Source organism: Lepisosteus oculatus, chromosome 12 (genome assembly GCF_040954835.1).
Source record: "Lepisosteus oculatus isolate fLepOcu1 chromosome 12, fLepOcu1.hap2, whole genome shotgun sequence".
NCBI lineage: Eukaryota > Metazoa > Chordata > Actinopteri > Semionotiformes > Lepisosteidae > Lepisosteus > Lepisosteus oculatus.
Genome location: NC_090707.1, coordinates 24,466,742 through 25,566,302, shown reverse-complemented (window position 1 = coordinate 25,566,302; position 1,099,561 = coordinate 24,466,742). Strand labels below are relative to the sequence as shown.

Below are 1,099,561 nucleotides of genomic sequence, written 5' to 3'. Positions count from 1 at the left end.
TCTGACTTTTTCTCAAGTTATGTTATCTAGTGATATGGTAAAAAGCTTATGAATGGGCTGGTTAATAAGGTTTGAAATGGGTGCTTTAATCCCAAGATCTTTAATTACTACTGAACAGCTTTAATAACTTTTTTTTTTGTTATTTTTAAATGTTGAGGGGGGACACAGTGGTTAGCATTGATTCTGTGGCCTAGGGTTCATTTCTGGAGTTTCATGTGTGGAGTTTGTATGTTCTCTCTTAGTGTGGATTTTCTCCATGCACTGCGGTTTCATCCCAAAGTAAAAAATAAAACATACTGGTAGGTTTATTGGCTTATGAGAAAAAGTAGCCCTGGTTCCGAGTGTCTGCGTCTGCCCTGCGGTGGATAGGCAACCCGTCCAGGGCATATCCAGCCTTGCGCCTGTTGTTTTCAAGGATAGGCTTCAGCAACCCTGTATTGGTTAGAATGGTTAGAAGATGGATAGATGCCGAGTTTTTTTAAATATAGAATATTTGAAATCCTAAGGCTTAATTGTTGAGACTCGATTTTGTTTACTGAAAAAGAAAGGAAAATCTTTATAGTAGTATGAACATTTTCACAGGTGCTTGTGCTTTCTTAATCACACTGTTCGGGAAAATCTGTTTTGCATTTCTTTACATCGTTTGATTTCAACAGCTGAGCAATTGTGTTCAGTTTAACTGACTAACTATTTTTTAGTTTTAGTAGTTTTTCTAATATACCAAACTATCTGTAGAGTGCACTGCACAGTGCATGCAACTTGTTGCAGATGTCATTTCCTCTATCCTGTAATGAACAGGATAGTACCAAAAGCACTTATTCCTTGAGTTAGAACCCTTGGTTCTTGCAGTGAAAGCTAAATTGTGCTGTACTTAAATTGATTTTTTCTGTTAATTGTTCCTTATAATCCAAATTATTAATTTTCTGCCCTTTTCTAGTTATGGTGGACTCAAAGATAATAAACAGGACTTAATAATCTATACCTTTTGTCTAAATATGGTAGTTTTGGAATAGGTCACTTGGTCAAAGCACACACTCTTTAGTTACTGTTGGTCTGCACCTTTCCTGCTTTTTTCCAGGTTGTGAAATAAATGAATATCAATATGCAGTGTTTTAGATGTTATTCTGTTTATTGGGTGTTTTGGGTTTTACCCTATAATACAGTGTAACATCTAGAATTTGAGTTAATTACATAAAACATTAAATGTTTGCATTTGACATAAGGGAAGATTACCATTAATGTTTCATGAAGACATTAAATCTTGTTGGGAGCAGTTCTTTATGCTGCCAACATGTACTAAGTGTTTTTAATAATGACGCTAAAGTAGTCGACTAATTTGATAGGAGGTTTAAAAAGCATCACAGGTTATATTTGGTAGATGGCATTAGTATGAGGTTATCAAGGTAGTAAACCGAGCGGAAACCAGTACAGTGAAATATTGAAAACATGACATGGTGTGCCAAATAAGAACATAGGATTTGGAAATAATTGGTAAGCTTTGGTCTATTGAACTGTCAAGGAAGTAGTAAATTGACAACTTGAGCTGTGCACATGGAAAATACCCATAGAACCAAAACTGAGCTCATGTTTTCCTAAACTGAAACCAGGGGGGCAATTTCATGAAGTTCAGATTTGCTCTAGTTGTTTGGTTACAGCAATTCAGGTTCAATCAATATGACTGCGTGTTCTTGCCAATCATCAGAAGGCAGGAGGGTTGAGCATCAAGTCCTTCGTTTAGACACGAAAAACCACAGTGAAAGAACATGCATCTTATTCAATTAAATTCCAGTGACCATGAGTTATGGCTCTTCTCCTGAGGAGATCAAATCTGTTCTAATGGCAAGGTGTAATACGGTAGCTACTGGAAAAGCCACAGAAGATGCCTGGCAAGAATCACAGATAAAGGGAATGCATGTTAATTATGTAATGAAGTATCTCAAGATATGACAAAACATGGCATTGAAGTGGAGGTCCTGTTTAAACTGTTGGCTAGTTTTACAATATTGTTTTTATGCAGCAGTAATTTATGCAAGCAGCTGAACCAAAATGGACGGACCTGGCAGCAGATCAAGATCATCCAAAGTGGTGTGTGGTTCTTCATATACAATATACAGCGGAGCACAACCCTTTGAAAATGTTTCCTAAATTTAGCCAACAAAATGAAGCATAGGTAAAAAGACTGGAGGGAGGGGGAATCATGATCAACATAAGTTATTCCTTTATTGGGTTGTTTTTTTTTCTAAATTTGTTGTACATCAACTTTTTTTGACCCATGTTCCAAAAATTTCAATCCAGGTGTAAACGTGACCTAAATATAATTGGATGATAACTTTACTCTAAATACGGTTACAGGCTGGAAGTACATAACACCAGAGATCTCTAGAGAATCTAGACAGTGGTAATACTTGACTAGTAGTTCAGGTGGGTAGCTGTGGCACCATGCATAGGCTGCAAAGGAACAAGTAACAGGTTTATTCCATGCTGAAAAGAGAAGAAAGAAAACAACAGTTCGGCGATACCTGAAGAAGGCTCCATGACCAAAACATTGTGTTTTCTTTCTTCTTTTTTTCAACATGGAATAAACCTTATACTTAACTAGTGTCAATATTTCCACTTGCTAGAACTTCAACCAAACAATGTTTAGTTGTGCTGGGTGTGGAAACTTGGTCCACAGAGTCTTCTGGGTTACTTCTGGGTTACCTTGGATAATTAAATTCTGGGTAAATGATTTAGTGTCAATCAATAGCTAGGAAAGACACAATATAAGATTGGATAAGAAGAAGAGAAAGGCAAAGGGAGACCACAAGAGGGAGAGGCATCAGGAGGAACTGGAACTTGAAGTTTACACCAGGTGAAAAGCCCTACTTATGATCATGCCGACAAAACCCGATTGGAACTAAGTGAACCTTGCTTGGGAGAGCAGCTATTCTTTTTTTTTAGGGAACTTTGATTTCCTTAGTCAATGATACTTATGTTAAAGACGGCCTTAACTACTTGGGGGGTGCATTTTTAGAATAGGTAGAAAGGCTCCCATTTATTTAGTAGCAACCAGGTTTGCAGAGAGATTTAACTGAATTCTGTTTTATTCAGAAGGCAGTTTATTGCTTCTTTGGCCTCTATGGGGATTGCGTAAGAGTCTAATACTTGCTAACAGTCCGGAGTTTTCTGGGTGACAAGAACATTAGGCCTCTTGGATGCCTTGTGTGCTGTATGTTTTTGTTCTGTGTAGTGTAATGTTATTGTCATTGTTAATAAACACTTGTTTAACCAAGTATGTCTGCATTATAACTTTTCATCAAAGCTGTGCCAGAGAAATTCACGTGCCTCTATACCACCTGCTCAGGATTATTCTGGAGAAATCACTTACAAATTGGGGGTTATGAATAATTATTTTACTTATTGACTTAACTGCTCAATCAGTCCCTGATATTCAATTTTCGTTGCCCCCTTTGTATTATTATAATTTGTAACAATACAATTAGAAAAAAGTATATCCTAAAAAATTATCACCATTTGAATGATGTTCTGGTACGATGTCTCTTGTAACTGCCATTCTGTTGTCAGGATGACTTGGTTGGAAGGTGAGTTGCATAAGGTGTGTGGGCGGGTGGGCACAGGATTATTTCCTTGAGGGCGGCTATGTTATGCGGCAGAGCACATGCAACACTGACTTCGCATGACCTGCCTGCGGCTACCCTCAGACCGTTAAGACACTGAAATTTTGACTTCAAGATTACAGATGTTATCCTAGTGTGGACTCTTGGCTGTTTGATCTTGTGAGGGTAGGGGATCATTAATTACGTGTTGCATGTTTAGGTTCTGTCCCAAATAAAAAGCCCAGAAAAATTGACCTGAAACTAAATTAACGAAGATTAACAAAGTTCCTTAACAACACATTGTAATAAAGATAAATGTTTTTTTTTGTTCAGTCCAAACATATACCATAGAATAACGTGGACTCTAAAAATCCGAGTCATATACACATTGCTGATGTGACATCATGCATCACAGATCATCTTATAACAAATGATACACTGAAGATGAAAACTACATTATGACCTGCTACGATTAGGTAACACTCATTGTATACACACACATTTAAAAACTTATTTTCATGGAAATGGTTGATAGTTACTATAGTGTCTTTTCTGTAATCCATGTTCATATTTTTATGCTAGATTTTTTTTTCACCTTTACATTGATACTGTGAATTAATTTCCTGTTTGGTCCTGTAAAGGTTTTAATGACTGAAGTCTAGAGCACCTATTACATTAGGAAATCCTAAAAGAAAATGTTTTAAACCCGGTACATACCTATAGGGAACAGTTAATACTGTATAAGAGCATATTACCTATTTCATGAAAGCCCTGTTTGATATTCACTATTGCATGACCCAGAAATGTAGTGAATGCATACAAAAACCGTATGAGTACTAATCTCAACTTTCTTGAGTGCACGACACAATGTCGCTTTCCTGAAGCATCCCGATTCGTCAACACAGTAAAAAACGGTACAAGTGGCAGGGAATCTCATCCCAGTGTAACTTAGTTTCTGTTAACGCGGAGTTACGAGTAGTATTAACAATGTTTGAGCTTAAGAGATAATGAATGTTAAGTATACCCTGTCTACTGAAACAGTATCTTTCAAATACATTTTATCAGCTAACGGTAAAGGATTATGGTGATATCTAAACTTTAATTTTCTCCGCAAAAGCTTATAAAATTAAGTGGATCTATTAACAAACGTGACGCTATTTTTGTAGGGTACACAGGAGTCTGAGGTTTTAACTACAAAGGCAGGCTGAACTGCACGGAGCAGTTTAGGAATAGGTATGTTGCTATAGTTATTTAAACGTATACAATTCGATCTTGCTTTGTGAAACAGTAATACAAATTTATTATTAACCAAAATAAAGGCATCAGTAATGACGTTCGCGTGGTCAATTCATTAAATTGTTTTGGTATTTTGGTACCAATAAGTTATTCCTAAAACAGTCTTTGGTAAAGAGGGTATATAGGGTATCCGACTACTTTTTCAGAAGGTCCTCTCATTATTAATTCTCTGTTCATCTAGGGATCTATTTATTTGCAGAATACAGATTAAATTATGTTAAAGGTGAAATTTACAGCCCCAAAACAGATGCACGATTGTATTATTGTACAAGGTGGGCTGAACTATTTGCACAGCCTATGAATTATTGTTTTTTAATTAGTTGGGGGTAATTTCTGTAATTGCTTTAGTCACAAGTTTCCCTTCTTTGGCTTAATACGACTTGAAAAGTCTACAACCAATCATACCTTTTTTGACTAAACTGACGGAAAAGAGTGTGTGCCAATTATACTGAAGTTCCACCAGTGCACAGTGTAATCCACAGGGGAAAGTAAGGTTGAAACATTTTCTCAATTTCAAAATCCTTTTAAATGTTTTAAGTGGTAGTACCGATCTCCTAAAAACAAAGACTCAAATTTAAAAGGAAAATAGTCACGTGATTGAATGAACTTGATACAGACATGGCTGCCTCCAGTGTGTTCAAGTTCGGACTCTTCAATCATAAAGTGGCTATTGTAACTGGCGGCGGGACGGGCATTGGAAAGGCGATCACTTCGGAGCTAGTCCATTTGGGTATGTGTCACAGCGCAAAAGAAATGTAAAACTTCTATAATTAATCGCGGATATGCAGAATCATCTTTTAAACACATCAGGCAGAAGCAGTTGAACTTTCACCGAGAAACGTTTTGCACAGATCTGCTACATATTCTTTAACAGAAGTTCCCTGACTTGAAATGGTGTACTTTCTCTTTTAATTTACCAGTTTTAACAAATGTCTGAATGAATTAATTGTGAGCTTCGTGCGCTGTTCTATTTCATTTCATTCGAAATTTAATTTCATTTCTCCCGAATGTTTTAAGCTTTATTACATAAAAATGAAATTGAAAGTAAATAGTTTCTAGAACTAGAAGATAAAAAAGCTGCATTGATATTACTCCATAATTGACAAACTACGCTTTTATGCTCTTTGGCATATTGATGAAAAATTAAGTACACCTCCTTAATATTGTAGCGCTCTCGGGTTCACGTGGGTATGCGCCCTCGCCTCGGGTAGGCCCCCCCACTGCTGGGGACTCAAACCCGGCCCTCCGGCGTCACTGAACAGGGACCCAGCCAGTTGAGCTAAAGGGAAATCTCCCTGTTATTCACAGGGAAGCGCGGTGACTTTACCGCGCTGGTAAGCCGGCTCGAACAACCTGCAATTGTGGCCGTATGTGTTACAATATTTATGTTTTGGCATATTTACAGAACACATACAGTATTTGACCTTTACCTTGTCCCCACCAAGTCCAAAAAGTAGATACAATAAACTTAATTTGACAAATAACACAATAAATTTTTATCATTTTTTAATTATATAAGCATTACATTTATTTGTTATTTTAAAAGCATTTTTGTGTAACTTAAATTAAAGTAGTAACTAAATAACATTATTAAAGAAATATCTGATAAAAACATAGCTTAAAAATGTAGATAGAACCCTCTTTATACAGAAGAGCCCTCCCTCACACTAGCAATAGCCAAACTGAATCTATTCAGTCATTATGTATACGGGTGTGGCTAGTCCTGGCTCCAGAAAGTCTTAGTCTAGCAGGTTGACAGTTCACCCTTAAATCAGCATTTTCTGTTGTTTTTAGTTTTGTTCAATGATGAAGGTGGGATGCTCAATTAAGCAGTCTAAAAATCAATTGACATAGAATTACCAACAATGTGTAGTTCACAAAGACCACAGCTGGTCATCCCTAACTTAATTGAAAAAAATTACTGATCAAAATGAATCAAAGCTCACACGCATTCCGAATCTGTACAAATTGATGATTCAAGGATGACCTACAAGATCTTTGATTTTCCAAGATCAGGGATGGCCATCCCTACATTACATCATCAACATTTAATGAGATTATTGAAATTGGGGTGCACAGCATCTATCTCGGAGGATAATTGAGTCTAAATAAATAAGATTATCTAGTTTTTTTGGTCTTAAAGCACCAGCCCCTGAAGAGCTGGGGGAAGCTGTTAAAATGGTCTGATTAAGCCAATAATGAGCTGCTTCAAGTCCTATGAGTGCAGTTGGACCACAAACGTGTGGACACCCTAGGATTGGGGACCCTGATTTTAAAAAAGAAGGTATAAAACCTACTGGACTGTGGCCCCCCAGGACTGGAAGTGGGAATCCATGGGTAAAAATGTGTTTGGTGGATAGAATTCCTAAACATGCCTTCTCAGTTAGTTCTTCATGACTTTCAATTTACACAACCCAAGACTTTATAGTTACAAGAAGAGTAATAAACACTCAAGCTAGTTTGATGTTGGATTAAGCAGGAACAAATGTTTAAAACTACCAAGGTTTGTATGCTATTTGGAAACTAAAATTAAGAAGATAATGTAAAATACTAACAAATAAGACATTCACAGTACAATATTTGCTGTAGTACCACACAAACTAGATGCATAGTTACACATGCATGTTTTGATGCACTATAACAGCAGTATGATTATTAATTAAACTTTTATATTACAGATTAGACAGATGTTCTTGACTTTACTCCAGTCAATAAAGACCTGTCACAAGATGCGGTTCAGAATGATGCTTTTAAGGGGGAGCTTGTGTAAGAAAGTGTAAATATTAATCAATTTCTTATGGTGTACCCGTTTGGTTTATCTGCATTACAGAGATGTTAATATATGTTGTGAAATGTTTATTTCCTTTTCACACTTACTCATGGTTATGCTAGTCCTGCAGGATGAAGGGAGTGAATTTTGATGCATTCCCTTTCTGAGTTGTGGGCCTCATGCACTGTAACGACCACGTCTGAGCAAATCTGTGGTGCCAGAGAGTCTTTTAATGGTATCTGTGGAGACGCTGATAGCTGTGAAGGCCTTAAAAATGATTGGGTGGCAATGCATTTCAGTTATACTTCCACCTCACATGGTTTTGTGCCCTAGGCTGTTTTCACTCTGGGCCTGCTCTAGTTATGGCCCTATCCTTTGCTCTTCCTTTCAGGATGCAGTGTGGTCATTTCATCCAGGAAATTAGAGCACTTAGAAGCCGCAGCGAAAGAACTAACAGAGAGAATTCCTGTCTCCAGTCCTGCTAGTGTGACGCCCATTCAGTGCAACATCCGCAGTGAGGCAGAGGTAAGAAGGGATGACTATACAGTGTACAAAGCTGGAGACGGAGAAAAGTTATACATCCTATACCTGACATGAGAGATTTCCAAACGCACAGCAGTAACAGTACGTGGCCAGTGTGCACATGCTTTTATCAATGCTAAATGTAGGAAAAAAGGTCACTTTAAAAACAGAAAGCCATGTTACCTATGTTCAGATAGAAGCTTTATTAATCCTGTGAGGGAAATTGCAGAATTCAGTGGGTGTAGAAGGTATTGATGCTCATTGTATTCCGCCATGATACAACCTAAAACCACAATAGACTTGCATATTGTTTTCCCTTTTTGTCCATACAACATCCTCTACAATATCAAAGTGTTTAAAAGTTTGAAGCTAGAAATATTTAAAAAGAAAAACTGTAAAAATCTTCAGAATTTGCACCTTATGTTGATTGGAATCCACCTGTGTCAATTAAAGTAGTTAACCATTCAGATTGAACACAACTGTCTTTGTGTTAAATACAGTTGTCAGTGTGAGTTCCCACTGTTGGATATTGTATACAAAACAATATGAAGACAAAGGAGCTTTTGAAACAACTAAGGAACAGTCGTGGACGATACAAACCAGGCAAGAGACATAAATGAGTATGAGTATCTCACAGGGCACTGTTAAATCTTCAATGACCAGGTCATTTTTCGAAACTCAATAGCTGGGCAAGAAGGATATTGGTCAGAGAAGCAAGGAAGAAGCTGAAAACAGCCTCAAAACCTACAATGTCCCATAATTGAGGTGGGAGAAACTGAGTGAGTCAACAATAGGTCAGGTACTCTAGAAATCTAGGCTCTATGATGGGCAAGAGGAAGCCATATTTGAAAAAAGCTCACAGGAAGTTTAATCTTGAATATGCAAAACGACATGTAGGAGCCTTTGGAATTATGTGAAAAAATGTATTGGTCTGATGAGACAAAAAATGAATTGTTTGGCCTTCATTCCAAGTGTTATATCTGGTGAAAAAAGAGCTCATCACTCATGAAACACCATCCCCATATTGAAACTTGGCGGTGGCAGCATTAAGTTGTGGGGTGGCTTTCATTGACAGGGACTGGTAGGCTCTTCAAAAGAAAGGGTAGAATGGAGAATGGATGTAGCAAAATATAGGCTGAATATGGTGCAAAACCTGGAACAGTCTGCAAAAGGTCTGAAACTGGGACCGAGGTTCATATTTTAACAGGACAATGAAGCCAAACACAAAGACAAAGCATCCTCCAAGTGACTTAAAAAGTAGGTAGAAGTCCTCAAGTGGCTCAGTCAAAGTCTAGATTTAATTCTCATAAAAAATAATCTGCAACGGCGGGAGCCGTGAAAATTAAACCCACAAGATGTGAGAAGCTGGTTACAAAATACAGCAAAAGATTTGAGGCTGTAATTGCTTGCAAAAGGGGGAGCACCTAATAATGCTTAAGGCCTCAGGGGAATGAATACTTGTCCAAGCAGGATTTTTCAGTTTTGTATTTTTCATAAAAAATTTCTTTTAGAAACAATGATAATGCCCCATGTGTTGTTCATCGTACAAAAACAGTCCTGTTCAATTGTATTGCAATTATACAACAATGAAATGTGGTGGAGGTCCAAGGGGGGTCAATACTTTCTACACCCACAGCATATTTGAAACTTGTTTATTTTAGCAGATGTAGGTGTTCTACTAAATCAGTTTGAAGAAATAAACATAAATAGCAAGTATGATAAAGTGTATCTAGAATTTACTTTAGCTATTTAGATATAGATCACCCAGTTAGCTTTTTTTGATAAATTGTTGTGCTTTTATTTTGGAAAATAGATTCCAAAAATAAAAAAATAAAATTCATCAAATAATGAAAAAAAAAAAACCCTAAGAAACATTGCTGCAACCGTGGCTGTTGTCTGATATGCAGGTAAAGAATTTAGTGGCCTCGACACTGAGTCTGCATGGCCGGATAGACTTCCTGGTCAACAATGGGGGAGGGCAGTTCTCAAGTCCAGTGGAACTCATTAACGCCAAAGGCTGGAATGCAGTCATTGACACTAACCTCACTGGGACATTCTACTGCTGTCGGGAAGGTATGGATTGAGCTGCAGTGTTTCCAGCTGCTGTTTCTTTTAGTACTACATGGAACATTAAAGTCACACTCCAACACAAGTGAATCTGAAATGTATTTGTTTTATTACAAAGAGAAGGCAAATTGAAAATTTTGGCAGATGATTATAATAAGAAGGATAAGGTACATTTTGGACAGGATAGTCCATTTTGTGATCTTGAAATTATACTGTAGAATGATAGTGCCTTTTGTCTTTTGTCAGCCGATAGACCATTAGCCGATAGCTTTTAAAGTTTTCTACACTGCGAGAGGGATGATGTGGAAGGGACATTTTCAGATGTTTTGTTCCCTTTACTGCCAGTATGCCCTTTATACTATGCGGTGAATTGTCTTATTCTTTAGGCCCTGGTCTCTGTTTTGTTTATGTATCTCACAAGGAAGGCAGCTGCTGTGTGTCTCTTCATAATCATGGCTATCTTTTGATTCTGTGTTTGTGACTTACTGTCTCCTGATATATATATATATGTGGTAATGTTACAGCTATAGGGAACTAGGAAGTGTCTCTACGAGTTTAAAGTTAGTAACATCTACCTGTAGCAATGTAACCATTACCAGCTTCACAGTAGTGGGAATGTTTGTTGAGAGTAAAGGGTACCCTGATAAAAAAAAATTGAAAAGTTTGGAAAGTATGATTGACAATGAGCAGTCCAGAAACCACCATATAAGATCACATTTAGACAACAGAAAGCAGAGAAGAGGAGAAGAAAAGAGGTCAGATCACAAGAAAGATCACAGGACGAGTTGGAACTTGAAACTTGTGCCAGGCAAGAGCCCCTACTTCATGATCATCCAAACAAAACCTGATTGGAGCTAAATATTTGAGCTTTGCTTGGGAGAGCTGTTATTCTGTGTTTTTAGGGAATAAAACACAGGGACTTTTAGGGCAGAAGGCAGTTTATCTCTTATTGTGACCTCTGTGGGCATTATTTAAGAGTTCAATACTTAGTAGCAGTCTGAGGTTTTCTGGGTGTTTAGGACATAAGGCCTCTGAAACACCTTGTTTGTAGATTCTGTTAATATAGTAGGTTGTGTGTATGTAGCGTAGTACTGGCAGATTGTCCAGAGTGTGTGGCTGCCCAAATGACCCTTAATTGGATAATGAAGTTAGAAAATGATTAATTTAATTTACTGCATATACAATTCAATTCAATTTATTTTTATAAAGTCCCTTTCACAACAAGGTTGCCCTCAGACACTTTACAAAGCAAGTGACCATAGATGTTTTGAATACAGAACAGAAAAGACCAAAAGACAACGGAGGAAAGAAACTCCTTAGTATGGAGAAAAAAAACCTCTAGGGGTCTAAGGTCAACTGGCTGCCCAACCCCTTTGGGCATGCTAACATGATACAATTTTAAAAAAAATGGAAAAAATAAATAAAGGTATTAATCCAACCATCATATCTTCTGCATGTCAGTACTCCATGCAGATCTCTGTAGACCAGTAAATTCCTCCTAAACGATAGCTATATCCACAATGTCCCATGGTAGTGATGCAGCATCCAACTCAGATGGTGCCCAGCCCGGGCACCATCCAGACATGTTGGGAAGAGAATAGGATAGTTTGGTCAGAACAGATGTATCTACCTGGTGGGCAAACACAGAGACACACTATGGCATGTACAGCAGCACCAGCAGCCATGGTTGCAGTAGGCTATGATGTAAGGTGTGAGTAGGCTAGGCCGAAGTAATAGGTTTTCAGTGTGGATTTGAATACTGAGATTGACTCAGTATCCCAAACATTGGGTGGGAGACTGTTCCATAAGCTAGGGGCCCTGTAAATAAAGACTTTACCACCAACTGTTATTTTATTAATGCGTGGAATATGAAGAAGACATTCTGTGATCTAAGTGGGCGACTTGGATTTGGACATTAAAAAATTCCATTAGATAGACAGGTGCCTGATATCTGAGAGCCTTATACTGTAAGTAAATAGAAGGATTTTGAAGTCCGCCCTGTACCTGACAGGAAGCCAAAGAGGAGAGCTAAGTATAGGTGTTATATGGTGTTATATGGTCCTACTTTCTGCTCCTACTAACAATTCTAGCTGCTGCATTCTGTAAGGTGTTGAAAGAGTGATGGGTTCTCCCTGATAGTAGGGCATAGCAGTAGTCTAACCTGCTGTATACAAGAGCATCTATTAATTTCTCTGTCTTGAGTGGAGAGAAACTGCCTTAGTTTTGCAATATTTCTTAACTGTAGGAAGCATGTTTTAGATACTATTTTAACATGAGAGTTAAACGAGAGCCTTGTGTCTAATATGACGCCTAGGTTACATGCTGATTCTTTGAGGGAAATTTTTAAATCCTGTGAGTTAATGCTGAAGTTATAGTACTCTTATCAGTATTGTTGCCTCCAAACAACAGAACCAGAGTTGAGTAACAAAAAGTTTTCACACATCCAAGTCTTTACTTCATTAATGCAATTAACTAAAGTGATAATAGACGAGTTGTTGTTTATTGGGTTTATTGTGTAAACAAAATGTATATTTCAGTGTCATCAGCATATGAATGAAAGTTAATATTATGTTTTCATATTATCCTACCTAGCGGCAGCATGTACAGCAAGAACAATATTGGTCCCAGCACTGATCCCTGTGGTACCCCAAATTGAACTGGTGACATTGAAGAAGCAGTACAATTATTAGATTTTTGAACATAATGAAAACGATAACTTAAATATGAAGTAAACTACTTTAATCTATAAAACAGAAAGATTGCATGAAATTATTAATTGTTGAAGTCCTGCATCTGGCCTCTAAGGTATGTGCTCTCTGGAATCAATTCTTTTTTGGTTTCAGTTTTGATAGTTGTCTTTCATCATTCACCTGTTGGTTATACTCCAGACACAAGCTGCAAGCTCATTGGATGGAAATATAATTTTTGCTTAAAGGAAAAAAACATGGAAAAAGTCTAAAACAGGATCTCACTTGATCATAAAGTAAGAGATAATGATAATTCTGCCACTTGCCTCCACAAACAGACAGCTGTCGAACCTGAAGGAGCTCCTTCATGCATTGTCATTTGTATATTTGTGTAGTGTACAATGCCTGGATGAAGGAGCATGGAGGCGCCATTGTTAACATCATCGCTGACATGTGGAAGGGCTTTCCTGGAATGGCGTAAGTTCAGGAGTGTTTAGCTTTAGCTAAATAATGAATGGGTATTAGACAAATAAATCAGAGCACCTCTGCCTTTACTCAGTAAGGTTATTTTTTCATACCTGGATTGTTTGAGTATTTGGCTTAAACTACATTTGTCCAGCTCTGATTTTGAACACTGCCTGGCAAACTGTCAAACAAAGCCAAAAACAGTCCTGATTTATGAGTTTTTCTACACTTTCACAGATTTTAAAGCTTTTGCTTGTGTTTTTATTGTTTCATTTTTTCATTTTACTTCTCATTATCATGGGAATTTGAGACATTTTAAAATAAGCTCACTAATTTGCAAGTGCATTCATTATTTTTTTCCATGTTGCCTTGTCAACAGCTTTCCTCAATTCATGCTGTTGTGGGTGTGTTATTTTTAGGCGTAATCTTGTTAATACAAATTAAATGTTTTAAAGCATTTTAGCAAAACTACTTTAATATTTTCTTGGAACAAATCCAGGATTTTGGGCTTTGTGTTGAAGCGTGACATTTTCAAATAATCTTTCCAGAGAAGTATCATTCTTTGTGGCAAAGAATGTTACACAGTATTTTTTCTTACATGTTGGTACAATAAGAGGGGAAAAGTACTCTCAGCAAGAGAATTTACTCTAACATTTCTTTGGCAGACTGTCAATGAGCACCCCACATCCTCTTCACTGTACTTGATAATGGACTCCGTAGCACTTTAAGCTGTGCTGTTTTTATGTCTCTACCTCTATAGTCATACTGGAGCAGCCAGGGCTGCAGTAGACAACCTAACCAAGAGCTTGGCTATTGAATCGGCATCCTCTGGAGTGCGAATCAATTCTGTGGCACCGGTTAGTGAGTTAGCAAGAATGGCTGACTCTGTGGTTACCATGGAGAAAATGTACTGCATTTACATGATTGATTTAGTTCTGTATATTTAGTTAATGTACATATTTGCTTATTTTCAGTAAAATAAAGATGCAGTTTTCAAAATAGTAATAAATGTTTTTAACAATGGTATTGAACAGAGTTGCATGATCTGTAAGTAATTTGTGACATTTATCAATCTGCAATACTGAATAGATGTATTTGAATTCTCATCTTTTCTCAATAATTAAAAGTGCATTTAAAGTCTATTCTTTTCCGCTTTTCATTTGCTTGCATCAGTGTGAGAAAAAAAAAACTATAGTGCAAACCATTTAGGTTAAAGTATTTTGTAAAAATGTTACTGTCATAGAGTGAAAGAATTCAAAGATGTTGGCTGATTAATATTTTGGATTTTCTACTTGCAGGGGACCATCATTTCTAAAACAGCCATGGCGAACTACAAAGAGATAGGGCCACAGCTTTTTAAGATGTCTGTTGACTTCTGTCCTGCGAAAAGGTTGGGAGTCCCAGAAGAGGTGTGTAACGTGATCCTTGTATAAAAATACAGCACAACTCATAAAAATGAATCAATCTTACACTACTTTAAAAAGGTCTTTCTTTTGATATCGTTTCCCCTACCTCTTAGGCTTTATGAATGAAGATTGATCTTGCATATTCAATCATGAGCCAATGTTTTTCTCTGTCTTGTATTTAGGCCCATGCAGAATTTGGAAATGAAGCAGAATATTATGCTTTTGATTCCAAAATACGACGAGCCTCTAGAATAATTCAGTAATCAACACATCAGCTATTGTCTTTTTATAACGTAATTAATGGCATTGGTTTGAAAAAGCTTAAATGCAATATTTGGTCGTAATTAATTTGGAAAATTGCATCTGTTATAGCAGTAACATGAGACTGATTCACACAAGTGGCTGCACTGTTGGTGTTTCCCCCAATGAAGCTAATCTGCTTTAAATTTACATTTCCAAAGAAAGTGACTACAGATGTTATTGAGATATTCATAGTTAATGTGAGAATGCAGCAAGATCTGAATATCAGTCAGCAATTAGGGTACAGCAGGAAAAGTTGCTGCTTCTCAGTTGCATGTTTTATTTTCTGTGTATAGATCTCCCCTGCAGTCTGCTTCCTGCTGTCCCCAGCAGCCTCTTTCATTTCTGGAGAGACCATCAAAGTAGATGCTGGTCAAAGTTTGTACAGCTCAATGTGGAAAGTCCCAGGTACTTCTCTTAATGAGCGATTTATTTTCCCCTTTTCTGTCTGCAGTTTGTGATTTGCTTTCTAGAGAGAAAGAATTACTTTTGTTTGTGTGCATGTGCATCACCTGTTTGCAAAGTGAATGCTTTTACAGTTTTGTTTACAGTTCTATATGAACAACAACAGTAAATAAAAAATGCAGAAAGTGTTACACTCAACAGAGAGTAAGATATAGTGCTTTGCAAAAATTAGCCATATCTTTGAGTGATGTCCTAGTTTTTTAATTACAAATGAGGTATACACATTTTTAAGGTGAATATTTTTAAATAAGATGTGGAATTGAAATTGGAACTGAAACTGAACACTTATGAGTGATAGGAGTTAAATGTCATCAGTAACTGAATTTTTTATTGCATATTAAGTATTTTCTCACTTTGCTGTACAGTTCATTGTCTAATGTGATTGTAATACTTATCTTACTAAATTTGCAAATTTAACCAGGATTTCTTAAGAGCAAGAGAAGGCTTATTATTATCTATGTATCATAACCCTCAAAGAGTCAGGTAATATAGTGCAGATTTTTCTCAAAACCCTTTTTTTATTTTCTCACATTGTATAATCCGAGGAGAATAATCAATCACAAGGATGCTGATTTATGCATTATGGATTAATAGCAAACCAAAAAACATACGACTTCCTTTAGCCAGATGACAAAATTAATATGGTCTCACCAACAATATAACTTTAGGCTAAAAACTGTAAAACCTGTGAATTCCACAAAATCACAAGTGTGATAGTGAATCACATAAGCACAAGTAATCACTGTAGCAAATCAATGGCTTGTTTTGCTTTGACTGTCCTGGTAAAATGGACACGTTACCAGGACAGTCAGTTTCTGACTCATGCCAGAATTAAATTTGTGCAGGAACTGGGAATGTGGCTGCACTGGCAAAATGGTAAAAACTGTGGCCCAGGAAAATTAAAAAAGTTATGTACTCCCCCCATAACAAAAACATTTGAGACTTTACAATTCTGGTTTCTTCTAGAAATGTAAAGGGTACAACTCTGAAAGTAGTAAAATGTCTTACATTATTACATCTAACAGAGATGTTAGATTTTAACATTACATATTAAAAGTTTAATTTGCACACCAAGATTCTGTAGGAATGGACTGAAGATTTGTACATTTTGCAGTTCCAACACAAAAAAAGTTGTTCTAAAGGGCTTTTGGGTTATGATGGCAAGCAAAATTGTGGCGGAGAAATCAGCACCTCATATTCTTAACTTTCTGAGGCTACATCAGGCAGCGGCTTCATTAGCAACAGTTGTTTAGCAAAGGCAGGTAAGTATCTTGCTTCCATAAGAAGATGATCTTGTGACTTTCAGCTGCTTTGCTGAAGTATTGCATGATGTACAGTATACTTCGGTTATATACTGATAACATTAAAAATCTTTATACTATGAGTGAGAGCCAGAGTGTGATTGGGGTCCTGTAAGTGCCTGATTTTCTCCTGTGTTTACAATGAGCAGATCACAGCGCCTGGCCCCCAGCTCCAGAGGGAGAGAACACGGACACACTGAGAGAGATAATGAAAAGCAAGTCCAAGTTGTAACAGTCTACTTAAAACATCTCTGCCCAGTGTTTCCTCCTGAAAGCCAATTCAAGAAGATTATAATGAAAGTTCAGGAGGGATGACAACAGCCAAGTTCAATCAGCCTCAGCTGTCCGTAATTTGTAATAATTTCTGACATCATTTCCTCACCTAAACATTATAGGGCTATGTAGGTTTGGATTTTTTTCCCTTAATAATAAAAACCTTCATTTAAAAACTGCATTTTGTGTTTACTTGTGTTATCTTTGTCTAATATTTCAATTTGTTTAATGATCTGAAACATTTTATTGTGACAAACATGCAAAAAAAAAAGAAATCAGGAAGAGGACAAACACTTTTTCACACCACTGTACATTCTCTCCCTTTCTTTCCCTCACATATGTCTTTTGCATCCCTATACCCCATCTCCACCTCTGTAGTTCTCGCTTGGTCAGTCCTCACTCTGCATGGAGGTCCTAGCCTCCTTGTCGTATAGCCAGGAGGTAAGCTCTCAGACAAGCGAGTTAAGCCGAATATATAATGACTATAACACTCAATAAATCTTTCAATGTGCTTAATTCTTGAGTGTTATTACTAATGAATATATCTTACACATTCTTATTGTTTTCCCTCAGTAATCTCAAATACTTAAAAAATATATGAAATCAATAAAATGAAATAGCATTACATTGCATGAAGTTGTCGTCTTATTAAACTGAAATAATCAGGCTTTGCAAATCAAATAGCTAGGCCTTGACTCACATACAGTATGCTAAGCACAGTAACATACTGAGAAAATGTTACTAACAGGAGCACATGATACAAACAGGAAAGGAGGAACAAAAGGGAACCAGAAGGTAGACCACAGGATGCACTTGACTGGGTTCTCCAGGATAAGATAACAAACAGTAAAAACAACTGTTAGAATGAATAGCCTTTTGTAAAATGAGTAAACATTGTGACTTAAAAAAGGTGTACCTGAGCAGCTGCGTCTGGTTTTGAATTTTGAGGCGTAAGTTTAATGGGACCTTGTCTCTCTCTAGAGAGTGAATAAAGCTGGTTCTCAAGTTTCTGATTCTTGGTGTGGATTCTAAAGCCATTAGAAAATAGTAGTATCTAATGAAATACAAAAGTATAAAGATATTGTACAAAAAATGGTTTATGTCAAGGGTATGATATACCCATGTCCTAGAAGAGGAATATACTTTGCAGGCAGTTAAAGACATAACACATTACACATTACCACAATAATATACATTTACCTCTGTATGGTGCCTCAGTCAAGTTTTTGATATTAACCAAACATTCAACCTTGAAGACTAAGGAGCTTTAAAGGCAACTCAGGGATAAAGTTGTATTAAGACACAGATCAGGAGAAGGGCATAAAACATTTGAAAGAATCTTAATATCTCTTTGATTATGGTGAATGCAATCAGAATTGTCACGATCGCTAACCCCTCCTCTTAAGGGTTCTCCAGCCCTTCCTTGTTCCCTCCCATTGTCTGCACCTGTTCCCTTTTCCCGCTCCCCCTTAAAAGCCAGACGTGGATCTCACTCCTGGTTCCTCATTGATTTCCGCATCGTGAGAGCCCGGGGTCCTGCTGCGTCTGGCTCCATTATGGTTTTAACTTTCTGTTCCTGATCCCCTGCCCCGCCGGTCCCGACCCGGCTGATGGTTTTAACCCCTGGATGGATCTCCTGGCTTTGAACTCTACTCTCCCGTTTGGATTCCTTGTTTGGACTTTTGCTGGACTCACTTCCCCAGGACACCAGCTCACCTTGGACACGCCCCCCTGTATCCTGATCCTTTCCTGCATGTCTTTCTCCCTCGTGTATCTTTACTATTCCGGATCGCTTCGTCAGCATAGGGCCCGGAAGGAACTGCTACGTGACAAGAATGAAGCATTCCTTTCAAACGAAGCAGCCTGACAGGGAGGAAAGTGGTTAAGGGTGCCTCTGTGAGGCCCATGATGACTTTGAAAGAGTTACAGAGTTCAGTGACTGAGATAGGAGAATAACAATGGGACAACAATCACAGTCACTCCATGAAGTTGGCCTGTGTGGAACTGAACAGTAAAACTTCTCAAATCCCACAAGGAGACTGTAATACTGAAAAAACGTGGCAGAAAGTTTTGTGATCAGACAGCTGACTAAAAAGTGTAAATACATGGTCTAAATGCAAAAAATTAAATCTAACACAAACACAAGATAGTGCATCACTTAGTCAAGACCATCTTTTTTGTCAAGCACAGTGATGACAGTGATGATTATGCTACAATTCTGCTCCTCATTGGCAGAGACTGGGAAGCATCTCAAGACGTAGATGGAGCAAAGTACAGGCAAATCGTAGAGGAAAACCAGCTTCAGACCTAAACCTCTGTCAAAAAACACCTTTCAGCAGGTTAATGTTCCAAAGCATAAGGGCAATGCTACACTGGAGTGGCTTAAGAATAACAAAACAAAAATAACATGAGTGACCCAGTCAGAGTTCTGCCTTGAATCCTATTGGTCCATAAGTGATACCCAAATCATTTTAGAAAGTTTGTGCAAATCTGCAAAGACAAATGGGTAGAAATTGTCCAAGCTGGTGTGCAAAGTTGGTAGAGACTAACCCAAAAAGACAGAGGTACTTTCACCAAATATGGAATCAACATTTTTCAGTGTTTTCTCTTTAGTTTCTTCTGACGTTTACTGTAACTTAGAAATATTTATCTTACTCTTTATTTAGTTTGAGCATTTTGGTTTTTAATAAAATATTGGGCCATAAAAATGAGTATGCATTATTTTGTAATTTCAGAAAAATAGAACACCATAGGATTGGTACTTTTGCAAGGTACTGTATCATATAATTTTATCATATAAACTGACTAAGAATCCTTTATTACTGAGGTAAAAAAATAGATGTTAGAGAATTCCTGTTTAATGTATTAGAAGTAATCCTTATGTTAGGGATTTGAATTTATTATGTTGTGTAAAGAGAGCAAGGGCAGTGTGTAGCTTTAAAATGTACATTTGAAATGGAACTTCATCATTTCTTATAAAATCAAAAATATTATTTGTGTTTTAAATCAGTACAATAATTCTGAAAGCATAATTGGAAACACTGAAAGAAAAGTTTCTTGATCATGGTTAGTACCTCTGTTACCTGTGTAAGGGTTTTGTGCATTTACTGGGACAATTATTAATTGTAGCAGTAAGTCACAAAATGATTCTTTGATGGCTATTTGAAAACCGATCTTTTAACTCTGCAACACACACACACGGATACTAATACACGACAATACATTTATTAATACATAAAATGTGCATATAAACATACCAGACCTTAAGAGTGAGGGTTAGCAGAATACAAAAGGTATATATTCAATAACGAAGAGTTACAAACCAAGAGAGACATACATTCAGTATACTATTCATTTATACCGTTTCGTAAATGAACTTTGATTACAACTTCTACACTAGATACTCAAAGGCAAGTACATCACTCATAAGAATTAAGTTGATATCAACTGGGTTGAGGTAACAATTGAATTCTCGAGCTGTAATGCAGAATGTTGAATACTCATCCATCCTGTGTGGATTCAGATCTCCAGCGGAAGATCTTTACAGGTAATGGGGACTCTCCTCCAATACCACCAATGTGCAGCATCCACCTGGATGATGTGACGGCAGCCATAGTGCACCATAATGCTCACTACACATCAGCTAGAACAGAGGAGAACAGAGTGATGAAGCCAATTCATAGATGGGGATTATTAGGAGGCCATGATTGGTAAGGGCCAATGGAAAATTTGACCGGGACACCAGGGTTACACCCCTACTCGTTTTGAGAAACACCCTGGGATTTTTAATATCCACAGTCAGGACCTCAGTTTTACATCTCATCCAAATTGCAGCTCACACGTGCTTAGCATCAGTGGGTTACCAATTGTGAGTTGCAGAGTGATATGACTGCTGGCATAAATTAAGTCTAACTGTGAAATGGATACATATTTAACCACGTGAGCCTCAATACGATATTTCTTTATTCATTTAATAAAATACATTTATAATGAATACTAAAAAATACTTTAGTTATAATACTATTGCATAGGTGCAACGGACGGACTCGTTATCTTAAACGTTGCAATATACTGTATACCTTGATTTGATCAAATACCTGAGGAGAGCACAATATAATAAGAATAATTGTATTTGTCATTTGAAACGTTCTTCTGGTGCATTATCTAGATAAAAACAACGATTTTGGATACCAAATTTAGGTTTGAATGCCACCTGCTTCTTGCACCGAAATTCCAATTATGGGGGACTGCGTTTATAAATAACAGCTTTCAAACGACTCGATTTTTTTCTCATCTCCAGGCAGACACATCCCCGAGCCTCGTTATGGAGTACATAATTTTTTTGCACAAGATCTGCGTAACTACCCGATTGGGCAGGACCAGGGGTCGGAGAGTATGAGGGGCGGGCTGAGCACGACCCTGATATCCGACTCTCGGGCTCCTTTGTGCGGCTACTTACAGAAGCTTGGTTCGGAGGCGGAGAGTATTCTGGGTGTTGCTGCATTTCGTGAACTGTTTGCGGTCATAATTAAATGAGAGTGACAATACAGCTGTCAGACCTGATTTAATAGAGTACCTCGCATTCTTTTTAAGGTAAGATGCTACGCTTTAAGTAGAAATGAAAAAAAAAAAGTACTGTTTTTCATTTACCCGAAACAAAAGAGTGGATGTTGGGGTGTGTGAGAATGCTTGTGAGGGGGGATCAGATGTTGAGAGTGCTTTAATGTTGTCTCAGATAATCTGTTAATTTCCTATTTATCCCCGTATAAATAATTAATTCAGCCTTCACTAATTAAAGGAGAAATACGTAATGAATTGCTTATGTATTTTAATTCTCACCATATATGAAAATCTTGCGTTTGTCAGATCGTTGGGACTGTATGTCGGGGTTTTCTAACATAACCTAAAAAAAGAAATTTCTATGTATTGGTCAGATTTCCACTACTGTACCCTCCATAACATTGATAATGAATTAGTTGAAAGAGGCTTGGGCCCGTCTACTAGTTTATGGTTTAGAGTATATTGCTGTATAATGAATGATAATTAATATGTTGGTTTTTGCATTAGGCATAATATTACGCTATTTTAAACAGCAAGATAATCTCACATACTCCCATAATACCTTGTAGGGATGCGTCGAGATGCTGTCCGTCACGTTAACAGTCAACAGAAACCTAAAACGAAATGTGTATTTTGGAGAAGCTTCGGATTACATGAATTGCGATATTAAATATTAAAGATTGGATATATCTGGTGATTTCAGTCACTTCACAGGAGACGGGACAACAAGAAAGGATGCGGAAAGCGGTCCAGTGTGCAGTGGACCCAGGGGGGGAAGATAGGTTATGTAGAATGACTAGTTGTTAGGTAGAAGAGGAAGAGTTCCCAGTTCTATTTAATTTTTCTGCACTCTTGTTTCTGTAACTACGAAAGGATGAAAAACCTGAAGGGTTTTGAAAGTGGATCGTCTTAAAACTGCTGAACACTGACATACTTTAAAGTGTTTTTTGGAAAAATTGCACTTTCACAAAGATTATAATATAGTTGTTATAAGCTGCTCTAAACTATTTTGTTAAAATAATACCTTCTTAGCTTTTGACAGAAAATTGGTAATGTTTTTGTTTTCCAGAACATGGAAATGCTTCTCGTAGAATTGCAATACTGTTTGGAATTCCTCTGCATCTCTTTTGGGCATTCAAATTGATGAATCAAATTATGAGGATGGAAAGACGCAGAAGGGAAAGAAACACCCCCTATTTGTTTGTTGCTTAGGATTTTTGGTGCTAGTGAGTTTTTACTTGTCTTGCAGAACATTGTAAATCACTAAATATGTGAAATAGAAAATTAATTGATTACTTTAAATAACCTTGCATCTGTAGATATGAGAATATGAAGTAATATTTAAGTGGTCTTCTCCTTAAGATTCAAATTGTGTGCAAGACTGTGGATTGTAAAAGCTGAAATTAATTTAATAAGTTTTATTGCCTTTCAGTGTTGTGTGGAAAGGGCTCCTTATGAATGTCTCTTATTGTACATTGTGATACAGCATGTCTGTGAATGGGCCAGTAATCCAGTTGTGCAGCTGTGCACTTTGTGGTCTAGCAGGATGGAGCCTGCTGCTGTCCACTACACTGCTTGAGAAGTTGGAAAGGCCATGAGGGCAGACACGTCCCAGGGGGAGCTCAGCATGGAGCAAATGAGTCGTCGGGGTGCTGAGAGTCCCAGACTGGCCTCCCTGCGGAGATCGGAGGCCTCAGGGTCCCTTCCAGAGGAAGAGGATACTGGCACAGGGAGGAGGAAGAGGAGAAAGAAGGAGCCCCGGCCAGAATCCATCATTGTGTACCGTTCAGAGGTGGAGAAGGACGCAATGGAGGGCCAAGGAGGAGAGGAGAGGGCGGAGAAGAACTCAGAGGAGGGGGCAAAATTTCTTAGCACTCCTAGTGGAGAAGGTAAGAACAGTATTTTCCTGGAGCCTGTGGCTTGAGAACTACATGGAGGTGAGGAATATTCCCATTTAAGATGGCATACTTCAGCAACTCTTTGTAGCACTTATAATGCTTTTGGAAGAGTAATAAGGGAGGGCAGGTGGGAGCACCAGACTATGTTAATGCAGTAATGTCTTAGTAAAATATCTTTTATCTTTGGGAATGTTGGAGAGTATATGTAGATGTCATCATTTTGTTCATCCTAAACAGAGTAAATATAACTTTTGCTCACCCTCATATTTATTTGTCTTGTGTTTTTTGTATTTGTAAATTGCATTGCAATTGTTGAGAAGTTTATTCAAAATGGGCACCAACTATTGCAAACATTCCAATACTATTTCATTTTTTCCCTTTATTTCCTATCTGCAGACAACTCTTATAAAACGGTTCTTCCTGCCAAAAGTTTGAGTCATTACTGTACTTCACTACTGTTTGCCACTAATTGGTTCTCTTTCTATCTCACTTGCAAGCAGAACATTATGCCTGGCAGCTACACGATTTACCACAGATCTCACAGAACTATTAGAATTCTTAATTAATTTCAGTCATATTCTCCTTTTTACCAAACATCGTCAATGGAACACCAATTTTAATGTTTTACATTATAGCCTTTTGCATTTCTAGATAGTTGGAGTTTGGATTTATTGATGAATTCCTGTTGTGATTTTGCTTATAGGCTGAATTGTAAATGGATACTTTTCTGTGTCTTGTATACATGCTTGTATTATTTGGAAGAACTAGCATGAACAAGTTCACAATATGTGCAGATGGGTGGAGAGAAAATAGTACTTGGCTTCTTTTCTGTTGGTTGACTTGGTAATTGTTACATACTGAAGAGGCAATAAAAGGCACATAGGTCATTACTATTTCTAACAGTAATTCTAATGACCTACCAGTTGAGAAATGGTCACTGGGTGGACATTAAAAGAATGCAACATCTTCACACCCAATGGTATTTCATTAAATCCATGCTGTTTATCAGAATTTAGAAACAACTGACCATTTTTTTCACATACCAAAATATCTGATATTCTTATATTCAGACAGAAAGTGAAGATTTATTGCATAATTTCCAGGTGAGCCATTAGTTTAACTTTCCATATAGATGAGGCTGAAGAAACTAGAACAAAACTTTGACAAAAGACTCCAGAAAATTCCCTCATCTAAAATATTTTGTTTTCTATGCACCCTCCGTGGGTATTTTTTCTGACACAATTTGTTAATAAAAATTAAAAGATATTTTTCTCATTTAGTACTTAGAAAACAGTAACACATTTATTTTTCTCTCTTCAATGTCATCTTTCTTATTTTTCTCCGAATTAAATGGAAAATATGTAACTACATGTAACCATATTGCTTGGTTGTGAAGACTTAGAAAAGCCGTGGTCTTTCTCAGTGTTACTACATATGAGAATGGCTTGAGAAGTTCCCAATCTACACAGAAGAGACTTACTGGAGTCTAAATGGCGATAAATGGTCTGCTCTGTCTCAACAGGAGGCTGGAGCGTGCCACCTGATAGCCGCTATGTCACTTTGACGGGCACCATCACCCGTGGGAAGAAGAAAGGTCAGATGGTGGACATCCATGTCACGCTGACTGAGAAGGAGCTTCAGGAGCTGGCCCGCTCCAAGGAGACTGCGAGGGGCGAAGGAGAGAATGAGGGTGGTCAGGGCTCCAAGCGCTCCTGTAGGGTGGGAGTTGGGCAAGGCCCTCACGTAGTACTGTGGAGCCTGTCCTGCGCCCCTGTGGTCTTTCTGCTATCCTTTGTCACTTCCTTTTACTATGGCACCATAACCTGGTACAACGTGTTCCTGGTCTACAATGAGGAGCGGACGTTCTGGCACAAGATCATTGTCTGCCCTTTTCTCATTATCTTCTACCCCATCCTCATCATGGTGGTTTCCCTGTCCTTGGGGCTTTACACAGCCATCACACAAGTGTCCTGGGCCTTTGGTGAGTGGTGGGTGGCTGTACGGGATCTAGAGAAGGGCTTCTGTGGATGGGCTTGTGGAAAGCTTGGCTTGGAGGACTGCTCCCCTTACAGCATTGTAGAATTGCTGGATTCAGACAATGTTTCAGGCAGCCTGCAGGGGAAGGTTCCTGCACAGGGTCTTCAGACCTCTTCTGTATGATAGAGCTGAGCTTTGGAGCACAGCCTGAACATCTTCTGTTTTGTGTTCACAATGAACTGAGACCCAAGCCAAATAGCTGGCTTTCACTTTGAATGTCATCCCAGTTCTACTAGCACTCCACCAGGCTCTCAGGCTACCTGTATCACAGTTGAACTGAAAAGGGTGGTCTACCATCTTTATATGAATCAGACATTGTAACTGAAAGCAATTTCCAACTAACATTTTTCATCCACAAGCAGAATCCAAATGCATTTTAAGTTCACATCTCTGCTTGGAGTTGATTTGTGTGGTTATTGAAACATACATGGGAGAATTATGTCGATGAGAGAGAGTTGAAAGCCACAAGGTGGTGTCATGGAAGTGTTTCAGGGTACTAATGACTACATAGGTTGTTATATTTCAACCGGACATAGAAGCTGCATAGTCTTTTCCTAGTGATTTAACCTTGATTTTTAGCCTCTTAATTAAAAAGAATTACGGATGAAGTAGGCCTTTGATTCAGTTAACAATTTATGCCACACATCTCATTCTGTCTCACATTGACTGGCAATAAGGAGACATGGGCAAATGAGGAAGAAATCACAGTTACCAAATTTATATAGATTACTTTTTTGGTGCTGTGAAACTGAGTACTTGCATATTTCAGAATACAGATAAATTCCAATTAGAAAACAAAACTAATGTGAAAGTAGATGTTAATATACAGTATTTATATCTAGACTTTCAGCTAGGAAACTGAAGTGCTAGGAAAGATTTATTGGTTCTCTATCATAAGTAAAACATATCACTTTTAGTTTTTTTGTTGAAGATACCCTTTCACAATAACAATATTACCTTTGCTTTGAGTGTCTTGGAATGATACAATAATACCTGTTACAAGCTAACAATATTTAAAGAGTTGTAAAAATACAACAAATTGGTCATATTCAGAAACTTCTGTTTTAACATGAACTAAAATTATGTGTCATTACTCATTGTCACCTTAGCAAGGAGTGGTTGAACAGTTCTAGAGAAATTAGTAAAAAGCTTTATAAAGTAGTAAAAATACAGACACTTTGTTTTCATGATGAAAACACTAACGAGATCTCTTTTCAAACGGTTTTTCTCATATATATTGATGCCATTGAACTCTATCCTTCAGGAGCCTGGATAACATTTCAAATTTCATTAGGACTACTCTACATATTTAACACACTTGCAGATTGTAAATAACATGTTTTTGTATATATTGAAGGGGAAAATGCTTTTGAGAGCACATTCCTTGGGAGTTTTTTTCATGGAAGTTTTTTTACATTTTATGGACGTTATTTATTAATGTACGTTATAATGAAACTTTGAGTATTTTTTGGTTGCTTTCTCCATTGTGAAAGTCAATTAGTCGATTCCTGATGAGCTTCATAAGGAGTGAGTTCAAAGAGAGGCGTTTCATAATTTGTCCTGTGCTGTAGCACAACACAAGTAAAGAACAGGATTACAGCACAACTTATGTGAATGGAGGATATCCCTCTAATTTATGTGAATAAATGCAAATGCAACTGTACATTCACTTTACATAAGGGTCGCTTGAGGGTTGCACATTCTGACACAGTGGTCACTTGCACTTTGGTTTTTATAACCACAAATAATGGCACCTCTCACCCTAAAACCCCACCTACCATGTTATTTAAACCCAAAGCTTTTTTTCATAGTGTGTTGTGGTTTTAATTTTCCCTTTCTTTTTTTGATTCTGTTTGGTAAAATTCTTGTGTGGATATTATTTAATAAAATTGTTCCATTATAAGTCATTTTGATTGTCTGCTAAGGGCAGTGATTGATAAAGATGTTACCTTTTGTGAGATTTTTGTGTTCTATGTTTTTTATAAAAAGTGGACTTGTTTTCTTTTGAAGCCTGGATATTCCTTCCAATTTCACAAGATACACAGACTGAGCTGAGAGGCTGATCTTGGACCAGACCTTGATTACTATGTTGCACCAGATTTTAAGACTTGCTCGTGTGAGTTTCACTCCCCTCAGCCTGCTGTTAACGTACAGTGGGCCAATTTAATGTTTCACCTAGGAAGAGAGATAAGTTCTTTATCTTTAATGTAGTCACTGCACAAATGAGTGCCAGTATGGGACACCTGTGATTTATATGCTTGTCAGCAGTTGGTGTCTTGAAAGGTATGAAGTGAATTTGTTTTCCTAACCCCAGAAAACACCATTCCTTGCATTTTGTTCTTGATCAAAAGCTTTGGTGGATTGTTCCTCACAGTGCTTCAAGAATAAATGTTTGCTCACTTGACATTTTACAGACTCTCTTTGAAGTTGTATTTTCAGATAAATGTGCTTTCAAAGGAAAGAAAGGAAGTGGCCAAAAATAATAAATATATTAAATATTAAATCATATACTAAATAATTATATATATATATTAAATTATAGATTTAATATAAAATCTTTCAAATCTGTTTCCAAAATTTTGCTTTTACAACATTAAGAATTGAAGAATTTTAACTTAAAATCAGTTTTTAAGAATGAACTTGATTTTAGATTGGTTATTGTTTTAATACTTCAACTTTTAAATAGCTATTGAGATCAATCAGTATATGAATACAGTTGTTATAGTGAAATAAGACAAAGAAGTTCTGACATTTAAGTCATTCCTGGCTTTCGTTTGCTGGGTTAAGTCATATTAACTCAAAATCCTATATTTGGAGAGGTTATTCAAAAGGAAATAGGCGGCCTTGCAATGAAAGTGTGTTCAGGAGCTCTAGTAATTGTAGCTATTACAGTATATAGTAAAATTCCCCTGAGAGGAAACAGTTTACCAGGCATCATCTTCCAAAGCAATCTGATATCAGATATTTAAAATTAAGAGATAAATGGGGCCTTTCTTTTTTAATGCTAATAGGAGCTCTGATTATTGATCTTCAGTCCTCTGGAGAACTATGTTATCTTTCTAGGTACTTAAACTTAAAAATTCTGGAGAAGTTGGTATGAACAAACAATGATAAGTGTTGCTAGAAGTTCATGTTCATGCGTGAAGAGAGATATTCTTTTTCTCAGCACAAATTATTTCCAAATTACATCACCATTTGAATTCCAGACTGACTGACGATATTTGTTTTTACAGTATTTATCGTTTTCTCATTACTTCAATTTTATGTTACATCTCTTTTTTCCCCATTTAAATTTCAGGATCATAAATGAGGTGTTTGAAGTAAACAGAGTGAAAGGTTCCTTAATCAAAATGCGTTTGGAAAACCAGAGGCACTATAGGCCTGATATAAGGGGTTTGCCATCAAGCTATGACTGTATTGTGAAAGACATTATACAAACATTTTAAGCCTGAATTCACTTCCCATTATCAATTGGACTCATTTGAAAGATACCAAATAAGGCAGACTGGATTTGGTTTTTGGCTTCAAATAGTCACAAAAAATGATACCTATAATAAGCAAATTTGAAACTACAGTAGGTTTTCTATCGGTTTGGATAGTAGTATGTCAGAACCCCTCAGAAAGGTGTACCTCTGAAAGGAGGCTGTTTCCTCTTTTTTGAGGGGATACAGAAAACAGATTTATCCAATGAATATGCAATCAAGGAGTGGCAAAAGTGACTACTGCTCAAAATGAGCTGTATTGCATGTAAGATGGGAATCTCATGATAGGATTTCTGCATTATTAGTGAATAGTCTAACAAAGTACTGTTGTCACCCTGACAGGGATATATTTTAGATGAACAATTGTGCTCAGTGAGAAATTTAGAATGCAGGGAAACTGCAGTAATTCTTTACCTACCCCTTTTAAAAAGCATTTTGATCAGTTAATATTTGTACCATATACCATAATGAAACTGAAGAAATTTACAAAACCTGTCTCTTTCATTGTGTGTGTATACTCTTGATGCATTTTATTGCTCATATGACAATGCTGAATCTCAAGCTATCTTGCTTGGATAGTTGCGCCTTGACAACAACAGTGCAAATCTAGTGCAGTAAGATATTGTAGCGTCTATGCGATGCTTGGTATAGCAAATGTACTGTATTGTTTTCACTATGCACGGCTATGGTAAACTGCACACTGATTCAGTCTGCTTTTTAAACAGTGGAGGGCAGCCCATGCCCTGCCCAGTCTGTTCATTTGAACTTCTGTACTACAACGTGAGTGTAATTTTATTGATAAAAATGGGAAATAAAGCTATGTTTAAGCCCACAGTGATATTGTTTTTCTTCACCCTATTTGTAAATAGCACAAATATTTAATTCATGCAATAATCTTTCACTGAGAAGAGTATGAAGTGTCCACGATTTAGCCTATTCACAGTTTCTGCTTGTTCTCACACAGTTTCTGATGGAGCTGCACATCCCATTTTCATCCATAAATGATTCTTACTCAATCAATATGTTCATGCTTTTTTCAATTAAAACTTTATAACAACTTTCATAGCTAAATCCCTCAAAAAGCTTTACAGTGTTAAAAATATTAAAAGAAGGGAAGCATGGTGGTGTGGAGGGTAGCATTGCTGCCACACAGGTCTGGGGCCCTGGGTTGAATTCCAGGGGCGTTATCTGCATGGAACTTCTACAGTATGTTGCCCCCGTCTTCACAGAGGTTGTCAGGTGATCAGGTTTCCTACCACTGATCAAAGACATACTGGAAGGTAAATTGGCTGCTGGGAAATCTGGCCCTGGTGTGAGTGCTTGTGTGTCTGTGTTTGTAACTATGTACCTGTGGGTATATCCTACCTTGTGCCCATTGGTTTCCAGGCACCAGCTCCCCTGCCTCCACAAATTGGATTAGGTGGTTAGAAAATGAATGGACCAAAAATGAAAAGTGAAAATTAAACTAGTACTTAAAACTAATTAAGACTTAAGTAATTGAGAATATGTGAACAAATAACTAGTAAGCTTGGTTGAGGAATTCCAGAGTTTGAGTGCTTAACATAAAATTCCTGCCACTTTCTGTAGAAATGGGACACCTAACAAACTGGTTCAATTGTGAAATTACAGGGGTGAAGGAGAGCCGTAAAAAAAAAAAGAAAAAGATTGAACCTAACGACATGAGCAATAGAATTTACAGTCTGTTCTGAATCTCCCTGATATCCAGTGGAATTGGACTATTGTTTAGGTTGCAGGATTTAGCTTGTGTTTTAATAAAAGACAGACAAGGGTATTCTTGACAATACTGATGGAAGTACCAGACAGTACCGATGACAATGTTCTGACAATACCAATGGAAGGAACAGACAACCAAGCAAATCTAATTAACTAATCTGAGTGCTTGAAATGATCTCCCATCTGCACTGACAAAACAAACTCACCATATTGACATTTCCAAACTCAATAAATTATTTCTAATACTTGTTGAAATCTTTGAATAATAATTGGTACTGTGTATATTAGACAAGAATGGTTTATTTTGGGCCTTGGAAGGCTGGTGTGTGTATGTATGTTTTCTACTCAAAACTTAATGACCTGAACTAAATTATTCCTAAATTAAAATTAAATGGTCCAATTTACCATTACCTCGCTCTTCGAGTGCTGCTGCATGAAATAGACCCAAGAAAACCTGCTGACGCCTCCTCTCTTGAAACAGGATTGTTGACTATTCAGCTGAAGTCTGCATCAATTTTAATTCACAGTTAATAAAGAGCAGACAGGTTCCGGAATAATTTGTCATCCAATTTTTATTTTTAAATTGTTTTTAAAATAAAAACAATGAATTGAGCAGCGAGGTCAAACAGTGACCGTAGATGCTTGCCTTATATATAATGATGTCAGATTCTACCTAGTCATGATATACTGTACATTACTATATATCCAATCATCTCGCTAGCCAATATATATCCACAGACAAGTTAATATTTTTTGGCTTTGAAAAATAATTCCACAATCGGTATTGTAAACGTCATTGCAGTCCAGGCGGTCCTATTATCATGACGGACACTGTTGTACCCCGGATTCAAAACAGAAAGCACTCCAAAAAGTAAACATGGCGCGATCCAATAAGGTATGAAGTGAATGTCGACATTAGTTTAATTGGTTATATATATAGTTTCTTTTTGACAAAGACAAATAGCAACATTACTTTGCATTAGAATAGGTTTGAATTTGTTTAAAAATGAACGGGAATCATCAGTCTTTAACGTGCTAAGAAACTGGAAGCAGCGTGGGCTTAAAATGCACGAATTGGTTAATTTATAATGGAACGATTTATATGAAGAATTTACTTAAGATACCGTGTAGTTCAATGCTGATTTAGAGGTTTAGGACGATTATAGTAGTATACCGTCTTTTTTATCAGCTTTTAGCTCATCAGTGCTGAGTTTCGCTTTCATTGAAACAGCCTCCTTTGATGATCACTTTCGCTGTTTTTACTGAATCAAAGTTCAAAAGCTTCATGTAAACAAAAATATTACAAGTTTCGTACCCTTTTGACTTTGCAGATTACTGTATTTTAGGTTTATATGAATAGTATTTTCTGATTCGAAAATGTAGAACGACACGGTGGTGCAGTGGTTAGTGTTTAGTTGCTGTCTCGTTGCGTTGAGACTCTGGATTCAGTTCCAGACCTGGGGTCCTATCGGCGTGGAGTATGTAGGTTCTTATTTGCATGGGTTTCCTCTGGGTTCACCATTATATTTTTGGACTGTGGCACATTAATTGCCGTTTTGGAAAATTGTTCCTAGGTGTGAGTATGTGCGTGTTTGTGTCTGTGTATCTGCCCTGTGATGGTCTGGCATCCCATACAGAGTGTACCCTGCCTTGCAGCTATTGCTTGCCGGGATAGGGTTTGGCTCACCGGCGGCCATGAATTGAAAGAGGTGGTTAGAAAATTGATGGATAGATGTTACCAAACTTAGGCTATATTTTCCCCTCAAAAGTAACGAATTTCACATCTTACAGCCTTCCTTGCTGTAGCTGACGAGTCCCAACATGTAGGAATGTTTGCACCTGTTGACCTCGCCACCTCGTGGAACAAAACGGTATATCAAACGCTTCAGTTGTGGAGTTTAGTCTTCATGATCATGGTACTGTTGTAAAAACCTATCTATGGGTTTGGCACCTCCTTTGAACACACTTAGATGAAGGTGATTTGGAATGTTTTTAAAATTGGACCTAACTTCTATGATTTCTTATTCCACTACAGGTTCAAACAACATCCATCCAAGTTCTATCTGCTTTTTTAATCAAGGGTCGTGGGGGAGCTGGAGCTATGTTTGCAAGCAACGGGTACAAGGCAGGGTACACCATGGACAGGACAACCAGTGCTTCTAACAACACATGTTGTATTTTCATATAACACTCTGTCCTCTAATATCTGTAGACAAAATAGATCACTTGAGAGTAGGTTATGTAATCTTCATCCAGTTTTTGATATTCATAACACAAGTTGGGACATGTGAGACAAAACGTACTGAAACAGTAGAAAGCTTAATAAGGTATAAACATTGTTGTATTTTTGGGAAAAACAATTAAAAAAGGAGATAAGGTAAGATTGTGTACAGCAGCTCTCATGTCATGGCAGCTAGTGCTTACTGAATTGTGTCTCTTCCTAATGTCTGTTGTTTTGTGAATATCTTTGTAGTCTGCTTTAGTGCTGTGTATGGATGTGGGGCTATCTATGAGTAATTCTGCCCCAGGACAAGAATCTCCTTTTGACCAAGCCAAGAAAGTCATTCAGAAGTTTGTACAGCGCCAGGTAAGCACTCTATATGTGTTACTCTAGGATTTGTTAGAGAGGAAGGACGCTTATGCATGAAGATGCTATGCAAAACTCTTAATTTTATTTCGTTTTGGTCGAATGGTTCACAGCATAATATTATTGGCTGCATGACATCAGGGATTAAGCCCTTAATTTGGTATTTTTACTGATTCATTAAAACAGAATTTTTAATATATAAGAACAGAATGTTTGAAAACCTAGTCAACAGGGATTTAGATTAATTTGATTTCATACAGTACCTTTTAAGATACAAGACAGATTGAAATGAAAATCAGAACTCATCATTTTAAAAAGAACTTTCAACCTTCTCTGTATAGTAGACCGTAGCTGACTAATGAAATATGTATTTGTCTATGGATTTTCATTGCGAGGGCTATTTTATGTGACATAGTATGTTTGTGCCTGTATCCTTTGCAGGTGTTTGCAGAGAATAAGGATGAACTGGCTCTGGTGCTGTTAGGAACAAACCAAACCAAAAATTCTCTGGCCTCTGATGGTCAGTATCAGAACATTTTTGTTCATCGACACCTCATGATTCCTGACTTCAACCTGCTAGAGGAGATTCAGAATGGAATTCATCCGGGGGACCAGCAGGCTGATTGTATCCTTAACACTGCCACTCTATTGTTCAACTAGTAGAACAGGCTGTAGGGGTGCAAATTCTCAATAACATGGTGATCCTAGGTCTCCAGTATTAAGAAAAGTTAATGTAATCTTGTGTATAGCCTACTTCCCAATGTCAGTGTCTGTATTTGGAGCAGGTACAGTAAAACATCAAAATCTCTGAGACATTTTGGAGTTCCATTTAGTAAGTGTTTTTTACAATCTCATGCAAGCACTGTGATTTATTCTTGTGTCTCTGCTGCAGTTCATTGATAATTAATCTTTTTGAAGAACAACATAATGCCCCTTGTGCAAGATCCTCTACTAGTGCCTTTCATTTTTCTCTAGAAATTTCTTTCATACAGTTTAGAAGACGTGCCTCTTGAGGGAAGGAAGGGAAAACAGCTAAAATAAGGCGGCAAAAATAAAATGACCTTATTCACTTAAATGCCTTGACATGCTTTTTTCCAGTTCTTGATGGCTTGATAGTTTGTATGGATCTCCTGCAGAAGGAAACACTGTAAGAGTGCTGGTTACATTCCAAATCTGTAATTAAAAATGACCCTTCCTTTATTTTATACTTTCTATATAAAGTTGTTTTCTTTCACACTGAAAGCACAAATTGAACAACACTGGTCTAACCAATAGGTTGTTCAATAAACGTAATAATCAGCAAATTACTTTTCTAGATTTACTGAAAAAGGCAGTTGTAAGTGAATATAACCTTTGACATCTTTCTGCTTTTCAATACACAGTGGGAAGAAGTATGAGAGGCTGAACATTGTAATGCTTACAGACCTTTATAGCCCAGCTAGCTTGGACCAGCTGGACACCATCATAGAAAACTTAAAGAGAACTGGAATCACTTTGCAGTTCATGTATGTATATAATGCCCTTCTATCATTGCCCTACATGTGCTCTCTAATAGGCCAAAACTATTCTTTGTGTATTTTGTTATAATCTAAATTTCTCCTTCAATCAAGTGTTGCAGTTCTTCTGGTACATTTTCTCTGGTTTTGTACCAAATGTAGTGAAGAGATATTAACATTCTTTTCTATTATGTCAAGTACATTTTTACCAAAGGAAAACCATCCTTTTGTCTAAAACATCTTGCTGCTTCTTAGTAAATGTTTAAGACCCTCAAAAACTATAAAAGCTACTGGTGACTAAAAAAGTGATAACATGAAAAGTTGTTGTGTTACCAGTAAATTAGTATCTGGTAAACAGAAACATTATTTTAGAAAAAAGAAAAACTGCTAATTTGGTATGTTATGCAGACTGTCCTGTTTTGAGTGAAGTGTGATCACCCTGTTTGTAGTCTCTGTGTTGATTTTACTTTTAATGGCTTGAACATAGGTGGGCCGCTTGTATCTAAGACCCCTAGATTCTCCAGTGCTTTGATTTAGTTCCTTTGGCCTCACATATAAAGGTGCTTTTCCCTTTTGACTTTAAATGTAAGTTTACAGTCATTGGAGTTTTATGGTAAGGGAGTCGGTCGATTACAAAAAGAAAACTAAGATCCCCACTTCTTCCCTCAGTTTGCCATTCCCTCTTGACTTGGAGGATGCGAGTAGAAGCAGTGGGGATGCAGGGGATCCCAGGTCTCCTCATTACCCTGGGAAAGGGTTGACACAGGAGCAGAGAGAAGGCGTGAAGATAGTGAGACAAATCATGACCTCTCTGGATGAGGAAGATGGTCTGGACGAGGTTCATACCTTCAGGTATGAAAAACACACCAGCCGTCTGGCAGTCACTGACATGTAATCTTGTAAATAAATGTTTTCGATTTCTCAAATTTATCATGTGCTCTGCAAAAATATGTATATACTAATTAATTCCAATGCTCATTGGTTGGGTTATTAATGCCTGTCAGTGTATGTTACTAAGAGTAACAGGTTTTCTAATGCATGAGGAGAAGGCAAGCAAGTAAATGGATTCTTAAGATCATATTGAAATTACATTCTTAAATGATTATAGCACTCAACATCGTTACCATTTTCTGATTTTGCAGAGGATCGTATCTGCTGTGAAAAGGAATAGTAGCGTGACTACTGAGATCAAGGAGATGTATAAAAAGCTGTCTTACATCTTCCAATTCTTGTTTTAAGCATTTTCTGTGTTGACTGCATTTGTAATAAACTGTCTGGCCCCCAGAGTCGAAGGACTGCTAAATGGACAGTCAACTAAGCCTACACTTAAGACTTCCCTTTGACTTGGAAGGTGACCCATTGGTGACAAATCTGTTTCTGTTCCCTTACAGTGAGGCCATAGAGCATCTGTCTATCTTTAAAAAGATAGAAAGGAGGCCGATGGCTTGGCCCTGTCAACTCACTATTGGAAGCTCGATCTCCATCCGCATTGTGGGCTATAAGGCGGTGAGTTGCATGAGCCACAGTTTGTCACAGTCAAGAATTAAAGACTCACTGGACAAAAGGCTGGCATTATAGAGAAAGTGTTTCTTTGTCAGGGTTTATTATGAACGTTATACTCCCATCAGCTTTGATCCAGGGAACTTCATGTTTTAAAAAAGTTTAAAGTCTGTCTGCTTTCACACAAGAGCAAGCCACTGAAACTGCACACAAAAACCAATGTTTGCCTTTTTGCAGTTTTATTGGCATATCATGTCATTTATAAGTCAAAAACAGGAAAAATAATAAATGGAATTTTAATTCCATTTGGGGCAATTAATTTGCTGTCTACATAAGCTATAGATATGTTCTACCTTCTGCCTACCCTGTTAGGCACTGTGTAGACATTAAACGTAGAACTGTTTAAGTACTTTTTTTCACATCTGAAATGCAGTAATTGTGCTAACATAATGAAATCTTTGTGGATGTCAACTTGGACTTAAAAATCAATGTTTACATAACTGGCTTAGTCGTTTTATGAAGATTTCGGGTCACTGTTATTTATAAGTGCAGAAGTGTTGCCCTAGTTAAATGCTCTGCTTTATAAATGAGGTCATCATTGTAAATGTGAGATCTAGTTGACTTGCCTGGTTAACTAAAGGTTTATCTATTCTTAATATTAATGAGGAGTACGGAAGCTGAGTTGAAGACTGTGTATGATGGCAGGTGACCGAGGAGAAGATTAAGAAGAACTGGATGATGGTGGAGGCTCAGACACAAAAGAAAGATGACGTGAAGAGGGAGACTGTGTACTGCCTCAATGATGACCAAGAGACAGAAGTTGCCAAGGATGACACTATACAAGGTGGGACCCAGTGAGCTTCAGATTAACTGTAAAACCATATTGTTCTAAAGCAGTAATTAGTTCCTTCTTTCTGCCTTACACTAGCAGAGACAAAAACAGTAGGATCATTTTGAATTCTTTCTTCCTCAGTGTTTAAGTTTTGTAATATGTGTCCTGCATCATTTTTTTGCAGTGTTTAGGTATGCTGACCTCTAATTGGTCTGTTCCCTGTTCATTAATATGAACATGTTTCACTCATTTATCGAAGAGAGCAGCTGTTTGTCATGCTTTGTGGGTGGGTTATCTATAAATCCATCATGACTAAAGATCTGAAAACAATAGGGGTTTAGACTAGTTAACTCAATGATTAGTTGATGATGTTAAGTGATCCACTGGAATGTGAAGTAAAAGAACCAGTGGCTAGAAGTGGTTTGCCCTAGGACTGGTTATTGCTGTTTTTGAGAGATTAGAAAAAATAATAATGTTTGTTGCAAGAGAGTGGCTTGGAGGTTTGTGCCTCACAAACAGTGTCCAGGGTTTGAATCCAGGCTGCACTGCATGAAGCTTACATTTGTTCATGTGGATTTCTCTGGGTAATCCAGTTTCCTCCCTTCTTCCAGGCTCAAGCAAATTAGGCTGCTCTAAATTGTCTCTTTCCAGTATGTTTGTTCCCAGTGTGATCAAGGGGTTTTATTCCCAACATAATCAGACTTTATTTGATTAGAATAGATGCAGGTCAGCATGAGGAGCCAAATGGCCCTCTCTAATTTGTAGCCTTTTTGATTTTTTTTTTAGGTTGATATATTTTTCAGCTAATGATGAATTTCTCAGTTTATTGAGCTCTCCTTAATGGCATCATTGTGTCATTGTTATTTTTTAACTTTGGAATCTGCTGTTGCAACTCTTTGTTTTTTCTTTTTCTCTCCAAATGAGTGCATATGCTCATTAAAAGTTTGAGGAGCTCCTCTTTCAGGCATGTTGAAGATTTTTCCATTTATAGTGCTTTCATTTGTAAGGTCCCTAAAGTAACCTTCAAGATACTAGCCCTTAAGGTCCTTAGTGTGCCAGTGGTGATATTTCATGTATTACTTGTGACTCTTCAAAATAAAGCAGAAACTGTGTGGTGCCTTCCTCAAACTTCATGTGAAAGTTTCTCATACCCTTAATAATGGGATTTGTACAAGAGATCAAATCTTGTGTTATATATACCCTCTGACTCTCTCTGCAGGTTTTCGTTATGGGAGTGATATTGTTCCCTTTTCTAAGGTGGACCAAGAGCAAATGAAATACAAGTCTGATGGAAAGTGCTTTGCTGTGTTGGGGTTCACAAAGCAGAATCAGGTATCTGTTATCCCTAAGGATTTTTGAAAGAACTGTGGTACAGCTCGATTTGGGTTGGTGTGTAAGAGATAAGGTTGAATGGTTTGTTTTGTTTATTCAGTGAGATACTGTAAAAAACATCTCAACAGAGTTCCTGGATCAGTAAGTTGCTGGCTTTCATCCTGAAAATAGTTTGGTGTTTGTTTTGAAGGGTATAAAAACAAGGATATGCCATACCCCTTCCAGGTAGTTGTATTGTTTAATAATGTAGCATTGTAGTAAAGGATATCTAAAGCTATTTTTTCTGAACCCGATTTTAAAGACATAATATTCTTGTACCTAAATCAAGATGATTTTTGGATTGCTTTATTCTTTAACAAGCCAGCCAAGAAATAACTTAAAATCTGTTTTTTCCTGTGCATGGTCATCAAGTCTATAGCAGTCGGCATTGCCAGTCATATGTTTATGATTAATGCATATACATTTCCTGCCAGCTTTCAATTTTTTTCCTGTTAGTCCCAATAAACCACACTAAAACTCTTTATTTTCTTTCGTTATTTTCTCATGCAGTTCCAGCGTCACCTTTTCATGGGCAGTCAAGTCGTAAAGGTGTTTGCACCCAAGGGTGACGAGGTAAGAAAAGGGAGGTGGTTACTCTATGTGGTTATGAAACCTAATCCAGTAAATTGCGCAACTTAACTGAACTTTTTTCCTTGAATCATTTTTATATTGAAAAATTATCATTCAGAATTGTATGACCAAAATACCAGCAAAGAGTTGTTGAAAACTCAGGATTATTTTAAAGAAAGTAACCTGGTTGTCTGTTACTTTTTACAGTATGTGTGATTGGGCTGTGTCTCCTAGTCCCTGCATCTGTTTTCATGTTGGGATTTGTGCTGTCATGCTTGTGTGTCCTCAGCATGCTGCAGTAGCTCTCTCGGCCCTGATCCATGCTCTGGATGAGCTACAGATGGTGGCAGTGGTTCGTTATGCCTATGACAAGAGGGCAAACCCACAGGTTGGCGCAGCGTTCCCCTGCATTAAGGACAAGTATGAGGTGAGCAATCACTTCTGGTTCTTTCTTTACTTACTGCTGCCTGTAAGCTCCACTCGAACTGGGAAATGCAGTGTCTTCATGAACAAAGGAGGTTCCTCAGAAATCTTGGAAATTGCTAAATTGGCTAATCAAGCTGGTACTTTTTTACGTTTTTTAGTCTTCTGCTGTGAGTGGGGTATGTACATTTCTTTGTAGGAAATATGAAAATGGGAATTAATATTTGGTTAATACTGCTTTGGGGGTTATATGCAGAATGTAACTTACTCTTACACTTACAGATGCAGCCATTCAAATTGCGTGGTAAAAACTCATACCATGCGAAATTATCTGCAGAATAGCGCGGAATACTGCAGTATATCATTGGCTGTCCAAAATAACCAACAGATGGTACTTGTGGTGCATTGGTTGTTAGTGAAACGATTGCTTCATTTAATCTCTTTACTGTGCTACTTTTAATCTCTTTAAATCTGCTTAATATTGAATATTAATATGGAATTTTACAACTAAAGGGAAATATTGGTAGATGGGCATAAAAATAAGAGCATTAAGTCTTTGAAAGTCATAAGCGATATTAATTTAGGAATATAAATATATTAGCAAACTGTATATGGCTGGTAGTAATAGTTTAAATAAAAAATTCACAACAACATTTCACTTTCTTCATAAACATAAACATTTTAAGCATCAAAGTCTTTCACTTGGTCACTGTGTTTATTTTGGAAAAGTTTTGGCACGCTCGTTCAATTTTAAGTTTATGTACTTTATAAAAAGGATATAGTAATAGGTTTATTCCATGCTGAAAAAAAGAAGAAAGAAAATGCAACGTTTCGGCCGTGGAGCCATGGCCGAAACATTGTGTTTTCTTTCTTCTTTTTTTCCAGCATGGAATAAACCTATTACTTGTTCCTTTGCAGCCTACGCATGCTGACACAGCTACCCACCTGAACTACTTTATTAAAAGCTATGAATACTTGCGCTTGTTATCCCGGAAAAAAACAGCATACTTTTTAGAATCTGCTTAATAGGGAATATAATATGGAATCACGTATCTAAAGAAATTAATAATATTAATTTAAGGATCTAAATATATTTATATAGCTCAAAGTATTACCGTAGTCCACTTTCTTTGTAAACATCTGCATCAATATGACTGATTCATTTGTGATTACTTGGAAAACTTGCTTGCCCTTTTCAGCTATAGCCTAAGTTGCTGAGCAGTTTGTCAGCCTAATGGCTTCAGTGCGTGACTCGCATTCTGTGAGCTGGGGTTCGAATCCTGCTCACGGCATGAGTTCTCCTTTAAGAATTACGCATTTCTTTTAAAAATACTAAAATAGTAAATATTATGGACAAAATATTGAATTTTTTGGTATTTCTCAATATCGTAACGTGTTCAAAGTTAAATTAGATCAACAACATGAATAGGCAATCGTGTTAACTGTCAACATTGGGAGTAAGAAGCAGTTCAACCGGTTTCATTCAAGTCAATTCCAAATACCTTATTCATTGGTGGTGAGCGTTCTGGCGCACTATGGCTGCCGTCGCATCATCCAGGTGGATGCTGCACATTGGTAGTGTGGAGGGGAATCCCCATTACCTGTAAAGCGCTTTGAGTAGCATTTTCAGTAGCATGCCCTCTGTTGTGTTTGTCGCTCTTTAACATAATGCAGTCAGCAATCAAATTTCCTGTTGTTTCTAAACACTTGTTTTTCTGTACTGTAGTTTTAAAACTTGAACAAAGACATGCCACATGCAAACAGCACGATCCTGTATAGTTTTAAGGCCACTACAGTACAGCTTGTGGGAAATAAAATTATTTGTACTGTATCAAAGTCTAACTTGTTCACAGCACCAATTACAAACTCTGGGCGTTTCATTGCCTATTGCAACCGTATCGACTGCAGTGTAGTTAAAAGGAACATGTCAAAATGTTTCCAAAATAACCAAGTGAAAAAGTTTAGTTGAGGGATTCAATAATAATAGACAAATTATATAAAAAATCCCAAGGTGTTTCATAAAATTATTGTTGCTGCTGCACTGCTGGGCTTCAAGCTTTGAGTCGCCTACATCTTCGACTAGCTTGCAGAGAAAGTCGTATTTTTTATTTTATTTATTAGCACACTGAAAAACAGAACCCGTTGATTTGCTATTAGTTCTTGCTTTGTGCTCACTGTCTTCCCCTGAAGCTGGGACAGGAGATCACACACTGCTTTTTAATAGAATCGCATTAACTTGCTAATGCGTCTGTCACATTTCCTGGTGTATTGTCAATTGTCAGTGTTTTGGTATGTTTGATTCAGAGAAACTTTTCCCAGATATTTGCTCATCAGTACAGTACACTGAATAATGGGGACTCTCCATTATAAGCGTAAATATAAAGACCCAAAATAAACACACAGTAATAAATAACACTGACCTTTTTATTAAGTGATAGACAAAAAACAGGGCAATGACTTTTTCTGCAAGCTAGTCGAAGAAGTAGGCGACTCAAAGCTCGAAGCCCAGTGGGTGCAGCAGCAGCAACAGCAATTAATAGGGTGTATTCTTATAATTATAGTCGAGAATAAAAAAACGGTATTAAGAAGACAGCTGAAACTTAAAAAGATGCGTTATTATAGTTCAGAGTCAATTGTTTTCTCTGGTTTTCATAACCTTCGCTTATTAAAATGCCTATGAGACCACGATTTTTCAGATGTCAATAACGTCACGAAAAATGACACAGAGCCTTCAAACCACAGGCATTTAAAAGATATCGATTTGTGAGAATTGTCACAGCTTTTATTTAAATGATATCCAGTACCTGGTTGCATATTTAGAAACCTTAGTTTTTAAATAAGGCGGATTATGCTACATATTTGTGCAGCCTTCTGAAGTCTCTCAAAAAACATAAAAATGTAACGTAATTGTAAATGTAACCTCTATGACTAAAGTGCCAAAGAGGAGTGGCTTAAGAATTCCTTAAGCCAGAGCCGAAAAATATAGAGACGAAAAAGTTTGGTGCCGTTTTCTCTGCTTTAAAGGTACTGTAACGCATATGGCCGACAGACACTGTGTAAGAGCCGGCTTACCAGAGTGGTGACGTCACCGCCCTTCCCTGTAATAGCAGGACCACAGCCGCTAGGCTGGGTAGAGATCTCTCTTTAGCTCACCAGGGTGGGTCCCTGTTGAGTGATGCGGGAGTCCTGGGTTCGAGCCCCTAACGGAACGGGGCCGACCTGATGCAGCAAGGGCGCCCACCTGAACCCCGTTGCGTTACATTGGTGTCAGGGTGGGATGGGATAGCCCTTCGCCGAGGACGGCGAGTTAAGCGGGGGAGAGTGTAACACATACAGCCGACATGCACTGTGTAAGAGCTGGCTTACCAGAGCGGTGACGTCACCGCCCTTCCCTGTAATAGCAGGACCTCAGCCGCTAGGCTGGGTAGAGATCTCTCTTTAGCTCACCGGGCTGGGTCCCTGTTGAGTGATGCGGGAATCCTGTGTTCGAGCCCCCAACGGTGCGGGGCTGACCTGATGCAGCAAGGGCGCCCGCCTGAACCCTGTTGCATTACTGTACCCTCCTCGTGGAAGAATTTTCACTTCAAACGTTTTTGCCCACCAACTAACACGCAGACACAAACTGAATAACACTACAGCATGTATTTGCAAGAATAGCGATTACAAACATTTTAAAAAACGTTAGATCACAGTAATACACTTGTATTAAAACTAACACTCTATGGGCACAACACTGCGACTTCATGGGGGAAATGTCACATAGCTAAATCACAGCTGGATACAATTTTATGTTGCTTCTTGAAACTGAATATCCAGACATATCAACGTATTTACTAAAATTATCTATCTCCGTAATCTTACTGTGCGACCCGGTGCTCACTCAGTTCTCACACTCGCATTATAATAAAAAACAAGAGCAAGGTGACTTTCTGCTTAAAGCTACAGAACAGACAGATGTTTAATTTTTCAAACAAAATTAGCTGTTTGTCAAAATCAGCTACCTTGCAAGTAGTACACAACTTCTCAAAAGGTACATTTTGTCTCTTGTGCAAACTCGACAGAGGTTTATTTTTATAACGACACCCCATCCCCCGGGAGTCTCGCCTCCCGCTGTTCCACACACACCAATCACAGGAAGTCAGATACACAGATATACTGACACAGTAGCGCATGCGCCAATGAACGGCAGTGTGATGTATATTGTAGAAATATACTGTATATACAGTACGAGACCGTATGGTTTCAAAGCCACTACAACAATACAGTATTTGTGAAATATTTTCTTTATTCAAATTTAAAGTTAAATTACTCGTTGATGAAATTTATATTAAGACAAAATATAGATGTTCTTAATGTGAATGTAAACCAGTAAAAGAGGCACATCGCGGTCACAACAACCTTTAATAATAGTGTGCTATTTTTGATAGATTCAGCTATGTAGGAAACAAACTAAAAATAATGTGCTGATCGGGTTTTGAACCGCCTGGGTGCAGCGCGCTACTTTACAGTCCATGAGCGTTCTATTGTAAATTACCACTATAAGGACAATAAAAGTTTTTGTTAAAAAAACAAATGTAAAAATGTTTCCAAAACAACCACTTGTGATATTTTAGCTGCTTAGTTACATGATTCCATACAAATTTTATTATCAAGTGGTATTAAATCAGTACAACCTTTTTTTTTTACAATAACAGCAAGTGGTATTCTTACTAGGTATTTTTAGAAAAGGATAAAACATACAGTAACTTTTTATGAAGTGCAGTATATAAACTGTAAAATGCCTGAACAAGCACATTGGAACCATAATTCACCGTACGTCATCATGTTAAAGACTTTGATGCATAAAATATTTATGAAGAGGGTGGAATCCTGTTGTGTACATTTTCATATTTAGCCATCACTACCATCTACTGTGTGTACATTAGGTATGTATTACATTACAGTATTGTTATTTGCCCTTGGATTTTCTCTATGTGGATGTAAGCATGAAAGAGGCACATCACATTCACAAGCTCCAGTATAATACCAGTTTAAAATTAATAAGAGTCTAAACAGTGTACAATTTAAATTCTATCATTGGAAAAAGATTGTTCCTCAACAATGAGCGGGATTCGAAACCAGGCGTTTTCTGATGACAGCCCAAATGCTCCACACACCACGATCAGTTTTCACAGCTCCACCTGGGCGTTTTAGAAAGTAGCGCACTCACTTGACTGAAAATTTCTAAAATGCTGCGGTCTACCGCAATCTGCTGCAGTCTTGTGCAGTCTCACGCAGTGGCTGGACTGCAAACTACTGCAGTATCCCTCGCGCATTCTGAATTGCTGGTTATAGCTCTTTTCTGGACCCCACACAAAGCACTTTAGAGGTAGTGGAGACTTCCCTCCTCCACCACCAATCTGCAGCCCCACCTGGATGATATGACGGTAGCCATAGTGCACCAGTTTGCTCACCACACAACAACTGTCAGTGGGGAGGAGAACAGAGTGATGAAGCCAATTCATAGATGGGGATTATTCGGAGGCCATGATTAGTAAAGGCCATTGGGAAATTTAGCCAGGACACCAGGGTAACACTGCTACTATTTTGAGAAATGCCCTGGGAGTGAGGACCACAATTTTATGTCTCATCCGAACATCTGGACCAGAAGTGCTGTTACTGTACCATTAGCTACAATAAATGTGATGTGCTTTGATATCGTTTGTCATGGCTGTTGCTTAACATGGTGCTGCTTGTTGCATCTCTCTGTTTTCTCAGTGCCTGATGTATGTCCAACTGCCATATATGGAGGATCTCCGGCAGTTTATTTTCCCATCTCTAGAGAACAGCAAGAAGTTTGCTCTATCAGGTATTAACCTTAGACCAGTGGTTTTCAAGCAGAAGTACACAGGACAACTGTTATGACCCCAGGTGTCTAGGGGTAAAGGGGTGTAAAATTTAGGATGGGTTTGGATGCAGGTGGGTTTCTGGTGAGGGATTTAGGAAGCGTAACAACAAAAGTTTGTGCAAAAGTGATTTATTTTAAAAAAGTGAATAAGCGAAAGTACGTAAACAGGACACAATAACACACAGGGAAAATGAATTTGAGCAGTGCCAAACGAAAGAACATAACAAAACTAAACGGTTGTTATAACTAATACAATGAGGTCTAACCTAACTAACCAAAACTAACTAACCCAAACAAACAAAAAGAAAAGGGTCTTCGGCGTCTTCACGCACCCTAACTTCCCTACACTGAACTACCCAGAACCAAAATACACAAGTGGCACACGCCTCTAACCTAGTGTGTCTAGACAGAAAACAATCCTATGAGTGAAATATATATCCGATGATCTTACCTGTTACCTTTTCCCCAAGTGTACAACAAGTTCACAGTTAAACACAAACACGAGTGAGCAAATTGCACAATGGAGGAAAACAGGTAATGCACAAATACACAATACACAATCCAGGAATGCAGTATAATGAGAACAAATAAGGAGTAATAAGCAAGGTAATATAAACACAAACTAAATAAGCAAAAACAAAGCCAAACATAGCAAAACAAGCAAAAGCACGAGCAATAAAGATTTGTAAGTTGAGCAGGAGCTCTCGAGGTTGGAACTTCTTCGGTATTGAAACTAGATCTTGCGTTCTGATTGGCCTGGAGTAGAGATGATAATGACTTCACAACTGCAGCAGTGGTGTAGTGATGGACCAATGGGGGGGGATTACCTGAATACAGGAAGCGAAAAAAAACAAAACAAAAACACGGACACGCACGGGGACGTAACAACAACTAAGTACTGCCAAAATGAAAACATATTCAAAATAATAAATATCTAATAGAATGTATAGAAACCACTAGCATATCTCGTGAAACAAAATGAAATGAAAGAGTCAAACAGTGAGTAATTAAGGTAAAGGGGATGTGAAAAAGTAAGTGAAACCTTAATTTCATTATCTCAGTTAAGGGAATATTGGAATGAGATGTTTAAGGTAGGCCTTCGGGGCTGTGTTTGGAAGGCCCCACCCTATGTAAAAATCAAAACCATTGTGAGTTTCATCTTCATCATACGGATGTGTGGAAACAAGTAATACCATGACCTAACTAAATCTCTGAGAAAAAGAGTTATTGATGCTCATCATTCCAGAAGTGGTTTCTAAAATCATATCTAAGGATCTGGGGCTCCACCAATCCATTCTCAGTGTACAAATGTAGACGGTTTAAGACCATTTATCAATCTCTTGAGAGTGGTTGTCCTTCCAAAATCTCTACTAGAACAAACTGGAAAATCATCAAGGAAGAACTCCAGAGCAACATCCAAGGAACTGCAGGAACTACTCTCACCTTTGGCTAATGTGACTATTCATGACTCAACTTTTATCAGAAATCAACTGGAAAAATGGTGTTAATGGAAGCATAGTAAGGAGAAAACCACTGCTGTCCAAAAATAGCAATGCTGCCCATCTAAATAGCAATGCTGCCCATCTGAAGTACATCAAGGAATGCAGAGATGATCCATAAGGCTTCTGTATCTGTGTTCTCTGGACAGACCATCATCCCACCCATCAAGCACAGCGGGGAGAATGTGAAGGTTTGGGGTTGCTTTGCTGTCTCAGGACTCGGATGGCTGAGCATCACTGACACAACTATGAATTCTGCATTGTATCAGGTGATTCTAGAAGAAAATGTCTGGCCTTCTCTCTGTGACTTGAAGCTGAATGGAAAGTGAGTCTTGCAGGAAGATGGTGAACCTAAACATACAAGTACACCTACAAAAGAAATTCCAGGTTTTACATGGCCTAGTTAGAGTCCAGAACTAAACCCTATCAAAATATTGTGGCAGGACTTGAAGTGAGCTGTCTAGGCCTCAAGTGTCATGGAGTTGAAGGAGTTCATTAAGGAGGGATTGTTTAAAATTCCTCTAAGCCAAGGGATTGTGAGAGACTGATAACTGGTCAAGGTGGGGCCACCAGTTACTGAATCTAAACATTCACATACTTTGTCACATATATTGAATGTTTTATCATTTAAAGATAAATTACATTGCTTTTGTCATTTGTTTCATCGGGTTATCTGTTCCTAGGACTTAGAATATGATCTAATAACATTTTAAATTTTAAATATGTAAAATATGTGGAAGTCATCTTGGCACTATACCTCAATACAATGAAAGTATTTTACATGAACAAAAATGATTTTAAGAAAGAATTATGCTATTTTGTCTTTAATTTTGATGAGGTGATGAGGATCTATTGAAGAAAAAAATATAATAGGATTGTGTCTACTTGATCTGAAATTCTGGGACAAAATGGGAACAGCTTTAATAAACAATTGAAAACCCTTGCCTTTGAATGCTTTGGATTGCTTTAAGTACACTGGACATTATCAAAGAAAAATGTCTGGTCCAGTAAACATCTATCTAAATCTTTATGGAAATAAGTTTTTCAGTAACTTTCCATACCATTTCGTACCAGTGCAGTGTCCTAGCATTTTATTTATGCTGCACTTTTTAAGCTGTTTTTTGCTACTGGTATATACACCTTTTGCATCTTGACCAGATGTGATTGTAAGTCAGTGTGTATAGAAGTGACTAACAAATTAATGTGAGTGAATGATGTAAAAAATATGGTATTTTTCATTCCTGGCTTGGTTCATCTTCATGTTTCTTTCATTTTATGTTTTCAGAGGAGCAGCTGTCTGCTGTGGATTCGTTGATTGACTCCATGATGTTGGTTGAGGAAGAAGATGGGGAGACAGCAGACCTTTTTAAAGTGAACAAAATGGCAAATCCACAATTCCAGAGACTCTTCCAGGTACACCTTTAAATTCCTAATTTTGTGGAGGCTGCTGGGGGGAATTAAATGTGACCAGCTGTTGAGAGGGATGTTACAACCTTGAACCTACGATACAATTGAGTTATTTTCAGATGAATGGTATTATTTAGTAGTACATATGATTTTAGGGATAATTAACACAATCATGCCCAGGTTTGTACATTGGTACAGTAGCATATTAATATGGAATTCATAAATTATTCCACATTTTGACACAGCTGAATTTTAATCACATTACAAAATACAAGACATCTTTATTTTGATTGTATAACCCTGATAGGGGTGATTTCATTGAGGCTGAGCATAAGTTGTATCACAGTAGAAAAATGTATTCCTTTAATAGTTTCTATACATATATAGAAACATCATATTAAATATTGATTAAATATTAATATTTCATACTTGTCAGGCTTCCCAATATTTTAACATGATTCAAGTGTTTTCCAAAATTGCATTCTGGAGGGAAATGTGAAATTAATCTAAACATAAGCCTGTCATTACAGCGGTTTAAGACTCTTGCTATTCCTGACAGGACCAAACTGCTTCATGGACTGTGACATTGATGTATTGACCACATACAGTATAATATTGTTGATTCCTATATATGGATAGATTGGTGGTGTCTGTACTAGAGGTCACAAGTTCATATTCCATGAGGCAGTTAGGTCCTTTAAAGGGAAACCACAGTGCTATTTTTATATTTTGGGGCATTGAGTGCATTTCAAGTTTGAAAAAGTAAAACTTCCGGTGATGTGAAGTGGTCTTATTACATTGTAAATTAGGAGGCTTTGTGACTACATCTCTTTTTAAATCCAATAAAAATATTGCACTCAACTTTGAGATGTTTTTGCCGACAAATGCAACTTAATTGTTAACTCTGCATGCAGATCACTTTGTAACATTTCTGCAGTGAAACGTCTGCTGCACAGCTTGTATGTATTTGCTAGTACATCGCATTGCGTTAGTCTTTACAGTGACTAGTGAGGAGGAAGGGCTGCTTCATGCTGTAATTCGTTTAAACTCTTGCTCTCACCTGTGGGGAGTCCGGAGCTTTTTGACAACATCGCGACTATCCAGTACTTACACAAAGTTCTTTATTTTGAGTTTAATTCGGAATTTGCAACAAGTTTCTAGCCGACTGTGATTGGGATTCCCCAGCTGTGTGTTGAGGCCAGAGGTCTTTCAGCTCTCAGTGACACAGCAAATACCGTGTGTGGTTGCAGCATTCAGCCCATTGAGGCAAGACCTGAAAACACACAGGTGGTTATTTCAAATTGGGTGGGTTTATAAACAAAATAATTGGAAATCAGAAGTCATCAAAATGACACGTTCATGTTTAAAATTATAACTTTAATTAATAATAATAATGCATTTATCATTAATAAAAAAGAATAGTAGTTATTTCAATTTATTATAATAGTTCCTAATAATTATTTAAATGTAAAATGTGCCTCCAGAGTGTAGATATTTGGATGATGGTTGAACCTTAAATCATTAGAGGATGCAAACAAGTAAGAAAATGCATTTAGTTTTTATTTTATTTAATATTACATTGATAATTTATGTTGTTAATATTGATACATTGAAATTTAGTGTTTCGCTCGACACTCTGTTATGAGGCTGCTAGCTGTAATTAGTGCTAGTAAAATAAAAATCTACATGCAAGATCTGTGTTACAAATGATAATTATTCCAAACATAAAGCAGGGTGGTGCTCTGCTGTCTTGCAGTGCTGTGGCCCTGGGTTTAATTTCAGACCTGGGGTGCTATCTACGTGAAGTTTCTATGTTCTCCCCATGTTTGCTCCAGGTGCTTCAGTTTCCTCCCACAGTCAAAAGACACTGGTAGGTTAATTGGATTCTGGGAAAATTGGTGTGAGTGTGTGTGTTTATATCATTTTGGGCCCTGAGATAGACTGATGTCACTGAGGTACATCATGCCTTGCTCCCCCTGATGCTTGCGGGATGGGCTCCAGCTCCACTACGACCCTATATTGGATGAAGTGGTTAGGAAATGAATGGAATGGTGAATCCACAGCAGTTGTTTAAAAACATGTTCTAGTGAAATAAGTGCAATTGCCTGACCTGAAGATTGAAAACGTACATCTTTTCCGCATAGAATTAATATCTAAATGTTCAGAAATGTCAGTTGTCGGTATTCAAATTTTCCACACCTCCTCCTTTCTTTCTCCATCTCGGCCTCTGTTTTTTCTCCACTGCTTTCTTTTTTCTCTTCTACTTCCTTTCCTTTGTTTCTTCCCTTTTTTCTTGCTGCTTCTCTGCTTCCTCTGTCTCTCTCTCTTCACCTTTACCTCTGTCACCCCTCTACCTTGGCCCTTTCCACCCTTTCCCCAGTGTCTGCACCACCGGGCCCTCAACCCTTCTGCTCCGCTGCCCCCTGTGGAGCCCTGGCTGAAGGAGGTGCTGGAGAGACCCCAGGCTGTGACCGCTCGCTGCCAGGCCTCTCTGAAGGAGCTGCAAGGCCGCTTCCCGCTCAAGGAGGCCATCCGCAAGAAGGAGACCAAGACCAGTGCAGATATATTCGGGTACAAGTCAGCAGCCTGTTAGATGGCATATCATACAGATAGTCCTGTCCCATTTCTGAGTTGTTCATGCTGTGTGTTTGTGGTATTTTACATTTTCTGATGACAACACAATATTCAATCCTATAGTAATGAAGAGGAGCCTGACTCCAAGAAGCCAAAACTAGAGAAGGATGAAGAATTCAAACTAACTGAGATATCAGATGGGACTATTACTGCTGTAAGTAGGAAGAACACTGGTTCTTACACTACAGTGGTTTCTAAACAAACAATAATGAATTTTATCCTATGTTGCCATTGCCTGTAGGTACCGAAACACCCTGTGAACTTTCTAATAGCACTGCGTAACTCAGCTATGAGACCAGTGGAAATGAGCAGTGGTTTAAATCTACAGCTACACACCTGTACCTAGGGCTCAGTAAGGTGGTTAAGAGGAGATGGTGATGGAGAGATTTAAATAATAATAATTGCTTATGCTTATATAACACTTTTCTGGACACTCCACCCAAAGATCTTTACAAATAATGGGATCTCCCCTCCACTACCACCAATGTGTAGCATCCACCACCATAAACTCACATGCTTTATTCTCCTCTAATGCAAAACAGTTGGCAAATAGCATTGCAAGTATAATTAATAGCAAGACATTGAGAATGTGATGCAGATCCTGTCTCTTACTGATTCCTATTCTCTTGCTTTGCTCAGGTTGGCAGCGTAGATCCGTCCCGGGACTTTCGTTTCCTTGTCTGCCAGAAGAGCCTTCCCTTTGGCCAGGGTGAGAAAGTTTAATGGACTTTGTTTTAATGATCTTAATAATGGAAAAAATGTGCTAAGGGGGAATCAAAAAATACCAAAATAACAAAACTGTTGTCTCCTAAAGCAGTAGCCTGAAAACGGGCTGGATTTATTCTAAAAAATACTAATTGCATTTACAAAAAACAAAGACAGTAAAGTAATGTGAACTAAGTTGAGAAAAATATGTAAGTAATTTCAGTAAAGTGCAAAAAGTATAAAACATCTTTGGTAAAACATACCCTTAAATAGATGTTAAATGTATTATTATCTGGGGTACCTTAAAGGAGTAGGTGAATTGCTTATGATGGGTGTTTTTGTTTGGTACGCTTTAGCAAATTTGAAAAAATACACTAAAATGCTAACAATGTAAAAAATGCACCAAAAATAAAATGAGGTAAAAATAAAGACTACAAAGGATAAAAATTCAGGAATATCAATCGTGCCCCATTGGGGTAAATTAGTAGCTTATGATGCTTGTGAGGTTGTTTATTTATGATTAAAAGGCAAATGAACAATTTCCATTGAATGTGTTGATTGCAATTGCAAAAATCAAAAGTCAAAAGATCCAAAAAGTATATATATTCTTTTGAGGTTGAAAAACATAATTTGTGATTAAACAGACATTCAGCATTACAGTTACCCTTTCCACTGTATTAGTCCATTTAAACAAGGATTAATTGTACTGGAGTGCTTGGACATGATGTCGCAGACAGGAACATATATGGAGGCCATTTGGTCCATGTTGTCTGTTTTGCATTTGGTAGCTAGTTGATCTGAAGATCACTTCCAGCCTTTTTCTTGATAGAAACCAGGGTTTATGATCCAACAACATGGCTGAGTAGACTGTTGCATTCTGCAAAGGAGTTCTTCCTGTTCTGAGTTAAATGCCCTTCCACATGCCACCTGTTCTGGTGAAGAATTTTACAGGCTGTAAAGAATCTACAGCACTAAATGCCAACAGTATAGTGCTTAGGCTGAAAAATTTACAGAAAGCATAAGACAATAAAGATATTAATTATAGAGTCACAATAATCTGTATTTGGATTACAGATCTCTTTTGGGTATAGTTGAGAGAAAAATGACAGAGACGGACTACTGTGGAGAGTCCAATTTTATTGTCAGAATAGTCAATGCAATAGGGGGCTGCACATAAGAAAAACAAAATATTACCAATATTGCAAGAAAAAGTTTGTGATCCCTTTGGAATTACCTGGACTTCTGCATTAATTACTCATAAAAATGTGGTCTGATCTTCAAGTTTGACTCTCAACTGGCCTATCAGATGAAAATAAAGGAATAAAAAAATATTCCCTGTTTAAAGATAGGATGACTGATCTGTGAAAAGAGTGATTATCTTTTTCTTTTGGCTTGATATTTTCTGCAGTGTGTGAGCAATTGACGCACAGGATTGAGCAGCTGCTGTGCAATAAGAGCACCCAGTTTTACTTGAAGAGTTTTTCCTGTATCCAGGCCTTCAGAGAGCAGTCTATCCAGGTAATCATGGTACAGAATTGTAATTGACCATCAGCGGAATACAGGAGCTCATTGTAATAGGACCATCATTTCATCATCCTAAATTGTTGTGTTGTCACATTTTGATGGTGCTAGTATACAGTATGTTTTTGTTAAATACCAGACCTTAAAATCTTATTCCTTTTACAATTATGGGATTTGCAGGTGTTTATTGCTTGATTGTCTTACCAGGTCATTTAATGTTTACAAGACGTTTCTAATAAAGGATCTGCAGTATAATGGACTGGATGATCCAGTCTTAATCAGCCTGTGGAAGAGAAATTGATAGGCGAGAATCAATAAGTTCTATATCTGTACTCAGTTGAAGTTGATGCTAGCTTCTTGATCCTTGTTTTGAGAATCCTGTATCCTATATGAATTTCCTATATTGAACAAACCACTTTTTTACAAAGTGAGAACAAAGATGTCAGTTTAGAAGATGTTTGCTGAGGAGTTTCAAAATGTGGCAGAAGACACTGAGAAAAAGAAACAATAGCAGAGAATGGACATCACATACTTATGACATAAAAAAATGAGAAGGAAATAGTAGATGGTGTAAAAAATGGGTGTGTGTGTCCTCTGATTGACAGCAAAGTGTAATCTTTGCTGTCGCAGGTGGACACTCCCCTTCTGTCCTGGATTATAGACTATCTGACCTGCAGGCCACAGTATGTACGGCTACAGAGCTGTGTGTCCGAACAGATTGTTAGCAATACTGGGGCTCCACAGGGGACTGTCCTTGCTCCATTCCTGTTCACCTTTTACACCTCTGACTTCAGGTACAACTCTGAGACATGTCATCTGCAGAAGTTTTCAGATGACTCTGCAATTGTGGGGTGTATTACAGAGGGGAGGGAGGAGGAATATAGGAGCTTGATTACCAATTTTGTGGAGTGGTGTCACCTTAACCACCTTCAGCTTAACACCAGCAAGACCAAAGAAATGATTTTCGACTTTCGAAGGAATAAGTCTCCGCTGAACCCTGTTTCCATCCAGGGTGAGAACATAGAGGGCGTACATCCCTACAAGTACTTAGGGGTACACCTGGATGATAAGCTGGAGTGGTCTGGTAACACTGACGCCCTGTACAAGAAAGTTCAGAGCCTACTCTATTTTCTTAGGAGACTCAGGTCCTTTTGTGTGTGCTGCTACACATTTTTTATGAATCAGTGGTGGCCGCGGCCATCTTCTACGCTGTTGTGTGCTGGGGCAGCAGCATCATGACAAAAGATGCAAATAGCCTCAATAAACTTATCAAGAAGGCTGGCACTGTGTTGGGGATGAGCCTTGACCCCATGGAGGTGGTGGCTGAGAGGAGAATGCTGACCAAGCTCACAGCCATCATGAACAACACCTCTCATCCGCTTCATGGGACTGTTTTATTGTTTTTACAGTGACTATGATCAGCACATTTTGCACACACCTATGTATATATTTTTATTTATTTTGTTGTCTTTTGTTTTATAACTTTTCTAATTTCTGTTTTGCTTGTCTTGGGCTGGACTGCTGTAACACATCAATTTCCCTACGGGATTAATGAAGTATTATCTATCTGACAGGTTGGGGAGCCCACTATCTATAATGACTATCTGCAGTCCCTGAAGAGAAGCATCCAAGACAGAGGCCTTCAAGGCTTTTGGGAGCTGCTGGTTAAAGGTAGGGAACTTGTGGCATATTTGGGATAATCTGCAGTAACTGAGTGAATAGCACCATCATTATGAAAAGAGCTGTGTTCAGCAATTTTTGCATGGGAGCAAAGCAATCATGCAAGCAAAGCAATATTCTGCAAGCCCGTGCAACTAGATCATGCAAGCCCGTCTACATTCTTTGGGTGACAGGGCCTTCTCCTGTTATGCCTCCAAGCTCTGGAACTCTGTCCCCAAGGATATCAGAGTCACCTTCTCTAAACTCCTTCAAATCCAGACTCAAAATCTTCTTCTTTAGAAGAGACTTTACTTAACTGGTTCCATTCTTTACCCCTCTGCTCCTACTATACTGTACTTAGTACCACCATCCACAGTCTCCTCTGTGTATTGTAATTGTGTTTTATCTTGTGTATTCTTATTTATTGTTGTTGTCATTCTGTAAAGTGCTTTGAGAAGCCACCTTTAAAGGTGCTATATAAAATAGTTTTTTATTATAATATTAATTGATAAAAAACATTACATTTTATATTAATATATTAACATTTAGTTATCAAATGGAACAGTCTGTCCTATTTCATGTCTTGTACCCATTTTTTGTTTTACTTTCCCAGTAGAGAAAACATTGATATCACTCTTTAGAACTCCAATATGCTTATTTGCAGATAATATCTCCCTGATCAGCAAAGATGAGGTCGAATGCAGTGCAGTATCAAAAGCAGAAGCTGATCAGGTACCGAAACCATTTTCATACTGCTGTAAATGTATTATCTTCTCATCCTGAACAATGTCACTTCTTTAAGTACAGTAGTTTGTTAAATAGTACTTGTTTCAAGGAGGTGCCAAGTACATAAAGGCTACAAACAAAAAGAGACTATTTAGCCCACCTAGGTTATTTGCTTAGCAGTAGCTAACTGATCTCTGAATCACATCTAGATATATCGGATGACAGTATATTGATTTTAACAACATGGCTAGGAAGTTCGTTATAAACTCCTACTACCCTTTGTGCAAACAACTGCCTCCTTTCTCCATGCTGGAGAAATCCATTACAATTACTAGTTAGGTGTGTAAGACATTTTTTAAATAAGCAAATTGGAGAAAGTGCTTTATACTTTATAGAGTATCACATAGTAATTGACTATATGGTGCAGAAACAGTAGACCATGTGGACACTTGGAAGACAAATAAACATCTGGAGGTACCTAATTAATTTTAAAATTAGGTTAAGTTTTTTCAGCATCGAGGGTGACAATAGTTAATTACAATTGTTATAGCAAATGCAAATATTAGTTTATTTTCTGTCCTGTGTTGAAATATTGTCTGGTTGTGTGAATCAAGCAACTTGATACACTAGCACAACACATTGTATTTACATATTGAGGCTGAACCTGTAACACATATATATATGGAAATCGTTCTTTCTTAAAAGTGTAATCTGTGTTTTGTTTTAATTGTCATACATTTCTGATGTCAGAAGGGCAGGTTATTTATGGCTGAATGGGGCCTGATAGACAAATACGGCTAAATGTCATAAGCACAAGTGAAAATTTACATGTTTCAGGATATGTCCCCTTGAGAGAACATATAGAATAAAGACAACATTGTGCAGAGCCTTTTGGAACTCCACATGTAACTTGATAAAAAAGAGTGTCTATCATTTATCTGAATGCATGGGGATATGTTTATTAGGACACGGCTAGAGAGGCTGCTAGCATTTCTAAATGGTTATTTGATGGACAGTGGTGTAAAAGGCTGTACTTAGATTCTTAGTATAAGAATATGAACATAACTGAGGGGTAGCTTAGAAACTATGTAGGCAGACAAAGTACTATAGTCCTGTAGACAGCAATGAGTTGGACTGAAAGTTGGCATTTAAGCTGAAGCTTGTGCGTGTATTGGTACAAATGGGGGGGTTATGAAAATGACAGAATAGAAAATGACAGAGCAGATAAATAAATAAGTAAAATAAATTATCATAACGCCTAAATACCAAGGATTTTGCCAAGAATATACCTGAACAGTTGGTTAGTTAGAATCATGCAAGTTCTTTGTTGTTTGGCACAACTTTGGTGAAAAGAGTAATAATTCAGGCACACTTGGTTAAACAAATATTTATTAAAAGTGACAATACACATTTAACTACATACAACTAGACAAACACAACACACATTACTCTTTACAAGTTTGCAGAAAAGGCGGTCTAGAGACCTACATGTAAAACCACCCAGAAAAAACCCGGACTGCTCCAAGTATACAAACTCAATGCCAGGTCCCATTTTTCACAAGAAAAGAGAACAGCCTTTGAGGTTGTGACTTTTGAGTTATTTTTAATAATGATAATCATCATCATAATAATTCATTCCTTACAATTATATAGCATTTTTCTGGACACCCCACTCAAAGTGGTTCGCAGATAATGGGGATTCCCCTCCACCACACATCAGCTATCAGTGGGGAGGAGAACAGAATTATGAAGCCAATTCATAGATGGGGATTATTAATATGCCATGATTGGTAAAGGCCAATGGGAAATTTGGCCAGGATGCTGGGGTAACACCCTTATTCTTTTCGAGAAACGCCCTGGGATTTTGAATGACTACGGAGAGTCAGGACCTCACTTTTAAATCTCATTTGAAGGAGTGTGCCTTTTTACAGTATAGTAAAAAGTCACTATACAGGGGCTTTAGGACCCACACAGACTATAGGGTGTGTGCTCCATACTGGCCCCACTTCCAGCAGCAACCTTAGTTTGTCCCCAGATGTTTTTCCCCACACCTGCGTAGCTTCAGTGGGGTGTCAGTTGCGATATGCATGGCTATTTGGCTGCTGGCCATATTGAAGATAGATTGAGTGTATGTTAAAAGGTTCTTTGTTGCTGCTTGGTAACCAACAGTTATACTAAAAAAAGCTTTAGAGAAGACAGACAGAAGACTGAATGTAAATATATATAGTGTTACAGCACATCCTGTTTTTATAATACTGTTCTTTCACTACCATTCTTACTGTTTTTCTCACACTACCAGCTGTGACCAGCAGTACACTGGAAACTTCAGTGTAAAAAAGCAAAACAGAAATGCAGTCCTGATAGCTCATCTTGCTTTGTTTTTAACCTCACAGTTCTTGGCAGCAGAGGAGAAGCCAGCTCTGGAAACAGGACCTATTGCTGATGAAGAAGGAGATGTGGATGATCTGGTGAGTAGAAAGTTCTGTGAAGTATTCTTGTGTGCCTCTTCTCTGCCTTAATGACTATGTTTTGTTTAATAATTGCTGTCATTCTTTAGTGCTGTACTCGATCTGTGCTGGAGTTAAGCTACATGTCAGGAGTTCCTCTGCGGTTTGTGAAGAAAGTAATTGAGCAACTAACAAATCATACTTTTATATTCTTTGAAAGGGCATTTGATTAGTATTTTCATACATTTAAAGTTTGCAAAAACAAATTCAGTCCTTTGTTGTACTGTGCTGTCCAGATGAGCAGTAAATTATTTCTATTTTGGAGGGGTATCGTGTTCTGATGTGCTCCTCTGTCTCCACAGCTGGACATGATGTGAGCCAGAGAGCGATCTGAAGAGATGGGCCCCCAGACCTGCTGTCATTAAATGGCTTTCTAATGTCTGCTTTTCCTGTACTTTCCTACAGCTTTCTCATTTGAAGGTTTCATATCTATAGTTCTGCTGAAATTTAGAGAATTTACAAACACTTTAAACACTATATATAGTATTCAGTGATGGTACATTAAATAATAAAGAGTGTATCTCCATGAACAAGAGGGATTAAAATAATTTCTAGAATGAGTTTCAACTGGCATATTTCTCTGGAGATAGCAGGACTATAAGAAACTTTTGGAAGCCGAAGGCTTTCTTACTTCACTCTTTATTTTCCTTAAATGTTTAGTTGGGTGAATTTGTCTGTAAATCTTGTAATTTTAGTTATTGACGGTGAAAGTTTTCAATAACTTTCAATAGCATTGCTGGTTTAAACAATCAAATGAGATGTATTTTATACGAGTTAATAAATAATTTTTTTTCACAAAAAGCATTCTCTGTCCCTTATTTGGTGGAACCTATTCTACAGATAGTGAACAGAAAATGAAAACTTCAATGTGATGTCACCAATGTAAAGTTTTGGCCACCACATGTTACCAGTACAGCTTTTATGCAGAATGGCAAGAAGTCTCCTGGTGTCTGAATTTCTGCAGGAGCATCATTGACTTTATCCTGGTAGAATCAAATTACACTTGGTTGATTCCTCATCAGCAACATTCAATGTCATTAGGTGCCATGCCAAAATATCCCATAAATGCTTGTTAAGGTTCAGCTCTGACTAACAAAGCCTGTAACATGGATAACATTGCTCATCAAACCTATGGTCAAACACACACATTCTGAGGAGGAGGTGATTATCATTTTGGAAGAAATGCTGCAACATAGCATGTAGATATTTATTCAGTACCACGAGGTAGCCATTAGCACTGACCACGTCTTCCAAAGGAATGAATACACCCAAACTATACCCATACCCTTCACTGGTAGAACCAAGCACCCAGTGTTGTTGAATTCCTTAAGCTGGCACCTCATCTGTTTATCACAAGGTGAAGAATGGTTCATCTGCCCATATAACATTTCTCCACTGCTTGGTAGTCCATAGTCTGTACTCTTTACACCACTGTGCTTGAAAACATGCATTACTAGTTGTGATGAGTGATTTATGGACTGCTAAATGCACTCCAGATTTAAAATTGTAATTCTTGATCTGCACCTTTTTGCTTGTTTTGCTTTCACTTCAAATTAATGTACAGATACCATGTTGATCATGAAACATCATTAAGTTCAGTTGCTTTGATCACTGTACCCACACTATGCCCCAACAATCACCCTCTCACAAGGTCTCCGCTTGCTGCCATCCAACCATAATAACAGGCAACCAGGCCTGTCCACTATTTTTATACATGACCCTAAGCATGCTGGATTCAATTAGCCACACCTACAAATATTGCATTCAGGCACATGGCAAAGACAATACAAGCCTTACTTGATCTGAGAAGTTGCTTCAATTGAATATTTGCATTTTGTTTCTAGTCATAAGTGTGGGATTTGACTTCCCTTAAAAAATACAATGGTTAAAGCTCCAACATTTTTAAGAGCTCAAATTAATCTTAAATCAATGAAGGATTTGATTGTGAAGGCTCATTTGGAATAAAAACCAACAGGTATGTGGGTGACCAGGACCAGCATTGCAAACCCCTAGTTTAGAGTGTGACACATAGGAGATAACATAGCAGACATACAACACATGCTGGCGTGTCAGCTACAGTTACAAAAGAAAGTAAGGAAGTTAGACATTTTTCAACAGTAATAATAGTAAGTCTATAATATTTATTTACAGATCCAAGTGCTCATTTTTCAGTCCTCTTTGGGTTTGCATAGTCATCTGGGTATATAATATAATTTTGACTTCAGGACATTAGTAAAGTGGCTTTAGTACTTCTATGCTGGACAAGTCACACATCAAACGGCATGATCATCACCTATAGTATTAAGCATAGAAACTTTAAACAATGTACAATATTTAAAAATGTCAAAACAAAGAACTGAAAGTATTAAAGAATATTTGAAAAGGTTAAATATATTTAATTATGTTTCTCTAATTTTAAAAAAATAAAAAAGGTAATGTCAGCAAATAATGTAAAAATTAGTACTGTACTAGCATTACTAAATTATAATGGCAGAGGCCAACATTTACAGGACAGTGAACCACAGGGGAAGGGTTCTGTCTGTATGATTTAATGAGAAAGTGAGCCATTATTTTTTTAAGATTCAGAATGCTTATGTCTTCAAAAACATTTCTTTTAGCATTAGCTGTACAAAAAAGACGAGAGCATGTTTGAATACTTGCTTTCTTGTGGAATGTCTGTTTAAAATTAAAAGCTATAGTCATCAACAGTCTATATAAAAGTATTAATGTGGTAAAGGGATAAAGTAATTTCCATTTCTATTTTACCAGGCCATTATTGGTCAGATATTCTTGTGAAGTGTTAAAATGTAGAAAAATATTCTTTCACTATTCATTAACTGCTGTTTCTTCACCAAAAAGCAATTCTGATTATTATTTTGTTTACATCATGAAATATTAAAAACATTTTTATGGTGTTATAGACCAGCAGTGTTTAGAGTTCACGACTTAGTTTAAGCAGTACATTTCACTCAATGGAAGTGGAAGGCTGTGGGTTCGAATCCATGCTGAGTCACTACTGTTCTACTCTTGATCAAGGTACTTCACCTCAACTGAGTGAAATGTACTGCTGTGTAAATCCGTACAAATGTAAGTTGCTTTGAATTAAAGAATCAGACAACAAATTAGTCAACATAATGCTTTTTAAGAGTAATGCAAGTTTTGTAGTCACAATTTCTGTTAGTTCTTAATTACTTTATATTTTAATTAAACTGTAGTGGCGGCAGGGACAGTGGGATGAAGACAACAGAAAAACAGGCAACCAAGTTGCCTAAATATAACATGAACTCATCATCATGATGACATCATGGGTCAAAAGGTTGACAGTTTTGTCATTTACGTTTACAAAAAAAGATTACTCTTCTATGTTTATCAGCGTTAAGTGGGTCACATGCTTTTCACACTCTCACATTCATTTACCATCCCCGAACTGGTTTCCATGTGTCCACAATCTTATTCTCTGACTGGACAAAATAGACAGGGTGCATTGCGGCTGTGGCACATGCCTGTAAAGACACACAGAAGTGGAATTATAGTACTAAACGTCACATTAGATTAAAGGTAAGAGAATTCCTAGGCTGAAACTTTCAATATTGGTCAAACATGGAATATAAATTTACATGAGTTAACAGAAATATTTAAGCCAAAACAGAGCTTCCTTATTTATCATATTCTCCCTGCTAGTTTTATTCTATTAGCATAGCACATTAATGTTTTACCAATGAGAAAACATTATAATTCAGCCATCCTTAACTAGTTTCCTTCAAGTTGAAAACACTGATTCCATATCACATATCTTAGTACAGGAGCCTGACATGCTTCAGTAGTTTCAAAAATTGTATTAGAAATCTGAAAGCTGTAAATATTTACAGTTTTTTAATTGTTTTGGCTTTTATCTTAACTGTAATTCCAAATAAACTCAGTGTAATACATTAAAATCAAGAAAGAATAAGATTTGGTATTTTAAGTCCCAAGCAAGTATGGCCAACTAATATAGACAGGTGTGCTTTTCTTACAGACTTGAAAATCCAAGCGCAGTATCCCTGTAAGGGTCTGGAAAAAGTCAGAGGCAGACATAGATAGCTGAAGTAAAATGAAGAAAGACAGAGATTATGGAAGCAGAATGGAAAGTGGGTTCAGACAAGACTGGAATGCGAGCACCATTTTTTCAAGGGCAGGTGTAGACATGGGGCTGTGCTGATATACAGAAAAACTGGCAGGAAATGATGACACTTGTCTGGTGCTGAGAAAGTAACTGGCTGCTGAGAGACAGAACAGGTTCAGGATAAACTGCGAGCCTTTTGGATGGATTCAAGCAGAGTATCCTTTGGTGACGTGGGTTCGTTTTGCTGTTTGGCTCAGGCATAACGGTGTCAACAATAATAATGTTTTCATGTAGCTTTATGTAAAGATATACTTTGTATTGCGCAATACTATGTGAAATTAATTGTTTCTGTTCACTAGAATGCTAAAAGACTCATTTCCTGATACTTTTAAAATTTCATTATATTAAAGTCATAATAACAAGGTGATAAACCATGTACCATAATATATTACCATAATGTAACAGAAAAAAACTATTTGCTTTTGACTAAAGTCATAGTTAAAATTAAAATATAGACTTTACCAGGAGCAATCCCAATTAAAAATGCAGTGTTCATTACGAACTTCAATTATTAATAGTAAACACAAAGCTTAGCTCAGGTCAATGTAAAGCACAAACAAATATTAAAACAAGGGAACAAATATCCTTCTAAAAACACACTTACGTGGTAGGGGATAATATAGAGAAGGCTGCCCAAAGGAAATTTGTCAAAATCCAGTTTCCCAGAGATTGGTTCTATCCTCCCATGCTCCTGGGTCATTGAAAGCAATCTACATAAAATAAAAATGAGATGAAATTACCTTCAACTACTGTACATAAAAAGCCATTTGGCAACATTGTCAAAGAACAAAGCAGTGTAAGGCGATCTGTAAATTGATCCATACACAGAAAATGTAACAAAATGCAAGAGTCTAGGTTTCAAATCAGTAGCTAATTGGGCACAATGTTATTTAGGAACAAGCAAAAGGTTTATTCCATGTTGAAAAAAGAAAGGAGAAACAATGTTTCAGCTGTGGAGCTTTCTTTGGTTGTGTTTCCTTTCTCTTTTCAGCATGGAATAAACCTTTTGCTTAGGAACAAGTAATAGGTTTATTCCATGCTGAAAAAAAGAAGAAAGAGAACACAACGTTTCGGCCGTGGAGCCTTCTTTAGGTGACACCTGAAGAAGGCTCCACGGCCGAAACGTTGTGTTCTCTTTCTTCTTTTTTTCAGCATGGAATAAACCTATTACTTGTTCCTTTGCAGCCTACGCATGCTGACGCAGCTATCCACCTAAACCTTTTGCTTGTTCTTTTGCAGCCTGACACAGCTACCTACTTGAACAACAATGTTATTTACATGAGCACACAACTTTGTTAACAGTAAGGATAGTACTGTGCCTGGTGATAACTACTGAGTCTAGCTGTTTCAAAAAACATTAGGTGCTTAGTGCTATGTTTAGAAAAAATAGTGTAGTCAATACATAGCTTTATTTTTCACAATGTCTCACTTGAGTAATGAAAAGTGCTAGTTTGCTAACTTTGTTCCTCCTCTATCCTCCCCCATTTTCAAACTGAATTGTCGCACAGTAAAATGAGCTTCACAGGCAAGATCAAAAATGTTTTGAACATTTCGAAGGAGCGATTTCCTAGACTGCCTGAGTACTGTGTCCATAAGAACAAACTGGCCAGTGATGTTATTAAATCGGATCCTACTGTCGTAGTACCCAAACATGGCTGCATAACCTAAAATCATTTCTAACCATTATGTTCTTAGGCAGCTCACAAAATTTGAAAATGATGACAACTTTGTTTGAATTTTCAACATATTTTTTCAATTTATTTGAATATGAATGGAATTCACAGGTTAGCAATTCTACTTTGAGATCTGCCAAAATTAGAACTTATAACAGATTTGAACACTGACTTGTCAAGATTTTGTTAAAATAAAAAAAGGATTATTCCTCACACACTATAATATGCAAAACCCTCATTAAAATAGAACAAAATAAAATGCAGACATTGCTGTCACAAATTACAGCAATTGATGATTTTCTACAGATCTAGGTTACTTGTATAGCTCTGAGTATTACAATGGGTGCGTGTATAATCAACTCAGTTTATAAAAGCTCTTTCCATGTTTTTAACATGGGCAGCTGTGTTTGAGAAAGAATCAATAATGTGTTCATATAATTGTAAAATTATCTCAGGGTATAGTTACATTAGCAATGTAACTGTGCATTTAGTGCACCGTTGAATCAAGTATTCTTGAACTTTAGATACCCATGAATCAATTTAGGAGGTCCAACATCTATGTAAATGTAAACTGTGGTAAACTTATATGTGACCTCTTATTGTGTCTAACATTTGCTCTAATCTTCCCATTCACGGGTTTAACACATCTCTCACTTCAGTAACTGTACACATGTGGTTCTTACTTCAGTTCGGGATGTCCTTCAATCACAGCATAGCCTGTAGGCAGGCAACCCCGGCTATCAAGACTTAGAGCTGCCCAGCCACAGTCCACCAGCAGCTGATTTCTGTGAGTGTAGTGACCTATGACCCTGGTCAGCACTCTTACTGCTATATCTTCCATCTTACAGGATCCTATTACAGACTGTTGCACATCTAGGGTTAAAAAAAGAGCAAAAAACATGGAAATAAATAAGTCACACTTCACAGTTTCAGAAATGATTTCAACCAATTTTACAATTATTTTAATTACTAATTGCTTTATTACAACTTATTATCCATCCAGCCATTTTCACTCCACCTTTCCTGGTGAGGGTCGCGGTACACCTTATTATTATATTTCTTAGAAATGGTAGACTTATGGTACATACAGTAAGTGTACAGTATTTCCCCTGAGTGGATTATCAAATTTCCTGCAAAATCAGACAGTTTCAGAAGAAAATCCTTAAAGAAATGCAAAAACAAATTCACTGAATTAAAACTTAAACCCTTGGATCTATTAGGGTTTGGTGATTCAGTGGCTCACATGGTAATGCTTTCTAGATAATAAAACTCAAAATAATCCATTTAGACCGCACAAACAAAGACTACTGCAAGGAACTGTGCAACCAACTTGCACATGAAACTTTCATGTTTCTGAATGATCTTTGTAAAATACAAATACAAATCAAAAAGAAACCTAGAAAATAGCTTGTTGCCCAAAAGTTTTGTTTCATTCCACGATTAATTTTCTTTACTTAAAAGCAAGGATGTTATGGCAGAATGGATGGATGAAAAATCATTTTTTACCCACCAAATGTAATCTAATAATACTGCTACATTTATGTTTTTTAACTGAAAAAATATTTTTTAAATCATTGTGCAAATGTAGTCATCCTTAAAACAATGGGCATTACTTTCATATTATTTACCAAAAACCCATCCGTACATGTCTTTTGTAACTGGACTCCTCAAGGCCTTCATATTGCCATAAAAATATAATATTTTAATCTTATTCTTAGTCTAAAATCTAGTCCTTTAAGACTTGATTCAAACAGTACACATTTTAACTTGTTCTGAATCCTGGAGCAAATGAAGAATAAACTGGATTTGACAAAAAATGAAAGATGGCATTTAACCCACCATAGTAGATATAATTCCCAGGATGCACCTCACTTAGTAAAGCCATGTCTGAGACAGGGTGACTGCAGGAAGGAGTAGACCCAATGCTGGATTTAGGACAGGGAATTCCTGCAGTCTTGAGTCTGAAACATGGAAATATCACAGAGGACACTGAGATAACACATATTTCTATGTTTTTAAAAGAAGCTCCCTCATACATATGAAAATATTCTGAGACCAATAGATCAAAAAGTTAACTCTACAGTTATCTTCATTACATGAGTCTAAGGAATCCTTTTTTTGTATCACTTGCATCAAACCTTTCCTCAGTCTACATTCAAAAACTTTCCTTTGTTCCCAATGGTTCTGGTTAATACTGCCATAATGTTTCCTGATATCTAGATTGATCTTTCCTAAATGACCTATCACGTAATGCAAATTAATGGAATGTCTCGTCCAAGCACGAGAAGATCAAGTGGCCCATGTCACCAAAGGTGACGATTGTAAATTGTAAATTGTGTTATGCTAAATGTTAGGTACTCCCTGTGTTCTCGTGGATTGTCTTTGTGTGCTGTGATTTTACCAAATGAAAACCAGTAAGTTTGGAGGTTAACTGGTGTCTCTAGACTTTTCCTGTGTACAAGTATATCTGGATCCTTCCCAGACATTTGATGTCTGCAAGTGTGTCTGATTTGTGGAGATCTTCATTAACTGTCATTCCAGAAATAAGGATGTTCTAAAATTCAAAATCTTTAAGAAAGCAGTCCCACTCCACCAAAAACAATATGCAAAACAACTGACAAATCCAATTAACTTTTGAAGACTCAACAGGGAAACATGAACTAGAGGTCACCAGTGAAGTGGAATTGTATTTAAATCTCAGGAGGCATTTCTTTACATAAAGGTATGTTGGAATATGGTTCAAATTATGCAGCCATGTAGCTGAAGCCAAAATCCTAGCTTCTTTCATGAAAAGGCTGAATGAGATCCTTGGAATAATTAGCTACTAAATACGAAATGGGCTAGAAAGGCCATATGCCATTCTATTGTTTGTAACCTTTTTTAATGTCACAATAACTGCATACCGCACTTATTGAGATGACTAGACCCACCCAGGGCTCAGAGATCAGTGAAAAAGCACTTTTTCAAGGTCTATAAGGGGAAAGGGACACAATCCACCAGATAGCATGTGCAGCTTGGTGTAAAACATACGTTAGATGCACAGCTTGTACTGCTTTGGTGGCCATACATCCTACTAGCATGACTGTGGCTTTCACAGTCTCACTTTCACATACTGATTGGCATCACTGATGATACTGCTGTTGCATGTCTTTGTTGTATGACTTCCTATGAGGTCCTTCATATTCACTATTTACTTGCTGGTTTATCGTCACCATCATCTGGGTTTACCATCATATATGCATTTAGCATCTTCATTTTTTGTTAGAAAACTAAATAACAATATTGTGAATAAGCTGTAATCTTTTGATAATGTAAAGGACACAGTGTTTGTGTTTTCTCTCTTCTCTTTTCAGTATGGAATAAACTTATTACTTGTTCCTTTGCAGCCTATGCATGCTGACACAGCTACCCACCAGAACTATTTTGATAATGTATTTGTGCATCACCTGTCACAAGGTAACACTAATTACTTAAAATGACTTGTGTAAGATTACAGATGCCTCACCTCTGGTTAAATAGAGGTTTACTGTCCATCAAGAGGAGCTGGGAGTGGAGCTTAAGGTATTTAAACTGGCACACATGGTGTAGCAGTCGGTTTCTGTCAAGTTAGTGTAACCTGCTCTGAATGCTAGGCCTGTGAATCTTAAAACTGTTTTTATAAGCAGTCCTTGCAGAACCTATAATTTTGGTATTTGTTGATTGTCTTTTCTCTGTATTTAACTTATGGAACACACAGAACTTCATACATGGTGGTAGGATCACAACCTGCATAATGAATTAACTTACGTCATGTCTCCTTGGTGAGATTTCAGTGGTACAAACCTAGATTTTGCCATTTTCCTGATAACTTCGTTAATCTGTTGCAGTTATAAGTGCTAAGTACTGTATCTTTTGTTACTTAGTTTATATAGTAATGTACAGAATAAATTGAAAACAACTTCTGGTACTTTTTTTTTTACTGAAACTTAGAACTTTAGTGCTATGGATAAATGACAGAATTTTTTTTTTTTTACTGTAGTTTCACAAAAAAATAATTTTCTAGAGCCTAAATTCATTATATTAATGAGCCAAATATTCATTAATGGGAACCTTCCTCATTCATACAGTAATCCTGAACTGTTTAGGTTATGCAGCAGGTAAAGAACTGCAGGCCTTACTTCTCCATGAACTCCAGTGTAGCGGTCGTGGTTGCCTGGGCAACTGCCTTGATTTCATGTTCTCCAGTGCAATGGTATGTGTTCCCACAGTGAGCATAAACCCCAGTCAGCTCTATGCCCTGGCTCCCGGAAATGGCTTTGGCAAGATGAAGAGCAGCAGGATCACTGTAAGGAACTCCAGCTGTAGAAAAACAGTAGCAAGAAAATAAGACATTTAAAAAGGCTGGGGTAATATTTATCTCTGGGACTACACACTGATGTCTTCCACATATTCTTAATAGTATTAAAATATGAATCTCCTCAGGTATTTTGATTCCAGTTGACTTTATCTAAATGACTCCTTAGTACAACAACAATCATCATCATAATAATAGAAAAAAAACTACCATTCATTTACAGTGATACAATCATGCTATATGGTAGTGTTAACTTCAATAGCCATTAAAAAAGTTTTACATATACAAGTCTACAGTTTAATAAAGTACCATACTTAAAGAAGTCTTTGTTTTACAGATGTTCTTGATCTAGTTGATGTACAAAATACTGTTTACTTTTATTCTCAGTGGATTCATAAAGAATTAAAAATGCTTTCTATGGTGTAGGTAGTTGTAATAGTAGTTAAGTATCATGTTAATTGTTACTAAAATTAACATTTATTTACAGCTTTTGTGGACAAGTATTTTACTGTCAGTTTTTGCAAAAAAAAAGATAATATTTTTTAAATAGTTTAAAAAATAGTTTTGCAAAAGATAGGTTTGATTTAATTTAGTAGTTGATTTCTTTCTTTTTTCATTGTGTGTGTGTGTTACAAACAATCACTTGCACTGGTGTGAAACCAGTGATCTGGTTTACAGTTGATAAAATTCTCTGAACCTCACCTCTCCCGTTCTCGCAGTCCAGCTTCAGCCAAACATGCCACACTTTCCCTGTGCTCAGAGGGCAGCTCCTCAGCTGCTCCAGAGCTGCCAGACTGTCCACCAACACATGGAACAAGCTGAGGTGCTCAGATAGCTCTGCACACTTCTTCACCTTGTCGAAGGGTAACGGGTAGGCGTACAGGATGTCGTCGTAACCGTGCTTGGCGTAAAAGGATGCTTCCGCCAAAGTGGACACAACGATGCACCGGCGCGTGCCATTGGTCATGATGTCCCCACCTTCACTGAGACAGGATTGGTGGAGGCTGATGGGTGCTAGTTCACCAATGTGTCAGGTTTTACATTTAGAAAACTCAAGTTTTGGTAGTTGTATCATTGTAGTTTCGAGTTTTACAAACTTTACTTCAGTTTTTCTTAAGGCTGTATCCACCAGATATTCATTTCAGTTTGACACTTAGAACTTCGCTTTAAAAAAATCACAAATATCCTTCTAAACCAGTTCAGATTTGTGATACACATGCAGTGTTTCTTGGTTTTGGCATAAAGCTATAAAATACTGCCCTTTAAATCGCCATTACAACGTTTTAATCTCTGCAGCCTAAATAATAGTTATGTATTTATTGCAAATCATTAAAAATTTAAAACATCACAATTGTGATTGGAAAGGAGCCAACACAGCTATTTTAAGATGGACTAATGTGCCATTGTTTGTCGTGTCTGGCTGGATGCATAAGAGAACAAAAAAACTTGAGGCAAACTGGGCGAGTGGAGAAACAAAATACAAGTTAAACTGGTCTATGGATCATCAACTAATCAAATGTTTTGCCATTCCCATACATTTGTCACAGAGGATTTTGTAGTTTCATATAGCAATTACCAATAGCTGACTATTGGGCACAGAGAATGGGGAAAAAAAGAAAACTTCTTGGCATCTCAGACTTACTAAACAATGCTTCCTTATTCCCAGATTTTTGTTGTTTTAATTGCGACAAAATGTAAAGGAGTCAATCAACTGCAAAATGCAGAAACCAGAAAAGCCTCTATTACACTTTATAGATGTTAGGATTATTTTTTTGCAGACTTGCAATGCAAATTACAAAAAAACATTCCAAGTTGAAACCAAAAAAGTCAATTAAGACAGCTACAGCAAACTACATAGTGCAAAAATATTTCCAGATATCTTACATAGTTTTGTGAGTTTTCATGTGGGGTCGAAGTTGGACTCCTAGTTTCTTAAATCTGTCCATCATCACCTGGGCATTTTTCTTCACTTTAGGGAGGTCCACTACAAAGGCTGGAGTTAGGAGGTCCTGGGTCGCTTTTGGCACTGCCATTGTGAAGCACTGTCAACAAAGAAACTGTAAAACAATTATCTACTTTATTTAGTGTTATTTAGCACTTTTACTGACCGGTAAGTTGCTAGTTATTTTTTCACATTTCTTAGCAAGACATTTTTTAAGAACTGGTAAAACTGATCTGGCATCTGATCAAATACCCTTAATCCCATTTTCAGTTCTTTCTTTGCTTGCTAGAGCTGTGTTCATTCTCATTACTCTGAGTTAATCCAAATGAGAATCACATTTATTCATGAAGTAGATTAAATGGACAACGAACTTACTCTGAGGTACCTGGTGCTGCAAAAAATATATGCCTTACACAAAAAAGACTAATAAGATAATTAAGATCACAGAACAAGAAATTCTGGTTAAGCAAGGACAACCCTAGGAAAGAAGTTGTTCAAATACCAGATGGTTCTGTTTTTAAGGTAGTCTTTCTGAGTGAAGTTTATTAACAAACTGAATGAAAAAAACCCTGTTCCTACTCCCAGCCTACAGAAGACTTCTCAAACGCACCAAGGCTTCAGTTATAACTGTAAAGACATGGACCAAAGAGGCAGAATCAATGCTTCAGGACTGTTTCAAGTGCACAGACTGGAGTGTGTTCAAAGATGCAGCCTCCCACGGATCCCACTCTGATATTGACATGTATGCATCATCAGTCACCAGCATTTGCTGATGTGATGAGCGTTAAAAAGATACGCAAACTCCCAAATCAAAAACCTTGGATGAACACTGAGATCCGCTCCCTGCTCAAAGCCCGTGATGCAGCCTTTAAATCTGGTAATGAGGAAGAATTGAGAGTAGCAAGGAAAAAATTAAGAGCTGGCATAAAATCTGCCAAGAAACAGTACAAATCCCAGATAGAACACCGCTGCAACACCAACGCTAACCCACAACGCATGTGGCAAGACATAAATACAATCACAAGCTACAAGAACAAAACAAGCGCTGTAAGCGCTCTCTTCCAAACAAGCTTAACACCTTCTATGCAAGCTTCGAAGCTCATAACCCTGAACCAACCACCTGGACCACTGACTCCCCTGCCACCCCAACCCCACACTAGCCAAGCTACATGTGTGGAAATCACTAAGTAGAGTGAACACACAAAAAGCTGCTGGACCTGATGGTATCCCTGGCCTGGTACTCAGAACATGTGCCTGGCAGATAGCTGATGTCTGTACTGACATCTTCAACCTGTCCTTGGCCCAGGCCACTGTACCTAGCTGCTTCAAGATGAACACGATTGTGCCAATACCAAAAAAATCAGCACCCACATGCCTGAACGACTACCACTCTATTGCACTCACCCCCATCATAATGAAGTGCTTCGAAAAACTACTTATTCCACACATTAAAGCCAGCATTCCAAAAACACTTGATCCTCTCCAGTTTGCCTATTGCACAAACCACTCCACGGAGGATACAATCTCTATAGCTTTACACACCACACTAACCCACCTGGATAAAAGGAACATCTATACAAGAATGCTATTCATTGACTTTAGCTCAGCATTTAACACCATCATACCCATAAAACTTTCTACCAAACTCAGGGCTCTAGGTTTAGATACCACCCTCTGTAGCTGGATCCTAGACTTCCTCACCAGCAGACCCCAGACTGTCAGGATTGGCAACCTCACCTCCAACATGCTCACCCTTGACACCAGTGCCCCTCAAGGCTTTGTGCTCAGCCCACTGCTTTACTCCCTGTTTACCCACGACTGTACAACCAAGTCCAGCACAAACACCATCATCAAGTAGGCTGACAATACCACAGTTGTGGGCCTGATCACTGACAACAATGAGACTGCCTATAGGGAGGAGATAAAACAACTTGCAGACTGGTGCTGAACCAACAACCTATGTCTCAACATCAGCAAAACCAAAGAGCTATTCATTGACTTCAGGAGACAAGGAAAAATCTATTCCACATCTACATCGAAGGGTCTGCGGTGGAGATGGTGAATAACTTCAAATTCCTAGGTGTTCACATCTCTAAGGACCTCACATGGGCACTCAACACCTCCAGTCTCATCAAGAAGGCACAACAGTGGCTGTACTTCTTGAGAAGGCTGAAGAAAATACGTCTGCATCCACAGATCCTCACCAACTTCTGCAGATGTATGGTGGAGAGCATACTGACCAGCTGCATCACAGTCTGGTACAGCAACTGCACCGCATCTGACCATACTTAAAACTGTATTAGTTGTAATATCTATTAATCACTGTACTATTTCTGCACTGTTCCCTGAATTACTTTTGTACTGTTTATGTCCTGTTGTATTCTTGCTCTGTTTGTGTATTTGCAGTTTTGATTACACTGTTATGTTATTGTGTTACTGTCTATTGTCTTAACTTCTGTTCTATTTATATACTGCACCTGAGTGACTAATGAGAAACACTTTTCACTATACTATGCACCTGTGTAAGTATAATGACAAATAAAGTTGAATTGAACTGAAATAGGTGGTAACCTAGGTGGGAGGGGTCATTTGCACTCTTTCCTGTACCCTCTCTGCAGAGGAAGCAATACACTGCAGTTTGTCTTTGAAGTGGGCAGATGTGTTGCCAAACCAAGCAGTTATAGAGGCAATCAGAATACTCTCAATAATACTGCTGTATTGAATTTGTTGGGAGAAACCAAAGTTTTTAAGTTGGTGCTAAATGTACACTGTGTGCTGTGGTTTCTTTGTGATACTGGTGATAATTACAGTATGTCCCATTTAAGGGTATTAGAGATCATAATTCCTCAAATCTTAAAGGGAAACAGCAGTCCCAATTTCTTAGACTGGTTATTAAGTCTCTGAAACAAAAAAAAAATAATCGATGGCATCACAACATCCGACAAATTCCGCATTAAGCACAAATTGTGAACTTCGTAAAAGTACTGTATAGTCACTATGTTGTGATGATTAATTTTAGAAATAGAAAGAATTAATATAAATGAGTGCATTTCAAACCACAATAAAAGAAAAATGTATCCAATAATGTAGAAAAAAAACTACATCACAAAATAGACTATATTTCCAGACATACGCAGGGCCATATTCTGCAATTCAGAATAAGGCAACCAAACCTGTGGTGAGGTGAAATGGTCCTCTTACATTGTTAACAGGCAGGCTGTGAATACATCTTTTTCAATACCATATAGAAATATAGCTCCCAACTGGTTTGCCGACAGATACTTTTAACATGTTAATACTGCATGCAGATCACATTGGAACATTTCTGTAGTGAAATGTCTGCTGCACAACCTGTGATGACATTATGTCATCACAGTAACTAGTGAGCAGGAAGGACCACTCGTGCAAGCTCTTGCACTTGCCTGTGGCGAGACCAAGGATTTGCGATCATATGGAAACTATACAGTATTTTCACGATTTTTTCTTAATTCGGAATTTGCAAAATTTTGTAAAACCATCAATTCTTAATTTAATGAGAATTTAATAAGCAGTCTGAGAAAATGGGACTGTAGTTCCCATTTAATATATCAGTGAACACTGGGCTAACAGCTCTGCACAATACTTCAATGAAGCAGGGGAGACCAGGTCAGGTCCAACAGTTCTCTGCCTTGCAAAAGGCTTTTGTACTTACCGTTTTTGATAATTAGAGGTGGCTGTCTTCAGGACAGGAGCAAACTGAGAACTCAATGTGTGCTACTTGCGGCTGAAGGAAAGAGAGAAACAATGAGGTAGTAAAATTTGAAGAGGTCATCTGAATACATGAACTATGATCATCATTATGGAGCCGATGTTTTTCGACCTGCAAAGAGAACTGTTCAGTCTATCTTGCGGTTACAAATCAGCTATAACACTGGGAGCTTTTTAAAATAATTTGTGATAATCTGATGGCTCCTCCAAAGAGTTGTAGAACAATTATTTGCCAGCTGCCATTCTAAATTTTTCCTATAATGGACTTTTGCATGTCTAATAGCTTTGTTTACTTGACATTTAACTCTTCTGTAAATGTTTCAGTAAGATTTGCATCTCCAAAGGTTCCAAAAATTAAAAATGTTATTTGACAGCATTCACAATTGCGTAAAAATATGGGCAGATGACATTTTAAATTGGCACATGTGGAGTGCGCACAATGTATTAATATATTTGTATTCAGAACGATAAAAATATATTGCTGCTCTAGAATCAGTGCAAAATAGGAGTGACAAGGTACATTCTCAAGCTTAAAGGAAAATCCATCTGTCAGGCTAAAATAAACATTTTTGACAAAGTAAACCAATGATCTTCTTCAGAATCAAAAGTGAAGTATGAACTAGAAAATACAAGTATGAAATTTTAAAACTGAGAACAGAGTCATCCCCATATATTTTGCAGTACATTTCTTGAAACAATGAGGCTGCTTTGGATGAGGTGACAAGAATTTGTGAGGCCCTGCTTTGAGTCTCACTAGTGTGAGTAAGATACCGAATACTGTCTGATGAATGACCAAAACTGTGAAAGGGCATTTTTTTCCAAAAAGAGAGTCTTAGCAAAGTTATCGTAGCTAATACTATAACTTATTCAGAAAACAGCTACATTATGATTCACAGGTCAGCTAGCAACTGAAAATCAAACTGACTAAGGATGTCTGCCATTTCAGTTTCAGTGCCTAATGTCCCGGTTTGATTTTCCCACTCCATGTGAGCAAAACAAAAACCTCCCATGACATCCAGTTCTTTCTTTTACTTTAGAACGCTTCTTTTTTTCCTGCAACCGATCTATATACAGATCGATATGTAGATTCTGTGAGCCTTGATTTAACAAAGGATACAGTTCTACAACTAAACCTCTCCCACTCTCTATATGCCATGCTTCTGTGATTCCAGTTATGTCGCAATCCCATTCTGCTATCTTCTGGGTCTTGTTACTAATACAAGTAGGAAGCTGCATCAGCATCCCTTGGCTGCAAGGGAACAAGTAAACAAGTAAGGGTTTATTCCATGCTGAAAAGAAAAGAAAAGAAACATTTCGGCTGAGGAGCCTTCTTCGGGTGTCCCACACGCCCAAAGTTCACAAGGAATAACAACATCCCAAAATCAAAGTGTGGCGAACTATTGTGGAGTGAATATTTGGCTTAACCCGCTTGGCTGTGGGCCAACCTCCTGGCCATAGGACAAGGAGGCCAGGACCCCCCCGCGAGGTAACCAAGGTGCAGCTGCAGAGGTGGAGTTGGGGTGGAGGTGGGATGAAAAAGTCTCACGCGAGGGAGAGAGATATCATATCTGGTATTTATAGTGTTCGGTGGAGGACGGACGAAGGGAGTGATTGCTAATTGCTGATGGCTGGAGAGGATTGAGAGTGGTTGCTGTCATCCCTCCAGAACTTTAGTTAAATAAACTCCATTTGTGTTTCTTTTCTTCTCTTTTTAGCATGGAATAAACCTTTACTTACTAACATTTTACTAACACTCCATTTATTTACTATAAGCACACTTACTTGGTACTTTTTACCTCTTGCCCATACGTTTTTTTTCTGAGTTCTTTTACTTTTCTTGTTTAAATACACCTGGTTTAAACTCTGCACAGACAAGATGAGGGGCCTTTAGATTTTGCACTTCATGTTACAAAAACTAACACTGTACCTTTCTCCTAAATATATTTTTGTTTGCTCAGTGTGAGCATAAACTATCTCAACCCAAAAATAAAAAAAAACACTTTCAACTGCCATATTTCAAATTACGTGGCATGAAACCATATCCACCTACCAAGCCAGGACTATGAAATATAAAAAAAAAAGTTAAGCGCATGGTTTCTTTATAGAATTACTACAACTGGTTTGCTGTGTTCTTTCAAGAAAATTAACGTCAAGAAGGAGTACATTTCTGTCTGGCAGCAGTCTTATGAAACATGAAATAACAAAATAAAAAATATGACTATTTAACAGTTCCTTATATTAAAAGATATCATTTAAATAATAAAATGTGGATTTTAAAGGCAATTAAGTTTATTATACCCCATGCCCAGCTTTTATGTTGTTTCCTGGCATTGTTATGAAATAAAATAACAAGTGATCATACTAGCGATAACACTGGGTTATCTGTATAATGTAAGTGGAAAGGAGAACAACTGAAACGACTGGTACAGATTTCTAATCCATAAAAAGCAAATGAATGCCTCGTCTGGCGGCTTTTATATTTTTGGCATTATGACAATACAGACATGTATACTTTATACAATGTTGTAGTGTATGTGCATTAACTTCACTCCTGATGCAGACGTCCCAGGAGTACGCGCACTGATATAAGATTGAGTATTGTAAATTGGGCAGTTGTATGTTTTAAATTTTCCAGTTGGGCTGCAGATCGGACTCTGTGTACTAATTAATGTGGTTGTATTTAAGAGTATAAAACACAACAAATATCATAATTCGGTTATCTCCTTAACACTAGCGAGGAAAACGCTGTTTCATGTTTACGCTCAATCCTGCATAGTCAAGCATAACAACTACAATATTCCAAATAATATAAATATATATTTAAAAATGCATTCATTTGCCCAGGTCGTTCCTCCGATATCCATGATACCAGGATTCTTCATAAAAGAATTACGGACCCCTCTGTCATTATTCCTGCTCCGCAGCGGTGAAGCCTGATGTGTTTAGGTGTAACATTCTTTTTAAAAATAACTACGATTGTAGGACACTTAGACCATTAGGTAGCTACCACAATAAATTGTTTAGCTGTCAGCTGTTTTTTTTTTGGTGGGGGGGGTCTAATAATATGTTTTTAAATAAATGTTAAAAATGTGTTACAAACGTGATTAATTTTACGGTTGTTTGTCGTGGTAAACAAAACATTTAAAAAAAACTTTTTTCTTACCGGAGGTAAAACCTGGTATTTCAAGTTGAAACAAATGAACTGAGCATCTGACCTTTGCATTAATAAAAAAAAACCAGACCCACTGAAGTTCCGGCTACGGCAAGTCCAAATAGACAAACCAAACTATCACTCCACATTTAGAGAAGACAAATTATTGTACATCTATTGTGCTCAGGTTAAACTAATTACAAGAATTGTGAGTCTTTGTGTCCTTTTTGTTGACAGTAGTATTTTATTTTTTATATTTTCATTTACATCAGCAATTTATTTTTTAAAATTTAAGCACTAAACACAGTATCAGTTTTTGCAAAGAACCCAAGAACAAAGAGAAAATACATTTTAATTGCTTCTAAGCTGTCTTGTGCACCAATGTAACACAGAGACCAGCTGCCAAAACAAATCCTTCAGGATTTTTGAGAGGTAGCCCAAAATGGTTTTGGACCCTGTAGGTGGTTGCCTTGACATTTGAGGTTTTGGCATTGAAAGAAGTTTGTCTTTTTTTTCTTCATACTCTTTAACAATTGTAAAAATCTGCCTATTTGTTTCCTTGTCATAACGCAGAATGTTTTGGTTGATCCATGCTCAGATTTTTATCTTTGTCTGGCTAGTCAGGACATGTGGCAGAACAAAAGATAAAAGCATACAAAAAGGCATGAGCCCCACAATCATAGCTGTTTCTTTGAAGTGGAAGGTCTGTATTATTAATAAGCATTGCCGCTACACTGTAAAAAGGCACTGTCCTTGGGATGAGATGCACAACTGAGGTCCTGACTATCTGTGGTCATTAAAAATCCCATGGAGTTTCTTGAAAAGAGTAGGGGTTTAACCTTGGCGTCCAGGCCAAATTTCCCATTGGCCTTTACCAGTCATGCTCCCCTAATGATCCCCATCTGTGAATTGGCTTCATCGCTGTCTTCTCCTCCCTACTGATAGCTGATATGTGTATTGTGCGCACTCTGGCTGCCGTCACACCATCCAGGTGGGGCTGCACAATGTGGTGGTGGAGGGGAGTCCCTATTACTTGTAAAGCACTTTGAGTGGAGTGTCCAGAAAACGTGCTAAATAAGTGTAAGGAATTCATATTATTAATAGCTTTTTCATTTGCCAAACCTTGATAGATGGCTACAGGTGTTTTGTTTCTGATCTGAAATCTTTTCCAGGGCTGCTGGATGTGCTTCTGATGTTCTGATGTTCTGTTTCTTTCAGTGTTTGTTTTCCATGTTCCAGTTTCAATGTGGTTTCGGAAGGAATGCACAATGTTTACCACTGTACTGAATAGCAACGTACCGTAACAGGCAGATTTGACATACAGCTCAGAAGCATGTTTATAAAACTGCTTGTGTTCCCCTTTTACCCCAGAGTTCATCTTCTTTACTTTTGGTGCTGAATGGGGTAAGTATGTTCCTTGATTTAACCAAGTGATGGAGTCTGCAAACCAGTCAGTCCACTTCCTTTCTTTGCCTGCAAATGAATACTCAGAAATGTCATTATGTTGTAAATGGGAGGTGCTTTTGCAATTCTGGTTGTGTCCGCATGAGTGTATATGGTATATGTGTTACTAAATAACTTAATAAGTGTTCTTGCAACACGTATACCGAGCTGTAATCTCTTTTCAAAACGTGTTGATCACTTAGTTCAGGCGGAGACTTTTCACTTTAGCTTTAATCTTCCAAGTCATCTACAGTATAACTCAGAAAAAGTCAGTCTTTAGTTCTAAATTCTACTAATGATTGTTGTATCTTCAAATACAAATTATTTGATAACTGTATGTGATTATGTCTTATTAAACAAGAAAATAAGTTAAAATAATTCTTAAGGTAATAAAATGATCAAAAATGTTCCATAAATTTGTTGACTTCTCTGTATATAAAAATAGTTATACTATAATAGTTATATATTATGAAGAAATTTGTGGTAGAGAGCTATTATTTGCAAGGCAGCAGGGTTTTACATTTACCCTACCCTTTATTGATTTGCTTTTTATTTAATTTGAAAATAATAACTCTAAAATACAATTTTATACACTGGGAATTTTGTACACCTCATCTGAATCCTAATAGGAAAACTGAAGTGTTTACAGTATGAAGAAAAAAAAGCAGACCACACACATTGCTGATAGAAAATGTGAAAAACATTTGAGATGTGGCCAGTTTCACTGGAGTGGAAATGTTTAACAATAAGATTTTGAAGTATATAAGCTCCTTGTGAACATCTACATGTACACCGGATAAAGAGAGACAATTGTGTGACTCTGTTCCTTTTGTTCTCCAAAGAAGCTTTTTTGTAAGAGATTAAACCTCTTTCTAAACTTTCACTGAACTGTCTTCTCCATTAATTTTCCAGGCCCTCATGCAGCAAGGCATTGCCATAGCATGAATGATGCAGCCACCGCTTGTTTTCTGCCATTCTCCAATGAAACCCTGATATGTGAAGCACCTGGTCGATCATTGTTATATGCACAGTTCTTTCCATGGAAAACTGTATCTCCTTTAGATTTGTCTGGTGGCCTCCGTGACTAATACTCAGATACTGTATCACCCAGATACTGTTTTTTGGAGGATACCCTGTTCTACGCAGATTCACAGTTGTGACATATTTTCTCATTTCAGCTTTTGTTGTGTTTTGTGCGATATCCAACACTTATATTCAACACAGGAAATTTTCTTATACCCTATACCTTCTCCTAGTTGGTGTTTTTCAACAACCCTATCTTGGATTTGTTCTGAATGCTCCTTTGTCTTTATGATGTAGTTTTTGTTGGAAGCTGTACTAATCAATTCTGGGACCTCCCAGAAATAGGTATATTTAACCTGAACTGATGTTAAACACCTTAATTGCGCAAGGTGGATTCCTAAATTGTTTGCACTATAGCTTAATTAAGTATGTCATAGCAAAGGCTATGTTTGTCATACTGTATGTAACAATTTATTTATTGCTTTATATTTATAATTAAGGAGGATCTGTAGAATTTTGTTTTTTGTTGATCAATGGCAAAAGATCCCAATTAAATGCAAATTGATTCCATATTGTAACTGTTATGCTGCAGCCCAATCGCAGTTCTCAGTGCACTAAAGATGTTTCTATAGAAGCGGCGAAGTAAATTCTACTGAAGTAGTACTACTGAAAACTCTACTGAAGTAAATTCACTTTCTATTCTTCTAATCTAGATAACCACAGTGTCATTAAATGAATAACATGCGGAGGTGAACTTCTCATATAAAACACACAAAGACATTTTTTCTCCAAATATATCAAACTGCTCCCAGAGCAGTACAATTTATATGGCAATGAACCTAAAGGAACAACTGCACTACATTCACAGATTCACAGGACTTTTATGTGAAATATGTACTTTATGTTTTTAAATGTAACAGACTTCCAAAAATTGAGTGTTGGTAGGAATTGAATATATTGTTGGACAATTTGGATATAAATACATATTATGATGATTTACATAAACCAGTACTAAATCTCTTTTTTATAGTTTGTCCATCCATCCATTTTCTGACCACTTTATCCAATACATGGTCTCAGGGGAGCCAGTGCCTATCCCAGCAAGCAACCTGGCAACACTGAACACCATACCAGTTCTTTGCAGGGCACACATAGACACAATCACGCACACACTCACACCAGGACAGATTTTCTCAGAAGTCAGTTAAACAAGTATGTCTTTGGACTGTGGGAGGAAATCTGTAGCTTGTTTCTTTCCATATATATTATTGAGAAGCAATATCGGTAATACAGGAAATGTCTAGGTGACGTCATTGCTGCCAAAGGAAACACCACTAGTCACTGAATTTAAGGGTTCATGTTTATTCACACAAATATATTTATTGTTGTGTCGTTTGTTTAAATAAAAGAAATCAAAACATATTTTATGTCCTTGTGTTATATGTTTAATTAATCGATCTTCATTTTTATTACGACTTTAATGAAGATCTATTTATGTTTTTTGTCTGAAATATATGAGAATGCAGAAATAGGGGGTTCACATACAGTATGTTTTCTGTTATTTTCTACAGATGGGAAAACACACATATAAAGCAGCAAACCTGGACCAATGAATTGCATATCTTGATAGAACTCCAAACTATCAAGCATAGTTAATGATATGGCAGTGATCTGGAAATATGGTCTAGAATAAAAGAACTGAATAGAATGATATACTGTATAGTGTTAAATATGATTAACTATAACATGAGAAGAAGTCAGACAATAATATACAGCTTGTCCTAAATGATCTTAATCTTCCAAAATGATTATAATCAATTTAACCAAATGTAAATAAAAATTAAATGATCACTTTGGAATAGCCATCTCAGACACTTTTTTCTTATTAGGTCACTGTGGAGCTACCAGCTATAGTCAAATATCATACATGCAACCTGATCCAACTTTAGAATGTTTGCAAACAAGATTGCACTAATGTATCAGCTTACAGATGTAGTGAACTAAGAACACCTAACACAAATGTACTACAGCTATAGTTTAGGGCAAAGGCAGTCATGCAAAAGCTGAGCTTTGTAAAATTTATTGCAGTTAGATACCTGTTCACTATGGCACCTATTGAACCATCTTTATAAAACTTGCTGCTTGTGTAATATTAAATTGACTGACCCACTTAATAAAAATAAATCAACTTCCTGATGAGCACAAAACTCTTAGTTTAAATTAAGAAGTAGTTGCAGCAAGTCGTGGTTTCTCAGTGCACTAAAGATGTTTCTATAGAAGCGGCGAATGACCAGACCAATAATTAACAGGGAGATCTGATGCAGGCAGGAGAAGGAAAGACAGTCTGTTTAGATCTAATGTTTCTTTATTAGCCCTATACAATTTCTTGCATTAGGAATTCATCTTTTTGCATACCCCAGCTTTTCTCCATGGAGACACAGACAGGGCTTGGAGAAGTTTGGGGTCAGAGTGCAGGGTCTGCCATTGTATGGTGCCCCTGGAGCAGTTAGGGTTAAGGGCCTTGCTCAGGGGCCCAACAGAGTAGGATTCCTCTGCAATGGGATTTGAACTGGCAACCTTCCAGTCACAGGCACAGATCCTGTGACTGGAAGAGCCACCACTCCACCCCTAAAGCTGTGTCTTTGAAAAAAGAAAAGGCTCCCAGCCAAAATAAAAAGCAGGAATAGGCTGACAAGCTGGGGCTGTAATAATTTCAAAAAAATAAAAAACAAAAAGGCAAAGAAAAAATATCAAAAGTAAAAAGAAATACTTGAAGGGGTATCTGCTGGATCGTTGCACAGGAAAAAAGTGAATAGAATGTAGCTGATTTACTAGCAAAAGAGAAACGAACACTCGCACAAATGGTGAGGCTCTAATGACGGAGCAACAATACAGCGGTTTGGTTTGATTGAAAGGTGTCCCGATCTAGTTTGAGTGGCAAGTTGAAAGCTTATGGCAATGCCCTTAGCAACAGCAGGATGCAAATGGGTCCCAGCCCGGGTATGTCAGCCCCCCCTGCCTTTTCTCTTCCAATGGACAAAATACTGCAAACTTGATTTGACTCTTTGTGAGTCCAGAAACGGTTTAAGGACAAGCAAAATTTTCCACAGGAGGAGTGGTGATTGGTTTATGCGTAGTGGTCAGTGTGTGTTTTAACAAGGATATGTGAAACCCTCCAAACTCCCTCTAGGTCCCCAGCTGCTCGGTTTGCAGCTGGTATGTTCGTGGATTGTTCTGAAGAGAGGAGGATGGTACCTGCACTAACAATTCAAATGGAAATTTCCCTGTGGAGATGTTCACCAAAATATTACAAAAAAAGCTCAGCCCAATGGAGAAGGTGCCCAATCATCCTGAAATGCGGATACGAGGCAGCCCAGATACGTTCCAAGGTCCTGATTCACCCGTGCACTGTTGGTCTCTGGGTGGTATCCTGATGAAAGGTCAACTCTTATTCACAATTTTCAACAAAAGGCCTTCCAAAATCGGAAGATGAATTGAGGCTCCTCCTGTCAGATAGATTCGTAGATGGGAATCCATCTTTTTGGTGAACATTTCAGCCATTTGAACTGCAGATGTTAGTCTATGCAGAGGTATGAAGTGGGAAGTTTTGACAATGGTGAGAATTATGGAATACCCCCAGGAATGGGGAGTAATGAAATCCGAAGAAATGTGCTGCCACGGTTGATCAGGAATGGGCAAAGAGAGTAGTAGTCCCACTGGTGGTCATCTGGAATCCTTTGCCTAATTACACACTGGGCAGGCATTCTCATAGGGAGTCATGTTGGTTCTCATGGACAGCCACCAGAAATACCTGCGGAGGAGTTCCAGTGTATGGGTACAATCAGGAAGTCCTGCCGGTCTAGAAGAATGACCTTACTGAAGGACATCCTGTCTGGCTTGTGTCAAGACATATTGTTTATCAGGCAGAATGTTTGAGGGGGCCGGTTCAGTGGCCTGGGCTTCAGTGAGTTTTTGTTCAACTTCTAATAGTGTCACTAGAACAATTCGATTAGGAGAAATGATAGTGGTCGGTGCGGGAGGAGCATCTTCAGAGGCATGCATGCGAGAAGGGGTTATCAGCTTTAATGTTTTTGGTGCCTGGTTGATATAGAATCAAACAGGGATAAGAAAAGGAACACTGCAATATATTCAAGACTCTTGTGGTCAGTATATACTGTACCACGAATGGATGTTGTGCTCATTCCAGCAGGTGTCTTCATTCCTCTAGGACCATTTTTATTGCAAGAAGTTGTCAGTTACCATCATCATAGTTTTGCTCCACCAGGGACAATTTTCAGGAGAAGGTGGCACATGGATAGTGTTTCGGTTCAGATCCTAGGTGCTAGGACATACCTATGTCTGAGGTATCTACTTCCACTTTGAGGCTGGGAAGGGTATGGATCTTGGAACACAGGGGCTAAAATAAACCACTTTTTCAGCTCTTTGAAGGCCTGTTGCACCTCAAAATTTCATTTCCCTTGATTTTCGAGGGAATTTCGAGAGAAGATAACAATATCAGTTAGACATGTCACCACAAATTTTCCAGGTTTCACCCAGTCTTGTGTTGTATAATTAAGAGTGTCAATTATAACCCATGTTTTATTTCAAATATATTAAGTTTTAACAGACACGGAAAAAATCTTGAATTTACCATATCTTATTGTTTAAAAAAACGTGTTTATTCTGTGAGTGCAAACATGGTCAATGTTTGCAAAAAATTTAAATGTGAGGAGTACAGGCTTCAGATTGTATCAGTTACATATAAAAAAACAAATTCTTGATGTGTAAGTTTTGTAAGTGCTTTTCTTGCTGCAAAAGAATAAGTCTAAAAAAAGACCCAGAACCAAGAAAAAAATAAAATCCTATACAAAGATGCCCATATCCAAATGACTTAGGTAAATGTTAGCTATTTAAAATGCTTTCAACAGTGAATGCATTGATAATTATATTATTAAAAATTAAAGGTAGGAGGACTGTATGAATGCATATCTGTAATTTTCCAATGCTGGAGAGTAATAACCACTGAGACATGCTGTACTCAATGTGACATGAAACCAAGGTCAAAGTGAATGAGTGGTTAACTGCTTTTAAGATTAATCTGGTAAATATCATCATTATGAATTATTAATGTAAATCAGTTTGTATTTCATTCTTTGTTGAAACTCTGGACTGGCGGCTTTCCATGGCAATGTTTTCACAACAATGCATTTTATACAGTTTTATGTCTTTCTGTTAACACAGGCCAAATAAACCTTGTTAAACTGTGATATGCGACTTGCATAATTTCATGCATATGTTGCTGGTTTCAGTCAAGCAGTGTATATTGCAATTGTGCCTATAGCATTTAAATAAGCACTCATATAACCATATAATCATGTAGTACAGTATAACACAAAGATACTACAGGCATAATAACCAAAAATCTAATTACCACAGGCCACTTTCTTCAGCTTTCCAATTAATTCTGTGATTTAAAACTTATTTCAAGTGCCAAGCGCTCAAGAAACAGGAATGTATGTTAACATTATTCATGTCCAAGGTGTATTCATGCTTTTCTAAAATTTACAAGATCCTTGTATTACTAAAACATTATTATCTGAAGATTTATCTTAAGCACACTCATAAAGCAGCTCCTGTCCATAATTTTAGCTCATTATCAGTGCATGAATAAATTCATAATTCAATCATGTTTTATATATGAATATCTGAAAATGAATCTTAATATGTTTCTGTTATCTTTAAAAATCATAGCAGAACTAATGACATTTTCTCTCCAGAGAGCAGGAATCTCTTCTAAAATGCTGTCTAGGTAAAAAGCTGTAAGCAAAACCTATCCATTCAAGAGAGTGAATGACTTTTTAAAAAAAAAACAATTATGGAAAAAAACTATACATCGATGTATTAGTGGTAAATTATGTATATGTTTATGGAGAAAAACAAAGTTTACATTTACATCTCCAGTCTTCCTCTACCATAGCACCTCAATGAAAGTATTAAAGAATAATTTTAAGGCACTGAACAACCCTAAAAGCTTGTAATATTTTCCTTTGACTAAAAAATCCCTACAAAATATATTTTAGAAAAGGGTATAACATGGGGAGTGTTATTCTGTGCATATTTCTTTCTTGCTTAAAAAAATGCAGGTTGGTGATTTTCACACTAACAGATCCACCTGATGAAACGGTCAAAGAAGTTGGCGTTTGAAAGCTGAGAATACTCCTTCTCGTGGAAAATGGCCGACCTGTCTCCCAGTCCAATTTGCAAGAGCACATCATTATCCACATCGCTACCAACAGCAATCACTGTGGGCACAGCATCTGCTCGCCTCATGGATATCTGGGCCTCGTCTAGGCTTTTGTTGCCTGTGAAGCCGTCAGTGATGAAGATGAAGGAGAGCTCAGCGTTGCGTCTTGACAGCCGGCTTCCCTGGCTGTTCACGATATTGTTCATGGCGTAAATAATGGCAGTGCCCACATTAGAGGAGGACTCCAGGTACTTCATCTGACCAAGGCTTTTCAAGATGGTTGTAAGGTTGTAGGTCAGAGGGAATATGGTCTGTGTCTCATTCTCTCCGCCGTACTGCATCAGGGCCACTCGTGCGTGCTGCTCATCATTGTCACGACTGGCCAACACTAGACTGCGTGCCACTCTCTCCACAAAGCCACGAGCGTGCTGGAAGTTCTTCTCTCCAATCCTTTCAGAGCCATCCAATAGGAAGACCACATCCACAGGGCGCTGGGTGCAGGCCGATACCGCCATTTCTGAAGGACATAAACAGGGTTAATTTTTGTGCACGTATGACTGATAACTATTAAGAAGCTGGAACTTTCATTTAATCCTTTTAAACCACTTAAAGAAAAGTAATATTTGAACAAACAATACTACCACAATGCCTACCACTTTGCAGATTTCAGAGGAATGAAAAATGCACATTAATATAAAGAAAAACACATTTTTGATTTAGGCCTTTATTCATACGGTATGCAGTCATACAATATATTAAAAACTATATAGGTCTAAATGACCATTCTACACAGTTTTTCAATAAATGTTTTTCAATGAATAAACATTTGTTGCAGTCAAGGACATTTTAAATCATTCAATATACATAACATTCTAGACAGGTTGCAACATGCTATCAATATATTAACATAATCTATTTGATTTTTTTTTTAAAGTACTGAAGTAAATTCACTTTCTATTCTTCTAATCTAGGTAACCACAGTGTCATTAAATGAATAAATAACCTGCGGAGGTGAACTTCTCATATAAAACACACAAAGACATTTTTTCTCCAAATATATCAAACTGCTCACAGAGCAGTACAATTTATATGGCAATGAACCTAAAGGAACAACTGCACTACATTCACAGATTCACAGGACTTTTATGTGAAATATGTACTTTATGTTTTTAAATGTAACAGACTTCCAAAAATTGAGAGTTGGTAGGAATCGAATATATTGTTGGATAATTTGGATATAAATACATATTATGATGATTTACATAAACCAGTACTAAATCTCTTTTTTATAGTTTGTCCATCCATCCATTTTCTGACCACTTTATCCAATACAGGGTCTCAGGGGAGCCAGTGCCTATCCCAGCAAGCAACCTGGCAACACTGAACACCATACCAGTTCTTTGCAGGGCACACATAGACACAATCACGCACACACTCACACCAGGACAGATTTTCTCAGAAGTCAGTTAAACAAGTATGTCTTTTGACTGTGGGAGGAAATCTGTAGCTTGTTTCTTTCCATATATATTATTGAGAAGCAATATCGGTAATACAGGAAATGTCTAGGTGACGTCATTGCTGCCCAAGGAAACACCACTAGTCACTGAATTTAAGGGTTCATGTTTATTCACACAAATATATTTATTGTTGTGTCGTTTGTTTAAATAAAAGAAATCAAAACATATTTTATGTCCTTGTGTTATATGTTTAATTAATCGATCTTCATTTTTATTACGACTTTAATGAAGATCTATTTATGTTTTTTGTCTGAAATATATGAGAATGCAGAAATAGGGGGTTCACATACAGTATGTTTTCTGTTATTTTCTACAGATGGGAAAACACACATATATAGCAGCAAACCTGGACCAATGAATTGCATATCTTGATAGAACTCCAAACTATCAAGCATAGTTAATGATACGGCAGTGATCTGGAAATATGGTCTAGAATAAAAGAACTGCATAGAATGATATATAGTGTTAAATATGATTAACTATAACATGAGAAGAAGTCAGACAATAATGTACAGCTTGTCCTAAATGATCTTAATCTTCCAAAATGATTATAATCAATTTAACCAAATGTAAATAAAAATTAAATGATCACTTTGGAATAGCCATCTCAGACACTTTTTTCTTATTAGGTCACTGTGGAGCTACCAGCTATAGTCAAATATCATACATGCAACCTGATCCAACTTTACAATGTTTGCAAACAAGATTGCACTAATGTATCAGCTTACAGATGTAGTGAACTAAGAACACCTAACACAAATGTACTACAGCTATAGTTTAGAGCAAAGGCAGTCATGCAAAAGCTGAGCTTTGTAAAATTTATTGCAGTTAGATACCTGTTCACTATGGCACCTATTGAACCATCTTTATAAAACTTGCTGCTTGTGTAATATTAAATTGACTGACCCACTTAATAAAAATAAATCAACTTCCTGATGAGCACAAAACTCTTAGTTTAAATTAAGAAGTAGTGGCAGCAAGTCGTGGTTTCTAAATATCAAGGCATTGGTCATCGGTTATTATATGAATATTAAAATCATTATAGAATGTTCAAAACGCAGCAGCAGGAATAATTGGTTAGGGTTCTGGACCTGGAAGGATGTGGACTCACACCCAGGTGAGACACTGGTGTTATTCCCTTTAGCAAAATACTTCACCCAATATACTTCAGCTGTTTAAAAGAGTGCAAATATAATTAACTTTGGATATATAAACCAATAACTAAATTTAAAAAATCATCTGAATAGATTATAAATTAAAGTCAGGTCTTGAATTGGTTCCTTAATCACAAAAATGTTTTATACTGTATATTCCTCTAGGGTAATTCAAATGTCTGAATTCCCTGATTTGGATCATGCCACAAAATAAGCTATAAGCCTTGACTAGGAAACTACATGGTGGTACCAGGTACTACACTCTGCCATAGATTCATAACTGGTGAATCTTAACACACCCATCTTTGTGATTTTCACCCATCTTTGTGATTTTCACTTAATCTGAATGGTCTGCATACTTAACAAATGCTTCACTGTCTTATAGAATAGTAGGTTACAGATCTTTAACTGGAACTCCCTCTTGTCTTCAAAATTTACTACAGCTCATTGTGCCTTTTTACATTTTGAAAAGTAATACTTTTACCACATTTAATAAAATAATATTATAAAATAATAGTGTAATAATCTACAGAGTGAACTAAAAATTATCCACAGTTGTACTAGATTATATTTTCAGTTGATTAAATCTGTTCTGCCTGATACTTGCACTTACAGATCATGTTATGTTATTAGTATTTGTATAAAATAATATTGTTATAATACTTTGTTAATCCTTCACTGTTTTCTGTACATCATTGCCATACACCTCTTGGCCAGGTTATTAGTCTAAATTAGAAATTATTCTCAAGTGCTATATCTTTCCCAATAAAAGATTCAACTAAAAAAGAGATCAAGGCTGGCCAATGATGTGCTACTCCTTGGGGAATCAGTTTTAGCTAACAACAGAGGCTTAGACGTGAAGTGGCAAAGTCTGGAGAACAGAGCTCAAAGTATCTGACACAACTTCTTCAAGGCTCTACTGCTCCTGCCTACAAGTCATCATTTTTAACATCACTCCAGGAGATAACTTTTTATTTTTAGTGTGGACTTAATCGCTGCTTGTTCCGTTGCAGCTTGTATACTCATGCAGCTGAACACTCTAACCTCTTTAGTTTTATTTATATTTATAATTATTACAGTATTACTTAGGGTCATCATTTTTTTCATTTGAAGAATGTAATAGTAGTTATTTCTTGTTTAATTGTACTTAGTCCAAGAATGGCATGAAAGCTCATAAAAAAGCACATTCTGAATTGTGATCTCTTTGAAATTTGTAACATGTTTAGTACTTTCTTGAGGCTACTGTCGTTTAATTAATAGTTATCAGGTGAAGGAAATAATACATTCATGAGCAATTATACTGAGATGTTAGGTTTTTCCTAAAAATGTTGTATTTTTACTTTGTGTAATGGCATCAAGTGAAGTGTGGAATGTTAGTGGGACTTTTGCTTCAGTAAAAAAAAGATTGGGATATTTCTGCAAAAAAATAACAAAATTATGTTTAGTCAGTTTTACATTTTCATGATAAGATGCTAAGTTTGATATTAACAAATTGTTTTAATTGGAGAATCCAATCAACAACACATCTGAATAAATATATTACCCCCAAAACATACATTTAGCCCAGGGATGCCCAACCTTTTATAATGTAAGATCTACTTTTTCATTTGCCAGTGGAGCATGATCTACCAGTGTGAACTTGAAGCTCTGATATAGGAAAAGCAGACTGTGGGCACATCAGTACAATAACAATACCCATCACTAAAGAGACAGCAAATAAAAGCAAGTGATTCATGCTACAGTGAACAAGTAATGTTTTTTAGAAAAAATAATATCCTACCTTAATATGAGCATTGGCACTAAGAAGCTTACTTGAGAACACTTGTAATTTTTTTTTAATGTGTTGACACTGTTGATCATGTCAATTTTTATTTTGTCCCTGGAGCTCGATATTCAGCAGTTCAGTCAAGTCTGTGAGGACTGCTAAGCCCAGAAGCCACTGGTCATCCTCTAATTGGGCATATTCACCATGTTTAGATGACTTGAGAAGATTTCAGGCAACAGCTGTCCGAACCTGCCAAAAATGTTTGTTTTTGAAATCTCCAAACAGCAAGTCAGCAGCCTCAGCAAACGCATTTTTTATTACTTCTCAATCCCTGAATTACTTTTTGCATTTATCCAGGACATGGCTCACACGGAAAGATGCGATGATTGCTGCTTTCCCTCTTGTATTAGGCCTTGTGAAAACCGACTGCTGCAAGTTAAGATTTTAATCCTTCCACTTTCTTTTCCCTAACTCAATTTTAGCGTTAATTTTTTTAAATGTTGTTCTATATTTCCCTTTTTCGCTTAGACGCTAGAATTGCAGATTTTAATGCAAAAGTACAAACAAATAATCATGCTCCCATTCCTTATGGGTTTCTTTGCTTCATCGTTTTTGTTCAAACACTACAACTATCAAAAACTTATCAAACTGGCGAATTTGTCACGGCCTGTTTCGCTCCACTATGCACTGTAGTGAATGTGGGGTTGGTGAGGCAATAGCCAACAGAAAGATCTAGGGTAGCGAACACAACACTCTTCACTTACGGAGCTCCTGTAGCCCTTTTTTCCAGTGTCAGCCAGCCCTCAGGGACGACACTTTTACAACCCATTTGACGAAGGTTAAACCCATACAAGTGCAGTAAAATGTAAGGCCTTACACGCACAGTTCTGAATGAATTTTAAGGCTATCAAAAAAATAGGTCAAATAGCTCATTTATTTTTTTGCCAAACATTCTTGCGATCAGTCGACTGTAATCTTTCTCTCTTCCTGTCTATATACTTCCACATATGGACACAACATACTGCTGATTACCAAGTTGCAAACAAATTGCATATAGGGCAATTTTTCTTTTTTCCTAACTCTGATCTCTATAATATCCATGTTCATACCGTACATCCTGAAATACCTTAACAAGCTGCAAAACTATTCTTTTAATTACTTCAAAGACTAAGATGTATAGTACAGTAGTACTGTAGCTTCTCCACAGGGAAAATATGTTCCATCTGAGAAATCAGTTTAGCTTATTTTCCAAACAAATGCTAATTTCTCTGAACATTTAAACGATTGTACTGTATGAATGCTTTTTTGAAAATGATCTGTAAAATCTAGTTTTCTGGTATATGAAAGCATCTTATTTAAAATATAAATGCAGAATTATATTTTAAAATTCATTGTTTGCTTTACTTTGCTGCCCAAAGTAACTATATTTATACAGGAATGGCACCAACAAGCTCTTCTGGAAATACTTTTCTATTTGGCAAGGAACAGGACAATGTTCTAATGGCATTTAGTGGACAATAATAGAGATGTGTTCAATTTTCTACAAGATCCTAAAGGAAAATATTGTAAATACAGTAATTTGAAACAGGAAGCATATGTTCAGAGAAAAAATTTTTACAGGCCAGCTTTCAAATTTTTGCTACTGTACAATGTGTGCTTTGTAGTATCACCAAGTAAAAGCTAGGATAAACTGTGAACTGTTTCTAGAGAAAAAAAATGCTTAAGTTCTATTTATTTTGCTCTTCAAAATATTTAGAGCGGTTTTCTAAAAACTGAGACCGAATTTGGCTATGGGGCAAAAGGTTTTTTTTTGATTTGGTTAAGCAGTACACTAAGAATTTGGTGGCATCATCGATGGAAAATATCAGATTTATATCAGAGGCTATAAATTTAGAGAGAAAGATTACAGGGAGGATGTTCACCAATCTAGCCTTTCTCCATCTAACATAAACCTAGAGCCACATCTGGGTCCCCCATGATGTCCCCATATGCAACTCTGAAAGTGTCAATGAACAGATCTGTCCATTTCTGCCTCTCTTCTCCATTGGCGAACTTGGCTCGCTGGGCTGTATATGCCAGGGTGGCCACCAAAATGGGGTAGTTGTCTGGGTCCTGGCTGGTCTTCAGGGAACTTAGCAACTGCAAGACCGCCGGTATGGAACTGGGGACAGAGGTGTTGATCCCCTCCTCCGGATTGAGTTGAAACAAGGGGTACCCATTCCATGGGGTCTCCACATCTGAAAGTGAGTGTTAAAACAATAGTTTTAAGTTTCCTAACACAGCCCTCCCCCACCACTGTGGAAGCTACTGACCTGTTGCGTGGTGTTGACAGAGGCATTTATGTTATTTTCTGTTATGAATCAGCCACAGGGGTTAACTAATAATGTCTGACTTTGTATAGATTTCAAATTTGTTTTGGGTTTTGCCATGAATACAAAATGATGGACTATCAGGTGCAAGTCGAACTATCAGTAAGAAAAAGCAGCTCTTCATGCAATGATTTATGCTAAAACAGTAAAAGGTTGTAATACCAGTAATACAGATACTGTATGCATCTGAACAAACAAGCAAAAACTGCACATCTCCATTTAGTTGCAAAAAAAGTGACAATAAGTAGAGTCATGCTACCTGCAGCTGTAAAGCAGGTTGAAGAAAGCAGCAGAGCTTTGTTGCTTTGAGCAAAGAAAAACTGCTGTGTTCTGCTCAACTAGTTTATAGGTGTTATAACAGGTATGGGTTTTACAGCAGCATGCAAAGTCCAAAGACTTAAGAACACATCATAGAGTATGTGCATAAACGTTAGCCCTCAAGGATAACACTCTGTGATCCTGGAGTATTCATGATTTCTCTAAATCCTTAGCAGAGGAAGACATTGAAAACTGTTTAACTGATTCAGTTTAATTAGTAATTATCTCACAGAGGCTAGTAAGAACTGAAGTAGAAGGAAAACTTGCAGACACCAAAGACCTTTCAGAGTTTTGTATCACTGCCTTTGGTTATAGTTTGACATATTAATGAAAATGGTTATGTTAATCACTAATTATGATATACAGTAACACTAGTACTGGCATTTCATTTTTTGTTCATCATTCAATAAGGTATTGCTTTTACCAGAGGATGAAAAGGACAAGGCCATTCCACCCATCCAGTTGGTTAATTTATTAGTAGTAATTAGTAGTTAATTGATCCAAGGATCTCCAGCTTTGATGACAAGGCTGCGTAGGTTGGTTTCATACTCCAAAAGCCATTGGAATAAAGAAGTACCTCCTGTTCTCAATTTTAAAAGCACTTTCGTGCAATTTCCTCTTGTGTCTTTTGGTTTGTGTTTCACTGTTCATTCTGAACGTATATTCTGAGCAGACTTTGTCAATGCCCTTGAGGATGTTGAATACTGGTATCAGCTACCTTGTAGTCTTCTCTGTTCAAGGCTAAAGAGGTTCAGTTCCTTCAGTCAGTTGGTGTAAGACATTCCCTTAAGTCCTTGAAAGTCTCTGGTTGCTGATTTCTGGTTAGCTTTTACATCAACAGCATCTTTTCTATAATGTTGCGACCATAAATGTACACAATATTCTAGATTAGACTTTATTAATGTGTTATACAGTTTTAATACAACAGCGCTTCATTTAAATTCTAGGCTTTTAACTGTATGACCTACCTTTTATGCCTTTATAATTGATTCCCGACATTGTATAGAAGATATAAATGATATGTTCACAAGAACACCTAAGTATTTTTTTAATAAATAGCCTCTTCTAGCTCTGCATTTTGTATTTATGAATTATGTTTTTACTAACTGCATATGAAACCATACACTACATTAAATGTCATCTGACAGATTTAAGTTTTATCTAAGTATAAGTTTTATCTATATATTTATTTATTTTCACCAGCTTCTACAGTGTATTCCTAATTTGATACTGGCTGTAAATCTGACTAGTTCACTAATTGCCAGTACATTAGAATCTAAATTACTGAAATGTAGTTCTAGTGCAGAGCCTGTCTTTTTATTTTTTTCTTAATCTAAGTATTGGAGACAGGATATCACATATTCAAATCAAGTGTAAAGTTTGGTGTACATGCACATTCATATCTGTACTGCCAGTAATAATTATGACAAAGAATGTATAGAAAAGTAATATAATATAGAGGATTATATTTCAGACATATTCAACAATTTTTGCTGCCAGAAATCTAGTGATTGAACCAATTCACTTGCAACTTATTTGTTAATAAACATTCAACATTATACGAGACTGAATAAACAAACATCAGCTATTCTGAAATGGGGTATTCTGGAGACTCAATGTAATAAACTGAATGAACCAATTTGAAACAACCTTTTGGTGAGGTTTACCTACTTTTTGTATTTCTGCCATCTGTCGGCTTTCTTGAAGTAGTAAAACTTAGCTTTGATATTTCCTGTGAAGTTTCAAAATACACTTCAAAGCATATCATATTATGTGTTTTCACCTCTGCTATTTTTACTCTACCATGATTTGTCTGAAGATAGTTTGTTCAACACAGGTGTAAATGCTAGGTGCTCTAATAAATTCAATATACCAGCCATTAGCCATAACCACCATTTCAGTTTCAGCTGATGTGAGGGGAATTAAAGTCTCCCAAGATGATAACTTCTTCTTTTAAAGGAGTGTTTTTAATTTATATCTGAATTTAACAGATTCTAAATCTACTCTCAACACCAGGCATTTTAATTGTTTTGGGAAATCTAACCTTGAGAACCTTAATTCATCTAGGTTACATTACTGTAAATGAATGCACCTCTTTTATTTTGTAATTGGGTTCTCAGTTTTACTCTACAACCTGTTTTTCTCCTTGTAGGTTGTTTTTTACTCTCCTCACTTTCCATTCTAGTTTAAATGTTTTTGAATTTCTCTGTGGATTACTGATGTCCAATTGAGGCCCCGGAGAGCTGGTGTATTTATATGTTTTTAGATCTCTTTAAAACAACAGAACAAGAAGATCTTGGGTACGTTGTATATCATGCTTTTCATCTTGTTTCCAAGCTCTTTGAATATATTCCGTATAGAAAGTGTACTGTTTATGGGATCATCGTTTGTTTCACCATGAACAAAAACTGGTCTTTTGGCACTCTTATAACCACCTCAGTTTAGTGAGAGAGAGCATCATTTGCTTAGTAAGGTCCTGGCTGCATATTTCACTTACAATGAGAACAGTGTCTTAAACAGCCACCAACTTTTGTTTTTCTCACAGTTTTGGTGGCACAGGCACTGTTTGAAATTGTTGTGGCAGATCTCTGAACTTCAGCATCTCTAATAGCCTTGGGCTTCCAGGTCTTGAGCTTCTGAGTTCTGGAGTACACTTGTTTGTAAATATGATCTTAAGTAGTAGGCACTTATTCAAACTAACGTAAATCCCTATCCAAAGTCTAACTGGTATTACATATTCAATAGGACGCATCAATAAACCTGATTCCTCAATTAATAATGCCACTTAATGATCAGAATATCTTCCTCTAGGAATGCAAAACTCTAAACTACAGCTCTACCAACAGTAAGATTTGGTGAACCCACAAATGGTTTATAAACCATCTAAAACAACAACAGAACCTGTTAGACCTGGACAAATTTAAACACAATTGGTATTCATCTACATCATACCCATACTAGTCATGTGCAAATTACTGCATTGATGATTATGATTTAAATTAGCTGATTTGTAAAGCAGGTAAGGACATCTCACCTACTAATACACTGTTGGTCTTGATTTGGTGTTAATGTACAGGTTCTTAGATTGGTTGTGTTATAATTACTGTGCCTATTCTGATCTGTAATACTTATCCCTCATTTAAAAAAACGATGAAAATATAACTAAACCACATTAACAGAATGAAAAATGTCAGTCATACAAAGAGTCAACTTACATGTAACACAAATTAACTAAATTTCTCATTGGTTAATATGTTCATGCATAACATATTTATCTCCAATTATGCATCAATCATCTTTAACCTGCACTATAATAATGGAATATGTATGCATGTTTATTTCTTTCAATTCATCTCAGTTTTATAGCACCATATACATTCTTTCCTGTACGACCAAGCACTGTCCATCTGTCATTAATCAAACTGGCTTTCTACTGAGAACAAACATTAACTTAAATGGCATGAAGGCATGGGTCTAGACTTCATTTTATGAAGAATTATTAACAATACTTTTTCAAAAACAAATTAAAGGTAGGACATTCACAAAGGCAATTCTGTCTAACCTACAGTGCCTTGCGAAAGTATTCGGCCCCCTTGAACTTTTCAACCTTTTGCCACATTTCAGGCTTCAAACATAAAGATATAAATTTTTTATTTTATGTGAAGAATCACCAACAAGTGGGACACAATTGTGAAGTGGAACGAAATCTATTGGATTTTTGAAACTTTTTTAACTAATAAAAAAATGAAAAGTGGGGCGTGCAAAATTATTCGGCCCCTATACTTTCAGTGCAGCAAACTCACTCCAGAAGTTCAGCGAGGATCTCTGAATGATCCAATGTTGTCCTAAATGACTGATGGTGATAAATAGAATCCACCTGTGTGTAATCAAGTCTCTGTATAAATGCACCTGCTCTGTGATAGTCTCAAGGTTCTGTTGAAAGCACAGAGAGCATCATGAAGACCAAGGAACACACCAGGCAGCTCCGTAATACTGTTGTGGAGAAGTTTAAAGCCGGATTTGGATACAAAAAAGATTTCCCAAGCTTCAAACATCCCAAGGAGCACTGTGCAAGCGATCATCTTGAAATGGAAGGAGTATCAGACCACTGCAAATCTACCAAGACCTGGCCGTCCCTCTAAACTTTCAGCTCAGACAAGGAGAAGACTGATCAGAGATGCAGCCAAGAGGCCCATGATCACTCTGGATGAACTGCAGAGAACTACAGCTGAGGTGGGAGAGTCTGTCCATAGGACAACAATCAGTCTTACACTGCACAAATCTGGCCTTTATGGAAGAGTGGCAAGAAGAAAGCCATTTCTCAAAGATATCCATAAAAAGTCTCGTCTAAAGTTTGCCACAAGCCACCTGGGAGACACCCCAAACATGTGGAAGAAGGTGCTCTGGTCAGATGAAACCAAAATCGAACTTTTTGGCCACAATGCAAAACGATATGTTTGGCGTAAAAGCAACACAGCTCATCACCCTCAACACACCATCCCCACTGTCAAACATGGTGGTGGCAGCATCATGGTTTGGGCCTGCTTTTCTTCAGCAGGGACAGGGAAGATGGTTAAAATTGAGGGGAAGATGGATGCAGCCAAATACAGGACCATTCTGGATGAAAACCTGTTGGAGTCTGCAAAAGACCTGAAACTGGGACGGAGATTTATCTTCCAACAAGACAATGATCCCAAACATACAGCAAAATCTACAAAGGAATGGTTCACAAATAAACGTATCCAGGTGTTTGAATGGCCAAGTCAAAGTCCAGACCTGAATCCAATCGAGAATCTGTGGAAAGAGCTTAAAACTGCTGTTCACAAACGCTCTCCATCCAACCTCACTGAGCTCCAGCTGTTTTGCAAGGAAGAATGGGCAAGAATTTCAGTCTCTCGATGTGCAAAACTGATAGAGACATACCCCAAGCGACTTGCAGCTGTAATCGCAGCAAAAGGTGGCTCTACAAAGTATTAACGCAAGGGGGCCGAATAATTTTGCACGCCCCACTTTTCATTTTTTTATTAGTTAAAAAAGTTTCAAAAATCCAATAGATTTCGTTCCACTTCACAATTGTGTCCCACTTGTTGGTGATTCTTCACATAAAATAAAAAATTTATATCTTTATGTTTGAAGCCTGAAATGTGGCAAAAGGTTGAAAAGTTCAAGGGGGCCGAATACTTTCGCAAGGCACTGTATGTTTTTACATTCTAGCTTTATTGCTTCTGGAAAACTCACACAATACCAAGGCATATACAATTAGCTTTTAGAAATTAAAAATATTTTTTTGAATTTAAATAACAGTACAATTTCACTCAATAATGCAAGGATTGAAGTTTGAATACATAATGTAACCTTTTTTCCCTATTTTTCAGTAGAAAAATGTATCAGAATATTTAATATAGCATGAGCAAGTTTAAAATAAGAGCAGCAACATTCACAATTCTCATCAACAAAACAGAAGCCAAAAGTTTTCAACATTACAACAGCAGCAACAGCCTTGCATGGCAACTAATAATTAATATATTCTCTACTGAGAGTACAATACATTATGTCTGTAAACCAGACAGTTTTCTGAAAGCACTGGTAATGCTCAGAGTGTGTTTTATCCAGAGTGTGCATGTGGATAAAAGTAGATAATTGCACTGTAATATGGACAAACCTGAAAGCAACACACAACAAGCACATACAGTCACGTACACAAGTAGTGAAATTGAACTGCTCCACATAATTCTAAACCATGGTCATGCTGGCTGTCTGTCTACACAGAACTTCTAGAAACTGCTATTTGTTTTCAAAAAGACAGGTGGTGATGTAGTGGTTAGGGCTATCAACTCATGTGTAGGGGCTTGTGAATTCAAATTGGTCATGGAGACATGCTGCATCTTTACTTCATTAACCCCCCCATAGGTCTTTGGACTGTGAAAGGAAACCCATGCAAACATGGGGAGAATATACAAACTCCAGGCAGACAGAAGCACAGGAATTGAACCCAGACCCCCAGCACTGTGAGGCAGCAATGCTATCCACTGTACCACCATGCCCCACGTTTTGCAAGCCTTCAAAAAGATATTCTTACCTTGATTAAAAGTAAATAAAACATTTGCCACAGCTTTCATTTTAAGCCACTGTTCATTCTTGTAGGTTGGTGATGTGTGCTGTTGTTTTTTCTTTGGGGCTATTGGTAGTGTGTGAATCCATAATTTATACATGAACATCCTATATATGTAACAGAGACTGTTTTACTTTCTGTCCAGCCATTTTACCATTCCAGATGAACTTCAGAGTACCTAATGAGCTTGAAGAGCCAAATGGGTTCAGCTCATCTGTGTTCTTTCTGATGTTTTAAGTTACGTGATTTCTTTCCAGAGACCATACTGTCAACAATGCAATGATTTGGATTTTTGAAATGCACTTTTTGTTTTGTAATGAGTTAATGTATCTTCAGGTGACGCTGCAAGGTTTTGGACCTATTTAAGAGCCTCAGCACCCTTTGTCTATATGTCTGAAATCTCTCTTTTTATTGTGTTATTGTGTGGTCAGTAACATTTGATCATTTCAGATAAATAGATACAACAAATATGCCCATTAGGCATAAGGCAGGTAAAACGCATAGTGCCTTACAGTGAAATAACATGAAACCAACAGAAAGCATTAGTTAGACTTTACCCACTGCTTCCTGCTATGATTTGTCTACTGAAGCAGTTGCACTACTCTTTAAGCAAAAGTGGTGTTTATATCAGATACAACTACAGTAGTTATTTTGATTCCAAGAGTATTTATCAAATTATTCATCCAAGAGGGATTTACCTTAGGAGGATTTGTAGATTTCTTTTCACTTTGACATTATATAGTGTTATGATGTGTTGGAAAACAATTCCACTTAAATACATTATGATTCCATATTGTAATTCAACAAAATGTGAAAAAGTCCAAGGGTGCTGAATACTTTTGATAGTCACTTTATAACAGATTGAAGACAGTCCAAAAGTATTTTTTTTCACTTGTCTTTAGCAAAGTAAAGTTGTATGAGTACCATTGGTCATGAAAAGTATTTAATCTTACCTGTTTTGCAGGGAAGGTCTGGACAAACAACATAAGGATCTAAAAAACAAATGTTCACATGCGATTTTTAATAAGCCTCTGGTCTAAAATAAATTGCATGAAATTAATTCTAAAACTACTCTTGTACAATTTCCACATATTGACATGCATAGCATATAGGCCAGGAGCTCAAAAAAATTTCCAAATAATGAATTAAATTTGAGTAAAGTGAATTTAGTATATGAACTGTTAAATCCTTTAATTTATTTAATAAATAAATACATCCGATTTATTATTAATTCTGCATGTTTAACTACTACTCAGGTAAAGAAAACAACAAGCAATGATATGATAAAAAAATGACTTAATGTACACAGCACAAAGTAAAGGATATGAACCGTCTCTTATCATTTAAAAAAAAACAGTCCCCTACCTGGGCACAACACATCCCCCATCTGGTCAACAAAATCTTCTGCTACCAAGTCTGCAAACAGGTTCATCCCAGTGACGCGGCTCTTGTCCTCACAGGCGATGGACACCAGACTCTCGCTCTCCTGCCTGCGGTGGAACATGTCTCCGATGCCAATGGCATGGACAGAGATGTTAGCACCGCACAGAGAGCGCAGGAGGGTATCGTTATCCCGCGGGTCGAAGCGCCCGTCGGTAATGACGACTGCGGACACTTTCGCTTTGGCTCGCCTGCTGCCCTTAATCAGGTTGTCATAGGCGAACTTCAGGGCAGAGGGGGTCCAGGTGCCCCCCGCGATCCACTCCAGTCTCTTCACTGCATCCTTGAAAGAGGCAAGGGAATCGATCTTGGAGTCGTTGAGGTGGATGGCCTGGAAAGTGCCCTCGTGGCTGTACTGGACAATGCCAACCCGGGTTCCTGATGACACATGGAATTGTGAAGAAAAGCAACTTCAGAAGTCATGGATCTGTTTTATCTCAGCCTTTCTCTAATACACAGTGGGAGAATAACAGGCAATGGGTCATTAAAAATTGTTTGTAATAGGAATTACATTTGTGTTTCTGATAAATGTGTAATCATAAGAAGATGAATGCCAAATGTATTATAAAAGAAAACAGAAATAACATCCACTCATAACCACTAAATGCTTATCCTTATGAAAGCTGCCGTAAGCCAGTATCTATCCCAGATGCGCAGAGTGAATGGCAGGAATGAGAGCACATGGTTACTCACATTTCTGGATGCCAGGATATTGCTGGGTTACTGAGAGAGGGACAACATAGACTATGCAATCAATTCAAGCCAGCATGTCTTTTTGAAGGAGAAGAAAACCAGAGTACTGTACCTGGCAAACACTCCTAACAATAGGGGAAACATGCAAACTCCACAGAGACAGATACTTGAGACAGGAATTGAACACAGGACCCTGGGCCCATGACGCAACATCACTTATTGCAGCACACAGCAAAAACATTATGTGTTTTATTCTAAATTTGCAATTGGTTTTACTTTCTTCAACAACCCTTTGATTTTCAATTTGCTGTTAACCTTCGAAAGTAGTCTAAATAAGTCCAAGAGGTGACTCAGTTCTGACCTGCTTCAGAATTGGGATCTTTGGCAATGGACCCTAGTCTGCTGATGACGTTGATGACAAAGTTCTTCTCCAAGGTGAAGTTGGTAAGTCCCACACTCTCCGAGCTGTCTATCACAAACACAATGTCCAAAGGCCCACAGCGCTTCTCACAGTCTGTTAAGAAATTGAGATTTTTATTTTAAGAAGTAAAATAATAAGACTGCGACCATGGCAGAAGTGCTCTACAGAGGTCCTATAGTCTAAAGTCTTTGAAATTTATATAGTAATGTGAAATAACTGAAAGAAGTAGTAAAAATCAACAATTGGTAAAACCAGTAAAGTGTGCATTTTTCCCTGTTGCAAAAACAGTAACTAGACCTTCTGTAAACAGGCCAATGACCTACTTTACTCATTTAGTATAGATAGAACCAAAGCACACATGGACAATGTTTCCAAAATACCTCACACTACTGTAAAATACATTTATTGGTCTATTTTCTATAAAATAGCTTAATGATAAATGAACGAATTACATGCTGCTTTAGTTTTTTCTGTAGAAGCAGCACGAGGCCTAAGGATTTAAAGTACAACTTGAAGCATTCGAACAACAGTTTTCCAACAACACAGTTCAAGTCTTGGGCCAAACAAACTCACCACAGCATCCACATGTCTCTCTGACGTAGGTCATGACATCACATTCCTGAAATAAAGTACAGGAGAGCTCTTTAGTACCATTTGTTCTGTTTTTTTAATTTGTTACGGACTTCCAAATTGAAGCATAATACTGCTGACTCACCGTGAGACCAGGGTCACCTTCAGGACCAGGTTCTCCCTGGAAAAAGAGAAGAGACCATTATGGTTCTAAACTTGTACTGCGCTAATCTGTAACACTTGAAATTAAGATATGTCCTTATTCAGCCTTTCCTAATTTAATTTAAAGTAACTTGGTAGCTCAAATCAATGGGAGCAAATACTATCAAATGTAAGCCTCATTACATGTGGCCTGAAGGATATAAATAGAAATTCAACTTGTTCTGATTTTCTGGTGCATGTACTGTGCACATACAATACAATTTGGCAAAACCTTAATTGTTTATGACAATGAGCTTAAGAGCCCAGTGTCCTGCTGTTAAGTACTGTATACCACTGAACTTACATCTGGTCCTGGATCTCCTCCGATGCCTCGTTCACCAGGCTCCCCTGCAGGGCCTGGGTCACCCTAGGTAGTAAACACTTAATGACTTAATGGCCACAAATCGCCAGTATTCAGTCAGCATTACTGGCTCTTAGAATGTTAAAAAAATAAAGGTCAAACCTGTATGTCTTTATGACTGGACTGTTATCTTAAAGGATATTGGCAGTATATGTCTTTTTACTCACCAAACAAAAAAATAAATAAAAACAACAAGAAGAAATTGACAAGTTTACATTTGTTCCCTAAATTAATTTTTAATATATATTATTTTAATTCTTCAACCTCCACTCGAGTCTCTCTTTCTTTAACACAACTTTCTAAAGCCAGCATATCTATGTGCTGATGAACAGTGAATAGCTGGGGTGTGACTTATTTTGTTTGCCATAGGAAGGGATTTGAATTATAATGCAAGTAACATTTTTTTCCTTCTCTTGTAAAATGTAAATTTTTGCTTTGAAGGTGTGGAGTAAGTTGTATAAATAACAAATATTAATTGCTACTTCAATGTGTCATGACTGCAAGCTTTAAACAACAGAAGGTGAAAAACGTGCAAGGGTCAGAATACTTTTTACAGCAGTATGTATGTCTATAGCTGCTGTCTGGTAAACTATTTGTTTGCCAACCTAACACAGTACCTAGACCTAGCAGTGCCATATGCATAGAGCTTATCTGGCCTACAGAATGGGAGAGGTTTTAATTTTCACTTAATGCAGTATCTTACAATGTCTCCTGGAGTTCCTGATTCCCCAGGCAGTCCTTTCGGCCCATACTCCCCTCTTCCGCCCTAAAGAAATAATGTTACATCAGGCCACTGGCATGGGTAATTCCATAGTAAGTGAAGTTAAACATATTCAACAGACATTTGAGACAAAACAACTTTGGGCTCTTGAACACAAAAAAAATAAACCTCATACTATACATTTCATTTTTTTAAATCTGTTAGTCTTATGTTTCATTTCAGGCAAAGCCATCTAGGTTCTTTTTGTTTTTATTACTTTGCTTGGCCATATTTCCTACCAACTGTACCTTCACCTTTAATAATACCAAATTATATATAGATTCAAATGCAACAATTGCAACACAAACAACACAACAAAAGCAACAAACATTAGGTGTATTTGTATTAACATTGATCATCAAAATCTATTTCCAACAAATTTTAATTACATATGATCATATTTAAAGTGTAAGTACATTAAATTCTCTTCTGCTTTCTGTCAGGTCCACCAGTGCATGTCAGCACACAAATTTTAAAGTATTTGAGTTAGACATAGGGAACTACAGGGTCCCATGGAACTGGATATTAACAAAAACAATTGGATTACATTTTTGTAAGTACTCATAACGCCTGTTGAACCAACAGCACTTACTGCTGTTTTAGGCATTATACCCTACAATGTTTCCTGTCTGAATCTTTTGCTGCACTTTGTGGTGCCTGGCTTAGATTAATTGGAATCAAGCTGCCCTGCACATCTATGGTGATGGGCTTAGAAATATGAAGCAAACCACAAAGACAGTGAATTTAAAGCATATACTGTAATTTGCATGGACATTGTGGATGAATTCTACAACTGTGTCCCCTCAATACTTTTTGAACTCATAAAACGAATAAAAGGAATGCCACAAAGCAAAACACGCAAAAAGTTTCTTAGTTACTAAATTCATTGCAGAATTTGATCAATTATTTTCATATTTTATGTATTTAATATTTTGTATTAATTTTAATAGCATTTAATAATTAAGAAAAATAATGAATTTGCTGTTATTCTGGACTGATGTGACCAAGGGAATGCTCAGAAAGCAGTAATCAAAATATAATTAATTTTGTTACTTGTAGGCTCATAGCAGTATTTTACATTTACAGATCATAATAAAGACTGTAAATGAGAGACTGGGACCATCTAGCTCATTTGGTAGTTAAGAGTTAATTGATCCATGGACCTCATCCAGCTGTTTTTTAAAAAAGTGGCTTCAAAAAATACACTTCCATACAGTTTTCACTTGTGTTTCACTACTTACTCTGAAGTATTTCCAATGAGCAGACATTGACAATACTTTTGACTATTGAATACTTGGATCAGGTCTCCCTGTGGTCTTCATGTTTAAAGACTAAAGAGTTCCTCTTCTTCAGTGGTTGTCAGTGTAGTACATTCCCCTTAACTCTGGAATGTATCTGGTTGATCTTCCCTGGACTGATTCCAGAGCAGCAGTATCTTATCACATGGATTGCTCCATCTTTCAATTCATCTAGATGCTTAAGGAGAACATTTTGTATGTGTCACTCACCTGTGGTCCTGGACTGCCTGGTTCACCCCGATCTCCCTGCAGATGAAGACATGTAGATGTTACTTCGTTGTTAGGATCAGAAGACATGGTAAGCTGCATATTATTCAAACAGAGTATCTCATGTGTCTAACATCCAACCCAAGAGACATTACATGTAAGAAATTTAATAGAAACCTCAACTTAAAATTACTGGAATTTTTTAAATGATAATAAAGATCCATGTACTGTATCTGGGTCTCTTAAAATGATGTGACTCATTTTTTATGTTTCTTTTTTTACAGTATATCCTAACAATTGACAGCAAAATATGGGTAATCATTGACATTTTCAACTGTAAAATACATAGCCTAGCCCTTTAGCTATTTGCACGTGTCATAGTTGGGGAATTGTTACTAAGACAGTAGGGCCGTGACATCTGCAACATTTGCAAATTTGCTTATTCACAATTCAGTCTGGCTGACAGGGTCTTGGATGGAGGAAAAGCAGAGTGGGATGAAACTGAGCTGAAGATTGTTAAGAACGAAATCCAAATTAGCAGTGCAACAGACTAGGATCATGAGATAAATCTAGCTAGTGCCTCTACCTAGCAGCCTCGCCCTGTCCCCTGTCCACTGCCCCACATCTGCATCTCGTCGTCTTCTTGCTTTTGTAATGTAGAGATCGCTTCCAGTTCTATGTTGGCTGCATGGCGTAAAACTGGCTGGAGAGGACTATACATGCTAACTGACAGTTTTACTGGCCATTTAATTACATGGGATGTGCTAATCACAGAGCACGGTATTAACTGTAAAGGCAGAGGGAATGTGAAGAATATATGAGGAATATAAATATGCTGGATGCAGAGAAAGGATTCATGTAGTTAATTGTAGCTGCTTAGCAAGTTTGAGATTACTGTTGTTTGTTTTAGTTGATCAATGTTCTTTTAATCAACTTAAAGCCAATTCATTAGTACTTTTATTATATATATATTATATAAGGAGTGTTACTTACGCCTTTTAGTTATACATACTATATCCTATAGTACATTATGCGACTTGGTTATATATGCAAATGTGTCTGCTTCTGCACCAAAGTATAATATACACTGTTCTCCAATTTTCTCCATAGATAGATACTTTATTAATCCCATGATGGGAAATTGCCTGGTTGCCACACACCAGAATCTTCTGCTAAATGAGACTAAATTCTTTTTGGTTAGAATTCTTTCAACAAGTTTTAGCAATTTTTTTCATCCTGTTTAAACTTTCATTAAACATGTACTGGTGAATTTCTCTTCTGAAACACTATTCCTTGGTTTATTCTAGAGATCTAGTTTATTATGAAAGGACTGAGTCTTTTCCAGACATTTAAGAATAATTCCTTGCATGAAGTCCTTTTCCATAGAAACCCAAAGCACTTTATATACAGGAGGGGCCCCACTTTATCTAACACTGAAGTGCAACAACCAGCTATGTGAGGGCCAGCAGCAATTATGTGCAGCAGCATTATGTGAAGCAACACTACAACACCAGAAATCATGTAGAAAAGACAGAAATGGTTTCACCTGTTGAATTAAGATGCAGCTTTAGGAAGGTTAACCGTATATACTCAGAATTGTGTTAAACAGACACTAGAGGAACTTTCAAATTACCATGAGATCTTAAATGAGCAGGTAGTCAGGACCTTAGCTTAACATCTCATTGGAAAGCCAGCACGTCCTACATCACACTGCCCCTGGCTACCATACTATGGAATTGCAGTTCCTGGTCCGGAGGGAAGAGTGTAACCTACAGGTCCACAAACACCACTTACAACAGCAATCTGATTGTCCTTAGAGGAGAACTCTTAAAGGAACTCTACTCCACCTTTACTGACTGGACCCAAGCTTGCTTAGCTGCTGTGGTCTAATGAGATCAGGCTTCATAGGTGGCAGTGCTCCTAGTGCCTTCTGTGTCACTGATTTTCTGTCCTTGTATTAGATGTACTATATGTGCATTTTCATCAGTTAACGGTTATTATTCTTCAATTTAAGCACAGTAAATTAAATAATAAGGGAGACTAAAATGACTGTACCGGAGGTCCTCGGGATCCTGGATAGCCAAACCCAGCTCTTCCTTTGTCTCCCTAAACAGAAGAGAGACAACCTCTTTACCGATTAAACAAGCTAATTCACAATCTCTCATTCCTCAATCTCAAACCAAATCTCAAAAGCCTATAGAGTACAAGTATAAGAAATATGTATCATAACATCAGTAGATGTTTTCTTAACAAAATTATTATGATCAATAATTGTAATAATTAGCCTATTAAATTAATTAATGCAGGCTGAAAAGAGTCTCTTCCATAGAGCTAAATTTGATCTCATTCTAACCACATTTGAGATGAAACTGCAAACACATTGGAGAATAAAAGTAAGGAAAACTTCTGCTCTGGTCTGCACTGTAAATCAGTAGATGAACCTTTGGTCCAGATGCTCCAGTCTCTCCCCTTTGTCCTGCATCACCCGGATCTCCACGGGAGCCCTAAAGAACAGGCAGAGCCACACTGCTGAGTTAAAATCCATGAGTTCTTCATTACAGTAGTCAAATTAAAATCACATTATTCTGAACAGTAAATCAGTAATAGTAATCTTTGTGCTTTATTACCCATGTTTATGAAAACAATAACCAGCTGCAACACAAGAACATTTTAAATGACTTGCATTCCCTTTTAAGTGCTACAGTAAGTAACTTTTTTTGTCTACATGGGTCTCACTGATACTGTACATTAAGGATATGGACTGAAGGCTAATCATTCAAATTACATGTGGTTGAGCTTGCTTTAATGTAATGTTTTTGCTATAATACAATTTTCACTTTGGCACAAATAATCTGAGACTATTTGAACTGTAAAGTGTCATTTAACTTTGTGATAGTTCAACCGCAATGTTTGGTGTGCTTGTAAGTGAAAGAGCAGCAGTGGGTTCTGTGTAGTCCATACTACAATGAATGAGTTCCTAAATTCATTGTTTCATTATTTTTATTCCATGTCTTCTATTTAATTTATATTATCTTCCTTTTCCAACATGGATTTGAATAGTAATCTCAGAAACAAACCAACAGAACCGAAGCTGTGTTTTTCTGATAAAGTTTAAGGAGAGGCATGTTGTCCATAGATAGTGACAACTGACAATTTTGAATGTTTTGACTCACATTCTTCCCACGCTCCCCGAAACCACCTGGGGGCCCTCTGGGTCCTGGAAGTCCTATTTCTCCCTTTTAGCAAAAAAGTAAGGAATAGAGAGGAACAGATATATTACTTCTTTTGATTAGGTAAAGTCTCAGAGATTCAGGTGGGTAGCTGCGTCAGCATGCGTAGGCTGCAAAGGAACAAGTAATAGGTTTATTCCATGCTGAAAAAAAGAAGAAAGAGAACACAACGTTTCGGCCGTGGAGCCTTCTTCAGGTGTGACACCTGAAGAAGGCTCCACGGCCGAAACGTTGTGTTCTCTTTCTTCTTTTTTTCAGCATGGAATAAACCTATTACTTGTTCCTTTGAAGTCTCAGAGATGCCTAATTACCAACAACCAAGTACCAATGTATCAGTATACACAGAAGATTTCTTCAGCTTTACTCAATCACAGACATTTGAAATTCAGCTACAAGGCCTTTGCACAGTAGTTTTCCCCTGCAAAGAACAACATCATCACCTCTTGGCAAGTAGATTTTGTTGGCCTTTCATAAAAAATGTATTTATTTGGTGACATTCCTTTAGTATAAAATAAATGATCCCACTACACTTTAACTGGCAAACAAGTCTTCCGTTCTTCGGTAATTTACAATGCGGTTTTTATGCCAAGTCAGGCACAAGAACACAATCTTTTCATCCCCTGAAAGATCAGACAAAGCCTGCCGAGTCCCCACAATCCTGGTGATATTTTACCTTACTTCCTTTGTTTCCCATTTCACCTGGAAGCCCCCTCTGTCCTTCAGGCCCCTGGTCCCCCTGTAAAAAGACAATTAAATATTTAAAGCTCATTTAGAGAGATCCAGGGCACAATGAAAACATGTGTCAGTATATGGCAACAACTTGGAGAGCATGAAGGGCACTATTGCCATCGATGACTAAGGGGCTTATACAGTATATGCAAAACCTCTGAGGATCATGTCTAATATTTAAGTTATTTCTATACATATATAATATATGTAACATAAAGCCATTCATGTGTGTTACCCAGGGGTACTCATTTTTTGTGTTTGTAACATTTACTTGTAAGTAGCACATTTGGAGCAAGGTAATTCACCTGACATATCCCAACTAAAATTTAAAAACGTTTACTCAGTTTGTACATACTGTAGGTGTTTGTGACTTCAGTCTCCTCTGCTCATAAACCAGATAGTTTTATTAAAGTTAGAAGTTCTTTTCTAAGGTTAGTGAGTTACTGTATGAGTCAGGAAGCCACTGAAAGAGTAAGGATGGGGTGGTGAGAAGGGTGTGAGAAAAGATATGCAAACAGATGTTCAGGTGGTGAGATACTTGCAGGAGATACAGTATATGTGATGGACGTGGTTATAATTTGACCTCCTCCTAAAAGTCTGTTTAAAACAGCATTTAGCTGCACATATTTAAAAAGATCTTTAGCAGCAACTTAAAAAAAATGTAGCACAATTTTTAGTGCAACAAAATTCTTTATGAACTCTGAGCCTTGTAAAATGATCCTCTCCTCTACCAGTGACAAACTAAATAGCTAGAATTAGAATTTTCTTGAAAACATGAAATGCTTCAATATAATTAATTCCAAAAGGTTATTAATGGTACTGTTATCAGTTTTGAAATCATTACCAAGGTGAATGTTTTTTGTGATCAACATTTTTATAGAATTTTCAAACAGATTTATGATAAAAAAACAAATAAGAACCAAATCTAAGTTCATAGTTACTCACATTGAAATGTGAGTATCAAGTATTATTTGGTAAATTTTCTGGGTTTTTACAGATTTATAGAATAGTTTTTTTCACCACTGTTTCACCCCCAGCCCAAATTAAAGTAGTTAACCAAATAATCATGTTCTAAGAAGCGCAGGCAAGGATCTGATTGAAATGTACACCAATCAGCTTGCCAACATAGTACAGACTTGAGTCCAAAGGTTGTTGATAACTGGACAATCCCATAACATGTGACACCCAGTGCCTACAGAGGTGGTCTACCCTGCCGTGTAATTAGTCCCGTGTAATTGGCCGTGTAATTAGTCCCATTCTGAATTATTTGAATGGTGGCATGTCCTATGAATTAATATAAAGTGAAATCTGAGATTTTGTAGTTTGTAGAGTTTAAAATCATATTTGACTATATTGTTTCCCAGTCCAAGTGCAGTCCACACCTTTCCATCTCCTTCTCCCATGTTGTTTCTATTGGCTGTTTTTTTCATATATTCTCCGTGAGAGATTTCCATATGCTTATTACTGATCCTTTTGAATTGCCAGGAGAATCAATCCAACTTCCATTTGATGTTGTTTTTTGGTAGGGCATGTTCCATGGTACCTCATTATCATCGCATTATAATCTCAAATAAAGGAAATTAAAAAAGCCTGAAAGATTGTATGCATTTTGTGCTTATTGAAATGTACTGTATGTAAACTGGTGTCATCATAAACACATTTCAACTTGCATATGCCCTTTGAAAGCCTTGATGTGAATGTGAAAGGCTTTTGAATCTGTAAGTTGACATAATGGTTTGATGTAGTACAGTAGTTCAGGTGGGTAGTAAATACTCCAATTTCAGGGCACCGAATGCTACATTTTTACCATGGAGATCACATCTCTTAACACCATCATTGCCCATAATGACGGCCTTACAGCCCTCAAGCACATGCTGGACAAACGCACAGTGCTTGATCCACCCACCCACACCCTGGTACGCCTTGCAGAATTGGTCCTCACACTGAACGCATTCTCTTTCAATAATCTTTTTTACCAACAGGTGAGTGGAGTTGCCATGGGCACCAGAATGGGACCTAGCTATGCCAATATTTTTGTCGGCAGGGTAGAAGAATGCTTCTTCGCTTCCTACACTGGCTATGTCCCTGACCTCTACAAGCGATATATTGATGACTGCGTCGGTGCCGCCAAATGCTCCAACAATCAGCTTGAGTGCTTCCTGCACCATTTCACCAACTTCCACCCGTCCCTCAAACATATCTTCCACTGCTCTTCTGTTTCTAGACATCAACTTCTCCATCAACTACCCCCGACTCTCCACTTCAGTTTATTACAAACCCACTGATTCACACAGCTATCTCTTGTATAGCTCATTTCACCCCAAACACACTAAAAATTCTCTCCCTTTTTCACAGTTCCTTCGGCTACAACGATTATGCAGCGACGACATCAACTTCAAGAACCAAGCCCTCAAAATGTACTTTTTCATCAACAGAGGATACCCCAGCAGTGTTATTGACAGGGCCCTTGCCCAAGCCAAAAATACCCCTTGGACCATCAACCCAATCAGGAACTCCCGCCGTAACAACCGCATTCCTTTGGTGCTTCCCTACCACCCTAACACACTTCCTATTCCCAGGACTATTAACGACAACTTTTCCATCCTACAGGATGATCCCTCCATTGGGGACCTCTTTTCTGACAGCCCATCATCTCATATCGCCGAGCACCTAATCTGCCCAACCTTCTTGTTCACAGCTCCCTTGACCGCCCTCAGCAACCATCCACACCAGCCAGTACACATCTAACACCGCACTCATTCAAGGCCCTTCAGGACAATTCTGGATCACCCAGAGGGCATCTTGTACCTCCAGCAACCTTATTTACTGTATCTCTTGCAGTAAATGCTCAGCCATCTACATTGGAGAAACAGGAAGGAGACTCAGAGACCGCTTCAGAGAACATGTCAGGGGTGTGAAGATTAAAGATCTCTCCAAGCCCACAGTTTCTCATTTCACCTCTGACGGCCACGACCACTCTAATCTCTCCGTCTGTATTCTCAAAGACGGTTTTCCAAACTCATACATCAGAAAGACTACTGAAACCAAACTTATCCTGGAGCTAGGATCACACATTCCCCCTTCTCTTAACGACAGACTACTCTTCTTTAAAATTTTCTCCATTCATTGGAAGTTTCATTTCACACCTCTCTACACCTATTCTGACTTCACACCTCTTGATTGGCCTCTCTTTCTGTCCCCGGCTCCCGCCTCTCACTCCTCCTCCCTCCCAGTCTTTGTTCTCCCGCTACATTACCTTTGCTTACTGCCTTGTCTCTCTCACACCTGAAGAAGGCTCCACGGCCGAAACGTTGTGTTTTCTCTCTTCTTTTTTTTCAGCATGGAATAAACCTATTACTTGTTCCTTTATAATGGTTTGATTTATCCTAATCTATTTGTGTTAAATATGGTTTTACTGCCAACACCTGTACAATGGAGGTACAGTATGTGCCATTACATTATATCCCTCTTCCCTCATTTATAGATTATTTTCACTTTTTATATGTTTATTGTTACCTTTTCTCCTCTTGGGCCGACTGTTCCAGGGCTTCCCTTGGGCCCGAAATCCCCTCTTCGTCCCTAAAACCACATTAAAGACAAAGCAAACATTGAGTTTTTCATCTTTCTGTTCAATTACATGACTGAGAATAATTAATTAATTAGAAGGAATGCCCTTGATACAGTTCAAATTAAAAAAGCCAACTAAGGTGCAGAGATTCTGTAGTACATGATACATAATGAATGTTAGTGTGTGTTGATGTTTCGGTACAAGTCACAAGATTAGCGAAAAAGGAAGCTACAGGAAACACACATTGCAAGTTAAACTAATGGACACTATATTCAAAAATCTTCCAAAACGTTTTTCACTCTAACACAAAGCAATTAGAGTGAGATAATTACTTGTTAAATTTCTATTAAAGGACTGATGACTGATTGCCATTAGTCTGATTACCATCAACAAGATAACAACGGTTAAAGTAAAAAATACTTGTTATGACATTGCTTATAAAATGAGATGCTCTGCTTTAACGATCATCAGACTTGTTTGCAGACACCAAGAAACAAGTGTGTTAAGAGATTGATCCTATCCAGAAAGGCACAGGGTGGCCACCATATGTGACTACAATGTTCATTAGATGCCCCTCTAAAACCATATCTTGACTGCTGTCACACTTTCATTTTGTATCAGTACTGAAATAGGAAAAATAAAGTTCTTGCTATGTTATTACTAGAGCTTAAAAAATAAATAAATCTTCCCTTCCTCAACATTCATGTGACAAATAAAAATAAAAATGCTTCAACATAATCTGAGGAAAAAAAACCTAACATTTAAAGTAAATACTGTTATTTGTGAAATGGTTCAGGTTGCACATACAACAAGTATGTTTATGGTACTACTACCAAAAGGGTAAAAACACAAATCGGTAAAAGTTATAATTTGTCGATTTAGAATGTCACCATACAGGTTCTCCCCTTGGTCCAGGAGTTCCTACTGTTCCCTGGAAAACAGATAATTTAATTAACAAACAGATTAAAACAACATGTATAATTTATGCCAAGTCTAAGTCTATATTCAATTCAATTCAAACTTTATTGTCCCTTTAAATTTAACTTTAAATAAACATCATCAAAAGGGAAAAGAATACAGTAAAGTTACAGGAGAAAAGAAACAAGAGACAAGAAAGTTACTTTGTATTGTTTAAGAGTGTGATTGCAGTGGGAATGAAAGATTTCCTGAGACTGTTGGTTTTACACCTGGGGGCACAGAGGTGTCTCCCAGATGGGAGAAGTGTGGTATTCGCAATGGAGGGGGAGAGACACACATTCCATAATGCTTTTTGGCTTTCTTAGTCACCCTCTATTTGTAAAGGATGCTTAAGCTGATTTGATTATTCCCGATTATTTTGCCACTTATATTCACTAATTTACCCAGCCTACTACAGTTACTGGTACTTATGTTGCCAAACCAACAAGTGAAGCAATATGTTAAGACACTTTCAATGAATGTGTATATAGCTTGCAATACCACCTTGTGGCTACGCTGTCTTTGGTAGCAGATATCTTTAAGCATATTTAACGATGCATGAACTGAACTGTGTTTGTCCTGCTCCATCACATTAGTGAATCCATTAAACATTTAATTTCTGCAAAGCTCTTATTTCATTTACAGCTTTTAGTTCAAACTCTTCTGATTACTTTGAGTAAATGGACTATATAATATAAGGCAGCATTAAGGTTGTATTCAGATGTTTTTTTAAAAGCATTGAAGGCAGGCCCTACATTATGCCTGGTCCTTGTGGATACCAGTCTTGAAGGATTTGTAAGCCCTTCAGGAGAGCTATTTAGAGTTTAAGTTTAACCCTACTGTATTGTTCTGAAATGATTTAAGGAGATCCATGAACCTGATTGACAGTGGCTTTTGAGTACTGTACCTGGGTAGTCATTATTTATATCAAGTGGAGTTAAAAGCTCACTATCAATAAATTGGCTTAATTGAATATTATTAAATTAAACTGAAAACATCAGACTTGTACTACAGTACAACACCTAATTATCTGATTTGTATCTGCCTGTGCTTTGGTTTCAAGAGTCAGATATCACATCAACCTATATAGGTTATAATATTTATAATAATAATTATATAATAATATTTAACCAGGGATTTCATGCACTTAATGAAATATTTTTATTTAATGAAATCTCTGGTTAAGAATTTTGAGGATTTGGTTAAATCAAGGTGGGTGAGGTAACTGTACAAAACCAAGTTCTACTGTTGAAGACTGGCATAGTCATAGATATGTGTTCCGTTCCATGGAAAACAATTCCAATATTATCAGTGTTGTCTACTGATACACGCCTACAATCTTTACAATTCAGTCTGTCAGTTCAGGTTCATCCATCTCCTCCATTGTGGCAGCAGACACCGGTCAATTTGGCCATATTTTATTGCATTCACCCCTCCATCCTTTTTAAAACCCTCACACTAACATCATTCATGTACATTTTTCGACTGCATACAACTCGTAGCATATTGCACAGTAGCTCTCACAGTGAATGTCATATGGGTTGACACCTTCAATGACTCCTTTTCTCATTCTTAGTCATTAAAAATGTCTTTCACTAGTCACCTCACCATCTGATGTAGAACAAATTGATTTCACACTAATAGTGACTTAACCTCTTACTCTCATATGTGGGTAATTAGATCAGGGAAAACAACTTCCATGAAAAACAATTAGAAATTATAATCTATATTGTTAAAATATTTTGATAGAAAATGTCCATACTTATTTATGTCCATGCTAACTGAATGAAGATCTTACCTTTGTGCCTTTTTGTCCAGGTAAGCCAGACATCCCAGGACTCCCTCTTTCACCCTGAGTAAAAAACAATATTCTGTTAATGCTAGAAAGTAGAAACACAGAAAAATATGTAGTACATTTTAAGTTTAGAATAAAGAATTATTTTAGTCTTACTCATTGTATTTGCAATTGCCATTTGTATTTTCTTTTTGTCTTGGTTTGCAGTTACAAACTACACAACTGCACAGAGGGGGGAGTGAGGAAGTGTTGGAAGACTCCTCCGACATGTGGACATTTGGACCATTGTATCTGTGATGTCAACATGTCATTGACTACACACCCTTGTGCAGGAGGTTGAGTGCTTAGTAATAGGACTGCAGGCTTGCGTACGCCTGGGATGCTGTGGGGGTTGTTGTGGTGCTGAGAGCCAAATGAGCCCTACCTGACCACCCTGCTTTTAATGGAACTGAGCTGAGACGGGAAGGACATTGCACAATCACCACATGACTCTTTCAACATTGTAATGTCATGTTTATTTCACAGGAGACCTGTTTATCACACTAAACAGATTCCACCAATGAATATCTCTTTTGCTCTTTTAAAAGAACAACAATTAGTCTGATAAGTCAAACACTAACACAAACACCACACAAGTTTGGGAGTATGCTGTTTAGTTTTCAGAACATTTTGTTAATGCCACTTCTTTTTAAAAATATATTGCCCATATACTTTACTTACTGCAAAAACAACCAGGTTTCTCAGTATAAAATTAAAGAATTTTAGAATTAATCTCAGCTGTGAAGATCAATATTGTTAACAAATCTGAACAATTCTAGTTCACACAAATTTCCTACACTTTGGCCTGGTTCTCCAGGTTGGCCAGGGGGTCCTGATTTCCCAGGTCGGCCAGGATCTCCCTGAAATTCACAAATCACAACACCTGTTAATATCAACCTTGTTGACGGACACAGTGAAACAGATAACCACTCAACACAACAGGGACATGTCTTTATTCCATAATTCACGTGTAAAAGTACTCATGACGTAAAAAATATTCAACTAGATAACCTTTCAGATTGACCTAGCTAAACATCAGCTTTTACAGAAGGCATAACACATTATATCTAAGAATGAGAAGGTAATCACTGCTTAAAGAATTCACAATACATGATTCTTTAATTGTTTTACCATATATTTAAATCTGGATTCTTAATTGTTGAAAATGTCTTCTTTCCATTTCCCTTGTGGTCAAAATGCCTGTTAAATAAATTGTAACAATTAAGAACTGAAATCTCTTGTGCTTGAGCTGAGAGATTTCATTGACTGACCTTGAGACCACTGTCTCCTGGAGGTCCTCTGTCACCTGCATTACCAGCATGGCCAGGAGCTCCCTAGAAAAGCCAGAAAAATATAAGCCAACTTGTTACATTTATATTGTGCAACATTTAAAATATCCAAAACTTTTCCTGCTTTATCCAATACAGGATCGCTGTGGAGCTGGAGACTATCACATCAAGCAAGGGTTACAAACCAGGACCCAACCTGGACAGGACACCAGTCCACTGCTGGGCACACAGACACGAACTCACACACACAATTTCCCCATAGGCCAATTTACCTACCAGTATGTCTTTGGACTGTGGGAGGAAACCGCTTGAACGCTTGAAGAACATACAAACTCCATGCAGATAGAACCCCAGATACCAAGCGAGGCTCCAAAAAATACCTCAGAATGAGGCAGATTCTAAATCTTGATAATTATTACCATTAGCAGCATTACATACTAATTTTATCATCCATAACTTTGCAGTCAACATATTGGAGTTAATTAATTTTAGAAAATTAAACACATCTTTTTTCCCAGTAAAGGGACCTACTGCCTTTGCCTTAAAATCAATTTTCAGACAAAAATGTTTATTTCACATACTTTGTCTCCGGGATCTCCTTTACAGCCTGGAGGTCCAATGCGCCCAATTTTCCCCTGAAAGACAACAGGGAGAGAAGGTTACATTCCAAGACAATGGAGTAAAATGCAGGTACATAAAGGATACCAAAATGTCCTGGCTTCCTAACCTCACCTCCCTTGAAATCTACAAACATCAGGGAAAGTGCCTTTTGAGTCTTACCTGAATGACACTGTCTATCTTAAGATTCCCACTCTTGTTATGGACAGGAACATTCCATAAACGACTTAAGCCAAGCATTTTCACTGGGAGTCATGATAAAATTCTCAGCTTTTTTTATCCTGAGACGTTTCCCCTAATCATTGGAAGTCATTTTGATGAATTTAAGTGTGAACAACAACAAACACCTTATAGGTGAACCTAACTGAGCTTACCTACAGTTACAGTCAGGCATGAGGCTATTGAAGTGTTCAGTACAAATAAGTATACACATTAAAAACAAACTCACCCAGAACTATGGCCAAATTACATGTTTAAGTGCCACACAGAAAACTGTTTTTCTAGTTTGGAATGATACAGATATGAATGCACAGACAACAATTAGACGGGCACTGCAAGATAGTCAGGTCTTTGTCTCGTTTGAATGAGACAGAGTGTCCACTTCAATGCAGTACATTATCTGCTGCTAGTGCTTGGAAACTAGATGTTTATTATCACAGCCACTTGAAAATCTCACCTTCTGTCCATCTGTTCCATTACGCCCCGACAGGCCAGCAACACCCTAATTAGATAACAATGAAATAAAAATTAATTAAATGCAAATTAGCAGATGTATAGTATGCAAACGATTAAGAAAAAGAAAAACTGTAATATTTGAAATTCAATCTATAACAAAAGTCTCACCTTTTTGCCTTCTGATCCCAATTCACCCTAAAATGACACAAAGATAAGAACAGATTACCAACCAGCAATTGAATAAAAGAAAACAATTTTAAATATGAATAGAAGCATAAAGCTATCGACACTACATATATTTGGTCTATGTTGTTAAAATTAAGATTAAAAACATATAGATATGTTTCTTAGTTAATATTTCTATCAACATTTAAAATAGTATTTATGTTAATGTTCAACTGTAAAAAATAGTGAGTATATCCTACAGTACTATAGACAAGCAGTACTACTGGTAATGACGGTGCTTTGACTGTAACATAGATTGGCAAAAAATTCAAAACATCAGAATTTGGGATTTTGGGGTCTACTTCTGACATTGCTCATTTTCTAGTCCTACACATCTTGTTTTCAGCCTGCCTTGTTTCCACTGTGGTGGTGGGGGGGTTAAATCTCCAAAGCATGGAAAGGAGACGAGATTGGGAGCAGGATGATCCACCTTACCAGCAGCCAGTTTTGTGTTTCAGTATTATTTATTGTGCTTAATGTTTTTACACTGTAACATGACATTTTGTTTACCAGAAGTACATTCTTTTAGGATCACAATCTACTATTGTTTTAGAGCATGTCATGTCATATACCGAACAGCTTTATACCATATGGTGTCGCGGGAAGCTGGACCCTACCTGGCAAGCAACAAGCGCAAGGCAGGGTACACCCTGGACAGGGCGCCAGTCCATCGCTGGGCAAGTGCAAGCCAATCATATATGGGGACAATTTGGAGGCCACAATTAAGGCTGAGGGGGCAAATTTGGCCCGGACAACAGGATAACTCCCTACTCTTTTTGAGGAATGCCCAGGGATCTTTAGTGACCACTGAGCATCAGGACCTCGGTTTAACGTTTCATCCAAAAGACGGTTGTTTTAGTTCTCATAATTATAATTTTTACACTTTTACATTTCTAGACTTTTTTTTTACAATATGAAGGACATCTTACCTTTTCGCCTTTCAAACCAGGGATACCCTAAAACAACACAAAGAAATAATATGAAATCAATGTACTGTACATCTAATAGTTCCTCAAAAATGTATCTTGAAATTCAGAGAGTTCCAGGCTTAATTGTATAAATATTAAATCATATTGTTGTGTTTTAAAAGTAAAAAAAAAGTTCTAAAACTGCACTGTTTAAGATGTGTCTATACATCTTCCATGTAATTATATGGTTTTGGTTAGTAGATACCCTTATTTAGGGCAACTTTCTGCATTTACAATGTTTCATATTAAGAGTATTATCTTCAAAAATATCAAAATAATTCACTGCATAACTCATTAAATGTTCAACATATTATTTATGCCATTATAGTTATTCACCTAAGATTACACACTCACCTTTGGACCTGGGTAACCAATAGGGCCCTCAATACCTTGGTCACCCTGGAAAATAAATGCTCAGGTGTTAGAGGCCAATAATATTAATTAAATACAGTACTTTCCATAAAATCAAGTAAAATGTTTTTCTTCCTCAGAGAGGTTTCTATAATTTTTTCCTGTACCTTCTTAGCTTGATTGGAACAACACAAGTGAGCTCAATATGTTACACAGAAAAAGTTCAATTTTTAACTATTTTATTGCTTTTTTGAAAACAAACAAATAATGAAAAGGACAGGTTTGGGAGGAGATTATATTGTAATCTCACCATTCTGCTCTCTTACATATAAAAACACTCATAATTGTGCCTGCTGGAGCACCTGTTGTGCACATCTTTTCCAGCACCCCTCCTTCCATCCTTCACTCACACTAGTTCATTCCCCATAAGTGGGTTTTGTCTGCCTCAACTTTACAATCTGGGCTGGCACTTCCATCAGCCAGGAGAGCTAATGCCAAACATCAAAATATTATGTATGCTATCCCTTTACATTCCTCATTTTGTTGTGTTCATTAACATTTGACCAAGCTACTGAAGTATAATTATTTAAAAATCGACAGCATTCTGTGTCCGGTGCAGTTTCTCGACAGCGGACTCTGAGGAAAGAACTTACCTGTCGACCCTTTTCACCTTTTGGTCCAAGTCCACCAATATCTCCTTTTGCTCCCTAGAGGGATTGAAATAATAAAGACTGATATGAGATTGTATCTCAATCCTAATGACATACTGTAACAATACAACAGATTACGATAAGATTTCAATAGTTACATACAGGTTACTGCCAAAATAAAGGAAAAGACCAACATACAATGTAATAGGGTGTTGATCCACCATGAGCCACCAGAACAGCTTCAGTGCACCTTGGCATAGATTCTACAAGTGTCTGGAACTCTATTTGAAAGATGCAACACCAATCTTCCACAAGAAATTCCATCATTTGGTGTTTTGTTGATGGTGATGGAATATGCTCTTTTAGGCGCCACTCTAGAATCTCCCACAGGTGTAGAAATAAGTTGAGATCTGGCCACTGGAATGGCCATGGCATATATTTTGTCAGTTTTCGTGCTCATCAAGCCATTGAGTGACCACTCGTGTCCTGGATTCAGGATAGAAATGCTTCACCACAGGATGACGTGATCACTTAGAATGACTTTGTATTTATGGCATTTACCTTGCACCAGGGGTTGAGTGGACCAAAACATATGTTAGGAAAATGCATCTCACACCATAACAGAGCCACAGAACACTTCACTGTGGGAAACAAGCAATTGAGCCTGTATTCTTTTGTGCTGCACCCCGAATTTTTCTCCTGCAGTACATTATTATCTGCTGAAATGTCATATGTTTGCCATATCAAAGAAAAAGCATATTTATACCTTTGTGGGTCAGCACATTGGTTCAGTGTTTAGCATCACTGTCTCTCAGTGCTGGGGTCCTGGGTTTAACTCCTGCCTTGGGGTGCTATCTGCCTGGAGTATCTATGTTCTCCCCATGTTCACATGGGTTTCCTTCAGGTGCTTCAGTTTCCTCTCACAGTTCAAGGACATACTGCTAGTTTAATTGGCTTCTGGGAAAATGGGCCCTGGTGTGAATGTGTGTGTCTGTGTTTGTGTCTGTGTGCCCTGTGAAAGACTGGCTCCCCTCTAGAGTGTATGCAGCCTTGCAGCCATTGCTTGCCGAGAGGGTCTTGCTCTCCTGCGATCCAGTATTTGAAAAAGCAGTTCCAAAATGGATGGATACATACAATGTGTATAAATTTTACATACAGATAATTTAGTAATTTATATTTCCAACACAGTTAACTAACCCTTTAATGTGTGGCAGCTAATAATAATTAATAATTGCTTACACTTATATTGCGCTTTTCCGGACACTTCAGTCAAAGCTCTTTACAGGTAGTGGGGATTCCCTTCCACCACCACCAATGTGCAGCATCCACCTGGATGATGCAATGGCAGCCATAGTGCGCCAGTATGCTCACCACACATCAGCTATTAGTGAGGAGAACACAGTGATGAACCCAGTTCATAGATGGGGATTATAAGGCCATGACTGGTAAAGGCAAATGGGAAATTTGGCCAGGATGCCTGGGTAATACACCTCTTTTCGAGAAACATCCTGGGATTTTTAATGACCATATTTATTTTGGCAGTTACTGTACCTGTTCACAATTCAGGAAGTTTAGCAAACTTTTCAGATGACTTTTCAGTCAAACCTACACACCTGTACAGAAAACAACTGAACTGATGCTGTGCTTGTGTGAGAAATGGACAAAAACAACATAAAAAAGCATTGAAGGGGGAAATCCTTGTGAAAGTTTACCTCTGTAAATGTGTTTCAGAATTTTTACATTTTTTGCTGTCTTATTTTAGTGCTACTATAGTTGTATCATTGTTTCACTGTGCCTTCTTGTTATGTTTATACTACACTGTAAACATAACAAGAAGTAAATATTCCTCAGAAACATTTAACAGGATATTCCTATCTCCCAATGTAGTAAAGAACTACATTGAAAAATACTGTATTAACTTGATGAAGAGGAGCAATGCCAAAGTCCTCTCCAACCCTTCTGCTATGACCCACAGAGTACATTTGTTCGAAAATGCCTTTTTCTAATCAAACTGTTGTGGGTTATTCATTTTCTACTGGATTTGGAATGAAGAGTTCAACTTTTAGAACCCTCTGTGAAGGAGATTTCCCTTTAGTGAGCATTATTAGTTGAAGGCATTTAGGTTTGTGGATTTTATGCAGTACCCAGAATTCCTACACACCATGTTATTCAATTGAGCAGTAAAGGTAAGCAATCTTAATCCATTATACTTTGTTGGAATGCAGTGAAAAAATCAGGCACTGGACTTACCTTCTGACCTCTGTAACCCTTTGGACCAGATGGACCGGGTTTTTCCAAGCACTGTAGTCTGTAACACTGTAAATATGTTTAGGGAAGACAAAATCAGTTAAACTCAGTTAAAATTTATTACGCTTCCTGTGTTTGTGTACAATTAGACTAAATTTATTAGAATACTTATGGATACTTATTCTCAAAAATCTAAAGAAAAAATAATTCATAAATTATTTGGTACAGTATTTAATTGTGCACTAAACTAGAAAGCCTTTATCTTAATTTATCTCCTCTGTATGAAACAGTGAAGATTACACTTCACTGTAATCTTAATTTGAAATTAAGGGGTATTAGACCCAAACAAAATTCTCCTTAAGCCTTCTTAAGACTGCTGTGAACATTTAAATTAATCAGATATTTAAACATTTTACTTAACTTTTTTCATTTTTAATTAAAAAATAATAATTAACTTTTTTAACCTTAGGGTTGCTTAGGGAGTTCAGGTATCAACTTTTGAGCATTTTTTGTTAACTTTATCAATCTTTTTTTTTAAGCATTAGCTGTGACGCTTTGTTATAAATGCAGTGTCTGCTATTTATACTCAAAAAGACATAGATGTGTAGGTTAGACCCAGATTAGCAAGTGAAAACTACTGACATAAAATTTTGACCTAATGTGAATGAAAGTTAACTGCTGCAAATGTAGACCGATTTTTCTCTTCAGGTATTCTGCATGCTTTTAAACCTCTTACATTTGTTTTCATAGTCGATCTTTATAGAGCAGAAGCAGTCTGCCTTGCCATAATAGGAGTTTGTGTTAAATTAATTAATTGATAATTAATTGTGTAATTAACACAGCTGCTGAAGTAATGCAACAGAGAAAGCTATCGATCAGAAACTAAAAGACTACTGTATATTACATTGACATACCAATTGTAAAATTACAAAGATACATTGTGTCTTGACCTTATGACCTTAGAAAATATATTCCTTATTATCCTGGAAGTATAGGGCATAAAGTGGCACAATTTCCTAGACAGGTTACCAGTACATGGCAGGGCGTAAACATTCACACAAAAGCCCACAGGAATAAATTTAGAACTTGGCTACTGAACTTGCACATTCTCCTATGTAAAACATCAAACTCCCATCAAACCAGTGGACAAAGGAGGAGCTGTAGTGGTTTGGCAAAAAGACCTGTACATTAAGGAAGCCTCCAGACAATTAACTGATACTTCTGCCTACCATCCTCTCCAACAGGATCCTTCCACTGACTACCAGAAGGAAGTGGTATCCAATATCTCTCTTCTTATCAGCAACCAGGAGCTCCCCCAGGAGGTGAACTGCCTCATCATCGAACATCCCCAGGTATCCCAATTCTATCTCCTTCCCAAAATCAACAAACCCGACACCCATGGACACTCCATTGTCTCAGCATGCGATAGTCCGACCATACTCATCTCTGCTTTTCTCAACAGCCTTATGAGACCGCTGGTTGAAATGCTTCCCTCATATATCAAGGATACTAACCATGCCCTCTAACTTTTCAATGATTTTCAATTTCAGGGTCCAGAATGCTACATTTTTACCATGGATATCATTACTCTCTACACCAGGGGTGCCCAACCAGTCTATTGAGATCGACCAGTCGATCCCGGAGTGCTTGCCAGTCGATCGATCGCAAGAATGTTTGGAAAAAAATAGATGGGCTATTTGACTGTTTCTTTTTTTCAATAGGCTAGAAATTCATTCAAATCTGTGTATGTAATGTCATACATTTTACTGTCCTTATGTGTGTTTAACCCTTGTTGAATGGGCTGTGAAAGTCTCTTCCCCGAGTACTGGCTAACACTGAAAAAAAGGCAACAGGAGCTCCGTGTATTGTGTGCTACTCAAGAACGTTGTGTTGGTTATTGCCACACCAACCCCCCATTTGCTACAGTGCATAGTGGAGTGAAACAGACTGGCTGTGACAAATTTGCCAGAAGTTTGTTAAGTTTAATTGCCTCTTGATCGTTGTAGTGTTTGAGCGAAAATTATGAAGCAAAGAGGCCGAAAACAAACCATTACCACAAGGAATGGGAGCATTATTATTTTTTTGCACTATCACATTCAAATCTGAAATGCTGGAGTCTATGTGAAAAAGGGAAATATAGAACAACATTTAAAAACTGCACACAAAATGTATGATGTGGACTTTCCTAATAGTGAGTTACGGAAAAGAAAAGTAGAAAAATTAAAATCTCAATTAGCAGCAGTTTTCATGAGGCCTAATACAAGAGGGAAAGCAACAATCATCATCGTTCCATGTGATGCACATCCTGGCTAAACACAAAAAATCATTCAGAGATAGAGAAGTAATAAAAAGCATTTGCTGAGGCTGCTGACTTGCTGTTTGGAGATTTAAAAAACAAACACGTTTGGGGAGGTTCAGACAGCTGTTGCCTGAAATCAAAGAGTTTCTCAAGTCGTCTAAACATGGCGAATATGCCCAATTGGAGGATGACTAGTGGCTTCTGGACTTAGCATTCCTCATAGACTTGACTGAACTGCTCAATGAGCTGAATGTTGAGCTGCAGGGACAAAATAATAATGTAATCGATATGATCAGGAGTGTCAACACATTCCAAAAAAATTATACATGTTCTCAAGTAAGCTTATCAGTGCCAATGCTCACATTAAAGTAGGATATTCTTTTTTCTAAAATGGCGAACATTACTTGTTCTCTGTAGCATGCGTCACTTGCTTTTATTTGCTGTCATTTTAGTGATGGGTATTGTATTGTACTGATGTGTCCACAGTCTGTTTTTCCTATATCAGAGCTTCAAATTTACACTGGTAGATCACGCTGGACTGACAAATGAAAAAGTAGATCTTACATTAAAAAAGGTTGGGCACCCCTGCTCTACACTGTCACTCCCCATCACGATGGTCTCACAGCCCTCAAGCACATGGTAGACAAACGCATAGTGCTGAATACACCCACCCACACTCTAGTGCGTCTTATGGAATTGGTTCTCACACTTAATGCATTCTCATTTAGTGGAGTCGCCATGGGCACCAGGATGGGACCTAGCTATGCCAATATTTTTGTCGGCAGGGAAGAAGAATGCTTCTTTGCTTCCTTCACTGGCTTTGTCCTTGACCTCTATACGCATCGATGACTGCATGGTGCTGCTACATGCTCTAATGACCAGCTAGAGCACTTTCTGCATAAAGTCACTAACTCTCACCCGTCCCTCAAATATACAGTTAACCACTCTTCCATTTCTAGATGTATACTTATCTATTAACCATCCACTACTCTCTACCTTGGTCTATTACAAATCACAGATTCACATGGCTATCTCCTGTACAGCTCTTTTCACCCCACTTACACCAAAAGCTCTCTCCCTTTTTCACAGTTACTCAGGCTATGCTGACTGCAGTGACGACATGGATTTCCAGAACCAAGCACTCAAAATGCATTCGTTTTTCATCAACAGAGGATACCCCACCCATGTTATTGACAGGGCCCTCACCAGGGCCAAATACAACCCTCGGATCATCAACTCGACCAGTAACTCCCAGTCTCACAACTGCATTCCTTTGGTGCTTCCCTACCACTCTAAAACAGTTTCTACCCTGGGAGCATTATTAAGAACTACTCCATTTTACAGGACGATCCCTCCATCGGTTCCCTTTTTTCTGACTGCCCAATCATCTCTTACCACCGACCACCCAATCTAAGTAAACTTCTTGTTCACAGCTCCCTTGACTGCACTCGGAAATCATCGCCTCCAGGCACCTTCCCCTGCAACAGTACTCGCTGCATCACCTGCAAATACATATCTAACAACACGCTCATTCAGGGCCCCTCAGGTCAATTCCGGTTCACCCAGATGACATCCTATACCTCCAGCAACCTCATTTACTGTATCCCTTGCAACAAATGCCCAGCTATCTACGCTGGAGAAACCGGAAGGAGACTAGGAGACCGCTTCAGAGAACATGTTCTGGCTGTGAAGATGAAAGATTTCTCCAAGCCCATAGTTTCTCATTTCACCTCAGATGGCCATGATCACACTGATCTCTCTGTCTCTGTTCTCAAAGAAGGGTTTCTCAACTCCCATGGCAGAAAGACTACAGAAACTAAACTCACCCTGAAACTAGGTTCACACTAAGTTTACAACTTTACACCTTTCTTCACCCCTCTCCACTTTGCGCTTCCTGAGTGGCCTCTCTGCTTCTCCCCCCCCCAGCTTTTGTTCTTCTGTGCTATTTAATCTTTGCTGTCTGCCCTGTCTTTCTCACACATGAAGAAGGCTTCACAGCTGAAACATTGTGTTTCTTCTCTTTTCAGCATGGAATAAACCTATTACTTGTTCCTTTGCAGACTATGCATGCTGACACAGTGACCCACCTGAACTATCCTCCTATGTACACCATTTTATTGTGTTACTGCGACCAACCTCTTAATTATTTAAATGATAATTAGCAGAACACAGAATATTAAAGAGCAGGTTGTATTAATGTACACCAATGAAATACATGGGACCGCAAGTCATGTTTTCCCAAATTACACATAACAATTATTTAAACCAGCATGTTTTTGGAAGACTGGAGGAAACTGGAGTACAGCAAAATACATAATGAAATGCCACAGAAACTGTACCACCACACACAAAATCACTTCCTGCCTTCACAGGCACACACACTCTAAAAAATTATCATCTCCTACCTCAGAATAGGCTTCATGTTGCTGTAAAAGAAAAAAGATATATAGTGTTACATAAGTGTATACCATTCACATTTTTAACGTAGTTGCCAATTTTTCCAAATTTTAAACCAAGGAAAAAAATCAAATGAGCTAGCTAAGCCTGGAAATAGTATTAATTCACTTCAAAATAGTCAAAATCTAGTGTGTATTACATCAATTTTTCTCCCCACTGCAAAGTTATCTAGAGTTTTAGAAACAATATTAACAGGTAAACTACATTCCTGGAATGGCAGATAATTTATAACTTTTTAATGTAAATTATAAATCATGCATCAAAAATGTGAAATAGAGTAATTTTAAAGCTTATTTTATATATATTTGTATGTTACAGTTATAATTGAGTCGCCAGAGAGTGAACACACTGGAAAATCATTGAATCTACTTAAGCGCCTTGTCGTGAAATATATATAAAATAGAAATATATATAAAAAGAAATTGAATTTAATTAAATTGACTTAAGCTATAAATCCAAAGCTATAAAAATGCAATTCTACCAAGGGTCTTTGTTAACAAATAAAGTATAAAAGTTCTTAATCTCAAACTGTAACTCATTTTAGTCAAAAGCTATTTCATTAAAGAATTGCTATTATTGAGAAAGAGCATTAGTTCAGGACATTTTTCAACTGTCCTCACAGGGTGTTTAAGTCATATCCAGGAAAAAATGTGAACTTTTCACCTTAAAAGAAGTGTGTAAAACCAATACTGAAGGCTGGTTTGATTTAGTTATGCATCCAATTTCAAAGCCTAGAATGAATCCATATTTCATGCAGTTCAAATAATACTTTTCCTTGTTAACAAGTGAAAAATTATTATAAATAGTATGCCTGCAAATTACTTATGTATATTACATATAATAGAGATTTAAAGTTGCTAATTAATCTTTGAAAAAAGTAGGCTTAATCATATACACTAACACTCTATAAAAATACATTTCTTTTGACTCATAATTTCTCCCTGTTCATTTGCCAAAAAGATTTGTTTATCCATCATTCCTCTCTTTTATACTCTCAAAGTATCTCTATTCTCACACACTCCTCCTGTCTTGTTCAAACAGCATCTACAGGATCCACCCATTCTTGACGACTTCCTGGTATAAGCCCTTGTTCTGTCTAGACTGAACAAACTGAGATCTCTCTAAAATGGCTTTCCTGCTTACATACTCATTCTCTCCCGCTATTCGAGAACAATCTAGAATCTTCATCTGCTGCCTAATTCTTCTCACAACCAATGTAAGAACATCTGTCCTTAGCCTTCACTCTCCTCGTCCCTGTGCTCCCTTCTGTCTCACTTGACTTTTTATACTGCTTCTGAGGACACTACTTAGCTGTTTCTTGTCTTCACCTTCCTACCTCTCAAGCCAGTTTGTTCTCCTCCCATGCACAACTGCACAACTAAAAATTGAACCTATCATGAACTGCACCTATAGTTAAACCTGTTAAATATTCTCTAAAGGTTCTCTTGATTGCTTTTAAAGCTAAGGAAATATCACAAAATCTACATGTTAAATTGTGTGTAAAAAGACCCACCAGGTAAAAAGTTGCTACAATATATGAAACACAAAGGATACTAAATGTAGTTAAGATACAACACTCTTATTATTTTCCACTTATTTAAATAAAGTGTTATCTACAAACAATACTACAGTGAAAGTACTGCAAAAACAGAAAAGAATCAAATCCTATCCCATAAACTAAAAACATATTTTAAGCATTTACATTAAAACCACTGCAAATTGTCTATTTCAGGTAAACATGGACTTCTCAAGGTTTCTGAGAATTTTTGATTCTTTCAAGCTTCTAATCTACAACAAGATTAAGTTCTAGACTCTAATCAGATTCTAATAGCATCTTAGTACAGATGAAACTGCACAACATCAGGTATGATAACTTTACGTAGCATTCTGCACTTACCATGACTTTAATGATCCGATCCATGGTAGCTTCATTAACTGCCAGTGTTGGACCATCAATGGCCCGATAAGAATTGCGGTAAAGTTCAATTGGAGTATTGGCAATCTCTTTAAGCCCAGCTTCATCATATCTCTCATTTCCTGCCACTGAAAATAGTCTGATACCCTGGTCTCTAGCCTCTTCAGCCTTGATTTTCATTCCACGGCAGGGGGTTCCTGTCACATGACCATCAGTAATCACCACAGCAAAGCGAATGCGGTTATCCTTGGATGCATGCTTAACCACCTGGTCTGTCATGTTGGACAGAGCACAATCAGTGAAGGTCCCCCGGCCCAGGTATGAAATACTCTTGAGACGCTGGATGAAGGCATTGGTGTCACTGGTGATCTGGCTGAAGATCTCAACTCGATCGGAGTAATGCAGCCCTCCTAGTTCCCATTTAAACTCGACAGGCCCTCTAGACTGCAAAGGTTCCAGTTTTCGAACAAACTTTTCTGTGAACCTTGTAATGGAGGTTACCAAACTGCCAGGTGGTGGAAGTTGCAAAGCAACGGTCTCAGAGGTGTCGATGACAAAATACACGTTAATGGCACACTCAGTCTTTTCTAGAGGAAGATAAAATAATGGCAAACACTTAGTTCCTTTACCAAAGTAATCTTCTTATTTTTATATTGTTATAGACAAACAAAAGCTTGACAAGCATAACACTGAGCCTTTAACACACACAGATGCAATTATTTTAATCTTAGTTATTGCATAATGAAAATAATACATAAGAATGAAGCAAAAAAACAAAATAGACGACATCAGTTGTGGCAGAAAATTAGAACAAAGTAACAGATGAGGTTTTTGTTGAAATACATACTGTATGAATTTAAACAATAAACAAAATGTATAAGGAAAAGATAATTAAACAAGGAATCTTTGAGTGAGACAGATGAGAAGGAATTGCCCTAAATGAGGAATAAAGCACTGCATGTGCTCACAGCAAAGCTGAAAACAGTAAATAGCTATTTATTTTAATTGACAACTTCATAATTGCCTAGGAATGCTGAGTTTTGTGCAGTCTACTTCAGAGTTTCCCAGACATGGTCCCTGAATCTTTTTTCAAACCACCCGAGCTCTAAATTTAAATAGGCTTTGTTGTATTCTTATATATGTACTGTACCTTGACCGTTTACTCAATGGAACCCTGTAGTCCTAAGAATGCTTAGTGTAGAAGTGCGTTACACCGCGCCATTCCCACTTACACAGCGCCCGTGCACACCATTAACTAATAACCAGTTAAGAGCTCTTTAGAAAACTATGGGTGAGCAGTAATTCTGAGACCATTTAAACTAAATATTGTTTCTAGCACTTCTTAACAACATCAGAAAAAGTAGAATATTTTGATAGTAAGTACTGAGTACAGAAAATGCTTAAAAATAATACAATTATTTTGATTAAAGTTCCTATAAAGTTGATTAAGAGCTCAGATGGAATGGAAATTGAAAGACACAGCATCAGCAGGACCAGTCCTGAGAAATCATATTTTATAGTATTTCGTAAATATGGATTGCCTTTCCTTTTATTCAGATCATCTTTATTCTACTTACCATCTTTTTCTGTCATCTTTTCATCTTCTATTTTAACAATTTAATCTTACTCAATATTTGCCAGATCAATATTCATTTTGCTACTTATCATTTTATTCTCACAACATTTACTTCCAAATCCAAGCACATGAAATCACAATATCACACACTTAACCCACTTTTCTGTTTACCGACAGAATCACAAAGACCAAAGTACTTACTGCTACAACCTTGATTGGATGCCTGGCCATGTGTCACAGCTCCAAACAGGAGACATGTTAAGATGAATTTTAATAGCATTGTTCGCCGTTTTCCTCCTTTTCTGATGGATTTAAAAAAGAAATAAAAAACATAAGTCAAAGGTAACGATACAAATTGGAACATATGAATATTGTAGCTTGTAGTCCACTGTTCCTGTGTTGTGTGCTTCCTGATTCAAGTCTTCGTTTTACATAATTTCTGTCTTCTTTGTGGCACTTGAGCATTGCTTTATCTTCTAAACCTTTTTTCCTTAGTTTCCTTAATTTCTATTTTTCTTCACACTATTTCAAGAGGCCTGTACTGAACCTATATTATTCTCCAGCTCTCCACTGGCAGTCTTTACCATCTTCATCTGCACTGTACCAACGGTCCTCAAAACTGCTGCCAATACCCCCGTGCCAAAAAAGCCTAACATGGCTCTCGACAACCTTAACAATTTTCGCCCCATCTCCAACTTACCCTTTCTTGCAAAAATTCTAGAACGGGCTGTCACACTTCAGTTACATAACCACCTCATGACAAACAACCTTTTCAAACCCCTCTAATCTGGCTTCCATCAACTTCACAGCACAGAAACTGCCCTGATCAAAGTCACTAATGATCTTCTAATAGCTTCTGATTCTGGTTCTCTTTCTATACTCATCCTTCTTGATCTCAGTGCTGCTTTTGAAACTGTTGACCATAACATCTTACTTTCTCGTCTTGAGACTGTGTTTGGAGTTTCTGACATTGTCTCAAATGGTTCAAATCTTACCTCACTGATCGCTGTCACTTTGTCTCTCTTAATGGGTATAGGTCTGAAATTTGACTTGTTAAGTCAAGTCTGGTGTTCCTCAGGGATCAATACTGGTCCCCTTCCTCTTCAGCATTTACATGTTTCCACTTGGTCAGCTTTTAAGATCACATGGCCTCAGCTATCATTTCTACACTGATGATACTCAAATATACATCCATACCAAACCTGACACTGGTGTGGCTGTCTCTATTCTATCTAATTGCATCTCTGACTTAAAAATTTGGATGACTCAAAATTTCCTTCATCTTAACTGCAACAAGACTGAAGTCATGCTTATTGGCACCCCCCATCAACTTTGTAAAGCCAAACCTGTAACCCTATCTGTAGATGGTTCTGTACTTGAGCTTCAGTCTAAATTGAAAAAACTTGGGGTTATATTTGATTCTGGCTTAACATTCGACCCACATGTGCAGCATATTGTCAAAACATATTTTTTTCACCTCAGAAATATTGCTAGACTACGCCCTATGCTATCACTAACTGTGGCCGAAAAGCTGATCAACACATTTGTGTTCTCTCGAATTGACTACTGTAATGCTCTACTCGCTGGGGTATCTAAATCTACTCTGAACAAGCTGCAGTATGTCCAAAATTCAGCAGCCAGAATCCTGACAAGGTCTAGTGCAAATGATCACATTACTCCTATCCTGGAGTCCTTGCATTGGTTTCCTGTCAAATTCAGTGTGGACTTTAAAATCTTCATGCTCACCTACAAGGCTCTGCATGGCTTGGCACCTCAGTACCTGTCTGAACTATTATCGCCCTACTCCCCACCTCGCAACCTTCGCTCTTCTAATTCTGGTCTCCTTACTGTCCCCCAAGCCCGTCTACATTGCATGGGTGACAGGGCCTTCTCCTGTTATGCCCCCAAGCTCTGGAACTCTCTGCCCAAGGATATCAGAGAGTCACCTTCTCTAAACTCCTTCAAATCCAGACTTGAAACTTTCCTCTTTAGAAAAGCCTTTACTTAACTGGTTCCATTCTTCACCCCTCTGCTTTTCTTAGTACCACCATCCATGGTCTCCTCTGTATATTGTAATTGTGTTTTATCTTGTGTATTCTTTTTATTTATTGTTGTTGTCATTCTGTAAAGTGCTTTGAGAAGCCACCTTTAAACGCACTATATAAAATAATGTTTATTATTATTATTCTCTCCTCTTAATCTCACTCTCTGTTTTCTCAAAACGCCTTCCACCTCTCTCTACTTGTGCCCACTCTTTTTGCTCTCTGTTCTAACCCTAGAGGCCTCTGTAATTACCACTTAGGCATAAACATAGAGTTTGATTTCTGCTTGTTAGCTTGCATTACAGTAAGTCACAATGGATAATGGTGTCTACTGATAATAACAACTGCATATAGTGTTAAAAAAAAATTTAAGCACTGTATTTTAAGAGGAAACAAGGAATGAGGGAGTTAAGCGATATTTATTTTAACTACCATAGCTCATAAAAATATTATTTTCCTCAGGTACTTTTTTTTATATGACTGACAGATCTTTTAACAGCATAGACTACCAATGGTCAATGTTTTGGGGTATATTTTGTACGTACTAAAGACTGCACTGTACAAGGTCAGGAAAGAGCACATTTGCAAGAATCACTCCACTTGACCTAAATGACACAGCCTAAGCAACCAGATACCAGTATCTGTTATTTTTTCTGCTTTGTTCTGACCTTTGTAGCCAGAATATAATATAGTAGGAATGTAATATTGGTGAATGCAAGGACAATTGAGAGGTACAAATCTTTATGTATGAATTGCTTCCTATTTCAGTTCTAAATGAACTTCCCCTTGCCTTCTTTTTTCATAACAGGTTCATTGTTGGTTCCAAGAGTCCCCATAAATTGACTTTGTCGACATCTTTCAGGATTCTGAAGACTTTTAACAAGTGCCCTCCTAATCTCCTCTGGCTATCTGAGTATGAATTTTTGGTTGAGAGTAATTACCCTAGTAATGATCTTTTCCCAGGGCAGATGTGTACTTTTTGTAATTTAATAAACAAACCTGTAACATATTCTAAATTACATTCTACTTAATCATGGTAAATGTTTGGTCATTTATCCTATACTTAGTACATTTTATTCTAGGATTCTGTTGGCCTGTTGCTGAAGCACAGCAAGAGGAGTCAACAGGAGTCAACAGTGATGACACTGCATAAACTTCTAATTGCTATTCATGGTTTCCATTTTTAGCCTAAATATGCAGTACATCTGCTTTACTTGCATGAAATACCCTAAATTCTACCTAAAAATGCATTTGCAAATTTCATATGTATTTCATATAGCATTTAGAAAGGTTTACCTCCTCTGAAAAAAAGCAGCCTGATGAGATTTTATGAGATGGTGACCTGCTGGCCAACACACACACTTCAGAGTTGGATGACTAATAAATGCCTACAAGTTAACTGTAGGTTTGAGCACAAGGACAAGCATAATAATAAACAACAGTAAAAACAATATTTGTTGCCCCTTGCACTCCTTCAGATCTACGATAACCATAGTGACACAGCATTATATCTCTCCATTTGGGGGCTTGAGGCAATGAGTCCTAGCTTTGAAGATTCCCAGGGCTGAAAACCCAGTAGATGCATCACTGTAAAGAATGAAGTACCACATCTACCAGTGCAACATTAGGTACCCCAGCATCAGAAGTTGGTTGCTGACACTAAAATGCCTTGATGGTAAGCTTCTGTCCTCCATATCCAAACCTTCTTGAAGACAAAGTGGATGGATGTGCTGTAAGTATATGCTTTAGTCTGTTTCTATGCTTGGTGCCAAATTCACAAAAGTAGATCCTTTCTACATTGTCCTAGTTTGTGAAATTAAATACAGTAAATGTCAGCAAAACTAAAGAGAAAAAAACTTAAATATCTTCACTGTAAAGTTTAACTATTCAGACTCATTAACTAAATATTTGATAGAAACACCTCTAGCAGCAATTATAGTTGTAAGTCTTTTTTGGTTAGTATCGACCACATTTGCACAAAGGCTTGGTACAAGTTTTGCACTTTACTCTTGGTAGATTTGCTCAAGCTCTCTCAAGTTGCCTTGGGATTTCTTATGGACAGCAGTTTTTAAGTTGTTCCACAGATTATTAATAGGTTTCAAGTCCTATTACCCCTACCTCAGGACTTTCACTTGGCCTCTGAAGAATACTTACGTTCTTATTCTTAAGTCACTCCATTGTAGCTCTGACCGTCTACTTTAGATAAATATCTTGCTAAAAAGCAAATTTTTGTCCCACTCAAGTTTTCTAAGATTTGCCAGTTCTTTTTTACTGTACATCTATATTTTTTATCAATCTTGACATACCCCCCAGTCATCCCTGCTGATAATATACATGCTACTACCACCATGTCTGACAGTAGGGATTGCCACATGATGACCACAAAACCTTTTGCCATAGTCACATGACTTAGGAGATTTGTTGCAAATCCCATGAGCAGTATGATATTTATTCCAGCTCCCTATAAGCCCCAAATGTGGAGTAACAAGGATATTGACCCATGGACATTTTCTCCCATGTCTTTCAAAGTCACCATTGGCTTTACAGTTGCATCCACAATGGACTTCTTCCCTGCCTGCAATTAATATCAAATATTGTTACTTCAATGTGTCATGACTGCAGCTTTGAACCCACAAAATATAAAAACTGTTGAGAGTCTGAATACTTTTGCAAGGCACTGTAAAAAGTGTAGATTTCTGTGCCTTTTCATGTGATCAGTTCCAAATGTAGGTGTTTGAAAATAAATATTACATGGATCCCTTCTCTTTGCAGTTTTATTTGTCTGCTGTGTTCACAGATACTCATAATTTGTCACTAGCTGGTTTTGCTGTGACAGATGAAGCCTTGGAGCTGACAGATATATTTGGCTCTGATCCTTCTTAATTCTGGACAGAGGAAAATTCAAACTACCACATCACTCTGTCAATGGGAAATATTACAAATTAAAATATTAAAAATGTTGAATCAGTCTTACATTTCTGATTATAGAAAGAAGGTTTGAACTAAATGGACACAGTATTCTAAAAGAATGTCATCTATGGAACAAATTATGGGAAAAGGATATAATATGCAGCAGTGCATAGATTTTAAATGTACTGTAGAGTCCATAATATAAAATATGATTCAACAAGAGGTATTCCACAAAGCAGACAAAACTCTGAGACTACCACGCAATTAAAGATTGATTAAATATCGCCAGGCCCAACAAGTACTAAACAAATACCAAACTAGACATTAGTGAAATAATATGGAATATTTAACTGCTGAAGATTTTTCAAGAGCTTATCATCCATGTCCAGCATCTCACTTTCTTAAGGAACAAAGAAAATCTTAGCAGAAACACCTCCATGTCAGATAAACCAAAATGTTACCTTCTTTAATATCAAGTTTTTGTATTAATTTCAACAACAAAAACGCCAAAAATAAAACATGTCTTGAACACTTCTGAATTTGTTTATCTAAGTTGGTTTTGGAAAACTAAGAACGCCTTTTTTTTTAAAAAAAATACCACCTATATATTATCTAGGTCATAGAAAAATCCAGGTTAATTGAAGGAATACTGAAATCGGCTTTCCGATTTTTCTATTGGTAATACCCATTTTCACAAGAAAAAAAGATTCAAATAAGTCAAAATGTATCGTTTTAAAACTATACAGTAAAAAAAAAAATCCAGCATTTTTAAACAGCATCAGCAATAGTCATAACTTTGATGGCTTACTGAAAATTAATTTTCTTACTTTTGATATTCATTTAGATTGTGTATATCTGTCTGTTAAAGTCTCTAAGAAAGAACAATTACCTAAATTATTTTAATGGGCCCCAATAATACTCAACGTAAAAATTCTGGTTTCTCTGCGACAGCGTTAATAGACAAGAATAAGGCTTTAGCCGCGAACGCATTAAAAACTACATTGTAAATATACGAATTTAAATGCACAGAAACATGTAATTACAAAGAAGTAGTATTTTAAATGCATTTCTTAAAAGTAGAGGAAAGGTTATCAAACACATACAGTAATAACATTTTGAACAACATTTTGAACAAAGCCAGCAGCAAAACAGTGCATTCTAGAAAAAAAAATCAGTTTTCTACAACGATTAAGAATAGTTTGTTTTTTAAAAGATAAGATGGCTTAAAAGTTCAACAGGTTTTTAAAAGGGATGCTTAAAACTAAAGTCAAATAAAAGCCAAAAAAATCTATACATATATACACATACCTGCAAAAAAGGGAAAAAAAATCTTCCCCCAAAAAGGAGACCGAAAATTCTTGTTAAATGTGAATTAATTTTAACTCCTCATTCTGCGAAAGTGTTGTAGAAGTTAGGGGGAAAAAATAAAAAAGAGAGAAGCAAGTCTGGGAGTGGTTGAGGCTTCTCTACCGAAGAGCGCCTCTGTCTTTACTCCGTTAGAAACTACTTTTCTCGCAACGGTCCCTCCTCTTGCTGAGCGCTCCCAAATTTTTTCAATATGTACTTTTTGATATGCTCATCATCCACGAGGGGGAGCTGTGGATCTACTGTTTTGAATGCGATAGAACCACATTGCTAAGAATCGCATATCCTGTATCAGTATTTATGCCGCACCAATCAAAGAAAACGTCGAGATTAGCAACAGGGTCTTGATTCTCTTGAGACCAGAATCACAGAGAAAATTTAGAAATAGAAAGGCTGTCCTTTTAGGGAGAGCTGATCTGGCCTCTTTAGGAACTTCACTTGAAACAAAAAATAAAATAGAAGAGTTCAAGAAATTAAAGGACCTCCTTCACAAAAGTTCTTATGTGATATCTTATTGCACGGGAAACTTTTGTGAATGTGTGCCATTAAGTGGTCTTTTGTGTATGTTTTACTTCAAAGTTTTACTTCAGATATTTTGGGAGTGTTCACTCTCAAATAATTTAGAAACAGTATGAGAACAACTTAATTTTTCTTGCTCACTTCTGTGTCTAGTCAAATGTGACATGTTGGGAAACTGTAACTAAGAAATGCTGAAAAGCTTTTAATTTAAGTAATCATTTGGTATTTCATATGCCTTGTGGGTGTGGGGAAAAAGGTGACTTCATTAAAGTGGGATTAACAGTGAGATATGGGTAGACTATATTCTGGATATACTGCATATCCTCTTAGCAGCATGTGGTTTCTGTCATCACAAATTTCTGCTGTTTTAAACAGAAGCCTCTTTTCTGTCCAGTACTTCACATTTATAGCCCCTAGGTGGATCAGAATGAAGCAACAAGATCTTAATATTTGTTGTACTGTAGTATTTTCCTGTGATCCCCTTAGAAACCCACACTATGGCACAAAGGGAAGTTTAATTTGACTAGACCTTTGAATGAATAAACACTCATTTCATCTCTGGTTTTCCATGTTGTAGTCTTTTTTTTCTTACATTCTTTCAGAAGGAGACTGCATTTCTTCTGATTTATTTTTTTGTCTTCAGGAATGCACACCCTTTACTCATGCCAGACCTGGTACACATGCAGGCTAACTAACTACATGTAAACACAAAGCTCTCACTGATATAGAAGGTGCCATTCTGCCTCTTTACAAATCTTTGCTGTGCAATCATTAGAACCTGTTAATTCTGTTACATTCTGTTCTGTTCTGTTAATGTCCTGCTATAGTAAAGAGTTAAGTACAGGAACTGCATACATCCCAGTTGTCACGTAGGTCATTGTTCACACTGTTGACATTTTAAGGATTTTATGTAATAATTATGAACACTTGCATAGTGGCTGGAAAATAGGAGTCCTCAAGCTTTATTCTGAAGGTCTAAAGTGACTAAGATATTACAGCTGAGCTCTTCATAACCTCAATTAGCTCTTTATTGTCCTACTTTGACTTGTTAAACAGCTTCTCCCATCTCTTTACATGTAGGTGCACATGCTTTAAAGATTCCTGGAAAACCTACAGACACACATTGTCTCTCCAGGACCACAATTAGGGACCTCAACTTGAAAGGCCTCTACAATACATGAGTCATGACCATTAAAAAAAGAACACTGACTCCAGACTAAATTAAGCTAGTTTTAAACGGATTTGAATATTCATGCCATTAAGGACATTTCTGTCCTAAAGACAGAAAGCGTGGCAAAGTCAAAACGTACACTTGGAAAGCACACTTAGTTTGCGAAACTGAGCAAACTGATTTATTGCATGTCTTGAAGAAATCCGCTGCCATTACATCAGCGAGACAGGAAGAACACATCAGAGCAGGGGGGATCAAAGATCTCTCTGTTACTGATCATTCCCCATTCCACCTCTCCATATTAAACTTGTCTTTTTGTCTATGTCGGTCTTTTGTCTTTTTACAAAGTTCCAAGACATCAGAAGCAAAGATGACCCTCAAACCTGGAACACACCTTTCCACTTCTCTCAGTTTTAGACTAATTTCTTTTTTGAACCATCCATTTACAGATCTCATCTTTTCACAATTCTTCTCTAGATTTCCAGTCCTATTCATGTGTTTAATATCTCTGTTGAGAAGGCTCAACAGCTGAAACATTGAATTTTATTCTACTTTTTAGTGTGGAATTAACCTCTACTTGTTCCTTACCAAAAATGCCGTTACTGCAACAGTCATTGGTTTTGCCAGTAAGAACCTGCTAAAGCACAATACATGTCCAGCATTAACCTGATTAAAGCATGAATTCCAGAGACCTGTGGTATAGAATTGAAAAGAGAAGGCAGGCTTGGTGTTCTTGTAACTGGCATAGCAAGAGAGAAAGGGTGGCCAACTAAACTCCTGATCTAAATGGAAAAAAAAATGCTCAGCCACTCTTTCCTTTGAAATTCTTGTTTGTGACTTTTAATTTTCTACAAGAAAATGTATTTCAAATGGGTTAACAAGTTGAATCAAGTTGTTTTATATAACTCTATGCTAAGCATGTTCCAAATGAGTTACCTTTTAATAATATATGATTTACTCATTTTAAAAGAAAAAAAATGATTTTGTTTTCAAGCTGTTTATTTCTTACTATGGTTGAGAACACATGCTATTAATTAAGACCTTAAGAAGAGACATCCAAGCTCTGTTTTTGAGGCATCTGGTTTTCATCTCTGTTCATTACACAAACTAGTACTAGCTAGATTATAAAACATTAGAATAAAATATTAGCTTTTCAAACTGACAAAGAAATTGACTGGTAAAATTCACAGCAAGAGGAATAATTAACTTGAATCCCTCTGCTTTCTCACCTTAGTTTATAATTGCTAGGATGCTAAAAGCCTTTTTTTGTTGTGATACGTTAATCTACTGTTTTAATCAAAAGTTGATGAAAACGTTCTAAAACATTGATCATTATATATAATACTGACAACCTAAGGCGCATTTCCCACTTTAAATGAACAAGTTATTATATACATATGCTAGTTTAAAATACTTCTTTGCTTCTGAGATTCCGAGATCTGTCCCATTTGTTTCTAACAAAGTTTTCGGAAGGGCCAGAGCCTATCCCTGCAAAGCAGAATACACCTGGGATGAAACACCAGTCCATCACGTACAGACACAGACAGTAACTCCAGGTCTAATCTTCACAGAAGCCAATTAACCTACCAATACTGTAAATCTTTATACTGTGGGAAACCTGAACACCTAAAGAACATACAATCTCCTCACAGATTAACACCCTAGGAACTGAACCCAGGACCCCAGCAGTGAAAGTCAGCAATGCTACCCACTGCACCATCATGCCACTTCGACTTCTGCTCATGAATGTTTTAATTGAGATCTGCTGAAATCTCTAAATACATGGCAAAAGATCTTGACATTTATTTTTAAACTAGTGCCATTTATGAGATTTAAGCCTAGTTTAGAAGTGGTAGGCAAATGATGTTACCAATGATCAGAAAGTTGTTTCTAAAGGATTTGGGCATGTCGAACACAAAACACGAAATTCTTTGTTGTTTTTCAAGTTCTGATTAAATATTCAAAATAGCTGCCACACTGAAATACTAACACAGATTATACTGAAAGCTAACGTCTTCTTAATGCAAGAACCAATCATATTCTCATGTTCCTTACTGAAAATTGTTCTTTGAATTAACTGTTAACTGTACAGAGACCTCATGTTGTAGGATAGAGCCCACCTACTCAAGGCTGACTTGGTTTTTGTGATGCCAATGATGCCACCTCCTGTCACGATCATAATCCCTCCTCTTAAGGGCGCTCCGGCTCTTTCACATTTTACTGATTACATGCACCTGCCACCAGTTCTGCCCCTTCTTATTTAAGCCTAGCTTTCTTGTTATTCTGGGCTCAGAAGTGGGAGATGGATGCCCAGAAGCCCACCTACCAGCAGGTCCAGGAGAGATTAAAATGCTTGGAACGCCTGGCCTCGTCATCCTGTTTTTATTCCCCGTCCCTGTACCAGATCCCGTTCTTGTTTTTAACCTTGTCTTGTTTTTGTCTCGGATGAATTACCCAGTTCTGGACCTTGGACTTTGCACCGGATTTCCCCCCTGTACTCCTTGGACTTGTCTGCCTTGGCCCCTCCCCCTGAGCACCAGTTCACTGTTGTCATGCCCCACAGTTCGTCAGCCTGCCCTGATCCTCGTTGCTTCCTCCCCATTGTCCAACTCCACTTACTTCTGGATTACACCATCTGCATAGGGTCCTGAACTATGCTTCATGGGAACCTCATGGGAAAGCTCCTGTTACATCTCCCTTCTTTCCAGTGCTGTTTAGCCACTTGGATTTGGTCAGGGTCCACTTGATTGAATGTCTGCTTTGACCTCTTCACCACAAAGTTCCCATTGTTGAACTCTGCCTGATGTCATCTGTAAGTTGGTGCATCTCGCTGATGAACACTGTGCCCCATCGAGCGTAGTTCATGTGATTACACCTCATGAACCATGGATGCATCAGCTTGAAGGCTTGCAAATGCAGTTCCCAGAGGCCATCTCTCAGTGTTTTGGTGAAGAGAAGAAGAATTTGTATCACCTGCATGTACCCTCACCAATACTGGAAGTTTGGGCTGTCACAGCTTGCTACAAATGCAGGCTGTGTGTCTTTGAATTCTTTGTTTGCAAGCAGAGGGACCAAGCCATCAATGTCATCTTTCTGTGTCTTCATCTACAGTATATTTACTTGTACACGTCTTGGTTCTTGTCTCTGATGAACTCAACAAGTTTGGGGACCAGGATCCTCCACATGGCTTGCAAGGAGATCTTGTGTGTTCTCATGTCTCTGTTGTAAGATTTGCCTCAAAGCATCTGTTCTGCAGTTTGCAGTCCCAGTATGCCACTCTCTATCCAAGCTTCTTGCAGTCCTGAAGACTGAACATGTTTTCTTATGACCTCTAGGAAGCCCAGTGCAGTGTGCAAACCACCTAACAATAAGAAAGTTCTGATATTCAACTTGAGCCCACGTGAGCTCCATCAGTTTGCAGAACAGTGCTTCGTCAACAGTCAACACAGTGTTGACCAAGCTGTCTGGCGACAAACTTGCACTGCAGAATGACTGTGTTGAGGGTGTCAATTTCATGTGCAGGTGCCTGTACTATTGGCATGAAGCCAACAATTGTCATTTCGGGATCAATGTCACGGTTGAGTTGATTGAAATGTGTCCATCCTTTTTCCCTGCAGTCATTGCCATTCTGTCATTTCAAGAAGAATGCCATATCCTTTGCAACAGCCACGACTGTCTGCTTACAGTCATCTTCTGACTCTTGAAACCATGCTTTGTTTGTGTTTGCCACTGTTGCTGGTTGTGCTTTCCTCTCTGTAACATCTGAAGGGATGTGAAAATTTTCTCCATTACTGCAAGGGCTTCAAGGCTTGTTTTCTGTGAAGGCTCCAGAATTTCCATTCCCATAGGTACCTCTGGAACTGTTGTCAGCCAGCTACTTGAGTTGCATTGAAGCTGTTTTTACCATCAAAGCTTGTATCATTGATGTCTATATTATCACAGGTGAAATACACAAACCTGTTGGGTACAAAGTTTGGTGGTATTACTGCACTTGTGACAGTGTTAAGAGTGCTTTCAGCCAGGGCTGTATCCACTTGCAAAATGCTTCTGTAGCTGATGATATGCCCTGCATTGAGGAACAGTTTCACAAGTTCTTTTGGTGTAGAGTGCTTGCAAGACCAAGATGCTTTGGGGTCCAGTGTTTGCCATCACTCACATTGTAGGCAAGTTCCTGGGCTATACTGAGCATTCTTGTCTGAAACCTTGCTTCCTTCAGACTGGAGTCGCCACACTCTGAGTCATCTTCTTCTTCAAGATCATCCTCCAGGATGCTCTGACTGCAAAACATGAACACACTCTCAGGTACAGAAGACATAATTTTGTCTTCACTGACAACAAATCCTCTACAGATTGGATGAGAAAGGATATCAGATCTCAGTTTTAAAGCCAAATGCACCATCTCAAGAAAGCTTTCTTCTGGGTTGTATGCTGGAATGTGCAAAGTCTCTTGTTCTTCAGACATTAATGCTGAAAATGGCACATTTGCAAACTGTACTGGAATAAACAGAGTCCGGGTCTGGCTGGGTTATGCAGTGGTAGATATCAATGATATGTAACTGAAGCTTGTTCTTGAGTGTAGTTCTTCTGCTTTTGAATGAGTGGGGTATCTCTTCATCTGCTATTTCAGCCAAGTGACAGTACTGATTCCACACTTCCGACCATTCAAGTACGTATGCTTTTTTAGCATTTTCCTTCAGTTTTCCTATCAATCATTCCATGGCCAAACCAGTTCTCTCACAAGATGTTCATTCAACTTGTGAAGCTTTTCTCTGAAACATTATGTGACATGAGAGGTGGTATTTACCTTCACTTGCTATAAGATCATTTATGCCAGAAAAAGGCACGTGAGTTGCACTTAGAAGCTTCCAAAATGTAGTTGCTCATGTTGAAGCCATGAGATCCTAAATTGCATGCTGTCTGTACTCCCACCTCTAGTTCACCTCCTGTACGGACACAGGTTCACTATCACACGGCATCCCATCAATCACATTACTTTTCAGAACCAGATATAAGTGTGACAGTGTGAATAGACAGAGTATTGCAACAATCACTAGACATAGATTAAAATTCAGACATTCCTTTAGGGGATCCTGTGTTGACAATTTCATCTGCATTCCACTGGTAAACCTAAATAAATTAAAACATGAAACAACCACAAAATGCTCACTATTAAATGTTCGCTCACTAGGCAACAAATCAATTCTGGTTAATGATATGGTGCTTGACACCAACTCTGACCTGTGCCTACTAACAGAAACCTGGCTTAGGCCAATTACACTATTCCTTTAGTTGAAGCCTCACCTAATGGCTATACTTTTTTAGAGAAAGCTTGTTGCTCAGGGCGTGGAGGTGGCCTAGCAGACTTCTTCGGTGAGTCTCTGAGAATTGAATTAAAAACTATTAATGACTTTAACACATTTGAAGCAATGCTCCTTAAAATAGCATCTAAATTATCTACATACATTCTTTTAGTGTACAGACCCCCAGGACCCCATTGTTTCTTGCTGAATTTGGTGAACTGCTCTCTGATTTAGTTATTAACTTAGACAAAGTTGTAATATTGAGTGAGTTTAACATACATATGGACATACAGACAGACACCTTCAGTGAAAATGTCTTGTCTCTCCTTTACTTTGTAGCTTGTAGTCAGCATATAACAGAACCAACACACATATATAATCATACACTAGACTAAATTATCACACACAGAGCTGATATTCATCATGTACAAGTTCATCCCATCAATAACTCTTTTTCTGACCACTCTTTAATTACTTTTAAGATTCGACTGCCCTTGATAGCTGCCAAGGAGGAGACTATTACAACTCGACATATTAACGGGGGTACTTCATTAAATTTCATGAACACGATGAACAATGCCAGCTGCATCTCCAGTAAAAATGTTCCCGAAATCACACATAATTATAATACAGTGGTCAGACAGGCCCTTGATGAAATTGCCCCATTAAAGACTAAGGTAGTCAAAACCACTAGACACTCTCCATGGTATAATGATCATATACTCCCTTAAACAGGAGTGCCACAAACTAGAGCACAAATGGAGGTCTACTGGTTTGCAAGTATTCAAGTCAGCACAAACTGAGAGCCTGCAACAATATGAGAAAGCCCTATATAGAGCTCGTTCAGCTTACTGCTCTGAACTTATAGATAGCAATAAAAATAACCCTCGTTACCTATTTAAGACAATAGCTAATCTAAAAACTAAGACAGATTCTATAGCATCATCTAACTTTAGTAGTGACGATTTCATGAACTTCTTTTAACGATAAAATTAACACCATCAGACTTCAAACACAATCAAATAAGCCGCGAAGAAATCTGGTACAGACACAATATGAGCACCTATTTAGTGTTTTTCAATTAGTTAAAGAACAAGAACTCAAGAGATTTATTTTTAAGACAAAGTCAACCACCTGTCCGCTAGATCCCATCCCCACTCAGCTAGTCAAAGATTCCCTCGAAGTACTGGCAGGACCTATAATTAGTATAATGAACATGTCCCTTGCATCAGGTGTTGTACCTGACTAATTTAAGGTAGCGGTTGTTAGACAGCTCCTTAAGAAGTCAAATTTGGATCTGCAGGTTCTTAACAACTACAGGCCTGTTTCAAACATCCCATTTCTTTCTACAATTCTTGAGAGAATAGTTGTGGCCCAGCTGCAATCGTATCTGGATTCACATAATATACTTGAGAAATTTCAGTCTGGTTTCCGCACAGGCCACAGCATTGAAACTGCATTAACAAGAGTTGTAAACGATATTCTGTTAGGTAATATCTAATATTCTGTTAGGTAATAACATGGGGAATGCAACAGTGCTTGTGCTTCTAGATGTTAGTGCTGCCTTTGACACAGTTGACCACTCTGTTTTGTTACACAGGCTTGAGTTTAAGGTTGGCTTATCTGGAAGCGTCCTTAAATTGAGTTTTTAATGAAAGTTCTGGAGGAATGAAGGCTGCCGCGCTCATTCGACACAGCTGCTGCAATTCTCACTAATCCTGACGTAAGCAACCGGTCTCCATAAATATCAAACGTCACCCTCTCCTCTTCCTCGTTCGTTTTCTGCATCCTTCCTCCACCCCCTCTCCACCTTTGCAGCTACCCAATTGGTTGCATGGGGGTCCTATCCTCCCCGTCCAACGGCCGGGAGGTTGGCCCTCAGCCAAGCGGGTTACGCCAAATCTCCACATCACAATAAACAATTCTAATTTCTCCCGAGCTTTCGGCTGCTGTCATTCCTCGTGAAGTGGTTTACTTCATATTTAAGTAATCGTTTTCATTATGTTCAAATATCTAATAGTTGTACTGCTTTATCAATGTCACCAGTTCAATTTGGGGTACCATAGGGATCAGTGCTGGGACCAATATTGTTCTCTCTTTAAATGCTGCCGCTAGGTAGGATAATATGAAAACATAACATTAACTTTCATTCATATGCTGATGACACGCAAATATACATTTCGTTTACACCAAACAACAACTCTTCTATTATCACTTTAGTTAATTGCATTAATGAAGTAAAGACTTGGATGTGTGAAAACATTTTGTTACTTAACTCAGTGAAACAATACTGATAGGACTACTATAACTTCAGCACTTAACTCAGAGGATTTAAAATTTGCCTCAAAGACTCAGCACATAACCTAGGTGTCATATTAGACATAAGGCTCTCAATTAACTCTCATGTTAAAACAGTATAGAAAACATGCTTCCTACAGTTAAGAAATATTGCAAAACTACGGCAGTTTCCCTCCACTCAAAACGCAGAGAAATTAATACATGCTCTTGTATACAGCAGGTTAGACAAATGTAATGTCCTGTTATCAGGGAGCACCCACCACTCTTTCAACACCTTACAGCGAATTCAGAACGCAGCAGCTAGAATTGTTACAAGGAGCAGAAAGTACGACCATAGAATCCCTATACTTAGCTCACTTCTTTGGTTTCCTATCAGGTACAGGGCGGACTTCAAAATCCTTCTATTTACTTGCAGTATAAGGCTCTCAGAGATCAGGCACCTGTCTATCTAATGGAATTTTTTAATGTATACAATCACCCGCTTAGATCACAGAATGTAGGTCTTCTTCATATTCCACAAATTAATAAAAAAACAGTTGGCGGTGAAGCCTTTAGTTACAGGGCCCCTAGCTTATGGAACAGTCTCCCACCCCATATTCGGGATGTCGAGTCAATCTCAGTATTCAAATCCAGACTGAAAACCTATTACTTCAGCCTAGCCTACTCACACCTTACATCATAGCCTACTGCACCATGGCTGCTGGTGCTGCTCTACATGCAATTGTGTTTCTATGTTGGCCCACCTGGTAGATACATCTGTTCTGACCAAACTATTCTATTCTCCTCCCCACATGTCCAGATAGTGCCCGGGCTGGGTACCATCTGAGTTGGATGCTTCATCACTGCCATGGATCCAAGAGAGACATCGTAGATATAGCTGTCGTTTAGGAGGAATATACTGGTCTACAGAGATCTGTACACAGAAGACATGATGGCTGGATGGATTAATACCCTCATCGTTTCCTTTTATAAATGATGTAATGTTAGCATGCCCAAAGGGGCTGGGCAACCAGTTGACCTTGGACCCCTAGAGGTTTTTTCTGTCCTTACTAAGGAGTTTTTGGTTCCTCTCCTCCGTTGTCGTCTGGTGTTCTGTTCTGTATTGACAAAATGTATCGTCAATTGTATTATTAAGCACCTTGGGGCAACCTTGTAGTGAAAGGCGCTATATAAAAATACATTGAATTGAATGTTGCAAAAGATTTCACCCTTTCTTTGACAGTGCTCTTGAAAAGATAGGCATAACTGTCAGTTAATAGCATCAACAGAGCTTCTCAGAACTCTGGAAGTGGATGACTGGCTCTTTTCTTCAGAATGGCTTGTACTGCACTGATTTGACCCCTCCAGTGTGGCCAAATGAGTCTTACCTGAAAATGTGGAATAACATGATTTGTGATACAATACATCTGAGTCACAAGAACAGGCTGCATGAATGCGATCAGTCCCGCTTCTGTTTTCATAGTGTCTCAACTTTGTTCTAGTCCTTGCCGCCAATTATAATACATTTCTCCCTGCTTCAGTACATTTCGAAAGTTCTTTCTGGTGCTTTCCTGACATATGAAGCAGAGTTCACTGGCTACTGCTTTTATCCTTTTTAGGGTGCAAACAGGTTCCTGTCACACCCTGTATACCTAGAGGCTGCTTCTCTTCTGTCCTGTTCCTAGTTCCCTGTGATTATTCATGTCTTTCCGGTGTGTCTTGTTGTGATGTCTATTTACTTCCTGTGTCAGGTCTGCTCCTGGCTCAGCATTGAGGGGACGGATGTCATGAGACCCGTCTAGAACCAGGTCACCCCATGTCCCTGGCCTGAGGGCATAGGTTTCTATACCAACATCATCTGACCCCCTGAGCCTGTTGCCCCTTTTGCTGCTACGTATAGGGTCTCTACTGCTCTCCCTGTCATTCCACTGCTTGCCCTACGGAAATCCGTGACAGTTACATTTTAATGTTTGAAATATTGCTTCAGTGATCTGCAAAAAGCATCGTCATGATCGGGTTGTTAGAAATATATTCATAAGCACAAAGTTTTTGCTTTTCTTTACCTTTTGGTCTGAGTTACACAGTATAACAAAATATATACTAAAACCATATTTATATTAATGTTTGGTAGCTATAATAATGATTTTAGCTTTTTTGTGTGCTCAAGTGTAGAATCTCTGGTTTCCTAACTCAGCCTCAGCCATGTTGGATTTCTGGTTGCCCTGGAAAACCTACACATTTTTCATGTCATACAGCAGAAATGGATTCAGTACAAATTAATCCTTTAGACAAGCATGCATGACAGCTGGTAACACAAAATGCCCGACAGTTCAAGTTTTTCAAAAAACAGCGCTAGTCTATATATGCTTATTTTACCTTTATTCAAGTAAAACATCACAAACCTTGTTTTCCCTCTCTAAGATTAAATAATGTTTGTGAAATTCCTGTTGACACAAACCAAGGAAGAGTTTTGCACTGACAATGTGTTACTATGCCTGGGGAAACTCAAAACGTTTACAATGGTACTATACAATTGGTTTTTTTTTCAGAGCAGGCAGGATTTTCCAAGTTACTTCTTCAGAAAGACAGAAAGACTTGTGATTTTGTTACCTCAAAAAGGCTGCTTCCTAATTCATCTCTTTGGACATCAGAAACTGCCTGCATCTATCTCTGAGTGGTCTAATCTGAGGGTGTGCACAGTTTGGCATTTACTGTGTTGTTTTTTCCAGGGACAAGAAGAACTCTGGGCACTTGAGTATGCAGTAGTTAAAGTTCTGCTAGGAGCTAAATAAATGACTGATTCACAAAACTACTTGGAAAATCTTGCTACCACTTGATTTGCTTGTCAAAGACAAGGGTTTGTCTGTTATATGGTTGCTGAATGTATAGATTGTATTCTGCCAATTGAAACCATTGACAGAATTGTGCATTTTTCCTTTCTGACGTCTTTTTCTAAGCTCAGAATTTCATTTTCCCCCCCAAAATAGCTTCTTCATTAAACTGTAACTATATTGTTTCTTATAGCAACAAATTAAAAACCAAAGATTTGTACAACTAAATATTCATTTTATAAACCTTTACCAAATATAATGACATACATTTCTAAATATGTGATGTGGAAATGTACTCATACACATTTATTCAAACATATTCAAACAGTATTTTGCAAACCCCTCCTTTGATTTGATGAAGACCTATCACTTGATTTTTGTAGGTTCTTAAACTACTAGTAATTTAACATCTCAGAGTAGGCTGAAACAGGTACTTTGAGTTAAACCTGTCCAAAATCATTATGAAATAACTCTGAATAATGTTACAGCTTTTTAAAACAATATGTATACTGGAATCGCAGTAATACATACACATACATATAAATTTCACAAAATGTAAGATACAGCTACTCCATTCCTTCAATGCTTAAATTGAAATTTTAAATTTGGAGACTAAGTGAGAAAAATCAATGCTTTCTCATTAAACTATTTGCAAGTTAAAAAAAACAAACAGAAAATAGGGAATTTTTAAGACATGGTAGCAATAATATTATAGTATTGATGATTTACAATCTAGTTCCTCTAAGCTTTATGTGCTTCTGATCTTTTTTAGCTTATACCATAAATGTTTGCTAGAGACTGTGTTAATCAATCGGGTACAGTGATTTTCATGCTCTCTTAAACTTTTGTTTGTTAAATTTGATGTATGCTATGTACTGCATTGTCCACTTGGGATCAAATTAGAGCTTCATGAAGGAACCACGTTTTGGGTGCAATATACTAATAAATATTATGATTTATTTATTCAGTCCTTAACTAGGACACCTGGCCCAGAGCATGCAAACCAGTTTTGAAGGGGAACAGACCCAGTTATGTTCTTCAAAGAAGGAACTGCATTCCCTTTAAAACATTCATGTAACAAAAGCATTCTTTCAGGACCCTATGCAGACAACACAATCCGGGGTAGTGAGGAAAACATGAATGAAAACAAGGGGCATGTCCATGGTGCGCTGGTGTTTGGGGGAGGTGTGGCCGAGGCAAACAGTCCAGAAGTGAGTCCAAGGGGGAATCCGAGATGAGGCAAAAGTCCAAAACCGGGCGGTCCATCCAAGACAAACGGGATTAAAAACAGGAACTGGGTCGGGACCGGCACGGGAACAGGAACTAAAAACTTGACGGGAAACAGAGTGAGCATTTAGCTTTTAAGGTAAACTGAAAAGGGGGCTGGAACAGGGAGCAGGTGTGGGAGATGAGTAAAAAACAAGGAAGGGCTGGAGCATCCTTAAGAGGAGGGGATTACGAATGTGACAATTCAACTTTGAATTTTCTGGCTTAATCATGTTCCTACTGAGTATTCACAGACTCAGTTTGCGTTTCATCCCATCATATCATGTTGTCCATTTTACTTAGGCATCAATTAATTGCTGGTTTGCAAATTTACATTTTTTTTTACATTTTACACAAAAAAGGGTACACAGTGACAGTGCCTCCACCACTGAAATTTTCCGATTCAGAATATTTGGGTTTTGGTTTGAAAAACACTGTAATATACAGTAGGCCTGACTGGTCAAAGAAAAGGTCCACTTAATGTGTGTTGTTGTTTCTTCTTCATTATACTGTACAATATGTGTAATTGGCTACTTTAAAAAATATAACAGTAAATAAGATAATTCTATTTTTTCAGAGTACTACATTTTTCTATTTTTTTTTCTCTTGTAGTTAACATAGATAAAACACAATGAAGTGAGCATGAAGAAATATGTTTGTCCAGAAAATGTATAGCCTAGTCCACACATTTTCTGTCTAGCCCACCTCAACACCACCTCCTGCCACTGAAATCTGTCATATTAATCAACTCAATCACTTTAATTTAGCTGTATTTCTGTGATGCCAGTAACATAATAATTTAGCCTTAATGTGGTAACTTCTATCTCTAACATTTAGGTATAACTACTTAATTACCTTGTCCACTGTTTTGTTTTTCCTCTTGAGTTCTCCTTTTGACTTTCTTCCCCATGTGTGTTTCTTTTGGATTTTCTTTGGTTTCTGCATTCTTTCATTCTTGTTTAATGTTTCTGGATCATTGTGCCCAGACAAAAAGTGTCTTGACAGCTTTGAAATCTATTGCACAGCTCTGGCATGTTTATCATTCTGCTGTATCTCTTTGATCGTATTTATCAGGTTTCCTAGTCAGGCTAACTCTCTTCTCTACAACTGGTCTCTACAGGCATTCCACAAGGGATAGGGAGGAGATAGGGACAGAAATAAGATGGGTGGAAAGGACAAAAAATCTAAAATGGGTTTAAAAGGGTGCTAAAAAGAAATTCCAAATGAAGTGAAAAAGGTGTCAATCTATTTGTAATAACACATTAGTGTTAGATAGATAAATAAGACTGTATTGATCCCGAAGGAAATTGATGTGTTTACAGCAGTCCAGTCCAGGACAAAATAAATATAAAATAAATTAAAAAAATACATAGGTCTGTGCAAAATATGATGATTATAGTCACTGTAAAAACAATAAAATATGTGCAAAATATGCATAGGTTTATACAGATTGATTGTCCAAAAAGTACAATGGAGCAACATGCTGTCCATAGACTAGCAAATGAAGGACTAACAGTCCTAGCCTAGGGCAGCGTTATACACCCTGACAGCCGCCGGGAGGAAAGACCTGCGGAAATGTTCCCTTGAACATCATAGCTGGAGCAGTCTATTGCTAAAAGTGCTCCACTTAACCAAGTTTAAAGATAATTTTGGCTTCTGATGCCTTTCTAATATAGGAAGCTTTTAAACATTGAATCACTGTAATTATGACTACAATAGCCTGTTTCAAATTGTTGACTGAAAAGATGTTCACTGCTCTGACATGTTCTCTGTAACATGTACAGTATGCCTGTCTTCTTTCAGTTTGACCAATATGACAGCATTTCTGCACAAAATGCAATAAATGAGAAAGGCTGGACAAGCATTATCTCCTTGAATCTTGAAATGGCTAGTGGGACTATTCTGCACAGATTATACTGCAAAGGAAGTGGAAGACTTGGATAGTAGCTGTGGCCTGTAAAGGCCACTGTAGCCAAGAAGAATGTGTAGAATTCACACAAAGCTGATGTTTCAGGGTCTGTTTCTGCCCAGGTCTTAGCAGTGTTGTGCATTTCTTGGAGAGAATGTCCTGTCATTTGCATTGATGAAACATGAAGAAAGCAGGGAACATGTCAGAGCAGTTAAAATTAAATATCCCCCTTGGCAAATATCCCCCATTTTACACTCCTGATCATAATTATACTGAACATTTTGTCTTCTTGCTTTCAGAACTCCTATATCAGAAAAACATCAGAAGCCAAAATTATAAACATATTTGTCATATTCATCCAGCACTCAACAATTGACTAATCACTTTCTAATCCCTCAGTTAATTTACAGATTGCTGTGTCAGAAATTAGTCGCAATTTCTAGAATTAGTTATGCAGATCTAGAGATCAGTTTCTTTCTTTCCTCTTCCCTCCCCCACCTCTTTATCTGATTGTTCAGCTCTCCTGCTCTCCTCTACAAATCCGGAGAAGCTGGCTTCACAGCTACAACATGTGTTTTTGTATTTTTCTTAGAGGAATTAATCTCTAATTTTCCAAGTGAGAATAAGGCTTGAAATTTTCTTTCATACACTGTTTTCATAATGGCTGTGATCTGAATTTTATGGGTTTAAGTTCTACAACACTATATTTTTCCACTATGTGCATGAGGAATGCAACAATCACATTTTCAGAGACTTTAAAGTAGCTCACTACATGATTTAATTAATTATCGCACTTCTGCCTTTTTCAAATACTTTTCCATCCCAAATGTGATAAACTACAGACAGTTTTAAAAATTTGTGCTTAGTCCTGCAAAGCTTTCCAAGGTGTGTTTCAGTGTGTTTATCCAAAAGTGATAGCAGACTAATCAAAGTTTATTTTTATGGATGAAACATCATGCAAGATTTAAACCTGGAGGTGATAATACATGAAAATGTATAAGAAGCTTTCCACACACATCAGTAAAACAGTGCAAGCAAACTGTGTAAGAACTAGGATTTTGGTATTTCACCTAAGCAAGGGTTCTGCCTACTATTTTTTTTTAGTTTTCATGGACTTTGAAAAATTTTCCAGTATAATCTTTCTATATTGTAGTGGCCACAAACTTAACATCTTCCAGTTATTACCACAAAATGTGGCTTTGTGTTTTATTGCTGCAGCCTCCAATGAAAAATGGAAACAAATTGCATCATGTTGAAAAAAAAATAAAATTAAGCACTGAAATGTACTGTATTGAGAACTGTTAAGGTAGATAACTCGCGCACAGGGTCCAGATGATAAACCTCTGTAAGTGGCATACATTTGTCTCTTTTAATTTAGAAAAGTGATTATGAAAGTGGCACAACATCCAGACCACAGCTGTTAACTGAAAAGAAAGGACTGCTGTTAAAATTCAGTGTAAGTCAGCCAGATTGTGCTCAAGCAGCATATGATTTATTCTTGTTTTCATATTTGGCAAAAGGGTATGGATTAAAAAAAAACACTTCTTCGGCACAAGCCCTTCTATGATAAAGGGGCCATTTGCCATAAAAGGCAGTTTGTTAGGAACACACAAGGATGACTCAAGTATTAGGAATGACTAGAGCTCTGTTATAGACTACACTATGCCAAGATACATAAAGGTATACAGTATGAAGGAAAACATTGCAATTTTGTATCTACAGAGGGGATGAATATAATAAAAAGAAAAAGAACATCATAAATGTTAAAAAATAAAAGGAGACTTATTTGGGTGCTAGTACCTATTTGACCTCACCCTGTCCCTTCTTGAAAAAAGCCAGGGTTCAACCACATAACTTGAGAGCTTGTTCTAGATTCTCACATCCCTTTGTGTAAGAAGGTGATTGTGAAACCTATGACATCATGACAATATTAATAATAATGACATGTTTTTATACAGTGCCCTTAAAAGCAATCTCCTGAAAGGAATATATAATTAAAACAAAAATCTTAGAGCATGGAAAAAATCAAAAACTGATATGTGGAAAAATAAATAAATAATTTTATATTTATGAGATGCTTATTTATATACAAATAAGAACAACTTATTTTTAAAAATATTTTGACACAAAGGTACTTTAATTGAGGTATGTTTGATATTTGTGAAGAGCTTCAGTTTATTATATATTCAGTATTTCATTGAAAATTAGTAATCTGTTCATTCTAAGGTACTTTCTCTGGAAAACATTTAATTTGTATTTAATTTATACTTTTAAGATATCTAAAAGTCCTGTTCAAAGCCAAGTATGAAACAAAATAAATGAAATAATAAATTCTAATGATCTTGTAGGAAATAATTCATTGTTGTCTTGTTCAATCTAACATGCTGTACATGTACAGTATGTTGAATTTTCTATGTATTATGTTAAAAAGCTTTAGATTAAAATGTTCCACTGAATTAAAAATATTTGTAAAATTGGATTATATGACTTGATAGAGCCCTGGATAATTTTTTTCATAGGAAAACACTTCAAGCATAGAGTTGATAATATTTCTAAATTCATTTATAGTATTTTTAAACATAAATCACGCTTATTCATCAGATGCATGAGCTATTTGCCGGATCATAAGTGAATGAATTACATGTAGATTCCTCCATCATTTCAGCCTGCAGCTGAAAACTGTTACAGTCATAAGGACAGACCCACCCCCAACTCTTTTCTTCCATGAATATACTAACTTTGTTAGAAATAAACAGTGAGATATTTTGAGGAACAGGCTACATGACTGAATCAGAGGAAAAAAGTGCCTCACTAATGACAAAAATCTGTGAGCAACTGCTTGTGTTTATTCAGTGGAAGTGACGAAAGAGTTCCCTTGATACAGTAAACAACATTAAGTGTATATATTTGTATCCAAGGGCACGCCTTTTCCACAGGAATGGACATATGAAGAGATTACCTGTAGACCTCTTGTGTATCAAATGTATCAAAGATGAATGAGCTAGTTTTAGAGGTTAGTGTTAATAAATTCACTAAGCACTTAAACTGAGACCCCACAGGCTACATGTCCAAAGAAATATACAACAAATATATTATTTCCTCAGTGTGACTTTCTTCAGGAAAATAACCCCAATGCCTGTTGGAATCATATGCTGAGGTACTTGGCATCTTAGCAGCGAGTTGCATTTTTTACAATCAAGTGGACCAATTAACAGGGTATGAGCTGTGGGTACCCTAAGATTTGGACATGGAACTATTTATGATAGAATTATTATTACATTTACAGTACAGTTCTCCTTTTGTTCTTGTTGGATTTGTTTTTTATTCTAAAACATTTAATTTTAAATGTAAATGTTCTTTTAATTGACAGAAATAAGAAGAGGAACAGAAGGAGTTACAGGTACTGTATGTACTAATTACTGTATTTCAGCGTTCTGATGTTTGAAGTTAATGCCTATTTCACAATTGATTGTTCATCTCTCCTATTACATTGCTTCTTTCTGCTCAAATTGAACATTGATGTATATGAAAGGAATTCGTGAAGAAGGCTCCACGGCTGAAACGTTTTGTTTTCTTTCTTCTGTTTTCAGCATGGAATAAACCTATAACTTGTTCCTTTGAAAGGAATTCTTGCCATTCTTAACATTAATGTGATTCAAAGCAGAGATAAGGGGCAGAGTGCTTTCTCATTCTACACATGGGCTTCTGTTGTAATTCCAGTGACACCTCATTTGCCATATCTGCTTTTAATGTCAAACTCTGGCTTCTGCATTCTTACCAGTTCTTCGTTTTATTTGGAAGTTTTTGATAGAGTAGTTTTTGCAGATTAAGGGAACTAAAAATAGCCTTTGAGTTCTATAATGTAAAAAATGATTAATGAGATGTTAATTAAGTATTATATTTTAAAGCTCAAGTAGCAGTATTCTGAAGAATACAGTTATATGTACATTATCTTAACTGTCCGAGTAACATGCCTGACATTTTTCTTTCTGTTGTTTACAGTGAGAGTTGAGGTCTAGGGCTGGCTTCCAAATTGGCTGGAGGACAAGTCACACAGTATTTTGTTAGATTGGTTTTCAGTTTTATTTATTACAGAGCCATTCTTCATGAGCCATATTCCCCACTATTTACACAGTTTAGAAATATGTTTCTTTGTGCTATATGGTGGTAGCGTGGTTTAAGCATCTTTAAAACTAGTCAGTTTAAGGGAGTGTCTGTCAATTTAGGGGAGTCCTTAAAAGATCTCTGTTAAATATACTTATTGGAAATTAATGTTATCAGCTTATTAACTTTCATTTTGCTGATGAGTTTGAATATCATTGAAATATATGCATATGTCAGAAGTTTATTTACTGTAGGTGGGCATAGGGATAAAGACACTTGACAAATAGACTTCAGATCATTCTGTATTGCCAGTATGCTACCAAACATCCTTTCCCCACTATCAGCTTGCCTGTCGAAATCAGTATTTAACATCAGAAAGAACAACATTGATGAATCATACAGCCCAGACAAAATAGAAAGCAAAAAAAGAAGAAAATGAAATAACAGAGAAATGTAAGTCACAGAACATACTCTTTCAAATCCTCAACGTGTTTAATCGAAACATAATTTTCACTGCTGAACTGTTGGAAGACATTCTCCAAGTGTCTTTGGTAATTTCGCTGCCTTAACCATAATTAACCATGTCTCTTTCTTGAAAGAAAATGTAATCAATGTAATCATAAGAGCTTCTTCTGTAAATATTTAATAGGATGTAATCAGTTCTGTAAATATTTAGAGCGATGCAGCCTCTCAGCCTATTCTGACCACCTACTGATGCTTTGTTCTCAACGCTCTTGAGTAAGGTATAAGAGTAAGTATAAGAGCGTAAGTACAGTGCGGAACAGCAGCAAGTTCTACCCTACTTTTTTAACCAACTTTACCTCTGTTGGCTTTTCTCAATTCATCTAAAAAAGGTCTGAGTGAATCAGGACCTTTTTTAAAACAATAAGTTGAAACAAGAATGACCAGATTCCTATATTTGTGGTTTTCATCCAGCTGAAATCATTCTTTTTCAATGCAGATGCCACTGCTTAAGACTAGACGTATAGACTAAAAAGGACTTCTTACGAGACTGCTCCCATTTCAAGCCCTTAATTTGCTATTGGCTTACTTTGCATTACTCTGAGAAAGTTACTGAACCTCCTTGTGCTTCATCTTTATTGCAGACATAGACCTAGAAAGTCACAGTAGTCACTGTTTGCTGGGAAAACCCCAAATAATCCCAATCTTGTCCCTTTTTTTTGCCACTACTGTAGGTGTGAGTCACCATGATCCTGGTTCAAACTTTAGAGACCTGCGCTTTAGAACTTAGTCTATTCATTTCCTTTAAAATGCTTTTCTGAGCTGGTATAACACAATCTTTGAGGTGTGTTACTTTCCCTGAGGTCTTACAATGTTTAAAAACTTTTTCTCTATCCAAGGTGGCTGACAGGACATGCAGCTCACAAGAGGTTGGATGCTGGCAAGCTTTGGAGCAGGAATCATCTGTGCACCCTGCTCCAGCCCACATACAGTACATGGAACACTGAACCAAGAAGAGAGAGATATACAGTAAGTGGGAGAAGTCAGAGCATGAGTGACACAAGACTGCAAGGCCTCAAATCAACCTCAACCCCTGCACCTGCTGATACACCGCTAAATCAGACTCAAAGCTGAAGATGTCAGCTACACCAACTACGATACCAGTGCCCAGACTGAAGACTGGCTGCTTGCTACTACGCCAGCCATGCTAATACAGTGCAGGCTGCTTATGCACCAATATAGCCACAGGGATGAGGAGTCCAGCCACTCGGCTGCCTTACAGGCCTAAGGGCTGAAGACCAGCTGTGCTGCTCCCACACCAGCCACGCTAACAAAGTGCTGGCTATTGCTTCACAATTCTAGCCACTAAGCCACCTGGCTGCTTTACAAGCCTTCTGGCTAAAGACTGGCTATGCTCCTACCATGCCAGCCATACTAAGACAGTTTAGGCTGCTGACAGTCCAGTACAGCCACAAGCTAAATAAATACACTGATCTGTTTGATAAATATTTGGAACTGAGTGTTAGAAACAACTGTTAATGAAACTGGACAGTAAAACTGGAAAAACTGAAGACTGGTGTTAACTTACAAACTAGTGGTTCATAATAAACCATTGTATATCTTGAAAATATTGAGCTGACTGCTCACTACAAAATTCTGTGTATGTACACTTTTCAATAACCCTGTAAGGTGTGGCTTGTAGTATGAGCTGTTCACAGCTTAGCAGTCGAAATGGTTTGGCAGAATGGAAATGTGTCATATGCTTAGAAAAAAGAGGCTTTGAAAAAGAAAAGGCGTTGTAGAGAATGAGGTGCATATGAATAAGAAACTAATATGCACTCTAAAATAAACAAATAAATAAGACAATTGTGATAGGCCTACAGCTAACCAAATGGTTCATGTGGCCTGAACACATGGAAATCACAATGGACAGCAAAGAGTTTGTGCTAAAAGATTTCTATTTCTAAAAAACTTCTCTATCAACAAAGACACGTTCTAAACCAACGCGACTAACACCGTGAGTCCTTTTGTAAAACAAACTAGTCCCAATTAATCCCATGTGATAATGTGGCTCTCAGCCCTTTACCAATTAATTAATCGATCATTGCACCACAGGTGACCTACCTGCATAAGACAATAGAGGTCTTAACAAATGGTAGTGGCAGGTTAGTTGAAACTACAATCCTAATTAATGGTGGTTGTTTTCCTCCCACATGTAAAGTAACATGTATCTGTGCAGATAGCGGGTTGAACAGGAACAGTTCCTGTGCTTTCCCCCAGGTTTGAATTTCCCCCCACATAAATCTTCCCTTTTCTTTTAACCCACCTCCACCCCCCCAACTTTGGAGGACTTCTTAATTTTTATTCTTATTTTTTTCACTCTCTCATTTTTGTTCTTATTAGACAATAACAAAAAAATTCACAAACAAAATGAATTTAAAAAACCTACTAATATTCCTTCAGTGCCATTCAAGTATGTCTCTAATGGGCCCCAAACATTCCTATACTCATTGAGTTTTCCCAGTAAGTTGTGTGAAATCTTTTCAGATTTAACTTGTGATACAGCCTCTTTAACCCATTCTTTGTACGACGGTCCTGTACTGTCCACCCGTTTTTGCAATCTTATTTTTTTAGCAATAATACAGAGAGTCAAAAAAGTATTTTCATATGCATTTTATATAACATAGATCTTCCTGATGAAGGCTACAAATCCACTGTTGGCCTCTGGGGGATGTGTATGGTTCACCCTTGCACTGCTGACTGGTGTCCAGTATGGTGAATGCAGGGAGATCACCCTTGCCATTTGTGCAAGCCTTTCCCTTTTGGCAGAGAGTGCAGGAAGAGTGCCAACATTGTTGTCCCAAAAACACTATCTACCTTACTAGTAGATTAGTGTCATTAAAGCCCATCTGGAGAAAGAAAGACATTCTTGCTAAGGGATAATGTTTTAATATTCTGATGTGCTTAATATTTCATTTATAAAGAAATATAAAGAAAAAAATGATGTGGTAATATACAAAAACTGAAAATAAATAGTGAAAAAACTAATTAGAAAGACTTTTCCATTTGTTTCTTTGATGCTCATATTAAACATTCTGGGCTACTGTGCAGTATATCTCCATTCTCTACCTAGTGTGCATTTGACTTCTTTTTCAATAAAACAAAACAATGCTTCACCGCCCAACACAGTAGAGCCACACTCAGGGGATTTTCTAAATTAGGGAAAGAGTTTGGTTGTTCCAGAGGAAAAATGTGGACAATAGTTTATGTACAATGAAGTGGACTTTTTGCCTGCAGGCTACATAAGGAGCAAAATATCGATTAAACATAGAAATTGCTGACCTTAAGGAATGCTTATTTCAGCTGAAGTTGCAAAGGGAACCGTGTTTGGCTAGAAATGTGTCCATGATTTGAATAATAGTCCTAACTGGAACATCTTTATAAGTCTACAGTACACAGTCTAGTGGGCGTTGCTCTTTAGCGACTGGCAGCACACCCCTTTCCTCTCTTGTTTTCATTTACTAAACTTCTGAGGGATAAATGTTTTGATAATCTGATATTCTCTCTCATCATCCAATATACTTTTATATTTAATTTGTAGAAAAGCAATGATGTGGTAATAATATACAAAAATTAAAATGAAATAGTGCACTACTGCTCAAAGCTTCTCTGTTTTTTAATTATAATTCCTTAGTGCACACAATCCATGCTCCCACTCACTGCAGATATGTTCCAGGTGTCAGCATTCCAAGAGCTGAGGCTGCAGCTGGGAATCGTTAACGAAGTGCTGGTTGCCAAACTTTTTTTCTCTGCCAAGGCAGTTAACAGAGGCAGAGTTTCCATCTGCAAGCCTTCCATGGGGAGAACAAACTTATTGTAGACTTCCAAGTGAATCTGAGAAATCCAACATGTGACTGTTAATGGGAAACAACACTTCTCAGTAAGATCTAAGCTATATCGCACATGCAAACTGCAAGAAGCTTGTTTTTGATAATGTCTTTATATGTTCACGTCAGATAAATATTGCAATCATTTTGATAATAACAATAATATATAGCTTTGTGCATTTGGAAAAATAAATGAGTTGCAACACAAACTTGTCTGCAGTCAAATCTAGTACAAAAAAAGACCCTCTCACACACTTAACAACTGCCGAAGATCACTTACCTCTCAGTAAAGTAAGGCATGCACAGTGCTTAAACACAAATTAATAGAATGCAGAGAATAGGTTATATTGCTTATTTAGATTTTTTAATGACCTGATGACATATTTTATCTGAGGTTTATACAGATTTTATACAGTTTTGTTACTGCACAATTCAGTATATAAGATAAGATCACTTCATTAGCCACATACATATTTCTTGCATTAGGAGTTTGTCTTTTCACATACCCCAGCTCACTCTCCATGAGACTCACAGACAGGGAAAGAAGCTTGTGGTCAGAGCACAGGGTTACCCATTGTACAGCACCCCTGGAGCAGTTGGGGTTCAGGGCCTCACTCAGGAGCCCAACAGAGTAGGATTCCTCTGCCAGCCAGGTAAGGATGCAGATCCTTAACCACAGAGCCACTGCTCCACCCTATAGAAAATGTATATAAATGTTAACCAACTTTAATTTCAATTGAAATCAGTGTGGTATAACTCTGAAAAAAAATACTTTTGTGAGAAATAAGAGGCTTCCTGAAAGGTCAGAACTGTTTTTTTTTAACAGAAAAGTACTTTTCTGTCTTTTGCCATACAGCTGCACTAGAATTTGAGTCATGCTTCCAAGGAACTAGAGACTTTAATCACAACTGGAATTCAGCACTCAGAATCTGTGCACCATATAGGCTCTTCAAACATTTTCATTTATAAAATGAAATTTAGCATTCCTCCTAGAATAATGAATTTCCAGAGAAAATGAAAGTAATGAACCCTAAGCTGTCACAATAAACAATTTATCCAAAAAGCCTCAGCTAGCTTCCTTATAAATATACTGTTTCTTAAATGATTTTTTCTTTAAAGAATTTTGGCCCATCTGAGTAATAACTGAGTATCTGCCTTTGAAGTACTTTCATTCTTAATCAATAAGACTCCATCAAATCTTCATAGTTTAGAATATCTTTATTAAATATGGGAGATTAATGAAGTGATGTTTTTGTAACGAAAACTTGCCTTGTCAATGTTTAGTGAAAATAACTGCCTACTGCAACCTGATTTTAAATTGCATAATGGACTATACAAGCTGAGCTGGCAGTACACGTTGTAATGTTATTCTCTCTCCTTGTGAAACCCAGGTTTATAAAATACAAAGTCTTTGTGAATGTTGTCAGAAAGTGCAAATTAAAACACAAAGGAACCCTTAACCTACTGTATGGAATACAAATCTTACTACGTAATTACCATTTTCTTCAACCCTTCCTATTGATATAAAGTCCAGATTTATTTCTTTTTGAAAGTACGCAAGAGGCCCTCTTTTTTATCAATTGCCTTCATTCAGCTGTGTGCCAGGTGTTTGGTTAAGACCTAAACATTTATTAAAATACAAAGAACTGGCTGTTAATCTGCATTTTGACAAGTATCTTTTTTTAAGTTTCAGACACCTTTGAATTTTTTCCAAATACATTTTTGGAATAATAGAAAGCTTCACTGCATTTTCATTTGATCTTAACTCCCACTTTTTGGTCTTACAGTAATACAATCAAATCCCTGCTGTTGCTTCTACTGAAATCTGCTTGCCATTTTACCTAGTTATCCTGACTTCTCTAACAATGCCAGGTTTCCAGGGAAAGAAATGTAGAGATACTCCATACGGACAGTTTTGCTTGGAGATTGAGAATTTTTTAAAATAATGATCTATTGCTCCATATCATTTTCTCTTGTTCTCTGTTGATGAACATATTCAGATGTTTGGTTTCACTGGAACACATAAAAGGGCAAAGCAAAACAAACAACCAATTATCCATTTTGTTACTGCTTCATTCAATTCAGGGTTGAGGGTGAGCTGGGGTTATACTTGCAAGCAAAAGGTGCCAAGCAGAATATGCCTTAAACAGGATGACAGTCCATCGCAGGGCACACACAGAGACACGCAAACATTCACAGCAGGGCCAATTTTCCCAGAAGTCCTTTAACCTGTCAGGATGTCTTTGGACTGTTGAAGAAAACTGGAGCACCCAGCAAATACCCACATGAACTTGACTAGAACATACAAACTCCATGCAGGTAAATCTCCAGGTCCAGAAGTGAACCTAGGGCCCCAGAGTTCAAAGTCTGCAATGCTAACCATTGGACCACTTGCAAAACCAATATATAATGAAAAATATAAAATTACATGAGAGTGTAATTTTGTGTAAACAAATCCTGATCCTCACTAACATTGATCTACCAGTCGTCATTGCAATTACAGCTACATCTTATCTATCTTTAATGTTTTATACAATGTTATAAACTACTTAATCTGTTTTTATATATGGATGTCTGTGGAAGTGAAATTAGATTAGATTTCTGTTACACTTTTCTTCCCTGTTGAACCCGTGCAGAGTTTAAACATCAATTATGAAACAAAATGATCATAATGTCCAGCACCTGGATATATCTATAATTACGATTCATATCAGAGGACATTAATTAGTGTATTGATCTTATTAATCAGATTTGTTTTCATGTAAGACAGTGTTACCAAACTCTAATTTATAGCTGAAGAATGATGTTGTGCATCAAAGACAGCAAAGGTTTACTCATTTACTTTGTGGACACCTGAATTGTTAGCACTTTAAAGATGAGTAAATCTTAGTTTTTGTACAGGATCTCTTTAATAGTGATATTTTGTAGGATTCTTTATAGATATTCATTTGTTTTCTCAACTCCAGCTGCAAATAATTTAAGAAACCAGTTATATTGGGAGAATGCCAATTTGAATTAAAAAGAGGAATGTTTAAAGTGTTTAATGTAAAATTACCATTTCAAAGATGCCCTGAATTACAGAGAAATGGTTTTAGCATGAGCAAATACAATTTATATATAATGCATTGTAATATATAATAAATATATAATAACATATAATAACATTTCTTATAAAATAATTTACCAACAACACATCATACCAGTAAAACATAGCTACAAATAAGCTGGGGACATGTTTAGGCAAGTAGGAAATAAAGAATATAGAAGGCAAAATAAAAAAAGGTAATTAAACCGCAATATATCAAAGATAGTTATAATTTGAGACGTGAGCTCTAGCACAAAAGATCTTTATTATCTGGCAAACCTCTCACAACAGTATAATAAATCGGACAAACAGGACAAACAAATATTTATTAACAAAAAGAAATATACAAGCGCCCAATGTTACAAACAGACAAAATACAATTTCCACTAGTTACAAAACAAGATATCTCAGAAACCTAGAAAACCCAGACTACTTACCTTGTAATCTGAACTCATACATAATACCTAGAGGCCAAAAAGAGAAATACCCTGCATGGTAAATTAACAGAACATGACCCAGTGCTAAATATCCATTCTTAAAACCTGGATGCCCAAATTTGAATGGGAATCTACTGTATCTCCCTATTCCAAAAATGCATCAGAGACTAGGAGAGAACATCTTTAGCCAGATGATTTCACAATTAAGGAAAGCATAATATAACAGGATGACAAGCTCTCTTAAATAAATTACTTACCTATAAATTTGTCTCCAAAACTGATCAGGGCAAGATCCTCTTACCTGGAATGTTTCTTCTCTCTTCCGCTCCTCTTTCTCTCTTTTCTTCTTTCTGTTCCCTGTCTCTTTTATGCTGTGTTCCTGTGTGTTGAAGCTCTAATGATTTACCAAGGAGATAATTATATTGAGTAATTCACCAGAAGCATCTCTTTGATTCTGGCTTCTACTCCTTGTCTGGTTATAGTTATTATTGTCTGGAAAAAAATATATTGTAAAATGTATACAGGTACTCCCGAAGTTGTGTAAAAGGTTACATTCTTTACAAACTTACATAAATGGAAATTTCTGTAAGCTGGAACACATTCTTATAGTGTACACTCACACACTCACACCACTTTTATCATTATCATTACATGTAGTATTCCACCCCCCCTTCTGGGTTTTTAACCTTCCTTGTCCCTACAACCTGGTCACTGATGCCATTATCAATATTAATCCTAAACGGAGCTCTTGGACTCCCCCTTCCAGACGTTTCCCACCAGTTGATTATTTTATTAACCAATGCAACATTCAAGTTCCCAAGACCCTTTCCACACCCAGGAAACACAGGTCTAACCTCACCCAAGGAGAAACTCAGGCGCTCCAATCTCTCCGCAACAGGGATGATATTGTCATCAAACCAGCAGACAAAGGAGGAACTGTTGTGGTGTGGCAAAAAGACCTGTAGATTAAGGAACCCTCCAGACAATTAACTGATACTTCTGCATACTGTCCTCTCCAACAGGATCCTACCAATGACTACCAGAAGGAAGTGGTATCCACTATCTCTCTTCTTATCAGCAACCAGGACCTACTCCAGGAGGCAAACCGTCTCATCATTGAAGATCCCCAGGTATCCCAATCTCCTTCCCAAAATCCACAAACCCGACACCCCTGGACACCCCATTGTCTCAGCATGCAACTGTCTGACCCCACTCATCTCTGTTTTTCTCGACAGCCTTATGTGACCTCTGGTTTAAATTCTTCCCTCATATATCAAGGATACTAACCATGCCCTCCAACTTTTCAATGATTTCCAATTTCAGGGTCCAGAATGCTACATTTTTACCATGGATATCATGTTTCTCTACACCAGTATTCCCCACAGTGACAGTCTTATAGCCCTCAAGCACATGCTAGACAAATACACAGTGCTCGATCCACCCACACACACTTTAGTCTTGTGCGTCTTGTGGAACTGGTTCTCACACTCAATGCCTTCTCATTTAATAACCTTTTTTATCAGCAAATTAGTGGAGTTGCCACTGGGGACCAGGATGGGACCTAGCTATGGCAATTTTTTTTGTGCTGGGTAAAGAATGCTTCTTTGCTTCCTATACTGTCTTTGTCCTTGATCTCTACAAGCGATACATCGATGATTGCATCGGTGCTGCTACATGCTCTAATGACCAGCTAGAGCACTTCCTGCATCAATTCACTAACTCTCACGCATCCCTCAAATATACAATTAACATATCTTTCACCTTTCTTCTGTTTCTAGACATAAATTTATCTAACAATAAATATCTAACTCACATCCTCAGTCTATTATAAACCCACAGATTCACACAGCCATCTCTTGTACAGCTCTTTTCACCCCACTCACACCAAAAACTATCTCCCTTTTTCACAGTTCCTCAGGCTATGTCAACTCTGCAGTGACATGGATTTCCAGAACTAAGCACTCAAAATGCATTTGTTTTTCATCAACAGAGGATACCCCACCGACAGGGCCCTCACCAGGGCCAAAAACAGCCCTCGGATCATCAACTCAACCAGTAACTCCCAGTCTCAGAACTGCATTCCTTTGGTGCTTCCCTACCACTCTAACACACTTTCTATCCCCGGGACCATTAATGACAACTACTCCATTTTACTGTGCAAACTCTCCATCGGTTCCCTTTTTTCTAACCACCCAATCATCTCATACTGCCGACCATCCAATCTATGTAAACTTTTTGTTTGTCGACCACACTTGGCAATCATCCCCACCAGACAACAGAACTTGCTGAATCACCTGCAGATACATAACTAACAACACGCTCATTCTGGATCACCCAGATGACATCCTGTACCTCCAGCAACCTAATTTACTGTATCTCCTGCAAAAAAGTTCCAGCTATCTACGTTGGGGAAGCTGTAAGGAGACTAAGAGACCACTTCAGAGAACATGTTAGAGCTGTGAAGATGAAAGATTTCTCCATGCACATAGTGTCTCATTTCACCTCAGACGGCCGTGATCACACTGATCTCTCTGTCTCTGTTCTCAAAGAAGGGTTTCTCAACTCCCATAGCAGAAAAACAACAGAAATGAAACTTGTCCTGAAACTAGGTTCACACCATCCCCCTTCTCTCAATGGCCGACTTATTTTCATGTAATCTTCTCTATTCTCATGCAGGTTTTGCCTTCACACATTTCTTCACCCTTTTCCACTCCCTGAGTGGCCTCTCTGCCCCTCCTGCCTCCTCCCCTCTCCTTTTGTGCTATTAAATCTTTGCTGTCTGCCCTGTCTTTCTCACACCTGAAGAAGGATTCACAGCCAAAACATTGTAGTTTCTCTCTATTGTTTTCAGCATGGAATAAACCTATTACTTGTTCCTTCACATATTTGTAAGTACATATTTGACAAGTAAATAAATCTAAGTATATAAATACAATAAATGCTGAAATCTGGAGTTAATACGTTACTGTTCATTACAGTTCAGACCCTGAATTGGATAAAGGGGTTAGAAAATGGATGGATGAATGGATAGATGGATAAATACTTGCACTTACATATCTTCAATATCATCTTTTTGAAATATAATATTATCCATTTTCTGTTTGATAAGGATTAAATTTGCTGTATTAGAATAGAAGAATTGAAGACCTTCATCTTTCATTCATATTCATTTCATATGGGATGTGTTCACTATTTAATAAGGAAGCATAAATAAAAGATGCCCATCTATTCTTCTTCTTGAGAAGAAATTAGCTTCATTCAGGTCCAAGAGGATAGTGGAAAATTAAATATATTCAACAATTTGAGAATATGAATTTCTGTATTCAGTACAATTAGGATTGTGTCACACTATCATATGAACATTTGGATTGAGCACAGGAAAATACAGACCTTATTTATTTATAGCATAAATCTTTGGCACAAACCTCTCCAGTCTTTGCAGATGTAGGATATTAAAAAAACTGTTTTATGTGATCTGTGATGCATTTCCTTTTTCCACTGAATTTCATATGTCTTAAAAGTGTAATCTTTTCTTAAGCATTTTTTTGTGCTGTAGTATGCGTTCTAGTGAATTCACATATGTTTTCCAATGTGATTTATAATTCTAAATCATTCTTTCAAAAATAAGAAAAAATAATTTTACATACTGTTGCTCTGAGGCCTGTAGTATTGTTTTTAAACCTTAAATACTTTACCTCTCAGAAAGAATTTAATGTACTTTGCAAAGAAAAATAACAGAAGATTATTATGTTTCTTAAAAATACTACTGGTACAGTAATGTAACAAAGGTGGCTATAGCAAAACAGAATTTAAAAGACTCAGTTACAGCAGTTTCAGCAATCAATTATACTACATATTTATTTACATATGGTGATTGTAAATAAATCATTATACTATTTCCTTTAAATATAAAACATCTCCAGTTTATATAACATAACCTACAAACAATAAAATCTAATGCACGCTCTTCAGAAGCACATTTACTTCTAGAAACAAACAGTGCAATAGCAAATCAATATTGACTATACATACTTCTTATTTTGTGTTTTACAGTATATACCCCTAATAGAATAAATTCTGCTTTCGTAAAAGATATCAAAGTAAGCTTTTATTGTAATCTTTCTTAAGAATAACCTTGCAGTGTGCCTTTATTATCAGAGAGCAATTTCTTATTGCAGATGCTTCTTACCTTGAATCTCCTAGAAGTTTTAAACAGCAACATCACAGTGAACTTCCTTCACAAAAAGAATCGATTAAGATTTTGAGAATCCATATCATACACATTTTAATCTAAGTGGCCTCTTCACAAAAAGCGGGTTTCTGTTGACTTATGAACTGTCTCATGCTTCAGTGCAAATTGATTGCTTGCTATTTATGCAATTATTCCCCTTAATGTAATAAATACTGCTAAAAAATACAGATGTTAACTGCTCTGTTATGCCAATTACTGGTGTTGAAGCTGATCATGAAATAAAGTCTGTTTTAACTTAGTTACTAAGGGCAGTTTTCAGTTTGAAGAAGGAAATAAAGGGTTAAAGATGATGGGTAATTTCAAACATTTGTTTTTCTATTTACCTGTATTTACTTGAAATATTTTTTAAATAGATAGATAATTTATTAATCCTGTGAGGGAAAATGCAGTGCAACAGCAGCCAGGCACAGTCAACACAGCACAGTGTAACGAAATGATACAATAATATACAATACAATACAGTAAGTACAGTCAGTGAGAAGTGCAGTAAAAAAGTTTTTTAAAAAAGTATACAGAATTGCTCACATTACAGAATATACAAAAGAAACCAGAATGTACAGTACACAAGAGATGTATTACACATTATAAATATATTGCACAAATCCCTAGCATATATTGCACAAAAATCAGTTGTAAACAGGAAAACCCTCTGTAAACAGAGAAATTCATGTTTAGTCCAAAAACAGGTCAATGTTGCCCCTCTATCACATTGGATGAGTTGTTGGGTCTTATGGCAGAAGGCAAGAATGACCTTCTGTAGTGCTCCCTGTTGCACCATGGTTGGATCACCATATCGCTGAACGTGCTCTACATTCTCACAAGCATGTCATAGAGGGGATGGGAGATGTTGTCCATGATGGCCATTAATTTGGACACCATTCTCCTCTCAGCCACTAGTTCCACGGGGTCCAGATCAGACCCAATTACAGAACTTGCTCTTCTGATGAGCTTGTTCAGCCTGTTAGCATCCCCTGCTCTAATCCCAGAGCCCGACCACACCACGCGTAGAAAATGGCACTCACTACAACTGTGTATGAATATGAATATGAATATGAATATATGAAGCACCTTACTACACACAATGAAGGACTTGAGCCTCCTAGAGAAATAAAGTCAGCTCTGGCCCTTCGTGTACATGGCCTCAGTTTTCCTAGTCCATTCCAGTCTTTCATCGATGTGAACGCCCAGGTACTTGTAGAGTCAACTATCTCCACGCTACTCCCATGGATGCAGACAGGAGTATGTTGGACACTCTTCCTCCTGAAGTCTATCACCAACGCTTTCGTCTTTGCCACATTCAATTGCAGGTGGTTCTCCCCACACCACTCCACAAAGCTGTTAATCAGTCCTTTTTACTCTGCCTCCTGCCCACCCTCAATACATCCCTCAATTGCAGAGTCATCTGAGAACTTCTGCAGGTGGCACGACTTTGAGTTGTATTTAAAGTCCAAAGCATAGATGGTGTAGAGGAACGGAGAAAGAACTGTCCCCTGAGGAGCCCCTGTGTTACTCACTACCTGTTCAGACACACAGTTCTGCAGTCTCACAAACTGTGGTCTGCGCGTCAGATAATCGGTGATCATTGAGATCATGGAGGCACCCACTTGCATCTCCTCCAGCTTCCTTCCTAGTAATAAGGGCTGGATTGTGTTGAAGGCACTGAAGAAATAAAAAAACTTAATTCTCACAGTGTTGCCAACCTTGTCCAGGTGGGAGTAGGCTCTTTGCAGCATGTAAATATTTGCGTCATCCACACCAACATTGCAGCATGTAAATATTTGCGTCATCCACACCAACATTGGGCCGGTAGGCAAACTGCAGGGTTTCCAGTGATGAACTAACCAGGGGTCTCAGGTGGGTCAAGACCAGCCTCTCCACTGTCTTCATGATGTGAGAAGTTAGTGCTACCATTCTTTAGTCATTGAGGATGGTGGAGCGCCCTTTCTTTGGTACCAGGACCAGGCATGATGTTTTCCAGAGCACAGGGACTGATCAGCACAAGCCCTCACAACTGTGGGACAGACGTCATCTGGTCCTGTGGCCTTGCCCTGGTGAAGCCTCTTCAACTCCCTCTTCACCTGGTCAGCCATGATGGTCAGACTGGCCTGGGGGATGGTGCTGATAGCAGTGTCAGCGCTGCCAGTGCTAAGGGGGGAAGTGTTGGAGAGTGGCACCTGTGGGGGATGGGGGAGTGAGTAGCTGTTGGGGGTTGTAACTTTAGGTGACTGTGGTTTTGGGGGGAGCATGTGGCTATGGGGGAATGAACGCTGAGCCACAGAGGGCCCTGAATCAAATCTATTAGAACCCTCACACCTGAAGAAGGCTTCACAGCCGAAACGTTGTGTTTTCTCTCTTCACTTTTCAGCATGGACTAAACCTATTACTTGTTCCTTTGCAGACTACGCATGCTGACGCAGCTACCCACCTGAACTAATAAAAAACTGGTTCAGCTCATTGGCCATCTCCAGGTTCCTGTCTGTCTGAAGCTAGTAATCTCTCTCACACTGCTCCATAAGTCCCTGACCTTATTCCTTTGCAGCTTGTCCTCTACCTTCCTCCTGAATGAGTCCTGGCTCTCTTTAAATGTATAGCTCAATCTAATAGAACACAAAATATATTTGCTTGGGATTTCCACATGATTATTTGAAGCTCTAATATCAGAGTTCAGATCAGTACACAACATTGTAAAATTGTGCGCTTTCATGCATCATTTAGTGTAATTTTTGTTAAATTGTAAATGTCTATTCTGTCTCGAACAGCATGTGGTAGCAATACAGTACTTACAATGCTTCACAGCTACTTTACCATTTCTCTAAATAATGTTAAATGTAGCAGTAATAATGCCAGAACACAATGCAGCAGAGATTATACAATATTATACTGCAAAAGGAAATTATTGTTGAAATTGAGGTTATAATTAAAGCTCACTTCCATTTACCTAAGTATAAACTTTCACAATGTTTGTTGCCTAGCACTTCATTGTACTGTGCAATGCATCCCATTGCCAGCCACTGGTTCATTTTCAATTAAGACACTTTTTTGCTTCAAGATCCCTTCTATTTTTTTTCCTATTATTGCACACCCAGAACCTTCCTTAAAGTTGGATTCCCTCATTTATTGTTGTCTCCTGACCTCAATCATAAGCATGGGCTTGGGAAATGCAGGTTTTCAAGAAATCTATTCCCCTTTCAAACTTCAGCTCCCTATGTCACGAGGCCTACAGCTCAACCCACAGATTTCCTGAGACCTACTTTACTGTAGATCTGCTTTCTGTTCACAGTTACCCCTCCACCCTATTGTCATGATCAATGTTACAATAGTAACATTAAGTTCTCATGTATGTTCATTTTACTATACAGTAGATTCAAATAATATAATTTATGACCATTTATTTCAACCATATTACAATCAAAACTACTGACTGAAACAAACAAAAAAAGAACAAATACATGTAAGATATACAGGTGAGTTTAGTAATGTTGTTGTGACCTACCAGAGTCTTAGTAATTTTTCATAAGAAAACAGTTGTACTTATTGGTACCTCTACCTTGGTACCTCTACCTTGTCTATAATAATAATAATAATAATAATAATAATAGAAATAAATAATTACTTACACTTATATAGCGCTTTTCTGGACACTCCACTCAAAGCGCTTTATAGGTAATGGGGACTCCCTTACACCACCACCAATGTGCAGCATCCACCTGGATGATGCAACGGCAGCCATTGTGTGCCAGAACACTCACCACACATCAGCTATTAGTGGGGAGGAGAGCAGAGTAATGAAGCCAATTCTTAGACGGGGATTATTAGGAGGCCATGATTGGTAAGGGCCAATGGGAAATTTCGCCAGGACGCCGGGGTTACACCCTTACTCTTTTCGAGAAACGCCCTGGGATTTTTAATGACCATACAGAGTCAGGACCTCGGTTTTACGTCTCATCCGAAGACTATACTATAAGTTACTATACGATAAGTTACTGTAAGTAGGTTCCACCTTCAGAGAAATTCTTCATGTGCAATCTAAACAACAAGGTAATCTTTTCCATCACATATTTTTTTTTAGTACTGACAACCACTGCCCACATGTTGAAGCATTTTTTTTAAACCAATGTTGTGTAATCACCTTTTTTTAAAGCTAATAGTAGCATTTGTCTGCTTTGTTGTGTGAATAACATCTGGTTTCACCCCTAGTATGGCAGTTATAGGGTCTGTTAGAAATTCTGTTGGAAATGTCACTTATTTCTCACACCTGAAGAAGGCTCCACGGCCGAAACGTTGTTTCCTTTCTTCTCTTTTTAGCATGGAATAAACCTATTACCCGTTCCTTTGTAGCCTACGCATGCTGACGTAGCTACACACCTAAGCAGTGATATGTTGTTTTTCACCATCAGTCCTAAATTCTTTTTGTTCTTATTGTGCTTAAATTGTGCTACTAAGACAGTAAAAACTCACATTCAAGAATATTTGCTAACAACACAAAATAAATATGATTTCTGAAAACCTTATACTAGCCATATTTCTGTATGCCAGAAAAACCTGGCATGAAAATGAAACAAGGTCCTCTCAGCACTAATTCCCCAAGCTGGCAGTGCCTTATATTAAAATATGATCATATTAGTATTCATTGTGCCACCCTACTTTCATTTAGCATCTTTTAGCAAAGTCTTATGCTTGATTATTAATATTTTATTTCAATTTTAAGTATGTTAAATTTGAATTGCAACCAACTTTAACACAACCCCATTGTCTTTGTAAGTAATGGTCCGTTTGTGATTGCTAAAATTAATAATTTTGAAAAGGTTGTGTCTATTTTATTTACTTTTTGAATGTCTAACCCCCTTTAAACATTTAATTCTGAGTGAGGGTTTAGATTTAGATTTTAGGTTTAAAATAGGTTTTTAAAATAGTAAATAGACTTGGATAAAGCTGTGTACCTGACAACACAAAGCAACATGTTGAACGTTTCATATTTATGCATCAGACAGACTTCAGTTGTATTCCATCAAGCTGTTATAACATTACAGTATGTCCACAGTGAAAAATAAACAGACATCCACCCACATTTAAATTAGTCTAATCATAAAGTCATTTCTTTTGGTTATGGCATTTAAAGACCCTGACTCAGATCTTCCTGAAACTCACCACAGAAAACAGGAAGATTTCCTACATTCATGATTTATTTGAATTGCTCTTTCCTTTGAAGATAAGATGCATGGCTCTCATAGTTATTTACATAAAGTATATCTGAAATGGTGGTTAAGTGGTATCTCTGGTACTATATGTGAAATACTGTAGAGGCAAAACAAGATATAAAAGAAGAAATTCAGAAAACATTCAGTATTTTTAGGGATTGAGATGGTGTTACTGTTTTTAAAGTCTGCCATTTCAACAAGAATGGAAACAGGTAATGATGTAATGATAAAAAATCAGCAAATGACACTGCAGCCATTGCCGACCAATGATCTGAAATCTTCATTTGAATACTTCAAATTACGAATATTATATCTGGTCAGATACTTCAAGATTTTCTTGACTAGCTGTCTCATGCTTCTTTTCCTGTTTTGTTTCTTTTCCATGAGGTTTTTGCATTTATTTTTATTGCTAGTATTTTTTCTTAGTTAAAAATGTAATTACAAAAAACCTTATATCTACAAGCAGTCTTTTAATAATCTTTTTATATTTTAAGTCCAAACCTTAAATCTCACATTGCCCATAGTTTCCAAACATTGAAGAAAAGAGCATTGTTCTAGAATAGATGGCCATATTTCAGAAATATATTGGTTTTTTTTTCATCCTGAAAAAAATGCAAAACAAATTATAGTAATATATAATGATGGCCTTAAATGAACCAGTTAATAAAATTGACAAGACATTTATGGCAGTAAAGGATGTTACTATTCGCTTACGTTAAGCAATTAGCAGAATGTAACCAAACACCTTTTTCTTACTTAGTGCTAAAGAGAACATGGAAAGTGTCCAGAGGATGAAAGTAAAATTGCAAGTTCACCAAATTATGTTTTACACAGAAACAAAGTGGTGCCACAGATCAAAGAAGGACAGCTCAGTTTTTAATTATCTTGATTTAAAAGAGGCTGAAGTAATAAAGGAACAGAAATGTCCAGGAGCTGGGAGGCGCCTTCTAATTGGTCTTGGGGAAACAGGGAATCATATTCATGGACTATTAACTGGGATAGTTCTACCAAAGACTTAAGAAAGAAATTGCGCCCACTGAATCCAGAATTGAAAATGTAGTACTTCTCTGTATAGAGGGGGAAAAATAGAATCAGCTAACCACAGACCAATAAGTCTTCCCTTACAATACGGTACATGCAAAGTCATAGAGACAGTATTTAAACTTAAACCACAACATTTTTGTGTCATGTGGTGACTGGATGATAGATGTTATTCAGCATGTACCAAACAGTATACAGTATAAAGTAGAAAAAGGTGACTCATTTAGTAGCGTTATTGTTTAATGGCAGCAAAGGATGCAAGCTGACATTTTTATACAAGTTTCCAAATTATGTTTGGCAAGATTCCACACTAAAGGTTCATTCATAAGTTATTAACTGTTGGAATCAAAGGAAATATATGCAACTGGGCTGGAATCTGGTTGGTGTGTGCAGAATACAGAATATACTAATAAGGGAGGGAAAGCTCTAATTTGAATTAGAACTATGCAATGGTGAATGCAATAGTATGATTGAAAAAACACCTTGTAAACTGCAGTTAATTTACCCAAGAGAAAAATAATACAGCCACATAAATATTTACTAGCTAACTAATACAGTGTCAATTGTAGTCTCCCTCCAGCTCATGATACAAAACCTTGACTTCATCATTATGGGTAATTATAGTTGCATCCTGAAAAGAAAAGAAAGAAAATACAACTTTTCGGCTGTGGAGCCTTCTCCGGGTGAAGAAAGCTCCAAAACCGAAACGTTGTGTTTCCTTTCTTTTCTTTTCAGCATGGAATAAACCCATTACCGGTTCTTTTGCTGCCTATGCATGTTGATGTAGCTACTGTACCTACCTGAACTATTATAGTTGCATGCTGCTCATACCCTTTCTCTGAGCCATTGTGATTCACTTACCATACACCCCTCCTCTTCTTTTTTTCAGGCTCTCTTTTAAAATGATTGCCTGTTCTATCAGCTGATGTTCATAATATTTTTCTTTCTTGTCGCACTTAGGTGAAAGCTATGTTCAGCCTTCTGACTGAGACAGACATGCACACTCTGTTATAAGAGGAATAGCTTCAGGTTCAAAAGTAAGGAAAATACACATAGCACCATTACCAGTACCATTGCACTATATTTACAGATTTGTTATTTTTTATCAATTTGAAACTTTCCTAGCAGGACTTGAGTAAAGTTTTCAGAGGGTCCATATTTTTGTTGTACCTGGCCAAAATGAAAGAAGCACTGGCTGCTATACAAAGGGGTTGATAATCAGATTACTTAATTGTTGGGGGTTAACATGTGACATCACCCTTTACAGAAAAGGAGATCCAAAGCTTCTTGCATCTCTGTTGTACAATTTGCTCCCTTTTAAAATGTATTTGGGCACTCTTGGATGGTGTAAGCATACAGAATGGATATAGCTTTAGGGGTGATGGTATTATAAGTCATTTGGACTGAAACGCAGACCATACAACACCATACTGAGCCCCTGAGTCACTCACTCTTGAAATTTCCAAGTGGTTTTAATTGGCTTATTGTGGGAAGCAAGGTTTCCTTTCATTCGTCTCATCAAAGCCTGGGGCTCTAAAGAAGAGTAAAAAATGCAGACTATTGTGAATCTACAGTTTTTTTTATGGCCAAGCAGGGAAACAAATTAAACAGGCAGTGTCCAAACATTTCAATCTTGTCACAAAACTTTGACTAAATTAGTAGTGATGATTTAAAATAAAATACATTGCCTCTTGACATCATCAATGCAATTAGTATAAAAGCTGTTTGATTCTCTAGGAACCTTTAAGAAATTAATGTCATTTGAAATGTGTATTAGCAGTCAAAGTTAAGAAGAGACTGAGACAATTGTACTGAAGTACAAATAATAAAGGACATTCTTAATTTGCATTCTTACTCTGTTGCTTTTGCTACTAAATGGTTCCACATGATTGGTATTAGTAATCTGGAAACAGAGTGAGCCGCCCACATACACTCACTAGCTAAGGGATGTCATGGACATTTACAATTGAATTTTAAAAAAGAACACAACAATTCACATTATGTGGCTCCACTGACAAACGTTTTGTGATGTGGCAGCCCTTTGTATAATTTTTCAAGGTTCCCTGTCAGACTATTCTGTTTTCTCTTTTTCTTAGCTGTATACAGTAACCCTATTTCCTGAGCATTCAGGTTTTGATTATAAGAATTTACTTCAGAAATATTTTCAATTTAGCTTCATTTGTGTATTTTGTTTATTTGCGAAGGCTTCAAATACACGTTACATTTCTGATGGTGTTGCATGAGGTCGGTAGAAGAAGCCTAACACTGCAAAATGTTTTGAGTGTAATTTATGAACAATTAAAGCTTTGTCTCACAGTGATGGCTGTGATGAATTCTTTTAGAATTTCACGTTTATTTGCTTAATGGTGAAATGTATGTATATGAACGTTTAATGGTTTTATTATGTTGTTTTTTTTTTATTTTTTGGTTTACAATCCAGTTAGTCTAGCAAATATAATTTTTCTGGGGCCTCCTGAGTGGCTTGGTAAAACTGCTTACTTGATTGCAGGTTAAGCTCTGTGATCATTGGTTTAAGCCTGGCCTATTAATAAAGTATTATCTATCTTTTATTATTATTATTATTATTATTATTATTATTATTATTATTATTATTATTATTATTATTATTATTATTATTATTATTATTATTATTATTATTACACCTCACCTGAAGAAGGCTCCACAGCTGAAACGTTGTGCTTTCTTTCTTCTTTTTTTCAGCATGGAATAAACCTATTACTTGTTCCTTTGCAGCCTACTCTTGCTGACACAGCTACCCACCTGAACTACATAATAATAATAATAATAATAATAATAATAATAATAATAATAATCATCATCATCATCATCATCATCATCATCATCATCATCATAATAATTGCTTATACTTATATAGCGCTTTTCTGGACACTCCACTCAAAGCGCTTTACAGGTAATGGGGACTCCCCTCCACCACCACCAATGTGCAGCATCCACCTGGATGAATACATCGGGTAGTTAGCCATGGCTATCTTAGCTCTCAGCAACACATTAATTCTTGCACCTTCCTAGGTGCTAGTCAGTGCCATACGTTTCTTCAAGTGTGTGGGTCTGGGGAGTCTGCCTACACTTCCACATTCCCCCCTTTGTGCAGTGTTTGGGTGGACAGCTATATAGAATAGTATAGTTATAGTATAGTAACTGAGACAGGAAAAACACACAAATGACTATTTCACAGGGGTGGTATAAAACAATAATGAATATATCTAAGATAAAGGTAATTGTTTTTTTTCCCTATCAAAAAGGACAAAAATCAAAAGGCTTTTGAAGCCACAAAAATTATACTGACATGACATACTGTACTGTACTGGCAGGTTAATTGGTTTATAGGAAAACTGGCCCAGGTGGGAGTGTGTGAGAGTTTGTGTCTATGTTTGTCTGCCCTGAGATGGGCTGCCAGGTGCATCCTGCCTGTTACTTGTTGGGATTGGCCCCGGCTCCCGTGTGACCCTAAATTGGATAAAGTGGTTAGAAAATGGATGGGTGGATGAACATATTCAGTCTTTATTAATTTTGTTTGTGCTTGTAGAATGTAGACACTAATGTTAATACCTTCAGTCTTTCAAAGAGTGTGAAAATGTGGGTACTCTGATGTCCTCTGATGTCTGTAACAGATTCAATTTAAATTGGCCCATCAGTTGAACAGAAAATGAAAATTGAAAAACACAATAACTATGGCAAACCATGAAACTAATCAGCTTCATTAATTTATGGTAAATATGTCACAGAATGTGGGCCGTTGAAGCAGTAACAGGCCCACAACAGATTAATCGGGTTGTGTTGATGGTCAGGATTATGTCAATGTGACAGCGGAGCAGGGAACAATTACAGTAGTAACAATGGTCACACCCAGGTCGTCCAGGAATAAATTAGGTACTGATGCACGGAGGTGTGAGGGGTTGCTGACCCAGTTTGTCAGACCTTGGGCAGAGGGGGGCCAGTAAAGGAAACAGAGAAGTGAGAAGTGCATATGACACCTAGGACTCCCAGTTCTCAAATGTTCCAAGTTTTCTCCTGGGCACACCCGCCAATGACTGAGACAATGGGCAAACCCCTGAGGGGGGAATTTCTAATGGAAGGGATAAAAAAATCTGAGCCTGAACAGAGGCAGCTCTTGATGAGCCCCTCAACACAAGATAGGCAGTGTAAGGAAAGCCGTAGCCTGCAAGACCACAGAAAAGATTGTCCCAGGAACTGCAGACCAGGGGAGATACTGTATGAGCAGAGGAACGGAGGTACCGTGCAGAGATGTTTAATACTTGGAGGCAAGGGGCAAAGAAACTGGCCTGGTGAGTTGATACTGAACCAATGTGAACGCAGTGGAGCCTAAAGGAGGACTCCTGATAATCCCAAACAGCCCAGAGATTGGGGAAATTGGACTGTGTGGCATCCCTCTTCTATGCATTGCTGTCCTGCTCTGTAACACCAACTTTCTAATGCCCTCTCCTCATCACCTAAAAACATTATGACCCTTAGAAATACCTTTTGTTGCTGCAAATGCAGTTTTTGTTGTGTCTTGTGGTGATAGTAAATGTTAATGTACTTAAAAATCACTTATATGATGCTAATGCTTGTTGCTGTGCGCCCATTGGTGATTCTGGGAGATTAACAGACCCTGTGGTAAAGCCAGCAGCCATATCACCCTGCAACTCACAACTGGGAACCCACTGAAGCTAAGCAGGTGTGAACCTGGATGGGAGATCTCCTGGGAAAAACTAAGGTTGCTTCTTGAAGAGGTGTTAGTGAGGCCAGCAGGGGACGCTCACCCTGCGGTCCATGTGGGTCATAATACCCCAGTATAGTGACGGGGACACTATACCGTAAACAGGTGCTGTCCTTTGGATGAGACATAAAACCAAGGTCCTGATTCTCTGTGGTCATTAAAAATCCCTGGGTGTTTTCTCGAAAGGAGTAGGGGTGTAACCCTGGTGTCCTGGCCAAATTTCCCATTGGCCCTTACCAATATGGCCTCCTTATAATCCGCATCTATGAATTGGCTTCATTACTCTGTTCTCCTCCCCACTGATAGCTGTTGTGTGGTGAGCGTTCTGGCACACTTTGGCTGCCGTTGCATCATCCAGGTGGATGTTGCACATTGGTGGTGGTGGAGGGGAGTCCCCATTACCTGTAAAGCGCTTTGAGTGGAGTGTCCAGAAAAGCACTATATAAGTGTAAGCAATTATTATTATTTTAAAGTAGAGGGGCCCTAGCACCCCATTTGTATTGCAAAGTGGCATAGTCATATACGAGGCAGGAAATCATTCTTGTTTGAGGGGTCACATCACTGTGAAAAATACCTGCAGCATGATTTGCTCTGTGAAGTCCCAGAAGTCTGCAATAGGTTACTGTACATAAAATGTACAATACATGAATATTTTTCATAAGGTTGATTGGGTAAAGGCATACACATTTCTTTGTTTAATACACCAAGATTTATGAAAATCAGCATTAGGCTTCCCATGGAGCTATATTTTGTTTTTTTACACAAAATCAAACTTGTTTAAAAAATCAAACTTGATTATTTATGCTCATAATTTCTTTTTAAATATATCTATTTTCAGACCTTTTAGTTTCGAGCTTACAAAATTTATGTTGATCAAACCAAGTGAGATGGATGCCATTGATCAATCAAAATAATTTTTAAAAAGGTGATATGTGAATAAGAAAGTTACTAAATATATATTTTTGGATTCCCTAAGCATAATATGCTGTTAAGTTTCCTAAAGGTAAGAAATGACTTTTATGTAATATAAGGATAGCAGTGCAAGATATTTCATATTTGAAAGTGGAGAAGCTTGAAATTTCACAAGTAATTTACAGCTGGTACAGGGAACCTAGCAATCACAGGATATTCAACACGATATGATGTTTATCATACATTGACTAACCATAGGTATCACACAAAACTTACAGTACCATCTCAGGGTACTGAGTCTTACAATTAACAAATACCTGTTTCTATATAGAAGAGAGAAGTCAAGAGCCTGATCATGAAACTTATTTTGCTGTTATAGCCTTCAATGTGGACTTTTTGGGGGCAGTAATTTTGGCAGTGCTTTTGTTATTGGAACTAAATATTGCATTATTATGTTAAATTCATCAACAATAAACAAAGAGAAAAGAAATTACAATATACACCAGCAACATTCCATCTTAAATGAAATGTCTCATGGAGGTTTTCTTTTTTAATTGTTTACTTGAAGTTTTCTTGTGTGATACTGATGCATGTTAAGATTACAGCTACATTATTGAGCCAGGAGACTGATGATAAAGGCACATTGAGGGGGATTCTTAAAATTTGCAATTTTCTGGCAGAATGAAGAAGAAATGTTCACCACCTTCAGCAGACACAATGACTCGACAATTGAGACTTCTAGATTTTTATCTTGCAAGGTGTCTGGGAAAATGTCATGGTGTAGTTTCAATTTGTTCTTCTCTAAGTCATGTGCATAAAAGTCTATTACCTTTTTTACTTCAACCTTGTTAATGTCAATTGCACAATTCATCATGTACTTCAGACTAAAATCTTAACTCCAGAACACTTGGTATTTTGGAATTTTGTTGAATACATCCAATGCATACAGGTGTAGTGAAAACATGGAAATTATTTCCTTCACCAATTCCTTAATGCTTTTATCATACTGGATGTATCAAACACTTTGGTCCAGGCTGAAACATGTTTCCACAGATCCTCAAGTCCATAGTTTCTCAATTCCCAAATTGTCTCATTCCAAGATAAAATAAGTCTGCGAGCTGCATGAAATTTGTTAAGCTGGGTAACAAATCTATGTGCTGTTGTTACAGTGTCTTAAGACATAGATAGATAAAACTTTATTGATCCCGAAGGGAAATTGAGGTGTTACAGCAGCCCAGCCCAAGACAAGCACAGGCATCAGAATAGACTAAAAATTAAAATAAGTACAGCAATACAAAATAAAATAAATAGAGTTAGGTGTATGCAAAATATGCTAATAGTCACCATAAAACAATAAAATATATGCAAAATGCACATAGGTATATACAGATTGAAAGTATAAACAGTATAAACAGTATGACATGCCTCAGAGTTGAAGTCAGAGGTGTAAAAAGTGAACAGGAATGGAGCAAGGACAGTCCCCTGTGGAGCTACAGTACTGCTAACAACCTTTTCGGATACAGCTCTGTAGCCATACATACTGGGGCCTGCAGGTCAGATAGTCTATAATCCAGAACACCAAGGGAGTGTAAACCTGTGCCATCCTTTGCTTATCTCTAAGTAATGGAGGATGGATGGTGTTAAAGGCCTTGAAGAAATCAAAGAAATTAACTCTCACAATGCTCCCCATCTTCTCCAGGTGAGAGTTAGCTCTTTGTAGCAGACAGATTACTGTGTCCTCCACCACCAAGTGTGACCTATAGGCGAACTGCAGGCGGTCCAGTGCTGTACTCACCATCGTTCTGAGGTGGTCCAGTACAAGCCTTTCCAGAGTTTTCATCAGGTGTGATGTCACTGGTTTATAGTCATTCAAGACTTTAAGGTGCCCCTTTTTGGGTACTGGCACCAGGCAAGATGTCTTCCAGAGCACTGGATCCCTTTCTAGTCTCAGGCTCAGGTTGAAGATGTACTGCAGCACTCCACCCAGTTGGTCCATGCAGATCTTTACCATCCTATAGCTGACACCATCAGGACCTGCTGCTTCCCTGCATGGAGTCTCCTCAACTCCCTTCTGACCATGTCAGCTGTGATGGATAGGCCGAAGAGGGGAGGGGAAGATGGAGTAGGAGGGATTTCATGATGGATGATGGGGTGACTGAGGACATGAAGAGGGTGTCTAGGTGAAGGCCTGTGAGGTGAATGGACAGTGGACAGCTTGTATCCGGAGATCTTCCTCATGCTATTCCACACTTCGCTCACATTGTTCTCTGTCAGCCTGTCCTCCATTTTCCTCCCGTAAGCCGTCTTGCTCTTCCTAACTCTCACCTACAGCTCTTTCTGCACTCGCCTCAGCTCCTCCTTGTCACCTGCCCGAAAAGCCCTCTTTTTTAAAGCCCTCTCTTATTTAACAAACTGACTAAAAGTAGGCAGAGTAGAGGAGAGAGAAACATGAGTAAAATCACCAGTTATGAGGAGCAGGGCTTGTGGGTGATGAGTCTGTTGTCCAGCTGTAACAGTGTGTATGACGTCATACGCTGATGCTATGTCGGCAGAGGGCGGGACATACACCAACACAACAATAACATGCGAGAACTCTCTAGGTAGGTAATATGGCCACAGGCTTACTGCTAGCAGCTAAATGTCTGGGGTGCATAGCTGTTCTTTTAGCAATATGTACAGTAATATGACTAAAGGTACACCATCTGTTATTTACAAACACTGCCGTCATCCTCTCTGTTTACTGCTCTCCTTGATTTTCTGATCTGCTAGCACCACCTGAAAACCCTCTATTGTAGCATTAGCATCTGGAACCAGTTCGTTCAACCAAGTTTCTTCAAAGCACATAATACAGGACATGATATTCCCACTGGCTCCTCGTCAGCATTGATAGCTCCTCCACCTTGTTGGCAAGAGATCATACATTCCCTATTATGATGGAGGGTAAAGGAGGTTTATACCTTCTTTTTTTAGGATCTACAGCCTCTACTTCATTGTATTAGATGTCTGGGGATCTCACCCGAGGACACTGCTGACTTCTGTAACATGAAGAACTGGTTTCTGTCAGAAAGAGTTATTTCCGGACCCTATGCAGATGACACGATCCAGGGATTAGTGAAGAAAACACAGGGAAAAAGTCATGCAGGATACGGGAATGAAACAGGGGGGGTGTGTCCATGGAGTGGTGGTAGTCAGGGGAGGTGAGGCCGAGGCAAACAATCTGGGGATGAGTCAAGAGGGAAATCAGAAAACAGGGCAAAAGTCCAAGACCAGGCAATCCTTCCGGGACAGACGATTTAAAACCAGAACCGGCAGGGGAAACGGAAATGGGAACAGGAACAGGAACAGGAACTAAAAGCATAACAGAGCCAGGGGCATCCAGGTCCCGGGCTCGCATGATGCGGGAACCAATGCAGAGCCTGGATTAACGTCAGCTTCTGGCTTTTAAGGGGGAACTGAAAAGGGGCTGGAACAAGTAACAGATACAGGAGATGAGGCAAACAAGGAAGGGCTGGAGTGCCCTTAAGAGGAGGGGTTTGCGATTGTGACACTCTGGTGTAAACAAAAGAGCCCAGTTTGCCCATAGTACACGCCGGTTTAAAAATGTTGCTCAGAGACTGTCATAACTCTGAAAAAAAAATTAGAGTAAACGATATTCAAAACTAAACTATATAAACTAATATAAGCTACAGGTAGTAAACAAACAAAAAGACACACAAATCACAAAGTAACAAAGTAACCGGAGCTGCTGCAACAGCCTGCCGCACTCATGGCGCCATTACATGTTGAAACCTCAGTGTTGTGTATTTCATCCAAAAATATTATCAGCATACTGTCATTAAAATATACCAATCTCTGGGACATCAGCCACAGGCACAATCTTTTACAGCTGGAAAGTTGAGTAGCAGACACTGTTTTTTTTATGGATTCAAAACTGGACAATTTTTTTTAAAGAGCTCCTGGAGAAACTGATCAGCTATCATATTAGGGATATGTTGCTACTGCAATATTTGTTGCAATACATCTTGCAAAGCATAGCTTAAGAAGTACATACACAGCCCTTGATTTTTCACACTTGAGCATAACTTTTACACTGTTATGTTACCTTAAAAATACCTAGCTTAAATCCTGAACAGCAGCACACCATCCTTCACTATGCAAAACATTATATCATTATGAGTGAGAGTTGTCTCCTAGATTAAAAAAAATAATGCATACTTAGTGCTTAACAAAATCGTCAACTATTTCTCCACTTACGGGTGCAAAAGATACACTTTCTCAAAGAAATGTACAAAACTGTACATCACTTTACATCAAAGAGAATATTCTGTTAATGAATACATTAAATTTCCATTTTCACAGGTTCTCTGCAGACATATTTTATATTTGAGTACATCAAGATGGCAACAAATATGATGAAAATCTTTCAAGTGTGTTTTGACTGCTAATGACTCATTCTCTCTATGTGTAGAAGGAACAGTGTTTGCCACAGCTGCTGTTTTACAGCACACATAACAGGAAACATGATCTTTGGGACTACTGTATTCTATGCTTGTATACTGCACGCCTCATCTCTCTTCAAAATATCTCCTATTACTTTGGTTTTCTTCAAGGTTTGCATTGTTCATTGGCACAAGGACATGGTAGTTTCCATTGTTTATTCATCTCTGTTCACAGCAAGTTTTCTGTGTTTGCAGTTTTAATTCTGTGCACAAATCCAAAAGGAACAGCAACACACAAGACTCCTATGCTTTGTGAATGAGTATTTTAGGTAGGATAAGGAACTCCCCAAGGAAGTCGTGGTCATTGAACATCCTTATATATCTCAACTTTATTTCTTTCCAAAAATCCAACTCGACACCCCTGGACACCCCATCATCTTAGCATGCAACTGTCCCACAACTCACATCTCAGCTTTTCTTGACAGTCTTGTGACCACTGGTTGAAGGGCTTCCTTTATATATTAAGGACAGTAACCATGCTCCGCAATTTAATGATTTCCAGTTTCAGGGCCCCGATTGTTTTATTTTTACCATGGACATCACATCCTTATACATTCTGGGGAATGATGGTCTTGCAGCCCTCAATCACACACTGGACAAACACACAGTGCTTGATCCACCTACTCACACTCTTGTATGTCTGACTGAATTGGTCCTCACACTGAATTCTTTCTCATTCAATTACCTTTTTTATCAGCAGGTCAGTGAAGTTGCCATGGGTACCAGTATGGGACCCAGCTATGCATATATTTTGGTTGGCTGGTTAGAAGCTTGCTTCTTCACTTCCTTTTCTAGCTTTGTCCCTGACCTCTACAGGCAATAAAATGGATGACTCTCATTGCTGCCACTACTCTTCCATTTCTGGACATGAACCTATCCATTTATGACTGTCTACTTCTGTATATTACAAACCCACAAATTCACACAGCTATCTCCTGTACATCTGTTGTCACTCCACACATACTAAAAATTCTCTCCCTTTTTCACAGTTCCTCAGACTCTGACGATTTTGCAGTGACAACATGGAGTTCCATAACCAAGCCCTCAAAATGCACTCTTTTTTCATTAACAGAAGATACTGTACTCCACCCATGTTATTGAAAGGGCCCTCACCAGAGGACTCACCAAAAAGAGTCCTTGGATCATCAACTCAATCAGGAACTACCAGCCTCACATCTGCATTCCACTCGTGCGTCCTTACCACCATAACAGCCTTTCTCTCCCTAGGACCATTGACTACAACTTCTCAATTTTACAGGATAATCCCCGCACCGGTACTCTTTTTTTCTGACCATTCCATCAGCTCATATCACCAACTACCTAATCTGCATCACCTTCTTGTTCACAGCTCCCTTGACCGCCCTTAGCAATCATCTGCACCAGGCACTTTCCCCTGCAACAGAACTCGCTGCATCATCTTCAAATATATATCCAATACTACGCTCATTCAAAGCCCCTCTGGACAATTCTGGATCACTCAGATGACAACCTTATTTACTGGAAAAAAATGCCCAGTACTTTACATGGGTGAGACAGAAAGGAGACTGAGTGACCATTTCATGGAACATGTTGGGGCTGTGGGAATCAAAGGTTTCTTCAAACCCCTAGTTTCCCATTTCACCTCTAATGGCCATGATCATTTTGATCTCTCCATCTGTGTTCTTACAGAGTGGTTTTAGAACTCTTCTTTCAGAAAGACATCCAAAACCAAAATTATACTGAGACTATGATCACACCTTCCCCCTTCTCTCAACGAAAGACTTGTTTCCTTTTAATCCTCTCTATTCATTTGCAAGTTTTGACTTCACACCTCCCATCACCTCTCTTGACTTCACATCACCTGAGTGTTGATACTGATTCTCTCCTACTCCCACCTCCTCCCCAAATTAAAACAGAACTTTAGTTAGTATCCATGGTACCCATGCAATAATACAGGCTACTACAGTTTTAGATTCACTTTGTAATGCAAATTAAAGACACATCACAAAATGGTTTTTAGCGAAAAACATATCAGAATAATTAAACAGGATGTAATAGTATTCAGCAAGTTTCACAATATCAAATTGAGTTGGAACATTTTTAGATAAGATTAAAACAGAGTGTGTACAGTTTGTGAAAGGTAATGAAGGTTTCAACTTCCTTTGTATTCACTGGAATGGGGACTGATGCAGCTGGAACAATTTCCCCATTTTCAGTTGTATAGTCCCCACTGGAGTCAACCTGAAAGCAACTGACCCCTATTACTTGCCAGACAATCTGAGCTAACTGGGGAAAAACACATTTCCAGTACAGTCCAAACAACAGTTTTGGGTGTTCCTTTCTCAGAAAACACAGACTACTAGCGAGGTTATTGCAGTGAAATGTAAGTGAGTAAATTACAATTAAATTAAAGAATTGGTACTTATAAGAATTCTTGCAATAGTTTGTGTATATAAATATAATTTTTCTAGCTGGTACAGACAGTATCATTATTTTAATCAAATAAAAGACAAATGCTTGTTTGCAGTATACAATATATGATTTAAAATCTTAGGAAAGGTTACAAAAAGAGGACAGCATTTGGCCCATCTGACCTGTTTGGTCTGTCCCATTTGGTCTTTTTTATGTAATGAGAAGTCCACTGCTCATCTTAAACTCTTGCAAGTTTGTTTCATTTTCTATAATGTGTTTCAGGAGCTTTGTTATTTACCTACGGTCATTTCGTTTCCTTTATTCTCTTTTCTCAGTCTTGGATCCACATTGATCCACATTCAGTGTGCTCACTCCTCTGTCTTTTGATTTCTTGTCCTAGTTAAATGATAGTATTGACTAACCTCATTTGCTCACCCAGATATGTTAAAAGAATAGGATGTTTTGGGCCATTGTGGGACAGTAATTTAAGCAAATGAAATGATGGACATGGTAATTGACTTCTCTTCGTGAGTTTGTCTACAAGATTATATTTTATTCAACCAGATTTTCTGCAGATTAAAAGATAACAAACCCAATACCCCATCCCAGAGTTATGCAAGGCTCAACTGACTTTACCTAACCCCCTGCCTTGGGTCCCATTATTACATTTTAAAGGTTAAAAGAAGGTACATTACAAGCATTAAAAATGTGTAGTGTGGTAAATTCCTTCCATGGATGAGAACCATTAAGGGACGATAAACCCTGTGAGATTACTGGAAGTCTGATCTCTAGTCCCTCCTTCCACATTTAATATAATGAATGGTAATTCTCTATGTGTATTAACACAATGGCTAAGAAAGGGTCACTTCCCACTTACATGGGAACCACTCCCGTATGTGACCTGGGGAGAGGGAGCAATGAAATGCTGTGATTAAAGGACACTAATTTGCAACTTTGAATAAATCAGGGACAATAAAAAAATAATTCATAACAAAAATAACTTTATCACAACATTTTACAGGTTATTTAAACTAAAAATTAACTAATCCTTAGAAGTATTTTAAAATAGGAGTATGAATTGAATGCCTGCAGACCTGAAATGGCATTTCACAAGTAATACCATCAGTATTTCATTTTTATATTCCATGTTCTGGTACACAGCTATACTCCTGTTAAAATGAGGGAGCTGACAATCATTGTCACAAATATTGTTTGTTGCTTCACTTTTTTTGCATCATCTGTGAAATTCAGTAATTTTTTTCAGTAATTTATCATTACAAATACAGAACACTAATTAGGAAGAGCAGTGGTCATAATACAGACCACTGTTGTATTCTACTAATGGCATCACCTTAATTGGAGCATTTATCTGTACTGCATCTGTTTTTTAACTTGATGAACCAAAAATTAATCCAAACACACACATTTTCTTGAATGCTTACTGCCAGCAATTGATACATATTTTTAAACTAAAATCTCCGAAAACACAAAAATAATTCTAATGTTAGTTGAGCAAGATTTACCATTTCTAAAACAATATGATGCTTATACCCTAGAATTCAATTTCCATATACTTATTTCTCTAGTTTAATCATCATTTCCATAATCCTAAAGTAATACTACTAAGATGTATGGGTCTGTGATTGTTACCCTATTTATGAATGGGTATGTCAATGGTAGCTTCCTAATCAATGGGTATTATTGGCTGTCTTGAGTATGTGTTGCTTATGCTACTTTTTGCTAATAACAACATCACTTATTTCCTTAAGTATATTTGGTAAAATACCATGAGGCCATGTAGATTAGTTTTAATTTCCTGTAGCACTTCAATGCTACAGTAATATAATTTAATATGCATCTAAGTTTGTCCTTCCAGGATGTTGTTGGTTTCATCCTTGGTAAATACAGTACCTGAATGAAAATCTTATTAGAAGAAAGCTTCTATCCCACAGCCAAAGAACTCCTAAACTCCATCGCTTAAAATCTCCTACCCCTACTTACATCCATCAGTTTTGCACTGAATTTTCTTTGTCAATGTTATGTCATCTGTTATGTCATTTATCATGTGAGAAAACACAAGTAAGCATTTCATTTTACTCAGGTACATACTGTATAAGAATAAACTTGAACTTGAATTTGGTTTTAATTTAATTAAAAGTTATGTACTAAATGCACATGGTAATTTGGTCAGTGTGGTAAAATGTGATGGTTGTTACCCTTCTGTCAAAATTTCACAAGTCAGGCATTAAAATTAAATTGTGTTTTTAAACAGAAGTACAAGAGTAGGGCAAATTCTAACCACCCACTTCTGCTCTCCTATGGATACATATTTCACTTGCTGAGCACCTCCTTTGTGCTTCTTTCTTGATGTATTATGATTTTGCATTTGCCACTTGCTCTCAAATGAGACAGATCTTACCATGCTTTTCTCCATGGCTTTTCTTTTTCTTCAGCTTCCATCCTAAGGAAGCCAAACTCTTGTTTTCTACAGTCTATGTAAGCCATTGAGCTCCCACTGATTTGAAACTAAACTGTAACAAACACATTCTTGCCTGTTTCCCAGCGGCTGGCCAACAGTAACCTGTTCTTATGGGGCTGCAGCAGTCCACTCTGAACATTTCCAGTAGCTGAATCAGACCTGTATCTTTTTTTTCAAATGCATCCTTTTTACCAAAGAGGCCTATTTAGTCAAACATGCCTGTCCTTCTCTCCTGATGTCCTTTTAAAGTCATTCCTCATGGAAGCGCCAGTGCATCTGTGCTGTTAGGTTGCAGCCCTTCCCCTCACGATGCTTGCTGATGCCTGCTTCCCTGTGTCATAGATATTGACCCCTAAATGCAGGAACTGCATTTAAAAGTTAGGTTTATAACTGACTACAATTTTACCTAGCAAATTAGGGTGCCAGGAGCCATTTTTCTCCTTTTGATCTGTCAGAACCACAAGTGCATTCACAGACCTTAAAAGACAGTAATCTTAAATAAAAATCATTTTTTACAGTCTTCCCATTACCCAAGACCATTGAAACAAATTATCCACAAGGGACACACACACAGACTATACAGTATGAAGACCCTTATGGATCTCAGTTACTAAGACCCAAAAGTCCTAAAAGAGCAGTCCAGCTTCTCCATTCTCCAAGAACATGACCTGACACAACTCCTTCCACTGCAGCAAGAAATTCTGTGTAGTGCAGATCATTCTCTTCAGTCTGAGCAACCAAAACAATGTGGTTCTTCATGCTCACCCCACTACCTTATTTTTCCAAGTCTAGCTTTACATAGTGGGCTGAAGGAAGACTGTGTTAAGGCCTTCTTTTGCTTCTCTGTAGAGTTCTTAGTGTCTTAGTCCTCTTCTGTGTCCACTTTTGCAATGTATGTTCCTCTCAGTTCTTTCCTTTCAAATTGAGACCTCCTGACAGGGGCTTATAAATACCTCCTAGCCAGGGCACAGGACTTCTTGGTGGAGTAGGAGTGCCCCTTTGATGTCCTAGGTGTGGGCCAGCTAAAGGCTCTATATCAATTTAATTTAACGATGCATTGTCTAACCTTTCCCCGTTCTGGAGCCTGTTACAGTACCAGCATCCAGCCACCAGAGGGCACCTACACGGTTATGGCCTACTTAATCCACTCTCCCCTTCAGCCAACTTAAACCCTGCTCTCTGTTTCTACCTTGCTCAGTATTGGTTTTACCAATACTATAGTTAAGCTATACATCAGATCCTCCTTGCAACTTTCTTTCTCCTTGCTAAACGGACGAGCTTTGGAGTGGGCAACCACTCTGTTGGAGAGAGATGCCCCTGGAAGTATCTGACTTCAATCTTTTTCAGGAACAACTAAAAGCGATTTTTCATGATGCGGCTCCCAGACAGCATGTCGCTTACCATCTTCCTACCCTTAAGATTTCGGGCATCACCACCTCTTCATCCTAGTTTTTTCCAGGGAGTACTTTGCGTCATCTTCTGACCAACCCATGGAACTCAGTCATGCATGATTATCCCCCGAGGAAAGGGAAAGGCGTGGAAGAGAAGGTTGCTGTTTATACTGTGGCTGCCATGGACACTTTTGGGCCCAACACTCCCCAACCAAGAAGGAACTGCTGGTGAGTGAAACCCCTCTATGCACTAAACCGCCTGAAGGACTCTTTATCCCCACCACTCTCTGCTTTTATTGATTCAGGGCAGCCGGGAACTTTTTAGATTCAACTTGAGCCTGGAACATTCCTTTGGAGCCTCTGGATACTCCTTTTCGTGTTCAAGCCTTGGATGGTTCTCCCGTGACCCCAGGATTAATTAACTGGCAAACAACCTTACTCACCCTGCAGGTTGGGGCCACCCACTTCGAGAGTATTCGCTTTCTACTTCTGGACTATCGGACCCATCCCCTCTTACTTGGCTTTCCATGGTTGAGCTCACATGAGCCGCACATTTCTTGGGCTCAAGGCGAGCTACTGTCAACTTAATTACTGTTGCCTTCCACTTAAACTGGCTCACACGTCACTTAGAGAGAACACTCCGAGATACCTCCACAATACACCAATTTAGAAGAAGCTTTTAGCGAGCAAAAGTTCACGTCCCTATCTCCCCATCGACCCTATGACTGCACAATTGATCTTCTACAGTGAACACTGCCACTAAATGGGAAAGTCTACCCACTTTCACGTACTGAATCAGAAGAGAGAGTCCTCTCAGTCTGTGGCCTCGTTAGAAATCTTACAATCCCATATCCCATGTCGCCTCTGAAATGTGTGGTAAATAACAAGTATCTATGAAAGGAGCAAATTCAATCTATGGAAAGACAAATGCACCAACCCTTAATGTAGACACTGGTCATTCAATATAAATTTAAATTCACCATAATCCCTGACACCTTTTCCTCCCACAACCTTTTCTTCACGCCCTTGTCCATTCCATTCTTTGTTCACATTGGAATTAGCATTCTAAGTATAGTCACATGTATCTCTCTACAACTATTGCTAATAACTTTAAATGTATGACCATCATCCCTAAGTCTTGGCACCACAGGGGTCCGCTGGCAATTTACGGTTGCCACCCCAACATTTTCAGAAGGTATCAGCTGGATATTCCCTCATTTAAAACTTCCTTTTCGTCTTCATTTTTTGTGGCATTTCTTTTATTGAGGTTTTGCCCTCTAGAGTTCTTTCAAAACTTATTATTTTCAGAGTTTCCTTCACAGAAAGAAAACATTCTTTCTCCCCTTTTTTGGGGTTTGTAGAGATCATGTTCAACTCTAAAGTTTTATTCCTCCGTGCCACAAACCTGACTTAAAATAAATCTCACCTTTCCTTTCTGCTTTTATTTAATGTTTTTAAACATTTTCATTCACTTAACTAGGGGGTTTTCTAATCTAATTTTCTTCTGCTCTCCTACGCCTGTCTCTTCCGGTGAGTATCCGCATTGTGCTTCTTTCTTGCACATCTCTTTCCACCCCCATTTTCACCCATACAGCACCTTCCTGGTTTATTCCTCTTGAGGAAAAGGGAGAGGAGTCCCATCAGCCTCAACATCATGGGCACGCTGCCTTTCCCTCAACCAGGCAAGTTACACAAAATAACCTTTTAATATTTTTCGTCTGTATATCATGTTACAATTTCTCTGAAATACAAAATGTTGATTTAAACAGCATGTTGGGAAGAGGTCAAATTCTAATTACATTTGGAGGTACACACAAGCTTTCTCCCATATAGTAGTAGTAGTAATAATAATAATAATAATAATAATAATAATAATAATAATAGTAATAATAATAATACTTTTGGAATCACTGATCTCTACAAAACCTCTAATTCTTTTCCAATGAATGGAAGACAAACTTCTGTAGAAAATACAGCTTCCAAGTAAAAGCATGTGCCATCTTTTGAATTTGTGACTTCAGATTTGTGACTTTGTGTTTTGTGTTTTCTCTAGTTAAAATAAAAGATGAAAGAAAACATATACTTTTAAGATTCAGACTCTAGAAGTAATTTTTATGAGATTTCAAATATTAAATATTTAAAAGCTAGAAAATGCTTGGGGATGTACATAGCACAGTGTACAAAAACCTTTCCCTTAGAACCTTAGAACACATTACTTAGAACTTTAGAATCAACATCTGTGACTGAGAACATTACAATACACTGCACAATATATATTTGGTGAAGGAACTTTAATTGTTTATTTAGTTGCAGGAACAAAGGATTTACATAGAAAGATCTTTTCAGTGACAAATGAGCTGTAAAGTTTTCACTGTTTCTGATGTCTTAAAAATGTTTAAAATGTGTTTAAACTTCAAAACTTAATCTTTGTTAATATAGCATTTCTTTTAAAGCACCATTCAAATCCATTTTTATTATAAAAATTAAAAAAAACAGGGAAGCCTGAAGTAGCACCAAATATTCTAGTAACAAAATGCAAAATGTTTTTGTCTCTAAAATGTAAATACAGGCATATAGTGTGCAGAAATGGAAAAAATGAGTGGGAGCGAAAAGCTACCAGGCACAATTAATCCTATTGATTCTATATAATTGTAAATGATTTCATAAGTTCTGGTCACAGCACTGTTTACTCACCATCAGCACAGAATGTATCAGAAGAAATTTACTGTATAGTATGTACTGTATGTAGAAACACAAAATAGTAATGTAGTGTTATTTCAACAAATAGCTATTGAATACAATTATACTACAAATCAGGTAACTTTTGGAGTAGAAGAAAAATATCCTTGTAATAAAAAAAACCACAAATAAATGTTGAAACAATTAAATACAGCATAAAAAGTCTCATTATTTTCCATTTGTTTTTTCAACCTACATTTGAATTTCTGCCTTCATTAACATACTGCACATGGAGCTCTGCATTGAACAGAAAATAATTTCTTTTTGATCAGCAATGCAAGTTTAAAACAATTAAAAATCATCAGACTCCTTATGACGTCTCTTTTAGTCAAATACTATATAAACTGGTTTCAGACGTGTTAAGTCTCCCTTTCAAGGAGAAGTTTCCTACTTTCATATTGCCAAAATACTCACATAAATCTTTAAATTCTGTCACTCCCTTTTCTCAGCTCCTTCAGATAAAATGTATATGAGTTTATGTGTACCATTAGCAAGCTACCCTTGAAGGATGCTTTGATCTGCTTAAAAATAACTGGTTACTTAGAATGATTTCCATATTTTGTTTTTCTTACAGACATAAAAAACCCATGAATTATACCTTTTTAATGTTTGCACAAACTGTGATCTGTATTAAAATAAAAGAAAAATACAAAAAGTCCCCTAAAGGATCTAATTATAATTTGCACAGAAAAGCTCGTGGTCAACTTCCCCCCCAGCCTACCCAGCCTTCAACCCTCTCAATTCAATGACATTTTTCTTGACACAGTTTGATAAAACACCCCTCTCAACAGAGAAGGATAGTCAGGAGCCCTGAAGAGGTGACGCTGGGCATAGGCAACATCGTAGGGTCTCCCCCGGCTGACTAAGTGGCGCAGGTTTGCCTCATTCACTTGGTTGCCAACTGCTAAAACATACAATGTGATCCCTATTGCATCAGCTTCTCGCACTCGCTTCTCTATAATGCTTTCTGTGATTCCTTGGGATCGCCCGTCCGAGAAAATAAGGATCTTCTTTTTGACCCCAAACCTGCTCCCTGAATACTTTGATATCAAGAAGCTGAGGGCCTCCGAGACATCTGTGGCTTCGTTGAGGAACTGGATTTTATCAACCCTGGCTGCTATTTCAGTGAAGTTCTCCGAAAAGGGGACTTCAATTTTTTGCTGATCCCTGCCACTGTACTGGCCTATAGAAACCCGCACCTCAGCATTTGACTGCTTCTTAGCATTGAGAAAACGCTCTGCCAGACGCTTCACAAACTTCTTTTTGGTCTGAAAATTGCGGCTTCCAACGCTGGTAGAACTGTCCATCATGATAGTGATGTCTGCATCACTGTCAAAAGCAACTGCAATGAAAGGGAAGGGGGACAATTTGACTGTGGCATCACAATATCTTTGATGAATAAGGAAGGTAACAATGCTTTATGAATGAAAGTGTCTATAAAACAAGCCAATAAACTGGTTCAAATTAATTGGTGCACTTTTGTTAACAATGTATGCAAACAAAACTAGTGATTTATTCTCAAACAACCATTAGTGGATACCCTAAAAAATATACAAAAAAAATCACAGTTGTATTTGTTAATCAGATTGCACTAATTTCTATAAAATGTTGCCATATTTTATTTTTTGTCACTAAGGAACTCGAATTCCAATATTGTCTCTCTCAAATATGAATTGATTATCTCATTTCTGGAGATTTCAAAACTTTATTTTTGTGTTTTCCTGAAACTGAAAATTTTAAGATATATTCATGAGATTGAAGAAGGTTCTGTATTAAAGGAAATATTCTTACTTGGACAGGTGTAATCTGGGCATTTCTTTTCTGTAAAAAAAAGAACAATGAAGAACAGAAATCATTACAACCAGGGTGGGCCATTCATGGTTTTGCTAGTGATAATTTAAGTAATGTATCAGTACATCACAATTAATTTATTTGCAAAGGTTTAAACTGTCCTTAAATTATTCATGTGTTTTTTAGGTTCATTTACTCAGATTTATCAATCCCAATAACCACAACAACCTTTCAGGCTCAGTTGAAGATATGTGGGAACTCTAGAGCATTTACAGTGCACCCAAAGCTCCCAAATTGAAAACATATACAGTCTTGTCAGAATGCACTTTGCAAAATGATATCCACACAGCATAGAGGAAAAGTCCAAAGCCACTTACCTTATCGAAATATTTTTTTTGAAAATCATCCATTCTGGTTACTGAAAACTAAAGCCATCAAATAATGTTTGATATTTGTTTTCCCAGCTAGAAGTGTTATGATTCCTCATTTTCATTTAAATTATTTTCTTAAATGAAATAAATAAGTCTTTGGATATGCTAAGGTAAGATTAAAATATGAGAGAACGGCATTAACAAAGTCAAACCAGCGTTTGTTCTGAATAAACAGTGAAACACGAACCAGTGGGAACAAGTGGAATTGCATATTTCATATGTTAAAGTGAAAGGGAAGACAAATCTTGAACACACTTGCGCATTATTCTAGTTCATCTGGCAATATCTTCTGCAGCTGGGGTAAGAAAGTCCTGATACTAAAATATTTTGAAGTGAAAATGCACAGATGATTTACCTTGACAGATGTGTGAAGTTAGGTTCAGTAGGAAGGACTCATCCAGAAGCTCCGCGTAGTTGTCTCTTTGCAGAGTGATACCAGGTTTTGGTGCACTAGCACATGTCATTTGGCCAAGTTGTTCTATGTTGGGTGTTTTCCGGAAAACATCCCCTACACCGACACCAACCACCTTTAAATGAATAATTCAAAAACATTTAGGTAAAATTTAACACTTGGCAATTAAATAAGGCAAAAAGGAATTTAATATAGATCCTGTATAGGTGCAGATTTTTGCATGCTGGTAGTAAAAACAATCACTAAATATTAAGAGGTAAACACTGAGCTGAAAAAGCTATGAAAAGAGCTATAACTAGAAGAGCACCGAGCTATGAAAAAGCCCTCAATGTTTATATGTACACATTGTTTTCATTTTGTATACATTTTCCTATGGGGAAGCAGTAAAAAGTAAAATGTTACAATGTACAGATGAAAGGACTAAAATCAAATGATTTATAATAAAATTGGTAATGTACTAGACCTCATTTAGAATACTGTGTAATTTTTTTTCACCACATTAGAGAAAAGGTGTTGTTGTGTTAGAATCTATCCCAAGGGTTAACTTGATACATTCCTGGGTTTAGGTAATATCCTATACCAATAGGCTGAACTGAACATTTCTAACAGAAGAGACTCTGAAGGGATCTGCTGCAAGTATTCCAAATCCTCAAATTCACTGACAATGTCAACCCAGGCGCTACAGTGAAACATGAACCAGAAGACACAAATGGAAACTACATGGAAGTACATTTTAAACTAAAAGAAAGGAGACACTTCTTTACTTATAGGTATTGAACCATAAACCCTACCATGTTGTTGAAGCCAATACTTCCTTCAACTAAGAAGATGAAATCTTTGAAACCAATAGCTACTAGCTACTATATGAAACAGGATAAAGGGACATATGTTGCATATTAGCAACAGTTTAACCATAATTTCCCTTCACACTTTATTGTGTAAAACAAATGCTATCAGCTGTAGATATGATGCTCTGTACCCTGTAGCATTCCTTTTGCTGTGTGGAGATCTAACAAAATGTCGCAGGACATTTTCACAACACTTTCCATGTTAGAGGTCTCTATGGCTTATACATGTAAAATCTTACCAACAGTTTTAACCACCTTTCTAAATTAAGGAGTGATATAGTAGTTTAAAGATAAGATATAAATACAACATTTGATGTACATTAAAGCACTAACCCTGGTATAATTTAGCACTTTTTCATTTTTTAAGTGAAACGGTAAAATGAAGATTTAATGTATCGCCTGATTACTGTCAGATTATAGGTGGAGTCCCAATAGGTAGGAAAAAGGTTTCTATTTGATTTTCTAACATTAAGACTTGTTTCCTTTTGTTACTGTATATTGTGATGAACTAACTGTGGTTGAGCACATGTTTAGGAATAAACCTCCTACTAAGTAATAAGGTGCTTGGATTACAGTCTTTTTTTGTACCTGGACATTATGGTCACACAACACTGAGAGCTTTGTGGGGTCTCGGCTAGTGTCAGAGCGTCCATCGGTCAACACCAGGACCACCCGGTTATCCTTCTGTAACTGAACAATGAGGTTGTCCAGTGAGAACTGAAGTGCTGATCCAGTGTAAGTGCCGCCAGCTATCCACTTCATATTCTTCACAGCTCTGAAAACACAGCCATGTTTTTTAGTGTTAAATATTTAGTGCCAGGGTTTGTCACCATTTCAGCTGATGAGAACCCAGTTGTGATACAAAGTGTTTTGGTAACGCTAGAACACTACCTGCTGTACTTCTTGATTGCATTACTTAAACAAATGCCACCTTGATGGCAACATTGACTAAAAATGGTCTTGGCTGTAATTATTACAAAGAATCATTTGGAACAAACTATGAAAGAACACCACATTGCAGCTGAGCCTTCTTCAGGAGAGAACACAAAATCACTACCTTATTTTTCTTTTTGTGTTTTATCTTGTGGAATTAACCACTGCTTTTTCCTTTGTATACTGAGACTTTATCCATCAAATGTCTCAACTAGTAGGAAACAATCACATTTCACAACTACTGTGGAATGAGACAGTGAGAACACTAAATCAAGCCTACAGTATAAAGCACAACAGTTTGCATACTTGGCCACAGAAACAAGAAATTGACTTTTACATGTGTACAAATCCCTTGTAAACATAACTTATTATTATATTATTATATTTTATTAAATATTATGCTATCTACAATATGTGCATATACAGTACATCTCATACCCACTCAACAAAATTATAACAATTAGTATACTGTACATTCAAAGTTGAATTAAACAGTGCCTCATGATTAAGTCGATTTTAAGAGTGCATCAATCATAAGTTAATCAGAAGTTTTTTTAATTTAAAAAAGGAGACAGACTTTGTCTAATGTGTACACAGTAGTTTATCCTCCTATAAAACCTTTTATTGTGTATGCTTTAGCATGCTACTCTGCTTTTCCTTTGTCTCCTACAGTGTGCATTTTACAATGGATAAAAATGCTTGGTCATTACGTGAATATTGTATACACTTAGCTACCTTTATGCATGTTAATGCAACTAATGACATCTACACAGATAGTAGTTATTTGTATTACACCACACAAAACATTTTATTGAAGAGGAACACAATCGTATTAAATACGTAATGACAGTACTGAACCCTCCCTCACCAACACAAATAATGAGACAGTTGTTTCAAAATTTCATTCAAAATTTGCACTCTGTGAAGGGGGAATTAGGAGTGTTTCATGTTTTTTTTTTAAAAGCCATTAATATTGCATCATTTCACTTGTACTGTAAATCAGACTGGATATCCAATTTCTCACACAATACAAAAGACAACAATACATTTACTTACGCTTTTAGTTCTCTGATGGATGTAATGTTAGCATCTCCCAATGTTATAAGTTCCTGCGTATATTCATGGCTGTATTGAACAACGCCAACACGGGACTCCTGCCCATCAAACTGGAAGATTATTATAAATCAAGTTAGGAAAGAGGTTTATGTGCTGGGGCATTATATTGTCCCAGTAGTGTTTGTTCCTTGTTTCCAAAAGTCACTCTTACGTATTGTATAGACAAGATAGCCTATCTGGCCGAGATTCTAGCTCAAAACATCTGCATGTACTTCCACATACAATTAACCTAGTCAGAGGTTACCATAAATCCAAGCTTAAGTGGATTCTAACCAGGTGAGAAAATTCCTCCTTAACATGAATAAACATATGCATCTGGACTAAACGGTGCTTTATATTTTAAAATAGTTTTTACTGAAGGTTATTCAACAAATTAAAATAAGACTGTATATACTCACCCATGTATTAAACACTTAAATTAAGACAAGCAACACAGATTGATAAAAATTAAACATTTCACCTTGACTCGCTCATCCTTGCTTAGTCTGTCAATGACCTTGACAATGAACTCTTTAGAAAGCTCAAAGTTTTGATGGCCAATGCTCTCTGAGCTGTCTACTACAAAGACAAGGTCAATGGGTCCACATTTGCATTCTAGGAAGGAGAAATAAAAAGAGTTTCTGAGGCATGTGGTAATTTGTGGTTAACATCTGAATTTGTTTTTATACTGTATATGTTGACCATTGTTCTCCATCTCAGTTTTCTTTGACAGTGCATAGGTTTCATATTACACTTTCACATATTAACATAAATCAGAAATGGTTTCTTTTTTTCCCTCAATTTGTTTATGACTTCAGTACATTTAACCAATCATTATATCTGAAACAATAAATGTAATTGATTTCTTTTAAAAGATGTAAAATGACTGGCAATTTTTTAAAGATTTCCAATACAAAGCACGACTTAAGAATGTATATAAATACAAACACTGAAAATTGTCACACTAACCCAGTTTGGAAACTAAAGTTTTGATCACTATTTGTTGATTTATCTTGATTGCAAAGTGAAATAAATACTGTATGGTAGGCACAGACAAAATGTAATTTCTTTTCTGAACCAGATTCCCCACTGCTTTCTGGGGAATATGGTTCCCCATCTTAACCAATCTTACCAAACTCTTTCAATACCTATGTAACCTGGATATTACTGTCACCTCTTTCATATACTACAGAACTCATGAATACATATTACTCTTGTAACATGTAATTTTATTAAGAAATTCAGAGTGTGCTAATTTTAAGACTTAAATGAAAAAATGTTACTCACCACAACAAGCTGTGAAAAAGGAAACAAGATACAGTGAAAATGTTTTACATTTTTGTAACACAAATGTCAAAAATTTATTTGAGGTATCACAGAGAATTTAATACCTTTAATTACAGTATATAATATCATATTTATGCTGTATTTTATCTGAAAATGATGAATTAGAAAATGAAAGGTTAATATAATTAACGTATTTATGTAAATGCTTATATAATGATGTACATGATGTGCTGTGCAATAGAATAAAATTGATAATTCTAATTTTGTTAATTTGGTGACTGATTTTAGCAATCACATCTCATGTACTGTTGTGTTAGATATATATATTTTTGATGGTCTGTAATTTTAACACATTTTTCACAATCTCTGATTGATACCTGCTGTGATGTCTATCACTCACCTTAGGAAAACGTAGATTAATAACACATTTCACAGTTTTTGCATTAAGGAATGCTAATCAAATGCAAGATGAAGTAAAACAGGACCATGTTTTTTTCAGATTTTGTACCAGATTAAACTGTTAATAACTAAACTAAAGGATAATGATATCATGGTGTTTTATGTTTCCGGGTGTCCTGCCTTGTGCCCTTTGCTTTCTGGGATTGACTCTAGGCTCTCCCACGACCCTGATGTGGGTGGAGTGGTTACAAAATAAATGGATGGACATTTTTGAGTGCTTTCTCATTAGCATGTGATTCTTAAAAATAGTGACATAATTTTTATTGTGCGCCTTTACTAGTTCAGTCCAACTTTTAATGTCTTCAGTCATTGCAAGAGAATTTAGAGGAATACTCATACGTTCTATATTAAAAGAAAACATAATGGCTTTCTCACATATAGTGTAAGGCTAGTAGTTTTTTTGCAAGAAAACAGTGCAAAAAATTAGAGCCCAAAATAAGGAGGTAAACAAAATAAGACTCACAGCACATCTTCATGATGATATCCAAAACTTCACATTCCTATAAAAGAAAATTATTAAGTAAGAAAAACAAAAAATGCCAATTATTTATTAAGAACATTTGTTATTCTGTAATTATTTTAACTCTTAAAAACATTTATTGGCATTACCACATATTTAGACTAGATGTATATGTCATCCAAAAGGATATGATGGAAGAATATCGAAGTTGATCTTGTTTTTGTGAATTCATAACCTGGATTCCGTAGGTATAGTATATATTCCCATGAAGACCTCAGGAGGTAAGTTAAGACTTGCTGAAACATTAAGCAGCAGTTGGAAGATTCTGCAGCAGGAATTCTGAATTAATGCTTCAGTATGGTATTCGGAGACACTTCAATGTAGGTGGTCCTATACTGTACTTTATCCTTTTCACTTTTGGCAATATTCATAAAAGTAAATATATGAATATATATATACATGAATCTGGTCATATTTTACTCAGATATGTTTAGGAAAAAAAAAGTCATCTTATGCATTTTGCCGAATCAAAATTATTGCCTTTCTTTCTCATTGTGTGTTGTATCTCAGGATTCCACATGTTCTGTAACTTAAAAATCCCAGGACTCACTTCATCCACCATTTTGAGATCCTACCTGCCTGCTGCATAGCAGGCAGTTTGCACCAGCACCTCACTATACAAGTACATAAGATGGAGCTGTGTTGAATGACTTCACTAGTTAGACTGGGAGGAGTATACTATATTCTAATTAATTTTACAGTAATGCATACAGTGAATGCCATTAATGAAGCCTGATTTTGTAAAACGGTCAAAAATCTCCCTATTACGCAGTGCATGTTATTGTTTCTTGTTTCCACTCTTTTTGTTCTAATTTCAGTAATGTTGTGCAGATCTATCAATCTTTTATTTTGTAAAAGCGTAGGATTTGCACATGAAGTGAAAATTATTAGTTATACTTACATCAGCACCCGGAGGGCCAGGAGGGCCAGGTGGTCCCTAAAAAACATTTAAATTACTTTAGCATGGAACAAGACAGAACTGAGCAAACCATTAGGGAACTGGTGTATACTGAACTCCTCTCAGATAAAAGATATTTTGTATTCCTTAATTCTGTGATTCAGTTGTTAAAAACAATCTTAATTACAGAAATTCTCATACATTTTTCACTACAGCTCTTCTAGGGAGCTGAGATACTTTTTCTTGTTTCTTCTGCTACTCGGACCTCTGTTTCTATCAGGTTGCAATGCTGATAGCTACAGAGGCATTGTTCTACACACGGGACCAGCTGATCGCACTAGTGCGTCTGGCTCTACTCACTGGAGAGAAGCCATTAGTTCCGGAGGAGCTGAGGAGGAAAAGCCGAGGCTGTAGGGCTGGTGCGACGCGAAAGGTGAAGAGAAGGAGATTTAAACCCTATTTTCCTTCGATCATTATGGGAAATGTGAGGTCCTTAGCGAACAAGATGGATGAGCTGGAAGCATTGGTGAGGAGTCAGAGGGAGTACAGAGTAATGCAGTATCATGTGTTTCTCCGAGACGTGGCTGCAGGAACTCTTTCCGGACTCGAATGTTACCATCGGCGGCTTTCAGACGGTGCGGGCAGACAGAAACACAGAGAGCTGTAAGAGGAAAGGAGGGGGGCTAGCGGTGCTTGTCAACAACAGATGGTGTAATCCTGGACATATTCATGTTAAGGAGTGCTTCTGTAACCCGGACACTGAACTGGTTGCCATTGGACTGCGTTCATACTATCTGCCGCGGGAGTTTACATGCGCAATCTTTGTTGTTGTTTACATTCCGCCCACGGCAAACGCAGAGGCAGCATGTGACGTAATACACAGTCACAGCCAGGCAACAAACAAAGCACCCTAGAGCTTTTATGGCTATTTCAGGGGACTTTAATCACATCTCTATTTCCACCACTTTGCCTACTTTCCACCAGTTTGTTAAGTGCCCAACCAGAGAAAACAAAACACTGGACTTATTATATGCCAATGCTAAGGATACATATAATTCCACAGCCCATCCCCCACTTTGGCAGATCAGATCACAACCTTGTCCTGCTTACACCACTATACAAGCCTATTGACCAGCACCAACCTGCGACAATGAGGACTGTGAGGAGATGGTCTCAGGAGGCTATGGAGGATCTACGTGGTGCTTTGGAGGCTACTGACTGGGATGTGCTGTGCGAACCACATGGTGATGACAAAGACAGCATGGTGGACTGTGTCACTGACTACATTAACTTCTACGTTGACAACACCATCTCCACCAAAGACGTACACTGCTTTCCCAATAACAAACCCTGGATCACCAGCGACCTGAAGGCTCTTCTGAATGACAAGAAGAGAGACTTTAGGAGGGGGGACAAGGAAGGGGTCAAGCGTGACAGAGGGAACTAAAGCAGAAGTTAAGAGAGAGCAAGGACGCCTATAGGAGGAAGGCAGAGGACAAGCTGCAAAGGAATAGGGTGAGGGGTTTTTGGAGCGGCATGAGAGAGATCACTGGCTTCAAACAGGCTGGGGGTGCAACAGAGGGGAACCTGGAGATGGCCAACGAGTTGAAGCAGTTTTTTAACAGGTTTGATTCAGGGCCCTCTGTGGCTCAGCACCCATCCCCCCATAGCCACACGCTCCCTAAGCTTTCACAGCTGCGACTGCCCAACACTTCCTCCATCCCCCCACAATCATGGCTGCCTACAGCTACAACCCCCAACAGCTAACCCTCCCATCCCCCACAGCTGCCACTCTCCAACACCTCCGCCATTAACACCTGCAGCACTGACAGCGCTATGAGCACCATCTCCCAGGCCAGGCTGACCGTCACCAGGGTAAGGCCACAGGACCAGATAATGTCTGTCCCAGAGTTCTGTGGGCTTGTGCTGATCAGCTGAGCGGAGTGCTCCAGCGACTGTTAAACCTGAGTTGTGCTTGGAGAGAGTCCCTGTGCTCTGGAAGACATCATGCCTGGTCCTGGTACCAAAGAAAGGGCGCCCCTCTGTCCTCAATGACTACAGACCAGTTGCGTTGGCTTCTCACGTCATGAAGACACTGGAGAGGCTGGTCTTGTCCCACCTGAGACCCCTGGTCAGTTAATCACTGGACACCCTACCAGCCAAGTGTTGGTGTGGAGGATGCAATCATCTACATGCTGCAAAGGGCCTACTCACACCTGGACAAGGCTGGCAACACTGTAAGGATTATGTTTTTCGACTTCTCCAGTGCCTTCAATACTATCCAGCCTTTATTTCTAAGGAAGAAACTGGAGGAGATGCAAGTCGGTGCTTTCACAATCTCATGGATCACTGACTATCTGACAGGCAGACCACAGTCTGTGAAACTTCAGAACTGTGTGTCTGAACAGGTAGTAACACAGGGCTCATCAGGGAACAGTTCTTTCTCCGTTCCTCTTCACCCTCTAAACTTTTTACTTTAAATACAACTCAAAGTCGTGCCACCTGCAGATGTTCTCAGATGACTCTGCAATTGTGTATCAAGGGTGGGCGGGAGGAAGAGTACAGAGGACTGGTCAGCAGCTTTGTGGAGTGGTGTGGGGAGAACCACCTGCAATTGAATGTAGCAAAGACGAAGGAACTGGTGATAGATTTCAGGAGGAAAAGGGTCAAACCTACTCCTGTCTACATCCATGGGAGTGGCGTGGAGATAGTAGACTCATACAAGTACCTGGGAGTGCACTTTGACGATAGACTGGAATGGTCTAAGAACATCGAGGCCATCTACAAGAAGGGTCAGAGCCGACTTTACTTCTTGAGAAGTCTCAGGTCCTTCAATGTATGTAGTAAGATGCTACATATGTTCTATCAGTCTGTTGTGGCGAGCGCCATTTTCTACGCAGTGGTATGCTGGGGATCTGGGATTAGAGCAGTGGATTCTAACAGCCTGAACAAGCTCATCAGAAGAGCAAGCTCTGTCATTGGGTCTGGCCTGGACCCCCTGGAGGTAGTGGCTGAGAGGAGAATGGTGTCCAAACTAGAGGCCATCATGGACAATGTCTCCCATCCCCCTTATGACATGCTTGTAGAAATGAAGAGCACGTTCAGCAATAGGCTGATCCATCCACGGTGCGACAGGGAGCGCTACAGGAGGTCATTCTTGCCTTCTGCAATAAGAGTGTACAACACATCCACTTTGCGTCTGGGCAGAGGCAACATTGACAGTGACCTGTTTCTGGACTGAACAGTAAACTGCTACATCTGTTCTTTTGCTTTTTCCCATTTACAACTGTTTTTGTGCAATATATGCCAGGGACTTGTGCAATACATTTATATTTATATTGTGCAATACAACTTTTGTGTACTGTTCTGTTCTTGTTTGTTCTTTGTGTGTTCTGGACTGTGAGTAACTCTTCTTAGTGCACTCCTCACTGTAGTGATTGTATTGTATGTATTGTCTTATTATTATTGTATCATGCGTTACACTGTTGCTAGGTTGTATGTGTTAAGCTGCTGTTGAACTGCAATTTCCCTTAAAAGATCAATAAAAGTATCTATCTAATTATTGTGCAACATTTTGTAGGGAGCTTGGGATCCAGTCAGAGGCTTTTACGGGTAAAGTAATGGTAGTTTCATTTTCAATTTAGGAATTTTCAGATCACAAAGAGGTTTTTTAGATATGAATCACGGGTATAAAACGAGGGATGTCTGCATATAATTTTTATTTTAAAAATAGAACTTGGCAATACATGACCATAGGTTTTACACAATTTCATCTTTTAAAATTCAATCAATTCTTATTCTAATACCCAGAGTGGTCAAAATGCTTAACACATCAAGTTTATTCTTAAAGAGCAAGAAGAAGGGTTTATTAAAATGCTGTCTTATACATCACTTTTTCTAAAAATGTAAATTATAATTTTTCTTTTCATTGTTCAGCATAATAGTTTAAGACCTATATATTTACCACACTCACTTTCAGGATGTTACTATGGACTATGCCCTTGAGGACATGAGGAGGACATGAGGATTGTATCATGATACTTGAAGCTACAAGAGTAACATCGTTCTCCAGACATTACATTAATAGGAACTCTTTTAGTGGGTATTTATTGAGCCAATGTAAAGGACATCAGAAAGACTGAAACCTCTAGGAAAGTGCCACGAGCTATTTAAACTCAAGTCTCTAGATGTGTAAAAAATGTGAGGCAATTGTGCATTTATTTCCAGAATCCCTGCTTCCATTTCTTGGTTTCTTTTTAAGTTATGTGTGCTGCTAATAGCAGTTCATGTGAAAAGGACAACTGAAACTCTGAATATCAGATATACTCAGATTACTTACAGGATTCCCCTCGGGTCCTCTGTGGCCCTTTGGTCCATTTGCACCTGGAGGTCCAGGGATATTATTCTGAAATATAAAATGAAAAAGATTATATCAGCTTTTAGACCACTGTACTTTTAGATCGAGTTCCCAATATTAAATACCAAATAATGGTAGGATACAGTTTAAATGTTTTTGCATAATTCAGTCAGCACAACAATCAGTCAGGTGACTGATATAATCTGTAATATATCACTTTATGTGTGGGCCTTCCAAAATAAATGAAGAACTATTAATGTTAGATTCCCAATTATAAGATAGTGTTTAATTGGCTTGCTTAACTCTACAGAGGAAAAAAAAGACAGATGAACACATCTAGAATGTGTATGAAATCTCATGTTAAGCAAACTGTGACAAACCACTGTTTTGCCCAATGTGCTACAATCAGCCTTTCACTGATCAAAACAGATCAATGGGTGGCAATAGTGTTGCATTAGCTGTTACTGAAATAGCAACTTTGTTTAGTCTAATAATCATAAGTCTGGAAAACATATTTTATATGTCATATAAACATAAAAAAGACTAGCTACTGTTTTAAAATGAAGAGTATAGTACATTATTTTTGTGTACTGTACAATACTGTACAGTATTTGTTTTTTTCTAAAAAGGCATTACATGCCATGAACAGAGACTGCATTGGTGATCAATTTCTTAATTTGCCTGGTTTTATAGAAATTCTCAGAAAAAAAAATTCATGGAGTAACTATACTAAACATCTGAAATTGCTAATATTGCAAATTGCCGTTATCCTATGAGGTAAGCACCACTGAAACAGTTAATTTTATTTTAATAATGGCTTGCAAAACAATGGTGTAAAACATTGCATGTATATGAAAGCACTGTACATAAACAGTGGTAATACTCTAGTTAATGTACACTATGGCTATCTTTCATTTTCACAGAATTTTTCAACCTGTGTGGGCCTTCGTGAAATGTAGCTTTTGGTATGCAATTATTTGACTCATTTGGTGCCACATTAAGAATTCAAGTACAGTACATGCTTTTCTTGGTACTTTTCCATTTTTAATAAACCCTTAAAAAACATATAATTTAATTATTTTAGAAATGTAATTAATACATGTAAATGTCATTCACAAAATCCAAAGGTATTGTAAATATTTGTCTTTTGTTTTTGCCCTCCCATCTCAGAGCTAGTACTCAAAATAAGGGTTGGATCTGCAGGACTCAATGGAAGCCTATTAGCACCAGAGAAAAAAAAAGATTAGATTTAAAGTAAATGCAATAATTATTGAGTAAATAATATTGTCCTAATATTCTATATATAGGATATACTAATATATGTTGAAATATATAGTATGCAATAATATCGCTGTAAAGTAAATGTAAAGTTGCATTTTCAAAAAATATGTTCATACTCCCCTTTGTGCAAATTAATCAGTATAAAGGAGCATGTCTAGTGTCTTTAGTATATAATACATAAAGTATAACACTCTGGGGATATTTCAGAAACCAAGATTACTCAGTTAGCCAACTGTATAAAAAATTACTTTATATTATAGTCTGTTGTGAATGTGATCGTTTTTTTTTAGGTTTACAGACATATTAATATAATTTAGATTTTGTCTTAATGCTAATTATACAATCTAAATGATAGAAGGAAACCAAAATAGAGATGAAAAGAGTTTGTACTTAGTTTTCGTCAAGTAATTTATATCTAAAGGGAAAATTTGATACTGGGAATGCAGTTGCCTGAAACCCCATTACTCTACTTAGCATTACAAACCTGAGCACAGATATGAGAAAAACACTGGATCTTGAGTGTGGGCAGGTTTTTCATAATGAGCTGTATTTCATGGTCACTGGATTAAGATGCATTTTCCTTTGCTGTGGTTTTGCTGGTGTGGATGAAGGATTCAAAGCTTGTGTACTAAGTACAGTGCAAATGCACAGTTATTCACATTGTTTTAGCAGGAATAGCTTTAACTGGATAATTTAAAACAGGGTTTGCCTTTGTGAAAGTGGAGTTATCCTAAAGTAAATTTATCAGGTTAATTTAATCTGGGGAAAACCTTGAACTAGTTAAAACTGCTTCATGAATTAGCTCACATGTGACTGTCTCTGCAGAGTTTATATTTTCTGCCTGTTCTCCCTTCAACGTATTTGCTCCTTGGTATGAGTGCATGTGCTGTGTCCTTAACCAGGACATTCTGCTGGCTGTTTAAACCAAGTTCATCCTATGTAATGCATTGTAGATATCTAATGAATTTGAATTAAAAAATGTTCTTATGATTTTTATTACACTCAGATTTTTCTGAGTGTAATATCAGATAAGGTGCAGCTCCAATACAAATGGTGAAGTACAATAGTTTCACACAACAGTGCGAAATGCTTCAATGAGATGGGCAGTCACTAATCGATTGCAGTACATTTCATTTGATTTTTCATAGCAGTTAGTGACAAGGACATATTTTTTCAGGAGAACTTTGCAAAGTGCAAAAAAAGTTTAGAGATCACCAAAACCCTTTACAGTTTGGTGAGACTTTTTATTTGAATAAGTTTCAGCACACAGTGTTTACTTGAATTCACTTTACATTCACTATCTCTTAACCTCAAGGCTGCTACCAAAAACCAAATGCATGCACCACAGATGCTCCACAATTGACTAACAGCTGCCCAGTATACAGTAATTTCAAAATACTGCATCTCCATTTGTACTGGGGACATATCAGAATTTTTCTTTCAAACCACTGATGTTTCAATGACCACTATTTGTGATTTTTTTAAATACTAAATTGTATATTTAAATTAAATAACAAATTTTATTTAAATAATATCTATTACATTCATGAATTTACGTAACCTTAGCTGTTTGTTTCTGCACAATTACATATATGCTAGAATATTGTGTAACAGCAATGTACATCAGTTCATAGTGCAATAATGGCTGTTTAACAGGTATTTATGCAAACAACCTTATAAATCAGAATATCACAAACTCAAAATACTGTAGATTACAGTTACTTCTTGCATCTTGTGTAAAGATCTAACCAGCTTGGTTCTCCTCCCTCCCCTTGTTTGCCCGTTTCTGGGTCGAAAGTAGAACCCACCTCACCTATACCCCTAGCTTACATATGTTTTATATGGAGGCTTAATTGTTGACCCCCATGCTGTCCTCATCTGTGCCTAGGCAGCTGCAGTGAAGGGCTGCCATCACAGTTTATCTTTCCTTTCAACTGGCATCCAATTGGTCATGTATAGAGCTCTTCATGACGCTGTATTTTGCAAGCAAAAGCTCTTGTCAGCATTATAGCTTTGAATTATAGTACCAGCCTGCTCTTCTGTTTTCCCAGAGCCTTTTGCTGCCCACCACAGAATTCCAATCCAAGCTAGAGTAGCTGGTCCTGCAACTACTGCTAGCTGACCTAACATTTTCGTTAGGTACACGCAAGTTCTGCATGGTTCCAGCAAAACAGCAGCCAAACCGTCTGGTCTAGTTCTAACATTAAGTTAAATGTTAGCAGTCTGTGTCTGTGTTTTGGGGATTCTTTTGGGGGGATTTCTGCGCATAGATAAGCAGTTTCATCAGTGTCAGAGTTTGACCAAACAATTGAATTGGGGTTAAGGGAAATGCATTCATTTTGTAATAAAATGATTCTATTCAAGGGTAAAAAAGTATTATGTTTATAAAATAAGTTTTTTTTATGGTTTTGAAGATATTTAGTAAGACGAAAGGCAGCCAAAACTTTTACCCTTCATTGCAGCAGCCTCTGATTTTTTTTCTCCTACAAAAATGAATAAGACACCGACTAAGCTGTGATTAAAAAGAACACCTTGTTGACTTTGTCTTGATGTACCATCTACAAAATAGAGAGAAGATGAAGGCTTTAACATTTTGACATCTATTTATTTTGATTGCTAGGTTTTAGATTTTGAAATTTATTGTACCATTCCTTCCCAAAGGCAAGACATTAGTACTTTTGAAACTGTTTCTCTGAAAAGGCTCCACTGTTCCATAACTTTGCTTAAACCCTGGCAAGCACTAATGAACAACCATTTGAATTTATTTTCAGGTTACTGGCCACCCTTGGCATACAGTACATGTGAGTGGAAAAGTAATATACCACTGCTGAGAGTGTGTGTGACCCCTCATTTCAAAAACTGGCAGTAAATATCCATGTTTCTAATGAAGTGTAATCAAAATTGAATGGAGTTTTACAGATCATATACTGACAGAAATAAGCAGTTTAGCAGCCATCTTGATATAAGCAGGTATCTGTTTCTTCTTATCCTGATCTATGCTTTTCAATAACTTTATCCTTGACTTACTTTGAAAGCATGGACTGTCACAGATACAAGTATTTTTATTCTGAAATCATGAAAACTACTATAATTGCACATAGATAACAATTGTGAGTTTTCAATTTTCTTTCACATTAATTATCTATTGACATCTTTTTGTTACTTGTTTTGCATGGTTGTTTATAGAACAAATATGAATTGCTACTTCAGAGTGTCATGACTGCAAGCTTTATAGGAATAAATTGTGAAAACCTTTATAAACCAGGGGTCTCAAATTTTTTGTGAAAGGCACTGTATATGCAAACTTTAAAGGCACAAAAAATGAATAGCACACAATTTCCATATTTCTCATTTCTTGTTAAAATTCAGCAAGTTCTATCTCATACTAAGCAGCTGCTGATTTTCTCTCAACTTGGTGCATTTTTCAAGTTCTCTGTTTCTATTGAGGTCTTAAATCAGAGAAGCAAATTATACTTTAGCTTTATATTATAGTTATGATATTTACAAGCCAATGTGTGAAACTGTGTTATGCCTTTTTTATCTAAAGTATCTCTTTAAGCTCCAATCTTGCCTCTTTCTGAGACTCCATGGTTGACTTCAGACTGAAAATCTGGGGGTGTACAATCTTTCATAACATCTGTTAAATGACTGCGGCCATTGCCAAACAAAGATCAAAGCAGTGTCTGGATATAAACCATATGAAGCATTTCTTCAGTATGTTAGCTAACATCTAGAAACTGCCCCAAAGGAATAGGACAAAAGAAAGTGTTCATGTTTTTTTATAATTAGACTACTTAAGCTAGATGTTTCTCACACAGATCCATACTGTGATTCAAATAATAGGAAAGTTTGCAAAGCTAATCAAATCCTATTTTATTTCTTTATCCAAAAAGTCTTTAGTTTTCTAAAATTGTAAACTTGTTTTCTGGTTTGCTAAATGGTCCACCAATCAGAACTAAATTCCTGAACATAGGTAAAATTCTGACTGAGCCAGATCTTCCAGGACCAAATTTTCATACACAAGTACAATTGACATGATGTGTGATTGATGATACTAGTTGTCTTTGAAACTTTATAACTATACACACTGTTTATATATATAATGGAACATGCAGTACATATTGGACAAAATATATTGAGAGGCAACGAAAATACAGTAACATTATTTAATGAAATCATGTACCATTACACATCTTTTGTCACACATCAGAATTAAAACTAAGGGGATGTTTTGCATGTTAAAAAATGTTCTGTCTGTATTTCATGGTCACTGGACCATGAAATACACTGGTAAAAAACTGGTAACAGCTGTGCAGCACACACCAAATGACAGGTACATAACAATCATATTTAAATAATGAATATCGCCATTTATCAGTAAGATTCAACAACAATGATTGCAGAGGGAAGTCTAGCAGGAAGTTGGTTGTACTGTAAAGTATATAATTTAACTGTCAGCAATTATTTCATGTCTGTTAGACTGTTAGAGTGTTGGTAGTATAAATTAGAATTATAAATGATCAAAAATCATGTAAGTGATCACACCTGAAGAAGGCTCCACAGCTGAAAGGTAGTGTTTCTTTTCTTGCCCTTTCAGTATGAACTTTGCCACCTATGCATGCTGAAGCTGCTGCCTCGAATGTAATAAAAAATCATCCTTGTCCTGATATCCTACACGTCATCACAATTCTGAAACTACCGGGGTGTCACATTGTTTTTTTATGTTTTAAGTGGCCTATCTTGACTTCTACAATATTCCCCTCTCTGGGAAGACAGCACAATACTTCTCCTTCTACACTGTTCTTTACTTGGTTCTACTCACATAAGTCACTACATCGTTTCATCAACTCTTCACTCTCAACTTTTATTAATCATCAGGCACATCAGTATTCAACTCGATTATGTCTGCACTGCTCAATTTCTAAACTTCACTAAAATCTTCACTGCCACTTCCTCTTCACTTCCACTCTTTAAAAACAATCCATACATTTTCTAATTACATTTAGGTTGCCCTTTACTTTCTGTCTCATATCATACTGGGGGTGCTCATCTGTACACTGATGCTAGGCCACAGGGAATAAGTAGTTGATGCCATCTAGACCTCTCCTCAGCCAAGGCATTAAACTGAGGAGGAATCTAAATGAGAAATAACATCATGTTGACAAAAGATTCTAATTTTGTATCTATCATTCCTTCAGTTTGAAAATGTAATATTAAAAATTACTTTTTTATTTAAACTATTTAATCAGACTAACAAAGAAAAAAATTCTGATTTATAATGATGGTCTTGACTGTACCCATTTATTCATCAGGTTATTTTACAGGAACATTTTGAGTGAAATCTTCCTCAAGGGTACAATAGCAGTGCTCTACCCATGATTCAGGCCCATAAACTTACCAGCCACAAGCTCTAATCAGTAAACTCTTGGATAGCATTAATTATCAAAGGTTTTGGTGGTAAAAAAGGGATAAGTTGAACTTTCAAAATCTAAACCTACAATGTGATTGATTTGTTTATATTTACTAATATAGCTATATTACTATACAGACCTCCTTCACTCACTAATAAATTTGTAATGCTTTCCAAAGCCATATGAGATATCAAGGCTGCAGGGAATGACATGGAATCGAATGAATAAGGCACAAATCGCAGTCTACTGCTTCACTGAAGATATTTTTAAATTGCCCTTGATTAGAATGTTGCATGCATCTTATTTTCATCTTGTGGCTGCTTATATTTAAGACTATGACTCCATATTGTGTGTTTCACTAACATGTATATAAAATAGGGAAAGACAGGAAAACTCTAAAAACAAATGTAAAACCTGGGATTTTCTTTCACATATGGTACTGTATTTGTTTCACAGAATATTCTTCATTTAAAACCCTGCAGCATTGTCTAAATCAGAAACTGATGGGTATTAAACGTATGGTAACAATTAAAGGCTTCAGGGCCTATTGGCGCAAAACAAGCCTTTTGGAATTATAAAAAAATAGCAAGAGTGAACTTTTCATCTGTCTGCTGAATGCTGAATGCATTTCACAGCAAATCAACTGACTGAAATAAATTATAATCTTGGTTTAAACATTATTAATTGAAAACTGAACGAGCTGAAGTAAAGCTGATCACACTTCAATGGAGTAAATCAATGTTTATTGAGAATAAGTTATAAGGTTTTAAATCCAGTACACAACCTATTTAAAAAGAATACCTCATGGTGCCCTAGTTTCAATTGCTTATATAAAGTTTCATTTTGCTGAAATTAGTTGTATGTACTGTAACATTATTCAGTAAAACTGTTTTAAAACAATACAATAAAGACAATGAGAGTGTCCTTGGCTAAAAACTACAATCATATGTGTAAAATAAACTTACATTTTCTATCATGAAATCAATCAAAAAAGTAGTTCACACCTTATATCTTCATTATACTAATAACTGTTAACTTGAACACAAAGCATTACGAACAGTAAATACTAAGCTGTGTTGCAATCCAAGTCTAGCATTAATTTTTAGTATTTAAAAAAAACTAAATTTCGGCCTTCTTTTTCAGATTCAGATCAAAGTGCCTCAGAAAAGCTTTTTCCTATTGAGGTCTTTTTTCGGTTTGTTTTTATAGTGTATAAGTCAATATTTTTAACTAAGGATAAAAAAAACCTCTTTCACCAGAAATGTTCAAGATCATTACTCTAAATTAAGATATTATTGCATAAGATATAGCACAAACAGTGAGAAACAATATTAGCTGAAAATGGTAGCATAGAAAGATGTCTGAACTACCCTATCTAATTAAACTTTTGAGCAGGCTATGTAAAAAGGAGGAAAAAGGACATTCTCAAAATTCCTTGTGTAAGAGAGAAGGCCCTCCTCTTCCTTTCAGTGATCCAGTTTCTCTTATTCCCATGGAAACACAACATACACAACTCCATGAGCTAAGAGTATGGCATTTCTAATGGACACTTACCTTATACAGTGCATAAAACAGTGAACAAAAATAGATTTTGCTTACTTCTAATATTTAAACTTTGTGGGAAAATTTCATTTTATGAATAAGTGTATTTAGAACCCAACGATGAGTCATTTAAAGCAAAATAAACTAAAGAACAATTTAATTCATGACTCACATCTTCACCGGGGACTCCTGGCTCTCCTTCATCTCCTTTTGGTCCAGGGTAGCCCTTTGGACCCTGAGAAAAAATAAACAAATAACGATGTCTGATCTGATACTTCGAACTTTGTTGTGGTTTAACAATTTCCGGATGACCTACTGAGTTCTAGAAATAGCTGAACAATCCTCTTGGCTTTGGAACGCTTAAATATCCTCATAATAAACAGGCAATGAAGGTTTTATCAAGCAGTCTAACATGAATAATTGTTCATATACTAAAAACTGGAACTAGATGTACATGTAATTAAATTTCTTTCAAACCACGAGAGTTTTAGAGAGGCACGCAGGTTGACTTATTCAAGAATGGAATAGATCAGGTAAGATGGCTATCTTCTATTCAGCAAGATATTTTTTTAAACTTAAATTTGAGTAGAAAATGTAGTTGGCCTTCTTGGTGTAGTTTGGACTGCAGTACAAAATTCCTATCCAAGTTGTCTGTAGTGTCTGTAGTTGTATTTCTACCTAATCTCTCTTACAGTGTGCTTGGCTTAAAACAAGAAAAATAGGTGTGAAATAAACTTACATTTTCTATCTAATTGACTTAATTATTGGTTTAACTTTCAATGCACCACCTTTTCCTACTTATTTAGGTGTTGAAGCTATAAAAGACCTGCTGGACTATTGCCCCCAGGACTTGAGTTCTGCACATTTGGATAATGTCCCAGAAGTTTCCTGTGAAGCCTGGAGTTAATTCTGTAGTGAAGTCTGTAGTTTAAGAGGAGCAGTTTGAAAACCGAGAAGAAAAAGTAGCTCAAGATTCATACAAGATCTTTAATCTTTTCTCATATTTGTAATTCTGTTGTCCCTGGTCCCTACTTGTTTTTTCAAGTGAAAAAAAGTAGGTCAGATGGTAGTCTTGATCATGTTTGCCAGTTTGATTGCCTAAACTGTTTTACAATAGCAGTGGTTAGATATTTAAAAATAGGTCAGTAGATTCTTCTGGTTTAAGGAAAAGTCTGATGATATCTGCGATGTGTAGATAAGACTGAAACTATTTTTCAAAACATTCAATCAAGAAATGGGTCAGGGATCCATTAAAAGAGAAATGACATATCTTTAATTTTTAATGTAAGTGCCCAAGCGATGATTCCTAGCCACATCTGCAATTGACTTTTATCTCTCAGAGCTTGCCCCATTAATGAAACCTGTACAATTTGTAATTCCATCAAGTATTTCTAAATAAATACGTTGTGATTTTCTAAGAAAAAGTACTGTAATTCAGACAGCCATTTTGTTTTACTCTCTCAGGGAAGATGACTGCTACGTTTGGAAAGGATTATCTTAACAAGTTTTCAACAAAAGCTGTTGGGGCACTTTTCTGCCTTCCTACCCAGTGGCTGATTTAATTGGATAAACAGTAACCTCTAGAGGATAGGTATTCTCTCTACATTATTCTTTTTTCATATCTAAGGTCAGTACTCTCCCAGTCATGCTTAAATGAGAGTAAAAACTAAAAAAAGTTATACTGTAGTCTAGACTGATGTGTGGTCTGAGAAAATACAAAAATGGGTATAAAAGTATTACCCTTTATTTAGTTTTCCATTAAATATAAAAAGAGGCTTTACTTTCACATTGCTGATTTTTTCCTTATAACAATTCAGCAGATGAGCTAATTAGCTAATTCATTGTAAGTTTTCTACACAGAATGTATATAATGTCTCACTGATGGCTTTTGGAATAAAATAGCTCCTTTTCTTCTCTTTCCTACAGACAAACTGGAGGTAACAAAGAGGATATTGAGAAATAGATGACTTATTAATTAGGGGTGCTAGAGAGACAAAGAGATAGATATACAGCAAGGGCCACATGGAAATGAATAAACAGGATAAAGATTTACATCATGGTGTTTATGTGTATATAATATGTATGTGGTTTCAGTGTGTATGCTTATGGTATGGAAGTCATTAGTTCACCAGCAGATTTAGAGAATCAAATTTTCCAGTTTGATTTTTATGTAGGGTGTGTTTCTTTCCATGCACATATATCACATACAGTATGTTCTATTAATATATTTAACCATTAGAAAATGGATAGTTGGTCTCTGTTTTTCCAGTACAGAAAAATTGTTTTCTTAGCGACGATTAGGGCAGAGTATAGGTGCAGCATTTTTGTCTGGGTAGTAGAATGCCGAAAGATCGCCCAGCAAAGATAGAGAAGGGAATAGAGGGATGCTTAATTCAAAAGATAACTGCTGAACGTCTGGGCAAAGCCAGATGGCATGGATGTAATAACATTACTCATAGTAATTACCGTACATTGTGTGAATCAGTATTGGTAATTATATTAAATGTATTTTTGCAGATTTCTTGCAGAGAGGAATGTTTTCAAAAAGACAGTTGAATTAATGTTAGTTTAGAGTTTATACAGTTTAAATTCATTACAATTTTTTTCGATAAGTGGAGGAGATTGGAGTGTGTTGCTCCATTTTTGCTTTGATCTTAATTTTAAGTTGAAAATATTATAGATATTGTTTTCCCTCAGTACCGTATCCCTGGACCAACTTTTGAAAAATAAAGAATGTGATTTTCTGAACAATGCTGCAAATGCATAATGCCCTTTTGTTTCAATGGACTGAAGACATATCGGTGAATTTTCATAAGGGGATTAAGGGGATATGATGAAATCTTTGACCTTTTTATATTAATTCTCTAGCTGGCTGTCAGTTGTACCAATTTTTAACAGTTGTGGTGGTTAACAATTTTTACTTAAAATGGTAAATCTCTGATAGATACTTCCCTGCATTCAGCTTGCTCTATTTTTTGTCCATATTTTATTGTCCTGGTAGGAATTCAACTATTTGGTTGGATATGGGTTGACAGACAGCAATGAAGGCAATCAAGGGCCTTAAGGTGTCCATAAGCTTAGTTTGTGTGTGGTTGATAGCTTTATTCTTTTCCAATAAAACTTTGTTATGATAGAGCTGAGTGTGTTAAACCAATTGGCTGTGAGTTGAATTGTAATCCCTATGAACAGGTCATTAATTTTGGGTAGTATTGCCATCCTGACTGTGGCAATAATTCCAGTGATTGAAAGAGGTAAATTCATCCAGCAGTTTAAATAATCTTTGATTGTTTTCAAGAGTGAGATAAAATTGAATTTAAACAATATAGCTAGGTTGGTGGAGATATTTTTGTGATGTTGCTTTAATTGAAAGCATTGGATTTTGAGCTGTAGCATTTCAGTCATTCCCACACAGGAGTAACATTACACGTTTATTCCAATTGATAGAATAATTACATATACTTGAGTAACGACTGATAGGTTTAGTGATACCTGGCACTGCTTTAGTTGGGTTTTGAAAGTACAGTAATACATCATGTACATTAAGGCTGATTTTAAGTTTTGTATCATTTATTTTAATACTGGTAATATTGTGCCAGCAGCAATTATATCTGCCAGCAACCATATCACCCTGCAACTAACCAGCAACCCACTGAAGCTAAGCAGGTGTGAGCCTGGTCAGTACCTGGATGGGAGATCTCCTGGTAAAAACTAAGGTTGCTGCTGGAAGAGGTGTTAATGGTGCCAGTAGGGGGTGCTCCCCCTGCAGTCTGGGTGGGTCCCACCCAGACTGGGTGACCCACCTTAATTTAAGATAACAGTAAAATCTTGACTGATTGATTTGTAGAATGTGTTAAATGTGATGGAATAGCTCAAATAATGAAAGTTCATGTTATATTGGCTGTTCATGCACTGTTTACTTAGGATAGTTATGTTTCAGTTTAATTAAGGCTAATGGAGACATTTTAGTAAATTTCATATACTCCTTAAAAACAGAAGTGTTTCATGGCACAAAAGTAGCAAAGAAGCATTCTAGCACCTAATAGTCAGAAGATGTCTAAGACTTTTGCACAGCATTGTAAATATGGATAGGGCTTTACAAATTAATTTTTCTACTAGAATCATGGTATTTGAAAAACATAATTGAGGACTTACTTCTAATCCTTGTTCTCCTCTACGTCCTGGATAACCCTGAGGAGAAAAAAATGCTCATTTAAATTATTATTCTCTAAGGATTTTTATAGGAAATACTCAGGCTTTCATAAAATTTCAAACTTGTCAAATGATAAATCTAACACTCAGAGGTGAACGTCATCTACTAAGATGACGCAAGAAGCTAGGAGACTCAAGCAAACAAGAATCTATCATCAAGCAACACGTTTAAAATTTGATATAAGGGCGCTGCAGTTTAACCCAAGGCAAACAAAATTTTACCTGGAAGCCAGGGAATCCTTCTGTCCCAGTGCCTGGGGAACCATCTTCTCCCTAACATTAATGAAAATGTATAAAGATTTTCAAGAATCAAGATAATGCTCACATATTCTTTACTCCCACAACAGCTGTTATAGTCCAAATTCATTTTGCTAATACAGGTATCTAATGATCAAAATTGCAGTTGGACACATTTTTATGAACACAATTCCATAAAAAATAAACAAAAATAAATTAAAACCCAAGAGGCAGGATGAAGAACCACCCTAATATTCCACAGCTCTTGCCTCTTAAGATGAGAAAACTCAGATAAATTTAGTTTTATCTAAACTTATTTCAGTTAAGAAAGTATCATGTTTCTCTTCCCATTGAACTAATAAATAAAATAATATTCACTAAGTGGACTACCCTGTTAAGATAAACCAGTGATAAGCAGTGTTTGATTTCAGTCACATTCAAAAACAACTAGACTATTTTATTTCATAGAGCGTGTTAATTGTGTGAAAAAAATACTTCTAGAGTGAATGTTGTTGTTCATGAATGAAAAAAACATGTTTTCTCAATAGGGTGGCATGGTGGCAAAGTCGTTATGACTGCTGCTTTGCACCTATAGGGCCCTGGGTTCAGTTTCGGACCTGTGTATGCCCTGCAATGGTCCAGTGTTCTGTCCAGAGTGGATCACGCCTTGTGGCTGTTGCCTAACTGGATAGGCTCCTGCCACCTTGAATTGGATGAAACGGTTAGAAAATGAGTGGATGGATGTTTTCTCAATAAACAACACCGAGTGCCTTGTATTCATAAAAAGTATTCAGACTCTTACATGGTTTTCACATCTTATTACTTTAGAACTCACAGTCATGACACTCCAGAAGTAGCTATTAATATTTGTTAAGGAACAAGCAAACGTTTATTCCATGCTGAAAAGAGGAGAAAAGAAACACAACATTTTGGCTGTGGAACCTTCTTTATCTGAAAAAGGCTCCACAAGCCTTGAAACAAAATGGAATAAACCATCACTTTGCATCCTATACATGCTGATGCAGCAACCTACTTAATATTTGTTATATACAGTACCTACTTCAAACATTCTAAGCAAAATAGAAAGATAAAATGCAAAAGTCATGCAAGGCTGTATAAGTATTAGAAATCTTTGCTGTGGAGATCCTAAATTAAACTATTTTAATGTATTTATTTATTTAAATAAAATTACCTTAACAAACCACACAATTACTGTAGTTAAGTGGCCTTTCTCTGTAACTCTCAGTAATAATGGTTCACAGACCTGCTTTTGAATGACACCTCAATTGGGTAGAAAATATTAAGTAGAGATTTAATCATGAAAACCAAGGATCTTTCAAAAAACATTCAGGATTGAAGCTGTAGAAAGGCACAGACTAAAAGAAGGGTATAAAAAATTTAAAGACTCTTTGTGTGTCTTTGAGGTGGTGATTTTGATCATTAAGAAGTGGAGAACACCTAGACTGCCTAGTGAGCAATCTAGGAGGAAACTGTTTATGGATGCCATGGTGAGAGGCCAAGGGTGAATTTGAAAAAGTTACAGAGTTCAGCAGCTGACATACAGTAGGAGAAAAAGTCAATGGGTGAACTCTATTACAGTCACTTCACAAAAGAGGTATGTATGCAAAGCGTTGCATCTGAAGAAAAAACAGCATACTGTATCCTTCAGTCAACACCAGAACTACTGTCAAATATGGAGGCAGCAGCATTAAGTTATAGTTTTGCTTCTCATGACTGAGACTGTGGAAAGATTTGTGGAAAACCTTGAAAACTTTTGTCCAAGCAACTTGAAAAAAACAGCCAAGAAGAATGGGCAAAAATGCAGTATACAAGGCAGGGTACAGTCAGGACGGGACACTAGTCCATTGCAGGGTACACACAGACAAAGACACAAACACACACACAAACACCAGGGTCAATTTTCCCAGAAACCCATTAACCTACCAGTATGTTTTTGGACTGTGAAAGGAAACTGGAGCACCCAGAGGAAAACACAGCAAACAAAGGAAGACCATACAAACTCCACGTGGATAGCACACTAGGTCTGGAACAAGGCAGCAGTGCTATCCATTACATCACCATACCGCACTATAGTGCCTTTAATTTTTCATTCAAACACACCTTTTTAAAAATGGACCTGTGTACTTCAAAGAGGTAAAACATAGTTTCTGCAAACTACATATTTGTCTGTGTTGGACTTACTCAACCTTATAATTTTGTAAATAATTACTAATCAAGTCTGTAAAACATGCAGACTAAATAATTTGCATGAGTGAATTTTTCAAGCTGTCATTCTTTTGATTTTGATTTTACAATTTTAAAATTTAATTTTTAAATTTTAAATTCAGTTTTTGATTTTCTTTTTCTTTTCCGTTCATCTCTGGCAAGCTTTTGGTGTGAGGCCTATTCTGATACTTACTCTTTGTCCCATCAGTCCAGGATCTCCAGGGGTGCCTTTGGGACCTCTTGTTCCTTTCAAGCCCTGAAATAAAAATGGTTAAGATACGTCTTAAGCTAAAAAAAGTGATTTGGAAGTCTGTTTCACTTCTAGAAAAATCACAATTTGGAAAATCTTGGAACTGAAAAGCAAGACATTTTTTAGACACCTTTAACAAGTAGACTTAGCCCTGCTGTTATTGGAAATATCTTGACATCAATATGAGAATTTGTATTATTTGAATGTGATTTGATTTATTTTTAAATATTAAATTTTAATATTAATTTTAAATATTCTAATATTTGGACAAATGCAGACAATATTTCTATTAATTATTATTATTAATAACAACAGTGTATTATAAATTCAAAATATGGAATGACATTATAATGGCAACATTTTCATCAAAGAAGTCAACCCAGTGGATAGGGCTGAATAAAATAAGGACTTATTTGTCCAAATTCAAGCAGAACAGTGGTGTCTGAAAGACACTCTAAGGCCTTGTTGTAGAAATGAAGGCCTTTGAAGAAAAGTATCTGGTTCCTGTTTCCATGACATACTGTATGATGTGTTTTCATTCCAATCAGTTCACACGATTTAAAGAGGATGTAGGAGGCTGTGTAATGTTTTTTTTAATAACTTACCTCAGGTCCTGCAGGTCCCTCATCTCCCTTGTACCCTTTTGGTCCTAGGCGACCAGGTTCACCCTATAGCAGAAAGGAAATATTCCTTTATAAAACAGGTATTTTACTAACAGTACTATGAGCAGATTTTTATCCTTTATTATCTGTTTGTTTTTAAATGCAAAACATTTATTTTGCCTCAGCTGCATAACATTAATTGTTGCTATGGATCCTAAGATGATAATGGAGCAGACAGTTGAAGCTGTTGGTTGAATGCTACTGTATACTGTATACAGTAGCTCACCTGAATTAATGATCTCTGAATGGTCAATTAATGCTTATAGTTGTCAAGGCCTACAGTCTCCAATAAAAAGTACCACAGAGACCCCACATGTATCTAAACCCCATGCATAACGAGCCCTGTGTGTAATTTTTAGCAGTTTTTATAATGCCAAACTTAATCAATAAAAACAAACTTTCTTTCAATCCATACTCAATTCAAACTGTTTTTCTAGTTTTCACTGTCGACCTTTGTCTGTTCCTTCTGTGGACTATTTAGCACTGGTTTATATTTTATATATCCAGTAGTAAAGGAGATTAATTAACATTTAAAACACACATCAGTGTCTTACATTGCACCGTCTGTTTTGGGGGTAGTTGACTGGTCTCACAGGAAATAATGGCGTTCTAACAATGTATGGATACATTATATACACACACTAGTGCTAAGATTATTTTTAAACTCACCTTGTCTAAATAAACAGCTAACTTAAGATGTTTACTTTAAGTAATGAATTTTATCACCTGTATAGGTCCACTGTTAATTTAATTAAAATTAAAAAATGAGTTTTTGTTTTTTAGAGGGAGTGTGTAAGAATGGAGTAATACAGTTCTCAACTTACATAGACAAAATAAACCCAGAAAATACCATAGTGGGAGAGCTGCATGTTTTTAAGAATAACACCTGATGATAAAATTCTGTTTAAAGGTCATAACGCTCGAGGGTTATCGCTATGGTTCCTTTCTCTCTTTTCTTCCTGTCCGGATATCAATGTTGAAATTTATACCTACAGTAAAAGCTTTACTAAACATTTGGTACTTTTGTATTGAGACTTTTGTATTAGTGTTTTCACATATAAAGGTGAACCTAGTTGTCTACTAGGCCAAGTGTACCCAATTACAGTGATTACTATTCCTTACAGACCTTACAACTTATTGTTTGAGAAACTGTTGTGATAATGTGAATTTTAATTAATGACTGTTAACATTTATTTAATCACACAATTGCTAGCAAGATTTAAATGCTATAGCACAAAGTCCCTATATCTCCTTATATCTCTATATCACGGTTAACAGGAGAGTTTACAGAATCATATGAATAACAACCATATGTTGCTCTCACTCTTGTATCTGACACTATAGCTTTTGTCTAAATTTTAAAATTATCATAAAAGTTTTTTATCACATGATCTGTTTCCTGTTTTCCTGTTATTTTCCTCAGACGACAGAATATTATATTTCTCTCCATTGGTGTAGTGAAAAATAATACATTTTCATTTCAAATTTATTTTCTTTTAAATAGCCTTTTCGCTCTATTGATAGCTTTCACTTCAGCTTTTGAATCATGTTAAACTATTTTATTAAAATGTATAAACTATCACACATACTGTACATAATAAATGAGACATCAGCTACAGTGTAATGCAAAAGAAAGAGTCAGCTATGATCAAAGTGATACACATTTCTCTGTAGTAAAAAGACTATGATTGATATGATTTAGAAGTATTCTCCAGTTTAAGGTAACTTTCTAAAAAACACAAAACTAAAAACAGAGGTCTGTTATTGGCAAGCTAACGAACAGAAAATAGAGAGATCCAAAAGATCTATTTGTTTCCTATTAACATCATTTGTTTTATTTTTATAGTGATTTTTTAAAATGTATTTATATTTGTAACACAAATTATTCTCCATACCACAAGATAAATCTCACCTCCGCATTATATGCTGTTATTAACAGCCTGTGCCTTAAAAGCATTACATTTCCTCCATTTTTATTATCTGATATGCTTGAATATCTTTCAGTAACCACTCAGTGGTAACTAAAAAGAGTGCCAAAAACTCTGAGCATAAACATCTGTAAATGTGTGATAAAGTTGTGATGTTATGTTATAAACTAATACATCTGTAAATGACAGCAGCATTTTAACTGTTTTCAGTTGAACGCATGAAAGGAATGCAAACATATTTTATTAAAATCTACTTTGTTGGTAATTGCTCACTTCAAAACATAAATGATTACTCAAAAGACATGCTGGTATTCCTGACAATTCTGGTAAAGTTAGTCATTTAAAAGCAATAAATGAAGCAAGTATTGTTAAATAAATCTCCCATTTCAAAAACCACCACACAACAAAATCCAACATAATTAATTAATAATACCCTAGCTGTGAACTGTTGAACAGGTTTGGTAGAACTTCCTCACAGACACACAGAAGCCTGTTTCACTCACTTATTCAATGAATAATAGGACTATACTCTAACAGGCTAAAGCGCAGTGTTTAAAGAAGAAGGGCTGTACTTACAATAGTCAATTAGTTTTGTAATAGCAGTCTCTTACCGGGTCTCCATTTATTCCCACTGGTCCCTCACGCCCTGGTTCTCCTGGGTTTCCTTTTTCACCCTAGGTAATACAAGGAAGTAAAATAAGTTCATTGTAGACATTTCAATGACTAGCATTTTGGAACAATAACCCTCTCCTAAAACATCTATTTCTTTGATTGCTCAAACACACTCACCTAATGCAGACAATATAGGTCTCCACCCAAAATATAATAATAGTTTTTCATTACTGATGGGCATGTATGACATATTATATATTGAATGAAATTGGAAATGTGGAGATTTGGGGAGTCTGGGCAGTGCTTTCCATTTTAAAGGTTGTTGCTCTATCTACATTATATACTGCACACTCACTTTCATAAAGACCAAATATTTTGGGGGGTGTTCTCAGATTGTATATGATAAAGGTGCCACCAACTTATAACAATATGGTAATTGTTAGGGTATCCCCCTCCAAAAAAGGTGGGCACTCATGAAATTAGACTGGTGGTCTACCCTAGGTTTGTGAGTGATGGCATTACACAAGCTTTCCACACAAGTGAAGTTCCTCTGGGGCCAGTATTTGTGAAAGAAGACAGGAAAAGATTGGCATTTTGTGCCTTTTCACATAAAATATGCACATACATTCATAGCGAATTATTCTATATATAAAAAAAACTAAAAAAATTAAAAATCTAAGTAAGTGCAAAGTACTTAATCACACATTGCTAGTGCATTCCATTTGACAACTGTGTTGCAGAGCTGAAATAGGGTAATGAGTTCAATTAGGCCATTTGCCATTTTCTGCAATAACATTATGAGAGCACAGTATAATTTCATTTTTGAGGAGGGCTTCATTTTTCCTTGAAATAATGGAAAAGGAAAAAGACAAACTCACAGGCTCTCCTCTGGGTCCCCTGACTCCTGGACGCCCCTGTGGTCCATTCTCCCCACGGCCACCCTGAGAATTAATCATGACTCAGATTACAAGACAAAAAAACAGCCTTATCTTTCCTATCAATCTTACTCCCTAGTAAGTTATTCATGTTATGACAGCTGGTTTTTGATATGTTGCCATTGTGTTGTTTCTCTCTCAGTAAAGCCAAATTTTAGCATACAACCCAAAAGCTGTGTGCTGACAAAATGAGATTTCACAATGAGTTTTAGTATCACACCATCACATTAATTAAATCCCTTTGAATATGGAAACAATGATTCTAGCAAGTGAGGTCTCTGCACATTTCACATGTAAGAGCATAAGGTTAAATTAGGGGAAAATAACATCACTTACACTGAGAGCATCCATTCTGCTGTTTTTGGATTCACAGGAAAAGGCTGTTTTGTAGTTTTAAATATGCTTTGTAACTTTAAATATCTAAAACACTTCATTTGTTTCTCAAATGGTAATGAATTAATAATATACTTTTACATTCTGATAGGAAGAGAATGAACCAAATGTAGGAGAGACTTTACAGACTTAAGGAGGGATACTATTTACTATCTATTTTTTAAATTGAACTCTACCTTTTCTCCAACCTCTCCATCTGGACCAGGTTCACCCTAAATACATGAAACACATGTTAGATTAATTGGAACTCTTCAGATATGAGATAAGATGTATATGTTTTCATTATACATTTAATCTTTCTCTCTTTGTTAACATCTGGCTATCAGGGGACATATTACAAGTATTCAAAATCCTCAGATTTTATATCCAATGAGTTATGGGAATGTGAAAGAAGCTACTCAGCCATGTTGTTGATGCTTATACCCTGGCTTATTTCAAAAAGCTACTTTTAACTACTACAGTAAGTAACAAGTAACAAGATGAGACTGAATGACCTCTCTTTTGTATTTGTTTTTATGTTCTTATCAAATAATCTAAAATCATACAAAGCATATACACAAGCAGAGTTGCTCGGTAACAATGCAAAATATCATAATCTGACAACTCATTAAAAAATGCTATCATTCACAATAATTATGGTATGTAGTAGTTCAGGTAGGTAGCTGTGTCAGCATGTGTAGGCTGCAAGGGAACAAGTAATAGATTTCTCCATGCTGAAAAGAGAAGAAAGAAATGTTTCGGCCGTGGAGCCTTCTTCAGGTGTGAGCACCTAATTATGGTATGGATCACATCCACAAAGACCACTTACGTCATCCCCTCTTTCTCCTTTCTCGCCATTACTTCCTTTTGGTCCTGGCAAACCCTAAATAAAACAAAATACCGGGGATCAGGTTTAAACAAGGATGCAAGGATGGAAGAAATGTAATATATTAAGTGTGCTTTCTAAAGCATCCAAATTTAAACTTGACATTTCTCTTTCCAATATATGATAGAAACCAATAGGTGGTGTTCTAGGGGAGAAGCGGGGGGTGCTCCACCCCTTCCTCTATCATTCAATTATCTCTTTCCTATTTAAACTCTAACTCTGCTAACACACACATCTAGAGTTTAATTCAACTTACTTGAATTCGGAATGCTAGACCTATAATGGCTCGAAGGCCTAATTCTCCATTATCTCCAAACTGCCTTTCTGTCCTCCACCACCTTGAAGATTCTCCACACCGTTTGTTTTCCGCTGTTTCGCCATCTCGACCTTCTAATTTTCAACCCAATCCTCCTCTCCCCCGTCGCCGGTGCTTCTGCTTCTCCCATCCAGCCTCTCGCATTACGTAGTTCAAAACACCACCGCACCACCTCGGATATGCCAACGCGTCTCTTTTACAAGGACTGTTTTTTTCCAAGGTTCCTCAGATCACTGTTTGACGGATGTATTCCTATTCCTCCTCACTCGCACCGTTTAGCCCCTTTTTTCTACTTTTATGCGATTTCTTTCCAGCTCACCCAGTCCTCCATCCTTCTCTTTCTACAGCAGTACCTGCAGCTCCACCTTCTCTCAACTCTCCAGTTCCGCCTCCTCCTCCACAGCTACCCAGCTCTTTCTCTTTCTCTGCAGATTCCCAGCAGCTTTCTCAAACTCTCAAACCACTTTCTCGCTCTGTAGCCGATATTAACTCCCGTCTGTCCAGGCTTAAAAATTCCCTTCATTCAGCTCTGCCTCTTTCAGCCCCACCCATCTCCAGTCTCTTTTTTTATCCCCCACCCTCAGTACAGACAAAGCCTCAGACTCTAAGCTGCTCTCAGGCCACCCTCACTTTCGCCGCCAAATCCTTGAAGGTGAAGATGTCAATTACGTTTCTCTCATCTTTGATCGCAATTACTTAGCAGTGGAATCTGGAGATCTCCAGTTGTTCTAAATCATGGAATCATAGAAACTTAAGAAGAAGAAACACGTCTTCTTAAGTTTCACTCTTGGCAATTTAATTTTGAATTTCTCCAATTTTCAGGGATGCCATCTGTTCTTCCCACCCACTCTGATGCCACTAGTGGACTTCTACTGCTTATCTTTGTTTGTTAAAGTGGCCCTTTATTTTGCCTAATTAAATTTTCAGTTTGAACCGATTTCAATCAATTTATTTTTTATATAGCGCCTTTCACAACAAGGTTGCCCCCAAGGCGCTTAACAATGCAAGTAACCATACATTTTGTGAATACAGAACAGAAGACCAGAAGACAACAGAAGAGAAGAACCAAAAACTCCTTAGTAAGGAGAAAAATAACCTATAGGAGTCCAACTGGCTACCCAACACCTTTGGGCATGCTACCAGTATATAATTAAAAAAAAGGAAATAAATGAATGAGGGATTAATTCGCATTAATTTGTAATTTATCCACTCTTCCTATCCTAAGGCACGCCCCCTTTTATATATTCATAACCTAACGGTCTCGCCCTCTCTAGAGTGATTCGTCCTGTTGTTCCAAAATGATTCTCTTCTTTCTTCTAAGTACATACACCCATTTGTATTCCCATCCTGAAACGCACCCTTCAGGATCTTCGTTCCCTTCTTGTTAACTACCTTCTAGATATTCTTCAACATGTTTCAACTGGCCCATTTTCAATTCCATCTTATTCTTGTCCCAATATTCCTTCCTCTACTCCTGAGCTTGAGATGATTGGCACCTTTATTCAAGCTGATCTCCATAAGGTTTTCTTGGTGGCTCCTTCCTAGAGTCTCCTCTTTGTCATTCTGGACCACCCCTTTTGGTATTGGTTTTATGTAAGCTTTCCAGCAGAAAAGCCCTATCATTTAGATATGGTTAAATTCGCAGCTCACCTTCCACCCTCTTTTTTCATAGAATTCTGAAATTATCACTAATATGATTTGCTATCCTATTCGGCACATTAAAATTATGATATCTGCATTATACCTCAAGCCAAATCTTTCTCCCATCTTCTCGCTTTCTACAACTGTTGTCTCTTAATACCCACGTTACTACATCGGCTGACACTCGGATGGATATGAGACTGTGAACCTCTACTCCGTCTTCAGAACTGCTAATTTCTTCTACAAGAATTGGTATTCTACTCTGCATGACCTCCCCCTTCTAATGCTTTTGTTAGTCTTTCAGTAATATTCAATGTTCAGTGGTTTTCGCTCTCTCCCTGTATAATCGCCAGCCCTTCTAGAGCTCTACCCTATTGTTGCTGCCATCCATGTCTGTGATACCTCAGGACCAGTGATCAATCTTATTTCTGATATCAAATCCACTACTTCCATTACCGATAAAGGAAGATCCTCTTCCCCTAATTTCAAGTTTCCTTCGCTGTCTCACCTGGATTTCCTTCAGCTCTAGCGAAGCTCACCTTCCTGGCCTTTCCAATGCTACAACCAATGCTATTTACAGTTACCCAAATCCTTCATCCTCATACCCATCTCAGCTTTTTTCTGCTTCAGGTTCCGAGTTCCACATTCTTTTGTCGTCTAGAATCAAATCTCCACCCAGCTTCAATGGACATGTTACTACATGCTTTAGCCCCATCTGCCCACACAGCCTACTCTTCTGCCAGGACTGCACACTCTACCTATCCCCCACTCCACCGGCTGCCTTTTATTTCCATATTAACCTAGCTCTTCTCGCTGTTTTCCAAATGCAACAGAATCTTACCTCTGGGATTAAGCTCTCCCTCACATTTCAGTCTCTTTAATGTCCTCACTGCTTTCTATTCCAGCACTCCATCTTGCACTTCTTGGAATCCAGAGACAGCACCTCTAAGTGTTCCTTCCAGGAAGCCTGTCTCCTCCAACATTCTCCGCTTATTACCCGAGACAAGGCCATTTTACCCCTTCAAGGATGCTTTTATGGATGCAATGTGTTTGACTGCCGCAGATTCTAAGAGCCACAATTTACCAGTTTGTCTGTATTCCGTTTTCCAAAATTGAGTGACTTGACAGCCTCTCGCTTTTTCTTTGCTCTTCAAACTGATCCACTTTGTTGTGGATACTTCAGCACCCAGATACATGTTTTCTCCTCAGTTGTGAGTTTCAATCTCCAACACTGGTCTCAACTCTCAGTTTACACTCCTCGTTTCCTCAGAATTGGAGCTGCCATCTCCACTGCCCAAGCTATCCCGGATATTCAACTTATTTAAACAACGGGCCAGTCGTCCTACTCTGCAGTCCACCTTTACATCAACACCACTCTCTTAGGCATTTCAGCTACTCATTATCAATTGCTAGTATGCCCGGAGTGGGGCTGTCTGTTCCGCCGGGGCCACCAGAGGTTTTCCCCTAAATTGGCACAAAGGGTTTTTTTCCTCTCCACTGTGCGTTCAGGCTCACACATAGCCTCTTCACCTTTCTTTCTTGTTCTTTTCTCTTGTTTGTTGGCACACACTTTGTCTGTCCTCACGGGTGTTAGAAGGGAAAGTGTTGGTCCGGGGTCCATCTTTGTGGGGTAAGTGAAGCTCACTTCCCCAACCTCAGGATGACAGTGCCACCTTCACCTTTTCTGGGGTTCTCAAGTGTCAGCCAGAGGGGACCCCTAGCCACATTATTCTCAGGAACTAACTAACTAATTATTGTTCCCTCGGTCCCCCAAGGGCTCATCCTAGTAGCGAGGCAGCGCCTTAAAGCGACTCTCCGGAAGTCAGGGACTTCTTTCACTTTCTTCTTGAGCAGCTTTTTCTTCATTCTCAACCCCTCGAGCAGCGCCTCTTAAAGTGATTCCTCCAGTCAGGGGTTCTTTTTCTTCCCCCTTAAGGGATTCGTTCCTAGTTCTGTGGCAGCGCCTCTCATGCGACTGTCAGCGAGTCAAGGGGCTATCTCTTCCTTCCTATCCCCTGAGGGCAGCGCCTGGTCGTGAGGCAGCGCCTCTCAAAGCGACTCAGCGAGTCAAGGGAGTCTTCCTCTTCCTTCCCTACCCCGAGGGTCTAGCTCCCAATAGTGAGGCAGCGCCTCTCTACCGACTCTCCGCAAGTCAGGCGTGTTCATGTTTTCATGCCCCGGAGGCTGCCGAGTCAGCCAACCCAGTCGGCCACCAGGGTTCCCCCGTGCAGTCTGGGTGCTCTTTTCTCTACTTTACTAACCCCTGCTTCTCCTCTTGAATTGTTTTTGAAGAATTCAGTGTTGTATGGTAAGCTGTGTTGTGTGGTAGGGCACACAGTACAGTACATTTTCAACCCATTTTAACCTGCCAACCCATTAAATGTTCTTTAACTGTCAAGCTAACATTTTTTACCTATTACAGTACAGTACAGAATCAATGTCTTCTATGAGTAGAAGTTTATTCTAGAAAATCTACGTATTGTAAATATCTGTAATGTACAGTTTCGTGGTTGTTTGCCTGTACAAGGCTTTTGTAGTGTTACTGGGTCTTAACATAATACTACACTTCTATACACTATGTTTTATAATAATGAACACAGTTGTATTTCACATTTAAACTATTGTTGAACTGGAAAACAATATCCTACATTTCTTCTTCATTCCATTTTATTCTTCATACTTTAATAAATGTTTGGTGTAACAAACTCCAAAACTAGTAGCCGTCTTTCCTTTTACCTTGACTCCAGGTGCACCGTTGTTTCCAGGTCTTCCCCTAGTTCCGTTTCTCCCAGGCTCACCCTATATAGGAGGATACATTTGGTTTGGTGAGTACAGTATTTATATCCTGTTTGACATCCCGGTCAGTTCCTAGTGATCTGCCATGCAATCTAAACTCTAAAACGTAGCTCATCTTCTTTTATTTTATTTTATATGTCAAACTGCATGTGAATCAAACTGAACTCTGTGAACATGACTGTGCAGTGTCCTCAGTTTGTCAGGTATTTTGGAGTTTATAGCCCACACAAGCAGCAGGCAGACTCCCCATTACAACAGTATGGCCACTCACTGCAGTGGACTGCAGTGGAATGCAGGAAGTGAAATCACTAGTACAAAGTCACATCTAATAGCATGATATTACTCACAGCTACTGCTTCTACAAACACCTAATTCAACCAAATTCTGCCCATAGATCCAAATGAACAGGGGAAAGGTTTAGAAAATACATCTTAGATCCATGCAGCATTTATTTTGGGCAAAATGTCCCCATTTGTGACTATAACATTCTTATCGAAACCCAAGAAAATGAAAACTATAGCCCATGGAAAAATGTTAGTAAATCATACTTTTTCCTATCTTGAATATTAACTGTGTAGTGGGTAGCACATTAAGGTACATGTCCTTTTTGCATATTTTGCAAAACTATTTGCAGTAATAACTCTACCATTGTTGGCTTTTAAGCAATCTATACCATTTTTATATACAGTATAGATGCAGCAGGACATTTCAAAGGCTTCAGGCAAATAATAGGATACAGCCATGTGCATGCAAGTAGTGTGCTTTTTTCTTTTCTAAACAACCAGGAAAAATTGATAGATATTGCCACAACATTACCAATACAATAACACGTTCCATGAAGAGACACTTCCAAATGATTAAATGTAATAATTTTCCTGTCTTTAGTATAAATCAAGAAGCAGTATGTGCATTTTCAGAATAAAATTGTACTGTACATTGACAGCACAACCATTACGGAAGTTATGTTCCTCATTGGATTTTGATTATATCACGATTAAGATAAATCATGTTGCTTCCCAAGGAAAAATATTTGTTTTTAAATGTCTTTTCCTGAGCATCATCATATACCCTAGCTTGATAACTTAAAAGCAAAAAATCCTTTTGAAATTGAAAAACAATACTGATATCTTTTTTAGTGGGATTATCATGCACATAACATATTACTAAAAAGGAGAATACATGAAGTTGAGATCATAATCAGAATCATCCTTACCCTTTCTCCTTTTCTGCCATAGGGCCCAGGATCTCCCTTCGGTCCTGGATCTCCCACCTCACCCTGCAGTTGGGGAAAGAAAAATGTTTTAAAATGACTCCATTTCATCTGTGTATTAGTCCCTTGAAGGGACTTATGCTAACATATGCTAGCAATATTAACTGTATGTTTGTCCACCCAAAACAACCTCAAATGGTTTCTCTTTATAATAGCATAACATTAGTACTGGACTGAAAAAGTAAATTAAATAAAAAAATGTGATGGTTTTTTTGTATAGAAGAAGCTTTCACTGCCTCCAAAACTATTTATAAACATATTTTGTTATTCTTCCTTTTATCCATCGATTTTCTAACTGCTTTATCTAGCTCAGATTGCAATAGAGCTGGAGCCTATCCCAATATCCTTATTTTATTGGACTTGTTTCTTTATATCTTGACTTAAAGCAGCCACTCTTGAACAGAGAATTAATTATTTTTTTTCCAAAGTGGAAAGATAGTTTATCTTTTTAGCTTTTTATTGTTTATATTAATTTTGAGTAATTAAGTTACGTTTAGTACAAATATATAAATATCTCATATGCTTAAATACAGGTATGGGTAACTTTATTTACAAAAACTGTTTGAATGATTGATTGTCTCTGGCTGTCTATATGCCGGACACTGCCTTCAACAGTGCCCTTCTGTAGTCCGTGTTCCCTGCAGCATCACAGTATATATAAGCAGTAAGTCAACTTTGTTACTCTCTGCCTTGTGTTCATTTGCACTCCACTTATTTTTCAAACTCATGTCTTCTTGTTTGTAAAAGTACAACAATTCCAACAACTGTGTGTTGCAAAAAAATTATTTACTATTTAGGATGCAGATCCTCACACGAAAATAGACTTTTCCTGACTGAGAATAAAACAAGCAAAAAGATCAGCAGGGCCAGACATGATACGCTATGCTTTTAGTAGGAGATATTTTCTAATCTGAGAGCTAGAATCTACTTATATGGAAAAAGAGCAGTTAATGATTACAACATTGTTCAAAAGCATTTCTCAGTGAGCTGGATTCAAACCTCAGTGTATCACACAAATGCATCTTGAAATTATTGTGCACAGTGGAAACAGAACTGAAACCAGAACAAACACCTTTTTGCCACCAAGGAAACAGACAAAGAACAAAGTTCAGTTCTAAGTAAAAATAGACCAATAAGCCAGATTTCTATTACTCATAATATTGGGAACACAATATTTAGAACTAAAGGGGATGATCATCTAAAATAATTCTAGGACCACTGTTCTTGCTCATTTATATTAATGATCTTGGCATAGATAGTAAAGTAGTTAAGTTCAAGAACAGTACCTACATTTGTTGAAATGTTGCAGAAGGTAGGTCTTTTTAGGCCATAAAGGCCAAGGGGGGGAGTGGGGGGCAAGGGCCACCATTTTTCTCGACCATCCGACACTGGAGGTGGAGGTGAAGGTGATGTGGTTAGCATCATGCTCCAGCTGGCCTATTACCCCCAGAAGGATTTATCCCCAGTACTTATTTGGAAAGCAGGCTGAGTGACCTGGGAGCCGTCTGGAAGGAATCAGAGCAAGCTACATTGCATGCCCCATCCTGGGATTAAACCTGGGACCTTCTAATCAGGAGCTAGACGCCCTTGCCATCTGAGCTACCACGGCTGCAATGTTGCAGAAGCAGCAGATAAAATTCCAAAAGGTATCTAATTTAAAAAAAGATCAAATTCAAGACTGAACTTGAAGAGGCTACTTATTATTTGCATGTTCTATACAATTCGGAGAACCAATACTGTGTACAAATACAAAGTTAGGATATATTGTATATTTAAAAGCATAGAATTTCAGTTCATCAATTTGTTTGTATTGTAAACTATGTTACAGAAAAATATTGTTGCTTTGGAATCAGTCCAAGATGCATTCCAAGACTGAAAGGAATGTCTCAAACAGAGAAGAGTATGAGGTTAACCATATGGATTTCTTTAGAATCAGGAGTGAAACATGAACTAGGGGACAAAATGGGAAACCGAAGTGCATTTAAAACTGAGAAAAGGTGGTACTGTGTGACACAAGAGAATGTAGAACAAGTTACTGAGCAATGCTGTCAATACCCTGGCTTCTTTGAAGAAACGGTTGGATGAGATCTTCAGATTAATTAGGTACTAACTACCAATATGGGCAACGTGGCTCTCCTGTCACCATTCTTATGTTTGTATGTATTTAAACACACTGACGTACATCAGGTCCCGGAGATCCTTTGCATCCAGAAAGTCCGGGGTATCCAGCCTCACCCTGAAAAGAAAAATATTTATTCACCATGGATATGTTTATTAAAATATTAATTCTATGGATAAAACTCACATGCTGAATATAAATCAATATCAGTTATTTGTCTTTCTTTATATGAGTGAAACCAACTGGAATCCAACAAAATATGCCATATATTTTCTTCACATAAACATTTTTAGTGAACCTTTCTTACAGAAGGACTACTGTATGCTGCTGAAGTAGATTCCTAGGATCCTACAAATAGATGGATGATACTGTATGCTTTTCCATTAGCTATTTGCATCCTATGGTCTTCTCTCTTTTGCGACCATTCATCAGTTCTTTAGGAATATAAACCAGCCTTCCCTTGATTCCTGGACACCTAGTTTATGATTTTTTGCTATAACACAGCTTGGATTTTTAAACCTGTTTTTTCACACGTGTTCTACAAATGGAATTGCCATAGAATGCTCACACATTTTATCTGGTCGTATATCTTGTTAAATACAGTACAATGATGACTAGGGTTTTTATCATAAACAAACAATAGTGTTCTTACTTTGATTTTCAATGCTCTGTCATGGTATGAAAAATCCGAAGGTTTTACACGTAAATTGAGGTTTTTGTTTACAAATTTTCATCTTATGGCTCTTTTTTGAGAAGCAAAGTATATTTGGAAATTGAGGTATGGGATATATTGTCCTCTAACATAAAGGCAACATTTTCTTGTATATGATTATGAAAACAAAAAGCCAATAAATAACAATGAAACCAGTGACAATAGTTCAGTGAGTCCCAATTATATGTTAGGGTATATGTTACTAGAAAAGTAGTGACTTTAAGTGAAACAATGTACAATGGGGAATTCTCCCCCATAAGAATACATGTAAATACCAGAGGTTAGGGACATTAAGGTGATTATTTCTCCAGTAAGAACAGGTACCCATATTTACCATGTCCTTAAATCATTTTCCTTTATATAATATAAGCTATTTTATATATTTATGAGCAATGACACACACAGGAAAGCACTGTATTATAACACTATTATTAATATAACTATTAAAAAGTATTTGTTGTAAAAAACAGAGACACTTTTAATGCTCAATAACTTGCTATGGTTTCAGAAAACGTCAACTGACATCAAGACTCTTTGGAGCTTTACAACATTAACACAATTTCTTACTTAAGCTGTTTTCATTGAAGTGTCTTATTTTCCCAACTACTTTTTGTAAGTCATTGTACAAGCTTTTGGCTTTTTCCCAAAAGAGGGCTAAGCTGATCAGAGTTTTGATTTTGGAGACTTTCAATTCATAATGATGGCAGTTGTTCATTTTTTCCATTTTCTGACTCCTGTGCTGAGATATTTTTACTTCTGCATGATTTAAAGTATGCTTAGCCTGTCACGCCCTCTGCAGCCAGAGGGTGTTCCTTCTCTGTCCTGTCCCTTGTTTCCTGTCTGCTGTCCTTCCGGTCCCTCTCTTTCTCTTGGGCTATATATTTCCGGGTCTTTCACTCTGTCCTGGCTCAGCATTGTCGTTCGGATGTCCTGAGATCCGCCTAGCACCAGGGTGCCCCACGTCCGCTCCCTGAGGGCATAGGTTTCTATATGGCATTCCTGAACTCTTTGCACTAATGAGCCTGGGCCTTTTTCATATGCTACGCATATGGGTCTTTTTTCACTCTCCTGCTCCCCACGGTTAGTCCCTTTGGACGTCCGTGACATAGCCTTACTCTCTATTTCAGCATTTTAACTGTTGTTAACTGTATTATAACTACTAAATAGTTCTAAGTATTGCAAATGGAAAATCCAAAGTGGAAATATCCTGGGACAACTGGTGACTTAAACGTGGGAAAGATTTGTGTGAAACTCTGTACAAGAGGGAGACTTCTAACAGGGATCATCTGTAATGTTCTGAGATTTTAATATAAAAATTCTTCTTAAAAAATATTGGGTGAAAACCTGTACTAAGGCATTTGTGTTTGCTTTCTCATTTCATTGCAAAAAGCTGTTTTTCATCTCATGCCGTATATGTAGTACAAATTGAGCAGCAAGAAATTAAAAGAGATATTATTTACTATTGATAGTAGAGTTCTGTGCTAAGAAGCCATTCCAGTACAGTATATTCATTTTTGCCATGTCAGCTGATGCCAGGGCAAACAAACTCATAAGATTACTGACCTTTCCGCCATCGACTCCATCAATTCCATGTCTCCCCTTGTCACCCTAAATAATCAAAACAAGAGAGGGTGTTGATTGACATTTAATAGGTAAATGAAAAAAAAGACAACAGCATGTGTAAGCAGGACTTAAGATGCACATTACTTACTTTGTAGCCCTTGGGACCCCTTTCTCCCTGGAGAAGAAAAGCAAAAACAGTGAAGACAGTTCAGTACCACTGTGCCACAAGGACCTTTTTCTAATGTCAAGTTCTCATTTGCTATTTGTATCAAACTGGAAAGATGTAAAAGATGTGCTTTGAGACTTCTGAAATGGCAGAAGAATTAACTATCATTTTTTGCACCATATAGTATTATTATTCTATGCCTAACCAAGTAATCCAAATGTTTTACTTAAACTGTGAAACACAGACATTTACATATTTGCACAGTACTTACCTTGTCACCACGGGAACCTCTGTCTCCCTGTAAAAGAAATAATCAGAAGTTCTTAATATATCCAAATTAACATATTGTTGTTACAGAATGACTTTGTGTCTCTCTGTTTACAATATATTCTCGATTATATTTTAAAATATTTTTCAAAGTATTTATTATTTTACACAATACCACCTTACAGTACAGTATGTCCAGTTGTGTCTCTTTTTGGATGCTAAGCTCTGTTCTTTTTCTTATTGTTTCTCTTTGTTGTGCATTGGAAACAGTTTTACTTTTACTATATATCATAGAACAATGAATTAAAACATACCTTCATGCCTTGATAACCAATTGGTCCAGGATCACCAGGTCTTCCCTGTTAAGATTCAATTAACAAAATTTAATTAATGTATTACTGCTCTTATAAAAAGCGACATTATTTTTACTCAGGTCCACATACATTACTGAACCACTCTTGGTTTGCTCACAAACAGGAAAATAGTTCAACAGTGATAGTTTAATGAACAGCTATGGATTACTGCAAATAAAGGCTAAGGTTGTCCTAGTTTGTTCCTGTAAATAAACAGAGAGACAAAGTGATAGCAAAAATGTAACTGATCACAATTAATTTCTTATATTCAAGAAAGAAAAGAATCATAGCCCTGATCTAGGAATAAATCCAAAAATCCACTTCACGATCTAATATACATTAAAAACTATCATTGCAGGACAATCTCCTGTCAAGCAGAAAATCGTTAATTTGCAATTGGCTGGTTAATTGATGTAATCGTGAATTCAGGCCCTAGCCTGTTTAATTAGAAAGCCCACTTCCTTCCTATGATTAGCTCATTCAGCAATGACAAGGAAGGTTATATCTTCTTTTAGCTTACACAGTCATTAAAAAGGTTCAAAATGTTGCTTTACTAAAAATGCCTGATCTACAAAATCCAAATGTGCAGCAAACCTGTTAGTGGTATGCCTAAAGACCTGTGGTCTAATTTGAAGAGTTTCAATACTCTTGAGAAAGAAGCGTAAGTTATGACAGTATATGTGCAATACGCTCATTATACACAATAAGATCTGTTACACTCTTCTGCAGCTTATACTTCCTCTGTGACCAACAGATGGACCTGATGTCACACATGAGGTTAATTAATTAAATAAAAATGATAATGTCCATGAAAGTCATGGATGAAGGTCAGTCCTTTATTCTTTCAAGCTTCTAAAATAAAATGCTTATTGTTTTGTTTAATAAGGCTTTACTACCTGCTAATTGGTTGAGTGGTTTGCACAATTGTAGGTCATGTCTGTGGTATTAGTTAAAAAAGTGAAGATAACTCAAAATTGGAAAACCTCTTGCATTTTGGATTGTCAAAATGTGGATTCAAAATAAGCATTTTAACATAACCCTACCAATAACATTAATATATACAAGAGGACTTCATTATGGCATTTGGTACATAGTGCACATAAATATTTAAGATAAGCATGTATATTTATTTGATTGTATTTATTCTATTTATTTCTTCATTACATTTTTAGAGTATAAAATGTACACAATTTTAATTTGATTGCATAATTCAGGTGTTAATTTAATATTTAATATATTATTATACAGTACATGCATACTTTTATTTAGCTAACATTTAAAACAGTTATATAGTGCAGCAGTGTTCCATACACTCTTTCCAACAATATGTTAGAACTAGAAGTGGACAGAGGAATTGTCCCACCCCAACAGAAGGGCACACTTTTGGGGTATAATGCACTACTGGCACTACTGTATTTCCTCAGGAACACTTGCTTTTCTCCAGAGGGACTACTGCCATCCCAGGCACTCAGTGCCTTACAGCAGGAAAGACAGAAAGGGTAGGAGTGTTACTTACCGCTTCGCCTACGTCTCCCTTCTCTCCAGGTAGTCCAGACCTCCCTGACTCACCCTGGTGAAGAAGGACACATCAGTACATATGCTGTTTATCTCAACTCACATAAAATGCATAATTTCTACTGCATTTCTACAATTTAAATCTTCCCTATGACCTGTAAACTTGTTTTTATCAGCTTTGGCTGAGCACTTATTTTCTTTACTACATAACTGTATAACTGTATGATGTGCTTCATCATGTTGCATTCCAGGCTTGGTCCCCTCTGACATTAAGCATTAGGTTTCTGATGTTCTGATTATAAGCACTATGGATTTCTTCAATCAATTTATAATTAAATCATGTTTAATTAGATATATTATAATATTATCTTTTATTATGAGATTCCTTGGATAGAACTATCAGTCATAAATGCTATTATTGCAAATTGTATTGTTATGCATAATTGATATTCCATAAAATCAGCCAAATCTGTTTAATCAAGGAGATCAGTCTACATAGCACAAACGTTCCAGGCCATTAACATAGGACAATAAAGAAGTAATTCAGCAACAGCTAATATGACTTTCCAAATTTAACAAGGAATCAAAGAGAATTCAGCAAGATGGACATTGTTGGTTGCCATAAAACACAACATTTTTGTTATATTTTAATAGGTTTGGGCATTCAGGGAACATGGAAAGATTTTTAAGGTATTGCAGAACACTCATTCTGCTAAAAATATTCTTGTACTTTAAGCACTCACCTGAAATCCTTCCTCTCCTTTATTTCCAGGAGTGCCTCTTTGTGGCTAAAAACAAATTACAATAAAGTGTTAGTACCTGCTAACGCACCTAGACTATTCAACACATGACAGGTGTGCTGTATCTGAGCCTTTGCTAAGCCTTTGCTGGGAATTGATCTCACTCTCTGACAAGCTCAGTACATATCTGGATACATCTAGCCAGGGTATACTGTATAGAGCCACTCCCTAGACAGTGAGCTCCAGTACATAAAATGACCAGGTCCTCAGGAGAGTCCAACACTGTCTTGAAGATGTCACTTTTATAACATGCTCGTAAAGTAAATACATACAGATTTAAGATAAGCAAGACTATTCAATAAGAAGATTCATTACATTGATAAAGTACAAAACATGTTAATTTTATTGTAAAATTCAATTAATATTTAATGCATTATATATACATACTTTGATTTTGCTGACATTTAAGATCACTTAGTGGAGCAGTTTTCCATACTCGTCATCCCAAGATATGTCCATCTACTCTAGAAGTGGATGGAGAACACAGTGCACTGAGCACTGTTATACACAGGGTGTGATTTAGTCACTGCCAGCAGAATGACAGACCAGACAGGGCTACAGTGGGTCAAGGTCTTTTTCTGGCACAAGGACAAAATCAAAATACACTATGACACTGCAGCAGTAATTCAATGCTATCCTGAGTCCGACACCCATATGGTAAATTATTTAAAGATTGACTTCTATTTGTTCAGTGATATTTGGGCAGGGAAACAAAGTTCATATAGTTTCTAGCTTAAGAGAAAAGACCAGTCATTTTTCCAAGTAAGAGAACGTACCTGACACTCAAAGGAACAGCACTGCAAAGAGAAAAGAGAACACAACACATTAGAAAAACAATGAATAAAGCAAATATTGTAAGGGACACTGTTAAAAAGAAAAGACATACCACTTGTTCTGACTCCTTGACCTAAAATAACAAGAGAAAGAAAAAATTAGCATGACAAAGTTATAATTAGCAATTTAATGCTTACACATGCCTTGTATATTACTCTTGGATCCTTGCATTCATCTGTTTCTCTTTTAAACCAGGGAGTACTTTGACACTTTCATTCAGTGTATCAAAAAGAATCCTTTAAATGAGAAAGTAGGGTTTAAACTAAAAAACGTCTGATTCATACAGTAGTTGGGAAATGTGGCAAATTAAATGATATACTTGTTATATAGTGCTCTTCTTAAAACCATATGCTAAGCACATATAATGAGAATATTCTACCATTTTTTCATAATGACGCATGAATGAACATAAAACCAGGTAACATTTAAGCACAAAGAGCTGTATGTTCAGTAAGCAAAAACAAAGGATATTATTAAATACCCAGTGAAAAACAAGTGTTCAGACACTGCCAGAAACAACTATTTGAGGTAAATCCTTAAAACCTCTGGCTTTCTGCTTTGTGGTACAGAGCCTACACCTGAGAATCGTGTTTTTTTAAAACAAAAAACTATACTGTTGTTTGGGATAAGGACAAAACAATACTTGCCATGGTGTCAATAATGGTTCTAATTGTATCTTTTTGATCCTGTAGAGGGGAACCTATGGGACCTGCTGCAGTGAAGTTCCGTCTGTAGTGGTAGTCAGTTGCAATAATGTTGAGCCTTGTTTCCTGCACAAAAATAAAGAGCGTTGAATGTAAAGCTATATAACCTATGGGTAGAATTAAGCTATCTGTATAGTAGTAAACAGGTCACTTTATCATCCTATTTAAGCTCCTGATCAATTAAAATATTTTTTATTGTATTTTTAAGTTTTTTTTTCAGTAACATTATGAAGATTAAAGATTCAAGATTTCTTTATTTGACATATACAACAAGTGTATTGGAATGCTTACTCGTTCAGCTGTACCCAGTAACATTACAGAAATTAAAAAACGTATTTAATAATAATACCTGTATAGTTAAGAAAAACATTTTAATCTGAAATCGAGGAGCTTCCATATTGACACTGCAGCTATGACTCTAAACAATATATGAATAATTTAAGCATACATTGAACCTAGAAAAAAATAAGACTTTAACTTTAACAGACAAAAAATCAATATCTACAGCAAAGACAAGTTAAAAAATAGAATTTTTAGAACATTCTCTACAAATTATTAATGTTTTATCTGTTGTAGAAGTCTGAAACAATAATAGATGGTAAGAAGTCTGTATATTTTCGTATAAGTCTGTATAAGTCTGTGTATTTTTCCACACCACTTCACCCAAATATACAATATGAAATCCATACCAGGTGATCAGGTGAGATGGCCACAGCAAACACTTTTATTCCGAGGTGTTTTGCTTCATTGGCAGCCTCTTCCAAGCCACCACAGGGCTCTTTGTAGCCTTCAAGGGGATGTCCATCAGTCACCACAATCATGTACTTGTTCTCTCGATGATGAGACCCCCTGCCCCATGGCACACAAATACACTTCTTTTAGGCTCTGATTTAATGTGGTAGAAACCCAGAGATGCAAAGAATAAGCACAGTATTCCCTTCTTATACGAGCTTAATTTGTTCCTCAACAACTGCTCATAAGGTGAAAACTTGGATAACAGACATTAAATTCCCATATTTCTGTGTTATAATCTTCAACTGGATCCAGAACTCACAAATATTCCTTCAAACAGTCAAACTTCACTTTAATACAGAACGATATCTAAGTATGAAAACAATATCATTCCTGGTTAATTATTTGAGTAACATGCTTAAAGTCATTAGTACAGCATAAACTAACACTCTTTCTCATTTATGATCCAATACAGTATTTACATCATTATAGTTATTAGCAAATGTATAAACATGAGGTTCTATACTGTAATATATGCACTTGACACACACAAGTCTTTGTCAGAACAAAGTTAAATTACAATAAAAATTAAAATGTAAATTCCTCATTCGAGAAAATGTGAGAAAAGAAGAATCTTGGAAATGCTTTAAGAGAGCCCAGCTCGTAAGACTCAAAATCCACTTGTTTAATCACAGGAATTACCACATCTCGCTTAAATGAACCCTTACATATAGTAAGTATAGTAGTTATGTATAGTAGTTTCTCATACAGGATCATACAATAAGGATTACTGTATTGACAACTGTCAATCTTCCCGTGAGTTGGTGTGCAACACATGTCTGTTACCTGTACTGTTCTAACTATTTAACAATGTTCAGCTGCATCAAATGTCTACTGCCAAATTTAAAATAAACTCGCTCAAATATTATTATTTCCATAGGAGTGAGCTTAGAAAGTTGTTTTACAGAATACTGGTTGAAAAATTCTTATTTATTTAAGGTTCCGCCAAAAATCCAGTTTAAATGAATGGAATTAAAGCTGAAATGATAAGTACTATAGGATAGTGAAAATGCAGCTAATCCAAAATGGTGGACTGCACATGATGGAAGTAATAGAACAGCTTACAAATATATTATTTCTCATGACAATGTGTTTAAATAATTTACACCAGCTTAATATACAGTATGAGATCCTTCTTTAAAGCTTTTAATATGGAACTTGCCCTTCAGGTTAATGACAGTACTTTCCATAAAGTGCTGACTGACACAATACTAGCCATGGTTTAAAAAATCATAAAAACACCTTCAAAAGAAGTGTTTTTGTATAGGGGGACTGATGTTGTCAATATTCAATTTATACACCATTTAAACACAGTGATAAAATCAACCTTAAAAAACTTGATGAAGTTCACGAACAATCTAGCCTCTGCATCTGTGTCTGTTTCAGGTCCTGTATGATGTTGCTTGCCCTCACATATCAGACAAGGCTTGTATGTACATCTGTCTGTCTCATACATTCTGTGCTTGTTGTTGTGCTGCATAGTGGATACATGTTGACTCTACTGCATGTTTTTAAAATATGGGAAGTCCATCATGAAGTACAATCACACATCAGTTTTAATCTCTTTGGGTTTTCTTTTCATTCTGAGCTACAAGATATACTATATCTAATATAATAAGTACTTTCCTTCCTTTTGTTTTTTCAAATGATGACATTGAAAGTTCACAAGACCATAATAACCAATTGCATTATTTAGAAATAATATCCTTCAAAATTCATAGTCAGTCTAATTATTTGTCCTATATGATGTGCAGTTGGCTTCCTAGTCAGTTTGGTCATAATACAGGCTAAAGATGGAGTCAGGACTTACACAGTTCATTACGCATCTTTGGGATCACAGAAAGTTTCTCTCTACTGGTGACACCAATGTCAAAAAAGTCTAGCACTTTTCATTATTTATTCCAGGGAATGGAATTATTTGTCTCAGACAAATTCCCTTGATTTCCCTTTTTGAAGTGCTCTGTACTTGTAAACACTTGGGAGAACCCTTAAAAATATGATGGATCTGCACGTACCCTGGCAAATTCAATATAGGCAGCATGGCCAACAACTGGGTTTAAACTTTTATATATCCACCCAAGTTTTCATTCTTTTATTATTTACTTTTTATAGTTTTTTCCCTTTATTTCCCTTTTTCTCTGTCTTCTTTGTTTGTATTTTTTTCTTCCCCTACATACATAACCATCTACGGGCAGGGGTGCCCAATCAGTCGATCGCGATCTACCAGTCGATCGCAGAGTGCTTGCCAGTCGATCGATCGCAAGAATGTTTGGCAAAAAAATAAATGGGCTATTTGACTATTCACTTTTTTCGATAGCCTAAAAATTCATTCTGTGCATGTAATGCCATACATTTTACTGCACTTGTGTGTGTTTAACCCTTGTCGAATGGGTTGTAAAAGTCTCTTCCCTGAGTGCTGGCTGACACTGGAAAAAGGGCTACAGGAGCTCCGTAAATGAAGAGTGTTGTGTTCGCTACCCAAGAACTTTCTGTTGGCTATTGCCGCACCAACCCCACATTTGCTACAGTGCATAGTGGAGCGAAACAGACCGTGACAAATTCGCCAAACAGTTTGATAAGTTTGATTGCCTAATTGAAAGTTGAAGTGCTTGAACAGAAATGAAGCAAAGAGACCAAAAACTTACTGTTACCACAAATGGGAGCATGATTATTTTTTGCATTCAAATCTGCAATGCTAGCGAAAAAGGGAAATATAGAACAACATTTCAAAATTGCACACAAAACGTGTGATGTGGACATCCACTAAAAGTGAGTAACAGAAAAGAAAAGTGGAAAAATTAAAATCTCAACTTGAAGCAGTCGGTTTTCACAAGGCCTAATACAAGAGGGAAAGCGGCAATCATCGCATCGTTCCGTGTGAGCCATGTCCTGGCTAAACGCAAAAAGTCATTCAGGGATCGAGAAGTAATTAAAAAAGTGTTTGCTGAGGCTGCTGACTTGATGTTTGGAGATTTCAAAAACAAACAGTTTTGGCAAGGTTCAGACAGCAAGTTTCAGACAGCCTGAAATCAAAGAGTTTCTCAAGTTGTCTAAACATGGTGAATATGCCCAATTAGAGGATGACCAGTGGGTTCTTAGCATTCCTTACAGACGTGACTGAACTGCTGAATGAGCTGAATGTCGAGCCGCAGTGACAAAATAGAAATGTCCTCGACATGATCAGAAGTGTCAACATGTTCAAAACAATTACAAGTGTTCTCAAGTAAGCTTCTCAGTGCCAATGCTCACATTAAGGTAGGATATTCTTTTTTCTAAAATGGGGAACATTTTAGTGATGGGTATTGTTTTTGTTCTGACGTGCCCACAATCTGTTTTTCCTATATCAGAGCTTCAGATTCACACTGTTAGGTCGCGCTGGACTGGCAAATGAAAAAGTAGATCATACATTAAAAAAGGTTGGGCACCCCTGATCTATGGTAACCCCTTCATGGTGCAATTGCTCTACGAACGGACTTCCACAGTGACTGATTCTACTGCCGACTACTCACCGCTGGAATTGTTCAACTGAGGACTTTTTAACCACCTGCTACTGCCCTGATTCAGCATTTCCTTCCAAGTTTTTGTAGCATCGTCATTATGTGACAAAAAAAAAACACCACCAAAATGTTTCTAAGGCACTCCTCACAGCAGCTAAGATAACTGAAACTTAATTATTTCCTTGAAAGAACCAGATATGATTACTGCCATAATATTGGGATCCTGCGACCAACACATTACATTCACTGCAGCACGGGATGCTGTTTCATTCCTTCGTCCACCTGTGGAGTGACTATCCCTGCCTCTCGGTGCAAGGCTGCAAGATCATCCCGCATTGGCACTGACCTAAAAAATTTACTCTCTCTACCATGCGTGGAACCCACTCCGCTGCCCTCTGGCCCACATTACGAATAATAAGGCTCTTAAAGTGAGGTTATTACAGAAAAAAAAAAACATGACTTTCTGTGCTTACCCGAAACCTGGCACAGACAAAATAATGGTCTCCTGTTCAACCAACTAGTCCCCCAGGGTACGGCTTGTTTGACCTCCATGGTTTCATGGGTAGAGGTGGGGGCATTATTGTTATTTACAACCTCCTGTACAGCTTAAGTCCTGTAACTGTACCTCTGTACCTCTGCTCTCTTCTCTTGAAATCTCTGTCTCCGTTCCCCACTCTACTATCATCGCCATGCTCTTTGGACCCCCGAAACCTAATGAAGCCTTTTTAGGTGAGTTTGCCAATATACTTAGGTTTAAGAGGATCCCTATTCCTGGTGACTTTAATATTCATACAGTATTGACTTACGGTCTTTCAATTTAGTTAAGGATTTCTTAGCTCTGTTGGAATGCTTTCATCTAACCCAGTTTGTTCTTAGCCCAACACACAACAAAGGTGTTAATAATTAATAACTGATTTAATTATTGAGAATGACTCAATTGTTTCTCATTTTTCTTCCCACAAACAAGGCCTCTGATCACTTAACTATTCTCTTCAATCTAGAATTACCTGTTTATAACATCTCCAAACTGCCCTGCCACATTACTTGCCTCATCGCAACTTTGCAACACGTTTTTAGATTTCTTTAGCTCTGAGATTGACAACATCTGGCATTACATTCTCTCCACAATGCATGTCACATCCTCCCTGCTTGCCTAACTTTACTGGTTTCCTTCTCTCCAACTTCTCTCTTCTTGACTCTGTCTCCATTAGTAAATTGGTTTTGCATATGAAATTCACCACCTGCCTATTAGATCCCATCCCCACCACTTTATTTCAATCCAGTTTTACTACTCTCTGCCCCCTTGTACTCAATATAATAAATGAATCCTTGAACACTTGTGATGTACCAATGGTCCTCAAAACTGCTACCATGAGCCCTGTGTGAAAAAGCCAAACATAGCTCTAGAAAATCTTAACAATTTTTGCCTCATCAACCTAACCCTTTCTTGCAAAAATTCTAGAACGCGTTCCTGCAAATCAGTTCTAAAAACACCTCATCGCAAATAACCTTTTCAAACCCCACCAATCTGGTTTCTGACAACTTCAAGCACAGAAACTGCCCTGGTCAAAGTCACTAACAATTTTCTAATAGCTTAAATTCTGGTTCCTCATTCTTCTGGATATCAGTGCTGTTTTCAACACTGTTAACCATGATATATCACTTACTCATCTTGAGATGGTGTTTGGAATCACTGACATTGCTCTTAAATGGTTCAAGTCTTACCTCACTGATCACTGTCACTTTGTCTTTCTTGGCGGATTCAGCTCTGAAATTGGACTTGTTAAGACTGGTGTTCCTCAGGGTTCAGTACCGGGCGCCCTACTTTTCAGCATTTATATGTATCCCCTTGGTCAACTTTTAAGACCGCATGGTCTAAATGATCATTTCTCTTCTGATGATACTCAAATCTATATCCATACTAAACCTGACACTGATGTGGCTGCTCTATTCTCTCTAATTGAATCTCTGACATAAAACATGGATGACTCAAACTTTCCTTAATCTAAACTGCGATAAGACTGAAGTCATGCTTATTAGAACCCCCCATCAACTTTGTAAAGCCAATGCTGTAACCTTATCTGTGGATGCTACTATACTTGAGCTTCAGTGAAAATTGAAAAACCTGGGGGTGATATTTGATTCAGGCTTGACGCATGAATCATATGTGCAACATATTGTCAAAACATCTTTCTTTCACCTCAGAAATATCATCAGACTATGTCCTATGTTACCGCTAACTGCTGCTGAAAAGCTGATCAACACATTTGTCTTCTCCTGAATTGACTAATGTAACACTCTAATTGCTGGGGTTTCAGAAGCCACATTGAACAAACTCCAGTATTAATCAAAATCCTCATGCTCACCAAAAGGCTCTGCCTAGCTTGGCATATCAGTATGTGTCTGAGCTACTATCGTCCTACTCCCTACTTCGCAACCTTTGCTCTCTAACTCCTATCTATTCTCAAAGCCAATCTACTCCCTGTGGGTGAAGGAGTCTTCTCCCGTAACACCTCAAAGCTCTGGAACTGTATCCCTAAGGATATCAGAGAATCACCTTTCCTAAGCTCTTTCAAATCCAGTCTTAAAACCTTCTTCTTCGCTGAGAGATAGAAACACACAAAGACTTGTTGGAACTGGAATTGGTTATAGAATAACAATCATTTGCCAGCCACTTACCCAATAAGCAGCTCTTCAATACCACTCTTGATGGCGCAGTCAGTGTGGGTGCCCTTCCCGATGTATTTGATGTTCTTCACATTTTGCTTCAGCTGCGATTTTTCACTCGGCATTGAGCTGAGTCCTTGAATGACTTCTATTACATCGCTGTAGTGTAAGGCTCCAGCATTCCACACCAGATTCCGATCACAGCGGTAGAAACTGGCAGCAACACATCAGCATTAACAGACATACAGTAGAACATTTTTTCAAAAGTCCCTACAGCTGGGCAGTTCTCATACAATCTAGAATGCCACAGCCCTTAGAGTAGCTATAATTCTAAAGGCACAGATGTCTATTGCATTAAAATCAGAGGTAATATGATATAACCATTAAGGAAATGGCTGGAAAACTTTGCCACCCTGCATGATAAGCATGTGACTGAATGTAGATTAAAAAGATTATTCACAAACATCCTGACATTCTATTTCATCTGATAAACCCCTTATTTAGCAAGATGAATACCTGCAACTTATACATTTAAAATGTGTTTAAAAGAGCTTTACAACCTTGGCAGATAAACATGATACCAACAAACCCAAAATTCCTGAAGTGACAGTATTTAGTGTGCCTCTTTCATAACATAGAGTATATATCTTCCCCAGAAGAGCTCTATACATTTTTTATGAGAATTCATAAATCTGATGATGAGAAAGTTTTTGGAAGAAGGTATATAAACACAAATCAGTTCAAGGAAGCCCTACAAAATCCCAATAATTATTAAAAATACATATATTTGATTTGATCTTACTGATAATTTAAATGAAATGCAATATACCCAATTTAAAATATGCACAACTAAAAATGAGTACTTGCAAAGACCCAAACAATCTCCATTCCCCTATTGATACCTTAATGAGCCTTAATAATAATTGATCATCTAGCTTCACTCAGAGCCGGAGCTTATGTGGGGCAGTGTGCCACAGAACAGGCAGCCTGGGAAAATGAACAACAGCCTATCCAAGTACACGAGCTGTTATGGATGAAGGTATAACATGCCCTCTTTTTATAATCATCGAAATTGGTCTTAGCAATCACACAATTGCTTCAGTTTCATTTTTAGCAGCATTCTGTTTTGTTTTATATGTTGTTTTACATACATAAATACTCCGAGATAAAAAACACTATTCAATAGATACCTTTGTTGTAGCTGGTCGATGAAAGACACAGTGAAACCTGTAATCTGGCTGATATAGTATTCTGGAGGTTTGATCCTCAAGGCCACACTTTCAGATGTATCCAGTACAAAGAAAAGATCCACAGGACAGTCTGAGTGAGAAAACAAAATTGTTGGATTTCTAGAATGCAAAATAAAGCACTTCAATGTGGTTTACTCTGCAGACATGCACTAATGTACATATACGGTATGAAATGTGTCCTGATAAATTAATTAACTCTCGGCATGATCTATTTTTTATCGCATATTCATACACTGTTCCCAGCAGAAAAACTAAACATCAGAAAAACTAATTGTGCAACATGATTATGAAGATATTGGCCTCAAGATGAACTAAAAAAATAAATTAATTAGACATCTACCACATTTTCACACCCATTCTAAACTTCCAGCAGGATTAAATAATGCTGAGGAATGCACAAGATATGAAAAGTGACCTTTATCATAATAATAATGAATTATGAAAAGGTAATATTGTTGAGTTGTACAACACACACTTTGATTGATTGAATGACAAATGCACTACCTTCCATGAAATTTGGTCACTCCACCAATCTTAACAGGTATACTGTATATCATACATGTATTAATAACATTTAAATGTCTACAGCACTTATAACAGGGATATAACAGGTGTAACGTGTGATATTGCAGTAAAAATGTTTTATTTTGTTAATGTTTTCTAAATGTAAATTTTCATTATTTTGTGTTGTAAAAGCCTACATAGTCTGTTATGTTTTCCATATGACAGAGGTAGAGAAATATGCTATGATTTCTGGAAAAGAGTAGTTATTTTTAATATTATCTTTAATTAGTTTTTTTTTATTCTTTGATGTTATTCAGCATTTTATAACAACCTCATTATGAAAGCTAGAAACGAAGTCAGTTATTATCTATTATTCTCTTTCCTAATCATACCACAATGAAACAAGCAGTTTCAATGGGTTCTCATTCAGTCAAGACTGAGTCTTCAAGACTGGTCTTGAAGCCAACGTTTTAGCCAGCCAAGCTTAGCAATACCTGCAAGCATAAGGTTTGTCTTATCTTACAGTATGTGAATAACCGCATTATAGTTCAGTACCCTCCCTGTTTGTTGTATTAGAATTGTAATGTTCTACCTATTTCATCTTGTCTTATGACTACTGCCATGTTTTGTAAGTCTTGTCACCTAACTCCTTCCCAGTATTCTCATCTGCATTTGGATCCACCTTTGCATCCTTTGCATTCTGTGTGGAGTGATTAATTTATTTAGTAAAGAATCAATAGCACCTTTATATAGACATAGGATAATACAAAATGTTTCACAACTTGCAAGTCTAAATTTCTCTGCTGTCATAAAACACATTAGATTAGGTTTGCAACAGAAAAATTGTTGTTAAAATATCCCTTCAGCTCTTTAGTTTAGTTTTTAACAAGGAGCATGTGAGGGATGGCTTTATACTGTAAATGAGCCAGATGTGAAAACTCCTGCCATGAAAGTCAATGCCTTTATTTCTTGAAAGAAGCACCCCTTCACCCCTTTTGTCATCTTGTGCGGGACCACAAGCCATAGAGCAGGATCCACTCCAGAGACTCAGTGCCCAAAATGTCCAGGCTTGTAGACACGGCAGCTACAATATCATCGCTTCTGTTTTATCCTCGACCCACTCCAAGCTCTGAGAAATGAGGATAATGGCTTTACAACAGCAGCAATGTGGTATAAAAATACCACTACTATGTCTCTGAAGACAGATAAGTAAACACTGATGCTCTAAAGGTGAAATGAAATCTTTTCTTTTAGAACCAAGGTCCAAGTGGTGTATCAGAAATGACAAAGGACCAGTCAACATTATTATTACAGAGGCAGTTTGAATTGTGTATAGTAGGGGCAGAAGTGTCAGAAGGACATAGAAGGGCAGAAGGACATACAAGGTGACTGTTAACAAACAGAAGTCTTTCCCACATGTGAAGGGCATTTGGTGGTAATACATTTAAAAGCAGATTAAATACATTTAATTTTTTTTATTTTATTCTGATATTAAACTCCAGTGTATTTCAATGTATTTTAATTGAATTCCTATATTACAGTTCTCTAGATTTCTCTGATGGGCAGGGTTAGCTGCTTCTGACAAAGCATCATAATATTGTTCCACTGTATCTGAGCTTGTCTGTAGGTCATTAGGCCCAGTCTCTTTAAAGACGATGGAAATCCACTTCAGGTGGGCATCAAGGAGTTATAATTCATGTTGTAGTCATCAGATTTTAATATCAATCTTTGACTGGATGCTATATTGGAGGTTTAGAAATGGCACAATGAACATTCAGTGTCAGAAACCTCAGCTATTTTTTATTAACTCCCTTTTTAAAAATCTTATATACCTTGTATAAAACAATTTGCTTATGGTTCCAAAAAAGATCAATTCACTGCTCAGGCTTTATTTGTCTTTAAAAATTAGAAGTTATGTATAGACATTATAGAGACTAATGTTTGCAAAATACCTCCTGATTTCCTTTGTGGGACATGGACAATCTAGTGTTTAGGCTGTTTATATACACACCAAAATAGCTTAAAGGTTAGGCTGGCATAGAAACCAATAACTCAAAAATTTAAAGATAGCATCTGTGCAGAATTAGCCTAATTTCTGCAAAGTACAGAATTCAAGAGAATGGCAGAATGAGGAAACAGTGAGTCATTTCAAGAAACCCAAAGTGAACAAGCACATTCACTTCGGTGAACTGTACAGTTTTAGAGACCACTAAATGCAATGAACTGATATGATCTTTGACATCATCAAGAGTAATGGTGCTTCTTATGACCATGCAGAAGATTTCTTGATGATTTCTGTTGAAATGCCTTAAAGCATTTGCATACTTACCTGATGCTCTGTTTCAATGAAACAATCAGTAACTGAATACACTGACATGGGATCATTACAATGTAAAACAACATCTCCATTGCTTTCTAGCCACAGAATCAAAGGAAAGAATAAGACTGGCACACTGCACAAACAACTCTGAATATAGAGCACTGGAGCCTTTTTGCCTTCTCTGATGAGTCATAAAATGATCTGCAAAATGAGCCCTTGTCTCTTGAAGATACAGTTGTGGCAGTGATAGATTAACGGTATTAAAAAGGATCTTCATGACTTGACAGAAGCCAAGCAAACTTTTTTCTACATTTTGCAATCTGCAGTCACTGCTGGTTGGAGCTTTGTTTAAATGGTGGTCCTAACAGATCCAACAACATTTCTGAAGATGCAGAAATACATGACAGACAGACTGGCCAGCAATACCAATCCCAATGAACATGAACTGTTACACTCATGGCAGTGAATACATGGAAGTATTCTGACAAGCTCAAGTTCATGTTTATGTGTCTTTCTAGCCATGTGCAAGTATACAGTGGAAAGAAATATCGTTCCTCCTGGTCCGTGGTAAATACAGACAGGACACTGACATAGACATTGTAGACAGGATACACATAGTGCAAAGTGCAGATAGTGCAAATTACTAAGGCAAATACATAATACAATATACACAACACACTGGGGGGATTTAAACCCTGTTTCTGGAATTGGGGTGGGTGTTAGTAGATTCCAGGGTTGAGGAGCCTGACTGCCTGTGGGAAGAAGCTGTTACAGAGTCTGGTGGAGCTGGTCTGTACACTGTGAAATCTTTTCCCAGATGGTAGGAGGGCAAAGAGCTTACGGGAGGGGTGTGAGGGGTCATCTACTATACTGGGGGCCCTGTGTAATCAGCGTTTGTGATAGGTTACAGAAATCAGATAGTCGCTGCCAATCAGTGGTGGCAGTGGCTATCTTCTATGCTGTTGTGTGCTGGGGCAGCAGCATCATGGCAAGAGATTTAAATAGACTCAATAAACTCATCCATAAGGCTGGCTCTGTTTTGGGGCTGAGCCTTGACCCCCTCGAAGTGGTGGCAGAGAGAAGATTGCGGACCAAGCTCACAGCCACCATGAACAACACCTCTCATCCACTACTTGGGACTGTTATAGGACAGAAGAGCACTTTTAGTAACAGACTGCTCTAGCTACGGTGTGCAAGCGAACGTTTCCACAGGTCCTTCCTCCCGGCGGCTGTCAGGGTGTATAACGTTGTCCTTGGCTAGGACTGTTAGCCCTTCATCTGCTCATGTATGGACAGCGTATTGAACTAATGTACTTTTTGGACACTGCATTAATATACTATTTATAGTGTGGTACTTTCAATCTGTATATACCTACTGTATACCTACTGTATAAAGATTTTGCACATATTTTATTGTTTTACAGTGACTATTAGCATATTTTGCACACACCTAACTCTATTTATTTTATTTTGTATTGCTGTACTTATTCGAATTTTTAGTCTATTCTGATGTCTGTTTTTGCTCGTCTTGGGCTGGGCTGCTGTAACACTTCGATTTCCCATCGGGATCAATAAAGTCTTATCTATCTAAATCGAAGGGAGGGAGGCTCCAATGATCTTTTCAGCAGTTTCCACAATTCGTTGCAGGGTCTTGCGGTGTGAAGCGTTACAATTCCCAAACCAAACAGTGATACAGCTGGTCAAGGGGCTCTCGATGGTGCTTCTGTAGAAAGTGGTAACAATGGGCGGGGGCAGGTTTGCACTCCTCAGTCACCACAGGAAATAGAGACGCTGCTGTGCTTTCTTGGCCAGAGAGGTGGTATTGAGGGACCAAGTGAGGTCATCTGTAATGTGTACACCAAGAAACGTGGTGCATCTAGGGAAAGTAAATTCTCTAGAAGTAACTCCCCTGAGAGAAGACTTTAAACAAATTTCCAGAAGATCCTGATTGGGAATCTTGTCATTATCAGGCTTGTCCTGAAACTTAGGTTTACTTATGTCTTGTCTCATTACAAATATGGGCAAATATTGATTTCAAATATGGCTTTGGACAATCTAAAAAGAAAATCAGCCTTTATGAAACCTACCTTATCTTTCATAAATTTTAGAATGTGTCGTAGCAATTCATCCATCTCATTGCAAACAACCTCTTAAAAGCCCTCCAATCTGGGTACAGATGATTTCAAAGCACTGAAACTACCCTTGTTGAAGTTATGAACAACCATTTTATGGCAAGTGATTCCGGTTCTCTTTCTGTCCTTACTCTTCTTGACATCAGTGCTGCTTTTGACACTGTTAACCATGACATCCTGCTTTCTCATCTCGTCTTGTTTGGTGTCTCTGACATGTTCTTAAATAGTTCGAGTCTTACCTCACTGATTGCTGCCACTTTGTTTCTTTTGGGATTTTCAGTTGTGATGCTGAGTTTCCTACAGTAAGTCTATTGTCAGAGCTCGATACTGGGCCCCTAACTATTCAACATTTACTAGTTCCCAACTAGTTACTAGTTTTAGCAATTAAAACCACATGGTCTTGAATTATCACTTCTACATCGATGATACAGTACTCAAATCTAGGTCCATAATCAACATTACACTGACGTATTTGTTTATTACTCTCTAATTGCATCTCTTACATAAAATCCTGGATGACTCGAAATTTCCTTTATACTGGGTCAAGACTGACAGTCTTCTGATGCTTCTCGGCACCTCTGCACTAAGCCTATCACTGAATGGCACTGTACATGAGTTTCAATCTCAACTAATGAATTCAGTGGTGATATTTGATCCTTGCTTGACCTCTCACCCACATGTGCAAAATATTGTAAAAACAATATTCTTCCATTTCAGAAATATTGCCAGACCATGTCTTATATAGTCTCTGACTGTAGGAGAAAAGCTGGTCAACAAAATTTGTGTTTTTCAGAATATATTACTGCAATGCTCTACTTGTTGGGGTATTTAAATCTACACTGAACAAACATCAGAATGTACAGAATTTGGCAGCCAGAATCCTGACCAGGTAGAGTGCAAGTGATCACATTACTCCTATCCTGGTGTCACTGCACTGGCTTCCTATCAGGTTTCATGTTGACTCATGCTCACCTATAAGACTTTATATGGCAACTCAATACCTACAGTATCTGACTTCTTATCTTCCAACTCCTCTTCTTGCAATCTTCATTCATTAGACTCTGGTCTGTGGTTTGTCCCCCAACATTGTTAACATTCTATGGATGACTTCTTATTATACCCCAGATCTCTGGAATTCACAGAGTCACTTACCCAGAGCACAGTTAAATCCAGACTCAAAACCTTCTTTGGAAAGGCTTTTATGTAACTGATGTGTCTTGCATCTTCTGCTACATTTCTAATCCCTTGTGTTTCAATATGCCAATTTTGTTATTTCCTATGTATGTTACTGTTGTTGTTTGTGTTGACTGTGTTTTTTTTTACTTTTCATGTAAAGTGCTCTAAGTATATATTTTTAAAGGTGCCGTATAAATGAGGCTATTATTATTATTATTATTATTATTATTATTATTATTAGGTGGGCCTCAACATAATACATTTCCTTAATTCTTTCGTCAGGTATAGTTTGGTATTTAGTACTCCTTTTTCCACTCCTCATATCTTTGAGGTTTTTTTAGGAATTAATAATCTGCAGTTTCTATATACAAATCTACGCATAGTGAGCACTCGGCGTTTCCTTATACTCGACTACCACTTTAAATTGTTAATTATCTGCACTCAGATCCACCATTTCCTTTTCTTTCCTATGATTCTTTTATTTTGAGTAGAGTTACAAAAACACCTTATCGATTACCCGATTGTTTAGTTGTGTATGGTTTGCAAACCGATCACTTCCATAAGGAAAAACAAGATACTAATTTAAATCCTTTAAAACATATTTGTCACACTGCAAATTAAACTTGTTTATATTTTTATAAATGTTTTCGTTCTTAGTTTTTAATCTTTTTAATTTGATTTAATTTTTTATTTTAATCAAGTATTTCCCTGTTCCCTATACTGAGATATTATTTGCAGATTTGCAAATACGTAATTACTTCATCGTTAAAAATTAAAGTTTTTTTTAATTATCATGTCTATAGAACGTTGATTTTTTAACGAGTCCACAGACTTTGTTTTAACCTTTTTTACCTTTTTGTGAAAATGCAGTTATTGCTAAAAATTGTGGCAAGCAACAATCCAGGGTTAAATAAAATACAGACTTCACAAAAGACTACAACAAATATTCATAGAAAAACAACTTGAACGAATCCATATCTTTATCAATTTAGTTTGGTTTCAAATTGAATTCAAATCAATGTGGCGTCAGAACAAAGTCAGTGACAATGTAAGAATGATTTTCTTACCTCCATAAAACGTTTTGGAAAGGACCTCTTGAGTTAGCGACCCTGCCCAAAAGCCCAAAAAAGTTAGAAAAAATGTCGAATAAGTCATCTTTTTTCAGTGGTCCTCATGCAAGTAAGTGGTGAATTAACCTACAAGACGGTTAAATATTCTTTTGAAAAAAAAAACTTAAAACTAAAAAAGGATAAGCATCGGTTTCAGCCTCTCCGTTTGCAGTAGGGAGAGGGAGACAGAAGACGCTACTTGGGAGAGGAGGTCTGATCGTGAACTTCTCAAACTACAGAGGGCGGAGGAACAAGTCAACTTCTCCAAGTGTTGTATTCAGGATGAGCTTTCTCATACATAAAAGCGTATCCTTTTTTTTTTACAAAATAGTGTATTTTACAGATAGTTAAAATGAACTAAACAGAACAAATTGGTACTCAAAATAACTCACAAATTCACCAGATGCCTGACATTGTTTTAATATAACAATAGTATTGATTACACTCTCGATTTAACATTCTTTTTATGTTTTATGATATAATGCCACTAAAATTTAAGATGGGATGCTTATTGGGCATTCGTATTACTTGTACACAATGCTAAAATGAATTAAAAATTATTTATGTAATTATTCCTTTACAATTAACCACACACAGTTCAACATGTTGCAGCACCAGTATTTATTACAATTACAAAAAAAAAGACAAGCAATAACAGTCTGAAACTAATGTGAGTGACTGAACACACTACACAAATCAGACCAGTTTTGCAACTCATATGCTTTAACTATGGGAACTGTCAACACAAATTCAGAAGGTATGATTTAATCTACAATCTGAAATCACACAGATTCTAGTTCTGAAGCACAGAAGGAAGAAAAAAGAATGATGTTTAATAACTTGTGACAGACTATTTCATTTAACATCAACATTCACATCACCAAAAATATGTATTTCTGATGTTCTTAGTTTGCAATTACTGTTCATTAATGATTTCCTCTAGTAATCATGATTTTGTATGGTAATGTTAACAACACAAAAGTAAAAAAAAATCCTGTTTCCAATATTGTTATGCATAAAGAGATCAGAATATTAATAACCTTAAAGTTAAAAGGGAATCAATTGTATTGTTGTCATCACTGGTCAATAAACACAGTCTAAGATCATCCCTGCTATATTGAAAGTGGAGATCTGGTAATCTTCTGAGGAATTAATTGGTCAGTCTGGTTCAGTGAGGGTAAGTGCTGTTGTCCATTTGGATAGGACAGAACACAAAAACATTGCAAGTAGGAATGTTTGTTCTTGCATTATTGCCCAGTTACCCACCTCTTATATTATATTGATTTTAGGAAACTAATTTTGTCTTCTTTGATGTAATAACAATGAAGAGTACAAACATATGACATGTCAAAGCCTGACACTTTCTACCCATTTTTTCCTGCAGTAAAGATGTGGACAAATTACCCATATTGTTTATTTGACCATATTTTGCCACAATGTGAATGTATAAACTTAATAAGGTTGATATAACAAGTTTTAAATGTTCTGAAAACCAAAGTTAAAACTTCAATATACCGAAGCAAAAGAAATTTGCTGAATATCTATGTTTCTGCCGGTCTTTAGGCTGAATGGTTTTCCATGTGTTCCAAGAAACATTATACTATTTTTTGTAAAACAATTTAATGAGAGCGAGATTTAGTGTGCATATATTCCATGGATGATTTTACCTATTGTATACCTGATCAGGAAATGTGTTGTCCTCATATGCCCTTTTCTTTTCTATCTCAGTAAAAAAAAAGTAAAACATGGAAACATACATTTTTATTGCAGTAGTTTATGGTTGACCCTAACCTCATCTCCGTGAAATATAGTGGGAAAAATCAATTTTGTAGTAGGTTTTCCCAGCCATATCTACATATCAACATATCAACCTAAAATCAACATATTGACCTATTCTTGATTATATACGGTATATATGTCAGAATTACTTGCAAGAAAAGGGAGTACAAAGATATCATTTAAAAGATTATAAATATTTCCTTGATTAAGAATTGTGTTTTGCCTTTTGGAATACACCATGTTGCCTCTTGTATGAGCTACTGGTCAGAGAATGTTACCATCATGGTACCATTTCCAACAGCAAAGGTCAATCTGGGTGAATGACCACTGCAGCTCTATACCATTATTCAGACATTTGTCCAGTTGGCGATTACTGAGACAGCCTTCATTATCTCTTAACAAGGGAATTATTTTAATTTGTGCCACTGCAAAACAATCCATTGCTGTATATCTCTCATGAAGCTGCTAATATCATCCGAGGGTCCACCTCCATTATAGTAAAATGAAAAAGGTCTGAATGCACATCTCTTGTTTTCTGAATTTGGAGTTACACTTACTACATATTACCTTTTGTAATACTCATCCACACTTCTCAAATTAGTTTGGCAAGCAGTAACAAATGACAGGCTGTTCATAGAATAGTGTGAACATAATGAGTGATAGTAAGTAGGACATGAGACTATAGACCAAGTGTTTTCAGTCCCTGTAATGCAATTATGTGAGAATAATGTTTCCAAGAGGGAATCATACTCCCAATATCCCCGTATAATTTGACCATGTGTCACATTAGGAAACATTTTGTGTCTCTTTCACTGTATTAGCCATATTACCACCCATATTAGCTACTGAAATTCTGCAAAACTGTATCAAAACCCTTTACAAAATAGGTATAAAACACTTTTTTGCTTGAATGCTAATAATCTATTGCATTTACAAGCCATACATATAATTACATACAAGAAATGTTACTGCTTGCTATTTATTAAATCAATTAAGTATTTTTAGTGAAATTCTAAATTTTTCTTCTGTGCATGAGTAGAATATGTTGTTTTGTCATGCTTGATCTTGCATGCTGTACCTCTGAGTGTCTAATAGAAACAGCTCAATAAGCAATGAAGCCACCTTCTCAGCTTGCCAGAGGCGTTTCATTGTAATAAGCTCATTGTACATAAAAATCTCTGATATTAACAACATGTTGATGTGTCACAAGTGAACAACTGAATGTCATGAGCATCAGGAAAGCCAACACTCTTCTGCCTGTGCAGTTCTAAGAATGTGTGTGAAATGTGTGTATAAGTAATATAGATCCTTACTCATTACACTGCTCTGAATAGTCCCCAACAAATTAAGAATTATTTGTTTTAAGAATTAAAACTGTTTTGTCAGGTGTATTATCAATACCATTTATGATAGAGTTGAGGTTCATTTCAGAGGTAGTGTTAAAAGGTTTGCAATTAGTTATTTAAAACCTTAATATATTTAAATTAATTTGGTGCTGATAACAGCCTCTTTTCTATCAGCCGTGATCTTGGGTTGTTAGGAGTAGATTTGTTTGTTGCTTATCCAAGTTCAGCTTATCTCTTTAAACCATGAAGCAAATTTTTGAATTTAGAAATCTGAATTAGTGGCACAGCATCCCTTTGGGCTTTCAGTTAAATACTTCCGGTCATATGGTAAAAGTAGCTTTTTACCAGTTTCAATCGCAATAGGACGTGGAAGGGAACAAGTAAGAGGTTTATTCCATGCTGAAAAGAGAAGAAAGAAAACACAACGTTTAGCCTGCCGAGCCTTCTTCGGGTGTAAGCAGCGAAACGTTGTGTTTTCTTTCTTCTCTTTTCACCATGGAACAAGCCTATTACTTGTTCCTTTGTAGCCTAAACATGCTGAACCCACCTGAACGACAATAGGACTTGAATTCCTCTTTTAACTCTTTTGGTAATTTATTTTTTCAAAAGAAAAATAACTATTTGAGCATGCCTCTTAAAAAATCAAAATGTCACTATAGTGCAAATTCACAAACACCCATGGCTATACAGGGTAAATGATACACAGCTTTCACTTTTTACACAAATCCACAAAGTAAAATATGGGACTTTTCAGAGATGTTGTGAAATCCCAGGGTACACCGTGACTCACTGTCATTTTATTTTTGGAAATGGAAAAGAACTGGAAAAATATTCTAAATTTAATCAACAGTCTTGCAAACTAACAGTGAGTATATAACTCTGGGTTTCTTCTTAACATCTAAGTTGCATAAACAGGTTAAATAAAAAATGAAATTGTGCTGCCATCAGTTACACACAGGATCCAGTTCCAGAACAATAATTTAAAAGCCACAGCCCAAAACATTTGTTGCACTAAAAGACTATAGCAGACTCTTTTGATAAAGAAAATTCATTTCAAGAGAGAGCTGTGTAAATGTTGTCACAATGCAGTCTTTTCAAAGAAAAAATACAGTCTTTATTTTTATTAGCTTTTTTTTTTACAAAAATACAACATTACTGCTCAGTTCAACATCTTCAAAGTAAGAGGAAATCAAAGGAATGTCTGAAGCACAGAAGATGCAGCAACAAAGAGAAAGGATTAGAAGGTCTTATAAAATGGCTGATGATAACCTCCTGTTTTTCCATATGTGTCTGCCGTCTATGGGGGAGGCTTGTGAACATCTGCAAAATTTCAGCAATAAATGCCAGAGTAACAGCGTGACCCCCAGCTTTGCCAGAAAAAGAGTGCTTGCATCTCATGCTCCGTTTTCTGAAAGAGAAACAGTGCCATCTAGACAATCCACTGACTCACTGACAGTGCAGAGCTGAGTTGAAGATTGCAATGTCAACAGCTGGGAAGTTGCACATGTTCATTTCTTTTTAATTTTTATCTATGTGAAATACGTCTCCATAATCCCTTGATATTGGAATGAAACTAAATATAACTGAATTAACTGGTCCAAAATCAAATTTGTTTGGAAAAATGAAGATTTTTAAGAACAAAATCAAGATCAAAAGTCAGCAAAAGGTTTTTTTAACAGAAGGCTGTCTATATTGAGAAAATAACAATAGTTACAAACAGCATGAGACCACAAGACATTTCTTTTCAGACAAGGTTGCAAGGTATCAACTGTGTAGAATAGAGTCTTGCTAACCAGCTCAACAAAAAAATAATCAGCAAAAATTACTAGTTTTCTAGTGTTTTAACCAACCTTGGAGATAAGTTGTGTTTTGTTTTAAAGTTTGAAATGTACATTTATTTTTTTAAAAAAATATTTTGAAATAATACTTCACTTGGAATAGCAAGATGTGTTTTGTATGCATATCAGCTCACACAGTTTCAAACCCCACTACCACACACAGGAGAATGAAGAGGTGTAGGCAGACTCTTCCACACTGCCCACATTTAAGCCATTTGTCTGCTAGCACATTACATGTCCATGTGGTAATTGGAGGTGAGGCACATTCCTTACTAACAGCACCACCTGACTGCAATTGCACAGGAGACAGGTTTTAATGTGCTGTTAAAGCCAGCATCACACTACACGACTTTTCCTAGGATTTTCAGTCATAGCCTTCATTTACATAATTGTAAGAAAATCACAGCACCCGTTTCTGTCGGTTGTGTAGTGTGACACCCACAGCAACACAGTCATAGTGCTCTTAACAGCCCTAAGACTCCTTGCAACTCACTACGATAAAATTAAACTGGTTTGATTTTCTCATAGCGAGTAGCAAGTCGTAAGGGTGGGCTCTTGTGTCTGCAACACTCAACAGCCAATGAGCGCTCAACTGGAAGTACAATGCATACAATGTGGCTGCAAGGAAAGAAGGAAAGGGAGTCTTTTGGACTTTGCAAATTGAGTGACTTTGGAGTGACCACAGATGTGTGTTCGATGTATCGTGTTTGGCGTTTTGTGTTTGATGTTTGATTACTTTTGTGTGGTGCTCCTCTTGTGTTCCACATTGATTGGCTGCCAAAATGAGGTGACCTCACAGTATTTTCGCGGCGCAATACGAGATTTGGAACCACAATGAAAAGTCCAGAGGGAATTGTGTAATTAGTCACCTCCTGCGATTTCTAGTCATATAATTTGACACCCTCTAGGACAGAAAAGGCAACGAGATTCAACAATTTTAGTTATTAAATTTGACATGCTCTCCAACTAGAAGTCGTGTCGAGTAGTGCAGTGTGACAAAGGCTTAAGAGTGGCTAATCCCCAGCCTACAGTACCTAAACAGCTCTCAACAAATTGTCCACCGCTGCTTAGAGAGTCCAGGCCACAGACAGTTGGTGACCCAAGTTTAAACTCTTGATCATAGAGCTCAGCTATGGAGAGCACCTTTAATGTGGATGAGCCACTAAGGTGTGGTTTTCAGCTACAAATATAAATTGCAGAATATTTTGATCAACAGTGCTTGATAGCACAGCATTATTTTTTTACAAGAGTAACAAAGGTGTTTTTAGATCTCTTGCTCCTTTGATATTTGTGCTGCTTTTTTCTTTATTAACAGAAATATTATATTAATCCAGGTATCATGCAGTTTAATGGCTATAAAACGTCACACTGAAATAATAAGAAGATCTTGAATTAGAGCACATTTGTAAAGAAAGTTTTAAAACAGTTTTAAAATAGTAATAATAATAGCAGGTGTCTTTTAATTTGTCTTTCTAAACTCTATAAGCAGGACAGGGTCAAAAGTAGTGGTGAACTTTCCAAATTATGAAAGTGGTAAACAGAATAAGAACTCTGTGCAAATGATGAAAGTAGACAAATGTGTCAAAGATTAAATTCCATCTTAAATTATTATTTGTAATATTCACAATATATTACTAACATTTCGTAGCCAAAAGAGAGGAGCCGATGTGGGCTACACTGGAAATTTAAGGGAAATCGGCAGATTTTTCCAAGAAAGCCAGCACAGATTAATTTCTATCAAAGTTCTACTGAATGAAGAGCAGCTTTGGTTAAGCTTGCTGCATTTTTCCAGTGATCTCACTTAGACGTTTTTTTTTTATTTTATTTTAGATTTAACAAAAGAACATCTGGAAATAATACATCTTTAACAACCTCATCTCACTGTAAATCTAGGAAATGAATTGGCTGTGTTTCAGTGGATGGTGGAATTAAATTCAGCTGGGGAACTAAGCGGCTGTGTTTATGGAAATGAATGACGTTAGAGTCTCTTGAACTGTGAGCTGTGCCCAGTAAAGAAAGGGATTCTGGGAAAGAGCTCTGTTACAAAGTAAGGCTGTCTCCAAATCTTTGAGTATAGAAAACCATAAACTCTAATCCTTCAGTAGCACAAAAAGTTCAGTTACTCTGAGTCCAAAGCCACATGTACTTATAAAACAGAATGTGAGCGATTTGCAAATAACACCGTAAATGGCATGTAGTGAACAATAGATCTGTAAATAATACACTTTTACAGTACTTTTTTGGACACCACACTCAAAGCACTTTATAGGTCATGGGGACTCCCCTCCACTATATAATGAGTGGTATCACAAGCACTAGACAGTTGGGCTGTATGGTACAGTGGGTTTTGCTATTTTACACAGCTAAGGCACAGGGTTTTCCGGATGATCCAGATTTGATGAGAGGGGCCAGTGTGTGTGATGCAAGTGAACAACAATCTGGCTGCTGGTGTGGCAGGAACCCAAGCATTGATTAATAAAGACAGAGCCGTCAATGGCTAAGTGACATAGTTAGTAATGATTGGGTGACACGGAGTGAGTCATGTGAATGCTCCAGTGTCTAATTAGTGAATGAGGATTAGGGAAGATATACAGACGTGTTAAAGAAAGATCTGGGTGGGTGAAATCCTGAGAGAAGAAGAGCAACAAACATAAAACTATGCAGTCTTCCCTGAGACCAGCTAAAGAGCTAGGAGCCTGGAGGCCCGTATGAGAGCAAATATAACATACTGTACTATTATTTCATAGACATGGAAAATTAAGATAACACAAGCATGGCTGTGATTATAGTGCAGAATGTGCTGATGTTACAGCCCCTCAAAAAGACACAAGGATATTTAGAAGCTTCACTAGAAGAATTTTCAGAAATAATACTGGCCTTTGCTTTTGGTGATAAATTAGTTGAATAATCTTACCAAAAGCAGTAAGTAGTTGGTAAGTAGTCTTCCATGTATTTTATGTGTAAAGCTTAATAAATAGCACACAGTACCTTGAGTTATTTTAATCTATTGTATATACAGTACAGCATCCCCAAAACATGAATAGAACATGTTCACAGATATTTTAAGTGCCTTGTCTTGTTGATCTTCCATGTGAATTTTAAAACATTCTTGTATTATTTGAAGACATGTCGATCTACTATAATACCAGAGATTTGCAGAGTATAGTCTATTTAAGGTGGTTATGAAATACAAGCATCTGACTCTAGATGGACACACTGCCAACAACACTGCTGATGAAGCCAACGTTCTCAGATTCAGCAAAAACAAATACTACACATTAGAATGGGTAAACTGAATTTACCAGTACAGATTCGTACCTATGTAGAACTTGGTCAATGCAGACTTTTACACAGTAACAGTAAATGTACACAGTAAAAACTTTTAAAATTTTTCAGAAAAAATAGTGTTTGTCATGTATTGAGAAATATGCCTCTCGTGAGATATTGCAATTGTCAGCTGTACTGACAATTCATTGGAATCCATTATTGTACAAGACCAAAAATAGATTCCAATGAACATCTGGAAAAACAGTGGAATATCGTTATTGTATTTCTAAAGAAATACATTCAAATATTTGGAAGAACATCACTAGTTTTTCTCTATTTAATTTCAATTCTGTTAATATTAGATGAAATGGTTGTGATTTCAGCATTCTTCAATAAACATATTTTAATAACACTGCAGTCCAAGATTTTGTATTTTGTAAAATTTCATTAACAATTTTTTAATCTATTGATCTGTACCTCAAAGATTGTAATACATTTAGAAGCAAAACTGAATAGAGTTTATAATGATGGAATTTACAGGGAACATGTAGCAGTGTGAGCAATGTTTGAGTGTCTAATGTAATATTTTCATGTATTTCAAAATGCATAAATACGGGAGGGACAAATAAGTGTGTCCAATTTGCTGCTATCAAATACAATCAGCTATTTCAATTAGATAAGTGTACATATGCAGGGTCAGTTTAAGGTTTGCAGTGACTCAGAAGGAAATTGAATGTTTTTGCAAACATGATTGCATTTCCTGGTGAGCTATTGCCTTTCTAATCCCGATGGATATTTTGTAATGTCTCCACTGTTAAATAACTTTCCTGACAACAGTGTTCTTGTTTGCTAATTTTTTTTCATAATCATGAGCAGTTAAGATATAACTATGGTAAAAGTCTCTTGTTAAAAAAATCTATTCTCTGATTTTAGAAACAAAACAAGAAAAAAATGAAAACCCTATAATTTCAATAGAGAGGCGCAACACAGTTAGTTGTCTCCCCATTAATAAAAAAGGCTAAGCTTTGAAACAGGTTTTGACATGTTCACATGACCAATGCTGCAAGTCAACAGTTTCTCCAGACCAAAGTCATTTTTCAGGTAAAATGTATGTCCAATTACACACAATGACTGACATGCTAGTGAATCATATCTTGAATAACTGTTTTGATAGATCAGTGGGCCTGCATAAGTATATAATAATATGGAGTAGGCTGTCTTGATGTCTAATTAATAAATGTCTTGTTCAATTTCTCATACATACAGTACCACTTACATCACTCTCACAATGTCTGGGTCTTAATAAAAACCTGAGATGTTCTAATCAATGGGACATCTAATCCTCAAATCACGATCTAGCAAATTTCTTCTTCTGCGCTGCAAAATGTCTTCATCTTTATTACTCAAACCAAATCCATGTGAAAGGGAAAAAAAATCTCTTTTATCACAAAACTATTCATAGGGAAGAGATGCATTACTTTTCACCTAATAGCCTTTTAAAACCTTCTAACGAAAATTCATTTGACACCCTGCAATGTCTTTAGTCTTTAATGGAATTGAATAAGAAATACCTGGGATTGGATCTTAATTAAAAGAACAGTAATTCAATATTTTTTCACCGTTCTTTTACAGCTCTGCAAAACTACAAAATCATTTTACTATTCTGCTTGCAAAAAAAGCCTTTACAGTGTAAACCTCGACAACAAAGAGTGAATTATTTAGCCGCTTAAGAACTTCCTGGGCTGTTTCAGAGGGCCCTTTTCACTCATTGTCTGTTTACTCGTACAGCCAGTCCACTGCTGTTAGCTCTCCAATTCTGCGGTTTGGACCTCTGGCTGGCTTGGAAAACCCTCAGCGCACATGTGTTTTTGTTGGGTATGCAAACACAGCATACCAGGAAGCACAGTGGGTTGTCAGAGCCAGCATGAAAATATCTGTCCTCTCACCTACCTACAGTACACCTACTGGAGAGACCCAACACATTTAATAAGGAGGTGGCCAGCTCTCAGGTGTGAGGGAGCATAACTACCGACAGCTAGCTCCTCTCAGGGAGTGACTCATGTTGACTTCCTGTTATGGTACTGGATAATACATTAGTGCAGTCACAGCTGTATTTTAATAAACATGCTAGATGGTATCATGTACATTACCAAGTCTTGTTACAGTACAATTAACCAGGGACAGATTGCATAGCCAAAAAGAGCTTAAAGCAAAGCTAGGCATTCTGTTGTCAGTAAAAGTTAATAGATAAAAGAAGAAACCTTGTTTCCGCCTTTGAGTCTTCATCAGAAATGTTGCCTTTTCTTTTCAGTGTGGCGTTAACCTTTACTTAGTGCTTTGCACACTCTGCACCTCCACACTCTGCAATCAGTCTTTGTAACTTTGATGCAGATGTACTGTGCTTCGGGGGTAATTCAAGTTACTATACTGTACAAAGCCCTTTCTATAGTCATTCTGGCCTTTTTGAACAGATGTTATAAATTAGTTAAACTAATTACTGTTATGCCCCAATGAGCTCCAGCACTGCTGCATTAGCTCCATCCGCACATGCTGGAGACTCAATGGGGCCTTCCTCAACGAGATCAGGCCTGGCCTATCAGGCCAATTAGGGAACCTCGCACAGTATTTAAGCCCTGAGGAATGATGGAATCATTCCTCAGGGCTCAGACATTGAGCGTCTCCGTCTCCGTCTCCCAGAATGTATGAGCCACCCAAGTCTAGAGCCAGGAGGCGGCAAAAGAAATCAGGACGCATCGCCACTGATGCAGCACAATCCCTCAGAACCCTGCTCCAAGAAATTCTTCCAGAGACCCCACAGTTAACTCCTTCTGCCTCTTCCATGGATACGATACCCTCTGTCTCAAGTCCTGGGCCTCCCCAGTTGTCAAGCCAGCCCACAAGTCAGTGCTCACCTCAGGTGGTCTCAGCCTTTCCTCAGCAGCAGGTTCCAGGTTTCCAGATGCCAGGGACTCACTCACACCTTGGATCTCAGTTTTTTGCCACAGGGGGATTTGCTTCCCAGCCTCAGCCCCAGATTCCAGCTCAGATGCTGCCTCAGTCTCAGGATACAGGTCAGTGGCCATCTTTCCCACCATTTCCTGCAAGAGGGCATGAGCCAAGATTGCCACCTCCAAGCCCTTTCTCTGGGGCTCCAGACCACTGTTGAGGCTTCATCACGCAGTGTGAGATGGCCATGTCTCTGCAGCCCTGAGCATTTCCAAGTGATGCCTCCCAATTAGCCTTTAGGGAAGAGCTCTGGCATGGGCTACAGCATTGTGGTACCAAGGAGACCCAGTTTGCCCAAATTATTCTGCCTTTATGCAAATGCTGCTTCAAGTTTTTCAACTCCCAGGGTACAGTATGCAAAAAGAATGGAGCATCAACTCCTTCAGCTGTCTCAGGGCAACTTCTCTGTTAATGATTATGCTATTAAATTTCAGACCCTAGCCTTGGAAACTAGGTGGAATGAAGCGGCCCAGTGTTCATATTTTTATCATGGCCTCCTTGAAAAGATCAAGGGATGAACTCCCGGACTCCCTGGAGGAGCTCATATCACTTGCAACTCAGCTTGATAATCGATTCTGGGAAAAAGACTCAGAAAAAACTCTGAAACGGGTGAGACCAAACCTCCAATTACCACTTCTAACTCCCTTGCCTCAGACTCCACTCTTGCAGGCTTCAGACTCGGAAGGGCCCATGCAAATTGGGAAAACAAGACTCTCGGTGGAGGAAAGTGAAAGAAGATATCGAGGTAAACTTTGCATGTACTGTGGAAAGGAGGGCTATTGGAAAAGGAGTTGCCCTAAGTTATTGGGAAATGGGGTCCGCTCAGTAAAAAGGGGAGGAGCCTTGCTGAGCAGAGCCCTTCAGTCTCCTCTAGTCACAGATAAACTTCTGTTACTAGCCTCTCTCCACTGGGCAGACGGTCAATTGCATCTGTCTGCATTTATAGACTCTGGGGCAGCTGGTAACTTTATTAATGAAGACACCTTAAAAAGATTACAGATTCCTCTAGTTCGCTGTAATTCTCCCCTAAAGGTCCAAGCTCTAGATGGCTCCCCTATTGGGTCAGGCCGAATCTTTCGACAGACTATCCCACTAAGTCTTCAGATCGGCTCTTTCCATCAGGAATCTATTTCCCTATTCTGCATCAGGGCTCCACAGGCGCCGCTATTTCTCGGCTTTCCCTAGTTACAGAAACATAACCTGCACATAGACTGGAAAAAGAGAGAATTGCTCTCTTGGAGTCGCAATTGTAACTCCCAGTGCTTGTCTGGAGCCAAATAACTGGCCTCTACGGACGTTGATCTTGATAAGCTTCCTATTGAATATTGGGATTTTCAAGATGTTTTCAGTAAACGAAAGGCTCTTTCAGAACTGCCACCCCACAGACCATATGACTGCGCTATTGACCTAGTCCCAGGAAAATTACCCCCCCGAAGCCGGTTATATTTCTTGTCTCCCATAGAGACCAAAGCTATGGAGGAGTATATCTCAAATCTCGCCTCAGGATTTATTCGACACTCTACCTCTCCAGCTGGGGCTGGTTTTTTCTTTGTTAAAAAAAGATGGCAGTTTACGTCCGTGCATCGATTACAGAGAGCTCAACAAAATTACCTGAAGGAACCTGTACCCTCTACCTGAAATGTGGGCACTCTTCTAGGGTGGCTGGACAACCTGGGGTCAAACGGACGTTGGAACTCATCCAGCGGAAGTTCTGGTGGCCTTCAATGCGCACGGACATGGAGACCCTCATCTCCAACTGCACTCCCTGCCTGATGCCGAAGGACTCCAGGCAAGCCCCAGCTGGACTCCTCCAATCCCTCCCACCCCCGGAGCGTCCATGGGAATCCCTGTCCGTGGATTTCATCACAGGCCTCCCTAGACCCCGAAGACAGTCAGTCGTCCTCACAGTATTGGATTGATTCTCCAAGGCAGCTCATTTTATCCTACTGCCCCATCTGCCGACTGCTTCTCAAATGGCGGACATTTTTATTAAGGTGATCTTCCGACTACACAGATTCCCTAAAAACATCTCGGACAAAGGTCCTCAGTTTGTCTCCAGATTCTGGTGAGCCTTCTGCTGAACACTGGGAATCAGGACTGACCTGTCCTCCAGGATACCACCCGCAGACAAATGGAACGGGCGAACCACGACTTGGAAACTTACCTCAGGTGCCACGTATCGGCATTTCAGGATGATTGGGTGCAACATCTGCCCTTTTTAAACCACCACTCCTTCAGATCTCTGCCCACAGCTCTGGAGTACCTGCCGCAGACCTAAGGACCAGAGATCTGGAAGGAGTCTGAATACTTGTGCAGGCAAATCTTCGGAGGGCCAGCCGATGTCAGGAAGCCACTGCTAATCGCTGCCAAAGACAACACCCTCCACTCCGGGTCGGGCAGCTGATCTGGCTCTCCACTAAACAGCTCCAACTGCGGGTACCCTCCAAGAAATTGCCACCTCGGTACATCGGCCCTTTTAGAATCTTGGCGCAGGTGAATGCTGTCACTTACCGCCTTGCGCTCCCCAGGACACTCAGCTCAAAGACCTCAACAGCATTCCATGTTTCTCTACTGAAACCTGCACCCGCACTAGCAATACCTGGTGAGTTGCCCACTCTCCATCTGGAGGATTTGGAAGAACCCTGGCCACAGGAATTCTTGACTCCAGATGGGTCCAAGTAAGTTTACAATACCTTGTTCATTGGCGGGGGCATGGAGCTGAAGATCGGTCCTGGGTCCCAGCGAGACAGTTGACAGCTCTACGACTAATCCGGGCATATCATGCGAGGTTCCCCAGAAGGCCTGGTCCAGTGCTCGGAGGTCCCTCCTTCGAGAGGGGGCACTGTTATGCCCCAACGAGCTCCAGCACTGCTGCATTAGTGCCATCAATTGCCATCGCTCATTCCGCACATGCTGGAGACTCAATGGGGCCTTCCTCAATGAGATCAGGCCAATTAGGGAAACTCGCACAGTATTTAAGCCCTGAGGAATCATTCCTCAGGGCTCAGACATTGACTTGCTAACTCTGCTTCAGTCTCTAAGTCTTCGCAGCTATTGCTCAAGCTGTTTTCTTAGTTTCAGCTCTGTTGATCCTCTTCAGTGCTGCCACCAAATAAATTACCTTGATCGCCGCATATCTTGGCTCATCGACTAATTTTCACAGAGCCCGTCTCAACTCCTTGTCGGGTTCGGCATAACAATTACATACTGTAAGCAGAAAACTTTTCTTAACCAGTTTTGAAGAAAACACAATAAATAACTTACACTATAAACAAGAACAAGGAGCACACATTTTGCAAAGATATCATGTATTTTAAATGGAAAGTAATATTGTGAAAGGTGAGTCTGTTAACTTCTAATAAAATACCTTACGTAGTTTACGTGTCTAGCTAGAAAATGTGGCTTGTCTACCATTCACTTATTACATGGATCTGACAGGCTCAAAATCAAATGAAATACAAATGCATTATTACAGTGACTTGATTTTGTATACCTCTGTTTTGAGACTGCTTATCCTGCTCTTTTTTTCTGTGCTTCCTTTTCTCAGCTCCTGATATACGGTAAGTCCTTTTGAAGGACAATGTGCATTTACCATTTGCAACGACATGATTTTGTTTTACAACATAATTTGCACACAAGTAAAAGGTCACTTGCATTGTTTCATTATATATGCATTAGATATAATTTAAAAAAAAGATCATTATATAATTTTCCAGGTGGGTAGCTGCATCAGCATGCATAGGCTGCAAAGGAACAAGTAATAGGTTTATTCCATGTTGAAAAGAGAACAGGTGTGACCCACCTCACACCTGCAGAAGACTCCACAGCTGAAATGTTGTTTTCTTTCTTCTCTTTTCAGAATGAAATAAACCTATTATTTGTTCCATTATATAATTTTCTACTTTCTGAAATTTAATGAACAACATCGGTGTAGTAGCTCCTGAAACCACACTGATATTGTAATCTTACAGTGATGATGAGAGTCATTTACTACTATATATTAACAGTGAAATAAACCAAGACATTCACAGCTAATAGTATCATAATTTATAACTAACAAACGTTAACAGCCTAGATTAGTACAACAGCAACTGAAAGAGCTACTGGAAGGAATTTCTGATTCATATTTGAATGTGTCAATTAAAAACATATGTTCTGTTGCACATTGAGGGGGGCCCCTGGTGGCGTCGGGGCCCTAGGCAGTTGCTGAGCCTTCCTAAGCCAAGGGCCTACCCTTCCTGTGATAGACTTGTCTCCTCCAGGGTGTGCCCTGTCTTGTGCCTTTTGCTTGCTGGGCTAGGCTCCAGCTCTCCTGCATCCCTGTTTTGGATAAAGCAGATGAATGGACACAAGTTAAATGAAACGATAAACAGGTACAGGTATAATCAAGAAACATTTTAATAACATGAATGAAAGAAGAAAAGCTATCTCTAGACTTTTTATTTCATTATGTTTAAACTCTAGGCAGGCTGCCATTTTCACAGTAAATTATATTAATTAGATGGGCACTTGGACCATTGTTTTCCACCATGGAAAATCTAGTCCTGAAAATAGTCAACTTATTTATTTACAATTTTTTAAAAGGCATTCTTGAAGTTGTTTTAGAGTGTTTGTAACATTTTAAAGCTTCTTTGTGATGTTTAAAAGAAGTTGTGAATGTTTTATGAATATGAGTAACTGACTGTACAATGTCCCTTTTATTTTAGATCTCCACATCAACAGCTCAGTCCTTAGTTGTGTATGATGCTTGTTGGAATTATTTTGATTGGAATTGAGCCACGAATGGTAGTACAAGTCTGTCCAGCCACATGTGTTACATTTGTTCCAGAAATCAGGAAGGAGATTGTTCTTATTTGCTGTTGAAATAATGATAATGCTTAAAGCACGTGAAGTTGAGGTTCGGTCTAGACTTAAGAAGAGCAGTTGGTTGACTGTATTTTCTACTCTTTGGAACACAGAAATCCATGCATGCGTTACATCTTAGTCCTCAGGACAGCCTGCTCGCATGTTAAAAAGATTTTGGGATACATGTGTAGTTGTGTGTACAGTGGAGTATAGAAATTCTCTCACAGGGTAGAAGAAATATATCACTCATGACTCATGAAATCCTTATTAAACAGTTCTATATCTTTAAGTAATAATACAGTGCAGTTATTGAGGTCTAAAGTCCATAAATTCAACATGTTAGATCCAAGTGAATGGAACTACAGAATCCTACAGAATGTAGCTCTGATTCAAGATCTTCGACATGTATCTCTTGCCCTTTATCATGTTTATGTCAATTTTAGGCCAGAGCTCTTTATGGTATCTTAGCACAATTTATTCCCCCTAACCCAAGACTGAGTGCACCATAAGAAGCCTTATTTACTGTATTTAGGTGAGGTAATTAATGAACTAATAATGCACACTTAATGCTATCTATCATGTGTGCCCCTTTGACTGGGATACTGTACATCTTTTCATATCATGAATCATGGGAAACCATGGGAACAGGGTCACAGCCTGGGAAGGCACTTTGGTGCACCCAATCAAACCTACCCCCACTGTCTTTGTGAGGTGGGAAGTCTTGCAAAATTCACCACAAAAATGCTCCAGGCCTAGACCCGGAAGACTTGTATATAAGTTATACATTTAAGGTAATAGTCACCAAGCTACCATGCCACTGTCAAGTGGAAAAAAAGGAAAAAAAATACACAAACTATCAATGCAACTGTTACGGTACGTCTTTCAGGACCCTATGCAGACAGCACAATCCGGAAGGGAGTGAACAGACATGGGGAGCAGATGAGGAACTGGGCAGATAGACAAAACAGGGGGGGCGTGACGAATGTGCTCAGGGGGGCATGGTCCAGGCAAACAGTCCAAAAGGGAGTCCAAAGGGAAACAGTGCAGGCAAAAGTCCAGAGCCAAGTGATCCATCCAAGACGAACAAGACAAAGGTGCACAAAATCAACTAAAATGTGAACGAGCCGGAGGGCCCTTAAGTGGGAGAGATTACAATCGTGACAGCAGCACACTATTCTTGTTTTTTGATCCACCTTGGTTTCATTGTAGAATTGCTGTAGACAGAGAACCGGAATTTTGTTAAAAAAATTATTGGGTATGATTTTTATGGTGTGTTGCTAAAAGGGGATGAAATGTGCTTTAATTAAATAAGCAGCAGTGCGTTCCTGAAATGTATGGAGATCTTTCCCTGCCCAAGATGGCAACCATAGCTACTGGTAAGTAATAGAGTCTGGAGCAGCTGTGCACCCGACTCCAGTCTAGATAAATAGTTTACTGCACAAGCAAGTGGCGATGGCAAAAGTACAAGGGTGAAGCAGGAGCTCAGGACTGTCAGGGAGGTCGGCAAGACAGGGGCTCTTCACTATCAGCTTTAGAGATGAGGAATTAAACCACTTAGATATAAAATAAGCAGCAGTTCTACTGCCAATGCTGCTGTATTACAGCATAAACTGCTATATTCCAAGCTTAAGGTTGAAATCACAAGCTGTAAGTTACAAGGATAAATGTTGAGACATAATTGATAAAAAAGCCAACAGAAACATTCTTGTTTCTTAAGAAACTCAACTATTTGAGAGTAGATAGAGCTATTTTAACACTTTTCTATTGTTTATTGAAAGTGTCTTAACTCTCTCACGTACTACAAAAAAGGTTGTCTAGATGGACAAGAACATTATGGAGTGTGTGTCTCACTCCCTCTATTGTGAATTTACACTACTCCCATCTGGGAGACAACTCTGTGTCCCAAAGTGTAAAATTAACAGACTCAGTGTAACGATGCTCTGTAGAGGTGAAAAGGATCCGATGCAGATGCAGGAGTCGCAGGGAGGTAAGTAAACGTACCGAGCAAATCCAGGAGCTGAGCCGTAGTCCGAAGGCGAAGGTAAGTCGAAATCCGGTAAAGGCACTGGTGGCGAACAATCCAAAACGTGAGACAGAATCGTAGTCGAAAGGAGAGCTTCAGGGTCAAATCCAAAACAGGCAATGATAGCAAACAATCCAAAGGGCGAGACGAGATCCGAAGTCCGAAGGCAAAAGGTGCAGGCAGAATTCCAGGAAGGCAAAAGAGGGGTGAGAACGCTAGGCTGAGCAACAAGAAGAGAACCCAATACCGAGCAACGGGAATCAGGTGCGAATGGTATAAATAACCCGGCGTGCCGCACGGTAGAGCAATTGCAGGTGTGTTAACTCATGCGGCGGCGCTTGTTAGTAGTAATCCGCTGCTGGTGCTGATTGGCTCGCTTACGTGTTGATCTCCGCTGGCTGGTGGTCGTGACACTCAGGAAATCTTTCATCCCAATATCTGCAATATCTCTCTCAGACAATGTAAAGTAACTCTCTTATCTCCTGTCGCACTATTGTATACTATTGTCTTCTCTTTTGGTAGTATTTGTCTTCCTTGTTTTTATTGTCATATGGACTGTGCTGTAAAACAGATTTGTCCCCAAGCTTAAACTGAATTAAAATGACAAACTCCGCAGAGATAAAACAAGACTTGTGGAAAAAAAACTAAGTCTGCAAATGTTTTCATGAAATTCATCCTGAAACTAGCCTTCCCTAGGCTTCCTCCTATGAATTTTTGGCCAGCATTTTCTAAAAGTGAAAAACTAGGTAAAAACCTCTCAGGAGCCAATTAGTTCTCCATGGTGTGATCAATCTGGCAGGTGGAAAAGCATGGACAGAAAGACATCTGCCAGGACACAATAGGATATCTGGTCAAAGCAGAAAAACAGACAATTAATAATAAGATACTTTTTATGTAGTGTTGAATTGTTTGCTTGTTGGCCTCTGGCCTAGGGTTCTGTTCACTCTTTGCACACTGGGATTTATTTGTGCACAAAAAACAGCTGATAAATTACTTTTGTGATTATTTTAACAGCTTGCAAAGATATTGTGAATACTTTATTAAAATTACAGATTTGGATGCTATGATACAGTACATTGTACTGTAATTTATGTCACACATTTGGTTATAAACATAGCCAGTGATTGGCTGCCAGTACAACAATCCTGCTCCTTAACATATCATTTATAATATAGTTTAGAATTACTAAACAGTCATTGGCTGTTTGTGCAGATGATTTTAATTTACTTATCATTGATTTTGAAGAAAGATGTGAAGATGGGGGTTTGAATTTAATCCTTTCTGTATGGGGTTTAGACTTCTAAGTCACAAGCTGGGGTTTATGGCAGGAAAGGTGTAACGAACAGTTCTTTCCGGACCCTATGCAGACGACACAATCCGACGAAGTGGGGAAACACTGGGGAAACGTCATGCAGGAATACGGGGCTGAAGACAGGGGGGCGTGTCCAAGGTGCGCTGGTGCACGGGGGAGGTGTGGCCGAGGCGAACAATCCCAAAGAGTAATCCTTAGAGTATCCAAAAACACACGAGAAAGTCCAAAACCAGGAGATCCATCAAAACACGAAGTTAAAACCACGAAGGCCGGGTCGGAACCGGCAGACAGGGAACAGGAACGGGAACAGAGGTTAAAACCTTAACGGGACCAGGCGCTTCCAGGTCCCGGACTCGCACGATACGGAAATCAGATGCAGAGCCCGGATGAGCGTCAGCGCCTGGCTTTTAAGGTGGGCTGGGAATAGGAAACAGGTGCACAGAATAAAGTCTCACGTGAAAGGGCTGGAGCACCCTTAAGGAGGGGGGACTATAATCGTGACAAAAGGGGGTTAACTGATAAGGATTGCAGATGCAAGCTAGGAACCCCCCTGGGTGTAATCTTAAACTGACCATTTGTCCAGAACATCGTAAACTGGCCAAATACCATGAACCCCTCTCTTTACCATCAGACCGAGTGACGTCAGAAACGGAGAAGAAGACACTATATAACCCAAAAGTTTGTAACAGTACGGGGAACAATACTTCGGTTTTGTTGTTTCTTGCGGGAAACAAGACTTTGGCTTTATTGTTCCTTGCATGCAATAAACTCATCTGTTTTACTTCATCTCGGGATCAAGAACCTTATTCGTTCTGTTACAACAAATTTGGCGTAGTCGGCGGATGCTCCAGAAGGCGCGGAACTTCCCATTGGCAGGAGAGACGGTCAGCGAGCACATTACTAATAGGTAAGGACTCCTCTTTTATTTAAAAGTCCCGACTCTCTCTGACCGATTGGGAAGTCTCTGCTCCCTGCGAGAATCGCCCGAGATGACAGAGTAAACGTGAGTTCCAGAATTCCTCTGGCCAGGGGAAGACACCGGTGTATGTAAGGGGTTGTTTGCTGTAAGCCCAGAATTTAGTCTGGCAGGCGGTCTGCGGTATTGTGTACAGGCGTTCGAAGCTGGTGTATGCCTTAATTGTGCGTGGAGTTTTTGAATGGGTTTTGGACCCTTACCGCGAAGTTCAGGACTGGTGTGGGCCTTAATTGCGCCCGGAGTTCTGAAGGTCAGAACTGGTTTGGGCCTTAGTTGCGCCCGGAGTTCTGAGGCTCAGGATCAGTGTGGACCTTAATTGCGCCCGGGGTTCTAGAGCAAGTGGTGCATTAAATGCACGTAATTCAGAACTGGTGTGGGCCTTAATTGCGCCCGGAGTTCTGAGGCTCTGGATCGGTGTGGGCCTTAATTGCGCCCGGGGTTCTGGAGCTGAGTGGTACATTAAATGCACGTATAATCCAGGATTGGTGTGGGCCTTAATTGCGCCCGGGATCCTGAGATTAGCTACACCTTGATCGTGCACGGATTGGCATGGCGTGGTTTTTTGTTTTAAAGGGAACAGGAGTAGAAGAGATACATATGTATGTATGTATGATTTTGGTGTTTTCCTTGTTTGTGAATACATATACACACACACGACACTGACATAAACACACCTCATAATAAAAGAGCAAAGCATTAAGTAGCAAGATTTAAAGGATGTTGAGACCCGAGAATCGCCCTGATTGAGCTCAGTGCGTAAGTCCACCCCGGGGCAAAAGCAGCGATGCTGGCGTTTTGGGAATGGTGAATTACTGATCAAGAAAGGGGGTTTTCGAGGTCTCGTTCCTTACCTGTGAACAGTGTGGTGTAAGTCCTCTCTAAAGTCTCTGAGAGGCATTTAGATCTGGAGGTAACAGACGCCCTTAGCTGAATGAGTGCCGTAATGCACAGGTTTTTCCAAGTGAAAACATCCCCCTATTGAATGAGCTGTTACCTCACACACGACAAAAGTAAATCTTAAAGAAACCAAACATGTGTGCTAATTGAGTGTTTGAGAAAGTGGTGGAAGTATCTGATTACATATCAGAAAAGTGTAAGTTAACTGAAAGGGAAGAAAAATATAGGAAGAAGCTGAGTCTGTCAGAAGGAGTTTGGGGCGACGATGCCTGTAAAAAAGCGTATGAACATTGGAACAAAAACAAAGATTTAGCTGCAGCCCTGGTGATCGGCCGACACCTGAGGTGGCAGATTAGCATGAAGGAGAAATCAGAATGGGATTAAAAAGAGAAGGAGTTCACAGAAAAAATAAAAGCGTTAAATAAGAGGAAAGATAATTTATTTGTGGCAAAAGAGGAACTAGAAAAAAAGCTAAAAGAGGCAGTACAGGAGAATGAGAAACTAAAGAAGGAATTAGCTCCTGGTCACGCTGCACTGGTTAATGTGCTACAGCCGGCGACTAAGTTATATCCTGCTCTCCCACAGGGGAACAAACAGGCAGGAAACGAAAATAATTGGGATCAATTCCCACAGTGGGCATATGGAGAAGGGGGGTCTGATTGGGATAACACTTGGTATGAGTGTGATAAAGACGGATCAGGGTCTCCCCTGTTAGAGGGAGGGCGCCCTCAGATCTGTACTCTCACTCGAAGTGGGAAAGGACTTGATGTAGCAGGGGCTGGCGCCGTTGATGACAGCGCCACTCTAACTCCGTCTTGCACCCCGCCGAGGGGGTCCGTTCTCGCACCTACCTTCCCTGAACCCCCAGTACGATCAAATCCAAAACCGGAGGATATTGACCGGTGGGCTAGAGAAGTACCGCACCCAAAATTAGGGATGCAGCGAACCTGGAGTGCGCTTCAGGAATTAAAAGATACTTATGGTATCTCCCCCCTGACTACCGCTATGATCCTCAGAAGGACAGGGGAAAAACGTGTCGGAGAACTTAAACAATTGTGTGAGGATAACGGCAGGGGAGGGCGATGGGAATGGGTTTGGCGATGGCTTAAACAAAATTATCCACCAAAGACAGATTGGAAAAAGATATCTGCGTGTCAGCAAAAAGAAAGCGAGGATGTGGCTGACTTCACTGACCGCTTCGTCACACTCTGGCTGGAATGCTCAGGACTAAGTGACTAAGATGATGTGAATAGCGACGCCTCTGCTGTGATTAAACAAATTTATTTGGGCGGTCTTAAGCCTGATATAGCCAAAGCCCTTCAGTTAAAAGGGCCCGAAATAGGGCAGGATACGAACAAACAGTTTGAGGAAATAGTTAAAATGGCACGGCAAATCGAGAGAAATATGTATGCTAAGGTGCGGGTAATACAAACAGGGTGGACACCCCCCATACTGAAGGGTGGAGCTGGCCCTGACACCCGACTAAGTCCAAAAGGCGAAATTACAACTCGGTGCCATTATTGTAAAAATTCGGACATTGGCAAAAGAATTGCAAAAAGCGATTAGCCAGTGAAGGCAGGATTGGAAGATACCGCGATCCCCCTTTCAATCCCTCAAATCGAGAGGGGCAAAAAAGCCTGTTGTCACAATTACAGGATTTGAGCGAAGCAGACAAACGCGCTATCAGGGATCTTTTAAACTAGGACTCCCCCTAGTGGCCTCCCTACGCCTATCTCAGGAGCTGAGTGAAAAAGAGCTCAAATTACAATGCACGATTAATGGGATTCAAATGTCACTTGTATCTTGTTTATCTGAACAGTCAGCCAAACGGTGTGGTGTCATGTTCACAGGGAGGGAGCTGGAGGCCACTGGTGTAGGGGGCAATCGAATAACACTCAGAGAAACTCAAAAACTCAAGATTAGACTAGGAGAAGGGGAGGTAACATTTAACGCTGTCATGTGGGTAGGACCTACCCCAGATCTGTTGGGATGGGATGCTCTGAAATACTGTACCTACAAGGGGTTACATTAACCGTACATGAGGAGAGGGTGGAAGTAAACATCTGGTCCCTCCAAAAAGACGAACTAAAAGGGCATTCAATTTGGACTATGGATAAGGACGAATGCGTGCTTCTGGATATGGAACCCGCCACATTTACTGGGAAATCCCCGCCATACACAAAGCCATATAAAATCAACAAAGAGGCGGAGGAAGGGGTTCGACCAGTAATACAAAAACTATTGACTCAAGGCATTGTACAAAAAACACATAGTACAAGCAACAGTCCAATATGGCCCGTAAAGAAAGCCAGCAGAGCATGGCGATTCACAGTTGATTACTCAAAAGCTAATCAACACATCAACCGTCTCACCCCCTTGGTAGCAGACCCCTCTGCTATTTTTCAACTACTGACCCCTGAACACCTGGTGTTTTCAGTAATTGACATGGCTAATGGGTCTGTTCCTCTACACCCAGAGGTACAAGATTGGTTCGCTTTTGTTGTAGATGGAGAACAATATACTTGGACCAGGTTACCACAGGGGTTTCATAATAGCCCCACCGTGTATCACATGGCACTTCGGAGGCATCTCCGGGAGCTGCCTCAAGTGTCCTCCGCCGTTATCCAATATGTGGATGATATTTTAATCGCGTCTCCTGACGAGGAAACCCACAAGAAGGACCTCCAAATTATTCTCGACCATTTGGTTAAAAAAGGACACAAGGCTAGTTATAGCAAAGCACAGTTATGCCTAGACACCGTAATTTACTTGGGACAGAAGATTAGTCAGGGAAAAAGGGAATTGACAGAAGATCGGGCCCAGGCAATCCGAACACACCCTAGTCCCAATACGGTGAGAGAGCTCCGATCAGTTCTGGGTCTGTGCAATTTCAATAGAAATTGGGTTGATGCTTTTTCTGAAAGAGCCAAACCACTTACAGACCTATTAAAGGGGGGAGGGAGGTCCCTTGATCCTATTGCTTGGAGTCCTGAATCTGAACACGCTTTTAATGATTTAAAACAAGCTCTGTTACAGGCTCCTGCATTGGGGTTTCCTCAGACAGATCAACCATTCTACCTCTATGTAAGTGAAAAGAATGGATTTTGGACAGCTGTACTAACACAGGAACATGGGGGTAGGTACCGCCCGGTAGAGTATTACTCTGGATCCTTGGACGAGGTAGCCAGGGGCTGGGGACCATGTCTACGAGCCGTTCAGGCCGTCTGTCTAGCAGTACAGGCAGTCAATAACATAGTGCTAGATCAACAACTGATTGTTCGATGCCCACATGCGGTACACACCCTCATGTTCCTGAATCAGGTCAGTCAGGTTAATGCGATATGATGGAGCAAGTGGCAGGTCTTGTTAGAGGCTCCAAATATTACCATTGAACGTGAAGGAGCTCTAAATCCAGCCACATTGTTACCTGACCCATCAGAAGCCTATATGTTAGAACACAGCTGTGATGTTTGGGCAATGGGAGAAGATGAGGGCATCAAAATAGCCGAGCAACCACTAAGGAATGAAGACCTCATCCTCTTCACTGATGGAACTTCATTCATAAATTCTAGTGGGGAGAGGAAAGCGGGTTGGGCTGTGACTACAGAACATGATATCCAATGTGGGGGAAGATTTGAGGTACCCACGTCAGCAAAGCGAGCTGAACTGGAAGCTTTGGTGGAAGCCTGTAAATTAGCAAAAGGCAAGACCACCACAATATACACAGACTCACGATACGCATTTGGAGTATGCCATGACTTTGGAAGGTTATGGAGTAATAGGGATTTTTTAACCTCTGCTGGCACTCCGGTAAAGAATGCGGATCTGGTGTCTGAGCTGCTTGCGGCTCTCCAACTCCCAAAGCAGGTAGCTGTAGTCACATCTTAAGTAAGGGCCACAGCAGAGAGGACACTCCTGAGGCCAGGGGCAATAAGCAAGCAGACTGGACAGCACGTCAAGCTGCCCTGGGGCAATGGGAGGAGTGGTCTATAGAAAAACCTCTTCAGATTATTTCAGTTTGCACAGTGAACATACAGGCACTCCGGACAGAACAGCTCAGCGAGTTCCAGGCCCAGGCCCCAAAGATTGAGAAATGGACCTGGATGGAACGCAATGTGGGGCTGCAGAAGGATGGGACCTGGAGGTGCCAGCGTACAGGCAGACCCGCCTGTCCCAAGCTACTAATGCCCTACCTGGCACTGCAAATACACTCCACAGGGCACCCAGGTGTTAGCCAAATGACTCGACGCTTTGCTCAGAGCTGGGTGGGCACAGGCTTCACACCCTTCGCAGCTGATGTGGTACAACGCTGTGGAGAGTGCCAAAAAGCCTCTGGAGCACCGCCGGTTCGGGCTCCTAATCTTCGACGTCCTGCACCCGAGGGGCCCTTTAGACACTGGCAAATAGACTATTGTTCACTGCCACCCTGTAAAGGGAAAACAGGCCTCCTAGTGATGGTGGACCAGTTTTCTAGATGGGTGGAGGCTGTCCCTGTCAAGCGAGAGACTGCGCAGATAACTGCCAAATATCTTGTGACTGAAGTAATTCCCCAATGGGGACACCCGTGTCGCATTGACTCAGACCAGGGCACACATTTTACTGGAAAAGTGTGTCAGGTGGTGGCAGACCTACTAGGGATCAAATGGGACCTGCATTGCCCTCATCACCCGCAGTCCTCCGGCATGGTGGAACGGGTGAACCGGACTTTGAAAGCTAAATTGACAAAGTACCACCTGGGAGGGATCCCCTGGGTGGATGCATTGCCCGCCGTACTGTGCAGCATCCGGGCTGGGACAAATCGAATAGTGGGGCTGAGCCCGTTTGAGGTGATCACGGGGCGTCCCATGAGACTGAGTGACTCTCCAGGACATGACAGAGTAGGCTTGAGTATACTAACTGATTCTCTGTTACAGTATTGCAAGTTGGCCACCCAAGGAGCCCGCGAGCAGGTCCTGGAGGCGTGCACGACCTCATCCCAGGAGAGTGGGTGTGGATCAGGAAATTTCCCTCACAGGTTCTCCAGCCCAGGTGGGACGGACCCTACCAGATCCTGTTGACAACCGAGTCTGCGGTTCGAGTGGAAGGAAAAGATCGCTGGATCCACGCGTCACACTGCCGACGAGCCTCATCCCCAGTTACAGACTCTGAATGAAATCATTTCTGTTAATAACGATAATTGTTGCTGTAGGACTATGTTCCACAGGGATTAATGATCATCTCTCCCACAAAGGAGAACATGGAATTAATTCCTTTTTAGGCCTCTCCTATCTGACAGCTAAGAAAACCAACCAAAGTGCCTGCTGGGTGTGTGCCACATTACCCAAATATGTACAGGGTGGACTTCCTATGGGGGCCATTCCTTGGCGTCTCGAGGAAGTCATAGGCATGATCATTTGGAGGGATAATTTAGGAGATTTTAATATGACAAACTAAGGTGGTTGCCATAACACGACTTTAAACTGCACAACATTACAATATCTACAGGAGCGAGGATTAGAGCCCACGAGTTTCACAGGCTCTTACCCTCCTAAATGTAACAGAAGCCATACACCACCATACCTGACTCTAAATAAGAAACGTGAGGGAAACATATGTTTTCAGCACACTAATGGTCTGCACTTGGTTGGATGGAGTCGTTGCAACCTTACCATCGCTGCAAATATATCCACCTCTACCTTCCAAATTCCAGGATGGGATCGGCACACCCCACAATTCGGTATAAGCTTCTTATTTTCAGAGGCATGGGGAGCGCCAAACGTAACATACTTCATTTGTGGAAAACGAGCCTACCCATGGTTGCCAGCCCAGTGGTCTGGGTCATGTTATTTAGGATATGTGGTTCCTCATATCCGTGTTCAAACCCACAGCCCCTTCGGACCTAACCACAGACCACAAAGAAAATTGGCTGATTGGGAATATTATTTAGGTATAATATTTCCACAAGCCGGCATGAACTTTCTGAGTCGAGAGTTAATTCAAATGGCCTCGACTTTAGAAGAATTAGCAAATTCTACCTCATCTAGTCTGAAGGCTGTTAATGATGAGATGGTAGCCCTCAGAACAGTGGCCATGCAGAACCGACTAGCTTTAGATTATGTACTGGCGACCCAAGGAGGAACTTGTGCAGTAATTGGCACTGAATGCTGCACATATATTCCTGATAATTCTGAGCACATCTCAGATCTGGCCCAGCACATTTACAATGAGGGACAGAAATATCAGGACTATTATACTGAAAATTGGGGAATTGGGTCTTGGGTAAAGTCTGTGTTTGGGGCCTGGGGTGGAACCTTTTTACAGTGTTTATTTGTAGGAATAGTATTGTTTATATGTATAATTGTAATCATCACATGCACAAAAACATGTATCTGCCCTGACATTGTATGTATAAAAATAGGCTACACTGACGTATGCCATATTTTATAAGGGGGGAATGAAGAAAGATGTGAAGACGAGGGTTTGAATTTAATCCTTTCTGCATGGGGTTTAGACTTCTAAGTCACAAGCTGGGGTTTATGGCAGGAAAGGGGGTTAACTGATAAGGATTGCAGATGCAAGCTAGGAACCCCCCTGGGTGTAATCTTAAACAGACCATTTGTCCAGAACATCGTAAACTGGCCAAATACCATGAACCCCCCTCTTTACCATCAGACCGAGTGACGTCAGAAACGGAGAAGAAGACAATATATAACCCAAAAGTTTGTAACAGTACCGGGAACAATACTTCGGTTTTGTTGTTTCTTGCGGGAAACAAGACTTCGGCTTTATTGTTCCCTGCATGGAATAAACTCATCTGTTTTACTTCATCTCGGGATCAAGAACCTTATTCGTTCTGTTACAACAAATTGATGAGTTACACTTTTCCTACTGCTTGTTTTCTGTTTGTGAGAATATTGAGTAGATTTTGGCAGTGAAGAAGATGATGCAAATCCCTATTTGTCCTTCAATGGATGTGTATCACCACTATACTTTATAAAAGATATTTAAGTATTAAGTATTTTCCTGTAGTGAAACACGATTTTATTCACCTTGGAAGGTATACATTATATAGAGAATGTACAGTATTAACATTATACTGTATATAAAACATTGTATGTACTGTATATATAATGTTATATAGGAGTGTGAATGTTTTACAAAGGAATATATCCAAAAGCCATTTAGTAATTGGTCTAATTTTATATTTTGCTTGGCTACACTTTACCACAAAAGGAAAAATCCAAATGAACAATTACTTATCTAAATTGTTATTGTATTACTACTCAAGGAGAAGTTTTAAGTTGTGAATTTATAAAAGTATCAGTACAAACTGTCATGATCGTAATCCCTCCTCTTAAGGACGCTCCAACACTTCCTTGATTTATTCTTTATCTCCTGCACCTTCCTATGGTTCCTGCCCCTGTCCTATAAAACACAGACTTTCCTGCCAATCTGGGCTCAGCTTTGGAAGATGGAAGCCCGGAAGCCCGCCTACCCGCAAGTCCAGGAGTGACTCGACAGGATAGGCTTCACAACAGCGTACTGACCATCTGGGTCCGGGACTTGGAGCACCTGGTCCCGTAACCCCCTTTTATTTCCTCCGAATCTTCACTGGATCCCACTCCGGCTTTTGACTTTGTTTGTCTGTGTCAGGATGAATCACCCGGCTTTGGAGATTGGCTTTCCCAGGATACTCTAAAAGACTCCCTTGGACTTGTTTGCCTGAACCCGCCCCCCCCCCCCCCCCCGAACACCAGCGCACCTTGGACGCACCCCATGTTATTCTTCCAGACCCTATCCTACTCTTTTTCTCCCCCTGTTTTCTCACTCCTTTCCGGATTGTGCTTTATGCATAGGGTCCTGAAAGACGCTTTGTGACACAAACAAAAAACGGCCAAGCTGTAAAGTTTAATTCATTGTTATTCTTCAATTTGGACGATACCTCTATCCAAAGTAACTTATGTTCGTTATATAGTATTTATACCCGAATATTTTACTGAAGAAATCTGAGTGACATTGCTCAAGGGAATAACAGCAGGGCCCCCTCACAGCGGGGAATTTGATGCCATAACTTTCCAGTTGCATATCCACAATTCCACATCTTTGCTATAAATGGCTCTACATTTTTATATTTATATTCCACGTATGCTTAGTCATTTCTAAAATTAACACTATTTTAATATGCCATTATCATCACCACCCCCTTTGAAAATGTGTACCTTTTGCTGTTTGACACTCTGAAAATAAAAACACATTAAATTAGGCTTGTTCCATTTTTATTTATACACAGTAACCCACAATAGCCAAGTGAAAATAAAATTCTAAAACATTCTGAAAATTAATTAATATCACAACAGTAAAATACCTTATTTGGATAAGTGACAATTGTAAAATTGTAAAATTGCTCAGGTACTGTATAACCAATCACCTTACAGATCACATAACAAACTAACGGGCTCCCACCTGTGACCAATTGTGGTGATTTTGATTAGTTCAAAATAAAAGCATCTGTTTCTAGAGGATTCCACTGCTTGGAAGTGCATTTCAAAGCAAAGGATCCACTACGGGTGGAAAGATGCTTTCAAAAGAACTTCGAGTTGTGGAAAGGCACAAGTCAGGAGATGGTTATAAAAACATTTCAAAGGCTTTAAATATCCCATGGAGCACAGTCAAGACCATCATTAAGAAGTGGAAGGCGTATGGCACCACCCAGACCTTTCCTAGATCAGGTTGTCTCTCCAAACTGGATGACCGAGCAAGAAGGAGACTGATCAGAAGGCTACCAAGAGACCGATGGCAACTGAACAATCTACAGGCCTTTATGGTAAAGACTGGTCATCACAAATGCTCCACAAATCTGGTCTGTATGGGAGGGTGGCAAGAAAAAAGGCACTCCTTAAAAAAAAACCCATGAACTCTCATTTATGTTTTGTTAAAAAGCACCTTAAAGATTGTGTGGCCAAGTACTGTAGTCAGATAAGACCAAAATCAAACTCTTTGGCTGGAATGCAAACCGATACGTCTGGGGAAAACCTAATACATCTTGCCATTCTGAGAACACCATTCCTACAGTAAAGCACGGTGGTGGCAGTATTCTGTTGTGGGAATGTTATTTTTTAGCTGGGACTGGGGCACTTGTAAGGATAGAAGGTAAGATGGATGGTGCAAAATACTGTCAATTCTTGAAGAAAACCTGCAGCCCTCAGCCAGGAAGTTGAAAATGGGAAGCTTGTTCACCTTTCAACATAACAATCACCCAAAGCATACTGCTAAAGCAACCGTACAGTGGCTGAAGGACAGGAAGGTGAATGTCCTTGAGTGGCCTCGTCAGAGCCCCAACCTAAATCCCCTCGAACATCTTTGGAATGACTTGAAGAGGGCAGTCCATCAATGGTCACCACGTAGTTTGACTGAGCTTGAACAATTCTGTAATGAGGAAAAATACCTCTGCCTCGGTGTGCAAAGTTGGAAGAGTTGTATCCAAACAGTCTCAAGGCTGTAATTTAAGCAAAAGGTGCTTCCACCACGTATTCACTAAGAGGGATGTTCTCTTATCCAAAATAGTTATTCTACTTTTTTATTTTTATTTTTTTTCCAGAAATTTTGGTTTCTTTTTTCACTTTGATGTGCAAGTTTGTACATTTAATTTGTAAAATTAAATGTAAATGTAATTTATTTAATTTGTAAATAAAACTGTAAAAAAATTGATTTTATTTCTTTTTGTAATTTAGCGCAACAAAAGGTGTACATTTTGAAATGGGATGGTGACTCTCTATACCCACTGTATTCTTAAAACTTTTTTTCTGTATTGAACAGTATACAATGTCCAGATACTGTATAAACAGATGACCTTTTTTAAAATAAATCTCCATATTGACATCCTTATTAAAATCCTAAATAAGATTCTATATTAATCTAATTTAGTGATACTTAATAACATTACTGATGTTATTTTAGTCTATGAAAATAGGATCTCAGTCTTATATTTCACCCCCATTTGACGTAGGCACAAGGAGGTTAAGTACTGTAATTACACTTGTAGAGACAGGGATTAAAGAAGCCCTTTACTTCAGACACTGAGCCGCCTAGTTTAATGGAAACCAAAAAAATTTTTCGACAATGAAAGGTTGCCATTTTGCCCTACAGTATATCATGCTACCAATGATGTATGGAAAAGTAGAAAATGTAACATTCAATACAAATAACCTCCTTGGGATAGATTATTGTATAGTACAATTGAGAAACCCTAGATTTGGAGTAAAAAATATAAGTAGAATTGATGTTAATGTACCATTATGTGATATTCATACTTTTTTATTATAAGTTTATTGTCATTATTTTCATACACAGGTATATGGTATAAGAAAATGCTATTTAGCTAGCTCTCACATAGTAACTAGTACAAACAATAATACAATTGTGCAAAAAAAGAAGACAGAGACAACAGGCAATGTGCAAAACAACAACAGGTAACAGGTTATCTGCAAAACAACAACAGTTGTGCAAAATCATACATCAACGGAAAGAAAAAAAGGATACAAAATTATGGAGAGTAAAAGTCTTGACATGTGAGGTAAAGGTAGAGAGAGGCTGGGAGTTTAATAGTTTGATAGTTTTTACCCCTGCACTGTCTCCAAGTCTGGTAGTCTTGGCCTGAATGCTCGGCACCATTTTCCATATGGTAGACGGTCAAACATCTGTAGCTGGGGTGTGTGGGGTCTTTGATGATGCTTAGATCTTTCCTCAAGCACCGTCTGTCATAAATGTCCTATATGGAAGGAGGGCAGCCCCAGTGATGGAATGGGCAGTTTCCATCACCCGCTGTAGGGCTTTGCAGTCAGAAATACTGCAGTTGCCTTACCACACTGTGATGTAACCTGTCAGTGTGCTTTCTGTAGTGCATCTTTAAAAGTTAGTGAGGATCCGAGGAGATATCTTAGCCTTCTTCAACTATCTTAGGACATACAGGCACTGTTGTGCTTTCTTAATTAGACAAGCAGTGTTGAAAGACCGTGTGAGGTCCTCAGTGATATGGACGCCAAAGAATTTAAAGTTACTGACCCTTTCCACTTCAGTCCCATTGATGTGGATAGGAGCATGACCGTTTTGCAGTTTTCTGAAATCAAAAATCAGTTCCTTGGTTTTGCTGATGTTGAGGGTGAGGTTGTTGTCCTAACACTACATTGTAAGGAGATTGACCTCCTCCCTTTAGGTCCTCTTATCATTGTCTGTGATCAGACCTACAATTGTGGTGTCATCTGAAAAACTTATGATGCGGTTGGTGTAATGTTTGGCCTTACAGTTGTGGGTGTAGAGGGAGTAGAGCACTGGACTAAGCACACAAATCTGTCGGACCCCAGTGTTCAGAGTTTGTGTGCCGGAGATGTGGTTTCCAAGCCTGACAGTCTGGGGTCTGCCTGTGAGGAAGTCCAGAATCCAGTTGCAGAGGGTAATGTCAAGACCCAGTGCACTGAGTTTTTGACTAGTTTCGCTGGAATGATGGTAAAAGCTGAGCTGAAGTCAATGAATGGTAGTCATATATGGTAGTCGTATGTGTTCTTTTTATCCAGATGGGATAGGGCATTGTGTGTGGCAATGGTGATTGTGTCATCTGTGGATCTGTTGGGCTGGTAGGTGTATTGGTATGGCTCCAGTGTTTTCTGGAATGGTGTCCTTAATGTGCCCCATGACCAGCCTCTCGAAGCACTTCATGATGACAGGTGTTAGTGCCACCGGTCGGTAGTCATTAAGGCATGTCACCTTAATGACTACCGGTTTTCTTGGTTTTCTTTTGTTTTCTTTGGTATTGGGATGATGGCGGTTGTCATGAAGCAGGTGGGGATTACAGCTTGGGCCAGGGACATGTTGAAAATGTCTGTGAATACACCTGCCAGTTGATTGGTGCAGGCTCTGAGGACGCAACTGGGTATGATGTCTGATGTCTAAAAGTGTTTGTTGATTGTAAGTTATGTACATTGGGGAGAGAGAGACTGAGAACTAAGAACAGTAACAATAAAAAAAACAATAAAAAGATCCATTTGAGAGGGCTTGCTGGGCTGCTGCCTGTGTGGGCTCCGCCTCCAACTTTTTTGGAGGTCTCCATTTTTTTATTTCTTGTTTATATTGTTTTGAAAATAATCCTTTATGGATGATAAATATCTCTCAGAGCAGCATTATATTTCTAGAGGAATATATTTTGCTTTAGTACTGCTCGCTTGGTTCCTTTATGTGTAAATCCACTATAAGGGTGAACAGACATCCCCAATTTAAAATAAATCTTTCCACTGGTGCATGGTAGTTAATTGGAATTGATTTAGTTAAAGGAATGTAACAAATATTGTGAAATTACAAAGGGTAAAGGATAAATGGTTGCATTTGCAAAATGTTTATTCTGCATTAAATGTATTCTGATTTTGAAAAGGGAGAAACAGACTTGTAATATTATATAACTAAAAAAGAAAATATTAAACTGTTGTACAACCTCTTGAATGATCTTTCTGTAAACTGTGCTATTTTTTAACTGAGCTGTTTCTTTCTAGTATAAAAAGAGGCAGCAACAACAAAGTTTATAAATACAGCTCCTATTCTTAACAATTAAACTTTAAGTTTGCTTCAAGCTAACCAAACTCACTGTGTCAAGGCACAGGCATTAAGACACGCCAGAGCTATATAGCCTTTAATTTTAACAACCATAGGTACCATAGAAACTGCATGACAGTGGCCACTTTGGGAACATTAAACACCCCTCTGCTAGGACAAGATGAGAGCTTTCCCAGTAAAGGAGGCTGGAAACAGCATGGTCAAGTTCATGTTATCACCAACTAGATTCTTTCCTTTTCTTTGCCGCTTTTACTTCAGATTAAATATATAGTAAGCCAGCTCATAAGTAAACCATAAGCACCTAGAGGGACCCAAGTATCACATAGAGTCGGCTGACCATGACTTCCAGGAGTTAAACTGGCTCCAGTTAGGAAGTGGATCAAAGAAAGGGTAATATCGGTAGCTAAATTTCCCTCCATGACTCACCACTTAGAAAATTAGAGACCAATTAATTAATTATTTCTATTGGTTGACCAGGACTTGATATATTTTCTGTTCTTGATTTCATTTTTGAGTTTTAAATACCTAATTTTGTGACTGTGGAGCAGTAGTTATGTGGATGTTATAACCTCAAGCAGGGTGACATTTATTACAGAATTGTATATTTCTCCAAAATTCCAACCAAACCTTTTGATTATTTTGGATAAACAGTGATAAGGACAGGTGTTCTTTTTAAAGAAGATTTACCTTTTATTGTTGTAAGAGTTCTGTGAATTTACTGGGATAATTTACAAATTGTAACAGTAATTCACATGGTGGTTCTTTGGCTATTAGGATTCAATCTTCACAAAAATCAGCAATACCCACATGGGTTCAAATACACAAAATACATGTATTAATACATAAAATTGTGCATATAAAAACATATGACAGTCTGCCTGGATACAGACAGCAGAACGTATTGTGAAGGTTACCAAGATGCAAAATACATCACAGTAACAAAGAGATACAAGACAAGGAATTTGCATTTAGTAAAGGAACAAGTAATAGGTTTATTCCTTGCTGAAAAGAGAAGAAAGTAAACACAACGTTACGGCCATGGAGCCTTCTTCAGGTGTGAGGATTTGCATTTAGTATACCATTCGGCTATACTATCTCGTTAATCGGTCTCATTAATACAGATTCTACATTAGATACTCATAGGTAAATACATTACTCATACTAATTAAATTGATATCAATCTGTGTTGAGATAACAATTGAATTCTCAAGGTCATTAATGTCGAATATTGATTTATACTCATCCAGTATATGGATGCGTAATCTCCTGGCACGGACAGCAAAAGAACAGCTGACAGGCTCTGTCAAAGCAATATCTAATCCGTAATCTTCTGGGTTGATGCCCGCCAGTCCTGGAGTGGCTCGAAGTTGTGGGGAGAAGGAAAGAGAGTGTTCTACTGTCAGCTTTGCACTGGACCTTTGTTACTCTCCAGGGATCTGCAAGTTAACATTGAGCTAAACTATTGGATGTCTGTGCACAGAGATGACTGCATGGACTGCATGCAGAGCAAGTCATTCTTTGTGGGGAGAAACTTGGTTTGCTCCCGGCGTAGTGGCCAACCATATTGCTCCTTTGATCAGGCGGATACAATGGTAGTTGCTAGCAGTTCACGGTCCTGCTGCAGGCTTGACCTCGGGTAGAATTTACGTATGGGCTCTCTCTGGCTCACCACTTGGGAAAAAGTCCCAACACTCAGACAACATCATTGGCAGTCACGTGATTGTCAGACAGCCAAGCTGCTCAAGCAAGTCTGAAGGAGCGCGAGAGTGAACGGAGGAGAAATCTCAGAGATCTGTGCAATGCCTTTTAACTGGAGGACATATGGTTGGTGATTGGTCAAGAGGTTGCCGGACAGTTGGGGTCCCCATACCTTGCAGGTTCCTGATTGGTTGGTCAACTTTAGGAATGATTGACCATGACCTCTGACTCTAGGACCACAATCCAAATGTGGTTGGGGTTTCACTAGACAACCAGGCGCCAAGAGAGGGCATCTATCATGATAACTGGTTGCATCCCAATCCTGGGAACTGTTCCTTATCTGGAAGACAAACATCCCTAAATCAGTGCACAAACATGAAAAGCTCCTCTGTGGCTTGGACCACAGAGATGAGTGAGATGGGCCTCACTGGGAAAAGCACAGCAACACTTAATTCGGTCTTATTAATAAGCATTGCTGCTACATTGTGTACTTGCTACTGTAATTCACTATATATAATGAAGTTTGTTTCTCCATTAACTGAAGAATTTGTTATAATTGGGAGATTAAAAAATGGAGAATAAGCAGGAATTGATCTAGGGGATTAGTCAATAAGTAAAATAAATAATCATAACCCCCAACTTGTAAGGATTTCTCCAAGAATATACCCGAGCAGTTGGTATGGTTAGTGATGTGAATTCTGTGGTCTCTGGGTCTGCTGTGATGAAAAGAGTAATAATTCAGGCATACTCAGTAAAACAAATATTTTAATAACAGTGACAGTGACACACACCACACTACACACAAGATAAACATACAACACACGCATTTCTCTATTTAAACAGTATGTATAGACTAGATGTTTCAGAGACCTACGTCTAGACCACCCAAAAAACAAAAGACTGCTACTCTTAAATAATACCTACAGAGGCCAATACAGCCTGCAGTTAAATCTCTCTCTGAAAACCTGGAACCAAATAAATGGGAAGCCTATCTCCTATTCTAAAAATGCACCTACTGGGCAGGAAAGGACGTTTTAAACCAAGGTATTCTCCACTCAGGAAATCCAAGTTACCTAAAAACACAAAATAGCAAGCTCTCTTTAGCAAGGTTCAAATACTAAAGACAAGGAACTCTCCCATAGTGCACGTTTCAAGATCCCCTCCTGTCTCCTCTCTCTTTCGTGGTCTTTCTTTACTCGTCTTTCTCGTCTTTTCTTTACTGTGGTCTCCTTCCGTTTCTCCTCCCTGTTCCCTGTCTTGATCTGATCTTATATGATGTCTTTGTGGTTTGTTGAAACCATTTAATTTAACCAGACTATACTTAACTAAGGTAAAGCAGAAGATTATTTTGATAACTGTGTCTCTGATGAAGCTTATATGAAGCTGTAGGAAGAGGAAATGTTGACACAGTTAGGTATTACCCCTTGTGTACAGATCTCCCTAGTCATCTACCTCAGCCTATAACAATATTAATCATGAAATTTTGAATGTTTTTTATTCATGACCTAAAAGGCTCTTTGACTTTTCTTTTCCAGTAAAATGTTACTTGGCCTAAAACAAATGTTTAAATCCCACCTTATAAGAACGTAGGTGGTTAGTAAAATACACATGAACCCTGGATGTGACAGCTGTGATTTTAATCTTTGGGATTTCAAAAAGTTAAGAATGGCCACAAAGTTTCTCTAAAATCAAGACTAAAGAAAATAGGGAAGTCAGCCAATGTCAGATTGTTTAATACTTTATGATCTCAGCTGAGAATCTAAATTTCTCTTCTGCACCTAAGAGATATCATAGGAGATGGAGGATGGGTTCTTTGTTGAGAATAACTTTCCGTTAACTTGCCCTAAATACACAAAAATACACAAAGTGAAACCTACCCCCAAAATCATGAATCTCAAAATACAGTCATGTCTCTTACTCCTTGTTGGGTGATGTTGAGAAAACTATGAAAGTGCATTGCTCCCACCAAGGAAAAAAAAAATCTTGTAATCACAAGATAGCAAATTAGCTCTAAATTACAAGATGGCAAGGATAATTTCACCTACAAGCTGTGGGCTTAGTGTTCCTGACAAAGTGCAGTGCTGCAAAATGTGCACAATACTTTCCGCTCATACCGTACATCATCTCAATTAAGAACAAGTGTGCCCTGGAACAGATTCTACTGCTTAAAACTGAAAGTCAGATAATCATAATGTAGATATTGTATTATAATTGTGCTAACATGAGATCATGTGTGTAACTTGAGATTGTATATGTGTAACATGTACTGTACACCTTACCATATACAATAATTGGTATACTTCATTGTGCTTTGATATCCAGTCATTATAACCACAAAATGTAAAAATAACGTTGCAGTTCCCTTTTAAGTGTCACACATTTGCTTTAAGAAATTTGTCCATATTTTGCAATGGTTGCTCCTCAACTCTTCTTCTCTTCTGAAGAGATAAAAATAACGCAAGGTTGAAAAACAAAATGATGACACACTTTATGAAATGATATGTGCAAATACATCTATAAGATTGACTGTAAACACTTAATAGTATAAAGAATATTCATATACAGTTGTAATTCCCAAAAAAGTACAGCAGAATTCCGTGACCAGTGCAAAAGCCACAAGCTGTTTGCCATCAGACGATAACAAAAAAAAAAGAGTCTGACATCTAACATTGTATTGTATGTTTAAGATTTTTTACTGAATGACTGACTTTTGGGTCAGCTTCAGTTAACTAAGGCTAAGAATGATCTGGTATTTTACTCTAGGATGGTGAATTCATGGTTACATTAGCAACGGCAAGCCATCTAGGTACTAAGGCTGCAGACAGCTTCAATTCATATTACCATCACGACCATGCTTGATGGTCAGGATGTGGTTCTTACGTACAAAGGAAATTTTTAACTTTCATCTCTAAACGTTTTATCATTCTGAACAAAAAGTTCAAGTTTTGAGTTGTCTTTCCAGTCTTGTGTCCAGGTGTTCTTTGGCAATCTTGAGACAGGCAACAATGTTCTTTATAGAGAGCAATGATTTCTTCCTGGCTGTCCTCTCATGAAAGCCAGACATTAACTGATATACAGTGAGCTGCAGAAGACAGAGACCTTGAGATCCTTAGACATTATTCTGGGCTTCTTTGTGATTTCCTAATTTATTTTCCATGTTGCTTCTGGAGAAATCTTGACTGGTCCTGGTTGCATTACCTTGGTCTTGAATATTTTCCACCTATCTGCTAGTGGATGAATGGAGCACCATATGTTTAGAAGAGGGTTTGAAGCCCTCTGAGCATGAGCTAATCCTTTTTTTGATATACTCTGAAATTACTTTTTGATATGACACATTTCCACTGTGTGGAACACCACTTTCTGGGGTTTACTGAACACCAAATTCACCAAAGTTTTTGACATTTATTTACTCTAGTACCAGGCTACCCAAACTCGTCCATCTTTTCTTGTTACAGGATGATTTAACCTCCTGATTTAATTAACCCATTAATTAAACTAGCTGTTTTGTTTGGGGTTTTTTTTTTGAGCTGTGGTAGCTCAGATGGCAAGGGCATTGAGCTCCTGAGCAGAAGATCCCGGGTTCAGTCCCTGGTAGGAGCAAGTGATGTAGTTTGCTCTAATTCCTTGCAGGCAGCTCCCAGGTCCACTTAGCCTGCTTTCCAAATGAGTACCAAGGGTTGATCCTTCTGGTGGTAATAAGCCAACCAGAGCTGACCACTTCACCTCCATGTCCAGTGTCAGATGGTCAAGCAAAATGGTGGCCCTTGGGGTTCCCCCCCATGGGCCTTTATGGCCTGGAAAGGAACTGACTTACCTAAAGTTGGTGTTTTTATGCATTAATTCACAAAAACTTAATTATTCACTTTTTCCCACTTAAAAAACAATGTGTCTCTGAAATGTTGAATTTATTAAATATAAACCAATTTTATTATTTAAGAAAAGATCAGTTTGAATTAAATGAAAAGATTCACAAACACTTGCTCTGCACTGTAGCCAAATGTAATATAATGTAGGAGTGATGCTTTATTTCAACAAGAGGTACAGCACTGTATTTCACTATGTTGAACTGTGATATGCTCCGTTGAATTACTTAGCATTATACTGTACTGTATGTACTGTAAATAACCTAGAGAAATTAATGGGATCACTACAGATCTAAAGATAATAATTTATAGAGTATATCACTCAAGCCAGGTGAATACTTTTATCTACTGGAGTAAGAAACAATTTGCTAAATAGCAGCCAATAATTTGATATGTTTGCAAATAAAAAAATTGGAATTAGAACAGCATTAAATACAACTGAAGTGCGTTAATGCTGTTGGGAAAGTATGTTTGCACATACCAGAAAGACTGACATCCTTAAGAACTAATTTGTAGGTCAAAGTGTAGCAGAAGTAGCACAGTTTTTTACTGTTTAAAAAAAAATATTTTCAAGTATACAAATACACATACATTACTTTTAATACTTTAATACTTCAAAAAAGAAAGTGGTCCTACAACCAGTGATCTTTTTAATAGACTGTATACGATGTGGAGAATCCTGGAGGTACTCTAACAGCCAGACTACATCTGTAGTAACTGCAAAAAATCCAGATCCTACTTGAAAAAGTTAATCCACTGGAGAAGTAACTAAAGGAATTCAAAATGTTCCAAAGAATTGGAGAGTTGGCAAAGCCAACATTTAGGGAGGTGTGCATTGTGGTCGGCACAGAAAGAACACAAAAAAAACAGACTGAGAGAAAGTCCCAGGTGGTAAAAGAAAATAATTTTCAAAACGTCATCCAAACAATAGCACCTACAGTACCATTACATCACAAAATAAATTTACTGCACTCCCTTGATTGAGCTAATGGTTAGAACACCTCCATCACTGACCTAAAATCTCAAATATTTGTAAAATGATTTTAAAAAACCAACAGGATCAGGTTACAGAAAAGAAGAACAATGGATTGCAAGAACAGATAAAAATAGACATTATAGTTCAGGTGGGTAGCTGCGTCAGGATGCATAGGCTGCAAAGGAACAAGTAATAGGTTTATTCCATGCTGAGGCTCCACGGACACGCTCTTTCTTCTCTTTTTAAAATAGACATTAGGCCATTTAAGAGGCCCATCAAGAGGAGTAAGGGGTGGATCTTATAATATGTAACTAACCATTCATTGTGTAACAATTAGTCTTACTCTTTGATATTGAATGTAACTTTGCCTTAACTTTTGTGATGTTATATCTTGGGTGATAATAGACCAATATTCTTAAAACTGCTAACAAGAAATTCCCAGTAGAAAATGCAGTTTGTTCTTTTGTAAAGATTTTTTCTTATACCATATCACTTCAGTTAATGTTCTTAGGGCTATATCACTAAAGTACAAATAAGTGTTATAACAACAGCTGATGATTCACTGCCTGACCAACTACAGGCTTCTATGTGAGGTTTGACGCTCATAATACGGACCCTTCACACAAAATGTCCAGTGAGACTATGGAATTTGTGCTGCAGCTGTCTGAACAGGAAGTACAGAGAGCTTTCCGAAAGATGAAGCCACGCAAGGCTGCCGGCCCTGATGGCATCCCCTCCTGTATTTAAAAGGCATATGGAACACAGCTGGCTCCTGTCTTCACTGTAATATTTAACATGTCACTATCCCTGTCTACTGTCCCACTGTGCTTCAGAAGGAATATTATTGTGCCACTGCCTAAAGCAACCAAGGTGTCATGTCTGAATGACTACCGCCCGTTGGCACTCACCTCAGTAGTCATCAAGTACATGGAGAAACGGCAATGGGACACATCAACAGTATTGTCCCGGACTCCCTGGACCCCCTGCAGTTTGCTTATAGGAATAATAGGTCAGTGGACGATGCTGTCTAATGGGCCATTCACATCACTCTTGAGCACCTGGACAAGAGGAACACCTATGCCAGGATGTTATTTATTGACTTCAGCTTTGTGCCAGGCAGGCTGGTGGTCAAACTCAGGGGTCCCAGATTCCCAGTACTCCCTGGTGTCACAAACAGTTCTTTCTGGATTAGTGAGGAAACACTGGGGGAAAAGTCATGCAGGATACGGGAATGGAGACAAGGGGCGTGTCCTTGGTGCACTGGTATACGGGGAAGGTGTGGCTGAGGCAAACAATCCAGGAAGAGTCCAAAGAGATTTCCAAAAACAAGAACAAGCATGGGTCCATGGCCAGGCGATCCATCTGAGTCAGGAGGTAATAAACAGGAACCGGGTCGGAACCGGCAGGGGGAATGGGAACAGGAACAAGAACGGAAAGTTAAAAGCATAACGGAGCCAGACACATCAGGACCCAGGCTCACATGAAACAGGAGTCAATGTAGAGCCTCGATTATCATCTGCGTCTGGCTTTTAAGGGGGAACTGAAAAGGGGCTGGAATAAGGAACATGTGTGGGGAATGAGGCAGAACTAGGAAGGGCTGGAGCACCCTTAAGAGGAGGGGTTTGCAATCGTGACACCTGGTTGATGTCTCATTGGGCTAGGGCAAGATTAATGGATATAGAGCCAATTACCTGAATTCTTGGAGGAGCACTGCTCTTCTATAGTACACAGTTACATTTTGTCTTGCCCTTTTAAAGGGCCCAAGGTTATTATCTCCATGGAAAGAGGTAGAAAGAGTGGCAGAAAGAGTCTTCTTGAAGAAATCTTTGAGTGGCTACAGCTCAGGCAGCTTGAGCCCTGAATGGTATAATCCTCTTTCCAGGCCACCCACCTTCAGGAACCTTTCACTTGCTCCATCTCCCATTGACCATGCTGGGAAATAACTATGCTATCCCTTTGGTAGCCCTCCTTGCAACTTTACTGGATAAAGTCAGGAGACACTGGATGATAGTCCTTCTTGTCAATCTAAATGGGCCAGTTTTGCAGGTCTGCCTTCGTAGATCCTGCTTCAAGTGTACATGTTGTCACTGGCATTAGGAAGATAAAGACCAAAAAATCCCACCATGTGGATTTGACACATGAAAATAAATCATTTTTGGCTCTTGATCTACTGTGAGCTCCATTCTTACAAGAATCTTATTCTTATTTATGGTGTGTAAAAAGTACATTTAACTGTAAAAAAAGTACATTGTTAGCTACCATTGTCATATTATTAGTTCAAGTAATAGGTTTATTCTTTTCTTTTCTTCTTTTCTTTTCTCTTTTCGTGTTTTCTCTTTTCTTTTTTTCAGCATGGAATAAACCTATTACTTGTTCCTTTGCAGCCTACGCATGCTGACACAGCTACCCACCTGAACTACTACATATTATTAGTACACCTTGTCATCAGGGAGACACAACAATTTCTCTCCTGAGGAGATTTATGATCCTGCTAAAAGTGGGGATCTTGTGGATTGCCTGTTTTATGAGGGTATAGCATGCCATGCCATATTCTGCTCTTCATCCACAACAATACTATAAAGCTATTCTATTCTTGCAGAGCCCCTCCAGTGGGTTGAACAAATATAACAATAAACATTCTGTTGTTTTGTTCCAGTTCTTTAAATAATATTTCTGTATGTTTTTGTCCATTATAGTGACATGTTTGTAAGCATAGACCTAATAAAGTGCAATGGTGTCACTTTCAAGATGTTAGACTTTCTTCAGTGACTACATGTTCAGCAGGCTGCTGTTTGCCTGATGTAATTTGCAGCCAGAGAAGTTACAATTAACAAGAGCTTCTATCACATCAAGGTGTATAGAAATGCGATTGTCAAGTGACAGGAAGTGATGTAAGAGTACACAAGTATCCTGTCCATGACAGAAGCCATTATTTCAGTGTAATTACACTTTATATATTACAAAACTTGCCAGGATTAATTAGATTAATTAGGATTAATAAGGATAATTATACTTAAACATATTGCCTAAACAATTGAGAATTATGTAGTTAGATACTGTATTTTTGGAACTCTACCACATGCTCTGTTTGTAGGATATACTTTACTTTGTAAAAAATACATTTGGAGGCATTCTTCCTATTTTTATTAACTAAATGTATTGTAAGCCAGATTATGTGTGTGGTACAGAAAAACAGTATGTCTAAAACTCCAGATGAAATTCTGTTTTTAAAAGGAGAACAGGACGGTATTTAGGAGAATAATCCATTAATTTCAACAAGAGTTACATTTTTCTTATGGTGTAATGGAAAGCAGTTTCAGGCACATTGTTAAGCCTTGGCTCATTTATCAGCTACCATTTTTCTTCAAATGTGTTACCGATAGTAAAATCCAAACTCTGCAAACAAAGAGTTTAAGACCTAATCAAGCTTTCGCATTTTGAGACAAAATTTATAATTAAATCCAGATTAGTATTTTTTAAACCACTGCCTGCACCATGACAGTTTCATCAATCTTGTTGCCAAGGCCCCAGATGGAGCACATTAACATAATAATGTTCAGTTTAAGGCCATTATTGTTTTTACTATTTTGATACCCATATTCTGTTTACAGAATTTCCACACATGTGCATTGACATGCATAGTTCTTTGCTTTTATTTGTTTAATGCACAAAGTAAAGCTCCATTTCATGTTAAACGAAGGCTTTGCGTTTGGTATTTACTTGTTTGTTTTCAAAGCTTCATTCAGGAAATGTGGTGGATGGTCAAAATAGCCAAGGCATTCCAGAACTATAAGACTAAAGCATTGATTACATAGTGTTTTAAAAAATCCAGTCTTGATGGCCTTAACTGGTTATTAAATTAGATAGCATGCCAAGAATTATGCACTGTATCCAAACAACATTAATTAAAACAATGTGTGAGTCATTCTAAGTAAAAATGTGGTTTTAATTGTGTATGACTGTGATTGCTACTGAACTAAAGCCTCAAATTCTGCTTTCCCATAAACTTTTTGTTTTTGTGTTGTGTGAAAAACAAAAAAGTTTAAGTTACTTGCTGGAGAAAAGATAATTCACTTTGTACTGCTGTTTCCAAGGGGTTCTAGGACTCCCTTCTTATCCTGTCTTGGTGTAGAAGGCATTCGTGAATGTTACATTTAAGATGTTTATGTCTAGTACTGGAAAGTTTTTTTCTTTCTTCCTCTTTATCTCCTTTTTCAACAGCTTTAAATCTATTCCAGGAAATGGCAGAGTTCCAAATCAACTCTTATATCATATATAAACATGCCTGGGTTGAACTGGATTTGGTAATTGGCGTAAACAGTTGTGATTAATTTCCTCTAAACTTCGGCACAACCCTGTAAAGCAAACCCCCTGTATATTCCACTGGCCATTTGGGAAGCAAACCTACAAGCAAGGGAAAGGATGACCTCTAGTGGTACATATGTTAAAAATCAGAGAAAATATTAATGGCGATTTCACTCTAGAGCAAGTGTCTGAAGCCCTGGTCCTGGAGATCCACGGTATTGAAGGCCTTAGAGGCAGCCTTCAATGATCAATGAACAGAGACCTCGAATGCATGTTAACTCCCAATAATTAAGACACTAATTGATCCAGTTATTTAGAGCAGAGAGAATGTCAAACAAGAAAGTATTGTGGCTTTCCAGGATGGAGTTGCAGATCCCTGTTCTAGAGCATATTTTGCTATTGATTTGATGAAAGGTTTTATATAAATGTCAAGGTACAGTATACAGTAGGTAAAGAAACATATAGCAAAGGGATTAATCAGAGATTAAAAACGTGAACAAAATTAATTCTGTATCAGCCTATTATTGGCAGGGAACTTTAAGTTACAATAAAGTTATCCATTTCCTATGGGAATGTTTGAAAGTATTTTGCAGTGTTATGTAATGTAGTGTTCATTACAATTTTAGTAAAACACTATTGACACAGAAAGGAAATGTACTCAATGTCAGTAGAGTAATATTGTACATTCTCAATATACTTTGGATGTCTTGAGATTAAGTTCTGATGTTGCCAATATCTGCTTTGCAGCTGGAACAACTATTTGCTGTGTGCACACCATTAATTTTTTGTCTCAGCTATGTGTCACTTTAGACTACACATGCACATTTGTTGATTTAAACCAAACCTTCATCTTTTCATTTGTAGTCATGAGGAAGGCTTTGTAGTGCTGATCTTCTAAAAAACACCCTAACATTCCTCCCAATCAATGTGGTTGCACTGTATTTAGAAATAGTTAAGTTAAAATATCACCTAGACAAAGTATTGAACATTTTAGTTTAAACTAACTTCTTAATATGAGGAAACAATATAATAAAGTCTTTGTTTTGTTAATTGTCAGATTTTGAACAGTAATTAGCTAATTCTTTAAATTGATATTCATAAAAATCTCAAATATTATTTTCTGCAGTAGGTATAGATCTGGTTTTAGGCCACTTTCTTTGTGTTTGTATGTATAGATTTGTCTGCTGCATATACAGTATATGAGAGAAAAATTGCTTTTTTTTCAAAATAGAGTTTGTATCTTCCAATGTAGGACATTCGTGTGTGCCTGTGTAGGACTTGTCCCTGTGTGCGTGTGTCTGGAGATGGACTGAGGTCTTGACTATGGTGAAGACCAACTTTGCGCTCTATGATTCTGATATAAGTTATATTTGCCATAATTCTCAACAGGAATGAGCAGCTTTCTGATAACTGATAGATAATCCCCCCCATCCTTTGTTCACAAAATTATATGGTTTTAGATCATGAAAAAAAAAACCTGTGATGGTCAAACAGAAAGCACATCCAATAGAGATTATATTTAAATATTTCCTCACAGAACAATACCAAACAGAGCAATGAGAGGGTTTGGATTAATAGGTTAACCACATCATTTTGGAACAGGTTAAAATATTGATTGTTGTATATAGTATTTGGTTTGGCCAAAAAAAAAAGATAACATACAGTATCAACTTTAAGCTGAAGTTAGATGAACTGTAAACTGAAGTGCAGAAACCTAGCCTTGATATTTGTGGCTGTTGTTGTATTTGTTATCAAGGAGTATAACTGTATCATTCTTTTGTGTTTTGTCTGTGAAGGTAAAAACAACATGGCAGGACATATTGGCAGAGGAGATCAGGCAGGTTGCCACTCGTGTAATTAGTAAACCATTCAAAGATAAGACCAATGGAAAGAGAATCTGTGTGGCAGCATTTGTCTTCAAGGTCATAGCAGGAATGAAATCGAATACTGAAAACTTGTCATCAAGACTAGAATATTCTTCCATTTTAATAAGACCTTATAAGTTTGTATCATGTGTCTAACTGTGCCAACTCATGACCCTACTGATTTATTTATCCTTCACAGTTTGATGCCTACAGTACAATGTGCCACAAACTCACAAATGGGATTGAGCAGTTTCTTGTAAATTAGAGTCCCCATTGTGCATCTCCTACAGTGGTGAGAAAAGTCTGTGAACTACTTAGGTTGGTTCATATTCTTATATATATTAGATATGAAATTATTCATGCAAGTCTCAAAAGGGCAACCTTAAACATAAAACAAAAACATATTTGGATTATTCAATACAATAATCCAACAGTGAAAAAGGTCTGTGAGCACTTACATTCAGTTATAATTGGTGGTACTTACTTGAGCAACAATAAATTCAACTAGATATTTCCTAATGTTGTCTATCACCAAGACAATGATTTACAAGAAGAATAAGAAGAAATTTTGCATTCTGGATTGGCCCAGTCGAAGTCTGCACCTTAAGTACAGTTACAGGAATTGTGTGAAGGCATTGCTTCTGAATTAGGTGCAACCAGTAACTGAATGTTATAATTTACATATTTATTCACATGAGGATATACAATATACAATATACATGGATCCTTCTGTAAAGAGTACAGCTAGGATTAAAAAAGCTAGAACAAATAAATGGCAGTCGGTAAAATAAATATTTTGAGATTAAAAGTTGGCAATGTTTAAGGAGAGATTATGTTTAGTTCATGTTACAGCCTCTCTGCAGAATAGTTATCATTCTGTTGAAGTGTTCTAAATCCTCTCAGTCAGTTTTAAGAAGAGCTTGCTGGAGACTTGTTTACAGAAAACAGCAAGTGAATCATTAAAAACTCAACGGGGGGGGGGGGGGGACTCATGAAATGCTTGCTGCACGTTTTTGAAAAAAATAAGAGTAAGAAAAGATAGAAGATAGAAAGGAACAGAGCAAATAATACAAAAATAAATGTTCAAATTGGGCTTTTAAATTAATAGAGTGATTTGGCATAATGCTGATTCACTGTGATTTTTTTTGTAGGAATACAACTGTGAGCTTAATGAAGGTGCAAATATTTGTATGTTGTGGCCTAGGACCTGAAACAGGAAAGGAATGAATTGAAAAAAAAATGCTAGTATGGAAGACCCAGTGTTGGATACGTGCCGTCTGGACCTGGGCAAGGTAGGGAGGCCTGCAGTAACCTGCTCTCACTGAACTGAAATGATTAGTACACTACCAGAAGATTGTTCACTGCCCTGTGCACTAAGAAGAAAATAGCATCCTGGAGGAGCTGGTTCCAAGCAGGAAATATATATTAAGATGTTCAATATGTATCCACCCTGTTCACTAAAAAGCTCAAAGACCATTAAGCATGAATGTACATATGTATGATTTGTCTAATTTGCAATCCTATGTTTCTACTGTGTACCTGATTGCAATCAAATATGTCTTAAGAGGCAAATCTATTGTATCAGTTTAAGGGTTTTTAGAGCCCCTGCTGTTTAATATATAAATGTGAAAATACTTGTAGGTTTTGTAAAATTTTTCTGTGTATTTTGGCTGCTATGGCAACCATGCAACCATTGGGTATTGATCTGAGAACTGAAAAAATGACCAATTAATGAATTATTTCTTGTTGAAACATTATAATTTTACAGTCATCATAAACTCATTTCATATTGTAAGGCGATGGGTTCGGTGAGGATGGAGACAAGAACTAGGCGCTTTATTAGTTGGACGTGAGTCCGTCACAGCAACAGCCACAAAAGAAGTAAGACAAGGCAAAGCAGGGTACAACACATTAGGGTCATTTCGGGTACAGGTGGGTATAGGGTGGTAAGTGGGTACAGGTATAAAAGGGGTGCAAAACTGGGGATAACTATTTAACACAGTGTACACCCGTTCCGGATGGTCAGCGGCACTGGCCAGTGGCTCCCCTAGTCCCCGTCCTGGCTCCTATTCTGTCCTGCTCTTCGGCCGCAACGCCAGGCGAGGGCGCCACAATATACAGCATTTTTAAATGTTTTTCTGTATTGTATGTTCATTTCATCAAACCTTCTCTGTGAAATAATTAGGACATTATAAATCACTCAAATACAAAATAGACATATTAATACCCATTTCCTGGAAAATGGCTGATTTTCAGATTTATAGATTTGAGCAGGTTCCAGCAAGAGGAAATTTGTTAAGAAAAAAAGAGACCTATCTACAGTATATACAGTATAAAACAATACTATTATTAATTATATTAATGAAAGATACTACAGGTTATCAGATCATCAGTGACTTTTTGCAACAAATTCCCTAAGTTACCGTAGATTCAAGGTATTTCCAGAATTAAATGCATTCTTAAAGTTAATTTAACATTTACAGAACTCAGTAATCTTAAAAAATCAAGAAAGATCTTGACAGAAACCTTTCTTGTTTCAATCCTTAAGATATAATTACCATTATAAGCTTTTTACAGTGTTGTCCCACTTAGGAAAAGCACAGTAATGTGAGCCTCATGAAAACATTTGTCTAATAATGCTTACATTAGATTTTCAAAGTCAGTATAAAATACATTGAGACATGTTTGCAGAATAATTTCTTCTGTCATTTGAAAGATCTACAATCTGGATGGAAAACTACTGTCAAAGTGCTTGAAGATGTCAAAATGTCAATCTTATTCCACTCATTTCATGCCATTGTCTCTGTGCCATTCCAGCAGTTTTATGTGGGCATTAATTCACTGACAATTCAGGGAAAAACAGAAACAGTCACATGAAGTTTAGTGATGTTTCTGAGTAGCAGGACATGTGCAATTGTAATTTATTAAAAAATCCAATCTGTAAATTGTAATTCTGGACACTGAAATATTTGCATATTTTTAAGTCTTTCTTGTTGGCATGTTTGACATGTACACTGCAATTGTATTTGAGCGTATTCCATAGGGCAGGCATACTGTATGACCCTTATTTTTTGTATCTTCATTTACCATATGCAAAAGATTTAAAGGAAGAGGATTCCCAAAATAATTACACATGCCTTCCATTTATTGCTTTTACTGAAGGCTATGCACTGGTCAATAACAATAAAAAAAGTGTCAGGTTTTTTAATTGTCACTGTGAATGATTGGAGAATTCACGAAGAGTCTTGTTGAATTCCTTGTACCATTAATGTACTAATGAGCTGATGAATCAGATTAGCCAATCTGCTAACTTTCATCTCCGTTTATGATTTCATTATATTTTAGTTGCCTCCTTTCATGCAAAAACTGTACTTTCTTTACAAAGTACCAATCACTAGGAATAACAACACCAGTGAATTAAGTGTACTGAAAGGATTATGGAGTGCTTTAGTCAACATTTGGCTTAACCTGATTGTCATATTGATATACATTGCCTGGAGGTTTTTGAAGTTTGCACAGACCCATAACGGCTCAAATGAATGCAGACAATTGTGTGTTCAAAAAGATCAAAGTGCCTTTTTATAATATTAAATTTCCCTTTAGCCTATTAGGAAGATTGATTATAACGTACAATACACATAAGGTACATTGCATATGCAATACAATCTGTCAGCATATCAAAAATTGGCCTGAAAAACATAGGGCACTTTTATCAGGTAACTTACAGCCCCCCCAATCTATTTTTAGTAATAATAAACTCATAACATATAAAATTCAGCATATACACTTTTAGGACTATTTTGAGATTTCAGTTCCACTTTCCGATTTTAAAAAATACAATAGATTTAAAAAATAAGTAGATTCTTATTATGAAGTGGAGATGTCATCTCTTCTTCATTGTCTTAAATTAAGATCAAACATCACTGTAAAGATTTGTAAGCTAAGTTAATGTTAGTAGAAAAATATAATTAGGAATTTTTCATTCACTTTATTTCAGTCAAAAGCTGTTTCCTGACCTGACATAGTGCTAGCTGAAAAACACCAAGCTTATCAGCAGGTGAGAAAGTAGGTAAGAGAGAATAAGACATGTTTTTCTGCATGGTTCAGACTGCAGCTATTTGTGTGTACTGTTCTTTTATTTGAAATAACTGACTGTCGTTTTGCTGTCTCACAAAACTAAGCTACTCAAGGTTAGTTAAGTAGCTGAAAGTAGGTTTGATTTTTTCATACCTGTTATTCTTCAGCAGCATCACAGGTACCTCAGTGGTCTGTAGTAAGATATTGACCAGAAATGATCACATATCGTGTATTCTTGAGATTGCAAATCTCTCATTACTTTTCTTAATGGCTCTGAACAGTAAATTAAATATTAAACAACAACAAAACTCTTGAGTGGCCTTGGGAGGTAAGGTAAAAATAGTTAACATTTCTGATAGTTTCCATTATAGTTTGATGTTTATGCCTTCAAATTCACACTTTATTCTTAACATGTAATAAGAAGGAAACTGAGAATGCATTCTTGAGCAGTGCCTGACAGCAGAATTTCCAGAAATCATTTTGAATGCAAAACCTAAAAAAGTAGGTCAGTTACTGAATAAAGTCCTTAGAAGACAAATCTGTATTGATGATATTCAACATTTGCTGGCAATTCATTTTGTCCACTGTCTGTATTCGTTATACTGTATATTTTCTAAAAGCATTTATAATGTATTAAAGCATTGTGCTTTGCAAACAGTCTATGCAAAATCTTTATGAAGAATTTTCTGTTTGTTCATGGGTTTGTATGTGAATTAGGAAAACCAAACAGTTTGTTGTAATAATATACTGTAGTGAGATTTTGTTTCAACATGACAGGGAAACATCAAGCCCAGAAAGAAAGGCACAATCTATAGCAAAATCTGTCCTGGAAAAAGAAAAAGCACCACATTATGATAAATCACAAGTTGTTTCAATATACATACATCCTACTGTATATAATGTAGAAGGTAATTTTGTTTTAATGTTAAAAATGTTCCTCTTACTGTCAAGTTGGATATTAAATGGCTTGGCACTTCTGTGAATGGAGTGTATTACTAACCTAGCCAGGCCAACAACTCAGAAACCAGTTTTCTTTAAATAGCACAGCAGAATCACCTCAAGAAAAATAAAGGGCCCCACAAATATTTTGAGAAACAGTAACAGCATTTATTTCCTGTTCATCTGTAACAGCAATTTCTTGAAAATAAACTGTGTTCAACCTATAATGAAGTGTAGTAGTTAAAGTATATTTCAGAACAAGAAAGAAAAAAAAATACATACCAACAAACTGATTGTGATTTTTGTATTAAATTAATATCTTACTATTAACAAGAACACCACTCAGACTGGGTGAAGTATTGATGTGTTAACTCAAAACACAAATTAACCTATCATGAAAAGTCACAATAAAAAAAAAAATAGGAAAAAAAAGATGAATCAAGCTGTTCTAATTATTTCTTCAGGAGCTTTTAACCTGTATGAAGTGTGCAATGTGGTTCATGTGCACTACAGTATATGATTAAAACAGAAAGGAGCTGTGCAATTCTATGCACAAAAAGATTAGGTCATTAAACATTGGGTCTGAAAACTACTGCCAACCCATATCGCATGCAGTGAAAATAGTGTTGATGATGACGATGATGATATTATTATTATTTTCTATTTCATACAGCTCCTTTAAAGTGGATTCTCGGAGGAGATAGCAGATCGGGGTTTGGAATACAGCAGGAAAGCAAAGGAGCAGACCAAGGTCCAGTTAAATAAATGCACTTTTAAAGAGAAAGTTTTGAGTTGTAGGAAAACCGGCTCAGGGACGCCAAATATGTAATCATAGTGGCTCTCTGAAGGCACCAGTTCTGTAGGGTTTGGGCATTTACTGAGACAATTCTTAATTGTAGCAGTAAATCACAAAGTTGATTCTTTTGATGGCTTTAGAATCCAACCATGCGACATAACTCAAACAACGCTCACACACAGGTACTAATACACGAGGATACATTTATTAATACATAGAATATGCATATAAACCTAACAGATCTTATCGAGAGGGTTATCAGAATACAAAAGGTATATTCGGTCAGTTACAAAGTGTTACACATATCAAGAGGACATACGTTCAGTATATCATTCATTAAGACCGTTTCATAAATGAACTTGGTTATAACTTCTACATTAGATACTCAAACAAGTACATAACTCTTAGGAATTAAATTGATATCAACTGGTTTGGATAACAATTGAATTCTCGAGCTGTAATGCATTGAAGTTGAATACTCATCCAATCTTTGGGGATTCAGATCTCCTGCGGGCACAAAGAAACAGTTGCAGGCTGTTGCTGTCCAATCCACGCTCTCTGGCTCCGTGCCAGGCTGTGCTGTGCAGCTTGCGACGGTGCGCTGCTGATACTCACTGTTGGCTTTAACTAGCAAAGTTTGTGCACAGGAGAAAAGATGACTGTGGGTCCCAGCAAGTCAGGAAGAGGACCGGTTCGTTCCTGATGAAGAGCTAGTTCTGAATAGTAATTCAGCTGTCCACAGTTCCGACCTGTTCACGAGGCCTGCTGCTGGTGCTAGCCTCGGGTGGATCCTCTGGTTATTCTATGGCAACCTCCGCTCTAGACTCTTAGAACAAAGGAAAGTTCTGGCACTCGGACACACTGGCCGTTCCGTGGTTGTCCGGGGTGAGTCTCAGGATGGTCAGGAGGCGCGCTGCGAGAATGTCCTGCCCTTGGGAGCCTTCTGCTCCTGGGCCATCCTGCCCTGGAATTCTCCTTTGAATTCCCTTTAGAATTGTCCACAGAATCTCACAGGCTCTCTGTGTTGCCTGTTTTTACCTGGAGGAACTTCAGCTCGTTGATTGGCTGAAAGTTCCATGGGCATCAGAGTCCCACGTGGGTTACTCGGCCCTACCAGTCCCTGATTGCTTGATCAAGGTGAGATATGAGTCACTTACTCCTGACACTTAGTAATGCAGTCCAGATGTCCAACTGGCACTCCCTAGACAGATAGGCGCCAATGGATGACCATTGATCATGATAGCCAGGCTTAGCTAAGTGCATCCCCCTTTGGGAGCTGTCCTAGGACCTTAAATCACCCTGCACTAATGGTCTCTCTGTGGCTGCACCACAGAGATGAACAGAGAAATGGGGCCTCATTTGGGAAGCTCAGAAACACTTAATTCTGCCTTATTATTAAGCCTCGCCGCTACAGAGTCTAAGTTGAAAGAGCTCAGGAAAGAGATCTGATATCCTCTGATATCCTTAGGGATGGAATTCTAGAGCATTAGGACATAGCAGGAGACGTACTTGTCACCCATAGAGTTGAGACTAGCTTGCGGGACAAAAGGAGACCAGAATTAGACTAACTAAGGTTGCGAGATGGTAAATAAGATGATAGTTACTCAGATGGGTACTGAGATGCCAAGCCATGTAAAGCCTTATAGGAGTGCATGAGAATTTTGAAATTGGAAGTCAGTGCAAGGACCTCAGGATAGGGCTGATGTGATCACTTGTAGTAGATCTACCTGGTCAGGATTCTGACTGCCAAATTCAGGGCATATTGTAGCTCAAAAGCTGGTTAACACTTTTGTTTGCTCTTGTATTGATTACGGTAATGACCTACTCTCTAGGGTATCTAAATCTACATTGAACAAACTACTGCACATGTGGGTCAAATGGACCTCCATGCAATGGACCTTTGTGGTGTTTCAAAGTCTGTTTTTCATTCCTCCACCTAAAAAGGACATAATAACCTGGTAATTCCATTTCTATAATAATAATTTAATTGTTTAATTGAATCTATATGCATGTATTAAATGTATATGTACATTGCACATCCCATGTTATCATATAAGGAAGCATTCACTTCATCCACCAATGAAGTGCAGCACCTATCCCATTGATGCCCAGTGACCATTACGTGCCAGCGGTCATACTACACTGTAGGTCAGGTAGAGAAGTGACAAATACCTTCACCACCCGAATTTAGGACAAACTTTACATTAGCCAGATTGTCAAAACCCAGGGTGGAACATAGCCAGGACACTAGGTTTAACATCCCTACTGCTATGAGCAGTGCCATGGGATTTTTATTGACAAAGCAGTTAGCACCCCAGTTTAACATCTGATCTGAAGGATAGTCTGATATGCTAAGCAAGTCTAGAGAGTAACTCAATGGGAGACCCTCATAGAAAATCAGGTTGCTATAAGTAATGTTGCTGGAACAATAGGTGGCGCTCTTCACTCTGGACCAGAATTTCCGAGATCACAGTGCTCCAGTATAGAGATCAGGGACACTGATGTAGGAGATTCTGTCCTCTGTTTGATGTTAAACCAAGGTCCTGACTACCTGGTCATTAAGGAGCCTATGGCCTTTATCAGAGGGTGAGTAACCCCAGTGTGCTAGCTAAATTCCACTCTGGGCAATATACTGTAAGTGAATTGTTTTGGGATCCTTTAGGATGAAAAGCACTATATAAAATGCAATGAATTATTATAATTATTATTAAACACATACAGTACTGTATCTGTGTCACTGGGCACTGCAGATAGAATGTGTGTCACGTTTGTGGTTTTCCAATTGAAGATCCATTTGACATAAAGTTTATTATAATTTGCTTGGAGAATTAAGTAAAGTAGATTGTGTTGAAATACATTCTCATAATTGAATTTCTGAAAATAATTGCTAAAGGTTTGAGATTTAATATTTAAATCACTTTATCTTGAACAGCATTGTAATTGTAACTGTTATATTTGATGTTGGTAAAGACCATAACCATTTGTACTTCAAAAAATATTCAAAATACATTGGTGAATATAAGGAAAAGTGCAGACAATATAGTTTATCACTCATTTTCACTTTATGTAACAACTTCTATTTTACACATTTACAAATGTAAACACAATAAATCCACCTTTGTTGTGGTCTCACCCATCTCTTGCACAGTCTGCACTAGTAACATTTTTGGCTTGATACTAAAGAATGAAATGTATTGTAATAACCACTGAGAGATTTTCATTGGTTTGGTTTTTGGTGATGGAAGTACCAGTGACCTTTCAGAAGCTATCGTGTGTGAAAACAGAGGAGACAGTTTCAAGCAGCCTCAGATTTTTGAGATTTTGCCTGGTCTTGAAACACAATCACTGTGCATTGAAGATAATCCAGAGCCAGATTAAAGTATGATACTGTGGTCTCACTTCTCACTGATGTCTCTGTACTAACATTGCATCTCTTGACAATGCAAAAATATCTAGAAAAAAACAAATGTAAATTCTGTCACAGTACCTTGTTCAGTATAACATGCAGAAACAAAGATGTTCCAGACCTTTTTTTTTTGTTTGTTCTTCTGGAAGCTCTTGGACAATATGGGAAGCAATGTTGGTTTGGAGACAGCATTTGTGAATTTGCTTGAGTGTTCCATGAGAAATGCCATTTTGTAAAGGTATTGAACCTGCAGACTAAATGCAATGGCAATGGTATAGAATTTAGAATAATTTGTGGCACCATGAAGAAGCTACTCTGACACTTGCATTTTATTCATAATGCAATAAAACTGCAGTTTACTCAGATAAATGTAGTCACCAGAGTTGTCATTTATTATACCATCTTATGATCTCTGTATCTTATTCTAAAAACTCAAATATTTGTTACTGTGCTTTCTCTCCAACATCACTTTTAAATTTAATTTGTCTTTCATTCATGGTCGTGCAATTTCAGAACAACTGTTGATGGAAATGGCAAGGCCAAAAAGCAATTAGACAATTTCTGTCAATAGTATGACATTTATGAAAAGCAAGTGAAATCTAATGTATGAAGAAGAGAGAGAAATTTGGCCCACATGACAGTGTTTGTAACAGAGAAAGCTCTTTTAAAGCAGCAATTAAAATTGCTCCTCTGGAAATGATTTCAGAAGAATTTGTTTTATGTTCTTATCTCAAAGTGGTAGAAGACGTTTTAAAGCATGTATAGAGTCACACATAGAATATGGAGTTTCTAACAGTAATTCAGGAGATTAGGTCAGATCCTAATCTCTCCAGCTTCCACTCTCTTACCTTTATGTATACATGAGATACTTTATTATCTCATGAATGTTCCCCTTGAGCCATTCTCACCCTCATCCAGAAGATCCCCATCTCATTCTTCACAAAAAAGCATCCATATGGTTAGCCTGCTGTTCACTCAATCAGCTAAGTTATACAGTACCAAACGAACTGACTGTACCATACCAAACTGAAAGAACTACTGAATTAGGGTTTGATTTTAAAATTCAGCACTGGTTTACGCTCTTAGACTTAACACCTTAATTAAATTCTTAAATCTTTATAAAATATTTCATAATTTTGAAATGCTTGGAGTGTGCAGAACAGGTTTCAATTGCTAAGGTATACTTTGAAAATAGTAATACTATTATTCAAAATAGGTTCTCGATGTTTCAAACAGAGTGAAATGAACACAATTCATGTCCATTTGTTAAATCATTCTACCATTCTCAGTCACCCTAAATGCCATGACTTATATCTGTTTTCATGCAATACAAAAAGTGCTCTTGTTGTCTCAAGGTGCACGGTGATAATGACAGTTTGCCAAATTTGCCTTGCAAGGAACACAGTTCAATCCTCTTCCCCATCTATCAAATGCCTTATTATGAACCTCATTCACATTACTTTATGCTTATAGAACTATCCATTTAGGTTTACAAAGGCACTAGTTCTGTGTTTACATGACTTTGTGAAAATACAAAGTGACAGTGCTGGCTCAGCATTCTGCGTTACCATTTACAGCATTCTGGACTGAACCCCCTGGATAAAGATAGGTTGCAAATTAGAGGAGCCCACTCAGTCATTGTTTGGTTTCTAGTAGCTAATATACACTTGAATACACCAGAATTCACTCATATGGTATGTGGCTTGTTTACTAGACCTTTGATGAAACTCTTATTCCACATTGTTCCACATTTTCAGTTCTAGCTTCAGTTTCAGGTCTAGCTCCTCCTTAAGCACGACTCTTTAGTGCCTTGAAAAGACACACTGTGAACACCCTAATTTTAGTAAAAGTCCACTAGAAGATGAGAAAAGAGAGTAATCTACACTAATTCATCCAAAGCAAAATTTTTATATTTCTCACAAATATTTGGAAAATTGGATATATTTAATCGGTCTTTCCAATGATGTACTCCCCATCAAAATTGGAAAATAATAGTTTAAATTATTCAAAGACAGAACTGAAGGTAACCTGACTTTAATTTCCAGATATTACACACATGCTGCAAAACCCTGCTGCGGTATTCGACAGGCTTTAAAAGATTCTACAGAAGTACTCTCATTTTTGAAATTTTGAAAATAAAAACAAACTGCAGTGTTCACATTCTGGGTGGGTGCCATTCAGTACACACTTGATTTTGCTATACAGATGTTTTCAGGGATTCAAATAATATGTACATCTTTTAGATTTTTTTTCTAAATAATGTTTATACATTTTTGTACCAAGAGAACATTTTAACAGAAATTTACAATATTGTATCAATATGTGGCATAAAGCATATATTTGCACATTATTGGAGGGAAGGTATTGATTTAATGACGTGGACATCTAAACAGCAAAGAAAGTCAAGAGAATTAAGCTTACCATGTACTAAACACTATACCTCACCAATTCTCAGGTCCTTGGTTTCTTTGCCTTGACCCAGATGAAGGGTCACAGGTGACTCAAAATACACCATGACAAAACATCAGCAAGTCTCACCTTCCAAGGACAGTTTCTCAGAAAACTGTGACAAGAAGTCAAGACAAATAGTTAAAGAGGGCACTCACTTGTTGTTATCTGTATTTGTTTGTCTTATTGCTTCAATATTGTCAGCCAATTTTTTATTGGAAGATCCCAGTTCTGGCAATGTTCCTTTGTGATTTTGATCCAATTGATCCAACAACTCTTTCTGTGCAGCATTGCCTTCAATATCAGCTTGACAATAGTTTCACTCAATTTCGCTAACGGAGTGGAGTTCTGTCCAGTCCCTAATTTAAATATTTTCAATAAATATATAATATTTTATTTTAAATAAAAAACAGAGGGTTATTTTTAATAATATTTCAAAAGGATTAAATTTCAACTTTGGTGTGAAGTTAAATCAACCAGTTCAGAAAGTTCAGTGGCTTTTCTATTACACAGGTCTCTGCAAGTAAGCCTAGGTAGTGAATTGTGCATTGCTGGATATTGAGCAGTGTTAGGTCCATATGATGTATCTTCCAGCTATTAGGATGAAAACTATTAATTTAAAAAATGAAAGGAAAATTACTGTACTGTATTATGAATACAGCATATGTATACTGATTACTGATCAACTCATCCAAATATCTAAAGACCTTGACTGTTGAATGGGGAGAGGCATGTGGAATTTATTACATTAATACTGTAGGTGTTCATAGTGAATAGACTTAGAAGAAATACCAAAACATTTAAAGATGTTTCCTGAGATACCACTAGACTACTGCATTGAGTGGTAAACCCTGAAAATAAGCAAGGATTCTCAGAGAACTTTTTGGTAGGTCCAGAATTAAAAGTAACAGTAAAAGCACACCAGGCTGAATTATATGGCAGTGGTTTTGCTCTGGATGGAAAGCACCATTAGAGTAAACTTGAAGTAAGACTTCGTAAAATGAGATTGGGAGTTCCATTAGTACTCCCAAGACACACAAGCAGCAGCACTGAAGTAGCTTTCACAGTAAGCGGTAACATATGTAAAAAATGCATTAAGCTGAACAACTGGCTCCAGGGATACAGGCCTTGGTAACAGTGAAAATGACCTAGTTCCAGTGTTGAGGGATATGAACTAAACATTACAGGAAAGAACAGGTTTCAGGAGGAGCTGACTGATGTGTTCAAAATCTTCCAAAACAATAACAAGTCAGCAACAATTAGTCATAAATCCATAAAAAAATCATAAAGGAATATGAGCACCTAATATAACGATATTATGACAGTAGGCACTTTTACACAAAGGGTAAAAGCAGTTGTTGAGATCAATATTCAAGATCCACTGGAACTGTATAACAATTTGTTCCTAACATTCATCAATAGGTGGAATGCTCTCCTTTATTCAGGACAGATTTATTAGAACAGTCTCCCAAAAAAAATTCCAAACAGAATTTGTTAAAAAAATAATAATTGTGCTGTGTGTCATTCAAGATGCTGTTTTTTACCTTCAGAATCTATTTCTTCTTCAAGTCCAATCTTTCTCAAAACACAGGTGTGGCAAATGTGTGTGTTAATCTTTCTGGACCATTCTGGACCAGATCCACCATTGTTCCCCAATTCATTTAGAAAACATCCAGTACTTTTTTGTACTGTATAAGGCAGTGTTAATTCCTTAGCAAAATGGCCATTTTATGTTTTTATCACTATATACCATGTCCTATAGTCCCAAACAGATCTTATTTACACATTTGAGTTGCACTGTTGTGTAAAAGGCAGACATTGGACTCTTACTGTATTCCTTACTGTATTGTTCTTTCACACTTTTCCCCTTGAACCTGAATTGGGTCTTCATTTTGTTATACAGTAAGTCCTAGTTAAAAAAAATATTAGAGGGAGTAACAGTACATATCCAGTTTTAAATTAGTCCTGTTGTTTTGGAATGCAGTTACAGAGGCCATATACTGTAGCTATTGAGCAGATAAAATAAAACCCTGAATTTGTCCCTGTTTTCCACCAAAGAGCTCTGACAAATTTATATTCTTAAAGAAATTTGAAAACTGAAACTTGTGCACTGTGTAAATTATGCACTGATTCAAGATTATATACAGTATAAGAACCTTTAATCAATTTATACCTAAATAATGAAAACAGAGAACTGAGCATTTAAAAAAACAGTTTGAAAATCAAGTCTTCTCACCCCAGGGCTAAGTCATATTAGAAATTATAGGTTATGATAGGTTATTTTCACAGGAGAAAAAGCATTAGGTGTCTTCAATCAGGTGTTTCAATGCAGAATCACTACACATACACGTACAAGTATTTAGTGTTAAGAAAGGTAGACTGTATTCACAAGAATCCTTGCTGATTTAGAATTAATTATTGTAAAACTAAGCAAAAACAACTGGGATATATACATGTCATGAATATATTGGCTGCAGTCCTATCTCCCACGGGAGAAATGTGATTGATAGCATTACAGAACTCTTCCCTTTTAAAAGAGCTATAAAAGTACTGGATTTCACTTAGAGTGTGTGCATCAATGACTATAAGTAAGTCAGGAAATTGTGAGATTAAAAACATTCTGGTCTACTGCTGCTGTTGGAAAAAAAGTGATGAGATATTTCTAGATGATTTGTGCATTTTGTGCTTTATGAGCACGAGAAAATTTTGACGGGAGAATTAAATTACATATGATTCTTCAGAAATTTCATTAATGTTAAAAAGTTAAGTATTGGTTACCATCTTCTCATTCGGTAGAGATCTTTAATATATGATCTATAATATGTGAACTATTATTGTTACCTGTGTTCATCTGACATTTGCTCATAAATGTATTTAATTGCTCATTAGCTAATTTAACTAATGCGGTTGCATTCAGCATAAGTATTCATAGAGCTGCGATACATATCTAGTTTTATGTGTGTTTCCAATTTGGCAAGGAAGTTGTTTTGGGCATAACTAGGCAAATGTCAACTTTCATGGTCACAAACTCCATAACAACTGCTAGTCCTAGAAAGGAAAAAAAGTTATTTGTGAAGGCTGCAATATTAATGGAGACTAAAATTTTGTCATGAATTTTGGGGGTCTAATTGAAACTATTTTAAAATGTTCAAAGAAAAAACAATTCCACAAGTACAGAAATGTGAACTTGTTCCCCATTGTTCTAGCTACTGTATGTCAAATGGTAATGAAGTGCAGGCTTCAGGCACAGTGAAACTGCAGTCTGTCTAGAACTACCATTTATGTATCTGAGGATTTACTGCAGTATTAAAGGTGGATGTATCTGAAATATAACTGAACAGTTAACACTGATGATGGCCCATCAGGACATTGTATACTGAGTTTTGAGTACAGATCCCAAATATGCTTTTCTTTTTCTTGTTAAAGTAGGTTAAATCAATATGCTCTTAGGAACAGAATTTTCTTGATGCACGTTTATTACAAAGTATTTGCTACATGTATTTTCAGAGACTTTGAATTTTTTTGTAAATTGCAAAAGAAAGGCCAACATCTTTAAGACAGTTTTTGTGCTTTGAGACTAGAACAAAATCTGTGTCTTGGAACTTCATACAGTATGAAATAATGGGTAGCCTTGGAACACAAAAGGACAGCAGTCTTTTTGAACACACAGCACGATAGGAGAACCATAGAAAGACACTACATTTTAGAACAGCTATACAAACTGCCACTAAAGCTACAGTTCCACCTGAATTATTTGAATCCCTGAACCATTTTAATGTGACCTTATTCAATGGACAATTACCATCGGAGGTCATTCAGCTTTTCATACAACCTTGGCACAAAAATGTGTAAAGCTATAGCCAAGCCACTCAGACACAACAATTCAGTACTCCTCAGATCTTCATTTTTATTTCACTGAAGCCAAAAATTCTTCATCTCCCATTTTGCCATGTTGTTGTGTTCCCTCCTCTTATTTAGCCTTCCTCTTTTTATTTCACAAAGCAGGGAAAAGAGAACTTTATCCTGGGCGCCCTTCTCTCCCCCATGTATTATAAGGCCTCAATGGAAAAACAGAATCCTCAGACTGTAGTTACTCGCATCACCAGCTCCCGATTGCTGTTGCTGGGCTGGCCCCTGGGCTCCTGCTGCCTGAGGTGGCTGAGGAGGTGCAGGATAGAGTATGCACAGTGGTGGTCAGACAGGGATGGCCCATTGCCTTGAGAAGAACCATGGGTTAGCCCCATTGTCATAGTGGCAGTTGCCGTAGGGGTTGCAGAGGTGATGGGGGCAGCAGTGGCACCAGTATTTACAGAGGAAGTAGATGTGGAAGCAGCCACAGCTTGGCTACTCCCTTGTGTGGGCAGTGACAGGGTCCTTGTGCTGGTCCCAGTCTTTTGGTCCTCACTGTCCTTCATCTTGTCATAGTTCAGCACCTTCCACTGCTGGTTGACAGCCTGCCAGCGATTGAATATGCGGTACACCGAGGGACCTTCATGGATGATAAGAGCTGAGGAAAAAACAGCAAGGAAACATGACACAGATTGGTATATTCATTAACTGAATTATAATGGTATCAGTACCATGATTTCTGTAATATGCAAGAACAATAGTAAGTTTACTGATTGTGATGATACAAATTATTTTTATACATGCAGAGCTGCATATAATTTGGTTAGTATTGTCAAGAACGGACTGGACAGAGGAACCCCCTGTGCTCCCTTGGGTTTCCAAACATACAGTACACTCCCTTATCTTTTCCCTCTGCTTTCATTATCTTATGTAGCTGTGATTGAAGACTGTCCTAATGAATTGAGCATAGCTACCCCCTTGAATAACAGCTGCTCCTCACTGTTGTGTTGCGAGCTGCCCTCATGGCCTTATTACCGAAGATAACTGAAAACTACAGCCCTTCTTGAAATATATTGAGCTTATTGCTCATTACTACCAACTTGAATGCCAATAAGAACATTGCAGTCCAGAAATAACTTAATATAGGTATTTCATGTCAAAGATCAAGCATTGTGATATTAGTAAATTCAAAGTTCTTAAAGAGTATAAGCTCATTTAAAATATATGACATCAACATTTTGTAGTGCAGCTCGCTTTAAAAATATATAGTGGCACCTGTGTGTTTTTTTGGAGAATGAGACACAGGTGGCTGTTTCTTTCCTTTGTCGCTATCCAATCAATTAATGGAACAGCAAGTAAGGTATATTGGAATGATAAAGCTTCCCATTCAGCAAACTAAAAAATTAATATGATGGAAGCTGGCTTTACATTTTAAACATGTGTATTCAGTTCCTGACTGGTCTAGGCAAGTATTAATAGCAGGGACCTTGACAAATGGCTGACAGTTGAATCATGTATTTTTTGTGATACCACACAACAATTTATTACTTGCTCTAAATTGATCTTTCTTCACTTCTGTTTTTTTTCCAGGTTTTGATGCAAAACTTTTATGTTAAAGTGATAAAACATAGACCAAATAAATACAAATTTCTGTAATATGCAAGAACTATAGTAAGTTTACTTACAACGACACACTACAACACAATACAACAAAGCTTATGAAATATCAAAACAAAAAATAAAATCATTAGTGTGTGCTGGTCTGATGTGATCAGGCCACTAAAATCAAAAGTTTAAATATTCACAACGAGATTTTCCTTGGTAACCTCCTTACCATCTAAAAATTGCATATTGATTTCTACCACTGAAAATCAGAAAGCTGGAAAATTGAAAATGAAAAAGAAAACATGCCCATGATGTTACTCATTATTTTTGTCAAGCGTCCTCCAAGTCAGCATGTTTGCAGATATGCCTTTGTAACTAGCCACCATCTGCAATTATGTTAAGATCAGAACCTTTTCAACATTTACCTCACAAAATCTTTCAGATGTCTCCTGGATTCATTCAATTTCAAGTCCTATCAACAACTCTTTTATTATGTAATTATTTGTACAGGGGAGTTAAATTCAATTCAATTTATTTTTATATAGCACCTTTCACAACCAGGTTGCCCCAAGGCAAATAAAATTAACAGATGGAGTAACAGCTAGGAACATGGTGTATGGAAAGGACTTACTTACCGTACTTCAAGTTGGGATTTTTTATGTTCAAATACATTGCAATAATATCTTAATCATGACACCCCTTTAATTTGAAATAATTTATTACATGGAAATATTGTTGTTTTTGATTTTGCTTATAGACTCATGTGGTAATTGTAATATCAGGAGATAGGGAAAACAACATTTTCATGAACAGGCTTTCTGTGTAGTTACAAGACTAGCTTATGAGATCAGAATTTTCTTTTTGTTGCATTTCTTACCCCTACCATTACCCATATCAAACTCTGGAAACCATCGTGTTTAACTAGATAGTCAGAATTCTAAGAAATAAACAATTTCAAGTTGCCTCATGAAGAAATACTTAAGAGGGGGGAGATGATGAATCAATGCTCGGATCCATGGCTGGAGACAGTAGTTATTGTAGAAAAAAAACTTTGTTTTATCCTAAGAGTAAGAGAAAGTATAAAGTTTACCAGACTACTAGGATATACATTTATTTAGACTAGGCTCAGATATAAAAACCTCTTTAACAGTCTCCAAATATTCCTAGATCTTGCACTGAGCAGTTGTATATTAAAGCTGCTGTAAAGGATTATGTTGGAAACATAAATAAGAAAGCATAAGCATAAGCATAAGGAGTCATTCAGTGTATAGAGATTTGTGGACATTCTTGGAGTACCAGAAGACTTTGACAAGTGTAAGGTGTGCAAATTGGGAATATGTAGCTTTGTAAAGCGTTGGAGAGATGAGTAGTCTTTATAGGGACTTTATGGAGAAGATTCGCTATATTTACAATGAGCTAGAATGATGAATTTATTCCAGAATACTTCAAAGAAATCAAGTCAATGTGTGAAAGCATAACAACTAAAGGTTGACAGAGATTTTATAATGTGAATTCACATTTAAAAACAGAATACATATACCCATAAAATTCTAAACAGATAGTAAATATTTTGTAACATGAAACTTATGACAATCAAATACTGTTAAAATACCTTACAGATTTAAGGGTTATGCAGAATACTGTATACCTGTACAGTAAGTAAAATAAAAACTGAATATCAAGTGACTACTGAAAGTTTCTAATGATATGTCATTGCCTGCTGAATTACATTCTACTCATGCTTTAACCTAAGTAAATAATATCGGTATTATCTTTATGAAATTATGGAATCATATTGGAATGTGCATTTATCTTCCCACACACTACTCCAAATGGGCTGTTTCATAAATGGCATGTCTTTACTGTTTACATGTCTCCTAGGATGTACTGCATCAATACTAAGAACTGTGTCTTCTCTTTTCTGAGCGATGATATAGTGAACTAGCCAATCATTTTCCTAATCACTATGTGGTGACAATTTAATCTCTGTAAAGTGTAGATTTAATGACAGTGCAGTCTGTTGCCGTCGCAGACAACACTCAATAAATCTCTTTTGTTTCGACAGATGCTTAATCAGACTTGCACTTTCTCCTATGTTTAAGAAGAACCACATTACTGCTATTACTTGAACTCTAAACACACACACAAACATCCATTCATTTTATAACCACTTCATCCAATTCAGGGTTCCAGGAGAGCCAGAATCTACAGTAGCTTAGCAAGCAAAGGGCACAGAGCATGGTACAGCCTGGATGGCACACCAGTCCATCATGGGGCACACACAGACACAAACACGCACACACTCATACCAGGACCAGTTTTCCCAGAAACCAATTAACCTACCAGTATGTCCTTGGACTGAAAGACTTGGAAGAAACCCACGCAAACATGGGGCGAACATACAAGTCCATACACAGATAGCACCTCAGATCCATAATTGAACCCAGGGCCCAAGTGCAATGAGGCAGCAATGCTAACCAAATGCCAACCATATCACATCATGCAAAGCATACACAAGTTAAAACATTGAAGCCACAGACAACCTCCTGATCACCCTACAAACAACAATACCCTACATTCAAGTCCCTGGCACTCACAATGATAAACTAAACTACACATATTGCTGCACCCTTATAAATATCCCCCACGCATAATGACATCAGCAAAGGAAAAAGGAAAACCAGGTTGTTACTGTAAGGAGTGTGTGTGAAACAGCAGGGGGAACCTGGAACAGATTTTTCAAACCATTTCCCTAGTATGTCAACAATGGTTTGAAGGAGGCACTGTCCTTCGGACAAAATGTTAATCTTACTACCTTTTCATTAGGTAATGTTCATAAGAGTAGGGGTTTTAACTTTGGTGTCCCAAGTAAATTCCAACCTGGACATGGACAGTCTGTTCTACATCAATTCCCCCTAAATGTAATTTGTAGAAGAAATCCTCATTTCGCTACCTGATCTGCATTTTCTGGGAATGCTGGCACAGAATGCCTTTTCTAACTGTTTCCTCAGCCAAACTAGTGAATACCAGGCAATGTAAGAACTCACCATAATTCATCCAATTGCAAATTGATAAGGGGTTTGTCTGATCTACAGAACTCACTGTTAAACGAAAAGGAAAAATTGAGCCCAATATATTTCGATTTAGTTAAGTACCACATAGTATAATGAGAAGAAAAATCTATATAGCTTATTCTTTCTTCATATTTATCATGATATTTGGCATAGTTTATATACTACCATATGTAGCAATCCTTACTTATGAATTTGTGTAATTCTGGATATTTTTGGCAACATTGTTGTAAGTTTGGTATTCATGCTTGGGGAAATGAAAGTTATTGAAAAGGGTAGTAAATCACATTTTTTTAAATTAAAAAATCCCAATCAACAGGCATGTGCAGATGTCCACAGATGGACAACACACACCCATCTTTCCACTACAAGTCGCTCTGATAACAGTAACTCAACTCTTGTCTGTGTTATTTAAAAGATGGTTATGCAGTTTAGCTGAAAATGAAATCATTAATTTGCTCAACAGTGGAAACGAGTGATTCTCCATGTTGCTGTTGCAAAAACATCCCATTTGATAAAATGAAGAGATCAATAAGAAGCTTCCTGATTGAGCAAACAAGTATTGAGTCTAAGTCACATTTTGCACATCCGTGCTCTGAATGTAAATGTTTTATGGTGGTTTTATCTCTTGTTTTGTGAAAAAGTTTTCTGTCTCATGTTAGTGTTTGTCATCCAAAGAGTAGAATCATTGACAGCACCTCAGTCTGATTGGTTAATTAATGCATTACACCTGAGTGCATAAACAGCCCTTTAGCTTGTTTGATTACAACAGGAAGGAGCTGAAGAGATGACTAAGGGCTCTGTCTTGACTTCTGTGCTGACCTCTGTCTTTGTATATTTGGAGCTGCTGTTCATGTTTAATTGACAGGGTAAAGAAATCCCAGACTGGAGGAACCTACTTTCCAGAACCAGTGGTTCATTTTGCATTCATTTTTTCATCCCTTAAAGAGATTAGTAGCCACTAAGTTACTCTGAACAAACAATGTTCTATTTAGAAATGGTAGATTTTTTAAATACCAGATCTTCTGTGGCAACTAATGGATATAGATTTGCAAATTTACTATTAATTCTTGTTGCATAATTTTGCTACATTAGTTAAAAGCTGACACCACTAAAGATAAAGACTGAACTCTGAGAAAAAAATCAGCAAGATGACAAAAAGAATGGCTTAGAATTAGTTTCTGACAAGTAAGATTTGTTCTTCTTCTATTCCACAATTAGAAGCTGTTTGAGTTAAATATATTAAGAGTTTCTGCCTTTCAGAATGACATCACATCTGTACACATATTTTACAGAGGGGGTCTCATTGTTGAATGACACTTAACATCAATAGGGGTACAGTTAAAATCAGGTGATTAGTGTGAAGCCACCATTGGAAGTAATTCAAGCTGTAAGTCTCTGATGCATACTTTGCACTAGGTTATAATGTAAGAGGACCAGAGGAAGGATCATCCAGGACAGGTATTTTAGGAACGATCTGCTCACTATACAGTACTTGACTTAGACCTGACCAAGATGGCCGCTAAGAGAAACCAGCTGACCTGCAGATGGAAAGGGCTCAGTCTGAAAGACAACGAGACGCAGGTGGGTCTCATCAGGAAACAAAATATATATGCCCTGGAAACAGTGAACCGTCGTGGAAGCCAGTAGGTGAATGCGTTTTGGAGGAGATAGTGGAGTTTGGTTGGTGTGGATAAAGATTTAAGGACAACGGATTTACGGAATAAATAAAGGATAACAGTATAGATTTGTGGGATTTTACGGACTTTTGGAACACGGACTGAATAAGGATAGAGAAAACGGATTGCAGACTGGTTTGGAAGATGGACGAACGAAAGAAAAGGCGAAAACTTCATGAAAATAAAAGAAGAGTGTGTGGTGTGAGTACTTTCGTACTTATTACATTTACCTATTCCCCCGGAGACACCACAATTGGTGGAGGATGCGGGCAACCCGCTGATCGGGACTAAGACTTGTGGAAATAAAAAGTTGACTTTTTTTTTCTCTTCTCTCTCAGTTTTTGGGAATTTAGATGGGAATTTAAGACATGCATGGGGACATGTGAGAAAAATTGAGGGGGAGTTGTGTAATAATAATAGTCCCCTGAATTACTCTTATTTTATGGTAAAAGACAATCTCCTCTATCAGGTGCAGAAAAGGGGACAAGAAGAAGTGGAGCAACTCCTCATTCCCCGAGCCTACCAGTTGAAACTCCTCAGCTTGGCCCATAGCCACCTCTTGGGAGGACATTTAGGCGTGAAGAAAATGGCTGAACAACTACTTTCTCGATTTTTCTGGCCCGGAATATACAAGGCCATCGAGAGATATTGTCGGGAATGCCCAGCAGTCAGAAAACTGCCCCACATACTTATTATAAAAACCTTCTGATTCCCCTCCAAATAATAGATACTCCTTTTGAGTGGATTGGGATGGACTTAGTGGGACTCCTTTTGAGTGGATTGGGATGGACTTAGTGGGACCCCTGATTAAAACTACAAAGGGACATCAGTATATACTGGTTATAGTGGACTATGCCACAAGATACCCCGAAGCCATTCCTCTGAGGGCAGCTACGACCAAAAACATAGCTAGAGAGCTAGTGCACATTTTCTCTAGAGTGGGAATCCCTACGGAGATCTTAACCAATCAAGGGACTCCTTTTATGTCAAAGGTCGTGCAAGACCTATGCTTTTGGGTATTCATCAAATCAGAACTTCAGTTTATCTCCCGCGAACAGACGGACTAGTGGAGCGCTTTAATAAAACCCTGAAAAGCATGCTGAGGAAGGTCATGCAAAAGGACGGCAAAAATTGGGATCAATTGCTCCCTTATCTAACGTTTGCTATCCGAGAAGTACCACAGGCCTCGACTGGGTTCTCTCGTTTTGAGTTATTATACACTCGGAGACCACGGGGATTATTAGACCTGGTCAAAGAGTCCTGGGAGCATCAACCTTCACCATTACAGACTGTCATTGAATATGTGGAACAAATGAGGGAAAGAATAAACATTGTTGTTCCCATTGTGAAGGAAAACCTGGAGAAGGTCCAGGCGCAACAACAGCAGATTTATGATAGGGGAGCTATAGTGCGAGAATTTCAGCCAGGGGACAAAGTATTGCTATTGGTCCCGACACCAGGAATGTAAATTCCTGGCCTCCTGGCAGGAGCCTTATGAGGTGGTGAAAAAAATGGGTCCGGTCACTTACAAAGTTAAGCAACCTGACAAACGACGACAGCATCAAATCTACCATGTGAATTTACTAAAGAGATGGCATGGTGCAGAAGTTCTGCTCACCCACTTCTCCCCTGACCCTTTGGAAGAAGAAACGGGTGCCGTCGCCGTGTGGGGACCTGGCTCCAGCGCAGAAGCAAGAACTACAAGAGTTCCTGTCGCAAAACAAAGATGTTTTTTCCCAAAGTCCTGGTCGAACCCACCTCATTCAATATAAGATTATCACGGAACCAGGAAAAATGGTAAGGCTGGCCCCCTATCAAGTACCTGAAGCAAAAAGAAAACTAATTAAGGAAGAGGTAGAAAAAATGTTAAGAATGGGGATAATAGAAGAATCCCATAGCGAGTGGGCTAGTCCCATAGTACTGATACCCAAGACAGACGGAACTACTAGGTTCTGTAATAACTTCAAAAGATTAAATGAGATTTCGCTGTTTGACGCATACCCTATGCCTCGTATAGATGAGCTAATCGAGCGATTAGGTAACGCCCGATATATCAGTATGCTAGACCTTACGAAGGGATATTGGCAAGTACCCCTAGCCGAAGAAGCTAAAGCCAAGACCACGTTTGCCACCCCGGAGGGGCTATACCAGTATCGGGTCCTTCTGTTTGGTTTACATGGCACTCCTGCTATGTTTCAGCGATTAATGGGCCCAATACTCAGACCTCATCGAGATTTTGCGGCTGCCTACCTAGATGACGTCATAATTCATAGCATGACTTAGGAACAACACCTACTACACTTGGGAGCAGTAACCGGAGCTTTGCGAGAAGCAGGATTAACCGCTAATCCAAGCAAATGTTGTCTAGGGACCCAGGAAGCCAATTATCTTGGTTATACGATTGGAAGGGGAATGATCATGCCACAAGAACAGAAGGTGCAGTAAATTAGAAACTGGCCTAAACCTTCTACAAAGAAGCAAATAAGAATGTTTTTGGGATTAGCAAGTTACTATCGTTGGTTCATTTCAGGATTTGCCTCCATTGCCGCCCCATTGCACGATTTAACAAAGACGAGTTGCCCTGAAAAAATAAAATGGACAGAAAGGGAAGAGAGGGCCTTTCAAGAACTAAAAAGGACTTTATCATCTCAACCGGTCTTACAGGTACCTAATTTTAAGAAAACATTCATGGTACAAACTGATGCATCTGACACTGGGATTGGAGCCATACTGTTGCAAGAAATTGAAGGATTGGAGCACCCCATTTTGTATATTAGCCATAAATTAATCCCTGCAGAGAAACATTATTCCACAATCGAAAAAGAATGTCTTGTGATAAAATGGGCCCTGGATTATTTAAGATATTATTTATTGGGAAGACGATTTATTTTGAATACTGACCATGCGCCACTAAACTGGTTGTTAAGGAACATGGACAAAAATGATTGGATTACACGATGGGGCCTTAGTCTCCAGAGGTTTCAGTTCCAAACGGTTTATAAACCGGGAAGAAAACAAGGTAATGTCGTTGCCCTCTCGCGAATGCATTGTTTCTTTTCCAGACAGCCCGAGGACGGGGCTGATCTCAGAGGGAGGGTATGTAAGAGGACCAGAGGAAGGGTCATCCAGGACAGGTATTTTAGGAACGATCTGCTCACTATACAGTACTTGACTTAGACCTGACCAAGATGGCAGCTAAGAGAAACCAGCTGACCCGCAGATGGAAAGGGCTCAGTCTGAAAGACAACGAGACGCAGGTGGGTCTCATCAGGAAACAAAATATATATGTGTCACGCCCTCTGCAGCCAGACGGCGCTCCTTCTCTGTCCTGTCCCTAGTTTCTGGTCTCCTGTCCTTCCTGTCCCTCTCTTTCCCTTGGGCTATATATTTCCGGGTATTGCACTCTGTCCTCGCTCAGCATTGAGGTTCGGATGTCCTGAGACCCGCCTAGCACCAGGGCGCCCCACGTCCGCTCCCTGAGGGCATAGGTTTCTATACGGCATTCCTGAACTCTTTGCACTATGAGCCCGGGCCTTTTTCCCGTCTCGCCGCTACGCATATGGGTCTTTTTCTGCTCTCCTGCTCCCCACGGTTAGTCCCTTTGGACGTCCGTGACAATATGCCCCGGAAACAGTGAACCGTCGAGTTTGGTTGGTGTGGATAAAGATTTAAGGACAATGGATTTATGGAATAAGGATAACGATATATGGCTTGTGATTTGGACTCAGCGTGAATTTGAGGGATTTTACGGACTTTTGGAACACGGACTGAATAAGGATAGAGAAAACGGATTGCGGACTGGTTTGGAAGACAGACGAACGAAAGAAAAGGTGAAAACTTCACGAAAATAAAAGAAGAGTGTGTACTTTCGTACTTATTACATTTACCTATTCCCCGGAGACACCACAGTGGTAAGATGTTTCAATCTGTTCTGGAAGAGCATCTACCCTGAGGTTATTCGGTCTCTTAACTCAACAGCATTATAAAAATATTTATTATAGTATTTATTGACTAAAACTATAATAAATAGTAAATATATTATATAAATATAATAAGTAGTATTATTGATTTTTTTATTCTATGTGTCGCAATGTAGCATAATATTGTATTTTGTTTATGATACACATTATATTATTTAAGGGTTTTTCTTTCTCTTCTTGTAACTGTCTTTTTCAAAGGGTTGGTTTAGCAATAAATTGACTTTGACTTTAAATATGAAAAGAACTGTTGTTTAAACACTCATTCTTCAGAAAATTTGTCTGGCAAACTTGTGCACTGTAGGAAGTGTTATGCATCCCACTTAAAGTGACTTATCAGTTTCTTGGTGACTTTCCATGGCAAAAACCTCTGGCATTTAGATAGATGTATGAAATTTGCAGCTGGTAGGTGGGTGGCCTGGCTTTTTTATTCTATTCATTTCTGGGTTGGGGAAACACAAAGAACATTCTGCACCATGGCCCATTAAGTCAATATCTGGACCCACCTTCTTGTTGGAATTTTTAAACCTAATACTGAATGGTTGCTTTTGTTAATCAAGGAGGGTTCTTGAATATACTCTACATAAAGCCACTGTCACATACTGTTTCGATGGCCAATGAGAAACAAGATAATCCCTCAAATTATGGTAAAACGTGCTGCATAGGTTGAATTAAAATTGAATTGCATTCCAATATATGGAAACCGGAAAGAAAGGTATTTAAAGAAACCTGGCAATCTGTCCATGTTCCATATATTTATCCAAATCACAGTCCAGTGATTCTCGAGGAGCCAGGCATCTAGTACTTTCTCCTGGACCTTTCATTGCTTAATGTCTTTCTTTCTAGTGGGCAGTAGGAGTTCATAAGACCTGACAAGATCTTGCCAACTTGGTTAAAGTAGAAAAATAAAGAAAAAAAGAGCCAGTCAGAGCCAGAGCCAGGTCAGATCTTTATTTCAGTTTTCTTACTTTTATTTTTTAGTGCCACACTTTTGTCTTTTGGCTTGGTGGATGGAGTCATCGGATTTCTGTAGTGCAGCAGCTACTGGGAGCTGCAATATTAAGGACTTATCTTTGATGCATATTAATGTATTTTTCACCTACTGTGATGCCTTATTTGTTTAAATATTTTTTTTTTCTTTCAGATGTTTGATTAGGAAGGATAAGAGTAAAAATGCTGGGGAGAACTGTTTGGAAATGTGCTGTCTGTACTCTAAGAGGGAGCATTGGTGTTATGACTCCAAGTCATGATGGAGCATTAGACAGAAACAAAATGCAATGCCAAAGGTGTATTAATGTATATTTATAATTAATAACTAAAAATATAAAATTATAAAGTTGTCCTTAATCTTGCTGTTTAACATACCGCCAACCTGCTACACAAAAAGACATGAAAAAAAGAATAGGAACCTCGACTGGGAGCACCTATCACATCCCTTCTCCATGCCCAATCTGACTAACATGTCTAATTATTTTGTGTTGTCCTGTAACTTATGCAGTCTAAAGTAATTTACACAAATATTTTCAGATTTTGTTTTTTGTTTTCAGTTATGCTACTACAGATTTTAAAGTTTTTTTTATAATCTCCTAACTATGTCACTGCTGGAATTCACTGATTTTGATATTGTATTAATGCTAATATGAATCATATACTGAAGGATTGAACACTCTGGTATTGACTTTAATGTGTTATTGTGTTATTTTGTGTTACTTTGTGTGTTACAGAAGGTGAGTTACTTTGTCTGAGTGCTTCACCTCTCAAACAAATAATTTTTAGATATAGACATAAACAAATCTCCTGAACTGAGTATTGTTTTCCCCAGGCATTTTTCTGTTACGCACTGCAGATACGTTACCTACTGTATGATCATACATATCATTCTCAATGCCAGTTTCTGCAGGCTTGTTTTTCTTGATGCATTTGTGACTAGTGCAGCTCTGCTCTATCCCTGCCCAAGGTTTCCTACAGGCTTAGAGCCTACAGAGTGCCTTTGAGCAGTAAATATTCTACAGTACTGTACCTAGGTTTCGAGAGAATGATGTTACTTCTGTAACATACTAAGTAAACTGAGTCTTGCTAAGAGTTATGAACTCTAAAATTCAAAAAGACTGGGTTATCAGCCACAGGAGAATTCTACTTTGCCTAAGTTTCACGTGGGTAATGTTGCTTCTGTAACATGCTCACACTCAGAGCCCTGTAACACACCCTAGTGCCCTACAGCACTTTTAATAGAACTCTACTGCAAAATGAGACTTTCTGGATGCAGTATCAAGCGAATTGAAGGAATTTCTTAATTTTAACCACAGTTTAGTCAACCACATAGAAACGTTATGTGATGTAGTCATTTTTTAAAAGATACATTATACTATACTTGCCTCACAACTGTATAAATTACATCGTCAGAAATTACTTAATTGAGAAGTTGTTTTTTCTATACAAACTGATTCTTTTAAGGTCATGACATTGAAAAGCAACATTATAGGAAAAATAATTAAATCCACTAATTAGACTTTGCTGTGCATTTCTTATACATGAATCTAAGCAGTCTTATTTAATGGGCAGTTCACCATAGCAATTACAAGCTCCAGGACTCCACACCAATTAATGTTTTCCTGTTATTTCTATGATTAGATCAACATTACTGAAAAGGGATAAAGATGCTGACTTTTTGCAAACTCATCACATTTCACTGATTTGCTAGGAAGCCAAGCTGAAGGCTTTTGATTGTCTTAAGTTTGGTTTTAGATTATATGGGTATGGGACCAGGTTTAATCAATATGGTAAAACAAACGTTAAGGATCCTGTGATCATCATATTAAATGCTTACAATTAAAATAGATCAGACTTTGAAGGAATAAAACAGTTTAAGATAAGTAGAAGGTCACAAAATACAGTATATGCAATGGATAGCAACAACTTAAATTCCTCTTCAAGCACAGAACAAATGTATCATGAGAGTAAGTAAATGAAAACATAGAAAGTGGCGGTCTAAATGGTTCTATAGTTCAATTAGGAAAACTATGTTAATAAAATATCAATAAAAATAGTTTAAAATGATCCAGTAAAAAATAAAGGAATACTGTATATTGAATTGCATAGTCAAGAGAGGGAAATATTGCAATGGAGTATAAAATTAATAAAAGATTATTTCTGCATTACAACAGAAAAACAGTGAATGCACACTGATCATTGAAGCAAAATATATCTGATATAATGTGAAACTTCTAGACCTTGAAAGCAAAATGGATGATGTATTAAATTAATACTTCACTCAAGTGTTTACTAAGGAATAAATCTACAATAAGTCTCTTATAGCAGTTGTTCAAGAGAGGGGTTGTACCCTATGACTGGAAAATTGCTACTAATGCTCATCCATCCCAACCATTAGTAAACTGACCCACGTAATTATAGTTTTACTTCTGTTCCATGGAGAGTTATGGAAACAATTATTAGAACTAAACTAAAGGGTCATTTAGAAATAAGATCCTAAGCAACGATAAACATAGAAAAGGTAAAGTAGGTCTTTCTTAATCAATGAAGTCAAAGTCACCTATTCCATTGTCGCATTTATTTTTTATTTGGGTGTTTCCTTTTGTCATGGGTGAGACCATTGTCTATTTTCCTTTTTACAGTTATTTAAAACGTTCACAAAAAATAAATGACTGAAATAGATTTTATTGGCAGCCATGAAGAATTGAAAAAATATATTTAATGAATTTAATGAAGAGCATATGACAGATTACTAAAATGCATACCATAATTGAGGTAATTTCAATGTCTATTTGGTATCTTAACTTGCATTACATATTCACATTGTGGCAATGCATTTTCTTAATTATCCCAAAAGGTCAAAACACCACTTTATTACAATCTTTTTTCCAGGGTTGGTCTAGGAAATGCTTTTTTACAGAAGTGAGAGTCTACACTGGCCAAGGCTCCTTGAGCCTGTAAAGATAATGGGCCTCTGGAGACAAAACAGTATTGAAAGCAGTGGGCTGAAGGAGACAGGAAATGTAGGCCTCACTTCAAGGTTGCTACAAATACTAATAACTGAAGAGTCAATACTCCAGCACTTGACTCACCTCCTGGGATTTAACTATAACGAAAAAATTAAACAAGAAACAAGAAATTTTAAGTCCCATATAACATGAGGAGTATGCCTGAAGCTCTTTTGAAAGACAATACATTGAACCAGTGAATTGTGTGGCTTAACATGCAAGAAAATCAATGTTTTGGACAAGGAGGATGACTCATTAGACTTGGTCTTCTTATGCACTCAATAAGTGACCATCATTTAGGAAACATTTCTTTTCACCATATCAGTGATGAGCAGGGTCAACTTGGCCAACTCTGGGAACTCAAGGCAAACATTAAATTTGTTTCTAGAATGGGTTTAAAAAATACATTTATCTCAGTAAAATCACTAGTACTGTGCATTTCACAAATATACAGTACAACTCGGGCTGAATTTTGTGTAATGGCCCTTCCAGTTTCACGCCCTCATTGCTTGTGTTTTATTTAATTGTGAATGTCACTTATTGTCTTTGAGAAACAAATGCTGTTTCAGGAAGAGTACCGCTTTGAAGTTGTATTGCCGAGACCTACAGTAGCAAGTCCTGGAAGAGGAAATCCTTTCTGCCATTATTCATTTCTTTCTTTTTTAAAAACAAGGTATGATCAGCAATCATTTATCTGTTTTATAGTCTCCCAATTTGGGAATGACTAGCTATTTATATAATATACTAGACTGACCATTGCCACCTCAACTCTGAGGAGAATGCATTTCTTCAATGTTCCAGTTTTCATCAAACAACACATAACCTTATAGAAGATCTACAGTAGCACCAATCTGAAGAGTGATACATGCCACATTGGATTTCTACTAGCTCACAGGTGCCTTGTAAGACTCAGAGGGTAGCTACGTCTACACAAGGAAAAGGATGTCTTGCGTCCATCCTACTTTACCAACACTTCGGCAATTGTAAGCCACTGCTTCAGATTTCCCAGTCCCCGCTGACATAGCCCAAGCCTAAACTAGTGACATTTAAACTTAGTGGCTGAATAAACGAGTAGTGTTCTGAATAAATGCCTTTAATCGGCAGTCCCAACTGAATCTAATGAAGGCTCACAGACTGTGATTCATAGCACCGAGGTTGGTGACTCCAGTTCCTTGTCCTGACTTTTGGTGTATCTGAGCTCTGTGATTTAAGTCTTGATTCAAAAACGGAGATGACTGGATTTTATTTTCTTCTCTTAAAACAGTAATGGATTTCAGGTTATGATGATAAAGAGTTGTTTCAAGTATTCAACTGCAATAAACTGTCTAGTGATAAAACTGTTACAAGAAAGCTTAATCACAGATATCTAATAAAGGATGCTATATCTTTAATCAGGTATGCACTCAGCTGGAACAAGAAACAGGATATGGGGAATTAAAAATATTGTCTTAGAGCCAACATTTTCTGGGTGTTTCCTAGGTTATTTTTTCTACTCTGAGCATTTGCATTCAGAGAGTCCCACAGCAGATAGAAAAATAGCTCACCGATGCAGACAATGTCCATGAAGCCATACATGCCATAGCAGATCTGGAACAGAAGGTCCTGACGCTGCCACCTGGCAGAGGGGCTGAGGGATGACCAGATGAGCCAAGAGATGCTGGCGATGAGGAACAGAGAACCCAGAATGGCAGCCGCAATTTGGACCTTCTCAATCACTGTCAGAGAGATAGCCTGCCACTGAAAAGGCACAGGTCCACTATCAGTGTCAAGGTCAAGCAATAAAAATGGATTGCCTTAGTGAACCTTGAGTGGTTCTCAATCGTGGTTTTTAACCACCGAGACCCTAAATCAGCCGTGCTTCTTTCTATCACTAATATACTGTGGATTTGCTTGCTTGTTTAGGTTTTTTATTAACTCAGGCCTTGGTTTAAATAATACCCTTGTATAGTGATGCTCCTTTGTCCTCTGGGTTTTGTATAACTGAATTTATAATCACAGGTGAATTTATTTCAACTCTGTTTGAGGCTTTTTTAATTTGTTCACAGCTCATAAAAAGTTAAATGATATTTCTAATTGGTATGACCCCTGTGTGGATCAGTGAGCTTCAGGACTGCCTTCATTCAGGTGTGTCTACTGAAATATAAACCATGAATTCAAACAGAAGGAAAAACATTGATTTACTAAGGAAGGTGTCTGATGCAGTGTCAAACTGCCCATGTCTGCTTACCATCAGCTGAGTACCTTTTAAGTTGAACAGTTTAGCAAATCAAGTCTAATTGAAAATTGGAAGAGATAATATGAAGTTATGTTTGCTGAAGCTGTAGGAAATAATGCATTTGGGGGTATTTTTGAAATCAAGGACTGTATGCATTAATAAATGGTTAAACAAGCAAGCAGTTCCAGGCAGCAATTAGCACTGGTAATTGAGGCACTGGCTGGAACATAAACATAAACCAGCAGACACAGGGCTACTCCAGGACCAGGACTAAGAACCACTGCCCTAGACAAAGGAAGGGAAACTCTTGGCCCAGGATCCTCTGGTATTTATTTCCTGGGGACTATGATACCAGTCTGGTGAAATGATCTGGATAAGATGTAAAATTGTTCTTCCAGTTCTGAAGCACATACAGTACTCATTGAAGATATTTCTTATGTTTTTATATTCTAAGATGAATTACTTAACATGAATAATTAACCTGGAACCTACAGTAGGTTTAGGAAAACAATTGACAAGAGCTATCATTTTTGTAGATGATAAGAAGTTTGTATGCACTGTATGTAAAAATTCTTCAGTACCTGTATCGGTATCAGTACTTGTTAATTTTGATTCTACTGAAAGCTGAACTGGATGTTGTGAGGAACAAAATGTGAAAAATAAAACAAATTGTTGCTTGCGCTTATTAACAATGTTGCATGTGTTTCATTTAAATGTAAATTCCTTGCAGGACCTGACTTGTGTTCATTCTAATTTTACTCTTTGCAGAAAAATGACTGTTATACAGTATGTGACATTTCGGGATTAACTGAAAGGCAGAGATAACTTCAGAAACAGATGTTGTGTTATGTGTCGAAATTTTGTTTAAATCATAATGCACATCCAATGATCACTTCATAGTAACATTAGAAAGTGATCAGAGATATACTCCAGAGCAGCGTTATAAAAACTACAAAACCTTTCTGAAAACTGCTTGAATTCAGGGGACCACAGGAGGATGCACTCTATTTTTGTTTTGGGTGCTCTCTGAAAAATAGTCTTTTTTTCATAACAAATTCAATCTCATTTAAATCCCCCTGAACTGTGCTGTGACTTCTTGCATCCTCTACATCCTAAGCTCTGAAAAGCAAAGTGGTCATGTTATGTCTGTGTGCATATGTATTTGGAGTCATTAGCGATCATCATCATTTCTCATGAGAACGTTTTCAGAGAAGTGCCTGAGATGTTAAGGATAGCACATTAAATATTTGTAGCCAATAAACGTTGTCCCAGGAAAAAATTAAATGATCATATGCTTTCAAAGGTTTCTGAAATATTACTTATTACTTAAATATTCTTATTTTTTCATTTCAGATCTGTTTTTTATATTAAATATTACTGGTAACTTTGCCAATGGTTATTAAAATAAAACTGTGCCTATTAAATGTTGAGTCAATGCAATGTATTTGTAAACCTAAGTTTTTGGATAGCCTCCTCTCATTTTTCTAAGTGTGTAACAATTCAACACAGATATAGAAGCCTAAACATTGAACTAAGCAATGGCATAATTTTGTCAGAGAAGTCTTTTGAATCTAAGTGCAAACCATCTTTCTGCTGACAACAGTGACCAGTTTTCCACACTAAGTCTTTAATCTTTCATGTTTTCTTGTGTCACTGACCTGTAGTGGGTTCTTAGTGCTGATAGCGATGACCTGATACTTGTAGTAACAAAGCTCGCAGCTCCAGGATCCCCTCTCGCTGATCCACTTGATGAGGCAGGGCTGGTGTGTACAGCGTACCGACCCACTGCAGCGGCATGGGCTCAGTAGCTCCCCCTACAGACAGAGACACAAAGTGTGCAAACTGTGTGTAGAAGACCTAACCCTGTTACTAAATGATCAGGTTTTCTATTCTAATCAGCACTGAATCATTTATTGTAGAATTTTTACTCTTCTGCTTTAAACATTAATAAATTCTGGACCTTTTATTCAGAACCTAACTTAAGAGTACTTAAATTAGGTATTGTGCCCTGCAGTCTGTGTAACATTGAAATTATTTTTAGGAAAAGTATTAAAAATGCAGGGTTTGCTTCTGATAAGAGCAAAGAAAATGTAAGCTTTCAGGCAATGATATTCATATTCCTATTTGCACTTTCTTGTTGTTAAGTCTTTTTTAGTTTGTGCTGGTTCTCATCTATGCCCATGCCTGGTAAATTCAAATTGACTTTTGATTCTGTTACGGATGTTGGAAGGGCAAGCCGTGGAATGGCCAGGAGAGCAATAGAGACCCTATGCATAGCGGTAAAAGGGGGCAACACGGAGGTTAGCCCAGGCTCAGGGGGTCAGAAGATGTCAGTATAGAAACCTACTAACCTAACCTACACTGACTTGGGGCGACCTGGTACTAGGCGGGTCTCATGACATCCGTCTCCTCAATACTGAACCAGGAGCAGACCAGAACAGGAAGTAAATAGCCTTCACCACAAGACACACCGGAAAGACATGAATAATCACAGGGAACTAGGAACAGGACAGAAGAGCAGTGCCCTCTAGGTATACTGGGTGTGACAGATTCATATTAAAGGAGCTCAAGAAAGGGTTTTTCATTCACAGGCATTTAAGAATAACACGCTGCCTTTTCCCCATAACTTAAACTAATATGGATTAGTTGTTTGCGAGTAGTAAGTCATGATTATACACATATTGGTTTTCTGTTACTAAATGCTTTTGTAATACCTCTCTTCTTAATAGTTCAAGTGGGTAGCTGCGTAGGCTCCAAAGGAACAAGTAATAGGCTTATTCCATGCTGAAAAAAGAAGAAAGAAAACCCCAGTTTTCTGGAAAGAAAGAAAGAAAACATTTTTTTCTTTCTTCTTTTTTCAGCATGGAATAAACCTATTACTTGTTCCTCTCTTCTTAATTATTGTGTATGCAGAAGCACACTTACATCAAATATATTTGTTCTGATGAAATCTTTAAAGTGTATTGTTTTTTGTCCTATCAAAATACAATACTCCATCCAAGAGTACTCCAAGAGTCTATCACTCTTAAAGTGAAATGTGGTATATCTAAACACTATTTATATTAAAGTGAGCCACCACTCACTTTCAAGATATCAGCTTGTTTTTGATATGGCTTTGAGTCCTCAAGGCTAGTGTCTGTCAAATATCAATCATGAAAAGGCCTAATAAACATCCTGGCACACACAGGCGCTTATGTCTCGTCAAGGTTTCAAGGAAGACAATTTCCTAGTAGCCGATATTTGGATATCATACAGAGACCTGTCTTGAAGACACCACCCAATTTTCTGATACTGTATCTGAAAAAATTAACATAGTTGACTTAAAACAAACATCCAAAGACACTTCACATGTAGGAGACTACAATGCCAAAGTATAATTATGTTTTGCCTATTAAAGGTAATTACAGTTCTGAGATAAAGATAAGAGTGAGGAACTGACACATCATTAAATCTTTAGATTTGAAGATTTAGTCATTTTAATGTGCGTTGATACCTTGTGTAAACCTTCTGTAAAGGAACTGAACAAGCATCAGAAACATACTATACACTGACTTATAAACACAATACAAGTCTTGTTTGTCTCAGAGCTGAACTGAATGAAAGACAACAGTTCAATAAACATAAAACATGCTACATATTCACACAGATGTTCTGTGAAAACATTTTTATCTCTTGTACCTTTCCAAGCATTATTTTTTCAAGTCATGAACACTGTAAGTATTGCTCCAGAAAGATGTCTGTAAAATTACAGTATAAAAGTCCTGGGAGATCTCTCCAGTCATTGATCTAGATAGTGTAGTAAATGTGAGCCTTCCTCTATGGCTTTTCAGTATGTACTTTTATGTACTTTTCAGTATGAAAAAAATTAAACATATATACTGTATACAACATAATTCAGGTGCAGAGCTGCGTCAGCATCCGTAGGCCGCAAAGGAACAAGTAATAGGTTTTTTTCATGCTGAAAAGAGAAGAAAGAAAACACAAAGAAACACAACGTTCACTGCTTACACCGGAAGAAGACTCCACAGCCAAAATGTTGTGTTTTCTCTCTTGTCTTTTCAGCATGGAATAAACCTATTACTTTTTCCTATATACAACATAGACTTGGATTTGTTCTCCACTGCCTCTCAAAGTTATCTTCTGTAAATTAAAAAAAAGAAAACATGTTTTCAAACATCCTTTATGTTTCCCCACTGTTTGTTGAATAAACAAACAGTTAAAGCTAAACCTTGCTATCATTAAAATTTTAAAAATGTGTTGTAAATAATATTTTGTACATTCTTCTAGAATTCCAGCATTCCATTTTATTAAGAAAAAACGTTTTACTCCATTCAGCATAAACATGTGTTCATTTGTCAACATGCAGGAGTACCAAAAAAAAAACTCTAAATATTAGATATCAATTCTTCAATTTTTTTTAAATTACAGTAGAGCTGGATCCACCAGAGCCTAAAAGTTTTACCACAATATAAACAAAATGTCGACAAAAAACTTTCACCAATTTGTTTCGGAAATAGGTACAAACAAAATAATATATTGTAGCACTCTCGGGTTTACGTGGGTATATGCCCTCTACCCTGCCGCCTCAGGTCAGCCTCCCAGCCGCTGGGAACTCAAACCCAGGCCTCTGGCATCACTCAACAGGGACCTAGCCTGTTGAGCTAAAGGGAAATCTCCCGTCAGCCTGGCAGCTGCGGTCCTTCCTATTCACAGGGAAGGGCGGTGACGTCACGGCGCTGGTAAGCCGGCTCGCACAACCTCTAATGTCAGCCGTATGTGTTACAATATTAATTGATACAGCGCAGCATTTATTGATGTCCAAACACTATGAGAATAACATATCCAGGATTAAATTCAATCTTTCACCAGTAATTCTGTCTGATATAGAATTTAATTTGGCTTTCCTGATAATATCCAGTTTTTCAGTAGCACTTTTACTGAACATAATCCTAGAAACCCTAATATTGATTGGAAAAGGAACAGGGCCATACTGTACTACATGGATCTGAAGTTAAAGCACTAAATTTTCTGATACTGTATCTGAAAAAATTAACATAGTTGACTTAAAACAAACATCCAAAGACAAGCCCAGATCAGAATAACATAAAACACTAATAAAAAAGGAAATACACTGTCACTTAAGTGTTTTTCTGCATATCAGTACACTTAAGAAAGCTTTTAATATTGCAGTTTGTGGTCTTAAAGATAATACATCGGTGATGCACAAAACCTCCCTCAAGCTAGTCCCCTACTGGCTCCTTTTTCATTTAGTCATGATAATTCAGACCATTAATTAATATTTTGATTTCATGGACAAAAACATGGAAACATTAATTAGAGCACAATGTAAAATACATTTTACTGCATCACAGATGAAACTGCGAACAATGTATGTTTACATATGCTTTGCTATTGGGTATGGGACATGAAAATCTTTATTCCAGATGATATGGTAACCTTGTATGAGAAACTCTGTGTTGAAACCACTGCATTGAAGAGTGATCATCCAGCCACAAAACTTTCATATTAAACAATGTAAATAAGTCCAGCTTGAGTACTACTCTTGAAAGAGCAGAGAGAGAGACCACAGGGAGTGTATCAGAATACATATAACCTCAACAACTGCTGCGACAGAGCTGGTAAGTATTTTAATGAGATGTGATTACTGCTGTGAAATTAAATTTCTTGCTGCCAGAGTTGGTTGCTAATAGACTGCAAGCTCAATCCTCTTCATAAAACCAAAGGCTGTCAATTTTGAGTTTCATGATTCCAGTTCATGGAAAGGAAAGCCATATCTTTGTACTGTACTTTGGCAGTCTGTGGCTGTCAGAAGCAAGAGCATTTAGGTAGCAATTATCACCAAGAAGTTGCAGGGACCAAACCAGCAAGCACTTGTCAGTAAAACCAGCCATGTTGTCTTCCATGAGATTGTCCTGCCTCAATTCCTGCCTGCCCCAATTCAGGGGAAATTCTGAATTGGACAAAGACAGCAGGACCTCGAGCCTATCTTGGCAAGCAATGGGCAGAAGATGAGGTACACCCTGGACAGGATGCCATCACATGTCCATTGCAGGGCACACACAGACGTAAACACAGATTCAGTATGTACATTCAGACCAAGGCCAATTTTGCCAGAAGGCAATTAACCTACCAGTATGTTTTTGGACTGTGGGAGGAAACCAGGGCACATGGATGAAATTCACATAAACACAGCAAGAACATACAAACTCCATGGAGATAACACCTGAGATGGCACAGATTGAAATGAGGCCCCCAATATTGTGAGATAGGAGTGGCGACCATCTTACTACCCTCCCAAAGCATTGTTTGATTTTTTTTCGTCAATTCTGACACTGATGAAGTGAGTGGGGAGGCATAAAGAATATTTGTTTTACAAATCATACAAGGTGACATTTCTAGTACAGTACATGTGCCACACCTCACATCATGCAATAGTAAGTTTTGTTGCCAGAATATTGTTTATTTGAACGTATATTCATTACTGACATTAGAAAAAATAAAACTATGATTTCTGATATCTACAGTCTAACTGGTTCATTGTAATTTTAAAAAATACGTATTTTTCACATGAAACTTTTAGTAAGAGTAGTAATATTTGTCAATAGCAACATAGAGATCTTGCTTCATATCGACTGATACAATTGTATTTTTATAATTTTATAAATCTGAACTTAAAAATATACTATTTATAAGCCAAGTTCAGATGACCATGCTGAAGCATGATGAAAAGCATCTGTAGCACCCAACTCATAAAGATGATATGGTTAAAACTACAAAAGCTGATCTACTGTACATTCCACATCAACTCCACAGTGCACACTTCACATGTAGGAGACTACAATGCCAAAGTATAATTATGTTTTGCCTATTAAAGGTAATTACAGTTCTGAGATAAAGATAAGAGTGAGGAACTGACACATCATAAAATCTTTAGATTTGAAGATTTAGTCATTTTAATGTGCGTTGATACCTTGTGTAAACCTTCTGTAAAGGAACTGAACAAGCATCAGAAACATACTATACACTGACTTATAAACACAATACAAGTCTTGTTTGTCTCAGAGCTGAACTGAATGAAAGACAACAGTTCAATAAACATAAAACATGCTACATATTCACACAGATGTTCTGTGAAAACATTTTTATCTCTTGTACCTTTCCAAGCATTATTTTTTTCAAGTCATGAACACTGTAAGTATTGCTCCAGAAAGATGTCTGTAAAATTACAGTATAAAAGTCCTGGGAGATCTCTACAGTCATTGATCTAGATATTGTAGTAAATGAGAGCCTTCCTGTATGTACTTTTCAGTGTGAAAAAATTAAACATATATACTGTATACAACATAATTCAGGTGCATAGCTGCGTCAGCATCCATAGGCCGCAAAGGAACAAGTAATAGGTTTTTTTCATGCTGAAAAGAGAAGAAAGAAAACACAAAGAAACGCAACATTTCACTGCTTACACCGGAAGAAGACTCCACAGCCAAAATGTTGTGTTTTCTCTCTTGTCTTTTCAGCATGGAATAAACCTATTACTTTTTCCTATATACAACATAGACTTGGATTTGTTCTCCACTGCCTCTCAAAGCTATCTTCTGTAAATTAAAAAGAAGAAAACATTTTTTCAAACATCCTTCATGTTTCCCCACTGTTTGTTGAATAAACAGTTAAAGCTAAACCTTGCTATCATTAAAATTTTAAATATGTGTTGTAAATAATATTTTGTACATTCTTCTAGAATTCCAGCATTCCATTTTATTAAGAAAAACGTTTTACTCCATTCAGCATACTGTAAACATGTGTTCATTTGTCAACATGCAGGAGAACCCCAAAAAAAATCTAAATATTAGATATCAATTCTTCAATTTTTTTTTAAATTACAGTAGAGCTGGATCCACCAGAGCCTAAAAGTTTTACCACAATATAAACAAAATGTCGACGAAAAACTTTCACCAATTTGTTTCGGAAATAGGTACAAACAAAACAATATATTGTAGCACTCTTGGGTTTACGTGGGTATATGCCCTCACCCCTGCCGCCTCAGGTCAGCCTCCCAGCTGCTGGGAATTCAAACCCAGGCCTCTGCCATCACTCAACAGGGACCTAGCCCGTCGAGCTAAAGGGAAATCTCCCGTCAGCCTGGCAGCTGCGGTCCTTCCTATTCACAGGGAAGGGCGGTGACGTCACGGCGCTGGTAAGCCGGCTCGCACAACCTCTAATGTCAGCCATATGCGTTACAATATTAATTGATACAGCGCAGCATTTATTGATGTCCAAACACTATGAGAGTAACATATCCAGGATTAAATCCAATCTTTCACCAGTAATTCTGTCTGATATAGAATTTAATTTGGCTTTCCTGATAATATCCAGTTTTTCAGTAACACTTTTACTGAACATAATCTTTGAAACCCTAATATTGATTGGAAAAGGAACAGGGTCATACTGTACTACATGGATCTGAAGTTAAAGCACTAAATTAATGAAGTGCTGTTTCATTCTTTCAGTTTCAAGAGAATTATACAGTAAATGAGACAATAAATCCCTTGCACTCCCAGGTATGTTGTTTCTGCAAGAATGCCAACAATGGTTTAGTGTTTGAAGATATTATTTCTGATGGCATTTGGTTTTTATGAAAACTTTTCTATGATAGCAGCAACAGAAAGAAAGGCACCATTAATGTGCTTGCTAAAATTACATCTGCTCTGTGTGAGATGTCCAGGCATGATGGTCTGAGCATCCATTGTTATTTGTTTTGACTGCTAGTTTGAATCACACTAATTTCAGATTTTGACACTTACAATAGGTGCAAACACTCATTTTTGCACAGCTTCTTTTAGCTCAGGAAACCTGGATGTGACCAGCCTCTCCAATAACCCCTCACATCAGTCATTCACATACAAGTTAAATTGGTGGGTCAAAGATGTCACTAACTTTGAACCAGCAAGTAAGAAGCAGATATTTACATTCATACACAGAAGCTGGTGTCGGTATATGATATACTGTGTTCATACAGCTGTTAACTTTGTAGAAATCAATTAAATGCTATATAAGATCTTCAAAGGTTCTTTAGTAGCCATTTTGTGTTAGCATACCAAAGAGTACAAAGGAGAAAATCCTTTCTTCTTTAGTGATTATTTCTACACATTTTCAATTCTAATGTTGACCCAGATCTTAAACATGAAATGCAATTATCAGGATATTATCATAATATTTATATTACTGTACATACAGTACAGTACCAATTTGTTTCTATATGATATGCATTCAGTAAATTCTTATATACTGTACATATTTACCTTGGTGGATAACTCTTCCCAAATTATTTATAGATAAATAATTATTTAAAATGTTTTTCATATCTTTTCAATTCTTCATCATTTCATCTTAAATCTGTCTCATAATTCAAGGGAAAATGATATTTAGTTTTTATTATGTTCCAACATTTATCTAGAACTGTTTAATACATATTCTTATTTTTTATTTTATTATATTTTTGTTTTTTGACACATTGTACAATTGTGTTCAAACTACGAACTAGTGCAGACCTCATCCCAAGGAGTATGACATCCCAAAGAACAAAAGAATTTTACAAGTTTACAATTTGGAAACCTAAGTAGGATATTCTATTCACAATCCACTCAGTAACCACAAAAAAAACATAAAAACATAAAGAAAGAATAAGTTTTGCATTTGGCACTTGCTCTCATCTATTGCTATCTGGTGATAAGTGTAAATCTGAGTGTGAACTACAGCTAAGCACCTTTGCAGCCTATCAGCATGGCAACAGGGATGGAGAGTAATTTATGCCTGACTAGGGGGTGACTCATGTCGGGAAAAAAAAATACATTAAATTTTCATTCCAGAGAACCGCCTTGGCATGAAGATTGCCAGTGTCTTAGCTGTTCTTAAAGAACATTAAGAGATGAACAGTGACAGACTTGCTAATTGTTCCCCTGCAAAAACCCAAAGGATATCCACTAGGTGCTGTCCCTTTCACTCATTTACTATAGAGGGCAGTTTATCTTCAGGGCAGTGCAAAATAAAAACCTAGCTCTTCAAGCGCCCCCAAAATGTATGCTTGTGTAGTAAGCCTGTTTAATCTTTTAGAAAATATATTTACTACTTTTTTCATGTTTTGTTCTATTGTTTCATACTACAATCATACAGAATGTTTGTTCAAATTCTGATGTCTGATGCCATTTGTGTTCAAATCATGTTTGCACTATTTTACTGCTATTTAATCTTATAAACAGATGAAAACCACATGAATACAAAAGCATTTTCTTTTTGTTGATGAGTGGTGGCATCTGGAGGGGCTGTAATGTGGAATTGATGTAAATTTGACACACCAGCTCTTTGAAAACCATAGGAGAACTATATTGACAGCAATGGTAAAATGAAACCTTTCAGGTATTTTCTTTTTGTCAAATGCAAGCTACAGTTTTAGGGTTGCACAGTGATACATTACAAGTGACAGAAAATAGTGACTTTTACTGTTCAGTGTAGTTTTGCTATGCTTCATTAACAACCATCATTGTTGCTCTTGTTATTATTAGTAGCAATCCCTATTGCAATCAGCATCTCTGATCCCTTACATAAGGGGTTTTAAACCCTGTTCCCAAAGCAGTCCTAAATCTTTATTTTTATGTTTGCATCTAAGCACTCAATTTATATCTCATTGGGGGTAATGCTCTGCTTTAACCAAACCTTTTTAATGATTCAATATAAAAAATATGTAGTTCAATAAGGTTCAATACAGCTTCATTCATAAGGCTGAATAAAAAAACAAGAACTCCTGGATTTTACCAACACACAATTACAGGACTGCAAACCTTTTCTCCAGTGCAGCTCTGTTTGCAGTTAGTCATTTAATGTCATTCAATGAAAACCTCAGCTTAGCCAAGCAGAACAGTTTGATGGAGAATGCAAATCTTCCTCTCAAGGTACTTTAGGAAAGAAAGAATGCCAGACACTCTTTATAAATGTATATAATTAAAGAGAAAAAAACATTGTTTTGCAATCCTTACTCTGTTCTGAAATCTAGGGTGAATGTGCTTTTGACTGGGGAACTGCTGTTTTTTTACATGAGTCTAGAATGCTAAATAAAACTAAATGCTGATCTGAAAATTGAATAGTTGGATGCAAAATAGATGAAATCTAAAAAAGTGAGTTTTAACCTCATGTCTACCTTGGATTTATTCACATAGGGATTTTCTTTGTAATTACAGTATCCTGTGTGTTAAAGTAGTTATCTATAATTTGAGCTCATGACAATGAACTCCAAATTCCAACAAAGATAACCTGCAAAAAGCATTGTTCTATAAAAATGATCAATTGTGAGCAAAAATGTCATTTACTGAAATGTTTGATTTTGTACATTTCCTCTTTACTGTTCCCTAATCGAAGCAATAAACAAAGAGAAAAAACAAAACACACTTCAGGAACATACTATACTGTATACCTAAAAGCTAATGTAAATAAAAAAGCTGAGGGAAACACTACACGTGTGTCAAGTACTCGTCCATTTCAAGAAATACATGCAGTTCTATTTCGGGCAGAGAAACATATCATGTGAATTCACCCATTTAATATTAATACAGTACAGTATATGGGAGGTTATACTTAAACGTCCTATAACAGTGTATTATATAGTGTACCTACTGTATAGGGCTCAATATCGTAGATGGGGTGTTTATCAGAGCTATTAAGACTTATGCCCTATGTGTCAAAGCTCATACGTTTAGACCTACACTCATGTTCACAGTGTTAAAATGATCCCAATCACATCTCAATAGTTTTTGGTTTAATAGAATTACTATCCAAAACACACTATGATGTATAACTTGCTGGAACCCACCACTCTTAACACAATCTTAGTGCTTTTCTTCTTTGCAGCTCTATGTAGTTATGGTAAGGGCATGAAACATTTACAGTTTTTGTGAAAATATACACCTACTGTACAAAGGTATAAATTTGACTACACTTATATTCATGTTGAATCAAATCAAAATCCAGGGTGAGTATGAATTTAGGGAAATAGCTAGATACACTATAGTCAGTGTCTGCTGTGTTAACACCAGTGTTTATACTGTATAGTTAAATATAGTGAAAATGTCTTAGAATTAATAATAATAATAATAAAGCATCTCATTGTCACGAAGCATCTTTCAGGACCCTATGCAGACAGCACAATCCGGAAGGGAGTGAGAAAACACAGGGAAAAAGACTAGGATAGGGGCTGGAAGATGAACAATAGGCATGTCCAAGGTGCGCTGGTGTTCGGGAGGGTGTGTCCAGGGCAAACAAGTCCAAGGGAGTCCGTAAAATAATCCAGGGAAAGCCAATGTCCAAATCCGGGTGATCCATCCTGACACAGACAAATGGAGTTAAAAGCTGGAGCGGGATCCGGCGAAGGGTCGGGGGAAAAAAAGGGGGTAACAGGGCCAGACAATTCCAGTCCCGGACCCAGATGGTCAGGACGCTGTTGTAAAGCCTATCCCGTCGAGTCACTCCTGGACTCGCGGGTAGGTGGGCTTCTTGGCGTCCATCTTCCAAAACTGAGCCCAGATTGGCAGGAACATCTGGCTTTTATAGCACGGGGGCAGGTGCAGGAGATAAAGAATAAATCAAGGAAGGGCTGGAACGTCCTTAAGAGGAGGGGTTTACGATCGTGACACTCATACTCTGACATTAAAAATAACAATTTACGCCTACTGTATACCAAGATAAATACTGCAAAGGAATAATAAAATCATATTGAAAATTAAATAGCTTTTAATTGTTTTCTTCCAATTTGTAACTTAGTTTTCAGAATATACAGCACTTAGAGTTCAGATAATAAGAATAACAAACCTACCTTGTGTTTGTTTGAGTTTGTTAGTCTTCGTTTTTTTGTGTTTTGTGTTTTTTGTGTTATTATCTGATACATTATTTATTATGCTGATAATTATTTCACAATTAAATTGCTATATAAAAACAAGGTGCTGCACTGAAGATTTCATGATAAACGGTAGGTTATCACTTGCTGCTATTATAAAATAAGAATGATGCTATATGAGTAATTTCAACAATAATAAAATTAAAATATTAATATAGTCTAGATGTCTGGCTTACTTCTCTTTCATTTTTTTTAAAGGATTCTCCTACTAAAAAAAATATACCTTTCTGATTATGCTGCTGCACTGTGTCCAAGCCAAAATAATACATTCTAAAGCTCAACTTAAAATAATTATAGGCAAATAAAACTCCTTGTCACAGCCAGCACTACTCTACTAAAACCATGACATACCAGAAATAATAATAATAATATACTTTTTATTTCTCTCGAATGTATATAATATCCTAACTACACACTACACACCACACAAAACAAATAAATAGGCCCTGTATCATCCATGCATGAATATGAAGTTTTATGATGTACAAAACAATGTAATGCATTATCCAAAAACAGACACTTTTTAAACACAGTTGAAACTCTACAAACAGTAATGAAAAATTTACAATACACTAAATATCATCAACTTGTATATTTACAGTACTGACTAAATTTTGTTGCATGTGCATCATTAAACTGATCTTCAGACATAGATATTTGATGTATAACATTAGCAGCATAATAGATTATGGTTGTTTGTACTGTTGTTGCTGATTTAGTATGTTGATTTGAGAAGCACAACATAGACAAGATATCAAAGCATTAATAAGATAACTTCAATAGCTTCTTGAGCATTTGAGCTTTTGCCTTTTATTAATCATCATTCACCACTGGGAAAGTCACAGACAAAAAGCATTTTCTCCACTTGTATTCCATGCAACCAGCACACAGAATTAGGGCATCCATCAACAATAAAGTATCTGATTTGTAATCTTTTTCTTTTTTCAGACTTCAGAAAGCTTTCTGAATCAGTCATATAACCTCTCCTCTCACTGGGGTTCCCCAGAGTGTCATGGAGTCCAACGGCTTCATTAGCTTATTTAAAGCAACACAGCATTTTCCAAACAGGAATACACATGCCAGTAATAGGTTACCAATCCCATGAAGGCGCTCTTCATACTAATGGTGATCTTATCTAGCTAAGGTCTCGGCTCTTAACTAAGGTCTCAGACCTGTCCAAAATAACAGACCTGTTCTGCTATTATCCTCTTTCATGACTTGTCCTGGATTTAGTTTTGACTGTTACCCTTTTCTGCTTCTGACACCTGGTACTATAAAACGTGGACTACTACCTCCATAAGGATATCATAATGTATGACATTTGTAATTCCCTCATTATATTTCCCAAACATCATTTAACTACATAATTGATTAATCATAATAACCTTGGGCAGGTGCTAAAACAATGATGCCTGCAATCTCTTTTGATGAGAGTCAGCAAGCTAGGTGAGGACACAACAGTCTTTACCTCCTTAAAAAAACCTTTTACACTATCTTTGTTTCTAGCTTCCCTCATTAATTGGTCATTCTTGATATTGATCTTCAAATACTATTACCATTTTCTTCCATTCTTACTAACGTGAATTAAAATTCAATTGTTTTGGTATCACACAGTTTGTTCTCTATCCAACAGATAACATCACATTAAGGGTCACACCTTGGACTTTGAAATTGAGTTATTGCAAAGGACTCTTTGATTCCATACATTTTTATGTTGAACGTGGTCTTTCTGATCACGTGGCTGTTCTTCTTGATCTAGAATTTCCTATCTCACATTCTTCAACTTTACATTCTGTTTGTTTTCACAACTGGCGATCGGTTGACCAGAATAGGTTTGCTTAATCTGCCCTTTCTCCATTGTCTTGCTTTCCTATCTCTGACACTCTGGATGACAAATCTTTAATAGTTCTCATTTAACTACTCTTGATACCTTAGCTCCCCTTAAAACTCAATCCATCTTCTAAACTCCTATACCCCAAGGTATACTGACCAGCTGCATTCAATAAAGGCAGTCTCCTGCAAATTGGAACATAGTTGGCATCTTTCTGGCTTGAATGTATATCAACAGTCTTGGAAGGAGTACTTGATTGAATACAAAGATGCAATTGAGACTGCTAGATTCAGCTATTTCACCTATATCATTGAGCATAATCAAAGCAATACCAGATTCATGTTCTCCATCATCAAACTACATTACAGTACCTGTCTCATCTCAATGTCTGTCTATTTTTGCTGGTTCTCCTCTTTCTTGATTTTTCAACCCTACACTGCATGTCTTAGTATTATTTTGCGTATAAAACCCACCACCTGTCTAATAGATCATATTCCTTCTGTTTCATTTACTGTATATCATGTTTTCCAGCCCTCTTCTCTAATGCCCTTGATATAATAAAGCACTGGAGTGGTACCAACAGCCTTTAAAACAGCTTCAGTCATGCCTGTGCCTAAAAAACAAACAATGGCTCTCCCAGACCATGCCCTGTGCAAATAATCTCTATCAGGTAACAGGACTTTCTATTCCCATGGATATCGGAGAATCACCTACCCTTACTGCATTCAAATCTAGTCTCAAAACCTTTCTTTGTGTCTCTGTCTGATCCATTTTTCTATCTTCTGTTGATCTTCAAACCATTTGGCCCTTTTTATTTTGTAAATTGCTATCTTGATTTCTTTTAACTGTTACTTGTAAACTATCCATACCATAGAATACCATATCATAGAATTATTACACAATATAATTATTAAAGTAGATTTAATTGAATCAGAAAAGCAAAAACCCAGGTAATGTCTGTATAAATGTTGCCAAAATGGTCATATGCTTCAGACTCATCTCCACAATCTATGCAGGACAGTTTACTTATTCCACAAAAACATAAGAAAGTGAAAGGTTACAAGAGAGAGAGAAGGCCAATCTAGCCCAAAGACTGATGAACTACTTCAAAAAGGCCATTCATAGCTTCAAACACACTGCTATCTGTAAGAAACCTATACAGATTTTCAGGTAATCATAAATGTTGACAGTGTATAGGTATTAGAATTGAAATGAAGTGATGCTATGACTTTTACAAAAATTCCTAGTTAAACCTAAAATGAAGAGCGGTTCTTATATTAATCCAAAAACTGTTATAAATCTCGGTCTCAGAGGCCTATGTGTAATATGAGAGAAACACGATACCCTTTCAGAGGCAGCTGTCAGCTCTGACACCAGTTATTCTGTTATCTGTCATAGCCTATCATAGTGCTGCAATCCTAAGACATATCCCTCACTAAAACTGGGCTAGAAACACTGATAGACTAGGACTGACCATACAGTAGCATTTTATCGTTCTCAAGAGGAATACAACTTTTACTCATGTTACCCCGATAGAAAGACTCCTGAATTTCAAAATGAGACAGGGTATCAGTGAAAGTGTTTTTTAACAATTCTACTAATTTAGTAGCGAGTAAGGCCAAAAATGTTTTAAATTGTTATTTGGGCCCAAGGGCATATGACAATAAAGGGGGTCACTCACTAAGACTTTTACTTTTGTCTTTGTGATTCAAAATGACCTAAAGGAATGGCTTATATGATTTGTTATTAGTCCTCCAATTCTGCTGCCACAGGTCCCACTCGTAGGCAGAAGTGCATTCTTCACTTAATTCCTTTTGATCTATTTTCCTGTGATTACTGGTGTTCATGGTGCCTTGCTTTTCCACTTGAAAGTACACAGAACTCACTAAGGGACTTCTTCTTTCAAGCGCAGTCTGAGGCTAATATTGTCACACCCTCTGCAGCCAGAGGGTGCTCCTTTTCTGTCCTGTCCCTAGTTTCCTGCTTGCTGTCCTTCCGGTCCCTCTCTTTCCCTTGGGCTATATATTTCCGGGTCTTTCACTCTGCCCTTGCTCAGCATTGATGTTCGAGACCCGTCTAGCACCAGGTCGCCCCACGTCCGCTACCTGAGGGCATAGGTTTCTATACGGCATTCCTGAACTCTTTGCACTAACTAACTTTGTACATACACCAGTCTTCCAGGTCTAGGATTGGGAATCCCTGATACAGGCAATACTCTTAGCAATGCTCTCAGTATGCAAATACTTTCTATAGTTAGAGCTGATTTATGATTTTTATAGAATCTAATTTTAATTTCATTTAATGGCTTTTAAGCCACAAAGAAAGTAACATAACCTCCCTCAATAAACTAGGTGTGGGGGTGGGTCTACTGTATAGTATGTGGATTTTGAAAGAGCTAAAGCTTGATTTGCTCCGCAGTGTTTTATATTAACAGTCCAAGTTTGACTAAATACCCTTTTAATATGAAGCTCACCGAGTGACAGTTACATTAAAAACATATATTTTGCTGTCTGACCTGTAAAGCTAGAATGAACTGGCTTTGGAATTGGAATTGCAGCAAAAAAATATAGGACAAGGCACACCACAAAACCCACTAGATTGAGTTGAAAATTTCCACTCATTTGTCATACAATTACTGTACCTGGCTAATATAGTGTTTGAAAACTCAGAAGATGCACATCCATGCTGGATGTACATTCTCTTCTTAATTGTATATGTCAATGAGTTAATTGTTCCTGAAGAGCATTTTACATTCAATATTATCAGTTGGCTCTGAAGATAGTCTTTTTTTTCTGTAGAACTCATTACAGTCATACTCTTGTTTCATGTATGTTTTAAACAGTATATAACTTGAGCCACTCCATCCAAAAATAATTGATTGTTTCCATAAATAAAGCTGTAAAAGACAATTATTTGGATTTTGTTTTTCTTGGGGGAAATTAATAAACTTGACTTAGATAATAAATCTTGCAAACTGAAGAATACCTGCAATACTTATAATTGGTAACTCAGAGATTTTGTTGGAAGAAATGGTAGGAAGTGATTCTCTTAACAGCCTAGGGAAATATTTTTTTAAAACATTGCCATGATTTCAGATATTATTTCCTGCTATTGTTAAAATACAAAATTGGTTTTGAAGCCACAAAGTAATATAACTTGAGTGCATTAATTGAAACAAACTTACATTAAATACACATGAACATCAGGACAAAACAACTTCCAAGTAGATCAGTTTTAATAACTTCTTGAAAAACAAAAAAAAAATCAAACAATCATACTACACAAGTTCTCAAAAAAAAAGACAGTACAGGTATATCTGGATAACACGGTGAGATCCAGGCACATACTGTATTTTCTTTGTTAATTGGTTTCTGAAATCAAATTGCACTTTGAATGTTAAACTATTCTTGTATATAAGCAAACCAATATCAAGGTTAAGAATGATATTTTCATAAAGAGGGTTTAGTGAAACTTTGAAAAGCCTTTTTTAGGGGCTTATGTGAACAGAGCTTTACCAATCAACAAATTCACTTCCTATCAGACTCAGCAGGAGCTTTAAGAATCTGCTTCTTGTGCCATAATTGGTTAAAATTTAATGATTCAGTTTAGCTGTAGACTCTATATTGAACTTCTTCTCTTGAAGTGGTAGATAGAAAAAGGTACTGTATGTGAATAATGCCAAAATATAGTAACCAAGTAGCAAGCAAAGAGGTTAATGAACATTTAAGAGATGAACTGAGTATATCAGAGGACTGACATATTTCTCTCTATCTCAAAAATTTCCAAAGCAACAGTGCCACAAATTAACTTCAACAATTCAGGGTTATTCTTTGAGGACTGAAACCTTACATAGATTTTTGAGCACTGAAGAAATGAGAAGTAAATTTAGAAAGAAAAGGAACTTTATTTTTTAAAAATATTTGAGTAGATATTTATTTCAGTACCTGCACTTGGGCCGGCAGTTCTTGAATCTCTGGGATGTTTTATTTGGTTTAGAGAAATGTATCAGAACCTCCCTCAGTTATTTATGCAATAAGGTTAATCCATCTTTGAGGGGACAAGGGAGGGTAGCTTTCAACTGAAAAATACCAGGAATCTGGTACCCCTGTTGTAGATAACACTACTTGATGCACTTGATATTTAACATGCAATTATTCTAAATAAACCTTTGCATTTCAAACATATGTCTTATTTGTTATTATATCATTAATCTGTTCCAGAAGCCATGTGGCTATAAAGTCCTTGGAATCTTTTCTGACTGCAGGTGTGTATTAACTGTAATTACCTGTTATATTTATTAAAAATGGTGTCAGGATACTACATTTTAAAGCCTGCTAGTTATAACATTTCACATTGGAGCTCATCCTAATATCAAACACACCAACCTAATATGTACAATACCACTCGATGTTATATATTTCTCTAACTCATTGTCCCAAACATTCCAGTATCATTGTAAAGTCTCCTATACATGCAGTATTGTAAGTTAATGTTATAAAATTACTGTCTTATACAGTACATTATTCGATTATATCAAACCAATAGTTTTTCAGAGGTATATAGCCGTCCTCATATGAATGGCACTCAGGTAGTGGCATACAGGTCTCACCCTTGTGGTACATATTAATAACACAGGTGAAAGAGCTTGATAACTACTTATTTAGTGTGATTTTTTGTGCTTCTTGTTAAAGTCCTCGGTCACTGAGAGGCTGCTGTTATGAGGAAAGCTTGAGGTCACATTTATTGAGAACTTCATTTTTATGGTATTTGGGAATATCAATCTTTTGAACATCAAAGCAAAAAAAAGTTGAAATGTCTACCACTGAAACACCTACAGATGATGAAATGCTGTTTCTCAGTCCATGTAAATGTTTTATCAAGTGCTGCAAAAGTTGCTGACATGTTAAGAGAACGAATTAAATGATCCTGATGAGTGAAGCTCTGAATTTTCATTTGTTTGTGTGGATCTGAAATCAAAGCTCAGCCAACCCTACAGTCAGAATTACATTAAGTCAAAGTAGTTTATATTCAAACCAAGTAATTGGAGCTATAAAAGTGGAAGTAAAAATGAAATAATATTCAATAGTAACAGAATTTTCTCAGTGACAAACCATACATATACATTTGAATTAAAACAAATAATATTTCTCATGTTATTACAAAAATGTATAATGTTCCACTCTTCAGTTTAAAACATATAATCCTTGAGGGAATACAAAACACTCTGTAATAGTGAGTTGATGATATACTGCACACATGCCAAGTGATACTTTTCGGAAATAATTCTGAGTGAAGTATTTGACCATTCAACTGAAGTGCTTTAGTTTACTTAAGACAGGATCAATCCATATGTTCCAAAGAAGGTTATTTGGGCAGTTTAATTTTAAATTCTCGTTTATCTAAAAACAAGCTAGGAATATTTACTGTACTTTTATCTTATAACACAGAATAACACATTATATACAGTAGTCTCCCATTTTACACTTTATGAAATTTTCCTTTGTAGAAAGATTAAGCTAGTGTACTTCAATTACAGTACATCCTGTGAAATCCTAAGTATGCTTCCAAAGGCCAGAAGCCTCTACTTTTGCAAGTGTTTCAGATTTATGCTTTGCTTTATCAAGCTCACATAGACACCATTATTTTCTTAAGAGATTTAAACTGAAAGGTAAATAAGCCAAATAAGATTCACACCACACGAAAAACAATCAGTCAAAATAGTAATTTTACTTTATGACAGTGTGACTTATTACTTCCACTTTTTAGTATTGTAAACATATAACCACTATGATTGATCTTGATGGACTTCTCTCAGATATAGGAATCTCAGTCAGAGGCTTATCAAAGGACAATGCCTTGCTCAGAACCTGGGATATGAAGTTTCAAGGCCATTCAGAGAAAATGTTAAGGCAGTTTTATCCTTAGAGTGTACAGTAAGTCTACTTCAATTTATCAAAGAAAGTGTTAAACACCACAAGGACCTGGTTATAACAATATTTTGAACAGATATCCAATTGTTTCTCACGCATTTGTTTCTGTTTTGGCCACAGTAAAAGCCGGTACAAGTAATAGAGTAATCAATGTTTTCAGTGGCAGAATGACATATGACAAAATGCTCAAGAAAACATTTTCCGATAGAAATTGATTGCTTTTTGTTGTGTGCTACATGCAACATAATTTGGTATTATATTCAGACTGCCCATGACATTTTTAACAGTAACCACATGTAGATATACTGTTGCTTTGCGCCCACTTTCCCCGGCATACCTGCTCCGGTCCCTGAAAGCATATCCTGCATACGGGTGTTCTGATGCCGCTGTCGGTGCAGCTTTCTAGAGAGAGTCGCTCATCTGATTTCACCTTGGAGAAATCATCGGAGGAGGTGCTGCTCACAAGGGAGACCGACTGCTCTGGCGCTGTGCCAGCCCAAGCTTCCGTTCTCTCGTCCTCTTCTTCTTCCCCCTCCGGTGCAGTGGCTCCCCCTGCTGACTGTGCCGTCCAGCCCTCTGCCCTTGGGACACTTGTCAGCGTGTTGTTGTTGTCCGCGACGCTGCTGGCGCCAAGGAATCCATTCACATGGCTTTCCGTGTCCCGGCTGTTCATGGGGAGGAAGGAAGGTGGCGGGGCCGAAGGTGCGGGTGGCCTGAGCAGGAAAACCTTCAGGTCACTTAACAAGACGCAGCAGCGGCCCTTGAGCAAGCCCTGGTGGCGCAGCATTTGTCTGTGACTCAACAATCCACAGCACCATAAAATGATACCGACCGCCAACAACATGTGCACTTCTTGTTTAAAATTATGGATACAAGTTTAGTTAGATAAGTTTTGATGAACACGTGCCATGCACGTTAAATAGCTCAAATCCAAATCTCGAGTGAGAAATCTTTTCGAATCCGATACTTTTTTTCCCTGTCAGTTATAGGTTGGTTTTGTTTAAATTGTTTTCGAACGGCATACTATTTGGATTTAAACAACGTTCTTAATTCGAAATGAAACTAAAAGTTTAGTCTTTTACACCAATAACTGTTACTTTTCCGACTAAGTTACCACGGTTGTGTAGTGTAAAAATATTCTGAGGTTTCATTCAGACAACAGAATCAGTGATGGAAACAGATATGTATTTTAAGTTTTTCGTGGAAGGTGTGGGGGAGGAGCCACGTAGGCTACATTCACTTTTAAAAATCATATCCAACTGGTAGACTAGTGGTGTGTTGTGAGATAAAATACGTAGAATCCACACTTACAATCGGTGGTTAATCTAAGCATAATAATAAAAACCTAGACGTGAAACCATATACCTAAATAATCAAAACAGCAGCGCAATTGATGCCAAATGAGAATGCCACTCCAAAAAGCTCTTTTCCCCAAGGTACTCTGTCTTTTTCAGCACATAACCATTTAAACATGTCTGGATGTCAGAAACACGCATCGTCCCATTTTTGTATTCCAATGCAGGTTTCGTTGCGTATTTACAACGGAATTACTCCACAATCTGTTTTAAACAATTATTTTTAATTTGTATTCCAGAAGTGCTAAGGAGCTCTTGCCATTTGATCACCGCTCATTTTCTTGCAGACGTCTTTAAAAGATGCCAACCTACTGTAGCAGGATTGAATAAGATCGCAACAAACACAACTGTTCGTTTTCATAAGCATCCGTTACTATGACGGGAAGATCATTCTTCCATAATTTTTTATCATTTTTATATAGTTAACCTTCCGATTTGCCTGGGATCGCTTACCGTCACCAGTGTCCAGAAGAGCCCCAGTCCCATTCTGTTCTGAAATGCCAATTGTTTGCGCCTCTCTTTCAGTCGTTACCTTCCTTGAACCCAGTGGTCGATATTATTATTCTTGCTGTTTCCTAGATCATAATTATGTTTTACCTTGCTTTCACCAATATATGTCCACGCTTTTGATTCCTGTAGTGTTACAAAATATAAACCAGGTCCGTTGCAGTTGACCCGGAGTTGTTGTCGGATCCCAGTGTGGTCGATCATTTTAAACATAACATCCTCTGTGAATTCGTTAAAATGCTAGACAAAACAAAAAACTGCATGTGTATCCAGTTGACTGAATACCGTTAATTTTCAGGCAAGACTGAAAAACCAAGACCAGTCTGTTATGTGTGTGGTGTTTGTTATTGGCGGTAGCTGGCGGGTGCTGCAGTTTCAGCACCATGATTCCTGGGACAGCTCCCAAGTACGGCCGCGTCACACAGCAGAGAGGTGATGCAATGGGGGGGCTTGAATGGGGGAAATTTCGGCTTGAAGAAGCAAATAAAAAGCACTTAAAAGGACACTTAACATCAAGGAGAGAACATAATCAAGTAAATAGTCTAGATGTAAGTCCTCTGGAACAGGTATTCTTTTATATATGTTGTATTAGTGAACCACACGACAAAACTGAGAATTGACTATGGAGGAGGTATTTGCTTTGGGGATGGAAGCCAGAGACAAAACAAAAGATATGGATTATTTATGATAAGAAGTGTGTTTCTCAGGTAACTCGTGTTTTGGACCGGACAGACATGTATTTTAATATGCTGGGGACAGAAAAGGTTAGAAAATGTAACATACATAAAACCAAATTGAGCTTTCAAAATCTGCGCAAAGTGTATTTGTTGGTGGAACTGTTATGCTGATAAAGAGCTACGTTAAAAACTTCCATCATTGTTGTTATAAAACATGAATGAACTGCACCGGGATGTCGTGACAGACTAAAAATACATTTCAAAACCTGATCGATATCCTCCATGCAGCCCGCGCTGTATTAGTTTGAATGCATATATTAAGCAGCATTACACCCATACTAAAATGTGACATACCTAACAAACACCCTATATCATTATGTGGACAGCAAAACGGCAGTTGCAATTTCTAAACATATTAAGTATCTAACTAAAGCAAATAAGTTGTTATGTTGTATGCAAAGTTAAGATAATTAATAGCTCATAAATATCAGAGCACCAATACAGGCAACTATATATGTAACTACGTAAAAAAAATAGGATGATTATGATCAACTCTGAACATTTTATTTAGAAAATTGTCAATAAAGTAATACTGCAACTCATTAGTATCCCTCAGATTGTTTTCTAAGCATCATAATCTGTACCTTAATTCTGTGATGCCAATATAAGCAGGGTCGATTTTAAATAAAACTGTGTCCAACGGTAATTATAATAATGTAGAAAGCAGTTTCTGTCTTCACGTAGCCATTTACATTTTGCCCTATAGTTGTATGAATCAATGTTGCAAAAATACAGAAATTATGGGGACAGTATAAAAAGAAATCACCACTGTTATTATTATTAGGTTGAATTATACCTCATTATATTAGGAAATAGCTGTCTCCTTTTGTGCCTGCAAGATATTGTTAGGATCGCTATTTAGCGACTAATGTGATCTGTCAGCTGACAAAGTGAATTCCCAAGAATTCAGCTTGACATCCCAGAATATCCAATGAAGTCATATCAATACAGTGGCGGCTATCTGCATAACGTTTCACATTGAGCTATCATGCATTATATCCTCCTGATAGCCAAGAGTCAGGATTACAGTATAACTTCACGTTAACTTCAGCACTCTGGCGAATTGTACACAGGATAAGACTGAGGTTCAAATGGGCCTGCGATCTCAAATAATACAAACTTAGTGGCAGCCCCTGCCTGTATTATACCCTCCCCCAGCGCCACCCCACTCCATACACATACATTTATCTAATACATATAATATTATTATAATAATATTTAATAATACATTTTATTAATATTGGTAAGGGGTTTGAGAATCTCCATACACTTCAAGCACCAAGAGAGAACGGTTTTAGCATGTTAGCTTCGTAACAACTTGTCCTAAGCCTTTTAAGCACGCCAGTATGATAAAATCACAAAGTTTTAAATGGTAGAGGGATCTTTAATACGTCAGTTAAATGTGTATGTATCCTGTATGTCGTATACTGTATATTAATTAAACAGATGACGCACTAAATAAAACTATAAAAATATGTATGGATTTAAGCGCAGTTGGATTCAAAATATGGTCTATTGTACTAGTTTTTCATGCAAGAATTCAAACGCGAAAGACCATCTGAACTGTGAAAACATCTCAGCGGCTCCTTCTAGGCATTCTACATTGATTTCATAATTAGAAATGAACGCCCATTTTGATAGAATTATATTCAAAACTTTCATCGAGGTCGTGGAGAATAATATTTGACGGTTAATACTACAATCTGATTCACTGTGATGAGGCTTTTAAAATTGTAATAAAATGTTCTGCCTTAATGAACAATAGTCGCGTTTTTCAAGTTTAACGTACACATCGAATAAAGGGAGAGGGTAAAGCTATTGCTTTATGGGCTGTCATAAACAGTACGACCGAATTCTTACCATTTTGGAATTATAAATATAAGGTCTGCTTTAGACACTATGTTAGCATTGTGCTGTAAGTGTAAAAGCCAATGATCAAACCGTTTTGCTTTCCGTACATTTTAAAGCACGCTGTAGGTTAACATTTTGTCGAACAGTATACGTAGTTGTCATTATAAATAAAGTTCATTTAAACCCTTTCTTTCTATTGGCTGCAATATGTGCCAATTATGCGATGCAGCTGTTTTCTGGATACGCCTCATCCTGTTTTCTCGTACTGGAGTGGTATGGCGAAATTTGGTGTTTAGCTTTTACGGTGTAGCATTGACTTAAATTTAGTCACAATGGCTTCGCCCAAATATTGAGGTATAGACATTAATTTAAACTCCAGAATTACAAGGGATTGTATTTTGCATGATTGTATAGTTCACAGAATGTCTGCCGATCAAGGCGCCAAGTTTAAAAATGATTGGATTCCGGGTTTTTGTAAACACGTTTTTTTTATTGAATACATTTTGAAAACAAGTTTTCTAGCGTTCTGTTGTGGACTCCCATCAATAAGCTTTAGTACATTTTTTATTTTGTTTGTGTGTAACGATCTTTATAATATAGTCAATTTTTAGTCAATTAACGTTCGTATGCCTTTTGGCAGGTATAAATTGTGACTGTTTACATTTGTCTTCTGTAGCCTACAGTGAGAGCTGCTGTACATGGAAGATATTTTAGAACAAATATGTTTCTAATACTTATTGTAAATAAGTTCCAGCGCAGATTTTGTACAAAGTTAAGCAATAACGTTATCTATCAGGTTTTTTGATAAATGCAAAAAAAAACAAACGGAACTTCTGAGTATATTTATTTTAATATAACGCCAAGTCACTGTGATCACATTTATTTTAATAAAACTCCTTGGGGTATGTTGATCCCTCAGATGCATTTGACGTAATTAGAAATTATTAATCTCTAGTGTTTTTCCCATTGAAAGGTAATTGTGAGCTTTCAGCTAGAGTGACATCGTGGTGGGCTGATTCATCTTTCAATTTAATTCTTATCAATTAGTAAATTAACGGATTAAGAGATCATCGGTACGTTCTTAGAATCTGGTTTTTATATAGCTAGTAAGACTGTCACAGTATACTGTATAAAATGACACAGAGCAGATGTTTGCATTTACTGTAGGATACAAACGAATCTGATTGTTATTTACTGTACGTTCTTTAGGAATGAAATGGTACAGTAGATTAAAGTAACACAACTAGAGTTAATCGTTTAATGGTGAAATTAAGTTACAGTTTAAGGAGCTTCTTTAGATTGTAACTGGTGCCATGCTGTTCATATAAGATTCTCAGAATTAAAAGTCACTGATGTACAATCTTTATGTTTGGTTTTAAATAGAGTAGTTTTGGATCCATATGACACCTGCAATGTCAGACTGTCTGACAGACGAGCAGCAGAGGAGGATAGAGGAGAATCGACAGCGAGCTCTGGCAAGGAGAGCTGAGAGACTAGCCCAGTCACAACAGAAGCACTATGGCCCTCCAACTGGACAGAGTGACCCTTGTGTCCCTGCACAATCCAAAGGTCCAGCTATAGGGTCAGGTGCTAACCCACCAAAGCTACTGAAACAGACTGCCAGTCTCCCACAGACTAATGTGGGAGGCCACAGTGCACTGCAAGGAACAGAGGAAAAGGCAAGCAGAGAGACACTACAAGCACCTTGGGTAAATGTATAACAAAGATATCCTCCTTTTTTTTTGTCTTAGGATCTTGTCATTTTAATTCTCGCAGCCCCACTCTCCTGTATTTCTAGATCAAAATGATTTTGTCATTGTCTATAAGAACTGACAATTTAATGGACTGAAGTAATCAGTAATGTGTCAAAGGTATGGCTTAGAATATATGACCAGCACACTAATATTTCTGTGTATAAATTTGATTCAATTCATCTTGTGGTTTTTTTTTTTAAGAAAACAGTTCGTAATTAAGCATACTGTTGATTGTAATAATGATAAAGCTTTAATTATCTTTAATTAATGTCCTGTGAAGCATGCTGTTATTGACATCAAGCAGACTGGGCAAAAGTAGGAATGATCTGGGGACCGCAATGAACAATTTTGACTCATTGAAAGAAGTAAAGAAATCGCCAGCAATGTCCTGAAGTAAAAAAATCAGTATTGAGGCTTCTCTGGAGACAAAGATTACAATTAAGATGGATTAGTGAGCCACTTTAGTTATCTATCAGTTTTCTCAATAGGTACAGGTATTGAAAGATGGTAAGTGAAAGATAGTGTTTTTTTCTTATGTCTAACTGTTTTACTTCTTTCAGGCTTCCCAAATAAAAGGTAATGGCATCTCAAAGTTAAATGCTCTCAACAAAATGGACTCCAAGGAGGAGTCCTCTACAGCCCTTAATTCCATTGAAACGAAGACTGAGATGGCAGCACAGGAAGCAGCTGGCTCAGGCACACAAGCGACCAAGTTTTATGGGACAGGGGTGAAACTGAAAGAAATTGTCCTCAGCTCTGAGCAAATTTCTACTACCACTAAAGACAATGCAAGCACTATGGCTACAAAGAAACCTGCCTGTCTGGTGAAAGGAAAGTGTGTTGCACACACATCTGAGCGATTTCGAGTAGAAGTGAGCTATAATGCAGACCTCATCATGGTGTTCAAGAGCATGTCCTCCAGGAATTATGGTAAGCAGGGGTATTCTGGTGTAGAATAGACCCGTATTATAGATTGTTTTCGGTTTTGCATTGTGTACTTATTATCATCATTTTAATGTTCATACATTTTCTCCATGAATGCACTCCTAGAGAATGTACTGTAGAGTCTATTACAGTAGTGTTTTTGCTTGATTTGGTTTCTGTGGTTAAAAAAAGACGCGTTTAATGGCAATGTCGTAATTTTAGTATGCTTTGGTGTGCTTTATATTTGTTTCACAGAAAATAAAAAATAGTTTTTTTAAATTTAGAGCCCACAAAATGGTGAACGATTTGAATACAGTTTATTGCCATTGCTGCAGTGTGTTTTTGCTGCATAAATCTATTGTTTTGCATAAGGATGTGAGACACATACTCCCTAACATACATAAGGGTTATCTAGACTACAGCAGGAGGACAAAAAGCTCCAGTAATGCTCTCAGAAACACATTTTAAAAATTTAAATTCAAAATCTCATATTCGTTATTTTGCTCCTGGTAGATCCAGCAACAAAGATGTGGAATTTTAACCTGGAAGACTACACTAATTTGAGTGAGTATTAATCCTTGCTATTGATATCAAGGGTTTTTAACCCAGGGTTTTGTTGTCTTACTTCTTGGTGAATGTGCTAATGCTGAACTGAGCTGTCCTCTGTGCAGTGGAGGAGGTGAACAAGCTTCCCTTTGTGGCGCTAACACCCCTCGAAGGAATGGAAAATGTGGATGTCAAGGCAGCAGTGGGCAAGTCAAGAGATGCTGCTGCCCTGGGCGCCCTCCTGAAGTTATGCAGCAACTGGCAGAAGCCTGGTGCCACAACTCGGGGCCATTGTGTGCTGGTGTCGCGCACTCGCTTTGAGGTGGAGGTAGGCTACCAGGTGGATGTCATTGCTGCCTTCAAGCAGATTCGTTCCAAAAGCTACGGTAAGAATGGCAGGGGCTCCTGCTGCTGCACTTTTAAAAAAATCATGAAATAAAGCTGCCTTGTCCTTGTGTCACTCAGCTCTTTTAACTTGAGCTTTTTCTGTTAAGGACATGTTTCTAAAAAACATTTCTTTCTTATGAATAACAAGCTAAGAAGCACATATTGTGTTTCTGATGATCACTAAAGAGTACTTAAGAGGTGTGAAGGGAAATTAAATTGTAATTTCAAATCAACAATTATAATGTCTTATAAAAGTGTGTCTAGAATTTAGAATTTAGAAGTATTTAGAAGTATGCCCTCTCAGTGCATTGGACCTAAATAGTTATACTGTAACATGATAATAGAAGTTCTGGAAGAAAGAAATTGCTATTTGAAGACTTTCATAAGTATATTCTTCATAAAAATATTGTATTTCCAAATTAATATTTGACAGCAGTTGGTTATATTATATTTATATATAGTTTTTATATTGTACTGTAAATGTTTAACAATGTTTACCTGCAGTCTTCTTCATTAGAGACTTATTGTAGGAGATATTTATTGTGGTATCGCTAAAACATATTTCTGATTGGAAAGGATATGTCTTCACTTGATTGCTTATGAATGGAGTCAATCAAGTCAGATTTAAAATTCCTCTTTGTCTTGTAAATGACATGAGGTTCCCTTGAATGGTGTCAGTTTTGGAATCTGTTGCATAATTTCTCCCTTGCTAAGGTAACAATACATGTTATTTACCCACTGTTGCCAATCCCTTGTGTTAAAAGGACATTTTTTTGTTGTTTGTGCTGCTTACTGTGTCATATAAATGATATTCTTAATCGTACAGTATCTGGACTCCATTTTGCCTTTGACATATAAGTATTGATATGTGACTTGTCAAAGATAATGCTAATGATAACGTCAACTGATTGAATGCAGTAGCTTTAAAACTCTTTTCCATATCAGGAATCTTAATTTTCTTTGTTTTGTTTAAAAAGGGATAGATCCAAAAGCATTCCGTTGCATAATTAAAGCAGTTCCTATTGTTGAACGTACAGACAGAAGTAGTTTTGTATTCACTTCAAAAAGTATTTGCAAAATTATTCTCAATTATATATATATGATACATACATCAAAATACATGTCAAAGTGGAATCTGTATTTTAAGTTGAAATGGGCTATGTTTAAATTATGAAGCAATGATGTATAATCATACATATGATACATTTCACATATATCAGTGTGCACTATTTCTTATATATTGAATTTTTTAGACATGAAGACCAGAAAGTGGAATTTTCTCTTGGAGGATTACAAGGAGCTAAGTGAGTATATCTGAATGCTCTTCCTACTTTTTGAATTAAAGGAAACAAAGTTTAGCTGTTGAGGGAGGAGGGAGTCTGCACATAAGGACTAATCTGCTTTCCCTTGCCTAGGGAAAGTGGATTAACACTTTACATCTACAAGAAATGGATCAGCAAATGTGATTAATAGTTTAAAAAAAGATGTCATTCAAAATTCAATATATGTTAAATAGTATTAAGCTTGATGTTAGATTACTTTTTCATTATTGATATATTTTCAGTTTGATGGTAATCCATAAATGCCGAGGTGTAAATCAGGTGTACAGAGTAGCGGAAAATCAGCAAAATCATCCACACGATTGTTCCTCTAATCGTTTGTGGCATCCAAGCTTTTTTCTGTTTTTTAGTTAAAAAAATATCACTCACTTTACCCAGGGCAACTTGTACATATGAAATGAAAAACTTGCATTCATGATGATTGCAAGAATTTAATTTTCTGATTTTTACTTAGTAGATAGCAGATTTGGATTTAACCTGAAACCTGGAAGAATGTTTACAAACCTGTTTCATTGTTGTATGCCCTCATTTATTTACCGCAGAGCTGTGGTTGTTCCAAGACGTGTTTTAACGTTTTATTGATTTATTTGACGTTAAATTTGATTTATTGTACAGGTGTGAAATTAACACGGTCTTCATAAAGCATAACTGTGCACATCTCTTCATAGATATAGGGGTGAACTGTTGCAGTCCAGTTCCGTTCTGGTGTCCTTGCAGTGGGAAGTGCCTGTGTGCAGTGCAATGGCTCAGTGGGTAGTGACTGTCTCTTTGCTGTGTCTAGTGGAAACCCTGTCCAGAATTCCAGCTGTGGAAGTGGAGCCACTGCCTCGCGCTGTGCTGCAGACCTTCAGCCCCCAGTTTGAGCGGAGTGTTTCCAGCTTACCAGAGATTCCTGAGGCGGACTTGTCTTCTGTCGACTCTAGCCTGACACGTAGCCTCATGCCCTTCCAGAGAGAGGGGGTCAAGTAGGTTCAGAGTTGCAGCTTTTTAACCATCTTTTAAAGCAAGAGCCAAGGGGAAAAAATACTTCTTCTCCTGTTGTCTTAACTCCCTTTGATTAAGGGAGAATGATGGGGTATTTATTTCAGACTTTGTGTCGACTCAATGGAAGTTCTAATTCAGAAATATGTTTTGCAGGATTTTTCTTCTGGCTCCAAAATTCTGAAGTTTCTTTACTGTATAATTTTACTGTATAAAGTCACAGTGTCTGCTTGTCATATACAAATGTAATACGTATTTACATTAGTATAATTTACAAAGTAATTGATTGGACGAATCTGCAGAGTAAGCTAAAAGTATCCATCTTGGTATCTGAAGTCATTTTCAGTTTTATTCTTTTCGGCCCGCTGTTTGAACTTAACACTGCCATGTTCTGCTCTGTTATGTCCTGTTATGTTAGTTACATTGTGTTGATTGTTCTTTTTCTTTCTTTCATTGGTTTGCTTTTTGTTTATCAATGCTGTAATGGTCACTGCTTATGAAATCAGTGAAATGGTGCCCGTATATGACCTCAGCCATTCTGATTTTAACCATTTTCTTTTGTAATTATTTGTCCATGGGAGAAAATATGAATAACCAACTATTAAGGAGACAAAATCAGCCCATTTTGTATGCCCATTGCTACTATTAGACATTCATACTCTCATCACTGATAAATGTAGAAGGGTGATATTGTGTTAAAATGCCAAGACAGAGTTGTTAAAATATTGTAGTTATGTTAAAAGAATAGTTATGAAAGTGGTAGTTTTGGACCTTTCACCTCACTTATCTCAAAATGCTTCAACTCATATTTTTTTCATTTTTGCATGTTTAGATTCTAGTTTACATCTCCTGAGGTTTTTGTGTTATGCCTGGGTCTAACAATCTATAATACAACATTATAAATAAAAAATGGTCTTTGCTGACTTATCCAGTTAAATAGATGTCAAAATCTAATCAAAATGATTTTTCAGCTGTGAGAAGAGTGTGGAAAACTAGGGGAATGTCTCAATTTTTACTTTATCTTTTCAAACCAGTCCTTGTATGGACTCCCCATGGTTTCTATGAAGCTGACATATTAGAGAAACCAGGGTTTGTGTCATGGATTGGTTCTTTGTTGAGTTACCTGGCTGAGATGTGCATTTTCTAGAATAACTATGACAGCATTAGTTTTGATCAGGAATATCATTGAATCCAGACATGTACAGTATGTTTTGAAGTGTAAGAACAGGTGTATGACAGCAGCTGTTTGTCTCCTGCAGCTTTGCAATATCAAGGGAAGGCCGCCTGCTCCTGGCTGACGACATGGGCTTGGGGAAGACTGTACAGGCTATTTGTATAGCAGCATACTACAAGAAGGAGTGGCCCCTGCTGATAGTGGCCCCCTCGTCTGTGCGTTTCACCTGGGCAGAGGTATACTACACAAAACCACATATCCTTTTGAAATGGATAAGCTATAGATTTTGATGAGCCATACTTAATATAAATTACAGCCTTGATCAGGTGCTCCTCATTATACCTCCATTTGGGATATATCGTGGGAATTCTCAAGTCCCCCAAGGCAAGTATGTTCTATTTCAGTATAGATGGCAAAGTCTAAAGACCTCTACAGGTGGGTACAATATGTTGGCTCTAGTTTTGTTATTGGACTCTTGTAATCAACACTTGCAGTGTCCCGCAACAGCAGTTTACAGCTTTAAACAGCACCATTTTAGTGGAGATAACGAATATACTGAGATTTATTAACCCACTCAATCTCTGATAACTCTGGTATCCTGCAAAATATAGAGCAGGTGCTGAATTGAAGAGGCAAGTTGCAAGGATGAGGATACCACCAGGTTGTTACATAAAAGGGCTGAATGTTGCAAATCAAAGATGGCTTATTCAATGAGTGTGGAGTTCCAGGAGGAACGGATGTGCATGGATGAAAGAATAAAAAATATGGGTTAAGGAACTGGGCTGGGTGGAAGCTCTAGTTATGCAGCACCCGCGGGAAGAAGAAATCGCAGATTCTGTAAACAGTGGGGAATCAAATGACGAACATGAAGTCACAGATTGAGTATCATGGCGATGATTCCTGTAAAGTAGCAGTAGCCAAACTGAACTAAGTTCTTGAAAATGTTAACCAAGTGATGACCTTTTTTAGGCCATCAGATAGACAGTGAAAAGCTTCATTAATTGTATTTGACTGGTATCAAGAAAAATGTACTGAAAAAATGCTGTCAGGAGTTTTGGCAAACTAAATAGTCTATTTGAAAAAGATTCAGAAACTTTAAGTTCATTACAGTAACCTTATTAAAAGACTCAATAAAATAAAAGGGGAATATGCACTTTTAATAGTTCATATGCTTTAGTCGTTGTTTACTCATATAGAAAAAGAAAGGGGTTCTGAAACTACTGTAGGTACAGTAAATTCCACTTACTTAGTTCCATTAATAATGCAAGTAGCTTATAACAGAAGTGTATACTGTAGGTTTGTCTTGTCACACCTGCATTATATTAAAGTTGCACTATATAAGCGGAATTTAGCTTTTTTGACAGATCTCATAAACATGTGCAACTGATCACATTAACCAAATAGGTCAGTTACTCATTTTTCAAAAGATCAACAATAAGCTCTCTGATTATGCAACATTTAAAAAGTTTTCTTTCTGAGAACTGCCTGCAAACAGTTTAAAAGTTACAGTTATGAGCATTTCAGTTTTGTATAATATGATTTAGAAGTTCATTTATATTAATAAGAGGTGCTTTCATCTATGAAAGTCATCAGTTGTCTTGAGTGTAAATCGGAGAGGCAGGGAAGGGAATCGGGAATGAGTAATAAGATATAATTATTTGAAGGAAATGGAAAGAAATGCTCTGAAGCGTGGAGCAACGAGTTTCCCTGTTTGGCCTTTTGTCACAACAGTGTAAGTACACACAGAGAACCAATCAGTCACAAATAATAATGGCTACTTTATTGAACTAATTTTTATGCCGTTTCATATATCTTAATGTTTAATTCAGAATTTTTCATAGAAAGCCAAATATCATCTGAAATCTTTGTAAAAAAATCTCACATTAACTTGTGCATGCACATGTAGACTGCATCAAACTATTTTCTACTAATTTTCCTTTTCTGAACAGCGTCATGATATTATTTTGTAGCTTAGATCAATTCTGGAAAAGACAGAAAGCTTACCTTTAATTTTGCTTGTTGGTGAAAGGGGAAGATTACTCACTCCATGGTATATAAATTAGTTAAGCAACTAGCACAAGGCAGAGATCAGTGCCTTCTTGTTTTATACATATTTGAGAAGATTAAGCTAGACACCAAAGGTTAGTATTTTGGGCTAAAGAAACATTAGTAAAATAGGTTGCAGCCAACTGTTTAAAATTGAAATTGCAATACTAATCTGCTTATTTTAAAAGTAAAGGGAGATCTCTTGTCAAGAACCTTGCCAAATAAATTAGTTAAAATAACCTTAACAGCAAGAAAATTAACTTTGTTCAGCTCCCACTATCGTATATAAGTGGTGGCTCTGTGGCTAAGGATCTGCGCCTGTGGCTAGAAGGTTGCCGGTTCAAATGCCGTGGCCGGCAGAGGAATTCTACTCTGTTGGGCCCCCGAGGAAGGCCCTTAATACTAGCTGCTCCAGGGGCGGCGTATAAATGGGTGATCCTGTGTTCTGACCCCAAGCTTCTCTCCCTGTCTGTGTGCCTTTGTGTCTCATGGAGAGCAAGTTGGAGTATGGCAAAAAGACAAATTCCTAATGCAAGAAATTGTATTTGGCTAATAAAGTGATAGTTTCTTATCTAAGCCTCTATAGAAAATGACCTTTGAGTTTCTTGCACACGTTTTTGTTTAAAAATTGAACATCCACTCCAAATGTCATTTACCTCCCAAATTATTTGGTTCAGTATGACCATGACTGACTTATTGTGTGTAGTGCCTTTTGCACCAACTGAGCTTTTCTAGTGGACATTTCAAAGCTGCTGAATGTAGGAAGGTAGCTGTTTTCTTAATCTTGGTAAGTCTGATGCAAACTATTAATTACTTCAGTTTTGAACGTCATCTGCCCTTTCTGTATTCTTTCAGGCGTTTCGGAGATGGCTGCCCTCTGTGAACGCAGACCGCATCAACGTCATAGTGAAAGGCAAAGACAGCCTGAGCTCCGGACTCATTAACATCATCAGCTATGACCTTCTCAGCAAAATGGATAAGCAGCTGCCAGCGACCTCCTTCCGCATCCTCATAATAGTGAGCTTCCATCTTTCCATCCTTCAGTGTGCATTGCAGCAATTAAAAATACTGTATATAAACCAACTATTACTGTACAGAGGTCAAATCAATCAAATCATCATATTTTTTTAATCAATATGTAAACTTCTGTTCAGTATTTGGTATAAAATACTTTTTTGTCTTTCTATTCTCAAATTTTGCTCATCAGCTTCAATGTTTTAGACTTTGTGATATCAGTATTGCAGAACTGCAATTTGTCTGAATTGAACATTTTTGTTTGGCCAGTTTTTAAAAAAACTGCATGCACTGTTTTTGTTGAATGTGAATGCTTTAAAGAAACAAATGCTGCCTTCCTGAGAAAGAAGCATTGTGAGAATCGGTGCTTAACAGAGGCAACTATACCATTGGTTCAGTGGGTTGTACACAGGAGTGCAATTTCATATACAAGAGTGAGAAATGGGGCTTGCATTGGGGTATTGACATTACTAGTACTTTTTAATAATTAAAAATACATTTTATGCATTTGTGCATAAAATGTATTTTATGTGAATACTGTACATCTTATGTATTTAATGGCCATATCACTATGCAGCTCACAACTGAGTACAACATTAAACCTAAGCAGGTGTGAGTCTTGTCAGTACATGGATGCGCGACCTCGTGGAGAAAAACGAAAGTTGCTGCTGGAAGGGGTGTTAGTGGTGCCAGTGGGGGGCGCTCACCTTGCAGTCTGTGTGGGTCCTAATATGCCAGTATACTGATGTTAACACTACACTGTACAAAGGCGCTGTCCTTTGGATCAGACATAAAACCAAGGTCCTGACTCTCTGTGGTCATTAAAAATCCCAGGTCGTTTCTAGAAAATATTTATGAATCGGCTATATCACTTTGTTCTCCTCCCCACTGATAGCTGGGGTGTGGTGACCCCACACCCCAGCTATGGATCCCGTCACATCTTCCAGGTGGTGGTGGAGGAGGGGAGTCCCCATTACCTCTAAAGCGGTTTGAGTGGAGTGAAAAGTGCTATATAGGTGAAAGGAATTATTATTATTATTATTATTATTATTATTATTATTATTATTATTATACAGGAGTTTATTTTAAAATTATAGTTACAGAATACATAACATAGCCTTAGTGTGAAGCTAAGGCACAATATACAGTGCCTAAGAGCTACTGTGTAATCAGCCGTTGTAAATCAAATTTTGAAAGTCTGTATGGACACTTGTTGCCCAAGTTTAAGCATATTAAATTTTTACCACATTAATGAAACTCTGATCTCAAGTTCATAAAATCTAGACCAAACCATAGATTCTCTCACTCAAACTGATCAGAAGCCTTTTTGGCATTTATTGAAAGAATGGTGCAAGGGGAAAAGTAAATTCTTTGGTTTAGTGATCATAAATACATTGCAATCACCACACTGAGCTCAGACATACAATTTTTCAGGGCCGTAGATGTATGTGACTGGCTATTCATCTCCATCAGCTTCGATTTGTCAAGTATATGATTTATGATCACATTCGTGTCTGAGCCCAAAATATATAAGTCAGCTAATTCTAACAGGAATTCAGACAGGAGATGATAAAATTGGGTTTTAAGCATGAGAGGTGCATAAACTGAAATGAAAACAGTGTTTTGCCTGAAAAATTTGATTTTTAAATGTCAGTCTACATAGTTAAAAACCCCCTGACCCCAATATAGAAATTTCAGAATTGCCTTACTATATTTTTAAATCCCATTTTGTATTGCTTTCTACTGAAGGTGTTGCTGCCACATTGTATTAGCAAATCTACAAGCATCCAAAGCTTCCAATGACTTGTTTGTATCATGACATTATGTATATTTCTCCTATGCAATACATCTAAACAACTAGCACTTTTGGTGGGAGAGTTTAGCCCTTCATATATTCCATGACTACATTGAAGTCTTACAAATAAGTATCGGAAATGAATTCAATAGTTGAACAGTTAATAAGTTTACAGCAGAATGTAAGCTACAGTGAAGAATGATGAAATGAAGAATAAGGAGAAAAGGCAAAATGATTAGTTTTGCTTTCTAATAGAGTAGCAATGCCCCCTTCCTTCCCCCAGTGCAAACCAATTGTAAGAAGAACGTGTCCCTGGCACTGATGTGGATGATGCTGTGGGTTCACAAGGCAGGATTGGATCCCTCACTGATTTCCTCACGCTTGCAGATCTGCTTCTCTGCTGGGCTGGAATGTAATCCAGCTAGAAGTGTAGCATGGAGCTGTTTGCTGAACAAAGAGGGCTTTAGGTTCTTTCAAAAAGGAGCTCTGTCTGTCAGTAAACTGGAGAAAACTGAAGAAAAAGTACTCTATCTGCTATCATACTACAATATGAATGGCAGGTATTCAAGATAATGCACGTTTTTGGATAAATAATTACAAGTAGTTAATGGGCAAGAAACAATTCATAGATAAGAAATGAGGGCTCTACAATAGAGGGATGTTGTCTATAATTTTGGGCCCCAATACTTCACACTTTACATAGGTTACTTGAGTCAGGTATTTACAATTTTCTAAAGTAGACAAAAAACATATCACAGGGCACATTTGTTATTGGGATTGATCCCCTGGCTTTTTTCAAGAAGCAAGTGTATGAAATTCTCAGAATCTTTCTCATATTCTTGAATAAGTCCTGTTGTGCCAGTATTGGAAACCACTTAAGGATTTCTTTGTTCAGGAATACAACCAGGTCATCCTATCCCTGGCTCAGATCCATCCAGTCAGCTCACAGTTTGAGTGTTCAGTCTTTGATTTCTCCTCATGATTTTTGCTTTCTATTTCAGGCATCTTGTATCTTTTTTGTTGTGAATGACATTCTTTCAGTGTTTTCGTTGTTTCAGAAGAAGTAGGGGAGAGAAAACAAAGTGTGAAAATACAATACAGTGGTCGTTAAACTAACTGAACTCTGCACAGCAATATCCAAGAATTTCTGAAAAGAAGTTTATTTTAATATTTGATGCTAAGGTTAATAGCTCTCAGCCAAGTTAAGTTATTGTTTTGTCTTTTCATAATATTGTTTTTTCTGGCTGCAGGATGAATCCCATTTTCTCAAAAACATGAAGACTGCTCGCTGCAAAGCTGCTCTGCCTCTCCTTAAGGTACTGCTGATTTATTTCCCTTTCTTTGAAGACTCTCCCTCTGTTTATTACCATGTAGAGTAATGGAGCCATGCTCTGGATAACTTATTTTATTGCAATACTGTCTAATAATGGTTTGATAACTTTCTGTTTTGTTTCAGAAGAAACATTTATTATGCACAAAATAACATCAGGATTGATGTTGATGTCTTTGATGAGGATTGATGTTTTCAACATTATATGTTTATAAAATCCTGTAGTTGTCTAAAAGATTTTATTAAACTTACCTTATGGTGGCAAAAATATAGCTCACTCGAAACCCTCTTTTATGAGTAATCTTGTTTCTTTATGTAAACTAAAGCATATGTATTGACAATAAGCTTTTTAAAGCCAATGCATTTTAAAAAATGCATTGATGTTTGATGTTTTTATTGAAGAGCAAGACACTGAAGTATGGCCACAAAATACAACAGTTTAATGCTTCAAATAGCGTATCATAGTTCTGTAATGTTGCCATAGCCAAAATGTAAATGTAGTGGCTCTCTGAAGGCACCAGTTCTGTAGGGTTTGGGCATTTACTGGAACAATTATTAATTGTATCAGTAAATCACAAAGTTGATTCTTTTGATGGCTTTAGAATCCAACCATGCGACATAACTCAAACAACGCACACACACAGGTACTAATACACGAGGATACATTTATTAATACATAAAATATGCATATAAACCTAACAGATCTTATCGAGAGGGTTATCAGAATACAAAAGGTATATATTCAGTCAGTTACGAAGTGTTACACATCAAGAGGACATACGTTCAGTATATCATTTATTTAGACCGTTTCATAAATGAACTTGGTTATAACTTCTACATTAGATACTCAAAACAAGTACATAACTCTTAGGAATTAAATTGATATCAACTGGTTGGGATAACAATTGAATTCTCAAGCTGTAATGCATTGAAGTTGAATACTGGATGAATACTCATCCAATCTCTGGGGATTCAGATCTCCTGCGACTCAAAGAAACAGTTGCAGGCTGTTGCTGTCCAATCCGCGCTCTCTGGTTCGGAGCCAGGCTGTGCTGTGCGGCTTGCGACGGTGTGCTGCTGATGCTCACTGGCCGGCTAGTTAGTGTTGGCTTTAACTAGCAAAGTTTGTGCACAGGAGAAAAGATGACTGTGGGTCCCAGCAAGTCAGGAAGAGGACCGGTTCGTTCCTGATGAAGAGCTAGTTCTGAATAGTGATTCAGCTGTCCACAGTTCCGACATGTTCACGAGGCCTGCTGCTGGTGCTAACCTCGGGTGGATCCTCTGGTTACTCCCTGGCAACCTCCGCTCTAGACTCTTAGAACAAAGGAAAGTTCTGGCACTCTGACACACTGGCCGTTCCGCGGTTGTCCGGGCTGAGTCTCGGGATGGTCAGGAGGCGCGCTGCAAGAATGTCCTGCCCGTGGGAGCCTTCTGCTCCTGGGCCGTCCTGCCCTGGAATTCTCCTTTGAATTCCCTTTAGAAAAGTCTCAAAATTCCCTCTGAATCTTACTGAAACTCCCAGGCTCTCTGTGTTGCCTGTTTTTACCTGGAGAAACTTCAGCTCGTTGATTGACTGAAAGTTCCATGGGCATCAGAGTCCCACGTGGGTTACTCGGCCCTACCAGTCCCTGATTGGTTTGTCAAGGTGAGATATGAGTCACTTACTCCTGACACTTAGGAATGCAGTCCAGATGTCCAACTGGCACTCCCTAGACAGATAGGCACCAATGGATGACCATTGATCATGATAGCCAGGCTTAGCTAAGTGCATCCCCCTTTGGGAGCTATCAAAGGAAACCTTAAATCAGCCTGCATGAATAGTTTCTCTGTGGCTGCACCACAGAGATGAACAGAGAAATGGGGCCTCATTTGGGAAGCTCAGAAACACTTAATTCTGCCTTATTAATAAGCCTCGCCACTACAGTTCCATATTAACTGATTACTAATATTGTATTAGTTTTATACTGTCCGTTTTGTTATAGTTACCTGATTTTCTTTGTTTTGTATTACCAAAAAATCAGAAATAAAGGAAGCACTAGGTACTTTAGTTTGTCTTTTCATTCTGCGGAAAATATATCTATGCTTTCTCTCCAATCTGAACTTGTCATGATCATTGGTTAAAATTTCTTAAATCCATATCCACATGTTAATCTTTAGATTTGGTTCTATTATCTTTAATGGCTTGACTTGCATAATAGCTTGTTTACAGTGTGGTGCCTCCGGGGAAAAGGTTTATGTAATAGGTACAAAAGTACTCACACCACACACTCTCTTATTTTCGGGAAGTTTTCTCCCTTCTTCCCATTTGTCCGTCTTCCAAGCCAGTCCGCAATCCACTCTCTCTATCCTTAATCAGTCCAAGTTCCAAAAGTCCGTAAAGTCCCACAAATCCGCACCGTATCCAAATCACAAACCATAATCCTTTATTTATTCCAAAAATCTGTTATCCTTAAATCTGTATCCACACCAACCGAACTCCACTATCTCCTCCAAAACACATTCACCTACTGGCTTCCGCACCACTTCACTGTTTCCAGGGCATACTGTATATATTTTGTGTCCTGATGAGACCCACCTGCGTCTCGTTGTCTTTCAGACTGAGCCCTTTCCATCTGCGGGTCAGCTGGTTTCTCTTAGCGGTCATCTTGGTCAAGTATAGTGAGCAGATCGTTCCTAAAATACTTGTCCTGGATTACCCTTCCTCTGGTCCTCTTACAACAGATCTTTTTTTAAAATATTCTGTAATGACATTAAATAAGCCCTGAGCCTTGTAAATAAGATGTCTCATCTGATACAGATTTTCCTTACAGTGTCAGACATAAAAATAAAAAGGCTGCACGCAGGCCAATGCTGAACCTAGGGAGTAACAGTTCAGCAGTTTTTCTAGGCCACTCTTTAAAATAGGCCATTTTTAAAGGCTTTGAAGAAATTTAACTTATCATCTATTTAATAAGAAAACTGTTCCCAGTCAGAAGTGGACAGCTGTGGATGTGAAAGCCTGTAAAATACCCATAATTGCATTCCAAGTGATAAAATTAGCTTGCTAAATCACTTGCCAAAGTTGCCAGTATTTTTGTCTCTGTAGTGATAGATTATTTAAAGATGACTTACTAATCTTCTCTCTCCAAGACCAAAACAAGTAAGCAATCTCACTCAGGATGTTCATGCTCTTGGAGTGACTGTTCCTATCAGGTTGCCAAAAGGGTGATCCTTCTCTCAGGCACTCCAGCCATGTCCAGACCAGCAGAACTCTACACGCAGATCCTGGCTGTGCGACCCTCCTTCTTTCCACGGTTCCATGAGTTTGGGGCACGCTATTGTGATGCCAAACAGGCATGTTTTTCATTTATTCTCCTCTTGACAGTAATAATATGACAGTGTTTATAGCAATTGCAAGTTTTATGCCGGAAGGTAGCATGAAAGTTCTGTAGATACAGGTTATACATTCCAGACTAACAGAACTGCTGTTTTATCCACTAAAGTTATATATACGTACAGTTTCATGTTTTTACTTCTTGGAGAGTTAAAAATTTCATTCTAATTGGAGAGTTTGGGGCATGTTTGGGTTGCCTTTGTGAGGGGTTTAATCCACCAGACAAGACTACTATAATTCAGTTTTGTATGGAGCTGAAACTGTTACTTCTCTTGAGAAAATCTTGTCATTTAATTCATATTAATCTCTCACAAATTGACAGCAGCAGTAGCGAAACTGCATATGTGCAGCCTATGTGAAGTGTTGTAATAGCTAATCTATGACATTTACCACTCAAGTGTAATTGATTGTCAGGTGTTCCTCCTCATTAACATATTTTCCTTTCCAGAAATCTGTAGAGCTACAGTAAATATTTTTTGTACTACAATAAATGAACAATTTTAAAAGAAAAAGCTCAGTCGCAATGGAAGATCACCATAGAATTGTTTCTGTGTAAAGGAAAGACAATCAGTGAAAAGAGAAGAAACATGCTTAATTTAAAGACCTTTGCACAGCTGTTTATATTATAAAGCTGGCACATCACATTCTCCTAAATTCTTATTCAAATTAAAGTCTAAAAGTTACACAGCCTAAAGAAAAGGGCATTGGTGTACACGAACATTTCTTAGTCTTTGCTTTATAGCAGCAATTGAATCACAGCCCCTGGGGTGGTTTTCCAATAGCCAATTAGCAGCAGTAGCAATAAAAGACTCTGTCATAATAAGGCTGTGGAGTCTTTCTTTAATTACCTAGATTTATAAGCCTTTATTTTCAACACTGTTGCACAACAAAAATGAATGATACTCAGATAAAGCTTTACTGATTGATGGAATAGTTTTGATTGTGTAATGAAATAATTTTTCTTTAGAGAATTCTCTTAAGCTGAAAATATTTTTAAAATATAGCCTTTGATTTTTCCCAAGTTTCTTTGGATGCATATATTAATAAGTAAGCAACAGCATAATTTAGTAATGGGGGGAAAAAGTACATTTAAAAGAAAAACAGTTTAATTTGATTGCTTCATTGTTGGAATGCTCAAAATATTTGCCAGCTATGAAGTTTCTTGTTCGATCCTCAGAAGTAAAACATGAATGTAGATTCATGTGATTCAATATTCAGTGAAGATTTAATCAGTTAAACAGAACCATTCACTGGTGAATGTACTGTAATTAATCCAAGTGATCTAGTGACAAATTGATCAGTAAAAGCTCACCATCCACTACTGAAAGGAATTGTTTCGTGCAGGTTGGGTGAAAGATCAGGACATCTTGCTGACTAACATGCATCTCTGCTCTTCACTTGCCACAGCTTCCCTGGGGCTGGGATTACTCGGGCTCCTCTAACCTGGGCGAGCTGAGGCTCCTGCTGGAAGAGTCAGTGATGCTGCGCCGCCTCAAATCCGACGTGCTCTCTCAGCTCCCCGCCAAGCAGCGCAAGGTGGTAACTGTGACCACCGACGGGATCGCTGCCCGGGCCAAGGCTGCGCTGGCGGCTGCCGCCAAGGAGATGGCCAAAGGGCACAGAAATGTACGTTGGGCATGCCTCAGTGTGATTTTGGGTCGCAGCTATAAAGAGTAACCATGGGTCATCAAGTATGCACATCTAAATAAAAGTTCTTCTTTTTAGTTTTGGATTAATACACAATAGGAGTGTATCCCACACTGTACTTTCCCTCACGAGATCAATAAAGTATCTGTCTATCTAATTGTGCATGTATAAAATATTTGACACTAATCTTTTGTGTCCAACATAAATTTCATGTTTCACAATCAATCAGAAGGCATGGCAGGTTGGATTCTGTCCTTGCCGTTGTTATACTATGTTGGGGAATGCTTTCAGCCCCTTCCAGACTTCAGCCATGGCCTTGGCCTTCTCACCAAGCAGGCCCTCCCTTTGCGCTTCAGTGATATTGATGTCTTGACTCTGGACAGGGTACTCCATCACTTGAAGGACAGCTGTATGCGTATCTAATGAAATACAGTGAGAAACTGTGCTCAAAAGCAGGTTGACATACCAGTTTGGGTACAAAAAACTAATTCTGCATTCTGTATTTCTACTTATTTTAACATCCATTAGACTTAATTTTTATGATTAAAAGTTGTGTTCTCACAAACTTACACCCAGCATATCTTCTGAGCTATTCTGAGCTGAGCTATTTCATCAGAAAAGAAAGAAACTGGCCTCTGGTAGAGATTTATGGCTAGTAAATATAACCAAGCCTGCATGAGAGTGATCCCTCTAAATGAAACCACTGTGAGCAAAACATACTAGAGTTGCTAAGTATTGAAACAGCAAAACAAATACTGTATGTTCATGAAAATTGCCTTAACTTAACTGGATTAACTTTCCCGTATATTCATAGTTATATGAATAAAAGAGTAGTTTTTTAAACCAAGATTTTTAAGGTTTGTGAAAAGGGTTTCATCTTTGGCTGTTTACGTCATGCTAGTAAGTCTGTATTGCCTGTATCATGGATTGTTTTGTTTCCTTTCAGATTTTGGCATATTAACATAAAAATTATTTTAAATCTGCAGAAGCAGCAAGAGAAGGAAGCTCTATTGATCTTCTACAATCGTACTGCAGAGGCAAAAATCCGGGCCATTGTGTGAGTGTAGACCCAGTGACGAATTAATGTGAAGCTATAAAATAAAATGCATCACAAAATAGATACTGTATGCATTATAGAACTCAACTTGGTATTTCTAGTACCCTGTATTTTTACCACAAGATGCTAATATAGCCTCTTTGTAAAGCAACCAATTGAGCCATCATTAACAATCATCCCATTGCTTTATTTTAATCATCTCAATTAATCATACAGTGACTGCAAATTGTGTGTAAATGTAAAACATTTGGTGCATATGATTACTGACATTTGTCCAATCATGCATCTCTGTTAATTAATACATTTGGTTCAGTAGAATTTCAGAATATGTCAGTTATTGAAATTAATTTATTTACCACTTCTACACACATAATTTAATAAATAATTAATATTTTAAATAGATTTCTTATTTTCAGCTTTGATTGCTAATTTATATATAAATAGTGAACTGAATATGTAAATGCTGTAAAATGTTTAAATTGCACAGTTTATACCTAAAATGTAAACAATTAATTATTGATGGTTATGGCCATGTGGAAAAATTACTGTATAAATGAGTTAATAACTGAAAAATACCTTTTAGCATTTCATTTTAATCAGGGAAATTTCTCTGTTTTATTCCCACATTCAATTAAGGATTATCCTTTTTCTGTTTTTGTTTTTTTTTTTACTGTACAAGTGATAGACATTTGACAATTTCTGATTTACAATCAGTATCAAACCTTGGAAAGTTTAATCTTTTAACTGGAGGACTTTTAGTTCCAAACTACACACTTGTTTTAATAACCTGCTGCCTTTATTGAGTCATAAACTTTGAATACAAGCTTTTTTTGGACTTTAATGATTAGTCAGTTTTTCAGAAATGTCATGTACGGTTTTAATCTAGTTTCCTTTAATTTTAAATTAAGACATAGGAAGTACCAGCATTCAGGATGCTCCCTGTGTATCTTCATTTTATATCTGTTTCATTTGTACTTCCAGGGAGTATGTTATAGATCTACTGGAAAGCGGCCGAGAGAAGTTCCTGGTTTTTGCACACCATAAGCTTGTTCTTGACAGCTTAACGAAAGAACTGGGAGATAAGGTGAGAGCAGAGTATTAGTGTGAATGGAAACAAGTCTGACAGCAGCTAAGAAAGACTTTGAGGAATTTGTTTTAACACTGACATGCTTACCATAGATTCAGATACTGCAGCTTCTTAAATATAAACATAGGATCTTCAGAAAAAGAGGCACATTTCTGCAAAATGCAGACTTTTGCTTAGGACAGTGGTCTTCTGTCCGCATTGAGGCTGCAGAAAGTTCTGATCCTTTGTATTTTGTTTTTTCTTTGCTGAGTCTAATTTGTCTTCAAGGTTTAGTTTCTAATGTCTGGCATTTACATATTTCTTGCTACCCTTCTCAAGGATTGATATCTCTCTTAGCCATGTAATTTATCCCTCTAACTCAATCTCTCTCACCCACTTCCCTTTTTGTCTATATCCAAACCCTCCAGCAGAGAGTATTCTCATTATTAGTTAACTTTATCTCTTTGTCCCTTCCAGGGGATCAGCTATATCAGAATTGATGGCTCTACATCCTCAGCAGATAGACAGAGCCTCTGTCAACACTTCCAGTACTCTACAAAGAGCTGTGTGGCAGTGCTCTCCATTACTGCTGCCAACATGGGACTGACACTTTCATCTGCTGATCTGGTGGTCTTTGCTGAGCTTTTTTGGAACCCAGGGGTAAGACTGACTCCCACTGTATTGTAGTGAGAATCTTAGCAAAGATATACTTAAATATATAGCAGGATATACTGTGGGATATTCTTAAAATTAATCTTTCAAACTCATACCATGTTATGTTACTGGCAGTGAAATCTGCATTTTGGCACCTCTAATCTGTCACCTCATTTTTTAAGGGTTACACATGCTTACTCAGTTTTTCATACTGTATATATAACTTTTTATATAATGTTTTATATAAGACATTTTTGTTTTCACATGTGTACCAAACACATTCTTTAGGATAATACCCTGCTCACGCAATTTATTTAATGTGAAGTGGCCCTTGGTATGATAATGATGATGATTTACACTACATGAAGAGCCCCAAGCAGATGTGAGTGCAGTTGAAGAACAGCTGGTGTTTGTTTCCTTTCATGCTGGCTTCTAGGCACACTCTGTTTCCAGCAAAGTTAGCTATTTATACAAAGAGGTTTGAGAATGAACATACCAAACCACATAGAGGTTTTTCAAATGAAGTAAAAGTGGTTGTTTTATTAGAAATGGACCTCTAGTTAATCTTGAAGACTTTCAATTGCAATTAGTTATTTATCCGTCCCATTAATTTCAATTCACAGTGTGTTTCTGAAGAGCAGACAGATTTCTGCTTCTTCCTTGAGTTCTATATTTTCTCCTTTTTGGTGGTATAAAGTATTGTCCTAACACAAAACCTTTCAAATGTTTTTTTTACATCTCTGATCCATACAGAATCTGAGACTCTTGATTTCCCTAGTGTTCCTGAGACTTTCTTTGAATGGTGTTTCATCTCCATCTCTTCAGTCTTTTCTGCCCCTCCAGAACTCCCTCCAGTGTGTCTCCATTAATGTTGTGTTCATCTCCATTGCAAGGATGGATTATTAGTTTATTCCTCAGATTGAGGGAATGTAACTTGGCACTACAGTTGCTAGTTACTTTGAATTCACAGAAACCACCCTGGTTTTGTGATCTTTCAAACAAAACCTTTGCACCAGAAATGATTGTGTTGCCATGACAAAGGTGTTGCATACTTATGCAATTGAGAACCTTATAATTTTCTTTACATGCCATCAGCATATTCTGCCTTTATAAATTTAGATTCAAAATATAAATTCGTATTTAGTAGTGTCATGATTGCATGCTCTAGTGGTAACTTAATGTGAACATTCTAGAGGGAATGAATACTTTGTAAGTTAGTATAGACACAAATCTGGCCCTGGATCTAATGTAGAAATATACAGTAGTCACTTAGAAAAAGTTTCTTGTTCACATCTGAATTGTGTTAGTTAGTTAGTTAGTTCACTATTATTGTTGCCCCCCATACTATTGTATACTGTATGCCCACATTAAAAAACAAATGGGCAATTCAGCAAAACTTACAAGATAAAATTTTGTGAGAATAGTATTACTATCTCCCTTGCTGCGTATTCCCATATTGGCTGTATTTGTAAGCTGTAACTATGACTGTACACACAATAGTTTCTGAAACAACTGCAACTGCAAAAGATACAGTTTACCCAGTCAAAAAAATAAAATGATTAAGAGTGATTTTTAGAAACGGTATGATTCAGAATTGAAGTAATTGAGGAGGTTAGTAAAAAAAATAAAAGGGGTTCCAGTTCTTAATTTAAAAAAAATATAATTATGTTAACTTAAGCCTAGCTTGATATAGATCCTTAATATAGCAGCATACAAGCAATCTTCACCTGACACTCACATACTGTACAGTACCTTTTTTGCATAACCGGTTACTGTTCAATCTTGTGGGTCTCAGTTTGGTATTTTGTGTAATAACTATTGTAAGCCTCTTGTTTTGTTTCAGAACGGTGTTGGGTTTAGAAAACATGTCTTCATATTATAAACAAGTTTATATAATTGCATTCATAAGTTTTCTGCTGTTACATTTTAAGATATCTGAAGTGATGTTGGTGGGTTTGCAGAGACTGTAGCTGGCTAAGTTTTACTTCCATGGTTCTTAAAATAATTTGCTTCTGAAATAAAGAATGTGAATGGTTTGATATTGTGATATATCCTCATCTTATCTTACAGATATTCAGTCTTTAACTATTGACCCTGTAGTTCACAATAATAAAAACAACATTCTTCAGTTTGCAGTATGTTTGTGCTTTAAAAAGAATCAAATATCATGGCTAGTTTTCACCAAGTTTCACTCAAATCCATTATCTTGAGAATTTATTTTAGATTCTTAACTGGAGAACATAGTATGCCTGTCCCTTATACCGCTGGACTCTTTAGGTTATCTGTTTCTTCATATACCGCTACATTGCATTGAAGATGGTCCACTTTCACCTTGTATAGCAAACAAGAAGTTCTTTGCCCATGCTCAATAGAAGTTCATTGCAATTTAGAAAATGTGTTAATTTTAACACATTGTTATTACAGCTTTGACATAAGTATTGTTGTTAGCCTAATTAAGCAGATGCTGTACCTAAAGCTTATGTCTTATCCTTCAGGTCCTGATCCAGGCAGAAGATCGAGTCCACCGTATCGGACAGACCAGCAGCGTTAACATTCACTACTTGGTGGCCAAAGGGACTGCGGATGACTACCTCTGGTAATTACAAACTAGTGCATACATTCAGGTTTCTGTTGAGCTAGCTTCAGGATATTTTTCTTTGTAGGATCAGCAGGAGTCAGCAGCTGGAATAATGCTTTCTTTTATCCCTTTCTGTCTCCCTCCTCATCCCAGGCCCATGATCCAAGGGAAGATGAATGTCTTGGAGCAGGCTGGTCTATCAGAAGCCAACCTTTCTGAGAATGCTGAGTCTGCCAGTTTCTGCTGCAAGGTATAATTTCAGATTTAGTCTTCTAAAGAAGGCCTTTGAGGTGACCCTGACCATTTTTACATATTCTAATTTTTTTAACAGAAAAACAGTTTCTCATAAGCAAAACGTGTTAACTGAATTATCTGGTTCTTAGGAACCTAATGATATGGAAAGATGTGCTTCTAAGAAATTTAAGTTTGTTGTGCGCTATGGAGTCTTTCATTCACCGATGTTGTTATGGAAGTCTATTTTACCTGTGTAAATGGGGAAACAGGGAAATCTGAAAATATTCACACAAGCACAATTTCCCATGTTTTTGGTATTAGAGTTTATGTTCCAAAAATTATTTTACTTAAATTAAGATCACTCTGTTGCAACAACATTAACATTTGAAGCTTAAATTGTCAGACCTTTGTTGATAAAAAGAACTGTAACTGTGTGTAACATTTTTGGCTTTCAGAGAACTTAAAGATCAATTTAATAACAAGTTCTTGTACTTACACTCTGACATACACATTTTGCTCTTCATACAAAGCTGAGTTTGATTAATCAAAGAGAGCTTTTCATGTGCTGTAATGCAATATATTTATAGGTTTTACTAATACTAGTGTTACTCAAATCTGAATACTTCACCCATGCTGTTAAAGGTTACATTGGGTTGCAATTACACATAAACATACTGTACATCAGGGGTGCCCAACCTTTTTTAATGTAAGATCTACTTTTTCATTTGCCAGTCCAGTGTAATCTACCAGTGTGAATTTGAAGCTCTGATATACTGTAGGAAAAACAGACTGTGGACACATCAGTACAATAATGATACCCATCACTAAAATGACAGCAAATAAAAGCAAGTGACTCATGCTACAGTGAACAAGTTCCCCATTTTAGAAAAAAGAATACCCTACCTTAAAGTGAGCACGCACTGAGAAGCTTACTTGAGAACATTTGTAATTTGAATGTGTTGACACTGCTGATCATGTTGTTTACATTTTTATTTTGTCCCTGCAGCATGACATTCAGCAGTTCAGTCAAGTCTGTGAGGAATGCTAAATCCAGAAGCCACTGGTCATCCTCCAATTAGGCATTTTCACCATGTTTAGATGACTTGAGAAACTCTTTGATTTCCAGCTGTTTGTTTTTGAAATTTCCAAATAGCCAAGTCAGCAGCCTTAAGCAAACACTTTTTTAATACTTCTCGATCCCTGAATGATTTTTTGTGTTTAGCCAGGACGTGGTTCACACAGAACGATGCGATGATTGCGCTTTCCTTCTTGTATTAGGCCTCATGAAAACTCGTGAAAACCAACTGCTGCTAGTTGAGATTTTAATTTTTCCACTTTTCTTTTCCATAACTCACTATTAGCGAGAAAGACCACATCACACGTTTTGTGTGCAGTTTTGAAATGTTGTTCTATATTTCCGTTTTTCACTTAGACACTAGCATCACATATTTGAATGCGATAGTACAAAAAAAAATCATGCTCCCATTCCTTGTGGTAAAGGTAAGTTTTTGGTCTCTTTGCTTCATTTTCGCTCAAATACTACAATCAAATAGGCAATCAAACTTATCAAACTGTTGGCGAATTTATCACGGCCAGTTTGTTTCACTCCACGATGCACTGTAGCGAATGTGGGGTTCGTGTGGCAAATACCAAGAGACCGTTCTTGGGTAGCACACATGACACTCTTTATTTATGGAGCTCCTGTAGCCATTTTTCCAGTGTCAGCCAGCACTCCGGGGAAGAGTTTTACAACCCATTCAACAAGAGTTAAACACATACAAGGGCAGTAAAATGTATCACATTACATGCACAGATCTGAATTAATTTTTAGGCTGTCAAAAAAAGAAACAGTCAAATAGCCCATTTATTTTTGGCCAAACATTCTTGCAATCCATCGACTGGGAAGCACTCTGGGATCGACTGGTTGGGCACCCCTGCTTTACAACATATGTAGATCTTCAGATCAAGCACCATCATGCTACTGAGTAGAGAAAACTATAAACTAATTTATATATCATCCCCTTTTTTTCCTGAATATATGGGCCATGTTCTAGAACAAAGCTGTCAGAATGTCTGTATCGCCATTAAAAAGAATGAATCGTTCACAAAGTGTACAGCTTTGCAGACATTTAAGATTATTCATCAAGGTCTTTACCTTGAATATAATATATTCATATGAGTGAGATAAATACTTCATACGGCTCTTTGTTTCCCATAACAGAACTGTATTCATATGTATTCTAAGTGATTACTAAAAATGGCCTAATGGAATTTTATCTCAAAGCCTTGCCTTGTGTCACTTGCACAAAGGTTTGCACAAATACATGTTTCTACACAGACATTTGGACTGCTGTGAACATGATTTTGAGCCAGTACATGCCTTAGACATAGCTTGCAGTGTGGAATTGAACAGTGTTTTATTATATCAATATTATTTTGACAGGATTTTGCATGTACTCAAAGCATAAGCTGAACATATCACATACGATCACTGTAAAGTGTTTTTCTTATTTTGAAGCAGATGAATTTAAATCAAATGGCTAATGAAATTATCCAAGTTCACATCAGCAATGGATCATATCACCTATACTTGTTGCTCCCTACTGATTTTACTTCATTCTCTCAAAACACCTTTTCAGTAGAATAATAATCTCCAGGAATGAGAAATAAGAGTAAATACAATAATATATTTTGTACTTTATATCTTAATATACTGTCATGTTTTAGGTCATCATACAAAAAAGGCTCACTAGGATCTTTAAATAAATTTTAATTGATCATTTATGGAAGACCCATGCAAGTTGAATACCAATCTCTCATTGTTAAACAGTATTAATAAAAACTGTTGGTTAAAGTCATGTATGTTTGCTGGAGGGTTGGTGATTTTATGAATTATGTAAACCTCTCTCCTGTCTCTGTATTTTCCTAGGACCCTCTGCAGAGAAGTATTGCAGAGATGTTCCAGCGGTCCTTTTCAGAGGAGGGGGATGACATGGATGAGGCTTTGCTGCTGGAAGCTGCTGGTCCATGGGAAAGTGATCCCTCTGGAAGTCCGTCACATGCCTCCTCATCCATTGAGAATCACCCAGGAAGCACTTACTCTGAAAGTCCAAGCAAAAAAAGACGCATTGAGGACTACTTTGGCAAATGACATTTTTAAAGAAGGAGAACCCTCAAGAACAATTAAATGTACATTTATTGTATTATTTTTTCTTATACAAAATATAATAAAAATGTTTTTTACTACTATTCAGTTTGTAAACTCCTGAGTGATAATACATTTCTATGTTCTTAGAAAGAAAAGGCATTGTTTTCTGACTGAAGCAAAATACTAACGGTTTTCATCTCTCTGGATTTTTTTGTGCCACTTGGAAATATATTTCAGTATCTTGATTTTTGTAAGGCTTTAGAACAAACAGCCTATTCTATAGCATGACGAAAAACCAATGGCTGTTCTATTGTTCTAGTGTTCTTGTTCTTCATAAAAACAAAAGGAACTAAATATTGGTGTAATGGTGTAATTAACAATAATTGAATTTGTTTATTGCTTTCCTTCCCAAATGATCCCAAAGTTCTTTACAGTATAAGCACTTTTCAGCACCTACCTGAGTGACGCACAGCAGCCCCACTACACGACAGATCAGAAAGGCAAGTGAGAAACTTCAAAGAGGAAGTTTATGTAGTTCAAAATGAACACTAGAGTTAATGAATTAACTCCCCTAATATTTAAGGCTTTCAAGAATTACCTAGTTGTCAGGACTGCAGTGTAACATCTCATCTGAATGTATGTCACCATACTGGGCCATTGATTTAGAAATTGTGCTCCAGAGGGAAGAGTGGCACTTGCCATTCATGCTTGTTAAACCTTTGCAATTTCCACTTTATAATCATCTGTTGGGGCTGCAAGGTGTTGAGGAACCTATTGAATTTTGGGGGGAAAACTTCTTCACCATAGCAGCACCATACAGTCTACAGACTAGTTTGTAGAAGAAACATTTTTTTTACTGGAATTGGGATTTGCTATTGTAAGCTTGAATTGACCCGATCCATCCAAGATGTTCTGTGGGTGTTTTTTGCATGCAGGAAAACTACCAGCATATGGAAGAATTTTATCAAAATATTACCTAGTTTTGCCAATACTGTATATCCTAATGTTCAGTTGACAATGTCCGCTGATTAAAATGTTACTTTCAGTTGCTCTGATTCCAAATGCCACTGGATTTAGTTTTTCCTGGTGAAATCCACTCACAAGTTTAACAGAATCTGGTTGTCAACCATGTTTTACATGTAGCTAGCTAGGATTTCACTGTAGCTTTATAATACACATTCCAAGCCCACTACTGTAGAATATGGAGTGATTCAATCATCAGTGATAAAATGCCTTTCAGTTGTTTTTTGATAGCATTAAAGAAGTAACTAGAATGTTGATTTATCACTCTTAACTCCTGGTATGTGTTTTGTTTATTAGTATGTTTTGGCGGTAATTTTACAGACCATAATGTATAGCAACATCATGAATTGAGTAGATCTCTAACCACGAGTCTAGATGAATAAAATTTAAAGCAGTTGAAGTAGGAATTTGTGAAAAGGGTAGGCTTTCTACAAAGTATGTAACTGCTCTGTTGAATTCACTATTCACTAGATATCTTCCCTTCACATGTCAGAAAATGTGGTAAAATTTAATTTATAAATTTTCAGTTTTGTATTTTTTTTAAATTGTATATATGGAAAGGCATTAAAATGCAAGGATGACTTTTGCAGCTAATAATAATTGTTGTTTTGAATACCTTTTAGTGTAATTTACATTGACATTATGAAAACCATTTTAATTAGTATTAATACGTTTTAATTTGTATTTTATTAAATTTAAATTAAACCATGTTTCATGTACACTTCAAAGCATGATAAGGTTTTATTGGTCAAAAAGGCTAGTGTCCAGGCTATTGTAGTGTCTAATCTAGTGTTAAACTGTATTCTGCTCGGGTTAGTGGTAAAGTCGGAGGCAAAATCAAGGGCTCCGAACCAGCACAAAAGCGATCTACATCTGCTGCGTTTTCTAATCATATTAGACTGTCTTATATTATGCAAAGGAACAAGTAATAGGTTTATTCCATGCTGAAAAGAGAAGAAGGAAAACACAACATTTTGGCCATGGAGCCTTCTTCAGGTGTCATCCACGGCGTGTGTTTTCTTTCTTCTCTTTTCAGCATGGAATAAATTTTACTTTGTCCTTTGCAGCCTAGGTGTGCTGATGCAGCTACCCACCTGTCTTATATTACACAGTCTTTAATTTATTAAGGAATTATTAAAAATTAAGTGATGACTGCAACTAAAATGAAGCAATTGTGACAATTTGCATTAAAAGTGACATTTCAGGAGCAGAGGCTGGAGTGCCAACCTGTGATATAAATGGAGTTTTGTGGAGTTTGGATTCACACTGATGAAGGGTAGGGAGCACCTGTGATGTTAGTGAAAGCAACACTTTCAGGTGAGCTGAGAACGAAATCTGTACAGTGCCTTGCAAAAGTATTCAGACTCTTGCACAGTTTTCACATTTTGTTACTTTAATGTGTTCAAAGGAATTCTTGACTTTCTATTTTTGGGTTGGGTATGATAAATTAAGAAGACTAGTACAGTATACTTGAAACCCTATTTTAGGGAAACAATTCATTATTTTCATTATTTTGTTTCACTCTTTTCACTCTTATGATGCCTTAACTAGATGTTTTTAACATCATATCCAATTTCCCATCAAAACTTTGACTTTCATATTATGAGGAGCACTTTTAAAAATCTTAAAAATCATGTGCATGATGTATCGAAGTTGGTGAAGAAAACTACCAATGGCATCTACAACACTGAGAACTGAGAAATCTCACCTTTTCTGAGGCTTTGGCATTGGAAATCAACCTTGAAAGAAAATAATTACAGTATATTCACTACTTAGTCATTTTGACTAACATTTATACTATATATGTTACATCTAGATGGAATTGTTTTAACGGCAGTCTAACTAGCTATATACTAGCAGTGAGACTCTGCAGCTATGGATGTTTTACTGTTATTAGATCACCACAGGACTCCTGAGTATATAAATTCCACATTTTGCATAGTGTTTCATTTGTTGAGGCAACTATACTGATGGCAAGTATATTCCCGTCTGACTTGAAGAAGGTAGTGCTGTACATGCCAAAGAGTAAATCATCTGGCTTTAATGCCATTCTTCATGAATTTTATCTTAATATGTTGCCTCAAGTTTACTTATCACAATTAATTTTGAGTTTTTGCTTTTTGGAAAGATATAAATACCAAATTTGGCTTCTGATTTGCTTGGAAGATAAAATTTGTGCTGAACTACAGGTTTAAATGACCAACATAGTTCATCAGACACATTTAGAAGAGGTGTTAGTGGGGCCAGCAGGGGGCGCTCACCCTGTGGTCCATGTGGGTCCTAATGCCCCAGTATAGTGACGGAGACACTATACTGTAAACAGGCGCCGTCCTTCGGATGAGACGTAAAACCGAGGTCCTGACTCTCTGTGGTCATTAAAAATCCCAGGGCGCTTCTCGAAAAGAGTAGGGGTGTAACCCCGGTGTCCTGGCCAAATTTCCCCCCTGGCCTTTACCAATCATGGCCTCCTAATAATCCCCCTCTATGAATTGGCTACATTACTCTGCTCTCCTCCCCACTGATAGCTGATGTGTGGTGAGCGTTCTGGCGCACTATGGCTGCCGTCGCATCATCCAGGTGGATGCTGCACATTGGTGGTGGTGGAGGGGAGTCCCCATTACCTGTAAAGCGCTTTGAGTGGAGTGTCCAGAAAAGCGCTATATAAGTGTAAGCAATTATTATTAATTATTATTATTATTATTATTTAATCAAAAGGCAGCTGCCATCTTCTTCACATTATGAAAGCAACAACACTGTCTCCCCCAGTGAGGTTGTTTTTGGTGTACGTGTGACATGAAATGTATTTAGTTTTGAGGGCTAAATTTACTTAGAGTACACCTACAGTATAATATCTAGTGTTAATGGATGCTTTTTCCCTTTAATCCAAGCCTAACTGGTGCAAACAGTAAAGTAGGTGCCGATTAACAAAGGTTGAACTGCACTGCCCAGAATTATGTGTTTGACTAGATACCCATTAATAACAACAAAGTCAGTAAGGTTGCAGAACAGGCTTTAAGATAACCGGGTGGTGGATACAGGGAGGAAGCACTAGAACAAAGGAAGGAGAGACAATGCATCACTACACCTGGTCAACAGCATGCGGTCAGTTCATTAATTAGCCCCCAATCGTTAGTCCCGCCTAGACCCCCTGTAAGCTCCAGAACACTACTGCCCCTTATTTGAGTCCTGAGCTCTGTCCATGAACGGACTATATAAGCTATATAAGGAGGATTTGGGTGCAAACACAGATTGCACCACTGGACACAGGGGCTGACTAACAGATGAAAGGGAAGGCTCAGGCATCTTCTTCCTCCCCCTACCCTGTATTGGTTGTGGAGAGACAGGGTAGGGGGAACATAATGAACCACATTGTTTGGGATTGTCAGTTCAGAAGATGATGCTAATGACTATCATGGGACTAAATGGAGTTTCTTTCCATTGTTCACTGTCACGAAAGGAGGCACGCCAAGTTCATTCATTTCAGAAGAATATGTTACTGAATTTCTCTTTGGTTGTGGATTACTGGGATCCAGTCTGTATGTGACTTCAGAGCCACAGGGGAGCCAGAAAACCAGAGCCAGAGGGTTCCCCCTGGATGAGACACCAGACCATTGCAGCACACACAGACACAGACACACACACTCTCACACCAAGGCCAATTTTCCCAGAAGCCAGTTAATCTACCAGTATGTTTTTGGAATGTGGGAGCATCTATAGGAAACCCAAGTGAACACAGGAAGGACATATAAACTCTATGCAGGTCCAGAACTGAATCCAGAGCTGCACAGCAGCAATGCTAACCACTGTGCCAGTGTGCTACCCTTTGCTACACTCAGAAAATCTTCATCAAAGGGCATCATGCGTCAGATAACATTTGCCATGTTCTCCACATTATACATTCTGCTACAGACATTGTCTCCCCCTGTACTTTTCGTCCATTAAATGCAGGGAAGGCTTTTGTTCAACTTGAGTGGGAATATCCTCAGAAATAGACTTGTCAGGCAATAGGTGTTCTGCCTTTTTTGCAATATCTAGGAAAACATGTCACGAATACCAAGTATTACTAACAATTACTCTTACCAATTCTCAGTTTTATATTACTCTGTATGCAGATAATTGTTACAGGCATACCCTGGTATACTTTGGGAATTTGTTCTTAAAAAGTGCACCATATAATGAATCAATGTACGACAAATACATTCCCTTATGGTTTAATATAAAAGAATGGGGTTAGCTTCAGAAATATCAGGGACAGAGAGGGGAAACCCAGGCCCGAGTTGGACACCGGGAAAAGAGCACTGAACACAGGGTCCAATATCGAGTTTGAAAAGCAAGACCAACATGAAACAAAAAGAATATTTCTTTTGCTTTAGCTTTCCAGCTTGTCTGGAGCATAGTCCACGTATAGAATTAATGCAATAAAAAGTGATGTGAATGTGTCAGAAGAAGCGTGTTCTCATTTGTTCTGTCTAGTACTGCCTTTCCTGCTTGCTGCGCGAACATACTGAATGCAAAAAAAAAATGTGAGGCAAATACAAAACCAGAAGTGTATTGTTCTTTTTTTTGTTCCATCCTGTTTTTTCTTTCCCACTTGTTCTTTGAATCACAGTCCATGTAATAAGTACAAAAAATGCACAAAAGTTATATATATATCAAAAGAATGGTTGCAATGATGATGAATGATGAATCACAGTAATGACTGCAGTATAAAACAGCTGGGCAAGATTGGCTTGTTGTTATCCCTCCGAAACCTCAGTTAAAAGCATCCATTTGTGGTAAGGTAATAATTTTATATGATAATAAACATACACAGGGCATTAAAATGAGGGTGAAATGAGGTATACCTGGTTATGTAGATAGCTCAACTTCGGAGTTGTTTGCTTACTATTTTTAATGATTTTGGTGATCTGATGGGGTATAAAATCAATGCTGACAAAGTCATCTTTATATCAATTAATTTGTGCAGTGCACAGAACCTCCCTGAAACTATGCCACTGAAACCTTGAGGTCCAGTTGTATTCTTCTTCACATGCTGCCACAACTTGTAACAGTTTTAACACTGACACTGAACGTCTCAATTCAATTTGCCAGTTCTCTTCAGGCTAGCATCTCTAATAAATATGAATGTGCTTTCTTGTTTGAATCTTTTTAATTTCAAGATTTTGCTCCCTTTAAGCTACTGGGATAGATTAAACCCAAAAATGTCTGTGGAAATGAAAGCAACCTTTATTAAGATCACTACCGAAAACAGCATGAAAGGTCTGTGGGAGACTGGCTTTGAAAAACGTTTTTTTTTATTTCTCTGCTTTGTTTTGTGAATGCTGTCTCGTTTAACCCTGTCGCTCCTTTATCTTATTGTCTGCTTGAAAAATGCCTGCTCTTTCACAGACTTCAAGATTTGATTTATATGGGAATACCTCATAGACATTCTAGATTATCCACACACTGTAACTATACTATAAAGGTTTGGCATTCAACAGAAAGCTTCACACAATGATAGAAGACATGGCATGGCTTTCTCCTATTTTTGTATTCTATTCATAGTCATTAATTACTTACTGGCAATACCCTTTTTATTTTTGATATTGCAGTAACAAAATAATTCACACAAAACATGTATTTTCAGTGAATCAGTCTATACTCTGTCCAAGACTTACAGGGAGCAATATAACTGGTAGTGGCTGTCCCCTGTATACAGTATAATCAGTTTGATTGACCCCCTTGGGGTCAAGAATAAACTTTCCAATTTTTGATTATATAAAACTATACTGCGATTGCCTTACAGGGCCTAGCAGATAATAAAAATCACAAGCTTATCAACACCTCTGAAACCATACCCTGGTATACTTTCAGCCTGCACAGGACAGCAGTGCAACAGAGGCCACACACAGACACAGACACAGACACAAACACAGACACACACATGTACACCAGGGTCTGGTTTTCCACAAGCCCTATCAATGGAATGTGGGAAGAAACTGAAACACCCAATGAAAACCCATGTGAACACAGAGAGAACATACAAACTCCACGCGCATAGCATCCAAGGTCCAGAATTGATCCCAGGGCTCCCGATGGATGGAAGGAAGTACAAGAAGACATTTTGAAACCATAGATTAAAAGCTTAGGAAATTCTGCAAATATTCCTTACTTTTGAATAGAGAGGATCTTTTTTCAAAAGTAAATCAAATTCATTGTTCTTTTTATTAAGAAAGGCTGCTTCAATAAAAATGCAATAAAAATGTTTATTTCTGTATATTATATTGATGAGTTTATGTTTTTTTATCTTTGTATGTAATTCATACAAATTCTGATCTTATGTATACGTAATATACAGTATGGAAATAAAATTTAATTGTAAAATAGAAAACACCAAACTGACGTTTCAAAATTATTATATTTAATATTTCGCTCAAGACTCATGAAAATTAATGACTGTTGCATGTCAAGGTTGGAGACACAAGTTTTAGACGAGCCTGTCCACCATTAGAAAAATAAAGAAATCTTGAATTCAACTCGTCACACCGCGTGACCAGTCTTTTCCAGCGGGCGCTCGAATTACAGTATGCGCCTGTTGTCACGGATACCACAGAGGACTCGCGGTGGCACGTGAGGGTTCGAAAAATGACATTCAAACAGTGACCGGTTTTGTCGGGGGTCTAACTAAGACGCTGCGAGGTACATTTTGGATAAGTGTTTTGCCTGCATATCAAATTGTGCGAAATTAGTTATCTAACTTAAAGTTGTGTTTGGCTGGAATACGCTCATTCTCTGTTTTATTACGAATATTTTCTAATTCACGTACTGTACGTAGTCATTGCTTCACCCGTATTTAACAACCGAAATTATTTCTATATTATGTTCTTAAGATTAAACAATATCAACTTTTAAAACTATTTACCATTTTAAATTCATTTTTTAAAAGACAGTTTTATTGATAATAACATTGTCTGAACAGCTGTATACAATTCAACTATATAAATTCTAATTAGAAAATAGCTTTGCTTGAAAAAGTACGTATTGCGAACATTCAAATTTGAGCTGTTGTGCCTACCCTTACTAAAAAAATAATATTTTGTCAGATTTAGGTATCTACGCTGACATGTCTGATAAAATTCAGCAGGCTCGCCCTTGACAAATTGAGAAATTAACCATTACTGCAAAATTACTGCAAAAATCAAGTAAGTGTAACCATGCAATAGCAATCATGTAAAAAGGAATATAATAAGATTGTATTACTCGTTAACCCGTTAATAAATATCTTAAGTATGCCCGACATTTTTTTTGTGTCACCTTTGCACATAAAATGTCAGTCACATTTAAGACCAACATCAGACTACCGAAACTGCAAATTTGATCTCCAGCACCCTTTGAAAGGCAGCTGGGATATTTAATATATATTTATGTGCCTGCTCTTCTTGTAATAATAATAATAATAATAATAATAATAATAATAATAATAATAATAATAATAATAATAATATTTTGGATTACTTTTACAATTTATATACAGTAAGAGATTAAAGAATAAATGACAAAATACCTAAGTAATTATGTTTAATGGTTTTGAAAGCGTAGCCATCTAACCACAATATCTTACCATTTCCAGTAAACTATTAAAATACTGGCACAAGGAGCTGCTTCTGAACTCACATGAAGTACCTTGGAAGATCTCAGGGAAATGGCAAAAATTTGGTTCACGAAATGCAATTAGCTCTAAGTTTTACACTTGTATTTTCCTACTTGTTAATTTTGTTCAGTAAAACCTAGATCTGCTGTTATTTCTGTATCTTGTATTGTTTCACTTTATTATATTTTGTTGAAATATGAATTTGTGTATTATACCACTTTAAATTTTGTGTTCTGTGTTAATTTTTACATTTCAGTAGTTGTTTCAAATGTAAGTAAGCTTAGAGAAAGGCATCAAGTACAATACATTATTAATTATCAAATGCCTATTACACTTCAAATGCACTTTAATATAAAACACATGGAAAATTTAATTGTAAAATAGAAAACACCAAACTGACGTTTCAAAATTATTATGATTTTGGTGATCATGGTGAAAATGTATGGACCCTAAGCCAATTAAACCAGATTTTCCTACTTTAAAACCTATATAACCAGGATTTGTAAATTCTTCCAAATGACATAGATTTTTTTATGTTTGATGCTTTTTCTGTAGTACCTTCAGATAAGCCATCACTAATTGTGCTACTTCAATGAAAAACTATTGTTGTTTCATTAGACATATGAAGAAAAGACATCAACTCAGCAATGCTACCAACAGAAATCAAATACCTGTACAACCGTCTCTTCGCAAAACTATCAGATGAAGGATTCCAAGATGTATGGAGTATTGGCGGATTTATTGTTGTCTTTATATTCTGTACCCTGGTTATCACAGTGACATTGGGAATAATCATCAGCTGGTGCTTCTGTGAGGGCTACAGGATTCTGTCTAAGAGTAACAGAGTTCAGGTGCAGAGCCGTTTGCCTTTTGAAAAGCAAGAGGCCATCATTGAGGAACGCAGATATGTGGCGCAGGGACTCAAAAAGAGTGCATACAAGAAGACTAAAAGCACTAAGCTGGGAAAGGAGGCAGTTAAAAGCACTAAAGGGAAGACCCCACCTACCTACCCTATCAAATCAAAGAAGGCAAAACATTAGATGGTAACCTGAGTTACTGAGAACCTGGTTGTACAAATGAAAAAAATAAAGTATTTAGATAGTTACCATATTAAAACTGTTTTAATATTATTTTGTGAGTGTTGGATTGCCCATTACTGTATTTACCATATTTCTTTAGTAGTTTTTTGGGAGTAGAATCTAATTACCAAGTTCTAAAACATACTAAACTTTTTTGCATTTTTTATTCTCATTTATGTAATTGTATATTTATGATTTTCAAGAGTTGAAAGATTTTCAGCATTCTCATTGAATTCAAGTGAAAGGAAATAATTCAGTAAGTGGCACTTGCCAATCCATAAACAGTGTAACACAGCCTTTTTGATTCCATTACAGAGGGTGGCAAGATTTCAATTATAGGACAATAGGATTTTTGGTTCCACCATATACTGCGGTAAAGCTAAAAATGTTTCAGCCTTTACTAGATTGTTTCACTTAGTTCAATTACTTTGTTAAATTTTTGTTCCAATTCCATGCTTTGATATATAAAGAATGTGACTGCATAATAAAATTAAACCTTGTTTATAGAATCAGCTCTACTGTATGTAAGTGAATTCTGATATACTTATAAAATTTTGTTTTACATTGAGACCAAAATAATGTCAGTTCCTATTATATCCAAAATAATGTACAGTGAAGCAATATTTGAGGAATATAATATAATTATAGTACTGAAGTTGTCTTGTCATACTGTACTTATGATCAGCAATATATCTGCATTTCCTTGTTAAAATACTGTGCATAAAACTAAATTTTTAAGTTCAGTACTGATTTTACCTTTAATAAAAAGAACCCTCAAATATTTTCCATTAAGTGTTTAATATTGACAACTTTAAATGACAAAAGGAACTATTAAAATGTTTCCCAGAGCTGGAGGTTATTAAAAATGTAAGAGAATATTTGGCTGATTTGCTCCCTTTTCTTTCAAAGACAGGCTCAAGCTGTCAATCTCAAGAGTGGCATTCACATTTCAAAATACATTTGTAATTAAAGTACATTCATCAGCTGGTCATCATAAGATTATTCTGCTTATTCATTCTGATTATAGCTCTTTTAATGTACTTTGAATACAGATATAGTCATTTCAGGGGCAAAATCATCAAAGACTGGCATATAATGATTTAAACTTAATACTTAAAATTCCCATTGGTAGTAAAAAAAAATCTGAAATGTCTCTGTGTGGGTTGGGACCTTGGATTTCCTAAAACTAACTTATCAAAAGCAGAATAATGCATTCAAAAAAGTGTCTGGATGATTAAAATATCGCTTTAACAGCACAGTTTCAGTATGAAGGTTGTGGTGTTTTAGGATCTTATTGTTAAGATTGTTTTGTACCTATAATATAAAAAGAGATTTGGTGTGAGCTTGATTTGAAATGTCAGCATTCATGCAATGGCAGAAGGGTTACTTGCATAGTTTTTTTAAAGGGCTACTGGGCAATATATCATGAAACATTAAAGCATTAACCACGTATATATATATAATTTATTAGCAGTATAAAAATAGCCATTAACACTTTCTAACCTGATCTTGTCAGCTCCCAAAAGCTAAGCATTACTGGTCTGGAATGATGGACCTATACAAAAACTAAGCTACTGTTGTAATTGGTGTTGGTGGACCAGTAGATGACATTCTTACCTTTGTACCAGAGCTTCCAAACTATAAACCCATATGGTGACCAGATATACCATGCAATAAGAGGTGCAATGCTTTGAACAAGATGTTAAGCATCTCACAATGACAGCAGTCCTGAGTGCCTGGTCATTAAAGATCCCTGAGGCACTGTTGGTAAAGCTAGGGATATTAACTCTGGTGTTAATTTCTAACATTTCCTGTTTGTTTTTAGAATAGAAAGAGAATAGAGAGGTTTATTGGGGGGGGGAGGGGGAGTGTCCTTTTCTGATAAGTTTTAATAAATTTTGAATTTATTAGACAATCAAAACTCCAATCTTCAGGCAATGTTATATTTATAATAATTCAGTAGTGAGCTCCAATAAAACAGCAGAAACAGCACAGGATCTTAATACTATCAATGATATTGAGTGGTTGATGTTAATATTTGAACTTTTATTATATAATGCTTGATTGTGTTCCATTCAATAAAATCTACCCAGCTAAACACTGTATATTTTCATGGTCTAGAGATAGCTGTTGTTAGTTGGAACTAAGTTGCGAAAATTTACTGTAGAAATAGTGAGATAAAATGTTGCCCTAACATTTTGTAGATACTGTAAATACCATATTTACATGTGCTAATTACGCTGAAGGGCTAACATCAAGAAAATTACCCTCGATCACAACCACTGATACTGCTGTAATGTAAAAAAAATCATATTCTAATAAAATTTCTTACCATTCTCAGTGTCAGTGACAGGAGGAACCAGTGCCTCCTCATCTTTTGCATCCTTCTCGGTAGGAATATGTGTTTGCTCTGTAGTCTCTGCTCCTATCAGTCAAGCAGGGTAATGATATCAAAATGACCAGTCATTATCGATTATGTTTTAATTTTATGGTTATAATTATAATATTGATTACCACCCTGTATGAAAAGCAGTATGAGACAGAATGGAAAACAGCAAGGACTTGAATAAAAATTTAATTAAAGGTTGATTATATTGATTAAAATACAACATATGTCAATTCTTTCAAAGATTGACAATGCATACATTTGGCTGAAAAAAGATTATTTAGAGAACCACTGTTCTGACCTTCTTCACTGTGGCTCATGGTGTCCTGAGGCTGCTCTTTATCCTCTGTGGGCATTGGTTCATCTCTGTCCTCTGCACCTTCAAATAACAAAACAGAAATGTAACCTAAAACAGTTAATCTTGACAAAGCTTAAATGTGTTATGATTCCATCTTCTATCCGTCAGAGAGACCTCAAGAACTGGCTACTGGCAAGGCTGTGCAGCGCAGCAGAGGTGCAGACCATGCAGACGCCTGTAACCAATCATGAGCTGACCAGTGTACCTCAGGCTCCATGCCTCCCTCCCTCAGCTCTATATAAACTATGTTCTCATTCCCTTCAGTGCTGTGGTTAGAGCTTGGGATCTCACTTACCTGGTTTTTCGAGAACCTTGTGTCCTGTCTTATCTTACTCCTGTTCTATTTTAGTCCTTGTTTATTTTCTTGTTATTTTTTTCTCATTATTTTCTACGAGTTACTCCTAGTTTCCTTTTCCTTCTTGTGTTTTGTTTCTCTTTGGAATGCCTTCTTGGTTCCTGAATTTGGCCTGTTTCTGGACTTTGAGTAAAGATTTAGTATTTTGGTGTGTGTTTAGAAATCTGTCTGTTGGTACCTGCACAGGGTCCATTCCCCTGTTCACTATAGCTGTCTAGGCAGATCCTTAGAAAATGGTTTCAGCTTCACCAATTTCAAGTATATAAGCCTACTTTACCTAAACATTCTTGCTTAAAATTCTTTTACTTCTGAACTGCAATGAACATTCACTCAAAAGTTGGTTCCAAAGATGATTCAAGAATGTGCAGATGAAGTCTTGCATTAATTTTGACTAGTTCATGTAGACATAATTGTATTTAATGTGTGCTCAGTTGTCCTTCATCTTTTGTTATTCCAAAGTAGGATATAAAAAATATTACACTATCCTTAGGTTTAGATTACCATTCCATAGGGCTTTTTCCAAATGATCCACTCTCTCAAGTTCAGGTTCTTTGCCTGGAAAGAAATAACGACAAAAGGAGAAAACAGAATCTGCCAGTGCCACCTAACCTAAAAAATGGTTGAATATAATTGGTAATAGCATTTTCTCTTAATGTGGACTGAATAAGAAAAGTAAAGTCAGGTGGACATGTCAATACATAGTAGGTGAGGATTTACAGTGAGGAAATGCTAAACTACAGATCAGACAAGATTAATATACAGGAGGCTTCTAACCTGCTCAACAAGTAAAGGCATTCACTCAAGCGCATGTTCAGCTCTATGATCACAGGTTACAAACCTGGATAATGTCATTAGCAGACTGTGCCCAGGTTTCTTAAAGCAATGGTGCACAATTGGCTGCTTACTGGCGAAGGCAGGGTGAGATAAGTGAGCCCTGCAGCTTCCTTGGTAATTGTATGTTACAGAGCTTTATAACCTGTGATGTATTAGAAAGTTTGACTCTTATGTGTGAGTTGAGAACACTACTGGCTATTCTAAATTAGGTGGCTATTACAAAAAATAATTGGCATTTCTAAACAGACTTTAGAACTTGTTAGCATATTTCTCCATTTTTAGCACATTCTTGTTTCTAATAAAATCCAGAAATGTTAGGAATAAGTCTTAAATTTGCAGAAAAAATGCCTGTATACTGCCTGTAGTGCTACATTTTAAAATGCAGTTTAATTGCTATGTACATTAAATATTAGGATTGTATTTACGAGACTGAAAGGAAACATGGATAGTATCCATTGGAACTACCTTGGAGGGGTCTGTCCAGCTCCTCTGTGATGTCGCCAAAGAAGAAGTTTATCTTTTCATTTGCATGTTTCTGGTTGGAGGAGCCATGGACAGAGTTCTGCAGTATGTCTTTGGCAAAGCGAGCCCTCAGTGAGTTCGGTGCTGTCTGCTGGGCTTCCCTCGGGTCTGTGGGACCCATCATGGCCCTCCATTCCTCCACTGCATTCTCTTTGCTCAGAATCATCACCAAGCATGGACCTCTGGGGTGCACACACAACAGAAGACTTTTTGGAAAAACCAAACCTAGTTTTATGCTCTTAAGTGAGTGCCTTATTGCAACATGCTTCTGTTCTCACTATGTTCACTTTGTACTGCACATTATTATTTTTTGTACAGGTGAATTGACATGATAAAAGTTATAGAATATTTAGCTATAAAATAAACAGCTATAGAATATTTGGGTTGTAATAAATTGAATACATTTTGTGCCAAGTGGCCTTTCAATTTAAATTTAAAGATATATGTAGTATAGTTTATCACTTTCAAATGACTGAATGACCAAAGAATTGTAACAAGCCCACATGATAACATCATTCATCAAAGAAAAGAAGCAGAAAATATTATGCATAAGATGTAATATTTTAATAGCACAGTGGTATAAATTTCATTGCCCTGTTTTTAACAAGCTTGAGACAAGATTCGACAGATGAAAAAATGTTTTCCAAAACTCTTGTGTGTTACACATTGTTGTCCTGCAGCAGACTGGATTTTATATGGTGCGCTATATCTTTAAAGGTGCTGGTATTAATTACAATAGCTATCTCTTCAAGCAGAAATTCATTTAATCTTGGTTGGCAGTTCCAATTAAAGAAAGCCATTAGAAGACAGAACTTTAAATGAAAATGCCAAACTTCCACAGTATATTGTGCCAAACTTATATAACAATCTTCACTGTGAATGGAAATTTTATGCACAAGACAAATATAGATCCTATACTGAAGCTTATTAGTACCACGGAGACTAAAAGCCTTGTTTATTCAAATTGCGTTCATATGAGAAAAGTATCTTTTTTATAGGAGAAAATTATTGCATTTAAACCCAACAGTTAATTTGTGAACAATGAATAATATTGCCCCATGCATAGTAAGAGTGACTTTAAGAGCAGTAAGAACAATAGAATATCGTCACACTCCTCTTTTTGGGAAATAAATAATCTAAAGGAGAACGGGTTCTGTCTTTTGTTTTCATGTCAGTTTTGTATACTGTGTCAGTAAGCAATCACAAGTTAAGAGGGTATTGTTTATGCCGTTTCTGTGACAAGTAGAAATACCAGGGCATTCCAAACGTGTTTTTCTTGATGTGAAGCTGCAGAAACATGTACTGTAGATGGGTTTTTGCAGACTCTTTAAACATTGAACGGAATACATTTCCGATGACTTGACAATCAGCTTCACAAAAAAACATACTGTACGTTTGGAAAGCCGTGTCATTTCTACTTGTCACAGAAACAGCAACAAATACACTTGTTTAACCTGGGAATGCTTACTGACACTGTGCTTCATGTATACAAAAGAATACATGCTCCTTTGGATTATGTTTTTTCCAAAAAGAGGAATGTGACGGTAATCTACTGTTATCAATGCTACTTTGCACAGGACAATATTACTGGGGCGGAGCGGTTGCTCTGTGGCGGCTCTGTGGCTAAGGATCTGCACCTGTGGCTAGAAGGTTGCCAGTTCAAATCCCGCAGCCAGCAGAGGAATCCTACTCCATTGGGCTCCTGAGCAAGGCCCTTAACCCCAACTGCTCTAGGGGCGCTGGCTGTACAATGGCAGACCCTGCGCTCTGACCCCAGGCTCTCTCCCTGTCTGTGTGTCTCATGGAGAGCAAGCTGGGGTATGCTAAAAAAGATAATTCCTAATGCAAGAAATTGTAAAGGGTTAATAAAGTAATGTTGTTATTAATATTATTGCATTTACATTTACAATGCAATATACAGTATTGATATAGTAGGCAACATTGTTTACAAATTAACTACTGGATTTAAATTTTACAATTTTCTTGTATAAACACAATAATTTTCTCGTGTAAATGAGATACTTTTCTCATATAAACGCAATCATTTTCTCATATAAATGAGATAAGTTTTTGTATAAATGGAATACAATCTTATAGAAACGAGAATTTTTTTTCTCCATGACACTAATAAGCTTCCGTAATCCCACAAATGTATAAATTGATTTATTTCTTTTAGCTCAGGATGACCTTGCCAAGAACTTGGATTTCTTAACAAATTTGTAAATAATTAAGATTTTGCATAAAAAACAACTCTAGAAAGACTTTTTATGTTTTTTTAACATTTTCACCCTTACTGTAAACATGCTGTAAAAGTGCATGAGTTACCATCTGTTTAATGGGCTCATCAAGTACTGTTTGTGTATCACTAGACAACTGTACTAGGGATTGCCAATTCAGGAGTACCCACAACAGGCTGAATGCCACTATAATGTTAGGATTATTGTAGGGTAGGATTATTCAGTTAGAGCTCTCTCAGTTCTCTGCTACACGATGACCCATGCAAGTTGCATGTGTTGCAGCGAATTGCAGGCTTGAGGTGCTGTAGATGAGGGATGCACCTTTGCTCCAGTTGATACTGAACCTCCAGTGCAGAGCTGTTTATGGAGGACCCTGTATACACCTTCCTTCCTGCCCTTCATTCAGCTCTGGTGTGTTGTGGTTGTAGGGTTCTTACAATCTGGTTTCTGATAAGCAGGTGGTATAATATAAAAAAATAATAACTGCCAAGTGTATAATTAAAAAAAATGGCAACTGTTGCAGCAGCCTGGACTTGGACAATAAGCTAGTCAAGAGAAAGCTCTGTCACCCATAGTCTTCAGCAGAGTAAGAGATGTGAATCTTCTTAAATTAAGTTACAGTATATTCATGTAATAAGCACTTGTGAAAACCTAAAGCTATGTTATTTAGTTTCTTACACTCGAGTAGGAGAACCTTAAATTAACTTTAATAGTATTATGCTTCACTGGGGGCTAGGGCAATTTAAATAAGACTTACCAGAGCACAGATCCTAACCAAGCACTATTACACAGGTAGAAAAAAAAATCTTTTCTGACATTTCTTGAGCATAATTGTGACACAACTGAAATTATTCTTGTAAAATCCAAACAGCAGTATCACAAAGTTGGAGACAATTTCATCCATATTTTAAGATCAGAAAAGGACCTGTCAAGTGCAGAAACCACAGCAGTTGATATTCAAGTAAATCTGTTTTAGTGGAAAGGCTATGACATACTTTTTGATCCAGAGTCAGAAGCCATCAGAAAATAATGAACTAAAGTATCCTATCTGTTTCAGTACCATGTCTAAATCTCAATTGGAAAGTTTCAAAGAGCTCATTAGATGCAAATTGAGCTGCTGTTGGCTGTTGTGAGATGTTTGCCAGAGAAGGCAAAATTGGAAATAATAAACTAATTGTTGAGAGTTTAGGGTCAAAACCTCATTCTGGTCTTTCTAAAAACAGAAGTCTTTAAGTCTAGAAGCACAAGACCCAAAAATTAAAACTCAATTGCTAATTATACTGTATAGGCACTCTCAAATACAGCGCATACCATAGACACATATTGCATTGAGTCTTCAAAGACCTTACACGTTCAGCAACCCCAACATGATCATTAGCTACAACACTCACCGACACATGAAGTCAACCAGCTGCTCAAAGAAAGGCTTGCCTCTGTGTTCTTTGTAGAACTCCTCAGCCATCTCTTTGGATAACATGGTCTCTTTCATCTGGGAGATTGTGAAGCATTCCTCCTGAATTTTTCCTAAGATTTCATCTGGAAAATGAATTACGCCAAGGAGATATCGGGGGTTACATAGTTATATTGTAATTTTAAACTAATGATTTCATCAATCACACAAATAAATTAGGTGATCTTTAAATAAAATGTACTTCAAAGAACTGTCAAATTTAATCCAGCTCAATTTAAAATGATCATGAAATTTAGAAGTGAATCTTCACGATTTAGAATGATTTTAAAAAATGATTCACATAAATTCTGAATCCATGATTGATTGTTATTTATTAATTTACATGCCTAAGGACAGAATAACTGAGGTTATTACATTACTGCACATCTCTAGCCTAGGCAAAATTCAAACATACAGTATATGAATTACAATGATGGACACTGATCAAGTCAGTTGATTCTTCCAGTTCTGAAAAAAAAGAATGGAAACTGAAGACCACATTTGACTTCCAGAGAACAGGCATATGATTGAAATGGTTGATCTTACAGGTGCCTGCTCTGTCTCCTGGTATCTTAATGCAGTTCTCACATTATATGTGAGCAGTATGGGAATCATCACAGCAGACAAAGGCTATGCCAGATTAACAGCTTTACCAGACACATCCCAGAGGAAAAGTACTGTATTTCAAATAGTAGCCTAGTCTTACAGAGGGGAGGTCATTAGATTCACTATCCAACAAAACTTTAAGACAGTTCCTAATAAACCAATTACCATGCACATGAAATTCAGCAGCACTGAGATCTGGATTGATGGCAGACAGGAGAGGCAGAGCTCTGATTGATGACAGCAGTGCAGCAATCTACAAAGTCAGGATTTATTGCTAGTACTTGCAACAATAATGTTAACTTAATCATTTTTGTGCCCTTTTTGTGTCTTTTGAGCTACATTTGGATAAACTAGTTTTCTAAATTTTTAAAAGTGATAAATATAGGACCTACAATACAGCCAACATTTTACCTTTATTATTATTTTTACAGATATAGTTTTATAAGGTGTAAATAATGGTAGAACAGACTTTTTCCAAAAAAAGAGAGACATAACCTTGAAGATTCTGGCTTTTAGAAAATCAGACAAAGAAATGGAAACACTGATGTCCAGTCACTTAATAGGCTGTTTGGCCACTACGTGCAGACAATACGGTCTGTATGAACCATGGCATAGAGTCTACGAGTAGCAGGAATTGTGCAAGACAGATGTGACACCATTCTTACATGAGAAAGTTACTCAACACACGCCAAGTTAATGTAAATAGAAAATGCTGTCTCAAGCATTGTTCCAGAATATCCCATAAATGATCTATTGGTTTAGATGTGGTGACTAAGAAGGCCATGACATATGGATAACAGCAGTATCATGCTCATCAAACCATTGCATGACCATATATGCACTGTGGATGGGGGCATTGTTATCCTGACAGGAAAAAAAGCTGCAACACAGAGTAGTGGTTAGCACTGACCTTGCCTTTTAACGGAACGACTGCACCCAAACCATGCTAGAAAAATGCATCCTACAACACTATAGAAGCACCAGAAACCTTCAGTTTTGGAACCAAGCACTCAGGAGATGTCTTTAGATTGACACTGCATCTGTTCTCATCTGTCAAGAACATTGTGAAGGATTCAACTGACCATATCATACTGTATTTTGCCACTGCTTGTTAGTCCATATCCCGTGTTCTTTGCATCACTGCACTTGCAAGTGCACAGCCATGTTTGATAAGCAGTTTGTGCACTGCTTATCAAATTACAATTAGTATACAACAGGAGTATATGCTTCTGACCAATGTTGCTTTCTGCTAATGTCTTCCCCTTTGATTGCCATGCTAACATCATCTTAGACACTGTTGCTCGTGAAATATCAGTAAGTTGAACTGGTTTGGTCACTGACCAAATTGACCTCCTTCTGTAACTGTCAAGCAGCAGCAGGCTGGAGCTAGTAGGACCCTGTGTATTGCAGTTTCCGGTGAAGTCCGATCAGGAGGTAAATAGGATTCCAAATAAAAAACTAATCCAAAATGAGAGGCAAGGCTGAGGTCAAGTACAGGAGCTAGGAGTCAAAAGCCAGTAGGGACAGACGAGAGAAACGTAATCTTCAGGAGAAAGCAGTTGAAGAGCAGCTTGGCGAGGAAAGCCTAATAGTGAGCGAGGTCTAAAAGGAGAGTGTGGAGGCGCTTGTGTGTCTACGTGCGGTTTGTGACTGCAACTGGATTCTGGACTTTCTGACTGAGAGACCTCAGACAGTCCGGATTGAAAACAACATCCCTAGTACCACCATACTGAACTCCAGAACCCCCCAGGGCTGTGTACTCAGCCTGCTCCTGTTCACGCTGATGACTCATGACTGCACTACTAAACACAGTGCAAATTACATCATCAAGTTTGCTGATGACACGACAGTGGTGGGCCTCATTAGTAACAACAATGAGGAACCATACAGAGAGGCGGTGGAGCAACAAGCGGACTGGTGTTTCAACAACAATCTGTCTCTGAATGTCAATAAGACAAAAGAGATGATAATTGACTTCAGGAGGGGCCACGCTGATCACTCTCCACTGCACATCAACAGCTCCCCTGTGGAGACAGCTAGAAGTACTAAGTTTCTTGGTGTGCATATCACAGATGACCTCACTTGGACCATCAACACCACCTCCCTAGCTAAAAAAGCACAACAACATCTCCACTTCCTGCGGCAACTGAGAAGGGCAAACCTTCCCCTCCCCACACTATCCCTATTCTATAGAGGTACCATTGAGAGCATCTTGACAAACTGTATCATTGTTTCGTTTGGGAATTGTAAGGTCTCAGACTGCAAGTCCCTGCAACGAATTGGCAATATGGCAGGAAAAGGCTACAAGGTATTGCAATATACTGGCCAGCTCCACCAGGCTCCGTAACAGTATTTTTCCACAGGCTGTCATGCTCCTCAACAAGCTCCTGGTACCTACTGTACTTACTCCAAATCTGGACACTTTTGCCTAATGTCAGGCATACTGTCTGATGTATCCTTTGCACAATCCTCTAAAGTAAATTGCACTATGCACATTACACTTTATGTACCCTGTACCCTGTCAGAAATGTCTATATTTACATTGTCTATAGCATTGTCTTGTCAGTGCCTGGTCTGTATTCGCACTGTAGACCTGGAGAATGATATCTCGCTCCTCTGTATACTGTCACGATCGCTACTCCCCCTCTTAAGGGCACTCCAGCCCTTCCTTGTTCTGCCCCATTACCTGCACCTGTTTTAGTTCTCGCCCCACCTTAAAAGCCAGACGCAGGCCTCACCCCGACACTTCTCATTGAATCCCGTTTCGTGAAAGCCCCAAGGTCCTGCTGCGGCTGGCTCCGTTATGCTTTTAACCTCCTGTTCCTGATTCCCCCCCGCCGGTCCCGACCCGGCTCTTGGATTTTAATTCCTTCGGATGGATCGTCTGGCATCGGAGTACTCTTCTGTTTGGATTCCCCATTTTAGATTCGTCTTTGTTTGTTCGCCCCGGACTCACTTCCCCTGGACACCTGCTCACCTTGGACACACCCCGTTGTCTCCAGACCCTTCTCCTGCATGATATTTTCCCTATTGTTTCCTCACCTACCGGATCGTGTCGTCTGCATAGGGCCCGGAAAGAACTGTACGTGACATATGCTGTATATGGCTAGAATGACAAATAAACTTGAACTTGAAGCTCCTGTCAAACGCAATCCATGAATCGCCACTATTTCAAAGTTATTCGGGTCTATTGCACCTATGCTAATTGTAATTATAGGCAACAGTCCTGTCAGGACTTTTTCTACATGACTCTAGGCATGTTGGGATGTTATTTGCTTAATCCACACCTGTGTCTGCATTTTATAGACTGGGTGTCCCTCATTTCCTTAAGTATTTATGTATATATGTAGTGTCTATATGCAAGTGCAATTTGGTGAAAAAGTAAGTACACCCCTTTAAGAGTTTATTGTTTAACATATCTAGACATACGTGACTGTAAACTAATCCTGATCTAGTCTTAAGTGTAGATAAAGCTAGCCTTATTTGATACATTCAATATATTTTTTTGAAAAGTAACTGCATCCTTAGTTCTACCATGTCAATTGAGAGGGTATGTAGAAATAGGTTCAGCAAAACATTTGCAAAGGATTAGTTGATCCTCAGTGATTTCCACCTGTATATAAAATCAGAAACTTTGTGTGTTTGGTACAAACAAGCACTCAGGTTTGTGGTAACACATAATGCCCAGATCAAAATAAATCTGTGACAGATCTGAGAAAGAATTGTTGTGGCTAATCAATCTTAAATAATTAAAAATACATTTCCAAACAATATGAAGTGTTTCATGCCATGATAAGAAAGATAATGTACAAATGGAGGAAATTCAAGATCAATACCAATCTGACCAGGAGTGGCTGTCCTACTCTCCAAATTCTCTCCAAGATCCATGGGGTTCCCAAATAACTCCAGGGCTACATGCATGGATCTATGGGCCTCTCTCACTATGGTAAATGTCAGAGTTATATGTCCAGACAATATGTTCTGGACAGATTACTTAAAATTGGAATTATCAGGACTATAATCCAAAATTTAGTGAACACCAAACATGGCCCTTTAACCAGACGTACCTCATACCAACAATTAAGCACCATATTGTGAAGATGATGGTTTAGGCCTGCTTTGCTACCTCAGGAACTGGATGCCAAGCTATCAGAGTTGAAGCAGTTCTTGAATGAAGGGTGGGCCAGAAGTCAACCCAGGCGAGGTGAGAGACTGACTCTTACAGGAAAAGTTTAATGCATGTTATTGGTGCTAAAGGAGATACTTCAAGTTAATGAATCAAGGGATGTACTTACTTTTTCATACAAAGATATTGAATCCTGGCAGAGTTTTTTAAAATAATGACAAAGTAGAATTTTTGTGAGTTATCTGTTAAATGAGGATTTATCTACTATCAGGATTTAGTGAGGACTACTATGTCTAATACATTAAACCATAAGCTCTTAATGGGGTGTACTTACTTTATATAAAGTACATGCATTTTTACAACCATGTTTTTTAACATTATTTTTTATAAACTAAGAAGACCTAGCCATAGGTACACACAATTAATAGAAAGGCTCTGTACAAGCAGTTGCTGTGAGCTCTGTTGCTTGCTGTCCTGGAGATAGCCATTACCTTTGTGTTCGTTTAATGCATCTGGCTTAATGACAGCCAGGGTCTGTTCCTTGGGGAAGAAGAAGCTGAGCTCCCTGGCTGCCTCTTCACTGGTGGCACTGCCATGGAACTGGTTTATCGGTACACTATCAACCACGAATTGTGCTCTTAGGCTGTGGAGTGACAAGCAGAGAGGCAACAAAACATCATTTTTTTTCTAATATACTTTTTGAACATTTTTATGATATTATGATTTCTTAGTAGTTCTTTAAAGTACTGTATATAGAAGTTTTAAATCTTAAGTTTTTTTATTATCAGTGTGAGAAGAGTTACAAAGCCATTTCCAAACAATATGAAGGCCATCATATTGTATGTAAGAAAGATAAGGTAACTGTTTAAACTTCTGTAATATGTGTAAAGTACATAAATGTTAATTTGGAATGATTTTTTCAAAAAAATATTTTTCATTGATCAGCTTATTTTCACCGATTCGGTCTGTCAGATTATTAGCAAGAACAATGAATATCTGTTCAGTGTTCAATTTAATATGCATGATCATTATGCACCACTCTTCATCTCAGCAAATTAGTACTGTATGTTCAATTTAACAGTTAGTCATTCCATTTAATGGGCAATTCAAAATACAATTCTGTCTCAAAGTGCCTCACTGTAAATGGAATAGCATAGTCATTCCAAATAAAAAGTATTAAAGTATTATTATCAAAGTATTACTCTCCATAGACTACACATTTAAGTAATAGAACTAAGAAACACAGTTTTTAAAATAAATAAAAAGCAAAAAGTCATGATGCAACTTCATTACTTTCACTTTTCTCTGTCTCCTCCAAAACATTAGAAATTATTTCACTGACTTTTAATTGATAAGAAATGTGCAATAGTGTTTTGATAACAGATTACTTTGCACATGTTTGGAACACTAGTTTTTGATACAGAGTTTAAAATCCAGCATAAAATGTGTTTATTAGAAATCTTTGGGAACAATTTTAAGTGGAATAGCAAGGTCAGTTTGCTGTAAGTACTGTCTCCCTGGAGTTTTTGATTGACTGATTATCTGGCATGAGAATGTTGCCAAATGCCTCTTTCAACGTGCACAAATAATCAGTAAATCAGTTTCCTGCGGCAGACACCTTGAGCTATATACAGCTGAATACATTCACTAAAACATTTTAGCTCAGCTTTGGAGTCAGCTCAAAGTCAAAGTAATGGGCCGTTTGGATGGCTTGATGCCTTTTTTTCAGCTGTTGTGCTACATTTTATTTTGAATTATGTTTATTTTCTTTAACATAGTTTTACCTTTTTCTATGCTATTCCTTAATGATAAACTTACAATGACAAGGTTATGCCTTTTTTCGTTTTCAGCCTTTACTATGTGACGAACTACAGTATGTGACAATGTTTTTGGGTCCTTTATTTTTATTCATTTAAACAGGGTGTTATGCCCGAGCAGGCACCGGTGATCAGTCCCACATGCACATGTGGCAGACATTCACAGCAGGCATCTAATAAGTTTATTATCTCATTATAAGTTCAATTTCCTCTAAATACGTCTTCACTCAGGGCTCTCTCATTAGATGAGCTGCTGTGCATTTGCTACCTTGTAGTTTCTTTTCAACAGTTACCGTCTACTGTTTGTGCTTGCTGTGTTGTTTCAGCGCTTGCCCTGTTCTTACTGTGACGGTTCTTGGTGTTTCCGCCCTTGACGCTCCTGACCTGCCAGTTCTTCCCTCAGAGCCTGGGCGCGAACCCGGGTCTCGGGCGTCAAACAACTAGGAACTTGCCAGCTGAGCTAAAGGAGAACTCCCTCAGCCCGGGCGGCTGAGATCCCTGTTATACGCAGGGGTATATTCGTTACACTAGCTACCACCGCTTTGCAACCCTGAGTGTTGGGTTTATATATTGCGCATCTTTCCCTTCTTTTTTGGCCACCTTTTCTGTTGTGGTGTTCTCCTATATTGATCTGCCGAACAAATCTATAAAATCTGGACTGTTGCAGGTATCACAAGTGATGCCATACAGTAGATGCCTTTTTAAGCAGACCTGTCAGGTGCCTCTTCTTTGGCCTTTTCAATGTCTTTAGGTCCCAAGATGTTTCTCCAGGTTTCCACAGCTCCCTTCTTTGCAAGAGCAAGTGCCAGAACTGGACCACTGTAGCAAAAGAGACAACATGGGTGAGGTCAGACAAAGCCTGTGACACAAATGGGCAGGGATGCCTTTCAATACATGCTGCAACTGTGTTTCACAATACAATGTGTATTAGGTGAACAAACAGTGTGAAGTTCAGTTCATTTTGAGATAACAATTAAACTTTGGACAAAGGTTTTTGTATTAGTCTTTCTTATTTAGCACAAGACAAAGCAGAACCCTCCTTTATTGCAGGAGCAGCAGAAGAATATTGGACAGCTGTGACTGCATCCAGGTATTCATCTCTTTGTATGGACTTTTAAAAACCTCATCTGGATGTACAGTAAGACTGACTGGTGTCTAATTCAGATTTGTATATATTAAATATTCACATCGTAATCCTACATAATTGATCCATTATTGCACACAAGTATAAGTATGAGAAATATAAATTTAGTACAGTAATTAAATATTAATTCATTAAGATTAAGATAAAATCTTTCACGCATTTAATAACATTGATGTGCATGAAACGGATCTATAATCTTGACAGTTAACTAAGCATTATAGTCAGCATATTTTAACCCTATTAATATCTAAACAATGAATAATTGTTCAGGCATATATTACATATGTAGTCATTATTGTATTGGTTTTTTTAGCATATTTTATTATTAAGAAAAAATGTGCATTCTATTCATTGAGTACTGTATGCGTGTGTCACTATTTACGACTCATTTCTATCAGCCATAAAGTACACTTGGAATTTACTGTTTCAATTTCTAATTGTTTCAGTGATTCAAACCATCCAAACACTACATGTGTAAAGTGTGAATTATAATACTCCTTGGAATCAATTCCAATATCCCTAAATTATAAGGGTACAGTATGTGGGGTAAGCATGTGCTTATCTTCAGAGCTCCTAGAATGTAATGCATACTGAACTGATGTGGGACAAATTTGAACACTGCAGAGCAATCTCTTTTACAAACCTAATGACCATATTGAAGATCCAAGTCTTAGGGGACTCTTGTGCTATATAAACACTGTCACATGATGCTACATATTGATCATTATAAATAAATTATAAACTACTGTGTTTGCCTTGATGACTTTAGGAGAGAAATAAGAAGTTTCTGTGGTAAAGAATATACAACCACCTATGGAAGACAAAGCATGCTGTAGGTAAAAGAGGCTGTAATGGATGTTTGATCATGTTGGCTGGAATTAACATCACCATGGGCTTTCATCTAGGAAAGGCAGTGCAAAACTGCCAAACGTGAGTTCAGAGGTTCAGAAATAAACTGTTACTAGCGTCCTGGAAATGTATATTGCAAATGTGGCATTGCAATCAAGTGGGGAATAAGGACAGCCCTGCATCGTCATGGGTAATTACTACCTTGATAAGAGATGATGTCATCACAATACCACTTCCTAAATGCCATCATCAAATGCCATCAAATGCCATCATCAAACCTTTTTTACAGAAGCACATAAAGAGCAGACTGTCACAAGATACCTATGAAATGCTAGGTATACTTTAGCTAGACTAGCCAAAGCCTTATCCAGAGATCAAATGTATCTCTCCTAGGTTTAGGTTAATAAACCTAAACCTAAATAATAATAAAACATAATAAACATAAATGTGACCCGGGTGAGCTATATCTTTATATGATAGAAAGATTTTCTTTACTAAAGGGAAACTATAAGAATTATCCAAGAATTAAATACTCAATAGGCTTTGATCTGTCTTTTACTTTAAACACAAATTAATTGATGCATACCTTTATCCTGGAACAATTTTATTGGAATTAAATAAAAACATTCATTTGTAAAATACAGCTGGGATATTAAATTATCAATAGTTTTATGCAGATCTATTTTGAGACAGCTGCATTACCTCCCTTCTAACCAGATCTCTGCTATGCATGGCTGGATTTGGTCAATACTAGAATGGTAGACCACCAAGGAAAACTGTGTTGATTGTGTTGGACCAGAAGGAGACAATCGTCCCTCTGGAGCAGAGTTTTTAAACCAATATCCAGGTATGGTGACAGGGTTCACATTGCTTTAGGAGGTACTGCCCTTCAAATGGGCAATTAAAGATTCAAAGACATTGTTTGTAAGATTAAGGGTATTATCTCTAGTGTACTGCCAGACACTAGTGTAATGCTGTGTCATCCCAGAGATTGCTGCAGTTCAGGGGTGGACTAAGTGGGTCCCCTTATAAAGTTTAATATCATCTGTGATGGAAAAAAATGTAGAAATCCAAGAAATTAAAATTGCATATCCTTAACATTATTAATACTTACAAGCATAAATTAAAGCTATAGAAAATTCTGAATCATATTCAGTGGCTGGCCCCAGCTAATGATGTTAAGAAGTCCAGTCTATCAAGCTGCTGGCTGCTTTCCTGTCAATGTCACCATCAGTCACTTAAGCACTGCACTCCAGGGAATCATTAGCATTTGCTCTTGCTTAATGTTTAACATTTACACATTTTTTATGCTTTTATTACATTCAACATTGGGCATAAATGTGTAGTGTACCATCTACTTATCCAGACGGTACCTGTAAGACAGCAGCATCATTATTACCAACTTCTACAGTATGTGTACAACAAATGAGACTAGACTAGACTTTGGAACATGTGGACTGATCTGCCATAAAAAAGGTTATAAAATAAAAGGGAATCATCTTGTCATTTCTTTATAAGCATCTCTTAATTTTTGAATTTTGAATTTCAATCTCCCATGTACAATAATAGGTTGAAATTATTAGCCAATATCATCACATTAATCAAACAAAAGTCACTGAACTAAATTAATGTTTTGAATAAGGATGATTATCACAAGCAAATGTTTAATACTTTACCAGTTCTCAATAAAAAAAAAATCAATTTGGTTAAAATAATTAAACAAAGTATTGTTTCAGTCTTAATTACTGCCACAAAACTGAATTAAGAAACACTGACAAAGTTCTGTACTACTCCATCTTCAATGTGATTTCAATTAAAGGTAACTGTATAATGTGGTAAAACCATGCTGCTACATTAGACTGCTATAATCCCCAGACAGTTCTCTGTATGAAACATGTCAGCTCAGAGAAACCAGCCCATTGAATAACTCCTCTTGTTCCTTTTGCAGTCCTGTAAGCTGGTCAGTTAGAAAAGGAACTATTAAATGTAAATTACATACAATTAAAATAATAAAAAGTACCTAGAGTAGTTATGTTCTTGTGCTGCACAACATATTCATTATAATTGAGTACAGTACAGTAACTGAATCTTTAAAACAGGTGGGTCTCAAGCAACAGACACCAGCCTTAAGATAAAAACAACACTCTTTATTCAGTGTGGTTAAACTTCCACAAAAACATCTTACTGCTTCTCAAATGCTGTTTTTTGAGGAACAGGTAAAGGCTGAAAGGTAAAGAAAAGAAACACAATATTTTGGCTATAGAGCCTTCTTCAGGTGTGTTGAAGAAGGTTCCACAGCCAAAACATGTTTCTTTACCTTTCAGCATAGAATTAACTTTTACCTGTTCCTTTGCAACCTAAGCATGCTGATGTAGCTACCTACTAGAATGTTTAAAATGTCTTAATATCCTATCTTAAGCCAGGCAGCTAAGCTGCTTACTGGTACAAAAAACAATTTTTCTTCACTCCAATAAACTCCTAGTAAAGGGGAAGAAGTGGCATTTGAGAATTAATTTATTAGACAGTTAGGCACATGTTAGGCACACGTGAAAGGGAGTTTCGCATAGTGGGTTTCCTGTCTGGTTTGAGGCCTCCTTGAATGAGGGCACTGCACAGATTCCTTGCCAGAACTTTAGGCTGATGACTCTGCAAGATAAATCTAGGGTTTTAGCTTATAAACATAAAAGCACAATTCATAAGGATTGTAATTATCCTTCTAGGAACTGAATTAGTACTTCTGTACCATGTATGTCAATATAATTTAATACAGAACTTTTGTCAGTCTGAGGGATATTGATTCTTTTTGGTGAACACCTAAGTGAAATATTAAATATCCCGGCCATATCCCTTTCGGACTTTTACAAGCTTTATATTTGTATCAGTGAGAGCACTGTTTCCTATACTTTATATTTGCTTACTCTTAGGATGAATCTGTTCTGTATTTTGAGAATTTTGTAAATTTCCATTTCCATATGAACTCATTTAAGTACTCCATAGTCTGCTTTCCTGATTTGGTATCTACTTACAATATATATTGTTTTATAATATACTGTACATACAGTATATTGAAGCATAAAACAACCAGTTCCTTAGTACCAACATCATTGTACTTTTTGGAAATCAGTCTGATTCTCTGATAAACCTATGCACATTTTGCACATATTTTATTGTTTTTACAGCGACTATGATCATCACATTTTGCACACACCTATGTATTTTTTTTAATTTATTTTGTTGTCTTTTGTTTTATAACTATTCTGATGTCTGTTTTTGCTTGTGTTGGGCTGGACTGCTGTAACACATCAATTTCCCTATGGGATTAATAAAGTCTTATCTATCTATCTAGTGCTGCTCTTAGCTGTTCATCTGCTTCTTTCTTGATTGTTTGAAGTCTATTTTTTCATTTCTTGAACAATCACAGAAAATGAGCTTTTATCTGATATTAGAAACCTACCAATATGGAAAATGCATTTGTTAGCTTGTGCTGTAGGTGTTACCTGGTCATATTGCTGAGTAGTGCTGGGAAGTAGTCCTTGCCCACATGGTCACTGTAGAATTGGTGCACCTGCTCCTCTGTCAGCATCACTTCCTTCTGCATGGCAATGGTGAAACCTGACTCCTGGATCCGCTGCAGGATCTCTCCTGAAAATACATTAGTCACTCTTATACAAGTTTTATCACCATTGCAGATTTAGGGTATACAGTATGTATGCAGCTCCAATACAAAATTAAATAATATATCACAAGACAAGCAGGATAATCATTATAATTGATATATAATTGATATCACACCATCATAACTCTGTGTTTGTGTTTGTAAATCTGCAATGTGTATCTGATTTGTATTTCATTTGTTCTACCTTTTTTCTCTTTTACGATTTCTGGTCGGATGAGGGCCAGCGTCCTTTCCACTGAAGCCTCCTCTTTGTCATTTATGTTTGTTTCGGCAGCTATTTTGAAGTGGGGAAAGAAGAAAGCGAGCTCTTTGCTGGCCTGTTCACTGTCAGTACTGCCGTGGATGGCGTTAAAGAGAGTCTCTGTGCCATACTGGGCCCGCAAGCTGTGTGGGGAATAAAAGAAAAGGTTATACCTAGGGACAAAAATGTATACTAACCTTTTAAAAATACTGGAGAGAAAGAACTATAGAGAGCTAAAAATGTTTTTTCTAAATGTATTTCAGAGAACTGCTTTGATTTTACGGCTGAGTTAATTTCTTTTGGGCTAAAATTATTCCTCCATTCAATGACATGGAAGCATCATCTTTTATTATGCAAATGAGAAATGTTAAATTAGTTTTACTGGACTGAATTCAGAGCAAGACCTTCTAGTGACATTACTCAAGTATTAAATATAAAAAATATTTACTGTAACTATTTGAATTTGGACTGAAAACCCAATCAGCCATCCCCTTTGTAATTTTTTTCAGTTAAGACGTAATGTTGTCTAAAGGAATGTTCAATCTGCTTCAGCAGTGTCAACCAAAATCATCTAAAATAGTTTATAATATTTATCTATGAGAACCAATCATATAAGCTCACACTACTGGAGGATTGAGGGCAAGTTAAGTATTACCATACACTCAGGCTTACCTGTCAGGCTTCTCCCTTCTGGCTTCCTCAACATCAGTGGGGCCAATTAACTCTCTCCATGCTGGGATGACATCTTCAGAGCCCTCTGGCTTGGATACCACTAAGACATGCGAGGGACCACTAGACATGAACTGTACCAGTTCTTCAAAGGATGGCTGAAAAAACAAAAAAATGTTTAATTACTCTGTTTTTTCTCTTGGAATTGTTTTTAACATCGTACATGCAGATTGTTTTTGGTGAACCTGCTTCAAGAAGCTACCATCTCAGAAAAGAAAAACTTTTATTTTATATAAATTTATTGACATGTCATGTATTCATAAACTGCATGATAAGCAAACTTTATATATAGTCAGCAATTATTTCACAGTTCATGTTCAGTATCAGTATGTTTTAAATACATTAAGTGTACAGAGATGTTTTCGGTTCCCAACAGCAAAATTGCCAATGTCAGAGTATTAGCACTTTTGTTGACATTTAATACCAGTGTTAATGAGTGCACTTTTTCCTTATTTGAAAGCCATAAATATAAAACCTTTCTTCAAGTGAAGTAAAAACTCATATTACCCTGTTTCAGACAAAATATGTGTTGTATTTTATTTCACCCCCACTTAAAGCTCAATCAATACTTTGGTTCCTTTGTGAAAATAAAATCATTGGTCCACCCTTTGTAGCAAAAAGAGTAGTATAACAAACCAACACAGTGATATATTTTTAAATATACATTTACAGGCATAATATTGGAATCCACCCCAACTGTTATTCACTGATTTACTACGAATAACAAATCTTGCTAAACTATGCTAATTTGGTAATGATATTTATTATTTTTCCGGTGTAACTCTGGTAAATTGTTTACAATAATACATATTTTACACTACTCACATAATTAAGCATCATACTGTATACTTAGTTTCTCTTTTGCTGGGGAAACAAATTTAGAATAAAAATATTACAGTCCATGTGGCAGTTATATGACTAATTGATAAGTCTAAAAATTAAAATTAAAACATTAATAATGTTTATATCAGTGTGTTATAGAAGGTATAGTATTTGAAAATGTCCTTGTTCCTGCTTTTTTATGCTACTTCTAACTTGTACAGGTTTCCTGGTTACCTCTGAACTCTTGTGTTGGTAGAAATCCCGCACCTCAGTCTCAGTCAGAGTTCTTTCCTCACGGGCTAATATCTCAAATCCAGCTTCCTGAACCTAGTGGTACAAAAACAATCTTTCTTACACCCTTCTTCTCCTCCTCCCTGGGCCACTTGCCCCCTCTTACTAAACCAGCTTTCCGCCTCTTCACAGCGATCTGTTTTTTTACTTCACACCTTTTTGTCAAGGGGGGCTACTCCCCCTCTTAAGGGCGCTCCAGCCCTTCCTCGTTTCCCCCATTGTTTACACCTGTTCCTTATTCCAGCCCCTCTTTAGTTCCACCTTTAAAGTCAGATGCAGGCGTTTGCCCAAGGCTTCTCATTGAATCCTGCTTTGTGAGAGCCCAGGGTCCTGCCAGTCTGGCTCCATCATGGTTTTAGTTTTCTGTTCCTGATTCCCTGCCCCGCTGGTCCGGACCCCGTTCTTGTTTTAACTTCGGATGGATCCCCTGGTCTTGGACTCAACCTCCCGTTTTGGATTCCCCCTTTGGATATACCCTTGGATTGTTTGCCCTGGATTCACTCCCCCTGGACACCTGCACTCCTCGGACATGCCCCCCGTCTCCAGACCCTTCTCCTGCATGACTATTTTCCCTATTGTATCCTCACAATTCCGAATCGTGTCATCCGCATAGGGCCCGGAAAGAACCGGATCGTGACACTTTCTCCACCCCTCTCCATTTTGCACTTCCTGAGTGGCCTCTCGCCTTCTCCCTACTCCTCCTCCACTTTTCCAGCTTATGTTCTCCTGTGCTATTTAATCTTTGCCGTCTTCCCTGTCTTTCTCACACCTGAAGAAGGCTGTTCCTTTACTAAAAAAATACTTGTGTCTTATATGAAATGTTACGATCAGTCTGCACTAGATCTTACCTTCATAATAATTTCATGTGCTTTTCCTTGTGCAACCGCATCTGGTTTAATAATGGCCACAGTGTATGATTCGCTGATAGGAACTGCAGCAAAACAAATGCATAGCTTGTTTATGGTGAATTAGAGGTTGGGAATCCTATCCTATACTCTACTGCAATGATCAGGTAAACTATACCCAGAGAAATATCCATTTTTGTTATTGACATTTTTACATAATGCAATAGGAATTATATCCTATATCCTACAGTATGCAAAAAATACTTTCTTTTACATTAGCACTCATACTTGGCGACTTGTGTTTCACTGTAAGTCTTATCTAAAATCATAGTAAACTTTGCAGGATTATTGATACAAAACACCTGAGTTGGACAGTAGAATCTACCAAAGTTAAGACATCCTACCAAGAACATCATCCTCAGTTTCCTCATTTTTAATCACCTCCTCTTCTTTATCTTCAACCAGACCTTCATCTCTTATCTAATTCAAATAGTAGAACACAGAGAAAAATGAATTTTCATATAGTAGTTTACAATACTCCCCAGAAAAAAATATATTAAGCACACATCATCTACAGTATGCGGGATGAGGTTTTACCTATTACCATTATATCAAAAATCGATAGGGAAAGTAGACTCTATTACACACTATCAAATGACCCAGCTGAAGAAGAGGCTGAAATGTGTGTAGCAGTAGTTTTTCATTAGCCCTCATTAGCCATAAAATGCTTTCATTTTATATAAGTGATCTCGCTGTCTTTTTTCCACGCTCTCATGTCGGCAGCGTCTTACCACTTTGCGCTCAATGCCCTGCTCCAACACTCTCTTCTCTGCTGCCAGCTGGTCCACAACTGTCTTCTGAAGGAGGGGAGCATTGGCCCCACGCACAACTGACACCAACTGACCTCCCTGAAAAGCACACGCACACACACCACTCCGCTTAAAACCTACAGGATACGGCATGTACTGTATATACACAAACAGCCGAGATACTGAGAAGAGGTAGAAAACTATCCAATCCTGGTGTGCCACAAGGTCTTTCCATTTTTTGTTACACTTGGGAACTGAGCTAATTAAACTATTTATTTGCATAACATACTCTTCCAGATGATGAGATTGGTGATGTCAAAGCACATTCTTAAGACAAAAGAGCAGACAAAGGGATAATTTTTTCCAGGGGTTCCTAATGTCAGTGATTCTTAAACCTCGAGGACCACATTCTTGATGTTTTTTTTTTAATTCTAGCAGAGCTTAATTACATAATTGAACTAACAATCAAGTTGCTTGATTGGAATGTTTGTAAGTTTTTGTCTACTCAATTATTTCTTATGAACCAAAATGAACAGGGGGGCAACCTACTGTACATATTTACAGTTAGAGCTGTAAACAGTCAAATATTCAAACTGATAGTATTAATAAATTAGTTAAGGTGCAATTGGGATACTGAGAGCTTGATAACGAGAAAAAACAGCAGGTGTATCATCCTTCAGGACCTGGATTGGGATCCTCAGATTAAGTCAATTCTCATCAAATAATTCAAAACAGCAATTTAACAGTCAAAATAAAATGGAAGAAAAAACACTTGATACTACATACTATATAAGAATAAGACCAGTTTCTATATAAGTTTCCATGTCTATGTATTCTTGTAATTTGTTTTTTACCATCAAATGTATTTGTATTTTGTAGATCTTCTTGGTCTTATACAGTATCTTTAGGAGACAGATAATTAACTGTCTTTCTGGTCTTTATGAAATGTCTGTGCCATGTCATATTCATGGATACTCAACTGTATTTTAGGGGTGACCTTGTTACATTGCACTTACTCCATAAAAGAGAAATGTAGGTTCACATTTTCCACGGTACCGTTCAAGGGCATCAATGCTGTCTGCCTCTGCCTGAAAACAAAAAAAGAAATCCAGATGAGCAATAACTAGACATGGTCCTCTTACTGTAAAGACACCTTTATGCCTCCTTGATTCAAAAATGAGTTGCACTCTACTAGGGTGAATTTATAATTATAAATAATTATAATTATAATAATTGCTTACACTTATATAGCGCTGTTCTGGACACTCCACTCAAAGCGCTTTATAGGTAATGGGGACTCCCCCCCATCACCACCAATTTGCAGCATCCACCTGGATGATGCGACGGCAGCCATAGTGCGCCAGAACACTCACCACACATCAGTTATCAGTGGGGAGGAGAGCAGAGTAATGTAGCTAATTCATAGATGGGGATTATTAGGAGGCCATCATTGGTAAGGGCCAATGGGAAATTTTGAGCTATTGCACAGATATAGCATTTTATTTGTAAATTATGTACAATAGTTACATTTTGCTTTTAAAAACATCCTCACTTTGAAAGATATAGCTGGTTAAATTATCATTAGATATCCTAATTTAAATAAATATATATTTAAATATACATATCTCAAGATAATGGATACTTCAGAGTATATAATGAAAATAAGAAATGTGGAATGCTTTGGGGATATCCTGAAATGATTTCTGGATATACTAAAATACACATTTACATCCGAAACATTTTGGAAAATGAAAATTCTGGTGTGTCTTGTCTGCAACTGCCAATTAAATATTTTTAGTTGATTAAAAATACTTACTCTCATTTAAATGTTATAAAGAGGACTTCATTTCAGTTAAGGATGGTTATTCTTCTAACTTTTGATTATTTAATGCTATTATTATATATAATACAGTATATTTATTAATTATATATAATATATCATATTAATATATTTATACATTATATATATATATTGCTATTATTATACAGTAACATTAAGATATTATCAGGAAAAGGTACCTTACGTCAAACAAACAAAAAAGAAAAAAAGAAAAACTGTGTTCTTTACTTGGACTTACCGTGGCAAAATGCAAGAGTTCATCTCCCAGTTCATTTTTGATTTTCCGGAAGAGGCTGACAACAGCTCGGCAGGGCCCGCACCAAAGCTGATAAACGTCCACCGCTGTGGGAAAAGGAGTGAGAGTGTGGAGGAAGCACTGAACTCTGCAGACAAGCACTCTGGATACACTGCAGCTTCAGCATTGGCAGTGTCCCTTTATAATGCACATCCTGCCTGTCTGCAGTCGCTAAATAAGCTTCCTTCATAATTAACTTCATGCCACCATTAATTAAAAATACAAAAAATAATCATTTTTCTTTTCAGTTTCTTTGTTTTTGTGACTTGCCCCCCAGACTGTGTGGTTGGATTTGCAGACTCAGACTCTGCTGTCGACTGAAAGTATTTTATACTTTAGCTGTATTTTTAACCTCAGCAAAACTTCAAGTAAAACTATGCACTGTGTTTTGTAATTAAAAGCAGATTTGTTTTCTTATCATTCTTTAACTAGGTTCCATTGGCCTGTTTTCCCTTGTGGGCTAAACAGTGAAAAACAATTGCACATCTAAGTAATTTAACACAGAATGGGCTGTTTGTCCACTGGCAAAACATGGATTAGTGTCATTAATTTTCTGTCCTAGTCTCTTTTAATACAGAGGAACAACTTGTTTTCCTTTTTAAATATTAACAGATATTATTTGCTAGATGCCAAAAACTATTTTTAACATATCCATATCTACAATACATTAAGTAATAGGCAAATTAATAACATTATTGGGATATTAAACCTGCCAGCAGCTCCAGTCACTTATCTGCCATCCTTTACATCAAAAACAATAGTGCTTTATTGAATTTAATTTAAGTCATGCCAGCTAGAATAAAACTACAACTTTTGTATTTACCAATCAACCCTTTCATTGCAAGCATTTCGTCCCATTGTTCCTGGTTGGTAATGGCCATCTAAAAAACAATCAACAAAAAACAATTGATACCAGTCTTATGGCTCATTTTACTTTGATGATACACAACGTCCCTGTATTACAGATTCTCTAAAAATCATAATGATTCTTGTGTTCAACACAGGAATGTTTTCAAGACTGGAATCTCCTGTATAAAGATTTAGCCCCTCGATATTGTTGTTCGATTTTCCTAGACAAGAATTAAGAGAAAACAGTTGCACTTGAGAAGTTCTAAAAATTGTAAACATATTTATGAAAAAAATGAAAAAAGTAGAAGCTGTCTGTGTTTATTTTCGGCCTTTAAAAACAATTCTACGGCACTGATACTAGAATAGAATACTATGGGTTCTTTATTACTGTATAAAAATAATACATACCTGCAGCGCCAACTCTTTCTTTTTTCCAGCCATAGCTAAATGTTCTATTTAATCCAACAAAATCAAACAAACCAAAAGTTACTAGGTAGTACCCAAAATATACAGTATAAACATATATATAAAAGTCAAAGCGTAAAATCATTTGAAAGTGTTATTAGAATGTTCATACTTGCAATGCAATATGACTTTTCTTCGGTATGCAGAATTATAAAAACATTCTAAATTAATGTAGGAAACGTTATTTTTTCTTTCTACGAGATTGAATTAAACCCCTTTAAATGCTGTCAAACAGATCTTTGCATTGCTTAGAAACATACAGTATTTAGCGTTTCCCGTTGCTAAGCAGTTCACATCATGTGACCAGAAGTCGCTGTAGTGTAACCTGTTTCGCGAAGTAAATAAAGTGGTTGGTGCATGCATTCAGGGAAGAGAAATAATTGGACGAGTCTGTAAAAATTCCTACACACTATATGGTAAAAGGGAAAACAATGTTATTTCAATGCCTGGACAAAAATAAAACCTTAAAAGGTTAAGTTAAAATAAATATTCAATTTTTTATGTGGGAGTGTGTTGAAGACATTTGAAAGATTTGTATATTTAATAAATAAACCCAAAACGCCATATCATTTTCTTCTGCGCAGTGTTTACCAGTGAAACCATGACGTATCCCACAAAACGGATGTCGTCACATCCGATTGTAGTATCAGGATGTCTTAGTGGCTGTAGCAGCGCAATACTAAGACTTCTGGCATATTTATTTTATTCTGCTGTGTGTATATATTTCTCCTTGGGTAAAGATGTCGGAATCACCTGAAACACAGAGCCTGGTTTCTGCGTCCTCACAGCTGAATTTGATGGACATTGATGCGGTTAGTATTTTGTGTTAAGACGATGTTATGAGTATGCGGCGTTTATACTACAAATTGCTGGTAATGATAACTGATCAGATGCATTTTGTGTTTATAGTGCAGGTCTATGGCATGTGACATATTCTGCAAGCAGTGGACAGACCCATAAGAGTGAATTCGAGGCTTTGTTCCAAAATTTATTGAAGCTGTGTTCCTGCAGAACTTAAAATTATGAGATACTACTGTGATTTATGCATTTTAATTTAATTGTTGTTGTTCAGAACCTGTTCAGGCTATCGTGGATATACACTAAACTGGCACTTATCGTATTCTGTAACTGTCTTTGATTCGTTGTAACTGTCTTTGATTCGTTGTACCTGTCCATGTCAGTCTGTTGTACTGCTCCTACATATAACTCAATGTTACAGGAGTTAAAATTCAACACAACAAATACTGTATTTCTTTCCATTGTTGTAATCACTATGTATCGTGGAAGAATACTGATTTTTGTGATCATGCTTGAAACTGTTACATTATGTCTGCAGCTTTTTTGATAATGGTCTGCTTTTCATGTTTTACTTATTCTTAAACATTTGCTGGATAGGCTTGAAATTTTATAAGTTACAGCTAAAAGTATGGCACTACATGATTTGTACAATTTGCCTCCTCCACCAAAAACAGCAACTTACAAAACAAATTATCTTCCCATATAAAAAAGGATTTTTCAGTTGGTGTCACTACAACTTTATAGTCTTGTTGACCTGACTTTTCCTCACAACACACCTAGGAGCAATTTTAAGGTGTCAAAGTGTTACAAGTTGTGAATTGTTCTCTTTCAATATGGACTGCAATCCACGACTGACTCGACTCGCAATTTAGATTTTAAAGAGACTATAGTGATGTTTTTATATCATTGCCTTTCAGATTGATGACAAAGAATATGACATCCCTCAAGTTGATACCCCTCCCACTCTGGAAAGTATCTTAAATGAGGTATGATTTGCTTATCTTGTAGGTGCCACATTATGCTTTAAGCCACATACCTGTAGGTTTTGGTGCTAGTGTCTAAAAAGCAATGGACTTCTTGTTTGAGCCATTTGCTCTGTCAATTATTTTTCAGCCTGAAGATGAGGATGAACCTTTCATCCTGGAAGACACCTCCTTGCTGAATACTGAGAACATAGATGCTCATTCCTGCGAAACGTCCTCTCTTGCCAGCTCAGATAGTGGGGACCGCACACATCTAAAAAGGTACAGCGCTGTGATGTACTGTATTTATACTGTGTGCTCAGACAGATATGGCAGAATATAAAAACATAACAATAAGGCAGTCAACAAATAAGGTTTCATTCTTATTACATATCATACAGAAGGATCTGTAAAATCGTTCTTAGTTTTTAATTTTGTTAATCTTTTGTAGCTTTATTTGTTTTAAAAAGTATGTCATTGCAAGAAAGCTGTGGGGTAAAATGTATGTAGTTGGGTCCTTTCATTTATTGTCAAAGTGTGGTTCTTCTTCACTTTAAAAAAAAAACACTTATTGCTTGCTTTCTGGAGTTTATATTGAGAACAATCAGTTGCTTTTATGAAATAATATTGGATGTTGTCTCACACAAGTTTTCTCACAACAGCAGCTTTATTCTCCGCAGATTCGTTTGAACAATAATATATTGTGAGCTGGTTACTTTTAACAAGATGAACATAGGGGAGAATGTGAAGATCATAGAATATATCACTTTATAGTATTAGATAATGCAGAAATCTGTGTCTGCTGTGCATAATAATTCTCCTCTCTGATGTTTTTCAGAAAGAAGAAGTTAGCTGAAAGCAACATTGCGGTCCATGGCTCAGTTCTGCGACGTGGCACGTTGAAGGGAATCTCTGCACAAATGGTGTCTGCTGCTGTGAGTTTCTGGGCTTGTCAACTTGCCCAGCAGGGGATTTCCTATCCCATTTCCTCATACATTCATAGTGTGTGATTTTTGTTTCAATACGGGTAGATATAGCCAATTCAAAATCCTGAGGAAAGCTAGTGTAAATGTATGCTTTAGGGCAGGCATACTGTATACAACCCGGCTCCTGCAGAGCCTGGATTCATCAGCTTCTGTAGGTAACCATCAATTTATAAAGACCTGCAACATTTAATTGTGATCAGTTGTAAATGGTTTGTTAAATTAATTAATTTTCAGATTCATTTATAACATAAATTGTTAGCCCTTGTGGACCAGAGTTCTGTTATTTGAGGACATTACATTATGCTTAATTGATCAATAACATACCAGTGTTTCTGGTTTGTACAAACAGGTCATTAAGGATAACTCATACCTTGCCTTTAGCCTGTACAATTAAGCAATGTTCTTTCTTTCCAAAAATGTATTACAGGAGATCAATTTGCAGATGAACTGTTACTGTGACACATTGTAGCAATCCATCTGTTTGTGGAGAAGGAATTTGGATACTGATGTGCATCCACTAGTTAATCTGCAACCTAATTATGTAGTATAACAAGTTCAGAATCCTAGGATAACTGAACTAAAGTAAAAAAAAATCCTCCTGGCCTAGCTGGATCAAGTTTTCAAAGTCATGAGCAACACCAATAATTGCTTTTCCATCCTTTTTGACTTTCAAGTGTAAAATCTTATTTTGAATGTTTGTATGTAGTCAAGTCTGCCCAGGTTTCTTTACCTAGTTTACCAAGTGTGGGACTGACCCCAGGGAGCCAGTGCTGTGAGGCAGCAATGTTAACCACTGCACCACTATGCCATGCGGTTTTTGTTTTTGTCCAATACCTGAATAGAATAAAATTAGAGATAAAACCAATAAATAAAAGATAATCTTGTTCTTAGAATATATATTGATGTTTCAAACAAGCACAATTCCCATGTACTGTAGGAGCATCAGTACAACATTAAAGCAGCCATTGATACACAGTTCCAGAAAACTTACATTTCTTTATTAACATCTTGATACTGACTTTTAACCTTTTGCTACTGCCTATGTTTCTAGTCTGTTTGCTGCTTATTCCTATTTTATGCACCATATTTTAACTTCTTTCTTTTATAGTTCTTTGAAAGTATTTGCTTCATTGCAGATTTCCAGAATTTTTCCTTATCTTCTCCACTGAATGTTTTGAGAAACATGTTTGTCCTAGTTTTAAATAACAGGAGTCTTAGCAAACTAATAACAGCAAAATTTGGTGCTTGTTTAATTTATTTTATACACAAAGCTATCCAGCTATGCCCTCTAGTTCAGTTATTCTAATTCAGTTAAGTTAATTTGTCATATGAACAAGTGCAATGAAGTGCTTATTAAAGGGTATAACTAGGGCCAGCTGTGTAAATACTTTATTAAACAGTCAGGGCTGTTTCCATGTTCAATATAAAACTCACACATTTAGTTCTTATCATCACATTGAAGTGGTTACCACATGGAATCTAGTGGTATATTATGTCCTGCTCAAAATATATTTTTGAAGACCTCAGAAAAAAAGTCATTGGTGCTTATCAATCAGGAAAGTTACAAAACCACTTCTAAAGCTCTCGCTGCAAAAATGCAGCACGAAATTGTCCGGGAAGCTACAAAGAAAACCCAGATCTTCAGACTGAGAGGCCTGCAGGGTTCTGGAGTTCATGGGTTCATGGTTCATGACTCCACCATCAGAAAAGCACTGGGTAAAAATGGGATTCATGGGGGAGGAGCAAGGCAAAAACCATTGCTTGCCAAGTAGAACATTGATGCTTATCTCAGGTTTACTAAAATGTACCTGAATGACCCTAAACACTTTTGGAAGAATGCTCTGTGCACAGACAGGTCAAAAGCGGACCTTTTCAGACTGCTTGGGTGCTGTTCTGTCTGGCAAAAACCAAACACTGCTGGTTCACAATAAGAACCTCATTCCAACTGTCAAACATGGTGGTGGTGGTGTCATGGTTTGGGGATGCTTAGCTGCATCAAAGATCTGGACAACTTGCTGTTATAGAAGGATGCATGAGTTCTGCTTTATCAGAGAATTCTAAAGGAGAATATCAGGCCATCAGTCCATCAGCTGAAGCTGAAGTGCGATTGAGTCATGCAGTAAGACAGTGATCCTAAACTCCCAAAGCAAGTCAACATGACTAAAGTTGCTCTGAAATGAGCAGTTCATGCTAAAAAACCCTAAAATGTTACTGAAGTGAAGCAGAGTTTTCCCTGGAGGAAAGGACCAACATTTCTACAAAGTGATGTGAGAAACTGATCACCAATTACAGGAAGCATTTGGTAACAATTATTGCAGCTAAAGGTGGTGCAACCAGTTACAAGGGGAAGTTAATTTTTCACATGGGACATTGGGTGTTTGATGACTTTGTTTATGACATAAATGAACAGACACCCACCTTTGGTGTTATTTGTTCACTCAGAATCCATTTGTATATTGCTAAGACCCACATGAAGCTATGATAACATTCAGGACCGAAAATATGGAAAAATTCAGAAAATCTGGAAAGGGGTGAATACATTTTCTGAACTGTACTTAATGGTGTACATTTTTCCTGTTATGTATTTTGTTTAAAGTTTCTAAATGACACGTTAGCTAAATACAATAAAATACAATAATTTGTGTTTTTGTGGTGTTCTACTATATTTATTCCCACTTATCAAGAGTCACAGTCATTTCATTAGTTGTTAAATTTCTAAGATCAGGAATCCTGACATATTTTATTTGAAGTGGTGCTGCAGGCTATTCAAAACAATATATTTATAAACAAAAATATGCTTTATGTATTTGTATTCCCAGCTTTGAAATATAGGCCTCATGTTTCATCAATATTAAACCTTCTGATATTGTGTGAAAAAAGGTGTAATCAACACTGGTCCTCATCAACACATTGTACTGTTATGACATCATGTTATGTCAGAATGGGCATTAAAAGATGGTTACAAAATCAGGTTTCTCCCATGTGGATACATTTAATGTTATATTGTTATAATTTTTGGATATCAGGATGCAAAAGCTTTTGATATGTAGGGGAAGCATTGTTAGAGAGAGCATATTGAAATTCTACCCCAAAACTGCTGGTTGTAAATTGTTAGCATCTAAGTCGGTACAGAGTCTAATGCTGGTTATAAAATGTTTGTTTTCACAGGATAAAGTGGATGCTGGTTTGCCAACAGCAATAGTAAGTAATGGGCTTCTTTCTCAAGTGATGATTTTGTATGGAACAGGTGACCTTGTACTTCCAGTCTGCAAGCAACCAAGTAAATCGTAATTGATTTTAGGAGGACAGGGTACAGGCAAAAAAGAGTGATGAATTCATCACACAGTGACTGAGAACTAAGGCAACAAACAAATTTGATATTGGTTCTTGTGCAATTTGATTTTTCATTATGTTCAGCATTTATGTTATTAATTTCCAGACAGTATCTAATGTAATAGCTGTGGGGACATCACATGGACTCGCCCTTGTGTTCGGTAAGTACAAACCGGAATGTGTACCTAGTTTGATTTATTATGGGTGAGAGAAAAACTAAGCTTGTCTTGCTTATAAATCAAAACAGTTTATATCACCGCAGTTCAATGAGGCTGCTGCTGTTTATTATGAATAATACAGCAAGCATTCTAGACACCTGAAGTTTCTTCATGAGAGAACAGCATGTAGTACAGTGCATAAATATGAATTAGACAGCAAACCAAGGAACATCACAACAGCCTGGTTCTATCCACTTGAGATTTTGGTTTTGCCAGTTTGATTAGATCCACACCATTTGTTTGTGAGTACAATGTAATCTTCATATTACTGTCAACCTTTAAACCCATTTTAATGTATTTGCTTTCACATAACATGTTCAGTGTGAGTTATATTGTTATAAGTAAATTTCATGCTTATATGTTTGTCTTTGCTTACTTACTGCTTTCCCCTGGCTTTTATGGAATAAACAGGAAAAGGTATAGTAGATTGCTGGATATTTTTCTTTTGTCACCTGCCATTTTTTTCAATTTACGTAGTTGGTGATAATGAAAACAAAAAGGAAGCATCATCAGCTAAAAGCACCAAGCATTACTTCAATACTATATATACATTAGCATATCAGTGTCAATTGCCTTACAGTTTGACTCAGTTTGATTGTTTCCTTTTCATGTTTGTTTAAGAAATAAGGATACACTCCTTTTTTCAGCTTTCACAATAACAATAGGTTCACCTTTAAATGTTGGCATTTTAAAATCTTCCTTTATGGTGTGATATTTCGAGTATGGTCAAGGTGAGCAAGTGGATAATTCCTTTATGGTAGATGGATGCTCTGGTGGTTAAATTATTTATTTATTGGGACAGTTAAAAAATGATCCTCAATGAATTTCCAATGTAGAAAGTGAATACAAGACACTTCAACCTTCATCAGATTTAATATATTTGGATCAATAACTGACCTATGATGTCTGCAGATTAAACTGGGACTTGATATTGTATTTTTTATTTGCTTTACTGTTTTTATTATCTTTGGGGTTTGGATGAAAAGAATGAACCTATTTTTTCCTGGTATTTGAAAATAGCTGTGAGCAGAATTGGGTCCATCTCTAGCTTCCCACTAAAAGTGTTTGGAGGATATTTAGAACTCAGTGCCTGTTGGATGGACTTTTTTCTGTTTTTTTAATTAGTAAAATTGTATCACACAAATAGCTGTGCATGCTGGTTCAGGACCCCACTTGTCCTCCATGCCATTTTCTGAGATGGTTTATCTATGTCTTTCCTAGACCCCAATCAAGCTCTACGTCTGTGTCTGGGCAGCACAGCAGTTGGGTCACAGTATGGCGCTGTCTCGGCTCTCAGCATCAATCACGACTGCACCAGGCTGCTCTGTGGCTTTGCCAAAGGACAGGTAAGCAGCAAAGGCCATCTGCATTTACTGGCATACCACCACCACCCACCAAACCCACAGATCTCAGAATGACAGAAATCTGAAAACAGTTAATAGTGAGACAGCAGTTGCACTGAGCATGAACTCATTCTTAGCACATGGGAAAAAACAGTAAGCAATACAGTAGCAAATGGGTACAGTGAGTACCACTGTAGTGCAGATCTTCCAGTCCTGACCAAATGAATGATTAGCCATATTTTATAATGGAAAAAGATGGAAAAGGTCCTGGAAAACAGGATTTTTAGGACTTCATTATTGTTTTACTTTTGGGTCATTCCATGTAACAATCAATGAGCATGGTTTAACCATTTCGGATATTCATGAAATGCGGCCTATTTTTGGTTGATGAATAATTGCAGAAATAATATCTAAAATAATTTTTTAGATGTTCTCATTTGAAGTGCTTATATTTAAGCATTGTTGTACTAACACAGGTTTTCTTGAAGTTATTGATAAACCCATGCGGCAGACATAATAATCTTGGTGTCATTTTAAATTGCATTTTTTCCATGCCCCAATATAAAATTTTTTGAAGTTTGATAAGTGTCTTTCATATTTAAAAATATGAATATTATTCTTTCAAAAAGACCATCTTGGTATGCTTTTATTTATCAGTGTGATATGCTACAGACATTAAAGTTTGAGCACGGAAAATTAGAACCCCTGATAGTTTAAGTGATAGGAACTATGCTACAGATGAGATATAAAAGGGTAGAATTTGCAATTAAAAAAGTTTCTCTATACTAATTAGGAATGAAGTATGCTGGATGGCATTTTTTAGTCATATTGTCTTTGTTTTTCTGAGACTGCAGAGTCATATTCTCATTGTTTGTGAGGCTTGACCCATTTCACCCTCTGGCAGGACTCTGGCTTTAAGTATTGTTAGAATGTCCAAGAAAAACATCAATTTTAGGATATAAATGTGAATGAGCAGGTCAGATATGTTGTGTAAAACCTCCAGCTTAGCCAGGTCATCATTTCCCACTCTACTCTATTGTGACAAAGCACTTGATGTCTTTAGAGCATTGGCCAAGCAGTGAAAGACAGATTTTTATTACAAGTTATTTGAAAATTTATGTAATAATCATAATAATAAACTTTATTTTATATAGCGACTTGAAAGGTGCCTTTCTTAAAGTACAGATAAAATACAATTACAATATACAGAGGAGACCGTGGATGGTGGTACTAAGAAGAGCAGAGGGGTGAAGAATGGAACCAGTTAAGTAAAGGCTCTTCTAAAGAAGGTTTTGAGTCTGGATTGGAAGGAGTTTAGAGAAGGTGACTCTCTGATATCCTTGTGCAGAGTTCCAGAGCTTGGGGGCATAACAGGAGAAGGCCCCGTCACCCATCCAATGTAGACGGGCTTGGGGGAGCGAAGGTTGCGAGGTGGGGAGTAGGGCGATAATAGTTCACACAGGTACTGAGGTGCCAAGCCATGCAGAGCCTTGTAGGTGAGCATGTAGATCTTAAAGTCTACATAGAATGTGACAGGAAGCTAGTGCAAAGACGCCAGGATAGGAGTAATGTGATCGCTTGCACTAGACCTGGTCAGGATTCTGGCTGCTGAATGTTGGACATACTGCAGTTGTTCAAAGTAGATTTAGACACCCCAGCGAGTAGACCATTACAGTAGTCAATTCGAGAGAACACAAATGTGTTGATCAGCTTTTCGGCCACAGTTAGTGATAGCATTGGGCATAGTCTAGCGATATTTCTGAGGTGAAAAAAAGATGTTTTGACAATATGCTGCACATGTGGGTCCAATGTTAAGCCAGAATCGAATATCACCCCAAGGTTTTTCAATTTAGACTAAAGCTCAAGTACAGAACCATCTAAAGATAGGGTTACAGGACTGGCTTTATGAAGTTGATGGGGGGTGCCAATAAGCATGACTTCAGTCTTGTCACAGTTAAGGTGAAGGAAATTTGGAATCATCCAAGTTTCTTTTCCATAACTCAAAGTTGTGTATGCACTGTAACTTATGGGTACTTAGTAATGTTCTAACCTTACCGAATGTTTTAGCTTTAACCTTAATAACCTTTAGGTTATTAACGCTTTAACCTTTAGGTTATTAACATTCACGTTACAACTCTTCATGAATGTTGTGTCAGGTATTTTCTGAAGTAAAGAGTTGTGTTGGACTAGTCATTTGGCCAATCAGCATCTTTGGTTTTGGAAAAGTTGCTTCATAAATAACGTATTATTGTTATTATTGTGCACTGATTTCTTGCTTTTGCCGCAGCTCTCATTATATTTTTCTTAAAGATGTGGCACAAATTGGCAACATGTTTACAGTTTTTAGAATGTGATACAGCCCTAAGAACTTGTACTGGGTTGATGTTGTCTCACTTTACACACATGACAATGGAAACAGTATCAAAGAGGTGCACTACTGCACACTTATGTTTCATGCAGTCTGAAATCTTTACATATAGGAGGATGAACATGATCCTTCGCTGAAATGCAAACTGTGTGAGAAGTCACAGCAGATCAGGTAGAAAAGTAAGAGACTGCTTCACCATTATAATTAAGGGGAATCTATAGGTGAGCCCAGAGTAGAATTTAGCCTGGACAATGAAGTAAACACCCCAAATCATTCAAAGGATGACACCCCCTACAGCATGTGTATGGTCACCGTACTGGAGTATTAGTATAGAAATTCTGAGAGTCCAAAGGTAAGAGTCCCACCTACTGGTCCACCAGCACCACATGCAGGAACCTGGTTTTCCTCAGAGCTCTCCAATCCTGATCTCTTGATTCTCCTGAACCTTGCTAGGCTTCTGAGCTTCTGACCAGATCCGTTGTCAGTGTCTTGGACCAGATCAGCAAAATGCATGTCAAAAATACTTTTACGTCCATCTTTCAGATTGAGCACTTTGTCACAGTTATCATTGGCTTGACATTGTGGTGTGTGGGGCAGACGCACACTGTGTAGATCCCACTTTCTCCATCAAGGAGAAAGTTTTTTCAGTTTTCCTCAGCATTTGCCTGATTTTTAAATGTCTCTTCTATGTTGGAGATTCTTGAATAAGAGACAAGACTTTGAGATTTCTTAGTCATGTCTTCTGCATCTCATACTTTAACAGTAGGCACATGTGCAGTTTTAGGATACAATTGGAATGGGGGGGGGGTTAGAGCCACAAATTAGCCAGATCTCTAAAACCTTTCTTGGTTTGTACTTTGTAGGCAACACAGTTACAGTGTTACAGCTTAAGCCTGTAGAATTTTTTTTCCACTGGCCTCTTCTACTAAGAGGCTTTTAATACTCTAGAACAGTAATTCCCAACCTTGGTTTGGAAGGAACACTCTATTGCAGAGCTCATTTTTCATTCCGACTTGAAGTCTGTATCTCCAGTGCTAAATGATGACGGAATTGATCTGTTTTCATGTTCAGACCTTTATTTTTCTTGTATCCTTGTGTAATCTTTAGTGTCAAAATCTCTGGTTTTAATGGAACAGTTTCCAACAACTTCCAACAAAAATTTACACAACCCTTTCTCAACCTGCCTGCCATAATTACTGACTGAACAGCTTTTACTAGTTTATCAATTGCTGATGAAGAGGTCTGTCGAGAATGACTCTTTATCAGACACTCCCACAGTGAGCATTTTTTAACTTCTGAACAGATCTACTTTGTTACTATATAAACAAAACACCTGAACAAGGGCAGACCTAAAACTAAAAAAAAAAATGAGTTTCTTTAAAAGAACACCTTTTAAGATCTATATACCACATGTATAAAACTAAGAGTTTGACTGAAGCAAAAACCAGAATAGACATTGTTTGTCCAGTACCAGAATTGGGAACCATACTTTAGAACTACTGTAGTTTCATGTCAGTATCAAAAATATTACAGCAGCAGTTGAAGTATCTCTGCCAGGGCTGTCTAAATTTTCACTAGATTTGGAATAATTGTCATGCATATCAGGGCTTTAAATTTGTCATGGCCAGTAAGGGGAACCAAAGTGTTTTGAATTTCTTGTGCCTGATAAATGAGCCTCATTATATAATTGGTCAAAGCCCTTAAACTATCTCAATCTGTACTCTGTGTGTACTGTTATACATTGGAGTCTGTAGAACATCCTACTGAAAGAAAGAGAATAAGATGGCATTTATGAACAATTCTTATTCACGTTTTTGAAATATTAAATATTAATAATTTCCTAACAAACCTTGAAGACAATGTATGTAAAGATGTTATGATATCTTCAAAGAAACCTGTGTAGGTACTATAAAAATATTTACTTTAAATGTAAAAAATGTGAGGTATCTTGTAAAAATCTGATTGACTTCAGTTCATGTGAGAAAAGTCCTGAGATTTTATTGAGTATGGTTTCTTGAGCTAGTGAGCTTTCTTTATCAAGGAGCAGCATGTTAAAGAACTGTGTAATACTACCATATACAGTACAGTGTTTTTGTAGTTTGCAGCTGTTTCAGCTTGTTCAGGTAATTTTAGGTTGTTGTTTCTGCATCATTGCACAAAAGTTCTTACCTGTTCTTACCTGTATTCTACCAGCAAATGTGAAAAAACCTCTTATACTACTTATTAGTGTTGTAGAAGATCATCTGCTTGTAGTAGTGTAGCTTTGCAGATTTTCACAAATAAACTGACAGATACAAATTAAGTTCCAGGGTAGTTTCTGGCTTTATTATATTATTATATTATTATTGTTTTTTTAATGTTAAAAGAACTATACATGAAAACATTATTTGCTCTATGCTCATATGCATATGCCTTATTCATTATTGACAGTGCTTTGTCTGCTTGCTGGAACTGCTATCCTGTATCCCCAAAACATAAATTATTAATACTCTCACAAGACTTAATGAAGACTTAGACTAACAGAGCCATATTTATGACCTGCTTTCTTCTTAGTTTACTGGAACATACAGTACCATCATAAACAGCTATACTTAATACAAAACCCAATGTGAAATTTAAGCAATACCAATTTAGTCTTTCATTGCTGCTTTGATGCCCCCTAGTGGCTGCACCTTGGTCATTACACCTCTTCTCTGCAGCTTCTGAGGGCTATCCAAAATGGCAGTGTTGCTCATTTCTGGTCCTGGATGAGTACACATCTGTGGGGTTTTATTCCACTGCTGCTCTTAATGGGTGGATCAGTTTAAGTTTTTGCAAAGGTCTGTTTATGTTTTAAAGAGACCTTAAAACCTACAGGATTCTGACTCTCAAGGTCTAGAGTTGTGCACCTGTGAGATAAGTTCAAGAAACACACTTAACATTTAACACACTATACTCTTACGGCCCAGGAAAACATATGAATACAGTGCCTTGCCAAGGTTTTTGGAGCCCTCCTGTGGTGTCCCATTTTGGGAAATTACAAAATGATGTGTACACATTTTTTAAGCTTAATTTTTTTCAAGACAAGTAGATATCAGCAAAAACTAAAGAGAAAAATATTAAATATGTTAAATTTTTAATTTTATTCTAAATCCACTCCATTGTAGCATCGTACTTGGATCACTGTCTTGCTAAGTGGTGTATTTTTCTCTAGGTTTTAGGTCTGAAGCTGGTTTTCCTCCAATAGTTTAAAGTATTTTGCTTCAGCTATGTGTCCATCAGTCTTGACAAACATTCCAGTCCCTGCTGATGAGAATTAAAATATAACATAATGCTGCCATTACTGTGCTTGACAATAGGGATAGTGTTGACTGACTTCAAGTTTTGTATTATCTGACCACAAAACCTTTTGCCGCATGTTTCCATTATCACTTAGGTGCTTTGTTGTATGTGGGATTTGAGATGTTTTTTTTTCAGTTCTATACTTTTGGATAGTTGGGATTTTGTTTACCCACGGACATTTCATCCCAACTCATTCACGGAGCACTGTAACTCTTTCAAAGTCGTTGTTGTTCTCACAGTGACATTCCTAATCATTTTCCTCCTTGCCAAGCTGCTTCGTTTGATCTAGTCTGACTGGGTGCCTTTCACTTCTTAATTAATTGACTTAACTATGCTGAAAGAGATATAAAGGGTCTATAGACATATTTCTATACCTTGCTCCCTATAGCCCCTTATAGTGCTACTGTATATCCCAGAGTATTAAAGTAGTTTTATGTCTGAATCTGTGTATGGAATTCACTGCCTGACTGAGGGAGTTTACATAGATGCATTCCTTCTATTTCATTATTAGAACCACTACTGTTGCACACAGTTTACAGTTCACAATTAATTGTGTGACCGTTTTAGGACACATTTTTTACCTTAATTCATCTACGTGTGTCACAGCAAAATATTTGAATGCTTATTCAATCATGAATTTTCCATTTCATAAACAAACAAATTGTCTGTTTATCTCTTTTTTTTTTAGTCGTTTGCTTTGGATGTTTGTAGTAGGTTATATTTATAACAAATGTATATACAGTATTGCTATTTCAAAGTGTTATGACCAGATGCTTTTACTCTGAATAGTTTTGCAAGGCACCATACTGTATATGTCAAATGCATCACATTTACAGCTGGAGCCAGATTGGATATGTTGCTTACTATTCTTTAAACCTACAATCCAGTACACAATAAGGTACATGTATTTTTATTTTTAAGTGGTCAAATATTTCAAAAATGTTGCATGAATCACAGATTTCAGTTTTTGATTTTTTTGTGAAATCAGATGACAATGTGGGATCTGGCAAATGGGAAACTGCTAAGGACCATAACAGATGCTCACCCTCCAGGAACTGCTGTCCTTCATGTCAAGGTAACTCAAAATTGCTTAACTTCCAGGCCCTGCTTCCTTTAATGAAGTTGTATTTATTGGGACTATAAGTGGGAAACAAGCTAACAATGCAGACAGGCTTATAAAATGTCATTGACTACAAAGGATACAGGCTGCTGTAATGGTTATTGCATTCTGGCCGCAGTCCACAAACTTCTCAGCTATGTAAAGACAATGCCACAAAGCCCGGCACTTATTATTTTCACTATATATGAGAGATCACAGATCTGAATTTTTCTCCTGCAGTACATTATTAACTGCTGAAATGTGTTTGCCATATCAAAGAAAAAAGCATATTTATACCTTTGTGGGGCAGCACAGTGGTGCAGTGTTTAGCATCACTGTCTCTCAGTGCTGGGGTCCTGGGTTTAACTCCTGCCTTGGGGTGCTATCTGCCTGGAGTTTCTATGTTCTCCGCATGTTCACATGGGTTTCCTTCAGGTGCTTCGGTTTCCTCTCACAGTTCAAGGACAACCTGCTAGTTTAATTGGCTTCTGGGAAAACGGGCCTGGTGTGAATGTGTGTGTGTCTGTGTTTGTGTCTGTGTGCCCTGTGAAGGACTGGCTCCCCTCTAGAATGCAGCCTTGCATCCATTGCTTGCCGAGAGGCTCTGGCTCTCCTGCGATCCAGTATTTGAAAAAGCAGTTCCAAAATGGATGGATGGATACATACAATATGTGTAAATTGTACATACAGATAATTTTGTAATTTATATTTCCAACATATTTAACTAATCCTTTTATGTGTGGCAGTTAATAATACTTAATTAATAATAGCTTACACTTATATACTGTAGCACTTTTCTGGACACTCCACTCAAAGTGCTTTACAAATAATGGGGACTGTCCTCCACCACCACCAATATGCAGCAGCCATAGTGTGCCACTATGCTCACCACACATCAGCTATCAATGAAGAGAACAGAGTGATGAACCCAGTTTATAGATGGGGATTACTAGGAGGCCATGATTGGTAAAGGCCAATAGGAAATTTGGCCAGGACACCGGGGTTACACCCCTACTCTTCTAGAGAATCGCCCTGGGATTTTTAATATCACCAGAGAGTCAAGACCTTGGTTTTACATCTTATCCAAAGGATGGTGCCTTTTTAGAGTATAATGTCCCTATCACTATACTGGGGCATTAGGACCCACACAGACTGCAGGGTGAGCACCCCCTACTGGCCCCACTAACACCTCTTTCAGCAGCAACCTTAGTTTTTCCCAGGAGGTCTCTTATCCAGGTACTGACCAGGCTCACACCTGTTACTAAATGCTCCACAGTTATTAAATCCTCCAGTCTCTCTGGCCTCCCGAAAGTCATAAGAGAGCTTACAGTGCACATGAATCATATACAGGGAGATGTTGTTCGGGTGTTTTGTGAGTCTGTGCAGTTCTTAGCTAGGTATTCCTTTGAGACCTCAATTTGAACTGTTCTGACACGGTCATAGAGAATAGGGCATCCATTCATTCATTATGGCCTGAGCAACTACTTGTGAAAAATCTTAAGTTTTTCTTGGTCTAGTAAATTAATGAAAGGAAGGATATCTTGATTGGAAGACTTACAAACTTTGTACTCTGTTTTAGTTTACAGATGACCCGACGCTGGCTATTTGCAATGACAGTGGTGGATCTGTGTTTGAGCTGGCATTCAAGTAAGACCTTCAAACTCCTTAAATAAAGTATATCTATCTGTTTATGCTTATGCAAACATCTAAAGAAACTTGTAATTTTTAACCACAGCTAATTCAAAAAGTTTTGAATTGCAAAATTGCAAAATCTTTCTGTAGCAGGTGCACTGACATTTTATTGAACAGACATAAAATAAATAAATTTATTATTGTGAATAACCTTTGCCATCAATAAGACTGATCAGCAGGGGCTAATGTGAAGGTCACAGCCTAGTAGCATGTGTAGCCATCATTGGGAGCCATAAAAGGTGTATATCAGTAATGCATTCTTTGCACCAGGTTGCTGTCTTGAGGAATTCTGAAAGGACATTGAATTAATATAACAAATGTGTAAAAGTAAAAAGTATAAAGTGATATATTTAATACAAAGTGATCTGTTTCTTTTAATATTCAGTGTATTATATGTATATAATCTGCTTCACTAGAACCAGGCTCTTTGAGGTTACTTATCTAGTTTTAAAATATGCTGACAAGATCAAAGAGAAACCTTTAAAGGAGCCAATTAAGCTTTATTCATTTGAGATATGGCCTTCTAAAGTACATATAATTTCAAGAACAAATTTACCACAATCAAATGTAGAGTGCCATGGAAACATATTCCAATCATGGGGAAAGCAGAGGGGCAAACAAAGGAACAGTTAAATAAAAGCCCTTCTAAGAAAGAAAGTTTTGAAAGAGAGGATGACTCTCTGATATCCTTAGGGATGGAATTACATATCTTTGAGGCATAACAGGAGAAGACCATCACCAATACAGTGTGGATGGGCTTGGGGGACAGACAGGGCCCAAAATTAGATGAATGAAGGTTGCAAGGTGGGAAGTAGGATGATAGTAACTCAGATGGTACTGAGATGCTAATCCATGCAGAGCTTTATAGGTGAGCATGAGAATATATGATATTCAACTTTAAAATGATAATTTGACCATGTGATCTTAATAGCTGACCAAGTGGGAACATGTAGATGCTGAAGATTAGGGGATCCAGTATTGAGCCCTGAGGAACACCAGCAGACCAGACCAGTCCAATTTCAAAACTAAAACCTGTGTAATTGTTAGAATCCAGTTTGGAGGGGTTCAAAGAGCTTATTTGCAATGAGATGGTTTTTGTAACCATCTCGGCATGTTCAGGATGTTCCAAAGCAGAAAGAGGTGAAACAGGGTAGACATGAAGTAGTAATGGGATCTAGTTGGTAGGCGGTGGAATTCATATGTGAAACAAGTTTACTTAGGCATGCAGAGTCAAGTAGAGAGAAGCTAGAGAGAAGGGAGCCATTAAAACTAGGCAAGCAGGGAGAAGGTGTGGAGATAACATGCATTGTAGAGAGAATGTGATGCCATATGTTGTGGATCTTAGAGCTAAAGAACTCTAAAAGTGTGTTGCAAAGTTAGCATGATGTGGTGGGGCAGTTTGGCTTAAGCAATCTGTTGGTGGAGTATAGGTTTCTAGGGTTGTTGTGGTTGATCTCAATAATGTGGGAGAAGTAGTTGGATCTAGCAGACTCTATTGTATCATTGTATTCAGACAAGTGCTGCTTCCAATACAATGAATGCTTAATCCAGAAAAACACCACCTGGATTCAAATATGTTGATGTCAATTCATGGTAGAAGTACCTTATTAGACCAATAAGTTCCAATTTTGGCTTGCCTTGTTTACAATTTCACTTAAGTGATCTGTTACAAACCCCATGAGGAATTTGAGTAACCAGGATTTTGTTGGACATCTTTTCCAATCTTAACCACTGAACTCCTTGATAAGACTCCTCATTTTCTAGTCGCTCAGTTTGGAGGGACAGCTTGAAAAGGGCAGTGTCTGGATGGTACAGTACACGTTCCTCTTAATGATCAATTTCACTTGAAATTTAACAATGTTCAAAAGGTTATTCTCTGACTGAATTGTTTTTATACCTCCCTCTCTTCTAAGCTGTGCCATTATGCTTTGTCCTAGAGTTGTTTTCAAAGAGCTTTGTTCTTTAAGGCTGAATTTCTTATTTGACTTTACTATCTTACTGAGGGACCTTACAGAGGGTGTCTGAAATTATGTGATCCCCTATGAACATTTTCATGTTTGATCTTTCTTTGCAGTTTTTGCTGACATTTAATTTATTTTTCCCATAAAACTATGCAGTTTTATTTTTCAAGTTTATTAAGAATAATACTTTGTAATATTTGTATACATTATTTTGTAATTCATTGTAACAGGACATTAACAGGTGTAACAGGTGAATACTTTTGCAAGGCACTGTAGGTTTTAAACAATGGTCAGTATGCAGTCTGTTGCAGAGATGCTTGCAGTATGGGTTAAGGGCAGCAGGTGGTAGTGTTGTACTGCCTTTATTTTTTTGTGAGCGCTCTAACCTTTGCTCACTCTCACATGCTCAGTGCTGTTTTCACAGCTCCCTGAATGATGCAGACCCCTCCAAATTTACCCATCAAACCTCTGATGTTATAGGATTATTTTATCATAATTTTGTATGTTTAGTATTTTAAAATTAAATTGTAAGATTTTAGATTTAATCATCATGTGATCATAATATTGCACAGAGCAGAGTCCTGCTTGTTATAAATGATTGAATTCTAGAAAACTGTATGGTCAGATTTATTAATATGTATAAATATTTTTTTTAATCAAATTTAAAAAAAAATCAACAGTAACTTTCCAGTTTCCAGAGCTACGTAGAGGCATCTGAGGTTTTCCTGTTTCCCTGGAGTATAAAAATATGTAACACAAGGAAGAAATTCAGTAGTAACATGGATCATCATGGTTAAGGTCAGAAAGCTCTTCATAGACTCAAATTGATCACCGCAGGCTGTAGGATATTAATGCAAGAATCTGCAAAAAGCTGAAATTACCACTTTCAATTGTAATATCCATTATTAACACATTTTAGGCAATCTACATGAGGAGGAGACTTGTGTATCTTGACACCACAAGCTCTGAAATAAGTAGCCTAAGAGTCAACCATAAAGATGCAGCCATTCAAAATGCACGGTACAAACCCGCGGTACGGTAATCTACCCACAAGCCACCGCGGGTCATCGTAGGGCACTACGACAGGGGCACTCGTGGTGCATTGGTTGGTAGTGAAAAATTTAATCATTTAATGTCTTAATGTACTGTGCACATTTTAATCCGCTTAGTTTAAATATTTATATGGAATTTTACCACTAAAGGGAAATTTTAGTAGCTGAGCATAAAAAGAAGAGGAGCATAACGCATCTGAAGGTCACAAACGATATTAATTTAGGAATATAAACATTACTGTATGTATGTAAACTGTACTGTGTATGGCTGGTCTTGGTAGTTTAAAGAAAAAATACACACCAGTCTTCCATTTCTCCTTAAACATTTTAAGCATGGAAGTTTTATGAAACGGTACCCAAATATGCGATTGCTGTATAGAATGAATTTTAATTTAAAAAAATATTTTACACGAAAAATAAGCTGTTTACATCTTCCGCCTGAGAACAGTCACCCGTTGCTACCCAACTCAGAAACATAGCCACTAACTAGCAAAGAGAGGACATTAGCTAGCCAGTATAATAAAGAAATAAATGATTACTTTGTTTATTTCTTTTGCACATTTATTTGAACATTTCCATCGATTGTACAAGCACTTGGAAACTGTCCAATCCCTAGTTCATCAGGCATTTTCTTTAATGCTGCGGGCATTCTCCCGGTCTGGCGCCGAGCTGTGTCTTCTAGGATATAATGCCAGCGAACTCTTGTTTTTATGTCCACTATAACAGACAATCTCCTTTGCTTTTAACTGAGCGTCTAACCCCTCTGATTGGAGAAAAAATACGTGCTGGTTTGCTATACATACTGTACCAGGAAGATTATTTCTTTCTATTCGAAACGTGTATTTTAAAAGTTTAAGAAGTAAAAACCTTACAGCGTACACAGATTTCTAAACTGATCAGGATCGTTATCTTTGTCTTATCCATAATAATGTTCACCGCTCTGTCCAGCAAATTAATAATAAACTTTATTTTATATAGCGTTTTAAACCAATAAGTAATTAGATTGCTCATAAACCTAATCACTTTTTCTACATAAACACAGCGTAATTGCTCTCTGAAAATGCTTTTTCTTTTTATTTAGGCTCAGATTTCAACTATAGATCGTATTATTATAAACTTTCTTGGAAAAATGTCTTTAATGTAAACCATGTTTGCTATTAATTCATTTAGGGCTAGAGTATGTTCATTGTCTTCCAATCGAGTCGAGTTGACATTAGAAGCTTGCCACACCTGGACTGTTACACCAACGCATTAGCATGTTAAAGCGATTTCATTGAGGAGCCTAGCTTTCTTAACTAGTAAGTACTGTACTTCCTTGGTTTTGGAGGGGGGAGGTGTCTTTTGCTGGAAGTCTTGCCCCCTTATACTTTGAAGATACCTGTGAAACCGGTTTAATTCGTCACAGCCAGCACTCCCGCAGAGAGGGGGGTTGTACTCGTTAATGTCTTAGCTTGAACACATCATTATATTCATTTTGTATTTCTATAAAAAAATCGTTTGCCCAGCTTAACACTATTGTTGTTATTGTTTTTATCCTGTATAGCGCTTTGAGGAGCACAGCTTTCTCACCACTTAGATTACTTTTTGATACCATCCTTACACAAAGCAGAAACGACTTGTATTTTCCGATGACATACAAGTGGAAAGATTACAGATTTTAATCGTCTTTTTTCTGAACCAGGGAAAATCTGATCATGTTTCTCTATAACAGTAATAAAAAACGTTACATATCACCTTTAAAAGTGGCATCTCAAAGCAATACAGTAGATGTAAACATCAGATTACAAAGTAAATACCCAGACAAACGCAAATGCGTTTTTAATAAAATTCTTTTATTCATTCAGCAGAGAGAGAGCGTAAAACCTGGGCGTAACAGATGTTCCTTTTTCTGACCACTCGCTCTCTGGATAAACGTCTCACCTGTCCTGTTCTTTGTTTTCCTAATTTGCTGATTATGCGTTCTGCGATCCACTCCTGCCCTCACATCTAAAGAAGACTATTTTAAATTTCTTTGCGTGGTCCATTGTGCAATTAACCCTTGTATGTGCTGTCCTTAAGGTGATATCACATAAAGGTGATATGTAAAATAATGTTTTTTATTACTGTTATAGAGAAAAATGATCAGATTTTCCCTGGTTCAGAAAAAAAGATCTAAAGTATACTAGTTTGTCACTATTTTATACTTTTAATTCAGTCTTTGCTGTGCTTTAGAGGATCCCGTGTCGCAGTTTAAATAAATTTCGTAGTTGGAAATTATGAAACGCTCTGTTAAAAGCAAGGGAGTTTTTATGTCCGTTGCAGTTTTTTTGAATCCCTGGCGGAACACATTCCATAAGAATCAGCGCTTTTATATATCGCCTTTAAAGGTGGCTTCTCAAAACGCTTTACAGGATAAAAACAACAATAACAGCAACAACAACAGTATTGTATTTCATTGCACTTTGACAGATCGTCCTTAAATCAATTGTTGACTTTTCTCTCTTTACTACTGAACTTGTTTGGATTGACTGAGCTCCGTTCTGTACCACACAATGATCCCCCCAGAGTCTTTGCCCCGGGTGATTTGGGTTTTTTTGACAGAGGGTAAAAAATTCTCTCTCTCGCTTGCCCTCCCCCCCCGTGTATTGTCTGTTTTTTTGTGCTGTCCTTTGACAAAACAAGGCTCGCCAGATAATGTGAATAGAAACCTGTTTTTCTAGCTTTTAAAGTAGTGCAATGTGTAAGCGGGAACACATCATTATATCTTACATATGAAAAACACATAATATAGCTCCCAAACAATAATCCGACAATTTCAGGAAGACTAAGGGAGGTCTGGCTTTTTTTCTGGAAAACCATAACTCTGGTCTTGTCCAGATTGACTGTCAGCGCCCAGGTCTGACAGTGCTGCTCCAGCAGTGCCAGGTTCTGCCACAGCCTCTGTTCTGTGGGTGACAGCAGGACCAGGTCGTCTGCAAAGAGCAGGAACTCGATTTCTGTAATTAATGCAGATCAGTAAATCAAGGGACAAAACAATTATTGCGCCCGGCTCCTCAATGGGCTTTGATGTGCTAATGCGTGGCGTTAGTCCGGGTGTGGCAATGTTTTTTATTATTGTTATAGAAAAACATGATCAGATTTTCCCCGGTTCAGAAAAAAAGATCTAAAGTATACTAGTTTGTCACTCTTCTCATCCCCTCTTTGCTAAATGGCTTTTGAATAGAGTCACATGAAGAGAGAGGTGAAACAGCCCTACACAGCCCTGTCGCAGTACACGAATATAATTATATCTTATTAATTTCTTTAGATACGCGATTCTTTTAATACAGTCTTTGCTGTGCTCTTGAGGATTCTTGTGATGTTTTAAAGCTCTGGTTGAATGATAAGTGTCGCACTTTAAACAATTTTCGTAGTTAGAAATTACGAAACGCTCTGTTAAAAGCAAGGTACATTTTATGTCCATTGCAGTCAAAGAAAATGCCTGACAAAGTAGGGCTTGGACAGATTCCAAGTGCTTGTACAAATGTGCTAAAGAAATTATACTTTGAGTTTACAGCTTGTCCAAAGTCATTCATTATTAATACTATTAGTAATATCTTCGGTAAAGGCTTTGATGCATAAATATTTCTGATAAAGGTAGGTTGTTTACTTTTTCCAACTGAGCAATCTTGCTTTCATAAAATATACCAACTTTTTAATGACTGATGATTAACATGCTGTAATACACAGTTCAAATTTAAAAGCTCAAATGCTGAGAGGTTAAGCTTTATTGGCTCCTCCTGGCGGTTTTACAAGGTGATGCCGGATACTTTCCGGCATGACGTCAAATGACGCAATTAACCCCGTGATACTGCGTGATACCGCGACACGCCCACCGGGGTTACCGCAAAATACCCCACCCATTTTGAATGGCTGGATCTGTAGATGGTTCAGAGTTATTTTCCATCTACAGCTTCTGGAGTCCTTGTCAAAACAGAGAAAATCAATGACCTCCAATGCATACCAGGACTCTTCTTTCTGAAGACTTTCAAGCTTATTGACATTAAACAAAGTAATCGTTCTTGACTGGTCAATGTCAATATTTAATATACGTCTGTGATTCTAATTTAACATGTCACTCCACTGAAGGAAACAAAGGGTGTAAAGGATTTAGTGCATTCTAAATGAAGGAATGTTCTTGTATTTTCCCTCTGAAGTGCCACAATCTCATAGCACACTGTAGGAGGCTAGTCAATGGAATCCCTCCTAGGGGAGCATTTATAAACTACAGGGATGTGAATAAATCTGACCTTTGTGTTTTCTGGACTTGAATTATTTATGAAAAATCTGACTTTGCTCTGCTGTTAAGATTGCTGTGTGACATTTTAAGATTTTTTAAGCAAGAAATATTGTGTAGTCTGTAAATCTTTGTTATTTTTATCAGGGGTATGAATACATTTGAAGGACACTCTAGATTTCTTGGTTTCATACTTTCAGGCACTACCACATGTTTGCTAAAGAAGATTTTTATGTAACAGAAGAAACCACTGATAATACCAAGAATGTTTAGTTTAAGTAAGATGTTCAGGTTTTTCATTGTTTTTTTTTTTGTCAGGGACACTTTTAAAAACTCTGTTTAGATGTATTTAACTGAAGACTGAGCTCACCTAGAGACACATGAACCTCACTTTTGAGGGGTAAAGTGACTTAAATTTGTGTATTATACATCAGCTTACCTTTTTACATTGTGCCTGAAATAATTCACAGGAAGAGATAATAAATAAGCCATTGGAATTTAAAATGGACCATTAAAAGAATGGCAGCTCACCTTTCTTTTCCCTACATTAATTCACTGCTCTTAGCTCATTTTTGTACTTTTTTAAAGGTGCATCAGAGTAATCATATATGGTAGACTGGCCTGATTTTGAGCTATAAAAGTTAACTCATCGATATTTCATTTGAAGTTTTATCTGTTGAAGATAGTCTTTTCTCACTCTCAGCATGAAAAATATATAAGTTCTATATTATTTTGTATAATACCGATCCTAGGACTGAGTTAATTGTGAGCATCAGTTCAAAATCATTGCACTTGCTGTCTTCAGTAAAAAGTGACTAAAACTAAGACTAAAACTAATCTTAATTTTTATTTTGTTTTCCACCTGGATATCCATCGATAAGGAAGTGACAGTTGGATAATAACAGGCTAGAGACATGACAGTCATTCTGAATTTTGGACAGACATTTTAAAAATGAATGCTAAAAAAGTACTTTTTTACATTTATGCAACACTAGGATTTTTCCACTACAGCTTTCAAAGCCATTACCAGAGATTTAGGTAGCCTTGATGGTGTAGTAAGTTCATATTTCATTTGGCAGTAAATGTCACTGCATTTTTGATGCGTGGCCCTATCAGTAAATAGCCATGTCTTCAGTTGTGACTTAATTACTGTAGGTATGACTTTGACATTGTCATTTGTATTTTTGAAGACACCTCTCTGATTGGTTAACTCTGAACACAGTTACAGCCCCCATTATAAAAGGGTGTGCACACTTCTGTAACCAGGGTGTTTTAGGTTTTTTAATTTAAATAATTTTTCCTAATAATTATCTATTTGTTTTTCTCTATAATTATGTTGGTTGCAAGGTCACATTAAAGATAGAAAAATGTCTGACATGATTTATCTTGATTTCTGGCTTTACATCACAAAAACCTGCAATTTCAATAAGGATGTGTAGACTTTTTATATGCACTGTACACCTCTTGAAAGGGTTAGAACTCTTACAAGGAAAGGCCTTGTAACAAACAAGATTCTGCTGTTTGAATCCTGTTGTGATTCTCTCATTTTGTTCTTGTATATTACTACATTAACACTACTACTGGAAGTCATAACTAAAATTAACAAAAGATGTCATTTTGACAGCTCTGTCAAAAACACTGTTAATATTCTCACGACAGTACAATTGTAATCAAGCTAATATTCTGAGGAAACATAACATAAAGCACTTCACCATGAAAACATTGTCATGTTTTGTAATGTAAAGAAATATGAAAAGAAATTGGGTTTATTTATAGAGTACCGCTATAAAAAGAGTAGTTGTAAAAAAGGTTTAAGTAATTTAAATAGATATATTACATTACATTTTCAAAATAATAGTTAAATATAAATTGTATCTATAAAAGACACAAGGGTTTTTTGTGTAAGAGAAATACAAAGATAAAAATATGCAGTAGTTTTTTGTTAATGCTGTAAAAATCCACATCAGTGCTGCATCATGTGGCATAAGTCTACCGTCTTTTCTAAAATGTTCTTTTACTAAAATTACTAAAATTACTGCAACAGATCTCCACCTAGTATGTTTTCCATTTCCATTCCATAAGAAGTGTATAGGGTTGGGTGCTAAATCCAACACACAATGTATGTTATGATGCGCCTATAAGATGAAAAAAGCCGCATCCCTTGGCCAGGCTGATGAATCCAAAGGACAGTGACGAGGACTGTCAGGGAATTGCTGAGGCAGGACAGAAAGTGGTTGCAGAAGCGACTGATCTGTGAAGATGGTAAACACAGCTTGAAGGCTGATTAAGGCGGAGTGGCTGCGTCGACCTTGCGGGATAAGGGACTAGAATGGTAGATTTGTATCACTGGCCTAGTTTATCAATGAAATCAACAACAGATGGGAAATCTTTCCGGCAGGTTTCAGGCTGAATATCTGTCTGAGAAGCAGGTTAGTTAGTGCTGAGAGCACTACCTGGTACGGAAGGTAGCTCAGTGGCAGAGTACTGGATCGGTGCAGAACAGGATATAAATATCCTGGACTTGATGGAATTAGCACTTGTTAATTGGAGGATGTTAGTTAGGGCAGTTGTCCCAGCGAGTCCAATCAGCTCCAGTAGGTATTTAACTCCACATGAAAATGCTCCCGTTTTCCATGAGACTGAGGGCTGTGAACTCTGGCATCCATGGACATAACAGTGTTATTCGGGCATAATACATGATTGGAACAAGTAATAAAAGAGACTAAAAACGCAACTTTTCGGCTGTGGAGCCTTCTTCGGGTGTAAGAAAGATAGGGCAGTCAGTAAAGATAATATAGCATGGGAAAACAAAAGCTAGGAGAGAGGAGGAGGCAGGAGCAGGGGAGAGGCAGAGTGGCCAATCAAGTGGTGTGAGGTCGAGAGAGGTGAGGAGAGGTGTGAAACGAAACCTACAAATGAATAGAGAATTAGAAGAAAACAAGTCTGTCCTTGAGAGAAGGGGGAAGGTGTGAAGCAAGTTTTAGGATAATTTTAGTTTTAATGTCTTTCTGCTATTGGAGTTAAGAACCCCTACTTTGAGAATGCAGACTGAGATATCAGTGTGATCTTGTGATAATCAGAGGTGAAATGAGAAACTATGGGCTTGGAGAAATCTTTAATCTTCACGGCCCTTTCATGTTCTCTGACGCGGTCTCTGAGCCTTCTTCCTGTTTCCCCACTGTAGATGACTGGGCATTTAAGATAAAATAAGATCACTTTATTGGCCATATACAATTTACTTGTATTAGGAATTTGTCTTTTCGCATACCCCAACTTTGTCTCCATGGGATACACAGACAGGGAGAGAAGCTAAGGGTCAGAGAGCAGGTTTTGCAGAGTCGTCATAGCCGAAGTAACTGTGAAAAGGGAAAGAGTTTTTAGTGTTGGGGGTAAAATGAGCTGTACAGAAGATAGCTGTGTAAATCTGTGGGTTTATAATAGACCAAAGTAGAGAGTTGGGGATGGCTAATGGACAGGTTTTTGTCTTAAAACGGAAGAGTAGCGGAGGATATGTTAAATGTATATTTGAGGGACGAGTGGACATTGGTGAAGTGATACAGAAAATGCTCTAGCTGGTCATTAGAGCATGTTGCGGCACCTACACAGTCATCAGTGTATTGACGTAAAGGTCTGGAACAAAGCCAGCGTAGGAAGCGAAGAAGTGTTCTTCTACCCAGCCAACAAAAATATTGGTATAGCTGGGTCCCATTCTGGTGCTCATGGCGACTCCACTAACTTGCTGGTAAAAAAGCAATAATTCATTAACAAGTCAACTCTTGCAGTTCAGATGTAATGTTTTTTCAGATCCAAGTCTCATGATGTCTCACTCCATGTAGTATGTAAATTTGGTAAGCTAAGTACAGTAACTGCATCCCTGTATTTTCCAGATAGTTAAAAACTTCATATGCTCAGAAGTGTCACTACAGTCCAGGGGTTCTAGTGTTAAGCAGCTAAAAAAACAACTTCTGAAAAGAGTCCTTGTGGCAAATTTGAGGGAAGGAGAATCATAGTATATCGGCACTCACCAGGCCTCAGTGTGAACAATATTGTAGAGCACTGTGCAGTTCCAATTTACTACTCCCTTTCTGATAGACATGGTCTGTGAACCATGAAGCATGGCAAAAGCCTGACTGCGTAGGATCAACAGAAAGATTTCTGAAAAAATAGAAAAACATCATCTTTTCAAGAGATAAAACTATAGTTTGATATACTGTTTATGTATATGTTCTCTGATACAGCATGTATGAGCATATATGAGCATATGTTAGTATGCTCAGTTAGTATGCCGAATGAAATTAAAATAAAACTCAACAATTCATGAATACCAAACCAGATCATCAGACTTTTTCAAATTCTGACTTGAGCAGTCCCTGACTTCTCAAAGTAAATATCAAGGGCCTTATTTGACCTAGTGTAAGTGTGACATCCCCAACAACATCAACATGGACTGTACTTCAAGATAATGCACTCAATCAGCGATAAGAACCTGCACATTCCTGGATTCACCCTAGTTGGTGCAATTAACCACCTGCACTATGGCATTCTCACCTTTGCCATAACTTGTGATTTTATGTAGTGGCGACTTTGCCCAACACGTATTAATGTCTCTGGATTTCTCTACTTATCGAGGCCTGTACAGTTAATGTGCACAGTCTGTTGGTTACCTTACATCCCTAACTGTGGCACATTCAGTGGTCTACTCTGGAGCCTTTGTTTTTTTTCTGTTGGAATGGAGCTATGAAATACATTCTTCTGGTGGTGGAGCCCTGGCAAATTGGGCATCCTAAGCAGAATTCAGACTGCAAACAATGTGGTATTCTTCATTCGGCTAGGTGGCAAACACCTGTCAGCCCCACCCAGGAGTTTATCAGCACATACTCCCCTTCTGCATCTCCCTTTACTAGAATTGCGAAGAATAATTTCCTATACTACCAGAATCGTCCACCTGTGAGCTCGCATCCAGAGCTTGTCTAAAGAAAACTTAAAACAGACACAGCTAAACTCAATAAGCCAATTCTGAGCCTATACACCTCTTGCACTAGTGCAGAAAAATACAATGTACACATAACCTACAAAACAGGCACTTACTGTATGTCCTTCCACTTAGTTTTACAGTGCAAGCCCATGGTACAAGTGGGAGATTTAGTGCGTTATAGGGAGAGATCAGATTCAGCTTTTGCTGACAATGTTGTATGTTGTGAAAACACCCTGACCTGGTCAAACACATCCATCAATGTCAGAGCACAACTAATTTGCAGACTCTTCAAGCACCATACAGATGTAGGTTCAGATCATCAATGTGTGGGCTACTGAGCCTACCTGCTCTCTGAATGGATGCATTTACTGGCTCAGTCTGTTGTTTGAAAAGACCTCAGGAGCTTCCTGACTATGGCATCCTGTCTGCTTCCCATTTGAGTCTATTGTGTCACTTTTATGTTAGAACTGATTAACAATGATTGGTAAAAAGAGGTACTTTTTAAATATTTCACTCATCTTTATTCTCAGTATGAAATAAACAAATGTACACAAGCTCTTTGTACTGGACACACTTCACTGCTGCAGTCACTGCTGGTTACTGTCTTAAGATATGAATCCAATATGAAAAGACATGTTTCTACTCATGGTCTATTGAGTTTTCCTATTTGTTTTGTATTTGGAAGCATTGCAGCAGATCTATGAATAGGAATTTAAAGTCTTGTTTAATATGAGATATAGGATGTAAATGTGTTCTGTTATGTGACTTTGTTAGAGTAGTCATGAGAATTGCAGTTTTATTATTGATTTTAACGTCTTTGTCCATTCTTTAATATTCTATGACAGTGACTCTAGCCAAGTGAGAATAAAGCCTGGAGTAATAGAGCAGTGACTCTATTTATGTGATAAACTTTTGATAAGACGTTTAAGCGTCTGCCTTCTTATCTTTCTCGATAGAAGCTTTGACTTGTTTGAGTTTGAGCTGTCAGATTTTAATTTATTAGTGACTGCAACACAAAGTTAACTCTAATTGTGTATTGATTAAGATGTTACATCACATCTTTAAAAGACGTGTCTATGTTTAATACAAAAGGTCCTTTCAACCAATTTTGAATGTTTAACTTGACTTATTTGTGTTTTAAATTTGACTTTTATTTAGATGTGGGAAATATTGTGCATAGATATTTCTAACCACAACATTTATTTTTTTGTTTTATCTTCTGAAAAGGTTAAAGTGACCTGTTGCTCATAGCTGTAAAATTAATTTTGAATGTTCGGGGCTGTTATGATAATTTTTTGGCTTTGAATTTCAGTATCTCAGCAACCATTACAAAAAAGAGTAAATTACCAAAATGCAGTAATACAACTTTATAACTCTACTTTCCCCAGCAGAAATGTAAAATTCCTCTGCAGAAATGTACTCCTAATTTTCCTTACTGAGGAGACTGTAGATTTAGGGACATGTTCCTCTACAATCCAGTACTGAAAGTTTTGATTAATGTGGCTCCTGTAGCCTTTGACCTTAATGTATTCGAGCTCAATTCTGTTATGCTCACTTTGCTAAACCTCCTACATTGCAGTAAGTTAGAACTGAGTGGTCCGAGTTCTCCTCTGCTGTTGTAACACTGTGCAGACCCATTTCACTCTGCTTTTTTTCTGCTTCTATTTGTTTGTTGTCCAGGAGGGTGATGGGTATGAGGACTTGTGATTCACGCTGCCTGTTCAGTGGCTCCAAAGGGGAGGTGTGCTGTGTGGAGCCACTACAGACCAGAGGGGAGCTCAGAGACCACCCAATTGCACAGTCCTCTCTGTTGGCCATGGCCTCACTCACCAAGGTAATGTAGTCCACAATGTAGGCCAAGGGCTCCCCTGATACTTACATGAGGTCTGGAATTGTTCTCAGACCAGGAGTGCCACAAGTGTTGAATTGGTACCTGGCAGTGACATTGACATTGTCATTGTTGGTATGATGGTACTACTATTTATTTGCTTAGCATGCATCCTTATCCTGGTGTTTTACCTGTTAGTAATGTTCGGAATGAGAGAGAAATTCTCATTGAAGTGACTAATCTGTAGGTTTGAGGGATCTCATGTAAATCAGCATGTATTTTGCTTGAAATTTTCATGTTTATTAAGTTTTTATGAAGCATATAATAATCCTGACACTTATAGGGCTTTTCTGGACACTCCTCTCAAAGCACTTTACAGATAATGGGGACTCCCCTCCACCACCACCAATGTGTAGCACCCTCTGGGGATGATGCGATGGCAACCAAAGTGTGCCAGTATGCTCATTACACATCAGCTGTGAGTGGGGAGGAGAACAGAGTGATGAAGCCAATTCATAGATTGGGGTTAATAGGGGCCATGGTTGGTCAGGATACCGGGGTAACACCCCTGTTCTTTTGCGAAACATCCAGGGATTTTTAACGATCATGGAGAGTCAGGACATTGGTTTTACTTCTCTTTTGAAGGACACTGCCTTTTTTACAGTATAGTGTCAGCGTCATTATAGGGGGGCATTAGACCCAACACAGACTGCTTTGCTGTGAGAGCCCGTACTGGTCCTACCTCTACCAGCAGCAATCTTGGCTTTCCCAGAGATACTAGATAATAGTTTGAGATAGCAGATAATGGGTAATTCAAACTATTTCTGGTTTCTGAGACTCAGTACTGAATTTTTAATCTAGCTGCATTTACAATTTGCTTGTGAAATATATTATTACTGCTATAGTTTTTGTACATTTTTGGCATATCTAATACTATATATAAGGAATACCAAAAATTCTTAATGCCATTTATTTAAACATGGTTTGGGAATTTTAACCAGAATGTGCTAGAAAATGTACTGGTAGCTTTAACAATCTTTTTGAACCTGTAGACTCCCTGAGAGTGCCATTACTGTATATTGTAATTCTCTTTTCAAATGATTTAAAGTTGAAGCACAAAGAAAAACTGTCACAGTGTACTTTTTTTCAGATTTTAGTCATTGGGCTTAAACCATCTCTGAAAGTATGGATGACATTTCCATATGGAAAGGTATGTACAAACTCTTTCTCAACAAACATTTGTGAAAACTTGATATAATGATATAAACCAAATGTTTTGGCTTATCAGTCCTTCAAGTCGTGGCATAATCCCAGTATCTGTTTAATTCTCATTTCAGTCCTTAAGTTTACTGCTAAATGTTATTTGTGTGTATGCTTTTGCTGTCCAAAAGAGTATTATTTTCAACAGATAAGGGATGTATTTAGTGTATAATACTCACAATTATTATACACCCATTCCCTTCATAAAGTGAACATTTGTCAACCAAAAATGAAATTCCCTTTACATATAAGACCTTAAGATCTGTTCTCAAGCTCTAGAAAATAATCCAATATTACTTATTATACCCTAACAGAGCACTGAATCATCAAAGTAAGAACACTATTGCATGATTGCATGACTATCGCAGTAAAGTAGTTAAAAAGATAAAATGATAAGATAAAATGTATAAAACACAGTGCAGATGCACTAATAAACAGTGTTGTGGAATGATATATTGGGAGGTAATGCTATGAGGATAAATGATATGATCAGATATGAGGAATTCATTTTAATTGTAGAAACAAATTATTTGAAACCATGAAAAACAGTTACGAAACAGTTATGAAAATACATGCTTCATTATAAATCAATTTCTTAATGAGGGTTTTCTGAAATCAAGGGATGGGTGTATTTAAAAAAAAACACAGTTAATAATGATAAAGATCACCATGTACTCAGAGAGCAATAAACTAATCTGGCTTCAATGGAATATAGTTAAGACACAATTAGTCCTTCTTGAATTTTAAAGGAAAACATATTTTTAAACGCCAAAAATAATTACATGGTGAAGTTTAGTGAAATCTCCAATACTGACAAAGGCCAATACTGCTGTAACTGAATGTGTTAACTTTTTATTATAATAAAATAATATAATTTTGGTCTTTTATTTTTTAATGTGAAATTATCCTGAAAATCTTACCCGATGCAATGTAGAATTTACATTTGTACACTTTTTGGTGGTAACCAGGAATTTGTTTAAAAAAAATAAACCAATAAGACAAAAATATTTTAGTGGTAAATCTTTTAAGTGAAATTTTAATGACATGTATCTTTTTTATTTTTTAATTAGAAAAAACAGTTTTTACATTCCATTTATGAAGCACCTTATACTTTTGTACCATTTTTCAGGCAATCCTGGTGAGGGGGAGGATTCACTTATGGATCTCAAATTAAGTGACAGAGCAATAGAAATAGCTGCACTCAGTTTGAAAGCTTTATGAGTCTAGCATTTAGAGTTCCATTAAGTAGAATGTCACTTCTATTATTTTTCTAGAAAGGCATCATTTAATAAGTATTAGTTTTGTCAGAGAGGGTTTTGCTATAATAATATAATGTCATTTGTTCTCTGCAGCATAAAAGCTAGGCACTCTTTTTCTCATCAGTGTAGTTAAGCTTTTGAATTCACATTAACTTTTTTTTATTTGGTTACGGTATGCTTTAAAACAAAGACAAGTGAAGGAGGCTCACTCTAAAACTAAAACTGGTAAACTATGGGTAAACAAGGACACAGGAAAAGTTGAAATTTAAATTTTAGCCATGCCAAGTTTGATGTAACTAGACTGAAGAAAAAGTCTTAAATTAGAAATGGTTAAGCTCTTCTCTCAGTTGCAGTTTCTCTTTATGTATTCTTTCATGTAGACGGACCCAGCCAGTGTTCCCCAATTGGCCTGGCAATTTGTTGCCATACAGAAGACCGTAAACCCCATGCTGGCCTTTTGCAGAGGAGATGTTGTCCATTTCCTTTTAGTAAGTTTTTCCCTTTTAACTATTCTTACTGGGTTCTGTGGAATCCATGGATGTGGCTAAAAGGTATGCTATTGGTGATGGATTGATACATTTATTTTGTAGTATTGTCTGTGAAACTAATTGTCATTTTGCTAAGGAATCTTGTTTATGGAATTACAATTGCAGATTGCCGTCTGTATACAGTGGCTAGAACCCTAATATAATTATGGAATATACCAATTCTTACCACATTACCCTAGTTTAATCAAACCATTGGGTTTTTTAGATGCATTGATGTATAAAGTTGAAGAATATAAATAGGAATCATATCATCACTTTGAATAACTGCTTATCCAATTCAGGGTCGTGGTGGTCCATAATCTATCCTGAAAGTTTTAGGCGCAATCCGGGGATACACCTTGGACGGGACACCACATTAAGGTCAATCACATGTCATACACAGGAACACTAAACTAAATGCCAACTCTACAAGCATAGCACCCCAGGAATTCAACCTATGGTCCCAGTGCTGCAGAGGCAGCAATACTAAGCACTGTGCCAACATGATGCCCTAAATAGGAATCAGTATATGAGAAATTATAAGAGCACATCCGGCTTATGCAGCTCAGTTAAAAATCAGGTGGTTAATTCAGTAAATAAACAAGGACAAGAAACTCAGTGAATCTGGTCTTCATACAGGTTACTGGAAATAGATTATGCCATGGTTAAAAGAGACAATAGATAACCTCAGGAAAAGAGTATGTGATGCTTATCTGTTTAGAGAGGGTAACAAAACCATAAACATGTGGGGTCCCACTAGACCACTGTGAGTAACATAGTCTTCACAGTCTACAAATGGAAAATATTCAGGACTACAGTGAGTCTAACTATGACTGTCAAGATTTCCTCAAGAGCAATCCAGAATATCATTCAGGAAGTCATAAAGAATTCCAGGCTAACAAAAGACCTGCAGGCATCAGTTTCTGTGTTGAATTGGAGTGTTCACATCTCAGTCATCGGGGAAGACTGGACGAGAACAGTTTCATGGGAGAACAGCCAAAAAAACCTGTTCTTTCCAAAAAGCTCACAACAAAACTTAAATAATTAAGTGTTCATTAAATAATCCATATATATTTATTATGTTTTATGTTATACTTTTAATCAGGTTATCTTTTATTAAGACTTTCATTATTTTTTTAGGTCTTAAATATTACAAAATACCAACATGTTTTTAAAAACAAATAGTGCTGTGCTGAATGAAACAGTCTTTAATTGTGAAACATGACACGTATAAGTCAAGTACAAGTATTAGTGAAGCAGCCACAGACTGTTGTTTTTATCCTTTTTAGAGCTCATCTGTGTGGTATTGGTATAGTGGTCTTAAAGTCGTTATGAGAGTTAGAGTGTCTACAAAAAAGAACTGACTTCTTTCTTAAACACTCTATACCTAGAATAGGTATGATCAGACAATTGTATTAAACTAAATACCTTTATTTAGTTGAATATAATACTGTCAACCTTTAATCTTTCTGCTCTACTGAGAAAAGCCCATTTTACTATAGCATATAGTAAACATTCAGGTAACTGCCAAAATAAAGGAAACAACAGTCACCACGAGCGTCAGAACAGCTTCAGTGTCCTTTGGCATAGATCCTCCAAGTGTCTGGAGCACTATTGAAGAGATATAACACCACTCTTCCACCAGAAATTCCAACATCTGGTGTTTTGTTGATGGAGGTGGAAAACACTGTCTCAGGTGCTACTCCAGAATCTCCCATTAGTATTCAACTGGTTTGAGATCTGGTGACTGGGACAGCATATAGTTGACATTGTTTTCATGTTCATCAAACCATTCAGTGACCACTCATGCCCTGTAGATGGGGCATTGACATCCTGGAAATTTCCACTCCCATCAAGATAGAAATGTTTTACCAATAGGATTATCGTGTTCATTCAGAGTGCATTTGTATCTATTGTCATTTACCTTGCCCCTCTGAGGGGTTGAGTGGACCTCAACCATGTTAGGAATGTGTCTACTTTCTGACAGTGTTTTTGTAGTTGTACTTAAAGGGTTAAAAACATGTAACTCTGAATTCTAAGTGGCAATTAAAGCAGAGGCTTTCATCCCTGGATCTGCGGTCCTCCTTTATGTGTTGGTTTCATTCAGACTAAGCTCTCAGTTACTTCAGTGAGGCTTGAAATAAACTAATTGTTTGTTTGATTAGACAATTTTCAGGTTGATGATTATGTACATATTTTACTATTACTGTGCAATTTCCAGCAGTTTAAGAATAGAAAAACTATTAATTAAGTAAATTGTAAATTTATTGAAGGTTTTTTTGTTCAATTCTGATTATTAAATATCACAGCAGAGACAATATTTAAACTTTCACATTTTTTTAAGGAGAATAACAATGAGTGTAAGAAAAAGAAATGAAGAATAGAGTTAAGGATGATCCTGGAAAAATTAAATTGATATAATTTGGAATGAAACCTGACAGAGATTTTTCCAGGATCATGGATAGGAAAAAGCCCTCTTTTGCAAACAATTTTATCCCTATAATTTCTACACAGTAATGGTTATGTGACTTGGTCTTTTGATCACAGAATTGTAAGATAATGCATCTCGTAGATTAAATAAACAGTTTTAGTGTTTCCTTTTTCTTTAAGGACATGTGTGATTTTTTTTCATGTTTTCCTCAGGTGAAAAAGGATGACTCTGGTGCTGTCCATGTCATAAAGCAGAAGCAGCTTCACCTCAACTATGACCTGATCAGTTTAAAGGTATGTTAAGATTGCTCCTGTCTAGATCTAGATGGTTTCACTTGTTTTTTGGAATGGGGCTTTTAATTTGTCTTCATCTGTTCTGAAGATTGAATTGAGGGTGCACTTTCATCTTGGCAGAGGGTCACTCCTTTTGTAGGTTCTGACAGCATAGGTCATATGTCATCATGATTTAGCCTAAGAAGAATTGAAAAACCAACTCTTGTTTCAATTAACTGCATTCGTATTGTGTCATGTCCAATAATAAGATGCAGTTGGAATGGAAAGAGATCTGGTTATTTGTTTTTTAATCAACTAGATGGTGAGTATCAGCTTCACTGGCTGTGGATAATGCGTAACACAGGGTTGTAAGCTGAGTCAACATTCACCTGATAATTCTAATTAATCCACGTTGCTGGAAAATCAAAACAGGTAAAATGCAGAAGGAGTGATATGTCAAAAACTAAAAAAGTAATGCATTTTGACCTGTGTGAGATGAGTGCTCAGTGAATCAGATGGCATTTCTGTCTTTCTGTCTTAAAAAAACACATTTCAATAAATAGAAAAATTACCATTGAGAATTTTAGAACAGCATAACCACTTTTTGTCTAAGTTATGGATGGAGTTATAGACATGCTTAGGCCGAATGGAAGTCAGACCTGCATCGAATCTTGTATTTAATGAATGGGTGGTCACTCAGGCTTAAAAGGTACACAGATTGTGCTACATATTTTATAATGCTTTTGCATTTCTTAGAAATGGGCTAATGATTTTAGAACGTCTTTATCTTCCTCCCTACCACAATTGGGAATGCTGTCATGCAGAGGGAGTCATAGGTTAGACAGACAGTTTATTACACCACTAACTATGAGAAATTAAATTTTTAGAATTGACTGAAATTTATCGAGTTTCTTTTCAACTAATTGACCTAACTGGTATTGCTGAGGTTGTTGAGATTCTCTTCTGACTGCCCTCAATCAAGAATCGTGCACTGTTAGATTGTAGCACCATGGTAATCATTGCTTGCTAGGGTTTTTATTGATTGTGTTTACTCAGACTATCATTTTACAAAATGTACATAATGTCTAAGATATTCAGTTTGCTATTATTATACAGAAAGGTAATAGTTTTCTGTAAAGAAAAAAGAAAAGGAACTTAATGTATTATCATTTATGTATTTGTATCACAATAAATTACAGCCAATATTAAAAAGGGCAGACATCTTTCTTCATCTATAAAACACACAAGAACTCCTGTATGTCAGTGCTACAAAGATTGTACAGGAATTGAATTTACAGTATGTACTTAGATCCATGTATTTGTAAATGCATGGTTATGTTAGGGTTAAGACTGGAATGCTGAATATACTAGTTTTTCTTTTCAATACATAGCAGTGGGGATAACAGTGCCCTCCTGGATCTTTATCTGTGTTTTCCTTGATAGTGGATTAACTCTCGGACGCTGGTGCTGATGGACAGCTCAGAGAAGCTACATGTGATTGACAGGGCCAGTCAGGAGGAACTGGAAACTCTGGACCTTGCAGAGGTGCAGCTTGTCTACAACAGTAGCCACTTCAAGTCACTGGCCACTGGGGGCAACGTCAGCCAGGCACTGGTAAGGGAAGACATTCCTGAGGTCTTAGACCCAGTCCTTTGGATTTATGTTCAATAAACACCCTTTTTTAGAGTCTTTTACAGTTTTCATTGGAAGTACAGCACCTGGAAAATGCTTTTAGGCCTTGAGGGGAAAAAATGTACAATTAAAAAGCCACAAAAGTCTGAAAACACATTTGAAACACTAAAAATACACATAAACTGCTTAGATTTGCCACACGTTATGGTAAATAATAAAAGTATAAGTGAGTTCTAAAATACATTTATTGTGAAATATTGTTAAATTATACAGTGAAAATATACACTGAACAGTAATTGTGATTACATCACAGTTTGACATTGTTTGACATTGTTTAAATAAGAAAGTGTTTGTAACATGATGCAATTCTTTATGTATTTACGACAAAAAAAGCACAGTACAATGAAATGAGAAATATGGAAGAAACTTCAGTAAAAAAATACATGTAAAAGGCATGAATATAAATGTAGGCAGAAACGTAGACATGTGGTTTAAAATGGGTGTTTTATATGCTTTAACACATTTTATATGTGGTAGTTAGGACACACAAGCTTGTACTGTAGATTTATGATAAAGAAGACACAGGAACAATATTCATAGACTGTGTTAATTGCAATTATAAAATAGTCAAAAGTTCCAGAAAGCATAAATATGGTATATATATATATTCTCATATAATAGTTTTTCTTTGCTATGAAAAAGCATAATTCATAATTTAACAAGCATTTGGCAATAATGGACACTCCTTCCTCCCTATTAGTTCTTTGAACTGAGGTTTAGCTGTATTCTTCTTATAATCATTCTATTGTGGTAGCTGATTTTGTACCTTGTTTATTGGTTTAGAACTCTTTATGCAAAGTTAAAAGCATTATTACAAAAGCTCAATTTAAATGTCATCTTTTAAGTGGTGGTTAAAAGATTAATCTTTCATCAACTTTCTGCTGCAATATTTTAAAATTCTTTAGAAGAAGGCAGCAGAATTTCTAATCGCAAGTTCATAAAGAAAGGAACCTTCAGGACTTTCTTTATCAATGGCAACTTTTGCTTGCTAAGGGTTTACCAACCTGGTAAAAAAACATGTTTATATTTTCCCCCACATTGTAGTTCTAAAGATATACTAGGAATTGTGTGTTTTTGGTAAATGGAAGACTGAAGTTTCAAGTTCTGTTTGGGGTACTTTTGTGAACAAGAATCTTGTCTCAGTAAAATACCCAACTCTTTAAAAGTGTACAAGTGTAAGTTGCTTAGGATAAGTAATAATAAAACAGGTAAAAATGAAAAATCAAACCCATTTCCTTTTTAGAGCCTTTGGACCACTTTAAAATTTCATGCCAACCTACTTAATGATTCCCTGCTGTCATCTGTGTTCAGACTTCCATCATTTAGCCCTCTGTGAGCTCTAACTCATCAGGAGGAAAAGTCTTGTTAATGATTTCAGCTTAATTTTATTCCTCATAGAAGGATTTAGCAGTTGGGAAGCAATTTCCAGTCCTTTGAATACCCCCAAAGCTCCTTGTTGAGTTACTTCATCAGTGAAAATGATTTCAGTTTATCTCCATGCCAAAGCTCTGACAGTAGACCAAAAATGATATAAACATAATCTGATCAAACATCAATACTGTCACTTAAAACACAGAAAAATGATACGGCTTCTTTTTGCTATGACCTATTCTAATGTGCTTTGAGAAAATGGTAATGAACAAATTAAGGAAAATACTGGTTTTACTAGAAATCTTTGCTTCTTACTAGTATGGGATTTGAGAAAAATAGTAGGCAGATCTACACTGATGAGAAATCAGGTTATCCCTTATCTAAAGGATGTTTTGTTTCTCTTCTAAATTATTTATGTTATAGCTGTTGATGACACAAAGTGAGAAGTTACTTAAGTTAACTTAATGCGAAACATCCAGTCATGGATTATTTGCCATTTATGTGTTGGAATTTCATCAGGTCACTTCTGTACTTAAGATCATGGTTTCTGGAACACTTTACATGATTCGGGGCACTTTCTCTTGAGAGAAAGTGAAGAGGGTTCATAATGAAGCTGATAATGAGACTGTGTGATGACTGTAGATAGTATTATTGTCATTCAGTACACTACAGAAGGTCAATATAAAGGACAGGAGTGTCACAGCACCCTCAGTAGACAGGTTGTGTAGATGGAAAGTTATGAGTGAAAAGCTGACCTCTCAGATACCCAATTTAAAGAGACATTGAGCTTGATTGACTATTACTTAGTGTCTTCACGTTGGTATCTGCTCCTGAAATTGGATGAGAATGAAACTCTGTCTTTCTCTCTCTGTCTTGCTGTGGCCATTTTTCCAGCTTGAAACGCATTATTGCAAACCCGTCTCAGTCAGTGACTAAAATGTGTCTAGAAATTGCAAAGTTACCGAAGCTGAGCAGTGTTGTTTCAACTGTAAACCTTAGACAGCCTCATAATTGAGCTTTTGAGCCCTTAAGAGAGACGTTATACATTTTAGGCAGATTTCATGCGATTTTAGAGGTGAATAAAAGGCAAACCATAGCGTAACATTTTGGTGTGTTTCTAAGCAGGGCTATTATGAGCAGTGGACTCTTAAGGATATATTTATTGATCATAAAAGCCAGTATTGTTTGTCTTTTTATTATTTCATTTTTTAGTTTCTTATCATTGTAGACATTTATTTACACGTGCATGCGTATTCATGAAAATGTCCCTGGAATTTGGTGTCAGGCTCCTAGTATTGATGTACATGTAAAAGTCTGTTTGTTGTTAAACTTGATATGTTCATATAGCTTGTTTTAATTGTGTATTTACATTCCTGGATTTAGAATTTGTTTAATTATTATTAATGGATGTAAACACTTCACATTTCAAGCCACTTTAAATAACAGTTACATCTAAGATCTAATGTTAAATCTGAGATACTCATTTATACACAGGTCCATTTCTGATTATATGTTTGAGCCAACTGAACTGATAGTTGCTACTGGGATTAATTTTTCCCGTGCACATTTAATTTGTCTGAATATGAATTTTAGGTCCTAATAAAAGTATTCTCTGTTCTCTTTCACAGGCATTAGTTGGAGAGAAAGCATGCTACCAGTCTGTCTGTAGCTACGGAGGTCAAATAGTGTATCTGGGAACAAAGGTAAATAAATTTAGCACTTTTACCACTTACATTTCTCCAAAGATGAACAGTGTTTGCCAAGACCCTGGTAAATCTGTCTTTGATTTTAGATTAATAGCCCTTCACTGAAGATGAAATGGGTCCAAAACTGGTGTAATGACAGAAGGGAATTATAGATGCACAATACTGCCCTGTTCATACATTTTCACCTTGGCGTTTGTTTCTGTGACACATTCCTGCCTCTTATTCTTTCCCCTTTATTATGGAGAATTCTAATTGGTCACATGATGGGTGGCATAATATGTATTTACACTCTATTCTATTAGCATTCTCCTAAGACTTTGATACCAAAATGGTATGCTTGAATTTGTATGAAACGGCAGATGGTGTTTTCACCTTAAGAAGAGCTGGAGTAATATCTGTGGCTTTGTGAGGAAGCCACTTTCTTGGCTTGAATCCCTAACCCAAGAGTGAGGCCTTGAGGCCTCGAGCCAAGATGACTGTCTGGTAAATCAAAATTGCTGCAGAATGAGAGACGGCTGTGCAGATTGTGTCAAGAACAGAGTTTCCCAATCCTGGTCATGGAGGCCCACATACCTGCTGGATTTCTTTCCTGCTGAGGTTAACTGCTTAATTGAAACTTTAGTCAAATTATTAAATTGCATTTACTTTTTATTCTGCTTAAACCTTTCGGATTTTAATTTACTTATGTAATACAGTAGTTAAATTGCAGCTGCCAACATACATCTGATTTATCTGGAGGCTTAAAAGACCGTTTGGGGAGAAAGGGATTCTGTCTGTGTCTAGGCTCTGGGAAGGTGAGAGAGTGAGGGCCTTACAGCTACGAGTTCTTGCTAGAAACAGATTGGGCTGGTTAACAGGCCTGTGGAACACAACAGGCTGGAGTGGTTTTAAGAAGATACAGTGAATACTGTTCTGAGGTGCATCACAGGCCATGAACAGGCAGGTTGCAAGGTTAAGGTATTTTCTGACACAATGGTATAGTGCACTGCTGAGGAACAGGAATAGTTGCTGGACCAGTGCTGACTGTTAGCATCTGGCAAAGTGGGGCATTGCCTGGCAAGGCAATGATATCTTCTCATCACAGAAATGAGAGGAGGAGTATAGACATTACCGAGTGAATCACAAGTACCCTCTGTCCTAAGAGCTGCAGACAGAATAATTGGTGGTCTCAAAAGGGGAAAAATAGAGTGAGCTGCAGAGTAAATTGGGTGAGTCAGAATTAATATTCCATGAGAAGAAGGCTCGAAATAATGTGATGAATAAAAGGAAAGTTGTGTGTGTGAGAGTTGATACCATGTAAGATATGAAGGTGGAAGGATCCCCTAAGGGGTACAAAACTGAGTGGCTCAAAAATAGTAGACCAAATTGTGACGTGATACATTAGTGGAAAGTAGTTTGAGCGAGGCTTGTAAGGGGGTAAGAGCTGTCACATTTGCAGAGCATTTGCAGAGAATGTGCTCCCATTACATTCTTCACACTAAGACACTGTTATTTATGTATGGCAACAACACCAGTTGTCATAAACAAGTATAGTAAACATCTTCACAAATCAGTTCAAGTGTGAAGAATATTTGTATAAAAGTAATAAGTGTAGTTTATTTTTGTGCTAGGAAAAGTTAAAATATTTTAGTGATCTGTGATTTCGTTTTGAATTTGTATACTTGTTGGCATAGTGTGCACCCTGATTATTTTCACCGCTGACACTGGCGTATATGATGAATGCAGTATCATTACCAAGTAATCTGGGTTATCTGGAACATGTTCTTTACTTTGCAAAATATTTTTGGTTGCAACATACACATTACAATTCTACAGGAATGTGACCTTTTTTATTGCTTGGAATAAATCAGTATCGGTTCACAAGAGACGCTTAATTGAAGCTAACAAATATGAACAACTGTTCACTCAGCACTAAGCTAGGGGGAATCATACTTAAGATGGCTGAGGTAACAGAACATGAAAGGTATACATTTTAATCAGGTGGTTTCTTTGTAAAAAAATGAAATCTGTGCAAGTTGATTAGAAATGTTTCTAGTTTTTGATATGGCACATTTATGGTTCTAGCTTGTATCAGTCATAGAATAGCTCATAAAGGCATATATTACATGGTGTCAAACAGCGTGCTACAAATCCCAGAGGAAGTGATTTTCCCATTTCAAGAGGCTTTCTCCATATTTATAATTTTATTGCTTGTATAGAGTTTGGCCACAGCTTTCTACTTCACTGGATCCATCTCTGAAAGCTATAACAATAATGAAAAAAATGCCTCAATTTAAACTGTTTTGAAATGTGTTTTCTGAAATTAAACTACATTCCTGTGTAGTTTCTTGGCAATTGACAATAAGGTGGTGCCTTAAGGAGGTCAGAATTTTAAGAGCATCCTTTTTATGGTTACTGATAAATGCAAAGAGAAAATCCAACTAAAAGTCTACTAAAATGATGTACTACAGTGTGTTAGTTTCTATTTTGAAAACAAAAAACACTAAACACAGAGATGCTTCATGCCAATATTCAATCAATTCAGTCAATCCACATTTCAGTTCCAAAGGGAAGAAGGAGCTGCCCTATTAAACGCAGTAGGGGTGTATTGAGTGACTTTTATAATTAATGCTTATCAGTGCTTTAATGAGCAACAACTGTCAGTCTTAAAGCTATTTTCAAACAGTTTCATTACGTGCTCTGTAGAGTTCTGCACACGCTTTGACATTTTTGCTTGTCATGCGAAACAGCAAATCATGGATTAAAAAATGTGCAATTAATTTTGAACTCAAAAGGAAGTGACTCTTAAACTAATACAGAGTTAATTGATTGCTTCATCTTGCCGTAAAAATATCTCCCTTTTTTTTCCAAAAAAAAGAAAGGTTCATTTTTTATTAAGGCAACATAGTTGAATTTCAGGCTATCACATTCCATACCACTTGGGGAGATGTCTTAATTGTAAAGAACAAAACATATTTTGGTGCAACTTTTCTGTTTTGAAAGCAATAATGTTGTAATGGTAAGCTAATATTCTTTTTTTTCTCCACAGTCAGTTCATATTTTGTCTCTGAGAAGCTGGAGAGAGGTAAGATAACCTTACGTGACAGGATTACAGTCTTTGTTGCAGTAAAGTATGCTGTACTTTATCGGGCTGTTGTTATTTGCTACCTTTAACACAGTTGATTTCTCCTTCAAAATTTGCAGTGCTTTAACTTTTTCATAACTTTGTATAAACTATATATACTGTACGTATAGAAGTTTATACAGTAGAAATATATTTTTGGAGGCTTTGCCTACTTTTTTTTTTGTTAGAGGACTTCTTGCCTGCAGGGAATGGAAATATAATTGAATAGGAGTTTTTAGTGTTTTTTTTCAATATGCATATGATGTAATAGTCATGTACTTCCCAGGAATTATATACATATATCACGTAGTAAAGCTATGTATCTAACATTTGTTTTAATTACAAAGTGTTCCCTTCTAAAATAATTTCTTTATACACTCACTTTGTGCTTTTGTGGAGCAGTTATTGGCAGAGAAAGATACCATATAAAGTAATAGAAAATACTATATAAGTAATAGACAAAAATGGAAACACCAAGGTAAAGTCACTTAATCAGGTGTTGGTCCATTATGTGCATCCAGTGTGGCCTGTACGTGCTGTGGCATACAGTCTACCAGTGTCTGCAATTCTGCAGAAACGATATGGAGCCATTCTTCCTTGAGAAAGTCAATTGACTTGTGCCTGGTTGATAGAAGTGGAAAACGCTATCTCAGGCATCATTCCAGAATATCCTGTAAATGCTCAGTTTGGTTCAGATCAGGTGACTGAGAAGTCTATGGCATATGGATAACATCAGTAACATGCTCATCAAGCCTTTCGGTGTCCACATGTGATCTTTAGTGGGGGCTTTAGTGTCATCCTGCAAGACACCTTTCCAGGAAAGTGATCACTGTGTTATTAAGTAACAATTAGCATAGGCCTTGATTTCTAAATGAATGCTTGCACCATCAATGTAACAGAGCCATCATAACCCTTCAGTGTTAGAAGTAACACTGGTGAAGCATGATTCATCTGACCACATCACATTTTCCCACTGCTCTGTAGTCCACTGCCCATGTTCTTTGGATGGAAAAACATGTATTGCCAAGTGAGCAGTTTGTATACTACTTTTTAGAGTTTTCAGTAGATGATATGTCTTTGATCTGGAATTTATCTGCATTTGCATGCCTGGTTTGCCTTCCACTTTAAATAAATGTGTGATTAACACAGTCCCGAAGTTTGTGCTTCTGTCATGAAGCTGACTTCACTTTAGACACTGTTGCTCTTGTAAGTTAATGCCGAATTCCTAATTCAATTTATCATGCATATAAAGATAATATATAAGCCTTTGAACAGTCACCCCTTTTCAAAGTCACCGAGGGCTCCTAGCCATGGAAACCATCATTATAGGCAACCAGGACAGTCCAGCACATTTATATGTGATCCTAAGCATGCATGTTTCCATTTTCTGTCTCCTACCTGTAAATTATCAATATATAATACATTACAGATAATGTTCTTAGAAAGAAATTACTTTCTTTTTTTTAGTCATAACATTAATTATTATCCACCTGGTTACCTTTATGTTTGAAATTAATGTGAGTCAAATTAAAAACTTATAAAAACTTGCCAAGTTTTTACAGCTGCGTGTATAAAGGTCCTCCTATATATGTCCATGCCTAGGTGATACATGATACAGGCTTATATATTGTCTTTATATGCATGATAAATTAAAAAACATCGTCATATGTTCTTAACTGAAAAAAGTGCAGATTTAGATCTTGGTGCACAATGTTACCTTGTGTTGAAGATTTCAATTTATTCTAGATGGGTGGATAGGTTACCTGGTTTGAGCTACATGATGGATTTGTCACAAAACATTCGAATAACATTTTCTGTAAATGCACTTACCATGCTGGAATGACAATTGGTATTGCTTTATTGCAGCGAGTGGATTACTTGCTGAAGCAAGAGAAGTTTGTGGAGGTGTTGGCGCTGGCGTGGTCATTCCACGAAGGCACTGCTAAGGCCGTGGTGGGTAAGTACCCTGCAGTGAGCTTTCTTAGTCCTATTAGTAAGTTCTCTGGTAATAAATAACTTTTAAATTCCTTGCTTAACAAGTAAATTAGCCTTATTAATATTACAAATGAGAGGGAATGTCTGCAAATGAGAGGGAACTGTTAATTCCATTTGGCTTATTTAGTAGTTTAATAGCCAAGTGAATATACATTTTTTACCAGCTGTTTCATAAATGTGCCTCGCGTTTGAGCCTTCCCAACCAGGTTACTTATGAAAGTAAATTAAGGAGGTGTTTTTTCTGTCCTAAAGGAAACCTTAAGTTTTATATTGTGACCAAGTACCCATGTTTCACTTATGCCTGTGAAATTGTTCCCCTGGGTTGAACCTGTCTACTCCTTAGGATTTTGTATGCAAGGATCAGAATCTCCTTTGTTAGAGACCAAAGACATTTACAGTATCTCCTTCAACTTGTCTGTATAAGACGGTCTCCTGAGACCAGAAATCATTTTTGTTGCCCTTCTTTGAACTCTTTCTAAGGCTATTACAGTACAGATGCAGCCATTCAAAGTGCGCGGTACAGACACGTTGAAGTAAAACAAAAGGCATTTTCAGAGAGCAATCACGCTGTGTTTATGTAGAAAAAGCGATTAGGTTTATGAGCAATCTAATTACCTATTCGCTTAAAACGCTATATAAAATAAAGTTTATTTAGAGATGAATGATCAGTGTCGCAGTTAGTCTAAACTTTATCAGCTTACTTAAAATAAATTTTTTGAATCCCCGGCGGAACACACTCCATAGGAATCAGCGCTTTTATACAGTATATCGCCTTTAAACACATATATTTAAACACGCGTTTACGATTTAAATAAAAATGCGATTCAAATCAATATAAATGTTTATTTTGTAACGCATAAGTGACTATAAATTGTTATTAAAATTACTTAAATTCGATCATGTTGTGATATTTAGAAATATAAATTTGTTTGGTGCGAGTGAGGTTTTATTTAATCTCTGACCAAGGGAAACGTTTCATTTTTTTCAAAGAAATGTTTGTTAAAAAATAAAGTCATAGTTCCATGGGATTCAATCACAGACCATGTGACATGGGAGTCAGGTAACTAACACACAGCGCCACCGGATTTAATAACGCAATAAAAACGCTATAAAATAATGTGAATAGGCACAGAAAAAGTTTACAGCACAGTACAATAATAAATGCTGACCATGACTTTAGAAGCATAAATTACCTTACACTCAATTTAAACACAAGCTGTCTTTCTGTATGAACCTCTAAGCTGGTTCATATAGAAAATGTAGAAATGCATTAGCCTGATTATGATTAAAAAACACATAATTAAACACGCGTTTGCGATTTAAATCAGAACACGATTTAAATCAATATAAATGTTTATATTGTAACGCATACTGTCCAGCCTCCATTTCTAAAATAAAAATTTACTCTGTTGCACACACATACACAATGGAAGCAGGAACCGCTGTCAGAAGGGAAGAAGGTGACTATTCATTGTTATCAAAAATGACTTAGAATCGATCATGTTGCGATATTTTAAAATATAAAAGTCAATTGATTGTCCATAATATCGCTATTCTATTTTTTCGAAGAAATGTTTGTTAAAAGAAAAGTCCAGCACCAGCTGGATTCGAACACACAACCTGTGCGTTGTTAGTCACGCACGTAGACCAGTAGGCTACAAGACAACTCGCATGAACAGGGAGGCGAAGTGTCTTTTAATACACTCTTTGCTGTGCTCTTGAGGATCCTTGTGATATTTTGAGCTCTAGTTGAATGATAAGTGTCACATTTTAAATCATTTTCGTAGTTAGAAATTATGAAACGCCCTGTTAAAAGCAAGGAAGTTTTTATGCCCGTTGAAGTAAAACAAAATGCCTGACAAAGTATGGCTTGGACAGATTCCAAGTGCTTGTACAAATGTGCTAAAGAAATTTATACTTTGAGTATACAGCTTGTCCAAAGCCATCCATTATTAATACTATTAGTAATATCTTCAGTAAAGGCTTTGATGCATAAATATTTCTGATAAAGGTAGGTTGTGTACCTTTGTCCAACTGAGCAATCTTGCTTTCATAAAATATACCAACATTTTAATGACTGATGATTAACATGCTGTAATACACAGTTCAAAATTAAAGGCTCAAATGCTGTACATGAGAGGTTAAGCTCCCCCTGGCAGTTTTACAAGGTGACGCCGGATAGTTTCCGGCAGAGCGTCAAATGACGCGTGATACCACGACACGCCCACCGGGGTATGCCGCGAAATACCTCACCCATTTTGAATGGCTGCATCTGTATATCTTGGTGGCTGCGGTAAGGTAACAAGAACTGAGCACAGCTTTCTAGATGAGGTCTTATTAGTGCACTGTAGGGATGAAGCATATCTTTTCTGGATTCAATTCCTTACTTTCTACTATATACCCAAGCATTCAGTTTACTTTTTTTGCTTCGACGGCAGCCATAGTGTGCCAGTGCGCTGACCACACATCAGTGGGGAGAAGAACAGAGTGATGAAGCTAATTTATAGACGGGGGTTATTAGTGTCAAATCATGGCCATGTACTTGTAAAGTATAACATTCTGTGTTAGTGTTGGATTCTTCCTTTCTTTGATTAAAGAATACCCTAAAAAAACCTAATAATTCTGTATTTAAAATTACTGTGTGTAATATTGAAACACGATGATTCAATTCTTTTGATTACATTTAGATATTAGGGACAGATTACATTTTATTGACACAAATGCACAGAAAAAAAATAAATATCCAAAATATCCATCCCAATCCACGATATTTACTTATTTAACATAATTTGATATATAAAATACAAACAAAAATACAAATTCTTATATAGTATTTATATTATGTACTATATTTTATGTGTATATTTGCTTTTAGATACTATTTTTTAAAAGCAAAAATGTATATTTTTCATACTTTTCATTTCAAAAAGTTATATTTGTTTTTTGTTGCCCTTTTTTATTATTTTCTTTATGTTGCCACTTTGTGGTGTAATGGAAAATGTAACGACCAATAAAGTGACCCCTAGGCCAGCTAAAGAGATGAATATTAATAAAAAATACATTCTTCTCAGTTTAATATCTGACATTTCCCCAACACGATGGTGATGCAACAGTTTGAAAAGCTTCTGTAAGCTGGTCAGCAACTAAGTGATTGCACTGCATCTAGTTTGGTTTTCTGTAGTAGCTAGTGTCAGCTCTGTGAAGTTGCCCTCCTTCAAACAGCACAAATGATGAAAACCACTGCATTCATGAGTGCTCTCATGAATGGTTACAGATTAATATATAAATTATGTTAAAAAGAGCTTGTGAAATCTTAACAATAGTAAGTGATTAAACCTCCAAGGGAGAGGTCTCATGTGTGCTAACTGATCTGCCACATTGGTTCCCAGACCGGGTGTCTGTCTTTGCTGTGTAGGAAATTTCACACTTTGTCAATAGAAGGATTGTGAGGCTCTCTGAGATTTTTGCTGAAGCTTCCTTATCACCAAACCTGTCCTGTCTTTTCCTCCTACTTTGTGATCTTTAGTTAACTTCCTCGTAGATATATGAAAACAGGTTCCTAATATGCCTTGCTTAGAACATTTTTTCACACCTGTGACAAGTACGGTGAGCCTCTGAAGAGCTCTGTCTGAGTGATTGAGTCATTAATTGATTCAGGAAACTGGAGATGTGATGAGCTAAGGAAGTCACATGTGACAAGCTGTCAGTGCCTTCTGTAATTATCACACCAAGGTGATTCTCACAAAAAAATGCTTACAGAGTGCTGGATAAGATGGACTGGTGGGGCAATTTATGTTTACTAAAGGTGATCAAATAAAAAGGAATAATATGAAACTGGATATTTACCAAAGGCAAAACCAGAGCAGGTACTATCACAATGTGACATCCCCCTATTATTGAAGTTATTAAAGAAAGCAGAAGAAGAGGTCATTCTTGTGCATTGTCCTGTCTAGTGAAAGGTAATCATTTTTTACCTTTTGTTCAAAGTTGGAAAGCTGGTTGGCAACAGTTATTATGAAAATGTATTCATATATATCACATATACATATACAATATATCATGTATCACAAAAAAGAATTTTATCATCATATTTCAATCATTCTTTCTCACAGGAATGTATTAATGATGACTTGCTAACAAACTGTTCAAGCTGTCCAGCCCAAAGCAACATTACCATTTTGTTCTGTTCTTTAACCTTAAATTTAAATAATCTCTAAATTTTTAACTGAATAGATCAGTATTTTTGCTTAAAAATACTGCCTTTTTGCAAATCAGAAATAAAATCTGAAATGTGATCTCCTGAGTGGTTCAATCTGTAATGGTGATTGCTTTAAGTGGAGGCTTAGATCCTTTGTCCAAATGTGTCGTGTCACTAGCTGTTTGTGACCAGGATTCCTCAAGTAGAACTGTATAATTTGGAGAGTGCTTCTAAGTAATGTTGCTTTTAGGCAGCCAGGGCTCTCCTGATGCAACAGCAATTATTGTGACTTGCTCATCACTTTCAGGCTTGCATAGTTGTTGCTTATTCAAATGTCTCTGGCATTAGCCAGTGCTATAAGTGTAGTGTGTATTGCTGTAAATCAATTTGGAGGTTCTATCATGTGAAAAGATTTGTGACTCAACTCGCCAGTGGAGTGTGTCTTCTTGTTCTCATTCTCCCACCTCCCCATAGTCATTGATTTTAACCAAGATGTTAGGAAGCAATTGATTATTAGTGGGTGGGGAAAAATGTTTGTTGTCTTCTGATTTTTAAACCACATTATAGTATATTCGGTTGTCATTGAATAATTAATTATTTTTACCTAAAAAATATTTTCTTTAGCAAACAGTGGCTCATGGTTTCTGTAACATTAAGAGAAGTAGAGAGCACATGACTACCCCCTTTGAATGGGGTGGCAGGCAGTTGCACAGATCACAGGGAGCAAAGCTGCTCCCTATTTATACTGATCCAGCCATTCAGAATACACAGAGGATAATGCAGTACGTTGTGGTGCGCACGCTGTGTGTTACTGCATGTTTTTAAAAATATTCAGTTGAACTTGAACTTTATGTAGCCGGTACATGTACTGGTACAATGGAATTCTTACTTACAGAAAGTCTCTCGATTGTTAAAAAAAAAGTGTAAAAACACAAAGTGCAGACAGTCCAACAAGACAATACACAAATAGTAGACAATGTACAAGTAAACAGTTTGAATGTAAACAATGACTGCAATAAATACAATTACAATGAGGTGGATGGTGTGGGTGTGGTCCGAGGGGCATGGCCAAATGTGTTTGCCAATCGCACTGCTTGTGGGTCAAAGCTATTGAAGAATCTGGTGGTAAGTATCCATTTGCTCTTGTATCTCTTGCCTGAGGGCAGTTTGGTGAAGAGCTCATGCCCGGGGTGGTGTCTGTCTTCTGTGATGGCCAGAATTCTACCATGGTAGAGGTCCTCATAGAGCTGTTTAGTCTCTGTGAGACCACAGCTGATGATCTTCTGGGCCACATTCACCATTCTCTGCAGTGCCTTTCTCTCTTGAGATCCCGTGATCCCGTTGGTGAGAATGCTCCTGATCGTGCAGGGATAGAAATTCACAAACACAGATAGTGGCATCCCCCACCAACCTAAAGCTTGTGACTCTTTCCACTTCTATTCCATCAATACTGAGTGGGCTGTGGGTGTGCGGCCTGTGTCTCCAAAGGTCTACTGTTCTTTTGTTTAACGCACGTTCAAGTCCAGGTTATTGCTATGACACCACCTCAGCAGCTGTACGACTTCATCTTTGTGAGCGGGAGAGAACGTGGAGTAGTAAAGGTGGCTGTTCAGTAATAAACTGCAAAATATCCCATCTGTACCAGCAGAGTGTTTCCACAATCTGTAAAAAAAATTCACACTTACTGTAGTGGCTTTAAAACCATATGGTTGTATATACGGTATATTTTTATAGTATACAGTCACACTGCGGTTCATTGACATGTATGCTACTGTGTCAGTATATCTGTGGATCTGACTTCATTGGATTTGCGTGTGTGGAGCTTTTGATTTAATTGAGCCGAAAGTCACCTTGCTCTTACAAGCGGCTCTGTTAGCAGAGTTTGTATTAACACACTGCTCCCCTTTGAATCAATTTTTATGATCTTTGTCTTTCCGGGGGGGTGGGGGTTGGGAAGAGTGATGGAGAGTGAAATAAAAGCCCACACCCAGTTTCTCTTCCCCCTACTACAGTGTGATAATGTGCTAGCTGTGCCAGCACAGAACATTGTTGAGGAGTCGTACCACAGCTCACACAAATCCAGAGAGGTCTGTTAGTATTGAAGTCACCATTCAACAGGAGGGTTTTGCTTGGCTTAAAAAGTAGGCATTCACTAGATTAATTAATGTATACATAAGCATTACACTCATAAGAGCTGGAAAACTTAATTTGTTCACTTTCTCGCTTTATTTTCAGGATTATATGGGGATCCAAGCAAGAAGAAAGGGGTGGTAGCCGACAAGGTTAGTTTAATTGAAAAAAAAACGTGTTGTGTCAAATGCATTTCAATTAGGACTATTAGAGGAAGACTGACAGTTTTAATTTTAATGTCTTAATTTCCTCTAGATGGTCGAGATCCTTCTTCTGTATGCAGATCGTTCCCTGAAGAAGTGCCCAGAGCAGGGGAAGATTCAAGTAATGGAGCAGCATTTTCAGGTATCCACATTTATCTTTGTCATGCAGGTGAACAAAATTCTTCAGGTCAAACTGTCAATAATCTGATATACTAATGTACTCCTTTAGTTAGTGATGCAGATTTCTCTAATTTATATTTTTTTTGTACCAGGAAATATTTAATCAAATGCCATAAGTTATTTTGAGGTTACAGAGATGGAGACAGTGGCTTGGTGAATACCATATAATTGAATCAGTGACAAGCCAGTGGATTTTAGCTTATGACTTGAATTTTTAGATATTTAAGTCTTTAGCAGATTAAATGGAGAGTGACTTGCGCATATGTCATAACATTATCTGCTCAAGCAAATTCTAGTCTTTTCTCTATATAGTTTTGTTCACAGCATAAACAGGAGAAACTGTGTTTAACGTTAGCACTACTTTTAATCAGTCTAGTTCAAACAGTAATTAAACCATTAAAAAATGATAGACTAGAGAGTATGCTATTTTTTAATTAAATCAAAAAGAACAAAATATCAGCCTGTTTTCTGAGGTTCTTTAATAAATAGAACTCGGTGTGCATTTTATAAAAATTCAAATCCTTCAAAAGATTGTGTAACAATCTTTACACAATAAGAAACCTATTCTGATAAAAAATACATTTTTAACCTTGTAACCTGTCCAAGTAATTTAGGTGTAAAAAATGTTGACACATAACAGAAAACCCAGGCCCACAATGATATAAAGGCTCAAGTACCAACTCTCCTGTCTGAACTTGGCAGGCAGAGTTTTCAGCTGTCCATCGGGGTTAAGCTATGGGGAGGTGCTTCAAAAGCAAGAGCACATACCCTTGCGCAGAGGTAGATTGCTGTCAGACAGATTCTCTTTCAGAGAAGATGTAGAAGTGGACTTGTCACTGAATCAGAGAGGCTGGCAAAATGGTTAATTGTCATGCTTGTCACTTTCGAGTTCCCATGTCTTAAAAGCCATGTCGGTGTTAATGTCCCCACATGAGTTGCTTGAATAATCCACCAGTGGAAATCTCCCAGATGTTTGGATATCATTTCACAAAAGAAAAATAAAACTATCGCCCTACTCCTCACCTCTCAACCTTCACTCTTCTAATTCTGGTCGCCTGTCTGTCCCCCAAGCCCATTTCCAATCTGTGGGTGACAGGGCCTTCTCCTGTTATGTCCCAAAGCTCTGGAACTCTATCCCAAGGATATCAAAGAGTCACCTTCTCTAAACTCCTTCAAATCCAGACTCAAAACCTTCTTTAGAGAGTCTTTACTTAACTGGCTCTGTTCTTCACCCCTGAGCTCCTACTGTATTTAGTACCACCATCAACTGTCTCCTCTAACTGTGTTTTCTCATCGTGCATAACTTGTGAATTTTTTTAATTGTTGTTGTGTCATTCTGTAAAGCACTTTGAAAAGCAACCTTTAAAGGTGCTATATAAAATAAAGATGTTATTATTATTATTTTTATTACTCCTACTTGTATTCCTACATTTAAGGAGCTAAGGCAATAAGCTTCAAGATTGTGAAGTGAGAACTGGGGATTCCAAATCTTTTGGATATTAAGTAGAATATAGCTATAATTTATAAATTAACGAAATATATATCACTTTCAGAAAAAGCCAGTAAATTACTGTGTACTAGATAAATGCAGAGTGGTAAAAACATAAATAGACAGTACTGTGGATGACCAGAGTTGTTTGACTTAAGAAAATAAATTAATTAGTAACATAATAATGTAATAATGTAATAATAGTAACATCAAGCTTTGCGGGAATCACATCATTGTTAAGCTTGTAGAAGTGGTTCTATTTTTGTAAAGCTTTCAAAAAACCCTTAAAAAGAAATGCTCATACTTTACTTGAGTAAGTTTCATTACAAGATTCAAAGTTTTCTGAATAATGTCCTTCCTGGGTGTAGCCTTACACTGTTAATGTTGCTGTTTGTTCTGTAGGACATGGTACCTGTCATGGTGGATTACTGCCTCCTTCTCCAGAGGACGTAAGTGAAAAACAACAACATAACATTTCCTGTATTTTCCTCTCCACCTCCCCTTACTTTTCTTAATTAGTCTTTCAACTGAGGTACTCATTGGAATAAGAAGCACTTCTATCATACTGATTTCCATAGTTTATGGTTGTGGTAGATCCTTTACATTCATTTATTCATGATGAATATTTTGATGATCAAAAAAACATAGATATGAAAACAGACTTTGGTCAGTATTTGTTTTTTCTAATTTTCAGTTGTGGATCTGACTGCTAACTTCAAAACATTTGAAATTGAACTTCAAACCTTCCACTGGGATTTGTTGTGCAGTTGAGCTATATTGTTAAAAATAGTGCTCATTAGTTTGTGTCCTCATTTATCTTGTGTGTATCAAATATCATTGGCTCAAAATCATTTTCTAAGTATAGCCTAGAGTTTTTTTACATACAACGGACCTCTGTGTAGACCTTTGTTTTTGCTCGTAACTGATAGATTAATTTTAAAATACTGCTCATTTTAATTTGGTAAAATGTAAGTATATACATTTTTATGTTCAGTTTCAATCTGTCAGAAAAGACTTTTCACGGCTTATTTCAAGATGGTATGCCTGGGAGGCAAATCAGTGTTGCTCAATGCTGTGATGCTCATTAGTAAAAGTCCAAGTGCATCTGTTTGCAGCAGATGTCTTTTTCTGGAACAGAGAGAATGACAAATAACAGTCCATGTTAAAACGGCAATGTAGAAAAGAACAAAAGAATATTGGTACTAATGGGGGGGTTACGAAAATGGAGAAAATCAGGATTTGACTAAGCAGTTTTGTCAATAAGTAAAATAATTATTCATAACCCCCAACTTGTAAGAGATTTCTCCAGAATATACCCGAGCAGTTGGTATAATTCTTTATTCTCTTGCACAGCTTTGGTGAGAAAAGTAATATTCCAGGCACACTTTATTTATTACACTGACAAGACACAAACTACACTACACACAACTCATAAAACACACAAGTTACTCTATGTACAGATGCAGCCATTCAAAATGCGCGGTAAAAACCCGCAGTACAGTAATCTACTCACAAGCCACCGCGGGGCACCGGAGGGCACCGCAGGGCAAGTGATTGGCTGGCCAAAATGACCGACAGGGGCACTCGTGGTGCATTAGTTGGTAGTGCAAAGATTTAATCATTTAATGTCTTTACTGTGCACATTTTAATCCGCTTAGTTTTGAATATTTATATGGATTTTACCACTAAAGGGAAATTTTAGTAGCTGAGCATAAAAAGAAGAGGAGCATAACGCATCTGAAGGTCATAAACGATATTAATTTAGGAACATAAACATTACTGTATGTATGTAAACTGTACTGTGTATGGCTGGTCTTGGTAGTTTTAAGAAAAAATACACACCAGTCTTCCATTTCTCCCTAAACATTTTAAGCATGGAAGTTTTATGAAACGGTACCCAAATATGCGATTGCTGTATAGAATGAATTTTAATTAAAGAAAATTATTTAACACGAACATTAAGCTGTTTACATCTTCTGCCTGAGAACAGTCACCCGTTGCTACCCAACGCAGAAACACAGCCACTAACTAGCAAAGAGAGGACATTAGCTACCCAATATGATAAAGAAATAAATGATTATTTTGTTTATTTCTTTTGCACATTTATTTGAACATTTCCATCAATTGTACAAGCACTTGGAAACTGTCCAATCCCTAGTTCATCAGGCATTTTCTTTTACGCTGCGGGCATTCTCCCGGTCTGTGTCTTCTAGGATATAATGCCAGCGCTTTTTTGTTAAATTTGTGTTTCCAATAACGCCACAGCAAACTCTTGTTTTTATGTCCACTATAACAGATCTCCTTTGCTTTTAACCGAGCATTTAATAATTTCCTAAAATGAAAATGATTTACTTTATTTCCCTCACGGGATCAATAAAAGTATCTATCATCTGTCTAAACTATGGGACAGAATTCTGGGGTCTCCCCATACCAGAGATTATGGTAGGGCTTCAGAATGGTGATTGGCTGACACCATCTGACACCCCTCTGATTGGAGAAAAAAGACGTGCTGGTTTGCTATACATACTGTACCAGGAAGAGGATTTCTTTCTATTCAAAACGTGTATTTTAAAAGTTTAAGAAGTAAAAACCTTACAGCGTACACAGATTTCTAAACTGATCAGGATCGTTATCTTTGTCTTATGCATAATAATGTTCACCGCTCTGTCCAGCAAATGAATAATAAACTTTATTTTATATAGCGTTTTAAACGAATAAGTAATTAGATTGCTCATAAACCTAATCACTTGCTTTTTCTTTTTATTTAGGCTCAGATTTCAACTATAGATCGTATTATTAATAACCATAATAACAACAAACCAACAAAAACAACCATATAAACATAATACCAACCAAAACCATAGATAACAACCACAATACAAAATCAAATAATCAAACCATTTTACTCTCGCAAAGTCCTCCAATTATCATAATCCCGCCCCTTATGCAAAACCAAACCTTCCTCCCATCCCGACCACCACTGCATCACACAGCTGCCAGGGCACCTCACCGTGTCAGGCCACCACTGCGTCACACATATTTCAGCGCCATATATTTCATGGATATTATGGAATATAATGGATGGATATCTTAGTTATCTTTCTAGTTCACAGGTTTGCATGCATAATTTAATTTTGAAAGCCACTGAGACATCAGGTACTACTGTTGTATTTATGAAAAAGAAACAAAACAATAAACATACTAACAACTGTGCCATCCTACTCCTTAGTTAATACATTTTATTATTCATAAACAGTTAACATTGTTAGCAAAATATTTTGAATTATATTTAACCCTATTTTTTCTTTAGTTTTGTATTTAACTTATTATATGATAGTCAGACTTAATGTATATTTGAACACTGAAAATATCTTTTTACAAGATTTTACATTAAGCACTTAAAATTTATATGGTTAATAATAGTAAACTGTAACATGCTGTAACAAGATCGGTTAAACTGCGAAGAAAATGCTTTCAGAGAAAATGTTTCAGGTGTGAAGAACATAGATCTCCAATGCAATTTCAACCAAACCTGTTCCCACACACCCTGCCCCCACTACCATTAGAATATACACAAACATTTTAGCGTTTCATTCTGAGCAGAATACCCTCACACCTGAAGAGTGCTGGCTGTGACGAATTAAACCGGTTTTACAGGTTTCAATCACAGACCATGTGTCATGGGACTCAGGAAATTAACACACAGCGCCACCGGATTTGATAAGGCTATAAAAACGCTATAAAATAATGTGACTTGGCACAGAACAAGTTTACAGCACTGTACAAAAATAAATGCTGACCATGACTTTAGAAGCATAAATTGCCTTACACTCAATTTAAACACAAGCTGTCTTTAGCCCTCTAAGCTGGTTCATACAGAAATGTAGAGATCCAGGCTCAGAACACACAGCTTCATTAGCGAATACATATGCAGGACAACTAGAGAAGCCGTTTTAAAGAGGATGGATTTTTAGAAACATCCCATCAGTGACATCACTGAAGTCAACTCCTAGGTACTGTAACTGTCGTGTGGATAGTTTCACAAGAATCAGACAAAGGTTTAAGCATCGCTTGTTCTAGATAAAACTGCAAAAAAAAAAACCCAACAACCAATAATGTACTTCTTTGCGGCTCTGTTTGCCCAAATCATATATTCACAACGTGAAATCTAGAAAATAATATTACGTAACCAAAATCCGCAATATGGAAACAGAACCTGTGTAATTGTTGATAGATGATGTACTCGTAACATTTTTTCAAGACGAACTACAACATTTAAAAAATGACTTGTATGTACTTGATATCTCTAATCAATCCACGGGTTCCAGCACAAAACGAAACTAAAACGCATACCGTTTCGCGCTTCTTATTAGTTGCTCAAAAGTAATTTGACCGTATGAAATGCATAATATAAACCTAGAAACATATACATGAGCAGTACTTAAGCACTGTAGTATCGGTGTTAAGACATACCTCTCAAATACTGTTAATCAAGTTCAAAATATCTCAAGACCGATTCTGGCGGTAATGAAACCATGTTTCGTGTATGTTTTCTTTTTCATCTTGAAATAACTCATTTCTAAATACCTTTTTCACTGTTAACATCTTGCAGCAACTTTGCGACAAAATTTACACTCTGACAGTTCATCCTGCTACCAACATTAAATAAAACAAATCTTAAGATTTCTATATTTATGTCTTTATTTAGTGGTTTCATTAGTGACAAAGGCTAAACTTTCTTGGAAAAATGTATTTTATGTGTTGCGGAAAAAACTGACTTGCTTTAACAAAATATGTTTACAAATCCTTTCACCTGGCATTTTCGTAGTTAGAAATTATGGAACGCTCTGTTAAAAGCAAGGGAGTTTTTATGTCCGTTGCAGTTCTTTTGCAACATGAATATAATTATATCGTTATTAATTTCTTGAGATACGCGATTCCATATTATATTCCCTTTTAATCAAATTCTAAAAGTATGCTTGTTGACTCCGGTATCACGTTAGTTAAAGACTTCGAAGCTTACAATGTTTAGGGAGAAATGGAATACTGGTGTGTATTTTTTCTTTAAAGTACCGAGACCACCCATATACTGTATGTTTATGTTAAGATTTCCCTTCAGTGGTAAAATTAGATATGAATATTCAATACTTAAACGGGCACAGTTAAGACATTAAATATACATATACATATTGTATACAGTACAGTTTGCATACGGTAATATGTTTATGTTACGCGATTAAAAAATAAATAAATAAAACTGAAAGGTCCAGCACCAGCTGGATTCGAACACACAACCTGCCAGTTGGTAGTCACGCACCTAGACCAGTAGGCTACAAGACAGCTCGCATGAACAGGCAGGCGAAACAGCCCTACACAGCCCTGCTGCAGTACACGGATATAATCATACCGTTATTAAATTCTTGAGATACACGATTCCATATTATATTCCCTTTTAATCAAATTCTAAAAGTATGCTTGTTGACTCCGGTATCACGTTAGTTAAAGACTTCGAAGCTTACAATGTTTAGGGAGAAATGGAATACCGGTGTGTATTTTTTTCTTTTCATGATAGGTGTCGCATTTTAAATCATTTTCGTAGTTAGAAATTATGAAACGCCCTGTTAAAAGCAAGGAAGTTTTTATGCCCGTTGAAGTAAAACAAAATGCCTGACAAAGTATGGCTTGGACAGATTCCAAGTGCTTGTACAAATGTGCTAAAGAAATTATACTTTGAGTATACAGCTTGTCCAAAGTCATCCATTATTAATACTATTAGTAATATCTTCAGTAAAGGCTTTGATGCATAAATATTTCTGAGAAAGGTAGGTTGTGTACTTTTGTCCAACTGAGCAATCTTGCTTTCATAAAATATACCAACATTTTAATGACTGATGATTAACATGCTGTAATACACAGTTCAAAATTAAAGGCTCAAATGCTGTACATGAGAGGTTAAGCTCCCCCTGGTGGTTTTACAAGGCGACGCCGGATAGTTAGTCACGTGACACACGTGAACCGCGTGATACCCCGGTGGGCGTGTCGCGGTATGCCGCGAAATACCTCACCCATTTTGAATGGCTGCATCTGTACAGTATTTGCAAACAATAATAAATAATAATAATTCCTTATACTTATATAGTGCTTTTCTGGACACTCGACTAAAAAGCACTTTACAGGTAATGTGCAGCATCCTTCTGGGTGATGCGATGGCACCCACAGCACGCCAGAATGCTCACCACACACCAGCTATCAGTGGGGAGGAGAACAGAGTGATGAAACCAATTTATAGAATTGGATTATTAGGAAGCCGTGATTGGTAAATCTGGGTTACATCCCTACTGTTTTCAAGAAACGCCCTGCGTTTGGACAGTGCCTTTTTATAGTATAGTGTCCCCGTCACCATACTGGGGCATTAGGACCCACATAGACTGCAGGGTGAGCGCCCCCTGCTGGCCCTACTAACACCTCTTCCAGCAGCAACCTGTTTTTCCCAGGAGGTCTCTCATCCAGTTACTGACCAGGATCACACGTGCTTAGCTTCAGTGGGTTGCAAGTTGTGAGTTGCTGGGTGACATGGCTGCTGGTGAAACAACAAGGCGTTTCAGTGGCCTAAAATTCTAATCATCCAGAAAACGTCTATAAGTATGAAACTATGAAACTCATAATGTCTACAGAGGCCAAATACGAGATAAGCTGCCTTTTAAATAAATGTGATACAACCTGCATTTAAATCTCACTCCAGATGCCACAAAATAAATGGGAGCCTATATCTCTGTCCATAAAAACGCACCCTAAGCAGAAAACACGTTTCTAACTGGGGTTTTACCCAGGAAGCCCAAGTTTCCTAAAAACACAGAATAGAATGCTCTATCTAGCAAGGTTCAAATGCTTAGCTCCAATTGGGTTTTGTTTGGACAATTATGAAGTAGGGGCTCTTACCTAAGCTTCAAGTCCCAACTCTTCTGCTCTTTCTTGTGCTCCTAATGTGATCTTATATTGTGTGTTTCTGTACTGCTCATTGACAATCATTACCCACAGCACACCTAGGTATGCCAAGGTAATACCAATTGTATTACAATTGTTTTTGCTGAATGGACTCCTCAGACCTGAGCAAACATCCTCTCTGCTTTTAAGCTAGAAGTGTTTACTCTTCCAAAAGTTATCTAAAATTTAAGAGACACTTCTCAGTCACCTAAAACTCTAACAGTATCTTACAGATGAAGAAATCAGTGAGAATGTAGCTAATATTCTGTAGTTAATAATATAATCTTTAAACAAGTAACCAGTTTTAGTTAATATGGAACCTGTCAGACACAGAATGACATGTTTGTGACAAAATACCAAGCAAACAAAATGCAGTAGCATATCGTCTCTTATAGCACAGAAGCATTTTTAGAAAAACAGACAATACATTATGTTGGAGGTTAATCATTTTAATATGGGAGGGTACAGGGTATCTCTGAATACACCTTAAATGCAGTTCGGAAAGCTGTTTCGTGATTGAATCATTAACAATAATTTCTGTTTTAGTTATCATGGATTTCCTGTTCCTCAGGCACCTGCTCTGTCTCATTCAGTTTGCCCATGGCTTTCTGTTGATGAAAAATAAAACAAATGCTTTTACTTCTTATACATATTTCTGGGATCAAAGCATTTTGGTCCTGTATGATATAACTGGCTTGATATCTTTTTATCTGGAGTAACCCCCCCCCCCCCATGCTGGATGTGAATACTGATAAAAACTGGGATTTTGTTTGTGGATTTTGAGTGGCCAGACCCATGTATAACCAGTTAAAGGGAGATGGGGGGGCTTTCCTTTTAATGCAATGACAGAATCATGCCAATTCACTCTACATTCACTAGTCACTCTGTTCTTCACTGCTCTTTACCATGTATGATGGTTGAAGTACAGACCATACATACCAACTCCTGCAGTTGAAGGTACATAACAAAATATTGCAGAAAGCATTAAAAAAAATAACTTAAAAAATGTTCTCTTCAACTCCCCATATAACCTTAAACACTTAATGCCGCTGCTCAGTTCCGAAAGTCATTTCTCATTAAGTAGCTTCTTCCTCCTGTATTTCTTTTCTCATTATTTTAAGTAGGTGATACTTTTCTTGCACTCTTGTAAAGCACACACAACCAACTGAATGTAGACCTCATTCTAATTTTATTCTCCTAATTCATGTGTGGGCAGCATGATGGTGCAGTGGTTAGCATTGCTGATTCGCAGCACTTTGGCCCAGAGGTCAAATCTGGACCTGGGGTGCTGCCTGCGTAGAGATTATGTGCCCGTGCCCTTTTGATCTGGTTCTCCTGCGACTCATAATTGGATAAAGTAGTTAGAAGTTGGATGGATGGTTCATGTGACCTTATGTTTACTTTTCACTTTTACTGTTCTGTCAAATCCTTGATTTCAAGCATGTCTAGTCAGATTTAACTGGAGGATAGCACTAGATTACATGTAGATCTGCACTGACACTCCGGACATTATAGAACATGCCAGTGTTTCTTCCTAATACGGCAAAAGTTGTGTGGTGTGTTGTGGTATGCAATTCACTGGCCAAAGATGATCAATAGGTGGCACTTGTGGTGCATTAGATGTTAGTGTAACGATTGCTTCATTTAATCTGTTCTCTACTGTTATGTTTACATCCACTTAAATCTACTTTATAACTAAAGAGAAATTTTGGTAGCTGAAAATAAAAACAGAAATATAACATAATATATACCTAATATAATGCAACTTTCAGAAACAAGTATTAAGGAAACAATTTGATTATGACAAATGTATTTCACATATACTGTACTGTAGTGGCTTAAAAGCCATACGGTCTCATATGTAATATATACGTAATGTACAAGGTAGACTACATGGTAGATAGTAGTGGTATATAAAAACAAAGTACACACTGTATTCAACTGTCTTCATAAACATTTAATGCATCAAAGTCTTTAACTCGGTAACTTACGGTGGTTATTTGGGTTATATGTGTTTGTTTTACCTATATAAAGTTTATATACTTCATAAAAAGCTAGAATGTTTGATCCTTTTCTAAGATTACATAACAAGAACACTTGCTGTTATTGATATAAAAAAGGTGAAATACTGATTTAATACCACGTTAGGGAAAATTAATTTGGAATCACGTAAAAATGTTAGCAGTTAAAAAAATCAATTTGGATAATTTGAAAACATTTTAATGTTCTATTTAGTTGGTCTTTATGTGTTGCAGTTTTAGATTGTATATCCTAATTAACAGTAAATATGTAAATTGTAGTTTTAGTGTTGCCAAAGAATGCTGTCATCCATTAATATATCACACACAGTGGACCAATAGATGGCACTCTTCCCTCTGGATAAAAAAAATCCAAATCAGTGTGGAATGATGTTAGCATGACTACTATATAAGGTGCCATCTTTTTAGTGGGACAAACTGAAACTCAAAAAAGGTTCTGATTAGATTTAAAATCCAGTGGCACTGTAAGGGCATTGGGGTTGTAAATGGCACTGGGGTTTTGAACCTAGCTAAATTCTATAGACTTGCACAGTCAGCATTCTTTTACCTTAGTTTACTTAGTAAAGCAGTTTCTCTCTTCTCTTCCTGATCTTCTGTTTAATGGCTCTGCTGGTGCATAATGGCTGTTGCATGTCACTAAGTTGGGGGATGCATTATTAGTGTTCTTTATAGTGGATCACTTCAGATATTAATGGTGATTAAAGATCTTTTGGGATGGAAAATACTATATAAATGCAAGGGATTTTTATAGTTGAAATCCTATAAAAGATTATTATATTTGTTCCAATTTATTATTGATTCTTACTGGCTTGATTTACTGAATGCGAAGTTTTGATTTAGAACCAATGTTTTAATATTGTAACAACATTAATACACTGTTCATTCTGACACAATTGATTAAATTATGCAGGCCATTCCATTATTTGAAGGTCGTGAGGAAAATGTTCAACAAATAACTTTGCATTCTTTCATTACCCTGTGTTGAACTTATGTACTTTAAAACCATTAACGTTTGGAGACCAAAAGGGCTCCCTTTGCCTTAGCTTACAAATGTGAAAAATTCACTCTGAGAAAATGTCTGAGTTGCATTGTATATTCACTCTAGCTTTTCAAGTTGCAGTACAGGTTTTTCCTAATTGATCTTTTGCTTCCACCTGTTTTTGTTCTCTTGTCATTTAAACATTTTTCATTTAAAGTGCAACTCTCAAATTGTTACAGTGTTTTACTTTTTTCCTACATTTTTAGATTTAAAAAAAATCTAATGGAAACTTATTTGTGACCGTTACCTATCCCTTTGGCAAATAGACATTTTAGACAGTTGTGAGAAAATTTTTTATGGTGATTTTTAACATATGTTCAGTATTTCAAGATGTGGAGAATGTATTTGAGCTTTGTGCTTTTCCTTGCATTTTTAATTTCTAAATTGACTTTCTAAGGGATAGTGTCTCAACTTTTTTTAAAAACAGAAAATGGAATAGGTCTTTGTGACACAGAAATGTTCAGAAGGCCCTTATTTCTCTCCTGAGGCAATTATCTATGTGCGTGAAAGGTCCTGGATTTGCTGGTCTGGAGCACATCAGTGTAACTGTGTGCTGGTTGATAGCTGTGTAGCATCCAGAGAAAGGTGATTGGATCTGGCAGTGTGAAATTAACTGTCTAGAGGAGCTGATATCAGCTTTATTTAAAACACAGGCTGATAAAAGTGTCTAATAGAAAGACTTGTCAGAGTAACAACATTTTTTCTACTGAAATGTAGGGGGTGAGGGGAGCATTTAGGTTATTTTAAACAAATATCCTGCATATTGGGATTAGAATCCTACAACATTAATGCTCTGGCGCAATAGCAGAAAAATGCAATGCTGTAGAAATGCATTTACTTAAGTGAAAGCAAAATGCCTGCTGTAAATTTATTATTTTTTACTTGGGGAGGCAGAACAATCAGTTCTGCCTGTCCTTGCCCTTATTTTCCAAACCACATTGACATTTCATGCATTTTGTCTTAATGTGAAAAGGACATCAGTTTATGTCATTAGGAAACAATATTTTCACATTCTGATTAATTGACCTTTAAGGTAAAACATGGTGTCCATTGAACACTGTGTCCAATTTCTATGAAAACTGGCATGGATATGAATTTACAGACATGTAATTTTTATATTTTTTTGCCAGAAGTATATTTTTCCCCCAGGACTCTTGGGAATTATGTAAATTCAGTAAAAAGTGGTTTCAGTTTTGAAGTGTTGGACTGACAGTTTTGAATATTATTACTCACAAACTTGGGATTCAGAACAAATTGGAGGGTCTATAGCCCAAATAGAAGGACATCGTATGTTTTTTTCCCTTTATCAACAGTGTTAGATCCAAACGATCCAAACATGTCATCATGTGTTGTCTGCATTTAAGAATCTGTCTGATCTCCTATATTTTTTACCTTTTAACAGTTTGGCAGCATCAGATATCAAGTATTGGTGACTAATATTAACAGAATGACATCACTCTGTCTGAATTCCTTTCAGGTATCCCCATTTCACATTTTGATGAGGTTACATTTTTAAGCCTTTGAAACTGTTACTCTAAACAAAACCTACTTCTCGCCTGTTAGTGCTCATTCCTACTCTCTTATCTCACTGTACTTTTTTTTTTACTTTTTTCAACAAGACATTTCATGCAGTGGTTTCAACTGGAATTTTCTTTGCTCTTATCTTTACAATTACTTGCTTTTCTGTCATAGACAGCTCTCTAGTCTTCATCTTTGTTCATGCCTTCTAACTCAAGAGGCAGATGCCTTTATATGACATTGTCGGACTTGAAGTTAGACAACACAGTTTTTCATTGAATTAATTTGCCGAAATCTGAATTTTGTTTTATTTATTATTGCATGTTTACTTCATAGATGTAAAATTGAATTGTCTGGTATTTTGTGGGTTTGATGACCATCTGTGTGTGTAAAATAAAAAACAGTGAATTGTACTGCAGTATATTGCCCCCATGTCCTGCCTCTGGAATTTTATCTAGTCAAGTATCTGCTTTTATCAGCACTTACAATTGATAACTTTACAGCAGCCAGCTTAATATTACAACTTAGTACCATTGTCTATAATGTCAGCTGCTTGTGTTTTGTGTTTCAACTTCTGTTATGTCAGGCTTAAGTCACTTATTTTGCTTTTATTTTTAGTGTTGCACTAGTAGCTCTAAACGGGTGAATCAAACATGAAAACAAAGTCATTTTATGGTCAGTATTGACTCCAAAGGCTAATTCGCTTCCCAGAGCAGGCAGCTTTCATCATCCTTTCATCTGTGGTCTCCACTCTTCAGATCAATAAGACAGGTTGCTCTGCACAGAGTTTAATGGACTCTGTTAAAGTGTGTGTGTCAGAAGAATCAAAATAAAAGGACTTTTTGTTCATTTTTATTCAGCTTTATTGAAGACAGTCAAGTATAATGTCTCTTAAATTTATCTTAATGTTCAAAGATAAATCGATGCCTGAGTTTTAGAGCTTTGGTCTGTATTAATTTCTTCTTCTCTGATAGCTTAAAGTTTAATTGAAAATTGTAAATTCTTACTACAATAAAAATGATCTGGAACAAGAACAATCTTTAAAATATTTATCACTGCCCATCTCAGAAGAAGCTTTGTAGATTGCAATGATACAGAATATATTCATTTTAAATAATGGAAATAATTATTATTTTGTAAAAGAAAAGGACCATTGGAAACTCTTTATATTTATCTGTGTGTCCAGTTGTGTTCTTCCTAGATTTCTTCACCAAGAATGAAGTTTGATGCTTTTAACCCAATTGTATTTGTATTTGAAAAGAACTGAACCAGAAAAGGACCTTACTGACAAAGCAGATTATTATCCTTGGCCCAGATTAGACATTAGGCCATATCACTTAGCTGACAGGTACTGGGAATCTCCAAACTGACAGTGCAGTTTTGCCAGAACAAAACCAAGGTAAATTATATCCTAGTTACAACCATTCAAAAATTCTTAAGAAAAGCAGAATGGTATACTAAACTGAAATATCCAACATATCATGGGGCAGATGCAGTGTCTGAGGGTGACATTTATAAAAGGAAATCAGAAGGGGGAGGGGGGGAGGTGGATACTTCAGCTTTGTTCTCAGTAATTGTTGCTAATTTTAATATTTTTTAGCGTATTGCAAGCATAGTACCATAAGACAAAAAAATGCTGTTTGAAATAGTGCATTTTAACTAGTTTTAGCTAATGTTATGTTCTTTCATTTGACACTTTGCTCACAACATTTCAGTTAATATACAGTAGATTCCAGTGGCTCCTCTGGTCATGGAAGAATACTGTATCTTTTGTTCCAGCCATTTTCTGTGAATCAGGAGCAAATTAATTTCAGTTTCTATTTAGGGACACATCTGTCAATTTTGCTTTTACCTGTTAAAAGGTCAAATGTGATTTGTAATTAATACCAATTTCTGCGTTTCTGAGAACTGCCAATTGGACCAGTGCAGAAGAAAAAAAATCATCACAGGAGTCTTGTACATTGTCATTTCCACCTATTTCAGTTAATCAACAATTGATCAACTAGTAAGAGCTGTTCAGTCAGAAATAATATCATTTGAGTTGATGAGAGGTTGTGTAATGTTCTGTATGCTAAAGTTGATCAAAATAGTACCGTTGAAGTAGGGTATTTTTATTAGTCAAGACTAACTGAAGAAATTATGAGAATAAAAATCTAAACAAGCAAGGAGATCAATAAAGTTATCATTTAGCACTAAATTTTGAGCTGTGCTGGAATGAAGTCCAACAATGTTCCTCCAAGACCAAGGTTAGGAGCCACTGATATTTTCAACTGATTATTAAAGAACAACGTAGGTGAAATGTAAAATGTAAAACAATGAGATAGGTGTGTTTGCTTTGGTAATAAACCATTGTTAAATTACTGAAAACTGAACAGGACTTTATTTGGTGTCTAGATGACTTCTCTTTGATCTGAGCTGTCTCACACATGCTTGATACTATATATAGTTGCGTACAAAAGTTGAGGCATCCCTGGTTAAATTGTTTAATCAAATCTCTAACTGAGTGACACAACCTCTACATGGTACAAAGTTACACCTAACATTTTTCTGCAAATTATAATGTAAAATTACAATTAATTACCATTTCTAAAGTTTGGGAATCCTTTCATTTGATTCATTACAGCTTTTTAAAAATTTTCAAAGGCCCCAAAACTTGATTGACTCATTAGGCCTTAAATTAAGTCAGGTGAAGGCAATTCCAGGGTTAAGCAAGTACTCTGACCAGACCTGATCAGGTTATGATTGTTGTTCTGCCTACTTTCCAGCAGCCATATCACCCTGCAACTCACAACTGGCAACCCACTGAAGCTAAGCAGGTGTGAGCCCAGTCAGTACCTGGATAGGAGACTTCCTGGGAAAAACTAAGGTTGCTGCTGGAAGAGGTGTTAGTGGGGCCAGCAGGGGGTGCTCACCCTGCGGTCCATGTGGGTCCTAATGCCCCAGTATAGTGATGGGGAGACTATACTGTAAAAAAGGTGCTGTCCTTCGAATGAGACGTAAAACCGAGGTCCTGACTCTCTATGGTCATTACAAATCCCAGGGCATTTCACAAAAAAAGACTAGGGGTGAAACCTGGTCCTGGCCAAACTTCCCATTGGCCCTTACCAAGCCTCCTAATAATCTCCATCTATGAATTGGCTTCAGAACTCTCAGAACTCTGTTCTCCTCCCCACTGATAGCTGGTGTGTGTTGAGCGTTCTGGCGCACTATGACTGCTGTTGCATCATCCAGGTGGATGCTGCACATTGGTGGTGGTGGAGGGGAGTCCCCATTACCTGTAAAGTGCTTTGAGTGGAGTGTCCAGAAAAGCGCTATATAAGTGTAAGCAATTATTAATTATTATTATTACTTTCAACAACAATGAGCTCCTCTAAGCAGCTTTCTGATTCAGTCTTACAAAGCGGTTTGAATTTCCAGTTTGAAATTTCAATTTTTTGAAACATCATTAAAAAATGGAAGTTACAGGGAACTGTTAAAATCAAGGCAAGATCTGAAAGACTCAGAACAATCTCATAGAACTTTTGAAAACTCGTCAGATCTGCATAGCGGAACCCCCAGATCACTGCAGAGAACCTGAAGAAAAGTTTAGTTGACACTGGAGAAGTTATCCACAGGTCCACAGTATAGTGTTGTTTGCAAAAAAGGTTATCTGCATGGGAGAGTTGTCAGAAGAAAACCTTTCAATGACTATCACAAAACACCTGAAAACTTAAAGCCTGCACAACAAAACGTTGATCAACAAAGTGCTGTGGAATTATGAAAATAAAGTTTTACTTTTTTGCCACAACTGTAGAAGATACATTTAGAGAAAAATGGGTGAAGCGTTTGAAGAAAAGCCATTAAGCATGGGGGGAGATCTGTTATGTTTTGGGTTTGTGTGGCAGACAGTAATACAGGAGAATGGATTCGACTAAATATCAACAAATCCTAGAAGCTAATGTTCCAGAGTCAGAGAAGAAGTTGAATCTGTAAAGAGGTTGTACATTTCAGCATGACATTGATCCCTAAAATACCATCAAAATCAAAATACCTGATCAAAATCAACCATGAAGTACAAAAGGTAAGGTTTTGGAACTGCCTTTACAGTCTTTTTAAAAATCTGAAACATACATTTATATAACAGTTCCGTATGTTAAGTATGGAAAGGTTTGTGTGGTGTATTGAATGACTTCCATTAGTGTAGTGTTACTGTATGTGCTGCTTCTTCTGTGACACCTTAGATATTTGCTTAACTGGATTAACTGCATTGTTTCCTGCATAGGGACCTACTCTTTAACCAAATCTACCCCAAGCTGGTAGAGAACTCGGTGGCCCGGGGAGTGTTCCTGGAGTGTCTAGAACCATACATCCTCAGCGACCGGCTGAATGGCCTCACTGTCCATGTCATGAAGGACCTCCTCTCTCACTTCCAGGACAATGGAATGATGGACAGTGTGGAAAACTGCCTGGTCCACATGGACATCACCAGCCTAGATATCCTGCAGGTCAGTGTTCTCTGCTTAGCCCCCTGCTACACCACATTTCTGCTCTCACCTTTACTCAGTGTTTTGGATCAATGTGTTGTTGTGGACCTGTACCTCATATAGCACTCATATATATATATTTAGAACTCATTTGGCGCTTTTCTGGACATTCCGCTCAAAGCGCTTTACAGGCAATAGGGACTCCCCTCAACCACCACCTATGTGCAGCATCTACCTGGATGATGCGACGGCAGCATAGTGCACCACACACCAGCTATCAGTGGAGAGGAGAGCAGAGTGACAGAGCCAATTCATAGTTGGGGATTATTAGGAAGCTATGCTTGTTAAAGGCCAATGGAAAATTTAGCCAGGAACACCGGAGTAACACCCCTACTCTTTTCGAGAAACACCCTGGGATTTTTAATAACCATAACCATAACCAAAGTCAGGACCGTGGTTTTTGCGTCTCATTCAAAGGACGGCGCATTTTTACAGTATAGTGTCCCCGTCACCCACTGGCCTCTCTAACACCTCTTCCAGCAGCTACCATAGTTTTCCCAGGAGGTTACCATCCAGGTACTAACTACCTGCTTAGCATTAGTGGTTTGCCAGTTGTGAGTTGCAGGGTGATATGGCTGCTTGATTATCATTGCTTTCTATTAATGCTACTGTTGTTGGTAAATTATTTAGTAATTTTCTTACAGTTAAAACCTTTCACCTATGTGAATCATCATTATTAAATACAGTACAACCTTTGTACTGGAACTTCATAAGTGTAAAGAATATTTTGGGATTTACAATCATTGCATTGTTACATCATTGTCTTGTATTGTTTTATAAATATGGAAATTATTTTTTAACTTTTTATTTAACGATGAAAGGATTTACAAATACAACATATGCAAAGTTAAATAATTTACTGCTTTCATCTTTCATTTTATGATTATATAATTAACTATTTACATTATGCTGTCATAGGAGGTTACATCTAGCAATATAATCAGCAAAATCACAACAAACAACCAACAATTTAGACAAAAGACTGCTTCATTCTCTTTCACAGAAGAAAATCAAGTCTCAATGGAGCCACAAACCCAATCCAGGCTTGCCAGTATTTTCTAAACCTTTCCACTTGTAACCTAAGAGAAAATATGATCTTTTCCATTATATAAATCTCTTTCACAACATTGACCCATTGTTCTGGTGTTGGGTTTTTTTTAGTGAGTCATTTTCTTGTGATAGTTTTCTTACTGGCAGCTGAGTAAGAATTTATCTGGCCTTTGCATCCATGTAGTCAAAAATAAAATTACTCAAATACATGAATAAGCAGCCACCTGAAAATCATTTCATAATGTCATAAACAGTACAAGTGTGTGTGGATTTAGTACAATGCAAAGTATGCGTGCTTATAAAGCTTCATTTTCAATATACCGAATCGTCAGTGTTGGGTGAGTGATTTATGTTCAGTGGCATAAATGAACGGAAGAATTAAGAGCAGTTTGGGTCTTTTTAATTTAACATCCATAAAGAAATCCTGCTTATTCAGCACTAACTCACACAACTGCAAGTGTTACTGAGCTGGGGAAATCAAACACTGGGGAAAGTGTTTCAAAACAGTCTTTGCCAAGGTTAGTCACCTATTACACCTATCTGAACTCAATCATTAGATGAAACGAGCTTTGAATGCTAGTCAGCTTTTTTTATTTATTATTTACACTTACCTGTCCTGTTGAACCTGAATCCCTCTATTACAGTACATATGCCAGTTCATAGGGTCACAAGACTCTTGATTAGCTCCATGTTCCGTTTTAACTATTGGGTTTCCAGGCTAAACTTAGTTCCTACAGTTTGGTGTACGTTGTTCTTGAAAGCCCTATATTTATGTCATTATTAAACCCCTGTCCATACATCTCAATCATCGTTCTTTATTATTTCCACTTACATTGCTGCTTTATTTTAAAAAAGGTAACACTTTGCTTCTGCGGTTCATCCTTACCAACACACATGCTTTTGTGCCTCTATGTTTTCAGAAGTGAGTTTCTCTGCTTTTGAGCTGTTGCTCTGTTTGTGTTATGACTGGATCTTTAGGCTCAGCTGGTTATTCGCTTGGACCTTTACACACAAGTCCATTAGGATTGTGCAGGCTGACGGGTGCAAGTGCCTGTGATTGATTCTGTAATCAGAGCTCAGCGCAGCGCTGGCTGGGCTATTCTATAACAAAGATGGAAAGGGGGACAGAGCACCCAGCTGCCTCTCTGCCCAGTTACCCAGCGCACTCATGACATGAGAAATGATATAGATTAGCCTCAGATAAGATCTGCAAATTGCACAGCTGGGAAAGCTTTTATGTATTATTATGGATATTGAGAGATCTGTTTAACTCTTCTTGACCTGAGATGTGGCTATAGCCACAGAAAGAAGTATAAAATACTGTGGCAGGAAATGTCCACTAAAACATGAGATCATGGGATGTGTAATATTATTGAAGGACTGCGAATTGCTTATATTATCACTAATATAATTACAGGTAAATATACAAATGAGGTACAAACTTCCATTGTGGCTGGACACACTGATGTTAAATACTGTCTTTCTAGTTTTTGTTCTAGCTTCTAAATCATTATATAGACTTTTCCTTAGTGTGTTTACTTAATATTGGAATCAAACAGTTGATCATCAGTTGATCAAGACATATTGAATTAGATACACATTCATGTACAAATGTAGGAGATTAAAATAAAAATACTGGTCCTATTATTAATACATGATCCACTGTAATAGTGGCTTAATCAGAAACAGAAATCAGATCCCATACTTCTAATGTTTCTGAACTCACACCTTTCCATCTAGATAAGGTATTTTATTTAGATGTAGATCTGAAGCAAACAGTATAAGACAGTAAAAAAACATAAAGTTCACCTGCTTTTCAAAAAGTCAATCAGAAATATTTGGGATCAAGATTGTATACTTCCAAAGTATGCCCATAAAGCACAGTCAGACCTTGTATTTATTAAATTTATGAAATTTGCATAAATGTGATCTTGAAATTTCAGCAAAACACAATGGGCTTTAAGTCTGCTTCAGAAAAGGGAAAGAAATTGCTAAAAGATCATCAACAGCTGCAAAAGATCAAAGACCGTGCCAGCAAATTTGCATTCAGCAGAGGTTCAGTAAAAAAGATATATAGATAACTGCAATCCCTACAGAATGAGCCTTTCATACGATTTCTGGAAACAGAGTAGGTGAAGTAACAGAAGAATATGGGGGATTTTGTCCACAGCTCCAAACTTATCCTGTAATGCTACAAGAACTTAGTTTCTTTAGGAGATTGAGATTGGCATGACCTTTGTAGTTTAACAAGATATTTAAGGAAAGGTCTCAATCCCTCCACCACCAGCCTCTCCTGGTGCTTCTCCTTTGAGCTGTTTCATTCCTCTAATTTAGAAAAAATGAGCAGTTTTTTTGTAATGCCAGTACAGTTGAAACGGACCTCTTGCTATCAAACAGTATAGCAAATTGTTGCAAAGTTAAACCCTAAGCTTAGCCATCTTTAACATACTGATATGTGGTGTATGTGCTGCCAGATCATACAGCAACAAGGTCATAGAAATTATATGAAATGCAAAAAGTCTTTTCTATCCCCAAGAAATGATTGCTAGTGTTACATTTGTTCCCGGGTGTAGTAATAACAATGAGATTAACTCTCTGGCCTTTACAAAGAGGGAAAATGAGATATGAAGAACTCAAAGTGTTTCAAATATGATGTCACAAGGGACCTTCTTTAACACAATGGCCTCTGTCAGTAGGAAGACATGTTAACCTATGGATTAATAATAAATAAAGATATACTAAAACAAGCAATGGTAAGAGTGACAATGAACAGTTTTAGTAGTTTACCAAGTATTGTGAATTGCCTTAAAGGCCTTCCATGTGTCTTTGGCAGATCACAAATCTTAAAAACATCACAGGAATGCTTAGTGTCCATCAGGTAACAATGTGATTTATTAAAAGATTGAGTATTGACTAATCATGTTTGCTTTCAGGTGGTAAAATTATGTTGGGAAAACCAGCTTTATGATGCCATGATTTATGTCTATAACAGTGGAATGAATGACTACATCACTCCGATGGAGGTAAGTACTTCTTTAATAAATTTATTAAAAGTTATTTTAACAGAGAATGATTGGATGTTTAGTGCTTTCTGAAATATGAATACCTTTAAAATACCAGTCATGCAGTGTGTGGCAAATCTAAATTGGGTTGAAAAGATTTTTTTTCAAATATTGAGACTGTTTGTACAAACTTGTTTGCAGAAGCATATTCATGACTCTACTTTTTTTACAACTGGTTTTAGCATTTTCATTTGCTCGCACCTTCACCTCAGTATGTAATGGCCATTCTAAAATTCCACTTGGAACAGAGTGTGAGAATACCTTGGAAGGTGAACCCAGCCAGATGGATGAAGTTATTAGTAGTACCAAAAAAATGGAAACTTGCATCCCAATTTCTCTCCAGATTTTGCAGCTGCCATTTCCCAAAGTTATAGGTATGCTGAAAGCTTGAGTGTTATCTTTTGACCCATTAAGTTGAGTCTGAATACCTTTTCATTCTCAGACTAGGTCATGTTTTCATTTCACGTGCCTTTGATGTTAAATGCTCCCTTATTTAACAGCTTCAAGACCATTTATTATCCCGTTGTCTTTTTCAATGCAATCACTGAAGCCTTCAGTGTCTTTCCTTTGAGCCAGTGATTGCCAATAACCTTTAATCTTTAAAATTTCTCTCTAGCTTTTGAAGAATTTTTACAGCGAGTCTTAGAGGTTCGCAAATACAAGCCTCCACTATTGAAAGTAAATGGATGTTCTGTAGAGCAGCCAGTGATAAAAGCTTGGAGAAAATGCAGTTATAGGACTGGTGGGGGGGAGAATTTGCAGTGGATTGAGTTAAGCCTTACAAAAAGAAAGTGTGTAACTAGTTCTTAGTTCAGGAAACACAAGCATTCATTTTAAAAGAGACAGGGAACAGGGTTTATACAAAGATGACTGAGGGCTTTTGAAGATATAGGGTTAAAGCAGAACGAATGAGAATCCCCAGCTTCTCTGCAAGTTTATTTAGAATAAGTTACTATGCATTTATGTGGGCGTCTTTCCAATGGAAAGATCCACTGCCTTAATGATCTTTTTCACAGCTGACTTTTCACATTACAGGCGTAGAAAGCAAATTCATAAAATCAGACAGGCAAGTAACATTTTTGAAAAACTGATGCTTCTCCTTTGATTAATCAATATCATCAGCTATTATGCATGAACAATTTGGACATTGGGAGAAAAAGATTAAATTGTCCAATCAAAGATTGACATTTACAAGTTTAAGATCATGCTTGCTTTGTTAATGGCCTGAGCTTTAAAAAGTTCCTCAGTAGAAAAGCAAATGAAAGGCCATATTGTTACTTAATGTTGATAAGAAATTCTTATTTAAAAAAGGAGACAGAAAGCACTGTGTGTGTGAGGTTTCACAGGTGGTTTATCACATTATGTCTGCTCATTGGTTTCAAATTGTCAAAGGTCAGAGAAAAAATAAGATATGATGGATGAACACTGTAGCATAAATTTATTATTTTTTTTTAAATTATCTAGCTTTACTGTAATGTTAACTCAGCTAATCACACATTAAAATGTATCTGGAAAAATAATAAAATTGTGTTGAGGTGTCACTGAAATCTGTGATGTTAAGGTAGGTCTTGTTATTGGAACTGAAAGATTGAGTTGAGGGACAGTGATCTGTTTACAGGGAGCTAGTCAGAAGCAGTTATTTCAGATGGCTAATGCACTTTAAAATTGCATAGAAAGTTGGGCCTTTTTTGCTAAACATTTTTTTATTTTTCTGAAAACGTCAAGGGAATAAAATAAGATCCTGACAATAAAACATCTCAGACAATTTTTTATTTTTTGAGTTTGCTTTCTATTTTTTGCAGACATTTAACATTTAGCCCAAAAAAGAGCATAGTTTGAGCATTTAAGTTTTTAAAATAATTAACTTATGCATCATTGCATCATTTCTAATTTAGCAAAATGGAAAGGGGTTGAATAATTTTGCGTGCACATTTTGTACAAATCAGTAGCGTTTTTATTCTGCTGTATCTGCAGTTGCTGCAGTATCTGAATGGCTGTGAATGGTGAACAAGTTCAGTTCTTGTCTAGAAATCATTCTCCAGAAAGCAGTAGGGAATAATAATGTACCCTCCCTTGTCACCTGACCAATTTGAGAACTAGGACATTATGGTGTGAGATCAGAGAAGTCTGATTCTGATGAGAGTAAACAGAGATGCTGCCCAGCATTTTGTAGAGAGCATTTTCATCTGCTTTTTTTTGTAACTGAATGGGATAAAGAAATCTTTTTTTTCCATCTCGATAAACAGGTTTTCCACTCCCCTGCACTTATGCATATAACTGATCAAGACAGATAACCAGAACTGTACTATATTTCTTACACCAGACATATTTTTTATCCATTGTCTATCTGTTTTTTTTTGTGTGTTCCAGTGTGTGTCATATAGACCAGTTTGTCTACTGTAGCTCTGCTGGAACTCAGAATGTCATCTGTCTGCAATTATTTTTTTCCAAATCTGATACATATATTTGTTTTCATTTGCCTTCAGTTACTCAAATGTTAATATTCTTACATTTGTGACTGAATGCTTTATATGCTCAGATACTTGTAAAAATGCTATGCAGTGTGACTTCAGAAAAACTGCACTCACCTCATGTAAAATGTTAAGGAAAAATAAAGTAAAACCCAACTGGAGCAGCCACAGGGCATGCGGTGAAGTATTAATAAACATTCTTCTTCAGTGAATTTGACAAAATTGACTGTGATCTGACCTTCTTTAAGTGAAGGGGGGTTAAACAGTGTTGCAGAGTTGATCATTTTCTGCATCCAAAAGAAAAAATAAATTATAGTTACAGGAAATCCATCATATTTTCATGAAGAAAATGGCATGCAATCATTTTTAAATGATGTGCACTGACATGTTATTGGACAGACATGAAAGATTATTGATTCATTATTGTGATCAAGATTTGTCATCAGTACTGCCAACTGTAAAATGCACAGGAGAGGTGCCACACCAGAAGCTTAACCAGCAAAGGTGCTTGCTGATGCACAGCTGGTTGTGCGATGCTGAGTTTTGGGTGGGATTAGTCAGTGAAGGCTCTCTTGGCACTCGAGTTGCAGACATGGTGTCTGTGTGGGCCGAATCCACTGAGCCTCAGGTCAGGAGAATGTGAAGCTTGTGATATGTTAAAAGACGAGTAATTTGAAAGCAGACAGATCAGTTGAGTTTCCTTACACTTTCTTGTTCTCCCATGTGCGAGGCTGCAGGACTCATTGCTGCCAGCTGAGATGTAAACAACATGCAATTGGCTATTACAAGTTGGGGTTGGTATAACAAAAAATAATTGGTTATGAATTTTTTTAACTATTCACAGGTTAGTAGCATCTATTAGAAGTAACACAAGCTGTACACTCTATGTATAATGCAGCTTTGCATCCGGTTGCAGACGGTGTCTTGTGAGAGTCTGTCCCATTCCTCTCGTAGAAGCTAGACAGGCATGTGTCTGTTCCCTGGTCTCTAAACAGGTAATCTCAGTTTAACACGGAAATTTTCAATGGGGTTCAAGTCTAGTGAATGTGTAAATGCCACATTCTCATCTCACTACACAAACTTGAAGACATACAGGACTTTGTCCTGCTGGCATGTTGTCACACCAGAAATGGGGGCAAGTTACAGTCTTACAGTCAGATTTCCATCGAAAACTTGATGCAGCCTGTCATTTGTCGTGCAGTGGAACTGGCGAGACAGAAATAAAGAATGATAATAGGTGAATCTTGGCAAAGTGTCGGTTTCCCAGATCATGACTTATCACTGATTGGCTGGAATGTCATGCCAAATTAGAAATTGTTGTGAAAATACCACACAAATTAGTACCAACATACTGATGGCCCAAAGACATTGTGTTTTATAAATAAGATTTATAAGGTCATTTTGGTTTTTGTTTTTTATTTTCACCAAGGTTAACATGCAACATGATAAATCCTCTCATCTTCTTTGCCCAGTTAACTTCTATTCTATTCAGTTAACTAACTATTCAGGTGATATAATATTATGAAATTGTAGTCCCTTGACTTTTATAATTAATTAATTAATTAATTAATTAATTAATTAATTGAACAAAAGCAGTTAATCAGCATCCAAAAAATTGTATACTTAATTTGTTTTAGGAACATACATGCCTAGATAAAGATTTTAGTTTCTTTTGGTACTTGTTATAACATTATGAATGTTTCAAGGACGAGGGAAAGATTATAGGATCTGTAGAATTGAATTTTGAGAAGGCCCCATAATGTGGTCAGAGCTGAGAGATTCAGAGCTGCTGTCCCAGCTGAAATTTAAAATTACCTCTTTATTATTCTGAAGGACATATTTGAAAACTCTACCCTGCATACATTCCACCACTTACAAGGTCAATATTTTCTTCCGGATTTTTTTATACCTCAGGCCTTGTTAATTTCTTTGTGATTCTGGTCTTTCTTGGGATTCACCTCTACTCCCTCACCACTGTAGGATCTATTTAATAATATCTGTTTAATTAGGGTTGCTTCCACATAAGTACACAGTTACACATATTCTTCTTTCCCACAGTATTAAGCCCCTCTCAGTGTTATCGGTTTAGAATTTAGAGTTGAAAAGGGGGAACCTTACTTTAGACTGGGAGGTGATCTTGAAAAATATATCTGCATTATTTAAAAAATTAGTTTACCATCTTGTATAATTTGGGTCATATGCAGCTTGATTTATGATTTATGAGATCAGATTATGTTACAAATAAACCATTATTAACAACTCTGTACATCCAGGGTAATTGTCACTTATTTACTTGTTTTGGGACAAAACTTTCTCTGAAGTATCTCAGTTAACACATTCAAAGATTGACAAGGAATATTTCTTAGCAGGAATGGCTGCAGCAAATAAATCTTTTCTGAAGAGATGGATAGAGCTTGCTATTTCTTTTTTGTGTATTTGGTTAGGATATTTACATGATATTTTGCTTCTAGAAAGGTCCATACCATGGCAGCACTCAGCCACTATCATTACGTTGACAGCTTGCATCACTGCTATTAAGATATAATTCAGATTCTTTGTATAGTATGTTTATCTCCCTTTTTTCTTCCTATATTTTTACTAAAACATTGTAAAGTACATTGTGTTTTGCTAACAAAGTCTATATGGTCAGATTTATTCTCTGATTGCTTTCATGTTTCCTCCCCTTTGGGGAGGTTGGAGCTTAAATAAAAATATAATGTTAAAATAACACATTACTTTCCATTTTATTAAATAATGAAATAATTAGATAAATTAATGTTAACAGGGGCATTAAACTTTTGTTTAACAAAAACTGTGCTCCAGTTTTTGTTGCATATACTGTACCTTGTCCATTTATATTTTTAGTGCTGGAAAATAAAATGTTTTTATATACATTTAAAAAATCTTTTATTTTTGGATTAAGATAAAAACTGTCTACAAGGACACTGCATGCATTTAGTCTTCAGGTGCAAGCATTTGGGACTAAAAGAGATAATCCAACAAATTCTGCTGATTTGTGTTATTCTTGATAACAGTTACTATCTTTATGTCCACTCAAACATGCTGAGCTTACTGGGTCTACAGTCCCCTGTAGGGAAAAGAATTGGGTATGAGATCATAACTATCTCCGTAGGAGGTAGGTATGACTCAAATGGAACCTTAAATCAAATGGTACACATTTTTCATTTTACACATTTTTATTTTGTTAATGTAGGACTCTGTTTTAGTTTTAGCTACATATTGTTCACCACAAGCCAAATTTACCATATAAAATTCCACTGTAAAAATATTTGAGCAGTATTTCCTTTTGGAAAATGCAGCAAAATGTGCCTTTTATTATTCCATAGCCTTTTATCTCTGGTTCTGTTGTGTTTTTTAAGAAAAACAATGAGCACTATTTTCTGTATTAATACCACAAGAAGGAATTGTCTGTTGCAAGTCAGCTCTGCCTGTCAGAGCAACCCCAGGCTCAACTGTGATGTCTGTGATATGTGTCACATCACTAGTTTAGCCATTTGGGAGATTGTTCTATTACTTTCTAAAAAAGCTGTTAAAGGTTTACTAACTTTTGTTTTTCAAACCATGAAGCTGTTGTAACTCTTCAAGCAGACATTGATGCCTATTTTTTACAAGTGAACTATGAAAATATGTATTATATATTTTGCTCTTAATCTGTAATTATGTTATTTTTCAGAAACTGTTCCAGGTAATTGCTCCCCCACTACAAGCAGGCAAATCTCTCTCAGGTAAATCTGCAGTTTTCTTACCAATAACCAACTCCTTGTCCTGTGAATATTCATTTCCTGGAAACGATTTGAAATGTTTTTGCAAATTTTCATATAATCAAGAGATGATTTGACCGCATTAATATATTGTTGAATAAGCCCAGAATTTTTATTATAATTTGAAGAAACTAAAACCCATGAAATGGCAATCCTTTATGGCAACAGGATTTTAAGAGAATGATCGACATGGATTTCTAAAAGGCAGATGTTTTTTGTTTTCATTTGAACAAGCAACAGTAGCAGTGGCTACAAATAAAGCTTATGACATGGTATATTTACATCTTCAGAAGAATTTTGATCATTTACTCATATAAAAAAAAAATTCTGTTTCAGGCAGTAGACATTCATGGTACTGTGTATTTGGACCTGGTTAGTGAATAGGAAACAAAGAGTATAAATACATGGGGTTAATGCTTTGACTGAGGCAATGTAATTGGTGGAGTAGCACAAGGATCTGTATTAGGACCACTTCTTTTCTTTATATAAATGATCTAGATTCCCCTATTATCACTAAATCAGTGAAGTTTGCAGATTGTAGGATGATTAGGAAACACTGCACAAACTGCAAAAATACAAAATAATTATAGATAGAATTTAAGACTGGGTAAACAACAGGTGAGTGACAGAGGGGTGTTATGCAGGTAGCAAAACATAAACTGTAGTTACAAAATAGGAAACACAGAGCTTGAAGAGGCTATACATGAGAATGTTTATGTAAGTGCAGTATTTTCAAATCACAGGCATTTTGGGGGTAAGCAATGCAAAAGCTACAAGAATGTTTAATATATAGTTAAATTAAGGGATTTTAACTACAGTGCTCTAGTAGAAGCACATGTAGATTACTGTATACGGTTTTGGTCACAAAGATAGGAGAAAGTAAATGCTCCTCTGAAATCAGATACATTATAATTCTGAAAGCAGATATGTTCCTGCACTAAAATGATTGTCATACACTGATGGGCTAAAAAAAACTTTTTGTCATTTACTGACTAGACTTCTCTACCATTGGAGCTGATTCAAGCTCTTAAATTCCCCTAAGGTATTGAGTAACTAATTCCTCTGAGAACCAACAGTGCACATTAACTAGATGACACAAGTGCAAATTATGGGGGAAGGGCATTTAAAATTGAGAACAAATAGCATTTATTTGCATAAAGGATTGCAGGAATATGGAACAGACCACTCAGCCATGTTGTTGAAGCTGATATCCTTCAAAACACACCTGAAGGACATCCTTGCTCCCTTTAATGAAAAAAAAAAAGCTAGAAGGAGTGAATGGATGACCACTTCTTTTTGTAACCATTCTTATCTCCTTAAAATAAACTAAGAATCTAGTGAATTTCTTCAAATCCTGGGGTTTTCCTTGTCCTTGAGATGAGATGGAGAGGTGATAAAATTATGTCAATAACTGATTGCAACTCACCATATTTATTTTGTTCTTTTTAAAATATTGGAAAAGAAATGTTTTCATCCTGGTCAAATGAATATGTGATATGTGTCAAGTGTGGATAGTGGTTTTGTGATAGTGGGGTAGATATTAAAATAAAGAACTGCTGATACTTAGCATTTTATTCTAACACACAGAAGGTTTTAAACCATTGTATCTGAGCAGTGTCTGACTTCTTTTGGCAAACAGTTCAAGTTAGCCAGCTTCTGCATCTTTGTTGCTGGCAAAGTTATTTTTTCTCTGAAGATAATTCTGTGGAATCCAGGAAATAAATGTAAAAGCACCGCAGTCCTAAAAAACTGTGAAAACTGATAAGGAAACAAAACTGATATTTACCAGTATAGTTAGCAATATGTGATGTCTGTGATGGTATATTCAGCTTACCAGAACTCACAGATACAAGCTGGTGACCCATATGTTGTTTTATTTCATTTCATATTGTGTTTCTATTTAAATGTTTTACATTGTGTTTTGATTTTACACTGTATGCTAACTGTTTTTGTGAAATTTGTTTCTAAATGCGCATCTTACAGCTTATGTGAGAAGAAAAAAACACATAAATCAAAGTAATTATTGGATTTCTGGTGGTTTTTTTTGTTAAAAAATGTACAGAACATTTATGTGCTAGAACAGTTAGTCTACATATTATCAAATAATTCAATGATTGGAATATTAGTGTGTGTGCACAAAATTGTTTTCCAGTGAAAATACTGTATTTCAATAAGCATAATTTTGTCTCTCTTACAGATGACCAAATCATAATGGGCAATAAGCTACTGGTATACATAAGGTAAAACAAATTATTTACTGTTTATGTGACTCCTTTAGAATTGTTTAGCATTTTCAATCTGTAGGCATAAACAGTGCTACTTATCCTCAGATCTCTACCAGGTACCACTAATAACTAATAAATACCTTTTTAACTTTGCTAGTTAAGAACAGTATTACTCAAAGCTAGTTAATAGTAATACAGAGCTTCATTTGAAGGACAGGAGTTTGGATCCACAGACTGAAATATAAATAATGGTTTTGTTTTTGTGAAATATAGCCCATCACAAAGCTTGCTGATGTCCACTCTCCAGACCTCTTGTAATCTCTTTCTGACTGTGTCTCTCTCTGGTCAAGATCACATACTCATAGAATGGACACTGAATGCCATGATGCACATCATCAATGGAATGCTATCCTTCACCCCAGAACTCCCCTGGTTCTCTGTCGTAGCAAACATCACTCTACACTCTTTGATTCGCGTAAAATCCACACAGTTCTCAATAAGGTCCAAAATGCTTCTCACCTGCCAATGCATGAGAACATATTTTTATTATTATTATTATTATTATTATTATTATTATTATTTTATTTTAGAGAACAGATAAAACCATGTTATATACAGATAACATTGCACAGCACTCCTATAATACACATTTACCAATACACATGAAAATATAGTCTGTTCTTATCTGTTCCCTTAATATTTTCCCCAGTATGGTGTGCCATCTGCCTCGGAGTAATAAATAACCTAACTGTTTTTCCCAGCAAAACTCTCTCCGTATGGGAGTTCAACTCCATTGGAATTTTGAAAATTGTAAACCACTGTTCATTTGAAATCCTAACTTTACTTTCTTTTTAACATACACTGTAGAATGTGATTTCTTTTCCATAAAACCTTTATATAATCTAGATATAATACCCATACTTGATTTTTACTTGTAAGATTCCATAACTACTTATACCACCGCATCATCAACAATATCTAATTCCTGCTTTTTAATATCACTATTAAAATAGTGGCGGACTAGGAGGTGATTCTGTTTTAAAAACTGAAAGCTTTGTAACTGTTTTTATTACATTATAGTATAAAATGCTGTTATTCCTTTTGCTATCCAAACTTTAAATTATCATCTAAGTTTTTTGGTTTAAACTCTGTATCACAGGCACACCATCTGAGTGCCTTTACTGCATCATTTAAGTGATACTCTTTTATAACTGAATTCCATATCTTTAGCTATGGATTATGTATTTTTTAATGAGTTTATCTAAGTTCTTGCCTAATAATGCCTGAATTGGGGGGTTACTCACAAAGGATGATTCAACGTCTTTCCTCCTGATAACTGGATTGCAAGAATTAATCAAGGGTTTAATTTGAGATGCATAATAGTAGTCTTTCAAGTTCAGAAAAGCCATTCCTCCTTTATCTTTGGAAAGTTGAAATGTTTTGAATCTTACTCTTGTTTTAACCCCTGCCATATAGATCTAGAAATGATCTTATCCCATTCCCAGAAATTTTTTGAGAAAATTCTACAGGGAGAGTTTGAAATAAGAACAGTAATTGTGGTAACACATTTTTAATTTTCTTGCCAACAGCTTCAGTGACCTTGACCCTGACTCATAATATTTCTGTCTAGTAAATCCAATATTTTTAATTGCCTTACCTTCTTTTTATGAATGCTCAGAGCAATAATTCTCCTCCTTATAACTGGCTTTAATGTGTCTCATATCATCTCTAGTCCCATTTCTCCACTATCATTCTCTTCCAGAAATGTCTTTATTTCTTTTTTTATTTTATTTGCTCTTTAATTTGTGGATCATTCAGAAGACTCAAATTCAACCTCCATGTTGTATTTCTATGATTGTTACTTAATTGTGGACAGTGACATAGGAGCATGATCTGAAAAAAAAATTCTACCAATATCACAATATCCTATGTCTATCTCTTTTATATACAAAGAAATGACCAAACTAAGAGTATACTGAAAGAGGAAAGGAATAGTGGTATGACTGTGCCCACTTGGATAGAAATCTATCCAAAGATATATGAGTTGAATCAAGCCTAGGATTCAAATGTACATTCCAATCACCTCCACATATCATTATACCTTGTCCATTTGCCATCAAGGAATCCTACTCTCTTGGGCTCCTGTGCAAGGCCCTTAACCCCAGCTGCTCCAGGGGCGCTGTACAATGGCTGACCCTGCACTCTGACACCAAGCTTATCTCCCTGTCTGTGTGTCTCATGGAAAGCAAGCTGGGTTATGCAAAAAAGACAAATTCCTAATGCAAGAAATTGTATATGGCTAATAAACTGATCTTACCTTCCTTAATCCTATGTGAAACTCTGCAGTCTCTCAGCCTTCTGGCAAGTAAATAGTCACTCGATCTCTTATTCCAATGTAGGAGGATACGGTATAACTTTAACTTTGAATCCGCTCTCTGCCATATCCTTCGTGGCTTCTGCTGCTGAATGGAACAGACAAGTGGCATCTTCATAGAAAATCTGTAGTCTCGCTGGAAATGTAATCTGAAATTGTATTTTTGTTTGACTTCAGCATATTGTTTACTTACTGTAGGAGTATTCAGTCCGTGTTTTGAGTAGTGCTGGTGTCTGGGCTTATGGGTTTTGGTACTAGCACCCTTTTAATTCTGAATTCCATGTCCTTTGGCAAGTCGAGTTCCCCCCACAGAAGATTTTCAATGAAAGTAGCCGTGCAGTGTTCCTCTGATTCTTCAGGAATACCATGATTGCGAATCAAGGTCTATTAGTTTCATTTCCAGAGAATTTTGTCATCTCAAAAACTTCTTTATCACCATTTATATTGTTAGCACCCTTGTTTCAACTTCTTCTATTCACCCCTCTATCTCATTCAATTTTTTTATTAACTTTACTTAACTCCTGTTTAATATCCATGAGCTGCTGTTTTTAATCTCATCTGAATTCTCATAAATTCCTCCAGTATTTTCTGGAGACTAATGTCTTGTTCATCTTGTTCGGAACTCGCTGAGCTATTTCGACTATGTTCAGGAGGCGCTATTTCAAAATTCTCAACAGCTGGTAGCTTTCTCCTGTTTCTCCTCAGAGCCCCTTCATCCATAATTATTATTTCGCAAACTTAATGTAAAGAAAAAACAGTATTTTAAGGGCTTTATTGCAAAATTGTCGGGAGACAATCTGTATTACACCGCCATTCTAGTCTGCTTCCTAACCAGACGTCTATGAGGACATATTTAATACAACTAAGTCACGAGTCAATCTGGAACAAAACCCTTCATTTAGTACAGATTCCACCTGGGCTCAAGAATGAGGATCACCGGACTTAATAAGCAAGCACCACCTCATCACATGCCCTATCCAACAACCTCCTGGCTATCACCTTCCAAAAAAAAAGTGACACACTCTAAATCTCTTTAGGACTGGTCATAATCCATGTTTTGACAACCTCTATAGATGGAGAATCGGTGTTCTCTTTGTTCCTGTTGATGGGGCAAATACAGCACATGCTGCAGGACTGCCAAATCCACAGATTCAGTGAAGAACTAAATGCACTCAACCAGGTGGACCAAAAGCTATCGCTTGGCTCAGGGACTTGGCATTTAATAATTAATAATAATAATTAATTACACTTATATACTGCTTTTCTAGACACTCCACTCAAAGTGCTTTACAGGTAATGGAAACTCCCCTCCACCACCACCAATATGCAGCATCCACCTGGATGATGCGACGGCAGCCATAGTGCAACAGAACGCTCACCACACATCAGCTATCAGCAGGGAGGAGAACAGAGTTCTGAAGCCAATTCATAGATGGGGATTACTAGGAGGCCATGATTGGTAAAGGCCAATGGGAAATTTGGCCAGGACACAGGGTAACACCCCTACTTCTTTTGAGAAACGCCCTGGGATTTTTTTTACCACAGGACCTCGTTTTTAGGTCTCATCCGAAGGACGGCGCCTTTTAACAGTATTGTGTCCTCGTAACTATACTGGGGCATTAGGACCCACACAGACCGCAGGGCGAGCACCCCCTGCTGTCTCCACTAACACCTCTTCCAGCAGCAACCTTAGTTTTTCCCAGGAAGTCTCCCATCCAGGTACTGACTGGGCTCACACCTGCTTAGCTTCAGTGGTGCTAAGCCAGTTGTGAGTTGCAGGGTGATATGCTCTGGGAAGGTTGGGGATATTGAGTCCACTCCTCCTCATTCCTCACTGGGAAAGCCTATGCCAGAGTGCTGGATAGGAGACTCTGCCCAAACCTCAAACCTCAGATACAGGATTAATAAAGCAGAATCCATTCTGGCCATGGAACAGTAGACCAATTTTTTGTACTTGTATGGATATTTGAGGAGGCATAGGAGTTTGCCATCCTGCTTACATGTTTTCTGTACTTGGAGAAGGCTTACAGCCATGTACCCCAGGGAAGAGACCCCATGGCAGACATAGGACACATTGGAGGCATTATAGACTTTTTCCTTACATCTTCTAGACAAGAAGATCGTCTTCGACAATGTGAGAAGCAATTCAAAAGGAACAAAAGTGCTAGGGTATATAGTCATTAGTGTAGAATTTCAATCAACACACATTATGCTAAATTTTATCTTTTGTGTCTGGTTCTTTCTTATTTCTTGGTGTTTGCTAATGCATGCAGTTAGGCAGTTTTCAGGGATATTACTTCAAGATGGTCGTATGTCTGTAGCTCAGGCCACAGCATATTTTGGTTAAGCAGCATCTGTGTACCAGAGGACACAAGTGGAAACTATGTGGAAGTGTAGAGGGGATATCAAAAGTCTACATACCCTTTTTGAAGCTTTTGTTGATGTAAAGACAAGTCATGTCAGACCTTCTTTCACCTTTAATGAGATATTGTAATCAACAATATTTAAGTAAAAAACAAATGGATAATTTTTAGGAAATAATTAAAAATAAAAGAAAACATTTAAATCCTTGGTTGCATAAGTATACACACCCTTTAACCAAAATTTTGGGGAAGCACCTTTTGCTTTGATTACAGCAGTAAGTCTGTTTGGATGGGTCTCTTATCAATGTACCACACCTGTATTTTGCAATTTTTATGTATTTAAAATCTAGTACACTATCTAGAATCACTTATTTATCAGAAGGGTTGTGTGAGTATAGGACAAGCTACCCAGCCATTTTGTTAAAGTCAATACACTGGATTGTTTTAAGAAGCAGACAGATGACATCTTTGGATCAATTAACTACTAAATACCTCAAGAGCTAGATTGTTTGAATGGCCTCTTCTTGTTTGTAACCTTTCTTTTGTTCTTACATTTCCAATAAATGTTTTCATGTGTTTCATTTGTTTGGCTTCTTGCTTCAATTATTTTTACAGAAACTATGCACAAATAGACATAAAATTTAAAAAAGGAATTTTAATGAGTTCTAGTATTACTAAATCTGTATAGCTGTAGAATTAAAAATGACCAGTTTTATCATTTGATAAATATTGCAGCATATAGCAACTGTGAGAGGCTGAAATAAATAATGGGCTGAAGGAGATTTAGCCTTACCAGAGGCACAAGAATTCAATACCACTTAAATACTTAAAGAATCCTTGAGCAGACATAAGAACACATGTGAGGAGCAGCAGTCATTTGACCCTTTATGAAATTCCTGATTAAATCTGTAATCAGAAATTTGTGCATCTGCGATAGTTAAATAGGTATAGTGAAAGGTTCTGTTTTACTTTTTACAACATTTCCTTTTTTCTCTCTTAGCTGCTGCCTGGCAGGACGTGCTTACCCTCTTGGGGACATTCCTGAAGATCTTGTTCCTCTAGTAAAAAACCAGGTATGTAATTTGGGGACCTCCTATTGAAACTCAGTAGTGTAAAACTCCATAAGGGATTGCTTAGGTAAAAGCAAACATTGGCACGTCTCTTACACATGCAAGAATATTCGAATGGGTAACATGTCAGTCAGTATCCTGGATAGCATATGTCACAGTGTTTTTATTTTTTTGAATAGTCTGATACAAAACTGCATGACTTATTAATAATAATATATCTGTAAAACTACCAGGAGGGGTGGTGAATCTTTAAAGTACTGCAGCTGTATAAGTACTGTAAAACACTAATATGTATAACATACTGGCCTGTTAACTGTATTGCTTACGGTATACAGAACTATTAGTAATTGTGAATAAGTAGTAATTAAAATATAGATCATTTTACTTTTATATTTTATATTTTAAAAATATATTATACATAGTGGCTTTAAAACATCGTATTTAGAAGCAAATAAATGCATACAAACAAAAAGGTTAAAATAAGTTATGAGTAGTGATTTCAATTACTTTTTTGGTCATATGCCATAATTTACATTACTTTTTGTGTTTGTGTAAATAGTCAAATAAAATGTCTCAAATATCTTAATGTAACCACAAGAGTTGTTGTATTAGCCTTATAAAGGGAAAATTAGGAAACTTTTTTTCTTAAATTAACTAGCGTGTCATAATACTTCATAGCTGTGTCAATATTTTTTACAAAAGTGAAAAAGTAGTCTAAGGAGTTTCTCATTGTATCCTTATTTAATAGATACACAATTTCAAAAGACATAGGGGCAATTTGTTAAAGAAAGTACAGTCTGTGCATTGGTCTGGAATCAAACCCATTACTTCATTACTTCATTACTTACCAGTCCTCCTCTGTGGTAAGCAAGAATTCTACTACTGAACAGCCATTTGTCCCTCTGATTGGATGTGTAGGACACATTAAGGCACAATATAGATTATCTCAATGTGCATGTAAACCTGAAAGAAGCACATCAGTTCACAAGAAGCCACAGTAGAATAATAAACTATTTTTCATATATCAAACTAAGTAATGTTGCTTTTGTACTGTTACTCTCTTTTTTAATTAATTCAATATTTGAAATACTGGAGTGTACAGTTTAAAATGAATAAATGTCTAAGCAGTATACAACTTAAATTCTATAATTGGGATTCCAAACCAGGGGTTTTCTGGCGACAGACCAAATGCTTCTACATGCCACGTTAAGCTTTCACTGCTCAACCTGATGGTTTCACAAAGTAGTGCACTATATACAACTTAGTATTTTTAAAAAGGCGTGGTAAGCCGCAGCACCTGAAAGGCAAAGTACTTATCCCCTGTGCATTCTGAATGGCTGAATCTATATCTTCTCTCTAAATTGCGGGTTTTTAGGCAAGCATGAAAATGTTTGTCTTCCTGCCAAAGGTGAGCAATTCTAAGTCAACCTATTATCACAAGGATACTTGTGATCACAAGCAGACTGCCTGTTGTTGTTTTGCACACTGCCTGTTGTCTCTGTCTTTCTTTTATTATACAATTGTATTGTTGTTTTTTGTACTACTTATCATCTGAGATAGCATTTCGTTATTACCATATACCTGTATATGAGTATAATGAAAATAAACTTGAACTTGAATACTTACCCAGTAGCTCTCACAACATGCTTGATTTTGCAGAAGATAAGACTTGATTCATGTACAAAACATTTTGCCATAGTTCATAGGAGTACTTACTAAGGCAGCGTTATCCATGAAAATGCTCTAATAAATGGTGTAATTGAGTTATGAAGTTCAAACAAATACTGTTTAACAAAACAAGTAGTCAGAACAGTGTAGATACAGAGGAAATCACTTTCAGCTTTATAGTTAAGACAGTTACTGAGGCAAAGCTCCTCTTTCCAATCTCTTCTACACAAAGTTAAATCTTATTAAGTGTGATTGTACATGAACTGTTGCCTTAACGAGAATGTGCTTGAAAACTCTAAAACCTCAGCTATATTTTGAATAGACTCTGCAGCTTTTTTTGTAAGGGTTGTAATGAGTAGCAGCTGTCTCATTAGTGCTTTTTAATCTCTATAGTGCTCCTCATGCACTCCTAGGTGGCATAGTGGGTTTTAACATGGGAGAATCCTTTATTTTTCCCATTGTGCAGTGTATCATGAAGTTAAATACGGTGCCTAGAAATCCGTAATGTAGAATAAACCAGAAAAAATAGATGACATCTAGTGTATAAATTACAGACCACATGGTATATTTGCTTTGTGTTTATTTCCCCCAATTTGTCTTTGTCTTATGCACAGAGAAATTAAGAACATTATGTGACAGAGCATTTCTGATCTTCTTTCATTGAAGTCATCTACATAATTAACATATAAGAGATTTTCTATAGGGGTTGATATATCCTATATTTATTTTGCAAAAAAACTTTGAGTTGTGGAAAGGCACAAGTCAGGAGATGGGAATTGTTGTAACAGAAAGAATAAGGTTCTGGATCCCGAGATGAAGTTAAACAGATGAGTTAATTGCATGCAAGGAACAATAAAGCTGAAGTCTCGTTTCCCGCAAGAAACAACAAAACCGAAATATTGTTCAAGGTGCCGGTACAAATTTTAGGTTTATATACAGTAGTCCTTCCTTGCTGCTTCTGACGTCATTCGTTATTATGGTAAAGGGGGGAGGTCACGTGTTTGGCCAAATGGTCAGGGATTAAGTCCCAAGGGGGTTCCCTAGCTCTCCTAGCTCACATCTGGAATCCTTATCAGTTAACCCCCTTTCCTGCCATAAACTCCTGTTGCTTAGAAGTCTAATCTTCATGCAGAAAGGACTTAAAGTTAACATTTTGTATCTTTCTCCAGTATTAAAACATTTCAAAGGCTTTAAGTATCCCATGGAGCACAGTCATGACCATCATTAAGAAGTGGAAGGCGTATAGTACCACCCAGACCTTGCCTAGATCAGGCCATCCCTCCAAACTGGATGACCGAGCAAGAAGGAGACTGATCAGAAGGCTACCAAGAGACCGATGGCAAGTTTGAACGAGCTACAGGCCTTTATGGCAAAGACTGGTCATCACAAATGCTCCACAAATCTGGTCTGTATGGGTGGGTGGCAAGAAAAAAAGCACTCCTTAAAAAAAGCCACATGAACTCTCATTTATGTTTTGTTAAAAAGCACCTTAAAGATTGTGTGGCCAAGTGCTGTGGTCAGAAGACCAAAATCAAACTCTTTGGCTGGAATGCAAAACGGTACGTGTGGCAAAAACCTAATACATTTTACCATCCAAAGAACACCATTCCTACAGTAAAGCACGATGGTGGCAGCATCCTGTTGTGGATGTTTTTTTTTAGCTGGGACTGGGGCACTTGTCAGGATAGAAGGGAAGATGGTAGATGGTAGGCAAATTCTAGAAGAAAACCTGCTGCCCTCAGCCAGAAATTTGACAATGGGAAGATGGTTCACAGAAAATGGGAAGATGCACAATTACCAAAGCACACCGCCAAAGCAACTGTACAGTGGCTGGACAGGAAGGTGAATGTCCTTGAGTGGCCTAGTCAGAGCCCCGACCTAAATCCCATTGAAAATCTTTGGAATGACTTGAAGAGGGCAGTCCATCAACGGTCACCACACAGTTTGACTGAGCTTGAACAATTCTCTAAGGAGGAGTGGGCAAATATTCCTACCTCTAGGTGTGAAAAGTTGGTAGAGATGAATCAAAACAGACTCAAGGCTGTAATTCAAGCAAAAGGTGCTTCCACCAAGCATTAACTCAGGGGGCTGTTCTCTTATCCAACCCAGTTATTGTACTTTTTTTTCAGAAATTTTGCTTTCTTTTTTCGCTTGGGTGTTACAAAGTACAATTTGTTAATAAAACTGGAAAAAGTCTGATTTTATTTGTCTTCTTTTTAGGCTTTAGGGCAACAAAAGGTGAATATTTTGAAAGTGGGTGGTGACTTTCTGTACCCACTGTATGTTTTTGTGTTATATGTATTTGTATTCAGTTGTTCAGAGACCTACTGAAGAGATTTCTGAAAGAGATGTGACTGGCAGAATAAACAGTAAATAAAATAATGCTGAAATGTGAAGGCAATGTTGCTGCATTTTACATCTTCAAACTTAAAACCAGAACAGCTTTTGAAAGTTCCAACTGAAGTGACTGTTTAATTGGGATTAGTCACTGTGGAGTCCTTCATTTGTCCTCAACTTGAGCAAAACCAACATTTTCTCCAAAGCTTCCAGAGATTCTTTACACAAACTACGATAGCATTAGCTGTTCTGTTCCTATCTAGTCTCCTTTTTTACTTCTGATTGTCTTTTTGTCCCTCACCAGCTGACACTTAGTTTGTTTGAAAATCACTGTTAAGTTTGAAACGTCACTTTGTAATTTAAACCCATGCCTTTTTGTATTTGAACTGCAATGCCGCTTCCTCTTTGAATGACATGATTTGTCAGGAGTTATGCAATCAGTAAAAATAGAACAGTAACTAGAGAATTGGAAAAAGCAGTTAACAGATACAATTTTTTTAGTTTAAATGTATAGGAAGGAGCTTTCTCAGAAAAAAAAACACTCCTGAAAAGACAGGGAGAATAAAGAAAACTTTTCTGCAAAAACCCTTTACCAAAGTTGCCATGTCTGAATGTATCAATTTAAGGTATATTTTAATGTATAACTATTCATGTTTTTCTGTCCAATTTCTTTAGAAGTGGCTTTAAGTCTACCAGGTGCAAATGATGAGTTCAGTGGAGGAGGCTCAGAGATTTTTTAATCTAATCCGTATCCTGAGATCCTGTTGGGCCTTTACATATGTTATCTCAGATAAGGATCCTATACTCAAGGGATTAAATTATTTGAGGAGATCCAGACATACCTGGATTACTATTGAGGTTTAATTGTACCATTTATTCAGAGTGATATAAGACATTCCTTATAGAGGTGTGAACTGTTGAATATTTCCAAATGCTAACAAATGTAAACTAGAAGGATTACTTTCTGGTTTTGGTTCCTCCATTCCTTGGTATAAGTAAAGGTAGCACTCAGGAGGGCGATAAGCTATTCATGTTCTGTAGCTTAACCGTAGAGACCTACTGAAGTGAGGATTTGTAATGAATTTTTAAGGATTTGCCTTGTTTTCTTTTTGATGAACTGACAGAATAGTTTAATTGGTCTAAACGGGGAAAAAATGGCCTCAAGATGGAAGTGGCTATTGCTGTTTTGGCAAACACAAATGATTCCATCATTTGGAAAATGTTTTTCTTGCATTTGGACAAGGAATGTGCAAGGAAATTGTCTTTCTAGAACACCTGTGGGCAAACTTCCTCCCAGCCAGTTTTAACTGGCCCTTGAGGTAAAAAATAAATTAGTCAATGTTCGCCATATTCCACTTTGTTTGGTGCCGTTTTTTCTTACATCTCATTATTCGTGCTGTTAGATGGCACACAAACATTTTACCACAGTGATTCCAAACTGCACCTAGGGGAGGCGCCATTGTTGATCAGGGGCATCTCAGGTATAGCCAGTCAAAAATGTTATTACAAGCAAAACCCGCTGTTCGTGCACACAGAATGTCCGAGCCGCGCGCTACCTAGCTAGATTGTGTCATGTGATACTGGCCACAAGAGTCATGTCTGTAAGCAATGTACCAGTTGACCGCAGTTCTGGTGTTTCATGTTTCTATGAGTGATAATTTTGTGAGTTTTTTGTTACACGATTGCAATTAGAGGTTTTTAAATTTGAGTAAAAAACGTGAAGGACATGGAACATAGTTCTAAAGAGAAACGGAAATGCAAATACAGAAAGTATAATGACAGTTTCTTGAATTTCAGTTCAACGTGCACAATTGTGGACACTGAGGACATTCTTCATTCTTATAGTTTTGGCTGCTGAGAGCATGCTCCCCAATAAATTGAAACATCATTTGGAAACTGTTCACAGTAGTTTGATAAGTAAGCCTCGTGAGTAATTTTTACACAAGTTTAATGAATGAACAGAAAGCTGCTTTTTCTAACTAAACTACAGTGTTAAAAAACATTGATGTTAGATTTATACATTTTTATTTAGTCATTTTATTAACATTGTACAAAGATGTTGACTATTTTTAATTTTTTTCAAATCGTTTGCACATTCACATAATTTTAATAAAATGTGTTCTCAGGTATTTTTACTATTTTGATCAAGCCTATTGGTTTTGAAAATTATTTTAAAAACATTGGATCAACTTTGTTTTTATTTTAACCCATCATTTCCTTTTCAAATTTATAATCTTTTGTCAAATATTGTTCTGCCATAGAACTTATTTTTGAGACAGGGGAGGCATGTGGAAAATTTGACAGGTCAAGGGAAGCACGGACCCAAAAGGTTTGGGAACCCCTGCTTTACCAATTTAATTCACCAGTTAGAGTGGGTCCATCGTACTGTGAGGGAACCTGTGCTTAAATGAGTGGACTGAAGAAGCCAGAAAGTTGACTGAATGCAGAGTGTGCATATAAAATTGCTAAACAAAGCAAGCCCTCTCTGAAGGGGAGCTTTTGAAGGAGTGTATGATTGAAACCGTAGATATTCTTTGTCCACAGAGCAAGAACAAATTTGAGAAAATAAGTTTATCACGCAGAACAGTTACCCGTCAGGTCGAGGTAATCGTTGAAGACTTGGCTTGTGAGTTCAATGTCAAGTTTTATTCAATTTATATTTTATTTTATTTTTTCTTTTTCTTTTCTTTTTAGTTTATAAAATATTTCTCTCAGGTTATCGTTAACCTTGAACTAATTAGATTGATTAATTTATCTAATTAGATAAATGTTGGATTCTAAACTTATATAGGGCATAGGCTATCTGTAACAGCAGCCTGAAGTGGCTTGCTATACAGTTTCAAAATTTTATGTGGCCCTTGGGACAAAAAGGTTTGCCCACCCCTGTTCTAGAATGTTTGTTAAAAAGCTGTGTAATTGCAAATGACAATATATGATTTTCATTGCATGTCATCACCATATGACATAATCGTAGTCTGGTGTAGTAAACTGTTCTTTGCTAAAAGGGAATTGGCATAAATGACCCAGATCAAGGGAAAAAAGATGATTAAATAAAAGAGTGCAAAGACACAAAAAGTTTCTTTTGATAGATTTGTGCTATTTGCTCAATGTATGTTTGGTCAGTTCTCTAAGCAAAAAACAGTGGTTGGATTTTCATTTTCAGGCAGCCTTTCTTGCACTGTAGTTGTTTCTTCGTCATTGGAGCAACTAAGATTTCTCCTTTATTCTGTTCACATGGTCAAGTTTTATTGTATGCAGATATTTTGGACCATTTTTTCAGCTTCAAGAACACACATCCCTAAGTTGAAATGATGGCTAATGATTTCACTTTCAAGAATGTAACCTTTGAATGACACTGAAATGGCATGTTTAGGCATAGGGATGTGATGCAGAGACAGAAGCTTCTGTTGGATTATTCAGCCTCATAGCTCAGAATTTTCAATTCCGTGGCAAGTCACGTTTTCCTGAGCTTTAATGATTATATAAAGGCTTGATTGATAAGCAGAACTGACTTCCCTGTTTATTCCAACTGATCAGTATTCTGAGCAGAAGGCAGAAGTTTTGAAAACACAGTAAACTACACTTTTGGAAGCATGTCTAAGTGCAGCTGGTGACAACTTGATAAAATGTTGCTATTGTGATTGAGCAGCTAGTGTGTTTAAGAATTAAGGCATATAAAAACAGTAAACAGTTCTGCCTTATAGCTAGGAAATAATTTAAGATGATATATTCACAGCACTCTAAATACTGCAGTTTAGAACAAATATTGGGGAGAGACTATAGCTCCGTCCTGTTGCATGTACAAATACGGGCATGTATCCTTTTTTCCTCTTGGACATTTGACATATTGTTGCCATTCCCACTTTGCTTTCATCTCTGATACTCTTGCCATCACAGCTACTGTTTTGTCTCCTCCCCTTACTTCTCTGAAGAATTCTATTGTTCCTACTAATGTGTAGTCCAATAGACCCCTACCACCCACCATCTTTCCATCTCTGTTTCTTCTTTTTTTCCTCTTTTGCTGTCCTTGCTAATGTCCACACCACTGTGAGAAAACAACCTACAACTCTGAATTTAAATTCAGTTTTTTTAACCCTTGGGTTACAGGCCTTAGTGTCTTCCTTTGAGTCAGTGTTAATGTAATCTCCAGCTTTAAATTTAGTCATTGTCAAGTCGACTTAAGTATCTGTTAGTCATAGCCACTTTCTATTCACCCACTTTTAATTAAAATTTTACTTTTAATCACATTTTTGTCAAGAAGTTTAATTTATGTGTATAATAAAATTTATAAACTTATAATAAAATGTGTTTCTAAAAAAATCTTTAACACTCTTTGTTGCACAGTCTAAAGGGTATCGATATATCAAATACAAGAAATATTTGTGCAATAAAGGGTTAATAATAAATCTTATATAGGCCCATAGTAATCTTTATTAAGATAATTTTTTTATTATCTTAGTTTAGAGTATTTGGTTGGAGAATGACAACACTGAATTTGCAGTAACTTTAGGGGATTTATCGTTTGTTAAAATATTACCATCAGACAGGACAATTAATATACACATTCTTTAAATCGCTGGTATATTATTAATAACTATCCATTTTGATGCCATAATATTTTAGCGTGCTACATCATATTACTATCATGCTAACACAGTGACAGGCCTGTGCTTTATCCCAGTGCTTTCACTTTACACCAGTGACGAAAACGTTCATCAATGTTTTTTTCATTTTAGTTAACAGACGAAACGCTAGTGAAAATAAATCTACAATGACGATGGCAAAGACTAAATTGCTTTGCATTTTTGTTTGAGTGAATTAAGATTAGACACAGTGACCTGTATGACTAAACCTCATGGTGAAATAAAATTTGTCACGTGAAGTTCACTGTTTGTGCCTTTACATTCCATAAAAGGTACTATTACAGGGCTGTGCCTGTAGGTGGTCTGTGTGGTGCCTCGGGGCTATTGCCGTGCAAAAATATCAAGTATCGGGGGGGTGTCGTTTTCTCTGTTCTTCTCTTTTGTTTTCTGACTGTGGCTTATTTACAAAAATCACATTTCACCATTGTGAAGCAGAAATGCAGCATGCATAGTGTGTTAGACCAACTCTCACTTTTTAAAAGACTAACTTACTTCCTAATCTCTATCCAAGACAAAAAAAATCAATTTCCTAATACGCAAACTGTAAAAAGAATTATTGCTTTATTTTCTAGTTAATTTGTTGACTAGCTACAATGTCCTAATGCAAGAGTGTCTGGATGCTCCGACTCATATGGCGGTTCAAATTTTTAGTTGTTTTCAACTCATAATATAGCCACTTTCTGTTTATCTTCAGGAATGTTTTCAATAGCTTTTCCTGGTTTCCTCATCCTACGTGAAGTATTGACTTCAGATCTTTTTCTTCGGCTGAAAGTATTGAGTACCACAAGCATTTCTTGCATCTCTTTGGATTTCTTTTCTAAGTGAAGCGCTCTAGTTTTAATATTTAATCCAATTAGTACAGTGTATACATTGTTTGTCTGGGTACCAAACAATAAGTATTCATGAAATGAGGTTTGGAAAGGATCAAATGAAAATTAGGGACAGTTGGAAAACAAAAAAGGAGAGGAGAGAGAACGGCACACCCTGATACTTGCGATTCTCTCACAGCAGTAACCCATGGCATCACACAGTCCACATGCAGCAGCTCTGGGATTATACCCATTACTCTCTGTCTGACAAACGGCAGGCTGGCTGTAAAACTCTGAGGCCCCCCTACAAACACCACAAATGATGAAAGCCACCCCATTCGTTTGCTGATGAGCAAAGGTGAACCTCATGTGATGAAATTCATTTCAGTATGAGTTTTAGCCGGACAGATCATTTCATCTTGTCTTAATGCACTCAAACAATAATGGAAGACAATTTAGTCTTTCATAATCATCGTGGATTATTATTGTGAGCATTTAGTCATCGTTAAATTAAAAACAGACAATTGTGAAACATTTTCATCATGATTTTCATTGACTAAATTAACACTGTTTGAGGGCTTACACATTTCAGGCTTCTGTCTCTCAGGCTTGGTCATCAGGAAAGGCTACAAACACAGGGGACAGGTTGCTGGTGCCCATCCTGTGCATCCACTGCCCCTGTCTATGGTAAATTACTACTTCATTTTCTATCATGACGCTGCAACCTCCATTCCTCTAGCTTTAGAAACTCAAATGGTCCTTGCCGTTACAAATGCCCTGTCTCGGCCACTGCTCCGGAAGATGTCAAAACATTACAAGGCAGCAACAGGCCTCCAGGTTATCCTTCCTACTCTCTTTCCTATTATATTTCATACACACTTACGGTTAGCACCAGAAAACCAATTTTTCTTTTTATCAGTAACTTTTTCATCTTCCTGTCAATTTCCCTTTCTTTACTGACTAAGCAATTTTCCCTAGTGTTTCTCTGCATCTTCTGTGCAAGAAAAGTGATATTTTATTCACCTCCTGTTCATCTTTCTCATTGGCAACCGATTTTGCAAGGTAATAACATTAATTTAGCCTCCCTTTTAACTTATTCAATTGATTCCATAAATATACATACAATAGATTGCAGCTCTTTCACTGTTGTTCTGAAATCTTTTGAACAATGCACCTTTAAAGCTTGTAACCATTTTAAATTCTGCTTAGCTTTTATCAGTTATACATAATGTAAGATATGCTCCATTTACTCCAAACGCAGACATGAATAAGTTATTAAATGTCAGTAATCGTAGGTCTATTTCCTTGCTTCTGCATGTTTTATTTTTATGAGTAGGCTTCCACAGCTTTTTTTCTGCTAAAGTTGCAGCTTGTCCACAGATGTGGAATCACGAGAATGTACTGCTAGGGCCCTTTGATTTTGAGCTACACTGTTTCAGTCATGCTAAAAGATATATACAGTATAGCCAGACCTTGTCTCCCTCCGTTCTTCCATTTCTAAATGTGTCCAGCTCCTTTTTGCCAGCAGATTTTCTTTGTCCATGCTAGAGATGGAGATGCTCACAGTTGTCCAGTTGTTGTATTTGGGAGGGAAGGTGGTTAATAGCAATTGTAATACAGCTGCCTGAAATTTGTCATCTTGCTGGCCTTTGCATAATTTTAGTTATTGCAGAAAGGGCCTCACTTTCTGCAAATGACCTTGGCATCCATCCCCTGCTGTTTGATTAACAGTTAGATTACTAGCTCTACATTCTACATCATACTTCAACTGATCTCTCAGTTTCACTTATTCAATTAAGAGGAAAAATGCAAATACAGCTAAGTTGATATCTCAAGAAGGAGTTAGTTTCCATGGTTAAGTCTACTTTCTCTTCTGTTAGCCTTTGGTTCTAGGTGTAGTCTCCAAATTTTAGAATCTGTGTCTATAGCCATCTGCTGAATATTCTGATACTGTTTTTCCCTTCAATGAGAAAACATTTTGGTCCTTTACTGTTCTTACATTCTGGATACTAGAATTGATTCCAAATGTTTTGTTGATTATCTACTCTGTGAGAAAATAAACTGACTCCCTAATTACCTCCATTCCTGATATTTCTGTTTTTGTTATTTTACCTCTGCATTTCATATGCACATTCCATAGGGCCACACCTTATGATTGCCATCTTGACCTTGATTCTGTTGATTCCTCACACCATCACGTTTCTCTAGATTCTAAAGCAGAGCAGGGCCTCTAGCAGCTGTTTCTGCTGCATGGAAACAGAATTTTATGCTTTTGCTATAATCTGATGCTTTGCAATTGGTGGAATTGATGGTATTCCTACTTTTTATTCAGATATTATTAAATAATATTAATACATCTTACTTATTAACATAGGTTTATTTATAATAATGGTTACTCATTTCTTCATAAGAGCCTCCCACATTCCAGGTCACCTGCAAAGCATTGCTTTCTGATAGCATTCTCTTCATTTTAATGGATTTACCTACAGAGGCAGACTTCAAGTTTAATTTCCTGCACCTTCAGAGTTAACACTCATTGCACTCCTTTGTTTCAAATTCTACCATGTTAGAAAGGCTAGTTACTCACAAACTGAGTGCCAGTTGAGCAGCCTGGAGAAGTTCTTCAATTCACATTTCAGCATCTCTTCCCTCTGACTAGTTTTTCAATCTTGTAAACAGTGTTAAGAAGCTAAAAAATCTTTTTAAAATGTACAGCTTTTCTGAAACACGGGTAGTGTGGGAATGCAGGACAGTGAGTTTTTGCATTGTGCTAAATGCACCATGCTTAGCAAAAAGAGAGTAAGTGTACTGCACAGAGTTAGTCAAAATAATGTTACAAGCTGAAAAGCAACTTTGTGAGTGTTTATGCAACAAATACACTGTAAAAGATCTTTTGTGATTATTGTGTGAAGTGCTGAGTTTAAGCAAGCAAGTAGTTATGGTAGTGCTCAATGTTTACCAGAAGAGAGTTTACTACTGTTTCAGAAACACTGAAGAGTGCAGGACATGTACCAAGGGTAGTACACAATCCAGTGTTCTGCATTAGGTTCTAACCTGATTGTCATAATTAAAAAGCTCTGTTCTTTTTAGTAAACCTCTTCAGGTTGTGATCTCCATGTTTCATCTTATCAAAGTTGAGAATCCCCACTACTTCCTGAGAAGGTACCCTTTGCACAAAAATATTCTCACACAGAAAACTCTGCAAAATAATAGTCTGAAAAAATATACATACAGGTAACTGCCAAAATAAAGGAAACACTTGAGTAAGTGAGGGATACAAAGTATATTGAAAGCAGTATGAATATTGAAAGGCATGGTTCCTGAGGTAATTAAGCAGTTAATATCCCAACATGCTTAGGGTCATTAATAAAAATGCTGGGCAGGCCCAGTTGCCCATTATTGTGGTAGCAATGGCTAGAAGAAAAAAATCTCAGTGACTTTGAGAGATGATTGATTATTGGGGCAGATTTGGCAGAACCGTCAGTGAAGACGACTAGCTAAGGTGATGTTCATATGGAAGTCAGAGGGAAAGACATCATCAGCTTGGGGCAACTTTGGATGAAAGTGCGTGCTCCTCAACCGTGGTGTCCATGCATTGGTTTAGGATGCAAGGCAAAACAAACTAATACTTTGAATCAGTTGACTGCAAAAGTCAATTTAAGATGTGAGCAGGCATTTTCATCAAGTACAGTACACCAAGAACGTCACAGAGTGGGATACTATAGATTGCAGTGCATAAACCCCTTATTATATGTAAGAATGCACTTTTGTGAGTTAAGTAGTGCACAGAACAAAGGCAATAGTCAACTGAGCAGTGGAAAAAAGTTAGATGAGTCATCCTTCACTCTGTTTGCAACAAGTGGAGTTTATGGGTGCTGCACGCCAAGAAGAAGCCTGAAGCCCCGAATGCTTGTTTCCCCACAGTGAAGGGTCCTGGTGGCTCTGATATGATGAGGAGTGCATTTTCCTGGCATGGTTTAGATCCACTGAACCCCTTAGAGGGGCAAGCTAATTACAAACCGATTCTGTCTCGCTTTGTATCTATTTCTATCTCGATGTGAGTGGAATCTTCCAGGGTGACAAAGCCCCCATCCAGAGGGCAATTTATCACTGAATGGTTAGATGAACAAGAAGACGATGTAAACAATATGCTGTCCCAGTCACCAGATTTCAACCCTATTGAACACTTATTGGAGATTCATGAGCAGCGCCTGAGACAGCATATTCCATCACCATCAACAAAACACCAAATTATTAAATTTTTCATGGAAGAATAGTGTTGCATCCCTCAAATACAGTTCCAGACTCTTGTAGAATCTATGCCAAAGCACACTGAAGCTATTCTGGCAACTCTTGGTGGCCCAACACCATGTTGATAATACTAAACTTTATTTTATATAGCGCCTTTAAATGTGGCTTTACAAGTTCTTCACAGAATGACAGTAACAATTAAGTAAATTCACAAGACATGCACAATGGGAATACACAGTGAGAGGAGACAGTAGATGGGGGTACTGAATACAGTAATAACAGAGGGGGAAAGAACAGAACCAGTAAAGTAAAGGCCCTTCTAAAGAAGAAGGTTTTGAGACTAGTTTAGAGATGGTGACTCCTTGATATCCTAAGGATAGAGTTAAGGATAGAGGCATTAGAGGAGAAGGCCCTGTCACCTATAGAATGTAGACAGGCTTGGGAGACAGATAGGAGACCAGAATTAGAAGAGTAAAGGTTGTGAGGTGGGGAATAGGTTGATAGTAGCTTAGACAGGTACTGAGGTACCAAGCCATGCAGAGCATGAGGATTTTGTCGACACAAAATCTGACAAGAATCCAGTGCAGGGACTCCAGGATAGGAGTAATGTGATCACTTGCATTAGACCTGGTCAGGATCCTAGCTGCCAAAGTTTGGACATACTGGAGTTTATTCAATGTGGATTTATAAACACCAGCTAGTAGAGTGCTACAGTACAATAGCCAATTTGAGAGAAGACAAATGTGTTGACCAGCTTTTCAGCAGCAGTTAATGATAACATAGGAAGTAGTCAAGCGATATTTCTGAGGTGAAAGAAAGATGTTTTGGCAATATGTTGTAGTTAGAGCATTGGCTTTACAGAGTTGACGGGGGGTGCCAATAAGTATGACTTCAGTCTTGTCACAGTTTAGATGAAGGAATTTTTGAGTCATCCATGTTTTTATGTCGGAGATGCAATAAGAAAGAATAGAGACAGCCACATCAGTGTCAGGTTTGGTATGGATGTAAATTTGAGTATCGTCAGCATAGAAATGATAGTTGATGCCATGTGGCAGTACATATCCATTTGATCAGCCTTTAAGCAGTACAAATTATCTCTAGTTTAATTAATTTCTTTAGATACATGATTCCATATTATGTTCCCTATTAATCAAATTCTAAAAGTATGCTTTTGTTTACTCCGATAACGAGTGTATTCGCAGAAAAGGTTAAAACGATCAATTTTCACAAAGTATATAAACCTATAGTAATATGGTCAGAAGGAGCATGTAACGTTTCCGAAATAACCACATGTAAGACTTTGATGCTAAAAATGTTTAGGGAGAAAGGGAAAACTGGTGTGTATTTGTTCTTTAAACTACCAATAACAGCAATATACAGTTTACATAATATGTTTATGTTCCTAAATTAATATCATTTATGACCATCAGATGTGTTATGCTCCTCTTCTTTTTATGCTTCCCTTTACAAATAAAATTCCCTTTAGTTGTAAAATTCCATATAAATATTCAATACAAAGCGGATTAAAATGTGCACAGTAAAGAGATTAAATGAATAAATATTTTCACTACTGACCAATGCACCACGAGTGCCCCTGTTGGTCATTTTGGCCAGCCACTCACGTACCGTGGTACGCCGCGGTGGCTTGTGGGTAGTTGCGTGTGGTACGGGTTTGTACTCCAAAGTTTGAATGGCTGAATCTGTAGGTTTTTCCCTGTAATGGATACAGATAATGAGGTTGCAGGCTGAATGGATCCCAGGTGTGAGTAAGACAGTAAAATTGCAAGTCTATTTCTCCTTCCTGGAAGAATCCAGAAAAAGCAATACTTTCAGCCAGCAGTAGTTGAAAGGAGTTTTTGTGTTTTTTAATGTGAGGTCTATTCAGAATAAATGTTCAAAGGGTGAGTAAGTAGGTTATGTTTTCTTTGATTTCCGTAGCTCTCTATCGTGAGGTCTGTTTAGAAACAATTTTCATTGACTGGCTGTTAAAGAAACATGGTGAGGGGGGATTATTTCTCTTTGAACCTTTCTTCCGGCCATTTGAGTATGGATTTAATTTAAATAGCTGTTTTGCTTTGTGAAAGTACACAGTGCTGTTATCAGGGGTAATTAATGGTTGGTTCAACACCGAAAATAAGTGAAGCCTTACATTGTTTATGAAAATATCAATATTTTAATGTTACAGTTAATTTATATTAATATATATTGTCAACTTTAATAAGGATTGCTGTGTTATTCTCCTTTGGATTTGTGTTTCCTGTAATGTTTTATTATGGTTAGGAGAACCTTACACAGAGTACCGAAGGTGTTGCCACCACAACACCTTACATATTCTGGCTTTCACCAGATGTAATTGTGACCACATTGAAAGGCATTTACTGTATGTGAACGTAAGGGGAGCACAGAGAGAAAAAGTGAATTGTTGGGCATATTCTAGAAAATGTCTTAGTCTTTAATAATAAATATGCAATTATAAGGTTAATATAGTAGAGTTATCTTTAATGCAACCTTTGACTACATTCTTTACAAAAGCACATTATTGACATATTTATGAAGTCCTGTGAATACAATGCAATTAGAATGCCAGTGGAATGTGCAGTTTGTATAAATCTGCAGAAATTAACATGAGGATCTGATAATGAAATGGTTAATGTTTTTACACATTTGCAGATTCAAATACAGCATAGATGGCAATGATAAAATCAGTTTTAGGGTACATTTTAATTTCAGCAGTGCATTGAATATTAACCCTGGGTCCCCATTACATGATCTCTCTTAAGGTGCGGCATGAACTTTACACACATTCAGAATAGTGCCTTGCAAAAGTATTCAGACTCTTCCTATGGTGTTCCATTATGTGACATTAAAAACATATTCATGCTTTTTTAACTTTAATCAAATAAATACTCAAACTGAAGACATCTAAGGGAATAATAAGTTACAGTCAATGTCAGCAAAAACTAAAGAGAAAAACCTACAGTATGTTGATTGCATAAGAATTAATATCCATGAACATAATATTTAGTAGAATCACGTTTGATAGCACTTAAAGTCACAGTCTATTTGGAAGTTCTACCAACTTTGCATACTATCTTGTACAGGTGGGAACTCGCAGCTATTGGTTGCCCTGGGAACATGCAGCATTCCCATGAGCGATCTTAATTTTCCTGGCACTACTAGAACACGCTCAGGCCATTTATTGGTGCCCCTGTCATCCAAAATGGATGATTTTCCAATCCAGTTCTCCCTATTCATAGCCTGTTACACCACTGGAATGGTGCCTAACATTGAGCTACTTCCAGTAGTGCTAATCACAGTACCGACCAGTGGCATCTGCTCCTTCTTCCATCCACCCATCTACAGCACAGTCTCCACACCTCACCCTGCTTTGAAAACTGAGTTCATCTTCCACACAGTATAATTCCTGTGTTCCATTAACCAGCACGTGTCCAACCCTCTGTGGATGTTTCCGGAGAGTGCCGAGCTCCTCCAAATTTGGTTTTCTCCACCAGCCACCGAAGATTGCCCACCCATGCCTGTCAGCTTCTGCTTGCCACAGTGTAGATAGATTTTTAATGGGATTCAAGGCAGGACTTTGAGCCGATCAAAGACATCTTCTTTCATATTTGTGTGCCACTCCAGTATCATTGTCATCTTGTGTTTTGTATCATTATCTGGTAAAAGGTGAATTTTTGTCATTGTTTTAATGCTGAAACAGATTTTCCTCTAAGATGTGCCAGTACTTTGCTCCATCTCTATCAATCGTGAGAAGCTTCCTGTCCCTGCTGATGAGAGGCAAAAACTATATTATGTTGATACTGTGCTTGGAAGAGAAATTGTATGAACTGGGTGATGCACTGTGCCGTTTTAAATTATGTGACCCTTGCATTTAAGTCAGAAGCTTCTATTTTGTTTTTGTCTGACCACAAAACCTTTAAACACATGTGTGCAGTATCAGTTAGGTGCTTCATCATAAACCCCATGGATTTGAGATGTTTTTTTTCAGTTCCATATAACCCTCCATTTTGGAGTGTCAAGGATATTATTGACCCACTAAACTCTGTAACGTTTTAAACTCGCTGCCTTGTAGCACCTGTAACTAGTTTCCTGCTTACACAGCTGCTCAATGTAGAGGGACAGCTTGATCTTGGAATGGTCTAAGTGCCTTAAATTTGTAATGATCAAAAGAGATATTAAGATTCTTTGAAATATTTTCATATACTTTTCCATATCTGTACCTTTATACAACTTCATCCCTGAGTTGTTTTGAAAGCTCCATGGTGTCCATCCTTGAAATTCACTACCTGACTAAGGGACTTTACAGAGACAGGTGTATTCTTAAATCATGTGAACCCCTATTTTTGTACATAGGCCACGCAAGCCCATTAAGGTGAGTTTGTGCACATACATTAGTTTGGTTTCCCACAGCAAAAACAACAAAGGTTTATGTGAGGTTTCTATATTTCTTTCAATTATCTATTGGCTTTTTTCTTTTTTGTTTTTTTTTTCTTTGAATGTGTGGAGTAGTTTGTTTATATAATAAATATTACTTCTTTAAAGTGTCATAACTGCAAGCTTTAAAGTAACAAAATGTGAAAACTGCTGGTTTCTGAATACTTTTGCAAGGCACTGTATAAACACACGTACATACCTATACTCACTTGTGATCATATTGAAAAGTTCTGAATATGCACTTTATTGATCTTGTTTTGTGTTGGTATTGTTTGTTCCTGTATGTTCTTGTCTGCTGTCTTGTGCCATCACACCATCTTGTCCTCTCTCTTACTTGTTGGTCATTGACCATTTTGTGCCGGGTTACAGACTCCTACTCCACCACACAGAAATGGAGACTTGCTCTATTTTGTCTGAGGGCTGTGGTGGGATTATGGTTTATATCCTGGCACTCATGCTCATGTTGGAGAGTCTGTTTTCAGTTTGGGTCTGAGCTATTACTAATGCCATACCTTCTTTAAGCTGCATTTTTCTGCATAATGGAATTCTGTTTTTATACTTGGCAGAGTTAGCCTTTGGCAAATCCACTATTGTTATAGTTTATTAGGATTTTCATGATCTCTGTGATACTCTCTGGAGCTGTCACAGGTGAGTTTATAAATTCCCTTTCCAAGGGGTTGAACACCTGCCTTCTACTATACTAAAATCAGACAGACATTTTCAGAGTGGTGTAGATGATAAAAGCCAGGTGTTCTTCGGCTTTGGACTGTCAACTGTATAATTCAGGACAGCATTTATATATACAGGTTATAGAAAAATAATGGAACACCAAATATATAAAATTATTTATGAACTAATAAAAAGTTGGGCTGCCATATGCATTCAGCAGCCTCACCCTTCTTCAAAGTGCAATGAATGCAACTTTTTTAGCTGTTTCTAGTGGGCTATTGGGACATCCTTCTAGAAGGAACATGTTCAGTTCTTTGAGAGATGGAAGTAGAAATCCACTCTGTGTTATAGAACATCTCACAAAGATGTGCAGATCTTGTGATTGGGGAGGTCATGGAAGGTGTTTGACTTCATTTTGGTGTTCATGAAATCACTCTTGTATTTGTTCAGGTGGGTAGCTACGTCAGCATGCGTGGGCTGCAAAGGAACAAGTAATAGGTTTATTCCATGCTGAAAAGAGAAGAGGCACTCTTGAATTTGTTTAGCAATGTGTTTGGGGAAGCTATCATCTTGGACCGTTTTGAGGAAACAATTTTTGGCCATAGTGTGCTACAACTTTACAGTGCCTAAAATGGCTTTGTATTTCTTGGCTGTAATTTCACCATGGAGAGTAATAATCAGACCCGAAGACACGATGCTATCCATAGCATAATGGAACCACCAATGTGTGCATATATAAACAGGCAGTGTGGATTGAAGGCTTTGCATGGCTTTCTCCAAATATAAACACATCCAGATGTAACAGAAAGAGTAAGAGACAGACCATATTACTTTTGTCCACTGCTCAGAAGTCCAGTTTTTGAGTTTATTACACCATGTTATGCATCGCTGCGCATTGGCTTTGGTTACAACCAGTTTCTTATTGGCAGCCCTACCATAAATAGGAGATTTGTGAAGCTTATGATGTACCCCCTTTTTTTAGACAGGTTTAAAGATGTGTAGATATATGGTAATTTGTGAGTCCTATTAACTGTCCATCTGTCTCTTTCAGTGAGCTTTGGCTTGCTGTTTTTCCTTGTTTGATATGTACTGTCAGGATTTTTGACACTTTTTCCTTTGATACATTAAATAATTTTGCTGGTTCTGTGACTGATGCACCTGCAGTTGGGACACCAACTATTTGACCTCTTTCAAAATCTCTTAGATCTCCCATGCTGCTTTAGAAACTCACATATTAAAGTGTTGATTCTAAGATGTCTTTAACAGTAGAAACTAAAATCACAGACTAAGATTTGACTTTTGGTGACTGTGGCTTATATTTCACTACTCCATTGTTATGGAATGACCTTCCTCACACTCTAGGAGAGACAAACATTCTTTGACTCTTCAAATCCAAACATAAAAACTTTCATTTTTACCAAGATCTACAGTATGTCTGATTGCCCTGCATTCCATCTGTACAAACCTGTATGGCATTGTTTGTTTTTTTTCTTCTTTTTACTTTTCATTGTATTTTTTCTTTATCACTAAAGAAATCATTGGGTTTGAAAAGGTGCTTCATAAATAAATGCTATTATTATTATTAAATTTGTAATTAGCATTTAAATGAATATGAATTGTTTTAATTGTGGTTTAGTCGCTTCAAAATGTCATTTTTCATTAGGTATTTCCACCTGCTTAAATAATAATAATAATCAAAATCATAATAATAACAATGATAATAATTCCTTATACTTGCACTCCATTCAAAGTACTTTATAGGTAATGGGGACTCCACTCCACTTCCATTTAGCCAAGACACCCCAACTCTTTTTGAGAGTTATCTGACCTTTCCCTTTATCTTTGAGCATGACATTTAACAGCAAAAAGGACAGAACCGCAGCCTTCTTCAGTACTTACCCTCCCTAAAAGGCACTTGTCATTTGGAAAGTTGTTGAGGTATAATTTGAAACAAAGATCCTCATCCAAGTGAACGGGTCTGGTTGGCCTTTTTTCTTATAGAAGACATACAATTTCAGTTAATGATAAAATCTTAACAATTGCTAGTTTTAAGATCAAACGCTGAACAGTTGATTTCTAAGGAGCAGTTCTATGAGCTGATACCATTCATCTCCATTTTGACTAGCAATGCATGCGAGGAGAGCATCTTACCTAGTTCAAAGGAATCATATTCCTTTTATTTATTCTTATTTAGGCAAAGGATGCAAAGTGTCCGATTTCTTTGACACAGTTGAAATCTTAGGTAACATATTGTTGTAACCTACAAAGACAGATAGGGAGATGATTGAATATTCAAACATTGAATATGATGGAAGGTGGATGGAGATCTAAGTACTAACTATTGTTCCTGCTCATGAGTCAGGCCTTGTGCTTCTGTCTGTGTGGAGTTTGCGGATTCTCCCTGTGTTCATGTGGGGTTCTTTGTACTCACAGATTGACAGTTTGAAAAAAAGTCAGTTTAATTATTTGTGTTTTTTCAACAAACAGAAGTTTAAACTGTTGTTTAAAGGAAATTATAGAAATTGGTAAATCATTTGGATTTGTGTTTTAGATAGAACAGCATCTTGGTTTTTTATCTTGCTTCCATTCTGTTCTTGCATGTAGTATCTTTTTATATATTGGGAGGACACGGAACTTAATTTTTAAAACACGCATGCCCTGAATGTGGAACAGTGGAATACAGTTTAACATAGTAAAGGAGAAACATTATATTAAAATACAACATAACTGTATACATAGTACATAGCATGTACAACTGTATATATCGTGTTCAATAATCTTGTCCCAGAGATTATAATCAAGAAATCAACATTAGTTATAACCAGAATTCATACTGTGTTTCTCTTGACTGTGACATCTTGCATATATGGTAATGAATAGTTTAGTCCTGTTATTGCACTATGTGAACAATTTGATTATCCAAACTGAAAAAAATTGATTAAATTTTATTTTATTATATCAAAACTTTAAATCAAACCCTGAATTCAGTGAAAAGTACAGAAAGTAGCCTACTGCCTTCACCTGACTAATTATCTACCTATATCAGAACAAGTCTGTCACTTCCTAAAATGAAAGTGAAGTTTGCAAAACATGCAGATTAAATATGTTTGAAAACTGTGGGGTTTTAATGATCATCTTCCATTATTTTTATGTTTGTCAAGGGGCAATAAAAATGTCTTTGTCCCATTTTGACTGTAAAGTGATTGTAGGCAGCTATTGGAATGAAACCTTTTAATACAGTAACTGCTAATTAATTGCAAATTACTGTGTGTCACCCTTCTGCCAGACCAAGAATGCATGTGTGAAAGTAGGATTAACTAATCACCAGAAAAGAGCCTTTTGGTCTTATTCTCATCACGACTCTTATCATTTTCATTCTTTGTGTGGCAGGTGTTTGAGTTCCTGATCCGTCTTCACTCCACAGAGGCGCCCCCTGATGAAGAGATCTGCCCTTACATTCGCACACTGCTGCACTTCGACACCAGGGAGTTCCTCAATGTTCTGGCACTGGTAAGAAAAAAAGTCCCAGTCTTCACTCAAAAGGGGCACTCAACATAGAGTGTGTAGGGTTAGTGAAAAGTCCAGATACAAAGAAGAAACTAAAGAGAAATCTATCATTTAAGTTTAAACTGTTAACCTTGACAAAACAGGTTTCACTGTGAGGACAATCTCTAAACTGACCTCACATTTCACTGATCACCTCACATTTTTTAACATTATGGACTAAAATAAGATTCTCCATACAACTTAAATGTAAATCCAGTTCAGATTCTACATATTTTATGGCAAACCACATCTGGATATTTTACAAATTATGCCTAAGTGAATCAGAAAACTATAGGTTAAGAGTAATTGTATATGCATACCAAGTATATCTGCCTTTTTCTCTGTGGTAATAATATCTGCTTTAATAAGAAAAAAATAGAAGGAAGCAGGATTTTTTTAAATTTTACTGTTTTACTGTATATTCATCAGCATCCTTGGGTCATAGCACTGTACTGTATTTTTTATATCTTGGGTTGTATTGTGCTGTATTTTGGTGTCATTTGACAGACTTTCGAAGACTTCAAGAATGACAAGCAGGCACTTGAATACCAGCAGCGAATTGTGGACATCCTGCTGAAGGTACTATTTAACTGTTGCTTTGTGTGTTATTAAATGGTGAAGTGACTAAGTTAGCAAGAAACTAATCACAAGAAACACATTTCAAGGGCCTATTCTGACTCTGTCTCTTTCTCTTTTTTGTTTTTATATCTATCCTCTCCATGAGCCAAAATCATCATTTTGCATGGATTTTCCCCATGCAGAGAGTAATTTTGTAAAAATGAAAAATAACTCACTTTTAATTTAATAATACACAGTGTTGCTGTGCTGTCACATTTGTAATGGATGAAACATGTACTAAATAAATAAAGCTCTAAACTTAAGAACAGAGTGATACTTTTTGTGAGTAGTACAAAATCAAAAAGAAGTACTAAATCACACTTTTGTGATTAAGAACTAATTGTAGCTATTTAATAATAGCCATAGCCAGGTTATTCAGTTATTTTACAAGAGACAAATTCTAAAACATAGAAAGAATAGAAATCAGTCATTCACAGAGTTATTGTTCTGAAGTTTGGTAGGCATTGATTTAAGTCAGCAATTGATGGTAAGTATTAAATTTGTCTGTCTTCTGCTCTGAAGAACTCACTGTTGTGACACCATAGCTTTAGTTAGTTTCAGAAGCTGTCAAAATGTTCAGTGACATTTTGACTGACATGTGCTACTCTTCCCATTACCCATGCATATTTGTACTTTAAAAAATGTGAGGTGGAAATGAAGCTGTTAAAAAAAAATGTTAAAATGTTGGTAGATACTTGCTGACACTTGCCCCTGTGCTTTTCACCACAATGAAGTTAGTGGAAGAGAATGAAAATGAGCACAGCTACTTAAAATTGCTCAGAATCCTGTTGATAGAGTCATTCTCACAGTAAAAAAGAGCCAGGATGTTAACTATAGTGTTTTACTGCTAAGTTCAGATCCTGGGTCAGCAATCACCGGGCATAAACTCTTAGCCAGTTGTTCATTTCTAAATGGTGGTCTTCCATCACCTTAGAGAGATATAGTATGTTTTGACAACTGTTGCAGTGGGGAGTAGTTTATGAAATGATTTGTTACAGTGATTTTTGCTTTGTACGTTTCATACTATTTAACTGATTTTTGTCCTATCACATCACATCACTGACTGTTTCCAGGTCTACCATCTGGGGAATCCTGTTCACACTTAGCTTGAAACATGACCAAGACAGATTTGTGATAGAACTCATAGTCTGTTGTCTTTGTGTGTTTATTTGCCACAAGATGTAGCATGGCTGTTTATCTGAGGGACATCAGCTACAGGGTTGCTAAGAAGCACTGAAGAAGCAGCTAGTTATCTGCTGTGTGAGTTGTGTGACTGAGGTCGTTGGAAGAGAATTTGTTTGTGTGCAGTTGTAGAGGTGGTGTTGTAGCCTGTGAATATTGTCAGGGGTCTGAGAAAGACAGACTTAAGCAGCAGATGTCAATGCTTAAGATCTGATAAGCCAGCAGTGTGGCAGTGCTAGACAGCAGACTAGATGTAGTCTGCAGGTGTCTGTGGGTGATTGAATGTACTGTATGCTGGGGAAATGGTGGAGAAGAAGCTTGACCTGGATGGCTGGGGCTGTTGGTCACAGACACTTGGAGGCATTACCAGTCTGTTTGTGTGTGAGAGTTAACATTGTGTGGAATGGAGGTCTTCCCTAGAACAACTTGTGAGATCTAGGAACTCCAGGAGGTTCCAACAGCCAGAATATTTTGACAGTGAAGCTCTGACAGAAAAGGGATTTTGGACTGCAACATGATTTCTCTCCTGTTTTGTCATGCCTAAGTACTTGTGAGCAGATGTAAGTTGAAAGATTGTGAAAATACAGTATGTGTGACTCAATGGTGTGGGGTGGGCTTGAAGGGCCACCCACTGATAAGTTGTGAACGTGTAGCTGTGAGACTGGTGAGCTCCCTAGACACAGAAAGGATGCGTTGCAGGTTATTCTCTCTTGGCTCTGCCAGCGAACTGCTTGTTGTGCATTTGTAGTTGCTGAGACCAGAGAGCAGGACACTCAGCTGGAGTCCCTCAGCCCTGATATAGAAAGAGAGAGATGTGAATTATACTCCTGGCTCTGCCGGAGAACGTGGGTGAAAACGAGAGAGCAAGGAGAGTGGGGTGAAAGACTCCAGCTCTGTGATGCAAAAGGTGACTGTGAGGCAGAGGTGGCCTATCCCAGGCAGAGGCGCCTGCCTTTCTGGCATGAGTTGCTTGTTTTTGTGCTGTTTTGTGCATTCTTGTGGGGAAAAAAATGTTACAAATGGGGGTTACAGAAATGGAGAATAAGCAGGAATTGACAGAGCGGATTAGTCAATAATAAAATAATCGCCATAGAAGCCAAAGAATAGATAAGATGCCTTCTAAGTAAAGCAGAATGCAATACAGCATACAGTTAAATCTCTGTCTCTAAAGGCCGTCTTTAACCGAGGTATCTTTTACTCAGGATACCTAAGTTCCCTAAAAACACAGAATAGCAGACGTTTTCTAGAAAGGTTCCAATACTTAGCTCTGATTGGGTTTTGTGTGGATGATCATGAAGTAGGGGCTCTCACCTGGCGTAAACTTCCTAGTCCCAACTCCTCCTGGCTCCTCTCTCTCTTGTGGTCTGACCTTCCCTTTTCCCTCTCTTTTTTCTTACCTCCTGATCTGATCTTATACAGCATGTTTCTGGACAGTTGACTGGTACTTAATCATTTACCCAGAACTTAATTAACAAAGGTAAACCAAAGTAAACTATGATGTTCTTTGATCACAGACTCTAGACCCCCTTTATCTCTGCTTTGAGTCTGGAAATCTTTACACTTCTAGGTGTTACACATCTCATCTGAACTCTGAGAGACACTCCCTAGTCACCTACAGCTGTAAAAATAGTTTGTTAACTGTGTTTAGGGGCTTTGAGTTATATGTAATGTACATAAAATAAAATGAGAATTAGAAGATCATGTAGAAGTCAGTTTGCAACAGACTCTCATGGGGTAGGCCTGTCTGAAACAATCTCCTATTAAAATCCCATTACATTTTTATAAACCATTTTTGGTAGAGAAAGTGGATATTGTTAAAGCCTGGCTGTATGTAATTGGAGTGTTTCACTTTATAAAAAATAAAATAAAATTGGTTTAAGAGATATGAACAGAGATATGATTTTAAGTCGTTCACATACCATTATTGAGACATCACTATAATATATTAAACATTTGTTTAAAGCAATAAGGCATGAATTTAATATGAAATTGTTATATACTAGTTTGATAATAATTAGTACTGCACAATGTAAAACACTCTGAAAATATTCAGCTGTTATAAAAAATAATGATTTTGTTTAAAAAAAATGTTTAAAAAAAGTTTTGGTTTCAAAAGTCACTTGTACTGTAGGTGTTTTTACTTTAGTTGTGTAATAACTGGCTTAAGCTCCCTGGTTTTTTCTTTAACTTTGTTAGATGTTATGATTTTCTTTGATATAGCTTACTTTTTTATTGTGATTACATAAATGCGAGGGAAAATGTACATAGAATCATCTGGCATATATTTATACTCTCGATTGTCTTCTTCAATCTTTTTAAAGAACTTCATTAGTTACTTTGTTGACAAGTCAGACTTCCTGTTTTCTGTAGCGAACATCAAAGGACAGAAACGATTTTTTAAAATTAAAGAACATTAGATAAAGGGAAGAGGGACAAATTAATCTCACCTGCCCGAAATAACTGGGGAACTTTCTTCTGTACAGGACTCATGATAATTACTCTAATTAACTTCTTCTCAGCTACTGAAAGAGCAGAGAGCAGACTGGGTTGTTTGGAACGTGCCCTTGAATCTGAATTAATGCTTCCTCTTCAGAAATCATTCTCTCACAAATAAGAGTACCTCAGTTTTCTGCATGAACTATCCTTGTCGATCTCACTGCTACTGGACCGATATTTGATCAGACTAAGCTGTTGAAGCGCTATTACTAAAGGTCATCATTAACCATGCAGCAATCCAATCTAATCAGCTCTCAGAAATGATTTTCCCCCTTCTTTTCTGTATTCAGTATTTTTATCTTCAAATACTGGGCTGTCGGACTTAAGGGTCACAAGATCTTCTAGTTTATGTCATATGTATGAGCTGTCAGCACTTTTTAATTGCTTTATTGAAGAAATATTAACTCTTTTTTGTGGGTCTTAAGACTGCTTAATCGTCCACATTAGAATTTTAATTAGCAACTGTACAGTACATCAGATGAATTCTGTATTTCTGGATTGAAAACATAATTTGTCTTATAATAGCTAAACTTAACATTTTTCCAAGATAACGTTATGTGAAATATCGTTACATCACTGCTTGTGCAGTAGAGATGTCCACAGGTGTACAATCTTTTGAATTTTTGTGGATTAGATGAAGAAGCAGTCACACAATACAAAAGCTTTACTCCTCTCACTTCTCTACTGCATGGCCTGTCAAGTCTGAGACCAGAACAGACCAGTGCAGACTGGTCCACAGACTACTGTAAATAACAGTTGACCATACAGTTTATTATAAATGTACCACTAAATCAATGGCAAAAATGTTTCCTTAAAATGATTTTATATTAGGGTTCTATTCAGTTATAGTAAAGCCCCAAAAGGCCCTTCATATCCCCATTTCTTAGTTCTATCATATGGTCATGTAGATAGATGTTGGATATCTGAGACTAAAGTGACAGTTAAGACAGTTATGGCAGTTGTAGCAGAAGCTGAAACAGTAACATAGTTAAGCATGATTTCTAAACATAGCATTTCCTTTTCATCATTCTTTTTATGAATACAGTGATTATATTGTTGATTTCAATTATTTTCTTAAAAGAGAAGCAGATAATATTGCAGAATCAACACCTGTAAAAAAGAACATTTTTAAAGAAATATAATAAAAAGGTGTGTTCCATTGCTACTAAAAGTCACTTAAACCCGTATTTCTAGGAATCATATCATAATGCTGATGGAACTAATTGAGGCTTGTGAAATACAGTACAAACCTCCAGTGGATATAGAAAGTCTACCCTTATAAATCATGTCAGACATTTTTCCCTCTTTAATGTGACCTTGCAACCAACAGAATTCAAGAGAAAAAAATGAATAGATAAATATTAGGAAAACTAATTGAAATTAAAAAACCTACAACACCCTGGTTGCATAAGTGTGCACCCCTCCCTCCAACTAATACCACTCCCCCCATTATTGATATCTGAAACACCCTGTCTCAAAAATAGGCGTTTAAATAATATTCACATTTGCTCATTCATATTTTCTATTTACTGAACACGTTGTGATATATAAAAATAACATTTTGACGGCTAATTTTGCTTGAAGAATTTAAAATGTCTGTACAGAAGTTTTATTTAAATGAGCAGAAAGTCACCTTGCTCTTACAAGCGGCTCTGTTAAGGAGAGTTTGTGTTAACACAACCCCCATTTTGGGTGGTTGGGCAGAGTGATGGAGACTGAAGACAGTAAATGACACCCGCACTACCACCTTTTTTCCCTCCCCCTGGTGTGGGATAATAATGTGCCAGCTGGCACGAAACATTCCCTCCTATTTTGGACATTTCAGCGTCCGAATCAAAGTGGGTGAGAGAGAGTAGGAAGAGACACAGAAAAAAGTGTATCCTGTCTTAATTTCAAATTATATTTTACTTTTAAAATGTTTAATTAAAAAGTAAAAAGAACTTACAGTTTATACAAAGACTCTAAGCTGATCACGCATAAGAAAAATCACCTGTTTTTCGACAATAAAAAGTGTTTTTAACACCCATTTTTTTGTTATGATTTCTCAATTTTTATCGAGTCCCTCAACTCACTAGTGATTATTTTGGAAACATTTTGACATGTTCCTTTTAACTACATTACTGTCGATGCTGTTGTAATAGACAATGAAACCCTCGGAGTTTGTAACGTAGGGCCCTCTGAAGGAGTTAAACTTTGATGCAGGACAAATAAATGTATTTCCCACAAGCTATACTGTAGTGGCTTTAAAACTATAGAACATCACGCTGTATGCAGGTGGCACGTCTTTGTTCAAGTTTTAAAACTACAGTATGGAAAAACGAGTTTTAAGAAAAAATAGGACATTTGATTGCTGGTTGCCTTTTTTTAAAGAGCAACAATGACAACACAGCATGCTACTGAAAATGCATCCCCAACCAAGCCGAACTGTCTATTCTACATAAACACAGCGGGGTGTAACACTCCTAGCCTCTGTGAGAAGTACGGAGTTGCTTGCTATACATATGCTCAGCTACCAAAATTTCCCTTTAGTTCTAAAATTCCATATTAATATTCAAGATTAAGTGGATTTAAACATGCACACTAGAGAGATTAAATGAAGTAATTGTTTCTCTAATAACCAATGCACCACAAATGCCACCTGTCGGTCATTTTGGCCAGCCAATCACGTACTGCAGTATTCCGCGCTATTCTGCAGAAAATTTCGCAGTTTTACCATGCATTTTGAATGGCTGCATCTGGATAGCAGAAGAACTGAAACCAAATGGATCTGAAGTTTGTTTCATTTCAAATTGTTTCAAAATGAAGCGATATGAATAAAATCACTGAAAGAAAATTTGTATTAATCTTACAGAGAAACACATAAAAAACAGCATATTATAAATTAAATACATTTTGTTGTAATTATTGTAGAGTTGTTGTGTGTGGTTTCCTTAAAGAAAAACTCAGACTTGTACAGGTATCAGCTTCAATGCAACTTGCAATGTATTTGCTTTAAAATATAATTTATTTTTTAAAGCCACTATGTATATTTTTCACAAGTATAAAATAAAATTGTTTTCTAATTCGTTTTTACACAATTACTAGTAATTCTGTAAACTGTATATGATGTAAAAAAATAAAAAAATCTATTAATATTTCTGTACTGTATATTGTAATTGTTGCAGGAATTTACTAATGGGTTTAAAAATATATTTTTATTATTATTAAAATAAGATTTGTGTGACAGTCACATTAACAATTCGCTGTGCCACCAGGTAGGTTTAACAGATTAAGTGCAGTTCTGCATTAGATTATTTGAAAAAATAAAAGAAGCATTACGCATTGATGGTTTCCTTACTGCAGCACTTTTGTGGTATGACACATTTTAAATGCCAAGTTTAAATTTTAAATCACACCCCTCGAGTGATTCAGCATCATGTCAGATCACCTTGACTTTTAAACTGTAGCCGAGGTATTGCTCAAGTTTTAAACATGCATCTCCCCTACTGCCTTGTAGGTTTCCGGAAAGCTTCTTTTATCTTTTAACTGTGATGTGGAGGGAAAGGTAATGCACTGAGCTGTTCTTCCTTGCAGTGAACTTAGTCAAATAAAGTAACTGTTGCACTGTTTCATGTTTGATTCTCTTGATTTTGATCCATTTCTTCTGGGTGTTGCCACAGACCTGAGTATGATCATTTGTGTCTAGGAAACCAAGTGTTAAGCTTAATGTCATCCTTAAGTAATTTAAAAAAAAACTCAGTTTTTCTGAAGACATGGTCAGTGTTACAGTTGAGAACTTAATCTGCTTTAAGATTAACAAAGGTCTTGAGGGAAAAGTAGCTGGAAAGGCTTGATCATCTTCTCCATGTTTCTTAAGGCTGATTTCCTGAATGTTTTAATCACTTCACTTATGATAGGATTAGGGTTATGATTTAAAATTAACTGATATTAATAGTTTCGAATAGCACAAGCTAAGGTTTTGAAGTGTGTGAATAGGAGAGGTTTTGGAAAAAGTTGGATGCTTTTTTCAAATTTGAGAAAAAATGTAATAGCAGTTCCATGTCTGCCATATGAAATCATGGCTTAACAAAAGATTGTCTAATATTTTAGTTAGTTATATTGTTACTGAAAGTTGGAAAAAATAGTTGTTGAATATACTTGTGAGACATACATTTTAGACTATGATGTGATAAGATGAAATGTATCACTAGGCCATGTTTTAGATTGTATGTCCAAAGTCCAGATAACCAAAGTCCAGAACTTACTGGTAGGTTAAGTAGCTTCTGGAAATATTTGCGCTGACATGAGTGTGTACATCTTTGTGTCTGTGTGTCCTCCGGTGGACTGGCTGGTTCAGGATATATTCTGTACTGCATTGCACCCCTGGCATGCTGGCATAGGCTCTAGATACCCCATGACCCTGTACTGGATAAAGCATTCAGAAAATGGATGGATGGGTTGTTATCAAATTGTGACTTTTCCATTCATTTTCATTTCAAAGTGTTCCAACCCTTTACAAGGCAAACCTAAACTAATTTTAGGTGCATTCAATTTCTATAATGATCCACAAAATTAGTTTCTTACTGTGTGCAGTAATAATGGTTTTCTTAATTTCAGAATAAAAACACCTTTTTCTGTGAGGTCAGGTAGTGAATTTCATCCTCTGACGGCAATTTGTTTTGTGGCATAGTCCAATACATCGATACAAACAAAGAAGACAAACATTACCAACAGAGAAAAATGTACAATAATGTTACAGGGAAAGAACATGGTACAGTAGTGTTAAAGCAACAATGCTCCAAAGATATCCCAAAAGGTGTTGTGGTGAGATGAGATGAAATTGGAACTTTTATTAAGTGTTATGTTTGGTGTGGGTCCCACATAGTGCATTTCCTATTCAACAGATCATGTCAAGCATGGTAGTGGTAGCATTGTGCTTTGGGGATGCTTTTTCCCAGCAGGGACTAGAAAGTTAGTTTTGATTGAATAAAAAATGGATGGAGAAAAGTGTAGGAAAATACTGAACTAAAACGAGGGTGAAAATTCACCTTTCAGCAGGAGAACAAAGCTGCACTTGAGTGGCTGAAGACTAAGAAGGAATGACCTTGATTCACCCAGTCCTGACTCAAATCATATTGAAAATCTATGGAAAGACTTTAAAAAGTGCTTTCAGTAAGTGTTCCCCAAAGAACGTGAGAGAGCTGGAGAAAATCTGCTAAAACTATAGCAAACCTTGCACCAAACCCATGTCCAAAGACTAACCCAAAAAGACTTGTAGCTGCAGTTACTGCCAAAGGTTCTTCCACCTAATATTGTGTTCAGGGTTCTGATTTTTTTATATAATCAACATATTTAATTTTTTCTCTTTTGTTTTTGCTGATTTACTCAAGTTAATGTAACTTAAGTCTCCAGTTTGAGGATGAAGGTTTTAAATAACAGATTTTAAGTTTGAAATATATATATAGGTTAAAAAAATGTATGGATTGTTTAATTTCACAGAAATGGGACAACATGGGAAGGGTCTGAATCATTTTGGGTTAGTGTAGATTGTAGACACTCAGGTTAGAGTCCTAAAGTATGACTGAAGTTTAAAATGAAGTAGATATTACGTTGTTATCAAAACTCACAGTGTCTGACAACACCTAAGTTGATTGACACTCTTTGTTAACCCTGCCCTTTGTCCTTTTCAGGTGATGGTGGAAAACTCAGATTTCACCCCCTCTCAGGTGGGATGTCTCTTTACCTTTCTGGCCCGGCAGCTGGCGAAACCTAACAACACACTGTTTGTCAACAGAAAACTATTTGACCAGGTAATTAGTGTTGACTCTCATCATCTGCTGGAAACTTTGAAATGGCTTAGAAATATTTTAGCTGTAAATCCTCACAATTCATGATGATTTGCTTGAATGGTACATCAGCTTCTTTAGCTTTACTCTGAAAGGATTTTACTTTCAAACATCTAGTTCTAAGGCAATTGTGTGTTGTCAGAGCTATTCAACAATTAACCCTGTATTTCTTAGTGACTAGTAACTTTATACAACAACCCCAAGTCCTTTTGGCTTTAATTTAAGAACAGTGAGAACTATGGGCATGCACAACTATTTGTTTTGGGGAGGAAAGAGTCCTTATTCTGTTCTTTGCGATTTGAAAGCTATATTTTTAAATGTGATCAATTTAGAATGATAATGGAACTTAATTGGACATTTTCTTTTTAACAGGTACTTGAATTTCTCTGCAGTCCAGATGATGACTCTAGACATACAGAGCGACAGCAGGTAAACACCATTATATTATTATTGTATTGTATTATAGAGAAAGTAACCGATTTGGGAGAAATAAATGTCATATTTGAATACCAAGACCCCTTCATCAACTTTCCAGGTGAACATAGAGGTAGTGGAAAAAAAATTAACACCAGAGTAAATGAGTGTTGCAGTATTTCTTTCCTGCTGGGATAGTTATCTTCTAGGACGACAGTCCTGTCATCCACAGAGCGCAGGTGGTTGACCAGTGGTTTGCTGAGCAGGACTCTGACGTTATCCATATGTCATGTGTCACCAGATTTGAAACCACTCAAACATTTGATTTCTCTAATCTTTACTTAGTTCTCCACTTTTATAAAACTGGTGATCTACAACAGCTGACCTAGTCAATAATCTAAACACTGCGTTGACTAGTACTTTGGATAAACTTGCACCCATAAAAACTCGATTGGTTTACTTGGCTCCTCTCCATGGGATTCACCTGAACTTCAGAATCTGAAGCTAGTTGCACGGCATCTGGAATGCTTAGGCAAAAAATCCTCCCTAGAGGTTCACACTCAGGTTTATAACAAACACATACAAGTCTACAGAGCTGCTCTAGCTTCTGCCGGATCCTCCTGTATCTCTGATACAGTTAGCTCAGGACTAGGAAAGCATAAAGCACTCTTCTCTGTCTAAACACCCTGACAACTCTGCTTTCTCTGCCACCCCTGACCTCTGTGTTACATTTTTGCATTTTTTTCAAAGATTAATGCTATACAACTACAATTATCTGAATTATGCCTCAACATTGCAATGAATTTGGACAACTCGAGCCATAGTTTTTCCGCTGACTTTCCCCCTGTACCATAGTTTTCTGAATTTAGCTAAATTAACTTGATCCGATAAATTTACAAAAATTGCAATTACCTGTAAAACAACTTCCTGCTCCCTAGATCCCATCCCTATCTCTTTATTGAAAGCTTGCCTTCCAGACATCTGCCAGTTAATTGTCAACCTTATCAACAGTTGCCTTTCCCTGGGTATGGTCCCTAATGCCTTAAAGACTGCATCTATCACTCTTATATTGAAGAAACCTGGTTTGGACCCTGATGTAATGAACTACAGACCAATCTCTAATTTACTATTTCTATTGAAAGTTGTAGTTTGGTTGCACATAGCCTACAAGTACAGATGATAGCCAATGACTTGTTTTGCCATTTCTGTCTGGCTTCCTCTCATATCATTGCCCCTCGGGGGCTATACGTAATCTTTTCCTCCTCTATCTTTGTGCTGTTTTGATACAGTAAATCATTCAGTGTTGTTCAGTCGCCGGCAGGCATTCTTGTCTATCAGTGGTCCTGTCTTTAACTGGTTTTGCTCTTATCTAATTGGCAGGCATCATTTTATGTGTGCCAGTCCTCATAATTCCCCCATGTCCCCAGTCAATCATGGCTTCAGGGTTCAGTCCTGAGGCTTTACTTTTTATTATTTATATGCTACCTCTCAACCAGATTATATGCAAACATGGTCTTCAATTTCACTGTTATGCAGATGAAACTCAGATTTATGTTAAAACCTCTTCCCCCTCCTGGTTTCCCCACCCAGTCACTTCTCTTGTTTGCGTGACATCAGACTGGTTGGCATCAAATTCCCTGAAGCTAAATAGTGACAAAAAATAAATTTTACTGGTGGTCAGCAAATCTCAGTTGGGTAAACTTAAGGATTTGACAGCAATGGTGGATGGTTTCCTTATTCATGCGTCAGCCATAGTCAGGAATCTGGGATTCACACTTGATCCTCTCCCGTCTTTTGAGATACATGTGAAAAATTTGATTACGACATCTTTCTTTTACCTTAGAAATATTACCTGCATCATGCATTTTTTATCAATGCCCAATGCTGATTTCCGGATCCATGCATTTATAACATTAAGGCTTGATTTTTCCAACTCCTTACTTTACTTTCTCCAAACTCTCTTCTCAACAAGTTGCAATATGTTCATAATTGTGCAGCTACACTACTTGCTCACATCAGACCCTGGCAGCATATCACTTCTAACCTTAAGTCTCTACATTGGTTGCCTGTAAAGTCACATACAGTATTCAATACAAGATCTTGATGCTGACTTTCAAGGCTCTAAACAATCTGGATATGTCGTAATCTCTGAAATCCTCCATGTTTACACCCCCCACTGCAGGCTCCGTTCAGTTGAGGTCGGTCCTCTTCTCACTGTCCCCAGGACTAAATCACGGACTTTTGTTTTCTGTCGCTGCTAGTGTTGTGGCACCGACCTTCCTCAGACTTTACGAGAGACAGCTTCTTCAGCTCTATTCAAATCTAACCTAAAAACTGATCTTTTTTTGGATAGAATTGTTGTCTCGCAGCACTGGGGCCCTGGGTTCAATTCTGGACCTGGGGTGCTATCCATGTGAAGTTTGTATGTTCTCCCCGTGTTGACATGAGAATCCTAAGGGTGTGTCCAAAGACATACTTGTACATTATTAGGTTTGTGGGAAAACTGGCCTTGATGTGAATGTGTGTGTGTGCTGTACCCTGCTTTGTGGCAGTTGCTTGCCGAGACAGGCTCTAGCTCCCTTATGACCCTGAATTAGATAAGATGGTTAGAAAATTGATGGACACATAATGTTACTTGCCTGGTAGGGACTGACCTCTGCCAAGGATTCATTAAACAAAAGTCAGAATTGATCTAAAAAAAATGATGTATTAGTGGATTCTTCAGTGTTGGTAATGTTTATATTTTATAAACCATCCCCAACGTAGTATTACCCTTTTTATCACAGTTCTCTGTTATTGTGCACCATATGTATATGAAATTTGCATCACAAAAGAATATTTCTTGTGGTAGATACACTGAACAGCTGTAAGAGAGGGCTCCCTGTAGAATTCTGATTGTGAAAGACTGCATGTTGAAGGGGTTATAAGAATGCCAACTACTAATTTTTGATTTTCAGTGAGGGTCTTCGTTATTATAGTTTCATAGTTACACTAGTGGCTATCGGCTCATGCCTTTATGTTTTGGATGCATATTTGAGATTTCTTAGTTCCTATCCAAAGGCAAAACAAATGTGCAGACGTTTTGTTTTTTTTCTAACTTGTGAAGGTCACATCTAATTTGTAAAAAACTATATAATTTTTCTAGCATTATTTCTTCAATGCTTGTTGCAGTGCAATCTCATGGTGATCATGAGACTCAAGTACAGTGTACTTGTCTGTAAAGCTTGTGTGAAAGGTATATAAAGGGATTATAGCAGTATATTCTAGGACTCTGTTGATGAGATATCTGAGTCTTTTTGCATGTGATCCAAGGTTCTACTGGAGCTGCTGCAGGTCGGAGGAGTGGCACAATTTGATGAGATCAGACTCATCATTCTAGCTGAAAAGGCTGAGTTGTAAGTATTTAATCCTCAAATTGCTTAATGAATGCCTTCTGTCATCTGTCTTGGATCTATATCTATCCCAATGCAGTCTATTTCCAAAAAAATGTACTGTATTATTGGGCTGTTAGGTGCAGGACATTATCTTTCAGCAGTGTAATTTGCACATAAACAATGTATATAGAGTTGCAGATTATGTACCTGTATGTCTGGCCTTTAAAAGCTTTTCATAAACTGCTATAAAGGTACTATATATTTGCAATTCTCATGAAATAGACCTTCTAGCGTTCATATTAATGAAGTAGTAATTTTGAATATGTTCCTCAGTTTTGCCCTCTGCTGGGTTCAGTCATGAATTATCATGCAACATTAAGGGAGGATTTAAATGAACTCATTGTTGCTTGGTGTTTAACTTGGAGTATTGTGTGATACAACAATATTTCTCCTCTGCTTAAAGGGGAATTGCAGCGCTGTTTTTACGTTTGAGAGTTATAAAGAATTGGCATTGATTAGTGTATTTCAAACCACAATGAAAGTAGAATGAAAGTACAGAGTACACACTAACATGTAAAACTTCCAATTTACCCAACAAAATAGTCTAAGTTTCCAAGTATGTGCAGCACCACATTGCCATCATTGTCTGCGATTCACAACAAAGCAACAAAATGTGAACCAGCCCTATTACATTGCAACAAGCAGGCTTGTGAATACATCTCTTTTAATCCAATAGAGATATTGCTCTTAATTGTAAAAACACATATTTAATGCAAATATTAATTTAGGTATTAAACATAATTATGATCCAATATATCACTTAAATTATGAAGATAGATTTTTTTCTATTTTTCTGTCATGCACTGATATCACCCTCTCACTGCATTCCCTTTTAATTGGTTGCTTTTTATAAGCAAAAATAGTAGGAATGAAACCTGATTTGAGCAAAATGTATGGTTCAGTATCTGTAATGAAAATATATAATATTCATTTATATATTAGAACTATCAGGCTTTAGAATCTTGTGAACTCCAAAGCAGAGAAAATTGACAATATTTACAAATATACTGTATATAATGTTATGAAACCAACAAGTACAAGGTGACATGCTTTATCTAGACTGCCAATTGGAATGTATGCAATTGAATTTAACATATGGATTTCTAGATGGTAATGCTGACAACTACTTACCGTACTTGTTAACTCTGAATGCAGATCATGTTGGAACAATTCTGCAGTGGAATTCCTGCTGCACAGCCTGTACTTATTTGCATGTATATTGTGCTGAATCTTTTGTTGAGAAACTTGTTGATGGGACCAACATCGGTGTCCATGTTTATCTGTTGGCAAGTTTAATATCCTTTGGAGTTTGACTTTCTGGTGACCCAATCCTCTGTTTTGTATGCAACCACTGTGTTCTGAGGATTTAAAGGATTAACAATGTTGGAGAAAAATGTTCCCTTTTTTACAGGAATAAGTGAGTAGGAAGGGCTGTTTAACGTCCTCTCTCTCTCATCCATTGGAATCACTGGTGGTTTACCACAACACACAGTTGTCATACAGTACAGTTCTATATACAGTACAGTGTCATACAGTACAGTTGTACAGTACAGTACTATACAATACTTTCACAAACATAACAATTTTCTGCTTCATTTGAAATGTGTACAATTTTGCTGTACTGTCAAAGAATTTATTTTGTTTCCGAGATTTCATATCAAGTCGAGAAATTGGGACTGTAGTTTCCCTTTAAGCAGACTGGTTACAATTACACAATAGAGTATTAAGAAAATAGATAAATATAGCAGGATAATCAATTATTAAAGTAAATAAATATAACCCCAAAATTTCAAACACATGCCAAGAATATACCTGAGTGGTTGGTGTAGTTTGAGACACCTGAGCTCTTAATTCTCTATTACAGCTCTGGTGCAAGACTAATAAATACAAGGCAAACTAAAAAAATAATAATTAACAATAACAAGTACTAGACAACACACCACGTTACACACATATAACAAGTTACAATTTACACCATTTACAAACAAGAGGTCTCAGAGGCCTACATCCACACAGACTGCTAACTCAGCACTCAGAAATCCTGTACTGCCTAAACAGGTGACAAGAGAGCTAAACTTGTGTCATAACTATGGCAAAATACAGCCTACAGGTAATTTTCCTTTATAAATCGGGATGCATCAAACTGAATGGGAATCTACTTCCCTGTTTTAAAAATGCATGTCTAACCCTGAGAGCCTTTAGCCAGGGTATTCTTCATAAAATAAATCCATTACCTAAAATTACAGAACAATAACCTGTCTTAAACAAGGTTTAAAGCTAGAATGTGGTCTTTAAGGTTTATCCAAACAAGATACTCTCACTGGCATGTGATCTTGCCTGATCACCTGATCAGTGTATGATGCTGTTAATATTTGCCTTTACTATATCCTTCAACATCTGGAGCATATGTGAGACTTTTTTTTGTTGATTTTGGCTCTGCATTCAACACCATCTTCCCAGAACTTCTCCAAAATAAACTCTTATTTAAATGTTCCCCTGCCCACCTGCCAGTGCATCACCCACTTCCTAACAAACGCAAGACAATATATGCAGATGCGCTCTTATTTGTAAGATTGCTTATCTGTGAACATCAGTGCACCTCAAAGCTGTGCTCTCTCCTCATTACTCTACTCCCTGTATACCAACAACTGTATTTCCAGAGACATGACTCCTCTGTTAAACTACTCAAAGATGCAGATGACCCACCCTGGTGGATTTTATTGGCAATAGAGTAGAGACCAGGTACAGAAGGGAAGTGGATCATTGCAGCATGGTGTGTCACCAACACCTTAATGGACTTTTGGAAAAACCTTCCAAAACCCTCGAAACTGACAAAGTTGTAGTGAGTTTGGTACAGTCTTTCAACAAAAACTGCCTGGCACCTGAACAGCTTCTTCCTCATAGCTGTCACCCTACTTAACAAGGACACATTAATACAGGATATAGTGTGTATATAATTGTGAACCTGTACATGTTCTCTGTATGAAATGTTCATGTACAGTATCATTGAATTGTTTCTGGCTATGTTTTCGCACTAGTACACCAAATCAAATTCATTGTACATGTAATGTACATGGCAAATAAAGCGCTTCTGATTTTGATTGTGGAATTCACACGTCTGTCACATTTTATATTTTAGTTACCAGATCTGTGAATTCATGTATGAAAAGAAGCACATGTATGACAAAATCATACACTGCTATCTGAAGGACCCTTTGAGAAAGGTGGGTTGAAGAAATCATTTTTGGTTTGTTGTTTTTTGTACTGCAGTTATTTTGTATTTATGCTGAAACTCTTCTGCCTCCATTAAACACATTTCAGTGACATTTAGAAAGCTAAAGCTACTAATTTGAAATCCTTACTAATAAATGATTAATTCTGATTGTATTTGATCAAGTTAATAAAACATGCCATGGAAGAGTTGTTTTTTGCTTTTAAATTCAGTCTTGACTTCTGCAGAGTGACTGTAGTTTATTAACTACACTGTATTTTTCTTTAGCTCCATTTATACTCTTTACAAAATGTTTTGATTTTACATTGCATAATTTAAAGTAGTTATTATTCACATGGGCATAACAGTAGTTCTTCATCTCCTATAATAAATCAACGAGATAAAAGGTCCAGGGGCACCGTATAAATGGCTGACCCTGCGCTCTGACCCAAAGTTTCTTTCCCTATCTCTGTGTCTGTGTGTCTCATGGAGAGCAAGTTGGGGTATGTGAGAAGACAAATTCCTAATACAAGAAATTGTATATGACCAGCAAAGTGATCTCATGAATAAAAACAATGTGTTGTTGATATTTCCAATGCTTGAAATTATGCAAGATTTATAATATATATTGTATGATTTTGCAGTTAATCTAATACTTTAAACTTCTTCTTTTTCCTTGTCATGAAACAGGAGGAGGTTTTTAACTATATCCACAACATCCTATCACTCCCAGGATATAGTGTGGAGGAGAAGAAGTCAGTGTGGGACAAATCTATGGAACATATTCAGGTGCAGTACTACACACATCACAAGTGAATCCAGTGTAAAATGCTGGGGCAACAGTACATTATAATATCTCAATATCTCTGCTCTAGAAGAAGAAAAGTATGTAACAGTACAACCCATAAATTGCTGGATGTTACAAGGCTAAATATAACTACACACGAGATGCCCCAAAATAAACTCAGAAGAACTGACATTGTTACAAGGCTAAACTGTTCTTATAATTGCAATCCAAGATCACTGATTTTTATTTTGACTTAATTGCTCTCTTCTCTGCAGGGGCTCCTGTCCATTGATCCTTCAAAGGCAGCTGATCTGGTTGCAATCCACTTTGCAGACGAGGTTCAGCCCATCATTGACAAGCTGGAGGTAAAATGCTTTGCTACAAATGTCTTCCCTATCTTAAAGAATTCCACAGAGTGATCATCAAGAGCCAATGTGAGATTTGCTGAGATTGAAAGAAATAGCCAGTACTGCTTCTAATGCTGGATGGTAGTGATTTATCACTCAAAATAGAAATTAGAAGGGTGAAAAGTGTGAATGTTTTATTCTTGAAACAATACAAGATAATTGAGTTTGAATAACTCAATTTTAAGAAGAAGAATGAGGTTTTTACCAGTAACTCAGTACAAACACCTACCTTCTGAAGTAAGTAAATTGGGAAATAACATTTTTTATATTTTCGTATAATATCATCCAGCCGCTATATAACCCTGCAACTCACAACTGGCAATCCACTGAGGCTGAGCAGGTGTGAGTCTAGCTAGAATCTGGATAGGAAACCTCCAAACCTCCAAGGAAAGCTAAGTTTGCTGCTGGAAGAGGTGTTACTGGGACCAATAGAGAGCACTCACTCTGCGGTCTGTTTGAGTCCTAATACCCCAGTATAGTGACGGGGACACTACTGTAAAAAGGCGCCATCCTTCGGATGAGACTTAAAGCTCTCTGTGGTCATTAAAAATCCCAGTGAGTTTCTCAAAAAGATCAGTGATGTTGCTGCGGTATCCTGGCCAAACTTCCCCCTGGCCTTTACTAGTCATGGCTTCCTAATAATCCACATCCGTGAATTGGAGTCATTACACCAAAGTGCTACACATTGGTGGTGGATGGGGGTCCTAATCTATGAGGAACATAGGCAGATGCATATAATCTCAGAGATTGCTATAATCAGGCTTCTCATTTTTTTCTTACACTATAATGAGAATATTATGAGCCAAAATACATTGTCTCATACTAAAACTAACATTCCAAACTAATGCTCTTGAATGCAAATACATAACAATTTGGTCACAGTTGTTTTCTTTCTGCTTTCACTGTTTCAAACTGGAAAATGTGGATTTTTTTTTCTAAAAGAGCTTACCTAGCTTCCTTTAGGAAGCTGTAATTCTAACTGTTGATAAACTATAAGAAACCCACTTGATCAGACACATCAGTTTGCTCTTGCACTGTTTGAAAGATAATGGTATCTAAACCTGCCGACCCCAAATTTAATTTTCCAGAATTCTATTCAGTATTCATTGAATATGAGACAGCCTCAAATGTCTTGCAAGTAACTGGTTGGAAATGTTACAAGTAGAATTATCTTAAGATATATTTAAATTAAGAAGTATACAATTGATTTTGTGTTATCATTACATTGCTGGGTATCTACTAGTTGAAACCTGTTTTTAATCCTCAGTTATCCAAGACCAGTGAGCTGGCAGTTTTGAGATTTATTAAGAAGGCATACCGTTATTTACTATACTAGTTATTTAATGCCTTGTGAATACAGAACATTTTTCATGCTGTCCTGAACTACGAAGTCACCTCATGATGAATATGCATGCTGAGTAGGCTTGAAGTGCTGCTTAGTAATTAGGTGTAAAGAGTAGAATATGATGCATTGTAGTCTACTGAAAGATCTTTGAAGCTTATTCCATGGGTCTTAAGAGATGAAAAACTTGAAAGACTGTTCCCCTTCTGCCTGCTGCCTGCAACGTTTGCCAATTCCATAGGTTGTTAGCATTGTCACTTTACAGACCTCATTGCAAAACATTTCTTTCAAGTTTGGTCTGACATAAAACAGCTCTACTGTGCCTATATACCAGTGTGTTACACCAACATAATGATATGTTATAAAGGTGTTCTCTTGATAAGCAAAATTATCTTTTTCTGTATTTTCTTTCTGGGGTTTCACCAGGCTATGCCAAAAGCATTTAGTCTATATCCAAAATGTGTATATTTTATAATTAATGTGATTTTTTCCTTTATGCTCACAATAGAAACAAAGCTACTTAACTTCAAAAAGGTGATTAAGTAAGTTGTGCTCTGCACAGAAATCTATGTTTCCAAGTATTGCTCTTACTGTACCTTTCGATGTCCTGAACCCATAAAAGATTATATGTTGGGTGAAATGGTAGTCCATTATCAAAGTATTAATAGGTTCCTGCATGCTCCAGGTACTGTTAAGAGCTTCTCATTTGTCACTTATAACAGATAAGATGTTTAACTGGAGCAAGATCATTTTAATGGAAACATGGAAACACGTTCATTAACAATAGTCATAGTAGTAGAGATATAGTGTTAATTTATATATATATATGTATGTTCAAGCTGTATTTTTGTACAAGTATAGAAAATTAATGGAATAATGGCGATAAAATTATAAGAACAGAAGAAAGGTGCAAACAGAAGAATGACATTCTGTCTGTCTAGTTCATTTGGGTCGGTTAACTCTGACCTGACTCTCCACCTTTTTCCTGAAAGAAATGAGGGTGTGAGCTTCAACCTCAATACTGGGTAGCTTCTTCCAGACTCCCACAGCTTCCACAGAAGTTCCTCCTGTTTTCATTTTCAAATGCAGTTTACCTTATTTTCCCTGTTTCAGTGATAATTCTGAAAAAGGTCCAAACATGGAGTATTCCTATTTGAAATCACAGCTGAAAACAAAATTTGTGTAGGCTGCTTATAATATTTGCAAAATGTCCTAGCCTGATAGTGTTTGGTAGTCTTTAAAGCTTTATAGAAACAGTTATTCTGTGGTATTGTAATTGTGTCTTTCTATATTTTAATATTAAATACAAGTCATTATCAGTCTCATCATTTATATGCACACCAAAAATGTTATGAATGCATTTAATCTGTTCTAGAAACTGGAATATCACGTGAAACATTTTTCTAGGTACTGAAATTACACAGTTACAGTACCTATGCTAAAATGGGATGTTGTACCTATCAACTACATTTATGTACCTTAATTTAATCAAGTTTTGTTTGTTCTGAGTCTATAAAGATTTCCACATAACTATCAAACCTGACTTTTTTCCTTGCCCTATTTTTAGATCACTCTGCAGCTAATAACAGTTCAAACAATTCTTAAATCACCAACATCATTAGCATAGGTTTGGCCTGATTCCTTTCTGTTTGTCTGAGATAGCTATATCTCCTTAAACTAACTTACAGTAGTTCTAATTTACTCTATGTGCTTCCAGCACAGGATGTTGTTCTCAAGATTTCAGTTCTGGGCTTCTTGCTGTTTATTGAAATCCAATAATGGATGCATGTACATTTTCTAAAAATAATCAGTGAAAATGCACAGAGTTCATTAACTGCCTCTAAACAATGATTAGCAAAATACAGCCCCATTAAAGTACTTTTATTGACAGATCCATTTTATAGTACAGAAGAGGAAAAAACATGAAAACATCTTGATTTGCTTTGCACAATTATTTTCATTATCCTGTTTTCTAGAGTTACTGTTAAATAAATATGTATTGCATTTTGTATAAAATGATATTCCATCCACTGTCTAATTAAAACACATCCTGTAAGTTCTTTGAAGAAATATATTGCTGATTCTGGTTATACATCATTTACTTAAGAAACACTGGTGTCCTCATTTTTTTTCTAGTTGGTCATTATGATTTGTTTTATTAAATACATTTACCTGAATATTTAATTTGCTGACAGTAATACATGTTATGTTTAGACATGTTTCTTAAGAAAAGAAAATGTTTTTTAAACTGATTTGTTTCTGTGACTAAAATATATGAAGGTCATAAACAGTTAATTGTTACTATTATGACTACCAGGCAAGGACACATCACTATTATTATCCATACAGTTAATACAATTTTTTTTTTATTTTGTTTTTTGTTTCTGGGCTCTGACTTTTGAGTTAGAGATCCATCACTGTTTAGTTACATTATTGCTGTACCACTAACTTTCACTGTTTATAGAACTACTGTACATCAACAAAGAGCTAGACATAAAAACATGTCCTTGTAAAAAAGAAAAGAAGATGTTCTCATTATTCAGTTTTTATCCATGAGACGGAAAAAAGCACTGTGATAAAGGCTCCTCTGTGTCTGAATGTTGCTGACTTGTATCTTTGGGCTAAAAAAGTTGGGGTGCATCTTGTATATACTGTTCTTTTTTCTAAATGGTGTGTGTTTTGAGAACTACTTCCACCCCTGTATAATCTGAGAGGTCCTGGGCAGAAGGAGAACCCTAACCCAAAGAGTATAGGTATGCAGAGGTGAACACTTGGTAGTATCTTCAAATGTGGTTGAAGTATTATATAATGGCTTTTGTCATATCCACCTCTACCTTGGTAAAATAGTTGCTAGGAACATGGTCATTATTTTTGTATGGATATATATATATATTCACATTTACATAAATGTCAGGGTAATTATTATTCTTTATCGTGGAAATAACAGTGTAGGGATAAGTGTAACTTATTATTATCGTGACAATAACAGGCTTTCTAATGAGTGAAAATGGGACGGCAGTAATCTATGAATTGGTTTCCAAACCTGTAAGAATGTTATGCAATTACTGTCTCAAACGTTGTGAACTCACCTATTAGTGCTGGATTTTTAGTGTTGCTGGCCAGAAGAAGTGCTGTTGAATATGAATTTTCAGGATCAGGAGCCTTCGTTAGTTAGGCAAGGTATCCTTGGGATGCCATACAGCAGTGTACTTTGTGTCTGGGAGATGCCTGTGAGATATCAGTTTCAACAGTGAAACCGTCATCCCTTTGGCTTATGAGAACTCTGTCGTAGGTGCTTTGGCACACAAAATATAAAAAAGAATGCAGCAGGTTACTTAATAGTCCACAATTCAGAGGAATGCATACATTTCCCCATCCATGTAGTGCAGATATGGGAGGTTGTAACTGTACAGCATGTCAAATGAATTGACAGCTGTTTAGATACAGCACTTAAAACTTACATATACTGTAGTATCTAATTCAAATAACTACTTCTCAATCTGTGATAGTTGTTACATATATTTGGAGGGTTAAATGATCCCCCATAGCATGCATAAAAAATGATTAATTCTGAAGTTAAAGTACTATATATTAATATTTGTATTTTCCTTCTGTGTGATACTGTAGGAGTTTTTTTCAGTCTGTAGCAGACTGAAATGACAGTCTACTTTGTTTTTTATTTAGTTTTTTCTACTTGTATGTAATGTATGTAATTGTTGCTACATTGTAACTTGAATGTACAGTAATCTGAATATGCAGTATGTTGATTACTCTGCATAGTACATATATTATATGAACGAGTCTAAATATTTTAGGAATTCTGTTTCCATACAGAAAATGCATTAGTTTAATTCATAGCCTTACAAGTGATATAAGTGTGGTTTTTAAGTGATTTAAGTTAAGGTTTATTGTTAGTTTGCTTTGATCACCCTTTTTATAGATGGCTTCAACATTTGCAATTTTCCAGTCACTGGCCATTATCACTGTCTGTGACTGAAGGCTTATGAAAGCCTTCTATTATCTCTCTAAATACAATTCATTGAATACCATCATTATTTGGAGATTTGTTGATATAGAATTTTCCTTGATGAATACCTGACTGAAAAATTAATTTAATATACCACCATTTCCCTTTCATCATATTGAAGTTTTCCATTTTTATCTCTCAGTTGCTTCGTTCTTTGGTGTTTATATTTTGTTGTCATACAGGAAAAACCCTTTAGTTTTTATTTAAGATGTCACCACTGCTAAGCAATGCCTCACAGACCACTGAAGGTGCTTTCCAGAGAAATGAGTGCTGTGGAAATCAGCACAAATACAGGCAATTATAGCTGCGGTTCAATGGGGCTGTGTTCCCAGGAGCACTGTTTCTGGGCTTCATTTGGGTATCGTTAATGGCATTACTGATATTTTTACTACAGAACAGATTTAAAATCCATGTTTTTTTTTTAAATTGAGTTTTAAATGTAGTCACAGTTACAAAAGAAATCTGTAAAATTTGGATCTTAAAATCTTACTTTCTTTCTAGCCTTTCTACTGTTTTTACCTATGCTAGTAGTTCATTATACACATTTTCTTTAACTAGATCCTGTTTTAATAATTGTGTTAAAAGTACTTTCTTTCACCATATATTTTTCTTAATTGATTTATTAATCATTTGGGTAACTGCTTTCTAACCACGGTTATTCTGTTTTTCAAGCAAAATATCCTTTAAATGTATTCATTCTCTGCTTGTTCCACATCTATGCAACCCTTTCTACTTCTTTTAAGAACTGTCTCATTCCTTCAGAGCCTACTTTCCTGAAATTGTAAACCTACCTGTGCAGTTTCAAAACATGCTAGTGAAAAATTCAGATTACAGTCACAGCTCCTTAAATGAAATCAATTGTTTATTAGGTCTAGTTGACCAGATAATGTAGTAAACAATTTATATAAAAAGTCTTCTGTACACCGTAGCAAAACATTTTTGATTACTCTTATTTTTTATTGAGTATTTGTTTATGAGTCTAATGTTTTAAGGTTTTAAATGTGTACTTAATTAACTTTCCATTTGAATTACAAAGGCTTTGTTTTGTATAGAAGAGGATAGCACGTACAGAATGGAACTTATATACTACAAAGTATTTTTAGAAAACAGAGGGATCATTACCATAGAGGCACACAAAAGATATGTACATCAACAAACTCTTCCATAGTTTGAAAGTTTAAATTGAGTTTTAATGAGCACATCTTCTAACGTCAGTCACAAATTTGCAGCTCAGCTTTATTTTGCTATGTTTATGTCATATTCATGAGTTGTGCTTGCTGGTTTACTTTCTGAATTTTCTTTGCCTGTTATCAAATTTTATTCAAGCCCATATTTATTTGGGAGTACAAATATGCTTAAAGTATGAGTGGCACTATTTTAAGCATACCACATTTCTTAACATTTACTTCCTTTAGGGTTCAGGTAGTTTTAAAAGTCAGAGAACACATCTTTCATTTGTCCAAAGACAATACAAACAGCTTTGGTGATCTCAAAACACTATAGTACCCCTAGGTATCCAGTTTGGCAGTTCTCCCCAGATTATCTTAATATTAAATTTGCACATTTCAAGGAGTCATATCACATCAAGGTGTCATATCAATGAGTGATGTCTGTCTGAAGATGTTAATGATATGAAGATCCCTGCTCCAGAAACAACATCCCTCTCTCTTGCTGTTCACATCATAAAAGTTGTTTTATGTTGGAGTGGATAGGACTGGAGTCTAAAACACTTTTTATAATATCCTTAAAGTGATGTTAACTGAGAAAAATGTGTATTCCTTGATATGCCAGGTCTAAGTTTTCTGGTATTGAGTGTTGATCATGCAAATAAAAAAAATGCAATACAGAACAGATGGCATACAGTAATATAAAATTGTGACATCCCCAGAGACTCAGCGTCGTAGTGATCTGTCTTTTTATGGGTGGTCCCAGAAAAAAACACCTAGCTCCTCCTTGAGCTTCTGGGTAACTCTTTTCTAGACCCAATCTGTTACTAATAACTAGGCAGCTAAGTTGCTTATTGGCTTCAAATGGCACATAGTTTCACAATGCCCTAGTACTACCAAGGGTTCATTTACAGTAAGGTCCCACACAGAGGCCCACACAGGTCTTTCTGGTTACACAGAATTAGCTACAATACAGGATTCTGTATTTGTATCTTCTCTTTGTATTCCACTTCTCTTTTTCTCACAGCACTGTAGCCAGTTAGAGAAAGCAACAGCAGCTCTTGCACTTTCTGCTGTCTTTAAAGAAATGCGGCATTGGGAAGCAATTCCTGAAGAACTTTTACCGCAGCACCATAGAAAGTGTGCACACTAGTGGCATCACTATGTGGTACAGCATGCTACAATGTACTACAATGCATAACAGAGGTGCAATACAAAGGGATGTAGCAATGGCACAGAGGATTGTAGGATGTGATTTACCATCAATCAGTGAGATACACACCATCCAGTGTCGCAATAAAGCCCAATCCATCATTCAGGATCCCAGCCATTCTGGCCACAAACTGTTCTCCTCCCTGTGCTCTGGCAAGCGGTACTGCACTAGACTCAAGAACTGCCTCTATCCTACTGCAGTAATAACAGCTAACTGCAGTTCCTTTAGACCACCTGTGGGCAAACTACCTCCCTACGAGCTTCATCCGGCCCGCCAGCCAGTTTTAACCGGCCCTTGAGGTAAAAAAACAAATTAGTCAATACTCGCCATATTCCACTTTGGTGCCGTTTATTCTTACCTTTCATTATTCGTGCTATTAGATGGCGTATTAATGTTTTTCCACAGTGATTCCAAACTGCATCGCGCCACCTAAGCATTGTACAAAGATGTTGACTTTGTTTTACAAGTTGTTCACAATTATATTATTCAAATAATTTCAATAAAATGTGGTGTCAATTGTTTTTACTGTTTTGATCAAGCCTATTGGTTTTGAAAATGATTAAAAAATAATAAAAATTGGATCAACTTTGTTTTTATTTTGACCCATCATTTCCTTTTCAAATTTTTAATCTTTTGTAAAATATTGCACTGCCATCAAACATATTTTTGACAGGGGAGGCATGTGGAAGATTTGACAGGTGAAGGGAAGCACGGAACCAAAAGGTTTGGGAACCCCTGCTTTACCAGTTTGATTCCCCCTGTTAGAGTGGGCCCATCGTACTGTGAGGGAACCTCTGCCAAAATTAGCGGATTAAAGAAGCAGAAAGTTGACAGTGAATGCCGAGTGTTCAACAAAGAATGAACTGCAGAATACTTTTTCACAGAGGTTGGAACAAAGGCTATATGTTTAATTTATAAGGAAAGTCGCAGTGTTCAAAGAATACAAGCTTAGTCTGCATTTTTCTACCAAACATGCTAACTATGCTAGCAATCTGTCACGCGAAGAGTGGGCTAATAGAGCTTCCAAACTAGCCGCTAGTTTACAGGCTCAGCAAAATGTATTTTTCCGCCCTTGTACTATCCAAGAGGCAAGCACAAAGGCAAGCTACCTGCCTGCATATAAAATTGCTAAACAAAGCAAGCCGCTCTCTGAAGGGGAGCTCTCGAAGGAGTGTATGATAGAAGCCATAGATATTCTTTGTCCAGAGAGCAAGAACAAATTTGAGAAAATAAGTTTATCATGCAGTACAGTTACCCATCAGGTCGAGGTAATAGGTGAGTTAAATGCCAAGTTTTATTCAAGTTTTATTTTTTTATATTTAAAATATTTTTTCTCTCAGGTTATTGTTAACTTTGAACTAATAAGCCTATGTTGGATTCTAAACGTATACAGGGCATAGGCTATCTGTAACAGCAGCCTGAAATGGCGCTGTACAGTTTCCAAATGTTGTGTGGCCCTTGGGACAAAAACATTTGCCCACCTCTGCTCTACAGCCCTTCAAAAATGTTTTATAAATATATGTTCAGCAAAAATATGTTCACTTCAGTATGTAAAACACAAGATTCTGTTTTACATCCAATTGGATATCTACCTATGTGTTTTAAAAAAGTACATTTCTTAAAATATGCAGTACACTGTATGCAGATATACAAGTGATCACTTCAGGTTACTCTTTGTGTAAGTGATCTGCACACTGTGCAGTCATTTTTCTCCTTATTCAAGCAAGTTAATCTGTTTCAGGTGTGTAGATCACTCAAGAACTTTCTCAAGTGAAGCTGTGCATCCTGCTTCCAAGTGTGGTTTCTTAGGTATAGCCGAATCTCACAGTAATATTTTCATCATTTTTTTGTGCATCTTGATTCAAACTTCTATAAAATATGTAGATTTCTCAGTCTGGGCAAGCCCCTCCAAAGCTGTTCAACCTGGTTGTTTATGGGATACAATGCTGTGACATTTGAAGTATATTTGAGCCACAGTGGAAGTCCCCACAGCTACACCTTGACCAGATTATACAGCTTGGTGAGACCAGTAAACAAACATTGGGAAGCAGGACATTGCCTTACCCTACATACTGGGTAATGGGACTTTTCAAGCATGTTCACCATTTTGATGTCTTGTTCTATTTTCTTTCTCCAGAACTTGTTATTACAGTATAATTTTTCAGACTGCAATAAAAATGTTTTTTTTTGTTATGTTTTACAGCTTCATACATCTTATGCTGCATTTCTATGACTTAAAAGGCATAATCGTCTGACAGCACTTTCTGTTCTGTCTGTTTTCCAGGATGATCATTTGCTGTTCCAGTTTTTGAAGTGTCTTCTTGATCCCAGGTTTGTTTGACTGCTTTAATTACCGTGCCATGACTGTTTATATTTCCTGAATTTTTTATGTGTTACTAATGTGTCAGAAGAAGGTTGAGCAAAGGTTTTAAAGTTTTATTATAAGGCTCAGGAATGACTAATTTTAAGTCTAGGGATGAGAAATACATTTGATTCAGTCTGACTGCCTACCTTCTACCTACTTTTATCTTTGCCCTGTTAAAAGATATGTACTGTGCCTTATAAAAGTCTTTCACCCTTCCAATGATGTCACATTTTGTTGAAATACAGATATGTGAACACGATTTTGAAAGTGAATATTTTAAAAGAACATAAATGCTCTAACTAAACACATTTATGGATGAAAAGGGTAAATATCAGCAAAAACTGCAAAGAAAATTCAAAAACAAAAAAAAAGTTTGATTTCATAGGTTTTCAATAGTCAGTACAAGGTGAAAACACTTCTGCAGTAATTACAGCTGCGAGTCTTGAATGAAGATCTATTCCTTGTATCACCAAATTCAGGAGGAGAATGTCAGGTCATCCATTTGTCAGCTGAGTAGAAAGTAAATCTTGCAGCAAGACAATGATCCTAAATATACAATCACAATTAAAACAGAATGGCTGAAAAAGAAAACAAATCACCTTTAGGTTTGGCTAAGTCGAAGACCATACTTAAAAGCCATTGAAATGTTATGGCTGGACCTGAAGCAAGCTGTTCATGAAAGAAAGCTTTAATTTCACCAAACTGAAGTAGTTTTGTATGGAAGAATGGGTCAAAATTCATGAAAGACTGATAAACAATTACAGGAAACATCTAGTTGAAAGCATTGGTGCTAAGATAGGTGCCACAAATAACAAAATCTAGGGGTTCAAGTATAATATTTAATGTTTAATTGTGTATTAAAATATGTTTTATGTCTGTGTTACAAATAATCAAATTATCTTTATCTTTTATTAAAACTTTCATGAGGGTCAGATTGTATTTTAGGTCTAAAGTACATTATATGAGAATACAGACCAGTTTAGGGGCTTCTCAAATATTTTCTTGATACAGTATAGTTTTGTAAGTGCAATCAAATTGAACTATTTTAATTTACTTTATTTTCCTACACACTATAGTGTGCGGGGGAAGAAAGGTCTGAAAAATAGCAGTTTTCTTCTTATCTCCAAGCATTTCTATTTTGGTATTTTTGCTTGACACCTAAATCTTAGCAAGTGAAATAATGACAGATGCTGCAGAGTTAATCCTACCACATGTCTCTGTTTTGGTCTTTGCTAACTGATAAAGTGGAGATTCCTGAAGTTTGTAGACAGATTTTTATGGATTTTAAATACCTAAAAAGAAAAGTCATATGGTACAGGGAAAATGTCGGGAATTTCATTGCGTTTGGAAACACCATGTGCAAAATGACATCATAATAAATCTGCTGATACCAATAATATTTTTTTTCATAATTTTCCAGAATTGCTACAACAGCAGTATAATATAAATGAAAAGGTATGTTAGACCATAGCCTATAAGCTTTTATCTGTTGGATAAAAGACTGTCCTTCTCAGCTGTTTTTTTATTCAAGGGACATTGTATGCATCATACTGGAAAAAAGGATTTTGTTTAGTTTTGTTTGGGTTCTGAAAGCAGTCTGCTGCTGTTTCCCTGAAAGAGTGCTGCTGCCTCTTTCAGGGAAGTTCACCTCTTGGCCAGTGACCCTGATAGTATGAGAGATTCAGGCTTTTCAAGCTGAGTAGCTTCCGTTTCGGACTTTCAGTACATGCTGCGACCTGGAGCTTTTCAACAAGTTAAAGCATTTTTCTGTAAATGAATTTAAGTTTTATGGTTAGGCATCCTCCTCATTTTTCTACTTGTAGCATTTTAACTGTCTTAAAAATAGTACATTCCATTGGTCTACCCAATGTATTTTCACCACAGATAAATGATACAATGCACTGTAGCGGGCAAATACTTGAGTCTTTCCATGCAGTTTCAATTTCCATTCCAATTCTCTTCACATCTGGAACCTGTGTTTTGTCTCCTGTTTCAGTTAAAAGTGAGAAGACTGTAGTGCTCTCACCTCATTTTGTAGTTGAATTACTCTGGTCCAATTTGACACCTCAATAATCTTTAATGTATAAGATCATTCCACTACAAGTTCTCCTTATGCACAGTACAAAAACACAAGTAGGGTGTCAGAATTCTATTCTTACAGTTACAGGAGGATCTCAGCTATTTTTATCCATCCTGTAATGCTTACAACTATGCTTGGAGTCATCTTGACCTAATGCAGTTTCACATAAAAATTGAAATTGGAAGTCAAGTTATCTTTCCATATGATTGCAACAATATAAATCACTAATATCTTTAAAGTAATGGAAGTTTATTAAGAGTGGTATCTTTTTGCAGTTTATTCTACACTGAACCATCCCAGCAAGCAATGACAGAGATTCTTACTGAATTACCAAGGTCTGCCTGTACTTATTTCTGCAATTCCAATCTATCAAGTGAATTATATTGTTTCGAGTACTAATACCTTTGTTTGAGATTGTAGCTAAAGAGAATATATCGAAGTTTGATTATTTATTAGGGAACAAGTCCTTTCCACTTTGCTCCAAGATCACACCTACAGTACATTCCAAATTGCCCACATCCAGTAGTTTTAAATTCCTAATAATTTAAATTCAAATGATAATTCCATTATTGCATTATACATGTGAGTAGCAATATCCTGTGCTCCAAAATAGTTTTTTTTTTATAATATGGTGAATTATGATTCTGGTTTGGTTAAGATGTAGAAACACAACTGTGCAATATTATATTGTTTTGATGTGAATCATTTATTTCATATTAGACACAAGAGGCTTTGGACAATGTTTTTTCCGAAATTGAACTTCCTGTAATAAAGCTTTCGATATTACAAGTAAGGAGCCAGTTCAATGACCAATGCCTGGTTTTAGTTCATCAGTAAAGAATTAGTGTGCTGAGATTATCTCTACTATGTATCCTTCTTTTCTAAGACATTTGATTATATTTTAAATATAGCATTGGTTGCATGAGCTTGACTGGTCATTTCCAAAAAGTTCCAATGTCAAAACTGTCAGGTCATCTGGTGTCTCCACTGAATTGGGAGCTCCTTGTTTAACCACATAACCCTGATGTACTGTACAAGCACATCAACGACTGTATTTCCATCTATAGTGTCTAACAATTCACTTTACTCCAGTGTCAGAACATGTTGACAAGACAGGGAACAGTATAAACAGATGAATCTTTAAGATATTACTAAAGTAAATGCAGCACTGCAAAATAGAAACGTGTACTGTATATTTGAACTTTTTCTTTAATTTCACATGCACAGCTGTGACTAACTGCAACACTTTTAAAGAAATGAATATTGGCAAACTTGACACTGTTGTTTTGTATATTGAAGGAGTTTTATTATTACTATTAGTTTAACATTGCATTGTTAGTGACAGTCAGTAACCTGTGTGTTGTGTGTTAGAACAATGTTCTTAAGATTCACATTGAAAAGTAAGCAAGGGGAAAATAGAAAGCAGCCTTATTAGTTTGGAAGTGTCCATCAGAGTATTAGCACAGTCTGGCTAAATCAGACTGGAAATGGTTTGGGTGAGTGTATTTAAAGAAAACCTAAATCCAGTACTGGCATGTACTGTAAAACAAATGTGCTTTCTCTAGACCAGGACTGCCCAGTTCCACTCCTGAGGACCACTGAGTCCACAGGTTATCATTATAATTCAGCTCCTAATGACACAATTCAAATAAAAATTGGCAGAATTGGCATGTATTCCCCAGTTCTTAGGGGGGTGTTGTTGATTTAAAGAGACCTGCAAAACCAGATGGACTCTTACTACTGTATACAGAACTGTATTTGGCAGGGTTATAGACTTTGTAATTTTGTTTTTACTGAAATACCAACCCCACAATACCAGCTTTTATGGACAGCATATCTTTTTTTAAGGATACTGGGATCTGGTAGTGGGGACTGGGGTCAAAGGAAGAGCAGTGCTCAATAAAGCAGAGTGCGTGTCATGGCACAATAAAGAGTCACAGCTTCCTTTTCATATAAGACGTTGGTTCAATATATGCATGAAAGCGTTTGCAGGTGCTGTGCTGTATCTACAGTATGTTGGACTGTCAGAACATCCAAATGAAAGAAAAAAGCGTTCTTCAGTCTAATCTTCACTTGTCAAAGAGCCACTGGTCAAAGGGGCAGCACTGCACTTTGTAAGAAGGAAAAACAGCAGGCCTAGCCAGCAGTCACTCTAAGACCTTATCTGAGGATACACACATGGCATGTACAGTATATATATATTTATTTGAGTAGGCTGCTATGTTCTAAACGAATACAAGAAAAGAAAGCAAAAATAATGTTTCTCCTCTATCTGACACCAGGGTCCCTAGGAAAGGGGAAAAAGAATAATGAACTTTTAATGAATTGTGAATGTTTGGTTTATTTGTATCATTTATATTATGTAGGGCAAATTTGCATTCAGGGATTTAGCAAATAATAAAGCTTTGGAAACTGTAACCAAACAGCCAGTTCATTTTTTTCAGCAGTGTGTAATCAATGAATTAGCAAATATTCATTTTATATAATAATAGATACATATAGGTATAAAACTTAAAAAATATATATATATGTGCATATTCTGATTGGAAAATGAGCAGCATGCCTTTAAGAAGCACATAGGCGCTAAGAAGGGAAAACAGCATTCTGTAAAAAAGACTGGCACAGGCCGACTGGTCCATTGTTTTGTGGGTCTCTCTCTGTTGTGCCCTTTGTGGTTTTTGTGGTTTATTTGTGGTTACACTTGTTATGCTCTTTATAGAGGACAGGTTGTTTCTGGTTTGTTTTTAATTCTGTCTTTTATCCTATCATATATGATGGGGAAAAAATTAATATGTCATTAACCATAAGCTTTGCAAAAATTATGTGTTTGCATTTTCTTAGATTCATAAAAACATCTCAAACTATTGGAAAACAAATTAGAAAAGCAATCTAATCCAGTAGCTACAGCACGTCAAAAAAAGTGTTAGAAAATGTCAATTTCACTTCTGTAATATTGGGTTTTCAAACTCTAAGTTGCAGAGACTGACTCTGTTTAGATAAGATTGTATTCTTATTCCTTCTTGAGATTGGATTTATGCCACTGAATATTGAACAGGACACAATTCTAATAGACGTTTGGCAAGACATTGATATTTACCTTAAAATAAGATCAGGATTGCTGAATTTATCTTTCTGTCATTCTATGTCTGTGAGATCTTAGTGTACTTTACTGAACCATGCTGAATGATCAAAGTGTACCATAAGCAAATGTAAACTTAAGAACCACATTGTGTCAGGAATGACAGGCTTGGAAATCTTAGTGTTTTTCATTTTGGTTATTATATCTAGTATTCATCCTCAGCTACACGCTAGTACAATTTTAAGACAGTGCTGGTGGAAAATTGCTCTTTTTCTTTTTCTCTCCAGGAAAAGCAAGACCTATGAAAAATCCAAAGTATTGATCATTCTGTTCAATTGGTGAAGCAAATTCTTACTTCTTTACCTTATGTACGATGTTGTTATATTACTGGTACTTTATATTGGATGCGACACGTCTGTGATCTCAGAAGCTCTGCAAGTGTGTAAGTAGTGATGGTGGACAGTGGAAGGCACTCCTCTCTCTGGACCTGAATTTCCAGAAAAAAACAGTGATTATAGAGAGTGGGTAGTAGAAGGTGCTGTTCCTCAGATGAGACATGAAACAAGAAACTCCAGCCCGCCGTTTATTATTCAGTCTGTCCATTGTTACTAATAGACTAGATGTCTTAATACATACATATTGGCTTTTCAGAGATAGCTGAAAACACACAAGTTATGATACAGATGCAGCCTTTCAAAACAAGCGGGCGATACCGCATTATAATGCGGTGTGCTTGTCACGGTGTAACTCAAGTTACTGTATAATACCGTATATTCTCGCATAACACCGCATGGTGCCGCAAGTAAAATAATAGTATCCAGAATTTCCGCAAGGTGGAGCTTATAAAGCTCAAACTCTCATGTTTGAGCTGTCGCCATCAAAGTCTTTACCGAAGATATTACTAATAGTATTAATAATCAGTGACATGGGACAAGCTGTAAACTCAAAGTATTGCCCTGGTACAAATTCTTTGTAACCGTCTTTGTAAATTAAAAGATTTTATTTTTTCATTGACTGTCTTTGTAAAAGTAACACCACAGGATTTCGTTGATCCTATCACGCATTTGTTTCCAATCATGCAAAGTACAGTAATTTTTGAGAATCTCCGATTCACCATGCCTTTCACATGCTCATAAAAGATATTGATTTAGGAACATAAACATATTACTGTATACAAACTTTACTGTATACAGTATGTATATGTATATTTAATGTCTTTACTGTGTCCGTTTTAATATTGAATATTTATATGGAATTTTACCACTGAAGGGAAATTTTAGTAGCTGAGCGTGTGAAGGCCATAAATTATATTAATTTTGGAACATAAACATGCAGTATTACAGTATGTTAACTGTATATGGCTGGTCTCAGTACTTTAAAGAAAAAATACACACCAGTATTCCATTTCTCACTAAACACTTTAAGCATCGAAGTCTTTAACTAACATGTGAAATAACGTGTATAAAAAGTGGTCGTTTTAAGCTTTTCTGCGAATACGCTCAATACCGGAGTAAACAAGCATACTTTTAGAATTTGATTAATAGGGAATATAATATGGATGCGTACCTAAAGAAATTAATAACAATATAATTATATTAATGTACTGCAACACAATAGTATACACTGTTCAACTGTACAATGTCTGTTGATACTGTATGTGTAGGGCTGTTTCGCCACTCATCATGTGACCGTGCAACTGCCCGACTTCTAAGCGAGAGGTCGGCTGTTCAAATCCAGCTAGCAACTTTTTTATATTTCTAAATATCACGACATGTTCGAATCTAAGTCATTTTTTAATATCAACAAATAGTCACCATCTTTCCTTCTGACAACGGTTAATGTTTCTGCTTCTGCTTCCTGCTTCTATCGTGTGGGGATCCCTTTAGATCTCCCTTCAGATTTAAAAGGTTATTAATAATATCTTCGGTGTCGCATCTTCCCGGTTTAGCTGATCTTTTGCTGCCCATGCATGCTTACACAGCTCCCTGGGTAAACTATCATAAAGCTTTAGAGAACTTAACATTTTTATTATCAACAAATTGTAAATACGACGTAATTTTTTTACTTGAGTGTATGGAGGATTGTCAGCTGTCACTGAGAGCAGACCCCCCCTCTTAGGCTGTGCAAATCCCTGTAGCTTTTTCACGAAACCTCCTAGAGTAACGAAATTTATTGCGTTGTACAGCTTTTTAGCTCAATATATTTATCGCTTACTCCTGACATTGGAGCTGCTCGCCTGCGCGGTGATGTCACCATATTTCCCTCTGAATAGCGACTGAATAGGCAGTGAAAACATTTGTCTGTCTTTCCGTGGGGGAAGGAGGACTGTCTTTGATTGGAAAGCACGACTATTCTACTCTGAGAATGCCCGTTGTCATTTCACTGATAAAGTAGTGTTAAGAAAAAACACAGTATGCTTAAGAGTTTTAAAACCGGTTTTTATTTATTTTTTGGCACAGCCAGCCGGCTGTCGAGTGGTCTTATGGAAGTGTTTTCTTTCTTCTTTTTTTCAGCATGGAATAAACCTATTACTTGTTTCTTATGGAAGCCCGGTTCCGACAGGGATTTTAAAAAAAGCACCACGTCTCTTCCCGTTAAAAAGAGGAAACACTTTACACTTTAACTCTTATGTTCACGGCGAAATTTCACCAGAGCCACTCATTAATAGTTTATGCTAACACCCAACTTTTTTAACACACGGCGCCCGTGTGTATAGTACTTAAAACAAGATAAACTCTACAGACATTCACAATAGTGACTGTCAGAAGATAGGACACAGCGACTCAGACACCCGTTGAATGGAAAGGGGCACTTTAATCAGCAGAGAGAGACACACACACTGTTTTTCATTGTCAAAAGGTAATTGTTTTTTACTTTTGTACAATTTTTTTACATTCCTCTTGTTTAACAGGAATGTTTTGTTTCTGGACAGACTGTTAAACAAGAAGAAAAGAGCGCCTCCTTCTTTGAAGCATTTCGTAAATCCTATCACAAATTATTTTCCAGCCGCACAAAGCAAATGTTGAGAATCTCCGATTCACCATGCTACTAATGGTTTCCAGGAGATTGCAAGGCCAAGGCGCTTTTGCCTCTGGGCCCATCGAAATTTACCGATGTGGTCCATCCCCAGTAAATTTCAAAAGTCACAAGATTTAGAATTACGAGGGCGGCGTGGCGGCGTGGCGGTTGGCTCTTGCTTTCCCATCTATACCAGGAAATGAGTCTAATGCATTAGCAAGTAAAAAAAAAATTGCAGCAGAAAGCCGGGCGTAACAATTGTTTCCATTTTCTGATCACTCACTGTTTGGATACTCGTTTCACCTGCCCTGCTCTTTGTTTTCCTGTTATTTGCTGTGTATTCCTGCTGCGATCCACTCCTGCCGTCACACCTAAAGAAGACAATTTTACATTTCTTTATGCGGTTCTTAGTGCAATTAACCCTTGCTAGTATCTTTGCAGTCTTTTGAAAGTCTGTGCTGTCCTTTGAAAGCGAGATGATCTCTGGTTCTTTGACAAAACAAGGCTCGCCAGATAATGTGAAAAATACATATTTTTTACCTAACGCATCCAAAAAGATGATTTCTTCTCTTAACATGTCTTGTAAAGATGACTCATAGATTGGCTTGTTTTTCAGGAAGTTAAAAAACACTTGAATTACTTATCCAGTCTCTCGAAATAAAATTATTTTTCAAGCAATGTAATGCAAGATGCTTTCTAACGTCGGGCAGTGTGTTTTTTTTTAATCTAACATTGATAGATTAAAAAATAATTCCTAATAGCAATTATTTACCTGCATAAACTTATAAAGGTTGTATTTTTACACAGTGAAGAGGTTTTAGTTGTTTTAGTTATAGTTGTGCAAGCTCTGGTGAGTGTGTCTTTTTTGATGAGTTTCAAAGGGAAATAGGTTCGTATTTGTCTTCCCTGATGCAAAACACTCACATTCATGCGAAGACAGAGCCATTTCCTCTTGTGAAGATTCCCTGTGTGAACAAAATCTGAACAATGCTGATTTTAGGTACAGCTAAAAATAGTTTTTGTTTTCTGATGCCATACTAAATGTGTCTGAAAATGCTTCTAAAAACGCAAAGGAATACATTTTATTTAATGGAACAAATAATAGGCTTATTCCATGCTGAAAAAAAGAAGAAAGAGAACACAACGTTTCGGCCGTGGAGCCTTCTTCAGGTGTGGAGAAGAAGGCTCCACGGCCAAAACGTTGTGTTCTCTTTCTTCTTCAGCCTACGCATGCTGACGCAGCTACCCACCTGAATTTTATTTAATGCCAATTAGCATTAACTTTCAGAACAAATGCAGATCTAAATAAATAAATCACCTATTTCATGTTATACTTCTCAGCCTGTGAGTGCTAGAAATGATTTTTAGCTACAACATTTTGTGCACTGCCAACATGTCTTCAGAGAATAGTTTTGGGTTTCCGGCACATACTAACTTGATTGTGTCTGAACATATTCCAGAGCACCTAAAACTGGGAATCAGTGAAATGGTGATGATGAAAATCTTTCAGGCACAAAAAACCTTAATTGCACATTCTTTAATTCATTTTTTTATGGAGCCACATCTTAAATCTTGTCAGTCAGCTCTTTTTTCTCTATTTGAATTGTGGTGATTCAAATAACTTGGGATAACAAGTGGTCTCAAAGTCACTGAGCTCACAGAGCTTCAACAACAGATGATAACTTAGTCCTTCCATAGTCCTCCTAAAATTGTTAAGCGGGTGGGGGTGGGCATTCGGGAATGTGAGTTACGTGAAAACGTTTGCGTTTGTTTGGGTGCTATAATTATGTATTTTTCATATATAAGATATAATGGTGTGTTCCTGCTTAGACATTGCACGACTTTAAAAGCTATAAAAACAGATTTCGATTCAGGCTTGATGAACTCTAACAATTAATAACCTTAATTAATCGAATCCCAGGTGTGAGTTCATAAAGCCTGAATTACATCCTATGCCTACATCTGCGAAACGCCTGATCATCTGCTCGAAAGATTTCAGTGCTTTGTGTACAGTATATTCTAGTCACAGTGGGGGCAGGACATTTGAGGTGCCCGCCTGTGCGGTGACCACTCGACAGCCGGCTGGCTGTGCCGAAAAATAAATAAAAACCAGTTTGACAACTCTTAAACATACTTAAGCATACTGTGGTTTTTGTTAACACAACTTTATCAGTGAAATGACAACGGGCATTCTCAGAGTAGAATAGTCGTGCTTTCCAATCAAAGACAGTCCCCCTTCCCCCACGGAAAGACAGACAAATGTTTTCACTGCCTATTCAGTCGCTATTCAGAGGGAAATATGGTGACATCACTGCGCAGGCGAGCAGCTCCAATGTCAGGCGTAAGCGATAAATATATTGAGCTGAAAAGCTGTACAACGCAAGAAATTCCGTTACTCTAGGAGGTTTCGTGAAAAGGCTACAGGCATGCCAATTGTAATCATTTTTATATTTAAATACATTTTAGCAAAGTCATCTATACAAAAAAGTTGCATTTAATACCACTCGACATCCGTCTGACTGTGCCGAAAAATAGATAAAAACCGGTTTAACGGCTCTGTTGTTTTTATCCCATAAAGCGCTTTGAGAAGCCACCTTTAAAGGCGCTATGTACAATAAAGTTCATTATTATTACTATTGTTAATTTGCTGGACAGAGAGGTGAACATTATTACGCAGAAGACAAAGGTAGCAATTTACGTTGCTTTGTGCCATGGAACTGGGCTTCCATAAGAATTAAGTAATAGGTTAATTCCAATGCTGTAAAAAGAAGAAAGAAAACACATTCCATAAGAATCAGCGCCTTTATATAGCACCTTTAAAAGTGGCTTCTCAAAGCGCTTTACAGGATAAAAACAACAATAACAACAACAATATTGTATTTCATTGCATTTTGACAGATCGTCTTTAAATCAATTGTTGATTTAAAGTTTGACAGTAAATGTTTATATTGTAACGCATACAGCCTCCATTTCTTTATAAAAATTTAAAAAATCGTTTGCGCAGCCTATTAGGGGGGGTCTGCTCTCAGTGACAGCTGACAATCCTCCATACACTCAAGTGAAAAATTTACGTCATATTACAATTTGTTGATAATAAAAATGTTCAGTTCTCTAAAGCTTTGTGATAGTTTACCCAGGGAGCTGTGTAAGCATGCATGGACAACAAAAGATCAGCTAAACCGGGAAGATGCGAGACCGAAGATATTATTAATAACTTTTTTAATCTGAAGGGAGATCTAAAGGGATCCCCACACGATAGAAGAAGGAAGCAGAAGCAGAAGCATTAACCATTGTCAGAAGGAAAGATGGTGACTATTCGTTGATATTAAAAAATGACTTAGATTCGAACATGTGATATTTAGAAGTATAAAAAGTCAATTAATTATCCATAAAATTGGTATTTTATTTTTTCAAAGAAATGTTTGTTAAAAGAAAAGTCGTGGTGCTAGCTGGATTTGAACAGCCGTCCTCTTGCTTAGACCATCGCGCTACTTGCACGGTCACATGACGATTGGTGAAACAGCCCTACATATACAGTATCACGACATTGTAGGGCATATACTATTCTTGTGTTGCAGTACATGAATATAATATTCCCTATTAATCAAATCCTAAAAGTATGCTTGTTTACTCCGGTATCGAGCGTATTCGCAGAAAAGCTTAAAACTACCACTTTTTATACACGTTATTTCACATATTAGTTAAAGACTTCGATGCTTAAAATGTTTAGGGAGAAATGGAATACTGGTGTGTATTTTTTCTTTAAAGTACCGAGACCAGCCATATACAGTTTACATACTGTAATACTGTATGTTTATGTTCCAAAATTAATATCGTTTATGGCCTTCACACTCTTTATGCTCCTATTCTTTTTATGCTCAAGTACTAAAATTTCCCTTCAGTGGTAAAATTCCATATAAATATTCAATACTAAAACAGGCACAGTAAAGACATTTAAATCTTTCTACGACCGACCAATGCACCACGAGTGCCCCTGTCGGTCAACCAATCACATACCGCGGTATGATGCCTAATGACGTAGCCAAATGCCTGCGGTATGTGTTGTGCCGCGCATCTGAATGGCTGCATCTGTATGTTGAGGTTTTCCATTATATTTACAGAAGGAATATATGCAGTCTTGGTGGGAATTTTATGAATCCGTGCCTGATGCTGCAGCACATCTAATAGTTTGTCTGGAATATTGAATATTGAATAGGGTTGTGTGTTTATTTGCAGTGTATCCTAGACACGACACATCTGGTGTAAAATGACATTTGGCAAGTGCTCCTCTACCCATTAAGTACATCACATTAAGTAGTTCAAGTTTTAAGGTGATGTTCTCCTGTAGGTGGATTGTATTTTCAATATTAATCAGTTCAAAGTTCTAATCCAATGTAAATTAACATTGTCTTGTGTCTGTAATAGTAAATTTGCAGCACGGGTCTTTTTATAAACTGAGCTCTGTGGTTGCCAGCTATTTGCTATTATCTGGGATTTATTTTTTAAAGCTTCTTTAAGCACCTGTGTCCAGTTCTCTTTCACCACCCAGCACTTTCAATTTGCTTTCATGTGCTTTACTTTGTAATCTGTAGACAGAAAGCATCCAATTATTAGTCAAACACTTTACATCAAAACTGACACTACATATTCCATACAAAGAGCTTTTTGTCCTGTTTTGCACAGACTAGAGAATGACATTGTAAAATGATGTGGGATGTGCTTTTATGTTTTCTCTGTAAAAATTCAAGTACCAATATTTTTTTAGTGCTCTAAGTGCAATATTTTTTCTGTCTCCTGCTAATGTATTTGGTCTTAAGAACTCACTTAGTGCCACCAAAAGGCATGTTAGCAGCTGATATTGAAATGGTGCATATGGCTAATGATTCTTTTCTTACATGGTATGTCAGAACACCTGCTAGATGAAGTGTTTGTATTGATTTCATATTTTGAAGTAATCTAGACAGAGGGAGAGGTGCAGGTGAGAGAACTACAGATGCAGCAATTCAAAACGAGCGGGGTATGCTGCGGTACAACATAGTGGGGGTGTTGCAGTTAAACGCGTCATAACGCGTCATTTCGCGTCAAACCTCGCTTTGCCGTATGCAAATTAGATTATGTTAATAGTATCCGCAATCACCTTGTAAAACCGCCAGGTGGAGCTAATAAAGCTTAACCTCTCCTGTACAGCATTTGAGCTGTCACCAGAAAACATCCGGTTTCGAATCCCGATCACTGCTGAGGGACAATCTTTTTTCAATTAAGAATTTAAGTTGTATACTTTTTAGACATTTAAATTTAAACTGTGCATTACAGAATGTTAATCATTATACATGAAAAAGTTGGTATATTTTATGAAAGCAAGATTGCTCAGTTGGACAAAAGTACACAACCTACCACCTTTATCGTAAATATTTTAATTATGCAGAAATATTTTATGCATCAATGTATTTGCATTACTAATATATTAATATTACTAATAGTATCAATAATTAATGACCTTGGACAAGCTGTAAACTTAAAGTATTACCCTGGTCCACTTACAAAAAGTAACACCACAGCATTTTGTTGATCTGATCACGTATTCGTTTCCAATCATACAAAGTAAGTTTTGAGAATCTCCGATTCACCATGCCTTTCACATGCTCATAAACAATACTAATTTTGGAACATAAACATATAATGTAAACTGTATATGGCTGGTCTTGGTAGTTTAAAGAAAAAATACACACCAGTATTCCACTTTCTCCCTAAAACCATATTAAGATTATATTTTTTGTGAAAAGTGTTAATGTTTTAACCTTTTCTGTGAATTTGCTCGTTACCGGCGTAAACAAAAGCATACTTTTAGAATCTGATTAACAGGGAATATAATACGGAATTGCGTATCTAAACAAATTAATAATGATATAATTATATTCATGTACTGTCTGGTGGAATAAACTGAAGAGTTAGTTAATGCAACACGGAATTATTAAGAATTATCACCTCTTTTTACATTTGAGAACAAATGAGAACATTCCACTCAGTGGGCAATGCATTGTTATCTCACTCACCTGGTAATTCATTTTACACCATGGGAAGACAGGAGAATGTGTGTTGCATTTACAAAATTAAAGTGTTTAAAGTGTATAATTAAAAAGTTAAAAAAAACCTGTATTGTATGTCTAGTGGTCTAACCCCATTTTGATTAAAATCGCAAACGCGTGTTTAATTAAATGCCTTTTTTGATTCACAATCTGACAATGCAAACCGGGATAAAGTTAGCTTAAAGTTCAAAAATGATTTTGGGACGCCTGTAGCATTTTCATGAAATGACGCGATACACCGCTTGATACTGCGTTTTGATGCAACACTCCCACCGCGGTGTACCGTGAAATACCCCACCCGTTTTGAATGGCTGCATCTGTAATTCTGGCTTTATGAACTCCCATCTGGGGTTCAATTAATTAGGGTTATTAATTATTAGAGTTCATAAAGCCTGAATTATGTACTATGTCTATGTCTGCGAAACACCTTTCCTATTTAATGCTACTTCACTTTCTCGGGCGTGATTTGTTTAGGCAAAAACCAGGCTAATAGGCTTGTTTTGTGATCTTCCTAAGATTAAGCGCAGTGTCAAACTGTTTCCATATGAAAGGATTCATATGAAAGGCAGTGACGTCACCATCCTGAGGCGTGTGTGTGTGGCATATAGGTTTAGCCTTTGCCACTAATGAAACCAGTAGATAAAGACGTATAGAAATCCCTACATTACAAACTCCAAGCGTTTCATTTTGTCTCAAACAAACTCAGATTAAATAAGATATTCCGTTTAAGTTTATGCCACGTGTTATAGCAGGTGACTTTCCAAAATGAATAATAATCGCCACTGCAATGCTCTATTCAGGTCAACAACAATGCGATTTGCAATTTCCTGCAATATCGCCACCCCCTAACTTAAAAACTTAAAGTTAACTGTGCAACTTAAAAATAAACAGAGTTTAACGACAGGAAATTGATTCCAGTTGTCAGATCACGTATACGCATACCTTAGCTTTGTGCAACAACCTGAAACTTTCAGGTACCATAAATAATATTATTGCTAAACATATGCCATTCTAATCTGCAAGCGACCAGAATATAGAATACGATTTTTTGTATAAAAATGCATTAAGTCCTGTTCTACACCTGCATGCTTTGGAAGCACTGGCCTACCTTACAAGAGCAATATCAAATTGTGTCAAAGGTGCAGTTACATTATGATTGTTGAGGGAAAGGGCATTCGATGCTTGCAAGCTAAAAGTCTGTTTAATTTAAAATCAATTATGAATTAAAATATTTGTGTGTTTTTTGCATTAATGGTCTAAAGATCAGTAAGAGTTATCCCCTCGGCTACAGAAAAGCTGAAGAAATGCACTGAGGCCATCATTGCATCTTGAAAGCCAATTATAGTTATTGAATATCTTGATGAATAATCATTGACTTCAGCAGACATGGTATTTCTGGACCTGATGCCAGTCTTTTAATTATTTTTAAACTGTATTACAGCTTCGTACACTTTAAAACATGAAAAAGTGAGTATATTTTATAAAAGCAAGATTGCTCAGTTGGACAGTATAAAGCAAGTATGATTTTAATGTTTGTAATCGCTATTCTTGCAAGTAAAAACATAAACTGGAATGTTACAGAATGCTAAACAGACAATACACACTTTTAGTTTAGCAGGATTTGCGCAATAAACACATTGTTTAATGGGGATGACATTGCCCACGTCTATTATCACTGTACAAGACTACTTCAGCCTGCATAGTGTGCAAAGGAACAAGTAATAGGTTTATTCTGAAAAGAGAAGAGAGAAAACGCAACATTTTGGCTGTGATGCCTTCTTCGGGTGTGAGGGTCTTCAGCTCAAAATGAAACGCTAAAAAGTAATGTAGGCTCTGAACGGGTTAAACTTTGAATTGGGCTGGCTTGACGTCACTGCCTTTCATCTGAAATCCTGCTTGAATCCTGCTAAACTAAAAATTAAACACAAGAAGAAAAGAGGCTCGTGAAATTTCTTTGTGAACCAAAGAGTTAAAGTGTAAAGTGTCTCCTCCTTTTAAACTTGTTAATGCGACATGGAAGATATTACTGTATTAATGATGTAGCGTTTTCGTCTCACATGGATTTGCGCCCTACACCCTGCGGTACTGCTGTGTACATACTTGAACTTGAACTTTATTGCCTTATGTAACCAATACTGGTACAATGGAATTCTTACTTACAGAAAGTCTCTTGATTGTAAAACAAGTGTAAAAAACAAAACAAAGTGCAAACAGTGCATCAAGACAATATACAAACAAACAGTAGACAATGTGCAAGTAAACATGTAGACAGTTTGAATGTAAACAATACAGACGTGTAAACAATGACTGGAGATGTGCAATAGATAAGAAATCATAAAGAGGTAGATGGTGATGGTGTAGGTGTGGTCCGAGGGGGATGGCTAAATGTGTTCGCCAATCGCCAATCTCACTGCTTGTGGATAGAAGCGATTGAAGAATCTAGTGGTAAGTGTCTGTACACTCTTATATCTCTTGCCTGAGGGCAGTGGGGTGAAGAGCTCATGCCCGGGGTGGTGACTGTCCTCTGTGATGGACAGAATTCTACCACGGCAGCGGTCCTCATAGAGCTGTTTTATCTCGGTGAGACTGCAGCCAATGATCTTCTGGGCCATATTGACAATTCTCTGCAGTGCCTTTCTTTCTCGCGAAGAGGTGTTGCCATACCACACGGTGATTCCGTTGGTGAGGATGCTCTTGATGGTGCAGCTGTAGAAGTTCACCAACACATGTATTGGCATCCCCTATCGCTTGAGGGGATGTATAATTTGTGTATAATTTATACACAATATAACTATACACAATATAATATAACTGTTTGTGCTACAGTACCTGAATATAATTATATCGTTAATAATTTAACGATATAAATTTTACAGTACACTGTATAATTTAACGCTACAGTACACTGTGTACATACAGTACAAACATGTTGTGATATTTAGAAATATAAAAAATGTCAATATACTGTAGTGTCCATAATATTTGCTATTTTAGTTTTTCAAAGACATGTTTATTTGTTAAATGAAAACTTATAGCAATTGCAGGATTTGAACACCTGACCTCACTGACTTAAGTCAGTCACTTAAGCTGTCACACCACTGATCCAGTCATGTGACATGCACTGAAACAGCCATACACATATCAATGGAAAGTTTTATACTACTGTTTGTGCTACAGTACCTGAATATAATTATATTGTTAATAATTTCTTTAGATACGTGATTCCATATTATATTCCCTATTAATCAAAGTCTAAGAGTATGCTTTTGTTTACTCCAATAACGAGCGTATTCGCAGAAAAGGTTAAAACGATTAATTTCTACAAAGTATATAAACGTACAGTAATATGGTCAGAAGGAGCACATAAAAACGTTGCCGAAATAACCACATGTAAGACATTGATGCTTAAAATGTTTAGGGGGAAATGGAATACTGGTTTGTATTTTTTCTTTAAACTACCAAGACCAGCAATATACAGTTTACATAATATGTTTATGTTCCTAAATTAATATTGTTTATGACCTTCAGATGTGTTATGCTCCTCTTCTTTTTATGCTCAGCTACTAAAATTTCCCTTTAGTTGTAAAATTCCATATACATATTCAATACTAAGCAGATTAAAACGTGCAAAGTAAAGACATTAAATGATTAAATCTTTCCACTACCGACCAGTGCATCACGAGTGCCCCTGTCGGTCATTTTGGCCAGCCAATCACATACAGCGGTACGCCACGGTGGCTTGCGGGTAGATGCGTGCGGTACCGGTCTGTACCGCAAAGTTTGAGTCCAATACAAAGATTTACAATTTCAGGAATGGAGGTTAATAAGGAATGAGAGAGACCTTGAGAGAAGTAGAATGGGAGAGTTTAGATATGGAAACAAAGTAATGATGTTCTGCATGTATTTATTCATACATTTATTCAAAGCATACGTGAAAGTTAGGACAGCAATACCCCAAATGGTTAAATCAGGATGAGGAACCAGTGAGGGAAAAGAAAGCAATTTATAAAAAAGGAAATAAGAAAATCCAAATAAACAAAGATATAAGAAGGGCACACAGAGACAGAAAGGATTATTGCTTTAATACAGCAAAATAAAAACAGAAGATAAAGATATAAACATAAGAATTGATAACAATATTTTACTCATGTGTTTAACATTCAAGGAACAGAGAACATGCTTCAGGCTTAGGAAAGACAAAGTTTTGGATTAAATATTAACATAGAAGAGAAAGTGCTTCTAGTTACATTCACTAGAAGCACTTAAGATAATCATATCTCCAGAAACTGATAGGATTTTACTAATTATCATAATTAATTATTATTAAGAGACAAAGCACTCTATCAGCAATCTCTCAAGACAGGGATAATACCTACTCACTGGAAAATTGCTAATCTAATGAGCATCCATATAAAGTGATAAAACCAAACCAAGAAAGTTTAGGCAACTAAGTCCTACTAAACAGAAGGGTCAAACTCTATTGCAACAAGGTTTTAAGTCTGCTTACATATTGGTGACATAGGTGTTCAACTTGTTAAGTTAACAAGCAACACTTAGCAGTGGTTGCACACAGAACATATGATACAGTATATTAGTAGAATTTTGATAAAGGTGAAAGAAGCCAGGATATCAGGATATCAAAAGGGTATATTCTCCCGTACTCCCACAACCCTTTATTGAAAGAATTGCCTTTCTCATTGCACTTTCTCATAGTTTCTAATTGTGTCCACTGGTGTGTATTTCACTGCTGATTCGGAAGTCTAGTGCATTGCCTTTGCCAGGTCCTTAGAGGATTGTGAATACTTGAATCAGGTCTCATAAATGTAAAAATGATTTAGTGCAGGGCATTGCTGTAAAGCTCAGCTGGTTACTTTTTTCTTGACTCTAGAGCCACATTATTTTTATTGTATTATGGTAGCTAAAATTGTACATAATATAAAAATATAATATTGCTTGATTTATGTGAAAAAAGACAAATTCCCAATACAAGAAATTGTATATGGCCAGTAAAGTGATCTTATCTTATTTTATTTAAATTCTACACTTTTAACTACTGTATATGTCCCAAATCACTCTTTTAACACAACCCAACATGCACATTCTATACAATATATTTCAGCAACATTTACATTTGACATTTTAATTGACTATGTAATTTCTGTCCACATGTATTCATCTACACAGATTTAATGTGTTAGCATTAAACAGATTACTGGATGATTTAATACAAAGCCTTCACTATATCCAGGTTCGTCTGAGAAAATCTGCTTTCAATTCCTAATGCTGTTTTGCCTTGAATGTTTAACATCGGCCTTCTAACTGTCAGACGAAAGTCAACTTTAGATGATTTTCTGGAGCCTAAATGCTCTGCTGTTAAAAGTACTAAAGAATCAGAAAGCCAATGACATGTGGCTGTCTTTCTCTTTGAAGTACACACATCAACAGCCACACTGCAGTTCTTAGTCCATAATCTTAATCCTTACAAAGCTTTTTCAGTACATCCATTAGTGACTATATTTCCTTACTAACAAATCATGGCTCAACGGATTGTGACTGAAATACTGAATGGCAATAATAATAATAATAATAATAATAATAATAATAATAATAATAATAATAATAATAGCTTCTTTGCCTGTACTATTTTCTTATCAGGAAAACAAAAGGTGTTAAATTTGTGTTTCAGTTAAAGGTTTTGTTTAGATTACATCTGCTGATAAGAAATGAAGTGGGTGGTTGTAACTGTGTAAGTGCAGGACATGCTTGCTGCCTAATGCCAATGTCTGCACTAAAACCTTCTAGGATCCTGATCTATAATATATTCTGCATCCATTTGATCACTCATCTATAAACTCACTTCCAAGTGATACAGGAAACATTAGATGGGAAAAGTTTTGCAAAGAAAGATCACTGACCTACTTTATAAGTCCTATGCTGTAAGACCTTTTTGTAGAAGCACTGGGCCTGAAGTGCCCCAATCCAGTACTGTACATTTAATAAGTCACTTTAAAGAGTTTATTTATAAAGATGGAGAACACTTGTTTTCAGTTACCAAAGTTGTAAAAGTAGAATGCAAATAAAGTTACTGTTGTCCTTACCTAACATAAAAGGCATTTATTTGAGATCTGAAACTGGATATCTTTGGTTATTTTTTTAAGTACCTGTTCATTTCTGCTGGGGTTCAGATGAGTATAGTTGACATTAAACATGTTCCTCTCAAGATCTTTAGTTGTTTTTTTTTTGTTTGTTTGTACATGCCTGTGTAAAAATATGCATGAGAAGGAGTTGTAAAAAGCTTGCAACATTTGCAAAATGTTGATGTCCCAAGTATCTTATTTACTGCTTACAGTAGACTGGAACCTAAGATGAACCGAAGCCCTGGGCGAGCAAGCTGCTCACAGACTGGAAAATAGCCTGGGAAAACTATAGAAGTGCTTCTGCAGGCTAGTAAAATAGGTGAATAGACAAACAGATGATGGGGTGAATCCAGAGACATGATCAGTGAAGACAGGGTCTAGAATACAGGGAGAAATGCAAGCAAGAACGCAGGTAATGGAGCTTAGGTCACAGCTGAACTCTGAACCTGGAACCCAAAGAATTTTTAGAGCAGCCCTAAAATATTCCTCAATCACCTGGAGGGGCAAGATGGTAATTGCCTCCAGGTGATCCCTGTCTCCTGTGAATTGGTATCCATGCCAACCAGCACTGAGTGACAGGTGGGTGGAGTAGACACCGGCTGCCACACCGATTCTAGCAAACCCTGCAGAGCAGCGGCCAGGGCAAGCCTGACTTCTTGTAACACTAGGCTTTAGACTGCAGAATGTTTACACCCCAGTATATTCATGTGCAAATTATTTGAACCCAAATATTAATATTCCTAACATTTATTTATTATTTTTATATTTATTGATTATATTAACTTAATTTTTTCATTAATATGAGCATGCCATTTTTATAAATTACAGTATACAATATCCTACTCTATACTGTAAATTAATTAGTATTACAATATCGAAAATGTACCAGAATACATAAAAAGTATTTTAACATGGACTTTTTGTATTTTGTCTTATCTGTTCTATATTCCATATATAAATTCTGAGTGATTTTGGTTGTTTCCATGGTAAAGCTGATTATTCCAGCAGTGTGACTCTCTGAAGCAGTGATTCTCAGCCTTTTGGTGCACAATCCCTTTCAGTTAACACAAAACCACAATCCCTTCCCCGATTGGTGTGTGGGATAATAATTTTATTTAAAGATACTTTAATTTCAGTTGATCTTTGTGAACTCAATCTAACATTAATCAAAAAAAATAGTTTACTTAAAAACATAAGGAAGCAAATTACAGGTGGTATGATCCAAATTCACATCTGAGCCTGAGTTTATTTCATTTAATAATTTGCCTCAAACATTGTCAATCTGAGCTCTGACACTGCATATTTGTCACAGGCTTTGAAATTCTTGGCTCTGTGGAAAGAAACAGCACAGAGCAAGTCACTTTCAATATCGAGTCTGTTGTGGTACTTATTTATGATAATCAATAGTGCATAAAATCCAGTCTCACAGATGATGGATGAAAATGGGATAAGGGAGTCCAGAACTTACTCGCCTGTATTTGGGTAGACAGGAAAGCATTTCAGCCAAAACTTCTCAAAGTTAACTGATGGACGATGTCTTGGGCAGCGGTGTTGAATTTTAGTTCCAAAAACTCTTCTTGGATGTTCTCTGGCGTGGACTTAACTTCACAAATTAAAGGATTTCTCAAAAATTTCCAAATAGGAATAGTTTTCTGACATTACTTCAGGAAAGTATCTGAGGAATTCATCATGGAGATTTTGCTAATCCTAATTTGCCACACCAGTTGAGAACACCTGCTTTCAAGATTTTCCACATTCATGTAAACCAGTTACTTTGATGACAGAGATGACAGAGAAGAAGACATATCTCTTTAATGCAGACAGACCATTGTTGCTAGTAGAGATGTATACTGATTATCACCAGTATCCATGAATCTTAGACTAAAACAGTGATACATAGAAGGATATAATTTTCTAGAAACAGCATAATTATGACCATATTCTCATAGTTACAGAATGAGAAATTATACAAATTGCTCATGATCTTACCAGAGAGGAAAAGGTTTTGGTACTATTTTGATCAACACACAAACTTTGGCAAATGACAGCCTGAGCAACTTTAAAGAATCCCACACAGGATATAGAGGACACATAGTAAGAAAAAAAAACAATTGAAAACTTGTGGGAGTAAAACTTCTCCTTTTGTATTTAATGTATATGTAATTAACACTTCTTTTTTGGGGGCTGATTATGCTTAAATTTTTATTTCCAAAGTGCCAGCAGAATACTTAAAAACACTGTTATTTTTAGAATTATATGTGTATGCATATATTAATCCAACCGTCTGTAAGTTTTTTGGGAAACTTAAAACAAGGAGGGTTCCTGCATGCCTTGATAGTAATTTGCACTTGGCAGTTGGGTACAAAACTGGTGGAATTAGAAGCAGAATACAATTGTTTGCTCTGATGCCTGCTGAGAAACCTGCTGGAGGTTTAGAAACATGTTATTAAGTTTATCAAATTGACCCCGCAACCAAGCTAGGCAGACAAGATTCCAGCAGACCTTCTGAAATAAGTCACGCTTGGGAGAGCTCTGTGGAGCAAATTTAAAGTATTTTTTTCTTTTGCATTTAAATTTTTATCAACATGAACCCAGATGGAGTCGAAGACTCCAGAGAGTGAAGGACTAGTCTAAGACTCAAGTGATGAACAGTCTTGATGACACAGTACACAGGGCCAGCTGTCTTTGTCTCCTATTTTTTACATAACCAAATACTTTAAAAAATAAGTTTGTTCCTACATTTTTGTTACTGATTAGATCTGTTAAGAAAGTTGTATGCAATTAAAATACTTTTTTTTGTATTTTAAATTTTGTGCTTTTATTTTGTCTTCTTTTTTTGTAGGCTGAAGTTGTTTTGTTACAAGTGCTAATTGCTTAATTTAACAAATCGTATTCAAATGATCACCAGTATATTTTGTCAAGCCTGGAGAAATTGGTAACAAAATTTACATATAGAGGTTGCTGGACACGTTGGGAGACACTTGCCTCAGGCCTCCAAAGAGAAAAGCAAAGTAAAGTACAACTTATAGGAAGGTATTTCTAAAATTGTGTGTTTACATGTGTTAGCAGTTCAGGATCCTTCAGAAAAACAGCTGGATGAGGTACTTGGATTAATAAACTACTAGCAACAAATGTGCAAGATAAGCCAGATCTTATGTACATGTATATAGGAACATAGGAACAAGTAATAGGTTTATTCCATGCTGAAAAAAAGACGAAAGAGAACACAACGTTTCGGCTGTGGAGCCGTGGAGCCTTCTTCAGGTGTCAGGTGCTTTCCATAGGAACATGATGGACTTGTGTTTCTATGCTGATATTTGCTGCTACACACAGATATAATTGCAGACCACATTAGATATTACTACTGCAGTTTCTGAACTTTACAGGTGTCCATCTAATATTATGATATGGATGCAAAATTAAACTTAACTAATGCCCATAGGCTTTCAGCACCAACCTTGCAAACTTGGTGACTTCAATATTGTTGCTGATGGTGGTGGAACCAACTCTTTGATGGAAGTTAGAAACTGCCGTTACTATTATTGGTTTTGGTGTTACTATTGACTCTGTATCATCATTTGAATTGAATACTAGGAACATCACAAGGGTCTTTCTTCCTCCTGCGTAACATTGCTCAGTTAAGACCCTTGCTCTACCAGTCTGATGCTGAATTATTAATGTCTTTATTTTATCAAGATAAGACTCCCATGTGGTGCAGTATCTTTAAGGTAATAAATAGCCTCGAGTGCAATCAGAATTCAGTGGTCCAACATACCACTTTACTTTGATACAGAGGACTAAATAGATCTAAGAAGAAAACTACAACTAGCAACAGAATCATGCAGATAATGCAAAACAGAAATAAATATAAAGTATAAATAATGCTCATGACAACACTACTCCTAACATTCATTCATAAGGAATTCATACTCATTATTCATATTAATGAAAAAAAATACCAGTTTGGTTCTTTATGACATGTTGGTCAGAAGTGCCTCTGTTGAAATTGCTCATAATATGTGTAGGTAGGAATGTGTATACAGTATGTGTACTGAAGCATCATTGCTTCTCCAAACATCTGGAGAGAAATAAACAAAGACACTTACTACATGTTTCCATGTTCTTTCTTCTTCTGAGGATTTTGTGGTCAGAAATATGCAGTTATTTTTCTTATAACACAGCAACTTTGCTGAAATGATTAAGATTCATTGTTAAACACATGCTTGCACCATCTAAGTTAACATGTCCAGAGTAAATGTAACAAAAAGAAGGCAAACTGAGAATGTACAGATCTAGCCATTCAAAATGAGAGAGGTACGCTGCGTTATAACCATATACCGCATGTTAATTGAAATATGATAATAGTATCCTGAAGCACCTTGTAAAACCGCCAGCTGGAGCAAATAAAGCTTAACCTCTCATGTACAGATGCAGTCATTCAAAGTGTGCGGTACAGACACGTACCGCAGGTAAGATGACACGGGGTACCGCGGTGCGTGATTGGTTGACCGACAGGGGCACTCGTGGTCCGTTGGTCTGTCGTAGAAAGACTTACTGTAAAAGTCTTTACTGTGCCCGTTGTAGATATTGAATTTTACCACTGAAGGGAAATCCTAGTAGCTGAGCATAAAAAGAATAGGAGCATACTGTACGCGTGTGAAGGCCATAAACGATATTAATTTTGGAACGTAAACATACAGTATATAGCTGGTCTTGGTACTTTAAAGAAAAAAATACACACCAGTATTCCATTTCTCCCTAAACATTGTAAGCTTCGAAGTCTTTAACTAACGTGAGACCGGAGTCAACAAGCATACTTTTAGAATTTGATTAAAAGGGAATATAATATGGAATCGCGTATATCAAGAATTTAATAACGGTATGATTACATCCGTGTACTGCGGCAGGGCTGTGTAGGGCTGTTTCGCCTGCCTGTTCATGCAAGCTGTCTTGTAGCCTTCTGGTCTAGGTGCGTGTCTACCAGCTGGCAGGTTGTGTGTTCAAATCCAGCTGGTGCTGGACTCTTCATTTTTATTTATTTATTTTTTAATCGTGTAACATAAACATATTACCGTATGCAAACTGTACTGTATACAGTATGTATATGTATATTTAATGTCTTAACTGTGCCCGTTTAATTGAATAAAAAAAAATATTTAACACGAACATTAAGCTGTTTACATCTTCCGCCTGAGAACAGTCACCCGTTGCTACCCAACGCAGAATGGTGATTGGCTGACACCATCTGACACCCCTCAGATTGGAGAAAAAAGACGTGCTGGTTTGCTATACATACTGTACCAGGAAGAGGATTTATTTCTATTCAAAACGTGTATTTTAAAAGTTTAAGAAGTAAAAACCTTACAGCGTACACAGATTTCTAAACTGATCAGGATCGTTATCTTTGTCTTATGCATAATAATGTTCACCGCTCTGTCCAGCAAATTAATAATAAACTTTATTTTATATAGCGTTTTAAACGAATAAGTAATTAGATTGCTCATAAACCTAATCACTTGCTTTTTCTTTTTATTTAGGCTCAGATTTCAACTATAGATCATATTATTAATAACCATAATAACAACCAACCAACAAAAACAACCATATAAACATAATGGTGGTGCTGGACCTTCCAGTTTTATTTATTTATTTTTTAATCGCGTAACATAAACATATTACCGTATGCAAACTGTACTGTATACAATATGTATATGTATATTTAATGTCTTAACTGTGCCCGTTTAAGTATTGAATATTCATATCTAATTTTACCACTGAAGGGAAATCTTAACATAAACATACAGTATATGGCTGGTCTTGGTACTTTAAAGAAAAAAATACACACCGGTATTCCATTTCTCCCTAAACATTGTAAGCTTCGAAGTCTTTAACTAACGTGATACCGGAGTCAACAAGCATACTTTTAGAATTTGATTAAAAGGGAATATAATATGGAATCGCGTATCTCAAGAAATTAATAACGATATAATTATATTCATGTTGCAAAAGAACTGCAACGGACATAAAAACTCCCTTGCATGGTTTCATTACGACCAGAATCGGTCTTGAGATATTTTTAACTTGATTGACAGTATTTGAGAGGTATGTCTTAACACCGATACTACAGTGCTTAAGTACTGCTCACGTATATGTTTCTAGGTTTATATTATGCATTTCATACGGTCAAATTACTTTTGAGCAACTAATAAGAAGCGCGAAACGGTATGCGTTTTACTTTCGTTTTGTGCTGGGACCCGTGGATTGATTAGAGATATTAAGTACATACAAGTCATTTTTTAAATGTTGTAGTTCGTCTTGAAAAAATGTTACGAGTACATCATCTATCAAGAGCTGCACAGGTTCTGTTTCCATATTGCGGATTTTGGTTACGTAATATTATTTTCTAGATTTCACGTTGTGAATATGATGGGATGTCTGATGGGATGTTTCTAAAAATCCATCCTCTGTAAAACATCTTCTCTAGTTGTCCTGCATATGTATTCGCTAATGAAGCTGTGTGTTCTGAGCCTGGATCTCTACATTTCTGTATGAGCCAGCTTAGAGGGCTAAAGACAGCTTGTGTTTAAATTGAGTGAAAGGCAATTTATGCTTCTAAAGTCATGGTCAGCATTTATTTTTGTACTGTGCTGTAAACTTGTTCTGTGCCAAGTCACATTATTTTATAGCGTTTTTATAGCGTTATCAAATACGGTGTTACTGTAGTTTACTGAGTCCCATGTCACATGGTCTGTGATTGAAACCTGTAAAACCGGTTTAATTCGTCACAGCCAGCACTCTTCAGGTGTGAGGGTCTTCTGCTCAGAATGAAACGCTAAAATGTTTGTATATATTCTAATGGTAGTGGGGGCAGGGTGTGTGGGAACAGGTTTGGTTAAAATTGCATTGGAGATCTATGTTCTTCACACCTGAAACATTTTCTCTGAAAGCATTTTCTTCGCAGTTTAACCGATCTTATTTTATAAAAGCAAGATTGCTCAGTTGCACAAAAGTACACAACCTTCCACCTTCATCATAAATTAATTATGCAGAAATATTTTATGCATCAAAGTCTTTCACTTGGTAGCTTCTGGTTCTGGTTTTAACATGGTTGTTCTGACATTATTAAGCTTATATTCTGTACATCATAAAAAGTTATAACGTTTTATCCTTTTCTAACAATATGTAGTAAGAACACCACTTGCTATTATTGTAAAAAGATAAATGTTGTAGTGATTTAAAATCACTTGATAGTTATTTTAATATGGAGTCATGTAACTAACCAGCTAAAATATCACAAAGGGACATTTTGGGAACATCTGACGTTCCCTTTTAAAAAAAAAAATATTATTGTCCTTATAATGTTAATAGGCAATGGACTGTCATGTAGTGCGCTGCACCCAGGCGGTTCAAAGCCCAGTCACAGAATTACTTTGTTTCTTATATAGCCGAATATATAAATAGTCCACTATTATAGCTTGTTGTTGGCTACGGTGAGTGTGTGTATCTGGATGAATTGTTATGAGTAATGGATTCATGATTTAGGACTCTTTTGAATGAGTTTTAATCAACTTTGTCTGTCAGTGTAAAAAATGACTGAGTGTACTTTTCCTTCTCCCCTGGTGCAAGGTGATTATCCGGAAAACAAGTTTTTTATTTTACTGAGAGTGTGAACCTTGAGTGAGCACTGAGGTGCACAATGAGATTAACACAATTAGATTACTGAAATGGATAATTTTAGTAAATATGTTGACAAATATCAGAATTTTTGCTTTCACGAGGAAAGATACAATTTTATCGAGCTGTGAATCAGCTACATTATGTGACCTTGCCCCTGTGAATCTTCTAGGAAAGAGTCTTAGTGGGCAGCGTTACTCACAGTGTAGTGCCCATAGATTGTTAGTTTTAATGCATTGTACAGCATAAAGTATAATATACAGTATAAAGCAAATATGTTTTTTTAAATGTTTATAATCGCTATTCTTGCAAATACATTTTGTATGGAGTGTACCTTGAAAAGCGTGGAAAACTGCACCAAACGTTTTCGGCTCTGTATGTGGCTCAAGCCATTCCTCTTTGGCACTTTAGTCATAGAGATGGGAAGACGCCTCCCCTCTCCCCATTACCTCTGCCTCCCAGACCTGTTCCCATTTTTAAGCATTCTGCGTCCGAATCGCAGTGGGTGAGAGGGAGTAGAGAGAGAAACAAAAAATTGAACCCTGGTTTAATTTTGTGATATTTTACCTTAATTTTTTATTTTATAAGTTTGTATTTTACTTCTTTTATAATAGTCAGATTAAACCTATGTTTGAACAGTCTTGCAAACTAATGTTTTTACAAGATGTGGAAGAAGTGCAACAATTTATCACAGTGTGAATTTTAATACAAATTATTGATTACTAATAGTTTATGCACCTGACACCTGACTTTATTTAGATATATATAAAATATTAGACTGTGAAATAACATTCAGAAATACAATTGAAAATAGTCTGATATTTGTGTAGATTAAACTTTTCAAAAATTTATTTTTAAATAATTAAAAACGATAAAAATGTATAATCTTTTCATGTGTAATGTCATTCGAAAGCCCATGCTTTGTTTAACGATGGTTTTAAATATAAAACTAACTGGTGAGAAAGCTATGTTTAATGATAATTAAAAGATTTCAAGTTAATTACATTCCATTATTAAGGTTTAAAGGCAGACTCAGTGTCATAAACACTGCAAGCTGCAGAACGGTCTCCTCACGGCGCCGCCTCTTCTCTGAGCTCAGTGGGCGACGCGCTATTTTCTCAACTGCCTGCTATTTTCCTTCACACCACGGGAAGACAGGAGAATGTGATTGTACTGTATCTGTATGAAATGCGTGTTGCGTTTTCAAAATTTAAGTGTTTAAAATGTTTGATTAAAACGCTAAAAAGACGAACAGCTTACACAAAGATTCTAAACTGATCACAAGGAAGAAAATTCACCCGTTTTTCGTGAATTTTGTGTTTTTTACTAAAACTGTTTTTATGGGTTTTAAAACCATGCAATGTCTATTTTAGGCACACATTTTATTGTTCCTATTTTTTATTTTCTTTAACATTAAAAGAATTGATTGCCCATCGTGCCACACAATATTATGTTACATTTTTATGTTTTTGAGAGACTTCAGAAGGCTTCAACTGATGCATAAAAAATATAGCATAATGCCTTCTCGCGTTGTGAAGTCACTTGCACTTGGGATCAACTTTATTCAAACTAAGGTTTCTAAAACTGCAAAACTGCAGGTACTAGATATTGTTTAAATTAAAGCTGTGAAATTTTTCATAAATTGCGATCTTTAAATCTATAGGTTGCAGGCTCTGTGTCATTCACCTTTTTATTTAATTATCAATATTACTTAACATTGCATATACTATGATATATAAAACAAACTAAAAAAATGTTAATATAGTGTACATAATATTTACTCTTTTTTTTTTTAAAGTCTTTGTAAGAAGAAAAACGAACCGGGTATTGAACTTGGACAGAACCCCTATTGACAAACCCGCTGTACCAATGGGCTGCTCGGAAACACAGTTGAGAGGAACAGCTTAAAAATGTTTCTAAAGTAATCATGCATGAATGAGTCAAATTAAAAATAAAACGTGTTTACAAAGAAAGTGGATTACAGTAATACTACCAACTATATAAATACATACATTTAGATTCTTAAATTAATATTGTTATTAATTTCTTTAGATAAACGATTACATATTATATTCCCTATTTAGCTGATTCTTAAAAGTATGAGGTTTTTTACTGTGATAATGAGCGCATATATTCATAGAAAAGGTTAAAACCTGGAAGACAGAGGGAGTTACAGAAATTAAACAGAGGGCTGGCACACCCTGTCTCAAAAATAGAGATTTAATAAATTGAAGTTTGTGAAAACAGTGACAAATCACAAGCAGTTCGAAATTATTAGTTGTTATTAATAAATCACTTAACTTTGAATGTGTTGTGATAGAAATACTAACAAATCCAATATAGTAGCTGAACATAAAAAGAAGTCGATAATATTTACTGCTTTAGTTTTTCAAAGAAATTTTTACTTGTTAAAAGAAAACTCATGGCGAGTGCTGGGTTCAAACACCCGACCTCCAGCATGTGAGTCACACGCTAAAGCCATTACAACAACGCGCCACTTGACAACTTAAACTATAACTGAAAAGGGCAGGCAAAATGTTTCCAAATAATCGCGGGTGAATTAGTTAAATTGATGCAGATGTTTACAAAGAAAGTGTACTGCTGTAATAATTTGAGCTATATGAATATAATTATATTGTTATTCATTTCTTTAGATACACGATTCCATATTAAATTCCCTATTAATCAAATTCTAAAAAGTATGAGTTTTTTGAGTATGAGCACAAGTGTTCATTAAAAAGTTAAAACATTATAACGTTTGATGAAGTATATAAACTTAATATAGTCAGAAGGAGCATGTAAAAACGTATCCAAAATAACCACATTATGTAACCGAATGAAAGACTTGAATGCTTGAAATGTTTATGTAGAAAGTGGAATACTGGTGTGGATTTTCTATTTAAACTACCACTACCAGCCATATATAGTTTGATTATATATTTATATTCTTAAATTAATATTGTTTATGACATTCAGAGACGTTATGCTCCTTTTCTTTTTGAGCTCAGCTACTGAAATTTCCCTTTAGTTGTAAAATTCCATATTGATATTCAACATTGAGCGGATTAAAACACGCACAGTAAAGCGATTAAATTAAGCAATCATTTCATTAATAACCAGTGTACCACGAGTGCCGCCTGTTGGTCATTTTGGTCAGCCAATCACATACTGTGGTATAACGCGCTGAAATGCAGATAATTTCGCACAGTACAGGGTTTTACCGCGTATTGTGAATGTCTGCATCTGTATCTTAACAATGCTTTAAATACTTATTTTAGTCAACAACTATAAAGCAATGGTCCCCACTGATGCTTGTAGTAACTGTTTGTTCAAGTATGCAATGAAAATCTGGGGTAAGTTTCTCTTATGCAGCAAAGTAAATATACACATATACTGTACACATCAATCTACTACTGTATATTTGTGGTTTGTATGTGCTTTTTGAATATTTGTAGAACATTGAACTAGTTCACTGCTCTTAACAAATTATGCACTGGTTTGATAAGACACTGGCAGGTTTATCTTATCTCCTTCTGTGTGATTTTCCTAGAAATTCTCATATAGTCAGAAACATTTGAAGTGACTTCATAATAGCATTTCTTATCTAAACTAAGAAAACCAGGGCCATTGGCAGTCTCCACGTGGTGCTATATTTGGTAGTTTTGAATAACTGATCTCTTGTTCTGTTCCAGGGAAGCCACACAAAACCAGAAGCTGCTGTGCCTGAGTCCTGACCTACATGAGCTCTACGTCAGTCTACTGTGCCGATTTTGTCCAAGCAAGGTCACTCTGTTCTTGCAGGCATCACAAGACTATCGTTTAGAGGAGGCCATTCAGGTGAAGTCTCTTTCCTTAGGTTTCTTTATGGTGTTATATTGATTGGGCATGCTTCAGGTGGCACAACATTAACTTTGCTGCATATAATGTGAAAACAAAATAATGCAAAATAAATAAGAGTTCATCATTACCCAGATGTGTCCCAAACATAATAAGCCAATCTGTGTAGTGTTCTCCACGATTAATACATAAATGAATACATAAATGCTAGTTGTATTTATTCTCTCTACTGCAACTAATTCCCTGGGTCAGAATGTAATAATCACAGAGAGCTCAATTCCTGACTAAAAGGTTTTATGAAGATGTACAGATGCAGCCATCTAGAATGCACCAGGTTTACCAGGTAGGTATACCATGGTAGACATGCAGTGTCCATAGACTCCAGCTCGTTATCACTTTTTTATTTTTTTGAATATTCTGATATGCAGAACTACATGACTCTAGAAAACTGCCAAGTGGAGCAGTGAATCCGTAAGGTACCACAGCTCCTTATTTTACAAATCGGTATAGTATTAAATGTTTATTAACCCATTAATCCTACAATAGAGGCTTTCCTGTGATAATCATACTGTATATATACTAGTGACAAACAATTTATTATATACAGTTATTACATTGTTGAGACAGGATGTTGCTACATGTACCACGTTGCTACCACAACTCCTAATAAAGTAATGTGTGTCAACACTGTATAACTGTATAACTAAAATTATTATCTTTTCTTAATTACATACAGCATATAGAATTATTAGTAATTGTGTATTAATAGTAATTTGAAATTTTATTTTAGACTTTAATTAAAAGTCTATAAATATCCATAGTAATGAGTAATAATGGCTTTAAAAAGTAATAATAATGGTTTTAAAAATGTATTTAAAAACAAATAGACACATAAAAAACAAAAAGAGGTAAGATAAACTTTTTGACTAGTGATTTGAATGATTTTGTCATGTACAGTAAGTTGCATTGAACTGATACAAGTGCCTACTTTGATTAAGTCTTCACTATATTTATATTTATATAGTGCCTTTAATACACATACACAATGCATAGAGACAGCAGAATTAAATGAATATATTTAGTTGCATTTAGTTTTAAAGAAAACATTAAAAGGTCCAAACCAGGCTTCATTTATGGAATGTTATCCCCTTTACAAAAATTCTGTACAGCCACATGCATTTTGAAATGGTAGCTAGGTTATGTGTTTTATATCCTTATACATAGCATATAAAGTTAGCTGCACTTTGATCTCCTATTATGTGGTGTATTTTGGCTGTGTACAAATTAAAGCACAGCCAATCTGAAATAGTAGTTAGCATTTAGAGGGAGAACATTTCCACCTGTTTGGATAGGCTGTGCATTGAATTAGCCACTACTCTGGGCAAATTAAGAGGGCTGGATTATAGGACTGTTAAACTCTGTCTCTTGCTCAGAACCTATTTTTCGCACTGAGCTTCACAAACCTTCACCAGGATTCCCCAAGTGACAGCACATAAACATATGAACGATCTCTGAGCACTTACAGGGATGCAGTGTCAGCAAGGAGGTCCCCCCTCCTGCACTGTTGAATCAATCAAGACAAGTGGCTCAATAGTAAATGGGTGGAGTCTGCCAATACTTCCGCTTTCTCCCTCTGGGAAGTCATGGGAGTCATTTTATAGCTGAATGTGAATAACAGAAAATTAGTTAAGTAGTGCTTGATGGAGACCTTCTATTCTTCACCCTATTGACACTATCACCACATTATTTATTGTCCAGGTTTCTCAGTAAGGATAATGACTTAGAATTATGTTCCAATAATTGGATTGTAACAGCTTACTTTTTTGTTTAGGGAATTTGTGTGTCAATAAGCTCTTTCAGATGTGTAGTATGAGAGAGAGTGTGTCTCAGAACTGTGCACATTATCCACTCTACTGCAATCAAAGAACAATTACACAACAGCTTATAGCTTATACAGTAAGAAATACAGATTCTTAATTCAAAATGATTGTGTAGAAAAACAAAATAAATGTTGTTAGTCTCACAAAGTAGGATGTTTTTCCCAAGTTTGCCTAAATATTGTTTTGAATGCTGCCTCTAAGAAGCCAGTTGGGGTTCAAGTGAGTCACACTTCAGCAAGTCTCAGATGTTTATTAAGATAAGAAAAAAAATAGAAATATAAGCGAAAACACTCTATAAATGTAAACTGTAATTTTAGTTTACTGTAAGTTTTATTTTTGTCAAAATGTGTCCTCTTTGATGATAATCAAGAAATATTGATAGACCATTCAGTTAATGTTGCATTCAAGACCAAAATTATTTTTAAAAATGGAAGGGTAATTTTTAAGAAAGTATCTTTTTGTTTAACATGTAGAAACCTCAGAGTTTGCTCCTTGTGAGTGGGTTTGTGTTAACGTTGTTTTCATTTCAAGCTTTGCTTTTATTATTTATTGGCTTTTAGATAACAGAGCAACACCTCCTGCATGAAGCAACAGCATACCTGCTGGAGAAGAAAGGAGATGTGCACGGAGCTTTCCTTGTGCTGCTAAAGGTAAAACCAAAGAAAAAGAACTATGCCGGTGGTATTATTTCTACCTTAATTGCATAAAGGTGCCATGCACATCAAGCAAATGAATAGTAGAATGATAAGATTTTTTAAATGTAAGTTTAACACTGCCATTACGTTTGAAATGTAATGCCCTGAAACCAAAATAAATAAAACAATTTAAGGTCCTGACAGTAGTACAAATGTAAAGATGAGAATGAAAAGCAGAATTTGGGATTTCTTTATTACCATCAACAAATAGACCCTTTTCAGTGTAGCTGCAATGAGTTTCTAGATTATACTGTTTGTTATATTTAGGTAATTTGGAAACCTTTAACCCTCATAAAAAGAAGGGTATCCAGAAGTACTGTAAAGTGGCATGTGATTTGACAGTAAAGTTTCAGAAATACAGTGCCTTCAGAAAGTATTCACCCCCCATTGATTATTTCTCATTCTGCTGTGTTGCAAAGTCAACTTAAGTCATTTTTCCACTCTTGTAGAAGTAATGCTCTATAATGTTAAAATGAAATATATATATGAAATATTAAATAAATATATAAAAGTATTTAGATGTCTTCAGAATTATATTAAAAATAAAAATCTGAAAATTAATTAATTGTTAAGTATTTACCCTCTTTGTTTTAACATCCTAAATTGGTGAGGTATTCAATTATCTTGAGATATATCACACTAAATACATTAACAAGGTAGACCTGTGTTCACTTCGAATCCATCTGTGTTCAATTGCTTGGTTGCATAAAAAATGTTATTGACTTTGTGAGGTCTCACAACTAAAACAGTAAATCAAATCAGTCCTGCTGTCATGAAGACCAAGGAGCTGCCCGTGGAACTTTGAGATGAAGTTGTTAGGAGGAATCTGGAAACGTTATAAAAAGATTGGAAAAGCTTTGAATCTTCCTAGGAGCATCGTGAAGTCCATTGTAACAAAATGGAAAAAATATGGCACAACCCAGACACGGCCTAAGATCAAGCCGTCCTACCAAATTGAGCAACCGGACAAGAAGGGCAATTGTCAGAGAAGTGACCAAGAGGCCAGCTACAACACTGACAAAGTTGCAGAGCTCTTTGGCTGAAATAGAAGAAACTGTCCAAAATCAACAATCTCTTCATCAGTTCACAGATTCAGCCTCTTTGGGAGAGTGGCTAGAAGGAAGCCACTTCTGATAACAGCCAACATTAAGTCACGCCTGGTGTTTGCTAGAAGCCAAGTGACAAAACCCGAGACCTTTTGGAAGAAAATGTTGTGGTTTGATGAGACTTTAAAAGAGTTGAGCTCTTTGGCCTGAAAGCAAAATGCTATGTTTGGCGCAAACCAAATACAGCCCGACACTCAGGTAACACCATTCCTACCATCAAGTATGGTGGTGGCAGCATCATACTCTGGGGTTGCTTTTCGGCAGGAAGAACTAGAAAGCTTGTTGCCATCAAGGGCAACATGGATGGAGCCAAATACAGGCAAATCCTTGAGGAAACCCTGTTCCAGTCAGCCAGAGATTTGGCTTAGGGTGAAGATTCATTTTCCAGCAGGACAATCACACAATGCGCAAGGTAAAAACTATCAAGGAATGGCTTGAAAAAAAGAAGGTTAGTATTCTGGAATAGCCCAGCCAGAGCCCAGACTTGAATGCAATTGAAAATCTGTGTTATTACCTAAAAATAGCTGTCCACTGATGCTCTCCATCTAATTTGGCAGAATTTTGCACTGAAGGATGGGCAAAAATCCCACAATTTAAATGTGCAAAGTTCATACAGACATACCCGAAAAGACTCACGGCTGTTTTTTATTCGTATGAGCTTAACATGCAGAAGTTACATAGTTATATTGTCACAGTCAGGTGCTTCAGCCAGTCGCGGCTGGCATCATCCAAAACGGTGAAGTTGCCGGGGCACCTGAAGCGAGGCCAGGAGTATAGAATGTGGTCGGCCGTCTGCTCCTTGCCGTCGCTGCATTTGCAAATTGGGTCATCAGTGAGACCTCACTTGTGTAGGGTGGGCCGGAAACGGCCACGTCCGGTTCTTAGTCGGTTCAGCTTGACCCAGGCTTGTCTGGGTAGGTCATTTCTAGCGGGTTTGTTGTCTGTTTCAGTCTGTGATTGTTATTATTCCACGCATCTTGCCACTTTTTGTTAGCCCAATTGGTGCCATTGTCGTTGTTTGCTTTTTTCATAAGGCGCCTCATTGTGTTAGAAGGTGAGTGCCGGTTTCCTAGTCGGAGGATCGTGGTGTTCCGGTTGCAGGTGGCATTGTGTAGTAGGTGGTTGGAGTCATTCGAGGCTTTCAGTGCAAGGTTAATGCAACTTGCTTCTCTGCGAAGATTTGGTGGAGAGATGCCACTGAGAATCGGTAGCAGTTCAGTGGGTGTAGGTCTAATGCACTCGGTGATAATGCACATGCTGTTGTTCAGGTCTCTGTCTACCTTCTTCCTATGGCTGCTGTTGTGCCAGGTAGGAGAGCAGTACTCAGCTACCGAGATGGCTAGAGAAAGCACAGAGGTACATAAGATGGTGAAATTTGCACCTCAGCTAGTGCCAGCTTGTCTTCGCAGGAGGTTGTTCCTGCTTGGATTTTTGCTGCTGTTTGTTTGAGATGTTGCTTGAAGGTCAGTGAGCGGTCAAGGACAACTCCTAGATATTTCGGGCTTTTCTCAAATGGAATAGTTTTGTCTTCGCACTTGATGTTGATTGTTATGTTAGCAAAGCGATTGGCGAGGTGGAAAATGCTGCTCACTGTCTTGGTGATGCTAAGTTTTAACCTCCAGTCTTTGAAGTAGCAGTTCAGCTTGTTCAGGTCAGTCGGTAGTGTAGTTTCTATTGCTTTGATGTCTGTGGAGCAATGCATAACAGCGATGTCGTCTGCGTATATGTACTTTTTGGCAGTTGTACATAGCAGGTAAGCTGTGTAGATGTTAAACAGCATTGGCGCCAGCACCGAGCCTTGCGGGACGCCGTTCTTAAGGTTAAATTTCCTGGAGGTGTCGTTGCCCAGTGTTAAGATAAATTATCTGTTAGAGATTAGTTCTTGTAAAAAGAGGACCATTTTTTTTGGGGGGGTGATACAAACTCACGGCTGTAATTGCTGCTAAAGGACTATGTACAAAGTATTGACTTGAGGGTGAATAAGTTTGTAAATGAGAAATGAAAGTCTTTCATTCTGGAGAAACGAATGTTCTTGAATAAAAAAATATTTTTTTGTTCATAAATGTGTGGATTTTATTGTGTTATTAAAGGGAGAAAATGTGCAATGTGTTAAAATTTGGAGGTGTAACAAGAAAAAAATGTGAAAAACGTCAAAGGAGTGAATACTTTCTGAAGGCACTATAGGTCAAATGTATGAATGATACTAAACTAATGCAAACTCACAATAGATAACTGAGTCCACAAATAATTTCTATATAAAATAAATATACATTAATAAGATTTATTAAAATCACTCCTTATGATTAAATACAAATATACTCACTTTGCAGTGCACTTAATTTTGTAGAAGTCAGAAGAATCAGTTTCAGTTTTGTGGTAGCTAGTGATACGTGGGAGACTACAACAAAGGACAAACTGATGTAAATATCTTTCCAAACCTTATATCTGTCTGTAATAGTCATAAGAGTAGAAATGTCTTGACCAACAATGATAAAAGTGTAAGATGTGTGTTGTGACCATTTCAACTCTACAGCTTAAAATAAATATCTTCTCTGTTTTTCAGACATTGAAGAACAAGCTTTCAGCACTTCCTCTAGAGAATAAAGGTGAGAAAAGTTTCCTATGCTTAGAAGATAAAGATTTTAAGTTAGGTATTTGATTGAAGTTAATGAAGATATGGATCAAAATCATTACAGTATTTATGCCTACTTACCTTGCCTCCCAGGACCATGTAGTACATACGTCTGCACAGTGTCTGTGCTTGAGATATTTTAAGTTGAGAAGGAAATAAGTTGAGTCCAAATCATATGCAACTTGCATTAAAGCATTTTTTCTTGCACCTCTGGAAAGAGTGATTTGTTCGGCTGTATATTGGCACTGATTCAAAATTCAAGAATTTTGAATTGTGAATTGTGAAAACTTGTAAGCTGTCAAAAGTAGGATTTTTTAATATATTTTTGTGTTCCTCCATGTCAAATGCTTAATTGTAGTGGCTTTCTTTAGGCGAACCTTCAGCAGATGAAGAAGAATCCCTGCTGAGCGTGGAGGCAGCTTTGGCAGAGGCCATTGCTCTGTGCCAGCGGAATTCCTACAGTCTCAACCAGCAACAGAGAGAGGTAATGACAGATAGCCATGCCAATGTGTGTTTTCACATCAGGTTTGCACAAGAGCTTCACCTTAGTCACACTAAAGTATTCACAGTTCTTTATCTGTATCTGGTCTTTTCACTACTAATAATGTGGGTTACAAAAGACCCATATTATGGTATGCTGATATTTCTGTTTACTTTATAACAAAACACAAATTGGAAAAGGGATGGTAGTTATTAAGAACTTAAGGGTGCAGGACAGTTTTTTTTTTCTTACTGAAAGCAGATGAGTTTAAACCTATAGGTAACAAACTGGATTTTGGAGACTCATTGATGAGTAACAAATATTCAAACAGCAGAGATGTTAGAGTAGAGGCATAGGAACATAGGAACCAGGATCCAAAACACAGGTGGTAGTTCTCATTTTAACTTCTTACTTAGTCACTTAGAGTCGTAGTGAAAAATATTGGCACACTTGCACTTTTTGCAAATAACAATTTTTGGTCTCCACAATTCCTTATTTCACTGTTAATATTACAGAACCTTTGTTTTTATTTAGAACTTAATATGTGCTTTTAAATCAGAAAATAAAAAGAAATGGCATTGACAAACTTATTGACACCCCAGACTCAATATTTGGTGGTCAGCCTTTGGTCAAAATAACTGCAATCAAGCGCTTCCTATAGCCATCGATGAGCTTCCTGCACCTCTGTACTGGCAGTTTGGCCCACTCTTCTTATGCAAACTGCTCCAGTTCTCCCAGATTCGAAGGGTGCCTTCTCCCAACTGCTGTTTTCAGATCTCTCCAAAATCCAGAATTCACCAATTCTGTCTATTGGAGAATGTTTGGAAGATCTGTGAAAATCAGTCTAGCTATAGACATGAGGTGGAGAGATGAACATGTCCAGTTTGAAGACCTGTATGTTTAAAATTAACGTTAGGTTATCCAAATGTTATGTCAGTTAGGTTAGAATGACATTTTCCTTGATAAATGTTCTGATGTTTTAAGTTACTCTAAGTTAATATGGGAAAATAAAAAAAAAGATTTCACATACTGTAATACCATTCTATCAACTGGCATTTATTGCCAGAAACATACCTGTAACCAGTTCGCAGTTATAAAACTAAATAGTTAACTGTTGTTGTTTAAAACATCTATAGTTGAAACTGTGTAATCACTCCAAAATCAGAAATTGTTCCATGCATAATTTCATTTATTTAAATGGATTAAATTACAGTTTTATGTACTTTATGAAAACATCACATTTTCTAAAAATATATATTGAATACATTTATTCAGTATATACTGTATGCCAGCATCATTAATCAGTGCAAGTTAACAATGAATCTCTGTTATTTTACTTCTCGCAGATGCTGTGGTTTCCATTGTTAGAAGCAATGATGTCACCTCAGAAGCTACTAAAAGGGTCAGCCTTTCGGCACACTTCAGAATGTAAGGCTATTTGACCTGTCATTATTAATAAAGATTAAGATGCTGCTGAGACAAATTAGACAGACATTGGAAGTTATCCCTAGGGCTTCTACAACAGAGGTGCACACCTTAATTGTAATGTCGATTCTCAACTGATAACACTAAGAAAAGTATGTAATAATATACAGATGCAGCCATTCAAAATGCACGGTACAAACCCGCGGTACGGTAAACTACCCACAAGCCACCACAGGGCACCGCGGTAAGTGATTGGCTGGCCAAAATGACTGACAGGGGCACTCGTGGTGCATTGGTTGGTAGTGAAAAGATTTAATCATTTAATGTCTTTACTGTGCACATTTTAATCCGGTTAGTTTTGAATATTTATATGGAATTTTACCACTAAAGGGAAATTTTAGTAGCTGAGCATAAAAAGAATAGGAGCATAACGCATCTGAAGGTCATAAAGGATATTAATTTTGGAACATAAACATTACTGTATGTACATAAACTGTACTGTGTATGGCTGGTCTTGGTAGTTTAAAGAAAAAATACACACCAGTCTTTCATTTCTCACTAAACATTTTAAGCATGAAAGTTTTAGGAAACGGTACCCAAATATGTGATTGCTGTATAGAATGAATTTTGATTTAAAAAAATTATTTAACACGAAAATTAAGCTGTTTACATCTTCCGCCTGAGAACAGTCACCCGTTGCTACCCAACGCAGAAACACAGCCACTAACTAGCAAAGAGAGGACATTATCTAGCCAATATGATAAAGAAATAAATGATTATTGTGTTTATTTTTTTGCACATTTATTTTAACATTTCCATCGATTGTACAATCTTTAAAGCGCTTTGAGGAGCCACCTTTAAAGGCGCCATAAAGTTCAATAAAGTTCATTATTACAATAAAGTTCATTATTATTACTATTGTTAATTTGCTGGACAGAGAGGTGAACATTATTACACAGAAGACAAAGATAGCGATTTACGTTGCATTGTGCATTGTGCTGCTGTAATACAGTTTTAAATAATTAAAAGTGTGTATTTTTTCTTTAAAGTACCAAGACCAGCAATATACAGTACAGTTTACATACAGTAATATGTTTATGTTCCTAAATTAATATCGTTTATGAGCATGTGAAAGGCATGGTGAATCGGAGATTCTCAAGAATTACTTTGTATGATTGGAAACGGATGCATGATCGGATCAACTAAATGCTGTGGCGTTACTTTTTGTCAATGAAAAAATAAACTCTTTTCGTTTACAAAGACGGTTACAAAGAATGTGGACCAGGGTAATACTTACAGCTTGTCCAAGGTCATTCATTATTAATACTATTAGTAATATCTTCGGTAAAGACTTTGATGCATAAAATATTCCTGCATAATTAAAATATTTATGATAAAGGTGGTAGGTTGTCCAACAGAACAATCTTGCTTTTATAAAATATACTGCCTTTTTAATGTTTAATGATTAACATGCTGTAATACACTGTTTAAATTTAAAAGTCTAAAGAGTATACTTAAATTCTTAATTGAATAAAGATTGTTCCTCAGCAGTGATCGGGATTCTAAACCGACGTTTTCTGGTGACAGCTCAAATGCTGTACAAGTTAACCTTTATTAGCTCCACCTGGCGGTTTTACAAGGTGATTCCGGATACTATTAACATAATCTAATTTGCATACGGTATGATGCGGTAAACTGCGACACGCCCACCGTGTTATACTGCAGCATACCCCGCTTGTTTTGAATGGCTGCATCTGTAGCATATATTTTATTTTTTTCTTGATTTACAGTGTATTCTTATGGTTCCTTTTTGTTACTTCAGTTTTGCCATACTATTAACTTCACTTCTGAAGAGCCTCGTCAAGGCTGATAAACTGTTGTGCAAGCTTGAGTGTCCTGTGCTTCCTCAGTGGGCTTCAGGGCCCTATAGATGATTACCAGCTCATTTTTCCTCACAACTCCTCCCTAACAAGCTTTGAGTATTCCACAGTCCTCACAGTATACATATTGCTTAAGCAGTTAGTTATAATTTCAAATGGCAATCTACGCAATTACCATAGTAGAATAGTGTGTACAAGAGGTAATTAACCAAATAATTGATTAAATAACAAGAAGATAAGGATTATGTAAAACAATTTTGAAGGTAGTTTGCCTCAGATATACTGTATTTAGGAATGATTGTGCTGCTTGCTGAGTAACCTTGACAGGTTACCTTGCCCTAAGTAAACCATCTAACCAACTGAGTGTGATGTTAATATTGACTGTAATGAATAGTTCAGTCAACAAAGTTAGAAACTGGCTTTAGAAGGGTTATAGACCTGGTTACAGAAAGTTATGAACCTCATATCAAATAACTAACCAGGAACTCCTCTGCAAACATTATATATGTGCGAAACGATGTGGCCTCTTGGAGAAAATCCTTGTTAGATGTACATCATTAACGTGTTCTTGTCCCTGTGTGTTTTAACCCTCTTTTCCATATGAATGCTTTTAGATGATATACTGTACTCGTATGTCATGCTACAGGTTATGTTTCTCTTTCAGCACTGAAACAGCTTACGATGCAAGTTCTGAACAGCATGACAGGCTTCATTGCTCTACCATTGATAATCCAGCGCATCTTGCAGGTCTGTACTGTCTGGATTTCCCTTTTATTTCTCGCCAGCAATGGTGCAGAACGTGCACAGGTGCTGATGTGCTTTTCTCAGCCTTAAAGCTAGTGGTAAAACATATCTCCACCATGTTCTCAATCCAGATCACTTTCTGTACAGCCAGACTTTGCATGTGGCCCAGGTCCTGGGAGATCTTGAGTCCAGAACACAAAATAAAAAGTTTAAATCCATATTGTAGTGGTAAAATTGGTCATGTTCACTTATTGTTATCCTAAACTAGAGATCTAGTAACTAAGCCTTGCTCTTGCATAATCTTGCCTCAGCTCCTCACCGGTTTGGTTACCATGACATTGTTGTTTTCCACCAAGCTTGGTCGATACTTTATGGTTTTGCAACTATCCAAATTTGTTCTGTGGCATTTAGCTGACCTGCATTTCTTTTTTTAGTATTATAAATATGATTCTCTGGGGTGACTCTAGTCTGCATCTCTCACAACTCTCCCAGATCACTCCAGGACATCCTTTGACACTGTGCGCTACACAGGGTCCTACTGCAAATTGTTATTAAACTGAACCATCACAGTACTGTCAACAGAAAATCTAGCATTCTTGTTTGATACTTAATCCCTTCTGGAACTATAAATTATTCGCAGCTACCCACTGATATCTGGATAATGAGTATCGTATCTAACAAGTCACACAAGCCTTCTTATTGGAAAGGTAAATGTTGAAAGGTAAGGAAAATAAACAGAACGTGTATTATACGTTATACGGTATAGTTCACATTATAGTTCATTGACCTGTCTATGATACTGTTTTGGTATATTGTGGATATGACTTCATGTGAAGCCCTCTACAGGTGTGAGGGAGAGAGATAAAGTAGTAAAGAAATAATGCATAGGAGAGAATAATACAGAGTAGGCAAGAAGGATCAGGGAGCAGTGGAGAAATGGGCCAAAAGCAGGAGAGAATGAGTATCCTATCTCGGTGAGAACAGGAGGAAAGATGTTTAAAGATCAGTAGGTCTGCAGTACTTACACATGTAGCTCCTTTGCTCAGCTCTCATCTGTAAGTGTGTGTAAGTATCTGTTTTGAAACCACACATTCACATTTGCCTAATCTCTCCAGTAACTTTAGTCCCGACTAGCCCTTTCTTTATATGGCTTTCCATCCATATCTGCTCTCTGTGTAATTATTGCTTCCTTGCTATAGTACATAAAATAAAACTAATGGCCAAGTGAATTGAAGTCACTTTTGGAGGCAAATTAAAAATTTGATTGTACTACACAACAAGAATTTCTATTGTACCTTCAAACCTAATTTATGGTTTGTGACTTTTAGGATATGCATGCCAGTTAGTGTAATGGAAATGTTTTCATAATCAATCAGAGACTACTAAACTGTTCCTTTACATGTCACCATCTGTCAGGGAACCTTTGTTCTAGACTGGAGGATTCAGTTTAGGTGTCACTGAGAGACTTCACTAGGAAGAAACCATTACATTGAAAACAATCAGGTGTAATCACTCAGTTAAAATTATTATTATTATTATTATTATTATTATTATTATTATTATTATTATTATTATTATTATTATTATCCTTGTATAGAGCATTTCTGGATGCTCTACTAAAAGCGATTTACAGGTAATGGTTACTCCCCTCCACCTCCACCAATGTGCAGCACCTACCTGGTTGATGCGACAGGCAGCCAAAGTGCGTCAGTACACTCACCATACAAACAGATCTAGCCATTCAGGATCAGTGCCGGATTCTGCATCATTTTGCAGTGCGCATGACCTAAGGCACCATAACACACCCCAATTTCTTATTCTTATATCTGTTTTTGGACGCATTTCTTTTTAAAACCACCAGGTGGTGCAGTGAAAGCTTAGCATGGCATGTGGAGCATTTGGGCTGTCACTAGAAAATCTTTTTCCATTTATAGAATTTAAATTGTATACTGTTTAGACTTGTATACATTTTAATCTGTGTTTTACATTATGTGAAATATTAAATTAGTATTTGTATTTGCATAAACAAAATGACTCTGATATATTTTAAAAAATATTATTATACTGTGGCTTCTTGTGAACGCAATGTGCTTCCTTCAGGTTTCGGGTTTATTTCCCTATTTAGATCATTTATATTTTGTCTTAGTGCAAATTTCAGCAATGCATAAATTTTAATTATAAAAACATGTTTCACATATTGTATTGGCTCTAAAACCATACAGCACCATACTGTATACACAGTATATATAGTTATGCGGTATAGTTCACACTAGAGTTCATTGGCCTGTCTACGCTACTGTTTTGGTATACTGTATCTGTGGATATGACTTCGTGATTTGCGTGTGTGCCTCGTTGAGAGACAAGAAAGCACTACTTAAAAAATCCTGATTGTGAAGAAAAAAGTCCTGTGTATGATTTTGTTCCTCATTGCAGTATATAGCCTAAAAATGTGATTTAACAAATTGTAATACAAACTATTCCACGAATAAATAAAAATCTGTGTTCAATTTATTGTAACCCCAAAAACCGCAACATACTATATACGTATAATAATCACAATTCTGAAAAGTACACGGTTTTTAATACAATAATGACAGCAAGTATTCATAGAAAAGGTTAAAACGTTATAGCTTTTTATAAAGTATATAAACTTAATATAATCAGAACGAGCACGTCAGAACTTTTTCAAAATAACCACAGTAAGTGACCAATTGAAAGATTTTGATGCATAATGTTTATGAAGAAAGTGGAATACTGTTACGCTTTTTAAAATTTAATTGAGTAGAACTTCAATTAATTTTACAATTGTATTAACAGATACAAATATTAAACAAATACAAAACATACCCCTACGAGCTGTATATACAGTTTGTATAATATATTTATATTTATATTCATATTAATGATTTAATGAATATTAAATTAATGAAGTGTTTCACTAACATCTAATGCACCACAAGTGCCACCTGTCGATCATCTTTTGCAGCCCTAATTCCAGGTGACGGGGTTTTACCGTGAATTTTGAATGGCTACATCTGTAAACTATCGGTGGGGAGGAAAACAGAATGATTAACCCAATTCAGAAATGCTGATTGTTGGTAAAGACCAGTAGGAAATTTGGCCAGGACACATGAGTAACATCCCTACTCTTTTTAGAGAAATGCCTGAAACTGAGATTGAGAGCCCTCAATTAATTACACCTATGGAGAAAGCTTATGCGTGGTAGCTGCAATATACTGAGTGGGGACGTGAGGTGCTCTTTGAGAATAGGAGACAGGTGAATAGAAAGAGACTGCGAGAGAAGTAGGTACAAGAATTATAGTAAAATAATTATAGGTAAACCATTATTATTCTTTAAAGGTTTGGAATTTAGTTCAACTTCTTATATAGTTAGGTAAACGTTCTATAAACGTATGTTTAGAACTCTGATAGGATCAGAGAAAATAATTACTGAAAACCAAACCTTGTAATGGAACTTGAAATAAATAAGTAGTTTATTGACTGACTATCTGAGGAGGTAATGGTAGCAGCATAATGTTGCTAGTTAGTGTCTGAATTCTGGAATCTGCTTCTTCTGCCTATTGAGATTATTTATTTATTATTATTATTTATTGGTGTTTCTCAGTCTAAATAAAATAGTCTTAATTAATAAATTAAGGGTTTTTTTTGCATTATTGAAGTTGTCCTTTGTCTCCATACTGTATTTGTTCTCAGCCTAGCTGTGCTTATATGTTTTTTGTTAAGCATTACTTATCATGTATGTTTTCAAAGAAATAATATTTGAGTTAGTCTGTAGTCAAAAGCAAAAGCTAAAGTATTTTGTATTGCTTCACTTATTCCATACAGTGCCCTCCAGAATTATTGGCACCCTTGGTAAAGATTAGCTAAAAAGGCTATGGAATAATGTCTTTGTTGTTTATCAGCTTTATCTTACACTGAAAATATGAGAGAAATGTAACCTTTCAGTGGGGTAAAATTATCCAAAGAAAAAAATCCTGATAAAAAATAAACATTTTTCTCAAAAACACCTCACAATTATTAGCACCCCTGCATTTAGTACTTTGTGCACCTTCCCTTTTCCAAGATAACAGCACTGAGTCTTCTCTGATAGTGCTGGATGAGGTGGGAGAACACATACACATGCAGCCATTCAAAACGAGCGAGGTACAACGCGGTACAACATGATGAGGTACACATCATAACGCGTCATATCATCTCATACCGCATTTTACTACGTGCAAATTAGATTATGTTAATAGTATCCGGAATCACCTTGTAAAACCGCCAGGTGGAGCTAATAAAGCTTAACCTCTCATGTACAGCATTTGAGCTGTCACCAGAAAACACCCAGTTTCGAATCCCTATCACTGCCGAGGGATAATCTTTATCCAATTAAGAATTTAAGTTGTATATTCTTTAGACTTTTTTTAATTTTAAACTGTGTATTACAGCATGTTAATCATTGAACATTAAAAAGTTACTATATTTTATGAAAGCAAGATTGCTCAGTTGGACAAAAGTACACAACCTACCACATTTATCATAAATATTTTTATTTTGCAGAAATATTTTATGCATCAAAGTCTTTACCGAAGATATTACTAATAGTATTGTAGCGCCCTCGGAGGTGAGGAGGAAGTGCACCTAGGCACTCAGGGTGCTGTGAAGCAGGCTGGGAGTTGTAGCCGGGGGGAGTCTGAGGGTCAGCACGATGACCAGCAACTGACCCTGCTCATATAAATAGATTTATGTTAGTTTAAGTGTCCTGTGTAGCTTACTAAGTGTGTAGTCTTCTGTTAACGAGTTACCACCCTAAACCTGTGTACATGTTCTGTTGGTCCCCCTTATGTGTGTGTAAAATCCTGTGGTTGGTGTTGTTTTTGAGAGGAGAATAAAAGCAGTCGCTTGTTTTCTTATCTCGTCTCCACTTGTCCTTTGTCCTGCATGAACCCGTAAGCGCTACATTATTAATAATGAGTGACCTTGGACAAGCTCTAAAATCAAAGTATTACACTGGTCCACTTTCTTTGTAACCGTCTTTGTAAACGAAAAGACTTCATTTTTTCATTGGCAAAAAGTAACACAACAGCATTTCATTGATCCGATCACATATTCGTTTCCAATCATACAAAGTAAGTTTTGAGAATCTCAGATTCACCATGCCTTTCACATGCTCATAAATGATATTAATTTAGGAACATAAACATATTATGCAAACTGTATATGGCTGGTATTTTTATTTTAAAGAAAACATACACACCAGTATTCCATTTTTCCCTAAACATTTTAAGCATCAAAGTCTTACATGTGGTTATTTTGGAAACGTTTTTACGTACTCCTTCTGACCATATTACGTTTATATACTTTTTAACGTTTTCTGTGAATACGCTCGTAATCGGAGTAAACAAAATCATACTTTTAGAATGTGATTAATAGGGAATATAATATGGAATCGCATATCTAAAGAAATTAATAACAATATCATTATATTCATGTACTGTAGCACAATCAGTAGTATAAGACTTTCTGCAAGTTTAACTCGTACATTACAAACTCCAAGCATTTCATTTTGTCTATTGCTACAATATCGACAGCAGTGTAGTTACAAAATGTTTCAAAATGTTTCCAAACAAAATGTTTCCAAAATAACATTCCAAAATAACCACAACAGAACGAGTTGTGAATCAATAAAGGCATTTAATTAAACACGTGTTTGCGATTTTAATCAAAACGGGGGTAATGTGGTTAGACCTTTAGCCATGCAATACATTTCCTCTTGATCATCTTTGAATCTTTGTGTAAGTTTTTTTTACTTTTTAATTATACATTTTAAACACTTTAATTTTGTAAAAGCAACACACATTCCATACAGATACAGTACAATCACATTCTCCTGTCTTCCCGTGGTGTAAAATGAATTAGCAGGTAATTGAGATAACAGTGCATTGCACTAAGAGTGGAATATTCTTTTTTACAAGTGTAAAAAGAGGTGATACGTGTCACCTCTATAACTTTTCAATTTACAGAGAAATTCTGCCAGGCCCTCACAACATTGTCCAATAATACTCTTCTTGTGTCTAATTTTTTAGTTTAGCAGGATTTGCGCAATAAGCACATTGTTTAATGGGGATGGCATTACCCACGTCTATTATCATCGTACAACACTTGAGTCGGGAGTGTCTGTTAATAAAACAGGGCGCTTTGCAATACATATACTGTAACTACTTTGAGTGGTTAGCTGCGTCAGCCTGCGTAGTCTGCAAAGGAACAAGTAATAGGCTTATTCCATGCTGAAAAGAGAAGAGAGAAAATGCAATGTTTCGGCTGTGAAGCCTTCTTCAGGTGTGAGGGTCTTCAGCTCAAAATGAAACGCTTGGAGTTTGTAATGTAGGGCGCTCTGAATGAGTTACACTTTGATGAGGTCTTGCCAGCGCGGTGACGTCACTGCCTTTCATATGAATAGGAGGGACCTGGTCCGTCAGGGTTGAACGCAGATCACACTGTAACGCTGGAGGCCCAGGTTCAATTCCCCTGCTGGTAGGGCATGAGCCCGAAAGCACTACATTATTCTGTCTTCCGTGTCACATTAACTAACTCTTCAGTTTATTCCGCCAGACAGTACATGAATATAATTATATCGTATAATTTATTTAGATATGCAATTCCATATTATATTCCCTGTTAATCAAATTCTAAAAGTATGCTTTTGTTTACACCGATAACGAGCGAATTCACAGAAAAGGTTAAAACACTATCACTTTTCACAAAGTATATAAACTTAATATGATCAGAAGGAGCATGTAAAAAAGTTTCCAAAATAACCACATGTAAGACTTTGATGCTTAAAATGTTTAGGGAGAAAGTGGAATACTGGTGAGTATGTTTTCTTTAAAATACCAATACCAGCAATATACAGTTTGCATAATATGTTTATGTTCCTAAATTAATATCGTTTATGAGCATGTGAAAGGCATGGTGAATCGGAGATTCTCAAATCTTACTTTGTATGATTGGAAACTAATGCGTGATCGGATCAACTAAATGCTGTGGTGTGGTGGTGTTACTTTTTGTCAATTAAAAAATAGTCTTTTCGTTTACAAAGACTGTTACAAAGAAAGTGGACCAGGGTAATACTTTGAGCTTACAGCTTGTCCAAGGTAATTCATTATTAATACTATTAGTAATATCTTCAGTAAATACTTATATGCATAAAATATTTCTGCATTATTAAAATATTTATGATACATGTGGTAGGTTGTGTACTTTGTCCAACTGAGCAATCTTGCTTTCATAAAATATACCAACTTTTTAATGTATAATGATTAACATTCTGTAATGCACAGTTTAAATTTAAAAGTCTAAAGAGTATACAACTTAAATTCTTAATTGAAATAAATTTTCCCTCAGCAGTGATGGGGATTCGAAACCGAGTGTTTTATGGTGACAGCTCAAATGCTGTAATGGAGGGATTAAGCTTAATTAGCTCCACTTGGCGGTTTTACAAGGTGATTCTGGATACTATTAATGTAATCTAATTTGAATGCGGTATGTCTTGATATGATGCATTATGATGTGACACACCCGCCGCAGTGTACTGCAGCGTACCTCGCTCATTTTGAATGGCTGCATCTGTATCAGAGCAAAGTGAGACATTGTATTTATGAAATTACATGGGATGATTGAGTTTATATTTTAGTCTATTTTGTTTGAAATATGATCATATTATAGCTCAGATGATAATATTAACTCATTTTCAGACCATCTTTCCATGTTGATATAGATATTGTTTCATTCTATAGTATGAAAATCTTACTTGTCTGTGAGCAATCATCAAATAACAAATTGCATTAGGTCAACCAAACATGTTTACTTCCCAAGCAGACAACAGGAATCTGCCCCATTTTGTTAACTTACTGTAGAAGTAAACACTTTAAATGAAGGATCTAGACATTTCTTGAAAGACCTGACTTCAACAGCATGGCATTATTCAAAGCATAGGACTTTCAGCACCTCTTTGCTGGAGCCTACCAATCTTAACAGTTTTATAGACATTCTGATCTATACTACATTCTGTATTATTCTAATTTGTACTAAATCGCTCGTGGCATTTATTACGGTTAAGTATCAACCATCCTGTTTACCAAAGGAAGTTAACTACAGTTATTATTGTGGCTGTGTACATCCCGCCCAGCGCTGTCTCCAAAGAAGCACCACGAGTCCTTTATGGGGCCATCAGCGATTTTAAATCAGTTCTCCCTAAATTTTATCAAAATGTTAACTTAGCAACCAGAGGGGTGAACCCACTGGACTTTGTTTATACAAATATCTGTGACGCATACAAGGCTGTTCCCTGCCCCCACCTGGGCTTCTCTGACCACATCTCTGTTATGCTAATCCCAGCATACAGACTGCTGCTCAAACGCACCAAACATGTTGTGAAACAGATCAGAGTATGGCCAGATGGAGGACTGTTTTGAGCGCACAGACTGGAATGTGTTATGGGAGGCTGCTACCTTTGATCATCTCATGAACTTAGAGGAGTATGCAGCATCTGTGACTGGCTACATCAGTAAGTGTATAGATGATGTCACCGTCTCCAAATCCACCATCACACGGGCCAACCAGAAGCTATGGCTGAGTGCAGAGGTCCGTGCACTGCTAAGAACCCGTGATGTTGCATTCAGATCAGGAGACAAGGCAGCTCTAAGGACCAACCTGTCCGAGGGCCAACATGTCCTGTGCCATCGGGGAGGGAAAGCGCACTTATGCATGAAAAATCCATGGCCACTCCTCGACACTAGAGGTACGCAGCACATGTGGCAAGGCATCCAAGCCATTACTGATTACAGGACTACCCCACGTGCCAGTGACAGTGGTGCCTCCTTCCCGGATGTGCTGAATAACTTCTACGCACGGTTTGAAGCAATGAACGTTGTGCCTGCGAGAAAACCACACCTCCTCCTGATGATCAGGTGCTTTGCCTGTCTGCATCTGATGTGAGTAGGACACTAGCCAAAGTTAATACATGTAAGGCTGCTGGACCCAATAATATACCTGGTCATGTGCTCAAGGAATGTGCAGAACAGCTAGCTGACGTCCTCACAGATATGTTTAATATGTCCTTGTGCCAGGCAGTCATCCCTTTATGGTTCAAATCCACCACTATTATACCAGTGCCGAAGAAGTCAGCTGTGTCGTGCCTCAATGATTACCTCCCCGTGGCAATCACATCAATTATCACGAAGAGCTACGACAGGCTAGTCATGGGCCATATCAAGTCCAGACTCCCTACCCCTTTGGACCCCCTTCAGTTCGCATACTGCCCCAGCTGGTCTACAGATGATTGACTTCAGTTCAGCGTTTAATACAATCAGAAGCTGATAGGAACATTAAGCTTGCTGAACCTCAACATCTCCCTCTGTAACTGGATTCTGGACTTTCTGACCGAGAGACCTCAGACAGTGCGGATCGGTAATAACATCTCCAGCACCATCACAATGAGCACCGGAACTCCCGAGGGCTGTGTGCTCAGTCCACTTCTGTTCACATTGATGACTCATGACTGTACGGCCAAGCACAGTTCAAACTGCATCATCAAGTTTGCCAATGACACGACATGATAACAACAACTAGCGGAGGTGGAGCAACTAGCGACTGGTGCACAAACAAGCACCTATCTCTTAATGTAAATAAAGCAAAAGAGATAATTATTGACTTCAGGAGGGCCCGTTTTGATCACTCCCCAATATACATCAACGTCTCCCCTGTGGAGACAGTTATAAGCATCAAGTTTCTTGATGTACACAGTACAGATGACTTCACTTGGTCCCTCAATACCACCTCCATAGCTAAGAAAGCACAGAAGCGTCTCTATTTTCTGCGGCGACTGAGGAGGGCAAATCTTCCCCCACCCATTCTTACCACTTTCTACGAAGCACCATTGTGAGCACCTTGACCAGCTGTATCACTATTTGGTTTGGGAATTGCAACACTTCAGACCTTGCAAAGAATTGTGGAAACAGCTGGAAACATCGTTGGAGCCTTTCTCCCTTCAATTTGTGTCATCTATCACAAACGCTGATTTCACAGGGCCTCCAGTATAGTAGATGACCTCTCCCATGAACACTTTGCCTTCCTACCATCTGAAAAAATATATCGCAGTGTACGGGCTAGCTCCACCAAACTCTGTAACAGCTTTTTCCTGCAGGCTCCTCAACTCCCTGGAGTCTACTCGCACCCACTCCAATTCCAGAAACAGATTTTAAATTCCCCCAGTGTTTTAGTAAATATTTTATTTTGTATTATATTTTACTGTGTGTATCCTGTCTACAATGTCTATGTCAGTGTCCTGTCTGTATTTGCACCGTGGACCAGGAGGAACAATATTTCATTCCATTGTATACTTGTGGCTGGAATGACAATAAAGTTGAACTTGAACTTAAATGATCACTGCTTTTGAAAAGTTTGTAAAATTAGCCCTAGTTAAAGATGATTCTATTTGGCAGCTTTGAGTTCAATTAAAAAAACGTTCACTTTCCCAGATAAAGTCCTCTGCATTTGCTGGTCTTTCTTTAGATTACATGGACTATCATTTTTTTTTTGCAGTTTCACACTTATTCCTAACCTGGTGTTCTGTGTAAGCTTGAATTCTGTTTTGTCCTTGTTATTTAACCCAAGGCTTAAATCTTTACCAACCACAAGAAACAGTTCTCAAACTTACATATTCATTGCTTAGCAGTATTGAATCTTGAATATAACTTGCCTCAGAAATGGCCTTTTAGATTTACTTTATTAAATCTAAAAGAAAAATATTTTGACCCTTTTTGACATTGACAACAGGTGCCAGAGCTATAATAATAATAATAATAATAATAATAATAATAATAATAATAATAATAATTAATGATTGCTTACACTTATATAGCGGTTTTCTGGACAATCAATTCCAAGCGCTTTACAGGTAATGGGGGACTCCCCTCCACCACCAGCATTCACCTGGATGATGCAACGGCAGCCATAGTGCGCCAAAACGCTCACTACAAATCAGCTATTAGCGGGGAGGAGAGCAATAAAGCCAATTCATAGATTGGAAGAGAAGAGCTCTTCTGTTCTTTGCAGTGTTGCTGCCATAATTAGTATACACGGTAGCTCAGACCGTACTCACTCAGCACTGACATGGGTGGCTTTGGGAAAGCACTTTTGGTTGAGTTTATGAAAATCAATACATTAAAATTACTAGAGATATTATCTTGAAATCAAATGAAAGAGTATAAAATGTGTTGGTTTTTTTTTAAATGCTGTACCTTGTAAAAGTATAGTCCCTATCCAAAGAGTTAACTTTTTAGCATTAAATTTAACATTACAGCAACTGATGTAAGGCGGGATACACCCTGGATGGGACACTAATCCACAGCAGTACATTATTAAAAGTGTGTAAATACTTTTGCAATGCATTATATATATACAGATGCAGCCATTCAAAGTGTGCGGTACAGACATGTACCGGAGGTAATTGGCTACGACGTCGCACATTGTGACCCACGATGACGCGCGATACCGCGGTACGTGATTGGTTGACCAACAGGGGCACTCGTGGTCCGTTGGTCTGTCGTAGAAAGATTTACAGTAAACGTCTTTACTGTTCCCGTTTTAGTATTGAATATTTATATGGAATTTTACCACTGAAGGGAAATCTTAGTAGCTGAGCATAAAAAGAATAGGAGCATAGTGTAACGCGTGTGAAGGCCATAAACGATATTTTGGAACATAAACATACAGTATATGGCTGGTCTTGGTACTTTAAAGAAAAAATACACACCAGTATTCCATTTCTTCCTAAACATTTTAAGCATCGAAGTCTTTAACTAACGAGATACCGGAGTCAACAAGCATACTTTTAGAATTTGATTAAAAGGTAATATAATATGGAATCGCGTATCTAAAGAAATTAATAACTATATAATTATATTCATGTACTGCAACACAAGAATAGTACACGCTGTACATTGTCTGTTGATAATGTTTCTGTAGTGCTTTTTCAGCACTCTGCATGTGACCTTGCTGGTGGCGCTGAGGGTTAGGTTCCTGACTCCCACGTCACACTGTCTGTGATTGAATCCCACTGGAACCATGACTTTTTTTTAACAAACATTTCTTTGAAAAAATGAAACGTTTCCCTTGGTCAGAGATTAAATAATACCTCACTCGCACCAAACATATTTATATTTCTAAATATCACAACATGATCGAATTTAAGTAATTTTAATAACAATTTATAGTCACCTATGCGTTACAATATAAACATTTATATTGATTTAAATCGCGTTTTGATTTAAATCGTAAACACGTGTTTAAATATATCTGTTTTTTTATTCACAATCAGACAAATGCAACATAAAATGATATCTTTGTCTTCTAAGTATCTTAATAAACTTTCAGCAGAACTTTCTCCCTGTTTAGATTTATTTTTCTTGGGATCTTGGGATCAAATGTGAAAAGATTAGATTGTAATCGTTTTTATTTTTCAAAGTGCAATGAAATACAATATTGTTGTTGTTGCTGTTATTGTTGTTTTTATCCTGTAAAGCGTTTTGAGAAGCCACCTTTAAAGGCGATATATAAAAGCGCCGATTCTTATGGAATGTGTTCCGCCGGGGATTCAAAACTTTTTTTATTTTTTTTAATCGCGTATCTAAGGAAATAGCAGTTGTTGTAACAGAAGAAATAAGGTTCTTGATCCCGAGATGAAGTAAAACAGATGAGTTTATTGCATGCAAGGAACAATAAAGCCGAAGTCTTGTTTCCCGCAAGAAACAACAAAACCGAAGTATTGTTCAACGTACTGTTACAAACTTTTGGGTTATATAGTGTTTTCTTCTCCGTTTCTGACGTCACTCGGTATGATGGTAAAGAGGGGGGTTCATGGTATTTGGCCAGTTTACGATGTTCTGGGCAAATGGTCAGTTTTACATTACACCCAGGGGGTTCCTAGCTGGCATCTGCAATCCTTATCAGTTAACCCCCTTTCCTGCCATAAACCCCTGCTTGTGACTTGGAAGTCTAAACCCCCTACAGAAAGGATTAAATTCAAACCCCCGTCTTCACATCTTTCTTCATTCCCCCCTTATAAAATATGGCATACGTCAGTGTAGCCTATTTTTATACATACAATGTCAGGGCAGATCTTTCCTTTCTTGGCGAACAGGTATGTATTGCCATGACATTGTACGTTCCACGGTTATAGCAAGATGTGATACATGTTTTTGTGAATGTGATGATTACAATTATACATATAAACAATACTACTCCTACAGATAAACACTATAAAAAGGTTCCACCCCAGGCCCCAAACACAGACTTTACCCAAGACCCAATTCCCCAATTTTCAGTATAATAGTCCTGATATTTCTGTCCCTCATTGTAAATGTGTTGGGCCAGATCTGAGATGTGCTCAGAATTATCAGGAATATATGTGCAGCATTCAGTGCCAATTACTGCACAAGTTCCTCCTTGGGCCGCCAGTACATAATCTAAAGCTAGTAGGTTCTGCATGGCCACTGTTCTGAGGGCTACCATCTCATCATTAACAGCCTTCAGACTAGATGAGGTAGAATTTGCTAATTCTTCTAAAGTCGAGGCCATTTGAATTAACTCTCGACTCAGAAAGTTCATGCCGGCTTGTGGAAATATTATACCTAAATAATATTCCCAATCAGCCAATTTCCTTTGTGGTCTGTGGTTAGGTCCGAAGGGGCTGTGGGTTTGAACACGGATATGAGGAACCCCATATCCTAAATAACATGAGCCAGACCACTGGGCTGGCAACCATGGGTAGGCTCGTTTTCCACAAATGAAATATGTTCCGTTTGGCGCTCCCCATGCCTCTGAAAATAAGAAACTTATACCGAATTGTGGGGTGTGCCGATCCCATCCTGGAATTTGGAAGGTAGAGGTGGATATATTTGCAGCGATGGTAAGTTGGCAACGACTCCATCCAACCAAGTGCAGACCATTAGTGTGCTGAAAACATATGTTTCCCTCACGTTCCTTATTGAGAGTCAGGTATGGTGGTGTATGGCTTCTGTTATATTTAGGAGCGTAAGAGCCTGTGAAACTCGTAGGCTCTAAGCCTCGCTCCTGTAGATATTGTAATGTTGTGCAGGTTAAAGTCGTGTTATGGCAACCCCCCATAGTTTGTCATATTAAAATCTCCTAAATTATCCCTCCAAATGATCATGCCTATGACTTCCTCGAGACGCCAAGGAATGGCTCCCATAGGAAGTCCTCCCTGTACATATTTGGGTAATGCTGCACACACCCAGCAGGCACTTTGGTTGGTTTTCTTAGCTGTCAGATAGGAGAGGCCTAAAAAGGAATTAATTCCATGTTCTCCTTTGTGGGAGAGATGATCATTAATCCCTGCGGAACATAGTTCTACAGCAACAATTATCATTATTGACAGAAATGATTTCATTCTGGGTCTGTAAATGGGGATGAGGCTCGTCGGCAGTGTGGCGCGTGGATCCAGCGATCTTTTCCTTCCACTCGAACCGCAGACTCGGTTGTCAACAGGATCTGGTAGGGTCCGTCCCACCTGGGCTGGAGAACCTGTGAAGGAAATTTCCTGATCCACACCCACTATCCTGGGATGAGGTTGTGCCCTCCTTCAGGTGATGGTCCCCACGCCTCCAGGACCTGCTCGCGGGCTCCTTGGGTGGCCTCTGTCAGCTACTTGCAATAATACAAAGGAATGGTTGATCCATCTGAGGAAACCCCAGTCTCAGCACCTGTAAGAGAACTTGTTTCAAATTATTAAAGGCGGCTTTTGCTGCAGGAACCAAGGCAATCTTGTCCTTGTACTGCACTCCCCCCTTAAGCAGATCTGTTAAGAGTTGTGCTCACCCTGTAAAAAACATTGCACCCAGGCCCTGTTAAAATTTCACAATGCTAGACACAAAAGGGCCTTATCATAACTGCTTCTATTAGACACTCAAAAGCTGAAGCAACTCAGACTTGTGGGTTTCCTCGTCAGGGGAAGCACTCAGAATACCATCAACATACTGAGTGATCACAGCCAGTTGAAGCCACGTGATACCCTGTTCTGCATAGTCATTCTTTGTAATGCATAATATTCCAACCCAATAGATCTGGAATAAAACCACCCATTAAAATCTGGTACTCGGCAAATAAAACTTGCTGTCCCAATACTCCTGTGGCCTCCTGCCATCTTGCCATATACATTGCTCTATAGTACACTGTTGAACAGAGGAGTGAAACAAGCAGGACAGTAGTGCTCCAGTATCCCCTAACAGAGAAACCAACACTCCATTAACAGTACATTTTTATCCACTGGACTGGGACAGACTTAGGGAGGCTACAAGGGATTTACAGGATCTAATCGTTAGGTAAACAGATTTTCTCACAAGACGTTATTCTCCCCAGTCTCGATTCTAAACCTACAGCGTTTCAGCATGTCTGGTTTCGAGACATTCGAATAAAACCAAATTGTTTCCACTATTGCAACTAATTGTATAAATTACAATTAATAATAATTTATAATAATACAAAAACTGTTTAACTACTTTTATGTCCACCTGTACTGTACTTATACGTTTCAGACGCTCTTATATTTTCCAATCTCCTTAAGTTGATTTTCGTCAAGTCTCTTTAGTTACGTCTCTAGCCTGTCCCGCTGGCTAAACACACTCACACCGTCATTTAGTAGACCAAAACTCACAGTTACACACATACATGCCGGCACACAAATTCATAAAACACACATACACATCGAGAATATATTTTTCTCTTCGTAATACAATGTGCTGTATTCTTGTTTTACTTTTACATGAATCCTTTTAATTCCTGAAGCGCACTCCAGGTTCGCTGCATTTCTGATTTCGGGTGGGTACTTTAGCCCACCGGTCAATATCTTACGGTTTTGGATTTGATCGTATGGGGGAAATCAGGGAAGGTAGGTGCGATTGCAGACCCCCTCGACGGGGTGCGAGACAGTGTTAGAGTGGCACTGTCATCAACGGCGCCAGCCCCTGCTACATCAAGTCCTTTCCCACTTCGAGTGAGAGTACAGATCTGCGGGCGCCCTCCCTCTAACAGGGGAGACCCTGATCCGTTTTTATCACACTCATACCAAGTGTTATCCCAATCAGACCCCCCTTCTCCATATGGCCACTGAGGGAATTGATCCCAATTATTTTCGTTTCCTGCCTGTTTGTTCCCCTGTGGGAGAGCAGGACATAACATAGTCGCCGGCTGCAGCACATTAACCAGTGCAGCGTGACCAGGAGTTAATTCCTTCTTTAGTTTCTCATTCTCCTGTACTGATGTATTTCACAAACAAGGAAAACACCAAAAACATACATACATATATCTCCTCCACTCCTGCTTCCTTTAAAACAAAAAAAAAAACACGCCACGCCAGAAACCACGCCACTCCAGTCTGTGCACGATCAAGGCGTAGCTAATCTCAGGACCCCGGGCGTAATTAAAGCCCACACCAATCCTGGATTATACGTGCATTTAATGCACCACTCAGCTCCAGAACCCCGGGCGCAATTAAGGCCCACACCGATTCAGAGCCTCAGAACTCCGGGTGCAATTAAGACCCAAACCAGTTCTGACCTTCAGAACTCCGGGTGCAATTAAGACCCACACCAGTCCTGAACTTCACGGTAAGGGTCCAAAACCCGTTCAAAACTCCACGCGCAATTAAGGCATACACCAGCTTCGAACGCCTGTACACAATACCGCGGAACCCCTGCCAGACCAAATTCTGGGCTTACAGCAAACAACCCATTACATACACCGGTGCCTTCCCCGGGCCAGAGGAATTCAGAAACTCACGTTTACTCCGTCATCTCGGGCGATTCTCGCAGGGAGCAGAGATTTCCCAATCGGTCAGAGAGAGTCGGGACTTTTAAATAAAAGAGGAGTCCTTACCTCTTAGTTATGTGCGCGCTGACCGTCTCTCCTGCCGATGGGAAGTTCTGCGCCTTCTGGAGCATCCGCCGACTACGCCAAATTTGTTGTAACAGAAGAAATAAGGTTCTTGATCCCGAGATGAAGTAAAACAGATGAGTTTATTGCATGCAAGGAACAATAAAGCCAAAGTCTTGTTTCCCGCAAGAAACAACAAAACCGAAGTATTGTTCAACGTACTGTTACAAACTTTTGGGTTATATAGTGTTTTCTTCTCCGTTTCTGACGTCACTCGGTATGATGGTAAAGAGGGGGGTTTATGGTATTTGGCCAGTTTACGATGTTCTGGGCAAATGGTCAGTTTAACATTACACCCAGGGGGGTTCCTAGCTGGCATCTGCAATCCTTATCAGTTAACCCCCTTTCCTGCCATATACCCCTGCTTGTGACTTGGAAGTCTAAACCCCCTACAGAAAGGATTAAATTGAAACCCCCGTCTTCACATCTTTCTTCACAGTATAACTTTGTTCATGCACAAACAGTGGCATGTTACATTATTAATTTGGGTGTCTCCTCTTGCCAGAAAGCTCTAAATTGCATTTTGACTGCAGTTTTTGACTTTTTCTAAATTGCAACCCATAAATAAAGCTGATACAGTTTAGACTTTGAATTATTTTAAACTGTATTACAACAGCACAATGGACAATGCAACGTAAATTGCAAAAATGCACTTGGAATCTGTCAAAGCCCTACTTTGTCAGGCATTTTCTTTTACTGCAACGGACATAAAAACTCCCTTGCTTTTAACAGAGCGTTTCATAATTTCTAACTATTTTCTAGCTCGAAATATCACAAGGACCCTCAAGAGCACAGCAAAGACTGTATTAAAAGAATCGTGTATCTAAAGAAATTAATAAGATATAATTATATTCGTGTACTGCGACAGGGCTGTGTAGGGCTGTTTCACCTCTCTCTTCATGCGAATTCTCTTCATGTGACTCTATTCAAAAGCCATTTCGCAGAGAGGGGATGAGAAGAGTGACAAACTAGTATACTTTATATATTTTTTTCTGAACCGGGGAAAATCTGATCATGTTTCTCTATAACAATAATAAAAAACATTATTTTACATTTCACCTCTAAAAGTGGCATCTCAAAGCAATACAGTAGATGGAAAAACAGTTAAAAGGACCAAAGTAAACACCAGACAAACACAAATGCGTTTTTAATAAAATGCTTTTATTCATTCAGCAGAGAGTGAGAGGGACATCCAGCAGAGAGAGACACACACACCGGTTTTCATTGACAAAAAGTAATTTTTTTTTACATTCCTCTTGTCTAACAGGAATGTTTTGTATGTGGACAGACTGTTAGACTAGAGGAAAAGAGCGCCTCCTTCTACGGAGCATTCCGTTGATCCGATCACAAATTATTTTCCAGTCGCACGAAGTAAGGGTTGAGAATCTCAGATTCACCATGCTACTAATGGTTTCCCGGAGATTGCAAGGCAAGGCACTTTTGCCTCTGGACCATTCGAAATTTACAGACGTGGTCCACCCCCAGTAAATTTCAAAAGTCACAAGATTTCGAAACACGAGGGCGGCGTAGCGGTCGGCTCTTGCTTTCCCGTCCGATGAAAGGCAGGTTCCTTTTGCCGAAGTCGGGAGACATCAGAGGCTTGCCACACCCGAACTGTTAAACCAACGCATTAGCACATCAAAGCCCATTGAGGAGCCGGGCACAACAATTGTTTTGTCCCTTGATTTACTGATCTGCATTAATTACAGAAATCGAGTTCCTGCTCTTTGCAGACGACCTGGTCCTGCTGTCGCCCACAGAACAGAGGCTGCGGCAGAACCTGTCACTGCTGGAGCAGCACTGTCAGACCTGGGCGCTGACAGTCAATCTGGACAAGACCAGAGTTATGGTTTTCCAGAAAAAAAGCCAGACCTCAGGGAAACAGGTACAAATTCACACTTAACAACAACACATTAACACCTAACAACGGGAGCAGGGCCGAATTAGGCCAGTACCCACTATTGTTAAACATACAGAAAAGAAGTATTGGCTTTAGTATTAGCCATACAGAACATTAAAGTGCCCCTTTCCATTCAGCAGGTGTCTGAGCCGCTGTGTCCTATCTTCTGACAGTCGCTGTTGTAAATGTCTGTAGAGTGTATCTTATTTTTAGTACTATCTTTTTATATTATATTCCCTATTAATCAAACTCTAAGAGTATGTATCGGCTTGTCCCCCCCTCCTGCCCCTCTCTGTGTACAGTAGAGCCTCCTGTCCAGCCAGCACATGTCCACAGACATTCACAACAGCGACATACCATAAAACATTTGCACATATAGTTAAATTATTAGTTGTTTTTCAGGAAGTTTAAAAAAAAACAGTTGAATTACTTATCCAGTCTCTGGAAATAAAGTTATTTTTCAAGCAATGCAAGAAACGTTGAGCAATATGTTTTTTTTTTAATGCAACATTGACAGCCACATCTTAAATCTTGTCAGTCAGCTCTTTTTTCTCTATTTGAATTGTGGCGATTCAAACAACCTGGGATAACAAGTGGTCTCAAAGTCACCGAGCTCACAGAGCTTCAACAACAGATGACAATTCCTTTAGTCCTTCCTTAGTCTTCCTGAAATTGTCGGATTATGAGTGAATAAAAGCATCTTATTAGAAACACGTTTGCGTTTGTTTGGGAGCTACAGATGCAGCCATTCAAAGTGAGCGGTACAGACACGTACCGCAGGTAAGATGACACGGGGTACCGTGGTGCGTGATTGGTTGACCGACAGGGGCACTCGTGGTCCGTTGGTCTGTCATAGAAAGACTTACTGTAAACGTCTTTACTGTGCCCGTTGTAGATATTGAATTTTACCACTGAAGGGAAATCTTAGTAGCTGAGCATAAAAAGAATAGGAGCATACTGTAACGCGTGTGAAGGCCATAAACGATATTAATGTTGGAACGTAAACATACAGTATATAGCTGGTCTTGGTACTTTAAAGAAAAAAATACACACCAGTATTCCATTTCTCCCTAAACATTGTAAGCTTCGAAGTCTTTAACTAACGTGATACCGGAGTCAACAAGCATACTTTTAGAATTTGATTAAAAGGGAATATAATATGGAATCGCGTATCTAAAGAATTTAATAACGGTATGATTATATCCGTGTACTGCGGCAGGGCTGTGTAGGATTTTGGTTATGTAATATTATTTTCTAGATTTCACATTGTGAATATGATGGGATGTCTGATGGGATGTTTCTAAAAATCCATCCTCTGTAAAACGTCTTCTCTAGTTGTCCTGCATATGTATTCGCTAATGAAGCTGTGTGTTCTGAGCCTGGATCTCTACATTACTGTATGAACCAGCTTAGAGGGCTAAAGACAGCTTGTGTTTAAATTGAGTGTAAGGCAATTTATGCTTCTAAAGTCATGGTCAGCATTTATTTTTGTACTGTGCTGTAAACTTGTTCTGTGCCAAGTCACATTATTTTATAGCATTTTTATAGCGTTATCAAATACGGTGTTACTGTAGTTTACTGAGTCCCCTCCTCCTACGAAGCATTTCGTTGATCCGATCACAAGCTTACAATGTTTAGGGAGAAATGGAATACCGGTGTGTATTTTTCCTTGTGATATTTTAAGCTCTAGTTGAATGATAGGTGTCGCATTTTAAATCATTTTCGTAGCTAGAAATTATGAAACGCCCTGTTAAAAGCAAGGAAGTTTTTATGCCCGTTGAAGTAAAACAAAATGCCTGACAAAGTATGGCTTGGACAGATTCCAAGTGCTTGTACATATGTGCTAAAGAAATTATACTTTGAGTATACAGCTTGTCCAAAGTCATCCATTATTAATACTATTAGTAATATCTTCAGTAAAAGCTTTGATGCATAAATATTTCTGATAAAGGTAGGTTGTGTACTTTTGTCCAACTGAGCAATCTTGCTTTCATAAAATATACCAACATTTTAATGACTGATGATTAACATGCTGTAATACACAGTTCAAACTTAAAGGCTCAAATGCTGTACATGAGAGGTTAAGCTCCCCCTGGCGGTTTTACAAGGCGACGCCGGATAGTTAGTCATGTGACACACGTGAAATGCGTGATACCGCGACACGCCCACTGGGGTATGCCGCGAAATACCTCACCCATTTTGAATGGCTGCATCTGTATATTATGTATTTTTCATATGTAAGATATAATGATATGTTCCTGCTTACACATCGCACGACTTTAAAAGCTAGAAAAACAGGTTTCGATTCACATTATCTGGCGAGCCTTGTTTTGTCAAAGGACAGCACTAAAAAACAGAAAATACACGGGGGAGGGCAAGCGAGAGAGAGTTTTTTGCCCTCTGTCAAAAAACTCCAAATCACCCGGGGCAGAGACTCTGGGGTGATTATTGTGTGGTACAGAGCGGAGCTCAGTCACTCCAAACAAGTAGTTAAGAGAGAAGAGTCAACAGTTGATTTAAGGACGCTCTGTCAAAATGCAGTGAAATACAATATTGTTGTTGTTGCTGTTATTGTTGTTTTTATCCTGTAAAGCGTTTTGAGAAGCCGCCTTTAAAGGGGATATATAAAAGCGCTGATTCTTATGGAATGTGTTCCGCCGGGGATTCAAACATTTTTTTTAATCGCGTATCCAATTAAATAGCAGTATAACCTTTATGTGATATCACCTTAAGGACAGCACATACAAGGGTTAATTGCACAATGAACCACGCCAATAAATTTAAAATAGTCTTCTTTAGGTGTGAGTGTAGGAGTGGATCACAGCAGACATAATCAGCAAATTAGGAAAACAAAGAACAGGACAGGTGAGACGTGTATCCAGAGAGCGAGTGATCAGAAAAAGGGACAGCTGTTACGCCCAGGTTTTCGACGCAATTGTTTTAACTTGCTAATGCATCAGACACATTTCCTGGTGTCCTGGTATTAGCTCATCGGTATGGTGTAAGTTTTATCTGTACCATACCATACAGTATATAGGTACAGAATTCAAGCTGCACCACTGTATCGCTTAGGTAAGGAGACAGACAATTGCCAAAATCACGAAGACTTTCTCACACCAAATAATGAAGATGAAAAGAAACGGGAAGTCAACACGGGACATTGTACAGCATTTGGCTTCGATGGACATCTTCGTTTCTGAAAGCACAGTGGGACGACATTATAAAGGGGAGGGGAGGCAAAGAGAATCTAAACCGAGGACGATTCAAAGGTAAATAACTTTCTAAAAATGCTTTTCTTGCCTGTAAATACAACTACGCACATTATTTTTAAAACTAACTGTAGATCTCATTTTTCTTAAGTCCTATTGTGAGAGCTATCGACAAACTGACAGATGAAAATGATGAGCTACCGGCGATGCAAGTCCAAAGACGGCTATGGGCTGACCTCGGTGCGACCGTTAGTCCGACATCGATAAGAAGAGTGCGCAGGAGGCTTGGAAGGAGATACAGAAAAACCAACACATGCCCCATGATAAGGCTAAAAAACAAAGAGGAAAGACTCAAAGAAGCGCTCCAATGGATTGAACAGGGGGAGGCATTTCAGGATGTACTTTTCACCGACGAAACAACAGTGGCTCTGGAACAGTTTTCAACAATGTCATTTTGGAAAAAGGGGAGATATATGGACAAGCCAAAGCCCAAACATCCACTGAAGGTTCATGTCTGGGGGGGTATATCTAGAAGAGGCCCGGGACCACTTCTTATTTTCGAAGGAATTATGGACCGTGAATTCTTCGAGGAAGTCGTGGTCACACAGCATGCTGCCCCATATATCAGGGAGCACTTTGGATCAAGGCACCATCTCTTTCAAGACAACGATCCGAAACACACAGCAGCAAGGGCGAGGCTTGTAGCAGAAGGAGTGAACTGGGTGAAAACTCCAGCCGAATCCCCAGATCTAAATCCGATAAAGATCGTTTGGCATTCGCTGAAAGACTACGTTCGGAAAACTGCTAAGCCCGTCACAAAGCAGGAACTCATCGATTCGATCTATAAATTCTGGGAGGAAGAACTGACCGAACAAAATTGTAACAATTTTATTAAAAGGCTGTTTCGTGTTCTTCCTAGGATTGTTGACCCGGGCGGGGGACATTCGGGAATGTGAGTCTGAGAAAGACAGTCTCACGTTTGTGGAGGAATGTAAAAAAAACAATTACTTTTTGTCAATGAAAACCTGTTTGTGTGTCTCTCTCTCTCTCTGCTGAATGAATAAAAGCATTTTATTAAAAACGCGTTTGTGTTTGTCTGGGTATTTACTTTGTAATCTGTGGTTTACATCTACTGTATTGCTTTGAGGTACCACTTTTAAAGGTGATATGTAAAATAAAGTTTTTTATTATTGTTATAGAGAAACATGATCAGAGTTTCCCTATTTCAGAAAAAAAGATCTAAAGTGCTACACCTAACTTTCTTAATTCAATGTATTTAAAGCAGCGAACTACTGTAGGTGTAACGTAACATTCAGAAATACAATCGAGAATAGTTTTTTGGTGTCTGTATAGATGAAACGTTCCTAAAACATATAACGTAACAAAATTAAAGACGATTAAAATCTGTAATTTTTCCACTTGTACTGTATGTCATCGGAAAATACAAGAAGTTTCTGCTTTGTGTAAGGATGGTATCAAAAGTAATCTAAGTGGTGAGAAAGCTGTGCTCAATGTATTTAAGGGGCTTAAAAGTAAAAGGAGATGCTTCATATTGCTTGACTAATTTTAAAAACTAAGTTATAAATGCAGACGCTCCCTCGGTGCCGCGCCGGGTGTAAATATCTAAATATACATTCGTCCCGGGCAGAGGCCGAAGAGCGCCTGGCTGGGGTGCGCGGGGAAGAGTAGGACAGGAGTGAAAGTGGTCAGGGCGGGGTTTAGGAAGGCCGCCGACCAGTGTGGCTGTCCCACAGTGAAGCAGGCGTACAGTCTGGGCAGGTATAGATTACACTTTTCTAAAGCGTATTTGAAAAATAAAAACGATTACAATCTAATCCTTCCACGTTTGATCCCAAAATGCCAAGAAAAATAAATCTAAACGGGGAGAAAGCTATGCTGAAAGTTTATTAAGATACTTAGAAGACAAAGATACTGTATCAATTTATGTTTCAAATCAATATAAATGTTTATATTGTAACGCATACTGTCCAGCCTCCATTTCTCTATATAAATTAACTCTATTACAAATTTACAATTTGTTGATAATAGAAATGTTAGGTTCTCTAAAGCTTTGTGATAGTTGACCCACCCAAGCAGCAAAAGATCAGCTGCACTGGTAAGATGCGACGCCGAAGATATGATTAATTTTATATGATATGATTTTAAATCTGAAGGGAGATCTGAAGGGATCACACACACAAACAATAGAAGCAGGACGCAGAAGCAGGGACCGTTGTCAGAAGGGAAGAAGGTGACTATTCATTGTTATAAAAAATGACTTAGATTCGATCATGTTGTGATATTTTGAAATATAAAAGTTAATTGATTGTCCATAATATTGCTATTCTATTTTTTCAAAGAAATGTTTGTTAAAAGAAAAGTCACAGCGCCAGCTGGATTTGAACACACAACCCGTGAGTTGGTAATCAGGCACGTAGACCAGTGGGATACAAGGGAATTCGCATGAAGAGAGAGGCGAAACAGCCTTACACAGCCCTGTCGCAGTACACGAATATAATTATATCTTATTAATTTCTTTAGATACGCAATTCTTTTAATACAGTCTTTGCTGTGCTCTTGGGGATCCTTGTGATATTTCGAGCTCTGGTTGAATGATAAGTGTCTCAGTTTAAATAATTTTCGTAGTTAGATATTATGGAACGCTCTGTTAAAAGCAAGGGAGTTTTTATGTCCTTTGCAGTTTTTTTGCAACATGAATATAATTATATCGTTATTAATTTCTTTAGATACGCGATTACATATTATATTCGCTTTTAATCAAATTCTGAAAGTATGCTTGTTGACTCCGGTATCTCGTTAGTTAAAGACTTCGATGCTTAAAATGTTTAGGGATAAATGGAATACTGGTGTGTATGTTTTCTGTAAAGTACCGAGACCAGCCATATACTGTATGTTTAAGTTCCAAAATTAATATTGTTTATGGCCTTATCACGTGTTACAGTATGCTCCTATTCTTTTTATGCTCAGGTACTAAGATTTCCCTTCAGTGGTAAAATTCCATATAAATATTCAATACTTAAATGGGCACAGTTAAGACATTAAATATACATATACATACTGTATACAGTACAGTTTGCATACGGTAATATGTTTATGTTCCTAAATCAATCTCTTCTATGAGCATATGAAAAGCATGGTGAATCGGAGATTCTCAAAAATTACTGTACTTTGCATGATTGGAAACAAATGCGTGATTGCGAAATGCTGTGGTGTTACTTTTACAAAGACGGTCAATGAAAAAAATAATGTGGACCAGGGCAATACTTTGTTTACAGCTTGTCCAAGGTCATTCATTATTAATACTATTAGTAATATCTTCGTTAAAGACTTTGATGGCGACAGCTCAAACATGAGAGGTTGAGCTTTATTAGCTCCACCTTGTGGAAATTCCGGATACTATTATTTTGCTTGCGGTATTATAGGAGAATTTACGGTAACTAGTGGTATTTACCGGTAACTCGCGGTAGACTGCATAAAGCGCACCGCAAAATAATGTGGTATCGCCCGCGCATTTTGAATGGCTGCATCTGTATATTGGTTTAAACATGTTGAAATTTTTATTCTAATATTGAAAATTGGTTCTACAGTCTCTGAACTAGAGCCACCTATTCCCCTGTCTGAGCTAAAGAAGGGGTTCAGAACCTAAGATTATAATTCAAAGAAGGCCATGTGGCCCATTGATCTTGTTTGTTTGCTAGCAGTTAATTGATCAGAGGATCTCATCCAGCCATTATTTGAAAGAAGCCATTGTGTCTACCTCCACAACATTGTGACCTGCATGTTAAACTCTAGGAATAGTGTAAGAGTGATTAGGAACAGAACTATAGTTCTCCTACTGGCACTATCCAATCCTTAGTGTATTGCAAAGTATATGTAAACAGTAGTACTACTAGACATGTAGTAATTGTATGGATTTAAAGTTTCTTGTGGTAGAAAATGGTGGGGAAAAATGTTGGATTGTGTACTTAAACCTATCACAAATTTGGCCTCAAATATACATGTATTATACTATTATTTAGGTATTGAAAAATTTAGTAACTAAAAAGCACAGAAAACTTAATGTGCTGTAGGAAATGCTCTCATGGGCTGCATTTGGCCTGCAGGCTTTCATTTTTCCTCTCCTGCTCTGTAGTCAAGTCTCCCGCTGGTTCCATATTATTGAAACAAAATGAGCTGTTTTTAGATGCCCCTGAGGGTTATATATGAACTTTAAATTGAAGAATGTTAATTAAACCAACAAGCAGCGTTAAAAAAGCACATTCAGGTGCCATCTAGTAATTTCCTGGAACAGTGACCTGCTGACCCCCTTGAACAAACAGAAACTTCAGATTTCATTTAAGTATCCCACAGGAATCCTCTTTTCTCTTAATTAAGCCCTTCTTTTTTTTTCTAAGAAAAAGTACAATAAGGTAATTTTTGTATGAAAAAAATATGAAAGTTTAAGCGACTGCAGAGGAAACTTTCAGCAAACTCTTGTTTATTATTTTTTAAATTTAGAATATCTTGACAACATTGTGACCTGCACATAATACTGTTTGTTAATATAATTCAGAATAACATTGTTTCTGCTGTTTTCTGCTGATTCTATCTCCTGCATGTTAGTGCAGGAGCAACCTTTGAAGTTGGTCCATAGCATGTGTTGCACTGCTTTGCAGAAACAGCACAGAATAGCACTTAAGGCTGTTAGATCAGGAGCTGTACACATTGAACACATTGTTTCAGTGTGGATTTTTTTTACAGAGTATATTCAAGAAGAGCAAATGCACTATGCCCCCAGCCCAAAACAAAGACGTTTTTGTGCATTGGCTTTGTTGCACATTTGTTTATCTTCCTTGCACAAATATTATTTTTATCAGCACTGTCAGAACCTCACTCTAATGAGTCTCCCTGTGTAATGCGTTTTTAATGACTGTTAATGAGGCTGCCATGTCCTTGGTGGTTTCACACAAGAGTCTGCAGCTTTCTTTATAATTCTGTTCTTGCCTGTGATTGCTTTGGAAATCAGACTACTGTCCGTGGCAGGAGATGAACCCATACTGTGCTAAGAAAGGCAGCATACCCCTTGGTTTGGGATAATTTATTTATCTGCTTAGCATGGAGCTCTGTGTGTGTCTACCTCAGTCTTAAATTATGCATAGCAAAATAAAATTGCTTACATAAACATGAAAGCACATAACAGAGTCTGACACCCCTCTGGTCGACTGTTTAACCTTCTTTGCAGATCCCCATTGTTTCCTATGGTGCTAACCAGACATTTTATCTTTTTAATTAGCCAGACTTAAATGGGCAAAATTCCTGTGACTAGAGTGGGAAGGAATTTCCTGTTAAATCAATGGCATTTGTTTCCCTTGACACCCAGCACACGATAGAAGTTGTTTACTTCATTTACTGCACTGTACGTTATCAGAGGATTCAGACACTCATAACAATATTGCCAAGTCAGGCCGTTGAATTATGTAACAATTTTCCAGTTATTTCCAATATAATTATCCTATAAGCCTCATTACAGAATTCACAAAAAGAGATGAGCACTGCTAGACACTTGGGGGCAAGGAGAGGTGCGGATATAGAAATGATGTTCCCTCCTATGCACAGAAAGCTCTGTGCTGGGACAGAGTTCATTGCTGCAGACGTTTAAGCCTGTAATAGTCCAGTTAATTGTTTAACATCATTGCACTGAACATTGCAGCTGTTGTAATTCCCTTAAATTAGAAAAAAATTGAAATTATATATACAGTATAATTTAAGTAAATGAATTGCTGATAAGCTTTCTATCAAAGAATAAATTGAATTATGGTCAAGTGTGTTGGACTCAAAGAGAAAGCTACTGTATATAAAACTGTTTTTTGGACTCGAGGAAAAACCTACAGTATATGAATCTGGTTAAAAGGTATCCCAAATGAAAGTCTTGGGCATGAGTACTATTCTGGTTTTTGTATGACTTGCTGGTGATTTGTAAAACCATACTCTAACACTTCCAGTGTTTGAATAAGTCTTTCGAAATCAGTTTTTTTTGTGGTTTTTTTTTTTACTTTTAATTAGTGGTGATCTGCTAGTCCTGAAACCTGTGCAACATTATTGTAATGTAAAGTATTTCAGCATTCTCCATCCATTAAATCCATTTTCTAACCACTTTATCCAGTGCAGGGTTGTGGGGAAGCTGGAGCCTATCCCAGCAAGCACAGGTTCAAGGCATGTGACATTTTGGTTCATCTCAGGGCAAACACACATAAACACACCTCTGACACCTGAAGAAGGCTCCATGGCCGAAACGTTGTGTTCTCTTTCTTCTTTTTTTCAGCATGGAATAAACCTATTACTTGTTCCTTTGCACACATAAATACGCACACAAACCAGGGCCATTTTCCCCAGAAGCCTATTAAACTACCAGCATGTCTTTGGACTGTGGGATCACCTGGAGGAAACCCACATAAACATGGAGAAAACATACAAACCCCACACAGGTAGTACCCCAGGATTTGAACCCAGGGCTTAAGTGCTGTGGAGCCTATCATTTACACTTATTGATTTTAAGGAATTTCATCTGTAACAATTGTTATTTATGGTAACAGTTAGCATTATGATCAGGAAAGACGGCCTGAGTGGACAATAAATTGTTGGTAAAAATAGGGGCAGTCTGAAATCAATTTCCCCATTACTATTCTTGTATTTGAGGGATATTGAATAAAACAGTGTGACTTATTATTGAATGTAACTTAATATAAGTGCCTGTACAAAAACAATCTATGTTACCTGTGTGACCACTCTTTGCCACCTGTTTTGCCTCTTACATGAGAAATCGAATATTTAATCATTCAGAACTAGCATGTACAGTATCTATCTGTAAGTATCTGGGACCTTTATAAAAGCACTTCCTTCTACCTATCACACAAACATTCCCGTCTTTATTCTTTAAAATTCTTTCCATGTTAATGACCATGAATAAATGGTTGTTGTTTCCAGCATTAATTCCTTTATTCCAACTTTAACTGGTTGCAAAATAAAGCCAAGACACATAGTTATGAATATTCTATTTCAAATTCAGTAGTAAATCCTATTCATCAGATATCATTTGCACTGATTTTAGAATCACATCACAGGCTGTTCAGGTTCATAGTTCCCCAAGAAACGTTCTGTGCACTAGGATACAATCATGAATTCCCTCATTAGAAAATTCTCAGTTTCTGTTAGGATTTTATTTTGTCTTATCAGTTTCTTTTATTTCCTTGAACGTTGCCATACAGTAATATGTGAAGATATGCTAAAATTCTATAGGTTCTTCAGACACCAAAATGGTTGCAAATGACTAATTCACATCATGCAATGCTCTTACTTTAGTACATCACGTACTAAAAACTGTAGCTCAAACTGAGAATACTGACCAACATCTGACAGTATACCTGGAAGAGAAGTGAAAGCACATGCTAAAGTGATAGTTAAAGGATAATTTTTTCCTCAAACATAACAAAATGCAAAATGCGAAGAGCAAAATGCTTAAATAATTAGAGAATAATTTGATGTTCTTGAATTAATAAACTCAACATCTGTCTTGGCACTTCAAATAATTTGTTGCGTTTCTGTGGCGTTTTATAGTATATAGACTGGGTAAGACTACCAATGTCAAACAATTTAGCCATGCAGTGTACTTCAAAGCTGGGAAGACAGAATTTGGTTTGTAATATAATATTTGTTAATATATTCATTCATTCATTCATAGGTTGATATTCAAGGGAATCACCCAACTACTGTCAGAGAAGACTTGTCCTTAATTATGCATCACATTCCTTATTTTTATTGTTTTCCATTTTATGTGTGGAAATCTTAGCCTCTCCAAATGTCTCTTTAGGCAAATCTAGAAAAACCTGCAATGAAAGATGGCTTAACCATCTTCTAGACAATCTCTTCAGATCCCAGGAACTAAACAAGTCTGGGCCTGTTTAGTACTAAGATAGGAAACTTAAGGTGAATACCAAGTTATTAGTATAAGCCGAGTTAGGGGACCAGTAGATGGCGCTCTTCCATCTTGCCTAGGTTTACCATCTAATGCCCATGGTGACCAGGGACACTATAACCGATGCTTTCCTTTGCATGTGGTGTCAAGCTTTGTGAATCAGTGAGTTTAGTGGTATGGAACACAGCATCAGATAATAATAATAATAATAATTGCTTACACTTATATAGCTTTTCTATATATGCTTTCTATATATTTTCGAGAAGTGCCCTGGGATTTTTAATGACCACAGAGAGTCAGGTCCTCAGTTTTACATCTCATCTGAAGGACGGCGCCTGTTTACAGTATAGTGTCCCCGTCACTATACTGGGACATTAGGACCCCCATGGACCACAGGGTGAGTGCCCCCTGCTGGCCCCATTAACACCTCTTCCAGCAGCAACCTTAATTTTTCCCAGGAGGTCCCCCATCCAGGTACTGACCAGGCTCAAACCTGCTTAACGTCAGTGGGTTGCCAGTTGTGAGTTGCAGGGTGATATGGCTGCTGATCAATGCAAAAGTGCTGTATAGCAATGGAGGAAATTAATCTGTCTATGCAGCTTCTGCTCTATACCTAGAGGTACAAAAGCCACTATTGTTAGGGCAGGGAAGTGAGATAGGATTAACAGTAGGGGTATAACAATTCATTGAATTCCACAAATCTATATCACAGTGTTTTTCAGGGCAATATATTGATTTGATATCTATAATTTCATATCTATATTGGCATACATTGCATGGTGCTTACAATACAGTATATCAATGATCCAGAGCTAGAACATAATACCACACGACACAAATAAAAACACTCATTTCAAGCTGTGTTTTAAAATTCAGTTCAGGGTGTTTGAGATTTCAACCTTGGTAGATTACATGTCCATATTTAAGATGTAACTGGTCCCATGTTCCCTGTTCCAAAACTCAAGGCTGCATGATGTAACAGTGCTGCCAGCTGTATCAAATTACTCTTGAAAGGCTCTCGCATAAAAATAATCGACAAAAAATTATTTAGAGCGGCCCCACCGCCCCCCAGCACCCTCCCCCACTTTAATGCTTGCCAGACCATAGATCTTTCAGCACAGCTGTACGTTTATGCATATTTTGATTCTTCCCTTTCCCTTTGTCTGAAGCAACACAGCCTTTTTAGTGTTTTGGCAGATATTAGTGCTAGAATTTCCTGGAATTTTATTACAACTAAATGTTTCCTGTCAATTTCAGAATAATAACACAGATTGTTTATTAGTTCCTCAGAGAAATTGTTTTAACACCATAACAGTTTGAAGTATGTGGAAAAAAGGTGTTGCATGCTAATTCAATAGGCTTTTAAGTATTTTAAAATGAAAATGCAGCACCTAGGTTCAAATGTTAGACAGTCCTAATTAAGAAATTTGTTTTAAGTGTAGTTGCTCCCTTTGTTTTTAGAGCTTAGGTGTGAAAATGTTTGGGATTTGTTGGATCAAATTTTTAGCATGCTGGTAAAGACAACCAAAAGATGGAGCTCAGGGGAGATCCATTCTCAATGAAAACAGCTCCTTTTGTGAAAAAAATCCATCTTCGTCAGATTTAATTTCAATTTCAAAAGGTAAAGGAAACACTGTTAAAGACACATTAAACTGACATTCATTACTTAATTTACATTAATTCTCTATGTATTAGATTTGTAATGTTGACACTTTATTTCAGTTGTATTAACAGTGCAACTGCTTTAATTCCAAAATACAGTCATCTTGCATCTTGCTAAGAATCTTGTCTGTTGATAAAGACATGGCCGTGGAAGGGTGGAAGGTCGATTACTACTTTATTTGTTTATTTTCTAAAAGGATATCAACATTTCGGATCTGGGGCTGAATATTTATTGAACTAATATTGAAACTAAAGAAGGTTTTCAGCACATGGAATACTAGTTGATGTGCACAGTGTAAAGAAATTAGTTATTTCACCTTAGTTTGAAAGGTTTAAGGTAAAGATCTTCCCTCTGACCGACATGATAGGTTGAGCTTTAAATCATGTATTTTCTTTGTTAAATCTATATTCATTTTACAGATTACTTTATCACTACCAGACAAGATAAATTTGAAACATGTATGACTATGGCAGTTATTTTTTTAATACATGTTAGCTTTACATATCCCTTAGTTAAAAACTTAATGAAAATAAGCTAAAAAAATAAGATAATTTTTATACAGCTTGATTTGAATAAAAAAAAACATCTTATGAATATATTTCATTCAAAATATAGATTATGACTCTTTATGGCATGCAGGTTAGCTCTGTTGCCTCTCAGCTGGTCTTTGGTCTTACACTCAATTTTGGACTGCATCTGTGAGGAATTTCCTATTGTTCTCATGAGTCTTCCCAGGTACTCTACTTTCCTCAACACTTTTCAAGGGCATGCTGGGTAAATTAATTGGTGTGTATGAATTACCCTGTGAACACCCCCTATATTTCACATACAGGGTGTAGTACTGCCTTGCACCATGTGCTTTTGGTAAAGGTTCCGGTTTGCGACAGCTATCACCAGGCATGTGTGTCTTTCTGATATTGGATGACTGTTTAATGTCGCTGAATCAGAAGGAACACTCTTCTAAAATGTTATCAACTGATAATCTGTAAATTGTTAAGAATCCTTACATTATTTTATAAAGGTAATTTTAAGCAAAACATCAGTCTAGTTAGAAATTCTTCATTGCAATGGAATACGCATTTGAATACAAGTTTGCCATAGGGTTGTTTTTTCCTGTTTTCCATTTTTATTTGTTTCTCACATTTTTCAGTCTACCTTGGGTTCTCAATCTTAACACAGATGTACAGGTCTCAAGGCAAGACCACAGAAGGGACAGCAAAATGTTGATCTAAACACTACTTAAAAATTCCTAATCAGTACTTTAACAGCTTTCCAATTAGTCGATGCACAGAGCTGCTGGAAAACCAAAAGGCAATACATTTGAAATATGTGATGGATGTGCATTTAAGCCACATTTTATCCAGACCTATACATGAATTTAAAAAAAGCAATTAAAAAAAGGCATATGTTTCTTTGACACTTGCCACACATTTTATGCATATTACAAATACTCTCCCTATCAGTTCTCAGTAGCGGGTCCAGGCCCAGTGTAGCCGTGGATCCATTGTCTTTTTTCATCATTTCCACATACTGATATATAAATAGATAATAAATGGGCTGCGTAAAAACTGCTGATGTTGTGCCTGGCATTTGTTTGTGCGATAGGCCATAAAATTGCTTGTTAGCAAACTGCTGTGGACTCTGCTTGGTGCTTGGACCACAGGGAGTTGGAACAATCGGCACATACAGACATTGATAACATTCTGAATAGCATGAGCAGTCATTGTGGTGTTTCAAGTAAAAACATGTTTAATTTAGAACTCACAGCTTGGGGCCCGAGCCACAACTGTACATGTTTTAAAGCTTGAAATTTCTAGCTGCAATCCTTTGAATACCATGAAAAATGGAGACCTAGTAGGATACTGAAGTACCTAAAAGCTTACTTCAGTCAAGTGGTGTTTAGGTTATGACAGCAGAAAAAGCTTTCCAATTTCAATATTTAAAGAGTAAGCTGCAGTATCAGTGCCTTTCTACACATTAACTTATACAAATCCTCGCATATATTATATATTTCTCAGGAACATATGCACCCTGAGGACAGACTTCTTTCTGAGACTGTAAGTCTAGAAAAAGAAAAATGATGAATTCTGCTTACAGTTCATTTAACTGAACACTTTGAAAATGGCAGTCGTTTATTCACACTGTGCTTCACATACTTGAGAATGGCATAATGTTCTATCTTTCACCCTTTATTTTTTAACCACTGCTAGTTCAAACCCTCACAGAGATTATGATAAGCCATGAAGAAATAATCAACAGTGTGCTTTTGTCCAGTTGCTTGGAAAAATCCACTTTTTTGTATTAGCTTGAATCACAGAGAAACCTCTTCAGCATGAGCGAAAGTCTTTTGAATTGTTGTAAGTGGCGTGTCTCATTGTGCAAGGCAATTTGATGTGTGATACCTAAGTTCTAAGTACAGCAGACAGAGGGTGTTCAGAGAGGCTTCGAAAAGGACACAAAGTTACATCAGGAACGAACTTCATTGTCATTGCTTCTTCAAAATGTAGTTGATGAATTCTTTGAATTCTGAATTTCCAATCCTGGTCCTGTCACTTTTTTTTCTTTAATACAGCAGAACATGAAGAGCTGAGTGAAGCTGTTAAACTGGCCCAAGTAAGAAAGTAACTAGCTGGTTAAGTCTGTTAAGAGCTGAGTGGGACTTAAAACCTGCAGTCACAACAGTCCTATCAGAATAGAACTCCCCTGCTGTAGATAATCGTATTCCACTCAAAACATGTACCTCTGTTATTATGGTGATCTCTAATCTGGAGAGTTGTGACATCTTTGTAGTTTGCTATTGCTTCTCTTACACTCATAAGAAATATGAAGTTCATCATATATAGTGCAGTCCGTAAGTATTTGGACAGTGACACAGTTTGTGTTGTTTTGGCTCTGAACTCCAACACATTGGATTTGAAATGAAACAATGAATATGAGGTTAAAGTGGAGAATGTCAGCTTTAATTCGAGGGTATTCCCGTCTATATTGGGTGAACCATATAGGAATCACATCCCTTTTTATACATAGTCCTCCCATTTTAGGGAACCAAAAGTAATTGGACAATTGGCTGCTCAGTTGTTGCTTGGCCAGCTGTGTGTTGTTGCATCATTAGTTCATGCACAAAAGAGCTACAGTAACAACAGGTCAAGAGTTGATGCTAGAAGTGGCATTTCCATCTGGAGTCTGTTGCTGTTGTCTCTCAACATGAGGACCAAAGAGGTATTAATGCCATTAAAGCGGGCCATCATGAGGCTGAAAAATCAGAATAAATCAGACATAGCCAAAACATTAGGTGTGTCAACATTAGGTGTGTTAAGAAGCAAGAACGCACTTCTTAGCGATAGCAAACAACCTAGTAGACCACGGAAGACCACAGTAGTAGATGACCGTAGAATACTTTCAATTGTGAAGAAAAAAACATTTTTCAACTGTTGAACAGATCAGCTACACTCTACAGGATGTAGGCATATCTGTGTCAAAGACTACCATAAAGAGAAGAATACACCAGCATAATTTCAGACGGTTCACCACAAGATGCAAACCACTGGTAAGAAAGACCACAGGTCAGGTTACAGTTAGCTAAAAAGTACATAAAAAAAGCTTCTAGAGTTTTGGGACAAAGCCTTATGGACAGATGAGACAAAGATTAAGCTGTACCAAAGTGATGGAAAGAGAAAAGTATGAAGAAAAAAAGGGAACAGCTCATGATCCAAAGCATACCACCTCATCTGTGAAACATGGTGAAGGTAGTGTCATGGCTTGGGCATGTATGGCTGCCAGTGGAACTGGCTCACTTGTCTTTATTGATGATGTGACTGCAGACGGCAGCAGCAGGATTAATTCTGAAGTGTACAGAAGCATCTTATCTCTTCAGATCCAACCAAATGCTTCAAAACTCATTGGACGGCAATTCACCCTGTAGCAGGACAATGACCCCAAACATACTGCTAAAGCAACTATGGGGTTTTTCAGGGCCAATGTTTTTGACTGGCCAAGTCAATCACCCGACCTGAATCTCATTGAGCATGCATTTTACTTACCGGCGACAAGACTGAAAGCAAAAAGCATCCAAAACAAGCAGGAACCAAAAATGGCTGAATTACAGGCCTGGCAGAGCATCACCAGGAAAGATACTCAACGTCTAGTGATGTTGATGGGTCGCAGATCTTCATCCAATAGAAAAGTTGTGGCAGGACCTGCTAGTTCATGCAAGAAAGCCCACCTAACATCACTGAAGCAGTTCTGTAAGGAGGAATTGGCCACAATTCCTCCAAGTCAATGTGCAGGACTGATCAACAGTTACCGTAAATGTTTGATTTAAGTCATCGCTGCTCAAGGGGGTCACACCAGTTACTGAAAGCATAGGTTAACATACTTTTTCTGACAAAGACATTTAATGTTGGATCATTTTGAAAAAGGTATATCCTTTTGTGTGTCATTTGTTTTATTGTGTTCTCTTTATCTATTTTTATGACTTTATATTTTAGGTCAAATTTATACAGAAATTCAGAAAATTCTAAAGAGTTCATAAACTTTCTAGCACCACTGTATAAAAAGGGCTGTGATTCCTGTATGGTTAACCCAATACAGACGTAAATACCTTCAAATTAAAACTGACATTCTGCACTTTGATCTCATAGTCATTGTTTTATTTTAAATCCTATGTGCTGCAGTACAGAGCCAAAAATGGCAACAGTCTAAATACTTGTGAACTGCACTATACATACTGCTGTACATCCTCAGAACTAATGAAAATTCCTGTGACCCATCAACATTCTTGTGAGGTTACAGGTTAAGGAATCAGTCTTTTCAGTACTTTTTTTAAGGTGATGATCATGAAAAATGTCAAATTGTCTGTTTTAATCAGTAGGTTTAAAACAGTAATAAACTGGGTTCAAAAGATTTTGCTAGAAATACCACATCATTTTTTTATTGTTACAGTAGATGTCTGCTTCAGAGATTTTAAAAAGATGACAGTTTTCCACAGACAGAATCTTTGGCAGCATCATTTCTTGCAGTGAATTTACCTCTAAGGCTGTCTCTTTTTATTCTTTCCAGGACCCAGTCTATGGCAAAGGCAAGTTGGCTGAAATTCAAGGATTAATTCTCGGGATGCTGGAGACCTTTAATTATGAACAGGTAATTACTTTAGAACCCTTCAACCAAATTAAAATGTTGTTTTTAAATGAAACAAAGGCTAATGTTTCTAAAATGCACTTTACATTTCTAGAAAGCTGTCAGAAACAAGTACTAATAAACGTTAGTTTGATCAGACCTGCTTTCTTCTTCAATAAAAGAAAAGCACACTGTATGGAATTTATTATTGCAATCAGTTTTGCACATTTCTAAGCAAATCCTTGCCATGGTTTGAGGCCAAACACCCCACATGAGTAAAAAAAATCTGGAGAGCGACACAGCGTGAAAGATGATAACTACAGAGAGATGGGATTTTTTATGAGTAAATTTCAAGAAAGCTAAAGTGAAAATAAAATAATACCTACTTTTTGCCAGGGTTTTAACTGAGAGTGGAGGTACAAAAGCGGGTTGTGTAGTATCTTTTAAACCATGAAATTATGGTTGGTGATAGGTTGTGATGTTTTAATTTATAGAGTCTTTCCCAATCCTGAAGGTTCCTCATTGATTGGTCATCTTTTGTTTGAATGACAGTGACCTGCTGCTAGGATCATGTCTGTCCAGATATGATGTATATATCATGAAATTACAGTGATATCATGGTCTCCATTAATGGTGTCCTGTTTTGTGTCACAGACTCAGAATATGCTACTTATCAGGGAAGTCCATCTCCATAGCATTTCTTCAAGCTTGAATCAGTAGTGCTAAAAAGCAACGTGGTTAGTGTCAATTCCAGGCCACTGCGAGGGCTTTCAGAAAATCCTTCTAAACTTTTAATTCTTTTGCATATTAATAAGCCTGCATGCTGTAACATCAATGCCAAAGAGTTTTTAAGATTACTGTATATTACTCTAACCACTGAGTAAGTTACATATAACTAATTAGAAAGCAGTTAATATCAGCATGTTCATCAGTCACATTCTGAAAATACATTTTTATACAGTGATTCTAATTGCTTTTTGAAAAAACGATTGCATCCTGATTGATTAAAATACCATGTTTATGCTTGTTCATTTAAAGAAATGAATTTGACCTCAAAGCAATTAAAATGGATTAAGGATGTGAAGGATTTTTTTTTTGCTTTGCCACATCATTAGAAATTAAGTGGATAAAAAGTTTAGTAATGCAGAAATTGGTTCAGTATGTATTAATTGCACAGGGAGCAAAAGGTAAAGCTGGTTTGCAGATCATGTTCAAAAAGAGACTCATGTTTATAAGGTGTAAGGCAGAATACCGCAACAAACCCTTTGGCATGATGACTGCATCTCGCCATTTTATTTTTTCAATATATTTTTGATATAGGACTGCAGTACTCTGTAAAATTGCCAGGTGGCCCAGTGAATTTTTAAGTGTTTATTAACCAATTTGTGCTTTCCTTCACTAATACTATACTGTATGATTTAATTTCTTTAAATACAATGATTAAGCACAACTCCATGTATGTCACTGTCAGTAGTCATATAAAACTAACAGCATTATCGTTTTTTTTAATTACATACAATGTATAGAATTACTAGTAATTATGTATAAATAATCATTTCAAAACAATTTTTAAAAGCAAATAACTGTAAAAAGTAACGATTTGAATGACTTTCAAAAGATGATTTACGGTCATTTACTGTTAGCTACATTGTCGCTGATACAAGTCTGCACTTTGGATTTATTTGGTTTCACTTGCTCTGCAAGCAATTATTACATCAGTAATTTTATTTTTTGTTTTTTTTTATATATTAATTTGTATATACTATGTAATGTTTCCTTGTAGTGTAATAGAAATGAAATTTCTGATCAAATATACCCATCACTAGACAGTGCTTGTAGTTTTTAATTCAGTTCGTCCAATCAGAGCTACACATGTGGTCTTTAAATGTGGTGGTTCAGTGGTAGAATCTGTGCCTCCCACACAGGAGGCATTGGTTTGATTCCCATCCATTGCATAAATTGTACTTTAACAATTTGCTCCTTGAGCATAATAAATACTTTAATTATATTTACTCTCATAATAAAATGTAATAAATACTACAGATACTATGTACCCTATATTAACATTTTAATTAATTTTACATATCACAGTATGTTAAATATTAAAATAAGGTGTCATGTCATGTCATTTGCCAAACTACTTTGTACCATACAGTGTCGCGGGAAGCTGGACCCTACCTGGCAGGCAACAAGCGCAAGGCAGGGTTCCCCCTGGACGGGATGCCAGTCAATCGCAGATATTAATATAATATTAATAATAAATGACATAATTACATGAATGAACTTACATAGTGTAGAGTTAACAGACATGTTAATACTGCCATAAGGGGAGTAAAGAAAACCAGTTCTACCGGTCATTTGATCACCAGACCAGCAATCTCTGGGATGCCCTTCAACAGAAATTGCAATTGAGGGTTTTACATGGATATTTGCTACTATTTTTTAAACCATGTATATAATATTTTTTTATAGTTACTGTATAATCTAATATATATATATTTGTTTTTGCTGCACTTTTTTCTTCTTTTTTTTTCATGCCAGGACTAGTGTTTGTGGTGTTTTTGTTCCTGTAGAGGTTTAAAACCATACAGTATCATTGTGCTTTTTAAAACAAATAAATGTATAGTAACAAAAGAACATTTAGATTTGTACAGTACTTTGCAGTAAGTTGAATTGCAACTAATACAACTCTGCACTTGTATTACTCTGCACTAAATATATTTAAATTGCTGATATTGCAATTTGCTTTTGAAGTACAGTATGGGCAAAAACATTTATGATTATAATTTTGATGATCACTTGAAAATTGTGGTGTTAGTAAAGGAATATACAGTACTGTAGATGAAGGCAGTCTGCAAGAAGTCAGCATCAGATTTCAGACAGCAGGGAATATTTTTAAAAACATAAAAACGAGACTAGGCCATTTGAATAACTGTTTTTTTGGTCAATTTAGATAAAGACACGTGTAGCAACTTTTTGAGAAGGAGCTGAGAAATGATTTCATTAATGTTCACGATTTTATAATAAATCAAATATGCATTTGTATGTATTCATGGCATAATTTGTTTTACACTTTTTAAGTTAGATTGTTAGACTATATACTATCCAGCCAAACATTTACTTTAGAACAAAATAAATTCAGAGACTTAACTTAGTGGCTGCGCAGTTCACATAAGATTTTCCCACTATTATGTGTGACTGTTGTGCATCATCATTTGAATTGGAGATGTACTGTGAAGTATTGTATTGGAGATTACACTGAGAAGAACATACAGAAGTGTGAAAAAGTGTTTGCCCCCTACCTGATTTCTTATTTTTTTGCATGTTTGTCACACTGAAATGTTTCAGATCTTCAAACAAATTGAAATATTAGACAAAGATAACACAAGTAAACACAAAATGCAGTTTTTAAATTTTTAGGTTTTTATTATTAAGTGATTTATTTGATGTATTTAATATGATTATATTACAAAAATAATATACATTTTCAAGACATATAATTATTGGACTAAGAAAAACATATTAATTGAAGCTACTATTTGTGTAAGCAGCACTAGGGCCACCTACAGATCCAGCCATTCAGAATGGCTGCGCGAGAAAGCGGTACAGTGCGGGAGACTGCAGCATTTTAGAAATTTTCAGTAATGTGACTACAGTTCTTTGTAAAACCGCCAGGTGGAGCTGTAAAAGCTTAACGGGGCTTGTGGTGCTTTGCGGCTGTCACCAGAAAACTCGAATCCCGGTCAATGCTGAAGGGCAATAATTAGAAATGGATAGAATTTAAGCTGTACACTTTTGTTAATTTTAAACAGTTATTATACTGTAGCCTGTGAACAGGATGTGCCTTTTTCAGGTATACATTCACATAATGAAAATCCAAAGGTCAATTTTGGTAGCAGAAAACAAAACAGTACTGTAATGTAATACTGTTCACCCAGAAATCTAATGTACGCACAGTAGATGGCAGTGATAGCTAAATATGAAAACATACACAACGGTATTTTACCCTCTTTATAACAGTGGGTTATGGTTTTAACATGCTTATATTGACATTATAAAGTTTATATACTGTACTTCATAAAAAGGTACACTATAATGTTTAATCCTTTTCTAATAATACAAACAGTAGTAAGAACACCACTTGCTTTTATTGTAAAAAAATTACTGGTTTAATACCACTTGATAGTAATATTAATATGGAATCGTTTAACTAAGCAGCTTAAATATCACAAGTGGTTGTTTTGTAAGCATTTTGACATTCGTTTTTTTTTACTTTTATTGTCCTTATAGTGGTAATGGGCAATGGACTGAAATATAGCTTGCTGCACCTAGGCGGTTCAAAGCCCAATCAGAGCATTACTTTCGGTTTGTTTTTTACATCGCCGAATACATAAAAATAGTCCACTATTATAGCTTATTGTGAACAAAATGTCTCTCTTTCAGGTTTACATACGAATTGAGAAAATCTATATTTTGTCTTTAATTTAACTTTAAATTTAAAACTTTAAACAGTATATTGTACAGTGAAGTACTGTGCAGTCCCAAAATTTGCTCCGGTGTGAGTGTGTGTATCTGGATGAATTAGACATGCTGGTTTCATAATCAAGGATTTCTTCAGTGAATTCTTTAAGTAAAACAAAGGAGGTAAGAAGGGTTATTTTTACAATTGCCAGTAATTGGAGAACAGCATATCAATATGCCACGTGTAGAAACAGTTTATTATTATAGCGTGTACTGTATGTGCCTATTTCACAGGTTTACATCCGCATTAAGAACATCTATATTTTGTACCAATTACAGCAACAAGTAATTTAACTTTGAATTTGGATTAAGAAGAATATTACACACATGCTATATGTATGTTTATATATAAATATTATATATTAAGATTTATACAGTATATGATCATACTGCTGTTCATTGCTGTGTGCGCTACTGGTTCAGTATACAGTATGTGGATCTGACTTCCTGTGATTGTGTTCCTCAGTTTAACATCTGATACGTCCCCAGTAAACCAAAAGACTAACTGCTAGACTAACACCAGAATTACCCACAATACAAACTCCAGTACCGTAGTATTTGTAATACAAAGGACCACAACAAACAACGAGTCCCCAAAAATGCTACAATCCCACTGTAGTTACGGCAAGGTGAAAGTGGGAAGCTGATTTTAAAGAAAATTAAAAATAAGAAACAGTGGCATGTTCCTGCCTAACTTAGACATTGCATGACTTTGAAGCTTAAACTTTAAACGGTAGAACCTCAATTATATTCGCCATTGTATTTCCAGCTCCAACAGATACAAATCAAAATCCAAAACCTTTTAAAACAGAAGCTGTTAACTCTACTTCACAGCTGCATGTCAAGATCACGGTGCCCAGCAGCTCTTTTGTTTGCATTACACTGTGAATCCCTGAGGCATTCCGTCCAAGTTTTCGTTATTTAATAAAAAATCAAACAGATGAGAGAAACGATTGCAGTATCTTTTGAGAAGTTGTGTACAGATTGCAAATAATCTGATTTTGATAAACCTTAAAGAGCTAATTTTGCTTGAAGAATTTAAAATCTGTCTGCCTGTCTGTATTTAAGTTTATTTCATTGTACTGTTCGGACACCTACGGAGAAACCCCATCTAAATTTAAGGTCTGCTTCTTTCACGGTTTTGTTATGCGAAATGTTGTTCCACTTGTGATTATTATTATATTGTCTTTTATAAAACCACTATTATCGACACAGGTGCTGCTGCTGTTCATAGCCTCTCAGTAATCGTTCTCTAGTACACTGCTATGAGAACGTGAATGTTTTCCATCCCTATCCCCCAAACAAAACTGTCTATTCTACAATAGAAACACAGCAGGGTGTTAACACTCCTAGCTGTTGTGACAAATAACGTTTGTTAAAGTACGGAGCTATGTTACATAAAGTGGCTGCAATGGAATATGTAAAAGTTAATTCCAAGCTGAAAATAAAAAACTCAACGTGTCTACTCTATAACTTTTCAGTTTACAGATATTAATAATATCTTCCATATCGCATTAAAATTGGAACATTTTTACAAGTGTAACCACCTAATCCAGAACAGATAGAAATCTCACCTACACTATTTGGTTACATTTTTTACGATTTTGACAGACTTCAGAATGCTTCAACTGATGTATAAAAATGTAGCATAATGCGTTCTCCCATTATGAAGTCGCTTCTGGGATCCGCTTTATTCAAACTAAGGTTTCCAAAAATGCAACCAGGTACTAGATATTGTTTAAATAAAAGCTGTGAAAATGTTCATGAATTGCGATCTTTAAAATAACTATGGTTTGAAGGCTCTGTGTTATTTTTCTCAAAGTTATTGACATCTGAAACATTTTGTCTCATAAATAGGAGTTTTAATAAGCGAAGGTTATGAAAACCAGATAAAACAAATGACTGTGAAAAAGATACAAGAAGTTTTAAATTATTATTATTATTATTATTATTATTATTATTATTATTATTATTATTATTAAATTAATACTGTTAATAATGATCAGACACATTATTATAGCTTTAGTGGTATTTTAATACCACTTTATTATTTTGTTATTATTATCTATACTATTTTGTTTTAAGGCTTTAAAAGGTTTTAATTGCTCCACTGAATTAAGTGTTTTGAATTGAATTGAATGAAACCAGTTGAACTGGTTTTTACTCCCACTGTTGACAGTGTTCACGATTGCTCATTTCACGTTTTTATTTCATTATTAATATAATTGAATATGTTATAATATATAAAAAACAACACATTTTTAATATAGTGTACATAATGTTTACTATTTTATTTTTTAAAAAGGAGTCTTTGTTAGACAAAAAACTTCTGCCCTTAGCAGGTATTGAACTCGGTTCTCCTAAAACAAAGCTGAGACGAACAGCTTAAAAATGTTTTGAAAGTAATCATGCGCGAATGAGACAAATTAAAAATAAAAACATGTTTACAAAGAAAGTGGATTACAGTAATACTAACAGCTATATAAATGTAGAGTATATTTAGATCCTTAAATTAATATCGTTGTTAATTTATTTAGATATTCCTATATTATATTCCCTATTTAGCGGATTCTAAAAAGTACACATTTTTTTACTGCGATAACGAGCGTGAGTATTCATAGAAAGGGGTTAAAAGACATCATAACATAACTTAAGTATATAAACTTAATATAGTCAGAATGAGTACATCAAAACTTTTCCAAAATAACCACAGTACGTGACCAAGTGAAAGACTTTGATTTATAAAATGTTTATGAAGAAAGTGGAATACTGTTGTGCATTTATTAAACTACCACTACCGGCAATATATAGTTTGTATAATATATTATGTATATTCCTAAATTAATATAATTTATGATGTTCCTCTTATTTTTATGCTCAGCTACCAAATTTCCCTTTAGTTGTAAAAATCCCACATTAATATTCCATATTAAGCCGATTTAAACATGCATGGGAAAGAGATGAAGCAATCATTTCACTCACAACTAATACACCACAAGTGCCACCAGTCGGCCATTTTGGCCAGCCAATCACGTACTGCGGTATTTCATGGTATTCTGCAGATAGTTTCTGGTGGTACTGGGTTTTACAACAGATTTTGAATGGCTGCATCTGTATCTATCTGTTTTGAGTAGTGAAAGGATGATTTTGGCACACCGCACAAATTATAGTTTAATGTGGCATGCTTTTCTATAACTTGTACAAATTTGACATGCAGTATAGACAGCTGCATCTATAAATCCCAATTTTGATTTAACACTATTTGCCCTTGAATCTGGCAGAATTTAGCTAATGTATGAAACAGGAGCTGCATCTTAAATGGTATAAACAGTAAAATATTTTCTTTCCATTTAAGTATCAATACTTGCATGAAGCAAGGAATGATCAATTATAGATAAAAATGAAGGTTAGACAGACACATGTAGGATGACCAGAAAAAATGAAATGTGAAATAAGAAATGTTATGAGTGATCAATAAAGCTTTTGAATTACAAATGTGATATAAAGGACAGCTTGGCTGCATTTGTAATTAATTTACTTTGTAAAAACAATGTATTGCTTCTTGGAGGTTAAAATATGAATTAATGCCTTTTTTTTCTTATACTTAGAATTAAAGAATTTTCCAAAAATAATGCTGCTTCTTCAAGGCAAGTGAACTTCAGAACAAAATTACTATCAAAACATTTCTGATTGATTTTATGTTGTTAATGAGAAAAGGCAGGACTTAATCCTCTCTTTATCAGAACTTTACATGATGGCTTCTATCTGTTTTCTAGCAGCCCAGGGGACATGGAGTAACTAATAAGTATTGTGCCCCTTGTAGTAATGCTAGTAATGTAGGAAGATTACTAGCAACATAACACTGACACCTTTCTCTGTGTTAATTCACAGTTTACTACAATCAAATTATTTCAGAATAAGTGATAAAATGAAAGTTTGTTTACCTGTGGTTGTTTTTTGAAGAATTCAAGACATTTGCAAGTTTATTGGGGTTCATTGTTTCTATAGAAATGGGTACCTCTCTGTTTCTTGTATAAGAATTACTGGTTTGAATAAGCATGTTGTTTTCTTTTTCTGAGTTGAGAGGTACCAAATTCAAGAGTTATCTACTTCTCTTGACATTAGATCAATTTGTTCTCCAAGTGTAGAAAATTGATTTTGATAGAGAAAACATTCTGAATCCATGCCAGCTTGTTCAGTTTATTTCCATTTCAATCAACAGAGAAGAAGCATGTCTCTAACAAAATCACCACAATAATGGTCTTTGATTATGTGTATAAAACAAGTTTATGGTTGCTTTAAATCTGCTGGAGAGATTGTGGGATAAAGTTTTCAATGTAAAATTAGTTTCATGTTACTCCTTTTTAGTTTCCAAACAGCCACCAAATACTGGGCCAATTTAGGCTTTCGGTTGTATGGCTGGATTTTGGTTGAAGAAAGTTGTCCGAAAACAGAGTTTCCATTCTTTTTTTGGATGTTAGCCTTTGTCTGTTGAAAATCTTAAAACACAGCTTTACCTGTGTTTTATAGTTTACATTTATCTTTAATAGCAGTAACCTTGTTGGAAAGATATGTGTATCAGTCTCAGAAGTTATATTTGTTATTGTTGAACAAATTGTTTTAGTATAATGCAAATTCTAGTAACAACATGAAACTGAAGACCCTGCAAGTCAAGATTACAGGCCAGCACTGGCCTTCCTTATTCAGGTGTACTTTGAGCCAGGAATAGGCTGATATACAGAAAATGAGTATGCTTAGCTTCTGATGTTCTGTGATCTAAGCTACATCCCTAGAATCCCTAGAAATTCATACATTCTGATTTCTTCTGGCCGTGGTATGGCCCTTGGATTAAGGAAGAACATTCTTTTACTATTGTGTGGAATACCTGATTCTGCTGTTATTCAGTTCAGAATGTCCTCTTTGCCTGCAATTCAGGTACAACAGGGTTGCTGTGTCTAAAGATTGTTTGTGCAGCTTAGCTTTTAATGACTTGAATCCGGTCATTATTTTCTTAACTACACCAATTTACTAACTTCCCCTAGCTTTCCAAGTGGTTTCAAGCCCCAGTTAGCTCAGTACCCAGCAGCTTTCATAAAATAAATCCTGTTATACACAATCAACAGATCACATTAATGAAAATGTCTGGCAACTTGTAGGTGCCTGTGCAGTTTTTATATAATTAAGTTCTGTTTCTTATAACTGGAATGAAGGACAGGGTATTTGAATTGGGTTTACTATGACAGGTTCTAAAATATTTGTTTATAGACTTAACTTTGATTTGTCTGTTCACATTGTATTCTAATTATGCAATCAAGTGATAATTGCTATTTTGGGTTGCATTTGAATGTGTTTCTTTCAGTTCTTCCCTAAACTTAATAATTCACGAATACAATTCTTGAAGCTATTTTTCATTTGTGGTAATAACTGTATTCATACATTTTATTTTATTAATTCATTATGAGCAAGCCACATACAAGAACATAATTGGGAATGGAGTTTATCAGAGCATCTTATATTGTATTTTGGATCCACTTGTGGACATACTGTTAATGGAAAAGACTGGATAATTTTAAGTTTCTTTTAATTAATGTAATGTGTTCCTTTCTTCAACTGAATCACATCCCATTGTAATTAAGGCTATGCATTTTTCACTACCTACTGTAATTGTTTTAAACTGCATTTCAGTCAGTCAGCCTTAAGAAGTCAAAATAGCCTTTCTCGGTAATCATTAAGCAGCCATTCCAACATGTTACTTAAATCAGTTCAGTTATACTTCCTCTTGTCACAAATGATGTAATCAGCAGAGAAGATACTGTAGATGGGCACCATGGTGGCACTTGGTTAGATTTGCTGACTCATAGTGCCTTACAGCCCTGTTAGTTAAATTCCAGACCTGGCTTGCTATCTGTGCTTCAGATAAATTTCTTCTGGCTGCTCCAGTTTCCTTCCACAGTTCAAAAACATACTGTGTGTGTGTCTCTGTGTTTGCCATGTGATAGAGTGGCGTCCCATCCAAGGTGTTCTAAGCCCTTCACCGATTGCTTGCAGGGATAGGCTCTGGCTTCCCCATGACCCTGAATTGGAAGGTCAAGTTCCTTGAAATACAAATAAAATAAAGTTTCTCATAATTAAAGCAATATTTACTGTACTAATGAACCAGCTTAATGGATTGCATCGATAATTGATGGGGTAGCACTGAGGTTCAGAACTGTTATTACAATCTTAAAAAACAAGCGTTATATAAATCCCACATTTTTTGTATCATACAAATACATAAATTCTGTTAAAAATACTATGAGATCTCAAACATTTACAAAAATCCAAAAATTGGGAGTCTGAAAAGAGTTACTTAATAAATTGTTTTAATTACAGGACAAGATTATTTTGAGCAGAAAAAAACATGGTGAGACACATCACCAAACATGGTTAATGGAAATATTTTGCAATAATAAGATTGTTCTCAGCAGGGTACAATACACACTTATGAGATAAATTAGGAAAAGAGGTTATTTCTAAACATGAGAAGCAGCACAGGACCTGACATACTAAGATATCTTGATTCCCAGATGTGAAGCCGCTGGTAATTGAGAAACTAACAATGATTACTTGTTAGTGATAAATGTCAATTACTTAAGCACAAACATGGAACTTAGATATTTAAGAAGCATAGTGGCCTTTAAAATGTGACATCAATTAGCATTTTTTTTAAAGGTCAGGCTGTGTATTTTTTGTATTTTTGTAACCTCAAAACGATATATTGTATCTGTGAAGAACAATAGAATTTCCAAGTTTCTACAAATGTGTTTTTTTTTTGCATTTCTAAATGCAGCAGCTATTTAGAATGGAGATCAAGGTATTTTCAGTAGTCTGTAGAATTCTAAAAATAAGTTCAGCCTGGTGATTAAAGAGTTCAGTATATACTGTAGTATATTCAGGTGATTTCTTATAGCACACATATGCAGTTATGACAAACTATTCTCTTACCTCTATACAGATGCAGCCATTCAAAGTGCGCGGTACAGACACCGCGGTACAGATACCGCAGGTATGATGACACGGGGTACCGCGGTGCGTGATTGGTTGACCGACAGGGGCACTCGTGGTCCGTTGGTCTGTCGTAGAAAGACTTACTGTAAACGTCTTTACTGTGCCCGTTGTAGATATTGAATTTTACCACTGAAGGGAAATCTTAGTAGCTGAGCATAAAAAGAATAGGAGCATACTGTAATACGTGTGAAGGCCATAAACGATATTAATTTTGGAACGTAAACATAGAGTATATAGCTGGTCTTGGTACTTTAAAGAAAAAAATACACACCGGTATTCCATTTCTCCCTAAACATTGTAAGCTTCGAAGTCTTTAACTAACGTGATACCGGAGTCAACAAGCATACTTTTAGAATTTGATTAAAAGGGAATATAATATGGAATCGCGTATCTCAAGAATTTAAAGACCAGACAATCGCAAACTCGTTTTCAATAAAATTATTTTATTCATTCAGCAGTTTGTGAGAGGGACATCCAGCAGGGAGAGACACACACACACCGGTTTTCATTGACAAAATTGTTTTTTTTTCAATTCCTCTTGTCTAACAGGAATGTTTTGTTTGTGGACAGACTGTTAGACAAGAGGAAAAGACCGCCTCCTCCTACGAAGCATTTCGTTGATCCGATCACGAATTCTTTTCCAGTCGTACGCAGCAAGGGTTGAGAATCTCCGATTCACCACCGTACTAATGGTTTCCCGGAGATTGCAAGGCAAGGCACTTTTGCCTCTGGACCCATCGAAATTTACAGACGTGGTCCACCCCCAGTAAATTTCAAAAGTCACAAGATTTCGAAACACGAGGGCGGCGTAGCGGTCGGCTCTTGCTTTTCCGTCTATGCCGATGCACTGCAAGTACAACCCCCCCTCCATCTCCTGGGTGATGGGTAGCAGTTGGACATCTGGGAGAATTATTCGTCCCACTGGCATCTGTGAATTCCACTGTGCTTCCTGGGGGGAGATAGCCGGCGGGGACAGCATCAACAGATTCCTGCGCGGTGGTGAACTGAGAGGCCGGGATGGAGTGTCCTGAGGCGGTGTGTGCTCTGCGGGGGGCAGAGCTTCCGCCAGGCATTGCAGCCTGCGCGGCGGGGAGAGGCACTTTTCGGGAGACAGCTGCTCAACTGTTTGACTGCTGGAACTCTAGCCTCCCAATCCTCCCCAGTAATGCATAGTAATGCTCCCGCTGCTGCCGAAATGTCTCCATACAGGTGCTGCTTCTACAGGTTGGCACCCTGGCCAGTGGCCGAGAGCAGAGACCCACGGCCTGTGGCAAAATAACATAATTCATGTAAGAAATAAAGTCACACAGTAGTATTCATCAGTCGCGGAACAGAAGTCAAAATAAACTTTTCTTTTTTTCCGTCTTACCGCTTTCTTTTTTACTGTCCTGGTGGTAGATCGTTTAGCCCGTGCGGTGTTTTCTTGAAGAACAGGCTACGAAGAAATAATTATAATTGAATTTAAAATTCAAAACGGCAATAATACCTTGTAATATGCGCTGTAATCGCGTATTTCAGATGAAGTCTGCTGTATTTGCTTACCCTTCGCTCTTTGGAAGCTGGGGCGGCAGAAGCACCCCGTCTCTTCCCGTAAAACGCCTTGGTCTCCATACTGTACTATGGTCGCTGTAGTGCAGGTTCGCAGTTTTTTTTTTGTGATGGGAGCTCACCCAATACCTTGGTGTCTTTTATGCGTCACACATACTGTATTTCAGCGCCATATATTTCATGGATATTATGGAATATAATGGATGGATATCTTAGTTATCTTTCTAGTTCACAGGTTTGCATGCATAATTTAATTTTGAAAGCCACTGAGACATCAGGTACTACTGTTGTATTTATGAAAAAGAAACAAAACAAAAAACATACTAACAACTGTGCCATCCTACTCCTTAGTTAATACATTTTATTATTCATAAACAGTTAACATTGTTAGCAAAATATTTTGAATTATATTTAACCCTATTTTTTCTTTAGTTTTGTATTTAACTTATTATATGATAGTCAGACTTAATGTATATTTGAACAATGAAAATATATTTTTACAAGATTTTACATTAAGCACTTAAAATTAATATGGTTAATAATAGTAAACTGTAACATGCTGTAACAAGATCGGTTAAACTGCGAAGAAAATGCTTTCAGAGAAAATGTTTCAGGTGTGAAGAACATAGATCAATGCAATTTCAACCAAACCTGTTCCCACACACCCCGCCCCCACTACCATTAGAATATACACAAACATTTTAGCGTTTCATTCTGAGCAGAAGACCCTCACACCTGAAGAGTGCTGGCTGTGACGAATTAAACCGGTTTTACAGGTTTCAATCACAGACCATGTGACATGGGACTCAGTAAACTACAGTAACACGGTATTTGATAACGCATTAAAAATGCTATAAAATAATGTGACTTGGCACAGAACAAGTCACATCAAGTCAATTTAAACACAAGCTGTCTTTAGCCCTCTAAGCTTGTTCATACAGAAATGTAGAGATCCAGGCTCAGAACACACAGCTTCATTAGCGAATACATATGCAGGACAACTAGAGAAGACGTTTTACAGAGGATGGATTTTTAGAAACATCCCATCAGACATCCCATCATATTCACAACGTGAAATCTAGATAATATTATTACGTAACCAAAATCCTACACAGCCCTGCCGCAGTACATGGATATAATCATACCGTTATTAAATTCTTTAGATACGCGATTCCATATTATATTCCCTTTTAATCAAATTCTAAAAGTATGCTTGTTGACTCCGGTATCACGTTAGTTAAAGACTTCGAAGCTTACAATGTTTAGGGAGAAATGGAATACCGGTGTGTATTTTTTTCTTTAAAGTACCGAGACCAGCCATATACTGTATGTTTATGTTAAGATTTCCCTTCAGTGGTAAAATTAGATATGAATATTCAATACTTAAACGGGCACAGTTAAGACATTAAATATACATATACAAATTGTATACAGTACAGTTTGCATACGGTAATATGTTTATGTTACGCGATTAAAAAATAAATAAAACTGGAAGGTCCAGCACCACCATTATGTTTATATGGTTGTTTTTGTTGGTTGGTTGTTATTATGGTTATTAATAATACGATCTATAGTTGAAATCTGAGCCTAAATAAAAAGAAAAAGCAAGTGATTAGGTTTATGAGCAATCTAATTACTTATTCGTTTAAAACGCTATATAAAATAAAGTTTATTATTAATTTGCTGGACAGAGCGGTGAACATTATTATGCATAAGACAAAGATAACGATCCTGATCAGTTTAGAAATCTGTGTACGCTGTAAGGTTTTTACTTCTTAAACTTTTAAAATACACGTTTTGAATAGAAAGAAATCCTCTTCCTGGCACAGTGTGTATAGCAAACCAGCACGTCTTTTTTCTCCAATCAGAGGGGTGTCAGATAGTGTCAGCCAATCACCATTCTGCGTTGGGTAGCAACGGGTGACTGTTCTCAGGCGGAAGATGTAAACAGCTTAATGTTCGTGTTAAATATTTTTTTTTAATTCAATTAAACGGGCACAGTTAAGACATTAAATATACATATACATACTGTATACAGTACAGTTTGCATACGGTAATATGTTTATGTTACGCGATTAAAAAATAAATAAATAAAAATGAAAAGTCCAGCACCAGCTGGATTCGAACACACAACCTGCCAGTTGGTAGTCACGCACCTAGACCAGTAGGCTACAAGACAGCTCGCATGATCAGGCAGGCGAAACAGCCCTACACAGCCCTGCCGCAGTACACGGATATAATCATACCGTTATTAAATTCTTTAGATACGCGATTCCATATTATATTCCCTTTTAATCAAATTCTAAAAGTATGCTTGTTGACTCCGGTATCACGTTAGTTAAAGACTTCGAAGCTTACAATGTTTAGGGAGAAATGGAATACCAGTGTGTATTTTTCCTTGTGATATTTTAAGCTCTAGTTGAATGATAGGTGTCGCATTTTAAATCATTTTCGTAGCTAGAAATTATGAAACGCCCTGTTAAAAGCAAGGAAGTTTTTATGCCCGTTGAAGTAAAACAAAATGCCTGACAAAGTATGGCTTGGACAGATTCCAAGTGCTTGTACAAATGTGCTAAAGAAATTATACTTTGAGTATACAGCTTGTCCAAAGTCATCCATTATTAATACTATTAGCAATATCTTCAGTAAAAGCTTTGATGCATAAATATTTCTGATAAAGGTAGGTTGTGTACTTTTGTCCAACTGAGCAATCTTGCTTTCATAAAATATACCAACATTTTAATGACTGATGATTAACATGCTGTAATACACAGTTCAAACTTAAAGGCTCAAATGCTGTACATGAGAGATTAAGCTCCCCCTGGCGGTTTTACAAGGCGACGCCGGATAGTTAGTCACGTGACACACGTGAAATGCGTGATACCGCGTGATACCGTGACATGCCCACCGGGGTATGCCGCGAATTACCTCACCCATTTTGAATGGCTGCATCTGTAAGCCACAGTGTAAGTGAATAGTTTAAAACAGTTCTGAATTGGGAATTAATCCTTTGAAAAAACCCATAATTTAAAAATATGGAAAAATAGTTTTCTATTAACAGAGGTGTGACATTGGTGTCCAAATGGAAAAAAACACTTTGAAATAATACATTTAAAATGTCAAGTGCCATATGTGATACCCCATTTCAGAGCTTTACAAAACAGAGAAATTATAAATAATACTACCTTCACACCACTCTTGAGCACATGGATAACAGGAACACCTACTGTATGCCAGAATGTTATTTTATTGACTTCAGCTCAGCCTTCAACACAACTGTGCCAGGCAGGCTTGTGATCAGACTCAGGATTCTGGGCCTTAGGAACTCCATCTGCAACTGGGTCCTGGACTTCCTGACAGGGAGACCCCAAGTGGTGAGGATTGGAAACAAAAACTCATTACTCTTATCCTCAACACAGGGCTCCCCCAGGGCTTCTGCCTGAGCCCACGGTCATATTCTCTATTTACACATAACTGTGTGGCTAGGTTTAACAGCAACCGCATCATCAAGTTTGGTGATGACACAACACTAATCGGTCATCAGCAACACTGACAAAACCACCTACAAGAGCAAGGTAGCACAGCTGGTGGAGTGGTGCCCTAACACCAACCTCACACTTAAAAAAGACAAAACAAAAGAGACAAGTGAACTTCAGGAGGACGTCACACACCCATCATCATTCACTGGGCTCCAGTCGAAACTGTCAGCACCTTCAGGTTCCTCAGCATCCAGATCACTGATAGGCTGAGCTGGTCAGAAAACACTGCTGCCATCCTCACTAAAGCCCACCAGTACCTTCACTTCCTGAGACAGTTAAGGAAGTGAGGGATGAGCAAGACAACACTCTCCACTTTTTACTGTAGTATGATTGAGAGTGTCCTGACCGGTGGTATTACGGTGTGGTATGGTGGAGCCACAGTACAGGACAGAAATGCCATACAGAGGGTTGTAAAGTCCATGCAGAAAATCATAGGGACCGAGCTACCCTTCATCGACCGGATATATCTCAACCGCTGCCACAGCCAGGCTCGAGCTACTTCTGGACCAATTTACCCTGGCCACGATCTGTTTTCTCCCCTGGGTTCTGGTAGGAGGTATCGCAGTATCAGAACACTGACTAATAGATTCAAAAAAAATTTCTTCCCCCAAGCAGTCCGTATCATAAACAGCTCAAATTAGCACCTGCACTTTAAGGTACTGCACTGTTTGCATTATGTCCTGTCTTGGCTGTATTATAATGTCTATTGTCTAAATGTATTTGTCCATGTCTGTTTGTAATTTCTGCCTATTTTTTTCTCTACTGTTACTGGGTACAACTGAACAAGAAGTAAGCATTCCAATACACTTGTTGTATATGGCAAATAAAAAATCTTGAATCTTGAATCTAGTAGAGTAGTTTATTGCCATATGTATGCATACATTTGAATTCCTAATTGGGCTGATCTTTCTGGACATACACAGTACAGCAGACAACATTACATAGTGTAGACAGTACAAACAGAATAAATAATAACAACAGGAACAATATGTTGTGGACCGTAAAAATGTAGTAGTAAGAAAAAACACAAAAAAACATGGTAGACCATGCACAAAGTGCATCGAGCAGATGTGTATTGAGTCTGGGGCACTGCTGTTAGTTGTTGAGAATGTCTACTGCAGTGGGATAGAAGTTGTTCTTGAGTCTAGTGATCTGTGCTTTAATAGTGGGGTACCACTTGCCGTATTTTTATTAGCTCTTGAGATCAAAATAGGTAAACCATCTTTAAAGTTGTTGGTAATTTTGAATTATAGTTTTGTGCAGTTTGCAAACTATTCATTCTTTTTGCACAAATCATTCCAGTCAAGATGAATCAGTTTACTTTTACTTAGATCATTGATCATTGGAGTCTTTCAGCTTAGTGAGATGAAATGAGCATTTTAGCAAAGTGAGTCAACACAAGAAATGTCATGGACATGATAAAGGTGCGTTGTTTCGTTAACTGTTACAGACTAGATACTGTAGTGCTGTTCCATTCAAGTGATTTGTTGAAACAAATGAACACATTTTTTGAATCAATTCATGTAAGTGAACTGGATCAATTACTAATAAATAAAAAAAAAACAGCTGTAATGGAGGTATCCTATCCATTGTCCGATTTTTCCAATGGTAAATCAAAGTGTGAAGACACAGGAAACAAAGTAAAAGTAGGTTAAATCTGTGTAAAATACAGAGGAAATCAATAGGAAAGTTCATTATTATGCTGGTACACTTTCACAACTGTATCGCAAGTTATTCAACGTCAAGGGGACTCTTTTTCTGCTTTCATTTTTAATAAAACAAATCATAAGAAACAAAGCATGTACCCAAGCTATCCAAGCCTTCATGTCCAAGGAAAAAAAGAAAATCTTATTGTCTGCCATTAGTAGATGTCTTTGATAGCACAATTTTGCATTTCGGCAAATTTATTTTTTCACACGCTCTGTTCTTATTTTATTCTGATTGCATGATTTTGGGTCCATTATAGATTCAAAGACTTTTAATCACACATAATTAGCCTCCTGACTTTATTCCTTGAATTGCATTTTTTTAATAATTGAGGCAAGTGTTATCACTGGCTTCCAGTTTTGCCCTTTCAAAAACAATGCAGTGAGTCTTAACAGCAGGAGTGATTATGCCGGTAACCTTGAGGTGACGTTATCTATTTAAATGATGCTTTGTTCTAAGGAGCATTAAGTCCGCATGTTGTCTGAAGCAGTGCGCAAGGAGAGAAACTGAGATAATTATAATTACAATAGATGCTTCATTTTCTGAAATTACAAATGAAAGTGTTCTTTCAAAGAATGATGGGCTAATTTCCACCCATGATAGGAGAGTCTCAAGTAAAACAAAATGAAGTAATAAGTGTTTTTTTCAGCTTGGTGTCTGTATTTCCTGGGGATGAAAATATAACATTTGAGAATTGCAAATGACAACAACATGGACTTTACCAAAGTATTGTTTGAATCATAAGAGGAATAGCTTATGCTATTATTTCTAATTATTTATAATTTTCCTTTCCATACATGGATATTCAAGTGCTTACTACTGTTTTACAACATTTAATAATAAAATATTGTTTTAAAGAGTAGTTTTCATTTGAAAAATGTCCCAAAGCACAGTACAGAAAACATAGAACAAAATATCACAAAATAAAATATACAATTAGGTAGAATCATATCAGCAATACTACAAATGCCACAGGTAAAACTTTATATCAATAGCAATGATAGAATGAATTTCAAACAGAAATTCAGCCACACTGATCTCGGCCCTTTTACCTTTAGTGCATAGTCTGGAAAAATTTATAAGTAAGAGATTAGCGTGAGAGGATAAAAAAATATAAAAATGTGTATATTCTTAGAGGTCAGAAATATAACTGGGAGTGATTTTTTCCAATTTTGGACAGCCAAAAGGAGAATTCTATTGGAATTTAACAGGAGGGCAGTGCAGAGTCCAAGGTTTTATATGCCAGAATGGGATTATATTATATGCTATTATATCGGCCCCTACAAATCTGTAAATGTGGTCTATGTAAGGTTTTCTTACATAATGATGCCCCTGCTAAAAGGGAATTACAGTAGTCCAGTCTGGATGTGACATAAAATCATGCATTTTTGCTCCTCCACAGGCATCGGCTGTGGGATAAAGATATTCACACGATGAAAGATATCCATCATGATAGTATAGTATAAACATACAGCTCAACAGTTAAAGTGCAATCCAAGATGACCCCCATGTTTTTATTTTGTTCAAACACCATTATGAAATAAAGTATTCCACCAAAAGAACGATAATTTCCATTGCTGATCTTTCATGTTTCCGTCACCAAAGCATTTGTCATTTCATTGATATACACGCCAGTTCGGTCTGAGATATATTCTCTATGATAGCACACAGCACCTGAGCTGCTGATACAGTACCATTACACAGTGAGACGTACATTTTAATGACAGCACAGTGGAAGTTATAATGACTTTCAGTAATGCCATGGATCACAACCAAAAGTAGTTCAGATTATTTAATTCATTGTTGTGCCAAGACATTCATTTTTTCAATGTGGGTTTAAAAACAACTTTGGATTTAAAAAAAAACATTAATCTACTTCTGCTCTTTAGAAGATTTAAACTGTGGTAAATTAGTAGTTTTAATGTTATAGTTGGTACTTAACTCAGTTTTGTTGTTGGTTGATACCTTCAGTCACTTGGTTCGGGTGCCTACAGTATGTGTGCTTGTAAATTCACTGTATCCAAATGGGGTTGCATGTAATAATGGCATGTAATTGTTAGTATTAGCATTTAAAGGTCAATGACTTAGTGCTCAATAACCATTTAATTGCTGTAAGAAGTTCCAAGAACAGTACAATGTCATCCTTAATGATTATTATACATTAAATCGGGTAATTATAAAAATACCTTTTCCCTTATTTGCTCATTTATCTGCAACCTGTTTTCACACACTATTAAACCATGGTGCTTGGTTTCCTGCATATTATGTCAAACAGTGATTTAGTTAAAATGTCTTTGTCACATTCTGTAGTACTGACTTGGTTGCTTCAACTTTCTGCTGACATATACCAGCAACAGCAATTCCAGGGAGAGCCTGCATTGCAAAATGGTTTGCATAAAAATCTCTCAAAAATGTGAAATGCACAGATGCATTTTGGTCTTGCTCAGCATTTCTCCAGCAAAAAATGAGTGAATTAGTCGTGATATCAACACAGTACTCAATTAATTTACTTTACTCTTTGTATCAGTCCACCACAGGAACAATAAAAAAACATTTTAAAAAGGAATCCGAATTCACCTGCCTGATAGACAATCTGTTGTGTTCTTTCTGAAGTACAATAATCACATATCTATCCTGACAGCAGTTAAGAATTCTACATGCATGGTGATGCTATTGTTTTTACGTTTAGAGCCACACTGATCAAAAGTAAAATCAGTATTGTGACAACCTTCCTGCTTGCCTAGATGAGAACAGTATGCCATTGGAAGCTTTATTGAAATTGCCATGCTATGTTTAGCTCACTAATAAAGCAATTGCGGCATGGTTTACTTTGAGTAAATGATTGGCAGTAAGAGCTTTTTATAATGTCTGTAACCGCTAATTGCTATGCGTATGCTGCTTAATTGGTGAGCTCTCAAAACAATGTTTCTGCTTTTTCTGATTATACCAGCCCTAAATCTCTCCAACTTCTTGTTGCATTGTAGTTATAATTTCTTCATTGTTCTTCTGCTCACTTTGGGAATTACATATGTTATGTCACTTTGTCAGTTGGAGAGAGAGAAAAGCAGTCTCGCTGTTGTTCTTTGACTTATATTTCAGGGTAACATTTCATTATCCTTTTATCTTGGCCAGATCTTCAATAAGGAAAGTTTCATCTGACAGCATGAGTGACATTGATGAGACCCAACTATACAAATGGCTATTGTTTTTAGTGTTAAATGCTGCTTTTCCTAGCATATTAGAGAAAAATGTCTTTGCTTGGGATGGGAAGCATGTCCTAATACCATTCTCTTCACTCAGTGAGTATCTTCTATTGTCATGCCTCTCTGTGCCTCTGTTTTTTCTTGTTGTACATGTTTTGCTCATCCTTAGAAATGGCCTGCAAAACAATGCTTAAATATAGCACAATTTAATCTTACTTTAGAGATCACATAAATATTTGCTGGACTTCAATCAATAATTGGTCAAATTGTATGCTTTTTTCTAGAAATATTTTTGTTTGCAGCTTGCTTTAATATCAAAATATGTTATACTCATAACAAATAATGTGTATTTATTCTAAAATGTGGAAAAGAACCAATTGTACCTTCATGAAGATCCTGTTTTATATAGAGCGGCATTACAAATGCAACAAATGAGTATTCGGAGCTATAACATTTGTTATAGTTTTAATATCTCATTAAACTCATGTTTTCATATTACTTTTATTGTAATAAAGTTGCTTATTTAGGAGATGGTGCTCATTCCAAGAGCAAATTGGGCTCTGTAATTCAGTTGTCACAAGTTTAAACCAGGCATAGATTTTTACTAGCATACTTTGAATGAAATTCCCCGGTTGGCAATCACAATTGTGGGATGAGATTGTCATTGGTCAGCTCAGAGCTCTGTCAGCTCCATGCAACTTCTCAAGTGTGTGGCTTTCTTTAAGTGAAATAACCATAGAATGTTCTAATTCTGCAGTTGGTTCCTGATATTCATCACTGTAGAGTTTATAACATGTCAAAAAACAAATTGCTCAATGTGTGGATGATTTGCAGATGTCTGTCTGCTCTATGCTGTTTTGTACATGTAGGTACAGACCTTGAATCAAGAGATGAAGACGTAGCTGCAATTTTCAAATTGGTTCAATCTTTAATAAAAAGTGGGAAATTTGAACAAAAAAGTTATCACTAAGAGAACTAGAAAATAACTTTTTGTGAGCTTAAGAACAGGTGAAAAGCCTTTATTTTGTGCATGGTGGATAAAGAGATTCCTTTGAATAGAGTAGTGTAGAGTATGATGTGTAGAGTTACTCATAACTGACAGGTTCAAGTTCCCACTGTGAACACTACTGTTGTTCTCTTAATCAAGTTACTTTACCTTAGTTGTGCTAGTCCACCCAGCTATAAGTTGTCTTGAACCTGCTTGGAAAAACATTCTATCCATTGGGAGCAAATACATGATTGCAATCAACACTATCTGTCAAAAACCCTCCTTTCTGGTAGGATGGCAAGGGGTCTCCACTTTCAGGGCCGATTGGACAAACAGTTGGTGGTAATAAGGGGAAAACTGCCAATACCATAGGCCAGGTTTGCTTGTGATTGCCCAAAACTAATAAATAACAAATAGTCTAGTTTGGACCAATTGCATACACCCAATGATGTGTGATGTTAATCTACTATTGAAATCACGAAGGAATCGTTTTTAATAGTATTAAATATGTGGAAAAAAAGCTCTGTTTCAGATCTAAAATTATATGGTTGGTGACAGGCAGATATCATTGGCAGTCATCTTTGTGCTTCAGATGAGGAGTTTTGTTAAAGATAAAGGCGCATAACAAATAACAACATTGCCTTGCCTTTGTACTGTATACTTACAGTATGCATATATCCAGTGCTTGGTCCAAGCATTTTCCATTTCGCAAATAAACGAGAGACCATATGACACAAATTAAAAGGTAAATCAGGTTATAATTTCAAGTCAAAAGAACTAACTTGATCATTAATTCTAAACTGTACACACTGTATGATGATCACATATAGATGACTCCACTGTATATCACACTTAAATCCTCTGCTAGGGAAATATAGAACTTCAAAGTACAGTGCACTGCCTCAGAGAAGCTGATTGTGTGTACACGTGTGTGTCTGTGTGTGGGGGTGTGTTGAAGAGGACGTTCTGTACCTCAGTCCTGATAAAGCAGCGCTGCAGATGCTACCATGACAAATCTGCATTTACTGATGGTTACACTTACAAAATTGAAATAGACTGGCATCAGCAATGCTTGACAAGCGTAACTTCTTTAAAGTGCTGGAATTACGTCTGAAAATTGGAGTTGGGCACCTTCTGTAAATCTGCTTCAGACAGCTACTGATCAACCCAGATCAACAAACTCTGTATTCTGGAGAAGCTCTGGAAATGTATGGTAGACTGCAGATAGCGTGCTAAAAAATGAGATTTTATGTAAGATATATAACATTAAGATGTTCTGTCTTATCTTTGTTTGGAATTAATTTATTTTAATGAGGCTTTGTGTAGCCAGTCACCTTCATGAAGGGTACATGTTCAAACTTTAATAAAACAGTCATAATCCTTTACAGTGGTTTATCTTAAAGATAAATAGATATTCCACTGTTGTTAAGCTATATAAACAGTTTAAAGCTCTTTATATCATTTCTATATAAGCATTCTTTTTTTGATAAAGTATGCGTGGTGTTCATTTTAAATGTCCTTGCTGCTTTTAAACATCAAATGTAGACTTCACACAAATTACTTTTGTGAAGCCTTGGCATCCTATTGTTGTTGTTTTTTTCTTTTTCATAAGAATATGTAAGCCATGAAGGAATACTTTTCTCTAATACGTTTTTTTCAAAATGAGGAAGTAGCATATGATGCTATGGAAAACGATTGTATTGTATTGGAGTAGTATTTTGTTTTGATTTGAATAAGATGTGGTTTAAGTCAGTTTTTGACAGAAGGCCAATGTTTCTAGCTTTTACACAGTTCTGTCACTATTATATTTCACTAGCATATGATTACATTGTCTCTTTGATCTGTGTCTAATCACCTTTGAAATAGTGAAGTTTGGATTTTATAAATTTCTTTTTATAAGGAAGTTTTCTAAATTTTTGAATGTTAACTATTTTAAAACAAGGAAGACACCACTTAACAATTTTAGGGTATTGTAGAAATGTATTACAGAAGAATGATGCTAAAAATGAATAAAATTTGTGCCTGACATTAGGTTTTGAAGATGTATGGTGGTAACCTTAGAGTGGGTTTTTAGGTTTTTACATTTTTCTTCCTCTTGTCTTGATTAAAAGAAGGCTGCACAAGGTCTGCAATTACTTTTTAAACCACTTATCCCTCACAAAAGTAAAAACCTAAAACTTTGTTTCTGTGATAGTGCTGTTAATCCAGTCCACAACAGATATAAATTGGCAAAGCTCTGTCAGAGAAGTTCATTTATCAGAAGGCTTTTTTATGTTTGTAATTTTGTGTGCACAGAGTATCAACTATATAAATGATAAATTGTACCTGCAGACAATCCTTATGTGAAGTGCACAGGGTTGTTTTATAGTGGTTCACATTTAATTACTCCATATACAAAAGGAAAGAAAATACATGAAAGCAAAATGATATTTCAAGAAAGGTTTTACTTTAAGAACATGATCTCCCATGTTGCTCTTGCTGTTGCAGTGAATTGCTGTTATAAAAAATTACCATTCATGCATTCATGATATTGCAGTGGTCCTGCTTTATTTTCCCTAGCTGTTTTGGTAGATGAGTAAGGAGGGACAGGAGAGTGAAATTGCAATGTGTCAGCTCTCAGATTTCTCCATGCTCTACCACTGCAAGCTTTGGAGGGCAAAGGCTGTTTGCTATTGCCAGTGGCAAGTACACATCATAGATTGCTACCCTTCTACTTTAGGCAATGTTGCACATGTGACTCTTCAACAGTAGTGGAGAAAAAAACATGTGAGACTATCAACCATGAATATACATTCCAGTGTAAGGGTAGGATAGCACCAGGTTTAAAGTATTTTGGCTCAAATTATTGCCTTTAGAGCGAAGCAGAATTGGCAGGTTAAAGGACTCCCATATGGCTCAATCCAAAAGGGAATCTACATGGAGAACATGCGAGGCCCTTTTGTCCTGAAATCACTAGGTAGAAATAGGTGACCAAGCTCTCCTGATCTTGGGCAGACTTTAAGATTGCCAGGGTTTCCAGTGTTTGGCCATCAACAGCATTCCCTTTGGCTGGTCTGGTTAGTTTGAAATCTTAAATTTCAAGTGTTAAATTTGAGAGCTGTGTCATTTTCTCCACATGATGGGTTAAGCACTGTAGCAGCAGGGCCTATTATTTAACTTAGATATTAAGTGTTTCTACGAATTTTTGTGTGCCTTGACCAAGCACCCTGGTGTGTTCTATGGATGGCACAGAAATAGGGGTAAAGAGGCCCCTCTGATAAGAGACATCAACAATCAACGAAATTAGACAATTTGACATCCAGAATATCCAAGTTTATTTTGCATAAAAGCCATAGTTAGGACAAACTAAGTTTCCTTGTCTAACTTGTGCCTAGATCTCAAGTAGACAAAATGTGCACAGACTGTTTTTAAAGACCAAAGTCAGCAAGATACTACTTTGGTAGAGCTGCCTAAGGTCAACGCATGCTGTTAGCCAATGCAAAGCAAAAGCTCTTTCTTTCTCTTCTCTGTCGGGACCCTCCCTGCACAACGATGCTGCTAGGGAAATCCAGACTAGTTCCATATGTCAGCACTAAGTTTAAACTCATCAAGCATATTTGACAAATTGTTGAGTAAAATTTATTTACATAAAAATTCTCTAGCACCCTGGTTTTCAAACTATGGTACTTGTGGTACGTGGGGCACCCCCAGGTGGTATGCCAGATGACCCTTAAATTTGTTGTGTGCACTGAAAAATTGGGACGGGTTTTCATATTTTCTATTTTAGTAAAAATGAGTTTATGTGTCAAATATGCAGCCTACGTACTGTACTACAATACAGTGCGCTAATACTTGATTGGACACAAGAGCTACTGTGTTATTCTGTACCATTGTATAGGAATGTGTGCTACGAACATAAGGGGCCAATTGTATTTAAAAAAAAGTTATCTTCAGCAGATAGAGAGGTTGGAGAATGTTCATGGTGTAGCGCCGAGGCTTATTAATAAGAAAGAATTAAGTGTTCTGAGCTTTCCCAAATGGTCCCATCTCTGTTCATCTCTCTGGTGCAGCCACAGAGAAACTATTCATGCAGACTGATTTAAGGTTTCCTTTGATAAGGTTTCCTAGGACAGCTCCCAAAGGGGGATGCACTTAGCTAAGCCTGGCTATCATGATCAGTGGTCATCCATTGGCGCCTATCTGTCTAGGGAGTGCCAGATGGACATCTGGACTGCATTCCTAAGTGTCAGGAGTAAGTGACTCATATCTCACCTTGATCAACCAATCAGGGACTGGTAGGGCCGAGTAACCCACGCTGATGCCCATGGAACTTTCAGCCAATCAGTGAGCTGAAGTTCCTCCAGGTAAAAACAGGCAACACAGAGAGCCTGAGAGATTCAGTAAGATTCAGTGGACTTCTGTGGACTATTCTAAAGGGAATTCAAAGGAGAATTCCAGGGCAAGACAACCCAGGAGCAGAAGGCTCCCAAGGGCAGGACATTCTCGCAGCGTGCCTCCTGACCATCCTGAGACTCAGCCCGGACAACCACGGAACGGCCAGTGTGTCCAAGTGCCAGAACTTTCCTTTGTTCTAAGAGTCTAGAGCGGAGGTTGCCAGAGAGTAACCAGAGGATCCACCTGAGGTTAGCACCAGCAGCAGGCTCGTGAACAGGTCAGAACTGTGGACAGCTGAATCACTATTCAGAACTAGCTCTTCATCAGGAACGAACCGGTCCTCTTCCTGACTTGGTGGGACCCAGAGTCATCTTTTCTCCTGTGCACAAACTTAAAGCCAACACTAACTAGCCAGTCAGTGAGCATCAGCAGCGCACCGTCGCAAGCCGCATAGCACAGCCTGGCACCGAGCCATAGAGCGCGGATTGGACAGCAACAGCCTGCAGCTGTTTTTTTGTGCCCACAGGAGATCTGAATCCCCAGAGATTGGATGAGTATTCAACTTCAATGCATTACAGCTTGAGAATTCAATTGTTATCCCAACCAGTTGATATCAATTTAATTCCTAAGAGTTATGTACTTGTTTTGAGTATCTAATGTAGAAGTTATAACCAAGTTCATTTATGAAACGGTCTAAATGAATGATATACTGAACGTATGTCCTCTTGATGTGTAACACTTCGTAACTGACTGAATATATACCTTTTGTATTCTGATAACCCTCTCGATAAGATCTGCATATTCTATGTATTAATAAATGTATCCTCGTGTATAAGTACCTGTGTGTGTGCGTTGTTTGAACTATGTCGCATGGTTGGATTCTAAAGCCGTCAAAAGAATCAATTTTGTGATTTGCTGCTACAATTAATAATTGTCCCAGTAAATGCCCAAACCCTACAGAACTGGTGCCTTCAGAGAGCACACTACATTACAATGGTTTTGGAACACTGGTAATCTTGTGATCACAGGAAAGCGTGATAGATAACAAAAACAATTTAAGGACTGTTCTAGGTTTATTTGAGAAAAATACACTGAACGTCTCCGTGTTTCGCTCCCAATGCGCAATAAATAAAAACTTGCTTTAACTTCTGAGATGGACTCCTGAAACAGAAATGGGTAAAAATGCAAGCTTGCGGATTGCTAAAGCAGGTAAGCCCAACACTATTTGTGAAGAACTTTGTTTACCATTGGAAAAAGAGCTGACACGTATTGTGTGGAGAAAAAGCTGCTAAATAGTTCGACCTGCTGTCCCCTTCAAAAGACAAAGTCACTCATAGAATTATTAATATGGCAGATGATGTCAAAAGTACGCTGATAGAGCACGTTAAGTTGAAAAGATGCTTTTCACAGCAATTAGATAAGTCTGAAGATGCCTTTTGGCCAACTTGCTCGTTTACGTTCGATACGAGTTTGAGGGTATGTTCTGTAAGACGCTACCAATGAATTTATTGAAGAGAATGGCGTAGACTGGATGAAATGTGTAGAAGTTTGTACAGATGGTGCTAGAGTGATGACAAGCAGACACAGCAGTGTAGTTGCACGAATTAGAGAGGTTGCTCCAGATATGAAGTGGACGCACTGCAGCATCCACCACGAGGCCCTGGCCATCAAGAAAATGGCTGAGGATTTAAAATCTGTTAGACTTTGTGATGAATTGTATCAAGGCTCGACCAATGTATTCACATCTGCTTTGCTCGACTAAACAGGCTTACCCCGCTCACTGAAATGGTGCTTTTTTATTGTTGTTCCTGTTGTCATTCTGTAAAGTGCTTTGAGAAGCCACCTTTAAAGGCACTATATCAAATAAAGTTTATTATTATATTTATTATATGTGTGTGTGAGTGTGTGTGCGTGTGCGCTCATGTTGGTCATTGAGATTTTCTGTGGTTCCCATGAGAAGATGATTTGTAGTTGGTACTTTGGTTTGATCAGTCCAAAATGTTTGAGAACCACTGCTGTAGAACTATTATTGAAAACACACAATTTATGTTTAGTTCACAATAGTAAATACATATTTACATGTATCTGAGAACATAACTGTGATTTGGTTTATGAGGCTGAAAGAACCTATGAGCTAGGCTATAGTCAATATGTATTATTAACTGACCGCTGTAATCCGTTCAACATTCAAATCACAGAAGATCGTTTAATAAATATATTCTGTTTTTTGTTTGCAATGCACGTTTCAGTTATACTCAATACAGTTATATCCGTGTGTGAGACTGTAAATGTTTGTTTCATTATTTCCTAAAAATCATCAAGTACTCTCACAATTTTCTGCTTTAATTTTTATTTGTTACAGCAAATTAAAACCCCATATCTCATAAATCACTCTAGGGTCACAAGGTTTACTAAAAAAGACACAGAGTTGTACTGTGCATCTTTTGGATTGTAAACTCATCAAAATAATTTTACACCCAGATACATTTTGGTATTGCAGAGAGATCAGTTAAATCAGTGCAAACAATTACAAGATGGGTTTTAAAGGCCTTTGCTGTCCTCAAACTTCATGCTGCAGTGCTATCAGCCATTTAACATAATTTGTTTTTATCACAACAAATTGTTGTACTTTGACTCCGTTTTGTGTAACAGGTTTGTACAGTATGCGTTAACATTTGCTCCAAAGACTGATCAAAGCTGATCAAAGAAATTGTGACATCTCTTTATGACATCAAATATGACCTGATACCATTTCTTTAAGTCTTCTTTGATTTTAATCACATCATTTCAGCACCGCTCAAACAATGGAAAATGTATTAGCTATCCATGTTTCTCTAAAATAATTTAACAAAACACACAGAGAAAGTGCATTGCCATTCATGCTACTTCATTACAAATTGAGAAATCAAATCACTGTTATTTGCATCACATTATTTGTTCAATGGAAAGCCTAAACATAAAAAGAGAACTAATGGAAGGTTTTCAATTAAAACAAGAATATGTAACAGAAATGTTAATTCATTGTCTGCTCTTTCTCCAGCCTAATTGCTTTTTTAATCTTCTGAAATTGTGGAACCACAATAAAATAATTTGCAAATAATATAGTTGCAAATCACCACCGAATGGTAGTTGTTGGAATACACCCACTTCCCTTGTTATGTAAGGGCTCCAATCTGCAAGTATTTATTTAACCCAAATTTTTTGTCAGTTTATGTACTGAACATAGAGAATTACCTCCCAATATATTGCACGGGTCCTCCTTTATTTCTGTAGCTTTAGTAAGTGAGGAAGGAGGGACAGGAGAGCGAAACTAAAGGCCTACAGGGATTTACTTTCTTTTAATGGTTAAGAGGCAGCTCCGTGAAATTGGCTCCCCTACAAACAGCAAAAATGATAAATCCCCTCTCATTTGTTAGTGCTGTGTTTGTGCCGGTTTGTGCTGTAGAAAGTAATATTTGTGCTACTTTAATTTCCGAGATATAGCGCCTTGTTTTTTCGGGGTCATAATGTCACTCAGTCCCCCTACAATGTCGTAGGAGAACAAGACTGGTCTCCTTTGTTGGTGCTGCGTTTGTGCTGGCTTTTACCGTTGAAAGTAACTTCCCTGCTGCTTTCGTTTTCGAGATATAGCGCCTTCTTTACCTTCTTTTGTGGGGGTGTGACATCACTCAGCCTGCCTACTACGTCTTATGGGGAGCCAAACTGGTCTCATTCATTAGTGCTGTATTTGTGCCGGTTTGTGCCGTTGAAAGTAACTTTCCAGGTGCTTTCTTTCCCAAGATATAATGCCTTCTTTTTCGTGAGGTGACCTTGCCCAGCCCCCTTACAACGTCGTAGGAGAACTGGGCCGGTCTCGTTAGTTATTTCAGCGTTTGTGCCAGTTTGCGCTGTTGAAAGTAGCGTTTGTGCTTCTTGCATTCCCGAGATATAGCGCGTTCTTTTTTGGGAGATCACATGACCATACACAGCAACCTTGACCTCTAGTGACCCCATCTACCAAGTTCAAATGTTCTGTTATTTGTGGCAGAGTAACAATTCTGCAAGTTTGTTTCTCTGTTTGCCCAGGTGGGGGGTGGCGGTGGATTTTGCATTTAATATCAGTATCTTCTGCGTGTTTCTGAGAACAGGAAAATTAAAGTGGTAACCAATATCATACCCTAATCAGAAAACTTGCAGGTATAGCCTCAAAAAGCAAACATTAGCAAACAATTGCATTTACCTATGCAATTAACCTGTACCAGAGTGATGGAAAGAAAAGTATGGAGAAAAAATGGAACAGCTCATGATCCAAAACATACCACCTCATCTGTGAAACATGATGAAGGTAGTGTCATGGCTTTGGCATGTATAGTTGCCAGTGGAACTGGCTCACTTGTCTTTATTGATGATGTGACTGCAGACAGCAGCAGCAGGATGAATTCTGAAGCGTACACAATCATCTTATCTGCTCAGATCCAACCAAATGCTTCAAAACTCATTGGATGGCGCTTCACCTTGCAACAAGACAATGATCCCAACTAAAGCAACTATGGAGTGTTTCAAGGCCGAAAAGTGGAATGTTCTTGACTGGCCAAGTCAAACACCCAACCTGAATCCCATTGAGCATACATTTCACTTACTGCAGACAAGACTGAAGGCAAAAAGACCCCGAAACAAGCAGGAACTGAAAATGGCTGAATTACAGGCCTGGCAGAGCATCACCAGGAAAGATACTCAACTTCTGGTGATGTCTTACGGGTTGCAGATTTCAGGCAGTCATCAATTGCAAAGGATTTACAAACATGCCAAATTTTCTTTAATATTATGTTAATGTGTCCAATTACTTTTGGCCCCATGAAATGGGGGAACTATGTATAAAAAGGGCTCTGATTCCTATATGGTTCATCCAATATAGACGTAAATACCCTCAAATTAAAGCTGACATTCTGCACTTGAACCTCATAGTCATTGTTTCATTTCAAATGCAATGTGCTGGAGTACAGAGCCAAAACAGCAACAATTGTGTCACTGTCCAAATACTTATGGGCTGCACTGTAAGTCAGAAAATACTCAGAGTATACAAAGAAGCTAAGTAATTCATTTTTATGTTTTCAGGTTATGTTGCATCTATGAAAAATGAAAATTTGTATTGTTTTTAATGACTGGGTTTCCTTTTTTGCCATTTATATTTATTTTTCATCACATTTTCAGGAAAACATGAGATGAATCAATGTCATAGCACAAACGATATACAGTACTGTTTTGATTTGAAATTGGGATTTTACAGTTAAGCTGGAAATTAGCACTTCAGGCTCTGGTCTCTGTTCATTTGCCTGTTTTCTTTCTGTGTATTTTGGTAGACCCTTCTAGAGACCACCACCAGTCTCCTAAACCATGACCTGCACTGGTCCTTGTCTAACCTGCGTGCCGCTGTGAGCCGTGGCCTTCACCCCCGTCTGGACCATTGCAGCATCTGCCTCCAGCAGTACAAGAGAAGGAGTGAGGGCGAGGAAGAGATCATCATCTTCAGGTAGGGCAAGCTGTCTGTGCCGTGGGTGCAGGAAAGCCTTAGGCTCTCTTTTAATCAAATCCATTTGTATTTTATGATTATTTTTTACCAGTCTACTTGTCTTCTCTATGTGTAATTTTTACTAAATATCAATAATATATTACATCAGCATGCCGGGTTAGGCTACCGTCATCCCCTGTGACTCTGTTCTAGATAAAGCGGTTTAGAAAATGGATGGGTGGAATTACTGTCTTAATTTTTTTTATCACCCTTCATAATATCTAATAATGGTATAAGCAGAAAAGCTGAGACACAGAAGCATTAAATAAAGCAGAGACTTAGAAACATAAACATGCAGTGCCATTAATCACCTACAATAGCCGTGATATTAAAAAATGCCTTTTCAACCATGATTTAGATCTAAAAACAGACTTTAGATATGGCAGTCTTTGGGAAGAGACTTCCGTAATTATGGGGGTAAATATAATATGTAGAACTGAGTCTTATCTTAATGATAGAAGACAGAAACGTACTGATCATAGATTAATATGAGATAGAGGTGTGATAAAGCGTAGAAAGTCCTAGACATACAGTATGACAGAAGCAGACCATTTAGAACCATATAGTTTCAACACAAGGAGTCAATTCTAAACATACAGTAAGTCCTTGACTAACCTTTTAACTCTACTAACTAAATTGAGTAGATAGCTTTAGGGCATGTAGCATATGTTTGGAGTTTGGATTAATGTGACATATTAAACACTAATTTTTCAACTGAACATGTAAGAAAACATATAGTTTATAACATATAGTGTGACAGGTAACATTGTTTCCTTTGATTGCATTCCTGTCTGATTCTAGGCTGGGGCATCTTTTGTGTAGAACCCACATATCTTATTGTCACTTTAAATTTCCAGATTCTTAAGAACAGGGAAAGCTTTCATCTTGTCCTAATAAGCAAATAATGAGTAAAATGAGTTAAAGGGAAATCTGATCATGCAGGACTGTAGTTGTACACTCCTGGTTTAGAATTTGCATGTAGTCCCTGTGTCTGTCCACATGCTTCCACAGTTCAAATATGTGCTGACTAGGTTACTAGCTTTCTTTAAATTGTCATTGTGTGCTTGTGTGTGTATGCATGTACCAATGGATTAATGTCCAGAGTTTAGACCTGCCATGCTACCTCTTCTTCCAGAATAAGACACTTTAGTCATAATGGGTAGTGATAATGCATAAATGTGAATAAAGAACTGATTGAAGTATAGAGTACTGATAAGAGAGCTACATCAGATTCTAGTCAGTGAGATCATCAAAGGGAGACCACAGGAATCTCTTTTTTGTACTACTCTCCTGAATTTACATCTGAATTATACTCTTTTGTATTACTCTTGTGAATTTAGACTCTGGCATAGTTAGTAAACCTATAAAACAGATGTTATCCTAATATAGTTGGAGTTGCAAAAACTATAGCAGGTAGCTACAGATGAAAAATATGTAGTGAATCTGGACAGTACACAGCAGGGGGCTTTCAAACAAAAATTGTTTATTGGAAGCCTCCAGACAGCATGGTTCAACAATGTAAAATAGAATATGTATTAAAAAAAAGAATATGTCAGTAAAATAACTTATGCTTTTCCAGTTATTGTGGTTACCACAACAAAAGTTGAATATGAACAGTAAATTATCTTTGGGTCTTTGTAGTCCCTCTGTTTTGCTTGAACTATAGAAACTCTAAAAAAATAGTCAGGGATCATCTGTTCTGACACCTTAGCCATCTAAACAGTTGTTACCTTGGTAACCAAACAAGCTTCAAATGAGTGTGAGATATGTGAATTGAGAACTTTGGAGTCAAACGTTCTGATTTACCAAATTAAAATGATGTGTAGCTTTATGGAAGGTTTGTGTCTATTACAACAGCACAATATTCTATAGCATGAAAGCAAACTAGATAAAATCACTGTTCTTTATGCATTAAGGTTTTGTTGACAATATGTTTTGCCTCACCATCCCCATCTGTCCCAGAGTTCACCAGCCATGTCTGATCTGAGCTCCCAATTTAACAAAACAAATATGACAGATTATGGGAATAAAATCATTTTAGATTAGAACAAAAGGGCAATATAGAGACTTTATGCAAGTAATACAAAGACCCAGGGACATGAAAAAATTAAGGTTAGGAGCATTCATGGCTAGAAACATGAGACACTTCTTCACATATGGTTGCAGGAAGATGGAACCAACTCTTGCCATTTGTTGAAACTCATTCATGAGACCGTTTAAGAAATGTCTTGTTGGAATTCTTGGATCAATAAAATATTAACAATCAAGCAAACAAAATAGATTAAATGGCTTCCTCTTGTTTATAACCTTTTTTTTGTTTTGTAGGGAACTTTGTTGTTGAAACACAAATACAGACAGTTAAGAACATTTTTGGAAACCTCAAAATACTGCAAAACAGTCATTTATTAACTAATTGAAAGCACATATAAACTTTTCCTGATGAGAAACATGCAAGTAGATATTTTGTAAATTATAAAATAATACACTATTAATATTTCTAACATGGACAGAATGTTAAAATTTGGGACTTGGGACTAATCTTGTTTCTTTTTTTTCCTGATCTTAACTTCCATGCTAAAGGTACAAAGGTTTTCAGATGAGACAGAGAACCCACATATATAATCTGTTTTGTTGCAGCTTTCTGTTACATAAATTACTGCAGATGTCATCCAGTCGATAGTACAGAAACATCAAATGCAGCTTCAAATTTAGTCTGGAGTGTGGGTCTTAATGGAATCTGACACTGTAATTAAGAATTATTTGATTAAGGATAGTTTATACATACTGCACCATGAAATCCTGAGGCATACCAGAATTTACCAAGTATATAGCATATCAGACTGAAATAATAATAATAATTGCTTACATTTATATAGCGCTTTTCTGGACACTCCACTCAAAGTGCTTTACAGGCAATGGGGACTCCCCTCCACCACCACCAATGTGCAGCATCCACCTGGATGATGCGACGGCAGCCATAGTGCGCCAGAACGCTCACCACACATCAGCGATCAGTGGGGAGGAGAGCAGAGTAATTAAGCCAATTTATAGAGGGGGATTGTTAGGAGGCCATGATTGATAAAGGCCAATGGGACATTTGTCCAGGATGCCGGGGTACACCCCTACTCTTTTCAAGAAACGCCCTGGGATTTTTAATGCCCACAGAGAGTCAGGACCGCGGTTTTACGTCTCATCCGAAGGACGGAATATCTGAATGTGACAGTTTATTTTATTAGACAAGTAAAATCTGAACCCTAACCCTAATACCTACTCTAGCTCCTTCCAAGGCATACAGTAAGACAATAAATTGATTGACAATGACAAATGTCATTCTAAAGTCTCAAAAAAGCAAAAATAGGTAGGGACTCTAATATTGATGATAAATTATTCACTGCAATGGCAAAGGCTTCCTCTGCACTGTGAAGAATTATGAAATGTGACTGAAACGATTCTTAATGTTCATCAGACACTAAGTGATGTTTACATTAAGAAGGCACTATACAACCTCATCTAACCTCCATGGGCATCGTTCCACCCTCACTGTGAGAATAGGTAAAAACCAACTTGAAAAAATAAATATATTATTTGGTATTGTGTTTGGCAGAAGGAGTTTTCAGACAAAGCAGAAAAATATTGCATCTGCAGAGTCTTTGTTGTGCTAGTGCTGTCTTTTATTTTGCAAACTTAAATGCCAAATAAAATGTGATTTACTGTATAGGTAAAACAGTTCACCATTAAATATTAATAAAATACTAAAGTAGATAATACCTAGTGTAGAATGTAGTAAGGACTAAGAAACTAAGGTATCAGATCTTGGCAATCTGTTATAATAGCAGTTTGTGAGGGCTGACTGGATAGCTGTTAATGTGTTTTTGAAGCTTTAAAATGTTTGAATTCTGAAGCATTTTTTATTTGTTTTTAATTTATTTTATGTAGAGCTTTCATTTCTACTAGACAGGAGGCAATCTAATTTTACACAATTCCTGAAGAATTACACCAACATGCACTCTAAAAATAACACTAGATGGACATGCAAAGACTGTTTACTGTTTCTATGTATGAAATTAAAGTGAATATTTTAAGATTTATTTTTCTTTTTTTGGTTCTGATTATTTGCACTTTTAATTTGAAGAACACCATTCTGAGACATTACTCTGGTGCTTCACAGATCTTGTTTCCTTTAATAGTAAGGAGGATGTATTATGTTTAAAGTTTTACTACATTTTCTTAATATGTAATTATTTTCCTATTCTTTGTTGTGCACCTCATTCAGCCCTGAGAGGTATAATTAAAATAGTTTTATAGAAATTTAATAAAGCTTTGAATGAAGGATACGATAAACATATTGATTTTTAACCATTGTACATAGCGTGATTCTGCATGAGGCAGCTCATAGAAGGGACGCACGTTCTATGCAGGTCCCTGACCACAGATGTGTCCCACACACAAGTCAGAAGTCAGTCTATCCTTTATTTAAATACAGCTGTATACATTACCAGCTCTATGAACAGCACAGTAAGGGAGGTGGGTGTATTCTATTAAAGGTGGGAAGCTGCGTCAGCATGCGTAGGCTGCAAAGGAATAAGTAATAGGTTTAATCCATGCTGAAAAAAAAGAAGAAAGAGAACACAGCGTTTCGGCCGTGGAGCCTTCTTCAGGTGTGAGAGACAGGGCAGTAGGCAAAGGTAAAGTAGCGGAAGAACAAAGGTTGGGAGGGAGGAGGAGTGAGAGGCGGGAGCAGGGGACAGAAAGAGAGGCCAATCAAGAGGTGGGAAGTCAGAATGGGTGCAGAGAGGTGTGAAATGAAACTTTCAATGAGTGGAGAAAATTTAAACAGTAGTCTGTCGTTAAGAGAAGGGAGAATGTGTGATCCTAGCTGCAAAACAATTTTGGTTTCGGTTGTCTTTCTGATGTATGAGTTCGGAAAACTGTCTTTGAGAACACAGACGGAGAGATTAGAGTGGTCGTGGCCGTCAGAGGTGAAATGAGAAACAATGGGCTTGGAGAGATCTTTAATCTTCACAGCCCTGACGTGTTCTCTGAAGCGGTCTCCGAGTCTCCTTGTTTCTCCAATGTAGATGGCTGGGCATTTAAGAGATACAGTAAATAAGGTTGCTGGATCTCTTTACTACAGAGATACAGTAATCTCTCCCGCTACTTTACCTTTGCCTACTGCCCTGTCTCTCTCACACCTGAAGAAGGCTCCACGGCCGAAACATTGTGTTCTCTTTCTTCTTTTTTTCAGCATGGAATAAACCTATTAGATATTCTATTAAAGGCAGCCAAGGTGGTTCACAGAGGTCTTCGGCTTCAGTCTGAGGAATTTTAGTGCAGCCGAGCGGCTCAAGTCTTCAGCCCTGATCCTGGCTTAGTAGTCTATCAGCCTGTCCGATAGCAGATGGTGATATGAAGATCCTATGTATCTCTTATTCTGGCTTCTTCTCCAGTATATCTCTGTGTCTTCCTGATTTGATGCTCAGTGGCTTTATCTGTGAATGAGCAGGATGCAGAGGGTAAGGGTGATCCTTGCTCCAGTCATTGCGGCGACTAGCTTCTTGGGAGCTGCATGTGCAGTCATTAAACTTCGGGTAGAGTAAACCTAAGAGGCCTTGATAAAAGTGACATCTGTCAAGCGCTTAACCCCAAGTGGCATCACAATAGTTATTTGGACAAATACTTTATAAAGTAGTTAACCAAGGTCCACCTGAAGTTAGTGGAATTATATTGTGAGTGGGTCAAGATTGATCAAAATGGTGTGTTTTGGTAACATTTTGAGTTTTGGTTCTTTGGAGACTGTGTACTGTCTATAACCTTCACATACCCTTTTGCAGTTCTTTTGTTGCATCAGAGGAGGAAATGAAATCAAAGAAAATGTTGTTTTTATGTTTGGGTTAAATGGCTGGAAATGGAGGAGTCACTTAGCTCTAAGGGCTGTGAAGAACAGTTCATTCTTGAATCTGGAAAACAATTTTCTTTTCTGTATTGAGAAACTTTGTAATTACTGATTCAATGTTGAAGTCAGAACCTTTTGTAAATAAAACACCTTGATGCACTAAGACCACACTTGGGTCTAACATATTAGACCCAAAAGACATTCATTGTGTCTTTTAATAAAGAAATATCCTGATGCTTGGGGTGACCAGCAGCACCAACTGCCAGAAAAATTCTTAAAATTGTTTAGCAAAGTATAGAAAAGCAACAAAGTGACATTGACCATACAACGTACAAAAATTGCAAGTTATGATATATAATTTCCTAAAAATATACAAATCATTATACATGGTCTGCTAGTGGACAGACAGCACCATCGTACAACTATTATATAACAGACTATAATGTCAACTATATATTTGTTGATATTAGACCAGGTGATGTTTTTTTGCCACTGTCTACGGCACTTCTGTACTTGCTTATTCAGTTCTGTTGCTGTTGTGTTGCTGTATGTTTCAGCTGCGGGCACCTCTATCACTGCCAGTGTCTGCAGAGTAAGGAGTGTGGGCTGGCAATGGAGAGACCAGGTGGATGGAGCTGTTATAAATGTACCTCCAATAATCAGGGTGGGCGCGGTGGAGAAAGAAGTGCCACAGATGTGCACCGAGGACGGAGCACCTCTCTCGCACAGGTCAGTACTTTAGTCAACACACTAACTACAGAGTTCACTGCTACAGGGAACAAATAGATTGTAAAAACAACAATGACAATTGTTATTTGTTCTCTAACCTGTCAGTGGTTTGGTAATCTCATTTGTAAACAGAGCTATGAGCACTCTGAACTGATCAAACCTCTTATGACCCAGTGTTCTTCTTGAAAGGTGAGTTATATAACCAAATATAGGAAACCTTTCAGCTTTGTGTCGCAGTCAATTTCGAAGATTAATCAAATTCAGAGATGAATAGCTGTAAATATAAAAGACAGGGAGTTAGGGTGTTACTGAACTTTGGTTTATTTCTGAAGATCTGTTTTATGTAGCAAACCAGCTAAGGTAAACAAATTTCATTTTTAGTTTGATTCTGAGGAATATTGTTTAAACCAAGAAAAGCAACCGTGTCAAAGCAACACTCCATTTGGAAATTACATTTGTATTCAGAGATTTTGTCTCCATTATCTGTTTTACATAATATTTTTATTTCAAAACACTGAAGAGAGAGCACCAGAAGAGGATTGAAGCCACAAAGCCACAAACACACTACATAGAGTAAGACTCTTTGTGCTCCATGGATTTCCACATCAGACTTCAGTGAAAATCTCACATGGAAAGTTACATTCTTCACACGGATGATCCTCTTTATTAAAGGAGTTTAAGACACACGGTTCAAAGAAATAGCTGCAGTCCGAACCTAGATTCAAGGAATAAGGAGCTTAAACTTAAGCCATTCATAAAAGTACTCCTGTGCCAGGGGCAACAGAGAAACCAGAAATTGTGCATGACTTCAGGCATGTTCTCTGTCCCTGGTCAAACAGGGTCAGAGGTAGGGCTTTATTCGAACCTGACTGTTCAGAGGAAGAAAAACCTTCTAGAGGTGAACATTCTGGTGAAGCCCTGATTCTGAGATCCAGGGTAAAAGGAGAAATCACCACTTCAAGGCAGAGGCTGTGACAGGAGCACAGCCCTGGGAACATCAGAAACACAAAGAAAAGATAAAAAAAATTGTAGATAAAAATAACTTTAGATAGTAGATAGTTCCAGATGGAACTAATAAAGCTTAACGTCTCATGTACAGCAATTGAGCTGTCGCCAGAAAATGAGTCCCGGTCACTGCTGAGGGACAATCTTTTTCCAATGAAGAATTTAAGTTGCATACTTACATATTTAGACTTTTAATAATTTTAAACTGTGTATTAGAGCATGTTAAACATTAAAAAGTCGGTATGTTTTATAAAAGCAAGATTGCTCAGTTGGACAAAAGTACACAACCTTTCATCTTCAGCTTAATAAATAATTTAATTATGCATAAATATTTTATGCATCAAAGTCTTTAACTTGGTAACTTACAGTGGGTTCTGGTTTTAACATGCTTGTTCTAACACTATAAAGCTTATATTCTGTACTTTAAACAAAGTTATAACGTTTGATCCTTTTCTAAGAATACGTATTAAGAACACTTGCTGTTATTGTAAATAGATAAATGTTGTAGTGATTAAACATCACTTGATAGTTATATTAACATAGAATTATGTACCTAAGCAGCTAAAGTATCACAAGTGGATGTTTTGGAAACATTTTGACATTTGTTTCTTTTTTGAAAAAGAACTTCTATTGTCCCTTGTAATGGTAATGAGCACTGTAATGTAGCGAGCTGCACCCAGGCGGTTCAAAGCGCAATCAGAGCATTACTTTCAGTTTGTTTCTCATATAGCCAAATACATAGTCCACTATTATAGCTTATTGTGAACTTGATGTGTCTCTTTCAGGTTAACCGAATTGAGAAAATGTATATTTTGTCTTAATCCAAATGTTAGCAGCCAGTAATCAACCAACAATTTAACTTTTAATTAAATTTAACATTTAATTAAAAAGTTTAAACTGCTCCATGTAGTGCACCACCTGGAATTGAACCCAGTCAGACAGCGTCATTCAACAGTTAACTGAATTATTAGACGTGATGGTTTTGTGTTTAAGGATTTCTTCACAGTAATCTTTAAATTTAATGAGGGAGGGGGGAAGGGTTAATTTTTACAATTTCCAGTAATCGGAGAACAGCTTATCAGCACAATGGGCAAGCGAAAACTAAGTAAAAAATAAGATACAATGACGTGTTCCTGCCTAAAACATTGGATGACTTTAAAAGCTGTAAAAAACTGGTTTCAGTAGTTAAAAAAAACTTTTTATGTGCGAAAAACAGGTGTTTTTTCTTCCTCGTGATCATCCTAGAATCTTTGTGTACGCTGTAAGATTTTTACTTTTTAATTAAATGTTAAAAATACTTGAATTTCATAAAAGTTGTACTGATTTAATACCTCTTGATAGTAATATCAATATGGAGTCATGTAGCTAAAATATGAAAAGGGGACATTTTGGAAACATTTGACGTTACTTTTTAAATATATATATATATTATTGTCCTTATAGTGATAATAGGCAATGGACTGTCATGTAGTGTGCTTGTTGTTGCCTATGGTGAGTGTGTGTATCTGGAAGAATTGTTATAAGTAATGGATTCATGATTTAGGATTTCTTCATGGAATTCTTTGAGTTAAAGGAGGGAAAAGGGTTATACTGTATTTACTCGTGGGGGTGAGATATTTTGATTTTCGCTACAATACTATAATGAGTCCCTTAGGCATATCGTTCAAATTTTCTAATTATAAAAAATAAACCTTTGTTAAGTTTGCACAAGAGACAAAAGGTACCTTTTGAGAAGTCGCATACTTCTTGCATAGCAGCTAATTTTTCCTGAAGAATTAAAAATCTGTCTGTACTGTAGCTTAATTTAATTGAGCAGAAAGTCACCTTACTCTTACTCACCTTACTCAAACGGCTCTGTTAAGCAGAGTTTGTGTTAACACACCACACCCTTTTGAATGAGTTTTAATCATCATTGTCAGAGAAATAAATGACCACAGGCACTTTTCCTTCCCCTCGGTGCAAGGTGATAATGCAGAAAACAAGTTTTTTTTACTGGAAGTGTGAACGTTGAGTGAGCATTGAGGCGCACAGTGAGATTAGTGAGATGGATCATTTTAGTAAATACTGTATGTTGACAAATATCTTAAATTTTGTTTTCACGAGGCAAGATAAAATTGTATCCAGCTGTGAATCAGCTGTGTGACCTTGCCCCCTTCTTTTGGGAAAGAGTCTAAGTGGGCAGCGTTACTCACCGTGTAGTGCCCTTAGAGTGTTAGTTTTAATACACTGTACAGTATAACAGTATTAAGGAAGTTAATTAAAGTTTTTTTAAAATGTTTATAATTGCTATTCTTGCAAGTACATGTTGTATTCAGTTTGCTTCTGCATGTTAGCTGGTGGGCAAATGTTCGAGAGGAAAATTCTTCCACAAGGAGTGTACCTTTAAAGCAGAGAAGACGGTACCAAAAGTCTTTAGCTCTGTATGTCGCTCAAGCCATTTCTCTTTGATACTTTAGTCATAGAGGTGGGAAGATGTCTCCCCCTCCCCCTTCCCTCTTCCTGCCTGACCTGTTCCCATTTTTAACCATTCTGTGTCCGAATCACAGATGGTGAGATATAGTAGGGGGAGAAAGAAAAAAGTGAACCCTGCTTCAATTTTAAATTATATTTTACCTTCATTTTTTATTTTATCAGTTTGTTTTTTACTTATTTTTTGATAGATTTAACGTATGTTTGAACACAGTCTTGCAAATTAATATTTTTACAAGATGTGGAAGAAGTGCAACAATTTATCACAGTGTGAATTTTAATACTAATTATTGATTACTGATAGTTTATGCACCTGACTTTATTTAGATATATATAACATATTGAACTGTGAAATAACATTCAGAAATACAATCAGAAATAGTCTGTGATATTTGTTTAGATTGAACTTTTTCTAACATTTATTTAAAAAAAAATAAAATGTATAATCTTTCCATGTGTAATGTCATTAGAAAGTACAATAAGCCCCTCCTTTGTTTAACGATGGTTTTAAATATAAAACTAACTGGTGAGAAAGCTATGTTTAATGCTAACTAAAATATTTCAAGTTAAAAAAAATGATTTACATTCCATCATTAAGTTTTAATAAAAACGCTCAGTGCCATTAACACTGCAAGCTACAGAATGGTCTCCTTACGGCGCCGCCACTTCTCTGACTGGGCTCAGTGGGAATTGCGCTGTTTTCTAGCCACCTGCTAATTTGCTTCACACCACAGGAAGACAGGAGAATGGTTGTACTGTATCTGTACAAAGTGTGTGTTGCGTTTACAAAATGTTTAAAATATGTTTAAAATGTTTAATTAAAAAGTTAAAAAAACATTGTACACAAAGATTCTAAGCTGATCACAAGGAAGAAAACTCACCCATTTTTTGTGGATTTTGTGTTTTTAACTAAACCTGTTTTTAAAAAACATGTTTACAAAGAAAGCAGATTACAGTCATACTACCAGCTATATAAATGCATATGTTTATATCCTTAAACTAATATCGTTATTAATTTCTTTAGATAAGCGATTCCATATTATATTCCCTATTTAGCGAATTAGTATAAAGTATATTAGCGAAAGTATGAAGTTTTATACTGCGATAACGAATGCAAGTAGTCATAGAAAAGGTTAAAACATGGAATACAGAGGGAGTTTCAGAAATTATGCAGAGGTCTGGAGCACCCTGTCTCAAAAATAGACATTTAATAAATTGAAGGTTGTGAAAACAGTGACAAATCACCCCAAACATAATACAGTTTTAAAATACAAGCAGTTTGAAATTATTAGTTGTAATTAATAAATCGCTTAGCTTTGAATATGTTGTGATATTTAGAAATATCACCAAATTCAATATAATGTCGATAATATTTAATATTTTCATTTTTCAAAGAAATGTTTATTTGTTAAAAGAAAACTCATGCCGAGAGATGGGTTTGAAACCTCAACCAAAGCCATTACACCAACACACCGTTTGACAGCTTAAGCTATAACTGAACAGGGCAGGAAAAATGTTTCCAAGTAATCGTGGGTGAATGAGTTAGATTGATGTAGATGTTTACAAGGAAAGTGTACTACGGTAATAATTTGAGCTATATGAATAGAATTATATTGTTATTAATTTTAGATTAACTACTATGATTCTAACGTGATTCCATATGATATTCCCTATTAATCAAATTCTAAAAAGTATGCAATTTTTTACTACGATAACGAGCTCAAGTTTTCATAGAAAGAATAAAAACATTATAACTTTTTATAAAGTATATAATCTTAATATAGTCTGAAGGAGCACGTAAAAACTATTCCAAAATAACCACAGCATGTAACCAAATCAAAGACTTTGATGCTTAAAATATTTATGAAGAAAGGGGAATACTGGTGTGTATTGTTTAATTAAACTACCAATACCATCCATATACAGCTTACATAATATGTTTATATTCCTAAATTAATATCATTTATGACCTTCAGACACGTTATGTTCCTCTGCTTTTAATGCTCAGCTACCAATATGTCCCTGTAGTTGTAAAATTCCATATTCAGTAATATTCAATATTAACCGGATTTAAACATGCACAGTAAAGAGATTAAATGAAGAAATTGTTTCACTAACAACAAATGCACCACGAGTGCCACCTGTCAGTCATTTTGGCAAGTCAATCACATACTGTGGTATTTCGCGTTAAACTGCAGTTAATGTCATACAGTAGGGGGTTTTACCACACATTGTGAACAGATGCATCTGTATGACATTACAGGAGCTGGCTCCAAGATCAAAAGGGGTGAGTCCTCTTTTTTTTGCCAAGACAAACCATGTGAGGAGTAGCTCTAAGAGAGGAACCAGAGAACAATGACTGGAGGACAAGTTTCAGAAGAGAAGATGTTTTGAACATCAGTACTCTGTGTAGAGACTGGGGGAGGTAAAAGAGCTGTATATAACCAGATAAAAGATGAGAGAGGAGCTGACAGAAAGAGGAATCAAGTGAGCTTGATACTCTGTTAGTCCCACATCCTCCTCAAGGAGTAGAGAGAGACACACATCTTTGATCCTGGAGAACACTGTTTAATGGCTAGGGACAGTTATGAAAGGCCTGCAGCTAATGACAAAGCCTGTTGTAGTGCAGAGGAAGTATAAAACCGCACTGAGAGAAAGAGAAAGATTGTAACAGGGAGGACCCATAAGGAAAAGAGTAAAGTGGAAATCCTAATGAACAAACAAGCAGCAAGTGGCTAGATGACAAATCCCAGGCATAACAGAAAAGAGCTATTACCTCTTAGTGGTGAAAGGAATAATCAATGATTACAGGCCAAAAAAGAGAGACAGTCAGTCGTGATGCACAGCGTTAGATAGAAACCTAGAACTGTATATGTTAGACATCTGGATTGGAGTGACATGGCAGTAACTGAGTGGAATTAATTAATTGAAAATAATAATAATAATAGTTTACACTTATATAATGCTTTTCTGGACACTCCACTCAAAGCGCTTTACAGGTAAAGGGGACTCCCCTCCACCACCACCTGGATGATGTGACGGCAGCCATAGTGCGCCAGAATGCTCACCACTCATCAGCTATCAGTGGGGAGGAGGGCAGAGTAATGAAGCCAATTCATAGATGGCTTATCTATTAATTATTGGGGGGATTATTAGGAGGCCATGATTGGTAAGGGTCAATGGGAAATTTGGCCAGGACACCAGGGTTATACCCCTACTCTTTTCAAGAGCCACCCTGGGATTTTTAATGACAGTCAGGACCTCGGTTTTGTGTCTCATCCAAAGGACGGCACCTGTTTACAGTATAGTGTCCCCATCACTATAGTGGGGCATTAGGACCCACATAGACCACAGGGTGAGCGCTCCCAACCTCTTCCAACCTTAGTTTTTCCCAGGAGGTCTCCCATCCAGGTACTCTCCAGGCTCACACCTGCTTAGCTTCAGTGGGTTGCCACTTGTGAGTTGCAGGGTGATATGGCTGCTGGCTTAAGAGTTGCTGTCTAGTTCCTGGAAAAATAGTGGTGCCTAACAGACATTTGGCTTTTGTGCCAGTGTGTTCCTAATTATTTATTTGAAGTTGTTAAGGATGAATGTTTTCTAAAGCACTTAATAGAGTCTTTAAACATCTTGTATCATAAGAACCTGTTAAAAAGTACAACACCTAAAATTTGATCAAATTTAGATTAGATTGCTTGATTCTTGAATTGAATGGAGGTTAGCTGAGAGGTTTTTATCCTTTCACAGGGAAAACTAACATTTGTAAGATGGTTTAATGATGTATTATTTGTTATATTCCCTTGACAAGAAGAAATGTATATGCCAGAGTACTGTATATCAATGACATATAGCAACACAATCATAAGGCAGTCTGTAAGAACATTGTATTTACATATTTCCAAGATGAGCTTTACTTACTGTTTCAGAGTGGTGCTGATGAAGAATGAAAGAAAATAGCTGGTGGAAAGGACGAACTGCTTCATAGTTGGTTACATATATTTACCACCACATTTTTTCATGCCCCTCAGTTTTTATTATGTTTAGACTTTAATACTCTACTATTGTAGTCTGTGGAGTTGTAAAACATAGTTTTAACTCTCTTGGTTTTCAATTCTTCAATTAGTTTATTCAATAAGAATCTTAATGTTCTTGAGATAATGATCAGTAATCATGAAGACAGCTTCAACATCAAATAAATACTTTAATTAGTACAGAAATTAATACGTAAAACAAGTACCCTTTCTGAATATAGAAAGGGGAGTTACCAATGCTTGTGTCTGTAAGCAAAATTTTCACTTTAAACCTGAAAATCAGATTTTTCCCTTCTCTTAATCAAAGCATCTGGTAAATATTTCCATGCTGTTACTTAGTTAACATAGAATAAATCTGAGCAACCTTGACCTTCTCTTCATAGTTAGACCTACAGATTCCTGTTGTATGACAGTGTCTATTCAGTTATATTCTGTCATGTCTCTGTGTTAAAACCCAGTATTTTCAGACTTTGGTTTACATCACATTCACATTAAATTCACACATTGAAAGTGGAGAGGCTTTTATTAATAAGCTTAAGCTAAAGCCATTATATCCAGTTTATACAATTTTGAACTACTTTTTTCCACAAGAAGCCACTTGAGTCTCTTTACTTTTTTGTAAATTCAGAACATACTGTACCCAGTTTTTTAAAAGCTCACTTTCTGTAGTTATTTCTGTAGTTTTTTAAATGTCACTGTGGTAATATCCCTTAAGACATTTAGACTGCATTGTGTTTTTCTTTTCTGGATCAATTCACTCACTTCATTTTCTACATTATGCTGTTTCACTTAATGATGCATTATCAGACTGCTTTGCATCTGTACGCCTTAAGCTTCCCTCGTTAGTCTGACTCAGAGAAATGCATTACCATTCTTGAGATTCAGAGTTCACGTGACCTTGTTACCTGTACTTTATATCTGTACTTTCAGAGACTGCTGAAGAAACTGTCGCATTCCCCCCTGTGTATGAAACCTACTATATTTTAGGAGCTAGAGAAGCAAAGGAACATGGAAGATTCTTTATATAATGTGTATTATTTTATCAAGGTTTAACATGATAAACATCATTAAAACACAGAAACAAACAACAACCTGTAGAAGAAGAACATGTCACAGTATGCAGATCATTTGCTCATTTTCATAAAAAATAATTTTGGTGGAGTTTAAAACATTAGATTCTTAGTTCTACCTCTCTTAGAATAACTTTTATTTGTTTACATGCACCTGGATACGCACAAACCCACCCAACTAACTCTGGCAGGCAAACAAATTCAAAAACTGTGCATGTACAGTAAGATCATTATTGACAAGAGACAACAACTATCCATTGTGTTTTGCAGTGACAAGTAAATAAGATAAGATCACTTTGTTAGCCATATACGATTTCTTATATTAGGAATTTGTCTCTTTTGCATACCTTGCTCTCCATGAGACAAACAGACAGGGAGAGAAGCTTTGGGTCGGAGCATAGGGTCAGCCATTTATACGTCACCCCTGGAGCAGTTGGGGTTAAGGGCCTTGCTCAGGGGCTCAACGGAGTAGGATTCCTCTGCCAGCTGCGGGATACGAACTGGCAGCCTTCCAGCCACAGGTGCAGATCCTTAGCCACAGAGCCACTACTATTTTAAGTAGTAAAGTTAATGTGCTAAAGATCCTGACTGAATGACAGCATCTACCAAGACAAACGAGTTTAGTGACAATTACTGCTGGATAATTATCAAAGCATTTGTTTAGTGAAAGACAGGATACTCTTGTTTTCACCAAACCAAAAAAGGTTAAACTAGAAAAGCATATCAAAGACAGATTGAGTAGGGTTCTTGGCCATATTGCATATGCAAATATTGGGACATAAATATTGTGTAATGGGAATTAAATTCTTAAACGTATCTCTACTCTGAATTGTGACTCATCTCATAGTCTATTGTAGGGTGACATCAGCAATGCTATTATACATTTATATAACTGGATGGACAATGTACAGTGGTGAATAGGCATCTGGACTCATAATAGGAAGGTTTTATATTACTTTGAGCAGGGTACAGTAGTTTATCTAGATTGCTCTAGTCCTCCCAGCTGTTCACCATTAACCTTCAGAATAATATGCAATAATAATGAAGTACAGCATCTGAATCATTTCAGTACTGCCACTTTCATACATTTCCATGATGATGATGATATACAATTCAGTGGTAATGCATCTCTAATTTAAAACATTAATCAATATAATTTTTTATGCTATGCTATGTGAAACTAATTGCATCTGAAGAGTTAGGACTAGCTAATTAAGATTAGTTCTGTTTATATTAAGACAGTATTGTAGATCTAAGAAATTGTCATTCATTTACTTTAGGTGACTGTTAATGTAGTTGTGTTGCATTATTTTAGCTGATATTAGCAGTGCTGCGAGCCTAGAGGTTTAAAACAACATTACACTGTATTGCAACACAACTACTAAATTGCAAATAGGTCCTTTTGTGAGCTTGAATTTGTACAAGACACCAGTATAAAACATTAAATGTTGAATTACAAATAATGTATACACATTTTAAGTGAATATTTTTAATTAAAATATTATTGCTCAAATGTCACACTTTTACATGTACTGTGAAAAATCAAAATACAAAATATGTTAATTGTATCACCCCATTTGCTAATCACAGCCATATGTATGTTTGAAAAACAAACAAAAAAAACGTTCTTAAATTAACTGACTTAAAGTAACATCTGTTTTGACAGGATGCATGTAGTGCAGGGAGAATTTCTGGTCAGGACTGATTATTACATAAAGGAGATAATATTTCACTGGTTACAACTGTATGTGATGGGGACAAGCATTACCTTGGTTAAACAAGTCAATTAATGGATCAGCAACACATGTGCTCCAAGTCTTTAGAACACCATACTTTGCAGCAGGTTTCTGACAAGGCAAATGAAAAGCAGCCAAAATGTACAGAATCAGATCTGTAATGAGGGTGGGTTGAATTTCTGCTTTAATCCAAAACCAACATCAAAATTAAAAGAAATATCTCTTCATACCTTGTTCCTATATTATAAAATGATTTTGGTGTGAAAATGCATTCTACATACATAGAAATAGATACATTTAAAATTATTAAATGTGGATTTATGTGTTTTTACATACAATAAAACCATTGGGATTAAAAAATAAGGTTTTCATCTTAATACAGGAAATAAATCAACATTAGTAGCTGTACTACAGTATGTTTAATGCTCTGTTTATTTTATCCACAAGGCCTCGTATCAATCCTTATAATGCGTATGACAAATTAGATCCACTGTTAGATTTTTTTGTTAACAACAGAGAGGTAATGATGCTTCCAATTACTGAAGCAGTATATCCTCTTGTCAGTGGGACTGTGAAATTATGGTAATGCAAGGTAGTTGGATATTTTGGTTAAAAGCGTGGCTTGTCTAAAGCTGTGGATAAGGACTGTATAAGTGAAGCAAATGTCAAATTCAGTTAAAAGGATAAGGAGTTTATGTTTACTGATTACTTTTGTTCAGCTATGGTAGATATTGCAAGGAAGCAATACGATATCTAAGAAAATACTTAAATATAATGGGAAGACTGTAGAATTAATAGAAATTACATTCAATTTGTACAATGCATTAGTTACACCTTACATGGCCTGTGGTCAGTTTTGTCACTTGTGTTCACCTCAATGCAAAAAAGATGTTTCTGTCCAAAGGAGTGCAATCAAGTCCTGGGTTAAAGGTGTTAAATGTTGCACATAGACAAAGAAAACTATTTTTATAGCCTGGAACAAATAAAATATGAGTGCTATTCAAAAGCCTAAAGGAGCATTCAAGGCAGAAAATGGACTTTACTTATAAGAATGTGGAAATCTAGAACCAACTCCTTTGTCCTGTGATTGAAGGTGACTCTGTTGAAGGTTTAGACCATTAACCTACAGATGCAATCATCTAGAATACATGAGGTGTCAGGCAATCATTTGTCACCTCTACATAAACAAATCTTTTTTTGTTATGGATAAACTTGCAAAACTTTATCTTTAAGCATTCCAATGTAAATGTTACATTTAAGGAGTTTTTGATATTATGTTATAATCTACAAGATGTTATAAGGACAAAGAATTCCTTCTGTACATCTGTGGATGCTCTTCTTAGTCAACAGTTGCACTGACTGCCGTTAGTCAGGAATTGATGTCAAATACCATAACACCTTCCTGTTGGCTGGTCAGCAGTGATGGCCAATCACTTCTCATCGCCTCCTGGCCTCCAGTTTAACTACTCTGTCCTGTTCCAGAGCGGACGTGAGGCTCTCTCCGCTGCCTTCCCCAAACTTCGAGCTGCTGTCTTTCTGTCCCTCCCAACCAACCCAGCAGCTGTCAGCATTCTAATCAGTGAGGGTGCAGGGAATGCTCTGCATCCAACCTCCACCAGGAACAACCACATCTGCCATCCTTTCCCTCTGCAGTCTTGTACAAGATCTTCATATGTGGCACCCTTCCTCTCAAAAGACTCCTCTTGTCCTTCCTCTCATTGCACTGTTAACTCAATGCGGATGATTGTTCTAACTTCTAGGTACCACATCTGGCCTTACGGATACAAATTGTAGAAATTGTACAAATTCTGGGTACTGCAACCTTCCTCCAAGCTCCACACTTATTTCCCACGATGGCATCTATGCAATATTGACCACTGCCCTTATACACTTCTTACCCTCCTTATCAAATGCAACTGCATTTGTAGATCTACCATGAGCTTGCGGTTTCTTCTGTTTCTCTTTCACCAGGATGTCTGCAGGTGTCATCAAGACATTGTTAAGGCACCATCTGTACTGTACTTCCCTTGGAAAAGTGCAACTCTGCACCCAGAGAGGATATGTGCCATGGTGCTCCTCTCTCCATAGAGCCTGCAAAGTGGGTCTTTCCTCATACCCCACTTGTACAGAATTGTTGGTGATGGGAAGGTGTCATAGACTGGTAGCATCAGGAAAGATATGCAAAAGGGCTCCAACCTCAACTATTCTGTCCAAGTCAATCTTCTTTCAGGAAGATTCCACTTTGTCCCAGCATCCATTACTCCCAGCTTCACTGCTCTGGACATTTGGCTCTCTTCCTTCCAATTCCTCACTTCTTCCTGTACCATAACTCTACTCTCCTTTATGGTGGCTTTTCTCCAATGCTGGGAGTGTGTTGCCTGCCAGAGTTTTAATGCACTCTCTGATTGGGTCACAGAGTCCGTAGCTTCCCGTAGATTCCTGCTCCTCTAACAGGGGTGTCTCTAGCATTTCTAAGGGACATCTCCACTCTGCATTTTGCACATCTTGAATAATTCCACAATTGAAGAGGGAATTGCTGCATTCCTTATCTTATAAAAAGCAACCCTGATGTGTAGCTTGTAGGGATTCCCTGCCACTTGAGATGTTGAGAACAGCCAATATTGTTAAAGCAATGACTTAAATTTCAGTGGGAGTCCTGATCCGTCAATCGTTCTGAGCCACTCACTTGCCTGCTGTTCAGTGTTGCTGACATTTTTCCTTTCTGATAATGTCTTGTCGAGCCACTTACCCAGGCAAACACTGAACAAGAATAGTGCGCATGGGAGGATAGCAAGGAGGAAGCTACTACTCTCCCAAGAAGAACATTGCTGCCCGTTTAAACTTTAAAGCTAAAGACCACCTGGATGAGCCAAAAGACTACTGGAAGAATGTCAGGGTATCCGTCCATGAACTAAAGCTCAACAGAAGGTGAGTCTTGCAGCAAGACAACGATCCTAAACACACAAGTCAATATACCAAAGAATGGTTGAAGCAGAAGAAATTTTGCATTTTGGAATGGCCGAGTCAAAGTCCAGACCTCAATCCAATGTTGTGTCAGGACCTGAAGCAGGGAGGTCATGCAAGAAAGCCCACCAGCATCACTGAGTTGATGCAGTTCTGTAAGGAGGAATGGGCCAAAATTCCTTCAAGCCGATGTGTGGGACTGATCAACAGTTACCGTAAACGTTTGGTTGGAGTCATTGCTGCTCAAGGGGGTCACACCAGTTACTGAAAGCATAGGTTCACATACTTTTTCTGACAAAGACACTTAATGTTGGATAATTTTGATCAGTAAATGAAAGAAAAAGTATATCCTTTTGTGTGTTATTTGTTTTATTGGGTTCTCTTTATTGTTATGTCTTAGATGAAGATCTGATCACATTTTAGGTCAAATTTATGCAGCAATCCAGAAAATAATAAAGGGTTCACAAACTTCCTAGCACCACTGTATGCATTTGCCAGGTCCAACCAGACCATTGCCAGGTCTCCTTTACTAGACTTTACGTCCTGGATCTGTATCAAGAACCCTGTGTGCTCTAAGAACCTGAAAAGCCTGGGATTCCCAATTTCTGTATAGATGTGTCAACATACTTATTCTTGGTCATGTACAGTATGTTGTCAAGCTTGTGGATAACACTGAGAAGAAGATCTCCCCCTCCATGCTAAGAAGTGAAATAATTCTGAACTGTCCAATGGATGAGAACAAAGAGGCCCTCTTCCCTCTTCCATCTTAATGGGATTGTCCCTTTCTTCCATATTGTCTGGAATAATTTCCATAGCCTTTGAAGCAGTTTTGGACAGTTCTTATATACCTTATAGGGGATTCCAACTGGGCCTTGGGTGGGCCCTGATCTTGCCTTTTTCAATACCTCTTTGACTTAATTCAGGATGGTTCACTGATGTTTAGCTCCTTCGTTGGTGTTATTACTCTACTAATCATTTGGTTCTCTTTTTTTAAATTCCTTCTTCTGGACGTCTCCATAGGTATCCCTCCTTTTCTTCTTTAGAGCACATCAGTTGCCCTGACCTGGTTTCCCCTGTGAGGATCATCGCAAACCTGAATGGATCCTCTACTCTCCTTTTTTCTCTTCTGCCTTCATACATTAACAGCCCTGCACATTCTGCAGAGCTGCTGCCTCAGTATATCCCCTTCTGTTCCTCCTCTTTGGCTCTCTTAAATCTGTTGTTCAAGATATTGATCTCTTTTCTCAAGTGATGTATCTCTTTCTCCCTTCTATTTGTTTGCTTTCCTATTCCAATATTACACTTCTTTACTTTTGTATCAAAGCTCCTCTTTGCCAAGTTGTAAGTTACTACTGTAATTGTATGGACCTTCTATTCAACTGTCCCAGCTGGAGTTGCATCCAGTATGTGTTACACCCTGAAGAGCTCCAGGACCGCTGCATTAGCTCCACCAATTACCAATGCGCATTTCACACATGCTGGGGACTCATCGGGGCCATCCTCAACGAAAGGAGGCCAGGCCTGTCAGGCCAATTAAGGAACCTCGCACAGTATTTAAGCTCAGACATTGAGTCTCTAACCCTGGTTTGTTTGTTTGCTTGTTTTCAGATTCTCAGGTTCTAAGGAATTTTCCCTGTGTTTCCCAGTCCCCAGTCCTCAGTGTCCAGTTCCCTCTGTCTTTATTGCCTTTTACCCCCTTGTTTTTCCTCAGTCCTCAGTCCCTGCTCCACCTGCTTCAACTGCGCAGCTCCTGTTTTGCTGGCTCTCTGTCTCAGACCTGTTTGATTTCATCAAGCGCTGTCATCATTGAATAAATTCTCTCTATTGCCGCATATCTTGACTCATAATTCACTCTAATTTTCACCGAGCCCGTTTCAACACTTTGTCAGGCCCGGCGTAACAGTATTCTATTGACATCTTCATCTAGTTGTTGCCATTCTTTGCTGTTGCTGTTGCCTTTGGCCAGTTGATCCTTTCTCTAATTCCTGGTTGGGACTGGGTCTCTAGGGTAGCGTCAGTCAACCTCCTTTCATAGTTCAGGAGTGCTGGGTCATCTCAAGTACTGTGGGGTGCTTCGTGACTTGAGTCCTCCATTGTCTTACCAGTTACTACTGCAATTATGCACTGCACCTGTGCCTCCACTTTCCCATAACTGGTCTTTGCTTGGTGTATCTTCAATCCTCTGATGTTCTTACATACAGTTCTGAGAAAACGTTTGTGAACCCTTTGGAATTACAGTATCTAGATTTCTGCATGAATGGCTCCTAAAATGTGATCTGATCTTCATCTAAGTCATAATAATAAATACATAATTTTTCCATCAATGACCTTGATTTTTTAAACCCTTTGTTCAATAAAGATATGGAAATGTAAAATGTTGTGTGTGTTGTTTCTTAAAACTCTTTATTTAATATTTTGACTTAGATGTAGATCAGATCACATTTTAGGAGCCATTCATGCAGAAATCCATATAATTCCTAAGGGTTCACAAACATTTTCTCACACTGTTGTATCCGTCCTATAAAATCTCTCATCCACCCCCCTCTTGGGAGAGTATGGGGATATTCCTCAAATTCTGCTCCTGTAGCATCCCTAATCCCCTCTTGCGAGTGCTGTGCATGAGGTTGCTGGCCCCATATACCTAGGCCAATCTTTCCTAGATATCATCACTGCTCTTCTTCAGTTGCCTTTTAGCATTTCCTGGAAGTTACTTGGTATTCAAAGAATTGCTTCTTATATACATCTACTGATGCTCTACAGTAGTTGGGTTGACTATGGCTGTTGGCCAGGAATTGATGTAATCAGATGGAACCCAGCTTTCATCTGGCCTTTCAATCTTTATCTATAACACCTTCCTTCTGGTGGATCAGCACTGATAGCCAGTCACTGCTCATCTCCTCCCAGCCTCCAGAAAATTAATCTGTTAGTTAAACTTTTGTGTATAAGTAGATATCTTATACCCACAACATACAGTCTCACGCCAGCAGCCATATCATCCTGCAACTCAGAGCCGACAACCCACTGAAGCTGGTCAGTACCTGGATGGGAGCCCTCCCAGGAAAAACTGCAGTTGCTGCTGGACGTTTGTTAGGGGGGACAGTAGGGGGTACTCACCCCCCAGTTTATGTGGAGTCCCAATGCCCCAGTATAGTGACAGAGACACAATACTGTAAAAAGACACATAAGATGGTTGGCAGTAGCTCTATATCAGAACACTGGTAAAGCTGTGAATCAAGCCTTCATGTGGTAATTAGCTGATGGCTTGATTAGATGATTGGCTGCCTGATTGAAAGGCAACAGGATGAACAGACAGACAGCCCAGTCTTATCCTCATAGGTATGGCTGGAAGGTGAACACTCGTGGGAATGTGAAATGTTCCTACCCCGGGAGTGACAGTTCTGATTTGTAATTACCTCTGGCATTATTGGTTTGTGTCACGTTTTTGTTCACCCAGCTTTTTGGATACCTTTTCCAGTTTGTATTATTTGTTATTAAATTGAAGTTTGGAAAAAAAACATTATAGCTTTGTGGAGAGAATGAAAGCTTACAGATTGCCAAAATCATTTATAGTTTGCTGATCATTTTTCGTTGGAAGATACCATTTCAGAAGACAGGGTATACTTTACACTAATGATTTTGTAAGCCCATATATTATTAAAACTGCTGTTTGTATTGTAGCTCAGTGTTAAAGAAACTAAACCTCTGCTCATATGGTTGTGATTCCTTGTGACCGATGCAGTTTTTTACTGTGTAGGTGATTCTGAGCACTTGAGTGAAAGTGGTATTTGCTGAAACAAGCTGCAAGTGCCATGCTGAAACACACAAGTTACTGTTTTTTACTGTTGACACAAGTTTTAACATGCATTTTAGATGACTGCATCTTTATTTTACAATTAAACAGGCAAAATGTGCAGCTTATGTTCTTATGTTCAATGATCAGAAAAACGTAAATCTGAATTCGAAGAACTGCCTTTTTTAAAATTTCTGTTGCAAATGTCAGGCTGCATAGTATTCACTATCTGCAGCATTCTTACAGTCACAAGCAGCCCTAGTTCTGCTTTGCCAGGATTGTGGTAGGACTGAGACAGTTCTGTGTATGAAAGGTTTATACTTGCGAGATGGAATTGATGTTCCTGTTTCATAGGAGAATGAGCAGTGGCATTTTTACAGAGAGCCTAATTATTCAAAAGCTAAAAAAACTGTACTTCAATCAGTGACTGGTACTTAAAGGACACAATGGGAGGTAATAGGGATGAAATCAATAATAAATCCACCTTCAGTTCAGTTAACTTCAGGGTTGTTGGTCTGATTACACATTTGTAACATTGCTGTTGAGTTAGCAATAGTGGTTTATTTGATTTTTCATTGCAGATGAAGGAAGCTGGTAGTGCAGGATAGATGTGCACAGGATTCAGAAACATTTATCATTTATTATTTATTATCATTTAATCTATTTCCCTGCTGTAGTTCTTTAAATCCACTTAATATGGAATATGCATATGAAATAATGTAACTAAAGGGAAATTTTAGTAGCTGAAAATAAAAAACAAGTATTATGTCTCTGAACATTATAAACAATATTAATTATGAATATAAATATATTATACATACTGTTTATAGCTGTAGATAAGTTTTCCACTTCTTCATAAACATTTTTGCACAAAACTCAATCACTTTCTGTGGTTATTTTGGAAAAGGTTTGACATGCTCGCATTAACTATGTAAACTTTGTATACTTTATAAAATGTTTTAATGTTTTAACGTTTTTATGAATACTTGCTATTGTAGAGGTTTGATGGGTTTACTGAGACAATTATTAATTGTAGCAGTAATCACGAGGTTGTTCGTTGGGGCTTTTAGAAAATCAATCGTCAGAACAACTAACAACGCACACACACGGGTTCAATACACGAGATACATTTATTAATATAAACTGTGCACCAAACATATACTAGTCTGCCTGGATACGAGCGGCAGACCTTACTGTGAGGGTTATCAATATACAAGGTATATAATCTCGAAGAGATGCAAACACAAAGAGATACACAACAGAGAATATATGTCAATATATATCGTTCGGTTACCAAATCGCTAATCAGTGTTATTACCCACTGTTACTCTAAACTCGGAAGTAAATACATTACTCATGAATTAAATTGATAACAACTTGTGTTGAGGTACAATTGAATTCTCGAGACGCAATGTAGAACATGGGGTTTACTTATCCACTGTGTATGGATTTGGAATTTCCCGGCACGAACACCAAACCAGCTGACAGGCTCTGTTGCAGCCTCTGTTCCAGCGGTTGTCCAATGGGCATTGTCCCGGTGTCCTCTGGCTACCGGCCAACCAGTCGAGGTGCAGCTTGGAGTAGGACGGGCGGAGGAATCTGACTGCGGCGCGCAGGGCAGTCGTTGCTCCGAGGGGATCTACCAGCAGTCCGGCTGGCTAGTAGAAAGTCTCTATGCACAGAGTGTGACCGCGAGTCCTCACAAGTCACTCTTTTGCCTGGGAAGAAGCTGGTTCGTTCCCGGTCCAGTGCTGCTTCTGAATAAGCTATTCAGGTTGTCGCCGAGGGTCCAACTGTAGGCTGCCGTTGATCAAGCGGAGCATTCACGTTGGTAGAATTCTGAGTACATACGGGATCCTCGGCCTCGCGCTTAGAACAAAGTCCAAGTCCCTTTGCAGACAACAGCAGTTGTCACGTGATTGTCTCTGAGGATGCACGAAAATGGCCAAGGAGAGCCCCGATCTGAGCTTGCGCTCCCTTTTTGACCAAGACACAGATTTATGCTGATTGGTTGAGAGTTTGGCGGGCATTGGAGACCCACGTGGTATTACCATGCCCTGCCAGTCCCTGATTGGTTGGTCAAGGTGAGATATAAATCACTTACTCTTGACACTTAAGAATGCAGTCCAGATGTCCATTCGGCACTCCCTAGACAGATAGGCGCCAATGGATGACCATTGATCATGATAGCCAGGCTTGGCTAAGTGCATCCCCGTCTGGGAGCTGTTCCTTATCAAAAGAAAACATCTTAAATCAGCCTGCATGAATACTTTCTCTGTGGCTGCACCACAGAGATGGAGGGTGAGATGGGGCCTCATTTAGGACAGCATACCAACGCTTAATTCTGTCTTATTAACAAGCATTGCCGCTACACTATCATTATTGTTGTAAAAACATTGTAGTACTTTTTTAAATCCAATTAATAGGAAATATAAATATGGAATCATGTAACTAAAGGGCAATTTTGGTAGCTAAAAATAAAAACTAACAAAGTATAATAAGATCTCTGAACATTATTAACGATAACAATTTATGAATAATAAAAGGTAAAAAAAGAGATATATATCAGTTGCTAAAAATACAAAAAAAAGGTACACAACAGTATTCCAAATTCTTTATAAACATTTTTATTAACATATTTAACTTGGTCACTTGCTACGGTTATTAAAAAAAACTGTTGACTTGCTCCTTTAACTACATCTAAAGGAAAATATAATGAAAATCACAGTGACACCTTGGTGCCTCAGTGGTATAATTCTGCACTCTTATGTGATGGGGTCTGGGTTCAATCAACTTGGTCACCCAGTCAAAACACAAGTTATCTCTTTAACCAATTGTTCCATTGAAATAATAAAGACTTTCTCTGATAATAAGATAATATGGAAACCTTATCCACATATCTTTCATTATCTCTGTACCAGCCCAGTTAGAGCCACCACCGTCACTATGGCATGTGTTGTCCCGAACAACCTTGCTATCGACTGGGTTCATCCACCTGTTCCATCTTCAAAAGTCCGTCATACTCTGGCAGTTTCAGCACCATTATTATTAGATCACAACCACAGGGCAGAGTAAAGGTTTAGTAGTTCCAGTGGAAATAAACCTTGTTCCACTTTATTTTTTCAAACAAAAACATTTCTTTCTCTCTAAGGTCGCCTTACATTTGCTGCACATCTTATTCTCATATCCCAAAATCCCCAATATTCCTGCTTTTCCCTGAGAACCAATAAGGATATGATATCTAAAAATTCACTATCACTGTATATGTTCTCTGTAGAGGCTCTACAGTACATGCATTAGCTCAAATATTCCCCTTAGTGTTTCCACTTAGCAGACAGTAGCTGCTAGTTCACTTTGCCTGCTAGGGGGTTAACATCAGTTGGAGAGGATACAGGTGCTGAAACAAACAGATTCCTCACAGGCACTGAACTCCAGTTCCCACAAAACCTATTGTGCAACTTCCTGGCATCTGCGTCACATCTCTCATTGTGTGTTTTATTGTTTTCTTACTGTAAAGTGCTTTAAAAAGCCACTTTTAACAGTGCTATATAAGATAAAAGTTTATAATTATGTATTTCCTAGAAGAAACTGGTGAATTAAAGCAAGTAAAGATCAGTTTTGTATATAATGTTAAAAAACTCTCACAAATTATGATGCCTGGGGCTAGACCGGGGAGTCAGTCTTCTTATATTTTTCTAGTGTCCTAAAGAAAAAATTAAATAGGAAGTAACAGAACAAAGCAAGAAAGGAGGGCAGAGAAATTCCGAAGTCATGCACAGTGACAACTGACATTACCTGAAAGTAACTTTTTATTCAACATCAGGAAAAGAATAAAGTGTTAATATATTGTAACGCTTACGGCCAACAGGCACTGTGTAAGAGCCGGTTACCAGAGCCTACAGCTATTGGGCTGTAGAGAGATCTATTTTTGGCTCACTGGGTTGGGTCCTTGCTGAGTGACGTGGGAGTCCCGGGTTCGAGCCCCTGACGGTGGGGGGCCGACCTAATGCGGCAAGAGCGCCCGCCTGAGCCCCCGTTGCGTTACATTGGTGTCAGAGTGGGATGGGATAGCCCTTCGCCTGGGACGGCGATTTAAGCGGGGGAGAGTGTAACGCTTATGGCCGACAGGCACTGTGTAAGAGCCGGCTTACCAGAGCGGTGAAGTCGCCGCCCTTCCCTGTGATAGCAGGACTACAACCACTGGGCTGTAGAGAGATCTCTCTTTAGCTCACCGGGCTGGGTCCCTGTTGAGTGACGCGGGAGTCCCGGGATCAAGCCCCCGACGGTGGGGGGCCGACCTAATGCAGCAAGGGCGCCCGCCTGAGCCCCCGTTGCGTTACAATATGTAGCTTTTTTTCAAGTTCCTTAATCATGAAACAATCACTTAAAATAATCTATCCAGATACACACTCACACTGGCACCAATTTCTAACCCTAACCCTAACCCTAACCCTAACCCTAACTTCCCATTATGTCTTTGCACTGTGCAATACCGTGCAGCAATCAACAGCAGTATGATATAATCAGTTTATAAATATAATGTACAGTAAATGTACAGTAAATACAGTATGGTACTGTATGATTCTAAAGTCACCACAATACAGTGTAAAAATGTTTATAATCAAAATCTAAAATAAAATAATCTGCTTCCTAATTACTTTTCACTTAAATTAGTATTAAGACAAATATAATTTTTATATATTTTAATGTGGATGTAAAGCTGAAAAAAACATTGCGTTCACAGCAGCCTTCTACAATAAACTATTTTTAATATATTTGGATAAGTAATCTTGTTTTATGAAACAGCCCTACTTTTAATTTAAATATTATATTATTATATTTAATATTTAACATACTTTTCAAATATTGCTGGTCTATATTTGTGATACGGTAGCATTTCCAATGTTGTTTTGGAGATTTCTGATGAACTACTTAAGTCAACTTGGTACATAGTACCCTTAACAAAACATATAATCCAATGTATTTGCAATTGTCCTCCATCAAATACTGCAAAACATTACACTTAAACTAATATAACTTGACCAAGCAAAGCCAGATGGTTGGAATCATCTTTAAAGAAGATACAGAAGATCATCTTTAAAGGTTTGTTGCACACAAAGTCTGTAGTGGCCACTTCATTGAAACATGTCATGGAAGCAAAGTCAAGCGGAACTAACATCTGCAGATTTCTGCCAGTAAGTTTCTTTCTGTTTCTGATGATCTGCTTGACATAATATTTATTCTGCCTGAATTTCTTTGCTTTTTTCTAATGTGACACTTCCAGGGTGCAGATCAGTAACATGTATCTTTTAACAGACAGGTCTCAGGCAACACACACACACATCTTAAACTTAAATAAAAGAACAGTGTTCCTTTTACATTTATATGTTACAATAAAACTTCCAAAACAAACAAACAAATCCTAGCTGCTCTTTGAGCTCTACCTAAACTACTTATGTATCCTCTATTAATACAGCCACTCAAAATATTTCCGCAATTCTCACTCCAATGTCCACAGGCCCCTCTGTTCAGTCATTGTTTCTCCCTTCATCTCTTTTTAGTGGATGTTAAAACCATCTTGACTAAACCTGCCATCCTCTCATATTCATATAAACAGCTGAACAAATAACTGCCCAATGATTCCTCTATGCATATGTTTTGGTAATTACATTCGGGAGGTAAACACTGTGGCTTCTGATTTTATGGATCTTAGTATTGAGTTGAGGAATTGAATTTAATACAGGAATGCTAATTTAATGATTTAACTTTTAATTTGTTTCAGAAAATCACACGGCGTTCAACCTTTGCATATTTCACTCTTTGGTGCCCTGTGAGTAATTTGTTTTCCATAATCTTTGTTTCAGATTAAAGTGACATCTGCGCATCACGGAGCTCACGGTGACGCTCATGGAAGAAAGGTAAATGTGATTTGTATACTGTGAATAACCAATGTGCAGAGGACTGGAAAAACATTAAGTACATCTCAGGGACTAGGTATGAGACATGAACCTTCTTGTCTTTATGTACTTATTCTGTTGAATGGCACACGAATGTGCTCCGAAAGTATTTATGTTATATGGAGGCAAAAAACTTTGGAAAATAATTAAAGTTAAAGTCCGTTCTCTGGGGTTAGTCACATTAATTATGTGGAATTGGTTAATACATGTGTACAGCATTTTTTATTCCAAAGGATATTTTAGAAGAGTTACTGAAATTTCATGAAGTACCGACAACACCTCAGATCTTAGTTTTTTAGTAATATATAATGCAAAAGTGTTTTTTTCACTTTAATCTGCTGTCTGAAGGACATCTCTCTGGCCATGAAGGAAATATATTACCAACCCCCCTCCCACACACACAAAATGAAATGTGCCATGGGACAACTGCAAGGACAGCAATGGGGAGGTGAAGTGATATAAAACACCAAACACTGGAAGGGAATTGTTACTGAAATAATATTACAGGAGAGGAAGCATTTTAGTGGAAAGAGTTTCGTGGTTTAACTCCTGAACTTTAGTTTGTGGATTTTGATATACATTTCTCAAAATATTGCGCTTTTGACATCATTCATAGCATTTTATTTAGTTTTATTTCTCAGGCCTTAAAAACTATAACATGGCATCTTAGAAATGCAGAAGAAAGCCTTTTTATTATTCCCCTGCCCTTTACTTTATTAAGTAATTAATTAGTGCTTATGTTATTCTGTAACTAGACACTTATTTTTAAAAAGTTTGTGCTTTAAAATAAGAAATTGTGTTATCAATTATACAAACAATAGTTGCTTGTCATTTTTTCTTCCTCTGCTTTTTTGCTTGACATAAGATTGTGGAAAGGGGAATGATGACTCATCTTGAAAAGAGAAACAAAATTGCCTTGTCTTGATAAAATTCATCAAGGCAGAGTCACTGATCTGATAATTTCCCAATTAATGTGCCTGTCTCCAACCTTCCTCAAGATGAGATAAATTGTCCAGGAGCCAGTATCCTGTAGCTCTGACAACTGATACCTTGAAGGCTCCTGTAAACTAGATGAGCCCATATCTCTAGACCTTCCAAAAAGGCGATGAGATACATTGTTTGAGCTAATTTAAAACCATCATGAGGGAGTGTGACAGAGATTGTTCTTGTGGTGCTAACCTTTTATCTGTTCTGTCATGCACTGTAGCATCACTGCTGTTCATTCAGTCTCTGTTAATGTCAGCACAACTGTGCAAACTACAACTTTGGAAACAGCATGTGAATATCTGCTAAATGTTAACAATTGCCACAAGAAAAGATGTATCTTTTTTGTTTACCAAAATTGTACGCAATATTCTAAATGAGGCCTTACTAGTGTGTCATACACTTTTAACATAATGGCCCTAGATTTAAAAGAAAGGGTGTTCCTACCTTTTATTTCTTTATTTCTGACCTTTTCAGTGGCAGAGAAAAGGTGAATTAAATTAAATTAATTAAAATAAAAATATTTGTCAGGTACAAAGCTACAGTATATACCGTCAAGCAAGCAATGAGAAAAATATCATCATGTTGTGTTTGAGCTACTTTTTTAAATGCAGCAGTTCTAATATGGTTGTAATTACCCTTAAGTTTCAGTTGGTATTATATAATTAATCAGTAGCAGGATTATTAATTATTTTGAATATAGATTTAGTGACTTTCGTTGTCATTTCACTTTCATTTTCAGGAAAGGGAGAAGTAAAATGTATATGTGAAAATAATGGGAAACCTTTAGAAGATGAAAGGGAAATGGATGAAGTAATGATCAATTATCTGATCAAGAGTATCCAATACAAATCAGATGAGAAGCTACCATTATTAGCAATTAAAGCTACTACTTAAAGCTCTAAGTCAATTATGATGTTATCGGAATCGTAGAAACCTGACTTACCAAAAATGATGGAGAGGATGATTCTTAAGAATCTCAGAATCAATGTGTGTCAGACTAGTTAAAGAAACATTGTAATGGGATAGTGATAAGAGTATGCTATAGATGAACAAATTAAGATTATACAGTATAATTCTACAATGGTTTACGAATGAAGAATTTCTGTGCACAAAGAAGAAGCAGCATTTATGGGAGACTTCAACTTTCCTAACTGAAATGGTCAACATGGCTCGTGAGAACTTTCCTACCCAGTTTGTCACAGCACATACAGGCACTAGAAGAGCCTGAGTTAGAGGAAGCTACTTCTGAAAAAGACTTAGGTGTTTATGTTGAGATATCATTAACATCTTCTAGACAGTGTGGGGAAAATTTAAAGGTGTGGAATGTTAGGATATGTAGGAATATTTAGGGCAATGATGTTAAAAGTGTATATCACACTAGTAATGCCTTATGTAGAACACTGTGTACACTTTTAATAATAATAATAATAATAATAATAATAATAATTGCTTATATTTATATAGCGCTTTTCTGGACACTCCACTCAAACCACTTTACAGGCAATGGGGACTCCCCTCCACCACCACCAATGTGCAGCATCCACCTGGATGATGCGATGGCAGCCATAGTGCGCCAGAACGCTCACCACACATCAGCGATCAGTGGGGAGGAGAGCAGAGTAATTGAGCCAATTTATAGAGCTTAATTACTCTGCTCTATATAAGTGTAATAATTCTTTAAGAAGGAGAACAGAGTGATGAAGCTCATGAATGGGGATTATTAGACCATGATTAGTAAAAGACAGGGGGAAATTTGACCAGGACATCAGGTTAATGCCCCTACCCTTTTTGAGAAATTCCCTGGACCTTGTTTTTAGTTCTCATCTGAAGGATAGTGCTTTTTTTTAAAGTATAGTGTCCCCATCACTCTATTGGAGCATTAGGACCCACACAGACCGCAGGGTTAGCACTCCCTACTGAAAACAGACAACGGATGAAGGGAGATTTCACCAGTTAGAGTTGTGTACTATAGTGGAATACCACAAGGGTCTATATTTAACAGTAGGAATACAAAGGTATTTTATTTATTATTAGATCAGGCAATTTTAAATGAGCACCAAAAGCTCAACCTGTGTATGGACTAACTGAGTAGCAATTTCAGCAGGGTTCAGTGAATTATGTTGGTCAAGTATATGCTGGCTTCAGAAGTGTAGTGATTTACTGTACATAAATTAGAGCACTTTACAGAAATTCTTAGGGCTAGAGAATAAAGCATTGTAATTGTCCTTGATCATCTCAGTAGAAGGTACTCGGTAGAAGGTACTACTAAGGTTCTTGTTTTATTTTAGTCTCATGTACTAAGGTACAGTGTTGAGCATGTGCATAATAAGGCTGACTTGCATATTAAAAATTATGCTTTAGTACTCATGAGTTTTTCAGATTTACTTTTCAGAGTGGTCAGATTTTCTATTACCAGTTGCAGAATTGTACTTTCTAAGAACCCGTTGTTGTTTTTGCTCAAATTAGAAGTATAATCAATACAACAGCTTCTAATAAAGCATTATCAAGCAACCTTCAATAAAAAATGAGAATTCATTTTAGGATTATTCTTATGTTTGTGCCTGCAGAACTCCAAGGATCTGAGTTAATTTTGAAACTTTGGAAAACAATCCTAAAGAGTATATATGATCTGTATAGTTTTCTACTGTTGCTTTGAATTTCAGTTAAGAAAAATCCTCAAGATACTGTAATTGCACAGGAAGGTTGAAACGTTACATTGATACTGTTCTCTATCAATTCTGTACCAACTCCAAAATAAGTCTATTGAAATACACAGAAATAATGAGGAGAATATGTTGCAATTCAAACTGTTGAAAAGCTACGCATATTAAAATAATTCATACACAAAAAGTAATACTTCAAGAAAAGTAGCTTAATAACATTTGCATCATGAGTTTACTAATGAAAATGTTCTTAAAATTTCACATGATGAAACTTTTGTTTCCTGGATCCTTTATTTCTTGTAGATATTTGTAGAAACAGTGCTTTTTTATTTGATTCGACAGGACTCTAGAAAAGGACAAAATTGAGACCATTGTCCGTATGGCTTTTAGTTCTCAAATATATTGTCAATCTGAATGTCTACTGTAGCATACTGGTTATTAGCCTTCTATAATTATATGCAGTTATCTGCAAAGCCATTATTTAACAAGAGACTAATTACTCTTATGTAAATTGGTGGCAAGATATAGTTAGCTTTTAGCCTAGTCCTTAGGCAGTTCTTCTACAAATATATTCCTGAAGCATTGTGTCCTGTTAGAATAAAAGGATTCTTTGTTATGTATAGCACAGGGCTTGTATAAATACATTCCCATTCCCCTTAAGTGAGATATTAATCCACTTTTAATTCGTTGAACTTCGAACTGTACGACTCCAGAATGAAGCTGCACCCACGTTTTACTTGTTTAGCAACATTCACTTCAGTATTTTCTTAAAACCCCATCACAAGCACCAAATATTGTAAGACCCCGTTAATAAAAAATAATTTATTAATCTTAATTTTAAAAGTCAACAGTCATGGTATGAGTCTGAATTTAATATGAGGAATTCTGCATTTTAAAAAAATAATAAGATAATGATGTTAGGCAAAAAACAACTCCATGTCCTCACAACTGCCTTTTCTGAATAGACAAAGAAAACTTCTCTACCTATTTTTTTGTTTCTTATCACATCCCTGAATTGGCCAGTCAATCACCAGTTACTCCATGCAAAATATTACTAAACATGTTGTTGTATGCTAAAATATCAAATCAGATGGCCACATCTAGAAAGAATACTGCATCACATAGCTGAAAAGTTCCAGTACTGGAGGAAACTGTTGTTTAGCAATGTCAAGAGAAAGAAATATAAAGATTAATGTATATCTAGGTTTGCAAGCAAGGTGTCTTACAAAGAAAAGTGATAGTTCCACCAAAGAACTGATAGAAATAAGAGAAATTTAGTTTAACTCTTCATATATCATAGCTAAACTGGTAAAAGAAAATTCCCAAAGCTGTGCAATGGAACCAAAAAAACACATAATGTACATTTAGATTTAAACTGAAGTATTAATCTGCAAAATGGTGGGTGGTACAATTGCTGTTGAAAACTGGAGTAGTGAGGTTCAAAAGCATGAATATTAATACTGTATTAATCTATGTTAAACATTACAGGAAAGAATGGAAAACTAATTAATTATTATAATCCATGAACATCGTAACAGGTATAAATTTGATTTTTTAGAATCCCAAGTTGTAGAAACCCTTTAATGATAAGGATCTTTTTTCTTTATAAACTGCCCTAGACAACCAATCAACTTCATATTAGAAAGGAATACGGGGATAGATAATTTATTTAAATCGTGACAGAAACTGAGATACTGCATCACCAAAGATGGCAACCTAACCTATTTTATAAAAATTAAAAATGTTCTTTAAAATATGGCACTGATTGAATTGCAATTTAACAGATTTATCACATGTACCAACAGAAGAAATCTTTGTAAAATAGAGTTCCTGCACAAACCACAATTGCTACATAACAACAATTGTATGTCCAGACATAATAACGCTTTTGTCTTGGGAACAACTGCACCAACTGAAACTTGACAGGTTTAGGAACATTTTAGAAGCAGTGTAATTCCAATGTTGGGAAATATAGTTCCAGTATAATCTAGGTATATTCTGTGCAATATTCCACCAATTTGTTCCACTGTTGATATGCATCCAGCTCAGCAAATTAATCCACATAGGACTAATTATTAGGCCTCTTAATAAAACATGTTAAACATCGTTCTAATGACAATACGATCAACAAAGTCATAGCAGTGCTCTTGCTTAAACCTTAATAAACCACTATTATTTATAGGTGTTTACAGATCTGTGTGTCTCATCAGTTTATGATGACAGGACATTTCTCTTTAAAATAGATGCTTTACAAATGGGAACTTATTTCCCTATTCAGAATAATGCATCAGTATACAATGAGTCATTTACCCTGGTGGATAGGAAATCAGGATCTCCAACAAATTTACAAGAACATTTCCTGACTTAAATCCTGGAGTCTGTGTCTTTTCTCTCCTTTCTATTCCTTCTTTCTGTGTGTGCTTTCTGTCTTGTTTTTTGATTGATTCTCTAAGAAGACTGACTTTGTGATTTAACAGCCATTGGAGTTAAAAAATAAGACAATTTTCTGTTGTGACTACCTCAAGTGAGACAGTCACAATTAAGGCTGCCAATAGTTTTTGTGACTGGAAATTCCTTCACCAGCCAGACAGCTCTTAAATAGTATTATGTACACACATACATATTTTTTTTTCTAAGCAGATATGGTTATTAACCATAGGGTACCATTCAGATGGAGTTTGTTTGTTCTCCTTGTGTGTGCTTGAGTTTTCCCCTGTTCCTCACACAGTCCAAAGACATACTGGTAGGTTAATTGGCTTCTGGAAAAACTGGAAAAAACTTCAAGTTGTGCCATTTTTTATAATTTTATGTGTGGACTTTGGGAACACAGTTCCTCAAATAAACATTGTGTTCAGGTATATGATATTGAAGCTGTGCCATCATTTACTTTTTTTTCCTTTTCTGGACTTGATCATGCCATATTAACTCTTTTTCCTTTTTCGAATGGGAAATGTAACTATACAGTGGATGTAAAAAGTCTACACAGCCTTATTGAAATTGCAGGTTTTTGTGATGTAAAGCCAGCATTCAAGATAAATCACCTCAGACATTTTTCCATATTTAATGTGACCTTGCAAACAACAAAATTCAAGAGAAAGTGTGCACCCCCCGAACTAAAACTTTGTGGAAGCACTTTTTCCATTTATTAGAATAGTATGTTTTCGTGAATAAGTCTCTATCAACTTTGCACACCTGGACTTTGCAATTTTATCCCACTCTTCCTTGCAAAAAAGTTTAAGCTCCTTCAAATTGCCAGGGCATCTCCTCTACACAGCCCTCTTTAGGTCATTCCACAGGTTTTCTATGGGATTGAGGTCTGGGCTCTGACTGGGCCATTCCAAGACTTTGATCTTCCTTTTCTGAAGACTTGGATGTGTGCTTTGGGTCATTATCTTGTTGGAAGGTGAAAGTCCTCTTCATCATCAGCCTTCTGACAGAGGCCAGCAGGTTTTGTGCCAAAATATATTGATATTTGTTGCTAGTCATTATCCCATCTTTCTTGACTAGAGCCCCTGTCCCAGCTGAAGAGAAGCAGCCCCAAAGCATGATGCTTCCACCACCATGCTTCACAGTAGGTATGGTGGTCTTTGGATAATGGGCTGTGTTGTCTTTGCGCCAAACATATCTTTTAGGATTAAGGCCAGAAAGTTCAACCTTTGTCTCATCAGACCATTTTCCCACATGGTTTGGGGTGATTAGACGGGCTTTGACGTTCTTTTTTTGTGGGAAAAATGGCTTCCGTCTTGCCACCCTAGCCCATAGCCCAGACATGAGCATAATACATGAGATTGTTGTCATATGCAAAGAGTGACCAGTACCTGCCAGAAAATCCTGCAGCTCCTTTACTGTTGCTGTAAGCCTTTTGGTAGCCTCCCTGATAAGTTTTCTCCTTGTTCTGTCATCAACTTTGGAGGGCTGTGCTGATCTTGGCAATGTCCCTGTGTCTCCACTTATTGATGATAGTCTTCACAGTGCTGCATGGTACATCCAATACCTTGGATATTCTTTTATACCCCTCTCCTGATCGTTACCTTTCAACAATAAGATCCCGCAGATGTTTTGTCAGCTCTTTGCGGATCATGGCTATCCATTAGGATGCAACCATGAAAGTTTCAAGAAAATCCTACAGGAACAGCTGATTTTTATTTGGGGTTACTCAGAACCACTTTCATCGATGGCAGGTGTATGCTGCTAACCTTTGAACATGATTTTGAATGTGATTGGTTAACTCTGAACACAGCTACAGCCCCCATTATAAAAGGGTGTGCATACTTATGCAACCAGGGTGTTGTAGGTTTTTTAATTTCAATTATGTTTCCTAATAATTATCTGTTTGTTTTTCTCTTGAATTTTGTTGTTTGCAAGGTCATATTAAAGATGGAAAAATGTCTGACATGATTTATCTTTATTTCTGGTTTACATCACAAAAACCTGCAATTTCAATAAGGGTGTGTAGACTTTTTATATCTACCGTGTACCTACCATTACCTTAACAGTTTTTACTGTTAAGATCACATGATCTCTCTCTGTTATGTTTTTAATGTGCATTCAAAGATTTCATTGTTATAAAGTGAAGAGTCATCTGAAGAGTTGTTCTGGCTATAGCCACTGAAATGCTATTATCTGTCTCTTATGCATTTGTAGATCTAAAATATGTGCTCTGCAAGGATAAGAAGTCTTTGACAGTATTTTTTTTTCACTTGAGAAGTATTTTTTACTTATTTGCTTCTGGTTTTTCTCTGAAAATCTGAAGCCATTATGAAATAATGAACAATTTAAAACTAAAGCAAACCTCCGACTGGCTGATTTTCCAGTGAATGCAGTACAAAGCTGCCAAAACAACTGTATAGAAAATGTGTCAGTTAACCAGGCAACAAAACAGACCGTCAGTCATCTTTATTGTGCTGGAGGCTTTTACATTTACATCCAGCTGATGGCAAATGCAGCTAAAAGCTAGGTCAAGAGTTCTCCAACTGTGTGTTAATGATTGTTTTATGAAATTCGTTCTAAAATGGGAACATTTTCTATTCTGAAGAAGACAGGGCTAATTGGCGAAAGATAATATGCTGTTAATCATTAATAACTGCAAATAATGTTTTGTCAAGGAGAAATAACAAAATTTAGTAAGCAAATCTACTGTTACCAAGATCTTAAAATTCTGCTACCTTAGTTGTGTGTTACCTCTAGTTGTGTTCCTATGTCATGTTTAATCACACTTCTAATCTGTGTTGTTTTTCTTATTTTAGTGAGACTCTTCGGTATTGTAAGTGATGTACTACAGTATATACAGGTACAACCAATCTTATACACTGGACAGAAAGCAGTATTGCTTTAGTACACAGAATTAAAAGTTGCTTTCTCTGGTGGAATACAAGCTTCCATGGATCCTAAAAGATGAATTTCCCCAACCTCCCCTTTCTCTGTTAACAGATTTTTTAAGAGGCTTATTTTTGATCTGTAAAATCAGTTTTATGTAATATGTAAAGAATCTTCTTTAAGAATATTGACTTGTGTTGCTGAGCTCCCTGAGGCAGACATTGTCAGAGCTTTTCCACTACGCCTTCTTTATTTATTTCAATTATTAATCTGGAAGAACAAGCTCTGAGGAATGTCACATCTCATCTGTGTGAACATCCAGGGAGGCGCACAGTCAAAAGCAGCAGGTACTCATGCATACTTGCATGCTAGCATATATACGTCAATGCATTTCTTATAGGAGCCTGGGCAAATGGAAAATTAAAATATATTTCAACATTATGGCCTCAGTCAGTTCTCCAAGATTATTTTGAAGTTTCCTAGGTTGCTGAAAGGTTTTCATTTTTATAAACCAGTAGTGAATCTCCTGACAACTGATTTTAAGCTTTGCTTCTTCATAACTGCCTAAGGGCAGCAGAACTCTGATTTTCATTCTTGTGCTGTTGAAGAAGTAAAACCCACTGACATTTCATTCAGTAACTACTCTAATAACTATTCAGAAGAGCATTTGCAAAGTTTTAATGTTTGTAGTTTTGTAGAGAATATAGACAACTGAATGGAATCAACACAGTTCTAAATACACAATTTGCACGTTCAAAGACTTTAAAAATGGACTATTGTAGGGAGAGTTGTTAGACTGAACTGTATTGTGTAGAATTACTAATAGTACTTTTTCAAATGACATTTTTTATTTAAAATGTAATGACCAAATTGAAAACTGTTATATGTGAAAAAGGATGAAAATCAGGAAGGAAAATATGCAAATTGAAATTAATAGAAATTCATGGATTTGTATAAGTGTTCAACTCCCTTTGTCAGTGGTCATTAGAAGCAAGTTTGGCAGCATTTGTGGCTTTTAGTATGTCTGGATAGGTTTTTCCTTGCTTTGCGGAGCATAACAGGGTAATTTTGCCTTTTCTTCTTGGCAAAACCAGTTCCAGTTCTGACAAGTTCATTGGGGATTGTTGATTGATTACAACTGTTAAGTGTCTTCAGAAATTTGCCATTGGATTCAAGACAGGAATTTGACTGGGTCCTCTTCTTATCAGACTATTTTGTTATGGCTTTGGCCTTGTTCTTTGTGTCATTCATTGTCCTGCTGAAATGAGCATACAGTATATTGACTCAAAAAGGCTCCAATTTAGCAACATGAAGGGGTCTTGGCTTATTGCTGAACCAAGACTGACCTGAGCTAACCGCCTGACTTTCTGACCTTCTAAGGCTACAAGCTATTACTAACTGATCAGAAAAACATGACACAGCATATAATAACGAGTGTTTGGAGAAGTCACACACTTTTTAAAAATTTCTGTGCACAGAACGGTGAAAGAGAAAGGGTTTTCCGGCAGGTGGAAAGAGTGGTACTCAAAATGGAAACCGTGTATGAGTGAGCCCCACAATTGGTGAAGGAAACCTGTAGTTACTCATAAAACACTCACAAATTGCAGGCAGTAAGCATTCAAGGTAATGCATTCACTTGGAATAAGAACTGTTTAATGGACAGGAAACGTGGTACATCCGACTTTCTGAAATAATGTAAACACATTATTATTACCACTCAACTAATGCTTTGAGCAGAGAGTCCAGAAAAACTCTATATTAGTATTTTGCTTTAAATGTGGGAAGCAGGTTTTGTATGGAAATGTTACTCAACTCCAAGAATAAAACTCTGTCTTTTCTGTCGGGAAAAGTGAGTGAGAGAATTAACCTTGCCTATCCTCCTTTCTTTATCTCAATAAAAAAGTCACGATTCATCAGAATCGTGTGTGGTTCTCTTTGTGGAGTCTAACAATGTGGTGCCGTCACCCAAGTCCTTCTAAGCTTTTGTGTGTCGGTGCAGAAGCTACTTTCCCGACTCCAGCCTGCACAGAAGACAGGGGTAACATCCTTTACTGGATGTACAGTAGGGAGGAAGGGATTCTCCCTTCTGAAAGCACACATTCAACCCACTAGGTCATTTGAGGAAAAAAAGGATTGGGAAATAATTTAACATAATTCTGGTGATTCGAATCGTGAAAGGGATTTGGGAGGTCTGTTGGTCCTTTCTGGGGCTTCGGCACTGTGGAATGTGAATTACTGAGTATAGAAGAAGATAGCAGGTAAAATAAATCCACAGATATGCTCCCAATCTGTGGAGGTTTTCTGGACAGAGCTCATGGAATATGGGCAGAAAATGAATATGAAACAATACTACTAGGGAATAACATGGCTTTACCTAAATGGAATCTTTACAGAGTCTTGCTTATGAAGAGAAATATGCCCTTTTGCCATCAATGGTAATACCACATCCCACAAATACAAAAAGGGGCTCATGTGTGGCAATTGAAGTGCTATACAATCAGGTTGCCACCAATCACTTTTGTGACTCACGGTCACCAACATCATAGCCTGTCATTGAAGGACAGTGTTTTGCTGTAACATCTTGGAGTTCAAATGGAGTAATATGTTTCTTTTGATGCTCAGAAAATCTGTTATGTCCTTGACCTAGAGTAATTAGCTTTCATGGTAACATTAACTGCAAAAAAACAGGAAATCATAAAGAAAATCCAGAACATATGATATTATTAAAATTCGGATACTATAGAACATTAAAACCACCCTGCACTAACGTGTTGTTATACAGAGGTATTTAAGAATCTAGTGAACCCCTCAGGCTGGCATCTTGCCTTCCAGGTTTTTAGAGATCTGTTATCATAGCACTAAATGTTCCTGAAAGGAGAGCCCCGGTGTCTTTGTACTACAGTATGTGTTCATGGTCCATAGCGGATGTTGTTGAAAAATTGTTTATGGTCTTTAGGCTGCGGATGACAAATTAACTCCAGATCACAATCTGTTAGCTGATGTGGCATTGCAGGGTTGTTTTATTATCATCCTGATTATTGATTCAGATTTAAAAGTGTGGCCCAGTGCAACCGATGGCACCAGGATAATCCATCATCAGTTTAACAAGTGCTGTAAAGGGAAAAGCACAGCACACTTGGTAATCCCCTCATTGAAAATGCATAAGTAGTCTTTATGCATAAAATATACACAGATAGACAAAGAACTACTTGCTGTTTCACATTAAAGTTGGAAAATTATGTATCATGGTTTCATATAAGAATAATATTGGGCTGGCTCATGGTAGAAAATGTTAACCAAATCTTTTTTCACTCACAGTAGAATCCTTTGATACTCCACTTCATTTATGCCAGGACATATTTGGAGGTATGTTGAGGGACAGGAATAGTTTTTTCTTTACTGTATATGACCTTATCTCTGTATCTTTAACTCTGGAATGTAATAATATGAAAGTCTTCCTGATCTTTTTGCTTATATACAATCTATTTACCAATTGTGTTCTTGAAGTAAAATGTGGGGAAAATAGCTATGCGTTATTAATTTACTGTGATTGACCCCACCTCCAAATGTGATGTTTTGAGGGATGTGAACTTATAAAAACTAATGAAAAAAGATATAAAAAATGATTGTGATGCTTGACAGTGAAGGAGGCTTTAATGCAGGGTTTTTATGGGTTTCATTACAAAAGGTCTCTTAAACAGCCTCAACAGTCTGCAACCAAAAACCCAAACACCAATTAAAAACCAGGAGGTCCCGTGTGGGAATATGCATTTTTAACCCATCACCAGTAATCTAATAAGCTAATAATCACATTTGTATCTGATAGAGGCCTTTAACCTCCTCTAATAGTGATTTGACTATTACAGTATTATAGACCCCATAAAACGCTGGCCTGTCAAACTTAACATGTAGAATACAGTATATTACTGTATCCCTCCAATCATTTCATTAGTTGCAAATGCAGTTTCATCTCTCTGTTAAATAAGACAAACTTTTATCTCACTCACTGGTTCCCTTTATGTCTGTCTTTCATTGGCCCTATTAACTCTACCTAAATATATTGGTTTCAGTGCATTCCATTCATTTTATAGGTAGCTATATCAGCTATTATATTCATTTATTTGGAACAAGAAGCTCCCACTTTTCTTCAGGTTGTCTATTGTTGCAAAAGCAGTCACTACTGTTACTGTTACTGTTAGCTAACATTTGGAATTTACTTCACTGGTGGAAGCTTTGATCTGATCTATATAGACCTACATGGTTATATATGGTAGTCAGGCAGCCTCTTGACATTTTTCCTTATCTTCCTTTCTTCTCTTTACCTTACACCAGTCTTCTAACCCATTAGTGCACCACTCACTCAAGACAGGATACAGTTTTGCTGTCCTTTCAACTTTCAGTGTCCTATTCCCCCATGACAAATTAATGTGGCTTTCTGTGTTTGAATTAGAGAAGGTGTTACATCACTCCAACACTCATTCAGTTCAATTCAGTTTACTGTCTATGTACAAGTACAATAAAAAGCTTATTTGCATGTACTGTATGCTCCAATACAAAGCCATTAAGGAAACACCAAAAGCATAAACACAGAACAGCAACAACAGCAAGTTAAATAACATACATCTTAGAAAAAAAAACATCAGTGTGAGCCAGTGGTGGGGGTAGAGTCCGGTAATCTGACAGCTTGTGGGAAGAAACTGTCTCTGAATCTGGAAGTCCGTGCCTTTATGCTCCTATAATGCTTACCAGAGGGGAGTGGGGAGAAAAATGAGGAACCAGGATGAATGGTATCCTTAACGATACTTCCAGCCTTCCTGAGACAGCGAGTTGTAAAAATATCTGAAATGGAGGGCAGCTCATATACTGTAGCATGCATTCCAAAAGTATTCAGACCCATAAGTGGTTTTCACATTTTATTGCTTTAAAGTGTGGCACTTTGAAGTAGCAATTCATATTTCTTATGTGCTCAACCTGCTTCACACATTTAAAGCAAAACACTGATATAGAGTTTTTCTGGACTCTCCGCTCAAAGCATTAGTTGAGTGGTAATAATAATGTGTTTACATTATTTCAGAAAGTCGGATGTACCATATGTTTCCTGTCCATTAAACAATTCTTATTTCAAGTGAATGCATTACCTTGAATGCTTACTGCCTGCAATTTGTGAGTGTTTGATGAGTAACTACAGGTTTCCTTCACCAATCATGGGGCTCACTCATACACAGTTTCCATTTTGAGTACCACTCTTTCCACCTGCCGGAAAACCCTTTCTCTTTCACAGTTCCGTGCACAAAAATTGTATTGTCTTCTCCAAACACTCATTATTATATGCTGTGCCCCTGCCTCCCACCCACATCTATGTCATACACCACATGTCTCCCCACTCACCTCAGTGTTTTTTTGTAGATTTTACACATGCATGCCATGCATACATGCTTTCAGTGCTTTAAGTACTGTATATTCATTTTTTATTAAGAATAGAAAGCTGTGCAAAAAGGGCAAGAAATGTGATAAGTGGATATGAAACTGGAGGTATTACTCTTGTACGCAGAGAATCTTTTAACTCGGTGGGTAAGTTAATGTACTGCATGTAAATGGGTCAGGCATAAGCAAAGTAAGAAAAAGTGAAGTTATATTTTATTATTTTTATATGTTGAGTTACACTGTTATTAATGTCAATGTATTTATATTTTTTTTCAGAGAGAAGTGTGCAAGTTATGTTTGCCATTGATGAGTTTTACATGGACCGTTAACAAACTGGGGGTTTTCAAGAACCCCCCCATTGTTCTCAGTGAGGACAGGGTTGTGCTTACAAGATTTAAGAGCTTTCTTTTAAAGGTTATATATAACCTTATACAGATGCAACCATTCAAAGTGCGCGGTACAGACACGTACCGGAGGTAATTGGCTACGGCGTCACGCAGATGACGGGGGGTACCGCGGTACGTGATTGGTTGACCGACAGGGGCACTCGTGGTCCGTTGGTCTGTCATAGAAAGATTTACTGTAAACGTCTTTAGTGTGCCCGTTATAGTATTGAATATTCATATGGAATTTTACCACTGAAGGGAAATCTAAGTGCCTGAGCATAAAAAGAATAGGAGCATACTGCAACGCGTGTGAAGGCCATAAACGATATTAATTTTGGAACATAAACATACAGTATATGGCTGGTCATATACATACACGAAACATGGTTTCATTATGACCAGAATCGGTCTTGAGATATTATTAACTTGATTTACAGTATTTGAGAGGTATGTCTTGACACCGATACTACGTAAATACTGCTCACGTATATGTTTCTAGGTTTATATTATGCATTTCATACGGTCAAATTACTTTTGAGCAACTGATAAGAACGCGCGAAACGGTATGCCCAGGGCGTTTTAGTTTCGTTTTGTGCGGGGACTATATCGCCATGGATTGATTAGAGATATCAAGTACATACAAGTCATTTTTTAAATGTTGTAGTTCGTCTTGTAAAAATGTTACGAGTACATCATCTGTCAACAATTACACAGGTTCTGTTTCCATATTACGGATTTTGGTTACGTAATATTATTTTCTAATTTCACGTTGTGAATATATGATTTGGGCAAACAGAGCCGCAAAGAAGTACATTATGGGTTGTTGTTTTTTTTTTTGCAGTTTTATCTAGAACAAGCAATGCTTAAACCTTAGTCTGATTCTTGTGAAACTATCCACACGACAGTTACCTAGGAGTTGACTTCAGTGATGTCACTGATGGGATGTTTCTAAAAATCCATCCACTGTAAAACGTCTTCTCCAGTTGTCCTGCATATGTATTCGCTAATGAAGCTGTGTGTTCTGAGCCTGGTTCTCTACATTTCTGTATGAACCAGCTTAGAGGGCTAAAGACAGCTTGTGTTTAAATTGAGTGTAAGGTAATTTATGCTTCTAAAGTCATGGTCAGCATTTATTATTGTACTGTGCTGTAAACTTGTTCTGTGCCTAATTACATTATTTTATAGCTTTATCAAATCTGTACATTGTCTGTCAATAATGTTTCTGTAGTGCTTTTTCAGCACTCAGCATGTGACCGCGCCGGTGGCGCTGTGGGTTAGGTTCCTGACTCCCATGTCACACGGTCTGTGATCGAATCCCATGGAACTATGACTTTATTTTGTAACAAACATTTCTTTGAAAAAATATAACATTTCCCTTGGTCAGAGATTAAATAAAACCTCACTCGCACCAAACAAATTTATATTTCTAAATATCACAACATGATCGAATTTAAGTCTTTTTAATAGCAATGAATAGTCACCTATGCGTTACAAAATAAACATTTATATTGATTTGAATCGCATTTTGAATTAAATCGTGAATTCGTGTTTAAATATATGTGTTTAAAGGCGATATACTGTATAAAAGCGCTGATTCTTATGGAATGTGTTCCGCCGGGGATTCAAAAAAATTATTTTTTTTAATCGCGTATCTAAGGAAAATTGCAGTATAACTTTATACAGTATCTCATTTTGTATTTCTATAAAAAAATCGTTTGCCCAGCCACTATTATTGTTATTGTTTTTATCCTGTAAAGCGCTTTGAGGAGCACAGCTTTCTCACAACTTAGATTACTTTTTGACACCATCCTTACACAAAGCAGAAACTGATTGTATTTTCCGATGACATACAAGTGCAAAGATTTCAGATTTTAATCGTCTTTTTTCTGAACCAGGGAAAATCTGATCATGTTTCTCTATAAAAATTATAAAAAACTTTATTTTACATATCACCTTTAAAAGTGGGATCTCAAAACAATACAGTAGATGTAAACCACAGATTACAAAGTAAATACCCAGACAAACGCAAATGCGTTTTTAATAAAATGCTTTCATTCATTCAACAGAGAGAGAGTGTAAAACCTGGGTGTAACAGCTGTTCCTTTTTCTGATCACTCGCTCTCTGGATAAACGTCTCGCCTGTCCTGTTCTTTGTTTTCCTAATTTGCCGATTATGCCTGCTGTGATCCACTCCTACCCTCACACCTAAAGAAGACTATTTTAAATTTCTTTGCGCATCCTTAAGGTGATATCACATAAAGGTGATATGTAAAATAATGTTTTTTTATTATTGTTATAGAGAAACATGATCAGATTTTCCCCGGTTCAGAAAAAAAGATCTAAAGTATACTAGTTAAGAAAAATAAATCTAAACGGGGAGAAAGCTATGCTGAAAGTTTATTAAGATACTTAGAAGACAAAGATATCAATTTATTTTAGTTAAAATGTTATATATCACCTTTAAAAGTGGAATCTCAAATCAAAGTAAATACCCAACACTGATTGTACCCATCTGTCATGCTAATAAAACACCTTGAATTGAATTGAATTGAGGGAGAGAGCGGGGGAGGGCGAGCGAGATAACCAGGACGTAAGGCAAATAAGATACACTCCACAGGCATTCACAACAGCGACATATGAAACGTTTGCACATATAGTTATTACTTGGTTTTCAAAGTGCAATGAAATACAATACTGTTGTTGTTGCTGTTCTTGTTGTTTTTATCCTGCGTTTTGAGAAGCCACCTTTAGATCCCGTTTGATTGATCCCGTGAGGGAAATTGCAGTGCAACAGCAGCTTAACACACACAACACAGCCACAGTGTAACAAATTATATAATAAAAGTACAATACATACAATACAATACAATAAAAGAGTTACTCTTACAGTTACACAAGAACAAACTAGAACAGAACAGTACACAGAAAAATCGTATCACACATATGAATATAAATATAGATGAAAATATAGATATAAATATAAATGTATTGCACAGGTCCCTGGCATATATTGCACAAAAAATGGTAGTAAACGGGAAAAAGAAAAAGAAAAAGAAAGAGAACAGATGTAGCAGTAGATGTGTAGATGTGTTTAGTCCAGAAACAGGTCACTGTCGATGTTGTCTCTGCCAAGATGCAAGGTGGATGCGTTGTACAGTCTTATGGCAGAAGGCAAGAATGACCTCCTGTAACGCTCCCTGTCGCACCGTGGATGAATCAGTCTATTGCTGAAACGTGCTCTTCATTCCTGCAAGCCTGTCATAGAGGGGATGGGAGAAGTTGTCCATGATGGCCTCTAGTTTGGACATCATTCTCCTCTCAGCCACTACCTCCAAGGGGTCCTGGTCAGACCCAATGACAGAGCTTGCTCTCCTGATGAGCTCGTTCAGCCTTTTAGAATCCACTGCTCTAATCCCAGAGCCCCAGCACACCACTGCGTAGAAAATGCACTCGCTACCACCGACTGATAGAACATGTGTAGCATCTTACTACACACATTGAAGGACCTGAGCCTCCTCAAGAAGTAAAGTCAGCTCTGTCCCTTCTTATAGATGGCCTCAATGTTCTTAGACCATTCCAGTCTATCGTCGATGTGCACTCCCAGGTACTTGTACGAGTCCACCATCTCCACGCCACTCCCATGGATGTAGACAGGAGTAGGTTTGACCTTTTTCCTCCTGAAATCTATCACTAGCTCCTTCGTCTTTGCCACATTCAATTGCAGGTGGTTCTCCCCACACCACTCCACAAAGCTGCTGACCAGTCCTCTGTACTCCTCCTCCTGCTCACCTTTGATACATCCTAGAATTGCAGAGTCATCTGAGAACTTCTACAGGTGGCATGATTTTGAGTTGTACTTAAAGTCCGAAGTATAGAGGGTGAAGAGGAATGGAGAAAGAACTGTCCCTTGAGGTCCCCCTGTGTTACTCACTACCTGTTCAGACACACAGTCCTTTAAAGGCGATATATACTGTATAAGCGCTGATTCTTATGGAATGTGTTCCGCCGGGGATTCAGTTTTTTTTTTAATCGCGTATCTAAGGAAATCTCAGTATAACTTTGTTCATGCACAAACAGTGGCATGTTACATTATTAATTTGGGTGTCTTAATTTGATGTATTTAAAGCAGTGAACTACTGTAGGTGTAACATAACATTCAGAAATACAATCGAGAATAGTTTTGTGGTGTTTGTTTAGATGAAACGTTCCTAAAACGTATAACGTAACCGGGCATCCATATGAATCAAGTAACAGGTTTATTCCATGCTGAAAAAAAGAAGAAAGAAAACACATTCCATAAGAATTGACTGAGCTCCGCTCTGTACCAGGCAATGATCCCCCCAGAGTCTCTGCCCCGGGTTTTTGGGGTTTTTAGACAGAGGGTAAAAAACTCTCTCTCTCACTTGACCTCCCCCTCCCTGTGTATTGTCTGTTTTTTTGTTAACAAGGCTCGCCAGCTAATGCGAAACCTGTCTTTCTAGCTTTTAAAGTCGTGCGATTTGTAAGCCACAATTCAAATAGTGAAAAAAGAGCTGACTGACAAGATTTAAGATGTGGATGTCAATGTTTGATTAAAAAAAACACATTGCCCGACGTTTGTTGCATTGCTTGAAAAATAACTTTATTTTGAGAGACTGGATAAGTGTGTGTGTGTCTCTCTCTGCTGGATGTCCCTCTCACTCTCTGCTGAATGAATAAAAGCATTTTATTATAAACGCGTTTGCGTTTGTCTGGTATTTACTTTGGTCCCTTTTAACTGTTTTTCCATCTACTGTATTGCTTTGAGATGCCACTTTTAAAGGTGATATGTAAAATAAAGTTTTTTATTATTGTTATAGAGAAACATGGTCAGATTTTCCCTGGTTCAGAAAAAAAGATCTAAAGTGCTACACCTAACTTTCTTAATTCGATGTATTTAAAGCAGTGAACTACTGTAGGTGTAAGATAACATTCAGAAATACAATCGAGAATAGTTTTGTGGTGTTTGTTTAGATGAAACGTCCCTAAAACGTATAACGTAACAAAATTAAAGACGATTAAAATCTGTAATCTTTCCACTTGTACTGTTATCATCGGAAAGATTCTGCTTTGTATAAGGATGGTATCAAAAAGTAATCTTAAGTGGTGAGAAAGCTGTGCTCAATGTATTTAACGGACTTAAAAGTAAAAGGAGATGCTTCATATTGCTCGACTAATTTTAAAAATTAAGTTATAAAATCAGACGCTCCCTCGGTGCCGCGCCTGGTGTAAATATCAAAATATACATTCGTCCCGGGCAGAGGCCGAAGAGCGCCCGGCTGGGGTGCGCGGGGAAGAGCAGGACAGGAGTGAAAGGCGGGGTTTAGGAAGGCGTACAGTCTGGGCAGGTATAGATTACACTTTTCTAAAACGTATTTGAAAAATAAAAACGATTACAATCTAATCCTTCCACGTTTGCTCCCAAAATCCCAAGAAAAATAAATCTAAACGGGCAGAAAGCTATGCTGAAAGTTTATTAAGATACTTAGAAGACAAAGACACTGTATCAATTTATGTTGCATTAGTCTGATTATGATTAAAAAAACACATATAATTAAACACGCGTTTTGCGATTTAAATCAAAACACGATTTAAATCAATATAAATGTTTATATTGTAACGCATACTATCCAGCCTCCATTTCTCTATAAAAATGTACTCTATTACACACACACACAATAGAAGCAGGAAGCAGAAGCAGGGACCGTTGTCAGAAGGGAAGAAGTTGACTATTCATTGTAATCAAAAATGACTTAGAATCGATCATGTTGTGATATTTTAAAATACAAAAGTCAATTGATTGTCCCTAATATTGCTATTCTATTTTTTCGAAGAAATGTTTGTTAAAAGAAAAGTCCAGCACCAGCTGGATTTGAACACACAACCCGTGAGTTGGTAATCGGGCACGTAGACCAGTGGGCTACAAGGGAAGTCCCATGAAGAAAGATGTGAAATAGCCCTACACAGCCCTGTCGCAGTACAGGAATATAATCATATCGTTATTAAATTCTTTAGATACGCGATTCCATATTATATTAGCAGAAAAGCTTAAAACTACCACTTTTTCACATGCTATTTCACATGTTAGTTAAATACTTCGATGCTTAAAATGTTTAGGGAGAAATGGAATACCGGTGTGTATTTTTCCTTTAAAGTACCGATTCTTGGAATCTGACTGGCTGACACCCTTCTGAAGTGGTTCCATAATATCTGGTATACGGAAAAGAAAGCGTTGATAAAAAACCTGGATTCTCATGTATCTCATACAAGTATCTTTTAATACAGTCTTTGCTGTGCTCTTGAGGATCCTTGTGATATTTTGAGCTCTAGTTGAATGATAAGTGTCGCATTTTAAATCATTTTCGTAGTTAGAAATTATGAAACGCCCTGTTAAAAGCAAGGGAGTTTTTTATGCCCGTTAAAGTAAAACAAAATGCCTGACAAAGTAGGGCTTGTACAGATTCCAAGTGCTTGTACAAATGTGCTAAAGAAATTATACTTTGAGTATACAGCTTGTCCAAAGTCATTCATTATTAATACTATTAGTAATATCTTCGGTAAAGCCTTTGATGCATAAATATTTCTGATAAAGGTAGGTTGTGTACTTTTGTCCAACTGAGCAATCTTGCTTTCATAAAATATACCAACATTTTAATGACTGATGATTAACATGCTGTAATACACAGTTCAAATTTAAAAGCTCAATTGCTGTACATGAGAGGTTAAGCTCCTCCTGGCAGTTTTACAAGGTGATGCCGGATACTTTCCGGCATGACGTCAAATGACGCGATTAACCGCATGATACTGCGTGATACTGCGACACGCCCACCGGGGTAACCGCAAAATACCCCACCCATTTTGAATGGCTGCATCTGTATATATATTCTGTTTTTAAATCACTAAATGCTGTTCACCCAGGTTCTACTTCCACAAATTATGAGAACAATAGAGGAAGCCACCTGTATTGTGATCCTTATTGTTATTTTTGCATTGTGATTCTGTAACAAAATTGTGTGTCTCTTTGAGGACTCAGCTGTTTCCACCTACTACTGCAAAACAATTATACAGCTTATTGCTGTGCGGGCTATTGCTAAGAAAGACACATCTTAGAAAGTCAGATGAATAAATGTTCATCCAAATCAGACTGAACATAAACACAGCCCTGGTATTATACTGGGCAACTATCTCATTCACTAGCAGCTCCACCTCTTTTACATTCTGGTTGCTGTGGAAACTTTTAGCTTGTGCAGACTTATACGGCTCTCTTATTTTTTAATAACACAATTGAATCTTTGCCCCGTCTTTTGTAGCTAGTGTTGCCTAGGTGCACTAAAGTGCAGTGCACTAAGAAACATGTTCTCATTATCTCATCTGTTATAAGCAGTTACAGTTAAACACATACTGTAGCTCTTGTAACAATGTTCTAATGGTTTCCAATGCACACTTCTACATTAGAAGCACTCACCTTTGTGAACTTACTGTACTTGTAGTTGATTCTGATGGAATACTGCATCCTTTTAGACACTTCCTAAGTCTTTGTACATTCCCTGGTAATATTCAAAAACACTTCACAAATAGCTAGTGGTATATTATTAGTTTGAAGCAATTAAAAGGCCACATGTACCTGTATTTACAGTATGTTGTTTATAATATTACAAGTATGGAACTCAAATCTGGATTACTAAGGTGCAGCACTGTATTTATATGTTTTGTTGAAGCTGCTCCTGTGTCAGTTGTTTGAGGGCAATATGATGAATCTGTATATGTTACAAAGTGTGTTGTAACTGCAGTGGCCACTATTGTTCAGATACAGTACAAAGAAACAGTGATTGTTAGATTCCATACATTCTTCTGTCTTGGAAATGCTTCAATTGCCCAGCTTGAGTTGGATGTGTAATTGTGAACTGAGAAATACTGCTCTCTTGGGGGAAGTCACATACTGTAATGTTCAGTTTGAACATGACATAAATCTTCCTGTTTATGTTACATTTTTAGCACATCAGTTAAATTGGGCATCTTTTGATGTGATGTAAGTGATATTTATAGTAGATTTACCACCTCCTAGAGTTTCTCAAATCAGTATTTAGATGGGAGACCTCTGTGGAAAACCAGGTTGCTATTGTAAGTTTTGTTGGTGGACTACTTAAAACAAAAGGAACAGTTCCCCAAATAGTGACAAGGGACATGTGCTGTTATATGTACAGTCCTTTTAATGAAATGTTAAACCAAGGTCTGGACTACTTGGTCAAAGATGCCAATTATTGTAAGAGTAAAGGGAGTTAACTATTAGGTGATTAAAGGTGTTGTTTACACATATACAGCAAACAATGGGGTGTGTTGTTTTTTTTATAGTCACAGTATATTGTGATGAAGTAAGATGATTAGAAGCCTTTAAATACTGTATATAAAGAATGCACCCATTGAGTGAAAATCGAATGCAGAACATCAAACCTGCTGATCGGATATTTGGATTCTGTATGTTACTTATACAGCTTTTTTTAAAGATGTCTGTCAAATCTCAAATGAGCTCCATGATTTATGCAACAAAAATAAGGTCCGTTACAGAAAAAATAAATACAAATTTAAAATTACAATATATTTATTATGTTTATTTTTTAATGTGAAGGATACCCTGGTGTATTTTAAGCATTCAGTGATCCTGATTATTATTTTGACTGCTTTGAATTTTTTTTGTAAAAAACCATGCGGTTCCTGTGTGCTGTTATTAGTAAATGCTGTTAGAGGGTAAGTTATTCCCTGGCGGTAAAGCAGATAGAGAACAATCTGTTTAGGTTGCAAGGTCGAGGCGAAAGGATTGTACTGTATAAGGTGAAGTATTGTTTATCAGTATGATAGAGTACTTCATATCCAGACTTTATTTTGGCAATGGGCAAGAATTACGCCCATCAAAGCTATGTATAATTGGTTTTTTTAAATAAATAAATGACCACAGGAGTAAATCAGTAGGGCTGACTTTGTATAATGAATTAACCTTCAGTGCCCCATTTTGAAATGTTTATGGTAAGCAAACACTGGTTGTGTTGAAGCTTGACAGTTTGAAGGATTAATTCCTTCCTGCTTTGCGAACAGTAAAATGATTTATGTTTACAAGACATTGTGCAGCTACAGTTTAAAGCACCCATGATGCTGGAAAAGATGTTTTTAAAAGGAAATAACACTAGTCTGATTTAAACTTGAAGCCTTGACAGGCTCAACAAAGATGTATTTCATTGCTAAGAGAGAATTCTGTAGCCTTCAGGTTCTCAGAATGCTTCAGGATAAAGAAATCACCATCTTGAGTGGCAATAACTGAGTGGAAATTGTCAGTCTGCAACTTTGCTGCTTGACATGACATGACATGATAGAGATATTGCTAGTTGTAACTTTACTTGTCCTGAGCCCAGTAGATATATTACTTAAAGTGCTATTCAGCTATTCAGGGCATTATTAACCTGTGGAAAATTTACTAAAAACTTTAATAAAATTATATTTTTAGTATTAAAATTTATTTGGCCTTTTACCTCTATATAACAGTTCTTAAACGTAAAAAGCTGGGAATACAGCAATAATTTTTAGTAATGAAAAACAAAGATATGTTGTATAGCCAATATTTAAAAGATGTCCTATCTATTTTCACTGAAGTTGGTTTCTTTGCTTTAGGCTCCTCAATCCATCTTTTTCTTTTATTTTGCTTTCACCATGCCAGATTATAAAACTGGAAACCAACCAATCTAAATTAATCATACTCCTTTGATAAGGGGACAGTGTTTGTCACAACCAAAGGCAGCCAAACACTAACCGAACCATGTTATTCCTGCTCCCAGTCACCACAGCGACTTCCTGGCATTTAAGTGCATGAACAAGTTGGTTTACACAGCAGTCTTTCTTCTTCAGGTTATTCAGAGTACATGAGGTATAATAAATTCTAACTCATTTAAAAGATGGAGTTCATCTTACAGTAGGAAACCAGCAAAAAAAAAAGTCCCCAAAGATTACATCTCTTTTCCCTCACCCCTGCCACACCAACTGTGATGTGTCTCACCTGATTCTTATGCCCCCTGTTTTCTATTATTTCTGCCTTTTTAGATACCTTAGTTTAATAACTATGGTATATTTAGTGATAAAACAGATGTTGCTCAATTAACATTATGTATGAATGATTTAATATATATAGCAAATGCTTTAAATGTTTTAAAACTTAGACTTCTCTTGTATTGGAAAAGAACTTCACATACAGTAAATCCAGAACAGCTTGCAGGTAATTCAACAGTTCACCACTTGGTGTCAATAATACTAAGAAATACACAAATTGAATTTTTAATTCACAAATGAAACAGCGATATAAATGTTTTACAAGACCGGTGGTGTTTATCCATTCCACTACTATGCATATAGTACATGTATGCAGTGTACAGTGCAGGACAGTGTGCCCCCTGTTTTTACCTTGCTCACCCAAGAGAGGTTTAAACACATAGGTCAGTTCATTTCAGTCAATGACTTATGTATTACATTGTCTTTAAGAATTACTACATTAACTAGAGGAAACAAATCCAGATTAATTCTCACAATTAAAAATTGCCACCCTTGACCAATTTAAGACTTGAATCAAATGTTTAACAATAAGTGTCTTTTATACTTCCACACAATATACTGTTTTGAAGTACTTTACACACAGAGGTAATCAATTTTTAACTTTCAAGTAACCCTTAAGGTTAATTGCATGTCCAAGAGGGCAGATAGCTTCATTCATCTCATTGTGTTGTCATGGGAGTGAAACACTACCGACTAATGTGTCAGAAGGCCCCAGGTCAAGCTAGAGTATCCAATTTTTATTTCTGGCAGTCAGCAGAAAGAGATGCTGTCAAGAAAAATTAGGTTTGTGTCACCGGAAAGGCCTCCAGGCAGGTGTGAATATGTCCACCAGGGACTGCAGGAGAGGCAATGTAAATGCTCCAGAAATGCATTGAGACAAGTCTTTGCATTAGAACAGCTGTTGGTCTTATGAGTGTGTCACCTGCTTATGGTTGTGTCATTGTATACCTCCTTGCAATTGTGACAAAAAAATAGAAAGATTCATAATTTGGTTTCAAAAGCACAGTTATACAGAAAATAGTTGCTGTAAGTCTCCCAATCATCTCCATGTGCTAAATTATGACACTGAGATGTCCCTTTCATTCCCTTCTTTTTTGTAATTTGCTCATGCAGTAACCTTGTCCCTCACGTGTCACAGGGACACTTACTTCCTTGTCTGTACTTTTAAAGTAACCAAGAAGGCCCACATGCATTGTACATGATTCTGCGCTGTTGTAGTATTACTGCATCAGATCTTTTTTCTTGCAGGCTCACCTGAGCACAGGTCGAGTTCTATGATCTCAGGATCGAGCCTAGATCATGTCACTAGCTGACTATGACCTGGATTCCCCAAGCAGTTGTACACAATTTTTACAAATTGGCTGAGAATTTCCGAGGGTGGGGTGGGATTAGTCAGCTAGAGCTATCTCGGTCATGGCAACACAGAAACCTCTACAACCTGCTGGGTGTTAACAGGCATGAGATGATGTCAGTGGGGGATGCACCTCTCCTATTATCAGCACTGAACTTCTGTTTTGAGTCTTTGTTGTCAGTAAATGTTAAAAGGCAAGTGGCTTGAAAGCAGTGAGTTGGAAGAATCTATCTACATTGCCTCATTCTCCCTCATGCGCAGTTGCAGGATTCTTTGCCTGGAGCAAACACACATCTGTCTATTTCACATCAGCTAGCTGTATAACAAAAAATAATTTGCCATGCTAATTAACTTTACTGCATTGCCTTATTAACAGTAAAGAACTCTAGAAAGGACGTGAAAGTTCTTTACTGTTCTTTACTTTTGTTTCAATAAACCACAAAGGGGCTGCTTGTAAAGTGTGGAACAAATAACAGTATTTGCATTAAGTAAACAGACAGAAAGTGATTTAGTTCTTTACTAAAGTGACATACCATCTGAATTACTGCAATGCAATACTGTTAAATGGCAAGGTTGGCAAATTGTTTTATAGCAGCAAACACATTTCCAATTCACTTTTTGTTATTTTTTGGGGAATATTTAAAAAGCTAGCTGCCTCCCATGATTGTACTAAATGTCATTTTTAATGTTTTCTCTAATTACAATTGTGTTGAAGTTTAATGTTAGGAAGCCTTTTGTTGCTTAGGAGACTGCTACTGGATGTAGAACCTGTGACTTCGTACTTATAAACATCATTTCATGTTTTTGTACTGTGTTTTATTAATATTAAATAGATTTAAATATGATTGACATTGAAATGATGATACTGTATTTAAGACTTTAAGAACACATTTACAAGGTGTTGTGTTCACTGACAATTACAAATCCATTGCATTTCATTGCAAAGTTTCCATATTTTTTGTTAGATAATGCTCTTTCTGATTGCTTCTTAGAATTATTTTTTAATAATATCAATTTTTGCAGCATTTTCTTTGAAGGCCAGTAATTACCTTGGTAGCTCAACAGGGTTCTAAATTACTTTTAATTATTACTTTAAAATTAATTATGCAACCTATATCCACTTCTGATTTTAAATTAAATTTAATTTATAAGATTATAGGATGTATAAAAACTATATTAATTCTGAATTTACCTTATTGTGATATGTAAAGTTGCAAAAATGTAATATAATTTGGTAATACATAATTATATAATTCTATACTATATCCTAATAAATGTATATGAATCATTATAATCATTATCATTGTATTGATATTTAACCAGTATTTAACATTTGCATTATTTTGAGAAATTTTCCACATGAAAAAATAACCTGAATCTATACATCCATATCATTCTTAAAGTATATTATGTATATAACAAAATAAAAATATGTTAAAGATATGACTCCTCCAGTCAAGAAAAAAGTCTTTTAGCATTTATTTATTTTCTTGATCTGACCTAGTCTTAAACAGGACTGACTGTAAGTGTGATTAAGGTAAAATTTCCATTTATATATAAAACTGCTTAATCACTTGCAATGCATTGTGATCATAATTATCTCTGAGTAATAGAGTGTTTAGAGATTCAGGCTAAAATCAGGAGCTTACATAATCAGAAACTTTAGTGCCAGTGCTGATTGTCTTCTGGTTGGTTGAGCTTGGAGCTGTAAAACATGCCAATGCTCATACACATTTCAACATCACAACCATGTGGCTGTATTTCTTAAACACCCTTACCTTCTGTAGTACACAAAGGCATGGCTTGGTGTACACAAACCCTTTAACCTTTCCACACATCTCCTACATAAACTATGTAACTTTATCAAAGCTTTATGTTCAAAGTATTCAGTTTCTATAACTACCTTATAGGAGAGGTTCTAGAAATGCCTCCCAGAGTGAAAGATGAGCTGTCCTCCCCTGATATGTCCAGGTCATTGACTGTAGGAACATCAGTGAGGTTACTGAGAGAATGCCATTTGGCCCATACATCTTGTTGTTCCTATATATAGCAGCTATTCGATCAAACATACATAGATATTTCCTGAGAAAAGCCAGGTGCTGACTTTGTTAACAAGGTTGAGTTGCTTCTTCTCCACAATACTTTGTGTTAAAATGTGCTTCCTGTTCTCAGTTTTAAATGCACTTTCCTGAAAACAATACAAAGCCTGCTGCTTGTGGACTGTAGTTGGAAATAGGGATGTCACAGTGTGAGATTTTGATTGTATGATTATAGTCTCAGGAAATGTCATGATTTTTACTTTTTTTTCAGGTAATTTATCATGAGGCACTATGGAGGGAAAAAAGACACAAAGCTTTGCATAATTATACACATATATTTATTTTTTTTAATAACATTCTTTTGGTTCCGCAAATAAAACATGTAGGTCTACTAAATATTAAAAACATAAATATAATAGGGGAAAGTAGGCACATTTAAGAATTTATTGTAACTGCATTTAGAAACCAAATGTCATAGAGTATTCCCACAAACTGAACTCGAATGAAAACAAAGGTAACGTTAAACATACACAGAGGACTGCCTCTGTGAACTGCTCCTGCCAGGGTGAGCCCTAACTTAAGCTAACTCATGTAATGTTAGCTGGTTTCTTTTTTTACCTTGACTTGTGAATAGAGGGATTGATGGTGATCACGGAGATGCTGAAGCAGATTAGACGTGTTTGAAATGCTCCCACACTGCTGATTTAAGGCGCTTTTTTGGTGGATATAAAGCTGTCCCTCTGTCATTTTCACAGCACGTCTGCTCTCTGTAGGCTAACTTAGGTGTTCTTGGACTAGCCAGCTGTGCCGTGCCAGGCACACCACACACATACTGTACGTGACTCACTTGTGAGAGGAATGTTTCAGGGCAACATGGAACGCGGGGCTTCTAAAATAGAATTTTCCCGTAGTTTCTAAAATTCTCATGGTTTGGAAACCGTAATGTTTTTAATCACGGTTAATAGTGAAACCAGTTTATCTAAACATCCCTACTTGGAAATGCTGATTAGTAGCAGGTTTTTCCAAGCCAGTTACACAGGAAATGACAATAAACTTTAGTTGTAGGACCAGGATATATAAATTGAATTATTCATGTTTTTAGGTGTTTGGGAAGCTTTGCTGTTTCTGTTGCACTAGGCAGGGGGCAAAAAGAGTAACAAAATACAAAAGCATAGATTTTGTGCTCCCTGGTCAACAGAAGATATCTTTAAATCATTACAGAGAGCATACCGTTTGTAAGGTTGCATAGGGGAACTCACAGTAGGGGAAGAGGCAGGTCCCTGATCACAGATACACTCTGACTGAATGTCTGAAATCCAGAGTTCACTTAATTTGCAGGGTAGTTTATTTACAATGCTGCCTTTTAGTTTGGCATGGCAATTGGTATCACAGCACTGTGTGTGGTATTGTAACACAGTGGTTTATATTATTTCACAGCAGCTGGTATTGTAGAACAGTGGCTTGTGTTTTCAGCACAGGAGCTCGTAGGCACAGCCTTCACAGAGTCTTATTGGTGCGTTTGTGCAGCTTTTCACAAACATAGACTTTACTCTTTTGTCTTTACAATGTCTGGATCTGCAGCACCCTGATCACAGACACACTCTCACACTGAGTTTCTTCCTGGTATATCCTCTTTTTTCTGTTTCAGTGCTCTGTTTAAATGGGCAGTTGCAGGATGTACAGCTGATCCTGCTCTAGTGCTGGCCGTCATCTGCAATCTTGTGGCCGACGACTGCAGTTGGCCATTGTGGTCAAGAGGAAAGCTTCCACGAACTGTAAGAGGCTTCAGGGGAAGTAATGCCCCTCATGGCATCACATTGCCCATTGTAAATTCATTAATAAAAAATGGTGCTTCGTAATTATAACTGCTGCCATTATTCCCATGCCAAAAAAGCCAAACATGGCTCTTGACAATCTAAACAATTTTTGCCCCATTTCCAATTTACGCTTTTTTGCAAACATTCTAGAACATACTATTACAATTCAGTTATATAACTACCTCATTACAAATAACCTTTTCAAACCCCTCCAATCTGGTTTACAAAAACTTCACAGCACAGAAACTGCCCTGGTCAAAGTCACTAACAGTTTTCTAAAAGCTTCTGATTCTGGTTCTCTATCGGTCCTCATTCTTCTTGATGTCAGTGCTGCTTTCGACACTGTTAACCGTGATATCTATTTTCTTGTTTTGAGACTGTGTTTGGAATTTCTGACACTGCTCTTAAATGGTTCAAGTCTTACCCCACTGATTGCTGTCACTTTGTCTCTTTTGGGAGATTTAGGTCTGAAATTGGACTCTTCAAGCCTGGTGTTCCTCAGGGCTCAATACTGGCTCCCTACTTTTCAGCATTTACATGTTTCCAATTGGTCAGCTTTTAAGATCATATGGCCTAAACTTGTATGCTGACAATACTCAAATCTACATCCATGCCAAACCTGAAACTGATGTACTAAAGTCTTTCTCAATAAAATGATTGATTACGTAATGACAAAATATCAATTCTGGGCTTGGGGTGCTGTCTGCGTGTAGTTTTCCAATGTTCTTCCCATGTTCGTGTGGGTTTCCTCCGAGTGCTCTGGTGTACTCCCACAGTCTGCAAGACATACTATCATACTGGATAGATAATTGGTTTCTGGGAAAACTGGCCCTATTTTGAGTATGTCTGTATTTGTGTCTGTGTGTTCTCTGCCTTGAACTGGGGGCAGTTCCTATGTGTGTCCTGCCTTGCACCGATTGCTTACTTGGATAGGTTCCAGCTCCCCCAGGTCCCTGTATTGGATAAAGTGGTTAGAAAATGGATGAATGACCAAATAAACAATTTAAAAGGATTAATCCAGTTTTTAAATACATTTTAAAAGTAAATACATCTGTGGAGCTTATTAACAGGTCCGGAATGAGAGGTAATTCTGTGAACCCATTTCTGTCAGGCTTTGTTGACAAGTCTAAAGTACAGGTACGCTGTGAGCTTTTTAAAAGTTCTCTTTTTGCTGGACATTAAGAGCAAGACAGCTGGCTGATAAAATGGATCATTTTGTTACTGGTTCTCTTGATCTTGATTCAAATGTAGCAACTTAAATTCTTCTTAACTTAAATTCCCTGCTCTTTAACATGTATTAGAAAATTCCTGACAGAAAGTAATGCAATTATTATAAAATTATTGTAAAATTACTGCAGGTGGTTTACTGATTTTGCATAACATAAACTTCTTTCAATAATCAAATCCTACAATTACCAGTCCATTTAGAGTTTTTCAGGGTAGCACCCTCCTCATATTGTACCTGTATTTTGAACAAAGGTACATAATGCACCTCCAAGACATTGGACCTCCAAGGTCTGTGGCACATCAAACTTGTAGCAGTCTGAAAAATACAGTATGTCACACATTTCCCATTATCTGTTACCCACCAATTTTAAGACTGCTTGAAATTATACCCAGTTTATAATTACAAACTGAAATATATGAAATTATAATTAAAATTATATTTTATCCTTTCTATTGGTTTAGTGTGCAGACTTTTATATTTTTATTCATCTAACTGTCACAAGGCTATAAAACTTTAAGATAAAATGTGCTATGTAAAATAACATTAAACACCTCAAAATTAATTTCCTCTTAATTAATATCCTCCAAAACATACTTATGATCTACACTATATTCTGTCACATTCCTCAAGGGAGAATTGGAATTGCACAAATCCACAGCATATCAGGTGAAGCTAGACTTATTTCAAAGCTGCTCATAATTCATTGATTACTCACAGGTTTAATTCATTGATTACACAGATCTTTCACATATCACTACAATAAAAAATCCTACAATATTAACTGATTTATAGGTGAAATAAGTGGCCATTAGTGTCCTTTTCAGTGGATATTAAGGAAACAGTTTGAGAGAATGAATGTCTAAAAGTATTGGTGTATCATTAATTTCTGCTGTATTTTATTTCCACAATCACAACAGATTTCCCACACTAGTAGTATTTTTTACAATGACCACTTTTGTGTTTACATTGTATCTTGCCTTCTTAATGAGCCTCAGCTGTTGCATTGGTCAGATACTCACTCTAAAAGATAATTTTTTTCTACCCTTTTTATTTTTTTAACTTGTGAAACTAGTCATTTGTTATTGTTTTGGATATTTGTTATAGACACTCTGCACATTTAAATTGAGATGATAAAATATTTAATATTGTTACAGCTTTAGGTGACTTAGGAGTGTCTCTTAGATTTGAAAGTTTGTGACACTGGCAAAAGTAAACACTTCAAATGTCAAGGGGTCCCTTGAGCAGAAACAATAGTAAAGTTTATCTTAACATACCTAGGTACATTGTGGATTAATGATTGCAAAGGAGCAGAATAGAAACAGAAAAGAGGACAAGAATGGGGAAGAAAACACAAGGAGAAGCAGGGAGAAGAGAGAGGAGTCCGGAGGAGTTGGGGGCTTAAAGCTTCTGCCAGACGAGAGCCCTTATTTCTTGATCATCCAACCCAAACCTGACTGAAGCTTAGTATTTTAACCTTGTTAGAGAGAGCATGCTAATCTTTGTTTTAGGGAACTTGGGTTTCCTGGGTAAAAGATACCTTAGAAACGTCTTTCCTGCTTAGGGTGCATTTTATGGATAGGGATATAGGCTCCCATTTATTTTGTGGCATCCGGGGTGCAGAGAGAGAGATTTTACTGCAGCTTCTCACTTATGTGGCCTCTGTAGGTATTAAGGGTTTAATGCGTGATAATAATAATAATATTAATAATAATAATAATAATAATAATAATAATAATCAACTTTATTTTATATAGCACCTTTAAAGGTGGCTTCTCAAAGCGCTTTACAGGATGAAAGTGTAGTTGCAGTCTGGGGTTTTCTGGGTGACAAGCCTCTGAAACACCTTGTTTGTAAATAATGTACATAAAGTAACTTGTGTGTTGTATGTTTTGTTGTGTGTAGTGTAGTTTGTATCTTGTGTCATTGTAATAAATATTTGTCCAACCACGTGTCTGGATTATTACTTCTCTCACTAAAGCTGTGCCAGAGAACAAAGAATTAATGTGCCTCCATTGTAACAATATCATATAATCTTTGAGCTAGAATTGAAGTTACTCTAGGCCGGCTTTTTGATCAATAATATTTAGTATAAGTAATACTAATACTAAGTGATATTAATAAGTAATAAGTACTATAAAGTAAATAAAGCTTGATATCAAAATTGAATTGATTGTTGGAGTCTAATTTGGAAGATACAAATTGCAGGTGGAGTGGATATGATTGAGTTGTTACTAATCAAGCATATTGTGTTTAAGCAACTCAGATTGAAAACGATGAAGAGCTGCACTGATTCTGTACTATATTGAAGTGAATTTAAAATGAAGAACAGCAAGGCTGGGTGAGATCCACTAGCTCCTAGTAACCAAACATGCTAGATGTGTCAAATGGGTGGTTTCCTCTTATTTGTTACATTTATTATGTTTCTATGAATGCATCTTGTAATGACAATGAGTCTGAGGTGGGATATCCTGAGTGTCCCCACTGAAAGGACAGTCAGGTAACATCTTTAAGCAGTAATCATTACATTGACAGAAGTGTTCTGCTTTTTTTGTTTCAGTTGCCCTCAGAAACAATGCTAGATGCCCAGCAGTGCCAAGCCTGGGACCAGCTGCGCTGTATCTACAGAGGACCTTCAAGGGTAACACTCCTCTTAAACTAATTCTGGGAATGCCTGGTGAGACCTACTGGTGGTGTAGTGATAGAATAACAGCTCGTTTTTAGTTTTTTTATTACTTCTAGGCCACAGCAGGCAGATTTTGGGGCAACATTAAAAATGCATATACTCTTAATAGAATTAAAAGCATGTTACATAATAAGTTAAATATACCACACACTTACTCTTCCCTTTCTCCTTTACGACATTTTCCTACGATTCATTGAAGGGTTTTTTCTTTCTGTTGTAATTGATTGGCCTTCCAAACTTTCCTCATTAATTGTGTAATTTATTTTTAAATACACTGAAGTGCTTGATATAATGAATAAGAAACAACTTCTTGCATTTGAAAAAAGTGCATTTATTAGTGTATAATGAAGTATACAACTACTGGCAATTTATATTAAAGCTTATGTATTTATATATAGCGTGGAAATGTGCATTTTCACACTATGTACATACTGTATACAGTATATCTCAATCATTAATAGTTATTTATCTATCCCAGTAACCTTACTCTCCGTTCCTTTAGACCTGCACACCTCCAGCAAACTTACACTCACCAAGCACATTAAGAATAGCAGAGCTTTTGGTAGGATATGCAGGACTCTAGGAAAAGTTCTCAGGAGCTGAGCATTGCAATGAAAGGATTTTCATAACAACCATTTTCCTTTTCAAGTGCTGTTAAGGTAAATACTTTGGCATTTTCAATGCAGACTCTTAACATTCCCAGTAAAATTACATGTCTTAAATGCCACCACAAAAATGACTGAGGAGGAGTCTAAAACTGGATGATTATCTTTAGAGCATCTGAGAGTCTGACTATCTGCACCTTCCAGTGGTGTAGAATTCTCAGAGAATGTAGAGAGTGGATAGAATCATCACTGAGGAAATAGAGTGAAGGTTCCCAGAGAAGTAAATTCAGTTCAAATATAGCAGGATAAGAAACTTTAAGCAGGTTTTTCTGTGTGGTTGAGCTGAGAGCAAAGATGCTGTATAAACCCAGAAACAGGAATACAATTTTTTATGACCTAGCACCAAAGGACGGGTTGGACCACATAATATACAGCTTTACCAGTGTCTCCAAGAGACTGAAAATACTGCTACAAAAAAGACCCTGAAAGTGTGTTTGCTTGTAAATGTTTATGTCAATTCCTACTGCTGTGTGATTCTGAATGCATGCTTTCTTTCAATATGGTATTGCACAATCTCCTTTTCAGACCACCTAACATATTGTTGTCAGCTATTATTGTCATTTAAAGTTCAAATCTGTACCTCTACCACTTATAAAATATAAAAAATATCCCAAATACTTTTACCAACCTTTCCAATTCATGTTAAACATCATATTATTTCCCCTTTTGTGTTGGTAAATTCAGATAGTTTGCTAATTACTAAACAAATGAAATCTGATCTGCTTTTCTCTCTTTAGTTTGCAGACTAAGATGAGCTTTTAAAATCACAGTTTCCCTTACCCCCTGAAATTTGAATGCCCTTACTCACTGAAAGTAACTCAGTACAGTTGAAGAGACATATTGCATATTGCAGAAATGTGTTCCACAGGAAGCAAAATTCAATTGTCTTTTGGCTTTTTAAATGTTGTATTTACCTAATTTGTGGATGTACAATACAGATTGATAAGTGGCATGTTAAAGCATTAGTACTGTTTTGCCTTCTGATCACAATCAGAAGGAGTATCCTGCGGTTGTTAGCTCAATGCCACTTGGGACATAAGCTGAGCCCCCAGCTGCACCAGGGTGTCTGATGATGAAATAACCAAAACACCAGCTGACACCAAGGTTACATCTCTGTGTGTCCAAGAGCAGTGAGAGATACACGTTTTCATTTTTTATCATGTTATGCACAACCGTTACTTTAATAAACTGAGTAATGAGTGTTATCTTACATACAAAGTAGGACTTCTTTTTTGCACAAATATATTTACAGATGAAGTCCTGAGCATAAAGTACAGATGGAAATTCTTCTTCCATATTTCTGGGTAGCACTAAGGTTCTGACTCATCTGACTTTGTGCAATTGCTCAAAGCTCTTTTTGTGTGACTGAAAATTCTTTTTTGCCAACAGCCAATAGAGTTTCAATATTTCAATATTTAATTACCAAATCACCTTAGGAAACGAGTTTGGTTTTTGCTGATAAAAGAAAATAAGAAGGTGATATTGCCAGCCAATATGACACAATACTTAATCTTCGGTGCTGGCAACAGAACTTGTAAAATGTGGAAGAAAACCAAATCCTGTCTTATGGGCAGCAGGCAGTAGTGTTAATAGTGTAAACGTCAAACTGCATAGCCTCCAAGAAAGAGAACATGAAAAAAGTGTTAAAGCAGAAACGGCTACAGCTGGACTAAAGCGCTTGAAGATTAGAAGCAAAGCCCATCACAAAAAATCCATGGAAAAACTGAAAGGAAATTAGTAGTGTAGCTTAGTCATGTACACAATTATTGAGAGCTCATTAAAAGAGTGAACAGTCTTTTTAGTATTCTTTTGCTGCAAATCTAAAAAAGCATTTTTCTCCATTTCTGTTACAGAAGCAAAGCACCTTAAATAATGGAGGTAAAATTTAATTCAATCAGTGACACATTAAATTAATCTTATATTATTTATTCATTGGTTTTAGTCAAAATACAAAAAGTGCACTTACTTGGAGGTAGCAATGGAAGGTTAGTCTATCTTTGAGATTCTGTGGCAAAATTATTTACAGCGTGGTTGCACACCAGTTTCAGTTTTACGTAATGCAGTCCAGAGTCCAGTGTAAAGGAATTGGATAACCTGTAATATGATACTTGGGCAACATTTGCTTCATGCTATATGTAGAATGGTGTACAACATGAGTAAGATGGAAACGTTTAAAACATTGTATCTCACTCTAAGTGGGCATATTGAGACATTATAGCATACCTAGTTATGTCATATTGACCATTTGAAAATGAAAAAGGAGAAACTCCCACAAAAGGCAATGAACAAAACCCACATGTATTGTAGAAATAATAATAATAATGTTATTTTTTTGAGAAAGCTTCATCAGATTATGGAATTCACAAGTTTGTTGCCCACTTACACCCGTTAAGCAAATATGTTCTCAATTAACCACAAATCAATATTCTCCGACTATGTGAATCTACAAAAATACGTTTAAGCGTTTAATTATTCATTAGGTTTATTAATTCAACTCCTAGTGGATAACAAAACTCCTAGTGTCTACAACAAATACATACAGTACATTAGGCATAAAGAAACACTAAATGTCTTCAAAAATAGCTTCACACTCCATCTGTAAGGGTCAATTGTAAATATTACCTCAAAATTCTCGTATTTCCACATAAGAACAGATGTATTCCAGGTAAGCATACAGTAATATTCCTTTTTAAAATCATAATTTAAAGGTCTAATAAAATTGGTATGCAGTACATTTTAAATGGTTTTACACTAGAGCAAGCACTCATGTTAGGACTCTTAACTAGTCTTCTTGGAAAACAGTGGTAATAGAATTTTAAGTCCCGTTCACTCTCTTCAGCTCTCTTTTGGGTGGTAATGTTAATATACTGCTGGAAAAAAAAAGTTTTTTTTATTTGTATCTTTAAATTTTTTTAATCTAAGGCCTCGATGAGCATGGGGATCAAAATATAAAAGCAATGTAATAAATTTACAATTGTTATTGTTTTTATTGTTGATTTTGATTTCCTAAATTCAAAACGCAACTGTTTAAGACTTTGCATCTGCCAAAACATTGTGAACTGGATTTTATATGCATCAGTTTTACAGATCTAGCCATTGAGAATGTACACTGGAAAATGCAGCACACTGCTTAAATTAATCTGTTAAAGATCCAGCCATTCAGAATGCAGGGGATAATGCAGTACTGTGTTGTTCAGGTGTTGTGGCCTACTACAGCTTTTTAAAAATACTCAGTGGTGGGACTGCACTACTTTGTAAAACAGCTAGGTAGAGCAGTGAAAGCTCCTGGTTTCCAATCCCTCTCAATGCTGAGGGACAGTCTTTTTCCAATAATAGAATTTAAGCATTTATTTAACTTTATTTCTAACATAAAACAATGTCACATTAAAATAATTAATTTTGAGTTTCAGTGCTTAGAAATAAAAATATCACAGAGAACATTATTTCAATGTAGGATTTGTAATAGAATTGGTCAAGGGTCTGAATACTTTTGCAAGGCACTGTATATGACTTCATATATAACTGCTTATATATAAGTACTTATAAAGGAAATTGTTACACTGTACATATCCACGGTTTAAAAATTCCGGCTTAGAGAAACAGCCTGGAACACATTATGAATTATGAATTATGTGATGTGAAAAGATTAGTATTTTCAGGTTCTTGTGATAAGGCTGCTCCATAAGTATGCATTAAAATTAGATTACAGTGATTTTTCTTCTGATGAGCGTATACTGCAAAACATTGTATACAAAATACATAAGTGAAATGAATAGTGATATTACCAGTGTAATAACATTTTAATGCATTTAAAATGTATAATCCTTTGTACAGTATATACAGTAGCTTCACTAAAATATAATTAAACAGTGTTCTGTTTAATTTTGGACAAACACAAAATTTGGAAAATTAAAAAAAACTTGACAAAGTTTGCGTCAAATTCTGGCCTTCTAGAATTCTGGCCTTCAGGAGGTCAGAGTATGCTGTAGTTCATATTTCAGTAAAATGAACAACTGCGTAATTATATTGTATTTTTCAACATCAGCATTGAAGTTAAAAATGCTTGCAAGTTTTGAAAGATCTGATATATTTGTGGTGGTTACTAACAGTGTTGCCAGGTAACTTCATAAGGCACAATCTGATTCTGTGGCTTTCTTAATGCGCTTTAGTGGAACTCAATCTGTGTCTTATTAATTGCACTCCTAGGTATGATAACAAACATGTTTCGACATACAATTGAGTCTTCAGGGGGATTTTGAACCAAGACAAAGGATCTCATAGCCATGCATTCTAATAAAGGAAGAGTTCATATTAGCACAAAGTTACACATCTATGGTTTTCAGGAGAAAACATTGGCATGCAGTTGACCTCTTGGGAAGAGCAGGCTTTTACAGATCCTGCCAAGATAAAAAATAACCATTAACTGAAGTGAAAATATCCCATCTGTTGCCCCTAACAGTTACAAGTCATTTGGCAGCAGAATTTTTCTATTATTATTAGAGTTAAGATGATAGAGCTGAATACTTCTTTTTTATTAAAAATATATACGGACCATAGATTTGAGTTTTAATCTTAAATTCTTTTTGTTTGTTTTCAATGAGCTGTACAAAGACACAACAAATTCATATGACACTATGGCAAGTTTTGCATTGCAAACCCTCAACAAAACTATGAAGGTATGTATTAAAAATGATAGAAAATCAGTGGACTTGTGGCCTTTAAGCAGCAAAACAACTGTGCAAGTAATTCAACAGTTTAAGCAGTTATTTATTCCTGTGGTGACAAGCTCTGTATAAATAATATCAGAATGTATTTTAAGGCATCTCCACTTACATGCCACTTATTCGACAGAATGGATAAAAAATAACTGTAATCAATATTTTCCCAATGTTATTTGAAAGCTTAACATTTTGTGTTCAGTCATACTTGTTCAAGAGAGAAAAATTAAAAGAAAATCTCACAGTAGCTACTGTATAAAAACTTTTGTAGCTTAGCATATTATGATGTAAAATTCTAGCTGGGGCTTGTTATTAATATATTTAACTTAAAATCTGGTCAAAGATGAGGCTGATTTGTTAACCAAGAGAAACGATTATGGTCATGGTCTTCCTGCATTTCACGAGTGCAGGCCTATAGTATGTTGAAAACGGCCAGTGATTATGAATGCTGTTCTCTGTATATAATCATCAATGCATCTTATGCGGAGCTACTTACTTCTTTCATGTGAATGCCCAAAGAACAATCTGCTCTTTCACATTATTTTGTTCTAGAGTGCCCTGGTCTTCTTCTAGAAACTCTTCACTGTTTCTCTGTGGACTGTATGTTATTCTTTCACAAGACATACTGATTTACACATGAAGTGTCAATCTTTAATTTCTGAAAAGCGCTTTTGAAATACCTTTGAAAGTAGATTTCCCTCTGTGTCCGTTATTTTAAATTTAGCCTTAATTATTTTTTAACAGTTTTGCAGACTCTTAAGTGTTGATCTTCCAAAACCTAATTTTAGTTTTGGAAAGTGAATCTAGGATTATTGCTCATTGAAGTCTATAAAATTGTCCCTTAGTTTCCCTGATTAAAATGTTTTCAGTCTTACATCAATTATATTTTCTAAATTCTTTAATACTTGGAAAAAAATGTTTAAATTCCTATTTTTTTGTGTTTAACATGTTTTAATATACTGTATATAAATTGCTAGAAAATTAATTATACAGGTATGACTGTAAAGCACTTCCACCTGAAATCTTATAGTTTCTGTATCTATCTTTATTTCGTGGAACCTTTTTGAGTAATAGGTGTTTTAAATTAGATCAGTTAAGGTCCAAAGAGCAGCTAGCATCTCACAGTAAAATGGAAATAAAACTTTCCTGTTTCCAAGCCAAATGCATTGGGAAAAGAAGAATTGGACACCTGTGAAATTATGATTCTGTTCTCAGCTTAACATGTACTCTGATTTATCTGTCAAGTAAAGAGGGGTGTCAAATAAATACAGTGGGATTCCAGGTAGCGTCAAGGCACTCCTTTAAGTAGGTTGGCCTTGTAGTTCAGGCATAACTGGTTCAACCCTGGTCTTTGTCATTTATCAGCTGTTACTGGGACATTCCTTGCAGTAGCAGCACAGTCATTCAAGTACCTTCAGTGTTTGGGGGCAGGCATTGGCCAGGGTTTACTCAGCCTGCTGGGCAACAGTAACCTTTGAGACTTGCCAGGAACCTGTGTGATTGCCCTTGCCGTGTTGATAGTGAGTGGTGCATCGCTCTTCCTGTCAGTGCTACCTCTCTTTTTAGGCACATTAGCATGTTGAAGTGAAAGCACTTCACTCTTTTTATGCACATTCACTTTCACTTTCCATGTGCTGAAGCTGCTTGACACTTGGAAAAAAAAGAATAGTTATTGGCAACCACACATTTATTTGTTTTGTTTTTTACAAAAGTAGCATTTATTTATGAATTTTCCTGTTATTTATTTCTTAATTGTTATGTGTTACTGATTCTGTCAAGTTGTTTGTCCTTTGTTTTATTGTGAATACATTATTTGATTTGAAAGTAGTTTCATAAAGTTCGGTGAATCCATCCCTCTGTCACATTTGCAATGACATTTCAATCACTAACCTGGCAAGCATTGAGTGCAAAGTGGAATACAACCTGGATTGGTCGTCAGTCCATTACAGTGCATACAGACACGAACACACACTCACATCAGGGCCATTTGTACAGAAACCCATTCATCTCCCAACATGTCTTTGGACTGTGGGAGGAATCGGGAGCACCAGGAGGAAACCCACACAAACACGATGAGAACATGACAACTCCATGCATAACAACCCAGAGATTGAACCCAATGACACACCTGAAGAAGGCTCCACAGCCGAAACGTTGTGTTCTCTTTCTTCTTTTTTTCAGCATGGAATAAACCTATTACTTGTTCCATAATTATATATATATTAGACTTTGTTACCAAAATAACATTGTTTAATCAATATTTTCTTTATCAAAAGGGTTTACATTTCACAGTTCAATGTGATGAAGTGCAATAGAGGTAGAAAACAAAAGCCTTATATAATGGTCAGTATGTTTCTGAGTTTGACATTCAACATACAGGATAAGGGAAATACATAATGCCACAATCAATAGTGATCAGAGGACCTCAGAAAAAGAATAGGTTATGCGCATCAGTGTGGAGAAGTATATACAGTAACCCCATTTCTAAACCTATGGTGTTCCATCCATTGGCAGAGAGAAATTGAAAATATGTAAGACCACAATAACTAATTCCAGGACCGGTCATTCTGCGTAGATCTCCCCAAGAGTACCTCATGAAATCATCTAGGAAGTCACAAAGCATCTCAGAGTAAGGATCTGCAGGGCCTCTCTTTTCATGTGGCTAATGACTTCTATGGCAGAGTTCATGTCTCAACCATCAGGAGAAGACTATACGGAAATTGTTGAACAATCCACAGGACTACTGGAACAATGATCTCTGGACAGACGAGTCAAAAATTGAACTTGCGGGTGACAGTGAGCAATGTTTTGTGTGGGGAAAACAGAAGAACCTCATCCTGACTGTCAAGGAATGGTGGTGGGAGTATCACGGCTTAGGGGTGTTTGGCTGCCTCATGCCTGGGATGGCTTACCAACACTGATAGATAATTTGTCATTCTGCCAAATTATATTGAAGAACAATTGGGTCTTCATTTCATAAGCTAAATTTGAGCCAAAAGTAGGTCACACAGCAAGACAACAAACCAGAATAAAGAAGCTAGATCTACAACTGAATAGCTGAAGAATAATACATTTTGCATTTTGAATTGGTCAAGTCAAAATCCAAACTTAAACCAAGTTGAAATTTTATGACAGGACACAAAGCAAGCTTTTCATGCAAAGAAACCATAAATCTCACTGACTTGAATCAGTTGTGTAAGCCAAAAGTCCTAAAAGCTGATGTGAGAGACTGATAAACAGTCACAGGAAACATCTAGTTGAAATCACTGCTGCTCAAAAAAGTGTGATCAGCTACTGAATCTAAGGGTTTCCATATTTATTCACATGAGGATTTTTACTTTTGGATTATTTTCTTAATATAATAATCTTAATGTATTTTATGTTGAATTATAATTTACAGGTTATTATAAAATGAAATATAAAAATACTGTATTACCAAAATCAACATTTAACTTAGTAGCACACAGCTTGGTAAATATATTTTGTATATGTTATATTAATACATTTTTGATATATTAAATTGTATGAGATATTTGTTAAATTAAAAAAGAAAGGTACTGCTTCTAGTTCTTGATCTTGAAAGCTTTACCTAATGAAACATTTCCCATCAGTTTTGATATAAATATGGACTTCTATCTATCCATTTAACTGCTTTATCCAATACAGCCTCACAGGGGAGCTTGAGCCTATCCTATTAAGCAAAGACCACAGGGCAGGATACAGCCTGGCAGGACACACACAGACACAAACACACACACTCACAACAGGGCTAATTTTACCAGTAGGTCTTTGGAGAGGAAATCCACAGGAACACATGGAGAACATAAAAACTCCATGCAGATAGCACCAGGAATTGTATTCAGGACTCCAGTACTGTGAGGCAGCAATGCTAACCACTGTTTCCCTACATACAGAAATGTGAAAATAAATAAGAAATACAAGTATTTTGTGCTTTTTTTTCCTCCAAATTTCCTAACATGGTCATTTCAGCATGACATGGTGTATACCTCAGAAAATAGAGAAAAAATCTGCAGATTTTATCAAAAATATAAGTATATTCAAACATAAGTTTTATTTCAGCTGTTTAACCTTGGTAGTTATTGTGTTCTGTGATGTATAGCACAGTGAAATATTTAAATTGGTATTTCTGACTTAATTATTGGTTCTTTGTGTACTGTATTGGTGTTTTGCATTGGATAATTTTTAATGTTTAAAGAAATTAAAATGTCTTTAAGGTCACAAGTAAGCTTTTTCTGCAATAAAAGGCTTTTTTGCAGCTCATAAATTGTTATCTATAACTAAAAATGTGCTGTCAAATCTGCTGTAAGGAAGTTTGGACCCTCTGTAAAATAGCAGAAGTTCTTTTTTTCCCCCTTGGGGCTAATTTGTGTGTACTGTGTTTGAAAAACTACAAGGATATAAAATTCATCACAAGTGAGCTAAGACAGGTGATGCCTCAGAAGAAGCATCTGCTGTTAAGTTCTGAACGAGAAAAAATGCATATTCTCTTTTATACAGTACTTATTTTGTCTTACTTTTGAATTCTGGAATTCATTATGTAAGCAATACCTTGTTTTTGGTGGATGACGTGATTCACATTGAAAAGGTATCTGTGAAGTATTGTTTGTGATCATTCTATTTGACATTGTTTCCATCATAAGAATATGATTTACTCTATGATTTTCTGACACATACTGTATACTTCATGTCTCCTCTAGGTCTGTAGGACTAGCTTGTTGTTTGCTCAAAGGTGGAATTGGTACCAGAAGTACCAGAATTGTTTCATAATTGTACATTAACGTCTTGTAAAAACAGAAGGATCAACTGAAGACATCTGTAGCGCTAATTATTTAAACATAAGGAATCTTTAAAGGGTGGCCTTGAATCACAGCTGTTAGAATATGGAATGTTCTACTACTGTTTTCTGCACCAGCAGCTCTCTGTCCATTTCTTTACATAATCAACCCCTTAACTGTGTTTTTTTTTTCTATTTGAGTGTTTAAGTTAGTTATGAAATGCATTAGATGAAATGCATCCTCCAACATTTAAGAGATGAAACCATTTCAGAATGCAAATGAAGGTTAATTAATGGTGCAGGTACGTAACTGAAAACTCACCTAGAAGAAAAACAAGTGGGTGGACCTCCATGATTTTTTGAAAAACCCAGGTTTAGGCAACTGAATATCAATGACCAAGAATTGTTCATTCTTAATTGGTGTTCTTTTGTAATCAACCTGAAGGCAGGGCTGGCATAGTTTATGGAGAAGAGCTCTGTGAGAAAGAGTTTATGGTGTCTGAAAATTTTTGCAATTGGCAGACTGGACTAGAAGCAAGTTGAATAGTCACAAACTAGAGTATTTGTTTTGGATTGAGCTATTGAAAGATGATTATAAATGACCTGTTTTTATTTTTTCAATCACCAATTTAATAATAATTGAACTACTGTCACAAAAGCCTGAAAAATACATTTTAGTTTTCAAAATGGTTGACTAAATGTATTCTTCTGTGCATCAAGTCTCACCTAAAGAGCTGCTTATTTCCCGTAACTGTCATATTGATAGCCATGGGATGGCAAGCAGACATGAGCAAGGTTTTTTACATACTGAAAGTATGGTATACAGTAGCTTTTGTAGAAATTTGTAAAAAGCGAGGAGCAGTGTCGTGTGTGAGCCTTAGGTTTCATGCTACATGCTGTGACATTAAGCTTTTAGCTTAACTCAATTACTAACACTCACTGCATACATTAGTTAGATATCTAGTATAATCTTAACTGCTATTCATGGAGCTGGGAGGTTGAAGAGAATTTTGGATTTCCACATCCCTCCCAGGACCAAAAATGAAACAGCTTTGTCTTTGTCTTTAGCCTTTTATCTTCTTTGAAACAGTAAAGATAAAGCATTTGTTTCTAGCTAGAGCTTTTTATTTTCTGCTTTCACTTTCATTTTTGTTGTGATTTACTGAAATGCTGCAGGCCAGCTTATAAATACTGCCAGATATTCTTGTTAACAGTCTTTTCTTCAGCTGGACACAATGGGATGAGTACTGTTTTATTATCAATTTTAATTTTGTCTACAATCTGTCAGTTTAAGAATAATATTTAGGACTACGTTTGTTTCAATTTAGTCAAAAAGTGATACATTATGATTTTTGTCATCTTTTAAATAGCTTTACTGGAATACAGTGACAATACAGTATGTACTGTATATGGAATACAGTAACCTGAAAACACTGTGATTAGTCCTGGATTTGCCATACTTGTTATGACCCCCTACTAGCAGAATTCTGGGTATTTAATCCCACTAACCACTGGTTAATTATTTAACATCTACTCTCCTGTACATTGCACATACAATATGCATGCATTTTTATTTTAAAATATATGATATGATCAAAAACCTGGAAACATAGAGGGGGACCCTAGTTCACATTTTGGAAAAACTGGGTGAAATTAAGGAGGCAACTGAACTCTTAGTTGCTACCTATAGATAGATAATACTTTATTAATCCCATAGGAAAATTGATGTGTTACAGCAGTCCAGCCCAAGACAAGCAAAACAGACATCAGAATAGTTATAAAACAAAAGACAACAAAATAAATAAATAAAAATAAATAAATACATAGGTGTGTGCAAAATGTGCTGATCATAGTCACTGTAAAAACAATAAAATATGTGCAAAATGTGCATAGGTTTATACAGACTGATTGTCCAAAAAGTACAATGGAGTAAACATGCTGTCCATAGAGGAGCAAATGAAGAGCTAACAGTCCTAGCCTAGGGCAGCGTTATACACCCTGACAGCCGCCGTGAGGAAAGACCTGCGGAAACCTTCCCTTGAACACCGTAGCTGGAGCAGTCTATTGCTAAATGTGCTCCACTGCCCAGTAAAAGTCCCATGAAGCGGATGAGAGGTGTTGTTCATGATGGCTGTGAGCTTGGTCAGCATTCTCCTCTCAGCCATCACCTCCATCAAGGCTCATCCCCAACACAGTGCCAGCCTTCTTGATAAGTTTATTGAGCCTATTTGCATTTTTTTTGTCATGATGCTGCTGCCCCAGCACACAACAGCGTAGAAGATGGCCACCGCCACCACTGATTCATAAAAAATGTGTAGCAGTGTTCCACACACACCAAAGGACCTGAGTCTCCTAAGAAAATAGAGTTGGCTCTGACCTTTCTTGTATAGGGTGTCAGTGTTACCAGACCACTCCAGCTTATCATCCAGGTGTACCCCTAAATACTTTTAGGAATGTACGCCCTTTATGTCCTCACCCTGGATGGAAACAGGGTTCAGCGGAGACGTATTCCTTTGAAAGTCGAAGATCATTTCTTTGGTCTTGCTGGTGTTAAGCTGGAGATGGTTAAGATGACACTACTCCACAAAATTGGTAATGAAGCTCCTATATTCCTCCTCCCTCCCCTCTCTAATACACCCCACAATTGCAGAGTCATCTGAAAAATGAACTATCAGTTCATTGGAAGACAAGAATGTATTTTTTAGACCGAAACATTGATGCTAGAAAAATCCTACCCTTTTTTCACTGGGTGAAACTAGAACTACAGTAGAGCAAATGTAGAATAAACTAGCACTGCAATTAAATACTGGGAAGTCACATTTCCAGCAAAATTACTTCTCTTCCCAATCTTCAGTACTGTACAATGTTTCCAGACAATGGAACCTGGCTCTCAGAAAACATTTAGGTGGTATTTGGGGTGCAGGATAACTGGGCAAGAAAGTGTGGTTAGCTGACCCTTCTTTGTAAGCACATCATGGATTCAAAATTGCAGCAATTTCAGGAAGCTGTCAGTGGTACTTAGCGGATGGCAAATTGCAAAAAGTAGTTGTATGTCAGAGAAAGAATGCATTAAACTAATCGGTAGGGTGAATGAAAGTCTGGCATTTTTCATGTGTGCAAAATCACTCACCTGAGCTAAATACAAGTTTGTTTCTTAGAACAGACCTATTGTGAGCTATTTACAGAAACAAATGTTAGCTCTACAACAGCCTTTTGTTCCTTTTATCATACTTCTGAGTCAATCCGCACGAAGACGGCAGTTAGGTTTCAAGCATCAACCGTTTCTTTGACTGGAAATGCACAGATGTCTGAGGACCCTTCTGAGGGAATGAACATCAGTAGGTTGTATAGCCAGTAAAGGAGCCAGCTAGTAAAACAGCACTTAATCTGCATTAGCTGTCCTCTCCATGATTAACATCCCTAAAGGTAGTGCTTCATTAATTGAGCAGAGGGAGCCATAAAGATTTAAAATATAAAGCTGTTCAATCATGCATCATTAAGCACTACTTAAGCCTGCATTAAGAGAGACAAAAATGTGTGTCTTTTGAATGTGTGTGTCCTTTAAACAACAAACTTAATTGAAATGTCAGAAAAAAAAATCTTCCATTTTGAATAGAAAAGAGATGGTTTAAGATGGTTAATTTTTGCTTTTAAAGCATTGACAGCTACATTTTTCAACTGTTTTAAAAATATATATGGGAATGTTATGTACCCAACAATTCACTCTAAAAAGCTAAGGAAATATATCTTATAATTTGATCATTTACATTGCTCTTCTATGTTTAAACTACCAGCTATGTTATTTATTGATATAAAATGAAAACATTTAAAAAATAGACAGGAGCTCACTGACTGTTCTGTGGCAAGGTTATGCAAAGGGCTTATGGGATGCATGTTTTAATGAAACCAGTAGTAGACCTACATTCAGAAAAACATGTCTTGCCTTTACTTTCTATTTAATATTTTGTATGAGATTTCACTGCAAGTAGGGCATTTGATTTCACCTTAATTATGTGATGTCTACAATTGACATACTTACAGCATATCGATTGGAGCACCATCAGTGTTACAATCTGACAACACTGGGGAATTTGCAAATTAAAATTGTTATTTTAGCCTGAAATATTGGCCTGAACATAAATTTGAATACAGGAAACCCCGACCCCGTCTGGGCTAGTGAAGGCTTTAATCTTTGTTCAGCTAATGGAAAAAAAAATTATGCTGGTATTAAAAGGTTGCCCTATAAGGGACTATGGCTTATAGTGATGTGAGGCCTTTAATTTATTGAAACAATTAGAAATTGGAATAGTAAATTGTGAGAGTGGTTTAATGGCTAGAAATCAAACACATTAAGAAACAGTCTCAGACAGATTCTAAATATGGAATATACAATTTAATATTACAACATCAAAGCATGCATTGCAAACCAACAAAAATAATATAATTGATTTGTGAATCAATTTGCCCTGATAAAAATGTTTGTTTGCTCACTCAGGGATTACAATATCAGAGTTAAAATATATAAACTAACAACATTTGTTATTGTTTATCTCATAGATTATCTCAGTTTCATACTGTATGTAGTTGTTTCTATTCATATTCTCAAAGAAGTAAACCTGCATTTGCCATCATGAACGAAACTTTATCAAATGTGTTTGGAGTAACAGTTATCTCTCCAGATTTATAATGTGAATATAGACATATCATACTCAAAGATCCATTGGCCAAATGTTTCTCTAACTTCCCGCTCAAAACAGAGCTGGGTGGGGCAAAGAACCAAAGCGTGGGAGGAAGTCATTTGCTTAGCTTCTCCAAAAAAGTCAGTAGTCTGCTGAACCTTGGCTTTTTAAAACAGTTTCCACACAGTACTTTGACTCAGGTCCAGCTGCAAATAAGACTGCTGGGAGGAACTTGTATCTGTTCTGATATCAGAATGTTGACAAAAGATCCAACTGCCAAATTTTTATTTAATCCAAATTTTATTGATGAGGCAAAAATAACAATTAGTTAAATAGAGACTCACTTCCTCTCAGCCTACCGTCTTAAATAAAATTAAAGTCCTGAGACGGACTGCTTGCAATCATTTACTGTAAATGCTAATGTCAGATTGCCAGGTTATATTGAGAGAGAAGAGGAGGGAGAGAGTGAGCACGAAAATGAGTTGTGCAGTAATTTGTAAGGCAGGAAATCAGAATTATTGGTAAGTTATGATATCATCAGGTATAGTCCTTCAGTCCATACTGCTTTCCTTCTTGGTTGGTCCTCCTTTGGATGATTGACAGTAACATCTGACCCATTGTCTTGGGTAGAAAAGGGCAGCAGACTGACCAGATAAATGCTACACAATATATCATTAGGGAATTTCAGAATGGACCAGTTTAAAAATGTACTGGACTGTGTCACAGACTTGGGATATGCTGCTTAACAGTGAGGCTCTTTCAGGCAACATTCTTAGTGCTTGACCCATAGACGCTAAGGTTATTTTCTGATCAAGGAAAAAGAAAGACCACAGATACAGACCACACTGACCTGGAAATGTTTTAAAGAATACTGAGAGAAAAGAAGAGTTAGAGGAAGTCATCAGTTCAGTTGATGGTGATTATAACACTGGTGATCCCCAAGAAAGAATTTTCTTAGAACATCAAGAATGTCAATATTCATACCATTTGTGACATACTGTTACTCCTGCAAGTACAACCAGGATCTAGAATCTGGTTACTTGTTCCATTACATAGAGGCAGAGGACATGCTAATAACATAACATGGCTGTTGTCAATAAGGTAATAAGTGAAAGGTTCTAACATTACATTTTAAAGCACTTTTACTCCAGACCACAGTTTTAGTTGTATAAAACAATCTCCCGAATTTGGACTATGTTCAGAAAGAAATTTCACTTAGGCTTGTTGTGACTCAGAAATCAATTGGAACTGGGCAAGAATTTGTGAAATTCTAATGCAAGACTAAGTGCCAGGAAGAAATATTTTGGATTAAAGACAAGCTTATGTGTAAAATATCATTTAAGTTACAGCATGTAATGTTATTGCATTATACTTTTTGTTGTCATTCCATTAGGTTCTAAGGTCTGCTGTTCTCACATATTTTTTATTTGCATTTGTATCACTAATTCATAATAGTCTTATTAAAGTCTTGTTAGTCTTAATAAACCACACATTTTTGTTTAAATAGTATTTGTATTTGTTCTTTAATTACTTAACCTAAATGAGTCTTGGCAGTTTATAGAATGCCTAGAAAGTATATAGAATATACAGATAAAGTATACAAGTAAGCAAATTTGACAATAACATACAGTATATTCAATATGCCAGCAGCTATATCACCCTGCAGCTCTCAACTGACTACCCACTGAATCTAAGCATGGTTGAGCCTAGTCTGTACCTGGATTGGAGATCTCCTGGGAAGCTATGGTTGCTGCTGGAAGTGGTGTTAGTGGGACCAGTCGGGGGCGCCCACCCTGCAGTCTGTGTGGGTCCTATTGCCCCAGTATAGTAGCAGGGATACTTTACTATAGTGGGCACCATCTTTCGGATGAGACATTAAACTGAGGTCCTGACACTCAGTGGTTATTAAAGATCCTTGGGCATTTCTCGATAAGAGTTGTGGTTTGGCAAATTACATAACATAGCATATATTGAATATTTGTATTTTGTTCATATGTGATACAATAGGAAATTAAAGCTTTTGCAAGGCATTATACAGATGCAGCCATTCAAAACGAGCAAGGTACGCTGCGGTACAGTGCTGTTGGTATGTCGCATCAGAACACGTCATAATGCGTCATACCTCGTCATTCCACATTAAACCACATGCAAGTCAGATTATGTTAATAGTATCCAGAATCACCTTTTAAAAATCGCCAGGTGGAGCCAATAAAGCTTAACCTCTCATGTACAGCATTTGAGCTGTCACCAGAAATCAGCCGGTTTCGAATCCAGCTAAGGGACAACCTTTATCCAATTAAGAAATTTAAGTTGTATACTCTTTAGACTTTTAATTTTAAACTGTGTATTACAGCATGTTAATCATTAAACACTAAAAAGTTGGTATATTTTATAAAAGCAAGATTGCCCAGTTGGACAAAAGTACACAGCCTACCACTTTAATCATAAATATTTTAATTATGCAGAAATATTTTATGCATCAAAGTCTTTACTGAAGATATTACTAATAGTATTTATAATGAATTACCTTGGACAAGCAGTAAGCTCAAAGTATTACCCTGGTCCACTTTCTTTGTAACCGTCTTTGTAAACAAAAATACTTAATTTTTTCATTGACAAAAAGTAACACCACAGCATTTCATTGATCCGATCACGTATTGTTTCCAATCATACAAAGTAAGATTTGAGAATCTTTGATTCGCCATGCCTTTCACATGCTCATAAACGATATTAATTTAGGAACATAAACATATAATGCAAACTGTAAATGGCTGGTATTTGTATTTTAAAGAAAACATACACACCAGTATTCCACTTTCTCAATTAACATTTTAAGCATCAAAGTATTAAATGTGGTTATTTTGGAAACATTTTTACGTGCTCCTTCTGACCATATTAAGTTTATATACTTTGTGAAAAGTGATAATGTTTTAACCTTTTCTGTCAATTCGCTCCTTATCGGCGTAAACAAAAGCATACTTTTAGAATTCGATTAACAGGGAATATAATATGGAATTGTGTATCTAAACAAAATAATAATTATATAATTATTTTCATATACTGTAGCACAAATAGTAGTATAAGACTTTCTATTGATATCTGTAAGGCTGTTTCACTGCTGTTTGGCTGCTTTCTACGTGACTGCATCTGTGGCTTAAGCATGTGCCTTATATGTCTGAGGTCTACAGTTCAAGCCCTGCTGTCGCCATGAGTTTTCTTTAAACACATAAAGATTTCTTTGAAAAACTAAAATAGCAAATATTATTTACACTATATTGAATTTGTTGCTATTTCTAAATATCACGTGTTCGAAGCCAAGTAATTTGTTAATAACAATAAATAATTTCAAACTGCTACTGATATTATTACTGATAACAAATATTATCGAGACTATATTGAATTTGTTGGTATTTCTAAATATCACAAAACACATTTTAAAGACCTCGACTTTTTCACAGCCTCTACATAAAACTGTCAGTGAGATAATTCTCTTTTTGAAAACCTCAGGTTTTTCATCGATGCGTAATTATGCACTCACTGGAACATTGGGGGACCGCTGTGTACACACGTTCACAACAAGAGTAATACTCCTCAATATGGCTTAATGCGATAAAAACCATAGGAAGCAGAACAACGCACTCTCCCATTATCAAAGTTTGTTCAATTGTGGTTCTTTTGGAAACATTTTGACATGTTCCTTGTAACTACACTGCTGACGATATTGTAGCAATAGACAAAATGAAATGCTTGGAGTTTGTAATGTAGGGATTTCTATATTTATGTCTCAACAATCTTAGGAAGAACACAAAACAGCCTGTTTTTTGCCTAAGAAATCACGCCCGAGAAAGTGAAGTAACATTAACTAGCAAAGGGAGGACATTCGTTAGCCAATATGATAAAGGAGTAAGTGACTTGTTTTTTGTTTATTTCTTTAGCACATTTATTTGAACATTTTCATCGATTGTACAAGCATTGAAAAACTGTCCAATCCCTAGTTAGTCAGGCATTTTCTTTTTCACTGCGGGAGTGCTCCCACTGGTGCTGGTCTCAGTGCCTACCAGGATATCACTCCAGCACTTTGTCATTAAAATTGGGTTTCCATTAATGCCGCAGAGAACTCTCGTTTTTATGTGCACTATAACACATATCCCTTGCTTTTAACCAAGCGTTTAATAATTTCTAAGAATGAAAATGATTTAAACTATGCAACACTTATCATTCAACGAGACCACAAAATATCACAATATCACGTTTACACTGTTAACTGTTCAGGAAAGGGTGAATGAAAGAAGTCATGTCAAGTACAATAATTAGGTGATCAATAATAACAGTTGTAGGACAAGAAACAAAAGATAGTGAAAACTAAAATTCAGTCTACAAATTAAGACAAATGAAAATTAAGGATGTTAAAGTGCTAGAGGTGTAAAAAATACAAAAATTGAGCAAAAAGTTTTAGAAATGGAGCAGGTGTTACTTTGAAATAAGCAAACAGAAAAAAGCCATGACTAGACATAGTGCAGAAGAGGGATGCAGGAACACTTGCTTAGATATACAAAAAAAACAGAAAGGTGTGTGTTACAAAAGAACATGCAAATATTAATTAGATTTGGCGGAGAGGAAACAGAAAATTAGCACGCATTAAAAACAGTAATTCTGTCAGTGAACATGGTTTCACGGAGGGCTTCTCAGATTGTTGGGCATTCAGGTAGATTGCCAGGCGAAAGGATTTGTAAATATATTTTGTTAAAGCCAGTCAGTTCTTTGTAACACATTACAAAAGTAAGAAATGTAAGACATTTTTCCAAGAAAGAGTTTTTTGCGCATAAAGAGTGGTTATTAACTATTGAAACCTGTTTTTATAGCTTTTAAAGTCATGCAATGTCTAAGTTAAACAGGAACACATCATTAAATCTCATTTTATTTATTTTTTAATGAAAAAAATCATTTGCCCAGCCTGGGGGGGGGGGGGGGGGGAATCTGCTCTCATTGACAGCTGACACTCCTCCAAAATGAATAGCGCCAATGTAAACGTTGTATTTACAATTTGTCAATAATAAAAATGTTGAGTTCTCTAAAGCTGTCTCAGTCAAGTATGATAATTCACCCAGGGAGTTGTAAGCATGCGTAGGCAACAAAAGATCAGCTAAACAGGGAAGAAAATGCTTTCAGTGTTTCAGGTGTGCCTCCACTGCGATTAGAATACATCTGCATAGATAAGAAAGCCAGAGCCGACCGCTATGCTGCTCTTGTGTTTCGAAATCTTGTGACTTTTGAAATTTACTGGGGGTGGGCCACATCAGTAAATTTTGATGGGTCCAGAGGCAAAAGGGACTTGCCTTGCAATCTCCGGCAAACCATTAGTAGCATGGTGAATAGGAGATTCTCAAAACTTACTTTGTACGATTGGATAAGAATACGTGACCGGATCAGCGAAATGCTTCAAAGAAGGAGGCACTCTTTTCCTCTAGTTTAACAGTCTGTCCAGAAACAAAACAATCCTGTTAAACAAGAGAGTGTGGCTTTACTTTTTGTTAATGAAATAGTGTGCGTGTGTGTCTCTGCTGGCGTGGGGGTGCTGGGGGGTGCTGTGCAAGCTGTGCCATTCAACGAGTGTCTGAGTCACTTTGTCCATCCTCGCCGAACTCGAAAATGCCACAATATTATAAACGGCTGGGAAAACAATTTTTTTTAATTTTTAAAAAAGAAATCAATAATGAGATATAATGATGTGTTCCTGCTTAACCTAGACATTGCATGATTTTTAAAGCTTTAAAAACAGGTTTCAATAGTTAATAACCATAATAAAAACGGGTGATCCTCGTAGTCAGCCTAGAATCTTTGTGTACGCTGTATGTTTAACTTTTTTCTCACCTGATGCGATTCAGGCACAGAAGGGTTTAAAAAAAGTCAGACAGGTAGAGGGATGGGGGAGGCGTAAAACTGTTACCTGTCCTGGATAAAGCGGTTAGAAAATAGGTGGATTTACACCTGTGAAAAGCATTCCAATTTTAATGCGATACAGAAGACATTATTTATAATAAATTATCTTGTACGGTCTGTAAACTGAAAATGTATAGAAGAGACATGTTGACTATCACCTCTTTTTACACTTGGAAGAACATTCCAATGTTAATATGACACTAAAGATATTATTAATAACCTTTTAAATCTGAAGCTGTTAACTCTACTTCAGACTTGCACACATCCACACCTGCATGTCAAGATTATGGTTCATTATGTGTGAATGAGTCAAATTAAAAGTAAAACGTGTTTACAAAGAAAGTGGAATACAGTAATCAGCTGGGGACTCGAACCCGGGCCTTCGGCATCACTGCTAGCTGTGTCAGCCAATTGAGCTCAAGGGAGATCTCTCCTGTGCCTGACGGCTGAGGTCCCTGCTAGCTATATAGGGAAAGGCGGTGATGTCACCGTGCTGGTGAGCCGGCACAGCCTGTAATGCCGGCTGTATGTGTTACAATGTATTTAGATCTTTAAATTAATATCGTTATTGATTTCTTTAGCCTCACAACATTGTCCAATAATACTCTTCAATTTTTAGTTAAGCAGAATTTGAGCTACAGACCATAAAAAATCAGGATTCAATTTTTTCACATATTAAATATTCACATATTAAACTTAATATGGTCAGAAGGAACACATAAAAACGTTTCTGAAATAACCACATGTAAGACTTTGATGCTTAAAATGTTTAGGAAGAAAGTTGAATACTGGTGTGTATTTTTTCTTTAAACTACCAATACTAGCCATATACAGTTTGTAACATAGGGATTTCTATATTTATGTCTTTATTTAGTGGTTACATTAGTGACAAAGGTTCAACTTTTAGCTTCAGTAATGTATACGCCATATGGCCGACATTACATGTTTGTAATGACAATATAGTGTCGATAATATTTATTGTCAGTAATAATATCAGTAGCAATATGGAATTATTCGTTGTTATTAATAAATGACTTAACTTCGAACGCTTTGTGATATTTAGAAATATAAAAAATGTCAATATAGTGTCCATAATATTTGCTGTTTTAGTTCTTCAAAGAAATGTTTATTTGTTAAAAGAAAACTCATGGCGACAGCAGGGCTTGAACTGCAAACCTCAGTCATATAATGCACACACTTAGGCCATCATGCCAAAAGCACTGAAAAAGCCATACGCATATCAATAGAAAGTCTTATACTACTGTTTTTGCTACAGTATATTAATATAATAATATTGTTATTAATTTGTTTAGATACGCGATTCCATATTATATTCCCTGTTAATCAAATTCTAAAAGTATGCTTTTGTTTACGCCGATAATGAGCGAATAGGGAGCAAGTGGAATACTGATGTGTATTTTTTCTTTAAACTACCAATACCAGCCATATACAGTTTACATAATATGTTTATGTTACTAAATTAATATAGTTTATGATCATCAGATGGGTTATGCTTCTCTCCTTTTTATGGTCAGCTACTAAAATTTCCCTTTAGTTGTACAATTTTATATATAAATATTCAATACTAATCAGATTAAAACGTGCACAGTAAAGAGATAAAATGATTAAATCTTTTCACTAATGACCTATGCACCACGGTCATTTTGGCCAGCCAATCACATACCGCGGTACACGGCAGTGGCTTCTGGGTAGTTGCATGCGGTACAAGTTTGTACTGTGCATTTTGAATGGCTGCATCTGTATAACAAAGGGTTTGTCAAAATTTATACAAATGCTCAAATGGCTTCGATTTAAGTAAAATTACAATATTGACTGCTGAATTGAATAATTGAGTACCTCTTTTCTGTGCAGCTTCTGTAAAAATACTTATTCGGGGTACACAATACAAATAATTAAACTATTATTTATGCTTTCTAAATTAATGAGTAGAAGTTGTACATAAAATGTCAATAATAATGCTGTATATTATGCTCAGAATTTAGATAAAACTATGAATATATGACATTGTATATAACAGCAAAGTACCAAGGAAACCTAGAATATCATAAATCCCCGCGCATTTCATAAAAATGCTGGATATTGTTAAGCCAATGGTCATTATTTTGACAGCTGTAGAAAGCAAGATATTCGAGCCTGAAGTGTCCATTCGTCAAGCCAAGCTTTATTGTATGCATACAAGGAACAACGCATTTGAGGCTTATTGTTGAATTCCTCAGAGGGGATATGGCTCTACACAGCTTATATATACTTTTCTCTACACCCTCCCCCTCCTGTCTTTGAGGTATCATTCTCAAGAAACTCCAGGACTCAGAAAGCACTTTAAACATTCCTTCCTTATCAGGAGTTTAGTACAAACATTCCCTTATCAGGGAGTTTAGTACTGAAGATGGGAGTTCAGTACAGGGAGGGAGAAGCATCTGTGCTAAAGCAAGCGTGAAGGATAGGGTTTAGCATGTGAATTCTGCAGGAGTTCAAAGCTCCAACCACTATATGGATACAGAGTAACATACAGATTCAGCTAGCAGGCTCCATCACAGCTTACATATATGTTTTGTGACATCATTAAAAATTACAAATACAGAATTTGTGTTAAAAGCTTTGAAAATAGAGTTTCCTGACAAATTTAGTTTTTAGCACAGTGTAGACACCGTTTCTTCTACCTTTCCACCAGTTCTTGTTGTAAAATGAGTGCAAACATGTTGACCTTAATTACACTCAATAATGTGTAAAATAAAAACAAGTTATTTCTGATGCACTGTTTTCAAAAGTGCCTTATAATTATAATGTTGACTCATAAACTCTGTTGAATATGAAACATTAAAAATTAAGTGTTAAAAACTAGAGCTGTAGCTATTCATGTTTTTTAATAGAATTTGCCAGAACCAAAACATGAGGATGCCATTTGACCCAAATAGTTTATTAGTTGTAAGTAGCTTATCAAGCCTCTTCTTGAAAGAATCCAGGGCATCAACTTCAACATCAAGTTAGATAGTTCCCATTTTAAATGTGCTTCCCTCAAGATTTTACATATGTCCACTGGTTCAGGATTGGAGCAGATTGAAAGTGCATCAACTCTGTATGTAAGAAAGAAGTGACAGTCTCATTCACCACTGAGTTGAATGTAGTTTTTAGTTTCTGTATTGACTTTGATATTTAAAAGCACGGAGGTCCTATAACAATATATATAGAAATAATCGTTTTTTTTCTGACTCCTGTTCATTTCTCCCTGCTAAATTGATTCTGTAGTTCCTGTGTTTCAGAGGTGGACCAGTTAGTAATGGACAGCAAAACAGGCCGGTAATTGTGGCTAAATAGTATAGATGGTCAGCACGGCTAGTAGTGGAAATTCCCTTTTTAGTGGTCTGGAGGAACCTCAGCTTATTTTTATACTATATTAAATACTTAGTGGCCCAACAGATATTTATAATACAGACAAAATCTAGTAGGTTAAGCTACACAGTGAACCTGATACAGTGTACTGTACAGTGTAAGGTACGGTATAGGAAACAGCACAGCACTTGAGGTGCCTTTTCTAACCTCCATCAAAAATGCGGCAGACAATTAGAACTTGTATATAAAGTAATTTCGCTGTTATTTTAATTTTCTAAATGGCACCCATCTCTTTTTTGTATTTTCTGTTCCTGTTTCTTCTGTTTCATTCTTGATGAATGTGAAAGGGGGGATATTATATGTCTCGACCACAATTACTGTATAAAAGAAGAGGAAAGTGTATGATGCAGTATACCGTATATATAAAAGTATATATAAATTAGATAATGTTCTGAAGGATGAAAAGTACACCAACCACTGGTCATTGTATTCCCTGGAACACGCAGGTCCTTCTTAGGTGTATGTTTAACCAGCGGAAAGACAATACTGTATATCTCAGGGTAATTCTGAAGCACTCCCCACTTTTCTAACCTCCATCGCCGTGCCTGTTAACAAAGAGTTAAACTGCCTCTTTCTGGGTTTGGGTGGTGTGGCTTTACACGGGGGCGTGTTCAGTGTGGAGGCAGATCCCTGGATGAAGGGTGATGCATTGGCTTAGTAGTAACAGCTGTTTTGGGCTGCTTGAGGATGAGCCACAGCTGGAAAGGCTCTTTAAAAGCACACTGATCACCCGCCAAGGAACGAGCAAGGCAACCCCCGGAAGGGGAGGAATTTTTACCAGCAGTCCCAGAGGGGATTGTACCCGAGCATAAAGCTATCGTTTTTCTTCTTTTTATTAATTTTTTTGCCTGTCCCGTCATGTATCTCTACTTGGGCAGGCTGACCTTTTTCACACGTCACGTTTTTGTTTTGTTTTGGCCTTGCGCTCCCTGCTCTTCCAGACTGGATCCCGTTAAATAGGGTAAGTCCAGTCTGGTCACCACTGTGCTAAGTGATTCTTTTTCCCAGGCTGGACCCCTTTAAGCCCAGCCTGGATGTCATGATGCACAGTGGCATACTGTACATTTCTTTTTGCTTTTTGTTCTTGTTTTTCACCTTTATTGTGATATTTTCGGTTCTTGCTAACCTCGCACTGCTGCTTCGGTTCCTCAGTAGGGGCGTTGACTTTTTACCAGTGCTCGCCGCAGTTCCTCTCACTCCCACGGTGTTACAGTGGATATTGATCTAAATCACATCATCAGACATCTACAGTAAATCACAAAGCACTCTGATATACTGGAGGCCATCTTCAGACTAGAGACCAGAAAAGGATTATCAGCCAAGGCAGAGAACCATTTTAAGCCCTTAGTTTTGTTACTCCTGGGATTGTGTGGAAGAACTATTGCTAGAACTTCAATTTGCAAGCTATACACTATACCATCCTTGCTCTGAGGACAGACTTGCATTCTTCAGTTTAGTGCTACTTATTATCCAACCATGGAAATAAACAGCAAAAAAGAACACTTTAGAAAGGTAAAAAATATATATTTTCCTCATTTTCCTCTTGATGTTCCTGATGATCTCTGTGGGGATTTCAATGCAATATTTTTTTTCATTCCCACAGGTAAGGAAAGAAAGAATAAAATTGAAAATTGAGACAATAACAATAATCAGGTACTTAACTGTACATCTTTATCTGTCTGTTACAATAAATAGAAAGTGTGAGCAGGCTCCAAGTGAGAAGATTTAATGAGGTTTGTGGGACAAAACCAAACAATTTCATCAGCCAAGCCCTTGGGGATTAACTTGCTTAATTAATATGTTACACTCCAAGGTCTGATTCTCAAGATTTTTAATTAAAATGGAAATAGAAGCAAAAGAAAAATGAAAAACAAGTGTAAGTTCCTTTTTATTTGGATTACCTTACAAAGCTGTATCCTCCTTTTGTGGTGCCCTGATACTACAGGAAAGGAAGTGGATACAAATGCAGCTTGCATGTTGTTATGAACCCAAACAAACAAATTGTCATTTAACATTTATGTAGTTTCCAAATCCATGAACATTAACAATCATAAGCTGTGTTTCTTTATTAACATGTGCCTAATGAAGCTCATGTAAAGTCATTTTTTTTCAATCTGATTTTGTTTTAAGTTGAGAATTGAAAAAGGAACAACATGCTGGGCAGAACATTCAGTATGTACTACAGAACAATATGTGATTTGGGTGCTTCTAATAAGATCATGAGATTTCATTAACATAAGCGAAGACCATATGGCTGGGCTCACTCTAAATGATAAATCTGTGAGGTGATTGCAGATGACACCCTTGTGTTTTGTTGGTTTTTGAATTTTCATTCTTCAATATAATCAAAGTGGACAAAACCAAAAAAAAACAAATGCCACATGATCTATGGAACTGGAACTGTTGCTTCCAGAATGGAAACATTTCATAAAGTTCCAGATTTCAGTGCTGGACTGCCATTTGCTTGAAAAATATAAAGAGATTTATTGCTTTGAACACCAAGCTGAGGTGTCGGTTTCTGGACTCAACACTTATTTTTAATTTCGTTAACCATGGTTTGGTTGTTTTGGAATTTTATGTACACTGGTGAGGTAGGACTGCAGATCTAGTTGCATAAAACAACTTACTGTAAGTATTGAATTCTGTAGATAATGCTTTAAATATGAATGTTTTTTTTCCTTTAACTTGAGTACTAAGCACAGGCGTTTTAAGGAGCTTCTCTGTTTCATGCAACATCATTTATATTAAGAAACGCTTCAGGGGAACACCAAATGGAAATTTAACTTAACATGTTTTACACTACTGTCTCTAGGTCTGATTGGATTTATTTCACCAAAGGCCTCAGTTTCTGAATTAAACTCATTATTTCCTTTGGTGTGTGTGGAACACTGCTACACATTTTTTTATGAATCAGTGGTGGCAGCGGCCATCTTCTAAGGTGTTGTGTGCTGGGGGAGCAGCATCATGACAAGAGATGCAAATAGGCTCAATAAACTTATCAAGAAAGCTGGCTCTGTGTTGGGGCTGAGCCTTGACCCCCTGGAGGTGGTGGCTGAGAGGAGAATGCTGACCAAGCTCACAGCCATCATGAACAAGCCGCTTCATGGGACTGTTACTGGGCAGCGGAGCACTTTTAGCAACAGACTGCTCCAGCTACGGTGTTCAAGGGAACGTTTCCGCAGGTCTTTCCTCCCTGCGGCTGTCAGGGTGTATAACGCTGCCCTAGGCTAGGACTGTTAGCCCTTCATTTGCTCGTCTATGGACAGCATGTTGCACCATTGTACTTTTTTTGGACACCCAATCTGTATATACCTGTGCACATTTTGCACATATTTTATTGTTTTTACAGAGACTATGAGCATATTTTGCACACACCTATGTATTTATTTTATATGTATTTGTATTACTGTATGTATTTTAATTTTTTGTCTATTCTGATTTCTGTTTTTGCTTGTCTTGGGCTGGGCTGCTGTAACATCAATTTCCCTTTGGGATCAATTAAGTCTTATCTTACTGATCTGGACTATTTTAACAGTTTTCTCTTTACCCTTTGAGAGTCAGAAAACCTCTGTGTTTCAACCCTTGAGGACCTGAGTTTTTCAAATCTGGTGTAGATGAAATAAAAAAAAGCTTTTAGTCTACTTTGGGGCAGTATGGTATTTAACATTGCTTTATCACAGCTCTGAGGTACAGCATTAAGTTACAACCTTGGGCATCTGTCTTTGTGGAGTTTACTTCTTCTACCTAATTTTATAGTGGGTTTTGATTGCCTGCTCCAGTTTCCCCACACCTTCCAAAGGCATGCTTGCTTGGTTTAAATACAATAGCTGTTCTAAATCGTCCTTCACTCCATGTCCCTGTGATGAACTAGTGTCCCACCCTTCAATCATATGCTCAATATCCCACATTGTGCTCCGTGGTTGTAAAACAGGCTTCATCTCACCACAATTCTCTCTAGGATAAGTTGCCTACTGATAGAGGGATTGATATTCTTTCATGGCATGTAAATCAGTTGATCTTACTTTATTTTGGGGGCAGATTTTAGATAGCTATTGCTGTATGCTGTTGGTATGGCAGATTTTTACACAATGTGTCATAGCTGTTATCATGATGAACTAATATAATTTCATGTCACAGACGCTGCTGAACTGTTAATTAATTTTCATTTCAGTTTTTCTTGGCATTTATGTAGAGGAGGATATTTATGGTGTTTAATGGCTGCAGCTGATATTTTGAGTTCATCTGTTACATTTTGTATGACTTTATAGGTTAGTAATGATGTCAAATTACAAGACTGTCAGCCTGCGTTTTCCTGTGTTAACAATTCAAGTCTCATGGGATTTGAAGTTCAGGCGTTTCTCCCTTCACACTCCATTAAGGCCCCTTCTTCCAGTGGCTGAGGGGCTCACCTCAAGGTGCCCCAGTTTCCTTTGATTGCAAAGCAGGTTAAAGAGAAGACCTTAGATGATGTACTGCATATTGTAGCTAACACAAAGCAGTTTAAGTTATGTGTTTAGAAAATAGACAATTCATTTAAAATAACATTTATAGTGCAATAATAAGCTTCTTATGATCTAGTACCTTTCATTAATTACAATAATTGTGTATAAATATAAAATTGTGAGGCTTTTAAAGTACATTTCACTGTGATCTTGTTTCAAGCAGCATTTAAGTAAGACAAAGAGAGTGACTAAAGAAGAAATTATCCAGATTCAGTTATGCACTTGCTGTATTATGAGTACTTTTTATGTTATTGCCAGAATGTCTCAATTTGATATTGATTTTGAAACAATGCATAGTTGAATATGATCATAATATTGTGTAAAATGTGACCTTAATAAAATAACCATCCATTCTAACTGCTTCATCCAGCAAGCAACAGAAACAAGGCGGGATATCCCCTGGATGAGATGAGAATACATCGAAGATCACACACGACAGACACAGACATGCCCACACTCACACCAGGGACAATTTTCCCAGAAGCCAATTAACCACACTAATGTCTTTGGAGTATAATATGAAAATGGAGCACCAAGTAAAACCCCACACAAACATACAAACTCCGTGCTGCTAGCACTCCAGTTCTAGGCCCTAGCGTTGCAAGGCACCAATGCTAACCACTGCACCACTGTACCTTGTCTCATTTAATTCAGAAGATTCAATTCAGTGTAAGCTAGGTGTAAGCTGTAAGGAAAGCTGGTTCCATTTTGTTCTAGAAGACAGTTAACCTGCTAGTGTGGGCATACTAGGCCTAAATATGCAAATAAAAATGTTGTAAATTAATGTTGTTTTTTCCTAAGATAAGGGTTTTTTTTTTACTTAAGAGAAATTATGCTATGAACATACTGGAAGTGATGATTTTATAGGATATATTTGACAAGATAACAGTTGAAAAAAAGCAGTATTCACAGAGCTTTGGAAAACATCATTTTTATTAAAAGCAGGTCCAGAGTCATCCAATCTTTGCTTTTCATTTCACATCTGGTCCTTCAGGACATATCCTTTGGCCATACAGAAAGAAGAGGGATAGCTGTCTTAGGGGAAATCATATTGCTAATCCCCAGACTCCTTGCTATATGATATGCTTTATTTTGTATTATATAATTGTTTCACTCTGTCTTTTCTAGAACATAGTCTAAAGGTGCAATAAAATTGCTTTTTGGTGCTTCTTAGTGACCCCAGGAAAGCCTGACAGAAGTGTTACAATTGCCACATTACATTTTGATGACTTTTCTACTTATCTGAAACACATTGGGGGTTTGAGCCATGACCTTTCATTGCAAATGCTGCCTGTTAAAAAATAAAAGGAATCTACACTAGAAGTCCATGTTTAAAAAGTCCTTCAGAGGCAACTGAGAACTGCTGGTGAACTGGGTAGACCAGAATTTTTCTGATTGACTTCACATTACATTATGGCCTACATTCATTTTTGCCAGGGCTATGCAACATATACCATCAAAATAGATGTACTGTAACTCTGTCCTTGCAGATTGTAACAGCATCTGGTTTCCTGTCTCTGGAGTTGTGTGTTATGCATCAAAGGATCATCTTTCTTTTCAATATAAAACAGAACTGTTAAGATTTTAACTTTATTTCTGTGGTCAGTGACTTTTCAGTGATTTAGGAGCCTGCTCTGTATGTACTCAGATTAAAGATAGCAGTCCTCCATTGCAATGGGATTGCTGTTCAAAGACAATCTAGGATATCTCTCTTCGGTAGCTCTGGTAGAAAAATTGCTTTGAAAACTAGGCCTAAATCATTTGTTATTCTAAGAAGATAATCTCTGCTGAATTCACAAACACATTCAGTTCTTAATAAAACTTCCATTGTCTTTTTTTCCTATGTGTTGTATTTGTAAAGTTAGTTACATACTGTAAAGCCTTATCTGCAGCCTCATTTGGAGTGCTGGCAGTTTTGGTGTAGATGTACCAAAAGGTTTCCTGGCCATGTAGTGGGTGGAATTTTTAAAATGATAATGCTGGTATTAATTAACCAATGGTTATTAAGTGTTGAGTTTGGCATTTTTATTGAGTTGTTATGAATATTCAGTTATTAGGAAATTGTGCTATGATTTACAGTATTTTTGTTGATTGCTGAATTTAATACTGTATGTAATGTTTGTGTGGGAGTTTCAAAGAAATATGTGTTAATAATCATGATTATCTGCTCCTAACAAATAGATTAGCAAACAGTTATATAATGCTCAAAATAATTTAGTTTAAAAAATAACTTTCTTGGAGCAGAAATTACAACTGGTAATGTTCACATTTATGCTCAGTCACCTAAGATTGGCTACTGGCTTGGAAAACACACTGTCTTATACAGGACTGAGAATATTTTTTTAGTTTATAGTTTTACCAATGATAATCTGAAATCTTAATTGTGACTGAAAAGTGCTGCTATTGCCAACCTCTATCAAACTCTGCCAGAATATCTAAAATCTCATATACAAAGGTGTTGTGGTGTACCCCTGTATACAAAGTTGGTATCAGGATATGTCTTGTGTCATTTCAGATGGTCACAAGTAACCTCTCTAAACCCCATCTACCACTTTTCATAACTGCATTGTTGAAGAGGTTTAACCATACCATATAGTACTGTTCACATATTAAAAACTAATTTTATACTATATCTGGATTTCCCATAGTAATCAGAAGCATTGACTGCACTCCTGCTGCACTCAGAATTACTCCTGACTGTGCAAATACTGTACATATAGAAATAAGAAAGGGATTCATTCTCTAAATCAGGGGTGCCCAAACCGGTCGATCGCTTGCCAGTCGATCTATCGCAAGAATGTATGACAAAAAAATAAATGGGCTATTTGGCTATTTACATTCTTCGATAGCCTAAAAATTCATTCAGATCTGTGCATGTAATATCATACATTTTACTGCCCTTGTGTGTGTTTAACCCTTTCGAATGGGTTGTAAAAGTCTCTTCCCTGAGTGCTGGCTGACACTGAAAAAAAAGCTACAGGAGCTCTGTAAATAAATTGTTGTGTGTGCTACCCAAGAACGTTCTCTTGGTTATTGCCACACGAACCCCACATTCTCTACACTGCATAGTGGAGCGAAACAGACTGGCGGTGATAAATTCGCCAGCAGTTTGATTGCCTATTTGATAGTTGTAGAGTTTGAGCGAAAGTGATGAAGCAAAGACACCGATAATGTACCGTTATCACAAGGAATGGGAGCATGATTATTTTTTTGTACTATTGCATTCAAATCTGCAATGCTAGCATCTATGTGAAAAAGGGAAATAGAGAACAACATTTCAAAACTACACACAAAACGTATGATGTAGACTTTCCCGCTAAAAGTGAGTTACGGAAAAGAAAAGTGGAATTAGCAGCAGTCGGTTTTCACGAGGCCTAATACTAGAGGGAAAGCGGCAATCATCACAGCATTCCGTGAGAACCACGTCCTGGCTAAACACAAAAAATCATTCAGAGATCAAGAAGTCATTAAAAAAAGCATTTGCTGAGGCTGCCGACATGCTGTTTGGAGAAAACAAACATTTTTGGCAAAGTTCAAACAGCTGTTGCCTGAAATCAAAGAGTTTTTAAAGTCGTCTAAACATGGTGAAAATGCCTAATTAGAGGATGACCAGTGGCTTCTGGATTTAACATTACTCACAGACTTGACTGAACTGCTGAATGAGCTGAATGTTGAGCTGCACATGACCAGCAGTGTCAACACAAAAAATTACAAGTGTTCTCAAATAAACTTCTTAGTGCCAATGCTCATATTAAAGTAGGATATTTTTTCTAAAATTGGGAACATTACTTGGTCACTGTAGCATGAGTCACTTGCTTTTATTTGCTGTCATTTTAGTGGTGGGTATTGTTATTGTACTGATGTGCCCACTGTCTGTTTTTTCTATATCAGAGCTTCAAATTAACACTGGTAGATTGCACTTGACTGGCAATTGAAAAAGTAGATCTTACATTAAAAAAGGGTGGAGACCCGTGCTCTAAATGCTTCCATAACAACTAGCCTATGCTATGTACAATATTTCCTGCATCTTCTCATTAGTAATATTTGGACAAATTCCTGTGTGTTTGCTTTCAGTTATCAAAACCTCCATAGTTTTTTAGTATATATGAGATGAAATAATACTAAGTTCATTGAATATTATAGTACAGTATAGTGAAAATATAGCACTTGACCCATATGATAGTTGTTGTTTTTGAATGAGTTAATTTCCTTATTATATCTACTAACATTGAGGACTGTAAGTTATATATCTAAGTTATATGTTCTTTTGCATCTGATGTTGCTATCCTTATAATTCATTGTAAAATACAGCATGCTGCAAATTTGGTAATAAATTGTGACTAAAATTTGATTTAGCAGTAAAATCAAGGTGTGCTTTTAATCTCTAATATTTCTGTGACTTTTTAATTTTACTTATAATGTACAATACTCAATGTATAGTATGTATAAATAGAACATCTGTCAAAAACAAACATATACAGTATTTCTAGATGGAAAATCAAGTTGTATATGATAAAGTCAATTTTCAATTATTAAACAATAATTTGGATTTAAAATTTAAAATTGCTTAATAGTTTTTTCTCAAGCTGTGCGAAAAGGAATGTAGACACGATGCAGTTAACTTGTCATTCAAAACATTTATGGATGACACCAGTATGATCAGTCAGAATAGAATGTTCAATCAACGAGTTTCCAGAAGATTAGTTCAAGATCAGTTCTCACTCCTTTAGTTTGCAGGAAACATTTGTCCCATAACACCGACTCACTCCACAGATGCTTAGGTGTTCAGCAGTGTGAAGTGCTGATAAATTTGAATGCTTTGTTCCACAACGTGGTCAGCTAATTGTCTGTTGATTACATTTTTTACAGGTAGTGCTGTAAAGGAAGTAAAGTACTTCTTTTTGACATGCAGATAAAGGTTTGTTGAATGGTAACTAATGATCTGATGATGAACTTCTGTGCAGGTATTGATGAATTTGCATATGATACATCTTCATGTATTGCATGAAGCCTTTTGTGGTAATGTTGTTAATAAAACCGGTGCTATGGCATTTTAAAACTTGTGAAACATTTGAAAATGGAGAAACATTTCTGAATTATATACAAAATATTGATCTAAACCCAGATTTTCTTTGCATGATCAGTGGTAAGAAGAAAATACTACCATTATTATCTGTGACCTAGCTGGCTGATTGTGACCTGTGCTGTAGATTTGTTTTGTATTCTTCAATTCTACAAATAAAATAGTACAGTTGAAAAGGAATCAGGGACTGTGCAATATGACCTCTAGAAAGTGTTTTGATGAGCTGCAGCTGTGAGAGGTGAGCATTATTAGTAGTGAGAAGTAGTGTGATGTAGCAAAATGAGAGTGTTATTGTGAGTACAGTGATGTCAGAGTGTGGATAAGCAATATTCTGAACCTGTTAGAGAGTGAGATTTTGGTTATGGGACTATGACGTGTTAGTTCTTCTGTTAAACTAGTTTATTGTAAAACATGAAGGGGAAAAAAATCCATAGAGCAGGCAATGTGGCTGATGGCTCTGCTGTTGCTGAGTGGAAGTCTGGTGTATGTCCATTGCAGGGCCAGAGAAGGTCATGTCAAGGAGAAAGTACATGCAGACTGATGTGTGTCAGACTGTGAGTTATTTCAGGCTGTGAGAACTGGTGTGAGTTCTTGTGTAGCGTTATTGTGAGAATGTGAGTAAAAAAAGGTGTAAATGAAAAAAAACTGGAAGTGAAATAAAATTGAAATAAGGTTAAGCATGATTGAGATGGGAAAATAAAATTATATGCAGAGTGTCCTGTAACAAACACACCTGGGTGAGGTGGGGCCTGTCTGATGCTTTTATATATATTACTTAAAATGTCAGCCTATTTAAAAAACAAGAAGTGAAAGTAGGAAACTGCATCAGCATGCATAGGCTGCAAAGAAACAGGTAAACGTTTATTTCATGCAGAATAAATAATAATAATAAAATAAACTTTACCTGTTCCTATTTAAATAACAATCCACCAGAAGGGTGAAGTTACCTGTTTTTCACAGTTTTCTGTATTCTTAAAAAAAGTGCTCGCTTTTTTTTAAAAAAATGGATGTTTACATCTGTTTTCTGTAAGAATTCTTTGGACGTTTATTTCTGATTAAAAATTTAAAAATTATGTTTTTGAGTGAAAATGAAAAATAAAAATATCAGCAATTGAAATTAAAGGCTATATAGTGCTGAAGTTGAAAAATAGCAGAAGCATTTATTAGGTTTGTGTACTGTTAAATAGTATGAAGGCATGTCAATTTAATATGAGGCAACCTGACATACAGTACAACATTTCAACAATTACACATTAGCACGCAGGGCCCAAAGTCACAATCTCGTTAAGGCTTGTAATGACCTACAATAAATCCTCAGATTTCAGCAATATACAGTGGTATATTGATCATGCTTTTCCATGGAAATATTGAAGGTTGATGGGAAAGAACCATTAAAAAATTGTGGTTTTCAGGACACTGCAGTGAGGCGGTATTCTAGCATGTTCAAACAGTGAATGTCCTTGGAAAATTTGTAGACTGCACTACAATGGAGTCTGGACTATAATCTGGACTAATTGTGCTTTACAGTGTAGTACAGTATGGTTAATATTTATCTACTGTCTCCTTCACTGATCTCTTATGTGCTTTCTTCCCAGAAAAGGAGGTAATGGGAAGTGAAGGAGTTTAAGTAATGCTAGAAAGACAAAGCACAGTAAAAGTGTAGAGAGAAAATAGAACGCTATATGAACAACATAATAGCAAATAATTTTTAGGTATATTTCGTATTATTTTTTTCACTGAATAAACTAATGTTTTACATTTTACAATGTAGTGAGAGCATGACAGAATATTTGCCATACAGTAGAGATCAAACAGTTCAATGAACAATCAAACAGTTCAGTCAATCACACAGTTCATGCTATTGGTTCAATACAGTAAATGCTGGTTCAGATAGTAAAATACATTAAAATAACTCAAGAATATGTTTGAAATTACCAAATTTCTGGGTGATTTGTAAAACATTACAACCCCCTTAAGCCAAAAATAGAGTTCATGTGTATTCATAGATAGGCTCATTAAGTCTTGAGGTTTGTGTTGTTTTCTGCTGAGTATATGGTTTCTAATGAAGTTGTTAAATTATCTTGATAATTCTGCTGTCTTTTATTAGCTGTGGTGCTTATTTGCTAATGAGCATTTTTTTTCTCTTTTATGTTGAGTGGAAGAATAATAAAATCTAAATTAATAATACTGACAAATATGATACATATCTCTGTAATAAAACAACTGTCTCCATCAAAAACACTCAGTATCCTGATTTTCCCCTTTGAAGTACTGTATGAATCTAATTTTGTCTAGAAACAAGTTTTTTATTCAGATGCTTATTGCATTACGTATGTAGAGTAAGTTCATACCTATTTGTGTTCTATCTTCTGACCCGATTGTTTACATTTTTGTAAGAGCATTCACATAATAAATAGCTGAAACAACAGCTATTTGAAAATTTACAGACACTTCAGTGTACAGTTATTAATATTTTTGGATGAGACATGTGGCATATAAATTGAAAAGTAAAGGATAATATAGGAAAAGAAGATTCAGAACACAGGAAAACTGGACGTAATACTGTCATGCTGTATGATTTCTGCCTTTTCACATTAAAACTGTGAAATTACAGGATAGAGGTAACATGTAATATTAATTTCTGATGTATTTCATATGCAGATGTACAGTAGATTAACCCTTCTCTGCTTCTAAAAGCAGTAAGTAAAGAGTGCTCATATCCAACATTCCTTGACAAGCTCTTAAACTTTAATAGAGGGAAGACATTAACAAAGGAAAGACTATCAGAGACAGGGAATGAAGGGAGAGCAAGTTACATGTAGCTAGACTGCACATGGGGAAGACAGAGAAAAACTGGAAGACTGAATGTAAGATAGTAGGAGGCAAAATAACTATTTGGCAAAAACATTTGTAAAAGCCTAAGCTCCCTGTCACTGTATACAAAATATATAAATATATAATTACAATGATAATGTCACATTGTTGTCACTAAATCAACAATCAGCTTCATAGACAGCACCGATTCTGACAGAGTTTAGAATAAACCTCACTTCCTCACTGTGCCCTATAGCTGCCTGCCACCTTTTCCCTATTCTCTTAATAACTCAGTACATCGTTCTATCTACATACAAATGAAGTAAATCTCTTAATAATTTGTGCACACATTGCCTTGCAAAAATATTCACACCCTTACAATGATGTCCCATTTTGTTGAGTTAGAAATAATTAATACAATTTTTTCAAATTATATATTTTTAATAAAGGATTGAATGCTCAAACTGAGCATTCCTCCTTGGATGGATGGATGGTTATTTTTTGTCAATAGACTCTATACTGTACACATGGTGGCGTATGATAAAAATATGAAATTTTATAAACAAAAATAAAGTGTTACTGAGGTCTCGGGTGTTGTTAATTTACAACATACAAATGTTCCAAAACATTTATATTCTCTATCTCTTCTACATAACATTTCAGAACCTTTTGAACATATTTTATTTGGAATGATAATTCTGGTTTCAAAGCTTTAAAAAAGTTAAAAAAAAACAATGGAATTATCACTTTTTCCACTGCAGTACATTTCATTTGCAAGGACCTGATTTGCTCAGCTCCATCAAAGACCTTACTCTCTACTGATATCACATTGGAATCTCACACAAAGCAGAGAAAGACAATGAAATGTGAAATAATGAAGTAATAGAAATTAAGTGGCCATTGAAGGCTCAAACATCATTCAGGGTTGGCAATACTGTGAAAATGAGCAAACCCTTTAAACAAAGTGCTAAGAAAAACAAAAATGTACATTAAGGCTAGCCTGAGTGTCCTTTTATTGATTTTTGTCAATTTTGTGGAAGAGATTTTAGCCAGATGATCTCAAACTCAGATAACTGGAATCAGATAGCTTTTTCTATATGAACAACCAATGTATAACAGTAGAACAGATTAAGAGCAGCAAAACAATCCATATCAGGATTGCAAATTTCTTCAAAACCAGAAAACAAAGTACATTCTAGCACCTGCATCTATTAAATGCAATGTAATTATTTAAAGTTAAAGCATTACAGATGAAATATACACAACCGAAACTCACAAATACAAAAGGATATGGATCAGTTACAAAATCAAGGTTCCAAGTATAGAATCCAATGTTACAAAACTATGTCAACTTGCTCATCTACAAAAAAAAATCCAAAGGTGACTTTACATAAAGAAAGTAACTATCGCATACGATGGAATGATTTTGGTGATGAATATTTAGTTTTCCCGCATTGCAGCATTTTTACTCTCAATAGCTTAGACAGTAGTCTAAAAAGTAGTAAAAGTAACTGTTCAGTATGGATCCCATCAATGTCATAGAAATTTCTTCAGGGATTTTAATTGTAGCAGATGTGGTTGTGATTCAGCTTGGGCCCATAAGCAACCCATTTCCTCATGGTTAGTCACCTGCCTGAAACACATTGCAACACTCTTTACTTGTAACAATCTTATTAGAAAAGCTCAATAACCATTTAAGTTATTGTGTAAGAAAGAAAGTGAAAGAGCCAGACCTCAGTGTAGAACTGAGCAGTCAAGGCAGTATGAAGAAAAGGTTGTTACTTAACTCACCAGTCTGTTTACATTCAAACTGTTTACTTGTTTACTTGTACATTGTCTGCTGTTTGTTTGTATATTGTCTTGATGCAGTGTCTGCACTTTTTGTTTTTATACTCGTTTTAACAATCAAGAGACTTTCTGTAAGCAAGAATTCCATTGTATCAGTACATGTACCGGTTACATACAGATGCAGCCATTCAAAGTGCGCGGTACAGACACCGCGGTACAGATACCGCAGGTATGATGACACGGGGTACCGCGGTGCGTGATTGGTTGACCGACAGGGGCACTCGTGGTCCGTTGGTCTGTCGTAGAAAGACTTACTGTAAACGTCTTTACTGTGCCCGTTGTAGATATTGAATTTTACCACTGAAGGGAAATCTTAGTAGCTGAGCATAAAAAGAATAGGAGCATACTGTAACGCGTGTGAAGGCCATAAACGATATTAATTTTGGAACGTAAACATACAGTATATAGCTGGTCTTGGTACTTTAAAGAAAAAAATACACACCAGTATTCCATTTCTCCCTAAACATTGTAAGCTTCGAAGTCTTTAACTAACGTGATACCGGAGTCAACAAGCATACTTTTAGAATTTGATTAAAAGGGAATATAATATGGAATCGCGTATCTAAAGAATTTAATAACGGTATGATTATATCCGTGTACTGCGGCAGGGCTGTGTAGGGCTGTTTCGCCTGCCTGATCATGCGAGCTCTCTTGTAGCCTACTGGTCTAGGTGCGTGACTACCAACTGGCAGGTTGTGTGTTCGAATCCAGCTGGTGCTGGACTTTTCTTTTAACAAACATTTCTTCGAAAAAATAGGTAAGCGATATTATGGACAATCAATTGACTTTTATATTTCAAAATATCGCAACATGATCGATATTTGCGATATTTTGAACATATCTTCCCTTCTGACAGCGGTTCCTGCTTCTATTGTGTGTGTGTGTGCAACAGTAAATTTTTATAGAGAAATGGAGGCTGGACAGTATGCGTTACAATATAAACATTTATATTGATTTAAGTCGTGTTCTGATCAGGCTAATGCATTTCTACATTTTCTGTATGAACCAGCTTAGAGGTTCATACAGAAAGACAGCTTGTGTTTAAATTGAGTGTAAGGTAATTTATGCTTCTAAAGTCATGGTCAGTATTTTTATGTTCTGTGCTGTACTGTGTCACATTATTTTATAGCGTTTTTATTGCGTTATTAAATCCGGTGGCGCTGTGTTAGTTTCCTGACTCACATTATTTAAACTGCGACACTGATCATTCATCTCTAAATAAACTTTATTTTATATAGCGTTTTAAGCGAATAGGTAATTAGATTGCTCATTAACCTAATCACTTTTTCTACATAAACACAGCGTGATTGCTCTCTGAAAATGCTTTTCCTTTATTTTTAAAGTAGGCTCAGATTTCAACTATAGATCGTATTATTATAAACTTTCTTGGAAAAATGTATTTTATGTAAACCATGTTTGCTATTAATTCATTTAGGGCTAAAATACGTTCATTGTCTTCTAATCGAGTCGAGTTGACATTGGAAGCCTGCCACACCCGGACCGTTAAACCAATGCATTAGCACGTCAAAGCCCATTGAGCCAGTATTGGCTTTAGTATCCCCCCCTTCTCCCCTCAATTCAATTCAATTCAATTCAAGGTGTTTTATTTGCATGACAGATGGGTACAAGCAGTGTTCGGTACTGTATGTATATTGTAACGCATACGGCAGACAGGCACTGTGTAGGAGCCGACGCACCAGAGCAGCGCCTGCATTTATAACCTAGTTTTTAAAATTAGTCAAGCAATACGAAGCATCTCCTTTTACTTAGTGCCTGAGCATACTGCAACGTGTGTGAAGCCCATAAACGATATTAATTTTGGAACTTAAACATACAGTATATGGCTGGTCTCGGTACTTTAAAGAAAACATACACACCAGTATTCCATTTCTCCCTAAACATTTTAAGCATCGAAGTCTTTAACTAACGCGATACCGGAGTCAACAAGCATACTTTTAGAATTTGATTAAAAGGGAATATAATATGGAATCGCGTATCTCCAGAATTTAAAGACCAGACAATCGCAAACTCGTTTTCAATAAAATTATTTTATTCATTCAGCAGTTTGTGAGAGGGACATCCAGCAGGGAGAGACACACACCGGTTTTCATTGACAACATTGTTTTTTTTTCAATTCCTCTTGTCTAACAGGAATGTTTTGTTTGTGGACAGACTGTTAGACAAGAGGAAAAGACCGCCTCCTCCTACGAAGCATTTCGTTGATCCGATCACAAATTCTTTTCCAGTCGTACGCTGCAAGGGTTGAGAATCTCCGATTCACCATCGTACTAATGGTTTCCCGGAGATTGCAAGGCAAGGCACTTTTGCCTCTGGACCCATCGAAATTTACAGACGTGGTCCACCCCCAGTAAATTTCAAAAGTCACAAGATTTCGAAACACGAGGGCGGCGTAGCAGTCAGCTCTTGCTTTCCCGTCTATGCCGATGCACTGCAAGTACAACCCCCCCTCCCTCTCCTGGGTGATGGGTAGCAGATGGACATCTGGGAGAATTATTCGTCCCACTGGCATCTGTGAATTCCGCTGTGCTTCCTGGGGGGAGATAGCCGACGGGGACAGCATCAACAGATTCCTGCGCGGTGGTGAACTGAGAGGCCGGGATGGAGTGTCCTGAGGCGGTGTGTGCTCTGCGGGGGGCAGAGCTTCCGCCAGGCATTGCAGCCTGCGCGGCGGGGAAAGGCACTTTTCGGGAGACAGCTGCTCAACTGTTTGACTGCTGGAACTCTAGCCTCCCAATCCTCCCCAGTAATGCATCGTAATGCTCCCGCTGCTGCCGAAATGTCTCCATACAGGTGGTGCTTCTACAGGTTGGCACCCTGGCCAGTGGCCGAGAGCAGAGACCCACGGCCTGTGGCAAAATAACATAATTCATGTAAGAAATAAAGGCACACAGTAGTATTCATCAGTCGCGGAACAGAAGTCAAAATAAACTTTTCTTTTTTTCCGTCTTACCGCTTTCTTTTTTACTGTCCTGGTGGTAGATCGTTTCGCCCGTGCGGTGTTTTCTTGAAGAACAGGCTACGAAGAAATAATTATAATTGAATTTAAAATTAAAAACGGCAATAATACCTTGTAATATGCGCTGTAATCGCGTATTTCAGATGACGTCTGCTGTATTTGCTTACCCTTCGCTCTTTGGAAGCTGGGGTGGCAGAAGCACCCCGTCTCTTCCCGTAAAACGCCTTGGTCTCCATACTGTACTATTGTCGCTGTAATGCAGGTTCGCAGTTTTTTTTTTGTGATGGGAGCTCACCCAATCCCTTGGTGTCTTTTATGCGTCACACATACTGTATTTCAGCGCCATATATTTCATGGATATTATGGAATATAATGGATGGATATCTTAGTTATCTTTCTAGTTCACAGGTTTGCATGCATAATTTAATTTTGAAAGCCACTGAGACATCAGGTACTACTGTTGTATTTATGAAAAAGAAACAAAACAAAAAACATACTAACAACTGTGCCATCCTACTCCTTAGTTAATACATTTTATTATTCATAAACAGTTAACATTGTTAGCAAAATATTTTGAATTATATTTAACCCTATTTTTTCTTTAGTTTTGTATTTAACTTATTATATGATAGTCAGACTTAATGTATATTAATGTATATTTGAACAATGAAAATATATTTTTACAAGATTTTACATTAAGCACTTAAAATTAATATGGTTAATAATAGTAAACTGTAACATGCTGTAACAAGATCGGTTAAACTGCGAAGAAAATCCTTTCAGAGAAAATGTTTCAGGTGTGAAGAACATAGATCTCCAATGCAATTTCAACCAAACCTGTTCCCACACACCCTGCCCCCACTACCATTAGAATATACACAAACATTTTAGCGTTTCATTCTGAGCAGAAGACCCTCACACCTGAAGAGTGCTGGCTGTGACGAATTAAACCGGTTTTACAGGTTTCAATCACAGACCATGTGACATGGGACTCAGTAAACTACAGTAACACCGTATTTGATAACGCTTTAAAAACGCTATAAAATAATGTGACTTGGCACAGAACAAGTCACATCAAGTCAATTTAAACACAAGCTGTCTTTAGCCCTCTAAGCTGGTTCATAGAGAAATGTAGAGATCCAGGCTCAGAACACACAGCTTCATTAGCGAATACATATGCAGGACAACTAGAGAAGACGTTTTACAGAGGATGGATTTTTAGAAACATCCCATCAGACATCCCATCATATTCACAACGTGAAATCTAGAAAATAATATTACGTAACCAAAATCCGCAATATGGAAACAGAACCTGTGTAATTGTTGATAGATGATGTACTCGTAACATTTTTTCAAGACGAACTACAACATTTAAAAAATGACTTGTATGTACTTGATATCACTAATCAATCCATGGGTCCCAGCACAAAACGAAAGTAAAACGCATACCGTTTCGCGCTTCTTATTAGTTGCTCAAAAGTAATTTGACCATATGAAATGCATAATATAAACCTAGAAACATATACGTGAGCAGTACTTAAGCACTGTAGTATCGGTGTTAAGACATACCTCTCAAATACTGTAAATCAAGTTAAAAATATCTCAAGACCGATTCTGGTCGTAATGAAACCATGCAAGGGAGTTTTTATGTCCGTTGCAGTTCTTTTGCAACATGAATATAATTATATCGTTATTAATTTCTTGAGATACGCAATTCCATATAATATTCCCTTTTAATCAAATTCTAAAAGTATGCTTGTTGACTCCGGTATCACGTTAGTTAAAGACTTCGAAGCTTACAATGTTTAGGGAGAAATGGAATACCGGTGTGTATTTTTTTCTTTAAAGTACCAAGACCAGCCATATACTGTATGTTTATGTTAAGATTTCCCTTCAGTGGTAAAATTAGATATGAATATTCAATACTTAAACGGACACAGTTAAGACATTAAATATACATATACATATTGTATACAGTACAGTTTGCATATGGTAATATGTTTATATTACGCGATTAAAACATAAATAAATAAAAATGAAAAGTCCAGCACCAGCTGGATTCGAACACACAACCTGCCAGTTGGTAGTCACGCACCTAGACCAGTAGGCTACAAGACAGCTCGCATGATCAGGCAGGCGAAACAGCCCTACACAGCCCTGCCGCAGTACACGGATATAATCATACCGTTATTAAATTCTTTAGATACGCGATTCCATATTATATTCCCTTTTAATCAAATTCTAAAAGTATGCTTGTTGACTCCGGTATCACGTTAGTTAAAGACTTCGAAGCTTACAATGTTTAGGGAGAAATGGAATACCGGTGTGTATTTTTCCTTGTGATATTTTAAGCTCTAGTTGAATGATAGGTGTCGCATTTTAAATCATTTTCGTAGCTAGAAATTATGAAACGCCCTGTTAAAAGCAAGGAAGTTTTTATGCCCGTTGAAGTAAAACAAAATGCCTGACAAAGTATGGCTTGGACAGATTCCAAGTGCTTGTACAAATGTGCTAAAGAAATTATACTTTGAGTATACAGCTTGTCCAAAGTCATCCATTATTAATACTATTAGTAATATCTTCAGTAAAGGCTTTGATGCATAAATATTTCTGATAAAGGTAGGTTGTGTACTTTTGTCCAACTGAGCAATCTTGCTTTCATAAAATATACCAACATTTTAATGACTGATGATTAACATGCTGTAATACACAGTTCAAAATTAAAGGCTCAAATGCTGTACATGAGAGGTTAAGCTCCCCCTGGCGGTTTTACAAGGCGATGCCGGATAGTTAGTCACGTGACACACGTGAAATGCGTGATACCGCGTGATACCGTGACACGCCCACCGGGGTATGCCGCGAAATTCCTCACCCATTTTGAATGGCTGCATCTGTATGTCAATAAAGTTCAAGGTCAAATTCATTTCAAAACTTAAAATTTTAAGATCTTTTCATTAAGATGTTAAATTCTGTAACTCACGTGGAATAAATAAGAAATCATAATGGTGAGGATGCTCTCGATGGTGCAGCTGTAGAAGTTCACCAACACAGATACTGGCATCCCCCATCGCTTGAAACGCCTCAAGAAATCAAGGTGCTGCTGAGCCTTCTTCATGATAGAGTCAGTGTTCACAGTCCAGGTTAGATGTTTAGAAATTTGAATTCCCAAAAACCTAAAGCTTGTGACTGTTTCCACTTCCATTCCATCAATACTGAGTGGGCTGTAAATGTGTGTCCTGTTTCTCCAAAAGTCCACTATTAGCTCTTTTGTTTTATTTACATTCAAGGCGAGGTTATTGCTATGACATCACCTAAGTGGCTGTTCGACTTCATCCCTGTAAGTGGACTCGTCATCATCACTGATCAGTCCTATTATAGTGGTGTCATCCACAAATTTAATGATGCAGTTGTTGCTGTGTCTTGCTGTGCAGTCGTGAGTGAACAGGAAGTACAACCTTGGACTCAGACAACAGTCTTGTGGGGTTCCAGTGCTCAGGGTGAGTGGTGTTGATGTTTTATTACCTATCCGAACCACCTGTGGTCTCTCGATTGGAAAGTCCAGCAGCCAGTTGCAGACAGAGTTGCACAGACCTAATCCCCTGAGCTTTTTCACCAGTTGACTGGGTATAATGGAATTGAATGCTGACCTGTAGTCCACAAACAGCATTCTAACATACAAGTTCTTAGTGTCCAGGTGTTCCAAGGCTGTATGTAGAGCCAGGGAGACAGCATCTTCAACTGATCTGTTGTTCTGGTAGGCGAACTGCAAGAGGTCCAGGGACTCTGTAATGGAGGAGTTGATGTGTGACAACACCAGCTTCTCCAGGCATTTCATCACCACAGAATTGACAACCTCTACTTACTGTACAACTTACCCTTTAATTCCCACGCTAATTGTTTTTCCTAGTATTCAGTAAGATAAGGTAAGGATGTTTTGTTTCTCAGTGATACTGTGTAGTTCATACACACACATGACATGATAAATTACTGCTTAGTATAGAATTTGTTTTGGTGGCTTTTGAGAATTGTGGTCACTAGTTACATCAGATGTGTGGTCATATAGTTACATGTACAGTAAAAGGAATTTGCGTGTATTCTGGGAAAGAATACTGGAGCATTTTTGACTGTACCTTGCAATAAGGATATTATGTACATTATCAGTTCTAAGAAATTTGTATTTTCTTTCAAGCCAAGCAGACATATGTGCTGTTGAAGGAGTTGCTGTACAAGTGTCACTAACTTTCTTAGAACAAATCTAGTTGTTTTTATCATCTGCTCTAGTGTCTGATTTGTATAGCTGGGAAAGATAACTGTATACTGTACAGTATATAGAATGATATACACTGTATACAGTATATGCAGTTCACTTTCCCAGTATGTATAAATACTTTGCACTGAAAGGTGAAATCTTTATGTGGATGAAACTCTATGTCCCTTTGGGGAAAAAAGTTGAAAAGTATGACATGCAGTGTTTTCTTTCTCAATTGTGAGATTAACATCTTTCCATTTCTTTGATTGTATCTAATCATTTTTCTCTAAGGGAATTTCTCTTCCAAAACTATTCTATTTTGAAATATTGTTCTTTTATTGTTATTTACAGGATCATCCCTACTTCAGGGAATGTGCATAGCATATGTACTGTATAGAACAAGTAATAGGTTTATTCCATGCTGAAAAAAAAAGAAGAAAAAAAACACAATGTTTAGGCCGTGGAGCCTTCTTCAGGTGTGACCCTCACACCTGAAGAAGGCTCCATAGTCAAAACATTGTGTTTTGATGCTTCATGTTTATCTCATGGAGTTTTGGATATTTTCTCATTTCAAAATAGGTTTTCTAGCATGGACATACTAGAATGATGTTTAGATTAATGTAAAAGATACAGCATACAATGTTAAAGTATACAAATAATAATTATAATAATTGTGTAGTGCTGAAACATGTTTACATAAAAAATAAAGTTTATTACACGAAACAAGAATAAACAACTACAGCACAGGTCATGATTGTGGATATTCTTTAAAATACATTTGAGTTGCATTGCTGTACCCTGAGTGTGGTTTGGTTGGATTAATGTCATTCAGACACTACAAATATGTTCGGCAGTATAATACTAATTCTTAAAACCTTAATGTCATTATTGTGGTCCTGGTTACATTAAGAAGCTGTCTTGACAACCAAAATTATCACCTTGCCTTTCCAGTGGTTTCAGTTTTTGTTAATAAGGGGTCCATTCAGTGTTTCTATTAGGGATCCATTGAATTGCTTTTTCATTATGCTGACCAAATGCATTTAAATTTTCATATTCTACAATCTTTTCCCACTTTTGTCACCAATCTATGTTGGTCATGAATAGAGAATATAAAACTTTACATGAATGCTGTGAATGTGTTCATACTGCAGGTATCTATAAATATTCCAAGTCCAACATTTAGGTCTAAATCCAAGTCTCTCTAATCTTTCACTTTCCCAGTATGTATAAATACTTTGCACTGAAAGGTGAAATCTTTATGCGGATGATGCTTATGTGGGTGGTGCTTTCAGCAAAGGAATTTCCTTTTTTGGCTTTTTTTCTCAGCTTAATTCATCATTCCCAGAATCACATGGTTGTATTGCACATATGGGAAGTCATACAGTTTTTCTCTCACTCTGCCAAAGTCTTCCAAGTAATATTCTTATTAATTTATTGGGTGGTGCTTTTATCCAAAGCAACTTACATATTTTTCTTTTTACTACACACTTCTGACTACAAGTATCTTTTCTGATGCAGCAAATCTAGATCCTAGGGCACTGTAATAGTTTTGTCATGCTTTTCTAAAAAATGCAAGAAACATTAAGATGAACTATGAGGGGAAGTGAAAGTCATGAGCTCATAGAAGGAGCTGCACAATGCTAAGATGCCACTTTTGGGAAACGTTTGGCAAAGACAAACACAGACATTGGGTAAAGATGGACATCAATGTGCATTAAATCATCAATAGTACAGTAGCTATGAATATTGCATGTCTGTGACTGTTGCTGTAGTCCCACCAGGAGACTGACTTCTTGCTGTAGGCTGTTGTTCTTTCTTGCCTGCCTTTACCAAAATAAATCACTTCTACAAAATCAATATCTCAATATCTTCTTTAAAAGATAACCCCCGTAGGGCCAATACAATGTCTCAACCATGTGTTAATGATTTTCTCTTTAGAAATTTCTCTGTGCTATTTTTTGCCATCTTCAAATTTTAACACTCAATAAAAAAGAGGATTCCCACAGTCACTTACCCAATAAACTTCTTCCTAAATTGCAAGAAGAATGTTGAAGTCTAGGAAGCACTGATTTCTGGCTTAGCCACCTGTGGTCTCTGCCTTTGGGTTCTAATTGAAGGGCAGTATTGTTCAAGTGCCACTGGGACTGCACTAACTGAATGCTACAGCTGACCCTGACCAAGCTCACAAGGGAGACATTGGTATCAATAGACACTGTTGTCTAGATTGCATTGCAAATCTGCTTCTTAGTCCTGAAAAAAAAACAGTCCTCTAGCTTTTTTTTTTTAACTTAAAATTAACTCTAAAAATCTTGAACAGTAATTATTTAGACCAATTATTTAGACAAAAATAATTAATTGAGTCAGGTTGAATGAAAACTGTGAGACTCCTGTAGCCTTCCAGAAACAGTAGGGAATAACACAAAATATTTTTTAGTTCTAGATAAAAATCATATGTAACTGACTGTTAGCAAACTAGAGTTACATAGCTTTAATTAAAATATCTCTACAGTATGTTAGATATAGATAATAATAATAATTGCTTACACTTATATAGCACTTTTCTGGATACTCCACTCAAAGCGCTTTACAGGTAATGGGGACTCCCCTCCACCACCACCAATGTGCAGCATCCACCTGGATGATGCGACGGCAGCCATAGTGCGCCAGAACGCTCACCACACATCAGCGAACAGTGGGGAGGAGAGCATAGTAATGAAGCCAATTTATAGAGGGGGATTATTAGGAGGCCATGATTGATAAAGGCCGATGGGAAATTTGGCCAGGATGCCAGGGTTACACCCCTACTCTTTTCGAGAAACACCATGGGATTTTTAATGACCACAGAAAGTCAGGACTCTCAGAATAAATGCTAATCCAGCAGTGATTTTGTTTAGCTCTGCTTCTGTTGGAGCTGATTCACCTTGGCACTCCTTACTTTAATTAAGTTTGATTGCTCCAAATACACCTGTACAAAAGAAGAATGTGTGTTTGTCTGCCTGACCAGACAGAAGCATCCAGAGCACACTCTATAGTTTGCATCCTGCTACTCTTCATACTTAAGGCAAAATGAAATGAAAACAGCATGTAATCTCTCAGGCAATGAGAATATTGCATCATATGTACAGTATGTGAGTTCAGAAGATAAGTATAAAACAAGGCCAAAAATTCATATTATATTATTATGAATCAAGAGGATATTTGCAGAGATAATGAAAGATTAATAGCTGCGCATTCAGGACATTAAGCAAGGAAACTGGTAGCAAAAAATTCAACTTAGGAACTAGGAACCATAAACTATTTAAGATGCAAAAAGTCATATAAGAACCATTGAAGGGGGGATGTAAAAAACCTTCTAGCACTTTAACGTGACCACAGCTGATCTTTAAAACCAAATGCCAGTCTATCTTACACTAACACTAATATAACAAGAAGAGATTCAAGGATATTTAACAGAAAACCGACACTAATAAAGAAACAAGTTGGAGCAAACAATGGATTCCTGTAGTCATAGCCCTGTTTAGAATAACTACTGTTAGCAAAGGCTGAGTTCCGGTGCTGGAATTTCCAGGGGTCCAAAAGATAGAAGCTGGGGCAATATGGACACAAATTCATAAGCATATGCACACACAGGAAAGTTAGAAGCGGGGAAAGGTATTGTGTTGGTAAGACAATGGGCTCAAGACTAAGCAGATAGAAAGAGTGAACCTATAGTAGAATGTAGCAGAATGAGGGAAGGAAGATCAAGCAAATGAGAAAGCAAGGTTGACATGCCATCACTGTCACTGAAGTGACATCGACAAGATGGCAATGTCTCTAGGGTTAATTTTTTTGCCAGGCATGGAGGACATATACAGTATTTAAATGCTGTAATTTTACTAGGATGGTGGCAAAGGGATTACAGGCAAACAGGGTTGTGTGAGAACTTTATAAATGCCATCCATTATATTGTTACAGCTGTTAGGTGACTGAGAAGTGTCTCTTAGATTTTAGATAAAGTTTGTAACACTTGGCAGAGTAAACACTTCTAACTTCAAAGCAGAGAGGATGTTTGTTGAGGTCTGGAGGGTCCCTTGAGCAGAAACAATTGTAAAGTTTACCTTACTTGGGGCCAGCAGGGGGAGCTCACCCTGTGGTCCATGTGGTTCCTAATGCCCCAGTATAGTGACGTTGACACTATACTGTAAACAGGCGCCATCCTTCGGAAAAGACGTAAAATTGAGGTCCTGACTCTCTGTGGTCATTAAAAGTCCCAGGGCGTTTTTCGAAAAGAGTAGGGGTGTAACCCCGGCGTTCTGGCCAAATTTCCAATTGGCCTTTACCAATCATGGCCTCCTAATAATCCCCATTTATGAATTGGCTTCATTACTCTGCTCTCCTCCCCACTGATAGCTGATGTGTGGTGAGCGTTCTGACAAACTATGGCTGTCGTCGCATCATCCAGGTGGATGCTGCACATTGGTGGTGGTGGAGGGGAGTCCCCATTACCTGTAAAGCGCTTTGAGTGGAGTGTCCAGAAAAGCGCTATATAACTGTAAGCAATTATTATTATTATTATTATTATTATTATTATTATTATTATTATTATTATTATTATTATTATTATTAGTAGTAGTAGTAGTAGTAGTAGTAGTAGTAGTAGACCTTAGTAAGTTGTGGGTTAATGATTGGCAAGGAGCAGTACAGACACACACAATATAAGATCATGTTAAGAAGGAAAAAGGAGACAAGAAATAGCAGAGAAGAGAGAGGAGTCTGAAGAAGATGGGACTTAAAGCTTGCACCAGGCAAGAGCCCCTACTGCATTATCATCCAAACCAAACACGACAAGCTAAGTATCTGAAACTTGTTAGAGAGCGCGTGCTAATCAGTGTTTTAATGGAACTTTGGTTTCCTGGGTAAAAGATGCCTCAGTTAGAAACATCTTTCCTGCTTAGGGTGGATAGGTCTTTATGGATGGGGATATAGGCTCCCACTTATTTTGTGGCATCCGGGGTGCAGAGAGAGAGAGATTTAATTGCAGGTTGCACTGTATTTAGTTTGAAGAGAAGTCATCTCTTTAAGTGGCATCTGTAGGCATTAAGAATTTAATGCTTAGTAGCAGTCTGGGGTTTCCTGGGTGACCAGAATGTTAGGCCTCTGAAATGCCTTGTTTGTAAATACTGTGCATAGAGTAACTTGTGTGTTGTATGTTTTGTTATTTGCCATGTAGTTTGTGTTTTGTCATTAATAAATATTTGTTTAATTAAGTGTGCCTGGGGCAAGCATGCACCTTGCTCTAATTCATTCCAGATGGTTCCCAAGTCCACTCAGTCTCTTTTCCAAATGAGGACTCAGGGTTAGTTAATGGGATGGGAATGAATGGATGGGAATTGGGATATGTCTTTCTCCCAAGCTTTTGCTGCGGCTCTAATTAATGTTTTTGATGTTGAAATATAAATGAAAGGACAAAATAATGGAAGTAGAATATAACAAGTGTAGATAAAATTGATAATCATTTTAATAATAATAATTCTAATAATAGAATTGATAATTCATTCCTATGATTCCTAAGTTAAAAAAAGCAAACATTGTAATGTTTTGTTTTTGCTTGTACTTGATGGATCCATTTGTTTTAGCACAGTTTTCACTGTTATTTTAAATCCCTTAGCCACAATGCACACTCCTGCTCTTTTTCAATCATTTTAACCTTGTGAAGGATGTTTAGGAAAATTATAGAATAAAGAACGTTTTTTACACTTGGACCTAAAAGCTCTGTGTGAGTCTACAACATTATATTTTTCCTATGTTTCTATGTGAAAGGTTTCATACGGAGAAAAAGAGTCATATAGTACTGTATACCTGCTGCTATGCCGTATGTTCTACTGCTTGCCTTCTTGGGTTGTTTGTGAGCTCTTGTGTGACTAATGCTGAGAGCTCTGCTGTGCCAGCAAAATGATGGAATTTAAAGACCTAAAATATCACATGCCTTTAATGTCTTCTCTACAGAATACTGTGTAACATCTTGAAAGAATAGTTTTGTGTCATGTTCTCTCCATTAGCCACTTGTTAAGTCAATTCCTGGTTGCATATCTTGTGCATTTTGTTTTGCTAATATCCTAATATCTTAGGAACTCTAATCTATTTTCTCTTTAAGGGCACAAGGGTTATGTGATTGTCCACCACAACCAAAGAGTTTCTTCTGAGAAAAAAAGAACTCTTATGGTTGAGTATGAGTGAATGAGAAAAGTCTTTCATAAGCCCAGTAGTTCATAGAGTCAGAGTGTATCCCATTGTCTAGTTAAACAACAGGTTAAATTAACTTTCCTGATTATGTAACAATAAGACCTGTATCGGGGCTTGAACATTGGTAATGAGTCTCATACCATTCTCTGAATGAAACATAAGAAATTTTGCAATTTAGCTCAACTATTTTCAAGGATCCATTAGATCACCCAGTAATTTCTTGAAAGAAGTAATTGGAATTGGTTTTGATAACATGGCTAGGTATTGTTTTCCGAACTCCCCTAACCCTTATGTAAGTGCCTCCTTTTCTTAGTTTTAAATGCTTTCCCCATTAGTTCCAATTTGTGTGCTCTGGTTCATGTTTAACTGCTGATTTTGAAGCTCATAGAGTTACGTTTGTCTGCATGTTTGAGGATTAAGAATACTTGAATCAGGTCTCCTCCGATTTAGTTCTTTTAACCTGTCAGAGTAAGGTACTCTTATTCTAGAACTTATTCTAGGACAGCAGTTATATACCCAAACAGAGTGGGTGAATAGCTGTATTAGCTATTAGGCATAGCAGCTAAATAGCTGTATACAACGTTTGCAATGTTGATTGTGAGTCTTAATTTGAAATCAAGTTCTAAATTAGATGAGATCAAATGAGAACACGTACTAAATCACACCCTTCAATAGAACTGTAACTTCCACAACTTGAAACTTGCAACATGAAAAATAATAAAACTGCCTTTTGAACTTCTTCCAATCACTGCAAAATTTGTCTTCACAAATGTGTGATCTAAGTGATTGAATGCTAATTCTAGTAGTTATCATGGCACATGGCAAAATTGCTGCTTTTAATTGCTCTCATTCAGTTAGTATCATGGAAAATAACATTCTTTAGTTGCTGGAATGATTTAAAATGCATCACAAGTACCATAAAAGATATAATGTATTATTCTGTGAATCAAATTATGTAGATGCAGCTACTCAGAACGCACAGTACATGTATTACTTCCAAATACCTCAAAAGTAATGTGGCATATTGCATTATGTAATTCACAGGCCAAAGACAATCAAAAGCTGGCAATTGTGGTGCGTTAAATGTTAGCGAAGCGATTGTTTAATTTAATCTGTTTCTCTGCTGTGCATGTTTAAATCTGCTTAATATTAAATATAAATATGGGATTTTACAATTAAAGGGATATTTTGGTATCTGAAAATAAAGAAGTATAACATAATATATAATAGAAGTATAACATAATATATGCCTAATGTAATTGTAGGCCAATGTTCAGGACAGTCCCAAATGAACCAGACCAGAGACTGCAGTGAGAAAAATGTTTATTCACGATGTGTGCACGATGAGTTCCACAATACAAGTACAAAGCAAGCGTTACAGATTAAGTACATTTTCAGATGGGGGTGGCTGATTATTCTACCACCTACACTATCACTTTCTATCTTAATTGGTTAAAAAGTTAGCAAGTGCAGTAAATTATCACTATTTGACCATCCCATGTACCCTCTCAGTTTACATCCCATAATACAAACTGGGATGATTCAAAATGGTTCTAATACTAAAATATAGTTACATAAATATTAGTAACATATAAGTGATAATAAGATAGTAATAGAGTAGTCGATATTAATCATCTGACAATCAAAAGTTAAACTAATACCCATGATCATTAATGGTGATTCCAGTACAGATGAGTACATTAGATTAATGAATTATAAAATGAAATTAAATCAATCAGCCCCTTCATGTAATGCAAATTTCAGCAACAAGTAATCAATTTAAATTTTGTTTTAAAAAGTATATAAAGTATATAAACTTTATATAGTTAAAACAAGTACATCCAAAATAGCCACTGCAAATTACTGAGTTAAAGACTTTGATGCTTAAAATGCTACTGAAGATGGTGGAATACTGTTGTGTACTTTTTTATATTTAGCTTTCACTACCATGTACTGTATGTGCATTAGGCATATAGTGTATTACATATGAGAACGTATGGCTTTAAAGCCACTACAATACAGTATGTGTGAAATATTTTTTTCATTATCGAAATTTAAATTTAATTGAAATTTAAGTTGATTACTCATTGCTGAAATTTGCATTAAGTCAAAATATAGATTATCTCAATGAGGATGTAAACCTAAAATAAACACATCATGTTCACTACAAGCTACATTATAATAATAAACTAAATTATATATAAAGGAACAAGTAAACATTTTGGCTGTAAAGCCTTCTTCAGGTGTGAGGGTCTTCAGCTCAAAATGAAATGCTTGGAGTTTGTAATGTAGGGCACTCTGAACGAGTTAAACTTTGATGCAGGACAGATGTATTTCCTAATAAGTTTTACTATAGTGGCAGTACAGTAGCAGTTTGAAATTATTTATTGTTATTAATAAATCACTTAGCTTCGAACATGTTGTGATATTTAGAAATATAAAAAATGTCAATATAGTGTCCATAATATTTGCTATTTTAGTTTTTCAAATACATTTTTATTTGCTTAAAGAAGACTCATGGGGACAGCTGGATTCAAACCACTGATCTCGGGCATGCAAGGCACACGCTTAAGTCATTACGCCACACACGTAATCATGTGGGAATGAGTGAAACTGATGTAGACATTTCCAAAGAAAGTGTACTACTGTGATAATTTGAGGTACAGTATATGAATATAATTATATTGTTATTCATTTCTTTGGATACACGATTCCATATTATATTCCCTATTAATCAAATTCTAAAAAGTATGCGTTTTTTTACTGCGATAAAGAGCGTAAGTATTCGCAGAAAAGGTTAAAACATTATAATGTTTTACGAAGTATATGAACTTAATATTGTTAGAAGGAGCACGTAAAAACATTTCCAAAATAACCACAGTATGTAACCGAATGAAAGACTTTGATGCTTAAAATGTTTAAGACGAAAGTGGGATACTGGTGTGTATTTTTTAAATTAAACTACCAATACCAGCCATATACAGTTTACATAATATGTTTATGTTTCTAAATTAATATTAAATTAATTAATAAATTAAAGCAATCTCAAGGAAACCATTATAGCCATGGTGAATTTGAGAGTCTCAAAACTTACTTTGTATGATTGGAAACTAATACGTGATCGGATCAACGAAATGCTGTGGTGTTTCTTTTTGTCAATGAAGTATCAGTTAAACTGATGCAGACGGTTACAAAGATAGTGGACCACGTTAATACTTTTAACTTAAATTCAGTCCAAGGTCATTCATTATTAATACTATTAGTAATATCTTCCATTAAGACTTTGATGCATAAAACATTTCTGCATAATTAAAATATTTATGATGAAGGTGGAGGAAGGTTGTGTACCTTTGTCCAACTGAGCAATCTTGTTTTTATAAAATATACCGACTTTTTAATGTTTAATGATTAACATGCTGTAATACACAGTTTAAAATTATTAAAAGTCTAAAGAGTATACAACTTAAGTTCTTAATTGAAAAAAGATTGTCCTTCAGCAGTGACCAGGATTTGAAACTAGGCATTTTTTGGCGACACCTCAAATGCTGTACATGAAAGGTATTATTATACACCATTTGTAATTAATCTAATTAGCGCCACCTGGTGGTTTTACAAGGTGATTCCGGATACTATTATCATAACTGCGGTATGATGCGGTATAACGTGTTATGACTCGTTTTGAAGCGCCACGCCCACTGCGTTATACCGCAGCGTACTCTGTGCATTTTTAATAGCTTCATCTGTAAAAAAGATGGGATGGGTCCATTCTTAACTGGAAGATTAAAAAAATAAAGGCCATAGTTAATCATGTACATGTACATATTTTTATATAGATGTACTTAAAGTTAATGTTAAACTAAATGTTTCTTTATTGTTTATCAATATCATGCCAAACTTGGATGGAAGTAGTTAGTGGTGTGGGTAGTAAACAGTATGGAAAATGCATGAGTCATGTGCCCACAGTCACTTCTAAGATGCACAGCTATTTCTGGTCTTTTAACTCTCAGAATTTTAAATACTATGTATGTTAATGGCTCATAAATCAAATTCTGAAACATTTTCTTCTTCATTTATGTGTTTGGCAGATGATTGAATGCAGACTGTTTAATAATTTTATTTATTGTCTGTTAAGGTTGACAATTTTGTTCTTTTCATTGTTTCTGTAAAATGACTTACATTTACGTTGTTCATACATTACCTTTGTTTTGTAGATTGTTTAACATTTTATACAATGCATAAATAAGGTATGTAATATTGTATGTATTGTACTATTATTATATAATTCGTTACACTGTGGCTGTGTTGTGTGTGTTAAGCTGCTGTTGCACTGCAATTTCCCTCACGGGATCAATAAAGTATCTATCTATATTATACAATATACAAGGTATAGACTAAGACATTAAATAATGTTTATACATTTATTTACTGAGTATGACATGATGGGAAATGAGGGGTGGCTTGAAGAACACTGAGACAAAAATTTCACAGCTGTCTGTGTGTTACAAGTGATACTTATCACCCCTGCAAACCATGTTGTATATTGTATATACTGTATTTGCCTTTAAGGAACAAAAAATGTATATTCTTGAGCTTCATTAAACTAAAACCATACAAATTAAGAGCACATTAGTTGAAATTAGGAGAACATTAACTGAAAATAAACCTGCATATTTTACTAAATTAATTAAGATAATAACTTGATGGATACTTTTAAAAACAGCAGGAAGATCAAAGACGACAAGTAGTAAATGTGAGAGAGTATCACCATCTAAAAAGGGAACATTAGCAAGAAATCCAGACTAGAAAGACACAAGCGGGTTAAAATCAGTCAAATATATCCTTAAACCCACTAATTAAAGACATTTTGTTTAATTTCTAAGACAATGGTTATTAATTGTGTTTGGCAATCTGGTGAAACCAAATCCAAGGTGTTTTTATTGAAGCCACCAGTATCTTTTCAGACCAGGTTTCTTGCAAGCCCTCCGTGAAGTACCATAAACCAAAAAAGGGTGAAGACTAAAATGCAAACAATATTGTAAAACCTTAATAATAATAAAAATAATGAGGAACTGATCAAAGCATAAGGACCAAATTTTATCTTGATCCAATCCCAATGTTTTTTAGTATAGATATTTCACAGTATCAAATTTTCTACAGAATTGAAGGATTATGTTGGTAGTTGCAGAAAACATTTTTGTACAATTGATGCATCTTCCTGTGTATATCAAGTTTGATAACTTCAAATTTAATTTGTAAGAGTGTAGTATTGACTACATGTTTGACTCATGACAGTGAATGTGCATGCAATCAAATGTATTTTTATATTTTTTTGCATTTTCTTCAGCAGACACTTAACATCTTTCACCCATAAAACATGTTCAATTTGAGCATTCGGGTTTTGACTAAAAATATTTGCTTCAAATTTGTATACACCATTTGTAATTAATCTAATGAAGACATTATTAAAAATGATTCATTTGACTACTTTTGCAAGTAACTGTGCATGACAGGGCTTAAGGTACTGTTCTACACTGACAGGCTGAAGGAATTGAACCTTTTTAGTTTTGAAGAAAGATTATAAGGAAACCTGATGCAAGTTTTCAAAATTCTCAAAGGCTTTGATGAAGACAACCAAGTAGACTTCTTCAAAATAAGCAGTGGAATACAAACCAGAGGACACAAGTAGAAACTACTTTTATCCCAATAGTTGTAGGACTACGGAACATAGCTACCCTGCCAGGAAACCCAGGACACAGATTTGCACAAGCACTGTGGTGTGTCTTTGGCCAAGATGAAGTACCATTTATACTATATTATGAATTCATAATCAATAGGGAAAAATGTAAATTGCTTAAGATATGCTAGAATATTAGAAACAACATGTACCCTTCATAAAATCCATGCATACAGTGAGATCAATACATGTTTCTAGAAGTGAAGAAATATGAACCAAAGGTTAAAATGTATTTGTTCTATGCAGCCTTTAAATAAATTATACAGTAAATAAAATTGAACATTATTCATTAAGTGCTTCTCTTTGAAGACTGCAACATAAATTAGACCTAATTTTACTCAGTCTTCTTCAGACTGATTTGTAGCCTCACATTCATATAATTTATTGGTGTTTCATGTAATAAGTTTGACATATCCTGCCCTCTTAAAAAGGGAAAAATTCAATTTTCCTGTGTTAAATGGAGGTGCCACAAGACATGTTATCTGCTGTAGTAACCTCATGGATTTGTTGTGTTGTCTTTCAGCTTGCCATCCTCACAGAGATTTCTAATTCCCGTGGCAACGAGAAACCCAGCCTGCTGAACCCAGCCAATCATGGAAGTGGCAGTATCTTCCACAGTGAAAACTTCCAGCTCAAACTCTCTCCCCCTCCGGTTGTAGAGGAGTAGTGTGGCACCAGCCACAGTACTTACTTGAGCCTCTACAAATTGTTCTTTACTAATAAAAACACTATCTTGTCTATCAACTTTGTCTAAAGGTATTATTTTCTTTTTCACTTGTTGCAGATTATTTAAAATTACTACAGTTGATCATAAAGAGAAGCGATAATTCAAAAAGACAGACTTAAGTACTGTGTAGAGGTTTTGTGCATTTACTGGGACAATTATTAAGTCACCAATGATTCTTTGATGGCTATTAGAAAACACAACTTGCGGGATAACTCAGCAACGCACACACACAGATACTTATACACGAGAATACATTTATTCATACATAAATCTGCATATAAACATACCAGATCTTAAGAGTGAGGGTAAGCAGAATACAAAATATATGTATTCAATCACGAAGAGTTACAAACCAGGAGAGACATACATTCAGTATACCATTCATTTATACCGTTTCATTAACAAGCTTTGATTACAACTTCTACACTAGATGCTCAAAAGCAAGTACATCATTCATAGGAATTAAATTAATATCAACTCAGGTTGAGGTAACAATTGAATTATCGAGCTGTAATGCAGAATGTTAAATACTCATCCAATCTCTTTGGATTCAGATCTCCCGCGGGCACAAGGGAACAGCGGCAGGCTGTTGCTGCGTCCAGTCGGCGTCCTTTGGCCCGGTGCCAGGCCATGCTGGTCCGGTGTGAGGTGTGGGAGAAGGGGAGAGAGATGTCTGCTGCGGCGCGCTGGCAGTGACTCTCTGAAGACCGGCTAGTTAGTCCTGGGTTAACTAGCAAAGATTGTGCACACGGAAAGCGACTGCGAGTCCAAGCAAGTCACACTCTTTAGACGGGAAGAAGACCGGTTCGAACCCGATGTAGCACTAGTCCTGAATCCTGAGATTCTTCTCTCGTTCTGACCGTAGTTCACTCATTGATCAGGCGAGCTTTCGTGGTGGGGTACTGGCAGTTCACGAGGCTTGCTGCTGAGCTAACTCAGGCAGATCCTTTGGTTACGCATGGGCGACCTCCGGTCTCGACTCTTAGAACAAAGTAAAGTCCTGGCACTCGGTCACGCTGGCCATCACGTGATTGTCAAAGCTGAGACTGAGAATGCCCTGGAGGGGCATCTTCTGGGCCCTGTGCTGCCTCTTTTATCTGGTGGAACTACGGTCGTTCATTGGTTGAATGTTCTGCAGCATTCGAGACCCACATGGGGTTACCCTGCCCTACCAAATCCTGATTGGCTGATCGAGGTGGAGGATGAGTAACAATGCTCTCTGACATTAGGGTTGTAAACAACCTGGGATGAGACTCTCCCAAGGAATCTCCCAGATGAGTAAGGCGCCAGAGATGACCATTTACTAGGGTGGCTGGAAGATCTCACCCTTGGGAGTTGTTCCTTATCAGGAAACTATCAGCCAGAAAAAACACCTTAAATGTGAACCAAATGGAATGGCCTCTCTGTATCCAGCACCACTGAGATGAGGGAGAGAGGGACTGGCAAGGGAGCAGCAAACTTAATTCCTGTATTTTTAATAAGCTTTGCCGCTACAACTGTGATTTCCACAGTCGGATCAATGCTCTTTAGGACGTTTTGAGGGATGGAGATAAGTCAAAGGGTTCAGTCATTGCATTTTTATGCAGTCTGCAGGCAAGTGGTTATTCATCCTTTTCTAATGTTTTTTAGATGCCCTTCAGGTGGGAACTACCCTTGGATCCTCTTAGACTGTATTTACTCTAACAAACACAGAGACAATCAAAATATTTTAATTAGGCATTTATGATGGTTAACATTAAGTAAAGATAATCTGGTTTTATGTAATCAGAACAACAAGATGTTTACTTGGTAAGTTTTAATTAAAAGAAAAGCTAATCTTTTCAGAGTTTTTCACTCAAAAGACATTGTGTTGCCTTATGTATGTACAGTATGTACATGTATCTTTAAGCTGGCAAATTTGAAATCTCTTAGCACTGTGGAAGATTTCTATAAATGTAGGAATTACTTGTAACACTATTACCACATTAGCTTATGTAAATACTAAATATTATTTTGCTTTATACATTTTATTTTTAATGCAGAAGTATAGAACATTTTGTTTTTCAGTGCAGCAACTAAACAAACTGTACTGTTTTGAGTCTGTCTTATTTTAGCCACTAGAGGGTGGCTTAGGGATACTCCAGAAAGAGAGCTAAATAGATATCTACATTTCCCCATGGTTATGAGAGGAATCAACTCCACCTTATTGCAGTCTGATTCCTCTATGATTCAACACTCAGCAAGAGTTGTCTGTTCTTGTTTTTGGATTGACCAGTTAAGTCTTATTTGATACCTGTGGTCGAAAGGTTCAGTCTCTTGTGGAACCAACACGAATGGTTAAAGGTTGCTATTGCTGCTGTGTCCAGTGCATCACTTGTTAAGGAAGCAATCCTGGTGAAACAGGATCTGCCAATTAGAGGTTCCAGAATATAAAACGATACAGAAAGGTTAGTAGAATAAGGATCGTAGTAGGGTAGGGAAGGTTTTTTTGCATCAGTGCTGGTCTGACCTCAGTTCAGAAGTGTTCCACACAGTCACTCCAGAGTGGATTAATAAGAAGTAAGAAGAGAATGAATGCCCTTGAGTTGCCCAGCCAAAGTCCTAAATTAAATCAAATAGAAACCGTACAGCAAGAGATGGTAGATTGGACTCCCTCAACAGTATTCAGCACATTTGTGAATAAATGGAAAATAAATTTGAAAATTCCTTATTAGTAATTCATCAAAATATAATGTCATTGGTAGAGAATATCTGCAACCATTACCAGTCCACTGCTCAATGAAAGTCTTTCCATCGATTCATCCATGACCTTCTATCTAAAGTTCTATCTAAATCCTCCAAATTAGTCCTGGAAATTTATTGATTTAATCTCGTCATCATATGAGAAGCTATTCTTTATAGTTTTTATTAATTTACTTTACTTAACAATTACCTTCTTCTAGAAGTTCATCTCATTAACATTGTGATCACTTCACTCTCACAATGGTGTCACATACAACTTTAGTTTTATTTTCAAATTCCAGTCTGTTAAAAAAAGACCTTTGAAATGTATTTCACGTTGAAGGTCTTCATTGGAGTGCTGTTATGTAGCTGTGCATTATCATTGGATTACAATTGTATTTTTAAACACTAAGATTTAAATTTATTCCAGATAGTTCTACCATTTTTGTTGATTAAACAATATACAGGTTTTTTTTTCATGACATATATGGAAATGCAAAGAATATGATTGCTTGCTAAGAACATTTAATTGTGCATAACACCCGTTGAGTATTAATGTGTATAATAATGACACACTGTATTCTGTCTTACAGACAGTAGCAAAAATTTTCATACACTCTAATAACTCCCATTGTCTACCTACAAAATTGGGTATATAAAGTAATATCTGATGTATTCATATAACAGAATGAATTAAAAATTAGTCTTGGTTAAATATCTTACAGTGTTATACTATAACCATGGTAAAATCATCCTGATCAAAGTCAGTTGACAAAAAGGAAAACGGTCATCAAATCTTCACAAGTTGAGGAATGGCCAGTTAAGAAGAAAAAAATTACAGAATATAACACATTCCATTGTAATGCAAGTTATTAAAAAATATAAGGCAACTTGGTAAAGTGGTAACTGCAGTCTTGTGCCAGGAACAAGACACAAGTATAGGTTGTATTTGTCTCTCTTGGGCTTAAGTCTGGTGTTCCTCAGGGCTTGATACTGGGCCATCTACACTTCAGCATTTACATGTTCCCACTTGGTCAGCTATTATGACACATGGTCTAAATTATCATTTTTATGGTGATGATACTCAAACACATGTCCATACTAAACCTGACACTGGAATGGCTTTAAATGAAATTTCTTTCATTTACACAGTGACAAGATGGAAGGCATGATTCTTGGCACCTTCCATTACTTATGTAAAGCCAAGGCAGTAACCCTATCTATGGATGGCACTGTACAGTACTTGAACTTGCCGGTGGTATTTGATCCAGGCTTGACAATGGACCAACATATGCAAAATACTGTAAAACATCATTCTTCCACCTCAGAAATATCACCAAACTATATCCCATGTTGTCACTAAATGTAGCTGAAAAGCTGGTCAACACGTTCATCTTTTCTGAAATTGATTGCTTTAAAGCTCTACTCACTGGGATGTCTAAATCCACTGAACAAACATCAGTATGTCTAGAATTTGGCAGCCAGAATTGTGACCAGGTTTTGTGCAAGTGATAAAAACCTCATGCTCTTCCAAAACCTCATGCTCATTTATAATGCTCTACATGGCTTGACGCCCTAGTACTCTCTTGTCTCTCCCCCAATCCCATCTACTTACTATGGGTGACAGGGATCTGGGATACTATCCCTAATGATATCAGAGAGTCACATTCCCTTAGTTTTTTCACATTAAGACTCAAAACCTTCTTTAGAAGAGTTTTCAGTTAAGTGGTTCTGTTTCTGCCCCTTTGTGTAATTCTGCTGTCTCTCTCATTATGTGCTTCTTTTCTTACTGTGAAGTGCTTTGGTTGTTTTTAAAGGCAGTATACGAAAGAAAGATAATGATGATTATAATTGTTATTATTATTATCATTCATGTAATTTTCATAAAAAAGACAAGTGGGTCAGGAGGCACCAGTGAGTCCCAGATTGTTAACCTTGAGATTTCTAACACAAGCTGGCAGCTACAGAAAAAAACATCAAAATCAACACCAAAATTATTAACTCCACATAAAATAAATGTTCTCTTTCCAGTCCTCAATCCAGTCAAACATTTGTGTCTCTCTAAAGAGAAGCAGTTCACAAATAAAAACCAAAAGGTCTGCAGGATGTAGAATAATTCTACTCAGATGATTTGACAGAAATACTGTATGTCATCAGAAGCACCAGAACCTTATAGCCTCAGAGAAGGCATCTTGGTGAGTTTAATTCACGCCAGAGGAAGATTTACAAAATACTACATGAGTTTGAATAAATATGATCCATTTATTTTCTGGACTTATTAATCTTTGTCTTTCTTCTGTGTAATGCTATTAAGATTACAATTGTAAAGACACAGACATCAGATGGGCATTGATATAGGTGAGGAAGCACGCAGACAAACCTGCAGACAGTTACTCAGTGACTAATAAGTCAGTTTAATAAGCTTTCTAAATGAATGGCAAAAATAAACTAAAAGAAAGCCTTGCTCATAGTTTGTACTCTTGACTGATTTAAAGTTTCCTATCTGAATATCAGGGGCCAGTAACTTGTCACCAGTATGTTTTTCTTTGAAAAACACCATATTTCCCAAACAAAAGAAAAAAAGTTCTCTCCAAACTCCATATGCTCTTTCCATATTTGTATTTCATTCAGCTCTCTCATCTGACCCTTAGTCTTAATCCAGTTCAGGTCCTCTTTTGTAGTTTTTAAAGTTTTTGTATCTTAAAGTTTGGTTCTTACTAATTCTCTGGGATTATGACATTCTTCCAGGCTCGGGTTATGGGTACATTTGTCTTGTTTAGCTTCAGGCCTTGCTGTGGTTCGCTTCCTTCTCAATGGATTATAAATAATCCAATTACTCACAGTAAAACAAGGCACATGGAGTGTGGTCACCTTCTTTCACTCTGTTAAGTTTCCCCCACTACAGGCCCACCTACTATCAAATTGACTGTTGACTAGGGAGGAACACATCTATCTCCTAACCATCTATCTAACAGCTATCTCCTGTTGCCGACATCATAGATGCTGGCATTCTCTCATGGCCGTCTAAGCACTTGTCAGAAAATGTATCCAAAAACTGAATGATGTCTTGAGAAAAGTACCATCCCTTGAATATGACGATGCTGGCGGTATTACACAATATAACATTTTTAAGCAGCACTCATCTCACCCACTCATCCAATCCATATTTTTTTCTGTTACATGATGTTTTTGTTACTGTTTCTCAAAGGTAATAATAATAATAATAATAATAATAATGGCTTACACTTATATAGCGCTTTTCTGGACACTCCACTCAAAGCGCTTTACAGGTGGGGACTCCCCTCCACCACCACCAATGTGCAGCATCCACCTGGATGATGCGACGGCAGCCATAGTGCGCCAGAATGCTCACTACACATCAGCTATTAGTGGGGAGGAGAGCAAAGTAATGAAGCCAATTCATAGAGGGGGATTATTAGGAGGCCATGATTGGTAAGGGCCAATGGGAAATTTGGCCAAGATGCCGGGGTTACACCCCTACTCTTTTCGATAAACACCCTGGGATTTTTAATGACCACAGAGAGTCAGAACCTCGGTTTTATGTCTCATCCGAAGGACGGTGCCTGTTTACGGTATAGCGTCCCCATCACTATACTGGGGCATTAGGACCCACCCCCTGCTGGCCCCACTAACACTGCTTCCAGCAGCAACCTTAGTTTTTCCCAGGAAGTCTCCCATCCAGGTACTGACCAGGCTCACACCTGCTTAGCTTCAATGGGCTGCTAGTTGTGAGTTGCAGGGTGATATGGCTGCTGACTAAATGAAAAACTCAATGAATAAATCTGAAGGTCACCAATAATGTGACGTGTGCACCTGTATATATGCATAGTTAGAAGCATTTTTTTCTCATTAGGATTATACTATTTTGTGAGTCTAGTATTATATTCCTGAGTTGCATGAGAAGAGATTTGTTACAGAGTCAACTTTTACTTTATATTAATGTAGCCCGGGAAAGAACACACCGTACTACAATAAACTTAAATGGGGATTCTTTTTATTCTGGATAGTACATTGTGCCCCCCCTGCAAACTTATCAGGCCCCTTGCTCGTAGTTTTAGAGGCCTTTACCTTCACCAAGCTCTCCTCCATATTCCACATATATGCTTCCTCACGCACTTCTATCAAGGCAGATTCTGGTTTGTCCCTCACATATTTCTGGAGCTCCCTCCAAAGTACAGGATCTTTGACTCCCTCTATGAACTGATCTCTAAGCATCTCTTTCTTTGGCCACAACCCCAGGAGCTTGTTTCAAGATCAAACTCCAAGCTTGAGACAGAGCATGTGAAAAATCACGAATGCTTTCACCCTCCTTTTGCTTTCGGCCATAGAAATCATTCAGCAACTGAGAAGTGCTGCGCTTATCTCCGAATGCATCTCTGAGATAGCCAAATATATCACTGATTTGATCTACACCACGTAGGTGAACCTCTTCTAAGGTTGGACCTCTCAGAAGAGACATAACAAAATCAAACTTCTCAACAGGTGACTGGTTACGAACACACAATATCCGGTCTACTTCTTCAATGAAGTCATGAACTGACCTGTCATCTTTTTCATAATCACCACTAAATGGAGAAATATGATGTTCCCTAGGGACGTAGACATAAGATCTTGAGGATGCATTACTCCAAGCAGCAATATTTGCCATTGCTTCTTCATGCTTCCTATTCAACTCCCTAAGCTGAGTTTGCACATCTGTCTCATTCAGAGTTTCCTCCTCTGAGAGAGAAGTTATCTGCTTCTCGTGACATTGCATATTGCACTATTTGCCTGTAGAACTCAGTGACTGGCTACAGAAAGTGAAAAATAGCACTAAAGTCTCTGCCAATGTAAACAGTCCGGAATGCTGGTTCTGCCGGCAATCCTCTCCTGGGTTCCAGCTCCGGACGTCCAGGATGCTCATCTGGGTCCCCTTCCCACACCTCTCTGCGCAGACCGGACACCCGCAGTGCAGCCCTTCACCACTACCGTATTTTTTTTTATTTTACCTTATACTGCATCCAAGGTTTCATCCAAATGCTCAGAATAACCCACTTCTGGTGCCAAGATTTGTAGCCCAGGAAAGAACACACCGTACTACAATAAACTTAAATGGGGATTCTTTTTATTCTGGATCGGCATGAAATCATAAAAATGAGTGGTTGTATTATTTTCTGTTACAGAACTTAGATTGGATGCAGTATAACCTTTAACCCAAAAGCTTCACATAGATATACATGGAGATATACACACACCAGGATGCACAAAGGGCTACTAAAATAACAATTTATTGGCAATTTCCTCTTTGATCTCGTCTAATCCAAGACACACAGAATATCACAGTCTTCTTTTAACATGCTCTCTGCATTCACATCACACGTAGGCACACACCACGATCAACTTTACAATGTCCACTCCCACAATTACTGGCACGCTGACGTCACTCATACGTGCATGTCTTAAAGCGACAGCTACCAATTTCAGTGTCAGATTTCAAATATCCCCTCCATAACCACCCAGTTACATTAACACTCACTCCTGGTACTGAAGGTGTTCCATTGTTATTGAAAAGCTAACAAATATGTAAAATAAGAGTCACACAATTTCAGAATCTGTCCCTTACTGTTTTCTTGTGCAATGCAAGTAAAGGCCCTATGTCTCCAATGAGGGGCTATGAAAAAAGCTGAAAGTTGATAGTGTCTTTTTAGATCAGATACAAAGTGACAGCTGGATTTGCTTCTTGTCCATTTGATGTTGTTCTATGTTTTTGCCAGAGGCTAATTAGCCTGGAGTCTAGTAGTGTCAAAGTGAGTCTGAGTTCTGGGGAACTGGGATTCATTATCCTAATGAGGGGAATACACACATAAAATACTGACTCTTTGAGTTTCTTCATAGCAAAACATCTTGTATTCCAAAATGCTGACCAGCCTGCTTTGGAAAAAAAAGCAATTTGTAGTCCTCTGCTGGAAAGAAGCCTGTTACAATGTGCCTATTATCAAGCACAGCTATCCAGGACTATATGGATTTTAGAAGAAGCTGCAAGAATACACTTTGGTTTGCAGGCAGGGGCTTCTGATGATCTCAACCTTTAAAGCCACAAGTTTAGAACAAATGTCAGTCCCTACACTAAAGAGGATCTAATCTACGCAATAACATTATCTGACTGTGACCACAATGCTATCAACAGATAGATACTTGTGTGTAGATCTTTTATAATTATTGTATTTAAAATTGTGTGTGCATGGATGGTTTTATTGTAACAGCAATATAATTCAGTGTTCTTAATGACTAGTGTTTTAAAGAACCTGTAAAAGTGCTGAATAAACAAAAATAAGACTAGCAACATAATCATGCACAATTGACTGAGTGCCGTTGAAGTTGGGTTTGTAATTGAACGAAATATACTTGAGGGGCTGACATACAAGTGAATTTCAAATGTGTTATTATGCCCGTACTTCGTATGAGCCCTCTGCCCTTGTGGGATTGTGTACCTTGTCTTCATTTCTCCGACACTAGAGTATGGATTTTAGTAGTGAGTAGTGAGCAAAGTTGATTAAGAACTTCCCACTCCCATGTGCTCAAGGCAATAAAAACTGAAAGAGTAAATGCAAATTCTATTTTATTCTACTCTGTCATGTATTTTATTGATTTATTTGGATCATTTTGTTAATGAAATTATCCAATTGTATCATATCTCTTTGTGTTATACATTTAATCAGGTTGTCATCTTTAGTTAAGACTTTCATGAAGATATAATTATAATTTCAAGTCTAAAATATATGAGAAAATGGACAAACCTAGAGAGTTCACAAACATTCTCTCAGTGTCCTCCTTTTTCCAAACCTAAATGAATCTTCTTTGCAACTTCTACTAAGGACTTCTAAGGGTTCTAAATACTGCACTACCCTTTAAAACTACAATGTGATACAGTGAATCTTTAAAGTACTGTAGCTGGGTGTAGTTGTCCAACCACGTCCCTCTCCCTTCAGTATTTAAAGTTTCTCACACACCAAACCACACTCACTATTGAGAAGCAGTCTTTAGAGTTCTCTAGTGAGCGTTTTTGTCTTAGTTTTTGGATTTAACTTTTCCCTTTTCGATCTCATCTCTTGGATTTTGCCTTTTGAATTGTCTTCTGGGTTTGTCTCGGCTCTTTTTGGTTAACTGATCTCTAGCTTCGCTTATCAACCTTGCTTCTGGATTACGATTTTGTATTCACGGCTACACACAGTATCCTAGGAAAACTACTACAGTATATTCATTCATAGGTTCATTCTTGCAAAATAGTTTGTGAGCCCTTCTGTAACAACATAAACACGCTTTTTATTCTCACAACCTGTATTTTTTATTTATTACAAACGACTATGGGTCAGATAATGTGTTAAATTAAATTTTGGTCAACTGTATTCCATTATTCAAACTAATTACAATTTTTGAAATGGTGATTTAATTCGTTTATAATTTATTACTACGCTTATAGTTAATATTAATTGTATTAATTACATTTAATAATTTTACATACTGTGATCAAATAAAAAATAATCATACAAATTTATTATATTTATTTGATTAATTTAAGGCACAGTTTTTACTGTCCTCTAAAGGCAATTTGTTAAAGAAAGTAACCGCCAATGATGCCAATGCAACACTCTGATTAGATGAATGAATGTGTGGTACAGTGGAAAATGTAGTTTTTTACTTCATGTATTTAGTGACATTAGCTCAATTAAAAACTACAAGCACTACTTAGTGATGGGTTTATTTGATAGGAAGTTTCCATTTGCCATTACACTGCAAAGAAACATTTAACATATGTAAATATTAAAAGATCTATAAAATCAGATTGAATACTTTCCTGAACAGAGCATAGCCCTGGCTGTCAGTTTTAAACTAGCCTCAGTAGAGAGAGAATTCTGGTTGAGTGTCTCCGAAAGATCATGTAAGAGAATGAAAGTACCCTGGAACAGCGTGGTGAGGCGCAAAAGCTCCCAGAGCCAGTGTGTGTGAAGCTGGTATATAAATACAGCTGCCTGATCAGTCATGCTAAAATACAGGAGAAGGAGTGATCCTACTGAAGCAGAAACAGAAAAGAAAGGTAAAACTTTAGGATATGGCGAGAGAGGAGCATCTGGGATGTGAATGAGCCAAGAGCCAGACATAAGTGTAACGAACAGTTCTTTCCGGACCTTATGCAGACGACACAATCCGAAGTGGGGAAACGTCATGCAGGAATATGGGGCTGAAGACAGGGGAGCGTGTCCAAGGTGCGCTGGTGCACGGGGGAGGTGTGGCCGAGGCGAACAATCCAAAAGAGTAATCCTTAGAGAGTATCCAAAAACACATGAGTAAACCCAAAGCCAGGAGATCCATCAAAACCAGGAATTAAAACCAGAGGCCGGGTCGGAACCGGCGGACAAGGAACAGGAACGGGAACAGAGATTAAAACCTTAACGGGACCAGGTGCTTCCAGGTCCCGGACTCGCACGATATGGAAATCAGATGCAGAGCCCGGATGAATGTCAGCGCCTGGCTTTTAAGGTGGGCTGGGAATAGGAATCAGGTGCACAGAATAAAGTCTTAAGTGAAAGGGCTGGAGCACCCTTAAGGAGGGTGGACTATAATCATGACAATAAGCTATTTATGCCATCAAGTTAGAAGCTTGGAGTTGACCCCTTGGATATGAGTAACAACCATTTTAGGAATTAAACAGAATGATAGGAGTTCGTGAGAAAGCAGATAATAAAATAATTACAGGCTGTAGTAGTTCAGGTGGGTAGCTGCGTCAGCATGCGTAGGCTGCAAAGGAACAAGTAATAGGTCTATTCCATGCTGAAAAAAAGAAGAAAGAGAACACAACGTTTCGGCCATGGAGCCTTCTTCAGGTGTGAGAGAGACAGGGCAGTAGGCAATAGGTAATGTAGCGAGAGAGTAAAGGTTGGGAGGGAGGAGGAGTGAGAGGCGGGAGCAGGGGACAGAAAGAGAGGCCAATCAAGAGATGTGAAGTCAGAATGGGTGCAGAGAGGTGTGAAATGAAACTTCCAATGATTGGAGAAAATGTAAAAGAACAGTAGTCTGTCGTTAAGGGAAGGAAGAATGTGTGATCCTAGCTGCAGAATAATTTTAGTTTCAGTGGTCTTTCTGATGTTTGAGTTCGGAAAACCGTCTTTGAGAACACAAACGGAGAGATTAGAGTGGTCGTTGCCGTCAGAGGTGAAATGAGAAACAATGGGCTTGGAGAGATCTTTAATCTTCACAGCCCTGACGTGTTCTCTGAAGCGGTCTCCGAGTCTCCTTCCTGTTTCTCCAATGTAGATGGCTGGGCATTTACTGCAAGAGATACAGTAAATAAGGTTGCTGGAGGTACAAGATGCTGTCTGGGTGATCCGGAATTGGCCTGAGGGGCCTTGAATGAGTGTGGTGGTGGCTGTGTATTTGCAGGTGATACAGCGAGCTCTGTTGCAAGGGAAAGTGCCTGGTGTAGATGGTTGTTGAGGGCGGTCAAGGGAGCTGTGAACAAGGAGGTTACGCAGATTAGGTGGTTGGCGATATGAGATGATAGGGCGATCAGAAAAGAGGGCCCCAATGGAGGGATCATCCTGTAGGATGGAAAAGTTGTGGTTAATGGCCTGGGGATAGGAAGTGTGTTAGGGTGGTAAGGAAGCACCAAAGGAATGCGGTTGTTACGGCAGAAGTTCCTGATCGGGTTGATGGTCCGGGGGGTGTTTTTGGCTCGGGCAAGGGCCCTGTCAATCACACTGCTGGGGTATCCTCTGTTGATGAAAAATGAGTACATTTTGAGGGCTTGGTTCTCAAAGTCGATGTCGTCGCTGCATAGTCGTCGTAACCTAAGGAACTGTGAGGAGTTAGCTGTGTGAATCCGTGGGTTTGTAATAAACTGGTGGACAGTTGGGGGTAGTTGATAGAGAAGTTGATGCCTAGAAACGGAAGACTAGTGGAAGATATGTTAACCGTATATTTGAGGGACGGGTGGAAGTTGGTGAAATGGTGCAGGAAGAGCTCAAGCTGATCGTTGGAGCATGTGGCGGCACCAACGCAGTCATCAATATATCGTTTGTAGAGGTCAGGGACATAGCCAGTGTAGGAAGCAAAGAAGCGTTCTTCTACCCAGCCGACAAAAATGTTGGCATAGCTGGGTCCCATTCTGGTGCCCATGGCAGCTCCACTGACCTGTTGGTAAAAAAGATTATTGAAAGAGAATGCATTCAGTGTGAGGACCAATTCTGCAAGGCGTACCAGGGTGTGGGTGGGTGGATCAAGCACTGTGCGTTTGTCCAGCGTGTGCTTGAAGGCTGTAAGGCCGTCATTAAGGGGAATGACGGTGTACAGAGATGTGATGTCCATGGTAAAATGTAGCATTCGGTACCCTGAAATTGGAAATCATTAAAAAGTTGGAGCGCGTGGTTGGTGTCTTTGATGTATGAGGGAAGATCTTCAACCAGCGGTCTCATGAGGCTGTCGAGAAAGGCTGAAATGTAAGTAGTTGGACAGTTACATGCTGATACGATGCGGCGTCCAGGGGTGACTGGTTTGTGGATTTTGGGGAGGAGGTCAAATTGAGATACCTGTGGATGTTCCATGAAAATCCTTACGCCACACCACAAGACAAATGCGGACAAATGAGGTGCTGTTGTGGTGTGGCGTAAGGATCTATATATCTTTGAAGCCTCTAGACAACTAACTGACACTTCTGCCTACCTCCCTCTCCAACTGGAACCTACCACTGACTACCCAAAGGAAGTGGTATCCACCATTTCTCTTCTTATCAGCAGTAATGAGCTCCCCCAGGAGGCAAACTGGCTCATCATGGAACATCCACAGGTATCTCAATTTTACCTCCTCCCCAATAATAATAATACAGGCTTACCAGTATTTTCCCCCATAAGGGAAAGAGTGTGAACTGCAATCTTGGAGATTAGGAGAGAGCCATTGGAATTACATGTAACATTAGTATCCTGCTTAAAGAAGAGTTAAAGCTTCAATCTTGGAGGAGATTGAGAGAGTAAATGTTTTTGTTGTTGTCTCAACACTGTGGGGGACAGAAGAAAACAACAGTTCTGGAGAAAATTGGGAGCATTTACTGTATTTAAAAAGATGGTCTGTTTTAAGGGTGGAGAAGGGAAAGCCATGAGATTAATAAACTGTAAAATCCAACAATGGTGATAATTGGTAAGGATGGAAATCCAGAATTTGAAAAGCCTATCAGATATACAGTAAGGCAGTTAATCATGACCAGCCCAAAGAACAAAGCAGTCAGAGTGGAGAGAATTACAATTGAAGTAATTCTAAAAATATTTCAATGGGCATGGAAGAAGATAAAGGTTCCAGAAGATTGGTGGCATGCAGTGTTTGCACCAGTTTGGAAAAAAAAGGGAAGCAAGGAAGACTGTAGCACATAAAGCACATATCATTATTAAGTGATACTGGAAAATGTATGCAAAATATTGGAGCAGCATACTAGGTATAAGGTGAAACCTTTACTGAGTGATGCACAGATGGGTTTTAGGAAAGGAAGAGGATGCAGAGACATGGGTGTAAACCGTACTCAAATATAACATACAATTGATAATTTCTACAGTCTGACCACTAATATAGGGGTGTTGCATTTTTCCTAAAATGTTCCTTTCTTCTCAAGACATTTAACTTCAAAGATAAGTCATTACACCATTTATTAAATATAATTTAGAATGGGCCCATAGTTTTATGGGTATTTTCATAAGATGACCAGAGCTGTGTTATCAACAAACATATTGAGATGTCTTTGTGTTTGCTCTGACACTTATTCACGTATGAAATGTAAAACAGGGGGGTCAAGACACAGCCCTGTGGTGTTTCAGTGGAAGTGTAGTGAATGTCACAATGAGACCTGTATGTTAAGAAGCCTAGGCATACATCAAGTTATGTTTTAAATTGAAGTTCTTTGAGAGTTTCTCTGTAAACTGAGAGTTCTTGTGAGATGATGGTTTCATGGCAGTTTCTGGAATCGAAAAAGTAGATTTCCTCCACAGAAAGAGGATAATTTGTAAAATAAGGACATCTGAAAATGCAAGTTAAAAATGTCACTAAAATAAGATTCACACAATTGCAGGAAATCTTCAACACTTATTGTTTGGACCTGCACTTTGCCTTACATTAATTATCCAATTACATTGGAAGTTGTAGGTTTTAATTGAAAATGGGTATAAAACACATTTAAATTTATTGCATCTACTGTATGTAAATATAGCTAGAAGTTTAGATTAAACCAGTTAGCTAAAAAACACATTGCACATGGTGCCATGTTTCTTTAACTTTATTGTTGAGTTTATGTAGGCTGTGACCTCTGCCATTCACACTTATTGCACTAATAAACATATTACAGAACGTGGACATAAATTCCCCAACTTTAATGTAAGCGCACCATACCAAATGGCACATTGCTAGTAAAACTATTGCCATGCATTATATAAAGGTATATATTATTACTGTATTTTATAACAGTATGTGTTTTATATGTATATTTAATTTGTGCATTTTTCTGTTACTACTTTACATTCTCTAAATGGAAAACACCTTCACAAAGTTCACAGAAATGTCAAGAAGCAAAGTACATTGTTAGTTAAAAAATAACTAATTTTACTCATTTTTCTGTTATTCATAAGTACAGTATTTAATTCAACTTTATGTAGTACTATAGAAGAATAATAAAATAATTTATAATGTAAAAGTTCAAGTATTTTAATGTTGCTTTCACATTCGCAAGCACTACAGTACGTGTAGCTGGTATACCACATTGAAAATCATTAAAATGTTATGATAAATGTTTAAATGAATGTAATAATAAAAATTGTTGTGCATTGTTCAAAACGCACACAATAATTAATTGTTTCTAACAAGTTTCAAATAAGGTTAAATAACATTTAAGTGCTTAACTGGTTATTACAGTGTTCTCTTTATACAGTACTTGAAAATGTGAATGTACTGTAAATGTAAAATTGAGCTGGCATGTCATGGTCCTAATTAATGTTAATAATAGTTAATAATTCCCACTTAGTTTCCATGTTTTAAGGAACACATTAAGGACGTTACACGTGGGCCCCTGTATTCCTTTTTTAGAGGTACTGGTGTGTTTGCTGACTGGTTATTTTAGCATACACCATGGTCGGTGGTTGGGCTCCCAAATAGTACATCACGGAAGCACGCAGACACTTTGCGTATGCCCTTGTGCCATTGCTTTACCCATTCAGGATCCTAAACGTCGCTATCTGAGGGAATGAGAAAAGAAAAAGCTTTAAAGAAATGTAGTGGAGTAAAAGTAAAATGTTTTTTCTAAACCATCATACTTGAGTTAAAGTCAAAGTATCCCAAAAATAAAATATTTAAGTAAAGTAAAGATCTAAAGAAATGTCACCTCTGCTTTTCATTGTGTACAATTACCAAAAAGGCAAATCCTGAAGCAGAAGCTTTGAATGAGATGCTGTTTGCTAATGAAAGAATAAATGAGGAAAAACTGCAGGTTCATATGACCAGACTGAATACTGTTTGTGAAGAGGACGATATGAAGATTAGCATAAAAACCAAGATGATGAAGGTGAACAGTACACCCGGCAACCTCAATATCAACATCAATGACACTCAGCTTGGCACAATATCAACATCAATGACACTCAGCTTGGCACAATACCAACATCAATGCCACTCCAAAAGTGTAAGAATTCAAATATCTCAGGAGCATCTTCACAAATGATGAAGAGTCAAGGAGTCAAGGAAGAAATAGAAATAAGAATATGTATATAAAAAATGTCATCTATCAACTTGCACCTCTCCTGAAACATCCACAAATCCCCATATAGATTATTTCGTCTTCATTCCCACTTTGACGTACTGTCAAAGACACTGGACACTGAGAAAGAGCCTAGAATGTAAACTCACCACCTATGAAATGAGACGGGCCAACAACAAGACCAGCAAATGCAAAATGCAAAGTAGAATACAAAGGAACAAGTAAAGGTTTATTCCATGCTGAAAATGAAACAGCATTTTGGCTGTGGAGCTGTTTTCGGGTGACACCTTTGCAGCCTACGCATGCTGACACAGCTACCTACTTGAACTATAACAGTAGGATGTCAGGGTACAAGGTGAGAAGTCGACCAAGAAAACCCTAGATTGAGGGCATCAAAGAGATACTGAGAACACATGGCATTTCCCTTCAGATGACCTTCTTGTTGGCTTCTATCCAGAAATAATACCTTTTGGTTACATTATTATAGTTCAATTATTTTTATTTTCAGCTACCAAAATGTTCCTTTAGTTAAATGAATACATTTAAACAAGTCGGCTTCCATTACATGAATGTTACAATACTGTGCTTTGAAGTACCATAAATTCGTTCATTGTATGATACAGTAGTTTCAGTCTAGTTGACCCAGATTCCATTCATGTCATGCAATCCTCTTTTCAGAAAAAAACTGTGCAGCCACATTACATTTTAAAACAGTAGCTAGGCTACAGTATGCATTTTATGTTTATACTGTATACCATATAAAATATGGTATATTTTCAAGAAATAGATTATTAGTCTTAGAAAAAATAGATTAAACAAAGCTAGTTTCACTAACATCTATTGCAACACAAGTGCTACCTGACAATCTTTTTTCAGCAGTTAAGGGCTAAATTTGGTATGCCAGAACAGAGCGCAGTATACCCCAGTTTGCTTTCCGCTGACGTGACTTTTGGATCGCATTCTAGATGGCTACATCTGTATACTGTAAAGTATATTGGTACACACAAATTGTTGTTTTGGATAGTGTAATTTAAAATGAATTCTAACACATATTTCAATAAGTTTTAAAAGTTATCAATTCTTTTTTTCACAGTTTATTCGTTTTAGCCCAGTGAATCAACAGATTTGCCTGTATGTGCAAACAATTGTCTTTTTCTTCAAAGAGTGCATTTTGTTCTATAATTCAATTAGCATTTTTATCCATGAAGAGCTTGTTTTTCAAGGGACAGATGTATAGTTTCACTCAATTCCATACAATAGCTCTTTCTAAGCAGTCAACTGTGCATCTACAGTGATCCACCACCCACCCTCTAAATACACCCAGCACTAATTTGTGAGGTGAAGTCACTATTGTTGGCGGGGAAAAAACGCAAAACATTATCTCTCTCTTGGATGGGATTCTGTTGCTTCAACAATGGTGAACTTTTATTGTGAAATGTATCACTTCTCAAAATCTGTCATATGACACTGCTGTTAACTGACTCCCCTGTAAGGTTCACAATATTATCTATTAGTAAAAACAAGAATATTACAATTCTTTGAATATCTGTAAATATTGAGTTTTTCACACTCAAATAATCAATTAAGTGATAAATTAGACATTTTAGAATTTGATACATTTGTCACAATCCAAGCAAACACTTTTTTAATTTTCGGAAAGGAAGAACTATTTTGTAAAGGAAGAGTTATGCCTTATAAATTACTGTGAACATTGGTTTAGACTGCAAAAGAATGTGTCTGACTCTGAATTTCCATGTGTCCTTCCAATTATTCATAGAAAGGCAGAGCTACAGTATCATTCCTTGTGGGACATTTATTGTGAACAGTTCTGTTTCAGCCATTTACAGTTTTTTTTTGTGTTTTTGGAACACTGGTGATTGTCACACTCAGATTGCATTGTTTCACAGTAAGCTTAATTCATTTTTGTGGTTATCTCATATATTTTTCCCTCTTCACAAGTAGACAAGTAGAATTTCAGGGGGATACAAAATTATTTGAAATACTATACTATTGATTTGGTACTGTGGATGCTTGCTACATCAGGAGCAGCCCAAGAGGTCAGACAAGTGCCAACAACAAGGTTATTTCAGAATGCTCCGATACTAATTTCTTTATTCATCCAGATAATTGCAAAATAAGCAAGAGAAATGGTTCTACAGTCACCAAGTGCCAAGAATGTAATTTTATCTAATCATTTCAGAAAAATAATTTTCCAACCACTGCCTCTGTGATTCTTTCAACATTAAGGAGGGCCCAATTTAATTTCACACTATTAATACAATTGTACATTATGCATTCTGTAGCAATGCAAAGATTTAGCAAAACAAACTGCTTATGCTGCCCCCTGATAGCTGTTTAAGATATTTTGAATGAACTTGTTTAGAATACTGAGAAATTGTGAACCATGTCCTTAAGATCTCTTGCTTTCTCATATCTGATGGGTTCATCACAGTTAGAAGATGCTGAGGGAGGAATGCAGCTGCTCACACTTCAAAGAGGGTACTGTATTTCATAATGAACTTTTCACTCCTCTCATCTACGTGCAAACACAACCGGCTAACAAAAGACCATCATACATGAATAATAAAACCAAATGTTATTCCTGATGTGAGCAATCAGCATCCTTTCTGAGTATGCAAAACTGTATTGAGATGTAAATGCTGGGGGACAAGAGCGGGGGGGAGACAGATGAGGGGAAAGCGCGGGCAAGGTGGCTCATGCATGAAACAGGGTCAGGATCAGCAGATTACAAAGCAAAGGATGCACACAGATAACCATCTGCCAGGCTTCTTTGAAATCCAGCACCTCCATTCAGACAATATTAGTATCTTGTGTCTGTCTGTCATGAGTTTTCATCACATGCTTTTGTAGACTGCTTTGCCTTACTGGGATCCTGTCAACACATTTCCAGGCCCTTTGGAAAGACACAGCTGTTTCTTTTTGCAATTGTATCTCTTTTTTATGTTTTTACTGAGCAGAAACCAAAAGACTGTGAGGGGGCATTTGTACATTTTCACATGCTCCACTTGACCTTAAAATACTGAGACAATTGGAGAAACACAAATACGTGCTTGCTGTATTTTGATTTTAAATGTTGGCTGACTTATTCTCTTGTTTCTGCTTTGGCTATTAGTTATCTTACTTCATTCATTTGGCACTTTTGAAAAAGGAATAGAGAGAATATTAAATTAGAAATTAATATGACTGAATTACGTTTGTGGTGCTCCAGTTTGTACAAATCTGTTCTGTGGCTACCTTGCTGTACACATTGAAGCAGTGTTGTTTAAACAGTTTTAGCCTAAAAGGTAAATTAATATGGAATATATTTTTTCATACAAGAAGAAACACACATCAAACAAATAACAAATAATATTTCTAACACAAAAGTTAGAAATAAAACATTACTAAGAGAATAGAAATTGCTTCGGTATTCAGCAGGGACATACTTTTCAGTATCCCAGATGTCTATGGACATTGTAGTATATGGTAAGTAGGGAAGTTCTGAGCTGCTTACAATAATATCAAGTGTCACATGTTCGTCTTCACTAATCATGTACTGTATACAATGAGGTCAAGGTCATGTTTTTATGCCCAGGTCACTGCTCATCTTGAAAAATCCCACCATTTTCTGTGACATAACATACACTTCCAACCTTTCATGAGGTGGCATTATATTTCAAATTATGAAATGCCCTTCTAGTGCATATATTGATTCACACTGCACAGTGTTCTGCATCTTTTAAACAAAACCAGCCATCTTTTAACTGATAATTGTTGGCACCGCAAGCTCTTGGTGATACTGACAATGGTGTTACAACATGTCACAATGCCTTCTTCTGTGAGGGTGATGTAAGCAAAAAATGTATTGGTGCTGCTCTCACATGACTGAGAGGTGAACCAAGGTTTAAGGCGGAACAAGCAGGCAGGTATAGTAGCCATTTGTAGTAACAGAATACGCAATCCAAGCTGAAGTCAGGGGCAACAGAGTCTTTAGCCAGTAGCGACAAGAAAGTACAATGAAATCCAGAAACATGTCCAAAACACAGGCACAGTTCAAAACCAAAAATGCCAAACAGACTTTAGGGAAAATTCAAAACGCAAAGTTAAAAGCCAGGAAGAGATATACAATATAGAGCACTGGAAAGATAGGCATGAATGCCGAGACTAGAGGAAAGACTAAGACTGAGCAACAATGAGTGGTGAAGACAGATCTTAAATATCCTTTGAGAACAAGGTATGTACTGGTTAATATCAGGTGGGACTGATTTTCTGCCAGTTCGCATTGTAATGCTAATTGATTGATTAGTATTAGTTGCAGTCACATTGGTTGCCTCGGGTTACTTGAATGTGTCTTCTGATACTGTAGTTTGCTGTGAGCGGCTATGACAAAAAGGCCATGAGAAAAGTCCATATGAAGGCAGACATGCAGTAGCACTTTAGTGTAAAAGTATTTACTGAAAACCCAAGTGCAATATGCATTATATATGCAGTGAATCAGAAAAAAATAACAAAAACAATAACATAAGCTTTTTATCACAAACTTCCATTTTCCAGAAAAGCACTAATGGGTTAACAAGCATTTTTAATATTAAAATAAGATTGATCTGACAACCATTCTTAACTGTGGACTTTAAGGATTCATTGCGCCGCCTGGTAGTTTTACAGAGTAGTGCAGTCCTGCATCAGATTTTTTGAAAAAATAAAACCGGCACAGTGCTCTTCATAATGTTTTAGCGCTTATTGTGATATGCTTCCTGACACCTCATGCATATTAAATGCATCTGTGCATCAAGAGTAAGGTAGGAGGTCTCATTGTTGGTGGCCAGATAAATGAACAGAATTTGATTAAATGAGCTAATGAGCTGTAATTGCACTGACAGGTGCCAACATGTTCCAAATGAAACATCAGGTGCCATCAGACCCTTGAGGCATTTAGTTGTGCATGCCATGCATTAATTGCACTTTCAGGTTCCAATAGATTAATGCTGATTACAGAGATACGTTGCAGTTATAGAAATCAACTAAGATTGTTTTTTGAGGACCATCAGCAACAGATATGAACATATATTCTCCCCAAAAGTAGTTATATGAAAGTTCAGAAATGTCACAGTCTTATCAGTTCTCATTACCGTATGTCTTATCATATTTTTTCTGGTACATAAACAAATAGAATGAGATTTTAAAACATCAACAGATTTAAGACTTCCATAAAAAAACACAACAATAAACTGGTCAATACTATTAATTAGTATTAACCAGTTCCAGTACCAGTACCACTCCCACACTTGGGAGTGGAGGATGCAGTCATCTATCTGCTACACATGAGCATGATGAGCTAACTCTCACCTGGAGAAGACAGGGAGCATTGTAAGAGTTATGTTCTTTTTCTTCTCCAGTGCCTTTCACACCATCCATCCACCTTTACTGAGAGATAAGCTAAGGGCGGCACAGGTGGACACTCCCCTGCTGTCCTGGATTACAGACTATCTGACCCTCAGGCCACAGTATGTACGGCTACAGAGCTGTGTGTCCAAACAGATTGTTAGCATTACTGGGGCTCCACAGGGGACTGTCCTTGCTCCATTCCTGTTCACCTTTTATGCCTCTGACTTCAGGTACAACTCTGAGACATGTCATCTGCAGAAGTTTTCGGATGACTCTGCAATTGTGGGGTGTATTTGAGAGGGGACGGAGGAGGAGGAATATAGGAGCTTGATTACCAACTTTGTGGAGTGGTGTCATCTTAACCATCTCCAGTTTAACACCAGCAAGACAAAAGAAATGATCTTCAACTTTCGAAGACTTTTCAATCCAGGGTGAGGACATAGAGGGCGTACATTCCTACAAGTACTTAGGGGTAAACCTGGATGATAAGCTGGAGTGGTCTGGTAACACTGATGCCCTGTACAAGAAAGGTCAGAGCCAACTCTATTTTCTTAGGAGACTCAGGTCCTTTGGTGTGTGTGGAACACTGCTACACATTATTTATGAATCAGTGGTGGCGGCGGCCATTTTCTACACTGTTGTGTGCTGGGGCAGCAGCATCATGACAAAAGATGCAAATAGCCTCAATAAATTTATCAAGAAGGCTGGCACTGTGTTGGGGATGAGCCTTGATCCCATGGAGGTGGTGGCTGAGAGGAGAATGCTGACCAAGCTCACAGCCATCATGAACAACACCTCTCATCCGCTTCATGGGACTGTTACTGGGCAGCGGAGCACTTTTAGCAACAGACTGCTCCAGCTACGGTGTTCAAGGGAACGTTTCCGCAGGTCTTTCCTCCCTGCGGCTGTCAGGGTGTATACCGCTGCCCTGGGCTAGGACTGTTAGCCCTTCATTTGCTCGTCTATGGACAGCATGTTTACTCCATTGTACTTTTTGGACAATCAGTCTGTATAAACCTATGCACATTTTGCACATATTTTATTGTTTTTACAGTGACTATGATCATCACATTTTACACACACCTATGTATGGATTTATTTATTTTATTTATTTATTTTTTATTTTTTATTTATTTTGTTGTCTTTTGTTTTATAACTATTCTGATGTCTGTTTTGCTTGTCTTGGACTGGACTGCTGTAACACATCAATTTCCCTATGGGATTAATAAAGTATTATCTATCTAATTACACTGTGGCTCTAGATTTAATGTTATTACATACAGATGCAGCCATTATTTTTTTAATTACATACAGGATACAGAATTATAAGTAATTGTTTTATAAATGGTAATTAGGAAACAGATCATTTTATTTTAACATTTGATTATTAAATGACTAAACACAGTGCCTTTAAAAACATATTGTATTTAAAAACAAAAAAAACATTAGTAGTGACTTGAATGAGTTTCAAATAATGACTTATGATTGCTTACTGTAAGTTGCATTGAAGATTATACAAGTCTGCACTATATAAAGTGTTTTTATTTTCCCTTTATATTGTAACGCATACGGCCTCCATTGCTTGTGAGATCTGGCTTACCAGCGTGGTGACGTCACCACCCTTCCTTTTGAATAGCAGGGACTGCAGCTGCCAGGCTGATGGGAGAGGCTGGCTCCCTGTTGAGTGATGCTGGAGGCCCGGGTTCGAGTCCCCAAAGGTGGGGGGCTGACGTGAGGCGGCAGCGGCGAGGGCGCCCACGTGAACCCCAGAGCGTTACAATATATTCAAACCTTTCCCACTAAAACACCACAATAATTGAAACTAAATTCTAAAATGCTATTTTGTAGTGTGTTTCTCAATAATTTTGTTTTCTTTCTGCATTTTATATTAATTTAATTTAATTTCAAAACACTTTGGGTTCATTTGGTTTCACTTCCTTTATAAGCAATTATAACATCAGTCATTTTAATTATGTATTGTTCATATATACAGTATATAATACATTATGTATGTTTGCATTTGAATGGAAAATTAAATGCTTAGTTGTTAATTTAGCTCATCCAAATAAAGCGATTTATTGGTGGTTCAATGGTAATTTCTTGCCTACCATGCAGGACATCTGGGTTTGATTCCTGGTCAATGAAGAAGTTGTATTTTTAACAAATTGCCCCTCGGGGGATGATCAAGACTCTAATAATAAAATACAAAAAATAGTATGCGTACTATATTGTATATTTTATATTTTTTTTCAATCATAGAATGTAAATGTTAAATTAATAATAAAAGTAGCAATAACGTAGAGTTACTTTACAGATGTGACACTCTGGGGCTGTTTCGCAAAGCGAGATTATTGTGTAGTCTGTAGCAAATGAGATGTGTTTTTTTTTCAGAATTACATACACAATAAAATAATTAATACATTTGTTAACTCTACAATACAGAGGTTCATTCAAGTTATTGCTTCATTTATTACTATTTTAATATTTTACATACTGTGATATATAAACATAATGAAAATGTCAATTTAGTATACATATTATATGATTTATTAGAAGAGAAAGAGTCTTTATTATGTCTAATGGGTAATTTGTTTAAAATACAATTTTCGCATTGGCTGGGAATTGAACTAGGACTGGTTCAGACAACCAACAGAGAAGCTACCAGCACAGGGAAGGACTTGTAGGATGTCACCACAGTCAGGCAGCTTAGGGACTCTCAATGTAGATGCCGCCAGGAAGTTGCTCCATGGGTTTGATGGGAATTGTAGTTTTCAAGCCTCTCTTCGTGATCATAGCCCGTTTTTTACACCCAGGTCTCCTTAAGACAGGGTTACCAAAGCATTATGCAGTACATCTTTTAATTCTCCCACATAGCTCTGATGAGAGCAATTATCAGGATTAAAACTAAATGGCATAATCAAATATACTGATGGAAAAAAGAAATGCAACATTTTATGGAATGCGAATACTATAGTTATAGTTTATGTACTTTCACAAAAAGTTGTCAATTTGTTTCAAGCCCTTTGACCAGCAATACAGCTTGTGTAATGAGGCATTGCAACTTGCCATTCACACAAAAGCTCGTTAGGTGCACTTTTACACAACAAGGTCCAGGTGGTGATCAGGTTACCTATATAAAGGCCTTAATTCAAAGCTTAGTTCACTGCAAGAAAAAGGCCACAGTCAGTTTTCTGTGCATTCCATAATGTCTTGAATGTTACCAGAAACAAGGGAGAGGGCCAATGGCATGCTGCAGGCAGTTATGTCATGTGCCAGCGTTTCCAGATACTATGGAGTATGTAGCTTCACTGTGTCCTGACTGCAGAAAAGGTTTCAGCAGATCGGAAGGACAGATGACCGTCGAAGATCCAGTCACCCTCAAGTGACACACTAGAGTAGGACCGACACATCAGACTGGTACACCTGAGAGATCGTTTCAGATCTGCCACCCGTACTGCTGCTGAAGCTGGCAGCAGACACAATGACCGCATCAGTGCCAGGACAGTGAAGCTCCACGCTGCTGGCCTAAGAGCAAGGTGACCTGTCAGAGGCCTTCTGCTCACACCCAATTGGCTTGGACCAGACGGAGGCTGCGATGGACTCGTCAGCAGTGGCATCAGATCCTCTTCATGGATGAGTCACTCTTCAGCCTGTTCCACGCAGACAGGAGGGCCAGAGTGTGGAGGAGGTGTTGCGTTTCTTTTTTCCATCAGTATATTTATCAACAATAAATACCATGCTCATACAATACACACAACATTACAAAAAATACAGCTGTTTACAATCAGTCCATTCCTGAGATTTAATTCCTATAGGCCTATTAAAAACCCAGAATTTTGCCCCTGTAAAAACACAACAACAATACCTTAAGCAGTCCAAAAGGAAAAGAAGACTGTCCTAATAAATCAGAAAAATGCATTCTATCCAGGACTAAATCTTCCTTCCTAAAACATGGATGCCCTAATGTGAATGGGAATCAATTACCCTATTCTAACAATGCATAACTAAAATAGGATATAATTTGTTTAGCCTGAGACCTCCACAGCATAGGAAATCACACTTTTCTAAAAGAAATAAGACTGAAAGCTCCTATAATACTGCTCAAATTACCACGATAGAATCTAATTCTCAGTTAGAGAAAGGTATACTGTCATGCTCTGTTTTCTTCTTTACTGCCCTTCTTCTAATCTCTATCCTTGTCTTCGTCTTCCCTGTTGTATGTTGTAGTCCATTCCCATGGAGGCTGGTTAAAGTCTAAAGTTGCACTATACAGGTGTTATGAACAGTATGTTTATGAACAGTTTTGCATTCATGGGCAGTAGCACACTCTTGAGAAGGAGAGTGGACTCTCTGGAGTGGACATTTCTGTGATTCAATTTTGTTTTCCACAGCTATTTCTCATGGCACTTTCATATTTTCAGAAGTGTATCAAGAAACATAATTGCTTGGGAATGTAGTTTAAGTTTAGGCCTTGGGATCTTATTGTTATTCTCCCTTTATTGACAAAACCCATTTCAAAAGTTTGGTCAAACTGCAACAGTGTTGAAACAGGCTGGCAAACTTCCCTGGCTGATAAAATATAGAACTGTTCGAAAGGAATGCAATGCATCAGGGAGAGGTGGCCAGGGCTACAACAAGGAAGTGGGAACCGGGGACAGTGAGGGCTCTGAATGAAGAGGCTTGGCACTCACATCTGTATACAGAAGCTGATGCCATAGGAGCAGTGGGGTGGACGATCAACCAGAAATGGAGAGAAAAAGGGGAAGGAAGGAAAGTGGAACAAGCAAAATTTTGAGAAAAGAGGAGGAAAGTAAAAAGGGAAGAAGAAACATTCACTGGGGAATTCACCAGGGAGGATTGACAAAATAAGGAGAACTTAAAGAAATGCACAGAGGTAATAGCAGGAGCAGAGCTGCTTGTTTTCCATGGAGAGTTTGAGGTTGAAGAGGCGAGAAGCGACGGCCAGCAGACGATGAACACAATGAAAGTTAGGTCTTAGTAACATGGTTTCTAAGTTATTTTAGGAAAAAGTCTACTATGTTCATAAATAAATGTTTCATACAATAGAACCAATAGAACTTTTTTTAACACAAAGGTAGTTAAAATCAAGTGTGGTCATTGTTCTTGCATTGAATTCTTCTCTGACAGAAAATCTGCATTGAGAAAAATCTAAGCATACTGACAATAAAGAAAGTACTGTATGCACATGACCCCAGCCTGTTTTCTATGAAGGCATTTTAATATTTTAATTTTAACAGGGAAGGTCATAAAATAATTTGAGGCTTGTTCAAACTGGTATGTTTGTTTTAGGGCCAAATTAAATATGCTGAGGGAGTTTCAACTAAAAATAATCTGTGACCGATTTTTAAACAATTTAATGTTTCTATTTTAATTATTAGGATGTTTTAATTTAATTTAGGGCAGTACATTCCTTAAGTAGTATCTGCAAGTATTTTACTTACCTGTATTTACAGGTATGACCTCTGCAAATGTCCATTTATTTTTCAGAAATCAGCACACCACTTTTCAGATGTGGGTAAAAACATAATGAAAGTGCATTGATTCTGATAGCTTCAGAGATTGTAGATGAAATGTAAGAATTTGTATTTATATTGTACTTCTACAATATTGAAAGTAAGTAGCAGATGTTTTTTTTTGCCTTAAAATCATTCAGAGAACATCTTAAGTACAAAGCAAGCAATTAACCTGGTTCACAAAACATGCGTTCAATTAGAAGAAGTTAATGAGTTACACAGAAATCAGACGTAACAAAGCACCAAAGGGATACAAATGGAGAGTCTTGACTTGGATTTCTCTATGACCTTTTCAATATGCCCTCTTTTATCAATCTGAACCCTTCTTTGTCCTTTGGCACTTCCTCTTTGTCTTCCAACTACAGTACTTTCATGACTTAATCTAGTTGGTATTTCCAGCTGGTCATGTAATAAGTCCTTACATTCACACGAGCACTCCTGACTTAAACTGCCAGTGTTGTCAACACTGAAACTATTGAATCTCCCCTTCGTAAACTGCAGTAGAACTCCTTATAGCAAATTAACATTCTCCATGTAATGAATGGGGAGTTTTTTTTTAATATTTCATTTTGATAAAAACATACACTTAATCTAATATTTAGATGCATGTTTTGTAAAGCAGATTTGCTAAAAATAACATCAGTAGCATGAAGTTACCATGCTAGTGTTTATTAAATAGCCTCCATTTAAAAGATATTTAATGACTCAGACCACTATGCAATGGCAATCTTATCACTTTCAAAAACAAATTATTAACGTGACAAAAGTGTCAGAACTAAAGTGATACTTTAGTTCTGCCAAAGCATCTGGGTACTACACCTGCCACAACAGTTTACATACAAAATATATACTTGAGGTTCACAGCACAAATCTATAGATGTTTCAACTCTACAATGCCACATCAACTTTGCATTCTGTCTTCTCTCTCTCACTACTAAATAGAAAATTTCTGCATTCCTCTATATTTAACCTTTCTAGATAGATACTTTATTGATCCCTTGAGGGAAATTGCAGTACAACAGCAGCTTAACACAGACAACACAGACACAGTGTAACGAATGATACAATAATAATAATACCATACATACAATACAATCAGTACAGTGAGAAGTGCACTAAGAAGAGTTACTCACAGTCCAGAACACACAAAGACCAGAACAAACCAGAACAGAACAGTACACAGAAAAAGTCATATTGCACAATATGACTATAAATATAAATGTATTCCACAGGTCCTGGCATATATTGCACAAAAACGGTTTTAAATGGGAAAAGAAAAAGAACAGATGTATCAGTTAACTGTTCAGTCCAGAAACAGGTCACTGTCAATGTTGCCTCTGCCCAGACACAAGGTGGATGCGTTGTACAGTCTTATGGCAGAAGGCAAGAATGACCTCCTGTAGCGCTCCCTGTCACATCGTGGATGAATCAGTCATTTGCTCTAGACTGACAACTACTAGATATATTCTCTATATACTACAGAACATTTCCTCAGTACAGTTTTTTCCCTCCAATCCAAAACAGACTTTCTATTTCTGACTGTTTTCCTTACTTCCAGACTCCTATAGCCTTATGTAAATCAAATCAAATCAAATCAAATCAAATCAAAGTTTATTTATCAAATGTACAACAATACGGCGTGCAGTAGTAGTTGCTGGCAATTCCACACAATGAAATAACTGATTGTGTGTTTTTCACATCTTGGCTTCCAGCTACAAACCTTGTGATCTCCTACAAGAAAGAAGTGTCAGAAGGCAGATTCGTTCAACCAACCAACCCCCCCCCCCCCCCGGCTAATGTCCACTCATCTTTTAATTTGTAACAAATCACACAGTTCCGAAGATTCAGGCCTGATTACAGGAGTGGCAAATACCGTTATGCCTGAGACACAAAAGCACAGGTGTTTTTGTGTCTCAGCCAGTTGTGCAACACAGAGAATCCCTGTCACAGTAAGCTAGTGATCTGACCTAGGTTTGAACCCATGACCATAGCTCCATCTGCTCTCAGGAGAGTGCCAATACTTGGAAAAGCCCTTGAAGCACCCTAACAGTCTTTCTGGGTCTGACATTTCTATGGCCCTGCATACGTGCAGCTTTGCATGCATGTTCACAATTTATCTGGCTGGATGAATGGGAAAGCTGGGACAGGGAATACTGTATATATCCCTGGATACAGATGAGTGGAGAGTTCAACATGGTGGATTGTTGAGGAAATCTTAGCCCATTACAGTCCTAACAAGGATTTTACTACACTACTTCAATTTTTGTTGTTAGTGTAGACTTTGGCTGACAGCCATGTGTGTTATCTGTGTTATTACTGAATAATTAGGCTGTTTGAGTATCTTTATACTGTCTCTGATTCCTGATCCTGAAAATGCTGCTACTGTATATATACAATATATTGCATGAATTGGCCTGGATTTATGTTTAGATATTCTGGCCTTTTTTACATTCTTGGTGTACGTTTACTTGAGCTAATTATATGCTCTTTCATATTTCAGTCTGTTGAGGATTTAATGCTATTTGTACAATATGAGTGTGCCCAGCCATTCACTGCTAGAGTTGTAGAGTATGTCACTGTACTATGCATTATAGAGCCTAATAAGTACTTTAAAAATATATTTAATTATCACATGCTGTGCAACACAGAGAATTTAATTAAGAACACTTCATTTCTGCATATTTTTAGAAAGCATGATCCAATAAAACTTAAAATGAGTGTTCATCAGGACCTTGAGAAGGGAGTTGGAGAAAGCTTAAAGTACTGATGGGAAAAAACTGGACTTAGAACCCCAAAATGTCAAGAATCTAAATGCTCTAGGTAAGACTTACTCTCAGTGTCAGCTCCTTTGCTCCTCAGTGGTTCTATTGTGTTACGATTCATTACATCTTGGCTGACACAAAACCTGCACACATAGGTTTAAAAATCCATCTAAAAATAACATGATAGTATTAAGGTTTCAATATCAATAGTAGAGGTTAAAAGGCTGGTGACCTGACAAGTTCATTTCCAAGAAGAATACCAATAATGCAGGCTGCACAGTTAGAGGGTAATTTGTATTTCCTTCCAGATATGAAGTTGGTAGTAAAGAATTAATAATAACTGAAGAGAAAAATATTTCTGAGTTATAAGTGTGTGGCTCTAATACTACGTTCCTGCATGACAACCCTTGTAATAGGCACATTTATTTCAGCGCTCTTAAAAGAACAAAATCGGAAATACAAATGGTTTGCTTGACAGTTGCTTACAAAGAAGAGATTCTTAACATGACAGGATGATAATGAGAGAACTAAAACATATTAGCTTTTAATTTCTTAAAAATACTTCTAAGTAATGTTCACAGTACTTACAAATTGCAAATAAGTAAAAAATACAACTAGACCTTGCTCCACTCGTTTATTTTGATCTGACGCTAGACTCTGAGCACCTGAATCACCTAAAAGATGCCTTGAGAATCCCTGTCATCTGGTTAATTGCTGGACTATTTGGAATCACATTACCTAGGTCTTTATAAACCATCAATCAATAGAAATTTCCATTTAATTCCTGTGGGGACCGCTTAGCACGTTAAAGCATACATGATTAGACCCCAAATTATAGGCATACCTTTAAGTTCCCAACTACTGTACATAGTCCCATTATACTCAACCTCCACCATTTCTAGGCATTGCTCTTCTAAATCCTAGTAAGACCTTCAGATTAGCACAAGAGGTTGGACCACAGATCTCAGGCACATCTTCGACTGCCTAAGCAAAACACATTAACCAGTTTTCCAGAAAGGAGACCCATTGGCAAGGGGGATTAGAGCACAGTTGAGACCCAAGATGAGTGATGTCAGTGTCAAGCTGTGCAATGACTTCTGTTAAAGTGTGGCACTGTGGTGCAATGGTTAGCATTGCTGCTCTGTAGCAGTGAGGTGCAATATTTGTAGAGTATGTATGTCCTCCTTGTGTTTGTGTGAGTTTCTACAGGTGCTCTGGTTTTGTGTCTGTGTCTGTATGTGACTTGTAATGGACTGGCATCCCATCCAGGGTGTATCCTAGTGGCCTTTTTTTGACTGGATTGGCTCTGACTCCCCCACAACCCTGTATTGGATAAAGCAAAAAATGGATGGATGGGTGCCTCTTAAAGGGTCACACCGAAGTCACAAGCCAACTTAGCCATTTCATCAGTAAACCACATTCTACATAGTTTGCTTGAGGCATTTATTGAATAATAAAGCTATCTAGCCTAAATTTTATTTGTTTTCCCAAGTTTATTATTTAATTTTTCAGGCAAAGCCCATTTGTCCTCATCTTTGAGTCTAAAGAAGTCTAGAGAAGTGTTTTTCAACTGGTTTACAATGGCACTGTGATGCGTGTCATTAACAGGTGTACTATGGAAGTCTGTAAAAAATTACACATTATATATACAGTATTAGTTATATTTGTTTTTTGGAGTAACCACAGTGCCATGTTATAAGTTTGGTATGTACGTGTGACAGAGGTGAGTCTGTATGTTTGTTTATGTAGGAATTGTAATTAATTTTCTATGAGGAGCGATTACCTGTTTCAGGTTTAATGTACTCAAAAAATAAACAGAAAACGTCTGAGTGAGGCTGAGCTTTATGTTTCACTTTCATTAATTCCTGCCAGCATAAGGCAACTACAGTATGCATTCAAGGTAAATTCATTTTAAACATTGAATTTTTGTTTATAATATTAATAATAATGTGCTTGGGTCAATGACAAGCACTGCACAGGTTTTATACTTAAGTGTGTCATGGGATGGAAAACGTTAAGAAACACTGGGCTAAAGTACAGGATATGGTTCATAAACAAAATAATTACATTCAAGAATATGTCCACAATCATTTTGTAGACATCCCATGTTCTTTTTTTCATATGAATTTTGTCCTGAATTAAAAATATTGTTTAGGAAATCCATGATAAAATCCTCCAGAATTTACCCTTCAAAGATACTTCTTTAGTATTTTGCAACATCTCAATCTTAGACACGTTCAGACAAAATTTGAATGCTTTTCAGTAATTCATCAAAAAATGAATTCCTTCATATTTTCATGGATTTTAGTCCTTACCTTTAGATGTAGAACTGAAACGATGAAAAGGTGCTTAAATAATTTAGCTACAAAAGAAAATTGCTTAAATAATGGAATGCCACTACAGTATGTGTAAACTGATCTAGATTCCATGTGACCTGATGTGAAACAGTCTTCCTTTTAGCAAGGTCTGTCAAATATTGTCACCTCCTAAATAAATAACATTTTAAAAGACATGCTGTCTAACCTTGATGGTCATTATGTAAGACCTCATTCTCACTCTGAAATGACCTCAGATATAGACAATTAAAGAAAAAGAGAACACTATTACATTTTGCTGGAAGTATTTGTTTGTCCAGACTGGTGAAAGACTCAAAAAGCTATGAATATTTTATTACATTGAAGGAAAGAAAATGGAAAATGGATGACTTTGCGGTGACATTCCACTACGTACAGAATAGCACATTAGTACAGAATTACAAATGAGTGGATTCAGATCAATATAATAAGTAACTTATTCTTTCAGTTTATCCAAGATTTGGCCATACTTCCCCATGGGCTAAATAAAACCAGTCAAATGCTGTTAATTCAAATTATCAAAAAAGTCACCTTCAAGAGAAACAATACCATAGAGACAAATTTAATATTACTTAGGAGTCCTAGTCCCTTTTGCTATTTGGATGGATCTTATGTGTGCTCAGTACATATTTCTATATTCACATTTCAATATGGGTATTAAGAGTAAGCAAACGGATGGGGAAAATATCACATAGTTCAACACAATTTAGAAGACATTTTTCACACCATGATGGAGATATATTAAGCTCAAGAATGTTATAAAATATTGGAAGGAAGATTACAAGTCTACTGGAGTATCTATAAGCTCATAAAATGAACCATTTACTGTAGTATAGACCTGGACATGTTACACAGGCAATTTTGAATATAAACGGCTTTGTCTTAAACATTTTTCATTTCATTTTTTAAAAAAACTGCTTATGTAATTATTGTACAATGCACTAGTGACTGCTGTATAACTTTGAAAATAAGTGTTATAATTTTTGTTTTGTTAGGTTGTCAAAAGCATACAATATTTCTTTTTCACTCCATGTGCTATTGCATGAATTTCCATGATGTATTTTCTCTCCTTTCTTTTGCTTCAGTTCTTTTAAAACATTTGTGTATTGTGTGTTTAGGGTTGAATATAAGTGAGCAAGGAAAGTATAACAGGATTGTATGAGCTTCAGTGTAAATCCATCCATTTTCAACCACTTTATCCAATACAAGGTCACAGGGGAACCAGAGACTATCCTGGCAAGCAATGAGCGCAAGGCAGGATACACCCTGGACCGTACACAAATCCATCACAGGCTTCAGTGTACAGTGCTGTTTTGGGGAAAGGCAAGTGGTGTCTATGGTGACTATTTTAACAAAACCATGATGGTACAAAAAAGAACAGCAAAAGCTTAGATTTCTCAGTTTTCACACATATAATTCCCCTGCTTTTGTAAATGATGGACTATGTACAGATGCAGCCATTCAAAGTGTGCGGTACAAACGTCACAGCGCGTCATAACGCGTCAAACCGACAGGGGCACTCGTTGGTCGGTCGTAGAAAGATTTAATCATTTAATGTCTTTACTGTGCACATTTTAATCCACTTAGTATTGAATATTTATGAGGAATTTTACAACTAAAGGGAAATTTTAGTAGCTGAGCATAAAAAGAAGAGGAGCATTACGCATCTGAAGGTCATAAATGATATTAATTTAGGAACATAAACATATTACTGTATGTAAACTGTACTGCATATGGCTGGTTTGGTAGTTTAAAGAAAAAATACACACCAGTATTCCATTTCTCCCTAAACAGTTTAAGAATCAAAGTTTTATGAAACGGTCCCCAAATATGCGATTGCTGTATAGAATTAATTTTAATTAAAAAAATGTATTTAACACGAAAATTAAGCTGTTTGTGTTCCTCCGCCTCAGAATATAGTCCCTCGTTGCTACTCAACGCAGAAACACAGCCACAAGTAACTAGCAAAGAGAGGACATTAGCTAGCCAATATGATAAAGGAATACATTACTTTTTTTGTTTATTTGTTTAGCACATTTATTTGAACATTTCCATCGATTGTACAAGCACTTGGAAACTGTCCAATCCCTAGTTCATCAGGCATTTTCTTTTATGCTCCGGGCATGCTCCCACTGGCGCTGGTCTGTGTCTTCTAGGATATGACGCCGGCGATTTGTTGTTAAAATTGGGTTTCCAATAACGCCGCAGCAAGCTCTTGTTTTTATGTCCACTATCACAGACATAATCTCCCTTGCTTTTAAACGAGCGTGTCATAATTTCTAAGAGTGAAAATGATTTAAACTATGTGACAGTTATCAAGAGCTCAAAAATCACAAGGATCCTCATTCCTATTATTATTATTATTATTATTATTATTATTATTATTAATATTGATAATATTCTTCCTCCCAGAACTTGTAAATTGTTGTTGTTATTGTTGTTGTTATCCTGTAAAACACTTTGAGAAGCATACTGTCCAGCATATTGTATTTCATAGCACTTTGACAGATCATCTTGTTATCAACAATCACTTGTTGTCAGAATAACCCTTCCTCCAAAAACCTTTTTTTTTTGCTTACAGTAGTACTTCTCGCGTTAAGAAAGTTAGGTGTTAGCATAAACTATCAGTAATCAATAAAATTAAATTAAGCACTGTAATAAATTGTGCTAATAATAAATTCATTCTACTCTGAGAATGTAGGGGGGAGGAAAAATGCCCGTGGTCTTTCCACTGATAAACTTGTGTTAACAAAAACTTTGATGCTTTTGTTTGATTTCTGAAACCCTTTCTTTATGTCCTGTTTTCATTCAGGTAAGGGTCATCTTACAATACTGCTGACAGCAGGAAACTTCCTTTACTAAGCAGCGTCTTAAAACAAGCACCCATGTTGTTCAAACCGATTTTTGACACAGCTTCGCGTTGTGAATCTGTTTTTCTAAGAAAACATGTGAGTGGGGGAGGTGGACTTGCCCTTATTCTACTTTGAAAATACCTGTGAAACCGGTTTCTTTACAATGTAGACAGAGAGAGAGAGAGAACCAAGCTTATTATTAATATTGATAATATTCTTCCTCCCAGAACTTGTAAATTGTTGTTGTTATTGTTGTTGTTATCCTGTAAAACAACCAATCAAAGACAACCAAAACCCCATAGACTCCCCAATCACTGAGCAGGAGCTACTGGACAAACTCCAGGCCCTCAGACCATGTTAAGCCTGTGGCCATGATGGAGTCATAAATGAGATGCTGAGACACAGCAGCCCAAAGTTGCAACAAGCCCTGCTCAAACTCCTCAATCTCATCATGACAGCTGGATGTTTCCCAGAGGCCTAGAACCAAGGACTGATCACGCCCATCTATAAGAGTGGAGATAGACTCGATCCCAACAACTACTGGGGCATCTGTGTGAACAGTAACCTGAGGAAGGTATTCTGCAGTATCCTGAACACAAGAATACTGACCTTCCTTACCGAACACAATGTCCTGAGCAAGAGTCAGATTGGCTTCTTGCCAGATCACCGCACATCTGATCACATTTACACCCTACACTGACTGATAGACAAACACGTCCACCAAAAACACAAAGGTAAAATTTTTGCCTGCTTTGTCGATTTCAAAAGAGCATTTGACTTGATTTGGCATGAAAGATTGTTTTACAAACTACTCCAAAGTGGCATAGGGGGCAAAGTGTACGACATAATTAAATCAATGTATTCAGAGAGCAAATGTGCAGTGAAAATTGGGAAAAAAAGGACTAAATTCTTCACCCAAAGCCGTGGGGTGAGACAGGGCTGCAGCCTGAGCCCAACACTGTTCAATATCTATATCAACGAATTAGCAGGAATGTTGGAGCAGTCTGCAGCTCCTGGTCTCACACTACACGACACAGAAATCAAGTTCCTGCTCTACGCAGATGACCTGGTCCTGCTGTCGCCCACAGAACAGGGGCTGCAGCAGAGCCTGGCACTGCTGGAGCAGTACTGTCAGACCTGGGCACTGACAATCAATCTGGACAAGACCAGAGTTATGGTTTTCCAGAAGAAAGCCAGACCTCAGGGAAACAGGTACAAATTCACACTGAACAACAAAACATTGGAGCACACATCCAGCTACACATATCTCGGTCTCACCATCAGCTCTTCTGGGAGTTTTGACCTGGCAGTGAAGGCACTGAGAGAGAAGGCAATCAGGGCTTTCTACCCAATAAGAAGGAGGCTCTTCAACATCAACCCACCAACAAGAATCTGGCTCCAAATATTTGAAAGTGTAAACCAACACATTTCCCTATACCGCAGTGAAGTATGGGGTCCCCTCACAGACCAGGATTACACTCAATGGGACAAACACCCCACAGAAACTCTGCACATGGAGATCTGTAGAAACATCCTCCGTGTGCAGAGAAAAACTCCAAACAACGGGTGCAGGGCCGAATTAGGCCAGTACCCACTATTGATAAACATACAGAAAAGAATATTAAAGTATTGGCTACACCTAAAAAACAGCAACCAAAATTCCTACCACCACAAAGCCCTGCTGAGCCAAGAGCTGAGCCCAAAACAGAGCCCCCTGAGCCAGCTGGTCCTGAGGCTCACCAACCTGAGCCACACCGACACTAACCAGCCTCAGGACAGCACTGCTAGAGCACCACAACCCAGACTCAACCACATCACAGCACAGATCAAACAGCAATATCTCACACACTAGGACACACACATACAAACACAACATAAACTCGAATGCTACAGAGCCCTAAACAGACTATACACACTAGCCGAATATTTGACCAAGATAAGAAACAACAAAAAGAAACAGACCCTGACGAAGTACAGGCTCAGTGACCACAGCCTGGCCATAGAAACTGGACGACACAGGCAGACCTGGCTGCCCAGAGAGGACAGGCTGTGCTCCCACTGCCAGCAGGGAGAAATAGAGACAGAGGTGCACTTCCTACTGCACTGTGACAGATACTCTGGGATTAGAGAAACATTCTTCCCTAAATTCAGAAATCTAATCCCAGAGTTACCACACTTGCCAGAATCACAACAGGTCCCAAATTACTGGGAGAGGGAGGAGGGAATTCAGTTGAACTGGCAGCCCAGTATGTGATCTCCTGTCACAGCCTGAGGAACAGTGAGTCTGTCTCCCAATAATGCTCCTTCTGTCTACAGTATATGTAAATATTTTATGATATGTCTTTGTAAATGTCTGCAACATGTCTGTAGATTTTATTTTACTTTTATTTTTTGTTTTGTTTCATGTGAATTTCATTATTTTTATTTGCTTTGGCAACACTGATTGTACCCATCGGTCATGCTAAAAAAGCACCTTGAATTGAATTGAATTAAATTGAGAGAAAGAGAGAGAGATTTCCATTTAAATTGCAACTCTTGTTTAATTAAATGACTTTATGATTCACAATCTGACAATGCAACGTAAATTGTTATCTTTGTCTTCTGCATAATAACGTTTACCCCTCTTTCCAGCAAATTAATTATAGTAATAATAATTTTTTATTTTATATAGCGCCTTTAAAGGTGGGTTCTCAAAGCGCTTTACAGGATAAAAACAACAATAACAACAACAATATTGTATTACATTGCACTTTGACAGATCGTCTTTAAATCAATTGTTGTCAGAATATCCCCCTCTCCAAACAAGAACAAAATTGCAACAATTTTATTAACAGGCTGTTTCAGTAACTTAAAGTATATATCTAAAGTAATAATTTAACAATAGATGTAAATGTTTTATGATATGTCTATGTTGTAAATGTCTGTAGATTGTATTTTATTTTTAGTTTTGTTTTGTTTTAATTATTTTAAGCTGTATAACAGCATCATACACATGTTTAAAAGAGAAGAGAGAAAACACAACATTTCGGCTGTGAAGTCTTCTTCAGGTGTGAGGGTCAGCTCAGAATGAAATGCTAAAATGTAATGTAGGCTCTGAACAGGTTCAACTATGATTTGGGCTTACTTGCCCTCACACCTGAATAAGGATTTACAGCCGAAACATTGCAGTATTGTATTGCAGTAAATGTTTATGTTGTAACGCATACAGCCTCCATTGCTTGTGAGAGCTGGCTTACCAGCACGGTAATGTCACCGCCCTTCCCTGGTTCTAGCAGGGACCACAGCCACCAGGCTGACGGGAGGTTCCCCTTTGGCTCAAGAGGCTGGGTCCCTGTTGAGTGATGCTGAAGGTCTGGGTGTGAGTCCCTGATGGTGAGGGGCCAACATGCTGTGGCAGCAGCGAGGGTGCCCATGTGAACCCCGTAGTGTTACAATATCATTATATCTAGTTTTTAATTTCTTTTTTCAAAATTAAAAAAATCATTTGCCCAGCCTAAGAGGGGGGGGGGTCAGCTCTCATTGACAGCTGACACTCCTCTATACACTCAAGTGAAAAATTAATAACACCAATGTAAACGTCATATTAACAATTTGTTAATCATAAAAATGTTAAGTTCTCTAAAGCTTTCTCAGTCAAGTATGATAATTTACCTAGGGAGCTGTGTAAGCATGCGTAGGCAGCAAAAGATCGCCTAAACTGGGAAGATGCGACGCCAAAGATATCATTAATAACCTTTTAAATCTGAAGGGAGATCTAAAGGGATCCACTCGATAAAGGTTCCTGCTACTGGAGCGATTCAGAGGGAAAGACGGTAACTATTCATTGTTATTAAAAAATGACTAAGATTCGATAAAAATGTTGTGATAAAAAGTCAATTAATTGTCCATAATATTGCTATTTTAGTTTTTCAAAGAAATGTTTGTTAAAAGGAAATTCATACACTAGCTGGATTTGAACAGCCAACCTCTAGCTTATAGGTTAGGTTACAGTACATTAATATAATTATATCGTTATTAATTTCTTTAGATACGCAATTCCATATTATATTCCCTTAAATTCTAAATCAAATTCTAAAAGTATGCTTGTTTACTCCGGTATCAAGTGTATTCGCAGAAAAGCTTAAAACTATCACTTTTCTCACAGAGTACTGTATACTGTATAAACGTACAGTTACTCTATGTGGTCAGAGGGAGCAAGGAGCATGTAAAAACATTTCCAAAATAACCACACATAAGACTTTGATGCTTAAAATGTTTAGGGAGAAATTTAACACTGCTATGTATTTTTTCTTTAAAATACCAAGACCAGCCATATACAGTACAGTTTACATACAGTTATATGTTTATGTTCCTAAATTAATATCTTTTATAAGCATGTGAAAGGCATGGTGAATCAAAGATTCTCAAGAATTACTTTGCATGATTGGAAACAAATTCGTGATTGGATCAACGAAATGCTGTGATGTTACTTTTTGTTAAGGAAAAAATAAAGTCTTTTTGTTTACAAAGGCGGTTACAAAGAATGTGGACCAGGGTAATACTTTGAGTTTACAGCTTGTCCAAGGTCATTCATTATTAATACTATTAGTAATATCTTTTTAGTAAGACTTTGATGGCGACAGCTCAAACGCTGTACATGAGAGGTTGAGCTTTATTAGCTCAACCTGGTGGTAATTCCGGATACTATTATCTTACTTGCGGTATTATGCGGTATTAAACAGTAACCCGTCCGCGACATGTGGACGTTTTAACGCGGTGCATAGTATAATGAAAAGTGTTTCTCATTAGTCACTCAGGTGCTGTATATAAATAGGACAGAAGATAAGACAGTAGACAGTAACACAATAGCAATAACAGTAACATGTAATAACATAACATAAATAACATGTAATCAAGTAATCAAAACTGTGCAAAATTCCTCAAACAGAGAAAATATAACAGGACAAAAACAGTGCAAGGTAATTCTTGGAACAGTGCAAAAATAGTATGGTTAAAAATAGTATGGTTAATTAATATTAAATATTATTACGACCGGTACAGTTTTACTGGGCTATCGAGGGGACAGTACAATTTCGGCTTATGTGTGTGTAGTGGTGTAGGAGTACAGTCATTGTGGGTACAGGAAGACATTAGGAGAGATCATAATATGGTGGGAGGGAGTGGGGGCGTCACCAACTTGACAGCTCTGGGGAAGAAGCTATTTTGGAGTCTAGTTGTGTGCGACTGGAGTGACCGGAACCTTCTGCCAGATGGTAGGGGAACAAACAAGTTATGACTGGGGTGAGTGGGGTCAGACATAATTTTGGTGGCTTTTTTCAGACTCCTGGTGTTGTATATTTCCTGGATGGATGGTAAGGCACTGCCAATGATGTGTTGGGCAGTTTTGACCACCCGCTGTAGTGCCTTATGGTCAGCTGCGGTGCAGTTGCCGTACCAGACTGTGATGCGGCTGGTCAGTATGCTCTCCACCATACATCAGCCTTCTCAGGAAGTACAGCCGCTGTTGTGCCTTCTTGATGAGACTGGAGGTGTTCAGTGTCCATGTAAGGTCCTTAGAGATGTGAACACCTAGGAATTTGAAGTTATTCACCATCTTCACCCGCAGACCCTTCTATGTAGATGGGGGAGTGAACTTTTCCTTGTCTTCTGAAGTCAACAATCAGCTCTTTGGTTTTGCTAATGTTGAGACATAGGTTGTTGGTTCGGCACCAGTCTGCAAGTTGTTTTATCTCCTCCCTGTAGGCAGTCTCATCATTGTCAGTGATCAGGCCCACGACTGTGGTATTGTCAGCATACTTGATGATGGTGTTTGTGCTGAACTTGGCAGTACAGTCGTGGGTGAACAGGGAGTAAAGCAGTGGGCAGAGCACACAGCCTTGAGGGGCACCGGTGTTAAGGGTGAGTGTGTTGGAGGTGAGGTTGCCAATCCTGACAGTCTGGGATCTCCTGGTGAGGAAGTCTAGGATCCAGTTGCAGACGGTTGTATCTAAACCTAGAGCCCTGAGTTTGGTAGAAAGTTTTATAGGTATGATGGTGTTAAATGCTGAGCTTAAGTCAATGAACAGCATTCTTGTATAGGTGTTCCTTTTATCCAGGTGGGTTAGTGTGGTGTGTAAAGCTATAGAGATTGCATCCTCTGTGGAGTGGTTTGTGCGATAGGCAAACTGGAGAGGATCCAGTGTTTTTGGAATGCTGGCTTTAATGTGTGGAATAAGTAGTTTTTCAAAGCACTTCATTATGATGGGGGTGAGTGCAATAGGGTGGTAGTTGTTCAGGCATGTGGGGGCTGATTGTTTCGGTACTGGCACGATGGTGGTCGTCTTGAAGCAGCTAGGTACAGTGGCCTGGGCCACGGATATGTTGAAGATGTCAGTACAGACATCAGCTATCTGCCAGGCACATGTTCTGAGTACTAGGCCAGGGATACCATCAGGTCCAGCAGCTTTTTGTGTGTTCACTCTACTACATCTAGCTTGGATAGTGTGGGGGGTGGGGTGGCAGGGGAGTCAGTGTTCCAGGTGGTTGGTTCAGGGTTTTGAGCTTCGAAGCGTGCATAGAAGGTGTTAAGCTTGTTTGGAAGAGAGGGGTCAGTAGCGCTTACAGGGCTTGTTTTGCTCTTTTAGCTTGTGATTGTATTTATGTCTTGCCACATGCGTTGTGGGTTAGTGTTGGTGTTGTAGTGGTGTTCTATCTGGGATTTGTACTGTTTCTTGGCAGATTTTATGCCAGCTCTTAATTTTTTCCTAGTATGGCAAAGTACTTCATAAATATGTTTCGGAATCTCTTCTCAAGGCATGTTTATCTTCTGACTCATCACAACATGGATGAGACTCTCTTCAAATTGAACAATAATTAAAGTTTTTCACATACAAAGAGCTTCTGAAATTTGTGTTTGAATAAATTATACCAAAATGTCAAATAAATACATAAACTCATAAGGGGGCAGAACTATTTTGAGCATTGTAAATCTTATTATAATTTAAAGTAGTCATGCAGAAGCTGATTAAAAAGCATCAATTAACTTTGAGTTCCTTTGGGCAAGGGGATAAAGTTCCACATTTTGTTTCTACAAATATAATGTTGAATTTAAATTACAATCGATTTAGACAAACAAGTTTTGGTACTGCCTGCATATTCAAAAGATTTTGTATGATGTGGTATAAAATATAATCAAACAGTAAAATTGTGATTTTAGTTTTACATCAGAGACATTATGTTTTGTGTTGATCAATGGCAAAAAATCCAAATTAAATACATTATGATTCCATATTGTAACACAATAAAATGGGAAAGGAGTCCAAGGGGGGTGAATACTTTTGACAACCACTGTATACATAGTTGCCAATTCAAAATAGAATACTGAAAGATAATTGTAACACACCCTTTATGTAACCACTTTGTGAAATCTGATAAATTCAAAAATAATTTATCTTTTAAGAATGCAGCAAAGCCACGCCTAGGATGGGAGATAAATATTCAAAGTCATATGGGTATGAAAAACCTTTTTGAAAGAAAATGAATTGAAATCTAAAAAAATAACCTCTGTTCCTCAATGTGCAAATATGACCCCACATTAAATGTATTTCTAAAAAACAACATTGAATCAAACGTCAACATTACAAAACTACATTTTCAACATTTACACTTGTACATAATTACATTATGTTTTATTTTGGATTGAAGACGGTACTAAGTTAAATAATTTGCTCTGCTCTTGCCTTCCCTTGAGACTTAAAAAAGGGTATAAAACATTCATAAGCTATAATTCAGTTTTTTTTTAATATTGTAGATGTTTGTTTTATTATACAAGCAGTATGAGGAGTTGCTTATTTCCATAGTTCTCCAGGAAATAGGTCAACGTTTGACAAGCTTACCTCACATTCCCCAGCACATACAGAAGACTGAATGATGCCTGCTTTTGTAGCTTTTTGAATGTCCACTTGTCACTGACAATGTGAGCTTGTATGACTTGACATAAAACAGAAACACTGGAATTTTATTCAAGAGAAAGCATCTGACCTCCATGCACCTTTTTTTAAGCTCAGGCATGTCCAATCTTGGTCTAGAAGGGTAGTGTGTCTTCAGGTTTTCTTTCCAACTCAGGACTCAGGAATGATTTATCAGAATCCCTAATATAATTGAGGGAATTACAACTTCTTACCATGATACCCTTGTTTAATCAAGACCAGTCTTTTCTTACATAATCAAAAGGTTGGCAATTCAATTCTTCTTTTGAGAAACAAATGCTGTGTGTAGCAGAAAAAAAAAACCAAATAATTAATAATTAGTGTATGTGAAATAATAAGTAAAACAATAGTTTACATAGTATAATTAAGGGAATATTTAGAGTCAGTTGTTTAACTAATTGAATAACAAGTATCCAATGACTGAGCTGTGCATCCCTGACATATACAATGGTCAGAAACCTTGGTTTTCACCATACATGTTAGTGGAAACATGTCATGCCACTATCAAAAAATATGTCAGAGGACCCACAGTGACTCTATTTAGGACCTGCCAAAATTTCACCAAGACCAACCCAGAAAATCATTTAGGAATTCACAAGGAGCCCCAGAGTAACATCAGATGTGGGCCTCTTTTTCTGTGGTTAATGCCAGTGCTCGTGCCTCAACCATCAGATGATAGTTAGGGAGGATAGACCAATAAAAAATGTTCTCTGGAAAGACAAGCCAAATTTAAACATTTTAGCCACAATGAAAACCAAACACTGCCTTCCAATGGAAGAACCTCATCCCAAACCATCAAGCTTAGTGGTGGGAGTACTTTGTTTTGGGGCTGCTTTTTTACCTTAGGTCCCACACAGCTTGCCATCTTTGACAGAACCATAAATTTAGTGTTGTATCTGCAAATTATGGAAGAGAATGTCAGGCCACCTCTCAGCTCACCTTCAACTGAACTGAGCCAAAAGTAGGACGCAAAATGATATGGCAGTATCTGAAACAAGCTGTTCATGCAAATGAACACTCAAGTTTCTTCAGCTTCAAGCAGTTCTGTAAGAAACAATGGGAAAAAATCATGAAGGCAATATGAAAGACTGAGAAACAGTTAAAGGAAACATCTATATGAAGTATCTGTAATTAGCTCTGCAGTAACAGTAATATTAATCTGCTCAGGGAGGTACCACCAATTACTGAGTTTAAGGGTTCACAGACCTACAGTATGCACAAAAATATTAACTGTTACATTATTGTGTAAATTAAATAATCGTGTATATATATATTGTGTCTTTGTGTATACATACAGTATAATCAAGTTATTTTCATATTTTTTTAGAGAGACCTAAATATTAAAAGAATATGGACCAACTTTTTAACTTCTGAGTTAAAAAAGAACAAAGTATATTAAACATAACATTTTTTGCAGTGAACATATTACAAGTATTTTATGAACAAGTATTTTGCATTATAAAGTAGGCATGTTGCCTTTCTTGTATTACATGGTGAAACTTAAAATCTCATTTGAAAATAGCTTTCCAGCCAACAACTCTGAATATATGATCTCTTTTTAGAAATACTTTTTCTGAAGTGTTTTTAATAAAAAATACCTCATTTTGTGTTATTAAAAAGTGATGGTATAACTAAATTAATAAACTTTGTTCTTTTTTTGCTTTTTCATATTAACCTATATTATGGTTCCCGATACAGGATCACTGACTCAATAAGGAACCTACTGTACATTTATTCAAAAATGGATGTAGTGAGTACATTTGAAAACTAGAGCTAGAATTAAAAACCTATAGGCAGAGACTTTGAAAAGGAGGCTCCTTACAGAATGCAATATTTGCACTGTGCAGCTTTTCATTATTGTATTGTTTTTCCAAAAGGGCATTGATGTACATGGCAACAATAATATAGGTATGGAGAAAGCAGACAAGAAAAGAAAAAAGAGATTCATGGAAGAATAAATATACAGTGCACATTCAAGGGTTAAATTAAATTCACATGATCATGACTGTGTGAATTGTTACGCATTTCACACGTGTCTCTGACCCATCTCACATTCCCACGCGCACTGTTTGACAACGCTCACGCCACAAGTAATGTACCTATCACCATAAATTCCCGTAACTATTTCATTTATCCTTTTTCCTCACTAGCCTGCTCAATATTGTGGATTCTCCTCAAGTTCCCTAGTGCACGTCATTTTCTCTTGCTAATTGGTATCAGACATTCTTGCTTGCCCCCTCATTTACGTTTTAGTCTTGTGTTTCGGACTGTTACTTTCCTGTTGTCTCAACCATTATCAGACCTTCTTGCTTGTTTCCTGGATTACATTTTAGCCTCGTGATTTGGTTTTGAATTCTCTCTCTCTCTCCTGAATCCTGCACAGGATCCATACTCCCTTCCCTGCCTTCTGTTACAGTGAATAATATTTTAGTGATAAATAACAATTGCACTCAGTGTGCCATTACTGCCTGATGAGGGCAAATGTAAACTACTTACAGTACAGTCTTCTGTGTTGGTAGTGTTTGACTTCCTTGTTTTTATTGGACTGTGCTTAAAAAAAAAAATCCCCTAGAGGAAAATAAAGCTTGAATTGAATAAAGTAAAAATTACCAGCCTCAGAAAGCTGTTTCATTTTTATTTGGACTCAACAGTGCATAATTGCTAACCAGTTAGGGCTTATACTGTACATGTGTTGTATGCAAAGTGATAATTACAGTACTATTCATAATTTACAGCAACTGCATACTCTTCATAAAAACAAATTAACCCTTATAGATGTTTATTGTTGACAGACAGATAAGACAGGTAATTGGTGACTCAAATTGACAATGGAAACACCTCATAGATCCATGACAGGATTTCTATTAAAAAACATCAGAAAGAGTGTACAATACTAAAGAATTTTAAGAATGTATTAACAGAGGAAGTTTAGTAGTTTTACACAAACTATACAGTAGGTCTTTTTCTGATGGTCTTTTCAGAAATGTACTGCACTAATACTTTCCCATCTCGATTTAGCTTCGAAATGTCATTCAGATGATACTTCTGACAGATATTTGGGTTATGCAACAATGTTCTAAGTAGGATTAAAGACAATGCATACACAGATGCACATATATTTTTAATGTTATCAAAAGATTTTTGTAATGTGGTAAACATTCAGACAAACAGAAAAATTCTGATACTTCAACAGCCTCCAATAAGTATTATTTAATTAATGTTAGAAATTCAGCAACACAGTAAATGAGTAGACTCCAATGGTCTTATCATCTACAGTGCCTTGCGAAAGTATTCGGCCCCCTCAAATTTTCAACCATTTGCCACATTTCAGGCTTCAAACATAAAGATATAAATTTTTTATTTTATGTGAAGAATCACCAACAAGTGGGACACAATTGTGAAGTGGAACGAAATCTATTGGATTTTTGAAACTTTTTTAACTAATAAAAAAATGAAAAGTGGGGTGTGAAAAATTATTCGGCCCCTTTACTTTCAGTGCACCAAACTCACTCCAGAAGTTCAGCGAGGATCTCTGAATGATCCAATGTTGTCCTAAATGACTGATGGTGATAAATAGAATCCACCTGTGTGTAATTAAGTCTCTGTATAAATGCACCTGCTCTGTGATAGTCTCAAGGTTCTGTTGAAAGCGCAGAGAGCATCATGAAGACCAAGGAACACACCAGGCAGGTCCGTAATACTGTTGTGGAGAAGTTTAAAGCCGGATTTGGATACAAAAAGATTTCCCAAGCTTCAAACATCCCAAGGAGCACTGTGCAAGCGATCATCTTGAAATGGAAGGAGTATCAGACCACTGCAAATCTACCAAGACCTGGCCGTCCCTCTAAACTTTCAGCTCAGACAAGGAGAAGACTGATCAGAGATGCAGCCAAGAGGCCCATGATCACTCTGGATGAACTGCAGAGAACTACAGCTGAGGTGGGAGAGTCTGTCCATAGGACAACAATCAGTCTTACACTGCACAAATCTGGCCTTTATGGAAGAGTGGCAAGAAGAAAGCCACTTCTCAAAGATATCCATAAAAAGTCTCGTCTAAAGTTTGCCACAAGCCACCTGGGAGACACCCCAAACATGTGGAAGAAGGTGCTCTGGTCAGATGAAACCAAAATCGAACTTTTTGGCCACAATGCAAAACGATATGTTTGGCGTAAAAGCAACACAGCTCATCACCCTCAACACACCATCCCCACTGTCAAACATGGTGGTGGCAGCATCATGGTTTGGGCCTGCTTTTCTTCAGCAGGGACAGGGAAGATGGTTAAAATTGAGGGGAAGATGGATGCAGCCAAATACAGGACCATTCTGGATGAAAACCTGTTGGAGTCTGCAAAAGACCTGAAACTGGGACGGAGATTTATCTTCCAACAAGACAATGATCCCAAACATACAGCAAAATCTACAAAGGAATGGTTCACAAATAAACGTATCCAGGTGTTTGAATGGCCAAGTCAAAGTCCAGACCTGAATCCAATCGAGAATCTGTGGAAAGAGCTGAAAACTGCTGTTCACAAACGCTCTCCATCCAACCTCACTGAGCTCGAGCTGTTTTGCAAGGAAGAATGGGCAAGAATTTCAGTCTCTCGATGTGCAAAACTGATAGAGACATACCCCAAGCGACTTGCAGCTGTAATCGCAGCAAAAGGTGGCTCTACAAAGTATTAACGCAAGGGGGCCGAATAATTTTGCACGCCCCACTTTTCATTTTTTTATTCGTTAAAAAAGTTTCAAAAATCCAATAGATTTCGTTCCACTTCACAATTGTGTCCCACTTGTTGGTGATTCTTCACATAAAATAAAAAAATTTATATCTTTATGTTTGAAGCCTGAAATGTGGCAAAAGGTTGAAAAGTTCAAGGGGGCCGAATACTTTCGCAAGGCACTGTAACTGCAAATTGTGTTAATGCAGAATACTTGAATTAAAGTACGTCATTGTTACACTGTGGAAAACCAGTGGACAGACTTCACAGACATCTGCTCTTTATTGTTCATAACTCATAACTGACACAGAATGTCTTACAGCAGTAACCCCCAAAACCCAAAGTGCAACAGCATCCTAAACCCCAAACAGAAGCTGTGAGCAACATACTGTAATAGTCGTCTAATGCCTTTTCAAAGTAGCAGTCTTCAGAAGGAGTTTAAAATCGTCATTCTTTGTAGGTTATATAGAGAGAGTCACTATAACCTTATGTAGTTCTTTGAAAAAGTAGAGTTAGATGTATGGTAATCTCTGTAAAGCATACAGAAAAGTAATGGGAAAAAAGGTAACGCTCACCACACATCAGCTATTAGTGGGGAGGAGGACAGGGTAATGAAGCCAATTCATAGATGTGGCTTATTAGGAGGCCATGATTGGTAAGGGCCAATGGGAAATTTGGCCAGGACGCCGGGGTTACAGCACCTGTTTACAGTATAGTGTCCCCGTCACCATACTGGGGCATTAGGACCCACATGGACCACAGTGTGAGCACCCCCTGCTGGCCCCACTAACACCTCTTCCAGCAGCAACCTTAGTTTTTCCCAGGAAGTCTCCCATCCAGGTACTGACCAGGCTCACACCTGCTTAGTTTCAGTGGTGAGTTGCAGATTGATATGGCTGCTGGCATGATGTGTTTAAAGATGATCAAAACCTCCTTAAATTAGGTTCAGCCACAGCTATATAAGAATATATTATATTATTTATTAAGCCCTATTAGTGGCATGGTGGTGCAGTGGTTAGCTTTGCTGCCCTGAAGTGCTGGGCCCTTGGTTCAATACCAGACCTGAGGCACTATCTGCTTGGTGTGTGTATGTTCTTTATGTTGTATGTTTATATGTTCGCGTGGGTTTTCTCTGGGTGCTCTCCCATAGGCCAAGACATACTTGTAGGTTAATTGGCTTCTGGGAAAACTGGCCCTAGATGTGAGTGTGTGTGTCTGTGTATCTGCCCTGCAATGGACTGGTAAACTGTCCAAGGTGCCAATTAGAAAAATTGATTGATGTATTAATCACTATTACTTTTTGTTTTCCCCTCCATATCTAGTTGTCATTATCATTAGAATTCAGTTATTTTCTCTGCTAAAGGACCCTATCACTCTCACTGATTTCTGGAAAAATGAGAAGTTAGAAAAAGTGAGAAAGTAAGTTAGTGTTACTTCAGTAAACAACACTTCAGAGCAATGTGCAATGGTAAGTTACTTCTGAGAATTAGATTTCAACAGGAAAATAAACTAAAGAAAGTTTTTTTTAAGTTCATTAAGCCTGAGAAGCAATTGTGGCTTCCTGCAAATTGTATACTAAGGTCTATGAAGTAAAACAGATGGCCCTTATTGATTAAAATAATGTATATTTCAAATATGTTTCTTCCTCAAAGTGTTGTTAGAATTGAATTCATACTACATTGAAATCTTTTTTGCTCCATTATATAAAGACAACCGACGGGCATTCTGTACACTGCAACTTTCTTATTTCAAAATTGCATTTTTATTCATTTTGCCAGTTGGAATGTAGCTGAGGTTAACAAAGCAGGTCAATCGAAATAAAAATCCAATTTGTATTTAAATTAATTCATTCCATATATGTATTTGACACAGAATGAAGCGGGGGTAGGGAAGTTGCTTGGGGGCTGTGTTTATTTGAGTTATGCTTTTAATGGTCAGTATTTGTTTTGGGCATGGTATGTTTTTTCTCTTTTGTATCTGCTTCCATCTCTTTTTAAGGTCTTCTTGCCACCCTAGCACAAACAGCAACAGCAGAAAACAACTATTACAGATTGAGTGGCACACTGTTTGCCTTAAAACTGGTCAGTTTACACACAGTCAAAGGTGACGCATAAGATGCGTCAGTGCTGAGCATGCTGGGACCACACCTGGAACAGAGAGAGAGCAGAATGACAAAAGAGAAAGAAAGAAGTGACAGTGTACCATTACACCTGTCAATCAGTATATACAGTAGTCAGTTGCACAAGGTTATGTACAGTAGCCTAGCCCCCATGATCACCTAGACATTCCTACTGTAGCTCTCATTTTAGTCCTGTAGTTTTAGCGCATCAAAGGTGCACCTGAAGAATGGACCAGCTGACCAACTAGATGATATGTAATACGTGGCCATTGGTGGTCATGGGGTTTGGGAGATCTTTCCTAGTTTACCCTGTTTTGTTGTATATAGCCAGGCCAGGGGAGGTATAATGGAATATATTGCTTTGGGACTAACAAGTGGCTCCGAGGATCTGATAGCATATACAGGATGAACAGTCCTATCACTGGTAAAATAGCTGACTACAATACCTACAAATTGACTATTGTGACATACTATCAGAGCTAAATTTACCATACACATTCTCTTCTGCTTCAGAAATGTCTGAGCAAAACAGAAGCCTTCAGTCCAGTGTTAGTAATTGAGCATTCATTATATTGAAGTTAAAAAATCTGGCACAAAGAGGAAAACTGCTGTCATTGCCATGAAAATCATGTCCTGTGAAACTCTGGGAGATTGGTCCAAGAGGTGGGAGGTCTAATTACCAATCAAATGGTATCCATTATCCAAAGTGGTGTTCTGTGTTAGGAAATTATGTAGCAAAGGGTACCCGCTCTTCATGGTGACACACTGGTAGTCTACCAGGAAAACAAATAAACATGCAAAACTAACACATTCTATAAGAAAGGTGGGTAAAGGCTCATGTCAGAGGCTTCAGAAGACAGCAGCCTGGTAGCCCAACTAACCAGTTAAGATGGAAGGTTAAGAGAATCTTACAGTCTTGGCCAGGAAGTTTGAATTGGGTCACAATGATACCTGGGACCGGTCTTGTGTGATGTGAAAGAAGAGGACCCTGACAAATAGCACTTGAAACTCACCTACCCTGCAGATAAAGGTATAAAGTAGTTCAGGTGGGTAGCTGCGTCAGCATGCGTAGGCTGCAAACGAACAAGTAATAGATTTATTCCATGCTGAAAAAAAAGAAGAAGAAAACACAATGTTTCGGTCATGGAGCCTTCTTCAGGTGTGAGAAAGACAAGGCAGTAAGCAAAGGTAATGTAGTAGGAGAACAAAGGCTGGGAGAGAGGAGGAGCGAGAGGCAGGAGCAGGACACAGAAAGAGAGGCCAATAAAGAGGTGTGAAGTCAGAATAGGTGTAGAGAGGTATGAAATGAAACCTCCAATGAGTGGAGAAAATGTAGAAGAAAAGTAGTCTGTCATTAAGAGAAGGGGGAAGGTGTGATCTTAGCTGCAATTTTCTAGAAATTTTGGTTTCTGTAGTCTTTCTGATGTATGAGTTCGGAAAACCGTCTCTGAGAACACAAACAGAAAGATTAGAGTGGTCATGGCCGTCAGAGGTGAAATGGGCTTGGAGAGATCTTTAATTTCACACCCTAACATGTTCTCTGAAGCGGTCTCCGAGTCTCCTTCCTGTTTCTCCAATGTAGATGGCTGGGTATTTACTGCAAGAGATACAGTAAATAAGGTTGCTGGAGGTACAAGATGCCATCTGGGTGATCCGGAATTGGCCTGAGGGGGCTTGAATGAGTGTGGTGGTGGCTGTGTATTTGCAGGTGATACAGCCAGCTCTGTTGCAAGGGAAAGTGCCTGGTGTGGATGGTTGCTGAGGGTGGTCAAGAGAGCTGTGAACAAGAAGATTGCGCAGATTAGGTGGTAGGTGATATGAGATGATGGGGCGGTCAGAAAAGAGGGCCCCAATGGAGGGATCATCCTGTAGGATAGAAAAGTTGTCGTTAACAGTCCTGGGGATAGGAAGTGTGTTGGGGTGGTAGGAAAGCACCAAAGGACTGCGGTTGTTGCGGCGGGGGTTCCTGATTTAGTTGAGGGGTGTTTTTGGCTCAGGCAAGGGCCCTGTCAATAACACTGCTGGGGTATCCTCTGTTGATGAAAAAGAAGTACATTTTGAGGGCTTGGCTCTGGAAGTCGAAGTCGTTGCTGCATAATCGTAGTAGCCGAAGGAACTCTGAAAAAGGGAGATAGTTTTTAGTGTGTTTGTGGTGAAATGAGCTATACAGGAGATAGCTGTGTAAATCTGTGGGTTTGTAATAAACCAAAGCGGAGAGTTGTTGATGGAGAAGTTGATGTCTGGAAACGGAAGAGTAGTGGAAGATATGTTAACCGTACATTTGAGGGACGGGTGGAAGTTGGTGAAATGATGCAGAAAGCACTCAAGCTGGTCGTTGGAGCATGTAGTAGCACCGACGCAGTTGTCAATGTATCGCTTGTAGAGGTCAGGGACATTGTAGGAAGCAAAGAAGCATCCACATCTGTCCTCAAAGGGCCTTCACATGATGGAGACATTGATAGCCCTCTGTGATTGAAGTCTCACATAAAAAGTCTTTTAGATAGAAATGCCAGTAAGATGCAAATAAAAGAAAGAAAAAGCCTGAGCAACTAAGGATCTTTCATGAGAAAGCATGGCCAATAATATCCAGAATGTATGCAGAAAATAGGACAGGCCAAGGCAATTTAAATGATAAACACTGTAGAAGGCTTTATGAGCATATTGTCAGGTTAGCAATAAGACTAAACATGGCTTAGCCATAGATTAAATCTTATCCACAGCTTCTAGAGATGAAGCTGGGCAGACCAGAGGGACATTGCAGAGTCCCATTGACATAGCAGCTCAGCAAAAGTCAGTAAGATACTGTAGCACTTTCCCATTCATAATGAGTGCACTTCATCTTTAAAATGTATACCACTGGGTCTGCATGTATCACTCAATAGTGGGAGGAACTAGTTTAAAACCATATTACGTGGTTGGATCCCCACTTCATTGTCCATTTGTTTTAGTAGAAGTTACTAATGAGTAGAAATCTGTTATTGCAATGTGGAATATCTCTGCTTTAAAAATACTGACTGATTAGAGCTGTATTTTATGAATTTGAAATTAATCAAAATAAATGACTGTTATGTAGCTTATTTAATCCTACTCAGTTTCAGATGATGTGATTTTGTCACTTGATTCATGCTACTCTTGGCTGGTAAATTGTGGATGTTAACATCTCCATTATTATATAACATGAATTCACAATGAGGAGAGAAATTATCCTGTAAAATATAGAGAATTAAAAGGGTTATTAGTAATAACCTTATATAACATATATAACCTTTCTATTTTAGCAGACATTCTTGAATTCATTGATAATTGGCATTTGAAAATTCTGTGGATTTAAAAGGAAGGTAAAGACAGCTTATCCCATGTTGCATTTAATGTGTTTTAACAAGTACTTACCCATTTCAAATTATCTCTGGAACAGAAAACATATTTTAAGGGTAGAAGCTCAAAATCAAGCTGAAAATCTATTTTAACTACCCTCTCATTATTCACCACTGCATGTAAAGATTATATTTAAATTTATTTCTTTTCAGTTACTGTAGTTCCTGCTTAGTCACATTTATCCAAGAGAGGTCCTCCTGGGATACAACAATGAAACCATCAGATCAGCTCATTTTCCTGCAAATCTTAGCGGTTGAAGGCATTCAAAGCATATAATTTCTTCATTCCATGAATTACTGTTCCACAATATTTCATCATAGACACTGAAAACATTATCCGAATAAATTTATTTTTTATACTAAGTTACTGCCTTCTGATTCTAGATTTATTAGACATTGATAGAGACTCAAATAATCAATACAAGCCTACAGAGAGCAGTTAAGGAGAACGAAAACTCAAATTCATTCTCCTTTACTTGATATTTAAATCCATTTGCTACCTCTTGTAAAGTGCTTATTGAGGCAAGAAAACAGAGCAACATACTGTAGTTCAGATGTGTAGTGAAGCATACAATCCATTAAATATATGTGGCCTAAAATAAGTGAATACAAACGTCATCTGCACTGTGATGGCCATAAAGGTTTGCCAGTTAACACAGAAGCATGTGGAAAATGTACTCATTAATTCAATTAACTTTTATTAAAAAACTATTACTCCAACCATTACTTATGTAGTAGTGTCTTAATGTGTTATTTGAAAACAAAAGAAAGGTTACAAACAAGAGTTAGTTACAAACAATTAGTTTGTAGCTAATTTATCAAAAGATCTCATCTTCCCATTTCTTAAAAGAAGCCCAGCCATTTGCTTCAACACCATGGCTGGATAACTCTCACAGCCTATGGTCTTGGGGGTGCTGATAAACAATTACTGTAGAATGAGTGTCATGTGCAGTGCAGGTGTGTAGTATAACCTTCAGATCCTCACAGTGCTGTGTGCTGATTAGGGCTGAGAGCTTTCAGAGAGTGGCTGCCCAGTCCTGGTCCTGGAGGGCCAGAGTATAAGCAAGTCTACACTTCATTCCAGTCCTAATGTCCTAAATCAGCTTGTTTTCAATTTAGTGTACAAATTTAGCCACTTCTTGTAATTATTGAAGTGCTGCTTCATCAAAGAGACAGAAAACCTGAAGACGCACTAGTCTTTTAGGATCAGGAGTGGATAACCTTGTTCTAGAGTTTCAAAATAGATGATGAATCCTTGCCTGAATGGTCAGTAGAAATCCCAGTTTTGACAATAATAGTTACTGGACTGAAAGTTAATATTGTTAGTCAGTTTTGACAGTACTATGATTAATACTTAAAAATCATTAAGCACTGAAGCCTGTGTTAACTTGATTTTCTTTAACTTCAGATTTAAAAAAATATCAGGTTTCAACACAATTCTGTTGTCTTTTCATGCCAACACCAACATACAGAACTTCCAACCTTGACAATGTATTATGATGTCTTGATTAACAGCCGTTGTGAAAGGTTCAGATATGCTTACTTTCCCAGATTCAATTTCCCATCATTATTTAGCACTATGAAAACCTTTTACTCCTAAATTTATACAAATAATTTGGTGTGCAAATAATGGTTAGATGGATAAGAAATCATTCTGTACATTCCAATTTTTAAACCATCTAGTTTTTGAAACCATAGGACAAAATTTGGATTTTATTTTCTCCTTGGCGTTTTTATTACTGTTGTGTGAACCAGTTACTGTACCATAAAACATGCCTTATGTGAAGTTTGCTTAAAATCTATAATTATTTCAGTTGTTGCATAATTTGACAGCACTCTATCAGTGACATGCTAGCAGGAAAAAGAGGCACTTCAGTGTCCTTGGACTTCAGTGTTTGATTGATTGATTCTGAGTACCCTGAATTATGAAATTAAGGAATGAGGTTGTGCATAATGTAATTCAGTGTGCTAGAGGAAAATTACCGGTTTTCTGTAACACATTCCTGTGTGTAATGTACAGTACATAACCATTTTTTTATTGTTGTTTTATAGTATCATTTGAAACACACATTTTAAAGTGATTTTCCTATAATTTCCTATCATGTACAGTATATTGTCAACTGAATGTACGGTGTAATTGCTAAAAACAAAGAATCCATATTTGCAGCTACCATTTTGTTAACAGTTCACTCTGCATGGAGGTCCTAGCCTTTATGTCCTTTAGCAAGGTGGACCTTGCTTTCCACAAATGCATCTAATTTTCACTGTCATTGTCACTTGTTATTACGTTTTACAATGTAACAAGGTCAAATTGTCATGCATTTATTTGTACACAGCTACACGTACAATAAGAAGGCACTACCATCATAATATAAGGCATTGGTAGTTTTTCTGACACCAAGATATTGAATATGGCATTGGACAATTCAGTGTCAAGCTCTCAGAGCCTATAGATGTAAACACTTGCTGTTTTCAAATGATCTTCTCACAGGTGCTTTATGAAGGGACAGAGGATAGAAGAGATGTTTTCCAGGAAAGGGCTAGGAGGGTGTGGACCAATATGTGACAATCCTGCATGTACAGTATTTGTTCTTTCAGATGCATTGAAGGAACTGCACCTTTTTTGTGGTAACATGCCAAATTCAACAAGGAAAGCCCCATCCAGGTGGACTTTATAAGAGTTGGTTTGGTGTGCCATCTGCCGATAACATGATATCTGGGTCTCTGCACTTTGTGAGCCAGTGCTGAACTTCAATCTTTGTTGTACTATTTGCATACAAATTATGCAGCAAATAATGGTGTTTGGCAGCATTTTCACCAATACTTGGTGTCACCACAGAGACATTGAGCTTTCACATTGTTCATAATTAGCCTACAGTTTTACAGTGTCCTAAGTATAGAAAAATCACCAGGGAAACTCAGTTCTAACCATGAGAGGTCTTATTACCTTATTTACTGAAGTGCCCTTATGTTTTAAGGATATGTGTTTCAGCCAGTGGACTATTTGAAGTACATTGGAATAGGCAAGTTAGTATAGTGTTTCAATATGTAATGAATTTGGTATCATTTAAGAGACGAGTCTACAGGTCATAATGTCGTATTCTAAAAATATTGAAAAAGATATTTGTTTGCTTCACATCATTAATACAACTTGATGTAAGATAGTATGTCTGTTATATCTTGTCTGTTATTGTGTGGCTATTAAGTTTTTATACTTTTCATTTTATATCACAGAGAACTTCAGGGAAAAAAACAGTAGGAATACTTCTTCAGATCTTAATTTTATATTATTTACAGCATTAAAATGTGTGAAGTTCAGATTATATCTATCACAGCAAGATTCTTCAGGGAGAAAATTGAAAGCCATAGGAGTTCCTACAAAAATAAAGAAAAAAAACGTTTAATATTTCATATTTGTTTATAAGAAAATAATAGTAACAACAACTAAGAATCACCATAAAAGAAGATCAAGAACCCCATCATTGAGATTTTCATGTCCAGCAGACTTGAAAGTCCTTCCTGAAAATTTAGTAAAAAATACATTGGTTTACACAACCACCATTCTTTCCATATTTTATTATCTACTAAGCACTGGGAGCTATGTATCTTTGTTCTGAAATGGTAATTTGTCTCTATAAATCAGATTAAATATTCTCATATAAAGTATAACTTTACACTTACAGATGATCTTTAATGATCAGCAGTAACAATCTAAGAACTATGGAAGCCCGTTTCCGCCAGGGAGTAAAAAAAAAACGCGCTATGGTATCTCAGAATTGCGACTTTGTATATCAGAATTCCGACTTAGTATCTCAGAATTGCGACTTAGTAAGTCAGAATTGCGACTTAGCAACTCAGAATTCCGACTTAGTATCTCACATTTGCGACTTCGAAATAGCCATATTTCATTGTCTGTCCTTTTGTTATTGTAACAGATTCAGGTTCTAGGGCTTGTGCCCTCGCCGCTCCCACCCTAGTTCGTGCCTCGCTGCACTGGCTCACTTTCTTTTACCCCGGCGGCCAGCATTCCTGTTATGCGCAGGGGAGGGTGGTGTACTGCAACCAGATTGTACAACCTGTATGTCGGCCATTCCGTTACACTATTTTCATGAATTGTACAGGATCATAGGATCTATAAGCCTGAAGACTTGTCCTGTACAGTGCCCTGATAAAAATCAAATTAATTACACTAATTTTTATAGAATCCCATTTCTGCCAGTGAGGCTTCCATAGTACCCGGATGGAATAGTGCACGGTGGGCTTTTTAAAAATAGTTTTTATTTACGTAGACAGAATATGAAATAAGATACAGAAATAGGCACTTCACATCCAGAAGAATTCAAAATTATAAAAGCTGAAACATACTTTTTACATATTTTCCATTGTATATCCTTTTTTACTTAAAAAAGAAGGTCTTCTTTAGCTCAGCTGGCAAGACTCAGGTTCGAGCCAGTGTAGCGAGGCACGAACTAGGGTGGGAGTGGCGAGGGCACAAGCCCTAGAACCCGAATCTGTTACAATAACAAAAGGACAGACAATGAAATATGGCTATTTCGAAGTCACAAATGTGAGATATATGAAGTCGGAATTCTGAGTTGCTAAGTCGCAATTCTGACATACTAAGTCGGACTTCTGAGTTGCTAAGTCGCAATTCTGAGATACTAAGTCGGAATTCTGAGTTGCTAAATCGCAATTCTGAGATACTAAGTTGGAATTCTGACTTACTAAGTCGCAGTTCTGAGATACTAAGTCAGAATTCTGACTTACTAAGTTGCAATTCTGAGATACTAAGTCGGAATTCTGAGATACCGTAGCGTGTTTTTTTTTTACTCCCTGGCGGAAACGGGCTTCCATAAAGAATTGCCAATTCAGGAGAACAAAATTCTAGTTTAAACTGATGCTGGAGGTTCATTCATTCTTTCTTGATAAAAGCTTTGTGCACATACTGTATACTGTTAATAATCTATGTTAGAGGCAACACTGGAGAATACATTTGGTGTTGTCTTTGAAATTGTTAGTGTATCATTTTAATTTGGTCAGCTTCTTCATGTCAGGCCAGTTGATAAACTTCGGTTTCCAACTAATTGCTTTCATGCATATTTCCATTTATTGAAGTTTTTATTCCTTTGAGGGTTTTCAATAAAATCTTCCTTTTCTGATTTAAGTCCTTCCCTGAATGCCTGGGTAAGTTGGTGTCATCAATCCAGAGAAAGACGTTTCTGCCTTTGGTCATCTCTGTTTGCCAATAAGGTCATCTGGTTCGTATCCCAACCTCATACCAGTGTTCACCAATCCACTGGGAAGAAACCTTGATCCTTTACTTCCTTGACACTTTTGCCAGTCACAATCTCCAAACACAAAGCTTGACAGCAAGTTTCCATTGGTTACACTCAAAAGCCTTTGACAAACAAACAGGATCTTCAAATCAGCAGGTGGGTTGACATTTTCATTTCATTCTGGGTCCTTGGTTGTGTAAAAGCACAAATCTTAGATGCCAGTCAGGCTTTTACTTTTCTGCAATGGAGACACCGCAGGCAGTCGTTTCAAATGTTCTGCTGCTGCTGCAGACAAATGAGAGAGAACAAAGGCAAAAGCATCTCCTTGATGTAATAAAATACATGTTGCATTTCTAAAAGCATGACAAGCAATTGTGAGGTGAATCGCCCTCTTGTAGATTGCAAAATCAGATATGTTTGGCTTTGAAACAAAATCCCAAAATTATTTTATCAGTGACATTGAATGGGTAAGTTGTTTTTATTATTGATTAACTACTTTTTGTGTTCATATTATATATGGACAGCAAATAGACAGAATGCCTTAATACATTATCCTTTAACACCATCTCATGTTTTTTATTGCTTCTTAATTAAATAGAAAGGTTGTGGCCTTAAATCAGGTTAAACTCTGTGAAGAATTAAGCTACATTTCATTAACATTCCTCTTTAATGTATCCATGCCACATGCATGATTTAGCAGGTATTCAGATATAACTAATGATGGTTCTCTGGACGTTGTGCCTTTTTTTCCTAATCTCTTTCAAGTTCTTTTCATTCAGTTTGCTTTACTATGTCATCTTTCTTCAGGGAAAGTTCAAAACACAGTGGCAGTAAATGATGAGTGGTATTAAGCCTCTTGACAAGTGTGCAAAACAGTTTACAGTTTAAATTTGGTCATATACATACATTTGTTTACTTTTGAATACAGTCTATGACATCTTATCACTGGTATGAAGTACGAGACCATGCTAAAAATCCATATTAAACAAACCATGCTTGGAATTGTGGATACAGGAAAATAAAACAAAAGGACACAAAGAGGTATATCCAGAAATAAAATCTCAGTAGGCAAATGCGCAACCATGACAAGCAACATAAGCACAGTGAGGTCTGTTCTGTTTGGAGTTGAGTAATATATATGAGCTAGAATATTTTGGTAAATTCTTCAGACTTTTCACAAGTCTTTTAACTACAAAACTAGTGGTAGTAAAACTAAAAACAGCATCTCCTCCAGGGAAAGTGGGGTAATAGGGGTCAAACAGTCGTTTCTATCTTTTCAATGATTTCCACAGTTGATTTTGAAGGGGACAGAAGGGTGCATTCGTCCTGGTCCCAAATGCTGCCGGGACTGGAGTCCTCATCTGTGCTCAGCTCATCATCTTCCTCTTCCTCTTCATCCTCCGTGTCCTCATCACAGGACTCCAGGTAGTGCAGCCCCAGTGCATTGATTCCAGAATCTTCAGAACTGGAGGGTGAGGAGCAATGGTCCATTTTGGGCCCACTGGCCTTTTCCCTGCCTCCGACTCCAGGGGCTGCTGCTGACATTGTCTGTTGGTAGTTTGAACTGGGACGGGCTCCCTGGACAGGTGGTTGGGAAGGTGCCTGCGCAGGCAGAGGTGCTGGCACCTGAGGTGAGGGTCGCTGTACATAGCACATTTTGCCATTGATGCGTTTCACCTGATAATCATCAATGAAGAGCTCAGAGATCAGGCAGTACTTGGGAGACTCTGGGCAGGGCGGTGGCTGGAAGCATGGGGCTGTCTTGAGGAAGCGTTCAGTCAGGGACACAGACAGGTTGATGGTATTGGTATAGTCAGAGGGTGCGGCTGGGACTGGGGTGCTGGGCAGCTGACCCACATTGGTCATAGGCTGGTAGACATATTTACCTACAGAAGAGAAAAAGAGTCACCATTTACATGAAGCAATATGAAGAGAAATGTGAAAGAGAGGAGCACAACTAGTAGAAAACCATTGTTGGCATTTGTATGATGTTTCATTGTCTAACTCTTCTTACACATTCACTAAAAAGGCCATTATTAAATAATTGAAAAGGTGAGCACACTTTTTTGTGCTTGAACACACCTTTATTTTTCTGTAGTTTGGACAAACCCTAATTTAAGGAGGAGAAATGGTATAATCTGTATCATTATGCTTTATTGAGAAGAAGCTTCTCTCAACAGCTGTAAGAGATTCTTGGATACATTTTCAGTATATTTATAATTTTCGGTTAGAGTAGAGGGAGGGATTAAATCGTCAACTGGGTAAACTGCAATTATTTCTCATACATAGGTGGTAAATGGGTGAGACAGGCTTTGACCTCCTACACATTCCAAAACACCATTTAGAATTTATGGGAGGTGAACATTTCTATTCTCGAGTTTTAAAAAAAATCAGAGAACTGGCATGTAATGCGGTGTATTAAATGAGTCTTAAGGCTGAAGGCATTACTATAGTAATTTGCAGTGGAGGTAACCATTGTGTACCCAAGGTTTGACCATTTAGGCTCAACATTTTATTTAATAGAAAGTCATTAATTTTTAATACTGTGCCTGCAGTTACACTGAAAGGAAAATTCCCCATGTACAAACCAAAGCTGTTTCAGATACCACAATTCCCAGTGCACCCAAGTTCCACTACGAAGCCAGTAACTCTCCTTGAACACAAATGTTAAATCTCAAGGCTTCTGTGAATTTGTGCAACCTGTGTTTTAACCCCTTTACGCTAAAATAGAGTATTTTAACAGTTTAAAATCCATGGAACATACTTGGTAGTTAGGGTGATAACTATGATTGAAGATTTCCAGATCACGTTTGCTTCTGTACACTAAGTGCACTAAGTAAAATTCCATACACAAGCCTTTATTTTGCTGTTTCCATCAGCACTTTCCGACTGAGACACAACTGTACAGCAAGATCTGTGTAGGCCAATAAGGCCCTGGATAATCCATCTGTTTTTCATCATTATAACTCCAAGACTTGTCATGGAAGGCCCCCAAGATGGCTCTATGATAAAGTCAGTTTGTTTTCAGAATTTAATAACAGAGGTTTTGTAAGCTGTTTCTGACAGATCCTGGTCAGTTTTTGCCAATGTTGGTCTCCGCATGTTAGGGTTTCTTTGTTAAGCAAAGCAAAAAAATATGACCTCTCTTTATGACCAGTGGTGACCACTTTTAAAACACAAATACATGTTTGTTAAAGATTTATCAGCAATAAAGATTTAGGTTGCTGATACATCCTTGAAATACTACACCTGCTGTAAATCTGCATTGAAGAGGTCTATCCTAGAGCCCTAAGAGAAACATCTGATGATTTTCCATTATAATTATATGTATATAAGATCAGTTTTAGCCTTTGACAGAGAAGAGGGCAAGATGGAAAAAGTTAAATATAGGAAAAGTATTGTAAAAAGGGGGAAAAAAGCTTATGTTTAAATACATGCGCACTGTAAAAGCCTTCTAAGTAACACTGACATCCAATGTAAAGTATTTTCAACTGAAATAAGAGATCTGACCTGTTTATATATGTCATCTTTTGCAGATGGAGCATTTCTAACTAATTACTTTAGGGTCACAGGCTGTATGACTCATTACCAGTGAACATAAATATGTATGTCCTGCTAGCCTTGTATAATGAGTTGGAGAAAAATGCCTTTGTACTGCAAAAAGGTTAGGCTATTATATTGAATTTACTGCAGAAAGTGCCACTGGAAAATGATCCTAGTGACAGAAGGTCATATTTACAGGCACTGGCTCTATCAAACCTTAAATGTAACCAGACATTTCTGTTGTTGTGGTGTCTCTTGCCCTTGTATAAGTTTGAAGAGACAGTGCTTTTTAAAAAATGAATCTGACACTGGGAATCTCCTGGCAGCTAAAGGGAAGTGTTCTTAGCAAGAAAGGCTGCAGCATTCATTATTTCAAACCATAAAACATGGAAAAAGACATGCAGGACAACTAGGCAACACAAATACTTGAATTCCAAGGTTTTATTACAAATGCCTTATTTCCATTCATTCAGCCATTTGTCTTGTATTTAGTGCATCTTTGATCAGTCTGTCAGTCTAATCACTTGACTTTTCAACTATGAACTGCATCCCAAATGCAGTCTAGTGCAGCCTTTGTTTTCCTGCAATTAGTTCTTTGCACTCCAAAAACTCATAGAGCAAGACCTCTTGAACATCTCTTGGGTCTTGGGTTTTTGTACAGCATAACAATGCCACTGAAAAGAGGTATATCTTGTCTTTCTTATGAATGTATTCACGTATATAATTTATTAAACTTCTGTGTATACTCCTGCTTTTTGATATGCTACTATGAATGTAAAATTAATTTCTGTTAATTGGTCATAGGCTGGTAGACATATTCAAATACTGCAGAAAAATATCACACTGTCTTTGTACTGAAAACGTTTATATATCTTAACTTGTTCATGAAAATATGCCAGAAACACCCAGTCCTCACCACTTAAGAGCTCAGCTACTTTTAAATGCAACATAAGATTTGTCCATCACACTGCCAACTTCATGCATATTTTGTTTCAGTTGTATGACTGTCCAGCTGCACACTGATTCTACTGTATATATACTGCTTACTGTAATTATTATTGCCAGCAGCATATCTTTTCTGATTCTCACATTTTACAGGTAACATTGTACAAGCGCAGGTATTATTATTAATATTATTATTATTATTATTATTACAACACCAGAAAATTAACATTCACAGGAAAAAAGGTGCTTTCGATATGATAAAAAGAAACTATAAAAAATATAAACAAAAAATTAAGGTCAAGTTTAAAATTATTTTAAAATAAAGATATATATCAGCTACAGTATACAGAATCCTTTAAATGAACACCTGATTCTAGAGCACCTGTGAAAGTACGTACTGCTGGTTCTAAAACAAGACTGTTCAGCTGTCAAAAAGAGGGATTCCTCCTGCTCTGTTGGGCAAAATCATGTCACAGCTGGCTAGCAGAGAGAGATCAACATGCATCTCTTAATCTCCTCACATACTACTTACAGAAAAGAACCTTATTCCCTGGCCTGCTTTAATTCTAGTCTTGCAGCTTTAATGCCTTACTACCAAGCATTTTTAAAATCAGTCTCTTCCCTTTGCTGTAGAGCATTCCGGTCTCTATTAAAATCAAATGATTCTCACTCAGTAAAAGATTGTGGTCCTTTTTTAGTATCTAGTATCATGCGTTGGACGAATTACATTTTTTCTAAGATTCACACAGCTTTTCCTTTCATATATTATACAGTGAATAACTGAAGTCTGAGAAAACAATTGTGGCAAGGTCTAGTTTAAAAAGATTTACACAGCAGTTGTAAATATTGATGAATTTCTCTGTAAGGTCGTATTACACTCCTTTAAAGTACAGCTACAGTATTGCTATTGTAAACTGATTTCACATTTTAAAGAGAACACTGTCTCTCTTGCTGCTGCTGCTCCCTATTGATTTCCTCATTCACTTTTGCTTCCTCCTTCTGGAAATGGAGTGTGTTGATTTTTAACTGATTCAAGTATTTTCACATGGCCTTTGATGGAGAAAAAACAGCAATGTAGAAAAATGTGGTTCAGAAATAACCACTTTGTCTAAGACTGAGCATCCCCCTTGCTACTGTACTGTAACTTCAAACTCTGATTTAATCAGTGCTTACAAGGTGAAACGTAATGAGACAACTGAACAGAAAAGGGCAAGACCAGATATAAAACAGTTTCTAACTTTGTCCAGCATTTTTGGATTTTAAGTTTTTGAAATGCTGAAAAATAATTATGGGAATTATAGAATATTCTATTTGCATCTCCATTTTTAATTCTGTGTTGTTACTACTTCATGTTATATTGTTACAGTAGGCTGGAAAGACTTGTTTCATTTAGTTGCTTTGATTTTACATATTTGGAAGAGGGTAAACAAGTCATTTTGAGCTTTTATAATCAAGAGTCAATTAAACACAAGTTTGAAATCATTATCCTAACACACAGGTGGGAGACCTGTAATGTAATCTGGCATGATTCCTGTCATGGAAACAACAGCCTCTGTACAGTATATGCACTCTGTGTTGAACACAGCAGATGATTAAGAATTAACATCATTGTGTATTGTCCACTATATATTCAGGGCTGACAAAACAAATCACTAAATGTGTAGGGAGACATAATGATACCTTTTTAGCTGACAATTAAATTTTGTTAGAAATATTTTGCAACAGTACATGTGTATTGTTTTAATAATAAAAAGTGGTGTATTTCTTTCCAAAGTCTGGACACATTTGGTACTGTATATTATAGTCCCTCTACCACTGTTCCAAAAGGGTCACACTCGAAAGCAAACATGGAACGGTGGTATTTATATTAATTTAATTATGTCCTTTATACAATTATGTAAATTATACATAGTTTAACATTGAAAAGTAATACATAAAAAATATTTTCTTATGTTAACAAACAACCCCTAAACAATGGCAACCTATTTTGGAGTATGGAACAAGTAATAGGTTTATTCCATGCTGAAAAGAGCAGAAAAGAAACACAATGTTTCAGCTGTGGAGCCTTCTTCAGGTGTCATATACTTCCCTACACAAATATTTCATTAAAAAAAAAACTTTTGTAGCTGAAATATACAGAATAATCTTTTTGCTTCACCTAGTTTTAGTTACAGAAGGTTACATCATAATCTAGTGTTGAACAGCTTGATATTATTCTGTGCTTGTTTTTTAAATTAACTGGACTCTTAAATTAACTTCTTTTAGGTAAATCACTGTGATGATTCTTTAAATCGAGTGCTGTAGAGATACAAATGGAAAGTGAGCTGTTGGTTATGTGAAAACTAGAAGAAAATGATAGTCTGCAAAGAGCCATTTGTCATCTTAGCCACTCTCCACAGCTTTTCTTGAAAAGTTCAGTATTTCAATGCCACAGTATGTTAAAAAGTGCTATATTTGAAGAAGAGGTGCACGAAGAAATCTCAATGTGTGCAGTTACACTGAAACTTTGCATAGATAACTATTTAAATGTTTTTATACCAATTTATTTCATTCTTCTTACATATGATTATTTTTTGTATTTTAAAAGTCATTCTTTGATCATATGCAGTACTCATTACTCCATCTTTGAGTTTAAAAAAAAAAGGTCTCATTACTTCCAATGAATGTTGAAGATGGAAAATTGCTAAGTGAAGGACTATTTTAGACTGTAGTGTCGGAACATTTTAAACTTTTTTTTAAATAAAGATATTTAGAATACCTCTTGGGGAATCAAATTGACCATTCACCTAAAGTCCAGACATATTTCCAGAATACTTTGTGTCTGGGGAATTATACTGGCACAAGTCCCAGGCTTCAGACAGATTGAAAAAATGATCATCTGCCTGGAAATTCACTAGAATTACTGAACAAGATCTTGTATTGCCAGGGATTAAGAAGAGAAAACTCTCTACAAAGAAACATAATTTTCACATTATGCAGAGCATATTCATTTAAATATATAATACAATGTTTAAAAATGGGTTCAGATCAATATAAATTCCAAATACTTTGTATTCCAATTGATAGCGTACAATCAGACAGTATTATCAATATTGTTTATAATATATTATAAATACATCAAAACTGATAACCTGGAAAATTACACAAACCCAAAATATTACACATTACTTTATAATACTTTTGTGTGATAATTCTGAAAGTACCGGGCTAACAGTTTTTTTCTTTGTTGTCAATTCCCTGCTCCTAAATCAATGACTTTGGATTAATTCATGGTTTAAATGTTCTTATATTCATGGATACAAAAACTGTATCAGTTACAACCACCTGAAATTGCTTCCTTAAATCTCAAGTCTTAACCACTATCTGAATGTGTGTCCTTAATTTTGCCATCCCAGTAACTCTCTCAGCGTCCCTAATCCCCCTTTGCATCGGATTCTCTATTTCTGGCTGAATCCAAGTCTTCAGAGAGTCTCTAGTGAATAGTATATTATAATCTGAATTTATTCTAGCACTTGATAAACAAAGTCGCTGTGTGTGGATTTTCTAAGATTATGGTTAGGCCATTTAAGTGTCAGCCTTAATACCCGGGGATTTCTCATAAATAACCACAGTGCTCTAATAAACCCTGCTCCTCTTCTCCAAGGAAGCAGGTTCGTTTTCTGTTCCTTATTTATACATCAGTTAGTTCAGCTGTAATCTTGACAAAACAGGGAACTTTTTCCTGCCAAAAGCCCACACATGAAAACTCAGGGCTGGCAGCCACTTGACTTAGCAGTCTTAAGAAATGTCAGTGATTGAGTTTGTGCTTCCCATCTTATGTACACAACTGTTGTGCCTCGCTTTGATGATTTGAAGATTCAAGCTTGTTCTGCTTACAATTTGCCATAAGGCTGTAATCTGTATGGAAACAGAAATTTTATTAACACTCATACTCACAAAGGTCAATACAACCTTATTTGGGCAAAAGAAAAGGGTCTTTAACTACCAACTGCCTAACAATAAAACTATACATAAGGGCACACTCATAGTTTATTTCATTTTGTTTGGAACATTTATACAATCTTTAGACAATTTTAAAACACCTTGTCATGATTAGTGTGATCCACAAAATTATACAAGACAAATAAAATAAATATTCTGCAGTTTCCAGAACAGGTCAACTTCTCATCATTATATAGAGAACCACAAAGGTATTAATTCACTCAGCCTTAGCACAAAGATTACATCTACTGCCTTACTATAAAGTAAAAAGAACATTACAGATTTGTAGCCTATATCCTTATACCCCTAGTATAGTCTGGTCACATAATGACTCACAATATACAGTTAACTAATTTGAGCATTCTTATTTTGATTATTTTGATTTTGAATGCAATTTTCCATGCAATTTCTTTAGAATTACTTTTCTAAATCACCCCAAAACCAAGGAAATAATAATATTGTTTTTAATATGGTAGGCCATATTATAAATATATTATAGGTGGACCTATAAACAGTGGCTCCATGTGCTATGTGCTTCCCTGACCACCTCAGTTGGCCATTTTGTCCTGTAGCTCACTAGCAGAACTGACAGATGTGGTGCAGGTAAACATCAAGGGCTTTAGAAAAAGAATTACTGTGTGTTAATGGGTACTTGGAATGTCAGCTGGTCTCTTCAGAATACTGTATTACGAAAACCTTTCACTCTGTTGGAATTAAATTTGGTATACATATAAAGTATAGTACATACCAGAAAGTGAATGCTGGAACATTTAGAAGCAAGTTGTGAGCTTGGGTGACACTCATGATGTGACTGATCTCTGAATTGTATTCTCTTTGTCCACAGTCCAATTTGAAAGTGGACCAAACCTTAGCGTTGTGCAGTTCTCACAATAAGTTTTTCTGAGTCGGACAATTAACTTTAAAATTTAGAAAAAAAAATGAATAGCTCTGCTAACGCTGTGCTTAATGTGATAGGATTTAATACAGGGGAGATAAAAAGAGACTTATGAAAATAAATTTACAAACAAGTTGGCAAATTTGGTCAATTCTACCATTGTCCGAGTCATGAATACATTAAAAGCTTTTTGACACAACCTCTGTTTTATGACCTAGTTTAATTTAGAATCATGGTTGTTCATAATGAATACTGAATATGAATACTGAATTATTTATTAGAGCACTCTTTTAATATAGATTTATCCCCGAAGAAACTCTTAAATAATTTTGTCATGTCTACTGTTGCCAGCCATGATGTCTGTCACTGCTGCAGAAAACTACCACAGGTGAATGAGTAAGTACAGATTGGACTCCATGTCAACCAATTGCCAACACAATGATGGTGTCTTATCTAAAGAACTGCATGCTGGGAAGCTAGACTGAGGCTACCAAGGTAACTTCATCTATGACCCTTCATCTATGACTGGAACCAAACCCTCAGGAAAAATAACATAAAAAACCCTCACACAGGCTATATTGATCATGTTGCTTTCCATTATACTAAAGCAGATACCTGGATAACCTGGGCTTGCTGTTTGATGTTTAACATTTCTTATTAGGCAAGGACATTGTTCCGTCCAGAGAATAGTTTTTCTGTTATACAAGTTACAAATCAGTGCAAGTAATGAGGACAAATTACTTATTACTGCAGCAGGGTTATTTAACATTGAATACATCAGACCTCTGTGTGCAAGCAGCCACAATATGTACTGTATAATAGTATAACCAGCTAAATAGAGCAAAAAAAGAAATACAATAATTAGAGGGAATTAACAACTAAATATCCTTCTTCTACATTTATAGTACTCACATTACAAATATTCATGTCTTCTGAATGAAGATAAGCACTATAATATCACCTTTCACTGCATTGTTTTGATTTTGAATAATGCTTGTTCCATTCACAAGGGGACAGCTCTCTGCATATAAGCAATCTTGCTGTGCAACTAAAAAGACTGTATTTTAAGGTGTTTGATATCATTTTTCAGAACTGTATGAATTCATTATTGATAGTGCCATAGAATGATGCCGACTGAGGTGATTAACACTTAAAACTGAACAACAGCAGCAAAAAGGAAAAAAAAGGTGGGTACAGGAAACCCCACTTTGTTATTTTTTCCTGTTAAGGGTGCTTCTCTGTGCCATCATATGTGTATGGAACTGCATAAGTACTGTATTGGCAGACTGGATCAAATGAATTAAAATACTCACTTTCACTGGATCACCTAATGGGTTGACCTGAGAACCACTGTATCACAACCAAATCAAATATTAATTTCATACATCCATACCACTTATTTACTTTCTATTACTGTGTATACAGATGATGTTGTGGGTGAGAGATTTAAACTTTCCCAAACAGTTTTCTTAGGATGTTATCTACTCTGTTCTGTTACAGAACCCTGAATTAAGCACACAAATTAGGTTAATCATATTTGACAAGGAAGTCTGGCCACACAACAGTAAAGTTGCTTGAGCAGCACATTTGCACACATTCTGCAGTCCCAGGAACGAGAAAAGACAAAATAATAATAATAATAATAATAATAATAATAATAATAATAATAATAATAATTACCAAGGCCAAACCAAGGAATAATGGTACAAAGATTTGTTACTGTATGTATGACTACCATGTAACCATAATTAAAATAAAATAAAAATAAAATATTCTTACTACATATATAAAGGGTAGATTAATCTACCTTTATTGACAGGCCCTAATAGACATGCCAGGCAGATAAGACAACTAATGGAAATATACTATTATTGCCATTTACTATTGCTCTTACTAAACTGGCACTATAAAGAGAGAGTATATGGGTTTAAAACTGCAACAAGTTCATTAAAAAGGCTGGAGTGTGCACTTTTTTTTAAGCTGTTTTTGAAGGATGTGGCTTATTTAAACAAACATTTGAGTAACATGTCATGTACAATTTATTTAGATTTGAAAAAGAGTTGCAATCAGACACTATGGATGAATATATCTGACATTAGAAGTGGCTAAACACAAAAGAAAATCAGTTTGAGATAGTAAAAATGAACTTTCTTTTTTTACCTACTCAGTCCTGAATTTAAAATCCAAGCCATTAATATGTGCACTATAACAATATCCATGCCTAACCACCAGGCTCGTGTTAAATAAACTTTGTCCTAATAAATCTCATTCTAACATTAATCACAAATGCATTCAGTCATTCTGACACAGAGCGTCAAACTAGACTAAGGAAAGTTAGCAGCAGAGTTGCAGAATTAGGATTATAGCTGTCTGCAGCTTTGTAAAGTGGGCCATTTGCTGTGTCTTGTGAATCGCATTTAATTTAGGTACCCCTTTTCCGTCCATGTGTCTCAAAGCAAAAATAAAAAATAGACAATCCAGATGCAAACTAAATGTGAACCTCACAGCCTTTTATCTTTTAAGATAGAAGAGTATTTCTATGAGGACTAATACTGGAATGTGCATTTTCATTGCCATATTAAACAGCCAATGATAAAATCAATACAAAAATGACAAAAGGTTCTTGCTCATCATGATCCTTAGTGAAATGTTTTTTTCAGGATTTATTGCCTTGTACCTGTTTTAGGTGTGAAGAGGAAAAGTGATTCAACGACACTAATCATAAAGCAAATGACTCGGTCAAAGGAGCTTGTTATAGCACTTCACCCAAATACACAGGTTGAAGATAATGGTCACTGTGCTGTAATCACCTTAAAGTCTTTGCTAGTTTACATTTAGCTTAACATTTCTGATTTCCTTTTTCTTCAGTTTTTGAACAGAAACATAGCATAAAAAAGACACAAATATTATGCTACAAAGTCATATATAGTACGGCATGTACAGCTGCAGAACACTAATACATTATTTGTTGTGTGTTGCATTTCTTGTCTTTGGTTCCTGAGTTAATGCTTATTTTTGAATTGGATTGTGACATTCTAAGTATTTTAGTAGAAACAGGCTCTGCAATGGCTTGTTACAGCTAAATCAAAAGAAAAGACTGGAATGTGTTCTGATAACTTTACAAAAGCACCATGCTTCTCCAATAGGCTGTAGCACACAAATGCAATGCTGTCACAATTGTTGTTTGTTTCCTAGCAATAACTTAAGAGGTCTTTTTGAAACATCTGTGAATCTGTGAAGCGCTTCTTGTCTTTTCGTCCCACACAATTATCTTATTTTAGCAGAGATCTGAGCAACCAAAAAATGCAAACATTTTAATTCAGAACGGTTTTCATCAGTTGTAGGGATCTGTTTTAATGTGTCATCTGCTTCTCCACCCAGCCTCAGTTGTTCGATATGGAGCCTGATGTAATTCATAAAGGAAGATATAAAATCCAAACAGGTGGTACTTTGCACAAATGTCATCTGATAAGCCTTTAATCTGAGAAAGCATATTGCAAATTACACTAAATTAATAATACTTAATTAGCAATACTAAATGATGCTGAGGTATCATCAGCTGTGAACCAGATTACATCTTCTTCTTTTTCTTTTTCACAGCCTTAGTCCCAGACTGTCCTGGGGTCAGCTGCTTTGGTTGCTCTTCTCCACTTGTCTCTGTCGAGCACATCTTCCTCACTCACTTCACATACCTCCATATCTTTTCTCACGTAATCTATCCATCTCTTTCTAGGCCTGCCTCTTCCTCTGTTACCTTCCACCTCAAATTCCATTACCTTCTTTGTTACTTCCTCAATGTCCCTCCTCATGATATGTCCATACCACCGTAACCTCGCCTCTCGCATCTTCTCAGCCACATCCACCACCCTACATCGTCTACGGATTTCTTCATTTCTGATCTTATCCTTCATTGAAATCTGCAGAATCCAACTCAACATCCAAGTTTGGAAAATAAAAGTTTGTTCATTTATTATAACATTGAGAATAAAACTAGAAGGAACTACTGACAATCCACGTCTGTAAATGCTTCTGTACCAGGGATACCTGGATTGTTACTAAGAGCTCTTAAATTGTACCACTGTGTTGCTCACACTGATGCTTGTGTTTAGTTTCTGAAGGCACACCTTTCTTAACCATGTCTGTAATTCTACTGATCTGAGGATCTGAGGCTTCAATTAAGACTTGTCCCTTTACTTGATAGGATGTTAATTTAACTAAGAATTATTTCTTACAGAGAACAATGAATATAACTGCAGCCTGAAAGTCTTTCAGGTCAGAAGTATCTTATTTCATTATATTGATCTTTATTATTTCATTTTTACAATTATGAGTCTGATCTGCCCTTTATACCATTATCCCTGAAAGCCTGGCTTTATACATTCCGGATATTTGATACGAGTAGGTGTCTTTGTTTCAGCTAGCTATGGGGAGGAAATGCATACTAGGAGATTGAATGAATTAACAGCATTCTGGACTATGCTATCCCCCACCATCACTCCTTCCTCTCTCAAAAACACAACAATTCATTATTTTTGCATGCAAAATCGCTAGAAGGGAGATGACTTAACAGATCCTGCAAGAGCATGACGCCTACAATCCAAGCTATAGCAGACCATGCTATCTATGATTTTAAGTTGGAGGGTTTCTTGCAAAATGGTCCATTTTCTTTTTAAGAGTAACCCCTTCACATTACAAATTTGTTTTTCCTTGTCATCTTAACCTGAATTATGAGCCCAACCCTTCTAGAGTTTCTTGAAAAATCCATGTAAAAAAAACCCCATCCAGTTTTTCTGTGTAGAATGGATCACAGGATCTTTTTCTACCCAAACTAAATGAGATGTTTAAAAAAAACACTTCTGAATGAAAAAACAAATGTACATCAGTAAATTATTTAACAAAATGACAAATTCAAATGGTATTAAAAAAGGATGCATGTGGTTTACTGGAATTTCATGAAGAAGAATCTTTAAAATAAAATGTATAACTGATAATTCTGTTCATGACTGTTGATAATCCCAAGGGGAATTCTAAATGTGCAGCCTTCATCTACTGATGGGCAGCAGAAAATCTGTTCAAGTGATGTAAAAGAGCAAGTTCAAACAAGACAGCACAGAGTATGTTTAAGCCTCAGTCATTCTTGTAGGTTTTACATTTTAGCCTCCTTTAGATAAATCTGAGAAAGTATATTTTCTGAAAGTATACATTTTCTGGCTGCTGAAAAACAGCATGCAGATATGGATAAAACTGGATAGCACAACAGCATGAATGCGTGTTTTATCAACGTACATGGCTTTATCATAAAACTTGCTGTTTCCACTCTAGGCCATTAACATAGGAGCCTCTTTCTTATATAAAGACGTGGCTTGTTAAAATGAACATGGCTTTTACAAACCATAAAATAGTCCTTTACAGCTAAAGTGACCAATGTCTTTGTGTTCTCCAGAAATGCTTTTCGCTACAGTATCTCTATCTAATATCCCATGTAATATTCTAATACTGCATCAAAAATAATAATCTAATACTGCATCAAAAATAATAATCTAATACTGCATCAAAAATAATAATTTAATACTGCATCAAAAATGCATTGAGGAACACATTGGCAAAATATAAAAAAACAAGTTATTTCTGGACATAAGTTATTAAAGCTCTATACTTTCATGAGGGCTGAAGAGAGTCAAGGAGTCTCTGAGTTTGAAACCACAATGTAATCAACCATAGGAAATCAGTGTGTTCAAAAAGAAAGGAATCATTAGGGACTTCTGAAAAGACAGTAATTTCCATCTCAAAGGCAACAGTCTGCAATATATATACCTTCATACACAGAGAATCGCCAGAGATAACGTATAATATGATAATCATGGAACAAGCTCTCCCAGGCATCTAAAGCTTCCCTCCTGGAGTGTGCTGAGCAGCATCTATACACTCCGTGCAGCTTGTACACATCAGTGACTGGCAGTGACTAATTTTCCAGCCACATTAAAACTGATAATACACCACAATGTTTCTGCCAAAGCAGATTAAAAAGGAGGCATAATGAGCACAGAATTTCAATAGTACAGTTCCAACTGTAAATTGTACATCTATGTATATAACTGTGCGATTTTAAATAATGTGGTATCTTTTCTGCAGTGTATGTATTGTTTCTGTATATATGACGGGGATTTTTAGCATGAAGGGTTTGACATTTTTAGGACTGTGTGTTTTTCATTCCTTTTTTTCAATAAAGATATGAAATTGTTTTAATGAGCCAGCCTCTGACAAGTACCTCCAGAGACTAAAGAGCTGCTTATTTATTCAAATTTTGTAGACTATAAAAACTACCTGCTTGTTTACAAAAGCCATGTGTAATATTAGCTCATGCCCTAATTGCTTCCCAGGGAAGAAGAGAAAACACTGACTCAAATACAGATAATCTCAATAATAAGAGATACAAATAATCTTGTGAAACACATGCAATAATTAAGAGATGAGACATAATTAGATTTTAACACTAATTTCTTTATTTTCAGCTATATTTTGCATCTTAAAATTGATTGTAGGAATGCATATGAAAAATCTGTGTGCTATGTAATAGACATTTCTATATGGCTTCCTGGCTTTATCATGTTGTGCCTTGAGATCTAAAACAATGATACAATTGCTGCAATATATGATACCACTTTTTTTAAAACTATTTTAATCCCACAGTACTTTACATTTTTCATGTAATGTTTTACCTTTTCTAGCTGCAAGGTATCAGCATGTGTTTTCTATATTACTAAAATGTATTCTGAAAATATTTTAATACATTTTATGGCATTTTCAATCTGATTTCTGTACCAAACTGACAGACTGCTAAATGAAACAAACCCTGTTTTCCCTAGGGCAAGCTGACAGTAAAGATAAGTTATTTCTTCTTATCAAGTTGTCAGGCTTATGAAAACCCTTTGATTTGTATTCATTGTAACAGAACTACTTCCACATACAAAGAACTGGGGCCATGCTTTAAGGTTCCCTGTAGCAGCGTTGATACACATACATAATGACAAAGTTGAGACAGTGAAGACAAAAACCAGAAGTTTGAGGAGTACTCTACTGGAATACTAGACTGAAAATCCAGGAAAGCACTTCTAATGAAGGTTAAATGAATATAGGCAAATCTTAAATCATGAATTACTAATTACTGTTAAGTAATTTAGTAATTCATGACTACAAAAAGTGACTAAAAAAAGTCGGGCTTAAAATTCGTAATAATTTCAGGGGGCACTGTTGAGCAGTATGATGTGAAGATGCAAAATTCATAAGAATTTCTTTGCCCATGAAATAGCATTAAAAACTAGGTTTGTGCGTGGAAAGTCACATTACATTTTTATAAGGTATGAAAAAGTGTCTTCAGCCCTTCACTGCCACCCACAGAAGCAGTTTCAACTGGAACATATCTACATATCCCACTTGCTGACACCACAAAGCATAAGAGAATTACTGTACAAGCTGATCTGTGGTACCATGGAATTAAAATATTCAACACTTACAATATTCAAACAGTTAAACAATGCACAGTTCAAGAGAATGTCAGCACCAGATTCTGGACTCAAGATTCTACCAAGATGCCATACAGTTAGCATTAAAATCTGAATTTCTAATTGTTCACAAATATATGTCACTTATTGAGCTAAACAGACGTAGAATGATACTTTGTCTGTTTAGACACACCCGAAGAAGGCTTCACAGCCGAAACCTTGGATTTTCTTTCTACTCTTTTCAGCATGGAATAAACCTATTACTTGTTCCAAAGAATGATACTTGATTACTTTGGAAATTACTTACTTTTTGCGCACACATACCAAATGCATGAAACTAAAATCACAGATATGATGGTATGTTTAGGGTGATTATCTTTCTGGAATATTGAAATCTGTCCAATCAGTGTTCTCCCAGGTGAATAAACATGAAGGAATGGAAAAAACACAGCAGTACTTCAGCTGATTTATAAACCACCTATTTTGCAAACCTAACACCACACTGACCCTCTAGAAAGTCCCTTCAATTTGATTTATGGTCATGTGCTCCTTTTCCCTTGCTGCAAAGCTCCAAAGCACAGTCTGTGTGTGTCATAACAAAAATAAAAATCAGATATACAATATTTGCCTATTTTTCAGGATTTTCAGCCATAGGCATTTGTCGTTAGTTTTTCAAGCAAAACTGGATGCTTTAACAAAATTGCATACTTTGGACTATTGTAAATAGCTTACCATATATTATATTTTACTAAGTAAAAAATAATATATGTTAGAATCTGCATTATAAAAACTTTTTTAAAACAATTCTGTCACAAACATTAATCCTGAAGGTAGAACTAATGTTTATATCGAAAATGTAATTTGTGCCTGTGCGGTTCAAATACAAATACAGTATGTAACATCTGAGAAAACAAAAAAAATGCACAAACTGATCTTAAGACCATCTTTCTTAAAGAAAATTTCATGTTAAAGCAAACACCATGATATTCAAATAAACCAGCTTACACAAGGAACCATATTCTTTCTCCAGATTTCATCTGCAGCTTTGATTGTAAATGAAAACATAAAAAAAGTCAAGGAGGATGCAAAGTCACGGGTAATGACTTTTGTTTGAAACCCTTTTTTCTCCTGTCAAAACAAACAGAAAAGCACTTAGGACATTTCTCCTTGATATTATACAGACAAGGATTTAACCCCTAGAGCATACATTTTTGTTCAAGAGGTATAGAATCAGTACAATATAAAGTACTTAGCCTTGACTCAAATACCAATTTTGACAATAATATTGTAAAGAAGGTAATAAACAACTTCAGTGGGCTATAAAAGGTACAGTGCCACTTACCCAAAATATCCAACGTTTTCTTAACAAGGACTCATGAAGATCTAACTGATCATCTCATTACTACGAAATAATTGGAATGAAGAGAAGTTAACATCATAGAGTAGATAAGCAATCAGGAACCAGGTAAGACTGTACCCAATGCAACAATTTATTGCAATAATTAAAAAAGTAAATGTCCAGAAACTATAATACCACAAATAACTGAAGCTTTCTTCTTTGAGCACCACTGCCACTACAGGTACTTGGGATCTTTGCTTATTTATAGCATGGTATAATTGTTAAATAATTCATGTTTCCTCATTTATTACGCCACAGTGGAAATCAAGTTTAAAAATGTGGACTTCTTATACAACATGTGCAGTATACCACAGTTTATTTTCTTGTTGTCTTTCTCTCTATAAATATATAAAAATAAGATTGTTTGCTTTTGGGCTATTTTAAATAGTGGAGCTTTACAAGTAAAATTGACAGTTTTCTGAAAATTGTGAGTTGATGACTACTTAATTCTACTTTCACGTTAAAAAATTCCAGGTTTCAAAGATCAGAAATATATGTGACGCTTGGGCAAAGCTTATGACAAATTAATATTCACATTGTATTCTGCACTTACAGCGGATAGCTCATGAGAAAGGGTCATTCAATTTAAAGAAAGCGAAATGTGTATATGCTTTGTATGCCACAGTCCTTACTGGTTATGTATTAGTACTTGTTCCTGGAATATCCCAGTCCAACAGACTTTGTAGGTTATCATCAGTTTTTTAACATATGGTACAATTACATTTTGACCACATTAGTTGGTAAAGGCGCCTGTCTAGTAAACAAGAGATCCTGGTTTCAAATCCCAACAGTTGGGTGGTGTGGTGCCTCTGTGGCTAAGGATCTGCACCTGTGGCTGGAAGGTTGCTGGTTCAAATCCCACAGCTAGCAGAGGAATCCTACTCTGTTGGGCCCCTGAGCAAGGCCCAGGCTGCTCCAGGGGGGCTGTACAATAGCTGACCCTGTGCTCTGACCTCAAAATTCTCCCTCTGTGTCTCATGGAGAACAAGTGGGGGTATGTGAAAAGATGAATTCCTAATGCAAGAAATTGTATAGGGCTAATAAAGTGACATCATTATGTTAAAAGGGTAATTTGTTGAATTAAGAGTTTTTGAAGTAATTTAGAGATCAATTAATACTTCAATCTAAGAATGATTAATTCCTCAATGAACAGAGTCCTCTTAGCAGAACATATTACTTGATTCATCAGTTGCTTACAGTTGTTACTAATCTTTGAAAACAGGGAAGAAACCATAAGACTACCTGGATTGGGGCTCTCCAGGACCAGAACTGGAGACCCCTGTACTAGAGTCCTACAGGGTGTGGACAAAAAAAATGAATAATCTGGGTAAATGGGAGACACCAAGTATATTGAAAGCTCAGGCTTCCACACAGGTATGGCTCATGCATGAAGCAAAAAATGCTACAGAATGGTACACTTAGGGCCATTTGTACATATTCTGGATATGCCTGGGTGCCTGGAATTATGCCTATCATGGCAGCTAGCACGGCAGCAAAAGGAGACTTCAGAGAGAGAGGAGTGATATTTGGAGTGCAAGTTTGCTCCTGGGCTTCAGTGACCAAGACAGCTTAATAACAAAGAGTTCAGCTGGGTTGCTGCATCAGCCTGCGTAGACTGCAAAGGAACAAGTAAAACGTTTATTCCATGCTGAAAAGAGAAGAAAGAAAACACACCATTTCAGCCATGGAGCCTTCTTCAGGTGTCCTCACCTGAAGCATGGAATAAACCTATTACTTGTTCCTTAATAAAAAATATATCTTAAGGTGGTGTCCACATGGAAATCTGAGGTAAAGATCGCCGGCAAAGGGCCACAGGGGGCAGAAGCACGTACTCAAAGATCATGTCACTCATGCAAATGCGAGGCAACTAAAAATCGATTGACTGCAAATTTCAACCTGAGAATCTTTAGAAATTGTTACGCGTGTCTGGTGCCAACCTAAAACCTGAGTTCTGGGTTCCAATAGTGAAGTATTCTGATGGTTTAGTAATGTTAGGGGCAAAGTTTTAGAGTGTGAATGGACCAAACACCCTTCACACCTAAGGAGCTTAACCTTTTCTTGTACTGTACATACAGTACCAAACACCTAAAAGGTCTTTAGATCAAAAGGCCCAGACGAGTCTGTAAGATTAATCTCCGAATCTTAGTCCTGGAGAGCAAACGTTTACATGTTATACAATGCTCACAGATAATTCAATATTAGAAAATAAAGATTATTGTCAACCGCTATATAGTAATGCAAACATTCTCTGTGGCAAACTGCTGTGAAGGGCTCTATAGAAAACAAAAGACTGATTAAATGAAGATTATAATGGACTGAATAAAATAATATAGACCTAAGGAGCAATGAAAACCAGAAGTGGCTTCTTGATAATATAGTGAACTTTGGTCTACAAAAATGAACAGCAGCCTTCAGTTCAGCCTACAGTATTTAATGTATTTTTCTTAAGACTGCAGCATTTATTCTGGTGTTATGCAACACTTTCCTATTCGAACCTCAGAATTCACATTATGGTGCAAAAAACAGACTCTGGGACTTCTAAACCTGACAAAGAGCAATAGGTACCCTGGAGAAGAAGAGGGGTAAGAGTTTACTTAAATTTATTGAGGTCACAAAAAATTGTAACAGTGCTTTAAAAATAAATGTAAAAAGCAAAACCTCTGATGACAGGCATTTTACTTATCTTAAAATCCTGTACATTTAGCTCCCATTTTCTGTTTTACTACTGTATGTGATCTTTGTATGTATTTTTGTGATTATTATATTGTAGAAATAAAAAATGTTTAAAAAGTGAGAATGCAGATACATCCATTATCCTTGTTTGTGTGCCAAAAACCGATTAGATTATGTTTTCTTCGGGTGGTGCTTGACCTGGGTTATACTTTATCCCGGCAATGCCATAATAAATAAGACAATCTGGGGAATGCATTGAGCAAAATTGACAGCTTCAGCAAATAGGGTTTTTGTTTTTCTCAATGCTCCTGGGCATTCTATCTTGTGCATTAATAACCATGGTTGTTATAAGACTTCACCCCTTTTCCACTTAGGTAAATCGGTCATAGCAGAGCCTGAGGATCTAGGCTGCTAGCTTTTAGCTTTGGCCTCAGGTGCATCCTTCTATACTAAATAAGCATCAAGATTCAATACTCTCACTTTGCTGAGGCCACTAACCAAATTGTTGGACAGTTCAAAGATTGCAGCATAGTTGCACAGCAAAGGTTGGAGGCTCTCAGGGTACCTTTTAGCATCTTGTCTGTGGGCCGCAGACATCATTTTCTTTGTGCACTCAGTAAAGACTAAACATTCAGGCACTGAGAAAAACACTTGCAACATTGCTGTTTTAAAAGCTAGGTTTCGCTCCGACAGCCTCATTCTCCAATCTTTTTTTAGCTCCAGAATTCAGGATTTTATAATCAACATTTTAATCCCTCTGATATGCCTGCATCATTGAGATCGAATTGTTTTAGCCTGCCCTCACAGCTCATACTACACAGCCTAAGGATTAGTCTTGCTCTGCTTATATTACTGATGTTAGGGCAGAGTGGCTTAAACCTTAACAAATAAATAGTAAGACATATTGTTTAGTAGTTGAATCCCCCGTATTTTCAATATTTCATGTTTTGGAAGCTAATGAACCTTTATAAATATTAGTGGTTCTGCTTTGTTATGTTCATTTCAAAGTACCCAAGTAGATTTTTTGCCATATAACTCTTAGAAAAGATAAAGAATTGTGCTGTATTATATTCACATGAGGAAAAAGTATTTACATAGTGAATAAATTAAGTTTACAACAAAAGTTCAGCTGGGTTGACAGCCACCTTGAGTTCAATTTGCCTCAGCTGCTCTTACTTAATCATTCCTAATGTCCTTCCATCCGTTTTCCAACAGCTTCATCCAATTCAGGGTCACGGGGAAGCCTATCTCAGCAAGCAATGGGTGGAAAATGGGATAGACTCTGGATAGCAGGATAGCAGTCTATCACAGAGCACACACAGACATGCACACACAGGATCAATTTTCTCAAAAGCCAATTAACCTACCAGTATGGCTTGGACTGTGGAAGAAAATTAGAGCACCTAGCAAAAACCTACACAAACACAGGGAGAACATATAAGCTACACACAGCTAGCACCCCAGGTCCAGAATTGAATCAGGACCTCAGCACTAGGAGGCAACAATGCTAACCACTGCACCACTGTTCCACTGTCGTTCTTTATGTATTTTCCCAAATAAAACTATATAAATTCTAAACGTAAGCCTATTTTCCTTCACATTCATCTTTTGCATCCCTCTTCTACCCATCTCCACCTTTGCAGCTATCCTTTGTTTAACTCATCAGTACATATAGGGGTCTTAACATCCTCATCCTATAGCCAAGTGGTTGGCCCACAGCCAATAGGGTTAAGCCAAATCTCACTATGACCAAGAAGTTAGTAAATATTTCCTATACACTTAATTCATGGGTATTTTTTCTCCTTGTGAAAAAGTACTGATATCTATTTACATATGTACATTTTGTTTTTCTATGGTGGCTGGTTGGTTCAGGCTTTTGCTCTTAACTTCTAGTATCAGAAGTAATGGGATTGTCAGAACTGGGAACTGGGTGTACAAACTGCACAGGCTCACAGTTAAAATGGAAATGTTACTTCAATTTCAGCGACAAATGGAAACTGATATTTTAGTGTCACTTCAAATTCAGTTTGTGAAGTTTTGGGGAAAAGTAGAAAACCTATACTTAGGACTTTGAATTGAAGCTGACTAGCCTGTGTATTTACTTAAATGTTTCTTTGAGTTTAAGAATGGCATGTTTATTGTGCTTTTTTCTAATTGAACTTTTCCTTTTGCCAATATTAATTCTAATTATCATTGTATTTTAGCAGATGACATAGATCTATTATCCACTTTGTGCCTGGGAAAATGACGAAATTTAGTTTTACAGGCAGCATGTTTCATTTTACTCCAATGATCTATGAGAAGTCTTCAAACAAAATGTTTCAGTACTAGAAATTACCGCATAGAATTTTTACAGGGTTATAAAACATAATACTGTATTTCTGCAGGTTTGTAAAAGCTTTAGAACTCATTTAGGACAGATACATTCTTTCAAGTTATTTCCATGACTTTTTGTAACTTAGTACAATGCATTCTTCAGTTTATTATAGATACAGTACATGTATAAGTGTACTGTATATATAGTATGAAGTGCTACACTGGGAGTTAATTTTTCAACATCTGCTTTGAGTTTTGAGGAAAAGAGGGATTAGTGGATTTATTCTAGTGTTTCTGCAGAAATGTTTTTTTTTATTGAATGTAAGCCTGCATTTTCAGATTCAAAGTCCTAAACTAACCAATTATCAGGGCACGGTAGAGAACAACCTGTTTTGAGGTCAAAATGAACATTATGTCTGATCTCATGATTGATCAAATACAGCTTCAGAATACTTCTTAATACAACAGCTTTATGTTATAATATTATGTTATAATAATAACACAGCTTTATGTTATAATATTATGTTAAAATAATTATAATAAACTTTATTTTATATACCACCTTTAAAGGTGGCTTCTCAAAGTGCTTTACAGAATGACAACAACAATAAATAAAAAGAATACACAAGATAAAACAGAATTACAATATACAGAAGAGACCTTGGATGGTGGTACCAAGAAAAGCAGAGGGGTGAAGAATGGAATCAGTTAAGTAAAAGAGTTTAGAGAAGGTGACTCTCTGATATCCTTGGGCAGAGAGTTCCAGAGCTTGGGGGCATAACAGGAGAAGGCCCTGTCACTCATTCAATGTAGACAGGCTTGGGGGACAGTTAGGAGACCAGAATTAGAAGAGAGAAGGTTGTGAGGTGGGGAGTAAGGCGATAATAGTTCAGACAGGCACTGAGGTGCCAAGCCATGCAGAGCCTTATAGGTGAGCATGAGGATTTTAAAGTCTATGCGGAATTTGACAGGGAGCCAGTGCAAAGACTCCAGGATAGGAGTAATGTGATCACTTGCACTAGACCTGGTCAGAATTCTGGCTGCTGAATTTTGGACATACTGCAGTTTGTTCAAAGTAGATTTAGATACCCCAGCAGGTAGAGCATTACAGCAGTCAATTAGAGAGAACACAAATGTGTTGATCAGCTTTTCAGCCACAGTTAGTAATAGCACAGGGCGTAGTCTAGAGATATTTCTGAGGTGAAAAAAAAATGTTTTGAAAATATGCTGCACATGTGGGTCGAATGTTAAGCCAGAATCGAATATCACCCCAAGGTTTTTCAATTTAGACTGAAGCTCAAGTACAGAACCATCTACAGATAGGGTGTCAGGATTGGCTTTACGAAGTTGATGGGGGGTGTCAATAAGCATGACTTCAGTCTTGTCACAGTTAAGATGAAGGAAATTTTGAGTCATCCAAGTTTTTATGTCAGAGATGCAATTAGAATAGAGACAGCCACATCAGTGTCAGGTTTGGTATGGATGAAGATTTGAGTATCATCAGCGTAGAAATGATAGCTGAGGCCATGTGATCTTAAAAGCTGACCAAGTGGAAACATGTAAATGTAGACTTAACAAGACCAATTTCAGACCTATATCCATTAAGAGAGACAAAGTGACAGCGATCAATGAGGTAAGACTTGAAACCATTTGAGAGCAGTGATAATGCTTATATATAATCTATTTTTCTGTTCCTGAGGTGGTTTATGGACATATGGTCTATAGACCCAATAACATTTCAAATTAAGCATAGGGTAGTCATTAAAATAATAATTTATAACCTTTTCATTTGAAGAATATACAATATAATTTTCCATCCATGTTACATAATGGAAGCCTGTAATTAGTCTGTATTACTGAGGTGCAACTACAACCATTACGTGTTCTAATACGATCATTTTTGCCCTTGTGATCTTTCAGTGCAAACTTGGTGAGAAATACAAACTGCTTTTCCTAGAAAAGTTGAAGAAAAATAATAGAATAAATTATAATTATAGAACTATAGAATTTTAAACAGTGTTAACATCATAAGCATTTTAATTCCTGAAAATCTACACAGACTGAAGAAATATAAATACATTGGTTTCCAACTCCTTATACTGTATATACTGCAGAAATGGAAAGCATCAATGTAAGATATTATTCTTTCAACATTATACTGTATAACACAATACATTCTGCTTTAATCTGGTGTCATATACTGACCCACTGTAAAGTTTGATTTTAAGACCATCAGCCACCTACAGTAGGTTGGTTTTAAAATCATCTTGAATGAGTTAGCTAGATGTGTGTATGAACATCATCCAGTGGCAAACACAACTCCTGATCTGTCAGCAGCTTTACAAACTGAAAAGAGATCTGTGTGGAACATCTCAGTCAGTCCATGCAAGGCTGTTTGCATGCTACTTTTCAAAGTAATAGCGGAAGCACCATGCATTGACATTTTATATAGCAAAACCTGACAAAGTTGTACCATGTGACATAAATTATATCCACAAGAGACTTTCAAATTCTCTTTCAGGCAGAATGTCATTTCCCTGGGCACCAAGGCAAAAAGGGCTGAAGGGTACAATCATGTTTACAAATATGAAACTGCTAACAATCTTCTATGTGAAATCAACAATATTTTGTTGTACATAATACATAGAAAAAATAACTACTTTAATAAAATCATCTCACCATATCCAATGTTAAACAAATGCTGAGAACTCAATTAGATCTCAATAATTAGGTCAAAGACCTATTCATTCCTTTTTCAATATTACTGTGAACACATTAAAATCCTTACAGTATAGGTAAAGGCTCAGATGCATTATTCTAAAATCAGAGATCCTAGTCCTGGAAAGCTTCTCCTCAGCTGGCAGTTACTAGAAAAGCAATTATTTGTTTGATCTCTGTTTTATCATTAGTAAAATTGGAGGTAGATTAATTTCTAGCCCTGAGAAACTCTGAAGGAAACCAAGTGAAATCCAGAAAAAAAAACATCAGAAATTAATTTTTTAAATGATTAGTTGAATTTGCATAGGTAATTATTTTCTTTCACAAGTCAGAATGTTTTAGAATTGAGGAACAAAGATCAGGAAATCAATTATCCTGCACTGAAGAGACTAACCATGTTGAGGTTCAAGATGGGACAGGAATAAAAGCATATTGACTCCAGATCTTGGAAACCTGATAACAGTATTTGGATCATCACTGGGACACAGATTGATCTGTTTATCTGTGTGTATAATCAGTGTTAACAGTAGATAGGCCAGATGTCTTTTTGTGAAATTAATTTACAACTTCTTTTTTATCTATATATTTTCTAATAAATAACAGACCTCTATAATGCTGAAAGTAATGTTTAGGCCATAACATTTTCAGAATTTGCCTCTGACATTCGCTTATTTTTATTTCCAAAGGAACTCATCCCACAGAGCATTTAAATAAAACCATTAAATATTATACCATTATTCCAAAAACATTAAAATGAAATGCTGTGCTCAAAAGCATCTGGACTACGTAATGTACAAAATTCATACCTCAAATTACAATGCTATGCACAGATTAACCTTGGAAGTCCCTAGACTCTATTTTCCACTGCATATTCAGCATAAATGGCTGGATACAGAATTTAACATCACTTACAATACAACACATTGTTGCTGCACGAAATATTCCTTAGGCTTTATCCACCAGGTGGGGTTCAGATAATCCTGGTCTGCTCAAATGGCCACATCAGACTTAAATCTGCTAGGGGAACATCCTGTATGTAATCTAGCCAAGCAAGATTAAGATAGCACACTGAATAAAAGAACCATACAGTTAAAGAACATAGGATGTATGTTAATCATAAACATACAACAGATGGCATCAGACAATACAATAAAATATTCTCAGGACCTATTATTCAGGTTTTCAAACAACTATCCCTTGTAAAGTAATAAAAGCCCCTCTTCTATTTCATTGCTCTGTATAACATATTTCTACACATGCAATGAACACATGTTCTGTGCTGAAGTATTGTTTGATACCCTTAAAATGATACTGTGTTGCTTCACCGACTGACAGGACCAGAAAATATGACCCTGAAACTGAATTCCTTTTATCTGCCTTCTCATCTCACAAACCTCAGCTGACCTGCATAACAGGCTGCATTATAGATTTGTGCTATTTATATATTCAAAATAAAATATGTATAAGCACAAAAGAGTCCTTGGAAAAAAAACACATTTTTTTACATCTAATCCTAAGAAGCTCACTGGAAGCCTCCACATGCAAAAAACAATACGAGTGTCTTCAAGTGGGCTTGACAACAAGAATTTTGGTTTTGTCTCTGACATAATGTCTATTTATAATGAGAACAGGCTTGCATACATTTATCATGAAGTCTTCTTTAAATGGTCTGCAACTGTAATAATGTTTCTGCCCTGACTTGTTACTTACGGGAATTAACAATGTCAGGCAAGGAAGGGGAAAAAGTTACAAAGAGCTGGGTGCCACAGCACATTAAACAAAACAAATAATTTTGCCAGCATTTGCTTGACATGAAAATCACAGTGAATGTACATCAGTCAGTGATTACTGTATGTTGTAAGTGCATGTGTCTTAAGTCTCAATGGTTATAAAATGTACTAGGCAAAACAAATGGATGGATGAAAAAGGGATAATGAGCAGCTCTCATGGACAACATCTCAAATACTACTTTGCTACAGGGGTTTCAAGACACATTATAGGGCCAGATTGCAGGATTTCTGTGTGTCTTTAAGTCGGTAACAGCTCACATTAAGTACAGTGAGGTTATGTGCTCCACAAACCTAACTCAAGTATGTAAAATTTATTTGTAGTTGCACCTATAGTAAACTAACAATACAAATGGTAACAGATCAGTAAACTTTACTACCTGTATGTAAAACACAGTTAGCTACATTACAAGCTACACTACAGCTATGCAGACCATGTGTTTTTCACATTTCAATTACACTTGTCACTTTTTGTGGGTTTGCTAGGATTTGTTATGGTGTATCTTAAAGTGTACTGTGCAGAAAATATTTGGTATACACTATAGTTAATACAAAACATTCCATGCTAATCTAACAAAGTTGTTTTGTTTCCAGCAAGGTATTTTTCTCCTTAGCACTGAGTTACAGCATAATACTCTGGGGATTTTATGTTGGGAGATGCATTCTTTTTGTGCAAAACAGACATCTGTTTCTCTGCTTACTTTATGAAGGGTGTAACATTCTCATCTGAAATGCTGGGTTCATTTCATTTTTTCTTACTTCCCATTTTAATAAGAAAAACTAACCACCAAATGTGGACACAAACTTAAGAATATAAATTATATAGAACCCATACATTTGTCTTTTGTCTCTAATTGGGTGCAATCTGTTTCAGCCATCCCCTAAGAGAAATGGAATAAAGATGTAATTTAATTTGATTTATTTATCCCATCCGGCTGAGGAAATGACAATAAGACAGTAAGTACAAAGCTATCAGAAGCCCCAAATAAGTAAATGTGATGTCATAACACCATCAGAACTCTATATGTGCAGTTTGAAATGATCTTGTTTCAAGTCGTTCAAATCGAAGGAGTCCTAAGGATTTGATTGTGGGGATTAGGATTCCACACTGTGCAGTGGAAGATGGTGCGATGTTCTAACATAAGAGTCCAAAAATTTGTGACACTGAAACTGGTTTTAATTAGCACATCTTGAAGGTGGTAATCTGACAGATCTTATCAACAAACAGAGGACAGGATGGTGTGGCTGACAGAAATAGTCGTAAGAGGCAGAAGGACTAGAGAGCAAGTTAAGGAGGGATGGGGAGTACAGAGCCTGGTAAAGAAGCTACTGAAGGAGCTACTGATGTTTGCTGCCAAATGGCACGATTGTAGTCCCTCCCCCTTAAGGGCGCTCTGGCTCTTTCACTTCAGACTTGATTTTGTGCACCTGCCCCATATTTCAGCCTCCTCCCAGCCCACCTTGTAAGCCAGACGCCCACTCAGTTCGGGGCTCTGCATTGATTCCCGTATCGTGCGAGCCCGGGACCTGGAATCGCCTGGCTCCATTATGGTTTTATTTTCCATTCCTGTTCCTGTTCCCCGCCGGTTCCGATTTGGTTCCTGTTTTTATCCTGTCTAGTCTCAGACGGACCGCCCAGCTTTGGACTTTTTGGATTGCTCGTTTTGGATTCCCCATTTGGACTACTTCTGGATTGTTTGCCCCAGACTCACCCCCCTGGACACCTGTGCACTTTGGACACGCCTCCCGTTTTCATTCCCGACTCCTGCATGACTTTTTCCCCTGTGTTTTCCTCACTCCACCCGGGATCATGTCGTCTGCATAGAGTCCTGAAAGAACTTGTTCGTTACACCAAAGTGACTGCTAGCCAGACCACAGGCGGAGAAGGGACAGGGGCTGACCATTAGGGCACTTGTAGGAATGCCAGTGAGGTCCAGAATATGGCTAGGACTAGTAGCAAGCAACAGCAGCACCTGGTGTGGATTCAGAATCCAGGACGCTGGGAACACCTCTGGAATTGGTCTTCTTTTAGGGAGGGTGGAATAAGAAGAAAGTGCAGTAGAATTGAGGTACAAATCATCACTGGTGAGAGCATAGGTGATATCATGTCAACAGGTACAGTGTACTAGAGTCATGAAACTAAACTAAGATGAATTGAAGTGGGTGAAGTCAGACTTTGACTTCTTCTCAAGCTTCCATTTAGAATTCCATGAACATTATCTATACTCCACTCAGAGACAGAGACAGATAGTGAATATGGTTTGATTTCTAAACAGCCAAAGGTGCCCTTCACAATGCACATATCCTAGAGTGACAAAACCAAATCTTTGTACATAGGACTGAGAAAACTTGTGTAGTGTGAATTTTGAAATCAGGGATCACTTACAGCACTTGGATTTTATTCACATGTAGTAAGACAACTCTTCATCACAGCTGATTGGTGGTGCACATTGAGATGTCTTTATTAGTGGTGAAATGCAATTCTAAATACATCAGCAAAAGTACTTTTAATATAGTATTTTATGTCCCCTTCTGTTCTGGGCCCTGATCTAGCAAAGGCAAACTGCCAAAATAAAGCCTTTTTTAGACATGCTAAGGTCTATAGAAGGAACATTATTACTCTCTGCTTTTTCCAACAGGACTTTTTTACTTTTATTGATACCTTAACTGATCGATTAAAAATTACAGTTTTACTAGTTTATAAATTAAAAACTACAATGATAAATTACAATTTCAAATAGTCAAACACCATTGATTGTACCATTACATTTTCCTAACTACAAGTTCAAAATGTAGAGGTGAGAGTCATTGGATTTATTTTTATTAAATGTTGATTGTTTTTTGACTGAATATACTTCAGTGTTTTTCCTGACAGGTACCTGAACTATTTTAAACTGACATTTTCAATTATTATATTATTAATTATTAATTTGAGTATTCAGATTTATATATTATTAATATATTCAATAGAATCTTTAATTGAATGTGCTTACACTTTAGAAGTTTTTGTATGGTTATTTCAAATAATTTGTTTATTCCTTAACCAACTGATTGAAACATACGATTCTCCCACTGCTACATATGGGCGTATGGAATATATTCAGAGCAAATCAAAAATATTTACAATCAGGTATTAACCAGAACGTCGTATGCTTTTTATAACAGTCTTTGTTGTCATTTTGAAGGCAGGTGAAATTCCAGTTGTAAATGTCTTTCATTTAATTTATACACTTGACAATTCAATGTAATGGTGTTTTGATGTTTAGGTGACACAATTTGCTACAGAGGGCAGTTCGGGACGTGTCCGTGATGAAAATCAGGATTTATTTTCATCTTCTTGCAACGATAATTCTTAATACTAGCCATCCCACGTTCGTGTAAATGTATACCTGATATTGTTCTTTTTCTTCTAAAATGTTAAGGAGATGTGTACGTCGTTAATTTAGTCCGTGTTCTGTAGCTTACATGTGTACATTTTCTGTTAGTCGTTCTGTGCAAGGAAGAATTAATCCAGCCTATGTCTCGTGTGCAGGTTTACTTGGTTTCTTCACTTAGTTTTAAACATTGGAAATACGGCAGCTTACTAACAATTACTCGCCTTCTCGTTTAAAACTGAAATAACCGATTTTGTAACACATAAAACATATCACAGCCTGTTTACTAAACAACCATTATTATTATTATTATTATTATTATTATTATTATTATTATTATTATTATTATTATTATTATTTCTCCTTTGCATTGTCAAAGTACATTTAAGAAAAAGCTGTGCTTAATATAATAGGTTCCCGTGGCTGTTTGCCAATATTCATTTTTCTTAGATGTCCATTAATGTGTTTTTATTTGTAATGTTTCAACATTGTTATTCAAATAATCAAATTAGAAAAGAATGTATATAAGTAGACAAAGATTCTTCGTGGAAATGCAATCTACATTTTTTTTTTAAATCTACAACTTCAGATTCATGAAATATTCAATTTTGTTTAATTTGGGGGAAAACATTTCAGAAAAGCGCAGTTTTGTTCCAAGAGATAAGTAAATTTTCAAATAGACGAATAACTAAAATGATCCAAAATCAACAAGGAAATCTACAAAAAGTAAATATGCGAAAATGGCATTTTTAGTGAGCGATGGCCCGTAAGCACGACAGTAGCTACATATTTAATGAGTCTAAAATTGTTTAAAAGGTCGATTCGATACAAATTAAAAGAAAAACACCGTCTTTTACGTTTAAATGTTTTTTTTCCCAGACGTTTAGGACTGAGATTCCAAGAAGAAGAATGGATCTGAAACCCAGTACTCACAGTGACACCACCCTAGATGACAGCACCAGTGTAGTTTGAAACACTTTCCGTGGCTGTGAGTTGCACAGATAGAAAGCCCGTCACACGGCAGAAAGTCGGGTCTCCCGGCGCAGCTCTTTGCCAGCGCCTGTGCCTCGTCCAACTTGTCACTTTTCGGAACCCTCTGGCTTCCCGAGGCAGTCATCGCACAAATCCCAGGATCGACCCCGAACAAAGAATATTCCCTACTCGAGCAGTTAGCGCATAAATGACGAACGGGAAAAAAAGAACGCCCTTGTCAGCTGGTATTATATACAACAATACCTCATAACGTGCGCTCAAAAAAGGCGTTTTGGTGACACCTCCAAATTACCCATAAAGGATACAATAAAAACACGAGTCCTGGTGTTCTGCAATATGAAAGTAGAACCGCTGGCAATTCAAAAAAACACACGCTATTGTCAGGAAATGGCCGATTCGCGTAAAAATACAGTTGATATATTGCACAACCCGTCTTCGATCTGTATTTTTAAGAGTGTCGGTCGTTAATTCCAACTCGGTGAAATGAAAGTCCCCATCCAAGGATCAGAGCGCCGAACTCCCTTAGCCGTGCTTTCGCTTCCCCCTCTGATGCTTCTCTGTTTCAACTTTATCACAACTCAGCAGTTAAATGGGAAGTCAGGGGGTCCGGTTACTCGCCAAAGAAGTGTGCAGGGCTTAACCCAGAGGTCTGTTTTTGAATCCATACGATTTAAAATAATGTTTTTCAGAATAGTTCATAAGATGTAACATGGTATTGATATTGGTGTCGAAACTACAGTGTCTAAGCCGCGGTATCGACAGCTTTACAGTTAAATTCCTCTTCACCAGCAAAAAAAAAAGGTAGGTGCGGTATGCTACCTGGGTGCCTTGTGTACAGATCTCATCAGTCTCGCTCAAACCGGGATCCCAGGCGCACTCATCACGAAGCTAAACTGGATGTCCGCAATTCAGATAGTCATTAACACTGAGGTTGCATAAAGGTGCCAGAGCACAAAATGAAAACGGTTAGTTGCAGCATCTCTAAAAACAGTCTTACATTGCCGAGTAAAATAAGTTAAAAGTTGGATGTTTTGCAAGACCGTTTGTAAATCCGTTCTTAAAAGTCGCTTCGACTGTGGCTCGACGAATTCCTGTTTACTACTACGAGCTGCTGAAAGATTTCTATTGTAAAAAAAGAAAAAACACATTTCGACAGGCTACAGTTTTGAATCCCCACCCTCCCTCTCCGTGTTATAGCTAGTACCAGAAATGCAGCCTGGCCCCGGAATACGAATACCTAAATAACTTGTTTTTTTAATACAGCACAGATGCACCAGCGGGTGGCGCTGTGGAAGTACTAGTCATGTCCACTATAGACTATAGCCTGTGACTGCACTGGATGAGCACTAAACCCAGCAGTCTTCAAACACACGCTTGAAAAATGGATTGTACTGTAAATGTGTCTTTCATCTAGCTTTCATACCTGATTTTTCGGAATGGCACAGATATCCATATTCTCCAAATTTACGTTTACATCATGATCAGCAGATATTGATCTACATATACTAATAGCTATAATTTTAACAAGGCACTTCACCGTGACATGGGATTAACAGTGTTATACAGTATATGGTTAGTCTCTCTTTAAGATGATTTCATTAAGCATGGAGTACCACATTTATTTTATATCAAGTGTAGTTCAGGCAATGCAATTAATCTGCCTTTCATGCTGCAGGACTGAACTCAAAAAACCTTATAATACAGTTTAGATATACTAGGCTCCAATAAGAATTTTGTTATTATTTTAAAACCACAGCACATATGCAAAATGCACAGGCCTGTTGAAGGCACTGTAAGTATAGTGCAAAATCTTCATTTAGAAGTCAAAGACATATTTTTTTTTTTCTGGTACAAAGGTATTTGCATTTTGTAGGTGTTGTACCTACATCCATGAAAAAATCTAAAATAAGCAAGTAAAACTAACATAATTCAGTTCAAATCAGTGAAACATTTTGAAAAAAATGTCTAATGGATCATGTATTGTACTGTATATGTCAAGGGTGTAGTATCATCCCTCCCTCTTCCCCATTTGAAAGAACAGGTGTTTTAAAAAATGCTGGAGGCCTTAGGTATAACTGTTTTTGGTTCTTTTCCATATTGTCCTCAGCATGATGATTCCTTAAAAACTAGACATAAAATAACTCTCACGCAGGGAAATAAAGCATTCTTAAAAGCTAAAAATGTCTTTTTAATGTCTGCTGCTGCTTTACAAGTGTGTAAAATAACAACCGTGTTGATCTTAAATAATGTTGTGTCATAACCCCAGGAAAATTTCATGCTCTGGTTACTGTAGAACTCTTAACATAACAGTATAATCTTTAGACTCCTTAAAATGCTTCCATTGACTTTGTAGAGCTTAAGTGTGCAGTGCCTTGCCATCTTCACCTCTCCAATGAAGTCCAAATCTGTTGAATGACAAATGATGTCTATGTAACAGGACTGAGCAGGTTAATGACATGACATCAGCCCCATTGAAACCTACAATAGATAGTGTACCATAGTGCTGCAGCAGACGATGTGGTCTTTTGGCACAGACTAAACCTAAAAGACAATTGCAGACAGATGTGCATGAGCAAATCAATAATTCTTATGTCCCCATGAGTGGAAAGAGGAAAGATTTGCAAAAGTGAACATGAATTTAGGAGGGGATACAGATTTTCAAGGGAGTACTGAATTGGATATCATGCTGCCAGGGGTAGATCAGAGCTACAGTACATACATTGCAGATACACTTTTCTAAAAGTGAATATTTTTAATCAAGCCTTGAATGTTAAAACTAAATACCTTTATAGGTTAACTACTAAGTTAAATGTCAACAAAAACCCAAAGAAAAATCAGAAGCTAAAATATTTTGATTGCATATGTATTAACTGTCTTTATCATTGTTGTTATGGCAGCTCTCCATAAAAAGGGAGTTAATACTTATTTAAAACATTTTGATCCCCGAGATTACTTTGACAAATCATACAATCAATTGTATGTCATCCATGTGTGCAATAAAAAGGGGTTCACATGTTTTCAGAATAAATACATCCACCTTTGTCATGTCCCTCAGTCAGGTAGTAAATGTCAGTAAAACTTCAGCCATGAAGACCAAAGATCTTTCAAAAGAGGAAGAGGTGTTAGTGGGCCAGCAGGGGGCCCTCACTCTGCGGTCCATGCGGGTCCTAATGCCCCAGTATAGTGATGGGGACACTATATTGTAAACAGGTGCCGTCCTTCGGATGAGACATTAAACCAAGGTCCTGACTCTCTGTGGTCATTAAAATCCAAGGGCATTTCTCCAAAAGAGTAGGGGTGTAACCCCGGCGTCCTGGCCAAATTTCCCATTGGCCCTTAACAATCATGGCCTCCTAATATTTCCCCGTCTATGAATTTGCTTCATTACTCTGCTCTCCTCCCCACTAATAGCTGATGTGTGGGGAGCGTTCTGGCGCACTATGGCTGCCGTCGCATCATCCAGGTGGATGCTGCACATTGGTGGTGGTGGGGGGGAGTCCCCATTACCTGTAAAGCGCTTTGAGTGGAGTGTCCAGAAAAGCGCTATATAAGTGTAAGCAATTATTATAATTATTATTATTAAAACAAGTCAGACCTAAAAACCTGAAACGGGGATGAAAGTATTGATTTCCCCGGACAGTCGTGAATTCTACTATGCCAAAAAGGGTCTCTTGCTAATAGACTTTAATCATCAGGGAACATCCAGGTTCCAAAAGTTTGATAGTAGCTTTTGTGTCAACCTCAGACTCAAAAGAGCCCTGTTACAGCTTTAAATTTCTAAATGAGAATGAGGGTGTACATCTATTTTTATCTGGGAAAAGAGGAAGAATACAGCACTTAGACTGATCACTTCCTGGTGAAATGGAAGAAAGCAATTTACACAAAACCAGGACTAAAGTTCTCATAGTATGAAGATATGGGCTTTCAGACATATCATTAACAGAATATACAGTATGTGATAAAACAACTGGGAAATTGTGACCATGATATAACAACTTTTAAATCTCTAAAAGCTTATTGATAGAAAAAATGGCTAACAGCACATATTAAGCTTATAGATGGATTCAAAGCAAATGAATAAAAATTATTACAATTGTAAAAACTTTGTTATGAACAATATTCTATGACAAAACATATTTTTCACTAAAACAAGAGAACACATAACAGGGCTGCATGAAGACAGCATACAAAGGACAGATTCAAAGTTAAAAGAAGAGAGTACTGTGCTCTTCTGAGATCTGCAACATACAGTACTCTACAAAAACACTACAATTTTAGAAATATTAACCATGAAGATGAGAGACAGTTTATAGAAATATGCGGTGATGCAGGAAAAAGCAGGTGAGTAGCAACTAAAATCGTAAACTTTGCAATCTAGAGGGGGCCATTCAACCCATATAGGCAGTTTGTTTGCTAGTACTGTAGCTAATAGATCTGAGGTTCTTTCTTGAAAGCAATGGCAATCAACATTACATAGCAACATGCCTGTGCAACATGTTCTAGACTCTCAGCAAACCTTTGCATAAAGAAGTGTCTGATGTTCTCAGTTTTAAAAGCACTTCCCCTTTGCTCTTTCCTATTTTTGAGAAGACAAAAAACATCCTAAAAATTAAAAAAGATTATTAAAATATACTGACCTATATAGTTTAATGGATGAATAAAAAATGTTTTTTAAAAGAAAATAGTTTTGGAACCTGTAAACATAGAGCAATAGCAAAATAAAGACAGAGCACAGTGAAATTCAAACACAGATCAGAAAAGGATATAGTGAAAGAAAGAAATACAATATTAAAATGTCAGCAAACACACTAAAATTAATTTCCATTACTTTAATGGCAGTGATAGAAAAATTGGCATTTATAATTTAAATTTGAAAGATGAAAGGCAAATAAATATTCTGACTTGGAGTTTGCACAACTAAGATGTAATTATTGTAGTAGTCCAGGTGGGCAGCTGCGTCAGCATGAGTAGGCTGCAAAGGAACAAGTAATAGGTTTATGCTGAAAAAAAGAAGAAAGAAAACACAACGTGCAGCACAATGCCTTCTTCAGGTGTGAGCAGCCTCGGACGAAATGTTGTGTTTTATTTCTTCTTTTTTTCATCATGGAATAAACCTATTACCTGTTCGTATTTATTGTAGGTGCCTTGTGTCTTAATGGGTTAAATCTTTGAAAATACATTCTGACAAATTAGCAGAATTTTATGTTCCTGTTTAGATTTTACATTTATGTGCTTGAGGGGGAATGGTGGCATAATGTGTTTAGAAATATAGTGTTACCACAGATATGCAACTGTAACTACAATCTAACCTTTTTATGAAAGTATGCTAAACATATAACAATGATGGAAATATGGAATAAAGGGTTCTTCAATATTAAAATCAATTAATATTAAAAACCTTGCTTATGATAATCCATTTCACAGTGTTATTTTATAAATGATATTCACTACAGATAACATTTGCAAGATTTGACTTTGCTTTTTATTGTGCTACACACATACAACCTCTAGGACAAGAACACACATTTTAATAATTCTATTAACACATTTTATATGTGGGTTTGAAATCATGAAGTGATCAAAACAAACCGTTTCAAGGCAAAGTAATCTATACTTAATTTACTGCTTAATTAGGCTTTATACTGTACATTCTAAAACCCTACAAATGTAGTCTGGCTACTGAAAGGAATATTGCATTTATACTTTATACATTTTATCATTTTGCCACAACCAGACAACCAGGCATTATTTGATACACTACAGGTATCTATAGATCATATTTGTTTCTCAAAAGAGCACTGCAATTGAATCAGAATTTGCATTAAAGAGGTTCTTTCAGAGATGATTCATTAGATTATTGCAAAGGATTAGACACATGTCTTCCTATAAATTAATGGAGTTATTCCACCTGGACATAATAATCAGCACTTAAAAAGTAAAGTGCCTCCAGATCTTTAATGTTGGATCAGATTTCTGTATTCTCATACACTTCTAGCCATCTAGCTTTTTAAGAGACTCTGGGGTTTTTTCCATTAGTAGTTCACATATATGGATGATTCCACTCTCCTTTTAAGCAGAAATCTTATGGCACTGTGTACATGATGATGTGCTGCTGGCTGAAGTCATATCTTCTTCTACTGCTACACATCTGGCCGCCTTATTACAGAAATTAAGTGGACAACTGTTTGGACTTTGAATGGTCTGTTAAGGAGGTCATCCCTGGGTTTAATTTTTTTTAAGGTTTCAAAGTTTGGAAATTGAATTACATAGCCAGCTTTTGCAGTTTGTTTTTACATGAAATAAAATATTTTCTACAAAACAAATCAGACACCTTTATTATAAACAGCAAGAGAAATTGGCTAATACAGAAAGAAAACAATGTTAAAAAGGCATGTTTGTTAAAAAAAACTAGGTAAATACTAGGTAAATAAAAAATACAGGTGATGTACTGTACTGTAGGTATGAGTATAAAAAGAAAAAAAAACTGTAATCTAGACCCTGGCTTCATAAAACACAATACAAACAAAACATGGGGCTACAACATACGAGTTGGGCTTTACTGTCGAAAATTATTATTGTGTCCTTCTTTGCTAATAAACATTGATACCAAAGTGCAATGGAATTTATGGTCTGAATTTATCTCTCAGTGATGTAACTGAAAGAAAATCCCATTCAGTTCTGATTAGTTCATTTTTTATTGCTCCTTTGCTCCAGTCCAATTATATTGTATTCAATTGGTCTTGCTGAACTATCAATAATGTTGATTTCCTAGCTGATGGAATGGCAATTCATCATCACATTTTTAGATCACACCATTCATCAAGCTCATAACAGTTTTTGGTGATGTAATGAGACAAGTTCTAGGTTTTATTAGATTCAGTGATCCATTTACATGACACTGCTAGAAAACATATCTCACCTTCAAGACCCATGCTGCGAGAAGAGATACAGATCTAATTTCGTTTAATTCAATTGTCTATCTACATTACCTTAAATCTTTCATGAGTGTTATTTTACAGCATACAAGTTGCTAATTGAAACAAAACTTTACTGCACCTATACTGAAACGTTTTATAGGTCTAAGTGAGCAGATAATATAAAATTGATATTTTTTTTAGAATTTTCTGCATTTAAGACAGCCTTGTAATGAGAACTACAGTGATATAAGGAATGCATAGACACCATCAATAGACAAATTGAAATAGTCATCGTCCCCAGGATCTTCAGTTTACAACTATAGCACCTGTGTATTCATAACCTGTCTTGACGGTCAATCATGAAAGATCTTAAATTTCTTATATTAAATTTCTTTTTCTGGCACAGAACTATGTCTGGGTTTTTGTATTGCTGTAAACATGTTTAATGTTAACAGTGGACAAACTGCAAAAAATAATCTGTTGCCTTTGTATGGTACTTTTCATTGAAAAAGAGCTACTTTGGGTGGAAGTCTGCACATGCCTTATGTGCCAGACGCCATATATCCTAAAACATTTTAGAACAGCGTTATTTGCTCTTTGACCTGTGGCACTTAAAGAAAGATACTGGTTGTGCTAATTTATTATTACCACCTATTTCCTATTAATTCAAGAACAACTGCAAACAACAACTGTTATTCAAGCTAGGTTGAATAATATGAGCAGAACTGAGAACATAAGAAGAATTACAAATGAGAGGAGGCCATTCAGCCCAACCAGACTGTTTAGTTGGTCCAAGGAGCTGATCCTGCTGTTTCTGGAAAGATACTGTGTTCCATACTCCCTCAACCCTTTGCGTAAAAAGTTTTCACTATGCCAGTATTCCCTGGTTCAAGTTCCACTGTTTATTTTTGTACTGTGGTTATGGGTGGAGTGGTGGCACTGTGACTAAGGATCTGCCCCTGTGGCTGGAAAGTTGCTGGTTCAAATCCCCCAGCTGGCAGAGGAATCCTACTCCATTGGGTACCTGAGCAAGGCCCTTAATTCCAACTGCTCAAGGGGTGCTGTATTAATGGTTGTCCTGTGCTCTGCCCCCAAGCTTCTCTCTACCCATCTGTGTGTCTTATGGAGAGCAAACTGGGGTATGTGAAAAGAAATGCTTAATGCAAGAAATTATACAGTATATGGCTAATAAAGTGATCTTATTTGTAAGTACATTACAGGTAGGCTGACTCTGTAAATGCATTTGAGGGTTTTAACTTTCTTGTAATCTTCTGTAATCTGCACCAGAATGTATCTACTGTTGTTGCTCTTCTGTGGTCTGATTCTGCAGCGAAGGTAACAAAAATTGTACCCAATATTCTAAATGAGGTCTAGTCCATGTTACAATTTCACACAATTTTAACTCCTTAGTTCTAGCGGGATTAAATTATACAAAATGATCAAATACCTATAAACTGCTACACCCACTTACTGTATGCAAACAACCATTTTAATCAAGAAAATCAACTGATCAGGTGAAAAAATGAAAACTTACTTAACCCATTTAACAAAGAGCGGAATTCAAGAGTTATTTAGCAAATATGTTGGAATCGAACAAGAACACCTCCTCTGTGTTCAATGGGTTGAGTATCACCACATATAGTAATATTAGAATATTGCCATAGCATCTTAAATTCACAAGGTGTCTGGAAATAGGTTTAATATTCCATCTGAAAGACTGAAATCATTGGTATGTGAAGTCTGGTAACAACATCTGCCACTCAGTTTGTTACTGTAAATGTTACAGCATTTTGTGGAGAAATTATAAAAGAAAATTCCTGTGTTATGATCACATGCAGATATGACAAAGGCTGGAAATGATTCAGTAAGTAGAAGTTCAGGTGAAAGAAATATGAATCAAGTAAACAGATTAATGAAAATCCTTGAAAATCAAATGGGAGCTGTGTCACAATATTTTATAAGAGAATTCCTTGAAGCAAAGCTGTGCATTAAACATTAAAGTGAATTTTTATCAACTGGTTAAATGCACTACCATTAATAGGGCTTCTTATTTTGCCCTTGGCTTTCTTCAGACTAAGTCATACAGTTTCCTTAGATCCCAATCTTTCTGAATATTGGAACCATATCATATAAAGCCCTGAGGAAGGTCTGAGATTGGATTCTAGTATCTAAATTCACACAGTCTAGAGGAGCCCTTGTGAAAGGAAGATACTAGAATGACATCTACCTAATTTATTTCTACAGACAACAGAAGAAAATGCTATCTGATGCTATTCTCTCTTCCATGCATGATTTACTCTGAAAACTGGTTCTGGCCTCTGCTTTTAAATCAGACCCGAGTTGAAAGAAAACCCATTTGCAATGATTTTGTATTAGAAATTGGCATGCCCATATTTGCTTGTCTCTGAAGTGCTGATTCCAAATGGATTAAACAAGCATCTATAAACAATTGATACACACGCCAGCACCTGTTTTTACTGGCCAGGATGAGGTTTTGCTATGTATCACCCTTTATTTCAAGAGGTAAATCAGATTCATAAACTTGTTATATGAGCTCAAACGGGATTTCATTTTAAAGCTTTAGCACTCTTCAGAATTAAGAACTGTATGTTATAGAATGGGATAAACGGACATTCCAAAGCAGAAAATTAACATTTCAAAATACTGTGTTCTGTGTGCAGTATGTACAAGCAGGTTAAAATAATTAAAAGGGGGGAATGAGCACAATTTGATTGGTTTTTAAAATCATGTGAATGTTTTTTGTTTCTCATCAGAGAAGTAAAGCATAACTGAAGTCTTTTTTAGCAATATTAAAACATCAGACATTGCCCATTATTTGTGCTTTTTAATAAAACTGAAATTTAAATTAATTATACGGCTTATGAATTTTAACCATTTAATAGACATTCAATGCCTACCTGTGTCTCCACTCACAGAGAAATTGTCTCTGTGTATTCGTCTTCTTCATTTTTTAATGAAGTTTATTGCTGGGCATTGTAGGACAGCAAAAAATGTATTGTGTTGCAATATTGACCTAAAATCAACCATAGCCTATCATAGCCTTTTTTTAATAAAGGAGGTAGCTAAATTGCAAAGAAAACTGTTTATAATTGCAGCCGTGAAAGCAAATGATTTATATAGCAGAGCATTTTTTCTGGAACAACCAAAATGATACACTGTGCTCAAGTCACAGCTGCGAATCCCATCTAGGATCAGAACTCAGAAACCAATTGTTACAAGTCCAAAACCAAACCACTGCTCCACTCTGGAAGACATGCCTAATGAGGTAGAGTAGCTATTAATGAGATAGATTAGCTATTTTATGCCCTATTTTAACATTCTTGCCTGTTAAAATCTTGCCCCAGAATAGCTGTGCCTGCCATCTCTGCTCTCCCCCATCCCTCTTCCCCTTTTCTGCAATCCCTCTTCTCTATGCCTTTCTCACCTACAGTCCCAGCTTTTCAACCATTTTATATCTTTCTGACTGCATTGGGCCTGGACTCCTCGTTCACAATCCTGCTGGCCCCAACGCCCGGTGCTGATATGTGACAGGGCCCCAGCCCTCTTGGGCCCCCAACGCTGGCATCCAGTGAGAGGGCTGGATGCTCACCGCTCCCCACTCCCCACCACAAGCTTCCTCTCAAGGAAGCTCCTATCCACCCTCCAGACCATCACTAGATGAATATCAATTTAGCTTCTATTTTTTTCATCATCCTTGGGTTCTGTGGGGAGTCTGTCCCAGTCTCAGAAAATTGACTCACCTTTCAGTTCAACAGGCTTGATTCTGCTATTAGCCTTACATGTCTTTTTATTCTTATTACTTTCAGTCTGCCACTGTGCCTTTTTTTATTGACACATTATCTTAATTTTTCAGGAAACTCGTGTGAATACAAGATGTCAAGCTTAAGGGTATGCTATGTTGTAGGTTTCACAGGAATGCCTGTAAGCAACTGCAACTGCAAGAGATTCTCATCCGAGTCTGTTGCATTGCCAGTCATATGGCTGGCAATAGATACGTAGATACTTAATCCCATGAGGGAAATTGCAGTGCAACGGCAGCCTGGCACAGTCAACACAGCACAGTGTAACGAAATGATACAATAATACAACAATACACTACAGTAAGTACAGTGAGAAGTAGTGCAGTAAAAAATGGAGTATACAGAATTGCACACAGTACAGAAGATACAAAACAAACCAGAATGTACAGTACACAGGATGATGTATTGCACATTATAAATATATTGCACATCAGTTGTAAACAGAAAACACAGCCGTCAACAGGGAATTCATGTTTAATCCAAAAACAGGTCAATGTTGCCCCTGCCCAGACACACAATGGATGAGTTGTAAAGTCTCATGCTAGAAGGAAAGAATGACCTTCTGTAGAGCTCCATGTCACACCATGGTTGGATCAGTCTATTGCTGAACTTGCTCTGTATTCTGACAAACATGTCATAGAGCTGACGGGAGACGTGGTCCATGATGGCCATTAATTTGGACATCATTCTCCTCTCAGCCACTAGCTCCACGGGGTCCAGATCAGACCCAATGACAGTACTTGCTCTTTTGATTAACTTGTTCAACTTGTTGGCATCCCCTGCTCTAATCCCAGAGCCCCAGCACACCACCGCGTAGAAAATGGCACTCGCTATAACAGACTGATAGAACATATGACGCATCTTACTACACACATTGAAGGACTTGAGCCTCCTCAAGAAGTAAAGTCAGCTCTGGCCCTTCATGTAGATGGCTTCTGTGTTCTTAGTCCATTCCAGTCTATCATCAATACTTGTATGAGTCCACTATCTCCACGTCACTCCGATGGATGCAGACAGGAGTAGGTTGGACCCTCTTCTTCCTGAAGTCTATCATCAACTCCTTCGTCTTTACCACGTTAATTTGCAGGTGGTTCTCCCCACACCACTCAACAAAGTTGTTCATCAGTCTTCTGTACTCTTCCTCCTGCCCACCTTCAATACATCCCATAATTGCAAATTATTTTTTAAGTAATTAATTATTCAACATCACGTGTAATTCAGCTTTCAGTAGCCATACTGCACATATGCACTCTACAAATTGTTTGTGCCCCATGTACGGCACAATGGCGAGTGTACCAACTGAAATTAGAAACACAAGGAGGACATATCTCATCTGGTTATAATTAGTAGTTGCTTAATGTTTCAATCCCATCTATCCTTTTCTTAAAGGATTACCCAGTCAGCTTCATTCACATCCTATAAGTTGTAGACTCCTACTTTTCACATTTCTTTGAAAAGATGTGTCTCCTCTTTTAAGTCTTAGATGGCTCTAAATTTAATTTGTTTAATTTGTGTTGCAAGGTCCTGCACTCCTCCTGATTTCTGATTTTTGTTTAATACACTCAATAATATTTGTCTTTAGTGTTTTTGTTTTAGTTGTTTTATTGTAAAGACCCTTGAGATGATGTGTCTAAAATGATCTGTATAAAATAAAGATAATTTACAGTATATGTCAAGAATGAGAGAACTTTTAAAATGATCTCCCTTAATGTGAATTATATCCTACAATATATTCATACACTTTGTTGGGCTTCTTTATTGTTTCCCTACACTGACTAAATAAAGTCATGTGTCTAAATATGAATTTGAATTTCAATTTTTGCTTCCCTGTGTGTTTTAACTTGCACTTATAAAGTTCAATTTAATTTGCAAAGTGTCTGCCCTGTCCTGGATAATGGTCTAAGCCTTTTTACAGTCTTGTTGTATCAGTAAACTAACAGGTTTACTCACTGTACCATAGTCTAGATCTCTGACATACATCAGAAAAAACTAGAATCGATCCTTGTGGTTTGCCACAAATAACTTACAGTAACTCTAGTGTGAGCTAATTCTCCTTATTAGTTGTCTTTACTGTATGCTTTTTAATCATTCCTATCCATCTGCACACATTATTTTGGATGGACTTCTGAAGCTATTACATTTGAGGATTAGCCTTTCATGTAGTTCATCAAAAGCTTTCTTTAAGTCGAACTTTATCATGTCATTTGCCCTGAAGCAACTGTATATACATACTTGCCCTACGAACTTGAGTAATTTATACACAATATACCCTTCTAAACTTTTTCAAAATTAATTTATTTTTCATTATTAGATTTCTTAATTTCTCAAATTAATTTGAAACTAATTCACACTAGTCTATTTCTCTTAGGAATACACCTGACAACAATGTATCTCTCTTCTACAATAGCTTGTCTTTGTAACTTGAAAAAAGCAGATAAAAACAAGGGCTTTCAAACATTTGAGCCTTAACATTTGTAGTCACAGTTTCCTATCCCAGTATATGCGAGGAAAACTAACCCCCCCCCCCCCCCCATAATATAATTTTGTCCTAGCTACATGCAGATCTGATTGTTCAGTTCCTAAAAAATCATCTTGATTGAGTTAGGTGACATTTTAGTTTTAAGTTTGATCCTTAAAGATGCAGAAGAATTCTTTCCATTCCTCTAACATTTTTTATGTTTCAGTGTATTTCAGTTTCTGTTACAATTTATCTGTGACTTCTCCATTGGTAACTAATTTAAGGCAGCGATTCCCAGAATGAATTATACACATTTCAGGAAACTTCAAATAAATAGAGAGGAAATACAGAATTCCATGGGGATAAAAAATCAATACACTAAAAACTCTTAACAGAAACATTCCTTTGGAAAAAATAACTAAATGCAATACTGTATATCATCATGCTTAGAAAACTCTTTGGGTTTTAGAAATGGGTACTAAAGGCAACATAAAGCAAACCACAATTTAATTTCATTTTGTAAACCACTTTTTATGCCCCTATCCATAATTGGAAAGATGATTATTAATTTTAAATATTTGTCAATAAAGTCAATAAATGAAAGGTTTATAGTGTAAATGGCTGGAGACAGATGAACAGATGCCCTGGAGGAAGAGAAAAGAGAAGCCATCTAAATGATTTTTCTTTGATTTGAAAATGTAAATTTAACTCACCAATCTGGCTAAAGGTCAAACTGGGTGACTACAGAGAGCATTTCAAATAATTTTATGAAAAAAGTACTGTAACCTAATTATATGTAAATCCATAAATGCCAAAGTACCCCCTAGAAAAAAAAGGGTATTAACAAAACAATTTACAGCTAGTGGACAGAATAATGGAAACTGGGTGTGTTATTCCTTAATAGGGTGTTGGGAAACCCCACTCATTTTCAATGACAAAGAGTTTACCAGCAGGAGGAATGGGGGACTATCTTTTCCAACTCAAGCCTGGTTGATGGAGGTGGAAAATGCTGTCTCAGGTGTAATTCAAGAAAATCCCATACATATGCAATTGGTCTGGTGACTAAGACCATGACATATGGATAAGATCAGTGCCATGCTCATCAAAACATTGGGTGACCACACATGCTCTGTGGATGGGTCTGTAATATTGGAAGACACCCCTCCCTGCTGGAAAGAAACATTCGATGAAGATGATCACCCAGTACCTTTAAATAGTGATTAGCACTGACCTTGTCTTCTAAGTTAATAAGTGCACCCAAATCATGCCAGGAAAATGTGCTCCACAACATTACAGAACCACATAATGACTTTCTTAAGAGGTAATGTACTGTGATTAGTGGAGTACCCAAGGGACCAGTGATCTTCCTAATTGATATTAATTATTACATTCTGAAATAGTAAACTAGCCAAGTTTGCAAATTATAACAGACTGATTAGAAACATTGTAGACACACCAAATTAATTTACAAATGATTCAGATAAAGTTCAACACTGGGCAAACACCTAGCAGATGGCATTTATGGGATATTCTAGAATGACAGTGAATGACCTGAGACAGCGTGTTCCACATCCATTAACCAGGTGATGAGCTGATTGACTTGAATTGATCTAATCTCGATTGATTGAGTTGATTGAGTTTAGTTAATTGAAGAATGATGTCACATCCCTTCTAGTGAATTCCAGATGCTAGCATGCCTTACTTGTGGTGGCCCCGCCCCCAACTAAGTGGCTTTGTTGTTCCCATTTTCCTCCTCATTGTACATCATTTGTGAAACATAGAATATTATATTAAACACTAAAAAAAATAACAATTGTCTAAAGTAGTCAGTCCTAATGAAGTCCTGAATTACATGAATAAAGATATACATTTTCAAATACTTTTCAATTTAGATTAAATCAAACTCAGTTGCATGCATTTGCTTACTATAGAGGAATTCCTGTTGTTCACTTATCCTTATTGTTTCCTCTTCTACTTACCAATGTAGCCAATGTAATTCTTCCCAAGGATCTCTTGTAGTTGTTACATTTGACCAGTGGAAGACATCCTTCTGATAATTCCGAAATGGTGGTCCAAGAGACAGATCACAGTTCAGCCTTCATCTTCCTCCACCATCTACTAATAAACTTATTAAGGCAATAATAGCAAAACTAAAGATGACAGGGAAATAGGGTCTCATAGGGTCTCTTCGCAGTGGGCTGTTTCCAGAAGGCGGCGCCTGGGAGGCATCCTCACCAGATTCCCAAACCACCTCAACTGGCTCTTAATCCAGAGGAGCAACCACTACTCCAGGGTCCTCTCAGAGTGCCGACCCCAGCAGCCATATGGAGAAACTTCATCTCTGCCACTTGTACCCATTCTCATTCTTTCGGTCACTACCCAAAGCTTGTGACTATAGGCGAGGATGGGAGTGCAGATCTACTGGACAACCAAGAGCTTCACCTTGAAAACTCAACTGCTGCTTCACTGCTATGGTTAGGTACTGTACATTACTGCACTATTGCAGGTGCTGTACCAATCCGCTGGTCTTTCTCACGATCCCTGCTACCCTCACTCATGAACAAGAAGACTCCAAGGTACTTAAACTCAACCACATTGTTAAACACTGGGTCTTGTTCACAAGTAAAGGCGACCTGAATTTAGATTTGTGTACTTAAAATGCTTATCCAAAGCCATCTACAGCTTCCCCGTATGCCACTCAATTTCAATCATTTAGCAGTTAAAGAAAAATCAAAGCTAAACAAAACAATTGATTTATTTTTCTTTTATACACTGCTCTTTCACATGATTTCACAATCTCACATGTATTTCAGATTCACGCTATAAAGTGCATTGTTAAATATATATCATATTAGGAAAAAAGTACAGGTAATCACATTTCAGGTAAATGAAAGTGCCCAAAATATACTATGGCACAGAATTATTATCAGTTTCAGTTAACTAAGTAACTTAGTATTTTTCATCAAATATAAATCAAGCTTTAATAGCATTTAATGCATTTAAAAGAATTTTATAGCAAGCTTTAATTGTGTTTATAATACATTTAACTTTGAAAAACATCATTGAAATAATTTTATTCTGTGATTAAACATGTGATTTAAAAATGATGCCCGCTCTGTTAATTCTTTGCTTCCAACTCAATATGTCCTCTGTTTCAGAAACAATATCTTGTTCTTTGTTGTGGAGGGGGCATTTGTTGGCTTCAAACACCTCAGATATAAAGTATCACAGGTCAGACTACTCATGGTCAAATTATTTTGAAACGCAATAAAAATGAAAAAAAACAACCACAGAGTTTAAATCTGTGCTAATGGTGTGGTGTGCACTGGTTAATGTAAATTCCCCAATTACCACAAAGCATAAATCAAGCAATTGTTTAATGTAGCTGAATACAAAAGTAAAGTATACTGTAGTCATTAAGGAAAGGCTAAAGCAAACATGAAGGCTTTCTCAGAAGATAAGCTTCTTATGAATCTCTAAATGTAGTTCAATTGTGCCCGCATTATCCCATAATGAACCAAATAGCTGAGACCTTTTCCACAGGTGCGTCTTTTAAAGGTGACTTCTATGTTTCTTGATCACCTGTCCCCACTGCTGGATCGGAGGGCTCCCACTGGCAACCAGCTTCCTCAGCAGGCCACTGGGTTCTAGCTGGGGAACGTCAGGGTGAGCCTGATGGTAATGCTCCAGCTTCTCTAGCACTCTGGGCAGCCCCACCATACTTGCATAGAACATGGGCCCCCCCCTATGTCTTGGCCAACTGTAACCAAACACATAGATGGCATCAATGTCCTCTGGCATTGCTGCAATCCCTTCTTCCAAGATGCAAAAGCCCTCATTGATGAGAGAGTAGAGACAACGCTCCAGGATCTCCTGGGGGTCAATGCGGCGTGCACGGATGCCATGTATATTTCTGTACTCTTCCAAGAAGGTCTCAAGCCATGGATCAGGTGTGGCAACTCTGCCTCCTGGCTTGTCATACAAGTACCAGCCCCAACCTGACTTCTGGCCAAACCGCCCTTTCTCACACAGGATATCTGGGAGAGGGCTATACCTGTGTCCTGATCGGATGCGTGGTGCTGCTCCAGAGGGTAGTATGAGACCTGTCAGCCCAAGTTCCTTCCGCACCCTCCATCCCACATCCAGTCCTGAAAGGTCACTCATCTTGAAAATGCCCATGGCAAAGCCAAACTCTTCCACTACCTGATCAACTTGCTCTGGCCTGGCTCCTTCTTCCAGGAGGAAGTATGCTTGCTCTGTGTAAGGCCTCAACATGCGGTTTCCTACAAAACCTGAGCAATTGCCCACCAAGACTCCAATCTTGTCAAGCTGCTTTCCCAGCTGCATTGCTGTTGCCACCGTCACAGGGGAGGTGCGAGATCCACGGACAACCTCCAGCAATTTCATCACATGAGCTGGAGCAAAGAAATGTGTTCCAACCACCAGTTCAGGCCTGCAAGTCACAGAGGCAATCTCATCAATATCCAGCCCAGAGGTGTTGCTGCATAGCAAGGCACTGGGCCTGCAGACTGAAGACAGCTCCCTGAAGATCTGTTTCTTCAGATTCATGTCCTCAAAGACGGCTTCAATCACCAGGTCAGCGTCACACAGGTCCTGGAGGTTGAGGGTAAAGTCGATGAGCGCCAATGCTGGTGCCTTTCCTAGTTTCCTTCCGTTTCGTTCCACCATGGCATTGACAGCCTTCCTCCCCACCTCAAGCTGTTTCTCCCCCATTTCCACAGCAATGACCGAGATACCTGCTCTAATCAGGGAAACAGCAATCCCCTTCCCCATGGTTCCTAGCCCTGTAGAAAGAACAGATACAGTATTATATCCGTTATTAAATGTACATTTTAAACCTAGTTCAAGTAGGTAGCCACCTCAGCATGCATAGGCTGCAAAGGAACAGGTAAAGGTTTAATCCATGCTGAAAAGAGAAGAAAGGAAACACAAAAAATGGTCATTTCTGCAAGAGATGCAGTAAATAAGGTTGCCGGAGGTACAAGATGTCATCTGAGTGATCTGGAATTGTCCTGAGAGCCCTTGAATGAGTGTGGTGTTAGATATGTATTTGCAGGTACATATCACATATCATATGAAGCATTCATATCATATGAATACATATCACCTGCAAAATGCCCAGCTTTCTACAACGGGGAAACTGGAAGGAGACTCAGAGACCACTTCAGAGAACATGTTAGGGCTGTGAGGATCAAAGATTTCTCCAAGCCTATAGTTTCTCATTTAATCTCTAATGGTCATGATCACACTGATCTCTCCGTCTGCATTCTCAAAGAAGGGTTTCTTAACTTCTATTGCAGAAGTACATCTAAAACCAAAACTATCCTGAAACTAGGTTCACACCTTCCCCTTTCTCACAATGACAGACTCATATACTTCTAATCCTCTCTATTCATTTGCAGGTTTCAACTTCACACCAGTCACGCTAAACAAAGAATGTCTGTAATAAAGAGATGCACTATAACAACATTATAGAAACACTGTTACATTGCTAATACCCCAATATCTGCAGACATTGTGTTAACATATAAGAATCAGGGTGACATCACAGATTTAAAGCAATTAAAACTGAATTTTATCTGAAACATTTTCTATCAAAGATTTTTGCTCTTCCATTACTTAATCCTAAATTGGCATAACAATCTAAAAACACATCTATTCAGAATAAATTCATACTTAATATCAGCCACTAGCACTGCTAAAGATTGTAAAATACTTGTACACATCCTGTAGGATTTATATTTTGTTGCTGGTCAACATAACACTACTACACTACATGTATATCAGGTAACTTTTGTGTATTTAGTATTATCGTGTTAAGTGTCTACCTGTATACCTTTACAGGATATAGATAAGAAGTTAGTACAGATTGGATGAAATTCCCATAACAGAATTTTCTGCTGTTCTTTAACTGCTTATTTTATCTTTAATTACACAGTTGACTATGTTGTTCAAGATCATTTCAGTCATTCAATGATGAGTAGCAAAGAAGCAAAGATTCCAAAATTCAATCCATTCCCAATTCTAAATCCCAAAGCCAAGTAACTGTGCTTTGCAGCAGGTAGGTGCAAAAAAAGCCTTTTGGCTGACAGAAACTGCCAAAAGAGACATGCTTGGATGTGGCAATTTGTGGACAGGTTGTTCTTTTCTGAATCTGAACCATCACATATCCTAAATGTGTGAAGGTTGCCTGTCATTGCATTGTAGCTCAAGTAAACAAATCAAACATCTTTTCCTCCAGCAGACTGTTAGTCTTAAAGAACTGACCTCAAATGCTCTTGTAAATTACTCATAGCATAAAAGTTTTCCTGAGGACCTGAAAAGCACTTGGCTGAGGGTCTCTTGCTCCTGCATATTTGCAAGGAATCCATATGATGTTTTTTTCCAGAACTGAAGAAGCAGTTTTCAAGTTGCAAGAGCTTTTCCAGAGACAATTCAGTGATGCAAGATTAAGTGGTGATTTGGACCAATGAACCTTAAAAACATGATGCCTCAGGCTTGCATGTAAACACAGGAATGCTTTTCTGGCAACTTCATCAGGAAGGAGTGCATTTTATTTTCAATGGGGAATGGAAGTAAAAAGGTCAAGTTATTGCCTGTTGTACCAGCAAAGCGATTTGCTCATATCTGATTGAGGAACAGCTTGAAAACTAAAGAAGAGAAATCCACAGAGGACTGCAGGGAAGCAGAACATAATTGCCTAAAGGAAAACCTTAGTTTGGTGAAATAAAAGTAAAAAAAGCCTCAATTCACCTAAACTTACCTCCAGTCATGAGTTTTGTCAACCCCCCCACAAAAAAACTCTCCAAGGAGAAGCCTCAAATATTTAAGCTATTATACAGTGTAAGCCTTATTTCCAATTGTTAAATTAAATACAGAAACATCCATATCAAAGGGATGTGTTGTACATCGGAAAAATAAAATTAAAGGGTATAGGAATCTTAATGGATGTAATTCAAGACAGATTATTATTAAGTGGTATTATTTGTAGCCACATTTATGGTGGCAGCAAAATTATAAGAGACATAAACAGAATACATTAAAATACACTTAAGTGATCTACAGTACTAGTTTTTTCTGTAGGTTGCACAGTATATGATTAGTTAAATATTCTTGGGGTACTTTCTTTCATCTGATGAGTGGGTCTTTTTCAGGCAGTCTTTTGAAGAATAAGAGTACAATGTTCAAAAGCTAGGTTATGTCACTCTACTGTCAGGACAGCTGCAGAATAACCTTAGACAAATTAGTTAAATTTCTCAACTAAAAACAAGACAAAACTAAACTGACATGAAACTACTAGAAACCATCCCCTTCTTCCATAATCCAGTATGAAAATCTTTCCAAAACTCAATCTCAATGCAGCAGCAATAACACTGCATCAGGAAGAAAGCAAGGCTTAAATGAGCAGTTTGTTCAAACGTAATTTGTATCTCAACTGTAAGATCAGGTTTTGTAATGCCAGTGGAAAAAATCTCAATATTGTAGCAGGGTATGTCTATAGGTTTTGCAAAGAGAGCTGCAAGCCCTTGAAACTGAAGCACATTCATTGCTTTCTTTGCAGAATTAGATGGACGTTTTCTACATGCGGTTTAATGAGATGGAATTAACAAATGAAAATGTATATGGAACATTTTCAGTATCATAACTGCATAAAACCAATTCAATAAACGTCTTCTATTACTCTAGAAGAGAGGTAGATGGAGTGATGGACACACATCGCACATTAAGATAACTCTGCTTGTACCTTTGTTTAAATGTCTCTTATTTTGTGATCCTGTTCTGCTTTATACTGCCAGGCAGCCTGCTGTTTAGAAGAGCAATAAGAGACATTTATACAGAACTGTTAACACAGCACAACTTATTCTCAAAGGTGTAAATGCAGAGACTTAATTTCAGGCAATCCTCATGGAGAGAAATTAGTCTTTCTGTGTTCTCATTTTATCTTGATGACTTAATGCAGAATATTGAATTAACCAATTGTTTATTTCTTTGTCTAGTTTTAAAGCTAAAAGTGCCATTTTTGGTTTTCCTAGTGTTGTTTTCTAGCTTCGTTTATGGCGTGATTTGTAATATAATAAGCAGCCCAGGGAAGCAGTTGGTGAATTGATGAGGCCTTTCTGAATTATTTGTTTACATTAACAAAGAGCTGCTACGCTATAAAACACAGCTTAGGCAAAGGCATTTTAAAATCAAATGTACTATAAAAGCATGTCTCCACACAGACCAAAATTTATTAGTTCCTCCCTTTTCTTTTCCAAGCAGAACTCATGAAATGAAAAGACGGTGGAACTGGATGAATCCCAGGCATGCTGGCAGCAAAATGATTGGAGCTCGTCTTACCTATTACTAAGTGCCCTTCCCTGGTCCTACCATTAAGTGCTAGATCTGTACTATGGAGGAATTCATGTCTGGGAATTAAGATAAGCCAATTCGTAGTAGCAGCTGAGCTTACCATTGACCAGAAATCAAATTGTTACCCAAACCTAAAAGTCTAAAGACATTTTCAGCAGGCAGACCTGAAGATATCTGCTCCTGCCTGGAATAGTGATTATTTTTTAAAAAATAATACCTACATATTTCTTGTTTTTATGGTACACACTCTGGGGCACAATCTGAAACATAGTTACATCTTCATTTATAACATCTGCCAATGGGATTGTTTCTAAAACAACAGTCATTTTATGCATCAACTACAAACACAGATTTTCACAGCTCTGGAAACTAAACTAAAATGTTTTAGAAGATCAGCATGTCACTGTTCCCTTGATGAGACATGTTATAGTACTGTTAACTTGGGGCACTCAGATCTGCCTCAGAGTATATTGGCCAAAACAAGTGTCTTGCTGTCAAAAACACTTTTCTTTCATTATTTCTCTGATGCAGCCCGCTGATGCTGCATTTTACATAAATGTTTGCCTAAAATGCCTGGGGCGATTCTCAATGTTTTCCCCAAACACTGCTCGGATGCATATGACACTGGCAAGCACAAAATAAGCATAAAGAAGAAAAAATTAAAGCAAAGGGCAGGTTCTGTGCCCACTGTGTCAAGGCACAGGCTGTCATTTTGGCACTCATCACCCCCTGCCTATCACATCTCTTCTGCACTGTCTTTCTCTCTCCTTGCCATGAGCGCATCCGGCCCTACAAAGCAATGAGCAGACAATGCTTCCCCCCTATGAGACAAGACTGAGATGCTCTGTAGGCTCAGTTCACTGGATTAATAATAAAACAATCATCCATCTACAGCAGAGGGGAGCCGCAATAGGTACAAAACAAGAGAGGAGAGCAGACACCACTCCTCATCCTGCCGCTATCCTCGGATCCTTCACCAGAAGAATACCGTCACTTCATTCAGAAACATAACACAAAGGACACCTCCCTGAACATCTCAGAAAAAATAGTTATTAGAATACTTACACTCATTATCATGCTTAAAGGTATAAGACAACCTTTTACAGTGATGGTACAAGGAAATTATACTGAAATACAACTGCAGACTTCTGCATTTGTTTATTTTCAGTTCAAAACTGAGCAGGTGGTTTGGTAGATGTGAGTGCCAAAGGAGGAATGCTGGGCATGTGGGAAAAGAGGTCAGTCTGAGGGTGAAGGCATCTTGTGCTGAGTGCAGGACACCGACTGACTGTGCTGACTGGAAGCTATGCGTATGACTGGAACTGAAACAAAAACAAGCTGCTGCTTTAACTCTTTACTAGACACTAGAGCTGCTGGTGTAAATGGTGGATGTGGACAGTGAAGAGTAAGATTAGTGTTCTCATTAGCTGCCCCATGCTGCTTGTTAAAAATATTAACACGCAGACACAAATAAAAAAGATCTAGACGTGAAATAAACTAAACTTTCAACCCAGCTGCCAAATTTAAATACCAAACCTACAGTCAGCAACATTCCATTGAGCAAATGGGATTACAAAAAATAATCAGTTAGCCAGCTATTAGAATGTGATATTGGCTCTTTTGAACTTAATTCAGTAATTACACTGATCTTTAAGGATGCCTGCAAGGTTAAGACTTGTTCTTTAGTTATTTACTTTAAAGACTGACAAAAGACTTTTTCATATAAATTCACAGACATGTACTTGAGGTGCAATTGGATGAGAGACACATCTGACACTGACAGAACCTGATCTCTGTAAGCACCCAGAAGGGCTTAGGAGTTGCTGGGAGTGAGAAAGCCCTGTCAACTACTCCTATCCTACCAACAGCAAGTGCCACATCTTGGGAAATCCCAGTCACAGTCGGTTAGCGACATGACCAAGGATCAAGCCTGTTTTCCTGGAGCTCAAGATGCATTCAGACAAGAAGGAGAAATAGAAAACTTTAGTTTTTAACCAATAATGTGGTCTTAAACAATTTCACTTTTTACATTAAAGTTGTTCTTTTGTGCTTTAAGATTTAGTTTGATGTCATACAATACACTCAAGCAACAAGCAACAAAAATGGTACATATGAAATATGTTTTTTAATTTGTTATTTGTTTACCCTCTCCCCAGGTCATATAACATGCCTTATATAAATTCACCTTTAGGTAAAAACCCATGCTTACCATAAGACAATTCTTGGGTTCTGGAATGTTTATGTTAAATAAAGAGCAAGCAATCAAGTATGTTTCGTTCATGGATTAATAAACTGGAGCATTTGTAAAGGTCATCAGAGATCCATTTTGCACTTCAATCTCTTTTTGTTTTCATTGGAAATCATGAGTAACCATTATTATTAATAATAAAATAATAAACTTTATTTTATATAGCACCTCTAAAGGTGACTTCTCAAAGCGCTTTATAGAATGACAACAACAATAAAAAATACATAATATATGCATGATGAGAACACACATTTAGAGGAGACAATAGATGGTGGGACTAAATACAGTAGGTGCAGAAGGGTAAAGAACAGAACCAGTTAAGTAAAAGCTTTTCTAAAGAAGAAGATTTTGGGTCTGGATTTGAAGGAGTTTAGAGAAGTGACTCTCCGATATCCTTGGGGAGAGAGTTCCAGCTTACGGGAATAACAGGAGAAGGTCCTGTCAACCACAGAGTGTTGACTCTATGAAATTAAAACAAAGAGAGACTGAAGTGCAAAATGAATCCCTAATGACTGTTACAAATGCTCCAATTTGTTAATCCATGAACAACTCACAACTGGCAACCCACTGAAGCTCAGCAGTTGTGAGACTGGTCAGTACCTGGATGGAAGAGCTCCTGGGAAAAACTAAGGTTGCTGCTGGAAGTGGTGTTAGTGTGACCAGTAGGGGGTGCTCACCCTGCGGTCTATGTGTGTCCTAATGCCCCAGTATAGTGATGGGGAGACTATACTGTAAAAAAGGCGCTGTCCTTCGAATGAGACGTAAAACCGAGGTCCTGACTCTCTGTGGTCATTAAAAATCCCAGGGCGTTTCTCGAAAAGAGTAGGTGTGTAACCCCAGCATCCTGGCCAAAATTCCCATTGGCCCTTACCAATCATGGCCTCCTAATAAACCCCCTCTATGAACTGGCTTCATCACTCTGTTCTCCTCCCCACTAATAGCTGATGTGTAGTGAGTGTTCTGGCGCACTATGGCTGCCGTCGCATCATCCAGGTGGATGCTGCACATTGGTGGTGGTGGAGGGGAGTTCCCATTACCTGTAAAGCGTTTGAGTGGAGTGTCCAGAAAAGTGCTATATAAGTGGAAGCAATTATTATTATTAATTATTATTATTATAGACAGGCTTGGGGGACAGACAGGAGACCAGAATTAGGTGAGCATGAGGATTTTGAAGTCTACACGAAACTTGACAGGAAGCCAGTGCAAGGACTCCAGGATAGGAGTAATGTGATCACTTGCACTACACCTGGTCAGAATTCTGGCTGCCGAAGTTTGGATATCCTGGAGTTTATTCAATGTGGATTTAGGGAGAATTCTCCAGATTCGGGAGAAGACAAATGTGTTGATCAGCTTTTCAGCTACAGTTAGTGATAACATAGTCCAGCAATATTTCTGAGGTGAAAGAAAGATGTTTTGACAATATGCTGCACATGTGGGTCGAATGTCAAGTCTGAATCAAATATTACCTCCAAGTTTTTCAATTTAGACTGAAGCTTAAGTACCATCCACAGATAGGATTACAGCATTGGCTTTACAGAGATGATGGGGGATAAGCAAGACTTCAGTCTTGTCACAGTTTAGATTATAGAAATTTTAAGTCATCCATAGTTTTATGTCAGAGATGCAATTAGATAGAATAGAGACAGCCACATCAGTGTCAGGTTTGGGATGGATGTAGATTTGAGTATCGTCAGCATAGAAATGACAGTTGATGCCATATGATCTTAAAAGTTGACCAAGTGGGAACATGTAAATGTTGAAAAGTAAGGGGCCAAGTATCAAGCCCTGAGGAACATCAGGCTTAACGGGTCCAATTTCAGACCTTAATCCCCCAAGAGAGACAAAGTGACAACGATCAGTGAGGGAAGACTTGAACCATTTGAGAGCAGTGTCAGAAACTCCAAACACAGTCTCAAGACCAGAAAGTCAGTTATTGTATTATTGCAATCATATCAACAAACTAGTAAGTGACTTTATTATTTTTTTATTTCCAATATTTTATTTTGTGTTTAATTACTGAACAGTACAGTTTAGGTTACTTAAATGTTTAATTAAGTGTATTATAAATTTGTTATAATATAATTCTCTCCAAAGTTTTATTTCTGTACTGTACTGTATATTATGTGTATGCTATATTTGGTGTTGAAATATTAGGATAATATGTATAAATATCTTGAAATTAGGGAGGATCATTGCAATGTTATGAAGTGTAATTTGATATGTGTGCTCATGCAACAACTAAAAAAAGGTCACTTCCAACTTCAATAAAATCAAGGCTAAAGACTTGCGCAACCCATATATAACCTGGGAAGTGGGTATAATTTATAATGAAACAATGTTAGTATACCCCAGCCATTTAAAAGCAATTTCATACACATTTCAGTTCAAATAAATGTAATCTTTGATGCTTGAGCACATATTACCAACCTGACAGCAGGCAATGAAGTCATTTTATGGGTATGTCTATGTTCACCCTTTGCTTCAGTGGCTGCATCTTGACCATCTTGTCTAAATCTAACCACAGGGAAAGGTATTTTATGGTCTTTTGAGGTTTCACTTAAGCTTTGCAAGATCTAGGCTGTAGCTTCAAAAGCTTTCAAAAAAGTTAATCCATTGAATCCGATTCCAGCAAAAGTTACCACATCATGAAATAAGGTTTGTACAGTATATTTCCATGACCAAGATAAGGTAGATTAATAGGTGGGTAAACATAAATTCTCTTTTAACACAGACACTTTCAAAATGGGAAGACACTGCATTTAAGATGAAAAAATAACTAATTTAGTCTTGTACCACTACAAAACCTTTTGCCACTATTATTGAGAACAGACCAAGGCCTCTCAACTAACTGCATGGCTCGTTAAGGTACAGTACATTTGTGCACCTAAATAAATGAAAGGATTTCAATATTTATGCAATTATGACATTTTTCTTTAATATTATCTATTATTTTCTGTCTGTTTTCTTGCTGTGAAGGTGTAGAGTAGGATGTTTTTTTTTAATATTAATTTCTACTTCAAAGTGACATATCTGTAAGTTTAAAGCAGTAATGTTAAAACTGTGTAAAGGTCTGAATATGTCTGTCTAATCAAAGTGAAACCTCAAAGTTCAAAGTAACTCAGCTGACTGAAGAGATCATAACTGCACAGGCTATAAATTAACTACTAGATCTAATGCAGTTGTTCAGTTTTCTCAGGAATTTAACACATTTATCAATATAAGATATTTCAACAATATTAGGTTAACAATATGTAAATTTGGGGGGGTCCTTAGCTGCTCAGCCAGTGAGCTGCTCCTTCTAAGAAAAGATTGGTTTGTACGATCCAGACGTTGAACTTGAACTTGAACTTTATTGCCATATGTAACCAATACTGGTACAATGGAATTCTTACTTACAGAAAGTCTCTTGATTGTAAAACAAGTGTAAAAAACAAAACAAAGTGCAAACAGTGCATCAAGACAATATACAAACAAACAATAGACAATGTGCAAGTAAACATGTAGACAGTTTGAATGTAAACAATGACTGGAGATGTGCAATAGATAAGAAATCATAAAGAGGTAGATGTTGATGGTGTAGGTGTGGTCCGAGGGGGATGGCTAAATGTGTTCGCCAGTTTCACTGCTTGTGGATAGAAGCTATTGAAAAATCTAGTGGTCAGTGTCCGTATGCTCTTATATCTCTTGCCTGAGGGCAGTGGGGTGAAGAGCTCATGCCCGGGGTGGTGACTGTCCTCTGTGATGGACAGAATTCTACCACGGCAGCGGTCCTCATAGAGCTGTTTAATCTCGGTGAGACCGCTACCGATGATCTTCTGGGCCATATTGACCATTCTCTGCGGTGCCTTTCTTTCTCGCAAAGAGGTGTTGCCATACCACACGGTGATCCTGTTGGTGAGGACGCTCTCGATGGTGCAGCGGTAGAAGTTCACCAACACATGTATTAGCATCCCCAATCGCTTGAAGACTTAAATGTTGCACATTTAAGTCCTTGATAATGTCAATAGCTCAACGTATTATGGATTTCCCACGTTTCAATGGTCCTTTAATGAACTAGGTTAGTATTAGTCCGGGCTCTTTTCTTCAGGTTAAAGTATTACCACTATGATTTCCTGGGTGCCTACAGGTTAGTAATGATAACATCATTGAGGTGAGTCCAATCAGTCACTGTTGAGCTTGTAATTCTCAAAAGCTGAATAGCTCAAATGGTGGGTGGCTCAAAGGAGCTTGTCTGCACTGTCTCATTATTCTCACGTTGCTACAGAGTTTATTCACAAGATGTAAAGACACAGCTAGAGATTCCAAATTGGGTGGGTATACTATAAAAATAATAGATATATTCTTTTAAATGTCATGCATGTTTGCCTGTATGGATTCCTTTTGGGGGGAGCATATAAAAGGACAATATGACTAGACTTAACACTTCTTTTTTTTAAAGTGCTTGATTGGGTCATTACAGTTATTCAACATAAATACCTGGTATCCTAGGTGTGCATCATGACTCAATAAAAAAACAGCACGGTCCTCTGATTTCAGGAAACACAATCTCACTAGAAAATAAGATCCCACAGGTTTTATGTGCAGTGAATGTTTTCTCACCTACCTATGACACCTGCCTTGTGGAAAGGTCTGGGCTTGGTGTTGTGCCAGCATGCTCCACTGGGCATGCTCCATTTCCCCACAGCTCTCTGGGCAAAATGGAGGTACTGCAGTGCACGGGCCTGGCCAGAGTTAAATAGGGTGGCCATCAGTGCCTTCTCCATCTCCATGCCCTGGGTGAAGGACAGAGTTGCTGCTGCCCTCAGGGCCTGCACACAGGCCACGGGCGCCATGGCCCCTCGTGAGCTCTGTCTGATCCTCGTCAGAGCTTCCTCCAACAGACGACCCAAGTCTGGTGGGCAGTGAACCGGCCATGAGCTCACCCTCCGAGGGCCCAAGGGATGGCCTGCAAGAAAAAAACAAATCTTGGCTCACAATGTCACCACACATCTAAAACACACTGGCCTATCTCTAATACTACAATTTGAACTTATAGTTTTATGCCTACACATTGCACAGAAACAAGGACCACTTGTCACACAAAACCTGTTACAAATATAAGGTAAAAGTCAATGCAAAGATGTTGCCTTACAACATGCTTCAGTGCACTCAAGTGGCACCCAATGAAAAGAAAAATAAATATTGAGCCCTTTCATTGGAGTTTACTATCTTGTTTACTTTACAGTTTTGTCATATAAAAGCACACAATTGTCTGGTAGCTTTCCTGGAGCTGGATAACTTATTTTCTGAGCATGTACTCAAGTTTCAATTCAGGTTAGGTTTCCATAACTGTTTCTAAAAAACTATTTAATGTCCAAATCACTAGTAAAAGCCTGTTGTGTTAGTTCTTTTGAATGTTTAATTTCCTCTCAAATACTGGCAAGCCTCAACTGATAATCAGTTTGCATAATAATAATAATAATAATAATAATAATACTTGCTTACACTTATATAGTGCTTTTCTGGACACACCACTCAAAGCGCTTTACAGGTAATGGGGACTCCCCTCCACCACCACCAACGTGCAGCATCCACCTGGATGATGCAACGGCAGGCATAGTGCGCCAGAACGCTCACCACACATCAGCTATCAGTGGGGAGGAGAGCAGAGTAATGAAGCCAGTTCATAGATGGGGATTATTAGGAGGCCATGATTGGTAAGGGCCAATGGGACCAATTTGGCCAGGATGCTGGGGTTACACCCCTACTCTTAATCCCTGGGATTTTTAATGACCACAGAGAGTCAGGACCTCGGTTTTACGTCTCATCCGTAGGACGGCGCTTGTTTACAGTATAGTGTCCCCGTCACTATACTGGGGCATTAGGACCCACGTGGGCCGCAGGGTGAACTTCCAGCAGCAACCTTAGTTTTTCCCAGGAGGTCTCCCATCCAGGTACTGACTAGGTTCACACCTGCTTAGCTTCAGTGGGTTGCCAGTTGTGAGTTGAGTTACTAGCAGTAGTAATAATGACCGAAGACATGCACAAGTATGCCTAGGACATCAAACAAAGGACTGGAGCTGTCCCAGCTGTTAACACACACAGGTGCCAGGCAATTCTGCTGTTCTATAAGGTTAAAACTTCAAACCTACCCAGTGGCACACAGCCAGCTGAGAAGCACTATTGCAGGAAAGTTGATTAACTGGTACATCTGAGATTTGTAAATAGAGTGCAACCAGGTGAAGGTCTTTACATGATCTTTATATGATCAGTCACACTGTAACTTTTGTTTGACCGGGGAGGTTATTTAGAGTTTGAAAAACTCAGATAAAAAATGATTTGATAATGAACTCACAGAATGAAAAAGAGGTGGGCCTGTATATATGTTGCCAGTTGTCCTGTTCATAAAGGAAACAGTAGTGAAAATGGTTAAACAACATTTGACAGCTTTGTTCAAAACTTTAATTTAATTTAAAGGCAGAAAAAAATGTATAGAACCAGCAATGGACACATGCCCTGTCCAGGGGAAAGAAGAGTTACAGTATGTACTTTCCGCAATTGTAGTCAGGTTAAGCAGCTTTTTGATCAAGAAAACTTGGAAAAACTGTGAAATTATTCTTTAAATTCCAACGTGAATGGAATTATCACTTATTTTAGTGTATTTCTTAGTTTGCTTTAATTAAATTTGTTCTTTGCACTTTAAACCGATCAATTCCATAATAGTGTCTAATGTTGCTTTACGCTGCACAAGCCTCTGAGTGATCACACATACCTTCAGACAGTTTTTTGACTTTCTATTTATCTTCCAAGACTTTTTGCTTACAGTTAAAAAAAAAGACAGTAGTACTGAAGATAATATTATCAAATGAAGAAAAAGTAGTGTGACTTTTGAGACAATGTGAATTTTCAGTATAGGAACAGTTTTATCCTGGTTGCATAAACACCTACATTTTGAGCAGGAGAAAGGAAACCAAGAGAGATTCCTGGATACCCATCAATCTCTGCAAACACATCAGACAAGATGAGATCAGCACACTAGCTGAAGAAAATAATGTGGATCAATGTCTTTCTTAACCTTGTTAAAAGGCCGTTTATGTTTCTTCATTTGACTCTTTGTCCCTTCTTACAAGATTACACAGAGCTGTGTAAACTTAAATCCATAACATTTTATTGAATCTGTTCCATATTCAGCCCTCAGATACAGGAGAAAAGTGGGTCATGGATTCTACACTTAAAAAGGTACCATCAGTGCTGAACAGCAGTCACTTGGCCTCCTACTAACAAGAATACAAAGCTAAGGTACAGAAGCACTTGTTGCTCAGAAACTTTGCACCAAAACGCATTAATGTGGAAAAATTACTTTACCACACCATGTTATACTGCCCAAAGAATTTTGACTGTCTAAAAAAGCTCAATAGGTGGCAACTGTGGTGCGCTAGATGTTATGAAAACATTAGCTTCATTTAATCTTTTGTCCTTCTTCGTTAAATCCACTTAATATGTAATACTAATATGGAATCACGAAAATAAGGGACATTAACAATATTAATTTATTATTTTAAATATAACATATTTACATAGCTGCACTGAATTCCTGAACTCGGTCAAGTTGTGATGCTAGGGTCCTGGGTTCAATTCCCGGCCAAGGAATTTATTATTAGTTTTATTAGTTTACTTATTAGTTAAATATTAAAAAAAAAAATTAATAACACTGAATGAACATTAATGAGTTAGCAAAATGTGAATATTGTAAATGGCAGGAGTAAAAACAGTTCTACCAGTTGTTCAGAGAGAATAAGAATTTAATGATGCCTTTAAACAGAACAACTGAGGTTTGCTTTTATAAAATTAATCATTAAAGCCACTATGTATAATGATTTTTAACAAGTAAAATTTAAAATAAGAAAGTGGTATTAAAAAGAAAATAAACTTTTAAGATTAGCAATGTTATGCAACAATCTCCCTCCTCCCCTTTCTTACCGACTTTGATCGGAGAAGATGAGAAAAAAGAAGTCATTAGAACAACATGTTCTCTAATACAGCTTTTTATTTTAACAACAGTCTTACTGCTAAATTAGTGATATCTTTTCACCTTGTGTGATAATGTGTTATCATGAACATTTCCAAATCCATTACTGAATTCATCTACAGTTTCTAGTTCAGTTTTTTGCATTTTCTACCTACAGTAGGTGAAAAACTCCCAAACGCTTTTATCTATTGTCACTATCACACATGCAGAAGGAATTCACATTACTGTATACTGTATATGAACTGATCATTTAAAACACAACAAATACATTACAACATGTTCTCTAATACAGCTTTTTATTTTAACAACAGTCTTACTGCTAAATTAGTGATATCTTTTCACCTTGTGTGATAATGTGTTATCATGAACATTTCCAAATCCATTACTGAATTCATCTACAGTTTCTAGTTCAGTTTTTTGCATTTTCTACCTACAGTAGGTGAAAAACTCCCAAACGCTTTAATCTATTGTCACTATCACACATGCAGAAGGAATTCACATGGGACCCCCTTTTTGAATGTTTTTTTTATTTTCTAATATTAATTTAATATTTAACACATTGTGATATATAAAATCAATAAAAATGTCAATATAAAATGAAATTCAAGATTATCCCCATGGGGCTTGTCATTGGCCAGGATTCGAACCTTGCCGTTCGACAGGCAAGAATTCTTCTACTGAACAAGCAATCTCTCAAACTGACGAGGTATTCTGGTTTCTCATATTGTATACATCTTTCACCTTTTACAGTATGCAACCATTCTAAGTCATCCTTTGAGTCATTCAAAACTACTGAGCTCTTTTGATATGATGTGTTTTTCAAGCCACTATTTATAACATGTTTTACAAACAAAATCTAAAATAAAATGATCATAAAGTACTATTCATGCACAAATCCTAATAATTATGTATACTAAATTTAATAAAAGTAACAAATTATGGTAGTGTTACTGTACAGTATGGCTAGCTTAAGAAAGCACTAATGCGTTAATACTTTACTGCACAGACACATGGTATGTTAAGAATTCACTGCACCATCTGGCTGTTTTACAAAATATTGCAGTCCTCCATCAGATTATTTGAAAACATAAAAAGGTGTTGGGTGGCATGTTCTTTGCAGTATGGCTGCATCTGTACAAAAGGACTATAGTTAAAATGCAGTGTTCTAAGTGCCTGACAAGAAAGCTACAGTATATTTCATAGCTAAATGGAACTGTACAATTTTAACCATAGCTATTGTTTTTTACTAATTCTGTTCCTCATGTATTTATTGCTATGTATTATGTTATATTCAGTACAGCAACCCAAATATTTAATATGACCATTTGGATTCCATGATAAAATTTGCTTTAATGTTTTGACTTATACTGTAGGTCATCCATCCATTTTCTAACTGCTTTACCGAATGTAGGGTTGTAGGGGCACCAGAGCCTATCCAAGCAAGCAATGGGTATACTGTAGGTCTGTAGGTCATTGCAAGCTGTATAGGGAAGTGTGAAAAATACAATTTATAAAAAGAAGAATACAATTTCCTAATTTAATAACTTTCAGAGCCAAGGTATCCAATACTATGATTGCTCTGCTCATCACGTGCTTTGAGATGAAGCAGAAAGAAGAAAAATATATACAATAAATGATAAGACAATGGCTGCTGTGCAGCGTTACCATCTTGTAACTTAATCTCATCAAATCTCAGGAGCTAAGCAAGGATGGGCATGGTCAGTACTGGGACGGGAGACCTCCAATAAAAAGGAGGTTGTTGCTCTAAATGGTTCCGGTCGCCCACTAGATGGCGCTCTTTTCTCTGGACCAGAATTTCCAATCCACTGCCCAATTATGGTGACCAGACATACAGTACGGTGCCACAGTGTAAGAGGTACCATCCACTAAGGTTAAACTGAGCTTCTAATGATTTGGGTATTATAGATTCCATGAAAAGAGAAGAGTTGATAACCCCAGTGTCCTGGATATTTTCCACCCTGGTCCTACTGTACCTAGTTCTAACTTATTTGCTCTGTAGTGGATCTGCTTAAATCTAATGATTACTGCATATTTCCCAAGTGGTTGATGCTGGACCTCAATGGTGCATAAAGTGCAAAGCTATATGTGTAATGTTGCTGTTCTCACCAACTGGGGTGCAGAGACTGGAGAAGGAGTGAGCACAGAGTGGTATGGGAGCGCATACAGGGTTGGTAAAGCTAGTGTATAATATCATGGTCAATAATGCAGAAGTTAAAGCACCCACAGTGGTACAGTGGAGGGTTTACTAAAAGAGTAGTCAATAGTCCAAGCTTGTGCTCAGAGCAAGACAAAGATCAGGTCAAAGCACCAGGAAGGGAAAATCAGAAAATTAAAGTCAAACAGAATATTCAGAATCGAAAGATCAAACACTAGCAAGTGCATATGCCAACACTTGAGGCAGAAGAACTTGATGACTGAGCATTCCAGAGAAGGAGAATAAATTAGCCAAGGAAATTAGGTAAGTGATTATTTAATTGACAGTGGATGGGGGTGGAAGAGCCTCCATTCCAATGGGCATTACAATATGTGAAGTCATTTGTAGCATGAAAGCGGTTCAGAAATAGTGGTGATGGAGGTCAGGACACCTCTTGAAAATTCTTATGGTGCTTTCCCCTTGGTGCAATACCATATCACAAAAAAACATTAGTGCAAATGAATTCTGAATATTAACAGCATAGTTCTGCATCATAAATCCCACCTCTAAAAAATATTTTTACTCCATTGTCTAATGATGCCACCATTTTAAATTTTTTAATGATATTGTGTTACCCATAAAAATAAATATTGTCTATGAAGAAATCCTATTCTCAGCCACAATTCAGAGTATATAGTTCTTTTATTTACCATTATAGTTTTTCTGCTATCTGCCAAGTGTGCACATTTTACTAAGACGGGGATAAAACATTTTATAGTGAAATAGCCAAAAACGATTCCAGTGAACTCAGAATTTTAAAGATGAAAGAAAAGAAATTCTTTACTTCAAAATTCTAGTACACTGCATTATTTCATATTTCATATTTTCTTATATTATTTTCTCCTAAAACTATTTTACAGTAAACACAGACCAACAATTCACATGACATTTACTAATTGTCTTTATCAGACTCTAAATAATTACTCCTCTTAATTCAGTGGCAATTACTACAGTATGTGGTTCAGTAGTTCTTATAGATTAGGCATTAAATATTATAACATTAATGTTTGATAAAAAAAAGAATGGCTGCAGGTTAAAAGGATATGCTGAAAATACTACTGTGTTACCCTACTGATGTTTGAAAGCAAATATGGAATTTTTCATTTCATTTTCAACTAGCCTTAAGGGCAAATTTGTTTTCTAAACAGCAATTAGGATGTAACTACAGTATGCATCATATTCTCTATGAGGAACTTGCACAGCATGAGGGTAAAACTGCTTTCCTACATACTACTGAGAGCTACTAATTCCAATTTAAATACAGCACGCAAGCAGATATAACCCTTAAAACTTAATAAGACCTCTGCAGGATTCCTTTGTAATGTGCTACCAAATGATTATTAACTCTGAGTATAATATTAGATTCCAGCCATGTGTAACATGAAAACATATTCCAATGATATAGCCAATAACGAAAGTTATTTTGTTTCTGTTATTATTCAATTATAGAATTACTTTCAATTTTTCTTTTTTTGAATAAGTGTGTTTTGAGAGAGACCCTATCCAACTGCTAAATACTACAAACCACTGTGACATAACAGTATGTGTTACTGGACACTGCAGTATTGTTAATCCCGCTTTTAGAGAAAATACTACTGTGTTTTCTGCTCAGATGAAAAGCATCAGATTTTGCAAGCTTCCTTTCCACAGAGACATATGGATTCCCACTGGACTGATTTGGAAAGACCACTTTCTGTTACACACGGGTCCCCCAGGCCTATTGCTTGTCACAGGAGACCATCTAAATTTGGTTCCAGTGGTACCAAATAAAACTGATCTTCCTCTGTATCATTCCAGTCACTAGCTCTACCAACAGCAATGTTATGTTCTGTTAACCTATGGCACTTATTGGATCTCAAATAAATTAAAAAAATGTGCGTTTCACAACCCCAATCCTCCTGGCTCAAACTGATCTAACATCTCCACAGAGCCAATACTGGAGTAACCCTAGCAGTTTTACAGAGTGACTTCAATATCTACCCCAGAAATCTCTCCAGTACTCTCTTCATGTCTGCTGATTAGCTCCTATCTCTTCCATGATTAAACAATTCCACATTAGGTTGGATTTAACTTTTTGCCATTTCAAATCTCTCCTCTCCACCCTGAAATTGTTCACAGAAGTATAGATTTTGGTCAAATGCTGTATTTGAGCATGTGACCCACTACCAGAAAAAAAGTTGCTCTGCTTGAAAGCTTTTTTTAAATGGCAATTTTCTATCACTCACACATTCCATCTGAAGACATTTCCTCTCAAAATGAATACACTGCTCAATGGTAATGGAAGGAAGGATGAACAAATTAAAATCTAAGCCACTGTATTACTCAAGAGTAGAAGGATCATGATCAGCCTACACAATCATTTAAAAACTCTAAATCAGTGTTGTCCTTATGTAAATCTGCATTCATGGAGATCTGTATTCAACCAGGTTTAAACACTTAAACAAAGGTGACATAGTATGTGATGGAAAGCCCTCACCAACCGCTGATGCCTCATAGATTCCTGTCCCCTCAGAATTATAGTTCTAGGCTACTTGAAGTAAGCAATTTCCTGGTTTACTGCAAGTAGCCTATCTCTGGCTCCCAAAAGGAAAAGCATTTTTTCAAGTGAACCATATTTAGATCTTGTCATGCAGAAGGGTATGGGTTCATTTTTCATTTCAGTCGACCGGAAAGTCGCACTGCAAAGCAGCAAGAAGAGCTCACTTGCCTACTTGAAAGGTGCAAGATTTAGAAAGATTTTAAGTAAAAGCCAAAGGTGGACAATGCAAACAGAAGTGCAGTTACAGTATGTGATCTTTTATTCCACTCTTACAAAAATACTCCAGTTCAAAGCAATTTCCCAGAAGCATATTTTGTATGCATTTTCAAACAAACATTGCTTGCTGTGCCATTTACAAAAAACCTAATTGACTGCTGTAACAATAAAAGAATGAATGCTTTCTTGAGTTTTTTCACAAAATAGTGTCTAACATGAATGAATAACATATTTCTCTAACCATAGACTGAACCTCAATGGATATTTTTCAGTTTCCTTTGCACTTCTGATGCTGATTATACAGAAATGCCATTGTCTAATTCAATGCAGAACTGAACTTATTTGTGAACAGACAATGCCTTCTCTCAAGAGTAAAAAAATGCCTGCAGTTACTAGAAAAAAACAGCAAAGGAAGGCATCTATTAGAAAGACTGTCATCTTTATGTGCAGACTGGGAAACACAACAAAAAGGTTATCCCCTGCAAATCCCAGAGAACTGCAGTTATTAGTGAGCTGTAGGAGGTGGAAAGGGAAGAGGAGTAAAACTGAGATGACTAATGTTAGACAGGAACAGAACAGGCCGCATGGTTCTTGTGTGTAAGTACCCCAGGCTAATACACAGACCTCCCTCCATAAGCACATTCCTCTGCCAGGCTGGAATCAAGGCAAGAGGCAATTATTTTAACAAGACAGTAATCAGAGTTGACAGAGGCTCTGTATACAGTGTATATGATAGTTATCTTCCCATGACAAATGTCCCTTTTCACCCACAGAGCAAAAGCAATGTCCCCTACCTCCTGCTGGCCCTTGGCATCTATCTGCCACTCAGCATTTCCGAGGAGCCTAGAAGCCATCCTGAGGCAGTAGTAAAACAAGATAAGGAGGCATTTGGTAGGATGCCAATTGATGTTGTGCAAATATTATTTTATGTGTTTTTCTTATTAAAAAATCTTTAAAAATAAAGATGTGGTCTTCCTAAAATGCACATTTAGGAGGGAGGCAAAGTGAGGCAAGACCTAAGCCCTCGCTTTCTTGATGTTCCCCAGACGTCTGGGGGAAATGATCTGCTGCCCACCTTTACCAGACTTTGCCCAAACGCACTGCTTTGTGGTTGTGGTTGTGTGGAGCTTCGCTTCTCTTGCTCTGAGTTTCAACTCCCAGACTGGGGTGACTGCATTCTTTGTTGAAGTGGGCTCAGACCCCAACAATCAGGTAAGCAGAAATGACGCCACTCATGGGATTCAAAATCTGTTCTTAATTAAGAACAAATAGCTGAAAATAAACATAAAGATATATAGTTTCCAGCTTAGTCTGTTTCTCCACAACTTCATATCTCAGCCTCTGACTACATATAGAAACTGTACAGGTTTTATAGCTGTCGGTACATTAGATAGCCAGGATACATTGATTGACGGATTAATCATTCATAAGTTCTTCTGCATCTTCATAATGGTCAATTAATCAATCACCATCACTAAGAGCTTCATGCTCCAGCTCGCCAGCCTATAATTAGGGATGTGTGAACAGCACCTGGCCTGTCATGCAGATCCATTTACAAGAGAACAGACTTCTACTGGTCAGTCTTTACTACTTTCCATCACACAGCCAAGCCCCTGTATATTTACCTTGATCTATTATAAAGCTTTGTAACACATTTAACACCCACGTAGTTTCATAATTAAAATATACAAGAAAGAAGTCAGTCATGGTTGGTTCAACTGCTTTGGCTTAATAATTTGAACAATACTTTTTTTACTGTGGGAGATAAAATGACTCCCATTTAGGTATTAACAAGGTAAAGTGTTTCTAGGGTAAACTCATTTTAATTAAGAACGTATTTTTATCCTTAATTCATTTCTCACAAGTCACTGAACAAGAAGCAAAAGCCACACAACTAACAAACAATCTGCTTTCAATATTAGAAGATCCATTAGATAGTAATGTAAATGGATTCATTCATAAGAGCTTTAATGGCAGTTAGACAGGCAAGAAATAAACACCTAAAAGGCAGAAGAGAGACTAAAAGGAAACAAATGTCATACGTCCACCAGTCACAACTACAGAGACTTGAGTGGCAACACTGAGAGATGAATTCTGGTAAGAAAAGACTAATGGGGATGAGTGCAGTTGTCAACCTTCCTCCAGGGACAAACAGTGGAATGAGTTTGGTAAATTCCTGTTTATCAGAGGAGACTCGGGAGCTCCCCCATCACAGTATATACAATGCTGCAAGAATGGCCAGATATTATAGACGGAGTTTGACCCTGGTACGCAGACCTTGTGAATATCTACCTCCACAGCCAGGCATCCTTAATGCATTCTTAATTATTTTGGACTCAATATTTACAGAGTGTGGCAAAATAAACCCATAAAGACTCATTACTCATATGAATGAATATGATCATTTTCCTGTTGTATTACATGATTTATTGCCAGTCACATCTTGAATTAGGGCAGTGAATAAAAGAGAAATTCCATGCCACTCAAATGCATACAGTACAAGAAAAAAGTATTTTTCTTTAAAGCATCTTCTAATTACATGCTGGTAGAGAACAATTAAACAATACTGAAATTCTACACGGGGGTTACCCTACAACCCAAATGCAGCACAATTATGTCTATCAAATAGGCATTGCATATAGGTATCGTAGACAAAAAATAAAAACTAAAAAATACATAGTGCAGCTAAATTCCACGCTAAATTTCATGTGTCTTTTTTCAGAGCCAGGAGACTCCCAGAGTAATGAATTTGTAACATCTTACGCAGTTACGCAGTTTTCCTAAGGAAAAGAGAACAAGCTAAATTCACTATACACTGAAAATGCGCACTTAGCATTTTAAGGGTAAGATAGACCTTTCCTTCAACTCTTTTTTCCAGAAAAAAATCTGTCGAAAAGTGTTATAATTATTCTCTCTGTAGCAGTGGGTGAATTTGTCTGTCTATTCATACAACATTTGTGCATTTTTTTTTCTCCCCAACATTTTAGAGCGAAGCCTCATTAGTACCAACCCTGTAGCTGTTGGCACTCTGTGCAGCACTCTCTTAGAAACCAATTCAGCAATTATTACAAATTAAATACATAGAATAAGAAAAAAGAGAAAGTGATTAATATTCCAATAATGCTCATCTTCTTTAACTCCTTGAATAATACATCAAAAGAGTAAAGGAATTTTGATCACAACTGTCAAGGATATTTTAACACAAAACCAGAGGGGCTCTCCTCTCTTTCAGTTGCATACATACACTCACATTATGTTATCCACCTCCTCCAGCATTCAGACATGCAGGATTTGCCACTAGAGCTTATTAACAGGTTTTTATTACCGGAGGACTCTTTGCATCCCTAGCGTCTTCTGACATCAGTTTTGGCATGCTATATTTCAAGAGGGAGCCTCGAACACCACTGAACATAATACAGAAAAAATGTGTTAAGGCAATGCTGTTGCAGCAAGTGCCTATTGAAAATACTTTGTTCCCTATCATATCCACAACATAACAGTCACATAACATCATTTGAAGGTAAAAAACGAACATTTAAAAAACTACAATGAACACTTCTGGCAGCGGAGTGTACTGAAACAATGAAAACAGGCAAAGATGCTGAAAGTGTTTTCTCAAATTGGAGGATAGCATGATAGTTGATTTTTTATTTATTTTTAATATTGTGAAGTGGTTGTTGGACCTTTACACATCAGGCTCAGAAGTTCTTTAATCACCTTCATTTAAGTATTCTCAGAGGTAACGGTTCACAGCGCTATTACAAAGATGGTTTGTAATGGGTATGTTCTTTAACTGCGGTGAAAAAGCAGCATTGCTTCTTAAAGTGAATGACTTAGATACAGATAAACCTAGGCAAGAGGACAGACAAGAAAAACTCTTATCTCTTTACTTCAAATTGAACTAACCTTTCAAAGGCAATCCTCTGAGGGTTAAAGCTTAGCATAAATGCTCTCTATAATCCCATGCACACAGTGCACTAAATCATATTTTCCAGTATGTTTAAGTGCCAGTCAACTCATAATAGGCATTAAACATATCTGGAGAGTAGAATTCTGATAAATAATTAACACTGCCATCTGTTCAGTATCTTGGCTTTTGCCTCGATAAACTATCCATACTCTCAGAATAGCAGTAATGTTATCTGGAACCAGTAAAGCCAATAAATGTTGTATTCTTCTTTAATCTTAATATGGTCCAGGCTGTGAAAAGAAGTGAAAACTGTTACAATATGAAATGGACAGAGACACCACTATCCAGAAGAATGGTACTGAGAGTTTAGATAACATCATGAAGTTCTGGATTAAATTACAATATTATTCCTTATGACTTCATTTATTATTTCTTACATTAGGGACACCTAATAGCAGATTAAAACCAAAAAAAGAAAAACTGGAATTTGAAATGTATCCCTTATTTTGGAAAGACTTTGCTTCCCTCTACTGGTTACAAATTGAAATTCAATCAATGATCATCTAGGATACTATACCACAACAAAAACTTGTTTCCCTAAATTTCAGCACCAAAGGATTACATGGGCTATTATAAAAATATAGTTTTGCTAATAACATCCTGCGCAACGCAATAACTCTCTTAATAATTTATCTAAATTATAGTTCACATTGCTTCAGATTGCAATACGTTTAATCTTCTTAAAGAAATTCTTTGGCTCCCTTTGACCAGTAATGAGTACTAAAGCTTAAAAAACACTTCTAAACTAAGTGGGCAAAAGTATGTCCTATAAGTAAAAAGTAATAGAAAAGTCAGAGTTTCACAATGTAGGGTTTCACTTCCTAAATCTGCTGCTAAATTTCTCTTCTGACTTAAGTCCAATAAATCATTGGAGAGACCAACTAACCGATTCCATCAACAGCAGGTAAACGCGGCTGTCCAGTATTTTACTGGACTCAGGAGAGGTCAGGAGAGAAAACTGGCCGGAGTAAAACTTCCAGAGCCACATGGCAGCAGCTGCACAAGAGGAGTGGTGGAACAGCCTACAGCAAACTGTCCGGAGGCTGATCAGGTCTGTGCATCAAGATCCAGGAGTGTTTTGATAACTCAGGTCAAACCTGACACTAACTGCTGTAAGGTTTCTGTTCTGACAGTTTCATAACATTTCAAACTTTATCATGATTCTTTGATTTGTGCATCTGTTTGCATTTGCTGGGATTTTATTCACAAAATTAGATCAGATAACGAGTGTTGCATTTCCTCTTAACATTAGCATATTTATTGAAAAAGCTACAGTATGCACACCCTTAATATATTCATTTTTAAAGAGCAGATCAGTATCTGTATCCATAAATATTTCATTAATATATCACTCTGTGATCCTACCGGCTATTGAGCGGGCAAACTCCACTGCCACCTCTCTGACATTCCCATCGGTCACTTTGTCCACTATCCCCAGCTTCAGAGCTTCTGGAGCAGACACATGCCGCCCTGAAAGAAAAAAAAAGAGAGTTAACCTGTCTGGGGAGGAAGGGGAGTCACTTCCAACCCCTAATTCTTAGTCAGTTTGTTTCACAGACTTTAAATCACACACTTCACTTCACAAGACCTCTGGGTGGCTGTGGGTTCTATCTAAGATCAGAGTCAATAGTAGGGTCAGGTAAATGTACAAGGATGTGTAAGGACATCAGTATTATATTATATATAAACATACTGTATATATTATAATACATTATAAAAATGAAGGGATTTTAAGAGGACAAAAAAGAACATACGCTTTTCTGATGTTAATTAAAATAGACTTCATTCTGCAGTGATACACCACCAGTCCATTAGCAACTTAGATTAAATGACAGAACTGTGCGATTACAGTAAAGTAGAATGCGGAAGGTCTTATTTATAATAATTCCAGTACGTCTCATACTAGTTAAATTAATTTGCAGCTTCTCTTGATGAGGGAATACATATTTATGCATTCCAATAAAGTAATGAAGCAATGAAAAGTAATGAATATATGTATGTATACATATATTTAATATGAAAAAAGTGTGAGAAAGAACTTGAGGGATTTTAATCAAAACATTAGCAGCATAGCCCAAAGTTCAGATCTGTATACTGCATGAAATCAAAACTAAGAAATTCAAGTTCTCTGAATCTATCTATGTAGGATCAGGAAAATGTGTTTCTGAAGCATCCATTCTTGAAACCATTTTAAAGAACAAGTTGAGTTTCACATCCTAACAGAGCTTAGATGAAGGATTAAGTAATATTTAGGATTCAGTTTCTTAGAAGCAATAGTTTGGGATCCCTGGAAATCCTGAGAGACTGTGCTAGTGGTCAGCAGAAACAAATTATTTTACCCCAAAAGAATAATGCTGAAAATCTTACACAATGCTACATTTTTTTCCAATAACAGATGTGCTTCAAACCATAGCTATTCTTATTCATATTTATGTAGTACAAGAATACCAGTAATGTAATCAGCTAATGAAACATAAAATAACTAAACATTCAAACAAAGTCTATTAGAAATCCAAACATACTGAAGTATCAAATATCTTGATATTTGGTCAAATAGGATATGCCAATATACTATATATATAATATATATATAGTATCTGTATATTGTTATATAGTGCTTCAGGTGGGTAGCTGCGTCATCATGCGTAGGCTGCAAACAATAGGTTTATTCCATGCTGAAAAGAGAAGAAAGAAAACACAACATTTCGGCTGTGGAGCTGACGCCCAAAGAAGGCTCTACAGCCGAAACGTTGTTTTCTTTCTTCTTTTTTCAGTATAGAATAAACCTATTACTTGTTCCTTTTTATATAGTGGCATAACATATATAGGTATGCCATTATGTATATATAAGATCTAAATGGAAAAGTGGAACAGTGAAGGTAATGAAAAAAAACTTGGGCAGGAAGGGTAAAACCACAGGTTTTAACAAGGGTAAAAACAGGTTGATCCAGCCTAAGTTTAATAAATATTTTTGTATACTAGAGATAATATAGGTTTATGTACAGTATGTGGATCCTCCATAACGACACTACTGGACAGTAAGTTCCGCTACACAAGGTAATCATCCAAACCACATATACAGTCCAGTATATGCAAACTGCTTGTCATCTCAGGGTGCAGTTTTACACTTGAGCGTTTATTAAATCACACAATGTAACACATAGGTTAAGGAGTATAAACATAAAATGGGGTTCTGCTGTATTTGTTTTGATTCTTTCAAAAGGAAATAAGTTATTAATGGCCAGCTGTGTCGCCCACATGAGTAGCAGAATTTCAGTTTCAATGCAAATTATTTGAACTGGTTTTGAGAAGATTCAAGTTTTTCTACTGAAGAGTCGTCTATAGACTGCTTAGCTGCTGTGATATAGTGTAGAGTGGGACTGAAGAAGCCTAGTCAGAGCTTAAGTCTTTTGTTATGCATTTTCTGTTGTTTCGCCTCACACTTTAAATAAAATTATCACTTACTTTTACCTGCTGTTTTATCTGTTTTCGTGGGACACACCTAAGAAGATCCTATAACAATCACCTGGGTGTGTCACATTATTAATATGTTTTCTGGACACTCCACTCAAAGTGCTTTACAGGTAATGGGGATTCCCCTCCACCACCACCAATGTGCAGCATCCACCTGGATGATGCGACGGCAGCCATAGTGCGCCAGAACGCTCACCACACATCAGCTATCAGTGGGGAGGAGAGCAGAGTAATGAAGCCAATTCATAGATGGGGATTATTAGGAGGCCATGATTGGTAAGGGCCAATGGGAAATTTGTCCAGGAAGCCGGGTTTACACTGCTACTCTTTTTGAGAAACGTCCTGGGATTTTTAATGACCACAGAGAGTCAGGACCTCGGTTTTACGTCTCATCCCAAGGACGGCGCCTGTTTTACAGTATAGTGTCCCCTTCACTATACTGGGCCATTAGGACCCACACAGACTGCAGGGTGAGCCCCCCCTGCTGGCCCCACTAACACCTCTTCCAGCAGCAACCTTAGTTTTTCCCAGGAGGTCTCCCATCCAGGTACTGACCAGGCTCACACCTGCTAATGGCATCATTTATTTAGAAAAGCAAGACCAAAGTGCTTTTAAATCCTTATTGTAGTGTTGAGTGCACATCCTCCTCTACTTTATCAACCTAGTTTAAAAATTAATGTGAAACTAAAGGTAGATTTTTTTTCAACTTCCAGTCCCATTATTTTAAAATTAGAATCAGTACCCTATCATGTGGAAACAATGTGCAGTATGGACTGTAGGAAAGACTAACTGAACCCTGGAATGTAAAAATCAGGATTTTTCTAAAAAGGCTTAGCAGGAGGATCTTGGTAAGATACCAGAAATGCATTCAAATTATATTGATGAAAATATGCACATACTGTACCACTTTTTTCAAAATAAGTAAGAGAGAGAGCCTTTATTATCCCCGAGAGGGCAATTTGTTTTACAGCAGCAGTGTTGGTATACAGGCAGACGGAAAAAAAAAAACACAACAAGAACGACGATATACATACATATTTGCAAAGAAGTTAAGAGTTAAGTAACAATATGGCTACAGGTATGAATGAGAGCTTAAATCTGTTGGTTTTGGAGTTGGTGAGTCAGTATCTGCGTTCTGATGGGAGAAACTGGAAATTATTAAACAAGGAGTGTGAAGGATCATCATAAACAGATTTTGATTTACGCAAAACACGTGTAAGGTAGATGGTGGAGAGGAAGATCAGCACCACTGACCTTCTGACACATTTTCACAAGACTGCCCAGTTCGTTCTTGCCAGTTCTAGCCAAACCAGCAGATCAGGATAAACGTTAGAACAGATTCTAGGAAGGACCGATTGAACAAAATCAACAATGAATCGTCAACCTTAAAACACTTAAGGTGGGTAGCTGCGTCAGCATGCGTAGGCTGCAAAGGAACAAGTAATAGGTTTATTCCATGCTGAAAAAAAGAAGAAAGAGAACACAACGTTTCGGCCGTGGAGCCTTCTTCAGGTGGCTTTTTTTCAGCATGGAATAAACATATTACTCGTTCCTTAAAATACTTAAGCTTCTTTAAGAAAAAAAGACACTTGTTTTTTTGAGGATCAAGTCAGTATTGGCTTTGAAATTGACCTTGGAGATCAGAACAGCAAGTTGTATTGTTCTACAAACTCCACTGAATCTCCCCTGATGTAGGTTAGGGTGGGAGTGGGGGGGGTTTCCTGAAGTCAATTATCATGTCTTTAGTCTTGGACACCTTTAGCTTGAGGAAGTTTTGTTCACACCAGCTGGCATACTAATCAACGATTTGTCCGTGGCTCCACTTGTTAGCTTGCAGCAGGCTAACAATGACAGAGTCATCTGCAAATGTGATCACGTGTTTTGAGTGGTGATAGCTCTTGCAATCGTTTGTGTATAGGACAAAGAGTAAGGGAGACAATACACATCGTTGGGGGGACCCAGTAGAGGAATGCTTTTTGTTAGATAAAACATTGTTGACTCTCAACCTCTGAGTTCCATCTGTTAGGAAATCAGTAATCCATCTGATGAGATTGAGATCAATATAATATAATAATAATAAGTTAAACATGAGTTAAAAGCAAACGTGTAATTCAAAGCAGTTTCTTGACTTCTATCAAGAAACTGTTTAATGAGATCTGTGGATGATCTGACGGGCTACAAAGGCCAAATGGCCTCCTCTCATTTGTAACCTTTCTCAAGTTCTTAGTTTCTAAACTTTCTAAAGAATTAATAATCTTAAATCTGTAAAAGACTCAACGTCTCTACCCAGCCCATTACTTTTAAGGCGGCATATATTAAATCAACAGTATTTGCGGCATTGGTTTAAATTAAAAGGAGAAACCAAAATCACATTAAAAGTCTATACTTTACAGTGCTTGCTTGCACATATGTGGAGAAACAGGCAGCGCAGTACAGAGCCAAGATTTTTTTATGCATGAGTGAAATGCATAAATACTTCAGAATGGCTGCGTGGGCCAAGCTCAAATGGCCTCCTCTCATTTGTAACCTTTCTAAAGTTCTTAGAATGTTTGTCAAAAGCAATAGTTATATTTCTGAATGCACAATGTTAAAATTCATTCATACCCTGGTAATCAGTATTTAGTGAACCCTCCTCCAGCTTTGATAACCTAAAGGAAGCATTTCCTGCTGCTTTTGATAGTCTGCTCATGAGCTATATTTAACTACTGCTCTATGGCTGTGACTGGCCGTTTTGCTTTTCCTCACTGGGTTTAATGCTTTTTGTTCTGCTGCTACCAAGTCTCTTTTTGACCTGGCTTGATCTTCATGACAGAAGGCACCAGATTCTACACAAAATATCATGGTAAACTTTCTGCTTATTAACACAAACACATCTGTATTCTTCTAAGAACACAAATGTGTCCATCTTTTAAAGAATCACAATTATTGCCCTTGGATGTGTATTATCAACCAAAAAGCACTTTTCTCATAGCACATTTGGATAAAACATTATCCTGTTCACTGTGAAGTACCAGCTACAATCTTGGACACCTGTAAAGTGAACTTAACCAGATGATAGACACCTGACCTGAAGAAACTACTTATTTGTTTCCTTTTCTGAGATACATTTTTCTTCAGAAGAGAGAATTACATGGAAAACAAAATTGAACCAGTTCTGCTTCATTGATGAGTCTAGAAACGATCTAGGCAGTTTCTCTCAGTTGCTCCAACACAGGGACTTTCCTCAGCTAGTGTTACAAGAGATAGAGAATGTAGGCACCTGAGTAATCCAACACAGTAAGTGTACTTGGACAATCCAAGACTCCTGCCCCTAGCCCTAGTACCACCCATTATCGACATGAAAATGACAACCAATGATGATGTCAAAGCACACCTATTTGCAATATATGAGTAGAAATACACTTAAAAGCTAAAATAATTTCAGGTTCACTTTCCCAGACTGTTTCTTTCAGCACTGACAGGCTTAAATTTCTCCTGCAGGGTCCTCCCTTGCCAGTACTACGATGGTAGTATTTAGCAGTGATAGCAATTCTCGTAGTGTTCTCTGTGTGGGGATAGCATATTCTTCCCGTGTTGGCATCAGTTTCCTCTGGAGGTTCTGGTAGCCTCTCACTGTCCATTTTTGATTAACCAACCATGCTGAGATCTGTGCTGGTTGCTGGTTGCTGGTTGGTTAATTGGCATCTGTAAAAATTGGCCCCTGATGTGAGTGTGAGTGTGTTGGTGCCTGCGTGTGCCCTGTAATGGACTGGCTACCTGTGAGTGTATCCTGCCTTGCTCAATTGCTTGCCAGGTTAGACTCCAGGGTGTCCCACAACCCTAAACTGGATAAAGCTATTGGAAAAGTGATGGATGGATAATGAAAAAAAAAATATTTTCTTTGCAAAATCAACATTTAGTTGGCTGAACTAGTTTAGCTCCTCTGGAATATTAGTAAAAGTGTAGACCAATGTACTTAGTCTAGATTGTCTTTGCATTTGTAATGAATTTGTCTTCTAGTTTAGTATGTTACAATTGTACGGTGACACTACATGTATGAATTGTCCTTAAATATGGAACTACAAAATCTAATTACACCTTAACAAATACAGTTAGCGAAGACACTGCTCGGTGGTCTCCCTTTCCTAACTAGAAACTGTTACAAGTCTCATCTCTGGTGAGGAGACAAAGTAACCAGTTATATATGTTACAGAGAACTCTGCTTACAAATATTACCTTTTCAGCCTTTCTCATGTTAGATGATTTAACAAAGTTACAAAATTAACTTTCTGCACAGATTCTTATTTCAGGCCTTTATACGCAAGGCGCCAAAGTCAAGCTGCTATGGTTACCTGTAGTAATGAGTTCCAGAGCAGCAGGAATCCCAGTGAGCCGGGGCAAGCGTTGTGTGCCCCCTGCAGCCGGAAGAAGACCCAGCGTGACTTCTGGGAGTCCTACCCGAGCCTACAGCACCAAGAGCAGGAGAACAGTATGAGAAAGAATGACTTCAGCAACGAACGTCTACCTCCCACTAAAACACAAATGTCTAGATAACTCTGATCACTAGGTACTAAATGAAATTAGACTAATGCAGATATAAATGTCAATTCACTGCACAAACTATTCCCCAAATTAGCAGTAACTTGTGCAGAACTCAAGTCATGTTCAGGAGAAAACAGACAACTCCATTTCCAAAGGGAATTTTCACTCTGTGAAGACCTATTTCTCGCAAAAAGTCCTCTTTATAAACATGATGGTATACAATAAAATACGTGACTTATTCAAGTTCTGAAAATAAAAATATAACCAAATAGTACACACAGAAAATAAAGCGAAACATGTTCAACCTGTCACACAACCAGAAACACATTTTTTTCTCTAATGAAATTATTTGTTTGCAGTGCTACCTGTGACCTACTAGCTTCTCCAGACACGAGAAACCAACAGACCCCTAACATTGTGTAGCAGTTTGATACATACAAGGACTTATTGGCATCTAATGATTATACTGATGGTGCAGGAAAGAGAAGAAATGTCCTAGCTTGCTGGTTGACCTTACCTCGGAGTGAGCGATGCGGTAATGACAGCCCAGAGCCAGCTCCAGCCCACCCCCCAGGGCCACGCCCTCTATTGCTGCCACCACGGGCTTCTCGCCGCCCTCAATCTCGTCGATCAGGGGCACCAGGGCTGGGCCGGACATCGTCCCCGAGAACTCCCGGATATCCGCCCCTGCACCCACAAAAAACATGACAGCAGCTTCTGGTCAGCAAAAGAGACCAAGAACACTGCCTACAGTACATTTCAATGGCAATTACACTAATAGAGGATGAAAAGAATATGAACTGGCAATATTTTTTAAACATTTTTATGAATTTGCACATTTTTTAAGAGAACAAATAAATGGGTTTATTATAGGCCTCTCATATATGAATGGAATTGCTGCTAGGTCATTAATATTTGCCTTTTTTCCAGTCTGGTGAAGCCAGACTTAAAAGCATTCACAGTTTCATGTGCACTGTTTCACATACCATGTTCAAAAATAATCTCCAGCTAAGCTGTGTTTACAGCACTTTCAGGGGGATAAAATCAATGTTACAAAGTCCAAATAGGTACATGACCTACCTATTTCAATAAAATAAATGTGTTTTTATTGATTTTTCATGAAGAGAAGTAGATTTAAAGCATAATGTTTTAAATCCAATGTTAATTTAAATCTAAATGCTTTTAATGAGTTTGGCATTCCTTGAATATTACTGCTTCCAAGGTAATTCAACTGTTTTCTCCAGACTTTAGCTTAGGCTTTACTTAGCTTGTGCCTACTGTTCTATCAGCTCTAGCACTGGCTAGCTGATGTTTGTACCTGCTAAACAACATCTGAGTGTTCAGACAAAGCCCATATATACTGAATATTAGCTTGGACCACACCCGTTTTTTTTTCAGAATTACTAATATATCACAGGCATTTGATAACTTATTTTAATGTTCCAAGTTCAGTTTGTTTACATAGCTCATACTGTGCTCATACTAAGCTATATTTTTCAAGCTAAAGAATGGCCACTCAACTTTCAACCAAGAACCTAACTGCCACTTTGTCAATAACAGACACAGTCCTTTCCTTACCAGCACAAAACATCCTGTTGTCTCCACACAGCACAACAGCTTTTACTTCTGAGTCAGCACCAGCTCTGCTTACTGTCTGACTGATGGCCTTACGTACTGTGGAGCTGGAGGACATTATAACAATCCACATTATCAACATTGCAGTGTTCCCAATGTACATAGCACAGACAGATTCATACAGTGAATTCATACCTCCTAAATTATAGATCTGCATTAAATTAAGAGCACTTTTCACAAATTAAATTAAGTGCAAACCTTCACAAACCAGAAGGTACAAACTGGTGAAGGCTATTACATAGTATGAACTTTATATAATTTCCCTCCTAGTTTCTGCAAGAAAATATTTTGAGGGCTTTGTTAAAGGGAATGTTGATTGACATCATAAATAAACAGACGGACAAGAAAAAAGTGAAGGACAGTTCACAGTTCAAAGACTACATTACCCTTCATAACTTATATAAAGTTTTAAAAGAGGCAATAGGTGTACCGTATGTTTCGTGGTGATAATTTAATAATGTTAATTTATGACAGACATTTATTTTATAAAGCCGGAACACGCAGCTTGAGGGTGAAAACAATGTTGCAGCTCAGTGTACAGTATAGCTACTAAGGGCATACACACCGTTCTTGCACAGCTAGTGCAGATGTCTATAGCAGCACACTTATTTTACATAGTTTGCCCAGTAACCTATGAAAATATTTAACTAAAAAATCCTTACAGTACTTTTCCTTTCAACTTTAGTCTGTTGCGTTGTCAATGACATTACCAGCAAGAATACATAACTATTTTTACTTAAATTAAGCTTACCTGAGTGCATTGACGGGTGGGTTAGTCAACGTTATTACAGCAACGGAGCCAGGAATGCGAGTATAAACTGCCATTTTGTTTTCCACAGAGACTGATAATACTATCGTTCCACTAACAGATGCGCTAGTGAAATACCTACGAAACCTTGAACTTTAACCAGGTGAGATCCTCACCGCAATACGTAAATGTAGTCTGCCAACCAAAACATTTAACCTTATGTTTTTTAGTTGCCCGAAAGGAAGATATGAGTGCACACAGCTAGTCAGATAGGTCAAACTCCCGAGTTTACACAAGTAAAATTCCACACCATTATTTTTGTTTATACTTTTTAAATTTCATCTTTATGTAGATATTAATGGAAGTGAATCGGTTTTCTTGTTGAATGAGTGTCTATATCTAATTGAGCAACGCTTATTGTTAAGAAGCAATACATTTATTGATAAAAGAAACAACAGTTCTCTGCAACATGTTTAAATCTGAGGTTGTAGCATATACGTAACTTCAAAGTCCACGTTTAAAGCTACAAGGCCATGTGCATCTGACGCAAAACTACGCCAGTACCACACTGACTTTACATTGGACTTTGACATCGAGTAGCGTGATGCTAGCTGCATTTAGCGACGCTAGCTTGGCAGAGATATTTTGACGGATATACGTGATCCGTCTTACTGTTATCAGTCCGACTGCTCTTAATGTTCCCCTTTATTTTTGTTACCACAGTAATGTAGTTCCGCTGTCTGTACAAGGATACTGTAGGGAGAGGTTAAGTTGCTCAGTGCTCAAACAACATTGCTGTCACTCTGTAAGTTCCGGAGCTAGAGATTTAGCCTCTGAAGTGCTAGCCCTGGGACCATGCGATCTATATCGGGGTTAATTTTACTGGTCACTGCGGCTACTTTCTATCTCTACCTTCTCTCCACTTATTTGCCCCCGGGGCCGCATCACCCTCGTACAGGGGATGAGCCGGTCAAGTCCAATGAAAACTCGGACCCCGACTTGGGGTCGGAAGAACATAGGTAAGTTATAATTGATACTGCGTTCTTGGTCAGACAAAGACACCGCTACTGCAAGCATTTTGTCTCATTTCTCATCCAGACTCATGGGAAATGTCATAATCAAAAGTTGGCAATTTCATGTTTTCTCGTTTTGTGGTAGTGACCATTATGGAATAATGTAGACATTAAAATTTGTTTTTAGTACCGCGGGGATTGTTGAATAATATTGTACTACGTTAACATTTTTTAAGGTTGAGTATGTGGAATATGCTTTTAAAGTAAAAAATCAACGACGTGTCTTATGAAGGAAGATGTCTGTAGTTGATGCTGTAAGGTTTGAGAAAATAAGTTCATTTAAAAAATAAATGCTCAGTGAAATGTAATAACTGAGTACACAACGAACGCGTAATTCTATGATTTGTAATAATGCTTATTTATTGACACTGTCACCGGGGTGTTATAATCAATACAGACTTCCATCTTTAAGACTTGGAGGGTACAGTAACTACTTCCCAACTACACAGAAGAACCTTACATATACAGTAACAGGCTCCCGCTTTATTTAAATGCGACTAGCATGTATTCTAAACATGGCTGTATTGGTTTTGAAGCCATGCGTTTTAGTAAAACTTTTACTATAGAGCTTCAACTATATCAATTACTAATAACGCGTATTACATCTGTGTGCATGTTAAAAATGAATTTTGGTATGAAAGCGAGCACTCTAGTCGAGTACCTAATCTCCACAAAGGTACGTTTTAGTCTTATGATGCACGTTTTATTTGCGTAAATAATAGCAATAATAATACGACTTTTCTACTGTAATAATACGTGTAGCAATGCATGCATTTCTAATATGGAAATAACTAGACCCAGTAACGACATTCATTTGACTGTACGTTCGCTTTTCCTGGACTGTTGCAGCGGTAACACTGACACCTTTTATTTAATATTTAAGACATCGGTGATGTCGAATGGTCAGGTTTTACATACATTAAGTTTTGAAGATAATGTTCAAAAGCAAGACAAGCACTATGGGTTTAGAGGCATCACGGTATTGATACAATTGATTTTATTTATCTTAGTTAAACATTTTTGAGAAATGTGTTGCCAAATTTGGTGCTGCCATTAAAGGTTTGATAGTATGAAAGAAATCAGAAAAATCAGTCTCCAGTTTGTATGTAATATCCTGTTTTATGTAACCACGGATAGGGTTAGTTTGTAATGTTACCTTATTATTATGATATAAAAATAATGTGTATCACCACCATAGCCCTACTCTTTTAAAGTTATGAAGTGGCTGACAGTCATTTGTATTAAAAGGAAAATATAAAAGTAAGGCCTACACTATGAAAGTGATTAAAGTAAGATCTACATTGCTCTACACACAACATACAGTAAGTTGTGATGTTTATGTTTATAATATCTTGATAGATTTATGTTCTTATTATTTCCTTTCACAGGGTGACACAAAATATATAAAGAATGTATAGCTCAAATTCAAAAGGAGTAATGTAATATGGTCAGTGATTTTCTTCCCCTCTGTGATGATCACCTATTTATAGCACCACGTAACTGTAGATCTTGCTCTTGATCTTGCTTTCTGCTGGGGTTTTCCACAAGATCAGACACCTGTTTTGGGGGGATGGCCATGTTTCACGAAGTTAGTCCCCAACATGTCTAATCTGCAATCCGCCTGATCCCATTTGCAGCACTGCCATGCAAGTTTTCCGACCAAATGTGCTGAGCACCATAATTCCACGTGCTCTAAAACCCGTTTGAGCCACACCATCTCAGAAGTGATAGTGATACGGTCACATAGTATTCAACACCTGTTTTGAGCTAGCATATCTTCCTCAAGGGTTGGGTAAGATTCATAACAGATCAGTCTCGGATTTCGTTTTGTTGAGGGCTGTGTTCTTGTTAGTTTGTTTGGAATTTTAACCATATAAATAAACCAGCCAAGATTGCGCAGTAAACAGTGGTGGTATATAAAGGGGGACTGCTTATGTCAGCCTATCAAATCATCCTTCATCCATCCATTATAAGAAAGCCACTTATTTTTGGAAAGGGTTGGGGACAAACCGGATCTACTGTAATCCCAAAAGCAAAGGGTGCAAAGCAGAACTACACCTGGATGGGATACCAGTCCATTCCAGGAGAAAATAAAGGGAGAGCATGCAAACTCCATACAGAATGCACCCCTGCCTGGCATATATTCAAGAGCTGTGAGGGAGCATGGTCAACTGCTATATCTCAGTGCCAATTTACCAGTCTAATCAATCCATTGTAAATAAAAAATTCCATAGAAGGAAACATTCCATAATGTAGGGAGGAAGGAGCAAACAGTGAGCAGACAACTGCATGTGTTCCCAAAATGCTCGTGTGAGATTTTGTTTCAGATTTTGTTAACTAGAGGGTCTCCACCATTGAAAAGCTGGACTTTACTGTCATAAGACAATCTGTGGTGTAGTCCAGTATTTATTTTTTAAATGAAGTAGCATGGGCAGTCACAAGAATGTGCCTGAGCAGTGCTGATCTGGTGAATAAAAGAAAAGGAATTTTGTTGTTGGTAATTCATCAATATAATCAAGGGTTCCATTCTGTCTGGATTTCCTGTTCTTCAGGCACACATCCCCATGCATTCACCTAGAACTGTATTTTTAACAAATCTGGATGAACAAGTTTTAAACTTCATATTTATTTTATTTATTTTTGAGTATTATTTCTTTCACTTTTAAATTACAGAGTGAAATTTAGAACCTGTGTTTACTCTCCCAGAGGGAACTATGTTTCCAGCTAAAAAGGAATACAGACACATGCAACATGCCACTGTGACCTTGTGAAAAGAGAATGTCATTATGTAATCATTTTGGGCTCAAATAAAACTAGGTCACTTCAGAAAGGACCTGATTGGAAGTAGGCTTGCTGCATTCCCATGAAACACAATGTTGTACTTGCAATACCAGAGAAGGATTCTTTGTTATAAAACAGTGTGTTGTGTAAAAATTATTCCAGACACACTAAAACTAACTGAATGAGTAATAACAGTAACGTTTTCTTTGAAAGGTGCTATAAGCATATTAGGTAAAGCCTCCTTATTCATAAATCCCTTTGTGCATTTTTGTTACTGCAGTGTTATTGGGTCATACTGAATCGTAGGCTAAAGGTGACCTTTGACTGACATTGTGGAAACATACTGTTGATATGCTATCTACTGTATTGGTGATGGAGCAATGGGTAACTTTAAAAATAATAAAAGTAGAGACCTGGACAACTTGTACAAATTAAGAAAGTGGTTCACGACATCCAGATGTGTGAGCTGAAATTCAGTTGTAATTATACATACACAAGGAAAGGGGCCACACGTCCTTAGTATAGATCATGCAAGTCTCGAGGACTATTCAGTAAGTGATGATTATGCAATAATTTTAAATTTTATAAATAATGGATATTTCTATTACCATCATGAATGTGGTTTTCATTACAACTGTGATTACATTACATTACACTTACAATACTGCCTTTTACAGTTATTCATATTTTAGAATTTAAGTTAACAAACATCCCTATATGAATTTCAACTAAATTAATAACTGCAGTTCTCTTAATGTACATAATGTATGGCTGGAAACTGCATGATTAGGTCTATAATAAATAATCCACTTGGGAGCCCCATCAAAGATGAACTTTTTCACAGTATAACAAGAGGTAATGTGTGCTGCCACTTTTAAAAGGTGGCCACTGATGTTACGATGTGAGAAAGCTGATCTTTCAAATCAGGAAGTGATCTGTATGTAAATCTGAGACTTGAGCTTTCCCTCCTGTGTCGTACTCTTGTCTAGAGACCTGTCTGGTTTCCATCCCTCATCCTGTAAGACTGCTATGTCTTCTGCACTAATTCCAGCTGAGTTCTTAATCGCATCCTAATCATTTCCTTAATTCTTTCAGTTTGCTTTTGGTAAATTCAGCGTAGAATGGGATTTGTAATTTGTAATTTGTGAATTTAAGCACTCCCCTTGTTAAGATGTGTGAAATACAAAATAATGGACCCCAGAAGGAACTTATTTATTGTGGGAATGTTTGATCATTGCACTTCCCACACCTGTTCATAAATTGATCACCAGTTAATATTTATTTAATCAGAAAAAAAGGTAAAGCATGTTGAGGAAAGACTGTTTAAGGTTCTATAGGCTGACGTTGGTAACAGAACGCTTAAAGTAGGGTTTTCTTGAAACTCAGACTGTGCAGAAACAAACAAACTGAGTTTCAACAACCATGCAGATGAATTTAAGGCATCATTAGCACTTAAAATTTAGAGCTCAGCTGAAAAAAACAGTAGATTCCATCATTCCCAGAACCAGGTTTGGGAATCACTGACGTAAAATAATAGATAAATTCTCCATAGTTTGTTTAGTGGCTCCTGGTTCATTCATTTCTTATTGATACTAACTTTTCAGTGAAAGGTAATTCGGTGCCATTATACTGTACTCTCTGGTTTCACTTCAGCAATGTCATTTTTCTGGAGTAGAATATGTCCATCCCTTTACTTGATATACAGTGATCAGACAATCACTGAAAGCATAGAAAAAAGACAACAGAAAATTCTTCATAGCCAGTTTTCTAGTGCCTGGTTAAAAAAGAAAGGTTTTAATAAAATTTTTAAAGAGTAAGACTTAGCGTAGTATGTAACACGAATATATTTGCTCTGAAAAATTGGCTCAAAATTAGCTATTATACTGTATATTCTTAGTCATTTTAGAGTACGTGGCAAGGAAGCACCTCACAAACATGGACAATGTGCAGTGCATTTTCATGAAAGTATCACCATTTTCATAGCTTTGTGCTGTAGTTCTATACCCTTTAAGTTCATGGCCCAACATGTGGCTACTGCTAGAAACGGGAAACAATATCCTTGGTAGTTTATTTATAGGTACCCTGTAACTGTAATTAAAACCAACCATGCTTAATCACACCACTCAAGTAGAGTTCAGATGTCTTGAGGGTCTTCAGAAGCAGCCAATGGGAAACATGAACGTGGCTCAGTTGTGTCTGGTATAAACATACCTTAATATAGAACCTACTGCTAAGGTTTCAGTCAGTTTCATCAGAATATAACAGAAGATGTTTTTGATACTGTCTGTGTTTGAGAAGCCCATGGTAACATTCCTCACTTCTATTTTTGACCATCGGCTATCATATTTCACAGACAGGGTTTTTTTTACTTTTGAAGCATTTTTTTTTACACAGTGGCTACTTTAGAAGATTTAGGATGCCCGTATTATGATTAACCAACAGGACCTTAGCATCAGACCTACATAGTTCACTCAAAAATTAAAATAATTCTGTAAATGTGTAATTTTTGATTAATAAATCATATCACCTTTTTCATGGCGCAGTGTTTACAGATAAACTTTTATACTATGGGTGCCCATTGCAGCACGTTCAAACTATTCCTTAAATCTGTATACATTAACAAGGATGCACACTGGTGGCATACAGCTTTAGCAACACCGCTATATTCCTCTTGTGCTTCAGCAGAACAAAATGTGGTCTTTTTCCAGGACGCTGAAGTTTCCCTCAGACCTGGAAGAGTTGCGCGAGCTGGCGGAGTTGCTGCAGTTCTATAAGACAGAGCACACAGGTTATGTCTTGCTGCTCTTTTGCAGCGCCTACCTCTACAAGCAGTCCTTCGCCATCCCTGGGTCCTCATTCCTGGTCAGTGTTACAGCAGTACTTAGTCTTGCTCCAGCACCTGAGACACTCAAATACACCTGAAGAAAAGCGCCATTGTCCTGTGTTTCAATTCTTTTCAGAAGCCATCAGTTGTATCTGTAACATACAGCTGTAAATTGTTGTGTGACATGTGAGCTTTTGTCCAGGGACAGGTTGCTGAAAAAAATATACTGCCTTGTTATTAACTTTAAATCTTAAAGTTGTATTTGCTTTAACTAAGGCATTGACCTCAGCTACTTTGTGTTTTATCTTTCCAATGAAGATCCACTTTTTTTGTAAAAGTGACTCGTCTGATGATGATATAATCTTTATCATATCTAACACCTTTCATGAAAACTTTGGTAGTGTTATTATTAGACATAATTGAAGATCTGTTTTTGTATTAATAGTAAATATATAGTAGAGATAGTTATAATATAAGTGATTAGATTTGATTAGAAATGCTGTATTAGATGTACAGTATAGCCATTCACAGGAATCACTGTGCCCAGTTATCCAGCTCAGGGCCATCTGTTAATGAAGTCAGCCTGCTGAACAGAGAGTCTTAAGAGTCTTTGGTGTCTAACACTCTGTGATGGGTTGCAACAATTAGGTAGAAGCTGAATAAGGTGTTCCAGATTAAGGAGGGAAAGGAACTTGTAGAATCTCTTAAAATAGAAAACACAACACTTGAGCAGGATTGCTGAACTGCTTAAGGTTCCTAATTATACAGCTCTTGTTTCCTTGGGGAGAATGAAGGCTGTGACACCAGAATTGTTCCAATCTGGTTTTAATCTTTAAAGCCTCTGTCCTAATTCCTTTGCAGTATTAATACTAATAACTTCATTTTCTAAGAAACATTACAAGCAAGTGCAGGGACAATCAGGGACATGTTCAAGAGTGTTATAGGTCAGTTTGAAGGGGGAGTTAAGGAACTGATTAAAAATAAAACAATGGTGAGGTGTTTTCCCCTTATTAAGCCCAGTTTGTTCTACCTGCTTCCGTTCCATTCTGAATTATGTTCTCAGGTACTTGTCCTAACACATTCAGTATCAGGCGATTTAGGTCACTTTGAGCTTTTTACCTTTTTATTTAGATGATAGCGTGCTATTTATGCAGATCTTATTGCTGTTATTGCAGATCACACTGACTATGATCTTCTCTTGCAGAACATGCTAGCAGGAGCTTTATTTGGACCCTGGCAGGGCCTGCTTCTGGCCTGCCTCCTTACTACTATGGGATCCACTTTCTGTTACCTCCTGTCCAGAACATTTGGGAAGCAGCACATTGTCAGACTCTTCCCTGACAAGGTCGCCTTGCTGCAGCGGAAGGTATGTCACTTCCCAGTGAATCCACTCGTTCCTGGGCACCAATCCACAGATTTATTTCTAAAGATAGGCCTGCCACACAGGAAGGCTGGACCAAGGGTTTTGTGGAGGCGTATAACCAGTTCAAATTTCATCCATTTGCGTTTCGCCTCACCAGTGCCTATTTGAACTCACAAGTGCAAGCGTACAGGTGTGGATTCACTTCCCAGGTGAGACACTACACTTGTATCTCTACTGAGTGGGGCCCCTCACTCACATTGTTTCTGGAAAATACCCAGCCGTACAAATGGATAATACTGTAAGTGACTTGGGTTAAAAGCTTCAGCCAAATAAATCAATACGTTTTAACTGAAACATATTAATAAAATATTTAATTATTTTATGCTGTTATTTTGGTTTCAAGGACAAATGAGATTCAATCATTAAACTGATTCAGTCATATTGGGAAGCATTTGAATAAAATAATGTATAAAACTCTAAACATCTAAAAATCATCATAGTGGTGGTGCCTTTAACAGATATGTTTCCAAAAAGCACAGTGACTTAGAATACTTTATATTAAGCCCAAAATCACAATTAAGAATATGTATTTAACATTATCACATATCTATAAATGTTAAACTTTAAAAGTATACTGCTTAAAAAAAGCAGTGGTTCATCATTGTTCCAAGTATTATCCTGATCTGTTACAGTTAACATTAAACCTGTAATTAATAGAAATGCCCACTAGATGACAGCAGTGATACATTAATTAAATATAATCCCAGTCTTCATTGTTCTTAGCAGGGTTCAGTAGGAATTTAACTATATATTTTCAAATAATATTAAATAATACAAATGTCCCCAACATTCAGATCACAAAACCACAATAACTGTTCTGCTTAGAAACCAATGTAGTCATGTTCACCTTAAAGTTCAAGTTTTTGCTTTACATAAAACACCATAAAAGGAAGCTTTTATCTATATGGTTTATGTCTAGTTGCTTACTCTTAACTCTTCAACACACATAACGATTTAAAATGTTATTCCCTTGACAAAACTTTACCCATATGTTCAATTTAAAACACCTTCTTTTAATAATAACAATGTCAAAAGGTAGAAAATATTTCTTTATTGCATTAAAAATAAGCAATTAGAGATTGTTCATTTTAGAATAAAGCTATTTCATTCAACCCACATATATATACAGTATATATCCATATATGTATACAGTATATATCCTGTATATCCTACCCTCCAGTCAGAACAAAAACACCACTACCAGTTACCAAAGTCAACAAACGAAAATGGGTACCTTTGAAACATGAGTATTTTGTGTGCCACAAAATCATATAAATTTCAAAACCATGCCTAAACATTGGATAGCCAAGATGCAAAATGCATATATATTTGTGAATGAACTTGAAGGAATGTTTTCCCCTCTTATCCCTATTTCTGACAGGTTGAGGAAAACAGAAGCAGTTTGTTTTTCTTCCTGCTTTTCCTGAGGTTCTTCCCCATGACCCCCAACTGGTTCCTGAATGTCACCTCCCCCATCCTCAACATACCCATCACTATGTTCTTCTTCTCCGTCTTCATTGGTAAGGAGATGTTCGCACAGGAAGTCTAACATACTGTAAAGTGTAAGGACCTGTCAAAAGACATTTTAATATCACAATCTGTTCTGTGGCCACCCTGCAGCTTCTCACTTTCAATGAAAGGCCTGTTTTGTAACAGTGCGTCTTCTCCACACAGGTTTAATCCCATACAACTTTATCTGTGTGCGGACTGGCTCCATCTTATCAGAGATCTCCTCTCTGGATGACATCTTCTCCTGGGGCACCCTACTGCAGCTCCTGGCTATTGCCTGTGTAGCCCTCCTCCCTGGTGCCCTCATAAAACACTACAGCCACACACACCTCAAACTGGATGGCCTAGACCAGAACGGCCACCACCTGAACAAGAAGCTCAGATGACCATTTCAACCTTTTCTCCTATCGTCTTATTTTCTTTTTAAAAAAAGGTCTTGGCTCTTTTCATTTGTCTTAAAATTATGAATGTGAAGGATATGTTGACTTCTATGTCTCAAACCTACATCTGAATCGAATCTTTTAAGTTTAAACAACTTTGTAGATTTGATAACACCATTGAGGGCTTTTTTATTTGGCCCCTGCTTGGAAGAGAGTCTTAATGACCATTTTTCCTGCAAGAGAAAGTTGGGTTTCTGTGTACTTTCTATGTGTCATACTGAACAGGATTGTCTGGAACATGTTTGCTTAGTGCTTGTTTGTCTCACATGTTCTGTAAGCTGTTGAAACGCAAGCTCTGCCAGAAGATGTTGTTGGCATGACAGGAACTTAAAGATGTCTTTGGTGGCTTTTTCCACGCCAGTGACATCATGAACCCAAGGACCTTAGGAGGCTTCTGGGTCTTTTAAGGCCACTGCTACGGAACTCAGTCATTACAACAGGCTATGTATCTCTTTTAGTGGTTATTCATGCTCAACTGTTTGTTGTTGCTGCCAATCCTTATGAGCACTTATTTCATGCCAAAGCACAGAAAGAAAACTATATACAGTATGTACATATTTTTATTTGAAAAAATAAGTACGGTAGTTGCTGTGTGCACCCTTATTTATTATCAAATGAAATGTTTTTGATGAGATTTATTTCCTGGGAAATACTGTAATGTGAACATTGAATGTATTTTCAAAGGCGTTTTATAGCTTTTAATTTTAAAGGAGAAACAAAGTGGGAAAACTTCATTCTTTGAGCTTTTCACCCTGTATGTTGACATGAGAAATGTTGTGTAAGTTGTGAATTGGTGCAAAAAAAGCAGAATGACTAGGCAAAAAACAGTAATGAATCTTTGTGTTTTTGCAGTGCAGTTTGCCTGCCCTAAGTTTTTTTAAGTAATCACATTATGTAAATCAGTCTAGCAGTGCAATGTATTTACCTAATTACTATCTGTTCATTTTAGTCTCTTATTTCACTTGTGGGCTGGACAGTATTGCTACATCCTGTCTCTTTGCCTTTACTGTCATTTCCCCACAGATCTTAGTTTGTTACAGAGAGGAAGTGGAGGAGCTGTGTTTTTTCACTGAACACTTAAAAGAATGTATAAATCTTGGGAAATCTCCCTGAAGAAAGGAGTCAACCTCCAGTGATAGAAGAATACAAATACCCCAGTTCCTTTATTTTATTTTTTATGTTTTAGATTTGATCTAGAGAGCAGTTATTTTATGAATTTGGAAACTGTTTCAGTTAAAGTAAAAGATAGCCAAATAATTTACAGGGTTATTGTCCTTGACTAATTTATTAATGTTTTTATTTAGTTAGCTTTTTTTTAATGTGGTTGGTTGCTCTGGTTTTGTTCAACAGGAACATAAAACTAGGGCAAAAAGAAAACAAATGTTAATTTGGCTTTTCTTTAAATACATCTTCATCCCTCATTTCCTTCAAAAAGTGCTGTGGCATTTTCTAATTTAAGCAATGTATGAAGACAGAAAACAATATTACAGTGGCTTTCACAAGGCTTCAGAGATGTACAGTAAAGATGATCTGCCCTTAGTCCATTGCAGTTTGCATCCTTGGCAGAATCCCAGGTACTGTTTAATGTAGGACTGTAGGTATTAATTTATTTTCAAAGCACATGCTTTTAAGCTGTGTGATGTTTGTTTCTGATCCCTGTAACTGCCCTCATCGAAGCAGAATTCAGAAATGTCACAGGGTTCAAATGCAAAACAGGAGAAGCTGCTTCATCTTTTCTGCTTTCCCCTCAAAACTATTCTGCTGTTTTTGAACTTTGCTATTAAGCGAACACTTTGACTGTGATGTTGTGATCTAACTCGGGGTGTTGAAGTAGCAGTCAGCTGTAGGGCTGTGCATTTGCAGTGTTAATCTCCAAGCAGCAACAAACCTGTTAGCCCACCCTGTACTTTCTGTCTGTTAATATTTGATGTGACAAATATTCAGGCATATTCAGCCCAGAAATGCAATTGGTAGTTGTTATTTTTTTTTTAATCAAGATATTAAAAAGCTTGTGAAAACTGGAAAAAAAGGATGCATAGCTCCAATCAACAACAAGGTTTTTTCCTCTGTGCTGAAGCCTCACTGCTCCTATAGCTAAGTAAAGCCTCAGCTTTTGATATAAATGTATATCTGTGAAGTCTTAAACCTGCTCTAATTATTTGAATTGAACGGAACAACACCCTGACTTCAAGGAATTAAAATACCGGTAGCCACCCTCCCCCGTCCCCTTTCTCTGAGGAATGAGCCACGGAGCTACAGTACAGCAGTGCTGCAAGGCTGATGGGGAGGAGTGCCAATGCACAGGCAGGTGTGCTAGAATCGTTAAGCGTTAGTGAGCAGAAGCGAGTAAGGCGAGAGTTGGCCTTCCTCCAGAACTTTGATCACAAACTCCATTAAGTATAGGTATTTTCAATTTCTGGGATCTTAATTATATGTTTGCATTTTTAAACTTGAATACAATCGTTGCAGTACCAGGGAAAATCCATAATAATAGGGTAGGGCAGTGTAATTCTGAAATTTGTCATGTTTCCCCTGCCTGTGTTCGGGTTTTTTTTAGACTTTGACTGTTGGTCTACCTGCCCCTGTGTTTGTTTTGGCAAATATATACTGTATGTGACTAATAGATTCATATGAAAAAATAGGGTTTTGCACTTTTTTAAGGAAAGGTTTTTATATACAAACTTGCATTTGCTATTTGTCTTTTGGTCTCCCATGTACTTGCTGTGAGTACAGCCATGCTTCACGTGAGAGCAGCTTTTTTGAATATCGCTGTGGGAAAGAGAAAGGAAGAATGGTAGTGTAGGGTGGTGAAGAGTGACACTAGGGACTGAGAAAGAATCATAAACTGCCTAACACTAAAGTGCCTTAAGTAAAAATACTGCCATATCCTTTACTCTTTTTAACCTGCTACCTCAGAGTATAGGAATGCTCTTCAAATTATTATAGAACAGCCACTGATTGAAGAATTCTGTATATAAACCAATATGTAAATACAGTTAATGAATTTTAGATACTTTAAGTCATGATATAGAAATAACTTTCTTCACAGCGACCATCGGATGTTGCGATTGAGTCTTGTTCCACAGGGTCTGCCAACTCTGGCGCAGGGACCCCCAGCTCAGTGGACATTCAGCATTTTGAATGTTGGTCCCTTCTGCTGTCAGATCAGAGTTTTCTAGCGAAAACCATTTGCTGTACATGTGCATCTGTTTTACCATTTTTTTCACTTAGATTATTCTCACAGAACAGGGTAATTTACAGTTTCTTTCCTCTAAGGAAATAAATTGTGGTGGCTTCCTCTTTGAATCTGCTCAGTTAGAGTAGATTCTGTAATATGTTTTGGGGCAGAAATCAAAACCTTTTGTTTTGTGGGTTTATTTGATGGCTCCATTTGCATGGCAACATTAATCTTATGTATTACATGCAGTCACACAAACCCACTTTTTAAAATGGGATCTCTTGATATTTCTTCTCTATTAAGTACTGCTCATCGTAATATGGTAGTATGCTCCCCCACTGTCTCACTGTAATGTGAGAGGTCTGTGCTGAAAGTGCATTTTGGAGTGGTCTGTCCTAAAAATGATAAAAATAAAAATTATTTTATTTTCTGTTAGGTGAAATGTCACAGTATCTGATTTCTGCCAATATATCTGATTTTTAATATACGGTAATTCATGATGAGCGCCATTAACTGTAATTCAGATCTGAAATCCAGTTTGTGTAAATGGTGTTTGTGTTTTACCATGGCATTGACAGCATTTTAATATGGCAGAATGGAAAATACTGTGAGATAATGAGAGATGAACATTTGTAAAGTCCTGTGTACGTCCATTAACAAGTGTGTGCATTTTTATGTACTTGTGTTTTTTTACAAAATTGCAGCAGTGCACAAACCCTTCTTTCCTTGTGTGCGTATAGAGTTAATCTATATAAAAAGTGTGTAAATATACAGCATAAATGAAATAAATACACGTATGGTAGGCATAACAGTGTAATTTTAATCACTCCACATAAGGCACAGTAAAGTTTAGTTGTTGCATTTTTCAGGTCTAATTGTCTTTAATGGTGCTTGTTAAAATGTTTTTTTAAGATCAAGTATTCGATATTGATAGGAAACAGGAAGATTGTGAGAAAATGTTTGATTACAACACATGGGTCTGTTTTTACAAAGTGAGTATATATTTTTTCAATAACTTAAGTTTTCTTCTTATAAAACCATGAATTTCAGGTGTTTTTTGTATGATAAACATCTAAACTGAAGGGGAATTTAAAGGCTTAGTTTATATTTCCAGTTGGGAAATGGGATGGTGGAGTACAGTATTCTACTGTTAAATGACTTCAGTGTATATGGATACTAAAGTGAGCTTCTGAGCAGCGTTTGTCTTCCCACTAAATCTCCCCTGCCTGCATTCACCAAAACAGTCCTAAATCATTTTTGTTGGAAGCAATCATAGCCAATAAATTAATTAATATTGCATCCTGTTTTATTAAACTGTGGCACCTTGATACAGACAGGTTATGGGAAATAAAACCAAATACAAATAAAAACTCCAAAACATTTTAGTACCTAGTAGCTTGGCCTGATGTATCCAGCAGAATATTCTATGGGGGCTCAAAACTATGGCCAAATCACCCCATTCTTTTCAACAACAGCAGAGGAGCAAAGTCTTGGCCAAAGTATTGATCTTGCTTGAAGTGATGACTCTGAACAGTTTCCCAGTGGGAAATCAGCAGTAGAAAGAATACATATTCTGTCAATCAGCAAATGTTTAAAATGTTTAAAATTTGTCTTTAAGTTATCATTGAGCTGCATTTGGTCGAAGGCAGAACCTTAAGCCCCAGTGCCAATGCAGTAGCAGATTCCTTGCATGATTTACAAAACTTTGAAAAACAGACTCATCCACTGCGCATGAGATTCTCTATATATTTATTACGATTGTTCTTAACCTAATGGAAAACTCAGAGGCTGTATTAAAATGGTAAGTTTGGATCCAGAAGCATTGCACATGCAGTACAGCACTTTTGCTTCTGGCTAAAGTATAGTGTCAGCTCAGTGTCATCCTTGATCCAAAGGTTAATTTTTACCCTTTGTTTCAGCTTTACTTATTTTGTTGTAAATTATTTCTTTTGCATTGTTGGATCCAGCAATTTTTGGAGGCTGTGAGTTTTTTTTGTATTATTTTAATGTGATAATTTCCTATTTATTTTGTGAAGAGGATTTCTTAGAAGTCTTAAGTCAGGTCTTTCTGGGTTTATTTTTAAAATAGAATTTTTCCTGTTTATGGATTGGTTTTTGTGGTTTTCTTCAGCTTTATCCCAATGTTTACCCAAGAGAATACTGTAGATCTTGTAGGCTTGTCAGGATGCAAAAACAAGCCATGTCTTACTGAGTTTGTTTACAAGTACACAATTGATTTTATTATTTTGTAAGAAAATAAATAATTGATTGATGACATGCTAACTAGGTGAATTGGTGTCTGTTAATTGTTTGTGTGTGCTCTGTGATAAAGTGGTGTTACTCATCAGATGGATGGGCTTCTGCCTAAGAATGAATTCTTCTATTTTTAGAATATGACCCAAAATCACATTACTGTATTACTGTATCCACAGCAAAGGTAAGGACATATACAGTCTATGAACATCCTGAGCATTAATGCATTGTGAAGGCAGTCATACATCTTAAATCAACATATTTCCACAGCAACAATTCATCCCTTAAAATTCTAGTAAAGTTAAGCCACACTACAAAAAGAAAGTAGGGACTAATAAATGTGAAATATGGGATAAATAAAGTACATCCATTCTTCTATTGAAGAGTCTTATTGTATATTTCTGAACTGTTCAGCTGAGGAAGTAATACATAATTTTTGATGGAGTTCAAGTGATCCCTGCAAAATTGGATTGCTTCTGAAACTATGTAGAGTAGTCATCTGTACTGATTTTAAGGATTATTTCAGTAAAAATTAAAATAGTTCATCAGACATTTTATTCAATGCAATTTTACCCTGAAGTACTCTGGTTAAGTAGTTTATTCTAAGAGATATGCAATGATTCCCGCTCTGGTTTCCTTCCATAATCCAAAGACATTCAATGGCTATGAAAAGTATTTCACCCGCCTTGGACTTTTTCACATTTACTGTTACAATATAGAATCACAATGTATTTATATGGGTTTTACGGTACAGAAACCCATAGCAGGAACTAGTTTCAAGTGATGCGGTGAATGTAGGGTAATCCAGGACAACAGAAATCATAAGAATAACATTAAGATAGGATTTAAACGAGAGGCCATTTAGCCCATCTTGCTCATTTGGTTGCTATTAACTTGTTGAGCTGATAATCTCATTCAAAATTCTGTCAAGTCTAGGGAACCATCTTGTGTAACAAAGTGCTTTACTACTCTATGTCCTAAATGCACGTTTTGAATTTCCACTTAGGATCCTTGATTTGTTGTTGGTCTTAATGTAGCCACATAAATGACCTTATTCAATACATTTCCGGATTTTTTAATACTTACATCAGGTACTCTAGTGATTTTCTGTGTTAGGTAAAGGTGGTACTATCAAAATTCAAACAAATGGCTGTGGTCAATACCAATTTATGACTAACATCTATGGAGATGGGCTTGTAATGCAATCATTTAAACATGATTTAGATGAAGAATTTTGGGCTTGGTTCCTGTGTAACACTGAAATCCTTACTTGAGTCATTTCTTTTACTTCACCTCAGGTGTTCCCATTTTCTTTTTCCATTGGTAGTAAATCTGGCTCCACAATCACCATGGACACTTTTGAGACAGCATAGGATTGTAATGTTGCTCTTAAACCATACTAAGTTACATCACAGCTAAATTAAAAATTGCTGTTGCTTAGTAACCATGCATAAATCAAATTATACATTTTGTTATCTGCCATATGAATGAAAGGCATCTCCAATTACTTTTCTTGTAATCTTTTAATAATTTTGTGCAGTGAAACCATAAATTGCTATTTACCTTCTGTCAATGTATTGTCCTAATTTGCACTGACTCACCAGCTGTTCAGTCATTTTGATTGGTAACAAGACCATAGAACATCTAATCAATTTGATTAATTTGCTCCACAATGCAAGCAGCAGCAATTTATCTGGTAATGCTTGATTTACGTTTTGATTTTTTTCATCTTAAAATCCTGTCTTTTCTCAGCACATCCTTAGGCTAAACAATACTACTATTTGTACACATAAAAATACTACAGTATATTGTCATCGGGGCACCATAAGAAGAAATGCACGACACACACTGAATGCCATGACTCACACATTGTTAAACATTGCGCTATATGTTAACACTGGATAAATTTTAAGGTCAGTTAGGAAAACCTGGTTTACACTTAAGCAGAGAGTATGAGAAAGACCATCTTCATGAGGTTGTGTTTGCAAAAGTGGTTTGGATACCCCCTAGAAATGAACATCTACAAGTGGGTCCCTGGAGAGTGAAACGTCCTTTCTTTCAGCTCCCAGCAGTCTGCCACGCACTACCTTGCTGTGACGAGTGGGACACGGGGCAAAACATTGCACTGATCCAGAAAATCATCTGAAGGGACCTCCTAGGTCATGGCGGGGTCTTGTTCCCCCCATGTGCACGCACATACAGGAAACACGTACACGGATGCACATACACACAGAGGGGGGCTGTGATGGGAGGAAACAAGCTTGAGCTTGAGTCTGGGCATTTGAAAAAAAATGTATATTTAGGGTTATGGATAAAGTGACATCAAGATTGGGTTGCCAGATTTTATGTTTCCCCAAAAATTCATCCAGCTCTCCAAAATATAGTCCAACAGTTGAATCTATTGTAAAATGCAAGGAGGGGGAGCTCAAAGACAAGTGTTGTTTCGAAACAATTTAACGTTTAAAAATAAATCATTGCTGAAGTCTTGTTTTAAAGTATAAGGTGCTACATTTAGAAATGTCATCTAAATCTATTAAGCTTATAACTGTTTTATTAATCATAAAAAGGGGATTTGATTGTTCTATTTTTGGACTTTTGAGTTTTGCATCTATTGAGGCAGTACACACTGTATGTGTTAATTTTGTTAATATCCTAAAATTTAAAATGTTTACACTTTAACTCCTGCAATCCTCATTTGTACAGATTCCAAATACTTGGAAAGAATACCCAACTATAAACTTTATGTGCATCAATATTTGCGCTGCATCAGATAACTATGCTGGAATCTTATCTGACAAGCAGTTCACAGGGAGAACTAAATCTTACTGAAGTTCAGCCATTCTTGTTCAGTCCAGAATGTATGAACATGATGCTTGAAAGCAGCTCAGCTCCTGATTTCTTGGTGGTACACAATGAGGCTTGTGTCTGTATTGCACTATGCACCTTCAGATTTGTACACTGCTGTATTCACATTTGCCTTTTGGGTACTTAGCCATTTTGCAAAGTTCCTGTGCCACCAAATCTACTATCAAGTACTTTCAGCAAATATGCTGACCATAACAGTGTCAATGATAGCTGACAGTTGTCTGTGCTAAACGATTACCAGATACATTTCCAATGATTAACCTCTTCTAACCTATTAACCTAATCCTTCTAATGGTTTGTGATGATGCAACAGGGTGTATTTTATATGCCCTGGTAGAGTTAATGTGGAACACAACCTAATGTACACACTGTAGCTTACTATTGATCAAATACAGCTAAAAATTTAACATTAACTTGAAAACCTCAAGTGAAATTTTTGAATTATCATTACAATTGTCCAAACCTTTTCCAAAATATCGGTACTTACCCAGGGTAACTTTTATCTGCAACAGGACAAAAAAAAACAAACCCAAAAGGACAGGATCCCAAATCTGTCAGCCATGCCTACAGGACCTGTGTTATACCACTGATATATACTGTAGCTTTTAAGCATCTACAGTATGACTATGAAATCACATCTTTGGGGCTCCATGCCAAACGCAGTTTCAAAGTTCAGGGTAATTGTTCTTATGTTAATTACCATTTAGAAGTTACAAGCAATGGAATGCATTTTGTAATTCTATAATGTCCTTTTGTCATTCATTCTTTTCTGTGGAAAACTGTCTGAAAGGAAATGCTACTTTGGGTAAATTCTTTTACTATTATTTTTGGGTCTTGTAGTGGATGCTTTCTGTGTCAGGTGCAATTTTTTTATTTTCTCAGGACATCACAGGATACTGGACTGTCTAGTAGTGGCCATCAATCAAGTACTTTTTAACTGAATATAAACTGAATGTAAAAGTGCTGTTAAAATAATAAAAGTAAATCGATGAGTGTGTATATACTGTATATGAATACAAATACATTTTAAGAACTTTTTAAGTGTTTGTTTTGGTACAGCAGAGTACTTGGCAGCACTGAAGGGGTAATGCACTGCTGGCAGGATCTAAATCTGGTGAGGGCCTCAACTCAGCCACGGATGGTGATTGCTTCTTTTATTGTACCAAAAAATGGCTATATATTTTTTTTTTTAAATGGACCATCTTGGTAGGCTTGCAAAGAGAAGCAAGGGGGATCAGAAACATAAAAAAATAAGTAACACCAAACCAACACTGAGTGGCACAACTGACAATCATTTCAACATCTGATGACTTTCTTTATTGCTCATATCCAGGTTGGTCTGCAGTACAGTTCACCCACAATTTCAAAGTTATTGGCTGTTACCATAAGGAATGAATCACCTCCTAAACCAGCATTAAAAAGCCTTTGTATGTTTATCACAGGTGTCAAATGGTAACTGATGGAAAGAGATTTTTATTTCTGAGGTTTCGTAATAGAATAAAGAGACCTCCATTGGTGAAGTTCTGTTTAGGAATGAAACCACCTAAGCTAATTACAAATGTATGTGAAATGTTTTTACACCCTATGACCTTTGTCTCATGCAATGTCTTATTTATTTAAAAAAGTAAAGGAAGAAATCTATTAAGGAATGAAGTCCTAAGTAGTCACATACTATTCTTGCATATCCTGCTAAGAACCTCTACATAATCAACTTGCTTTTTAAGTCAGTTTTCTGCTACATCTGTGACAGCCTCTGTAACAGATAAAAGTGATTCACAAGAAATTCTATATTCAGGTAGTAATGTGGGGCAAACAAAGGCTGCTTTTTTTCTAGTGCTGCTTCCTTCTCTACCTAGATCAGAAATGTCTCTCAAAATGCAATTTATGCTTTGTTAATCCCTGCATGCCTTTAAAAGCCAAAAGTGCTCAATGCTTTTACTCCATAGAACTCAAATCTCTTTCTCAATAAAAGAATCACAGATTTGGATGGCAGATTGCCTGACCAGCAGTTCAATGAGAACATAGTTTTGAGAAAATGTAAAAAATTTGAGTTCTGCACTACAACAGAAAAAATATTGTAAATTCCAATCAATTTACTGATGAGCATTCCCTCCTTGGGTAGCAATTTAAAACTCCTAAGATCTACAAATCCAGTTTGTCAAACTACGAGGATATGAGTAATGCACATGTCAGATTTGCTTTAGTAGCAATCAAAATGTAGTGTTAAACTTCAAATGTAATTTTAATAGGAGAATCCTGCCAAGGGTTTTCATCGCGTGGTTTTCAGCTGCATTTAAACCTCCTGTCAGCCAAATCAGCTGTAATTTGGAAACTGAAAGGTAGAAGGCATTTCTGCACGTAAAAACAAACAGGTTAAAAAGGTTTTCTTCTACCCCTATATTGCACTACATCATAGTACTGTACTTAGGAAGACAGATGTCAAAATGTTTTGATTGTTCACCAGAAATGTTGTGTCTTAACATTAAGATTAAATATCTCTAAGTTCTGGATGAGAAAAAGTTGAGACAAATCTCTTCAAATCAAACAAGAAAACCCTTTAAAAACTAAAAACAACTAAAATAAATTCCAATCCCTTGCGTATAATGCTAGCATTCACAATCTCATTATACATTGGAGCATTTTCCAAAGCAATGTCTCAGGAGTTTTCCATTCCAAAGCATTCTAGTCAATACAAGATATTCTGCCCAGACCAGACTTCTTGCACATAAAACAGTGCTTCACTGCCTTCAATGTAAAACATCTTCATCTTAGATATAATTTTCTGAAAGGCAAACAACAGTAACTCCTTCTAAAAGTTAAGTACCTAAGAAATGTTATGAACAACTGATAGCTCTTCTGCCTATTTCCTCACCTCATTATTAGTAGCTTATTTTTCAAACATTTAATCAAGGCAAGTTATAAAGTCTTTGTAGAATATCTGTGCTCAACACGGTTCTGCAATGTTACACTTGCCAGGAAACAAATGACAAATTATATGAACAGCAAGATTCTGTAATTGCATTCCTCTGTAAATTATGCATAGTTTACTTCACTTGGCTGTTTCATGGTTTTTATGAAAATCGGTTACAAATGAGCCAATTTAATGGACTCTGGGTAAAGTAATCCTATTACAACCTTTCTTTTTTAATTCATTTCCTGATGTCTGTGGCTCTGAGGATATCCCTGTAGTTCTGGAGGAGACTCTTCGTAGTCTATTTTCTCCAGATTTACACTATAAACTTTATAATCTCAATTAAGTCTCTTGAGAATGGGTTACTAGTGTCTGCTTCTGTGCACAGGTGCTTTAATTTTCAACTTGGGCTATTGTAGTAGCTAGTTTTGGATGTTTTCAGTGTGTCTGGGAATTCCCTTCACTTTCATTTTTTCACCTTGTCTGTCTAGCTACAAATCAAGGAGAGAAATGCTGGTGTCTTGCATTTGGAGTTTGTGCTTGTACTTCATCATTGAGTGCTCTGAGATTGCTTTCTTCTGTTTTGCTTTGAGAAAAGACAATAGAGGGCAAGAAGAGAACATGCATAGCAAAATGTGTTAAAGCACAAGAAACATCATGCAATTTTCAAAAGCCTGATAAAATTCTTCAGATTACAATGATTGAAATAGTAAGTCAATTGTTTACCCTTCACCTCTGTTTAAAAAAGTATACATACAGTAAAAACAAAATGTCTGCTCCTCATTGAAGGATGTGAAGAGCTTAAATGAACAGACATATTGCCTTTTAATTCATAAGTTGAATTCTCCTTGATAAATGCATGTATTTGTAAATTCAGTTTAAAACTTGGGACCGGATTTCAACATAATGCTAAAGCACCTCTGCCTAGTGTCCTTGTTTGGCCTTATTGTGCAGAGGTTTCCAGTGCAAATCTGGGGTATGCCATTAGCCGTGTGTGACTGGAATTCTGTTAAAATGTTGACATATAATTGTCACAGTTCAAGTGTGACTGGGGGAGTTTTCATTTGCTTTCTGGGTGCACCAATCATCCAATCAAAGAATGTGCACAAACTTTCAGTCTGCAAAGATACAGTATAGACAACCTCAATGCACAATGTGGCTATAATAGTTGTATCTGTAAGCCAAACCTATGGACAATGGGCAATTTCAAATGTGTTACAAAAAAGAAACTTGCTAACAAATTCATATGATTAAAATGTGTGTAGGTGATGAAGAACCATTTTTTTGGAAAGTTCCACACAGAAAGGAAGCTTCACAGAGCATGCAAAGTACAGCAGAAAACTGCCTTTAAAAGGCTCCTTCAGTATGTTAAGTATTTTTAAGCAAGTTACCTGACACAGCTGTCTAAAATGTCACTGCCATTAAGTCTCAACGTGTTTATGTCTCTATATATGAACTAAAGGGGAATGCAGGGTTAATGGGAAAACAGATCAGTTTGCATCAGTCTTCTATTGTACATCTATGTTTACTGATATACATGTATTCCTCCGATACACAGTAACAGCCAGACCACTAGTCTATCATAACACACTATAGTAAATGCTAGTGTTATATACACATTAATGTACTTTCTGTGTTTATATGCATGTTTTAGAAGCTTTACACCATTCTCCGAGCATAGGTTTATCTGTGCTAACTGGTAAAAACAGGCTGGGTCACAAATTTTGTAGTATATTTCTTTTTTCACATAACACTATTTGCAGTGAAGAAAACTGGTATTGCAGTCTGTTGGTACAATAGTATTTTGCTGTTGTTGATGTTTCTTTGCTCATGAAATCAGTATACATTATCACCTTTACTCAGAAACACTATGGGCATGTATCCCTTCAATTTCGTTTTCATAATTTTGATATCCATGGTTTTAAAAAAAAAGATAGAGAGTTGTCCAGCTGGAGGGGGGGGTAGAATAATTGCAATACAGTTCAAATGACCCATCCTCCCTTGACAACCAGCATGGACTTAAATGTTTCAACTAATTCCTTTTTTTTCTTGTTCATTTTTTTTATTAAAAAAATAAAAAAATGCTCAAAACTATCAGATTTACAAGGCATACAAAATCTCGAAAAAGGGAAATTAAAGAACAGACTGAGGTACCCTAACACCTGAGGTAGATCACAATATTGAAATGCGCACTGTTCCATGTCCTGGGCAAATTATCTCTTTATTTCATTTTTATTTATGTTTTTGTATTGTTCTCATTATCGTTATTCATCATTTATATTATTAATAGTCATGTTTTCAAAAATAAAACACTTCCCTTCAATTTCATATGGCAGTGTCCTACCAAACAAAATATACTTAAAAAAAAGATGAAATGTTTTTTGTTTTTTTCTTCTCATCACAAAATAGGAAAAAAAATATATTTATAAATATTTCTCTCTATATATATTTACACACACAAACTTGTGTGTATTCGTGCTAAACCTTAAAAAGTCTGGAAGATATAGCTAAACCGATAGCTCATGACGAGAGAGAATGTTTCTCCAATCAGTAACATTTAAGGCAGCATGTTTCCATGGTGATTATGTAAAGCACAAGAACAGGGCCATCCGTACCTGCACATCCAACAAACAATTGCTTGGGATGAAAAAAAAACAAGAAAACAATCCTGTTGACCAACCATATGCTGGAAACGGATGGGGAAAAAAAGGCTGCATATTGTACATTCACAGTTGTCAGGCCATGACAGAACGCTCCCTGACCGAGAGGTTAAAGCCAACTGCTAGCATGTGGTTTAGTGTGGATTACATTAAAGAGAAGGGCTCGAAAAACTATTTCACCTTCTAGTACGTACCACAGCTCATGCAGTGCCTTCTCTCTCCCCCTCCTCCATAAAGTCAACCATTAAAGTACAAAACTACAAACCATCGTGGCCCTGTGTCACATTTTTTTTTCTCCATAGTGCTGTTTTACTTGAAAGTTCAATGTAAGGCAGAGAACGTGTAGCACATTCTATTAACTATGGCCCTAGATTGCTGCATTAACAATTGAGGGGCGTGACTTTAAGACGTCAATTTGGATGCAATTTTTGTGTACATCTTTTTCTCCCTCTTCAAATAGCCTATTCGGAAACTGCTTCCAAACTTTTTTTTTCCCGGACAGTGTTTTTAAATTAGGACAGGTACCATCTATTTTTATGTCGTCATTAATTGTTGTTTGTGTGATTTTCATGTTATCATGATCCATGCGGGGAAACAGAAGCCATCTCAAAAACATCAGAATGCTGCTCGCTACTGCTCAGATGAAAAAAAAATTGACAGTAATGCAAAAAGCCCATTGAGAACCGTTAAGCAAAGAGTATGTAAAAACTGTGAGCTACACAGAGATGAAAACTTTAAAACATTTTCAAAGGGACGTTATCCCTTGTGTTGGCACACACACAGGCTAAGTAACAAATATCCATAACAATCCACTAGGTTTCCTAGAGTTTTTTTTTCTGAAAGTTGACTCCAAATGCAAACAAATATTAGATATGTTCAAACTGTTGCTGAAATATCTTTACTGCCCAATATGAACCACTCATCTTAATTCATGTCTAGAAAGCCTATTTTCATCTATGGAAAAATAACCTTTGTTATCTTTTGTTTAATATATATTATCATTTCTAATATATATATATATTAATACTGCTAGGGCTAACGACACTTGGAAATATGCAATCTGAATGTCAGCACCCATTGTAAAAATCTGTTTGCTCAGCCCTAACCTTCCCCTCCCAGACCCCATCCACCACTACAACATAATGTACAAATTTGTTAATATCTTTTTCTGTTTAAGTTAGGCCTATGTTAGTCCAACTAAAGGGATAGCGTTATAAAGAATGACAGAATTCTTTATGTTTAAACTGGAAAGACTGCAGATGCCCTCTCTGCAGTTTATATTCTTCCTTATTTTTAGTTTTTTATTGTTTTTTATGTATTTAACATAATCTTCTCCCCTCCGCATTGGCAGTGCACGCAAAGCCCCAGCCTTTGGCTCACACATTTCCCTAGTAATGTTCTTTGGTTTTGTTCCCCATTTTGCTGGTCTGTCTCATCTGTCTGTCTCTCCTCCATTGGAAGGGCTACATTCATCGGCTGTTGCTCGCAGGTGCCGCCCTGGTGTTCACTTGGAGTGGTGCGGCGTGGGAGCTCCCTGCTGGTGTTTTTGTTCCTGCTGTTTGACCTGCTGTATAATCTCCCTGATCTTTCGCTGTGCAGTCTGAAGACAAAACAAAGGCACCAAAAATAAGATCACTGATGCGCATGCAATTTTTCCACAGCACAACCACAACACTCACGCTTAAAGGTCAAAATGTTACTCAAATTGGGAAAGTATAAATGAATAATTATTTGCATTAAGAACTTTTCATCTCAAAGTTTTTAAAGCACTTTAAATATGTGAGGGGACCAACTTAATGCACCTTTGTAGCACCCGGAATAAGTACTGTTGTGCCAGCAGCTCCATTACACTGCAGATCAGGAGGAGATGTGAGAAATTACTTTGCCAATTGACTTAAGGGGTAAAATGTTGGTAGGAGAAATTGTGCAAATCTGAAGAGCACCTCCTATAGAACAATGTTCCTGGACGCTGGTCCAAACCAATGGGTATTAGAGGAAATTCTGGTCCAGAGGAAAGAGTGCCTCCTACAGGTCCACTAACATCAATTTCAACAGCAACCTAATATTTCTTAAAGGTCACCCATCGAAGAAGTAGTAACCACAACTTGCTTAGCTTCTGAGATCCTGAGAGCTTCTGTAAAATATTATCTCAAGTTGCATGTTTTAGCAAACTTGTAAATATGCAGATGCATACATTTAAAAAACTGCAATTCAAGTAGAACATCTCTTATTTCTTCTGCTCTGGCGTACATCACCAAGTGCCAGTGTGTAACTTCTAGAACGATATCTCAGGCCATATTCATTTAACATTTACGGTGAGTGAATTTTGATGTTAGCTGAAGTGATGCAAGATGTTCTACTGACATCTCTCAGCAACATGTAGTTCTCCAGACAGATGCATCTGCATACAATTCAAAACTATTAATCACAGAATTTTTGGTAAACATAAAATGGGCGCCAATCTCACATGGAAAATGTTACTAATATTTCAACATTTCTTTTCCCTTGAGTAGAAATTTGACCTTTAAGATGAATAAACAATCAACTTTGGTTCTGTGCCAAGTTTACTTAAGAAATATGATGTGCATAACGGTAAAGGTGTACTGTATCTGTGTTCTGCATTTAAAACTCACTCTGACCACCAAAATCATTTCTATTTGTAAAAGAAGCTCATGTCTAAGATAAAGAAGACATTCTGGATACGTGGATATAACATGTATTAAAAATAACTATTTCTGAGTGTTTCTTTTTTCACACAGTGTTTAAATGATGCCTAAAATTGATATGCAAAACTGTTGTTTTAATGATGTGAATTAATAGAGAACACCATTTAGTTACAGTATATGGAGTATATACGGTCTTGTGAAATCTTGGCTTTTTTTTTCAAAAAGGCACATGAAAACCTGCAGAAATGTGTATATTGTCACGCCCTCTGCAGCCAGAGGACGCTCCTTCTCTGTCCTGTCTTTCATTTCCGGTTCTTTGCTGTCTTTCCGGTGTTGCTCTCTCCCTTTGGGACTATATATTTCCGGGTCTTGCACTCCACCCTGGCTCAGCATTGACATTCAGATGTCCTGAGACCCGCCTAGCACCAGGTCGCCCAACGTCCGCTACATGAGGGCAAAGGTTTCTATACGGCACTCCTGAACTCTTTGCACTAATGAGCCCGGGCTAACTCCCCGTCTCGCCGCTACGTATAGGGTCATTTTTGCTCTCCTGCCTCTCCACGGTTCGTCTCGTTTTTCAGACATCCGTGACATATATCTGGCATAGTTTGGACTTTGCATGTTTTAAAAACCTAAAACTGATGACATTTATTTCCATTTCCAACCTGAACCCATCATAACCACTAAGATTAATGTATTTATACAAAATTCTAAATTCAGCATTTTCCAATTAACTAATTTGCCAGTGAAGCACAGCCCTTCTCTGTAAGTCACTGTTTTGGTGAGGTGTACCTGACTGGCGAAGAAATGCCCAATAATTTTTACAAAGACTTCGTCATTCTCGTCTGGAGTTTGGTCCCGTGGTACAATGACCTCAGCATTGGTGAGGTTCTGCAACTCATTTACCTGCAGAGGTGAGACAAACACTGAGTAAGATCAGAAACAGAGGAGAACAGTCACACTCCCAGCGTCTCATCTACTATGTACCGTTTTGCCTCCTTTGCCAATGACTCTTCCAGCTGCAGATGAGGGCACTTTGATGTGGGTCTCCAGCTTTACCTCTTCCTTTGGACTGAAGAAATTCTCCTCTTTCAGCTTTCCAAATATCCTCCCTTGAGCCTGCGCCACAATAACAAAGAAGAAAACCAATTTTTTTTAGGTTTAGTATTAGGGTTAACCATTACTAACAATAATCATTACTACTTAGAATTATGCTATAGAAATCATAAATTGCTCTTCACAACAATATACTGTATGCCATCCAAACTTGCCACAAACAACTTTTTCAAATTTTGTGGAAATGATTCAACCCTACTAGCATTCATGTTAGGCATATGAACAAGGTTTGGCAATTAAATCTATTATGTGTTTTATTGAATATTAAACATAGCATTAACCAGCTATGTTTTAATGTATCACATCTACAAACCTGCAATGTGAAAAGGTAGTATGAAAACAGAAAATAGAAAAAGGAATCACTTTTTATACTATCTGGGCAATGAAATTCATTATTTCTGATCTGTACACTCCTCTAAAGGTCAGAGCTGCTACAGTCTAGACCAGATTCATGTTAGAACTCTCTCACCTTAAACTGTGCTTCAGGGGGTCCAGTAATGATGACCATCCTCTCGGTAACATCAGGACTTTCTGCTGGGGCAATCTGAAAAGCACATTGTATTTAGATTAGATCTCCTTAACTAATTGAGTTTCTTTACTCTTTCATTTCAGATTGCTGTGACTGCACTTGATAAAGGTAATAGGGTACTTCAAGACATCACCACTGAACTGCTGCAGCCAATTCTTTCACCTTAGTGGCTCAACAAGCAAACATTTTCACTCATAATACATGAATAACCCTGTAGTCCACAATGTGAAGCACAAAAAGGAGACACACAATAATAGAGAGGATGGATGAATTTAAAGTCTGATAGTGTTTCCTTGGTGCACACAGTACAGTGATCCTTGGGGCTGTGTGGGTTCACATGTCCCTGCAGTGCTTTCTGACAAAACTGTCAGTCCTCCATCCACAGAGCTGTGATGCTGTACTTGTGTCAGGAATCCTCAATGAAAAGGTATACAGATCCTGTGCAGACGCAGGAGCAAGTAGATATTGAGACAGGCGAACAATCCGGAACGTCAGGCGAGATCGTAGTCGATAGGCAAAAGGTAGATTGAAATCAAGGAAGTACAGAGAGAAGCAAACAATCCAAAACAGAAGGCAAAAGGGAGTTCAGTATCCGGTAAATGAGATTCAGAGTAAACGCGAGGTAGAGCTCTCAAAGAGAAGACTCAATACCGAGCAGCGGGAAGCAGGTTAGGATGGTTTAAATAGTGCTGCTCGCCGCACAGTAGAGCGTATGCTAATGGGTTAACACATGTGGTGGCACTTCTTATTATTAACCCTCTGCTGGTACTGGTTAGTTCTTTTGTGAGTTGATCTCCGCTGGCTGATGATAGTGACAACTTGCAGATTACATGGCCTAACAATGAATGTTTTGGATGAAAGGTGTATATTGTATGAAAGAGTTGTAGCGGTAAGAGAAATTAAGCTTTCAGAAGAGTGCATACGAATACTACTTAGTTACATTAAATCCCCTGTACACATCAATTATTTACCATATTGTTTGCACCTCAAGCACACAATTTATCATCATCAGTGCATTGTGTTCTTTGAGGAGACCACAAGAGATGTCCTCAGATTGCTTGCAGGTGAGACAAATGTTTGAAATGCCATTTTAGAGTTGAATGACATTAACAGCAGTTTTGAAAAATAACCTGAGTCATTAAATTCATTAATAGAATATAACCCTGGTCAGAAATGTAGGCAAAATAAAATGAGGTTAAAGGCCTTGGGTAAAGGAGAGAGCAGGGGTTATATCATTTGATTAGCAGCAGGAGAACACCAAATACATTAGGTCCCCCACTGACAATTATTCTAAATTCCACCAATTGCACATGATAGCAGTTATAATAATGACTGCAAGCTGAAGTTTATCCCCAGAAAAATATAAGCTTTTTGATAAAGCAAATAAGAAAAAAAAACGCCACTAACATAAACAATCTGTGCCTAAGAAATTCTATCAAAATCAAAATCAAGTAAGATGCCACAACTACAATATCATGTACAGTATGCAGCTTAGTCATACTTTCTTATGAAAACATACAGTAGGTTTTATTATGTGAAACCTTATTATGAAAAGTATGAATGAATCCAATTTTTCTAGACAGGAAAAGCTTTAAAGCATTCCAATTAGTGTATCTACTAGATTTGTCAGTGGGGATTTTTAGGACAAGAGAAGAAGGAGGTCATCTGTTAGGTGTTTGTTGGATGCCTGATGAATTAGTCATTTATCAGTAAACAGGGTTTTATTTAATTCCTGTATTGAGACGCTTTTCTGCTGAAACCAGCCTCATCCTCCTAGTCCAGATGTAACCGTGAGTCAGTGTGGTGATGGGCATGATAATGCATGCATGGGTGAGTCAATGCCTGACTTCAAGTATCCCTCCATATTTAGACTGCAAAGAGTGATTCAGTACCTATCCATTCTGAAGGGGGTAGCAGAACAAGCAGCTTAGGAAGCAGAGTACTGGAAAAACTGACGTTCTTGAAGGGCATTATCCATGGGATGGGGAGGGCATGGAGATTTTATGGTGAAAAACAACAAATGCCTCACCAAGAAACCATAACATATGAAGTTAAGACACGGATAACTGCTAGTACTTTTTAAAGAAGAACCACAGGAGGAAATGAAATACTGTTTCTTGCTAAAAAATGAGCAAATGTAAAAAAACGCAAATGCACAGTGAATTGTAAATTACATTCTTGGTATCTTTTCCCTTTACTAGGGCATGGCCTTAAATGTGTCAGCAAATTCTGTGTAACACAAAAAAGGCCAAGGGTTTTAACTCAACATTCTTTAAATAACTGACCACAGCCAGATAAAATACTCGCCTAAAGGCTGGTTTATTCTGTGCATAAATTCTTGAAGTATAAGGATGAAACTTTTGCACAACAAACCCTGGCTGTTTCGAAGTGTGGAGGAGTAAATGGACTCTTACCCGAATGGAGGCTCCTGCAAATCTGGCCAGCTGTTTGATATGCTGCCCTTTCTTGCCAATGAGTGCTCCAACAGCCTGAGTTGGAATAAAGAGGTAGACTACCTCCTGCTCAGGAACCTGCTGAAAGAAGAGACCTTAAAGAGTCAGCAAGTTCACACAAGATGTGAACTACTCACCAGCGCTTTGGTTAATCCTTATGCAGTGCATTCCTAAAAACTGAAAAAATATTGATTTTAAGTAATGATTCACAATTAACTAAATACAAGTTGATAAGTCCAATATTTCTTCACTCTTTCAGAGAAATCTCACATGTACTTTAATGATCACCCTTCATTATTGAGCACTTGGCAATTCTTGTTAATATATCCATCCATCTTCTACCCTCCTCATACAATTCAAACTCACTGGAGAGCAGCCTATCCTGGCAAACAATGGGCACAAGGCAGGATGCATGCTGGACAGGATAACAGTCCATTGCAGAGCACACACAGACACAAACACACCCACGCACACCAGGGGTAATTCTCCAAGAACTCAATTGACGTACAGTACCAGTATGATTTTGGACTCAGGTACCAAACTAGAGCACCCAGAAGAAACCTTCTAGACAGTCTAGACAGTTTATATAGTTTATAAAGTGGCTGTGACCGCTGTCTATTGTTCTGTTATGAAACTCTAGGTTTTGAGAAGCAAAAAGCAGCCCTAAAGCTGCAATCAAAGGAAAAGTTCAAAAACACATGGGACAAAGAGGTATGGAAATGTGCAGCTGTTAAAAAAGTTGTCACTTCATAACAATGAGTGAAAAGCAGTGTGAGAGGTTCATGATTCATTTTTACATCTTCTTGTCATAACATTTACACTGAATGTAGGAGGGAAAAAAGAAGCAATGCCTGAATTTTTGCAGACAATGTATCACAGTCCCAGAGGCACTGGGACTAACCACCAACCCCCCATCCCTCCCCCAAATATAGTCTAGTTGTACATTAAACTTCTCAAAAATAAACAGCCAATGAAGTAACATTACTTTGCAGAAGGTCAGCTTTTGATAGCGGGACTATGAACATTGAAGGTCTATTAAGAGCTCCTCCTGTTTCACTAATGTATTTCAATACTTTTTAATGGGTTTTTCTTGTAGACCATAAGGTAAATACAATAATGACCGTTACAATAATGGGAACAAGACCTCCAAAGAAATTCCAAAAATTCGACCAATGCAGAATTGACTGCTATAGGGCTGCAAATCTTTGGCCCCACCTGTACGGCACAGGGGGAAACACTACAGGGACATAGACAGTGGTATCCAGATCTAATTCATGTCTGTTAACATTGTTGTTGAAATCCCTCCTCAATTGGGAATCTCATTGTGGGTATACAAAGTGCCTTTGCTGGAGATTTAAGATGTTTTAATAGTTCTTTGAAAATGTCAGCACTAAATCTGTCATTCACTTGCAAAATACCTCTTGTGATCTTAGACAACAAAAAATCCTTTTTTACTGATATCCTGCCAAGAACATTCAGTAGGGTGAAAAGGACAGAAGATGGGGGGTTGAGGTTAATGTGGCAGTTTTAGTGAATTGATTCAATCTGTTTTGTTCTTTCAAAAGAGCAATTCTTACTAATAATATACAATGAGCCTCAGCAGGGCTGTATAAGTCAATGATTTCTGTCTTCATTTCGGTGTGTGGGAAAGAGAAAGGTTTTTCCTTTTTTTGGTCAAGTATAATATGGTGCTTTATACTGGGTAAGGTCATATGATACAGATTAAACATGGAAAGGTCTCTCATTGGACTTTTTTTATTTTAGGGGGGAAGTCTCTCTCTTGACAGTATACTCCAGATATCCAACCATCTCCACCAGGTTTACAAATTGCTTTACTTTGCAATACTTATTAAAATGTCCTGTTTTTTTTGCAGATCCACATTATGACATCTCAGAGCTTTTCTTGTCTCAAACAATTTGGTATGGATGAGCTCTATTAAACATTTACCATCCACACCAAGAGTATGAACAACAACTGAAATGCTTTCTTATGAAAACAGCAGTTGTGTTCCTTTGAAATTATGCAATGCATATAATGTGTAGCTGTAACTGCTGTACAATTTAATAATGCTTTATGGGCAAATCTGTAATTTTTCTGTCTCAGTTTCTCAGACAACTAGTGAAATCATGCAGGGAATTTGCTGCCAACTCCTATTATTAGAAAAATATCTTCTCTGTTTTTTATTTACAGTGGTAGCACAGCGGTATTAGTAGCAATTGCAGAAAAGACTATAACATTCATTAAAGATTTTAAAATTAGCTATAAATCTTTTGATACATGATGAAATCTAAACTGATGCTGAAAATAACCATTAGGACCTGTATACTTCACATAAATAACTCCTTAGGTTTAGCTGTGTCACTTAAGCTGCTAATAGATAACTGATTATAGTTTTAAAGGCAGGGAGACCAATGATAAGTAAATATTGAAAGACTGAGTGGCAGAAAAGGTCATGTTGATATAACCGTGACCAAGATAGAATTTGGGTGTAAGAGTGGGTTTGGGGCACCGCTTCTTGTGGGCAAGTACAGAGGGCACAGTGGAAAGAGAAGCAGAGACGACGGGGAGCAGGGGGCACTTACTGAGTGCTGATGGGATAAGGCGCTGGCAGGAGGGACCCCATACAGACCACCCAAATGCGATGAGTGACTCTACAGCAGCAGAGAAACTACAGTCAGCACATTTGTTCAGCATTCTGACCAAAATGACAAAGCTACACTCTTTTACCCAAAAAACAAGCCACACAGCCTCCTCCCTTGCTCTCTGCACTCTAACCATTTAGAGTGGAAACATACCACAAATCACTGGATAAAAGCTTCACACCCTGTGCATCCTTTGACTGAGTCATTTTTGTCCTATAAAAAAGGACAAAATAAAATTTGCATTTTCTATTTCCTCCCCTAAACACAAACTCCGCTGCTGTTTCTCCATGACTGTGATCCCGAACCACAGTTCCACAACATCATGTGGGGATGCAGCTATTGTGTCAGACATTAAGTATTGAACTGGGATTTGCTATAACCAAGAACTGTAGTTCTTAAAACCAGACATACAGAACAGCTGCTTCCCACCTTCTTTAGTGTTGCAAGTTTCCAACAAACTGACCTTCTACTAAGTAAGAAATCAAAAATGAGTAAAAGCTATGTCTTTCCATTTGAAAAACTACGTGGAGGCACTGAAGGCTAAGTTTTGTGGACCTGAAAAAATATAGAAAAATAACTCAGGATAATAACCATGATTTTCAGACCTCAGTAAAACTAGTGTCACCGCTAAATGCGTTGCATCCAAAGGACCATGACATTTTACATTTATATGCATTACAATCTAGGATATATTATTTCTAGGCTTGTTATCACCTGTCCCGATGAGATTTATAGATAAAGGCAAATGTTTGTTATTTTGTTTGGGTGGGGGGGTGGGTTTAATATGGCTGAAGAGCAGCCTTTGACACACATTCTCAAGACATTCCCAGGTGCCATACAGTTGGGTATGGGTACGAAGGAATGGCGGAGGTGCTGTATACTCACTAGGAAAGGGGTGTAGCCAGCAGCGGGACCCGTGGCAGCTCCGCGAGGTCCAGCTGCAGGCGGAAGCACCGACAGTCCAGTCGAGAAAATGCCTAGAGCATTCAGGTTCAGCCCAGGGATCAAGTTGGCTTGTTGCTGCACCACAAACAAGACACCAGTTAACCACACATTCTCTGAACAGGAACTTAGCAAATAAAAATATTTCACCTCCATTAACTGCTGTTCTTTCTCTTAATATACAAAAATACACTATACAGACAAAACGTCATTTTAAAATGTTCCGCTAGATGGCCCCATCGGCTAAAAAAATCACTTTTTGAAAATGTTACTTTTTCATATCATAAAAACAGTTTGATTGTAAACATGCCATAAGCAGCCCTTTCTCTCCCTAAACTAGAGTGAAACTGAAAGATGAATTGAAGCATGTAAATCACAAGGCAGAACGAGAGGACTTGGTGCAAAAAGAAAACCAAAGACTGTGTGCACAAAAGCAGTGGCAGCAAAAGTTAAGAAATAACATTTTCATTACTTCCTGAAACTCAATGGATATTCTATCATGAAAATTAATTACATCTTCCTAATATGTGCTTCACCATAAGGCTGACAGAAAGTTCTAACCTGATTTCAGGTGATACTGTAGCTATGTAATGGCTATAAAGTCCCATTCTCATACAGCAACACATGAACTGCAGCTGTCAGCCATGAAATCTAGTAGGGTTAGACAACTCTGGAGGTTCATGATGTCAGACTACTGGCCTGGACAGACATGTGTGGTGCCAGAACAACATATTGAAGGAACTGTACAGTGTAGTCTTCTGTGAAAACACACAGGGGAAGTATGTGCAGCATAACTACAAGGTTTTGTGAAAGGAATGCACTGTTAGCAAGCAGCAAAACATATGCAGTTTCTAATACGATTTCCAGGATGGCACATGTTGTAGGTTATAACTGTTCTGCATGACATCATTGGCTTATTCATTATACATGTGATGAATAGTCTCAGTGTAATATCTGGACTGAAACAATAAATGGTGCTTTGATGCTACAAGGATAGAAAAGTACTGTACTGTAAAAAGACTTGCCCTAACAGATGTTACTGTGACATCCCAAATATTTATTTTCATTTCCACATCTCAATACAAGACATTTGATAGGGATCAAACGATCAAGGATGTCAGGACGCTTCCTGACATGCTCATTTGTCATCATTCATGATGAGTTACATGAAGGTGACGGTGGAGTCACACAAACTATAATACAATGTGAGTTGCGACTGGATAATGCAAGGCTGTCAGGCAGGGAAAATAAGAAGAAATAGGTGGGGATCCACTTCATCTGCCACTGAAGTACAGTACCCACCTTCGTGACGAGTAGTAGTTGTTATTTGTACCAGAATCCCCACTACAGAGCAGATCAGGTGTAGAACAACTGAATTAAGGGGGACTTTAGAAAGCCCAGACTGTACAAGACCAGAGTGCAGATCACCCCAACAACTCACTCGACAGGCAGGGTAGGGCTAACTGCACAGGTTACATCACTAGTATGACTAACAGTATAGCAAAGCAATGCGATTCATGCTACAGGGAACATACAGCCCACTGTCATGCAATGCTGCACCACACCTGTCTGTCCAGACATTAAGATATACACTCCACAACATTAAACCACAATACAGAAATGACAGACGTTACTTAAGAGTCTTGCACTCATAACAGGCATTTTGTTAAGGCAGTGGTCAGGGCACAACAGAAAGAAAGCTATGGGCAGTTCTGACAAAAATAATAGATTTTCATGATGTCCAGTGCCAGAGTTACACACATCTAAGAGATACTATTTTTTTGCAATTGCAATGTAATATAACTGTAATAATTATCTCATATTGCTTTAAATAAAGAGACCATTCTAACACAATAACAATAATAGTACAGTAGGTACTTATGTTTTAGGTTGCCTTGCTTATATCACTGTTTCTAACTTCAGAACATGCCTTATTGCTAAACACAGCAACCCTTTAATAATAGCTAAATTTTATAGTTCATTTATAAATGTATATCTTTCATAAGAAAATGATCCAGCTTTGATCATTTATTTCTTTTTTTACTATTTTGTGGAATTTGAAATAGTACTTTAATAAGTGTATTACTTCTAAAAAGTTTAAGAAAGGGAAATTAACAGGTATTTGATTACATCTTTTTCATTCTTTTGTAAAACACAAATAGATAGAAAATACAATTAAAAGGAAGGATTGTAACTTATTGTAAAATCAGTAACAGTTGTCAGCTTTCTAAATTGTACATTATGACACTTTCCCACCATATTCAGAACAGAAAATGCACACTTACATTTATAGCAGCAATGTCATTCTCATAGGCTTCTCTAAGTTTCTTCATGATTTCTACTTCAGCCTTACAGCAGGCATCAATACTGCCTTTTACAGTAATGGTCCTCTCTGGGTTGTAAATGGTTAAATCTTGTAGGCTGAAAAAGACACAGGGATAGTTTAAAAAAGGTGGCTTACTGCTGCCAATCTTCCTTTCCAAAATGTACAGGAGAAGGACACCTATGGCTTTTCCAATCTTTTTCACTGTAAGACTTCATTCTACTAAAAATGTTAACAGTCTAATTTGCTCTTAATCAGGTTCAATTAAATTATTAAGAACCTGGCAAAGCCCAATGTCCTCTAACAGAGCTCAGCAGAAGAGCAATTTTTGTCCTGCCCCTGATTCGTGTATCATTCATTACAGAAAGCAGAGTACACTGTAGAGTTGATATTGAGTATTTACAAAATGAGCATTTAAATTTTCTATTTGAATGCCTTTGTAATCTTTTACCTGAAAAACAACATATTCGGGGGAAAACAACACATTCATTTCTAAGCATTAAGAAATGTTTTGGCAGGATAAATGTAGAGATTGTCCCAATAGCTTAAACCTAAGTCTACACTGTATGTAAAATAAGGTAAAACAAGAGACATAACTAACATCCAGCATTAAATCTGAAAAAAAAAACTGAGGTAAGTCATCCGTCAACCTTTCTTCCTCTGGCTCTTCAGCAATCTTTCAGTGGTCTCATTATGGTTTCCTTTGCACAGATGCAGAGCCATTCATTAGCCCAAATGGATGAGGGTTAGAAGACACAGCCCATTAAATAGCTGTAATAAACATGTTTCTAATGCATCTCAGAGACTGGAGCAGTTTAATCAGTTGGGCATATATGGTTTAAATAAACGGAGCTGTGAGGTGTCCACATGTTCGCAAGCTAATTAGTTCTGCTAAAAAGAGTCAATAATCTTTCAAATATACAAGGGAAAACAGATTGGGTGGCATTAACTCATGATGAATTAGATTAATTTATCTCACTATACCCATCTAAAGTAGGGGGTTTATCCATCAATAACCCTTTTGTGTGAGGCTTTCATAAGAAAGCTGAAGTAGCATACATTCACTATCCATGAAGTAGCAACCATTGACTAATTATTTTTCATCTCTTATTTTTTTGACTGTTCTATATTATTCAAAAGAAAATTAAAGAATTGCAGTACAGTACTATCTTAGAAAAATGTGCAATGTGTGTAATGTCATTTTTATAGAAATATATTTTATTAAAATGTATGTTTTAAAAAACCTTGCTACACTTGCTGATACAGAAAAAACTACACACTGTATTACTGTAACACACTACTATTTATTACTATTTATACAATTAAGATGCTGCAGTCTGAACGTAGTTCAGTTTTGAAACATTGCTTCAATTCAATATTTTAAGGGCTACAGCTGTTTTTCTTTCTTCCAACCTACTTATGGCAGGATCCAGTCCAGTGTTATCCTTTGCTAGTTTTTGTGAGGAAAATCTAAGGTGTCCTTCTCTATGGGTACCGACTTCCTATCACAAGCCAACCAAAACCACACCGATCAGATGTTTTGCTTCCAGGAAAAAGGACATTGTTCTTCTTGCATCCTGTAAACATAACTGACATGATTCAACTCAATATTGATAATACAGATGCAGAACAGACCTTATCAAACTGACACTTACGAGGAGATAGTTATCTTGGTCCCAGTCTCTTGTTCAATTTTCTTCAGATTTCTGCCCTCCTTACCAATCAGTCTCCCGACTAAACTGTTGTGGGCAAGAATTTTCAGTGGAATCTCCTCAGCTCTGAGTAAAAGGAGAAATATGTTTAACACAATCTTCATAAACCCGTCATTCAGAGCCTGTTTCTAGATATTTATCTTCAACCCAGTAGAGGTTAGCAAAGGGAAAACATGTCTTTCAAGCTCTGTTATTAAAACTCTAAATCTATTAAGGTCTAATAAATATTCTATAGGAATGGTATTGTATGTTGTTAACCCCAAAATAAACATTTCATTGATGTAGGAAAGCTACAAATACATTAATGAAGATAAAAAACCTACAAATAGACATTTGTTTCTTTACAAAGTCTTATTTTACTTCATGTTTTGTTTTTCTTGTGTGTGAAGTATTCAGGTTAAAAGATCCAGACACATTGTTAAGGTGAATGAATACCTTGGACTCCTCCACAAAATGGCTGCCAATTACCTACTGCCAATTCAGTAATCTTTCCTATGTTCAAAATGTTTATACTTTTGTATGTAGAAAACCCACAGCACAAAATGAATTTGAGCCCATGAAACATGTAAAATGGAAGCAAAATGCAAGATCTTGTTTATGTAGTTCAGACAATTTAATTTGGGTTCTTTCGGTTTTATCCTTTAAGTCTCTGCCTCAAATGTGAGAAAATGGCCCTTCTGAGAAATGACTATATGGGCTTGCGAGCTGAAATCAGAAATGGCAGGGTATCCCTTACATCTTCCCTCAACTGACACATGCTAGACATGTAAGATGTTTTAAGATAGTCAGACTCACGTCTTGGTCTCACTGGCCTCTTTCTCCATGATCTCCATGATCATTCGGCAGGCAGAGGAGGTTCCCTCAGGAGTGGAGTGAATGGTGATGGGCTTCTCTGCAGCTCCAGCATTCTCCTTCCGATGGATATCCACCCTGGAATACACAACACACCCTCATACCTATTCTTAAATGGGTCCAAAATGAGCCAAAATGAACCAAGGGATTAGTAATATTTTATACAGTCAGAATAACCCTTTTATAACCATGCTACATACTTAGGGGTATAGAATGCAGCAAATGTTCCTTTCATGTATCATGTAATTGCTATCATGTAATTGCATGAAATGTCATTGCATTATTAAAATCCATTCATTCTATCCATTTTCTAATTACTTCTTACAGTGTCATGGAGGAGCCAGAGCCTATCCTGGCAAGCAACAGGCACAAGGCAGCATACACCCTAGACACGACTAGAGTCCACTGCAGGTCACAAACACAGACACAAACATGACACACTCACACCAGGGCCAGAAGCTAATTAAAGGGAACTTGTAGTTCCAATTTCTCAGATTGGTTATTAACTCTCTTTAACAAAATTAATTCATTGACAGTATAGAAAAATGTTACACATTTCTAATTAAGCACAAAGTCTTGAACTTTGTAAAAGTACTGCAAGTTGCAATCTTGTTGCAAACCCTAGGTCTCATCACGGGCGAGAGCAACCCTTCCTGCTCACTGGTCACTGTAATCACTAATGTAATGCAATGTATGAACAAAAAAGTACAAGTGGTGTGGCAGACATTTCACTGCAAAAATATTCCAACGTGATCTACTGTACATGCAGAGTGAAGAAGTAAGTAGAATTTGTCAGCAAAACTCTCGAACTCGAACTCAAGAGCAATATTTCTGTTTCATTAAAATAAATGTATTCACAAGCCTGCTTCTTTACAATGCAATAAGTCCACTTCACATCACCAGAAGTTTTGTTGCCCCATTCTGAATTGCAGAATATGGTGCTGTGCGTACCTGGAAATTTTGTCTTATTTGTGATGTAAATTGGAGGTTTTACAAGTTACTAAGGACATTTTATTTTTAATGTGGTTTGAAATGCACTCATCAGTTCTGATTCTTTCTAACCCTGAAATATGAAAATAGCATTGCAGTTCCCCTTTAACCTACCAAGATCTCTTTAGACTGTGGGGAAAAGACAGAGTACCCACAGTAAACCCCAGGAATTGAACCCAGGGTCCAAGCACAGCAACCGCCCCATATTAAAATCCATAAGTTCAGAAATAATGTATATCAATGTACCACATATAATGCTACAGAACTGAAGGGTACGCACACATTAATACAAATTGATATACACCTTGAAGGTGCATACTGCACAGTATATACAGTACACATGCCCATTGTGTTTTTCTTTGGAAATACCATAAGTATGAAATATCAGCTTCCATGCTGAGATCACAAGAAAACCATCTAGTAAGTACAGTATCCTATTGCTCTCTGCTGGATCCTTTTAATTAGCCTCCAACTGAAAAAGTCATTTTTTCATTTGAAATGAAAAAAGAGTGGGGACATGAAACATGGAATTACATGAGTGACACATTCTTCTGTCCAGGTAATTTTATTCTGAAACCTTCTGTTCCACCTAAAGATAAAGACTTTTATAATCCTGCCTATTCTAATTTCTTGACCTCAAATCCATGCAAAAATGCAATGTGGTCAAACAACAAGAGATGTGTATTCCAATTTCTCTTCAGTACACACTATGACACTGTTTACTCTTACTAACATTTTCAGAAATTAAGGGGAAATATAAAACATTAAAAATGTTTAGTGTGTTAATAATTATGTCAAATTTAAAAGAATATGGATAGGCTTCCTGTGAACGATGTTAATTTTTTGGAAGCAGACAGACTCACAGCACAATTATGGAGACAATGGAAGAATGGCATGATGTGACAAGGAGTATCTCCGTTCTGTCTCAGTGGAACACTACCTCTGGGGGGTGCCGTTTCACAGCTCTGCTCAATTGGACAACAAAAATGGTGGTTTTTCCGCAAAGGCCACACTTACTTACTTGGACTGGGTCTGCTTGGTGACATTCTTGATGGTGAGCCCTTCTTTGCCAATGATGGCCCCCACAAACTGTGTGGGTACTAGCATGCGCAGGGGGAAGTCATGCTGCTTGTGCCGGGGCCCAGCTGGGCTCCCTGAGGGCCCAGCCTGAGAAGCTCCCTGGTCACGTGACTGCCGGCCACCTCGTCGAGACCGCGAACTCTGTGGCGGGGGTGCAGCATCCACATCCAGGATGTAAGACACTCGGAAGGAGTAATCCTCAAACTGGTGCCCTGTCAACTTCTCAATAGCCCTGGGGTGAGAAGGACACCGATCGACTGATTAAGACTCCTAGAGTGAAACTCAGAGTGTTTGATAAGCATAACAAGATCTGGCCAAATTTTAAGTTTTCTCAATAGCCAAGTTTAAGAATGGCCCATAACGTTCAGATTCTATCACAAAATGAACAGAGCAGTGACCACTGCTGTTGAAACTACAAACTTACAGGACATTTGAAAGTTTTCTATATATTTCATAAAAAAACGCTATACTCCTAGCTGTTCTGTATATTTCTTTGCTTCCTAATGGCAATAAATTCTAGTTGGTAAAACCCTGTGAAATACTTTCATGTATCATCCAGCATTGGAGCTGTCCCTCAAAGATGGTCAAGAGGGACAGTCACACCAAAAATGCCCCTGTGCCCCTAGTGGAGGTGGATAAATACACCGCAAAGCAGCGTACTAAAATCACACCATTAATTGGATAAAAACATAAGAAAATTAACCAAGGCTTAACCTTCAATTGGATTGACACAATACACAAAAATATATTAAGAAAGGGTTAAAAAACGCTCAGCCAAAAATAAACAGAGGTTTAACCTTTACAAACAGGGTGAGTAAAAATAGTAAGATTTCTAGGTTTAACTTGTATGTAAGTCTTTTTTATTAGAGGAAATATGAAATGTACTTTACAGCCCACTACTGTAACCATATTACATATGAACCATATTAAGCATTTAAATCCCCTTATCCCCCCACATGACTGGGCTCTGGATCCATAGCACCAACTACTAATTTTTCTAAAGAAAAGAGCTCACTTAAATATAAATTAATATAAATATAAATATAGTTATATATAAATACATTCATTTTGAATAAACATACATAGAATATAAAAAAGGTGCAAACATCAGGTTCCAAACTCCCTGAACTATCCTTATTGGTGATATTAATTGCTGCTGTTAAATATGTTGATTACAGAACTTACCACCCAGCAATGGAAAGATTAGTTTAGTCTTGAAGGGAAGATCTGAACAGTGGAATTAGCCCACACAATGGGATCATATTCATTATATTTCATGATAAAATGTGAAAATGTGTAAAAATCAAAACACAAAAGGAGAAGACCCTCCTGGCTTACACTTTTGCTTGCTCCTTGGCTGCATATGTGACATTCACAACAGCTGTATCTGTGTCAGTGTTAACTGTGGGAGAGAGAAAAAAAATCAGGTCATTTGTCACATACTGTAGGTCTTGAGGTCTGCCTGTTGTTTGAGCAGCTGTGTGAAATTAAGATCTGCAAAGGTCTAGCAGTTTTCTCCCAACCAGCTCTAACAGTAAATACAGTTCATAGGCACCTGTTAAACTTTGGAAACAAGATGTTCATTTCTGTTGACAGTGAGATCAAAACTTAACTGGACAGGAGATAGATAACAGTAGCAAAAAACAGTTTTTTTTAAAATACCCACCTCATTTATGAATAGCACCCACAGAACAGATAATGGAGAATTACTCACAGAAATACAATATTGTACTCATTGTCCATATGGATTGTCCTTCCTGAGTCATTTCTCTACTGTTTCATTTTTGTAAAACTAAGCAGACCATTGACAGAAGCAATAAATTGAAACACTACATTCACAATATGTTCTTAATCCTCCAGATGTTGTTTGAATATGAAAATGCTGGGCTGTGATTTAATAGGTCAAAATTAGAGTGAACCACTGTATTGACCTCTGAATTAACCTCTGGATTATTGATATGCATGGATCAAACACTAAATTACTTCCTACAAGGCTATCATTGTATATTACTTCATTATATAGTTTTATGAGAAAATACATTGCTCTGTGCCATTGTTTTAATTTTTACTTGGGCATCATAGTATAACAATTAATTCCATGAAAAGATAACAAATCAGTTAAAAGAAGTTGCTCCAATGTTTTGAATTAGTATTTTTGGAGTGTAGGATCTTGCAAACTCTTGCAAACTAATGTTGTGCATTATAATGAAGACTGTGTTGTGAAGGGGAGTAGTATCAGGGAGCTTTTATACTATAATTACTGCTACCAGACTCTTTTGAATTTTAACCCCCAGGCTTTCATTTTTATTTAATTTTGGCTCTTGGAGGGTCTGTAAAGGCCTGGGGCTCCCCCCATAATCTGCTTCCTCCCAAAGTAAAAGGAAACTGAAAGACTCTCTAGAAGTGGCTAAGATGGCCACTCTGCCACAAATGTCTATGGATTAGCAGCTGGTGAAAAATGGCAGTGGTGTCCTCCTCGGATGGAGCATTGACTGAGAATTTAAAACGCTTCTTCTAAACATATCTTCTAAAATTATCACAAAACCATCATTCTTGGGGGGAAGGGAAGTGGTACTCTGTTAAATAGTAAGATTATAGACTTAATTCAGGTCCCTCTATCTCTATCCCTCTATTTTTATTAGATGTTATGTATTTTTTATATATTCAAGACTTTAATTGCTATTTGACATTGGATTTGGTTTTTGATACATGTAATCTGACAAATGTTTCTATTTTGCCCTGGAATGTGTGAGCTACATTTATGTACTAAAAATGCTAGCCGTTGAATGCTGCAAATGAGAAAAAATATATGTTGATAATAATCTCATTTTAAAAAACAAGATGTTTGTAGATTTGCAGATAAGTATTACCTCTCTTCTACAGAGAACAAAGTAGGTTTTAATTTTATTTTTTATTTCTTTATAAGTGTAAGGGGGTGACGAACTGGGGAGAACTAGTTTCTGAGGCATACAGACATTTTTGTAATTCAGTATATATTTCTGATTCTTGGTGTAGGAGATACACAGAATATATTTAACCTCTCAGCCAATTTATAATAACAGGCACTAAAAACGTAACTTATGATTTCAATACTCATTTGCTATACTTGTTTGATATTGTTTTACCACAGATCTCATTTAATGTTGCTGCTTTATGTAGAAAGTCTTACAATGCCTCCCTCATTTGCTGCTATGTTAGGTGGTTTTGGTGCTCTATAGGGTATACAATTCTAAATGGTCTAAATTGGTATTACTCCCATTGTTTTAAAGTTGGGAAGGCCTGCTTACATCTGGCTGTACCACTGGTCAAACACTACAGATATCTTGGCATTGTGATTTACAGTATGCTCCTCTGCATTCCAACACAATAACAACTTCAAGACAGGTGCCATCTTGAACAGATGGCCTTGTTACCCCACTTCTCTTCAATTTGACACCCCTCCCCCTAATAAAAATGTATGTGATTCCTTGCTTACATTTTTAGTTGTATGATTTCCCTTTAAACCCTCCTTAGGCTACTGGGTTGAATCCAGGAATTTCAAAATTCACGTGGAAAAAGAAATGATAGTAAATTCTGCCTCTCTGAGTGAAATGTGAGCTGGAGACCTTGCTTCGCCAAATCTTCAACTTTATTTGTAAGCCTTTGTTTTTTTTCCAATTTGTGATTAAATTAACCTTGAGTCTCCTGTATCACTAAGAAAGTCTCAAAACTGAATTCAAAATATGATTAATACTGAGGAAACATATATTATAGGTCTGCATAGGGCCCTGAAAGAACTCGTTCGTTACAGGTGTTATGCTGTGGCAGCTATTTCAGAGTTCTGAAGGTGTCCAGAGGTGCTGGAAAAATATATCTCCTTGTTTGTACATTATTTTGTTATGATCTTGAGTGATCATGATACTAGTCTGAGATACAACTAACCTTATTTAACAAATAACATACAAAAAGTCTACTTTGTCATTATGTATTTAAAACATAAGTCAGCATTCAATATTTTGTGTGAAAGTGCACACCTTGACTCACTAACTTGTGGTACCATTTTTAGTAGTATTAACTTACTTAAGTAATAACTTAATTACAAATTTCCTGTAAGAGTTAATCAGTCTCTCACATGACCTGGGAGGAATTATGGCCCACTCTCCCTCAGAGAACTGCTTTATTTCTGTGATGTTTCAGAACTTTCTTACATGCACAGGTTCCACCACAGCATCTTTTTAGGGTTTAGGTCTGGAATTTGACTTGGCCACTCCAAAATCCTGAATATCTTTTTTTGCAAGCCATTCTGTCATAGGTTTGCTTGTTTGTTCTAGAATACATTGAGTATAGTGAGGAATTTATGGTGGACTCAATGATAGCAAGGCACCCAGTGTAACTGTGCTTGTTTTGGACCCTGTGCAGACGGTATAATCCAGAAGTGACTGGAGAAAGGCTACAGGGAAAACATGATGAGGAATGGAAGGGATGGCGAACAGGGGGTGGTGTCAACAGTGATCCAGGTGCATTGGGGGAGCGCAGGCAAACGAGTCCAAGACAGTCCACATAGGAAAACCGGGGAGCAGCCCATAATCCAAAACCAGGAGATCCATCCAAGACAAGACACGGACAAAAACAGGGAATGGGGACATGGAACTAGGAACATGAAAGTTAAAAGTAAAGTAACGAGACCAGGGGCTCCGAGCCCCGGACTCAGCTTGGTCAGGACGCCGTTCGGAAGCCTATGCCCTCAAGCCGCGGACGTAGGGCGACTTGATGCAAGGCGGGTCTCCAATCATCCATCTTGCAATGCAGAGCGATGAGCTTCAGAGGAACGAGGTTTAAATAATGGACGGAACAAGGGGCAGGTGAACATGATAATGAAACTAAAATACAAAAGGGTCAGAGTGCCCTCTAGAGGAGGGATGAAGATTGTGACACTCAGGTCTTGAGGCACCAAAGCAGGCCCAAACCATCAACACTCACCATCATGCTTGATGGTTGATTGAGGTTCTTCTGTTCAAAGGCAGTATTAAGTTTCTCCAAATATGATAAAAATGTTATGCATTATGGCCAAACAAATTCACTTTTGAATTTAATCTTTCCAGAGCACATTGTTCCATGTTTTCCCTGAAAGTGCTGTTTTGCAAACTTAGGCCATGCACCAATGTTCTTCACAGAGAGCTATTCTTCCAAGAACCATACTTATTCAATCTTTTCCTGTTGGTTGACTCATGAACTCTCATATTTGCCATAGAGACATAGGCCTGCAGATCCCTGGATGTAACCTTGGGGATCTTTGAGTTCTAGGAGCATCATATTTTCAGTTAGATTTTGGAAAGAATTTAGTAGGACGGCTGCTCCTGGTTAGAATGGCAATGGTCTTGAATTTCCTCCATTCCTACATTATCTTTCTAACTGTGGAATTATGGAACTTCATATTGTTTACAAATGCTTTGTTACCCTTCCCAGACTGATAAGCAGCAACAATTCTGTCTCTAAGACTGTCACAGTCTTATCACTGACTGTCTTTTGATTTAGGCATGAATTGTTATCACAGTGCTTAAGACAAAAGTGACAAAGTTTCTAATTTTATATACAGGTGGAATCACTTCCTGGTGATCAGCTAATCATTTGCTAATCATGTGCTCATGTTTTAGTGCACCCGTCCTTAACTGAGATGATAGATCAGCTAAACACTTGTTGTGGTGCATTTGAAGTCTTCATATTCCCTCCTTTGACATCATTGCAGCCTGGACTACTTTGATATTATTTATATGAAACATTCTACTGTAAGGATACATAGTGTCAGTGGTGAGATAGTAGAGGCTTGCAGTGCTGCTGGTGGCGCACTCAAAGACCTGTTCCACTGATGTTCCATTACACCTGTTAGAAAGTATTTTAATGGTCCTTAGATCAAAACCTGGAGGGCTATATAATTGAGGGAGATATGGGATAGCTGCAGGAATTTAATGCGGAGTGAGAAAAACATTAATACGTCATCATCTATTTTTTTATTTTATCTTGTCTGAAGAAAACTGTCCATCCCCATGGTACAAACCAGTTCACTGCTATCTACTACTCTGAATGAATATTTAAAAAATAACTGCAATGAACATGATTTGTCTCTGTTGTTCTCAGGGTAGTGCCAAGAAATGCAGCAGTAAGTCAGATTGAATAAAGTGAACTAGTCAAGGCTAGAGGTGCACAAGGGGCAAGACACATGAGGTAATATATGTATATTACAAAATACATACAAATGCAATTAAAAATATTGTCAGACACTCATATAACCTGATACCAAGTAGGAAAACAACAGGATGCGAAGTGCCCGTTTCAGTGATGTTTGGCAGAAATACTCTAAAAGTATTATTACATTCAGCCTGAAGTTTGTAATATGAATATGTTACCTTGTTCCACGTTTTCTACAGTGCCATACTGTGCTAAAAGACTGTCCAAAACCTATGAAGAAATAACAAAATACAATCAGATCACACATATCACGCATTAATACTATCATACACATTGATGCTATGAGTTATTATCATGTTATTTTTTTCAACTTTTTTATTTTTCAAAATTCATTAATCACAAGAACAACATATACAACTAGAGAGAGAACTGAGAAAACCGAAAGGACAGAGAAACTCTACACATTTAAAGAAAACATAAAAAGAAAATAATATGAAACAAACATGTCATGATTGCATCATTTTTACAAACCTAAATAATTTAGTTAAGCAAAATTAATTTAATGAGGCCAGCTGCCATATCACCCTGCAGCTCTCAACTGGCTACCCACTGAAACTAAGCAGGGCTGAGCCTGGTTAATACCTGGATGGGAGACCTCCTGGGAAGCTATGGTTGTGGCTAGAAGTGGTGTTAGTGTGGGAAGCTATGGTTGTGGCTAGAAGTGGTGTTAGTGGGACCAGCGGGGGGCGCCCACCCTGCAGTCTGTGTGGGTCCTAATGCCCCAGTATAGTGGCGGGGACACAATACTGTAGTGGGCGCTGTCTTTCGGATGAGACGTTAAGCTGATGTCCTGACTCTCAGTGGTTATTAAAGATCCCCAGGCATTTCTCGATAAGAGTAGGGAATTATTCCAGTGTCCGAGCCAAATGTCCCCCCTCAGCCTTTACCGTGGTCCCCATGTATGATTGGCTTGCATGTATGATTGGCTTTCAGTAGGACTTGCCCTGCGATGGACTGGCGCCCCATCCAGGGTGTACCCTGCCTTTTGCTTGGTGTTTGCCGGGTAGGCTCCAGCTTCCCACGACACCGTATGGTATAAAGCAGTTTGGTAAATGACATGATAATGACTTTTATGAGCCATACAAATAGCTGAGTGGCCTCTTTATGCAATAATAGGAGTTCACATGTTTTCAGAATAAATACACCTGTCTCAGACAGTTAATTTCAACCAAAGATTCAACCCTGAAGACCAAGAAAATTTAAAAAAATCGCAGAGGTAAAATATAAAAGCACAGCTCAGGAGAAGGGTATAAAAGATTTTTAAAGACCCTCAGTATCTCTTTTAGAATGGTAAGTTCTATCATTAGCAAGTGTAAAGCACCTAGATACGTCCTAGATCAGGCTGTCCTTTCAAACTGAACACTTGGTCAAATAAGGAAAATGATTAGGGTTGCCACTGTGAGGCCAATGGCGACTTTGAACATTCTACAGGGTTTAGTGGCTGAGATGGGAGAAAATATCCACAGGTCAGCCATATCCAGTTCAATCCATGAAGAGGGCTTACATGGAACTAAAAAACATCTGAAATCCTGCATAGGGTTTACAACAAACCATTACATCTAACAAAAACCCAATATTGTCCATTCCTCAGTCAACACCATCCCTACTCTCACACACAGTAGTAGAGGTGTTATAGTATACTTCTGCTCCTCATCAGCAGGGAGTGGGAAGATTGTTAACACAGATGAAAACATAGATGGACCAAAATACAGGCAAAAATTAGAGGAAAACCTGCTTCCAACTGAAAAAGAAAGACAAAAATTAACTTTTTAGTAGGACTCTAAACACAAGAGCTACATTTGACTAATGTAAGAATAAGAAAGTGAATGTCCTGATGTGAATGTTAAAAGTCCTGACCTGAATCCTATTGAAATATGTGGCAAGACTTGAAAACAGCTCTTGATAAGTGATTCTCAAGCAAGCTGAGAAAGATTTAATAAATCTGCCAAGATAAATGGGCAAACATTGCACCAAGCCAATGTGCAAAGTTGCTAAAATGACTTGCAGCTACAGTTGCTGCCAAAGGTACCTCTACTACTTATTGATTTCAGGGGTCTAAATACTTAAGGAATCAACATATTTCATTATTTTCTTATTTAGTTTTTGCTAACATTTACTGTAACTGACCCTTAGAAGTCTTTAATCTAAACCTTAAAATTTTGATTACAATATTAAGTTTAAAGAAGTATATATGCATTATTTTATAATTTAATCAAATGGGACACCAAAGGAAAGGTCTGAATAAATTTACAAGGCACTGTATAATATACAAATGTTTGGAGCATTATTGGTCCTTCTTCTAGTAGTTTTAAACTATCACTGTGCGCTACTTATTTTAGCTGCTAATGATTCCTGCCTGCCTGAATCCTTAAAATAAACCTGCCTCACAGCCCCGAAATCCAGGTTAACCACTGTGTTGTAGACACAATGTAACCCATACATTATACCAGCCAAACATGCTGCACGTTACAGCACAGGGGCACAAAAATAATAAATAAATCAAATCAAAAGTGGGTCAGCTTTTACAGCAGATGCCTCAGAGGGATTCTGATTTGCAGGCAGCAACTCGGCAGCATGCCTCTTTCTAGGAATTCCTAAAAAACAAACAGCTTTGAATAAAATATAGAGCTAAAACACACCTACTCTACCAGGTTTGGTGGTGCAAGCTGACTATAACAGTAAAGACTGAAACAGGTGTGTTTGAAGAACAACCAGCACTGGTAAATGGAATATTAAGAAAAGCTTGGTTTACAGTTTTGAACCACAAGCAGCAGGGTTTCAAAAACTGAAGCTTTACACCTCCTTACATGTTGCTACTTTAGTCTGTCACAACCTGGAAAGAGTAAGATGTAGTTTATAAAGACCAATGCACTAACTGGAAGAAAACTGCTTCCATTCAGTACAAAAAGAGTCTTCTATAAGTCTGACATCATTCAAAGCTGCTGAAGAGGCATCTCTGTCTAAATATTTGTATGATAGAAGGTACTGTAGAAGCGATTTGTAAGGACTGGGCTGTTGCAACTCTTTGCTTTTAATAAGGAATGAGCTAGGGAGCTGCAGCAAGGGTGACGATGTGGGTGGTGGAAGGGATGTAAAAACAAATCAATGCAAGCCAGTAGTATTTATGTTGGTAGGTGGAAATGGGCAAAGTTTTGACCTCCTCTAATCTTTTCTTTAAAACTCTAAAAGTGGTATCCCATAGACAGCACCCTCAAGAATGCTCTCATTTTGCACTGTATAGATGCTGACAGATATATAAACTGTATAGAGCATATAAATCAATCAATGAAAAACTTCACTTATTAAAAATAAACAGTTGTAGCAAATGTAATGATATTAAACAAAGTATATTTTTTTACACTTACTCGCTCTTAAAAAAATACACATAAAGGGTCTAAATGATAAAAGTGACAGATCAAATACTGCTAGAAAAAACTGTTAAAATGCTGCACTATAGTTACTTTCCTAAGGTTTTAAGAGCAATCATTTGCATGAAGTGTTGCACATTCAAAAGAGCTAATATGATATTTTTAAAGCTTTTCAGGCCCAAAAACTAAAACATGACACTAATAAGAAGGTGCATAAATGGTAACAAGAATTCAGCCAGATTGGATAAAGGAATGGCAACTTTGGCATTGAAACTGCTTAAGAAACCATACAGTGTCTCGCAGAGGAGTCTGCTCAACATATGTTTTCCTTTTAAAAAATGAACAATAATATTTGGCAAGAAAATGTTAGACAAACAGATATTGACAACAGCAATCTCAAATGTAATATTTTCAAGCAGTAGCTCTATGAAGAAAAAAACAATTTTGAAATTGCACTGACCAAGGTTGTGCTTATTTTTCTATATCTATGCAAGATAAAGGGAGTAAAAACAAATTAATATAAAGTAACAAAACTGAAGAACTGACCTCCCACTGAAGGTGTGGGGGAATGTTCCGGATTTGAATCTTCCGACTCCTGAAAAGACAAAAGATAAACAGTTCAATAAAGCAAAATTGCAGCTCATATGTTTATAGCTCATATGTTTACAGTCATGAACACACCAAGGTCTACAGTCTCAAAACATTAAAACCTTCCTGGATATAGATTTCATTTATAATTTACTTTTCATAAAAGATTAAGAAAGGTGTCCTGCTTCTTTAAAATGACAGTTACATTAATGAAAAGAGTAAAATTAAACCTTAATGAAACACAAAGCCTGTAATAACTAAAACATATCTATTTCCTGAAGCTTTACATTCACCAAATTCAAAATCAAGCTATAAATTGAAAGCATCAGTGAAAGGCAAGCACTCCAACGGTATTTATATTTTTGAAATTTAAATTTGGGGTTTGCTCAGGCATAGTATTTCAAAACAGTCTAATTCACGAAAATGCTGATAGCAGTTACAGCGAAAAATATAAGTTGTGGTTTTCAAGAATAAACCTGGAAATGAAGACATAGCTGTGATTGAAATCAGCAGAGTTTTGAAAACTTATTGCAGAGCACTGCTTCACAGTATATCTGTGGTGCAATTACAGTCCGCTGTGTCCTAGACTGCCTTGCCATTTTTCTGTCAAAGTTCCCACTAGGTGGACACATTGAAAACTTAACTGCCAAGCTGAAGCAGAGATCGCACACAGAATTTCAGGGGGATCGCAACTGGACTACTTCTACAATCAAAACTCGCCAGTGCTTAGAAGGATCCTCAGCACTAGCAGGGGTATTGCTGCAGTGGGTGAGCAGACACCGTTTGAAAACACAAAACCAAATTTGGGTGAGAATTTTAACAAGATAATGTTTAGCAGAAAAATAATCTATGTAATGAGGCAGGACTTAGTGTCTTAGCTTAATCTGTTGTTCGTTATGTTCTACAAACTCTGAATAGAAATTAGAATTTAATCAAAGAATTTGCACCAAGGGACTGCTTACATATCATACACAAAGAAAAAACATCTATCTATCTGGGAGGACTTTCACTAATTAGGCTTTCTGACCGGATCCGCTCATGTGTTGTGTCTTCGGTAAAAGGATATAGAAGGTAGTGTACAAAATACTCTGATATTTTAGACTGCTTCTTTTCTAATTAAATGTTAATGTTTTTAATTTTAATTACATTGTATGATTCACTAACACTGTTAAGCTATTCATAATCCTTGTGAAGCCCTTTAGGAAAGCTACAGTTCTGTCAAAAGTGTCTAAGAAGTGCAGATTAAAATGTGTTCTGTTTTCTCAAAAAGAATGAGTGTTAGCCGCAGCTTAGTCAGCAGCAACACTGCTCAAATCCAATAGGACATTTACAATGCTCTAAAACCAAATCAACGGAAACCAAGTAACTGCTTGTGATGCCATTATTATTGTGGAAGCTGGGTTCCATAGAGGGCTGTATAAAAGGGATCAATACAGACCATAGATAGGTTCTCCATTTGAAATGCTGTTCATTTAATAATTCCTATTTTGGAAGGTTCTAATGGGGACAACAGAGTGTCTTGAACAAAATGCAACAATGGATTAGAAATTCACATACAACTATAGCTGAACTTCTAAATTCTTCAGAGACGATTGTCAAGACCGGTCTCAGAAGTAGTTTTATGCCTTGAGTTTAACACCTTTAATAAACTTTTTTCGGCACCGCAGCTTTCTTGTTGTTCTTCAATACCACTAGGATGTGAAAGACAGCAAATAGGAATTTCCTGCCAGCTATGACTAAATTGCTGAATAGCAGCACAACGTGAATGAGCTTTTATAATTGCACTTTAAATTAAAAAACAGAAAGTCATAGAGAAGGCGTAGTCTTGGAGAACTGGGATTGTTACATTCCACCCATTCTCTGGTGAATTGCTGGCTCACAGGGGAAAAGGAGTGTGGAAAAAGGAAGCCTACTGCTCTTTCCTATCCTTTTTATGCCTATTAACCTTTTCCTGAAACAGGGGGAATTCCTGTGTATACCGACTTCATCTGTGTCTTGCAGATCCCAATCAAAAAACGCAAAAAAATCTTCCATCTAAACGTGGATACAATTTGCTACATTTGCGTGTTGCCATATTATGTATTCTGTTTTGCACCAAAGCACCGAAAGCCTAAAAATAAATACATTCATAAATGGCTTCTCATTCAAAGCAGTTAAAGGTCTTCATTATTATATTTTCAAAACCTCTTTGCTGCTCTGAAACACACCTTGCTTTTTAGCTATGGCTACATCAGGACTTAAAAGTAATTTAAGATTTTCCAGGTAATTCTACTGGCACAACAAACTAAATGAAATTCAATGCAAAATGCTAAATGAAGCTGAAAAAATGCACTTCAAACAATTTTATCTGGATATTTTATACATGTTGTAGGTGAACTGGTAGCACAGTTTTATATATTGTAATGGTTGCTAACAAAATTACAGACGGTGACGTAGCCGGAAAAGCAGATCATGATGACTGCAGCATTCATATTCAGCAAGACAGATAAATAAAGGCACTAGGCATATCCATGTCTGGATGGAAAACTAGAGAGTTTACACACTCCTGGCTCCAGTCACAAAAGGTCTTGTGAAGTAAGGCTTGCAAGAACTCCAGTTTGTCTTGAAATGCACTGGTACATTCAGGCAAGTGAAGGGCAAAAAAATACACAAGGTAAGCCGCAGCCGGTTGATACCTAAATTATCCTCGGCAACATAATTCTACCACAGAAACTGGACGGAGGAGGGACTGTTTAGAGAGGAATTCTATCCCTGCTGAACACCTACAGCGCTGCTCGTGAGTAAGTGTAGGGCTGGAGCCGAACACAGTGTGCCAATGGTATAACAAGTGGACTTCCCCTTCATCCCACTGCTGTTGCTTACAGCTCTGTGGCTGGGACTCAAGCCCACGGAAAATGTGACTGCACTGACTCGCTGCTTCTAGTGAGCTCTTCATTTTCTTCATGCCTGTGGTGACTGCTTGGATTGCCTGTCACTGGCCCCTATCCTGGGCCTGACAGCCTGCCAGGGTGACTCTCGCATTATTGGTGATTTATGCGTCTGTTCCTCAAATTCAATTTGAGAAGCCTTCTTTCTTCTTTGTATCTTTATATATATATCATTCAGTTTCATCGACCGTGGTGGGCGACCAAAAGCCCTCTATGTTTTTTCACTGTGCTTCACATTTATTTGCAAGTAAGGGCGATACCAAGAAAAAGAATTTGGTTTAAAATGCTGATTGAATTAAATGGTTACCTAATGTTTGTTGAATGTAACCGAACTGTCTGCTGCGGGTTTACAAATTACTGCCAAATAAAAAAAATAACGATTTCTGCCTTTGAATATCAGAGGGTGGCCGTATTCATATGAAAAGCTAATATTTACTGCACACAACTGCAGTGCTTAAGGTATTGAACTATTTGAGGATACACACTTGCATACTAATGTGCAAATGCACATATATTTGCCAAAAATCATTTTAACCCTCCACACTCCTGTTTAAAGTGTGTTTAGATTCAGCTATTTTATGTTTACTAGAAAGCGTCTTATACTACTCATGAAAGATTTTCAATTTCAGGTGAAGCTTCTTCTTAAATTCCAGTGTATAAATACACTAGTCATGTGAATTTAGCAAGAGGTGATATATATTTGTTATTTATTCCTAAACTGTGCAGCTTCCGTCATGCTTATGTTTACTTGGTTATGTGAGAAGCTGAAATGTTTCACCCAAACCACCACAAATCTACTCAACTAAACAAATCACAAATTATTCATTTTCTTGTGTGTATGTGTTAATACAATTAAACACCCAACAAAAGACAAGTTTTTCAATTATCTGTAGAGTTCCCTTCAGAATTCTGCAGTCTCAGGGATCATGAGACAACCATGATCAGTAAGGAAGAACAGCCTGAGAATTCTTAACTTCTTTTTTACAGTAAAGTTGGTCCAGTACAAAATTGGACCAACTTTACCAAGGTTTTGCAATATCCTGAAGCAGATGGCATAAGATCCAAGATTTATCGGTTCACTCATGCAGTAGCTACAGCCATTCATTCCCTTTAGTGCTTTTATTTTGAAACTTACATTTTTTAAGCCTATAATGGCAAAGAGCTTTTTTTGTAAAGACAAGAAAATTCATACACAGTTGTAAGGATAAAGTCTTCCTTAAACAAATTCAGCAGTCGGTACTAAACAGATTTATTACATGTGCACATGGGAAAGGAATATACTGTAGCAATTCAAAATTCTTAAGACAGCATTCAGGTTTTAATACAACGGACTGTTTTTGTAAGGAACAGACCATACTTTTGCCATGCTTATTCATTATATCTCCTAAACAGTACAAGATCACAATAAAAACAGGAGACATTTCTTCTTATAATTGTATTTCTGATAATTAAAAAAATAAACAATGGAACAACCTAAATAATTATTCTACATCAATGTCTCTCCATCAAAATTTTAGCAATCACAAAAAAAGTCTGATAAAGTGATATATATGCAGAAACTGTCTAGATCAATTATACATGTACAGTATTTTCAACAGTGTTAAAATGCTTTGTTATTAGAAGCAGGCTTCAGGTGTGCATAATTTCAGAAATCCTCCTTTGACGGTTTTTACTGGACAGTCAGGATGTCGCAGGTGCTGTACCACTTGCATGTCCATTATGTGCTAACATGCTTCAGACAAGTGACAGGCTGCCCTCCAGCACTGCGCATTCTCACTAGACATCTCCATGTGCTGACTTGGAGTATCACACTTACTGTAGGCTTACAACTATGGCCTAGAAACAGGGCCTAATTTGACTTAAATGAGAACATATGTGACCAGGTTTTGATGTTCTGCTGGAGCCAGTTGAGAGGGATGCCATTAGGACATGTTATTAATTGTTTACAGAAATTAATTTGCCGGGTGCATAGCCAGCATATTTGAGTCATGTCTGCTATCCCCACAAGGGATGCACCAGGAGATCTGCCAGGCCGCTACTCTAACAGCTGGGACTGTTTCCCTCCAGGCAGCCAGCTCTTGCCCTGGGCCTGGCCTTGGGCTGCACAAGTCCCCCTGCCCAGAAGCTTCCAGAAGCTGGCAGGCCAGTACTACAGTAGCCACAGTGACAAAATCTTTGGAGAGGGTTGCTAGCACTTCAACAGAATTCACTCACTCCAAGCCCCCTACCATTTAGACTCTACACCTTCACTTTAACTACATAATATCCAATCACGACTGTTATGTATTTTTATCCATTTTCTTTTGTTTACATTTACTAATGGGCAGCATGGTGGCACAGAGGCCCTGGGTCCAATTCTGGTCATGGGATGCTAGCTGCACGGAGTTTGCATGGTTTTGACGTGTTCACGTGGGTTTTTGACGGGTACTCCGGTTTCCTCCCACAGTCCAAAGATATACTGTCAAAACCTGGGAAAAACTGGCCCCATGTCAGTGTGCCCTGCGATTGAAGTATCCCATCCCAAGTACCCCATGTCCTGGGTGCATCCTGTCTTTTGCCACTTGTTTGCCATGATATGCCCCAGTTTCACCGTGACCCTGTATTGGATAAAGCGTTTAGAAAATTGATGGATGGACCTTTACTAAAGGCAGGGAATAACTGTAAATCCACAGATTATTTGTCTGGGCTTCAACATATGATTTCTCAAAAAATTTCAGCACAGAACCTGTTTTTGTTCATAATGGAAGCACCTGAAGACTGGATAGTACAATGGATGAAGCTAACAAAAAAAGCAGAAAATAGCAAAAAAAAGGACAATAAAGCAAGACGAGAACAAAAAGGACAAAGAGAAAAGGGCAGGGGAAGACAGAATTTCATTTTTAAATAAAATCCCAAACCTGCTAAAATCATACATTTAAAAATACATATTATTTTTATTTATACAGTGTTATTCCCCACCCCTCTCTGCCACCACCTCAAAAATTAGGAACAGATGAAGAAAATAAGACTCCTCTCCTCTTTAAAAATAACATTGTACAGTTGCATAATGCCAGAGAGAAAACAGATGAATGTTGTTGCATAATATACTCCCTACACTGTGAAAAAAGGACTGCTTTGTAGAGCCATTAAGACTCAGAAACAGCAGGTGAACAGCAAAATAAAAAGGGTGAGAGATTTCCACTCACATTTTCCTGTTAGATGGGGTTGTGAATTTTTATAAAATCCTGCTGACCGATACCAGCCACAACTGATTTAGAATAAGTTTACAGAAAACACTAGTATTGCGGCAATCCTTGCTTTTTACATGTTAGTACATTATCACTCATCAACTTGTTCTGATTTATATCAACGTTTTGCATTTTTGCATGAAAAGAATTCTAAAGAATGCCAACCTATTTTTTGTATGGTCACTAATTGGTTCCATTGAATTATTACAAAATAGAAAAAATCTATGAAAAAACACTTCACGGAAGAATTAAAGCACTCTGCTTAAATAACACCTGGCAGGCTTAACAGAAACATGATTAGTAATCTTTTAGTAGTCTTTTAGGTTAGGTTAAAAAGCATTTAGACTTTCTCCATGTGTAGGCCTATCCTCAAACACTAGCAGAGTTGCTCAAATTTTGAACATCCCACCCCCCACCCACATATGTGCAGTCCATCTATGCAGCCCATACTTGAATCTGAATATCAGGAGACAGTAATGAGGTACCATGCCTCATGGCAAGCAGGGGTCAATGAAGGATAATGTAACCAATCAAACTCTCCTGCATGTCCTTCAGAGGAAGGAGGAAACTGGAGCACTTTGAAGAACACCAACATGGTTATAGGGAGACCATGTAAATTCCACATAGACACGTGCTCAAGGTGCTGAGGGCAGCAGGGCTATGCACCTTGGCAATGTGATTGTTCACGTCCCCTTACTGTTGGAGACCCAGATTCTAAGTAGTTCAGAAAAACTAGTCAATCATTTAAAAATGACAGTTATGTCAGATAAACAAACTACTCACAGGCTTGTCTCTGATTAACAATTCACCCTACTTTTCAGTTCAGCCATCTGAAAAGCATCATCATTTTCCGCTTCATAATGATACACTTAAACTAACAATCATGCCAGATCAATGAAGCAAAGATGTAATGATTCCCAAGAACAGGTCTGTTTAGAACAAGTATATCATTTTTTATGTTTGGCATCGTTTTGAAATGTTTATTATCGCATTATTCCATTTCATTCCAAAAGCATTTTTGTCGAGTGTCCTATCTGCACTTCATATTCAACCTGCAGTGCAGTCTTCTTCTTCACACCTGCAAATACTTGCAGAGCAATCTCAAATCCATGATTGCTCGGGAACAATATGGTGGGCTGTGAAGCCCCTATTATTTGAGTTCCCTGATGGAACACATGCACTGGAAAACACAAACCCCACTGTCTTAGCTGATTGATTGTCTTAGCCACTGATTGGAATATATGTATTTTGTATATCTTTAATTAGAGCTTTGCTGCAAAGTAGCACTTTGGTGGCACCAGAATGCCAGATTAAGAGGTACTTAAATCTGGAAAATTACAGGAGTGAAACCAAGACAAACATTTCCATGACCTACAAGGGATGCAGGAATTCTCCCCAACAGACAGGCTGCTACTCAAGCCCATTAAAATCCACAGCACGCGCCCACAGGCCCTAAATGGGGTGTGCTTATGAGAGGGGCTGAACTGGCTAACGCCCATTGCTGTAGGATCTCAGAACCATGATCAGAACCCCAGTGACCACAAACACCATCTAAGGGGAACAGCTCATAAATACCTAAAGATACAGGGAAACAAACTTCACAGAAGCTGCCCTTAGAAAACTGGAGATCCAGTTGAAATGTTTATGCTTGTTTACTGCATAACCAAGCAAATTTGCGGCTAAATCATGCCTGCATATTCACACAGTCTGTGTTACACAGCAGATGATGCCTTTTGGATTAAGAAAATGAGCATTCTTTTAGTACAGAAGTATACATTTCAGCCTCAACAGGATATACGAGTTACAGGAGTATACATATAATACATATTTATATATTAATACTTGTTAAAAAAGAGTGTGTAACATAAGTTAGTTAAATTCTGTCAATAAAATTGTAAAGTTTAAACTTCTTTCAGTCTTGATTAAAAACTGCAGTCTTCACAACAAAAGTGAGTCAGATGTGTTTACCGAAGTGAGGAAGCACAACACAAAGAATTTGGGCGGAAAAGTTATTAAATTAAATAACAGAGAGCCTGAATGAAGGCTTACATAACTATGCGAAAATATGATTTTTTTTATCTGTCACTAGGTTAAAGTAATTAAGATTTTTCTTCTGAGCATTTCTAGTGATTAGAGAGATGTAAGTTGATTTTTAAGGTATCAATGTTTTTTGCCAAGTGAGGTTTTTAAGCTTTCCATTTAAACTAGGTTACATGTTACAGCTGTCATTTTTATTTCAGCTTCAATTTCGAATTTCAATTTTTTTCTGGGGGATTGACTTTCCTTTTTCCTTTAAATCTTTATTTGAGCTCAGTGTTTTTGAAAAGAATATAATTCTTTTCTCTCTTTCAAAATGCAAGACATAAACATATGTAAATTGTTCAAATAGAATAGTCATGCAAAAATGATTAATAAGGCACTCATCAAATCTCACACTGGGAAATAACAACTAAGTAATAAATCCAGAATTAGCATGTATGAACAGTAAATGGTATTCTTAGATTTATAACAGAATCCTGTGAACTTTCAAAATCTATAATGTCTACCCTCCATACCAGCGACTTTACTACTGCATATCAGTTTGTATTAAGGGTAGGTATATTAAGTTACTGCACTTTAAAAATGAATGTCTCTAAAATAATAATGAAACTGTTTTAAAGGAAGTATGAGTCATGGCTCAAAGTAACCTCTATCACAAGGGCTAGGTTGCCGTGCTGATTGCAATGCTGACCTGTAAACAAGTACGAAGCACTTTAAAAACACACACATACAGGAAACCCAAGTCGAGCTTTTCAAGCAGGCGGACATTTATGAATGATGACTCACTGGACAGATCGATGTGAAACAACAACAGCCTTGCTATGACTCAAGCACTGGTGAGGAGGCCACCTTTAACAATACTCGATACCCATGTCCGGATTCAGTTACTAAATAAAGTCGCTAAGATCCCGAGGTAACTTGAGGAAAGGCCAAGAATCTTGCAGGACTTAAGTCCTTGGCAGCCAGAAAAGAGACAATGTGTGAGTGAGGAAGGAATGCACAGAAGAAATCAGCCACTGCCAACTTTTAAAAGTTAATGGAGGGGTTTTCCGAATAACTGAAAGACAAATAATACACACCATGTGCAGCAACAGTTTAGATACTGTATATCAGGTTTGTGTGATACAGTGCTGATAAAAACTGAAGACAAAATTCAGGTATATACCTAATATCATTTTTGAAAAGATCTCTAAGTGTACTTTGTGTGATAGGAGCCCTTAACAAATGCTCACCTAAACTTTACAGGACTCCTAAATAGTCTTACATGATTTGTTTCACAAAACATTACATGACTCAAATCCTGAATACCTGCACTAATCTGTAAGGATTTTGGCATCAAAACTTGGCTTTTGCATATTATGTGTTTTATAATGTTTCTTTATTAGCCCTATACAACTTCTTGCATTAGGAATTCATCTTTTTGCATACCCCAGCTTTTCTCCATGGAGACACAGACACACAGACAGGGAGAGAAGCTTGGGGTCAGAGCGCAGGGTCTGCCCTTGTACAGCATCCCTAGAGCAGTTAGGGTTAAGGGCCTTGCTCAGGGGCCCAACAGAGTAGGATTCCTCTGCCGGCCGCAGGATTTGAACTGGAAACCTTCCAGTGACAGGCACAGATCCTTAGCCACAGAGCCACCGCTTATTTCTCCTCAGCAAACAATAAAAAGCATATATTAAAAAGAGAAACAATTAAGTAATTAGTATTAATATCATTTTAACTGAAGTTTGAAGTTATAATGACCCCATTCTCTCCCCACCTATACTGTCTTGAAAAGGAAAAGGTGAACCATTGTGATGTGTGATAATATGTTGTAGTTACAAAGGTTATGTTAGAAAGATCAAAAATAGGTTACTTATCAAGTAAGTTAGAGCAGATATCCAGCTTATAAATTTTGTACCTTTTATATGACCTTTTATTTATGCACTCAGAAAACACATCTTAAGAAAATGAAAGTGACAAGCCACACTATGATCTAAAATATTCTGTTTGTTTGAATACAACAGATCTCAAAAAATTCTCAAGATATTCATTTATAAAAGAACTGAAGCCCAATAGAAAAATAAGAGCTGTCTGTTATAAACTATCTGGATAGGGTTTAAACATTTTTATGTACAAACAATACAATTAAATCATTCTCATATTATAGCATTAGACAAAACTCATAAAAGGACAAGGCACTGCAGCAATTAATACATAATTAAAACTCTCCTAAATATACAAAATACAGAAATGTGATATAGGTGTAAATTAAGCCAAGGGAGATAAATGTACATACAGTATGTATGAATCACAAGAGGCAAATGCAAAATGTATAGTTATCAACACTTAAAAAACGAATTGCAAAGAAAGATAAAAAGGGCAATACATTTTTTTGTTAAATGTAAAATTCAAAACAGTGTTTTCTATGCACCTATTTTTCATGAAAACGAGTCAAATATCCCATTAATGGGATAGTAGAGGAGTTTGCTTCTCTCTGTATCATCCGAAGCAGAGGGAAATTTAACTTGGGAGACTTCAAGACAGTCTTCTCTAAAAAAAATTAATTATGTTACTGTAACAGGAGGGAATAACCACATTTTCTGTCATCCTATGTGATTGCTAAAATTTGATTTTAAGGTCGTGCCTCACACATACGTTAGAAGATGCTTTAAACCAAACACAGTTTTGCACAATTAGGATACTGGCCACTTTTTTCCTTCTTTTGCAAGTTAGACTTTGACGTGTTGCCGCTGGAGGAGCGTCACCCTGGTGCTACAGCTTGACAGAAGGTGAATTCACTCGTGAATTCCAGGAAATCACTCTCTTGTGTACACACACTTGTACTTGGGAACCCCGCAGAAACAAAGAAACAAAAACATAAAACTGTCTCTCTAACTTGGTAGACATCTTTGGTTTGGTGTAAATAAAGAACTATGGAAAATAAAACAAAATAAGTGGGCCCAGTAATTTTTATATAATACTGTGACTGTCCATCAAGTCTACATTTATTTTATAAAAGATGTTTTACATTTAGTCAGGGGAAAGTTTGTATTGTTTTCTAAAGTATTATTTTCAGGTCATATGAAAGTTTTGGAGACTGTGTTAAAAACTGTATGTCCATTAATGAATTTCACACACCACTGAAATAATCTCTTCCACACCCGATTGTGAGTTTGATCCAGATGAAATATAGCATCACTGAATTTGTCCGAACAGGAATATAAGAACCATTCAGAAACAAACAGAGATTTCTGTTGTTTTTTTTAATTTATAATTCATCAGGATTTAAAGTGTTGTAGATAAATATAAATCCAGCAGGGAACTACTAAGTAGTCCCTCCATTAAAAAAGAATAGGGCAGATCCAGGAGTAGAAGTGAAGACCCCAATTTATTATTGGAGTTTTTAAGTTCTAGTAACTTAAAACGCTGCTATTGCATCCTTGAGCAAGATGGTTTATCCTGATTACTGGACTCAGTTACGCTGTATGAATGGGTACATCTAGGCTGTACATCTAGGTTGTAAGATAGCCGCTAATGGATCCAAGGGTCTCGTCCAGATGTTTATTATAGGAAGCCAGAATATTGAATTTAACAACTTGGCTAGGTAGCTTGTTCCATACTCCAACAACCATTGTGAATAGAAGTGCCTCCTGTTCTTGAACTTACATGAGCTTCCAAGTCATATCCACTGGTATCTTGCCTTTCACTGTTAACTGCGAAGAGGTCCGCCAGGAAGACTTTGACAGTGCCTTCGAGGATTTTCAAAACTCGGACTAAATGACCAAGACAACCCATAACCTGGATTCAAACAGTTGTTGCTGGAGCCACACTGCAGAGCAGTAACCGGCATACAAGCACGGTGAACTACCCTGAAGGTCCTGGTGTGCCATTCAGATGGTGCTATCCGCACTTAGAAATCCAGGTGGTGCTCCTTCCATTTCTTGCCACTGCTTGAGACATCGCCATCACGGCTGTTTGAAATGCTCACCTCCGCTTAGGCAAACAAGCTTTACTGAGTCAGTGACTCCAGCTTCCAGACCAAGCTTAATTTCTCTGGAATTCGTTTCATAAACTAGTCAGAGTCAAAACTGGTTGTTGTTTTTTTAAAGACATTGTCATAATGTGCTATACTGATCTATATTAACTTGTATAGATAGGGCTTACTGTCACAGAGGTAGGAAAGGGGTATAGAAGACAACACTGACCAAAATGTTAAAGATGAATTCCCTGCTTCACTATTTATATTCCCTATTTAAATTAAAATTAAGCAGGAAGCATTTAATCAACCACATTCATATTTGGCCAGGTATTATTTTCCTGATCTTACATTGTTTAGACCTTCAATACCTGTTAACTCTCACTGGGTCTGTATGATTTGCCATCAGACTGTAAAGCTCATCCTAAAAGCATATATAACAGCAATTTCAACAAAAGTGATTCTAATCAACTCCAGCAACATCTCATACTTATGTTCTTTCTAACCACATATCATACAAGCCTTCAATCTAGCACTACAGCGAAAAAGTATTTCTTCCTCCATGGTGGATTCCCTCCACTTGCAAAAGAGAAACAAATTACTGATACTACAAAACCACTTTTTGACTGAAGGGATTTTCAGAGTCTCTAAATGAACAGGCCGAGGTAGTTCTCAGCAGTTTTGTATCAAAGCCAGAATATATTCCTTACACTAAAGTGTTTCAGATTACACCCCAGAGTGAGAGGCTTTTATAAAGAGGGACTCTGGGGACATGTTTTCAAAGTACAGCAACTTATGTTGTGCAACTCTTCATTAAATGGTACTGTGTAGTAAATGACAGGAAGGGAAATTACAAAGAAGTGAAGAAGCTTGAATCTTAGCTGTATGTTACTTTTAAGCACCACAGTGGCTTTGACAATCTCTTTTGAGAGTTTCTTTTTTGTCTGAAGAATCCTCTGAAAGTAATACTGTGTGAGAAACATTCTTGAAGAAGTCTCTTCAGACATCAAATAATTAGAATAAACTTTGTATATTACAGTACAGCATCCTTAAATGCATATAATGCAACCATAAACCCTTGCTTCTCCAGGCATTGTTGTGACATAATCATTGCTCATATTAATATAGTAATGTGTATATTATACAGCTTCTGAAGGCAACAGAAATTCCAAATACATGGAAAGGTTAAACATCAATTGTTTGAAAAGGCCCATTGTTAACACAAAAACTGTAATGAAATCTAACGCACATCACAGCAACACAGACCTTTGACTGAAACAAATAATAATAATTCCTTACACTTAGTGTATATATGTCTTTTCTTGACATTTCACTCAAAGTGCTTTAGAGGTAATAGGGACTCCCCTCCACCACCACCAATGGGAAGCCCCCACCTGGATGATGCGATAGCAGTCACTCACCATACATCAGCTATCAGTGGAGAGGAGAACAGGATTCATATGGGTATTATTAGGGGGCCATGATTGGTAAAGGCTAGGGAAGAAATCTCACCAGGACACTGGGGTAACACGCCTACTCTTTTTGAGAAACGCCCAGGACTCCAGTTTTAAATCTCATCCGAAGGATATTTTTTACAGTTTAGTGTCCCAATCAGTATACTGGTGCATTAGTACCCACACAGACCGCAGGGTAAGTGCCCCCTACTGGCCCCACTAACACCTCTTCCAGCAGCAACCTTGGTACTGACCAGGCTCACACCTGCTGAGCTTCAGTAGGTTTCACTTATGAGATGCAGGGTGATATAGCTACTGGTTATATTTTAACTGTACTCCATCAAATCCCACTGTAATATGAAATGCAGGGCAAAATAAATTATTAATCATTCAATAAATATGAAAATATCAAGCCTTAGGAGCAATTTTAACACAATCCAGAAAAAACATTAGTTTATCCCATCCAGAGGATTTATAAATGTAAGATCCGGTGAAGATGTCTTTAACCCTCATTCTAACAAAGGTAAATAAAACCTGCTTTGTAACAAGAGAGCTCTTTTATCAATGTTATCCATAAAATGAATTGTCATAGTTTCTTTTATTTTATTTGAAACATCAATAAAATCTTGTTGAGTATAATAAACTTTTTCAAACTTTCTTTGTACGACAAAAACTGTAAAAAAGCTAATTAAATTTGTCAGAGCAACCCAACGTCTCTATGTATACTGGACTATGAAGGCAATATTTACTTAGGCTTGACACAAAAGTTATCCCTACTGTCTTTCTGCAATGTGTAAAGTGATTATCATCTTACTATAATATAAAAACATTTTTTCAACCAGTATCTTTATAGTTCTATATATAACTTTTAATAAAAATAAGTTGTGTATTCTTATTTGGATTTTAACCAACACCAAATTTAAAATAAGTTGTTTAGAGATACTCTTCAAAACGACTGCAAAACCAAGCAAACAAATTATATTTCAGTAGTAGGATTAGATCCTAAAAAATGTGAGAGAAGACAAATATGTAGGAATTATTTGTCTCACTAGCTAAGGAAATGCCAGCCTATCCATGGCTGGATAAGCTACCCAAGCCACCCAAAATGTCCCCCAAAACTGACCGATGCAGAATCTTTTTTTAGGTGTTCAGTGGCTGGATCCCCAAATGCAACTGTGCTAGGAAAGGCAGCAAGCATCAGAGAGGACGAAGCAGGAGCCAGGCATGAAACAACGGAGAGATACAGGAGCAGCTAAGGTAACCTTTAGTAATGCTGAGCATGAGAGAACCATCTGTTTCTGACTGAAGCACACGCCAAAATGCGAGAAAGGAAATCCTGGGTGAGAGATTTATATGCATATGCAAGTGGAAGTATGTGAGATTAGGATCCGTAGTAATTTATGATAGAATAATTTAATTTCTGTAATTATTTATGATATAATTCCATCATTTATATTATTGGTGCGTATAAAATAATTTATTCCCACAGAAATCTCAAATAAACTCATTTTCTAATGCTGTTTATGTATATTTAGTCACCAATGTTTGCGTATTCAAATCTTTTTTATATTAGTGAGGTTCAGTGTTTAATATTGATACCATTGTCCTATGACTACCAAAATACTTTTTCACAATATACTGCCCATAATACAGAGACCAGTTTGAGATCTGAAGTGTGAAATAAGACCTGACAATATGGTTTATGCTGGACCGTTTTGACTACCATTACAGATGGACAGAAATCTCCATGAGGACCAAGAAAAAATAATCAGATGTCACAAATCAGAACACCAACTAAAATGGTGGCCTGCTTTTATGCTTTCTATAAAAAAAAATATTTTTTGGAGGCATTAAAATGAATTAAAGGGTGGTTAGTAAGGCTTTGGCACAGACACGTAATGTGACAGACATTATACACCCAGTCACAGGCGCACTTCACAGGCTCCACTCTAAAGTTTCACTTCTTGATTTTATTATGAGCGGTTCTGAAGAGAAGCCAAAGTTCTGCAATTGTCACATCCAGTTCCAGGCTGCTGTGACACCTCTAAGCTGAATTAGTCCCGTTTCCAGCTTCGTCTCTAAAGCTCTTAAGTAGATAAGTAGTTTAAATCTTCATAAGGAAAAGCCACACACGCATTATTACCTGAGAAGTGTGTGTGTCAAAAAACATTCTCCTCCTTAATTATAATTCAGACGTTTGGTCAAACTCTAATTACTGCCACAAGGTGATGACGTTTCTAGGGATGGTGTATTTAAAGTCTGTTTGGTGTAACTCACCTGGATGGGGAAATGGCAACTAGATTATCCCCTTGTTTTGTGAGGAATATGTCCAGTGCAAAAGTGAAGATGGGGTAGAGCAAGGGGTGTCAGAAAAGAGGCACAAAAGGATACACAGAAGGCGAGATATTCATGCTTCTCATGAACAAACCATTTTACAAGACTTCATTTTGACTTATGTTTTTAAATGTATGGTACCACTAATTGAAGGCATTTCTTGGAGCTTTGAGATGATTGTTTTAATAGTTCTTAGATTAAATAATGTTTATTACAATTGTTGTTATGGTAACCGTTTATTATTTTACCAGTTTAAAACAAATAATACTTTTTCCTGTTACTGGAAGACTATCACCAATCAAAATTATTTTAGGATATTTACATATACCTTCAAACATTTCTTAGCACTCGTCAGAAAAACAATATTTAAGGAATGTGTTTCAGCATCTCAGATATCAAGAGTCATATACTGTTTTGCAACAACTGCAACCTTATACAAGATTAATACAATGTGATAAATAAAATAAAACATAAAAACTATTAAAGGTTTGAACATTAGGTCCACAGTTATAGAACATTATGCAATCTGAAATGCAATGTTAATTGTGCTATATTTCTTTGAATGGCAGACATATGATGGGAGTTCTCTAACTCTGTCTTCCCAAAAAAATATCTGTTCCATTAAAACTGCAACAAAACATAATTAAAATTTTGATGAAAAGCCACACAAGGAAGCCAGTTAGATGTCCCTAAAGTCAATTTCAACAGTGTTACCACAGTGAGCTGTGACCCCTGACAACGTCTACTAATACAGCTACAGTAATTGAATCTATTTTTGTAATACCTTGTAAAATCATTGTTTTGCAACTCATTACACCTATAACTAATGTGATACAGCTTCCAATGCTATGCCTAGACCCACATCCCACATTCTAAACCATTAAGAAGAACTAGGTAAAGAAATATGGTCACAAGGAATGCGGCCATAAGACATGACCAAGTGTATGTGCTTTTTAATGTTCGTCTAAGGTAATCTGCCGTCTTGTGCCTCACTGCTTTCTTCTCCCTCTCTTTTTAGAGCTTGACAACACAAACCCATGTTATTATGCACTTAAATAACAGTTCAAATATTTTTTGAAAACCTACTAGCTTCAAATTTATTATTAACAGTATTTAGTAATAAACAGGAGACATAAAGAGAATATAATGTGGTGGGTATAAGAGTGTCATTTCAAGAATGTTTATTATAATGTTAAACAACCTTTAATATTCCTCATAAGTCCAGAAGTTCTAACGACATTAAATGGAAATTAACTGAAGTTTGGGAGGGATATCAATGACAAGTTAATCACACAAACCTGTACATAATCACTATCATTACAAATTAACTACATATACCGTATACAACAAACACAAACACATACTGTACATGCATATGTATGCATACATTCGAACCAACTTTCAAGCTTTTCTACAGGTATTATCATAATCATTTGCTCACTGCATCCCTTCCTCCCAATTGTGTTTCTGCGTTGGTGGTTTGGTTTTGGGGTTAAAATGCCTTATTTTGGGGGTTCAAGCCTCCTCCTATGGCCAGGAGACTACCCATTAACCAAGTGGGTTAAACCAAATCTATTTCACCAAGTATTCCAAACATTCACAAAGCATTCAATTCCTGGGTGTTGTTGTGCCTAGTGGAATGTACATGAGACACTTCTACATCTGGCGATTGATGAGGTACTCTGACTGAAATGTGATTGTTGCGTAATTTTTAGTTAGAAAATGTGTAATGAATGCAGTGCAAGAACAGTGGCTAGCCATGCAGATTTAATTTCTCACCTTGATTAATTCTAGAGTATTTCACTTCATTTTTTGGTTTCCTGTTTTAAATATCCACCCATAGTATGCCTTTCTTTTATCAGAGAAAAGGTTATCAGAGACAGCTGGGGAGGGTGGTTAGAACAACCCCCCTTTCATCCTCCTTCCTTCTGGCCAATAGATCTTCTGTTTTCTGTTGTACTCATGACAATTCCCGCAAAACAACATGGTCAAACAGCTCAAGGCCACAGCTGCTGAGAACAATGTTTACTATTAAGAACACTCAAACTGAATTCTTACTCTAACCCGGCAAGGTAAAATCAGCCCAGAAATGTGCAAAATTGCCGATTCCTGTATTTCAAAAATTCTGGACATACACACATTCAATTTTGTGAACAAACGTGCTCATGGATCAACCATTATACAACTGTTAATGTAAAACTTCAGCAATAAGACTGTAGGGTCTCAATTCTTCCTGGGGACAAGTGCAGTATAACCTTGCCCACAGTGGAAAAAAATATTTTTCAGCATGCAGTGTCCCAGGTCATTTTAGGCCTCTAAACTCTGTAAACAGACACAATGGGTCATGATTTGTGAATTGATTCGATTACTGGTCAAAGTTTTAGAATTGTACATTCTTGCGATGAATTGTATTTTTGGTATATAAGGGGCTTCACAGTGTAAGCTGGTGGTTGGACTCCTTTCATGGCACTCTTGAAGTAATCTACTTTATTGTGCCCTGACTTGGTCAGCCATCTTATTTAGGTTGGGGCCTGTCACAGCATGTTTGTGGTTTTTACGTCTGTTTGTATATCTCCCAATACCACAGCATCCAGTGTCCATGTGCTAAATCATTTGAATCAGGCTTTAATGAAAGGACATCTTGATTTTGTTTTTTCAGGAATGGTCAAAAGCCCTCTTAAAATACTGAAAGTAGCTGAGGGCAGCTCGTATGATACTCATTCATCTACTCAATCACTATAAGAGCTGTGAAACCTGAAATCTGCAGATTTCAGACAAATAAGGGTTGCTTAAACCATTCAAATGGGTTCTTCCCACACTTTTCACATACTTTTCAGGGAAAAACACTAATGACAGTGAAGAACACCACTAAAAGGAAGCACTGTTTAAGTTGACTTTGGTATACAATAGCTTCTTATTTAATGATCAAACTAAAGAATCTGAATCATTAACAGTTCAGATCCCAACAGAGGGAAAGTGCTGAGTCCTTGAATTCAAACATTTTTTACAGACTGAAATCCCTTTCATTGAATGAAATAACTTTAAAACACAGCTGCCCTTGGCTACTTTCAATATTTTCTGAGCTGATATAAAAGAGGGCTTTTGACTCTTTGAGTGAAAAAAAGAAAAATGAAGATGCTATTTCATAAATGTCTTAGGGATATTTGCAACTCTGAACTTGAAATTAACTCCTTTGCTTCTATTTTTAAAAATCTATTAAATAATTCCTGTTTTTTTTTTGCAAAATGGAGTATATTGACATCTTAAAATGTCATTATTATTCAGACTGCTAAGAGACAAAATATTCCACTCATGGAAATGTATGCCTCAATATTTCTGGAGATTAAAAAATAAGATCTCTATAATCGAACAAGTAATAGGTTTATTCCATGCTGAAAAAAAGAAGTGAGAAAACACAACGTTTTGGCCGTGGAACCTTCTTCAGGTGTGAGAGAAGCCTTCTTGAGGTGTCTTCTTTTTTTCAGCATGGAATAAACCTATTACTTGTTCCTTTGCAGCCTACGCATGCTGACGCAGCTACCCACCTGAACTACTATAGACCTCTATAATGTTTGTTCACATTTCTCAGATTACCAAAGGGTGACATGATACACAATCCCAAATATTCTGCAGTTTCTGCTTTGTTGTTGTTCGTGGTAGTTATTTATGTTTTGGTAGTGATGGTAAAGGGTAGATTAAAGGAAACTAATATTGATTTAAGGAAAATCATTTTAGGATTTATGCAAGATCACATAGGTTTAGGACTTCTCATTCTGAAGTGAACACACATAAAACAGATGTTATGAAACCTACTGAACATATTTAGTTAACATAAGATAAATTACACAAGTTTCATTTGCTTACTTGCCATTTTAAACTTTCAAACATAAAATATGAACATTTTAATATCCAGAATTGTCCATTCAAGTTTTGAAACTGGTCTTGTGTAACCGCTTTTATCCATGATTTCTGAATGCATGAAATATATACTATACCTCAGTTTACATTACATGATAATGGTACTTCTGGGATTGTATTTTTTGACAATGTGTGTGAGTGCATGTGATTATGTGTGTTATTTAAAGTGGTCATCAAGCATTGCAGGAATTTCAGAGACAAAAGGGTTGTACCCTTTCAAAGGATTAAATATTTGGGCTTTGATTTTATTTAAGAAAATGTGGTTTTGTTTTCAATTCTGGAACAACCTCTACAGCTGTTTCCTAGAGACCCCTCACAACCTTCAGAATCTGTAAAAATCAGGAAACTCAGGGCCACGGGGACCTGCATAAGACAGTGAGCTCAAAGTGGAAAGGGCTCTTCTCAGTAGTACTTTAAATAAACAACAGGCCACATCGAGCTACGCAAACATTAAGCAATTATTTGTGAATCACAATACAATCTTTTATAAGTATCACTGCACAAAGTTAAGTGATTAATATGCTGGGATTAACCTCAGGTACTGTGCGTGTGGGTCTGTCTTTAAAACTGCCCTTGGATGACATTTATGAATTGCCTACAAACACCTTAATTCTCATTGATGCCTGCTATTAAAAATAACATTGGTTGTTCAACAATTATGTACAATGCAAGACAAAACAAGTGACATTGAAGTGAAGACTATCGAAACCCTTCAGCATCTTGCCTCAATTCAGATTCTACATCATGAAGGGAAAAACTACGGTTGAAGTATGTTTGAAGGCAAAAAAGAGGATGGTTTTATATTTGTGTACAGCATGTCTAAACATGTTTCCTTCAATTAGCTAGCCTGAAAACAAAATTACTTTAACAAATGTGTTTATCAGCAAGTAAAGGAAAAAATCTGCACATACAGACATGACTTTAGTATGATTGCGGCACTACGAGACTTTTGAACAGGAACTGGCAACAGCACTACAAATTATATCAAAACGTCTTTCTGCATTCCAACTTCTGACTGTAAATTTATAGCGTTACAAAATACACTAAATACTGTCCTTTCTTCCAACAATACATTACTGTGAGCATTTACTGCAAATCAGCAAATCAATAAATAAAAATAATAATTTCACAATGTTTTGCAACATTTAAAATGTGATACTTAAATACTTATTTAATAATTAGAGCTTTAATCAATTGCCTTCTTACAGACTGTAAATGACTATTAACATTCAATTTGAAAGAAGAGTTTTACAAACAAGTTTAAGACACAGATCTACAGAATAAAGACAGCTGAACAACTAGGATTCTCAACAGTTACTAAGCAGGAAATCTTAACTGCCTGTGTAAACAGTTATAACAGGTTACTCTTAATTGTGTGGTTTGTTCAGAAACAAAACCTGAGTCACACTTATTTAGATAACTTGTAACCACTGTGTCACAAACCAATCTGCAATGCTTTTAAAGTTATGAGACCATAAAAGTGGTTCACAATTTAAAAAAATTAAAAAGTACTATTTGAAACTTCCCATGGCACTCTGTATACAAGAAAACATGTTTTACCCATCATAACATATGTATGATGTAAACCATTGAAAATAAGACACTTCTGTAACTTTGAATGTAAGGTAATTTGAATGAAGTATTTTAAATAGAGCAGACAAGTCTTATCCCATGCATATACAGTGCCTTGCGAAAGTATTCGGCCCCCTTGAACTTTTCAACCTTTTGCCACATTTCAGGCTTCAAACATAAAGATATAAATTTTTTATTTTATGTGAAGAATCACCAACAAGTGGGACACAATTGTGAAGTGGAACGAAATCTATTGGATTTTTGAATCTTTTTTAACTAATAAAAAAATGAAAAGTGGGGCGTGCAAAATTATTCGGCCCCCTTGCGTTAATACTTTGTAGAGCCACCTTTTGCTGCGATTACAGCTGCAAGTCGCTTGGGGTATGTCTCTATCAGTTTTGCACATCGAGAGACTGAAATTCTTGCCCATTCTTCCTTGCAAAACAGCTCGAGCTCAGTGAGGTTGGATGGAGAGCGTTTGTGAACAGCAGTTTTCAGCTCTTTCCACAGATTCTCGATTGGATTCAGGTCTGGACTTTGACTTGGCCATTCAAACACCTGGATACGTTTATTTGTGAACCATTCCTTTGTAGATTTTGCTGTATGTTTGGGATCATTGTCTTGTTGGAAGATAAATCTCCGTCCCAGTTTCAGGTCTTTTGCAGACTCCAACAGGTTTTCATCCAGAATGGTCCTGTATTTGGCTGCATCCATCTTCCCCTCAATTTTAACCATCTTCCCTGTCCCTGCTGAAGAAAAGCAGGCCCAAACCATGATGCTGCCACCACCATGTTTGACAGTGGGGATGGTGTGTTGAGGGTGATGAGCTGTGTTGCTTTTACGCCAAACATATCGTTTTGCATTGTGGCCAAAAAGTTCGATTTTGGTTTCATCTGACCAGAGCACCTTCTTCCACATGTTTGGGGTGTCTCCCAGGTGGCTTGTGGCAAACTTTAGACGAGACTTTTTATGGATATCTTTGAGAAATGGCTTTCTTCTTGCCACTCTTCCATAAAGGCCAGATTTGTGCAGTGTAAGACTGATTGTTGTCCTATGGACAGACTCTCCCACCTCAGCTGTAGTTCTCTGCAGTTCATCCAGAGTGATCATGGGCCTCTTGGCTGCATCTCTGATCAGTCTTCTCCTTGTCTGAGCTGAAAGTTTAGAGGGACGGCCAGGTCTTGGTAGATTTGCAGTGGTCTGATACTCCTTCCATTTCAAGATGATCGCTTGCACAGTGCTCCTTGGGATGTTTGAAGCTTGGGAAATCTTTTTGTATCCAAATCCGGCTTTAAACTTCTCCACAACAGTATTACGGACCTGCCTGGTGTGTTCCTTGGTCTTCATGATGCTCTCTGCGCTTTCAACAGAACCTTGAGACTATCACAGAGCAGGTGCATTTATACAGAGACTTGATTACACACAGGTGGATTCTATTTATCACCATCAGTCATTTAGGACAACATTGGATCATTCAGAGATCCTCGCTGAACTTCTGGAGTGAGTTTGCTGCACTGAAAGTAAAGGGGCCGAATAATTTTGCACGCCCCACTTTTCATTTTTTTATTAGTTAAAAAAGTTTCAAAAATCCAATAGATTTCGTTCCACTTCACAATTGTGTCCCACTTGTTGGTGATTCTTCACATAAAATAAAAAATTTATATCTTTATGTTTGAAGCCTGAAATGTGGCAAAAGGTTGAAAAGTTCAAGGGGGCCGAATACTTTCGCAAGGCACTGTATATATATAAATGCAAGTACATGTGTATATATAAAAAAGTTAGAAATAATACTTGCTCTGTTCCGGGTTACATTGATAACATTGACCCAGGTAAGTGAGCTAACTGATCGCAACAGGGCTTTTATATAAAGATGCACACTGTACTTGTAACCACAATGTAGCTGAGTCCTCTAAAATAAATTTACTCTGTCTAAAAATTCTAAAGAGGTCCTGTCAGTTCTTATTCAGGTAAGTATTTAACTTTCCAACTGAAACCACACAAAACTAAATTATGGTCAATTAAAATAATACTGTTCATTTTCAAATACTCTTCCTTGTTATCTGAAAACACTTATCTTTCAGGCACGTTTAAATTACCTAAAGACTAAATAAGAAATCAGTCTTGAAGTCTTACTGCATCTTATTAGCAGCAAAGTTTCATCAATGCCTGTGAATAAAAGCATCAGTACTTAAACTTAATACAGTATATGCCCATCTCACCACATGTTCTTGAATTTGTTGAATGAACAATTTTGGCACCATTTTGATAATTGCATTGTAGTTATGTCAGCTTCAAGTCATGCAGCAAGGACAGGCTTTTAAGGCTGTAGTCTGCTGTAACACATCACTACTAGAGAAACACCTTTTTCCAAATCTTCACATACAAGTAGAAATACAGTACAAACTCAGACCAGTTCACTATTGCTTCCCTTTACTTGTACAATGTGTTTAAATGTGCTGAAAATCTGTAGAACAATTACAAGTTTACATAAGCAAGTGAAGAACAAGACAGACAGTATGACAACTTAACTGCATTCTGTTGTTGTTATGCTCATAAAGAATCACAAGTCTTCAAAATTGCCTTACTTCTGAAGTTGATGGGTAATCTTTTAAACCTATTTTATAACCTAATTCTATATAAAAAATGTTTTAATATTTGTCTCAGAACATCACTGGGTGCAAACATTACACAATATAGTTCTTAAAAAATGTTATAGAAATAATTTCTCATAGAAATGACCAATTAAATCCTGTTAATATTACCTCACCCAGCAGATGGAGCTGCACATTTATAACAAACATTTTTTTAATTTATTGTATTTTATTGCTGTACACAAATAATAACAAGAGTTATTTAGTAAAGCATTAGCTGAGGGAAGAAAGGAAAGAAAGGAAAACAGACAACAGTGACCCTTTTTTGTTAAAAAGGGTAGTTTATGTATGAACGCAACTTTGGAAAGATTTGTAACCTTTACACAATTATCACTGATAATGTAAATGTCTAGATAAAATATTTTCTCTTTTTATATTCAATTTAAATCTTTTTGTAACAATGTTCAATGCTCAGGATTCAAATTCACAAATGGATAGATACACATTATTCTAAAAATAACTAAATGAGAGAAGGCCTGATCATCTAGCCTGTTTAATTGGTTATGTCCTGTTATGCTAGTGTATCATCAAAGACCTTTAAATGAATGACTTTTTCTGTCAAGGTTTATATTGACTAGATTATGATTATTGAATGTACCAAATAAAACAATATCTAAATTTTATTTTTCACTCCCAACAGAAAATCTATGGTAGACTACTTTTCTACTACTATTGAGAGTAATAGGCTTCGTTTCTTTTAGACATATCAACCACAACAAAACACAATATAAAACTGTAACAAAAGCATGTGAGGTAGCTTTTTGTGCTAGTCCTGGTTGCACTCCTGCACCAGCAGTGTACATAGTGGCATTGGCTGATATCAGACTGATACCAGCAGATGTCATGAAAAGAGTACACTGAGTGAAACCGTTTTAAAACCCATCAGCATATTCACAATGCAAACAACAATTACTTGTACAACAGTAGTAGTACCTCCAACAAGGTGTTGAGCAACAATATTTTTTGCAACCACTTAAAAAACACACCGCACTGACTGCTCTTATGATTGCTGTATAAAAGGTTTAAAAAATTCTCTTTCTGCCATGGTATACAAGTTTCCATGGTTTGGCAGTCAGAACCAAAAGGGATTAAATGTTAATCTGGTTTATTGCAAGTGAGCCCAACCCTCAGATAACCTCAAACTCATGTTCTCTCTGTCACCTGCCAGGTTCAACTACACCGTGTTTTTCCACAATAACATAAGAGAGTATTGATTTTTTCCCAGCCTACAGTACTGCATTTGAAGAGTTATTCCCAGCCAGTTCTGCATTCATACTTATTTTTATGATATGCGGCTCTGTGGTGTAATTACTTCTAGTTGGATTAGTAACAAGTGACCTGTATTGAACTTGATGTGGTTTACATCACAGGGCTACGTATTGAAATTTCTGAAAGTGCGGTAGTTCTTCTGGTATGGTATAAACATTATTTCACTTCTGGTGACAAGCAATTAAAGAGTTTTTAAGAACAAACAGAAATACTTCATGATTCACCCATACACCCATTGGCTTAAATGTAAGACATAGGCAAGGACAGAAAAAAAGTTCTGTATGACAGTAACTCATTAAGGTTGAGTCTACTGGGAGATTAAAAAATAGTGCTTACTGCTTAAATTAAAAAGATTAAAAGTAAGGGACATCTTCATAAATTTGTAAAAGTTAGTTTTCAAAATGTGTGAACAATTTGATAATTAATAATATGTTTTATGTTGATCTCAAAAGACACTCCAGATACAAGTAAGGGAATTCTTAAAACATTTTGGTGTTCTAAGGTTCATTTCTGTATTTTGTTTGTTGGTCCCAATCAGATGTAAAACTGATCCTACAATTGGGCTACACTGGCACCTTCTGTTCAAGGAAATCAATGCAAACTGAAAAATCTGCTTTCAAAAGAAATTATCAATTGTCCTCAATCTATCTGTTTAAAATAATCCTATTAAAATATATATAAAATAATCCAGTGACTGTAACAATAAACACAATAAGACATTCAGAAAGCGAGAGGACATTTTGAATGAAACAATGACCATATTTGTTATTGTCTCAAAAAAAGATACAAAAAGTGATGTTCTATTCCAAAGGATTCTGCCACAGCAGTGATTGAATATTTATTATTATTCATTCAGAGCAATTATGTACCCTTATAATAAATAAAAGGTCCCAAAAATATATGTAACGCTCACAGAAGTTAATAGGTCTTGAACCTTTTAGTAAAAAAACAAAAAACACTTATTATACTTTTTAGTATAACTAAACTGACTAGAACAAAATTAGCAATGAAATAACTACATAGACTTAGAACTATGTGGCTATTTAAAAAAATCATTTAGAAAACGCCTGATTATGACAGGTTAGCTAACAAGTGTTAATGGAAGTTTAAAATGTTTCTAATACGAAACATGAGCAATAAAAGAAAATAAGATACATTTTTAAAAGATAGCCTGGATTGCAAGTTTGCTAGTTACAGAAAAACTGGTAAGAATCTGGAATTCATTAAATGACATGCACCCTCTTTTAGTTCAAACAGGGTCTTCTAGTTAACACTGCTGTCCAGTCTGTTCAGATAATAGTGCTTAATTAACAAATTACCACTGTCTAATTAAACGTGGCACAGCTCGGGGAGGACAGACAATAGGTCCTCGTGTTTGGCTTGCCTGGGATATGGCTAACTAACACAGTTACAACGCTGGGCTGATCTCTGCTTTCAGAGGAGAACAATACTGGACTGGCAGCTGCAGCACCGTCAACACACAGCATGCCCCTCCTGCAGCCAATCCCTGCCAGGCTGGCACGGCCAATCACAGGAGAGAAGGCACAGCCAATGAGAAAGCTGCTGCAGTTCAACATGGGTATGAAGAAAAGATGGAAGAGTAATAACAAAACACACACTAAAAAAAACACATAATTCATTACAAATATGAAAACAGTACCCACTCAGCTTTCAGGTCTTACTTAATTAACACCTGGGATTCACATTTCCTAGTGGAGTTCAAGTATCTCTGACAAATAATAAAGGAAAGATTATTAGTGCTATTAGGGAAGTAGGATCTTGCACGCCACATCAGTTGAACCCTTGCTTCATATACACATGTGAACGTATACTACCAAGTTCCTGTGAAAGCTAAATTTTAATTATGGTTTCAATTGCCGGGAGCAGATAAAGATTACTGAAAACATTATCAACCTTATTCTCTCTTTCACATAAGACTGATATTATAAGAACATATTTTAATACAAAAGGTGTCATTTGATTTTTGCAACTCCTGGAGACACAGGATAGCAGCACAGTTCACAGAAAGGAAGGAGTCTTTGGAAAAATTAAAGGATAAACATGATACTTAACATGCATTTTGCCAGTGTATCAGACTGCAAACTACTAAAACACAACACTTTGTTCAACAGTGTATACTATTTCTTGCTGACATATTTTTATTTAAGTTTTGAATCCAGAATTTTCTGTTGTTTTTCTGGAACCTCACAGCAAAGGCAATCCACACTTAAAATCAAACAGTTTATTTAATTTGTACATCATTCAAGCATGCCTTCCACCTACTTCTCATTAACATTGGATTACAATCACAGTAATACCCAGTTTTTACCCTGGAATGACAGGTGAGTGCTAAAATGATAACCTTTTATATCAAATGTCTTATTGTATTCCTCTAAAAACACATTTGGTACATAAATGTATTGATTGCTAAAAGTCTAATGTGTGCTTCAATTGCCCAGAAATGCTGTCACAACAAATACTTCTCTCCTGTCCTGAAATGTGTTTATTTATAAAATACATTTCAAACTACATACATCTCCCAACAGCAAAGGTTCAACCCAAGAATGTGAAAGCTGCCCACTTTCTATGCTATGAAGCTAACTCTACAAAGAGGAAAATTACAAGTCAGTACCAGCTCATGCTGACATCAGATAGGGTCCAGTGTTGTCCAGTTGGGCTGTGCAGCTCCTCTTCATGATGAAATGTACAGGTTGACCCATGTGACATTCCATTCCGTCACCCTCTCATCCTTTAATCTCCCAGGAGGGGGATTAGAGCTCTCAGGCCAGGCCTTGAGGCTGGGGTCCTGTCAGGTCTCATTTTGTAAACCTTTAGGCTGAATACTAATAGCCTACAAGTTGAGTGCAGGGTTAAATGAACCTGCAGTTACTGCAGCTACTTGTCAGCCAACAGCATTAAATATTTCATGGTTAAGGATGACTAGACATCCCAAGTTCCACAGGACTGGGTTGCAGTTTTTTATTAACTTGATCAAATTCCCCAGAAGGTACATTTGCCCTATTTTTAATCGCACATGATATAGCTTTGACTAAACCACAATAAATTAAACCTGTGCCTTTAAATTAAAACACAGCATTTGAAAATACTATATTTTTAGCAAGGTAAGATTTGTAGCAAACCTGATATTTGACATTTAGGGCCTGTATTGTCACAACAAAGCTAAAACAAGACTTCATTCATAATGTTGTGTGTAAAACAGTAGTTGCTTTCAACTATTGTCAATTAATCTGCAGATGCTGAGATAAAATTGTAGTAACATTTTATTCACCAGATCTGAAAAACATCTGTACGTAATATCTATAAAACTATATATAAATGTGTCTTTTCATATGCATGTGTGTCAGGGATCAAAGCTAAAAAAAAATAGTGGCCTTATTCGTTGAGCAATAGAAAGCAGAAAAGTGTGCTGACAACAGCATTCAAGTTCCTTATCAAAACAAGATCGATCAGAACGAGATGTGAAGCAGTAACAGAAAATGCACGAAGTCTCCATCATTCTTCTCAAAGCAGCTCATGCTATCATAGCAGATCAATGCAGGCTGAAAAGCAATAGTATCATCGCCATGCATTAAGTTTCCATAATGCTGGGGGGGCTTAACAAAACTGGAATGGGTTTTCAGAGCAAAGCACACAAGAACAATACATACAACACCATATATAGTATATCAAAATATATCCAATAATCCATATCCAACATAATATAAGATGGTACACATGTTCAATTAAAAGTAGCAGAATGATTTTATAAGTTAAATGCACAAACACAAACTCATACAGGATCATATTATAATTTTTGTAAATCATAAAGATAACCTTAGGGTCCTTGATGTATTGGCACATTTCATATTACAAAAATATTTCTACAGTTTTAATAGAGTATTAAGGGAAATAAGACGGAATATTATCATATATAAGACATTCAAAGAGGTTTCTGTGCCTCTAGAAAACAGACATTTCTGCTTTCGAACTGCTTGCACTTTGCATTCTTTCTGCTCACTCACTGGATTTAGAAACAACTGCAAATTGAATGTATTCTCATAAAATGAAAGGGTCACACTTTCAGAACACAGAATATTTAGTTAACACTACTTCAGGTAAAAAATAAACCAAAGCCCACATTTTTGCCAAGTAAAATGCCAGTCCACCTTGAAGAGGGAGGATATGATGAAAGCACTGTAACTTATGTTTAATTTTCTTAATAAGAACCGATCTTAATAACATGAAATCTTTAAAAAAAATAACGTGTTACTTCTGCACAGAAGAAGTATATATCATATCACTATCTGACTGGGACCAGCATTTCCCAAGTAATAGCGAACAATTGGTTGTGCACTGCTAAGGGTGGGATTAGTTGCAACACAACAATCCCTGCAGCCTTGGTGACGTGTGAAAAGATACACATTGAGCAAGTCGGGAGAGTATGCCTACACTTCCTCATCCTCCCCTTTGTGAGGTAGTGGGGTTCAAAGCTGTGACTGGAGGTCAAGCAAACACCTGGCTGTTCCGCATTGGGAGCACAAAAATAATTGTAAAATAATTCTGCATTTTTAGACACAAAAGGTATTTCCTAGCAAAATGAACAAAAACAAAGATCTTCATTTTCTGAATATAGCTTTTGTGTCAAACAGAAAACATACTAAGCCAATAGTAATAAACTAATCCATAGATAAATACATTAAATACATACTGGTTAAAATGGATGATTTCATTGACCATGACTGCAAAACAAAACAAATCTCTTTGAAACAGCTACGGTAACAGATGTTAAATAGTTAATGCTTGGGTAGTATATCTTCTAAAGTACAATGAGCCTAGAAGCATCAGAATTTGGAAAAATGACAATAATATAGCACATATGATGTTCACTTTACACACTAACAAAAACATATCATATTACTTTGCCTTTTAGCACATAAAAAATGCAAAAACATCTTCCCTAATTTTGTAACACATTTATACTCATTACTGATTTTGCCCTGGTTGTGTCATTTGAATTCCTCCAGAAGAATATGTTACTGAAGCAGGAACAGCCACATGAAGGAAGGAATAACAATACACTTTTCAAAATACTTCAGTTTGAACTTTAAAAGTTTTGAGATCATGAACAGTAAAACAGTATTTAAAATTAAATAAATATTTAGCACAAAAATGCTAAATTATTCCAAAGAATCTTATTTCTTCTATAGCTGTTTAAACCGATCATCTTTCAAGTAAACAAAGATGTAAAATTGTTTGCCTTATTGCTCTTCAGGTCAAGAGGATTTAGAAAAAAATCAAAACATTCAATAACTTGCAAATGTTGCTTTGAATAGTGAAAACGGCACAAAATGTTTAAAAGTACAGTCTCCTTACCCTTAATTAAGAAACTACTTACTCCCACAAACACAATCAGACTCAACGGGCATTTATTTAAGAAACACATTAAAGCTATTAGACCTTTTCTACTTTTACAAAAACTAACCCCTCAAGGAATGCATTGTATCTTTTTGGCAAAAAAAACACAGTAGACGTTAATAACCATATGAATAATTACAGGAGGAAACATAATTGCAAAAATACTAGCCGCCCCTAACCTTCATTGTGTTTTAGGAAAAAATACACCAGACAACATGCAAAACCTATTTTTCAAATATAAACTTTACTTGGTTTTCTTCTAATAGGTTTCATTATAGCATATCCTATTCAAAGTAAAACACTAGATAAAACTATCTACCTCTTGTAAATTCTACACTACTCTGTATACAGGGTGCCTTTATATTAATGTGATGTTTATATTATTCATAATATTGTTATATACAAAGATAGAAGAACGGGTGTTTTTTACCCATGAAGCTAAATTAAAGATGGAAATACATGTCTTCAGACGTTGGTAACCCAGAACCCAGTGCTGCACCTGTTAGTTAAGATAATGACACCCCAAGTGAATAAAAGAAATTAGAAAAGAGGGAATTCTGTTGTGACTGTATGAGATACCTCTTGCAGAAAGTTTGAATTTTGCAATTAAGTCCTAACTTTCTGCAAACAACATTCTATACTAGTGTTCTTTCAAACAGGCCACTGATGCATATGGCAGAAGACTGGCTTGTCACCTGATTGGTGAATCCAAGTGAACGTTACTTGTGAAGATACCTGGAAGGCAGAGTACTCCAGGACAATCAGCGCAGTCTTTACAGGCAACAACACGAGGTTTCATTTAATTTCACCTGACATGTGATTAATGGAAGTTGTCAGATGTCAGATATTATTTTATAGCAAAAAATAATAATGCATTATTTAGTAGTATCTGTATTTGTCTATTTTAATGCATATGTACTGCACTTAATATGGTGAAACTAAAGTTCACATAGGCATTCCATGGAATTATGGAATTATGTTGGTACATCAAGTATCAACTTGATGATAACTGCCCCCCACATCTTTTCAAAAAAGGCTAGTGCATAGTTCTACATGGTGTAGCATTGTATTCTAAGCCATTTAAAATACATGCCTGCCCACTACATACAGTTTGGCAAAACCCTCAGCTGCTTTTCCTGTGCCAATCACAAAGTCTTACAAATGTTGTCACCTCCATACTAAATATCAAAATCACACTTTTCAAAGGTCATACGTTCTGTAGTTTCCCCCCTAGCTCTCATCTGCTGCAGGTTCTGTAAGTACAGTCTGCATTATTCCTTGTTTTATCGGCCATTGCACCTACTATAATTACTTTAGCTATCATTGTCTGAGAAAACAGATCTAAGCAAGAGCTATAGTGGCAAAGCCTGTTGGTGCTGTGTAATGTTGTCATGAGACCTTTTTTGAGTTTTGACCCCTGTGTGTACATTGATACACTTGTCACAAGCACCCTTTGCAGTAAAATGGAGGAAGAAACAAAATAAGGTGTAAACAATGACAATTTAAATTACTTCTTTAAAGTTTGATTGAATACTAGATGAATCAAGATTAGATCTTGTTACAATGTTTCACAATATTTTTTCCTAAATTTCTAGGCACATGCATATGTACAACAGATTACAATGTCTGGCATAGAAAATGACTATAGAAGTGCCAGCCTTTCTGATAACTAAGCTTTCATAAGATGTTAATTATGTTATAAGGCTCTCTTCAAAACTGAAATCCACCTCCATCCCCCCACCTGGATCATTGCTGGATCATGTGACTCGTGTGCAGAAGTGGTATTAACTGCATCACAGCTTTATCCTTAGGTGAACCATCTTAAGGCTGTCTATCACTGTAGTTCCTCTTACAACATAGACACTAAAGGGAAGGAGATACGTAAGAGGGATTTTAAGATAGATAAAAAGAGATCTCCCCATTTTAGGGGGATCGCATCTACTGTTCTTGAACAAAGCACATTGAAGAAAAATGGTTTGAGGAGACGAGTTCCCCTAGAGACTGAAGAATATTTCCATGTTGCCCCAATATGTAACACACCAACTGAGCCGGGATTAAGTTCTTTGAGCCTCCCACATCGAATTTAATTGACATGTTCTCCAAGAAAAGACCAAACTGAAAGTAATCACACGCAAGGGACCTGTTGCACAGCTCCAAACAATATCACTCTACAAGTGTTTCTCCATTTAGAAAGTAATATGCAGAGAAGTAAAGCCAAGTATGTTTCATGTGGGCACACCCACACACATGACTTAATGACAGAAATCACCAAGGCTGTATTAAGTGGAAAGCAAATGAACTCCAGTCACTGTGGGTCCTGGGACATGTTGAGTGTGTGTCTCCACATTATTTTAAAAGAAACTGCAGAACAAATGTTGCACCACTGCTTTTCACACTGAAAAAAGGAGTATACTTTAATGTGGTAAAATGTGCTTGAAAGCCTTTGAGATTTCACAGACAAAACCACAATGACTGAAGAAACTCCCATACTTTTTCAGACAGAGAGAAAAGAATCATCTATGAAAAAAAGCACCTTTATAACAAACAAGCCCTCTATGTTCTCACTATCACCTCTTGAGGGATTTTTCAACTGAGGAATTTTACTCCAGAGAAAACCAATAAGAGTTCAGAGAAGTGACATCAGTGGCAAATTTACACATTTTGCATATTTGTGTTGGCTTTTCATGTACCAAACTTTACCAAGCCAATCTGTTTTTTCTGGTTTTACCAAGTTTTACTATATTGTGTTTTACAACTGCACAACATGTGTGTCATTAACAGGTTTAATAAACATTAACAGCATTGATTTGAGTGGAAGTATACCCTGAGGGACAAGTGCAATGGTACATAATATGTGACAAATTCTGTTAATATATTCCGCTCGGTAGTTCAGAGCTAACAGATCATGGATCTCATCCTTGCAGTAGTGTCTTGAAAGAAGCCAGCATTAACCTCATGGTTGAATATGTTGTTGATTGGTGGCAAAATAGGAATGAAGCCAGACAGGGACTGAAAAGGGACAGAATGGATATCAAATTAATTACAAATCGAAAAAACTGTCAAAACATCCTTTTTTTCACCTCAGAAATATCGCTAGACTACGCCCTATGCTATCACTAATTGTGGCTGAAAAGCTCATCAACTTTAATGTTCTGCTCACTGGGGTATATAAATCTACTCTGAACAAACTGCAGTTTGTCCAAAATTCAGCAGCCAGAATCCTGACCAGGTCTAGTGCAAGTGTTCACATTACTCCTATCCTGGAGAGAGGAGTAATGTCTCCACTTCCTTGTACTGGCTTCTGGTCAAATTCCATGTAGACTTTACAATCCTCATGCTCACCTATAAGGCTCTGCATGGCTTGGCACCTCAGTACCTGTCTGAAATATTATCGCCCTACTTCCCACCTCTCAACCTTCGCTTTTCTAATTCTGCTCTCCTTACTGTCCCCCAAGCCACGTCTACATTGTATAGGTGAAAGGGCCTTCTCCTGTTATGGCCCCAAGCTCTGGAACTCTCTCCCCAAGGATATCAGAGAGTCACCTTCTCTAAACTCCTTCAAATCCAGACTCAAAACCCTCATCTTCAGAAAAGCCTTTACTTAACTGGTTCCATTCTTCACCCCTCTGCTTTTCTTAGTACCACCACCCACGGTCTCCTCTGAATATTGTAATTGTGTTTTATCTTGTGTATTCTTATTTATTGTTCTTGTCATCCTGTAAAGCTCTTTGAGCGCTATATATAATAAAGTTTATTATTATTAAAACAAACAAACAAGAACAAGCAAGAGAAATCAGCGTTTCCGATACCAGGGGCTGGCTTTCCTTAATATTGTTAAAACAGCTCTCTGTTGCCTCCTGCACTTTTCATTTGGGTATGTGTGCCAGCTATAATAAGAGACTATGCATCTCTCAGAGTCTCCGTATCTCAGGGCAGCAAAGCACACTACGCCCACACGCAAGCTCATTGAAGGACCCAGCTGCATGTTGGTGCTTTAAATAAACGCTCCACTTTCACTTTCATTTCTAGCTACATTGCTCTGATTCTTCTGCAAACACAAAAAAAAGTTGTAAAAATGAAAGCAAATGATCTGATGGGCACGCAGGAGAACAAAGTGGCTCAACCACATCAGATTTGTGTACGCAGCTCTTTCCTTTTTTCCCCCTCTTTCAAAACAAATCCTATTTAAAGGTTTCGTTAGAGAATAATAGTCCCAATAAGTATTTGTGTACCAGATGCACAAATAACAATTAGAGACCTCAGAAAAACAGCCACTTCACAAATCTTTTAACAATACAGTAAAAAAGGCAATACTGAAATAAATTGCATTAACTTTCAAATCACATGAAAGCAAGCATACTGCATGTGTTTCAACTCTTAACCACTTTCCAAATGCAATACTTCTTGCAACTTGCATATAAGAAAAACTGAAAGAAACTGTCTCAGCTTCTGTCATCCTCAGAAGCGACTGAACAAAGTCTGCTCTAGAAGTTCTGATTCACAATCTAAAAGCCTGACATTTCTACAATGATCTCTGCATGGAGCTAAAAACACAGAGGCAGGCAGCAGTTTGGTGTACATAATAAAGTCTTGGCAAAATCTACAGCTTACAGCACAATAAATAAAATAGAAAAGACCAAGGTAGGGAAGAACCATCAATCCTTCAATACATCACTCTGATAAAGATGTACTGTACAGTAGATGGACTGATGCAACACACACATACAGATCAGTAAATGTGAAGGTTTATAAACAGCTGCTGATCACACCATCTCTGTTATTTATGCGTCAACCAAACAGTATACACTTGTAAAAATCTGCAAGTGTTTAAGCTTGAGCATACACTCATACCACTTCAGCTTAAAGAGTTTTTTCCTTGTGCTGGAAAATGCCCTTTCCTGCTCTCATGGCTTTACAGTTGTGTGGTCAAGACACATTAACAGTAAAAAGCCTACTCTTAATGATAAAGCACTGTGTTTCCACTTATGCTCTTAAAAAAAACTTTGGACGAAAACTAATGTTGCTAACTCTGGTTCATGAGGCGCCCATCCTTTTATGCAGACAGAATACCTTGGTTTGGATGACAAATGGCAGAATATTGTTCTGACCTCAGTGACACATGTCTATTATATTGTCACAGTGGGCCTTAAATGCATAAAAATGTTCTTCTGTTTTTTTTCTTAATAAGAAACTAAACTAATTTTTCCTGCAGGTCAGTTCATTTATTTTAGAGTTGCTTTTTTAAATAAAGGACTTTCTTTTTAGGGAAATTACTTTCCCAGTGTTGCCCAGTAAATGTCATCTGATCCCTAACATATGGGAACTGTAGTATGAATGTGCTGACCCTAGGGTAACATCTTTACTATCAGTACCCTGGCAAAGCTCAGAAATGCAACACTTACAATGTGGAAACTTCAGAAAAGCATGCAAGTACAGTGAGATTTGATACCACGTATAACATATCTTACAGTATTCATAGTGTTCCATCCAACTCTATGTCTACAGGATATTCTGTAGAGGATGAATCTCTCAGAAGAAACAGAATTGGTAAACTAAGCAAAACCACAAAGCTTTTTCCACCACACCAAAATCTGCTTCTTATGGAAGGTACAGAGGCACAGAGTCACATAAAAACAGTCAGTGATCTGGGGTAAAAATGTTGCACTTTTTAACATTGAAGCACATACAATCTTTGAAGGTGTTTTGAAAATATGGAGAAGCATAAACAAATGAGTTATTGGTATAGGTAATAAAGACATGCTGTTTTCCATTCTGTACCTTCTGCGAGATATTTACATAGATATGCTCTGGTAATTACAAAGAAGAGTAGCTCATTTTGGAACAATTACATGACTGTAATGGTGAGAACTGTGTACGAATTTAATAAAACAGTCAGACTGCATATGAATTCTAAACATATGAATACATTGACCACACAAGGAAAACAAAAACAAACAAAAATATATTGGTGATTATAGAAACGTTGCCTCGTATTCTGAAATTTAAATTGTTCTTGAAATGTAACACATTTAATTAATTAACTCTCGCTTATATGGTCCAGTACATCTGCCAAGGTTTTAGAACTTAAAACTCATTTGATATCTCAGTGTTATTTACCTTTTGCAGATCTGTAACAGCCTTTACAGTGTTGTGAAAGCAAAATTCCTAATTCTCTTTTGATAAGGTATAGCAACCATTCCCCATGCAGATTTAATCTCTTTTAATTTTCATTTTAAAATGTGTACACTCATTATGCTGGATAAATAAGAAATAAAAGCATATACTTATGGTCTATCCTGCAGTGCTTTAACAAACACTGCAAGCATTATTTTTTCATGAGCCAGTAAACAACACGTACTGTAAGCGTGCAATTGATAAATGATGCAAATGTGTTCTTTCACTGAAAATCCAGGACAGGGGGAGGAGAAGAGGAAGAGGGTTGTTCTGGTTCCACTTATATCAGATAAAGTGGGCTTGGTGTGTGGCCCCCACAGGCTCTGAAAAATACTCCTGCTCTTCAATGGCCACGGTCACCAAGTCAGCAAAGCTGTTGTTAATCATGTCACATCACTAACTGCAACTTCCTAGTTCTGTTGTTCCAACAGTTGGGTTTTACAGGAGAGAGAGAGAAACAAAAAAAAAACATAGCAGCACATTTGAGGCCCAGTTGGCACAGCTGCCCATGTTGGCATTACTGGCGTTTGGCAGAGCTCTTGCATTGCACTGAGAGAGCACGGATGCCCAAGCTTCAAACACAGGAAGGCTTCTCCTCTGTCTGAAGTACACAGGCCATCTGACAGTGTTGCAGTGGACATCTGGGTGTTCCGACTGGACACAATAATGGTCACTCAACATCCTCCTAGAGCTGGCTCACCCTCAGACAGTCGCTCCCATTTACTACACTTCTTTCAAACAACAAAACGCAAGGTTGAACAGCAGCAGATTTTGGATAAAAGACGTGAGAAGGATGAACAATACAAAGAAGAAATCCTGGCTGAGGTAGGAGTAAGTGAAAGAACTAAATTTCTAAAGAGATTTTTCATTTTTAAAATCGCAAGCGTTTTGTCAGCTCCAACACAACACTGCATTTAGATTTATTAAGATTACAGAGGTCCATTATAAAACAAAGAAAATATAATTTTTTCATGTTGTTTTTTAATTAATAAAAGGAGAGAAATCAGTTGGAACGCAATGGTAATACTTTGGATTGTGTTTGCATCACCTTTTAAAAATGAAGGTATTTGTTTTTTCAAATAAGATCAACATTAACAAGGCAGAGTAATGTTTAATTTGAAGAAATAAGATTCTGAGTAGTAACTTCTTTTTACCAAACAGAGCTCCTTTCAAATAATCCAGATCAGCTGAATATTATTTACTATTTTGTTATATTATTGAAAAAATAATATTTCAATATTACTTATTGACACTGAAGAAGCATTAGCTTATTCTTAGAACAAACAATAGACAATCGACCTTAATGTATTCATTTATAACATCTAAATCTTGGTTTTACTCCTGAAAACTAAAAGAAATATGGTATTGGGCACAACTTGGCTGTGACCAAAGACATACTTCCTCAAAACAACTGTGACCAGCTATGGCAAGCATTATTAGGATAACTTCAGATGTTGTAACTACGTATGGAGCAGAGGTCGATTACAAACTAGAAATCAAATTTAATTTGTAAAAAGAGGTCTTAAATTGCACTGTCTAGTTTTCATGTTTTCTGTTTTTCATAAAAGGATTACAAATTCTTTCATTTCACTACAATTTGGCCCTGTAAATTGTCACTCGGTTCTCTTCTACAATAATAAGACCAGTGCAGGACGGTTACTTGAACATGCAGTTTTCTCCAAAATGACAATGTTGAGACATCTGCATTTTTTCACACTCTGAGACCTGTAGGACATAATGGTACAGTTGCTTTTGAAAGAAAGACTGATGTAGCTCAAGTAGACAACTCTGCAACTCCACAAAGACCCTGACAAAAAAAAAGCCACAAGGGACACTGCTGCAAGGCAAGCCAAGGATTCCTTGACGAATACAAGCTCCTCTGAACGATGGTGGCTCTTTGCCAGTTATGCACTGCAGCTTGGGGAATCAACTGGACAAAGCTGATGAGACAAACTCGGCTAGCAATGTCTGAACTAGAAGGCTCATCCTATAAGCTAAATAAATGCTGCTGATGATTGGACGTCTGGAAATCCCTTTAACAAAAAGGTTAAACTTGTGTTAACATGTTCATCTGTCCATTTTATTGTTTTGCCTTATTTGATATTTGGGCATTTAGGAAAGTTGCTCTCCTGTCACACCAGCACCCCACACAGTATGAAGAAAAACGTGGCTTTTTTAAGAGAAGGAAACAGAAATAGCGATATCACCAAGATAAGCCTACAGCACTTTTACTTACCCCACTATTTTTGTGGATACTGTAGTTTTACCACTGAGTTATTAACTGCAAAGTACAAAGAACTGTTTTGTGGTTGTGGAAAAAAGAGGAAGAAAGGAGCTACTCATCACCAGCATGAAACAAAGCATGGACATTGGAGTTTTGCTTAAGGGAAGCTGGGTAGCATTAAATGCCAGAAAACATTTTTTCCTTTTTTATGCCTATTTTTTTTCTCTTAGATAATTTTTCTTAAATCCAGAACCTCTGCTGATTTACATCTGGTGACCAATGGCAGTCCATGGCTCCCCAGTAACTAACTTTAATCAGAGTACGCAGAGATCCCATCAGAAGCCCAATGCATCCTAGCAACATGGGCTTTGTTTTCCAAGACAATATAATTTTGATCAACTGCAAGAAAATGTTTAACATTAACAGATTCAATTGATATTAAAGGGGAAAAACATTCCATGCTGTGTTGGACCAGAAACAAGCAAGCTGGAACGGCTCCCACTCGTAAGATAGAGTCTGCCGTTAACATCGGCTGCTCCAGGTTTAAAATCTAAGCACAAGCATTACAGAAGTGTCATTTCCAATTTGCTCAATCAGTGAATTGGTGGGCATCTGTTGTTTTTGAACAACTGATCCTTTGAGGGATGATTTGGAGAACTGTATATGACAACTGCCTTGAGGAAAAAATGCTGCAGTGTATTTAGCATATCTCCAGGAAAGTATTATCAGTGTATTTTGACCATCATTATACAGTATACCTTTAAATACCCCGTATTACAGGAGATACTGATCATTTTTTAGAGTTTTGGCGAAACCTGCAAACATTAAATAGGGATAATTTTCTAAACCAAAATATAAACCTTATTTAGGGGACATTCACATGAATCTCGTTTTCTTATACAAACTTTCAATGACAAAAATTACCACTTCAGAACTCTTAACAAACTTGTGTGCACTGGTCAGGTCTTGCATTTTTTGTGTTTTATCCACTGGTAACATCCACCATCTATTTTTCAACTGCTTTATCCAATACAGGAACGCAGGGAAGACAGATTCTATACCAGCAAACAATGGGCTCAAGGCAAGCTACATTCTGGACAGGATGCCAGTCCTTCACAGGGCACAGACACACACACCAAGGCCGATTTTCCCAGAAGCCAATTAACCTGTCTTTAAGATTTCAGTTTGTCTTTATACTTTGGGAGGAAACCTACACAAACACAAAGAGAACATACAAACTCCATGCAGATAGCACCCTGGTAATTAAACCCAGGGCCCCAGTGCTGTGAGGCAGCAATGCTGACCACTATGCCATCATTAACCACAATATGTTAGCTGTTCAGGGACGGACGGATCAAGACAATGGATGATTAACCCTCATCAATAGGAAAGGCATCTTCTTTATGTATTTAAAGACTGGCTCTGTCACTGTTGCTTGGGTGTTAATTTGAATATAAAAAAACACTGCTAAATGGAGCAACTTTGTATCTTAGCAACATGACTGTACTACCACAATTTCATTTTGAGAATTCTTCAAGTGTAGCTTTATGTTCACTTCATATTTAATGGCATGGGTGCAGCTTTCTCAATCAAAAGAGTAATGTAAACAAAACAGATTTTTCATGTTTGTATGTTCTTCTTTTTCTGATGTGCATCATCAAGTAATGAAGAAAACTGACTGTTGCATCAGCAAATTACCTGTTAGGAAGACAATATTTCGTTTTTTTACACTAAAGACATTGGTTAGGGTTGCATAAATGAACAGCAAAGTGAACTATGAAGACAGTCTATAGTTTACTTATTGTAATTGTTTATTTGGGATAGGTCATTTATTGCACTGCACAACATAAAAAGTTACAGATATTTCTGTATATTTCATTGAGACCAATGTGCTCAACAAAATAAAGCACTCTGTAAATAAAGAGATTGCTCAAAGAATTCAGCAATCAGCAATGAAGCTCAGTGCAAAGAGACATTTCCGCTGAACACTGACCATTTCCTGACCGCTGTAGGGAATCAAGGCAAAAGCTCCAAGTTGGATTTAATTTGGTAGGGCTATTTTTTGCCATATCTATTGCCCCAACAAAAAAAATGACTGCACATGGAACTACAACTACAACAGATTTACAACTGGGATGTTTTCTGAATTGGATACTGGTAAAGCTAACTTCTGATCGTAATATTTTGTAGACTGAAACAACTTATCCACTTAGCTGTTGCATTGAATGCAATGTCTACTATTAAAAAACAAGGATTTCTTGTGAACATCATAACAAACAACAGAAAGAAGAAGCATACATGATGTTTGTTGTTTTGTCCTTTCATTCACTAATGTCTGACCAATGCAAAATCCCTTTGCAGTCTTGAACTGTGAGTTAACGTGCCTTGCTTGATGTAAATTGTCAATTAATTTTGTTTAAAAAAACAATTTTGTCCCAGACTGCAGGAAGCCAAGTGAGCTTATTACTCCTTTGGAATCCTAATGATTAAACATAGTACATCTGAGAGCTCTATCATGCTTAGTGTCATATCAAAGTGGGAGAAGAGGACATAATTAGTCTAATTAATATTTTCATCCCATTTTCCTCATTTACATAGCTTTCTGTGAAAAACACATTAAAAAGCCACACAATAATAATGCTGCTGTACAAGAGGAATGTTTTTCAAAACTTGTACATTGATTTTAATTTTTTCACCAGTTTCAAAGTAAGTGAAAGTGCTGTTTTCTTTATTTAAATATGAATTATTCTGAAGAAAGTCCATAGTTTTGCTTATTTGCTTCTCCACTGAGAAATTGCCTAAAACGTTCAAGCAACTACATAGCAACTACAGGTATTTATGACTGTGTGTTTTCACACTACACTTTGAAATATAAATGCATAAAAAAACAAGTTAGATTCCAATACTTGTTTCTTACTTTTTTCGTACAAAAGGTTAAAGGTAATAAATAAACTCTCTAATTGTAACACATATAATCATAAGAGAGTGTCATTACTGTACCAAAATAAAAATAAAACCAATCAGAAAGAAGGCTCAACATCCTGGGATGTATAGACACCAAATTGCTGATTTTTTCAAAAATAATATACAGGCAGGGGTTTGGATGTGATTCCATAAGCTGCAAGTTTATGGAATCAGTTTAAATGATCAGTTTTTGCAGTTACAAATAAATGCTTTTTTCACTTGCGAGACCTGGAACAAAATTTCACAAATACCTCATGGATACATTTATAAGCATTATTTTTACCTCTTAATTTCCCATATGAAAGCCTACATGGTAAATGTACCATAGGAATTTGGTATTTTTACCATGGTTATGCTGTGGTTTGGCCCATGGTTTCTGTGGTTTTACTACACTGGATCTGAAGAATGCTTGCAATGGTACGTCATGGTATTCCCATGGTTCAATGAAGTAAAATTTAGCACAGGCATACTGAAACCCTGAATAGCCACAGAAAATTCATGGTCAAACCACAGTAAAACCATGGGAAAAACTGCAAAAATTCTATGGTAAATTTTTCAGGATAAACTGTTGTAAGGGTTGTATAGTCAGTGTTGTGTAATTTCAGATTAAGTACCCAGTGACTGAAGCCTATGGCCATCTGTGTGCTGTGCAGGCATGCTGTGCACAATGAAATCTTTACAACATTAACAAAAAATAACTGAAAACAGTATACTACTTTTGAAACTTTTCTGGTGTTGATAATGCCTAACATTACAATATTATTACAGATAAGGATGTCTGAATTCAGAATTCTTACTTGTGAGGAGTCTGGGTGACATTAAGTGGACTATAATTAAAATATTACAACATAGAATGTTGTTGATGGCAGTGCTTTAGTTCTTCAACTGCTCAGCAAACAAAACGGAAAAATTTGAATTAATCATTTTTTAATCTTTTCCTCAATGATGTATCATCTGAAATTCAGCTTTTTACCATCTATATTTCTGTGACTGACTGCCAAAGGGTTAAAGGTAAGGCTAACTGCATTTGTACGGAATAATTATTCCTAGACTTCATAAAATAAAACCTTGATTCGAAAAACAAGCTGAAACTTCAAGTGATTGTACAGCATTAACAGTAATGCTATGCCATGTCTTATTAAGAATAATTCCAATTCAATACCTTATTCCTAGCTTCCACTCATGATTATAGTAAAGTGACACACTACTGTGAGCATGGCTCTGAATATATAACACGCCTTGTGTCAACAGGTTTTACAGGATTATTTTAGAGACAAATATCGTGACTCATCAATATCCATTATGAAATGTGGACAACTAAAATTCTACAAAAAAAGAGGCTGTAATAAGGTCACTAGATTCTCCAAGTGACATAAAAACATAAAAATTATTCAGAGACCAAATAATAAATCTGCATGCACTTAATATCTGCAATATATGACTGACATATCCTGACACTAGAATATATTATTTATTGATAATATCTTAAAATAAGCTTAGTTAGGTTAAGTGCCTAGACTTAAGTGCTTATTTTCACACAATACATTATCTTCAATACCTTTTTAAACTGCTTTTATTGTTAATCTTTTTACTTTAATAGTGTGGCATCCAAAACTAGGAAGCATGAAAATTTAACTTTCAAACACAAATAGTACAATCAAACTGACAACTGTGAAAAAATATATTTAAATATATCTGGCACAAACAAAACCTTTCTCATAAAGTGGCTGCAATCAGTTAATCTGGCGAGCAGATTTATCTTTGGTATTTGAAAAATTTCATGTGGTTTTACAAAATTCCTACAAGCAATATATATAAAAACAAATTAATATCAGACACAATGTTTACGTAAAAAAGGTGAGTTTATAGTTTTAGAAAACATAGAATTCAAAACCATACTGAGCCTGTTGTTCTGTTATCAAAGTATTTAACAATGCTTTTCTTAAAACTTAACCTTATTAAAACATATGTTAAAGGGCCTAAATTTACCAGACTAACATTTATTGCATGTACTCATTGACCGATATTTACAAAGAAGGAGACTGGAAAAGCCATTTTGTCAGCATCTTGGTTACAAAGAGACACTGTCACTGCAAAACCGTGAAAGAACGTTCTGCAATCCTGTCCAGCATTTTCACTTTTGGATCACAATGAACAATTTGGGTTTTTTGGGAGGAATATACAGAACAGCAAACCACCTTTGACCAACCACAGCTAACTTGTGCACTCCAATACAATACATAAACAGCAAAGTCTGGCTGATACACGAAGAAGTGAAATTGCAGTTTCAGGTATGATGGCATATTTTAAGGGTTTTAGATCAGATTGTTAAGTATTAAGGTCAGATCAATCTCAAAGACACAATATGTCTAATCTGGATCACTGCATTTTAAATACAGTAAATTCTCACTATGTTACTAACAGACAAAGCAGATGCAGAACTAGTACTTAAGGATTCCACTCTCTCATCAGGACAAGTAGCATGTTCTACTGGACTGCTGGCCTGCACAATGTTCTCAATGCACTGAGCAAATTAAATATCACCTGCCATTCAATATTACAATAAATTACATATTTCTGCAATTCAAATCCTCATCATACATTTTTATACAATATTTTTAAAAAGAAGATCAGTAAATATATATTTTGTTCAAGAAGACACCTTCTTTACAGTATAAAGTACTCCTACCTCTGATCACTAAAACAGAATAATAAAAAGTCTTGTAGCAAACAATAGCTTGTAGCTATTTGTGGGCTTCAAACAACCAAGAAACCGTACAGAATTTATTTTTAAACAAATATTTAACTTTTACAAAATGAGAGAAAATGTTGACAAAATAGGATCATCCCACTAAAACTTTTTTCTATGCCAAATATGCTTAGCCGAGTGAAAAGTGTTTCTGTAGTGCTCAGAAAAAGTCTTTTAAAACCTAAGCGCTCAAAGAGAAGTGTATTACGTCTTTTTGTTTTTCTACCACAGGCATTCTCTGCTAAATTAAATCCATCTTGTAAAATGCCAGACAATCTATAGTAATGATCTCAAAGGGCATAAGCACACAGAAGGGTACAATAATATAGTAGTCAGAAAACATGAGAAACAAGCAGAACAAAAACAGAACACTGTCGTTCGCTTGCAGAGGTATAATCAAACCATCAACTGAAAGGAGAGATCAACGTCTAAAAATGACTGCCTTTTGAGAATTTTTGCCAAAATCGAAACGATTTAATCCCCTATTGTGGATGAATGTACATTTTGCAGGTTTAGTAGGACATCAGATTTAAGCACTCTGCTTAGGTAAAGTTAGCATGTTATTTTCTTTCCATGTCCTTCTTCCTGTTAATCTGGTTATACAGGAAAAACGATTCTCTACTGATTAATTACTCCCCATCAGGCAGAACCCATCAACAAAAGAGGGGAAATCATCACTTTTTCGGTGCAGCATCTAACACAGGCTTGCAGGCCCTTTTGAATTGTTGGGTGTACCGGTAGAGCTTCTATGACGCAAGTGACTTCTGTGCTTTCCTTTTCTTTATAATGCACACACAGTTCATGTAACTCAAAAAATGCCTACACGTACAGTACATGAAAGAATATAGCATTTGCCCCACCCAGCCAGTGAAAATGTTTCTCAGGGTGGAGCATTTCTGTGTATAGTACTTATGGTTTGTCTTATTCTTAAGTGAGAACACTTCTGCTTAAATATTTGTCAGTTAATTTAAGTTAATTATTCAAAACAAATTTCTTTTTTATTTATATTGAATGAGAAACCCTGAACAATCAAGTGTTGTTAATTCTGTCAAAACATCTTTTCTTCTTTAAATATATGTATAGGATTTTTGACAAATCTGATACTGTACATGTAAAATCATTTCACAATAAATGAATGCACGATTAACATGTGGAACATTGTTAACTGTGATTCTATTGTTATGCTGAATTAATATTACAAAATAATAATGAAAATAGATATGAGGACATCTGTCCTAGACAGTTTTGCTGATATATTATGTATCAATTCATACTTACTATTTTCTGTTTATCAACTGCTTCTTATGGCACTAACGCAGTCTTGGTCAAGCACTATCATGTCACTATGTGTCATGATTTACTAATATCCTCTACTGTGTTGAATTTTAGTATTTTAAGACAACTGGAATAACATCAATTTAAAAATAAAAAAGGTTCAAATCATACTATTAGTACTTGTTACACTAAAGTATTCTAAAAGCATTTTTTCTGAAAATTACTTCATATTTTGGAATCAGTAAACATACTTTTAGAAAGGACCAGTTCAATTTCTAAAAGACTTTAGAAAATTGAACTGCTTTTAATGTTGCTTAAAAGTGGGCACTTTCAAAAGCACTTATTAATGTTTTTGGCACCTATCTAAATTGAAAGTTAATATTTTCTACAGTTTCCATATTAATTTTCTTCCTTGATGATATAATAAGAACAAACCCTGGCCTTCCCTTACATGCTCAAGAAAAATTTAAAGTGACACTATTTTTTGCTGAAGGTTATTTTTTGCCCTTAACCCCAACTGCTCCAGGTGCACTGTATAAATGGCTGACCCTGCACTCTCTCCCTGTTTGTGTGTCTCATGGGGAGCAAGTTGGGGTATGCGAAAAGACAAATTCCTAATACAAGAAATTGTATATGGCCAATAAAGTGATCTTATCTTATCTAAACACTGTGCAATAAAAGGGGTCTTAAACAACAGAAATCATCACGGATGAAACAAAATGACACAAGCATATCAATATTATTTCATTATATTGATTGATTTCATTATCAATTTTCCTATAAGATCACTTTATGGGCCATATACAACTCCATGTATTAGGAATTTGTCTTTTTACATGCCCAAACTTGCTCTCCATAAGACACACAGACAGGGAGAGAAGCCTGGGGTCAGAGCACATGGTCAGCCGTTTATACAGCACTGCTGGAGCAATTGGGGCGAAGGGCCTTGCTCAGGGGCCCAACAGAGTAGGATTCCTCTGTCGGCTGTGGGACATGAACCAGCAACCTTCCAGCCAGAAGTGGAGATCCTAAGCTACAGAGCCACCACACCGCCCCTCCTAATCTAACACCTGAATAATACTGGTACTGACTGCTTTCATTTTCCACACCTGGATAAGAGAAAAAAGATACAAAACTATGCTAAACAACCTTTAATATCAAAAGAGGGCATTTTAATATCCAAACACTAGTTACGCAGACTGCATAATTTGTAGAAAGACACGATATTCTTTTGTTTCCTCCACAGCAACTTACATTCCAAAATATGCCCTGTTGTGATAGAAGAGAAAAACCTGCAGAAATAAATTACTCTCAATACTCAGAAGGAACATGACAGCTGCTCCTTTAGAGATGAGCTGACACTCTTTTTAATCCATTCAATTCATCTGTTCCAAAAGGGCTCCAGTTCCAAACTACTTTTAGCCATGCCATGTGAAGTTCAGCAGCAGATTGTATTTTGTGAGCACATTTCCAGCGAAATGGGGCAAAACATCTGGAAGGCTTTATACCAGCCAGCATATATCAAAAGGGCACAATGTATACAAAAGTCACTTTTCTACAGCTGAGGCAAGAACCCATGAAGAGACACCCTTTATTTATCAACATTTTTTCTTGAAGTGTTCATTTTTCTTTTAACCAATGATTATGACATTTACATTAAGAGTCTCTGGAGATGTCAACCAGCAAACCTTGGCCACTACAGATTAGTGGTCATTTGGTTGAAACTGGGATATGTCACTAATCGACTGTGCCCATAGAGCTCTTGGATTTGCCATAGCATGGCTAAGCATGAACAGGTGCAAAGTTATCCAGTTTTTCCACAGCTAAATGTATCTCTGCTTTTTGATTTATACCTCGGAATCCAAACTGGACATTATAAAGGACATAAAAACGTTTACAAATGAGAAGACATTTAGCCCATCTAGTTGATTTGTTTTTTAGAAGCTAATCAATATGAAGATCTTGTTTAGCCATTTTGTGAAAGAAGCCTGGGAATCAGCTTCAACAAAAAGGCTGAGCGGCTTGTTTCATACTCCCACAACCCTTAGTGCAAAAAGTGCCTCCTGTTCTTGGTTTTAAATGCACTTCACTCCACTTGTGTTGTGTTGTGTTTTCTGACTTTGATTTGTTTGCCCTTCTCAATGCAGTTTGAGGATCTTGAATACCCAAATCAGTCAAGTATCCAATGACTTTTTTTTTAAAAGATGAAGGTTTTAAGAAAAGAATATTTATAATTAAGGTATGTCTCTAACTTATAGTTCCAAGTGAATGCAGCATCAAAACCAATTCACAAAATACATACAGTACAAACTGCATCTATGGTATATAGGATGTTATGTCAAATTCTCTGTCTTCTTTCTCTATTAAACTTCATTCATTGTAATTAAACCCTAATTATAGTAAACTTTCAAAGAACAATATTTCTGGGGATTCCTCACACTAAAGGATTACTGATTCTCATCTTCTCATTCCTTATTCCTTATCTTTTTAATCAATTTACTATTCTGTCTGCAAGATTCTGAATTGACTTTTCTCTTAATATTCTCAGTCAAAACCAGTATGTATTACATTACAAACTGACTATTGCAATAGTTCTTAAAACTGTTTGACATCAGTTGAAAAGAGCACCATGGGACAAATTAATATTCTGAAAATATAGTTTAATTATTTAATATAGTATATTTAAACACAGCATATTTGAATGTAATGGGAAATAGCATTAAAATGCTTAATTTCAGAACATAAGAAATATGTAAGGATTATTCTGGTTATCTTTAAAAAATAACATTTAATTTGGAAAAGATAACACAACATTTGATAACAAATGTAAACATTATCTAAGCCTTATTATACATTTGACTCCTTGTTAGCTTGTACCTGCAGGATTTCTACACTTGGTTGTTTTACCTTAACATTTCTATGTCCTGTTTTAAGCAAAAAAACTTTAGAAAGCTTCAGAAATTCAAGATGCTCTCCATTTTCTGACAACCGATAGAAAAACCAGCAACTTACTTAATGTATGTTTCAACTGTACATATCATATACTGTACATATCAGGGCTAATTTGCATTTTTCCTGAACCATACAGTTTCATATCTTTCTGCTCCTTTTTTAACAGTTTCCACACACCCAGTGAATTGCCTTAGCAATCTTTCGGTTTTCTGTGCATTGTATGCTCATTTAGCACTGCAAGCAGCCAGTGCTTTCCACAAAACCCTCACAAGCAGCATCCCTTCAAAAAGAATAGGAGAAAGGTCCCAAATAGGAGGAGGCTATCTGGCCAATCTAGCCCTTTGGTACTTAGTATCTAATTGATCTGAGGGTCTCATCCAGCCATTTCTTGAAACAAGCCAGAGTACCGACTTCAACAACACAACTGTGTAGCTTTTTCTAGACTTCCACAATCTATTTTCAATTAGCAAAATCCGTTTCAAAATACACATTAAGAGTCTAATATATATTGATCACTCAGGACAAATGAAGAAAATTCTCAGTCGTTTTCATGACAATTTCGTGATGACCCAAGATTCTGTAAGACTTGGCATGAGGACTGGAATGGTTCGGTGGAAATAGACTCTACAATAATTAAAAACGACAGTGGACAAAAGAGGATATCGTCAAAAAAAATAGAAATTGCTGTGGCCTTTTTTTTTAAAAAGAGGGTGCATTATCAAACTAGTTTTATTTATAATCAAAGCAAGTATTTAAAATGAATTCACCATGTTGTGAAACTTCACTATACGTGATACACTGCACTGGTTAGGTGGCACACTGCCTACTGCAGGCACCCAAGTGTGTTTCCCAGCAAGTTTGCTCATTTAAAGCAAATCGCTGGACATAATTGATTTAAGTTTAGTCCATATTGTTAAGACAAGTATCACAGGTAATTTTAAATTGGTGTAAATTTTGGAAATACTATGCAATATTTATAGAACACTACACTGTAAAAGACATAATTAAATTTAAAGCAAATGTTCACTTACCAATAGAGGTGGCTATAAACTGCTTTTATTGCAACTGAATAAAAAGCTTTTCTATTTAAAAAGACTGCATGGAACTTCTCCTGTGAAACTGCACTATTCTGGAAATCCAACTGGTACAAAGCCACCAACAATTTCACTTGTATGAAAAATTACTTGTATGTAAATTGGCATGAACACAATGCTTATTTTACTTTCCTTATCTGGCGATTGGCTACCATAATTATAGTAAACTTGATCAGTAATTCCACATAATCATGAACTTCATATACATAGGTGTAGTTGTATGTTATGCATGTTGTCTTCCTGCAAGCAACTATACAATAGCAATTACAAAAATCTTTTGAAGCTAGCAGATATTGTGGAACAACTGCCATTTGTAATAATGTACAATAGAATGTGTAGTACAACATATTTAATCCACAAGGTTATTTATTCACAGATGCGATTTTATTCATATTGTTACAACACAGGTTTCTACTGGTCATGGTACTGAACCCTGAATGGAAAAATATACTTTGTTAAAAAAAATTGTTGATCTCATCTGACACTAATAAGATATTACTATGTTTGTGTCCCTCATGTACAACGTCAGCATCAATCATTTTGGAGAACTTCAGAAATAATATAGAGGATGAATTTTAAAGGGAAAGTTGCAAGTGACTCAGGGTTAATGTTGAATATTTCAAAGTATGTAATTGATTGAAAGTAGTATTATCACACAAAGTACCAACAATATTGCAAGGAGAGAAATATCCATCTTGTTTACATTTCTTTACCTTACCTCTTCCCATTATGTTATTTTTGTTATCAATATTTTCATATTTCCATTAAAATTTTCTTTTTCTGAGAAATTCGCCAATTTTTTCTAGCTTTTCTGTCATAAGTGTAAATATGCCAGGCCACCTTACAACTCAAGTGTGAACGGAGGGGCAGAAATATAATTCTGACCTAACTTTGAAGTGCCTGATAAGTCTGTAAATGTTGGGTTGATGCCTAAGTCTTCCCCAGCACCTATGAACTCACAGTGCTGTCTGTCACATATGATTGTGCACTCCTTCTGACACCCTACATCTCTCACCAGCGCATTTTTTAGATTGGGATAAATGTAGAATGTCTTAATTCCTCCTTTACTACAAACTACTAAGAAGGCTGTATCACAGTAAGCTGATTAACTGTTGTCAACTCTAAGTAAGGGAGAGAATTAAAAAAGAAACAACAGAGGATTCTAAATTCAAAAATACATAGCGCTTCACTGCTGTGAACACAGGTTAAAATCATCCACAAAATCCTGAACTTTTACTTTTGGAAAGCAACTAAGTGACTTTTATCATTTAGGAAATATTGCTATAATTTGAATGTTGCTAACCTAACCTTGACTACATCAATGCCCTTTTCAGTAGTTACATTGTCATACATTTGCAGTAAGCTCAAAATGCCGGTGCCAGACGTTTGACCCAGAAAATGGAAAAAAAAAACATTGAAATTGGTATTGAGATGCAATCCAGTAAAAAACACTAAAAATAGCTAAACCAACTCTTTCTACTCCAAAATTATTTATCGATACTTCTCAACATTTTTGCAAACACAAGCCATGGATTGGAAACAACACAATTTCTAAACAAACACACACAAAATAATTCAACAACCTATTTGTTTAAAAAAATATGACCATAAATATTATTAACATCGATTAATATCGTAGTATTCTTCACTATAGAAAGCTCTTTGATATAGATATTAAGAAAAGGTCAACACAAACACAATACAGTTTGATTCTATTACTGCTGTTGTAGCTGGTAACCCTGAAATCATCTGTGCAGGAGCCTGTTGCTTTCAGTTGCCAAAAGGAAACACAGCCTAAACTTGATGAGCACAAAGGCCAACTGATGATATTCAAGCACATTTTATAAAATACTTTTGATAAAAAAATGGATTTTGAACCATCTAAAACAAAAACAGCCTCTTCAGAGATAGCACAAAGCTGATCTGGGGAATGAGCTGTAAGACTGAGAAAAAACACACATGGGCTTTTTGATAACCCATCTGGTAGGTGACACTTACAAAATCATTCAGATATTACAGGCTCACAAAGCAAGCTTGCAATGCAATCGACAAAGTTCAGCGTCTACAGTGCAAGTGCTTATGTTCACTGACTGTAAAAATGAATTCATTGTGTTTGGGGTAAAGTTACCATATCATAAACATTTGGTCAAAAGCAGTTTCATACAGTAGTGCATAAAACTAAGATTTCTTATGATTCAACTGATGAATGGGCTTTTTTAGATATGCAGATATTAATTAAAGCAGTATAATCCTTCACTTCGAGGTTCATTAGGCAAAGATCACCAAATATCACCCGACAAAAAGTTAAAGCTTTGTATATTGAATTTGAAGGCAAGATTTACATAAGAGACACTTCAGAAATGTACTACAGTCCACAGGAATGAAGAACTCTGGACACAATTCCACAGAAATAGAGCTTCATATAGGGAATATGACTTGCTGTATGAAGTTGTATGAAGGGGGCTAGAAGGAAAAGTTGATACGGCTCTGGCAAACTCAACAATTCAAACACTTATTCAATACCAAATATGCCTTTGAGTTAGCCATTCTGCAATTATACTCCTCACCCCCCCATAATTATGATTTTTTCACATAATTACTATGTAATTAAAACTGCTCGCCGCCTGCACTTTTTGTTCTTTTGTTTAAATAAGCATTCTCACCCAGAACACATTTGATAGCGTTCTGGAATGTTTCATAACATGAGAATTTCCTTTTTTTGTAGGGATGCACCTTTTGTCTGGGTGTTAGTTCTTCTTCGTAAAGCTCCTGGTGTTCCAGCTCCTTCATTCCTAACTATACACCTATCTCCTTTGAAGACTGCTATGGGTTTCCATGGCAACTCAAAGAATTCCTGACTTCAGCCATAATGAAATATAACACAGAGGCTTCCTACCTGGCCATGGACGACAACACTAGTTTTCTAAATTTGTCTTCAAATCCAGATGACCAATAAATGCAGGGGCTCAATCCTAGCCACAGGGCAATGGGGTAGAAGCAACACATTTATGGTACCCAGGAATAAAGAAAAATGTCTTTGTGGTCGCCCGATAATTTATCTTCATCAACAAACACACCTTACTAAAAAAGTAAACTGAAAAAAAATATCTGATAGGGAAGGAGCAGGTATTTTTTTCATTCTCAACACTACAAACAAATATGATACAGCAGCAGTAAAGAGGGGATTAGATCTGCTGCCCCATACCATCCCAGTTTGATTCTGGCTTTTAGGAGCCTTCTATATGGGGCCTGCGTGTTCTCTCCGAACCTCCGTGCGGTTTTCTATGGGTCTGTTGATTTCCTCCCACATCCCATTTTCAACGCTAGCCCCCATCCTGTGTGACTCTAAACTATCACCCATATGAAAGTGTGTGTATTCTGCTATGGAGTGGTATCCCATCCAGGGTGTATCCTGCCTTTTATCCATTGCCTGCCAGGTTAAGTGCTGGCTAACCACAACCCTGTATTAGACTAAGCGCTGATTGAAAAAGGATGAATGATCTGAAATTAATTTAATTTTCCAAAGATTTCTATTTAATAATGGGAGTGAAGACATTAAGACATAAAGTGTTGACTCACACCTTGTCTTCAGGAAAAATATAGTAATAATAAAAGCATCATTTGCATCAAATCCATTTGATACTAGCAATGAAGCTATACTGTTTTGTTTCTACTTTTTTGGCAGCAAACCTTAACAGAAAAATACTGTATCCCATTAAATGGTGCTTGAGCATTGCAATTATAAGACAATTGGAAATCATTAATAATAACTGTACAGTACTGGAAAATATAAGCCTTAAGCTTAGTCATATTGTCCTTGCACCTCTGTGCACTCTGTATACAGATGGGGCTCCTTTCCTTATGTCTCAAAGAACAGGGAGTATAGCCTCACAGCATGCAAGAAGCAAGCACACCAAATTTGTTCACTAAAAGTGGAACCAGGAACTGGGCATGTGAGTCTGGTACTGTGAAAGCCCCATCTTGTGCAACTGTATTTGTTTTAACTTTCATTTTAAATACAGTACACTTTCAAAGCAGTGTGGGACAGGATGTTTAAAAGCAGAATGCAATGACTTGCATGGTGAAATTCCTTTCTGCTTAACAAGTAGGTAGCACTCATGGGGAGCTTACTATACTAGCAGAGGGAGAGACGGTTGTGAAATGAATATCTTTTTGTTGCTATTGCGCAACTTACATGCCAGCCAGTTCCCATCACTGAGTGTCAGGAAGTTGAAGGTGCACTCTCTGAATGTGTCACTAAACCACAGTCACAGACCTCTGAGAAAAGGTTAGGAAGTCAAAGATTTCTGACTGCTTCTTCATCCTCCTTGAGGATCCCCAAAGTCCAGTGGATTTAAACCTTTAAGCTCCCAGCAGATGTCAAGGTCAGATGTCACACAGCACTGCACCATCAAATGCAGAAAATTGGTTTGGGAACTGGTGTTTTACTTGTCAGTAAAAACAACAGATGGAACACAGACAGAGACACAGCATATTACCATGATAAGTGTGCCTTAAAAAGCAATTAATACAATAATAAGGGGAAATATTCTGTTGCACAATGTTTTTATTACATTTAACCTGCAACAAAATAGGCATTACAGCCCTTATCCACGTACTGTACCTTCGAAACACAGGATTTTCACATATGTAACAATGTTATTGTTCCAAATGCCATTTCTGAGAGCACATAAAACTCTGGTTGGTTGCCATGGTGCCAGTTTTACAAACTCAATTAAAAGTAATGCTTAAAATATTGACAGTCATATCAAATCAAAAGTCTTACATTTCTGTAATTCAAAATTCTACATTCTACATTCAAAATATCTTTTTTATCTTGTATAGCTGTTTGCACTTAAAAATTAAACTTCTTCCAGCTTCAAAATGCTAGAAGTACTACGTAATAAAACAAGTTTTTAAAAAAGAAATATGGGACTCTTCGGCTAATGAAATACATGCGTGTGTATACTGCTACCTTCAAAAAAACATTTTAACAGATAAAAATACACTTGTACAGTAAATCTAAATTTAATTGTACATTATTTTCATTTCAACTTACCAACCAACCAAGTACACAGAAAAATAGCAATGAATTCCCAACAAATGAATCCAAAATTAAAAGACTTTTTAAAAATTTTGTAAATGTATATTTATCAAGGGATCATATAACAAAGTTAAAAGTACAACCTATCATTTTACAATTAAGTGCTCACTACTGCTATTTACTGTGGCAAATATGTTACACATTATGTTGAAATGCATAATGTAAAGGAGAATGTACAAAAATAAAACATAATATTTTGTAGTCACCCCCAAATAGTTTGCTTTTGTCCCAACATACTTCCTGTGCTTCTTTGTAGATTTAAGACACCAGCAGTTTTGATTATAAAAAACTTCTAACATATAAAAACAATTCTACATAAAACGTGCAATCAAGAGAAAAATAAAAACATTTACATACAAAATGTATTAAAACCATTATTGTTATATTTCAATTGATACCGTTTGAAACTAAATTTACTAAATTTATTAATGGAAAAATATTAAATATTCAGTGTGAGAGAAAATCCCAGCAGTTACTGGTATACATTGTCTAGACATCATAACTTCATCAAGAAAAACAGAAACAGGACAAATAAAACAGCTTTTTAACTCAAGGAAGGAATATAGTCAAATTTTGTGGGTGTCATTTTAGAAGTGCAAAGGTACAAATATAGCAAAACATGGTAGTTTTTTGCTGAATTGTAAATTATAAAGCCATGTTTTGTTGAGTTAGAAGAAGCTGAAGTTAATTTTAATATTTTTAAAGTCTGTACCACTTTTGTCCTTTCCTCAGAAATAAAATCTTACTTGCACTCATGTCCTTCCTGGGGCTGGTGTTTTGTTTTACCCAAAATGTTCAACCTATATAGGTTGACAATCTTCTGCTGTCCAAATTTAACTTAATAACCTAACCATCCTTTTGAGCATTTTCATCCATTCCAAATTCTGCCTGTTAAAAATTAAGTAAGGACACTTTTTTGAGAAAAGTCCAATAAACTGAATCATCATTCTCAAATCAAGAACTCAAACTAGAGGCACAGTTACTGGACGACTGGACACATATTCATATCTGATTTGTGCTCCAGCTCCTACCATGACACCAATTGATAAGTGTCCTCATTAAGGGAAAGTCTACAATATGTCACAATAAGTTTATTTTACATATTATATGTTGCACTGCCTGAACAATTCTTCACAAAAAGGTTCTGAAATGTATTCAAATGTAGCCAATTTATAAAACAGTTTTTTTATATTTTAGCTGTTTCACTAAAAACCAAATAGAAAAAGAGTTAAATATTAGTACACACTGATTCTTTGTTTTCATGCAGACTGCAATATACTTTAACTGCTGTGTCCTGTGCCTGTAGAGGTTTATCACTGTGATAATCTCATATTCCAGGATCATATATTACATATAATATATAGCATATATAAAAAATAAGAACTGGCTTTCCTAAAATCCAAATCGTAATCTCATTTACTCCTGCATCATACCATCTCTTACCAATATGCTTCAGATATACTTTATCTTTTAAACGAATAAGGTCAACAAATGTTTCAAAATACAATCACTCCATGAGATAATGTCTTCTGACATACTGTAGTCTGTTTTAGAAGACTACAGTATGTGACCCATAGTCAATGACATCTGTGGGCAACTGAGGAAATTAGCTTCAGTGTCATGCTACATACAAATGTATAGTGGTGCTACACAGAAAATTACATTTCATACAACCTAAATTTTACACCGCCCTGCCAAGTGCAGTTATATTAAATTAAGAAAAGCAATCAAGCAAATATCAACAGGATGACATTCAATATCAGAATGTGATCCTCAACTTCACAGACAAAAATATAATTCTTCATGATGTAATGTTAATTATCACATACACTATGGGCATTATTGACAACTACCTATACCCTATGTGGAGACCCACAGGATAAGCACTCCTACCTGCAGTTTGAGAATCCAAGCTATGTAAACTCAAAGTAGCATTAACAACACAATACAGCGTAAAGTCGGGATACCTGCATTTGCACCAATTGAAGAGAATACCTCTGCAAAAGCAGCAATATTAACTAAGACACAAAAAAAGAAAACTGTGTCTGAAAATTACCATTTCTTCAGAATTTGGTCTCAGGAATAAGCGTAGACTTATTTTAAATCTTGAATATAATGCATTGTGGGGTCCAATGTTTTAACACATTGTTAAGAATAAATCATAAAAAAGACATAAATGTTTGCTATATTTTCATTTACAATTTGTAGAAGGGGTGTAAATTTTTATGATGCTTTGCTAAGTTAAACAGTAAATAACATAGAATGTAAATCTGTTCCCTTACTAATCACAAGACCAAACCTATGATTATTAGAAAAGCAGATGCCTATATTTCTTTATCTTTGTATTTTATCACTTACATAAAGAAAAGTATTATACTTGAATACTTTAATGAATAACAATAAATTCCAGCTAATTTTATGGAATGTTGTCATTGTTTCTTTTTGTAAATTTTCATTTTAACTTTATGAAATGTTGGTCATGTTTCTATTCAAAACCTACAGAAGAATTACTAACAAAAGAAAAGTCCAACTTATTTGTCAATGGATACAATAATACTCTCAATTCTTGCATGTAAGAAACATGCATGTAATAATTGCGGTTATTATATCCAATTACATACAAACTAAAAACAAGTTAGATGTGACTAGCCAAATGGCCTTGTTTAAATGGAACAATAACATTCTATATCCATATTAATCCTAAATTATTCCATCAAGTCTATTGTCAATTGATTACAATTAAGTAGATCCATTATGTGACTAATATTTATATGAGTAGTTTCATATAAATATCCAGAAAATTGATCAGATCTTTCATTTTGTTTATTTTATTTGAGGTTTAAGTGAATGCGATGTTATAACAGCCCCAGTTTGTCATTGTAAAAGAGGCTGTGTTTAGAACACTTATTTAAACATTCTAAAAATATTTCAGAACTAATAGATATCATGGGGACAAATGACTACCATGTCTGAGATTTTTTTAAAGATTTCTTATTGCTGCAAAATAAATTAGGATACAGCTGAAAACATTATAAAACTAAAGTACAACTTCACACTGGTCAGCAAAGTAAGTTAATGGCAGCTAACTGGACATCATCTAATAACTGACATTTTACAACTTATTCATAGTAGATCAACTGACAGATTGTGATTTGGTACATAGTCCTGCATTACCCATTTTCAATGTCAGGTGTTTAATGTGTTTACCCAATAATAAAACCCTCTTCCACCTGGTATTTGGTAAAAATGCTGACGTTTGTCACAGAAGTGGCACTTTTAGCCTGGAAGCTCAGAAAGCAATTACGTGAATACTTCGTAAGACTGAAACTATGTGGACTTAAAAATAAGCAGAAAATACGAAATAACATTTCTACCTCAGTAACCATAAATGTTTCTTGTCAAGCTTCTCTAGTTCTGCCGTTCAAAGGCTAAACAAAGCAAACAAATACCAAGATAGACACATGAAACAGGACTAAACTCAATCCTAGGCATGGAGGATTTTTGTATCTATTTTTTTAGTTAACCCACAATAACACTACCAAGATTTTAAGCAAAATCTACTTCCATGTCAAAATCCCTCTAGACTATGACTCTTCTCCTTGTGCCACAGACAATCTGCTTTAAGAAAACATCCTTTCCCACTCCAAGACCATTCCTGCTGTTTCATTCCCTATCCTGTTACCCTCTTTTCCTTGTTCTTTTTTTACATTCTCTATACATTTGGATTCCCTTCCTATCTTTAGAAACTGTCCATCTTTAAACATTAATTTTTAAATATCACCTTATTTAAAGATCTTCTAGAAAAACATCAATGAAAATGTTACCGTGGAACTTCTGGTAGATAAATTGTGATCACGTTTTAAAACAGCTGAAGGTATATTTATAATACCAAAAGGAAGCAAATAAAAGAACTGTCATCCCCAGCACCAAAAACATGTGGCATGCTGTTTTAGGCTATTTAATCACAACAATCCAAAAGATACATATTTACCAAAATTACGCAAATACCTATATTAGGATAATTTGCTTTATTACACATTATAACTGTAGACTGGATAGCGCGTATATAGCAGAAATAACATAATAAATTCAGACTTTATTTTTATTACTTTATTGGATGTTTTTCTTTCAAAATTATTTTACAGTCTATACTATTAAAATTTTATATCTACATTTTCTCCATACCTGTATTTGCTTCAAAAAAGTACCTGACTAGTATCAACAAAAAGGGATTCTTTCGATTTTTAGGTCATTTTAGGTTGAGGTATTGTAAAAATATAAATAATATATACAAAATCAGTTTTATTCTCATAGATGTATATATCTAAGAAATTATTTTAAGAATTTGTTTGAAATATATATAAAAACATTTTATCTCACATAAATGTTTTCTCAAACCATTCACAATTCATTATAACCTTCAAAAACATACTGATTTTACTGTGATTTAAAAACTTTTTGAAACTATGTGAATCACTATAAAATTTGAGACATTTGTTCAAGCTAATTTTTCCTTACAACTCCCTGCAATAACAGCGAGGCAAAGTCTGGGGTTCTGCTACACCAGTCTCTGAGCCAATGTCTTAATCACCTTACAAGGTGCAGTTGTTTTGTCCCCATTTCAAAACAGATAAACAGGAACAAGTAGTTTTCCTAAAGGTTTTACAGACATAAAGAAAGGATGGAATATCCTTCATTCATGCCTCTTCATAGAGCACAACTGTGTTTCCAAGGATGTGCTCAACATTGTTTTGCCTAATAATAAACTATGCTAAAGAAAGTGCACTGATTACAGAGCGCCCGAATCCAGGGTTTCTTAGCGCTTACAAGCCCTGTCTCCAACATGTCTAGCTGAAGTCACATCCACTGTCTTCATGTACCACAAATCATACATTTAACTCATTTCAAGTATGATATTTAAATATTAAAACCCATCTTTAGACAATCGGCAGAGGTCAAGTTTGTCGATGCAGTTATGCAGTTTATACATTCTCTGTACTCTTTAAAGTAAGGCTCCTCTCACCTCAGACTAATTTCTTACTTATACAAACCAATTACTTTCCAAAAAATGTCAGTGTTCCATCCACTTTGCTTCACACAATAATAATTCAACAGCTCTCTCTCTCCACATACTGCACTACTACATTCATGTATACACATATTTAGAACCTAATGAAATGAAACATGCTACAGCCAAGCTGTTGACTGGTTCTACTACCAAAAGCCTTTTAAACAGTCATTCCTTGTGTTTGTAAATGCTCAATAAACAATTTTATTTGCAATTCTGTGGGAAGTGCTGTAACTCAATCATATTTCCCCTATCTGGGTATCTCACAGAGTCTTTTTAAAGATGCTACAGCTCCATGCCAGTGTAAAATCACTAGCAAATGTAGATGAAGAAATCCATAATTTATTTTATCAGCACTCAGTGTTTTATTTTTAAATTCTATTTTTGTTCCCAAGTTTTGCCTCTTCAAACATTTTTTTACAAAACTTGATGGGAGACTACTAATGCAATTGTACATGGTTGAAAAACAGAAAAAATTGAGAGATCAATGGAAAGACGATGAAGATTACAGAGTTCACTTAGCTATTGAAAATTACAAGGCATATACATCACAGAGCAAGATTTAACCAAACTTGTGGCCCTTTAAGACCACTATAATGCTAACTGCACAGTGTATTTGGGAATAGACTACTGAAAGCACATCTAATCATTTAAAATAAAGTCAGAAGAAAAAAACTTAAATTTCTACCTCTCTAAACCTCTGTTAAATATTTTTATTCTTTAATTTTATCATTATTAGATTATTTTCAAGATAGAAAATGTATTGAAAAGAAAAAACTCAATGTACGTGATCTAGATTTATCTGCTTAGTCATAACAGCTTTCTAACAAGGTTATTTGACATATGATTAAAAACAACATTGTTTTGTACACAAAAAGGCTTAGCACTCATTAAGAAGTAATTCTCTACCAACTACACAATATGTAAAAGATACATTATTCAAAGTTTTAAAGCTTTAAATTATTGATAACAGAAGATAATATCACAAGAATAAAGTTGATATAATATATTGATTAAAATACTCTTGGCAATGAAATCATTATTTTCACTACTATTTCTATTAAACAGATTTAATACAGAAATATAACCATAGAAAAAAAAGGTTATTTGCAGGCATTATTGGTTTGAAAAATGATGTATAAATCTGAAAAATTATTAGACCTAACCTCTCAAGACAGAGATAGACTGTGGTGAATGATACTTGTTTGACTAAATAATTTCTGAGGTAAAAACAATATATTCCACATATATACACTTACAAATAATATACTGTATACAATTTTACAATCTTTCTAAATTTACCTCTGCTTTCTATAACTTTAGCAAAGCACAAGTAATTGTAAATTAGAATTGCTACATGTTATCATTTGGTTGATGACTATATTTCAAATGATAAAACATGTTAATAATCCAGCACTGGTTAATTAAATAAAACAAGATTCACACATGAATACAGTTCAGTTACATATCACTCTACAATACAAATGTTTTAAGCAAGAAGTCAGAATTCATCAACAGCACAATTTCATATTTTAATAGTATTTTTTTCTCTTTTAACAATGCTGAAATGCCTTCAGTTATTATTTAAATTATTGATAACAGAAGATAATATCACAAGAACCAAAACTATTTGAATTTCCAGAGAAACACTATTATGAGATGGATAAAACACCTGTAACTGTATAAGAACAAAGTGAATTTAAAAACTTTCAATCCAATAAAATACAAAAACTAAATTATTAAGATACATTTCAAAATGGTACCACTTAACCTTGTTTTCAGAACAGATAACAAAATGTGTTTAATAACATTACTTGAAAACATTTAAATTCTAAGGACTTGATTTAAGATTTTAATTTACTGATCTTTAAGGTTTCCAAACTTCTGTTAAGACTAAATAATTAGAAACAGAATATCACATAAATAGCACTGTCAAAGTATCCATCTTAGCAGCACTTGTAATAAGATGCCACTTTCAGATAAAAGTGATTACAAATCACCTGTGCAAATTAATTTGGTTCTTAAAAACTGGATACTAAGAATGATTTATAGAGAATCACAAAAACTTATTCTGTAAGAAAACTTTTCTTAAAGATGCATTTTCTCTTAAACTGAGAAGTTTTGTATAGATATTAATTAAATATAAATTACCAGAAGAACCAATTAATCATTTATTGATGTAGAAACTCATTTAAATTATATTTATATGAACATTTTTAAATGTCTTCATATTAAAATGTATTTAGAATTTTCAAATCCTCAAAATATGTATCAAAAGGCAAAAACACACACAGAAGCAGGCTAACGTAAAATATAAAAAGTACATTCACAGGATTACAGAACTCAAGAACATTTAGGCTCTTAGACACTTATACTAGATGACCACTATTAATAATTTACATTTAAAACTGTCAAATTGTGTATTAACATTGTTCAATGTAATATCTGGTTTTAAATATCTTATAAATAGTAAAGGAAACCAGAAACCCTAATTTAAAAGCCACCTCTCAAAAATAATTAGAAAAGGCTTAATCATAAGCACTCTACCAGTATCAGTTTTTGGTATGGAATTTGCATGGAATTGAAATAAGCGTTTATTTCAAGCACCAGTCCTCTTCTGTGGGACATTTACTCAGCTAAAAAGACTGTTTTGGGGATCACTCAATATTACTTTAACACAGTAAAAACCAGGATATGGTTTAATCCTAACACCACTTTTCATTCCAGTAACAGAATATTACATTCTTGAGACAAAGGGAGACATTTTGTCAATCTCATCTCTTGTAGTCTTCTTCCTATTTATGTAAACTTCATTCAAATGCTAAATCTTTCTGTCTGTGGGCTGAGTCAAATACTGTACCCTTCCCGCCCTCCCTTCCCCCACTTCCAGCACTCACACTGTACCACAAAGAAAGACACATTTTATGTATCAACACAAGGACAGAGAAGAAGTGGGAAACTCATAGGGGCATTGACTGAACAACAATTGTATGATATGCATTAAGAGCTCTAGGCAAAAGCAAGTAGGGATATCACACACACACAGTAACACAATTATCTCATAAGAAGCTTTTCTTCTAATATGTGAATTTTAAAAAAATGGAAATTAATAATTAGATATGGAACTTAATCAGGAGTATCTATTAAAAAAGGAAAACAAAAAGAATGCAACTAAAGGTTGCATGCTTTTGTGAATTAATCAGATATTTTCAAGTACACACCAGGGTGTTCTTAAGTAAATATCTTGTAGATAGTTTTTTATTTTGTTCTTTTTAGAACAGTGTTTAGATTTGAGACAGTGTTTCTATTGCTTTGTAGGGCCACGTGTAATTTTTTTAACTGCTCACAAGAGCCTGCAAGCCTCATTAGGATAACAATATAAGAAGCTCTCTTTGACACAATTCCTGTACAATTCCTGATATTTACCGGAATTGCCAATGTAAAGGAGGAAATCAGGTCAATAAACAAAATACATAAGGCATGTGTAAATCAAATGTCGCAATGTTTAAGTCTAAAAAAATAACTTGTTTTCATTTCAGACAACAGTACTTCTTAGTTAGAAAATTAGAAAAAAATGAAATAACCACAGTGTAGTAAGCTTGTTGTTGGTTAAAAACATTTTTAAGGACAAAATCTTTCAATTATTGAATTTATTGTGGTGTACATATTAAAAAACACCTTGTGTTTTTCATTTATTTGCACACTGCAGTTCAACCTACTCTAAACACACCATTCATTTGCTCTAAATGGGAGAAATAAAACTAAAAATATCACACACTTCTGTTTACTGAAAAACATTTACTTTATAACACATTATATATGAATTTGGGAATGGAACATTTAGGTGTACCCTTCTTTTACACCAAAGCTGAAATTATATATGTATCGGACCCCCTGCTCTTAATTTAAATCATGATGACATGTTGAATTTGCCTTTTCAGAATAAAATTCTTTGTAAAATCAGTCTGGCAGCACAAACAATTTAGAGTATATGTTATTCAGAAAAAAAGAGCGAAAAAAAAATACTGAACTTTCTTAATAATTTCTATTAAAAATAATTAGGAAGTAGGTATGTTTGAAATTGTGTCAGTGAAAACGAGGGCTCTGTCTTTAATTGAAATTTAAATCCACTAAACCACTTGAACCTTTGACAGCTCAAGTCATGCAAATGTCATGAGATCAGATTTGTCACCCCTAACCAACGCCTGAACACAACTGATGAATCACACCTGCAAGGAGGAATTAAATCTTTTAGAATAATGTGATCCATTTTCAAGGATGAAATAACTTGATTCAAATTTTTTTAGGGATGGAGGGGATGTCACACTGTGATTTCAGCCTACTTCCCTTCTTAAAATTTCACAAATTAATTAAATTTCTTAACATAGTCAGATACTATGGATGTTGAGTATATTGCTATTTCCACACTGCACTATTCTTATTAGAAAAATTATGTGATAATCCAGATTACAATTGATCAAAATAATACAGATTTTTTTTGTTTTTCACATTAAAAGTGAATTCGCAAACAATTTCTTACTCACAACCTTCCAAAATTACCCCTTTATAAAAAAAGTCAATAGCTCTTTTGTCTGAGTGTTGTTTCAGCATACTCACTTTTTATAATAGAAATGTGGCACTTTCCTTTAAGATACATAAAAGATTAACAAGCTATACGTTGCTGTGGCAACAAATGTATTTACTGATATTCTTAACTTCCACAATCTAACTTATTTTAAGACGCAATTTCCACTATACATCTCAAGACACTTTTGAAAATGGTAAAAGGTGTGACATTGTTATCTTTTAATAATTCAATTGTTTTGCTTTGTTAAAAAATTAAATTCTAATTCACTTTTTAGTGCAACACCACACATACATAATAATTAAAAGACAATGGTAACAGAGAATTGAAAGCCTCAGAAGGATTATATTCAAGTGCAATTTCATTGTAAATAAAGGAGTGAACACCTCACAAATTGTTTAAACAAAATCACCTGAAGTAATGCTAAAACTGAAAAATGCTTATGTGTATGCATATAAAAACTAAATTTATATTCTAAATATATTTCAAAGAAAAATTCTGGGAAATTTATACTTTCTCAGTTAGCTGAGTTAACTTTATTATTAACATAAATTATTCTAATCAATATTTTAAAAGTATTTCAAGTAACACCTACAGATGTACCCATTTTAAAGAAAACAAAATATTTACTGACATAAAATACACAGCATGTGCTCACATACAGCTCCAAAGAGACAACTGGGAACACACCTCTGTCAGCCACAAGGCGTCCAGGCATTGTAACCCCAGACATTGCCTATCATTTATTATAATTATCACTCTATTATTTCATACCCTTAATCATCATTCTTCATTTTTACAAAGAAATGTTTTTACATTTACACTGTTAATTTCATACTTCACGTCAAAGAATAGACTTGATGTTAATGCTATCTTAATTAGCAATACAAAAACAGATTTTCACCACAGAGAGAAATGTCCACTTTTCAGTTTCATACACATGGGCTAAAGTCCTGATCTGCATTTAGCTAGAACTATGGAACTGAATCCTAAACGTCTTTAAGGTCTGAAGCGAACAGTGTTGGAATATGTGTTTTAAAGAGACCTTGATAAGTGACCTGGCCTACATCTTTCACCGCCATGGAGCACTCTTTACCAATGAGGCAATGAGCAAGCACTACACTCGCACTCTCTGAATGAGTAATCCAACAGTCGCCACCCTGTCAGGCCTGTTTGTGCCATTACAGCTGCCATGCTTCCTTTTAAACCTGGGCTTTGGCCATTTTAAAAAGAATTACATGGTGTACTTTACACAGGAACAGCACAAATGTTAAATGGCATTCGCAGAAGGACGAGGAATAGATGTTCTCTAGAAGAACTTACAAACTTTCCTCAAATGTCCTTTTGAAAAAAAAAACCCGTTATGCTGTATATTCAGCAGTTCATCGTTCCAGAAGCCGTTTCACCCATCTGATTTTATTTGAATATATTTTAAACAGCAACTAAAATATTGTATTTCAAGGGGACAAACGTTATTACCGGCAGTATATCAATCTGCAGTAATAATCTTTTCTAAGACATAAAATAATTCGAAAAATATACACCACAAGCTATATGCACACAAGTGCCGGAAAAAGTTACAGCATGGCAAAATATTAACTTTCACAACCGTTATTTGTTCTTTATTTTTCTCAACACTACGTGCTAAAAAAATGAATGAAAAAGCGTTCATATTAATTTTTAGAAAACAAAGGTCAATTTCAACAATTGAGTGAATTTAAAATGTGACTAAAAGTCGTAAAATCACCATTTCGCTAAAAAAGTCAGTATGTCTTGATAAATCATTAAACTCCGTCACAGACCACTCTAAAATAATACTACGGTTTATGATCTTATTATAGAACACACCTCAAAAGAATGCTACATGGCATTATGGAACGCTGTGTAATTCCGCTGAATGTACTGTATAATGCTCGGACTTCCACACACCGCTCCCTGCTTTAATATTAGAGTGTGTTTCAATATTATGTTTCTATCTTTTTAAATTGTAAAATAAAGTATCCGTTGAAAGTTTCCTACATTTAGAGCGAGGCCCACCGGTACAATGAGTATAGTTTCGCACACTGACCACTAAGGAGTGTTCCACCACAACAGTTTACACATCTTTTAGAACGATTGTTTCCTTTTTCTATTCTCATAGAAAATAATTTTCTATTCTGTTCTTGCACCACATTTCTTGCGTAAAGTAATGGTCTTTTAAGAATGCTTTAAAAAAACATATACGTTAAACTTAAAATTCAACATTTGCATTCCAGTGTATTGCGTCTTTGGGTAAAAAATAAATACTTAAGTCTTCCTGCTGCACAAACATTTAAGAATATATGCACCAGGTTGGTGGAAATCACTGTTGGATACATATATTTAGGAAAATGTCTGCAAGTTACATGACTGGTTTAAAACGTATGTGTGTTTGTAAATGTTACCTTACATATACATCAAAATGAAAAATAAACTAAATACCGTAACTAACATGTTCAAGCAATCAGCTTTGTGTACATGAGTTCGAAATAGTTCAAGTGTGTCAAAAGATTTTCCGAAAAACAATTATTTGAGTGTGTACCATTACTTAAACGTTAATAAACTTAATACTTGCTCATTGTCTGTTCTTGGTTTGCAAAACAATAGGTGGTGGGTTTATAAAAACAAGAAACAAACACATAAGTAAATATAAGCACTCTTTATAAAACAGGGTAACAAACAAAAGAATGTAACAATTACTTCTAGAAACATGTTTAGGCGTTCCAACAGGAAGTATTTCATTAAGCTGTTTTGCTACCGTTTTTCGTTTAAAGAATTATGTTTCTTCTTACATTCAACAACCAATGAAAATACAGATAGTTATAAGAGCAGAAAACTAGTCATATACAGTTTATTTCAAACATCAGGCTATTGAAAGAAGGCTTAAACGTTATCGACGCACGTAAACAATACCTCAGGGTTACATAATGAAACCATTATTTAGCAAAACAACAAAAACGTGGCCATATTCTATCCTAACTGTATAGTCACCGTCGCATGTAGGCAGAGCACAGAATGATATTTTCACAGTTTATTAAAAAAACAAGTACATAAATACTGCATATCGTTACCTTAGTTTTTTTGGAACAGAATAGTCTACCTCAATCACCTTCCCGTGCAATTCGACTTTGCCTGTGGGGAAGAAAATAGAAATATACAATAACAATGTAAAGGTGAATTAAATGTACATTAGGGATACGGTGTGGGAAAGCTATCTATTTCTGTAAAGTTTTTCAAATTGAATTTATGTTTTAAATGACATGAACAGGTTTTGCTCCTTAACTCCGCATATCCGAAAACAGGGAGACTCAAACTTATAAACAGGAAAACTTGGGGAAAAAACTTATTGAAAAATAATACATTCGCGTTAAAGCTCTCTATACACAGAGGCGGTGTATATTAAGAGTTTGACAAACAAATATGAAAAAAATTTAATTAAAAAATTAGAAAAGCGGCGCCAAAAGGGGCTGATGAGCTCATATTTAAAAACTCACAATGAAGGACGGGCAGCCATGCTTTCCACTCCCACCTCCCACTTAGCGAAAGGGATAGATTTTTTTTTTCAAAAAATAATAATAAGAGATCTAAAAGGTAAGGCAACCAAGAAGACTCCAGTCTTCTTCACTACACAAGCTTATTTTCCCCTGCCTGTTGATAACGTTGTGATTTAATTAGACTATGGACAGGGGCTAAAATGTATTTTTCTCTTTTCGGTGCGATTGTGCATAAGTGGCCTGGCGCAGCTCGGAATTGAGTCTCACCTCGTCCCCCCAGCTACCTGTTTATCAGCAATTTCCTCCGGACCCCCATCACCTACCTACAGGACACCTCGTAAAAACATACCCAGGCATCAGTGCAACAAGGATGTGGCACCTTCTTTCCGGTTACTTTCCCTGGGTCTTTTCAATAAAATCAAGACAAAAAATAACTGAAAAATAATTATGCCTACCGAGCATCAGACCATCCCATGTATTTCTATGGGTGATTGCTAAGTAGCGCCCTTGAAGGCTAAAGTGACTTTAACATCACTGTGTTTTGTGCGTTAGTGGAGCTGCGGATTGTGTTCTTTTTCGTTTTATTAACTCAGAATGCATTGGCTGATCTTCAGTTTGTTCCATTTTGAGGACCGTGAGTTACTTACTATCTGAACTCGGCACTGATGTAACACACCACATACGCCGTCCCGAGCTGGATTCAGCTGTGGTCTCCCCTACTTTATATCTTTTCCAGGAATTATTTCTCTGATTTCTTTTTAGGAAAAGATGTGGCATGAGGAAGGACTAGGTGCTCCACGAAGTTTAAGATGCACTTACCAGACAAAGTCTCAATGGCTTTAATGGCCCAGTTTTGGTCGGGGAAATCCACGAAGGCATAGCCGGACTTGAGCAGAACCTGATCGGCTAGAGGGAGCTTCCTCTCCCCGAAGAGCTGCTTCAAGTCTTCGACAGTGACTGAAGGGCTCAGGTTCCCGATGTATAGTTTGTTCATGATCCAAAAGAAAATCCCGAGATGGAACCAAAATTGGAGGAAAAAATCCAGGAAAAATGCAAAAGTAAAAAAAAAAGAAAAAATAAAAAAGAGAAAAAACCTGCAAAAAAGCAGCAATCACCCCCCAAATCCACTCGACCCCCCAGCTCCAACTACGCTCTTGGCCAAACACTCTTGACTGGGGTAGAAAAAAAGTGTCGCTACGACGCTACTCGAGAGCTTACAAGCACCGCCTCTAAATAAAATCTGCCTTAAAATATCAGAAAAAAATGTTTGCAGCCCGGACGTGTTTGTGGATACAGCATCAATGCTCAGATCTATCTGGCATGTAGATGCCAAGTGGCACCAAGATCGCAGTAGTGACCCGGTGTGAATTAATCAATGGGTGGGATGAAGTGGCACCAGGGTTCTCCTTTCAAACCTTAAATAGAGCTAGTGCTGGTGATAGCCTACTTATGTACCCAAAGAAAATGAGTGTGACTGGTATTAATGTGTGGTAGGGACAGCGCTGGCAGAAACTAGAGACCAGTTTGCACGCTCATGACCCCCTCACCCCCATCCCCCCACAAGAACATTCAAATATATATAATAAAAAAAAGAAATGACGACCTTTTCTACATATGACATATAAACCATATTTCACCTGCGTTTCTCTTCGAGAACGTACTTCCCAGGACATTGCTGTTTAAACCCCTCTTCCCATACTGTGACAATGACAGTCTTTACCTACTCTTAAATTGGGGGAGGTAGTAATTTCTGTAAGTGTTTTGGCAGCTAGGGACTTCGGAACCATGAACAAGGATAGAAATGATACTGCTGGCACTAGTTGATTTTGCCACTGAATGCTTTTTCCTTTATTCGCTCTGTGCGTCTTGCACGGTTTGTCAATCCTTTTGAAGACTAGATTGATTGAAAGGGAAAGAGGCCGGGTTTCTCACTTGAATGAGGCTTCAACCAGCCACTCCGAGAAGCTGAACACAATCTAGGTAGTGGGGGGAGGGTGGACTAGCACTTCTCTCAAGCTGCAAAGCACGCCTCCCCGCATGGTAAATTAACTGACAAGCTGCTGGTAGTTAAACTGGAACATTGAGAAACCTACGAGAGCTCTCCAGAACATTACTTTTAAGTTTGTGCGCAAACTGAAAACAAACGTGTAAGCTTTTCCTGTGAGAGGGAGAATAGAAAAAATACTCTAAGGGTTCTCTTTTAAGGTCTTCCTGTTGTTTTATGCTTTCTGAAAATTTAATTTTCCCCTTAGATCAAGATTTATCGAAATATTTTCAGTTTTTATTATTACACGCTTTTCTAGGTCCGAGCTTTGATTTTTCTTACCCAAACAATTTGAATATCTCAGAGAACAACAATCCACTTAGTTGCTCTTAGTGCGAGACGATGAGGGCTTGTTTAACGTCTCGGTAATAATTTAATAGGTGTTTTGATATTTTGGGGAGGCATTGTGCATCTCAATACGAGTAAATAATCGTGATATAAGTGTGAATCGGACATGGAATAAAATTTATTTATAACTAAATCAGTCGGACGTATACCTACCTATGTTAACGCGTCCAAATTTCAGTTCAAGGGATGAAGCACTGGAGATGGTGGCTACAAATACCGCAAAATCGTGACCACAGTAGAGGTTAATTTGTTGGCGATATCACCATTGACTCTTCTTTCCTAACAAAGCAGAGGCATTATAAATGGTATTTGGAAAAAAATGTAATTTAGCATAAAGCCATTTAGAATGGCCAGACGTCTTTAACCCACTGAAAGGGCCAATTTGATGTAATTTGTATAGCAAGGTCTTCAACATAGTCGTATCAACAGCCAGCAAATGTAAATGATAGGATATAAATTTGTCATTGCGTCTATTCTACCTCCTAAAAAGATCGGATTATAAAACTGAGAAAATACACATTATGGTTTAGGAAAAATTGTAGCAGTGTCTATTTTCAGACACAACTCGTCAACTTCCTGTGAAAAAGCATTGGTATTTCCAGTCAAGAATTTGAGCGATGAGCAGAATGACTACTGCTTGCTGTGCTAATTAATTGCACACGCTGATAAAATGTAAAATCAGTAATAACTTGTCTTGAACGCGTGATTTGGTATGAAGGGGCAATTCGTTTGCTAAATTTGTACATTTGCAAAACAGATTTCACAGAACTGGGGGGTATCTGCTGCTTTGTCCCGGGTGTTTCGAAACCCGCTCTGCTTGTAGAATCCCTGGACAGGGAAGACATGAGCACAAGAAGAATGAGAAATTCTGGGAGCGTCTTAGAGTCTTTCACCGCCTCTCGGTTTTCTCAAGTACCTAAACATCTAACAGCCCTTCGTTACCGTGGTAATAGTTATTCACTGCACTGAACGCAGGAAATACATAGACAATTCTTCCTACAGTTACCGACTGAACGAGCGCAGAGCACTAGACCCAGACTTACACCTTCTCCCGCTGTGACAGTCTCTCTCTCCTATTGACAGTCTACCATAAGGACACTTTTTTTTTTTTGTCCTGTACTACAGCACACAATTAAAGAATCACCTGAAAATGATCATTAAATACCGACTGACAGCTTTCTCTAGAGGAGCAAAACATTTAGTGTCATCGAAGATACTCATAAACTCCAGATCGTGATACAGATGCAGGGCCCATAAAACTGCTTGAAAAGCACCGAATTCAAACCGATACCTCAGACAGGTTTTTCAGGTGAAAATGGTTTTCGGTCGTATTTAAGTTGAGGAATACATTTTGAATAGTGGTACAAGCAATCATTCTTTAATGGTGAAGATTGTACTTACATACAAAGTGTTTTCAGCATTATTTCTGAACTAAAATTAAATTGAGCATTTTAAATGCGGCAGTATGGCTTTATAAGAAAATGGAAAGCTCAATAGAAGAGCTCTTTACGTTGTGAAGCTGCCATCTTATAGCTTAACACAAGGTGGATTTTATTAGAGTAAATTAAACAGAAACAAAACGTTACTGTTTATGTTAAACACACGCATTATTAAGTAAAGTTGACTTAAATTAATTAAAAAGTATAAAATTGAGAAGACGTGTAGTTTGAGGTTTTATGCTGTACGTACTTTTCTACCTATACGTCAGGAGAACGTAAGACTTAATGGCTGTAAAACTTAAATTAGTTCAATGTCAACACTTTCATAGTTAATTGACCATTTTTCTTAAATGTGAAATCGACAGTTATTGTGTTTTGTAGCTCATTAGATACTAGCCTTTGTCAATTAACTAATTTTACCATTGTGCTGAAATATTGAACTAGCGCAGGAGGATTAAAAACCGCGCAATTCTCCCTTCAAGACTTTCCCTGTCAAGCTGTCCGGGGTTTTCCACAGCGTTACAGCTGACTCTGTATCAAGGCGAACTGATTACGTTTTCACGAAGTTGCACTGTGTGCTTTTTGTAGTCGTTCTTCCCTTATTCCTTGAGGGTGTGAAGCTTTCACGGACTTCCCTGTAAAACCACAGCCACCTGACATGCCACGGGAGTCGCTGTTACACAGCAAGATGACAACATTCTGACCAAACCATTTGTTGGTGGTCACTTGGTGCTATTTTTTTATTCCTTTATTTTACTAGCTAAGTCTCTTGAGAGAGTAAAAATCAATGTGCAATGACGCATCTAGAGGCGCAGGGTGTTTACTGAAGCAATTTGAATGAATTACCTTCCACATGCACCTTCACTGGTTTTAGCTTTAATAACTGTGCTGAATCGTTACAAAATAATTAAAATCAAACTTATTAATATTCGATATCAAGAGTGCCTTGCAAAATTATTCAGATGTGATAAATCTTTTGCTTAATATATATTTTTTCAAAACCTGAATGTAAATTGAATACCCCTAAGGGTAACATAAGATAGGGTACATGTCTGCAGAAGCTCAAGAAACAAATTGAGATATGTCGTTTGCTTTCAGACTCCTGAACTCAGTATTTGGTGAAATCACCTTTGGCAACAGTTACAGCCCAAATCTGCACATTCTTCTTGGCAGACTTCCTCAAGCTCTCTCAGGATACTTGAGGATCATTTATAGACAGCTGTTTTCAAGTTTTGATCAAGATAGTGGAATTTTCACCTGTTTTAACTCTTTACTAGACTGAACCAAATTTTCTTCAATAATTTACTTGTACTTTGCTTTATTTTCCTTCAATCATAAAAAGTTTTCTAGCCCCAGTTAAGAAGAAGCATCCCCTTAAAGTGATGCAGTCACATGACTGCAAGGATGGTGTTGGCCTGAAGATGGACTTTGTTAGCTCTTCACCAGAGTACTTGTCGTTAAGACACAAAAGGTTCCATTGTGGTCTCATCTGACCACATTTTTACACGGTCACCCAGGTGCTCTGTTGCAAACTCCATGTGGGATATGAAAGGTGTTTTTCACTTTTTCGCTGCCATATAGTGGAGCTTTGTGGAATGAGCAGGATATTGCAGACTGATGCACATTTTATCCCATCTCAGCCACTGAAATATGTAGCCTTTTCAAAGTTACAGTACTCGCAGCATCATCCCACACCAGTTCCACCTGGATGCTCGGTTTGATCTAGGGAGTGTCAGTGGGCAGTAAGATGTACCTTCCATTTCTTGACAAATTGTATTGTTCTTATAGGGATATTCAGAAACTTCAGTATTTTTTGTAACCTTCTCCTGGCGTGCTTATCACAGACTTAATCCCTGCCTTACCTTGCTTCTTAGTCCGCATGGTTGAGTCTTTGCTTGAAATTCACTCCCTGACCAAGGAACCACACAAAGACAGGTATTTCAACTAATTGTGTGGGTCATTAATGTAATTTTGAACACATTTAGGAATGCCACAGCAAATTATTTGAATACTTAAGGATAATGGTGACCTTAATATTAAGAGCAAAAAAAAGGAAAATCTTAAAATGACTAAAATCAAATCTAAATGAGTATGCATTTTACATGATGTAGGAAAAAAAACAAAGTCAGAATAAACATGAACTTAGGCAGCTGCCCCAATACATCTCAAATAAATTATTATACAAAGAGTTAATGAGCTCAGCAGTTCCAGACGTCTTGCAGTTATTGTTTAAAGAGATATGCAACCAAATACTGAATTTTACACTGAAATTTAGAGTAAAGGTGTACTTATACTTACGGTCACTTGAAATCATTGGATTGAATAAAAAGTATGTTTTTTTCCTAATATGATCAAATGTAAGCATTGAATTACACCAAAAATATTTTATTTTTACAACTTATTCATATTAATCAAGGGATTATATATATAAACTGCTTGAATTAATGCAAAAAGAAGGCTTTGATTTTGAGGTGTCAATACTTTTGGAGGACACTAATTATTTCTGTTGAAGTAAATAGCCTGTTTCTGTCATTTGTCTAATTAGCTCTACAGTTCTGCACAATAAACAAAGGTTAACCACACATCCATGTTTAAAATTAAATATCACAGCAGGCATTTTAATAATTCAAAGCATATGGGTACAGAACAATTGAATATATAATCCTGTCCATTGACATTAATATTGACTTCAGCTACTGACAAGTCTTTACAGGATCTAAATTGTTGGAATTGTATATGGTAGAGCTGATTTTGGAAATCGAAATTCTTCCACACCTCTAATTAATACCATTAACTATGACACAATGTTTTGGCATTTTTCTCCTGTACCCAAAAAACACTTTGCATAGATATACGAAGTTCCATGGAATGTGTATTTATACGCCCACAGCAAGAAAACCGTGTACAAAGTACTGTTTTTCAATCTGTAAAACAGCCTGGGTAGATTAACATTATCTTCAGAAATAGTGAATGACAAGATTTATTCCAGCGGTCAGCAGCCATATCACCCTGCAACTGACATCTGGCAACCCACTGAAGCTAAGCAGGTGTGAGCCTGGTCAGTACCTGAATGGGAGACCTCCTGGGAAACACTAAGGTTGCTGCTGGAAGAGGTGTTAGTGGGGCCAGCAGGGGGCACTCACCCTGCAGTCCATGTGGGTCCTAATACCCCAGTATAGAGTGATGGGGATAATATACTGTAAAAAAAAAAGGCACCGTCCTTCGGATGAGATGCAAAACCAAGGTCCTGACACTTTGTGGTAATTAAAAATCCCAGGGTTCTTCGCAAAAAGATGTAACCCATTTCCTGTTGGCCTTAACCAATATTGATTTCCTGACCCCCCCTCTATAAATTGGCTACGTCATTCTGTTCTCCTCATCACTAATAGCTGTGTGGTGAGCATTCTGGTGCACTGTGGCTGCTGTCAAATCATCCAGGTTGGGGGTTCCCATTGGTGGTGGTGGAGGGGAGTCCCTATTACCTGTAAAGTGCTTTGAGTGGAGTGTGCAGAAAAGCACTATATAAGTGTAAGAAATTATTATTCAACCATGCATTATTTTAATTATTTTTGTCCAAATACATGATCAATATTTGCAGGTATATATCTGAGAAGCAGAGTTAATTACCTTGCCCAAAGTTATAACAGCAGTGTCCTACCAAGCATTTAGCTGCATAGCTTTTCAGTTCTTTTTTTTCAGTCTTCAGTCCTAACCACTACTCCACAGTAGCTCGTTACATATGGGGTAACCTTATTAGCAACAACTGTACTGTGATTCAGTCCATAAGCACAGTTTGACAATTTATTTTTGTCTATTAGCAGTTCTTAAGGCTTGACAGTCATTTCATCTTAAAAGCAGCCTCCAGGTTTCTTAATTTTTTATTCTAGTTACATTTATATGAAAATTCAGATAATGTTCCTAAAGTGCAATTCATTTAATGTGAATCATGTGTCTTAAGAGATTTTTCAAACTTAACCAATGTGTTGGTGTCCTTCTTTTTGACTTAAAATACAAAGCTGCAAGAGCTGCCATCCTAACAATTCAGTGGGAGTGAAAATTTGACAATGGATAGTTTACTCAAAGTATTCAACATACAATGAATACAAAATGTTTTCTGTACAGTAGATTCTGTATCAGGGATACATTGAACATTCTGACAACTTTTGCACTTATCTGGAATCAAGGTCAATGAAGTGCTACAGTATTATGTAAATACAACTCAGTGACAAAAGCAGTCAGCGTTAACTGTTAATACATTTAATATCACATGATCTGAATTTAAGAATTACTTTAATTATTGCTGAGCTTAAGTACCACAAGACCAGGAAATCATTTAATGTTTTTAAACTCCAGATGTATAAGTATAAAACAATTTTAAAGAATTTCCATAATGTACAAAGCTTTGACAGCGACATCCTTTGCTTTTAAATATGGTACAATGTAATCCTACTCCATACCTGTAACATTCTGCCCAACAAAGCCATTCCATACATTGCAAAGAATTAACAGTGAGAACTGAGGTCACATGAATATAAATTTCATATATTATTAAAAGCCCCAAGTTTATAACCAGAGGAAAAGAGGGACCATAAGATATCAGACTTTGGGCAGGTATTAAACCACCAGATAAGGTCAGCCAATGTCTGATTTTTTTTAAACATCAACATTGGCTGAAGTGTGAATGACGTATAACCAATGGTCTTGTTTAATTTACCACTATCTTATTTAATTTACCCTGACCATTAAATCTGGAAGAAATTGAGCCCCCTCCATGGGTTTATACTGGAATAGATGTGCATAAACTCAACTGTACATAGAAAACCACCCATAGATTCCACAATAAGACTTTTGAGTTATGCATGGTAGGGTGTACTTACATGATCTAGTATAGTATATGGCCAGCTGCAACTCACAACATGCAACCCACTGAAGCTAAGCAGGTGTGAGCCTGGTCAGTACCTGGATAGGAGACCTCCTGGGAAAGACTAAGGTTGCTGCTGGAAGAGGTGCTAGTGGCACACATGGAGGCGCTAATCCTGCAGTCCATGTGGGTCCTTATGCCCCAGTATAGTGACGGGGACACTATACTGTAATCGGGCGCCGTCCTTTGGATGAGACGTAAAACCGAGGTCCTGACTCTGTGGTCATTAAAAATCCCAGGGGGCTTCTTGAGAAGAGTAGGGGTGTAACCCCGGCGTCCTGGCCAAATTTCCGATTAGAAATGGCCTCCTAATAATCCCCATCTTTGAACTGGCTTCATTACTCTGCTCTCCTCCCCACCGATAGCTGATGTGTGGTGAGCGTTCTGGCGCACTATGGCTGGCGTCGCATCATCCATGCGTGGTGGAGGGGAGTCCCCATTGCCTGTAAAGTGCTTTGAGTGGAGTGTCCAGAAAAGTGTATATATACACTTATAAGTGCTATATAAGTGTAAGCAATTTTTATCTAGAGCAAAGAAAATTCTGCCTTCTCAAATGATCATAAAGTCAACCCAAATGTACAAGGTTTGCACCAGAAAAGTGTAAATACCTGGCTATACTGATTATATTAAGCCAAAAGACTAATATAAAAATTATAATTCAGCTGTAGTAAGAAGTCACATGGCCACTTTGATCACAATCATTGAATATTATCAATCTAAGTCATGGCAAAACTGGGAAAGAGCAGAAAACATTCTCCCCCCCCCCCCATAGTATCAGTAAATATTTTCAAGATATTCATAGCCAACATCTGCCAGGTCCAGTGTGGTACTGCTTCCACTTTTCCAAACAGTCAGCTGCTCCCTTTGTCTTGGTGAGTACACAATTTTAATCACACTTGGAAAAGGTTAACAAATATTACCCTTTGTAAGTGCTTTTTATTCCAATGTATTTAGCTTACAAGTTACCAAACTTTCCCTAGCAAACTTTGTTCATTCAGTATACTGAGAACTTATGAGTTTGGTGTTCGCAGATTCCCATCTTATACCTGACTTTTTAAAAATATTTTTTTTCCCCAAAACTGTTGAGATGGGAGTCATTATATCCATCTTAATTAACCACTATTGGCGATATGGCACATATACAAAATTAAACTTTTAAATGTTGAAAATTTCTCAATTTTAACTACAAGAGGAGAAAAGTTAGAAACTGGACTGTCCAGGAAGTTTTATAACCATGAAATTAATTTCTGAAGAACAGGAACAAGTATAAACAGTTAAATAGCCAATTTGTTCAGTTTAACAAATTGGCTTAGCCAAATTACAAGTGTTCCCAATCTTCACAAATAGAAAATTTACAACCAACTAGACTTTAGATTTTTCCAAGACCAGGAATGGAAACACCCAACTATATCTACACCCAGGTGTGAAGGATAATTGTTCATGAATTAAATTTTGTATAAACAGTGAGCTTCTTTTCACAGTGTATACTCTAAAAATGCTTCACAGATGATGTGGAACACAGTATAAGAAAAGAATACCAAGTGTACATTTGATAAAAGTTTAAGTCATGATTACATGGGTTTCATCAAAGTGGTCTACATCGCAACTTCTAGCCATTCAATTTGTAATAAGGGTACTGACCAAAACAAAATGTCTGACCTTTAATCAGTATTAAGAAACATTCCCATAATTCTCTTCTGTTCAAATACATTGAGCTCAAAGATTTAAAGGAAAAGGGAAAGATCCCTCAGAAATAAATGAAATAAAAATTACAGCTGTAACATGGAACCTAATTTAAATGGAAAGCTTAAGAACCTCACTTGGCAAAAACATTGATACCTTAGAAATCAACTTGCACCTCTAATGTCTAGAAACCCAAAATGAGGCTAACCCATTGATTTCTACATTCACTATTCAACCATGATTCAGCATTCAAGTTTAACTACTTATTTGGCTATTAAACACAATCAACAAATAGCAATCAATTTCCAATCAACTTACCCAATATTCATGTAATTGCTACCTTCATCACGGACACTTAAAATATAAATTTAAGAACAGTTGAACCAACATTAATATGTTCTTAAATGAACATGCTACAATGAAATTAAATAGACTGGACAAAAGAAAACAGTAAAATGTTACATATATCAAAGATTTTATTAATGTAGGTCAATGATTTTTCATTTTTTTATATCAGAGGAAGGAAAAGAAATACAAACATTAATCTTAACATTGGCATGAAACCTCAAGATGACAAAGTCGAGGAACATATCTGTCAGCAATTCTAAATTTCATCTTAACTAAAAAAAATACAAATACCAAACTGATTTTAATCAAGAACTTAATACAAAAGTCAACAGAATTAACACTTGAAAAGTTTTCTGTACTAAAATAACTTTTCAACAGAGCAAACCTAAAACTCAGGAAGTATAAAGCAGTTTATTGCTCATTTACTTCTGACTTCAAAGCATATGCACACTGATCACAGATTACCACAGAAAAGCTCCACACTTGTACAACCTCTAGAAGTTCATAATTTAAAAAACATTTTACAGCTAAAACAAACAGAAAAGCATCCATATGAAAACAATAAGGTAAACCTCTGCAGCTTCTGATATTTCAGGTAGATAAATTCAAAATCAAAGGATGTCAAAACAGATTAGAAACTCAGCTGACATTGATACATAACCAGACCCCTGCTATTCTTACACCATCCACCGCTCCAGGGTTGCCAATGTTGCAAACTGTTTTACTGCCACACAGATCTCAAGTGGTCACTGGCGTTACAGAAAATCTTTTACGTACATTTCTGCTTATAGTGTTTGTACATCTTTGGGCCCCCAAGTGACTCAATGAGCAGAGGTACGCAGGAAGCAGTTTTAAGTTACTACTTAAAGGCTGAGTAATCTCACTTTCCCTGGGTATCCCAGTCAGTTAATAACTGAAAAAGTATCACTAAGTGTACATAATTTGTAAGCTGGCCAGGGCCCTCGTGGTGCAAGCCATTGCTTTTGTAAGTTGCCAGTGCAAGTCTGTGTGCATCTAGCATTAGAGATATACACTGCTACGCCATGCTCCTCAGTTGTGTTGCAAGGTACATCTACACATCCCCATTCTCCTTGCGCAGACAAAGATGCTGTTAGTAGATATGCCAATGAAACTGGCAATTTGAAATAAAACTAAAAAATGTTCAAGACCTCATGTTACAAAAACAGCGAGCCACTTGTATTCTATATTCTGACTCCAACAGAACACATGACCTTTCGAGAAAAACAAATTGCATGGGGGTTAGACTCAAGTATAAAGGAAGAACTAGGGGTTACAGATTGAGCTTTTAGGATTTGGGGGGTGCTTTAAAATTTTAAAATTAAATTAAAATGGAATAAAGCAATAGAGTATGTCCTTTAGTTTTTGACCATGCATTCAATTTTATTATGACAGATGTGGAGTATGTACATTAGTTAAGGTGAAAAAGTTCAGAAAATATTTCACTAATGTCTGTTCCACTGTTAAACATGCCTGTGTTGGTGAAAATCAGTCTCTTGATAAACCTATTAAATATACTGTTGAACACTGGACAGAAATTAATCATCTATATATAGTAAAAGAACAAGCAGTGTAATTTTAGGATATTCACACTGACTGCAAAAAGGAGTGCAACAATATAAAAACAGCACATTTGATACAGATTCAGGGACATTTAAAACTTAGAAACTGACTTAAAATTTTACTTTCACTGACTGCCCATTAATTTACAAACAGCTGGCAACCCTTTTCCCCTCCCAACAAAAAAAAAAATCTTCATTGAAGGTAGTCCACATCAAGCCCATTAGTAGTGACCTACAAAGAAAACACAATATTAAGAATGTAAGGTATAATAAATCAATGGCATTTCTTAAATGACAACAGCTTCCATAATTCACACCAAAACATAAGTATCAACCTCAAGATAAAAGATCTTGATCTCCTTAAAAAACACCTTGTTTAATATTGGTTTAATATATAGACAAAGCCTTTCTAAGGCTGACTTAACAAAGTGCAAAAAGCAGATTGGTCAAATGTCAATTCAGCAACAGAATATGAAGCGGTGTGAAATATAAAAATGGAAGATAGCCACTCCAGTTGTAAAAACAGAGCTCTATTTCTTACAGCAAAGGAACAGTTAAGAACATAATGAATACAAATAAGAGGTAATCGGCTCATCTAGCCTATTTACAACCCATTATAAGGATTGGTTATAACACCTGCCATTGAAAACCTGGCAAAACTCAAATCTATCACCAAAAAAGTAAGACCTTAAAAAAAACAATCAAGACATTAGGTAACAAATGAGGAGGCCATGCGACATCATGCTCATTTAAGAGTTAGAACATTGTATGCAAGTTACCATCTTTAGTTTTGTTAGGAAAGGTCCTTTTGTCTTTATACTGTAATAAACAATTCTCCATGCTACTAATGCTTGTTCAATTCTAAAGCATTTTTAAAAATAAAGTTAAAGCAATTTGCAGTTCTTATCAATGCCCAGATCAGTGCTCTCCAAACTTTTTAAAGCAAGATTGAGGTCATTCGAATTTAACCCAAGGCTTTAGTTTTAAAAATCTAAAATCAAGTATATATTCATACATTTCTAGTATTATACTACTGCTTCAAAGTCTAGGTTATAGCTGACTTATGAGACTGCTAGTAACGTACAGTCCTTGCACTGGCATCACAGATGCCCATCTTATTAAGTCCAAATACCATCAATTAGGAGAATGCGTCTCTCCGTAGCATATGGTAACAAAGTAATCATTAATTTTAAAAAAGCACAGGATACTTTGTTCATAAATCCCTCAATCTGACTTTCAGCTCTACTATCAAATCATCCATATCAACTACAACACTTTGCAAATCTAACCCTTGGTGGAATTTGGTAGTCAAGCAGCAATGTCTACTTGAAAGAACAGATTTAAAATGAACATGATTTGTTCCATCAAGTTCTGAAATTGCCTGTTGAATTCTTCTGCTGATTTTTCCAGGTGTGTACAGAAGTTATCCAGTTGGACCCATGTTCAATTTTTAAATTACATTTTTTCTAGATTTCTCTTCAGACACAGAAGTGCTGTAGCATATTACTAAACTGGCAGGACCACAAACCATCCTTTCCTTGCAGTTTGCATTCCTGATTGTTCAGTTGACATTCAGTCTGTAAGGAATCTCAAGTTTAGCATCCAGACATTACTGGACTGCTTACTGCATGTTTTGTTTCTTGGTTTAAGTGTTGATTTGAGGCATCACATCAAAAACTCTACAGGAAAGTCTTTAATTTAATACTTCCTGGTAGATTATACAGTAATTGAAAAGAGGAAATCGGGATTTTTTTCTGCAAAATAGCCTTATTTGGGCCAAGCATGACAGGTGCAGTAACAGCTGTGAGAGAAACTAGTTTGGAAAGATTTTTTTCAATCACATGCCTTCTGCACTTGTAGATATTCCCAGTTCTTGTGTTCTCTTTGTGGGTCAAAAGGGTGAGAAGATCCATTTTGTTTGTACCATAGGGCTATCAGTCATGTCGACAGATTTATCAAAATGCAATTATATTAAGCATTCTCAGTCCTTCAAGTCTTCCCATAGTTGTAGAAACATCTTAAAAGGTTCTACTTGCCCTGCTACTGTGGCAGTGCAAAATGATATACTGGACTGCTGCCATTTTTTCTTTACCTCATCCATGAATAACTGATTTCCTACATATAGCCAGCAGATGGTAAATGCACAATGTCAATGGAGACCCTACCATTTGCTGTTGGATTTTTAAAATAAGCTCTTAAAACTACTTCCTGTTAACTTTGTATCTGTAACTGTAAGGATGCTGTTTAAGGAAAAACTATCCTTGAATTAACTATGATAAACTGTGTGGTGTCATTTCAAATCCCCCCCTAATATACTTTGATATCACACTGTTTAACAATTGTAAACAAATAAATTATCATTCTACATGCAAGTCAGATTTGGATATAGAAGCATTTACTATGTTTTTGCTAGCCCAGATGCATTCTTGGCCAATATAAATAATGGCATCAGCCTACACGTGAACAAGGCTGGTCACTTTCCTTGTATTTGAACTATACTTGCACTGACTGGACATACAGGTTCAAGAAATACAGCAGCAGGCGTTACAGTCATGTGAAAAATAAAGTACACCCTTTCAATTCAATGGTTTTACATATCAGGGCATAAATAATTGTCTGGTCCTCAACTTCTATAATTAGACAAATCTAGCTTCAGATAACAGAAAACAATAGATTTCACTAGCCAAAATGCAGAACCCATGTGGGAAAAAATAAGTACACCCTTACTGCTTCCATAGGAATTAAGAAGGTAATTAGCATCCAGGTGCTGCTAATCAAATGCATCTGATTAGTGTATCATCAGGAAGTGTGACCTCCTCTATAAAAGCAGAACTTGTGGCAGTTTGGAGGTCTGAAGCATTCAGGTGTGTTAACACAATGTCAAGGAGAAAAGACATCAGCAATGAACTCAGAGAAGCAATTCTTGCTGCTCATTAATCTGGGAAGGGTTATTAGGCAATTTCCAAACAATTTGAAATCCATCATTTACAGTGAGAAGGATTATTTACAAATGAAGAACATTCAAGCCAATCTTCCCAGGAGTGGGCGTCCCAGCAAAATCCCACTCCTGGGAAGATTGGCTTGAATGTTCTTCATTTGTAAAAAAAAGGTCAGACCATATAATGCTCAGAGAAATCGCAAAGAACCCAAGAGCTTCATCTAGGGATCTACAGGCCTCGTTAACATGTTAAACATTAAAGTTCATGACAGTATGATCAGAAAAAGACTGAACAAGTATGGCTTTCATGGAAGGAGAAAGCCCTTTCTCTTCAAAAAGAACATGGCAGCACGGCTTAGGTTTGCAAATAATTAATAATTGCTTATACTTATATAGCGCTTTTCTGGACACGCTACTCAAAGCGCTTTACAGGTAATGGGGACACCCCTCCACCACCACCGATGTGCAGCATCCCCCTGGATGATGCGACGACAGCCACAGTGCGCCAGAACGCTCACCACACACCAGCTATTAGTGAGGAGGAGAGCAGAGTAATGAAGCCAATTCAAAGTTGCAAAGGTGCAAAGTTGCATCTGTGCAAACCACAAGATTTCTGGAACAATGTCTTTTGGACAGACGAGACCAAAGTGGAGATGTTTGGTCATTATGCACAACGCCATATTTGGTGAAAACCAAACAGCGCATCACCACAAACACCTCATACCAACCATCAAGCATGATGATGGAGGGGTGATGATTTGGCCTTGCTTTGCAGCCACAGGACCTGGGCACCTTGCAGTCATCAAGTTGACCATGAACTCCTCTAGATACCAAAGTATTCTAGAGACAAATGTGAGGCCATCTGTCAGACAGCTAAAGCTTGCCTGAAATTAGGTCATGCAACAGGACAATGATCCCACGGACACCAGAAAAATCTACAAATGAATGGCTGGAAAAGAAAAGAATCAAGGTGTTGGAGTGGCCAAGACAAAGTCCAGACCTCAACCCTATTGAGATGCTGTGGCGGGACCTGATAGAGCTGTGCATAAATAAATGCCCTCAAACATCAATCAACTGAAGCAATGTTGTAAAGAAGAGTGGCCAGACTTTCTCCAAAACGATGTGAGGGACTGGATAAAGTCATAGAGAAAACGATTACTACAAGTTATTGCTGCTTAAGGTGGTTCTACAAGCTACTGAACCATGGGTGTACTTAGCTTTTCACACATGGCTTTTGCATGTTGGCTTATTTTTTGTTAAATAATGACATAGTAGAATCAGTTATGTGTTGTTTGTCAGATGAGCTTAGATTTACCTTATTGTAGGACCTGGTAAGGATCAGATGATTATTTGTTATGTCCAGATATATAAAACTATAGAACTGAAAGAGGGTGTACTTTCTTTTGCACACGACTGTATATAATCAAATTGGTTGAACAAACCTAATTAGCTTAACGCTAAAACATTCACTAACATTTGGTTCATTTAAGTATACATACAGCTTTAAAATAATATTTTTTAATATTCCACACCCAGAGCAAACCTTAAGTGCGGATATAGTAGCTGGTTTTATATTTCTGGATGTATAACCTGTCACATGGAAGGGGTCAGTAGTTCAAAGTCACACAGGGTTCTGGTACGATCATGCAGCTCTGCCTTCAGGTATTAAAAGATGAGGGACTGAGAAACTGCTACAGATCCTACAACAGACTGGTCAACTCATCTACTGGTTGGAGACCACTGACCTAGAGCAATACTTGCCAAACTGTGAGCTGCACATTAGTGTGCTACAGAGCCAGGAGCAATTATGCTTTAAGCGTGGAGATAGGAGCTGTTTTCAACATTAAACAAAATATAAATATAAACAAAATAGTTATGTTCATTGACGTAAGCTCACATTTCATGCAGAAATTTTAGGAAAACAAGAAAGTCTGAAATGTAATTAAAATTGTAAACTAAGTTCCAATTTTATGTTATTTCATGCAATATTGGTGCAAGTTCTAAAATCATTTGGTGTGCAATAAAAAAAAAACCTTTAGTATATTTAAACCATACCATGACCTGAAACTCTTTGTGAAGCAACAGGCATTTGTTAAGTGTTCACATATTCACCTCTACCCTGATCCTAAAAATGTCAAATATGAAATAATAATAAGAAATAACTAGAAATAATTGTAATAAAGAAAATTAAACTTTGACACACATTAAACTATCCGAACTTTGCTGGTCATGGAAATACGGACTATAAACAATAAGCACTAGTTATAAACTCTGTCACCAAAATCAACCACATATTAGAAAACTACAACTATACCTGCTTAATACATCAGATTATAAAAAAAGATCACTACACAAAAGAAAGTCTTGTTACTTCAAGAGGAGATTAAGGGTCTAACTAGAATTTTCTGGGACATTTACAAAGTTCTTTCACCATTGTCAAGTAAATCAAGGATATAATGGCTTTTTCTTTTGGACACACTTTAGAAACGCACTAGCATTTCTGTATACAGTCACAATGAAAGCAAGGTCAACTTACGTGGATACAGTCACAATGAAAGCAAGGTCAACTTACGTGGAGAGTAAGAGCGTGATCGGGATCGAGACCTGTATGGTCCACGGCTGTAGTATGGAGATGGGGACCTGCGTCTGAAATAAAAAAAAATCAACATTCACTGACAGGTACTGTTCTCACACTGTGGTAATTACAAGATTTCCACCTAAGAAAAAAACAAAATTAAGCAGATGCAAGTCCAAAACCCTATCTTTATTTAACACTACAGATAAAGATTTTAATTGACAGAACTGAACATAATCTAGTAAAAGCAATAATGCAGCAATATGTGACTCTTAAGTTCTGTTACATTTAAGTACTAATAGTTGTAAACTCTAGGACGTCAGCAGAAAACAGAACTGAGGGAGCTCTGTACCTGTAAGACCTGTAATAGTCCCGGTCATCATAGCGATCATAACCTCGATCGTATCCTCTGTCATAGTAATCTCGAGATCGCCGAGAGCCACCGCCGCCGCCGCCACCGCTGCCACCACCACTGCCACCGCCGCCGCCGCCGCCACCGCCGCCACTACAGAGTTAAAGAACACTTGTAAAGACTAAGGGCATTCATTCAATGTTTGCATCCATAAACACACTTTTCAGCGGTTTCAAGTTCTTGATGTTAAATGAGTATATTACTTTCAACAGATTTGCAAACAAACGTCTTACTAGGTTGGCCTCCCCATGTAGATTCCAGGGGTGGGTGTGTGAGGCCTTTTTGTTATTGAGAAGTCAACTCTGATTCTGCGTCCATCAAGTTCCATTCCATTTGCTCGCTCCTTAGCCTATCAAAAAGCATGAGTTTTTCTAGTGAAGTTCACAAATACTCCCTTTCGAGCAATAAAATTGCAAATGAGCATAACTTCTTTGAGACAGTGTACTTATGGTCCAGATCCGAGATTCAAGCTGTTCTCAGAATAAACACTTTCCACAATATTAAATTACATGTTATAACACTGGCCTATACATTCTGGGTAGCAAAACAATTGTAAATATCTGATGTACGTGTACAGGGGGATGACAAGTTTCATGACAATTAAAATAGGGATTTAGGAGATGTTTCAACATATTAAACATGAAACACCCAGAACAGTGTTAAGCCCACCCACAGAGCCAACAGACACCTGCAGAATGCAAAGCCCACAAAATAATGCAAAAAAAACTACCCCTAAATACTCACTTCTTTAGAGTCTTCCTTATTCTCAAAGTACACAAAAGCAAATCCTCTGGAACGTCGAGATTGCTGATCATAAACTATGTTGACATCTGAGAGTGGCCCATATTTGGAGAAAACCTCCCGTAGATCTCGCTCAGTGGTGTAAAGACTGAGACCAAAAACCCCAAGGCAGTTGTTTGGGTCAGGATTTGCCTGTTTAAATTAGTTAGGTCAAGAAAAACACATTGAAAATCGGTTTAAGCACAATGAACTACTCAGCAGTGGGGGGAAAAAAACACTGCAACTATTATACCACAGACATAGCTAGAGTCCCTAGTATATAATGGCTATCAAAAGTATTCACACTCCTTAAACAGTTTCATTTTCTTATTACAATGTCATAAGCAGTTTCACTGCTACAGTAAATGAAATTAAAGCAATATCCTGCTATAGCATTTAAGTCTCAACTTAATGCAAACACAAAACAAATTCAAATGAGAAAAACAAACAGCTGGAAGTCAGTCCATTAAAGCTTTTACTGTAACAAAACTAGAGCCCTGAACTTTTCAAAGAACATCAAAAAGAAAACTTCAGTTCATCCAGGTGTTTATCATTGTTCTAGATTAAGCAGTGCAAGCTGACAAAACAATGTTGACTACACAACATTGAGCTTTCAGTAAACTACTGAGTTATTTGACAGTAAAGCGGATCTTACCCTGTTTCCAATATGGCGCCTGCGGTTTGACATGGGCGAATGGCTATGGCTACGTCTTCGCCGATAGTCCCCACTGTACGACCTGCTCCTGGACCTTCGACGATGGGAACGCGAGCGAGAGCGCGAGTGAGTGTAGCGCCTCCGGGAACTGCGATGAGATCTAGACCTGCAGATATAACAGCACATTCCACATCAATTATGTGGAACAATTTCCCCAGACATTTAACTGGACGACTCATTTGCTTGCTCATGCATAGATGACAATTTACAAGGATGCCATATTAAGCCAAAAGATACATGAACAAGAACAGAAGGTTATTTTCTATGTACTAATACGTAGACCACCGACCTGGACTTGGACCGTGATCGTGAGCGAGACTTAGACTTGGAGTGCTGGGACCCATCCTTGGAGTGAGAGCGAGCTGGAGACTGAGCTGGGGAGCGGCTGGCAGACTTGACCGACAGCCGCGGACTCACACTCCGGGAGGCAGAGCGGGAATCCTAAAGCAACCATTAAGATTTCAATCAACACAGATTCAACCCCATGACATCCAAAAGGAAAAAAATCTGTACAAGATACTCCATAAGGGCTCATTTTTTACTAAAGAAAATCCCTATGTAAAGCATATTACAATAAAGGTTTTTTAGAGAATATGTAATTTAAGAGAAAACAGGCTCAACCTTTAGGGAGTGAGTTTTTATTAAAAACTCATGACATTAAATTCAAACTAAGGAAACTACAAAAACCTGACTAACATTGTAAATCGAAGGTAAATTTCTAATGAGTAGATTTCATTCTAAAACAAGGGATTAAGATAAAAAGAAACCCTGTATATTCATATTTAATTACATAGATAATGCATGCACGCTTATAAAAATTTTACAGGGACACAAACAGACTAATAATTACTTAGCGCAGTGATCTTATCCCAGATTACTTCTGATCTTAACTTCATATACATTTCTTTTCTTCTTTCTTCAGTGTCATATTCTGACTTCTTTCATCTTCCCCATTTCTCATACTGCAAATATTCTACATGTGGAAACTTCTTTTTTTCTTAAAATTAGCATGCATTCTCAAATTCAGCTTCACACATTTGAGCTTCAAATTATTCTTATTAAAAACTTGTCATTTGACTTCTTCCGCAATTTTCCTCTTCCAATCTTAACCTTAACAAAAAAAGAAAAGGATGAAGCATGTGTAAAAACTACAGATTCATAAAAAGCAAGAGCCAATGTAAAACAATGTACATTGAAGTCAATTATCCTGGTACCCAAGTCTTTAAACAAAGAAATCCTAGACAGTGAACAATAATGCCATACAGAAAGGGTTTAATAGAATTCACAAACATTAAACTATCTTAATTTACTGCTCTTGAAAGTCGGCTTGGTCTCCTATTGTGATGATGTTAAGTGCACCACAAAATCCATTACATTTACCTCTGGAATACAGTACAATAAAGGGACATAACATTTTCATAATGAAAAACATTAAAATCTCTCAGCTACAGTTAACTTCCTTATTTTTCTCATAAATTAAAGATTTCTTTTACTATCCAGAAAATCTGGATTAGGCCATTGCCCTCTTGGGTTTTGCATCCTTATATAATTCTTACCAGTAAATGGCATAAAAAACTTACATGCTGACTACAATTTCAGAACGGTGTACTATAATATGGAACAAACACCTGAATTTTTTACATTCTGTACACCACTTATACAAATAATTAATGTAATAACTGAATTAGACTACCTTTAACATAAACTGGTCTTTTAAGTGAACACTGAAATCAAGATGATTGTTTATTCAAACATACACTGAAAAGTAAATGGAAACAAGTATTTTAATAATGGAATCACAAATAAATATGTATTTGAAATATTGCTAAGTGATTTTTGCAAGTCAGGTATAAACAAAAGATCATTCAGATTTTATCAACATCATGACAACGCAGGAAAACAAGCTGACTTTTTGATCAAATGTGCCTTCTGTTCAAAATGACTGCATTAACCCTCAAACCTGCAGTTAAAGTAAACGTGAAAGTAAAAAGCTGTGTTCAACTTCTAGCTCTGGCGAGATGAAGACTTTAAAAACGACATTGTAATTCAGAGTGAAATATTAAAGACTATTATAATTCAGTTACCTATCCCCCAAAAAGGAGTTTACGTATTATGTCCTCACTAGGATGGCGGGAAAACAAACAGATTCACAAACTACACTTTTAAGTTGGTGGTCTCAAGATTATCAACGAAAAAAAAGTACGACACACTTTCCCTTTGGCTTTGAAACGCAAATTCCCTATAGCACAAAACTGGCCTTTACCTCGCACCCAAACCAATGCAATTTCCCCAAAAAATTCAAAAACGAGGAAAGCAAAAAGACCAGAAATTGGTCCTGAAAGTAACCATTTCAATACAACAGTCCATGCAGACTCCCCGGAGACAAATGTCCATGATCAACTAAAAATGAGCAACATATATGCGACATGCATAGGACAAATGTGCAAGTAGTGTTAAAAAAACGTTAACGGTCTTCATGGGCTCAATTTCTAAAACTCTAGCAACTGCGAAACAGTTCACACACCTACTTCCATTACTCAGGCAAAGAAAAATGTCAATTAAAACAAAACGCCATCGAAGGGGAAGGTCCTAGGCCCTACGTGTTCTTTCCCAGCTTCCTGCAGTAGAACTCCTTGCGTAAAGAAAGCTCAAGCTAAAGTTAGCCTTTTCGACCTGCATGGGAAAAACGTGTTTTTGGTAAAAGAAAATATTAGGGGAAAGGTGGACTTGGTGTTCGAACACGATCTGTGCATTTTGAGTCACCAAGGGAAAAAAACAATTAGGACTCGACTTGGTCTTTCACCGCAAAGCAAGTAAGCGGAAACGAGGCGGTTGGAACCAAAACATTGGGCCGGCTGTTTTCGCGGACTGCAGGGTACCTGGGCCCGATACCAGATATAAGAGCTGTTAGACATCCGAGTAATATTTTGTAGTCCCCTTGTCTCTGTAATACATTAAGGTAACATTTGCATAGTTCTGATTCAGGCATTAGCATCGCCAACATCGACACATCAACATCACGCATTAGTAAGTATTCCTTAAAGCACAATTCCGAATGCAGGAATTGTATTTAAATTTTCTGTCAAACATATGTTCATATATATTTAAAATGCTTCTCACAACTGGACACGGTTCTCCAACGGAAAGTGGAAATTAGACCTATTTTCAATACGCCATGTAAAATTCGCGATTACGTAATTACTTAAACCTACACAATAACCTAATACTGTCAAAACTACACTAAGCCAAGCACGAATGTATGTATTCAAGGCAAAAAAAACGCGAAAATTACCCCCGTAAGAACAGGAATTTGGTTTGAAATTATTGTTTTAATGCGTCTTATCCGCACGTCCAGCAGGACTTCCAAATCTCCTCCTTCCTGCAGCTATTCCTCCTACCAGAAAAACAGAAACACCTAACTGACAACCCGGACAACCAATCGGCACCACAGAAAACAGCAGGAACGACGAATGTTCGAGACGCCTGCCTTGGGCCTAAAGAAAGAAATGGCGGCCCAACAAACCAGTTGAAATAAAAAAATCCCCATAGACATCATAAACGTAGTTTCTTCATATGAATAAATTAAAAATCCTTGTTAAATACTTCATGTTACGCACCCGCTCAACAAAATCCTTCTCGTTGTCGCTCATGTCTTCTTGTTTTTTTTAATTTTCTGCTCTTTCTACAATACAAACGACAAGCTTCAACCTGCCTGTTCTATCGCCTTTCTCCTACCACAATGCGTCCTACTTCCGTCGGAAGTGACGTCCATGAAGAAAAACGCGCGGCTTGATTAGCTCCGCCTTATGTTTCTGTCAAGGGTGATCTGACTGTGTGATGTGTTGTTTATCAACGTTTTAACGATGAAAGAATTTACAAGTAGAATTTTTGCAAAATAATTAAATCACATTCTGCTTCCTTTTTCATTTTACAATTATGTATTTCTATATAATTAACTGTTTGCATTTTGTCAGCATATATGGGAGATTATATATAGAAATATAACACAGTAAAACACAATAAACAAGTAATAATCCACACATAAGTTGCCTCATCTTCTTTCATAGAATAAAATCAGATCTCAGTGGGATAATAAATTTAATTCAGTCACGATTTGCTACACCTCTCTGTAATCTAAGGAAAAAGTGATCTTTTCCATTATAAGATAAGGTCACTTTATTTGCCATATACAATTTCTTGCAATTTGTCTTTTCATACTCCAACTTGCTCTCCATGAGACACACAGATAGGAAGAGAAGCTTGGGGTCAAAGAGCAGGGTCAGCCATTTATACAGTGCCCATGGAGGAGCTGGGGTTAATAATAATAATAATTGCTTACACTTATATAGTGCTTTTCTGGACATGCCACTCAAAGCACTTTACAGGTAATGGGACTCCCCCCCATCACCACCAATTTGCAGCATCCACCTGGATGATGCGACGGCAGCCATAGTGCGCCAGAACGCTCACCACACATCAGCTATCAGTAGGGAGGAGAGCAGAGTAATGAAACCAATTCATAGATGGGGATTATTAGGAGGCCATGATTGGTAAGGGCCAATGGGAAATTTGGCCAGGACGCCAGGTTACACCCCTTATTTTTTTCGAGAAACAACCTGGGATTTTTAATGACCACAGAGAGTCAGGACCTTGGTTTTACCTCTCATCCAAAGGACGGCGCTTGTTTACAGTATAGTGTCCCTGTCACTATACTGGGGCATTAGGACCCATATGGGCCACAGGGTGAGCACCCCCTGCTGGCCCCACTAACACCTCTTCCAGTAGCAAGCTCCATGAGTTCACAACTTTGGAGAACCTTTTGATGGAAAAAAAATGACTTTTTCATCAACCCTTAAAGTTAAGCAAAAGAGAAAGGAGGTGGTTGTTGGGGGCTATGCAGAGAACAAGTGGCGACTCATTTACTCATATTCTGGTCATGCCTGTAAATACAACATTAGAAATTCATACATTTAGACCTTTACTATTTGAATGCTGTATTTGGGTAACTTTACTTTTGATTTCTTGGAAGTAAAGGCTAGGAATTATTTTAGGTGCCAGTAAGAAATATTTAACAGGAAAATGGATTACTAAAGAACCCTGGATTGATGTTGTAAAGAAGATTTAATTTGGGGAAGGAGCGGTGACTCTGTGGCTAAGGATCTGTGCCTGTGGTTGGAAGGTTGCCGGTATGAAATTGTTAAACAGTGTATTACCTTGCTCTGTATTTGATTTACTATATACCTAATGCCTAATTTGGAGGTATCTGTAGAAGACATTTTTCCAGATTAAATTGTTGTGATAATTTTTTCAGATGATTCTGTTTCATTATGGTACATATTGCTGTAGTTCTTCTCATAGTCCAAGTCTTAAAACATGTATCAGATTTGCCAGAGGAGAAATCTGGATCATAAGCTACCATTTAAATATTTTAATATTTCCTCAAGTTGTAAGTTTTTATTATTTTAAACCTAATTTTAATTGGAACTGTTAGCCAGAGAGTATAGCTGGTTTATATATAGTCTCTGCCAGCGGTCCTTCATCCAGTTCCATCTGTATTGAAAATGTAAATATGATCAAAAACTCCATCTTCTTCCATTCTGCACTATAATTTTGATCACGCCAACAGATTAGATATCTAAATTGAGTTGCTTTGGTAATATGATTTTTAGGCTAGGCTAAACCACCTTTTACATTGGTTAATTCTAGAATTTCAAATTTACCCTAGTCTTTTTTTCCATTCCAAATGAACCTTAACATCAATTTATCCCATTCATTAAACTCTTCTGTAGAAATCTCTACTGGAAGAGACTGAGAAAGGTATAATAGTCATGGCAGGACATTTATTTTAATTTATTTAACCTCTAGATCCCAATGAGAAAAGGAGCAGACTCTCACTGTTAGGTGATCTTTTATTTTATGAGTTAAAGAGTTTAAATTTGAATTAAATACTTTTGATGCCTTTTGATAAATGTGCTTCCAAATATTTAATGGATATTGATAACCAGTTTAGCTTAAAGTTTCTTTTAATTGATCTGTTTGGTTAGAATTAAAACAGACAACTGCTGTTTTTTTTCTATATTCTTTTTATACCCCAATATCTGATCAAATTTATCCAGGAGATCCACAACACTGGCAAACAATTCATTATGATAATCAAAATACAGCAGGACATTGTCTGCTTATAATTCTGTTCTTGTCCTTTGATTTTTATCCCATTAATTTTTGGATCTTGTCTAATCTATTCTGTTAGGGTTTCTATATATAAAGAAAACAAAAGGGGTTACAGGAGAAATCTTGTCTTGTACTTCTTTTTAAACAAAATCTGTCAAAAAGATTTCCATTTATCTTAATTTGTGCTGTTGGATTTGAATATATTATTTTAATTGTTAATAAATTTCTCAGCAAATCCAAATTTCTATTATGTTTGACATAAAAATTCCCTATTGACTGGATCAAAGGCATATAAGCTAACCAAGATTGCCCCTATCTTAATAATAATGTTTCTTTATTAGCCCTATAACATTTCCTGCATTAGGAATTCATCTTTTCACATACCCCAGCTTTTCTTCATGGAGACACAGACAGGGAGAGAAGCTTGGGGTCAGAGCACAGGGTCTGCCATTGTACAGCACCCCTGGAGCAGTTAGGGTTAAGGGCCTTGCTTAGGGGCCCAACAGAGTAGGATTCCTCTGCCAGCCACAGGATTTGAACTGGCAACCTTTCAGCCACAAGTGCAGATCCTTGGCCAGAGAGCCACCACTCCACCCAAGCACCTGGAGATGCTGGGGATTGAACCCAGGACCTCATATATTCAAAGCATGCACTCTACCACTGAGCTACATCCACCTTTTGATCATCAAAAAGTTTCATAATATGAATTGTGCGTCCGATATTATCTTGTCTGTATATTATATATTATATATTTGTCTGTTCTGAATAAAATGTGATTTGATCTGAGTGTGATTTATTTTTAAGAATCCCTTCACATTAAGAAATCCCATTTTAAACATCAGTACCCAATATAAGAATTTATTTATTATTATTTGAACACTCTGCTTCTGATTTTGGCTTAGGTGCTTATATTGATATAGCAGTAAAAAAGCAAAAAATGTTAGCATATATAGAAACACATATAATTTACATTAAGAGGTGTTGCGTTAAAGTTGTATAGTGCAGTAGTAAGACCACATTTGGAATATTACATACAAATTTAGTCACCACACTACAGAAAAAACATATAATTGATCAGTCAAGAGATGAGCAACCACATACAATTCCAATGGATTGTTGCACACTGACAAACTGAAAGAGCTTAATCTTTTCACTCTTGAATGCAGAAAATTACAAGGGAGATGTTATTCCAAAATTCAAAATCTGCAAAGGCTCCGACTAAACCAACAAAATGTCCGTCTTTGGATTCAAAAGTGAAACATTGACCAGAGGATACAAGTGGACACTACGGGAAAGTACATTCAAAATAAGCAAAAGAGAAACAAGCTACTCCGCCATGTTGTTAAAGCTTGTTTCAAGAGATGGATGGATAATAAACGTACTCAAGAACGACTACAAACAAGTGGAGTCTATTTAGCCCATCTAGACTAATTAATAATTAGTAGCTTATTGAATGAATTGAATTCAATCATAAAATTAACCTAGATGGCCACCCCAACTGTTATCCCTGAGCCTACATTTGAACAGGTATTCAATTAAATAATCTGTTTTCCTGCTATTGGTAAGGAGGAGGTCAGATTGCCACCACTTTGTCTCGTTCAAAATAATATTTGTGTATTCTATCACATACTCATCATTCAAGCATGTTGTAAGGTAAATGTTTCCTTCGATTTCTGTAGAAATCCATACTGTTAATGCATAAGTTTATAGTTTCTTTCTTTTGTATTAGAGTATATTCTGTCTGTTGCTGAATCACTGTGCATATTATTGGACCTAACACCTTTTACTAAACTTAATCTATCAGCCTGCCTGTCTGGAAGAAAATCTGCATTATTCTCCATAACCAGTTACAAAAATAGATATATTACACAAATGAAATGATTTAGGTACAGTCATAACACATTTAACGTTTTAACATTTAACAATATTTAGGATTAGATTGTTAATACAAATATAACTCCAAATGTGCAGGCTCTGACAATATACTTCACACAGTTCACATGTATGTGGTTTGTTTGTTTGTTTGTTTTTTTAAATCTGTATTTCATTTTAGACGACACCAGTCTGAACTGTGGTTGGAACATGGAGCAAAACCTGAACTTGAATGTTTGAAAGCTGACTTCAGTTTGAGTTTAGTTTTGTATTCCACATCAAGGTCACTGCTAGATACCACTGTAATGTTCTTTGTGAGAAAGCACAGGTTACAGTGTAAAATAAAACACCCAGCAGTACATGGCTTTGAAACTTTTTAAAGTTTTAATCTGCTTTACATTATTTCATGTTTTTTGTATTCATTCAGAAAAAAAGTTATCAGTCTTTCACTTTGCACAATGGTGTAACTTACTTTCTTTTCAAATCTGTATCCACTCATTATCTTTCCAGGAACTCACATCACTGAAAGAAATAGGTAGAGGAGAAATTGTGCAGACTGCAACACCATCTGAATGCAGTAGAAGCTAGTTGACCAGTATTAATTGCAGGTTTTCATTCCTACTCAGCTCTTAACAAGCTAAACCAGCTGGTTAGTGGCTTAACTGGAACAGCTCTTCAGCTGCTGCTACTTCAAACAGATATAGAAGTCCTGTAGACACACTGGCTGATGATTTAACAACCCTGCTTTTGTTAGCAGAAGTAGAAACAAGTGAAGAACAAAATAGATTTCTTAATTCCGATTCTGGATGATAAGCATTGACTGTACATGGACCATGTTACTGTGACAAAAAGCCATTATTTACTTCTTTAACAGGGCATATGTATACCACAAGTGGTTTTACTGGCTTTGGGGTATTTACAGGTTTCCCTTAGTAGGTTTCTTACAAATCCTAATTGTAGACATAAAAATGTTCCAGCCTAAAAGCTTTTGGAAAGATAGTGGCTGGAGGAGATTTGTCCCAAAGAGTTTTCCGGAGATGAACTCATACATATTTGTGGAAAAAGACTGCCGTAAATCACATCCTTTGCACTCTCTAATCCTTGAAAAAAAAAACCCACTTATTTAATTTGTCTTCTTTCATAGTCGAGGGCACATCAGACAAAGTTAAAAATAAATAAGAAGTAAATTTGAAACAATACAACGAATAAAAGATGGTGTATACTCCATATGGGGTCAGGCAGAGATCCAAGATTTAACTGCAGTTAATGAGGTTTCTCACTGAAACCAAATCTTTGACTAAAGCTATTAATTATTAAGTTAGTTTAAGTGTGGCAAGAGGAACTGACTCTATGAAGATGGTCTATCTCAGGTTTCCTTTTGAGGTTTTCAGATGCACCTCTTTAGTGTAAACACAATAGTGTTTTTTTAGGAACATTTTGGAAAAGATCACCTACCCTGTTAAACACAAACTGGGAGGTCAAACTAAGAGAAAACTATTGTGAACAAAAACTGCCATACATATTTAATATGTTTTAAATTTCAACAACTGTGATAGTTACAATTTTATTAAGAATAATTCCTAATATTTTGGAATACATTTTCATCCCAGTCCAATTAACAAGTAGGAGGGAACCCACTTTATCTACTACCGAACCCAGCAGAACCCATCTGGTGACGTACTACAGCCCCACTACAGAGGTGCCCAACTCTGATCCTAAAAGACCGCTGTCCAGCAGGTTTTATAGGTCTCTTTAAATCTCCAGCTTCTTAACAAGCAAAGTCTTAAACTTGCCCAGTTTAGTAAATCTTGTATCATTTTCTAACCCTTTACGCCTGGTGAAGGCTACAGTGGTAACAGCCTGAGCAATCCAGACCACATTTCCTTTTCCCCAGCAACAGTCTCCAGGTCCTCCTGAGGGACTCCCAGGCATTCCCAGGCCACCCGAGCATGTCCTGAGCCTGCTCCTGGGTCTCTTCGCAGTGGGCCATGCCTAGAGGGCATCATCACCACATGTCCAAACCACGTCAACTGGCTCCTTTTGATCCGAAGTAGCAGCAAGTCTATTCCAAGTTCCTCCCGGATTGCTGAGCTCCTCACCCTGTCACAGTGTAAGCCCAACAGACGTACTGAGAAACCTTGTTTTCTCTGTTTGTACCTGTGGCAGCAGGTGAGGATAGGGACATATCCTTGGAAAGCCAAGAGCTTCACCAGAAAAAGTAGCTCCCACTTCACCACCATAGTTCGGTACCGTGTCCACATGCAGATGCTGCACCAATCTGCTGGTCAATCTCACGACCCCTTTAAAACTAATTCATGAAAAAGATCCTGAGGTACAAAAACTCCTCCACTTGAGGTAGCTCTTTGCTTGGAGAGCACAATCCACTCTTTTCTGGGGAAGAACCATGACCTCAGATTTGGAGGTACTGATCCTCATCCTGACTACGTCTGTGATGATCAGATGCTCATGGCTGTATTTTAGGGTTGATTATCTTTGTATATTTTTCACAAATGCCACATCGGTGTACCACCAGTTCCGCTTTTCTTCTCCGGGTCCATAAAGGCCCTAAAATATTTCCATACAGTCCTGAAGAAGGTAAACAATATTAGTATTTCGAACTTTCGAGTGGGTTGCTATGTCTAGTGCAGAGGGTGGTATCTAGACCTATAGCGCTGAGTTTGGTAGCAAGTTGTATGGGTCAGTGAATAGCATTCTTGTATAGGTGTTCCTTTTATCCAGGTGGGTTAGTGTGGTGTGTAAAGCTATAGATATTGCATCCTCCTTGCAACAACTTGCAGACTGGTGCCGAACCAACAACCTATGTCTCAACATCAGCAAAACCAAAGAGCTGATCATTGACTTCAGGAGACAAGGAAAAGTCCACTCCCCTATCTACATCGAAGGGTCTGCAGTGGAGATGGTGAATAACTTCAAATTCTTAGGTGTTCACATCTCTAAGGACCTCACATGGACACTCATCACCTCCAGTTTTATCAAGAAGGCACAACAGCGGCTGTACTTCCTGAGAAGGCTGAAGAAAATACACCTGCATCCACAGATCCTCACCAACTTCTACAGATGTACGGTGGAGAGCATAATACCAGCTGCATCACAGTCTGGTACAGCAACTGCACCGCATCAGACCATAAGGCACTGCAGCAGGTGGTAAAAACTGCCCAACACATCCTCAGCAGTGCCTTACCATCCATCCAGGAAATCTACAACACCAGAAGTCTGAAAAAAGCCACCAAAATTATGTCTGACTCCACTCACCCCAGTCATAACTTGTTTGTCCCCCTGCCATCTGGCAGAAAGTTCCAGACACTCCAGTCACACACAACTAGACTCCAAAATAGCTTCTTTCCCAGAGCCGTCAAGCTGGTGTTGCCCCCATCATACTATGATCTCTCCTAACTTCTTCCTGTACTCACAATGACTGTACTCCAATACCACTACATACACGACAACTGAATGTAAGTCGAAATTGTACTTAAAACTGTAATAGTTGTAATATTTATTAATCACCGTACTATTTTTGCACTGTTCCCCGAATTACTGTTGCACTGTTTTTGTCCTGTTGTATTCTTTTCTCTGTTTGCGTATTTGCACCGTTTTGATTACACTGTTATGTTATTACACTGTTATTGTTATTGTTAAAAAGTAAGTATAATGACAAATAAAGTTGAGTTGAATTGAATTGAATTGGCATCTGATAGTTCACAGACATTGCCATTGCTGGGCCATCTTTCTGAGGAACTAAGAAACAAAGGAAGAAACATCATGAAGCCTGGATTATTCAGAGACAACCCTGGAAAGACCACAGTTAATAAACATCACACTGTGCTCATGGAAAAGGGGCTGATCTAATATACAGTTCTGGCTCATTTGATAAGTTGATAATACTAATAATAATAATAATAATAATAATAATAATAATAATAATAATAATAATAATAATAATAATAATAATAATAATAATAATTATTATTATTATTATTATTATTATTATAATAATAATAATAAAATGGGAAATTGATATTATGTTAAATCTCAATATCCTCAAGCCCTCTGTGAGTGAGTGAGTAGTGTAGTCTGGTGGTGCTGGTCTCGAAGAAAGATCCAGTTTTGTGTGGATTTCATGTCACTCAACAGGATCTCAAATTCTGATACTAACCCAATGCCCCAGGTTAATGGAATGACTGAGAGACTAGAGAAAGTTGGTACCCTCAACTTGTGCAAGGGATATTGGCAAGTATTGTTAACATCACAGTTAATGCTTTCAGCCTTTAAGAGACCTTAAATCACTTCAAAGTAATGCCTTTTCGAGTTGCATGGTGCAGCAGCCACTTTTCATCGATTAATGGACAAGGTGTTATGAGAAGCCAAGGAATGGAGGTGCTTACATTAACGACACGGTACACCTTGAGCACCTTCTGTATATGAGAGTTCTTCTATGTGAATTTCCCTTGACCTTCCCCCAAAAAACTGAATGTTTAGCTTGGGAGTCTGTATAGCCTACTGAACAAGTTTCAAATTAAACCAGCTTCTTTATATTCTTTTGGCATTTTTTAACCTTTTTGAGATAAAAGATAAAACTTACATTTTTTTCTCTCATTCAATCTGGAAATTTGTTCACAATATTTTAAACATTTTTGGTATTTTCATATTGAAAAATGAACTAACTTTTTTTTCTTTTCCAATTTTCCAGTGTATGGCACAGGAGCAATTTTTCTGCGAGCCTGTCCCCCTTGAACATTACAAGGGCACAATGTCATCACAGCATCACACTTGGCTGCGACCCCCTCCAGTGGGCGCTGGGTGAGCAAAAGAGAACAACATCATCCTCAAACAGCAGAGATGCAACCCTCAAGACTCTAAACCTGGGCTGGGATATTTTGCTCATTAAGATCACAAAGAGGAGAGGAGACATCCCAAAAGAAATCATGATCCTAGTATGACTGGGTTGTTGCTGTTAACAAGTGGTGAGATCGGGAGACACTTGGTGGAGTCCAGCGCCCACCACGAATGAGCTCTCACTCTGAAAATACAGGCATAGGAAAGCATGCAGCAGCAGCCCCAGCTGAGTACCAGAATCTGCAATTTTCCTCCTGTTACCCAGGCTCAGCTATTGGGCAGACTCTCCTTTTTACCACCCTTTACAGGCCTTCCTGGGGAGGCTGAGGATTGTGATGCCTCTATAATAGGAGCACACACTCTGGTCCCTCTTTCTAAAAATAGGGAACACCACCCCAGTCTGTCAATCTAGAGGTACTGGCCCTGCCTTCCTCGCAACATTGAAGAGGCACATTAACCATAACACCCCAAATATGTCCAGCACCCTCAGCATTCCTGGCTGGATCTCATCCACCCCTGCAGCCCTACTACTACAGATCTATTTAATCACATGCTGTATGCTCAGCTACAGAGATATACCCAGCCCCACCAGAGGCACCACTGGATTCAGGAGGTCCTCAAAGTGCTCCTTCCACCTCTCAACAATAACCCCAGTCGAGGTCAACACCAGTCAAGGCATCGACCAGGTGTTTCTAGGACACCCTCACTACCTGTGAGGTCTACCCAAGGTTATGCAGCTGATGCTCCGTCTGTTTGATACAACTCACCACCGAGTGGTGATCAGTTGACGGCTCTGCTCCTCTCTTTACCTGAGTGTCCAGAACATATGGCCTGAGGTCCGATCATACAACCACAAAGTCATCTTCAGCATTTGGCCTAAGGTGCTCTGGTACTAAGTACACATATGCGCAACCCTGTGTTTAAATGTGGTTTTTATTTGGACAGAACATAATTAGCACAGAAGTCCAATAACAACACAACACTCGGATTCAGTTCAAGGAATCACAGCCCTCCAGGCCTCTGTATTATTCCCCAATGCTGAAATTTCACAGCAGGACTACAGAGTCGGTAGGTGGCAGCCAATCGAGCACTGTCTCTAAGAAAGCCAAATACATTGAACAGTTGTTGGTAACCCGGCTACCAGGCACTTGCTGGCCAACAGCACCCATGCCTTGCTCCAGGGGTGAATCCTGGTGTCCCTGATGTGGACAGGATTCTCTGTGGTTTTAAAGGAACTATCATGAAAAATCTAGTTTGGGTCGTTCTTTGTCTGGCCCTTCAACTTCCACCAATTTGCCAATTTGATGTCTCTATTTCATTAAAAGGGAGACTTTATATATAGATTTTAAAAATGTTACATCTGTGTTTGTTCTGACATTAATCTTATAGCTTAAGTGGCTAATTCCATGCCCAACATGCAACCACTCTATGGGCTAGAATGGATATATTTAAGTACCAGTTGAGAGAAAAGTATATGGGAGATATCCAAAATACCTGGCCTATATATGGGGTGAGGTGGTGGCTACGTGGCTAAGGATTTGTGCCTGTGGCTGGAAGGTTGCTTGTTCATATCCTGCAGCCAGCAGAGGAATCCTACTCCGTTGTGCTCCTGAGCAAGGCCTTTAACTCCAGCTGCTTCAGGGGCGCTGTACAATGTCTGACTCTGCACTCTGACCCCAAGCTTCTCTCCCAGTTGGGGTATCTCATGGAGAACAAGCTGGGGAATGTGAAAAGACAAATTCTTAATGCAAGAAATTGTATACGGCAAATAAAGTGACATTACCTTACCTTACTGGCCATGATCTTATCTTATCTATACAGAGAGAGTAGCCTATGAGTGATCAGTATAATGATTCATTGAGATACCCTTGCAGTAGCTGGGACAGTTTTAAACAGTGTGGTACAACCTGGAATTAATCTACTGTTTTCCTCTAAAGACTACTTCTACTCAAAACTGAAACTTTACCATGTCCTCACGAAGACTGTTTCTAGAATGCTATTGTAATTTCTATAAGAAAATTACCCTGTGGTAGCTACAGAACATTTATAACATTTAGATTTATAACATTTAACATTTAAAATATAAACAGTTACATATTTATAACAGTATATTAATTCATGTTTATTGTTTATTCAGTTTCTGCTTCAGGGATTTACAGCAATTCTGTAAAATTGTAATCTCCTAAGAATTTAAATCCTTGGAGGAATTGAAGAATTTATACCTATAAAGGCAGCTAAAATATTCACCGTGTCACATCATCATGAGAATATTGACCTTTTTGTAAAAACTAATCAACTTAGCATTCAGAAATGTGAAGAACCCTGCGATGCTGAACTTGAAATTAAACTTTTTTCAGCTTTTTCAATATATATATGTTCCAATGTTTCAAAATATATACTGATAGTGTTATGACCCCAAGTGTCTAGGGGAAAAGGGGTGTAACATTTAGGATCATTCTTTTGGAAGCAGGGGGGTTAAGCGTGATAACTAGAGTGGTGCCAAAGAAAAGAAAATAACAAACAAAATGGAGCTGGCTAGGACAGTGAGGGAAAGCTAATCTGACTACAAAAGAAAACCCGAAACAAGCGGTCTTCGGCGTCTTCAACACCCTAGCTAATCTGCCCTGACTACCCAAAACCGTACAAGACAAATGGCACTCACCCGTACTAACCTAGTGTACTAATACAAAATCAACTAAGTGTGTAAAGTGCACCCAACAACCTAAACTAACCTTATATACAAATGTTCACAAAAAAACACAAGTGAACCAGGAATACAAATAAGGGAAAACAAGAGTAATCAACAGGAGCAGGGTACAAAAGAACACAAAAGTTGAACATGTAACACTGGGGCAAAGTAATGACAAAACAAGAATGAACACACAAACAAACAAAAGTACAAAGAAACTAACAAAAAAAACAACAAAACAACAAAGCCGAAGCAATACGAAAATACACACACAAAGCAAAACAAACCAACAAACGAAGCCGAAGCAATAACCAGAAGCGAAGCAATAACCAAAACCAAACGGGACCGAAGTCAAACGAAAGGCCTTTTCTTCCTGAAAGCCTCCATGTTATATAGTGAATAAAATGAGTTCTGATTGGCTGAGGCTGACTGATGATGACATCATATTGAAACAGTGGTGTGATGGTTGGCCAATGGGGAAGGGAGAACAATCAAGGGTCAGCAGTGTGAACATAACAGAAAAAACACACACAGAACACACACTGGGACGAAACAGATAGAAAAAAGAAATGCAACACCTCCTCCTCCACACTCTGGCCATCCCGTCGTTTTCGTGGTGGCTCAGCGGTAACATGAGCGAGAGTTCGAGTGTGTTGCACGCTTAGTATTTCCAAGAAGTGTCTACAACACTATCACTATCACTATCACACTATCACGCTTAGTATTTCCAAGAAGTGTCTACAACACTATCACTATCACAGGCTGAAGAGTGACTCATCCGTGAAGAGGATCTGATGCCACTGCTGACGAGTCCATCGCAGCTTCTGTCTGGCCCAAGCCAGTCCGGTGTGACGTCTAGGAGGTGTGAGCAGAGAGCCTCTGACAGGTTGCTTTGCTCTAAGGCCAGCAGCATGGAGCCTCACTGTCCTGTCACTAATGTGGGCATTGTGTCTGCCGGCAGTTTCAGCAGCAGTATGGGTACCAGATCTGAAACGATCTCTCAGATGGACCAGTCTGATGTGCCAGTCCTGCTCTAGTGTGGTCACTCGAGGGTGACCGGATCTTGGACGGTCATCTGTCCTGCTGGTCTACTGAAACCTCTGCAGTCGGGACACAGTGGAGCAGCTTACTCCATAGTGTTTGGCAACGCTGGCACATGACATGCCTACCTGCAGCATGCCAAAGAACCTGTCCCTTGCTTCTGGTGACATTCGAGGTATTATGGATTGCACAGAAAACTGTGCAATCCACACAGTGTGGAAAGTGTGGTCTTTTTCTTGTAGTGACCTAAGCTTTGAATAAAAGCCTTTTTAAAGGTGACCTGATCAGGCATTGTTCCACCTGGACCTCGTTGGGTAAAAGTGCACCTAATGAGCTTTTGTGTGATTGGCAAATTGCAATGCCTCACTGCACAAGCTGTATTGCTGGTCAGTGGGCTTAAAACAAATCGACAACTTTTTGTGAAAGTACATAAGCTAATGCTATAGTATTCTCATTCTAGAAAATGTTGCGTTTCTTTTTCCCATCAGTATATATTTTTGTATTTTTGTGGTACTCTGGTTTCCTAGAATTAAGTGACTCAGCATTGCTCTGTGAGAACCCCAGTTTATTCTGCTAGCAACTTGATTTTCGCTTTACTTGGTCAAGCCCACAGCTCATGATGTATGGATCACATATGGTGTGAAAGGCAGGTTATGTGTGTACTAATGTATAGGAAGGTATGGGGGGTGTTTCTCAGCTGAAATGAAGGTTTTGTCTTATGGGGCACCAGCTTTTTCTCCCCTTATGTTTTCTTTGCTCCCCCTTGTTTCCCGCAGAGAGTTCTTTAAAGGACATCCTTGCTCAGGTTTGTTTTAGTAATCCTGTACAGGTGATTTTGTCATTGTTCTAGGTTCTGATGAGGAAAGAAAAATAATCAAACTAATTGTTTCTGAATTATAAATAAAACAAAATGTAAGCATACCTCATGAGTAACTGTATGTAGTTCCATTACATGTTAAATTCCGTTACTTGCCTTGTGCTTGTAAATGAAATGATTACTTCTTGTGCTTCTTCAGAAAGTCATGCATATAAGAATTACAATGCTAGCAATTTGTTTCCAGAGCAGTTCAATAGTATGAATTCCTCCCAGACAGATTTCAGCAGTCAGCTTCCTGTTTTGATTTAAAGAAACAGATTCCTCTAAAAATTGTGTGGTAGTTTTTTCACAATTGACTCATCATTTACACAAGTCTTGTTAAATGCTGTTTTCCCAGCTGAACAGCATTTGCAAATGGAAATCTTGTAAAGTAGCAAGGGACTTTTAGATGAAGGACTGCAGTCACAAGAAACAGCTTTGGGGCTTTGAAGTGTTTACTTGTTTTAGCTAAAGAGGGCACCAAAATGTAACCATTCACATGGCAGCCACAGATAACCTCCCACAGACTTTTTAATGACTATTTTTTAAGGACGTAGGGTTGGTTTACAAGACTCTGCTGAGAAAGATTATAGTATGTGAGGCTGCAGTGGCCTGACTCATCTGTCTGCCCACTGAAGGTTAACCAGAGTTTGCATTGTTCTTTTAATCATGAGGGCCATTGCCATAGTTGGTGAGTCTGGGAAAAGTTTTTTTTTCTCAGCTTGGGGACTGGG

General features: G+C 37.0%; 15 protein-coding genes and 1 long non-coding RNA gene across 43 annotated transcripts; 7 read left to right on the top strand and 9 right to left on the bottom strand.

Annotated features, from left to right (window-relative positions):
- The first annotated feature begins 5,427 nt into the window (after positions 1 to 5,427).
- On the top strand, positions 5,428 to 17,323 carry pecr (peroxisomal trans-2-enoyl-CoA reductase). The gene is made up of 8 exons (XM_006636655.3): positions 5,428 to 5,622; positions 8,054 to 8,187; positions 10,092 to 10,257; positions 13,334 to 13,415; positions 14,164 to 14,260; positions 14,702 to 14,812; positions 15,406 to 15,517; positions 17,025 to 17,323. Exons 1-8 carry the CDS (start codon positions 5,511 to 5,513, stop codon positions 17,105 to 17,107), a joined length of 897 nt encoding a protein of 298 aa, XP_006636718.2. The 5' UTR covers positions 5,428 to 5,510; the 3' UTR covers positions 17,108 to 17,323.
- A 4,132-nt stretch (positions 17,324 to 21,455) lies between these two features.
- tmem169b (transmembrane protein 169b) lies at positions 21,456 to 29,959 on the top strand. 8 transcript variants are annotated; one of them, XM_015359322.2, is made up of 4 exons: positions 21,456 to 21,741; positions 22,778 to 22,934; positions 23,254 to 23,597; positions 25,129 to 29,959. In XM_015359322.2, the coding sequence occupies exons 3-4, from the start codon at positions 23,303 to 23,305 to the stop codon at positions 25,764 to 25,766; spliced, it is 933 nt and encodes a 310-aa protein (XP_015214808.1). In that variant the 5' UTR covers positions 21,456 to 21,741; positions 22,778 to 22,934; positions 23,254 to 23,302; the 3' UTR covers positions 25,767 to 29,959. The 8 variants fall into 8 exon arrangements, with proteins under 8 accessions (XP_015214808.1, XP_015214809.1, XP_015214807.1 ...); XM_015359323.2 differs by having other exon boundaries at positions 23,251 to 23,597; XM_015359321.2 differs by having other exon boundaries at positions 23,231 to 23,597.
- A 1,688-nt stretch (positions 29,960 to 31,647) lies between these two features.
- xrcc5 (X-ray repair complementing defective repair in Chinese hamster cells 5) lies at positions 31,648 to 58,984 on the top strand. 2 transcript variants are annotated; one of them, XM_015359228.2, is made up of 21 exons: positions 31,648 to 31,754; positions 33,333 to 33,446; positions 33,888 to 34,071; positions 34,545 to 34,593; positions 34,829 to 34,951; positions 35,612 to 35,794; positions 36,334 to 36,448; positions 37,148 to 37,286; positions 38,494 to 38,606; positions 39,156 to 39,218; positions 39,505 to 39,642; positions 45,396 to 45,486; positions 48,310 to 48,437; positions 50,812 to 51,002; positions 51,129 to 51,219; positions 51,705 to 51,774; positions 53,179 to 53,288; positions 54,866 to 54,962; positions 55,615 to 55,682; positions 58,070 to 58,144; positions 58,486 to 58,984. In XM_015359228.2, exons 1-21 carry the CDS (start codon positions 31,737 to 31,739, stop codon positions 58,498 to 58,500), a joined length of 2,175 nt encoding a protein of 724 aa, XP_015214714.2. In that variant the 5' UTR covers positions 31,648 to 31,736; the 3' UTR covers positions 58,501 to 58,984. The 2 variants fall into 2 exon arrangements, with proteins under 2 accessions (XP_015214714.2, XP_015214713.2); XM_015359227.2 differs by having other exon boundaries at positions 58,070 to 58,984.
- On the bottom strand, positions 57,049 to 77,296 carry LOC102683948 (D-serine dehydratase). Of its 6 annotated transcripts, none has more exons than XM_015359229.2 (9): positions 77,204 to 77,296; positions 73,985 to 74,056; positions 70,236 to 70,408; positions 69,054 to 69,334; positions 68,176 to 68,356; positions 65,858 to 65,979; positions 64,702 to 64,891; positions 62,950 to 63,055; positions 57,049 to 61,686 (listed from the first exon to the last, which is right to left on the bottom strand). In XM_015359229.2, the coding sequence occupies exons 3-9, from the start codon at positions 70,382 to 70,384 to the stop codon at positions 61,597 to 61,599; spliced, it is 1,119 nt and encodes a 372-aa protein (XP_015214715.2). In that variant the 5' UTR covers positions 70,385 to 70,408; positions 73,985 to 74,056; positions 77,204 to 77,296; the 3' UTR covers positions 57,049 to 61,596. The 6 variants fall into 6 exon arrangements, with proteins under 6 accessions (XP_015214715.2, XP_015214716.2, XP_015214717.2 ...); XM_015359230.2 differs by having other exon boundaries at positions 70,236 to 70,393; XM_015359231.2 differs by lacking the exon at positions 77,204 to 77,296 and adding an exon at positions 76,938 to 77,042.
- A 7,018-nt stretch (positions 77,297 to 84,314) lies between these two features.
- Positions 84,315 to 137,131, bottom strand: col6a2 (collagen, type VI, alpha 2). Of its 3 annotated transcripts, none has more exons than XM_015359203.2 (29): positions 136,936 to 137,131; positions 130,886 to 130,977; positions 129,082 to 129,686; positions 127,133 to 127,153; positions 122,432 to 122,497; positions 120,185 to 120,238; positions 119,535 to 119,579; positions 119,142 to 119,168; positions 118,156 to 118,182; positions 117,989 to 118,033; positions 117,276 to 117,329; positions 116,677 to 116,739; positions 116,203 to 116,265; positions 115,370 to 115,423; positions 113,510 to 113,545; positions 112,563 to 112,625; positions 108,991 to 109,053; positions 108,261 to 108,323; positions 107,529 to 107,591; positions 107,143 to 107,193; positions 105,091 to 105,126; positions 103,526 to 103,588; positions 102,766 to 102,828; positions 102,406 to 102,441; positions 102,264 to 102,309; positions 101,631 to 101,783; positions 100,502 to 100,954; positions 100,090 to 100,128; positions 84,315 to 86,418 (listed from the first exon to the last, which is right to left on the bottom strand). In XM_015359203.2, exons 2-29 carry the CDS (start codon positions 130,953 to 130,955, stop codon positions 85,817 to 85,819), a joined length of 3,024 nt encoding a protein of 1,007 aa, XP_015214689.1. In that variant the 5' UTR covers positions 130,956 to 130,977; positions 136,936 to 137,131; the 3' UTR covers positions 84,315 to 85,816. The 3 variants fall into 3 exon arrangements, with proteins under 3 accessions (XP_015214689.1, XP_006636788.1, XP_069053185.1); XM_006636725.3 differs by having other exon boundaries at positions 130,877 to 130,977; positions 136,936 to 137,130; XM_069197084.1 differs by lacking the exon at positions 84,315 to 86,418 and adding an exon at positions 92,074 to 92,574 and having other exon boundaries at positions 130,877 to 130,977.
- A 56,310-nt stretch (positions 137,132 to 193,441) lies between these two features.
- Positions 193,442 to 258,217, bottom strand: col6a1 (collagen, type VI, alpha 1). Its single transcript, XM_015359273.2, has 35 exons — positions 257,948 to 258,217; positions 250,689 to 250,818; positions 249,511 to 249,711; positions 243,232 to 243,391; positions 242,486 to 242,608; positions 241,891 to 241,911; positions 241,781 to 241,801; positions 240,948 to 240,992; positions 240,206 to 240,259; positions 238,651 to 238,695; positions 238,341 to 238,367; positions 238,052 to 238,078; positions 237,904 to 237,948; positions 235,692 to 235,745; positions 233,453 to 233,515; positions 232,180 to 232,242; positions 227,430 to 227,483; positions 226,798 to 226,833; positions 226,172 to 226,234; positions 225,293 to 225,355; positions 222,697 to 222,759; positions 222,035 to 222,097; positions 219,601 to 219,651; positions 219,322 to 219,357; positions 215,342 to 215,404; positions 206,918 to 206,983; positions 202,582 to 202,617; positions 201,624 to 201,660; positions 200,702 to 200,710; positions 199,896 to 200,029; positions 199,376 to 199,485; positions 197,975 to 198,161; positions 196,482 to 196,653; positions 195,696 to 195,725; positions 193,442 to 195,246 (listed from the first exon to the last, which is right to left on the bottom strand). The coding sequence occupies exons 1-35, from the start codon at positions 258,033 to 258,035 to the stop codon at positions 194,642 to 194,644; spliced, it is 3,045 nt and encodes a 1,014-aa protein (XP_015214759.1). The 5' UTR covers positions 258,036 to 258,217; the 3' UTR covers positions 193,442 to 194,641.
- A 61,895-nt stretch (positions 258,218 to 320,112) lies between these two features.
- marchf4b (membrane associated ring-CH-type finger 4b) lies at positions 320,113 to 359,597 on the bottom strand. Its single transcript, XM_006636653.3, has 4 exons — positions 357,684 to 359,597; positions 338,283 to 338,438; positions 335,954 to 336,146; positions 320,113 to 320,737 (listed from the first exon to the last, which is right to left on the bottom strand). Exons 1-4 carry the CDS (start codon positions 358,188 to 358,190, stop codon positions 320,310 to 320,312), a joined length of 1,284 nt encoding a protein of 427 aa, XP_006636716.3. The 5' UTR covers positions 358,191 to 359,597; the 3' UTR covers positions 320,113 to 320,309.
- Positions 359,598 to 359,694: 97 nt separating this feature from the next.
- smarcal1 (SWI/SNF related, matrix associated, actin dependent regulator of chromatin, subfamily a-like 1) lies at positions 359,695 to 388,949 on the top strand. 6 transcript variants are annotated; one of them, XM_069196710.1, is made up of 18 exons: positions 359,695 to 359,756; positions 363,180 to 363,505; positions 364,111 to 364,480; positions 364,988 to 365,038; positions 365,146 to 365,406; positions 366,661 to 366,711; positions 367,529 to 367,712; positions 368,988 to 369,138; positions 371,804 to 371,965; positions 375,008 to 375,073; positions 378,280 to 378,420; positions 379,868 to 380,086; positions 381,094 to 381,164; positions 382,146 to 382,248; positions 382,708 to 382,890; positions 385,380 to 385,480; positions 385,616 to 385,712; positions 388,626 to 388,949. In XM_069196710.1, the coding sequence occupies exons 2-18, from the start codon at positions 363,197 to 363,199 to the stop codon at positions 388,845 to 388,847; spliced, it is 2,742 nt and encodes a 913-aa protein (XP_069052811.1). In that variant the 5' UTR covers positions 359,695 to 359,756; positions 363,180 to 363,196; the 3' UTR covers positions 388,848 to 388,949. The 6 variants fall into 6 exon arrangements, with proteins under 6 accessions (XP_069052811.1, XP_069052812.1, XP_069052809.1 ...); XM_069196711.1 differs by lacking the exon at positions 359,695 to 359,756 and adding an exon at positions 362,032 to 362,069; XM_069196708.1 differs by lacking the exon at positions 359,695 to 359,756 and adding an exon at positions 362,037 to 362,150.
- Positions 388,452 to 426,727, bottom strand: nme9 (NME/NM23 family member 9). 4 transcript variants are annotated; one of them, XM_069196714.1, is made up of 20 exons: positions 426,714 to 426,727; positions 426,066 to 426,109; positions 425,632 to 425,689; positions 424,752 to 424,855; positions 423,690 to 423,761; positions 422,656 to 422,772; positions 422,269 to 422,344; positions 421,868 to 421,950; positions 420,963 to 421,055; positions 419,850 to 420,004; positions 419,121 to 419,320; positions 418,758 to 418,902; positions 413,979 to 414,086; positions 411,942 to 412,093; positions 406,660 to 406,804; positions 402,975 to 403,213; positions 402,177 to 402,230; positions 401,264 to 401,341; positions 400,909 to 401,001; positions 388,452 to 388,797 (listed from the first exon to the last, which is right to left on the bottom strand). In XM_069196714.1, the coding sequence occupies exons 2-20, from the start codon at positions 426,096 to 426,098 to the stop codon at positions 388,793 to 388,795; spliced, it is 2,010 nt and encodes a 669-aa protein (XP_069052815.1). In that variant the 5' UTR covers positions 426,099 to 426,109; positions 426,714 to 426,727; the 3' UTR covers positions 388,452 to 388,792. The 4 variants fall into 4 exon arrangements, with proteins under 4 accessions (XP_069052815.1, XP_069052817.1, XP_069052814.1 ...); XM_069196716.1 differs by lacking the exon at positions 426,714 to 426,727 and adding an exon at positions 426,383 to 426,534; XM_069196713.1 differs by lacking the exon at positions 426,714 to 426,727 and adding an exon at positions 426,235 to 426,372.
- On the top strand, positions 396,458 to 398,627 carry LOC107078810 (uncharacterized). Its single transcript, XR_001479784.2, has 3 exons — positions 396,458 to 396,545; positions 396,950 to 397,048; positions 398,116 to 398,627. It is a non-coding gene; the product is annotated as an uncharacterized lncRNA (long non-coding RNA).
- A 31-nt stretch (positions 426,728 to 426,758) lies between the features above and the next one.
- On the top strand, positions 426,759 to 799,618 carry vps8 (VPS8 subunit of CORVET complex). Its single transcript, XM_069196707.1, has 46 exons — positions 426,759 to 426,934; positions 427,838 to 427,906; positions 428,034 to 428,164; positions 428,721 to 428,817; positions 432,037 to 432,069; positions 432,308 to 432,362; positions 433,641 to 433,765; positions 440,440 to 440,526; positions 442,130 to 442,197; positions 456,166 to 456,319; positions 457,464 to 457,523; positions 459,213 to 459,320; positions 462,003 to 462,083; positions 463,506 to 463,676; positions 466,754 to 466,828; positions 469,860 to 469,895; positions 471,801 to 471,891; positions 478,363 to 478,409; positions 478,513 to 478,602; positions 480,532 to 480,578; positions 495,971 to 496,193; positions 500,216 to 500,305; positions 506,510 to 506,561; positions 508,795 to 508,837; positions 514,560 to 514,632; positions 536,849 to 536,968; positions 537,512 to 537,583; positions 546,970 to 547,089; positions 547,498 to 547,554; positions 550,852 to 550,934; positions 554,113 to 554,197; positions 554,875 to 554,973; positions 555,247 to 555,336; positions 565,411 to 565,457; positions 597,258 to 597,402; positions 599,843 to 599,932; positions 603,647 to 603,689; positions 604,087 to 604,199; positions 605,543 to 605,624; positions 608,166 to 608,248; positions 645,061 to 645,141; positions 677,384 to 677,553; positions 684,043 to 684,214; positions 707,141 to 707,194; positions 741,112 to 741,192; positions 799,398 to 799,618. The coding sequence occupies exons 1-46, from the start codon at positions 426,863 to 426,865 to the stop codon at positions 799,539 to 799,541; spliced, it is 4,209 nt and encodes a 1,402-aa protein (XP_069052808.1). The 5' UTR covers positions 426,759 to 426,862; the 3' UTR covers positions 799,542 to 799,618.
- A 57,789-nt stretch (positions 799,619 to 857,407) lies between these two features.
- LOC102683537 (UPF0524 protein C3orf70 homolog B) lies at positions 857,408 to 891,747 on the bottom strand. Its single transcript, XM_006636652.3, has 2 exons — positions 890,489 to 891,747; positions 857,408 to 860,308 (listed from the first exon to the last, which is right to left on the bottom strand). Exons 1-2 carry the CDS (start codon positions 890,670 to 890,672, stop codon positions 859,677 to 859,679), a joined length of 816 nt encoding a protein of 271 aa, XP_006636715.1. The 5' UTR covers positions 890,673 to 891,747; the 3' UTR covers positions 857,408 to 859,676.
- Positions 891,748 to 906,481: 14,734 nt separating this feature from the next.
- ehhadh (enoyl-CoA, hydratase/3-hydroxyacyl CoA dehydrogenase) lies at positions 906,482 to 942,159 on the bottom strand. Of its 2 annotated transcripts, XM_006636720.3 has the most exons (7): positions 941,695 to 942,159; positions 940,887 to 940,990; positions 939,826 to 939,995; positions 939,119 to 939,230; positions 932,679 to 932,783; positions 918,969 to 919,310; positions 906,482 to 908,549 (listed from the first exon to the last, which is right to left on the bottom strand). In XM_006636720.3, the coding sequence occupies exons 1-7, from the start codon at positions 941,766 to 941,768 to the stop codon at positions 907,297 to 907,299; spliced, it is 2,160 nt and encodes a 719-aa protein (XP_006636783.2). In that variant the 5' UTR covers positions 941,769 to 942,159; the 3' UTR covers positions 906,482 to 907,296. The 2 variants fall into 2 exon arrangements, with proteins under 2 accessions (XP_006636783.2, XP_015214640.2); XM_015359154.2 differs by lacking the exon at positions 940,887 to 940,990.
- Positions 942,160 to 942,345: 186 nt separating this feature from the next.
- LOC102682927 (transmembrane protein 41A-B) lies at positions 942,346 to 957,202 on the top strand. The gene is made up of 5 exons (XM_006636648.3): positions 942,346 to 942,710; positions 948,254 to 948,407; positions 949,574 to 949,735; positions 951,174 to 951,312; positions 951,467 to 957,202. Exons 1-5 carry the CDS (start codon positions 942,547 to 942,549, stop codon positions 951,685 to 951,687), a joined length of 840 nt encoding a protein of 279 aa, XP_006636711.1. The 5' UTR covers positions 942,346 to 942,546; the 3' UTR covers positions 951,688 to 957,202.
- A 4,129-nt stretch (positions 957,203 to 961,331) lies between these two features.
- On the bottom strand, positions 961,332 to 1,062,948 carry igf2bp2a (insulin-like growth factor 2 mRNA binding protein 2a). Of its 4 annotated transcripts, none has more exons than XM_015359155.2 (16): positions 1,062,381 to 1,062,947; positions 1,061,139 to 1,061,199; positions 993,054 to 993,102; positions 989,298 to 989,349; positions 984,253 to 984,316; positions 982,856 to 983,146; positions 980,788 to 980,922; positions 979,936 to 980,058; positions 978,243 to 978,378; positions 975,901 to 976,035; positions 974,956 to 975,024; positions 972,334 to 972,453; positions 969,860 to 969,934; positions 969,262 to 969,393; positions 969,067 to 969,180; positions 961,332 to 967,208 (listed from the first exon to the last, which is right to left on the bottom strand). In XM_015359155.2, exons 1-16 carry the CDS (start codon positions 1,062,553 to 1,062,555, stop codon positions 967,113 to 967,115), a joined length of 1,827 nt encoding a protein of 608 aa, XP_015214641.1. In that variant the 5' UTR covers positions 1,062,556 to 1,062,947; the 3' UTR covers positions 961,332 to 967,112. The 4 variants fall into 4 exon arrangements, with proteins under 4 accessions (XP_015214641.1, XP_006636709.1, XP_015214642.1 ...); XM_006636646.3 differs by having other exon boundaries at positions 972,334 to 972,450; XM_015359156.2 differs by lacking the exon at positions 974,956 to 975,024 and having other exon boundaries at positions 1,062,381 to 1,062,948.
- A 9,506-nt stretch (positions 1,062,949 to 1,072,454) lies between these two features.
- Positions 1,072,455 to 1,085,092, bottom strand: tra2b (transformer 2 beta homolog). The gene is made up of 8 exons (XM_006636719.3): positions 1,084,962 to 1,085,092; positions 1,081,634 to 1,081,785; positions 1,081,285 to 1,081,450; positions 1,080,594 to 1,080,782; positions 1,080,083 to 1,080,198; positions 1,079,790 to 1,079,942; positions 1,079,435 to 1,079,508; positions 1,072,455 to 1,074,156 (listed from the first exon to the last, which is right to left on the bottom strand). Exons 1-8 carry the CDS (start codon positions 1,084,992 to 1,084,994, stop codon positions 1,074,146 to 1,074,148), a joined length of 894 nt encoding a protein of 297 aa, XP_006636782.2. The 5' UTR covers positions 1,084,995 to 1,085,092; the 3' UTR covers positions 1,072,455 to 1,074,145.
- Between the last annotated feature and the right edge of the window lie 14,469 nt (positions 1,085,093 to 1,099,561).

Bases quoted from the DNA above. Each gene is read 5' to 3' on its own strand.
- pecr (XM_006636655.3), top strand. From the start codon at position 5,511: ATGGCTGCCTCCAGTGTGTTCAAGTTCGGACTCTTCAATCATAAAGTG. The intron at 10,258-13,333 runs GTATGGATTGAG...ATATTTGTGTAG, and splicing joins ATTCTACTGCTGTCGGGAAG to TGTACAATGCCTGGATGAAG. The intron at 15,518-17,024 runs GTACTTCTCTTA...TACAATGAGCAG, and splicing joins CTCAATGTGGAAAGTCCCAG to ATCACAGCGCCTGGCCCCCA.
- tmem169b (XM_015359324.2), top strand. From the start codon at position 23,303: ATGAGGGCAGACACGTCCCAGGGGGAGCTCAGCATGGAGCAAATGAGT. The intron at 23,598-25,128 runs GTAAGAACAGTA...CTGTCTCAACAG, and splicing joins TAGCACTCCTAGTGGAGAAG to GAGGCTGGAGCGTGCCACCT.
- xrcc5 (XM_015359227.2), top strand. The intron at 37,287-38,493 runs GTGGGACCCAGT...CTCTCTCTGCAG, and splicing joins CAAGGATGACACTATACAAG to GTTTTCGTTATGGGAGTGAT. The intron at 51,003-51,128 runs GTACAAGTCAGC...TCAATCCTATAG, and splicing joins ACCAGTGCAGATATATTCGG to TAATGAAGAGGAGCCTGACT.
- LOC102683948 (XM_015359229.2), bottom strand. From the start codon at position 70,384: ATGGCAGTGCCAAAAGCGACCCAGGACCTCCTAACTCCAGCCTTTGTA. The intron at 69,335-70,235 runs GTAAGATATCTG...ATCCTGTCTCAG, and splicing joins ATGAAAACTCACAAAACTAT to TGAAGGTGGGGACATCATGA. The intron at 65,980-68,175 runs GTAAGGCCTGCA...TCCATGTTTCAG, and splicing joins ACACTGGAGTTCATGGAGAA to ACTCAAGACTGCAGGAATTC.
- col6a2 (XM_006636725.3), bottom strand. From the start codon at position 130,955: ATGCTATTAAAATTCATCTTAACATGTCTCCTGTTTGGAGCTGTGACA. The intron at 116,740-117,275 runs GTATGTGAAATA...TGGCTTTTCTAG, and splicing joins AAGGAGATCCCGGAGACAAA to GGAGCTCCTGGCCATGCTGG. The intron at 101,784-102,263 runs GTGAGTTTGTTT...ATTTCTTAACAG, and splicing joins AGAGACATGTGGATGCTGTG to ACTGTGAGAAGCGCTGTGGG.
- col6a1 (XM_015359273.2), bottom strand. From the start codon at position 258,035: ATGACTTATTCGACATTTTTTCTAACTTTTTTGGGCTTTTGGGCAGGG. The intron at 238,368-238,650 runs GTATGTTTTAAT...TTTCTTTTACAG, and splicing joins TTGGTTATCAAGGCATGAAG to GGAGACAGAGGTTCCCGTGG. The intron at 206,984-215,341 runs GTGAGTCATGAA...TTTATATTTCAG, and splicing joins CAGGAGTCCCCGGTGAAGAT to AATAATATCCCTGGACCTCC.
- marchf4b (XM_006636653.3), bottom strand. From the start codon at position 358,190: ATGTTGTTGGCGGTCGGTATCATTTTATGGTGCTGTGGATTGTTGAGT. The intron at 336,147-338,282 runs GTCAGTGACACA...GTGCCTTTTCAG, and splicing joins GCACTAAGAACCCACTACAG to TGGCAGGCTATCTCTCTGAC. The intron at 320,738-335,953 runs GTGAGCTATTTT...TTTTTTCCTCAG, and splicing joins CATGGACATTGTCTGCATCG to CTCTTATCATCCATGAAGGT.
- smarcal1 (XM_069196710.1), top strand. From the start codon at position 363,197: ATGACACCTGCAATGTCAGACTGTCTGACAGACGAGCAGCAGAGGAGG. The intron at 366,712-367,528 runs GTGAGTATATCT...TGCTGTGTCTAG, and splicing joins GGAGGATTACAAGGAGCTAA to TGGAAACCCTGTCCAGAATT. The intron at 369,139-371,803 runs GTATACTACACA...GTATTCTTTCAG, and splicing joins TGCGTTTCACCTGGGCAGAG to GCGTTTCGGAGATGGCTGCC.
- nme9 (XM_069196714.1), bottom strand. From the start codon at position 426,098: ATGGCTGGAAAAAAGAAAGAGTTGGCGCTGCAG. The intron at 422,345-422,655 runs GTAAGACGCTGC...TATTTGAATTAG, and splicing joins AGGGCATTGAGCGCAAAGTG to ATAAGAGATGAAGGTCTGGT. The intron at 401,342-402,176 runs GTAATCTAAACC...TGTTATTTGAAG, and splicing joins GGAAAAAGCCCTATGGAATG to GTGCAGAGGACAGAGATGAA.
- vps8 (XM_069196707.1), top strand. From the start codon at position 426,863: ATGTCGGAATCACCTGAAACACAGAGCCTGGTTTCTGCGTCCTCACAG. The intron at 550,935-554,112 runs GTAAGTATTTAA...TTTATATTTTAG, and splicing joins CTAGCTGAAAAGGCTGAGTT to TTACCAGATCTGTGAATTCA. The intron at 555,337-565,410 runs GTAAAATGCTTT...TCTGTTTTCCAG, and splicing joins CCATCATTGACAAGCTGGAG to GATGATCATTTGCTGTTCCA.
- LOC102683537 (XM_006636652.3), bottom strand. From the start codon at position 890,672: ATGACTGCCTCGGGAAGCCAGAGGGTTCCGAAAAGTGACAAGTTGGAC. The intron at 860,309-890,488 runs GTGAGTACTGGG...TCTCTTCTGTAG, and splicing joins TCATCTAGGGTGGTGTCACT to GTAAATATGTCTACCAGCCT.
- ehhadh (XM_006636720.3), bottom strand. From the start codon at position 941,768: ATGGCAGTTTATACTCGCATTCCTGGCTCCGTTGCTGTAATAACGTTG. The intron at 940,991-941,694 runs GTAAGCTTAATT...AATGTCCTCCAG, and splicing joins CCACCCGTCAATGCACTCAG to CTCCACAGTACGTAAGGCCA. The intron at 939,231-939,825 runs GTAAGGTCAACC...TTGGTGCTGTAG, and splicing joins ACCGCATCGCTCACTCCGAG to GCTCGGGTAGGACTCCCAGA.
- LOC102682927 (XM_006636648.3), top strand. From the start codon at position 942,547: ATGCGATCTATATCGGGGTTAATTTTACTGGTCACTGCGGCTACTTTC. The intron at 942,711-948,253 runs GTAAGTTATAAT...GTCTTTTTCCAG, and splicing joins TTGGGGTCGGAAGAACATAG to GACGCTGAAGTTTCCCTCAG. The intron at 951,313-951,466 runs GTAAGGAGATGT...TTCTCCACACAG, and splicing joins CTTCTTCTCCGTCTTCATTG to GTTTAATCCCATACAACTTT.
- igf2bp2a (XM_015359155.2), bottom strand. From the start codon at position 1,062,555: ATGAACAAACTATACATCGGGAACCTGAGCCCTTCAGTCACTGTCGAA. The intron at 989,350-993,053 runs GTCAGTTCTTCA...ATTTCTTCATAG, and splicing joins CCCCACACCTTCAGTGGGAG to GTTTTGGACAGTCTTTTAGC. The intron at 978,379-979,935 runs GTAAGTGTCAGT...TGTCTTTTTCAG, and splicing joins ACCAAGATAACTATCTCCTC to CCTACAAGATTTAACCATTT.
- tra2b (XM_006636719.3), bottom strand. From the start codon at position 1,084,994: ATGAGCGACAACGAGAAGGATTTTGTTGAGCGG. The intron at 1,081,786-1,084,961 runs GTGCGTAACATG...TGGTTGCTTTAG, and splicing joins AGAAGGATTTTGTTGAGCGG to GATTCCCGCTCTGCCTCCCG. The intron at 1,081,451-1,081,633 runs GTCGGTGGTCTA...TTATATCTGCAG, and splicing joins CGATCACGGTCCAAGTCCAG to GTCTAGATCTCATCGCAGTT.